The sequence below is a fragment of the Pseudorca crassidens genome, chromosome 1 (assembly GCF_039906515.1).
Source record: "Pseudorca crassidens isolate mPseCra1 chromosome 1, mPseCra1.hap1, whole genome shotgun sequence".
Classification (NCBI taxonomy): Eukaryota; Metazoa; Chordata; class Mammalia; order Artiodactyla; family Delphinidae; genus Pseudorca; species Pseudorca crassidens.
This window is the reverse complement of record NC_090296.1, coordinates 186610463-187654774: the sequence shown is the minus strand read 5'-3', so window position 1 is coordinate 187654774 and position 1044312 is coordinate 186610463. Positions and strand designations below refer to the sequence as shown.

At 41.8% G+C, this 1044312-nt stretch overlaps 2 protein-coding genes and 2 long non-coding RNA genes across 36 annotated transcripts; 2 read left to right on the top strand and 2 right to left on the bottom strand.

Moving 5' to 3' along the window:
- Positions 1–4032: 4032 nt before the first annotated feature.
- Positions 4033–172403, top strand: ARHGAP21 (Rho GTPase activating protein 21). Of its 10 annotated transcripts, none has more exons than XM_067703274.1 (26): positions 4033–4244; positions 46402–46810; positions 95787–95966; positions 98376–98400; positions 124668–124760; positions 126273–126351; positions 128883–128937; positions 135956–135985; positions 137307–139197; positions 144398–144556; positions 144701–144803; positions 146972–147008; positions 149324–149449; positions 154952–155236; positions 158236–158300; positions 158377–158516; positions 159427–159569; positions 160383–160538; positions 160635–160713; positions 161756–161829; positions 161907–161996; positions 163615–163740; positions 163937–163978; positions 164299–164404; positions 166318–166349; positions 169955–172403. In XM_067703274.1, exons 2-26 carry the CDS (start codon positions 46730–46732, stop codon positions 171614–171616), a joined length of 5859 nt encoding a protein of 1952 aa, XP_067559375.1. In that variant the 5' UTR covers positions 4033–4244; positions 46402–46729; the 3' UTR covers positions 171617–172403. The 10 variants fall into 10 exon arrangements, with proteins under 10 accessions (XP_067559375.1, XP_067559425.1, XP_067559364.1 ...); XM_067703263.1 differs by lacking the exon at positions 4033–4244 and adding an exon at positions 44836–45032; XM_067703299.1 differs by lacking the exon at positions 4033–4244 and adding an exon at positions 44867–45032 and having other exon boundaries at positions 158380–158516.
- On the bottom strand, positions 43491–44847 carry LOC137205315 (uncharacterized). The gene is made up of 2 exons (XR_010934093.1): positions 44242–44847; positions 43491–44067 (listed from the first exon to the last, which is right to left on the bottom strand). It is a non-coding gene; the product is annotated as an uncharacterized lncRNA (long non-coding RNA).
- Positions 172404–199464: 27061 nt separating the features above from the next.
- On the bottom strand, positions 199465–972167 carry KIAA1217 (KIAA1217 ortholog). 24 transcript variants are annotated; one of them, XM_067703131.1, is made up of 23 exons: positions 972056–972167; positions 696231–696385; positions 516533–516816; positions 369597–369795; positions 319106–319304; positions 315067–315160; positions 276147–276979; positions 251592–251696; positions 251062–251111; positions 244393–244559; positions 232306–232481; positions 228236–228366; positions 227598–227745; positions 224717–225146; positions 222174–222357; positions 220268–220431; positions 219320–219478; positions 208506–208625; positions 204382–204417; positions 204156–204233; positions 202448–204043; positions 201805–201927; positions 199465–201095 (listed from the first exon to the last, which is right to left on the bottom strand). In XM_067703131.1, exons 3-23 carry the CDS (start codon positions 516644–516646, stop codon positions 200601–200603), a joined length of 5601 nt encoding a protein of 1866 aa, XP_067559232.1. In that variant the 5' UTR covers positions 516647–516816; positions 696231–696385; positions 972056–972167; the 3' UTR covers positions 199465–200600. The 24 variants fall into 24 exon arrangements, with proteins under 24 accessions (XP_067559232.1, XP_067559223.1, XP_067559215.1 ...); XM_067703122.1 differs by having other exon boundaries at positions 971933–972132; XM_067703114.1 differs by lacking the exons at positions 696231–696385; positions 972056–972167 and adding an exon at positions 650949–651084 and having other exon boundaries at positions 199465–200786.
- On the top strand, positions 439847–442382 carry LOC137205277 (uncharacterized). The gene is made up of 2 exons (XR_010934080.1): positions 439847–440194; positions 442045–442382. It is a non-coding gene; the product is annotated as an uncharacterized lncRNA (long non-coding RNA).
- Positions 972168–1044312: the final 72145 nt, after the last annotated feature.

The following is a 1044312-nucleotide window of genomic DNA, read 5'->3' as shown; positions in this document are numbered from 1 at the left end:
AGTAATCTCACGACAATTATAAAGTCAGGTAACACAGGGAAGAGTTCCTGGCACACAGTAGACTCTTAGAAATAGCATTTTCTTCCTTAAGCCAACAGCACATTGACTGCAGAAAGGGAACTTCTGCCTCCAAGCAGGATGCCCTGGACCCCTGGGCAAGCTCCACTGACCCTGGCGGCCGACTGGCCTTGCCGGTTTTGCTCTATAGGCTGGACACCCATGGGCTCCCTACCTGCTCCAGCAGCAGGAGCCCTTCCAGAAGTTTCCCTCTCTCTCCTTCACTATACTTGCTGCCTCTCTCTTGGAAACTTGGGATGGGAGGAATTTTGGGAAGAGGTTAACCCAGTGTGACCCAGCGCCGCCTTACAGCATGCTCCTATTATCCTAGGCTGCAATTAATGTTTCAAAAGTAGAAAATCTCCAGGAAATTTGTCTTTCAAACATGCCTGCCTTACAAACGGAGAAGCAACAATGGCAGTGTTCAAGTTTTAAAAAATGCACATTGGTATAACCGGCATTTCCTCCAGGTTTGGTCTTTGAACTTGAAGACCCATTTAGCTTTTCCAAAACCTCAGTTGTAAAGTGAGGTGCTTGAATGAGAATATTTTCTTTTTATGTTCTCATTCTTTATGTAGCCTCCAGGTTTAATTACTGTAAACTTGGGAGAATAATACCTCACATGTAGGTTATTGTGGGGCTTAAATGAGAAAACACAAGTAGGAGGTGTAGATCTCAATCCACCAATTCTGATGTAAAAGAACCACATATACAACTTTCTAAAAATCACGTGCTCTCCGAGCCCTAGGCCTCTGGGTTACTAGAAATTTAACTTAAGATCTTCTTGGGTCTTTCTCCCCACATCCCCAGACAGAGCTCCAGGGCCTTACCCAGCACCAGGATATAGTTGTGGGTGAGGGATTCTAGTCTATCTTTGAGGTGTCTCTTGCCCTTGCCCACATGGGCCTTTCAGTCACTCTCCTGCCATGCTTCTATGGACTGAAAAAAAAAAATGCACAACTTAAGAGTTGAGAATTATGTTTTATTTGGCAGAATGACTAAGGACGAAAGCCCGGGAGACAGCCTCTCAGATCGCTCTGAGGGACTGTTCCAAAGAGAAAATGGAGAAGCCAGGAGATATAGGAGTTTTTGCAACAAAAACCAGTAGTGGAAACATCACAGGATTACTGTTAATTAAAGAAAACCCAGACATCTCAAGTTAATGAATTTCATGCTCTGGGAAGATGCAAGAATCTGGGCTCATTGAAATCATTCCTTTGATAGGCACCTTAGCTGTCTAGGGCCAGCCACCTATGTTTCTCCATCCTGAATCCCCTCAGGGTGCACAGCTGGAGAGGCTGCAGTGGGCTTTGTTTGCTGATATGGCAAGATGACATTCTTCGTCCACATTTGAGATAAGAGCATCTGTGAGTATGCAGCCGCACACCTCAGGTTGGGACTATTCTGAACCCATGGGCCTGGACTCGGACCCAGCCAAAACCCAGAATGGGACTTGAACCCACTGTCTTTTAATTGAAATCACACACCTGGTCTCAGGACTTAAATGAAGCTCAGGTTCTTTATGTCTCAGCGCAGAGAGAATTCAGTGAGAGACAAAGTGATAGGTAAGAAGTGGATTTATTTAGAGAGATACACGTCCATAGAGAGCACGAGGTTCCTCTCAAAAGGCAAGAACGGCCCTGGGAGAAGCACACTCCACAGAGTGTGGGCCATCTCAGAAGGCAAGAGGCCCTGAAATATGGAGTGGTTAGTTTTTACCGGCTGGGTAATTGCTCTTTTCTTTCTTTCTTTCTGTTTTATAAGTTTTATTTATTTTTGGCTGCATTGGGTCTTCGTTGCTGTGCACAGGCTTTCTCTAGTTGCAGTGAGCGGGGGCTACTCTTCGTTGCGGTGCATGGGCTCCTCACTGCAATGGCTTCTCTTGTTGCAGAGCGTGGGCTCTAGAGCACCGGCTCAGTAGTTGTGGCTCACGGGCCCAGTTGCTCCACAGCATGTGGGATCTTCCCGGACCAGGGCTCGAACCGTGTCCCCTGCGTTGGCAGGTGGATTCTTAACCACTGCGCCACCAGGGAAGTCCCTGGGTAATTTCACAGGCTCATGAATGGGAGGATTATCCCAGCTCTTTTGGAGAAGGGGTGGGGATTTCTAGGAATTGGGCCACAGCCCACTTTTTGGCCTTTTATGGTCGGGCTTGGAACTGTAGTGGCGCCTGTGGGTGTGTCATTTAGCATCTGCGAATGTATTACAGTGAGTGAATAATGAGGCTCCAGGTCCACTGGAAGTTGAATGTTCCGCCATCTTAGACCTCGTCAGTTCTAACCAGTTTTGTTTGTTTGTTTGCAGTACGCGGGCCTCTCACTGTTGTGGCCTCTCCCGTTGCGGAGCACAGGCTCCGGACGCGCAGGCTCAGCGGCCATGGCTCACGGGCCCAGCCGCTCCGCGGCATGTGGGATCTTCCCGGACCGGGGCACGAACCCGTGTCCCCTGCGTCGGCAGGCGGACTCTCAACCACTGCGCCACCAGGGAAGCCTCTACCCAGTTTTTGCTGCATCCTTAACGGCTTTGTCATTCTCTTAAAGGTTGTGCCCTGCCCCCTTCCCTCCTGTCTCCGGCTGCGAAGTCCAGTGCCTGTAGTCTCTTTCCCTGTCTGAAGTCTTGCCCACTTGCTCCCCAGGTCACTGCCAGGAAGCAATTCTTCTTCCCCGTGGATCTGGGACCCATATCTTCTCAACACTGACAGTGAGTTCCCCACTGCTACACAGAGCAAGAAAGAGCTTCACAGTCTGGTAGCCACCTATTTCCCAATACTGCTGCCGTCTTTTCACAGGTGTCCTCTACACCAACCATGCCAAGGAACCACCTGCAGCTCTTCACGCCTGCCACGTTCTCTCATGCTTCACTACTTTGCCTTTGCAATCCTTTCTATGTAGGCTATCTTCCCAAGCCCTCCTTCCAAGTTAAATCAGCTGTTTTTCATTCTTAAGCTTAAGCTCACTCGTCACCTCATTGAAGTCTTGTTTTATGCTGCCTGCAGACACTCTGTGCCACCTGCACGGCACAGAAGTACCGTGGCACCCATTCCATTGCGTCGGAGTGGCCTGGGTACAGGTCTCTGTTCACTCCTTGCCTCAAAGCAATGTGAATTTCATCTCTGTGTTGCGAGCTCCTGCGTGAAACATAGCGAGTGCCCAGTGTAGACTGAAGTCAGTTTTCTTCTTTGCTTCAGCCCTGTCTCTTAGCCCTCCTCTTCCCTCTGTTCTCTCCTAACCTCTCTTGCCCTCTGCACTTGAATCCTTGGCGGCACTCTCCACAGTTGAGCCATTTGGCTATTAATGTGACTACCGGGTGACCACAGGTTTGAATGAATTACAAGTTCCCTCTCCCAGCCTTCTAATTACAGAACCAGGAAGGGATCTCAGTGGTCAGTCAGTCCAACCTCCCATTTAGTGCAGGACCTGCTCTATGGATGGTCCCTCAGTCTTTGCTGAAATAACTGCTAAGTCTTTTTATAGTAAGTGAATATAATGGAAGCATCGTGGAAGATACCAGCATGTGCGGTAAACATTACCAAGAAGACATCCTGGCTTGTGGGAGCCAGTTCTCTTTGTTGTTGAGAACAGGGCAGTCCAGAACCGATAGAGGCAGAGAAAAAAAGGGACATTCTTTTTTTTTTCTGCAAAGCTTATTTTTCTTTCAGATTACAGTCCAGGTGAAAAGGATGCTTGACTACCTTAATCTTGTGGGCTGTGGCCCGTGGGCTCGTTTTGGCTGGGGCTCTACAGGTGAACTGACTACAGCCTTCTGCTCAGCCTGCGAGGAGCCTTTGTTATCTCCACAGCGAGTTTTGGACTCTTACAGTTTTCGAAGAAGAAAAAAAGAGGCAAGGACAGTGGCTCTTTGTGTCTCTCAAAGGCAGCACTGTTTCCTTGGGCTGGCACTGCCCACGGACAACGTGCTGCCCTTCATGCGAGATTGTTTTACTGCCCCGACGCATGGACTGCCTGGTGCCAGCCTTCACACGGGAGAGAAATGCTGGATGCCCCCTGCGACGCCAGCACAACTTACAAAGCAGCGAATGGATATCACCTTTTGATGATGACTGTCAATAATCCATCCTCATCCTCTCCCTGCGTCCCTGTGAAGCAAGTTTCGGGGAGTGCTTCCTGTTACCTGGCTGATTTAGGATGCCTGTTGCCTGGAAGTCAACGGTGGTCTTGACCTTAGAAGTGAGTTTCTGAAGATCTCTCTCACATTTCCTTTATTTAGATTCATTTTCAAAAGTTGAAAGTCAGTGAACAGCTCAGTCTTTGGGAATACTGATCTGTTTATTTTTAACTGAAGTATAGTTGATTTACAGTATTAGATTCAGGTGTACAACATAGTGATTCAATGTTTTTATAGATTATACTTCGTTGAAAGTTGTTACAGGGAATACTTACCTGTTGCCTCAGTCGGAACCCTTCATTCGTTGATACGTTTCACAGGCACTTCTGAGGACCAGCTCTGTGCCACCCACTGCAGCTGGTGCTGACGTACCAAGAGGAAACACTCCTGTCTTCAGGGAGTTTCTAGGTAACTGACAGTTCACTAGGATAAGTAACGAAGGGGCACTGTGTGCCACGGAGCCCGGAGGAAGGGTCATGGAACACCGCCAGTGGGAGTCATGGAGGCTTCCCGATGTAGGCAGTGACTGAGTTGTCATGTTGGAAAAACAGAAGTCAGCTGGGGGGCTGGCAATGAGGAAGGGCACACAGCGTTGTGAAGGCAGCGAGAAAGCACGGCACACTTAGGGAACTGAAATTAATTTAAAATAGCTGGAGGGCTTCCCTGGTGGCGCAGTGGCTGAGAGTCCATCTGCCGACGCAGGGGACACGGGTTCGTGCCCCGGTCCGGGAAGATCCCACATGCCGCGGAGCGGCTGGCCCGTGAGCCATGGCCGCTGAGCCTGCGCGTCCAGAGCCTGTGCTCCGCAACGGGAGAGGCCACAACAGTGAGAGGCCCGCGTACCGCAAAAAAAAAAAAAAAAAGTAAAATAGCTGGCGTTAGGGGTGGCAGGAGATATTGATGAAAACAGAGATTTTGAAAACAGCCTTGGGTGCCCTTGGGATTTTAGATTTTATTGTAAAGGTAACTGGGAGCTTTTGAAAGATTTTTGCTGGATGGTGACAGGGTCAGGTACACCATACAGACCATGAGTCTGAACAATAAACCAGTCCCACACAGAAGACAGCACATTGCCCGGGGGCTATGCCAGCCCAAGGAACAGTGCTGCCATGAGAGACATAAATGCAAGTTTCAGAAAGCTGGAACTTGTCCTTCGTCTGCATTAGACTGTATTTTTGGGGTTGCTTTTATTCCTGTACCTCTAAAATCTTGCTTAGTAAAAAGTAATAGGTGCTCAATACATGTTTGTTGAATGATGAATGAATGAATGAATGATTCTGCCCTCTGGGAGAAGAGGGAGCAAGTGTCATCTTTCTTTCATGGGATTTCATACCAGATTTTCTGATACTTGAAGACCACCTTTTCTTTAGTCTTATATTTTCAGGTTCCACACCCTTAGATCCTTCAACTATCCTTCATGTGATGTGATTCTTCCCCGCCATCCTGAGTGACCCTGTTCTCATTTGTCATTGTCCCCTGATTAAAATATGGTCCTGAGAAGTAAATGCAAATCCCCTGGTAAACTCTGGCCTCAAGAAAGACTTTCAGGGACTCTTCATGTGATTGCTTTTCAACTCAGTTTCACCTGGTTATTTTCACAATCACTTAACCCTGATGACTCAGATCGTGCTTATAGTAAATTGAAATCCTGAAATCTTTCCCGTACGTTCTCTTTCTAAACCATATCTCCTACGAGAAAAAAAAAATTTTTTTTAATATGTCCCCTCTTTGGGATATATGGTTTACATCGTTTAGACTCAAGTGTAGGGTTATACTTTTAACTCTTTGAAACCTCAACTTGTTTTCTTGGACCCATTGTTACAGCCTATTAAGGCCATATTAGCTACATCTTCCAGTCTGCCATCGTTTGTCTGCAAACATAATTGGAGTTCAGTCAGTGTCCTAAATCAGATCACCAGGAGAAATGTTTAACAGACTAGATCCCTGCGGCATACCAACTAGAAACTTCCCTCAAGTCAGTGTTTTTAAGGATGAGCAAACCCCCCCTTGCAAACCCATGCCAGACGTGGAGCAGAGTGAAAAATAAACCGTTATTGTCTTGAGCACCTGAGATTTTGGATTTATTTGTAACTAAAACAAAAATTAGCCCATTCTAATATGTGGTTTATCATACACTTATTTTCCTGTACTTTAAGCCGTGTCTATTTTTTGTTTTCATCTGTGTCTTCGTTTCTATAGTGATAAATCGGGATTATTCTTCTTACATCTCCTCACTGTTTATTGAACTGTAATAATCCACTCTTCTGATTTTCCAGTGTTTTTTTTTTTCCTGTGAAAGAGTCATATTGCAAGAATCTTTCTTGAATGAATATCAATAGTGGGCCAGTTGGAAGTCATACTTTTTTCATTATATTTGGCAAAGAAAAAGTATACTTCCTTTTAGAGGAGCTCCACCCTTCAGCTGCAACTCATTACTGTCTACCTAAATGCACTTAACTAGCCAGAAAGCAAATGTTTCCCATTACAAATGACATTTATCAGTTAGTCTCAGGAATAGGTTTCCTTCAGAATTGATCTAGTTTGGAAATAACAGTTATGACTCACTACTGGATCTCTCAGTGCTTTCAAAGTGAAGAAACTGCAATGGATGATATGATTAACATTGACCTATCGCATCTTTTGGATGTGTATATCAACCATAACATTTATTTTTCCAATAGGACATTTTTTTGGTTACCAGTGTTCAAATGCCTTCCTGAAGAGGCCTGGTAGCCTTTCGTGTGCATTAATGCTTTACATTTTAAAGTTTTTCATATAACCTTCATTATTATATTTTTAGAATTTGTTATTTTATTTTGTACTGTTGCTCATAAATTTAATTATATTGTTAAAAAATGTTTGAGCTAATATCATTCAGATTTTAAACCTGATTGAAATATAGCAAGTTCCCAGCTTCTCCAGTGGAGTTTGTTCTGAAAATTTGTAGTCTCCTTTTTGGAGCTTGGGTGATATTTCCTAGAAATAATTTTGAAATCCATGATTAGTTTCCACCCTAGCCACCCAAAGCCAATTTAAACCCTAAAGTAGTTGAAATATATATATATATATATATATATAGTCTTCTAAGATGATACACACAGACTATATATATATATAGTCTGTGTGTATCATCTTAGAAGACTATATATATATATATATATATATAGTCTGTGTGTATCATCTTAGAAGACTATATATATATATATATATATATAGTCTGTGTGTATCATCTTAGAAGACTATATATATATATATAGTCTGTGTGTATCATCTTAGAAGACTATATATATATATATAGTCTGTGTGTATCATCTTAGAAGACTATATATATATATATATAGTCTGTGTGTATCATCTTAGAAGACTATATATATATATATATATATATAGTCTGTGTGTGTCATCTTAGAAGACTAATATGTAACAATGTTTGGGAAAACCAATTCTTTGGCATCAAAAAAGGCACACATTTATTTGGAGAAAATGTTTGTTCCCCTAAACTTCCTTATGAGACAGGAAAAAGATGTAGCAGCCCTAGGAACACCTTTTTTCTCTTTCTTACAGCCATGGAAAGAACGGTCTACTGATATTATATATATATATGTGTGTATATATATATATATACATATATATATACATATAATTTTTTTTTTAAGAGTATGGAAGAATAGGACTCTTTCTCCCTTTTCAGGTAGTTGAGGTGATCCTCTTAGAACATCTGGTATGGCCTGAGATGGATGGCAAGACAAAAAAAGTCTCTGTAAATCAGATCTTTCCTTCAAAATACTTGTAGTTAATTTCATACAGTAGCTTAAAAGGTATAGATCCATGTAGAAGCAATGTAATGCAAAATTAACTCATATGGGGTCTCACCTCTTCATTCTGACTTTCTGCCGTAATGTGTTGATCACTAATAAGAATATCAATCTAATAATAACTTTTTTTTTTTTTTTTGCGGTACGCGGGCCTCTCACTGCTGTGGCCTCTCCCGTTGCGGAGCACAGGCTTCGGACGTGCAGGCTCAGCGGCCATGGCTCACGGGCCCAGCCGCTCCGCGGCACGTGGGATCCTCGCGGACCGGGGCACGAACCTGTGTCCCCTGCATCTGCAGGCAGACTCTCAACCACTGCGCCACCAGGGAAGCCCTAATAATAACTTTTTAATGAGGTAGTGCAGCTGCAAAATTCACACTCTAACCAGTTCATCCCTCTAGTGCCATGGGCAGAATTGAGATGACTTTGAAACTTCTGAACTTGGAGGTGCGGAACAAACCGTATCTGCTTATTTAGTGATAAATTGTTAGTGAGCTATGTCCTGTCACCTTGACCCATAGATGAACTAACTCAGTGTTGAATCAGCAGGGATTTTGTTTTTAAGCCTTGTTTGCTCCATTTTGAAAGCGACAAAATGGCAGCCCATGAACAAGAGAAGGAAGTAAAGAGGAAAATCTGTGATCCGGTAAGGAATTTATACCACGATTCCACCTTTGACCATAATAATACAATACTAGAAACTCAAGAAAAAGATTTTTGTCTCTGCTAAGAAAAAAAAAAAAAGGAAATAGAGAAAGAGATCCAAACAGTGTTGAATTTTTGAAATCTTTTAAACAGCTATGCTCCAGACATTGAATAACATTGACAACCAAAGCCTTCCCATCACTTCTTTTTTTTTTTTTTCTTTTGCGGTATGCAGGCCTCTCACTGTTGTGGCCTCTCCCGTTGTGGAGCACAGGCTCCGGACACGCAGGCTCAGCGGCCATGGCTCACGGGCCCAGCCTCTCCGCGGCATGTGGGATCTTCCCGCACTGGGGCATGAACCCGTGTCCCCTGCATCGGCAGGCGGACTCCCAACCACTGCGCCACCAGGGAAGCCCCCCCATCACTTCTTGAAGAGTGAAGGTAGAGTTAACCATGAGGTTAAGTGATCTGGAAAAGATTATCTTATTGTAAAACTGCCTAGAATGCAAATGGAGTTTTCTATAAGTCACCAGTATTAACTTGTTTGCTAAGTTGAATAGAAAATGCCAGGAAGTGTGAAAAATCTGGGGAAACGTGAAGCAAAATAAAGTACAGTAAAAGAAAATACCCAGGGCCCTGAATTTTGAACCAGGAGGTCTTGGTTTTAATTTCTCTCCTGTACTAACTTCCTGGTCACTTGGATGACTGAGACTTAGTTTAACCCTCTGCAACTATATCTCATTGGATTGCTTGCTCTCTAAGCCTTTTCCAACTTCAATATGTCAGTGATCTATCACTGGTCTACTCAGTCAGATAGAGGCGTTTCTAGATACTAAGGGGTGGTGACATTTGGTCATCAATGTCTGTCTTGAGTAACAGTAGTGGCAGCAGGCACAACTGCCATTCACTGAAGTTTATTCTGGGCAAGATTCTGTGCTGAATCCTTTACATGCATTATCTCAGTTAATCCTCAAAATATCATTAGAGATTTCATGTAGTTTGTCCAAGTCCTCCCAGCTATAAAATGCCTAATGTGGAAAGAAGTAGTGCATATTGATCTTTTTATCATCTGCTCATAAATTAGCTGCCATAGCAGCTTTAATTGAAAACATAAACCTCATGTCTCCCTTCTTACTGGAAATCAGATGTCTTGTGTGTGTTGGCAAAAGATTTTAGTTTCAGTCACATTTGGATCTATTCGTGGGTGTTACGGGCACTGAGTACACTCATAAAATCAAACAATGTTAGAACTATCAGAGATCTTAAAGTCTATCCAGTGATGTGCTGTCCAGAATAGTAGCCACTAGCTGTATGTGACTATTGAAATTTTAACTAATTCGATCAAAAACTGCTTTTCTCATTCACCAGCTACAACTCAACAGACACGTGTAGCTACCATGTTGGTCAGTGCCTTTACAGAATATTTTCACCATCACAGAAATTTCTATTGGCCAGTGTGGTTGTAGTGACTACATTCTAATTCAACCCCTTTGTAGCAATAAGGATGCTTTTGGTTGCAGGTAGAAGAAAACCTGGCCCCAAATGACTTAACCAAAGAATGGAAGAGTGGGGAATTTTTTGGTTCACATAGTTGGATAATCCAGGACTTACTCAGGGTTCTTAAAGCCATGTGGGTTCCTCCTCCTGTTTATCTCTCATGTCTACCCTCCCCTCACTTCCTCCCCTACCCCCAGTGCCTCAGCTTGTCTTAAGGTCAGATCCATTCATGGTGACAATAGCTAGTAGTTCCAGACCTTCCCATCAGAGGAAGAAGAACTTGGGTGGGTGGGGTGGGGGGAGTACTTAGAAGAGTGAGGGAAATAACTTCTCAGAAGTCTTACCCTCTGTATGGACATGTCTCACTGACCCAAATTTAATGATGTTTATCTCTCAGTAATCCTGTGGCGAGAGAGATAGAACGTTCTGGGTTTAAGCCAATCAGGCCCATGCCTGGGTCAATCCCACTGTAATTACTATAATTTCATGACTAATATACAATAGATTCATAAAGAGATCCCCCCCCCCCGCCCTGCAAAAAAATCCAAAAAAACCTCAGAGTACTTTAAGCAGAAGAAAAGAATAAATTTTGGTGAGTTACCTCCCAAATATCTACTATACCCTTTATTTTTACGGTTTCTCCAAAATGATGTCTAGGGTCCTGTGAAAATGCCATACTGGAGGCCGCAGAACTCAGGCAACGGTGTAGCTGGGATTAGGTTCTGTATTTCCAGGCAGCACACTTTCTACCATATTGTGAGGGTGCCCCATCATGATGTATATATAAAAGATATATATCTTTGGGTATCATAGAAGGTACAAAATTATTGGATGCACCATAGTAATGGGAATTCAATTTCAAGAGCTTTACCCAGACCTAAAGAGGGGACACTCAGTGAATGGGTAACCTCCAGGCATGCTGCTGTATAAACTTGGGTAATTCAGTTAACCTCTACTAATTAAGCTTCTGTATCACATTTCTCTTGCATTCCTTATAATGCAGGTCAGTACAGTTGAGGTCCCTGAGTCTAAATTAATGTTTTCTAAAGCTCTTTGACACTCTAGGCTAGAGAGTGTTACTTAGGGGGAGGATACTATTATCCAGTTTCCCTTAAAGTGGAAGGAAATGGTACCAGTAGTCATCAATTACATTTCTTTCAAGTCTTTTCTCTTAGTTTTCAAAAAATATGAAATCTGGGCCTTACGTTTTTAGATTTCTGAAGTTTATATAAATGTAGAAAAGAGGAATGCCCCCATCTGCTCCTTCCCCAAATATAAATATACAAAAGAAGAATCCACACAAGTCTGTTTACAATTTAGAACAACAGCAACAAAAAAGAAACCGTCGTGGTGATGAGTGCAGAAAGTCCAAGCCAGTTTTGAAGCAGCTGGCCTTTGAGTTGCTAAGTGTGTTTCTTTTTCCCACTCTCTCCTGAAGCCATAGTTGCTACAAACTCCCGGAAACAGGACTGCACTGATTCTACAGAACTGCTTTATTCCATCGCACCCCAGTCACCAAACTGCGGTTAAATGGGCGCGAAGAATAAAACAGCCCGAGATTCCTAAAATGCCACGTATTTGCAGTTTGACCAAAATGGAACCAAGCCTGTAGGCTTGTCTCGTTACTTTTTGGAAAAGGGGAAAGTGAATATCCATGGAGATGCTCTTAAAATTGTCCTCATTTTCTTCTGAAAAATCATACCAATTCATAAAGAAATTGTAGTCCTAGTCAAAGGGGTCAGCATACCCACCAAATGGAGACCCCCAAAGAAAGAACAAACTACCCAAAACTGCGGTGTGAGCTTTACGTTCTGAGGCACTAGTGAGACAGCTATGCATACCTTTCAGAGCATGCTCACACCTTTATTTGCTCATGATAAAGAGCTCTCTCTTGCTCAGAGGGGCTGCCCTCCTTCTGTGAGGCCTTGACATGAAGCCTTTCAGGACAGTAACTGCAACTCTTCTCTGAACTAAATGAACCAGCCTCTTCGGACTCATAGGAAGCATTTTAATGACCACTGATTGCTATGGGGTCAATTCTTCCTACATGTAAATGCCCATCACAGAAATCAGCAGCCCCAAGACTCTACTCACAGATTCTAACAACAGATTCTACAGGTAGAACAGTTATTTTCTTGTTTATTTGTTATAGAAGTTTTGGAAGATGACAACAGCACATATTGTTCATATTATCATCTCATATTAGCTTCTTATTTAAGACAGTGACCAAGCCTATCAGCTTAATTCTCTCCGATGTCTTTCTTCTTTCTTAAGATAAAAAAAAAAAGAAAAAAAAGAAAAAAAGTAGGGGACTTCCCTGGTGGTCCAGTGGTAAAGAATCCGCCTTCTAATGCAGGGGATGTGAGTTCGATCCCTAGTCAGGGAAGTAAGATCCCACATGCTGCGGGGCAACTAAGCCCGCGAGCCACAACTACTGAGCCCTTGCGCCTCAGCTAGAGAGACTGCGTGCCGCAAACTACAGAGCCCACGTGCCCTGGTGCCTGCGCGCCACAACTAGAGAGAGAAAACACACACACCACAACTAGAGAGAAGCCCGCGTACCACAATAAAGATCCCGCATGCCCCAACTAAGACCTGACTCAGCCAAATAACAATAATAATAAATAAATAACAAATCTGTATTTAAAAAAAATAGTAAATTAGTAAACCAGAATCCTCTGAGCCTTTTCTCCACCCCTCACCACACACCTGTGCCTTTCAGGATGAATATTTGATAACATTGGGACAACAAGCCTGTTGTTCTGGGCCTTATAGTACTATAATAAAGTGTTGCTGATATTTAAAATGCTACTGATGTTCTTATATGACTTTAGGATAATAACTGTAAGTCACTAATTAGATGAAGTAAGTGAATACCAGAGTCCTTAATCAAGTTTGAACCTAAGGGAACTTATAGAATTGATGAGGAAAACTTGACCTTCTCCTTAGTTGGTGTTCGCTGCTGTAACAGAAAAAGAAATCCCCTAATATTTATTTACCTGTGTTATTTCAAGAAACAACACCCTCTGATGGTAAACAAGGATTCTGAGCCTTTACTCCTTCTAAGTTATTGACAGTAGCTACTGATATCAATCTTTATATTAGCAGGATCCAAGTGCTTTTATAAGCTTCCTAGGGAAATAGACAATAATGAGGTGAATTAAAACAGAGTATAGATCTGAGAACAAACACATTTTTCTGAAGAATCTTAGAAAGAATCGGATGCAGTGTGGTATTAGAGGACGATATCAAGGATGGCACTGGGGTACAATCCAGCTCTGATGCTTCATGTCTGTGTGGCCTTGAGGAAGCCACTTGAACTCTCTGAGATTCTGCTGCTTCATCTACATAGTGGGGGTAATAATGCCCCCCGCCCTTTGCCTTAATGGATTATTTTAAGAGCCAAGTGATTCTTAGAATACATGTGTTATTATCTTGAAGTTTGTTCATAGTCTAATGATCAGAGCCAATGGCCCTTTCTGTCTTCGTGTTACTCAAGCTTTCTATATATTTAGCTAAGTAGCCTCAAACGCTCTCCTTTCACAATGTAACACTCTATGGGTTCTGTTCCCTACTTTAGAAAAGTTTCTTCATTCCTATCTTTTGTAGACTTTCTCCTGCCTCCTAAAGTTAATACCCCTGAAATTGTGTCTTTGGGTTTCTCCTTCTCCTTTCCCTCTCCCTCTCTCTCTGTCTCTCTCACCAATCTCACCTGGCTAAGTATCCCCTTTAGCTGGACGATTCTCATGTCTACGTTCCTAATCCACAGCTCTGTTTCGAGATCCACACTGTTTCCAGTTGCCACTTAGAAAGCCCGTAGGTGATTAACACTCAAGATTGACAGCTCCCTCCCCAAAACCAGCTCTTCCTAATAGACTGCTATTTCTATAAACGGCACCATTTTCCTCCTAATTCCCCACTCTCAAAATGTCAGGTATATGTGACTTCTCTGTTCCTTCTCCTCCACAATTTTCATATTTTGTGGGTTTGCCCTCCACAGAATCCTTTTTATCTGTTTCCTTCCAATTTCTATGACACCGCCATGGCTCAGGCTTACCTTGCCTCCTGTCGAAACTATTCCCGTAGCCTCTCTTCATCCTCGCTTCCCTCTAATTCATTCACTACATGCTGCCAGAAAAACCTTCCTAACACACAACTCTGAACAAATCATTCTCCTACAGCACATACGTTTAAAGACTCTGATTGCATATGAAATCAAATTCAGACTTCTTATCCTGGTTCCATTTATTCATTCCTTCGATGAATATTCATTGTTAAGTGCTGGAAATACAGTGATGAGAAAAACAGGCCTGATTCAGGCCCTCACTGAATTTTCAGTCTCGTATGGCAGACAAATATTGCATGAATGGGCAAACAAAAAGTTAATTCGAATTGTCAGCACTTTATGAATGAGAAGTTAAGGTTATTTCAAATAACGTCCCCTGATCTGGAGGCTCAGAGAAGGCTTTCCCACAGAAGTTTTATGTTTGTATATCATACATGTGGAGACTTCCCTTTTCTCAAATCCTCTACTCACAATCGATCTTTCATTCAAATGGAACAACTTGGAATCCTTGGTTATGCCTTCTTCTGTGCTTTGTTCATGCTGAAGCTTTTATCTATGCTATATTCTACATATCTTTCAAGTCCCACCTCCTCCATGTAGCCTTGTTAGTAATTTCTCCATTCAGCTGTGAGTTCTTCCTCCCTAATCCAGTGGTCCAGGGATCCAATGATCTTGTTAAAACCATACTTGTTTGGAGGTTAAGATGGAAAAAAAAATCAGTTGTATTTCTAAGTATTAGAAACAAGCAAATGGAAAAAGAATAGTTAACAGGGCTTCCCTGGTGGTGCAGTGGTTGAGAGTCCGCCTGCCGATGCAGGGGACGCAGGTTCGTGCCCCGGTCCGGGAAGATCCCACATGCCGCGGAGCGGCTGGGCCCATGAGCCATGGCTGCTGAACCTGTGCGTCTGGAGCCTGTGCTCTGCAATGGGAGAGGCCACAACAGTGAGAGGCCCGCATACCACAAAAAAAAAAAAAAAAAAGAAAGAAAAAAAGAAAATAACAATCCATTTGAAATAGCATCAAAAATTATGAAGGGCTTCCCCGGTGGTGCAGTGGTTGAGAATCCACCTGCCATTGCAGGGGAGACGGGTACGAGCCCTGGTCTGGGAAGATCCCACATGCCGCAGAGCAACTAAGCCCGTGCCCCACAACTACTGAGCCTGCACTGTAGAGCCTGTGAGCCACAACTACTGAGCCCCCGTGCCACAACTACTGAAGCCCATGCACCTAGAGCCCGTGCTCTGCAGCAAGAGAAGCCACCGCGATGAGAAGCCCGCACACCACAACAAAGAGTAGCCCCAGCTCGCTGCAACTAGAGAAAGCCCTCGCACAGCAACAAAGACCCAACACAGCCAAAAATAAATAAATAAATTTATAAAAAAATAAAATTATGAAATACGAACCTCTGCTTCCAGCTCAGTTTTACTCTCCCACCTGCAACAACCAAGCAACAACCAAAAATCGATAAATAAATCAGTAAATCAACCCACACAAAATATATGAAACAATGACTTTGAAGACACAGTATCAGGCAATGAAGGACAGTGATCCCTGAGAAACAGAAGGTAAGAAAGGGGAGCGCTATGATTGCCTAAGCTTATGAGCTTGAGAGAGTTTGGGAGCTTCTAGGTTTCAGCACAGAGAGAGAAAACCAGGCAAAACCCAGTGACTTCTTGAATTGAGGAGGTGGCACTCAGAGTCCAGAGAGACTGTGGGAGCTGGAGTATTCAGGACAGAGTAATAAGGAGGAGAGTTTTGCACAAAAAGAGAAAGGTCCGCCTCAGGTATGCTGCAGAGAATTGATCAGTGGATGTATGTGAGGAAACTACTTGAAAGTGGACTTGGGTTAGTTGTAAATGTTCATTAGTAATAGTCGAAAACTAGAACTAACCCAAATATCCATCCGCAGTTGAATGGACAGTTTGTGGTATATTCATATAGTGCAGTATATTCATACTCAACCATATTGACCAATCTCAAAAACAGAATGTGGAAAGAAGGCAGTCACAAAAGCGTAAAAACTGTCTCTCTCCATACAGGAAGTGAAAGAACAGGCAAAATGAATCCATGGTGATAGGATTCAGATCAGTGGTTGCCCCTGGGTGTTGAGGAGTAACTGGCAGAGACATGAGAGAACTTTCTGGAGTGATGGAAATGTTTGCTGTCTTGACTGGGGTGGTGGTCTCATGGGTTTATTATACGTTTATCAAACTTGCTCAAGATGTATGCTTTCGATTTCTGCATTTTATTCTTACATACGTGTTCTTTACAAATGAGACAAATACTAATCTTGTAACAGATGATGAGTGACAGTTTATAAAGCTTGTGTTTCTGAATATTTAATTTTTTAAGTAGGCTTTAAATTTCTACTTCGTTAAGACATTAAATATATGACATCTCTTCAGACTTAAAATGCATCTGTTTATAAGAATTGTATAAAAATTCTGAGCCTTTACTTCATCAAAGAGTTAAAAGTTTCAAGAAATAAAAAATTGCTGAACCAATTTTTGTTGTAAAACATGCTACTGAAATGGAGGTGAGATGGAAAGGGTTTCAAGGCTGAAATGAAACTCCACCATAACAAAGACAGAGAACTGTGAAGAAAGGGGAGAACAATTAAAAGTTACAAGAATAATTAAGCATCCTAGGACAAATGCAGTAGAAGTTGTGAGTGTGAATACCCAACAAGCCATGATCCACGCAGAGGGACCTAAGTCAGGAAATATGCGTTAGAACTGGGAGCCCTGCCGTGACCTTGGGTCCTGTTCTCATACCACACATACCTCTCATTCCACGGGACACAAATATGCCTTTCATATTAGAAAGAAGACTATTTCCTATATGCTCGGCCTTTCCAGTGGCCATCAACAAGCACAGGGACAGACATCTGGACAGAAGCTACTTAGGTTTTCTAAAACCTTTATTTCTTCCCAAACACATATCTTATTCTCTGAAAGTTTATTCAGTGGACTCATTAAGTGCTGTATTTGAGAACAAGGTTTTAACATGATTTTCAAGAAAATACATAATTTGAGAAATATGTTCATATAATTAATAAAGACCTACTAGAATGGGGGTGTCACGTTGGCGACAGCCACTTTCTCGTGGTTTGCTTTATATTAGAATCGTTTGCTCACTTCATTGTCTCTGTTCAGCTATAAACAACATGAGGGCAGGAACTGCATCTTACTTCCTTTATGTATCTCTGTCAGAGCCTTGAACATGACTGGTGATTAAGCATTACTTACTCAATTAAAATTAATCAAATTGGCTTTTACTTTTTCCTCTGCATTTCCAGGTGCTCAAGAGTCCCTCTGGAACAAGTTCTTCTCCTTTTTTTTTTTAATATCTTTATTGGAGTATAATTGCTTTACAATGTTGTGTTAGTTTCTGCTGTACAACAAAGTGAATCACCTATATGTATACGTACCCCCTCCCTCTTGCGTCTCCCTCCCACCCTCCCTATCCCACCCCTCTAGGTGGTCACAAAGCACTGAGCTGATCTCCCGATGCTCTGCGGCTGCTTCCCACTAGGCACAGGTTCTTCTAATCTGGATCCTTCATTGCTCTTTTAGTGTGTTTTGAAGGTGAATATTTTTTATTCATTCGTGCGTCTCTTACTGATTTCTTCCCTCTTTCCCGAGGAGTTCAGCAGCTAAATAGAGAAACTGTTTCCATCCGTGGGATGAGTCCTGTTTTCTCTATGATTTCCTCCAAAAGAAAGAGCAATAAATAAAGCAGGGCAAACATGAGCTGTGTCAACATAGCAAAACACCTGCAGGATAACAACTCAGAGCTGACAAAGACTTACGCAACTTTTTAATGGTTTGTCCTGGATCCAACAGGATATTCCTGACAGTAACTCTCTCCCTGCCAAAGGGATCATGACCCTTGAATCTGGTAGAGAAATTGAGTATAATACTGTACTGTTGCTTCTGGGAACGACAGGATAAAATATGTGGTTGGAATCTTGGTCACAGAAAGATGTTGTCCATAGATTAGCACACGAGACAGAAAATGATCATAGTGATAGCAGGCAAAACATCTAACATGTATATAGGATAGGCAGTTTGCAAAGCAGTTTTGTAGCCATGCAATAGACATATTGTAGCCCCTCTTCCCCCAACACACACACACACACACACACACACACACACACACACACACACACACACACACACACACACACACACACACCCAAGGGGGTGGCTGTAATTTTGTTCATTGCACAGATGAGAAATGGACTCTGACCAATGGAGGTATTTACTCAGTCACAAAACCACGTTCCTCCTTCATATTTCTTTTTCTTTTTTTAAAATTTATTTATTTTTGGCTGCATTGGGTCTTTGTTGCTGTGCGCGGGCTTTCTCTAGCTGCGGCCAGTGGGGGCTGCTCTTCATTACGGTGCGTGGGCTTCTCACTGCGGTGGCTTCTCTTGTTGCGGAGCACAGGCTCTAGGCGCACCAGCTTCAGTAGTTTTGGCACGCAGGCTCAGTAGTTGTGGCTTGTGGGCTCTAGAGCACAGGCTCAGTAGTTGTGGCGCACAGGCTTAGTTGCTCCGCAGCATGTGGGATCTTCCTGGACCAGGGCTCGAACCCATGTCCCCTGCATTGGCAGGTGGATTCTTAACCACTGCGCCACCAGGGGAGCCCCCCCACTTCATATTTCTGACTCGTATGCATTAACCAACTAATTCCATTTGTGACCTGTGTAGTCTTATTGATCTGTAGTAAAGCCATTCCTCAGCTTTGATACAATATCATTTAAAATTCATTAAGGTGACTTCTGGTTTAAAAAAATATAAAATTTCTCCCAACTGCCCATTAAAATAGCTAGGAAACTACAGAATAAAGAAGAAAAGTTATCCCAAGGAAAATTAAGACAGTTATACAACTTATTAGAATTTGGGGTGAATCTTGACCAATGGAAAAGTAGATTTGACAAACATTAATGGGAAATACTAAGCCCTTATCTGATGCCAGCCACAGTGCAAGGTACTGGGAATATATTGTCAATAAATACAATTGTAATCAGCCTCACAGAGTTCACCGTCTAGCTCAGCTTGCTATAATCTCCCAGACACTGCTTCACAGTTTACCTAAACCACCTGGAAGGAGGCAGGAGTATGACTTTTACCATTCCAGTGATTCTTGCGCTCAGAGGCCCTGTACGTGTACCAGCTGGAATATTGGGCAGGTGGTACTTAGTCTGTAGACCCTTATCTGGCAGCCAGAGCACTGATACTTTCTTCTTGCTCATCTCACTCTCCACTCCTCCTTGCCCCACATTTTGCTGTATTTTTGCATTAGCTGGAAAATAGGTATACAGTTCTTAGCATAGCCCTTGAGTCCTAGTAAGTTCCCATTAATGTTAGACATTTACATTATCATTTTTATTTTTCTAATTCAGAGGTGATTCTGATTCCAGAGAGTGATGGCACAGAAAGTAGGGCTCAGGAAAACTGGTGGCAGTATCAGTATATGGCCGGTGTAGACTCCACGTGTCATGCTCCAAAGGCAGAGAGGGCCAAGATCAGGGAATGCCGGTAGGAGTGCTATATTAGTCAGGGTTCTCCAGAGAAACAGAACCAATGGAATGTATATAGAAAGAGACTTTTTTTTATAAGGAGTTGACTCACCCAATGTTGAAGGCTGAGAAGTCCCAAGAGCTGCAGTTGGCAAGCTGAAGACTCAGGAGGACTGCTCATGTAGTTCAAGTCTAAAAGCTGGCAGGTGCCAAGAGCCAGTGTTTCAGATTCAGTTCAGAGGCACAGAAAACAAAAAACAAACAACAATGCCCCAGCTGGAAGGCAGTCAGGCAAAAGGAGTTCCTTCTCCCTCAGCCTTTTTCTTCTATTCAGGCCTTCAACTGATTGGATGAGGCCCACCCACACTGGGGCAGGTAATCTGCTTTACTCAGTCTACTCATTCGAATATTAATCTCATCCAGAAACACCCTCAAAGACACACCCAGAATAATGTTTGATCAAACATCTGGGCACCCCATGGCCCAGTCAAGTTGACACAAAAATTAACCATTACAGGTACCTAGTGAGGATATTAATTTTTCAACCATTCCATAGTTTCAAAGTGCAAGGGGTGAGATAAGATGTCATGAGGAGAATCACAACAATTAAAAATACCCTAGGGCTTCCCTGGTGGCGCAGTGGTTGAGAGTCCGCCTGCCGATGCAGGGGACATGGGTTCGTGCCCCGATCCGGGAAGATCCCACATGCCGCGGAGCAGCTGGGCCCGTGAGCCATGGCCGCTGAGCCTGCACGTCCGGAGCCTGTGCTCCGTAACAGGAGAGGCCACAACAGTGAGAGGCCCACGTACCACAAAAAAAAAAAAAAAAAAAAAAATTACCCTAAAAACCAGCAAGTGGCCAAGTAGCACTTTAACCTGCTCTCAAACAGTAGATTCAGGAAAGGACCTCCATCTTCCCACAAATCTGCAGAGTGGGGTCAGGACAGTCCACGCTTCTATCTGTTGATAAAAAAGTATGACCAGATCTCAACTGATTGAAGAATGAGAAACAGAAGAAAAGTAAGGGTCTATAAAATGTGGTATAAGGCTAGAGGAAAAGAATAATCTCCACAAAGTTTTGAAGAATTTCAGGAATCTCTTTGCCTTCCTCCACAAAGCGCAGGAAGATGCTGTCTCAATGAATTAAAGCAGAAAGACAAAGAAGGAAGAAAAAACCCAAAAAGATGACAGGATGGGATAAAAAGGCAAAGCAAGATTTAAAAAGCAAAATGAGAACTTTAAAAAGGAAAAACAAATAACACAGGTAAAATAAAGTCATTTTTTCATTTATGAAGAAGACATAGGGACTTTTCTGAATATGCAAGGACTAAGGAAATATCTAGAAGTTCTTCACTTAGTAATTGCTATTTTCCACAATTGCTCTGATTGTTCTAGTCACCAAGTATTGATAAAATAAGAAAAATAAATAGATACAAATGTCAGAAAGAAGAGGAAACAGAAGCTCTTAGAATTGAGGAGAGAGTTCAGTAAGTTGGTTGATTATAAAATAAATATGCAAAATCGATTATTTTTCTGTATGCCAGTAAATGGTTTGAAAATATATAATCACAAATCATTATAAAGTATAAAATACCTAAGAATAAGTGCAATAAGAAATAGGTAGAGGGACTTCCCTGGTGGCACAGTGGTTAAGAATCTGCCTGCCAAAGCTGGGGACACAGGTTTGAGCCCTGGTCCGGGAAGATCCCACATGCCACGGAGCAACTAAGCCCGTGAGCCACAACTACTGAGCCTGCGCTCTAGAGCCTGTGAGCCACAACTACTGAGCCTGTGTGCCACAACTACTGAAGCCTGTGCACCTAGAACCTGTGCTCCACAACAAGAGAAGCCACTGCAAAGAGAAGCCCACACACCGCAACTAGGAGTAGCCCCTGCTTGCTGCAACTAGAGAAAGTCCATGCGAAGCAATGAAGACCCAGTACAGCCAAAAATAAATAAATTTATTAAAAAAAGAAAAAAAGAAATAGGTGGGAATGACATTGTAAAAATTATAAAACTTCACCAAGGGTGATAAAAGAAGACAAATAACTGAAGAGAAAAATCTATGTTCATTAATAGGACAGCACAATATTCTATTCTCATATAATGAAAGTTAATTCTTTCCAAGTTAATTTATCCATTTAATACTATTTGAATAAAATCTTAATGAGACTTTTTGAGATGACTCATCGAACAAGAATAACCAAAGATCAAATTAGAAAAATGTTACTAAAGACGGAGGCTTGCTTTACTAGATTATCACTCATGACGGATACAAGGTAAAAAATGTATTTTCAGCTCTGATCTTGTTCTGACATCCAGACTCAGCTTTCCACCTGCTGGTGGACATGAAGTCCAGCCAGAACTTTGAAGTCAACACGCCCAAAGCTCCCCTTCCCAAAATAGCTCTCATAAAATCAATTAAATCACACGTCAGATGGATTCAAACTGCCCAATACTTTTATTTCCATTACAGCTCCCCTAATCAGGCTCTTACTTCCCTATCCCTAAGCTGTTGCCATGGTCCTTGCTCAGATTTCTGACTGTATTCTCTTCTCTATACGTGGGCTCCATCCAGCAGTCCCTCTGCCAACCATGCTACTACTTGACTAACCACCGTGAAGGGACCCTGGTCGTGTCAGTCACATGCCTCAAAACTTTTAGTGACCCCCCCCATTGTCTACTAAATAGACTCTAAGCTTGTTAGATTATATTGTTAAAAGGTCCTGCACTTTAAAAAAAATAAATTTATTTATTTACTTTATTTTTGGCTGCATTGGGTCTTTGTCGCTGCACGTGGGCTTTAGTTATGGTGAACAGGGGCTACTCTTCATTGCGGCGCGCAGGCTTCTCATTGTAGTGGCTTGTCTTGTTGAGGAGCACGGGCTCTAGGTGCGTGGGCTCCAGTAGTTGTGGCGTGCGGGCTCCATAGTTGTGGTGCATAGGCTCTAGAGCGCAGTGTCAGTAGTTGCGGTGCACAGACTCAGTTACTCTGCGGCATGTGGGACCTTCTCAGACCAGGGATCGAACCCGTGTCCCCTTCATTGGCAGGTGGATTCTTAACCACTGCACCACCAGGGAAGCCCAGGTCCTGCACTTTTTAGTCCCTACCTGTCTTCTCAGCTTTCTCTCTCATTAAACTCCTTTCTGCAAACTATGGTCCAGTCAACCTGAGCTGCTCACTGGGCCCTAGGGATGCATCCCACTTTGCTACTTACGTGATCTTACTTTACTAACTCTAGAATGCCCTTTCCTCCAATTCTGCATATCCCAAGTCTACCCCACCTTTTAACCTCATTTCACCTCTAACTGATGCCTATACCTAGAGGTTTTCCTCTGTGTGTCCTTTGGTACCTCATGTTCTACCTCAAAGCATGATCATTTCTAGACAAATTTTAGTCTCTTCTACCAGAATATAAATTCCCTGCGGGACTTTGCTTATTCACCTGTGGGTGTTCATAGCTTCCATCACGGTGCCCGACAAAGAGTAAATGATCATTTTATATGTTGAACTCATTAATTAATAGACATGCATACAATTGATCCAAATAACTGAAAGCTTAGCAAATATTTAGTTAGAGGACACTGACATATACTGAGCTATCCATTAAAAAAGACTAGAAATAGAACTTTAAACTACGAATAGAATTTGATTAGAGAACTTCGTTGTGTGGTTTTCCAGAAATGTTTTTATTATACAGTATCAGTCTTTATGTTTTCAACCTTAACTCTCTTATTTTTTCATTTCTTGACTTTTCAGAATGAACAGAAAGAAACCTCATTCAGCCATTTCATTCCATTAGTATAGATGAGGAGATAAATTAAACAGATATTTATGAAGGTGATTCAACAAAGATTTCACTATCCCTTGGTCTTCATGTCAGGCAGTCTTGACACACCCAGAAAAGGTCACTTAAAAAAGGAAAAGTAGGTTGGCATCAAAATAGTTTTCTGTAATATTAAAAACTAGATGAGTGTGAAGCAAATATTAAAATTTTGTCAAATCATATAATCAATTTTATACAAGGCATATGAATTCTATATAATAACTAGAAGTGATTGAACATATTACTTGAAGTGTTTTGCAGTAGTTCATTAAATCCTCAAAACAAGATAGGTGTTCTTCCAGTTTTGCAGAGTGGAAAACCGAGGAAAGAGTGGTTGACCAAGTTTGCAAAGCCAGGATTTGATTACGCTAAGATTTGGACCTTGGCCGTGTGAGAGCAGAACCTGCCCCCTTATAACTGCTGTTCTATTTTAACGCACCATAGAAGATAATGTGGTACTTCCCTTCTCGTTGCGGCTAAATGCAGCTGAAAACCTGGACAGTATATGTAAAACAAACGTAAGAAGAGTACATGAAAAGGTGTTCTATGTCAACAGCCATTAGGGAAATGTAAATTAAAACCACAATGAGCTATTACGACACACTTATCAGAATGGCTACAATAAAAAATAATAACACCAAATGCTGGCAAGGGTGTGGAGAAACTCGATCCCTCGCACATTGCTGGAGGGACTGTAAAGAGGTAGAGTCACCCTGGAAAACACTTCGGCAGTTTCTTAAAAAACCTGTAATTAGCATATGACCCAACAATTGCAGTCCTGGGTATTTATCCCAGAGAAATGAAAACTTATGTTCATGCAAAAACCTGTACACAAATATTTTTATTGCCACTTGATTCATAACAACCCCAAACTGGAAAGAACCCAGATGTCCTTCCTCGGGTGCATAGTAAAACAAACTGTGAGATGGCCACATTGTGGAGGACTACTTAGTCATCAAGAGGAACAAACTATCGATACACACGACAACCTGGATGAATCACCAGAGAATTACGTTGAGTGAAAAAAGGTGGTCCCGGTAGGTGGCAGACTGTATGATTCCATTTATACAACATTCTTGAAATGATAAAATTATAGAAATGGAGGACATTATAGTTGCCGAGAGTTAAGAAGGGGTGTGGAGTGGGAGAGACATGTGGGTCACAGAAAGGGACAACCTGAGGGATTCTTGGTTGCGTCCATGAAGTGTCCTTGATCTTGGCTGTACCAATGTCAATATCCAGGTTCTACTATAGTTTTTTGTTTGTTTGTTTTGTTGGGGTTTTTTTTGCGGTACGCGGGCCTCTCACCGTTGTGGCCTCTCCCGCTGCGGAGCACAGGCTCCGGACGCGCAGGCTCAGCAGCCATGGCTCACGGGCCCAGCCGCTCCGCGGCATGTGGCATCTTCCCAGACCGGGGCACGAACCCCTGTCCCCTGCATCGGCAGGCGGACTCTCAACCACTGTGCCACCAGGGAAGCCCTACTATAGTTTTTTTAAATTAATTTATTTTAATTGAAGTATAGTTGCTGTACAATATTATGTGTTACTGGTGTACAATATAGTGATTCACAATCTTTTTTCCTAAGTCATTTTAAAAAATGTTTTTATTTTATATTGGAGTATAGTTGATTTACAGTGTTGTTAGTTTCAGATGTACAGCAAAGTGATTTAGTTATACCTATACATGTATCTATTCTTTTTCAAATTCGTTTCCCATTTAGGTTATTAGAGAATATTGAGTAGAGTTCCCTGTGCTATACAGTAGGTCCTTGTTGATTATCTGCTTTCTATATAGTACTGTGTATATGTTAATCCCAAACTCCTAATTTATCCCTCCCCGCACCTTTCCTCTTTGGTAACCATAAGTTTGTTTTTGAAGTCTGTGAGTCTGTTTCTGTTTTGTAAATAAGTTCATTTATATCGTTTTTTTTAGATTCCACATACAAGTGATCTCATATGATATTTATCTTTCTCTGTGTGACTTACTTCATTTAGTATGATAATCTCTAGGTCCATCCATGTTGCTGCACATGGCATTATTTCACTCTTTTTTATGGCTGAGTAATATTCCATTGTATATATGTACCAAGTTCTACTATAGTTTTTTTTTGTTTGTTTTCTTAAATTTATTTATTTAATTTATTTATTTTTGACTGTGTTGGGTCTTTGTCGCTGCAGGCTTTCTCTAGTTGTGGTGAGCGGGGGCTACTCTTCGTTGCGGTGCCTGGTCTTCTCATTGCGGTGGCTTCTCTTGTTGCAGAGCATGGACTCTAGGCACATGGGCTCAGTAGTTGTGACTCACGGGCCCTAGAGTGCAGGCTCAGTAGTTGTGGTTCATGGGCTTAGTTGCTCTGCGGCATGTGGGATCTTCCCAGACCAGGGCTCGAACCCATGTTCCCTGAATTGGCAGGCAGATTCTTAACCACTGCGCCACCAGAGAAGTCCGTCTACTATAGTTCTGCAAGATGTTACCATGGGGAGAAACGAGGTAATGGGAACACAGTCTCTCTTTGCATCATTTCTCACAATGGCATGTGAAGCCACAATTTCCCCAAAATAAAATGTTTAATTAAGAAATGGATAATGTTCCTAAATCTGGAAAACCATATTTCTATGTTCAAAGGCAACAAAAAGGCACACTCAGACTTACCACTCTAACATCGTTTATGGCTGAGGGGGTGGCATGGGTAGGGCGGGGTAGGGTGATGGCAGGGCTTAGAGAAAGTCTTCAAATGGAGAGGTTAAGAAAATAGAACACATGAGAGCACATGAAAAGTCTATGAAAAGACACAGCGTGACCAATAAAATAAAACAGTGTCAAGACAGAACAGTTGATGTTATGGTGATTACCTCGAGATGCCTCACCCCCTAAGTGATGGTAAACGCATAATATAGAGACCGTTTTCCCCTCACCCCCCTGCCTACAATAATGCTTCCTGTTCCCAACTTGGCCCTGTACCTGTCAAGTCTTTCATACATTTTAAAGCTGTTTCAGTTTTAATGGGGCTCCAGTATTCACTTCAAATGCCCATTAATTGGATTTATACATTCTCCTCCATGAGACTAAGAAGTAGAGCTTTATGTTTTTATTAAAGCCTTTGAAGTATTAGGGTTTATTTTATTTCTTAAAATAATAGACCCAAATTAAATCTTAGCTTAAGAAATCTTTTCTATAGAAATAAGGAAGAAGGAAAAAAATCCCTTTGGAAAGGATGAATACTCTTCTCTACCACTCAGAAAATCAAAGCTATTTTGATAAGTTTGAATTGCTGCCTCACCCTACTTGTTTCACTTTATTCGCTACCAGAATAACTTCCTGTTGCATTGCCAGATGGTTAGAGTGATTTCATGGCAACATCGCCCACATGTGCTTTCATGAAGTCTAAATAGAACAGTTCACATTTCTGGGCTCAATCAGAACTCCTAAAACGCCTTCTGCTCTAGAATAAAAGAAAGCAGAGATGCAAAGCTTTACGCACTTCTTGAAGTGTCAGGCCTCTGCAGGCTTCTGTGATGTAACCATTCCCTTTTTCTCTACTTGCATTCAGAGCAATGTCCAGTCTTGAATGCAGGATGGGATCACCTGAGGAGTTTTCAAAAACACTGGTGCCCGGGCCCCACCCCCAGAGAGCTGAATTGATAGGTTTCCAGTGTGGCCTGAGTCTCAGGAGTTTTTAGAGCTCCCAGAAATTTCAAATATACAGCCCGGGTTGATCAAATCTTTATGTGTTTGATCAAATCCAGGTGCCATTTAATTTGCTGTTTTTATCAGCTCAATTCCTAGCCTGATGAAGCTGCATTTTTCAAAAATGTAACTGGAATTCTAAATCAGACTTTACATCAAGGATTTAAGTTCCCTCTTCAGTAATTAGCTCAATTTTATTTTATTTTATTTTTAAATTTTTTTTCCTTTTTTTAAATAAATTTATTCGTTTTATTTATTTATTTTTGGCTGCGTTGGGTCTTTGTTGCTGTGTGCGGGCTTTCTCTAGTTGTGGCGAGAGGGGGCTACTCTTCGTTGTGGTGCGCGGGCTTCTCATTGAGGTGACTTCTCTTTGTTGTGGAGCACGGGCTCTAGGCGCGCGGGCTCAGTAGTTGTGGTGCGCGGGCTCAGTAGTTGTGACTCACGGGCTCTAGAGCGCAGGCTCAGTAGTTGTGGCTTGTGGGCTCTAGAGTGCAGGCCCAGTAGTTGTGGCTCACGGGCTTAGTTGCTCCGTGGCATGTGGGATCTTCCTGGACCAGGGCTTGAACCCGTGTCCCCTGCATTGGCAGGCGGATTCTTAGCCACTGCACCACCAGGGAAGCCCGTTAGCTCAATTTTTAATTAGTAAATTAGTTATCTTGATCTTGGTAATCATTCCATGTCTATGTGTTTAAAATCATCACGTTGTACCCTTTAAATACATACAGCTCTATTTGTCAATTATTCCTCAATAAAATTTTTTTAAATGCTCCTAAATTTTACTAGTAAAAAAAACTAGTAAGTTAGATTTTGCAGTTTGGGTGTTCATGAACAAACTGGAGGTCTCTGACATGTAGCAGGTTGTAATTGGGCTGCAGCACAAATTTGAATGAGATGCGCTACAGGCTGGAGAGCAAGGGCAGGTACCTCTCAATTCAGTCTTGCAGTTTTCCCCTTGTCATGGCTGGGCTCACTGTATAACATCTTTATGTGAACCTTTAAAAATGGCCTATGGGTGAGAAGGAAGATGCTGGTGAAAGTGAAGAGAGCAGTTCACTTTTGGTGTGAAGATATCCATCAGAAACATTCCATTGTGAAACGTTCCCATGTTTCTGTAATTCATGTATTTACCTTCCTCTCCCCCTACCCCCAACCCCCCGACACACACAGTCATATTTTCCATCATTTTCAAGAGCCACTCATGTTTCGATAGTATATTTGCCGGGAAAGGAGGAGCACGTTTATCTCCTGTTTGTCCCGCAATCATGTAACCGTGTAGCTGCACCTCCGCTCCCCTCTGTTCCCTCCCAAGGCTTCCAGCTTTTGTGTTGAGCTTCTGTCCAATGTGGGGCTGGTTGCTGCCCCAAACCTTGGCACTCCCAGCCTTCCTTAATAAAACGCTGTCGTGCCATGCTAGGCGGAGGGGTGATGTGGGGAAGGGCAGATGCTGTCTTCCGCCCCATCCTTGGCTTCCCCCTAGTACCATGATACCATGACACTGAGTCCGTGAGAAGATTTACTGAAAGTTTGCAACTCACTGGAGAGATGACAATGTAGGCAAAGGAACTTTAAACAGGAGGCAAAATATAGCTGTTCTCAGTCTAAGACAAAAGGAAAAGAAACAACACTCCTTACAGGGCCCTGTCCTGGCACATTGCAGTGCTTAGCCAGTCTTCCCTGTTTCAAGATCTACTTTCCTCGCTGCCTCTGTCCCTCTCTCTCTCTGTAGAAAGGCCCTTCTCCAATTCTTTACAGTACTGGAAAAATCCTTCCCTCCCTCTGAAATGACGCCTCCGTAACCAGGGCAATCCGTAGCATCCACAACTCTCAGTCCATTTCCCAAAAGGGGGTTGCAGATGCGTCCACTCACTTAAAATCGACTCTACAATCCTCCTTAAAAACAGTGATCAGGCACTTCCCTGGTGGCGCAGTGGTTAAGAATCCGCCTGCCAACGCAGGGGACACGGGTTCGATCCCTGGTCCGGGAAGATCTCACATGCCGTGGAGCAACTAAGCCTGTGCACCACAGTTACTGAGCCTGTGCTCTAGAGCCTGTGAGCCACAACTACTGAAGCCCGTGAGCCACAACTACTGAAGCCCGCATGCCTAGAGCCCGTGCTCCGCAACAAGAGAAGCCACCTCAATGAGAAGCCCACACGCAGCAACAAAGACACTACACAGCCAACAATAAATAAATATGATAAATAAATTTATATATTAAAAAAAAGTGAGCAGTGACAATTTGTAGAGTGCAGATGACTCTGCCCACCTTCTTCTTAAAAAGCTTTTGGCCAAAAGCGAAAATGAGTTGGGAGCCATGAGTCTGCGTGCCCTCTGTTGGTAGCATTTCTCTGAGCTTCTCATTTTGCTGTGCTAAGTGAAATTCTGATATTAGGTACATGCATTTTTCACATAACACAGTCCCTAAACATATGCCAACCACTTAATTAGGCATCCAGTTGAAGCAACAATGACGTCCTCTGTTGCTGGAGGAAACACTGGTTGGGACTTACTGGGTGACAATGTGTCTGTCTTCACTTCCTAAAGGATTTTCAAGGATAATGTTTATATGGAATTTTCCCTTTGGAAGTGTTGACATTTGACCAGGGGTCAGCAAACTTTTTCTGCAAAAGTTTATGTAGTCAGTATGTTAGGCTTTGTGGGCTGTGTGGTCTCTGTCACTATTACTCAACCCTGCTGCTCCGTAGACAATATGTAGACAAATGGGCGGGGCTGTTCCAATAAAACTTTATTTACACAAACAGGCAGTGGGCCAGACCTGGCCCCTGGGGCCTAGCTTGCCAACCCCTGCTTTAGACAATCCCTCACATAAGAGGCTACTTGGAGGCCTCAGCAGAATCATCCAGGTGAGTTCTGACAGGTGAACTGTCCAAGGTTGGGGTTGTGGCAGTCCAGGGCTCCTGGTGTTTGAGATCTTTGCATCAGAATGAGATGAAAGTCCCCATTCCTTCTGAGGCTACCAGTCTTTGTGAGTAACTCTGAGGAAACAGACTCAAACACACTCCTACATAGGTACACCCACTTCCGCCCCCTCACACACATTCACACTTTCTTCTCCCGAGAACAAGCAATTCTCAGGGACAGACTTGTCTACGTCCACATTAAAGGAAAGAAAGAGTTTCCTAGAAGCAACAAAATCCGCACAGCTGCCCTGTTTACAGTAGAGAGCATATTCTACGTTATATCGCAGGGCAAGTTCAATACTCTTATTTTCTTTCTCTCCCTCCCAGCCATGCCAGTAGGAAATGAGGTCCCTCACGATGTCTTTCCAAACAATACAGTCCTCAACCCCATGGCTAAAAGGACAACTGCCTGGATTTTGAAATTACCGTTTTTTGTTTTCGTTTTTGTTTTAAACTACATACAAGCTCCCTCTAAGTGTCTCAGGAAAGAGGAGCTGTAGAAAAATGTATTCTCCTACCCTTATCTCCATCTGCGGTCAGTCCCTAGAGGTCAGAGCAGTATGTGCATGTGGTTCCTTGAGTTACTCCTGAGAATTTGGGGGTTGGCTAACCTATTAGTAGGTGTCTCTTGAAGATGCCAAGGGCTTGCTGCATTGATATCACATGGGAGTAGGGAGGATCCTTATCTCTGGGACAAGCACCTATAACTCTTTATAGAAGACTTTCTTCATGGGGACAGTATGGGGTCTTACCCAGAACACCACACAGAAGGAACACCACTGTCCTCTTTAGACAGTCCTCCTTCACTTTTACGGAAATATGCTAAAAGTATCTCTTCTTTCTCAGCCATACACATCCTCATCACCACTCTGTTTTTCCTATCACTTCACTCTCTTCCACTGCCCCATAGCATACATCCTCCAAACTGAAAATGGTCCACTGGGATTTTACTCTTGGCCGATGGCAGAACCAAGCCACTCTACGATGGCCAGAAGAACTGGCGGCTCTATGCCCACCACCCCGGCTCTTTTCGCTTTCTTCACATAGAGGAAAAGTCATAAAATCCCCTAGGAAATACCATTTTTCTGTCTCTGTGTTTTCAGTTCTGGTTAATAAAATTCTGCAGTGCATCACATATATGGTCATGCTCTGAAGTTGTTTGATGCATGGGTACTTTTTTTTCTGACTAGGCTTTGAATTTTCTTATAGCTTGATGCAGTATATACAGAACGTCTCACTCAATGGTGTGTTTGATTCAAGCAAGATTAGTTTTTAAAAACTATAAATTTATTTAGTAAATGTTTTCAAGCATTGTTACATGAATGATCACACATTATTTTCCATGTCCACTAGTGACTGGGGGGAAAAAGCATGTGTTTCAATTAAGGCAGAGAGATTGAAATCAGATTTTTTCACTTTTTAACTCAAATATTAGTTTAAAATTAATACATATTTGTTGCAAAATCCTGTAATGTTACAAAAATATGAAAAGCAGAAAATAGTAGCCATGTTGTCCTTTAATCCTACCCACACCACCAAAAGAAAATATATCAAAGTTTATAGTGAATATTCTTCCCAACACTCTGATTTATTTTGCTTTATCCTCTTCCGTGAGACCAGAAAATTTTAGGTAAAGGCTGTTCCATCAAACTGTGTTCTCGAGTTAAGAAGATGTAGAGAGGGCTTCCCTGGTGGCACAGTGGTTGGGAGTCCGCCTGCTGATGCAGGGGACACGGGTTCGCGCCCCGGTCCGGGAAGATCCCACATGCCGCGCAGTGGCTGGGCCCGTGAGCCATGGCCGCTGGGCCTGCGCGTCCGGAAACTGTGCTCCGCAACGGGAGAGGCCCCAACAGTGAGAGGCCCGCGTACCGCAAAAAAAAAAAAAAGATGTAGAGAAAATGATGTACAACTGATTCATAATGGATATGTGAAGTGAGCAAAGAAAAAAAAACCTTTGAGGTATAAGATGTCTAGGTTTTTAACTATTCTTAGTAAGAGGAATAGGGAAAAGTATGTCTACTCCATCTTCCTGGAAACTGAAGTCTAAGGAATTTTATCGAGTAAGTACGGAATGGTTCAACTGTAACTAACCTGATGTATTAAAATGGGGACGTGTCCTAATTATTATTATTATTTTTTGCTGTGCGCGGGCCTCTCACTGTTGCGGCCTCTCCCGTTGCGGAGCACAGGCTCCGGACGCGCAGGCTCAGCGGCCATGGCTCACGGGCCCAGCCGCTCCGCGGCATGTGGGATCTTCCTAGACCGGGGCACGAACCCGTGTTCCCTGCATCGGCAGGTGGACTCTCAACCACTGTGCCACCAGGGAAGCCCAGATGTCCTAATTTTTAACAATATTTCGATTTTTTCAATGAACCTCTCCCCCCTGCCTCCCATCATGGGATATTATTTAATATTTTGCTTAAAGTTAATACCAGTATTTTAAGAAAAATCTTAGAAATCACTATTCACATCTGAAATTGGCTCATGGCTTTCTTCTTCCGGCATATATTCATCATTCAGGCTTTAGAAAATTGTTTAAATTTTTTTGCTTCTTTATTTATGCCCTAGAGCCATTTAAATTGTATAGGAATTATCTGTTCCTTAAAGAGCTGTACAAGAAATTTCTGTATCCAGAAAGCATTTTATTTATGGCACTTTTTTGCTGTTTTGTTTTGTTTTGTTTTGTTTTGGCTGCGTTGGGTCTTTGTTGCTGCGCGCAGGCTTTCTCTAATTGTGGTGAGCGGGGGCTACTCTTCGTTGCGGTGCACGGCCTTCTCATTGTGTTAGCTTCTCTTGTTGCAGAGCATAGGCTCTAGGCACGCGGGCTTCAGTAGTTGTTGCATGCGGGCTCAGTAGTTGTGGCACAGGGGCTTACTTGCCTCGCGGCATGTGGGATCTTCTAGGACCAGTGCTCGAACCCGTGTCCCTTGCATTTGCAGGCGGATTCTTAACCACTGTGCCATGAGGGAAGTCCACGTAGGCTTTGTCTTCAGTCAACTTTTGGAATTTTATATTTTCCCTGTTTTCAGATATATTATCAAGCTCTTGCTTTTACTTCTCTTACATTTCCTCCATTTCTGTGGTTATTTTCTTATTCTTATTTCCAGGTATTCATGTTTTCTTCTCTTTTTTTCTTATTAAATAATCAAATGATTTATTTGTGTTGTTGCTTTTATTACAAGTTTTATTTGTAATTTGCACTGCTTTTTGCTTTTCAATTATTTGATGCAGTGTTTTACTTTTATTAATTCTCTCATTCTGCTTTCCTTAGGTTTAACTTTTCTTCTAATTTCTTGATTTCTAAAAATCATTTTCATTGTTTCTTTTTTGGTAGTGAAAATATATGAGGTTATGAATGTTCTTATAAGTACACCTTTGCTCACATTCCTCAGACTTTGACAACTACTGTTCTCATTTTCCTTCTTTTGTTGGTACTCTGACATTTGGATTTTGGTCACCTGTGTAATTAATAGAAGAGTTGTCTAGGGGAGCACATGAATAATTCCCAAGGGTTGAAGGCTTTGCCTCCACTTAAAAAAAACCCAATTTCGAGTTGTATGTGGTAAAACTATTTTATGCTATTTCTGCCTTGTAGAATGTACCAAAATCTTTTCTATGGCTTGACATATAGTCAATTCTTATCGTGGTTTCATGGGAGCCTTGAGAGAAGGTAGTCTTTTATTTTTAGAGAGAGAGTTTGATAGATACTTATAATTTCAAGCTTGTTAATTATGTTATTCAGGTCCTCAGTGTTTTTTATTTTCCTATCTGTTTGCCCCAACAAGGACTGAAGAAAGGCATTTTAAATTTGTCATTTAAAAAATGGAAGTAATGCTTTCTCATAAATAATTTTAGGAAAAAAACTCCAAATGGTGATCAAGGTGCTTTTTCCTCTCCTTCGCCATTCGCAGTTCCTCACCCCAAAGACAAATGCTGTTCAGATTTTCTGGTTTCAATATATGTTGTGGAAATAGATAGATTGTATTACATACTATATTATGTCTAAATATATATGTTATTTTTTTAACTTTATTTTTTTTATTGGAGTATAGTTGCTTTACAATATTGTGTTAGTTTGTGCTGTACAATGAAGTGAATCATCTATATGTATACATATATCCCCTCCCTCTTGGACCTCCCTCCCATCCCCCCATCCCCCCATCCCAACCATCTAGGTCATCACAGAGCACCAAGCTGAGCACCCCGTGCTATACAGCAGGTTCCCACTAGCTATCTGTTTTACACATGGTAGTGTATATTTGTCAATCCTAATCTCCCAGTTCATCCCGCCCTCCCCATCCCTCCCCGTATCCACATGTCTGTTCTCTATGTCTGTGTCTCTATTCCTGCCCTGCAAATAGGTTCATCTGTACCATTTTTCTAGATTCCACATATATGCATTAATATACAATATTTGTTTTTCTCTTTCTGACTTACATCACTCTGTATGACAGACTCCAGGTCCATCCACATCTCTACAAATGATCCAATTTCGTTCCTCTTTATGGCTGAGTTACATTCCATTGAATATATATGCCACATCTTCTTTATCCATTCATCTGTTGATGGACATTTAGGTTGTTTCCATGTCCTGGCTATTGTAAATAGTGCTGAAATAAACATTGGGGTGCATGTATCTTATTTCCTGTTCTTCTGAGGTTTACATTCTAATCTGGGAAGAGAGACAATAAATAACAATATTAAACACCAGGTGGCAATTAGGGTTAGGGTTAGTGCTTTGAAAAATTAAATAAAGTGTAAGCAGTGGGGAGAGAGCAGTTGGCTTTGGGTGGGGTGGGCAGATATGGTACCGTTTTAAGTCGGGCTGGGGACTCAGGGAAGACCTGTCTAGTAAAGTGATGTTTGAGCGAAAGACTGAATAAAATGAGGGAGAGGAACCCAAGTGGATATCTGGGGGAAAGTGTAGTCTAGGCTGGGGAAACAGCAGGTGCAAACAGAAGGTGAGCTGCAGGAGGTGAGTGTGTGTGTGTGTGTGTGTGTGTGTGTGTGTGTGTGTGTGTTTGAAGAACAGCAAGGGTATAGGTGTGGCTGCACTGGAACCAGTAGACAGGAGGTGGCTCAACATAGAACAAAGGGGAACTATTGTAAGAATTTGGGATTTTTATCTGAGGGAAATGGGAAGCCAGTAGAAGGTTCTAAGCAGAGAAGTGACCCGACCTGACTTAGATACTAAAATGGTGACACTGGGTCCAGTGTTGAGAGCAGGCACTAGCAAAGTTGTGGGCAGAAACTCCAAGATTGGTTAAAGACTGTCATCACCATCCAGGTGACAGATGACTTGGCTTAGACGTGAGTGATAGCTGTGGAGGTGATCAGATTCTGGATACGATTTAATATTAGAGCTAACAAAGCTTACTGGTGGTGAGATGGGGGATGTGAGAGAAAGCAAAGTCAAGGCTGCCTCAAAGTTTTTGGTCTGAAGCAACAGAATAAACAGCGTTGCCGGTTAATATGGGAAAAGCAGATTAAGGCATTTTACACTTGAGACCCCTTTTGAGTATCAAGGTGGAGGTAATAGTCATTACAACTTTTGCAGACAATCCAGGGGTTGGAGACTGAGCAAGTAGAGTTGCCATTTACTGGTTTGATGAATTTATATTTCCCACCTGCAGTGTGTAAGAGCTTCTGTTTTCATCAACACTTCAGCCCTTGATGTCATCAGACTTATTTTTTGCCAGGCTGATGGGTTTGAAATGGTCTCATTATCATTTTAATTTGCATTATGCTGATTCCATTGATATCAAGCATCTTTTATTATGGTCAGTGGCCACCTGTGTCTCCTCTTTTGTGAATTGCATATTTATCTTTTCTATTGTATTTATTGGTTTATAGGGACTCTTTATAAACTGTCGATATAAATCCTTGGTGGGTTATATCAGTGACATATATCTTCTGCTAGTCTGTGGCTTGTCTTTTCACATTATTTCTAATTATTTAGTCACTCAACATTTCTGCCTTAGATACCAGAAGAATACTATTAGGGAATACTAACTCCCTATAACCACTGAGGAAATTACTGCAATTAACACTTTTTCACCTTTCTTTGTCCTTCCACCTCTCAAGTTTTTGTACCCTCATTTTGATTCTCATATATTATACTGACAGCATTATTACTTTTCATTGTAGGACCTTTCTTTCAAGATGTATAATGTGTAGATTCTATATAATCAGTTGTTTCAGTCCTTTTATATTTACTCTGAACCCTGTTTTAGTGGATTATAGGGTCATATCATATAATTGTTTTGAGGAAAGGTGGTACATTTCCCAAATATCTACATAGTTGAGAGTGTCTTTCTGCGGCTTTTAAGTGTGGGTGTGTGTCATCTTTAAGGCACCTTTTTTTCTTCAAAACTCTTTTATATCAATTCATACTGAGAAGAGTTCTGCGGTTAATAATGTTTTTCCTTTGGGCCACAGGTCAGTACACTTTTACTGGAGAGAGCCAGATAGGAAATACTTTAGGCTTTGCAGGCAGTATGGTCTCTGTTGCAGTGTCCTGCCTCTGCTATTACAGTGCTGAAGCAGCCGTAGACAAGTAAACAGATAACCATGGTTGTATCCCCATAAAACTTAGTTTACAAAAACAGGCAGCAGACTGGATTTGGTCTGTGGGGCATAGTTTGTCATCCCCTGCTTTAAATGATTCACTTTGGTTTACTTTTAGGATTCCTTTTTTTTTTTGAATAATCAGAGTTTAACAACTTCCCCCAAGTAATTATTCTCTTTTAATAATTCCTGAAACATGGTAAGTCTTTTTAATCTTTGGCATTGCAAAATAGTGTTCACATATAGTTTAGACAAAAGCTAAACTCCTATACCAAAAAGATCTTAAAAATACAGTGGTTCTTATATATAGAAGTGGTTACATGGAAGGTTATGTCTGTTTCTGGTAACAAGCCAGAAGTAGGCAATTCAGGCCTGTGGCAATGTCTCTAGCATCTTCCACAGGTGACTTCCATCTCTGGATCAAAGGAGATGCTCCCATTCTCAGTATCTAAAGGAAGATTCCCAGATAAAATATAGGACACCCAGTTCAATTTGAATTGTAGATAAACAATGAATAATTTTTTAGGACAAGTATATCTCACACAATAATTGAGATATACTGAAAATGTGTTCTTCGTTTATCTGACATTCAAACTGAACGGGGCATTCTTTACTTTTATTTGCTAAATCTGGGAATCCTTTTTTCCAGCCATCATGAAGGGGGAAAAGGGTTAGGAAGGCACAGGTTCAGTCTTTTAAGGAAGGCCTCCAGCGTGGCAGACACCCATTCCTGCTCACATTTCATTGCCTAAAATTTAGTATTAGGGCCACACCTAGTTAGAAGAAAGGCTGTGAAATCAAGTCTAGCTTATTCACCACGTGGCCAGCTCAAACACTATTTTTATGGAAGGAGAGAACAGATATAGGAGGACATTTTACATCTTTTAATAATTTTTCTAGTTTCATTAGTTCTAAACTCTATGTCAGAGGCATCAATTTCTCTAAATTGGATTTTGGTTACTTGTCCTCCATATTTTTTATCTCCTGTCTAATCACTTTAACCTCTTTGTCCTTTTCCTTTGTATTTGAAATGCTTTTTAAAAGCCTGTAATCTACCCCACTATTTTCTGCCAGATGTTTCTTCTTATTCCTTATAATTCAGTTATTACTTCTGCAGTGGTATGATCTTTTTTTTCCCTCTCAGTATCTACCCTTAGCTCTTCCCGTCTCCTTTTAGATCTCATTCATTGTCATGTCATTTCACTTTTTTTTAATAAATGTATTTATTTATTTATTTTTGGCTGCATTGGGTCTTTGTTGCTGCACATGGCCTTTCTCTAGTTGTGGTGAGTGGGGGCTACTCTTTGTTGTGCTGCGCGGACTTCTCTTCACGGCGGCTTCTCTTGTTGTGGAGCACGGGCTCTAGGCACATGGGTTTCAGTAGCTGTGGCACGCAGGCTGAGTAGTTGTGGTGCATGGGCTTAGTTGCTCCGCAGCATGTGGGATCTTCCCGGACCAGGGATCGAACCTGTGTCTCCTGCATTGGCAGGCGGGTTCTTAATCACTGCGCCACCAGGGACGTCCCATCTTGTCATTTCACTTTTGACATATTTGATTTCCTTCAGGGTGGAAAACATTTGTCTCTATTTTTCTTGTTTACTGGGTGGAAAACATTTGTCTCTAGTTTTCTTCTGTTTACTGTGGTGAGTTGTCTTCTATAATACATCTTTTCTTTCACTTTAGAATAATATGCTTCTTTATTTCATCTTCCCCTTTTCCTCTCCAAATTAAAACGTTTACATCAATCCTTTTATTTTCTTTCCATCCATCTGTGATCAGATTTGCTATCTAGATTTTCTATGTATATAAAGACACAGCTAATGAATTATCTTTGAGTGGATCCAGCCAATGAAGAGCCACAGTAGGAGGCTGGAAGAGGGCGAGAGGGTGGGTTCATAGGATGTGACACAAGATTGGGCTCTCTCCTAGTTGCAATATCTACTTTTTTCTTTCTGTGTTGCAATTTTTAAAAGTTAAAACGTAATTGAAAAAATCTTTTGGGAGAAAAGTTATGCAAGCCTGCATCTATCCTACTGAAGCCCAGATGTGAACTGCCACATATTATCCTGCAAACCTTTCCTATCTGAAGGTAGAACCCTTGGTTAGTTGACTTTTGGATTAGAAGAGAATGCAGTCAGGATTTCCCTGGTGGTCCAGTGGTAAAGAATCCGCCTTCTAATGCAGGGGACGTGGGTTCGATCCCTGGTCGGGGAACTAAGATCCCGCATCCCACATGCCGCAGGGCAACTAAGCCTGTGCGCCTCAACGAGGGAGCCCACATGCCACAAACTACGTGCCACAACTAGAGAGAGAAAACCCTCAGGGCACAACTAGAGAGAAGCCCGCGCACTGCAATGAAAGATCCCGCATGCTGCAACTAAGACCTGACGCAGCCAAAAAAATAAAGAAAATAAATAAATAAAAAAAGAAGAGAATGCAGGCAATGAATCAAGGAGTGGAGGGGTCTTTTGATGTCTCTCCTACTTCTGCCTTGTAAAGGTGAAAGGGAAGGCTAAGATATTTTTTTCATTCTGATGAAAAAGATTTGGTTGCTCTGGCTTAGGCCTGTAATATCAAAATCAATTGCTAGCACAATTTCCTAGTTGGAATGGTTGGAATTTAGTGTTCTATTCCAAGATGATGAGGACATTTCAGTTCTCCAGTTTGAATCTGGGTTTCTACCCAGATTGCACAGTATTTTCACAGGATGTTCCAGCCCATATTTAGTTGGGTGGGTGGAAACCTTTAAAAAACTGGCCTCATATTTTTAAGGAAAATTGGAATGCTTATAAATGGAAGTCACGATTCTTAGGATAAAAGAAAACTGTGTACATTTTTATTCTTTCTTTTTCTCAAAATATATAAATAAACTCTTAATAATGCTGATGCATATGAACACCGAACCACTCAATTTTAATTATGGAGGTGCTGGTGCTGAAAAACAATTTGAACCCAGAAGAAAATGTTTGCTCCACAATTACGGTTAAACTATGGGCTTTGTAATTATTGCCAAAATGCAAGTGCTATGTTTTTGGCATGGTAGCGTGGCCAAAAAACAGCTCAGTCACCAGAGGTGGAGGTAGGTAAAGAGATAAAATGTGGCATTTCTGGAAATTGAGGCCCACATCAAGTGTCCTCTGTGTGGACACCTCTTGTAATTTACACCTTCCCTTTTAGGCATATGCACACAGACATATACATAGATCTTCCAGCAACCCAGAGAGCTGTCGGACAGCCAGGAATTTCTTGAGGTATAAATATTTATCAGTAATAGTGATGTAATCATCATTCTTTTCTTGAATAATTTTCCAGTGAAATGTGTAAAAGCTGTGGTAGGTATTATGGAGGTCTGAAAAAGAACTAAATGCCCTGGGAATCTGCCCTAGAGAAGTTTCTAATTTAGATAGAAAAGGAGATAATAATCAGGTAAATAATAATATAAAATTGTTTCTGATCAAGTAACCAATTAATAGCAACAAACAAACAAACTAAAAAGAAACAGTCAAGCAGAGTACTAGTCCAGAGAAAGGAAAGACCAGGTTAAGTGGAGGGCAGAGAAATTATTCAAGTGTATCTATTGTGTGTGGTGCTTGCTAGGCACTATAGACTTGGAATAAAACAGCATCAATACCCTGTAGATTAGAAATTAATAATCGAAGATAGTAATCATGTGGACAGAAATATTAAATCATATATTTGGCAGATGCAGAGAATTAGATTAGTAAATCGTTTACATTATTAATTAAAAAGAGGTGATGGGGCTTCCCTGGTGGCGCAGTGGTTGAGAGTCCGTCTGCCGATGCAGGGAACACGGGTTTGTGTCCCGGTCCGGGAAGATCCCACATGCCGCGGAGCGGCTGGGCCCGTGAGCCATGGCTGCTGAGCCTGCACGTCCGGAGCTGTGCTCCGCGACGGGAGAGGCCACAGCAGTGAGAGGCCCGCGTACCGCAAAAAAAAAAAAAGAGGTGATGAAGGAAGAAGAATCTTAGAAATTATTATTATTGGCCATGGCGCATCTTGCAGGATCTTAGTTCCTGGACCAGGGATTGAATCTGGGCCCCTGACAGTGAAAGCGCCAAATCCTAACCACTGGACCACCAGGGAATTCCGTAGAAATTATTTATTGTAGAAAATCACTCCCTTCCCTTGATTACAATAGTTTAATGCCTTGCCAGAGAGATGAGTTTTCTGTAGTTATTCAACAAGAAAGTCTTTTTCAAAGAAATATTAGTAGATAATGTGTCTTTTTACTATTGTATGAATAAGAAATGAAATCTACAGTATAGTCCTAAAACCAAGAAAAGCCTTACTCCTCTGAGGGCCATTGGTCTTAACTGCCTCAGACATATAGTTTGGCAAACGCTCCATCGCAAATTACACATTTCATCTGTGGAATTCGCTGGCAAACACTTGTGCCTCTTAGAATTGCCAACTTCTATATTGAGAGTAGAAATCATCCATAGATTATTACAGAATGACATTAGACCAGGGGCTAGGGCATTTCGGTTCTATTTCTGGCTTTGACATATTTCCTTGATGATGGTTCACCAAAACAATATTACTGTGTCATTAACAAAGTCAAAACTGAACATTTTAAGGTTATAGTTCCCACCTTTAAGAACGTCTTGCCTACATTGCAAGAATTATAGTGTGCAAGGTTGTCTTATAGTTGTTACTAATATAGCTGTAGTAATTTCTGAGACTGTTTCAAGGAAATCTCTCAGAAGTTAGATTCTAAGAAATCCATACATTTATTAGCTATGCTCAAAAGAGGAAAATATCAGCCTTTCAGAGTAAACAAAGCTAGAATTACTGTGAGCTCTTGCTTATCCACGATACTTGGGATAAAGAATACTACCAAGATATCAACTGCGAAACCCACGGTTAATTCCATATCTCTTCATTTACAATGATCCCCAAACCTACTGTTTCACCAGATCTCTCCCTGGAATGGTTAACAAGTAGCCACAGGAGTTAGGTTTGGCTGGTTTTCCTTTCTTCTGCCCTCCCTTTGGTGGAGGTGTTAATGAGTGAAACACCCAAGACGGGCAGCTGAAGACAACGCCAAGGCTTTGATTTGCATCCTCCACCAATTATACCGTCAGCCTTTGGAACGGAGAATGAGGAGGGATGGCTGCCACTTCCCAGATGCCTAGAGGGCATCCACTTGGGTCTACTCAGAATGCATCTAAATGAGAGCTCAAGCAGCTATTAAAGTATTGTTACTGCTCATGCCTTAGAAAGGAATAGACCTAATTTTTTACACTGGGTTAATACGTTCCTAATAAATACCAATGAAATGTTATAAAAGCATAGGGCTCCTGTTGGAAAAACAGGACAAACCCCTCCTTCATCATAATACTTTAATAGGAATAATATTTACATCTATTGTCTTATTTGATGCTCTCAACATCCCAGCAAGAGAGGGAAGGGTCTGTCATACTTGGAGGTCCCAGGAGAGTACTAGGGTTCAGGTTTCCCAAATCTCAGTTATGTGCTTTTGCTCTTCTGCATCCAGATAGCCTAATACACATAAGATACATATGGCAGCAAGTTATAATGGTTCTTAAAAACAATCCTAAGTTTTCGAACACCGTAATCTTACCGATCCCAGAGGTAGGATTAAATCATTTACCCACAAAGCACAATGATCAGTAGAGGAAAAGCTAAGTAAATGTTAGCTTCTGTTGTTGTTATTAAAAACTGTGTTAGAGGTAGGATAGTGGTGTGGAGAGAAGCATGGACTCTGGACCCTACCCCCTGGGCTTGAATCCTGGCTGTGCAGTGTACCTGTCTTATTAAATTGTGTGTAAAGCTCTGGAATACTCAGCAGGCAGGCAGTGCTATTATAGACTGTAGTCACTACTATTACTTGATAGCTCTAGTACTTATACACAGAAGTAAAAATTTACCCTAGGTCACCCGGTAAATGTTGAAGCTAGACTGTAATCCTGGTCCTTCTGCTTTTACCTCTTACAGAAATGTCTTTCTAGGTTACATTAGTTTCCCACAATTCCTAAAATGTGTTTTACCTCCTTTTCATATCTCCTTCCATGGCCAACATGTAGTCTCCTTTACCAAACTGAAAGCCTTTTTCAAAATCAACATTTATAAAAATTTCCATGACAAAAACCTTAACCCTAGACGTCCTCAGCTGTGAGGTACTCAGTTGATGCCATGCACGTGCATTTGCATTTGTAAGGAGCTGTTTTGTGCTTAAAATTGTTTTTCCTTTCTGGACATATTCTATAAGCCCACTAGAGGTACACTACTTGAACCCTGCATTTCTATTCACTTCTAGTTCATTTACCCTATCGCATCCAGAACTGGATAGCCCAGTGGGCTATTCAGTAAATTACCGACTGACTGGCAGGAATTCCTTCTGTTTTATTCTTTTTTTTTTTTTCCTTTGTTATTGGCTGACTAGTTTTGTCAGGGGCTGTCAAGAACATGCAAATTTCGTGGCCACATAAAAATGATCTAGTCAGAGTCGTTCCCCTAATCGAGGCGGAGGATTTAGTTGTATATTCTGATGTTCGGCACCTTCCACTCTTAGGCAGATCTAAAAACTACAGCACAGGTATTCAGGCCCCAGGGAGTGGTTTTTAGTTTTTTTTCTCACCAACAACCGAGAAACAGGACCCGAGGCAGCGGACGGAGAGCTGGGTGTGGAGGCCGGGGTGGGTGGAGCGGGGAGGTGTCTCTAAATCTTCTGGGGAGAGTGCGGTAAGAAAGGAAGGAAAAGGTACGCAGACCCCAAAGCTTCTCGGGTTTGTTCTTTTATTTTTCCCCTTAGGAGGGCGGTGGCAGCTGATCAGACACAATAGCTGGCAGTCCCCCGCCGGCACGAAGATAAAAATGACCCTCAACAGCACCAGCAGGAGGACTGGGAAAGGGAGGAGGGGTGTGTCTGGGAGGAGGCGAGGATGAGGGTGACTAGGTGACAAACCCCGCCACCGCGGCGGGGTCCTCCACTCCAGCCCGGCGAGGACAGGAGCTGTGAGACACCTCCCCGGAGGGGGGCGGGGTGGGAAGGGGAGCCCGAGGGGCGGTGGCTTTCCTACTGGGGGCGGGCAAAGGGTGGAGGGACGCCTGAGTCAGCTGCCCCTGATTGGCTGGAGTTCTCTCGTCGCGTCTTCCGATTGGGCCATTTGCAGCGGGAGATGTTGTGAGGCGCGGCGGGGCGGAGCGAGCCGCCGGGGGTCTGGGGCGAAGCCCCGGAATCGGGCGGGGAGGGGCCGCGGTTGGGCCCAGGACCCCGCGCTGCTGCGACCTGCTGTGTGGAGAAGCGCAGCCACCTTTCCTCAGTTCCGCTAGCTGCGCCGAATTGTTCAGCTGCCCTGAAGATGTAAAAAGGGCAAAGAATTGAATGAACAGCGCTTGGCTGCGACCTCTCCCCAACCCCCCCCCACCCCAAATGAGAAGCTGTCTTACTGTCGGGCGTGAGAGGACACTCCCTTACCTTGAAGTCCCACATCGCACCCCTCCCACTGCAAAAAGGGTCAAAAACTCACCCGGGCGTGTCCCCCGCAGTCTGGGACCCAATTCTGCGAGTCTAGCCGTATGATCGACCCCCTCCCCGGCCCTGACGCCAAGTACCTAGTCCCTTCCCCAGTGGAAGCCCGGGTTCCTGGCCGCTCCCGCTCTGCGCTCGGGAGACTGGAGAAGGCGGGGAGGATTTTGTGTGTCTGGTTTTTGGGGAGGTGTTCGGGGTGGTGGTGAGGGTTTGTAGGTCCCGACACACATTGGGGGGGTTGGCGAGCACCCCCCGTCCCCGCCCCCGCCCCAGGCTAATCCCCCTTCTCCAGCGTCGGTTCCCGCGACCATATTATTCAAGACAGAAAACATTCAACCCCAGAGCCTCCCCTGGGGAGGGGAGGGGAAGGAGGTGGAGTGGGAGGAGGTGGATCCAGGGAGGAAGAAGCGAGAAATCCGCCCCCGGGAAACAGCTCGGCGCGGCAGCGGAACCAGGCACTTCTGTCACTTGGCGGTCGCGGGCGCCCGAGCGCGGCCCCGGCCCGGCCCGGCGAGGCGAGGGGAGAGTCCGGCGGCCGCCGCCCCGCCCCACGCCCTCCCGCGGCGGCCGAGAGCCCGGGGCCGGCCGGGGCAGGTCGCGGCGGTGCCTGGGAGCGGCCGGCCGGGGGCGGCGGCGGCCTCGGAGCGCGGCGGCGGCCTCGGAGCGCGGCGGCGGCGGAGGACAGCGCTGGCTCGTCCTCCCGCTCGGTCCAGTGCGCGCCGGGCGTGAGGGGCGCGCCGTCCGGTGGCCGGCCGGCTCGGTGCGGATCTACTCGCCGCGCTTTCTCCGGTGCGTGTCTGCTTTATTTTCCGCCTCGGCCGACGGGGCGCAGGGCCGGCGGGCGGGTGGAGAGGGAGAGCCGGGCTCGCCGCTGGCTCCCTCCCTTCCCGCCACCCCGGGCCAGCCCGCCCCGGCGCTGGCGCGGGGCCGGAGGGAGCGGCGGCGGGCGCCCGGCGGGGGCGGAGGGGCCGCGCCCGCGTGTGCGGAGCGAGGGAAGGCCGGCGGGAGGAGGGAAGGGCACAAAGGCCGGCGGCGGGCGCCGGGGTCCCGCCGGCCGGCCGTGGAGGAGGGGCGGCTCCCGTCCGCTCATGAATATTAACCGAGCCTGCGGCCTAGCGCGTACCGGCTGGGCCCGGCGCCCGGCCCGCGTCCCCGCCGCCGCTCGCGCCGCGCCTCGGAAGCCGGGCCAGGCGGGGCGCGCAGGGTGAGCCCCCTCGCTTTGGGCCTTTCCCCCGGGTGTCCCCGTTCGTTTTGGAAAGTACATATTTGGGCCGCCCTTCCCGGGAGATCGAGATCCCCGACCCGCCTCTGGAAGGGGCGGAGGAAATAGTGGTCGGTGGGTGGTGGTTTTCTTTTTCCTATTTTTTTTTCTCCCTAGGTGGCCACGGGGAACGGGGAAGACCGTGTCGAGGCGTAGTTTGGGGCGCGGCAACTAAAAGTGGCCGGGGCTGCGGCTTCATTTCTGTAGCTCCGGAATAATGCCCCGGAGAGGGAGTCCCTCCTGCCGCCGCGCGCACCTCCCCACCCGGCCCCGCGCCGTCGCCGCCCAGCCCCGCCGCGGGCCAAGGAAAACAGCCGCCTCCTCGGAGACACCGGCGGGCCGGGGCGGAGGGCGGAGGGCGGGCGCCCCGGGTACCCCAGGCCGCCTGGAGACGCCGGCAGAGCCGCCGGTCGCGTCCGAGCAGGACTTTTTGTTTTTATTTTGGGGAGCTGGGGAGATGGCGGGGAGCAAGGAGGGCTTTTGAGAAAGGATTATCCCATTTTAGTCCCGCGGGGAGCAAACTTCCCTTAAGTCTGCTTATCCGGGTGATGCAGAAGAACATAGACTCCCTCTCGTCTGCCCAGAAAATACATGAATTAAAATGCACTTGAAAAGGGAACGGTTTTTCTTGACGGCTGCACAACGGCCGGGCATGTTTGAGGCAACCACCGTGCAGTTCTGATGTTTCGCTTTTTTCTCCCCCCCTGGTTTATAGGATTTTTTCCCCTTTTTCTATCTCTTTTTGTATGGGAAGGTTCTTTCATCTTTCATACTTCATCAGCATGGACCGAATTATCTTTCCATGTGTTGGAAAGGCGAGCTTGGGGTGGGCATGTGAGCAAGCCTAAGGTCAGTGTATGGAGAAAGTTCATGCCCTTTAACTTTTCCCTCTTCTAGGAAAGATCTCTTTGGGAGAGTCTTCACGACGCGCTCGCCTTGCTCTTGGACTTGGGAGGAGCGCTAGGAAGAAGGGGACCGCTTTCTAGCCGCCGAGGAGACCTCTCTTCTTTGTTTTTTATGTCTGGAGAAATGGACGAAGACGGTGAAGTCAGTTGAAGTCCGAAGAAATAATCATCAGGGCATTTCGAAGGCGCTTCATCAAAACCTTCATTCCCTGGCGCTCTAATTGTCTCACCGGCACTGCACCTTCTAGGAGCCTGGTGTGGCATTTCCCCCCCAATGTGGACTCCCATGGGTTGGTCCCTTCTTTGTAATTTGAAATGAAATGATGGCCACACGTCGGACTGGTCTGCCGGAGGGAGATGGTGACAACAAGCTCAAGACCTGCGGGTCCCCCGCCTGTGAGGTAAGCGGAGCGGCAGCATCGCGGTGTAGCCCGCAGTGGCCTGTGTCTGTGAGGTGTCCTGCATGTGGGCGGTCAGTTGCCACCGGGCCTAAGAAGAGGTTTTGGGGGCTTTGGACTGAATGGTGGGAGTGCCCCAGCTTGACCGGTAGGGAGATGAAGCCTTGGCCGTTTTTGTTTCGAGGAGCTTCCAGTGATTCTTCTGCAAGGACGTTTTCCTTACTTACTTTGAAATGTCCCCATCTTGGTCATCTCAGGGCACGGAATTCTCCCTTTTTAGGTGGCTGGGAATACTACAAGCTTCTGTTTTCCTACAGTTCCCATCCTCCAGTATTTTTGGAGCTGGGCTGGTTAGGGGGTGCTTTGTACCTGTCGAGTGTGTATCCAAGGTTTGCTCTGGAGGTGGAGAGAGGGCATCTGTCTGGAACGCTTGTTGCTCCTGGACCACCATCTCTCTCCGACACTGATGCTGTTGCTGTGGATATCTGCTTTGGGTAGAGAAACAAGTCTTTTCCCCATGGACAGTTTAGTTTAGGCACAGCCTTGGAAGACTGCTTAATGGAGCTGTAATTCCAACTCCCTTAAAAATGTCTTGCCTTTCCTGTTCTTTTATTTATTCCCTTCCTTTCACTGCTCAAAAGTCCTGTGAGTGTCAGCCTGAGCTGTCAGGTGGGTTGACTGCCTTCAGACCAACATCTTTGGGAGGGCTAAGAAGATTTTACACCAGGCTTTTGGAAATTTTTTGAGCAAAGCAGGAGAGAAATAGAAAATCCATTGATCTGTGGCACCCCTATGCCCTGTTGCCTCTATCTTTTTTCCTCCTTATGTTTGGAGTTTAATTCTATAATGGCTCCTTTGTGTTTACTTTGTTATTGATGGTTTCTGTAATTTGCTTTTGCTAAACATACTGAATACTGTTTTCCTTTAGATTTTGCTTTTGAGCTGCCTATATTTTTAAGGAAAGGTTGAAGATTACTTTAGATAACAGTAACATCCCCCAATGAGCCGTCACTCTCATTGTTTATTTTGTGCTTGTGTTACATTTTAACTTCATGGTCATTGAAATGGGGTCTAGTTCTCAGTGTGTGATTTTTGGCATCTTAATAAAAATGAGTCAGAAGTTAAGTTTTTGTTCATAAAGCAGGCAGAGGAACTTGCTTCACGCAGCTTACTTCATACTGCACTAGAAAGTTTATGCAGAAATCAGTGAGGTAGGTACAGTGTGCCGTTACCGTACAGTTTATTAAACTATAGGTTTACAGTTAGAAACAGTGTTTTACTTTTTGACACCTATAAACACCTGCTTGCAGGTAAAAACGTGATTAAGTATAACACCACAATTCTCTGATCATGGTGAACCATAATAACTCCTTTTGGAAGGCCTACCTACAGCTTAGTGATTGCTTAATGTGTATTGTAGTTCCATAATGATAGGTACTGTGGTGTTAAAGCCTTATTTGTCATTGACTTGTGAGTACCTTAATTAGCATGCTATTTGCATTGTATTTGCAAGAACTAGTGTTATTTGACTTTTTTTTTTTGGGTCATTTAAGGGATATCCCAGAAACCAAGAATTTATAATAGACACATCTTGTCCTTGGCTAGAAGGCAGTGTTTCCAGTTGCAAACTTGGCTTTTATTAACAATGACAATTATGTATTTTTTTTAAGGGCTGTGAAATTTGCTTTCATTTGGACCTTACTGCTGGCATAGCCGTAGTATTTCTAGTTTGGGATCCAAGAAAACACTGTATTGTCTGTATTTTGCTCATTTAGAGACTATATACAGTAGTTGGGTTCGGTAATAAACTGTGGTGTTGCTTGGCTTTTTAAAGAATAGACAGATAGTTTGCTTAGATTCTGTGTGGAAATAGAAATAAAGGCGCTGTATGCTGTCAGAAAACATTTAAAGTCTCAGGGTGAGGCGCGAGGGTAACTTGTATTTACTGGCTCTGTTTAGTTGTCTCTTGCTGATGCTTCTGAGGCACATTAAATCTTGGGAGTATTTATTAGTAATAAAAAGAGTTGCCACTGGAATACTTCGGGTATCAGTTTTGGGTTGACAGATATTTAAGTCTCTGAATACTGCACTTAATTTTTGTGCTTAATTTTATTAGAAGAATTACATTCTAGAGTAGCACTGACATTCTTTTCAAAATTTTAAAAACCAATAGCTAAAAAACTAACAAACAAAAAACCGATTGCTATGTTCCTAAATGGGTATTTGAATAATAAATTTGTGTGTGCTTTTCCTACCCAAGAAACGATGGTATATATCTTAATATTAATGGTATTAGCCGAAACTAACTTTGTAGCACAGAAGAAATCAATGTAGTGAATTAAAGGAGTCCCTGTTTTACGCCTTATCTAATTGGCTAATTCCACCTGCTGTGAATAAGGTCTATTGTTTTGATGAAAAACCATCAGGAATTTCTTGTTTATATTAACTGTTAGAATCTAATTGTGTTGCCATATGAGTAAGTGTAGGCACCACCTCCCAAGACTATATTGGAAGGGCCCAAAACAAACAAATAACAAACAGTCCTCTTCAAATAAAGAATTGTGACACTTCAGTAAAATATATTTTGACATTATACAGTAAGGATAGCATAGCTGTGTTCACACAAAATGATATCCCTTTCACATCTAAATATGTATTTTTGAAAATTGGTTTCACTCACTGAGCCAGGTAAGTGTTTTTTTTGTGTGTGTGTGTGTGTGTGTTGTGCACGCATGTGTACAGGCTGATCTATGACACCTAGCCTTGCATAACTTTGCTCACAAAATCACTTTTTATAGACTCTGAATCCTCTGTGGTATTTTCACCCCTTTTCACATCATATAGTGTTTCTTCTTTATGGTTCGACTTGCTCTCTCTCTCTCTCTCTTTTCAAAGCTTTGTAATCCACATTATTCTTCCCACTTCTAACATTTATTTCATTTTTAATCTCTAGTCCACAGGATTGTACACGTGTTTAGCACTTTCACTGTCTACTATTAGAACAAACCTATTTACTCATGCTAATTAACTTAGTTCATTTTGTGTTTTGCTTCTTCACCGAGGCTAAAATGATCCTGTGACTAAAACGTATTATAAGCTGATGAAAACTATTTGTTGATTTTGGAACAGTGTAAATAATAAAGGCATTTTCTGTGCGTGAATTCATTCACGTAAAAATTCATACTTTTGCTCTTCTTTCTGGAATACTGTACACTTTGCTTTTATCCCAGACTTCCTTGTTCCTTCTCAGGCGTTCTCTCCCTCCATCTGTCTCTCTTTCTCTCTCTCTCTTTAGGCTTCTTATTCCTCTGCTGCCTCTTTCTTGTTGGTTTTTACAGGAGCCAGGCCTTTCCATTCCTCTACTCTTTTCTCGCTCCCTAGGTTTCATTTTACATCCTCCCAGGGCTTTAATCTACATGCCCGTGATTCCTAATTTACAACTGTATCTCAGATTTTATGGCTGCTCTCTAGACCTAGATAGCCAATTGCCTATTTACCATACAGTTTTTTTGGATAGTCTACAGGCTCTTCAAACTCAACAGATTCTCTGCCCTGACCACCAACCTGCCCTCTCCCTGACTTCCTTCTTTTAGTGAGTAGCACTGCTAGGTACCTATCTGTCCAAGTTAAAAACCAGGCTACAGTCCTTGACCCCTCTCTCTCCTTCTTCCTCCTGTCAAAGTCCTACATTCTGAATCCCACTGCCACTCCCTGAGTTCAGATTAGCTGCATCTCAGCGATGAATCATGGACCAGGCTTCCTAACTCGCGTCCCAGGCTCCCAGCCTTGCCCCCTTCCAGCTCTCCGATCTGCCGTAACCAGAGCGCTCCTCCTGAAATAGAAAGCTGATCATTGCATTCCCTGGCCTAAAACAGTTTTCTGGCTTCCCATTGCCTTTGGAATAAGGCTCAAACTCCTGAGAGAAGTCTGAGAGGACTTCTGACCCACCCTTCTCCTATCGCATCTGTGACCTCTCTCTGTACTTCCTGTATTGTCAGTACCACCCCGCCCCCCTCCAAGGGCATCACAATGTCTCTCTCTTTACTTCAGGTCCTTATAAATCCTGTTTTCTCCCAGCCTTCCTTCCATTCTCCCCTCCTCCACTTCCACCCCTCCCTGGCTGATTTTTACTATCATTCTGGTCTTTTCTTCAACATCACTCAGGAAAGCTTTCCTTGACCTTCCAAGACTGGATTAATTGGCCCTGCTGCCTTCTCCTCAAACACCCTCCCTGTACTTTATCAGGAAGAGCACTTACTAGTTTATTTATCTGTATTCCCCTGGATTGCAAGTCCCATGAAAACAGGGACCATGTTTGTCTCTACAGTGAGTGGCGCATAGTAGGTGCTCAATAAATATATGCCAAAATAGCCAATAAACATAGCGGGAAAGGCTTTAGTTTTCTATTAACCGTTCATTTAGATCCCAGCACACTGTACCGTCTTGATGGTCCTCCTGCCTCACTGTCCCCTCCTTCTCAGCCTTGGAAGTTTCCTCAGCCTCTTGACCTACTAAGTCTTCCTATACCTCAGGGCTCTATTTGACCCTCTTTTCTCCTCTCCAGACTCAGTTTCATGGTTTTAAATATCAGGTGTAAACTGATCATTCACATATATGCATATGTACACATGTATTTGTGTGCGTGTGTGTCTCTCCACCCTGACCTCTCCCTTGAATTCAGATGCCCACATCTAGCTGACCTGCCCACTCAGAACCTCCACTCGCCTGTGGAGAAGCCACGTCCCGAACCAAATTCCTCCTTCTGTACAGCCCCTTCCCCCGCCCGCCCAGCTTCCCTGTTTGCTCCTTCCACAGTCTCCCTCCTCTTAAGCAAGAGCATTCCCACCCTCCCAGGTGGAGTCTTGGGAGTGACCTTTGATCCCTCTTTTTCTCTCTCGTGCATCACCTGCAAATCTGGCTACCGGCCTCTCAGCTCAGCCCTTGCCAGCCTGCAGTCTGTCCCCACAGTCATCCCGGTGGACCCTTTAGGAGTCAGGTCCTGGCACTGCTTTGCTTCGGCTCCTCTACTGGCTTCTCCTCTCCTTCAGGAGGAAAGGCTGAAGTTCTCGGAGTGCCCGCAGACCCCTGGACAGCCTCCCGTCTCCTCCCTGAGCTCACCTCCTGGGCGCTCCCCGCTTCTGCGGACACAAGAGCCCAGCATGCCCCAGAGCCTTCCCGCTGTGTTCCATCTCCTTGGGACACTGTCCCCCAGGTGTCTGCAGGGCCCGCTTCCTTGTCTCCTCCAGATTTGCTTAGAAGTCACCTTCTGGGAGGATCTTCCCTCCCCTGCTCCCCAGGACACACCCTGCCCTCCTTCCTCACTTCATTTTTTTCCCTGTCACTTACTCTCCATCTGACGCGCTCCTCCATTTGATTTTGCTTATTGATTTGGACAGATGATGTACGTAAGTGTTAAGAGTACAGTTTGTTTTGTTCACCTGGTATTTCTTGTGTCTGGAAGGGAGTCTAGCACGTGGTAGGCCCTCAGATATTTTTTTCGAATGAATGAATGAAGGAAGGAAGACCTAAGGAAAATTTCCATTCCAAAATGTTCTTGAGTTTGCATCTAGGTAGTTTAGATTATATAACGATGTGTAGTGTGAATTGTAGGTTCTTCTTTAGACCTCCATTTCCATTGGGATGGCTGTTCACAGTTTTCTTTGCATCTTTCTTACCTTTTGGGAAGCTGGTAACCAAGTAACAGTAACCAAGGCAGTGTGTAGTACAAATGTATGAAGTACTTTGTGCTAAGGTGAGATAATGGTAATGAACAGACTAAGGGAGGGGAATCAAACTGGTGGTGAAACTATGAAAAGGTAATAGGGTCATCCCTCAGGATCCACAGGGGATTGGTTCCAGGAACTCCCACCCAATGGATGCCAGAATCCTCAGATGCTCAAGTCCCTTATGTAAAATGGGGTGGTATTTGCATATACCCTTACACATCCTCCCTTATACTTTAAATCATCTCTTGATTACTTATAACACCTGATACAATGTAAGTGGTATGTAAATAGTTGCTAGTGTGCAGCAAATTCAAGTTTTGCTTTTTGGAACTTTCGGGAAAAATTTTTTCCAAATTTTTTGATCCTTCATTGGTTGAATGCACAGGTGCAGTACCTTTAGGTACAGTGGGCCAACTGTATGTCTGATGTTTTCTTTCTTAAAACAATTGGCCAGTATAGGAATCTTCCTTACGTTTTAAATTTTTTTAATGTCGTGAATATTTCACTGTAAGTTAAAAAATGATCACAACATTGACTATGGCAAAATGTTAACAGTTGTTAATTCTGGATGGGGAGAATACCAGAATTATATTATTTTTGTATTTTCTCTTTTTTTGTTTAATTCCAAAGTTACAATAAAAAGACAGCATTTACAGGTTTAAAAAATAGGTAATATGTTACCAGTCTTGTGAAAATCAGGTTTCTAGCAAACCTACCTACGCTGCTTAAAATAATACTTAGACGCTTTTTGAAAAGGATACGCGTTACTCAAAACAGTACTTAAACAGTTTTTAAAAAACATGTTTTCTTCAGTGGAGGATTCATTGCAGGCTAGCGATAGTACAGTATAACATAACACTGTTATTTAATTTGAAACGTGTGTTCCTTCATATACTTGAATCTAAATGGCAGAATACCATTGTATGTCAAAAGCTTTACCCTGCAAATTAGGGTTAAAAGTATAGCCTGTTGGAATGAAGAGCAGCGGCAGCAGAACTCTGGATTTGGAGGTATTGAGTGGAACCCATCTCAAGATAAGAGCCATCAACAAAATGAGTACCCAGGTCTAAGAAGAGTTCTCCACGCATTGTTAGTGTTTTGTAGCATTCATTTCTTCCAAATGAAACATTTTATGAAGTCCTTGTGCCTTGCTTACAGAATCTCTAATTCCTTCCTCATTTCTTTAGCTATTACCAGATCACATAATCAGGTACAAACGTGATACTCAGTTTCTTTTGTTCTTTGCTTTGTGAGGGGACCCGTCATCTTATTATATTTAACATGATGATTTAAGTATGGGCAGTGCTGGATGTAGATGCACAGATGCTGTTGTCGAATGCAGCTATTTTCTATTACAGAAAGACCATATGGTAGGCACTTGTTTTTCTTTCTGGTTGATGTGATTAGATTAGTAAAATGAAAGGTTATTGGACTTAGATTGTCCTAGTATTTATTTAATTTTAATTGACCATAAGGAATTAAGTATGTTAAAAATATTACGAGCCGTCGATATGTTCTGTTGGTTTGAAGTAGGAAGATGTCTTCACTCAAAAGCTCAGTTTTGGATTGCTTTTACCAAAATAGTTTTTTAGTTTAAGTTGTCGTATTTTTAAAAAAACGGAGTATTGTGCAGATAGCTTATTTCACAACAAAATCTGGAAGATGGCCTTTTGTGCCTCGAAGAGAATCTGAAGACAAATGGATATACTGTACTATAGGTTTAAGAAACTTAGTGTGATGGAAATTGTTTTTGATAAGTCCTCTACTTTCTAGTTATTTATTAATATGGAAAAAATTCCACCATGTAGATTTGTGAATAAGGGAATAGATTTAAAACCCAAATTTGATATTTCTGAAATATTCATTTATCTTAGGGAAATTTTTAGGCAGACCAGAAAAATTGTTATTATCAACAAATGGCGAGTTAAAGAATTTCTTTATTTTTCCTTAGACCAGCTCCTGTTGAACCTTCCTTCTGTTGGATACTGGGTGTGTTCTTGATTCAGACTTGGTTACTTATTGCCTTTTCCCCTTGTTGCTTATCTCTGTTCTGAATAGACACCGGGCATAGTTATGAGCAGTAGTCTGTTTATAATCCCACAAGTTCTTTTTCCTTCTTATAACCTAATGAAGACATAGCCTCTCGACTTGAACTGTGGTTCACTGCATTCATCTTTAATAGATCTTAACAAGACTTATTTTCTTGAGACCCTTTTGATTTTTCTCCCTCCTTAGAATGGAGAATATCCTTAAATATCAGAAGCTAGAAAGCTAGATTTATGATTACATTTCTTCTGGATATGTCTTAGCTACTGTGATCTTGGGGATTCACAGGCATCTTTTTTTTTTTTCTTAACCTTAAGATATCTAGATATCTTTAATACCCAGTATCTTCCTAATAAACACAGATTCTGCATTTAAGAGAATTTGTGTCAACTAGATCAGTGAGACCTACTTTCTCCTTTGGGTTTTACATATTGGCTTCTGGAAACATTACATACCTAGTGAATGTGAGGGGGAGGAAGTACTCTGGGCACCCAGTTTAAATCAGATCTTTATTATAATGCTTTTAGGAAACTAAAAACATTTCAGTTTACTTATTTTTCATTTAATACTATTTTATAGACACCATTCTCTGCTCATAAGGGAGATATATATATGTGTGTATATATACACACATATATATGTATATATATATACACACATACACACACATATATATGTCAATTTTATAAATGGAGGAAAAGAAACTCTTAAAAAGCATTATGCAAAGATATCTTCAGGGATTGTAATATGGAAGAGAGATTAGATTTATTTTGTGTGGCTGTAAAAGGCAGAACTAGGATCAGCAGATAGACAGATGGGCCAATTTCCAGAATTCAAGGAAAATTTTTTGTTAAATTAGAAGTTAATCGGAATAGAATGTGTTCTTTGCACAGGTGGGATGACCTTCAGTTAGGGGACTCCAGAGAGGATTCCTCCTTTGGTAGGAATTTATTATTTTATTTTATTTTTTAAATTAATTTATTTTTGGCTGTGTTGGGTCTTCGTTGCTGCACGCAGGCTTTCTCTAGTTGTGGCAAGCGGGGGCTACTCTTCGTTGTGGTGCGCGGGCTCCTCATTGCGGTGGCCTCTCTTGTTGCAGAGCACAGGCTCTAGGCGCGTGGGCTCAGTAGTTGTGGCTTGCGGGCTCTAGAGCGCAGGCTCAGTAGTTGTGGCACATGGGCTTAGTTGCTCTGCGGCATGTGGGATCTTCCTGGACCAGGGCTCAAAACCGAGTCCCCTGCATTGGCAGGTGGATTCCTTTTTTTTTTTTTTTTTTTTTTGGCAGGTGGATTCTTAATCATTGTGCGACCAGGGAAGCCCTGGTAGAAATTTAAACCAGGCAAATCTGGACGATCATTAAGAATCACTTGGACAGCCTTTCAAACCACAGATTTGTGTCCCCACCATTAAGTTAACCAATCAGAATCCTGGGGGATGAGACCCCAAAACCTTAGCTTTTAAAAAAGTCCCCTGGTGATCTTCTGAATTTGAGAACAGCAGAATAAAATGATATTCAAGGTCTAGGTTCTTATGGCAGCCTGGTTTTAGAATTATTCTGACCAAATTGAAATCAATGTAAAGAAAAAGCAAAAATATGGGGAAAAAATTTAAATGACTGTAAATCAGTGAAATTTTCAAGCTTAAAATTATAATTATTTTCTTCTAATTGTAATTAAATGTATTTCTTTTTTAAAAATTAATTAATTAATTAATTTTTGGCTGCATTGGGTCTTCTTTGCTGCCCTCGGGCTTTCTCTGTTGCGGCGAGCAGGGGCTACTCTTTGTTGTGGTGCGCGGGCTTCTCATTGCGGTGGCTTCTCTTGTCGTGGATCACAGGCTCGAGGTGTGTGGCTTCAGTAGTTGTGGCACGCGGGCTTAGTTGCTCCGTGGCGTATGGGATCTTCCCGGACTAGGGCTTGAACCCGTGTCCCCTGCATTGGCAGGCAGATTCTTAACCAGTGTGCCACCGGGGAAGTCCCTCTACATGTCATTAATATAACAAAATAATATTCTTTTCAAATAAAGTAAATGTTATGTTGAAAGAGCACTTTAAAATTCTACAGTAATAGGTGTTACACTTTTTTGTATGTATGTTATACTTTAATCAAAAGTTACATATTTTAAAGTGATAGAACTATGATCTTGGTTATATCAAAGCTATTGTTACTTTTTAGATTTATTATAAAAGTAATTTGTTTCATGTCATTTCTCGAAGGGCATATTTTCTTTAAGCAAATAGCTGTTAGGATGGTTTCTTTTGCATCTTGTAATCATTTGTTCATACCAACTCTTTTATCAAGAATAGGAAAAGTTACAGTGAAAGAAAAAGATATATTCTATCTTTACCTAAGTATACATTGTGAAGGGTTTCAAAAATCATTCTAACATAAATAATAATAAACTAATCATTAACAAAATAATTTCACTTTACACACCCTTCTTCATTTAACAGCAACAGCTACTCTATCTGTTCACTGAATCCATCTTATCTTTTAATCTCACTGATTGTGAGATGCATTGGATACTATGCTGCAAAGACAATGTAAACTAATTACAGTGTCCAACTGCCAATTCTGCAAAAGAAGCAGGGTTTCTTAAAGTGATGTTGCAGAAGGAGCAAAGTCACTGACAAAGAGCTGAGTGAGACCAGTGAACAGATGCAGAAAGCATCAAAGTTGACAGGTATCTCAAAAGGGAATGATTTGAATTCTAGGGATTAAGAGAAGCTTTTGAGAAAACTGATGTCCTTGAGGGCAATTGCAAGTATGGGGAAGTGACATTTTCTTCTAGGAAGTGATGTTTAGTTTGGACCCCATGCCTTAAGCTGTTTGCCAGGAGACCTTAAAAAGTGGGTGTAGATCTAGAAGGAATAGCAGCAGTGAACAGATTTCTCTTGTGTTTTCTTTTTCTTAGTAGAGACAGTGCAGCTGAGAGTGACTAGAAAATCCTAGCTTCTCTAATTGACTTAGAAATAAAGCTGTTAGAACAGAGGTCAAGGAGTAGTGTCTTGAAAGGCACTGCTGTTGTAATAGTTCTTAGATGCAAAGATACTTGAGAGTTTGAATATTTTAGATGCCTTCATTTCTTTTTTTCTTTTTTTAAAATTAATTAATTTTTGGCTGTGTTGGGTCTTCGTTGCTGTGCCAGGGCTTTCTCTAGTTGTGGTGAGCGGGGGCCACTCTTCATCGCGGCGTGTGGGCCTCTCACTGTCTCGGCCTCTTCCATTGCGGAGCACAGGCTCCAGACGCGCAGGCTTAGTAGTTGTGGCTCACGGGCTTAGTTGCTCCGTGGCATGTGGCATCTTCCCAGACCAGGGCACGAACCCATGTCCCCTGCATTGGCAGGCAGATGCTTAACCACTGCGCCACCAGGGAAGCCCCATTTCTTTTTTTAAAAAATTTCTATATTGAGGTACAATGGACATGTAAAAAGCTGTATATATTTAACATATACAACTCAGTGAATTTGTGGATAAGTATACACCCATGAAACTATCTTCACCATAAACAGGCCATAAACAGATTCATTACCTCCCCAAATTTCCTCCCACTCTCTTTATTGTTGTTGTTGTTGTTATTATTACTGTAACGTACATAAAACCTACTTAACCTGATCTGCCCCCTTAGCAGATTTTGTGTATACTACATAGTATTGTTAGCTACAGGCACTGTGCTGTAGTGTAAATTTCCAGAATTTATTTATCTTGCGTAACTGAAACTCTGTACCCTTTGACCATCACCTCTCCATTTCCCCCACTTCCCAACCCCTGGCAATGTACTCTCTGCTTCTATGAGTTTGACTATTTTAGATTCCACATATAAGTGAGATCATTCAGGATTTGTCTTTCTGTATCTGGCTTATTTCACTTAGCGTAATGCCCTCAAGATCCACCCATGTTGTTGCAAATGGTGGGATTTTCTTCTTTTTTTTTTTTAAGGCTGAATAATGTTCTCTTCAAGATCCTGATTTGAATTCCTTTGGATAAGCACCCAAAAGTGGGATAGCAGGATCGTATGATAGTTTTTGAGGAACCTCCATATAATGGCTGCACCAGTTTACATTCCCACCCACAGTGTGTACAGGGGGTTTCCTTTCTCCACACCCTCACTAACGCTTGTTATCTTTTGTATTAACAGTAGCCATTCTAAGACGGTGAGGCAATCTCTTTGTGGTTTTGGTTTGCATTTTTCTGTTGATTAGTGAGGTTGAGCGCCTTTTCATATACCTATTGACCATTCGTAAGTCTTTGTAGAAATGCCTGTTCCCGTCTTTTGCCCGTTTTTAAATTGGGTTATTTGTTTGTTTGTTTAGCTGTGTTGATTTCTGACTCTCACTAGCCTTTGCTACCTAAAAGCACGATGATGCCTTAGCAAAATGGGCAATTGATTAAAAATCATCTTAGTAGGAACAGTTACACTGTAGACTTAGTGGGAGAGACTAGGTACCGCTGACATCTTTCTTGGGGGTGTATGAGCCACACTACAATCCCTACCTTAGGATATCGACAGAGCTTCGTAGTTTATGGCTACTAGAAGTGCATCTGCTCTAGACCAAGGGCGAATGCAAATTCTCTTCAGTTTAGGAGAGGACCTTGGAAGAAGAATCATTTTTCCCTGTTTCATCCTTGGATACTGCTGCCATTCTTGGCTGTCCTTTTATTTGACCACCATAATCTTTTTATCTAACTCTCACTTTCAAATAAGTTACTGAAACATTGTTTTTGGATCAAGTGGGATCTCTAGGAAAAAGGCAGATATATAAAGCCTAAAATATACACATATTCAGGAAGCATAAGGATACCCCAAAACGCATGGCTTAGAAAGTGAATACTGCTTGATTTCTGCAAACTACGGTGAAGTGTTTAGCATATATTTGACAGGAAAAATGTATGTCTTTTCCAGTTGGCTTTGAATTGACAGCAGACAAGACAGGGATCTTTTGGTAGTCTATGAAAAGGATTTTGAACCTCAGAAATCAGTCTGTAGGATTAATGAAGAGGGAAGACATAAAATGCCCATATCAGGAGTAAAAGAGGGGGCACCATTCAGAGCCTACAGACGTTAACAAGATAAAAAGGGAATATCTGGGGCTTCCCTGGTGGCGCAGTGGTTGAGAGTCCGCCTGCCGATGCAGGGGACACGGGTTCGTGCCCCGGTCTGGGAGGATCCCACACGCCGCGGAGCGGCTGGGCACGTGAGCCATGGCCGCTGAGCCTGCGCGTCCGGAGCCTGTGCTCCGCGACAGGAGAGGCCACAACAGTGAGAGGCCCGCGTACCGCAAAAAAAAAAAAAAAAAAAAAGGGAATATCTGAATAACTATATGCCAGTAAATTTGACAACTTAGGCAAAATGGGCAAATTCTGCGTAAGGATTCTAGTACCAATTCAGAGTTGTGTGTGCATATGTTAGGTAGGGGCGGTGGTGGTGGGGTTTCCCTCACCAGGCAATTCTCCGATAGCAGCTGGGTGTCCTACAGTTCAACTTAATTCTGATGCTGTCTACCGGAATATAGAGTCAGATCCCACAGGTTAAGGGCTCAATCCCACAAGACTGCCCTCCCCCCCCCCCCCCCGCCCTCGCCCGCTACCACCCGCAACTTCAGCGTCCAGTTGCAAGTTTAGGTTGTCACGTGAGCTTCTAACCTACTGACTGTAGATTGGAGGTTCCAACGACCCCTTCCTTGGGTTCAACTAATTTGCTAGAGTGGTTCACAGAACTCAGAGAAACATTACTTAACTAGATCACGGGTTTTATAATAAAGAGTATAACACAGGAACAGCCAGATAGGAGGGATGCGTAGGGCGGGGTGTGGGGAAAAGGTGTGGAGCTTCCACAACCTCTCCAGGTGCTCCACTCTTCCCAAATCCCCATGTGTTCACCAACCTGGAAGCTTTTCGAACCTCATCCTTTTCAGTTTTTATGGAGGCTTCATTACATCAGCATGATTGATTAAATCATTGGCCATTGGAGGTGGAATCAACCTCCAGCCTCTCTCTCCTCCCCTGAGGTTGGGATGGGATTCAGTGTTCTGACCCTCTCATCACTTGGTTGGTTGGTTCTCCTGGCAATCAGCCCCTGTCCTCAGGTGTGTTCCTGATGTCACCTAATTATCATAACAAAAGACACCACTGGTTGCTCTCCTCACTTAGGAAATTCCAAGGGTTTTAGGGGCTCTGTGCCAGAAATGGGGATGAAGCCCAAATATGTATTTCTTATTATAAATCACACTATCACACCTTGAAAGATACAAATTACCAAAACTGCCACAAGGAGAGGTCTAAAAAAAAAATCTGGGGCTTCCCTGGTGGCGCAGTGGTTGAGAGTCTGCCTGCCGATGCAGGGGACGCGGGTTCGTGCCCAGGTCTGGGAAGATCCCACATGCCGCGGAGCGGCTGGGCCCGTGAGCCATGGCCGCTGAGCCTGCGCGTCTGGAGCCTGTGCTCCGAGCGCAACGGGAGAGGCCACAACAGTGAGAGGCCCACGTACTGCAAAACAAAAACAAAAAGCAAAAAAACCCTGCCATATGTGTTAAAGAAATTGAATTTAGAATTAAAAACCTCCCCACCAAGAAGACTTCAGATCCAGATGGCTGCATTGACATATTCTATCACATGCTTAAGGAAGAAATCATACCAGTTCTATACAGGCTCAGAAAATAGCGGTGGAGGGAACACTTCCCATCTTCTTTTTATGATGCCAGCATAAGCCTAGTAACAACCAGGCAAAACCAGTATAAGAACAGGAATTCAGACCAATAACCCTCATGGTTGTAGATGTAAAAATCCTTAACAGAACGTCAACAAATCAAATCTAGAAATATATGAAAAAGAGAATACATCATGATTAAGTTGGAGTTATCCCAGGAATGAAAGATTAGTTTATCATTTTAACATAACAACATATTAACCATTTAATATATTAATGGAATGAAGGAGAAAATTTGTATGATCATCTCAATAGATGCAGAAAAAGCATTTGATAAACTTTATAACGTTCATCATAAAGACTCTCAGAAAAGTGGGACTATAAGGAAACTTAACCCAGTTTGATCAAGGGGACCTACGAAAAAGCCTACAGCTCTCACGCTTGTTGAAACACTGAGCACTTCATACTAAGAGCAGGAACAGGGTAAGGGTGTCTGCTCTCACCACTATTCAGCCTCATAGTGGAGGCCCTAACAAGTGTGGGAAGTCAAGAAAAGAAATAAAAGGAGGAAGGAAGAAGAGAAGGAAGGGCTTCCCTGGTGGCGCAGTGGTTGAGAGTCTGCCTGCCAATGCAGGGTACACGGGTTCGAGCCCTGGTCCGGGAAGATCCCACATGCTGTGGAGCAGCTAAGCCCGTGCGCCACAACTACTGAGCCTGCGCTCTAGAGCCCGCGAGCCACAACTACTGAAGCCCGTGTGCCTAGAGCCCGTGCTCTGCAACAAGAGAAGCCACCGCAATGAGAAGCCCGTGCACCACAACGAAGAGTTGCCCCCGCCCGCCGCAACTAGAGAAAGCCCGCGCTCAGCAACAAAAACCCAGTGCAGCCAAAAATAAATAAATAAAATAAATTAATTTAAAAAAATAAAATAAAATTACCTAAAAAAAAAAAAAGAAAAAGAGAAGGAAGAAATAAAACTCTTTATTTGCAGACAACATGATTGTGCACACAGAAAATTGTAAGGAATCTACCAAGAAAACATCCTAGAACTAATAAGTAAATTTTGCAAGGTTGTGGGTTAGAAGACTACAGACGAGAATACAAGGTTAATATACAAAATCAGTGTATTTCTGTATACTAACAACAAAGTTGGGAAATGAAATAGAAAATAATAGCATTATGATTTTAATATTTTAAAGACAACCTGAATAAATTGAGAGATATGCTGTATTTATGGATTGGAAGACTCAATATTATTAAGATGGGGCTTCACTACAAATTGCTGTGTGAATCCAATTCGATCCCATTTAAAATTCTAGCAGTTAAAAATTTTTTTTTTGTTAGAAATAGACAAGCTGCTTCTAAAATTTATATGGAAATGCAAAAGACAAAGAGTAGCCAAAACAATAATGAAAAAGAACAAAGTTTGGAGGACTTACAGTACTAGTTTATAATACTGACTCAAATCAAGACAGAATAGAATGGTGTAATGACAGATATATAGAACAATGAAAGAATGGAGAGTTCGGAGACCCATATCTATATGATCATTTGAATTCAGTGGGGTGAGTTCAAGTGGTGCTGGAACAAAAATGAACCGCCATCTTTACATCACACAGAAAAGTTAACCCCAAATAGATCACTGATATAAATGTAAATGCTAAGACAATAAAACTTCTAGCCAAGAACAAAATATACATGGCTTTGAGGGGTAAACAAATATTTCTGAGACAGGACACAAAAATCACTAACCGGAGAAGGAAAAAGAATTATGTCGGACTTCATCCAAATTAAAAACTTCTGCTCTTTGTAAAATACCATTAAGAAAATGAAAAGTTAAACCACGGATGGTGAGAAAATATTTGCAAAATATGTATCTGATCAAGGACTTGCTTCCAGAATATATTATAAAGAAGTCTTCAAACTCAATAATAATAAGACAACCTAACTTTAAATATGGGCAGAAGTGAACTCCATAAAAGAAGATATATGAATTACATATAAGCACATGAAAAGATATTCACTAGTACTGTCATCAGGGAAAAAAATGCAAATTAAAACTATCAATACAATGAGCTACTGCTATGCTCCCATTGGAATGGCTAAAATTAAGAAGATAAAAAATACTAAGGGTTGTTGAATATGTGGCGCAAATGACCTCTTACTCACATTCTGCTGATAGGGACGTAAAATGACACAGCCACTTAAGAAAACATGTTGGCTGTTTCAGAAAGTTAAACATATGTTTATCGTGTGACCCACTCCTAGGTATTTACCCAAAGGACATGAAAACAGTGTCCACAAAAAGACTTGTATGTGAATGTTCATAACAGCTCTATTCATAATATCCCCAAATTTGCAACAGCCCAAATACCCATTAAGAGGTGAATGGAAAACAGATTATGGTATGTCCATGTAATGGAATACTACTCACATTTAAAAAGAATGAATTATTGATGTACTCAGCAACATGAATGAATCTCAGAACGTTGAGGAAAAGAATCCAGACTTGGCAGAGTACGTAATGTATGACTCTACTTTTTTAAAATTCCAGAACTGAGTAAACTAACCTATAGTGATAGAGAGCACATCAGCGGTTGCCTGGGCCTGGGCAGGGCTTTGATCGATCGCGAAGAAGCATCAAGGGGCTTGGGGTGATAGAAATGTTCTGTACCTTGATTGTGTGGTGGTGATTTTATGGATGTCTACACTGGTTAGAATTCATTGAACTGTTCATTCTGTTCTGTTTTGCTGCCTCATTTGCATCCATTCATTTATTCAATAAAAAGTTATTGAAGGTTTATGACTATGCCAGGAAGTTCCTAGGGGAACTTTTAATTTTTCTTTGGCCTTGCTGCGTGGCTTGTGGGATTTTAGTTCCCCGACCAGGAATCGAACCCAGGCCCTCCGCAGTGGAAGCGCGGAGTCCTAATCACTGGACCGCCAGGGAGTTCCCCCTAGGGGAACAGAGATAGAAAAAAACAGTAGCTTCTGCCCTTATGGAGCTCACTGTTAGGGGGGAAGAGACAGATTAGAAAGCTTCAGTTAAGGTATTGTGCGACAACTAAGGATACACGTGTGGCCATGTGAGCATGAGACAGGAGGGTCTAACAGCCTGGAAGAGGGGAGGGAAGATGGTGGCCCTTGAGTGGAGTCTTAAAGGACATGTAGAAATTTCTGAAGCAGGTGGTGGCAGAATGTTACAGGCAGAGAGAACAGTATGGCAAAGGCAAAGTGTGAGAGAATGATTAAGGAGGAAATCCACCAAAAAATTAAGGAAGAATAAGTCATATTAAAATAAACATTTGGTAGTCTGTACACCAATTTCCGTATAAGACTTTTCTCTGCCATTGCCTCTGAGTAAGGAGTATATATAGTATGAGTAAAACACACAGCTTGGAGTCCGGAACTTATTTTTGCTGCTTTTCTTTCTGGTTCAAACTGTTTTTGATAGATTAAAGTTCTACATGGGGTACCGCTAGTATATTTTGTGACAAGAATCTGATTTTTTATAAAAGCTAGATCTAGCTAGCTGTAAGCGAGTAATTTTTTACAAACGCAACCTGTATAATCTGTTAATTCTCACAGGCAGATTGGCCTGAGGACCCTGAGAAACAGTGATATTGGTGATAGTATTTTTTTTAAGCTTTCCCTTTTATTTTTTAAATTTAATTTTAAAATTTTATTATTTATTTTTGGCTGCATTAGGTCTTTGTTGTTGCGCACGGGCTTTCGCTAGTTGTGGCGAGCAGGGGCGACTCTTCATTGTGGTGTGCCGGTGTCTCATTGCGGTGGCTTCTCTTGTTGTGGAGCATGGGCTCTAGGCGCCCGGGCTTCAGTAGTTGTGGCACGTGGGCTCAGTAGTTGTGACTCGCGGGCTCTAGAGTGCAGGCTCAGTAGTTGTGGTGCACGGGCTTAGTTGCTCCACAGCATGTGGGATCTTCCCGGACCAGGGCTCGAACCCGTGTCCCCTGCATTGGCAGGTGGATTCTTAACCACTGCGCCACCAGGGAAGCCCAAGTTTTCCTTTTTAAAGAGTTAAATCAGATAGTTCTTCTCCTTTTTAAATATCTTAATGTATTCTGGTTTTGTAGCTTCCTTCATTTATTTAATCTTTGCTTCTGCTAATTTCCTTCCTCTACTATTTTATAATCTGTGAAACTTCTGGGGTCTTATGGTGTGGTTTTGCTTTTCATTTCTTTTTTTAAAATTTATTTATTTATTTATTTATGGCTGCATTGGGTCTTCGTTGTTGGGTCTTCGTTGCCGCGTGTGGGCTTTCTCTAGTTGCGGCGGGCTACTCTTTGTTGCAGTGCACATGCTTCAGTAGTTGTGGCTCATGGGCTGTAGAGCGCAGGCTCAATAGTTGTGACGCACGGGCTTAGTTACTCCTGTCATGTGGGATCTTCCCAGGGCTCGAACCTGTGTCCCCTGCACTGGCAGGCAGATTCTCAACCACTGCGCCACCAGGGAAGTCCGGTTTTGCTTTTCCATAGATATTCCGAACAGGCAAGGTCAGGAAAAGAGAATTTGTTTTTGTTAGATTAACTACATACATTTCAATTTGGCTGCCAGGATGGTCTCAGACTCCTCGTAGGGAAAGAGGCTAGTTAGGTATTTTTGGTCTTAGACTGAAAATACAGGCCATCAGAATAGATTCCCAATAGCTGGATATAAAAGAGTCATTAAGGCTTTGCAAAGGGTGATGAGGTTGTATAGTTTATACTTTATTTTGCCTAAGATATGTAAATTAGGATAAAAAGTTAGTAATCATTTGATTTCTGGCATACAATATGTATCTATTTGTCTTCAGTTTTGAGTGTCACACCCTTTTAATATTTTTTATTCCTGTTATAATTTATGTATTTATGCTCTTGACATTTACTAGCCTTAATATTTATTTAATCTTTTTTTTTAAAATTTATTTTTGGCTGCATTGGGTCATCTTTGCTGCACGCGGGCTTTCTCTAGTTGCGGTGAGCGGGGCCTACTCGTCGTTGTGGTGCGCGGGCTTCTCATTGCGGTGGCTTCTCTTGTTGCGGAGCACGGGCTCTAGGCGCACGGGCTTCGGTAGTTGTGGCACGTGGGCTCAGTAGTTGTGGCTCGCAGGCTTAGTTGCTCTGAGGCATGTGGGATCTTCTGGACTAGGGCTTGAACCCGTGTCCCCTGCATTGGCAGGCGGATTCTTAACCACTGCACCACCAGGAAAGTCCCTATTTAATCTTAATATACCGTTTGTAAGTGCTAGGCTGTAATATCTGTTTCCTGGAAACATACAGTGAAGCAAAGTAGACTTTAGATAATTTTTTAGGGTTTTCAGAGAGAACACTGAACCCTTACTAAGTACCATAACACTGATTATTTACCTTGTTTAATCCTCAAGACAACTCCATGAGGTGTGTACTATTATTATATTCATTTTAAAGATGTGGAAACTGAGGTACAGAGAGCTTAATTAACTTAACCAAGGTTACACAGCCAGAAGGGGAAGACGGAAATTTAATGGATAGAGTGTTAACATGACCATAGCAGCTTTAGTAGAAGGAAGAAAAAAATTTCAGGGAGAAAGTCTCTACTTTGATCCAGATTTACTGGTTTCACCTAGATGGAAATAGTTTGTGTTCATTTAGCTAAGTGGTAAACAGTTCAGTGGCAGATTGATAGACAGCTTGAAAATTTTGTCAACCCTCTTTTTTGTCTCTTGGCAACCAGGGAACTTGATGACTTGATATCTTTAAAGTGTCAACTATGGTACACAGATGACTGGCATCTTCTGTTGCTTCAGGGTTTAAATTACTGAGCTAAAGCCATGTGCCGAATTTATTGAGTCTCAGGGATGGTCTTTTAAGACTAAGGTTTAGAGGCAAATTTTCTAGAGGTGTCTTAAGTTTCTGCTTATCCTTTCTCTAGAGTGGTAAGTTGGTCATATATAAATATGTTTTTCTGAAGAGAGCCTGCAGTTCATTTAAAGTCGAGAGGCTGTAACAGGATTGAAGGTACAGGTGCTTCTCCACATGATGTCTTACTGTCCCACATGAAACATTGGTTCAGAGCAAATGGCAGGTCCATTGTCCCCTGAATGTACGTGAAGTCTGAAGTGTTCTCATGTTTGTTCATGTTCATTTTGCCTGAAGTGCTTTTCCCATGTCTTGTCATTTATGTAAATCCCAGACTTGCTTCAAAGCCTGGCTCCCATTTTACCTGCTTAGAAAGCTCCCTCTGACCGCAGTGATTGTGGGTGGAGAAGGTGTTCCCAGTCCTGGGGGAGATGGTTGCTCTCTGTAATCTTCTTCCCTTGTTGTCTGTTTCTTCTGGACTCCTGCTGTCCAGTTACCCTTATTTCCAGTGCTGTTTGTGCAGATAATCCACTATCCAAAATCCTTGGGTTTTTCAGAAATCAGAAGTTTTCAGGTTTTAGAAATGTAAGATGATGCAGATTGTGGGATAGCCCGCAACTATCAGAGTAGTAATTTCTGCTGTAAAATGTATGAATATTCATACTAACACATAAAGGCTTAGAAAGAACATTGTGTCAGGTCAGGGCAGGGCAGGTTTCGCTATTGATGAGTTACAAAAATGTTTTGACTTTCAGAGCTGTTTGAATTTCAGAAGTGTCAATATAAGATTATAGATATGTATTACCTAATTTTTTAGAAGTATAAACTATGTATTGGGAAAATATGATACTACGATTTTTTTTTCATTCTTTCTCTTTACTTATAGAAATGAATCAGTACCCTGATCAGCTTTCAAAGGTGACCTATGTGTGTACTATATGTGTACATATGTGTATGTATGTATGTGTCTATCTAGTATTAACTGGTAGACGTTTCATTTCTTATTGTAGCTCCAGTTCTCCCAGTTTTGAATAGTGGTAGCCTCTTCAAGCTTTCTCCTGGGTCCTTTACACATGAACCTAATTGTTTTTGGTAGCTTTCTTACTGTCCAGTGTGATTTTCCAGCATATCTTTTATGTGTATTTCCTGCTCAAGACCTGGAATCAGCCATTCCTCCAAAGAGCCCTGCTTTTCTTTAGTGGTAGATGATATCCAAGATCATGTCTGGAAGTTAGAGATGTTCATTGCTACTGGATTGCACTGTGCATGGTCCTTTTTGTACTAACATTTTATTTGGAAATAATGTTAGACCCACAGAAAAGTTGCAAAATAGTACAGAGAGTTCCTTTATATCCTTCATCCAGATTTCCCTACTGTAAACATCTTCAATAACCACAGTACAATAATCAAAATGGGGAAATTGGTACTGCTGCACCGTTATTATTAAATCACACACTGTGTTTAGGAATGATTTGTAAAAGCTTGATCGCAGCTGTGTGTTTCGTCTCCAAGTCCTTTTTGTGGGTCCAAACTTTTGTTTAGTGGTTCTTAACTATTAAGGTGTGTCAGAATCCCCTGAGAACTTCTGAAAATCAGGTGCCTGAAACCCCCTTTTCCCCATCTTTTAGAATTTTTCAGAATCTCAAGATGGGGATAGAATATACGGTGTCAGTGTAGGTATTTAGGGATTTTGCTAGAATCCCATCCGCTCCAAGAGCTTAGTGAGATCATTTGAGGAGAGATGCAATTTGTGTTTTGCCCTCAAGTGGTGTTAATGACCCCCCTAGACCCCAAGATAAAAATTATTCTATCTTAAAGTGATTCGAGTTTGCTGCTTCTAGCGCCAAAGATTCGCATTATACTTAGAACTGTCCTTCCATATTTATTAACTCATTCGACAAATATTAGTGAGCACCTTCTAAGTACCAGGCACTGGGGATACAGCAGTGAAAAAATTACAGATGCGATCTGGTCCCTGCATTCGTGGATGTACTTGGATGGTGGGAAGTGGGAACAGTTGAACCAAGCAATTATAATAGAGTGCAGTGAGTGGAGAAGAGCAGGGAGCTATGAATATACACAGCAGGCAGAGCTCCCCTAGTGTAGGGATCAGGGAAAATCTTCCTGGGGAGATTGTGTTTGCGCTAAGTCAGGTAGGAGTTAGCTACGCAGAAAGAAGAGAAGAATGTTCTGGGAACAGCCTTAGTTTCTGAATATGCCCCATGGCTCCAGCTAGGGAGAAGTTCTAACATCTCACTGGAGAGATGTGTAGAAGACCAAGGAAGAGAAAAATGTAGAAGTGAACACTACCCTTTACTGGGTCTTTTCAAAGCATTCAAGTTTTCATAGAAATAGCAGCTCTCATTTTTACTCATATTTTATCAGTTTCCATTTCATATAAGCTACATAATAGCAATACCAAAAGTAAAACTGACATAAAGAGATTTGTGCAGAAATAAACTGTGTTAAGCGTGAGTCTCATTTGGTGGGAGCAGCGAGTCTCACTTGGCGGGAACAATGAGTCTCACTTGGTGGGAGGAGAAATAAGTGGCTAGAGAAAATCTTCGCAAACATAAGAGGTGAGCTTGCCGTGGGACCAGCCAGCATTCGTTCATACGGCGGGACCTGAGAATCCTGGTTTGTCTGGCAGGTATGTTAGGCAGAGGTCAATTAAACCAACACCGACTATGCTTACAGTTTGGGGAATGAGATGAGCTCGTTGAGACGGATGAGGAGAGAGAAGAGGGCCGAGGGTAAGACATTAGGGACCACCACCAATTAAGGAGAGAGAGAGGCAGACAAACCAGCTAAAGGTTTTTAAGAAGATCTGGTTAAAAACAAGCTTTCCAGGAGGCTCGCTTTTTAGATTTTGAGGCCTTTGAACCTGACCTTTGTGCTTAGACTCCGAGCGGTCTTTTTGAACATCTTTTTGAACGCATTTGCCATCGCAGTGTTTCTCAAAGATCCTTTAGGTGGCCCTCTGTGGGCAAGGTCGCAGAAGCAGTGAGGCAGAATGTGTGGGAGACCAGCTAGAGTACAGGAGCAAGCTGATGGGGGTCTCCATATCAGCAGTGACAGTGGGAATGGCAAAGGGACAGATTTACCACAGATTTTAGTTGCAGTGCCAGGAGTTGGTAACCAGATGTGAGAGGTAAGGAAGAGGGAGTCTGGAGGGCTCTGGTTTCTGTTTGCCTGACCAAGGGGACGAACGGTGCTGCCATTATGCAAATGAGATGGTACAGAGCTGGGGCAGGTTGTGAAAGGGAAGACCCATTCCATTTTGGACATGTGGTCTAAGGTTTCTAGATGCATGTGCTTAGCGAGAATTCAGACATGCAGATTTGGAGCTTGGGGGAAAGGGTGGAGCTGAAGAGAGGTTTGGAAGTAATTCATAATTAAAATCATGGGACTGGAGGATGACATCATCTAGGGATAGTGTGAGACATGAGGTAGAATTCTAATTTAGACAGGAAGGAAGCCCCTCTTAAGAATAGTAATAATTATTTATTAGGTGTCTGTTAGATACTGTTTCAAGTACGTTACAGATGTTATTTTATTTCATACTAAAAACTCCATGAGAGCGGGTGTTAAAATTGTCTCCATTTTACAACTGAATGAGTCGAGGCTCAAAAGTTAAGCCATTGGCTCCTGGTCATACATTTGTAGGTGGCAGTTGAAATCTGCTTTCTTACAAGGAAGGAATGGTTAGAGAATAGGAAGAAAACCAAGAGTGGTAATACGGTACCCAGGATGAGAGCCATCCAAGGGGTTGTTACAGTGTAAGACGTCCTGAGAGATGAAGAGAGGACCAAGAGGTACCCTCTGGATTGAGCACGGCGTCAGGGTCACTGATGCTGCCTCAGCCTCGAGTCGTCGGGAGCTGGCTTGTGGGATGCGGTCGGCATGGTTGATTTATTATACCACCTCCCTAAGCTGTGATCTCATTGAATGTATAAAGGCTAGCCTGTGATACCCAGAAACAAGGAAAAAGCAATCATCTTTTTAAAAAGCAAATAATCATAAATATAGAATAAGACTTAGGAAAAGACTTTCCTTCACGATGTAACAGTGTGAACGTACCAGCGTTTAGAAAGATGATGTTGTTCTGCCAGTGAGCTATTGCTGCTTGGACAGGAAAAGGAGGGGAAGATCCTATTTGCCAATCACATCACTGCAGAGCTCCCGTAACAGCCCTCGGTGCTGACGAGGGCTGAGTCAGAGAAGATGCGCAGGCTGCGCTCTAGGCACTCATGGCCCAGTTCAGGATCTTAGACTGCATGATCAACCGCAATTGGAGTTTATTGTCCAACCTGTATTGTGCGTGGAGTGGTCAGGTTTGTTGGATAAATATATATATTTGCTTTTTAATTCAAAACTACTGTAATGTATAAAGCAAAAAAAAAAAAACATCGGTGAAAATGCTGGCTATGAAGTCACTGTCTTCCGATAACAGTGAAAAAGTAATCTTTAGACTGTGGCTGTTTATTGAAATACTTGTGTAGCATGGTGCATCTCAAGTCTCATCATCTGAATTCCTCTAAAAGACTTAACTCTGAAGTTGCCCACATGAGACTTTATTTGTAGAGCTTTAAGTGGTGGTGGGGGGGGAAGTTAGAACAAATCACTTAAAAAATAAAACTAGGAAAAATTAAAGCAATAAATTGAGACTCGGCAAATGTTATACATTTTTAGAGACATTTAACATTATATTTATAAGAAGGTAGGCAAGATTTGGAATGAGCTGCTTTTTAACTAGTTTTTCATTTTTAACGAAATATAGTTCTTGATTTCTTTCACTATGGTATTAAATGTAAGTTCTTGTTTAGAATCTGATATTCGACTACTAGACAGCCTTTTGAGAAAAATAGTTATTTTGCGATAGAGAAACTTTGCTGGGTATTTTTTTTTTTAATGACAGTTATTATATGCTTTTGAGTTTTCTCCCCTAAGAAGCAAAAACTCTTATTTCTCCCTTCAACCTTCAATCAGCATTGTTATTATCAAGTACAGTCTGCTTTTGTAATTCATAAATAATATTGTACATATTTAGCATAATAGCTTCTGTTAGAAAATAGAAAGAAACCTGATTGATATCTTTTGTTCCAGTTATCAGTGAATCTTATGAATTATTTACCTTGTAGGGTTATTAATCACTTTGTGGATTTCTGTCTTCATTATTTTAAAAAGTTCTTTAGTATTGTTTGAAATTTAGAAGAAAAACTAAATTTAAAATATTGAAAGCAGTGAATGATAAGTGAAATGTACCTCACCCAACGTACACACACACGCACACACACACACACACCCTGCTGTTTCTCGGTTCCCCCATAGCCATGGCATGAACAGAACGTTATGAGATATGAACTTAGTTCCAAGTGGGACTTTTGGGTCCATAATACCTTTCTTTATGCCATATTCTCTTTATTCTGGAATGGTGACAAGGTGTTTTCATAGTTTCTGTTGGGCACAATAGACTAATTTATCAGAGAAATTAGAGATGGAGAAGGTCATTTCATCTATATTTTTTCCAACAAGAGATTGATCCCTCAATGCACTTTCTAGTTCTTTCCCTAATGGATTTACATTACCATAAAAATATGGATTTCGAATGGCTACTTAGAGAATAAAAGAAGATAGATACTACAGTTATCTTAGCATGTAAAAAAAAATAGTGTTTAGTTTGACCCTATTACTAAACTTATTGATGTCATCAGAAAACTTTCTACTTTAAGATCCGGGACCTTGTCAAGACTTCTTCATTCTAGCTAATCCCAAAGGAATTTTGTGGTTGCAACAGAATCTGGGGATGAGTTGATCCAGTTAGCCAGCAATAGAAAGTGCTTTTGGACATGCCTTGGCCTGGGGTTTTGCAAGATTGCTGTTGCGACTTACCCTGTGGTTTAGATCTGACAGTAGGCCATTTAGTTGCTAGCATCTCTCAGAAGAAGAGTTTGCAGAACTTAGCATGAAGTAAAAATGGCAAGTGACCACATGTCCTGTGGCCTTTTTGTCACCACTTAAAGTATTTGGTGGAAGTCACCGACTCAATGCTTTTGGGACTAGGCAGGTCCCATAAAAGTGTAAAGGGAGCTGGGGAGAGTCAAGTGTAGGACAACAGGGGCTGGTGAAGACTGTGGCTAACTGGGGATTCAGCTTCAGGAGATGACTAATTCAAGTTTTTCAAAATACTGAGATCTAAGCAAAACACATCTGTGGCCAGATGTGGCTCTCGGCTTCCCGTGTGTAACTTCTGATTTATAGAAAGACTTAGGGCAGCAGCTGGATTTATTTGAGTTTTATTATTGAAGCTAAGCAGTGCCCAGGGCTGTTGCTGGGCACCTTTGGAAGGCTTATGGTATTGGTAGGGGAGCATGGGAAAGAAAGAAAAGGAGCAGATGAAAAGGCAGGATGAGGAAGGAGCTGGCTCTGTGACGACCCTAGCATTACTCACCTCTGCTTCCTCGCTTCTGACAGTACCTGCGTCCTGCAGTGTTGTGACGATTAAAAGAGACCAACTGGATACAGCGTTTCACACAGTGGCTGGCATGATACGTGCTTAGTACATGCTTGCTGTTATTTATGTATTAGGTTAATACAGTAGACCTAGAGGCGATGCTCTGTGACATTTATATTGGAAATAAAAAGATGGGAGTAAAGTGGTTCCATTAATTTAATTTCTAAAGTTGTAAAAAAAAAAAAAAAGAAAAAAACCCCTGTAAATAAAATGTATGGTCACGTGTAAAAATTGGAAAATATAAAGTTGATTTACCTAGTTCACTACAACTCCTGCTAATATTTTGATACGTATACTGCCAGGTTTCTTTTTCCTGTGCACAGTGTTTTTTCCCTCTGTGTGTGTGTGTGTGTGTGTGTGTGTGGTGGGAGGGAGAGTGTATTTTATGAGTTGTAATCGTATTATGCACATTTTGCCATGTTGTGACATCATTTTTAACGGCTGCATAATATTCTAGCTAGAGGATATACACATGCATATATAACATATTTAATATTTTATGTATATTATCAATATAATTAACTGTTGTTGAACATTTAAATTGCTTCTAGATTTTTGCTATTAGAAATAAAGTATGGTGAATATGTCTGTGATTAAAATTGTTTTCCTGTTTAGGATTATTTTCATTGGATACAATCTCAGAAGCGAAATTACTGGGTCAGTGATGCATAACTTTAACAAAATACATCTTATGTTAATTAAGACAATCTTTGAGAAGAGAGTATTCTTGGACTTTGTGAGAGATGAGTGAAGTTTTAAATTTTATAGATAGTAAGTAATATTGTTAATTCCCACAACAGCATTAGGAAGAGAAGAACCCTGTGTTTTCCATGTTTTCCCTGTTTTCCATGTTGGTATGTGAGAAATTTCAAATGTTCTAATCAACATTTAGAACTAGGGGCTGACTGTTTGCGGGCAGCAGAGTCAGATCCAAGGAGTTGGGCGTTAAAGCTTCATGTCGATGACAGAGCCCATCATCCAGTTCTTGGTTTTCCCACAAATCCAGTGCAACTGATACTGTACAACTCAGAAGGAAAGCTGAGAAGCACCAAGCAAGGGAGGTCCTGGCATTGTCATTCTTTCTTTGTGTTTGTATAGAGCCTACAGTCTGTTTTTAGCTCAGAAGCCAATCTGATCCTGATCAACGTCAGAACGTAGTTACTCTACTCAAAGCCCCCAAAGACTGCCCGGCTCACTCAGCATAAAAGCCCAAGGCCTTATGTGATTTGTCCCCCTCCCTTCATCATCACCATGACCTTGTTTCCACTTAGATCTTTCCCTGTTCACTCTTCTCTAACCACACTGGTTTCCTTGCTGTTCAACCCCAGGGCCTTTGCTCTTGCTGTCTGTTCCCTCTTCCTGAAGTGCTCTTCTCGCAGATCTCCGCATGGCTCACCGTGTCACTTTAGGTTCTTACTCACTCGTCCCCTTCCCAATGAAGTGTTCTATTCAAATTTGTTATAAAATGTTACGAAGGGAAAAATAATCATACCCTTAAAGAAGATCCATTTGTTTTCTCTGAAAGAAGATTATAAAAATGATTAGCAACTTTATTATTTCCCAGAAATAGTCATTCTGTATATAAGTCCATTTCAGGGAAGGAGAGCCAGAGAGGAATGCTGGATTGTTTCCTTGAATTGGAAACCAAGAGAGAGCCACACTGAGGACCCAGGCTTAAATTCTTCCTCTCTTCCACGGTGGAGAACTTTTTTTTTAAATTGCTTCCCCCTCCCCCTTGAAGCTCCTCTCCTTTATTAAGAAGCAGTTGGTAGCCTAGGGCTCACTCTGTTCCTTAGAGCTGTTAGGACAAGCCGTTGCTTCTCACACCAGTGGAAGGAGGCTTTCACTTGATAACCTAGGGAATTGGGAATAGGCCTTTTGACACTTAAGGTATCTTAAGTTCTCGCTACTCTGTGGTCCACAGACCAGTAGTGTCTGTGCTCCCAGCAAGTTTGTAAGAAATGCAGACTTTGCCCAGACTTAAGAATTAGCATTTTAACAAGATCCTCCGGTGATTCTTCTGCACTTTAAAGCTCCTGGAAAGAGTTAAAGCTGGTTTTTGTTTGCTTGTTTTTTTAAGAGATGCTTAATTGAACTGTTTTTCTTTGAATATTACTTCACATTGTATCTTCCTTTAAAAATTAAGGCAAAAAAAAAATTCTAAGGGGTTAAGTGCTTCTTTTTTAATCACTGGATAAGAGACCAGTTAATCCAGAATACCTGAACCTAAAGAACAAGAACTCAACTGTTCTTGTTTTATGCTTCATTATTGACATAGATGGGAAAAACTGGAACCACCTTTAACTTTTATTATTTTAATTCAGGGAGCCTGAAAAGGAGGACTTCAGGTTAAGGACCCTGAGGGTTTTGCCTTGCGAGGCAGAATAGTGTAAATGGCCTTTTCTCTTGGCTCGACTTCCCGTTCAACCATCTGTGTGGCCTGCGGTGTGCTGTTTCTGTCCTCTTCTCTCTCACTTATGTGCACTGGCCACTTCCACGTGCGTGGCCTGAGCCTGGAGATGTGTAGGTGATACCAGCCGGAAGAAGCTTGCTGCTGGGCGGGCTGAATATGGGATTAGCAGAAACACGCTTTCCGGGATACCACTGACATTGCCAAGACACACAGATGGCTAATTTTCCACAGGTAGAGCTTGCACGTGAAACCAGGGGGGCTGAGGATTCAAGGAGAGAGGCCTCTTAATCATTGTTAAGGAGAAATCCAAGCAGATAGATCATTTCTACATTTCACCAGTAGTATTTGAGAACCATTCACCTAAAATTGTAACTCTCAGAATTACTGGTCTAAGACAGGAGAGATAAAAACCATCCCCGTGCCCCTGTGACTAGCCTTATAATACCAAGGCTCTAAAATGCTGAAAAAATGTCACAAGGCGCTTTTAGTTCAATATTCTGTGAGAGGTAAAAATAGGTAACGTTTAGCGAGCACTTAGTATGTATGCCAGACACTTTACGTAGTTGACCTCCTTTAATTCTTATAACAACGCTACAGAGATGATATTATTTTCATATTCTCATTTTACAAGTGAGGAAACAGATGAAACAGGGCTTAAGTTACTTGCCCAGGGCCACACAGCCTAGAAGCTGCAGAGCAGGATGGGATGTAAACCTCGGGGCAGGGGGTGGGGGGTGGGGGGTGAGGGGTGGGGGGTGGGCGGGGTGGGGGTCAAGCTCTGGAGTCCCTGCCCTTACCTCTCACTCTGCACTGAAGGAGTTGATATACTGATAATAGCAACTCATCAGCTTTTTTAAAACTAGTAATTCTAAAGCTGTATTAAGAATGTAGTGGGCTGGGCTTCCCTGGTGACGCAGTGCTTGAGAGTCCACCTGCCGATGAAGGGGACGCAGGTTCGTGCCCCGGTCCAGGAGGATCCCATGTGCCGCGGAGCGGCTGGGCCCGTGAGCCGTGGCCGCTGGGCCTGCGCGTCCGGAGCCTGTGCTCTGCGACAGGAGAGGCCACAACAGTGAGAGGCCTGCGTACTGCAAAAAAAAAAAAAACAAAAAAAAAAGAATGTAGAGTAAATGATAAAGAATTTGTGTATGTATGTTGGAATATAAATATATATATATATATTTCCAACTGATGACCAATATAGGGCGCAATAGAGAAAAACAGTGAAAAAGGAGAAGGGAATCAGACCTTTGGCCACCCAGAAAAAAGGCTACTCGACCTCAAAAAAAAAAAAAAAGGGAAGGGGAAAAAGGGATAGGAATGTCTGGAATGATGGATACACAGGATTGAAGAAGAGATAAAAGGTTAAAAGAAAGATAAGGAAACAAAAAGGGAGAATTTGGTTTTGCCGAGGTTTAGGTGCCTTTTGTAATGATGGTTAGTTGATAAGTCACTTTCTTAGCCCTTCTGATACTGAAACTTTAGCATTATTAATACATATAAATATAAACATAAATACATTATGCGTTGGTAAATATAAGCAATTCATGATAAACACAGTCTATGTGAGCAGAGTTTAATGTTGAAATAAAGTTTTAAAAAGTAGTGTTGTTAATGTCCTTTAGCGATATTCATAATTGCTCTTGAGCTGTAAAGTGGTGAAGTTAGAATAGTGACCTATTAGTTTAAATATCTAGATTATATTGATGGTGAACGTCAAGCCGGCTGCCTCTGGATCTGTTACTTAGAGGGCCCAGAGGCTGACTCTGTCTTGGCCTAGGTATACTGCCTGGTAGCTTTTGATGGGGTGAAATCAGGTTTAAATGAACGAGAAAGACAAAATGGAAATTTCTGAAGGAAAAGGCAGATTCCAGAAGGACAGACCAAATGGTCTGTGGATGAATGGAATGGCAGATTCGTCTGTCTTGATGCTAGTTGGACTTGATCGCAAAGAGAAAAGCACTTACAGACATTAGCTTTTGATGTTCCCTCCTCCCCACCTTTGGGGAAAACTGCTTGGCAAGTCGGATGGTCTGGTGGAAAGAAAGAGCCTTGCACTATGAGTAGAGACTCCTGCATATTTGTCTGCTCTGCCACCTCTTGGTTGTGTGATTCTGAACAATTCTGTCAATTCTCTGGATTTTAGTGTTCTTATCTATAATCTGATTAGAGGATTTTCAGGGCTTCCTTCTTCCAGTCGTAACAAAAAGTTATTCTTACATCATAAGAAGCAAAGGAGGAGAGCCAGAGAGAGAGTGTGGGCAAGGCCGAGGTTGCAGTCTTTTGTAATCTGATCTTGGAGGTGACACCCATCACATTTGCCGAATTCCATTCATTAGAAGCAAATCATTGGGTCCAGCCCACACTCAAGGGGAGGGGACTGCACAGAGGCAGGAATGCTAGAAGGCAGGGGTCACTGTTCTCTTCTTTTTTTATTTTTTAGTTTATTTATTTTATTTTTGGCTGTATTGGGTCTTCGTTGCTGCACGTGGGCTTTCTCTAGTTGAGGCGAGTTGGGCTACTCTTGGTTGCAGTGCGTGGGCTTCTTATTGCGGTAGCTTCTCTTGTTGCAGAGCACAGGCTCTAGGCTTCAGTAGTTGCGGCATGTGGGCTCAGTAGTTGTGGCGCACGGGCTTAGTTGCTCTGTGGCATGTGAGATCTTCCTGCACCAGGGCTCGAACCTGTGTCCCCTGCATTGGCAGGCGGATTCTTAACCACTCTGCCACCAGGGAGGCCCCTCTTTGTTTTTCTACAGTTGTGACTGATCATCATCCGTTTCAGAACTGGGAGATGTGGGGTGGAATCCCCCAGATCACCTCCTGGTTCAGTGACTTACAGAATTCACGACACAGTGGTACTCAGAACTATGATTCATTACAGCAAAAGGATACGAAGCAGAACTAGCAAAATGAGATAAAGCTCAGAGAAAACCATGCACAAGCTTCCAGGGATCCTTTCCCAGTGGAGTCACACGAGATGCACTTAATTCCTTCAGCAGCAAACTGAGACAACACGTGTAAAATGTTGTCTATGAGGGATGCTCGTTCGAGACAAGGTTTTCATTGGGGGCTGGTCATGTGACTAGCATATGCCAAAATTCCAGACTCCCAGAAGGAAGGCAGGCGGTCAGCAGAAACCACATTGTTTGTACTAACAGTGGAGGCCCAGTGGGCCAGTCTTCTCTGTTAGAGAATGGGGGGAGCCCTCCTGAAGTCCAGATTCTAACCAAGGGCCAACCTCATAAGCAGGCCTTTCTGAGGATAGCAATCTCAGGCCTGCTGTGGTAACTCTTTTCTGCACGGGAGGGAACAGGTTAGGTTTACCATAAATAATGGCAATCAGTCAAAATATTCCGTTATGTTGATGATTCTGGACCTACGCTTGGTGGGGAGGGGGAAATGGTGCTTTTTAGGGCCTGGAGATTAAAGGAGTTTAACTCAGGCAGTAATCACAGTGTTTAGATCCTGACTGGGCTGTTACAATGCATATTTGTAGTGAGCTTAGAGAAAAATGAAGTTTCAGTGGTGCATTAATGTACTATATCTTTTGCTTCCAGACATGCTGATTCAGTGCGTATGGCTGCTCTGCTAGGCCTTGTCTGTAAGATGGTGACTGTTAACGGAGTGGGAGAGACAGATAGGAAACAAATGCACAGAAATAAATATGTAGTTACAAGTGCAAACTTTCCCTTACGGGAGAAGGTACTCAATTTCTATTCATTTGCTACAATATTTTATGCCCCTGCTTTGTGCTGCTATTCTGGTGTGAACAAAACACAGTCCCTGCTCTTATGGACCTTACATTTTAATGGGGGAGGGGAGGGGCACAGACAATCAATAATCAAATATACAATATTGTATATTTGTGACAAGATGGTGACAAGTGCTATGAGGAAAAATACGATGGAGCGATGGGGAGACTAGTTTAGATAAAGGTGGTCAGGAAAAGTCCCTCTGAGGTCACTTCTCTGAGTCGATGATGTGTCAGCAGAATCCTAAAGCCATGCAAGTATCAGCCCTCCAGGAGAGGGATTGCACAGGTAAGGTCCCCGAGATGGGAAGGAGCTTGGTGTGTTTGAGGCAACCGGGAGACTGGTGTGGCAGGAATCGTGAACGGAGGGAGAGGACTAAGGGAATCAGGCATATCCAGGACCAGGTCCTAGGAGGGTCTGTAAGAGGAGGGTTTTGGAGTGTCTTCCCAGGGTGATGGGAAGCCTGTTGTAGGGTGTTTATCATGACAGTGACAGCCGGATTCATGTTTAATTAGACATGAACACATTTTAACAAACATGTAAACTGTAACTAGAAATATAGCAATACCTAAAATATCTTTAAATCATAAATACATAGCTTGATGAATTTTACAAAGTGAATGCACCTGTGGAATCATTCCTCTGATAAAGCTACAGAGCATTAACAGCCCCTCAGCCTCTGTTATGCCCTTTGCAATATTCTCCCCTCCTGCAAAGATGATACCTATCTAGGCGTCCATCACTATGTATTGGTTTGCCTGTTTTAAATTTTATTATGGGGCTTCCCTGGTGGCGCAGTGGTTGAGAGTCCGCCTGCCGATGCAGGGGACGCGGGTTCGTGCCCCGGTCCGGGAAGATCCCACATGCCGCGGAGCGGCTGGGCCCGTGAGCCATGGCCGCTGAGGCTGCGCATCCGGAGCCTGTGCTCCGTAACGGGAGAGGCCACAACAGTGAGAGGCCCGCATACCGCAAAAAAAAAAAAAAAAATTTTATGAATATGATTGCACCGTAAGTACACTTTTATGTTTGACTTTTTTTCACTTAGGATTAGCTTTCAGATTCATCCATGTTGTTGCATTAGCTGTAAACTTAAAAAAATTTATTGATAACAGTTCACTATGTGCATATAACATAGTTTATCCATTCTACTTTTGATGGCATTTGTCTTTCCAATTTCGGCCACTGCACATAATGCTGCTATGGACATTTTTGCACATGGCTTTATATGTATGGATTTCTGCTGAGTGTTTAACTAGGAGTGGAGTTACTGGGACAAGGGATGTGTACGTTTTATGGCCCAACTTTGACAGATGCTACCAAGCAGCTTTTCAAAGTGGTTATACCAATTTATATTCTCATCAGCAGTATTTGAGAACTCTTGTTACTCTACATCCTTGCCAGTCATTGTTTGCCAGTTAAAAAATATTTCTTTTAGCCATTTTGGCGTATGTGTCGTAGTATCTTATTATGGTTTTGGTTTGCATTTGCCTCACGAGTAATGAGTTTGAGCATCTGTTCTTAAACTTATTGGCCACTTGGATTTCTTCTTTTGTAAAGTGTTCAGATCTTTTGCCCATCATCACTAGTTGTAAGAACTTGGATAAGTTACCTAATTTCTTTGGGTACAGTGTTAGCAATACATTAGAAGAGGAATAATGTCATCTAATTTTCAGTTTCTTTGAATCGTCTGAGTGACCAAAGCAAGTTAGTGTCCTTCATGCAACTTCATCTTCCACATGTCCTTAAGAACTACTTATTAAATACTTTCTGCAATGACAATATCTACTTGAATATAAAGATTTTTAAAGAAATGCCCCGTGGCATCCAACTCAACCATAAACTACTTGCACTGTAGCCAAAGCAAAAGAATGTAAAGGAGTGTAGAAAGCCCTTCTTTTAATATAGAATTCCCTTTGGGCTGTTCAGGCTGATCTGAATGATTAATGGTTCTTATTTCTGCCTTATAAACTTTTAGTAGAATTTACGGTATATTGGATTTGTATTTTTATGAGTGCTGCATGTACTTTATAATACTTTAAGCTCCTCCTTATATAATGTCCAGCTGGTATAATTATGCTTATTTAAAAATTGTGACAGTTTGCATTTGTAAATGATTTGAGAGGTTTCTAATTGTTATATCTTTGCTTTTCTGATGTATTGTTAAATCATTTCTGTGTTTTAGCCAATTAAAGCATTTTTTCTATGTAAAAGTATTATCTACTCAAGTGATTCATTTTATAATATAGTTTCCAGAAAAACGTTCCATTGAAAGGCAATTGTATTTATGGGACATAAATTACGGAGTGATTAAAACAATTTATTGCTTCCAATTTAAACACTTGCTTCCAATTTAAACAACTTAAAGCCTTCCAAAAGGCCTTATCCCAGCGTTCTTTTAAATAGTAAGCTCCACCAGTGCCTGTAAAATGTGTACAAGATACTTCTTGATATTTAATCATGACTTTTCATGAACAAATTATGAAACAAGTACCTCCTGCATTTGGAAATTTTTACTTAGCAGGGTTTTTGAAATAAAGAAGACACAATTGAGTTCGACCTAGAAACTGCGATGCACCTGAAAGGGCACAAGGCGGTACATTACCACATTAGAAGTTGGATGGCAGCCAAGTCGCTCCATTTCCAAGCCCAGTCTTCCCCCCAAGAACCGTGGATGCAGTTAGCTCACTTCATGTCATCTGCCTTGGCTGGACCTGGCAATTCAAAGTTGGACTTGCTCTGGTGCCTGGTGTCCTGCAGTTAGGGTGCATCTCAGTGCTCAGAATAATCTGAACATGAGCTGGTTTGACCCTCCTTCCTTGGGGAGCTTCTCTCCTCTCTGAGATCTGGCGTCTGCTTCCCTGGGTCATCACCCCTGGGTTCCTGTGTATTTTAAGCTCCGTTTCGAGTTCCCAGGGATTTTGCTTTGGTTTCTACTACTGTGTTTCAAGGCATTGCTGTCAACCCTCATTTTGTACGAGAACTGTGTTCTGAACTCCAGTGACATGTTCTTTTGTAATTCACTCTTCAGCTGGAGACTATCATTCTTAAGCTGGAGACTAAGCTGAATATCTGTATATTCTTTTCTATATTATTTATATTATAGGTCTTTAAGAATTGGATGTTACATGCAAAGATGTTTAGCTTCATTACTAATGAAAGAAACAAAAAAATAATAAGAACCATTTTCATCTTAGCATATTGGAAAAGATTAAAAAATAACTACCCAGTGTTGGCTAGAATATATATCCATAGTTAAGTAGTCTGCTGTGCTGTCCGTAGGTTTGTGACTTGGTTCCCCATTTTATTGATGGCCCTTTGACACTTTGTATATAAAACTATAAGACAAAGAAACAGAACGTGATGATTTGATCCAGCAACTCCATTCTTAGGAATTTATCCTAATGACCTATTCATGGTTTTTCATGGAGATTGGTCTACAGGTAGTTGTAGTAATAGTAGTAACAATAACAACAATAATAACAGTAGTAGTAGTAGTATAAAAAAATTTTAAACAACAGTGTGCATTCCTAAATGACACAGACAAAAATGAATAACTAAAATTTGATCTATTTGTATGGTGAAATACCATGCAGTCTTTAAAAATAACGTGTAGATATATGTTATATTAACATGGAAAGACATTCATAATGTATTAAATAAAAATAAATAGATTAGAAGAGCATTTTTCTAAAGTGTGTATTTGTATATATTCACATATGAAAAAGTCTGAAAAGATATATATACACCAAAATATTGGCATCACTTTTCTTTAGAGGGGTAAAGGTAGGTAAGTTAAATTACTATTGGTTTTTTTTGCTTAGCTTTATTTTCTAATTTGTCTTTAATGAAAATATGTATCTGATAAATATCAATTATAAAGGAAAAAACTAAGGGTGCATGACCCAGAAGCTATGATCCTCAAATTGCTGAAACAATCTGGTCGTGGTGTAGTATAGTGGGAAAGTTCCAGGATCAGGAGATTGGAAACTTAGGTTCTAGCCTAAGCTGTGTCACTAATTAGCTATGAGACCATCAGCGAGTCTCTCTGGACCTCCGTTTTTTGTATTGTTAAAGTGAGTTGGTTGAACTACATCTCTGATTTTTAAACTCCTTAACAGACTGTTAGGGCTTCTGGGAAACTAGCAAAATGGAGCAGGTTTCTGTACAAACTCTCCTGCCCCTCCCCAGACAGAGCAACTCTGTATATTTGATATTCTGTATATTGAGTTTCTGTTTTAAGCTATCTTTCAGCAAAAGGTAAGGAAAAGGTGGGGGGAGAATATCCTATTTCCGAGATGTAGTAATTCTAAGTACGGTCTATGTGACTCCCTTTTAGCTTCCCACCTTCTTCCTGTTCACTAGGGCAAGTTTCCAGTAGGACAGAGCTGGCCTTATGTACCAGGATGCCCTTGCTCTCCTGGAAATATCAGACTGTGATTCATTCACTCCCTAGCTCTCTACATTCATCGAGAGCTTGTGGGTAAATGAATAATTCATGTGGTATGGGGTGCCTTCACCCCAGCTGACATAGAGAGACCTATTTTTTACACATTTCAAAAACCATTTCAGCATCTTTTATGAATTATTTTCCCATTTGCTCCTGATCCATTGGAGTAGTACTCTCTGCCTGCTCTGTCCTTCAATTGGACCCTAATGAATAGTTTGGATTGCCAGTAACTTGTAACTTTTGGCAAGTTACTTAACCTCTTGGAGACTCAGTGTTCTATAAAATGGTGAATGATTAAGTTGCATTACATTATCTGCACGTTTCCATCTTAGCTATATAAAATTGTGTGAAATTTTCCCATAGTTCAGTCTAGTGAACTTGAGGCAACTATTAACATTGGTTGCCAGTGTAGTGTCTTTGATCATCTAAAATCAGCATAGATTCAGAAAACTTATTTGTATGTACATTTAGCAAGATGATACTCTAGGTCATTACAGTGCTTCAAACAAAATAGTGAAACCACGTGATACGGGTCTGACCTTCTGTACCCATATCTCCTCTAGCCTCCAGGCATGCTCAGTATCGCTGTGTCTGCTCAGAGGGGACTGCATTATTTCATTGGTAGCTAGGATGAACTGAAATTCAAGCTTGCCTCTTAATTTGGAGATTCCTGTCTGCTCAAAGGATAGGGAGGTGATTGTTTTTAACCTAAAAATACAATCTGTTCTCTGATTCAGAGTAAACAAAATTTTGTTCATATCAGAAAATAAGTAGCTTCTCAAAACAGCTCTATTATCTGGTCATAGAGCCTCTTTACAAGAAAATATGTGTAAAAATAGACATCTGTATTTGAGTTTATGTCTTTTAGACCTATATGTACTTACTGTCTCAAATGAGAAAAATGGGGAAGTAGGTAAACAGGAGTAATTCCCCAACAAAGTTTTAAAGTCATCGTTTTGTTTTCTGTTATCCTTGTTTTATGTAAACTTTACTTGTTTAATTCATTTAAATTTAATTTCTTTTTTGTGCCCTACTTTCTGTCAGGATTTGTGGTGGGCACTGAAATAAGCCATTATTCTCCTTTCTCCCCAGGAAGCTGCTCTAAGATTGAAAAGATAGATGTATAAACAAGTAATTGTAATGTGGTAGGGTACGCCCTACACGAAAGGTGCTCTGTGAGATGCAGGTCCTGGGAGACTGCCTCTGAGTACTGCAGTGCACTGGTTGGGGACTTCTGCCATAAGGCACTTTGGCACCAAGAAAGGAGTGGATTATTCCGTTAGCACAGATGAAGTTTTCAAAGCACAACTTGTCAGCAAGGGATGGGCTGCACAGCATTGCCGGCTGATGTGAAAAGTTAGCATCCATGCATGTTCCTTACAGAAAATCAATGACTTGTTTAGGGAAAAAAACCTGGCCTCTTATTCCAAACTCTGTGTGTGTGTGTGTGTGTGTGTGTGTGTGTGTGTGAGAGAGAGAGATTAAAACAACTTTAGTCATACTGAGATATTTTAATCTTATTTTTTCCCTCAATATTATATTTTGGGCATTTCCCCATGTCATTAAAATTTTTTCATATTTCAGCTGTATCATAATCTACTTAACTCTTCCTTTTTGTTGCTCTTGTTGGACTTTGATATAGTTTCCAAGTTGAGTTTATTATACCTTGGAATGAACATGTTGTAAAATGGATCTTCACCATGTCTCTTATTATTTCATTAGTTACTAGGTTAAAAGGTATAAAATTGATAAACTGATAAATGTTACCAAGAGCGTTTACAGAAAGATTGTACTCCCAGTAGAGGGTATGAGAATTCTCACGGGTTTTCCTGATTGATTTTGGAATAATATCTTTTCTTCAGTGTCCTTCTCTGCTAGTAGAGAATATTTGTTAATGAGAGACTTAACTAAACTTTAGGTTAGTAAAGTAATTTCTTCAGAAATCCTTTGCAGAAAAATATTTTGGAAATTTAATATCTTTATAACTTGAGAATCTTTGGCATGGAATGAGATTTTAGGAACTTTATATTTAAGAAGACTATTCTATCAGTATAGTATTAAGTTTTTAGAAGAAGTTTTGTTGTTGTTGCACTACATGGTCATTCTATCACTGCATTTTTGTGATTAGCAGATACTTTCTGGCTCGTTAGCAGCGAATGAGGAAAGTAACTAAGACTGTGTTCCCTGATTCTAGTAGACATGCTTAGAAATAGATTATAAATGCTCAGTATAGCTAGTTAGGCTTTGAGCATAGGGACAAGATGCTTGTGCTAGTATAAATCGTGTTAGGCTGCAAGTATCTATAGTGATGTAATGCTCAATTGTTGTTTTGGGTGTGTGCTGAATGGGGTTGGCCACCACTGTACTCTTAAATGTGTATTTAATAGCTTATTTCTTTCTTTCTATTATTTGGCTCTCTTCCTGCCTGTAGGAAGTTTCATATTTATTAAAATATAGGCAAGAAAAAAGCAATTAAGCAGAAATGTTAAAACTCATTAATATAGTGCTGCTACATGGTTTGTTGGGGAAGTACTTGAATGGCTAAAGTTACATTAAAAAAATTTTTTTTTTTCATTTTAGATGTGTATTTCATTTAGTCATTCTATTCTATGCTCCTTTACAAAAAAAAAAAAAAAAAAGGAAAAAAGGAAAGAAAAAAGGTAAATAAAAGTTTATGTAAAGCAGATTTAAATAGTTTTGGCCATCCAGATATCAGTCATTATTTGTTACAGACCCATCTCTAATATGCTCAGATGTTCAACAAACTGATAAACTTCTGGGAGTTTTGTTTTTTCATAGGAATTTAGTTTGGAATTGTTGTTTCTGCAAAATCTAAGTTATTTAAGACTTCATTTAAAAAAATGCTTGAGATATACAGCAGATCATTCTTCCGTACAGATTCTTCTGTGTGGAGTTAAGTCTGCCACATAATGTTAAGAGTACTTTATTGAAATAAATACTTGAGTAAGTTTCATGTGTACTTAGTTTTATTTGCTAATAATAAATGGACTGATGAACACTGTTTAAAAAACAAAATATTGTTTAGAAGTCATTAGTATTAAAAGGCTTAGAAAACATTCTTTTTCTGAAAAACATAGTCCCAGAAAAGTAAGTAAAAATTTCATTGGAATATCTAAGAATCAGACTGAGTTCTTGTACATTTTTGGGTAAAGAGCTGTTTTTTAGATAAAAGATCTCTAGAATTGGAGCTGTATGTTTGATGACTATGGGAAAGTCACTTCACTTTTTTGAGCCTCATTTAAAAAAAAATGTAAATAGATGCCTATCAGAGATGTCACAATAGTTCAATACGGCAATTCTGATGGAACACGTGGGTCATACTCAGTAGACGCTCGCTGGATGCTAGCTGCACTTTTATCCTCATATTTAATTATGGTTAATAATTAGAGAGGTTTTGGTATAGCGATGTATTTTGAAGTGGAAATATTCCCCTTACATAAAGTAGAATGTAGGCTCCCTCTCCTTTAGGAAACAACCCTGCAATGTATAAACCATTTAAAAAAAATGAAAGATTCTTTTTTGTTATCCCCAAGGATAGCACTAGGGGAGTACCTGTGAAACTTTGAGAGTGGGACATTGACAGTCTCTGCACGTGCGAAGGCGGGTGGTCTCCTAACCATGTGCCCCTTTTGATGGAGAAGGATGATGGGATAGATGATGTGTAGTGGCCGCTTGTGATGATGGTGCAGGTCAAGTTTCTGAATTAGACGTTTGACACTTAACTATGTTAAGCCACCGTCTGTTATTATACTATAAACATCTATCCTGTACCAGGTAAACACATTAAAGAAACCATCTAAATGATATGTAAACATATGTAAATACCATAAAGAAACCATGTGACTACTGTGTAAATACCTTAAGAAACTATGGTGTGAAGGATGTCTTTATAAACAGGAGATGCTCTTAGCAACTTTTTTTTTTTTTTCTGTAATAGCAGAATAACTGGGAAAAACCCTATTTCCTTTTAGAGGATCATGTAATAGATAAAATGTGGTATATTCACAATGAAATTTTATACACCAGTGAACATCAATGAACCACAGCAGAGATTGGCTAGCTGTTCATCAACCCTTTTCCTCCTCTTTCTGGTAAACAGCTAATCACATTCCCAGATTCCCTTACTTTAGTGATTTTTTTTTTTTTTTTTTTTTTTGCGGTACGCGGGCCTCTCACTGTTGTGGCCTCTCCCGTTGCGGAGCACAGGCTCCGGACACAGGCCCAGCAGCCATGGCTCACGGGCCCAGCCGCTCCGCAGCCTGTGGGATCTTCCCGGACGGGGGCACAAACCCGTGTCCCCTGCATCGGCAGGCGGACTCTCAACCACTGTGCCACCAGGGAAGCCCTGGTGAATATTTTTGATAACAGAATTAGGAAGTAATGTCAGAAGCTATTAAAGATGAAAGAATGAATGCAGACAATATGCCAGTGAGATTCAGTCATATTTACTTCTGGAATCAGTAATAAAGATGAATTCTTTCAAATTATATGGAAAGTTATAGAAATGACAAGTGAGGATTGTCATTAATGTGTCATCTTGAAAGTGATTTCTCTATTTTAGGAAACAAGCTCAGACTTTCCTCTAATATCATGAAGACATTTATTGTTAGTCACAGGAGGTCCAAGGGACAGAAGTAAGTATAATCTAATCCCATCATCACTACTAGTAAGACAACTGCAAGAATATGCCCAGAAAATGGGTCTGAATGGATAATTTATGAAGAGAAGTACGTTCTGATTTTTACCATTTTGTGAGACTGATAATATTGACAGATTATAGTCAGAAGAAAATTAGAGATAACTTTCCAAAGTCATAGTAGTAGTCAAAACTAAGCTATTTATAAAACATTTCTAGAAAGTTTACACCATTCTTTCCAATTTTTTTCATTTACTTCAGATTTTAAAATACCTATCTTCTATGAGAGTGAAGTTCTAAAATTGTGGAATTAAGACCTCATGTCTTTGACATGGTGGGATCTGAAAGTAAATCAGAGAGAGAGAGAGAAGAGAGAACAGTACTGTCTAGATAAAAATTCCATTAGAAACCAGAACCTTGAATAGGGAAGGAAATCACATAGGAAAATACCAGCTGTTTCAAAACAATCCATAAATGAAACCTACAGAGGTAACAGCAGCAGCAAGGACCCATATGACCAATCAACTTACATGAAAGATAGTATAAATGAATGTCTAAGGAAATAATACACTTAAAACTTAAGAGTTATATGTTTAAAAATTAAGCCCAAGCATTTAATTGAAATATTTTGGACCAACGTCATCTAGATCTTTTAACTTCAAGTCATGAAAGTGTTAGAATTTCTTTGGCCATCATCTTTCATCTCTTAAATATTAAAATATCTACTGAGAACTAGAATTAATTCTTAGAAAAGTACATCTAGACACATCTAGATATTCAACATCAAAGTAGTTTCAATTGTTATCAACCTGGATTGGCAAAAAAAAAAAAAAAAAATTTTTTTTTTTTTTTACTTTTTAAGAAAGAGACTCCCCGTCAACAGAAGCTCCAAGTCAAGAGTTGCCAGGTGTATGTAGCATATAAAGAGCTTTATTCAAGATTCTTTTAACTCAATTGGAATTCAACAAACAAGCTATTTAATTAAACACACAAGATCTCCTCATGCTGAAAATTTGTAGAGACTTTCTGTCTCATGACAGAAAGTCAGTATGTGAGGAATAATTTGCTGTGAGATTAACTCTCTGTGGTGTTAGGACTGTGGAGACAGAAGCTTAAAGATAGGCAGTGTCCAAATATGTAAACCACATGGTATTTCCTCTCCACTCATGGCATAGAATGGAAAGAGTAGGTTGGCTCTATCACTTACTAGCTGTTTTGACAAGTTACTCAACCACAGTGAACCCATATCTCCATCCGACTTCTTGTGGTACATAAAAATCTAGGAAGTTTTGTGGCTATTCAAGATTTTGTTTTCCCCTTCAGACAAAACTATGTTTTACACAGTATTCTCCTGAGTATGTGAAAAGTGTTACTGTGTAATACACTTTTGAGATAAGCCTTTATGTATTGGTGACCCCTGTGGTTTTAGAAAAACAGTTAAAAGAGTACTTGCTATGTGTGATGTACTGTTTTAAACACTTTACAAACTGTAACTCATTTAATCTTCATGAGAAGCTTATGAGGTAGGCACTATTATTACCACCCTCGTATGGAAGATGAATAACCGAGGTCCAAATGCCCAAGGCACACAGCTGGTGAGAAATCAAGGACCCAGGCCCAGGGACTCTGGCTCAGAGTCCATGCTCTTCCCCCCTGTGTGTGCCATCTCCCCATGTAATGAAAGAAAAAACATCAAGCCCAGATAACAGTCATAACTAGAAGAGTTCAGTAATTCAACTATAAAAAAGGAAAAGGACTCACATATTCAAATCATCACCGCGAGAAAGAATGGCCCTAAAATAAGGCAGAAAAATCTTACTTTAAGCAACTGGTACTACTAATATTATAAGTGGTAAGATTTTAAAAAAAATAGCAAAACATTTTCAAGTAACCCATAGGAGTAGGGCTTATAAACTTAGAAATATGATGGAGTCAATGTTAGGATCTTCTAGGATGAACATAATACTTTCTTATGCTTTATCGTGAATGATTCCTGGAATATACTAGGAAGCCATCCCATTCTACTTAAGGTACAAGTAATTACAAAAGATAGCTTAGGGGTTATATAGTTACTGTGTATACAGGGATTGTTTCTTAACTCTCTTGTGTTTGCTTTCATGACAGCCCTGCGTCTTTCACCTCTGGCAAACATTTAGACTTTGTACTTTTTACCTGCGCCACTTTTTTTTTTTTTAAAGCATTTTTGTTGAAGTGTAATTTACAAACCATAAAAGTCACCTGTTGTTAAGTGACATTTCAGTGGCTTGTAGTAAATTTATACAGTAGTGAAACTTTCATTACAATCCACTTTTAGAACATTTCCATTATCCCAAAGGGCTCTGTCGTGCCAGTGTGCATTCCCTTCTGTGAGGTTTTAATTACCTTTATTGTTATATGATTAGCATTTTCCCCTATACTTTTGTCCTCTTTGCTTTGCCTGGTTGTTATATCTAGTTTTTATCTTTATTTCGGTTTCTTTTAACCTTCAGTTATTATTCAAGCAGGTGACCTTGTTATGAAGTCTTTTCAGGGAATCAGATGTCAGTTCTTAGTGCACAGGAATGTGACTGCTATGGTTCCAGCCACTTCTTGGCTTCTTGCACGCTGAGGCTGTTGGTACATGAATTGGTGCTCATGGTGGGAAGGTGAGACACGTGTAGAGATAACGTTTTAAGGGTCTTCTCAAGTGGAGAAATCTGACTGCTGTGTCCTTCACTGTGTGCCTGCAGTTTGCCCTTGTTATAAAATCCAACAGATCAAAAGCCTCTGTGGGTAAGGAAGAGAAGGAGGGAGAAAGGCACATATGTGTATTTCTTTTCATCTTCTCTTTTTATGTAGAAAGAATTGTAACCCTTCTTTCCTGTAGGGAAAAGGTAAGGAAACTAAAGAGGATTCAATGTGATGTTCTTGGGAGGCTGAAATAATTGAGACAACGAAGCTTTGTTGCCTCAAGAAATCTTAGTTTGCAGGGAGCGAAAAAGAAATTGCTTACTCTTCATCCCATTTTCTCCATTTTTGTAAAGAACTCAGTAGAACAAGACAGAACAGGCTCAACACAGAAACTTGAAGCATGACACCGGGATCCAAGAGCCTTATCTATATGGTTCAAAGGAAAAGGAAAGAAAAGTTGAATATGTTTGGGAGCTGTGAGGCCAAGTCATAATAATACATTAGAAATAAATTTAATACATGTAAAGTGTTTGTAAAGTAAAATTAGAGTCCTGCAGAAAAATAAAATTTAAAAATAATAGATTAGATCAAAGACCTATTGGAGGGAAAAGTCTATGCAGACTGCACAGTAGAAGAGATGACGAAAAGTAATGTGACACAGGGGAAATATTCTAGCCTCAGATTCAGGAAACCATGATCTTAATTTAACCATGATTTTAATTCTTGCCCTGATACTAGCCAACAATAATCTTAGACAAATCACTTAAATAATCCAGGCCTCAGTTTCCTCATATGTAACAGGAAAAGGTTCACTTATATTGCTCATAGCTTAGATTCTTTTGTGCTTTAAAATTACACAAGGAGATGGCAACTGAGCACAGGAAAAGATGTTCATCATTGGCCAGTAGGGAAATGCAAATATTACCACAACAAGATATCACCACACATCTATCACAGTGGCTAAGAGAAAAAATGACAATACCAAATGCCCTCGAGGATGCAGAGAAACTTAGAGAGAGAGACACACACACACACACACACACACACACACACACATACACACACACACACACGGAGGGAATGAACTTGCGTGCATATACAAATAATTCTCTCATTTGGATCTCAAAAGGAGGATCCAGTCACTGCCTAAAGCTTAGGCTACACTACTTGGATAGTTAAGCCTAGAATAGCAACTTTCATGCTACAAATTCTACCTGAGTATGTGACTGCTTTTGCAGTTATTTGAGACTCGGCTTGAGTCCGCCATGTTGATGTTTGGTGTTACTCCCCCTCCCCCTTAAAATCTCCAAGTTTTAGAAGGGGGAATAAACTCAAATGCGTTTACGATAAATGAGCTTCAAATGTACAGCGTCTCCATCGGTGGCTCGGAGTCTTGATTACTGTAGCTTTATATGAAGTCTTGTAAGTCCTCCAATTTTATTCTGCTTTTTCAAAGTTGTTTTGGTTGTTTAGGTCCTTTTCATTTCAAAGTGAATTTTAGAAACAGCTTATCAACTCTACACAAAAATCTCCTGGGATTTTGACTGGGATTTCATTGAATCTATAGATCAGTTTGGGGAGGGTTGATATTGTAACAATACTGAGTCTTCTGAACCATGAACATGGTGTATCTCTCCATTTATTTAGATTTTCTTTAAATCTCTCCGCAGTGTTTTGGAGTTATAATGTACAGGTCTGGCAAATTTTTTGTCATATTTATACCTAAGTATTTCACATTTTATTTATTTATTTTTTTTAAAAAATATTATTTATTTATTTAATTTATTTTTGGCTGCATCGGGTCTTTAGTTGTAGCACGTGGGCTCTTTGTTGCGGTGCCCAGGTTTCTCTCTAGTTGTGGCATCTGGGTTTTCTCTCTCTAGTTGTGGCACGTGGGGTCCAGAGCACGTGGGCTCAGTAGTTGTGGCATGTGGGCTTAGTTGCCCTGCGGCATGTGGAATCTTAGTTCCCTGATCAGGGATCGAACCCGCGTCCCCTGCATTATAAGGCAGGTTCTTTACCACTGGACCACCAGGGAGGTCCTAGTTTTTCACATTTTAAATGGTATATTTTAAACATCTCAGTTTCCAAGTGCCTATTGTCAGTGTGTAGAAATACTGTTCATTTTTGTATATTTATAATACTTCCATTCTGTTGGATAGCACTTGATCACAGCCTCCCCTATTGCAGGTTTGGCTGGGAAATGTTACTATCTAGTGTCTTCCCAAATGGAAAAGAACATGAAATTGATAAAATAGCTAACTAGTAACAACCCAAATATTGACGAATGATGAAAATGTTCAGGATTTAGAAGTCTCTTGAAAAATTGCTTCCAGGAGCATTTTTAAGTTTAAATACCTTCATGTTAAGCAAATCATTGTGGAAGAATAGGTAAGATTCACTAGAGGAGCATAATAAAAAATGTAATGGAATCAAGCACATTCAAATATTTGTCGTTTGATAAAGGTGACATTTCAAAACTGCTGAGATGAACTTGGAATTGTAATTTCATAGAAAATCTTAGCAGCAAGGTAGACATGTTAAGTTTGAGATGCCTGTTAGATTGGGGAGATGTCTGGGCTAGAGATAAAAATTGGGGAAATCACCGAAAGCCAGAGCAGAGGTAGAAGGGTCCATGGCTGAGTCCTAGGTATTCCAAAATTCAGAAGTGGAGCAGTTGATGAGGTAGCGAAGAAGACTGAGCAGAATCCCGGCAGTTAGGAGGAGATTCGGTGTGGGAAGTCACGTGGGGAAGTTTTTCAGGCAGGAGTGGTCACAGAAGACGAGGGCTGAGAATTGATCATTCAATTCAGAGACGTAGAAGTTTTTGGGGACCTTGACAAGAGCAGTTTCTGGGAATTAGGGAGGCAACAGCCTGATTTAAGGGGATTTAAGAGACAAATGGGAGAAAAATAATTGGAGATATAGCAGAGTAGACAACTTTCAAGAGGTTTTCCTGTAAAGATAGGCAGAAAGACAAAGTGGAAGCTGGCGAGGGCTGTGGTCAAGAGAGGATTTGTGTTGTTGTTTTAAGATTAAAGAACTTAGAAAATGTACACATGCACCAATGGGAATGATGTCGTGAAGAGAAAACATGATGTAAAAGAGCAAGGGGAGAATCGCTGGGACCATGTCTTTGTCTAGGAAGAGAGAATAGGATCTAGTCCATAAGTGCTGGGGCCTTAGAACAATGGGCAGTGCAGCCGTTGTCACAGGAGGGAAACGGGAACGTGGCACAGTTGCAGGTAGGCGGGGAGATGTGGCCAGCGACTAAGCTCTCACTGTCTTGCTTGTGTGTTTTCGGTGTAATGAAAGCAAGGTCATCAGCCCCAAGTGAGGGCGGGGGAGAAGGGATGAAATGGTCGTCTTGGATGAATGGACTGGAGAGAAATGGACAGACAACACTGAAGGCTCGCTTGAGGTTAGCGGTTATGAACTTAGAGGGAAAGCTGTCGGCTTAATTTTCTGTTTTTCTCCACCCATGTTTGGCCACGTGCGTGCATGCAGGTCCAGAGTAGGTCATGTTGATTTATCCAGGGTGAGGTCTTCTCAGGTGACTTTGAGGAAGTGAGGGAAAGGCAAAGGAGTGAACTGAAGCTGGTTTAAGAGAGAGCTGAGGACGTGGGGCAGTGAGGGACGGGTGTAGGGTCAGCTTCAGATGGAAGAATCGTAAGGGTTGGCATGTGAGCGGGATGCAGGGTGGGCTCCTTGATCTGAGATTGCAGAGGGTTTTTACTCATGAGCAGATAAAAGCCAAGAGTTGGAGAGAGATAGCAGAGAACTGGAAAGCCAGGATATTGGAAGGATTATCTATGTGGGTACCGAATTTACGCTCAGAACCTGAAGCCTTAGCTCTTATTTTCTAATATCCTTTGCTGCCATTGGACTGATAACATGTTTAGTGTTCTTACTTGCAACAGTTTCATGTCTCTTCTTTCATAGTTTCTGTTTCTTAGTCCTTAGTGCTCTGTGAGATTTTGTGTTGTCTTTCATTCCATCTATTGCATTTAAAATTTTAGCCATTATATTTCTCATTTCCCAGAGTTCTTTCTTGCTTCTGATTAACTTTTCATAGCATCCCACTGGAGGAAAAAAATTGAGTTTTTGGTAATCCGCATGATTTGTTGTACCATGTATAGTTCATGCATCAGAATATGGTTCTTGTTCTCCAGTAAGTTCCTTTCTGCACTCAGGTATTACATTTTTACACATAAATTTTTCCCCAAATGATGAAGTATATTGTGTTACATAGTTAACTTTTAAACATCTTTCATTTCAGGTATCAAAAAGTAAAGATGGAAAAGAACAAAGTGAAACTGTATCACCATCCGAAGATGAAACATTCTCCTGGCCAGGTCCCAAAACAGTTATGTTGAAAAGAACATCCCAAGGCTTTGGTTTTACATTAAGGCATTTTATTGTTTATCCCCCAGAGTCTGCAATTCAATTTTCATATAAGGTAAGAGAAGTAATTAAAGTAGAACACAAGGCAAATCCTGTCTCCTTCTTGTCTTCCTCTCATCCTGCCTTCTTTCTATCTTAAAAGAATCGTGTCATATCTGCATTTTTATTATATTCTTTTCCATCTTTTAGATATTTTTTACCTTCTAGAACAAACACTTTAATCTCCTCTGAAAGGTCATACTGATTATGAACTCCAAATCTTTTTTACTAGAACTTCTAATTCTAAACTTCACTCTACTTTTTCTAATGTGTAGCTGTTTTTCTAATATCTAGAAAGGTGGTTGAGCTTTCTAGGCTGAGCATGCAGAGGAAATATTATAGTTCGTTAAAATATTTGGACAGTTATAAAAAATTATTAGAATTAGACTGATACTTAACTTTCAGATAGGTAATATGATGGCAAGTCAGAATTTAAAAACACAGCTTCTCACTAGAGTGCATTACACTAATATGCTTCAACATATAGGAACATGGTCTAATAAGCAGCGGATGGAATCATTATAATGGCAGCTGACATCCTGAGTACTTGTTCTGTATTCTTTATGAGCATTATATCAGTTTATTATTAACCTCATATAATAGATATGGAAACTGGTCTGAGTCATATAATGAGTAAGTGGGGGACCTAGGATTTGAACTTGGCCAACGTGAATGCCTGATGCTTAACTGTTGTTCAACAGTGTAATGCAAATAATGGCATTCAGAAGACTTCGAAGACTTTGGCCAAGCCACTTAACTTCTTTTGGCTTCTAGATTTCCATTCTAATTCGAGGGGATTGTACTAGAAGATTAGAAAATCCTTTCTAATTCTAAATATCTGTGAATCTTGGGCTGTCTTGTAAAACATAGTGTCAAATTGCTTCTGGAGGCCACACTTTTTTTATTATATCTTTCTTAAATATTTCTATCTAGGAAAATGTCTTATAAGATAAGCTTTTAAAAGTACTAAAGAGTTTTTAAGAATTGAATAATTTCTATCTTTAGAATTAAAATTGACCAGTTTGGTGTTCCTGAAATGTATAAAACAGTTGAACTGGATTCCCTAAGAATCTCCTTTATATTTAAATGTCTTAAATAGTAAAACTTAGGTGTTAGGTCACATGTGAGAGTAGTTGAAAATTTAAGTCCCTTGCGTTAATTACATATTAAGACTGAATTTTATTTTTTGTCTTTTGGTTTTGTTTTGAAGAAGAGCTTTGGATCATGATGATGTAGATAGTACAGTTTTTATAAGATGATTTTACTAAACACGGATTTCAAATGCATTATTATTATTGTTATAATCGGAAAATATTTCTAGAAATTTTAGAGGCACAGTGTAGCTGCTAACACAATCTTTGGAGTCAAAAGGGCCTGGGTTTGAGTCCCATCTCTGCCCTTGTTAGCTTTGTGACCTTGGGTTAGTCTCCTAATAGACAGTGACAGCACTTTTCTCACTGTGGCTGTGTTAAGTGATATAATACATATAAAACAGTTAGTACAGGAATTGGCAGACAATAATTGCTCATTAAACCTCAGCTATTAATGCTGTTATTTAACACAGATGTTCTTGCAAATAGGTCTGTCTTGTACCTTTTACATGGATAATATTTATTGAAATCTTTTCAGTTATAAAAATTTGATCATTCACTTCAAAGGAGTATATAAAAATTAATATTGTAGAGCTTTCAGAAAATGTGCAGTTAATACAACGTCTTTATTATGTATCTGGCAACCTTGGCAGTCTCAGAACAGAGCATATAACCAGGAAAAAACCATGTATTTGGGCAGCCAAAATAAAGGTCAAAAATTATATAACAAATTATCAGCCCTTCACTAAATCTCTGTTTTTCTTTCTGCAGTACATTGTAGTTTTTGTATGGTAGAGGCTCAACAAATATTTGAATAAACGTATTTTTATGCTAGTTTTTCAAAGTTGCTTTTCTAATTTCCCAGCTAGAGGTAGATAACATGGCAGCAAGACAGCCTGGTAGCAATGAAAGCAACCAAATAGATAAAGCTCAAGGTTTTAAATATATACCAATTTGGAGCCAATGTATCCAAAGACAGTTCTGGGTCCTGTAATAGCCTTTAAAGGCCCATTTTTCGATGTATGGTACATAAGTGATGACCAGCCTGGCCCTCTCTGTACAGCTGTTTACTTCTGACAGCTCTCCGCGGATGTCCGTTTTAGACATCTTACACTCAGTATGTCAGAAGCTTCTGTTGTCCTCATAAATTGGCTTTACCTACAGCCTTCGCATCTCTGTGTGTGACAGCTTCCTCCTTCTGGCAAGAGGCACTGTTTGTGAGACTGTAATTGGCACATTTTGGGGAGGGCAGTTTGACTTGAATTGAGCCTCACTGTGATTTTACCAGTTACAAACATTATTCATATATGAATATATATATTTTTATTTTGTAGGATGAAGAAAATGGCAACAGAGGAGGTATGTTATAAAAGGTTTAATTTTTCTCTGAATGTTTTTTTACCCATGCCCTTCCAGTCTTTAAGTAATATTCAATGAGATGATATAGTTTTTGGAGTCCAAATATATAACAACAGTCCTTAGATGTGAGAGTCATAGAAATTAAACGTTTTTACCGTAGACTTCAAAATTTTATGGATTCCATTGTGTCACCATAATTTGTGTGACGATTTTATTGTCATTTATATATTAGTGATTATGTGGGGGAACGTATCATGATTCTGAGGGAAGTAATTCTGAGATTTTTTTATTCAATTAGTAATCTTTTAAATTTAGTGATTCTTTTAGTGTGTGTTTTATCTGCTAGATTTATTGGTTCAAATATTGAGAAGTAGAGTATTTTGGTTCTTGTAGTTAGTCTTACTCTTGATTTAAACATATTTAATGAACTTAAAGGCTGGGGATGGGGTTATTTCTTAAAAACTGCCATTTATTTTTGTTTCAATCTTGTATGAACTTCAATGAATTAAAATTTATACACAATAAAAAGCACCCATCTAGAAAACATTTCTATATAATTTTAGATGTTTAAAAAGTTGTAAAAATAGTGAAAAGTTTCCATATATCTTTCATTCAACTTCCCCTAGTGTTAAAAACGTAACTATGGTACAGTTAACAAAATTAAGGCACTCCTATCTAAACTGCAGGATTTATTTGGATTTTTCCCCTTTTCTGTTCCCGGAGTTCACATTGCATTCATTTGTCACACCCCCTTGGTTCTTCTAGTCTGTGACAGTGCCTCAGTCTTTCCTTGTAATTCACGGGCTTGATAATTTTGAGTAGCACTGATCAGTTATTTTGAATGTCTTTCAGTTTGGTTTTGTCTTGATGTTTTCTTATTATTAGTTTGAAGTGATGCATTTTTAGCAAGAGTACCCATTTGCACGTAATTTAAGTGTACTGTTATACTTCAGGTTTTGTTGTGATAAATATGTAATGGGAAACCACCATTCCAATCAAGATGTGATATCAAAAAGAACCTTTGAGTCATTCCATAAAGTTCCCTTGTATGGCTTTGCTGTCAACACTCTGCTGGCCCTAGACAATCGCTGAGCTGCTTTCTGTCACTATAGATGAGTTTTGCCTCCTCTAGAATTGCTTATAAATGGAATAATACAATGTGTACTCTTTGTATCTTTCAAAGATACGTCTTCTCAGCCCGTCTTCTTTGGCGTAGTAGTTTTGAGATTCACCACTTTGTAAGTGTAGGTACTAATAGTACTACTTATTTTGCTGAGTGGTTTTTCCCTTGCTTGCATAGACCATAAATTGTTTATCCACTCACCTGTTGATGAACCTTTATGATACCCATCTCTGATTTGAGGTCTTGGAATGGTTATGTTAAGGGTTAAACTGAGAGGAAAATGGTTTCTTTCAGCACTATCAAAAGTAATGAGTGTGTAGGGTGAGGTAGGACCCTTCATAGTTGTCACCGTTGTGCAAGATGGGCCACTCCTTGCACAAGGTCACCATCTGTCGTGCACCAGGGCTCAGGATGGATTCCAAATGTTACTTGGCCTTAGTGGGGAAAGGGAAGACTGACAAAACCACGATAGGCAAGAGAAAAGAAGACGTGGGTCCTCTGTCTCCCCATCATCCTACAGAGTGATGTACTGATGCCTGGACTACCTACCAGACACACAGCGCCTAGAATTTCATGCCTGTCATGTTCTAGTTTCTACTGGGAGAGATATACTGCTCATAAATGTAGAGGGACTTAGTTATAAAACTTTATTCTGCAGATGATTATATTTCTGACATATCCATTCACTGAAGTGACATTTCATTATATGCTTTGACTGGAGATAATAGACTTAAACATTTGTAAGGGAAAACTTGGAAGATCTAGATCTAATAGAAGGAGATTTGGAGAGGCATGATAAAGTGAGACTAAAGGGTGTCATCTGCTGGGAAAAATTACAGTTTAAATACCATTTTATTTATTAATTTATACTTAATCTCATTCAAAAAAATGTTTGTGTACACATGCATGTATTATAGTAAGATAAAAATAAGATTAAAACGTTCATGGGGGAAAAATGAATTAAACTGACATTTGAGAGGTTTAGTCCACATAAATGCGTGCTGCAGATCCTACACTGTTATCAAAAATGGGCTATAAATTTGCTTCTGAGCTTTTCCAATGGCAAGAAAAAAAGAAAGAGAGAGAGAGCGAGAGAAAGAAAGAAGGAGAGAAGGAAGGAAGGGAGGGGGAGGGGAAGGGAGGAAGGGAGGGAAGGAGGAAGGAAGGATGGATTATTATTTAAGGATTAGCCAAGGATTCACATTATCCATAAGAAAACAACATCTGGTTTGCCCTGAGGTCTGAGACACATTTCTCCTATGGTTCCTCCTAATGGAAACAAAGAATAATATAGTAGGTAACATCCTCAGTACCATCCCTTTATATGACTATTTTTAAAGAGATTTCTCAATGTAAGCTGTTTCAAAACCCCACGGTCCAATTTAGTGTAAAGAACTTCTCAACTGGGGACAGATTTGCTCCCCAGGGAACACATGGCAGTGTTGGTTGTCGCAGTTAGGGTGGGGGGAGAGTGTGCTGCTGGCATCTAGCAGGGAGAGGCCAGAGATGCTGGTAAGAATCCTACAATGCACAGGACACCCCCCTTCCCACCCCCGCCACCCCAAAGAATTATCCGGCCCAAATGTTAATAGTGCCAGTGTTGAGAAACCTTGGGTTATAGTGATGGATACCAAAACAATGGCCCGACTGTACAGGTCCCCAAGAGTCTGGCTTGATCTGGTGACAATACTCGGACCATTTAGAAGAATGGATATTAAGGACTACATATCCAGTGATCTTTCATGATTATTATACCTCACAACTGAATTTTGATCTGAATTGAGTTACCGCTATAGTTTGAGGTTAAATTATCTGGCCATTCTACTGGCATTGCATGTTGTCAATGAAGGAGTAATCATGAGTAAGAAAAATGTTAGTTTAAGAAAATATAGAGTCAATCAGTATGTTAATAACTAGAAGATAAAATAGCTAAAAGAAAAAAAATCAAAGAATGTAAATAATTGAAATGTAATAATCTTATCATCAGGAATCCAACAGATTGAGGGAGAAAATAATTATAAGCTAGTTTAACAATTTAATTTAAAAGGCCAATAGAAGAATTAAAATAAACACAATGTAACTAAGGTTTTAAAATAAGAAAAATACAAATTCAAGCACCTTACCTCTTACGAAGCAGGTCCATCAAAGTAAGATTATTTATAAAGTTCAGAACATCTGTATGGTTTTCTTCCTAAGAAGAACACTATAAAAAGATATGAGAATACCTAAAGAAATAATTTTATGATATGTTTGTAATATACCTGAAAGGAGAACTACTTGATTTTTAATTTTTTTTTTTTTTTTTTTTTTTTTGCGGTACGCGGGCCTCTCACTGTTGTGGCCTCTCCCGTTGCGGAGCACAGGCTCCGGACGCGCAGGCTCAGCGGCCATGGCTCACGGGCCCAGCCGCTTGGCAGCACGTGTGATCTTCCCGGACCGGGGCACGAACCCGTGTCCCCTGCATCGGCAGGCGGACTCTCAACCACTGTGCCACCAGGGAAGCCCTGATTTTTAATTTTTTGAGGGTGGTAGAAATTAATATCTGATTGAGGACTTAATCTATAGTAGGAATCATAATATGTGTTATTATGCTGTTTAATCCTCACTGTAATGCTGTGAGGTGTGAGACAGTATTCCCATTTTGTAGACGAGGAAACTGAGGCTGAAAAAGACGTAAAGTAACTTGCCCAAGATCACACAGCTAAGTCACAGAGCTGGACTTCCAAATCAGGCATGTATAACTCTGAAGCCCATCTTCTTTAAACTGTGCGATTTTATATCTGTTGACTTAAAAAAATAGTTTGACTTACATAGGGTCAAGAATTAGTAGATAAATATAGGGTATATTTACTATGCTAGGAAATTAACTCTGTGAAATGTCTCCGCATTGAGAAAGTTAAAAACAAGGAAGCATGGGGGACTTCCCTAGCGGCCCAGTGGTTAGGACTCCCAATGCAGGGAGTGCAGGTTCGATCCCTGGTCGGGGAACTAAGATCCCACATGCTGCATGGCGCGGCCAAAAAGCGAAAAAAAAACACCAAAAAACAAGGAAGCCTATTCCATATTTGTGAACACTTAAAGACAAAGAATTCACAACAAAGTCAGGGAAACACCAAGTTCAGAGGCCCCAGACATCTTACAGGAGCACCCACCACTTGTTACTGGACTCTGAATAGCTGGCTGGCAGTGGACCTGGAAAGTTAAATGAGTTTAAAGAGTTCCTAGTTCTCTGTGTCCTTTTGCCTCCCTGGGCCAGGCTTGCTTTCGTCATCCCAGTTGGCAGTGGGAGTCACAGGCTGGTCTACAGAGGCCTACTTAGCTTACGTTTAGTACTCATAATACCATTTCAGATAAACTGATCAGATCATCCGTCAGAACATATTCTATGTGAAAAATGTGTTCTGACTGGTGAACAATTATTTATAGATCCGTTTAAAAAATACAACCTATTTAGAGACAGATGACACGTAATCTGTTATTTTGACTCACCCTGAATGTTTCGATATTTATTTTATAGTCTCATTTCCTTTTCAGACTTATTTTCAAGCGTACTGAGATTACGAGATCCTTTTATATGAATTTTGTTTAATGAAATAGAATCCCAACCTCCGGTATAATGATCCGAGTCAGAGCCTAGAATCACTGGAGAGAAAAGAATTCCCAGAATTTTATTCAAGCTCCTAAGAGATCCTGCTGTGTTGCCAGAATTCTGTGGAACGGTTGAAAGGTCTTGTTTGGTGTTCTTTCCTTTGGTACCTCAGTGGAGTCTCTTGCCAGTCACTTTTCCGATTATTCTCTTTACCCAGCTTTTCCATTCTGTTATATATTATTTCTCATATCTTGTATATATGTGTCCTCTCTTGTGTTTTAAAAGTTATTTTTCTTTCTTGTTGGTTAGTTTTCTGCGCTATAATGCAAATACTGTTTACAAGAGAAAGGCCATCAAGGTAGAAAAATACTTCTTGGTGATAATAATGCTGGCGGATAATTGCCATCTTGCTGACGTCCTGTTGTCCCTTAAATCATAAATTCATAAATAATCAAAATAAGAATAATAGAAGGTTTGTAATTACCATTATTTCTCCTTTACTTATTCTATGAGAAAAAGTCTACCTCAGCTTAGTTGTAGGGACACTTCCAGTATTCTAAAATGTGTATGTCATTTTGTTAGATGCTCAATAACTGGTGGATTTCTACTTTGGCATTAAACTTTATATTCAAGCATGTTAATAGTAGAAAAAAAAAGTATCTGGGAATTCTGTATACTTTCTCAGTAGTAAAAATTTGTATTTTGTGATTGCGGTCACTTCTGACAAACGGCTCTGTAGTCCGTGTTAGAGTTTTCTAATGAAGGATAGTTTAGTGGCAAGACATAGAACCCCCCGCCCCTGCCAGGCCACCTTAGGAAAGATGTGTTAATTCTAAGAAACAAATAAGACATCTCCAAATTCAAAGTCAAGTGCTGTAGGATACCCAGGGTGCCCCAGACACCAGAATTAGGACCTGGAAAGTAACTAAATGCAGAGTAACAACACAGACAACAGCAACAAAATCTTGGCATATGATCCTCCAAGGGCCTAAACTCTGCTACTTACAGGATGGTTTAAATGATGTTCACAGATAATTTTGATTATACATGATTGTCTCATATGCTGACCTCTGTAGAAGGAACAACCCTAACTGTATCTTCTTCCTTCCTTCCTCTCTCATCATAATAATTCCAAATTCCCTAAGAGAGAAATGTAATTGGCCTAGTTCATCGTTTAATGAACAGCACTCACTATGTTTAGAGATCAAATATTCTTCAGTTTAATGAAGATCTAAATTCTGTAGAGCTGAGAAAATTGAGTATATTTTATGCCATTGATTTCCATTAATAGATTGAAAACCTATTCCCTCAGGATAATATAACGCTAAATTATGGACCTGAAAATTGGTTGGAAGAAGAAATTCTTATTATGGGTAGGTCTGTGGTCTGTGGTGTGGTGGTAGGGTGTCAGAATTGTGTTCATGTTACTTTTGAAATGTAGCAATACTAACCGAGTGGGCTTCACAGATCTCATGATGTCTTTGGGAAGGCACATTAACTGAACCCCTTAGGATCCATTTTTAACTGTATTGACAGGTAAATTATTTGAGCTTTGAGTTTCTCTGGTAGTTAGGTAAATATACCAATTAGCTGCATATTTTTATTAACTTCTAGTGCTGTTCAGTTGAACAACCACAGGTGTCTTAAACTGTCTTGAAGATATTTTACAAAGTAGAAATGATGATGGTGGTGGTGATGATGATGATGATGATGATGAAGATGATGGTGGTGGTGGTGATGCTGGTGATGGGGAGATGATGATGAAGATGATGCTGGTGATGGTGGTGACGGGGTGATGGTGATGGGGTGATGATGATGGTGATGGGGTGATGATGGTGATGGTGATGATGGCTGTGATTGTGGTGATGAGGACGATGATGGTGGTGATGGTGATGATGGTGGTAGTGACCGGGTGGCGGAAGCAGCTAACTTACAATGTGCCAGGTGCTGTTCTAAGACTCTGCATGGATTAACTCATTTAATCATCACAACAACTTTCTGGGGTGGATATTATTATCATCTCCTTTTTTTTTTTTTTTTTTTTTGCGGTACGCGGGCCTCTCACTGTTGTGGCCTCTCTCGTTGCGGAGCACAGGCTCTGGACGCGCAGTCTCAGCGGCCATGGCTCACGGGCCCAGCCGCTCCGTGGCATGTGGGATCTTCCGGGACCCGGGCACGAACCCGTGTCCCCTGCATTGTCAGGCGGGCTCTCAACCACTGTGCCACCAGGGAAGCCCTCATCTCCACTTTTAAGATGAGGAAATTGAGGCACAAAGTGTCTAACTAGCAAGTGGTAGAGTTGGACAGTTTGATTCTAGAGTTTTCTCTCAATTCCCACCCCAGCTTCTCAGAAAGAACTTTACTCTCACATAATTCATTCTTGAAAATGTGAAAGAAAGAGGGTTCTGTTCCCTTGAAAGTCAAGCAGTATTAAAAAAATCACTGAGGGACTTCCCTGGTGGTGCAGTGCTTAAGAATCCGCTTGCCAATGCAGGGGACATGGATTCGAGCCCTGGTCCAGGAAGATCCCACATACCACAGAGCAACTAAGCCCGTGCGCCGCAACTACTGAGCCTGTGCTCTAGAGCCCGCGAGCCACAACTACTGAAGCCCGTGCACCTAGAGCCCGTGCTCCACAACAAGAGAAGCCACCGCAATGAGAAGCCTGTGCACCACAACGAAGAGTAGCCCCCTCTCGCTGCAACTAGAGAAAGCCCGTGCACAACAATGAAGACCCAATGCAGCCAAAAAAAAAAAAAAAAAAAAAAAAAAAAAAAAACAGAAAAGTAAAAAACTCACTGATTCAAAATTCAGGTATAATTTTGTTAACATAGAATTAGCATATCATACTTATTCTTTAGTTTTCTTCTTTATCTTCATAATTGAATATGTACTGTTGGCTTAAATCTGCTGGGCTTAAGGATAAAGCATCGTTGCTTTAATGTCTGCAGTTGGTTTTCATCTTTGATTCAGTTGTATTATGACTGACAACACTTTTTTTGTTTTTGTTTTGTTTTGGTTTTTTTTACTTATTTTTGTGAAATGATAAGAGCACTTATAGGTATTTACCCAAGATAAATGAAACATGCCTGCAAGAATATTTGTACAGAAATGTTCAAATTATTCATATTAAATAAGCACTGGATTGAGTCGACCTAAATATTAATCAACATATGAATTGATGACCAAATTGTGGTATATCCATATAATGGACTACACAGGGCATCTTGGATCAGTCTCAAAAGCATTTATTTTCTTGAGGTGGAATTCACCTAACATAAAATTCACCCTTTTTTTTTTTTTTTTTTTTTTTTTTTTTGCGGTACGCGGGCCTCTCACTGCTGTGGCCTCTCCCGTTGCGGAGCACTGGCTCTGGACGCGCAGGCTCAGCGGCCATGGCTCACGGGCCCAGCCGCTCCGCGGCATGTGGGATCTTCCCGGACCGGGGCACAAACACGTGTCCCCTGCATCGGCAGGCGGACTCTCAACCACTGTGCCACCAGGGAAGCCCCAAAATTCACCCTTTTAAAGTGACCAATTCAGTGACATTTAGTAGGGAATTAAAGAACATGTATGCAGTGTGCATCTGCCACCTCTATCTAGTTCCAAAACATCCCGTCACCCCAAAAGAAAACCCATGTCCAGTAAGCAGTCATTCACTGTTCTCCCCTCCCCCAGGTCCCTGGCAACCACCAATCTGTTTTCTGTCCCCATGGATTTAACCTATTCTAGATATTTCATATAAATGGAATCATACAATATGCAACCTTTTTCATATGGCTTCTTCCACTTAGTGTAATGTTTTTGAGGTTTGTCTGTGTGTCACATATATCAGTACTCCATTCCTCTTTATGGCTGAATAATATTACATTGTAGGTATATACCACAGTTTGTTTATCCATTCATCCACTGATGGGCATTTGGGCTGTTTCCACCTTTTGACCGTTGTGATTAGTGCTGCTATGAACATGCATGTGCAAGTGTTTGTTTGCATTCCTATTTTAAATTCTTTGTGGTATATATCTAGGAGTGGAATTGCTGGGTCATATGGTGATTCTATGTTTAACATTTTGGGGAACCGCTAAACGGTTTTCCGTAGTACCTGCACCATTTTTACATTCCCATCAGCAATATATGAGGACCCCAGTTCCTCTACATCCTCACCAACACGTGTTATTTTCCATTTTTGTTATTATAACCAACCTATCGAGTATGAAGTGGTGTTTCATTTTGGTTTGCTTTGCATTGCCTTAATAACTAATGATGTTGAGCATTTTCATGGGCTCGTTGGCCATTTTTATATCTTCTTTGGAGAGATGTCTGTTCAAATCTATTGCCCATTTTTTTAATTGGGCTGTTTGTCTTTTTGTTTTTGAGTTGGAAGTATTCTTTATATATTCTAGATACTAGGCCCTTATCAGATACATGATTTGCATAGATCTTCTCTCATTCTGTAGGTTGTCTTTTTATTTTCTTGATAATGTCCTTTGATGCACAAAATTTTAACTTTTGATGAAATCTAATTTATCTATGTTTATTGCTCACGCTTTTCCTGTCAAACTCATTTTGATTAGTGAAGAAGCCAAGTGCAAAAAGAGTACATACTGTCTGATTCCATTTATGTGAAACTCCAGGAAAGACAAATCTAAACAAATCTGTGGTTGCCTGAATTGACTAGGAAGAGGCACAAGGGAAGTTTTGGGCTTGATGGAAATCTTCTGTATCTTGATTGTGGTGGTGGTTGCATGGGTGTGTACATTTGTCCAAACTTAGGAACTGTGTACTTAAATGGGTACATTTTATCTTAGGTAAATTATAATAAAGTTGATTTAAAACAAAAAGAACATATGCAATTTATTCAGTCTACTGTTGATGGACATTTAGATTTTTTCCAGTGTTTACCTATTTCAAACAGTGCAACTGTGAGCCATCTTACTGCACGTACTTTGTACACAAATGTCCTCATTTCTGGTGGGTATATATATCTAGGGATGGCATTACTGACTCATAGGTATGCATACAATCACATTTAGTAGATACTGCTAAAAAGTTTTCCAAAGTGATTATACCGATTTACACAGCCACCAACAGGGTATGAGAATTCCACTTGCTCCATATCATCACTAACACTTGGCATTTGTCAGTCTTTTTTTTTTTTTTTTTTTGCGGTACGCGGGCCTCTCACTGTTGTGGCCTCTCCCGTTGCAGAGCACAGGCTCCTGACGCGCAGGCTCAGTGGCCATGGCTCATGGGCCCAGCCGCTCCACGGCATGTGGGATCTTCCCGGACCGGGGCACGAACCCGTGTCCCCTGCATCGGCAGGCGGACTCTCAACCACTGCGCCACCAGGGAAGCCCTGTCAGTCTTTTTAATTTTATCCGTTCTAGTGAGTGTGTAGTGGAGTGGGTTAATTTAAACTTTCTTGACACTGTTGAAGTCGATTACCTTTTGTTTGATTATTAGCTATCAGTGCTTTTTAAAATAATTCATATGTAGGAGTCTAAATATTTTCGATGAAGATTTTATTAGTTATATATTTAGCAGATATTCAGCTGTGACTTGCCTTTCAATTTCTTATTAGTAATTTTGATAAAGGGAAGTTCCTAATTTTAATGTAGTCCAAATTATCAGTCTTTTCTTTTATGGTTAAAACTTTTGAGTGCTATTGAAGAAATTTTTTTCTACTCCACGGTCACGAAGATATTCTCCTGTGTTATCTTTCGAGATGCTGTACTGTTTTGTCATTCACAATTAAATCTACAATTCACTTGTAATTGATTATTTTTATATGTGGTATGGGATCAAGGTTAATTTTTCCCCATACTGATATGCATTTGGCCTGGCACTATTTAGTGGAAAGTCTATTTTTTCTACTGCTCTGTAATACCACCTTGATCATACAGTGTTTATATATGTTTTGGTCTGTTTCTGGACCATATTCTATTCCAGGGGTCGGCATGTGGCTCATGTGGCTCATTTTTGTACAGCTTCCAAACTAAGAATAGTTCTATATTTTTAAAGGGTTGTTTAAAAAAAAAAGAATATGCGACAGAGACTGTATGAGTCCTGCAAAGGCTAAAATATTTACCATCTGGCCCTTTACAGAAAAGTTTGCTGAACTCCGTTCTATTCCATTGGTCACTTTCTTTGCTGCAAAACTGTGATCTTAATTACTGTAGTTATATAATGTGTTGCTATTAGGTAGAGTAAGTCTTCCAATTTTGTTTTCAAGATTGGATTGGCTTTTCTTGTCCATTTACAGTAACACACACACACACACACACAAACAAATTCTTCTGGAATTTTGATTGGTTTTATATTATTTACAGTGTTGAATATTTGAAAATATTTGAGGTATTGAATCTTTCAATCTGCGAATGTGGTGTATCTCTCCCATGAATGAGTTTTGAATTTTTCTGCATCTTTTGGAATAAACATTTGATTTTTTTCCCCTTTAGTCTCAATATAGTGAATTATATTGATTTATTTTTTAAATGTTAAACCAACTTTGCATTACAGAACTAAACCAAGATTGTTCCTAATGTATGTACTTTTTATATGTTACCAGTTTTGGCTTTCTGTTTTATTTAGAATTTTTGCATCTCTGTTCAAGGATTGCTTCACATAAAGGTGGACTTTGGTCCTTTTGATATTTGGAGTATCAGTTTGGGTTCCCTGAGAAGCAGACACAAAGACAGAAATGGTGGCAAGACAGGATTAGACATGGCAGAGATTTATTGGGGGAAATGCCTGCAGAAAGGAGCAGGAAAGGACGGGGAAGACTTAAGACTGTGATACGGGTCTGACGCCTGTGAAAGAAGAGAGGAAAAGAGGATTTGGTAGGAAGGCCCTGACTGCAGCACAGTTCTCAGAAGGTGCTGGGCCAGAGAGGAGTCCCCAAACCAACACTGCCCCTTAGAGGAGTCCTGCTTCGGAGGGCGGGGGAGTGGCAAGTGTGAACGTGATGGTGGGTCCAGGCTGGGGCTGGCAGTCATCTGTGTTCTCTTTGGCAGAACAGGGCTGGGCTTCTGCCTTTGCAGCCCTACTCACATGTTGTACTCCTTGGGAGGCCCAATTGAAAGCATATAGTGTTTTCCAGGGCCCTCTTCCTTGCTGGACCCCAACGTCCATGTTTGTGTCCCTGACCCTTGGAGACTGAGGGAGGCCGTGAACAGCTTCTCAGTCTCAGCCTTTACTTTGGAAGCAGAATTTGCCTCAAGGCGAAAAGCAGTGCAAAACATGGGGCTCCCTGGACTTCATTCTCCTATTTTGGTTTATTGATTTTTTGAACGCAAATTTTTTTTATATCTGCTTTCAAGATTTTCTCTATAGGGGCTTCACTGGTGGTCCAGTGGGTAAGAATCCACGCTCCCAATGCAGGGGGCCCAGGTTTAATCCCTGGTCGGGGAACTAAGTTCCCACATGCATGCCACAACTAAGAATCAGCATGCCACAACTAAAGATCCCGCATTGCCACAACTAAATATGCCACAACAAAGATCCCATGTGCCACAACCAAGACCCAGTGCAGCCTAAATAAATAAATAAATAAGATTTTTCTCTATATCTTTGATGTTTAGCCATTTTGTAATGATGAGTCTAGGTGAGGATATATTTTTATTTTTCTTGTTTGGGATTCATTGAGCTTCTTGTGTCTGTAGATGGATGTCTATCATCAGTCTAGGAAATTTTCAGCCAGCATCTCATCACATATTACCTGTGTCCTCCTGTAACCCAATGCTCTCTTCTTCTGGGGCTCCAATCAAACATATGTTAGATTTTCTTACTCTACCCCCCGTGGCTCCTGAATTTTCTGTTTCTTCTCTGTGTGTGTGCATGTGTGTGTCTGCATTCCAGGTAATTTCTCCCTATGTATATTCAATAATTTTCTTTTTAGCTGTTTGCATTTTACATTTTAATTATTAGAAGTTCTTTAGGGTAGTGCACCAAATATGCTTGATCACTTCCTATAGTTTCCTCTTTACCATTTTTAGGCTTATTTTAAAAACTTCTTCAGACATGATAAGCAAAGTTGTTTTGTAATCTCTGTCTGGTGATTCCATTATCAGAAGCCTTTGTGGATCTCTTTCTCTCTTTTTTTTCCTGGTGGTTCTAGCTCAGAGGGTGTTGTGTTTTTGGAGTTTTTTTGTTGTTGTTGTTGCTGTTATTATTATTATTTGTGGATGCTTGAGTATTTTGTGTTTTTTGTGGATGTTTGACTATTTTGTGTTTATTGACCTTCAAATATCATTACTGAAGATTTTTTGAGATCTAGGATAAAAGATTGTTGTTTGCTTTATCCAGATCCAGGCTATTACTTGATTTAGCCTATAAATCTATGTGAAGTTCGGCCTCTAGCTACTTCTTAGAGATCGGTTTCCCTTCCCTTACCCCCTGCTCTGCTTAGTTAAAACTGAGGTAGCCTCTGGGCTGGTGGGAACATTCTTTCCAGTTAACCCTTACTCTTCAGTGTGGGGAAAGTCTCCTGACAGATTCCTAACTGGACAAGACTTGGGCTTTTTCCTCTGCCTGCTGAGTGCAGAAGCCCTTAAGATGGAAGTTCTAACCTGGAAATATATTATCATATTAGTAGTAATTTTGGGAGGTAATTTTCTTTTTTTGTTCTTTGTTGTTTTTGGCCACACCGTGTGGCATGTGGGGTCTTAGTTCCCCTACCGGGGATTGAACCCGCACCCCCTGCAGTGGAAGCGCGGAGTCTTAACCACTGGACAGCCAGGGAGGTCCTGGGAGGTAGTTTTCTAGTAGCTGGACTTCGTATGCGTATACACTATGGCGCAAGTATAAGTGATGTATTCCCTGTACTCACTCACTTTGCTAATATATGGATACTTCAGTGAATGGTTTGCTGCCCATGTATTTGTCTTATTAAAATAACTTTATTCTATCAACATAGTTATAATAAAATTACCAAGTTATTTGTAGTCTGCTATTATGGGCAATGTTTCCTACTGTAAAAATATATACACACATGTATAAACTTGCATACACGTGTACACACACAAAGATAATAAGTGATTTTTATGTTATATGTTGCTAGCAACAGGTTAACTCAATATATTTATTTTGTTTCTCTTCATTTGACAGGTAGGAAACACGGGAAAGGAGGGCTTCAGGGTCTTCTGAGTAAATAGGACAAAGCAAAACACTGTGGAGTGCCAGATGTAAAGGACAGTGATGACAAGGACATATATAGATATAGATACAGATATATAGATATATATACACACGGGGGAGAAAGTGATAGCTTTCAGTATGTTCAGTAGTTTCCAAACGTTTGAAAGGATGTTTTGTACAAGATGGAGTAGAGTGCTGTTTCACAACTAGTGAAAGATGCAGGTAGGCCCTTTCCCTGATTTTCTCCTGGGAAATCCCTACTCATATTTTGGACACAGTTAATCTGAGTGATTGTAGTAAACAAGTGAAAACTTCCTACTTCCTAATATACCTGTTCCTGGGAGGTGATGATAGTAATACAGATCTGATAACAGAAAATAGAAAAATAAGAAGGGGGATTCTGTCTTTTATCAAGAGTTGGGCATTAGAATGTTCGAAGTAAAATTTTCCTACATACCCAAACTAGTCATTATGTTTATTAAAAAATGTTTTTATGTGTTACTTTAAGAACAAAGATCACTAAGGGTGGACACTGTCTTTCATTGTTGAATTTTCAGTGCCTGCTAAGTTCATGGTACATAGTAGGAGCACAAATGTTTGTTGAGTAAATGTATTGAGTAAAGGGGGGTACCGCCCTAGTACCACCTTCACTTGGTGCTATTCCCAAATGACTGTTCCCGAAGCTGCAAACGTCAGCATGTTAGTATCTGACCTCAGCTGTTGAGGAATTATTGTCTCTCTACTTCCTTCCTATTTTTCTTTCACCTTGCTCCCATCAGTCCCCCTTGAACACAAAGTCTCGGTGACACTTTTTAAATTTAGAAATCTTATTTCACACAGTTGCTAAGTGTGTAAGCTGGAACACTAATAACAAAAACACGGTAATCCTGGACCTTAGTAGGAATTTGTAAAATAAACTGGGACACTGGTAAAGTTAGATGAGAGGTTTAAAAAAAAAATCTAACTTCACTCTAAAGGTCCCAAGAAATCATACTTACAGAAATCTAAAATGAAGGGAATTTGATTGCATTAAAGTAGGTATTGTCAGAAATCCAATTTTTGGAGTAGATTTTCAGGCTTTGTGAGACATTGCATGAAGGTAGTTTGGCAGTCAAGAGGGTAAAGGCGATTAAAAAATCTCTTTAATGGTTCTAAAACCTTTAGGAAATAGGCGATCTAGGATTTTAGAGAACTAATTGGGATACTGAACAATAGGGCTATAAAGGTGAAAGTCCAGGAAAGTACCTGGTTGGAGTATTAATGTTCTAGACTGCCCTAGAAATCACTTCTCTATAGAAACTGTTGCTCCAGAGATGACCTGTAATTACGTGATTTTGAGCTGTCTTTTCTTAGCTGCTCCATAACTTAAGACCTTGATCACAGACACCACTTAGCTGAATAGGCTCATTTTCTTCCTGGTTGCTCTCCAGTTAGTCTATACTCAAAATACATGATTCATAGATCCAGTTAATAAAAAGTGAATTTAATTGTGATGGTCCCTGCTTTCAAAATTTAACAGATAATTTTTCATCTCTGGTGTAGAGCTGCAATAGAAGTATTTGCCTATGAATGCTAGATGCGTTAAGTCTAGAAATATATTTCCTGTTGTTTATTCATTCTCTTAGCAGACATTTGTTGAGTCACTTCCAAGAGTCAGTCACTAAACTAATTGTTGGGAAGGGAGCAATATAGCCTGTAATCTCATTTCCTTTAGATAGTGATTCAGATGTCACCTGCTAGAGAGGACTTCCCTGACCATTTCCTAAAAATAGTATCACATCCCTGCCTCTCCCTCTCCCTTCCCTTCGCACTCCGCTTATTATTGTCTGTCACACATTTCACCATCTCTCATGCTGCTTTTTTCTCATTGAACATTTTTCTGCCTCAGGTGGATTGTCGAGCAGGAACCTTATTTTTATTTTTTTGTACTTTTAAAAATGATTTGTATGTATATATTTATGGCCACGCGGCGTGCGGGATCTTAGTCCCCGATCAGGGATTGAACCCATGCCCCCTGCAGTGGGAGCGCGGAGCCCTAACCCCTGGACCACCAGGAAATTCCCAACTTTATTTTATTACTTTTTTTTCTTTAAACCCAGAACAATTCCTGGCCTATATGCATTTGATGAATCTTTATATAGGATGGTGGAAGATGAAGGTGTAAAATAATTACATAAGTGCAGAAACAGAGGTCTGCACAACTGTGGCAGGATCACAGCATGGCAAGTCATCTGACCACCAGGGAAGGGTTTCTCAGATGGGGTGTACTTTGTGCTGAATAGGATTTTATCAGGACAAAGGAAAAAACAGCCTTCGAGAACAGATTTCGGAGGTATTTAAGAAGTTGTTTTTTGCCCAGATTTGGTAGTAGGACGTGGGGTAGATTGCATGTCACCAGTTAAAGATGTCTTGTGGAGGATTATGCTTGGCTTTCCTGGCATGAATGAGTGGATGGATGGAAGTATCATTGACTGAGGGATACGGAAGTGAAACACACCCACCTCATTCCCCCGGGGAAATGATTTCAGTCTGGGATAAGTTATGTTTCTGATGCTGGTAGAATGTTCAGTACCTAGTTGAAAATTTGGGTATGGAGCTCATAGGGAGAGGTAGGGTTGAAAATAAACTTGGAAGTCATCATTATATATGCTATAACTAAGCCCTAGGCATCAATAAAATCATACACGGAGAGCATGAAGACACACAGCATAAAGATAGAACTCTAGGAAAGACAACATCTAAGAGCTGGTCAGAGAAAGGAGAATCAGAAAGGAAATCTGAAAATAAGTTTGGAAGGTATAAGGACAGCCAGGAGGAGTTGATGGCTTGCTAATTAAGAGGCGATCATTTTTAGGGGAGGGTGGATAACTTGCATTTGCCCTAGAGAATTCATTAGGGTAGAGACTAAAACGATACTGTTGGGGGAGATCCCTGGTGGTCCAGTGGTTAAGACCCTGTGCTCCCAATGCAGGGGTCCTGGATTCGATCCCTCCTCTGGGAACTAGATCCCGCATGCTACAACTAAGACCCGGCGCGGCCAAATAAATAAATATTGAAAAAAGAAAAAATAAGATACTGTTGGACCTGCCCTGACAAGTAGCAAATTGGTAAAGTTACCAAGAATAGTTTCAGTGTGGTGGGCAGAGTGGATCCGGTGCGTCAGTGGGCTGTGACATAAATTAGAACAGGGAACAGTGGGGAGGGGGGGATGCATGCTGTCCCCCAGAGGATACTTGTCAATGTCTGAGAAACCCTGAATTAGAAGTAAAGAAATGAGAGTAGGTGAGTATAGATTATTCTTCAAGAAGTATGAAAATGAAAGGATGGGGAATGAGAGGTGAAAGCTATGTGGCAGGGTAGGGAGAAGTTTTGTTGTTCTCTTGAGTTTGGGAAGCTTTTGTGTGTTGTGAGATCTGGAGAGAAGAAGAGAGATTGGTTTTACACTTGAGAAGAGACCATTTGGGGAACAAGGTCCTGAAGAAAGCTGGTAACTAAATCCTCAACTGAGAAAGAGCAAAGGAAAGTAAGGATAGACAAAGATTTAAAAAAGAAAAAGATGAGGATTCAGCAGTTGAAAGACAGTAAAGTAAGAAAGAAGGTTATCTAAATAGTGTGAACAAATCCAGATGGCAGAACAAGTCCAAGAAGGGTGTTAGAAGTTTGAAACTGCAGCCTTGAGGGAACAGAGATTAAAATACAAGCAACAGACTTTAGTGAGTAATGTCAAGCACTTAGCTGAACTTGGAAACTCTAAATCAGTGGGTCACGCAGTTTTACTCATTTGACATTGCAGGCCAAGAACAAGAGCGGAGGGAGGGTCTGGTTGGAATTGTCCATAGCTGGACATTGGCAAGTGGAATGCTTTGAAAGGTCAAGGGGGAAAGGAAGTGGAGGTTACTGGTGAATTTGGTTGTAATATTGATCTGTGGGTAAACTTATAAGAAAGTGTTTTCTGAGGGAGACTGATAGTCTTGGAGACCAGAGAGGACTAAAGGGTTTGGAGAAAGATGAGGGGCAGGTTTAATCAGTTATGGGGTCGGGCAGTGGTAAGGTCAGACATGGAAAGATAGTTGCCCGTGGTTAGCACACTGCAACACATTTTTCCGGCTTTGCAGAGAACTTAAAATCTAGAACAACTGGAATAACGGCTCTGAATCTACACGTGATACATACTTTGTGAAATTCCTGAAACTTTCAGAGAGAGAAAAAGACGATGCTGCATGAACTTCAGATACTCCAGAAGACAGATCCCAGGACTGTTTTGTTCGTTGTAGAGTGATAGGCTCCTGGCACGTTGTCCAAGCTCACTAAATATTTGTTGAATGAATAACATCCTCCAGAGTCTTTCTTGCCTAGGTGGTTCATAATGCCAGAAAATTTTGGTTCACGTCTGACACCTAGTGGTATTGTACTCAAATTACTATTAAGTGGCAGCATTTTCCTTCTATTTCAGGGAAATCCTATAGATCAGTTGCAGTACAATAATAGCTTTGTTCCTGAAACATGTCTCCAAGTTGGTTTTGGGCAGTCTTGCTGTTGGCATTTACTAGGACTTTAATTTGAATCAATCAGCAGTAATATTTCTAGAGCATCCACTATATGCCAGACACTGTTCTGTGTGCCAGAGATTTTCATGTAGCGATGTTCTCTTGCATAGGTGACCTCACTGAATTTGAATAGATAGGCAGAGCATTCCATTAGGAGTGGGAAGGTTGTTCCAGAACTTAATTTTAGGATTCTATTGTGGTTTTACACGTGAGACCTTTTCTAAATTTATTTCATAGCTTTTGGTGCTACCGTTCCTGTGTCATGCAATACTGCTTTTCATTAATGTTAAGTAGGCTTTTAGGAAGATAGAAGAAAGTAGAAGGAAGGCTTGGGTTTGTTGTCAGCTTATATGATCCAGATTGTGCAAAATACTGCATAATATGGAGAACTGTGAACAGATTTTGTTTTCTTTCCTTGAAGAAGAAGTAAAGTTCTGATTTGTTAGTGATGCACACTGAACTATTGGAAGTATTTGTAAATGAATTGACATGATACCTGGGATTTACACTAAAATAACTTTAGGGAAAAAATGTGAGTGTAAGTGAGACAAGATGAGAGATTTTTAATAATTACTTACATTATGTTCGGGGGGGGGTTATGCTACTTTTTCCTCTATTTTTGTATATGCCAGGCATTTACCACACTAAAAAGTAAACCAAAAACCTGAGACAGGTGTGGGCTGAAAGGAAGTTTGTCGTGATTAAGTTAGAACATGATCTGCTTTTTAATATTTAGCAGATTTTCTTAACTTCACTTTGTTCCATTTGATGTTACTTAAAGATGAGGTTGAGTAGTGAGTGTGTGTTTGCTTATAATGGATGAAATGTGATTGAGACCTGACAGGTGACATTCTGCTGACGTTGTCTAGAGACTATTGGAGTTTGGGGTTTGGAGCTCATAAGAATTGTTGGAGCTACAGATTGGAGGCTTGGGAGTATAGTTTCAAAGTACTAGCCATCACTCTGGAAATGAGAGCATCGTAAGTGGAAATTTGGGACCACCTAGGTTTAAAAAGCTGGAATGCATTTTTTTTTTTCCTTAGTGCTTCTGCCCTTACCGAAGGGGAAAGGGACCCAATAATCTGCCATGGCAGTCTTCTTAAATTGGATTGTACTTAATTTTCATATAGGATGTATCAGTATTTTTCATATAATACATACGGGTTTTTGATGTGAGACAATGCCTCTCTTAGGCTCTTAAGATAGTTTTGTATGCCGTTAGCAAACCAAACCCCTAAAATAAAAATTAGAAGCCTGTTTTCTTTTCTTTTCTTTCTTTTTTTAGAAGCCTGTTTTCAACAATGAAAAAAAAAACAGCTATGAAATATTTCAGGCAAACAGAAAATAAAGGGAAGAAATGTGACTTCCAAATGCTGGCCACCTGTCCTTGTCATCCTAGCATTTTAACACCCCCCTCCTCCATTTCTCTCTCACTAAGACATGAATGATTATAAATATGGTTAAGGCCCTTCCATACCACTCCTTTTCTATTCTCTTCCCCCAGAGGTAACTACTAGCCTGAATTTGCTATTTATCACTCCCTCTGTTTGTTTTTTGCCTTAATAGATCCATAATTCCTAACTTTTGCTCAATAAATGCTTCTCCATGCCCTGTTTTTTCTGTGTCAATCTGTGACCCAGCAAAGAGAAACAAAGATCATTTTTTATTATTCAGATTTAACTTTGATATCTGTCTGTCTCAATCTACATTGTGGTTTCAATTATTTTGGGTCTGAAAAATAGATATTAATTTCAATAAGCTATTTAATTGATTTTCTTTAAATAATGAATGCCTGGAGCTTTAATACTCCATTATGGGGCTTCCCTGGTGGCGCAGAGGTTGAGAGTCTGCCTGCCGATGCAGGGGACACGGGTTCGTGCCCCAGTCCGGGAAGATCCCACATGCCCAGGAGCGGCTAGGCCCATGAGCCATGGCCGCTGAGCCTGCGCGTCCGGAGCCTGTGCTCCGCAACAGGAGAGGCCACAACAGTGAGAGTCCCGCGTACTGCAAAAAAAAAAAAAAAAAAACTCCATTATGTGACCTCTATAGCTTTGCGCCTTTGTGGAGAGCACACGTCTTCCGAGGCTTATCTAACTTTAACTTTCATATGAAGCACAGTTTAATTTCAACAGCCTTTTCTAGTGTAGAGATAGGTAGAGGGTTTCTTTGTTTTTGTCTTCTTTCTTTTTTTTACAACAAAGAAATCAGTAAAAAGAATACTTAAAAAAACTGTCATTATAAAAACAGAGATTTGGTTCCATTAAAAAAGTTGTTCGGTAGCATCTATGAGAACTGTGAGAGAGAAGGAAAAATTTTTAAAAATCTCAATCTGAGTGATAGCCATTATTTTCTGCTGCTTTGCTTTTGGTGAAAACGTAAGATGGTATTTCTTTGTTTAAAGTATAATTTTTTTTTTAACTCTGATAAATACATTTCTCTTGTCCCTAGAACTAACTATAGGATTCCCTGATCTATACCTATTATTTCTCTGTGTATCTTCATTCTCTGTGTCTCGTTTCTAACTGGTATAGTTCTAAGAATATTACTTCTGAAAATAATCTATTTGCTTTAGGCTGCTTGCTTTGTATACTTCATATTTCAAATTTTGAAACAATTTAAATGTTGCAAGTGATTTGGATTTTAGCATTCTCCCAAGAAGAGGGTCATTAGAGCACTCTGGCTTTTAGACGCCAGTCTCTTTGAAGACAGATGAGTTGTTTGTGTCAGTTACTGGAAATTTGTTAGTATAGTCTCTTACTTCTTCCTTCTGTTCTTTGGTGTTCTTCGGTTTGTACTCTTCAACTCCCCCCAATATGCCAGTTGAGTCTGTATTGTTACTCTTTGGACCAGTATTTAATCAAGCACAAGCAGTGTGGCCTCATTCATCCCTGATCTCTATGTAAACTTTCTAAAGCTTTATCATCAGATTAGCATAGTAACAACATTGATTAAATACCTACTTGTATTAGGCATCATATAAGTATTTCAGTGGATTCTCTCTTCTAATCCTCACAATAGCCCTGCCAGGTAAAAATAAATTGTCATCATCCTCATTTTTCAGCTGAGTTAACTGGGGTACAAATAAATCATTTGTCTAACATCACTTGGGGGTAGGGTTGCCAGATAAACTACAGGGTGCCCAATTAAATTTGAATTTCTCATAGACAGTCATTTTTGCAAAATCCAGTAACCCTACTTGGAAAGTAAGTGGTAGAGCTGGGATTTTAAACCAGGTAATCTGGTCGTAGGGCTCAAGCTGTTAACCACTGCCTTATACTAGGAATGGAGAATAAAAAGCATATCCACCTGGATGTTCATCCAGTGTTTGGATGGCAGCTACTACCTATATATTATTATTTCTTTTAGTTGAGTTATTTTTCCTCAGCTGATTATGTTTACTATAATGTAAAAGTATGTACATTCTCTCTGATTTCAAAGTGTAACATTCAACTTCAGGCAAATTCATGTATGCTTTTTATAGCTTCTTATTTAAGTCTTTACTAATTGTATGCTAAATAGCATAAAGTGGGACCTTTTCAGTACCTGCTAATTTTAGCCATTCTCATTCATGTAAGGTCATTGTCTTCTTCCTTTTCTCAAATACAGAACGATTTAATTACATGTGTGTGCTAGAAAGACACATTTTCCTTTTCTTTTGATAAGGTCAAGGGAATAATACTTGAATAAGGTCTTTAGCAGTTCTTTGAAACACATCCTATGTGTTCTCAAAAAGTTGAGAAATTATAAAATACGCATGTAGAATTGAAAGAGGCTTTTTACTAAGAATTGCCAGGGAAGCCACCTGGCTCTGCCAAATGGTCCTACAGGGAAGCAGGGAATACTTGTTCCTGATTAATTACAATTCGGGATCGGACTCTTTGTTCTGCATATCTAGAAACCGACTGTAAAAAACTAAAGACGTAAGAGATTGAATAACACACACTTTAAATTTGATGCTTGTGATTTCCAGTTCCAGTGGAATTACAGAGAGCATATATTAAAGAGATGACACTCTTAAAATTACTGAACCACGTGTTTAACACAAGACTTAGAGTCAAGGAATATAGAAATTGAAGAGAGGGATATTTCTTAGTTAAACCTGCCTGTAATTAAAGGACGCCTATGGGATATTTTTCTGTTGTCCAGAAGGAATTGGTTAAAATCCACAGTAGTAATAGCAAGTCAGAATTTTGGAGACAGTCCAGAAAGGAAAGTGAACAAGAAGAATCAAAGTACAGCTCTCAGCAGATGTGGTAGTGCTTGCTGTAAGACTGGCCCTTCTTTTTAGTCTATTCCATCTTCATGTATTTTCAGGCACAGTGTATTGAAGGATTTGTCAATTTGTGGCAAAGTCTCTCTGATTTTATAATGGTAGTCATTGCAAAGTTAGTATTTCCTTTATAGAAATCGAAACCAAATTATTTTGGACTACAATTTATTCTGTGTGAGTGAAAGTGCCTATCAGAACTTTCAGAAGTCACTACGTTGCTACCCCGCCAGCTTTTTATTATTTTGTAGAATTCATTAATGCTCATTTACATTTTGTATTTTTAAATATAAGTACGGTATAATCACGTTTGGGACATAGTGGACTAGAAGACATTAATTAAAAAAAAAAAAAAAGCGTCCTCGGGGCTTCCCTGGTGGCGCAGTGGTTGAGAGTCCGCCTGCCGATGCAGGGCACGCGGGTTCGTGCCCCGGTCCGGGAAGATCCCACATGCCGCGGAGCAGCTGGGCTCGTGAGCCATGGCCGCTAAGCCTGCGCGTCCGGAGCCTGTGCTCCGCAATGGGAGAGGCCACAGCAGTGAGAGGCCCGCGTACCGAATTAAAAAAGAAAAATTCGTCCTCTCTTTAATTATATAAATCTTTCCATGAAAGCAGTGACTTGGCACAGCAAAACTTATTAAACCTTCAGATCTCTAGCCTAGAAAAAATAGATGGTTTTCCTTAAATACCAACTGTTGTAAATGTTGAGTTGGCTGCATAAGGACCTAGCCTGATTACCAGCTGGATTGGCATTAAGTATTTGCATTTTAAGTGACTTACATTGAAAGAAACCTTCTTTTCCCTTTCAAACTAGTTGTAAGTGGACTGTCTCCTTGTATTTGGTAAAGCTTGACAACTGAATAAGTAGTTGGGTTACATTTGAAGCAGGAGGGAACACACCATGTTTGGATTTGGATCTCGATTCAAATCCCTACTCTCCCTCTTCATAAGTTACTTAGTCTGTTTCCTCCTCAGTATAGTGACAGTCTTAAAATCATAATGACTTTCTTGACAGCTTGATGTAAGAATTAAATAATAAATGTGTTCATTTATTGCATAATGCTTTATCGAATGCCTGTTCTGTGCCACACATTGTTCTGGGTGCTGTGAGCATCCGTGAACGTGGCAAAAATCCCTGCTCTTCATTTTAGTGGAAGAGACAACCAACCAGCATGAAAGCAAATAAACATGTAACTTTAAGTAGCGGATGACAAGTTCTGCGAAGAAAAATAAAGCCTGGCACATACAGAAAGTTTTCCCAAATTTTGTATTATGATTTTCAAAGTACAGCAAATACCTTATCCATCTGGATTCAACAATTCACTTAATGTTGAGTATATATTTGCTTTATCTGTCCATCCATACATGTGTCTGGGTGTTTGGATATCTTGGCTTATTTTTTTCTCTGAAGCCATTTGAAAATTAAGTTGCAGATATCATTATCATAATACTGGAAATGTAATAATATAATAATAAAATATGATAATATAAGATTACAATCAGTCCCTAAGTATTTCGGCAAACATCTCTTAAGAATGAGGACATTCTTCCTTACAGTAGGGATTTAACTAGCATTAGTTCTCTGTTTCCTCCAAAACCTCATGGAGAAAGCAGTCAGGGCTGTCTGTCATAGCCAATCAGAAGTGACCAAAGGATTTATAATATTTTCACGTCTTCTGAACTTAGAGAGCTGTATAGAGTTTCCTTGGGAAGAGAGCTGATATATATTTTTGAAAATTGGATGATAGATACTTTGCAGGTATATTTTTACAAGCTTGCAAATTTTTCATGCTTGAAAACGTAAGAATATGAGACTAGTCTTCATCTAAGCACCATGGAGAGTGGAAATACACATCTACCAAGGAATTGCTCCAGTTACAAGCTATGCTGAGCGCTTTTGCATGTTATCTTATTGAGTCTTCATAGAAACCCTTCAAGAATGCAAAAACATGTCTCTGTACTGTAAAAGAACAAGCAATCATTTCTTTTAAGTAAAAACGTTTATTTACCTGCACCTGGCCTATCCAGTGGCACAGCAAGGATTTGGATCCCTGTCTCCTGGTGTCTAAAACATGAGCAGTTTTCCTCTGTGCCCTGTTGCATTTTAAGCAGAGTTAGCCATTCACTACTTTTAGAGGATGTCTTTCAGAGTAAACAGCTAAATATGTAAGGGGAGTTGCTGATAGACGTTCCTTTATTGGTTTCTACTTCTTTTGAGCCACCTTTGTGATATACCTGGTTAAAAATTTGGTTTTATATGACAATAATTATGGATTCTTTATATTTGACAGTCATATTCTGCCCAGCGCCACAGTCTAACAAGTATGATGAAAGAACTCCATACATATATACGCCTTATTTTCTCAGTTATATTCTTCTTTAAGGGTCAGGGCTGCGTCTTCTGGTTCATTGATTTTCCATCTTGAGTATGCATCACGGTCACATGAGGGTTTCTGATTCAGTAGATCTGGGGTGGGGGGTCCGTGAATTTGCATTTCCAGCACATTCCCTGGTTGTGTTAATGCTGCTGGTCTGGTGATCACACTCCGAGAACCACTTTCTACCTGTTTGTCCCCTCTCAGTACTTACCTTGGTGCTTGTCGCTTAGTTTAAATGTCCTCTCACCTGTGACTCTTCCTTTGACTTCTATGTATTGAAACTGTCAGTTGTTCTCCAATGTTAGTGTGTAGAAGGATCATCTGGGAAACTTCTTGACAAAGCAGATTTCTGATTGGACCCCGAAACACTGATTTTTTTCAAACCCCTGAGCTGTTAATGCAGATGATCCATGGATAGCAGTTTGTGAAGTGCTGGCTTTCAGATTTGATCACGAGCTCCTCATTGCCATGACTGTATGTTGTATCTGTCTCTGTTTTTTTTTTTTTTGCGGTACGCGGGCCTCTCACTGTTGTGGCCTCTCCCGCTGCGGAGCTCAGGCTCCGGAGGCGCAGGCTCAGCGGCCATGGCTCACGGGCCCAGCCGCTCCGCGGCATGTGGGATCTTCCCAGACCGGGGCACGAACCCGTGTCCCCTGCATCGGCAGGCGGACTCTCAACCACTGCGCCACCAGGGAAGCCCCTGTAGTACCATTCTTTGTTCATATGTCTTTCTCCCTCCAGAGTCCCTGAAGGGAAAGAACTGTCTTATTTAGGATTGTGACTTAGTGCTTAACACGATGCAGTGTTAAAAAGCAGTGGAGTTGAATACCGCCTGTGTAATCTAGCTGTGTGACCTTAAGAGAATTTACTTAGTCTCTCTGAGCCTCCGTGTCCTCTTTTATTCGATGGTGGTAGAAATACTTACTTGTTATGGAAATTAGCTCTCAGGTATGTGTAATATTTAGTGTGATAATTTACATACAGAATGCTCCCAGTAAATGGAAATCGTTGCTATTGTGGTGGTTGTGTTATGGAAGAAGAAAAATAAATGTTGGAGTTCTTGGAACCCTCTTAATGATGACTTTAGCATCCAGATTTAAGATACGTGTCTAACATTTCATTTAAAAAATCTTTGCTTCACTGTCTCAATTAAATATCATTTTTTATTTTGCTATTTTAAGAAAATATCGTGAGGTAAAATTATGCCTTGGCTCTTTTCTTCCGCACAGGAAAACAAAGAAACCGCTTGGAGCCCATGGATACCATCTTCGTCAAACAGGTTAAGGAGGGAGGACCTGCTTTTGAAGCTGGATTGTGCACAGGTGCTCGATAGTCTTACTTAAACCTACCTTTTCATTTCTTTTCTACTTCATTTTTACCACATTTCATTTTCCATGTTTTTCCTTCTGTCTCCTACTGTATGTTTCTTCCTTTTTCTTCCTATCAGTTATTACTGTTTTTGAGACCTAGTTAGTTATATGTTTTTTGATACCCAAATGGATGGGTGGGCAGAAATACCGTAATTGATATATTGTGGACACTTTTAGTTACCACTCAGATAATGGACCCTCAGAGGCCCTCTTAACCTGTTTTGTGTACATTTAATTTTGACAAAGGTTAATAAAATAGCAAATGAAGGAGATATTCATTGAAGTAAATGAAATCATCTTGGAGCTCCAAGTTCTGGAAGAGCCTGACCTGCTAGAGGTGAATGAATTCGTCCACCACAAAGAGTAGTTTAAGTCTCCAGTGCAATGCAAGCCCAGCTTCATCTGCAGCTGCCAGTGGATGTGGCCTGGTAGCTGTTCTGAAATATTTTGTGACTTTAATTAAAAAAACTAAGTAGGATTTAGTTTAGATTAATGCACACACTAAAACAGTTACCCTTTTCTCTTGTTTCTAAACATGAAATAATTTAAAAAGGGAATTAGTGAAAACCTATCTTTTACTGCCTTTTGAATAAAATGTTATCTTTGCAGCTACACATGTAAATAGTGGGTGTCGCTGGTAAGATTTATTAGAATGCATTGTTAACTTGTTAATTATCTTTTTTGTCATAGTTAAAGTAAGCCTAATTTCAATATCATTAGTATATATAAAATGTACATCAGTGAACACATAACATTCTATTAGCTAGAATGTATCATCTCTCATATTCTAAGCTTTCCAGGGTTGGGAAGATGAAGTTGAGGGACTGTGCAAAGCCCACAAAAAATACGTTTTTTCCTGTTTTCCTCTGTCCTTTCTCTCATTATTTTCCTTTCTGCTCTACTGATTTTTCTGAGTAACCAAACATCCTTTTCCCCATTAAAATGAAGAACAAGTTAATAGATATAAAGTCAAAACCATGTCCATAGCCATGTTTAAGTTCTGCAGTGTAGCACTAATCAATAAACTAAATAGACTGAGAGAATACAACAAAGAAAATCAGTTGGACTAAAATTAGAGACCACTGAGATAACAAAAATAATTGTCTAAGGCTGTTAAACAGTGTTTCTCTATTAGAAAGGACAGGGTAAATGGAGGAATAAATAGTAGTTTTACAACTCAGAAAACAAATGATAGGGGCATAAATAGTATAATTGTGGTCACTTGGTGATTATACTTCTTGAGGTTTCTAAATTCATCGATGGCTGGACTCTTATTTAAAATATAGTTATATTTCATAAGTAGCTAGATATATTAAAATTTAGGTTCATTTTTGTAAAAAGACACTTTAAAAAACGAGCAAGGATATATTAAAAATAAGTATATTACTCAAGAAGTTTTTCAAAAGTACTCACAAGTGACTTTTTAAAGGAATTCCTCATGTGTTATTTAATTTCTCTTTGAAGGTGATCGAATTATAAAAGTCAATGGAGAAAGTGTTATTGGAAAGACCTATTCCCAAGTAATCGCTTTAATCCAGAACAGGTAAGAGTCTTGAAATAGGATTAATTTTGGCCAAAGATGGGTTTTATAAATCACTGAAACTAGTAGGTTTAATGCAATATTGTATTCCTATAAGAAATTGATGTGCTGTGGAAATCTGAAACTTTCCCTTAAAGTGGAAAATGCATTTGAAAGTTGCCAAGAACAAACTATCTGAGGATGGCGTATTTGGTGGCTTTGTTTTGGCAAGTTTATCAGATTTGTAATTAAAATCCTTTAGAGCCTGAGAGGCATACGTTTTAGATTTACCATTAAGTTTCCTACTTTTATTTGAAGTGATAATCAAATTTCTAATCTGTTTATAATAAATATATATATAAATGCATATATAATTTATTTTAAAACCGCTAAGGATAACTTATCTTAAATACCTTTTACTGAATGATATTCTTGGCTCAGATTCATTTGTTTTAACAAAGACAGCAAGAAATCGTCCTTTAATCCGTTTGCCTACATTCTACAGAATAGGATTTTGAGTTCTAAAGGTAAATAAATATTTATAGAGCGACTGATTGCAAAAATAATTTAGTCCTACTCTTTCTCTCTATCACACACCTAGAATTTTTTTTTTTAATTACAAATAAGGAAATCGAAAGCCAAAGAGGTTGCTGTATTAAATTTCTGTCAAGCATAAGCCATGACTCTGGGATCTGATTTCCAGCTCATCACCACAAGGGGTTCTTCCCAGATTCAAATACAGTAACTTTTGGATGATCTGTTGCTTTATATTAGCCATACTCACCTGTCTGTAATTAAATTGAGGTTCATTATTTTCTGAAGAATTCTATCAAGCTCCTCTAACCACGTCTAAAGCTGTTCATGCTATAATCTAACTTATGTACACGCATGCCCTAATATGTTGTCACTTTTACAGTTAGTGATGTGATCATGATTTATTGATCTCAGAGTATTCTCCTTACTGTTGGATTCTAGGTGTTCCTGACAGTGAGCCCTATTTGATCTTAAATATTGAGGAGACCTGGGCACTGGTGAAGAATTGAAAGCCTCCCTGGAGGCAGTGGGGAGATCCACCCAAATTTTCTTTTACTGCAAATAATTTAGATCATGATAAATATACCAGTATGTTTTGTCAGCCTGTAATTTAAGGGTTTTTTTAGTGTATTTGTTAACATGTCTTCTTTAAAAGTACTATTTTTCCAAACAACCATAACTTAATCTTTGTTTTCCTCAAAATCCACATTAATTTTTTGTTTGTTTGTTTTTTTTGTTACTGGTGCAGTTCATCTTTCAGAATAATAATAACACTTTGGAATGACAGTCTTAATTTTTCAACCAATAAAGCAATTTGAAAAATAAATACTGTTTTTTCATGATCTTATTTTTCTTTTAAAAAATTGTGTTCCTTTTGTCTGCAGTTGGTAGCAAATGGATTAATGCAGCACAAAGCCATTGAGATTCTGCAGTGTATTAATGTAAAAATGTATCCTTGCAGAAGAATTTATCTAAGCATCAGTATGTATTTTCTACCAACTCTAAATGTTGAAATACAAGTACCTACATATTTTCTTCGTAGAATTTATTTGAACCTGTGGTTCTAATTGTTTTACTCTTCTCTCAGCATTTATGAACCTAAAAATAAGGGTTCGAATAGAGACACCAGTAAATGATTAGATTTGGGGTTTTTTGTTTTTGTTGTTGTTTGTTTCTTAATCTCTTGATTGTATTGGGGGAAAATCTATCTGATATTGTTAGGGTAGATACTGAAGCACTTGCTGGGGATAGCAGTGTTCTTGCCGTATCTAAGTGTTAATTCCAGATCACAGGACTTGGTATAATTTATCCCTTTGAACTGTTTTAAACCTAGAGAAACTTCTCTGTTATTTTTAACAGAACACTTACAGTACCAAAATAAAATGAGACTTTGAGCTATTCCTGTAAAGGCTCTAAAATTAAATCACGGAGAAGAAAGTAAATTGTTGAGATGCTATATGGTTTTTAAAAAATGAGTCATTTTGATGGTTGTGATGGTGAACTCTGATTTCCTTCCCATTTGAGGCCAAGAGGGAATATTTCAAAATTAGGATGTTTAATATTGCCTAAAATGTTAAATTTGAGGGTTCTCTGATTATTTTTATGTTAATGTATTTTTAACTTGATAAACAGAGAATTGGTGGTAAAAATTTGTAATTTGTTCTGTGACCTGAAAGAAAATAATACACAATTATATATTGATGAGTTTTGTTCCAGGAGTATTCAATATAAGTAATATACTTCATGTTTTTAAATTAGAAACATGTTATAAAGAACACATGACTGATTATGAATAGCTCAAACATACGGCAGGGTGCCCTCTTTTGTACATAATTAGCCTATATATATAAATGACTTCTTTTCATTTTAATGATTTGGATTTGAAATGTAAAGATTTTTAAAACCCCCATATTAAACTCATAAGCAATTTAAAAAATACTTGTGAGTTAACTCTTTTTCCTTTATGTCTTTCTTGTATACTTCTGCCTCCCCTAAAATAGTATGTGTCTATTCAATTTCAGTGATACCACATTGGAACTTAGTGTTATGCCAAAAGATGAAGACATTCTCCAAGTGGTGAGTTTTATTTATTCAAATATGTGGATTGTTTTATAGTCATGAATGTTAATAAAAATTCTTTAAAGATGGAGGTGGATTAAACATTTTTTAAAAGACTCTAGGGAAAAAAAACTCAAACGCTCTGTTTTTCTCTACATTTTACCAAAAAACCAAAACAAAGGGAGAGAGAGACTATTGTCCGTTTTTTACAATTAAGCAACATGAGAATATTTTATTGATTCCGCAGTAAACTCTTATTGTTGTCATTTGGAATGAGATTCCTAAAGAGTTTGTTTGCCCAAATGTTGCATTCTAGATACTCCTTCAACCAAAAGCCAAGCCTCAGGGTGCAAGTACATATCCCCAGGAATTAGATTTTTTTTTTTTTAAACTATGAGGTCAGAAATTTTATGAAAGCCATTTATTAATTTTCCAATAAGCGTTACTGTCTGTAAATTAACTTACCGAGCAGTTTTCTTAACAGTATCCATTCATTCCATTAGAAGTAATGTTCACAATGAATAGAGTCTGCACCTTAAGGGAAAAATAGGTTAGCATCTTAGAGAGGGAGTGAAACTATATAGTTGAAAATCTTTAGCATTTATCTTAAAACATCTTTCTCCTCTTGAGAAAGAAAACAAATTAACTGGAGTACTTAACTCCTTTATTAAGCTTAGATATTGCTGAGGGTAAAAAGATGATAAAATAAATTTCATTCAGGAAAATAATACTTTTCCTCAGTTGATTTTGTAGTTCAGCAGAATAAAACAGTTAGAGCTAGGAAATAGCAGTGGCTGCTGAAGATTGTTGTTGTTGTTGTTTTTTTAATTCCTTTTAGTGAATAGCTGTTGTTGCTGTTGTTTTATTACTCAGAACTGATGGAATCCTTGTGGTAGGAATGGAAATCGGAATGTTTTTCACTTGTAAGGCGTTCATTTGAACTTAGCTCAACAAAAGTCCTAAATAATCTTCTGTAACCATTTTTTTTTTACAGAAAAATCACTAAAGCCAATCCTAGTGATTCAGTTTATTCACTTACACATAAAATATAATTAACCAAAATCCATGGAGATCAGCCTTGTGTTTTCAAGGCATACTGATTTTATTTCAAAATGGCATGTTTACCGACAACAGGTTATTACCCTTCTTAAATGCACAGTTCTGTTGGGGTTGAGTGTCTCAACAAGGAAGTTGCAACCATCTGTGGTGGTTTTCTCAGTCAAGCAGCACTAGTTGTAGAGTCCTCCCCTGATCATTCAGCACAGTGAGAGAACAACAGACAACCATGGAAGGCAGTGAAGTCACTAGACTGAAAATAAATAGGGGGGTCCTCCTGTAGGGCTCCACTTATGCAAAGGACCAGGAGGTGATGCCCACACGGTAGGGCGAACTTTACCTTGAACCCTTGCATTCTCCTGACTCAGAGACAGAGGGCACTTCCAAAACAGAACTGACATCTCATCTTCAGTAGTCTCTTTGCTTGCCAAGGTGAAGGCACCGGTTGGACACTGTTGAGAACAGTGAAACGTTCTATAAACGCTGAGAACAGTGAAACGTTGTATAAATTCCCAGGAATGAGGCACAGAATTGCCATCCTAGCCTGCTGTGTGGGTGATGCAGGGGAGCAAGAGTGCAAGGAATCATGTTCTAAGGATGTGATCAATGGGAAATTAGGTTAATTAATTTCCTTGTGTTTTATTTAAGATAAAGGGAAAATACAAAGTGTTGCAACACAGGGAGAAGTTGGTTCACTGGGGTGACCTGAGCACACAGATCTTCAAGGTTCCTCAGGGTCCTGATATATTGTAACAGAAAATTCATCTTTAAAACTTGTTGAGTTATTTTAATCATAAGAAATTAAAAGCCCATATCCTTGATGATAAAAGAAAACCTCACTTTTAAACCCAGTCTTCATTCACATTTGCGTTAGGAAATTGAAGGAGTATATATAGTTAATGCAGACTCTCCGTTGTTCCCTGAAGGACACTGAAATGCAGTGACTTCTTTTCCACATCAATGCTTTTAGCTGGGATATCTACAAGTGGCATTTTAAAAATCTATTATAAAACCCAAAGAGAATCTGGGATTTAAAAAACCATATGTGGAAATACTTCTCTCTAACAGATTCTAGAATGAAAATGTTCTATAAGGGGCCTTCAGAAGTATTTATGTTGGTCTTAAATCTGTTACTTAAAATATATGCTTTTAAAGATGTATTTGTCCCTGTGAGGTTGAATATTCATTGTAAAGAAAACATAAACATGAACATTTTTACAGCTACTATAAACATCATTTACCCAAGAGAAAGCCTGTCTCAGTTTTTATATATTTGCCTGGGTCACGGCAGGATTGGGTGTCCATGAGCGTTTGCTCCTCAAGTGATGTATAGATCAAGTTGTTCTAGAGGTATTCAGCTCATCTTTGAGAGGTGGCATAGAAAATTTAATTTGGTTCAAAACTTACGTCATGTAAGGACAGGTATATAATAATAAATCTCATAATTCACAGAAGACAGTGACATGAGGTTGAAAAACATGAAGTAAAATTAAGAATTATTTATTATGTTATTAAACTAGTGCTGGTAATAGTACTCCTGTACTTGGCAACCTCATTTTTTAAACTAACATACATTTTCATACATTGTAAAATGTATGTGCAGTGACATACATTTTAAACTAACAATAGAATAGTATTGTATTCATTTGAGTCATTTGGTGGTCTTATATTTTAGACCATGATCATAGACTTAGACAAGTTCATATTTTTAAGGTGATACTACAAAATAAAAAGCACTTCCTGTTGCATTTGTAAAAAGACAAAACGATTTTGTTGCCCTCTCAGACACTGAGAGTGAATGAAATAGCCACCACCTGTCAAGTCACCTAAACAGTGACGCTGACTGAAAAAAATATGTCCTCAATGGACCCATGGTAGCTCTCAGCGCTAGAGCTGGGTGTTCTTTTCTGTGCAGACTTCAAGGTACTTCGTTAAGCCTTTAGATCCATGGACTCAAAATTCAGTTTTAAGTAGATCAGTTCTGATGGCTGTGGAGATCCTCGGGTGTGTCTGATGTTTGACGAGGGTATTTGGAGCCTTCTTTTTTTTTTTTGCGGTACGCAGGCCTCTCACTGTTGTGGCCTCTCCCATTGCGGAGCACAGGCTCCGGACGCGCAGGCTCAGCGGCCATGGCTCACGGGGCCCAGCCGCTCCGCGGCATGTGGGATCTTCCCGGACCGGGGCACGAACCCGTGTGCCCTGCATCGGCAGGTGGACTCTCAACCACTGCGCCACCAGGGAAGCCCCTACTTTGTGTTTTAACAGCCAGGTTAAACAGCTTTTCTCGTGTAACAGGGAAGAAAGTGATGGCACTAGGACTTGAACCCAGTTAGGCCTGAGACTGTATGTAGCCTGTACTTGAAACTAAACCACAGTCCCATACTGTCGTTGGGTCCAGATGAAGAGTGTCAGTGGCTGTTACTTTCACACTGCCGGTCAGGGTCAGAGCTGCTAGGCAAACTCATCTCTGAGATCTGTGTCCATTGCCCTAGTTACCACTCCATGAATGTGCGATATAAATTGAAAAATGTAATTTAACCCCAATTTTTCTTTAGATTTATTAGAATTACTTTCAAAATAATTATTTATTATGTTCCACAATCAGTATACTATTCTATTTAAAATTAGGTATCCATTTGTCATGTGTGGATCAAGGTAATCTTGCTTTAGAGTAGGGAAGCAAGAACAGGAATTCTGGAGGGTTCTTTCATATTTTGCAAGTTTGAAGCAGTTACTTCTATTTTTTAAAAAAGTATTTTAAATAATTATAAGAATAGTACTTGCTTGTTAGAAAAGTTTCAAATAATTTAGAAAGGTATAAAGTATCCACAACATCCGCTTCTCCCACGTCCCACTGTGGCATGTCTGACGTGTGTTTTAAAATTATCCAAACAGATATGTAGTTACTTTTGCTTTTATCATAAGTAATGGTATAAAATTAACAGGTCAGCCTGTGAACGCAAACTGGTAGGCAGGAATTTTAATCTTACTAGCTTATTTATTCTGCACTTTTTTGTTTGTTTTTCCTGTTTACTAGACAGTAATTATGGTACAGTAATAATAATACTATCGCAATAGTAATAGGTATGGTAATAGTGATTTTGATGCAAGTCTACTAAAACTGAACTGAAAGATTATTTTTGGACTATTTAGCTACTGTTAGGCACTAATACATATAGTCAAGATCCAGACTGTTAACATTACATTTTATTTAAATGCTCTTTACAATTCTAATTCCAAATGAAGACTTCCGTGAGGCGTCTTTCCTTACTCCCCTCTCCTCCCCCCCCCCCCCCCCCCGTTTAAAGAACATTTTGGATCTGTAGGCATGACGGGGCTGCTACTATTTCGTTTTCATTAGGTGTGGCTTGAATTTTAAAATATTAATTTTTAAACTACTAAGCTACTATAAGATATAAAACTTTAATACAGGGTAAAGGAAATTCAAGAAAAAATGTAGAGTGATATATAAAAGGCCTAATGAAAAAAAAAATTGGCTAAGGATTTTTTTGTCATATCCTATTGAATTCCCAAGTGCTAATCAGTCGGGAAAAATCTGAGTGTTGTCTAATTCCATCAAAACTTCCGGATATATATTGGGTTGGCTAAAAAGTTCGTTCAGTTTTAAGTAAAAATGACACATTTTTTCATTTTCACCAAGAACTTTATTCAACAGCGTATTCATTAACCAAATGAACTTTTCGGCCAACTCGATACTCTGAAGTATCCATTTGGACTTAAACGTAAAAATAAAAATTATTATGAGCCAAATATGCAATTCTTATGACATTGGTTTCAAATATTTCTGGGCCACGCCATTTCAGGCAAACTTATTGATACAGGATGATTTTGATGTCATTATAAAAGAATATAAATTGACATCATTATATAAAAATTACCTTAAGTGATATTTTGTATTGTTTAATTGGTGCCTATTGACAATTCAGAGATTCCCAGGGGGTAATTAAACCATTGAAATGTCTGACCATGGTGTCTCAGTGAAAGACTGAGTACTTTCTGACTCAAGAGAAAGCACGCCACAGTCACAGCTATGAACAACTTATGGAGTTTAAAATTCTGTTTTCAGAGTGTAAAACCTCATTAATGGGTTCCACGTTCTTCTCAAAGAGTTGAATATTGTAATCCACCCCAGTGTTTGCGCGAGCCCCGTCTAAGGCTTTCCTCTGTAGGCAGTTTGTTTTCTAGAGGAACACTTAAAGGCATCCTGGGAGAAGGGGACTCCTTAAAATTGTCATATCATCTATTCCTAATTTACATGCCTACGCTTATTCTGGAGATAATTTGTGTCTGCACCGCACCTCTCAGCATAGCCGTAGAAGTTTATTCCCATGACTTACCTGGAACACATACCAAGCGACAGTGGCCTTTGGAGCACTGCTGATTTCCCCATGGATGTTAATTGAATGGTATTGGTTCTCAAACTTTATGAGAATGAGAAACTTTTAAATAGATAGATAAACAAACAAGCTCTTTTAGTGTCCTTGAACTGAGAGGATATGTGAGGAAATTCAGTACTACTACTGAATGAATTCATACTTTATCTCAACCATATCTGCTTGCATTAGACAGTAGTACTGTATGTGTAAGGTATTCTGTTTAGTCCGTCCACTGTTAACGCGTGGTCCACGTGTGTATATTTAAGGACCCCTTTGCCATGATTTTACCCAGAAGTGGGGACCCATGAATATAGACTATTTAGGAATCTTAGCAATATCTAAAGTATGTCAAATACCTTTTCAAGTATTTAATAGCTCTGGTCATATACTTTTATTACTAAAAGATAATATTCCTCCCCAAATTTGAATAAAGGAGGTATCTTTAAATTATTAGTTCTAGAACAGCATTTCCCAGCAGAAGTTCTAATTGTGTTAAAACCCCGGGAAAAAAATGGGTTCCGTGGCCAAATAAGTTTGTAATTTCACGTCAAGTTTTACAGCGTACATTAACGTAGTAGAGGTCTTGAGAAGTCATGAAGCCCACCAGCCAAACTTCCCCTACATCATCAGGCATAAGGAATACACCACCCCTTTCAGGTGATGCTTAATAAAATTGCCCAAACACGCTCTAACAATACTGTACCAGCGAGTCCACTCATCCACACACAGGTTTCCTGTCACGGAACAGTGCTGGCACTACTACAATCAGCATTAAAAAGATAAGCTTGTTATGTCAGTGGCACATAGCCAAAATGTGTATTTTGACTGACTGTGTTCATACCTTAGAAATATTATGGCATGCATGTTTTTTTTAGCTACTGGGCTTTCATTTCTCACTGCATCCTGGTTTAGGTTCTATAATATTCTTTAGAAGTTAAAAAGAATTACTCTGGAAGTAATATTTTTTATGTCCATCCAGTAGCTATTTTCATAAGCTTAATAAAATAGGCCAAAAGGTACAGCATTGGAAGATCTTAATTTTTGAGGGAAACCCATTTGATAAAACAGCCATTCTTTCGTTCCAAATCCTAGTGTACAGGCAGCTGCAGTCAGCTGACAGCTTGTGGTTATGCTCTGATTTACAGGGGAAGGAGGAGGTTGTACTATTTTAAATGCATAATAGAGCATTCGTTTTGTCATCTGGAAGCAGAGATGGAAGAAACTCAGGGGAAATGAGAGGCATCAATGTTGCTGTTGTGGAAGGGAAGCTTTGTGGCACATTATCAGACAGCAGTGCATATTGAAGAAAATATCTGTTAGGAATGCATGTCACCAGATGTATTTTGTTTTCGAGAATGGTAGACAGATCAAATAAGAACCAGATAAAAGCGTGAGAAAAAGATGCTCAGAAGGATACTGAAGTTACTCTTTATGCCTCACTGCCCTTTACTTCTCTTGGTACCTTCCAGAGGAATCAGTATAGATGTATTTTTAGGTTGCTGTTCTCCAGCATCAATATGACAACATGATTCTGTCTTTATATCAGTAAGCAGCTTCTACTATGTTTTCCTATTTTCTGCTAGCTACAATTTACAAAGGATGTCACAGCTCTGGTAAGAACTGCACAGAAGCCATTTCCTTGCTTTATAAATCATGTTTTGTAGAGATTTGTAATAAGCCAATCTATTAAAACTGTAAGTTTGCTTAGAGGAATCTCTCCGTGGTGTTAATCTTACTAATCTGCAGAATGTGTTTGTGATATATTATTTTCTTTCTTTCTTTCTTTTTATGTTTGGTTTTCTTTCGTATCCTGTGCATAATTGGTGTTAAAACATAACATCTATCTGCATCTGTATTTTTTTAATTATCTCACACTCTCTCTTCTCCTAGTACTTTGCTGTTATGTTATGTTTGTGGCTGCACCTGAGCTTTGCAAGCTGTCTAATGCAAAGAGAGGATGTGATGATAGTCTTGAATTAAGCTTGTTTGGATTAGGGGAGGGTGTGTAACATGACACCACACCTAACTGTCTCAGCTGTTGGACATAGTCCTGAATTATATCGGTTAGCTCTGTTTTATAGAGTCTTGTTACTTAATTTGTTATTTTTAAGTTGTAAAAAACATTCCTAGATAATTTCGTGAATAATTGATAAAAAATAATTGGAGCTGCATGCCTGCCTGTTAGTAATAGAGAAATGTCTCCTTATAACAGGTAAAAGAGACCAAATAAATTTGTACGATACAATTTTGCATTACCGTAAAATAAAAAAATATAAATTATATACCAGGAAGATGAATTCCCTTTTTTCATATTTTACGCCTTTAATATGTACTTAATTTCTTAAGTGTGCATATTCTCTATTTCTCCTGGCTGTTGGAGGATTTAATTTATCAAAATGGATTATTTTTAGCGACTCAGTAATCATTAATTGGCAAGATAGTGTTCAATGTAATATTTATGATAGCAGCAGGGCCTAAAGTGAAGATGTATTTGGTGAAGATTTTAAATATTTTCACCTTCACCCTGGCAAAAGATCAGAGTCTTGTTTTGCTAAGATTTATTAGGCAGCTATTTAACCTGCCAACTGCTGGGGAAAAAAATCATAAAACTCGAAAGGGGAAATTTTTAGAAGCAAGACGTCCGTATCTAATTAATGGTGGCGAGGGCAGGGCAGAGTTTGCTGCGTTTCAGGTCTATTGAGAAAATAAGCAGTTGTAATTTATATTTTTTGCAAATTCTACAATTTATTTGATTTCTGAGAGACTAGCCCTTTTCTGAATTTGTGGAGTACCCTTACACTGTGTTTGCCTGCATGCTTTAGTGAATGCCACCCAAGAGCAGGGCACCGTAAAATAACATAGTGCATCGCAAGAATGGAAACAAGTGTTCCTTTGATGACTCTGAAGTGACCCCTTTCTCTCATCTTCATGTAGGCATATTCTCAAGATGCCTACCTGAAGGGCAACGAAGCCTACAGCGGCAATGCCCGCAACATACCTGAACCTCCACCAGTCTGCTACCCCTGGCTGCCACCCGCCCCTCCCGCCCCGGTGCCGCCCCCTGAAACAGCTCCTCCAGACTCCTCCACGAGCAAACCGCAGACCAGTCCCCCAGTATTGACGCAGCCCGGCAGGGCCTACAGGATGGAAATACAAGTGCCTCCGTCACCACCAGAGGTGGCCAAGTCAAACACGGCAGTGTGTGTCTGCAGTGAAAGCGTAAGGACCGTCATTGTACCTTCTGAGAAGGTTATAGATTTGTTACCTAGTAGAAGCAACCACACGGTTCCCTCCCACAGAACTGAGGAAGTGAGGTACGGCAGGAACGAGCAGACCTCTTTCAAAACAGCATCAAGAACCACATCGCCACCATCCTCGATTCCCACGTCCCATCTAATCCATCAGACCGGCTCCAGGTCGTTGGAACCTTCTGGCATTTTACTTAAATCAGGCCATTACAGTGGACACTCAGAAGGACTGGCAAGCAGCAGGTCTCCAGCTGTGGATTCTCCTCCCGTATCTGTCAATCACTATTCTCCAAACTCCCATCAGCACATAGACTGGAAAAACTATAAAACTTACAAAGAGTATATTGATAACCGGCGGTTGCACATGGGTTGTCGGACAATTCAAGAAAGGTTAGATAGTTTAAGAGCAGCCTCGCAGAGCACAACAGATTATAACCAGGTGGTACTGAACCGCGCTGCCTTGCAGATACGACGTCGGAGCACCTCTCAGGACCGAGTGCCCCAGTCCGTTCAGATCCGGCAACGCAGCGTGTCTCAGGAGAGGCTGGAGGACTCTGTGTTAATGAAGTACTGTCCAAGGAGTGCATCTCAAGGAGCGCTGACATCTCCTTCTATTAGTTTTAGTAACCATAGAACTCGCTCGTGGGATTTTATCCAGGGACAGGGTGAAACCTTAGAAAACGTCCATTCTGAATGCCCACCACCCGATGTAAAGGGAGAACGAAAGCAGACTTACAAGTGGAGTGGATTTACCGAGCAGGATGATCGGCGAGGTATTTATGAAAGGCATAGGCAGCAAGAAATTCACAAATCTTTCCGAGGTTCCAATTTTACAGTGGCTCCGAGTGTTGTGAATTCTGACAACAGGCGAGTGAGTGGCAGAGGGGTGGAATTGGTGTCTCAGTTTAAAAGAATTCCAGCAGATCTGAAACCACTGCAGCCAAACAGAAATTTTCAAACTACCTGCGGAATGTCCCAGCCTCGAGGTATTTCACAAGACAGGTCACCTCTTGTGAAAGTCCGAAATAATTCTCTGAAAGCACCTACGCACGTCACAAAACCACCCTCCAGCCAGAACTCGTTTGTTTCCATCAAAGACCAAAGACCAGTAAATCACTTGCATCAAAACAGTCTCTTGAATCAGCAGACATGGTTAAGGACTGAAAGTGCCCGCGATCACCAAGTGGACACTGGAAAGCCCCCCTCTCTATCCGGAGCTTCTGTTAAGCCCGCCCCTCCGATGAGTGAGAACGCTGGCACTCCAGATTTGGAATTATCCGTCACTCAAAGGAATCAAGATTTAAATTTACAAGAGGCTGAAATTCAGCAATCAAATGCTGTAGATAATAAAGAAACTGTCATCCTAAGAGAAAAACCTCCATGTGGTCGCCAAACGCCGCAGCCTTTAAGGCATCAGTCTTACATCTTGGCAGTGAATGACCAAGAGCCCGGTTCAGACACCACTTGCTGGCTACCTAATGATGCTCGCCGCGAGGTCCATATAAAAAGAATGGAGGAGAGGAAGGCCTCAAGTACCAGTCCACCCGGTGATTCCTTGGCTTCCATCCCATTTATAGGTGAGCTCACTTAATGGTCATTGGCTAGTACATCACATAATTAACACATCTTTTCAGCAAAGTATTTCTAGTTCAACAGGTACAGGAGTTTTACACTGTGATCTTAAAACACTTGTTCCACATTTTCTACACTCTTTTAAAACCAGAGCCATAAGCTTTTACTCTCAAAAATTATTTCTAGTATCCATTTTCCTGTTTTGTTTTTAAACTTTACATACTCAGTACTCATTTTTAATTTTTTTTTTTTTTGCGGTACGCGGGCCTCTCACTGTTGCGGCCTCCCCCGTTGCGGAGCACAGGCTCTGGACGCGCAGGCTCAGCGGCCATGGCTCACGGGCCCAGCCACTCCGTGGCACGAACCCGCGTCCCCTGCATCGGCAGGCGGACTCTCAACCACTGCGCCACCTGGGAAGCCCTTTCATTTTGATTTTAATGAGACAAATCCCCACCGTCTGGGGTGGGGTCAGGAGACCCATCAGCAAACCAGATTGTGCTTAGTTGTTGATTCAGCTGAAACAAAAGCCAAGTGGAACCGCTTTGACCGCTAGTAATCAACCTTTCATTTAAACAGTGCTTTTTACTTTCTAAAGCTTATTTCTTTGTAAATTTTAACTTGTGGGCCAACTGAAAAGACCTCTTTGTTGTCACATTACTTTGTCTTAGAATCAATCCTCGACTAGATGGGGGGAAATTACTTAAATTACAAGCATGTGCCCTGATCCAGAACACCTATCATGTTGACTGAGGCTTTAGTCTGCTCACATGCCCCAGGTATATTATCCACAAAGCAGCCAGTGTGTTTTTAAAAATATAAATAGGATCATTTCACTCCTGATCAGAACCCTTTTTTACTTCCCGTGTTACTCAGAATAGAACCCAGAACCCGACTGAGGTGGACAAGGCCCTCTGTGATCTGGGTCACAACCCTACTCCACCTCTCACCCCTACCTCCCGTCTTCCTGTGCACGCTGTCTTCACACACGCCAGCCTCCTAGCAGTCCTGAAACGCGCCAAGCACACCCTGCTTCAGCGCCCTGGCACCAGTTCCAAGCCTTGGAGTGCATTCCAGAGATATTCACAAGACTCGCGTGCTCTCAGTACATTTGGGCCTCTGCTCAGATACTACCTTATCAAAGCAGCCTTTCCAGACCAGCCTATCTAAAATACACACAGAACCTGACATTCTCTATCTCCTTAAGCTACTTTATTTATCTTTATACCACTTGTTTCCACTTGGCATTTGTATTTTTTGTTTATTACATGTTTCTCTGCAGAGCTAAAACATGAGCTACGTGAGAGCCAGGATTTTAGATCTTTTGTTCACTTCTGTGTCCTTCATGCCTGGCATAGAGAAGGCACTCAATATTTGTCGAAATAATAGGTGAATGATAATTTTGATTTGATGGTTAAATGTGTAGCAAAACAAAACAAATTTTCATCATGATTACTGTGCAGCTCTAAGATATCATATGCTAACAGGATCATCATATATGTCCTTCGTATTCTCTTCATTTAATAAATGAGAAATTTAAGCTATTGAGAGGTTAAATAACTTCCCCAAAGTCACACAGTCAGTATGCAATAGAGACTTCCCTGATTCAGCCTCATTGCAGAGCACAACTCCAGAGGGCACCATTTATACAGAATGCGTTGTGAACAGCGCCCTCTGGAGGTGTGTGATGCAAGGCTTGCTTTGAGGCCAAGGCCATACTCTCACTCAACCTGTTACCCCATAGGTTCAGGAAGAGTTTGCCATAATTTTGTAATATGTTGTATTCTCTGTCAGTACTGTTTCAGACTTTTTCTCTTCTAGAGAAACTTTTTAAAGCCATTGAGCTCTTGGACTGTCAGGTGACACTGTCAGAATCAGTTTTTTAAAACAGTCCCACATAACTTATATTTTATAAATGTGGCGTATTCAAGTTGTAAACATTGCAGGGACTCTCAACCTAAATTGTGCTCATATTTGTATCTGTACCCTTAAGGCCGGCCTCAAAGAGTAGTAGATTTCCATTGTAGATGGAAATGATAGATATTTTATAGAAATTATGATTTTATGATTTTTTTTTTAAACATACAAAGCCCTACAACCCATGGCTGTATTTCCCAGGCCTGTGAGATGTTACCAGAATAATGGCATTATACTTTCTTCCTACGTAGTAAGAATAATATAATGAAATTATATTGGAGTAATAATAAGTTCGCTAGTTATATCTGTTAATATTTCTAGGTACAGGAATAAATCAAAAGGTGAATTATGCTTTTAAAGAGAAGTTTGACTAAAATATAAAACAAAAATCTATTCTATATACATAAAGATTTAGAATAATTATTAAAATAGACCATTTTGTTTGTTTATTAAAAATAAAAATACTAATTTGTTCTGATCACATTCTACTTTAAGTACTTATTAGAGTCGCCTTAGTTCCTACTGGATGACATCTTCTGTTTTATGAATCATGACTTAAAAGTCCCCCAGCATAGAAGTGTCTTTATAATCCATTTATTTCCTGTATGCCTCCCAGGACTTTAATATATTGCATATGGTTACTCTGGTATGTCATTTGAACAGTACCAGCGGAATAGGGTAGAATACAGAATGGAGATATGAACACAGTATTGATTTTACTGTTCAGATGTAAATGCTATCTATGGATGTAAGTGTTCTTAAGTTCCAAAATTTAATATTGAAATCCTTTTATTATTGAGCTTCAGAGTTTTATCTGACCAATGGGTATTTGTCTTTCCAATCTAGCTTTTTTTTTTTGCGGTACGCGGGCCTCTCACTGTTACGGCCTCTCCCGTTGCGGAGCACAGGCTCAGCGGCCATGGCTCACGGGCCCAGCCACTCCGCAGCATGTGGGATCCTCCCGGACCGGGGCACGAACCCGTGTCCCCTGCATCGGCAGGCGGACTCTCAACCACTGCGCCACCAGGGAAGCCCCAATCTAGCTATTTTTAAAAATATGTGTTTTACTGGGATGACTTCAGCATTGAAATGGACTAAAAGAGACTATTTGCAATGTTTCTCAAAGTATTTTCTAGGAACACTAATTCCATTTGATAAAGGGGGAAAAACAAAGATCAGTGGTCAAATAAATTGAGAAATGCTGGGTTTTGAAAGTTAAACAAGTTTTGTCTGTCTTCACCATAGAACTCTCAGCATCATTAACATGCTCCTATATGTCGTGAATTTTCTAGACAGGATGTAGTACAATTTGTCTTAGAAGTATTTGACCATGAATCCTTTCTTTCATTTAGAGTATTTCAGTTTAGTATACCATAAAACACACTTTGGAGAATGTTGGTCTATACTCTATGCTATTTTATGGAACATTTAAATTAAAAGGAAGAAAAGCAAAGAATTAAGGCTTGCTGTTGTATCGTCACCCTACAGGGTCTTTAATAGTCTGTGAATTTAATAGTTATTTTTGTTACTTGAAAACATTATAACCAATGCAAAATAAATAAGTAAGTAAGTAAATAGGTGCCTTGGCCTTATTCCCAAAATATCACAGAATGGAGCCAATTTATTTACTTAGTTATCTGTGTAATACAGAGCTAACGAAACGTCTTGCAGAAGGAAAATTTTCCAACATTTCGTTACACATTTAATATCTAATATTCCTTTGGGGTCACAAAGACTTAGAAAAATGAAGAAAATAAACGACTTTTTTTTTAAATTAGGAATATCGGTCATTAGCAGTAATTTGTTTATGGCCACTCCCACACATACATGCTCTTGTAAAGCTTCATAGTAAGTCCTGAAAATAAATTTCAGCATCTTTCACAAGTAAACACAAAACGAGTAATGAGTTCCTAAGTAATTTGTTCTATAGTAGCAGGTATTAAGGTGTATTCTCCAATCCTGATTTTCTATCTTTCTTTTTACTACTCATAACTATTAATATAAAGAAACCAGCTGTATTACCCGCATCGAGTTCCTCTCAAATTCCTTCTCCCCTCTTTTTTGCCGTACTTTTACTACTTCTTGTTCTTCTCACCCTAAAGTTGGCCAGTATGTGTGTACTTAATTAGGATTAGCCTAACTAAAATTGAATTTGATTGGTGCAGCCATGCTGGCCCTGGCATTTTAAACCAATTTAGAAGTTTTGTAGGATATAGCTTGATTACAGTGTCTCTGTAGGTAAGTTTAGCTATCTGAAATTTACCCAAAAGGGCTGGGACTGGGTGATTGGGTGACTAAATAATAATTCTGCATTTAATATTCCCTCTTCTTAGCTCAGATTCCCCAAGTTTGAATTGGCATCTTCTTACTAGATAAATTTCTGTGTTCCAAGTTTAACGAAACTGCTCACCACAGAATAATTTTAGATGTTCATTTATCTTCCTTTTGGTAGTTGGCTTTTATCCCAAAATATTTCAAATTGATCTGTAGCACACCTTATAGAATACTATGCTTATTTCCTTAGGGAAATAAAAATTTTTTAAACTTCACACTTATAAAAATTATAGAATTGTATCCCTAAAGCAGACTTTCTGGATTTTCAGCTACTTCCTTTAGTGTTGAAAAGAGATCCAATAGTAACTACACTGTCAGCCAGATCTGTCAGTTTTTAAAATAAATGCAAACCTCAAAAGCCCCCTAAAAATTCCTTGGCTTATGAAAGCCCCAGAGTATTTCATATTCTTACATAAATTAAACAGATACTTTTATCCCTTTTGTGGATTTATTGTTGTAGTCCCCTTGAGCTAGAAGTGACCCTGATAATCCTAGTCCAATTTCTTTATAGGGAATGAATTTAATACCCTGAGGAATTAAGTGGCTTCCACGAAGTCCAGCAAGACAAGTCCTTTGCCCCCTCCCCTGCTCGGTCTTCCCATTCCTAACAGCTGGCTTATTCTGTGTGCTAAAATAAATCGTCCGAAGATGGATTTATGACATCGGTGCCTAATAGTTATTAATTTCTTCTAAGGTAAATGTTGGATTCCTTGAAATTAGTACTTCCAGCATTTGTCAGCTGGCAAGCTGGGTCATCTTTCATACACATGCGCCTCTCACATACACACAAAGCCATGAAATCTTGCAACCTCTGGTTAACTTGTCTGACCCATGAACCTGTAGACATGCAGCCAAGTAACTGTGACACATTCCCGGTGGTTCTTTCAATAATGAATACTGATCACTGCTGTATTATTTTATCATTACTGACGATACCTATTTCCTCTCACCTTACAGATGAGCCTACTAGCCCCAGCATCGATCACGATATCCCACACATCCCCGCCTCTGCGGTCATCTCTGCTTCCACCTCCCAGGTACCCTCCATAGCAGCGGCCCCTCCCAGCCTCACAACGTCAGCTCCTTTAATTCGACGTCAGCTCTCTCATGACCAGGGTACGTTTCAAGGAGCGGTTATGTGAACTGTCTTATGTTCTCAGTTTTCCATTTAAAATACTGTGACACCCCCTGATCTCCTCGCCATTTAAAAAGAATCTGGAAACCACGTGCACATGTGTAAATGTTGGGTTTTGATTGCAGAATCTGTTGGACCTCCCAGCCTGGATGCCCAGCCCAGCTCAAAGACAGAACGATCAAAATCATACGATGAGGGCCTGGATGATTACAGAGAAGATGCAAAACTGTAAGTCTCAAGCGTGTTATCTTAAATACTTGTTAGTGGCTGCTCAGTATGGCCTTGACATGTAAATACTGAATTTACTGATGTCTTTTATATTTTCTAACTTTATGACATTAGAAATGCAAATAAAAAATCAAAGTTGCGGGCTTTCCTGGTGGCGCAGTGGTTGAGAGTCCGCCTGCCGATGCAGGGGACACGGGTTCGTGCCCCGGTCTGGGAGGATCCCACATGCCGCGGAGCGGCTGGGCCCGTGAGCCATGGCCGCTGAGCCTGCGCGTCCGGAGCCTGTGCTCCGCAATGGGAGAGGCCACAACAGTGAGAGGCCTGCGTACCGCAAAAAAAAAAAATCAAAGTTGTGACATGATAATACATTCAATTGAATTTTTAAAAAAATTAATGTTTAAAAATCAGTAATACACAAACATAATACAAAAATACATATAAAAATATATATATTAAATAATTACTTCTGCTCTAGGCCTTCAGTCACCCAGTTCTACTCTCAGACATAACTGTGCCATCATTTTCTTTTATATAATTCCAGAGCTATTCTGTGCATAAAGTCATACACACATTTACGTACGCTTGTATACGTTTGTGTGCTAATTGTTTTTATAAACAAACGATAGGTGCTCTACACACTGATCTTGGAGAGCATTCAGTGCATGTATGCCTGGCTTATTCTTTTTCATGATTGTTTAATTTTCCACTGAGTAGTTATACCATAATATATTTAACTGGTGTTCTGTATTCTAACAGACGTTTAGGTTGATCAAATCTTATGCTACAACAAATAATCCTTCGGTGCCTATATTTGTACATAGTTCATTTAGCATATATGTGAGTACAGTTGGAAAAAGGATTGTTACATCAAAGGGTATGTGTATTTTTTACTTTAATATCTATTGTCAGTTGCTTTCCAATTTATTCCTCCTGAACCAGCTGCCTGAGGGGAGTCTGTGTGAGGTGTGGCCAAGGGCAGTGGCAGTGGCTAGCAGGGATTTTTCTAATGATGCAGAGTGGGATGTGTGAGCCGTTTTAGCCTTTACTCTCCCTCATTAAAAGGTATCAGTAAACAGCCACATTTCAGAGTCGCCTTCACCTTACCCCAGCTACACAGTGCTTCCTGCAAAGATGGCAGGACCGTGTGTTTCCTCCTTCATCCTCACCTCCCCTGATGCCCCATGGTGATCAGTGAGGCTCCTGTCACTGGTACCCCCTTTCCTGTTGTTCCAACAAGGAAAGCTTGGTTTTGATCTCTCAGAAAACAGTGCTCTGCAGTTTTGTTGGAGACGTGTAAGCACTGGCGCCCTCTCTCCCCGTATCCACTTTTTACTTCACTGCATTTAACCCCACTTCTTCATATGCTGTAGTTCAGATTACAGGCGTCTCCTGATGTTGTCGAAGATGAGTTTGCGTATCTATTTCTGGTTGCCTTTTTGGGGGGTGGGGGGCTCTGAGAGGAGAGGACAGCGCCATCTTCAATCACACCTTAAAATCCTAAGTTCCGTAATGAACTTTGAATTAAAACAACAAGAAAACAACTTTGTCCCATAAGGTTAAATTGTTTTTGAATAATTAATGTGGACCTGTCCTCTGAAGCCCTAAGCTTATTCAGTGTCAGCTGCTGTTCTCTGTACTGAAACATCCAGAATATGGTCAGAGGGAAGAGTGGCGGCCATGACCAGCCCTGACAATGCACTTGCTGCCGCCGTGTCCACAAGCTGGACAAGTGTGGAAGTGCCTGTCTCTATCTGACCGCTGATGGTGACCACTGACCAGTCATTATTGACAGTGTGGAAATCCTTAATAGAGCATCACACCTGTGGGTAAATAATAACATAACGGCCAGTGTTTAGTCTGAGTAGCTTTTTCCTTGATACAAAAAAAAAAAGGATAAGAAAATCTCACCTTTTATTCAGAGATGGTTTTAACTTACAGTTTAAGAAAACTTCTATCATGGAATAGAAAGTTTAAGTACTTATAAAGTTTAGGTACTTATAAAACTAGCTGTTTTTCCTCATTTGCATCAAACTCTGATCATTTAACATGGTAACGATGAAATGTCAGCTTATTAATGAAAGGGTAGTTGTAATAGTCAAACTACTTTTACATCTTTAAGGTATTTTTATGCATTTACTGCAAATATTGATAGACTTCTTTTCCAACAGGTCCTTTAAGCATGTATCTAGCCTGAAGGGAATCAAGGTAGGTATTCAGTATTTTTAAAATATCGGTAAATGATAAATGTTTCTATTTACCTGAATTTACTTTAGCTCTTCATAGAGAATTATTTCTTTTATCCATTAGGTATTTCATATTTAAATATCATAATCTCCTATTCTATAACTTTCAAGTGCATTTGGAAAATATCACTCTAAGTTGTGATTTCTAAACATATTCATCAAATATACAGCAGTTTACACACATTGTGCTGACTTTTCTTATTTTGTAAGTTTACGGACAAATATTTAACTGCCCAGCAGTATGTTTTTTTTTTCTATCCTCAACATTATTATTTCCTGCCTCCCCCCAATTCCCCCCAATACGATCCGCCCTGTCCTCTCTTGTCTATCCTTCCCTCAGTGAAACAATAAAAGCTGTTAGACAGGAATTTCCTTATTTTACCTTCTCCAAAAATACCAGGACCTTCATTTATACCCACACTTTCTGCCTTCCTTACTCTTATCTTAATAAGTATCTTTTTACGTGGCACATTATCCTATTAAGCACAAACACCCAGGTTTCTGCTTTGGATTCCATCACTTTTCACTTTCTCAAGACCCCTGTCTCTTCTGCATAATCACTCTTTCCATTGGCTCAGTCACCATCACATAGAAGCATGTTCTGTGATTTCCTGTATTTAAAAGAAAAACCTTCCTCGAATCCACATCCCCCTCTGTTTACTGCTCCGATTTACTCTTCCATTTTTCATAGCAAAATTCTTTGGGAAAAAAATTGTTGGTAGTTTCTACTTTCCCACATCACGTCTTTCTCACCCCACACGCATCAGAATGACACTGTTCAGGCCAAGGTTACCAGTGACACTCAGGTTCCAGAACAACTGGCTGCTTGGGTTTTTCACTTACTTGACCTTTCAGGAGTATCCAACGTAATTTCCCACTTACTTCCTGAAACACCTTCTTCTGCTGGTTTCCATTTCTGCCTCTGTGTAATATTTAAAATGTTGGAAAGTCTAGAGCTGGTTCTGACTCCCCTTTCCTCTCCACCTACCGTCATTTCCTTGGTGCTCCTACCCAGAGATCTCCCCGAGTGTATATTGCCAGCCTTGACCTCTTCCCCAAACTGAGGCTCATGTGGGCTCTTGCCCTGCACCATCACCATTTGGATGTTTAACAAGCAGTTCAAGGTTTCCATGACTAAGTAGACCTCAGGGACCGACCCCCCCAGACATGTGTATCCCTCCTTTTCCCTCATCTGTCTAAGTCCGTTTCAATTTACCCACTTGTTCAAGCACCAGGTCTAGGAATGAAGCTTGTTTTTTCTTTTCCCTTTCAAGTACCGTCCGCTCTACCTCCAGAACATACCCTGAACCTATACCTTCCTCTCTGTCTTCACTTTCGCTACTTTAGTCCCAGCTGCCACCGTCCCTCACCTGGACTCCCACAGTACCACCTCCTTTCATGGTTGTCCCTTTCAAATCCGTTCTCCAGGTAGCAAGCAGAGCAACCTTTGAGCTGTATGATCAGATGATGTTACTCCTCTGATTCATCACTTCATGGCCTCCCGCACACTCCTGCCACAGCCTGAAGTACCCTGAACAATCTATAACTAGCTGTTTCTCTTACTTCCGTGGAAAAGTGAACATTTAAAATGATAACAGTGAGGGAATGCCCTCAGGGCCCATTGGTTAGGACTCTGCGCTTCCATTGCAGGGGTCACGGGTTCAATCCCTGGTTGGGGAGCTAAGATCCCACATGCCTTGATGTGGCCAAAAAAAAAATGATAACAATGAATGTACATTCAGTAGCTATATATTCTCCCTGAATTTTTCTTTCCCCTGATCTTTCGTGGTTGCCTCTTTTTAAAATGTTTTCTCCAAATTTCATCTCACATGTTCTTTCTGCAGAGAGGTCTCACCTCAGCACCACCAGTTAATAGCTGCTGCTCTGTTGTTCCTTATTGCATCTCCCTGTTTCATTCTCCGAATGGCACTAATCACAATCTGATCATTTTCTTGTTTTATTTTTCTTTCTTCTTCGCCTTTTCCCACTAAATGTGAGCTCTTGAGAGTAGGTAAATTATACTATTTCTATTATTTTTTAGTGGTTAAAAAAATTCCTTCAGGGGACTTTAAAAATGATGGTGGTCAATACCCATTTTTTTAAAAAAGCAAAACCAGAAATTTTTCTAATGTAATTGATAAAGTTAGCGTTTTTCAAAAATAGCCTTTCATTTCGAAGATTTAGTAAAAGTCTTTTTCAGCAAAACAATTTCAACATGCAAATACTTATAAAGAAAAAAGCTGACATTTGCTATGTTTTCTTTGGCCTTTTCTATAGATCACAGACAGCCAAAAGTCATCAGAAGATTCTGGATCCCGGAAAGATTCTTCCTCAGAGGTTTTCAGCGATGCTGCCAAGGAAGGGTGGCTTCATTTCAGGCCACTTGTCACTGATAGGGGCAAGGTAGTGTGTTTTCTCAGCTACTGTGAGCGTGTGAAATGCAGGCCCTGAAAAGTAAAGCATTAAGTCTCTATACATAAAACGGTAAAATAGCCAGAATAAAGAGTGGAAAACGTTTATAAGCATCTTTCTCTACATAAAGGAAAAGTTATTTTTACAAATTCTAATCAGAGATTTAATTTTATACCTTTTTCATCCTTTATATCAATTACATATGGAATATGTTGTTTTGCGTCTTATCAGTGTAAAAGAGACGTGGGAGTATTTAAGAAGGAACTCTGATTTTCTTATTAAGTAGTTTATTACCCATGGATTATTACAGAGTAGTACTTTAGGGACCAGCAGTTCTCCATATTAATAATTTAAAAATTTTTATTCAGTATCTCCCAGTTTACTCAAGTTGCCTTTATTTATTTATTTTTTTTGAGTTTTTTTTTTTTAACATCTTTATTGGAGTATAATTCCTTTACAATGGTGTGTTAGTTTCTGCTGTATAACAAAGTAAATCAGTTATACATGTACATATATCCCCATATCTCCTCCCTCTTGCATCTCCCTCCCACGCTCCCTATCCCCCCCTCTAGGTGGTCACAAAGCACCGCGCTGATGTCCCTGTGCTATGCGGCTGCTTCCCACTAGCTATCTATTTTACATTTGGTAGTGTATCTATGTCCATTCCACTCTCGCACTTTGTCCCAGCTTACCCTTCCCCCTCCTCATGTCCTCAAGTCCATTCATCAGAACCACTTTTTTTTTTTTTTAAGATTCCAGATATATGTGTTAGCATACGGTATTTGTTTTTCTCTTCAAGACTTGCTTCACTCTGTATGACAGTCTCTAGGTACGTCCACCTCACTACAAATAACTCAGTTTCATTTCTTTTTATGGCTGAATAATATTCCACTGTATATATGTGCCACATCTTCTTCATCCATTCATCTGTCAGTGGACACTTAGGTTACTTCCATGTCCTGGCTATTGTAAATAGAGCTGCAGTGAACATTGTGGTACATGACTCTTTTTGAATTATGGTCTCCTCAGGGTATATGCCCAGTAGTGGGATTGCTGGGTCATATGGTAGTTCTATTTGTAGTTTTTTAAGGAACCTCCATACTGTTCTCCACAGTGGCTGTATCAATTTACATTCCCACCAACAGTGCAAGAGGGTTCCCTTTTCTCCACACCCTCTCCAGCATTTATTGTTTGTAGATTTTTTGATGACCATTCTGACTGGTGTGAGGTGAAACCTCATTGTAGTTTTGATTTGCATTTCTCTAATGATTAGTGATATTGAGCATCCTTTCATGTGTTTGTTGACAATCTGTATATCTTCTCTGGAGAAATGTCTAGTTAGGTCTTCTGCCCATTTTTGGACTGGGTTGTTTGTGTTTTTTGATATTGAGCTGCTTGTATATTTTGGAGTTGAATCTGTTGTCAGTGGCTTCGTTTGTAAATATTTTCTCCCATTCTGAGGATTCTCTTTTCATCTTGTTTATGGTTCCCTTTGCTGTGCAAAAGCGCTTAAGTTTCATTAGGTCCCATTTGTTTATTTTTGTTTTTATTTCCATTTCTCTAGGAGGTGGATCAAAAAGGATCTTGCTGTGATTTATGTCATGGAGTGTTCTGCCTATGTTTTCCTCTAAGAATTTTATAGTGTCTGGCCTTACATTTAGGTCTTTAATACATTTTGAGTTTATTTTTGTGTATGGTATTAGGGACTGTTTTAATTTCATTCTTTTCATGTAGCTGTCCAGTTTTCCCAGCACCACTTATTGAAGAGGCTGTCTTTTCCCCATTGTATATTCTTGCATCCTTTATCAAAGATAAGGTGACCATATGGGCGTGGGTTTATCTCTGGGCTTTCTATCCTGTTCCATTGATCTATATTTCTGTTTTTGTGCCAGTACCATACTGTCTTGATTACTGTAGCTTTGTAGTATAGTCTGAAGTCAGGGAGCCTGATTCCTCCAGCTCCGTTTTTCTTTCACAAAATTGCTTTGGCTATTCGGTGTCTTTCGTGTTTCCATACAAATTGCGAAATTTTTTGTTCTAGTTCTGGGGAAAATGCCATTGGTAGTTTGATAGGGATTGCATTGAATCTGTAGATTGCTTTGGGTACTGTAGTCATTTTCACAATGTTGATTCTTCCAATCCAAGAATATGGTATATCTCTCCATCTGTTTGTATCATCTTTAATTTCTTTCATCAGTGTCTTACAGTTTTCTACATACAGGTCTTTTGTCTCCTTAGGTAGGTTTATTCCTAGATATTTTATTATTTTTTTTTCAATGGTAAATGGGAGTGTTTCCTTGATATCTCTTTCAGATTTTTCATCATTGGTGTATAGGAATGCAAGAGACTTCTGTGCATTAATCTTGTATCCTGCAACTTTACCAAAATCATTGATTAGCTCTAGTAGTTTTCTGGTAGAGTCTTTAGGATTCTCTATGTATAGTATCATGTCATCTGCAAACAGTGACAGCTTTACTTCTTCTTTTCCGATTTGGATTCCTTTTATTTCTTTTTCTTCTCTTATTGCTGTGGCTAAAACTTCCAAAACTATGTTGAATAATAGTGGTGAGAGTGGGCAACCTTGTCTTGTTTCTGATCTTAGTGGAAATGGTTTCGGTGTTTCAACATCGAGAACGATGTTGGCTATGGGTTTGTCATATATGGCCTTTATTATGTTGAGGTAAGTTCCCTCTATGCCTGCTTTCTGGAGGGTTTTTTTAAATCATAAATGGATGTTGAATTTTGTCAGAAGTTCTTTCTGCATCTATTGAGATGATCATATGGTTTTTCTCCTTCAATCTGTTAATATTGTTTGTCACATTGATTTGCATATATTGAAGAATCCTTGCATCCCTGGGATAAACTCCGTTTGATCATGGTGTATGATCCTTTTAATGTGCTGTTGGATTCTGTTTGCTAGTATTTTGCTGAGGATTTTTGCATCTATGTTCATCGGTGATATTGGCCTGTAGTTTTCTTTTTTTGTGACATCTTTGGTTTTGGTATCAGGGTGATGGTGGCCTCGTAGAATGAGTTCGGCAGTGTTCCTCCTTCTGCTATATTTTGGAATAGTCTGAGAAGGATAGGTGTTAGCTCTTCTCTAAATCTTTGATAGAATTTGCCTGTGAAGCCATCTGGTCCTGGGCGTTTGTTTGTTGGAAGATTTTTAATCACAGTTCAATTTCAGTGCTTGTGATTCGTCTGTTCATATTTTCTACTTTTTCCTGGTTCAGTCTCGGATGGTTGTGCTTTTTTAAGAAGTTGTCCATTTCTTCCAGGTTGTCCATTTTATTGGCATATAGTTGTTTGTAGTAATCTCTCATGATCCTTTGTATTTCTGCAGTGTCAGTTGTTAATTCTGCTTTATCATTTCTAATTCTGTTGATTTGAGTCTTCTCCCTGTTTTTCTTGATGAGTCTGGCTAATGGTTTTTCAGTTTTGTTTATCTTCTCAAAGAACCAGCTTTTAGTTTTATTGATATTTGCTATCATTTCCTTCATTTCTTTTTCATTTATTTCTGATCTGATCTTTATGATTTCTTTTCTTCTGCTAACTATGCAGTTTTTTTGTTCTTCTTTCTCTCATTCCTTTAGGTGTAAGGTTAGGTTTTTTATTTGAGATGTTTCTTGTTTCTTGAGGTAAGATTGTATTGCTATAAACTTCACTCTTAGGACTGCTTTTGCTGCGTCCCATAGGTTTTGGGTCCTCGTGTTTTCATTTTCATTTGTTTTTAGGTATTTTTTGATTTCCTCTTTGATTTCTTCAGTGATCTCTTGGTTATATAGTGGTGTATTTTTTAGCCTCTGTGTGTTTGTATTTTTTACAGATTTTTTCCTGTAATTGATATCTAGTCTCATAGCGTTGTGTTTGGAACAGATTCTTGGTACGATTTCAATTTTCTTAAATTTACCAAGGCTTGATTTGTGACCCAAGAATGTTCCATGAGCACTGGAGAAAAAAGTATAATCTGCTGTTTTTGGATGGAATGTCCTGTAAATACCAATTAAGTCCATCTTGTTTAATGTATCATTTAAAGCTTTTGTTTCCTTAATTTTTTTCATTTTGAATGATCTGTCCATTGGTGAAAGTGGGGTGTTAAAGTCCCCTACTATGATTGTGTTACTGTCAATTTCCCCTTTTATGGCTGTTAGCATTTGCCTTACGTATATAGGTGCTCCTATGTTGCGTGCATAAATATTTATAATTGTTATATAGTATTCTTGGATAGATCCCCTGATCAGCATGTAGTATCCTTCTTTGTTTCTTGTAATACTCTTTATTTTAAAGTGTATTTTGTCTGATATGAGAGTTGCTACTCCAGCTTTCTTTTGATTTCTATTTGCATGGAATATCTTTTTCCACCCCCTCACTTTCAGTCTGTATGTGTACCTAGGTCTGAAGTGGGTCTCTTGTACACAACATATATATGGATATTGTTTTTGTATTCATTCAGCCAGTCTATGTCTTTTAGTTGGAGCATTTAATCCATTTACATTTAAGGTAGTTATTGATATGTATGTTCCTATTACCATTTTCTTAATTGTTTTGGGTTTGTTATTGTAAGTCTTTGCCTTCTCTTGTGTTTCCTGCCTAGAGAAATTCCTTTAGCATTTGTCGTAGAGATGGTTTGGTGGTGCCGAATTCTCTTAACTTCTGCTTGTCTGTAAAGGTTTTAATTTTTCCGTCAAATCTGAATGAGATCCTTGCTGAGTAGAGTAATCTTGGTTGTAGGTTTTTCCCTTTCATCACTTTAAACATGTCCTGCCACTTCCTTCTGGCTTGCAGAGTTTCAAGTTGCCTTTATAATAATTTTATTGTTTCCCCTTATTTTATAAATATAGAGGTATTTAAATGAATATCAATATCAATATATGCTTCATTAAGTAGATAACAATATAAGAAAAACTTCACCAGAAAATTTTGTACAATATTTGTGTAGCTTAATTTATAAGAAAACTTTAATACTGTCAAAAGAGTATCAAATTTTTTTTAGAAAACCCATCTTGCATGTTGTTGCTTGACCATATAAAGTTGATCAGTTTTGTTAACTAAATTCATTACGTCTGCATATCCTTTGGGGATTAGTTTTTTCAGTGTTTGTCATTTGCATGATCTAAGACTTGTCTTAAGCCTTGCTTTCACTCAGAGGATTTTTCTGACTGACCTTTTTCCTTATTTTCTATTCCCTTAGCATTTTTTATATATTTTGCTACACTCGCTTTATCCTAATTAACTTTATTCATTTTATTTTCTCAACCCAATTAAAGTTGAGATTTCATTGCCCTTGATTGTGATAGGAATACATTACCCAACTTGGTTTACGTTCCACACTTTTTGTCTTTCCTGCCCTAACAAATACCTATTGACGTAAAGCAGGCACCTGCCACATTGGGTATACATTTAAGCGTGTTAACAGTGTTGCTAGATGCATCTGTCCTGTCACTAAGATTTAGCCAAGTGTTGAGTATGCCTGATCTGTCTCATGTTCTCCAGCGAGTTGGTGGAAGTATTCGACCATGGAAGCAGATGTATGTTGTACTTCGGGGCCATTCGCTGTACCTGTACAAAGATAAACGAGAACAGACGACTCCGTCTGAAGAAGAGCAGCCCATCAGTGTTAACGCTTGCTTAATAGACATCTCTTACAGCGAGACCAAGAGGAAAAATGTCTTTCGACTCACCACGTCCGACTGCGAGTGCCTGTTTCAGGCTGAAGACAGGGACGACATGCTAGCCTGGATCAAGAGCATCCAGGAGAGCAGCAACTTAAATGAGGAGGTTAGTGTCCAAAACGACATTGATAAAACCGACGCTGTCGCAACATTTTCTTTTTAAAGGAGACTGAAAGAATCTGATACATCATTTAAAAAAAATCATAACATGCTATCTTCACTTAAAAATAGTTGATCAGGGCTTCCCTGGTGGCTCAGTGGTTAAGAATCCGCCTGCCAATGCAGGGGACACGGGTTCGAGCCCTGGTCCGGGAAGATCCCACATGCCGCGGAGCAACTCAGGCCCGTGCACCACAGCTACTGAGTCTGCGCTCTGGAGCCCGCGAGCCACAACTACTGAACCCGTGTGCCTAGAGCCTGTGCTCCACAGCAAGAGAAGCCACCGTAGCGAGAAGGTTCTGCACCACAAGGAAGAGTAGCCCACGTTCGCAGCAACTAGAGAAAGCCCGCACGCAGCAATGAAGACGCAACTCAGCCAAAAATAAATAAATGAAATAAATTAATTAAAGAAAAAAATAGTTGATCAGAAGGAAAATTCAGGGACTTCCCTGGCAGTTCAGTGGTTAGGACTCTGTGCTTCCACTGCCAAGGGCACAGGTTCGATCCCTGTTTGAGGAACTAAGATTCCACCATCCACACGGTGCTGCCAAAAAAAAAGGAAAACTCAAGTGTACCTATATTATATTATTTTCACTTATTGGGAAAATCACCATTACTGACCTAGAAAAGCAGATTATTCATACATTCTGCATACCTTCTCAGAAGCAGTGAAGCACTGAGCAGAGACCTAGGTTCCTAGTCCTGGTCATTACCTTTGTGACTGAATAATTCCAGATCTGTTTCTTTGTGTCAAAACCAGGGTTGTTGTGGGCTTAAGTTACAGCGAAAATGCATCTCCAAACAAATTGCTGTGTAAATGCAGAGACCCTGATAGCATGATTCTTGTTAATGAAATTATGCAGGCAAGAATATAATATAGCCTACTGTAATACAGTAATTGGTTTCTAAGAAAACTTGTAGTATCAGAAATCATGTTATAAGCCACTTTTTCTTTTTAATAAAGAGAGTTTCTGACTCACAACCATCAAGTTATTTTTTACAGCAGAACTTTCAGTAGTGAAGATTTTTTTTTTAAGTGAAGTTTTTTTTTTTTTTTTTTTTTTTTTGCGGTACACGGGCCTCTCACTGTCGTGGCCTCTCCCGTTGCAGAGCACAGGCTCCGGACGCGCAGGCTCAGCGGCCATGGCTCACGGGCCCAGCCGCTCCGCAGCATGTGGTATCTTCCCGGACCAGGGCATGAACCCGTGTCCCCAGCATCGGCAGGTGGACTCTCAACCACCACGCCACCAGGGAAGCCCAAGATTTTTTTTTTAAGTGTACATAACTGTAAACTTTACAGAGCAGATTCAGCAATGATTAAGTCTAGATTTTGCTCAAGGGTGCCTTTTTCACATCATCAGCAGTTTTTCTTAGACGTTATTCTCATTTGCGTGCCCGTTGTTTTGACAAAAAAAAAAAACCCACAAGGTTCTTTCCCCCTACTTTCCCATACAGTATGCAGGGACACCTACATTAACCATGAAGTTATGCAAATTATGTTCTCGAATTCTGTCATTTCCATTATATCCAATTCAAGTCATGAAAACTTAGAACATAGGAAAACGCCTGTACTTTTTCTCGTCTGACAGTTTACACTCTACCTTGTTTGTTGTGAACAACGAATACCAGATCCATATCAATACAGCCCTTTTTCTACAACCACCGCTATAAAGAGACATCAGACCTGAGTTTTGGCAAAGTAAACAGGGAGAATCACAACTTGGGTGTAGATTTCAGCTTTAAGTAGCAGTTCAAAGGAGTTCCTGTTTGATCAGCCCCTGCTCTATGCCAGGTGTCCTGCTGGGCAGTAGATGACTTCATCTTTGAGACATAGGGCTTTTTTAGAAATTGAATGAAGTGATGCTTATGAAGAACGCACCCCAGTGCCTGGTAGGTCATGAACATGTACTTCGTGTCAGCCATTATAGCATCATCACTACCATCTGATTCTGAGACACGGGTGTTTTCACCAAGTTTTAGAGCTAAGAAAGTAATAATTCACCGAGCATATACCATATGGCAGTCACTCTTTTAAGCATTTTATGTCAGTTAATTTCAGCAGCCATATGAATGTGTCTTCTTATTATCATCACCATGTTTCAAACAAGGGAACTTTGTGGCAAAGAGAAGTTAAGTAATTTCCCCAGGGTCACATAGCTCAGAATTGTCAAGCAGTCTTATTCTAGATCTTAACCATATCCTCTTTCAGTTGGTAAATGAGAAGAATCTATTTGAATTTGAGAATTTATAAAGTCTGTATTCTTTGTAAATTGTAACGTTCACTATGACCAAAACGAGACAAGTAAAAAAAATACTTGCGAACACATGTCAATTTATAATTGGAACCAATAGGGGAAAAAAAAAATCAACTCCTTGTGGTCAACTCTGAGTTTTCCATGTAGCATATTATTGAGGTTAACCTGTTGAGGTTAATAAAACCAGGTTTGAGCTTTTTTCTTCTGATAATATAACTGTCACTTCTGATACTAATTGACCCTCAGTCTCACTGTTCCTATCAATTAATCATTAACACATTTTGGCAGTATTCCATCTTTTATCCAACTGTATTATTTTGAAACGCTGATCATTCTTTCTGGTATTAGTGAGAGAAAAAACTGGCTCACTGCTTCCCAGTCATTTATTAAAAACGCCAGATCAGTTCAGTAAGTTTGAACACTGGCTACTTGCTGGTACTAGTCCAGGTGTTGCTGGGGTACAGAAAGTAAACAGAAAACTCTTGGCGGTGGCAGAGGCCCTTGAACGTTTGTCACTTAGTGAAGTTAGGTCATGATTTGAATAGAGCTTTTAAAACAACTCCATGGAGTCTGTATTGAATAAGCAAAGTAGTACAGTGTAGAGCTCCCCCCTGCCCCCCAGAAAGAGTAGGATCCTTATTTAGGGAGTTTAGAATTGACTTTCTAATTTTACCTTCTATTTATTCTGTAGGACACTGGAGTTACTAACAGGGATCTGATTAGTCGAAGAATAAAAGAATACAACAGTCTGATGAGGTGAGAATCCCACCATGCCTGCAGGTTAACTGGGACGTAAAATCCGTACTTGGTCAGAAACGTTCCTTTCTTTCAGCAGCAAAGCAGAGCAGTTGCCAAAGACCCCTCGCCAGAGTCTCAGCATCCGGCAGACCCTGCTTGGTGCTAAAGCAGAGCCTCGGACTCAGAGTCCACACTCCCCCAAGGAGGAGTCAGAAAGGAAGCTTCTCAGTAAAGGTACTGATATCCGCATTCCTAGATAAATTTAGGATTTAAAATTGGGTTTGTAGTAAATCAACTATACTTAAGTAAAAAAAAAAAAAAAATTTTTTTTTTTTTTTAAATAAAATTGAGATTTTAAAGGTGTTTTCATGTTTCTCTGTGCCTTTTCTGCGGACCTCAGCTCAGGGTGAGCTAACCCAGAGATCACTGGGGGCCTGGTCCAGGCTGGTGGGGCCTTTCCCTTAAGCTGGGGTCCAAGACACCAGTTCTTTTTTTTTTTTTTTGCGGTACGCGGACCTCTCACTGTTGCGGCCTCTCCAGTCGCGGAGCACAGGCTCCGGACGCGCAGGCTCAGCGGCCATGGCTCACGGGCCCAGCCGCTCCGCAGCATGTGGTATCTTCCCGGACCAGGGCACGAACCCGTGTCCCCTGCATCGGCAGGTGGACTCTCAACCACTGCGCCACCAGGGAAGCCCAACACACCAGTTCTTATAATAAAGATCAAGTGAAGGAAAATACAACACATACATCTATGTCAAAAAGTACCAATTTGATAAATGCAGAGGATCCAGATGCTTTCGTTTTGAAATAAAACCATTATGTTTCCTTTTGCTAAAATCTCACTGTAAAGATGTCACATTAATTCTATTGTCTTGACTGTTTTAAAGAAAATCATGGTACAGATTGTCAAAGGGTGAAGAAGCAGAATTGATTTGTACTAAATTATATGGAGGGTTGAAAGGAGTGCTATATCAGGAAGAGAATAGAATAGAATAGAATATGTTTGATACATAAAGGATATGTTATTTATAGTACAGGACTCTGATTTATATAAATATTGATAAAGGATCTTTAAAGTCATGATTTAAACACTCTTGTTTCTATTTTCTTTTCATGTCATTTTCTTTTGAATAACGATCAAAAGATGACACTAGTCCCCCAAAAGACAAAGGCACATGGAGAAAAGGCATTCCAAGTATTATGAGAAAGACATTTGAAAAAAAGCCTACTGCTACAGGAACGTTCGGGGTCAGACTGGATGACTGCCCACCAGCTCATACTAATCGGGTAAGACACCAGCCCGCCAGATTTCCTAAAGCCATTAATTCAGCCGTCGTCATAACAGGACCCGAGTACACAGCCGTGCAGGTCACAGGGGGTATCTGTCCATCTGTTGAGTATTTTCCTCTTCTTAACAGACCTTAGTTTCTCTAAGCATGTCTGACCTGTACGGGTGTATGGAGTAATTTTATCTATAATGCTTTTTTCTAATGTGTTGACTCTGAAATAGAATAATTATTCAACGGCTAAGAATGTATCTGAAACTATCGGTAAGAAGTCATTTTCAAGTCGTGTGTGTTTCTGTTTTCAGCATTTTAAAAGAAGGATGGGAACAAGAATCTGATTAAGAAAGTATGATAAATGTAAATGTGCGTGTGCGTGTGTGTGTGTGTGTGCGCGTGTGTGTGTGTGTGTGTGTGTGTGTTTACAATGCCCACGTTAGGATTCATATCATGAGTGGATGGATGTTATTCTTTCCCCCTCCTCTTCCCCGTCCCCCTTCTTTTATTCAACTGAACTGTTGCCACATTCTCCCTACTAGCTCTTGTTTCTTCTTTAGACTATTATCTCCCTGTGGGGCCTCCTCTTTCAGTCTTGACCTATTCATTCTCTTTCCACTGACTCAACTATCTCTTGCTGGTTTTGTCTCTTCCCAGTTCTCCAGTGTTTCTATTCTTTATTTTCTCTGTATCAAATAACAACAATTTATATACTGTTTCCTTTTGGATGAAAAGGGCCTTGTAGCTACGATATGTATCTACTAACTGAAGATAAACATTCATGCTGTGTTAAATAAAATGTTTATTTCTTGTTTTGCAGTATATTCCATTAATAGTTGACATATGTTGCAAATTAGTTGAAGAAAGAGGTCTTGAGTATACAGGTATTTATAGAGTTCCTGGAAACAATGCAGCCATCTCAAGTATGCAAGAGGAACTCAACAAGGGAATGGCTGATATTGATATACAAGACGATGTAAGTTTGTGTATTTCTATTTGAATAACTGGTCTGTGTTTTTTTCCTTTGTGGTATTGACTACAAAAATACGGTATTTTTATTTTGCATACCTAGAAATGGCGAGATTTGAATGTGATAAGCAGTTTACTAAAATCCTTCTTCAGAAAACTCCCTGAACCACTTTTCACAAATGGTGAGTTAACCCCACCAAAGACACTGATGCAACAGTTGAACATTACATTGTTGGGAAACCACAGCATATTAAGTGGAACCAGGGGAAAATATTTTTGTCAAAAGAAACAGGAGGTTTTGTTTAGTTCTTACTTGTATACAAAGCACAATCATGTCCTATTTTTTGTCATTTGGATTTTTTTTTCCTCCTGATACATTGCAGTGAAAAACAGTTTATAAAACGTTGTTAAAGTTCAGTAAAAATATATATTATCCTGTTCATTCATGTTTACAGCTGAGTTGAAAATATGTTATTATTGTTCTCAGTGAAAAGCCTTCAGGCATAATAAGGTACAATTAGTAGAAAAGCATTTTTTCAGCCAAGCCAACTATTTGACTTAGATAAGACCTTGTAGTAGATGTTGCAGTGCGGGGAGAGAAAGTGGACAGACTGTGTCAATACAGGCTGTACCCTCAGAGAACTCACATTTTAGGGAATTTCCTTTGTTTGATAAGGCCTCGAGGAATCATTAAAAACTATGGTAGTTTTATTTTATTTTATTTTTTATAAATTTATTTATGGCTGCGTTGGGTCTTCATTGCTGCGCAGGCTTTCTCTAGGTGCGGCGAGCGGGGGCTACTCTTTGTTGCGGTGCGCGGGCTTCTCATTGCGGTGGCTTCTCTTGTTGCAGAGCACGGGCTCTAGGCACGTGGGCTTCAGTAGTTGTGGCACACGGGCTTAGTAGTTGTGGCTCATGGGCTCTAGAGCGCAGGCTCAGTAGCTGTGGCCCGCGGGCTTGGTTGCTCCGTGGCCTGTGGGATCTTCCAGGATCAGGGCTCGAACCCGTGTCCCCTGCATTGGCAGGTGGATTCTTAACCACTGCGCCACCAGGGAAGCCCCTATAGTAGTTTTAGGACAACATTTCAAAGGCTATTTGGGGTCTTCCCTACTATTTTTTTCTTTTTAATTGTGGTTTGAAATTGAACCTTAAAGGGAAACTAGATTACAGCTCACCTAAACAATTTAAGATGAATTTGTTTTTTTTTGTTCTTACTGTTGTCAGATAAATATGCCGACTTTATTGAAGCCAATCGTAAGGAAGATCCTCTAGATCGTCTGAAAACATTAAAAAGACTAGTAGGTATTATTTTATATTTTTGGAGGTACAACAAAAGTTCAGCATTTAAATCCATCATGAAAATAATATGTTTCAGATTCATGATTTGCCCGAACATCATTATGAAACACTCAAGTTTCTTTCGGCTCATCTGAAGACAGTGGCAGAAAATTCAGAAAAAAATAAGGTGTGTAAACTGTTTGTTGAAGAGATGTACTTTCAGTGGCTTTAGTTGAAAAGATGTACTTCACTGCTTCATGCGAAATAGTCAAAAATAGGTTATAGTTAAACAGAAGCTCTAAAATACATCATACTGGTGATCACGTCCCGCTAAAGATCACTCTTAAAAGCAAAAGGTCCCCAAAATATGAATTGTTGTTTTTTCAAGACATTTTCTTTTATGTTTATCCAGCAAGAAAAATGAAAAAGTCAGAAATTTTACTTCTTTTATTTTTCAACTGTATATTAGTATTTTGAATGGGCAATATTTGCACAAACAACAGTAAAAATGTATCAAATGGTATACAGTGAAAAACAACAGACATTTTCCTTTTTTGTTTTGTTTCATTTAGATTTAGCAGATAAATTGTTTTGGTTTTGTTTTCATACCACCATATTACCTTTATCAAACACAACAAAATTTATTATTCCATCGTATTATCTAGTAGTCTGTTCACGTGTAGCTTTTCCTGATTGGTTTAAAGAAATATCTTTTGGATGAATATTGTATGATTTTACTCACATGGAGTAAAAAAAAAAACACACACACACAAAATAAATGAACAAACCAAACAAAAACAACACATAGATACAGAGAACAGAGTAGTGGTTACCAGAGGGGAAGGGGCAGGGGTGCAGGGGAGGGTGAAAGGGTAAGGGGGATCAACTGTCTGGTGATGGATGGAAACTAAATTTTTGGTGTGGATCCCAAGACCAGTTTGATTTTTTTTTTTTTTTTTTTTGAGTTCCACAATGGTTTTTTACCCTCTAGTATGTTTTTGGGATTGGTTATTTAATATTTTAATCAAATCCTAAGGTCAAAAAATTACACCAGATACTTATAAGATATAACAAAGAAAAACAAAAGGTTCGCACCTTTGACAATCAGGTACTTAAACAGGAGTACAAACTATCATGGAAGGAAACATAAAAACATATAGGCATGTAATACTGAGGTGTTCATTGGTACAAGGATAAGCAACAAGCTTTGGAAGTCTTGGTTGAAGTAAAATTTTTATCAAAAGAATATTTTCAGACATTAGTTTTTACATATTCATGATCTTAATGTACTACTCAGGCAAATTTGGAAATTTTTATGTATCTCTTTCCATTTGTTTAGTTTTTGAGGGGAGAGGTTTTCCCTATTCTTTTGCAAGTTTTATTCCCTTTGATTTTAATATTTTTGTCAGTTGATCCAGCTTTATTAATACTTATTTTTGGCTGAGGTGCACGGCTTGTGGGATCTTAGTTCCCTGACCAGGGATGGAACCTGTACCCCCTGCCGTGGAAGTGTGGAGCCCTAACCACTGGACTGCCAGGGAATTCCCGTAATACTAGTTTTGAACCAGATCAATTGTTTTCAATCAAAGACTTCCTGGAAAAAACAAATGCCAATTAAGTATTGTATGTTGTCATTAAAGCAAGAAAAAGCATTATTTTTTTTTACACACATCAGTCAACCATTCTTTGAATTATTTTTCATCAAAAGAGTCTTTCAGAAGTAAAATGCCAAACATGCAATGGGAATTTAAGCCTACTTTCTTAAGAAAAGTTGTGATATTTTCTAATATCATCCTCTGTTGCAGATGGAACCCAGAAACCTAGCCATAGTGTTTGGTCCAACTCTCGTGAGGACCTCTGAAGATAACATGACGCACATGGTCACTCACATGCCAGACCAGTACAAGATCGTAGAGACGCTTATCCAGCACGTAAGTCCAGGCTTCGGCTCATCGAGAACATTCTTTTTCATGAGCAGCTGATAGTTGGTAGGGCAGAATTTGGTTATACTTTTTTTTTTTTTTTTCTAAGAGAATTACCTTTTTTTCTGTGCTATCCTCCAAAATATAGATCTCTGTAGGGGGTTATTTAATTTCTCTTTTTCACCTTTTTTATTTTAAATTTTAGCATGACTGGTTTTTCACAGAAGAAGGTGCTGAAGAACCTCTTGTAAGTATTGTCCGTCAGCGTTTGTACTCTGTTCTTCTCATTTGGGACACAAAAGATCCTGATCCTACAACTGTGTCACCTTCCTGCTTTGTATGCTATTGTCTGCTTTGCACCCCGAAAGCAGGTCTATAGCGCCTCAGTTTCTGATCTAATGAAAATCCAAGTATGATACTTATTTGGTAATTAATTATATGCAAATAATGTAAAAAATTAAGCATATGTCCTCCACTCAGTAATGTGTCTTTTACTAAATGTTGTTTGAATTTTAAAGAAAGTATCTTTGAAGAGATGATGAAGAGATCTTTGTTTATTAACCATAGACAACAGTGCAGGAGGAAAACACAGTAGACTCCCAGCCAGTGCCAAACATAGATCATTTACTCACCAACATTGGAAGGACAGGCGTCTCCCCTGGAGATGTATCAGGTAACTCTTGCCTGGGCAGTATTGATCTCTAGGTTAAAAGCTAAATTCTTATAACATGAAAGAGCAAATCAATCATAAGTAACAATTCACTATGATTTTTTTTCCTTTTCCTCTTCTTTTTTTCCCTTTCCACTAATAAAAATAATGTAATCTTCCTCTTCTGATTGATCTGAATTATCTTCCAGTGACTGTAATGCCATTGGCAGTGCATGGAGTTGTAATGCTTGTCAGAAAGGAAATATGAGGGAAAATGAGCATGCAAACCACTGTTTTGTTCTTTTTTTTTTAATTCACAGTTTCCATGTAATAGTCATCACAAGGTAAAACAGATACACGCTACTGAGTATGTGGTTGCTGTGATGGCAGAAAGTATGGTCTAGACTGTATGAGTAGTTCTTACTCTTGAGCTGGACGTTCTGTTGAAAAGGCAGCCAATTAAATACGTAAAATGCTCGTGGGCACCATTCCCATAAATGCAGTATATTATCTTGTCACTACAGAGGTCACCGTAAAAGTCAATTTCTTTGACATTTTCTTCTGTCTTCTATTGCCACCCTCATGTTCGGTGAAGTATCAGTTCTAATAGGCTCTTTCGATGCAAATTTTCTCCTGCCAAACTGTTGCACTAACCTAGCATGTTTTACACCATGTTCTCCCTTTGTCTCTAGTTCTTGTTTTAGTCCTAAAGGGTTTTCTTTCCAGCACTTACTGACACAGGCAAATCTATACTGATGTTGCACAGGCGAGATGGGAGGAGTCTATCACACGGTCATGTCGCTAGTGGATTCTGTGGTGTCCCTGATGGACAGCTGGAACTGTAGGAAGAAGGAGGACTGCTGTCCACACTGTAGCTGCCTTGTCTGCAGAAACCCCCGATTCCTGTAAATGCAAACCGAGTTGATCTGTGGTGTACATTTTCGCTTACGATTATTGTAAACAGATCACTACTACTTTCTTAAAGGTTTTTCTGCTGTTTCTTGTTATTTCTGAAGCAGACCGTGAGGAGAAATAGCATGGTATGGTCTACCAGTTCTTAAAGTCATAAAGCATTGAGCCATGTGTTGAAAGGGGCGTGGCATGGGGCTCAGCTCATTAATTCTGAAAATCCATTTCCCTGAAGTTGAAAGAGAAAATTTCCAAATTGGTGTTGTCCTGAAGAGTGCTAGCCCCTTCCTACCCTCTTTATACTTGTATAATCTGAGTTTTTTGCCAGACAGTAAAATGATGCTCTCCATTTTTCCATTTCCATAATAGCATTTGTTAATAAATAATTGGAAAACTGGTAGCAATTTAACTAGTCTAAAGGATCCCTGACTGCACAGATGTGAAACCGGGGTCCAAAGCACAGAGATCAGCATGATTTAACGTAACGTCAAAGTGACCTAGAAGCAGGGTTATCCTAATGCATCCTTACGCACACAGTATATGCTTCTAAAGTTTAACATTGACAGTCTGACAAAAATCAACATAAATACACTGAGTCTGAGCATCTCAATTTGTAGCGAGGGCAACCAACAATCCTAAACGTTCTACATTGTGTATCAGTTTCAGATACAGGATGTGGTACATAGTGCAGTTCTTCCAAAGGTCTTCAAGCTGCTTTATTGCTAGACTGAACGCTTAGCACATTTAATAAACACTAGTGTTTCTGTTTCGTTTAGTACAGGGCTCCTTTGCCATCCCTATCATTGAGCTGATTCTGCCTACAATTCACAGCATCCTTTCATGGCGGTGGCTTTCTGTGGTGCAGCCTGCATCTTTGTGAGCTCTGACTATCCACTGTGTTCTCTTGTTTTTGAGTTTTGCTTTCACATTTTGTTCTGTGCCTGTCTTTTCCATAAGTTTTGCATTGTTTGTTGAAAGCAGTAAAGAATCTGACCAATACTGACCATGTTTTCTTTAACTTCTCACAGATTCAGCTACTAGTGACTCAACAAAATCTAAGGTAAATTGTTTTGTACAGTTTGGAATATTTCAGAGGGGAATTGCTTTGTGGCTTGGTATGCAGATGCACCCGTGTCTGTGTCTGATGACAGACCAGCAGAGTCTTATAAGGGGAAAAATGAATGCTTAAAATAGAATATGATAGAGGAATACTGGATGGTGAGGTGGGGTGTTGGATTTATCTCAGTGTAGTTTAGCATAATTCAAAGAAGTAGGCATTTACCCCCTCATTCTTAATGTGAAAATTTTCTAACATATGCAAAAGCAGAGAGAATAATATAATGAGCCCTTATTATCCACGCTCAACAATTAACACATGGCCAAGTTTGTCTCATCTGCGCCCGCCCACTTTCCTCCTCTTCGTGACTTTTGGTTTTCTTGGTCTTTTTTTTGGCCTCGCAGCAGGTGGGATCTTAGTTCCCCTACCAGGGATGGGACCCGTGTCCCCTACAGTAGAAGCTCAGAGTCTTAACTACTGGACCACCAGGGAAGTCCCTCGGGACTATTTGGAAGCAAATCCCAAACATTCTATTTCATTCTGTAAACATTTCAGTAGTAATATAGACTTTATTATTATTATACATTTTTTATGAAAATATATATTCTTGCCTTCTTTTCAACAAGATCACTCATTTTGTTTTTTTTTGTTTGTTTTGTTTTTAATAAATTTATTTATTTATTTATGGCTGCACTGGATCTTCGTTGCTGCTTGCGGGCTTTCTCTAGTTGCTGCGAGCGGGGGCTACTCTTCGTTGTGGTGCACGGGCTTCTCATTGTGGTGGCTTCTCATTGCAGAGCACGGCCTCTAGGCACACGGGCCTCAGTAGTTGTGGCTCGCGGGCTCTAGAGCGCAGGTTCAGCAGTTGTGGCGCATGGGCTTAGTTGCACTGCGGCATGTGGGATCTTCCTGGACCAGGGCTCGAACCCGTGTTCCCCTGCATTGGCAGGCGGATTCTTAACCACCGCACTACCGGGGAAGTCCCTGATTTTGTTTTTATAATCAATTTTTGTTTACATAATTTGTGTTCTGTTGACACCACCACCAGAGTACACTTTTTAGTAGTTTTTAAGACATTCAGTTCGAAAGTCCTTCATTAATTCAGTTTGTGCCAGCTTTGCTCCTCTGAGACTGTAGCAAGTAGAATTGTCAATAAATTTGTTCAGATGTTCTATTTGGAAATGAGACATACATATCATTACATATCATTTCTAAACATAATGGGATCACATATGACTAAATTAGAATTGAATTTCTTGCAGAAAATATCATAAAATATTGAATGATCTGTCATTTGCTATCACTTATATTGTGATTTTTACCATCTTTTTACCCCAACTTTTCATTTTGAAAAATTGTAAAATAGCACCCAAACCTTTTGCCCTAGATTTATCAGTTGGTAAATCTTGATATATATGTAATTTTTTTTTTCTGAGTCCTTTGAGAGTTAACTTATAGACATGGTAACACTTTGCCCCTAAATGCTTCAGTGTGCATCTCCGAAGAACGAGGGGATTCTTCTATGTAATGACAGCATAATTATTGTATTCTGGTAGTTCACATGAGTACAATGCATTATTATTTCTAATGTACAGTTTTTACACAAATTTCGCCAGTTGTCCCAATAATGTGTGTTGTTTTTTCTTTTCCTGTATATAGGATGCACTCAAGGATCGCCCCTTGCGTTATGTTGTCATGTCTCCTTAGACTTCTTTACTTTGGAACAGTTTCCCACCTCTTTTTGCCAGAATATAAGATTTTAGATTTAGATTTTTAGGTTTTAGATTTCATACCTGTTTGCAATTCCCTCCTTTCCTCTTACTAGATGCATATTTCTTAACCTGTGGTTATAGCAGTCTCTTCATCTTAAGTAAATTATGGTGGTGTTTGTATTACACCTATAATATAATGGATGTCCAAATGATATAATCCTTTGTAACAATTTTTTTCACTTGTAAAATAATATAGTCATTTGCTCCAACACATAGTGATCACAGAAACATCGAATTTTGAAGGGAACCATTGGGAATCTTAAAGATAGTATAATCTAATTTCTTCTCACTTAAATCAACAATGAAGTTGAGGTGTTTAAAAGTGAATCACTTGCTCAGTGTCATACACATCAAGCTAGGGAAGGAACACCAGGTCTTCTAATTCAGAGCTCAGTCACAGCCATCATCCCCTACGGTCTTCAACAGAATGTGTTAAATGTCAATAACCCTTAGAAAGGTCCTGTATAATTATAAAATCCTTTATAACTTATAAAAACAAAGTTCCATCAATCTGTGATTTCATTTTGGTGAATCCTTTTTAATACAAAAGCCTGAATTTTTACTGTAATTTTCAAGTCTTCAGTATAGTAGTTCTAGCTTGTCTAAGATTTTTATGACAACAGAGAAACTATCACTCAGTTTCTGTTACTCTGCATACTTCCTGCCTGCCTGCTTGACTTAAATGGTGTGTGTTACACCAGCTAGTGTTTATTGACACCGCGCCCTCCCCGGCCTGAATTTACTTAGCCTGTAGGTACATTATGAACACTTAAACAGTCATCATCAAGAACCTATTAGGCGTAGCTGACAAAGCCAATTGGCCGCACTGCCACTTTCTCAGTACAGGGCACTGCAGTGTTTCTATGGTAAGGATTTCAGATCTTTAATTGACCTTATGTTTTTTGAACTTCATGATTTGGTTGTTACTTGAGATCAGTGAAGACAGTGCCAACTTGATTTACCTAAGGCCAGTCTCTGCAGATCGAGCCTGCCTGAACTAATGAGAACCCAGGAGCTCCCTTATCTTAATCAGCTTATCTGATACAGTATCTGTATCATGTGATAGCTGTAATTGGAAGATTGAAGTTAGTCATAAAATTTTAACCAATGTCAGAATATTATATTCTACTCAGTCAGAATATTGACTCTTTATGAGACCCGTGTTCCAGAGGAAGGAACCTGAGGACCCTCTGAGGGTAGCAGAAGCAGGGACGGTCTGTAGATGGAGGGAAGTCAAGAAGAATAGGAGTGCGAGAGGGCCCCAAGCACAGAAGGTGTCCCTGAAAGACAGGTGTATGTCAGCTGTGACATGGCAGATAAATACCACCAGGCAAGAAATGGGACAGATTAAAAATAAGAAGTTGTCTTAGGTACAAGTTAAAAGGGGGTGTAAAAACTACACCCTGTTATTATTTAGCTTTAGTGGTTAAGAAATACTTGGGGGAGGGGGAGGGAAGGAGTGGGAGTTTGGGATGAGCGGATGCAAACGATTCAATGTTATATAGAGGATGGATAAACAACAAGGTCCTGCTGTACAGCACAGGGAACTATATTCAATCTCCTGTGCTAAGCCATCATGGAAAAGAATGTGAAAAAAAAGAATGTCTCTATGTGTATAACCGAGTCACTTTGCTGTACAGCACAGATGGGCACAACATTGTAAATCAACTATATTTCAGTTAAAAAATAAAATAAAAAATAATCACCAAAGCAATGGAAATCACACAAAAAAAGAAAAAAAGCAAAAGAAATATTGGTGCGGGGTGGGGGGGACCTTTTCAGAAAGTGAACTCAATAACGTTCTTATGTTCAAAGTCTCGTGTCTCTGCTCCCCAGGGTTCTTGGGGATCCGGAAAAGATCAGTATAGCAGGGACCTGCTTGTGTCGTCCATCTTCGCGGCCGCCAGTCGCAAGAGGAAGAAACCAAAAGAAAAAGCACAGCCCAGCAGCTCGGAAGACGAACTGGACAATGTGTTTTTTAAGAAAGAAAATGCAGAGCAGGGTCACAACGATATTAAAGAAGAGTCCAAAAAAGAGAGCGAGACACCGGGCAGGAAACAAAGGACTGTGGCTTGCAAAGAAAATCACGCGAAGAAGGACGGCAGCGCGACCAGAGCTGATCAGCGAGCCCTGCGGGGGGAGAGCGCAGAGCCCCCGGCCCCCCAGGGCGCCAAGCAGAGCAGGTCGCCCACCGCGAGCTGTCGCCTGGCCATCCTGAAAGAGGGCCCCAGAGCCCTCGCGGCCCAGAAGGCCTCCCACCCGGACGAGACGGGGCCCGATTCCGGCGCTCTGGCGAGATTTTCCACCAAGAAATCCACCAGCCCCGAACCCAGAGTCGGCGAGTTTCTGGTCAGTGTCGGCACCATCGCCGCCGACTGCTCGGCGACGTCGCCCGCCCCCTCCGTGACCGGCCTCGACTCCAGCCGGCTGAGCCCCGAAGTGCAGTCGGTGGCCGAGAGCAGGGGCGACGACGCCGACGACGAGAGAAGCGAGCTGGTCAGCGAGGGGCGGCCGGTGGAGACGGACAGCGAGAGCGACTTCCCCGTCTTCCCCGCCGCGCTGGCCTCCGAGAGGCTCCTCCGTGGAAAACTGCACGAGGCCACGAAGACGAGCCGGCGGGACTCCGAAGGCAGTGAAGTCAGCTGTACGGAGGGGAGTTTAACACCGAGTTTAGAGAGCCGGAGACAGCTCTTCAGTTCCCATAAGCTGATTGAGTGTGACACTCTGTCCAGGAAAAAATCCGCCAGATTCAAGTCAGACAGCGCGGCTCTAGGAGATGCCAAGAATGAGAAAGAAGCCCCTTCCATCACGAAAGTGTTCGAGGTGATGAAAAAAGGAAAATCAACGGGGAGTTTACTGACACCACCAGCCAGAAGCGAATCCGAGAAACAGGAGCCCACCTGGAAAACGAAAATAGCTGATCGGTTAAAACTGAGGCCCAAAGCACCGGCAGATGACATGTTTGGAGTAGGAAATCAAAAAACCAACGCCGATCCTGCCAAAAGGAAAAACATCAAACGCAGACACACGCTGGGAGGGCACAGGGATGCTACTGAAATCAGTGTTTTGAATTTCTGGAAAGCGCAGGAGCAGAGTGGGGACAGAGAATCCGAACTTTCAGCTGTGACACGGTTGAAGCCCAAATGCTCAGCCCAGGACCTGTCCATCTCAGACTGGCTGGCCAGGGAGCGGCTACGCACCAGTACGGCTGACCTGAGCAGAGGGGACGTGGGGGACCCCCAGCCCCAGAGCCTGAGCACATTAGAAATACCCACCACGGACCCAGCCCCGTCTTCTCAGTCCGATGCAGACAGTTCTCCCAGCACCCTGGCTTCAACTAACAGGCCCCCTCTTTCCACACCACCACAGCCACCTGACCAAATCAATGGAGAAAGCTTCCAGAACACGAGCCAAAACGCCAGTTCTGCAGCGACGGCCCAACCTCATCAACTGTCCGAAACCCCAGGCAACAAAGCACAGTTCCATCCCTGTCTTTAAACTGGGGGCACGTCCACTCCAGCGAATAAAAGCTACTGTTACACGTTCCATAACTCTGTAAATATTTTCTTGTACCAGAATTGTTATTATGCAGCCTTCATTTGGGCTGGTTTCATCACTTTGCACTGTGAAATAGCTTTACAGTGCATTACTACAGCCAGAAGAACATATATATATATTTAAAAATATATTGGATAGTTGTATACAAATGAGCAAGGTTATTTGTTGCGACTCACCCCATAGTGCATACACCCAACATTACTGAAGAAAATAGCTGGCATTAGTATGCAGCCAATGTGTTCTTTTGGTTTCATCACTAACAAAAGTGCCTCATCATAAAAATACATTTGGTTTTTAGGGTGCCATGTTGTTAAAATTAGATAACTTACACTGAGTAAACAAATGCGTTTTATTGGTAACAAATTTCATCACATTTACCAGTTTTAACACAGGTAGATACAGAACTTCCATTCTCTAGTCATTCCAGGTGGATCTCTGAGTTTTCTATTCAAACTTTTAATACAGTTTTTGAGTTTTGTGTGACTTGAATTTTTAATCTTTCTGTAAAATACGTAACTTAAATGAACATATTATATGTGTATCTTTTCTTCAGATACCAGATTTGATATAAATGTTGTAACATAGGTGTGTAGATAGTGACCTGGCTGGAACTGGCTTCTTTATGGAGGAGAATATAATTCTGCATGAGGACTTAATGGATCCAAACCTGTGTCATGCCTGTGTGCATACCCAATTAAACACTGGAAATAAAAATTGTTTTGGTGAACTTTGCATGGCTTGAAACTTATTCTAATATATATATTTAAATGCCATCCATTTATAACTGGCTTAATTGGTTCTGACATTTATTTATGTACTTATTTAATTTTTTGCTGCCGTGCGGCACGCAGGATCTTAGTTCCCTGACCAGGGATTGAACTTGTGCCCCCTGCGGTGGAAGCGCAGAGTCCTAATCACTGGACGGCCGGGGAAGTCCCTGGTTCTGACTTTTAAAAATTTACCTACTCTAGGGCTTCCCTGGTGGCGCAGTGGTTGAGAGTCCGCCTGCTGATAAAGGGGACACGGGTTCGCGCCCCGGTCGGGGAGGATCCCACATGCCGCGGAGCGGCTGGGCCCGTGAGCCATGGCCGCTGAGCCTGCGCGTCCGGAGCCTGTGCTCCGCAACGGGAGAGGCCACAACAGTGAGAGGCCCGCGTACCGCCAAAAATAAATTTACCTACTCTATACATTACCCCTCTCTTTTTGGCCGTGTCTGGCAGGGATCTCTTGTAAATGTTTCCATTGGCCTAACTTCACTCGTATACACAGATAATATTTAACTTTTCTAGCTGAAGTCATATATGCTGTTTACCTTTTTCTGGAGATTATGAGTGAAGGGAACATGCATTTGGAAGTCAAACCAACTCTATACTTCCTAGATACATAAACTTGGACAAATTATTTAACGTCTCTTAATTTATTCCCTTTGTATAAACGATGACGATAATAATATCTGCTATAAGGGTTATTAGATTTAAATGAGATACTCTTCCAAATATAGTGCCTGCCACACATTACTTGCAAAATGTATATCAAAGATACTCATAGAAATAATGGGTACTTAAAGATTGTTAAATTTAAAAAATCTGTCCAGTTTTAAATAAATTTCACATGTCTCATTTCTAAACGTTCTGTTTAGTTGTTTCAAAACAGCGTAGTCAATTTTGAGATCCCTTTTGTGTGCATCACATTTTAAGCTTTCTTTTATGTCTATAAAATATTAAACCCATTGATGTTAGCATGAATTCTAGAACCAGACTGCCTGAGTTCAAATCTAGGCTCTGCCGTTTACAAACCGGATGAGTTTGATAGCTACGTAACTTCTCTGTGCCTTTCCTCACGCGTGGAATGAAGACAAGGCACAGAGAAGTCTGATAGTTACTGTTATATGTGTTTGCTGTTATTGTTACATTTTAGATCTGATGCTTGCCATAGCTTCAGTTTTATCAGGTCTGTTTCTTTCATCTTTAACCTCTAATTCTTTAATCTGATATTTCTACTGACCCTTGCCTATGGTGATTCTGTTTTCTCATATATTTATAGTGTTGACTCATACAAGTCAGAATAAGAGATTTATAATTTTATCATTATCATCTTTGTGCTAAAAAAGTATACCTTGGTCGCAGTGTACATAGTTCAATGTACCCAAATGATCATTTTCCCTTTTTCTATTTTTGAGAATACTGGAAGGTTGCTTTTTGAAGAGAAAGTGAGAGGAAGAATCAAGCATCTTCATGCCACCTCCTCTGTGGCTTTGAAAGTCAACGTAAAATTCCTAGTAGCTCAAAGGGTCACACAAGAACCTCTGGAGAGTTTTCTTAGAGGAGCCCTTAAGATTCAGAGAATAATGTCTCTAGCTTCCTAATGAATCAAACACAAAAGCAGAAATATGACTTTGTTCTTTTTTAAGTGACCACTGTATTATATTTCTAGGATAGATACCATTTTAAAACTACAAAATGGCCACTTTATTCTATTTTGATTAATTTATTTATTATTTTTGGCTGCATTGGGTCTTCGTTGCTGTGCACAGGCTTTCTCTAGTTGTGGTGAGCGGGGGCTTCTCACTGCAGTGGCTTCTCTTGTGGAGCACGGGCTCTAGGGCGCGCGGGCTCAGTAGTTGTGGCTCACGGGCTCTAGAGCGCAGACTCAGTAGTTGTGGCTTAGTTGCTCCGTGGCATGTGGGATCTTCCCAGACCGGGGCTGGAATCCATGTCTCCTGCATTGGCAGGCGGATTCTTAACCACTGCGCCACCAGGGAAGCCCTGATACCATTTTAAACATTAGGAAACAGTAATCTTCCCGTTCCTCCAGCCCCTTGGAATAGACATCATGCAAACGAAGCTCTTAAATCATAAAATTATAGCTTAAGCATTCAAACTTCCTTCCTTGGGTTCCTCATCCTGCTAAGAAGGGGCCGCGGACTCAAGGACCTCGGGCCCACCTCCCCCCATGTCTCTCCACATGTGCTTTTCACAAGCGCGCCCTCCAGCTGTGGCTCCTGATCGCTTCGTCCAGCCTGCCCCTTACCTACTTATTTTCAACTCATGCGGTCTTAGTGGATGGATTGCTTGCCTGTGGCCATAATAAGAAAAGTGTTCACAGTGAACAAAAAGAGATGTCACGTAAGAATCCAGATTCTCTTAAAACTGGAAGATCCGGCAGCTCTGGTTCCTCTAGACCCACATTCCCACAGAAACTGGGTAGCTGCCACTCCTTACAGCTTTCTGGCTCCCCCAGGCCCCCCACCCCTGCCTCTACCAGCCTGGGGCCACTGCACAGAGCACTGCAGTCTCTGCTTTAAGCCCTAAATTACCACCCTGATGCCTAGAGTGGATAAGCCGTCCTTGATGAAAGAAAGTACAACTGTGGCCTCTCGCCAGCCCCAATCCCAGTGTCTAAAATCAGGAGTAAGAAAGAACAGAAAAGGACAGCCGAGAAGGGAATTCCTCGACAGGGATGTTTCCTCAGCATCTCCACCACTGCATGTGTGATGACAGCGGCTCACACGAGGTGCGGCGACTGCCAGGCACCAGTGTTCTAAGTGTTTTCTAGGCAACAACACTGACTGCACAGATGGACCGTGCAACAGATGTGGTGCAGAGTCCTGCTTCTTCACCAGTGTAAAGATCACACTTCTCAGCCTCTCTCCCAGCCAGGTGTGGCCATGTGCCCACCAGCTAAAAGGAGTGGTTTATGCAACTTCCAGCAAGTGTCCTTAAAGGGAGGGGCATGTGGTTCTCCCTGCTTTCCTCTTTTCACCAATGGATCCTGGAGCATCAGCAGCCCTTTTGAACCATGAGGTAACCGGGAACAGGAGAGAGCCTCGAGGGGGAGCCTACACATCTGACCCCATGGACTGCCTGCCACACCAGCTGTGGACCCCACCGCTAGGTGGCCTGGGCATGACAGAGGGATAGACTTCTCTCTGGTTTAGGCCATTATTATTTGGGGTTTTCTGTCATGCGTAGCTGAACCTAGCCCCAGATGTTCCAGAAGTATAATATCCTATGATATCCCTCTCTTCCAGATGAGGAAACAGAGGCAGAGTTTCAGCCACTGGACCAAGATTTTGCAGCTAAGAATGCCAAATGGTTTTCCACCCAGGTCAGGTGTACCACGTGTGGTCCCATACCTAGCAGTGGCATTAGGATTCATTAAATTGACTCCAGTGGTTCCAGTTTTTGTTTTAGTAAGGCAGGATTTTAGAACTTAGAGATTTCTCTCTCTTTATAATATGCTAAGAACACAAAAGTAAAAACATAGGGTTAGTATTATGTATCTGAATAAAACCTACTAGTCACTTGAGGATTTTAGACTGATCAGAGGTTTTTCTAAAATGAGAGAATTTACTTCGGGAGGTGTATCCGGAAGAAATAGAGGACATCAGAACACGACTTTCGATGGTTTAAGCACTTTTAATATCTCTTACATATATAACTTAAACTTGCTTTTAGTTACTAACTCTGGGCCATTTCTATAAGCAATCTCAGTTTCCCGTAGGAAAGCCAAGTTCTGAGAAACAAAACTCCCTCAAGAAAAAAGCTTTGATTTGTTTAAATATTTTTATTTTCTGGGAACAAAAATCATTTCTTAGATAAAATATATATTTTCAAATTTTCAAACCGAGCCATACCACCAACCTCAATTCCCATTTGAAATCCAAACAATAGCTTGGTACATGCAATTTCTTTTCTCAAAAACGAAACAGACAGAACATACCAGCTCTGTACGGCCTGGAACTGAGCCCTGGGCGTGCGTTCCGTCGCCACATTCTAGGGCAGCTCCTCTTATTTTCTCATGGACAGCAAACCCTCTGGCTCTGCAGACGTCACCTGCAATCTTCCCTGACTAACCTCTCTTGTCTCTTTGGTGCTTCTCAACTTTTGGAAGCTGCCTACTGACATCAGTGCCACTCTTCCTGACTTCAGAGACACAATCACCCCCATCACATCACCCCAGAGTGCCTGTCCCCTCAGTCACCTCCCTCCTCCCCCTTCCTTATCCCTGGAATAGGCCATCTACCCTCAGGTGCCATTTTCCAGCCCTGGTTCCCACTGGGAAAGATGTGAGGAAAGGTCTTGGGAGAGGTAAGCGGATGGGGTCACTTACTCAAAGCAACACCCTGTCTTTTCTCATTCCGAGGCAGGAAGACAGTGTGGCAGAAAGCCACTTCCATGCCCTGGTGCAGCGACTGGCGCCCTCGTGAGGGGAGGGCAGCCTGAGCTCCAGGGGGGCCTGGAGCTGACCTGTGTCGCCTGTGGGCCTGGCTGTCAGCCAGGCTGCAGGCCACACGGGTCTTCACTTGAAGGGACTGTGCTCTTCTTCCCAGAACTGGCAGCTTTCACACTGCAGGGGCAACCAGAAGTGGGTGGCGTCCTCTTTGGAAGCAGCTAGGGCAGGACAATTGTGCCCTGACCGAGAAGCGGGTGGTTAGAGCCCAGGGTGGTAGGTGGACTGTGTGGCTGCCCCCATCATACTGGTTCCTTGAAAAAGCTGGGGAAGTGTCACGATATTTGCCGGGAGGTCTGTCCTTCCTTAGGCTTTGGTGTGACTGAACCTGACACAGTAATTGAGCTAATTTTTCAAAACTTTGGTCTCCAGTTAAAAAAAAAAAGTCAGTTCTCAGTACCGCCATCTTCCCAGAAGCGTCTGGTATTGCTATGGCAACAGAATGCAGGCCGCGCGCGCTTGGCCGCATAAGCAATGGCTAATGTTGATGGACTTCAGATTTCCCTCTTGTGAATGTCCTCCGTGGGCGAGCAGTATGCTTTAGTTTTGCAGAAGGCAGAGGTGGATGGAAGGGGCAAGAGAAGTGAGGCTCTGGGCCGAGTGGAAACACACACACCCACGCCTCCAGTTAGGACAAGATGGAGTCGCATCTTCGTGATCTGCCCCCTTAGCTTCTGCGCGGGCACCACGCACGCTCACGGGCCCTTCCCACCTCTGAGCCTCTGCTTCCCTCTCGTCTCTCTCCACATCTCTTCCAAAATGCTCTTCCGGATGCAAATCGCGTCCCTTTTCTGCTTAAAATCCACTCATTCTTCCCTTTTGCCCACTAGGAAAAGCACTGCCTTTGTGGCTTTGCGTGCAAGGCCTTTCTGATTTTGGTTGCAACCTACATTTACTACATCGCCTCTGCTCCTTCCCTCAGGCACCAGGCCAGCCGAACAGCGGGTGTCCGGGCCCGGCTTCCCCGGGTGGGTCCTGCCTCTCCAGCTCCGTGGAGCTGCCCCCAGGTCCTCAGCCCTTTCCTCCTCGCTGAGCTTCCAGCTGATCCTCTTCTCCAGCAAATTCCCAGCCGCTGGGCTTTCCACGCCCCGCAGTTAACGGCTCAGCGCGCCCAGCTGCGCCCACTCGGGCTGGGCTGCGGAGAGCAGGCTCTGCAGCCTGGGACGCCCCCCGGCTCCTCCCTCCCACGCCCTACGTGTGACGCCGACGTAGCTTAAAACCAGCACGGAGGGGCCAAAGTTAGAAAAGGCTAAATGGTGGTGGCAAAGAAGAGGGAGCGGCGAGTGTGAAGGCCAGAGGAAGGAGGCCTGGTGCCTCGGGGAACCGGAGGCCCTCTTCCTTCTTCCCCAGTGGGGGCCACAATGGCACGGTCAGCTGCCCGTGAAGGGGCTGCCCCGAAAAGGAGTGGTTTGGGGCTGGAAAGTGGGATACAGCCCACTCCCTCCCTGGCATCTTCCGACAGCCGAGAACCGGATCCGTCCAAGCGAGACGCCATGCTCCCTGGGCCCTCCGCTGTGAAGAGACTGGAAGGCCATCCCAGGTGAGTGTTGACAAGCCTTGTCACTGTTGATTCTGGGGGCCTGTCCTGTGGGTTGTAGGGTGGTCGGCAGCACCCTGGTGCCCAGCCACTAGACGCCAGTGGCACCCCCCAAGACCCACAGTGGTGAGACCCCAAAATTGTCTCCAGACATTCCCAGCTGTCTCCTGGGGGCAAATCCCTCTAGTTGGGAACCCGGGAGACAGTTATTGGTCGCCGGGAGATGGGGGATCCTCTCTGCTGGCGGGGGTAGGGACTGGGGGAGGGGAGTCAACGGAGGGAGCGGGGACTCAGCGCATGCGCAGTGAGAACGCCTCCTCCCAGCCCCACCCCGACTCCGAGTGATGAGGCCTCCAGGTGCGCTGACACCCGAGAGCCTGGACGAGGGAGGTGCTGGCAGCGGCACTTCAAAAAGACGCCAGGGCAGAATTTCTCCTTTTTTGGTAGCACGTGGCCTTTTGTTGCAGATGAAAATTCCACACACCTCCCCCGCCATCCTGATAGGGCTCTGGGGCACAGTAAGGGTTTCCCACCAGCTAAGAGCTACTGAAAGACAGAGGTAATATCTTTGCATTCCTTGCATTCAAACACAAGCGTCTGCAGAGCAGGTTGGAGATGTTGGTAGGAGCTGCATAGCAGAGCCCCGTGGCCCCCGTAAAGGGTTTGTGTTTTATTTAATGCACCTGGAATGATCTGTTGACTGTAACAGGTGGAAATGCAACAGGGATACATGTAAATTCGTCCTTGAGTACAAAGTATCAATTGCACAATCTAGAACGGGGCTGCGTGGCTTGGCATTTGCACACGTTTGTCTTCTGCTGACACCCGAGAATGAACTGTGAGGTCCTGTTGCTCAGAATCTAATGCAGTCCTGGGGAGCTCGAATAGAAACCGGATCTTCAGGCTAAGAGCGGGAACCCTCTCACTAGGCTCTGCCTGGAGCCTTTTGTTCAGATTTCAATTAAAATACGCGTCACCTGCTCGCTGACTACCTTTTCTGGGTCGAACCGCTGTTCTGGTGAGCACACCTGAGTCGGGCCCTCGGTTTCCCCGGCTTCCTTCCTCACCCACGCGTCTCCAGCTTCTGGCTCCTTCATCCCTGCTGTGCGCAGCACAACTGCTTCCAGAAGTCCCACAACTAAAAATGAAAGGGCAGCAAGTTCATGGTGAGCAGAGGTGGGAGACAGGGCTGCCTTGCACAGATTCACAGCCCCGCTGGTGGGATTTGAGTTCCCAGGGGATTCCATACCTCGGCTCTTAGTTCTGGTAACCAACAAATGCTACAGACGGGGTGGCTTACACAGCAGACATTTATTTCCTCACAGTTCTAGAGGCTGGAAGTTGGAGATCAGGGCGGTTGGGTTCTGGTGAAGGCTCTCCTCCTGGCTTGCAGATGGCCATCTTCTCAGGTGTCTTTTTTTTTTTTTTGCGGTACGCGAGCCTCTCACTGCTGTGGTCTCTCCCGTTGCGGAGCACGGGCTCCGGACGCGCAGGCTCAGCGGCCATGGCTCACAGGCCTAACCGCCCCGCGGCATGTGGGATCCTCCCGGACCGGGGCACGAACCCGTGTCCCCTGCGTCGGCAGGCGGACTCTCAACCACTGCGCCACCAGGGAAGCCCAGCTGTCTTTTTTTTAATTGGGATATAGTTGTTTTAAAGTGTTGTGTTGGTTTCTACTGTACAGCGAAGTGAAGTAGATAGAGTTCCCTGTGCTATACAGCAGGTTCTCAGTTATCTATTTTATACATATTAGTGTATATATGTCAATCCCAATCTCCCCATTCATCCCACCCCACCCCCTTTTCCCTCTTGGTGTCCATACGTTTGTTCTCTACACTTGTGTCTCTATTTCTGCCTTGCAAACAGGTTCATCTGTACCACTTATCTAGATTCCACCTATATGCGTTAATATACGATATTTGTTTTTCTGTTTCTGACTTCACTCTCTATGACAGGCTCTAGGTCCATCCACGTCTCTACAAATGACCCAGTTTCATTGCTTTTTATGGCTGAGTAATATTCCATTGTATATATGTACCACATCTTCTTTATCCATTCGTCTGTTGATGGGCATTTAGGTTGCTTCCATGACCTGGCTATTGTAAATAGTACTGCAATGAACATTGGGGTGCATGTGTCTTACGGTTTTCTCAGGATATATGCCCAGTAGTGGGATTGCTGGGTCATATGGTAGTTCTATTTGTAGTTTTTTAAGGAACCTCCATACTGTTCTCCATAGTGGCTGTATCAATTTACATTCCCACCAACAGTGGAGGAGGGTTCCCTTTTCTCCACACCCTCTCCAGCATTTATTGTTTGTAGATTTTGTGATGCTGGCCATTCTGACTGGTGTGAGGTGATACCTCATTGTAATTTTGATTTGCATTTCTCTAATAATTAGTGACGTTGAGCATCTTTTCATGTGCCTCTTGGCCATCTGTATGTCTTCTTTGGAGAAATGTCTATTTAGGTCTTCCACCCATTTTTTGATTGGGTTGTTTTGTTTTTTTGATATTGAGCTGCATGAGCTGTTTGTATATTTTGGAGATTAATCCTTTGTCCGTTGATTTGTTTGCAAATATTTTCTCCCATTCTGAGGGTTGTCTTTTCATCTTGTTTATGGTTTCCTTTGCTGTGCAAAAGCTTTTAAGTGTCATTAGGTCCCATTTGTTTATTTTTATTACTCTAGAAGGTGGGTCAAAAAAGATCTTGGTGTGATTTATGTCAAAGAGTGTCCTCTAAGAGTTTTATAGTGTCCAGTCTTACATTTAGGTCTTTAATCCATTTTGAGTTTATTTTTGTGTATGGTGTTAGGGAGTATTCTAATTTCAATTCTTTTTTTTTTTTTTTTTGCGGTACGTGGGCCTCTCACTGCTGTGGCCTCTCCCGTTGTGGAGCACAGGCTCCGGACGCACAGGCTCAGTGGCCATGGCTCACGGGCCTAACTACTCCGCAGCATGTGGGATCTTCCCGGACCGGGGCACGAACCCGTGTCCCCTGCATCGGCAGGCGGACTCTCAACCACTGCGCCACCAGGGAAGCCCCTCTAATTTCAATTCTTTTACATGTAGCTGTCCAGTTTTCCCAGCACCACTTACTGAAGAGACTGTCTTTACTCCATTGTGTGTTCTTGCCTCCTTTATCATAGATGAGATGTCCATAGGTGTACGAGTTTATCTCTGGGCTTTCTATCTGATTCCATTGTTCTATATTTCTGTTTTTGTGCCAGTACCATACTGTCTTGATTACTGTAGCTTTATAGTATAGTCTGAGGTCAGGGAGCCTGATTCCTCCAGCTCCATTTTTTTCCTCTCACAATTGCTTTGGCTATTCAGGGTCTTTTGTATTTCCATAAAAATTGTGACTTTTTTTTCTAGTTCTGTGAAAAATGCCACTGGTAGTTTGATAGGGATTCCATTGAATCTGTAGATTGGCTTGGATAGTATAATCATTTTAAGAATATGGATTCTTCCAATCCAAGAACATGGTATATCTCTCCATCTGTTTCTGTCATCTTTGATTTCTTTCATCAGTGTCTTATAGTTTTCTGAGTACAGGTCTTTTACCTCCTTGGGTAGGTTTATTCCTAGGTATTTTATTCTTTTTGTTGCAGTGGTGAATGTGATTGTTTCCTTAATTTCTCTTTCTGATCTTTTGTTGTTAGTTTATAGGAATGCAAGAGATTTCTGTGTATTAATTTTGTATCCTGCAACTATACCAAATTCATTGATTAGCTCTAGTAGTTTTCTGGTGGCACCTTTAGGATTTTCTATGTACAGTATCATGTCATCTGCAAACAGTGACAGTTTTACTTCTTCTTTTCCAATTTGTATTCCTTTTATAAATCAGATTTCTTCTCTGATTACTGTGGCTAGGACTTCCAAAACTATGTTGAATAAGAGTGGCAAGAGTGGACATCCTTGTCTTGCTCCTGATATTAGAGGAAATGCTTTCAGTTTTTCACCATTGAGAATGATGTTTGCTGTGGGTTTGTCATATATGGCCTTTATTATGTTGAGGTAGGTTGCCTCTATGTCCACTTTCTGGAGAGTTTTTATCATAAATGGGTATTGAATTTTGTCAAAAGCTTTTTCTGAATCTATTGAGATTTGATTTGCGGATATGAAAAATTCTTGCATCCCTGAATTCCTCTGTCAAGTGGGACAAATTCCACTTGATCGTGGTGTATGATCCTTTTAATGCATTGTTGTATTTGGTTTGCTAGTATTCTGTTGAGGATTTTTGTGTCTATGTTCATCAGTGACATTGGTTTGTAATTTTCTTTTTTTGTGATATCTTTGTCTGGTTTTGGTGTCAGGGTGATTGTGGTCTCATAGAATGAGTTTGGGAGTGATCCTTCCTCTGCAATTTTTAAAAATTAATTAATTAATTTTTGGCTGCATTGGGTCTTCGTTGCTACACACAGACTTTTCTCTAGTTGTGGCAAGCGGGGGCTACTCTTCATTGCAGTGCACGGCTTCAGTAGTTGTGGCACGTGGGCTCAGTAGTTGTGGCGCACAGGCTTAGTTGCTCCGCGGTATGTGGTATCTTCCCAGACCAGGGTTCAAACCCATATCTCCTGCATTGGCAGGCGAATTCTCAACCACTGCACCACCAGGGAAGCCTCCTTCCTCTGCAATTTTTTGGAATAGTTTGAGAAGGATCGGTGTTAGCTCTTCTCTAAATGTTTGATAGAATTCACCTGTGAAGCCCTCTGGTCCTGGCCTTTTGTTTGTTGGAAGATTTTTAATCATGGTTTCAATTTCATTACTTGTGATTGGTCTGTTCATATTTTCTATTTCTTCCTGGTTCAGTCTTGGGAGATTGTACCTTTCTAAGAATTTGTCCATCTCTTCCAAGTTGTCCATTTTATTGGCATAGAGTTGCTTGTCTCTTATGATGCTTTGTATTTCTGCGGTGTCTGTTGTAACTTTTCCTTTTTCATTTCTAATTTTATTGATTTGAGTCCTCTCACTCTTGATGAGTCTGGCTAAAGGTTTATCAATTTTGTTTATCTTCTCAAAGAACCAGCTTTTAGTTTTATTGATATTTGCTATTGTTTTCTTCATTTCTATTTCATTTATTTCTGCTCTGATCTTTATGATTTCTTTCCTTCTACTAACTGGGTTTTTTTGTTTGTTATGCTTTCTCTAGTTCCTTTAGGTGTAAGGTTAGATAGTTTATTTGAGATTTTTCTTGTTTCTTGAGGTAGGATTGTATTGCTATAAACTTCCATGTTAGAACTGCTTTTGCTGCATCCCATAGGTTCTGGGTCGTGGTGTTTTTGTTGTCATTTGTCTGTAGGTATTTTTTGATTTCTTCAGTGATCTGTTGGTTATTTAGTAGCACACTGTTTAGCCTCCATTTGTTTGTGTTTTTTTACATTTTTTTCCTGTAATTGATTTCTAATCTCACAGTGTTGTGGTCAGAAAAGATGCTTGTTACGATTTCAGTTTTCTTAAATTTTCCAAGACTTGCTTTGTGACCCAAGGTGTGATCTATCCTGGAGAATGTTCCATGTGCACTTGAGAAGAAAGTGTATTCTGCTGTTTTCGGATGGAATGTTCTATAAATATCAATTAAATCTATCTGGTCTATTGTATCATTTAAATCTTGTTTTTCCTTATTAATTTTTTGTCTGGATGATCTGTCCATTGGTGTAGTGGGGTGTTAAAGTCCCCCAGTATTACTGTGTTACTGTCAATTTCCTCTTTTACAGTTGTTAGCATTTGCCTTATGTTTTGAGGTGCTCCTATGTTGGGTGCATATATATTTATAATTGTTATATCTTCTTGGATTGATCCATTGATCATTATGTGGTGTCCTTCTTTGTCTCTTATGATAGTCTTTGTTTTAAAGTCTATTTTGTCTGATATGAGTATTGCTACTCCAGCTTTCTTTTGATTTCCATTTGCATGGAATGTCTTTTTCCATCCCCTCACTTTCAGTCTGTATGTGTCCCTAGGTCTGAAGTGGGTCTCTTGTAGACAGTGTATATATGGGTCTTGTTTTTGTATACATTCAGCCAGTGTGTGTCTTTTGGTTGGAGCATTTAATCCATTCACATTTAGGGTAATTATGGATATGTGTGTTCCTATTACCATTTTCTTAATTGTTTTGGGTTTGTTTTTGTAGGTCTTCTTCTTCTTTTGTGTTTCCCACAAAAGAAGTTCCTTTAGTATTTGTCGTGGAGCTGGTTTGGTGGTATTGAATTCTCTTAGCTTTTGCTTGTCTGTAAAGCTTTTGATTTCTCTGTTGAATATGAATGAGATCCTTGCTGGGTAGAGTAATCTTGGTTGTAGGTTTTCCCCTTTCATCACTTTAAATATATCCTGCCATTCCCTTCTGGCCTGCAGAGTTTCTGCTGAAAAAATCAGCTGATAACATTATGGGGATTCCCTTGTATGTTATTTGTTGCTTTTCCCTTGCTGATTTTTAATAATTTTTCTTTGTATTTAATTTTTTAAAATAAATTTATTTATTTTTTGGCTATGTTGGGTCTTAGTTCCTGCATGCGGGCTTTCTCTAGTTGTGGTGAGTGGGCTCTACTCTTTGTTGCAGTGTGTGGGCTTCTCATTGTGGTGGCTTCTCTTTGTTGTGGAGCACAGGCTCTAGATGCGCAGCCTTCAGTAGTTGTGGCATGTGGGCTGCAGTAGTTGTGGCTCATGGGCTCTAGAGTGCGGGCTCAGTAGTTGTGGCGCATGGGCTTAGTTGCTCTGAGGCATGTGGGATCTTCCTGGACCAGGGCTTGAACCCGTGTCCCCTGCACTGGCAGGCGGATTCTTAACCACTGCGCCACCAGGGAAGTCCCTGTATTTAATTTTTGATAGTTTGATTAATATGTGTCTCAGCATGTTTTTCCTTGGGTTTATCCTGTGTGGGATTCTCTGTGCTTCCTGGACTTGATTGCCTATTTCCTTTCCCATGTTAGGGAAGTTTTCAACTATAATCTCTTCAAATATTTTCTCAGAGTCAGGTGTCTTTTCTTAGAAGGGCATTAATCCTAACAGGAGGGCCTCACCCTCATGACCTCATTTAACCTTCATTACCTTCCAAAGGCGCCCTCCTCCCACCGCATACCATCATGTTAGGCATTTGGGCTTCAACACGTGGACTTAGGAGGGACACCAGTATTCAGTCCATAACAGTTCTGGCCTCTGAAACTTGGAATTCCACCACTGGACGCTCGACCCTTTGATTAAACATTGCCGTCTTCCTATAGCTCTAAGGTGATAAGAGGGAAACATTAGTTTTCCAGTGCTTTAGTTTATTACTTTGCCCCAAATAGGAATGATGAGAGGTACTGAGTAGTTCTGAAAGGGAGGCCCTGAAATGAATACAAATGCCACCTGCCTCACACATTCATCCAAGGCCGTGGCTGCGTACCACTGGTGGGTTGTACGTCTGTACACCCGTGGCCAAAACTGAGAGGAAGTTGGATTTAGTGAGGAGCAGGGCTTGCAAGTCTCTTGGAGGAAGTTCCAGAAATGACCACCAGGTGGCAGCAACGCGGCTGAACTGGGAGGGAGTCTTTAAGCTCTGGATGGCATGGAGGGGGGAAACTATATGAGCCTCCCAGCCCCCTTCCACCAGGTTCCACAGAAGAGCATCGTCCTTCCTGGTTTTTAGCGGGTCCTGCTGATCTTGGGTGGCCTTGGCCTGCAGTGGTTTGAAGCAGGATTTTGGCTCCCGGCCAGAGACTGAGGTCAGGCCATAATGGTGAGAGCCATTCCTAGCCAATCCTAGCCACTAGACTAATGACCAGTGACAAGGCCCTGGCCCTTCAGCTTTGCAGAAATGAATTCCCACAAAGACAGAAAGTAGTGAAACAAGTAAATTGTTTATTAGGAGGATAGACACACGGGCGGACTCAGAGAGAGTCGTGTCCTCGTGGTCGTTCACATCACTTATATGGGGCATTTCTTCCAGGTTTCCTTGGCCAGTCATCTTGCTTTGCCTGGATCTGTACGTGGTATATCTCAGGACCCTCCCGTGTGTGCGTGCATTTCTTAGCCAAGATGGACTCCAGCAAAGAGGCCTATGGGTAGGTTGATATCACTCCCCTTTTGACCTCCGAGGAGCTTTTCTGTGCATGTATAGTCGGGAAGGTCTCCTTAACCTCAAGAATGAGAAATATGTGGTCTCTGTCTTTTATCTGTTTAGCTTGGGGCGCATCTATCTCCTGCCTCACTGCTCTGGGCCTCTCTGTGTGTATGGATGGACCTTAATCCCTGTACCTCTTAAATTTTTACTGACTACTTCATACCGCTTGGGGGATTGTCAGCTCTCCCAAGGATTATGCAGGAGAGGGTGCTCATAGCAGGGGTCCTGATCCAGGCTTCCTGGAGAGAATATTCCAGGCAGAGAGCGCAGCTCGTGGCTCAGGCTTGTCTGATGGACAGAACCTACGGCAGGGCAGCTGGAGCAGAGGGAGTGATGTGGCAGGTACTCTGAGCTGAGATGAAGGGCAGGTAACAGCCAGATCCCCTAGGGCAGGAATGTCCTGGGAGTGTCTCTTGAGGAATTTTGGACAGACGGGGCAGAAGGAGGGCATAGCCCCTTTCTCTGGGGTCACTCAATGAAAGGACATTCTTTCTCTGGGACCTGGAAGGCGTGTCAGACCTGGCCAGACCCCTTCTGCTGTGTGATTCTATTCATTTGCGGAAATGAAGACTGTCTGATTGCAAATACCATACGATGACCTATTTATTCCTGAAAGTCTCACCCCCTGACTCCATCTTCAGGGGGGTGAACTCTTCCTTGTGTGCAAAATATTTTCTCTTGGCTTGGTTTACCCGAGCTGGTGGCAGGGGTAAAAAAAAAAAAGCCCTTCTTGAGATACAGGAGGTGTTCAGGGCCCTCTGTTTCAGAAAGAGCAGGCCCATACGGCTCTTTTCTGGCTTGGAGGAGGCCAGGGGTGTGGAGGCGAGCGGCACCGAGGCCCCAGACACTGGCAGTGGTGTGTGTGGTCCAGTGATTGCAAAATCAGAAAGGGGGAAAGGGCTTCCCTGGTGGCGCAGTGGTTGAGAGTCCGCCTGCCAATGCAGGGGACGCGGGTTCGTGCCCCGGTCTGGGAAGATCCCACATGCCGCGGAGCGGCTGGGCCCGTGAGCCATGGCCGCTGATCCTGCGCGTCCGGAGCCTGTGCTCCGCAACGGCAGAGGCCACAGCAGTGAGAGGCCCGCGTACCGCAAGAAAAAAAAAAAAAAAGAAAGGGGGAAAGACACTCAAGCAAGGAGACTGAACAGCTCAAAGACAGACTTCATCTTCCTTACAGATCTAAGGAAGCTTAGCCCTCTAATCTGCGTATAATCTTAGATCTAATCTGCCTTAAGAGGCAGCACTGAACACCACTTTAAGAGCTGGCCCAAACAGAATATGATTAAGTAACTGCTATGGAGAAGCACTTAACTAATGCAGGACTGTGTTGGCCAACATTTTTTTTTTTAATTTGTATTTTATATTGGAGTGTCATTGATTTACAATGTTGTGTTAGTTTCAAGTGTACAGCAAAGTGATTCAGTTATACGTATACATATAGCCATTCTTTTTCAGATTCTTTCCCACAGGTTATTACAGAATATTGAGTACAGTTCCCTGTGCTAGACAGTAGGTCCTTGTTGACTATCTATTTTATATATAGTAGTAGTATGTATATGTTATACATAGTATATGTCATATATAGTATGTATGTGTTATATTGTATGTATGTGTATGTATATGTCATATATAGTAGTAGTGGGTATATGTTGATCCCAAACTCCTAATTTATCCCTCTCCCTCACCTTTCCCCTTTGGTAACCATAAGTTTGTTTTTGAAGTCTGTGAGTCCATTTCTGTTTTGTAAATAAGTTCATTTGCATCGTATTTTTAGATTCCACATACAAGTGGTATCATATGGTATTTGTCTTTCTCTGACTTAGTATGATAATCTCTAGGTCCATCCATGTTGCTGCAAATGGCATTATTTTTATTCTTTTTTATGGCTGAGTAGTATTCCATTGTATACATATATCCCACATCTTCTTTATCCATTCATCTATCAGTGGGCATTTAGGTTGTTTCCATGTCTTGGCTATTGTAAATAGTGCTGCAATGAACATTAGGGTGCATGTATCTTTTCAAATTATGGTTTCCTCCGGATATATGCCCAGGAGTGGGATTGCTGGATCATATGGTAGCTCTGTTTTTAGTCTGTGTTCCTACTGCCCTATATGGGTTGGTAAAGGTGCACATTGGTTCCTGCTGCCCTTCATCATAGAAAAGGGACTTCATCTCTTTGTTTAATATGGAGTATTAGTAGGTAAAACCTTTAAATAAAGCCACAAATGGGGACTGAAGGATGTGCACTGGGCGTGGCAATATGGAGGCTTGGGTACCACTGGAGGGATCCATTCCAGGGCGCAGTGTTGTGGGAGCGAGGGCAGGGGCCAGCTGGAAGAGCTAATCCTCTGAGGACTAAGGGGAGGATGAGGGGCTCTTGGAAGAGCCTCCATCCCACCCCCCCACCTTCTTACCCTGCAAGGGTGAGGTTGGAGAGAGGCTTTCTCCCGCCCAGTCTTCCTCTGCTTGCTGTGCACGTCTTTGTTTCTGAACTCCCCCGTCCTGTCCCCAGACTCCACGTCACCTGAATAGTTTTCATGTCCTCATGAGCCACTCTCCCACTGGCCCCCTCCCCAGGAGAAGCTCCCCACTTCTGCTTTTCGGCTTTCTACATTCATAATATGTCAAACAGAGACCCAGATGCAACAATTGAAATAATCACTAGAAAGATATCCACCATCAAGTGGGGCCTCTGTAACAAATGCACTTGAAATGTCCCATTTAACCAAACCCTGGGAACCATTTTGGGGACTTCCAGGATCTCCAGAAGCTAAGCGGGGGAGCTACATCTGGATTTTCTTGAAGTCGGATCCTTAAATGGCTCCAGCTCCAAAGGCACTTGAATACTGTACATGTCAGCTACCTGCGAACCAAACAAGCTGTAAGTTCAGCCAGTGTTGACAGACCCTGACTGCACTGGAAGCATCAAAACTTAAGAAAAACTATCTGCTGGAAGTGGGGGGAAGCCAATATCTGCTGGAAGTGGGGGGGAAAAAGTCTATAAATTCAAATTGTTATTGTTTTTTAAACAGTTGGAAAGCTTGAAAAAAATCATACTTTCCAGGGGTGAATCTGCTGTCATGTGGTAATAGTCACTTTTACACATTTTCTTTTTTGTGGTACGTGGGCCTCTCACTGTTGTGGCCTCTCCCGTTGCGGAGCACAGGCTCCGGACGCGCAGGCTCAGCGGCCATGGCTCACGGGCCCAGCCGCTCTGCGGCATGTGGGATCTTCCCGGACCGGGGCACGAACCCGTGTCCCCTGCATCGGCAGGCGGACTCTCAACCACTGCGCCACCAGGGAAGCCCAATAGTCACCTTTTATTTTTAAGAGACAGCATCTTCTCAGTACTCCTGGGGCCGCTTCTTTCCTAGTGTAAGACTGTGATTCTCAGCCCTGGCTTTCCCTTAGAATCACCTGGAAAGGTTTGACAATCCCCATGCACAGGCAACACCTCAGATCCCTGATTTAGAATCTTTGCAGGTAGGACCCAGGCCTCAGCATTTTTTAAAATAAATAAATAATTAATTTTTTGGCTGCGTTGGGTCTTTGTTGCTGTGCATGGGCTTTCTCTAGTTGAGGCGAGCAGGGGCTACTCTTTGCTGTGGTGTGTGGCCTTCTCATTGAGGTGGCTTCTCTTTGTTGCGCAGCATGGGCTCTAGGCACGTGGGCTCAGTAGTTGTGGCTCGTGGGCTCTAGAGCGCAGGCTCAGTAGTTGTGGCTCACAGGCTTAGTTGCTCTGCGGCGTGTGGGATCTTCCCGGACCAGGGGTTGAACCTGTGTCCCCCGCATTGGCAGGCGGACTCCTAACCACTGCGCCACCAGGGAAGTCCTGGCCTCGGTATTAAAGTCTTCCATGTGATCCCAGGTTGCAGCCATGTTTGAGAACCTGGAACATGAGTCAGAGTTATCCTAAATGCAAGACTGGGCTGCTGGGGTGTAGTCCACGGGCCACCACCTGGTTCCCCATCTTTTCACATTAAATCAGAGAGGAGATAGTATCTGTAGCAGGGTAGGGCCCTCATTCTAAATGACAGAGCCCATTGCGAAACCCAGAGGCTCAGCACTTAGAAAAGAAAAATCCGTTCCCACCCACCTTCCCGAGATTTCCTATCCCTCTCCTCCTTACGGTTGCTTTCAGGCTGGGTTTCTTTTTTTTTTTTTTTTTTGCCATAATCGGGCCTCTCACTGTTGTGGCCTCTCCCATTGCGGAACACAGGCTCCGGACGCGCAGGCTCGGCGGCCATGGCTCACGGGCCCAGCCGCTCCGCAGCATGTGGGATCTTCCCGGACCGAGCACGAACCCATGTCCCCTGCATCTGCAGGCGGACTCTCAACCACTGCGCCACCAGGGAAGCCCCAGGCTGGGTTTCTTTTGTTGTTAATCACTTGCTCTTCCAGGCATGAATGAAAGAGCATAAATGCTAATATGGGTAGAAGCATCATGGGAAAGGTCCAGAAAAGGCAGAAGGACATTCAAGTGGACCCGAGCTCTGCGCGTGGCCCCTAAATGCTGTTACTTTTTGGGGAGGTGTGTCGGGCTGGAGCCTCACTGCTGGATGCTTGTGCCTTTGGGGTTTGCCCTGCCTTTTTCAGTAGCGGAGTCTGTTCCTTATTCTGTGCCAGTGGTTCTCAGCCAAAGGAGCAGCGCCCTTTAGAGGAAATCTGGGGTATTTGTGAGAGGTTGTTTTTTTTTTTTTTTTTTTTCCCCACTTGTCACAGTGATGGAGGCAAAACCGGCATTTCATGGAGGCAGGCTAGGGATGCTTGATGTCCTACAGTGAGCTGCTGAGGAAGAACTGTCCCCTCCAGCAGGACCGTGTGATGTCCCACTGGACATTTATGTAGCAAAAAACCTGTTTATAATGATCTGAGTCTAGAGGTCAGTTCTGTTATACAAATAAGCAGCTTTTTTTTTTTTTGCATTCTTCAAATAGGCAGTAACATTTCCAGGAATGTGTAATATGAGGAAGAATCGTACTTTGCTTTCTTTGAAACTTTAAACAGAGTCGTTCACTATTTTGGAAAAGTCATATCAGCAAACACGGGGTTTGCCTCCAAATGCAGCAAAACATTTGTTGCTGAATTCTGCTTATCCGTGCGGGAGTGTGACGGCTTCCTTATATTACCGTTAGGGCATTATATTACGTTTTGCTTTGGACAGTAGGAGAGTAGGTAGGATATGCCATCAAGCATTTTATCTCGTGCAAAACATCTGTAATTTAAAAGCAAGCTTAGGATCTGATAGGATTGAGACCCTCGTCCTCGCATTTCAAAGACTCTCACTGAGGGACTGAACTGCCCACTCACATCTGTGCCTGGGAAGCCTCAGGAAACAAATCCCTGAGAAACGTCTTTTAGGGGCCACTTGGGAGCCTCTTACCCTCAGGGCTGGAGAAGGGGCAGTTCAACCAGGTACCAGGAGGATCGAGGGCCGCGGGAGAGGCGTGGCCTAGAGGGAGCAGCCGCAGGGGTTGGGCAGAGCGTGGGAAACAGGGGGCGTGGCCTGGTCGGGAAGGGCGGGGCCTTTCGTGTCAGGAGGCTGGATTTCTGCGCTTGCCCCTTGCCCTTCCTGGGGCTCAGGGAGAAAGGAGTCACCATCTGAGTTACCGACCCAGCTTCACCTGCCTCCAAGGATGCAGGATGGGACTATTAGTCCCCTGAGCCGGGCGCCTTCCTGCCTACCCCTTCTTTTGAAGGTGAGGCAGCCACAATTTGCCATCCAATAATCCCTAAACGGACGACTTTCTGAATGAAGCTCATTCGTTTGGTTCATTCCGTCCACTCTGAGCAAAATGGTCAAGCCTCATCCCAGACGGCCGTCCTGCACTTTACATCTTTTACCCAGCCCGTGTGTTCCGCAGCGCGATGGGGAGGATAACGGCGGGAACTTTCTCACAGGGCTTTCGTGAGGATTAAAAGGCAATATATGCAGAATACTTTAGCCCACAACGCGGCCCATGATGATAGGCGACAGATGGCCGTTATTGTTGATGTGTCCACCTACATGGCCATTAAACAAATAAAGCATTTTGTGTGAATCTAAGGTCTGCCCTGTAAGCTCCCCCGCCTTCTTGGTGGGGTGTGCGGAGTATAACTTGAACTTCCTGCCTCCAGGGTGAGCTTGGCTCTGGAGCTGGAGGGCCAGGAGCCCTGGGAGAGTCTGGGATTCTCTCCTCAGAAGCGCTCTTGTGATCACTTTCTTGCTTTTGGACAGCCTCCTGTCAGGAGCAGAGGTCAGAGTGCGTGGTTGCCTGTGGTCAGTGGTGTGTTTCCCTGGATGATGTCACCTGGTTACTTGTGCAAAATTAACTTTTGAATTTGGAGTTGAAGCCGTTTTGATTCCTTGACTCCCTCCCAAAAAGCTTCCTGGTTGCTCTCAAATGCGTTTGCATTTACAGAACCACGGAGAGGGAAGTTAGTTCTAATCACAAGGCGGCTGGTGGAGGTGGTCTGGGTTTGCCATGAATCTGGCTGGAGGAGGGGTATGGCCAGACCTGCTCTCGGTCCCCAGTGGATGTGTCCACTTGTTCTCATGGGACTTAGCTCAGGGATGGCCACCGGCACCTCTCACCACCCATGGCATCTGGGTGGGGGGATTTGAGGGCACCTTCTCCCATGCCTGAAAATGGAAGATAGATCTCACCAAAGGACCCCTTTTCTGTAAGCACAATTCCAGGGGCTTGGCTTGACTCCTAGTCTGTGTACATATTTGTTTACGTTGGAAAGAATTCAGTCCCAAGCAGCATTAAAATAAAAGCAGCCTCTTTAGTGCTGTGACACTATTAAAAGTTCTGTATTGTACCTGCGAGGGCCAAATGCCCTCACTGCCAATGACATGATCGCTCTCCTGGACTCCTCCGGCCACAGTTGGACTTGTCTTACTCCCTGGGTGTCCGTGTTTGTGCCACCCCCTCCTCCGGCAGACCAGAAGCCTTTTAAGGGCAGGGACAGTGTCCAGTCATAATTGCAGCAGTGACAGCAACCACCCTAACTAACCTTTATTGAGTATGCTAGGTGTCAGGTTCTGTCTTAAGAGTTTTCTGTACTACGTCACATTGAATCTTCTCAACAATCCTGTGAGGGAGGCTCCAATACTATTTTCTATTAATAGATGAGGAAACCAAGACAAGTCCAAGGTTGCACAGCCAGTAGGGGCACTGGTTGATGGATTGATTGGTGAATGAATCTGAGAAGCCCCATGGTTTATTTCTAAGAATCTTTTTTCAGGTGCAACCATCTGTTGGTTGAATGACGAGCTTAAAGTAATATGTAGCAAGAGTCCATTATGGTGGCTGAATAAAATCTGAAAATCCAGGAGCTCACCCGATCTAACATCACCCACTTTATTTTTTAAATGTTTATTGCAGTATAGTTGCTTTACAATGTTGTATTAGTTTCTACTGTACAGCAAAGTGAACCAGCTATACCTATACATATATCCCCTCGTGTTTGGATTTCCTTCCCGTTTAGGTCACCACAGAGCATTGAGTAGAGTTCCCTGTGCTATACAGTAGGTTCTCATTAGTTATCTATTTTATACATAGTATCAATAGTGTATATATATCAGTCCCCATCTCCCAGTTCATCCACCCCACCCTTCCCCCTTGGTAGCCATACGTTTGTTCTCTACATCTGTGTCTCTTTTTCTGCTTTGCAAATAAGATCATCTATACCATTTTTCTTAGATTCCACATATATGCATTAATATTTATTTTTCTCTTTCGGACTCACTTAACTCTGTATGAGTCTCTAGGTCCATCCACGTCTCTACAAATGACCCAATTTCGTTCCTTTTTATGGCCGAGTAATAGTCCATTGTATATATGTACCACATCTTCTTTATCCATTCCTCTGTTGATGGACATTTAGGTTACTTCCACGTCCTGACTATTGTAAATAGAGCTGCAATGAACATTGGGGTCTTTTTGAATTATGGTTTTCTCAGGGTATATGCCCAGTAGTGGGATTGCTGGGTCTCACGGTAGTTCTATTTTTAGTTTTTTAAGGAACCTCCATAGTGTTCTCCATAGTGACTATATCAATTTACATTCCCACCAACAGTGGAGGAGGGTTCCCTTTTCTCCACACCCTCTCCAGCATTTATCGTTTGTAGATTTTTTGGTGATGGCTACTCTGACTGGTGTGAGGTGACACCTCATTGTAGTTTTGATTTGCATTTCTCTAATGATTAGTGATGTTGAATATCCTTTCATGTGTTTGTTAGTCATCTGTATGTCTTCTTTGGAGAAATGTCTATGTAGGTCTTCCACCCATTTTTTGATTGGGTTGTTTTTTTGATATTGAGCTGCATGAGCTGTTTGTATATTTTGGAGATTAATCCTTTGTCAGTTGCTTCATTTGCAAATATTTTCTCCCATTCTGAGGGTTGTCTTTTTGTCTTGTTTATGGTTTCCCTTGCTGTGCAAAAGCTTTTAAGTTTCATTAGGTCTCATTTATTTATTTTTGTTTTTATTTTCATTACTCTAGGAGGTGGGTCAAAAAAAATCTTGCTGTGATTTATGTCATAGAGTGTTCTGCCTATGTTTTCCTCTAAGAGTTTTATAGCGTCCGGTCTTACATTTAGGTCTCTAATCCATTTGGAGTTTACTTTTGTGTATGGTGTTGGAGGCAGGCAGCGCTTGGCTGGGTCTTGGGCAAGGTAATGCTGGAGACATGCTGAGCTTTTCCTTACCTGGCGAACATGCTCCAGTCTTTATTACACTGGCTGAAACTGACCATCATCCTGGCCAGAGCTCTGGTAAGTCTGAAGGTCAACTGAAAACTTTGTATAGCTGCTCACAAAGGATTCTCAGCTTGTCCACACACAGGAGCAAATAAACTGATATGAACAGCTAGCTTGTGTATATATTTTAGCTATATTATATTTTATGTATACATTGTAATATATACATTATAATTTATATAATATAGTTGATATTATGGGACATGATTGAAATGTTGGTACCTTTTATACCTAGAAAGTATAAAATAATGGCTTCCTATTGCTTTAATTCTGTATCTATATGAGATGGTGGACTTTCACTAAACTGATTTTTTGAATTTTTAAAAAATTTTATTGAAGTATAGTTGATTTACAATGTTGTGTTAATTTCTTCTGTACAGCAAAGTGACTCAGTTATACATACATATATATATTCTTTTCCATTATGGTTTGTCATAGGATATTGAATATAGTTCCCTGTGCTATACAGTAGGACCTTGTTGTTTATCCATACTACATATAATAGTTGGCCTCTACTAATCCCAAACTCCCAATCCTGCCCTCCCCCTTGGCAACCACAAATCTGTTCTCTATGTCTGTGCGTCTGTTTTTGTTTCATAGATACGTTGGTTTGTGTCATATTTAGATGACACATATAAGTGATATCATAAGGTATTTGTCTTTCTCTTTCTGACTTACTTCACTTAGTATGATAATCTCTAGGCCTATCCATGTTGCTGCAAATGGCATCATTTCATCCTTTTCTGATGGCTGAGTAATACTCCATGGTATGTATGTACCACATTTTCTTTATCATTCATCTGTCGACGGACATTTAGGTTGTTTCGATGTCTTGACTATTGTAAATAGTGTTGCTATGAATGTAGGGGTGCACATATCTTTTCAGATTATAGTGTTGTCTGGATATATGCCCAGGAGTGGAACTGCTGGATCATATGGCAACTCTATTTTTAGTTTTTTGAGGAACCTCCATACTGTTTTCCATAGTGGCTCTACCAATTTACATTCCCAACAACAGTGTAAAAGAGTTCCCTTTTTTCCACACCCCCTCCAGCATTTGTTACTTGTAGACTTTTTCATGATGGCCATTCTGACTGGTGTGAGGTGGTACATCATTGTAGTTTTGATTTGCGTTTCTCTTTTAGTGATGTTGAGCATCTTTTCATGTGCCTATTGGCCATCTGTATGTCTTTTTTGGACACTAAACTTGTTGTTCTCATCATTTCATGATGTATGTAAGTCAGATCGTTACACTGTACACCTTGAACTTATACAGCACTATATGTCAATTATATCACAATAAAACTGGACAAAAAGGGGGGCAAAAAAGATAATGACTTTCCTGAGTGTGCCCTGAAATATGTGATTACAATTAATATAATGAGTAGAGACATACTAACATATTACTAGTGAAGGCATCCCAGCTCAGTAAACCTGAAGTTTGAGAACATTAACAATCAGGTGCTGGGCTTCCCTGGTGGCGCAGTGGTTAAGAATCCGCCTGCCAGTGCAGGGGACAAGGGTTCAAGCCCTGGTCCGGGAAGATCCCACATGCCATGGAGCAACTAAGCCCATGCACCACAACTACTGAGCCTGCGCTCTAAAGCCCATGTGCCACAACTACTGAGCCTGAGTGCCTAGAGCCCATGCTCTGAAACAAAGAGAAGCCACCGCAATGAAAAGTCCATGCACCGCAATGAAGAGTAGCCCCTGCTCGCCACAACTAGAGAAAGCCCACATTGCAGCAACAAAGACCCAATGCAGCCAAAAAATAAATTTAAAAAATCAGGTGCTAAAGTAATAGTAATATTTGTACTTTACATGAAGTCAAGTTAAATATTGGGAGGGGGCAAAAAATCATGATAAACAGGTTCCTGAGATTTCTTACAGTCAGTTCATAATCTTGATATTATTTTCACTAGCTTTTCTCCTGATTTTTAAAATGAATACATATGGTGTAATGTTAGCTAGCGTATTTCCCTCTAGACCAACAATATTTTTTAAACTTGAGAACTCAAAAAAACAAGAAAACCTAGTGATAAAGGCATTTTATTTCTACTTTACTAATACTGGAAATTTAAAAAAGAAAGTAATAAGAGCCTGTCTGGTAAATGAGGGTGGTGGAAACTGTATCTGGTTTGCTTGCTGTCAGCCATGGAGAAGAGGGTCAGCAGGTTACATGGGAAGGCACCATACTTGCAATGAATTTATCAGGAACTCACCAGGCATCATCCCAGAGCTTTCAGAAAAGCAGAGCTTAGGTTGCTTCCATGTCCTGGCAATTGTAAATAGAGCTGCAATGAACATTTTGGTACATGACTCTTTTTGAATTATGGTTTTCTCAGGGTATATGCCCAGTAGTGGGACTGCTGGGTCGTATGGCAGTTCTATATTTAGTTTTTTTTTTTTAATTAATTAATTTTTGGCTGTGTTGGGTCTTCGTTTCTGTGTAAGGGCTTTCTCTAGTTGCGGCAAGCGGGGGCCACTCTTAATCACGGTGCGCGGGCCTCTCGCTATCGCGCCCTCTCTTGTTGGGAGCACAGGCTCCAGACGCGCAGGCTCAGTAGTTGTGGCTCACGGGCCCAGTTGCTCCGCGGCACGTGGGATCTTCCCAGACCAGGGCTCGAACCCGTGTCCCCTGCATTGGTAGGCAGATTCTCAACCACTGCGCCACCAGGGAAGCCCCTGTATTTAGTTTTCTAAGGAACCTCCATACTATTCTCCACAGTGGCTGTATCAATTTACATTCCCACCAACAGTGCAAGAGGGTTCCCTTTTCTCCACACCCTCTCCAGCATTTATTGTTTGTAGATTTTTTGATGATGGCCATTCTGACCGGTGTGAGGTGATACCTCATTGTAGTTTTGATTTGCATTTCTCTAATGATTAATGATGTGAGCATTCTTTCATGTGTTCGTTGGCAATCTGTATATCTTCTTTGGAGAAATGTCTATTTAGGTTTTCTGCCCATTTTTGGATTGGGTTGTTTGTTTTATTGATATTGAGCTGCATGAGCTGCTTGTAAATTTTGGAGATTAATCCTTTGTCAGTTGCTTCGTTTGCAAATATTTTCTCCCATTCTGAGGGTTGTCTTTTTGTCTTGTTTATGGTTTCCTTTGCTGTTCAAAAGCTTTTAAGTTTCGTTAGGTCCCATATGTTTATTTTTATTTCCATTTCTCTAGGAGGTGGGTCATAAAGGATCTTGCTGTGATTTATGTCATAGAGTGTTCTGCCTATGTTTTCCTCTAAGAGTTTGATGGTATCTGGCCTAACATTTAGGTCTTTAATCCATTTTGAGTTTATTTTTGTGTATGGTGTTAGGGAGTGATCTAATCTCATTCTTTCACATGTAGCGGTCCAGTTTTCCCAGCACCACTTATTGAAGAGGCTGTCTTTTCTCCACTGTATATTCTGGCCTCCTTTATCAAAGATAAGGTGACCATATGTGCATGGTTTTCCATCAACAGATGAATGGATAAAGAAGATGTGGCACATATATACAATGGAATATTACTCAGCCATAAAAAGGAATGAAACTGAGTTATTGGTAGTGAGGTGGATGGACCTAGAAACTGTCATACAGAGTGAAGTAAGTCAGAAAGAGAAAAACAAATACCATATGCTAACACATATATATATATATATATAGAATCTAAAAAAGAAAAAATGGTCATGAAGAACCTAGGGGAAGGACAGGAATAAAGATGCAGACCTACTAGAGAATGGACTTGAGGATACGGGGAGGGGGAAGGGTAAGCTGGGACAAAGTGAGAGAGGCATGGACATATATACACTACCAAATGTAAGGTAGATAGCTAGTGGGAAGCAGCCGCATAGCACAGGGAGATCAGCTCGGTGCTTTGTGGCCACCTAGAGGGGTGGGATAGGGAGGGTGGGAGGGAGGGAGACGCAAGAGGGAAGAGATATGGGGACGTATGTATATGTATAACTGATTCACTTTGTTATAAAGCAGAAACTAACACACCACTGTAAAGCAATTATACTCCAACAGAGATGTTAAAAAGAAAAAAAGAAAAGCACAACTTTCAGAAAAGCAGTTTGCATCTGGTTATATGTTTACTTACCACGCCCTCAAAGCCAAAACCTTTTAACTTGGTAACGGTTGCGTTCTTTGACTAGGAAGTAGTTATAGGGACAAGGTACAAAAAATAATAAGCATGCAGCCCTTTATTTAGTTTTGCAAAGTCTCTGCTTATAGTTCTGTATATTACATAACTGTGTTATACAAATACATTTATTTACAAAAACACTCTAGCTGTGCAAACTTGTTGCTTTTTAAAAATGTCCAGGAAGTTCCATTTCTGCCCATCCCAAGATATATTTTTAAAGCATGCATAAAAATTAACTTTGGTGTGGGAAAACTACTCTATGTGCTGTCACATACAGTATTTTTGGTGTCTATTTATATATTTACAAAAATTGATCAGTTTACAGAACCGTACAGAAGTGTACATTCTAAAATCCACAGTGCAATAGTGTGGGTTACCAGGTCTCAGAAAACAAAGGAAGGATTAGATACTGCAAAGAAAACAACTAGCGAATCCCAATATGTTAGAAAAGAGAAAAAAGAAAGAAACAGAACAAAACTAGCTTGCTTGGGCCGGCAAATTATTATACATAATTTTCATGGCAGTGCAGTAGGGTTGATCATTGCCTTCCACATGTGCCTCTGTGTTGGCTTGTGCAGAAGTTCATTGGCTTATTGTCTAGCACGCTACTTTCAAATGTACAAGGCTACAGTATCAAAATGTTTTGGCAAAAAAGATCTCGAAAGGAACCATGAAGATCTGACAAAAATAGAAATCTGTAATAAAGCTAAATAACACTAAAATAAAAGGAAATATTATAGTATCTGTTTTACAATTTGTATAGTCACACCTGTGTATTTCTCTGTTCACGTCTAGTCTCCGTAATGAAAAATATTTTTATACAAAACATACTAAAATTCTGGAATCATACATGTTTTACATGCTTCATACATTTTTTTTCTTGTCTCACCACACCCTTCTCTCCTGCCATACTCTCTTTTGGTAACACATGCTTACTTCATTTAACAGGTATTGAATAGAGACAGTAAACACTATGTAATTAGAACAGCGACAAAGTAAAAAAACAAACAAGCTTTACTGAAATCTATTAATCCAGTATTTAGCACATACTTAGCAGTAAACCTCAAACAGTACAGCGATATGTTACATTCTCTTGTGAAAACACTTGTCGAAGACTGTTAAAAATTTTTTTTTTCTTAAATGCAACTCCGACTCGTGCCTAATAGGATTTGGCCTTTAAGAGGTTTCCTTTGCTGTGGACTGGGTGGCTTTGCTTGAACTTCCGCTCTGTGCCTTGTAGCTGGTGAGGCTAGGAGTATGGATGGTCCTGATGCTCTTGGCACCTTGATTCAGTGAAGCTGGGGAGGCAGGGGGGGGCAGGGAGGAGGAGAAGGAAGGAGGGGCTGCTCGGCCATTCTGAGTCTGCAGTGAGAATGAGAGATGGTGACCTTTACCTGTGTGAGCGGGGCTCTGAAACTTCAAGGAGCCATTAGAGACAGAGGGGATGAGGGAGGCAGAGGGAGCAGATCGTCCTGTTTGGGGGCTGAGAGGGTTAGAAGGAACCGATGGTTTAGTAGCAGGTGGATTAGGGAAGTTAGAGCTGTCACCACTAGAAGAAGGCAGAGAACTGCTTTTCCCAGAGCTGGGAGAAAGGGCTGGAATCTTAGAAGCAGGTAAGGAGGGGAAAGTAGGCTTACAGTCCCCACCAGCTTTCTTAGCACTTCCATTAGCCTGCAAATAAAGACGGCAGGAGACAGTTTGTCAGAAAGCTGGTAACACCATCAATCCACAGGGCCTGGCAACACAGCCCTTCTGAGAGTCATTAAATCAAAGACACCACACCAAACCAGTTCAAGGCCTGAGCTAAGTCTTGTCGTGCTGTACTGGACCTGGGAGAAACCCCCAAAGTGCAGAGCAGAGGGTGTACAGAACAGGGAAGAAGGAAGAAGAGTGTTTGTGAGAACAGGCACATCATTCTACTACCGTCTCCGGGTGCTGGGTGGAGACGTGAGGGTTGCGTGAGGGCTGTTACTGGGGCGGGGCTGAGGCATCGTGACGGAGTGTTAATGGGCCTCTAGTGCGATGCCGTCCACGTACACGTTAGTGCTGGAGACTTTCAGGGCGGCTTTGTCTGTCTCGGTTTCCCAAGGTGTTCTGATGAACCACTACACTCCCCCAAGGAAAGCCACCTGGCCCGCCACCTTGTGTTAACAGGTCAACTTTGGAGTCACAAAGTAAAAGCTGTTTTATTGCGAGCATGCAAAAGAGTGGTGAGAAATTCAACAGAGGCTTTGAGACTCTCTTCATGCCCCCAGATCCAGGACGTGTACGTAAACGGTATCTTACAAAGAAAAATGCAATATTTGGTATAAACTAAGTCAGTGACTTGCTTCTTAAGCGCAAGAGTGTCCATCCAATATTGGGTTTAAGGTAAAACTACCTGACGATATTGGCGGGGATCCTGCAGTTTGGACTGCTTGCCAGGTTTGTCCAGGCTTCCGGGTCTGTTCTTGGAACTCATGGGGATCGGCATCCTGCTCGTCTGAGGGGTTCCCGTGGAGCCCTGTGGGGAGAAGCAGCAAGTGGGGGAGAGAGAGGACGCGTGTGAGCGGCTTACCCCCGAGGCTGCCCCACTGTGCGCAGAGAAGCTCAACGTGAGAAGCCACAGCCCTACATGCAGGACAGATCTAGGAGACGGACATCAGGAGACACCACTGGGGTTAATTTGAAGAATCAAACAGAATAACACTGCTCCACTACTGATCAAACGGATTTTAATGTGAGTATCAGAGCAATCACTCCAACGGCAAATGGCTGACCCAGCATCCTTTGCGGTTTTCCCAACACCAGTCAGCAACAGAGGTAAAAACAGAATCGATTAGCTGTTAGACACCTAGTTGTTGTTGTTCTGAAGGCGAGGGAGAAAGTGTGAGAGAAAGGATCATTGCGAACAGACAACGAAACCAAACGAAACGAGCCACCTGAAAGGAAGCAAGTAAATCACAAGACACTTTCGCTAATGGTGATTATGACAGGTTTAAGAAAGCAGCTGGCTCTTTTCATTTTCCGTCAGACCAAGATACCTTACGTGAAGCCGAAGGTACAGACGAGGGGGGCTCTAGGGCAGTGGGAGCTTCATCCAGGACTAGCAAGGACTGGGGACAGGCCTCCTGGGCCACGTGGGATGAGCTTGCAACAGACTCTCTGTTGGAGGAACCCGAGGTCTCAACTAGGGCTTTGGGACTCATCTCACTGATCGTATTTTCCAGCTGTTTGATGGTCTGCTCCAGGCTGTCCAACGTTCTGTAGGTATTTTTTCTGATTTCATCAGTTCTCGAGATCGGAGCTGTGCTCTCCAGACTGGGCTGCTCTAGTCTCCTAAGCATACTTTTCGGAGTGTCTTCGGATCGAGACCCGCTGATCTCGAAGCGCTTGGCTTCTCTGTGCTGCTTCAAAGTGCCGTCCTCTTCCTCCTCTTCATAGACCACCACCTGCAACGTCTTCTTCCCCGTCTTGGTTCCCGTGCGAATGGCTTGCGTGAGAGCGGCGAGCTGCTTTTTTGGGAATTTGAATTTGAACTTTTTCTTGGGGCTTTCAAACTGGTCATCGGTCGTGTCGCCCTGGCTTTCTGAACTTGGAGAATCGGCTGGGTTGAACTTGCTCTGCTCGGTTTTAGTCACTTCCTGTCCTCCTGACATTCCGGTCTCCGCTGAAAGGAAGTGCGGCTGGAATTTACTCTCAGCCTCCCGCCCTGCTCCGAGGTTGCCCGAGGCCCCCTCCTTAGGAAACTTTTGGGAGGTGTTACTCTGGACCACAGTATCTCCATTCTCCTCCTCTTCCTCTATCTTCTCCTCTGTCATCATTCTCTCCAATTCCTCGTCGCATTCCTCAAATATGGTTGAAAGTCTCTTGTATGCGGACCGGATGTCCATGGGTTCATCAAAAATGATGATCACGGGTTTCTTGTCCAGGCACACGACCGGCTCTTCACTGTCAGTGCCTTCTTGCTGGGAAGTTGTCTCTTTTTTGGCGTCAATGTTGACCGTCTGTACATCTTGCCCCTGTTTGCTCACTATGTCGCGGACCTCCCCGCTGGAGAGAACTTGGACCGCGGTTTTGGTGATCATGAAGGCAATGCTGTCGGTGGTTGCACTCTCCTCGGTGGGAGAGCCTGCTGTGGACTCCCCATCCTCATCAGGCGTCAGGTTAGCAGGCCTGGCTCCCTTCGGTCTCAGGACAACTTGGCCAAACTCTGTCAAGGGAACCTCTTGGTCTTGAGTTTTGACATCACGAATAGTCGATTCGGTTGATCTAGTGGGAGAGGGAAGGTGACACTTATCTGTATTTTCTTGTCCTTGCTGGATCACCCCCTTTGTCTTCCCATAATTCATCTTCTGATTCTCAGTGTCACACACAGGGTACGGCTGCCCTGAGATTTTAGGTCCTTTGTTGATTTCATCTTCTAAGGAACTAACGCCAGAGAAACTAGAATTGACCCTGGACACATTTTTCTGGGAATAGTTTCTACCGTCTCTAAGTAAACTCTTAGTGGATATGGAACTTTCCTTCATTAAGATGTCAGTTTTGTATTCTGATGTTCTTGCTGCACCAGAAATACTATTCTCCATTCCTCTTTCCCACTTAGGATGGTCACTAGGTATGGAAGCCCCTGCGGTAACCTGGGAGGGAGAGTGGAGGAGGGAAACCACACACAGTGATCAGAAATGGATCTGCAAAGGAAGGGAATTAATCTGCATGGTATCAGTTGGAACACAGATCTGGTGGACTCACCTTCCAGGATTCCATTTGGGGGCCATTTTCATATTCAACATCACATTTCCGTACGTCTTCGTGGAAAAATTCCAAATTCTGGTAGAACAGTGTAGGACATGTTACTCCACAAAACCACACCCCCCCAAAGTGGGCTACAACTAGATTGTTTCTTTAATTACACTTCAAAACATGCGGGCCAAGCACATTCGTCACACACCAGTCCAAAGCCTACAGCTCTGTTTACCTTGGGTGGCTTGGTTCTCCAACTTCCAAAAATGCCCTGTGTTTGCACAAGATGAAAATCTCAATTAGCAAAATATTTCAAGGATTTCAAATTTTGGTGGGAGGAGCAGTTAAGAGAATAAAGGGACCAGTTCTGGACCAACACCTCCTCTTTTCAACATCTGACTGTGAGCTTAGCCAACTCTAAAACCAGAAGAGTGGCATGGCATCGTAGAAAGCACAATACACGAGCAGGCAGATTGTGACTCTCACCCAGATCTGCCACTTAACTGTTATTTTAGGCAAGTCATTTCACTTCCTTGGGCCTCAGTTTTCTTGCTTATAAACCAAGGAACTAGACCAGGAAAGTTTTCACGTCTCTGCCAACTAGTTATTTCATATTTCAGTCTCATCTCTGCTTCTTGTTTGGGGATTGTCCTATAACGACTCTGCATTGCTTGGGTATGGTACTTTGAGATGAAAAAAACCCAGTTTTCCCTGGTCAAATCACAGATTTGAAAACATACTTGCAGTTTGTACTTAAACTTGCCAAGTAAAGTGTCAAAATAACCTTCAAACTAATCGTAGCCAAGATGCTCAAATCCCAGTTCAGAGTGACAGTGCTGCCAAGATGTCATCTAAACATTTACAAAACAGATATTTGAGGCTCAAGTGGTGACCGTGACAACATGACTCAGCTTTTCCTTGAAGAGACAAGAATTTTTAATATAATACCCATTAACAAAGACTCCGGCTTTCATCCATGAAGATCTGGGTACTCTACAGTTTTTCTGCTTGGCCCTCTGGTGGTACAAACAAATCAAAACCCTTTAAAATGGTTTCTGTTTGACCTAGAAATTTCAATTCTCATTTCTGGGTATTTATACCAAATAGGTCATCAGGTACAATATTTTAACTACATGATTCAGCTTTGGTTCTCTGTGTGCTCTGATGCTGAGGAAAGCTGCACTTCTGAGGTTCTCGCCAAGAGATTCAGAAGGTAAGAGCCCAGCAGTGAGAACCGGGTATGGAGAATGCTCCACCAGGCACGGGTGTATCGGTAGCCTCGGGCCCTGCCGCCATGCTACCACTAGCCGTGCCTTGTCACTTCCAAGGCACTGCTGTCCTTTCTTCTGGCTGTAGAAGCCCAAGAGGAAGAGGTGATTAGAACAGGATGGGACACGATCCCAAGAAGCCTGTTGGGTTAAAGCAATGACAACATAACGAAGCGCAAGAACCCAGGCTCCCACCGATGACAGCCTAGAGCGATCCTGCTGCCTGGTTAAAACCAGAAAGAATGTCCGTACACATTCAAGCAATCACGCACAGAGACAACAAAGTCAGTATTAATCACATGGAAATACGGCACAGGATCCAAGGTGCACGAGCCACCAAACACCTCCTGTTCAACTTCCCTTCGGCCGCATCAGGCCCCAAACAAGAGCAACGAGATTCAGCTGCTACGGTGGAACAATATCATCTCTTTGGTGGGATTTTAAATTTAGAATCAACAACTAATGCATCAAGTAAACGTTGCAAGAAGAAAAACAAATGAGGTTTCAGCTCCAAACAGGGAGTCAGCGTATCATGCCAGGACCTGAGTGCGACTTTACCCTTGAGTCACAGGAGGAATTGGCATCTGCAGGGCTGCTGTTCTGCTGGCCTCATTGATTGGGGGGTTAGGGCTGGCATCTGTTCTGATTGGTCAGGGCCCGTGTCATACCCACTGTTAAATATTTCAAATGCCACCCGGCAATATACGTATTTTAAAACAGATCTACTAGCAGGAATCCTCCAATGGAAAGTCAGTAAGATAAAGATGTCAAGTGTAGGTTTCACATGACCCAGCAGTTTTGGAAGTGGGCTAGAAAAATGAAGGCCTGGATCAAAGGAAGTGCCTCAGCTTTGTCCAGGGTAACTTGTTCACGGTCGTCATGTAATCTCACAACGATATCTTAGGTAGTCTTAGATAGTCAGGACTCTGCAGGAAAGCTAGTTAAGCCTCATTAATATCTGTTTTGGGGCCCCGAGGTTTGGGTTGTTCAGACAACTGGTGAAGCAGGGACCATATGCATTTGGGCAAGAAACCAAAATTAGAAACATTAAGTTATAGAAAAATTGCATAAAAGTAAGTACTAGACTAGCACTTCATAATAAGAGGAAAAAAACTTTAAGAAACATTTGAGTTATAGAAGGGTAGACGAATAGCCCAGGAAGAGGTTAATAAGGACAATACTTTGGGGACAGGTCTGATAGTCACGGTTATTGTGAAGTACATCAGTCTACTGAGTATAATTATCCAGAAAAAGCATCTGTAATTAAACCTAGTGTTTAATGCCCTGGTGTTGGGCATTCAGTACAGACCTGCTTAGTATCTGATGGACCTTGATTGAGATCAGTGTGATCGATGGCATATGGATTTCTAATTGCAGGGCAAGAAACCCCATGCAGCTTTTTAGCAAATTAGCAAAATTCTACAATGAGATGATGATTGTCTCCAGAGGGATCTTCGAGAAGCTCCGGGTCAGTGTTTGAAAGAAACGGTCACACTGGCCCAAGTACAGCACATAACTCAGGACCCGCCAGGACCTTCTGTGAATTGGCTTTAATAAGGCCACAGAAGGAAAGTCCACAGACTGAAGCAGCAACGTATTTCCAGTGTGATAATTATGGGTTCAATTCCCATTAACAGGAGGTTTCCCTCACAAGAAGGATTTATCCAGATAGTCTCCTAATCTCCCCCGTGCCTAGAGAGCTCCCACCCCCATCGCCTGGTTAACAGCTCCACTTGCCAGATCCGTGGCTGGCGGAGTTTACACGAGGGCTCTGGGAAAGCTGGGAGCCGGGGGGGAGCAGGTCAGCCTCTGCGGGGGGCTGCACGGCTGAGAGCTGTGAGCCCCAGGACTGCATCTCTTGAAGGACTCTGCTAGAATAGCCCTCCGACTGTGTGATCCTGTATCTCTTTCACTGAGCTTACTTATTCCTGCACTGAGGCACCTATGCGGAGTGACTACTGGGCTATCTATTATGGCTGATTTGTTTGACTTTATTTAAAGGACGCTAGAACCTTTGAATTCTAAGATACAAGTTCCTGGCAAAAAATGTTAAGACTTGAGTTGGTCATGATAAGCTTTTTACCCTGAAGTTTAGACAGAGGCTTCATTTAAATAAGATGGCGCTATTTCCAAAAATCACAAAAGCTCTAGATTCAACTTACAAAGTTGAAGTTCAAATATGCAGGTTAATCTCCTCTCCTTAAAGTTCTATGTCATGATAGTGACCTCTGTTTCAGAGCCTGGATGTCTGTTTGGAAGCCATGAGAATGCCACAAAGTTTAGTAGCACTAAAACGATACTGAACTTACTACCTTGGCAGGTACACTTTGAGAATTTCTAAGAGTAACAAAAACTCTGCTTGGCATCCTCGAACATGTGTGCAAATACATGTGTGTATGTTTCCATGGATACGCCTGTGGATGGGGGATAGACAGCTCTGCTATGCATTCTCTTCCTGGAATCTAAAGCTTTCACCTACTTTTTTTTTTTTTTTTTGCGGTACGCAGGCCTCTCACTGTTGTGGCCTCTCCCGTTGCGGAGCACAGGCTCCGGACGCGCAGGCTCAGCGGCCATGGCTCACGGGCCCAGCCGCTCCTCGGCATGTGGGATCTTCCCGGACTGGGGCACGAACCCGCGTCCTCTGCATCGGCAGGCGGACTCTCAACCACTGCGCCACCAGAGAAGCCCCTAAAGCTTTCACCTACTTTTAACGTAGATGTCTTTGGTCCAGAAGACATGATACAAATTAGAAAAACTGCTACCTACTTGGTTGATGTTTCCATTTGTTCCACCAGCATTGTTCTGGAAAATCTTGGAAGGTGTATGTGTATCTTTGGTTTGGGAAGATAATGCCTGAATTCTGCATATACTGTTGTGTGCTGTGCACAGGAACACAGCGTCCGCTCAGGAAACCTGAGCCAGAGATCGCTGGTGAAACCCCAAGCTGTGTCTCCATTAGTTTAAAAAAAAAAAAAAAGAAGGGTGAGGAAAAAAGAGAAGGTACAGAAGCTCAAGCACAGAGCGGTATTAGTGTCAGAGCAAGGAAAGAAGGACGGCCCACCGGGTGGCCAACGTGTAATTGCCACGTTACCTTCTTCTCCTTGGGTAGGGCTGTGGCCCCCGGCCTAGTGTCTTTAACGTGACTGTCAGCCCGGGACTGCTCAGCGTGACTGTTTGAATTTACATCCATAAAGGAACACTTCTGGAATGCCTAAGGAATTAAAACACTGAGTTAATAGGGATCCGAGTGCAGCAAGGAGGTCAGAGGGAACAGGCAGGGAATCCAGAGGATCTCCCGGTCGAGACCCCGGCCGGGTCCTACATGCGGGTCATGCCAGGGCGTCAGCGCCCTGAAAACCGGCTCCCCATCTGACCTCAGGTCAGCAAAGCCCGGGCCAAAGTCTTCCTTATTTTCTGGTCCAGGCTAAGATTAAATGGATAGAGCCTTTGAAAAGAACGCCCCTTCTTCCTGTCTGGGTGAACCTGATTTGCATTTAGTAGGGCTTCTTTTAAAGGGCTTTGACCTTTAAAAAATGCTGAATATGTAAATGAATTAAGAAGCTATCTATCTTTTTTCCTCTTCATTATAAAAGGGCACAAGATATTGCAAACCATTAAACCTTAAAAGGAAAGTAATCCTTAACAATTCGTTGTCTGCAGTAGCAACATACTCCTGTGCCCTGGGTAGTTCTGACTCACGTAGAATAAAGCAATCCCTTTAGCACGCAAGTGATTCTGAGCGGCCTGGGAGCTGCCTGACCCCCAAAGACTTGTCTCTGAAAACTAATGATGGATCGTAGTTATAGGAGCCCAGGGCCACTCCTGTGAACACTGAGTGAGGGAGGTCGGTTCTCAGAGAGAAAGCATCTGCTGTGTCTATAGGGCAGAAAAGAAGTGACAATATATATGATCGCGAGAGCAGGAGAGACGGTAACCCAAGCAGCGAAATGTCCTGAAATCGGTGATTCTCAATCAGGCTACATGACACCCAGTTGAAAAAAAATACTGTTACCCAGGCCTCACCCAGAGCATAATTAAGTCAGACTCTCTGGGCTGTAGGATTTTTTTTTTTTAACTCAAATTATTCTAATGTGCAGGCAGGATTAAAGAGCAGTTGTTGAAGTGAATAATTTCAACTGATCGCCTCGTATTTCCTTAATGTCAAATAGTGTCATTTGGAAATAACTGCAGGCACAAAGAATACCTCACGCCTTCCCCAGGTGAACATTCCAGCACAGGTTTTAAAATACTAGCGGAGCGGATGCCCGGGACCTTCCCCGGCCTGCTCTTCCCTCGCTCCGCTGGCTCCCAGTTCCCTCCTTAGACACCCACCCGGTCCTCGCGGGCCCTGGAGGTGCCCGGGGCTCTGCCTGCTAAGGCCACTCGTCATTTCCGTTGGGCTGTTAGACCCTGAACTCGGGAGCTTGTGGTTTCTTCTGATGCCTGGTGACGCAGAGCAGGAAAGCTGTGCTACGATTACACTCGGGGTGGGGGGGGGCGGTGCTGCAGCTGCTCCTTCCTGCCTCAGAGGGGCTGGCGGGTAGGGTAGGCGTCTAACTCGAGAGCCTGCAAAGGCTCCAGCATGGCCGCTGGCCGACTCTTCGGTGCAGCAGGCTGGCTAATGAGGTTTGGTTGCCTTAGGGTCAGAGCACTTCACTCACCACTGTTACCTGACCACCAATAATATAACAAGAAGCCAGATACTCTGCCTTTGTAACGCTTTCAGTCAAAGGAAGCATCAAAGATATTTAGCTTTCAGTGGAGGGAAATATCCTCAAGTGATGGGCTCTAAGTGGCTAGAAGGAAAGTTACTTCTCTCGGGGGCTAGTGCAAGATTATTCACAAGCTTAAACGCCTCACTTCTTTGATCATTAGTGCTTGTTGCTCACCCTTCACAAATGAGAAGTTATCTAGTGCTTAGTCATCCATTTGAAACAAACCAGGTCATGATTTATTTATACCATGATTTATTAATTATTTATACCATACTTTAATATTGGAGTATAATTGATTTGCAATGTTGTGTTAGTTTCAGGTGTACCGCAAAGTGACTCAGTTACACGTATACCTATTTTTCAAATTCTTTTCCCCATTTAAGTTATTACAGAATATTGAGTAGAGTTCCCTATGCTATACAGTAGGTCCTTGTTGATTATTTTATATATAGTAGTGTGTATATGTTAATCCAAAACTCCTAATTAATCCCTCCCCTGCCGCCACCTTTTCCCTTTGGCAGCCGTAAATTTATTTTCTTAGTCTGTGAGTCTGTTGCTGTTTTGTAAGTAAGTTCATTTGTATCATTTATTTTTTTGATTCCACATATAAGTGGTATCATATGGTATTTGTCTTTGTCTGAGTTACTTCACTTAGTATGATAATCTCTAGGTCCATTCATGTTCTGCAAGTGGCATTATTTCATTCTTTTTTATGGCTGAGTAATATTCCATTGTATATAGGTACCACATCTTCTTTATCCATTCATATGTCCATGGACATTTAGGTTGCTTCCATGACTTGGCTATTGTAAATAGTGTTGCTATGAACATTGGGATGCATGTATCTTTTTGAATTATGGTTTTCTCCAGATATATGCCCAGTAGTGGGACTGCTGGGTAGTATGGTAGTTCTATTTTTACTTCTTTATGGACCTCCATACTGTTCTCCATAGTGGCTGTACTAATTTACATTCCCACCAACAGTGTAGGAGGGTTCCCTTTTCTCCACACCATCTCCAGCACTTATTGTTTTGTAGACTTTTTGATGATGGCCATTCTGACTGGTGTGAGGTGATACCTTATTGTAATTCTGATTTGCATTTCTCTAATAATTAGGAATGTTGAACATCTTTTCATGTGCTTTTGGCCATCTATATGTCTTCTTTGGAGAAATGTCTATTTAGATCTTCTGCCCATTGTTTTTTTTTTTTAAATGTAGAGTTTACAATAAATACTATTACGTGTTCATTAATCTTTATTAAGACATCACTAATAATTAATCAATTAAAGAAAATAACTACTTGTTGGAGAAAGAAAGCAACAGTAAATACCCTGGTGGGATTTTGGAATTTTGTGTGTGTGTGTGTGTGATATCAGGATATTAGTCTTTCTCTGTCTGATTTACTTCACTTAATATGATAATCTCTATGTCCATCCATGTTGCTGCAAAAGGCATTATTTCATTCTTTTTAATGTTTCTGCCCATTTTTTGATTGAGCTGGTTTTTTTTTTTTGATAGTGAGCTGCATGAGCTGTTTATATATTTTGGAGATTAATCCCTTGTTGGTTGCTTCGTTTGCAAATATTTTCTCTCATTCTGTAGGTTGTCTTTTCATTTTGTTTATGGTTTCCTTTGCTGTGCAAAAGCTTTTAAGTTTAATTAGGTCCCATTTGTTTATTCTTGTTTTTATTTTCATTACTCTAGGAGGTGAATCCAAAAAGATATTGCTACAATTTGTGTCAGAGTGTTCTGCCTATGTTCTCCTCTAAGGGTTTTATAGTATCCAGTGTTACATTTAGGTCTTTAGTCCATTTTAAATTTATTTTTGTGTGTGGTGTAAGAGAATGTTCTAATTTCATTTTCTTACATGTAGCTGTCTAGTTTTCCCAGCACCACTTATTGAAGAGGCTGTCTTTTTTCCATTGTATATTCTTGCCTCCTTGGTCGAAGATTAACTGACCATAGGTGCATGGGTTTATTTCTGGGCTTTCTATCCTGTTCCATTGATCTATTGAATATATTTCTCGTTTTGTGCCAGCACCATACTGTTTTGATTACTGTAGCTCTGTACTACTGTCTGAAGTCAGGGAGCCTGATGCCTCCAGCTCCATTTTTCTTTCTCAAGCTTGCACTGACTATTCAGGGTCTTTTGTGTTTCCATATAAATTAAAAATTTTTTTTTTGTTCTGTGAAAAATGCCATTGGTAGTTGGATAGGGATTGCATTGAATCTGGAGATTGGCTTGGGTAGTATAGTCATTTTGAGAATACTGATTCTTCCAATCCAAGAACATGGTATATCCTTCCATCTGTTTGCATCATCTTCGATTTCTTTCATCAGTGTCTTACAGTTTTCAGAGTACAGGTCTTTTGCCTCCTTGGGTAGGTTTATTTCTAGGTATTTAATTCTTTTTGATGTGATGGTAAATGGGATTGTTTCCTTCATTTCTTTTTCTGATCTTTCATTGTTAGTGTATAGGAATGCAACAGATTTCTGTGTATTAATTTTATGTCCTGCAACTTTACTGAATTCATCGATGAGCTCCGATAGTTTTCAGGCAGCATCTTTAGGATTTTCAGTGTATAGTGTCATGTCGTCTACAGACAGTGACAGTATTACTTCTTCTTTTCCAATTTGGATTCCTTTCATTTCTTTTTCTTCTCTGATTGCCATGGCTAGGACTTCTAAGACTACGTTGAATAAAAGTGGCGAGAGTGAACATCCATGTCTTGCTCCTGATCTTAGAGGAAATGCTTTCAGCTTTTCACTGTTGATGTTAGCTGTGGGTTTGTCATATATGGCCTTTATTATGCTGAGATGGGTTCCCTCTATGCCCACTTTCTGGAGAGTTTTTATCATAAATCGGTGTTGAATTTTGTTGAAAGCTTTTTCTGCATCTATTGAGATGATCACATGGTTTTTATTCTTCAATTTGTTAATGTGGTGTATCACACTGATTGATTTGCAGATATTGAAAAATTCTTGCATCCCTGGGATAAATCCCACTTGATCATGGTGTATGATCCTTTTAATGCATTGTCGTATTTGGTCTGCTAGTATTCTGTTGAGGATTTTTGCGTCTATGTTCATCAGTGATATTGGCCTGTAATTTTCTCTTTTTGTGATATCTTTGTCTGGTTTTGGTATCAGGGTGATAGTGGCCACAAAGAACGAGTTTGGGAGCATTCCTTCCTCTGCAATCTTTTGGAATAGTTTGAGAAGGACAGGTGTTAACTCTTCTCTAAATGTTTGATAGAATTTGCCTGTGAAGCCATCTGGTCCTGGATTTTTGTGTGTTGGGAGTTTTTAAATCACAGTTTCAATTTCAGTACTTGTGACTTGTCTGTTCATATTTTCTATTTCTTCCTGGTTCAGTCTTGGGAGATTGTACCTTTCTAAGAATTTGTTCATTTCTTCTAGGTTGTCCATTTTATTGGCATATAGTTGCTTGTAGTAATCTCTTATTATCCTTTGTATTTCTGTGGTTTCTGTTGTAACTTCTCCTTTTTCACTTCTAATTTTGTTGGTTTGAGCCCTCTCCCTTTTTTTCTTGATGAGTCTGGCTAAAGGTTTATCAATTTTGTTTATCTTTTCAGAGAACCAACTTTTAGTGTCATTGATCTTTTCTATTGCTTTCTTTGTCTCTATTTCATTTATTTCTGCTCTGATTTTTTATGATTTTTTTCCTTCTACTAACTTTGGGTTTTGTCTGTTCTTTCTCTAGTTGTTTTAGGTGTAAGATTATGTTGTCTGAGAGTTTTGTTTCCTGAGGTAAGATTATATTGCTATATACTTCCCCTTTGAACTGCTTTTGCTATGTCTCATAGGTTTTGCATTGTCCTGTTTTCATTTTCATGTCTCTAGGTATTTTTTTTAAAACATCTTTATTGGAGTGTAATTGCTTTACAATGGTGTGTTAGTTTCTGCTTTATAACAAAGTGAATCAGTTATACATATACATATATCCCCTTATCTCTTCCCTCTTGCATCTCCCTCCCTCCCACCCTCCCTATCCCACCCCTCGAGGTGGTCACAAAGCACCTAGCTGATCTCCCTGTGCTATGCGGCTGCTTCCCACTAGCTGTAGGTTTTACATTTGGTAGTGTATATATGTCCATGAAACTCACTTTGTCCCAGCTTACCCTTCCCCCTCCCCGTGTCCTCAAGTCCATTCTCTAGTAGGTCTGTGTCTTTATTCTCGTCCTACCCCTAGGTTCTTCATTCCTTTTTTTTTTTTAGATTCCATATGTATGTGTTAAAGATTTGTCTTTCTCTTTATGACTTACTACACTCTGTATGACAGACTCTAGGTCCACCAACCTCACTACAAATAACAATTTCGTTTCTTTTTATGACTAATATTCCATTGTATATATGTGCCACATCTTCTTTATCCATTCATCTGTCAATGGACACTTAGGTTGCTTCCATGTCCTGGCTACTGTAAATAGAGCTGCAATGAACATTGTGGTATGTGACTCTTTTTGAATTATGGTTTTCTCAGGGTGTATGCCCAGTAGTGGGATTGCTGGGTCATATGGTAGTTCTATTTTCAGCTTTTTAAGGAATCTCCATACTGTTCTCCATAGTGGTGGTATCAATTTACATTCCCACCAACAGTGCAAGAGGGTTCCCTTTTCTTCACACCCTCTCCAGCATTTACTGTTTCTAGATTTTTTGATGATGGCCATTCTGACTGGTGTGAGATGATATTTCATTGTAGTTTTGAATTTTTGTAGTTTTCATTTGTAGCATTTCTCTAATGATTAATGATGTTGAGCATTCTTTCATGTGTCTGTTGGCAGTCTGTATATCTTCTTCAGAGAAATGTCTGTTTAGGTCTTCTGCCCATTTTTGGATTGGGTTGTTTTTTCTAGGTATTTTTTGATTTCCTCTGATTTCTTCAGTGATCCATTGGTTGTTTAGTAGCATATTGTTTGGCCTCCGCATGTTTGTGGTTTTTTTTCTTTTCCTTGTAGTTGATTTCTAATCTCATAGCACTGTGGTCAGAAAAGATGCTTGATACAATTTCAATTTGCTTAAATTTACCGAGGCTCGCTTTGTGGTCCAGTGTGTGATCCTGGAAAATGTTCTGCATGCACTTGAAAAGAATGTGTATTCTGCTGCTTTTGAATGGAATGCTCTATAAATACCAATTAAGTCCATCTGCTCTAATGTGTCATTTAAGGCTTGTGTGTCCTTATTGATTTTCTGTCTGGATGATCTGTCCATTGCTGTAAGTAGGGTGTTAAAGTCCCCCACTATTATTGTGTTACTGCTGAATTCTCCTTTTATGGCTGTTAGCATTTGCCTTATCTATTGAGATGCTCCTATGTTGGGTGCATATATATTTACAATTGTTATATTTTCTTGGATTGATCCCTTGATCATTATGTAGTGTCCTTCTTTGTCTCTTATAACAGTCCTTTAAAGTCTATTTTGTCTGATATGAGAATTGCTACTCCAGCTTTCTTTTGATTTCCATTTCCATGGAATACCTTTTTCCATCCCCTCAGTCTCAGTCTGTATGTGTCCCTAGATCTGAAGTGGGTCTCTTGCAGACAACATATAGAAGGGTCTTGTTTTTGTATCCATTCAGCCAGTCTGTATCTTTTGTTTGGAGCATTTAATTTGTTTACATGTAAGGTCATTATAGATATGTATATTCTTACTGTCATTTTGTTAATTGTTTTGGATTTGTTTTTGTAGGTCTCTTTTCTTCCCTCCCTTTTGTTCTCTTGTGATTTGATGACTAACTTTAGTGTTGTGTTTAGATTCCTTTTTCTTTTTTGTGTGTATTGTAGATTTTCAGTTTGCGGTTACTATGAGGTTTTGATATAGCAGTCTGTATAATATATATGAGTGTTTTTAAGTTGTCTTTTAATTTCAAATGTATTTCTAGTATCCTGCACTTGTACTCTCCTCTTCTCACGACTGCTGGTTTTGATATCACATTTGTGTGTGAATGATTTTCTGCCTTTACTGGTGAGCTTTCCCATTTGTAATTTTCTTGTTTCTAGTTGTGGCCTTTTCTTTTTCACCTAGAGAAGTTCATTTAGCATTTGTTACAAAGCTGGTCTAGTGGTGCTGAATTCTCTTAGCTTTTGCTTGTCTGTAAAGTTTTGATTTCTCTGTCAGCCTTGCTGGGTAGAGTAATCTTGGTTGTAGGTTTTTCCCTTTCATCACTATTGATATATCATGCCACTTCTTTATAGCCTGCTGAGTTTCTGCTGAAAGATCAGTTTATGACCTTATGGGGATTCCATTGTATGTTACTTGTTGCTTTTAGTATTTTCTCTGTCTTTTTGTCAGTTTGATTAATATGTGTCTTGGTGTGCTCCTCCTTGGGTTTATCCTGCCTGGGACTCTGTGCTTCCTGGACTTGGGTGACTGTTTCCTTTCCCATGTTAGGGAGGTTTTTAGCTATTATCTCTTCAAATATTTTCTCGGGCCCTTTCTCTCTCTCCTCCTCCAGGGCCCCCTATAATGCAAATGTTGGTGCACCTAATGTTCCCAGAGGTCTCTGAAACTGTCTTCATTTCATTCCTTATTCTATTCTGCAGCACTGATTTCCACCATTCTGTCTTCCAGCTCACTTATCCATTCTTCTGTGTCATTTATTCTGTTATTGATTCTTTCTAGTGTATTTTTCATTTCAGTTATTGTATTGTTCATCTCTGTTTCTTCTTTGTATCTTCTAGCTCTTTGTTAAACATTTCTTGCATCTTCTCAGTCTGTACCTCCATTCTTTTTCCAAGATCTTGGATCATCTTTACTATCAATACTCCAAATTCTTTTTTGGGTAGATTGCCTATCTATCTCCCCCTCACTTAGTTGTTTTTCTGGGGTTTTATCTTGTTCCTTCGCCTGGAACATATTCCTCTGCTGTCTCATTTTGTCTAACTTTCTGTGATTGTGGTTTCTGTCCACAGGCTGCAGGGTTGTACTTCCCATTGCTTCTGGTCTCTGCCCCCTGGTGGATGAGGCCTCAGAGGCTTGTGCAGGCTTCCTGGTGGGAGGGGCTGCTTCCTGCCCACTGGTAGGTGGAGCTGCATCTTGTCTCTCTGGTGGGCAGGGCCGTGTCAAGGGGGTGTGTTTAGAGGTGGCTTTGGGCTAGGGCTGTGTTCCCACCCTGTTGGTTGTTTGGCGTGAGGTGTCCCAGCACTGGAGTCTACAGGCTGTCAGGTGGGGCAGGTAAAAATGGAAGCCTCCCAGGGAGCTCACACCAACGAGTCCTTCCCAGTATGCCCCCACCAGTGTCTTTGACCCCACAGTGAGCCACAGCCACCCCCCAACCTCTCCAGGAGACCCTCCAAGACTAGCAGGTAGGTCTGGCCCAGGCTCCTATGAAGTCACTGCTTTCTCCCTGGGTTCCAGAGGGCACAAGACCTTGTGTGCGCCCTCCAAGAATGAAGTTTCCATTTCCCCCAGTCCTGTGGAGTTCCTGCAACCAAGCCCCACTGGCCTTCAAAGCCAAACGCTCTGGGATCTCCTCCTCCCAATTCTAGACCCCCAGGCTGGGGAGCCTGATGTGGGACTCAGAACTCTCACTTTTGTGGGAGACCCTCTGCACTATAATTATTTTCCAGTTTGTGTGTCGCCCACTGAGTGGGTATGGGATTTGACTTTGTTGTGATTGTGCCCCTCCTACTGTCTCGTTGTGGCTTCTTCTTTATCTTTGGATGTAGTATATCATTTTTTGGTAGGTTCCACTCTTTTTTGTTGATGGTTGTTCACCAGTCAGTTGTGACTTTGTGAAGTGAGCTAACGTCCTTCTACTCCACTATCTTGTTCTTTCTCCCTCCATATTTGTTACTTATACCATAATTTGGGGGCAAATGCTACAATGAATGGCCCCAGCATCTGCCTACACATCTTAGGAGAAGCACCAATGCCCAGCAACATGTAGCCCTGACATACCAGTGTCTTAGTCAGAGGGCCCTCAGTGGATAACTGATGGAGGCCTCCATGCTCTCAACTGTTCCATGAGTCAGTAACTTTATAAATCTATGGTTCCTAAGAATGAAATTCTCTGACCAATCTAAAAACCTGTAAGCAAACTGTGTGATGGAGGGGATGTCTCAGGCCAGTCTGAGTTTTAATGGGGCTGGACAGGGCTCACGCATGTGACAAGTAAACCAGCAGCCCTGTTTTCCCTGGAAAACCCAAGGTGCTTAATGTTGGCAATTACTTCCATGGGAAGCAGAGCAGAAGAGTTGAGGTGGAAGTGACATGGTCAGAATGTTCTCCCTCCTCCAAATGAAGAAGGCAGATCCCTGGGCCTGCACAAAATCATCGGTACCTTAGACAAAATCATCGGTACCTTAGTGAACATGTGCTGGAGCCCGAAGGAGGTCGTGACCTGACCATCAAATTGGCAAAATATCCTACGTTAACTCATGGATCAAAATGAAATACTTTATGAACAGACTGTCGTCCAGGAATTGTGTTTTATGACTGATTAGACGAGTTCTTAGAATGTACACCGAGGGCAGATTCACACCATGATCTGAATGTGGGATGAGCTTTGGGTGTAGCCCTGTACCCCCTCCTTAGTCCTAGGAGTAGACTGTGGCAATTAGTTAACACATAAAAATCTAAAAGTAAAGTATCATTTCTCAAATAGAACAAAGAAGACGGGAAACAAAATTATTAAGCTTTTTGGAATCCCTGAAAAGATGACATTGACACTGACTGGAAACTTGGTATGGAGGACAGACGGGCCACGTGATTCCAGGCCTGTCATTCTAAGAATTAAAGCCAAAGAAGGGGACACCACTTGAAGGGGGCTTTACTCAGTCCTTGGGAAGACAGGACAATGGCTGGTATTTCTAATCCCCATCTTAAGTGCTTTTAAAATGAAGCAGGGACTATTTTCACACTGAAAGAAAGGAAAGGAAAGGCAATCCTAGCAGCCAGAGCTAGGAAAGCTTGGGATTGATTTTTTGGTATAAACTTTCTGAGTTGTTTTGTGCAATGGTCATTCCTTACACATGTCTTAAAGGTGCCTGAGAGCCTAGTTCAGTGCCACCTTGGAAAAGTGGAGGCCAAGGCCAGAGATGCAGCTTACATGGCCCAGGGGCATGGGGCTCTTTCCCAGCCCTCTCTAGCTAATGAACTGGTGTCAGACACAACCAGAATCCCAGATGGGAAGGGCAGGCGGCCACGTCAGTTACCGCATCCACATACCTGGAGTTCTGCCATGATTTTGTCTCCTTCTTCTTCCTCCTCATCCTTTAAGGAGGAAGTGACAGGTGGTGGTGACGGGGCCCAGGCTGAAGCAGGCTCCTCTGCTGGACACTTTGTGGCTCTAGCCTGCAGGCTTGGTCCAGCATCTTCACTGCTTGCCTGAGAAAGAGTCAAACCACAGATACTGGCTTAACACCCCCAGGTGCTGGCAAAAGAGGGACAGATCGCAAAAGAATACACGTTCTCTCACTGCCTGGTGCACTGGCTTCCTGGCTCTTCAAATCAAGCTGAAAGGCTGCTTTGTCTACTTGCATTTAGTTTGGGTTTTTCTTTGCCCAAGGTGTCATTTTGGCAAACGGATTGAAGAATTATAATAAGACTGTAACTTCAGTGCCTTTAAGAAAGGCCCTCCTTGGAAATTGTATTTTACATTGAACATACATGACACAACTTGCCAGGTTAAGTGGAAGTTAAAGCTCTCTGAACCTCTTTCTGAAGACTCCCACAGCTATGTTAGCTAATCTCAGTTACCTCTGTAAGATGACCTTCCTTTTGCTCGCCCCTCAGGCCCCCGTTTTCAATCTCAGTGTGCTTTGCTGGGGAAGTAGCTGGTGATTTGCATTTCACATACAGTTAAAAGTCAAGTAAGGATACAACTCCTGGTGCTCAGTCTAGTCCTAGAGCACTGGCTGACATTTTCCCATCTGTGCAATTTCGTGCAATGGTCATTCCTTACACATGTCTTAAAGGTGCCTGAGAGCCTAGTTCAGTGTCACCTTGGAACACAGTGCCGCCTAGTCCAACGGCACTTCCTTGGAGACCTAGTTTATTCTCTACTTCTCTTCTCTGCCTCCCTACTTTTTATGTTCTAAATGAGAGCAGAGAAGACTTTGTCTACGGGCAGCATCTGAACCCAGAGACAGTTTACCAGGGCTTCACTCATCAGACCTTTGTGGTGGCACTCTCCTTCCTGCTGGTGTAGACCACATCGCCGGACCTCGTGGTGGTGAGCCCCGATCCTGGCAGGTAGCTCCTCCGTGGAGGTGGGGGAGGACGAGGCGGGGACTTAGCCCCCAGCTTGTCCAAGTCCTGTTCTGAATCTGGAGGGTCTTCTGGAAAACAGTGTGTCATTGCAAAATCATCTTTCGAGATAACATCCAGAAAGTCCAATGTATTTCTAGAAACTTGATGCAATCTGACTGAAAAATTTCTCTATTCTCTTCATAGTGCAATAACTGAAAATACAGGCCCTGAAGCAGAAAGGCCCTGCACAAGTTAATTAACCTCTCTCTGCCTCAGTTTTCCCATCTGTTAAACGCGTATTCTAATAATACCATCTCCACCAGGGTGTTGTGAAGATCAAATGGGCTTGATATACATAAAGCATTTAGAAGAGTGCTTGGCTTATAGTAAATGCTATGCAAGTATTACCTATTATTATTAAACAAATCTCTTGTTACCCCAAAAAGTTGAGTGTTACTTGGAGAGATGAAGGGTCAGAGCTCCCTGCATGGCTTGCAGAGCCTTCATCCCTGAGTCTGGAAAGCAGTGTTGGCAGGAAGGATTCATGGAGAGGAGGTTAGAGTAGAACCTGGCCCAGGAAGAGCCAGAGGCAGAAGGTGTCAGTGGACAAGTCAGGGAGAAAGTGGATCGTTTTGGTCACGGTTATGTGGTTAGAAAAGGTTCTCTGCTAAGAAAAGGAGGCAGCAAATGCAGAAATGAGAGAATTACAAATCAGTATTGACACCAAAGGTTGGGAGATGAAGCTGTCTGCTGAGCTTTCCCCAGAAAAATGCCCCCCAAAAGGCATTTCTCTCTCAAAACGGAAAGAGCTTCACTCCTGCCCTTTACCAACATTCTTCACTTCAGCCTTTTACCAACACTCTAAGAGCTTACAAAAGTGGTAAAACAAGAAATTCGGGATCAGAGCTTCCAGCTGGCCTCTGTCCCAACTCTGGGGACACACAGGCCTGCCTGGCCTCCCAGGAGTGTGTGTGTCTTTTCTGAGCAACTGAAACAGAGTTGTTTAGAGGAGGTGCTTGAGGACTTCCTGCTGAAAGTTGTAATGAAGATTTGGCTAAGTCATCAGGGTGACAAGCCAGTGATTATCTGTAGTGGGCGGTCCCTGTCTTATGTAGAGGGTGCCAGGTCACAGGGCACCAGCACCACTGGGACGTGTCTTGTCCTAGGCCAGCAGCTTGGCCTCGGGATGGCTGCCTCTGGGGACGGGCACAGGCTGATGGGCTCTGGAGGTGGGCTCTGGTCTCCCTCTCATGTGTAATGACAAGGGCTCCCTCTTTGACCAACTTGAGATACACTGTCCGTAATTTTAAGATGAGAATAAGGCACACGGTTTGTAATTGGTTGAAGATTTAGCAGGTTAAGTTTTTTAACAGCTTTTTTGTATTATTATTGACACACTGATGCTTAATTTCCATAGTTTCGGTTGGTTAAATATACCATCTAATAATTTTGATTTAAAAAATGCGATTTCTCCTTGTGATCTAATATCCCTATAAAAGCCGACGTTTTCTAAGAAAACCTCTCAATTTAAACGCAGGTCTCATATTCTCCCAGCTGGTGCTGTGAAGGGTCATAAATTCGTAGGAAAGGCAGAAACTGGGGAGCTACATTCTTCCTTAGTGAGCATTGTTCTAGATCCCTAACGCAGAACACAGTTTCCCTATTATGTTTATAACTAAAAAGTAGTAGTCAATAAAACAACAAAAACTAGTAGGGAGGCTCTAGGGACACCTGGGGCTTGCTTCTCCAATTAATTTTCTTCTTTTAATTGATGAGGTTTTTAGGAAGTGAGAGACTGTGCCTATGTGGGCGGCACCTGGTAGCGCCTTACCTGAAGGTTCTAGCTTGTCCACTGGAGCATCGCCCTTTGGCTGTGGGCCCGAGGCTGGCGGCATCTCCAGGTTTGGAATTGACTTCATAATATTGGCCTGGGCTTCTTCTAGGAGCTTCTCAAACTCTTTTCCGTTATAGTGGTCCAGATTTTGCCTCTTCTCTTCCCATTTCCTTTCTGCTTTCTGAAGGACAACAGCAAGAAAAGAAAGTTTTGAGATTGCATGTCGGGGTGGGAGGAAGTATAACACAGTTGACGTGTTGGTAAAGTGATGCTCTGGTTTCTGTGTCCAGAGACACTTCTGCACATCAGACAAACCTGACCCTTGTGCTGTCTGCTACATGTTTTAAACGGGCTGCCACTGAAGCCCAAGTGGTATTCATTCACAGAGAGGCGCGCTCAGAAACCCAACCATTCATTCATTCACTTATTACTGAGCGCTTACTACATACTCGCCAGCACTCACGGCAGGGACACAGGGATATATGCATTCAAAGGCATGTATCCCATAACTAAGGTTTTGTTTTTCTACACTGAGTTTTCGTTGTAGAGGAGATGTTCAAAGAAACAGAAACAAACACCAAAACACTCACTAATCCTATGTCTTAGTTCCACTGCTGTCAAAGAATTGCTATATGATCTTCTGGGTCACATTCTCCTGTTTACAAAATGAGGGGCTATTGAGGTATCTCTAAGCTCCATCAGGTTCTACAGGAGGGAGAAATACATAAAATGCATTTTTAAATACCCGTACATTTTTTTAAAGAGCATTTTCCTGTGATTTTGAGATGCCACATTAATCATTCCAGGAGGACAGAGTGGAAATGAGCACCAGGATTAGTGGAACCCCATAATGTCAGGGTTGGAGAAGACCCAGGAGATCACGGAATCAATCTATTTTACACGCGAGAACACTGGGGCCCAGTGAGACGAAGGATCTGCCCGAGATTCACTCGCTATGAGTAACAGCCACCACTGTCACCATCCTTATCCTCCTCTAGTTTTCCTTCGTAGCACTTCTTATCACCAGAGCCTGGGCTTGGTCCCTTCTGTTCACTGCCAACCCCAGAGCCTATGAAGGCCTGGCACATACTAGGACTCAGTAACATCTTTGGAGTGGATGAAGCGCCGTAGCAGAGCTGTCAGGAAGACTCAGGCCTCCTTATCGTGGATCAGAGCATTTCAGAGATGACTTGTAAGTGTGCCATCAAAACTTACTTAAAATATACACGTAACAATGGTAACTATGCCTAGTGGGTTCTCAGTAGACATTTTTTCAATAAAAGAATCACCCTACTGACATCCTTTAAATGTAGAGATGTTTGAAGTGGTAAATCCACTAATTTTCAGGAGGAAATATGTTTTTGGTCCCCTCCCTGACTCTGATAGGCAGAATCATCATCAGCCAATCACACTCCACCCCATCTTATGCATTCTGTAAGCAGCTAACTTGGATTAGGGGGCACAGCCACTGACTGGAGCAGAGGGGAGCTACCTAGTATTCAGAGGCCCAGTGGCCATGACTGTGGCCTTAGTGGTTTTAAGAGGTCCATCTCCTCCTGAAACCAGAGTTATCTGCTGCTGACTTGCAAGAGAGGCAGGAATGCTTAGGACCAGGTGGCTAAGGACACAGTGATGAGTGGAGGAAACATTTTAGGGAAGAGGAAGGAGAGAGCCAGGGAAACGCAATGTGCTGCTTGAGCACCTATACCAGCTCTTGAAAAGAATATTTAAGAACACAGCAAGTTTTCTCTCTACATTATGTGACCTTGAGACCTTCTTTCTCCTTCCTTCTGAGACCCACTACCTTAATCTATTCTGCCTATTGTTTCCAGATTAATTTTCTGAAGATGCCATTTTTTTTTAATCACTGGTCCAAGCTACAGCATTTCTCTGATACCCATGAAATGAACCTTGGCCCCATGGGGATGGTGAGTCAGCTGCCCCAAACCAGCTTCCAGCCTGTTCTGCCAGCCTTGTCTCCTTCCTTGTTCCACTTAAACTGGTTTATCCAAGGTCCAGCCTTTGCCCCAGGATCCCGCTATCCTAGAATGTTCTTCCCACCCTCTGCTTACCCAGATTCTACTTCATCTTCAAGGTCACTGGCAAACCCTCCCCAGCTCACACTGGCTCGGGAGGGCTGAGTGTTACCCTTCTTCCCACCAGCATGGTCACCGATATCAGCAATGGTGGGAGTCTCTGCACCACAGAAACTGGCAGACACTACAAAGGAGGCTTCTCCCATCAGAATGCCGGCTGTGCAACACTTAGCCGCACACCACTGCCTCACCTTCCTACAGGTCGGGCGCCTAAGCCTTGTCTGAAATCTGATGGCCACTCTCTCAACCTGGCCATTGAAACCCATTTACAGTTTAAAAAAACCGATATGTATATAAAATAGAAAGATATATATTTTTGATAAAAATATATCTTTGATACACATATGCATTATCTCCACAACCAGACTGTACACACTCTTGGAAGGAAAGGACCACATCCTTTCCTCCTTTATGGAATTACGAAAAATCGAAATAGGACTCTACCTCGATAGACACTGCCCTGTTCTTGGCACTCACACTGTGGATTTCGTCCATGAACAGGTTCTGCACGGAGGAACCATTCCCGGGCATCTGCGGGGACTGCAGAGCTGAGGTCACCTCCTGTGTGACAGCGGGAGGGCTGGCCGGGTGAGGCCCGGGCCCCCCTGGCAAGTGCTGGGCAGGGTTCAGCAGCGCGGAGGAGAGCTGGGACGGCTGGATGACCACAGGAGAGCTCTGAGCGTGGTGAACCGTCAAGGGCACCACTTCCGACTTCACGTCGCCGGGGACGCCCGCACCGGGGAGGGGCTGGCCCGAGGCGCGGGGAGCCTCCTCCTGGGCCTTCAGGACTTCTGCGGCCGTGGCCTTTTCCATCACGACATACTGTGCGGCCTGGGCTGCATCTGTGCCTTTCAAGAGCCCATCAGTGACATGCCTGGGAGAAACCATGCACAGCAGCATGAACTGGTGAACTAGGTAATGTGCATTTTAGTTGTATGGTATGCTTGAGTGCTGTGTCATCCCAAAGCCAGGCACGACTGTGTTGCAAAATTAAGATTCTAAAACCCGGAGTAGCAGCTTAGAGTTGAGGGTTCCCATAGCAACCTAACTGCCTCCTCGTTATCTCCGGCTGCTGCTTGCCTACTTTTTCCCTCAGGACATGGTCTGTCTTCCCCTTTCCACGTGCACTGTCGTGTCCAGACTGGGGGGTGGTGACATCAAGTGGACACACGATTCTAACAGTAACTCCTGCACCCGATCCAGGCCTGGGCAGCTCTCCTAGATGCTCGGTTCTAACCCAAAGCTTCCTAAACCCTCCATTCTCTCCTCCTTTCACTGCTCCACGTCTTGGGAGGTGTTTTATATGCCAGTTCCCTTTGCGTTGCTCTTCCTACAGCTCAGCCTGGTGCCATCTGGCTGCCCCACCCGGACTTGGGCAGCCTTTCTGCAACATCACGAGTGACTTCGAATCTAACCGCCGGGTTAGTCCTCCTCTGCTTGGGGGGCGGGGTCATTGATTCTGTCTGTCCACCTCCACCCATGGTCCAGCGGCAAAGACATGACCTTCGGGGTCAGACAGGCTTGTGTTTGAGTATCGGTTCTGCCCTGTTCTAGCTCTGCAAGGCCGGGAACTTCACCTCTGTGAGCCTCAGATACTTTTCTGGAGATTATAATAGTGACGGTGACAGTGCTGTTCAATGTCTTCCTCGGGGCTCGGTGCTACGATCAATGTAGTTACATGTAAGACTCTGTCACACATGGCACTCGACCCATAATTTTTAATTAGTCCCTCATTCCCTTCTTAGCAAAATGCTTTTTTTTTTTTGATTGGAAAGAAGACATTGCTTTCTACGACTCTCCTCTTCTACTCACTTGTTTCTTTTGCTCTTTACCTACCCCGTCCCTTCAATCCCAAATCCCTAAGGGTCTCTTTCCTCCTTTCCTTCTCATTCTATCATAGGCATTGCTTCCATTTTCAGTAATCACCTTCATGAAGGCGACTTCCAACTCTAAACCTCTCCTCCCTCCGAGTTAGGCAGGGACTCCCTTAACTCTAAGTGCCTCATGGGCAGCTCTGTTTTGCTATCCTTCCAGCACCTCAAATTCAGCATGTACCAAATCCCTTCAGCATCTTCCCAAGCCGCTAAGTTGCTCTGAACTGTGACTGTCACCCGCTCTGTCTTCTCTATCAGGCACCAGGACATGTGCCTGTCCTTGGGGTCGTGCATATTCCTACCTTCCTTCTTGTGTCTTCCACAGTGCTGCGTACAGCATGTTATACCGGGAAGATACCAAGGAAAGATCAATAGTATAAAGGCCTGTGATGAGCAGCTAATATTTCTTCTATTTTTATTGTTAAAGTTACTTAACGGGCTTTATCTATCATTCCCACCACTGAGCATTTACGGGACACAAAGTCCTATAACATTCAAGACACACAATCCCATCTGTTTTTAGATGGAGATAAGACAAATACTGAGCTTCATCTGTGCTGGCTCTAAAATTTTTTAAAAATTGTTTTTCAGGGAAGAGAAGGGAGGGTGGGCAACGTTACCAGCCAGCCTGCTCCCTCTTTAAACACTTAATAAGGATGGTTTGCTTTAGGCTTTGTGGGTGGGTTACCACATTTAGGTAAGAGCTTAGTTAAGAATTCTTTGAACATATTTTTATCCTACGGGAAGGAAAAGTTCACTCTGGCAATTTTAAATGAGGGAACCTGTGAGAAAGTGCAATTCGGGTACAACTTCTTCCTGTGCCCAGGCAGACGAGGTCTCTGCAGGAAGAGGCCTCTTGTTGTTCTAATTCAGATTATTTTTGGCATCCTGGAACTTACACAGGTGATTATAGTGCGCTCTGTAGTCTTAGCATCTCAAGAGGTTCTTTTTGACGTCACTGTTACAAGAATATAGTTAATAATTCATCTAAAGTCAACTGCACATTTCACATATTTCTCCTACAAACCTGATCAAAAGATTATAGTGATTAAAGATTATTAGTGATTAAAATTCTCCCAAGAATTTATATTCTGCTTGCGACCTGCTCTCAAATCTGGTCCAAGATCTAAGGGGTAACATCTTTGTAATTTCCAAGTTCTACTTAAAAAAAAAAAAGGAAAATTCAGGACTGCCACTACTGGGAAGACTGGGAAGTGGTTCATGTGTGGTAGTCGTGTCTGTTTCCCACGTGGGAAAGGAAGTTTTATAAGGGCAGGGGTCCTGTTTATTATTATATTCTTGACACCTACCACCACCAGGGCTGGAGCAGACAATGTCCAAATACGGCTGACTGCCTGGCTGTGAGATCAGAACCAACAAGAAGTCTGGCGTCAAACTATCAGTTCTCACCCCAGCCCCGCCCCCCCACCAGCCCAGGAAGCCGCGGTCACCTGCGCAGCATGGTTAGGGCGTCGGTCATGCCTCGCACTCTCTGCAGGAGACTGTCCAGCCTGTGCGGCTCCTCCTTCAGAAACCGCACGGCCTCCACTTCTATGCGCAGGATGGCTCGCATCTTGTTTTGTAAGGTTGGAAATTCTCCTGCGGGCCAAGAGCAGCTGGTGAGCTGTATGAAAAAGCCAGAGCAGCAAGCCCCCTGTGCCGAGCCCCAACTCTGGACAGGGCTGAGAAGCGCGGGGTTCACCCACCACAGGGCAGCTCACGTGCCTTGAGGCCGAGCTGGGCCCAGTGTGACCTGGGCCAAGGCAGAGCCCCAGGCCTCATTTCCTGCCTGTATGTCTGGGATAAGCTCACGCGCCCCTTGGGTTGTGTTTAATGAATTTGGTACAGGTGCCTGGTGCACTGTACTTAAGAGTCCTTCAGTCCTAAATATTACAGCCACCACTAAAGTATCAGCTCCCAGAAGACAGACAGTGATGTATCCCAAGTGCCCAGAACAGTGCCTGGCACACGGAGGTGTTGGATGAGCACCTGCCCATGTGCATGAATGAATCCTTCACTGTCTGATGGATTTTCAAACACGCCAGGAAACAGGCTTCAGACTCCTCCCCCCCGCAAGGAGGACACTCACCTTTCAGGGAAGCTACTGCCTCTCCCACCTGGTGCAGGAGGAAAGCCCCGTCTTCCACGTCTTTTAGAGTAACCGCGCGGCTGGCCAAGGCAGAGTCCTTCTTTAAATCTTCAACGAAGTCTTCCAGGTCACTGGGGGGAGGGCAAACCACAGATGGAGTGAACGCTGGGGCCTTCAATAAGGACAGTGCAGGAGCAGAGGGACCCCTGAGCCTCACCGCCTGGCCTCCCCTCCTGCACCGCGTCCTGGCCGCTTCCTCCACGCCCACGGAGGCGACGGAAGCAGCTGGTACAGGAGTAGCTTGGTTTGGCTTAAGATATTCTGCTGTGGTATGAGGCAGGTGCGAGGCCGTTTTCCCGGGGCTGTCCACGGGGAGGCCCAGGTTGGCCGCCTGTCTGACCAAGGACCCCCTCTTCGTTTTCAGTGTTGCTGATGCCAACTAAGGGAGGGTGTGTGCACTCTGCGATGTGACAGAGGAGAAAGAGGGACGGAGGGGGCAGGAGGAGGAGCCCGGACGGCTTTAGGTCCGGCTTCTCAACCTTGGCACTTGGCCTTTGGGCTCAGGTAATTCTTTTCTGTGTGTGGGGCCTGTCCTGTGCACTGTAGGATGTTTAACAGCGCCCCTGGCCTCGACACACTAGATGCTGGGAGCAGCAACTGCATGCCGACAAACTGGACAACCTAGAAGAGGGACAAATTCTTACAAAGGTACAACCTTCCAAGACTGAACCAGGAAGAAACAGAAAATATGAACAGAACAATCACAAGCACTGAAATTGAATCTGTGATTAAAAATCTTCCAACAAACAAAAGTCCAGGACCAGATGGCTTCACAGGTGAATTCTATCAAACATTTAGAGAAGAGTTAACACCTGTCCTCCTGAAACTATTTCAAAAAATTGCAGAGGAAGGAACACTCCCAGACTCATTCTATGAGGCCACCATTACCCTGCTACCAAATCCAGGCAAAGATACCACAAAAAAGAGAACTACAGGCCAATATCACTGATGAACATAGACGCAAAAATCCTCAACAAAATACTAGCAAACCGAATCCAACAGCACATTACAAGGATCATACACCATGATCAAGTGGAATGTATCCCAGGGATGCAAGGAATGTATCCCAGGGATGCAAGGATTCTTCAGTATCCACACATCAATCAGTGTGATACACCACATGAACAAATTGAAGAATAAAAACATATGATCATCTCAATACATGCAGAAAAAGCTTTTGACAAAATTCAACACCCACTGATGACAGATGCCAGTAGCAACCTCCCCTACTTGTGACAAACAAGAATGTCGGCAGGCACTGTTAAATGTCCTTAGGGGAGGGGAACGAACTTGCCCCTGACCGAGAACCTCTGGTTTATATCAATTGTCCTGTCAATAAGGACTGAGTGTCCTCTCCAGGCTACAAAGAGAAGAAGTGATCACAGATCTGATTTCTGGGGTGTGTGTGCACACACTTACACACACCTCTTAGGGTACTGCCAGTTCCAATAGAACTAAATTAAGGTCTCCTACTTCAACAGAAAAACACACCAATAATAACATCCTGTCGCCTCGGCCCATTAATAACCCCACCCTAGATGGGGTGCATCCTTGCAGTTTGCCTGTAAGTCCAACAACAGAAAAACCCCTCTTAAAGAAACAGGAAAAGCGCTTTGATTTGAAGAACCACTAGGTGGCAGTAAGCGAACATCTAGTCCACTGCCAGAGCCTTGAGTGTGCTCGGGTAGGCAGCAGGTTGAGAAAAGTACAAACTTCCAGTTATAATATAAATAAGTACTCGGGGGTGTAATGTACAACACGATAAATATAATTAGCACTGCTGTAGGTTATATATGAAAGCTGTTAAGAGAGGAAATCCTGAGTTCTTATCAGAAGGAAAAAATGTTTTTTTCTATTTCTTTAATTTTGTATCTTTATGAGATGATGGATGTTCACTAAACTTACTGTGGCCATAGTTGCAAGATGTGTGTAAGTCAAATCATTACGCTGTACTTAAACTCTTACAGTGATGTATGACAATTACATCTCAATTAAGCTGGAAGGAAAAATAATTGGCAATTCTATAAAAATATTAAAAGGCTATGTTTTTTTAAAAGAACTTTTCAAGAAGAACCTTGAGATGTAGTTGTAGACAATCGGGCTGTCGCAGAAATGTTTCAGACAAATAATAGCCTTTTTACCTCATGGTGGGTGATTAACTGTCTGTCTATAAAGGCATGAACTAAATAAAAATTAAGAGGCTGCTCTTTTTTTTTGCGGTACGCGGGCCTCTCACTGTTGTGGCCTCTCCCGTTGCGGAGCACAGGTCCAGACGCGCAGGCCCAGCGGCCATGGCTCATGGGCCCAGCCACTCCGTGGCATGTGGGATCTTCCCAGACCGGGGCACGAACCCATGTCCCCTGCATCGGCAGGCAGACTCTCAACCACTGCACCACCAGGGAAGCCCCAGAGGCTACTCTTGAGATGATGCACGGTCGTCAAATTCTCTTCTTCAGGAAAATAATAACTCAAAGTGATTTCTTCCTCTAGACTGCTACTGAGAGGGGTATTCTAATTCTAATCAGGCACATTGGGTTGGCAAATAGGTGATAGAGCACAGCACTCTCCATCGTGTTGTAGGCTTCTGGTGATTCTGGTCATGAAAAGAATTTGGAAGCTGCTCCCCTACAGTCCCATTTTGGGAGGTTTAAGCTTTCCAGGAAACGAGAGAATTACCTATATACAATGGAATACTACTCAGCCATAAAAAAGAGTGAAAATTTTGCCATTTGCGGCAACATGGATGGACTTGGAGGGCATTATGCTAAGTGAAACAAGTCAGAGAAAGACAAGTACTGTATGATATCACTTATAGGTGGAATCTAAAAAATACAACTAACTAGTGGATATAACAGAAAAGAAACAGACTCACAGATACAGAGAACAAACTAGTGGTTACCAGTGAGGCGGGGAGGGGGGAACGTAAGGGTCGGGGAGTAAGAGGTACAAACTAGTGGGTGAAAGATAGGGTACAAGGATGTACTGCACAACATGGGGAATAAAGCCAATATTTTGTAATAACTATAAATGGAGTATAACCTTTAAAAACTGTATAAAACATTTAAAAAATAATTAAAAAAAAGCCTTTATGAAACTCAAAAAAAAAAATACCAACACTAGAAGAACCCACGCAAATGATTATTCATTATACTAAAAGGTGAAATTGTTCTATGATACATCTTCATCGCATAACAAAACATACATTAACATAAAAGATGGGCCTGCCCCAGTGACTGGGGCGTAATAAAACTCTGCTCATTTCAATAGTGGGACTTGATAGATGCTTTCAATAAGAACCTCACAGAAGATGGGTAACATTCAAGGAAGCATCTTTCATTCTGGATCAGACATACTTTACATTTAAATTCTTCTTTTGTGATTTTAACTACCGTCGAATAATAGGAGGAGAACTTTGGCGCTGTGTTATTTTGGCTATTAGTTTTAATTTATTGAGATTAAATGCAGACTTCCCATTTATCATTGGATTGTGCAACTGGCTCCTCTTAATTTTAGGCATTGCCACGCCCTATAGAACAGTGTGATGCTCCGGCTTCAAAGAGACTAGCTCAGTGGCGCAGTGGTTGAAAGTCTGCCTGCCGATGCAGGGGACGCGGGTTCGTGCCCCGGTCTGGGAGGATCCCACATGCCGCGGAGCGGCTGGGCCCGTGAGCCATGGCTGCTGAGCCTGCGCGTCCGGAGCCTGTGCTCCGCAACGGGAGAGGCCACAACAGTGAGAGGCCCGCATACTGCAAAAAATATATATAATTAAAAAGAAAAATAAAGAGACTAGCTCAGACTCCCAAGGATTGTTGAATTTCCTGGGCCTGGATGGAGGGGCACTAGCTAAGTGTCCATGGATACCCAGAACCAGCAGAACTCTAACTGTACACAGTAGGTGCTCAATAAAGAAAGAGGCTCAGAACACCGTCTAGGAAGGGCCTCCTCCTTGGCAAAGACAGGCTTGCCTTCCAGGTTGAGCAGCTAAGCACGCAACAAGGGACTGCACTCACCACAACTTCCGGACAACCTTTTCCTCCTCGTGCAGGTACTTCTGCCTCTCCTGTTCCACTAGGACCCGCTGTCGCTGCACAGGGTCCTCCAGTCTCTTCAACGTTTCAATCACTTTGCTGTTGATTTCCTGCTCAGCCTTCCTCATCATCGCCCTCAGCAGCTCCTGGTTCTGCAGCTGTTGGACAAAAGAAACCACCCTCCGTTGGCTCTGAGGGCTGCCACGGGGGTGCCGGGGGTGCCTGACACGCTCCAGGCGCGGGTTTGGATAAAGAGCCCCACAGCTGAATCTCTCTTTATTTCAGTGAGAGAGGGAAGGGAGCACAGACCGTATATAATCTTGCGGCTTCAGCCAACGTCCAAGTTTTAGCAGTCAACTGACAACCAGACTTCCACGTCCCTGTCTGCCAAAAAAAACAGGGTCCTTTCTGTACGCTGGTAGTGCATCCTGGTAATGGGTGTAAAGCCTCACTGACGTGTTTTCCTAGGGAGAGCCAAGAGTACCAGCTGTGGAGCCAAGCTGACTTTGGATCAAACCCTACACCCTCTCCCGGATGCACTGAGAGACTTTGGGCACATTCCTTATCTCTAAGGATGGGGATTCACTTCCTTTGCCAGGGCTATTCTGAAAATTAAATGAGATACTGTTTGGTACAGAAAAGTACTCAACGGAAGTTGATTAGAGTGTGGACTACTTCAGCGTATCAGTTAAAAGAGAATCTGTGTCCCTCTTGTTAATGGGTCCATGGACCAAATGCCCTGTAATCACAGACCATCAAAACACAATACTTGAGGATGTGGCCGAGGGAAGGACTGGGGGTTTGGGATTAGTAGATGTAAACTATTCAATATTATATAGAGGATGGATAAACAACAAGGTCCTACTGTATAGCACAGGGAACTATATTCAATATCCTGTGATAAATCATAATGGAAAAGAATATATTAAAAAAAGAATGTGTGTGTGTGTGTATAACTGAGTCGCTTTGCTGTACAGCAGAGATGGGCACAACACTTTAAATCAACTATACTTCAATAAAAAAATAAAATAAAAAACTCCCAAAACACAGAACTTGATGTTGACGGTGGCAATGATAATTTCCAGACGAGCCCAAGGCTCTTGGCAATTAACTAATTTCCCTGGATTATACGTAGCTTGCTTGCATACATAAGACCACAATTTCCATATAATTTTCCATGTAGTTTCCAGAGCACTCTTGTTTCTCACCCCAGACTATAGGATGTGTGAGTTTGAATCCACGCTTCACAACAATCTAGCCAAACACTTGAGTCCTGTTTCCAACAAGGCGTTAAGTGCTTTCCTGGGGCAGGATAATTTTCTGACAGCACATGCATCAAGTGAGTTCATTCAACCAGCCTCAAAACCAGTAATTATATTATACCTATTCTATTATCTAAAGTTCCCCTGAAATTTCAATTAGCTGTTACTGTTTTCTTCATTTTCTGGTTTCGTGCACTGTGTATCACCTCATAGGGATAATGATGCCTCTGTCAACTGTCCATCATCTGTGCAAACAGAGCGGAAATACCATCTGACCGTGTTACCTACTACCCACTTGAAACCTCATCACGGCTTCCATTTTCTCTGAATAAAATAAAACGTTTCAACACGAACCACTCAAGCGAAACCACCTCATGTTCGAACATCAACATGGCACCACGGTAAGTGGCCATCCAGAGAGGCTGCCTGGGTTCACTTCCGAGTTTTCCCACTTAGTGGGAAATTAGTGTGATTATGTTACAGTAAGTCCCCTACACACAAATCTTCAAGTTGTGAACTTTCAAAGATGCGGACGTGCCCCTGTATGCCAACTGTTGTACTGGACTACTGTACTTCTCAGGGTACTGTACTGTAAGATTAAAAATGTTTTCTTTGAAAAAAAAAAAAATGTTTTCTTTGGGCTGCCCTGGTGGAGCAGTGGTTGAGCGTCCACCTGCCGATGCAGGGGACACGGGTTCGTGCCCCTGTCCGGGAAGATCCCACATGCCGCGGAGCGGCTGGGCCCGTGAGCCATGGCCGCTGAGCCTGCGCGTCCGGAGCCTGTGCTCCGCAACGGGAGAGGCCACAGCAGTGAGAGGCCCACGTACCGCAAAAAAAAAAAAAAAAAAAAAGTAATTTTTTTGGTGTTTTTTATGTATTATTTGTGTGAAATGTATTATAAACCTATTATAGTACAGTATTATATAGCCGATTGTGTTAGTTGGGTACCTAGGCTAACTTTCTTGGACTTACAAACAAATTGGACTTATGAACGCACTCTTGGAACGAAACGCGTTCGTATGTATTAATCTCCCTGTGTCTCTCCAAAACAGAAAAAGGGATAGTAATAGTTCCTATCTCACAGACTGGTAATGGAGCTTCGAGAGGCAATAAAGTGCTTTCAGTCGTGCCCGGCACAAACCGAGCTCTCGGTGCAGATGACCTGTTGTTATCAGGGGGCATCACCCTGGGGGCGGGACCTGCTGGTCTGTCTGGGAGGGAAGCAAATAAAAATGTGCTGCCCTTGGGTTACCTCCTCTGTATGACTCATGATCGTGGTCTCACACTGTTCTTGCTAATAATATCTTTTTATTAAGGTCTTAAAAACAGTCAGTCTACCGCTGAAAGGCAACACGTTTGGAGACGATGCACAGACGGCGGCTTCCCCCCATGCTCTCTGCAGCTACAGCTCTGCCCACAAGGCGTCGGGCAGGCGGGCACTTTCCCGCGTCGCCAGCCTCCTTGCACTGTGTGCAGCCGGCACTTTCTCTGCTCTAGCCACAGGACCATCCTTTCAGTTCTTCTGATTGCCCAACCTCCTTTCTGCCACGGGGACTGTGCATGTGCTACTCCCTCTACCTGGTTAATTTCTGCTCTCCACGGAGTCTCCAGGACACACGTGCCTGGCACGTGGCCGGCATTCGATAAATATTTGTTGAACGCGTGAACTGAGTTAAGCAATAATGTTGGTAATAACAGACAATGGAGTATCCAAAGTTCCTTCCCGGATGGTAGAAACGTGGGGTGACCCATGGGCTCAGCTATGCCTCGAGCTCAGTGCGCGTGCCCTGGCTTGCTCTGACTGCAGTTGTTAAACACACACAGTAACATCAGCTGTTATCAAAATGGTACGCTCAAGTTCAATGCCATGTGTCAGGTCCCACAGACCTATTTCCTTTGGGGGTTGAGGGTGAATGGTAATGGATACGTAAGGCACAAAGAAGAAGACAATTAAATGTGTCCAAAAAGGACTGATGCCGAGGTCCATCCCCGAAAGATTCTAACTGGTCTGAGGTGCAGCCTTGGCACTGAGAATTTTTTAAAGCCCTTAGATGATTCTGATGTGCCACTAAGGGTGAGCACTGTGGTCTAAGAAAAGGGCTCAGGAATAGACAGATGATGTCACTGTGCCATGCGCTGTGTGGCACGGCCCTCTGCACCTAACCCTCCTGCCCAAGTCTCACAGACAAGCTCCAATGAAGTTATGGTCCAATCAGCAGTGGATATTGACAGTGGCTATGAAGCCAGAAATTATTGCTAGAATATTTCAAATTCTTAAAATTTGAAAGATGGGAGAAGTGAGGCCCTGAGAAGTTAGGATACTTGTTAAGAGTCACTCAGCAGTTGTAGGGGGGGCAGAATCAGCATGAGAACTGGGTCTTTCAAATTCAACCCAGTAATTTTCCAATCGCCATCTGCTAGACACAGTACGACATAGCAATGTCTGCTTTATTCCCAGCCACAAGCAGTTTCTGGCACACGGTAGGTACCCAACACATATCTGAGGTATGAATGACAATACAGTTGACCCTTGAACAACGCAGGCGTGGGGTGCCTACCCTCCACGCAATCAACAATCCGAGTGTAACTTTATAGCCCACCCTCCACAGTCACGCTTCTGCATCCACAGGTCCAATCAACTGCGGATCATAGGTATAACATTTCCGAGATGTCTACAGCCGTATCAGAAGAACACACCTGCATGTGATATTCAAATTATTCAACTGGTAACAGGGTCAGATCACACTCACATTATTCCACTCAAAGCGGAGGCAAGGAGAGGCCTGCCTCGAGTTCCAGGCTGTATGATTTTCCTTCCCAGAAAGAGGGGCTTCCTGGAGCCAGCTAGAGAGAGACTAAACAGGGAATTCCCATAGCACACTGGCTGGCACATGGGCAAAAATGAGTTAATCATGAAGGAATAAAGACATACACAGGTTCTCTTGCCACTGTCCCCTGGTCCCCTGCCCTCCCTGCCTGGAGTCCTTACCACTGTCTCTAGGACTTCCACCATGTGTAAAACGCAGTGCTGAAGTGTGCCAACATCTCTCACTAAATGCTTCGGATAAACTAGTCACCAGCACTTTAAAATATGACATTTAGGGCTTCCTTGGTGGCGCAGTGGTTGAGAGTCCGCCTGCCGATGCAGGGGACACGGGTTCGTGCCCCGGTCCGGGAAGATCCCACATGCCGCAGAGCGGCTGGGCCCGTGAGCCATGGCCGCTGAGCCTGCGCATCCGGAGCCTGTGCTCCGCAACAGGAGAGGCCGCAGCAGTGAGAGGCCCGTGTACCACAAATAAATAAATAAACAAACAAACAAACAAAAAACACATGACAATTAGTTTTGCTTAGCAGGGATTCTAAATTCCAGTTAATAAAACTCTATTTAAGGTATAGTTTACAAACTAGAAAATATACCCATTTTAAGTGCACAGGTCAATGAGTTTTGACAAATGTATACACTGATGGAAGCACCACTAAAAAGGGAGACAACATTTGTTCTCACCCTAGGAAATTCCTTCATGACACTCTGCACGCAATCTCCTAACCCCCAGCTCAAGGAAACCACCGATATGCGTTTTGTCCCTCTAGCTTAGTTTTTCCTGTTCTAGAATGTCATACAAATGGAATTGCACACTATGAAATGTTTTGTGTCTGGCTTCTTTCCCTCAGGATATTGTTCTTGAGATCCAGCCATGCTGTTGAGAGTTTTAGTAGTTCATTATTTTTCATGCTGAGTGGCATTCTATTGTATGCATTTAGTACGTTGCATGTAGTAACTTTTTCATGTTTTTACATATTACTTGATTCTGGTGATCTTGTTTATATTCACTTATTTCTGGAAGCATCTTTCTTTAAAATTTATTTTTGGCTGTGTTGGGTCTTCGTTGCTGCACGTGGGCTTTCTGTAGTTACGGCGAGCAGGGGCTACTCTTCATTGCTGTGCAGTGTGGGCTTCTCATTGTGGTGGCTTTTCTTGTTGTGGAGCACGGTCTCTAGGCGTGCAGGCTTCAGTAGTTGTGGCTCGCAGGCTCTAGAGCACAGGCTCAGTAATTGTGGCGCACGGGCTTGGTTGCTCTGCAGCATGTGGGATCTTCCCGGACCAGGGCTCGAACCCGTGTCCCCTGCATTGGCAGGCGGATTCTTAACCAGTGCGCCACCAGGGAAGGCCCTGGAAGGTTTTTTTTTTTGTTTTTTTTTTTTTGCAGTACGCAGGCCTCTCACTGCTGTGGCCTCTCCCGTTGCGGAGCACAGGCTCTGGACGCGCAGGCTCAGCGGCCATGGCTCACGGGCCTAGACGCTCCACGGCATGTGGGATCTTCCCGAACCGGGGCACGAACCCGCGTCTCCTGCATTGGCAGGTGGACTCTCAACCACTGCGCCAACAGGGAAGCCCTCTTTTTTGATTTGATATTACACAATCATGATTGTGATTTGCGAGTAATGCCAATTATAGTTTTAACTTTCCCATCCACGTGCCTATTTTTTCTTTTTCCAGCCCTACTGCACTTGCTAGGATATTCAGTACAGAGTTAAACAGAAGTGAGAGGAGGCTTCTTTGGCCTTGGTCCCGATTTTATGAAGAATGTGATAGTGTTTCACCACTAACTATAATGTTTTCTGTAGGATTTTCAGACATCCTTTATCAGGTTAAGAAAGTTTCCTTCTACCCCAAGAGCGCTGAGTGCTTTTATCATCGGTATTGAATTTTGTCACGTTTTTTCCTGCACTTACTGAAATGATATGATTGTCTTCTTTATTCTGCTAAAAAGGTCAAATACATTGACTCATTCTTTTCATATTAAAACAACCTTGGACTCCTGGGGTAAAATCCAGGATAATGTATTACCCTTTTTATATATTGCTGGATTCACTTGGTCCTACTTTGTTAAGGATCTGTTACATATATTTTCATGAGGCATATTGGTCTGTGGTTTTCTTTTCTTATAATATCTTTGACTGGTTTTGCTCTTAGTGTAATTCTGCCTTCGTAAAATGAGTTGGGAAGCGTCCTCTATTTTCTGAAGGAGTTTTTTACCTTCAGTACTTTCAGGATGTGATGCCATTGTTTTTTGACTTAACTTTTGTCTCTGAGAAGTCAGTTCTTATTTACCTTTCCCTGTATGTAATGTGTCCTCCACCTCCCCCGGCTGCTTTTAAGATTTCTCTCTTTATTCTTGGTTTTTAGCAATTGCTTTTGGTGTGGTTACATTTGTGCTTATCCTTTTAGGAGCTTATTAAGTTTTTTGGTCTATAGATTTACAGCTTTCATCAAATTTGGAAAAATTTCAGCCATTGTTTCTTCTAGTAATTTTCTCTTCCCCCTTGACCACTTAATATTGTCCCAAGAACCATTAAGTTTCAGTTCATTTTCTTCAGACTTTTTCTTCTCTATCCTTCAGTTTGGACATGTCCATTGCTATCTTTTCAAGCTGACTGATATTTCATTTCAGCAGTGACTAATCTTCTATTAAGTCTGTTGAGATATTGTGTTTTTAGCTCTTGAAAGTTTTACTTAGTTTTAAAATATCTTCCATTTTTTTTGGTCTCATTGTGTCCATGTTTTTCTTTGAATCCTTGAGAATGATTATCACAGCTGTTTTAAAGTCCTTGCTGATGACCTCGTTACCCCTGTCATTTCTGATTGGTTTCCACTGACTGATTTTTCTTAAGCTTACGGGTCACATTTCTCAGCATCATCACCTGTCTAGTAACTTTTGACTGAATGTTGGACATGGAGTTCTGGGTTTTGTTTTCCTTTACAGATGTTAGACTTCCTTTGGCAGAGAGTTTAGCTCCTTGTAGACCATTTTTGTTCTTTAGAAGCTTGTGTTTAAGCTTGTCAGGGTGAATCTAGGGCAGCCTTTACTCTAGGGCTAGTTTAGTCTTAAGACCGAAGCATGGCCTTTCTCTGATTGCTACTGAATGCCCCAGGTGATTAATAAAACCTCTTTGTGCCTGCTGGTTAAGACATAAACATCTCCCTGTGTGAGCTCTGGGAAATTTGTGGCGTACAGCCTCCCACTTTGTGTCTGGCTTAGTGGTCTTTCACAATACACATGCTTGGATTACTGGTAGACAACAGATCCACAGATTTACGTAATTCTTTCCCACAGACCTTCCTTTTATTTGGTACTTCGCTCCACAACTTCTAGCTGCTTCAGCTCTTTACCCTCAGCTCAGCTGGATGGTCAGTGCTCTGTCTGGGTTATCCCTCCCTGCGTCACAATCTAAAAAGTGTCCCCAGACAGAAAGCTGAGGAAGTTACAGGTTTCACCTCCTTTCCTTCCGTTCTCCTAAGGATCACACTCCTGTGTTGTCTGTTGTCCAATGTCTGAATAGAGTCGTTTCACACATCTACTTATTTTTCAGTGTTCTAGATGTCAACAGTAGGAAGGCAAGCACAGCTGTAGTTATCCCTTCATCTCTGGAAACTTCAGTTTATTCTGTGCCTTGACGTTTTTACAAAAATACTCAGACGGAAGTAACGCTCTTCGCTATTAAAAATTTAAGTGGACCAAACAAGTTATCCATATCAGCTTCACTGAGAAGCTAGGAAACTGCCTAAACCTAATTCCCCCCACCTCAAAATGGACACGTACCTCACATACTCATTTGATTTCTCAGGTAAAATTTAAGACCGTCGGTCTTGCCAACAGTGTCGTTTAATTGAACTGATTTTGCTGTCCAGCAGTGACAATAAACAGTGGCTGTACAACAGGTCAGGAAGTTTCCTAACAGCCAGACCCCAGAATGACTCCTGACCACCCAGCTTAGCTCCCCAGGCTGTAGGGAACCAGGTATCGGATGCCTTTTCACAAGCACGTGTTATCTGGGAGATGTTGCCCCGTCTTAGACAGCCTCTGTGTGCAGGTCTATCTAGGGCTTGATACATTGTATGGCAGCCTGATTGTCAACTCCTGTGCTAGTCCCATTGATTATTTCTGCCTGGTGGGGAGAAACAGGCCTGCTCAGCACGGGCCAACCTCTCGAGTGCTTTTCTCAGGGACACACATTCCCATGACCGTTATTTTCAATGTCAGAAGATAAATGAGACTCTGGCACATTTTTATGAGGCGCTATCTTATGAAAAGACACCTTAAGATAACTGCTGAATTATATCATTTCAAGTACAATGGCCCTGTGTCCTGCTATGTTTCTTTTTTATGTTGATGTCTTACCTCTTCCCTCTCTTGGGAACACACAGTAAATTCTCAGTAGTCTTAAAAATGGAACACCAAGTTCAGAATAATCTAATTTTCAGAAAAGAAAAAAATTGTGGGAATTGGAGACAAAGAAAAAAATTGTGGGAACTGGAGAAGGAGGCCAAGTCTCATCTGCACCCCCGAGGAACTTGAACCCGCTCTTCCAGAAATTTCTCTCTCCCCTCAAGCCCACAAAGGGGGGCAGAACTGCAGCCACTTCTGTGGATACTGGACGACCTTAGTAAAACCCAAGTATGGTGGCATTTTGGAAAAAAGATGCAGCTCATCACTTCTGTTTTCTTTCTACATCATACCAGCAAAGGTAATAGACAATCATCTTTTGAAGGGCACATTTATTAGGTGCCAGACCTTCCCCTGTCTCTTTTTCCGTTGTTGCCAGCTAACTGCAGGTGCAGCCCTTACCTGGGAGTGGGACCATCACAATGTAAAAGTTCCATATAGCTCTTATCGTTTATGACTGAGCAGAGAATACGTCTGATTAGCCACTGGGAATGAGGCGCATTGTTTAGAATCGGGGCTTTGAAGCCACTGGGTGTGTTTTTCATGCTTACAGGGTGTTTCTGTCTCACCCCTTGTGATAGCTGGCTGAGATCTCAATTTCCAAAAGGCATCTCAATGGACTGAGAGTTCATACTATCTGAGAGCAGTAGTTCTCACCCTGGGACGTTCTAGAACCACCAGTGCTTGGCCTTTGACCCATACCAATGAAGTCAGACTCTGGCAGGGGTGTTTGGGTATCAACATGTCTGTGAAAGGCCTCAGGTGATTCTAATGCATAGCCAGGATTAAGAACCGTTCTCTGAGACTGGTAACTCACGCGAGACTGGTGAGCAGGAAGACAGGAGCGAAGTTTTCACATTTTTTTGCATCATTTTCTCAGGCTCCTTCACCTCCCTCAACATTCTCTTTGCCCTATTTAAATCTATACGCCCCACAATGCCTGCATCAAATTTCTGCTTTGGAGAATAATCCATCAGTTCTGCAAATGAAATGCTCAAATAGACTATGCTTGACAGTCTAGGATTTCCCCATTGATTTAATTATCTAATTACTGGAGCCGGCTGCCAAGCACAAACAGATTTCATTCATTTTCACTATTTTATAACACAGTTCAAAGAACATTTGAATTTCTAATTCAATTTTTGTTCTTTTGAGACTGTTCTGGAGTTTCGGAGCTCTCTAATCATAGCTCCATTATTGGGCTTATAATCATTTTGGGGGGTTGCACTTTACTTTTGGTGTATAATACATGTGCTGAGGGGGGATTGGTGCTGAGATAGCTTAATTATTCTAAACTGGTTTTGTCTCAAATAGACTCCCCTTAAAGCTGATGGGGGCACGGAGGATGCCAAGACCGAGGTAGAAATAAGAGCATCCAGGTTAGGAAACAAAGTGCTTCTCTTCCCCCACGTGCCTGTGCTTTAGAACTGTACCAACGTCTCAGCTCAAGAGCACACCTGCTCGGTGTCCTTTACCCAGAAACCAGGAAAGCTGAGCAGCTCTGGGGCAATAAAGAAAACTGCGTGGTTAAGATAGTGTCCCGGACTTGACTAGAGAACCTCTTTGTTTGAGAAGCTGTGATTTTGCAACTGAGCCTCCCCAGTTCATGGGTTACAAGGAGCGGCAAGTGGGAGAGCCCTCCCTCCTGGCCAGAGGACCAAACACTGCCGGCCACCAGCAGGGTGATGCTGCAGCCTCACACATCACGGCCTAGGTATCAAATTCGCCACACCTCAGGGCAATTCCGCCTCTGCCCCAAACCAGCAGATGCTCACTTTTGAAAGCAGTAGGAACTACCATACACACGACACATTTAGGAATTTTTTTCTTGTGAAGGTCCAACCAGGAGTGCACAATTTCCCAATGACCAGCAGGTGGCACTAAAAGGCAGATGCAGCGCAAGATGGGGGCTTAACCTCCACAACCTCCAGGTAAGAACCTGGGAGCCCACAGACCCTCTCTGGCCTGCAGAGTACGAAATAACTGATTTTTAAATTACCTTCCAACATTTTTAGAATGAGTACAGGTATTTTATATAAAACCTCCAGATTCTCTTGAAATACTGAAACATCTAGAAACAATGGACTCTCATTCTACCAGGTCAAGAGCTGCCTGGAGCTGAGTGGCAACTGTCCTTTAGAGAGGCCAACTTGTCACTGTCCCTCGTCCACTCAAGTTAACGCCAGACACTGTGGGCACTGGATTTTGGCACCCTGCACACACCCTCAGCCCAACCTGAATACTTCATTTCACTGCAAAGTGTCTTTAAAATCACAAAGCAAGGAGAAGCGAATGTAAAGGATGGGGAACTTCCCCGGTGACACGATTCAGAAGAGGATTTAAGTGAATTTGCATGGGCTGTCCAGGAGTCTGGGACGTTGCCTGAGAGGCAGAGTAGCCTTTGGGGACCTAAGCATGAGCAGCCTGCTCGGTGATGGGACCTCAAGGCAGGCTCTCAAGCTACCTTCCCCTCCTGTTTGTTCTCCAGTAGGTAGAGGGCAAGGGGAAATCATCTTCTAAGCTTTCCTCAGGCCGTGGAAAATGCAGGACTCGTGCATCGGCGAGCTGAAGGGAGAGAGCAGCTGTGCTCTGAAGCCCTTTCCTTCCTGGACGCACCAGCACAGGAGCCTGCAACCCACTGAGGGCACCACAGCTGTGTGGCTGCTCCTGGCTACGTGTGCCTTGTACTAACGTTTGCACTGGGAGCTTCTCGAAGTCCAGGAGGATACCCGGGTATAGTCTAAGCCAGCACTACATGCACATTCATCAACCTGCCCCCAAGGGCAGAGAGACGGGAGACTCATCCGTGGAGCAGACAGATGATCTCACAAAGGTACACCCCCCTCCCAGGTCCTCACCGCCCTGCCTCGTCAGATTCATGGGATTTGTTCACCAAGACCCGTGACACGAAGGGTCATTTTCCCCTGCTCTTTGCTTCCTGTGTAGTGCATAGATTCCTAACAATGGGAGCGAGTCAGGAGAATATCGCGGTGCACAACAATGGGAACGAGTAAGGAGAATATCGCGGCGCACACACACACCCAAATAAAATGCAGATGTTCTTCTCAAGCCATCTACGATGGCTCCTCTTCCTTAGGAATTCACCCTCCGGTCTGAACTCCTATTTCTAAATACACCATAGCTCCTTGCAAAACACCTGAGCTGCCCGCAACACCTCTGCACATGCTCAGTGGGGAAGAGCGAAGAGCTAAACACTGTGAAGCAGGAAGTCGTAACTGGCTTTAGAACGCTCCACGGGCTCTTCTGCTTTCGGCTCTCCTCCAAAAAGCACAGGCTTAATGCTTTTCTCGTGTGTAGAAGCACACCCAGCTTAGAGAGGAGGCTACAGACCACCACTGCAGTGGAAGGCTCTAGACCAGGGTTATGTGCGTGCGAGAGGAGACCACTGCGGAACGGCGCCTGCACCCTGGTCCTCGGTTATCCCTAGAAAGGATGGTGGAAAGAATCCCGAGAAGGTGCCGTGGGGCCAGGGATGTGGAAGGAGGCCGATGGGAGGAGGAGGAAGCTGACTGTGGGCCATTAAGTCAGCGGACACCATCCACAGGGAACATGGTCTGTACCTGGAGCTGTCGCATCTGCTGCAGCTGGAGCCTGAGTTCGGCCACACTCCTCTTCATGTCGAGCAGGCTAATGTGGGCGGCGGAGGTGGCAGCAGGCGGGAGCTGGCTGGGTGGCCCCGAGGACTCCAGGGCGCCAAGAGGCTTCCCGCCGGAAACCTGGGGAGTTCCTAGGAGAAAAGAGCAGCAGAGTCCCTGAGAATGCCAGGCAGGAAAGTCTAAGCTTCAAGTCCCATCCCAACAGACTACTGGTAACTCTGAAAACGCCCATTTCCTTCACGATGAAAAGAATCGTAAAAAATGACACTGGTTCTCTAAAGGGCAAAAAGAGGGAATCGAATTTAAATAAATTAAGGAACGTGCATGCAATGTTATAGGGTGTAGTCTGTAGAAGTCATGTTCTAGAAGTTGGTGCTATAGGAAGGGAGATCACAGAGCGGTATGTCCAACATGATGCCATATTAAGGAACCTAGCTGTCTGTCTGTCTATCCATGTGTCTTCTTTAAACACACAGGTTTGCACAGAAAAAAGACAGATGTACATATAACAAAGTGTTAACAGTAACTTTAGCTGGTGGCATTCTGTGAGTTTGCTATTTTTGATATCACCACTTTTTGTATTTTAAAATTTGCATAGCGAGTATCTATAATTTTTTTGGCGGGGGGCTGCACCGCATGGCTTGTGGGATCTTACTTCCCAGACCAGGGATCAAATCCATGCCGCCTGCAATGGTAGCACGGAGTCTTAACCACTAGACCACCAGGGAATTCCCTATAATTTTATAATAGAAAAAATAACTTAAAACTCTGGGCCCTAACACAGGCTGCTTCCTGTGACTATTCCCTATAGGCAGATGTATCCCAAGAACACCCACTTAGTTCTGGGCAGAGATGTGGCCGATCACCAAGGGGAAACTAATAGGAACTGGGTGCTCCCTTCGGGTTTCCAGCCCCAAGGAAGCAGGACCTCTGCGTACACCTCCTTTAGTGAGAAAATCAGGCATGACGCGAATATTCTTGAGGAGAAGAATCAAAAAAAGAGGCAGCAGAGAGAAACTCTTCCTCAACAGTTTTGTTGCTGCCATAAACTTCTGCTCCCCGAGTGCAACTTAAATCATCCTCATGTAGTTCCTAAGTCCATCTGGGAAGGGCCTGATTTGACCAAGTCTGTTTTAAAAATGTCCCCCAAAGGATCCCAGGTAGCGCTCACAGGATCGGCGAGGTGTGGGAATCAAAAGGAGATGCTATTTCCTTTTTAGGACAATGCAATTCTGTGGAAGAGGCTTCAAGTAGAGAGAAGACAAGGAATCCACAACACACACACACACACACACACCTCACTCACACCTGAAGGGGCTGTTCAGCTCTCTTTCCTGTAAGGGACAAAGTGGAAGGTTTGCTTAGTTCAGGCCGGCCTTGCACGGCAGAACCTCTCGCTGCTCTGTGTACCTGGAGAGCTTAGAGCACAGCAGCCTCTCTTTCCATCTAGGCTCAACAGCCGTGGAAACCTGTCCTTCCCCAGGTTGCACAGCCCCGCAAGCTGCTGCCACGGCTACGGACGGTGTGCCAGTGAGCAAGGAAGTGCCTCGAAACCGTCCTCTGACTTGCGTGGCCTCAGCAGTGCCAACGGAGAGCTGACGGAGCACCAAATTCCTCACCCCTGGGCGCCCGTCCCAACAGAACTGGTCTCCCAGCTCTCGTGGCCCCCTTGGAGAGTCGGGGGAACACATGGGAAAGCATTTGAAGGATTTACAAAGGAGACCCAGCAGACCAGACGGTGAGCTTTTTGTTATCTTTATGAGCCCAACTGGCCACTTGCGTCATCACCAGTCATGACTCTGACCGACTTTTGACCATCCCCCAGATCAACGTCACCCTCGAAAGAGCAAGATTTGCCATCTCTGTAGTTATTCCAAAGAGGGTTCCCTAACTGTGAAGGTCCTCAGTGCAAGAACATCCAGTAACATTTCCAGTAACAGCAGCCTGTCCGAGTTAACACAGCACCTTCAAGAACAAGTATTCTGAGGGGATGACAATGAACTGGAAGTCTTCCTTTAAGACTCAGGTTACGTTATCATCACTCCACATTCTCAGGCACAGGTGCGTGTGTGCACGCACGCACGCGTGCACGCACACCCACCTACCCTCACCACACAACTTCATCTGTACAAACGATGACACCCTCAAGGTGTTTCTCCAACAAAAATGACACTGCGCTAGCCAGCTACTCCTGTTCGCGAATGAGAACCGTCCTGCTAATGCCTCAGTCAAATGAAGGCACATATTCCTTCAACAATCGTGCTTCTCCTCGTATATTCTGAGGTCACCGTTGCACCTTGCCGACATCCTCCGTGGAGGAGAGGCTCAAGTTTACGCGCCATCTGCGAGAATTGAGTACCGATAACGCGTTTAAAATATGTCTTTCAGAACCGAGTTTCTTTATGGAACCTATGCTCATGTATAAAATTTCCTCATCTATAACCTCTTAATCCACTGAGTCCGGTTTCCAACTCCATCATTCACTGCACTGGCCCTTTAGAAGGTGGCCAGTGGTCAGCTGTCAATCCAACAGACGCTGCGTTGCCATCATGGCACCCTGATGTGATGCTGGGCTTCGTCAGTCACTCCTTTCCTTCTCAGTAACTGAAACTTTCCTTTCCCTCGTCTTCTTCCCTCTCCACAGCCCATCTTGGCCAGCCTCTTTCCTAATTTCTTCCTCGGCCAACCTTCTGAATCCTGGCCTGCTTCTTCTCTCACTGGACGTGACTTCAAGGGAGGTCACTTCCACAACGCCACCCGCCAAGGTCCTCCACACCTTTGCCTCCAGCACACGATTCTCTTTACAGACCCGTCCCCATACCTTCATGCTGCTACAGGACTTTTCCACAAGCAGGTTGAATTTATTATTTCTACTTATTTCCCCCAAATCTCTTTTGAACTCATTTTAGCCAATGGCACTATTATTCACTCAAGTATTTAAACCAGAAACCTGGAAGTCATTCTCAGCATCCACTTCCTAGTTGTGTGACCTTGGGCAACTGACTTAACCTCTCTCTCTCTCCCTCAGTTTCCTCATCTGTAAAATGGTTGTAAGGGTGATTGTGCAGGATGATGGAATTAACACATAAACTGCTCCGCCTGGTGTCTGGCACAGAAGGACCCCACTGTGATTGGCTGTGATTATTTTTTTTTTTTACTTTTTAAAAAAATTTAGTTTATTTTTGGCTGTGTTGGGTCTTCGCTGCTGCACGTGGGCTTTCTCTAGTTGCGGTGAGTGGAGGCTACTCTTCGTTGTGGTGTGCGGGCTTCTCACTGCAGTGGCTTCTCTTGTTGCAGGGCATGGTCTCTAGGCACCTGGGCCTCAGTAGTTGTGGCACGCAGGCTCAGTAGTTGTGGCTCGCGGGCTCTAGGGCACAGGCTCAGTAGTTGTGGTGCACGGGCTTAGTTGCTCTGCGGCATGTGGGATCTTCCTGGACCAGGGCTCGAACCCGGGGTCCCCTGCACTGGCAGGCGGATTCTTAGCCACTGTGCCACCAGGGAAGCCCTGGCTGTGATTATTTCTCTAAGCAAAGTGAGGGGGAGGAGCCCCACCTGGAGCGGCAGCAGGTGGCAGTGGTGACAGGCTGAGAGCTATAGGCAGGTGCCCCAAAATCTATGGATGGAGCTGATCTGGCGGGTGCGGACCCCAAGTGGTAAATGAGTTCTGCTTCAGATTAGTCACGGGACCTGGGACCCACTCTCCGAACCCACATGTGGGGTGGTCACATTCTAGTCTAGGGAGCAGAGTCAGGCAGTTTATCCTCAGAACCTCCCTTCCCTGCACCTCACCCTCTCCAGGCAACAGCCTCTTCTTCCTCCTACCAAGTCCGCTCTTAGGTAACTTACTTCAGTCAGGTATATCTTAATATAAATCTTATTAAGTACACATTTGATGGGAATTTAATGGGTTTGGGGTTGGCCAGACTGGCTGCGAATCTTACTAGCTCCACAGCTAACATCTTCTTTACAGGGTTATGTGTTTAAGTGATATAATACACTATAAAACACAGGCTATGACTGTGAAATGGGAAGTTCCTTCTGTTCTCTTATACCCACGGTCAACCAAATATTCCTAAAGTAACAGCAAGTCTGGGTTTCCCTTTTTCATGTACCCTTGGCCAAATGAGCTTCCTTGACTTACTACCTAATTCCGTGTACTTGTCTACAGAACAGGGATAATACTCCTCGTCGCTAACTTCGTAGGATTCTGGAAGAACGTATTTTGCACGCCGTACAAGGCTGCTATGGCAACGAAAGCCCTGTGGACCACATGTAGCCCTGACAGATGAGAATGAGAAAGACCAACCTCAGCAGAGACGCAGGGGAGCAAACCCACGTGTGTGTTGCCAGTGGCACCGAAAATTGGCCCAGCCTTTCAGAAGAGAGAACTGGCATGTGTCACCAGTGCCACTGAGCTGTTTGTCCCTTTGGCTTTATTAACTCCACTCTGGGAAATGCATCCCAAAGAAATGACACCTGCTCCTTCCCCCATGCTTCAAAAAAGACATTTGCAAAACTTTCGAAACGAAGAAATGAAGCAACCTACATTTCTTTAAAGGGACTGGGGCACCTTAACACAAAAGGATGAGGTATCATGATGTCATGAGATATCTGTAAAGGGACTGGGGCACCTTAACACAAAAGGGTGAGGTATCGTGATGTCATGAGATAGCACGTCATGCTTGGTGGAGCACGCTGATGTGTGTCATGTGTGTACGGATGTGTGTTCAGTGTCGTCATCTGGAACATGGGAATCATGAGTGTACCTGTCCCACGAGGCTGCGTCAGGGGGTAACAAGTTCAGCTTAGAAAAGCACTTAGAACAGTGCCCGGTACATAGGAAACTTCACTAAATGCTTCCTATTATTACTATTAATTATTATTTTACCAAAAGGGAAAAGGAATAAAGAAGAATACAAACCAGTATGTACATATCGATTAGAACAATGGTATTGGATATGAATAATTTCTAGAATAGAATCCAGAGCAGTGAAATGTTTTAGTGTTTGGTAGCTTCCCCCTCCCAACCCCCCAACTTTACTGGTTATAATTGACATGTAACACTGTACAACTTTAAGGTGTACAATGTGTTGACTGGATACACTTACACATTGCCACATGATTATTATCTAACTCGCCCATCCTGTCACATAATTACCATGTCTTTCTTGGGGTGAGAACATTTAAGACCTATTCTCTTGGCAACTTTCAAGTATATAGTTCACTGTTATCTACAATCACCATGCTGTACCTTAGACCTTATTCATCTTCTAACTGGAAGTTGGTACTTTTTGACCAACATCTCCCATGTCCCCCACCCCTGGCAACCACCCTTCTGCTGTTTCTACGAGTTCAGAAAGTGCCTTTTTTTCTGTAGGTTCATAATAGATCAGAAAATAGATGAATAAATATCTCCAAAGCAACCTGGCAGTTGCTATGAAGACAAGCTCAGCAATTTCCATGAAACGACTCTCTGGCTGCCACCAAGGTCACTGACTGATTTCTAAGTAAACCAACCAATCCCATGAGGACTTAGAATGCTGGAAGAGCAGCCCTGCTGGCTTTACGGCTGAAGGGCCTGAACTTGGCTGGAGCGGAACCAGGACCAATAGACGTCTCAACTGAAGTCCCCAGTTCTGTCCATTCTACCGTGTGGCACTACACTCTGTGGGGCTTCCTCCAAATTAGGGGTTTCACCCAACTTGCCACATGCTTTCTGAGTAATTCAGTAGCCAAGCATGTCCCTGGTGACAATTTCTATTTCTAACCCAAGGGAAGGGAAGACTTCATATTCTTGAGAGAGGCCCACCTTGAGTCTGCAGGATAAGATGGACATCAAATATACCTGGATACTAGTAAAGGGCACAGGGGCTATAACTGGGGCCTCTTTGAGGGGATGCTGGCATTTGAAAGCAGGCCCTGGTCCAAGCACGCCTCTTTCTCCTGCCTTGACCCATGGGGACACCCTATCCTATCAGCTCGTGCCCTTTCTCATCCGGTCACATCCTGCAGCTGGGCTGAGGCCCTTCCCCGCTGTAGAACCTTCCACTGCCTTCCCTCTGCACTTAGAATAGTATCTAAATTCCTCACCACAACATCTGTACATGCTTTGCTCTCTACTTGAATGGCTCTTTCCTTCTGTCCTCATCCTTTCGGCCTCAGTTTGTTTTACTTCCTCAGGGAAATGGCCTTGGTTGAGGCCAGCTCTGTTGGGTAAGCATTCATCCTGCACTTTTTCTTAACACTCAGCACACATATAATGACCTGTCCCAGATCCACTTTCTGCATCGGATTAGGGAGCAGGGAGCCTTGTCCTAGTGATGTCCACTGCCCTGGTCCAGTATCAGGCATATAAGCATTTGTTGGATGTATGGCCTCATAAATGAATAAATGAATGAGGAAGTGAATAAATGAATGAAGACTGAAGGGAGAGGACTAAAGACCGCCCCCTGCAAATTAATGACTCATCTGGAATTTCAGCATTAAGCAGGGAAGGGGTGGTGCAGGGAGTTACCCCAGAGCCTCTGAAGTTGCATCAGATAGGTGACTTGGGGAGAGGTTAATACGTCTGGAAGCAAACCAGGCTCATCAAAGGCACCGTCCAGGCCTCCTGCAGGTCTGGAGGACACTCACCTGCACCATCTGTGTGGTTCTTACTGGCTGTGGTTTTCATCATTTTCTCGCTGAAGGAAAGAAAAAGAGAGTCAGCGATCCGGTTTCCCAAATGCGTTTGCCCCCCCTTCCATTCACTATTCTAAGCAATCAGCAGCAGCTAGTGAGGGTATTAAGCAATGAAGGTATTTCAGCGTCAGCACCACTACTGGCCGGGATGGAAAAGGCTTCCCACGTGTGCAGCTGAGGCACGCTCATGGCCCTCAGATGACGGAGGATGTGGATACATGTGGATGGTGGCGGCAGGCACTGCACAGTGGTCCATGAAGCCACATGCACTGGGAAGCCCATTTACCCTTCTTGGGCCAAAGAATTACCAGAAATAGACAAGCAAACAAACCATGATTCATAGAGATGCGGGTATTTTCAGCCTTGAAATGATTACAAGAAAACGATTGGAATGAATGAATGATCTTAATCATTAAAGAGAAACAGATTGAATTACTTTGAATTGGTTTGCTTTTTTTTTTTTTTTTTTTTTTTTTTTTTACCTAGATGCATCTTTGCTATTACTTGTAAGGGGCCCTTTAAAAAGCGCAGACTGAACAAGGCCAGTTAAACTGGCAATCTGTTTCTCCATGGCTTGCATCCTCTCTCTGTAAAACAAGAGAATTGTTTGTTAAAGCTTATGTTGACTTTCAGACTGGTTCGTCTAGGTGAATGATCATCTGAGGGTTATAAAAGTTCCACTTAGCAGGCCTCCAAAGTTCACCCCAACCTGGCTCGGGGAAGCTACCGAGCCTGCAAATTCCCACTGAGCTCAAGATTTGATGGACAGAGTTTAGTATTAACCCGATGGCCTTACTGAAAAGACACTGGACAGACCAGCAGAGGCCTCATGGAAAACGGAAAAGCTTGGAAATAATTCTCTTTGTGCATCTTTGTGTGTTTGAGCCTTTCTGCCCTTCTTTTACTATTTGACCTCTGCGCCAGGGGGACCCTAGGCCACTTCTGAGCTGTGTTCCTCCCCGCAGCTGGGAGGCTGCTGACTGACTTTGGTGTAAATGATGGAGATGTTCGTTGTGTGTCTGGAGTAAAACTTGTTGTAAAGCCCAAGAGCAACACAAAGCGAATGTCTCTTACGAACATGGAAAAGTGTGCTTGACATCAGTGTCTTCCTTGAGGGTAGAGGCTCCTCAACTCAATGTCACAGGAACCTGGGGGCTTTTACAGGATCAAGCAGGAAAACAAATACCCCTAGCAACCTGGTTATCTCAAGACCTAAATAAAAACTCTTCCCGATTTTGATATTATGCACAGACACTACACCTCTCTGTTCAGGGCTCTCCGGGGCTACGCACAATGCATGTAGCTTTTGAAACTGGCTCCCATTTCTGTACGTCAGACAATGGCAGTGCCAAGGAACTACTCCCAGTATTCCCAACACATTATCCAATCACCACCACAGAGTGACCTCTGCTAAGGACGGCCATCACACACGCACTGGCATGTGGATTCAGTTACACCTACTTGGTAGCTCAAGACAATAAAAGAGAGAAGGGAGAAGAGTGAGAACAGTGTGGACACCTGGACTGCCATCGTATGCCATCAGCAAGTGTCTAGTCCCAGCCTGAGACAGAAAAGGGACCCCATTCTTCACGGGGGGTCTCAGTCCCACAGGCCTCTTGTAGTTTGAGCAATGGTTGATGATTCCTGGGCTACAAACAGCACTTTCAGACACTGTGGCTTTTAAATACAAGCCCACTACTTTACCTGGTACCCAACAGAAAAAGTCATGGGGTCTGTTCTTTCACTAGAACAAAATAACTGATATGCTGGACTTCACGAGAGATGCTGTATCTGTATCCTGAACTTCATGGCAATCAAGAGGACTTTCAAGGGTAATTTTGTTCACACACAACTTTTTGGTCTTGCGTTTTGCCTTTGGAATATAACTCTTAGTGCCGTAAAAAAAAAACCCATTGAGAGTCATTTCACAATCGCAAGCTTCTGACTTCAGAATTCCATGCATTTTCTTTAGTTTAAAATGGACGGTTGTGTCACAATACTGGGTTTCTTGGATGTAAGTCGTGCAGTCTGGAGAGTTAATGGTTGTCAACCCACTGCGGGGAAAAATTAAGCATTAATAGTATGATCTCTTTGTTCTAATAGGGTGGAAAGAAGAAATCTCAAACAGTGAGAAGAGATACGCATCTACCCGGAATGACTTTCCAAGTGTTTTCAGGCATAGCTGTGAACGCTAAACCTCTGAGCTGCAGAGCGTTTTCAGTTATACGTGTATTCTTGGCGGCCTGTCTGCCATTAAGCAGTGCATTGCCAAAGAGGAAAATAAGTAAGAAATGCCACTCACGAAAGCAGGTTAGTAAATACCCATGGGAGATCCCAAGTTTATCAGACCCAAGTTGCATGGCAGCTCAGAAGCGATGGGGTGGTGGCTGGTCTCCATGTGTCGGAGGTACAGACTCACACAAATGAACTCTTGAGAAATGGACCACTTCTGGGAGGACCTGCTGAGTTCCAGGTAGAAGTTGTCCAGAACCCCCATTCTTCCCACAGTAATGCTGGAAGCCAAACTCAAGACCCTAAGAGTGGCGGAGAGCTACCCCGAGATGTACGAGTTTAACGCTCTTATTCAATCCTAGGCAAATGCAAAGGATTTCATTTCTTTTAAAATGGCAGGACATTCTTAGGGTCTAGACAGCTTTGGTTAGGAAGAGGCTTAACGTGTTCTGTGAAGCTGTAGTGCAGGATACGAAGGTGCGGAGACTGACTACACTCAAGAGACAATCACATTAAGAGATGTAAACAGTAGGTAAGTCCACAGATGCAGAGAATAAGCAAGAGTCTGGTGGGAGAGAAACGGCAGACGGATTCCAGTGCTGGCCTAGGCACGGTCCTGATTAGGGCTAAATCAGTGTACTCTCTGGTCCCTCTCTGGTCACCAGCTTTCATTAACTGGTCTAACAAAGGAGGGCAGCAGCATTAAAAACTGAAACAAAGCACTAGAATCATTCCAGATTCAAGACGTTGACCGTCAACAGATTCATCACCATGGTGAGAACTGCCGAGTGGTTCAGCACAGGTGGGTCCTCTCAGAGGGCTGTCCACAGGGCTTCGTACACGCCTTTGGCATCCGCCTTGGCTCAGCAGGTACTTGGCTTCTCACCCATCTTCCCCTAGACAACGGTTTTAGGATGCAGAGAAAGAAAACCCCCAAACGGCGCCCCAGTCTCCTGACTACCCAGGGATGACGTTGACATAGGATGAGGGTCTGGATGCTGCAGAGCAACAGCCCTGCGTTTAGTCCAGATATCCACACGCTTGTTCTCCTTTTTGTATCTGTGAGGACAGGACGGGATGCTCCTTGGGTGGCCTCCTCCAGGCTATGTCACCAGTGGGGTCACCAGGAAGGAGACATGATCTGTCAGAACCTTGAGAGTTCAGTACACTTGAGCTTGACGGTCAAGGGAGAGCGATTCTCTCCCCCTGCTCAGGAAACAGTGCATGCCCCAGGCGCTGTGCACACGGATTGCACATGCGTGTTCCACCGTCTTGGCCAAATCCACTTCACAGAAATACAATTCTTTTGACACATGGTAATGAGAAAACTTTCCCCCTTCTGTTTAATCATCAAAGTGTTTCTGGTTTCAGGATTCATTTGAGGGAGATTATCTGATTTATAAATTCATAAATAAGATTGTCTTTCCATTTCATGGTTGGTAATCTGGAAACAATTTTATGGTTTAACTAAATTTCAGCAACTGGAAACTTAGGCAGACTTCTCCCATGATGAAATGTTATGAAGTATGTTTTAATGGGAAAGGGGAAAAGAGAGAAATGCAGTGGAAGAAGAGAAATTAAAACAACCCTGTCATTTTATTGCAGTGGCAATTTTGTACGATAATCATCAGAAGACTAAAGATGCTTAAGTTAATTGTTGCCAGTATCGCTTGGTTTAAGGTATTCCAGGGCAGGTATAATTACTGTTGAAAAGATGGTTTAAAAGTGATTTCAGAAACCATTTTATATCATTCCATAAACCATATTTATGTGATTAGTACGTATGGTTAACTAGTCATTTAGTGTCATAAGTCGGGCTGGCTGAATGAATTTTCTCGGGGTCCAAGCATAATATTAATAAAAAATTCAAATCCAATCCAGAGAACGTGCTGATCCCGGTATTAAATTCCTGTTGCTACAACCAGCTTTCCTGCGAGCCCCATGTCTGCCTGTGAAGATGAAGCAAAACCCAGTCTGCTCGTGGTCTGCTCTCTGTCTGCAGAGTCCAGCGAAGGAAAAAAAAAAAAAAAATCTGCATTTGGGGAGATGTTTTTAGCCAGTTGAGTCCATTCATACGACTTTGATTTAAGTTTTCACTTTCAATGTTTTTTGACTGGGGACTTGTCTTTGGACTGACTGAGGCCTCCTTAAGCCTGAATTAAGTCTTTATCATTGTGTATCTAGGTAAATTAATGGCTATTAAAAAACAAGTAGTATGAGAATGCAATTCCCCTATAATAAACCCCTAAGGAAATGTTTTTAAATATCCCGAAGTGCGGGGAGCTGGCTGACACCAGCCAACCAAGCTGATGTGATAGGTCCCAAGTCCGCATTCACCTTTGTAACCAGTTACTAACTTTGGAACGCAGTGGTACAGGATAGTCAGCAACCACTATAGTAACCAGGGCTGGCTTTCTGAGAGTACTTGCCAGGTGGTCCATCATTCCCTTCTAGTTCTAATATTTTGTAATTATTTTTCTGGTTCCTGCTCATTCCCTGTCAACTCTCTCCCCTTCAGAAAGTGATAAATGGTCAATGAGTCATCAACAAACATTTCCGAGCACTTAATATGTGCTAGGTACCATGTGAGCTGCTGTGGACGTGGCAAGTATCATCATTCTTAAGCAATGCCTGCCTTTCACAAAGTCAATTTTTTTTTCTAGGAGCAATCTAAGTGACTTAAAACCCTTTCGTCTTGGCAGTGCCAAAGGCGTTTTTCCCAGAACTTGAATAGTGAACAGGTTGAAAGCTAGGCCATGCCCTTGTTTGTTCATGCCCCGATTCTCTGCTATGAGGGAAAAAAATCCAGAGTAATTGAAGACACTGTTTTTAGATGAATTCAACAGAGTACTGGAATTCAAATGATCTGAATTTGTGGTAAAGCTTTAAGGAGGACTCTGAGCCATGAGCTTTCTATTTCTGCCCAAAGGTGACCTATTGGTGAAAGAGCTGATAATTAAGGACATTCTTCTAAAAATGCCCAATAAATTTAACTTCTCATGGAAACACCTAGATTTATTGAAGAGATATTAACAGAGTTAGTGGTAATTGCAACGGGGCTACAATGACACGTACCTCTAAATATTTCATAGGCAACAGTACTGCCTGGGTACCACTGCATGCTCCCTGGGGATAACAACCACATCTCGCACCTTTTCTTGCATCCTCAGTCCTTAGAGGAGGACGGGGCACACAGAGGCTCATGAAGAAATATCATCTAAAACCCTGATCTTGAAGGCTGCTATCTCTCCCCTTGCCCTCTGCTCATGGAGAAAGGAGACCAGGGCTGTTCTATCTTCCCATTGCCACTTCAATCCGTCATCTGTCCAAACCCTCAACATCTCCCCTGTTTCTGGGTTCTGAATTACTCATCCTGAAGTTCCCTACCAGCATCCAGGAAATTCCCACACATCCCTGGATGACCTCAGCACAGGAAGTTGGCCTCCTGGCTGCCACACCCCAGGCCATGACCTTTGAGAGCTTCAACATTTGCACCAATAACCCTTTCAGAAATTTGGCACTAAGATCCCCAAGGTCTTCTTCAGACATTCTCTGACCTTAAATTCTTACTTGATACAGTTTTACGTTCTAGATCTGAAACTCCAAAATCCCCTTTAAGAACAGCAATCTTCAGTTGTCTTCTGTTCCCATTCACACAAACCAGCTCTTTGCCTGAAGGCTGGCCTTACCTCCTTCACTGCCAGCCATCAATACTGTGTGGGAATTCCCTTTAATTTTCCTGCTCCTTACCTGGGAGACCCCCTCACATACTCTCCACTGTCCTGACCTCTCTCTCAGCCTTGCTGTCCCTCTGCTGGTATGACTTTGCCCCTGAATGACTGAGGAGAAGAACAGATGAGAAGAAACTGACTGGCGTGGTGGCAGTGAGGTCGAGAGCAAGGGCTGGAGTCTGGGCATCTGGGATACAGCTCCGAGAGCATCCTCTGCTGTCCCATGTGGAATGTGAGAGACAGCATCAATAAGACACCAAGGCTTTTGGCCCCAGTAATGGATGAAAGAAGTAGTCATACCCGAGATGGGAAGAGAGGAGTTCGTTTTTGGACATGCTGAGTTGGCCAACAGACACTCAAGGGGAGATACAAATCAGTGCTCATAAATCACTCATGTCTCTGAGTCTCAGTTTCCTCAACCATCAAACTAGGAGAACAACTGCCTTAGCTGTGCCACAGGGCTGTCCTCCCACAGTGACATGGGGAAGGAGGGCAAAGAAGAAAATACATGCACAAGCACATTATAACAGGCAAAACCTGATGGATACGTAAGGCTTCCTTTTATCCCTTCAAGTTCATTCATTCAGCAACGATTTTTCTGGCATCAACTATGCCAGACACAGTTCTAACTGCTGGGGCATTAGTGGTGAATAAAACAAAGGGCTTGGTGGAGTCAAGGTGGTGGAGTGGGAGGACACGGAGTTCACGTCTCCCCACAACTAGGGCACCTGCCAGATGCTGGTGGGAGACCTCGACACTCAAGGAGACAGGAGGATCCCCCGAGCGACTGGGTAGGAGGAAAAGTGGAGGCCGGATGGGACCGGTGCCCCTGAGGGGTGGCTGGGAAAGGGGAGGGGTTCCCACACCTGGAGGGACCCTCGGGGGCTCGGAGGATCAGGGGAGAGTGCAGCTAGCATTTCCCCTGCCCAATCAGGCCCCGGGAGGCCTGCTGGGTCCCAGGCTGGGTTCTCTGCCTTCTGGGGCCCTCTCCAGCCATGCTGGTCCTAGGGGCGTAGGGAGGGGGAGAAGAGGAGGAGGGGCAGACAGGGAGGGGCCCTCCAGGATCGGAGGATCAGGGGAAATGCGGCTAGTTTCCCCCACCCACCTGGGCCCTGCTGGGCTTCCAGGCCTGGTCCCCTGCCTTTCAGGGCCCCCTCCAGCTGCACGGGTCATGGGGCGGGTGGGGCGGACAGTGAGAAGAGGAGAGACGAACAGGGAAGGAGCCTCCGGAATCAGAGGCTGGGGGGAATGCACCTAGTGTTTCCCCCGCCCACTCGGGCCCAGAAAGCCTGCTGGGGTCCTGGGCCTGCTCCTCTGGCCTTCGAGGCCAGAGGCGTTCCTGGGCCCCTCCAGCCGTGCTGACCCTAAGCCCCCCACCCCAGGGCCTTTCCCAATCATGCAGGTTCTAAACCTAGACCCCGCCCCAGCCTAAACCCCGCCCCCACCAAAGCCCCGCCTCCCACAGCCAAGGCCTTTTCCAGCTGTTTGTTTTTTGTGTGTATGCTACTGTGGTTCTGTTTTACCTTCTGGCTGTTGTTTCATCTATATTTTTATTTTTTCTAACATAGCTGTTAGTTTTCTCATCTTATTTTATTTTTTACTCTTTGTTATTGTTCTGCTCCTTTTTTTTTTTTTTTGCCACCCCATGCAGCTTGCACGATCTTGGTTCACAAGCCAGGGGTCGGGCCTGAGCTCCTGTGGTGGGAGCTCTGAGTCAGGACCACTGGACTAACAAAGAACCTCAGACCCCAGGGAATATTCATCAGAGTGAGATCTCCCATAGGTCCTCATCTCAGCACCAAGACCCGGCTCTACCCAACAGCCTACAAACTCCAGTGCGGGAAGCCTCAGGCCAAACAACCAGGAAGACAGAAACACAATCCCACCCATTAAAAAAAAAAAAAATTGAGATGACAAAAAAATATGTTACAAATGAAGGAGCAAGGTGAAAACCTACAAGACCAAATAAATGAAGAGGAAATAGGCAACCTACCTGAAAAAGAATTCAAAGTAATGATAGTAAAGATGATCCAGAATCTTGGAAAAAGATGGAGGCACGGATCGAGAAAATACAAGAAATGTTTGACAAAGATCTAGAAGAATTAAAGAACAAACAGAGATGAACAATACAATAACTGAACTAAAAAATACACTAGAAGGAATCAATAACAGAATAACTGGGGTAGACGAACGAATAATGAGCTGGAAGACAGTAAGGTGGAAATAACTGCCAAGGAGCAGAATAAAGAAAAAAGAATTGAGGACAGTCTCAGAGACCTCTAGGGCAACATTAAACGTACCAACATTTGAATTATAGGGGTCCCAGAAGAAGAAGAGAAAAAGAAAGGGTCTGAGAAAATATTTGAAGAGATTATAGTCAAAAACTTCCTTAAGTGGGAAAGGGAATACCCAACCAAGTCCAGGGAGCATAGAGAGTCCCATACAGGATAAAACCAAGGAGAAATACGCCAAGACACATGTTAATCAAACTAACAAAAGTTAAATTCAAAGAAAAAATATTAAAAGCAGTAAGGGAAAAGCAACAAATAACATACATGGGACTCCCCATAAGGTTATCAGCTGATTTTTCAGCAGAAACTCTGCAGGCCAGAAGGGAGTGGCAGGATATACTTAAAGTGATGAAAGAGAAAAACCTACAACCAAGATTACTCTACCTGGCAAGGATCTCATTCAGATGGAGAAATCAAAAGCTTTACATACAAGCAAAAGTTCAGCAAAAAGAATTCAGCACCACCAAACCAGCTTTACAACAAATGCTAAAGGAACTTCCCTAGGCAGGAACACAAGAGAAGAAAAGGACCCACAAAAACAAACCCAAAACAATTAAGAAAATGGTAATAGGAACATACGTATCGAAAACTACCTTGACTGTAAATGGATTAAATGCTCCAACCAAAAGACACAGACTGGCTGAATGGATATAAAAACAAGACCCATATGTATGCTGTCTACAAGAAGTCCACTTCAGACCTAGGGACACATACAGACTGAAAGTGAGGGGATGGAAAAAGATATTCCATGCAAATGGAAATCAAAAGAAAGCGGGAATAGCAATACTCGTATCAGATAAAACAGACTTTAAAATAAAGAATGTTAACAAGAGACAAGGAAGGACACTACATAATGATCAAGGGATCAATCCAAGAAGAAGCTATAACAATTATAAATATATATGCACCCAATATAGGAGCACCTCAATACATAAGGCAAATGCTAACAGCTATAAAAGGGGAAACTGACAGTAACACAATAATAGTGGGGGACTTTAACACCCCACTTACACCAATGGACAGATCATCCAGACAGAAAATTAATAAGGAAACACAAGATTTAAATGACACAATAGACCAGATACACTTAACTGATATTTATAGGACATTCCACCTGAAAGTGGCATAATACACTTTCCTCTCAAGTGCACACAGAACATTCTCCAGGATAGATCACATCTTGGGTCACAAAGCAAGCGTTGGAAAATTTAAGAAAACTGAAAACATATCAAGCATCTTTTCCAACCATAATGCTGTGAGATTAGAAATCAATTACAGGGAAAAAACTGTAAAAAACACGAATACATGGAGGCTAAACAGTGAACTACTAAATAACCAAGAGATCACTGAAGAAATCAAAGAGGAAATAAAAACATACATAGACACATATGACAATGAAAACACGATGACCCAAAACCTGTGGGATGCAAAAAAAACAGTTCTAAGAGGGAAGTTTATAGCAATTCAATCTCACCAAAGAAACAAGAAAAATCTCAAACAAACAATCTAACCTTACACCTAAAGCAACTATAGAAAAAAAGAACAAAGAAAACCCAAAGTCAGTAGAAGGAAAGAAATCATAAAGATCAGAGCAGAAATAAATGAAATAGAAATGAAGAAAACAATAGCAAAGATCAATGAAACTAAAAGCTGGTTCTTTGAGAAGAGAAACAAAATTGATTAACCTTTAGACAGACTCATCAAGAAAAAAAGGAAGAGGATGCAAATCAATAAAATTAGAAATGAAAATAGCAATCACAACTGACACTGCAGAAATACAAAGGATTATCAGAGACTACTACAAACAACTATATGTCAATAAAATGGACAACCTGGAAGAAATGGGAGAAATTCTTCGAAAGGTACAATTTTCCAAGACTGAACCAGGAAGAATTAGAAAATATAAACAGACCTATCACAAGTAATGAAATTGAAACTGAAATTAAAAATCTTTTTTAACAAACAAAAGTCTAGGACCAGATGGCTTCATAGGCAAATTCTAGCAAACATTTAGAGAAGAGCTAACACCTATCCTTCTCAAACACTTCCAAAAAATTGCAGAGGGAGGAACACTCCCAAATTTGTTCAACGAGGCCACCATCACCCTGATACCAAACTAGACATTATAAGACACCAAAAAATTACAGATCAATGTCACTGATGAACATAGATGCAAAAATCCTCAACAAAATACTAGCAAACAGAATCCAACAACACATTAAAAGGATCATACACCACGATCAAGTGGAATTTATCCCAGGAATGCAAGGATTCTTCAATATACGCAAATCAATCAATGTGATACACCATTAAGGAATAAAAACCATATGATCATCTCAACAGATGGAGAAAAAGCTTTTGACAAAATTCAACACCAATTTATGATAAAAACTCTCCAGAAAATGGGCATAGAGGAAACCTACCTCAACATAAAGGCCATATATGACAAACCCCCAGCAAACGTTATTCTCAATGGTGAAAAACTGAAAGCGTTTCCACTAAGATCAGGAACAAGACAAGGATGTCCCCTCTCGCCACTCTTATTCAACACAGTTTCAGAAGTCCTAACCATGACAATCAGAGAAGAAAAAGAAAAGGAATCCAAATTAGAAAAGAAGAAGCAAAACTGTCACTGTTCGCAGGTGACATGACACTATACATAGAAAATCCTAAAGATGCCACCAGAAAACTATTAGAGCTAATCAATGAATTTGGTAAGGTACAGGATACAAAATTAATGCACAGAAATCTCTGGCATTCCTATACACTAATGATGAAAAATCAGCAAGAGAAATTAAGGAAACAATCCCATTTACCACTGCAACAAAAAGAATAAAATACCAAGGAATAAACCTACCTAAGGAGGCAAAAGACCTGTACTCAGAAACTATAAAACACTGATGAAAGAAATCAAAGATGACACCAACAGAGGGAGAGATACACCATGTTCTTGGATTGGAAGAATCAATATTGTGAAAATGACTATACTACCCAAAGCAACCTACATGTTCAATGCAATCCCTATCAAATTACCAATAGCATTCTTCACATAATTAGAACAAAATATTTTACAATTTGTACGGAAACACAAAAGACCCTAAATAGACAAAACAATCTTAAGAAAAACAGAGCTGGGGGAATCAGGCTCCCCGACTTCAAACTATACTATAAAGCTACAGTAATCAAGACAATATGGTAATGGCACAAAAACAGAAATATAGAACAATGGAACAGGATAGAAAGCCCAGAGATAAACCCACGTACATATGGTCACTTAATTTATGACAAAGGAGCCAAGAACATACAATGGAGAAAAGACAGCCTCTTCAGTAAGTGGTGCTGGGAAAACTGGGCAGCTATATGTGAAAGAATGAAAATTAGAACACTCCCTAACACCATACGCAAAAATACACTTAAAATGGATTAAAGACCTAACTGTAAGACCGGACAGTGTAAAACTCTTAGAGGAAAACAGGAAAAACACTTTTTGACATAAACCACAGCAAGATCTTTTTGACCCACCTCCTAGAGTAATGAAAATAAAACAAAAATAAATAAATAGAACCTAATTAAACTTAAAACCTTCTGCACTGCAAAGGAAACCATAAACAAGACGAAAAGACAACCCTCAGAATGGGAGAAAATATTTGCAAACAAAGCAGCAAAGGATTAAACGCCAAAATATAAACAGCTCATGGAGCTCAATATCAAAAAAACAAACCACCCAATTAAAAAATGGGCAGAAAACCTAAATAGACGTTTCACCGAAGAAGACATACAGATGGCCAAGAGGAACATGAAAAGATGCTCAACATCACTAATTATTAGAGAAATGCAAATCAAAACTACAATGAGGTATCACCTCACACCGGTCAGAATGGCCATCATCAAAAAATTTACAAACAATAAATGCTGGAGAGGGTGTGGAGAAAAGGGAACACTCTTGCACTGCTGGTGGGAATGTAAAGTGATACAGCCACTACGGAGGACAATATGGGGGGTCCTTAAACTAAAAATTGAACTATCATACGACCCAGCAATCCCACTACTGAGCATATACCCTGAAAAAACCATAATTCAAAAGGACACATGCACCCCAGTGTTCATTGCAGCACTATTTACAGTAACCAGGTCATGGAAGCAACCTAAATGCTCACTGACAGACAAATGGATAAAGAAGATGTGGTACATATATACAATGGAATATTACTCAGCCATAAAAAGGAACAAAATTGGGTCATTTGTAGAGATGTGGATGGACCTGGAGCCTGTCATATTGAGTGAAGCCAGAAAAACAAATATTGTATATTAACGCATTTATGTGCAATTTAGAAAAATGGTACAGAGGAACCTATTTGCAGGGCAGATATAGAGACACAGGCATACAGAAGGGACATGTGGACCCACGGGGGGAAGGGGAGGGTGGGACGAATTGGGAGATTAGCATTGACATATATACACTACCATGTGTAAAACAGCTAGCAAGTGGGAACATGCTATAAAGCACAGGAAGCTCAGCTTGGTGCACTGTGATGACCTAGATGGGTGGGAGGTGGGGGAGGTGGGAAGGAGGGGATATATATATACATAGAGCTGATTCACTTCATTGTACAGCAGAAACTAACACAACACTGTAAAGCAATTATACTCCAATAAAATAAATAAATAAAAATAAATAAATAAAACAAAGGGCTTACCCTGGTGGAATTTACATTCTAGGGGTTGAAAGTAATGGTACAACATAGTTAAAAAATATCTATATAGATATAGATATAGATATATATCGCTGGCCAAAAAGTTCCTTCGGGTTTTTCCATACAATATCACAGAAAAACCTGAATGAACTTTTTAGCCAAGCCTATATATATATGTATGTACATATATATATATACAGATATTACTTGTTTATAATGTAATATATTATTTGTAATATCGACATACTAATCATACGGTTATGTGTATGTGCACTGGTACGTGTGTAGGTGTGCCTTGCTGAGCTCATGGCCTTCGGGTGAAGCCCTGACGTCAGGGAGGAGCCATCCAGGTAGATGAAGGTGGAAGGAAGCACAAGGCAAAGGAAGAGCAAATGCAAAATGCCAGAGGCAAGAAAAGTCCCAGGAAGTTCAAACACAGGAAGCCAGCGAACGAGGTCACGGCAGGAAACGTAAGCAGCTGAATGAACTTGGCACACAGAGGAAACACGGCCCGCCTTCCCCCAAGGGGCTCCCACCCCTTGTTAAATAGAGGCGCCCCTTCTCTTCACCCCCATAACCCAAGGAGAACCGCATCCTGCCAGATGCAGAATTCTAGACTCACACAATTGTCTAGTTAGAAGGAACTTATTTTAGACGCCCCTGGTTTTCTTTCCATTCTGGTCTGGTGATCTTGACTGAAGCAAAAAAAAAAAAAATGTGTGGCAGGCCCAGCAGGCTGGGCAAAACTCAGCCACGCCCGGGCCTGCGCTCCTGACAGGCACAATGGCTGACTTCCGTGAGGGGAGGCTTCTGCGCAGCATAGCAACTGCACCTGGAAAAACTCCAGGTCGCCTTTAATCTATTTCACAACCTACTGTCTGGGCGGGCTGTTCTGGCTGAGACCAGAATACGGACCTAAGCCAGCCTCTGGACACACAGTGCCTCAGACACACAGTCTCCAAACGGCCCGTGCGCTACTGCTCCTTTATGCAAAGGGGCTATGGCTTCACGGTGTATGTCATAAAGTCTCTTATTTATGGAGAACTTTCCAGTTCACAAAGCAATTTTACACCCGTTTTCATTTCAACAGAACCCGTAGGAGGTCCTAGTTGCCATCCCCTGGTCACAACAAGGACACCGAGGCTTACTGGCAAGGCAGGGTCTAAGGAAACACAGCTGGTCACGTGTACCCCCTCCCCCATCCAGGGCTCCCAGCAGGGCTCTGGGCCACCTCCTGTGACTCACCCACCATCTGGGGTGAGGCTCCACTTCCCAGTTGACGAGCGCCTTCGCTCCCCAGGGCAAGCCTACACCCTGCCTTATGATATCATGTGCTTTGCGTTTTCTTCCTCTTCCCTGAGGGCAATTTTTAATATTCCTGCTCTGGAAGTGACAGAGCAGTTTTTTTTTTTTTTGTACAGGTACAAACCAGTATGAGTAGCTGTTTGTTCACGTTCTGGCTACTTGAATACAGACCTGTATTTGACCTTCCAATGAGTGAAGGTATCAGAGGATACAGGGTTATGGTCTCTTGAGTGATCCTACGGGGGCTGCAGAAGGAAGCTCCCCACTCCCACCTGTTTTCTTTTTAATAATAAATTTATTTATTTATTTTTGGCTGCATTGGGTCTTCGTTGCTGCACACGGGCTTCCTCTAGTTGCGGCACGCAGGCTTCTCATTATGGTGGCTTCTCTTTGTTGCGGAGCACGGGCTCAAGGCGTGCGGGCTCAGTGGTTGTGGCTTGCGGGCTCTAGAGCACAGGCTCAGTAGTTGTGGCACATGGGCTCAGTAGTTGTGGCTCACAGGCTCTAGAGCACAGGCTCAGTAATTGTGGCACAAGGGCTTAGTTGCTCTGCAGCATGTGGGATCTTCCTGGACCAGGGCTCGAACTCATGTCCCCTGCATTGGCAGGCGGATTCTTAACCACTGTGCCACCAGGGAAGCCCTTCCCACCTGCTTTTGATCCACAGATTCTCAGGGTGGACTCCAAAGAGATAAGATAATGATTCCTAGGGAAAAGAAGGAAGGCATTTCCTATACTTGGTCTCTCTCATGAGTTTTTCTTTCTCTTTCTCTCTTTTTTTTTTTTGGTCTTCTTAGATCCCTGTGCTTGTTGCAGGAGTAGGGACACACTGCCTTTATTACAAAGACAAAAAAACCTGAGGCTGCATGACAGTGAAAACATCATTTGACCAGAGAAGCAGCAATCATTGGTCCTTTGGGAAGTGTCCTGTTTCTCCTTCTAAAAGTCTGCAATTAAGAGATCGAACCCCTTTATCCTACATTGTTGGTGGGAATGTAAATTGGTGCAGCCACTTTGAAAAACAGTTAAAAAACTAAAAATAGAGTTGCCATATGATCCAGCAATCCCACTCCTGGGCATATATCCAGAAAAGATGAAAAGTCTAATTCAAAAAGATACACCCCAATGTTCACAGCAGTACTAGTCACAATAGCCAAGACATGGAAGCAACCTAAACGTCCACTGACACATGAATGGATAAAGATGATGTGTTACATACAGACAATGGAATACTACTCAGCCACAAAAAAGAATGAAAAAATGCCATCTGCAGCAACATGGATGGACCTAGAGATTATCACACTAAGTGAAGTCAGACAAAGACAAATACCATATGATATCACTTACATATGGAATCTAAAATATGACACAAATGAATTTATCTATGAAACAGAAATAGACTCACGGAGAACAGACTTGTGGTTGCCAAGGGGAAAGGGGGTTGGGGGAAGGATGGATTGGGAGTTCGGGATTAGCAGAGGCAAACTATTATATATAGGATGGATAAACAACAAGGGAACTAACTATATTCGATATCCTGTGATTAAACCATAATGGAAAAGAATATGAATCACTTTGCTGTAGAGCAGAAATTAACACAACATTGTAAATAACTATACTTCAAGAAAATAAACTTAAAAAAAAGAGATTGCATCCCTTCAGCTCTGAAGATGGACAGGGAGAAAGAGTAGATATTACTGGCAATACATGTTGGCCCTGTAAGAGTCAATAAAGACTTTTTAAGACCCAAATTTTTGGAAATTCAAATTAATGCTTAGACCTGGCTATATTTTTGAATCACTTCATTCATGAAAAATCAAGTCCAAAACTCAAATAAGGACAAGTGTAATCTCTGTAAACTCCACCAGAGAGCAGGACAACTAATCACAAGAGGGGTTAAATGGCTGGGACATCATGGCAGCCCTGGATTATTCAGCTGCTGGGCCGTCAGGCTATTTTTAGATGAGCCCCATCTTCAGGTTGGGTCATAGTCACACCAATTCTGCAGTGAGTTGATCTTACCAGGCTGAACCTGTACCTAAACATTTATTCCTCTTCTCTTTGAAGAAAGACGTTTTAGTTGGCAAGGAAAGGGGCTTATCTGAATCTCACAGAATCTAGGTTGCTCTGACTTAGTTTCTGGTTTCAGACCTAAGGTGTCTGATGGACAGCACCTCCTGAATATTCAGAGGAGATACAGGGATGCATTTTAATGTCACCTAATTAGTGACAGAGGATGGCTTTCCCTTTTGAGAAACTGATTTGTTTAAAGTAACACAGAGCTTGTGGCAGTCATTCCACCGGTATTTTTGATAGAATACCCCTTGGATAAGAGTAGGGCTAGCTTCAGACATTTGTCAGTTGGTTGAATATCACGTTTGTCAGACAGCTCTTGAATGAACTCAGCAGCCTAAGGAATGTCTAGCAAATATGACTTAACCATAAAGTTATATTCCTGTGAATGAAATCATAATTCAATTTATCAGCACCTATGCGCTCTGAGACTGCCAAAACATCATATCTAGATGTCATTTTTATAGGAAGCATAATGGAAGAAATACAGCAAATTTTGAATAGAGATCAATCTGTCTTTCCAAATGGTATCTTTTCATTCCATTATGTAAATTCCTTAAATGCGAGTCCATCTTGGCATTCTCATGAAGGCTTCCAGCCCAGCCTAAGTTCAGGAAAATGCTCCCATTTCTGAACTCACAGCAATCACTCTCTGTATCACTTCTTTGGAATTAATTATGTACAAGCCGTCCCCAAATTATGGTAGGCTTGTAACTGCAAAGTTTTCGTCTACTTTCATTGTTTAGAACTTGGAATAAAATGGTGGTTGGATTTCCAGCTGGCCCATGGAAGCCTCTTTAACCTACAGTGTATTATTAGTCCTTTCATTGTTCCTCATTGTTTTCAAGGAAAACGTGTCCTGACTTTCCAGCTGAACTTGGGAGATGCTGGGAACAGATCTCCCCCTGCACCTCCAGCCTCAGGGAAAGACACCGTCCCCCTTAGTGACTTGTACAGCCTCCTCTCTTCTCTCCACTTCACCAGGAGACACTGCCGCTCTTAGGGTGACGAGATCATCCCTGGGCAACACCTACGAATGAAATCCTATTGTTGGGATTGTTCTTAAAAACCAGTTATTTAATAAGCATTCGTAGCTCAGAAGCTTCCTGCGCTTAACCGTGGCATAGCTTACACATTCGTATTATGCTTTTAATGTTTTATGACTGTCTTCCCCAGTTCGTATTCCTTGTAGGTGGGGACACATCTAAGTTTCTTTGTACCCTGCAAAGCAATCAGTCCCCAGCTAAGCACACAAAGAGCTCAATAACCATGTATTGATCCCTAATTAGAGCTACCCAGGAAAGCAATTCAGGCAATAACTGAATCAGTCAGGCACTGTTAGGCATCAAAACAGGCATCAGATAACCTAATAATTTCAGCGCTACCCGGTTTGGCATCCGTCATACAGCTCAGGTGCAATTTTAAGAAGATGCTGTAATCCTGGCTTGTCTCTTGGCACCTGGTCCCAAGACAACGTACGACCCCCACTATTCTCCTGATAGGGACTGAAAAGTGGCTTTGAGAGCCTACACATTCTCAACTGGATCTTTCATCCCACCTAATTCCATTCTCTGTGCGCACTTACTTTTCCTCTCTCCTGTATCCCCCGCCCACCTGCTTTATATTCTTCCTAGCATTATAGTTAACAATTTGTCTCCCTGCTTCCTCTGGCACAGTCCTTGTCCTACCATTTCTGTGTATTCACCTCTGGGCTTAGTAGCATTTAGTGGAGTGCTTTGTTCAAAGTAGGAACTCGGCACTTATGCTACGCCAGGCATGGCACAAGGCACTTAACTGTAATGAGTTGCTCCATCCTATGAGGTAGGTGCTATTATTATCTCTATTTTACAGATGAGCAAGCTGAGGCAGAGCAAGACTCAGTGATCTGTCAAAGTTTGCAACTGCTAACAAGTGTTAGCACAGGCACTTGAACCCAGGCTATCTGGCTTTGGAGACCATGTTCATAAACATGGCACGTGACTGCCTCTCAATGAATGACTGATCACAGGTTGGTTGAACCAAAGATAACAGCAAGTTCTAACAATAATGAAGCTGCTTTACCACGAGGGAAAGGGTAGAACTGAGCTAATCATCACCAAGATCCACGTTTTGGATTTGACAGCATTTCACAATGTCTGGAGACATACATCTTCGGTTGTTGCGACTGGGGCAGCATTTCATGGGAGTTTGCTACTGGCATCTAGTGGGATGCGGGGAGGCTGGAGATGCTGTTAAACATCGTATAATGCACAGGACAGGCCCCAAATACCAAGCGTGCAGAAGTTAAGAAACCTTGCTCTGGGAAGGTCCCAAGTCTAACCACTTACAAGACGTCTGATATAGCTCCCTTTTGACTATACAATCAGGAGAAACAAATTAACCATTCTTTTTCAGAATCACCTCTCTAGCAGGATATCTAACATAGTTTAGAAAATCTTCAAAGGTATGCCAGGCACTGTGAACATTTTAAATGACACAAATATGAATTCAGACTTTCAATTAACTGGTAAACCGAGGATGTATCCTATTCCTCAAAGCTACCAACACAATAATACTTCATGCTCATAAAATGAGAAAGTGATGTTAAATGATTCAGAACAGACCCAAGCTACCAGTTAGCATGCAGGCTTCCTCCTGTACATAGAAATTTTCCTTCCCTTTCATTCTAAGGCACGGGATTCTACTTCTCTAAATCTGCGATGCCTTAGAAATCACAGCAGCTGTCATGTGGCTTCTTTTCCTCCACATACAAGTGCCCAGACAGGCAAGAATCTGCTCCCAAGTGAATTCTTGACTAGTCTGTTGAATTTAGCTACTGTAGGTGCAGAACAGTGTAAAAAGTATGATCTCAGTTCAAGTTTACCATGTCTTGAAAAATACTTTATTAGGAGGAATCTGTTATACATTTGGAAGGAGAGCTATTAGTCACTTTGCAGTGAGCACCCTTGAATTTTGAGTGTTATTTCGATAGAGATATTTCACATTATATGAGCCGGGCTATAAATACAAAATAGCAAAACATAAACGTCCTAGCGTTTTACAGTTCTTAAGGGCTGTTTTATGTGCCATGGATAGGGATGATGATGCTGTTTAATGAAGTAATTTTATAACCTTGGCAAGACACAGCCTCACGCCCACAGTCACCTGTCACACACTGTCTCCCTTGCACAGGGGCTCTTAGTCACATGGACCCACTCTCTTCCTGGAGGCCTTGCTGAAAGGAAATCATCTGGGTAAAACCACCTCAGCACTCAAGGTCATTTTCCTTCTAGAAGCTCAGACTTGAGAATTACAGTCAGCCCTCCATATTCGCAGGCTTTGCGACCTCAGTTTCAACCAACCGCAGAAAGAATTTTGCAGATTGGTTGAATCCGTGGATGTGGAACCACGGATATGGAGGGCTGACTGAACTATGCCCTTTTAAATAAGGGACTTGAGCATCTGCGGATTTGGGTATCCACGGGCTCCCGGAACCAATCCCCATAGATACTGAGAGACAACCATACTATTCTGAAGGTCAAAGCAGTTGTAATCCGCTTTCCTACCCCAAAGTCCATGGCCGTCTTGGGAGGAAGATGCTACCATCATATATGTTCTACACTATTTTTTCCACATCTCCTATATATAATTTGTCACCGCTAGATGCTCTGTGGAAGCATCTTTATAAGAGATGCCAAATTCATTAAATCGAAGCACATGAGCTACGTACAAGGTCAAGGGGAAATTACTTTGTCTTTAACTCATTTTCAAGTCAATAGAGCTATTACAAAATTGCGTTCAAAAGAAAAAAAAAGCTACCGTTGGAAGTTTCCTGAGTACAGATGAGAAAGAAAATTTTTCTCTCTGATTTCAAACACTCTGCAGTTAATGGGCTATTTCACAGAAGTGCTCTTCTGAAGAGTATATGAATCCAGCAGTGCCCCAAGAAAGTATCTCTACAGATTCCTCAGTCTCCCTCCTGTGTTTTTGTAGCTTCACATCTTAGAAGTAAAATTTCACTTGAGAGTTTCATATAAAAAACACTCGGATTTGCTTTTTAATATTATGAAATTGCAACAGGAATTGGTTTGACACGTTACAGGACCCTGTGCTCACGAAGTTACTGTTAGGGGTTGGAGCTTCTTTACAAATATTTACTTGCACAGACTAAATACACCTAAAACAGCGCCACTGTATAGGTGTAACAATGGATTATAATTGTGCGCTTCAGTAATTGTTTCTGGTGTTCTTGTTTTTAAAATTTTCTTTGACATGGTACTCACATTCATTTTTTTCAAAATAAAATCTACCAAGAGTGTTCTCTTCTTTCTTCCCCTATCTCTGCATAATTCTGCTAATATACTAGCTGGGACAGTTATATTTTAAATGACATGTATATATTTAGCAGCATAATTATGCAAATTCTACCATGTTGATGATTGTAAATATCCTTTCAGAGCAGCTACTTAGCTTTTTTTTTTTTTTCTCGCGGTACGTGGGCCTCTCACTGCTGTGGCCTCTCCCGTTGCAGAGCACAGGCTTCGGACGCGCAGGCTCAGAGGCCACGGCTCACGGGCCCACCCGCTCCGCGGCATGTGGGATCCTCCCGGACCGGGGCACGAACCCGCATCCCCTGCATCGGCAGGCGGACTCTCAACCACTGCGCCACCAGGGAAGCCCAGCTACTTAGCATTTTGTCCTGGTTGAAATGCTTCGAATTCACTCCCAAATTCACTTCTCTGCTGGGTGAAGGTGGGGCTCACAGTTCTCACCCAGCAGGCAGAATACTGCACAGAGGTAAAAAGTATGGATTCCTTAATGTACCTGGACATTCTATGCCACTTACTGGCTTTGTGACCTTGGGCAAGTTACTTAACCTCTCTGAGCTCTGTTTCTGCATCTGTAAAATAGGGATGATGATAGTACATACCGCACTGGATCGTCATCCAGTGCGGTTACATCGGATGATGTATGGAAACTACTTAACATCACGCTTGGTCCATAAAAGACTCTCAATAAATGATAGCTATCGTCAGTGTTCTTATATTACCCAGCAGGACTACATTTCAGCCTAGACATCCAGCTTTCCAAGAGTTTACAATTGCAGCTGAAAAAGAGGAAGTATGGCGCATTCCGACCTGTCCAGGTAACAGTGGGGTGGTGGGTAGCAGTGTTAGCAGCACAATGTCCAGACTCAAGTGTTTACTCGAGAATCATTCTTTACATACTTTTGTCACGTGCCTGGGTTGAGTCAGTGGGAATGTTTAGGTGTTTCAGTAATACCAACTCTAAATGTAGACGGGGTGTGTGTGTGTGTGTGTGTGTGTGTGTGTGTGTGTGTGTGTGCGCGCGCGTGTGCACACGCGTGTGTAGGGCTACAGGAGAAGGGAATCTAGCCTGTGGTGAGAAATCACCTAGACAAGATGTGAGATAAAATTCCTCCTCTGCTATTCCACATTTACAGGAATGAATTCAAAAATGTGAAATCATATTCTGAATTACAACCATATGTCAGAATACGGCAGTGATCATGACAGTGTATTTTAGGTGAACATTAATCTTTAGTCAACTTTCCTAATCCTTGTTTTTCTAGAAATAAGAACTTAGATTTTCTAAAAGGAGTTGCTAACACATAAGACAGAAACCCATAGCGTTTTCTGAGCTTCCTTAAAAAACAGAAACCTGAGGAAGCAGAGGCCCTGAAAATATACCGATGCTACCGAAGGCTAAAATTCTTCAAGACTCTGATCAGGGAGCAGTACAGAGGCAACTCCACATAGCAGAGGGCCCTTCATTTTGGTCCCACCCATAACCCAATCCTGGGAACTGGGTTCAGTGATGTTCAGTTATATGCACGTGGTAACCACATGCGTGACGATGAACTAGGTGCTGAGCGAGAAGCCAGACGCCATCGTTGGCCAGAGCGTGCCTGGCGCTCAGCAGGGTGCATGTGGCTGGATGTGATAAACAGTGGAATCAAGCTCACGATCATCTCATTCCCACGAGGTGGGTCAGCAGGGTGGTGGGGGAGGACGGATTCTGGCCCTGGAGACGGACAGTTCTTATTATTTCCTGGACTAAATTCTTATGACTCCAAGTCCCTTCCTATCAGTGACACACATTTCCCAACCAGTGCCGCACAGCCCACCGGGGCAGATGTGTTACCCTTTGTTAGAAGCACAGGGCGCAAGCTCCCTACAGCCTTAAGGCACGTCTTGGTGGACTTCCCTCTGGTTGTGACACTGGTCTGTTCAAAGAGCCTCAGTATTTATCCCACACCCCTCAGCTTTCTATGGTCGTGGGAGGCATCCCTTTCTTTGCTTCTTAGAATTTAACTTCCTAAGGACTTGGGCAAGGAGAGAATAAATACCTTTTTCCGAGTCTTCATTTTCCTTAGTCCTGCATAATCAAGCCTGTCATCGTTTTTCTTGTTTCCCATGCAGATTTTTTAATAGGAACTATTCTTGGAGACAGTTTACATCAACTCTACCCACTTGCCATTGGCCAGAACCCACTCACATGGCCACACTTAACTGCAAGGGAGGCTCGGAGGTGCAGATAGTTTTGTGCCCCAGAGGAAAAGAAAATATGGTTTGGTAACCACATAGCCTTGTCTCTGCCATCATCTATTCTTCTATTCTTCTCTCAGCAAATACCTGTTTCATCCTTCTTTCCACACAAAGAATGTATACCCTCCCTCCACAAGGGAAACAATGCAAAGTCTCATTCTGTCATGGAATCCAGCGCCATGTACAGGATCTCTGGGAAACGTGCAATCTGCCCCATCGGTATCAGATGTGGCTCCTGCTGACCTTGCAAGCAGTTAACTAAAGAGCCAAGTTACCTGTAGCCCTTACAACCAGTACTACAGCAGCAGAGCAAAGACAATTTGTAACCTCTTGTTCCTTGAATATTTGGTAGCTCTTGTCTATAAACCACTTCACTCTAGTTCAAGCCAGTCACTGTTGCTGTTCTTTTGTTTGTTTCTTTGTTTTAACCGTACGCGGGCCTCTCACTGCTGTGGCTTCTCCTGTTGTGAAGCACAGGCTCCGGACGCACAGGCTCAGCGGCCATGGCTCACGGGCCCAGCCGCTCCGCGGCATGTGGGATCCTCCCGGACGGGGTCATGAACCCGTGTCCCCTGCATCGGCAGGCGGACTCTCAACCACTGCGCCACCAGGGAAGCCCACTGTTGCTGTGTTTTTTTTTTTTTAAACTGTGTAGAGAGGGTTAGAGCTTATTGGTACATTGATAATCCCCCAACTTCCACGTTTATTCTCTTTCCATTTTCCTGGAATCTTTCTTCTGGAACCAGATAAGAGATGGCCCTTTCATGATAAAATTCTGCCAGTGAGGACAGAGCGTTCCCATTTGTGTGATTAAGATAGTGATATACCATCACATTCCAGTCACAATTCTGGCCTTCTTTTTACAAGGTCATGTAGTAGAAAGTGACATGACCGGTTTTGGTAAGGAGGATGCAACAGTGGTTCCAGTGAGGTACTGAGTGGCTGAATATCTGAATTTTATTTCTCATGCCCCTTCTGAATTCCCATATGACAACAGGTCAAATGCTTAACCCTCCTTTGGACTCAGTTTCTTTGACCAGATTTTTATAATTATTATGTTGCCTTCTGTCAGCCAGTTCAGGGTAGAGAAATCCCCTCTATCAAGAGTAGCTTTTCTGGGGCTTCCCAGGTGGTGCAGTGGTTAAGAATCCACCTGCCAATGCAGGGGACATGGGTTCGATCCCTAGCCCGGGAAGATCCCACATGCCACGGAGCAACTAAGCCCGTGCGCCACAACTACTGAGCCTGCGCTCTAGAGCCCACTTGCTGCAACTACTGAGCCCACGTGCCTAGAGCCCGTGCTCCGCAACAAGAGAAGCCACCACAGTGAGAAGCCCGCGCACCACAACGGAGAAGCCCCCGCTCGCTGCAACTAGAGAAAGCCCGCGCAGCAACGAAGACCCAATGCGGCCAAAAATAAATTAAAAAAAAAAGATTAGCTTTTCTATTACTCTACAGACTTGAGGGTTTTCAAGATGTAGTATGAAGGTTCTGGGCTGGTAAATTATAAACACATGTAAACTTAAAAAGAAATTTAAATTCCTGGAGTGTCACATCCACTAGAAAAATTTTGCTGATCTCTGTACCACTCCTGAATGAGTATTACATCAACACCATCCTATTTTTATGCAAATTCATGTTTTTATCACCCTGGATGACACACCCTTCTCATTTCTCACAACCAGATGAGTAAACAAAATTGCATTTCACAAGGAAGAACAAAAACCGCCATTTCAAACAGTTAACACTCGAACCGCTCACTCACTTTCCGTGGGAGATCAGTTATGATCAGCTTTTGATGATTTGTCTGAATGGTTTCTGAAATCATAATTTTCTTCTCAAGTATTCAGACTTACATTAACGATGCTGCCGTTAGATCCACACTCGGGAGGCCCATTCTGACCTCTCTTGTTGGGGTGCCTGCCTGCCTTTAGCCTGGCTACTGCCCAGCCTCACTCGACCACCGGATTTAGAAACTCTCTGCTGACAACAGCCCTCTGGTCCTATTCTTCCTCCCCTACCCCGCAGCGGCCAGTACCCACAGGGCACAGTGCTCAAGGCCGGAGCTCAGCTGACCACTGTTCTCTTGGTTCGACTTCTGTAAAGCAGCCCTCAAAACCAGCACGTGGGCGTGGCCCACCCTTGGCCACCCTCACCGCCTTACCTGGTCTCTCTGTCTTTGGGTATCGTAGCCGTGCTATAAGCAAACACTTGCTTCTCAACTAGAGGAGGGCCGAGGTCCACAATTCCGGCTAATCCTGGAGTCGTCCGTGGCTTCTCAATGTACACCAAGGTGCCGGGCTCCTTTTTGAAGGCCTGGCGGCTGGGTGAGACCCGGTCTGACTGCATGGTGTGGGAGGGCCCGTGGGCGTTATGGAGACCGTGCATCTCCACCATCCTCAGGTCACTGACTCGGTGAGGAGAGGCCGGGGGCGTTTTGGAGCCCAGAGTAGGCAAGAGGCTCTCTGGATACTTCCTTGACTTCTGTCTGTACAGTGACTGCTCCATGTGCATTTCCGCTTGCAAAGAAGGGTTGCAGTAAGCACTGGCTGAACGAACTGCAGCACGGTGATACCCGATGATGTGATCGGGGAGATCCAGGGGGTGCCCGCCGTGCGAAGAGGCTATGCTCATCCTCCCCTCGTGATAAAGATAAGGATCGGCGTAGAAACCCTCGTTGCGGTACATCGCGAGGCTCTTGGAGCTCATGTCTTCATCTGGCTTCACGTCTCTTCTTTCCAAGATGGCACTGGGGCTGGGAGAGATGGATCTGGAGACCGGCAGGCTGGAGAGTCTGTCCCTGGGGATGGTGGCGTTACCAGGAACGACCATCGGCCGGGTGCCTCCGTAAGGGATTCTGGATGGAGAGGGAGGCATGGAATGTGGCACAGGAGTGGACGGTGGAGAATTTGGAATGGCGTGGGGTAGAAGAGCTGCGGGTCCAGGTCGAGAGGCACCAGGGCCATCTCCTCTTGCATAAACGATTTCTCTCTGCATCTGAAAAGAAAACAAGAAATTAGAAAATCGACTTTGATATTCATGTTTTTAGAGACATCTCAGTGTGGCTTCCCTGATGAAGCAGGCTGAAGAGTGGCCCCTGCAAGATGTCCACACCTCAATCCCTGGAACCTGTAACCATGTCCCCTTACAGGGCAAAAGGGCCTTTGTAGATACCCCCTGTTAAGGATGTTGAGTTGGGGAGATTATCCAGGCGGACCCAATGCAATCACAATCATGTGAAAGTAATGCAATGCATTCACTTATATGTGAAAGAGGCAGGAGGGTCAGCGTCATGGAAGGAGATGTGATGACAGAAGCGGAATCAGAGAGAGAGAATGGGAAGATGCTGTTACAGAGTCCAAGCTCGTACTGCTCGCCCCACAACAGGCCAATAAATCGAGACGTGAGGTGTTGGGGCACGAAGAGTGACTTTATTTGGAAAGCCAGCAGACCGAGAAGATGGTGGACCCATTCCCCAAAGAATCATCTTGCCTGAGTTAGAATTCAGGTTTCTTTTATACTAAAAGGGGAGGGAGTGAAGTCAAACATTTCCTGCTTCCGGTCAGCCACCAGAGGGAAGGTGTTAACTTCTTTCTCCCTGCAGAAAGGAATCACAGGTGGGCCCGGTCAGGATGTTTCCTGTGAGCTAAACAAAGGTATTTTAGCTTAATGCTCACTACCTGGGAGTCAGGGTTCCCAGAGATGGGCCATTATGTATATTTTAAGCTTATAGGCAATATCCCTTTAGTGACTAACTTGTAATAGAACACAAAAGGTTCTTCCCTATAATAATTCCCCATTGTCAATGTCCATTCCACAATCTTGTGGGAAAAGGGAGGAAGACCACTCTGGCTGGTTACTTCCTGTTGAACGGAGGTGACGAATATTCCTTAGAATCTTTTGTCAGCCTTTGTTTATCTACAACTATTTGAACCCGATGAAACCTATTAGCACTTTGTTGTCTAATTCATAATTGACTTGGGCTTTTGGTTCCAGTTCCTAATACATATAAATTCCTGTGCTATTTATTTGGACACAATTAAAGAAATTGGTTGCCCCTTCTCCAGCTGCAATGGAATTCCCATCTACTTCAGTTGGATGGGCAGACCTGTTGGAGTCAAACTCAGGAGCAGAGGTCAGTATAGAGCCCAAAGTTTTAATGTAATTGGCAACCGCTAGGTCTTTTAGCGTTTATAGATTCTCCTGCCTGGGCACACACCTGGAATGGAGTACCATACAATATTTTAAAGGTGTTTAATTTAAGCCTGCTTCTGGGAGCCACTGATCCACAGCATGGCAACTAGCAAGGTTATCCCAAGTTAAATGTCTCCTGATGTTTTAGCAACGCTCCTTTCTGATATATGATTCATTTTCTTGGTTTTTCCTGTTGATTGCCGTCTCTAGGATGAATGCAGTTTTAATGCCTTCATCCAAGTCAGGGGATAATTTCGCTAAGGAGGGCTTTAACCGCTTCAGAGAGTTTCTGTCCAGGTGGGATATGCTTCCACCGATCCTGAAAAGGTGTCCACACAAACACTAGCAGGTATCTGAGATTTCCTGAGGCTCAAGGCCTTTGAGTAAATATTTGTCAGTCCTCGGTGGGGCAGGTTCCTCTGTGTTGAGTCCCTACCTGGAGGTCTGACAGCAGTCTCTGGGTTATTTTTAAGACTCTGGGGGTAAGGGCTTGGTCTCCTTTTCTGGGATGTTCGTAAGTACCATCTGTTGGCTTAAAGCATGTTCTGGTGGGACTCAGATGTCACCCTATTGTGCTGAAAAACTTCAGGGTGAGGCCTGTCAGAAAGTCAATCAGGTCATCCCCCCACTGTCAATTTCACCCCTGGCTCCTGTGGGGAGTTGGGTACCTCAAGGCCAAGGGAGTCCCTGGGTCTCTTCATTCAGAGCATCCTCTCTACCATGAGAGGCTCTCATCTTCTACTGTTGTTTCAGCAGAGGGCAATCTGTTTTCCAGCGATGCTACTCCTCACAATAAGCGTATTGTTCCTTCCCCAGTCGTGGCCTACCTCTCCGGGTTACCTGCCTTCCAGGAAGCCAAGGCCACTGCCAAAAAAGTGGCATTTCGTTTTGTATCTTTCTTCTGTTGTTGTTCCCTCAACACTTTCAAAGCAACATCTACCAACTGAGATGGGTTCATTCCAAATGTACCATCTAATCTTTGCAGTGTTCTTCTGAAATCCGAGGCACTTTGCCCCAAAAGGTCAAATTTACCATTCTAATATGTGCAGGGGCCTCAGGATCTGCATTAGTATGATGTGTGTAGGCCTGATAAATCCCTTCCAAAAATTCAGAGAGGTCTTCATGTGTTTTGCTGAATTTCTTGAATTTCGTTCCAACCCTTTTGCCTTGGTTTCCCCTTTCAAGGCCCTGCTAAGATGCACTAACGAGCAGTGCTCTCCTAAGGGCCTTCTTCCCTCACCGGGGTCCCCATTTGGTTCAGCTGTGGGTGCTGGCAAGTGGGCTTCAGGTGTAGAGCATCCTCTCTACAAGGAGGGCTGCAATCTTTCCAACTAAACAAGTTTGAGAAACCCAGACGCTGGTTATTTCCATTTAGGCCCCCCATGAGATAATGGCGTAAGGAAAATACCCGTCCCAGAAGTGGCTCCAGGCCCAAATCCGGTGCCCCGTTGGGTCTTAGATGGCGATTCCAGACCAAGTCCCTGAGCCCCAGAAACTAGCACAGGATTCTTGTTTTGTTTTGTTCTCTTGGCCGCGCTGCACAGCTTGTGGGATCTTAGTTCCCCGACCAAGGATTGAACCCAGGCTACCGCAGTGAAAGTGCTGAGTCCTTAACCACTGGACCGCCAGGGAATTCCCAGCATTTTCTAATTGATCCTATAAGGAGGGAAGTCCTGGGCCTGGATAGGAATGGAAGGTGGTGTAAGGGTTGGATATACTGGCGTAACGGCCGGAGCGGCTGGAACAGCCAGCTCAGCCAGAGGAGTTAAGGTCTGAGGCAACATGTCCTCTCATTCCCTTCCTTATTTTCCCTGGGAATAGTACAAATGCTTGCACATAAAGGAGTTCATTATTCTGGCCTGTTTCTTCACAAAATAGCTGGAGTGTCATTCAAAAGCCACTGTAAAACTATAGATAGCAACGGATCACCTAGCCGTTAAAAGGATGCCTTTTTGCCTTGGCATCAGCCAGCTGGGATTACAGTGCAACTGAATAGAAAACTGACTACTGCTGTGGCTATGACAATACGGTAATTACTAAAGTTATGACTGATATCATTTACCAGGATGTGCCAGAATTTTAGGAGTTCCATATAATTTCTGGAATATATATGTTAATAACATTTACCCATACAGTACAACCTAAGAAGTTTTATCACCACCCATTTGACAATGCCTCCCACGCAATTCCTCACACCAAATAAGCCCAATTAGTTTAACATTCCTCTCTCTGAGATGGAGAGAAAACAAGTAATTTGAGGTGTTCCAGAGACTCTCCAGAAAACCCCAACGTTAGCCAGAGGTCAAATGAATCCCACTTAGAACTTGATCTTTGGGACATCTGTCAAAAATATCAAAAGTTTTAACCAGAGATAAAAGATCCCAATGGCAAATACAGGTCACTTAAACAAAAACTCATGATCTATTACCAACAGGAGTTCAATATTTTAAGAAAACTTTGTCCTCTTAGAGAACCAAATTCAGATTTTGTACCACTTTACCTTCAAGATTGATTTATTTATCTATCTATTTATTTATTTATTTATTTTGCGGTACGCTGGCCTCTCACTGTTGTGGCCTCTCCCGTTGCGGAGCACAGGCTCCGGACGCACAGGCTCAGCGGCCATGGCTCATGGGCCCAGCCGCTCCGCGGCATGTGGGATATTTCCGGACCGGGGCACGAACCCGCGTCCCCTGCATCGGGCAGGCAGACTCTCAACCACTGTGCCACCAGGGAAGCCCCAAGATTTATTTTCTTAATTAAGTTCAATCTTATCTTAGAACTAAGTTTAGTTTCAAGGTACGAAAATCTGGAGAGACTATTCCAGACAGACGTTTCCAGAACATTATTCCCATAGAGTTTAACCAAAACTCTTTACTTCATTTACCTTTATTTTATTTACTTAAAAGCTTTGTCACATTATTTTTCTTGCTGACAAACTTTTTAACAGGAATAATAAGGTCTTATTTGATTTCTAGTAAATCCAGGTACAATGAAAGTATTATACCTAATGTTGATGACTCTAATGACATACCTGTATCAAACCAACAAGCTTAAGCTAACTTTAACACCAGATATTAATTCAATACTGAATTTCCTAGATGACGAGAGCCTGAAACTCATTCTGGAGAGTTTCTTTTATATTTGAGTATTCACTTAAGCACTTAATTTCCTTTAAGCCAATTAAATAGAGCTCTTTTACAAATTTCTGGCGATGCCACACAACTATAACACACGTACAAACACACACAGGGATGTCGTAGTTCCCATTCCAAAATTTTAGCCATGAATCAAGTACAACAATGTAAAACGCATCAGTTACAAAAGATTGGATGCAGACGGGGTTTCTGGCAGATGGGGCAAATCAAGGTCACCTGTACAGATGGCTAAACCCTTTTTAGTAATATTTATGGAAAAGACTTATTTCTATTTGTAGCTTTTGGTGATTTTAAGGACCAAGTGGAAACGTTCTCTTCCTCGGAATGTCCCACTCTTGGACAAGAGCAGACAGGGTTTTTTTTCCCTGTTCCTTTTCTCCATCTGACATCAGTAAAAGTTTGAAGTATCACAAAACTGATTTGGCTGTAAACGGTACCAAACAAAATGAAACCCAAAACCCAGAGAACACACAGAAAATCCTAAATAAACCCTCAAGTTTGGTCTTGGGTTTTTACATATACCAACGACACAGGACACCATAAATGACATAATTAACACAGCAAGGGTACCAGTACATGGTGCACAGGGCCCCAAGATAACCCTGCCTAACCCCCCTGTAGAGATCCTAACAGGTACTGCGGCTACGCACTATTGTAACAAAGTATCATCGTCCTCTGACACATGGCTTCAGAGCTGTAATCAGATCCCTTACCCATAAATGCACCTTAGAGAACTTTCTTCAGGAATAGTTGAAACATTCCCCCTTTTTTCTTTTGCGCTACGCGGGCCTCCCACTGCTGTGGCCTCTCCCGTTGCGGAGCACAGGCTCCGGACGCGCAGGCTCAGCGGCCATGGCTCACGGGCCCAGCCGCTCCGCGGCACGCGGGATCCTCCCGGACCGGGGCACGAACCCGCGTCCCCTGCATCGGTGGGCGGACTCTCAACCACTGCGCCACCAGGGAAGCCTCCCATTTTTAAAGATAGAAATTCAAGACAAACAAAACACAAACGGCACCACACACATGCTAGCGTCCAAAGAAACAAACCAGTTGACACATAGGGTAGAAGCCCAACAACTCCTTCCTCTCTCCAACAGGGTATCCCACTCAAATACAGAACAAATTGGCTTATTCCGGAGAAAACGCCCCAAACGAAGAGAGGAAGCACAGTTCTCGGCTGTACACACCGGAGCGACTTACCCTACTGCAAGCAAACTGTCGGCTCCCAGATGTCCACTCCTTGCTCCAACTGCCAAGTGCTGGGGCAGCCGGTGCTGCTTCGAGGAACTCTGAAGGGAAGACCCTCAGGACAAGTGGGCCCGGCAGCTGCTAGGGCCTTACCGGAAAATTCCCCAACCGGGGCCGGCTGGCCAGGAGCAGCAAGGCTGCTGGATGGCTCCCCCAAATTTGTTACTGAATCCAAGCTCATACTGCTCGCCCCACGCCAGGCCAATTAATCAAGAGATGAGGTGTCGGGGCGAGGACTGGCGACTTTATTCGGAAAGCCAGCAGCCCGAGAAGACAACGTACCCACACCCACCAAACAGCCATCTTGCCTGAGTCAGAACTCAGGCTCCTTTTATACTAAAAGGGGAGGGCGTAAAGTCAAACACTTCCTGTTTCCGGTCAGCCTCCAGAGGGGAGGTGTTAATTTCTTTCTCCCTGCAGTCATTCACAGGTGGGTCTGGTCAAGACGTTTCTTGTGAGCTAAAAAAAAATTATTTTAACTTAATGCTTATTACCTGGGAGTCAGGGTTCCCAGAGATGGGCCATTATGTGTAATTTAAGCTTATAGGTAACATCCCTTTAGTGATTAGCTAGCTTGTAATAGAACACAAAAGGTTCTTCCCTATTACAAGGCTACACTGCTGACTCTGAAGATGGAGCAGAGCCATGAGCCAAGGAATGCAGCAGCCCCCAGCAGCTGGAAAAGGCAAAGAACGGGATTCTCCCATAGAGTCTTCGGAGGCAGTGTGGCACTGCCAACACCTTGGCATTGGCCGGTGAAACCATTCTGTATTTCTGATCTCCACAACTGGGAAATAACAAATTTGTGGTGTCTTAAGCTACTAAGTTTGTGGTAGTTTGTCAGAGCAATCACTGGAAATGAATATACCTGATGTAGAGCTCAACATTGTGGGGTCTGAGGGAAAAAACAGTGCAGTGGTTTAAATACTGAGGTCATAGCTTCTTAGAGACACTAAGAAACTATGTGGGTCTAATGTACCAAAAGGGCTAAACTGTCTCCTAAAGCTCATCTTGGGCACATTTTTCGAGTGGAGGCCCTGGAAAGTAGATAGTAAGCATCTTTCCCATCTTTTCAAGCTGATACAATATAGGGACATGGCCAGAGAGAGAAAGGAGATGCATGGGAAAAGTTTGGAGGGAAGTTTTACTCATTTGCTGATGCCTTACTATGAGAAAGGTCAGGAGGAAATAATGATTCAGGAGATGAGTGCAATTGGAGGCAAATGCATAGTAGGGATGGCAAGAGATAGAAGAGGGAAGGGAACCCCAGGCATGGCGGGGAGGAAGAATGCTAACAGTACCCGCTCTGGGGCTGCCACGTGACGATGGTGAGCATGCTGGGAGAGGTCGTCATAAGCCCCGCAGTACTTGCCCAGGCAGCAGTGATTTCTGGGCTGTTTCATTACCACCCAGTTCAGGAGAGTTAGGACTCTCCCACTAGCTCTCCTTTAGAAGAAACAATGACTAAAGAATCAATAACTCAAGAACCATAGATACAGAAAACAGATCGGTGGCTGCCAGACGCAGGAGGTGGGTGCCCGGGGGGCTGGGGGTATGTGTGTGAAATGGGTGAAGATGGTCAAAATATACAAACTTGCAGTTATAAAATACATTTAAGTCCTGCGGATGTACGGTCCAGCATGGTGACTATAGTTAATAATACTGTATTGTATTTGAAAGTGAAGAGAGTAGATTTTAAAAGTTCTCATCACAAGAAAACAATCGTTAACTGTGTGGTGATGGATGTCAACTAGACTTAGTGTGGTCATTTTTTCGCAATATATGCACCTATTGAACCATTATGTTGTACCTCTGAAACTAATATAATGTTATATGTCAATTAGATCTTAATTTTAAAAAAAGGAAGCAAGTTAATGGCAAAAGAGGAAACTAATTTGCAAGTGCACTATTTTATTTAGCAAGGGGCAGAATCAAAAATACAAATGAATTCAGGATGTGAATAGGTGGTACTTTTTGTTTTGATCAAAGCCCAGGAGGGTCATGCTCACTGAGATTCTCCAAACGGCTACAAGGGAGGGGACGGACAGCCAGTGGCACCTCCCAAGCTCTGTCTTCTAGTTTGATTTGTGCTATCACAGAAGCCACATTTCCATTTGGACTTCTCAGAGATGTGACAGACAAGGAGGGTATAAATGATTGGAGGGTGGGTGAGGTAGGGGCGTGAGGAGAGAGGAGATGGGCTCAAATGGACGAAAATCAAGATAAGCAGCTGAGAGACCCGTAGTGTGGGTGAGAGAAGACATAGAAGAGGCAACAAGAAGAAGGCTGAAAAGGAAACAGAGCCCAATGCCCTGAAGACATGTTGATTCCTTACCTTATAAATTCATTCACTTAGTAAACAATATTTACCAAGCACTTGCTAAGAACCAAGCATGATTCTAGGACACAGCTCTAAACAAGCCCGTAAGTTCCTGCCCTGGAGGGGAACGTCCTGCTCTTGAGAGGATACATTCTTACCTACACCTGGTCACGAGGATGCAGGGGATGAACTGGCTGGTCTCCCACAGGCTTCCTCATCTTGTCACTGGAAGGACCCAGCAATGCAGAGTCCCTGACCCGGGGAGTTTTACACATTATGGTGGATTTCATAATAGAAATGACTGACAAAAAAATGCAGGCAAAATGCAAGTATTAGCAACCAAAAGGAGCCCTTTGAGGGGTACATTATCCAAGCACTACTGAACTGGCTCCTGACCCCCTAGGGGATCCCAGAGTATGCAGGCTCCTCACTCGACGGTACAATTTTATCTCCACTACCCCTGCCTCCCCAACACACACACACACCACACAGACACACCATACACCACACGCACCACACACACGCACGCACACCACACGCATGCCACACGCACACACGCCACACGCACACACGCCACAGTAGACTAGTCTGTTCTCCCCCTCTAAACCGGACTTGGGATATCCTCAGGCTGTCCTCACCCCTGGGACCCTCACCCCAGTTCCTAGCCCCTGGGGAGTCACACCTAGGGTGAGGTCAAGGTCAGCCTCCAGTTGTGTCTGCTCCACCACATGGCCCAGTCCCGATGCTCCAGCCCACACACTCTCAAGGCTCAGGGGCTCACGGCCATAGACCAGGAGGGCATTCCCAAGGTCACTGTGCGGTAATATACCTGATTCCCATTCCAGAATGGCTGGAGCAACCATATAACCAAAGTTTTGTAGTAGATCAACACGGATCCTCTATAAATACCTCTCCCCCCCGTCTTCCTCAATGCAGGGCTCAATGAAAAGAAAGGTCAGGCTCAGTGGTAAGCATGGCAGGGCTTCACAGGTGATAAAATACAAGAGGGACTGGCTCAGCCGGCGGTGCATAGTTGGCCAAATTCCCCACCCAGTCAGACCACACAATGCAATAATCAACCCAAACACACGTAAAGATATATTCAGACATGCCACTGTGTGTAAAGCATCACATGGTGCTCAAGGTCAACCAGGTGCAACAAATAGTAGGTACTGTTGTCATTATCGTTATTCATCCCCATTCCCCCCAAAATAGGGTTTCAAATGTCTAGAACCCACTTAGGATGAACAATAATCCTAACGGGGTTAGTCACTACTCCCTGTTCTCTCTTTCCTCCTCATCCGGCTTCATCTGGATTTGGGGGATCCTGAACCAAATGAACACATAGAGAACCCCCCCTTTTCTGGTAAGAGAGCAAAATGAGACATCAACATTCCTAGGAGTACAGAACTGTCTAGAAGAATAAAGAGTATTAATGAAAGAAAAATGTAAAGTTAAGTTTAATTAATAAAAATTTGAGTAAATTTCTTTTAAAACAACAGAGATGCCTGCGTAGGTCTTTTAAAAACATGTTTGGTGATGTGAAAAGAAATGGCTAGGAGGCACATTATATAACTAAGTGAAATGAAGTTATGTAAAATTGAAAATAAAACACATGCAAAAAACTTATTAGAAAAATCTCATTAGACTTTCTGGACGCCTTGTGCAGATGAATTCAGAAAGAAATGTAACAATTAATTACCAATAATTCAGATACACTGTGCATTCATATGGGAAATGCAGGTGATAGTAAAAATATTTAACATCCAACAGCCTGTATCTCATGAGTACCAACCAGCCAGAATGGGACCTCAGCCAACGAGGCTGGATCGTAGCCATAAGCAATGAACACTACGTACCTGATGGTAATGCTGTATGTCAGCCCTGCCTTGTCCACTTCAAAATAATCCTGCCATTATCCAACAGGGTCACTGAATGAATTGCTGTCCACCTGAGTTATCCACAGTGGAGGGGAATACAAGCGTTCTGCTATGCCAAAACAGGTCATCTAAGGTTGAATGTCTCCATCAATAGGGGTGACCTAAAGGTTGGAAGCCTTTGGCAAAATTCTTCTCTTGGTTTGCCAACCCAGGACTGACTTTCCAAGACTGAGTTTTGAGAAGAACCTTGATAATTTCATCCTTGGCTCTACATGGAGCCCAAGTAGAGAATGACATCATCTTCCCATGATATAGTAGGGAAATGTTTTAAACCTACCGCTTGAATAAACCCTTAAAATTAGGTAACTTGGGTTCGTACACTAAAGGATACAGAGCAACCAAAGGGAAATCACTCTTAGGATGAGGCAGACGGTGATGAAGAAGTCTTCAGTGTGATCTCCCAGAGTCCACTTGCTATTCCAATAAGAAGTGGACTTTAGGGGCTTCCCTGGTGGTGCAGTGGTTGAGAGTCCGCCTGCCGATGCAGGGGACACAGGTTCGTGCCCCGGTCCGGGAAGATCCCACATGCCGCGGAGCGGCTGGGCCCGTGAGCCGTGGCCGCTGAGCCTGCGCGTCTGGAGCCTGTGCTCCGCAATGGGAGAGGCCACAACAGTGAGAGGCCCGCGTACCGCAAAAAAAAAAAAAAAAAAAAAAAGTGGACTTTATATATAGGAGATACCCATTGCCTGACTGACTGAACCAGGATGACAGTTAAGATTCTATAATTCATAGTTTAAAAATAATCCCAGCCCTTTGTATTAGTGTTCTTTCTATGGAGGTATCTTCCTAGAACCAGGCACTTGCATGGTCTTGTTTTGTTTTGTATTTTAACTGTGTTTTGGCTAACGAGTAAAGAAATGACCTTAAATACATGCTAGGTTTTTCCTATACTATTACTCAGTCAGACCTTTTAGGAGAAACTTATATTAAACTTTAAATGTAAAATAAATAAGCAAAACATACACACACATGCCCACAGTTGCTATTCACCTTAAAATACCTGAATCCTTTATTCTCCCACCAGTTCTTCTGATGGTCACTAATCTTCTGTATCATTTCATCGCTCTTAGAAAGTTGAAAATATCTGACATGTTATCTCACTGACACTTTTAGCCCAGAAAATTTCAACCCTAACGTCCTTATGTGAGCTTTAAAGCATTTAATTTTGCAGCAAGAAAGAGATGACCTAAACACAAAAGTAAAGATTCTTTTAACACCTCCCCAGGACACAACATGGATATTTATTTCCCTGCACCTTGGCCCAGACAAAGAAAAAAGTCATTTATTTGCGCTAGATAAATTGGCAACGCATGAATGAGGCTGTTCCTCATTGTTCGTCGGTTTGTTGGGCATTGTCTCCCTCCTTCCATTACTGCCCAAACTACGGCCAGCTCTTGGTTGAGTGAGTCCCTCCAATTCTTGTAAACAGCATAGTTTCTTCCAGAGCCTCTGCACCGTGGCCCCCAGCTGAGAGGCCGCTGCCCTGCTCATAGCACCCGGCTCAATACGCTGCTAGGCTCACCCTCCTCAAAGACCAGCATGAATCTGGGGCAGTTTCAAATTAATCACCTGAAGTCTGAGGTAGGAATCCTAACATACCTATATTTCGTTTCCCCCCAAACACCGTAAGTTAAATCCAATATTACTCATTTACAAGTTTCTTGAATATAAAAGAGGAGGAGAAAAAACTTACAATGGCTTCTGGGAAAAAAAAAATCCAGGATGAAAAATGTTTCTTTCAAATGATTTGGGAAACTGTCTCATTGTAATCATGTCTCTTTATGGAGCATTAAAAAAAAAAAAATATATATATATATATATATATATTCTTTGCGGAAGGGAGTATCATGTACAGTTTATTGTATTTCAAACCCCACCCTTCCAAGTCTAGGATTTGTAAACACACCACTCAATCAGACCATACAATGAAGTCACCAGACAAAACTGAAAATGGGTCTTAGGAGACTCTTTCATCCTCAAAGAATTAAAGCCACTTACTTTCTCTTAAGGAAATCACCTGTGCAGCTAACGCCGGGAGAAAGCACATTGGCTGAGCTCTCAATCACGCGATTCCTTTGTTTGCTGGCTTCATCTCAATCCTCGGTTCCACATGTGGACATTTTAGACAGCTTTCTTTTCAGAGAGGAAATCACACACACACAAACACAGATCCTAAAATGTTCCCTGGTGTTCACGACCAGGAAGGACCATTCTCTTTTACCCCGGTCTTCTGAGCGAAGCTGCTACAGGCATGGATAAAAAGACGTCCTCCCCATGATAAGCCAATTTCTCCTCCCCTTGGATATTAGTCACTGAATAACCTCAGCCCACATCCAACCACAGGCTACCGCACGGGTGACTCAGTCCTCTAACAACTGCTCACACGGAAAACACACACCAACAAATGAACTCAGAGAGGCCTAGGTAAATGGGGTAACAATGAAGGAAATATTACAAGACAGATCTTACTAAGGCGAAGAGGGTCACGAACACAAGCAAACGACCAGCCACCAACAAACAAAATCATCAGAAAACCCAACATGCTCATTTTCCCCAGGTCCACCTCTCAGTGTTCTGATGGAGACGGGGGGCTCCTGAGAAAACCCAGATGGGCCAGCACCCAATGCCCATTCTGCTGCCAGACTTCTGAAGTCCGTGGGCTGACAGCCGAAAGAAACGTGAGCCTTTCCCCCTGGTTTATAACGCCGGAGGGTAAACACGAGGGTGACAGAGGAGGCTGTCTATTAATTAACCAGGTTTTACCAAGCTGAACTTTGAGTAGCAGCCATGAATCAGACCTAGGCAGCACCAGGCAAGTGCAATCATTCTAGAAAACATACCTGAAAGGGGCGGGAAAGAGACAGAGGACCAGCCAAGGCTAAGCAAAGAGGGTGTTTGGGAAAGGGAGCCCGAGTCCTCCTGCCTTACCCTCGACAAGACAGAGGAGGGGAAGGCCGGGGCAGTCTCCGGAGACGCCCGTGGGCAATCACTGTCAACACAGCTCTTTTCTTCCAGGGGAACAGGCACTAGGAGGGCTGTGTTCCCAACAAGAAGTGGCTTGTGCAGCCCTCAGAAGAGACAGGTATTAGCATATTACCAACAAAAGGTGAGAGCGAGGAAGCATTTCCTTAGCTCCCAGGTAGGCTCTGTGTAATCACCATCGTGCTTTCTGAGCCCTCGGGGACTGAATGGGGCAGAAAGCCATTCCAGTGGGAACCCAGGGACAAACAGCTCCGAAGGCTGGGATGGAGGCCCTGCTGGCCTTATGCCACACCCCACGACCACGTGCATTTTTCAAACATTTAAGGCCTTTAGAGGTCGTTCTTGCTGACCAAAAGAATTCCATGATGTTTCTTAAATTCAAATCCAGTCAGTGTCGCAGGCTCTCTCTCTCTAAAAAAACTGTTTACTGCTATCAAAAAGCTCTGATTAAAGGAAGGAGAACACGGAGCCCATGACATTGCTTTCCTCCTAAGATGTCTCATTCGAAACAATATTTGGATGAAGTGGTTGTAACAGATGCCACCTGAGAGGTCGTAGAAGAGTAGACGGAACGTGAAAAGCCTTGTTTTGGTTTTTTATCTAATTGGCGAGAGTTTGTTATCTCTCACCAGAGTATGGGAAGCACACAGTCTTGGCCCCTGACACATCTGGTATCCATTTGGCAGGTCTTGGTCCCTTAGTCAAACGCGTGCTTTCCAGGAAGGGGGATGGAGGTGAAGCTGTGGGCCCACCCCGACTGCTTCTCCAAAGCCCCAGTTGTAGGGCATAAGATGTCCTAACCAGCAGCATTCTTGTACGAATGGACCTGGCTCTTCGTATGTGTAGGACCGTTAGGGAGGTGAACGAATGCGGGAGCGTCTGGGTTCTGCTGGCCCCGCCCCCCGGCCCAGAAGCACTGAGCTGTCACTGCTGTTGGCCACGTGAACCCCGCCAAGCTCAGCATGGGAGTCCACGTCCGCCGCCTTAGTGGCAGGTGGCTTCTGTGGGCCCTGCTACCTTGGGAGTCGGTGGGTGCACGGTGAGACATGGTCCTGGTCACCTCTCCCATCCCTTCCTTCCTGCCATGTTCAGGGAAATTTTCTTTTACACTCAAAATGCTTCAGGGCACCGTCTGGGCAGGAGAGGCATGGCTTGGTCAGGACTAGAGCAGTAATCCACCGTCAGAAGCGTGAGAGCTGGCCCAATCCCGTGGTGAATCGGGATGAGTTAAATGCTCTCTAATAAGGATTCAGCGCCCAGCTCACCCAAGAGAGAGGGGAGTTCAGTAACCCAGTGCCAGCTGGGGGATCAGGCAAGGTAATTTCCTAAGCAGGATTCTGCTGCCACAGAACTCAGCTTCACCTGGGTGGCCTATGCCCTCCAGAGAATGGCTCTTACAGGACAACCTACTGCAAAGTTTGGCTCATTCTGGGTGGACCCAATCACCAACATCCCCCGCTCTGGTTCTGTTACCTGGCCAAGTTCTCAGCTGCCTAGCTCGGATGCTACAGCCTCTGTGAACCTGCGCTTCCCAGCAGTGTGTTAAGTGTCCTGCTATTCATTCTCCCTGTTCCTTTCACTGACTGGCACTATAGGCAAAGTGGAAGCAATTTATTTCTAGTGAGTATTAAGAAAAGACATGCTAATAAATAGTCAGCATTACCTCAACAGGAAATACTTTTTATGCTCTGGTAAGGCTAACGGTCTTGTGAAATTTATTCCTATTTCCCCTTTCGCATTCGCTGCTTTATTGGCTTTTTAAAAAAGTACATATGCTAAAAGAAAATCTAAACCACTCTTATAAACACAAAGATGCTATTGTGAAGGGGAGTGATTTTGATGCTGGAAAATTTTCAAATTCATCTTTCTTACACTGTTAAAATTGGAAAGATGGTCATTTGGAAGGTCTATTAATGTTTCATTTGGTCATAAATGGAATGTTTCCCAGACACGAGACAGACAGACTGTTGCCAAAATTATTTAATTCTCAGGAAAGACACGGTGAGCTTCTGGCTATATTTAAGATGAGTGTTATTCCCACAAATATTTTGACACAGCCAACTCTGCTGAGCCCTCCTGCACCAGACCCGCTGGCTGACTTAATACTGTGCCCAGTGGTGAGTCAAGATCTCAGGATGGAAACGCATAACAAATAACATGAAATAAATCATGTAACTTCCAAGCCACAATCAGTAACTGTGCAGAGCTGCAGCACAGATAAAAGAACAATGTCCTCATACCGACACTCAATCTTCTGTTGGGACACTCAGGCAAGGACAACCTCCTTTTATATCTAAAATAGTTACAGTTTGTAAAACGATATTTTCTTGCTACCACTTGCAACGGATGGTACAAAGAACTCCTCATTATTTATCTCATCTCTCTCTGCACATCCACCCATTTCCTGCACAGACAATTACTTTTATACACAACCCCCTTTTGGTGCTCCGAGATAAGTCATCTCCGTCACCCAAATACAAACGTTCAGTGCCTTAGATTTTGTTTTTCTTTTCAGGACAAGTCTCTAAACTCCTTTTTCACTGGTCAACATAACATCCTACAATATATAATATACTGTTTTATTTATTTATAATGTTTTTTATTCTACGAAGGATTTTACTTCTTTTCCCCTTTTTTTGGCCACACCATGAGGCATGTGGGATCTTAGTTCCCCGACCAGGGATTGAACCCCTGCCCCCTGCAGTGGAAGCACGGAGTCCTAACTGCCAGGGAATTCCCCTCTCCTCCACTTCTCTTATCTTGGGATGACAGCCAAGAAAAATCTAGATAACTCCATGGGGTGAAGGTATGATGGAAGATGGCTACACACACACACACACCATCATCATCGTCATCATCCAGCAGTTTGCAGTTTAGACAGTGCTTTCAGTGGTGATTTTATTTCACGAGCCACAGAACGAAGTGAAATGCACGGGTCAGGAGGTCCGGTGTCACTCTCCACATGTGAATGGTGAGAAAATGGAAGTGTGAGGAGATGAGAACCTTGTCCAACTTCACACAGGACTAAGAAGCAAGGCAGCAAGAATCCCCATCTTCAGCCTCAACACTGTCACTACTTCCTTCTCTGTTTAAGGTCGCTGAGCAGCTCTGCGAGGACTCATGCTCCCAAGGTCTTCCCTACAGAATTACTGAGGGTTAATGCACTTGAGTTTTGACCATGAGTGGGCAGTCTGGTGAATTCCACTCGAGAAGTACCTCATTTGCTCGCCTTTCAGGTCCAGATTTTCAGGGCAAAGGAAAAGAGTAACAGGACATCTCAGTGGCTTTAGGATATAATGATACAGGTACTCTCTTGACTTCCTATTAATTTTTATCTTCCTGCCGCAAAATTAGTTATATAATTAATTATACATTGTACTTAACTAATATACATATTAGTATACATTATGCTTATATATACTTACATATCCTCATATATACCACTAGTTGATTATCACTATATGGGTATCATTACATTACCAGTTACATACGTGTAAATACGTGTATATACACAAATACGTATATGTATACACACATATATATGTCTTCATTAGTCACAGACACCAGATTGCTTATGGGATAAAATATCTGGGCCTCGTCTGATTAACATTCTTTACCATTACGACCCCGATTCCGCTACTGGGTGACATTCCTGGGACCACATCTCTCAGATGCGTTCCACCTCTGTCACTGTGCCCTACGTCCCACTTACCTTTCATTCAGGAAATGGATCTAGGTGATTATGTTGTAAGTGAAAGAAAGCTGACACAACGTTATATAGCTTTAGGATGCTCACAACAATGTAAGAATTTTTTTAAAAAGTTTAGTTTGATGATACAACGTATCCTCCCCGTATCCAAACCTAAACAGCAAACTGACAACGATCTACCTAGAATTTTACGCTCTACAGCTACAGATTAAAGGACAGATATTCTTCAGAGACCACTGGAGACAATGCTGGTAAACAAACTGATGAATGGATGATGCCAAGTTGGAAAACAAATGGTCTTTTATTCTCGGTCTGCCACTGCCCTCTCACAATGTAGTACTCAAATCGCCATCAGCCCCTTTCTCAGGGCTTCGAACAGCCTCGGCTTCTTAACACCAAGCGTTCCCTGGTAGATTTAACCCCTTCAGGCCTGCCTCCTGTCCCCCTGCCCCTCTCCCCCTTCTTTCCTCACAACTTTTCTGGAATCAACTCTGTGTACCTGGGTTATAACCGTGGCCCTTCTATTGGAATCATCCCGTTGCCTGCATTCTGCTCTGTTTTCATACTGATCGGGGTAGGATATGTGCTGGTTCTGTTAGCAAGTGATAGAACAAACAACACAATATAAGGTGAGCTATGTCAGCAGAGCCAATTTTAAAGGGAATTTTATGGATGGCTTCTGATGAAAGGTGTTTTAGTCGTGCCATTATTATTATTATTATTTTTGAGGTACGCGGGCCTCTCACTGTTGTGGCCTCTCCCGTTGCGGAGCACAGGCTCCGGACGTGCAGGCTCAGCGGCCATGGCTCACGGGCCCAGCCGCTCCGCGGCATGTGGGATCTTCCCGGACCGGGGCACGAACCCGTGTCCCCTACATCGGCAGGCGGACTCTCAACCACTGCGCCACCAGGGAAGCCCCGTGCCATTATTTTTGATCCTCGGCTGCACAATATTAGCCAGTGTCAAAAGAAGAAAGGGTTGTGTGAGCAAAGAGCCCCAGAGGATAACATTGAGGGACAATAATTCAACAAATCCACCAAGTTCAATTTTTCCCTCAAAATAAACATGAAAAAACAATGATGTGGATCCAGATCAAAACAGCCCTTGTGCGTATTTTTCCTGGGCTCAGAAGAGCCACTTTCTTTCTACTCTTAACAGCAACTCTTGAAACTAAAAGAAGTTCCATGGGTGTCCCAGGTATACTGAGTATGTGAACTGGCAACATTCTCTCACGTATGACTGGGAATAGATGCCATTTGTTATATAATTATATAGGCTTGTGAACTTTCCCAGTTCTCATTAGTTATGGAAGAACTGAAAAGGTTCCAGGTTTATAAATTACATGAATATACTTTTGAAAACCCATCTGTTTTCCTTGGGTTTAGCTGGAGTCTGTGGCAGCAAACCAAGGACATCTGCTAGTCTGGACCAGGCCAGTGGCCCCGCGTGTCCCAGTCAGGTGTCTCTCACCAGTCAATGCAGTACGTGGAGAAGGAAGAACACCAAACTGGGTATCATGGAACCTGACTTTTTTTTTGCAGTGTGCGGGCCTCTCACTGCTGTGGCCTCTCCCGTTGCGGAGCACAGGCTCCGGACGCGCAGGCTCAGCGGCCATGGCTCGCGGGCCCAGCCGCTCCGCGGCATGTGGGATCTTCCCGGACCGGGGCACGAACCCGTGTCCCCCGCATCGGCAGGCGGACTCCCAACCACTGCGCCACCAGGGAAGCCCCGGAACCTGACTTCTGATCCAGGTGTTAAGGTCCGGTTCTTTACCTGTAAGCGAGAAGTCTGATCTCTTGTTGTCTCTCAGGCCCATTCCAAAGGCGACATTTTGTGGGCCTGTGAAATATGTGAGTAGTCACTAGGTGGGCAAAGCTATGCAAAGCCCAAGGTTAAGGCTGAGGACGGCAAAAGAATCTCTACGCCAAGTTCCTTCCTTTTAAGAGTAGAGAAGATGAAGCATGGACATGAGTAATAAATATAAGACAAAAAGCAAGAATAACTGTGGCAAGTGTCAAATAGGTGCGACAGACAAACCCTCTGGAATCTCTAGAAGAATAAGATTTTTCTGGCTGGGATAGTTGAGGAACACTTCTCTGAAGAGGTGAGATTTAAGTGAGTCCACAAATTATGAGCAGAATTTCCGTAGGGAAGAAAGAGTTTCCTTTCTTAGGAATTCCAGGCAGGAAGAAAGGCATTGTCATAGACCAGAGGTGGGGAAGTGTCAAGAGTCCTGGGGAATGACTAGACCTCTGCTCCGACCAGCAAATTATTCTAGGGCAGTGGTTCTCCAAATTCAACGTAATTCAACAACATTAGAATCCCCCAGGGGCCTTGCTGAAACCCAGATTAACGCGTTCCACTTCCCATTTAACAGGACTCGGGTGGGGCCTGAGAATTTGCCTTTTTAACAAGTTCCCAGATGATGCTGACCTGCTGGTCCAGGGACCACTCTTTGACAAAAACTGCTCTAGGGAGTAAAGGGGAGAGGCAAGCTCCCAACCAAATCTCCATTCTATTGTGGGCTTGGTTAAATCCTAATTCAGAAAGCTGACCGTACTCAACTTTGGGTGACAATCATAATTACCTAGAGTTTCTCCATCTGTAAATATTGGCAATTAAATCTGCCAGGAGAAGATGGAGATAGGGAAGGGAAACTAATATTTTTGGAGACTTCTTACTTATCAAATGCATTTCCATTTAATTCCTAGCACACTCCCATCAGATAAACAATATAATCCCCATTTGACAGATGAAGGAACAAAGTCAAGTACCAGGACCAGAACAATCTCAAACTCTAGGGTTAAGAAATCGGTGTAGAGACCTGACTTTCTCTGAATGGTTCAAGGTTCAAAGGAGGGCAGTGGTTCAAGAATCGCTAAGGTCAGTATTATTCCCGTCGAAAATCAGGTCCAGAAATACCTGAACGAAGTCATCTGGATTGAATGTTGCAAGAGGCATGAGAGGAGAGTAACATAGATCAGACCATATTACTGTTATCTACAAACGTGGGTAGATAACTGCCTTCCAAACATTGACTCCAGGGCACCCAGGAGCCCCACGAGAATGCTCCATTTCAAAGGAATACCTTTGTGTTTTCAGTTCAAATATCAAGTCAGCCAACCAGCCAGCCAGTGCACAAGGCTTGGAATCTGAGATGGTCAGCAAAAGCACTGCCTCTCCTTATTTGGATAAATAACATGCTCAAAGACAACCAGTTTGGGAGTCGAGCACACCCTGAGGCTGGGCTTGGCGTGCCTCTCTGTCCATGCCCCGCCAGGCCTCACCCTGCACTGACAGTCCCTGCTCCCCGCCAGGTTCTGACCAGGCCAGGAGCTTCCCTGCCAGACACAAGATCTGCTTCCCTGCATCCAGGGACACACTGCTGAGCCTTTGAGCATTCCTACCCTCGAGTGCTGCCCTGCATCCCTGACTCGCAGTAACCACGAGGAACCAAATGGACAGCTACCGGCCCAGTATGTAAGGAAGCCGCGGGCCATGTGACAAAATGCCCACATCAGGCAAAAGGGCAGCCCCGATCCAGTTGTGCTCCCCCCACCTCCAAACACTGCCCCCTGAAAGGAAAGAATCCGATCACACAGGAGATGAGGCAGGTGACAAAAATGCGTTGCCACCTATGGGATGCCTTCCAAAGTTCATGATTATCAGGGAGAGCTTGCAACTCCCTTCAAAGGGAAACAGGCTCCAGGCTGACCCCAAAGCACCTCATCCTCCCCCACTGCCCAAGCCAACCTCCAGCTTTCTTTTTCTTCTTTGTATTATCCTTTCTCTCACTTTTCTTCCTTTCTCTGAAAAGCAACATTGGGGCAAAATTTCTCCAAAAGAGGACAGGAAGATATGGGTCGATAAACAGACAAAGGGAGTTTCTTAAAATCAGAAGACGTTGTCTGGATTCCAGAGACCCTCAACTCTCAACTTGTTCAATGTGCTGAAGCCCACAAAGTAGTTTCCAATGTTTTTTTTAAAAAAAAGATTTAATCATCTTCGCTCTTTGATCAGTACCCTTCTTCACCATGATACAGAAGGAGGACAGCAGGGTGTGGTGGAGAGAGTGCTGGATTATGAATGAAGAGACTTGGTTTCTGTTCCCGAAGATCTCCCTGGGCTGTGGTCTCACGGCGGTGACTGTGGTCCTGCCACTGGTTCTGCTGCTAAGTGAGTTGGGGAACACCCTCTGTACTCACCCTGCTGGTGCTGTGAACATCAAATGAGCCGAATTACCCTTATGTGACTTTGCATGCAGAAGAGCATGGTCCACACACAGTATGATGAACATTCACGGGCTCACCCCATGAACTGTGACAGCAACACGAATAGAATGGCTAATCCCCGCTTTAACACATGCACAGGAGGGTAAAGAGAATGATACACTCTCTTCTTGAGATACAAGAGCTCACGAAAGAAAGAAGATTCTGAAAGCAGCCGACACAAGAACACCAGGCTGTATTATATTCCAAAGATCTCATCCTTGAGGAAAAAAAGTCCATTCATATGCAATCAAATAACGTTTCAAGGAGGCGCTTTTCCTCATTCCCATTCCCACACGAATTGGTGATCCTGACCCCAGATCAGGAGACATAAGACTCTCCATCCACTTGATCCTGGTTCAACTAGCAGATTCAAGTATTAATTATTTATAAAAATTGTGAGATGGGTGATGACCCACATCTTTGTTTTGGATCCTTCTTCTTCCCTTCCTATCTTTTTTTTTTTTTTTTTTTTTTTTTGCGGTACGCGGGCCTCTCACTGCTGTGGCCTCTCCCATTGCGGAGCACAGGCTCCGGACGCGCAGGCTCAGCGGCCATGGCTCACGGGCCCAGCCGCTCCGCGGCACGTGGCATTCTCCCGGACCGGGGCACGAACCCGCGTTCCCTGCATCGGCAGGCGGACTCTCAACCACTGCGCCACCAGGGAAGCCCTTCCCTTCCTATCTTATCAGCCGGGAGAACCTCTCTTTGGGAATGAAAAGAGGATCTATGTCATCACTTGACTGTGGCTGGAATAAAAGTTTTGGTTGGTGAGGAGGAAGCTGGACCAAGTCGCTAAAGGCAAGCTTTCGGATGTGCTCAGAATTTCAACTACACAGTCCATTTTAGTCTGGTCCCACATTAAAAACAGGGACCCATGTGCTTTAGAATACTTCCTGATAGAAAAACATTTACCTTGTGGTATTGCTCAAAAAATGATTTTTGACCTTTCTTTTTCTTGGTATAGCAAAGTGTGGTGATTCAATGCAAACGTTGAAACTTTTGTTATTGGGCATATACGTGGAGACGGCCTTGCATGTATATGCACTGTCTCTACATTTAAAATATAAAAGTACATTTGGGTAGTTTTCATATTATTAAGATGCACTGTGTATATGAGTACATATCTGTAGATAAAAATTCTCTGCCCAAATTAAAAATATCCAAATACCACGTTTGACTCATTTTTATGCTCTAGTCACAAAGTGATACTGAATAGAAACTTATTAGCATTTCACCAAGTTTCTTCAGATCATCGTTACGAATAATAAAAAATACAGAAACATTTTAAAACAACGTATTTCAGTCTTAGAATGGTCAGATTAACATAATTATAGCCTTAAGTTGCCAACAGTGGCACATTTCTTATTTTCATGAGAATGTAGAGGTTCTAGTGGATCGCAAGCTAATAGGTTCCTTGGTCTAAATATATACAGTAAAATCTGCGGCAAATTTCTGAAGCATTAACATCTGAACCCTGGAGATATCTAGTGAGTAATTTGCGCTGCAGTAGAGCAGATTTTTTTTGTTTTGTTCTGCAGTTACACAGCTGCTAGGAAATATATTTTTAGATTTGCTTTTCAAGGCAAGCAAAAATGATACCCACTTTGCGGATATGTAACCAGAATGTTCCCTCAGTCCCTCTGGCAAGGGAGTAGGGACCCACCTACAGAATGTTCCATTCAGTTGCCGTCTTCTTGGAAGGGGATACAAGGAGCAGCCCTAGTCGCTCATCTGTATGAAGCCTTCAGACCCTGACAGTGACACCCAATGCTTTAGAGGCGTTTGCTTTGAAGTTTAAGTGCCTTGTAGAGCAGGTCCCCACTATGTCTGAACTACCTCATCATTGACATCATTACCATTTCTCGTTTCGGTTTTCCTCTGGCAGCTCTCGATACCATACCAAGGGCAAGCGAAAAGGAACAGGTTCAAAGAGTTCAATCAGAACTAGGGAAAAGCATGACCTTTGATTTCACGGGGAAAGAAAAAAATAAATAAAAAGAAAGAAATCAAGTACATGTGGCCATCAACCAACTGAGGGAAACAGTCTTCGTATTTCAGGAATATGGGGTGAGTTAGCGCAGCCTGAGCAAGGACCAGTGTCCCTCCAGCTGGAACGATGCACTCGGCGTTCACACCTTTTATCTGGACAGGTCTTAGATAAATAAATCTGCACAAAAGTGATGTACTGAACAGCTTTTCTTTTGGGCCAAGTAACAAGACACCCGAGGTCCTGAGGACGCTTAAACACGAATTAGATTTTATTCTGACATCAGAACGGTTCATGGCTGTCAACTGTATAATCTTTAATGACGTTTTGCTCTGGCCCCTCCGTAATTTGGGCTTTACCTTAAAGCCTTGGTTTCTACACTTTGCTCAGTTACAAGAGACTATCACCATTTCGCCCACATCCTCACACCAGCTGTATTATTTACTCTTTAACGCTTTTTTTTTTAAATTTTATTTTATTTTTTTGCGGTACGCGGGCCTCTCACTGTTGTGGCCTCTCCCGCTGCGGAGCACAGGCTCCGGACGCGCAGGTTCAGCGGCCATGGCTCACGGGCCCAGCCGCTCCACGGCATGTGGGATCTTCCCGGACCGGGGCACGAACCCGTGTCCCCTGCATCGGCAGGCGGACTCTCAGCCACTGCACCACCAGGGAAGCCCTTTAATGCTTTTCTTGATGTCAGTGTTAAATTGACCTTTTATTTCTTACCTAGTTGTGATGAACGATCATATTCATTAACTCTCAGGTTCTTTGTGCTACTTATCTTTCCAATACTCCATACAACAACATTATATAATCATTAAAATGTAGGAATCTGTTTTTCTATGTGCTGTCAAAAATCACTGGTTCCAAGTGAAGAACAACTTTCAAAGTACTCTGAGTAGGGATATGCGGGAGTTTCCAACAGGGTTATCATAGAAGCCATTGCTTCAGCAAAGAGGCTGACTTTTGCAAATAATGCTATAATACTTCCCAACTCTTTTAAGCCAAGATTGCTTCATTCAAAGCATCTCATAATTTGAAGCAGCTGCTGTTTTTTCAGTTGACTTGATGGCCTATTCTCTTTCAATAAAAATATTGGATAATCTAAATCTGGTTAGCTCAAAATCCGTTTAATTTTTGGGCCAGGCCCATGCATTTCCAATTAATGAGCTCTGGTCCCACTGCAGGGCTGGGCTGCTATCTGAACAGGAAGCGGGGACCTGGCTACACTTAACTGCAACACGGACGGCTCAGGGAAGTCAGACGTAGAGTCTTTTCCTAAATCAACCAAGAAAACACACCTTGGGGGACCCAGTGGGGTGAGAACTAAAGCAGGGGGGCACTAGAGATGGAGAAAGAGCTGGTCTGAGGTTTTTGTCACTTCCTAATTTTGTGATCTGGACCTAGTCACTCCATCCACGCCAGGCCTCCAGAGTCTCAACTGACAGGTGAAGGGTTATGAAAGATGATGTGTAAGACCTTATTTCTACCTCTGAAACTCTATGATTCCAAGTCAGCCAGGCCTGTTTCTTGAGGTAAGTTCAATGACACAGATCAGGTGTATTTCCTCAGCCACCAGTCTGGAGGAGCAGTTCAAGTGTCTCAGGAGCAGACATATCGCTCCTGCAAATTACATGCAGACCCCATGGGCAAAAAGCAGGACAGAAAGGAAATGGCTTAGCACTAGGTGATTTATAGCTTAAAAACTTTTTCTTCCCTCTTAAGAAAAATCAACATGTGCTTTTCCCCCTACAAATATATATATATACATATATAAAAGTAACACGATGTATATAAAAGCATTTATATAAAATGCTGAGAAATTTAAGAAAAAGTGTAAAGAAAAGAATGGCCCCCAGATACACACTACTATACATAAATTAGATAAGCAATAAGAATTTGCTGTATAGAACAGGGAACTATATTCAATACCTTATGATAACCTATAAGGGAAAAGAACCTGAAAAAAAAATATATGTAACTGAATCACTTTGCTGTACACCCAAAACTAACACAATATTGCAAATCAACTATACTTCAATTTAAAAAAAGAAATAAAAGAAGAATGGTCCCCTGGAAGCTCTCTACAAATTAGGATCTTGGACCAAGGGAACCTGTGCTGAGGGTGGCCGGATGCAGTCTCCTATAGTCTGGGCTTCCCTGATGGGGACCCACGGAGAAGACAGAAAAACAAAACCCCAGGAAGAAAGCAACACGTGGGTGCAAAGAATACAACCTGAAAATACCAGGACAATAAAACTCCCCGTCAGAGGCAATTTCTGCTAACATCTGTATTTACAAAAGCCAAGCCAGGAGATGTGGTTTGGATATCAAAGGGCAAAGGGGTGTGGCCTAAACCCCTCCGGATCTCCCCAGCAATGGCTAACAACCCAGCCCGCGGTGAAGGAAGAGCGAAGTCCTGTTCTGATCCAATTGGCTGGTTGTTGGCCAGCCCTGGATTTTATGCAGCCATGGAGCTGGAAGCAAGTTGCCTTGATCCTACAGCCCAAGTTCAGGGCTGTGATGAGCAGCTGCATCCCCGTTGATGCTGCTGGCAGTAATTACTTCTCATCGCAAAGCACCAGGATGTTTTTGCAGCCGAGTGGATGTCTCAATCTCTGGGCAGTGGGGGGGTAGGTGTGTTCAGGAGAGCAACAGTCCCTGCCTCTGGGGTGGCTTGGCTAGCTGCCCTGACTCCAGAGCCCTCCACCTCTGATGTTCTGTAACTTTCTTGCTGTCCTTCTCCTAACAGCTCTGCCAGAAGCCTGAAAGGGCAGTAGGCAGGCACATGCAGGCAAATCTCCATTCCAAGACACTTTCTCACTTCCAAATCAGGCTCATGAATCAGCTCGCTGCCCTATCCCGGGAAGACGGTTTTTATGAGTGACGCAGCACATGAAGCAAAGAAGGAAGCAGGAAGGAGGAGAGGGTAGTTCATCCACAGTGCTTTTTGCAATCCCCACGCGATCTGACTTTCACTGTGTTCTTCTTACTCCAAGTAAGTTGCAACCAAGTCCCCGGAGAAGCAACCAGTCTGATCCTAGGCTTTTGGATGCTACAGATTGAACCAAAAAGTCCCCAAACTGTACAAAATAATTTCTCTTGAAGCCGAATAAGCATTGCTCTTTGATAATTGTTATTTTCAAGATAAGTTATCTGAATCTGACGACAGACTGGGAGGTCTTAGCTACTGGTAAGGAAGGGTGTGCAGTGTGGGATTTAAAAACAGGGACTATAGACACAGTCAGCCTGGGGCTGAATCCCAGCTTTGCTCCTTACTAGTGTGTCATTTGTCACTTAATCTCTCTCAGCCTCAGTTTTCCAACCTTAAAATGGGTATAAAAGTACCTATGCCTTGGGGTTATAATGATGACTATATGAAATAATATATATTAATTGAGACCATATTGGTTAACAACTTCTCATCCATACTAACTCATCTATAAATTGAGATAAAGATAAACAGATCCATGCACACATGTACCTTTAAAAGGAAACAGACTGCCTTAAAAGGACATTGCTCTTATTAAATGTCTTTAAAAGAAATAAATACAAAACATTGTGACTGAACTATTACAAGAATAAGACAGAATAGTTATCTCAAGTCAATATAATTTCTGCCAAAGGTTTTTTTCCAGGTTTTTCCATTAAACCTGATAATAACAGGCTTATATCTGTTATATAAAAATTGCAGACATTTTTAATGTTATACATAAAGCTTAAATTGATATTTTTTAAAGAATTTTTTAAAACCCAGATAAAAAAGCACTTTATATTTTATTTTATTATTATTTTTTTTTGCGGTACGTGGGCCTCTCCCTGCTGTGGAGCACAGGGTCTGGACGCGCAGGCTCAGAGGCCATGGCTCACGGGCCCAGCCGCTCCGCGGCATGTGGGATCTTCCCGGACCGGGGCTCGAACCCGTGTCCCCTGCATCGGCAGGCGGACTCTCAACCACTGCGCCACCAGGGAAGCCCGCACTTTATATTTTAAAATGTAAAGTGATGTTCACAAGGAAAATACAACAAATAATGTTTTCCTTGAATGTTGAAAGAAGCACACTAATCCCCCTCTGCTCCCAATTTGTACCACGCCTTCAAATTTTCATTTGTCTCGGAAACCGAAGGCAAGTCAAATACCTTTGTGAAAACACTGAAAATTATCACAAAACACATACATCAATGAGATCTGTACTAGCAAACAAGGTTGACACTTGAAATCCTTTTCTAAATTATAAGGTTAAACAGAAACTAGATCATGAGATTATAGATTGGAGACAGCCAATGTAACTTAAGTGCATTTTCAAAAACAGACTAATGCCAATAACAAAGAAGTTTCCTTCTAAGCAGCGTGCAAGAAGTTAAAATAAAAACCTAGCATTTAAATTCCACATTGCATTGAACTTGACTACAGAAACGTTAACTCAAATTGAGGTAAGTGTGCTACAGCAGGACCAAAAAATTCTGAAAATCCTATTTTGTTATAAAGGCACAGTTCTTACCTTACATCTTCCACGAACCGTTCTCTTCTAGAAGAAACTTTCTAGACGTGCAGAGACCCTGAAACCACCCATCTCTCAAATGCTTCCAGCTCTGCCTGTCTTGATGGTTAACTAAATGCAAGGCTGGGGTTTTTTACCGAGGGAAGTTTTAGTCAAAATATGTGGTTTAAAGGAGCTGTATCCACCCTTGTTAAAACTATTTCACGGACATTCAGAGGTTTTGTTTCTCCTCTGTGAAAGTTAAATCTGAGTAGGAAGGCATTTTTCCCGTCCCGGAAATCAGCATAACTAAAAACCAATGCTGAGTTAACAAGAAATGTTTCTTCCATGTGTTCCGTCTGGCAGAAACGGCAAGCCGTATCAGGGGAACACGTGATGTTTATAACTACAATATGGCTCATGTTGTCATGACCTCTCAACGACCAAAAAAAAAAAGTGCAAGGAAAAGCAAGCAGCCACACAGCAGGGAAGATGAGATGTGTAACACTTGGAAGCTGCCTATCAGATATGCATATATTACTCTTTCTTGCGTCTTAAAAAATAAAGCTGGAAGCAGGGAGGAAGGAAGAAAATACCTTGCTCTGGATAGCCACTGTATTAAAATGTGTTTGCCCAGCTAATCATTTCAGTAAGAGTAATTCCTTACCAACTGCCACAGAAACATCTTTTCGCCTGTCAGAAAGACACGTCATAAAAGGGACACAACGAGGTGCATCCCTCGAATGCCAGTTCCATAGTGTTAACTCCAGCAAAGGCAAGATGGCACATAGCCTGTAACGGATGTGACAACTACAGATGTCTGTATCATTACTGATTATTGACTTTCTGATCTTCTACTAGATTGGAAGATCTGTGAGGGCAGTTACCATACTTGGTCACTGTTATATCTTCGGAACTTGTACAAGAGCCTGAACCACCAGAGGGACTCAATGCATAATGGTTGGGTGAGTGGATTAGCAAAACTTCACGATAACGGAAGTAGGTTAACTGTTCCAAAATCATCACCCCTACTTGATAAGTCTGGAGGTATTTGAAATACTGATTCCCATTCAGTCTAAAAGCAAGATCTGTCCTGCTGAGTTATAAATACAGTAAACCAAGATCTGTCTTATTTAATCGTTATCCAGAGATTTCCTTACTTTCTACCACAGGTGAATTTAACTCTTGAAGATAAAATGCAGGTATGTGTGCATTTCTGACAATCACTTAGTTTAATCTGACAAATCTGTTACTCTCATCTTAAATTATAGGGTAATTATCTGTGATAAAATTATATTTATAGGATGGGTAATTTTGTTAGAATAGACATTCTTAGTTCTCATTTTGGTCAGGAATTATTCCTGGGATAAACAAGGGGATGTGCTGTAAATCTCAAATGTTTACACGTGCAAATCACTGTACTGGTCTTAGCAGAGAAGGTATTAACTAAAAGTTTGCGATACAAAAAGTGCTGACATGAGCCCCTTTTCCAACCAGACGTTTAATGAGAATTTCCTCAAAGCAGGACATTTTCTCAGGGAAACAGAGAGTGTGAAGATGAATGGAATAGGGGCTTTGCCCCCTGAAGCCTGGAGTTTAGAACAGAACTTAAGAGTGCACATCAATAACTACAATGCAGACAGGAAAAGGTGAGGGTGATCAGAGGCGGGGGGGGACAGGTGAGGCTCTACGGAATCAGAGGAGGGACAGTAGCGAGTGAGGCCTGGAGACGAGAGGAGTAAGGAAAGGCTTGAAGAAGACAGTGGCTGTTGAGTTAGGTCTTCAGAAACGGGCAGCACATGACGTGGAGAAAAGGGAACCCTCGCACACTGCTGGTGGGATTGTAAATTAGTGCAGCCACTATGGAAGACAGTACACAGATTCCTCAAAAAAAATAAGAATAGAACTGCCATATGACCCAGCTAGTCTACTTACGGGTATTTATACAAAGAACACTAATTTGAAAAGATATCTGCACCCCCATGTTCACTGCAGCACTATTTACAATAGCCAAGATATGGAAACAACCTAAGTGTCCATCAGTGGATGAATGGATGAAGCTGTGAAATGTACACGTGCATATGTGAAATGTACACATGCATAAACATACACACATACATGCATACAATGGAATACTACTCAGCCATAAAAAAGAATGAAATCCTGCTGTTTGCAACAACATGAACGGACCAGGAGGGTATTACACTAAGTGAAATAAGCCAGACAGAGAAAGACCAATACCATATGATTTCACTCATATGTGGAATCTAAACAAAAACAAAAACACCAAAATCAGTGAACAAACAAGATAAAACAAAAACAAACTCACAGATACAGAGAACAGATTGGTGGTTATTAGGGGGAAAGGACGTTGGGGGAAGGGTGAAATGGGTGAAGAGGACCAACTGTACGATAATGGATGGAAACTAGATGTGCAGTGGTGATTGCTCCGGAGTCTATACAGATGCCGCCCACCTGAAACTTACATAATTAAAAAATGGGTGGCCCGTGGACATTGATGATGAAGACAGTAGCGTGGGGAATGACAGTAGTGACTGTAGTGGTAAGAAGGTCAGTTCTGGAGCTGGCCTGTCTGGCTCCGAATCTAGCTCTACCTCTGATGAGCTGTGTGGCTTTGAGCAAGTACCCTAACCTCTCTGATCCGCAGTTTCCACATCTGAAACAGGCGGTCATAAGAGTTCCTCTCACACTGGGTTGTTTTGAACAAATGAGAGTGATTATGAGCACAATACTCAGCACAGTACTTGGCACAGAGTGTTTCATGACTGTTAGTTATTAATATCACTGCCATTGTGTGAGTGAAGGGGACACCAGGGTGGCCGGGTCAAGGAGGACCTTGAGTGAATGAAAGAAAATTAGTTAGGAGTGGTTTCTGAAACTTCTGTTTCTAAGGGATTCTCCTGTCTTCCATTTCTGTAGGATTACTTTATCCTTCCCCAAATCCCAAACACTTCTCAACCAGAGCACTGCCCTGTAGAAAAGAGGGCTCTGAGCTCTGTGGAAGGGCCATTTCAGACACACATACTAAACGGTACATACTTCTTCTTTCTCTTTCTTCTATTCTTTCTCCGTTTTTTTGTTCTTGTTTTTGTTTTTGGTGGGATATCCTTTCAGCCCAGTCAGAATAGAATAGAATGAAGCATGTTCAATATAAAAAGATGCCAGGAAATAGACACATAATAGAATTAAGAAGTGAGACAAATATTTAAACAGGATACGTTACACGTTCTAAAATCTTGTTAAGAGCATCATTTCAAAACTTGCAAAACCTGAATGGAATATCAAGGAAGGGAGGCTGTGGGCTGAGTACAAAGAGTCAGAAAGAACTGGGTTCAAATCCCATGTCTGACATATACCAGCTATTCGGGCCTGGAAAAGACGTCACTGGCCTCAATTTTATCATCTGTAACAACTGAGTCAGTTTACATGCTTTGTAGAGTTGTTGACTAATTTAAATAACATGTGAAGTATTTAACACATTGCCTTCTATGTGGACACAAAAAGGTCTATTACCACATCTAGAAACACAATGGTATAGAATGAATACTACTCTTTAAAAGAAAATTAAATTAAATTAATTAATTTATTTTTGCCTGCACCGTGTGGCTTGCAGGATCTTAGTTCCCCAACCACGGATCGAACCCGCGCCCTCAGCAATGAAAGCGCCGAGTCCTAACCATTGGACCGCCAGGGAAGTCCCAACTGAATACTACTCGTAACCTGACTGATTCCACAAAGAAATTAATAGAGTTCACAGAAATCATTACAATTTTGCACCCCCCGAAAAAGTCAAATTGGAATGTATGACAGAAAGAAGACTAAAGTAGGAAAAATTAAAAATAGAGTCCAGGCACGAAGCCAGCACACCACCAACACTCACGCTGTAAATGCCTGTACGCTAGCTGTGGGTGAGCCATGAATTTAATTCTAAGCTTTAGAGTAGCAACACAAAGAGGGAAAATGATCACTTACAAGATTCAAAGTGTCCCTATGATAAAAATAAACCAGGAGGAGCACAACTATTTCTGGTGATGAGAACAGAGAGATATTTTTACAGTGGGTTCTCATTAATGACAGAAAATGAATAAAACACCAGTCGTAGCACCATGATTCTAGCGCTCAAAGCATCTGCTTAACAAGCATTTACACTCGCCACGGATGAGGCACCAGGACTGGCTTCCGGAAATGAACATGAGCTGGCGTGTGCCCTCGGAGAGCTTACAATCTTGTGCGATAAGATAAGCAGGCGCCTAAAGGATTAGAACACCAGGAGAATGTATGACATGCCTCCCCCAAAAGGAAAGATGAAATCTGACAGGGAAGGCTTCATAGAGTAGGCGGTCTTTTATTTGGCCTCTAAAAGCAAGTTTTTACTTTTTCGCATTTTATGATGGGCATTTCCACCATAAAATAAGTAGAGAAAATAATATAATGAACTCCCGTCATTCAGCTCTGACATTTTTCAACATTTTACCTATTTTGTTTCATCAAATGCCACTTCTTGGGCTTGTTGTGCCGGAGCCTTTTAGAGCAAACCCCAGCAGTCATGCCGTTTTAGCCTGTACATTCTTTAGTGTGTCTCATTTTTAAACACATAACCATCCAGCCATTATTCTACCCAACAGAATTACTGGTTATCCCTTAATATCATCTGATTCCTAACACATGTTCAGATTTCCCAAATGGCTTCAAAGATGTCTTTTACGGTTGGTTTGTTCCAATCAGGATCCAAACATGGTGCACACGTGGCCTTTGGCTGTCAGGGGATAGAAGAGACCTGAAAAATAGAACAGTGTCCCCTCCCACCCTTTTTTCACGCCAGCAGCTTGTCGGCATAATTGAGCAATTGTCTTGGAGTATGTCTGATGCATGGAATTCCGGAAGGTATAGACAGTAAGTCCCCTACATACGAACCTTCAAGTTGCAAACTCAAAGATACGAACGTGCGTTTGCATGTCCAATCACGTAAGTTAGTTCATGTGTCTGGCATACATTGTCAGGTGTGTGCATCCCCTACAAATGGCTGTGCTTTTGTGTACTTTACTGTGCACTACTGTATAGAGTACAGTAATCAGTATCTTTATTTCAAGCCCAGGATGTCCGGAAGCAAGCATAAGAGCAGTGGCGATGTAGCTGGTACAGTACTACACAGCTGATTGTGTTAGTTGGGTACTTAGGCTCACTCAGTTGGACTTAACGAACAAACTGCAATTAATGAACTCACTCTCAGAACGGAACTCATTTGTATATAGGGGATTCACTGTATGTGGGGAAGGACAGTGCACTTCAGAAACTCGTAGCAGGAACTGAGGGGGCTCAGGCTGGTTGTTGGGATGGAGATGATATCGACCATCAGCCTGTGCTATTCTTTGCACAATGGCAAGTTGCGCTCAGGGACCTGACTTGGCAAACAGCTGATTGACTGGAGTAAAAAGAGCTGGGGAGACCGGTTAGAGGCTGTTGCATAATCGACTGATAGAAAAATAAAGAATGACAGAACTACAGCATCAGAGCGGTGCTGCTAAGAGCCTGGGATCTGCAGCCAAGCTGCCTGGATTCAGATCTCAGCTCTGCACTCTCTTGCTGTGTGGCCTTGGGCAGGTGTCTTCAAAAGACCTAAGCAACTGTTTGCTGAGCTATAAATACGAGGGCTTGTACCAATACCTGCCTCAAAATGGCTCCTTAAGGATTTCCATGAAATTACCCGTCAACGTGCTTCATCAATGCACAAAAATGTTAGCTATCGTGAGAGTAATGGTGCAGGCCAGGGCGGCAGGAGGTGTGTAAGAGTCCTTGCAGAGTGAAATGGACGGGCTCTGGGGACTGGTGGGATGGGGTGAGAAACAGGAGTTAGGCCGTTGAAGACTCTCTGATAACTCGACTTCTTAAATCTCTTCTCTCTCACCCTTCAAAACACACAGGCACATGCACACACGTACACACCATGTGCAGTCATGCACTCATTCACAAAGACAGAAAAACAGGGAGGAAAAGGCTTGGGGCTAAAAAAAAAGATTAGGATTTTTTTTTTCTTCTACAGGATACACTGGAAACACTGGAAGCACTGGAAGAATATCCATGTGGAGACAACCACTTGAAAGTTGAACATTGGTCTTGAACTCTAGAGAAATGGCAGAGTTAGGGACAGTTTTAAGGGTCACCTACATTGACCTAATGGTTAAATCAGTAGTAAGACAAAAATGACAAATGAAAAGGTGCAGATGAAAGAAAAAAAGCAAATTAAAACACACACACACACACACACACACACACAGGTGAAGCCTGCCTGAAGGCACTGAAGACCAAGTAGAAGGAAAGAGGAAGAAGAAGAGTTAGTAAATGAAGGAGGCTGGGGTGTGTTTGCATGTAGGCAAGGGATTTAGAGATGACAGTGTAATGGGAACCAAGGTCTCTAAGGAGACCACCCGTCATAGTGAAATGCAGAGGTCAGATAGAAGAGGTCTGGGGGGCAGTGAGTTGGCCATTAGGAAGTAATTTAAGATGCAGGGCAATTCTGGGGAATGCATTCTCTATGCAAATGTGGAAGCTATCTTACATGCAAGTAAAAATTAAGACATACAGGAAGGAGAGAACTGACGGACTGGAGCAAAGAACCTTGGGAAGTAATCTCAAAGCACACAAGAAGGTGGAAAAGCCTGAAAACTGTGGAAAAGCCTGAAAACTGTGTAAGAGCCACTAGGTTTGGTGAACTGGAAGTCCCTGGTACCCTCTGAGAGCCACAGAATGGAATAGCTCATCTTCTGAGTTGTACATGTGTGAATTACAAACCCATGAGTACATATGTAATTTTGGCAAAAGGGCCCGTTCCATGTGGTGAGCTCAGCCCCTTGGGAACTTAATTATCAAAGCTACTATCTAATGTGATGAAACAAAAGCCAGGCGATTCATTGAGATCTGGGTGATTTGCACCCACATGTAAAGAGTGAGGGGATGCTCAGTCCCAGGAGAGAACCACAAGTCTCATTGGATAGACTAGCTTCAAAAATGCTCAGCTCAGGAAGGAACGAAAACGCTAAACTGAAAAGATACATGCACCCCATTGTTCACAGCAGCACTATTTACAATAGCCAAGACATTGAAACAACCCAAGTGCCCATTAACTGATGACTGGCTTAAGAAGATGAGGTGTGTGTGTGTATGTATGTGTGTATATACATACATACATATATATATATATATATATACACATACACACACAATGAAATATTACTCTTCCATAAAAAGAATGAAATATTGTCATTTGCACCAACATGAATTGACCTAGAGAATATTATACTTAGTGAAGTCAGACAGACAAATACTATATGATATCACTTATATGTGGAACCTAAAAATATTACAAATGAATCTATATACAAAACAGAAACAGACTCACAGACAAAGAAAACAAACACATGTTTACCGAACGGGAGAGGGAGGGAAGAAGGGAGGGACAAATTAGGAGTATGGGATTAATGGACACAAACTATTATACATAAGATAGATAAGCAATAAGGATTTACTGCATAGCACAGGGAACTATATTCAATATCTTATAATAGCCTAAAATAGAATATAATCTGAAAAAAATAACTGAATCCCTTTGCTGTACACCTGAAACTAACACAATATTGTATATCAACTATACTTCAATTAAAGAAATAAATCAATTTAAAAAATGCTCAGCTAGATGCTCAATGAAAAACTCGACACGTGTTTTCCCCGCCAAACATCTATTCCACGCACACCCTAAGGCCCCAAACCTCGGCGTTAATACTTTAGCTCTCCATGCTTCACGACTAACACCACTACCATCACTGCTCTGGATAACTGACCGTTTTGGATCCGGAGTCTCACATTTTCTCCTCTCTCACAGGCAAGATATTAAATTCATTGTCTAAGGAAAGTCCCCGAGGCCACCACAAAGTGCTGGCATTGCCGCTGTCGTACCTCGGCCTGGTCCCACCCATGTTTTCCGAGACACGCATGTGTATTGGTAACGAGTGGGCAGCTGGGAGGTCTGGCCCAGGCTGCCTCTGGAGGCTGGTGGATGAAGACCAGCGACATGAGGCGCAGGGCTGCACAACTGCTTCAGGTGAGCAGTTATCATCAAATTCCTTCCCGGCCACGTGAGCATTGCGAACACACGAGAAGACGGAGCTCTCCACCCACCATGCAGCTTGGTTTAGTCTATAGCAGTTGATCCTTGTTCTCTATTTCTGTTACCATGAGCAGCGGGCTTATGCAGCTGCGTTCCTGGCAGGACTCAACAAAGCTTCCTTTCCTTTAATAGCAAGGCAGCCACCTTCATCAAGAAGGAGACAGAATTCCAACCCCCAGAGCCAAAAGGTGAGGCAGAAGGAATTCCAGGTCTTTTAGCTTCTGGAATCCATCAATAGGGGCCAAGTTGCAAACTGCAGGCACGATCACACTGAGTTGGTTTTAAAACTGCGTTCTATTTCTCATTTCTAAGTCGTCTTCACTGAAACCTGAAAGTTTTTCTGTGGGTTGGATGGTGAACATTCGTTTCCCCTCCTCTAGGGCGAACAGTCTGACTTTCCTCCAGAGAACACTGCTGTCTAAAGCAGGCTGTGGGCCACTCGGAAAGTGACCCACAAGGGTCTCATTGAAAAGTAAAAACTGAACAACTCTACTGAAACCCAGAGCCAAAGTACTGAATCCTCATAGACTCTGTCCAGATGGTTAATACTTGATTTTCTCCGTGCTCACTGCTGCTCCTTACGGAGGTACCACATCTGCTCAAGAGTTAAAAACAGGTGTCCTCTCCAGCCATAAACAAGATTTTCAGAGGCGATTCTGAGGCCCCTGTGCGGACTGCATGTAGCAAAAACAGAACCCTGAAACTCATGAAACTTTGAAGGCTAGATGTCTCAAAAAGTAAGGATCTCCAAGGGAGCAAGGACTCTTAAGAATGTCACCGAGAAAGAGAAGAATGGGGTCATGAAAAGCAAAGTGTACCATAAAATCCGGCGCAGGCTTTGTGAATAGCGTGATTCCATCAGTCTTCACGTGGAGCTGGTTTATACTGAAAGTGTAATGCCTAAAAGCCAACTTCCAACTCCTAGCTTTCCTCAAGTAGCAGCACAGCCTCCACTTCAAATCACAGATTATTTCTGACATAAAAAAGCAGCCGTGGAGAATGTAAGAGGCCTCTTCCTCCAAAAGTGTGTAGGCTCTGATCCCACAATGTCATCACTCATCTTCCAGTCCAGAATGACATGGAAATTCTCCCAGCACTTTCTATCTTACCTCCTGGCCTCTTGGTCCTAAACTCACAGACCTAAACTCACAGACCCTGTGTGGTAGGCAGAACAACGATGTCTTCGTCCTAGTCCCCAGAACCTGTGACTACACGGAAAAGGGGATGAAGGTGGCCAATCAGCTGACCCTAATACAGGGAGATCATTCTGGAGTCTTGGGCCCAATGTTATGACAAGTGTCCTTAACAGAGGAAGAGGGAGGGCTGGAGGTGTGATGAGGGAAGCAGGGTCAGAAAGATGCTATTTGGCTGGGTTTAGAGATGGAGGAAAAGGGCTACAAGATGAAGAATGGGGGTGGCTTCTAGAAGCTGGAGAAAAAAAAGGAAACATATTGTCTCCAAGCTTCTGGAAAGGAATGCCAGTGACCTCTTGATTTGAGTCCACTGGAGTTATGTTGGACTTCTGACCTCTAGAACTGTAAGGTAGTAAATCTGTGTCATTGTAAGCCACTAAGTACATGATAATTTGTTACAGCAGCAGTACAAAAACTAATACCCACTGTCAGGAAGCACAGACCTTGAAGAACACTACTGCAACTCTAGGACAGACAGTGCCTGGGTTTCTTTGGCAATAGGACCTCCTCATTTACTTTTCTTCTAGTAAAACTCTTTTCAGCAACTAGTGCTAATCCTCAGAAAGGGGATGATATAAAATGGCGAGGCACCTTCTAAATTTGTGTGGGGCAGTGGGTTGGGGTAGGGGAAAGGTGCATCTGGAGAAGTTAATCTTTTTTTCTTCTCATTTTTACTGCAGAGGAATGTAGCGCTACTGTTAGAAACTCAATCCCTTTCTAATGGACTTGCATTAGTGTGATTTTACAATCTGTCTTTTCAGTTTCCCTGTTCTTTATTCTTCAAAATATCCCTGTGTGCTTTGAATGTCTGGATAATCTTCTACGATGATCTAAATCTAGAGAATTTTAGCCCACAAAGCATGAGGATTTTTGTACTTTGCCCTCAACACAATTCAGGTGACATTGGATAATATTTAACACTATTTGCTGTTATAACAGCAAACAGTCCTGAATTAGGAGGTGAGTAACTTAATTAGGCTGCTAGGACTTGGCATAGCAGATATAAGGATATTAATAGATTCTACATGCAGTTGTGCACGGGCTTTGTTGTTGTTGGTATGTTACCCTTGTTCTTAACTGGAGAAAAAACAGCAAGAGATCCTCTGAGTAAGTTAATATATTATAGACCAAGAACTCTTTCATGTACAGATTTTCAGGACCCCCCTGGAGTCAGGATATAACTAAACTCCATGCTTAGAGGTGAATTAGGATGTGTGAAGCCCTGTTTCAATCCCTTTACTCCAAATGATAAGGAAATCTGATTTCTCTACCAATGAACAAATAATGAGTTATCAGACAAGAAGAGCAGTAAGAACCCCCCAGATCTGGTGTTTGGGTGTGATTACACAGGGAACCAACACCAGAAGGAGGGATGGTTCAACCCACAGAATTCAAGTAAAAATAGAACAGGGACACTCACCCTCACGTCTCCGTTCACAGTTTTCGGCGTGTGGTTGAATGCGTGGGCAGGATCCTTGTTGTACACTTTGAGAAGGGATCTGTCCTGAATGTTCCTGGAATCGGAAACATCAATAACTATGGCAGATGAAAGGAGCCTTATTTTGGCCATTTCCTCCGTCTGCCCGTAAGCATCAGGTAAAAGACATCCACAGACAATCTAGCCGTTGTGTGCAATCAACCAGGCAAAACGTTCTTTTACCATAAAAATAGGCAAAAATAAATACGGCAAAGGAGAAAAATGACTTCAGCTTTTCTTTCCTTTCCTTTTTATTTTGGTTCCTCAGCAAAGTATTATTCTTTCCCCGCAGTTCTCCACCCGTAAACATCGGGTAGCATAAACCTTCTTTCAAGATTCTGGGTAATGAAAGTTAACACTTTAAGAAACAATAAAGCTCCCATATTTACAATACATTCAAAGGAATTTGGTTAATATTTAAATATTTAATTGTTTACTTTGCCCAGACACCTGGTTTTCTGCTTATCTCACGAATACATGCAAAGGAAAAATGCTTTTTTTCCCTTCAAACACCTTAAGCAAGGGAAAGAAAATGTATTTGCAGTCCAGAAAAAAAAAAGTACCACAAAGATCAAAACTAGTATCTTTACGATGCCTTTTTTTTCTTCCATAGTGGATTTTTTTTTTTGAAGGCATTTAAAAATTTTACTAGATTCTTCTCTCCATAGTGGATTTTTAAAAATACTGTTCTACATACAAGTTGAATTACAGGAAAAGCAGCGGATAAATTCTTCCACTGGTCTGTCTCTCCCTCTGAAAACACTTAGAACCCTGGAGTCACTCGTACTGCTGCAAAGGACAGAACCACAATTTGCTAAGAGCCTACCTCAAAATTATTTAAGAGCTTAGGAATGTCTACGAAGTCCTTCGCCCTCCACCTGCGGCTTTCATCAGCAGAAGGGACACCCCCAGGAACGTTTAGCCCCGTCTACACTGTGATTCCTGCCAGTGCCAGCGTGGTGAGCTCAGGGAACCCTGTGCAGGAAGACACGTTCCTTTCCTCCAGCTGCAGCCACATGTTCTGTGGGCCGATCGCAATCATTGGGATTATTGGGTTGTGCTTCTGTTTTCAACGAAGTGGCGCATCCTTGGACGAGGCTCGCTTCCCTCCAACAAATACCCATCAGTGGTTGCTTTAAAGCAGTGACTAGCCCCAGCTTGCACGGTTGCTCCAAATTTCAAGCAGCTCATTAGAAGTCTGCTTAAGGGGAGGCGTGCGGTCCTTGTTATTAGAAGGGACTAAGTTACTAGGAGGTAAAGAGGTTGCGGAAGAAAAGGATGTGGGGATTCACTGCAGGAACTCACCCTGTGGCTGGGAGGAGGAGGGGGCAAAGTCCCAAGGGACGATGTAAGGAAACTGAAAACCTTACTTGAGCCATGAAAAAAACTCAGTGTGGGTCTGAAGGTATTTAAAACACAGGAGGTTGATTTATTAATTTAGAAACATGTTCATCCAAGATGAACCAACAGTAAAGGCCCAGCTTGCGTTTACCATGGCGACATTTACAACACAGAATTTCAGCCTAAACTCTCTGTAGCATTTCCCTAAGGAAAAGGTGGAGAACCCAACACCATGATGAAAGAACCAAATGTTTAACAAATATACCGTCACTTCAAAAATATTGGATGTGAAATGAAATTTGTCTCTGGGTTTAGAAGACTAAAGCCAGTGTCTTCAGGTAAAATCTACACGCTACATTTTTTTTTCTTGCAAGGAGCGAGGTTCTATTTAATGCTGATGGTGAAATAAAATAAAATAAAATATACTTGGGGCATTTTATGCATAAAAGCAAAGAATAATAATTCTTTGGAAAGGACATACATGTGATCATCTCACATAAATATTATAATCATCACCACATAAACACATTTTATCCACTTAAATATTTTGAGATCTACTTTTTATATGTAAATCAAAACACTGAAAAGTAAAATTATAGACAAATTTATAAACCAAGGACTTTCCACTTAAACATTTTAAATGAGATTTTAAAAAAATCAGGCTATCAGTACCGCAGCCTAAGAATCAAGGAGACCATCACTTCCGCAAATAGAAACAAACTAACTGAAAATTATTATTGTTTAAAGTGATCACTTCTCTCAGGCTCTGCTTTCATTTATTGGGTTGGCCAAAAAGTTCATTCAGGTTTTCCATAACATCTTATGGAAAAACCAGAATGAACTTTTTGGCCAATCCAATATTTTATCAACTGAATTTGCATCAAGAAAGATCATCTCAGTTTGGAAGTTTTGGGTACCTTTTCCTCTTTGTCGTCCCTCCCATTTCTCCTTTTGTGACTACGTCACACATTCCCAAAGAATGTGTGCAGAAAGTCTTAGTAGTCATACTCTGAGGCTTGGGAAAGCCTCTAGAAAATCATGACTCATTGTAATACAAAAATTCTTGTACGAGCTGCAAGACAGTGGGGTCCAACTGCTTACAATAATCTCATCAGCCTTGAGCTCCACAATCAAAAGTGGCTTTGTGTAGTTTCATGTGTATTTATTATTACCATATCCCTCAAGTTCTCTAACTGCAAAACGCAGAAATTCAAGAAGATGGTTGTCCATGTTAAACCACTACATGGGATTATATTACTGTGAACATACTCTCTAAATATCACATGATTACTTCATGTTTAAGTTTATGCTTTGTAAATTCAGGATTTTTTTGGTGACAGCTGGATCAATAATTTATTTCAAAAAACAAATGTGAATTTTCTGAAACCCATGAATATTGAAACATGTTTTTAAAAAGCAGGAAGGTTGGGTAACAGATATAGCACCTATACCTGAGGGCATGTGTCAAACCTTGAAAGCTCTAAATTACTCATATGCCTTGGTACATGCCTAAATATGTCATTTCAGATCACTGTTAGATATTTATCAGTTTACATTTATTATGCACTAAAGGCATATTTTAAAAAAGTAGTTCCTATTAATTCCATGATGAAGAAACAGGAAAGTCTGCTATCCCCACAGGGAAGGAATCCACAAGTCCAAGTTGGGGCCCAGATGAGTTGAGGGGAGAACATTCTGAGGGAATAAAAAATTCTTGGCCCAGAATATGGACAGTCAGGTTTGGGTCTGGGTTTAGAAATTAATCGGCTACATGATCTTGAGTAAGTCTTAACATTTATGCATCTGAGGTTCTGGTCCCATCAAATGAAAGGGCTGGATGAGTCGCTCAATCATTTTTTTCCGCTCTAGAATGTTCAGCGGCTATACTAGCGACTGCTTACTTGCGTTGATTTAAGTCCTGTTTCTCAGGCTTGTTTGGCTGGAAGAGCTCAGATGGTCCCTTCTGTTCTATGCACAACACCCCTGCGGTTGATAAAGACGTTTCTCTTTCCATGCCACCTGCCACAGCATGACTCCATTTAGCCTTGTTTTAGAGTACATTTTACTAGAAGCCCAGGAGAAAGCTCACTGAGAAAGTGGGATCCTTTAGTAAAGGCCAACTATTTAAGAAACAAATGGAAAAGGAACGCTTCTTAGCCTCCTTTCTTGTGGACAATAGCATAGAGTCCACTGCTTTTATTCTAACTTGTTCGTATAAAGAATAGGCCAGTGAGATCATTACCTAAAATGTCTACAGGCTCTGTCTGTGATGACAAGAACCCTTGAGAAGGAGTTGGTTAAATTCCACCTGTAAGTATAACCTTCAACTCATATGATCTTTCTGGGCCTTAGTTCTCCTAACTCTTAGATGAACAGCAGACTGGCTCATTTCTTCCATTCCTTTCACAAGTAACATGCAAAGATCTGTGTGGGAGAAGTCTGTCCTCACCTTTGTAAACCAAACCTTGTCAATAAGTTCTAGAAAACCAGATAGTGGTTTCACACCTGGGTAAAATAAACCTGCCCACCAGGACAACAGGTGTGCTTTCTTCACTGGAACACAAAGAGATAAGGAGTCGGAACCAACCGTCAACGCAAGATGGTGGACACACGCACACGAACAAATGACGTAACTGCTTACCTGACATCATTTAACTCATAATAGACATTTCTGCTTTCATCTTTGATGTAAATGGCGACACTGGGCGACTCCAGCATTTTCATGGTGAGCTGCTGTGGAAAGGCACTTACGAAGAGAGCACGGATTGTGTCTGCACTTGTAATTTCATTCGGCATCCTGAGCTGCTTGGTTTCATCTCCATACTGGAGATAAAGAACCCCTGCGCACAAGATGGACACAGTTATCAGTCACAGACCAAGACTCAACGACACACAGCACAAGCTAAGCCACTTCTGCCCTACCACAGGCAGGAATGTTCCGGACACGCTTGCAAAGCACATCACCAGAGACATGTGTTTGGAATTTCCAAGAAATGCACTCTCTGGTTATGATGTAAATACCCACTTTTATTCTTTGGAGTCTGGGCAGGTGTTAAAGAGGCTCATTTTCAACTATTTTAAAACCAAAAGGACAAGAAGCTAACCTTTGGTAACCTAAGGCAAAAGACAACAATACTCAATTCCCTTGAAAGGTATATTTAGGAATTTGACCCCATAGGGTGAATTTTTTCCCACATCTTTCACTGACCAGGAACACAATCATTATAGCCATAGGTAAACGACATAGGTTATGTCTTTATGTCCATTCAGAAATGTTTTAGGTGGAAATGCATTTCTGTGGCTCTAATACATATTGAATGTTAATATCAAATGAAAATATCTGCAAGAGCCTGGTGCCCCAATGTATCAGAAAGAAAATGGAACAAATCAGTTACACAAAGAACAACACAAGCACAGGATCATAGCATTTTAAACTTCCAGGGGGCATGTGGTTCCCCATGAACCATGCCTCCCAGCCGTCACGGCCCTGTGGAGTGTCCCTTCCCACGTGGGGTCTGGGCTTGGCCACGTGACCTGCTTTGGCCAATGGGACACTAGCAAGTGTGACGCAAAACGGAAGCTCAATACGAGTTTGCACAAGAGAGCTTGCCTTCTTGGTGAGTGTGGTCTTGGACGCTCCCTCACGGAACCAAGCGTCCATGGAGCCCAACCGAGGCCACATGAAGAAGAACGGAAGCCCTGACTGACGGCCCCCGCTGAGCACCCATTCTCCAGCCAGGACCACTGGCCAGTCATGTGGGTGCACCATCTTGAGAGGGGAACCCTCAGTCCCAGGAGAGCTGTCCCAGCCGATGTCCCATGGAACAGAAATGAGATGCCCCCTCCACACACTGCCCAAATGGCAGAATCATGAGCAAATAAACAATTGTGGTTGCTTTAGGTCACTATGTTTAGAGTCACTTGTTGTTCAGAGATAGATAACTGCGTCGGGACGGAAGATCCTGACATTTCGTTTTGACTCCTACTTCTTGTGAGAATCTCCTGAGGCACTCTACCAGGACCAACAGAGTAATTGTTGGCAGGAGAGACTCGAAACAGAACAGAATGTGACTTGTGCTTAAATATGGCAGTTGATGTAACCAATTTATGTCCATCTCCTTCTGAAATTCCATTCAGATGACAATGAAGAATTAAAAAAGTGTACATCAAAGAATTAAGGGGAGGAGAGAGGAGACAACAGCAGACGAGAGAAAGCTGACACCTAGGTCTTCAAGCACAGAACTCTGCGTAACTGCAGGGCCAGGGAAGTTCAGGAAAAGAGGCACCAGATCCTTCTGAAGCTAAGAACGCAGAGTGAGTGGAACGCATGAGGGCTGGCTGAATCTTTGTAATGGTGCAACACGCTTCCTCCATCCCCCTGTCTACGCCATTCAGCCAGGCGATTCCCCAAAGCCACAGCAGAACCACTGAAGAGGTTGAACCCACGGACTGGATTCTGGGTCACAAAGCACAGGGGAAGGTGCATGAGGTGCCCTCTGACAAAATTCTGGCAAAGGGCTGACGTCTTGGTCAGGAAACTGGAGGAAAGCTGACTGTCCTCCAAGAACAGACCAACAGATTTTTGAGGGTAAGGTTTCGATTCTGTCCGGTCACTCCATCGTGAAGCACCCTGGGCCATATATAAAAGCTTCCAGTGAGTACAACCGTGCCTCGCTTATGCATGAACAGACTAGCAAGGGTTAACAGACATTTCATAAAGCCTCTTTCATGTGAGAAATAAACAGAAAACAGAAACTCAGAAGAGATGAGACAGTCCAAGAAAAGGGGAAATTTGGAGGGCAAGAGCGAGCTCTGGGGACCATGAGAACAGAAATGACAAATTCAGTGGAGAAGAAAAAGTTGACGAAATCTCAAAAAGGGCAGCAAAACGACTACGAGAGGGGAAAAGGTGAGAACCAGTAAGAACAATAGAGAATGACTTCAGAGCCTCTCAATTCCTAATAATGGGGATTTGGGTAAGGAGGTCAGGAAAAGCAGAGCAGTTTTCCAAAAGTATTATAAGATTTTTTTTTTTCTCCCCAAACTGAAGGACATGAGCTTGGAGACTGAAAGTGTTCATGAAATGCTCAACACACTCAGGCTTGTCCCTGAGACGTTCCAGATGGCAGGGGAAACACAGAGGTTCCTACAAGTTCCCAGCGGGTGTGGAGAAAAGTCACAGAGGAAGGAGAAGTCAGAAGGGCATTCGCTTTCTTAACAGCAGCCCAGAAACCAAAGACAATGGAGACACAGCCTCGAAAACCCGGGAGGAAATATTTTTGATCTAAGTCTATATTTATCCAAACCATTCATCAAGTCTTTCATTAAAGTCAGCTTCCCAGCGAGGCCTCCCCTCACCACCTTCTCCAAAATTTCAGCACCCACTCTGTCTCGTATTTCATACCCCAGCCCTGCTTCATTTTCTTCCTGAGTGTTTTTCACTAGACACTGTAACTCATATTTTCATTATTACTACTGTTTATTGTCAGTCTCTCCTGCCGAAATGGAAGCTTCATGAGGCCAGGGATTTTAAAAAATACATCCAAGTCCTCTTGTCTCCTTTTAATTTTTTATGATGTATGTATTTATTTATTGGCTGCACCTCACGGCTGGCGGAATCTTAGTTCCCCGCCAGGGACTGAATCCGCATCCTCGGCAGCGGAAGAGCAGAGTCCCAACCACTGGACCGCCAGGGAATTCGGCCAGGGATTTCTTTAAAAATGTTTCTTGTTGTTGATGTTCACCAGGGCAGCCTTAGTACCTGTGATACTACCAATGATATAGTAGGTTCTTAATAAATATTTGTTGAATGAATGAATGAATGAATGAATGATTTATTAGTCATCCAAAAGGAATGTTCATTTGGGGATCCATCTGAGCTGTAAGAGCTTTTGCTGCATGATGTGAACAGCCTAGGAATCTTGTTCCTGGTTTGGATACACATGAGAAGCACGTTCTGAAGTGGCCATTTCCTTGATTGGAGTAGACCTTCAGAGAGTTAGTTTTCTAGAATTTCCATGCTGTTACACGTTTTTCAGTGTACAGAAAAAGCCTTTCAAGCCTGTCTGATCATAGATTGTGCAACGTCTTTGCCCCGAACGCGAGATGTGGTGACTGTCCATGTGATTGCTAATGTCATATCCAAGGGCCAAAACCACTCTTGAGGTCTGAGCCCCAACTGTGCCTGGGTGGGGCCCCTGTACATGGGCCACTAGTGGCCTCACTACAGTCAAATATCACGGCCTCATTCCCCAAAAGGGCCTGGTTTTCATTCCCACATCTGCATTCTGTACGTGTGTGTGCTTGAAATAGAATTTGTAGGCTGCTCTGAGTGAAAAAAACAATTGGGGCTAAACTACAGTTACCTCGGGGTCTGGGTGGTGCAGCTGCCAGCTGGGTACACAAGTCCAGTTACAGATCGTGAAAATCCACAGAAGACGGAAAAGATGCCTTTACAAACAGAGGAGAAGAGTCTTTTTACACTTGGTTCGGTCTGCCTTCTCAGTTCAGGAAAGGTATTTAGAAATGCTTAAACTCAGAAGGAATTTTCTGAATCTACGATGGCGTGTTGTTGGCACGGCGATGAGATTCAGCATGCTCTGGCATTCTTCCCTCGCGCTGAGTTAGTGCTGGCTGTTCCAGATTCAGAGGAAGGCTGAAGGACGTTAGATGATAAACTCCCTTTTTGTGAAGAAGGGAAGAGGACATGCGAAATGCATTTATAGGATGTCTGCTGTGTGTCAGGAACGGTACGCGTGTAATTTCACTGAATCAGCACCTCTGATGAGGTCGGTGTTGTGGCCCCATTTCACAGATAGGGAGAAGGTAGCTCAGGAGGTCCAAGTAACTTGCCACAAGTTACAGGTGGTAAAATGGCTTAACTAACTTATATACCCCACTTTGTCAATCCGCAGAAGCCACAATCTCTCCCTGGAAGCACACAGCCTCTAAAATTTTGCATTCAGCCACATCCATTTCCTCTAGCTGGCCTCTCTGGACCATCTTAGCTGTCCTTACACTTTTAGCCTGACCATCTGCTTGAAGATGTGGAAGCATGATGGGGGCAGCTTGGAAAAAATATTCCTGTCTTGAAGTCAACTGAAGTAAATGATGACACGTGGTTAGAAATAATGCACGTGCTGGGGGAGTAGGGGAAGGCGCAGAGCCCTGAAAGCAAGAGTGTTGAAAGGAACCTCACAGCACTTGCAGACCTTCTGAGAAGCCTGAACACTTGGGTTCTTCCATCTCAATGGCTCTGCAAATGGAATGTGTGTTTGTCACCAAGAACTCTTGGTGACATTCTGCAAAAAATTAAGTGCACTTGGCAGGTCACATCGTGTTACACATCCTCATAATTTTCTGAATCTCAGAATCCATTCCAGAATGCGGGACATCTTCTAAAATGTTCTTTATCTTCATATGGCATGCAAGGATTTTCACTGTGTGACCTTGCTAAGAACTGAATATTCATGTTCCTCCAAAATTCATGTTAAACTCCTAATCCCCACTGTGATGGCATTTGGAGGTGGGGCCTCTGGGAGGTAATTAGGTCATGAGGGTGGAGCCCCTTCCCCAATGGGATTGGCACTCTCATAAGAACAGACATGGCAGAGTTTCTTTTCTATCTCTGCTCTCTGGCTTGTGGGGATACAATGAGATGATGGCTAACTGCAAACCAGGAAGTGGGTCCTACCCAGCCACTTTGACCTTGGACTTCCCAGCCTCTGCAACTGTGGGAAATACATTGTTGTCTAAGACACCCTGTCTTCAGTAATTTGTCACAGCCGCCCAAACCAACTAAAACAGACCTCAGCCTCCCGTCGCTGCCTTATTACCCCAAATCACGCCACATTCCTAGGACATCATAGTTGTACTGGACATTGTGCTGCTCTGTGACCTTATGAAGCACGCTCACTCTCCACGCTGTGCCACCCACTTGGGGGACTTTCCCACCACTTCTGCGTAGCACGTGCTCTATCTCTGAGCCATCTTCCGCCAACACTTTTCCATTAAGAATTGAGGAAATTTTCTCAAATATGTCTTATTGAAATTGCAAGCATGACTTTTGCATTTCTGCGAAATTCTGCATCCCAATTAGCTGTATTCATCAAAGGGTAATAGATAGTAAAGTGTTAGGCACATAATAGATGCTCAGATATCTTTTAGCTGAAATCAATTCTCCCGGTAACATGGCGACAACTTAATCAGACGTAGGCTTGCCTTCTGGAATGCCTTCTACAATTTCCCCTAAACGGCATTTTCTGCAGGCAGATGATGGTGACAATTCCAAATGACCCAAATGCCTCCGTTTCTCCAAATCCAGTTTAAGACTAGGCGAATCAATACACATTGTAACTGGCAAATGGCTAATGCCCTAAAAATACAAAGAGCTCTCAGAGTACTTTCTGATGGAAAACTGACAACTTTCACCTTAATAAGAAAAACATAAATATTAAAATAATAAGATAGCTTTTCATACCCATGAAATTAGCAAAAGCTTTTACAATAAAATAAACAGGGCTGACAGGAGCTGGGAAAATGAGTTCCCTCACAAACCACTGCTGGGAAAGAAAGTTGATCCCACTTCTCCAAAGAGCTACTTGGCAATATGCGTCAAAAGCCCCCAAAATACACATATGGTTTGAGCCAGTAATTCAACTTCTACACGTTTATGCACAAAGATATACTTACCAGGATGCTCAGTAAATCATCGTTTATAAGAATAAGCGGGTGTGGGGGGGGGGAAGAGTGGATTCCTCTCTAGAGGATTCATTTAATTAGAGGATTCATTTAATTAGAGGATTCATTTAATAAATCAATCAGTTCATATAATAAATCCATTCACTGGAACACTACACTGTTATTAAAAGGAATTCTAAAAGAAACTGGCAATGAGAAAAAAATTTGTCAAGTGGCAAAGTATGTTATAAAACAGAAAGGAATTAGACGTTAAAAAACCAATTAATCACCTTAATGGCAGTGATGGATCCAAGTTTTGTGGGTCCTGAAGCTTATTACAATTTTGAGGGACCTCCTTCAGAATAAGAATACCAAGTTAGAAACATAAAATTCATGATGAAAGTAAATCATTTATTTATAGGGGCCTGAACCTTGGTCTCATCAGGTTCATGGTTTAGTCTTCCTATTCGATGAATGTCCAGAGAGGTTGTCTCTGGGTGGGAAGTTCCTGGGCGATGCTCTTTTCTTCATGATTTTCTATATTTTTTATATTTTCTCAAATTAGCACGCTTTGATTCGATCATCTTAAAAGATGACCCTCACAGATCTAAAGAGACTGGCCAGTTAGGGTTTCTATTCAGTTAATTGGGTAATTTTTTAAGCCAGAAGTGATGGGCCAAGGGAGGGGAACAATTAAACTATGAGTGGAGCTGGCAGAATGTAAACTGGCATCTGAAATGGGGAAGACATTGGTATTTAATACAAGCGAAAGATTCTAGTATAGTTAATGTCGTGGTGTTATCCTTAAGAGACTGAATTTAAGAGTCTTATGATTTAAAAAAGAAGTGTAATGCACTGAAATGTACCTTGGACGGACTTGTAGAGATGGCTTTATTCATTCAAGAGACCAGCCTCTATACTGTGCCAGGAATGGGAGGTACAGCGGTAAACCAAGGGTCACACCCTGTGTTCTAACCTACACAGTGGTTCCATAAATGACACTGTTATGTAGAAGTTAACAATTCAGGTCCAACACCAGCTGACATTTTGTTTCAGACACAGCAGCAGTTTGAAGACCTGGCCACATGTGTTCCTTGAAAAGTGCTACCATGCCCTCTGATGTCGGAAATAGTTCACATTCCGGAGAGGACTCACGTTGCCACGCCCCTTCCTACGGAATAGCTTTTCAAGTAGGTGACAAAGCAAGATGTTGAGCGTTGCCTTGCACGGAAGAAAAAGATAATAGAAAATGTGTTCTCCACAGGAAGTCTGGATGCTCTTTTATTCTGGGGGGGGAGGGGTGGGGAATAACTTTACTCAGCTTTTAGTGTCTTTGATTTAGGTAAATACCAAATCTTTGCTGCAGTAACTGAAATGGATTATATCAATCAGATATTTTCTTATTTCTTTCAGACATGTGATATTTAAAGACAAGGCAAGACTTTGTTAAGTCTTTTAACTAATTTATCTTCTATGAGTTATAACTGGAGAACGATGAAGACCCTATGGAAAGTCTTCATGAGGGACTGAAAAATTGCAGCAGCAATTTTAAGCGAAATGCTAATTTAGAACGTGCTTTAAAGAGTCATGACTGTGGAGCAACACGTGTTAGAATCATGACAGGGTGTGTAAAAAATAAGTTTGTATAGAAGTTAAATATGATAGAGTCTTGCCCACCCAACAACCTGACTGACAGCAGTCAGTGGACAGAGATCCTTCTGGGAGGTACTCATTCTTGACATAGAGTCTTAGTAACGGCATCGGTAGTGCTTAATCACTTAACTTGGTTTTGTTCCAGACAAATTAGTACAGTTGGGACTCAAGTGAAATGATAATACTGTTGAAGTGAGCATCCCAAAGCATTTCTCTAAAAAACACTGATATCTGTTGATAACTTTTGGAATTCAGGCTGTGTTAAAGATGTGCATATCTAAGATGCTGATTTCTGGTGCCATGAGCCAGTCCTTCCCAGTGGGTCTTACTGCCCTCTTACATGGAGAGTTAGACACTTGACTATGAAGAGGTTACAGTGCAAAGTCACTCAGAGAAACAGCAGCCGGGTCAATAATTTAATCTTAAGGCTTACTCAACAATTAAGGCAAAACATATTATAAGGACTTCCCTGGTGGCGCAGTGGTTGAGAATCCACCTGCCAATGCAGGGGACACGGGTTCGAGCCCTGGTCCGGGAAGATCCCACATGCCGTGGAGCAACTAAGCCCATGTGCCACAACTACTGAGCCTACGCTCTAGAGCCCGCGAGCCACAACTACTGAAGCTCATGTGCCTAGAGCCTATGCTCTGCAACAAGAGAAGCCACTGCAATGACAAGCCCGTGCTCCGCAACAAGAGAAGAGCCCACTCGGCACAACTAGAAAAAGCCTGCATGCAGCAATGAAGACCCAATGCAGCCAAAAAAAATAATAAAGTTAGAAGAAAAAGAGCAACAGAAATTATAAAAAATATATATATTATAAGAAAATGCTGTGAGAAACATAACTGATTGTGCGTATACTACAACTGTAATTGGATTCTTTCTTACAGTTAGGGTGAACTGCTGGTTAAATTAAACATTGCCATATCAACTCATTTTATAAGGCTAGTATTCACCTGGATATTAGGAAAGTAATAAAAGGAAAGACTTCAAATTTAAATGCAATCCCCTAGATTAAATAACAGCAAAGCAACTCTAGCAATGTATGAAAAAAGTACATCATGACCAAGAAGAGTTTATCTCAGGAGTGTAAAGATGGTTTAACACTAGAAAATCTAGTACTAATATGTTCTGCAATAATAAATAAGTAAAGAGAAACTCTATAGTAATCTTGATAGTGTCAGAAAAATGTTAAGAAAAATCCAAAACACATCTATAATTTAAAAAAAAATACAATAACTTAAGAATTAAAGGGCTTCCCTGGTGGCGCAGTGGTTAAGAATCCACCTGCCAATGCAGGGGACAGGGCTTCGAGCCCTGGTCCGGGAAGATCCCACATGCTGCGGAACAACTAAGCCCATGTGCCACAACTAGTGAGCCTGTGCTCTAGAGCCCATGAGACACAACTACTGAGCCCGCGTGCCACAACTATTGAAGCCCGTGCACCTAGATAGAGCCCGTGCTCCACAACAAGAGAAGCCACTGCAATGAGGAGCCCTCGCACTGCAACGAAGAGTAACCCCAGCTCACTGCAGCTAGAGAAAGCCCACGTGCAGCAACAAAGACCCAACGCAGCCAAAAATAAATTAAAATAAATAAATTAAAAAATAATAAAATAAAAAAAAGAATGAAAGAGAACTTTCTTAATGTGGTGAAAGGCATCCACCAAAAACCTCCGACAAGCACAGCACTCTATGATGAAATCTTAGAGGCATTCTCTTCAAATTCAGAATTTTTGCTATCTTTGCAGCTAAAGTTCCAGTCAATACAAGAAAAAGAAATACAAGGCATATGGATTGGAAGGGATCACCAAAATTGTGATTATTCTTAGATGATATAACAGAGAATCCAAGGAAACCTGCAGACACAGTGTTAGAATATGACTGAATAATATAAGATCAATATAGAGACTCGAAAGCCACCCCAAATACTAGAAAAAAATCAGAGAATATAGTTTGATAAAAACATACCACTTATAACAATATGTCAATTTTGAGGAACAATAGTAAGAGGGAGTATTTTCCTACCAGATATCAACACTATTAGGACAGTGTGGTTTTGGCACAGGGATAGAACAAACAGGACTACGGAACAAAATAGATTGCCTAGAAGAAGACACAGGTTTTATGAAAGCTTGGTATGACTGAGGTTGTGGTACAAGTCCATGGAGAAACAACTATTCAATACACAGTGTCAGGAAAATTGGTGCACCATATGGAAAAAGTAAAAAATATATCCTTTCCTTACAGCGTAAGTAAAATAAATTCCTAATGGACTAAAGACCTATGTGTGAGAAGCTAAACTATGAAACAAAATGAAACATGGTGTTGTATCCTTGCATACTGGTAGAGGAAAAGACTTTTAAAAGAAATAAAAACTATAAACCACAGAGAAAAGTATTGCCTTTTTTTTTTTTTTTTTTCCGGTTGCACCACATGGCTTTCTGGGTCTTAGTTTCCCGACCAGGGACTGAACCTGGGCCTTCGGCAGTGAAAGTGCAGAGTCCTAACCACTGGACGGTCAGGTAACTCCCAGAAAGTATTGCTTAATTAAAATGAATATTCTGTACTACAAAAGACACTGAAAACAAAGTAAAGAAGACAAACCAGAGTCTGAAAGAAGATATTTATAACTCACATGCTCTACCAGGGATTAGTAGTCCGAATGATTAAAGAACCCTCATAAATCAATAAGAAAATAGAAAATGGGCAATAGTGGATATGCAAAAATGGATATAAATACGCAACGCATGGCAGAAGAAACCCCAGCAGCCAATAAATATAAAAATGCCCAATCTCACTAGTAATTATGGAAACAAAAATGGAAACAATGATGTACTATTTTATACCCACCAGATAGGCAAAAGTCAGTAAATCCAATAACCTCAATTACTGGCGAAGCCATGGGAAAATGGGGTCTGTTATTCACTGCCGGTGAAAGTGAAAACTTGCACAATCATTTTAGGACACCTGGTGAAATGTCAGATGTGCACACTGTAAGCTCGCTATTTCCTGTAAATTATCCATCACAGATAAAAATCTCATGTGTGGTCACCGGCCCCATGGTGCTCACTGTGGCACTATTTCTCATTGATTTGTTCTCAGTGGTTCATTCATATAATGGAATTGTCAACAACAGTTATAATGAATGAAGTAGAACCACATCTACCAACATGGATGAATCTCCAAAAGGTAAAGTTGAGTGAACACAGAAAGTTACAGAAGGATACACGCAGTGCGATCCCATGTATGTAAGGTTTTATAACACAAAATAGTAATATATATTGTTTATGCGTGTACCAAATACAGCACAAGCGCCAAAACTTGCATGGCAGTTATACTCTCCAACTGCAGGGGTCGGTTAGCCCTGGGAAAGAAGAAGGAGGGAGGAGAGAAGATGGGGCTTTACATTTTACTTCTTTAAAAACATATGAAGCCTGAAGCTATTATAGAAATATTACCTTTCTTTTTAAAATTTGAGGGCTACCAGAGGTCAGCCTGACTATATTTTGATAAGCTTTGCGAGGGGGAATAAAAAAAATAAAATTTGACAACTTACATAGCACTTGCTGTGTGCCAGGCACTGATCTAAACCTTCTCCAAACAGATTAACTCATTTAATCTTCTTTATGAGGTTGCTATTGTAATTATCCCCATTTTACAGATGAGGAACACTGAGGCAAAGAGAAGTAACCTGTATGACTCACCCAGCTAATGATCTTAACCACTGTGCCACTCTGCCTCTTAGGTGTTAAACGGATGCGAGTATCTGTTTAATTTCAGTAATGTCTACTATGTTATTATATTGTTAGGTTTTCTGTGCTTTTTCCTACCAAAAAAATTAAAAAATAAATCATTTTTTTTAAATGTTAAAATAATACTATCTAAATAGTGTTGCCTCCACAGAGCACCCAGATCTGACCCAGGAGCTTAAACCTGGATGTAGTTATGGAAATTGGCAAGTTTTCCTCGGCTTTTGATAAAAAAGTGGGTGTTGAAATTCTATAATACAGACCCAAAGAGTAAAGGCCACAAAAGGAAGCAGATTTCCTTGAAGAACACAAGTATAAAAGTACAATTATCATGGTCCCAGAAAAAAATTAATTGGCCTTTTATGGATATGAAAAGTACAACTTTTACAGAATTTCCAATGAATGTTTTCCAAGTATCAGAAAGACTTTGACTATAAATCAAAATGTATACATACCCATCCCACTAGGAGATTTATACATCGTGCATGGTCTTCAATCACACTGATTAGCAGATTTAAGCCCAGAGATTACGGACATTAGTGAGAAACCATCTGAGTTAATCGGAAATTTATTTTCTTCTATACTAAATTATTAGTGTCTTACATAATAATAACCAGTAATTATTATGGATGAATGAATATATCTTTAGAAAACTTTTCAGTATGAAATGCTGGTTTTTATATAAATTACATGTAGATTTAAAAATACCCACCCATATATAGTGTTATGAATTTTATTGTTCAGAATTTCTTTTATTTTCTATTATTATATGAAAATTATTCTACTTGAAAAGAGACAACCTGTCCGGTCCCTGAACTGGGGGAGAAAGACATTGGGAGGTGTTGATAGGACAAACTTCTTTTCTCCTCTGGTAAGCAAACCTCAGGATCGTCAACAACTTCCAGAGGAAACTTTCAGGGTAACTGGGAACCGTGCTGCTTCCTTATACTTTTACGCCCTAAGTCACGCAAATGACAAAAAATAAAAATTATCCTTTGATGACAAATGTTGTAAACAAATTCCAGTAGATCGATATCTGTGGATTCCATTTCATTAGACAGACTCCCCACTTTTTCAAATTCATGTTTTAAAAGCAGTAACTGTGGGATGCTTGGACCCCAAAGAGCCTTTAGTGCTACTTCTTCCTGCAACCTTCCCTTCCTCACATTCCTGGACTCCACATCCTGGTCTCCTCTGGAGGCCCAGCCTTCCGCCGGGGCTCTTGGCTCCAGTAATTCTACTCTCTGTCCATCTGTGACTCTCATGGGACTCATCCGTTCCCCAGCGCCTCAGTGAAATATTTGGGGGATAAAACCCATCTGTCTGCAAGCAGCTGGCCTTTGCCACCCTCAGGCCTGGGTGGGGGGCAGCACCCACGCAGGTAATGGAGCCGGAAAGCCGGGAGGGCCTTGGTCGAAGGGTGATACTCTGAGCATAGGTAGCCACTGACGAATATTCCAGAACACTCACATCTCACTCTTTGCTCTTCTGCTCCCAGGTCTGTGGAGGAGAGTGGTGAGAAAGAGGGCGTGGGCCATTAGGGGAATTCACATCTCACCCGCCTTCATTTCAAAGCTCTTAAACAAGAGACTTGCTCCGTCACATGAGAAACATAAAGGAACTAACCCATCCGGTGCCAGCTCTCATAGGAATGCTCAGCTTCCCTCAATGCTTGTGATCTGATTGCTTTTAGTTGAAGCATAGTTGATTTGCAGTGCTGCGTTAATTTCTGCTGTACAGCAAAGGGATTCAGTTACACACTTCTATATCTGATGGAAGGGCAGGGCTTATGTGTTTAAGTCCTGATGGAACGAGGATTGAATTCCGTGCTGGATGAGTAGGTGGCAGAGGGGCCCTGTCTCGGGGGCTACACTTTGGAGCACCCCCTCACCCCAACATCAGCATGTGCACCCCAAGTGCTGAGGGGGGGGAATCAAGGCTCGGGCACCTGCAGGGCGCGTTGAGGGAGCTTGTGTTTGCAGTCGGGCATCACTCACAAGTGAAATGAGAAAAGAGCCGGAGGGAGAGTCAGGAGGAAGGGGCACTGCTGTAGGTAGGGGGTGAGGGGGATCCCCCTTTGCTTCATGATCCAGTAGAGGACTCTGAGAATTTCAAAAATGCTAAAAGCAAAAGTGTCTTTCTACATTGTTACGAAGGTGTACTGGTCAAAGCACGAGAGGCTAGAACATATTCTATCTAATAGCTTGTCGGCTTGATCTACAGCTTTAAAGATATTCAGACACACAGTATGGGAGCCTCTGTGATCTTGCCCCGGGCAGGCTCTGTGACACAGAAGGATGAGGAAAGTTTCCTGAACATCAGCCTCAGCGCTAGGAATAGCATCTTCCAGCGACAGGTGATCTTACGTTTATGTTTTGAGCAGTCCTCGTGCACCCGGGTACTTGCATGTCCTCTACCTCTCCAGAGATTCGCTCACTTTATTTTTGGTTGGATGTTGGCAGCAAAGCCGAGTCACGCTGAGCTGCTTTTAGTGTCTCCACGGTGTTTACACGGATGAACTGCTTCGGTGACTATCTAAGCTTCACATTTCTACCATGATGATTATGTGCTAATTATTCTGTTGTTTGTTCACCACTGGGTTCTTCTGAGCCTTTCAATAGGCTTTCCCAGGCTGTAATACATGTTCCCCTCCGCCACAACGGGCCACAGCTGCCCTGTGGACCCTCCCAGACAAATCTAGCCGGACTCCAGCCTGGAGTGGGCAGTGATGGAGCGAGAGGTGGGTGAGGCCCTTCCAAGGCCTGTCCCTGGCCGCCTGCCTGCTCCCCTCTCCCTGTGTCTTTCGTGCCGCTCCTCCTGTGTCCTTGGGCCCAGGCCAGAGGGTGTGGCTCTTCTGGAAGCCTCTTCTGTGTCTCCTGTCTTCAGCCCTCTCCACACCCTGCCCCTCTGGGGAGATCTGGAATGTCCTTCTCTCAGCCCTGGCCAGAGGATTAAAGGGGGTCCCAAGAGACATGGCATTCTCTAAGGCCCGGATGGGCGCTCAGGATCACAGTCGTGTGTTCAAGGGTGTGAGCCACAGAGAAGAGAGAATGGGGTTGAGATGGACCTGCCGGTCAAGTGTGCCAACCTAGGTCACTTGGTGGCCCTTGTCCTGGTTGGAAGGGGGCTTTACAAAGCTTTTGTAAGGTTTATCTAATCTCTGACAGAGGTATCCTTGTATGCCTGTTCTTGCTTTATAAGCAAGTGGAAAGAGAGAGTTGCTGCCAGTGGAATTCTAGGTGCAAGAGGGTAACAAGATGAAGCCACAGTCCCTCCCCCCAAAGGCCCCACCTCCAGCCCGCAGTGGCTGGCTCTGGGCACTGGTTCCCGTGACATGAATTTCCAGGGCTGGGCTTGACAATCTGAGCTTTCCAGTCTGCCCTCACAAGACCCCAAGAGACTTTATCGTACCTTTACCTTCTGTTTCCTCTGGTACTTGCTGAAGAGGCATTTAAGAGACATGACACATGGCTGCTTCCTCTTCCTCCCCATTTCCCTTTGAAGTTTCAGTGCTGCCTTTTGAAAGTAGCTTCTGTTCTCCACCACACGATCACAATAAAGAACAGATGGCCTGAGGGTGGCAAAAGCAGCTCTGGGAGTGGTGGGCGGGAAGGGACCGTGATGACAAAGTGGTCCTGCCCAGATCCATGTCCCCAGGTCTTCCCATCACTGCCAGCAAAGTACAAGCCCTGCTTCCAGACTTACCATCAATAACCTTTCTCCCTGCTTTCAGAGGTGAGTCCCCCCCACCCCACCCCTAAATGCCTCAAGATCAAAATTGTTGGTATTCCTACTGAAAGCCCTGGGAAAGAAGTGATAAGCCCATAATATCTCTACTTGCTTTAAAGGCTAAAGAATTTATCAAGCAATCCTCTTGGGCTGCCCCATCACAACAGGCACTGGACAAGTAGAGTCCCTCCCCTAGGCTGGAAGTAACCTGGAGACACAAGACCCAACCCAAATTACTATCACATCCCGGCATCTATGCATTCTCCCGGCTTTATCTTCTATAATAGCAGTTCAACTGATACATAAACATTATGCTTTAAAACAAGCATAACAGAAGGCAGAATCATAGACTCTGTACCCTTTCCACGGGACAAGTACTTCAACCTACACAGTGTGTTTGTGCCATTTAAAACAACTGAGAGCAAAAGGAGACTGAATCGTTATTTTGATCCCACAATGAAAACTTTAGGAAGGGAGAAACGTTGGTGAAACTTGGGGCTGTTTCAGATTTAGAGCAGCGGCACTGCATTCACTTAAGCAGAATTAGCATGAAAGACAGATTTCGGTCCTTCTAGAAATACTTATTGAGTACCTGGGTGTAATACAGGTGAGCTGTAGAACGGTAAGCTCAGAGATCTGAGTTTCTACTGATGTACAAAAGTTTCCTAACAGTCTTTTTTTTGGCTGTGTTGGGTCTTCGTTGCTGCGCGCGGGCTTTCTCTACTTGCGGTGAGTGGGGGTTACTCTTCGTTGCGGTGCACCGGCTTTTCATTGTGGTGCTTCTCTTTGTTGCGGAACATGGGCTCTGGGTGTGCGGGCTTCAGTAGTTGTGGCACGTGGGCTCAGTAGTTGTGGCTCACAGGCTCTAGAGCGTAGGCTCAGTAGTTATGGCGCACGGGCTTAGTTGCTCTACGGCATGTGGGATCTTCCCGGACCAGGGCTTGAACCCAGGTCCCCTGTATTGGCAGGCAGATTTTTAAACACTGTGCCACTAGGGAAGCCCTGTACTGATGTACAGTAGACAATAAGCCCATCGATGAGACAGTGGAGAATGTGTCAAATAACAAGGAGTAAAATAAAACAGAGTGTGGGGGGCAGAGAGAAGTGGGGCGGGAGTGGGGCATTGCTATTTTATTCCCAGTAGTTGGATGTCCTGCTGATAAGATATTTGAAAGAAGGGTGGGAGCAAGGCTTGCAGATATCTGGGCGAAGAACAATCCACACAGAGAGAGGAGCAAGTTTTCTTAGGGCAGGAGTGTGCCTGGTGCGTCCCAGGAACAGTAAAGGACTAGTGTGTTTGGAGGACAGTGTGAGAGGTAGTGAATGGATGAGATGAGATTAGGAAGGAAGCAAGTGGTCAGATGGTGTAGACCCTTAACTCTCGATAAGCTAGGAAAACAACAGAGGGTTATGAGCGGAGGTGAGACAAGGTAAAGGTGTGATTTATTTACCAGGGCTGCTTTGTTAAGAACTGACTAAATAGGACAAGGGTTAACATCAGGAGACCACAGGAATTATGGTGGTTTGGACCTGGGCAGAGTATTAGAGGTGGTAAAAAGTGGTCAGATTTCTGGATATAGTACGAAAGGAGAGTGAACAGGATTTCCCGACAGATTGGATGTGAAATGAGATTAAAAAAAAAAAAAAGAGTCAAGGAAAATGACAGGGTTTTGGTGTGAGCAGCTGGCAGGGGAGGGCTGCAATGGACTGATGTTGGCGAAGTAGGTTTTGTTGGAGGAATTAGAAGTTCATTTTTAGACCTGTTAAGGGTGAGATGTCAAGCAGGTGATGTGAAATATGTATCTGGGGACTTCAGGGGAGAGGTCTGGGCCAGAGGGGTCATTATCATTGTTATGCACTGAATGTTTGTGTCCCCCCCCAAATTCATATGTTGAAGCCCCAAACCTTAATGTGACAGTTTTTGGAGGTGGGGCCTTTGGGAGGTGATTAGGTCTGGATAAGGGCATGAGGGTGGGGCTCTCATGAAGGGATTAGTGCCCTTATAAAATAATACACCAGAGAGCTTACCTTCTTTCTCTCTCCATGCATAGGCACCAAGGAAAGGCCATGGATGGGCACACTGAGAAGGTGGCCATCTGCAAGCCGGGAAGAGAGGCCTCACCAGAACCTGACCATGCTGGCCCCTGATCTTGGACTTCCAAGCCTCCAAACTGTGAGGAAATACATTTCCATTGTTTAAGCCACTAAGTTTATGGTATTTTGTCATGACAGCCTGAGCTGACCAAGACAATCATATAGGTGACATTTGGCAGCAGGAGGCTTGATCAGACCACTGAGGGCACTAGCATAGCTGAGAACAGAAGTGGTCTGGGGGCTGAGGCCAGTGTTTAAGGGTGAGAAATTGAAAAGGAGTCAACAAAGAAGATCTAAGAGGAGCGGGTGGTGAGGTCAGAAGATGGCTGAGAGTGAGAGGCGTCCAGGAAGCCAGGAGAAGTTCATGCCTTAAGGACAGGAAGTCCTAGCATGTCGAGTGCTCAGAAGTCAGATGAAAAGAGGGCTGATTTACATGGGGCGGTCACTGGTGACCTTGACTACAGCTGTTTGTATGGAGTGGTGGGACTAAAGTTCTGAATGGACGGGTTCAAGAGAAACCACAGGAGGGGAATTGGAGACAGTGCTTATAGAGAACTTTCTAGTCATTCTGTCACATAGCTGGAAGGGGATTTTGTAAAATATGGAGAACTTAAGCTAAAGCATTGGGTAATCCAGTCTCAAAATAGTCCCAAAGGATTGCAGACGACTGGCAAAGCAAGTCATATGAGACACTGCTCAAATGCCATCAGTAATACGAGAAATATTTTTAGAAGATTCGGATTTCTTTTTTTTTTTTTTTTGACCAAACATTTTTGTGGTATTGTTACAACCTTAATGGAAAATTATAACAAATGTAAAAAATTGCAAGGGAACTTTCTTTTAGAATTCTGCAGACACAAACAACTTTTAGTCACAGTGGTATCTGGCAATCCAGCTAGAGCTTGTTTCTACACAGATATACTAATCTATCCTGGGCGATGACTTCTCTTGTTTATAAGGCATGTTCTGTGCATGAGTTGGATGTTACCTCCATGATCTCTGTGGTATGCTTGGCCAGAAGCAAAAGCATCAATTTCCATTAGAAACTTCCTACTGGTATGTCTAGTCTCCAATTCTAAAGAGAAACTAAAAATATTCAATGTTCACAGCTAGACACACGGAAACATCCTAGTGTCTGTTTAGATGTGAGATGTGATGCAAATGGAAAAATAATCACATTGGAGTTTTAATTTTCCATTGTTTTCTTTCTCTCTGCCCAAATAGGGTTGCCTAAGATTACTGAGTGATGCTTGCAAATATAATGGAAAAGGTTGTCCCAATTTAAGAAAATCACATATGTGCATATGCACATATACATGCATACACACAATTTCTCATAATAAGTAATCAAGGAGTAATTATTAATATTATGAAAGAATTCACCAAGCATAACTTTTAAGTAGTTATTAGTACTCAAATGTGCTTAAAATCACAATTATAAATTATTTGACCAAGGGTCTTGGGAATGTTAGTGAAATAAAGGGGATAAACCAATCAATTTAAAGCTAAAAGGTAAAGATTCAGTAACAATTCAAAACAAAACAGAACAAAATGGTCTTAAGAATCTCAAAAACATATGCTCCTTGCATTCCAAAATACTTGTCATTTGTTCTATTCCATCTCCTTGAGAGTTAGGCTGACCTCTTTGTATCCCTCTGTATATTCCGCATTCAGTAAGTACTCAGTAGCATACAGCAGAAAATTTAAAAAATGGGTCCATTTAAATAGAAAAATATTGATCAATTTGAGAAGAGTTGCTTTCTCAGGAACAGATTTATTCATTAAAGGGTGGCTCTTTGACTACATTAGATGGGATTTCAGCCTTAACTTGACCTGACACATATATCTTGCTGATATCTTCACTGACCCCAGTTCTATTGGTATTTTTTTTTCAATAGAGGGTCCCTCTCTTAAATAGTAAATTAAAAAAAAAAAGAGCTTCGCAGTGAGTCTTGTACATGCCAGAAGGCATTTAGAACGCCTCATTCACAAAGAGGAAAAGAAAACACACTCAAAGGACTTTGAGAAACAGATATTTTCAGTACTTTGGGGGAAAAAAATTACAATTTGTCAATAGAGAATGGAAGGAAGAGAAATGTGGCTTTTATGCTGAGAAACAAAATTCGGGGTTATCCAGTTTCTAATTCCTGTGCCAAACCTGCTGTTCTAGGTGACCTCGGTCCAATCATTTAATTCTCTAACTTGCTCATCTGAAAATTCTATAAACTTGCAATTCTTCAAATACTATCCAATTACTTTTGGCTCTTTGATTTTCACTTAATTTAAGCGATGAAGCGTAAGTGATGGAGAACATCTCCAAACTTTAAAATCAAAGTCCCCTTTTCAACGTGGAGGAATATGTAAAGAAAATTGTAAACTGTTACTGTTAATAAAGACCCAAGGACACTGCCGACGTGGCTCCAAACTTTGCCATTAAAATGTTGCATGATCTTGAAAGTTATCTAATGTGTTTTTTTGCAAAACAGCTTTATTGAGGGAAAATAACATACAATAAATTGTACGTATTTAAGATGTACAAACTTGGAAAGTTCTGATATACGCATATACCAATGAAACTATCACCACAACGAGGATAATGAATACCTGATGGCTCCCAAATATTCCCTCGTCTCCTTTGTGATCCTCGTCATCCCCTGAGCAACCACTGATCTGCTTTCTGTCACTATGGAAATCATTCTGGGATCGGACCCACTGTATATAGGTGTAACGTGCAAGAAAAGAAATTTGCCCCCCTGTTGACTCCAACTTTGGGGAATCAAATAAAATAGTGTACGTAAAAGTGTTTTCAAATATAAACAACTACATTATCTACGCCAGTTCGTTAATTCATTCAACACGTACTTACTGAGCATCTAACTATACGTAGGCACCATATTAGGAGCTTGTAAAAGAGCAGCAAACGAAACAAGACATTTGCTCTCTTGGATCCTTTATGCGAGTTGGGGAGAGTCAGGGATGTGCTACTACACACACGAGCATATACCATGTCAGGCGGTAATTACAAACGGTCCCCAAATTAAAATGGTTTGACTTACGATGTTTTGACTTTATGGTGGTGTGAAAGTAATATGCATTCAGTAGAAACCATACGTCAGATTTTGAATTCTGACCTTTTCCTGGGCTACTGATATGCGGTAGATAGTCCCTCGTGATGCTGTACAGATGCAGAGCTGCAGCTGCCTGTCTGCCATGTGATCACCAGGGTGAACGACCAAGACACTAACAACCGTTCAGTACCAGACACCCATTCTGTTTTTCACTTTCAGTACAGTATCCAATAAATTACATGAGTTATTCAACACTGTATTATAAAACAGGCTTGGTGTTAGATGATTTTGCCCACCTGTAGGCTAATGTAAGTGTTTTGAGTACGTGTAACGTAAGCTAGGCTAAGCTACAGTGTTTGGTAGGCTAGGTGTATTAAACCCATTCTCAACTTATGGTATTCTGCAGTTATTATGGGTTTAACAGGACATAAGCCCATCATAAACCAGGGAAGATCTGTAGTTCACTAAAGGAAAATAAAGCAGGTAAGGGTAAACCTAAGAGCAAAGGAAATGGTATTTCAGAAACTGTGGCCAAGAACACACTTCAGATAGGATGACATGTAAATAAAGATTGAATGAAGAAGCCACCCTTGTCACAGATGTCTAGTCGAAGAACATTTCAGAAAATATAAAGCCTTGGGTAGCAATAAGCTAGGCTGTTAAAGGAACTACCAAAACCTTAGTCACTGGGGGCAGACACCAAAAACAACAGGAACTATGAACCTGCAGCCTGTGAAAAGGAGACCCCAAACAGAGTAAGTTAAGCAAAGTAAGACAGAGAAACACACAGTAGATGAAGGAGCAAGGTAAAAACCCACTGGACCAAACAAATGAAGAGGAAATAGGCAGTCTACCTGAAAAAGAATTCAGAGTAATGATAGTAAAGATGATCCAAAATCCTAGAAGTAGAAATGGAGAAAATATAAGAACCGTTCAACAAGGATGAAGAAAAACTAAAGAACAAACAAACAATGATGAACAACACAATAAATGAAAAGAAAAATTCTCTAGAAGTAATCAATAGCAGAATAACTGAGGCAGAAGAACGGAGAAGTGACCTGAAAGATAAAATAGTGGAAATAACCACTGCAGAACAGAATAAAGAAAAAAGAATGAAAAGAATTGAGCACAGTCTCAGAGACCTCTGGGACAACATTAAACTCACCAACATTCGATTTATATGGGTCCCAGAAGAAGAAGAGAAATAAAAAGGGACTGAGAAAATATTTGAAGAGATTATAGTTGAAAACTTCCCTAATATGGGAAAGGAAATACATAATCAAATCCAGGAAGCGCAGAGAGTCCCATACAGGATAAATCTAAGGAGAAACATACCAAGACACGTATTAATCAAACTATCAAAAATTAAACACAAAGAAAAAATATTAAAAGCAGCAAGGGAAAAACAATAAATAACATACAAGGGGATCCCCATAAGGTTAACAGCTGATCTTTCAGCAGAAACTCTGCAAGCCAGAAGGGAGTGGCATGACATATTTAAAGTGATGAAAGGGGAAAATCTACAACCAACGTTACTCTACCCAGCAAGGATCTCATTCAGATTCGACAGAGATATTAAAAAACTTACAGACAAGCAAAAGCTAAGAGAATTCAGCACCACAAAACCAGCTTTACAACAAACGCTACATGAAATTCTCTAGGCAGGAAACACAAGAGAGGGGAAAGATCTACAATAACAAACCCAAAACAATTAAGAAAATGGTAATAGGAACATACATCGATAATTACCTTAAATGTAAATGGATTAAATGCTCCCACCAAAAGACACAGACTGGCTGAATGGATACAAAAACAAGACCCGTATATATGCTGTCTACAAGAGACCCACTTCAGACCTAGGGACACATACAGACTGAAAGTGAGGAGATGGAAAAAGATATTCCATGCAAATGGAAATCAAAAGAAAGCTGGAGTAGCAATTCTCATATCAGACAAAATAGCCTTTAAAATAAAGAGCGTTACAAGAGACAAAGAAGGACACTACATAATGATCAAGGGATCAATCCAAGAAGAAGATATAACAACTGTAAATATTTATGGACCCAACATAGGAGCACCTCAATACATAAGGCAAATGCTAACAGCCATAAAAGGGGAAATCGACAGTAACACAATCATAGTAGGGGACTTTAACAACCCACTTTCACCAATGGACAGATCATCCAAAATGAAAATAAATAAGGAAACACAAGCTGTAAATGATACATTAAAAAAGATGGACTTCATTGATATTTATAGGACATTCCATCCAAAAACAACAGAATACACTTCCTTCTCAAGTGCTCATGGAACATTCTCCAGGATAGATCACATGTTGGGTCACAAATCAAGCCTTGGTAAATCTAAGAAAACTGAGATCATATCGAGTATCCTTTTTGACCACAACACTATGAGACTAGATATCAATTACAGGAAAAAATCTGTAAAAAATACAAACACATGGAAGCTAAACAATACACTGCTTAATAACCAAGAGATCACTGAAGAAATCAAAGAGGAAATAAAAAAACACCTAGAAAAAAATGACAATGAAAACATGATGACCCAAAAACCTATGGGATGCAGCAAAAGAAGTTTTAAGAGGGAAGATTATAGCAATACAATCCTACCTCAAGAAACAAGAAACATCTCAAATAAACAATGTAACCTTACACCTAAAGCAATTAGAGAAAGAAGAACCAAAAAACCCCCAAAGTTAGCAGAAGGAAAGAAATCATAAAGATCAGATCAGAAATAAATGAAAAAGAAATGAAGGAAACAATAACAAAGATTAATAAAAGCAAAAGCTGGTCCTTTGAGAAGATAAACAAAATTGATAAACCATTAGCCAGACTCACCAAGAAAAAAAGGGAGAAGACTCAAATCAATAGAATTAGAAATGAAAAAGGAGAAGTAACAACTGATACTGCAGAAATACAAAGGATCATGAGAGATTACTACAAGCAACTATGTGCCAATAAAATGGACAACCTGGAAGAAATGGACAAATTCACAGAAAAGCACAACCTTGTGAGACTGAACCAGGAAGAAATAGAAAATACAAACAGACAAATCACAAGCACTGAAATTGAGACTGTGATAAAAAATCTTCCAACAAACAAAAGCTTAGGACCAGATGGCTTTGCAGGCCAATTCTATCAAACATTTAGAGAAGAGCTAACACCTATCCTTCTCAAACTCTTCCAAGATATAGCAGAGGGAGGAACACTCTCAAACTAATTCTATGAGACCAGCATCACCCTGATACCAAAACCAGACAAAGATGTCACAAAGAAAGAAAACTACAGGCCAATATCACTGATGAACATAGATACAAAAATCCTCAACAAAATACTAGCAAACAGAATGCAACAGCACATTAAAAGGATCATACACCATGATCAAGTGGGGTTTATCCCAGGAATGCAAGGATTCTTCAATATACGCAAATCAATGAATGTGATACACCATATTAACAAATTGAAGGAGAAAAACCATATGATCAACTCAATAGATGCAGAAAAAGCTTTTGACAAAATTCAACACCGATTTATGATAAAAACCCTCCTGAAAGTAGGCATAGAGGGAACTTACCTCAACATAATAAAGGCCATATATGACAAACCCACAGCCAACATCGTTCTCAATGGTGAAAAACTGAAACCATTTCCACTAAGATCAGGAACAAGACAAGGTTGCCTACTCTCACCACTATTACTCACCATAGTTTTGGAAGTTGCAGCCACAGCAATCAGAGAAGAAAAAGAAATAAAAGGAATCCAAATTGGAAAAGAAGAAGTAAAGCTGTCACTGTTTGCAGATGACATGGTACTACACATAAAGAATCCTAAATACTCTACCAGAAAACTACTGGAGCTAATCAATGAATTTGGTAAAGTAGCAGCATACAAAATTAATGCACAGAAATCTCTTGCATTCCTATATACTAATGATGGAAAATCTGAAAGAGAAATTAAGGATACACTCCCATTTACCACTGCAACAAAAAGAAAAAGATATCTAGGAATAAACCTACCTAACGAGACAAAAGATGTGTAGGCGGAAAAGTATAAGACACTGATGAAAGAAATTAAAGATGATAGAAACAGATGGAGAGATATATCATGTTCTTGGATTGGAAGAATCAACATTGTGAAAATGACTATACTACCCAAAGCAATGTACAGATTCAACGCAATCCCTATCAAACTGCCAGTGGCATTTTTCACAGAATTAGAACAAAAAAATTCACAATTTGTATGGAAACACAAATGACTCCGAATAGCCAAAGCAATCTTGACAAAGAAAAAGAGAGCTGGAGGAATCAGACTCCCTGACTTCAGACTATACTACAAAGCTACAGTAATCAAGACAGTATGGTACTGGCACAAAAACAGAAATACAGATCACTGGAACAGGATAGAAAGCCCAGAGATAAGCCCACGCTCATATGGCCACCTTATTTTTGATAAAGGAGGCAAGAATATACAATGGAGAAAAGACAGCCTCTTCAATAAGTGGTGCTGGGAAAACTGGACAGCTACACGTAAAAGAATTAAATTAGAACACTCGCTAACACCATACACACAAATAAACTCAAAATGGATTAGAGACCTAAATGTAAGGCCAGACACTATCAAACTCTTAGAGGAAAACATAGGAAGAACACTCTTTGACATAAATCACAGAAAGATCTTTTTTGACCCACCTCCTAGAGAAATGGAAATAAAAACCAAAATAAACGAATGGGACTTAATGAAACTTAAAAGCTTTTGCACAGCAAAGGAGACCATAAACAAGATGAAAAGACAACCCTCAGAATGGGAGAAAATATTTGCAAATGAAGCAACTGACAAAGGAGTAATCTCCAAAATTTACAAGCAGCTCATGCAGCTCAATATCATAAAAACAAACAATCCAATCCAAAAATGGGCAGAAGACCTAAATCGACATTTCTCCGAAGAAGACATACAGATTGCCACAAACACACGAAAGGTTGCTCAACATCACTAGTCATTAGAGAAATGCAAATCAAAACTACAATGAGGTATCACCTCACACTGGTCAGTATGGCCATCATCAAAAAATCTACAAACAATAAATGCTGGAGAGGGTGTGGAGAAAAGGGAACCCTCCTGCACTGTTGGTGGGAATGTAAATTGATACAGCCACTATGGAGAACAGTAAGGAGGTTCCTTAAAAAACTAAAAATAGAACTACCACACGACCCAGCTATCCCACTACTGGGCATATACCCTGAGAAAACCATAATTCAAAAAGTCATGTACCACAATTTTCATTGCAGCTCTATTTACAATAGCCAGGACATGGAAGCAATTCAAGTGCCCATCGACAGACGAACGAATAAAGAAGATGTGGCACATATATACAATGGAATATTAGCCATAAAGAGAAACAAAACTGAGTTATTTGTAGTGAGGTGGATGGACCTAGAGTCTGTCAGACAGAGTGAAGTAAGTCAGAAAAAGAAAAACAAATACCATATGCTAACACATATATAAGGAATCTAAAAAAAAAAACAAAAAAAGGGGTTATGAAGAACCTAGGGGCAGGACAGGAATAAAGACACAGACGTAGAGACTGGACTTGAGGACATGGGGAGGGGGAAGGGTAAGCTGGGACGAAGTGAGAGAGTGGTATGGACTTATATATACTACGAAACATAAAATAGCTAGTTGGAAGCAGCCGCATAGCACAGCGAGATCCGCTTAGTGCTTTGTGACCACCTAGAGGGGTGGGATAGGGAGGGTGGGAGGCAGACGCAAGAGGGAGGAGATATGGGGATATATGTATACATAGAGCTGATTCACTTTGTTATGAAGCAGAAACTAACACACCATTGTAAAGCAATTATACTCCAATAAAGATGTTTAAAAAAAAAACAAAGAAAGGAACTACCAAGATGTCAGTAGTTGGAGCAGAGGGATGAGAACAGGGTAGCGTAAGATGATGCCAGATGGTGGAGAAACCTGAACTCATCCAGATGGTGGATGGCCGGTACTTTGAACAGATGATGGGTCATGAAGCACATGGAGCAGAGGAGTGATGTGATGTGACTCAGGGGTTGGGATGACTACTCAGGTTGCTCTATGGAGATTGTTGGTGGCAAGAATGAAAGCAGGAGAACCAGTTAGGAGGCTACTGCAACAGGCCCAGCAAGAAGTGGTGGTGGACTAGGGGCAGAGGGGGTACAAAGTGGTCAGGTTCCAGGTACATTTTGAAGGTGAGCTGATAGCTCACGATTTATCTGCCCACAGTGTTTTTTTTTTTTTTTTTTTTTTTGCGGTACACGGGCCTCTCACTGCTGTGGCCTCTCCCGCTGAGGAGCACAGGCTCTGGACACGCAGGCTCAGCGGCCATGGCTCACGGGCCCAGCCGCTCCGCGGCATGTGGGATCTTCCCGGACCGGGGCATGAACCCGCGTCCCCTGCATCGGCAGGCGGACTCTCAACCACTGCGCCACCAGGGAAGCCCTGCCCACAGTGGTTTTAAGAAATATTGATACTTAATAATGTTCCCAACTATGTAGTACTTACTATGGTTCAGGCATCACACTGAGCAATTGACATAAACTCATTTGCTCCTTACAGCAACACTGTGAAGTAGGTTTTACTTCTATTCCCATTTATAGATGAGGAAGTTGAGGCAAAGTGTAGTGATGTAATTTGACCAGCATCACATAGTGGTAGATGATGGAGCTGGGTTGTGAACCCGAGCAATCTGGCTTCAGAGTCTGTGCTTTTAGTATACGCTATCTGACTTCTCAAGGTTAATGTATAAGAGAATTAATAACTATGTTGACCAGGTGAACCTTACTGAATAAAAAAATTGAGAAAAAATATTTTAATGGCCAGTTATTAAAAAATTAAGAGTCTCAAACAAAAATTTCAGAAATATCTTTTTATCTTTTGTTAAGAAAAAGATAAACAGGGACTTCCCTGGTGGTGTAGTGGTTAAGAATCCACCTGCCAATGCAGGGGACACGGGTTCGAGCCCTGGTCCGGGAAGATCTCACATGCTGCCGAGCAACTAAGCCCGCATGACACAACTACTGAAGTCCTAGAGCCCGTGCTCCGCAACAAGAGAAGCCACCACAATGAGAAGCCCGTGCACCGCAATGAAGAGTAGGCCCTGCTCACGATGACTAGAGAAAGCCCGCACTCAGCAACAAAGACCCAACGCAGCCAAAAATAAATAATAAAGATCTAAAGAAAAACAATTAAAAGAAAAAAAAGATAAACCAATTGTCAGTGGAGCCACTTTTCATAGGTCCACTTGGGTAAGGCAGAGCTCCCTGGTCACTCTTCATGACCATGGCCATGTGAATGGTGAGTGCTGTTAAGACTGCACTGAAGGTGACCCTTTGGAAAAGCACTGACTCTAAAACGGGGCTGGACATGAAGAATCAGAGCACTAGGGCCATGGCTGCCTGTCTTTTGGGGAATTCTTTCTGGTACTTTCCTTTTGTTTTTGCCTTGTTGAAAGAGTGCCCTTTATCAAGGGCAGAACATAAACCAATGGTCCCTTTTTTAAATTATCAATAAGAATTTCTGGAAATTTTTATGCTTTTCATAACCATCTCTCTAGTGCCAATCTTTTTCTGAGATCTCCTGGGAAGTGGGTCAAGATTTTGCAGATGAGGAAATTGAAGCCTAACAAGGAGGCAAGATTTGGCCAAGGTCTCTGAGTTGTTCCATAACAGAGCCGGGATCAGAATGTTCCTGATGTTTTCATAGATGGCGGTGAGCTCAGCCCGTGACAGGTGTTTCTGTTATTTCATCAGATAAAACTGTTGTGGAAGAGCTGGGCACACACGTTCTGAAGTCTGTGCACAAAGATGTGGGTGATCACCATGTTTTCAGAGTCTAAGGCTACATTTTGCTTAATGTTCTCTTTGAGTTTAACTTCAAGACTTCCTGCCAGCGCAGAAAGCTGTACACATTAAGGAAAGCTGGATGGTTCAATAATACACCTGATTATAATTCTAACTTCAGGAAGCAACACATTTCAAATCTTCTCCCAGTACATTTGCTAGAGTCATCCGAAGTACGACGGATGAGGCATAAAACCTTTTATGAGCCAGTAAATAGAAGCTTCTGCTGAACAATGTTTCAAGTAAGATCAAAGTACTCCTTCTCTTCAGTCCTATAAAATGGAGAGCTTTATTTAGCCACTTACTCCAGACTAAAAGAAGGAGAAAAAGTTTGCCAGATCAAAGATGAATCTTCAGGTTTCTTTTATTCACACCTGTCAACAAACAGGAGAAACTAAGCCCTAACACCTCTTTCCTAAGGATCCATTATCAACCTGTGTGTGTGTCTGTATGCGTGCTCGTGCATGTGTGTGTGTTCTCACCACGTGCTCTGTGAATATGTGTGTGTGTGAAAATGTATCTTAGAATACTTGGGCTTCAAGATCATTTTAGCATCCGGAGAAACAGAAATAAGATTTACAAATGGGAAATTAACCAAGAGTTCGATAGACGTGTGGTTTTCTTTGATCTTCAAAATACCACCTCCTAGAAAAGGGAACACTCCTACACTGTTGGTAGGAATGTAAGTTAGTACAGCCACTATGGAAAACAGTATTGAGGTTCCTCAGGAAACTAAAATTAGAATTGCCATATGATCCAGCAATCCCACTCCTGGGCATATATCCAGACAAAGCTATAATTCAAAAAGATACATGCACCCCAGTGTTCATAGCGGCACTATTCACAATAACCAAGACATGGAAACAACCTAAATGCCCATCAACAGATGAATGGATAAAGAAGATATGGTACATATATACAATGGAATATTACTCAGCCATAAAAAAAGAATGAAATAATGCCATGTGCAGCAACATGGATGGACCTACAAACTATCATACTAAGTGAAGTTAAGTCAGAAAGAGAAAGACAAATACCATATGATATCACTTATGGAACCTAAAATATGACACAAATGAACCTACCTATGAAACAGAAACAGAATGGACATAGAGAAGAGACTGGTGCTTGTCAAGAGGGAGTCGGGAGGGAGAGGGATGGAGTGGGAGTTTGGGATTAACAGATGAAAATTGGTATATATAGAATGAATAAGCAGCAAGGTCCTACTGTACAGCACAGGGAACTAGATTCAATATCCTCTGATAAACCATAATGGAAAAGAATATGAAAAATAAGGTATATATATGTAGAACTGAGTCACTTTGCTGCACAACATTAACACAACATTGTAAATCAACTATATTTCAATTGAAATTAAATTAAAATTTAAAAATCACCTTTATCTCATCCACACAGGATGAGATTTAAAAATTATATTTCTATGCTCATAGCTTTACTGAGAAAACATCAAATTCGAATGTTAATTGATGCTCTTTATTCTTCCAGGTAACACAACTAGTTGAAGTATGGGCTCCTGAGATACCCAGCTTCACAAGGACTGTTTAGCACTGACAAAGGAGAAGGGAAGACATGAAAGTTTTCTATATTTTTTGGGGGGGGAGAAATATTTTTTTAATACATTTCTTTCTTTCCTTCCTTCCTTCCTTCCTTCCTTCCTTCCTTCCTTCCTTCCTTCCTTCCTTCCTTCCTCCCTCCCTCCCTCCCTCCCTCCCTCCCTCCCTCCCTTCCTTCCTTCCTTCCTCCTTCCCTCCCTCCCTCCCTTCCTTCTGGCTGTGTTGGGTCTTTGTTGCTGCACGCGGGCTTTCTCTAGTTGTGGCGAGCGGGGGCTACTCTTTGTTGCGGTGAGTGGACTTCCCATTGCGGTGGTTTCTCTTGTTGCGGAGCACGGGCTCTAGGCACACGGGCTTCAGTAGCTGTGGCACGTGGGCTCAGTAGTTGTGGTGCACAGGCTTAGTTGCTCCGTGGCATGTGGGATCTTCCCGGACCAGGGGTTGAACCCATGTCCCCTGCATTGGCAGGCAGATTCTTAACCACTGCGCCACCAGGGAAGTCCTGAAAGCTTTCTATTTTGCAGTAAGTTTTTGCCCATAGTTTGAAAGCTTTCTGTTTTTCCCATAATTTAGAGATGATTCATATTTCATTCCATAAGAAGTCAAAATATTTCACCTTCAAAACGCTGCAAGCATTCTCTTTAGAAAATTAACTTATTTCAATATTCATCATGCCCAGGAGGGCATAGTGGAGTTATAAGAACAAAGGCTTACGCATCAGAGAGCCCAGGGTTCAAATCCTGGCTTTGCCACTTCCTGCTATGACCTTCCGTATATGTCATTCAGCCCCATTTAGGCTCTGCTTCATCAATGAAAAGGGGATAAAACGACCTTCTTTCAAAATTATGATAAGAATTAGTGACGTTAGTAGGTTTCCAGACATACAGCAGATACTCAGTAAGTGATTTTAGTATGAATTAAAATAGCATTGTTGGTTTAGATGCTGTCCTACCTTTTCATCATAAAGACACTTCAAATATTTGGTTTTCTGTCCTCTTAGGTAATAAGAAGCTTTCAGAATGCGTTTACTCTGATCACGCTCTCTGGTCTGACCTTGTTTCTCTCTGGTATCTTTATTTTATTCTGCTTTTAACTCCCTTAAAGAATTCATTGGGATTGACACTTATTTACAGTTTTCTGGAAAACACGACTACCAATTTATTTTTCTCACCATCACTTCACATACTCTGCTTCTTCCTCCTAGGTTTATTACACTTCTTAGTAAATGTTTTTTCATTTTTTTATTTTGAAATAATTACAGATTCACAGAAAGTTGGAAAGAAATATACAGGGAGGTCCCACGCACCCTTGCCCTGCTTCCACCAATGATGACCTCTTGTATAATAACAAAACCAGGCCGTTGGCATTGGAACCACCCACAGAGCTTAGATTTACATGTGTGTGTAATTCTATGAAATTTAACTGTGTGACTACTACCCCAATCACAATACATAATTGTATCATCGTAACAAGTCCCCCTCATGCTACCCCCGTGTAGAAACCCCTTAACCCCTGGCAACTACTAATTTGTTCCCCATTTGTATAATTTTATTTAAATAGTGTTTTCAGTAAATGGAATAGTACCTTTAGAAATTGGTGCTTTCCCCCACCCCCCCACAGACACGGAATAATCCCCTTCAGGTACATCCAAGATGTTGCAAGAATCAACAGTTTGCCCCTTTTTATGGCAGCAGTATTCCAAGGTATGGAGGTACTGCATTTTACTTACTATTCGCCCACTGAAGGACATGTGCATAGTTTCCAGCTGTTGGTATTACAAACAAAGCTGCTGTTAACATCCATGTACGAGTTTCTTGGTGAATATAAGTGTTCATTTTCCTGAGATAAAAGCCAAATACTGTAAATGCTGAGTCCTACTATAAGCCATTTTTAGTTTTTTTGTTTTTTTTTTTTTTTGCGGTACGCGGGCCTCTCACTGTTGTGGCCTCTCCCGTTGCGGAGCACAGGCTCCAGACGCGCAGGCTCAGCGGCCATGGCTCACGGGCCCAGCCGCTCCGCGGCATGTGGGATCTTCCCAGACCGGGGCACGAACCCACGTCCCCTACATCGGCAGGCAGACTCTCAACCACTGCGCCACCAGGGAAGCCCCCATTTTTAGTTTTAAAAGAAACTGTAAAACTGTTTTCCAGAGTGACTGTACCATTTTACATTCCCACCAGCAGTGTATGAGTGACCCAGTTTATCTGCATCCTTGTTAACACTTGCTGTTATCATTATTTTAAATTTCAACCACTCTGACATATGTGTAGTGATGTCTCTGCACTATATTTAAATCTGCACCTCCCAAAAAGCTAATGATGAACATATTTCCATGTCCTTATTTACTATCCGTACATCCTTTCCAGTTGAAATGTCTCTTACCGTATTTTGTCCATTTTCTAATTGGATTGTTTGATTTTTTACTGTTGAGCTTGAGTTCTTTGTATATTTTAAATATTAGTCCTTTGTCAGTTACATGACTACAGATATTTTTCTCCCAGATTGTAGCTTATATTTTCATCTTAACAAGGTCCATGTTTTTGGACACTTCTTTGGAGAAGGTCTAGTTTTTCTTTTTATGGATTGTGCTTTCGGTGTCACGTCTAAGAACTCTTCACAAAGCTCCAAGTCCAGAATAACATCTCTTATCTTTTTCTAAAGGTTTTTATAGTTTTACATTTTACATTAAAGTCCATGATCTAGGGATTCCCTGGTGGCGCAGTGGTTGAGAGTCCGCCTGCAGGGGACATGGGTTCGTGCCCCGGTCTGGGAGGATCCCACATGCCGCGGAGCGGCTGGGCCCATGAGCCATGGCCGCTGAGCCTGCGCGTCTGGAGCCTGTGCTCCGCAACGGGAGAGGCCACAACAGTGAGAGGCCCGCGTAGCACAAAAATAAATAAATAAATAAAGTCCATGATCTATTTTGAGTTAATTTTTGTACTAGTGTGAGAATTAGGTTAAAGTTCTCTTTTCTGCCTGTGGATGTCCAATCGATCCAGTATGACTTGTTGAAAAAGCCGTCTTTCTTTCATTGAATTGCTTTTGCAATTTTGTCAAAAATCAGTTCAGCATCATTTTATGGGTGTATTTCTGGGTTCTCTATTCTGTTTCCTTGATCTATGTGTCTACCCCCCTGCTAATATGGTACAGTCTTGATTTCTATAGCTCTATGGTAAGGCTTGAAATCAGGTAGATTGAGTTCTCGCGTTCTATTCTTTTTCAAAATTGTCTTAGCTATTCTAAATATTCTATAAAAGGCTCCTTTGCCTTTTTATATAAATTTCAGAATAAGCTTGTGTATGTTTCAAAAAAAAATCTTGCTGTGATTTTAATAGGAATTGTTTTAATCCTATAGATCAATTTGGGGAAAACAGACATCTTTACTTTGCTGAGGCTTCCAACTGATGAAAACCGTGTTTCTTCACTTATTAGGTCTTTGATTACTTTCCTCAGCATATTGTAATTTTCAGCATACAGATCCTATCCATGTTTTGTTAGATTTATACTTAACATTTAATTTTCTTCAGAGCAACTGTGAATGCTATTATGCCTTTTGTTTTAGCTTCCAGGTGTTTGCTGTTAGCATACAGAAATGCAGTTGAGTTTGTATGTTAATCCTGGATCCTGTGACCTTGCTGAACTCACTTATTCTCCAGGAGGGTTGTTGTCATTGTTGTTGTTTTGGTACATTCTTTGGGATTTTCTATGTAGATGACATCACTTGGAAACAGAGAGTTTTATATTTTCTTTTCCAAATGGCATGCTTTTTATTCCTTTTTCTTGTCTGCTGAACTGGCTAGAACTTCCCGAATTATGTTGAATAAGAGTGGTGAGGTTGGACATTCCTGCCATGTTCCCAAACTTCGAGAGAAAGCTTTCAGTCTCTCGTTATTAAGTATGATGTTAGCAGTAGGGTTTTTTTTGTAGATGCTCTTTGTGATGTGAGAAAGTTCCCCTCCATTCCTAGTTTGCTAGGAGTTTTTTAAAAATCATGTATGGGTATTGGTTTCTTTCAAATGCTTTTTATGTGCCAATTGATATAATCATATCATTTTTTCTTCTTTAGCCTGTTGATATGGTAGATTACACTGATTGTATTTCAAACACTGAACCAGCCTTGCATACCTGGAATAAATCCCACTCAGTGGTGATGTATTTTTTTAATACATTTTTGGATCTGATTTGGTAATATTTTGTTGAGGGTTTTTGTGTGAAATACATATGCTACTAGTTCTTTCAGCCAGAGCCTGTGAATGCTAAATACTCTTAATCCATTTACCTGAAAATGTCTTCTTTTTGCCCTCACCCTTAAGTAATAATTTTGCCAGTTAAAGAAATATTCATTCAAAGTGATATTTTCCCCAGGCTTTTGAAGATATTATTCCACTGTTTTCTGCCTTCTTCTTGCTTTCTCTTTTCAGTATAGTGGTTTAGCATGTGGGCTCTGCAGACAGACTGCCAGGGTTCAGATCCTGGCTTTGCTGTACCGTGTGTTAGATTCACGTATCTGGCATAGAGTCAGCGCTCAGTAAGTATTAGCTGCTGTGGTGATTTCTTATATGTAAGCCTCCTTCATTAGACCCCCTGCATGGCAGGGATCCTTCTTACTCTAATTTCGAAACACCTACAGAATCCAAATTCTTCTCACCGCTTCCACTGCTAACCTTCTCATCTCCCCACATTATGCCAAGACTCCTAACTGGTCTTCGCAACATGTGCCCAGGCCCCCTTTAGTCTATTCCACACCCAGCAGCCACAATACAATCTTTAAAATGGGAGCGATGCCACTGCTCATAATTCTGCAACATAGCCATTCCCATCACGATGAGGACAGTGTAGCCCAAGCCTTTGCCGTTGTCAAAGCCCTATACTGTTCGGCTCCCGGGGCTTCTCCAACCTCATTCCCTACTCCTCTGTTACAGAGTGACTCCAATCACAGTGGTCTCCTTGCTGTTCCTTGAATGCTCTTGGTGTGCCCTTGCGCAAAGTCTTTGCACTGGCTGATCCCTCTGCCTGGAATTCTCCTCCCCCAGACATCTGTGCAGCTCACGTCTTCACGCGCTCTGGATCATGGCTCACGTACCACTTTCTCAGTGATGCTCTCCCTGTCCATCCTTTTCAGAATGACAACTCTAACACCTTCATCTCTTCAGCACTCCCTATACCCCTGCCCCTATTTTATTTTTCTCCTTAGTATCTATACCATCTATTCCCTATTTTATTTGTTTATCCTCCGCCTCTCCCAACAGAATAGAAGCTCTAGAGGGTTGTGACTCTTTTGTTGATTGTACCCAGGGCTGTCTTAGTAGGAACTCAGTCAGTGTTTGTCAAAAGAATGATTTCCTTTCTTCCTACCTAATACAGCACCATGTGTATTGCAGGTATTTAAAATGTACTCAATTAATATGTTAAATTGAACTCTTTTCCTCTTAAAAAGGTTCCTATATTACTTGACTCTTTTTATGAAGGCAAATGAAAGCATATGAAAGAACGCTACTCTAGAATCATGCAAATCCAAGGGAACTCTCTCCTCCAGGAAAGTCTTCAGCCCTGGCCTCGTCCATCTGCCTCTGCCTTGTCAGTACAACAAGCAGTACCAATACCTGGGTGTTAACTGACCATGACTGGGGCCAGGGTTCCCCTGGGGCAGACAAGGGCAGGACGCTGGTGGGGGGAACACCTGAATTGAGGAAACTGGGACATGGTAGAGAGAGGCATGAAGTCCTGTGAAGAGTCCAGCTACCTTTCCACTGTTGGCTCTACCGACATTTCCAAGTGTGTCAAGCTGGGTGATGAGGTGCAAGATAAAGGTAGTTCAGCGACCAAGTAGGGATCAGAAACAGGAACTGCACAGAGCAGAAGACAAGACAGTCCTAGCTTAGCAGGTTGGCTCCACGGCTTGCTGCAGGAGGCTGTGTACCCCCATACTTCTTGTGACGGTCCTGCCAGTCACGTGGGCTGGAATTAAATACTCTAGTTCAAGGACGTGGACCAGGCCAGACATTTAAGGCCTCCACGTTTTCCTGCCAAAGTAGGAGGACTACTTTCCATCCCCTACTGTGAACCGATGAAAGCGCCCTCATGTGGTGCTACATTGTAATGACACGTTAACATCTTTCCTAGGGCACAATATTACCCTGAATCAGCGATCCCCTGACCAGAAGCGCCAGCATCACCTAGGAACTAGCTAGAGCTGCAAATTCTTGGGTCTCACCCCAGGTCCACTGAACCATAAATGCGATAAGCAGAGCCAGACGTCTGTGTTTTAATAATATCTCGGCTAAAATTTGAGAACCACTGTCCCAAATGATGTGTCATGAGAAAGGATGCAAAAAGGATTGGCAGGGTGGGTCCCATCTTACTCAGGAGAGGGCTCTCTGATGAGGCCATTTGAGCTTAGCTCTGAATGAAGTGAGGAGGGGCCATGCAGACATGGGGGCCTGTGAATGGGGGCTGAATCCAGACAGAGAGAGCAGCACGGGTCTATTCCTGATGCGGCACAGCCAAGAGGCCAGTATGGCTGGGTGTACGCACAGCTTCATCTGTGTACTCTTTGATTTATGTACATTTTAAAGACCTTACATGGTTACCATGTGTCTTTAGTTTACTGAAAATTCCTTGAATACAAGAACCAGATTTCATATATTTTTTAAATAACTCACCATGACACCTTTAACAGTGCCAGGAACTGAACAGATTCTTAATAAATGCATAAATACATGAATGGAGAAAAAAAATTGAGAAATGGGCAAAACTTGCGGAGGAAAAAAAAAATGAAGGATTTAATTTTATCATGTTTAGTTTTAATATTACTGGGAGACATTTAGCCAGAGACGTCTGAAAGCCAATTAACACCCTAGAAAAATTCTGAAAGTGGGTGGAGTATCATTTTTAATGACATCACCAAACTCCTGAGACCTCAAACTCGGCATGATGACATTCGGAGCTTTTCTTGATGGAATCCGGTGAAGTCACTTAGATGTGAAGCCACTTTCATTTGCTAAATCTGAGGATGGGGCTGGGGAGACGTCAGACAGAAAAGCAGTCACGGAAGATGAATCTGTCCCAGGAGTTTAAGATTTTCCCTTGCAATGCGAAGAAACCAAGTTGATGCATGAGCAAAGGTGGAAGAGGATAGAATAAAACTCAACTTCAAATAAACAGAAACCTTGACGAATCTAATTTTACTGTCTTGAAGAAAGAAATACTTTAAGTTTGTGACAACTGCCATAAACCTGACTGTCCCCTCATATGACAAAGGAAGTAGGAGGAAAAGAGTGTCCTGAGTCCCTGTGTTAGTGTGCTGGGGCCGCCATAACAAAGCTCCGCAGACTGGGGGGCTTCACAACAGAAACCTATTCTCTCACTGTTCCGAAGGCTAGAAGTCTGAGACCAAGATGTCGGCCGGATTGGTTTCTTCGGAGGCTTCTCTCCTTGGTTCATAGATGGCAGTCTTCCTCCTGTGTCCTCACATGGCCTTCCCTCTGCACCTGCCTGTGTCCTAACCTTCTCTTCTTATAAGGACACCAGTCCTATCGGATGAGGGCCCACCCTTGTGACGTCATTCTAACTTAATTACCTTTTTAAAGGCCTTTCTCCTAAGACAGTCACATTCTGAGGTACTAGGGGTTAGGACTTCAACATACAAACTTGGAGGTGGGGGAACAGGGGAAGATACAGTTTGGCCAATAACGGCCCCTCAGAGAGCGGCTCAAACTGATAAGAAACTAAAGACCATTGTGGTGGCGCCTTGGCACTCACCTACTGTCATGCTCAAAAGCAGCTTCTGGAATGGAGACTGGACCTCATGCAGATAGGTGAGGTGGACAGGACCTCATCTCCAGACCCGAAGCCACTTAGCTGCAATCCCCTGTCACAGAGCTTACTTGAGAAATTCGATGGAAAATCACCAATTTCTTTGCCTAAGAAGCTATACATCTACCCTCTAACAACACAGATGTGAAGTTCCCTCTGTTCTTACACTCTGCCTGAAATAGAAGAAGCTGCCACAAATCTCAGTTTCCAGATGTCAGCAGGCAGCTCTCTGGAGGCCACGTTTAGCATGAGGGCACCATGGATGGAATTTTACTTGGGTATATGACACAAAGCTGGCTTGCATCTTAATATTATTTTTAGCAGTCCATAGAATCATCTTTAAAAAGCAGGTGCAAAAAATGTGTGCGAACTCTTATAGAATTAGATGCATGTAAAGGATTATGTTTTAAAGTCAGCTTTTAAAAAACAAACTAACTTGGCAAGAAACCCTTAAGGGTGCAATGAATTTTGCACTTACCAGAAAAAATAGCAAGGCACAGTCAACAGATTTTAGGTAGAGTTTTTGAGGCAAAGGAAAACAACAGCAACTGGTAAATGAAATTTTTTCCCCCAAAAGTAGTTCAATGTCTCATCTCTTGTTCCAACCAAACTGTAGTGGAGTATATCAGACTACATCATCTCAATCCAGATACTTTCAACCTCATCCCTGGAGAGAGTACAGAGTAACAGTTGGTATTATTAGGAATTTGGAATTCCGGGAGAGATTTCTTCTTCAACTCTCTTTTTCCTTTCAAGCCTTCAGCCATGACATGCTTCTCAAATATTCCTCTCTATCTGAAGTTACCCACCCTGATGAGATGATTAATTGCCAAGGGCCAACCACCTGGGGGCCAGGTGAATTATCAAGACGGTATGAACTCTTTCCATGTATCAGATTAGATCACTAGAAACCTACAGAGTCCAAAAGACATAACCTCTAAAAAGATGGTTTCATACTATGTCCTTGGATTTTGAAGTTTTAGACAAAGAAGCTTTCCATAAAACAACTGTTAAATATAACTGTCTATTACATAATATGATGTCAACAGCATTAAGATACAGGGGTTCTTGGACTATAATGTTCTAAATGGGCTGCTATAAACCTCTTCTTTTTCTTTTTTTTTTTTTTTGCGGTACGCGGGCCTCTCACTGTTGGGGCCTCTCCCGTTGCGGAGCACAGGCTCCGGACGCGCAGGCTCAGCGGCCAAGGCTCACGGGCCCAGCCGCCCTGTGGCACGTGGGATCCTCCCGGACCGGGGCACGAACCCGTGTCCCCTGCATTAAACCTCTTCTTAAATCATGAAATTCATGGAGCTCATTACACGTTAATCCTTTCATCTTCTTTTTTTGTCTCGGTTGCAATTACAGCAATTATTCTTATCCTAATTTTCCTGGCACACATATGATGCCCAACTGCTACTTGTATTAATTCTTGTTTTAATGGTTCTTATATACCATTACTGTTTTACGCCAAATCAAATCTATTTTGGATGTAGAGAAGTATATTTATACCTTACACAGATAAAACTTGCCTTGCTTTCTTCTGTTGTCTTATGAAACTCGATGAAGAGTTCTTTTTTGAATAAGGGTATTTTAACATCAGAAAAAAAAGCATAAACATTATCTAGGTCTCTGGGTTTGAATGGGGTTTCATGGCTGTGACAGAGAGAGAGAAATATTTCACACTGGCTTATAGGCAGACTGATTTTCTGCAATAGCTTAGGAAACCGAAGTCACCTTTCCAGCTATTTAGCCCTATAGCTCCACCTGCAGTTTAGACATGTTTGCTGTTAAGTTTACAAAAAGGTGACCTGTGGTCCAGGTTTAGCAACACCCCGGTTGTAAAGGAGGGAACAGACACAGTACACCCCAAGTCTTCTGCAAGTCTTTTCACTGGTACTCAGCCAACAGACGGCAGACCCTGTAAATTAATGGTGCCTTGGGGAGGGCTCCGACCCTTAGATTCCACCAAACCTTCTATTCACCTTCATTGATGCTTTCCCTACCTGCACCCTGCCTGCAAAGCAATCCTTGAGATGTCGGTAAAGGGCACGGAACTCTGTAGGTTCCGCATTAACTACATCATTTCCTCAAAGTCTGAGTAATCTGTTCTAAAGTTTCAACCCAGGAATGTTAATAGCAAGGGATTTCGAAAGACATCTGACTAACTTTATTTTTTAAAGTAAGTACAAACAAATCATGACTCTACACAATCTTTTGCAAGAACATTCTTTCATATGGGTGAATTTAAGAGCCAAGTGGGTAAACTTGGATGAGTTCTCCCTTCTTTCAGAAAACCTCATATATGAAAATCCAAGCTTGTAAAGGAAAATGGGGGGGTGATTACTTCTATCACAAAAACATGTTTTGCTATACCAGAGGAATTCTTGAAATATTCCTTTCAGTGGTTAATTCCCTGTCCCAAATCCATTTTTTCTCCCTTAGCTTAAAGATTGATTCACTTCTTTAAAAAATTACCTTTCAGCACATTCATGATATCAAGTGCAAAAAACCTAAGAGACAATCTTTTTGACTCACCCGATATAGCCAAATAGAAGTACTCGAGGACTCCTGTTATCGAAAGGAAATTTCTTCATAACTTCTCTCTTTCCTTATTCTCCAACGCCCCTTGGTCTACTTAATGTTTTTTACTGTGTGGGTGTTAGCAGTTCAGCATAGCTCATTTGCCAAATGAAATCTTTTATGAAAGTACAACATTTAGAGTAGAGAAAACTCCACAAAACTCCAGAGCTCTGAGGAACACAGTTGGGAAACCACACCTCCAGTCCATTCTCCAGTTCACTGCCAAGTCTCTGAAAGTCATCAGTCTGGATCTACCACTACTTGCCATATTTTCTAGAACGTGAAGAAGGGGCAGGCAATACAACTTCCACAAAAACAGCAAATCAGACCCCACGTATCTGTCAGAGTTCAGTTGCAGAGAACTGAACCAACTCCAGCTTTAAGCAAACAAACAAACAAACAAAAAAAACCCAGACAGATTTATTAAATGGCTTGTGGAATCACTGAGCTGAATGTTCACTGGAGAACTGGGACGTTGCAGAACCCGTTTGATGGGGAGGAAGCTTCCGGTCCACGGTCACAGCCCTGGACCACTGTGACTCCACTTTGGAAGTCAGGAAGCAGCTGGTCCTGCTGAAAACCAGACCACACCCGTGCCCTCAGAAGGAGAAAAATGGATGCCTGGTACCCTGACTTTCAACCCTATCCAGCGAGTGACTGCCTAGAGACCTCTCAGCAAACGATGCTAAAGAAAACCCAAAGCCTCCACAGATGCCTTGGTCCCTACTTCCAGAACCCAGCGCATCTTCTATTCCAGAATGGGTCTGCCTTCCAGGCTCCAAAGTAAAGGGAGGCACGCCAGAAGGAGACTGGAGTGGACCACGCCGGCCGGTCACCAAATCCTCCCACCCTGTCCACTGAGTTCCCAAGCTAGAGACGATCCTCTGACCTTTTCTTTGATTGCACTTTAAAAAGGTCAGGAATGTGCCCCAAAGCTACTGACCTGCAATCATACTCTCTTCTGTAAATTTTAGTTTTTATACTATTACATGTCAATCACTACCGGCACTTAGGAAAACAAATTCCAGAAGTGCTTCACTTACTCTATAGAGCAATACATATCTTTCCATTTGTCTGAAACTCATTTCTTTTTTAAACTATCCTACGGATACCTCTTCACTCTCAATCTAATACGAGGCTCACAGTCTTTGCCTATAAACCTTCTTGGTTTTCCGCTTTACAGACGGACGTTTCCTCCATCTTTTTCTCTAACCTCCTACCCACTCTTCTGCACAGGAGGGGCGATTGTGACAACAGAGAACCTTCTGTTCCTTAAATACCCCCACCAGCAAATGGTCACCATCACTGTAACCACCTTGAAATAAAAGAACAGCCACGGAGAAGGGACACACGTTGGGCAAGTTCTCCCTCAATTAGTCTAAAATCCTCCCGAGCCTTTTAAAATCATTCTTGCTTGTTGGGTCTGAGTGTTTAACAGGTAATTTGTTACAGAAATGGCAGCACCTCTGGCTGCTGGGCTGGTAAGGGAGGTGCCTTTTCCAAAGCTAACCATTCAGGATACGGTCAACCAAGGCATGTGGCTGCAGGGAGAAGGAAGTTGCTGTTCTTGTTTTCACATGAGTTTTATTTTCAAATTCCTGAGGGTACACAGAAGGGTGGGAACATCTTGTGGCTACCCTTTCCCCCGAGGCCGACCACAAAGAAGCCAGACAGCAGCCCCTGCCCGTGGTTGCATTCCAGACAGACATTTATAAGACAGCAATGATTAAAAGGAAACGACTCCATCATTAAGACCCAGACCTAATATCAGCGGGACAATTCTTCACGGAAATTATTTCTAAAACTCAAATCTACTGCAAAACTGATTTTACTTTCTTTTGTAGACTTCCTTTCTCCTAATGGTCTCTCTTTTCACTGAAGAGAGAGAGGTAAGCAGAAATGGCATAAATTCCACTGAGAAGAATTTCATTTGGTCTCTGGATGGGTGGAGGGCATGGGGACCCCACCACTCTGTACAAGTGAAGATTTAGAGGTGATAGGTTTTTGGAACCCGGTCACGTTATAAATCAGAGCTGCTGATCAAATTCTTTCTTTACCTTTCTGCTTTGTCAGTCTCCAAGAGTGACTAGTTGGTCCTCAGCATCAGAAAAGATTTCTGGGTTTTGCTGTCATTTGGTCCTGCCTGAAGTGCCAGAATGAGAAGCTCACATCTTGCATCCAGGACAGCAACGGAGAAAGAATATTGTATAGACACCAGCAATGTCTAACTTCTCTGTCCTAAACAGCAGCTTAGGGCTAAACCTTCTCTCTCTTGCATGGCTTCTAAAAGCCTCTGTGCAACGCACCAAGCCCAGCCTCCCCCGGCTCCTCGCTTTCTACTATGCCAAAGTAGTAGAAAGGAGGGATTATCCAAGTGGAAAAATGATTAAGCTGGCAGGTTTATCTCCAGGCACAGGCTGCCTAGAGTGAGAGCAAGGTTGCATCCCCTCCAGGGAGCAGGAGTGGTTGGAGGATTGGTCCAGACGTGACTCCCAGAGCTGGGGAACGGCTCCAGTGACACACTGCGTATGTGCAGAAGTGAAGCCTGGGAGCTGGGCTTTCCCAACTCTGCCTCTTCTGGGCTCTGTGGCTGGAGGTCACCCCATGAGATGTGAAGTCCCTGGGGTGACACACAGGCAGCTACTGGGGTGAGGAGAGTGAGGTACTCTCCTCGGGTGCAAAATTGAAGGCTCCTCCCCACCGAACTCAATAATCAAGATAAAATAATATTTTAATGAGACAATTTTAAAAATCAAAATTAATGCAATAACCCATGATGAACCAACTATGACCATTTTAACTAAACACAAGATCAACAGGACTTGGGAGGGAGATCCTAAAATTCTGTGGATTAAGACAAAAGAAAAGAGGGCAGACAGCAGAAGCAAGAAGAATTACAATTCTGCAGCCTATGGAATGAAAACCACATTCACAGAAAGATACACAAAATGAAAAGGCAGAGGACTAGGTACCAGATGTAGGAACAAGATAAAACCCCAGAAAAACAACTAAATGAAGTGGAGATAGGCAACCTTCCAGAAAAAGAATTCAGAATAATGATAGTGAACATGATCCAGGACCTTGGCAAAAGGATGGAGGCAAAGATCAAGAAGACACAAGAAATGTTTAACAAACACCTAGAAGAATTGAAGAACAAACAAACAGAGAAGAACAATACAATAACTGAAGGGAAGAATGCACTAGAAGGAATCAGTAGCAGAATAACTGAGGGAGAAGAATGGATAAGTGATCTGGAAGACAGAATGGTGGAATTCACTGCCGCAGAACAGAATAAAGAAAGAAGAGTGAAAAGAAATGAAGACAGCCTAGGAGACCCCTGGGACAACATTAAACACACCAAGATTTGCATTATAGGGGTCCCAGAAGGAGAAGAGGGCTAGAAGGGACCTGAGAAAATGTTTGAAGAGATTATAGTCGAAAACTTCCCTAACATGGGAAAGGAAATAGCCACCCAAGTCCAGGAAGCGCAGAGTCCCAGGCAGGATAAACCCAAGGAGAAACATGCTGAGACACATAGTAATCAAACTGACAAAAATTAAAGACAAAGAAAAATTATTAACAGCAACAAGGGAAAAATGACAAATCACATACAAGGGAACTCCCATACGGTTAACAGCTGATTTCTCAGCAGAAACTCTACAAGCCAGAAGGGAGTGGCATGATATATTTAAAGTGATGAAAGGGAAGAACCTACAACCAAGATTACTCTACCCGGCAAGGATCTCATTCAGATTCAATGGAGAAATCAAAAGCTTCACAGATGAGCAAAAGCTAAGAGAATTTAGCACCACCAAACCAGTTCTACAACAAATACTAAAGGAACTTTTCTATGCAGGAAACACAAGAGAAGCAAAGGACTTACAATAACAAACCCAAAACAATTAAGAAAATGGTAATAGAAATATACATATTGATAACTACCTTAAATGTAAATAGATTAAATGCTCCAACCAAAAGACACAGGCTCACTGAATGGATACAAAAATAAGACCCATATATATGCTGTCTACAAGAGACTCACTTCAGACCTAGGGACACATACAGACTGAAAGTGAGGGGATGGAAAAAGATATTCCATGCAAATGAAAATCAAAAGAAAGCTCGAGTAGCTATACTCATACCAGATAAAAAGACTTTAAAATAAAGAATGTTACAGGAGACAAGGAAGGACACTACATAATGATCAAGGGATCAATCCAAGAAGAAGATAAAACAATTATAAATATATATGCACCCAACATAGGAGCACCTCAATACATAAGACAAATGCTAACAGCTATAAAAGAGGAAATCGACAGTAACACAATAATAGTGGGGGACTTTATATCAGTACAATCGTACCTCAAGAAACAAGAAAAATCTCAAATAAACGATCTAAACTTACACCTAAAGGAACTAGAGAATGAATAACAAACAAACAAAAAACCCAGTTAGTAGAAGAAACGAAATCATAAAGATCAGAGCAGAAATAAGCAAAATAGAAACAAAGAAAATAATAGCAAAGATCAATAAAACTAAAAGCTGGTTCTTTGAGAAGATAAACAAAATTGATAAACCTTTAGCCAGACTCCTCAAGAAAAAGAGAGGACTCAAATCAGTAAAATTAGAAATGAAAAAGGAGAAGTTACAATGGACACTGCAGAAATACAAAGCATCATAAGAGACTACTACAATTAACTCTGTGCCAATAAAATGGACAACTTGGAAGAAATGGAAAAATTCTTAGAAAGGAATAACCTTCCAAGACTGAACCAGGAGGAATAGAAAATATGAACAGACCAGTCACAAATAATGAAATTGATACTGTGATTAAAAATCTTCCAACAAACAAAAGTCCAGGATCAGATGGCTTCACAGGTGAATTCTATCAAACATTTAGAGAAGAGCTAACACCCATCCTTCTCAAACTCTTCCAAAAAATTGCAAAGGAATGGGGCTTCTCTGGTGGCGCAGTGGTTGAGAGTCCGCCTGCTGATGCAGGGGACACGGGTTCGTGCCCCGGTCCGGGAAGATCCCACATGTCGTGGAGCGGCTGGGCCTGTGAGCCATAGACACTGAGCCTGCACGTCCGGAGCCTGTGCTCCGCAACGGGAGAGGCCACAACAGTGAGAGGCCCGCGTACCGCAAAAAAAAAAAAAAAAAAAAAAAAGGGAAAATATTGCAGAGGAATGAACACTCCCAAACTCATTCTACGAGGCCACCATCACCCTGATACCAAAACCAGGCGAAGCTACTACAAAAAGAGAAAATTCAATATCACCGATGAATATAGATGCAAAAATCCTCAAAAAATACTAGCAAACAGAATCCAACAACACATGAAAAGGATCATACACCATGATTAAGTGGGATTTATCCCAGGGATGCAAGGATTCTTCAATATACGCAAATCAATGAATGTGATACACCATACTAACAAACTGAAGAATAAAAACCATATGATCATCTCAATAGAAGCAGAAAAAGCTTCTGAATTTTGTCAAATTATGATAAAAACTCTTGATAACTCTTGATAAAAATTTTCCAGGAAGTGGGCATAGAGGGAACCTACCTCAATATAATAAAGGCCATATACGACAAACCCATAGCCAACATCATTCTCAATGGTTAAAAACCGAAAGCATTTCCTCTAAGATCATGAACAACACAAGGATGTCCACTCTCGCCACTATTATTAAACATAGTTTTGGAAGTCCTAGCCATGGCAATCAGAGAAGAAAGAGAAATAAAAGGAATCCAAATCGGAAAAGAAGAAGTAAAGCTGTCACTGTTTGCAGATGACATGATATTATATATAGAGAATCCTAAAGATGCCAGCAGAAAACTACTAGAGCTAATCAATGAATTTGGTAAAGTTGCAGGATACAAAATTAATGCACAGAAATCTCTTGCATTCCTATACACTAACAATGAAAGATCAGAAAGAGAAATTAAGGAACAATCCCATTCACCATTGAAACAAAAAGAATAAAATGCTTAGTAATAAACCTACCTAAGGAGGTAAAAGACCTGTACTCAGAAAATTATAAGACACTGAGGAAAGAAACCAAAGATGACACAAACAGATGGAGAGATATACCATGTTCTTGGATTGGAAGAATCAATATTATGAAAATGACTCTACTACCCAAAGCAATCTACAGATTCAGTGCAATCCCTATCAAATTACCAATGGCATTTTTTACAGAACTAGAGCAAAAAATCTTAAAATCTGTATGGAGACACAAAAGACCCTGAATAGCCAAAGCAATCTTGAGAGAAAAAAAGAGAGCTGGGGCTTCCCTGGTGGCGCAGTGGTTGGGAGTCCACCTGCCGATGCAGGGGACACGGGTTCGTGCCCCGGTCTGGGAAGATCCCACATGCCGCGGAGCAGCTGGGCTCATGAGCCATGGCCGCTGAGCCTGCACGTCCAGAGCCTGTGCTCCGCAACGGGAGAGGCCACAAGAGTGAGAGGCCCGCGTACCGCAAAAAAAAAAAAAAAAAAAAAACAACGGAGCTGGAGGAATCAGACTCCCCGACTTCAGACTATACTACAAAGCTACAGTAATCAAGACAGTATGGTACTGGCACAAAAACAGAAATACAGATCAATGGAACAGGACAGAAAGCCCAGATAAACCCATGCACCTATGGTCAACTAATCTGTGACAAAGGAGGCAAGGATATACAATGGAGAAAAGACAGTCTCTTCAATAAGTGGTTCTGGGAAAACTACACGGACAGCTACATGTAAAAGAATGAAATTAGAACACTCCCTAATACCATATACAAAAATAAACTCAAAATGGATTAAAGACCTAAATGTAAGACCAGACACTATAAAACTCTTAGAGGAAAACAGAGGAAGAACACTCTTTGACATATATCACAGCAAGATCTTTTTTGACCCACCTCCTAGAGTAATGAAAGTAAAAATAAACAAATGGGTCCTAATGAAACTTAAAAGCTTTTGCACAGCAAACAAACTATAAACAAGATGAAAAGACAACTCTCAGAATGGGAGAAAATATTTGCAAATGAATCAACAGACAAAGGATTAATCTCCAAAATATTTAAACAGCTCATGCAGCTCGATATTAAAAAAACAAACCCAGTCAAAAATTGGGCAGAAGACCTAAATAAACATTTCTCCAAAGAAGACATACAGATGGCCAAGAGGCACATGAAAAGCTGTTCAACATCACTAATCATTAGAGAAATGCAAATCAAAACTACAATGAGGTATCACCTCACACCAGTTAGAATGGGCATCATCAGAAATTCTACAAACAAATGCTGGAGAGGGTGTGGAGGAAAGGGAACCCTCTTGCACTGTTGGTGGGAATGTAAAGTGATATAGCCATTACGGAGAACAGTATGGAGGTCCCTTAAAAAACTAAAAAAAGAATTACCATGTGATCCAGCAATCCCACTACTGGGCATATACCCTGAGAAAACCATAATTCGAAAGGACACATGTACCCCAATGTTCACTGCAGCTCTATTTACAATAGCCAGGTCATGGAAGCAACCTAAATGCCCATTGATAGACGAATGGATAAAGAAGATGTGGTACATATATACAATGGAATATTACTCAGCCATAAAAAGGAACGAAATCGGGTCATTTGTAGAGACGTGGATGGACCTAGAGACTGTCATACAGAGTGAACTGAGTCAGAAATAGAAAAACAAATATCGTACATTAACGCATATATGTGGAATCTAGAAAAATGGTACAGATGAAATGGTTTTCAAGGCAGAAATAGAGACACAGATGTAGAGAACAAACATATGGACACTAAGGGGGGAAAGTGGTGGGGCGGGGGGGTGGGGAGTGATGGTGGTGGGATGAATTGGGAGATTGGGGTTGACATATATACACTAATATGTATAAAATAGATAACTAATAAGAAACAGCTGTATAAAAAAATTAAAATTTAAATAAAAGATAAAATGACATTGTACAGATCCCAAAGGAAACGCTGGCCTTCCAGGTGGCACGAAGAGTGGATCTGCAGGAGGTCCCAGCTCAGGCTCCATCTGCAGCCTCTGGGGCCTGGGGTCCTGGCTGCGCTTCGCCACCAAGATGCTGGGGGATCCCGCTGCTCCCGGTCCGGGGCTCTCTGGGGAGCCTGCTCTTTCCAGGAGCCCACGTCTGTGCATTAAATACAGCCAGGCACATGGGAATTTTCCCGAACACAAGGCTAGCAAGGCCCCTGGCAGGAGATTGTGTTTAGACTCCCCCTGACTCACACTTTCCTGTTTATTTCCCATCCCCGCTCAACTGAATTATGCTGTGAAAGCCAGGTGCGGCCGCAAGGACATTCGCAAATTGGCCACAGAGCGGCGGTGAAGGGCAGCACCAAGCCGCCGGCCCAGGGCCAGCCTCATTTTCTGACCCCAGGGCTCCCCTCGCTGGGGCAAACTTCTCATTCCTCTCCTCTCCCTGTGTTCCTTTGTTTCTATCCACAAGTTGTGGAAATCACTGGCCAAAAACATTCTCCTGGAGCTGGAAGAATAAGTACCTCCTGTGCGTTTTGAATCTGCTGTGACTCACCAGAACTTCACAGCAAGGCGTGCTCAGCGTAAAGCAGCGTTTCGCCAAAGTGCAGCCACCTCATGAGAAAACAGCAGCCACGCTCAGCAGCTCCTAGGGCAAGGCTGCCATCAGCTCCTGCAGCCCCTGCACCCAGAGACCTGCTTCCTGAAGGCAGCCGGTATCTACCTGCATTGCCAACTGCACTTGGCCGTGGGACAAATTCCTGCCTGCAAGACAGAGGGTCCATTATTCCACAGGCTCGCCGTTCCCCAGGTATGGGGAAGCGCACAGTCTACTTTGCAAAGCACAGGCTATCTTTACAGAGACCTGAACCTCATTCATTTCCTGCAAAGCACAGGGGAGAAATTCCACTCCTGGCAGGCTCCTGTGCCCCTGCCTCAAGCATGAGTGGGGTTAAGAGAACACTAAGCTCTGTAGTCCTGATGGAAAGCCCCAGCCTGTGTCATCTTGACACTGCTCCAGCCCTGTGTGCTCCCTGAGTGCACCACACCCCTGCAAGTCCCATGCCTTCACTGGTAAGTGGAGTTAATAGGAACTGCAGGGGCTTCCCACTTCTGCCATTTAATTAACTATGCAACCTCAAAGAACAAAAACCAGATTTTCTGGGCCTTTCATCTTTCATTTGTAAAATGACGACCCTGGATTATTAAACTAAGATGAAGTATACAAAGTCTAACGTTAAAAATTGATATGAGTAATACAAGTAAATAACAGGGCTTTTTGTTTGTTTGTTTTTGTTCAGAAGAGCTAGGACCATGTCTGAACCCAATCTGCTCTGGTTATCATCTGCAACGGAGGAAATAAAATCAGTATACCTCCCCACATCCCTCTCTTTTCTTCTTCAAGCAAGGCATCTGCTCAGTTATAGGAGGCAGAATTCAGCTGTCTTCTGCAGAGGCCAGACCCTGAAGCCTTCTGTGGGTTGACCCTGTTTCTGTCCCCTGTTTTTCCTGACCACAAACGTCTGAAAAACACAGGTACTGACTCAGAACCTTGAGATGGCAGGTTAAGCATATGAAACACCAGCACAATTTGCAAAAAGGTCTAAATCTTTATGGCCTGTACCTTTTGTTAAGGGGCTAGGAGGAAGAAAAAAGGCACAGCAAGATAGAAAGTGAATATCCAATATGAAACAGCGAATGATAAGTGAAGGCGGAAGGAGAGAATCCTGCTTTTCCTAAAAGCTTATTGAAAGACAAGGCTATGCCAAACTCTTGCCAAACCCCTCCACCCTTTCATGTGGTGGTAGAGGAAACAGCCCTGTGTTTCTGGCTTTCCTTACCAGTCACGGCGGTGTTGGCCACCTTGTACCTCTTCTTCCTGCAGTCATTCATATCCTCCCCTGGACTGCCAGACAGTGGAGTGGGGCTCACACCCCATCCGCCCACAATTCTGAAACCGTGGAGGAGGTTCCCTAAGAAACGAGGCTCATTCTGTAATCCGGCCCTTGCTATTCCTTATACCAGGAATACCCACAGGCACTGCTAGTCTTTGCTTGAGTGACTAACCCCAGCCCGTTCTGAATGTGCCCAGCCCCAAAGACCGGTTGGACTTGCTGCTTCTTCAGCAGGTAACTCCTCAAGGCTTGATGTTACATCAACAGAGTTTCTGAGTAGTTTGTGTGTTTACAAATCAAGATCAAATTAACATCCAGATGCAGGGGTATGTGTCCAGAAGTATAAACATACACACATGCAGTAATAAACATTAGAATCTGCCTTTCGAAGCTTACCCAGAGATCTTTCCTTCGTCTGGTTGGCCGACCTCACCACTGGAAGGCTCGCTCGAGTCCGGCTGCCTCTGGAGAAAGGACTTGGAGCTTCTCCCTCAGACATGGCTTCCAGAGACTCTCCAGACGCCTCTGATAAACGCTCTGCCGGGTCACCCACGTTGGGAGGCTGAGGACTGTGAGACAGTTTGGGGCTTCTTGTCTGCAAAAGGCATGTGAAAGAAAGTGGGAAATAGCCTATTATTAATTATGCTGAAAATATTTTTAATGCCATCAAGGTCTACTAATCTGGAAAAACAACATGGCAACGAGAAAAAGTCCATCGGAAGGACTAGATACAAAAATAAAGGCAGAGTGGTTCAAAGTATCAGTTGTGAACGTTAGTGAGAGAAAAGAGTCCCTGAGTATTCCATTAAGATTTTTATCACTGGACATCTACTGTGCATATGCCGTTTCAAGCAAGGCATTGAGGACAAGCCACATCACAGGAAAGAACGATGGCAAGTCAATTCCTTTGGCCAAATTCTAGTGGTTGTTACGATCACAGCAGAGGGGACTGTGCACGTTTTTATCACCTAACACGGATGACGCACCCGCACCAGAGTAAACTGAACACACCCAGTTCTTTAAACTCTTCTATTAAGACTGTTTCCAAAATCAGTAAAATATGATTGTGAGGGAGATATTTCTATCACAGTTGATTTTTTTCTTTTGAGGCAGAAATCCCATAATTTGGATTATGTCTAGTTTTGGTTATTACTTACCTCGCCAATCAACAGACGGTATCTATAATAACTTAAACACACATAATACAAAATTTAATTTCTCTCTTGGTTATCTATACTGTAATGGCAAGGGACTGAATGTGTAAAACACTCATAATCTATGTTGGTCAATAACATTCCTTGAACATATACTGAGCACTGTGGGCGATTCAGAGACAGACAGACGTCATGTTGCCTGATGTGAATGAGTTTCAAAACTAATTGGTGAAATGAATGAAGGACAACAAATAACACAAGATAATGTATAATTAAGTTTAAACCACGAACTGTGTGGTACGTCCATTCATCCTTTCAACAGACACCTGTTGAGTGCCTACTGTGTTCCAGGCACCTGCTAGGTACACGCTAGCACATGCTTGGTACTGGGAACAGAACGACAGACAAAAGAGACATGATCCTGCCCTCATGGTGCTTACAGTCGAGTCAGGGGACAGACACTGAAGACATTGACAGTGTGTAACCCAGGCTGGGGAGGGGGTGTATGTGGGTGGAAAGTTGGAAAAGCAAGTAAACTGTGACCCCAAGGACGTGCAAAGTTGGGAGGAGGGGGCAAGCCAGCGGGTGGGGTGAAAAGAAAAAGGCATTCCAGGTGGAAGGGACAGCATGTGCAAAGTCCCCGAGGCAGAAAGAAGTGGCAAGTACTGGAGACATGGTGGGACTGGAGACCAGAAGAGCCCAGATCTCACGGAGCCTTAGCGTCAAGGGGAGAATTTTCAATGTGACTCTAAGCTACCAGAATGCCACTGAGGTATTCGAGGCAGGGAGAAGGGGGAGGTGGCCAGGATCAGACACATTTTTCATAAGATCATTTGGGCTATTGTGTGGAGGCTGGAGATTATACGTGTAGAAGGTCAAAGAAAGGGAGTCAGTGAAACTGGGGGGCTTAGGATGAATGAATGCACGATCTCAGCTTTCCCCCTCCCAAAGCCTGCCCCTGCTTTCATTACAATTCCAGGCAAACTGATCTGAATTAATCAGCAGGTGAGTTTTCTCTTACTAAGATGCCGAAGGTGCTGACGGGCTGGTCGTGGGACACAGGCAGTCCCCAGGAGCCAGGTTTTTTTTTTGGGGGGCGTGGTTTGCATTCCTTAATGTCCTCTTAAGTCTTCCTAAGGATGCATTTTGAAGTTAAAAACACCAAAGCACTTAACTGTCAAGGTAGGACCAGCATTGTGGGTGTACAAGCGACCCAGCATTTAAAAGTGCTCTGGGCTTGGTTTCATGCTCTGCTGTGGCCATCTTGAAACCCTTAATAATTTTTTGGAACAAGATACACTAAGAATTATATACAGCCGGTCCTGCCTCAAGGCTTCAGCTGCAGAACTCTTTCAGGGATGCCCCAGGTGTGCCTGATGTTCTAGGGGAGCCCTTTGAGGATGCGATGGTCAGTTCCTTTCCCTTTTCTTGCTAAAAGTACCAGGAGACCCCTCTTGGCAGGCGCACTACTGTATTATCTAGACACCCACCCCTGCTACACCTCTTAGGACATTTCCACAGAAGAAAACAGGAGTAAGGTCAGAACATAGCCCGCTGTACCCCCTTCATCGAGGTGGCCAGCCTCGGTGTTCCACAGGAAACTCTCCGCTCAGATGACATGCCCACATCATGGCCAGAAAGGACACCCATGAACAGTTAACTTGTCTCTTTGCTTTGGGTTAATGTTTCCGTGCAAGGCCCCGAAGTGGTTTATTTTTCATAAAGTCTGCTTGTGTTACAAAGATTGGGATCTGGCTTTGGCACTCTTTAAGAGTATTGCTAGACTTAAAAAAAAAAAAACCCAACCCTAAATCACTGCCCAGCTCACCAAGAGTTATGTAAATTCATATGGTCTTCAGTGAGGTAGATAGCTGGTTACTATTCTCAGCAGAATATCAAACTCAAATGTCCTCATCCCTGACTTAAAAAAAAAAAGAAAGAAAATACATTCAGCTTAGCAAAGTAGCCAAGAAATAATATTACTTGAAGCAACATGGCTACAATGACAACCTCTGGTGTTTGGTCGTCTTTGCAGCCCATGGAAGACACAATGCATCTGATGAGTTGTCATTTTCCATTGCAAAAGGCAATAATCCTTGAAGAAAATCAAAATCAAATTTCTATTTCTTGTTCAGGGTCATCGTGGTTGGAGCATGTATAAAAATATAAGGGCTCAATCCTTTTTTATTTTTTTAAGCTTCCTAAACACAGCTATTCAGTTCCAAATATAAACGCCTGCTCTCGTTATTATGTCATTCACTTTCTCATTGCAAACTATCACTGCATATTAGCAATCTTCTCACACCGTGCTCTCCCCTCAGATGCCAGCTCGATGCTGAGACATCATTTAGGGAAGAGAAAAGACAATGAAAATTGCTGACACTGGTGTCAGATACCCTATGACTTGACATATTAAAAAAAAAAAAAAGTCAAAAAGCATTTGAAACAGGGACTTGGTACTCAGCCCGGTGCGAGTCTCCGGAGGTTAAAAGCGCTGTGTGTGGTTAAGCTCATAACGCATTTAAGGTATATTTTGGGGCCAAGGATAATATACGTGTAACAGTTGGACAAGAGGCACTAAGAGATGTGTCACTGTGACAGCACAGGGCAGAACGGGGTTTGGAGGATAAGTGCTGACATTAAAGGATGGGTTGGGAGAGGACGGAGAGCAGAAGTGAGAGGTGCTAGGGATGGTCTGAGCGAAGTCACCCACTGAGGTTCTCAGGTCTGTGTGCACTCGGGGGCACATGGGAGGAGGGAGTGGGACAGCTGGCGGCCTCTAAAGGAGTTGTCCCCCCTGTGCACACTCTGAGGTCCTTCTCTGCTCTCTCAAAGGAGCTAACACATGCACCGTCCAGAAGCAGCTGAGTACCAAGTCGTCTTTTCGTACAGGCAACCCCCTCTCCAGTAACAGTGAATACATGACAAAGTTCCCCTTTTGTTATTTGACTTGACACTTACTCATCTTCGAAAGGGTTCTGGCCCTCAAACAATGCCCCCCTCTCTGCGGAATTCCTCCCTGCCCATATGGATAAGTTCCTGATGTCCAATGTCCCACATCCAGGGTAAATACAGATTGTAGCATCCTTGGACCGTTCTGCTTTGCACCTGTTGTCCCAGTGTAAATATTAGTAGTAACTCCCTTCCACTCTCAAAGGTATCCTGGTTTGAGTGATGCAGTGTATGGTCACCCACTCCCAGCCCAGTCGCAGCTGACTGGACCAAGCAGTAGCCACCTGATCCTGGCTGGACCAATCACATGCTCTTCCTGGAAATGGAGCCCTGGGACAATGAAGCTCTTTAGTCTGTATCCACTGAGAACTTAAAATGTGAGGTCATTTGAAGCTGTGGCTGACACGCACAAGGGAACGTGAAACAGAGACAGAAGAGTACAGAGAAAGGATGAAGCAGATCTGTATAGAAAAAGGGAGACAAGAGACCCCCATGCCTCCAATGGGAGACCCTAAAAGACAGAACAGCTCTCTGGGCCCCTCGGCATGCCAGCTCCTGAGTCCAGTACACTGTGAGGTCTTTCCAAATTATTCCTTCCAACTAATTCCATTCTTATACTTAAACCAGTTTGAGGTGACTCTGTGTCTTCCAAGCAAACCATCACAGACAAAGACCAATTCTAACAGCTCCCCTGCCTGCGCAGCTATGAGGCTGACAGGTTTATAACATTGGTAATAACTGTGGAGAAAGTTAAACTCTCTGGAGCATTTGTTCTCATTTTGTATTTCACAAATTAAACATTCTTTTAAAAATTATGGGGGAGGGCACAACGCAGGGTTACTAGGATTTTATTTTGCAAAGTAAGGGGCATCCAAACATGCCCTCTCGCTTGAAATTTTCCCTCTGTACGGCACCATGTTGCCACGAGAAAGGAAAGATATTTTAATACCAAAAAAATGGGAGGCAGGATACTCACACAATTCAGATTTGGCTCAAGAAAAAAGTCTTTCTGTTGGGAGTTACTGTTCTCATTTTGACTCAGAAGAAGCCTTTTCTTGGTCATGCATCATCTCCAGCATGGTGTTTGGAGCCCCTGCCCCAAGCTTCTGGGAGGAGAGCTGCCCCTAACTGGGAAGATTCAGGAAGCAGAGAATGGTGGAAACGCTCCCTGAGCCACCTGGGCAGGACTCCAGGGCCTGGAAAGCTGGATTTCAGCGCTTCACGGACACCCATTACCACCTCCCTCTGTTTCCATCACAACCTTCTAGATGTTTCCCTAAATCATCAGGTGATCCCAAACCTACCACTCAAACAGGAAGTCCTCTGGGGTCATGCAGGAAGGGGCAGTCTGTGTAACCAGGCCACCTGAACCCCACTGATCCTTTCTTGTCTTTACTTCTTCAAAAAGGGCTTTCAATCACCAAGGGATGCTGGGGTAGGAGGCTTCAGGCAGATCCCTCCTCCGCATCATCCGTAACAAGTGCAGACCGGTTCTCTAGGAGGACTGTCTTCCTAGTGAGGGGGTGTGGGGAGAGAGAAAGGGACTCACAAATTCAGTGCCTGCTGCACTGTGATTGATTGTGTGGTCATCTTATTTAACCCTCACTGCCACTTCATAATACTGGCTTCACTGAGGAGACAAATCGTGGAAGCAACTTGCCCAAAAATTCTAGCTAGTGGAGGAACTGGGACCAAGTCTGCAGGATTCCAGAGCTGACAGGGGTAAAGTCATTTAACCAGGAGTCTGTCGGCCAGCTTGCACCAAAATTGGGCAACGTACAATCTCACTAAGTCATAGTTTCCTCTTCTGTAAGACCAGAGGTTGACTGGTTGGTAGCTAGTCCTTTCAGGACTAAAATTTCATCACTCTACGATACACACCACAAAGAAGAAGAAAAATCATGTCACCCAGAAAACTTCAGCTGACTGAGATGCCTTCAAATGGTTTTCCCCAAATGATTACCCCCATTGCATCTGCTCTACAGAAATATGTAGCTAGCTAGCACCAAGATCCAGGTTCCTGCATTTATGTCCTCAAGTGCACGCAACACAGTTGCAGAGCATTAATTTTTAAAAGGTTGCCATACATGCATTTTAAGGTCATGAACAAATATTGGCTGAAGTGTTCACTGTGAGGAGTATGCTCTGCTAGGAGATCAAATTGTTCTTATTATATGCAGTGTTGTATTTGGGGACTAAAAGCAAAGAGAAAAGAAAATTAGGGCTGGAGGCATTGATGATGTTTCGTCATTCCCATTTTTCAGACCCTGTAAACTCTAATTTGAAATGCCAAGGTCCAGAAAATAAAGCCTGCACATGTACCTTTAGGTAAGATGCTAACTGTTGGCAACAGTGGGGTGTCTGATTAGCCAGGGCGCACACTTCGCGTCAGATTATGTTCTATTTTAAAAAGAAAACCCAAAGTTGCCTTACTGGAATTTTACTCCATTTTAATGAATGCCCAATTTCCACAGAGAGTTCAGAAATAGAGTAAAGCTTCCCACATGCAAATGCAAATGTATTCAGAATGACTCATTACCCTAATACTCACTAATTGACATGGTTAATTTAATCATGACATTCAGACACTTTCACCCCATTTCTTGCGCTTAGGAAGCTTTCAACTCAAAATGCAGTCAAAATTGTGACGTCAACTGAAGAGATATTTCTAGATGTTATGTACTCTTATGAAAGATAAAAGGAGCAAAATATTTGAAGTTCACGAACACTGGAAGATCCCCAGACTTTAGTTTTCTTTACCATCCCTGCTTTGCGCTCCTCTAACCTCAGGAGAACGGACAAGTCGCCGCTATGGAAGGTTTAAGCTTTGAAATGTGCTCAGAGTCCTGTTTAGAACCACAACGCAGTGCTTCCGCTCCCTTCTCCAGCCCTCCTTGTTTCCAAAGTCTACGGCCTCTGCTGGGTTTGGGTCTGGGGATGTGAAGACCAAGAGCTCCCACAGGGGCTTCCCCTTACATAAACCCATCCAGGTGGCCGCAGCAGCTGAGGACCTGCCATTCTCAGGTGCATGCGGGGACCCACACCCTGGGGTGCTTCTAAAGCAGCGGGACCGGGTCTCCCCACAGCTCTTTGGCTACTTCTCACAACTTCCGTGGCCGATGGCCACAGTGATGAAACCTGAGCCAACATCTCCTCGGGGCCAGTCTTAGCCTGATGGCCGATCTGGGGAACAGACCGAGGACATCCCGGTTCTAGAGCATGACAGATCGATGTGAGAACTGGAACACAAGTGTAGGAGAGAACTGTACTTAGTTTTGTAACAAATGTGTAATTTGGGGGGGGGGGGGCCTGGTGCTAATGACTCAGAGGACAAGAAATCAGCTTTTGTTTTCAATAGAAAACTTGGGTGCAAGCACAAAAGGGTCCTGCTGGTAACGCGCGCGCACACACACACACACACACACACACACACACACGATACAGTGTTGAATGTGTACCTGGGTGCTTCTTGGGAGTAGTTTGTGGACACGTGCCAGGTTCACCGGTAACCTGGGTCTTAACACAAGAAGGACATACATGCACACACACCTCCCATTCTAATACCAACTTCCAACTGTGCATATCTGAGATTCTCATAAAGACGGACTTAGGTTTAGCCCTGCAAATCAGTATTTCCCTTCCCCAGCTTGGACAAAGGGGATACATTTTTCTCTAGGATTTATTTCGATGAATTATCCTTGATAAACTCAGTTTATACCCTGTTTCTTCAAGGGTAATATTTCAACCCCTTCCTCCCTCTTTCCCCCAAAAGGGTACCCAGACATTTTTCATGATTTTCACCTGTGAAAACAGAAAAGATGTTTGGTCTGGACTCAAATCCGACGATTCAGCAGTTGAGCAAAGTACAGCTGTGTCTTTTGCTTCCCCATTTTTCCTTCACTGTGCCTATTAGTTCATTAACAGATCAGAAAGATGAAAAGGCCGTGAGGCTGGGGAGTCAGCTCCCCTCGCCTCCCCGGCCAGAGCCGGCCACAGGCATCCCTGCGGCGAGGCAGGCGCTGCACAGAGCCGAGCGAGACGAGCAGGATCCCTCTGCCGACGCGCTCTCACCATGCGAAGCCCCCTCCCGCAGATGCCAAGAGACGCGTGACAAGGACACCTCTGTTCAGACAAGGATGCTTCCTCGTTATTTCAAGAAGCATCGCATGACACAGACACTCTCTCGAGGTATCTGTGCGTCAGATGACTCTTCTGAGGTATCATCAACTTATCTTGTCCTCACGGCTGTCAGCAACAAACGTGATGGGACATCTACCCCCATCCCCAAGTTCCTGGGGAAACGGCCAAGCCTCTGTGTTCCAAGGTCTTCCCGGGTGCAAGGGCTGTGATCAGTGTCTCAGTGCTACAGAGGTCACCCCAAAGACTCCCTCCCTAGATTGGGCTCAGGGGGTAAAGGCATTTGGAAGATGAGTCTGGGGTTGCCCACCCCCGACCCCCCCAGTGTGAGAGGAGAAAGGTTGCTAATTGGGCAGGAAGAGGGGGGCTGAGTGACTTTGCAGGGCCGGGAAGAGGTTGCTGGCTTTGTTGGTGGTGGTGGTGATGGTGAGGATGTTCTTCAAACTCTGGAGGCCTGGATTCCACTTACAAGGAGTGGCCCCGGGTGGAGGAGGTGTGTGTGGTGTGCTCAGAGCGGCTGAAGGGCTTAGCCTGGCAGACAGCCCCGTGAGCCCACCTGCAAACAGACCACTGGGAGGCCATCTGCTGAGTCCCAGGAGACCCAGGAACCTTACCCAGTTCTATCAGACTAGATGCCATCCCTAGGATTTCTTTATGACCCCGAGTGACGAGAATACATTTCTCAATAACTGCTGAAGCCAAGCCAGATTAATTTGATATACAAACATGGAGAAGAGTGTTACTTACTATAGTTGAGGGTCAGGGAACAAATCTGTACATGTTACATCTTTAATAGAATACATAAATCTAGAAACTTAGAAGGCTGGTTAACAGGTCGCAATGGAGCCACACTATGGAATACTATGCAGTCATGATCAAGGTGCTTTTAAGAACTTTTTTTTCATAATCTAAGAAATGGAAGGAATATACCCAAATACTAGCCTTGGTTTCTTTTACACAGTAGTATTATGAGTAATATACCTTCGTCTTTATTTCTCCAAAACGAGGATAATATTGCTTTTGCAAATCAGAGATTTACTGCGTAAGCATGATCTTTTTAAAGAGTGAATCAGGGGAAGGGAAGACCTTCTCGCAAAACATTTAGAATCCAGAAGGATTCTTGTCTATGGTGACCTGAAGATACCCATGCCCACCTGGGCCTCTCATGTGTTACTTCCCACAATTAGATTCCAGGTAGAAGGTTTGTCCTCACAGATGGCCCCTGAATTGAGGACACTAATTCATGGGGAAAACACGGGAACAAAGACACATTTCCATGTTCATGCCATGCAAAAATTTGCAGGAATCCGAAACTGCGTAGACTTCCACTTTCAAGAAAGAAATGATTAAGAAAGAAGAGCCCAAAGCCATCAATGCAATTTTTTGGACATGCAGATCACGCACTTCACCTTTTAAGGAGACAGACTCTCCCATCCAGAGCTCTCACACCCTGACAGTAACTGCATTTTAAGGCTTTTACAATTTGACTCCAGGTAAATTTGGAACTTCAGCGATTTTCTACCATCTCCTGGATATTTTCTACTTTTCAACCCCTTCATAATGTGTAGATGATGCGATTCTTCTTCTTTTTTCCTTTAAGAGGTTTAGCTGTGCCTGGAGAAGAGGCCAAAGTGGGTTGACCCACAGGTAAGGTGTGGCCTCTCCCACCTCCAGGATGTCTGGATGTCAACCTGCCACCCGCCTGCCTGGTGGTCTACCTGGGATGTGACACAGACTCGCTTCTGATATAACACCTTGAATCGGCTGCTCTCTGACTTCCCTTCAAAGACAGAAAGAGACAAATCCTATTTAAAGATGATGAGGTCCTGGCTCGCCATCATCTCTCTTCAGCATCCTTCCATCAAGTTAGAAACTTACACCATCAGCAAGTTCCAAAACTGGATCTCACTAACTCAGCCGCCCCACCCCCTTCAGACGCACGTTCCTACAATTATTATTTAGTGTTGTGCTTCATCTTGAAGGAGCTGATGTAAAATGAAAGGCCAGATGAAGAATACTGCTGTTTTCCTGTTGATCCTGTCTGTTACGTTGACGGATGTCCCTTTTCTGAAGGCATGAGCAAACAATGTTTCTTTTAGAATTTAAAACAAAGAAAATAATTCTGCCTTGTGAAGGAGTCATAAGTATTGCTTTGTCCTATAATGAGAAGTATATCAAATATATATAAAATACCGCATGTATCAGAAAAGTCGAAGCTAAATTTAATGTTCAAGCTAATCAGAGTTGGCCATATTCATAACTTGGTCTCCTCCTCTTATGCGGTTTTCCCTTTCGATTTTTAGTTTAGCCACCTGAAGGCAGATGTCTCTTTATTGTGAGCTGCCTTAAGTCAATCAACCCGTTTCTTTCTCTTTCCTTTTACTCGTGAACTACGACGGTGTGCATTATAAACAAACAAACAGTTTCCGAGGCTTTGGCTCCTACCGTCTGCATTGGGAGGGGCTTGAGCGAGGTAGCAGGTGCCTTTGCAACTCAGAGTGCCTGGAATGCACTTAAAAGGCTTCGGGATAATAGGTGTCCACGTGAGGACGTGTTATTACAGAGATGAAAGGAAAGGGGCCTGCTTGCAGGCTTTGAAATTTCAAGTGAAATACAACCAGCATCACACTTAGTGCTAAGTATGCCCCTTAGAAGGCCTCCTCAAAAGCCATCATTCAGCTCATCTCTGCAGCCCAGGCTTCAGTTTGGAGAGGATGGGAGACGCCAGGCCCAGGGGTGATGCCCCTAGAGCTTAACTACACTGTTGTGAAACCAGAGAGGTTTCCCCGATAGCAGAGGCCCCCCTTCCTCAGCCTGTCCTGGGAGATTTGAGGATGTGCATCCTCACAGTGAAGAAGGAGCTGGCCTTCAGTGTCAGCGGGGATACTGTGGTGCCCGAGGTCACCAAGCTTCAGTGCTTGAGGCCAGACCCTATCCGGACATCTTGGGAGTAGAAGCTGCTGCTGGTTTTCAAACTCTCGTTTCTAAACACACACAGCCCATTACCACCACCAACTGCCCTCCCAATTTCCCTGCATTGATTTTCAAATGAGAAAAACCTTGTGAAAATTCCGACGAGCTTTTCAGGTCAAAGGTTCTTTTTCCCTCTAGTTCTGCTATAAGAAAGAATACCAGAGTCTGGAGAGATGGAAAGAGAACAAGATTTAGAATGAGAGGACTTTAATCTTTTTATCACGCTGTTCTTGCAGAACACAGGCTCCAATCCTGCCATGCACTGGCAGTGCGACCCCATAGGGAAGCTCTTTGAACCTTAGTTCTCACTTTTATTAAAAAAAAGATCTGGGCTTCCCTGGTGGCGCAGTGGTTGAGAGTCCGCCTGCCGATGCAGGGGACACGGGTTCGTGCCCCGGTCTGGGAGGATCCCACATGCCGTGGAGCGGCTGGACCCATGGGCTGTGGCCGCTGAGCCTGCGCATCCGGAGCCTGTGCTCCGCAACGGGAGAGGCTGCAACAGTGAGAGGCCCGCGTACCGCAAAAAAAAAAAAAAAAAAAAAAAAAATCTGAGTATCTGCTTGATATGATTGTGGTGAGGAGTCACTAAGGAAAAAATGCACAGGAATTTGTCAACAATAAATGATGGGAAGCATTCAGCTGCTCTATGTAGTACATTCTCGTAGGGATGGTTCTACATGGCTTGGCTCCCTGCTGTGCTCGGAAGGTCCCATGGTTTGTGGGGTCCTGTGTGAGAGGAGAGGATACACCCAACCTCTTACTGCCACCACCTTGCCTGAAGTCGGTAAATGATTACTTCCAACTTCAAAATAGAGATTGTGACCTCCTTAGAGGCTCTGGGAGTCACTCTTTATCAAAGAGAAGAAAGAAAATCTTCAATTTCCCACCTTAACTTTCATCCCACTCCTTCTCCAAAAAACACCATTGTCACTGTAACTTGTGTTTAAAACCTTAAAAAAAAAAAGCTCTTGAAAAATTCTCACATATTCCATTATTTGCTGATATGTCAAAAAATAGAAGTTAGCAATGAGAATTTGTTTCAGGCTTTAAGAAAAAAAGAACAGTGAGAGGGACCCCAAATTCTGTAGAAAACCCTACAGCACAACGTCAAGTCTCTGTTCTGAAAGTAGAAAGGAGTAGCTAATGGCAGCACGTAAAGTTGTGGGGAAGAGCTCTCCATGCTTCCTTTTCTGCATTTCTATTTGGTGCACAATATGTGCGCAAGGAAATCATAAAGACAGCTCTATTTTGCATGAATTACAGAGTGTGAAAACAATGAAGAACTCGTGGAAAAAATGAACGGTAAACACCTCATCAGAACTGAGCTGGTGTAGAGTAGGACCATGGGTCTCTGTCGTATGTGTCCCCCAACTTTTCCTTCTATGTCTATTCGTTTGGGCAGGAACTTTCTAATTTGAGCTTGTGACTTTAGACAAGATCAAAGAGAATGATTATAAGAAAAGGAAGGTGAAGAGGTCATTGAAGACTGACCGAATGGCCAGGAAGTCACAGATGCACTAAAGCCAGACCGCCGGATGCTTCCTGAGCACAGTGTGTTTTGGGCCTCACAGTAAAGACCAAATGGTTCTCATCTGGGCAAGCTCCGGACACAATAAAGAAACAGGCCACGTCTGGGGGACAAAAAGGATATGGGTGGCCATGTGCCAATGGGTCAGTTGGTACACGTATCCAATGCCAAGCCAGGTGTCCAAGTACTGGACACTCTCCACCCCCTTCCAGGTGTAACATTCTAAACTGACCTATTATGAAATAGGGGACATTGAGGGTTATGGGGAAATAAATAATATATTGAAACTGACTCTGGGGCCTGACTGCCTGGAGTCCCAACTCTAACTTACCTGTTATGTGGCCCTGGGCAAGGTATTGAACTTCCCTGTGCCTCAGTTTCTTCATTTATAAAATGGGGACCATAGGATGCCTACCCCATGGGGCTGGCGTGAGAGGTTAACGCTTGTAAAGCACTTGGAACAGTGCTTGGTGCCTAGTAAACTTTATATAAATATGTCTGTTCCTATCATGTTTATTATTAAGATGTAGGCCAGTGAAATGGTCTGGACCCCATACTGGGTGTTTGGGAGCCAAGCGAAAGAAGAGTCCCAGAGCTCTGAGGCTGTTAGAAGGATAGGTTTCTGTTTCAGCTCCAGAAACTTTCTGCCTTGAGAAAGCTGCTGGGGCCAGAGCCCCACTTTTCAGAGGACTGTGCAGAGATCTCTGAATTGCCGTCGCGTTACTGCCGATCCCACAACTCCAACTGTGGAAAAGTTGATGACAGATTTCGAAGCAAGCATGCGATTAGTGTTCATTTTTAATATTCACTCTCAAGATTTTAAAAAAAATGCACAGGTTTGGGAATGCTGCAAGCATTTGGCTCTGAGAGGTTTAAACCCAGGCTCAGGGTAGACGGGGACAGGAACAGGCTGACACTGATTAGAATGCCACACGCAGCTGAGTGAAAAGGCATGCGGCGAGGTAAGACTCAATGCAGAGAAGAAAAGGTAAAGTACTAACTCGCTGAGATGATTCAATTTTCATCAAGTACCTTTGAATGTCAAGTTCTGCCTGAAGAGAGATCAGCATGTGCTGCAAAGCCTGTGTATCAGGAGAAAAAAAAAATAGAAAAGAAAAAGGGTGAAAACACGAACAGAAAAAGAACAGTTGACCCAAAGGAATCATCTATTTGTTCATGATGACAGTGCAGCACCGTGAAGCCCTCTCCCCTGACAAAGAAAGACAGAAAGGTGGTAGTCCCATCCTTAGGATTTAGAGAGATATGGTGAAAGCCAGCCCTGACCAGCAGTGAGTTTTCCCCGACATGTCTCACAGCGGGGCCCTTCTAAATTCACCTGGTCATTTGAGAATATGTCACACTGGCTTGTTGTCCTTGAGGGTGTCTCAAGGTTGCAGGCGGGTGACCAGAGCCAGAATGAAATACCTTCCTCAGTCAGAATGCAGTCTGGTGGTGAGCCCCAGCCTTCCATCTTGACTGGCACTGGCCACTGGGCCACTGGCCACTGGGCTGCTCTGTGAAGACAAGAGTGCAGGACTTTTTGTGCCTGGGCTGCGCCACACCAGATGACAAGACTTCTTCACGAGAAGATCCCAGGTGAATACTTACGGGAACAGCAGATCAGAATTATAGTTCAGGGAACAAATTCTGACATCTGAACCTGGCTGACCCTGGAGGATGTCTTCCACTTACTATGCTTACTGTACCAGTATTTAAACATTTCAATTCTTATTGATCCACTGACTTTCGGATAACTTAATTTTTAAAAAAAACCATGATGGAAAGATGGTTTTGTGTTTTAAAAAATGAAAACTTCATAATCCTCATGCAAGAAGAATGACTTACTCTTGCATCCAAAATCAGCCATGAGAAGGAAAGGCAGGGTCTCAAAGAGATATCTCTACCACCACGTTCATGGTGGCATTATTTACAATAGCCAAAAGGTGGAAGCGGCCCAAATGCCCATCAACAGATGAACGGATAAACAAAATGTGGTCTATACATACTGAAAGGCATTCAGCCTTAAAGAGGAATTCTGTTACATGCTACAACATTGATTAACCTTTAGAACATAATACAAAGTGGAAGAAGCCGGTCACAAAAAGACACATACTGCATGAGTTCACTTACGTGAGGTACGTACAGTAGTCAATTCGTAGAAATAGAAAGCAGGACGGTGGTCAGCAGGGGCTGGGGAAGGGGGATTGGGGAAGAGCTGTTCAATGCATGCAGAGTTTCAATTTAGCAAAACGAAAAGAGTTCTGGAGGTTGGCAGCACAACGACGTGAACGTACTTAACGCTACTGAACTGTACACTTAAAAATGGTTAAGGTGCTAAATTGTAAGTCATGTATACTTTTCCACAATTCAAAAGAAAAAGGTAAAAAAGAGAAAAAAATCAGCCAATGAGGTGTCACAGTTTGGCAGCTCACTTCATAAGTTACGGCGTGTGCATACAGATATATCCACATGGATAACCAGCACACACAGAGCCCCTAAATACCATCATAACTGGATTATACAATAGCCATGATTCATACACCATGACAGACTTAGATATAGATATGTACTATGCGTGTATTTCCTTTACTTCTGAATAATTCTGTATTATTTAGAACCTAGTCTCACACATATCAGACGCAAATCTCCACAAGAAAAAGCACACTTGAGTTCAGAGAGCGATCTCCAAAAGCCAAAAGCCAGGTCTCCAGACAAGAACAGTACTCAAATATTCTACCCAGAATGCACTCGGGGGTTAAAAAAAAAAAGGAAAAGAGACTTTTAAGAGGATAGGGGAGTGACACCATTAGAAGAACTATTAGCTAGACTGACCTCATAAAAGCTCTTTTCGAGGTGAATATATTCTCCTTTGAAAGGTGAGGGTTGCTGTAGGGCCTCTGATTCTCCTGCTCCCAAGTTTATAGGTTTCCTCAACTATGAAAGAAATACCCCAATGAAGACCACAAATAATAACACCCTGTAGGTACATGATAAATAAAAGTGCAAGATGCAAACAGGATGATAGATTTGAAGAGCTGTTGTGGACAGACGAGGGGGAAAGAGGTACAGAAAATCACAGTTTCCATCTCAAGGAGATGGGGAATAAAATGGGCTGAGGGCGGAGGACCTGGGGGGGACACAGCCCTGCACACAGGCGACAGAGAACGGAAGGGGCTGGAGGAGACCAGCGCCCCAACCGTGAGGCTGCCAGGAGGGGCGGAGACCCCCAACCTCTCTCTGCAAGGCGACTCTCAGCAGAGGAACCTGCACCAAGCTTAGAAAAGCTGGACACGAGGGGACAAAAAAAGTCACTACAGCAGCTGCCTTAGGTGAAGAGCACCTGAAATCCAAGGAAGAAAGGGCAAGAGAATCACATAAATGGTCAAACGCTCCACGCTTGGAGCAAACCCGACCGTGGCTGCATCTTTCTTGCCTTCGTTGACTAAGGTCGAGGAAATGCAGAAGCTGGAAGAGTGTCCCTGGGTCAGAGCAGGAAGGACCCAGGGGTGCTGGGGTGGGGGAGTCCATCTCAGAAGATGCAATGCCTCCTACAGAGAAAGGGACTTGAGGCCACAGGAACATTAATCTCTACACTGATAGAAATTTTCTCAGGATTACAAAATGAAACTCAAGGGAAACTTTCTCACTTCTTGCCAGGCTCCATCTGCGTGGAAAATATTTTGAGCCCTACAGGTTTTGAGCCCGACAGTAAGAAAGCAGAGAAAGAAAACTGGATTTTATTAGGCCACTCACATACCCCCATTAAATCAGGTGGGTAGAACTCAGAAGCCTGATTTATGGATTTGACTATAAACCAGAAAATGGTTCTTGAAGAAAAAAAAAAAGACTGGGTGGGAAAGGAGTTGAACGTCTGCAAGTCACTTCAGAGAATTACAATGATAATCAAGTACTTTATCAATATAGTGAGGTTGCATCAAGATTGAGGGAAATGTAACTGGAAGAAAACGACAGCTCGCCGCCACAAGGAAACAGCTGGAGCGGCAAAAATAATAACGCTGTAAAAATGGAACAGAAGGACACTTTAATTACCTCAAAGACTTCCAATAAATCCAATGGCTATCCGAAGAGGAAAATGGCAGAGAAACTACAGATGTTGCTCTTATACTGAATGGTACTTGGAATGTCTTTGAAAGGCTAAGTGTAGCTGGAAGGAAAACAGGTTCAACAGTTTTTTTTTTTTTTTCCTTAAGAATAAAAACAATGCTGATGAGCCCAAGAAGAGCTGATCAGGAAGAGCAAATATTGGGTAAATGCCTAATACCCAGATGTGGCAGAGAGAACCAAAGATGAACAATAAACACAGTATTTATAACACTGATGGGGGATATTTATTTTCTTTGTTTTGCTGTGCCTGAGTTTTCTATAATAAAGAGTTATATAATAATAGAAAAATCAAAGAGTACGGACAAAGGTGACAAAAGTGAAATGTAGGTCTCTAGCGAGCAACAATGAGAGAAAAACTGCAAAAAAGTTGGAGACTGCCAAATTCTTTGTACTCACAAAAAAGTTCCGGTTTTATTCAGAAATTGGAGATTTTTCTGATACCACTTTCCCTTTAGTCAACTTTTGACTACTTGGGAGTGGTTTAACCAGTCTGAAGATGAACTGTGGTTAAAGAAAATGCATTCAGGAACAAAATGAAAAGATCTAGTGAAAACATGTCTATATTAGGAGCTCCCTAGAGTTTGTAATTCCACGGTAATCACTGAGTTGTCCACCATATCTTCTAACATGAAGATCTAATTACCAGAGCATCAACTTAGATGCTTATTCATGTTTCTAAATTTATGGAAGCACATTTCCTCTTCCTCCTCTCTTACCGTCTTTATTTTACAAATAGAAAATTATCACTCTTAGTTTCCACTGAGTTCAATATTCGAGGGATGCAAAGTGCTATTTTTAATCACCTTTCTGAAAGCCTACTACTGTCTTCCTGCTTTTGAAGTCACGTGACAGCGATTTATTTTCCTTGAGCCTGACCTTCCTTATCTGTAAGTGGGGACATTAATAGTATTTAAGTCTCATGGTTGTTGTGAGGATCAACTGAGATTGAGGCATGTAAAACACAGTGCACAATTCTTGGCACAGACTAAGAAGGCAAATGCTAGGAATTTGAGACTTTAAAAAAAAATATTGCGTTGTCAAAAAGATGCCTTACTTAAACAAATAACCAGGCAATAAATGTCAAATGTCTTAAAATTTTGTACACCGTTTTGGTTCAGCCATTCCATTTCGAGCAATTAATCATAAGGAAATCTACAATAACCCACAAGAAAGCCCCACATGGTGTTGTGTTTGTGTATCGTAAGGTGTGCACACAATGGAACCGACCAAATCGAGCAACACTAAGAATGATGAAGTAGCCGACTCTAACAACACGGAATGAAGTCCACACATATAATCATGTTTGAAAAATGGCATGTTTGGTTTTCTTTTGAGTCTATATGCCTAAAAAAAAAAAAAAGATACATAACAAAATGTTAATCCACGTGGGTTGTGAGAGGGTAAATGATTCTTTTACTCTTTATCTGTTCTTTCTAACATTTCTAGGATTTACAAGTACTACTTTTGTAATAAAAAATACGAAATTATTTTTAAAAGTCACCTGGGATTTGGCATCAAATTATTTGCGCTTGCTTTTCTGATTCGCTTCTACCTCCAAAACACTTAGCATTGAATATGAGTTGAAGAGCTACAGATGAATTTAAAACAGAAGGAGAAAAAATATTTTATACCTTTGAGAGCCTTAAAAATGAGGAGAGCAATAAGATTATATCCAAAGGCATTGCCTCTATATCACTTGTAATCTCGCCATTTTGCTTTCTCATGTTGATTAGTATCAGTCTCACCACAAGGGGGCGCCTTGAACTTAGCAAGTACGATAATACAGTCGCCAGCATGATGGAAGGAAGCAGCTGACGTCCCAAGCTTAGGAGGAAACGAGACGCACTCCACACTGACTGCTTTTCGTCAGTCTTCACCCTCTTCAGTATACCTCACAGAGTTCCCTGTACAAACTCACTTTGGAGGTACGTAACCAATCTTTGAAAGAAACCACAGTGGGCTGACAGCTTGTGTCACTGCTACCAATGACAGAAGGGAAAGAGAGCTGATTTAACATTAGTAGCCACTGTGACACAAAACTAAAGAGCCCAACAAAAGCTAATGTTGGGGAAACAGTCTTAGAAATAATTCTATCCTAAAGACACAGAGTTCTATAAGTAACTTGGAGACCAAAGCAATTTCAGGTTATTTGGGGTAAAAAGAAAAAAGAAAGTTACTCAACTGAGAAACCCAAGTGTAATATAATTCTTCTTCTAAAAATGTTTAAAATATTAGAGATGGAATCAAATTAGGTGGACGTGGGAGGCTTTCTAAGTCATGCTAAGATTTATAATTGATATAAGAATGCAGTTGACCCTTGAACAACTTGGGGAGTTAGAGGCACTCCACCTCCCACCCCCTGCATAGTTGAAAATCCGTGTACAACTTTTGACTCCCCAGAACTTAACTACTAATAGCCTACTGTTGACAGGAAGCCTCACTGTTAACGTAAACAGTTGATTAACACATACTGTGTGTGTCTTATATATTATCTACATATATTTTATGCCTTCATGACATACCTCTTTCTTAATTTGGGGGGATATTGCTAGGCTATGCGGTTCATTTGCAAGTTTTTTTCAAACTGTTGCAAATCTCAAAAAATTTTTCCAATTTATTTATTGAAAAAAACCCATGTATAAGTGGACCCACGCAGTTCAAACCCATGCTGTACCTGGGTCAACCGTAAGCTTAAAATGTAGGATGAAGCCTGAGGATTCTGAAGGATAAACACACAAATAAAAAAGGCTGCAGCATGTCACAGAAAGAGTTCAGGGTAGAAATCTGAAGAATTTCTAATTAACTAAGAATCTTAAGAAATCTGAAGAATTTCTAATTAACTAAAAATCCTAAGTAATTCTGTAGTGAATTTTGGACAGTGATTGGGAATGCAACTTTTATTTTCTTTTGGAAAGAAAACTGGGCTGGAGCCTCTGTTTCGACACTTAATATCTGTGAGACTCTGGGCCATGTACCCTGGAAATGCTACCTTCCGCGGTCATGTGTAGCTTCCTCGTCCATGAGATAATAGAAATATTAATAATAAGACTTAAATTACAGTTTATTGTATGAAATAAGATAACTTATGAAAAATGCTAACCCCAGGGCCTAGCATACAATAAGGCAGCACCTGACTTAATAAGAGCCTGATAAATAATTGGATTGCCACGGCTCTTACCCAGTATGTGGCCCGGGGAGGTGTCTCAACCCCTCTGTGCGCGTGTTCTCATGAGTCAAATGGTGGGAAGGAGTCTGCTTTAAAGAAAAACAAAACCCCAATAAACTTAGTATTCTTATGCATACAATGGAGTCTTCAAAGTAGTGGGTTTGCAGGGTCGCACAATTTTTTCTATGACCTTGCCATTGTCTGCAGAAACAGACTGTGAAGGAAGCAAGCAAACCTGCCACCTGCAGGGCAGACATTCAGCCAGTTCTCCCTGGAGCTGCACCACCATGTTTTTGTTTTTTAACATCTTTATTGGAGTCTAATTGCTTTACAATGGTGTGTTAGTTTCTGCTGCATAACAAAGTGAATCAGCTACCACCGTGGTTTATGGTCACTTCTCCCATAGGACAGCCTGTGCCACAGCGACTCTCAGTCATCCTAAGACTAACCCTGGTCGTACATCTTCCGTTTGGTGACTCAATCTCCACCCTTCCCACCTCCTAGAGCAGGAGCCTTAAGTGACGCAATAGATCTATGAGGGATTTGAAAGAGTCGAGTCCCGTGGAAATGAAAGGTGTCCGTAGGATAACAAACGCTGCGGGGAGCTATTTATAAAGCTGACTGGTGTCTCGTGAACAGATCTCCGGGTCCCTTCCTGACCCTCCACGTTCCCACATGACAAACAGGCAAATGGAAGTCAGCTGACTTGGAAATATGCCTGCCAGGTGCAGAGCGTTTGGGAAGAGTTAACCCGGGTCACCTCCACAAGGGTGACAGGTGTCCCCCCACTGGGGGCAGCCTACGGCCACCAGGATGACCGGCTCCTCGAGAACCCTGCTGACTTTTCCTCCGCAGCATGAATGCCACCGGATACACGAGATATTTTACTTACTTGGTGGTTTCTTGTCTGTCTCCCCGGTGCCCCCCTGCCCCACACACGAGTGTAACCACCACGAAGGCAGGGTGTCTCCAGGGCTCAGACTTCCCTTCTATAATGAATGGATGGAAGGCTGGAGGAGAGGAGGCGGTGGCCTCTGGGAGCCTGGGCTTCCTGCAGCCTCCTGACTTGAGGGCTTCCCCCTGGACCCAATGACCTCGCTGGGTGTGAGTTCAGATACGTGCCCGAGGGGCCGTGCCTACAGCCGGCAGGTGGGCGAGCTCGGCCGTACTCACGCCAGCCTCTCCAGCCACCGCTGCTTCGTGCCCCACCAGAGCATTCGTGCCCCCCCAGAGCATTCCAGCCCGTCACCCCGACCGCCCCCCCCCCCCCCCGCCACCCCATGCTCTTGTGCTCCTCGGCCGCTCTCACAACCTTCTCGAACAGAGGAAAATCTCCATCTGATACGGAATTTCTGTTAGGCAGGGTTTCTCTTCCATTTTCACCAAAACCCTCTTCCCCTGGAACACGAAACTCAAGTTAATCAAAAAATACTCCAAACCCCTCAAGAAGAAAAAGGCCTTCCAAACCGGAAGTTTCCATTTCTCCCTCATTATACAAAGGCTTTGCAATCCATTCCACCCTTGCTTTAATGGGGGCCAGTCCGGGAAAGTGCTGCAGAAGTCACAGCTTTGTGCTTTGTGCCCGAATGGCAGGTGGCAGTTAACACTTGCCTCACTTGATCTGACTGGACCGTGCCTTGGGAGTAGCCTTCTCGGGCTCGAGACCTGACAGAAGGTAAGAACTTTCGGGGCTGGGGGGAGGGATAAATCAGAAGCTTGGGATGAACATACACACACTACTCTATTTGAGGTAGATAACCACCGAGGACCTGCCGTCTAGCACAGGGAACTCTACTCAATACTCTGTGATAACCTATATGAGAAAAGAATCTAAAAAAGAATGAATATATGTGTATGTATAACTGAATCACTTTGCTGTACACCTGAAACTGACACAACATTGTAAATCAACTATACTCCAAGACAAATTTAAAAATTAAAAAAAAATTTAAAACCTTATAGAAATTAAAAAAAAAAGAATTTTCACAGGGCGGAGAGGTAAGAGAATTTAATTTTAATAGGGAGGGGAGGTGGGGTAAGAAACGGGTCATTTACTGAGGCCAGATGAGAATGCAATTCTAATTCCACTTTTTCTCCCACAGAAAACAGACACAGAGTCTGGAATCTCTCAGATCCCCAAACCTGCGTCAGAAGTGTGCTGATTCACACCTCCCCAGGCGCTGGCATCCACACCGCCCTGAGACTCTTGTCTTCCTTGACCTGTAGCGAGCAGAGGCTGGCCTTTCCACACACATCTACTCTGGAAGACTCCTGGATGGCTGGCAGAACTACCCAGGGGGGTCCTGCACACTGTGTGAGGCGGGGGCATGACTCAGTGGTCCAGAAAGCACTGGGCAGAGGGTAGGAGACGCCCACGCAACGTAAGGTAGCATCCGCCTGGTCCTCGACGGCCTTACGTGTAAAGCACAGAGTCAACCTCTACGGCAGATCTTAGCTCTAGACGCAACTGCCCCGCAACACCCTTGTCACACCAGAGAGCCCCTCACAAGTCATTCCCAAGGAAGGCTTATTGGCAAGTTGGGCCAGAGCTGCAAGTGCTCAACTCCAAGGCTCCACATGCAGGTGGGAAGAACCTGGAGTCAGAAGGTCCTGGGTTCAAGACCAAGGTTCTGCCCTCATTAACTCTTTTACTTTGAAGGAGTGATTTAACCCGACGTTAGGTTTTGTATGGGGCCCATTAAACCAACCGAGTCTCCCTTTCCACATCTGCAAAACGGCAACAGCCATGCTGCAGACCTCACAAGGTCACCAAGAAGCACGAGTGAGGTAAAGCAGACAAAAGCACTGCGAACTGTAAAGCTCTAAAAGTAATAAAGTGGCGGTGTTACGGTTAAAGAGAAGGGGCTTGAGGCAGGCACACAGAAAAGAGCTGCTAAAATGTTTTGCTGCTCAAGCACGAGGTCGGCTATGCCTATGCCCATCCCAGCTGGCTCTGCAGCAGGGACACAAGACCTTCAACGCACAGCTTCAATTCACGAGCAGATGAAACTCAAGGCGGCGGATGTCAGCACTCCCATCCCCAGGTGGGGGCCTGGGCCGCGACGTGAGGCTTGCTGTCCTGAGGTCCCGAGACCCATCTTCCCGTGGAGCTGCAACCCTTCCTGACCCCAACCTAACTCCTGGCTGGATCTCCTGTTCTCTGCTGCCGCGGGTGTGTGGAGCCCTGTGGATGGGGCTCCTAACCCAGCCCACACTACTGGGAGCTCAGTGCTGGCCTCCGGCCTCATTTCCCAGCTTCTGGCCTATTATTCTCCAGAAACAGCCCCAATACATTTTAGGGGCTGAAAATTATTGTGAAAACAAATAAGCTTTACTGGGAGAAAAATCCCTTCTTCTACAAATACTCTTCTTGACAGTTCCATTTCACTGCTAAGAGCAAACGAATAAGAGAGTGATGCCGTTTCGTAAATTCAAAAGTGGATTACTGTTACTTAAATAGACAAGGAACACAGGCTATGATCAATAGCTGGTTTGTGTGATCAAACGTCTTCATTATAGTAAATACGACATGATCGAGGCCATAATTACAAATTAGTTTTTTTTTTTTTTTTTTTTTTTGCGGTACGCAGGCCTCTCACTGTTGTGGCCTCTCCCGTTGCGGAGCACAGGCTCCGGACGCGCAGGCTCAGCAGCCATGGCTCACGGGCCCAGCCGCTCCGTGGCATGCGGGATCTTCCCGGACCGGGGCACGAACCCACGTCCCCTGCATCAGCAGGCAGACTCTCAACCACTGCACCAGGGAAGCCCACAAATTAGTATTTTTAACATTGCAATTAAGGTAAATAACCCATGGAGAAACAAAAACACCACCACCATCACCACCAACAAAACCCCCAGCTGTAGCTCTCTAGTACGATTTTGAGGTTACAGGCGTAGAGTTCACACATTCTTCTAGGTGGGTGAATACTACTGGCTGTCATTTTAAATATCCAGTCAAATTTTTTCTCATAAAATAATCTTTTGAAACAGAAGGTTGGATCCTAGCAGTTCTTCTTGAGGAAGTTTAATACGCGCTCCTCTAATTACAATGAATTAAAATAGAATGTATGCACATAACAATTCAACTCTAAACAGGCTTTCCTAACTGCTTGGAAATAGCAGAAGTAAAAAGTTGAAAACAGGCTCTAAGTGCACAAACAGCCTGTAGCCTTACACTGAAAAACTGACAGACTTTCTTCAGAAGAGAGGACAGAGCCTGTCAGCAAAACTAAGAGTCGTAGAACTCCTATTTATCATTGTAAATATGGAATTTTATGAGCCACAGTTCACAGCAGGACACTGGGTAGTGCCATTAAAAAGCTTTCAAAAAACTCATTTAAGAAGATTACCAGCTACCCTTCTAGAACTAGGGCACAAAAACCTTAATGCAGAACTCCTCTGACCCTCCTCCCATCCAAACTTCACAGAAACACGTTGAAAATATATGTTGGAACAAACCCAATGAGGAATGTGTTCTAAGAGAAAGAAAAACAGAAATTGCGACTTACAAACAAACTACAGAGCTACTGTAAAGGTGGTTTTCACCATCAATAAGCTCCAAATGGGTCACAGGCCTTTCCATGCGGACCATCTGCTTGGGTTGCCCCGCCTCCTGTCCTTGAGAACACTGGGCAGGTGCAACGCTAGAATGTTAACACCACAGGGTGAAGTGGCCTTCTCTTCCCTCCTCTGAAGGAGGTCCGGTTTGGCAGCTCTGAGGTGCAGTAAAGGGGATAGGGGAACTGCGGTCGGGGAGCAAAGAGGAAACCCCATCACTGAGATGAGTACTCCTCACTGGTCTGAATACCTCCTGTGTGCAAATGTCTCTCCTCTTCTGCCAGGAAGACCCACGAGGCTGCCGTGGGTCTGAGGCTGCCGTGTAGGCACACACGGTCATTCTAGGGCTCACGGGGAGGCCGCAACATCATTTTCACCCTCCAGCACTCCCTGGAGAATCCCAAGAAATTGGCCAGCCACCATCCTCCCCTCCCCCAAGTCCCTGCCAAGTCACACTCCCTCCATGGGTTTGCACCCCCAGGCAGGATCCTGGCTTAGGATAAAGTTGAGAAGGTCACTCACAATTTTCAGACTATTTGCTCCATGGTATTTCAATTCTTAGCCCAAGATGTCTGGCATGGAATCCCCCTCTTTTTGACCCCCTGGCCTCTCTCATAATTTACCAAGTATCACGATGGCCTTCTACTTCCTTCACGAAGTTAATAAATCCCACTTGCATAGCATCAACTGAAGCACGGTAGCAGTTCCTTTGCCTCTGGGTACAGCTACTCACTCTTTGAAGGCAAGACTGCAGAGCAAGAATAACCTCGACTCTCCATTTACTTCGATTGACACTGACCTTCTCAACATAGAGCTGATTCTGAAATGCGACTGAAGAGCTTTAAACTCCAGAGCACAGGACAGAGTTTAAGCAGATAAAGCATTTGATTCGTTGGCAATTTAAAAAAAGAAGATTATATTTTTAAGGGAATGGTGGGGCTCTGGCCACCATAATCTACAAGAGGCAGATCAGTGTCCATTTATGAGAAGCGTAAAGCATAGTTTTTAAGTTTTACTTAAAATATACACCACACCTTGCAATTAATTGCATGTAGTGCAGAACTATTATGTGACCCATGATTGTTCCATGTGGAACACTGGAAAGAAGGGAGACTTTCTATGGACTCAATCACTCTTTAAAGATTATCTTGGGACTTCCCTGGTGGCGCAGTGGTTAAGAATCCGCCTGCCAACGCATGGGACACGGGTTTGAGCCCTGGTCGGGGAAGATCCCACGTGCCGCGGAGCAACTAAGCCCGTGAGCTACAACTACTGAGCCCGTGTGCCACAACTACTGAAGCCCAGGCTCCACAACAAGAGAAGCCACAGCAATGAGAAGCCTGTGCACCACAACGAAGAGTAGCCCCTGCTTGCCGCAACTGGAGAAAGCCCACGCGCGGCGACGAAGACCCAACGCAGCCAAAAATAAATAAATAAGTAAATTTATTTAAAAAAAAAGATTCTCTTGGTGAGCCACCCTCCTCCCCATTCATCATGCAGATCTTTGATCAGCCGAAAAGATTTATGATGAAGTGGAATCCGATGTTCAGCCCTGTTGCAGATTTGTCTGCTCACTTCTTCCCTACTCCAGCAGGCTCAGAGGGGGAAGGCAGGCTTCCATTGGGCATACAGAGCTGTCATGCTGATAGGCAGCCCTTGCCACCCAGGAACAAGGGAAAACAGCCCCGCTGGGCAAGTGAGCCATCCCAAGGGTGTCTGGAAGGGTCATTCCTGACACAGAGCTGCATTACACCCCCAGGCAGGAGAACACAGCTCTTCCCCGTTGTGCCACCATCCACCAGTGTATATGGACCCTTGTCCTGTCCATCAACCACAAGGGTAGGGTCTGCCCTACGAGCAGGCAGGATAGTAGCTTGCGGATGGGTTGCGAGAGGAGGAGGGTGATTTCGTGGGCACTAAGGAACCATCATGTTGTTCCAGGAATGCCCCACCAACCTGCCGGCAGAACCCTGCAGATCCCTAGCCCAGCTAAGCAGGGGCTTTGGACTCCATCACTAAAAGCACAAGATACTGCTGGGAGAGAAACGACAGCAGCCTCATCAGATAGTTAGAATTCGTATCAGTAATTCAGGAGAGCCTTTTTTGAGAGGAGATTTTGGTAAGGAGCAGGAAACGGGATCCAGAAATGAAATCACGTGTGCAAAGGCAACTATTCCTTTCTTGTTTGTTTGTCATGAGTTCACGAGCCTAGACCCAAGGTGGGAAAAAGTCCACTATTCTCACGGGCTCTCCATCTCCCCGTCTCCTACAGGATGACTCTCCCCATCTTATACTGGGCAACAGGGTCAGACGGTGGTTGAGACTGTTAGTATCCCTCTCCTGCCCGCAGTGGCAGAGCACAGCTTCAACCCCCCATATGGTGAATGACCAAACGAAGACATGAATGATGCTGACCTTGGACTGTGCTGTGAAGGGCAGAGTTACAGACACCGGCAGGAGCTCCAGAAAACAATGCAGCCCAGGGCAGGGAAGAAATGAGGACGCTTAGACGGGAAGGAAGGAAGCCAGCTAGAAATCTTCGAAGGGTTAGATTCCAAAAATCTATTTACAAACCACATATTCACTCTTCCAAAAAACAGCAGTTGAAATATATGGCCCATTAAGGCCTCATCAACCGTAAACATCACATATCTACTGATAGCTGGCTCCCATGAATGTAGGAGGGTGGGATTTGGAAACCAGCTGTTTTATGAAATTTCTTTCGGTTCTAACACTTAATTAACCTCAAGCTAACAAGGCTATAACCGAGGCTCACTAATGCACTACGGAGGAAATCCACATCCTGATTCAAGGTCAACTCTTAATGGGTTAAAAAGAAAATTTACTGTGTCCCTCCAGAGACGTCAAAAATTAAATAATGGAAACAGAGTTTCCTTGATTCTTCTCTGAAGGAGAGTTTTTCTTAATTACTGGTGTTTTATGGTCGTCTTGGGTAGTCTGAACGGATCGTGAAAACACATCGAAAGTATGTAGTCCATAAAAAGACTTTTTAAAAGTACAGGCAAGACAGGTTTATCAAATAACTGTCTCAGAACGAAGATGCAATAAAAAATTATCTTTGCATACAAGAGAAGTCACACTAACTTTGCTTCGGTTATTTCATGATCTAAATCAGACTGCCTCCCCTCCTTCTCATTTCATAAAGACTACCCCACAGCTGCTACTGGAGTTACACGATATGGAAGATTATTATCCTTCTGAGTTGATGTCATCATTGTTTAGAGGCCAGGTCATAGTTTTTAAAACCAGGAAGCATCTGCAGCATATAAAATTACTTTCAACTTCTGAAGCTTCTAGGCCTAAAGCCAAAAGGTAATGAGTTACCTCAAAAATATTTTCTTCTCTTTCTTTAACAACAACAACAAAAATATTTGGAGGATAGGGGGTGAGACAAAGCGATGTACACCACGTAACCCAGGGGTGATGAGTAACTACCTATCATGCCTGCTTTTAATCTTCTTATTTTGTGTTACTTGTCTTTTCCTCCAGGATCAGAATTCTTTTCAACGTCAGTCCCCCCAAAGGCCTGTTCTTTAGCGCTCTTTGGGGGGAGGGAGGAGGTAAAGGCGTCTGGGCCCACAAGCTTTTCATTACTGCTTAAAGTTCTTTTCTGCTGACCATGATTGCACATGGACTTGCCAACGATCTCTGTTCAGCAGAGAGATTCAATTCTTTTTAAGAAAAATCATTGGGTGCTTTCTTTCACCATGAAACTCTCATAATCGAAAGACGTTCAATGCATCCAGCAAGTGACTCATTTTCCCTTAATGGCTTTCAGATACTGGCATGCCCCTTCCAACGTTTACAATTCCATTACTCCAAGCAGAGGAGGTAACACAGCCTCAGGTTTTATGAGGAAGGTGCCTCGTCAGTGCGTCTGGTGGAACCAGCTGGCCAGGTGGCGCAGGAGGGTGTTTAAGAAAGGGCGCAGGCTTGGAATCAGACTGTCCGGGATATATACACTGCCTACCAAATAAGTTAGCTTGACTGAGCGTCAGTCTTCTTGTCTGCAAAATGGGAAACCACCACGTAGCTTATCCAGAGTTTCAGTGAGGAGTAAATGGAATCACTCCTGTGCCTGGCACATGCTCCACGTGCAACAAATACTTTTGCTTTGCTCATTCCAAACAAGCCTGCTAGAATACACACAGATCTTAGGGGATCCCCAGGCTGTGGGGGTGGTTTTCAATAGTACACATTGGCTGATTCTGGCGGTCATTTTTCCTTTCAAATGACCAAGGTTACGCGTTCTTCACAAAATCTCTAAGTGAATATGTATCTGTTGATAATCAGCGTAAACCTCCTATAGAAATACTGGAGCCCAGCTTCTTCTGCATGCTTGGGCCTATACCACGGGAGCTGGAACTTGCCCAGAGCACCATGTACCCTTGCTGGGGCCCCATGTTTCTCCCCAAAGTCATTGGTTTTCATCGAACCCACTGCCCAAGGAATGGGTATGAGACTTTGGTCTGCTTATTCTTGAGATCTACCCTTAACTTAGATCTTCTGGTTTCCTTATCTACAAGATCCTACAGAATGTGCAAGAGGTGGCTTTCCTGACCATATACGATATTTCTTTTTTCCCAAAGATCTAATTCTTAAGCTCTCACTAATTTTTAATTTTTTAAAAAATGTAATCACTTCCCTTTATCCTTAGGTAGTTTTTACCAAAAATAAATACAAAATAATTTTAAAAGGTCTCTTATGCCCTTATATAAATCATATATATGTGTGTGTATATATAGATAGATAGATAGATCTCATATAAATAAGATACACTTAGATAAGTAAATAGAAATACTTATATATTTACATATAATAAGATATATAAATAAATATATACTCATATAAATGAGTATTTATACTTTTATAAATAGAGTATAAAGCAAAGAGCTATCTGTTGTGAGCATATACTCAAGGTCAACATATATGCCCACTTGCTACACTATTCTAAAGCCACTGTATCCACGAGCAATAACAATGCACACGCACTTACACATTTCTAGCTACTTGTGTATATCAAGTTATAGAGCAGGAAGTTCCCCCAAAGTTGCATAAAAGTCAAACAAATATTAATGGAATTATAGTTTTCATTTCTTAACTAGTTAATTATTAGGACTATACCAATGCTTTTATTTTCATTTGTAATTTATCTATAGTTAAATTTTCACCATTTAGCATACGGCTGTAAAATAACTTGTGTCTAGTATGTCAATATTGAAATGAACTAGAGTAACTTCTCTTCTAGAAGTAACTTCATTGGTAATCCTTTCAGGATAAGAATAATCATACCCTAAGTTCACTGGGTGAGTAATTACCTCTTAGTTGTATAGCAGTGTTCCCCAGGTCAAGGAATGATCTGTGAACGGCATATACACAGGGATCCTATCCTGTTTATTCACCTCAAAACTCAGCATTCCTTCACAAAACCGACAAGGAAACTGAGTATCTTTTTGTGTATGTGCGTGCTTTGTACTTTGGGTTTTGTTTCTTTTTTTTAAAATTAGTACTCTCTCTTTTATCCTATTATATTTTTTTCATTCTCCCTCCCCCCATGCTAATAGAGGAATACCCAGCTATGAAAATAAAATGTCTTAAAAACAAAAATCGTGATGTAAAAGTTTATGGCTTTTTCCACGGCATAACCTGGATCATTGATCTCCCGCTCACCCAGTGCCAAGAGTGGTCAAAGCTGGCACGTATGTAAAAAATAAACGTACCAAGTTTCCAAGTCTTTCTTCCTCTGAGAAATGTAAGGAAAGAGTCGAGTGAGACAAGTACTCCAGGGCAGAGGATGTGAAATAATCTAAACGGCTCCCCTTCCTCCCATTTCCCAGACCTCTGAGTGTTTATCTGGTGGAGCCTTCAAGAGAGTCTGGTGAGAAAGACCACGTACCGTGTCTTTGAGGAAATAACTCCACATCTCAAGCTTCGAGGTCTGAAAATGTCCATGGAAAACACACCTTTCTGGATGCCAGGTAGAGGGAAATCAATTTAAGAAAGTAAACATCTCTCACCAAGTGGCTGCCACTTTTGTCCTTCGACTTCTCTTGTGGATCCCGCGGCTGCCTGAACTTGAAATGGGGGAGACTTGAAGTTTCGAGACCAGTGAGCGATTGCTGTAATTTATTTATTTATTTATTTTTTTGCGGTACGTGGGCCTCTCACTGCTGTGGCCTCTCCCGTTGCGGAGCACAGGCTCCGGACGCGCAGGCTCAGCGGCCATGGCTCACAAGCCCAGCTGCTCTGCGGCATGTGGGATCTTCCCGGACCGGGGCACGAACCCGTGTCCCCTGCATCGGCAGGCGGACTCTCAACCACTGCGCCACCAGGGAAGCCCTGCTGTAATTTATTTTTAAAGCAACCATCTGGACTCCTATTCTGTGCCTGAGCACTTACTAAGCCATCTCACACTTACTGGCAACAGTAAAAGTCTGACCGGGAAGTCCCTTCAGATTCTAAAACTTTTCAATTCAGACATATGCACATGGGTAATAGTAGTGTGGGTATATTTTACTAATTAAAAATGAAAAAAACCTGAATGCCCATTGACACATAAATGGACAAAATGTGGTCTATACATAGAATGGAATATTATTCGGCCTTAGAAAGAAGGAAATGCCGAAACTTGCTACAATATAGATGAACCTTGAGGACATTATGCTCAGTGAAATAAAAGCCAGTAAAAAAAGACAAACACTCTATGATTCCACTTATGTAAGGTACTTAGAGTAGTCAGTTCACAGAGACAGAAAGTAGAATGGATGGCCAAGAGGCACATGAAAAGATGCTCAACAACACTAATCATTAGAGAAATGCAAGTCAAAACTACAATGAGGTATCATCTCACCGGTCAGAATGGCCATCATCAAAAAATCTACAAGACAACAGAAACTAACACACCATTGAAAAGCAATTATACTCCAATAAAGATGTTAAAAAAAAATCTACAAATAATAAATGCTGGAGAGGGTGTGGAGAAAGGGAGCCCTCCTACACTGTCGGTGGGAATGTAAATTGGTACAACCATTACGGAGAACAGTATGGAGGTTCCTTAAAAAACTAAAAACAGAGCTACCTTATGATCCAGCAATCCCACTCCTGGGCATATATCTGGAGAAAAGCATAATTCGAAAAGACACATGCACTCACATGTTCACTGCAGCACTATTTACAATAGCCAGGACATGGAAGCAACCTAAGTATCCATCAACAGAGGAATGAATGGATAAAGAAGATGTGGTACATATATACAGTGGAGTATTACTCAGCCATAAAGAGGAATGAAATAATGCCATTTGCAGCAACATGGATGGACCTATAGACTGTCATACTGAGTGACGTAAGTCAGACAAAGACAAATATATGATATCACTTATATGTGGAATCAAAAAAAATGGTACAAATGAACTTATTTACAAAACAGAAATAGAGTCACAGATGTAAAAAACAAACTTATGGTTACTGGGGGGGAAAGAAGGGGGGGATAAATTGGGAGATTGGGATTGACATATACACACTACTATATATAAGGTAGATAACTAATAAGGACCTACTGTCTAGCACAGGGAACTCTACTCAATACTCTGTAATGGCCTATATGGGAAAAGAATCTAAAAAAGAGTAGATATATGTATATGTATAACTGATTCACTCTGCTGTACAGCAGAAACTAACACAACAGTGTAGATCAACTATACTGCAATAAAAAAAAAAAAGAAAGAAAGAAAGTAGAATGGTGGTTGCCAGGGGCTGGGGAAGGGGTCTGGGAAGCTGTTGTTTAAAAGGTATAGTGTTTCAGTTTTACAAGATGAAAAGGTTTCAGAGATTAGCTGTATAACACTGTAAATATACTTAACACTACTGAACTGTACACTTAAAAATGGTTAAGATGGTAAAAATTTTGCGTTATGTGTATTTTACCACAATTAAGTATTTAACAAATAATAAAATCCTGTCAACTGTCAAAACAAATAAAATGAGAGAGAGAAAAAAAGTGAACAAGGAAGAGTAACCTCTAGCCAGGGTTCTCTACAAAGTATCTAGATATATAAGGAGGGCTGAAATGGTAAATTATTCCTAGCACATCATTTGTGATGCGGGAGCAAGTCCTTGCCTGTGTATAGTGAAAGCTAAGTCTTACCTTAAGAGCTCGCTCCAGAGGGACATGGCTCTGGACCCGATCAAGTTCGAATGAAGATCTTGGCTACATTTCATTTGGCCTGATGGTCCCTTTGGTATTTCCCCAATCTTTTGATTCCTTGAGATATTTAAACATGCTCTTACCCCAAATGCTGGACTATGTACGGATGCCCTTTGGATAGGCTCGCTGAGGTAAGACCGTGCTCAGTCTATGCGGCCCTTCTTATTCAAGGTGAGTGTGATGTGCAGGCAAATACTGTCGTATTGGTACCAAGTGGGCAGTTCCATGCTGGGTTGAGGGGAACTCAAGCCAAGCGCTACAACGGTCTCTCAAGTACCATCTGCCATAGCTTTTCACTGACCCTTCTTATGTACCGAAGGAAGACACAGGTGTTCATTTTCAGTGCAAATTGTCGGTGAAGAAATCACTATGCTTGGTGTCTCGCCCACACTGCTTCTCTGACTGGGGTCTGGGGCTAATAAGGCCCCATGTTTGTTTAATCGAAAAGAAGCAATCAAACTGCCTGTTCAGATTAAGATGGATCTACCGCCTGGACAGTTGATATGGGATTCTCGGAGATCGTCTGCAGGGCTGATTCTGAGATAAGAACAGTTCTTTATTGTAGCAACTCTTTGAATCCACCGTCTGTTTTAACTCAAAGTAGGATCCAAGACACAAATCCTACCATTAAACATATGGAAGACAGATAGAAAGAAATCTCATTTATTTTCTCTCCACATAAATGGTAAGCTCTCTCCTTTGAACTGTAACATGTACAAATAAGGAGATTTTAAAGCAGGGACTGTTCTCTGACCACGTTTAAGCACAGATCTGTGTAAAATAAAAAGTGAAAAATTATATTCCTACTATTAAAAGTTCACCCTCTTTTAGAAAATACTTAATTAGCTCAGGGGGAAAAAGATCCTTCACTACTCACATTATTAAGTAAAGGAAAGCGTTAGGTTTCCACATTCCCCAACCATAAGATCAGAACTGACTCTTGGAATCTACCCCAAAACCTCAACTTCCTGCTCTGCAAGATTTACCTCGGAGAGTGAAGAGGTCCCAAACGTTGCCAAAAAAGACCTTTGAATGAAATCAATCAGATCAAGGAAACCCATAACTCTATTTGATATGCCACATACTAAAAGACATGGCACAGAAACACGAATACTTTCCTGGCTGATCTACAAATGTGCAAATAGATACAGTAATGTCTTATTTACGGAACATTGCCACAGAAGTGAGATTTCCAGATAAGATTCTTAAAATATCTTTTTAGATGCTATTTTTTTTTTAAAATCACCTTTTTTAATTTGGCATACACCCAATCTTTCTAAGCTTTGTATCATGGCAAAAGTTAATTCTTTTTTGAATGATACGACGTCGGCATGAACGTTAGTTCTGATGTTACTAGAGACAATTGAAAACAGAGGTCCCTTCATTAAGTAGCCTCAAAACGGGGTGCCTATGAGTGGAGCAGAACAGTGGCTAACCTTCCCCTTGCTTGACTCATATCTGAAACTACTGCAACTCAAACATACTGGCATTGGAGAAGGAAAAAAAAAAAGTAGTTCAATGGAACCAAACCGAGCTCAGGAACAGACTTAGAAACAAGCAGAATCTGGCTCTCACAAGGTGGTATTTCGAATCAGCGGGGAAAAGATTAATTATACAGCCAGTGGTAGTGGCGTCACTGATTAGCCACTTGGAAAAAGAAATTAGGCTGGATGCCCATCAAACTCCTGACCTCAAAAACAAACTTCAGAAGGGTCAAATATTACAACCTAGGAAAGTTAAACTCTAAAGAAGTACTAGAATAAAACACAAACAATTTTTAATATGTAATATTTCAACAGGGGTGCCCTTTCTAAAAACACAACTCTAAAGGCAGACGTATGAAGGAAAAGATCTCTAAATTTGATTACACGCAGTTTTTAAATTTCTAGGGAAAAAAATTTCCGCCAACAAAATCCAAAGACAGACTGGAAAACTATTTGCAACAAGTATGATAGAAAGTTAATTCCTTAGTTTATGACTCCGTCTTGCAAATCAATGTAGAGTCATCATCCAATTAAAAATGAGCAAAACCACAAACTGAAACCTTATACACACACACAAATCAACTAATTAATAGGAAAATCAACCATTTATTTTAAAAAGCTAAATCAAAACGAGTGTCTTTTTTTTTCCCTTATTAGATTTGAAGAATTTTAAAAAATTGGATACCCAGGATGGCAACAATAGGGAAAGCAGCACCCTTATATGTTGCAGGGATATTTAAGTTGGTTCAAACTTTCTGGTAAAATCTATACATGTTTTGATCAATTCCACTTTTAGAAATTTACCCTATAGAACAGCTGGGGGAAAAGACTTAGATACATGAACAGAATGAGAACAGTGACCAAAACGCAGGTGTTGCAGGTTGAGAGAGGTTGAAACAGAGAAATGATCATTGATTTAAAATTACGATACTCTATACAGGATACTGATTTAATATTATGAGAATCTATACAGTAGTAAACAATCTAGACATTAAAGAATAAGTTGATTCTGTATAACCTTATGTGGTCATACAGAAGATCGTCGTATGTGGTCGTATCTCGAAGATGCACCATTAAGAAGCAAAGTATAGAACAACTGTATATAATTTATATAAATGTAAAAAGAAGCTATGCATGTATCTACTGGGACATACATGTACCATCTTTAGAAAGGATCCAACAAGAAATTATTAACAATGGTTACTTTTGGATAGAGGGACTGAGAATTGAGGGTAGAAGCTTTTAATCTGTGGGTGTATGCATGGGCTTCAGGTATGATTTGAAGATTTTACCATGTACTTATGTTACATTTAATTTAAAAAATTAGCCTTCTTTCTGCTGTCATAGTCTTCTACGAAATTGGGCAAGTATATAAGGTAGGTGGCTGTCTCTCTAATTGAAATGTTTAGGTGTAGGGACAATCATTTTCTCCACATCTGAATTTATGGCTATATTCCAGATGTTTGTGGCTGCTGTTCTCTGCGCTGGTGACCCTGTACACATATGAACACAGAGCTCAGCGGCTACCCTCAGGTCTACAGCGGATGGTGTTTCTCAAAAACAAGCTGACTTCCTGCAAAGGCCACAGGGCTATGCCCTGAAGCGTAATTTCATGCTCGTAATAACAGTCTGGTAGACTTCCTTAAATTTTAATTATTTGTCCAAGATCTGTATATCGGCACTCCTTTCAAGCAACATTAATTATTATAAAGGGCAATCTTCTAGGAACAAAGAAGAATATTTTTACTCCATGCAACTATCTTTAGTTCAGAGTCCCAGAATGTTGACACTAAAAGGAATTTTCGAGGCCATCCAGTTCAACCCACACGTTGAAGAGACTGGAACCAAAGTTAAATGCCTCGTCTGAAGTCACCAGTTAGCAACTGGCAGAGCCAGTGGGAAATCCTTGATCTCCCGAATGCCAGTTTTGTGCTTTTTTGCTCTAAAAACCATATTGAGGAAATCTAAACTACAGCCTCAGTTCATAAAAATAAATATTAAAAGAGCCACAGGAGGGCTTCCCTCGTGGCGCAGTGGTTGGGAGTCCGCCTGCCGATGCAGGGGACACAGGTTCGTGCCCCAGTCCGGGAAGATCCCACATGCTGCGGAGTGGCTGGGCCCGTGAGCCATGGCCGCTGAGCCTGCGCTCCGCAACGGGAGAGGCCACAACAGTGAGAGGCCTGCACACGGTTAAAAAAAAAAAAAAAAGAGCCACAGGATATGACATAGAGCATGAAAGGAAATATACTTTGTTTTCCTGATTCAATTTCCTACAGTTTTCCCAGGAGTGTTGGGTTCAGATAAGGGAGAATCTATACTTATCTAGAAGTGGAAGTAATGAGATAAACATCAAGTCTCCACTGAAAAGGAAAGTAAAAGGAGAACTCAACTCCGCATAGTGACTTAAATACAATTTAAATAAAAACAACTTTGCGAAGTCTCCTTTTCAGGAAGAGAGGAGTAGGAATCACCTTGGCATGACAATCTTCCAAGTGACCTCCTGACCGTCACCTCAACAGGGGTTTAATAAAGATTTTGCCTATGTGCAGAAGACATGAAAAAGGGAATCCTATTACATACGATGACAGAATGCTTCTAGAAAGAAAGAATAAGTTCATTGGCAAGCTGGGACCCTGAGTCCCACGGTAGCCCAGGAAGAATGCATTTCTTGGTCTTCCTTTTGCACAATGATGGCTGCTTATTTTGACAGGAGTAGGAGACGATAACAAGCAGCTCTAATCCATATGGACGTGGCATCCTAGTGAACATAACACAATTATCTACAAGGAAAGAAAGAGCAAAGCAGTCAGAGAACAGGATGTGTATTTTGAGGATTATGTGACAGAGAACTATCTCCACATAACATGTGCCAGACACATTTTCACACACACACAGAGAATATTTCCACCATTAAAAAGCTGGATTGAATGCTGAGTTACTTCTGCTTACTTGAAAATAACTTGAAAATAATGTCCAAGCAAATCCTATGATTCCTTGTGAGGCGGCTATCACAGAAAAGAACATTCAACTAAATGTGAGATAGTCAACTCAGTGACAGAAGGAAGCCGTCTGGAGAGTTCTTTGGATGGCAGTTTAAGGCCAAAGAAGGCTCCCAGGAGTAGACTTCACCATGAATCAGTCTGTTTGGGTCGGGGAGCCTTGCCTGGCTTCGGCCCCATGATGGGCACCGTGGGGATGGGAGGGGAGAGATGCGAGTTGGGAGAGAATTAGCACAGCAATTGTGGTTGAATTCATGCTCCTCCGGGATAGTGAACAGACCAGGTAGTCCTCCTTCCTACCTGATCCCAAATGGCCTAGAGATCAAGTCCTGATTAGATTCTCCTTTCATTCTGTGTAGAACTGCACAGCCTGCAGTAGGACATCACGATACTATCAATCCTTGGAATTAGCGAGACTGATGAACACACTCTCAACCATGACCCTGTTATCCTGGCAAGCAAGGGACAGCAGAGAGAAGACGGCGTCAGAGGACAGGAAAGACTCTGTCCTGTGAGACAAACACTGGCTTTGATGGGACACTGCTGTTCTGCAAGCTAGGCTATGTCTCCCATAATTACACCCCCTAAATGTAATCAAATTGTGGAAAATACTAAAAGTCTCAGGCAGACCCGGTGCAGTCTTGGTCTAGAACTTTCTCACTGTGCCATCCCGAGGGAGTTGACCGACCTCTAAGGATCTTCCTTTCCTCTTCCATAAAATAGTGATAATAATACCCATTGGAGAGCTGGGGAGATTAGAATTGAAACACATATAACGCACGTGACCTAGTTCCTGGTGATTGGTACAAGTAGTGCCAAAATTCCTGATTATCCACTTACCTGTGAGTTTACTAGCTTCCGGACCTAGTAATTCAACGGGTCCATGGAAGGTTGAGGCCCAGCCCCAAACACACTTTGCTTTGACAGTGAGAAAGCAAATCCTTTACAAAGGATGGCACGGGATTTCTTTACACTTAGAAGACTGATTTTCTTTAAGTTGGAATTTTAGATTCAGGTAATAACTAATGAACTATATTTGAAGATTTTTTTGAGAGGCCAAAAATTGGGTGGCAATACCCAAAAGGGGAAGAATATATTCAATGACTGAATTGCAGTGTCACGACCCAGAAAAAAACATATTTTCTGTGCTAATAAAGAGATGTCTAAAAAGGGATAATATATGTAAGAAAAAGAAGTTAAGAAGAGATGGAGAAGGTATGGGAGGAGAAATGATTATTTGAGAAGCTACTCTGTGTACCTGATTCCTATCAGGGTCTTTCACATATAGTATTTTACTCAGTTCACGCAAACCTGAGAAAAACATGTTTCTTCAATTTATAGATAAGGAAACCAAGCTTGAAAACTTGCTTTAAAAAGCTGGTTCAGGCATAAACCTGGATCTAAATGTGTCACTTGGACTCAAAGTTTTCCTTCTCCATGAAAATAAAATGTATTCTAGAAACATTAGTTTACATTTTTCTAGATGTTGCTCTAAAAGAGTTTCCACATGATTCTGTTAAGATGAAATGACAATTCCTTAAGAGTCATTTGTATTGTAAGAATCAATTCTGTCTAAATTTCAAAGCCACAAGAAAAGAACCAAGGAAATAAAATGTCTTAAAAATGGACAATCGTTTAAAAGGAACATGTAAAATATATAATTTATATTATGTGAAAAGAAAAGCCATTTCAAACCAGTTTGAGGTTAGACTCAATATCTTGAGCAGCCAGGTCAAAATTATAAAATAAAGATGCTCGACATCTTAAAAACATGATAGCTGCCTGTCTCTGAAGGATTAAATTCAGCCGAGCTTGAAGGCAATAATTTCATGAGCTTGTTTCCAGAATGTGCACATCCTACAGGACTTGAAGAGTCTGTCTGTCCTCCAGAAGGAAGGGGCCATTCAAGTCATTTGTTTCAGTGCCACTTAGGTGAGACCCCCCCAGGACTGGGGGATGCGGGCTGAGAAGGTTGCTGAAGCCCCATAATGGGATGGTAAGTATTCTGAAGGGTACAGCCAAAGGCCTTGAACTTCAGATACCAGAATCACCTGGGAAGGTTCCTGAAGGAATCTTTGACAGAAGAACCTAGAAAATAACCCACAGTGGGACAGAGACTACTCCTCACTTCTGGTGACTCTTATGCCGGATTCAGCATTTCTTGGTTGCCTTCTAGACTTCAAACTCACTTAAGTTAAATTTAGAAAACACTTTGAGAGATTACAATGTCCAATTCATTGCTGAAACTTGGCAAAAAGTCTAGGAAAAAGGCAAACGCAAAAATGTTAAGTCTGCAGATTAACAAACTGCTATGCGTCCTGCTCCCACAAGGCGAGGTATGCATGAACAGCCCAGCCCAAGATGATAAGCCATAGGTCATGGAAGAAATAATGTGTGCACAGCATCCATTTTCCAGACCCCTTTCCAAGCATCAAAATTGCATTCCATCATTATCAGGAAGTCTTTGGTTTCTAGTAAGAAATAGCTTATGAGATGCAGTATATCTTTCAAAAATGCATTACTTATAAATATATTTTTAAATTACTGAATTGAATAAATTAGTATGAAAAATTATAACAAATACAAAACAACATTATGGAATCTCATAGAGTTTGCTCCAGGTGATGACTAACAAATCCCAGGGTTTACAATAGTCTCTGAAGCACTGTTGAAAATGTTGTCAATTACTGGTTGGTTCACTGAGTAATTTTGTTTTCTTTTTTTTTAAGATTTTTTTTTTTTTTGATGTGGATCATTTTTTTAAAAGTTTTTATTGAATTTGTTACAATATTGCTTCTCTTTTGTGTTTTGGCTTTTTGGCCATGAAGCATGTGGGATCTTAGCTCCCCGACCAGGGATCAAACCTGCACCCCTGTGTTGGAAGGTGAAGTCTTAAACACTGGACCACCAGGGAAGTCCCTAACTCAGTAATTTTGTAGTAAAAGCTGTGAAAGAATCTGGGTGAGGCGATGCTTACTGTGCTTGCTATGTTTTAGAAGAAGCAACTGAGGATACTTATGCTGGGACGGGTGACATGGGACTTTTTTTTTTTTTATTTGCGGTACGCGGGCCTCTCACTGTTGTGGCCTCTCCCGTTGCGGAGCACAGGCTCCAGACGCGCAGGCTCAGCGGCCATGGCTCACGGGCCCAGCCGCTCCGCGGCACGTGGGATCTTCCCGGACCGGGGCACAAACCCGTGTCCCCTGCATCGGCAGGTGGACTCTCAACCACTGCGCCACCAGGGAAGCCTGACATGGGACTTTTATGGTAGACTTCTGTCTGTATACGTAAAGGCCCTCATTTGAAAATAATATTTTTTATTGTGGTAAAATATATTACATAGAATTTACCAATTTAACCGTTTTGAAGGGTGCGGTTCTGGCATTAAGTACATACACATTGCTGTGCAAGCACCACCATCATCCTTTGCAGCCTTCCCAAATGAGACTCTGTACCCATTAATCAGTAACTCCCCCTAGTCCCCGGCATCTACCATGCTACTCTTGTCTCTATGAATCTGACCATTCTAGAAATCTCACATGAGTGGGATGATGCAATATTTGTCTTTTTGTGACTGGTTTATTTCACTTAGCATAATGTTTTCAAGGTTTTTCACATTGTAGCCTGTGTCAGAATTTTCCCTCCTTTTTAAGGCTGAATAATACTCCATTGTACGTATGTAGCACACTTAGTTTATCCATTCACCCAATGATGAACACTGGGTGGGTTGCTTCCACCTTTTAGCTCTTGGGAATAATGCTGCTATGAACATGGGTGCACAGATTTCTGTTTGAGTTCATGCTTTTACTTATTTTGGGTATACATACAGAAGTAGATTTGCTAGATCCGATCGTAATTGTATGTTTACTATTTTGAGGTACTGTCATCGTGTTTTCCACAGCAGCTGCAGCATTTCAGTCCATCAGCAATGCACAAGTGTTCCAACGTCTCCACATCTTCACCAACACTGTCTCTTTCTCTCTCTTTTCCTGTCTCTCCTCTCCTTCCTTCCTTCCTTCCTCCCTCCCTCCCTCCCTCCCTCTCCCTTCCTTCCTTCCAACAGCCATCCTAACAGTGTGAAGTATTATTTCATTGTGGTTTTGATTTGCATTTCTCTAATGACTAATGACGTTGACCATCTTTTCATGTACTTACTGGCCATTCACATATCTTCTTTGGAGAAATGTTTATTCAACTTCTAATAAGAAACATAAAGTGGTCCCTGCTCCCTGCTCCGGGCTAGAGCTCCTAAAACCCTTGTAATTTCCTAAGTGATATGAGCCATAGGAGCATCTTTTGTTATAATATTTGGGTTCTGTCCCCAGCTCCTGCAACAGCTCCAGAATGATAAAGGTGAAGGGAGCATCTTTTGTTATTAACAACAAGCCCCTTTCAAGCACGTTGGAGTTGTTAATGACGTGACTTCTGGAAAGCCCGTGGGATGAGGGTGCTGGTTGCCAGGGGCACTGACTCTGTAATTAGAAAGTTGGAACTTTTAGCCCCACCCCCCAACCTTCAGGGAAGGAAGACTGAATTTCTCGCCAGTGGCCAGTGAGTTAATCAATCACGACTACACAAAGAAGCCGCCATAAAGCTTCTGGGCCTGTGAACAAGAATGCATTCAAGTTCTGGAAGGGTGGCACACGCGAGACTTCACAGGGACAGAAGCTCCCGAGCCGAGGACCCTTCCAGACCTCACCCTACGCACCCCTTCTCCTGGCTGTCCATTTGTATCCTGTAATACATCCTTTGTAATAAATTGGTAACAGTAATTCAGCTGTTTCCTTCTATTCTGTGAGCCATTTTAGCAAATTATGAAACCCGAGGAGGGAGGAAGATGAACCTCCGACTGGTAGCCATGCCAGGCAGAAGTTGCGGGTCACCTGGAACCCACTACTTGTGACTGGAGTCTGAAGCAGGATGGGAGGCAGACTTGTGGAACTGAGCCCTTAAGCTGTGGGGTCTGTACTAACTCTGGGGAGTTAAATTGTAGGATAAGAAATTGGTGTCTGCTGAGAATTGGAGAATTGTTTGATGTGGAAAAACGCACATATCTAGTGTCGGAAGTGAAGTATTGAGAAGGAGGAGTTTTTCCTTTTACAAGTCTTTTGCCCATTTTCGAATTGGGTTTTAAAAAAATGCTGTTATTGTTTAGTTGTAGGAGTTCTTTATATAAACTGGAGAGCAATTCCTTCTGAGATAAATGATTTGCAAATATTTTCTCCCATTCCATGGCTTGCCTTTCACTCTACTGTTGCACAAATGTTTAAATTTTGAATCCAATTTAATCTATTTTTTCTTTTGTGGTCTGTGTTTTTGGTATCATATCCAAGAAATCACTGTCAAATTCAATGTCATTAAATTTTTCCCTTATGTTTTCTTCCAAGAGTTTTTATAGTTTTAGCTCTTTTTTTTTTTGCAGTAAGTGGGCCTCTCCCTGTTGTGGCCTCTCCCGTTGCGGAGCACAGGCTCCGGACGCGCAGGCTCAGTGGCCATGGCTCATGGGCCCAGCCGCTGCATGGCATGTGGGATCCTCCCAGACCAGGGCACGAATCCGCGTCCCCGCATCAGCAGGCGGACTCTGAACCACTGCACCACCAGAGAAGCCCTTTAGCTCTTATATTTAGGTCTTTGATCCACTTTGAGTAAATTTTTGTATATGGTGTGAGGTAAGGCTCCAAGTTTTGGATATTCAGTTTTCACAGCATCATCTGTTGAAAGACTGTCCTTTCCTCATTGGACAGTCTTGGTATGCTTATTGAAAATCATTTAAATAATTTTTTAAAAAGCATTTTCTAAGTAAGCAGCTCAAGCTCATAACAGAGTCTGTACCATATCTTAAGGCAAAATCTGCACAGGCCTTTATATTTAATATTTACCTATTAGTTATAGATAACGCAACAATGCGGTCCTCCTACCCTGAGCCAGGTCCTGGGTAAACCAACAAGGACAGAGTGCTGAACAGGATGGGATCACATACCCATGTCCATGTTGTGAAAGGTGAGACGGACACAGAAACCCACACTTTAGATCTTTTGTGCTAAGGGCAAGATTAGGAGGTCTGCACATATTCTAAGGGAAGACAGCAATGCTCTACGATGCTTGTTTTGTAGAAAAGGTGTTTGCCAAACATAATTCTTAAATACCCTTAGCCAAAGGCAAAACTGGACAGTAGAAAAAAATTGTGCTGTCTGAATATGTTCTTCATGCTCTTTTTCTTGCTAGAGGCCTATTACCAGGGTGCCTGGTGCCCCAGGAATGCACCCATTTAAAGGGTACAGTTTAGCACAGGGAATGTAGCCAATATTTTACAATAACTTTAAAAGGAGTATAATCTATAAAAATATTGAATTACTATCTTGTACACCTGAAACAAATATCATATTGTAAATCAACTATACTTCAAAATAGTTTTAAAAATTGCAAAAAAAAAAAAAGGTATACAATTGAATGGTTTTTAGTATATTCACAGGGTTGTACAACCACCATGGCAGTCAGTTTTAGAACATTTTTATCATCCTACGATAAACCCCACGCCCACTAGCAGTCGCTTCCCATCTCCCCCGAACTTCCTCAGCCCTAGGCAGCCACCAGTTTACTTTTTATCTCTGTGGATTTGCCTAGTTTGGACCTTTCACATAAATGGAATCATATAATAGGTGGTCCTCGGTGACCAGCACAATGTTTTTAAAATATATTCATGTTTGTTAACCATCCTTGTGACTCTTTTCAACGTCTTCAACCACTCCTTTTCTTGTAGAGCTAAGACTAGATCCTTGCTTACACAAGGCTAAGACCTGAACTTAGTAGAAGGTACTTTGTTACCTGACCGTGAAGGTTGGCCTACTGATTTTGAACTTTACACCCACAAGACCTTCTCTTGAACTATTCTTAGAGGGTAGTTGGCCCAGAAAAAAAACAACTTACAGGGCTCAGAAAGAAACCAACTCAACACTGCTTTGGGGAAAAAACAAACCATCAGATAAACTCAAAATGTATGTCTTCTGAGCGTGAATTCAAATCATGATCATCGGGCTTCCCTAGTGGCACAGTGGTTGAGAGTACACCTGCCGATGCAGGGGACACGAGTTCGTGCCCCTGTCTGGGAAGATCCCACACGCCGTGGAGCGGCTGGGCCCGTGAGCCATGGCCGCTGAGCCTGCACGTCCAGAGCCTGTGCTCCGCAACGGGAGAGGCCACAACAGTGAGAGGCCCGCGTACCGCAAAAGAAAAAAAAAAATCATGATCATCATGACCCTTACATATGAAAATGTAAGTATTACCCTTCTGCCCTCACATCACCCTCCACTACTTCATTTTCAACCATGCGTCCCAAATGGCCAAGACCATCCTGACCTAAATCCCTCCCACCTCCCATCCCCACCAACAGCCTGGTCATTTTCTGTGTTTCTTGCACATCCTACAGGTTGTAGAACATTTTGAATAAGCACTGGATCTGGTACTGATCACTTTAGAACATGTCTTGCTATGACCCTTTGACCTATTTCGCCATGAACATCAGTTCGTATTTAAACACACTTTCAGTATGCTCCAACGTGGTGGCCACTCAGCCCGAAAGTGATGTAGTGAAAAATATTCATTTCTTTGAGGTCCCGTGAAGTGTGACCAGTGGAGGGGCATCATCCGCTTTCCTAAAATCAGACTGGATCACTTCCACTCTCCCTCAAGCTACCGGGCTGCCACTGCGTCACAGAGAGAGACTGCGTTAGGCTGACAGAACTTGGTCTCTTTCAAATCACACTAGTACCCCTGCTACCTTTCAGTCTGCAGGGTGTTTCCAAATCAATGTTGTGATGACACCTGCTACGTCTCCGCCCCCCAACCCTGATCCCCTTTTCTTCCAAGTCATATAAGCTTCCGGCTTTGTTATTTCAAGGGCATTTTTTCTCCATATTCTCTCTACAACTGGTGTTCTCTGAGGCAATCATTCTAAACAATTATTCCAGTACCCATTGGTGCCTACAGATTTTAATATAAGCAGTCTGCTAAAACAGCCTTCCACCAGCTCTTCTAATAATGTTGCCCCCCCCACTCCCAGTCAATACTATCGGACTCTTTTAAAACAAAGAAGCTTTGGAGTATTTTTTGGGGGGAGGGGCGGGGCGGGAGGGAAGGTAGACAACTTGACCTATTGCTGTCATTTAAAATCAACTCCCTCCACCGAAGAGAGAAACGACATTTCCCTGTCTTGCTGCTTCCGATGTACTTAAAGAAGGCTTCCCTTGACGTGTTCTGAAAGTTGCTTCTCACTTCCTGCTAGAGTTTTGCCTGCTTCACTCTGCTGCTGTTTCTTTGTATTCCTTGGCCCTTTGCCAGCCAGCCCCCTGCTTTGTGGCAGCATTCCTGATCAAGTCTCAGCTATTCAAGCAGTTCTTTGTTCACTCTGTTGGGTTTCCTCCTACCTTCCCTACCTTCCTTAGTCTGGCCTCTCATTGTTTCCTGTAACCGAGTTTCATTAAAGCACCTTCAGGACCACTGGGATTCTCCTGTCGTTTTCTATTCAATCTCTGTAAGTGAGAGTTTCCTCGTAAATACCTGAAATCCTCTTTCACAAATTCAATTTTACTAATACTGCTGACATTTAGCCATTGAAGATCCTAAGAAATACTAACATCTTTCACAATTAGACGCTCACCTAATTCCTACGTTTGTAATAGTTAATTTCAAACAGGCCAGTCATCCTGTTTGATTTTTCTTCTTTCTTCTCCAGAATGACCACCCTGTTTCTCTAGGGGTTGATTTGGCTCTATAAGGCAGAAGAGGGCAAGGAGATCCCTGACACCGTCCAGATCTATGACTTGTTCAGAGGTTCAGAAAGCCTGTCCACCTCTTCTCCTAAATGAGAGATCGGCATCAAAATTCCTTGAAAGGGTTCCCTTTGCTTTTTCTAAAGTGTTTCTTTGGAAACTACAACCTTTCTGTCTGATGACCTCATTTTATGCCCTCTTAAGTCACCCAAAGAATTGTGCAAAGGGTAACACAGTCTTACTTTTCAAGTTCCCACCTATTCTTAAACAGTCCACACTTTGGAGTCTTACATAAATTACACATGAGACAAGTCAAACAAGGCCTTAAGTCAACAGGAGAGATTCCTTTATCCCTATTTTTCCTGATTTTTTATATTTCCTATGTTTTAGGCAAACCCATGAAACATTACTTACTGGCTTAGTGCATTTGCCTAAGTGCATTTCCATTATGATTTCTTTGCTAATGACTGATTCTCCAAACCTGCTCTAGTTCCTTTTGGTAGCCTACTAATAATCAATAATCAAGTAACGGGACTTCCCTGGTGGTCCAGTGGGTAGGACTCTGAGCTCCCAATGCAGGGAGCCTGGGTTCGATCCCTGGTCAGGGAACTAGATCCTGCACGCATGCTGCAACTAAGAGTCGGCATGCCGCAACTAAGATCCTTCGTGCCGCGACTAACACCCAGCGCAGCCACAAAATAAATAATAAATGAATAAATATTTTTTAAAAATCAAGTAACTACCCCTTACTAAATGCCTACATTAGGAGAGAGGCACAGTACTAAGCACATCATATGAAATACTTAAATGCCAATAAAGCCAGTAAGATAAGCATTCTTTTTTTTTTTCTTATTTGGCCGCGCCATGCAGCATGGATCTTAGTTCCCTGACCACGGGCCGAACCCATGTCCCTGCATCGGGAGCATGGAGTCTTAACCATTGGACAGCCAGGGAAGTCCCAAGATAAGTATTCTTGATCCTAGTTAACAGGTGAGAAGATGAAGCCTCAGAGGAGTTAAGTAACACCTGGTTTATTAAATACAGGAGGGTTCACACTCAACTTCTCACTGCTGTGTTCCATCAGAGGGGACATTGTATCGCTACCCCCTCAGGTCAGTAAAAGGACGAGAGATGTACTTACACCGTAAGACAATTTACCTTTCTCCTTTGGCTCTGGAGCAAGGGGAATACTCTATGGGGTCTTACCCACAGAAGAGATTTTTTTCATTACTTAAGTGTAAAAGAATTCTTATTTTCCTCTGAGTAACAGGCACAAAGGGATAGATCGTATAATACAGTATAAATGTAATATTGTATAAATCATAACAACGCTACTAGTGAACCCTATCAAAAAATGCCATTAGTTTTGAAACTTGGAAAGATACATACAGAAGGACAGTGATTTCATATCCCATGTTGCAAATTCAGTTAATAAAACTGGGATCGCAGCTCACACAGTGATATCTATGGTGACCAGTTCAGTGCATAGAATTGCACGGATCCTAAGACAAGCTATGAATAGGGATGTAAGTGTGGGTCTCAAAAATAAAGAGATAAAGCTATATATTATTTATGCTGTTCCTAGGACATTCTGTAGATATAAAGAAGAGAAGAGGGATACAGTCATGGAAATTTGAAAACAACATGTCAATTACTGATTTATTCCTAGTAAATAAAAAATAAGGACATTGACATCTCTGTTAATAGAGCTGTCTGACTGCTCAGTGGCCGAGTTTGGATCCCAATCAGAGTCACAAGGTCACCCGCAAAGATGACTAACATTCCAGAACAGAGTGCACCACGATAGCATGTAGTAGACAGAGCACATTAGGTCCCAGAATCCTGGAACTGAAAAATATACAATACATAGATTTAAGATTACACTCTCTACAACCAGAATTTCAATCCTGGCGCCGCCATTTGTTAGCTGTGATCCCAGACAAGTTACATATATCCTCTTTGCCTCTATTTCTTCATCAGTGAAATGGGAATAAAAACAAAGGGTGGGGCTTCCCTGGTGGTGCAGTGGTTGAGAGTCCGCCTGCCGATGCAGGGGACGCGGGTTCGTGTCCCGGTCCGGGAAGATCCCACATGCCGCGGAGCGGCTGGGCCCGTGAGCCATGGCCGCTGAGCCTGCGCGTCCGGAGCCTGTGCTCCGCAACGGGAGAGGCCACAACAGTGAGAGGCCCACGTACCGCAAAAAACAAAAAACAAAAAACAAAACAAAGGGTATTTGAGAGGTATTAATACATAATAATGTGGAAGTATGGAGGACTCAATGAGCAATTCCCTTAAATTTATACTGAAAGGGGATTTTATACCAGTTAAAAAAAGAGCAGAAATACACTAAAAATCACAGAGGTAGTCACATTTTGGGAAAGATTGTTGAACATCTCACTTTCTTGATACGTCAAAATTGGGTACCACAGTGATGCTAGCCTGTTGAACTAACATTTCTGAAACATCTGTTATCTGGCATCTTACTTTGCCTTGTGAAGGCAACACCCATGGAAAGGTTTTCTAAAACGCTGACAGTACTCAGTCTAGTTCTTACCAAAGGAGAAGCGAAACCAATTTAGAAGATTACTACTGGTTTGCGCCCTTTCTAATATAAATGCAATGACTTTGCACTTTTCATCTTCCAGAAAACAAAAACCAAACATTTATGCTCTCTTTTGAAAATGCCAAGAAACCAGTATAATCCAGTGAAAGGAAATCTAAGAGTGGTATATGCACAAAACATCTCCTATGTGGACAAGAATTTACCACCTTACTCTGCTTAAATTATTAGCATCATTGACAAACCATCAGCTGTTCCATCACACTCTCTTCCCTCGTTACCAACAAAACACCCTTCCACTTCAACTGTACCTTTCTTATATATAAGAATTTTGAGAACCAGTATTAATTCATATAATTGGGAAAGGAACCAAAGCAATTTATATTTTCATTCCTCATTGCAAAATAAGAACGCCACAAACCAGTTCGTGGATAGCCCAGCTGAGAAAGTGCAAAAGCGTGAGTAGGAAAATCCATTTTTGTTTGAGATAATACATGACCGACAAATCAAGAAGCGTGGCATTTAATAACACAGCACCGTTCACATCTATTTGTTTTTGGTAACCATGCCCTTCACACCTTTACATCTGAGAAATGTTAGAGCACGCTGGAAAAAATGAATTCGATAAGTACAATGCCTGTGTTATAAAGAGCTTTTATCTGTTTTTCTCAAACTAGGCTATCACAAATATTTGCATTGCATGAGCTAGACCAAAGTATTCTGCCATCAAAATTTTAAAAATAGCACTCTTTTTAATTCTGAGTGGGGGACGGGGTAGAGGAAACAAGTAGAATTTTTGTGATTTAAGGTTTTCTCCTATAAGATGTTAATTTCAAGATCCTGGAGATATGTAAGATGACAGCCTACAGGAAGGAAACTTTACAACTTATAACATCTAAAAGCATCAACCAACAGGTACTCTAGTGATGAAAGAGCTTGATGGAAAAGATAAAGAAGTAAAAACTGGGTATAAAGTGAGGTCCCTTTACTTTCACAGGTATCCAAAGTCTTCATAGTGGTACTTTCTTCCAGACAGTCCTAGAACTTGCTGAAACAGAAACACTGCTCCCAGCAAGGCCTTAGCAGGGAAGGTCGTAGACCCTTTAACTGGTATATTTACAACTTAAGATAGTCCCTTTCTGGGGCTCAATGATGAGTTATTCATCATATACATGTATGTGAAAAGATTTCAATGTCTAATAACAATAATAATTTCATATATTTTAAAAATTAACACAAATATCTTACAGCCATTAAAAATAAAATGACAAGACATTAGGTAATAATAACTTCTATTTTAAAAATATGCCCAAAAGATTGAAAGACATTTCTGTCTATCTGTAGGACAGGATTTTTTAAAATGCTTTTTGAACTTTTTGAATTTCCATAATGGATGTGATTTACTTAAAAAAAATTATTTCCAGAGGACTAAATATTAATTCTCACCTTTACTTGTGATTTACTCTTCAAATAAGTAAAAATGCAATTTTAAAAAGGGACAGGGGCTCCCCTGGTGGCGCAGTGGTTAACAATCTGCCTGCCAATGCAGGGAACGGGACACGGGTTCGAGCTCTGGTCCGGGAAGATCCCACATGCCGCGGAGCACCTAAGCCCATGCACCACAACTACTGAGCCTGCGCCCTAGAGCCCGCGAGCCACAACTACTGAGGCCCGTGCCCCTAGAGCCCGTGCTCCACAAGAGAAGACACTGCAATGAGAAGCCCGCGCACGGCAACGAAGAGTAACCCCCGCTCGCCGCAATTAGAGAAAGCCCGTGTGCAGAAACAGAGACCCAAAGCAGCTAAAAATAAATAAATAAATAAATTAATTAATTAAAATAAAAAGGGACAGCTATTTTTTAAAATCTATTAAAAAATAGCTGAGCTTTAAAAAAATTACTAACCTCAAACTGAATAAAGGCTGATAAACAAAAAAAAACCCACTTTTATCATTTCTCAAATTGCTAACATAGTCGTTTAAATAAAAACCATGCTCCCTAGTTTTCTCCTGATATGAGAGTTTGGCTATTGGACCTATGGACATCCATCCTCCCCACCAGCTACCCCAGCAAGCAACTTCAGGACAGCTGGCCACACAGGGCATAGTTTCAACAATGCACAGTCAGAACAAATTGAAGGCATAATGATTAAACCGGCGAAAACAGAACAAATTGAAGGCATAATGATTAAACCGGCGAAAACACTTTCCAACCATTCCTTGACCCACAGGGATCTTATCCTTCAATCCCAATCCACTGTCCACTTCACCACACCCAGTTTAGATTCTGTGGTCCAACTTTATGGTCAATTCCTTGCCAGTGATCTTCATCTGCCTTGACCCTCTCTTCTGCCACTGCACCAGCCCGGCAGTCAATACAGGTTCAACCTAACTATTTGCAATAGTTATATATATATATTTGATGAAGTGAAACCAAAACATTTTAGCTCTTACGAAGATGACCTGTCCTTTAGCCGAGTAGCTCTAAGTACATGAACACCTAGCAATTTTCTGGAAATTACTTAGCTGGAGAATATGCTATTTCATTGACAATGTAACACGTAAACGGAACAAGACTACGTACAGTATGAACAAAATTTAAAACAAAAATCTGAGTGTAATTCCTTGGCATTCCCAAAGGAGGTTTTTCCTTACAAATTCATCGGAGGGGTCATTCAGAGAGAGTGGCTTCTCTCTCAAATGCATGCATGCCATGGTGGGTAAAACCTCTGAGAAGAAGGCAGGATAAGTCCCTGAGGGGGCTGGGAATGGTACCCTCTGTTCATTCTGGGGTGATGGGTCTAGGAAAAAGCAACCATGTGGTGCTCTCTTAGAAACCTCCTGAGCAGGCCTGGGATCTGGACCTGCCTGCCCTCCGGGGGATGCCTGGTAGAGAGACAATCCTGAAAGATGCTGACATACATAGCGTGTATGAAAAGGAGACTAGAGGCTACAGCGCACAACTTACGATAGAAAGAGGCAGAAGACCGGTACAGTAGTCAAGGGGCAAGGGGGAGAAAGGCATATCCTAGAATCATCCTTACGCCATCTCCTCTGAATTCCAACGTAGGGAATAATGTTCAGGATAAACTCTTTTTGTTATCAAAAGGATGACAAGAATTTTGAGCCAATTTTTCAATAACATGCACATTTTGTCTAACAAGTTATGCAATGGACCCATGAGTAACCTAAAACAGTGTATCGAGGAGGGAGGTGGCAGTAACCCACCCTTGTCTCCGACAGGCCCACAACTGTAAACCGTCAATGCAACCGACTAGAGTGGACGAGTGACTTAACCAGTGCATACTTTCCCACCTGTAAGCTCAGATAATTCTAGAACCCTGGATTTGAAGAACAAGAACCCCAAATCCAGTCCCAGAAAACATGACTGAAAGAACACAAACCCATACGAGAAAACAGCACGGGATAGAAAGACTACAAAATACTGAAATCGAATTTAGGAGAGAAACTAGCAAATTAACAGATTTCTGCACTTTCTTCAACACCATGCCAAAGTGGACACACATGCCCATACGCGTCCACTCAGATCCACGTGCAGACCAAAACTTCTGCCCCATTACATCATTGTTTCCCTCACTCTGCGCGAAGAGCATCACGTTCTCTCATCTTAGAGCCAGACCAGACCAATCGCTACATTATAGGATCAACCGGCTGCTTGTAATTAGTCTTGTCTGAGAGGCGTAAGAGGGTCCGCCCACGCTGTGGTGTAAAATGTAGTCAGTAAGGGGCATGGCGGCTGAGTTGCCATTAACTACCTGGGAGCTTGGTCGCGGACCCTGTGTTCTCCCCGGGGTCTCATCTGTAAGTTGAAGGGCTGAGTCCAGGATGACCCTCCTGCTCTCATTCTTAGATGCTCACCCAGGGACCAAACACTCCTTTCTTTCTCATCTCATCTCACTTCCATATTCCCCCCCTAATAATTCCCAATTTATCCATAACTCCAGGAACTGATGCCAGTGGACAGAGCTGAACTGCCATAGCCTGTCCGAGTTTTCCTCCCTGAAATCAAAGAGCTAAGCTCCAAACCTGAAAAGGAAAAGAAAATCCCAAAGACAAGGTTCTACCTTCAGAGAACTTGCAAATCAGGCTCCCACACGTCTGTAATGAGGGAATGTTGAGAGCATGAAGACCAGTCAGAAAACTGAGCCTCAATTGACTGCTCATTTCCAGGTGACCTTGGCATTGTTCCTTGATAAACAGAAATGAGAATTTCTAGGATTATTTCAAGTTGAGATGGTGGTACCCAACCAGCACCTTGATGATCACCGGCTTATACCTTCCCCAACTCAAGTACCTGGGGCGGGGCGGGGAGGAGGGTCAAGCCATGATCAATCCAGGAAGGCAAGGCTCTTTCAAGCAGTCTCTGAATAAAAGCAGGTATAAGCATCATTATGAACACACATGATGATTTTAGGCTTCTATCCAAGCAATTAGCACAGCAGCAGTACAAGTTTGCAAGACTTGACAAGACCAGCATAGAAACAAGTATCAACATCACCTTTTAAAAATGTACGGTCTAAGACACGAAGAGTACCGAAGAAGCAGAACTACAAAATAAACAACTAACGAGCCACACCTTGGGACGAAAAATCCAAGAAGTCTTCATAATACTCCCACCCTGCGTTCAACCGTTCATCCGTATTTTCTTCTCCATGTTTACATCAGCTCCTCAGCCCAAGATCTAATACTTAACTTTGTAACATGGTATCATTTATAATAAAATTACTTACAACATTTCATTATTTAAATTATTATTCCTCCTTTGGTTTCTAGAAACATTTTTGTTCATAATTCTAACATTAACTAGGGCACATGAACTCTGGTCCTTTAAGAAGAAATATGACAAACACCTTAAGTCACACACACACACACACACACACACACACACACACACACACACACCCCAAAAGAAGACATTGCCATTTGGCAATCTTAATGTCACACGAATTTTTCTTCCAGAGAAAAAGATTCAGTGAATACTTTTTTTTTCCCTAGCACAGCTGGTTTTTAAATGGCATTATAAAGCAGATGGAATGCTAATAACCAAAAGCCAGAGGGCTGATTAGGCTGTTTGCAATCTGCACTTCACAAATAAAGAACTGCTCCAGAAAAGCAAAGGTCACTTAAAATGAATTGCATTCAATAAAGAGCTTCGGTAGGGACACCAGGGCTAGCCATTATTGATTGCCATAAAATTCTCTGGCCAAGGAGAAATGCAGCCTTGTCAGAGACTTCTCCTGGCGTGGAAGGACTGACTCAATTGAACTGTGGTTCGTCTTATTTGGTGAGCCACTGCAGCACGTGTGAAACTCCCTGTGCACATGTATTAATCGAATGGATGCACATGTCACTCCATTAATCAGATGCTCAGTAAAGTGCTTCTGCGCCAGGAGGAGGCCAGGCTCATGAGGAAACAAAGGTCTGAACCCAGGTTCATGTGCTCACAAATGAAAGAGGGAAGGATCACTTGTAAGGCACATCACCTCGTCTCTCTCTGAAGCATCTAAAAACGTCGTTTTATTCAGTCACGAATCGCTGGTCCGTAGCGTGGTCTGTTCATTCTGAGCCTCCCTTCTACCTCTGCTTCACTCTGAGCAGATGCGTGTACACTATGTTCCAGATTCTCACCTGAGCAGCCAGTGAGGCAAGACCCAGGGCGGAGCTGATGCTTCTTGGAGGCGTGACAGACATCCACGTGACAGACAGTAGCTCAGATGTGACTGAAAGACCCTTCTGGCTCACGTGCACAAATTATTCCAAAATGCCTGAAATTCTGCTCACTGGACTAACTCCTTGGCCAACGCAGGGTCTTCTTTGCAGGGGTCTCCCTGCCCTGTGCGCTGCCATTCACTCCTTCCAGTGCCTGGTGTCCCCTCCCATCATAGGGCAGCGTGGGCTTCCCACTGCTGGCTGTACCACTCAGGCCTCACCACTCCAGACACCATCAACGCCTTAGACCAGAATCACTGCACCTTGGCCCTTGCTGCAGACTAACCGAAACTGAGTTTCTGTGGTGGAGCCCACTCCTCTGTCGTTTTTGATTTTGGTTTTTCAATGATGGTAAGATAAACATAATATAAAATTACCGTCTTAACCATTTTTAAGTGTATGGTTCCGTGGCATTAAGTACATTCACGTTGCTGTGCAACTATCACCACCATCCATCTCCAGAGCTCTTTCCATGTTGCAAAACTGAAACTCTGTACCCATTTAATAATCACTCATCATTCTACTTTCTGCCTCTAAGCATTTCACTACTCTAGGTAGCTCATAAAAGTGGAATCTTATTTGTCCTTTCATGACTGAGTTAGTTCACTTAGCATAGTGTCCTGAAGGTTCATCCACGTTGAAGCATGTAACAGGATTTCCTTACTTTTTAAGGCTGAATAATATTCCATTGTATGTGCAGACCACCTTTTGTGTATCCATTCTTCCACTGGTAAACACCTGGGTTGCTTCTACCTCTTGGCTGTCATGAATAATCCTCCCACGAACACGGGCGTACAAAAATCTCTTTGCGTCCCAGCTTTCAGTTCTATTGAGTACACACCATGAAGCTGAATTGTTGGGTCATATGGTAATTCTGTTTGTAACTTTTTTTTTGAGGAACGACCACACTGTTTTCCTAGCAGCTGCATCATTTATTCTGTAGTTTTTAAGATGTTCCGGGATGTCTGTGATGAGAATGAGAACGTGGAAAACCAGTGCTGGGCCCGTTAGAACCATTTCCATTCTATTAACTCTGAAAACAGCCCAAGTTGGTACTTACAGATTAATACGGGCCCCCTGAAGATAATACTTCAACCAAAAAGGAATGAAAAGTGTAAACCAAAAAAAAAAAAAAAAGTGTAAACCAGGATTAAGAGAATTTAAAACGAACTTTTGCTTTTGAGTCACACTTCAAAAACAGCACAGCCGGCCTAAGATCTAAATCCTTTACTGTCCACAACAGACCGAGGAGAAAGTAATCAGCGCCAAGCATACAATTTATACAATTTATGTCTGTGATTAGCCATTCTATGTCTGATTTATGGATTTGGGGTAGATGGGTACCCATTTATTTTTCCTCTACAGAGCTCTATGCATGAAGTGTAATTCCAAATTTCTTTGCCTTTTCTGTGGTGTGTAATGAAAATCACAACCTTCTTGGAGACTTGGAACAGAATGCTTTCTTGTCCTTTATTCTTTCCTCAAAATAAAAATAGATACCAAAGAGAGTTTCATATTATATGCAAAATAAGCCCACTGGTTCCAGCCACATAACTCTTGGAATCACTACTTTTACCTGAGGAAACAACCAGTGTCAAGATGATAGTAATTCCAAAACAATCTGGAGTTTTATATGCTTAAATTATATCACCTTTCTGTTGTGTCACATCACATTATTATATCAGTAATATGCGCTTTAGCTAATGCAAAGAAACACTTCCCTGAATGTATACTTCACAAAGCTGGATATATGAATTTTCTTGCAGGTAAATTAATTTCAATAAATGCCAAGAAACTTAAAGTGCTTTGGCAAAGACTGACGGCTTTTATGCTGGCTTGGGAAAACGACGGCTCTGAATTAAAGCAGGGCCCCAGACCACCCGTTCAGGGGTCTTGCCCAAGCGCAGTGCTAAGGCTCACCCCGGGGGGTTCCTCCCAGCTCTACTCACCTGCACGATTCTCACGCCCTCCCCAGGGCCTGCTCCAGCCCTGCCCACCTTCCACCTCCTGCTCTAGTGCACGCGGCCTTGGCTTCTATCTGTGGCTTCCTTGTATGGACTTCTGTGAACCTGCTTCACATCTTACCTCCCCAACTCTACTGAATGTTTCACGAAGGAAAGCAAACCTCGAAGTTTTTTTCTGTTACATCCTTATTTTACTATCTCCTCATTCCTGCCCACCTCCTCACCCTGAACACAAACACACACACACACAAACACACACACACACACACACACACACACACATACACACACGCAGCTGAATGCTGGAACTGGACAGAAAAAAAGGAAAAAAGACTGGGTATGTTGAGTAATAGGAAAGCTAGAGAGCACTTTTTTTTTTTTATGGTTGTAAACATCTCTTTTTTCATTATACAATGAAGACACAGACGTGAAAAAATGTTGGAAAAGAGAGAGAAAGGTGAAAACACTACCACAGCCCCATCACCCTAACTCCCCAACCGTGTAAGAGTCAGAGAATATTTCCTCCTGCCTTCCGTCCTATGCCTGGATTCATTTCTTAGCTGGTATCATACTTCCCCTGCTCTGTTCAGAGAGCGTATGAAGTTTTTCTTGCGTCTCGAGTCTCTCTTTAGACTCTCCTCTCAAAAGCTCCTCTGCTACTGCCTCCTCCTTGCAGGTATTTTCTGGGGCTCATCTCTGCTCTCTGTGTGAGCTAATCTCATCCCTATGACTGCTGCCACACTGGTACCTGCAGTTCCCAAACCACGTGCGCAGCTGCCCTGACGTCACAGCCAGTGCACAGATGCGCTGTGGGATGCATTAAATTTCGGAGGGAAACACAGCCATATTCAACACTTGTTGAACACTGTGCAAAATACAAGCTTGAGGTAGCTCCCGGTTTCAACATGAGATCGCTCACATTCCCTTGGATGATGTCATCTTTGCAAAGTGGGCTCCTGAGAAGTAGTTGTGATAAAAAGCAAGATCTGTACAAAAATCAAGGTGGAACAAGAAATGGTGCCCCACCTGTGTCCAATGCTTGAGAAGCTGTGCAGTATCCAATGGTACACACATCCCATTGCTAAGTTTTCTCCGGAGAAACAGAAACAGTAGAGTGTGTGTGTGTGTGTGTGTGTGTGTGTGTGTGCGCGCGCGCGCGCGCATGTGTGTATGTATGTGTGTACAGAGAGAAAGAGATTGATTTTAGGAATTGGTTCATGCCATTGTAGGGGCAAGCAAGTCCCAAGTCTGCAAGGCAGGCCAGCAGGCTGGGACGTCGTGAAGAGCTGGTGATGCAGCTGAGTCTGAAGACAGTCTGGAGGCAGAATTCCCTCCTCCTCCAGAGAGCCTGGCTGTTCTCTTAAGGCCTCAGGAAGACTGGGTGAGGCCCACCCACATTATGAAGAGTAACCTGCTTTTCTGAAGGTCTACCGATTCAAACGTTCATCTCATATAAAAATTACCTTCGCAGCGGCATCCAGACTGGTGCTTGACCAAATGAATACATGGATACTAGGCCAAGCCAAGTTGGCACATGAAATTAACCATCACTTAAGAATGAAAAAGATATATGTACTTCCTTTCAGTGTGTACAATTATATTTTCAATTGGCCACTAAATTGTTAGGACATAAATTCTAATTAAGTTGTACGGACTCTACTGCCTAAACGAACAGAGCTCTCAGGTATTTCTTTTGGCCCAGGGGCACGGAGAATATCGCGACCAGAAAAAGCTTAAGAACGCGCCTATAGGCTTTGTGACCACCTAGAGGGGTGGGATAGGAAGGGTGGGAGGGAGATGCAAGAGGGAGGAGATATGGGGATATATGTATATGTATAGCTGATTCACTCTGTTATAAAGCAGAAACTAACACACCATTGTAAAGCAATTATACTTCAATAAAGATGTTTAAAAAAAAAACAACGCACCTATACATTGATGGCTGCAGTCCAGCCTGTATTCCCCAAATCCTGACATACATATTCTATGTTTGTGGATATACATGTGTCCTAAGTGCACTTCAATATACAGGTAGATTCTAGGGACTTCCCTGGTGGCACAGTGGTTAAGAATCTGCCTGCCAGCACAGGGAACATGGGTTCGAGCCCTGGTCCGGGAAGATCCCACATGCCGCGGAGCAACTATGCCCGTGCACCACAACTACTGAGCCTGTGCCCTAGAGCCTGCAAGCCACAACTACTGAGCCTGTGTGCCACAACTACTGAAACCCGCGCACCTAGAGCCCGTGCTCCGCTACGAGAAGCCACCGCAATGAGAAGCCCATGCACCTGAACGAAGAGTAGCCCCTGCTCGCCGCAACTAGTGAAAGCCCATGCACAGCAATGAAGACCCAACGCAGCCAAAAATAAAATAAATTTATTAATTAATTTAAAAAATATATATACATGTAGGTTCTAAATTCATGTCAATATACATGTACATTCCAAAGAGGAGAATTTCCACAGTTACCTCACCTCAAATGTTCCTAAACTCAATTTCTTATTTCCTCCACGAAATCTACTGTCAGTCTGACTCCCAACAAAGTATTTTTGTTTTTTTTTGCGGTACAGGGGCCTCTCACTGTTGCGGCCTCTCCCGTTGCGGAGCACAGGCTCCGGACGCGCAGGCTCAGCGGCCATGGCTCACGGGCCCAGCTGCTCCGCGGCATGTGGGATCTTCCCGGACTGGGGCACGAACCCGTGTCCCCTGCATCGGCAGGCGGACTCTCAACCACTGCGCCACCAGGGAAGCTCCCAACAAAGTATTTTTTAATCCTCACCACTCTTCCTCCCCATTAACTATCCAGTCCACCCCCATCATGGCACTCTCTTGAAGCAGTATAATACAATGATTTTTACCTATGTCACAAATTATGGGCTTATAATTTTTTAGTGGATAATGTTTATTTTTCACTTCTTCTCTGTCTTTGTATTTAGAAAAAGCAGTCAAGATAGCTTAGAGACAGTATCCGGCCTGGTGATAAATAAGGATTCTTTTTAAGGGAAATTCTCCTTGATTTAGAGAATAACAACACTCTAAAATATTGCCTCTAGTGAAACATTCTGAAGGCAGACATTTCATGAAAGCGAGTCTTGATGTGATGAGGCCATCCCACACTCATGAACTTGAGCCCTCCCCTACTGACCCCCGCCCTCGCCCTCCCTCTGTTCTAGTGATGAGCCCAGCCCCACCCAAAGAGCTGAGTCTGTGGGTGGCTTAAAAGACAAGTGTAACATTTGACCTTATAAAGCAAAAACCAAAGGCAGAAAATGCTGAAAAAAAGAAAAAAACCCAAAACATTCATTTTATCTGTTTTCCCCCGAGAGCATAAGTATCTTTGAGCGAAAGATAGTAAACTATCACTGTACGAAAAACTTTGATTGAAAACTCTCTTTTTCATTTATTTCTCATAATTAAAGCTGGAAACCACTAGAAGTTAGTTCCTCTATTATTTCATTTTTGTTGGCAATATCTGCTCTATTGAATAAAGATGTGTTCCATGAGGCATAATAATATTTATGGAGCTGCACTCCTGAGATACCAAGGCAATGTGATTTTTCCCTCTCAAGGAGGGGAACTTGTTATTCATTGAGGGCAGTAGGTTTGCCATTTAGAAGAAGCCAGCCCATACCATTTGCAGCAATATGGATGGACCTAGAGATTATCATCCTGAGTGAAGTTAAGTCAGACAGAGAAAGACGAGTATCATATGATAACCCTTATATGTGGAATCTAAAAGAAGGGTACAAATGGACTTATCTGTAAAACAGAAATAGAGTTACAGATGTAGAAAACAAACTTACGGTTACCAAGGGGTAAGGGGGCGGGGGGGAGGGATTAACCGGGAGATCGGGATTGACATATACACACTACTATATATAAAATAGGTAACTAATAAGGACCTACTGTGTAGCACAGTACTCTGTAATGACCTATATGGGAAAAGAGTCTAAAAAAGCGTGGATATATGTATATGTATAGCTGATTCATTTTGCTGTACACTTGAAACTAACACAACACTGTAAGTCAGCTATACTCCAATAAAAACTTTAAAAATAAATAAATAAACTAAAAGAAGCCAACCCATTCAAATGGAGCTTCTGGCCCCAGCTGAGTGAATGCTGCTATCACCAGCCCTCAAGATACCTCAAGAAGTAGGCAGCCCTGTAAAAAATTCAGTATTCTAGTGAAAACAAACACCAAAAGGCTAAAAATAAACGATAACTCAGAGACTAAGTCCATAAACTATTTGATTAATGCTAAAAACCAGGAAGTATTACAGTCTGAATGTATTTATCTAATAGAAAAACAAGTTTGCACTATGAGATTTACAATGAAGGCAGCAAGAAATAAATAAACTCAAAACTGGGGCTTTGGGGATGAGCAACAAATATGATGTAAAAACGCATCTGACAAAAGAACAGCACAGTAAACGTATTTATGTTTCTCTGTGAAAGTACTTTCTTGGTTTATCCTCCTTGGCCAATGTATACATTTTTGGACAATGAACTAGGGGAAAACCTATAGGCTGACTTGCATATTACAATATTTTTTCATATACGAATTTCTCCACTCAGTCAACATTTATAATAATTTATAATTCCAGCATTTTCTAGACTACACAATCTCACCAGCCCCCGAGACAGAGTAAACATAACCTGATTTTTCCAACACTATTGCTAAAAATAAAAGGACCACACAGTCAGTATCTCTCGCAGAAGAACCATTGGAACAGGCAGTTTTCTTTAAATTCATTTCATTCAAAGCCTTTGGAAAATTAGCAATTCTCCCTGTAAGACCACAAAATACTGGTGCGAGAAGGGATATATGCGGACCTCTAGTCACTGGCTTGGAAATATATTATTTTTAAAAAATTTACAATGTTGTGTTAGTTTCAGGTGTACAGCAAAGTGATTCAGTTATACATATGTATACATACATGTATATATATTTCAGATTCTTTTCCATTAGAGGTTATTACAAGATACTGAATATAGTTCCCTGTGCTATATAGTAGGTCCTTGTTGTTTATCTATTTTATATATAGTAGTGTGTCTATGTTAATCCCAAACTCCTAATTTATCACCCCCCTCCTTCCCTCTTTGGTAACTGTAAGTTTGTTTTCAACACCTATGAATCTTACAAAACAGAAACAGACTCACAGATCTATCATTGTACCATTTTTTTAGATTCCACATACAAGTGATATCATATGATATTTGCCTTTCTCTGATTTACTTCACTTAGTATGATAATCTCTAGGTCCATTCATGTTGCTGAAAATGTACTATTTTTTAAAAATCTGAGCTGGGAAGCTTTCCTCTTGGTAGGTAAAAGCGATGACATTTTGGTTGAAGAAGGGGGTGGGGTCAGGGGCTTCCCTGTCTTCTCAGGCTGCTCTCCGCCCCAGTCTGCAAGAACAAAGAGTCATTGAAGGGAAATGGGATGCATTCTGAAGCCATTTTGGTGGTCTTTTCTAGAAGGAGAGCGTCAAGAGTTGATGGGGTCAGCTAGGCATGGACACAGGGTATTTGGGGAGCAAGTCCACTCTGTACCGTAAAGTAAGTTCAAGAACACTCAGAATTCCATCCGCTTAGTATTTTGAAGTGTAATGTTGAAGTTTATGGTCAAATCCATTACCTCACACAGGGTGACAACTCATCCTGGTTTGCCCAGGACTTCCCCAGTATGAAAACTGGAAGTCCCATGTCCCGGGAACCCCCTCTCTGCTGGCAAAGGGGGACAGGGCAGTTAGATACTCTACCCTCCACATAATACTATAGAATCGCCCCTGCTGGCAGCTGACCTCACTTTGAAGCGTCTCCAACCACAGCCATCCAGCAACCGATGAAGAGCCCAGATTGAGGGCTACCTGTTGGAGTAGACGCATTACCCAGAGCACATGAAGGAAACCTGGAATTTCCTACATCATCAGGATGTGTACTGAACATATGAAAAGCACTGGCTGAAGATGTTCTAGACTGGACTCCACCTCATCTTTAGGTAGAAAGGGATACCCAAAGTGTTTAAAGAAAGCATTTTCAGTTTAGTAGATAACTGTCTTCTTTACTGTCCTCATTACATCAGATCTCTTTTAGATCAACTCCTTTTATCCACTATTAGATAATATCACGATAAACTTTGCAGTTACCGTTTAAATGATCAAAAGTCAAAATCATCGCAAATAACAAAATGTGTTTAGTATAATCTGATACTGTTTCACTGGTCATGTTTTTAAAATACTTAACTCCCATTCTGGCAACAGACAAAATGACAATTGTTTCCATCAGTGGATATCTCACTTGAAAACACACTAAGACTCAGAGCGCAGGGGCAGGAGATCCAGCTGATGTGCTGAGTCGAGGCAGGATGCGAATAAATCTGCCCCCTGTGAAAACAGAGAAGTGCTGTTTGCAGGATTCACCACAGATTCACCTCTTCCTTTCAAACAGTCTCCAACACCCAGGATCACTCTCTAGAAACGAGGTGGAAAAGCATGTAGTTTGCCCTGTGTTCTATCTCCTCTAACTACAGGATCTCCTCTTTTGAAGCAGAAGATCTGACAAAGACAGAGAAGAATTCCTGTTTGCCCTGGTAATCCTGTGAAACTCTTGGGCTCGTTTTCACCTTTGAAAAACACCCACTCTCTGCCTCAAATTTGATTCTCCCTTTCTTTAAGATAGCAGCACTGATTTTCTGCAGTTATCTTTTTTTTTTTTTTTTTTTTTTGCGGTACACGGGGCCTCTCACTGTTGCGGCCTCTCCCGTTGCGGAGCACAGGCTCCGGACGCGCAGGCTCAGCGGCCATGGCTCACGGGCCCAGCCACTCCACGGCATGTGGGATCTTCCCGGACCGGGGCACGAACCCGCGTCCCATGCGTTGGCAGACGGACTCTCAAGCACTGCGCCACCAGGGAAGCCCTGCAGTTATCTTTAACATCAGTAGCTAAGGCAACTGCTCCTGACTGCTTTGTACACCTTCTCCTCGTTGTAAGGTTCCTGTACATTGCATCCCTCCCTGCACCTTTAACCTTTTCCACACCCCTTCCTTTCTCTGCATTAGCCTTTCAGAGATGGTTCTGGGTATTGCTGGGTCCCACGGAAGACCCTCAGTGCTAGAGATGGTCAACATTAAGGCTAGATGAAGAGCCACCCAAGAGACCCACATGGGTTCCTGGGTAAACAATGGGCTTGTTTTGTAGATAGCAGACGTGATCAAATAACACATCTGAACCTCCATCAACAACCAAGGCAGCTAAGTGGAACTGCAGCAGGGCTCCTTCCACACACAAACTGTGCTTGCAGCACCTGTGAAAGTGCCTCTCTGGACAGATGGCACAACTTTGCCGAGCTAAGGGGTCATTCCTCTGTAAAATGGTCCTGAGCTGCTGCTTACCTGCCCCGCCCCAGGAGTCTTCACCCTGTTATCAAGATGCTTACATTTCAGGCAGAAATGTTGGCACAGATTAATGGGGCTAGTCCTCTGCAGAGCCATGCAGTGGGTTCCCTTCATTTTATAACATGTAAACAGAACTAGAGGAGGAGTTGCATAAGGCTGAACAAGGCAATAAGGATTTATTTTCTAAATGAAAGTATGGAATAATAGGTGTTGTTGAAGCTCCCTTGCTGAGGATTGTCTTTCAGATGCGAATAAGGTTGGTCCCATGGTTCCCAAGGACGCCCACCAAAACCATTACAGCAGTTCTGTAAACCAACACTCAGCTCCTATATCATGGCCTATAACCTTTAGCCTGATGGCAATTCCAAGCTGGGCGTTGTCAACTGATGAGAAAACCCCCATCCAAAGAATCCTCTCTCACAAGGCTGCTTCACTAGGTTTCCACAAAATAGTCAAAATGAACACATTTCTGCAGGTGGTACCCAAAGAAGCAAAACAATCATTCTCTAAAACTTACCCCCCTCTGTAGAAGGGCACCTGACATGAAAACACACCAGAGATTCGTATCGACTTCGTACTGGAAACTTCCATTTGGCTCTAAACCCAGGCAGCTTTAGCAACACAACCCACAGATATTTCCACTTCCTTTCCTCTTAATTGGACAGTTGATGAGCCTCACACTCAACATTCATGGGCTCTTCTGAACACAGTCACACCGCTCACTCTGTAATAAGAGCATTTAATCACTAGGCTACTTTTCCCACGTCTGCCAACGAGAGCACTCCATCCTGCGCTAATATCAGTGCTTGCCATCAGACGGAACGACAGCTTCACTCTCAGCTCTACTGACAACCAGGGCGCCTGGCACTGTCCTCAGAGAAACATGTATAAGTCTACCCTCCCAAGTTCCCTGCAAATTAACTGCAGGGCTTCCCTGGTGGCACAGTGGTTGAGAATCTGCCTGCCAATGCAGGGGACATGGGTTCGAGCCCTGGTCTGGGAAGATCCCACATGCCACGGAGCAACTAGGCCCGTGAGCCACAACTACTGAGCCTGCGCGTCTGGAGCCTGTGCTACGCAACAAGAGAGGCTGCGACAGTGAGAGGCATGCGTATTGCGATGAAGAGTGGCCCCCGCTTGCCGCAACTAGAGAAAGCCCTCGCACAGAAACGAAGACCCAACACAGCCAAAATTAAATAAATAAATTTATTAATTAAAAAAAAATTAACTGCAAAATATGTCCCAGTTTCCTGTTGATCTTCATCAAGAGGTTCATCGGAGGAGATGATGGAGGGAAGGAGAATACTGGTGGTGCTAAATTTCCCTTCACATGTTATTAAACCAAGTCTCTCCTACCAGTTTCCACACCTGGCATATTCTTAAATGCTGGTTTGCAGAAAATCTATGACTTAGAGTTCCACTTTAACCTTCCCACAGCAGAAAACATATTCAGCCTTCTAGGCGCTTCTATTTATATCCATTTTTCCTGAAATGACTTGTGGATTGGCCCCCATTAGCTGGAATCTTCTTCTTGCTTTCGTGCCCAAAGGCTCCGTGTGGGAGCAGACATCCTGGGCATAAGTCTCCCTCCTTTGGAGGAAAAGCTTTGGCCCTGAAGAGGAGGCCCAGGTTCCACAAATAAACTGTTGACATCATCTGCCCCTCCTTGTGTCACCTTAGGTATCCAGAGAATCCAACACCGGCCCAGGGAGGAACATAAAATTCCGCTGCAAGAAGAGTCCACTTTGCAGGGCACAGAGCTTCTTATCAGTGGGCCATAGGGTCAGTGAGTCTAAAAAAGCTGCTATGTTTCTGCCCTCTTCCCCCTGTCTCTGCTGCTGAACAAAGTTCAGGAGTCATCTGTCAAATCCGTCACTTTTCTTGTCTATAAAAAGCCCCTATCTGGGCTTCCCTGGTGGCGCAGTGGTTGAGAGTCCGCCTGCCGATGCAGGGGACACGGGTTCGTGCCCCGGTCCGGGAAGATCCCACATGCCGTGGAGTGGCTGGGCCCGTGAGCCATGGCCGCTGAGCCTGCGCGTCCGGAGCCTGTGCTCCGCAACGGGAGAGGCCACAACAGTGAGAGGCCCGCGTACCGCAAAAAAAAAAAAAAAAAAGCCCCTACCCATTCCAACTGCATTTCTTTTTCACCTTTAGGAAGTAAAAAAGGAGACATTTTTATTTTCTGGAAGAGCCTTGTTTTTCCCAGATGACAGAAAAGAGACAAATGATTTTTAACACCCTGACTCCAGAAGAATATGTGTCTCTTAGTGAGATATAAGGAACCCTAACTCAAACTGAGAGGCCACCGCTGCAGTACTGCCCTGCACGGAATCAGTTATCAGGGTTTGAAGGTGATTCTTTCAGGTAATCAGGTAGAAACAGTTACATACAGCTGCAACCATGGGCTAAGAAATGTAACATAATTGGCGTCACTGATTCACTCAGAAAACAGCTCCGTACTGGTCCCGTGGTCTTTTTTTCTCATCACCGTCTCCCAAGCAAATATCAAAGAAGATTACAGTGGATACCTACAACATTACTGATACCTTCAGCCAATATTTACTACTTGACTCCTGTGTACAAGGCCAGGTGTGAAGCTCAGACACGTGTCCAACTAAGGTCAGTTCACTGCCTTCAAGATGCGTAGACAACAGCAGAGCAGCTGGCGAAAGAAAGCTTCCTTCCCCACCTCTGCCAACATAAATCAGTCTCACTCATCCTCCCAATGGTCACGGGGCACAGGCTATGACCTAACGCATATCTGATCCTGGGGCTGCATTACACATGCAGAGCACAAAGCTCTGAATGTGGGGTCACTATGGATCCCCCCAGAGAGCCTGGGCTCCCCTATTATGATTGCTGGCATTATGGGAAACAGCAGCTTTTGACTTAAGGAGATCCCCTGCTCAAACTTCAAGTATTTAAATGACTAGTAATTGACATTTGAATATTTGACAATATTCAATTATGCATGTCTTACGAAAGTTTTGGAGGAACCTTTGGAATGAGGTCTCTGAACTCAGTAGAACCCCACTGGGTTCAACTGGTCTGCGTGAAAACAGAAACAAGAGAGGAGGATGTCTAATTTGTGATTTCAAACCATGGGATGTGTGACGGTTAATTTTATGTGTCAGTATGACTGGGCCACAAGGGGCCTGGATATTTGGTTAAATGTTATTCTGGGTGTGTCTGCGAGGGTGTTTTCTGGGTGAGATTAACATTTGAATGGGTAGACTGAGTAAAGCAGACTGTCCTCCCTAGTGTGGGTGGGCCTCAACCAATCAGCTGAAGACCTGAAGAGAACAAAAAGGTTGACCTCTCACTCACAAGAATAAGTGGGAACTCTTCCTACATTTCTGCCTAAGCTGGGACAGCAGTTTTTCCTGCCTGAGGACCTGAGCTGAAACATCAGCCCTTCCTGGGTCTTACACCTGCCCTTTTCAGACTGGAACTTCTCCCATTGTCACTCTTGGGTCTCCAGCTTACTAACTCTAGATCTTGGGAAATCTTAGCCTCTGTAACTGAGTGAGCCAATTCCTTATAATAAATTTCTTTATATATATATGTGTGTGTGTGTGTATGTATGTGTGTGTGTGTGTGTGTGTATATATATATATATATATATCTATCTCCTGTTGGTTCATTCCTCTAGAGAACCCTGACTAATATAGGATAGATAACTTTTATTTCCTAAAAAAAAGGAAAAGTTTTCACCTAGACTAGGCAAGAAAATAACAACCTCAAGGCTGACCACGAGTTGGCTTTCCAATCTTCAGCTTGTCCCTGTCTGTGCTAACCTGCACGACTAGAGTCACTCAGAGTCATCATCATCTTTTATTACCTGGTGGCCTTGGACATATTACTCTGAAAGCTTCAGTTTCCTCATCTGCAAAATGCAGATAACAGTGCATACTCACTGGGTTGCTGTAAGGATTAAATGAGATATACACATAAAGAGTTCTGAGCAGTGCCTGGTACACGGTAAAAGCGAAACAAATACTCATGGCTGGTATTCTTGTTACGTATAGTTTTTGAACAGCCATTTATTTGGTGGGTTAATAAGACATTTCCAGAAAGACTTTTCCTTTCTAATATCCAATTTAGAAGAAGCTGGAGATCCAAGAAAAAAAACTGGGCAATAATGATGCCAGAATTTGGGAGCCAACAGCACCAACAAATGTAAAAGTAACTATGTGCTCTCTGCCATAGTTTTCCTTTGGGAAAGCAGTTTCTTAAAAAAGACTAATTATTCACATTTTACAAGCGCAAACAACAATTTGTCTGCCACTGGTTGTAAGGACTGAGGAGAATAGGCTGCATCCTAAGAAGCCCCTGTATGTGGGTACCAGTGTGGTACAGAGAAATGCAGTGCATCAGTGTGGGAATAGGCAGCCACAAAGGAGTCAGCCTGTGCTAGGTGCCCAGAAGATGGTTTATCTCCATCACCTGCTTTAATTCTCTTATTTCAGGAAGTGGACATTATCCTGATCTTGTAGATGAGGAAACAGGAGACTAGAGCTTACTTAATTCGACTTAGGATCACACAGAAAATGGTAGCCATGATTCAAACCCAGGTCAGCTGGACTCAAGTCTATGACAATTTTGTATATTTCTACCAGTGTTGGCCAAAGCGTGTTCAGTGGGTCTGGATGTAAGGAGATGTAAGGCAGAGAATTCCACAGCCAAATATGTTGGGAGAAAGGCTGAGTTAAATAAAGGTTAATCAGGTTGTCTTCATTGCAGGTCTTTTCAGAGACTTCAGTATGCAAACCTATACTGTGGATTCCACAGTGTGATATAGTGTGCAATATTTGTCACATCATGGAAGCCCCTGTGCGTGTGCGTGTGAGATGCTCTACTGTTCCATGGAATAGAGTTTGGTAACCCCACGGTCATACCATCTTGCTTCCACCATGGCATCAAGGGCCAACTCTTTCTTCTTAACACCAGGATTTGTTTTCACTCTTTCTTCCACCCACTAACATTTTCCCTGTTTTTTCACACGATTGCTGTTCATTCATTTATAAAGTATGTTATGCTAGACATTATGCCTGGGACAAAGAAAATAAATGAGCCCTGGATATCAGCTAACATTTATCAGACACAACTAAGAACTTACTTTAGAATCCTGTTTCTGAGAGAGAAGGGCAGCGGGGATAAAAGAAGTAACTGGACGGATAAGCACAGGTTTTTCTGGCTGGATTCAACACCTTTGTCCCTTTCAAAAAACAACAGACAAAGCTCAGGGCCCAGGTTTGAATTAAACCATAAGAAGGTTGATGACTCGCCCTGTTCTCCATTCAGTAGACCTCACCTCATTCTCAGAGGGTAGGGGGAATTGCTTGTGATTTTGAACTTGGCCTGCGTCCAGTTGTCCAGACCACCCCGTCACTGCTTCACTGCAATCAATTATGCTAGGTCCACAATTCCTTTGATTCCCTTCCAACCCAAATTCATCCTTTCTGGGGTGACTCTCGACAGTCTAGCCAGTGTATTATCGATTGGCGTATGGAATCTGGAATGGCATTTCCATACGAGGCCCTATACATTCCTTTTCCAGGTTCCATTCTGAAACACATGTGCTATCAGTTAGCACGGGAGGCTGAGAAGGGACACGGCTGAGGAAAAGATGGGGAAGAAGAGCCAGGGGTTCACAAGGAAGGCTCCATACATCGCCTAGTGATAAAGGACACAGTCCCCAAACCACAGCTGTGACATGTCCTCACAGATAAGATAAATTGGTTTCTTGTACCCAATTATCTTGGGCTATAGTTTTCTTCTACAATTTTAAATGTCAACGGTCAGTTAAATATGGCTGCTGAAATCAAGAGGAATTTTCTAGGGCTCACGCCAGAGAAACCTATAGACTAGCAACCTAGGACTCAGGAGACTTAACCATCCTTTGTTTCCCGCAATAAAAAACCACTCAGCAGTTACTTTAGCAGGTCCATGGGAGGTTTTTCTCCACGGGGAGTGAGACAGCCTTCCTGCTCTGGCGTGCTGGGTGCAGACGGACACGATTCTATGTCAACGGGAAGGAAGGAGAGAGAGAGAGCATGGGGTCGGGCAGTGTCTACACGAAGGCGGCCCCCCAGAGCGTCAGCTCTCTTCCAAGTCTGACAGTGGGAAGCTTGACACAGAAATAACCCCACCAGCAGCCACATCTCTCAGGGATTAATCACACCCACCATCCACCCCTCCGAGCTCACAAAGGCTTTAGAACGTTAAGAACTCTCGAGAAGGAGTCTGACCTGGAGCTCGTGGAAAAGAAGAAATTAGACTCACAGGTCAACAACAGTTTCAAAAAGGAGACTTGTGAAGAACTTCAGAATCTAAAAGATGATCCGATATTGGGCAGGAAATACATCTATTATCAGAACAGAGGACCAGAAAGAAGCTTCTGTGACGGGGGAATAAGATAAAGTAAGACTTTTAAGAGAATCACGGACAGGAAAGTTGTTGCCCCATAATTATACAGCTTAGGCTTTAAAAAGTGGGGACATGACAGAAATCAAAGTATAAACATCTAGGTTATCGAGTGTCTGGCAGGGGGGAGCTGTCAATCTCCCCCTGCAGGAATGAGCAGTAGACACGAGGATGTAAAATGCAAAGGTTCAAGAGGAGAGGACCCCCAAAATACACAACAAGAGGAGACGAGACAGCTAGATATTAGACGGTTAAAGTGGCGAGACCAGAAATGTCACATTCCAAACTCTGGAAGACGAGATGTCCCTTTGCAGGACCCAACAGAGAACAGGAAGTGAAAGGGGACACCTGGCTCCAGGGCTACTGACCAAAGCAAAGTTATTTTTATCACTTGGAAGATGCTGCTGCTGAATGCAATGCTTCCCAGGCACGTATGTGATATGCGTCCAGCCTGCCCTGATGCACGCTACGGCTTCAGAGAATCGCTCCTGCTAAAGGCCGACTCTACCTGCAAGTCACTAAGACACGCCAGTGCCCAGAGAGGCAGCTTTAAATACCATGCCATGGAGTTTTGGAGAGAATTCACGTACATACGCACTTATTCTTCTTCCATCACATCTTTCGGGAATCTACACTGCTGTTAAGAGGAGGCTGTTTGGTTATCTATTGTGGCACTTAGGTTGGGAGCAGAATGATCCCCTACTTCAACTCCTTAAGATGCCAGAAGGCGCACGTACCACTGAGGGTTGTACAATATCAAAAATGGAACAGCCATGTCCAGAGTTGTAGCTTACCGGTGCTCTGGGGAAGCTGGATCGTGCATTGATCCTCTACGAAGACTGAACTTCCAGGTCAGTTGTGGTGGGTCTTCAGAGTAGAAAGGGCACATTATTAAGCTGCTGACAGTGACACCACCTAGTCCTGCCTGAAGGGTGATCAAATAAGTAGCTTCTATTCTTTTAAAAAAATAATAATAATAAGGTACTATTTTCCTGGAACAGGTACCAGTAGGTTAGCCAGAAGATCTTAATAAGAGGTTATATCAACCAGAATTTGGAGATAACTTTTTTTAACTTCATTGCTATGATAAGAGACTCTCCTTGCTTTATTTCCTTTTTTGGAGTGATCTCTTTCTTTCCTATCTAGATGTTGAAGACTTCTAAACATGCCCCAAACACGTCCGTCCAAGCCAAAGTCTCAGCTGAGTCCCAGAGCTATACTGCCAGCTGTCTAATGGATGCCCCATGGGCTCCACAAGGAGAACGCATGTCCAGGCAGAACTAGGGCATCTGGTCAACCTCCCCGTGACCCCACCTGCTCCTTGCCCTGGAATGATGTCACCACTCACCCAAGTAGATGCTGTAATCATCCTACCTGTAAGATGTCTCTCTAATGTGGTGTTCTCCCCATCACAAGCATTTCTACTTTCATTTGTTTAATTTTATTTTATAAAGACTGATATATTATTGAATGCGTGCCAGTCACTGGTCTATAAGAACTTTACAAGACCTTCACCATCTTTTGCCTTCATCACCAGAACCTCTTACCTGTCTCCCCCACCCGTCTGCTCTTCCTATGGCAGTCAAAGCAGCTTTGCCTACAATACAAATCTCATCACAGTACTTCCAGACTCTAAGTGTCTGAAGCTCCTCGTTTTCTATACTCCTTAGCATAGCCCATAATGACCTTTTTTAAAAAAAAAAAATGTATTTGTTTATTTATTTATTTTTGGCTACATTGGGTCTTCATTGCTGCACGCGGGCTTTCTCTAGTTGCGGCGAGCGGGGTCTACTCTTCGTTGCGGTACGCGGGTTTCTCATTGCGGTGGCTTCTCTTGTTGTGGAGCAAGGGCTCTAGGCGCGCGGGCTTCAGTAGTTGCAGCACGCAGGTTCAGTAGTTGTGGCTCGCGGGCTCTAGAGCGCAGGCTCAGTAGTTGTGGCGCACGGGCTTACATGCTCCGTGGCATGTGGGATCTTCCCGGACCAAGGATCGAACCTGTGTCCCCTGCGTTGGCAGGCGACTCTTAACCACTGCGTCACTAGGGAAGTCCCCGTAATGACCTTTATTACCTTCTCATCACGTGTTCTTCACTCTCTTCACACTCCCTATGAAGCTTATGTTGCAACCACAACAAACTAGGCACCTGCCCTCACCCTGCTTTTCCCTCTGACTGTGAGGGCTTTCTCTACCTGGAATCCCCACCGTCCTGCAAGTTTCAACCAGGGATCGGGAATTTTACTGAGAGAAGCATTTCCAAGCCTGGAGAACCCCAAGGGCAAATAATAAAACCCCAAGTGGACCCAAAACCAAACCCCAAGTGAAAACAAAACAGTTCAGAATGGATGACAGTTGCATGACTTTCTTAAGCACATGGTCAGGCCCAAAAAATAAAAAACGAGAACCTAATATAAAATTGCAAATGTTGAAGCAATGACAAACTGGAATACTTTTTCCATGCAAAAAGGAAATGTGGAGGAATTATACAGCTGTAGTCACAGAAGCAGCTGTTGAGTCAGCCAACTCGGAGAAGACAGGCATGGAAATCAGAGATTGATGATTTATGCTAATTTACTTATATTTGGTCTGAGTACTATCTATTTTGTACTTCTAAACCTCTTGTCAGCATCATTTCTGGTTCTACCCATTTCCAGCAAGTTTCATACAGCATTTTTTTCCAACTGTCTCTTCTCTGCTTTTACAGATTATGATGAAAAGGAATACGAAAATGCAAGTGAAACCACAGGCCACTTTCAGAAACTCCCACGTATGCGAATCTGAATTGCATGAACTCAAACGCAAGTGTTAGGGGTCCTGTGAGCGAGAACTTCTGCAAATTAACAGGAGAACACAAAGATGACCAAGACGTGACCTTGAATTCAAGGACTCACAGTTTTGGAAGAAAGACTCACAGCTAACAGGCTGGGATGTTCGACAATCCGTCTAACACCCAACTTGAGTGTGTCCTTCAAACTCAATCCTCCTCAGACCTGCCCCGCATCAGTCAATGAAAACATGAATCTTCCAGCTGCTAAAACCAAACCTTGTTTGTGATGACTCTTGACTTCCCTCTTCCTCTCATGGAAAGAAGGTCAACAGTCTGGCCAGCAGCAAATCCCGTTACCTCTAAGAACCAGGGTCTGATGGCTTCTTACCCCTCAAGTCACCACCCTAGTCATGGTCCCTGTTGTCTCCTATTCAGGAGGCTGTTGTGGGTCTTCCTGCTTCTACAGACTACTCTCCACAGCAGTATGTAGGTCCTCCAGACGTCCAATGACAGCCTCTCTTAACGAAAAACTCAAGTCTTTACCACAGCCCCTTAGCTCTACTGACCTTGCCCAGCTCTGTCTCAAGACCCACCCCACACCGGTCCCTCAGCCACATCAGCCACATGGCCTCCCTGCACCCTGTTCCCCAGACGCCCACTGCCCAGCCCCGGCCTTTGCTGTTTCCTCTGCAGCCTGGGCTCTTCCTCTGACGGATACCCACCTGGGGGCCTCCCACCCTCCGTCCTCCCTGGTCTCTGCTCAGACTATCCCTTCATTTGAAATTCCTCCTCTATAAAAAGCACCCCCTGCCTCTCCATTTCCCTTATCCCACCTCATTTTTCTACACAGCCTTTATACCACGTGGCATTTCTTAGATCTGTGTATTGCCTGCCCCTCTTCTCTGAGAAGTTAGTGCCGAGAGGGCGGGTCCTTTGTCCTGTTCACTACTGTGTTCCCACACCTGCACAGTGGTATGTGATATGCTTTTATTAAATACGTGCTGAATAAATTAAAGGGTATAAGAGAAGCAAGACGTATATAATAGTTGAAATGCCAGATCAAAGGTAGTTCATTTAGACAGGGACTCATTACGCTAAAAAAAAGAATCATCTGCCTTCTCTGAAAGTTTCTTTTTAACAACGAGCTTCTCTCTCTGAAGGATTCCGTTTAAAAAAGTCAATTCACATGCTACTCTATAGCTAGTGCAGAGGAGATGTCTATTTGACTCCTCATTCAAAACACACTGTAGTGACTGACAAGCTGAGTATTAGACACGGTAGAGTGAAACAGCAGCTGGTCATCGCCTGCCCTCATGGAGTCTCCACTGTATTATATTCAGGAAGATAGAGTGTGACTATAAAACAGTGAGTGTGGAAACTTTGTTGCCAGTTTTGCAAGCAAAAGACTCGTGGAATTCGGAAAAGGGCAAACCACTTTCCAGCTAGGGTGATCGTGGACCTGGCTGGGTTTTCAGCAGGTGGAGAGGTTGGGCTTTGGGGAGAGGTAGAGAGAAGACCTAGGACTATTTGGGATTCAAAGTGGAAGGTGCTTGGAGCACGGAGGCCGGAGCTGGGCATGAGACTGCAATGATCTGGGGCAGACTGCAATTAAACGTCACTTTTCCTGATACTGAATACCTTGGTGTAAAGTCACTTTCAATATGCTTTATGATCAATTTATATTAAAAGAGATGTAAAAAGTTAATAGCCTTAATATTAAATGCTTCAGGAGATGTTCTAGGCATCTTTAAGGCTTTTGCTGGGTGTTCTTAACACTTCATTATTTAGTGCATTATGAAAATGTCATTGTTACAAAAATAATGACCTGGGTCTAACTTTAACACACCAAGACCAAAGAGAATATCAGAGCAGAGGGCGTTATCTGCCCCAGATGCGCTGGATTTTACTGGCTGAGATGCCAAAGCCTTGAAGCAGCATTAAGAAGGTAGATGCCACCCAAAACGCAGATGAGAGTTGAAATACTAAGAGCAGCCTTGGTAATGGGACCGGAGAGGGATATATTTATACCACACTTAACCGAAGACAATCTTGCCAAAGACATGAACAGAAGGAACCTGTGAACACATTGTGACAAGTGAACAAAGAGGTGGAGAAGAAAAAAAAACATGGACAGAAAGGTCAGAATAGACTCAAGGGGCCATGGTGTCACGTCTAAGGATGAGCATTTAACTTTCAAAAGAAATCTGAAATAATTCTTCCAAAAGTGACCTAAGCAGTCATGTCTTTTCTCTACAAAGCAGGGGATTCATTTCGTTATTATCATTTAAAAGGAATTTTAATGCAAAATAGTAACTCACATTGTCTTAGAAACTCACATTTTCTCCAGTAATCCCCACCCCAACTCCAGACGTCCCCAGGAGGGAGGGGAAGAGGCAGCAAAGCATCACTATTGGCACAGCCTTAGCCTCCCCAAGGTAAAAGTGAAGCCACTCTTAAAAAGATCTGGAACACTTGGGAAGTCCACCCTTTTTATATCTGAAATTAAACCAATTAGGAAAAAATCTACAGGCAGAGTTGTTGCTGGATCCAAGCTTGCCTAGGTTCTGGAGGCTCAAAGAGAAGGAAACCAGGAATGGCTTGGCGGGGGAGGCAGGGAAGTTGGAGTGGGAGGGAGACTTAATTCTAGTTAAGTCTCCTAAGGAGGTGACAGGTGGAATCTAGAGAGAAAAGCCCTGTGGCTGCAGGATAGAACTCAGCACCAAGTGGGTTCTGGGATGATTGAGGAATACCTGGAGGAAAAGAGTGCCTGAGGAAATACCCTTTCTCATCTCCTCTTCCTTCATAAAATTGTAGTGACGCTCAAACACAACGGCAGCAACAACAGCTAACGTGTGTCAATGGCACTTAAGCTGCCACGGGAAAGTCACAAATTTGCTGGACTGGAAATCCTGAACTAGGATCCCACGTGCCACGTGGCACAGCCAAAAATAAGAAAGAAAGAAAGAAAAAATAGGAGGACGCTGGTACCTCTACGTGAGACCAGTATGAATTTAACAGCTACCCATGCAGACCGACAGGAGCCGCGACATGATCTTTCTGAAATAAACATATAGAAAAGTTCTAAATAAAACAAGAAATAATATCCTCTCAATTAATATGGTGGTCGCGTTCCTGGAAAATTCAGCATGTATTTAAAATGCTTTTTGTATACATACGTATACAAATATATAATATGTACATATATATATACAAATATATATATGTACATGTATATAAACATTTTACATCAAAACATTTATTTATATGAAATATAAGTAAATAAAAATACAAAAAATATACAAAATAGGTTTAGATTTTAGTGATATAAACACTTTTTCACACCCCCTCCCTGAAACATCTGGCCAGTGTGTTCTGAAGTCGTGGCCTCACAGGGGACCATTCTTCACAGCGTGAGACAACCCTATGCATTGCAGGGCATCTAGCATCCCTGGGTGGCGCCCATGCAAATGCTACCGCCCTAGCTGTTGAGATAAGCAGAGATGGCCTTGCAATGGGTGGTACTTTCCGCTGCTCTAAGCTGTAGCAATACTCCTCCTTACTGTACAAGTTTCTCTCAGTTCTCCTTTTATTCCCAGGCAGCAAAGGATACTTTAATATCAAATTCTTCAGCACTTTAAAAATCTCGGCATATCATATTGTCATTTATCTTCTTCCGTGGTTATTAGCAAACATGTGTGAAATGGATCACTCGGCCTTTGACACAGTGACAGAGAGCATTCCCTTAGCCTTTAGTTGTCCCTGACTAAAGAAACAGCTACCAAGATGACAACACGATACACGCCATATGAATGCTTATTTTCAGACGTTAGCTATTATTTTTTGCACATAATCTATATTTAGACCCAATTAGCAAGCTTTCTTTCTATACTCATTCACCTAAGGCCAATACAGTACTGCCCTGTGAGGGGATTTTTTTTTTTAATGAAAAACAACAAAAAAAAAACATAAAACAAAACCCAACCCGCCCCCCCCCAAAAAAAAACCCAAACAACGACTGAGGTGACCTGAAAGTAACAAATCAAAGATTTTAAAAGGAGAAAAGGGTCTCCATGATTTAAGACTAAAAGTGGTCACAGAAAAATGATGTATGCTGAGTTATATTTTCGACGTCTGATTATGAGATAATCTTCCCATAAGTCAATGAGAACAACGTCAGCTTTCAATGCCACCCAGTCATTAACAAGTATCCAGGGGGTACCTGCTTCACACCAGGGTCCGTGCAACGTAACAAAGCAGAGCTTCTTGAAATTTCATGTGTGTTCTAATCACCCAGGGGGTTTGCTAACACGTGGGTTCTGATTCGTCAGATTAGGGATGGGGACTAAGATTCTGGATTTCTAACAAGCTCCCAGGTAATGTTGACCCTGCTGGTCAGCAGACCATGTTTTGAGTAACAAGGAGCTTCAGGGAAGCAAATAAACAAACACAGACCCTGCCTTCTAAGAACTCATGGTTTAGGTCAGGAGATATATATATACCTTCCAAGTAAACAGAAGAGCTACCTGCTCTAAGAGCGACACAACACATAAGGCACTATTCAAGGTCAAAGAATGACTCCTGACTTGGGGATGGTTGGGTGTCTGGGGAGAGATGGTGAAGAAGGTGGGATTTAGGCTGGCCCCTTAGTGGATGTAGGCTTGGGCACGTGGCCACAGAGAGGCTAGGGCTGGCAGAGGGACCAAGGCCGACAAGGGACAGCATCAAAAAGTGTGGTGTACTCAGGTGAGGAAGGAGGGGTCTCTTCCCCATCGGGAGGTAATGACTACCAGAGGTGTGAATAAAATGGTGGAAGACGGCGTTGGAAAGTCAGGCTGAAAGAAGATTGAGAAGCACCCAGGACACCCAGTCAGGAAATCTAGATCCGAGCTCATGACAACTACCCACAGAGCAGCGGGAGAGACAGACAGAGGGATGAAGGATGAGAAACAGAGGCTCCAGACCAATGAAGAGGCTACTGAAATAGTCCAGAGAGTGCTAAGGAAGGTCTGAAATAGAGACGGTCATAAATCTTTGACAAGAAAAAAAATGCTGAACCATTTATATCTGAATTTCCTATATTGGGCTTTCCTTTGAATAATGATCTACCTTCTCCTGATTTGACAAGCAAAGCTATAAGCATTTCTTAAAAGGTCTGGGAAAAACAGATAAGTACATGAATTAAAAGTTATAGTGGTCATGGAGCACGCATTCCTGGGCTATATCAGAAATAACTAAGAAATGCTGTCATTTTGTTTTCTAGAGACTTAAAATTTAAGTTGGTTATTAATGAATCATGTCCCATCTAACACAAAATACTCCGTCATTTTTCATTCTCAGAAGAGTTGGTCTCAGTGTCATTAAGCACATTCTCCTTGACTCCCATGCCGGGCACTCTGTTAGTTTTAGGTCACCTTAGAAAGAGATGTATTTCCAGAGAAAAGGGTCTGGCTTTGAAAAAGAGTAAGAGGCTGCCTCCAAAACATTAGTTCACAGGGTGGGAGGATGCAAGGTGTTCCAAGGCAGAAATTATTATAACTTTAAATCCCCCAATTACCGCATTGTCAGGCTTGATATCTTGTGATTTGACACCACGGTAATGTGGACAATTTCCAAACTGTGTCTACCTTTTGGATCTTAAAGTTTCAGACCACTGACTCTTTTCCCCTCTCAGCAAGAGACAGCAGAAGCCCCTGAAATGTGCAGCGAAGCGAATGGAGATCGCAAAGTATCCATGTTCCTTTCCAAATCTCAATTAGGTGAAAATTCTTCTAAGGAATAATTTCGCCCTGAAGCAGTTTGTGGAATTGTACAGGGCAGCAGGACCACGTTCTAACATTAAGGAAACAGATACACCGACTGCATTTCTGTTTATGAAATACATATTCAGTAGTGTCTTTTCTCCTCGGTGTGAGCGTGTGTAGCAGCCATGAATTTGCCTAATGGAAGCAGCAAACGGCACGCCCCTCGAGGAACGGAAAATGTCTCATGTCAGTGTTCTGTCTCCACCTCATTGACATAAAAAAATTGGAGTCTTGCCAGGCCATGGAAGCAACCTAAATGCCCATCGACAGATGAATAGATAAAGGAGATGTGGTACATATATACAGTGCAATATTACTCAGCCATAAAAAGAAACGAAAGTGGGTCATTTGCAGAGACGTGGATGGACCTAGAGACTGTCATACAGAGTGAAGTGAGTCAGAAAGAGAAAAACAAATATCGTATATTAATGCATGTATATGGAATCTAGAAAAATGGTACAGATGAAGTGGTTTGCAGGGCAGAAATAGAGACACAGATGTAGAGAACAAACGTATGGACACCAAGGGGGAAAGGGGGTGGTGGGATGAACTGGGAGATTGGGGTTGACATATATACACTAATATGTATAAAATGGATTAATAAGAACCTGCTGTATAAAAAATAAATACATAAAATAAAATTCAAAAAGAAAAAATGGGAGTCTTTAACTGACTGACTCTTAAAAGAAATATTTATCTGAGTAGACAGTTGCATTAAGAACTTGAATGGATGCAAACTAGCAGAGGGAAAGAGTGAAAAGTACATGAAATAGGAGGAAACTGTCTGGACCAACCTGGCAGAGATGAAGCCCCAAGGTGGCCTGTTCCACCCACCTCCCCTTGGGGGAAGCAGACTATGACAAGGACTGCTGTGGGGACTCTCACGACAGGTGCTGCTAGCAATGCTCATAAAACAGACCCTGCATGGTTTTCTCTGTCCCACGTGTTAGCTTCATCCATGGGCACCAAGGTGACTGCTGGTAGAGAGAAGCCATTAATTGAAGACACTGTTGATGATGCAGTTGATGAAGAGCAGACAACAGGGGGCTTCAGAGGCTGAAGCCCCCACACAAGACATCCTGGACCTCTAAGCCCCACGCACATGCTGGGGGTGGAGATCCACATTGGAAGCTTTGAAGTTGAGTTCCTCTAATCCTGACGGCTGCCAAGCCCAACAAACACACCTGATGACAAGGCAGAAGAAAAGTCCCTGAGCATTTGTGTCATTTCCCGGGGGTACAATGAAAGATGCAAAATGCCAGGTGCTTTCCTCTGATTAGTGGGAGGGAAGAGAGGAGAAGGCAGGGAGCGGGGCGGTGAGTGCAGAGGCGGAAAGGGCAAGACAGAGTTCATTTAGTTGCTGCCGTTGAAGAAGACTTTCCGAGCTTACAGTTAGATGCATTTTGAGGTGCAACTTGCAGCGAGCAGGAGTCAGATTTCTGGTTCACAGGCTGCCGCAACTAAAGTCCTAGATGTCTGTATATTTCTAGAGATTACTTAAATAAGAATATTTTAAACCAGCTTTTTTGCTTGTTTGTTTGTTTCTTCTTAAACTCAAGGATGTGCTCTGAATCCCCTCCCCATCGCAATAGGCAGTGTCTGCCACTCGGGAGCTAACGTCCTGAATTTTAACTTGACTCAGGCTTTGATCTCTTCAGACGGTCCACCTCAACCACGACCTGGGAGTTTTTCCTTATCAGGGAGACAGAGCAGTGCAACGCTTTTCCCAATTTTTGGAGCCAGTACATTAACTACACATGTAATTCCGCTGCAGATAAGCAGCGCACCAGGGATAGTCTGGGGCAAGTCCTGCCAGGCTGTTAAGAAGTTAATGGCGTACGTTTAACTCCAGATGAACCGTCGGGACACACACAGCCTTCCCACCCTTCCCTCTAGCCTGGTCGCAGTTCATGGAACAAACCCTTTGCCTTCTGACCAGGGAGGCAAGCAGGCCCCCTCCAGCACCAGAACCACGAGGGGCTTGGGGAAAGTGTGCTGGCCCAGCCCAAGCTGCCAGGGCAGAGGAAGGCATACTTGGAGGGGCAGAGTCTGCGACTGAGCTCCTGGTTATTGGTCCACATGGGTCCAGTTCAGTGCCCCTTGGACCCATCTTCTGGAGTTTTCCATCAGTTAACCAATGCCCACAGCAAACTGTGGTGACAATTTAGTCCTCACTGCAAACTGCATCAACGTAATCCTTTGGGGTCCTTTTTTTTTTTAATACCATCATAATAATCCACTTCATACCCAGAATAATGCATTGTTTTGACTGTTTTATTTTCTCACGCATGCTCTCCTTAATTCTCCCGTGAGTCTTTCCTGATTAGACAAGAGCTGGAGGACTCATCAAAGCATCTCCGTTAGAGACCTGGACAAAGTGTTTCAAATATTATTGAATGTTTAAGCCACTAAATAAAAACCCTCTAATGTTGCCAGAGAAGTAGGGACACACATTAACTATGATTTACCTAAAGCCCTGTGTATATATACGGGAGAATTTCACATGTAGTAGATGAAACTAAAGCCTTCAGTCTTAGACTCTGGGGATCCCTTGCATTTTAACAGTAGCTCCTGATTTTAAAAATCTGCAAGGGATATATGATCCTTTGTAGGATTCTGTTCAAATGGGGGTAGTAAAGCAAGATGAAATGGGTTAATACTAACTCTGTGGTAGTACATAGAAATAAACATTGCAGTTTGACCAAAAACATACTTCTGAGAAAAGTTCATGAGTAGACAGGAACATAAATGCACTGTCCGCAAAGTCTGCCTTAGAAGTGTCCCCATGCAGGGACTTCCCTGGTGGTCCAGTGGCTAAGAATCCTCCTGCCAACGCAGGGGACACAGGTTCGATCCCTGGTCCAGGAAGATCCCACATGCTGAGGAGCAAGTAAGCCCGTGTGCCACAACTACTGAGCCCATGCGCCACAACTACTGAGCCCACGTGCTACAACTACTGAAGTCTGCGCGCCTAGAGCCCGTGCTCCGCAACAAGAGAAGCCACCGCAATGAGAAGCCCACGCACTGCAACGAAGAGTAGCCTCCGCTCGCCACAACCAGAGAAAACCCACATGCAGCAATGAAGACCCAACGCAGCCAAAAATAAAAAAAACTAAAAAAATAATAATAATAATATGTGTCCCCATGCGCCAAGGAGGAATGGGAGGAACAGAAGAAGTGGGATGGTTGGTCAAGGGTTTTTAAGATAAAAGCTGGTAGGAACTTCCCTCCCACTGGGGATCGGGCTCTGGGGCTGCCAGTGGGTATGTGGCAAGAAAAGGCAGCCTGGGTCCCCTTGTCCTTGACCATCTCAGGGGCTATACTTCCTATCCCAACACCAACTGCAGTCGAGGTGGAGGTGGTGGCACTGAACAACTTAATATAAAACAGAACAACCGATACAGGTGATGGATGGAAACCAAGCTTTGAAAAGAGAGGACAGTTGGCTATCCCTACTAGACAGATTTTAATCCTCTCAAAATAAAAGGTCTTAAGAGAAATGTCTGTTCATATCATGCTTTGAAAAGCCTTCTTCCTGTTGTATTATGCCAGTAAGATGAAACTCAGCAAAGGAGCGAGAACTACCCCTTCTCTCTCTCTTTTTCTGGAACCTATAAAACCTCACCTGAGAGATGAATGACAGGGGATGTTTACAGGCATGGTTTTCAGGATACTTTCAGAATTCCAATAGATGCTAACTTTGGGTCACGTTTCCATTGTGAGAAATTGTGATGAAAATCCGATTTTAAGAGTTATATTTAATTTTTTTGAATGCAAGGAAGAAGCCTTCTTCTACAGAGGAACACACCCCATGTTACATGAATCCTTACTCCCCCCTTCAGATAATGACTCCACTGCTCACCGATGCTTGGAACTCTCCTCCCCTCCCTGTCTTCACTCTAATTTCCGCCACCACCCTGGGTGCTCCAGTGCCCTGAGGACCAGCCTTGCACACCTTTGCCTCCAGGATCTTGGGTCTCTCTCTCTTTTTCTTTTGGCCGTGCAGCCCAGCTTGCGGGATCTTAGTTCCCTGGCCAGGGATCAAACCCGTGCCCGCTGTAGTGGAAGCACAGAGTCCTAACCAGTGGACAATCAGGGAAGTCCCTTGGGTCTCTACTTTAGAGGATCCTTGCCAGCTTTCCACCCACATTAACGGCCATCGCTTGGAGCTGAGCCCACAACTGCTACTCTGGGTCTGAAATGTTCAGCTTTCTTTTATCCTCACTTCTGATCACAACCTTTCAGTTCTCACAATTGCCTCCTCTGACTATGTCTTGTCTTCTTACAGTCTCCTCCCTGTTGAGCATCTCTTCCTAAATGGACTGGATGCTGTTATCTATCACGTCTCCACACTTTTCTCAAACCCTTCATCTCCTCTGACCCACACAACCAAACCTCACCCTCCACTCACACCTTCTCTGTTCCCACACCGGTCTGCTGATGAGGCTGAAGGAAGTTCCCCACAGCCTCGCTGTGTGGTGCCCCATCCTGCCTTTGGTCCCCAACCTCGCTGGGCTCCCACAGGGCACTGGTGATCGTCCTTCTCGACATGTCCCTCTCCTTCTCACACAAACATTCCCTCAAACCTTGCCCATTCCCTTCAGATTCTTTTCTCACCAGCCTCTTCTCCATTCTCAGCAGAAGATCTTCATCGGAAAACTCGAAGGCAGTTGGTAAGACTTCCCCAACTTCCAACACACCACAGACAATCTCCATTCAACCTCCAGTCATCTTCCACTGACAATGGAAAAGAACTTCCCATCCCTCCTCTGCCTCCTCTTTCCCCTCTTGAAACAAATCCACCCACCAACTTTCTCATGCCTTTGGGCTCTCCCCTTCCAGGCTCTGTTGGGTACCACACACTTCTTACAATCTTCTATGCTTAACTCCTTCCTTTCATGGTAAGTTTCCCAGAAAGAGCATCTCTATTCCCCACTTCACCTTCCTGACCTGCCAATCAATTCCTGACCCACTGCTCCTATCCCTCAACTGAAACGGCTCTTTCCAAGGTCGCCTGGCTTCACCGTGGCTGAATCCAACAGCGATGGCAATACCCTCACCGTAATGCCTTAGTACCATTATTTCATTTATAACATTGGACTTAGTCATGTTTATAAACTTGGAATGGGATGAGGCAGACAAAAGCCAGTAGAGAGAAAGGGATAAAGAGTATGGGGGGAAAAAAAAGATATTTGGGCATGCCTAGGCACACAGTAGGGGATTAATACATGGCAGCTATGTAAGTGTGAAGGGCATCTAGAAGCTGCTTTTTATAAGATGAAACTCAAACCCTTCTCATTGGACTTGCCTAAAATGCACATTGGATCACATCGCTTCCCTAAGGATGATCTTTCACTTGCTTCCCATTGTGCACAGGATGAAATCCAGACTTTTTGACCAAGTCCAAGCACTTCATGAATCCGGCCCCAGCTCCCTCACTTCCCAGGAGTCTCCACATACACGCTGAGTTGCAGGCTCATTAAACTACTTACAGCCCATTTCTTGGACACATTGTGACTCTTTGTTTCCCCTTGACTCTTTTGTGTCTGGCAAACTCTGACTCATTCTTTAAGAATCAGCTTCAGGGTCAGCGTCTCTGGGCAACCTTCCCTGGTCGCCTCTCATCTCCTTGGGAGGTGTCCCCCGCTCAGGTCCCACTGCATGCTCTGTCCCTCGAGTCAGCACCTACATCCTATAGAGCAACCCTGTGCCACCTCCACCAAGAGACTTGAGGGCAAGAGATGAGCACTGTCCACACGTGCAGCTCCACTGTCTGCCACGTGTTTGCTGTCCAATGCAGGCAGACCTTGTTTTATCGTGCTTCACCTTATTGCATTGTTTTTACAAATTGAAGGTTTGTGGCAACCCTGTGTCGAGCAAGTGCATCAGGGTCATTTTTCCAACAGCATTTGCTCCTTTCATGTCTCTGTATCACATTTTGGTAATCCTCACGATATCTCAAACTTTTTCATTATTATTATATGTGTCAGGGTGACCAGTGATCTGTGATGTGACTACCGCAAAAAGATTACAACTCGCTGGGGGCTCAGATGATGGTTAGCATTTTTAGCAACTAAGTATTTTTAAATTAAGGTATATACATTGTTTGTTTTAAGACATAATGCTATTGCACACTTAACAGAGTACAGTGTAGTGTAAATATAACTTTATACGCACTGGGAAACCAAAGAATCCGTGTGACTCACTGTACCGCGATGTTTGCTTTATTGCAGTGGTCTGGAACCAAACCCACATGGAGGACAGTACGCCTGTACATAAATGCAGTAGGAATGTAAACACAAGGAGGATGCAGGGAAAATGCTCACAGGGCGGCTGCCTTGTATGGATTGCAATGAATAATAGAAGAAAAAGCTAAAGGAAGATCTAGCCCTGGGAGCATAAGCCCGTCAAAATCTTAGTTTTACAAATCTGTGAAATAGGAAAATACTCTGTAATATACTTTAACATTTTCAAATTAAAATAATACACGGGAAGAAAAGTAATCCTAATATATTTTGTGCAACCTCCATCCCAATGTCTTTCAAATAAACAAGCTGGGTTGGCAACTGCGTAATTAGAGGAATATTAGGAAGTGGGCTTCTAAGCAGCATGTCTGCTGCATTATTTTGAAATCCTGTAGTACTTTTCAGATGAGAATAAATTTCAAAGGCTGGTTGAACTTCAGCTGGCAATATTATATTCTGCCAACTCAGTTCTTCTCCAGGCTTTTGAATTGACCTAAGATGCCCTTCTAAACCCATGTGTTTCTCTGGTAGCTACCAAATGCCAAAGTGACCATTTAAAAAGAAAACCAAGGGACTTCTCTGGTGGCCCAGTGGGTAAGACTCCAGGCTACCAATGCAGGGGGCCCAGGTTCGATCCCTGGCCCGGGAACTAGAACACACATGCATGCCACAACTAACAGTCTGCATGCCACAACTAAGAAGCCCATATGCCACAACGAAGATCCCCTGTGGCGCAACTAAGACCAGGCACAGCCAAAATAAATAATACATACATAAATAAATAAATATAAAATGTTGGGCTTCCCTGGGGGCGCAGTGGTTGAGAGTCCGCCTGCCGATGCAGGGGACACGGGTTCGTGCCCCGGTCCGCGAAGATTCCACACGCCACAGAGCGGCTAGGCCCATGAGCCATGGCCGCTGAGCCTGCGCGTCCGGAGCCTGTGCTCCGCAACGGGAGAGGCCACAACAGTGAGAGGCCCGTGTACCGCAAAATAAATAAATAAATAAAATAAAATGTTAAAAAAAACCCACAGCAAGTACACGGGAGGAAATTCACTTTTAAAAAAAGTTATAAAAAAAAAGAAAACCAAAAAAACTCTCATGTTATTAAGTGAGCTATACTTTATACATCTGAATTTTAACCAGTTTGGAGAATCAAATTATGGTTTTATTTAATCAATTCTCAACTCGTAAAATTTAAAGCAATTCATTGGTTACAGAAAGAGAGGTATGGGATTTGAGAGATTATCAGAGGTCAGATGTCTAGTTCAGTTTAATCATGAACAAAGCAAACATTTTCTTAAAAAATGTTAAACCACTTCTACTAACAGGCTTTAAAAACTCCTATTAACTAATTTCTTTGATTTTGACAAAATTCATTTCCATATTCACAGCAGGAAGTTATAGAGTTCAGGCTGTAAGCATGAAAGAGTATAGTATTTTTTATATTGAGATTAGGGGAAAAAAAAAAAAAGACAAACAAGCTTCCCCCAAAGAAAAAGGCCTTTAATTGCATCTACAGTAGTTTCTGATCATTTCCTGTAATTAAAAACTTGATTTGTCAGCCTAGGTCTTCTCAAATATCAATGTGGTCCTTTTTAACTCACCCAAGTTCTCACTGACCTAACATTCTAATTGAAGACAAGTTAGAAAAGCTTCTGAGAGGTAACGTACAGGATGCTATTAAAACCAAATTCACAGGCATGGACTGGGGAATTCTGGATTATTTGCTTGAATCAAACATAATTACACATCCCCCCCATTACGATTTAAAGCTGACCAGGGCGTTATTCCAATACTGCTGAGTAGAAGAATCAAGAGAGGGTGGATATTTTCTGTTCATCCATGCTTCCACTCCTGGAGGGGACAGAATGTTTTGCTTGAGAAACTAACCTTAGCACTCAGAGTCTGGAGTAAAACAAAGTTACCCAGAATTAGGATTTTTAACATTCCTTCAGAGAATACAGAACTGTCTGGGGAAGACTTCTGAAGTCTCTAAAGCCAGAATCAGACAAGGATAAGGAAGACTTAAGGGGCTAATTGTCCTTGAAACTTTCTGCCTCTTTTCCCATCAAATTAAATCTATAACAATACCTCCCTTTGATTCTCTCTTCCTGAATTGTAAACTTCTAAATGTAGGGTCCTTGCTTGGCTCATTTGATGCGTACAAATATGTATCTGTTGAAACTAAATAAATAAACCTTCTAACCTGTATTAATAGAGGAAGCGTAAACCTTATTCTAAATTAATAAGAAATCCTGTACAATTGAAAGTTGATGATAGCACTTAAGGTGCCTTAAAATACGCAGAGTATTTCGGTTGTGAAAAGTAAGTGAAATTATACAGAGAGCTCTCAAAACTCAACCATAAGAAAACAAACAACCCAACTAAAAAAAAAAGAGGTAGGGCTTCCCTGGTGGCGCAGTGGTTGAGAGTCTGCCTGCCGATGCAGGGGACACGGGTTCGTGCCCCGGTCCGGGAAGATCCCACATGCCGCAGAGCGGCTGGGCCCATGGGCCATGGCCGCTGAGCCTGCGCGTCCGGAGCCTGTGCTCCACAACGGGAGAGGCCACAACAGTGAGAGGCCCATGTACCACACACACACACACAAAACAAAAAAACAAACAAAAAGACTAAACCATAAGGTAAACTATGGACTTCAGGTGATTACGATGTGTCAGCATAGGTTCGTCAGTTGTAGCATATGTACCAGTCTGTTGCGGGGCGGGGGGTAGATAGGAAATCTCTGTACTTCCCCCTCATTTTGTCATGAACCTAAAACTGCTCTAAAAATATTGTCTTAATAAAAAACATATTTTAAAAATACATCAAACAAGGCTCATCTGAGGGGAAGTCCACAAAATATCTGACCAGTACTCCTCCAAATTGTCAAGGTCATTATAAACAAGGAAAATTTGAGGAACTGTTAGCCAAGAGAATCCTAAGAAGACACGACAATTCAATGTACTGTGGGATCCTGGAATAGAAATAGGACATTTGGTAAAAACTATGGAAAACTGAATAAACTATGGACTGCAGATAATAATAATATCTAGCAATACTGGTTCATGAATTGTGACAAATGTACCATTTAAGATGTTAATAATTGAAGAAACTGTGTGTGGGGTAAATGGGAACTTTTAAATGATCTTTATGATATTAAAATTGGTCGAAAATTAAAAAGTTTATTTTAAATATGTAAGTGAAGTTTTGAAAATCACATTATTTTCTGCCGAATAGTGCCTTGGCAGTCTAGGCTTTTTTTTTTTTTTTTTGCGCTTTCACTGCCAAGTCCTAACCACTGGACCTGCCAGGGAATTCCCAGAAGTCTAGTTTGAATAAATAAAAAATATTGATTTGAAATAAGCTATCAACACACCAATCTAAGGAACACTGACCTTCACATGTGTTGAGATCACACTATTTAAGAATAAACAAATTTTTCTCGTGTATCTCATATAACAAAAAAAACTAATGTTTTCTTAAATAGAAAATTATCGTGGGACTTCCCTGGCGGTCCAGTGGTTAAGACTTCAGCTTCCAATGCAGGGGGTGCGGGTTCGATCCCTGGTCGGGGAGCTAAGATCCCACATGCCTTGTGGCCAAAAAACCAAAACATAAAACAGAAGCGATATTGTAAGATATTCAATAAAGACTAAAAATGGTCCACATCAAAAATTTTAAAAAATCTTAAAAAAAAAAAGATCTCTCCTAAGTTGAAGAATTATAATTAAATTAGGGTTTTTTAATTGAAATAATTTGAAAAATTTTTTTTTAAATAAATAAATTTTTTAAAAATGGGAATAATTTATTTACAGATGGGGAAAGGTCATTTTCAATTTATAATCTAGGCAAATTTCAAATTAACGGTGAAGTTCAGCACCCTCCCATTTGACCTGACAGCAGGTTATCACTTTATAATACCCCACCAGAGTGGTAAGTTTGTGACAATTGATGAACATACACTGACACATGGTAATCACCTGAAGTCCACCATTAGTGCCCCAGATTATTCCAGAAATTCCAGCAAAGCAAAACTGTTTTACTTCTTTCAATTTTCTATTACATTTTTGCAAATGTTATTTTGTCCTTAAAACACGTACCTCCTTCCTTTTCAACTCAGTCAAGTCATGGTCTTAGTCCCATTTAGAATTTGTTAGCATGAACTACATGAAACTGCAGATATTCGCCTATTTTTGACATATCTAAGTGTCAGTTTCTTGTGGTTCCATGTGAAAGACTTCAACCTTCCTTTTCTAGAGAAGCGTCACCAATAATCTGAGCACAAAGGAAGAACATTGACCTCTTCAAACCTATGCTCCATGGCGTTAAAAATGGTCAAGGGCCCATACGTTCATTTATTTTAGTGAGTCATTTCTTCAACAAGAGGAGTTCCCTGAGCCCTGTACACAGTGAAATTTCAAATTAGTTTTCAAAAAGTCACACATTAAACCTGGAAAATCAAATGACCAAGACCTTCCTTAGAACATCAGAGCTGCAACCTTCAGATGAAATTGAGCCCTTTCACTACCTCTCACTTTCTTCTGTCCACTGGTAATATTATTTTCACTTTTTTCCCATAATAACATGTTTATCACATAATTCTTCCCCTCTGGTACTGCAAAAAGAAGAAGCAGGAAACTTTTTTAACTGGAGTCAGTTGGTGAAATTTTTTTCTGTTTTGGATTTATTACATTTAAGTTTTGTAAGTTTTCACATAAATTCCAAATTCTTCATGATAGGCTCTAATTTAATTACTCTTTTTAATTGTAATACAGTAAATATTTTAATAGCTATTTATATTTAATATGCAGAATTCATAAACCTTTGATTTATAATATCTTTCTCATACACTCTTTTGCAAACATCTGTCATTCCTTTTCACAAAGACTTCATTTTCTAGATAAATTTTCCATATAATCATTAATCAGTAGCATCTCCCAGTTAAACGGTAGCACCTCCCTTGTGTAATATGGTAGATTTTACAGTGATGTATTAAAGACAATTATGTCTGAGTCAAATGCCATTAATGCTAGAGGACTTTGAAATCAAGGATGCTACTGTGGTATATGATGGACCCTGGAAATCTTTTTCTTCTTTGGACACACCTACAAAACACAGATATAAAGGACCAGAAGAAGAAAAAGCATATGTCCCTACAGAGCAACCTGCTTAAATGGTACTAAGTTCAATTTTGTTGAGTTTCCACTTTGCATTTGCGCATCAAAATAAACCATACTTTGTTTTAAAGAAAAAAGAAAGAAAGCACATATCCTTATACCCACGCTGCCTTATCCCGAATCATGCCCATTAATTTGAGTTCAACCCCAGTAGACTCAACTGTCTCACCTCTTCTACTTCTACTTCAATCTCTTTTTTATTTGAAAACAAAGAGATGAGTGGCCACTTGATGGAGGCAAATTTCTATCTAGCATCATGTTGTAAAGCACGGGGGTGGTAACCCCCAATTCATTCTGCAAGGAGTATCAGGCTGTTGGAATTAGTGGACTCAAAAACCATTGTGCTTTGGTACAATTCTGATTTTCTGGAACATACCTTGTGCCTTGAGCTGGCATCGGTGATTTACAGTAGCCAACCTATGTGTGACGGAGCCAGGAGCAATAATGGCCCTTGTTATGCCAAAGCCATGTGTGAGGGAAGGAAACCGGGAGCTCATTTGCCTACAGTAGTAAGTCCTTAAAGGTTGCAGTGATGCAGTGTAGTTTTCCTACTGATCCTGGGATACTTTGTAAATTACGTGATCAATTAATGCTTTCTGATGGAGAGGGCAACAATTATGACATGCTACACATCCGGCTGGGATTTTCTACAATGGAATGCAATGATTTTCTACAACTGAATACAACTGAAGGGATTCTACTTGCCCTTCACATAGTTAACCTGACGTCTTGGTATAAGTAAGGTAGAAGAATTATAATTATTTCTAAGGGTGTTGCCACAGGTAATTTTACATTTACTGCTTAAAGACAGCCTCTAAGATGTGGTTTGCCGAACAGGGATTGGAGAGCTGAAATAGGATGAATTTTCAGTTTTAAGAGGATATGAGCGAAGCTATTTTATATCCTGTATTTTGACAACTTGAGAATATGCTCATGAAATGTTGACAAATTTAAAGGATTCGAGTGTACCAAAAGATGCTACTTTTGTCTAAAAATATCTTTGCATCAATAAAATACTGAAAATTATCAACAAAAATGTGAACAGGGATTACTTCTTGGGAGTAGGTTTACGAGGGAGTATTTTTCATATTTTTCCAACATTTTCACCCCGAATAAAATAAAAAATTTAACAAGCACTGATGTCACCCCCCCAAAAAAAACTTATGATGACTTTCCTAACAAAACTGAATCTGGGGTTTAGAATCATTCCCTCTGAAACGCATATTATATTGGGTGGGAGGAATGGGCCGGGACAGAAAGGATGTGTCATGAAAAGGTACAGAGAGTGTGGAGACGGTCGAAATGCAAAACTTGAGTTCACCTGACAGGCAGTTGCTGGGTAAGACTTTCAAGAAAAAAGCTTTCTGGAGAAGTTTTCAGCAACGTTCATAGTATTTCAATATTTTGCCCAGACAGACATAATTCGGGAACTGCTCCCACCTATAATTTCTTCAGAGATGACCAGGAAGCTGCCTGAAACAACTTAGGATCCCATGGCAGGGAACCTGAAGTTCCCCAAGGCTCAAGAAAGAATTTGCATGGCCTCTTCTTAGTCACCAGAACCTCACACATAAATGGGGTGTGTGACACCACCTCATCTCCAACCTGTTTATTAACCTCTAATTATAGAACCAACACACTCACTGTAAACCAGCTGAGAGGTTAAAGCCCTTGACGTTATGGTGCTGTTAACTTGTAACCTGAGGCACAGGAGGGGATTACCGGCGGCCCGTTGTAATCTGAGTTACCTTACTAAGAAATTAAATTGTGTGTTGGACATGTATTCATTCTGTAGTCTTACTTTCTGTAAGATCTAGATCATTAACTCTGTGCCCATTTCCTCTGCAGAAACTACTTTAAGTGCTTCAAACAGGAATGCAATTTAGAGATAATAAGATCAGAGTTAAGTTTTTCAAAGACATAACATCGTTTTTCCCAATATGCATTTTGGATGGTATTTGTAAAGCCTTTCCTGATCTGGACCACAGCACGGACTTTTAAGAATGTGAAGCTGGACACCAGTGAAGGCTAAGGAGTCCTCTTTCTTGGGCACACAGAGAACTTATCCTCACTACGAATTACACAGGAAATCTTCGCAAGACTGAAAGCAGAACATAAATGCCAAGCATCTGAAACATCCATTTTGATTGAGCACCCTTTCTGCAAACCTGGAGAACTTCGGGAATTTCAGTTGAAATATCCTCCGTGTTACTGAAGGGAACATAAACAACTGTATTTCCCTGCAGAATTGAACTCTTTTTGTTCTATTTTATTTGCAAAGTAAGAGGTGAAAGTGAGGCATGGCTAGGAGGGCTTGAATCCTACACCCTGAGGGAGAAAATTCATAATCCCCTAAAGAACAACATTTAAGGGCTTCCCTGGTGGCACAGTGGTTGAGAGTCCGCCTGCCGATGCGGGGGACATGGGTTCGTGCCCCGGTCCGCGAGGATCCCACATGCCGCGGAGCGGCTGGGCCCGTGAGCCATGGCCGCTGAGCCTGCGCGTCCGGAGCCTGTGCTCCGCAACGGGAGAGGCCACAGCAGTGAGAGGTCCGCGTACCGCAAAAAAAAAAAAAAAAAAAAACAAAGAACAACATTTAATTGCAAAGCCCTTCAGCATTTCAACATCAGTTTTGCTATTGCTGGGCCCTGATCTATGTAATAATTTCCCTTTCTTTCTTAGACTATTTTGTCTCTATTAAGTCCCCCTCACTACTTTCCTAAACTTCTCAAAATATGCTTTATTAAAATATAGTTTTGTTTTTGCTGTCATCGGCCAACAAAAGGTGTAGAACATTCCCTAAAACCTTTCTGTTCACCCTTATGAGATGATGGTTACAGCCAATCAAATTGGGCAGAATGCAAAGAAGTCTCTGGCAGAGCACGCAACTTTTCCGGTTGGGCACCACTGCATGCAGGGTGGTCCTCTGCCCGCATCTCTCTCTGCCCACCCCCCTTGGCCATCCCATCCACTCCCTTGGCTTCAAAGGACCTATGGATATGTGCCATACATACAGATATATGTCAATGCGCCACAAATCGGTCCCTCTAGCTCACACATCTCTCCTGGGCTTCCACCTGTGCTATTGAACTGCCTAATGGGTATCTCCCCTTGAATGTACTCTATAATCCCAAACACAGCACCCAGCACCGAAGTCCTCAAGCTCTCAGACTGCTCCCTCATCTTGAGAAACACACCATCATCCACCCTGATGTCCACACTAGAAACTGAAGAGTCGCCCTTCCCCCCTCTCGTTCCCCTGCCCTCTCCGCCATTCACCAAGTCCTGCTGACTGCAGCTCCCTCATACACCCTGAATCCATCCGTTTCTCTCCATCCTCCCTGCCACTCAGTCGACCCTGAATCAGGCGCTCTCCTCTCCCGTACGGCCTTCTACACCAGCCTGCTGTCTTCCAACAGCCCTGGACTGCCATCCCATCTCCACCCTGCAGTCAGTGGCCTTTCTGAAAGCAAATCTTCAATGGCTGTCTATTGCCTCAACATAAAATCTAGACACAGCCTCTTGGACACGGCCTCCTGGCTCTGTTCATTCTCTCTCTACCGTTTCCAACCCCCCCGTTATACCTGCGCTCATGTGCTTTGACCTTAATTCAGTTCCACTACAGACGGATGCTCTCTTTTCCCGCCAGGTCTCTGCAGATGCTGGTCTGCGGAAGCCCAGCCCTCTCTCTGCTTGGCCAGCTAACTCAACTTCTTTTTTGCAGCTCAGTGGAGACGCTTCATCCTCATGGAAAAGTTTCCTAGCCCCACAAGTATGGGGTTAGGAGCCCCTCCTCTGTGCTCTCATGTCACTAACTTCTGTTATCACAGCACTTCTCAGAGTCTATTTTAACCGCCTGTTTGTTGGCTGTCCCCGCTGGCCTGTGAACACCTGGTTCCCCTGCCTCTCTTACCCCTTTTGTCTCTCCAGTGCTGAAGAGAACACCCAGACCTGAGTCAGCACGCAAACACTGAGAGAATGAACAAATGAGACCCAGTACAAGGAGGCTGCCACTGACCAACGCCCACTACAGGCTGCAACCTGCCAGATGCTTGGACTCGATTATCTCTTATCCACACAACTCGGCAAGCTCTGTATTATTTTTGGACATTTTACAGATGAAGGTCAGTGGCATTAAACAGCTTTCTCTAGGTCACACAGCTCGCATGTGCACTGAAAACCAGGTCTGTATAGCTTCAAAACGTCCTCATCTCCTTGCAAACATTGCCTTTCCCGGTAGCCGGAGCACGATGATCAGAGGTCTAGGCATCGGCCTCTCAGGGTAACTCTAATCCATCTTCCACTGGACAGTCCTTCAAAGATGAAGACTTGCCAGAAGCTAGTGGCTGAGTTGACCCCTGGTACCCTCACTGTGGCTGGAGCGTGCTTCTCCACGGCACCTGTGGCCCTCTCCCAGGTGGCTCCTCAAGGCTTGCTTCTCCTCGCTGTTTTCACGCAGAGCCTAAGAGACGGCGTCACCACGCTTTAAAGCATCCCACCCATGACATCCCCCTCGAAGTGCCAAGACCAGGCCTCCGCAGGACAAAAGGCACAAATCATACAGCTGCCCTCCACAAGGATCACAGGCAAAGCCAGCACACACTGCTTTACCACGAGGGCCACTGGCCTCCAGGCCTGGCTGCTGGCTCTAGTCTAGTACAGCCTCCCGTCCTCTTCTTCAAAGGCCACCCAGGGCAGCATCTCCCCCATTTCACCTCCGAGGCTTCCCTCTAGAAGGACGACCTGCCACAGACCTTCCGGCACTGCTGCGTGTGAGAGCCCCTCCAGGGCCTGCCTCAGAAACATCTGAATTATTGGAAGGAAATTCAGCAATTCTGAAAAAGCCACGCTCTAGAAGTAATAAATCCAGGCTGAGTAACTGACACAGCCTGTATTTGAAAAGTTGCCACCTTTTAATCAGGTTAGAGTTAAGACTTGGTTTGAACAAAGTGAGAATCTCCAATCTACATAACTAGGGATGGGACTGTAGAGTCAAAACATTTGACTACAGATTGGAAAGTTTTTGAAAAACTCACACCCAGGTTTCCACAGGATTTAGTAGGTATCTCAGGAATAGGAAAGGAGGCTCTCAAGCTAGGCAGAACTAGATGGAATTGGACATTTCCGAAAAGATCTTCCTTATTCAAAGGACATCAAAGCTGAAATGCCCTTTGTGTTCCTGGGTTCTGCCTAATGACATCAAGAGGATGGAGGGGCTCCCCTGGTGGCACAGTGGTTGAGAATCTACCTGCTAATGCAGGGGACACGGGTTCGAGCCCTGGTCTGGGAGGATCCCACATGCCGCGGAGCAACTAGGCCCATGAGCCACAACTACTGAGCCTGCGCGGCTGGAGCCTGTGCTCCGCAACAAGAGAGGCTGCGATAGTGAGAGGCCCGCGTACCGCGATGAAGAGTGGCCCCCACTCGCCGCAACTAGAGAAAGCCCTCGCACAGAAACGAAGACCCAACACAGCAAAAATAAATTAATTAATTAATCAACTCCTATCCCCAACATCTTCTTTAAAAAAAGAAAAGATGGAGGATCAGCAAACGGCATTGAACGCCGTTTGCATTATTATTAGAATAATAACATGTAAAATGATCTGAAATGAAACAGCACTGATTCCAATGACCTTGCGGCCCAATTCACTGACAGTTTCACTACATAAGAGCAAAAGCAACAGTACTCAAGCTGTTGAATTTATGAATTAAATTCAACTTCTCTTCCACATTCTGAGCAGGTCTGGGCACGAAGAGAAACGGTCGGGACTGGGGCGGCAGGCTGCCTCTCCTGCATCGTTTAGGACAACACCGCCAAGTTCACTGGAGGGTGGAGTTGAAAAGGACAGGTTAGAAAAGAATATCTATCAAAGAAGCCAAGAAAGTAGAAGTGATGGCTGGGACTCCCGCTGCCATAATAGCGAGTAAACTCAACTTTGGAAAATTCTATCAGGAGCCAGTTACACTGGTGCTAAAGTTAACCAAGCCAGTAGCATCAATTTCACCTGCAGTGTTTTTTTCTGGTCAAAAAAATTTTTTTCACTGAGGTATAACGGACCAATAAAATTGTAAGATATTTAAAGTGTACTTCATTCACCTGCATCTCAAGCAGAAGCTTAATGGGAAAAAAAAGATACTAGAAACCACTGTATTATTATACAATCAATCCTCATTATTCTCAGATTCTATATTTACAAACTCACCTACCTGCTCAAATTTATTTGCAACCCCCAATAATACTCCCAGCACTTTTGCTGTCATTTGCCAACATTCACAGAGCAGGGAACAGTTTGAGTTGCAGGTAGAGCATGGTCCCAGCTGGAGGCTAACAAGGCTACACTCTGCTTTCTTGTTCCAGCTCATACTGTAAAAAAGTGTCCTTTTCTGCAGGCTATGTAGGGCCACAATTTCTGCTTTTTTTTTTTTTGCCTTTTTTTGGTGTGTGATTGCACTATTTAAAATGGCCCCCGAGGGAATTCCCTGGCGGTCCAGGGGTTGGGACTCGGCGCTTTCACTGCCAGGGCCCAGGTTCGATCCCTGGTCGGGGAACTAAGACCCACAAGCAGTGCGGCCAAAAAAAGAAAAGGCCCCCATGTCTGCTGAAGTGTCTGGCGTCCTGAGTGCAAGAAGGCTATGACATGCTTTATGGACAAAATGATGTGTCTTAGATAAGCTTCCTTCAGGCATGAACTATAGTGCCAGCGGCCATGGGTTCAATGTTAGTGAATCAACAATATATCCTACCTGAGGTGTTTTTAGACAGAAACACACACACAAGGCTTTGTGTCGACGAGTTGACAAAAAATGTTGAGGGCTTCCCTGGTGGTGCAGTGGTTGAGAGTCCGCCTGCCGATGCAGGGGACACGGGCTCATGCCCTGGTCTGGGAAGATCCCACATGCCGCAGAGCGGCTGGGCCCGTGAGCCATGGCCACTGAGCCTGCGCGTCCGGAGCCTGTGCTCCGCAACGGGAGAGGCCACGGCAGTGAGAGGCCCGCGTACCGCAAAAAAAAAATGTTGAGACCAGAGGCTCACAGGAACCTAACCTGAATTTCCCCTAGAAAATTCAATATTCATGAATTCAGTTTTTACTAATTCAGTGTCTGTAGCAACTTTATAGAACGTAACTACTGCGAATAACAAGAATCAACTGTGTTTTCAAATTACAGCAAAAATTCCATAAGTACATAAAACAGGACTTGGAGGAAAAAAGCAAAGGGTATTCATCTGTAGTAGGTCCTTTTTTACTTTTTGCAGGTTTAAGAATCTGCCAATTTCTGATCCCTGGCTTGCGTTGGGAGAACATAGCCAGCTACTACTTACGTAGTCCTCTATAAATTGTGAAGTTTTATTAGCAATTAATCATAATTATTATGATTAACTGCTCAACATAATGTATATTTTTCAGCTTAAAAAAGAGGAGGTTACACTTCTTAACCACCTGCAAAATGGGCTTCCTCGAAATGAGGATTTCACAGGTGTATGATTCATATTCATTGGAGAGTTAAGACTTCAGGACCTCAAGTCTAATCTTAACCTATTCTGCAAACTAAGACTAATATGTGCTCACTCTGCAAAGGTGATCTTTAACAAAAGCAATATGAAATGTTAGGCCACTGCTTCCACTCAGGAACGGAGGGCTTATGCAGCCTACATCACATCGCCACTGCTCTCCAAGACCTATTTTTTTATGGAAAGCTCAGCTTCAACAGCGTGATTCTTAGAATAAAAACAGACAAATCCTCTTAACAGAGACAAAGTAAAAGTTATTTACCTCAGTTTTAACTAACCACTGTCATCTGATTTGGGTATCACACTGTTAAATCTATGACCAAATTTTTTAAAGTAAGCAATAGTTGAATTTCCTTACCACCAAATCCTAGAACACATACGATATTCCCCCCAAGTTATCCACTACCATTGAACCAACCTGAAAATAAGTATCAGTCACCTCAGGTCTTCCCCTGACACAAATGTTTCTAGTAATTTGCATAAAATCAGTTCATATATATGTGTGCTGTTAGAGCGACTCTGGCAGGATGTGGAACGGAAACCATTGTCTTATTATTTATGAGATTTCAGTTGTTTTTTGTTTGCTTGTTTAACGTATGTAGTTCTAACTCATTGGTACTGTACTGGAAAATTTGCGGCACTAAACGTCTGCTCTAGTCAGGCTCCAGATCTTCAATGTTTAAGTTTGGGAGTACTATCCATGTTCTCAGATCGACATAGGGAAGGGACGCACCAGGACCCTCTCAAAGATAACCTGGGGTTCTAATTAAGCGTGTGGTGTGGGACAGTTGTACACAGAAGAAAGCAAAGGCCTTTCTGTGGGATCCTCACTGGGTTGGGATAGTGAGCTGGACGTGAGAGATTCTGCCAAAGGGGGAACTGGTAAAAAAAAAAAAAACATAACATGAAAGTAGCAAGGGTATATTTTGCTTCAAAGAAGACTGTTAATGCATAGCATGGACTCCCTAAGAATATCTCTAGAGAAAGGGGGACGAAGGAGAGAGTAATAACTTAATGTTTATTTTTCAAATGTTTTTCCCTGTTCCCATTCGGCAAAAGTTAATAAGACTCTGATCTCTTGATAGTAACCACGGGAAACTTTATCAGTCTCTAAACATAATTCTTACTCTCTCCCCTGAGCTGGGCAAAGAGGAGAGGCATCTCACATAGAAAATGCCAGTTTCTCTCTCTTATATATTTAGTGTGGCTAAAATAACTCATAGAAAATGAACGAATTTTTAATATTTTTTCTTCCCAAAGGCTGCTCTCCATAAGTAGTCAACAGGCCAGCTGTCTAAGGGGCAGAAGGGTGTGGACTTTTACGCAGTGGAAGTCCCCTGACATTCCTCCTGCAGTCAGAGACCTCATTCTCAGAGCCCAGAGTCCACAGAAAGAACTGGGGTGGAAGATATTCCCATGTTTGCTCTTTTCATTAAGACTTTTCAAAGGATACTTTATTCTAGCATGCATTTAGATGAAAAAGAAAGTTAAGAATTTTTCCTCCAGGCAAATAACTCATAAGGAGAAAAAAACCCTTCAATATGATTTATTTCACAGGGATCATTAAAGAGTATGTGAAAACAGATCTCTGCTAAAATTCCAGGATGGCTGTTAATGGTTACCTTGAAAGAAATAAGTGAGAAATTTCAAAGACAGTTATTAAATAAATCTGTTACTATTTTAACAGCTATCTCAATTTCACCAGAAGGTGGCTAAAATTTGTGTACGTACATTCAATTTGACTAGAATTTGACAGGCAACCTCCGCATTTTATTCTCAACAATGACAGAGTGGCTTGGTGAAGGTAGGGCTCCCGAGAGTGTGACATCAGGAATTTACACTCTTTTCAGTGGTCTCTCCCTGAAGACTTCTAGAGTTGAAAGAAGCCTCAGACATCATTTCATCACCTACGCAATTTGAACACTTTTTCCAATAGATGAGATTACCGAGGCCTAAGAAATTAAGTGACCGATGTCACACAGTGCGTTCGAAATAGGACAAGGCTGGATCGGAGCCCTCCTGGTTGCGGCTCCATCACTAACTGGGGTCTGTAGTGAGAGCATCACTGCCGTCCCTAAGTGAATAGTGATTCTCCTGATGGTTCCCTCTTATCTAATTTTACTGCCTAAACACATTGCCATCTGTTACAGGAATGGGACCCTGATGGTGTGGAGAGAAGGGAGAGAGAGGCCTGAGGGACCTTCTAATGCCATTGCTAGTAGACATACGACAGAGGGTAGGGCAATACCAGGTTGCCTCCCCAGCCCAGAGCTCCGGCCCCTATTTCTCAATCTTCTGAGCATCTCCACTGGTCTTGCTCCCTCTGTGCTTCTCGTGACCAGCCTAAAACAGAGGTGAGTTCTGCATGCACCTGACAATGAGTGCTACTTTATCTTGTATGGGGCCAGGTCATATTTTTGAATGAAACGATTTTCATGTGAAGAGGCGGGGAGGTGGGGCAAGAAATATATATATATTTAGAATGAGCTATGCACAAGGGAAAAGTTTGTTAAAAGGCCTGTGTGTGTACAATTTCATTATCCCTATTCTTTACTCTCTTAGTAAAAGGTCAGTGTTCACTAGTGAAATGGTTATTTTTAGAATGGAAATGAGCACTTATGGTCTGGAATCTCAACCAAGATTCCAACAGCTTGTTGGTTATATTGTGAGGTTTTTCCAATATCTATAACCACGAAACTGCATTCCTAGGAAAGTGATTACAAACCTCAATTTATCTGAGTTCCTTACCCCAAAATGTGTTAATATTTTTCCCTTCAGAATGATATATTTTATGTCAATCAAAATAGAAAATAATCCTGAAGTGAAATGGCGTTTTAAAAAATAATGTTGCTGCCAAATTGGAAAAGAAAGCTTCAAAAGTGCTTTGAAAGTGGAACCAAAGTACCAATTAAAAGAAAAATTACAGGCAAATTAAGAATATGCTTTTTCCATTGACACTGAACCTCAGTAATTTTCTTCACAATGATTTGAAAACCCTATAATTCTCAGAGAAATCTGGCAATCTCACCCATTTCCCTTCAGCAGAATAAATAGAGAACTATATGTTGTGGGTTTTAGTTCAAGGAAATATTACTCTACAATGCAAATGGGAAGGGGGGCACATGCCAGGATTACTCTTGTGTATCATCAAAAAGAAGAAACCTAAACTACACTTCTCCACCACGTAGTAGCTTAACCCATCACCTTTATTTTTCATGCTTGCTAATTGGCAAAAAGATGAAAAGAACAAAGATGTCACACTTCATGTAATTTAATGACAGTGTGCTGTATTTCATCGGAGTGTGTGCACATGAACTGCCTTTATAACGATGGAGGGATGGTTTGTAAGCATTTTATCGAACATCCTGCTTGTAACAAAAAAGTCATCAGAGCCTGATAAGGGGATGAGTGTGAGCCGCCCAGGACAGAATGCATGTGAGTGTCACAGAGCTGGAAGGGACAGTGCTCAGTGACCAAACTTACTCTTTTTTTTTTTTTTTTGCGGTATGCGGGCCTCTCACTGCTGCGGCCTCTCCCGTTGCGGAGCACAGGCTCCGGACATGCAGGCTCAGCGGCCATGGCTCACAGGCCCAGCCGCTCCGCGGCATGTGGGATCCTCCAGGACCGGGGCACGAACCCGTGTCCCCTGCATCGGCAGGCGGACTCTCAACCACTGCGCCACCAGGGAAGCCCCCAAACTTACTCTACATCAACAACAGTCTTGGGTATCAGTCCAGGATCATCGTAAACATGAAAGAGTTACTAAGAGAGATGATGAAAACTGATTGTTCTCTTTTGGAAATCAAAGAAAGTATTGAGCATTTTCCATTGCCAACACCTAGGCAAGTTAGGGAAACAGACCAGATCAGTGACTTGGGTTGACCCCAGAACTCAGCAATCTGACTTGGGTTCTGGTTCCATCACCCACTGCTCTCTCCCACGGTGGGGGAGACCCCTCCCTACCTGTGCTGATTTAGGCCTGAGCCTACGGCAGGTGGTGACATGTTGGAAAGAGATGAGGGGCCCTCTCCCGGTCTCTTACAACCACAGAATTGAGGTTTATTTCGGGTTTTATACAGCACGGGGCCCCAATCTTTAGCTGAGGGGGACCATTTGATACTCTGCTATTTTTGAAAGTGCCCCTTGATAATATCTGCATTGTTTGAACATATCACAGAACCAAACCTATTCTATGGTGGCGGACTGCACAGAACAAAGACCAACAACTCTCTGTCCCAAAGCAACATTCCTCCAAGAGAAAACCGACCCCACTCATTCTGCCTTCAGTGTTGTAAACCCTGAGTGAGTGGCTGGTCGGATGCAAATATTAGCCTTCGTGTTTCTGCCAGGGTATAATTTGCTCTACGCTTTTTCTGATGAATGTTTAAAGCTATGTTTAAAATGGACAAATCTTGGCAGGAGGTTAGCAAGTCAATTAATGGACAGGGAGAAAGTGTAGTGCAGTTTTACATCTCATTTTAAAGAGTAATTTCAAATATAACACGTTGTTGACATATTGGATATAGGGGACTGTTAGTTTGCTCAGTTTTATGAAAATCCAGTATAAGAAAACTGACCTTTCTACCCAAAAGAACTAGGGAGCAGATGATTTGCACCAGAATCACTGACAATTGTTTTTTTTTTTTTTTTTTTAACAGCATCACCCCTAGTAACTTGCTCTTAGTCTAAGGGCAGTAATGTTTAACTGCTGGCGAAGAGAGCTTTAGGGCAGGAAAATAGAGTTAAAGAGACAACTACCAGCCAATTACAGGGTAATCAGAAAGCACACCACCTCTTTAATTAAACGTAAGATAATGGGAAATGCGCTTTGATTTATGAAAGTTCAACCGACACCCAAATTTCAAGACTCCATTTATTGTGCAACGATAGGCAAACCCTGTAGCAGTGAGCAAAACATCAAGTTGTTTCTAGACCAACATATGCCAAGTGTGACACCTAGATGAAAAGAAAACAGATCTGCTTCAATTGGTGCTTTTTCTCCCTTTATAGCATTACTACTCGCATTATTACTCATATTAAGCCTTAACTACAAAAATAATTTGACTGTTTAAAAAAGCCTGGCTAGCTGTATTAGCAGGCTATCATTCTTTTAAGACCAATTCAAGTACCTCCTTCTCTCTGAAGTCCTTCCAGGTTCCCGTACTTGGGGAGAACTCTTTCCCCCTCTGGGTTCCTATAATGCCTTATTCATATTCCCTGCAGAAGATTTATTCTGTCAGTTCTATAGATATGAGTCTCTGCCACCAGACTGAAGGTCCTTGAGGACACAAATTATCTTTATTAATCTTTATGTTTCCACCAGCTACATGAATTCTTCGCTCTTGGTGGATGCTTGATGAAAATTTATTTTGTTATATTTATGGAGAAGAGGTAAAACAAAAAGTTATAAATAACTCAGTCTCGGGCTTCCCTGGTGGCACAGTGGTTAAGAATCTGCCTGCCAATGCAGGAGACACGGGTTCAAGCCTTGGTCCGGGAAGGTCCCACATGCCATGGAGCGATTAAGCCTGTGCACCATAACTACTGAGTCTGCGCTCTACAGCCCGCGAGCCACAACTACTGAGCCCGTGTGCCACAACTATTGAGTCCGTGTTCTGCAACAAAGAACAGCTTCCACTCGCTGCAACCAGAAGAAACACGTGCAGCAATGAAGACCCAATGCAGCCAAAAATAAAAACAAACAAAAATAATTTTTTAAAAAGTTATAAATAAATAAATAACTCAGTCTCACTGTAATCAAAGCTAACAAATTTCTACTCTAAACTTTTTACCTCCAATGACAGCTACTCACATGATCACAGTAGCACACTGGCAGATTTGGGGGGGGCGGGGGGATTCCTGTCATCTAGTCACAGAGGACACTGTTTGTTGAGTAGCATAATGGTCAAAAGTACTGTTAGCTGAGAAAGAGAAAAGATGAAGTATCTGGAAAACCAATAAAAAATGATCAGTCTTCACAGTTGCACAGACTTGGAATTGAATGTAATGTAGCCCCCAATGTTCTGTATAAAAAAAGCATCTTTTGGGAATTCCCTAGCGGTCCCATGGTTAGGACTCTGTGCTCCCACTGCCGAGGGCCAGGTTCGATCCCTGATGGGGGAACTAAAATCCCATGAGCTGTACGGCGAGGCCAAAAAAAAAAAAAAAGCATCTTTGGCCCTTTTCTTTTGGAATTCTATTGCTTTCTCCTTCCTCTCCTCGAAAGATAAATTTTAGAGGTCTTTGATTTCCTCTCTGGTTCTACCTATTCACACTTCCCTGACTCCTCAATCCTACCCACAGACTATGTCAGTCCCTCATTCGACATTTCTTATCTCTTATTTTTAAACACTCACCATCCTTGTAATTACTTAATACTTTAATCCCTGCTAAGAAGATGGAAATTTTGTCCATCTTGCTCGCTGAGTTATGACCACTGCCTAGCACCGTGCCCAGTACAAAACAGATACCCAATCTCTTTATTCAGTGAATGGAGGATAAAAGGGAGGAAAGGGAAAGGAGAACTTTCACAGGAAGACGGTTGCAAGACAATGACATTAAGACAGAGATGATGGGATGGCCAGTGTCTCTTCACCCTCTACTCTTCCCACTCTGAGCTGCTTCAGGAAAGAAGAGTCTTTGTTCAGACACTGTCTTGGGATGAAAATGAGCTTAGGAAAGAAAGCTAAGAGGAAGGCTGAATACAGGACGGTGCATGCTGTCGTGGGATTAAGGAGTGTGAACTAACATGAGGGCGAAAGTGTTGTCAGTTACAAAAGATGTTTTAATCTTTTCTTTTCTTTTCTTCTGGCCACACGGCACGGCATGCGGGATCTTAGTTCCCTGACCAGGGATGGACCCTGTGTTCCTTGCAGTGGAAGGGCGGAGTCCTAACCACTGGACCACCAGGGAATTCACGTTTTAATATTTTCTAAAGGACCACGTTCATCCACACTGGCATTACCAAGATGATTGTTATTTGACCTGAATGAAACGCTGGTGGGTCTGAGACCATGGATGGGGGCAATTTAAGCATTACTTGTGGTTGAAGACAGCAAGTCTTCAGGTCCAGAAAATTAGGAAGGCCATGGCCAATGTCTTTGAGATATCAAGACCAATGCTGTACGAAATTCAGATTAAATTTTTTAAAACTTTGCTGGTAATCAATGTCGTGTCAGACAGTTCCTTCCCCTGTTCTTTACAGATCCCCTGTGTTGTTTTTACAGTACTGGTCCTTACCCCAGCTAACCTCTGAAACAAGTCTTTGAAGGAAAAGAAAGAGGCATGTTATCACCCACAGTTCAGTGATTTCGTGGAATGTCCTGTCTGTGCTTTCCTTTTTCTTCTTCTTTTTTTAACTCTAAACCTGGTATAACTAGCTCAACACATTATCACAAACGTTATCTTCCATCTCCTTACATAACTGTGTCAACATGATAAAATCAGAACCTGTATGCTTTTGTTTCATTTTGCCCACCCCTTTCCCAAATTACCATTTGGTTATATGTTCACTAGCAGACCCTTTTATAAGGCATCTTTATCCTGTCCCTCTCTATGCCTGGAAAATATAACAAAAACAGGGAAAGACTGAATTTCGAGTAGCCTAACACAGCTCTGACCTTTATTATATATGTGTTACTCAGCCTGCTAGCCTCAGAGCAGAGAAAGAAAAATCACCCTGCACGTCTATGGATTTCAGGTGTATGTATGATGGACAGGGTATAGCTGCCACGAAATCTATGATTACCCTACACAACCTTAAATACTCCTCCCAAACCTACTCTTCAATGGATTAAAAAATTAGTTTTAAAATAAAAAATGTTAGAGGCTCTCCACAGAATTGTAAACATAACTCCACTCAATTGGGTACTAAGGCCAGCCAAGAACAATGCGTCCAAGAAAGAAACAGCTCCTCAAACCTAAAAAACTTACTGCTTAGTGGTCAGTCTTCCAGACGCACAGGGGAGACAGCTAACTCATCTCTGGCTGGAAAACAAGACATTCAGAGGTTCTGATGTCTTTTGAGAGTCAAGAGGAGTCAGTGGTGGCAGAAGCGGCGGAAGGGGAAGCCCGTTTTGGCCTTGAAGAGCCCAAGTCCCTTCCGTAAGACATTAAAGACACCGTTCACGTGGGCTGAAACCCAGGCGGGGACAACGCAGCAGCGTGGCAAGGCTTCCCCACAAAAGCTCAGCACAGCCGAAGGACCCAAGCCTTTCTTCTCAAGCCTTTTTTCCTTCCCCAAATTGGCCTAACATTTTGCACCTTTTCAGTTCGAAGCCACCTTCATGCAGACAGACACCTGCCTCCCAGCCACCACGAACAGGAGTAGCAGTGAATCTCTACAGTTGGAAAATGTATAAACAGATGCTAATCTTCTATGGACGTTTACACAGACAGAGAGAGAGGGGAGAAGAGGAAGGATGGAGTGGGAAAGAGGGAGAGGGCGAGAGCGAGTGAGCGTGCCAGGCTCTGGGTGAGGCCCCAGCACACACATGCGCACACTCACGTATCACGAGTGTCTGAGATGGAGAAGCAGGAAGACTGATGTGACTTCAGCTCAAGGAGGTGCTGAGGCACAGAGAGAGGAGCCTTCCTCCTGGGACCACTTCACAGGTGGACCTTGACCCCCCTCCATGATAAAGTTACGAGTGCTTCAGAAGGTACCCCAGGAAGAACTCCCGTTTTCCCTAGCCCCTTACATTGAGACTCCCATGAATATTTACTCTTTAAGACGGATCCGGAGAGAACCATAATTCAAAAAGACACAGGCACCCCTCTATTCATAGCAGCACTATTTACAATAGCCAGGTCATGGAAGCAACCTAAATGCCCGTTGACAGACGAATGCATAAAGAAGATGTGGCACATATACAGAATGGAATATTATTCAGCCATAAAAAAGAACGAGATTATGCCATTTGCAGCAACATGGATGGACCTAGAGATTGTCATCCTGAGTGAAGAAAGTCAGACAGAGAAAGACAAATATCATATGATACCACTCATATGTGGAATCTAATTTTAAAAAAATGATACAAATGAACGTATTTACAAAACAGAAACAGACACACAGATATCGAAAATAAACTTATGGTTACCAGTGGGGAAAGGTGAGGGCAGGGCGGGAAGGATAAATCAGGAGGTTGGGATGAACATACACACACTACTTACATAATAAGATAGATAACCAACAAGGACCTAGTGTAGAGCACAGGGAATTCTACTCAATACTCTGTAATAACTTCTATAGGAAAAAAATCTGAAAAAGAACGGATGTATGTATATGTGTCACTGAATCACTTTGCTGTACACCTGAAACTAACACAACATTGTAAACCAACTATACTCCAAGAAAATAAAAAAATAAAAAAAAAAAAGAGTCATCCAGCCTCTGAAACAGCAACAGCCCACCTACCTAATTGGTAACAGAGGCCAATGTTTTGTCACGGCAACTTGTCCAACTGGGTCAACGAACATTTTGCCTTAAAGTCTTTTCCTCCTTGTGTGGCACTCTCTGGACGTTTGAAATGATGACTGAATCCTCTCCAGAGCAGTCCCTCTGATACTCCGAGACAACAAACACATCACTGGCAGCCTTCTCTTCAAAAACAACCCCATCCCTTTGTCACCCTTCCCTCCCTGAATCCTCTGTGATAACTCAAATGGGCTGAACACTGTGATGTGGACCCCATACATTGCGATGATCTTTGCATGTCTGCTTTTTTCATATGCACACAGCATTGAGGAGCTTCACTCTCCTATGAAATTGGATCCTTGTAGGTCAAAAACTAGATTTTCAAAGGCCAAATCATTTCGTCTACTGTGTCTTGGCTCAGCTGCTGGAAAGAACTAAGGTCTCTAAATTTAGATCTTTCCCATGGCTTAGCTCAGACAAATGTCCTTTCCATGCACCATGAATGGCAGCAGGCCCTGTAACTCTCTCTGGCCGTCAGCTGGCCCCAGTCTCTCCTCAGGGCCCTGGCTCCAGGTAACCAAGCTTACACTGTGCCCCAACCTCCAGCAGCCCCACCCATCCCTCTTCACAGGTGGAGTCCGCTCCCCTCTCCCACATCCCTCCTGAGACAGAACCACTGCAGAAGCTTCGTCTTCCCAGCCTGGCATACAACCCAGGAAGGCCCTCACCAACAACACAGCCCCTCAGAATGGATAAAGAAGATGTGGTACATGTATACAATGGAATATTACTCAGCCATAAAAAGGAACGAAATTGGGTCATTCGTGGAGACATGGATGGACCCAGAGACTGTCACACAGAGTGAAGTAAGTCAGAAAGAGAAAAACAAATATCGTATATTAACGCACGTATGTGGAAACTGAAAAATTTCGTATAGATGATCTTATTTACAAAGCAGAAATAGAGACACAGACGTAGAGGACAAATGTATGGACACCAAGGGGGAGGGAGGGGGATAGAATGAATTGGGAGATTGGGACTGACATATATACACTATTGATACTATGTATAAAATAGATAACAAATGAGACCCTACTGTATAGCACAGGGACCTCTACTCAGTGCTCTGTGGTGACCTAAATGGGAAGGAAATCCAAAAAAGACGGGATATATGTATACGTATAGCTGATTCACTTTGCTGTACAGTATAAATTAACACAGTATCATAAAGCAACTATACTCCAATAAAAAAAAATCAGTCATAGAAAAAAAACAACCACCATAACACAGCCCCTCAACCCCCAGCACAGGGGAATGGCTCCCATCTCACGTACCCACCCCTCCATCGCCCACCCTTCACCTCCCAGCCAGGGAAAGAAGCACTTACTAGTCCCAGTACAGAATTAGAACTCAGGACCCACTTCCCACAGAAACAACAGAAAACCCAGAGCACTGGAGATCAGCTAACCTGTAGACTAAAAGCACTTCTATAGCACTATGTGAAAGGCGGGTACCGCACAACCAGCTCAGAAGATACACTCCTATAGCCATAAACAGTCCTATGGGGAATGACATACGTACAGTATAAGGGCAGAGAGGTCTTGGTACGTTGTTTCTGTGGCATCGAGAACCACTACCCATAACTGACACACGGAACGGTGACTTCGTCACATAGCTCGGTAACGAGGTCTCCTCTATGAAGAGGCATTTTGAGCCTCCACCTCCAATACTGTGAATCTATTGTTACTTCACTTTTCCTCACGGAAGTCCGGCAGACTAAGGTAACAAACAGACACCTCTGTTCACTGACAGAACAGGTGAGGCGAGATAGTGTCACATCCCAGTATTTAACAATTTCTATCAAGTCTAGAGAAGAGGGGGTAGTCTAAATAAAGCTGAGAGTGGACTGTTTTACATCTCAAAATTGTCTTTTTAAATATGCTTGTGTCTTTCGCAATTCAGATGTTGACTGTGGCAAACACTTTGTTCTGTTTTTCCTGGTATCTCCCTAGTCAGAGGTTCCCTATCCACCTGGAGAGAGCCCTTCTAAGGAATATGGGTGGAAACACGCTGCCTGAAGCGTAACTGCTCATTTGTTGCATCCCCTTTCTAATCCATCCAAGAGGTCCGACCCCTGTGTTCATTCCTCCGGCTAGCACCGCACACACACGAAATCCAGGTTTATGACTCTACAATGAGACTGCTTTGATTCAAACGATCTTTCCTTCCTACTTAGGCTCTTCCAACGAAGTCTAAAGCTTTCTGTTTTCTTTACAGGGTGAGAAAAACAAATCCAAGGAAGGCCCCTCGGTTTTCCGTGGTGGGGACAGATCTGCAGGACCAAATTTTAAAACCATGGGAAAATTCTGGATTCAGACACCTGAGCTCGTTTGAGCAACTGAGCCAAAACCCAGATGGAATAGTCTGGCCCTTCACAATCCAGTCACGCAGGAGAAAGAATCTCAACCCTGGGAGGGTGTGTGTGTGTGTGTGTGTGTGTGTGTGTGTGTGTGTGTGTGTGTGTGTGTGTGTGTGTGTGTGTGTGTGTGTGTGTGTGTGTGTGTGTGTGTGTGTGTGTGTGTGTGTGTGTGTGTGTGTGTGTGTGTGTGTGTGTGTGTTGGGGGTTGGGCCTGGGTGCAGGGAAGGAAACAGAAGTCTGTTGCGTTTCCTCTCACATCCCCCTTCCTCTATCTAGGGGAGAAAGAATGAGGCGGGTGGGAAGCACTGAGACAGGACATTTTCCATCACGCCTGGGAGTGACCCCTCTGCAGGGCAGGTGGAGGTGGGACCCGAGCAAGGGAGCCATCCCCAGGTTACCCTGTGAGCATGGCATCTTCAGGGGTGCTTGGACTCTTGGAAGGGGTGAGGAGGGGAAACACAGGGCTCACTTACAGATTTCAGGACTTGCCGGAAGGGACCCCCAAATAGGGCTCATTTTTAGCGCCAAGTATTTTGACAAAGTTCTTATTAGGGTAATTCCAAGTGATCTGGCAAGCATGCGTTTAGTTAGGAAAGACTATGAGAAATCTCCCAACTTAATTTGGGAAAAATCTGTGCTTGCATTTCCCTACTGAAAGAAACGCTGGGACTTCCCTGGCGGCCCCGTGGTTAGGACTCTGTGCTTCCACTGCAGGGGGCACAGGTTCGATGCCTGGTTGGGGAACTAAGATGCGGTGCGGTCAAAAACAAAAAAGAAAAGAAAAGAAACGCTCACAAACACAGACACACAGATAGATACCTCTATTTTTTTAAAAAGATAGCAGAGTCCTCTGCAAACACAATCCCCTGATGACTGACTTGAGCTGGAATCTCATCACAGTTGAACAGGGCAGAAGCAGCTTAACTTCTGCCCACATGCGTCTGTTAGAATCAGACAGGGCTTTATCTTTGAAGAGCTGCTCCTGAGCCCTGGGCTTTGAGGGAAAAATGGCTTGCTGGAAAAAGCTATCACCTTTGTGATGACACAATGCTGATAGGTATCTACAGGCTCATTAAACCGTAAGCCCCCGGATGACAGGAATTTTCTGAGCGCTGTTTGCACCTGGCTGGCTCTGGTTTTAGTCACCATAATGCTCATCTTCAATAACAAGACTGTAGGCCGAGTCACAGGTCCCCATTCTCAGCCTGGATCTTTCACAGATTTGCCCCTTGTTTGTTTAACATGGGTATACTATTTTTATTTTACTTACATTTAGATTTCACCAACACTGAACATAAGTGTATGCTGGCCCTACGTTCGGACTTCTGAAATAAAGATAAATGGGCAGACAGCTTTAATAAGGGTGTAATGTATTAAACACTGCACAATAGATGAAACAATTAGAGGAAATCGAGGGGCTGGTATAACTATGTACCTTTACACACTGAGTAGCACAAGTAGAGGGACAACTGGAGGAAAAACCTGTTTAGGACTAAACTGAGAGGTTCTTGCAAATCTGCCTTTTTACAGTCACCTTTCACTTACTACAACTGTTAGCCTCAGGCTTTCAAAGCCAGTCAGCATTTCAAACATCCCATCCCATTACGTGTGTGCGTGTGCACGTCTGCATCTGAGGTCTGGATAACACCATAAAAAAAGTAACTATGTGATAGTTTCCCCTTTTACCTACAATCACTTTCCTTTCCCCATCCAGAAACTGTGTGGCATATAACACATGTCACAGACAGTGCTCGTCACCAGAGTTTTTAACAGAGAGAGGCATGAGCCCAGGGAAAGTCGCTGCCTGGGCGGGACCAGCATTCAGCTTCTTGTGGTACCCTGTGTGGTCCACTGAAGGAAGAGCCAGAAGCAGAGTCAGGAGGCACGGCCTGAATCAGGCCAAGGAGCATCAGAAGGCAGGACGCTGGGGCACAGGGGAGCCAGCAGGGCGTGTGCCCAAGCCACCTGGGACTCCTAAGTTATCCTGCCTTCTCCATATCCGTCTGTCCTTCCTCAAGAAGGGTCATAAGCTGGGTAAAATTCTCGCAGGACTCTCAGGAAGGCTGAGCTGTTAGCCTGAACAAGTCACCTAAGCTTTCTGGCTCCTGTGACCTCATCTGTCACTTGGGGAATGGCTGGATACAACTTCCTGCTCCTGTGTTCTCTGATTCTCTGAGTTAGAGTTTGCTCTGAGTTAGGTTTTTTTTTTTTTTTCTTTGCGGTACGCGGGCCTCTCACTGTTGTGGCCTCTCCCGTTGCGGAGCACAGGCTCCGGACGCACAGGCTCAGCGGCCATGGCTCACGGGCCCAGCCGCTCCACGGCATGTGGGATCTTCCCGGACCGGGGCACGAACCCGTGTTCCCTGCATCGGCAGGTGGACTCTCAACCACTGCGCCACCAGGAAAGCCCTGCTCTGAGTTAGTTTTAGAAAAGAAAAGGGTCTTGGAGCTGTGTGAGGGAATCAGGGGTCCAGCTGGATCCAGGTTCTGATCGGTCTTGGGGAATTTGGAGTGTGGTTCCAAGCCCGTCCCCCGAAGGCCGCTCCATCCTCCCTCAATAATATGCTTGGCACTTCTGGCCAACCAATTCTAATGATAGCTTCCTCTGCATTTCCTCATAGACCCAAGTTTTAAAAGCCATTAGAAAACCGGGTAGGGGACTTCCCTGGCGGTCCAGTGGTTAGGACTCAGCGCTTTCACTGCCGAGAGCGCCGCTTCGATCCATGGTCGGGGAACCAAGATCCCACAAGCTGCGCGAGGTGCAGCCAAAAGAAAACCAGGTAGAAATAGAAGTGTCCTCTCTAGAACGGGATGCTCTGAATCCTCTGTTCTGGAAGAGGGCAGAACTCAAGTCATTACCTTTCCTTATCATTCCACCAATACATGACTGTGAATTCCCTGACCTCACTCCACTCGTACCCTCTTTGAAAAAAGATTTTTCTGACCATCTTGGTTAAATACATTTATATGTACTCAAACTCCTTTGCTCTGCCCGGTCCAAATTGTACGGTCCTTGGTCCCTGGGCCTTTCTTTCTTCTCCACATCAACGACTAGCATCTTCTTTCTCCTGCCCATGACCTTGTGCGTCTTATTCTGTAATTATTCCCCGCAGGCCCGACATCCCATACCTCGATCCCCAGCTCTTCTGCTGCCAGCAGCTCAAAACGTCTGAACAAGGCACACTGGGCCAGGGAACCAACCTCCAAGACTGAGAGGGCGACATGAGTCTGAACCGAAGTGTTCCCGTGCTCAAACACAAGGCAACACACACGCACGGCCCCCAAATCCTCATTCTGCCAAACGTTTCCAATAAAACTTAAAACTCGGGTTTCTGAGAGTACGGTTGGTTCAGTTCCTTCATGAAAAGTCAGTTTTTCCCTCCGTCAAACTTGGTAACCGTGACCCATTTCCTAAAGCTTCTTTTCAGAACACCTTGATTCTGGCAGTGGGAAGTCAGGCACGTGAAATGATAGAACTCATCCAATGAATTCCTGTTTTAGGGCTTTTCATTCTTGAAATTTTTCTTTTTCTTTTCTTTTCTTTTTTTTTTTTTTTTTTTGCGGTACGCGGGCCTCTCACTGCTGCGGCCTCTCCCGCTGCGGAGCACAGGCTCCGGACGCGCAGGCCCAGCAACCATGGCTCACGGGCCCAGCCGCTCCGCGGCATGTGGGATCCTCCCGGACCGGGTCACGAACCCGCGTCCCCTGCATCGGCAGGCGGACTCTCAACCACTGCGCCACCAGGGAAGCCCTTCTTTTCTTTTTTTAAATGTGGGCTTCAGCCAAAGTCTCTTTGCTGCCCCTGCGGCCTGAAAGCGTTTTCCTCATGGGAAGAGAGCTGGTCAACCTCTGGAGCAGTGGGAAGAGGTGAAGTTTCTACTGTCCACGCTCTGCAGGTTCCCACAGTAGCTCAGCACTGCCTGTGCGGAGGGGTTAAGTCAGGAGGGAACAAGATGACACACGCCAAAACTCCCCTGTGCTTCGAAAAGGTGATCCAGACCGGCTTAGAAGCAGCCGTGCATGTTTTGAGAGTCTCCTAACAACTCTGAACCAAAGGGGGAGGAGGAAGGAGGAAAAAGCAGCGTTTTTGGTTTCTGAGAAAATTCTTAACCGGAAGCACTCAGTGTTTTATTCTTTGTGGCATTTCCAAATCAGGATTCCACAGACTCAGTATTTTCAGAGTCCAGTGTGGTAAGATGGATTACACCTTACCTGGAGACGTTCTGTAATAATCAAAGAAAAACGCTTCCTGCCTTTGTACAGAAAATGAAGAGATTTTTCAGAGTAAAGAAAAGAAATTTAATTACCACTAAATAAGGTTTAACTGCTGTGGGCAATCATCCTCGGCACCGAAGCGTAATTTAACTTAAAAGAAACCACAGGGACCCATGACCCTCTCTGGCTCTCTCCCAGCACTAAGTGGCCAGGAAGAGCTCAGTCCCAGGTGAGATGCCCAGGTGGTCAGGAATGCATTACACAGCAGAGAAGAGACCCCAGGGAGGGGTGGCAACCCCCAGAATCAGGCCATTTCTGTACCTCGCTCTTGTCCACTGCACTGCAGGGCCCCTGGCAGCAGAAACTCAGGACGCCTCCTTCCTTGCTTGGCCTTTTTACAGGAGGGCACACGGACGGCTCCATGTCCAGATCCGAAAGCAGACATCAGCAGTTACCTGCCCGATCCCCGGGCAGCGGGACCTGCCCGCTCCACACTCCGCTCACCTTCGGCCGTGCCCCCCCTTCCCGGAAGCTGGGCTGCCGCACCTCTGTCAGACAGAGGCCTGACAGACAGAGGATTTGGAGTGTGATTCACGGATAGAAAATACCGGTTTTTCATAGCTACGCAAATGCAACCTGGGTGGGGTTTAGATAAATCTGGATGTGGATGCCAAAAAGCAAGGCAAGATGGGCCTCTTTTCCATAAATTTCACTTGGCCAAATGGGCTCGGCCTGCCCACCGCTCATTAAAAAAGATTCGAGTCGAACGGAGTGGGAAGGCAGCATCTCAAGTTCATCAGCACATGGGACTTCCCTGGTGGACCAGTGGTTAAGGCAGTGGACCGCCTTCCAATGCAGCAGGTGTGGGTTCGATCCCTGGTAGGGGAGCTAAGATCCCACATGCCTTGCAGTCAAAAAACCCAAACATAAAACAGAAGCAATACTGTAACAAATTCAATAAAGACTTAAAAAAAAAAAAAAAAAGATGATCCACTTCAAAATAAATCAAGTTCATGAGCACAATTGGGCAGTGCAAGTTCAGATGCAGTTGCAGATCTCAGTTCCCATGGAAACGTATTTATAGCTTCATGAGCCAGATCTCAAACTGCCAACTGCCTCCACATCAGCGTCTGATCAAATTGCTTCATCCTCAGAGGCAGTGCAGTCATGGTGAATATGCTTCATCTTTGGCCATATCTGCCTCAAACCCCACCAGGCTGGAACTTCCAGGACAGAACCAAGAGGTGGGGAGGCTATGATGCCCACGGGTTGAGAACCACCCAAAGGACACGCCCCCGATTTCCTGATGGCAGGACCTGTGCTAGGCCCTCCACCCCACCTGACCATTCTGAGAATGTGCTCTCCAAAGCGCATGAGCCGGTGTGCAGGGGTCACTCGGCATCAGAAGCCTGGATCCCACAAAGCATGAGGTTAACCCGATTCACATCACTTTTCTAAGTATTTCTTTACTTGTAAAATGAGGGCGTTGAATGCTATCTACTCACCTTTCCGGCATTTCCATAATTTTTACAAACAAAGTGAACAACGGCCAGTATTACAGGTGCCAGTGGGATTCGCTCTGTCTACACCGCACGGATCAGCCAGCCTTCCCTGGGCGCCGTCTGGTGGGCTCCGTGGGGAAGCTGGTGGCTTCTGCTGTTGATAATGTCTGTCTGACCTCACATCAACTATCACAAAACAAAAAAGCTGACTTGGACTGAAATACAAATTAATGATTTCTTTTTTGTAGTTGAAAGCAGATGAAAAGGCAAAAGTTTGATGTATCACAATGTCACTGGAAAAACCCAAACTCAGGGACGCGTGACTCACGTATCCTGTTTCAGGCAGTCCTTCATCAACTTAATGCCTTTTTTGTGGTCAAGGGGGAAACATTTTAGTGACCTAAGAGTGAGACTGACAGAAGTGCTGAGAATTACGAAAAATTCAAACAAGAAAAAGAACAGAAGCACCAGCCTTCGGCCTTTGGGTTAATGACAAGAACTGAACACTGAATCCTGTTTCTGGACACCAGGCGAGGGCTCCTGGGTGGGCAAGTCACAGACCCTCAGGATTCTGTAACCTGCCTGCACTGGGGACTCTACCATGTGTTGTGAGGGGATGAGGGGCTCTGGAGAGCCAAAAAGCCCATTTGGAGACAGTCCCAGAGACGGAGTGAGGGGAGACTGGCTTAGTTCAAAGTTCTGTCCCCCCAAAGGGACTTCTGCCTAAAACAGCATCTGAACAAAAGCTAAAATTATTCTGTACTCTTCTGATTACAACCCTTTGCACTGTAGTAAGAATAAAGCCCAAACTCCGAACTAGGACTCCAGCTGCCTCTCCCAGGTCACCTGGTTCTTCAGACACACAGGGCGCTTCCTGCCTTGGGGCCCCTGTGCTCAGGGCTCCTCCTTGGGGCCTTACCCCACTGTTTGCATGACGGGCTCCTGCTTACACAGTCCTCCTCGTTTCCTTCACATTTTTTCTCAATCTGAAATCATCCCTGTATCTGTTTTCTCCTCTGCCTCCCCCTCCCACCCGCTCTTTAGAGTCTAAGCGCTCTGAAGGCAATGGCCTTGTCAGGCTTGCTGTAATCAGAGCACCAGTCCAACCGAGAGACTCAATCCATGCTGATGAATGAATGAATGAATGAACGACAGGATGACAGTCCATTCTTCCTAAATCCGACACTCCTGAGTCACTGTGCATCGCCATGCTAATCAAAACTACCTTATTATTCTCACACTCAATAATTCAAGAAGCACGTTCACATTCCTAATCCTCAAAGCCACTCTCTAAGGCCTCTGTGTGGGTCAGTGGCAAGTCACTGGCTCTGGACCTGTTTGCCTTGAAGTAACAGAGTAATCTGGGACAAGTCCACTCCCAGCTTTGAGTCCTTCTCCATAAAGCCAGGATGTGTTGTGAGGCATCTCTGTGCTCCCTCCCACCTTGAACAACCTATGAGTATTTAAGACTTGGATGGGTAGACACTGATCCTCTCTTATAAAATGCTTTATGAGATGTTTCCATTATGTTGTTTCTGTGAATTGAGCATCTACTACATGCCAGGGACGGGGGTAAGTACTTCTCACACTGTCTCTGATCTGCAAACCACCTGGCTGGGTAGGAGGTCTTAGCCTTTTTTTTTTTGCAGATGCAGCAATGGAAGCTTCCTCAGATTAAGGGACTTGCCCAAGACCACACAAAGAATAACTGGCAGAACCAGTTCCCAAACCTAACTCTGTCCAACAACAAAGGCTAGATTCCTCCCACCAACAATGCCCCATGGAGCAAGCCTACATAGAACAAAAACAGTTCGATGTGAGTCAGGCAGGTAAGGGAGACAGGTGTGGGATGGAAAGTAGGGGGCTGCTGGGACTTCCCTGGTGGTCCAGTGGCTAAGACTCCACACTCCCAATGCAAGGGACCCGGGTTCGATCCCTGGTGAGGGAACCAGATCCCACATGCATGCTACAACTAAAGATCCTGCGTGCCGCAACTAAAGATAACGTGTGCTGCAACTAAGATCCAGTACAGCCAAATAAACAAATATTAAAAATAAAAATTAAAAAAAATAAATAGAAAGTACACGGCTGTGATGACCCCAAGGATCTGTTACCCTCCCCCCCCCCATCTTAACAGGACAGCTGCAACGTAGTTCTAGAAATTTTAACAAAGGAATTTGAGCCCAGTGTTTACTGATCGTCTGATTTCTTTTTCCCCTCCTAATGTAAGAAATTTGATTTGCATGTAAAAACTCCTGATTCTCGGGCTTCCCTGGTGGCGCAGTGGTTGAGAGTCCGCCTGCCGATGCAGGGGACACGGGTTCGTGCCCCGGTCTGGGAAGATCCCACATGCCGCGGAGCGGCTGGGCCCGTGAGCCATGGCCGCTGAGTCTGTGCATCCGGAGCCTGTGCTCCACAACGGGAGAGGCCACAACAGTGAGAGGCCCGCGTACCGCAAAAAAAAAAAAAAAAAATTTGTAGAAGCCCTTGCCCAGGCCTGTCTGGAGAACCTGGCCCCAGGCCTGGTGCCTGGGACCCATACTTATTCTGGCCTGCACCAGGAATTTACCTATGAAAGTTGCCCAGTTTGTCCCTTCAATTCCAGTAAGAACTTTTGCAATCTCTCGTAAAAATATTGGCAATGGGAGAGAGAGTGTTTGCAGGTTATTATGCAAAGGGTGTGAGCCACGCCATTTTGTAAATTTTCATTTTCTAAGAACCACCAGGTACTATTCTTCCTCTAGAGTGAATTCTAAAGGTCTGTACACAGAGTGCAGGTTTCTAAAGGAAGGGATTTGATGCATGCAGGAGGCCTTCTTCCTCTAACGCCAAGAGGAAGGTTGCTTCGTGAGTGCATTCCTGACGCGCCACCTCCAGGCTTGACTTCAGAAAACCTGCTAACAAGTAACAAAATGAACTGCTGTTCCAACCCCTCAGATTCTCCAAGACCACCCTTTGGAGTAATGTTGAAATGGCAAAAAAGGTAGGAGGTGCAGAGGAATGTGAGACTACAGAGGCAAGAAGTAAATCACCCCCTGCGTGATTATCGTTCCCTGTTTGGAAATCCACCCTCGTGAAAGCAACAATGCTTTTCGTAACGAACACCTCCAGGGTCCCAGGAAAATGCTGTAGGTTTGCAGCAGAACTGCTGGGTTCATATCCCAGCTCGGTCGCCTAAAGAATCAACTAGGAGTTTGGGACTGACATACACACACTACTGTATCTAAAACAGATAACCAGCAGGGACCTAGTGTCTAGCACAGGGAACTCTACTCAATATTCTGTAATAACCTACATGGGAAAAGAATCTGAAAAAGAATGGCTATACGTATATGTATAACTGAATCACTATGCTGTACACCTGAAACGAACACAACACTGTAAATCAACTATACTCCAATATAAAATTAAATTAAAAAAAAAGAATCAACTCTCTAGATTTTTCTAAGCCTTGGTTTCCTAATTTACATTTAGAGGCTTATGAGATAACTTGTGTGAAAGTCTTAGCATATAGTAATAATTATGGGCATTAGAATGTATTTATTTGCAGTGGTTTGAACACATACAGGGAAATTTTTTAATGTATTATCTTGGCATGCATAAAGGCATTTGAGATTTGGATGTATATGTCTTAAAAAGCCAGTGGTATCTAAAACCTGGAGGAAGAAAATATTGTATTTACCCCATGATACCAAAGTTTGGTCCATTTTTCTAATGATACAGAAAAAGTTCAGGTAGGCTTAAGAGTGACCTGCCACCACCCTGGGGCTACAGTAATTATATTCTCTTTAATGGAATTGCTTAAATTATAGCTCTCCTCGTTTTGCACATCACAGCCACGATCCTACCCTTTTCTCTCTAAGCATAGTTATTCCTCATTATTTCTTTGGTTAAACAACTAATGCCAGGCATACACTTATTCACAAACTACCACATTAAGAGGCATTTATTTTATATTGGTTCTCTTTTGCAAATATTTGCATTTAGCAGAAGAACTGTGATATTTCATGAAGCAAAAAAATAGATATCCGGGAAAGAATGCGAAGTTTCAGAAGTAGCTTTGGAGAAGGAGAAAGGAAGAAAAGTCTAATTACAGTGGAGATCTGTACTGATTTGTGTGAAGGGAACGTAGACATCACTTGCAGTTTTAATGAATTCCGGGCACCTGAATTAAAAAGGAGCTGGAGTTTAAAATAACGTCTAAAGCTTTCTTCACTGATTTGGGAGCATAAAAAAAATGTTTCTTTTCTTTTAAAAGGTAGCCTCTGACACGATGCTTTCTATTCTTGACTTGTAAAAGAAAAGTCTTTTCAAATCTAGATATTCTGTATGTTAAAACAGGGCTTTTTCTTTTTTCACCGAGGAAACCGAATCATAGTTATATAGTTACAGACTTAACATAAAAGCCTAAGTACCCTTTATCCCAAACGGATCCCCACTAACGGGCAAGGGGTGAAGTTTGGTTGTAAAGTATTTTCATGTGGACGTGAAGTGAATGTTTTATACCATTGGTCAGAGGATGACTTGACCAAGGGAAGGTGAAGTTAGTGCTTTTGTTGACAAGCTCAGGCAGCCTAAACATATTGAATCCACACACACCTAAGGCTCAGAACCCCAAAGAGCATTTATTTAGAAATAAATAAATAAATGGGGTCGTGACCGGAATAAAATGGTTTAGGGAAAATTCTGCTGGGAATAAGGTTACTAGTCCCATCAGAAGCAACTGCTCCCAAGAAGAAGGAAAAAAAGAGAATCACCTCCTTCTTCAAGGGACAACTACATCAAAGCACAAATCTGCTCATGGGCTGGTGCATGAGAAAGTCACTCTCTCAGTCCACCTGGAAACGGCCGGCCTCCAGGGAAGTATTATGCACGTGATAAAAATAGAAATAGTAGAGAAGTCTAGAAGTTAAAAAAAAGCTTCCGTCCTCACCAGCCCACTGGGCCCTCTTTCTGATTTACTAGGCGTCATTCTAGGAATGTTTAACGGAAAAATAAGTACCCAGAAAAGAGACATGCTTTTCCATACACACAGGACCCAGCCTTTTAAAAATAAATGGGATCCCACTACCTACATTGCTCCATGAATAATACTGCTTATTTAATATAGCTTGGTTACGTGTCCACACCTGCACATCCAGCCTACGCCATCTACTGTCATGACTGTATTATCAGAACTGTATTATCTGAACATACCATAACTGATTCTCAAGCACTCATACTGACAGAATAAACTGCTAAGTCTTTTTGAGAGAAAACTGGGCAGTACCTTTCAATGTGAGTAAGCCCTGTACATGAACAGTAAAAGCCTAGTAATCTGACGTCTAGGAACTTGTGCTTCGGATTTACTGACATGTGCACAGCCACACAGAAGGTCACCGCAGTGCTGTTCATAACAGGGGGAGAAAAAAGAAGCAATCGAAACAGCAATTACGAAGGGTCAAGTTAACAGATGATAGGGTACTACTTTCATTGCTCTGAAGACAGAAGAGCTCTAAATCAGTTCGGGCTCTTCTCACCATTGTAAACACACACAGATACACACAGAAGCACACGCACACACTCCCCAAAGAAGAGACTGAAAATGGTCCTTTATGAGTCAATGGGCTGGAGCTGCCCTCTTCTGCAGTCTTACAATTTACCCTGAAAAAGGATTCGAATAGAGGTAGAGTTGAAGTTGAAGGGGGCCCACGCAACCTTTCCTGGTGCAAGATGCAACAGGACGATTTTTAAAAATTGTCCCTCTGCACCAGGAGGCTGCGTGGCGGTGACACATGTACCCGACTAATGCCTATTGTGACTTGACATCCATGTGACATTCTCAGGGGTGTCTACAAACATTCTTAATGTCAAAGACTGAAAATGACCAAGGGTCCACCCGAATCTGTTTTGTCAGCTATTCCAAAAAGCGTGTGTGGCAGCAGACTGCTTTCCTTCTGAGTGGCAGGTCGTAAGGCCCACGAACGTCCCTTCCGAAAAGTTCACAGTGCGCACTAGGGATCAACCAAAAACACCCCCTGATGGGGTCTTTGCTTTCTGCCTTGTGCCACCCAAACAGCTTGGAGGACGGTGCCACCGTCGGGTTTACGGGGACTGACGTGACCACCTGCGTTGGTGAACCCTGGTGAAAATGCTGATGGGAAACCCACTATCACTTCTGTTGCTTAGTCTTGAGCAAACAGGCAGGGGTGGAAGTGAAGTGAACCATGTGTGAGGGGAGACCACCGGCTAGAATCCTAGGGCTGTAAGAGGCCTGCCTTTACCTTGGACTGACTGTCCTCAGGTCATCACATAAAATCAGTTGTACGCTCCTCTCTGGAAGATCTCTAGAGAAGGGATTTCTCCAAACGCGTAATACTTTACATTCACTCTTGCCATTCGTACAAAGGAGTAGTTCAAAATTCTTCCCGCTGCCTGTAAGTCTGGACACAAAAGCAGCTGAACTTCCTGTCATTGGTATAAAGCTCACCCCAGTCTCCAACCTTTGCCCCCCTCTGGTCCCTCCCTCCCTAAGGTTGCCCGGAATTCCATCCTTTCCACCACAACCCACGGGCCCCAAGACCTCCAGGTGCACAGATGTTACACAACCGTCTGCACAAGCCAAGGAGGACTTGTTTTGGTTGTACAGGAGAGAGATTTGGTAACCTCAGAACCCTGTCTACCTTGATAGTATGCTTCCAGAAAAAAAAAAAAAGGCTTCTCTCCCATATTTTCTCTCATCAGGTTACAAGTTAAATGCACAGGACAGGAAGTTTACAAGAAAGCAATCCATATCCGAATGATTTCTGAGGAAATTTCACCCTGAATGGGATAGGGAGGGTGGGAGGGAGGGAATCGCAAGAGGGAAGAGATATGGGAACATATGTATACGTATAACTGATTCACTTTGTTATAAAGCAGAAACTAACACACCATTGTAAAGCAATTATACTCCAATAAAGATGTAAAAAAAAAAAAAAGAAAATTTCACCCTGAAATACGCAGTGGCCAAAATTCATACTCAGAGCCCGGCCATGGTGTTTCACAATTCATCATAGAAACAAATCCCAAACTCAGGTCCCTGAGGAATTTTTGCTTCCAGTGAATTATGTTTCTCCTGCTTAAGAAAAAGTTAAGGAAAGAAAACCGAGAGGAGGAGGGAAGGCCCTTCTCAGTCCACCTGCTGGTCCCTTCAGGCCTTCACACTGAAGAGAAAAGCAACATCAACTGGGATGCCACCATTTTCCAGGATGACGTGTTTTTTTTTTAATAAATAGATTTTTGGAAACAACTCCCCATCAGCTTCTAAACAGGAGTGTTTCTGACAAAGTTAAATTGATGAATAGCAAGGACAAGGGCCTGAGCCTTAAGCAGCTTCTAGCTTCACCCCCACTCAGAAGAGCTTTACGCACACATCCTCCAGAGCAAGTCCTGGTTCCACTTCCTGTACTGTGAGATTTCAGTGCCTTTCTTTCTGAAGAAGATTTCAGTGCCTTTCTTCTGAAGAAGAAATCTCCAAAACGTTTTTAAAAGAGAAAAGTATAATACAGTTGACCTTTGAACAACATGGGTTTGAACTAGGTCAGTCCATTTTTTTCAATAAATACGTATGTATACTGTAAATGTATTTTCTCCTCCTTACGGTTTTTTAACTTCTGCTTTTCTCCAGTTTATTTTATTGTGAGAATACAGTATATTACACATATGACATACAAAATAGGTGTTAACCGGCTGTTTACGCTATCAGTACCGCTTCCGGTCAGCCGTAGGCTATTATCAGGGGTTAAATTTGGGGAGAGTCAAAAGTTATACGTGGATTTTATACCCGCATTGTTCAAGGGTCAACTGTATTTAAAGATCACTAATCCCTGTGCTAAGAGGCTTTTAAAATTCAGATGTTACATTTTATTGGTAGTATGAATAGACCTACATATGTTCTTCAACAGGAAACCTTGCTACTAGTGAGTAATGGAGACAAGATTCGAACCCAGGAAACCTGGCCCTTGAACCCTTGTGTGCACAGTCCCTGTGATTCAATAAATCTTTATTCAACCCCACTGGGTGCAAAACCTGCTTCTAGATGCAATCACTGCTTATGAGTCAGCAGATAATCTCTGAGCAATACAACAATTAAGTGTAATAAAAAGCTTAATGGACTTCTAAAACAGACTCTGTGGGGAAAAAGAATTATAAGAATATACATGAGTGACTCCGAACCAATGTGGAATTCAGCACCCTGTGGCTGTTTGATTTCATGACTGGTTTCTTGCAGCGTGGTGGTTCATATTTGGAACTGAAACTCTGAATGAAATCAACCTTTGCTTTCAGACTCAGAGATCTGCCCTTGAGATAATCAGAGCTTTTCCCAGGGTCCCCAAACAGCACTGGGTACCATACAGCCTGCTGCCGTTCAGATGACCACATTTAATGAATTACCTGGGACAGAATGAGTTCGCCCTCAGCAGCTCAGAGATCAGAACGCCTTCAGGATTCCACTCGATGAATCTACCCACCACTCCTGCTAAGAGCCTTCCTCTAGGAGTGGGGAACCCGAACAATTCTGAACAGTCTGATGTGGACAACTTGGTAACATCGGACAAGTCATTAGGAAAACCCTGGAACTAACAGAGTGTTTTCTCTGGCTGGAAACCCTGCTGTTAAAAATAACACAAAGAAAAACATATTTGTCTCTGACACACAATGGATGTAGAATACAATTATGGGCTGTTTTGGTCTGGGACGTAGACAAGGGAGGGAGTTGCCAAGGTCTAGAAGACAAAGGAGAAAAGACAGTGTGTCCGACCCCGAGCTCTCTGTGGCCATTCCCACGGCCTCCTGGTGACTTGGTTTCCTGCTCAGGTAACAGCAAAACCTGACTCTTCTTGCAGGGCCCAGAAAAATCGCAGGCAGGTAAGAGTTAACCACATAAGCCTCTGCAGTGATAAGCTCCTATCAGTAGGTGCCAGTAAAAAGTAAATTAATATCACTTCTCTGGCCCGTCAAGAAAAAAATGTCGCATATAATTAATGTAAAAACGTGAATACCCTAGCTCCTTTGACACACTTAGCATTTTGTATTTTAATTACTTTATAGAAATAATAGTTGCCACTGGGAGTTATTTCAGGAACACATTAATTTTTTTTAGAGACCCCTAAAAGGAGGAAAAATAGCAGGAAATGTAGAAGGATGGCTTATCGTGTTGTATATTTCAGTATCTCTCTGAACCAGGGTTTCTTGATCTGTAAAGTGGGAATGAAAAGATTCTGCTAATCCCACTGGGCTGTTACAATGATAAGATGAAGGAAAAGATGAAAACACTTTACAAACGGTCCAGGACCACAAAAGTAGTAAACAGAAACAATCGTCAACACGTGGAGCCTGTATTCTGAGAACTGTGCGATATATATTTTGTCATTTAATCCTCACCACGCCACAATTATCACTCCCATCCTACGGAGGAGAACACTGAGGCTTAAGGACGTGAATTTACTTTGCTAAGGTTGCACAGGTAGGAGGTGGATTCAACACCCAGGCATTCTGATGTTAGGGGCAGAATTCTCTGCCACTCGAATTTTCTGCAATAACTGTGGTAACCCAACCATTTAACATGAATATCAATGCAGATGCTAACCTACATTAGCTGATGGCCAAATTTCAGGAGGCTCTCATTCCCAGACATTAGTCAGTTTTTAAAATAATTTAAATCCTGTCCACGTGCTCCTAAATAGTTTTGCTTTCAAAAGCCCAAATTCCCATTGCACAGGTTATCTTTATTCTTAACTCTGTGCTTTCACCTTATGCAGTGTATGAAAGAGAAAAAAAAAAATGTGATTTTCATTGCCTTTTAAGCTTGGTGGACCTAACTACTCATATCGCACCCTGATGTCCCCAAACTAACCCCTTTAAGTCAACTTTGCAGACACACAGCTACCTTCCGCGATTGTTATCACATCCATATCGCCGGCAAGACTGTTTACGCAGTCTTGCTAGTAACTGATGCAAACAGAAAACCTCGTACCACCAAAGTAAGGTTTCCTTCTGAAAGCGCGCTTTAAAAACTACTTTTATCAAGCATTCCCCCACCCTAGAAGCCTTTATCTGTCTTAGGATTTACAATTCCTGCTTCCCTCAAGTCCAGAAACTCTGATATCTCAAACAGGATATTTTTCTAGTCTTATAAAATGCCTCTGTGAGAAAAAAATATACAGACACACTTAAAAAATAAGTGCAATGTTCATAAACCTGTTTCTGTAATATTCCACGGGTTGTAGTTTGCAACTTGAAAATACAGAAATACACATAGTCCCAATTTCAGTTCTGTTCGAAGAGTTTAAAGAAAAAAATTAAAAAGAGAGAAAGAAACCAACATCTGGGAATAATCCACAAACACATATAGTATCTCAATTCTCAGGTCATCCTTCTAATCCTTACCTACGCATTATTACAGCATTATTCACAGGGCAGAATCAGCAGAACGCATAATGCATCACTTGTTTTTCAACTCTATTCAAAAATCTCAGTTCATTCAATAAAAAAGCCCTGAAAAAACAGCCCTGAAGCGTGAGCGCTGGAATATTCAGTGTGGGAAAGCCATGCTTATTGATTCAATGCTTCCTGCCAAGAGAACAATGCAGAGAAAGAGACCTCAATGTTTCCAAATAATTTCTGGCAATAACTCAGAAGAAAAAAAAAAACCATATTTACCCATACCTGGAGCTCCACAGGTGAAGCGGCCGTTGAAGCAGAAAAATCTAATTCGGCTCCTGGAAGTTGTTGTCTCTAATGGACTCCAGGGTCATCCTTCCGAGCTGTCAGGTAAACCCCCCTCCATGTCTCTACTGTTTTCTTTTGCAGTTTTTCCCAGTGAAACTCTTTTGTCATTTGCATAAAAGCTACTTCCAGCCTATAGGACTTTTTGAGTAGCTACTTGTTAAATTGGCTGTCTTGACATGCTCTTTCAAGCATGACATCATCAATCTCCACGGAAACCCTAACCCCACCTGCTTACATGCCAACGTTACCTGTCGGGCGAAGACTTAAACAATCATCTGAAACTGTTCATTAATGAAACCTTTTTAGGGGCTTTGGATCTCTGTACAGTATAATTTGTGCTGTTGGCAGAAACTCTGCCAAGAACGATGGCTTCATTTTCAAAGCCTGAGCTGTTTTGCAGAAAACAATGATCAAAATTATAGGCATTCGTTAATCTGCCCCTCCCTGTCCAACAATGCGCTTAATCGGTTGAAGAAAAACCTACAGTGGGCCATGTGCCTCTCTCTGCAGGATAAAGTTACGTTGAAAACTTGGGTTTTGAAAAACCTTCTATGAATACTTCTAAGGCTTTTCTACTCCACTCTCCAGCAACCCCCTTCCTGCTTTTTACCAGCAAAACTTGCAAAACAGGTTCTTTGCTGGAATGTGTGAGAGAGAGAGAGAGAGAGAGAGAGAGAGAGAGAGAGAGAGAGAGAGGGAGTGTGTGTGTGTGTGTGTGTGTGTGTGTGTGTGTGTGTGTGGTGTGCATTTTCTCTTGGCCTCTGTGTTTGCAGAGGTGGTAGGAGAAGGTGCTGAGAATTTTTTTAACTCTTTCCTAACATACTCACATCTTTTGTACGTTTGTCCTAGTTTATATATGTTACCACAATAGCACTGAAATCCATGTTCTTGACTTTTCTTGGGAAGGGTCAATAGGCTGTAAGATATTCAATCCTTCTTTAATTCATTCACTTTTCACTATCCCAAATTTTATGGAGTCCCCAGATTTGTGCCCAATCCCTCTTGGTGACACTGGGCTCAGCACCTTTTCTTCTCACCTCTAAATTCACCCCAGACTCACCGCATACCCCCCAAGTCCAAGATCCATGATGTCGAGGTACCAGAAAGGTTTGAATGGGACTTCCTCCAAATCTGTGAGAATTTATAATAATATTGTCAAATGGTTGTCAAATGCCATCATGGAAAATTCTTCAGTGGGGCTGAGCAGGGAGCTGGGGAGCACCTGAAGGCAGCTTCCAGTAGCATCTACTCTAACATTGCAGGATTCTGGGAGCAGCAGGGGCTGAGGGTGCAGCCTGATCTCATTTGCCATAGCTCCTGCTGCAAACTGCGACAGGCTCAACAGCTCTGTCCTCAAAGGTCAGAGAGCAGATACTAACCCCCCCACTACCGGGCCCCGCGCTGAAGCTGCCTAGGTATTTGCAGAGAGGGTCATAGGTAAAAGCACCATGTTCACAAACTCAGGATGGCTCTTTGCATGGAAGCAACAGTAGATGCTTTGGATCCCCAACCTTGACGCTTCTGAGAGTTTTGCATCACCATCCTTCACAGTCCACAGATGGGACATTACCTTCTAAGGGAACCGAGAACTACACGGGTTTAAGATAGCAGCCTGAGTTGGAACACTCCTCGGAGGCAAGGCTATGTCAGAGATTCAATTACTGCTTCTGTGAGATGGAAACACATCCAGATGAAGGCCATGCTCGTGCTTTACCCAATGGGGCACAGACAGTGTGAAACAAACAAAAACAAGCAATAACCAGATCTAGGCTTTGTTAGGTGAAATTCAAAGGTGGAGTGGAGGGCTTCCCTGGTGGCGCAGTGGTTGAGAGTCCGCCTGCCGATGCAGGGGACACGGGTTCGTGCCCCGGTCTGGGAAGATCCCACATGCCGTGGAGCGGCTGGGCCCGTGAGCCATGGCCGCTGAGCCTGCGCGTCTGGAGCCTGTGCTCCGCAACGGAAGAGGCCACAACAGTAAGAGGCCCGCGTACCGCAAAAATAAATAAATAAATGAAAATAAAAGATGGAGTGGAGGCTCTATTCAATTTTAGGGTTATTCCTCAAAGTTCCATTAGGGAGAGGAGCGTGGGAGAGTTGATGCAACCATCAGAGTGCTTATAAATTATGCCAGATCTTCCCTTTGGGTTATTTAGGAAATGACAATATCTCAGCTTTTACTTGCTGAATTCAAGCTTGGAAAAGAGAGGGAGAAGAGTCAGAATCTGAGAGTCAGGCAAGTGGAGACAGTCCCACAAATAACTCAGATGTGAAAGCCACTTTAGATTAACCCATTCATGCATCACTGACCGAAGACTCTGTAACCAAAACAATGACATCATTATGATATGTGACAATCTTGAACTATTTAGAGTGGGGAAAGTTTTGAGCAGTAATCTCGGCAGTAAGGACAACACATGTGAGGGCTGTGCAGAAGGCCAAGATTTGCTGAAAGGTGACCAGTCCATTTCTGATTTTTCCTACCATCCCCCAAATGAGGAAACCATCCAGTAGGATGAAGCTTTAACAGCACTGCAGCATTGCGATTTGCCTAACAGCAACTTAGCACCACGGTAACCCAGTCAAAGCTCAATATATGCATACTCCTGGGCTGTTTTGTTTCTAAATTTAGCAACATTTTAGGTAGCCATGATGGACTTGGGTGGCATATACATTCTTTCTCTTGAATTTGTTTCATCAAACCTATTTTATAACAGACATAGAAAGCTGCTCACTGAAAAAGTCCATGGAAAGATAGGAACACAAATAACTGGGGAAAGACACTGGCTTTCACCACTGATGGCCTGAATTTTTGTTTCTTAAAAACATGAGTTAGAAGTGTCACGTAGAAAAGGAATACCACTTTGAGTAGAAAAAAAATAGTACTTTCATAATGAAAATAACCAATCTTTATGTCATTTAAGCCTCATAACAGTAGTATGATGCAAGAATGATGGATATCCCCATGTTGAGAAAGGGAAAGTGAGCCTAAGAGAGGTTAGGTAATTTGAGTGATGGCTACTAAGGGTTGGAATCTCGGTTTGAATCCAGGCAGATCCAAGATTTGAATCCAAAACTCATGTGCTTGGTAATGCCCTGGCGGTCCAGTGGTTACGAATCCACGCTTCCAAGGCAGGGGACACGGGCTTGATCCCTGGTTGGGGAACTAAGATCCCACAGGCTGTGTGGCACAGACAAAAAAATAAAATAAAATAAAATAAAAAAACCCCCACCAAAACGCATGTGCTTAACCACCAGGCACTGCTATCCCTAGTTTAATAAAATTCCTTGTAATTGACATGACATCATAAAACTTCTAGAAGAGAAGACAGGCAAAACATTCTGGCAAAAATTGTAGCAATATTTTCTCAGATCAGTCTCCCAAGGCAAAATAAGTAAAAGCAAAAATAAACAAATGGGATCCAGTCAAACTTATAAGCTTTTGCATAGCAAAGGAAACCATAAACAAAACAAAAAGACAACCTACAGATGTGGAGAAAATATTTGTAAATGATGTGACCATCAAGGGTTTAATTTCCAAAATATACAAACAGCTCATACAACTCAATGTCAAAAAACCCAAATAATCCAATCAAAAAATGGGCAGAAGACCAAAACAGACATTTCTCCAAAGAAGACATACGGATGGCCAACAGGCACATGAAAAGATGCTCAACATCGCTAATTATTCGAGAAATGCAAATCAAAACTACAATGAGACGTCACCTCACACTGGTCAGAATGGCCATCATTAAGAAGTCTATAAACAATAAATGCTGCAGAGGGTGTGGAGAAAAGGCAACCCTCCTACACTGTTGGTGGGAATGTAAATTGGTACAGTCACTGTGGAAAACAGTGGAGGTTCCTTAAAAAACTAAAAAGAGAGCTGCCTTATGATCCAGCAATCCCACTCCTGGGCATATATCTGGAAAATGTGAAAACTCTAATTTGAAAAGATCCATGCACCCCAGTGTTCATAAACAGCTCTATTTACAATAGTCAAAACATGGAAGCCACATAAATGTCCATCAAGAGATGAAGGATAAAGAAGATGTGGCACACACACACACAGACATACACACAATGGAATATTACTCAACTGTGAAAAAGAATGAAAATTTTGCCATTTGCAATAGCATGGATTGACCTTGAGATTATCATACTAAGTCAGTCAGACAGAGAAAGACAAATATATGATATCACTTAAATGTGGAATCTAAAAAGTAACACAAATGAACTTATTTACAAAACAGAAACAGACTCACAGACATAGAAAACAAACTTATGGTTCCCAAAGAGGAAGCGGAGAGGGATAAATTAGGAGTATGAGATTAACAGATACACTCTACTATATATAAAATAAACAACAAGGCCCTACTGTATAGCCCAGGGAACTATATTCATTATCTTATAATAACCTATAATGTAAGAGTCTGAAAAAAAAGAGTCTGAAAAATATATATACACATATTTATAACTGAATCCCTTTGCTGTACACCTGAAACTAACACAATATTGTAAATCAACTATGCTCCAATAAAATAATTTGCTTATAATTGGAGATACTAAATAGTAACTAAACTAAGCTATGCTGAAAAGATTTATTTAGCAGACTAATCTGAAAATATATACAGCCGTCCCTTGTTATCCACCAGTGACTGGTTCCAGGACCTCCGCAGGTACCAAAATCTGCAGATGCTCAAGTGCCTTATTCAAAGTGGTGCAGTACAGTCAGCCCTCCGTATCCATGGATGCAACACCCGCAGATAAGGAATGTTGACTATACTGGATTGTAAAGGGCAACACAGACTCTCATATATACCAAGTCAACAGCTGGTATGGGGGCTGGAACAGTCCAGACCGAGATGTTCCACCAGCATAGCAGCATCGGCGGAGCGGTGGCATTTGTTTAGCTTTGGGCTGTGTGGAGGCCTGCAAGGGCTTCATGGAACAGGATTAACATGTTACAGCTAATAACCCTGGGACAAACAGAACCACTACGAAACAGATAAGGTTAACAAAACAGCAGGCTCTCAAACAGCACCTTCAACCTGAAGTTCTGGTGTAAAGAAAAACTGACCAACATTCAAAAGAATAAAACAACGATACATTTTGTAAATCAAGAGCACACTACAGAGCATCACCAAAAGCATAAGAACACTTGGATTTTTTAATGAAACAATGGAAACCAACTGTGGTAATTCCCTAATGCTAAGTCCTTGATCTGTGGCTCTGTTTTTGTTTTTAGATGTCATTTGCTTTAGAAATTACCCATTCACATTTAGTCAGCTTTTTCTATGGTACTGAGGTGATGATTAATTTTATGTGCCAACTTGGCTAGACTATGGTGCTCAGTTGTTTGGTCACACAACTGTCTAGATGCTGCTGTGATGGTATTTCTAGATGTGATTAACATTTAAGTCAGCACACTTTTGAGTCAAGCAGATTGCCCTCCACAGTGTGGGCGGGCCTCATCCAATCAAAGCCTTTGCCTTAAGAGCAAAGACTTAGAGTTTCCAAAAAAGGAATTCTGCCTCAACACTGTAACACAGAAACCCTGCCTGAGTTTCCGGCCTGCCAATCTTGGACTCAAGGCAGCAACATCAACTCGTACCTGAATTTCCAACCTCCCAGCTTGCTCTACAGATTTCAAACTTATCACTCCCTACAACGGTGGCAGCCAAGCCTTTAAACTGAATCAGTCACTTTCTCTCATGCTCACTCTTGTTCTATCTCTAACCTATGGTTCTGTTTCTCTGGAGAACCGTAATAGAGCAGATACTGTCAATACGCTTCTGTCCAGTCTTGTTTCCTGGCTCAGGTCCTGGTCCTCTTCTATCTCCGACTGCGTAACAGTCATTTTCACTTGGAGCTCCTACCGTCATGTCAAGTGTGGTTTGTCGAGACTAAAACTTTTTTTTTTTAATTTATTTTTGGCTGCGTTGGGTCTTCAGTGCTGCATGCGGGCTTTCTCTAGTTGTGGTGAGCGGGAGTGACTCTTCATTGTGGTGCGTGGGCTTCTCATTGCGGTGGCTTCTCTTGTTGTGGAGCACAGGCTCTAGGCGCATGGGCTTCAGTAGTTGTGGCACGCAAGCCCAGTAGTTGTGGCTCGTGGGCTCTAGAGTGCAGGCTCAGTAGTTGTGGTGCATGGGCTTAGTTGCTCCGCGGCATGTGGGATCTTCCCGGGCCAGGGCTCGAACCCGTGTCCCCTGCATTGGTAGGTGGATTCTTAACCACTGCGCCACCAGAGAAGTCCCAAGACTAAAACTCGAGTAACTGTTTAGTATTAGCGAGAGTGAATGGTATTTAATAAAGAATAAACATATTTGCTATCAAATTAAGATGAAGGAATATAATCAAGTCCATTGGTTATTACACTAGATATCAAAGGACTGAATTTTCCTATTAAAGACAAAGACTGATACATTAGGCTAAAAAAGCAAGCCAAGTTATATGTCATTTCTAATACATACTCATTAATAAAATTTGAAAATAGATGGGTAAAACATACCAGGCAAATGCAAACAAGTTTAAAGCAAGAGTGACAATGTTAATATTAAGAAAAGTTAACCACACACTAAACAGAATGTAAAAAGACATAATTTAGGAAGAAGGACTAATCATCGCAAATTCGTTTACAACAAATAAAACAACTAAAAAATTATAAAGCAAAAATTCTTAAGAATGCAAAAACAGGATAAAAATACAAGTATAGTGAGTGGTTTTTATTATACTTTGTTTAAAACTGAATAGCAGTAGAATAACAAAATAAGGACTGAGAAGCAATGAGTGATAAAAACAACAAACCTAAAAAACAAACAAACAAAACAACAACAAGAAACCTGACATATATACGTGCATGCATGGGCATATATAAAAAACACAAAATAGGTAATTTTCCGTGAATATTTATGGCACACTTACATTGACTGCATATTTGACTTTTCAAAAAAATGGTTTTTAAACAAATCCTTAAACAAATTTAAAGGTAGGAACTTTACAGACTGCATTCTCTGATCACATCCAGTGAAATTATAAATAAATAATGATAACCTCAACTACTTGGAAATGAAATATTCCTGGGCAATCCTTAAATAAAAGAGAAAAATCAAAACTGTAATTTTCACCTTTCTTTAAACAATGAAACAGAAAATATTTCATATAAAATTGTGGGACAGGGAATTCCCTGGTGGTCCAGCGGGTAGGACTCCACACTCTGACTGCCAGGGCCGGGATTCAATTCCTGGTCAGAGAACTAAGATCCTGAAAGCTGCACGGCACAGCCAAAAACAAAAAGAAAAACAAAACCAAAAATACCCCCCTGCGGGACATGGCCCAAGCTGGCGTCAGGAAATATTTGCCCTTAAATGCCTTCATTATTAAATAAGGAATACTAAAAATAAGAACTCAATACACATTCTAAGACAGTATAAAAGACAATGATAACTTAAAAAACTAGGAAAAGGCGACTAAACTATAATAAAAGCTGAGAGTAACAAGATAGCAAACAATAATATGGAAAAGAAAAATAAATGCAAACTGATTCTTTTTTTTTTTTTTTCCTGGTATGTGGGCCTGTCACTGTTGTGGCCCAAACTGATTCTTTGAAATAACAAATAAAGCAGGTAAACCCAAGAGTACACAAATGACATTTGTTCTCTAGAAGCCTGTATGGGCACTAAGCTGCCTGGTACTTAACCAGAAGTAAAACAGATGTTGTACAGAGCAGCTGGAGAAAGAATCACAGAGATGGGACAAGTACACAGCTGACTTGGAAGAGCGACGGTTCTCACACTTTTAATATTCAGCACTCTTTCGTATATGAGAATGTTCCGGTCTAACTTAAATGTTTAAAAGCTAAAAGGAAAGAAAGAAGGAACAAAGGAATGGGAAAGGAGGGATAGAGGGAGGCAGAAGGACCCAAAAGATGGAATCCACCCGCAATAATTACAGTGCATACACCCGTTCCTTTCTCAGGTACATCGCTACCTAAAGTATTACACCAACCACCTGCTCTCCCCTCAGCATCTTGGTGCTGTCCGAGTAGAACTGTTGACTGGCCCAGTGGTGGTCTCAGTAAGTACTCATGAAACAAAGTCCTCACACATTCATTAACCCCTAAGTACCTCTTAGGTGCAAGCAGGAGATACAGCGAAGCCTCTTACTTAAGTGCAGTAAGTTGCACCTCCCTCCACACTCTGTCAAAATCAACACCTCGGTTCTAAGCTCCATCTGACAGCCCATAACATTAACTCACTCTTCACGATTCACCTTCACACCTGCGCAGGGTCTGAAAACCTCAGATTAGGGCAAGGGAAGGAGAAAGAAAAGGCCAGACACGACAAAGATGCCGGGATGGGAATGCAAAATGAGGCTGGCGCAAAGCAGGGCCCTGCAAGGGCAAATCTGAGAGCCTTTCAAAAGGAAGACACTATAGAATTGTGTCGAAAATTCCACTGAGCTTCAGACCAGATCTTCCCCCCCATATTCCACCTCCAACATCAGATCCCAAGTGTTAACACTGGTGTCCTTTTCTCCCCATTCCTCTTGTGATAGTGGCTGTAACCTTGAATGGTACTCCTCTAGATCTTCAGTGGATCACACAATATGGATGGATGCAGACAGCTTAGTGACTTGCACAAGGAGATGGCACAGGTGGGAGAAGAGTGGGAACAAGAAACCAGGTTTTGGGGGGCCTCCCTGGGTGTTCCTGCCTTTCTGCTACACCGCTGCAGCTCTTCGCACCTTCATCCTTCTCTAATGAGTCGCCAAGTCATTCTCATTTTTTCTTTTCTTTTTTTAAAAAATTTATTTATTTTTGGCTGCGTTGGGTCTTTGTTGCTGCACATGGGCTTTCTCTAGTTGTGGCGAGCGGGGGTTACACTTCGTTGTGGTCCATGGGCTTCTCATTGCAGTGGCTTCTCTCGTTGCAGAGCGTGGGCTCTAGGCACAAGGGCTTCAGTAACTGCAGCACACAGGCTCAGAAGTTGTGGCTCTAGAGTGCAGGCTCAGTAGTTGTGGTGCACAGGCTCAGTTGCTCCATCGCATGTGGGATCCTCCCAGACCAGGGCTCAAACCCATGTCCCTTGAACTGGCGGGCAGATTCTTAACCACCACGCCACCAGGGAAGTCCCCATTCTCATTTTTTCATTCAAATATCTGATGTGTCATCATCCTTCTATTCCGGCTGAGCACCATGCCTACTGCCACTACCTTGGACCTTATCACAGCCACCTGGACACTCCATCCGCTTCCAGCCAGCACCCAGGCTTTTCACATGGTCCCTCCTGCGTAGCACTGGAAAGCTAACCTTCAAACTTGGCTTTTATTCCAGTTCCGGGTTCAAGGCTATAGCGGTACCCTGTGTCTGCCATTCTGAGCTTTCTGCCGGACATTCAAGGTCCAGTACAATCTGACTTCCCTTTACTTAACTCCACTGACCTCCCCCGGCTTGTCCAAATGGCACTCCCACCTCACTCAGACTGGCCTACTCATTGACTCACCAGGGAGCCACCTCCATTCTTGTCACATCACTGCCTCTCCTGGCCACTCTCCTCCATCAGAATGTCTCCACACCTTCATCATATCATTCAGACCATAATCTGTCAATAACCTTGCCATAGATATTTGCTGAATACCTACTATATACTGGGCATTGAGGAAATAGATAATTAGGACAGTCTCCGGTCACCAAGACCCTCTATCATTCCATGAGACTCCATTCGACTTCTGATCTCCTGTATGAAATCTTCCCTCTCTGAAATCTCCCACCGCTCTGAATACAAGCTTTCTCATAACATTCCATCACTTTCTAACGTGTCCCATAAGACAAGAGTACCCAACAATAATTCTTCAGCAAATAGGTTTGGGAAACACTGCCTATTTCATTCCTCACCCACCTGCTCCCAAATCTCCCACCTGGGATTCACAATGCCTTCTGGCACATTAAAAGATCTGACCAGCCCTGCAATGTAGAAATTCATTTAACTTTGGTTAACCAAGAATGTCCCCAAATTAGAAACTTTCTCCCCATTCCCGAAACAGCTATTAACAGCCCAGGGATCTAGGATTCTGTAGAACATACTTTTACAAAATGCTGGTCTCGATCATTGCCATTGAGAACGTACACTGTTTCGTGCTGCCCTAATGGCACTGGCCTTGACTTCCCCAGGAGAATGCTCTCCTTGATGAGAAGAGTTTTGACATGCATTCAACACCTGTTACAGTAGAGATATATTATCTCATGTAATCAGCACCCCAACACTATTATCTCATTTCTATGGTTAAGAAAAAGCCTCAGGGAAATGGTCTGACTGGCCTGCAACCACACGGCTGAGTATCTTAGCATATATCAACTCACTCATATTGGATCCAAAAGTTGGTACTCTTTCCACTAAAGCGATGTACACTTGGCAGGGCAGGTATTGTGTTTTGTATTTTCTATATACTGCCCAATGCCAAGCTCATAGTGTAGGACCATGATAAGTAACCATTTGACTGAATTAATCCAAGAAAACACTGCAGGGGGAAGGATGAATAATGGCGAAGAAGTGAGCTTGATGAGTGAGGAGAGTTAGGACAATTCAGACGTTTGCAATATAACTTCTGCATCAATGTGTGGACTGCATCCCGCCGGTCTTTTCTGGATTCCTCAATACCAAAATTTCCATCTAATTCGGTGGCAATTTTCTCTAGGTTTTACTGATTATCACTTTCCAGGTGTCTCCTGCCACGGCACAGCTCTACTTGGGTTTTTGACTTCCCCCAACTTTCCCACCTACTCCCAGGCATCCTTCAGCAGATTTTCCAGTCGAATCTTATTTTGATTCTTTTTTTTTTTTTTTTGCAGAGCCCTTCTTAATATAAAAGCTAACGCGGGGGTTGGTGGTACCCAATTAAACATGGATCAAAAGCCATGCGCTATGAATGATCCCCATTCAGTATTCTTTCTCTCTTTTTCTGTATCCTGTATGAGTAATGTAAACTCGATGTCAAGTTTACAAGTAAAAACTACACCCCCTTGAATTTAGTCTTTTTTTTCTGAGTCCCCACCACACATCGTACTACGTAATATTCCAAATCTGCTGAAATACACCTCCCCCACCCTCTAAGCCACAGGGCAAACTATCAGTCTTCTGGGAAATATCTCCAGGGCAGCTCTTTCATCTGATTCCTTGAGTAACATCATCTGTTAAGTATCATAATGCTCCTTCTGATTGTTTTTTTACTGTTGTTTTCCATCACATCCAACTTTAGATGACTATTGTTTCCCTTTGACATATCTAATAGTATTTGAAATTTCTGAGAACAAGAGATTTTTTTATACTGATTCTTTCCTATCATATTCTTTATTCACAAGCCTGTGGTAGTTCATTAAATACATACTCACACATACACTAATATACATTCTCCAAATACACTGTGTCATCCCGTTATGACATGTGCTCCTTTCATCTGGAGGCACTGCTCTGGCAATAGAAACATCTTCTCAATTTTTACCTTTCTCAGATACACACCACGATTGATGCCATTGCTTCTCTTGTGCCAAATTCCTTTTCTTCCCCAAACTGATTAAAGGCTGAGCTAATCAGGAGGCTGGTACTTCAGCCATTCTGGGATCACCACTAAATTTCTTACATATTGATGCTGGGCAAACTGCTCTCCCATTCCAGTCCTTCCTTATTTCTTCAATGTTTTGGAGTATCTTTGGATTCTGTCACTGATCAGAAAGATGGGATAATCTGGAGGGTGAGAGCAGGGCTCCCAAACCCAGGTAATAAGACTAAGTCCTGGTGCTGCTACCTACCTGCTGTGTCACTTTGGGCAAGATCTAACTGCTCTGTGCCATTCTGTTAAGTAAAGTTCATAATAAATAGTGCCTACCCCACTGGGTTTGGGGGAGGATGGACTATACTTATATGTGTAAAGAGCAACAGTGTCACAGTTTTGGCGGCTGCCGATAATAGGTAGTCCTTGTAGGTCTTCTCCACTTTTCCACCACGATAAATAACAGCTGAGAAAACAGTGCTAAAGAAAACCTGAACGTTGAACTAAGATTCTCTGCGTGCACGGCAGTCTGTGTAAGGGTGCTTCTTCCCTCTTCCTGTTGTGACTTGGTATTATTATTTGCTCTGCATACACTGTATTAGATTTCTTAACTGCCAAGAAGCTGTTTCCTTTTCCCTTAAGATTTAGGCAAGAAATTGGTCTGTAAACCCCAATTCAGTCATTAGTTTAAACAGCTAAATATGTTTCTGATGCTAAACATGGCTATTCTACCGTCATCTTCCACTTTGGATTAGGATAAAGTAATAGCTGTAAAGAGGAAATTCTTAGCTGGGGGTCTATCTCCTTTACTATAACTTATAAGCTTTTCATTTGTTTATTTATTTATTTACAAAACATGCATAATTGTATAAAACCTATCCCTCTACAATGTTAGCCTTTTACCAGATCCCAAGCCCTCCACTACGTCTATGGTCTTAGTGTATCTTTAGTTCCCATTAGCCTTCCTTTCCAGGCTTTGCTGATACATTGATCCATGAATATCAGTGCATGTTTGTGAATTTTGAACACTTCACATATCTGGGTTGATCAGGGTTAAGACAAATGGGCTAGACAAAAATGTGATTAATTTGGAGCTTTTCATACATGACAGAGGGACTACATCTATCCCCAAGGTATAAACTGATAGTCTGAAATCCATGGCATGAGGCGTGATCCACTGTGATGGAAGTTCTGCTATGACACAATTAAATCCATCAAAAATAAGTCTAAAGATGTCATTACATGGGGATTAAGAGAGACAAACCATTATGGATAAAAAAAGCTACGAGGATATACTGTACAACACAGGGAATATAACCAATATTTTATAATAACTATAAACTTTAAAAATTGTGACTCACTACCTTGTACACCTGTAACATATAATACTGTACATCGGGACTTCCCTGGCAGTCCAGTGGTTAGGACTCCATGCTTCCACTGCAGGGGGCACAGGTTGGATCCCTGGGTCAGGGAACTAAGATTCCGAAAGCCATGCAGTGCGGCCAAAAATATATATATAGGGGACTTCCCCGGTGGCGCAGTGGTTAAGAATCCGCCTGCCAATGCAGGGGACACGGGTTCGAGCCCTGATCCTGGAAGATCCCACATGCCGCAGAGCAACTGGGCCCGTGCACCACAACTACTGAGCCTGCGCTCTAGAGCCCACGTGCCACAACTACTGAAGCCCACGCGCCTAGAGCCTGTGCTCCGCAACAAGAGAAGCCACCACAATGAGAAGCCCATGCACTGCAATGAAGAGTTAGCCCCCACTCGCTGCAACTAGAGAAAGCCCGTGTGCAGCAACGAAGACCCAATGCAGCCAAAAATAAATAAATAAAATAAATAACTGTATTAAAAAAACCCAAAAAACAAATATATATATATAGTACATCAACTATACTTGAATGAAAAAGGTGCCATTACATGCAGATGTAAATCTATGTTAATATATTTATATTACATATAAATGTGATTGATGCTAGCGTACAGATAGGCATCAAGTGTTATGTACAACAAAATAGATAAAACCATTCATTACATTTGGGAAAGCTAATACAAGGAAATGGGGGTGGGGGAGGATTTCTTTCTTAAACTAAACTCCACAGCCCAAATCTGCATAAAGCAAATATCCCTGTAGGTGTTAGAACCAAGATGCTGTGGTGAAGGGAAGTGACAGATGCCGCTTCTGGGCCAACATATTTAAGAGTCTGTGCGGAACCATTGGCTCTCTCTTTCCCTGTCACGGTGACTTGGAATCCATGTGTTAAGATGGCATCACCACACTATGGATATAGCCTGAATCACAAAGTCACTGCAAGGACAGCTTCTCTGAAGAGGTGTGCAAATAACTGACTTTGTGTGCATGAGAAATAAAACGGCCTTGTGTCATACCACAAAAAACCTACAGGGTTTACTTGTTATGCAGCATAATCAAGACCATCCTGATTAACACGTCAGTTGTAAGGTATACCTCTCCTCTTGGCTCCTTTCTCTTTATAACTCCCATTTGAATGGGGCCAGCCAGCTACTGAAAGCTAGCATGCAAGGGAGAGAAGTCAGCAGAGGTAACCTGCACCATCGTCTGTGATTTGTGACATCAAACGCCTTCCCCACAATAATATGTTACTTGCTTTGCCCTAAAATCGTGTTACCCTCATTCTTCATCTGGGAGGCACACAGCACAGCCCTTGAAATCACAGGCTCTCTGCGACTGGCAGTATTTTGATCTGGTAACACTGCCTCCTCTCATCTATGAACTTGGCTTTTCATCCAGAAAGCTTCCTCTACTGAAGGTAAGGTCAAGATCATATAAATTGTTGGTAGAACACTTTCCTTTTTAAAAACTATTTCACTTTCTACATTCTGTGGATACTTCACAGAAACATTCCATAGATCCTTATAATTTCCTTGTTTTTTGCAAGACGGAGGTTTTTTGGGGTTTTTTTTTTACCCCCTCTTTCTTTCCATTGTTGATACTCTTGATTGTTCTCAGTGAGTTACTAAGCAACAGGAGTAGGAATGCCTTCATTCTACCACCTGGAAATGGTGCTCACTTCTTTTTTTTTTTTTTCCTGCGGTACGCGGGCCTCTCACTGTTGTGGCCTCTCCCGTTGTGGAGCACAGGCTCTGGACGCGCAGGCTCAGCCGCCATGGCTCACGGGCCCAGACGCTCTGTGGCATGTGAGATCCTCCCGGACCGGGGCACGAACCCGTGTCCCCTGCATCGGCAGGCGGACTCTCAACCACTGCGCCACCAGGGAAGCCCCAACAGTGCTCATTTCTTAATACCTGCTCTTCTGATTCAAATGCAGTTAAGACTTCTCTTGTCTTCTGTCTTTAACTGTGTGATTTTCATGATTCTTGACAAAATCAGTTATATACCATCTGAAAAGGAGATGTCAGTCAAAGGAATGGATGTTTATTTTTTAACTGATGTAGAGTTGATTTACAATATTGTGTTAGTATCTGGTGTACAGCAAAGTGATTCAGTTATATATATATGTTTTTCAGATTATTTTCCATTATAGGTTATTACAAGATATTGAATATAGTTCCCTGTGCTATACAGTAAATCCTTGTTGCTTATCTATTTTACGTACAGTAGCTTGTATCTGTTAATCCCATACTCCTAACTTATCCCTCTTCTCCTCCCTTTCTCCTTTGGTAAACAAAAGTTTGTTTTCTATGTCTGTAAGTCTGTTTCTGTTTTGCAGATAGATTCATTTGTATTATTTTTTAGATTCCACATATAAGTGGTATCACATGATATTTGCCTTTCTCTCTCTGACTTACTTCACTTAGTATGATAATCTCTAGGTCCATCCATATTGCTGCAGATGGCATTATTTCATTCTTCTTTATGGCTGAGTAATATTCCATTGCATATATATACCACATCTTAAACCAACTGACTGTTGATGGCCACTCTGGTTGTTTCCATGCCTTAGCTATTGTAAATAGTGCTGCTATGAACATTGGGGTGCATTTATCTTTTCAAATTAGAGTTTTTGTCTGTTCCTATGTATGCCCAGGAGTGGGATTGCTAGATCATATGGTAGCTCTATTTTCAGTTTTTTAAGGAAACTCCATACTGTCTTCCATAGTGGAGGAAGGGATAATGTTGAGCTTGAACTTGAAACTCTAGTTCCAAGTTCCATAGTACAGCTCTTCACTAATGGATAAAGTTCTTCAGAGGCTGTTTAAAAGACTAGCATGAACTAGAACTTGAGATGGTTCTGACTAAACAGACTGATAGATATCTTCCTTCTCTTCACTTCCACAGTTGGCAGCATAATTACATGCAGGCTCCAGATATGCTGGACTACATACAGTAGACAGCGGAAGTGGTGCCCAACTCACCAGGCACTGAGAAAACAGCTCTAGTGTCATTTCCACATGGACACACAAGAGAGACACTAGGGAGACCTGAGGGGCACTCAGAGACAGCAACAGGTCGGACAAAATGCCTCCTGGACTTATGGACCCCATTTCAGATACTGTCATTGTTCATGTGCTTATCTCCTTATTTTAACCCTCCACAATGTTCACGTTAAAGGAAAATAACCTTTATAGTTCTCTCACTCTTTGTACTAAACGGAAGAACACATTAGACTTTTAAGTTAAAATGTACAGTGGTCCCTGGGAGCCATGGGGGATTGGATCCAGTACCCACTTCGGATAACAAAATCCAAAGATGCTCAAGTCCCTTTCACAAAATGGCATAGTGTTAGCATATAACCTATGTACATCCTCCCATATACTATGAATCATCTAGGTCACATAATACCTAATACAATAGAATGTTATATAAATAGTTCTAAGTATAATGCAAAGGCTATAGAAGTAGTTGCCAGAGCTCAGCAAATTCAAGTTTTGCTTTTTGGAACTTTCTGGAATTTTTCTTTCCCAATATTTTCTATCTGTGGTTGGTTGAATCCAAGGATGTGAAACCCGCAGATACGGAGGTCCGACTGTGTTCCTCTGTCCTCCAAAGATTTGACCACGTTAGATACAAGAACACACATAAACAATACTCTGTAGGATACTATATACCTAGTTAGTTAGATAGAAACTCTGTGTGTAACTAGGAATAAGGACTGAATAAGGACTGAAAAATTATTGAGACGAGGAGTGGACAGCTGGCTTCTGTAGGAGAGAGGCCAGTTGGACATCTGTTTCTTCACTAGAAAAGACATGAAAGAAGAGCACTTCCACACTGTAGAGTGACACAGTGACGATGACCGAGAGAGATGGCTGAACTACAGACCTTTCTGAACTCAGAGCTATTTCAAAAAAGTAACTTTCTGTCAAGGCAAAATATATACTGGAATCTATTTTCTATGTTTATCTCATATGCTCGGGAATTGAATAAGATTTCTCTTTTTAAAGAAATGGCAATGGAATGAATGTCTCTATTGCCTGACCCACTGTGAGCTACATAATTTGTTGTCAAAACTTTATAAAAATGAAAGGCAGAGGAAGCAAACACTAAGGTCAAAAACAAATGGAGAGACCACAGACTTGGGAAATTCAGACCCTGGCTGACCTGCTGGCTTCCTGACTTGAGGGAAATTGTTTAGCCTTCCTTAGCTTCTTAGCCTCAGTCCCTTCTGACTGACCAAACTGTCATCAATCTCTTTACCCCTGGATTCCCCACCGCTATCTGGACCAAACAAATGGTACCTGTCACATTCTAATTGTATTAGAAGTATTCACTCATTCATTTATTCATTCAACAAAAATTAATCACGCCTAATTTCGGTTGTGTGCTCCCATAAATGCTGACTTTACAAAGGTGATTCAGACAAAGTTCTTGCTCCAAAAGCATATTTTAGATGAGAGAAGAAACATAAGTAAAAGCACAATAAAGGCATGATTAGATGCCAAGATACAGGTACTGCAAGATGCTATGACCAGCTCAGCAGGTGTGACATTTAGGCTGGATCTGGAAAGATTAGTCTCTGCATGTGAATGCCTCATTTCTTTTACTGACTTAAAGGCAGGGGCCATGTCTCTTTGTCTGTATTTCTCACAATGCCTTTTCCATGGTAGGTGCCAAATAAATATATATGGGAAGAATAAGTGAAAGAAATCCAAACTGGAAGCTTTTAATGAAGGAAAAATACAAGCGAATTTCAGAACTATAACAAAATTGTGCTCTGACAATGGGAAAAATTAACTCCTTCAGGTACCCAAATATGTGTTGATAAAAAAGTGAAATGACTTTAAACACTAATTTGAAAATAAGAGCCTCCGAGGCTCTTCTTCTGGACATCACAAATCAGAATACTGTCATGCTAAGAGCTGCCACTGAAACAGGAAGAGAATCCATCATTTGCTTTCTCAATACTCTGTGATATAGGTATTATCTTCCCTTGACAAATGAGGTAACTGAAACAGAAAGATTAAGTCATTAGCTCCAAATCATGCAACGAGCATATGGTGGAGACTGGATTCCAACCCAGTCCTGCCTGACCCCAGAGCCAAGCCTTTTCGCTGCCAGATGATGCAGCTTCACAGCCTGCCTGCCTCACAGGAGTCTGCTGGGGAGTCAATAAAGATCCCGTCTACTATTATGCAGATAAGCCCTATTCCGCAATACTGTCACCTGCATTTTTTAAAGACAGTAGAAGAGAGTAAAGGAAACCTTTGTGCTTTTCAATAATTTAGACAGAAGGAAATTCTTGACTGACTTATTTTCAAAGTCTCCAGTATAAGTTTTCAACCAGGAATCTTCCAAGTGTTTGAATTCATATTTCAAAACATAAGGCGTGCTCTGATTCTCCAGATGTTTGATACCAAGGAATTAGAACCCGGATTCCCTCAGCACCAAGATATTTCATGTATAGTACTGGATACAGCATTTTCGTCACGTTATCCTTGACTTCTCTCACTGGCACTCTTCTCACTAAGGCCACTTTTCTGGGAAGCAACCAAGAAAACAGCCACCAGAAGAGTCTGTGGTGTTTAGAAACTCCCTATCTGGAAAGTGCATCAGACTTGTGATATGTGCATTCCTCCTTACGACCGGTCACGTGATCTTCCTGTAAAGGAAGCCTGGAGTCATCCATTGTCAGAAGGTCAGGGAGGAGCAAAGCGTGTTGCGGAGAAGAGGACAGGAAAGAGGAAATGGGCGGTAGGAGAAAAAGAATGAAAAAGACAGAAGGTGAAGTGCTGTCTATAGGAATTTCCTAAGTCGTCACCTAAGCTTATCTCTCATGTTTACAGTGCTGATTAAGGTTCCTTTGCAACACAGCAGCAGAAGGAACAACGTACACACAGATCCACGCATCACAACCTTTCCCCTTTTGGATAGTCAGCTTGGAATACGCAAGAATTCATCTCAAATTACCCAACGAAGGGGCAGCTGACCAGCCGTGGCCAGACTACATTATGGCGGAGATGCAAGTGACAGGAGATTGGAGCTTGAGGCCACTCAGCCACATTCATTACTCTCTGTCTTTTGACACCATCGCCCTTTACAACTTTCTGGTTATTTTTAGGCTCCCCATATAATAACTTTATCCAAAGCCATCATCATCGTGGTAGTAGCAACAATCATGACATCACAAATAATAACAGTTACAGCAATTGAAAAATTTTTTAAATGGAAAATTTACCATTTTTGACAGACTAATTTCTATATTTCTCTGCAAAATAATACATTTTAACTTCAAAAATATACATTTGCCTTCCTCACTCAACACAAATCAACTCTCTAGCCTCCTTCACCCAGATGGCTGTCCCTATAGCCTCTTTCTCTCTCTATCTTTGTCTCTTTGTCTGTCTCTCTCTCTCCCTCTCTCTCTCTCTCTCTCTCTCTCTCTCTCTCACACACACACACACACACACACACACACACACACACACACACACCATGTCCCTTATACCTCATACACAGACCATACTATCTACTCTATACGCAATGATTTTCAACTAATAGAACAGTGGAATAAACAAGGATTTAGACTTAACTGGATTCAAATTCCAACTTTTCTTTACCAAATTGTATAAGCGTAACTGTCCTGAGTTTCCTCGATCTGAAGAGCACTGGATAAAGTATGATGCCTCATATATTATGACACAGAGAGAGGCACAAACTCCATTAATTAAATGGACGGTGTCCAACTATCAATAGAAAATAGAGGTATTTTTGTTATATGTCAACTATATCTCAATAAAACTGGGATGGGGAGATAAATTTAAAAAATAAATAAATAGAAATAAAAGAAAATAGGGGTATTTTCTATACATGCTTGAAGTGAAGATGGCCATCCTTTTCTTATTTACTGAAGAATTAATCTGCTCATCTCTACTACATCAACCCGGATTCTTCTTTTGTTTCTCTTCTTCTGGGCCTACTGCCTCTTGGGAATGTGAACTTTTCAACATACAGTTCATGAGGCATATTTCACATTTTTAGGCACTCTGATGAAGATTTCATAGAAGAGAAGCTTCCATTTAAAGGGGCACAGGAGATTGAGGATAAAGTATAGATTTAAATTACTCAGGCTGGTGCCAATCTCCATTTCCACGGACGATCAAAAGCCGAGTTAGACATCGCTTTTGTAACTAACTGGCGAGAGAGCAGACTTAAAACACAGAGCTTGTCTCTCTACCTGTCCCTCTACTAATTTCGATTAGTGTCGAAATCAATAACAGCCTGCCCTTGTCCCGACCAGTCCTATGGCTAAGTGTGCTCTGCTTCCGTTACCATGGTCTCCATCCGCAGATGGAGACGCCTATCTGTGAGGGGTACAGAGGAGGGTGGCCCCCCCATCTCCTGTAACCCCAAACCCACGCTGTCTGCTAACAAGTAACTATACACACAGCCAAGAAACAAAAGCATCCCGAGCCACAGTCGGGTGGTATCTGTATGGTTGTCAAGATAACCTGAGAAAACAGGTAGCTGATGACAGCAGAAAGCCAAGCGCGCAAAAGGAAAACATCTCCGATTAGAAAAGAGAAAAGAGCAGAAAACAAAACCCTAATGTCAGCTTTTTAAGGAAAAGGGGTTCATCACAAGTCTACCCCTTGGCATGCTCTGTTTTAGCCTGAAAAATCTATGTACGTATGTATGCGTGTATTCATTCATTCACTGTGCCCAGCACTCAGTGCTATCGGGGTACACATTAGTTGGTCCCGTGCTTTACTCAGTCAAGTGATACCCGTGCGTTGCCTGCACTTTACATGTATTTGTGGTTGAAGGTGGGATGTTCTTTTAGGGGAACTGCATATCCTCCGGGTCTCTCTTCTCTCACCTCCGGTTCTCTGACTGTTGCTGATAAAAAGGGCTAAGCCGTCAGGTCAAACCAATCTGCCTCCTTCCCATAACCCCCCAAAGAGATCTGGGACAACGCAACAGTGGGCACAAGCACTCAACTATTTGTTTCCCCTTTAAACTGAAGGTCTTTACTTTCCCTCATGTTCATTAAAGAATGAGCTTTGCACGGGGAGGGGGAATCGGATGAAGGTGGTCAAGAGGTACACACTTCCAGTCATAAAATAAATAAGTACTCGGGATGTAAAGTAAACATGATAAATGTAATAATACTGTTGTAAGTTATATATGAAAGCTGCTTAGAGAGTAACCCTAAGAGTTCTCATCACAAGGAAAAAAATTGTTTTTCTATTTCTTTCATTTTGTAACTAAATGAGATGATAGATGTTCACTCAATTTTCTGTGATAATCATTTCGTGATGAATGTAAGTCATTATGCTATATACTTTAAATGTACAGTGCCACAGACCAATTATATCTCAATAAAAGTGGAAGAAGAAGAAGAAACAAAAAAAAAAGAATGAGCTCTGCAGAGTGAAACGGCAGCATATATCTGTACCTGGTCTCTCAGCCTCTCTTGGTGGCCCATGATGGCTGTGGCATGATGGGGGTATTTCTGCTTCAGATGTTCTAGGAAAGCTTCTCTCTTACGATCCATCTCTGATGTTTGCATTCCCAGTATTTCTTTGGAACTTCGAGGTCCACCTAGAGTGTGTCTCCTTGGGATGTTTCGGGAAGATTTGGAAGCTGAAACGCGACTGTTTCCATTAGAAAGGCGTTCCTTGGTTCTGCGACATTCTGCATCTTCTAAGGATGCTACCTGCAAATTGCTCTTTCCTTGCTCTGAAAAACAAAAAAGATACAGCTCACAATTAATGATTTCACACTAGAAATCTCATCTACAGAGCACCAAGAGCATTTGGAGCAGCTGTTAAAACATGAATGCAACTTAGCACATTTGTGCATGCGTGTGTGTGTGTGTGTGTGTGTGTGTGTGTGTGTGGCAAGAAGGGGAGCAAATCAACAATCGAAAGAAATATGCAAAACTGCACTTTAGAAATCAAGATGTTGCAGCAAAAACTCTACAATTTCTGACTCTTTCCCTGAGGTTATTCAAAACGAGAACCCCTGGTCGGACTAGTTTGCAGGCAATTTGGGTTACCCTTCACCTTCATCTGTAATTACAGAAAAGTTAACTTCCGTGATTCTGATTATTTCTTTATTTTTAAACACAGTTTCATCCTGGTAACAGGATTTTGTATATTTTTATAATCTGAAGGTGGTTTCTGAAACATCTGTTTTATCTCCAAGACCAAAAATAGCCGTTATAATCATGGACACGTGAACCACTTGAAAATTCAATTTCTCCCTGTTATCACAAACCAAGCAAGCCGAAGAATAATTATTACAGGTAATAATCGAGGGGATGTAAAGGCTTAGACACGTTTTACTTGAAACAGACTTTATCTGAAATACTCAATGAAAAGGGAAGAGAGATGGTGCATTTTGAAGGTCCTGACCTAGACACCTGGCCTCTGAGCTGGCCAGGTAGCAACAAGTGATTCCTACTTAGAACTGAGCAACTGAGGCTGGCAATGACCACGCATAGCGAATCTCCGCTCATTCTCAATGGATGGCAAATGGAGTGTCAGGTTTAACTATTCCAGTTAACTGAGAAAGAGGAGTTACTTCTTTTTTTTAATGATTTATTTATTTTTTATTTATTTATTTTTGGCTGTGTTGGGTCTTCGTTGCTGCGTGCGGGCTTTCTGTAGTTGCGGCGAGTGGGGGCTACTCTTCGTTGCAGTGCGCAGGCTTTTCATTGCGGTGGCTTCTCTTGTTGCAGAGCACAGGCTCTAGGCATGCGGGCTTCAGTAGTTGTGGCACACAGGCTCAGTAGCTGTGGCTCACAGGCTCTAGAGCACAGGCTCAGTAGTTGTGGCGCACAGGCCTAGTTGCTCCACGGCATGTGGGATCTTCCTGGACCAGGGCTCGAACCCATGTTCCCTACAATGGCAGGCGGATTCTTAACCACTGCGCCACCAGGGAAGTCCCAGGAGTTACTTCTTAAAAAAAAAACACCAAAACAAAACAGAACAAAAAACAGAATAGGAAGAGAAAGTAATAAGCATTCTGAAGTACTTGAGAAGCTTGCAAGTTCTCTTCATGGAGAGCAGCTCATATACAGTAACGCAGACTCAGGCAGAGTAAGGTATCCTCGTCCACTGCATTCCCTGGAAAAGCACAGGGCTGGGTCTCAGGAGTCCTGCCTTTAATCCTAGACTCAGGACAAACGATGGGACCTCTCTCAGCCTCACTGTCTTCATTAATAAAATAAGCATGGTTGAACTGCTATTAGATATGCAAATTTAAATCTTTTAAATTCTATTTGTTAATTTTTTCATTATTTTTTGGCTGTGCTGCGCCACGCAGCATGTGGGATCCCAGGTCCCCGACCAGGGACTGAACTCGCGCCCCCTGCCTTTGAAGCACGGGGTCTTAACCACTGGACTGCCAAGGAAGTCCCATTTTTTTAATTTTTAAAAATTTTTTATTATAAATATACTCTAAATTATTTTTAAAAAATAAGTTTCCAATTTAAGAGTGTATTTGCTAATTATCTTAAAAAATTAAGTACAGAAAATACACCCAATATTTAAGAGTTTTAGGATAGAGTCTCAGAGAACTAAATCTTGACACCAGTGATATAAACCAACACGTGTCCAGAGTTTACACGTAAACTAGCTCCTCCAGAGGCACTGACACCAATACAGTTTCCCTCTTCTTTACCTAGAAATGCTCGTGTCTAGAACTGTAGGTACAACAGCCTTGCTTAGGCACAGAAAATACTGTAATCTCTGGCTCTTTGTCCTGCTCCAGTTTTTCACCCCTAGATGTGTGTTCTGGGAATAATTCTTCTCGTTTACCCTTCACTTCTCATTACATGGCTAATTACAGCTTCTCCATCAGATACTGATGAGGAAAGGGAAGGAAAAAAAAAGAGCCCAATTAGTTCATTCTCCTTTTCATTAGTTTCAGCAGTACGTGTAGAAGGGGGAGAAGACAGAACTATTGGATTAAAAGACATTGAAAAAAACAAATAAATAAAAAGGCTCTGGGACTCAGTATGAAACCAGGGAGGCTCAAATCACTCCTGAAATAATGGAATTGAAATCTGGAAGAATGGGTGGAAATGGTTCCCTTTTTCTTCAAATGATGAGAAGAAGAGTCTTCCACTGAAAATCACCTTGAACATGGGAGCACCTCATGTTACGCAATTATTGAGTGAAGTATTTTTTCAACAGGGAAGGGGATGGCGGTAGGAATTACACAGAAGCCCTGAGTACTAGGCCCTGCTCCACTGCCAACTCTACATGTGGTTTTAGCCAAGCCGTCTGGTGTCTGTCTGTCTTGATTTCCTACTTACAAAATGGAGAGTGCGATAACATTACCTGTGCCATTGATACTGCAGGATCAATAAGAAAATTGTGAGAAGAGTACGCGACTGTTTATTGTGAGCTTTCATGCACGTGTTTCTTTGGAATTTCCCTTAGCACCCAGCCTGTGCTAATCATTAGTAAGCATCCAATAAAGACCTTTGGGTTGGAAAAAAAAAAAAGATATTGGGAGAGTAACTATAATTCCATTCACTTAGTTTACCTTCTCATTATATGGGCTCACGCGACGGCTACCTTATTTGTGGTTTCTTCTCTAAAGACACAGAGGTAATAGGATCTACGGGATAAAGCCAGGTGCAGAAAATGCCATATCTCAGGTTGGTAAATATGTGGGCAATCTGAAGAGGTTCAGCCTTATCTTTTTGAGTGAGTGTGTGCATGTGAGTTTTGTATTAGCCAAAATTGTTATATATGTGATATAACACAGCTGACTTCCAAATGGATTTTTACGATTACTTTTTTTTTCTTTTTTTTTGACCGTACTGCACGGCTTGTGGGATCTTAGTTCCCCAACCAGGGACTGAACCTGTGCCCCCTGCACTGGAAGCACGGAGTCCTAACCACTGGACCGCCAGGAAATGCCCTTGATTACTTTTGACATCATGAAAATAATATATTTGAAAAGTCATCCAGGACAGCTAGATTAATTAGCAGGATGGAATCGCTGGGAAGGTGATTTCTTCACCTGGACATAACGCAAGTATCCACATACACCCATAAGGACAAACACTCCTGTTCTTCAACTACCAACAAGGGCAGAAAGTTCCATCCGGCCTCGCTTTGCCACACAGACTCACAAGAACCATTCTGTTTCATCTCAGGATCCTCAGAAGGGGTCGAAACCGCCAGAACAGCAATCCCTTGGAGACTGAAAAGAGTTTTGCACGTTCTTTGAGATAAATTGGGAAAGGAGTGGGGAGGGGCAGAGCTGGAGTTCAGAGTCCATCTGTCAACATCCACTTTTGAGCAGCCCCCAGCTCTGCGACCCTCGGAGCCCCACCCTTCCTAACACTGCCCACTAAGAAGGTCACATCAATCTTAGGTTACTTCTCCATTTTTTCTGTTGTGTGGATTCTTCTAAAATGTCTCCAGGTGCTTACGGAGGTTTAAGGCGAGGTGGAGGGCAGCAGCGAACCGCACCAGTGCACTGCCCCTGGCAGACACCTAACTGCCCTGGGCGCCCACTCCCTCCCCGGCCTCACCTGCCTGCCCCTCACTCAGCTCTGGGCCCCATCTGCTCACGGGTCCCCACCAGGCCCCTGCTCCACTTCCACGGCACCCATAACAACCCAACGCTGTTCCCACACGAAGCCTCCCGGTCACTGGAGCCTCTCCCACCATGAGACTCAGTTCTTGGAAGCCACCGACTCCCATGCCCGAGGGAGAGGAGACTGCTCTCCCATTCCGGTCATCTGGGGAGAATGGGATCTTTCAGCCGAGGAGGAAACAAACAAAGGGGAGCAGCAGAGGACGCGTAGTCACAATTCCACAGCGCGGAGTCAGAGATCTCAAGTCCCACCAATTCCTCACCATCCACATGGACATGCTGTCCCCGGCGTGCAAACAGAAACACAGTGCTAACCCTTGCCTGGAGGGCACTTTGGTGCTAACATTTAAGTCTGGGTGTGTCGAGCTGTTTGCTATTCTGGGAATCGGGGTCAAACAAATAATGAAGCTAAAGCCTGGAGACAAGGCTTCCAGTTTTCCCTCCCTACCCCTCCCCAGCCCAGAGCCATCCCTCCGGCAGCTCGTTTCCAGCTGGGAGCTTCCAGGGGAGAATGGCCCCTCCAACCTTTCCCAAGCAGGAGTGGGTGGGGATCAAGAGAGCAGAAGTGCCAGGGAGAGACTCTTCTGAGTTTCAAAGGGCCTCCTGGCTGGGATGGAGGCTTCTGGAAAGGAAAAGTAGAAAGTGGGGACATGGGGAGGGGAAGGTATGTACCAGGTATGCCGGGGAGGCAGAGGATTATGGAAGATGGGTCATCCAAAGGTAGACACCCACACAGCAAATCATCCTGCAGGCGGGAGGCCGCGGGAGCTGCCGAGACTGGCTTCTTGGCCCCCTCTCGGGTTGCCTGGGCTGGGTCGGCTGACCTGCAGAACGGGATCCGGACCTGGCATCATTTAGGCATCCCACGCCTGCCTGCTACCCGAGAGCCAGGAACAGGGCTGATGGCTTTTCTGACATTGTATTCCTGGGTCAGATTAGGCAGGCCCTGGCCTCCTAGGGAAGGAGTCCCCCACTGCTTCCTAGTGGCTGCTGGTCAGCTGTCTCTAAGGTGTCGCTTTTTCAATTGTGCCGGGATGCTCTCTTGCATCGGAACATCGCGGGGAGTTGCAGCTTTGACTCGCTGTACAATCTACCTGGATCTACCATGGCAGCAGCCACATTTTGTCTGTCCATGTATTCAAACCATAACATCCTCCTGTGCACACAGAAGAAAAGTGTATTTTCCAGTCCCCTTCATCTAGCTGGGGTCTTGTTCTAATCCCGGGCAATGCCATGTGGGCAGAAGTGATGTGGGCCACCTGTAGTCCTGGCCCCTGACCTCCTGAATAATCTTCCGTGCCCTTTCTCTTTCCCCTTTGGCTGGTTAAATTCAAAATCTCCAGCAGAAGCTTCCCAGAGCCTGGGGAATGGCGTCATAACTAGACAGAAGGAACCTAGGCCCTGGGGTGGTCTGGAGGTAAACCACCCAGCAGTTCCACTCGGCCAAGAATGTCCACATTCCAATGCGTTCAAAAAAATGAACCTTGATTACGCTAAACCACAGACATTACGGCGATCAGGTTATCCGACTCCTGTGTATCTATCACACATTCTGTTGGGGGCCCACAGGGTCCCTCAGTTTGCCAGCTCTCTTGTTAATATCATAAAGATCACCACCAGAGACAAATGGGCACAGAAATTACAGCTGAAACCAGATCATTATGTACATTGCTCTAAAAACCTTACAAAATTTAAAAAAAGAGGTTTCTGGAAGAGATTTTAGACAAAATAGCAACAGCCCCTCCCCTGCCCAGGAGAGCATTCTTGTCTCAAAGGTTGGTTTGCTGATTAATTGATTGATTCATTTTTTTGCAAATATTTATTGAGTGACTGCTCCAAACACTGAAAGGAGTTAGGAAGTGTAGTGAAATGGCGATCTAGATAGACTTAATTCCCTTCCCTCAGAGGATCCACATTATAATTAGGGAGACAGACAACGAACAGATAATGTGCATATAAATGTCACATAGTGATAAGTGCTCTGAAGAGTAAAGCAGGATAAGAGACAGAAACCGATGGGGCAATTTTAGAGGAGACCGGAGCAGAGACCAAAATGTCTGGGACTCCCCGAGCTTGCATTCTGTGGGGCTGCCAATACTATTCTTTTTTCCAGCTTCATTGAGATATAATTGACATATAACCTTGTCTGAGTTTGAGGTGTACAATGTATTGAATTGATACACTTATATATTGTGAAATGATTACCACCACAGTAAATACTAGTATCTTAAGACACGGGAGAATCAGGGGTGGCAGAGGTAAGCAGGTGGCTGACTGCACTTCACTTGCACAGGGGTTTCAAGACCTTTGGGGCCAGAGCAAAAGCAGTCGCCTCAGGGCTGCTGTGGGTGGACAGGCATCCCCAGGAACCCCCAGGACTCCTCTGAGGAGTCCAGGGCCTTCAAAAGAAGCGTGATATGGTTAGATTCAAATTCAACCGCTAATTACTAAGCACCTCTGTGCACTTGCGAGTACCCTTTCACACTGTTATTACTCACTAGCTGACGATTTAGCCCTGGGAGCCTCATTTATAAGAGCTACTCTCGAGGTGACCATATGCGCCCAGTTTGCCAAACAGTTCTGGGTTACAACTGTCGTCCCAGCGAAATTATTTATAGCATTCCCCCCTTTCACTCTCAAAACTGTCTCGGTTTGAACAAGTTACATGATCACCCAAGGGATCCTTATCTATTGTAGATTGATAAACTCAAAGCCCTGGGGTGGTATAATTAGCCTTCTGTTCAGCGCGAATTTCTTGATCGCTGTCTCATGCCTGGTGCTCAGTTAGGTGCTGGGGATGTGAAGACAAAGAAGGTATGTTCTCTGCCCCCGAACACCACACTGCCACCGGCATTACAATGCCAAATGCGATCAAGTGTGCAAGGATAGGAGTGGGCGTGTGGCATCTCGGGTGATGCCGGTATCAGAGGCCTGGCCTCCCTGCGTGGGCCTCTCGCGCATCAAAGAACTGGAGAGGAGGCCACACTCCTTCACAGCACCATTTTCACCCAGGACTCAACCGGATCTTAGAAATCTAACTGGGATTCTTAGCTCCCTTTCACAGTCTCTCCAGCCACCCCTTCCAGCCTCCCTGACCTCTAAATGCTGGTGTGCCCTGGGGCGCATCTCTGGGACCTTTCCTTCTGCACATGGACCCAATCCTAGCCCATCTTTCACAATCCCCGGTCCCCTCTCCTCAATTCCAGCCATGAATATCCAAATCGCAATCAACATCATCTCCACTTGGACGCCTGATAAGCCTCTCGATCCCACCATATCCAAAAGATTTTCTGCTCTCCACCCACTTCCAAGCCATTAAACACCCTCTCAGCTACTCCTCTCAAACACTTTCCCATTCAGGTAAATGGCAACTCCCCAAAGGCGCAGACCAAAATTTTTGAACTCATCTCTGACTCCTCTGTCTCTCGTACACCCCCATATCCAATACCTTGGCAAATCTGGCTTCATCCTCAATACTCTACTACCCTACCCGCTGGCCCAAGCGAGGGCCTGGTTTACTGTGGAAGCCTCCCAACTGGGCTCCCTGCCCTCCCCCACTCCCACTGGGGTGATTCTCAGTACAGCACCCAGGATCTACCCTTTATGAGACCACTCAGACCTGCCAGCAGCTCCCACCTCCCTTGAAACAGATGCCCAAGTCCTTACTACACTCTCACAGGCCCTACCTGATATGGCCTAGAATTATCTCTTAACCTCTTTTCTTCCCGTCCTTTCCCCACTCTGTTCTTTGAAAATGCTCTTCCTTCTTTCGGATGTTTGTTCAAATATCACAGCAGTGACGTTCTCCCTAATGACCTTACTACGGGTTCACCCCCTGCTCCCTCCCCACACTCAATCCTCCCTTTCCCTGCCTTATTTTTCCCCACGGCCTTATTTCCACCTAACAGAGTCACTAGCTAAAATAAAAGATGCCCAGTTAAATTTGAATTTCAGATAAATAACGAATAATTTTTAGCATAAGTATGTCCTGAATATTGCATGGGATATACTTATACTAAAAAATTATTTGCCGTTTATCTGAAATTCAAATTTAACTAAGCATTCTGTATTTTTCTTTGCCAAATCTGGTAACCCTGCCACCTAATATGCCATCTCTTTTCCTTATTTGTTCATTGTCTAGCTCCACCACTCCCCTTCCCCCCAAACTTGGCCCTCAGAATAAAAATTTAATGAAGGCAAGTGTTTTTAGTCTATTTTGGTCATTGCTGGATCCCCAGCAGCTAAAACAGTAACTCCCAAGTAACAGATGCTCAATATTCGTTGAATGAATGAAGAAAGAAAGGGATCACACTCAGTCTGACGGTCTCCAGCCTGTGAAGTATCTTCGAATTGCTACGGTTTGAAAGTCGTTTCTTAAATCGGTCCCACTCTTGTTGCCCCTCTAGATTCTGAGTATTTTTATTTCAACAGAAGCCCAGAGGTTGAATTCCTGCTGTAGGATCCTGTCTATCAAAATGGGGAGAGAAAGGGAGGCGAGGGAGCCCCACTGAGGAGAGCGTGGTGCTTTGGAAGCACAAACACAGCCGGCCAGTTGACGGCTATGCGACTGGGATTCTCCAGGATTTACTGGTCTTAAGGTTTCCTGCATTTTACTGGTGGGTGGGTGGGAGTGTGTGTGCGTCTATCTCTTCTAATTGCATTTTCTTCTGTCTGGCTTAGTTTTGCATTTTCGGTGCGGATGAGTCATTCGTTACTTCCCTTTTGCCTTTTTTAAAAACACACACCTTTCCCCCTGTGCAGTTGCTTCTCCCACGCACATCACAGCAGCCCGGCAAACACCGTTACTAACTGGCCCCCGGATGAACCTAGGGTAGGCTGGGGGCTGGGGGCTTCTCAATTGTTTGGTGTCTGAACAGGCTGCCTGTATGATACTGCAGGGTAGGCTCTGGACTCACAGACGTCAGACACTGCACAGCAAAGGAGTCCTTTCTCCACTGCAACCCAACCCCACTGCAAAATTTCTTTGGAACAACATAGGCTTCTGGAAATTCCCTACGGAAAAGACAAGTCTATTATAAACACAAAGGGAAACTGCTCGGAGAAAATTATCTAACAGCTCCCAACTTTTGAATGAAAGCATACAGAAAATTCACCGAGTTTTCCATCTCTCCCCCACTTGGACAAGTGCTCCCCTGCTGTTCCGATCTGGAAAAGAAAACAGCCCAAACTCTGCGATTTAACTCTCAAATACGACAAAACTTGCATCCAACGTGCCTTTGCCTCATGGAATCCCCCAACCAATGAATGGAAGTGTTGCCGTCCCAGAGAGAGCTTTCCAGAAAGAGCTCCTCTCTCCCACGGCTGGAGCCGTGAGTATGAAAAGCTGCTTTTAGCGATATATTTGTCATTGCCTAGAGATCTAGCACGTACTGACGGCTTACGGGGCTACAAACGTGACATCACCCCGCCACTTCTTTTGCTGCTTAAGCAAATCCTTCCAGAGATAAAGTCCAGCTCACAGCTCTCCACTCAGTTTGGGAAACGCACCACCCCAAGAAATACGCCTTTTCTGTGCCAGGCGCCCGGTCTGCAGTTCTAAAAAGCAGCCTCCAGCGGCGAGGGACACGCGGAACCGTAACTCCATCTTTGAATGAGCCTGTTACTTACCCTGCATCTGTCTGCTGTCTGCTGAGAAAGGAAGGCACGGCTCACATTTCTGGCTTTCATTTTCTTCCATTGTCCCTGCCTACGGCCCAGGCCCTTCGCTGGTCTTTAAACTTCAGAGCGCAGTTCTGAAAAAGCTCCCAGAAAGCGCCTGGAAGGGGGCCCGGGGGTGGGGAGGAGGGAACGGTGCGAAACCCCACCCCAAACTACTCTCCACTCCGGTACAAAGTCTCTCTCGCCGGGGAAAACTGCATTCCAGCGCCGGGCCTCCCGCGTCCCCCCGCGCGCGCGTCCCCGCGTCCGTCCGTCTGTCCGCCCGCCCGCGGGCCGGGCCCCCGAGGAACGCGGGCTGTGCCCAGGCCAGCCCCGCGCCGCGCGCTCCCGTAGGCCCCAACAGGTGATGCGCTCTCCTGCCCGGGACCCGCACGGCCTGTGGCCCCTGCCACCAACTGCGGCGACTCCGCAGCCTAGGAAGGAAAACATTTCCCAGGATCGCCGGCAGGAGCCTTTGCTGGAAGCCGCTTCTCCCGTCTCTTTAATCTCAGACACAGAATCAGCCTTCCCAATAGGCTGATATCCAGAGAAATAAACAGCCGACTGCGGAACGTCCCAAATTTCAGTGAAATCCCATTTTAAAAGGACAGTGAGAAAGACAGGGTATATGCTGAAGGTTCTTGAGTAAACACTTCCCGGCACCAACTGTTTAGAACTTGATTAACAGACACAAAGAGGCAGCTGACTTTTCACGCAATCAACTTCAGTCTCTTCAGCTGGACTTAAAAAGTCTGTACTCCTTTCCCTACGCTTTCTCGACTCTTCTTCCTCTCCCCAACACACACACACACACACACACACACACACACACACACACACACACACACACACACACACACACACACACACACACACACACACACACACGTTGATCACAAATCTGAAAAGCAAACTAGTAAAATCAACCTTTTGAATCTCTCCAGTTAATGACTTTAAAATATTTGAATGGATTCAATGCTTTTCTTTGGAAGGGACAGGGTTACATCCAACTTACTCATTCTCCCTTTAAACTACCTACAAATATTTATTTTGTTCTTTACCCAGTCCTTGAAACACTGGCAAATTTCCCAGAAAGTGAAAAGAGGAGGCACAGTATCCACAAAAAAAAAACAACAACAACAAAACGGGAAACGAATCTGAGCAACGTGGGTGCTGCTGTTTCAGATACGGACAAGTAACACACTCGCTGGTAGGGAGAGCGTGATACTTTAATCTGTAGGAGCCCCATCATTTTGGGGGGTGGGGAACATAGAGGTTAGGCCGCTGCCCATAACTTGAGCCAGTTTACAGGTCATTCAGGCAAGGTTTTAGATTAATTTAGATGAAGAACGTGTGCAGAACAATGGCTGGCCTATGCTCCTGATTCTGACCTTGAGTCACCTGTGTGCTTTGGCAGCGTGGGGGACATATTTTGGCCACTTGGGAGAAGAAAGATTCGGAAGGCTGTAAAGGACAAAGAAAAGTCACCCTGCCAGGAGGTGAGCTCAACTCACATCAGGAAGGCAAGAAGAGACCCCTCAACTCCTAAAAGAATTTTTCTTGAAACCCAAGAAGTGGTAGATCATCTAGAAAGTTAAAGCCAAGCCTGGTAGCAGGAAGGCAGGCAGTTGGGTTTGAAGGCGCAGGTAACTCAAGGACTCCGTGACTTTGCAACAGAAGGACCTGGTAATCTTGCTTTAAGGAGGAGCTAATCTTACACAGTTTCTGTACTGGTAGCCTGAGGCAAAAGCCAGCCGAATCTCCTTTCAACCTGACTATTACCTTGGGTACAAAGTGCTTATGAAGGAGGGATCTGTGTTCAGGCCCCCAGGTCCAGATTATCCGGATCCTTGTATAGATGTTGTGTATTTGTCTTCAGATGATTCATGCCAGAAAGGATGGGGGCAGGGCAGACGGAGAGAGAGAGCAACCCTGCAGCACCAGGTCATCAGCCTAAACCAGATGTCCCTGGGCTTTGGGCTCTGACACCAACCTGACTCGATGTGGTGTGTGAAGAGCCTGCTTCTGGCAGTTTCCACCTGTCCCCTGACACAGTACAGAGGCACAGGAGAGTGCAGGGTCCCAGGATGAAGGAGGCAGCAAGGCACCTCCAAGGGCAGTCCTCAACAAGCAACAGCACCCCGCCCTACCTGGGCCCTTCCAAACTAGCTCAATCCAGGAAGAAAAGATCCATTTTGAGATGCAGATTTTGCCTGCCTGGGGCTGTTTGGAAAGTGTGAGAGCAAACGAGCTCCTCTTGATGACGCCCGGGTAAGCAAGATGGGGGCAGCTCTCCAAGCATCCTGAACTCTGCTTAGTTTCCTGGCAGCCCAAGGAACCCCCTTGGGGGACCACGTGTCTTAGCTGATCGAACCCTCCCCTCCCCCAAAGCAAAGCAGACTGCTGCCTCTGTAGACATTCCTCGAAGCAGAATTCTCTGGGGAATGCACAAAAGAAAAAGGCATTAGCAGTGAAGATCATTAACATAAATCGTTAAGGACCATGAAATTTAGACATATTTACAGTAAAACATGTTCTCCTGAAGTCAAACTTTCTGACCACAATATGGGGGAAAGCTTCTTCTCTACTCATTACTGGCCCTTTGTTCCTCCTCCTTGAGCACAGGAACTGGCAACACTTTGAGAGGCTCTGTGTTAATGCCATGGCACTATTCTATACATCGCTCCCCAAAACACACAGCCCTTTACTAAGAACTTTTCGCTGATTGTCAGTTTCTCTGAAAGGGGTCTCTGGAAAACAGTAACTGTATTCTACAATCTACATTAGCTTAGTAACTCATATCTTCATGAAACACACTATTATTGTCATTGCCGTTACTGTGGAGATGTTCCTTCTGGAAGAAACACTATTTGAACTGGATGTATACAAGGCTTTTCAGTTTAATTTAATTTCTGGATTAAAAACTTGCTAGGACAAACCAATCTGCCTACTGCCAGACTTTGAAATTTGCTGTGAAAGGCGTAAGGAAAGCGGGAAGAACTTGACATGCGATTTTCCCACAGTCACATAGAGAACTACAAGAGGTTACCAGCAGGCTACATTTTCAACTCCATTTCAGTTAACCGGCAAGGGTGCAAGACGATTTCTTGGTTAATGGCTCCATATGTTGGCAATTCGTGACTCAAAGTGAGCTAAGACACAGAGACGTGTCATTTAGAAGGAAAGATGGGACTTCCCTGGCAGTCTAGTGTTTAAGGCTCCACGCTTCCAACGCAGGGGATGTGGGTTCGATCCCTGGTTGGGGAAGTAAGATCCCACATACAGCGTGGTGTGGCCAAAAAAAAAAAATCATATCATCTGAATAAAGACAATGTAAAAATAAATAAAAGGAAAGACAACTGATGAGATAAAAGAGTGATGTAAGGGCAAATGGTGATTTTGCACTCAGAGCAAACCTATGACTGAACTGGGCCATTACTGGTTGTGATAATAAAACTTCAACAGGCATCGCCATGCTGGGCATTAATAACAAAAATCATAAACTGTTGTGTATGACTTCTCGGCAGGCCTATTTAATTACAGGGCTGAGGAAAGCACGTCAACTGCCTTTGTGTAAGTTTTTCAAGAGAGAAATCATGGCTAGAATCAAGCATCTGTGGAATTGTGCTGCTATGTTTCAATTTTTGTTTTCTTTTCTTTCCTTTTTTTTTAACTTTAAACCCTATTAAGAACACGAGAGCTTAAAATGATATGACATTGGGACACAAAAGAAATAATTATTGCTGGGCAAAGTCATAAAATATAATTTTCCAAGGCCTTGATAACTGTGAAAGTCAAACAAAACGAAGTGAAAAACGAGCAACAATGTTTCAGTCAGAGACCTCATGTCTGACGTGTCACCCACCTCCTTTTCTAAAGGACACACTGTTGTGTGTCGCTCTGTAAGTCAGAAATAAAGGACTTTTGACAACTGGGAAAACATTTGCTTAAATGGGTGATCTGGTGAATGAAATGCAGGATCTTCAATCCTACTGTTGCCAGCTGTGTGTCAGCTGGGTAGGGCGACTGTATACTTAAATATAAACCAGAGCACTTGTGATAGGGAAAGGGGACACCATTAATAATGACAACAGGACAAGATGCAGAAAGTATGACTGTCCCTGGCGAACGAGCACAGATGGTCACTTACGTGTAGTCCAAGATAAGCCCTACATACTCCTCTGGTCTCCAAATGCAAAATGAACATAATAATGCTGCTTGAGTTTCCCAACACAGACCTCAAAAGAGAAACTTAAGCATTAGTTAAAGGTGTGAGCCTCATCTCTGTATTACAAGCCCCACCAACAATTTCACATCAAGAAACACAAATTCTACAATATGATATTCTGTATGATTCATCCACCAAAACAGAATTTTCCTTTCTGTGTTTAGGGCAAAGATCTCACAGATGGGACCAGGTAAGCATTTATAGCTCCAGCATCTCTCCACAGAATAACCAATCTTCCTCACAGTTCTTAAAATCCCCATTGCTCCAAAGAGACCCTGCTGGCCAAGGAGAAGGGAGGTGGCCAAGAGCCCCCCGCTCCACTCAAGTCTCTCTATTCCGATGTCCTGGAACGTTCCTCCCCGACGTCATAACAAATTCCTCATGAGCCACACTTAGATCCAATGTGTTAATGCTTTAAGCAGATTTGCTTTCTTTTCAAAAGAATCCATTGATGTTAGTTTTTATTGGGGTTTCTTTTTATCTCTTTTAAGTTGCTAGATACAGGAGAGCACAGACCTCCTCTGCAAAACACTGCAGCTAAGCTGCCATGTGTGCAGTACGTCAGGGTGGAGCTCACGCGGGGTCACCGCAGACCCGGTCTGGATCCCAGGTGGCAGCTTTTAAGTGAAAACTGCAACTCGTATATGCTCATGCCTTTTCTCCCAGAGTGAACTAAGCCACGACATAGTCCACAGAATTCCTAAAGGCCCAGGATGGAATCCACGGGAACGTGAGAACTTCCACAGACGTTAGTGCCCTGCTGGCTTCCTCGCCTTTCCCAGTGATACCATTATGAACCCTTTCAGTATGGAGTATTTGGTGAGGCCTCACTGGAAAGGGACTTCGCTGGCCTATTTCTGCTTTGGGGCTTCTCCACATGGCCTCCCTCAAAAGCTGCGGTGAGCCATCGGGGGTCGTGGGGGAACAAGAACTAAGGGGAGCCAATCACAGAGCCAGAAGACTGGGATCCTGTGGTTCCCTTCTCCCCACTGGCCTCCCCCATTCTGCAGATGAGCAAACTGAGGCCCGGAGCGTTAATGCCAGTCAGGGTCCTGTCTCTCCTGTATCCTGGTCAGCCTTCACCCTGTTAAACTTGCTGAATACTTAGGAACTTTTTTTTGTTTGTTTTAATTTTTATTGGAGTATAGTTGATTTACATCGTTGTGTTAGTTTCAGGTGTACAGCGAAGTGAGTCAGTTATACATATATCCACTCTTTTTTAGATTCTTTTCCCACACAGGGCATTACAGAGTATTGAGTAGAGTTCCCTGTGCTAGACAGTAGGTCCTTATTAGTTATCTACTTTATACATAGTAGTGTGTACATGTCAATCCCAATCTCCCAATTAATCCCTCCCCCCTACTTAGGATCTTTTATCCTCTTTTCTCACGACCACCTTAGGGGGTCTCTCAATTATTCTAATTCCTTTTGCTCTACTGAAATGAAGAATCAAGTCAGGGTTGGTAAAGGGGGAGGTTATACCCAGCTTCTAAAATCCCTCTCCCCTCGACTATAGAATTGGGTCTGGTATTATTCGGGGAGCACTGCTGTACAAGCCACGCGGCACCAGGCGTAGCATCCTCTCTGCTCACTGAGACCTGGTGTGTGCTGTGTGTGCCAGCCGGTGTGCTGGTTCTGTACCGCCATGGACCATCCCAGGTGGGCAGGGCTTCCCTGAGGAGGTGAGGCTGGGACCAGCCATCAGAGATGCTGGAGAGGAGCCTGGGCATGGTCAGTAGGGGAAAGAGCCCGTGAGATGAGCTGGGGGAGGCGTGGCCGGGAAGGCACACCTGTACAGTACAGGGGTGGGGTGTGGGGCCCTGAGAGCCTGCCCTGGAGGTGACCTTGATTCAGCAGAAACCAGGTCTACAGATGTGCGTCTTGGGGCCCCAAGGGGAGGGGATGGTCCTTACTGCTCCCTCCCCTGAGCCTCTGCTCTCCTCCACCCCTACCTCTAGAACTCAGAGCTCCCCACCTTTCCTACCAGGGCAGGGGAACCCATTTCAAACTGGACTGACGGTCTCCCTATGCTTCATTGCCAAGTAAATGCTGAACTAGACTTCGTTTCAATAATGCATCTAGACTTGTTTTTTCAGTTTTCTCAGCAGTTCTTAGCCACAAACTTTATTTGTAAGAGGGCCACCGACAGCAGAGAATGGAAAGGTCAGTGCAAATACACAGCCCTTCGGTTCCCGCGAGGTGGGGGGAGAGGGGAGGGGTGGGGGAGGGGAGGGGGAGGGAGGGGAGGGGGTGGGGGGCAACAGGGGTACGCAGTGACACCGGGATGGCGCGGAGCTGGCCGAGTTCACCCCGCACGTGGAGTACGGCGCTGCCGATGCTCCTAGGACGCGGGGTGCCCCGGGAGTGCAATGGGGTACGGGATGCTGCAGCAGCCCCGCCCCGAGCCTCAGCCCTCCAGCTTCTTCACCCTCTAGTTTTACGGTCAATTCCTGAAAACCAATCATGTGCTTCAGAACTTAAGTATTTTTACAGCGATTTCATTTTTCTCTCCCCCAACCCGGCCCCTAGAATTTAAGAGGTGGGGAGAATTTCTGTTTCTTACAGATGGGAAAAACAGTTTTAATAATGAAGGACCTAATTTCTGGGGCCAAGTGGGTGGGTGGGGTGCTGAACTTGTGGAGGGAGATGAAGACCTCCGGCCTTTACCAACCACTCTGCAGCTCAGCTTCTCTGCCTTCCAGCCGGGGGGGGGGGGGGGGGGGGGGACGGGGGGGGGGACGGGGAATTTTGTGTTCATCCCCATGTGCGTAAAATTCGACGTTTCCCAGGTTATGCTGTTTTGCTATTGAAACATAGCTTTTTGCAAACTTTATGTTCTCTGGAGTGGACAAGGTTGGGATCATAATTAGAAGCTGGGCCAGGGTTTCCATAACACTATATTAGAAGTCTAATCTGTGTACCATGATTGATTTCATAAAAATGAAAGGAATGAAATGATAACAGGTAGTTTCTACCTGGTCCCTCACATATATACATCCGCCATTCAACACACCCACAGCCAATATGCATAAGAACCCCAGGACCCTGATAAATGACAAGCTGGTGTGTACAGTGAAAAGGGGACCAGCAAAGCAAATTCCAGGCTTGCCCAGCTCACAAGCACCTTCTGAGGAAGGCACTGGGGAAGCTTCTCTATGCCACCCCCAAGCCTGACCTTGGTCCAGCCACTAGGGATTAGCACCCTGATGGGAGAGCCTGGTGGGAGAGCTCTGATGCTCTGGGCTGGGAAGGGGTTAAGAGACCCAGTCAGGTCTTCCCTCTTCTTTCTTACAGAATTTGCATATGAGCCATATAGAAAAGAGATGGTTTGCCCAGGACTTTGGGTGTTCCCAAGATGTGGAAATTCTGGGCTTAAAACCTGGGAAGTCCCAGGGAACTTGGGTTGAGTTAGTCACCCCAGATGCAAGCATATGGTGGGGGAAAAGCTGAGACCCACAAACAGAGACGTTAGCAGGCAAAAGCCATGGACGAGAGAGAGAGAGAGAGAGAGAGAGAGAGAGAGAGAGAGAGAGAGAGAGAGAGAGAGAGGGAGGGAGGGGGAGGGAGGGAGGGGGGAGGGAGGGAGGGAGGGGGAGGGAGGGAGGGAGGGAGGGAGGGAGGGAGGGGGAGAGAGAGGAGAGAGAGAAGAGAGAAATAAAGAGTAAGCAGGGACTCCCCTGGTGGTCCAGTGGTTAAGACTCTGCGCTTCCAATGCAGGAGGCGCCGGTTTGATTCCTGGTCAGGGAACTAAGATCCCACATGCCACGCAGCCAAAAAAAAAAAAGAGTAAGCGGCAGCCACAGGAAAAAAAGACCAGGTAGGCTCGAAACGGCTGTACGAGGACAAGGACAGATCCCTGTTGGTTTCCCAGAGTTGCTGTCATCCTCGTCCTCATGTAGCTACTGCTGTACCTAATAAATGTCAAAGAACCATGTCCAACTGCTCAGGATGCCTGGCAAAGCCATTCCCTAATCTTCCTCCCTCCTCAACCCAGCCTATGTGCAGTTCTATCCCCTGTCATCTGAACAGGTCTCACCTGTGAAAATCAGGACATCCAAGTGAAGAGTTTACAGAATCACTTCTGAAATAAAATAATATAAATATGGTTTGGTACATCTTCAACACACACACTTTCTTTGTCCTATCTTTTTAAAGATTTAAATAGCCCTTGGCTGCAAGTTTTTACACTAAAAGATTTATTTCAAGAGGTTCCCCAAATTCTACAGGTAAATTTATATAGACTGGATTGAGGAAAAGAACAAAACCTACGAAAAGCAAACGGTGGGGACTTCCCTGATGGTGCAGTGGTTAAGAATCCGCCTGCCAATGCAGGGGACACGGGTTCAAGCTCTGGTCCAGGAAGATCCCACATGCTGCGGAGCAACTAAGCTCGTGTGCCACAACTACTGAAGCCCACGCACCTAGAGCCCACGAGCCACAACTCCTGAGCCCGCATGCTGCAACTACTGAGGCCCACGCACTTAGAGCCCATGCTCTGCAACAAGAGAAGCCACCGCAGTGAGAAGCCCACGCACTGCAACGAAGAGTAGCCCCCGCTCTCCACAACTAGAGAAAGCCCACACGCAGCAACAAAGACCCAACGCAGCCAGAGATAAATAAATTTATGAAAAAAAGAAAAAGGAAAGGAAACTGAAAGTTACCTTGTTTAAGGCAGTATTTCTAAAAGTTCAGCCATTTATATTCTGCAACCAAATTTTCACATTATATTAGTATGGACTTTATATTGACTCACTTAAAAAGATTAAGCTTTTTCTCATCTATAATATTGTTAAAAGTATGGGTTTGATAATTATATATTTTCTTACATATAGTAGAGTAGACACATAACTGGTTTTTAAAAGTAAAATGTTTTGTTTGTGTAACTCTTAAAAGTGCCTCATAAGACACTGCCGTGTGGAGTACTGGTTTAGGTTAAAGGTGACCACTCCATCCATGGCATCATTCATTCCTACCATCACTTGTTCAAGAAGTTATCGAGCACTCCTTTGCCATCGGTGGATGTTAAGGATGGAGGAAGTGATAAGACAAGCCATAGATTTGTGAATGTTTGTCACACTGCACAGTATTTATTTGCTCATATGTAAGCCTCTGTCATGAGATTGTAAGGTCTCAAAGGAGCGAGAATAGCTTTAGATCATTTTTGAATCCCCAGCTCGTACCACAGCCCTTGGCCCACTGAGACACTGAGAAAATGTTTTGCATGGTGGGATCAATGAAGGAATGATGGTACCACGTAGACTAAGAAGATAATATCTATGTTGACTTAATTAAAGAAAGATGAGAAGATTTCTAGTAAAGGTATAAACCAGGGGCATGGAAGGAGGAGCAACCATATTGATCAAGAACAGGAAAGACGGGAGCGAGGGTGCCATGTGGTCTCAAAGAATAAATAGAGTGTCACCAGGCGAATCTCTGGGGAACGAGCATTTCAACTCAGGGAACCCAAGTGCAATAGCCAATGCCTTGAGAGCATGAGTTGTGGGGTATGTGTTGGGGAGTGTGGGGAGTAGGGGATGGTGACAAATAATGGCCGAAAATGAAGACATTTTAAAAAATTAATGGTGGGCAGAAGACCCGAATAGACATTTTTTTCAAAGAAGATATAAAGATGGCCAACAGGTGCATGAAAAGACGCTCAGCATCACTAATCATCAGGGAAATGCAAACCAAAATCACAATGAGATCTCTCACACCTGTCAGAATGGCTATCATCAAAAAGACAACAAATAATAAACGTTGGTGAGGAGGGAACCCCCGTGCACTGTTGCTGGGAATATAAATTGGTGCAGCCACTGTGGAAAACAGCATGGCTGTTCCTCAAGAAACTAAATATAGAACCACCATATGATCCAGCGATTCCAGTCCTGGGTATATATCCGAAGAAGACGAAAACAGTAATTCGAAAAGATATATGCACCCCGATGTTCATAGCAGCATTATTTATAATAGCCAAGACATGGAAGCAACCAAAGTGTCCATCATTACATGCAGGGATAAAGAAGATGTGGTATATACACAATGGAATGTTACTCAGCTATAAAAAAGAATGAAATAATGCCATTTGCAGCAACACGGATGGACCTGGAGGGTATTACTCTTAGTCAAGTAAGTCAGACAGAGAAAGACAAATACTGTACATTTTCACTTATATGTGGAATCTAAAAAATAAAACAAACGAATGAATATAACAAAACAGAAGCAGATTCACAGATACAGAGAACAAACTAGTGGTTACCCACGGGGAGGAAGGGGGAGGGGCAAGGTAGCAGAAGGGGATTAAGGGGTACAAACTGCTAGGTATAAAATAAAAAGACACAGCACCGGATGTAATCTGCAGCACAGGGAATATAGTCAATATTTTATCATAATTTTAAATGGAGTATAATCTATAAAAATATCCAACCATTACGTTGTACACCTGAAACTAATATAACATTGTAAATCAACTCTAGTTCAATTCTTTTCTAATTTTTAAAAAATAAATAAAAAATTGATGATGGGGATGGGGATTGGCAGAAGATTGTTAAAACAAGTAAGGGCCATTTCGAGGGTTCTTGCATTTCAAAGGAGAAGTTTAACTTGTCATCTGTAGGCCATGAGGGGTGAATGGACCAAATCCGTGCTTTAGAAAGTGGTTCTGTTCGCACAGTGGGGGCTTTATTGCATGGAGTGGCGGGGAGGGGGCAGATGAGCAGCAGGGCAGTTAGTTTGGAGCTATAATAATCGAACCGTTTCACGGTGTGTCTGCTGGGGTCTTGGGCAATGTCTCTCTGTTACGCCTTCCCGCCTTCTCTGCGTATTTGTTCACAAGAGCACATGCTCTGCGATCTGCCCACTCTGGTTTAAATATTCTCCCAAGGAAAAGCTCATCGATTTCACACCAGTCTGAGTCACTATGACACAGAAGTTACGTAGACCAGCATCTATGTTTCTCCAATAAGAAAAAAAAAATCAACAACAATAAGTGTGGCCTGGTGAACAAAAAATCCAAAGATAACAAAACAGAGGCAGTAAACTAGTAATTAACAAAGTGCTGTTTTATTCAGGTTCTCAGTTTACACAGAAGCAAATTCCTGCTCACTCTTGAGCTGTGTGATCTTGGAGGAGTGGTTTTGTTTGTTTTTAATAAAGCTGATTTGCCTCTTTTAAATAATTGTTTTGCCTAAATTTATTTATTTGTTTTTGTTTTGCTTTGTTTTGGTTTTTGGCTGCATTGGGTCTTCGTTGCTGTGCATGGGCTTCCTCCAGTTGCGGCGAGTGGGGGCTGCTCTTCCTCGCGATGCGCTGGCTTCTCATTGTTTTGGCTTCTCTTGTTGTGGAGCAGAGGCTCAGCAGTTGTGGCACATGGGCCTAGTTGCTCCGCAGCATGTGGGATCTTCCTGGACCAGGGCTCAAACCCGTGTCCCCTGCATTGGCAGGTGGAATCTTAACCACTGAGCCACCAGGGAAACCTGGATCAGTGGTTATTTAACCTCTCTGGGTCCTGGGATTTCTCACCTGTAGAATGAAGGCTTTAGGCTGGATAAATTCTGAGACCCCTCGCCATGATAACCTAATATCTCAGTTCTTCTCCTACAGCTTTTGCAGACAACCCAGGCTCATGTCAGGAAGGAGGATAACAACTCAGGCTGGAGCGTCTTTGTTCTTAAGCAGCTCTTCCATCCGGGGGCCCCAGCTGTACTAACGGGAGGGAGCAGAGAGTTGCTTATGCTTTATTCCCAGCGTTCTACCTTGAGTACCAATGCTGTCTGCACATACAAGCTACAGCCTAGCTCTTGAGGCCTCGTCTTTACACAGAGGCTGAGCGGGGTACGCACTGAGCTCTAAGGTGAGGAGAAGCACGTGGCTTTAGTCACCTTGAGCTGCTCATGTTTCTCCAGGAGTGTCAGCATGGAGACAGCGCAGACTCTGAGTCCAAGCGTGAGTCTCTGCTCCATCCCTTACTTACTATGCCAACATGGGCAAGTGACTTCAGTTTTCCTACCAATAAGATGGACATAATAGTAGTACCTACCTCATAGGGTTGTTATAAGGATAAAAGAAGGACGGTGCCCGGCCCCTCATAAGTGCCATTTTAGTGTGGTCAATGAATAAATAGAACCTGATAGGCAGTGCTATCAATCTCAGTGATAACATGATAAGCCATCCTTTATCATCCCCATGTGGGTCATGATCCCTAAGAGAGCCAGACAGGTGACTAAGTCTGGTGGGTCAAAGTAGAAAGTGACATTGCTGGGCAGAACCCCGAGATCCGTTGGTATTCATCAGGTCATTCCCACACGGTGATACGCATAGCTATTCCCTCTCTACTAAATTCAGGGAATTTATTTTGGCATTTTTCTTCAAAGTCTGTAGAGCTCTCAACAAAAATAAAATGCAGTGACCTCAGTAATCTAAACATAATGGAAATATCAAGAATAGATTCGGATGAGGCACGCCCAGTGACATTACGTTTGCAAGACTGATTGGGAAAATTAGAACACGTTAAAATTTAGTGTAGGAAGCACCTGCCAGGAACAAACTTGTTCCCCAGTTAGAGAGACTGGGCGTCCCCACCCTTACCCCACCAGTAACCTTTCCAAAAAAAAGGTGGTAGGCCTTTATAACCAAAGCATTTTTACTCCATGTTGAGGTCAAAATCCATTTCACGCAACCCTGGGGACACAAAGAGAATTAGCCAGAGAATCCTACACAGCTGGGGGCGGGTGGCGGGGGAGGCAGGAAGCCTGGAATCTGATAAACACAGTACTCATGGATGACAGCACTCTGAAAACACAGTCAGGGCAGATTCATAGTATGGTTAGAATGGGATTTGGTCACCTCAGGGCTATCTGGTTATATAAGGGAGAAAACCCTTAAGCAATATAGCACAGAAGTAGTATCTATGTTTGGATATTCGTTTAACAGGTCCACAAACCAATTCAGAGCAGCTACAAGCAGGGACGTAATGGGAAGGACACGGGAGTGATGTTAGATGCGGCTGGACGGGTGGTGGTCCCATGTGTTCCATGCGCAAGGAGTCTGCTTTATCCTGTAAGTGCTGCAGAGACATGATCTGTGTTTTAGACAAATCTGTGTGGAGAATGTATTTCAGAGAAGCAGAAAAAGGGACTACACTAAACTGTCTGTTATAACAGTTCAGGGGAAAAGATGCAAGGATCTGACCTAAGGAGGAAGTAAGGATTAAAAGAGCAAGTAGATTTTTTTTTGATCATTTAAGAAAGTATTTATTGATTTGAAACCTGAGTGCTTTAAATTTCAAGGGAAAGCTGAAGGCAAATTTTCATTAAAAAAATTTTTTTTAGTTGAAGTATAGTTGATTTACAATGCTGTGTTAATTTCTGGCATAAAGCAAAGTGATTCAGATATATACACACACACGTGTATATACATTCTTTTTCATATTCTTTTCCATTATGGTTTATCACAAGATATTGAATATAGTTCCCCGTGCTAGACAGTAGGACCTTGTTGTTTATCCAGCCTCTATATACTAATCTGCATCAAGAGCAGGTAGGTTTGAGAACTACATAGGAAGTGAAATAGGCATGGTGTAAAGATGAACTGCATGTGGGGTGGCAGAAGTTGGGAAAGTGACCCTGTAGAGCTGAACAAACTCAGGTGACATAGCAACATCCCACCTAGGATTTTACACTGATATATTTGGGTCAGTACGACCACAAACAGACCCAACTCTTTCCAAAACAACTTCACCGTTCTAATAGCTTTCTGTTGGTACATTCTTTCACTGTCAGCAACTCAGCATCGCATGTTCTATGAAAGGAGGAAAAATCCAACATTCTGCCAAGACCCTCTTTTTTCATAAAGTTAGGAATAGCTCTAGGCACGTCACATGGCATTAATTTTGCATTATGTGCAATCTGATTGATTACTGTGTGCCAAATTATGAACGGTTACCAAGAAGTCTCAGGACCGTTTATCAAAAAGACGCTGTAGGTATGAGTTATAAAGGAAGGATGTGGCAGGAAAATTGGAGTCAACGAAAAATGTATTAGTCATGTAGGTGCTTTCACAATTTTAAAATTCCTGTGCCTAGTGATTTGTTCAATTTGCCTTGAGTGTGATTTCTAGAGCTGTGTGCCAACCCTCTGGTTTAACTCCACATCAAAATGAAATACGCCAGATGTTACGTCCAGCACCCAGCACAGTGCCTGGCTCATCACAGGGACTCTGGAAGTACCTGTCGGATGAATGAATGAAAGTAAAGGCAACGGTGGGCAGATTCAATCCCCAGGGCCTGAAACCTGGCCCAGGAGCTTCATGAAGTACAAAGAGGCTACAGAAGAGAAACACAGCCTTCTACGCCTCTTCCCTGGATCCAAGCACCTCTCGGGCTGGCTTTGGGGCTTAGGATCTGCCTGGACCTGCAGCTGTTTGCATCTTCCTTAATTATGTCACTTACTGCAGAGATAGAGCAGTTAGTCCAAGGGCACGAGAGGAGCAGGAACTCAAATTCCTGTGTAGATATTCGGCCACCAGAGGGCAAGAGAGTCAAAAGCCTGCATCTGGGTGTCAGCGTTGTTGCCCTTTGCAGAGTGGAAACGTCCATGCTTCCCATGCAGCATTTCTTTTCACTAATAGCCCCCAATACTTGGTACAGCAGGAACAGTCGTATGATTTCACCGCCGAGATATTTGAAATAGCCACCTTTGGCAATGCTTTCCTCTTGTGCTAATCATAATTTAAAGACGAAACCAGAACACAATCAGGAACATTTTCCACCGCTGACCAAGCAAGTCTCAGTAAGGCCACTGCTTTGAGCGGCTTCCCGTGCAAACTCCCGGAAGCCCCGGGGCCGGACATGCTCCTTAGACTGGCCAGGAGGTGTGCCCAGAGGCCCTATGGGTCAGGTAGGGGTGCCAACAGGTAAAATACAGGATGCCCAGTCAAACTGGAGTTTCAGATAAACAATGAATACTTTTAAAATATCAATCTGCCCTAATGGGGGGACAATCTGCCGTTTTTATTTACTGAATCCAGCAACCCTTCCTGCGTGGGGCGCAAGGATGCCTGCTCTTCCTGGACCTACTGGGTACTTCACTCTTCTGCCGCTGCTCACACCACCTCCCCCGTGTGGGATGCTCTGCTCGCTTCACCACCCGTATCACACTCCTTACTCAAGGGCCGGCTTGGATGTTACCTCTTGCTTCCTCTTCAGTGCTGTTAGGGTGACGCTTACCTACGCGGTGTAGCTTATCGCGCCTGCCTAGCATTTCAGATAGGTGTGTGTGTGCGCCAGGGCATCAGTGATTCTCAGTGGGGGCCAGAAGGGAGGGGATAAATGTATGGAAGTTCCTATATATGGAAGCAAAAGCAAGGTTGGAAACCACTGCACGGGCTTCCCAGCCCTCTGGGGGCGAGGCCTCTATCCTGTCCGAAGCTCATCTTTGTGTCCTCTGTGTCTAGCACAGAGACCAGCTCCTCGCAGAAACTCAACACAGTTACATATTCTTAAAATAATATAATAGCAAAGCCCTAGTTCTTTATATAGGTAGATAGGTAGGTAGATAGACATCTCCCACGGCTCCCTTTTGGGCCCATTTTATCTCTTAGCCGCCTCTCCTCCTCATTTGTTCTCCCCACTCTGCCACTTCCTCACCCACCTTGGAATCATCAGACTTCCCAACATCCCTACCCTCCCGGGAACACTTTCACACATCACCTTACTGGCTCTGCTGCCCCCTGATCCCTCCCTCCCCTCTGTTTTTACCCGCCTTTCTGTGGGTGGATACCCTGGAAAAGACCCTTTACCAACAACTGACACCCAGAGAGCCTTCAGGACGGGGCAGAGGCATACAGCCGCCTCCTGCCCGAGAGCCTGCTGCTCCTGGCGCCGTGTCCCCGGCAGCGGGCAGCGGGCAGGCTCAGAGCCACCATCCAAGGACGACTCGGGTTTCAGTTTAAACAAGGACACATGCTCCTGGGCCATCTGCCTAATGTCTTGTTCAGGCAGGGTCTGGAGTGAGAATAGATAGCACCCGGAACTGGTAACTGAGGAGAGCTTAGTAAAGGGACCTCAGTGTTTCCATAGGGGTGGGAAGGGTCCGACACATGCCCACAAGGGATGCTGCAGTCAGCACGGGGATGCTTACCTTCTCTAGGCCTGAAAAGGCAAGAGGAGGGAGCACGTCGTGCAGCCTGGAGAGAGAAAGCTCCACAGGGGCTGCTGGTTGAGTGTGGTCTCCCCAGAATGTGACCCTGAAGGGGGCGGGGGGGGAAGGGGAGGGCCCGTCTCATTCTCCTTGACCACCAGTTTTTATTAAGTGGTTGTTGAATTAAATTAAAGAGCAAATTCACCAATTTGGGGGTAGAAACAGTGTGAAGAGTAGAGACCCTGTGGTCCAGAAAGGTCCATGGATCAGCACTCGCTTCTGCTCTGGTCTCCTCTGATACATATCCAGGGTCTCCCTCTGGCCTCTGCGTGGAGCGGGAAATGTCATGAAATCTGGGGAAATGGTACAACACCCATAATGCCCAGGGCGCTGAGGAACATGGAGGGATGAGGTGGGTGGAGAGAGAGAACAGGTATATGAAATCGATGCAAATACAGCTCACCTGTGCTAAGGCCCAAGCCAGCTCTACAGACTCCTGGGTTGGAAATTGAGAAGAGGGTGAAAATAAAGGCCAGGATTGGTGGGGAAGGTGTCCTAGAAGGGGTGGCAAATTATTTATAGTCTCCTTGGAGATTTTTAATAAAAACAAACAGCAAAAGACACGACACAGCCATTATAACGGCTCACAATGGCCACGTTGGCGGGGAGGCACCTCTTCCACTCGCTGACTTTCCAGAAAGTGTGATTTTCCCCCAAACCCTCTCCCCGCTCCTCCCTCTCTCCCAAAAGCAATGGGGCTTCTCTAGTCTAACACTGTGTCTCCCAGTCTCTCTCTGGGCCCCCATGTGGGAAGGCTTGAGATGGTCCACATGTGTCTGGTGAGAATGGAACTGGTGAGGATGTTAGCCTCATTCTGGGGTACAGCCCACTGCTGCCCTAACCCTCAGCTATATTTCAGCATTGACTTTATCAAGGAACCAAGTTAATATTTTAGTCTCCTTTCTTTTTTTAATTTTTATTTATTTTTGGCTGCACTGGGTCTTTGTTGCTGCACGCGGGCTCTCTCTAGTTGCGGCGAGCCGGAGGCTACTCTTCGTTGCGGTGCGCGGGCTTCTCACTGCGGTGGCTTCTCTTGTTGCGGAGCACGGGCTCTAGGCACACGGGCTTCAGCAGTTGCAGAATGAGTGCTCAGTAGTTGTGGCGCATGGGCTTAGTTGCTCCGCAGCATGTGGGATCTTCCCAGACCAGAGATGGAACCATTGTCCCCTGTATTGGCAGGAGGATTCTTAACCACTGCACCACCGGGGAAGTCCCCAGTATTTTAGTCTCCTTTTGTCTTACGCTTAATTTGTTCAGAACTTGGGTAGGGAAAGTGGGGCCTTTTTAAAATCACAAACTATCCCTTAGCATGTGTTAGTCATTGTTCTAAACTCTTTAAATGTGCTTTCATATTTAATCCTCCCTACAGTCCTAGGAAGAAGGTATTACTATTATTCGTATTTTGCAAATGAGGAAACAAGATATTCATTAGCTTGACCAAGCTCCCATCCTTAAGAAGAGGAGGAGCTGGCGTTCAAGCTCACTTCCACCTGTAGAGCCCCAAAACTACTTCCAGGCGACGCTGCCTCTGCTCGAATTTCTTTTGTGGTATAAGCCTCTCATTTTTTTTCTAACCAAGTGTAAAAATTCTCTTTAAATCAACAAACCAAAGTGCACATATGTGACTATTCTTTTTGTGAAGAAAACACAGAAGAGGGAGAAACCACCGAGACAAAAGAAATGCCCTTTCTTGAGAGCTGAGATCTGCTCTCACCCTTCAAATGTTAAGGATAGAACATTTTTTCTCATCTACTGTCGACACAGACAGAGCTATTTGGATTAGGGCAGCTAGCAGCATACTTATTTCCTCAAGGAGAGACAACTTAAACCATCATTCTTGTTCGGGTTATATGGCAACGATTTAGAGAATTCTCCCCTGTAGCTAAAGGAGGACAAATATTCTGTGACCTGACGGTGGAGAAGATGAGGAAGGAGTTTCTCATGCTGTATTTATAACCCAGCAGGACAGAAGGCTATCCTTACGACAGCCCAGACCCTCCTGTCTACATAGGGCTCAGCATTTAGATCCTGGAGGGACACTGCCAAGGGGCTGTTTAAACTGGTCACTGGCACAAAATCTTGTAACAGACCTCTACTGCTTCATAGCCAATACTCTCTCCAGATGGAAAACAAGCAGGACCCCGCAGGGCCCTCCGGGTACAAAAGTCCATCCTTATCTTTTAGGGGGACCACTGACCAAAACTGCTGGCCCTGGCCAGGCCCGATAGTAGCCACCTGCATGAGTTATCTTACAACAGGAGGTCCTGGTAAGTAATGCGGAACTCACAAGCTACCACCCACCGGGAGAATTTGGGAAAGGTCAAAAGGAGAGAGAAGATGCCAGTCCATATGTCCAACCAACCTCCCAGAATCCTCGCTGGAATCCATCTTGGCTGAGCGACGCGCGTACCACCAGGAAGGACCCTGAGTCAGACTGTGTGCCAAGCAACATGACTGGCCAGAGACAACCCGGAAACTAACCCCATCACCATAAAACCCGAGACTGCGAGCCATGTGGCAGAGCAGTCCTCCTGGGTTCCCGCACCCTGCTGCTCTCCACTTGGGCGCCTCTTCCCAATAAAGTCTCTTGCTTGGCCAGCACGTGTGTCTCCTCTGACAATTCATTTCCGAGTATTAGACAAGAGCCCACTCTCAGGCCCTGGAAGGGGTCTACCTTCCTGCAATATATCCCCATTTCTTGTTTGTAGAAAAAGGCTTTAGTCTCCTAGGCCCTTCCTGAGTTCCAAAGAGCAGGCACAGTCAGTAACTAATCAGGGAAGTGAGGGAATGCAGAAACAAAGGAAAATCAGTTTAAACAAGAAAAGTAATAACAACACTTCAGCAATAAAAGAGAGTCCTAGGGCTTCCCTGGTGGTGCAGTGGTTGAGAGTCTGCCTGCCAATACAGGGGACGCGGGTTCGTGCTCCGGTCTGGGAGGATCCCACATGCCGCGGAGCGGCTGGGCCCGTGAGCCATGGCCGCTGAGCCTGCGCGTCCGGAGCCTGTGCTCCACAACGGGAGAGGCCACAACAGTGAGAGGCCCGCGTACCGCAAAAAAAAAAAAAAAAAAAAAAGAGAGTCCTAGTTCCTCCTCAAGGGATACACATAACAATCTGAAGGATATCTTTGAGTTGTTCTGTAGGAACCAAAGACACCTCCCTGCCCACTCCAGGTAGAGGATGCTGACTACAAGCTGAGCACAAGCACTTACACCCCAGACTGTTGACACCAAAAGGCTGATGATTAACATTCCTGAAACATCACCCTGTTACCTCACCACCAACCAATCAGAAGAAGGCACCCTGCAGCCCTCACCCCAAATATTGCCTTTAAAAATGCCTCCCTGAAAACCACTGGGGAGGTTAGGTCTTTCGAGCATGGCCTGCCCAGACCCCTTGCTGGCCCTGCAATAAATGCTGTACTTTCACCACAATCTGGCGTCAGTAAATTGGCTTTGCTGCATGGTGGATGAGCAGACCTAAGTCTGGTTTGGTAACAAGGTAAATCCACAGGATTTCAATAAAACCGGAGCTGTAAGGTTTGTTTGAGACTAGGGGAAAGTTACCTGAGGGATTTTTGCAGCTAGAGCTTTTTAGCCATTATCAGGGTAAGCTTCCCAAAGTCTTGAGGAAGGCACTACCCGAGCCATTGTTACATCACTTCTGGTCACAAACACAGAATGAATTCATTAGACCCTATGGTTTTCTCCAGGCCTTTAGAGATCTTGCTAATCCTCATCTGGGTGTGACCTTTAGCTCTGGTGGGAGGACCCTAGCATGGCCCCATGTCACCTGTCTCCAATATGCTTCTCTTAGAAGCCTGGGCCATGAACAGGGGAATGTGAAGCACTTAACCTTGTGGAGATGTCTTTGGAAAATGAGGTCACAATGACTATTTCACTGCTTTGGTCTTTGATCACCATCTGGATTTCTTTTGCAGGAATTTCAAAACCATAAATACCTCTCTTGAATGAAAAACTTTTCTATTCTGTGCATTATCTCTTTTCTTACTCCTGACCAAATCAATCAGGTAAAAATGCAGGTCTTTAAATCACATTCAACAGAATAAAACTGTGCTAGGAAAAAAATAGTGGTTCAAGGTTGCCTGATAACTTTTTAATAAGCCAGCAGGCCAAACCAATGTGCTTGTGATCCTTCCCTTACCATGAAATCACCTGTTCACCACAGCACTTAAATGATACAGATTATACAGTGTTTTCTTATAAAATTCTATCCATATGGTACCTAATCAGAGAGTTCTGGCTGGCGTTTCCTGGAGTAGATGCCAAAGGATGGGAAGATGTTAAAAAAAATAACTAGTCAGCAGCCTTCCTACCCTTAAATATGACACCTTCAGTAGCGCATTCTAATTCTGGAATTCCTTGATAGTGCTGGGCTTTCCCAGGACATATGGGGGAATGGGGAAATCTGTGGGTAGGAGAAACTTTGGGGCTCCTTATGTTTGTCAGCCAGGGCAATCCTGCCGCAGGAAAGCTCTAAAGCTAACTTCTCAAGCTAACTTCTAAAGCTCGGCGGGAGTCCAAGGCTCCTCACCACTCTACCATGAGCTAGGTGGTTCAGCATCCCATGCACACCAAGCTGTTCTGGGAAGTTCTGGCTTTAGAAGAAAAGGATGAAAAATGGCTGCAGCGTAAGACCTTTCTCTATTAGGCAAAACCTTCCCCTACTATTTTACTATTGCTGGTTAAGAGTGTATGTGCATGTGTGTATGGCAGACGGGTGGAGAGTGCCAAAATGCTTTAAATTATTATATTCATCGTGGGAATTTTGGAATTTTACACCAAGGCAATTAATTATTGTCCAGAGCTGCTTCCTCGTCTCTGGGTCACATTTTCAAAGTATTTTTAGATGAACTGTTTTGGGCTCATCCTGTGATTTCTCTACCCCTTCAGTCAACTAGTAGTAAGAACATCTGCCTTTTAATGAGTGCAGACTTTGTCTCAGGATTTATATTGAACGTTTTCATAGGTGGCATCATTTATCTCTTTCAACAACCTGATGAGGTAGGTCTCATTACCAGCCCGTACTACACATGAGGAAAATGAAGCCTTGACAGGTCAACTAGGAAACCCACAGATACCAGGGTAATGCCAGGGTTCGCAATCAGGCAGTTTGACTGCAGAGCCCAGGCTCCCAAACGGTCCACTGTACTCCTTCAAGTCCTCAAGACACTGTACTCAAGACAGTGTCTGGTCTCCTTGAGGCAGGAAGGAGCCACCAGAAAACACCTACTTCAATAGCTGACGCCTGATAATCAAAGTATAAACACATGTTACAATTGATTCTTTAAGGCCCCACCTCCATCTTTCCTTCAGGACAAAGGAGGATTGCATTTTAGTTAGAAAAGCACCAAGAACCAGCCAGAACAGGCAGCAGCTACCGAATGGACTGAAGAAATCTTGCAACTTCAATGCCAGTCAATTCCACAAACGATTACTGACTGCCAAATCTGCACCTGGTACTGTGCCAGAGGCCGGGGACTGAAAGATGCAAATGAGGGATCCTTTTAAACATGTTATTTATTCGTGGCTGTGATCCTCATACTCCTGGGGATCCCCCAGTGGCATCCTAGAAAGTTCTTGAAACCTCATTATTATTATTATGGCTTGTCTCTTTGAGGCTTCAATTTTACTCAAAGATTAGAGGTGGGGTAGGGGAATTAAGTAATTTAATAGCAAAGTAATTTACAACACTTCAAACAAACATTGAAAACAAACGCAGATATTATGGAGTTGAATAAAAATATTGCCTTATTTTTAAGATAAAACGCTGGACTTCAAAGAAACTGCATTCATGAGGTCACCTCCCTCAGGGTTACACCCTTGAGTTCCCAAGGGTGGTACTTCTCTTTTCTCTCTGATAGAGTTTCCTTCATAACTGGGTGGAAACAGTTAAAAAGTACAGAATGTATTAATTAGAGAAGGGACAGCTAAAAGGCAAAGAATGTATTAATTAGTGAAAGGAGACAGACACATAGAGACAGTGATATTTTCTAGAAGCTGGATCTTCCAGAATGAGAAAGGAAATAGATGACCTGGGAGGTGAGGTTTGGGGTGCGGGAAAAACTGTGAAGAGGTTAATTTTGACTAGCTCAGTCAGCTACAAAAGTTGTGTGAGCAAATATAAAAGAGAAAAGAATGAGAGAAAGAGGCTTAGTGAACACACAATGCTGTGACTAGGGAGGAAGCTCAGGTTAGGAAAAACTGAGTGAAAAATTGGATCCATAATCAAGTTTTCAGAAACTGTTTATGGGGACTTCCCTAGTGGCTCAGTGGATAGGACTCTGTGCTCCCAATGCAGGGGGCCTGGGTTCGATCCCTGGTCAGGGAACTAGATCCCACACCCATGCCACAACTAAAGAGCCCACGTGCTGCAACTAAGGAGCTGGCGAGCCACAACTAAGGAGCCTGCCTGCTGCAACTAAGACCTGGTGCAACCAAATAAATGAATAAATATTAAAAAAATAAAATCAAATCTACTTCTTATTCTTTAAAAAAGAAAACAGAAACTGTTTAGGAACAGATCCTAAAGACAGTGGGCAGAGGTCAGGGTTGTGAGGAAAGTTTCAAAGGCACATAAATAAAGCTATCCTAGAACTGAGACAACGCTGGAAGAAGAAAAGAGGAGGAGGTTATGATGCTGGAAACACAATCTGAGTCATATTGTAGAGTTGAGAAAACAGAGTAAAATGAACTGGGGAAAAAAGGGTAAAAGTGATTAGACAAAAAAATCGTAGCTGAGGAAAACCAAAGAGATCCAACTTGTAAATAATAGGTATCTCTGGAGAAGACCAAGGAAGGGAAAAAGGTATAATTCTATCCAGACATCATTCAAGAAGCTTTTCTGAAATAAGACTTGTATGTACAGATTGAAAGGTAGAGTAAGAAAAAAATGGACGCATATCAAATAAATCATGAGAGGAAGTCAACTCTGGAAGGCAGAGGATGATAGCACAAAGGATTCAGAAATGTCAAGTGTGACTCGAGAATTTTACACTCAGCACTGTCATTCAAGTAGAAAGGCAAAGGATTTTCAATTTCAAGAATTCAGGTAAATAACTTCTGTAAGCCCTTTTGCAGAAATATTGGAAGAGCAAACCCCAGTCATCTAAGAGAAGATTGAAAAAACTGGAGTCAAAGAGCTGCCTTGAGGACAGAATCCATCTGGTACTAAAAATTACAATTTCAGAACATAAATTTTATGAACAACAGCCACTGAATTTAACAATATTGCTAACATGTATTGGAAAGTGGAGGGGAGAGAGAATAGAAGTTAGAGAACATAGGTTGATTTCTTTGTTTTTCACATCGAGGGTCAAAAGGCATTCCTTAAAGCTAGTAAATCAGGTAACAGATGTACGGATTAGTACTCTGATTTTTTAAAATCATGTGTACAGGTTATGTTTTTTCTTTAATTTTTTAATTGAGATGTAATTGACATATAACATTGTGTAAGATGTAAGGTGTACACCATGCTGAGTTGATATATTTATATATTGCAATATGATTACCACCATTGCACTACCCTCACATAATTATCACTACTTTTTTTGTGGTGAGAACATTTAAGGATCTAGTCTCTCAGCAACTTGGCAGTTTACGATACTGTATTGTTGACTGTAATCGCTATGCTGTGCATTAGATCTCCAGGACTTATTCATCTTCTAGTTGTAAGTTTGTACCTTTAACAACACCTCCTCATTTCCCTCATCCCAGTGCCTGGTAACCACCATTCTACTCTCTGTTCCTTCGAGTGTGGCTTTCTTAGGTTCCACATATAAGTGAGATCATAGAGTATTTGCCTTTCTCTGTCTAGCTTATTCCACTTAGCATAAAGCCCTCAAGATCCATACATGTAGTTGCAAGAGGCAGGATTTCTTTCTTTATCATGGCTGAATAACATTACTACAGGTTCCTTCTTAAGATAAATAAAAAATAATAAAATAACAGTTACAAGGAAGAGCTTCAGGACTTCCAAGGAGAATGCTAAAGAGAGAATGTCCTGGAGGGGATTCTAACTAAAATTTTACCAACCAAAGAGCAGAACTGAGTAGTGTCCTGGCATATGCACTTGTAAGTTACTTCAACTGGAATTCCTTATACTGTAGGGTTAACACATGGCATATCTTCTGGGGGCATCGATATTACTCAAAATTGGGATCTCACCTGTGGTTTTATGGGCACACAGTGCAAGTGTGAAGACTTTCACGTTAGTGACAGTTGGGCAAATGGTGATCCCAGGAGTCTACTCTTGAGCCAAGAATGTCCCCTTTTAGCTCATAAATAAATGGAGACCAGAGGTTGGAAGGGAAACCTCTTCTTGAGGGTCTCCTGTTTCATTTTAGGTCAGTGATTTGAAAAATACTATACAGCACGTGTCTCTTTCTCTTTTTGCATATAGAAACGCCTGTTTTATAAATGGTACATGTATCTATATTATATACAGTAGGTAATGAGAGAAATACTTTTTTCTGTGAGGTAATATAGTTTTTGTCCCTCCACCAACCAAGAGAAGGCTGTACCAGCACATCTGTGATTTACTTCTTGTTTTAATGACTATCTGTGGGGCTAGGGCCCCAAATCTAAAAATGAGTCTAATTAGGAAAAAGAACAATGTTATGCCGCTCCTGGCTCTGAGCCTAATACTCCCAGCTATGGGACCAACTTTCCTGTTCCCATCAAATCTACTCTTTTGGCCAGTGACGTCCCCATTAGCTGGAAGCCTGTGCGGACAGCAGTCAGGACATTGCAAGTTTCCTGAAGCCAGGAAGAAGCGCTGGTTCCATGTGAGGCCTCCATGACTTGGAGTAGCAGACTGTGTCATTGGAAGGTTGGAGGGTGCTTAGTCAGTGTGGGTGACAGACTGAATATGCTATACAAATGGAAGCTTATTTGCATTAGAAAAAAGATCTGGGCTTTCAGAAACATCTCTTCATGAAAAGGATTTTGCTAGGTATACTAAGAAAAAAAAAAAGATAGCATCTAAAACGAACATCTGTCATAACAGCTGTGCCTAAAAGTAGATTAAGGTACAACTGCTACATAAAAAGTGAAAAAGGCAAATATCTTCCCATTTTACTCTGACAGAATTTAAAATCCCTCCCATTTATTACCGAGTCATTCCACTGGAATTCATCAGCACATTTCAAGTCCCACAAGTGAAAAACCACTCTGTTATAAACCAAACATAAATATTCCACCTACCTGTGGAATGCCTCAGAGTTCTAAAAACAACATGCATCCCACGCAGCCCTGGGTCTCTACTAATTGTCCTCTGTTTAAAACGGAAGTGTCTGTCATTGAACATAAGCACAGGAACAAGTAAGTGGCAGCCGTCCTGCCAGACATGTCCCTCCCTGGTCAGTGTGGCTCTCACTTAGAAGGGGGTGAATGCCCTTGGAGAGGGCCCAGAGGAGAGACATTGTTATAAAGAATGTGAATGATGTAGAAACTGAGCCTTGCAAGAAATGTATTTGAGAGAATTGGAGCTATTTTGTTTGCGGAAGAGAAGGCTTGTGGAGACACGGCAGTTGTGTTAATACGCTGAAAGGCTGTCACGCGAAACACAGAATAGATTTACTCTGTGTTGCTGTGGGGTGCAGAACCAGTGTCAGCAAGTGGGCTCATTTTGATTCATTCCAGGAAAGATCCTCTGTCTAACTGGATTTAGTAACAAAGTTTGTTGATTCCTAAAATAGAGGGGGAGCTCCCTGCCACTAAGAATAACCAAATAGAGGCCAGATGAGCATTGCTCAGGAACTGTGTGTAGAGATTTCTCATCCTGGAATGCAGGACCAACCAAATGACCTATTTTTACATGCATGCTTAGTTTAAAGCCTTTTGTGTAATTTTTGAAACTCAGAGAATAATGATTTGGGGGTTATTATTTTTAAGACAAAGAGAGTAATTTAGCCCCATTGCTTCTTTATTCCTTATCCTCTTTGTGAAGATAAATGAGAAGCCAATGATGAACAGAAAAAGGGGAGGAAGATTAGAGGGTAGAAGGAGAATCCACAGCCTTCCATTATCCTCTCTTTCTTGGAAATTAGGCTATATTTGAATAATCATATCAAATTTAAAGCATTGCACAACTGAAGTACATCAAAGACCAGCTCTCTCTTACAAACAGTCTCCTAAAATCTCTCACAGGACCTGAATTTTCACCAGCAGCACTACAAGGTTGGTACAAAACGATAGACCCCTTGTTTTCATTTGTTCTCTTCACGGAAGTTCTCTCAGATCTTCCAGTATATTTGAGCTCATCTGTAACTAGTTAATATGCTACCTTAAGGAAAATACAGGCTGTATTTACAGATTAACTTTAGAGAACATGCACATCTTTATTAAGCTTGTCCTCAACCAAAGGAACCAACAAATACATGCGAAGAGCCAAACCACTTCCTAAACAAAACAAAATTAAATAAACAAAGCCATCATAATCTCCTTGGAGAAATGAGTCACTTCTGAAGATGAACTGAAAAAATATAGAACTCAGCTCAATACCAAATACCAAGCAAGAAAAAAGACACAAAGAACACCCCCCCCCCTTTTTTTTTTTTTTGCGGTACACGGGCCTCTCACTGCTGTGGCCTCTCCCGTTGCGGAGCACAGGCTCCGGACGCGCAGGCTCAGCGGCCATGGCTCATGGGCCCAGCTGCCCCGCGGCATGTGGGATCTTCCCGGACCAGGGCACGAACCCGTGTCCCCTGCATCGGCAGGCGGACTCTCAACCACTGTGCCACCAGGGAAGCCCAAAGAAACCCCTTTGATGGAAAAACATATTTGTGGTCTTCTAACTGGATCCCCATTGGTACTAATTATTTCCACGATTCTCTCAAAGCCCACTTAAATTCCACCTCTTCCATGAGAAATATGAAAAAGTACATGACTGGGGCCACCTGAATATTTCACTAGTATTTCAAAATCTGTATACCTGGAATTGAACTTGTAATTTTATCCCATGCCCTGGTCCTCTCTAGTGATACAAGGCTTCGACAACTGTTACCAAAACAAAAATGAAGGACATCCCTTACATTTCCCTTTCTTTCACCCCAGTATACTATTAATAACTAAATTCTACTTTATCCATCTCCTAAGGACCATTTGAATCCACCCTACCGCTACCACCCTGGACAAACGCATCATCTTCTCTGTCTTAGACATTTGCAGAAGCTTCCCAATCAGCCTCTGCAGGTACACGCTTGCTCCATTCTAGAACCAAAACGATCTGAAAGACAAAACTTATCTCTGATGGCTTCCTTCTGCCCTTAGGATAAGTTCCAAACTCCTTAGCCTTAAGGTCCTGCATGATCTGGCCACTTGGTACCTCTCGGGCTGTCCCTCCTGTCACTCCCCCCTTGTGCTCGAGAACTCAAGTCATGACACTCCCCGTCCCTCCAAAGAGGAGGCCACACTCTTACGCATCTCAGAGCTTCATACGTGCTATTCCTTCTGCCTCTTCCTTTCTCCCTCTCTTTCTTCTTCTAGCCAGATCCTCCTCTTCCTTCAGATATCAACTCCACATCCTCAGGTAAGTAGTCCCTGACGCTTGCCCCTGCAAGTCCCCTCTTAGATAGTCTCACGGGTCTTTACAGCTCTCCTTTGTAACCCACATCATACTTTTATCTCCTTGTTCGTTGTCTGGTTCACAAACTAGGTTACAAATTTCAAGATAACAAAGACCCTGTCTGCCTCAACCACTGCTGCATCCCAGGTACCTAGCATCTACTTTGTGCTCAAATAGTTGTTGAATGAATGCATTAATGAATGATGTGCTCTCTAAATCAGTGATTCATAAACTTCACCGTGCAGAAGAATCACCTGGGAAGTGAACTGGCGGGTCCATGATCAGTCCCAGAATCTACCTTTCAACAAGAACTCCGGAGATTTTGATGTACACTGTTTCTGGCTCACACTTTGCAAAGCGATACTCCAGGATACAGAGAGCAAGGGGAGAGAACCAGAATTGAGGTTAAAGAGACAAAAGGGAGCAAAGTGTGAGAAGTTAAATAACAAGAGATGATTTATGTAACTGTTCAAACAACCACGGAAAATCTGAAGGACTAAATGACAGACTGTCAGATGTATTCCTCAGACAACGAGAGCCCAAAATGGTTCGAAGAGGCAGCTACCTGACGTGGCTGGAGGTCAGAGGAGGTATTAAAATAGGAAAATTACTTTGATCTTGTGCTGAAGGATGGGTAATGTTGGAAAGAAGGGGAGGAGGGAAAACGGCATTGTAGACAGATACACAAGGAGGAGCATGAGTTCAGAGGAAGGGAAGTCTAGGGCAAGAAGTGAAGCACTTTGCTGAAAAGAAGGTTCAGAAATTGAGTGGTTGGGGATATGACTGGAAATATAGGGAAGGGCCCAACTGTAGAGGTCCTTGAAGTTAATGAAGGGAGTCAGAACATGCCACCTCCAAATATGCCACTTTGGCATAAGGACTATTTTGAGTTGAAGGCAATTGAGAAATAGCTGCAGGAGGAACTCTCCACCCTCCCCCTTTCGACCTAAAAGCAGGGCATAAACTTCCCTTTGTGAAGGGGTCCCCCATTCCTGTACCAGGAAGAGGAGAGCAACTCTCATCACTGGAGACAGTCAGCACTGAGGTGAGTCTGCATAAACAAACCTTACTAAAATAACCCTTATCTTCCATTAGTTTCCCCCATGTATTTTCTAGTCACTTTCCCACAATTTATCAACCCTCGAAGCCCAAACAAAGGAAAGAGAGCGTTTGTTAAAATGGTATATGAGTCCCTGAGTCTCACCACTTCTTTGAATTTCACTTCTTTTCTGAGAAATCTCATGCATGTAAAATATTAATAAAATTTATATTCCTTTTTCCTCTTAATCTGTTTTTTTTCTGTCAATTAAATTTGCAGACCCCACACACTGAACCTAAGAGGGTAGAGGAAAAGTCTTTTTTTCCTCCTCAACAGAATCTACTTGCTAGAATTAGAATGGAACAATCTATTATATGGTGGCTGATTGAATCAAGGGGGGAGGGCGTGTAAAAAGGTGCAAAGGAAAACCCCAGAATTTCACCCTAACTAGATCCTGTTATTGTAACCACAACCTGCTCCTGAACTTCTACATATGGAATTTGCAGGTGGTGCAGAGGTGGAGCTCAAAAGACCAGGCTGCATGTCCTGGTTCTATCACTTCCAAGCCAGATGGATTGAGTTACCTCATTTCAACTGCAGATTCTTTATCTGTGAAATGCGGATACGATTAATTGTCATCCTTACAGGGTTGGGAGCAACCTTCCCGAAGCATTTGTAAACTGTAAGTTGCTTTGTAAATAGAAGGCATTATTAAATTCTATCAATACATAAAGCAATAAATAGTTCTAAAGGAGATGTGATCTTTATTTTTTCCTTAATTACTATGCAAGTGACACTCAAGGAAACATTAGTTGTAGGAGATGATGTGAGATAAAATGGTGAAACAATTATGAATGACTCATAATACTCTTAAGTGTACACTTTGTCTCACGGGCCTTACTCCATTTGCTTTCCTGAGAATAAATATCTTAAACCCCAGCAGTACATCAGTGTCACTCTCTGAAGGCTAAATGCTGCAAAAATTTATATCTGATATTTAGGAAAAGTGCCAAACCTGTACTTATCTGTACACATATTAGATAAAAGATTTAGCAAACAGATGCTCCTTCTTGCAATCAGACAAGAATTTCTAATATTCGACAACTTGTTAATCAGCCGACATATGCTATCACTTCAGTAAACACAACACTCAGATTTTGCTTTACAGGACATTTGCTGAGAGATAATGGTCCTGACTCATCAACACTATTCACTGGAAGTCAAGGGAAGCTAGCCTCTGCCACCACCTTAAATTTAATTACTTGGGGAAAAAATAAATATGGGCATTGATTTGGATTTTGTGCATTTTTTTTCTGAGTTGAGATTGCCTCTCACTGCTGTGGCCTCTCCCGTTGCGGAGCACAGGCTCCGGACGCGCAGGCTCAGCGGCCATGGCTCATGGGCCCAGCCGCTCCACGGCACGTGGGATCTTCCCGGACCGGGGCACGAACCCGTGTCCCCTGCATCGGCAGGCGGACTCTCAACCACTGCGCCACCAGGGAAGCCCTGAGTTGAGATTTTTTTAAATGCCATCCTTTGAGATATTTGTAAAAGTATTAGAATACCTTTATTACACAGATTTACACATATATGTGTAATATGTCAAAAATGTTTGTAGCTCCTGTATTAGTTTCCTAGGGCTGCTGTAACAAATTATAGTGAACTGGGTGGCTTAGAACAAGATAAATTTGTTTTTTCCCATTCTGGAGGCTAGAAGTCTGAAATCAAGCTGTCGGCAGGGCCGTGGTCCCTCCAAAGCTTCTAAGGAAGAATCTTTCCTAACCTCTTCCAGCTTCTGGTAGCCCCAAGCCCATCCTGGCTTGTGGCACCTAACTCACCTGCACGTGGACATCTTCCATAACAGTTCCAAACAGATCTGATCTTATGAGATGATCCTATAGGGCACGTGTGAGCCTTTTCTCCCAATACTGTGACTGTTGCCGAATTTCCTTCTTTTTTATAGCTGAATAATATTCCACAAAATCAAAATCACTTTTCACCTCCTAACATCCCATATCCAATTTACATAGTAACGTCTTTTAACATTATCTTGAAAATATATCCCAAATGTGACCCCTTCCCCCTCCTCCACTGCTCCCACCTTGTCAAAGTCACCATCTCCTCCCAAATAAACTGTTGGAAGAGCCCGCTAACCCATCGCCCTGTGAAGAAGTTTGTAGTGACTCCCTTTAAGGGACAGCACATCAAATCCTCAATATTCTCTCCCTGCTTTTAATTATTCTGCATGCGTATGTGCGTTTGTGGGTGGGTACGTACCTATTTGTCCCTTCTCAAGGGATTCCCTGAGATTGTACGCTAAGCTTTAAAATCAATTTGATCAATTCAAGTTATAAGCAGTTTATAGAGTCTTAGAGACTTGAATTTAACCTTGGGACAGACAATGGGCTTTTTAACCAATGAAATGTAAGCAAGGGAAAGACAGAAAAGTAGTGCTAAAGAAGTGCCCAAATGCAGATATTTCAGGGTGAATATTAAGGGGTCTGATTGCGCAACTTAAATATTTTAGCAGAGCTGTAACCCAAATGTACTAGTTTGAAACAGTATGTTCTGATGTAAATTATTTGCTTGGGGGAGGCAAGAACACCCTCTTCTTAGGAGGATGTGGTTTTACTAAGTAGGAAGTGGAAGCCTTGCTCTTCAATCTTCTGGAAGAATCATTTTCTGTGACAGGAAATTGGGTGTGTGGGCGTGCATGAGGCTGCAGGCGTGTGATGGAGGGGTGCTGGGGGGAATGGGGGTGTCCTCCTCTCTCCTAGGCTCTGGTGATGGTTTGGTGTGCACTCCGAGACATGGAGATGGCTGGCGTACACCCTGTGATGAGCGTAGATCTAGCCAGGTCACACGGCAGCAAACCTGGAGCTAGCAGACCTGGAAACGCGTGGGTCTGGGGACTTTTTTTTTTTTTTTTCGGTACACGGGCCTCTCACTGTTGCGGCCTCTCCCGCTGCGGAGCACAGGCTACGGACGCGCAGGCTCAGCGGCCATGGCTCACGGGCCCAGCCGCTCCGCGGCATGCGGGACCCTCCCGGACCTGGGCACGAACCCGTGTCCCCCGCATCGGCAGGCGGACTCCCAACCACTGAGCCACCAGGGAAGCCCTCTCCTTTATTTTTTAAAGACAATTTCTATAAAGTAAAATTTATACATGTTAGTGTGTTCATTAGTGACAGTTTGGATACATGTATACGGTTCAACACCAAAATCAATATACAAAACAGTCTCACCCACCCAAAATTGTCTCCTGCTTTCTTTGAGGTTAACCTCTTACAGAACATTTTAATGTGACAAAGTTGAACCATCCATTTAGATAGAGGATTGAACCAGATCAGTTTAGAAGGGGAATCCTCAGTCTCTGTAACTCCTATGATATCATCTAAGTAGTCTCGGTAACTTCTGAGTCTTATGCTTCTGTGAATGATCTTGTTAATTAACTTCATTGACACATTAATTTGGGGGCAGAACAAAGGAAAAGTCCATGTTCATTTAAGAATGAGCCAGGAAGGTGAAAGCAGGTCTGAAGCATCATGTCAAAGGGAGAAAATAGTAGCAAATAAATAGACCCTAAACACCTTGAAGAACAAGATGCACAGAGATTCTGAGTTTGAACTTGTGGACAGACAGGGAATCATGAACAGCACTGAAATCTTTGGTCAACTGTCGGGCCTTAAACAAGGGTTATTCCCGTGTAGGCACTAGTAATAGCCAACCTTTATTAAGTACTTACTATGTGCCTTGTATGCTCTAACCACTGGACAAATGTTGACTCATTAAATCCTCTCAAAAGCTCATTGAAATAGGTGCTGTTATTGTCTCAGTTCTACAGATGAGAAAATGGAGGCACAGAAAGACTGACTAACTTTCCAGAAGTCACACAGCCAGTACATATTGGGGCCAGAACCTGAACCCAGAGAGTTTGACTCCAGGGTTTGTGCTCTTCTAAGAACTACACAGACTTCTCAGAATCGTGACTGAGCTGTTGCCTTCCAGAATCCTGGAGCGGGCTATTTATCCCGTCTCTACGAATCTGGACATGAAAGAATACCTTCTTGGTATAGCAGTAGTAGGAAAACAGCTCCTCTAGGAAAGACAAATTATTGGACAGCTTTTCCTTTAAAACTTTTCTCCTTGTTCACCACTTCACGGCAAGTCACAACAAACCTTTATATCGCATTCAAATGGCTGCTCTCTCAATAAAAACCCAGAATGTCAAATTTATTCAATTCTTTTCTGTACCAGCCTGTGTGAATTACACACTCAGTACAGTAGCCAACACTTTTGGGTTTAAATTTTGATTCCATCACAAACCAACAATAGGACTTTTGTCAAGTCACTTGCCCTCTCTAAGCCTCAGTTTTCTCCTTGGTAAAATAGGGATAAAAATAGCACCAAACTCAGAGGATGTTGTGAAGATTAAATTAAAACAATGCACGTAAACTGCTCCCCACAGCTCCTGGTTGGTAGGAAGATTTCAATAACTCTTAGCTATTTGTTATGATTTGGACTATGATGTTGATCATCATTATTGAAGGGAAAACAGTATTTTATTTTAAATAGTTCAAATGCTTTTTATTAAAAATTTTAATAAGATTGTTTATTTAAAAAGAATTTCTGAGCTTTTTGTAAATACCTAGCCTAGCGAAGTCCCTTCCAGGCACACTATACCCCCTACTCATGAGACCTTTTCAACAAAAATGTGTCTTGGAACTTTTCTCGTCAGGGCGGTATATTTTGTTGTTACAAGTTCACTACAAAATGATGATGAAGGTGATGATGATAGTGATGACAATGACAGTAACAAGCCTTTTCTCTCTGAGTTCTCACACTGTAACGGTACCTAATTCAGCTGAGGATAATTCTGAAATTCCAGTGGTACGAAGAGAAGTCTCTGAGTGAATGAACTGCATTACGCCTTGTTTGGCAAATTGGTCCTGTCAATCTAAGCTTCTAGCTCTCCTAAATGGGCTGGTAAGGCTCCGTTTTGCTGATGCAGGTGAGAGAAAAGAGGATGTTCAGAAAAGAATGGAACTTCGCTTTTCCAAGGATATTACCCTGAAAAAAGCAGGTCCATCTGGGACCCCCCTTCAAGGCAGTTTTATAGTCAGAGCAACCAGAGGACATGAAACTATAAACCATACTATTTTAAAAATTTTTTCTAACTTTCAAACCTTGCAGACTTTTCTTCAAGTTTTTATGGTGCCTTTTAGATGAACACAACTTTAGTCAAGTCAGAATAGAAATGGATGGTGACAACTTCAACCTCTTGTTACCTATAGCAGTAGAGGTGGCAAGAATATGAACAAAAAGTCTGAAGTGGAGAGGGTCTTTTGACCGTTGTAACCATTCACCACTGCCTTTGTCCCCTCTCTGTCATGGAATTTGGGCTTATTTACTGAGCGCTCGTCCCCAGACTGTAGTATGAGGAAGGCTGCCAAAAAGAATCTCCCCTGGGAACGTCTCCAGACAGCACATTCCTGCAAATCCCAGGAACTCTCCATTTCACAGCCAGGAAAATAACGGAGTCCCCAAACGAGGCAAATTTCACACAATGGACTTGGGGACAGATGGGAGAGTGTCTCTGTTTCCTTTAAAAACCAAAGAACAGGGGCTTCCCTGGTGGCGCAGTGGTTGAGAGTCCACCTGCCGATGCGGGGGACACGGGTTCGTGCCCCGGTCCGGGAAGATTCCACATGCCGTGGAGCGGCTGGGCCCATGAGCCATGGCCGCTGAGCCTGCGTGTCTGGAGCCTGTGCTCCGCAACGGGAGAGGCCACAACGGTGAGAGGCCCGTGTACCGCAAAAAAAACAAAAAAACAAAAAAAACCCCAAAGAACAGAGATACCTGAAAAAGACTCACTCATCCAAACACAAAGGCCAGTTCCCTGTGGGACTCCCACCTTCCTCTCTGCTTTCGGAAGCAACTCCATTTCTCTGTTCTGAAGTCTCAACTTGCCGCCAGGCAAAGGGCAGCAAATGAAATAAAGTCTTTCCAACGCTGCTGTATTTAGGACAAAAACAAACTAGCACTGGAAAATGTTACTCTAAATTTAGTTTGGGATTTTGTATAATGCATGAACACGTGCAGATAACCAGACCCAATAGCCTCTATAGTAGGACAAAATCTGTACATTTTCCATGGTTAGCAGAGATGAACTGGCATAATATATTCAACTATTGCTGTTAAGTATAGCTTGTTTCTGGGGAATAAAATCCCTTAAAGCCTTTTGAATATTAGTAAATTACCTTGTAAAATAGTAATGCAGTGAGCTTGGATTTTTCCCTGTTTTACAAGCGTTGGGTGCTTTATTGCCTATAAATGGCTCAGCGTTAGAAGCGCCACGTACAGGCTGCCACGAAAATAAGATGGCGACCAAAATGAGAACAGAAACTTAATCCCATTTTTCTAAAAGAAGCACCCTCTCCCTTGGAAGAGTCCTGGCAATCTAGGATGCCTGACCCTGGCCCAGTGAACCCAGGATAGGTTAAGTCCTCAGGAAAATTTGACTGACTTGCTGACTGATTGTGTACCAACATATTTTCCAGATCAGTATTTCGTTCCTTCATGTACCATGATTTTTTTTTGAGGTACACGGGCCTCTCACTGTTGTGGCCTCTCCCGTTGAGGAGCACAGGCTCTGGACGCGCAGGCTCAGCGGCCGTGGCTCACGGGCCCAGCCGCTCCGCGGCACGTGGGATCTTCCCGGACCGGGGCACGAACCCGTGTCCCCTGCATCGGCAGGCGGACTCTCAACCACTGCGCCACCAGGGAAGCCCCCATTTACCGTGATTTTTTAAAAAAATTATTAAATAATGGCTAGGCTTTGGGACATAGTAGGGAACAAAATAAATTCCCTGTCCTCATGGAGTTAGCCTTCTGGTCACGCAGACAACAGTAAACAAGGACTGATAAATGCAGCAAAGCAAAACAAGGCAGGATAAAGGGTAGAGAGTGATGGCAGTGGGCCTTGGGGGGCAGGGGCTGGAGATTAGGGAAGATGTCTCTGATGAGGTAACACTGATGCTCTGGGGACCTAAATGAGGTGGCAGACGGAGCCACGCTGGCACCTAGAGGAGAAACGTTCCAGGTAGAAGGAACAGCAAACACACTCAAACGTCTGGAGGCAAAGCATATCTGATAAACACAGAGAGCACCATGGAACTCTCTAGGAGTGACCAGAAAAGACACACTAGAGAGGAGAGTGGTAGAACGCGGTCAGGAAGGTCCAGCCCCGCCCAAACCGGAAGGGTCTCGTTAATTTCGTGCCGAGCGCTGATGAGAAGTGGTAGTGTATTCATCAAGAGCCTTCTTGCCCCAAAGCTCTGAGTTTTAATGCCCTTGCTAATTTAAAGGTACCTAAAAATAAAAGCGGCCACAGCACAAAACTTCAATATGTGGAGGATCTTTGGAAGTGTTGCTGTACCTCAGGCTTCTGAAGAGTTAACTAAGCTCATTAGAGCGGCCAACCTTCCTGCCGGGTTCCAGGCCCTGCTGGCGGCCGGAATCCCATGAATTATGCCCCTTCAGCCCCTGGATCGCGAGCTTGGCAAGCACAGCCAAGAGAGGACTTATATATACCTTCAGAGCTGCTGTTTGATGGTCCAGATGAAAAACGGCCTCTTTAGACTGTGGGGTTTTTCTTTGCTTAAAAGAAGAATGATTTCTCCAGCAACTGAGAGGTGGGATGCTCTGGAATGCAGGGTGTCCTTGGATGCCAACACATGTGAACGCTGATAATGTCAGGCAGCGGCCAGGGAGAGCCCGAGACTGGCCTAGTGAACGGGCTGAATGGGGGCAGCCCCCTCTGCTTCTGCGGGGGAGTCAGGAAACCCTGATATATTGGGCTAGCCGGTTCCTTCTTCCCACCTCCCTTTATCATTCAGAAAGGAACCTCATTCTTTAGTAATCAGCTCTTCACTCTGCCATGTTTCTCTTAAAAAAGAAAATGCAGGGATCCCATAGAGGGAGAGACTTCTCGACATGTCCACCCCTCCACAAAAGGTCTCCACAGCCCAGATGAAACGGCCTGCAGTACTTCAGCTCCTGCTGAAAAGTTTTCTTTGGAAGGAGGCCGCGCTCTAGTCAGACAAACTCAGCACTGAATCCCTGCTTATCTACCTACTCGCGTGTGTCCTTGGGCAAATTACATACTTTCTGCAAGCCTCGGTCTCTTCATCTGTAAAAATAATAATTCCCTCCTTATATGTAGGCTTTAGGGACTGGAAGTTATATACCTGTAGCCTTACCTACATCCGTATCTACATATTACCTAGCGTCTAGTAGAAAATTAATTCTTGATGGGCATAATTTTTATTACTATTAATAAGAATTCATTTTATTACTATTATTAATAATAATCTAACATGTTTATTACTATTACTAATAACAGTTCAAATCTTATAATTTTGAGGTCCCTATGGTACATGTCCCTAGAGACTCCAAGGGTTCGATTTCAGCAGCAGTCTGAGAAAGAAAAGTCTTCCAGAATCAGGATCCTAATGGTCTCTCCATTAGCAAAGCCTGAGGTTTTAAGGGAAGACACAACGCCTAGATGAGGGAAGACAAATGTTTCATAAACCTGTTACCACCCTCTGCTCCAGGACTTCTTCCATCCATCACATTTTTCTTTACCACAGAGTCCTGTCCAGAATCTGCTCGGAATCCTTCTCAGCTCAGCACCCGCAGCATCCTCTAACGATAGATGGCAACCATCAAAGGAGATAAAACCTAATTCCTATCCTGGGTCTAAATGACGACTAGAAAATATTGGTTTTACTTCTGGGTATACATCTGGAGAAAAACATGGTTCAAAAGAATACATGCACCCCAATGTTCACTGCAGTGCTGTTTATAATAGCCAAGATATGGAAGCAACCTAAATGTCCATCAGCAGATGAACGAATAAAGAAGATGTGGTACATATATACAATGGAATATTACTCAGCCATGAAAAAGAATGAAATAATGCCATTTGCAGCAACGTGGATGGACCTGGAGGTTATCGTACTAAGTGAAGTATGTCACACAGAGAAAGACAAATATCTATGATGTCACTTACATGCAGAATCTAAAAAAAAAATGATACAAGTGAACTTATTTATAAAACAGAAACAGACTCAGAGACTTAGAGAACAAATTTATGGTCACCAGCGGGGAAGGGTTGGGGGGAAGGACAGTTAGGGAGTTTGGGATTGACATGTGCACACTACTATATTTAAAATAGATAACCAACAAGGACCTACTGTATAGCACAGGGAACACTGCTCAATATTCTGTAATGACCTAAATGGGAAAAGAATTTGAAAAAAGAATAGGTACATGTATATGTATAACTGAATCACTTTGCTGTACACCTGAAACTAACACAACATTCTTAGTCAACTATGCTTCAATATAAAATTAAAATAAAAAGAAGTAAAACACTTAAAGAAAATATTGGTTTTGTGTGAGGGAGGGGAGTAGGGTCAGTGAGGAAAGGGGTTTGTTGATGGATATAATCATATAATGGAAGGCCAATGAGTAGTTCACAGCTTTCAGCGTTGGGCAGAGTGGAAAGAGCTCCGGGCTCTCGGAGGCGGGAGGGCCAGGGTACCTGGCCCCTTACAAGATCACCATCCCATGCCCGGCAGAGAGGGACCTCTCCATTGCAAGCTGGGTTTTTCATGTATAAACTGCAGGAAAAATAAAGACACCTTGACTTTTGGCTGTTAACCAACGAACGACTGCACAAATACCATGACAAAGTTTTCGAATTCCACAAAATTCTGAAAAGGACACACACACGGCATTGCTTTGCTTTACATTTTTGTTACATCTAAAGACACACATACACCCCACTCGTACACACACACACACACACACACACACACACCCTTTCCAATGTCTCTCGTAGGTGTAGGTGTTACTCAGTGCTTTTTATCAGGAAGATGAAAGGGGTTCTTGGCAGCAGAGATTAGAGAGGTCCACGCAAGACAGTTTTACCAGTTTACTGTCATCAGATAAAAGTAAGTGTGTTTTCTGATTTTTTTTTTTTACCATTCAAGAAATGTATTTTCCTTTTGAAAACAGATTATGTAAAACCCAAAGCTATACAGTGAACTTTTAACTTCTTCAACTATCATTCCTTTCCAGAAAACTTTCTCTTTCAGCTAACAACCACCAAACTGCTGCCTCTGACCCAGGATGTTCCGAACGTGGATTTCAGTAGGTCCTCCCTTGAACTAGCTTTCACCAGCAACAGGAAATGCTTCCCAGGACATCCCCCCTTTTGGGAATAGTCTGATGGGTTTTCCTGGTGATTTATTTATCAAGCAAGGAGGGAACGAGGGAGGTGCTTTTCTCTCAGCCCAGCCACTCCATTTTAGTAAAAAGTATCTTTGAAATTTTAAAAATGATTTTCCCAAAGATCTAAAAAAAATCTTTTGAAGCTGTAGGAAAACGATTTTCACAAAATTAGCATTTAGTCTTCTGCTGGGGAGGGTGCGTGCAAGAAGGAAAGGTAACTGAATTTGCAGTACTAAAGGGTGTGTCTGGAATCATGGATTTTATAAACTGTCTTGTCACCTTAGCCTCTGACAAAAAGCAGCAATAGTTCAAAGAAAAAGCAAAGGCTTGAGAAACTCGCTTGATAAAGGTCCATTGAACTGCCTTTTCCTGCTATAACTAGGCGACTGGATAGTTTGAACTCAGTGTTGAAAATTTAATATTTAATTTAATATTCAATATTACTTTTTTTCTCTTCTCCTGCCTTCCACCATGCTCTGTCAGATACCTTTCGCCTGTCCCTTAATGACAACTCTGCTAGATGCTATAGACTGCTGGTCGCTTTCCCCTATTAAAAAATCCAGATTGGTTTAAAACGCCAATCTTGTATCCAATCAAAATCTCATGTCTTCTGTCCCCCAGCACAGGCTGGGCTGTGGCTCTAAGGACACCCCACGGGGACGGGACACGGTCTGCCTCTGGGCCCCTCTACCCCACCCTCTTCCAAAATCTGCCTCCTCAGTGGGTGCGGGGCAGTGAGAAGGGATCAGATGAAATCGCTCTGGGTAGCGTTCTTTGCTTCTTGGGCTCACACGGGCAAGCTCTTAGCATCTACTGTGTAAATGTGACTCTCGAACACCTGACTGAATCTTCTGGCTAACTTTGCAGGGTCTACACAGTTCCTGGAGATGGGAGAACAGGCCCTTGTTCAGCCTCTTCCACCCACCCACCCCCAGCTCCCACTACCAGCAGTGTTCCCCTGCCTCTGTCCCCGTCCCCACCCCCAGCCCCACACGTGCATCCTCTTAGAAACTTGGGAGCCTTGTCTGCTAGTGGAGAACTTTCAAGATGGCCCCAGCCTGCCCTCCCCCATGGTCCACGCAAGAAACTCACCCATCCTTGCCACCCACACACTGCAAGGACCACTGGCTTCATGGCCAGTTCTTTTCTCTGCTTTGCTCTGCCATCTTTCTCCTGTTCCCTCTCCCCGGGTCAACCAGACACAGAAGCTGATTGGCTGGCCCATCACCTAAGCAGAGGTGGCAAGCGAGAGGGGTGCCAGTCTTCCCCTCTTGCCAGTACCCTTCTCTTCAAAGTCAATCTTCCCTTGGCTTTTAAGAAGGGAAAAGCATCCCTCCTGTCTCCAGGGGAGAGGCTGCCCTGTCACAATGCATTCATGGCAAAGTCCCTGATACTACAGGAAACGCTTCTCTCCTCTTCTCCCCTTCCTGGAACACAGTTGTTGCTTCTAGTAGCTGGGCCTGTTCTTCCTGAAGCCTTGGGGAAGGTGTCTGCTTCCACTTGTTGGGGGTTATCTTTGGTGTGTGGGATGCTTGGAGCCTGTGTTCTCAGATTCAGTCCCTAGTTATGGATTCCAAGGGAAGAGGAAAAAGGCCCAGTTAATATTCTCTCATATCCCCATCCAGACATCTCCTGAAACTGACCTCCATCAAACCACAGTTCATTCACCCATTTAACAAATATCTCGAGTGCCTACCCTGCTCTGGGAACTGTTGAAAGCACCAGGGATACGGAAGCAGCGGGATGGATGGGTGACCTCTCTCAGCTTACAGTCTACTGGAGGTGAACACCTTAGACAGGTATGCCCGCGAGATGACTTCAGATAGCGCTAAGCACTCTGCGATAGTAAAATGCGGGTAGAATGGTTACCAGGAGAAGGGTGCCATTGAAGATTGGTGGCCGGAGAAGGCTCCTCTGAAGGGGAGATCACCGAACTGGACCTAAAGGATTCCAGAGCAGGGCAAACGCAAAGGCCCGGAAAGGAGAGTTTGTTTGGCACGTTGAAGGAATTTAAGATAAGCAAGTGGTGGTCTTCCCAGTCTCATCTTAGACTTACACATCCCAGGATCCTTCTCCCCACCCTCTGCTCACTCCAGGCTAGTACATGAGATAAAGAACTCCACTGTTCATCTCGTCTTAGTGCACCTGTACACATGAGGCTGTTAACAGCTGTCTCTTTAGACTTCGAAATTCTACTTTTCTTCATAAATGAGCATTCCATCCATTTATTTGGGTCACATGCCAGGAAGCATCCTTATCAGTAGTTCTGGGCAAACTGTCACCCATGTAGACATCAGCCACCAGGAACCGGAAAACCAGAGCTGTAAGACTTCCCATGCCTAATATCTTCCTAATGGGGCTTACAGATGAGTTTACTTGCACGTTAAAATGTGTACGTTACATCTTAAAGCATTATCAAATAAAAATATGCGATTGTGAGGCGTACTTACCAGAATAAAATATGGATCATGAATGAAAAAGAAATAAGGTCCAAGGAAGCTCTGAGGTGCCAATTCTCCAGTTGGTTTATTACTTTGAAGTAAGAGAACTCTCACTAGAATTGCCCATTTTGTTAAAATTGCCTTCATAACATTCATGCCCCAAATAGCCTATTTCTTAGCGGCATGGAATTTTGGAGCTGAAAGATATCTTTGACCTTATTAAGGAAAACCCTGAGATGTCGGATGAGATAACAGATATTCAGAAAGGTTAAGCAGCATTCCAAATTCACATAGCATTCATAATTGCCAGAGTTGGACTTGAATTCCAACTCCTCTACTCCAAGTCCACTAGTCTTGCCACTACACTGCAGGACCTCTAAGCTAAGACATGTTACGTGATATACATTATATCAAACACCAGGGCCAACTGTGTTCTCAGCACAGTTAGACTATGGTGGAGGCAGCCTTCAAGATGGCCCCCCAATGATTCCCACCTCCTAATATTCACACCCTTCTAGAATCCCCTCCTATATTATACCAAGGTTGGTCTAGATGACCAACAGAATATGGCAGAAGTGATGGTATGCCACTTTCAAGATTGGTTATAAAAGACTGTGGCTGCCATCTTGGTCTCTCTCTCGGTTCACTTACTCTGGGGAGTACCAGCTGCCATGGTGTGAGGATGCTGAGACAGCCTATGGAAAGACCCACATGGTGAGTAAGCGAGATGCTCAACCAATAGCCAGCAACGCATGAATGAGCTTGGAAGCACGTCCTCCAGCCTCATGTGACTACAGTCCCGGCCAACAGGTTGACTGCAACCTCATAGGAAACCCTGAGCCTGAACCACCCAGCTGAAGTGCTCCCAGATTCCTAACACAAAAAACACACAAAAACCTGTGAGATAATAAATATTTGCTCTTTAGGCTGACATCTTGAGGGGTCACTTTTTGTGCCACTAAAGGTAACAGATACAGGCAGAGTGCTTCAATTCTTCTAAATCCTCCTCAGTACCATGTGATGGGCTGTGTTACTCAGGGATAACTCCATCTTCTTGGCCCTTCTCACACAGGACAGAGACAGACACACTTGCTCTGTTCAAGGACCTGCCTCAGCTCAGTCTCTGCCAACTGGGATGTAGAGGGGAGAGTGGGGTCCTGCCGAACACCAACATCACCTCCTTAAGGACAACTCATGGCAGGTGGCAGCCTGTGTTCAACTTTCCTTGGAAAACCTGGAACAAAGGCCTGGCAGTAGTTTGATGTTCACAGAGAAGCGTGAATATAAAGCATGGCTTTAGGCAGACTTCCTTTAAACATGAACAGTCCTGCTGCTATTTTCACACTTTCAGAGAACTGCAAATTCCCAGAGGCTGCTCTTTCCCTGCCCTGGATTTGGTGGAAAAGATTTTTGAAGATGTCAATGAACTCAAATTTCATACCTTCTTAACCTGTTCCAGGTATGTGGATACTTTCTTAAAAATTGCAATTTAGGGCATGGAATATACTTATGCTGGTGTGCCTTGGGTCTTAAAGGCAGCACCTGGCACCTGAGTCGCCCTACCCTTGTTCCTCTGCTAGACTATGTCTCTTTCTTTCTTCAGATATCAGTTGGAGTGCACTAGATTCATAAAGTTTTTCTAAAGAGATGCTATCTAGTTAGTATCATTTCTTACCCTTCTCCTTCTTATCACTAGTCCTCACGCTTGAGTAGATCTGAGCTTGGTTCAACATCCTGTTTGTCTCTGGGGGTGTCTTTTCCAGCTCCCCACATTAATTCTCTGAATTGAAGGACATTCAAGACTTTGAACAGTGGGGGCTTAATAAATGTCACCAAATAGTGCCAGTGCCTGAGAGGCTGGCATGTAGGGAAGGAGTTGAATCATGGTAATCATGGCAATTCAACTTGGGTCTGAACTTTCTTTAGGGTGCCTTTGAATATCGTGTGCTACCTCTCAACTTTCCTGTGAGGGAAAGAGAGAGAGAGAGAGAAAAGGAAGGAGGGAAGGAAGGAAGAAAGGAAGGAAGAAAAGAAGGAAGGAAGGAAAGGAGGAAGAAAGGGAAAAGGAAAGAGGGAAGGAGGGAAGGAGGAAGGGAGGGAAGGAAGGAAGATCCATGATCTACTAGTTACATAGATGGGGACATAGGGACACAAAAGTCTTGTGTGCATCAGTAACGTCTTTCAAGAGTTAAAACCCAACCGTCACACAGTCAGAGGTGAAGGCTGGGTCAGAACTACACAAAGGTAGGACAACAGTGAGATATGAGGGAATCTTGGAAGCTTTCTTGCCCCTCTGTAGCCTTCCCTCCCACAATGCCTGAAATCCACGATTACAATACCTGTCTGCATTACAGTGATAGTCTTTTGAAATGCAGATACTCTTAGAAGTATTAACCAGCTCTCTGTTCTTAATATTTTATGCTGAACAGGTTTACTGAACAGTAAGACTTTTATGGAAAAGAAAGAGATAAGAGTCAGCCAAACTTTGACCAAGAGATAGCTTGTGAGGGCAACTGCTTTGCTGGGGAGACAGAATTGCTCACTCATTTCTTATAAAGACCTGATATCAGATGCGAGGTTGTTTACTTTTTGTAAAGTTTACAGGTAAGGAACTGAAAGTTAAGCACTCTTAGGAATTACAAATAGAAAAGTTGAATTTTAGAATAAGAATTTATAGACTTGCGGGGACTTGGGAATTAATGGTATTAAGTTCAAGCACTTTGGGTACTACCACGTTGGTATTTCAATTTTAACCATAGTAAAGCCAGGAAGTGCAAAAGTGGAAGTTCTCACGGCAAGAGTAATTTATCCCTATTACGCACTCTTCACAGAATTCTTACAAGCCCTAGAAATTTGTGTTTCTGATATACTCAGTTTGCTGAGCTCCTTTGGCAAAAGAGGACAGCACAGTTAGCTCCTTCTGGGCAACATGGCTACATTTTCAGCCTCACGATAGGACTCATGGCATTTAGTTTGAAAGGCAGAGAGGAAAATCCATTTGTAGAACTTCTTGAGAGACATAGGGGCCAAAATAGAACGAAGAGAGATAGGGGCCAAAATAGAACAGGGAAACCATTGTTTTACTTTTCTCTATGGAAAGAGAGCATTCAAGTTTGACATAAGTTTTTTTCTAATTGGAAGTTGAAATTAAGAATACCATTCACATAGCATCAAAAATGTGAAATACTTAAAGATAAATTTCACAAAAGATGTGCAATACATGTACACTGAAAACAACAAAATATTGCTCGAAAGGTTAAAAAGACCTACGTAAATGGAGAGACATATATTGTGTTCGTGGGTTGGAAGATTTAATATTGTTAAGATGTCAGTTTTCCCCAAACTGATGTATTCTGATTGACATCCCAGAAGGTTTTTGTGTAGAAATTGACAAAATGATTCTACGTGTATATCCAACGGAGAGGACCTAGAGTCACCAAAACAACTTTGAAAAAGAAGAACAAAGTTGGAGGACTAATACTATCTGATTTCATGACTTATTGTAAAATTATAGTAATCAAGACAGTGTGGAATTAGCAGAAAGACTGACAGATCTCAGAGTAGAGAATTGAGAAACAGACCTACATGTATATGCACAACCGATTTTTGAAAAAGATACAAAGGCAGGTCTATGGGAAAGAACAGTCTTTTCAACAAATGGTGCTGTAACAATTGGATATCTATATGCAAAAAAAGCAAACAAAAACTTCAATTGGTATCTTGCACCAGATAAAAAAGTAGTACTATGTAAATGATAGACCTAACTGTGAAACCTAAAACTATAAAACCTCTAAAAGAAAACAGAAGAGAAAAATCTTTGTGATCTTGGGTCAGGCAAAGATTCCTTAGATCTGACACCAAAACCAAAATCCATAAAAAAACAAATTGACAAAATGGACTCATCAAAATTGAAAACGTCTGCTCTTCAAAAGACACTGCTAATAGAACAAAAAGATAAGTCAGGGGCTGGGGGAAGATCTTTGCAAATCATGTATCTGACAAAGAATTTGTATCTAGAATATATAAAGAACTCTCAAAACTCAACCATAAAAAAAAAAAATAAAAAAGTGAACAAAGGATTTGAACAGATACATCTCCAAAGAAGATATAAGGATGGCAAATTAGCACACAAAAATATTCAACAGAATTATTCATTAAGGGTATACAGATTAAAACCACAATGAGATACACAGCTTTTAGAATGGTTAAAATTAAAAAGACTGATAATACCATGGGCTGGTGAGGAAATGGAGGTGCTAGAACTCTCCTACACTGCTGTTGAGAATGTAAAATGGTACAAGCAATGTGGAAAGCAGTTTGATAGTTTCTTAAAAACTTAAACATATACCTGCCATGTGATCCAGCCATTCCACTCCTAGGATTTACTCAAGAGCAATGAAAGTGTTTAAAAATGCAACTGGGATTTGTTTTAATCAGGTCTGGTAAGACATGCAGATGTAGAAATGACTGTCAGGAAGGAAGATGGTTTACTCACAGTTGCCTAGAAACTGGAGGCATGGCACACCATGCAGGGGTACCACACCAGGAAGCACTTGGCTCAATCAGGAGGCAAAAGGAGCGAGGCGAAGATAAAGGCAAGAGCTTTTACTGTGGTGTTTTCGAGAAGGAATGAGCAAGTCAGGGTAAGGCGGACTGGCTAGTATGAATGATTTCAACAGTCTCCAAAGTGTGGAGGTTGCTCCTAGCTGTTGTCTGATACCTGGCCTGGGGGTAGTTAGTGCAGGGGTATAGTGGCCCAGATTGTAAGAGCACCAAAAAAGAGGCACTGGGGAGTAAGTGCTCTGGATTGAATAGCTTGCACATGAAATGCACACTTGACTGGGGGGCAGCCTCTCCGAGATCACCAGATGTCGTCACATCAGAAACACATGGTTAATACAGAAATCAGACGTCCATGCAAAGACTGTACGTGAATGTCCATATCAGCTTTATATGTAATAGCCTCAAACTGAAAACAACCTAAATACGTGTTAACAGCTAGATGGATAAACAGATTGTGGTATATCCAAACAATGGACTACTACTCAGCAACAAAAGGAATAAACTATTGATAAATGCAACAGCATAGATGAATCTCAAAATAATTATGCTGGGTAAAAGACGGAGGAAAAACAGAGTATGTATGATTCCATTCATTCTAGAAAACGCCAACCAATTTATGGTGACAGAACACAGATCAGTGGTTGTCTGGTGACAAGGTAGGATAGGGAGCAACATTAAAAATGGGAATAAGAGGGGCTTCCCTGGTGGCGCGGTGGTTGAGAGTCCGCCTGCCGATGCAGGGGACACGGGTTCCTGCCCCGGTCCGGGAAGATCCCACATGCCGCGGAGCGGCTGGGCCCGTGAGCCATGGACGCTGAGCCTGCGCGTCCGGAGCCTGTGCTCCGCAACGGGAGAGGCCACAACAGTGAGAGGCCCGCATACCACAAAAAAAAAAAAAAAAAAAAAATGGGAACAAGAAAACTGTGGCGGCGATGGACATGCCATTATCTTGATGGTGGTGATGGCTTCACGGTATATACATACAACAAGTCTTATCAGATCATACAATTTAGTATTTTTTGAAGATGAAATGAATCTTTAATAAACTCCAGTAGACAAAGACTTTCTGAATTTCAAAGTGGGAGAACATATCACTAAGGAAAAGATAGATGGGTTTGACTTTATAAAGAGTTGAATATTCCATATGTCCTCAAATAGTGCAATTTAAATGTCTATAGTTCTGTAGCTCATTTATACCTCCATAAAGCTATTTAGAACAACTGCCTTTCAAGGTAATGTTTTACATCCTAGTCTCTGAGGTTATCTTATCAGAGTACAGAAAACCCTTACCCTGATTTGAGGTACCAGAGGGGCCCAAATGATGTCTAGATATGTCCACAGATCCATGATCTCTTGGGAAGCAGAGGATTCCCAAGACTGGACTAGGAATTTATACGCTTGGGTTTTAGATCCAGCTCCACCACTGATTTTCCATGTCATTTTAGGCAAAAAACTCCGTTTCTATGGACCTCAGTTTTCTTGTGTTTAACGTGGGACTTAGATATTCTCTGAGCTTGTCATCTCGGACAATCTGTGATTCTGAGCTTCTGAGCAGTGGACTCAGCATTGCGACTTAGGGTTACGTGGATCTGCCCAAGTTGCCCTGCTGAGAGAGTTCCAGATAACCCCTGATCAGATGTCCAGTGAGGTCAGCCATCCGCCAGGGGCAAAAAGGAAGACAAGGAAAGGGTGCAGGAGTGGCAGCTTAACAAAAGTGGCCTGGCAACGCACGGAGTATTATATGTGGAAAACACATTTCAAGTGAAATATACCACCTAAACCAATGTTAGGTGTGCAGATCAGTGGCATTACGTGCATTCACATTGTTAGGCAACCGTCACCACCATCCACTCCCAGAACTCCTTTCATCTTGCAAAACTTAAACTCTGAACCCGTTAAACAATAACTCCGAATTCTCCTCCCCCGAGTCTCCGGCAAACCACCATTCTACTTTCTGTCTCTATAAATCTGACTATCTTGGTGCCTCATATAAGTCGAATCATACAGTACCAAGTGCTCTTATATTATCTCCTTTAATCCTTCCAAAAAGTAGAAATTATCCTTTTTTTAAAAAATGGTGAACAAACTAAGACTTTGAGTGGGGAGCTCTATATCACACAACTACCACATCAGTGAGCCAGGATTGAAACATAGGTCAGCTAGTTCCAAAGTCCTAATCCTTCCAGTACTGTAATCAGATAATAACACAGTCAGTGAAAAGGCAGTGATCTAGCAAAGTGGGGACAGAAGACGGAAAACAGTATATAGGTCAGTGGAATTACTGCCAGTCCTGATTAGACTACAATAGGCCTCTAAGACCTTAGTGGCTCAGTCTCCGTATCTCTATAAATTATGTGTGTGTGTGTTTATTTATATTACTTAGGTTTATTCCTAAAACCAAGGTGAAACAAAAATGAGTTAGAGAAAATGTGTAAAGCTCCAAGCTCTTCCTGAAACAAGCATAATGTCGTGTAACCACTGTCTATGTTTTTATTACTTCCCATGTTTAGAGTGAAATGTCTCTAGAAAACACAGAATAAGATTCCAGACAGACATAACCACAAGTGGTGTCCTTACCCTCAAAAGTGTAAACGAACCCTTTCCCGGCTGCTGTTTCAGCTGTTGGTGGATCCTAGGGTGCAGGATTGCAATCCTTAATGTTACATGAAGGAACATTTGCTTCCAAGACCAGCTGTAGTCAATCAACCCCAGAGTGAACCAGACAGTCCCACAGCCAGACCTCATGGTGGAAAGGATAAAGGGCCTGCCTGTGATGGGCCTACTGACTTTGGGGTAACAGTTCATGAAGGTGACAATAGGCCCTAAGGCCCAAGAACACTGGATTTGCACCTAGCAGGCACCCTATTGAGTAAGTCAGCTTTGTTGACATTCAAGAATTTATTTTTTTTTCAAACAAAACTGTTCTTAGGTTTATTCTTAACTCCAGCATGCATGAATTTCTTTCCTTTTCTCTACGGGTCTTATGAAACTTATTTATTCATTAATAAAGAACCTTGAGAGCATGCCACAGTTTCTAGGAAGAGATTGTTTTTAATGAGAAAAAAAAAAAAATCCAAACTTGGAGTCTTCCCTTCTTGCTAAAACATTTGGCATTGCTTTTAAAATAAAGCAATACAATCTTTCTTGACAAAGAGAACTTGTACTTTTTAATAGGAAGTACAAGGTAAAGTTTGTTTGTTTGTTTTAAGTGTTAGACAATAAATGAAAAAGGCATAATATGTTCTGCCTTATTTAGTCCAAAAGGAGATTTACTGGATGTTGAGGGGGATTGTGAAGTCTCACAGAAGTAACATAATCTCCCCTTTGTAAAGACCATCATTACACTGAAAGCCACTGCCTATTTCTGTATCCTTCATGCTGAAAGAGCTAGAAAATGCTATTTCACAAAATAAGAATTTTGTTGTAATTCATTAACTTCCGGTTTTGACACATACAGCAAATATTTTACATACTTATTCACCAGGAAGGGTTTTGAAAAGGCTAAGTACTTATCCAGTAAATGAGAAGGAAAGGAAATGGGAACGGGTGCTCTGTCTCTAGCTGTGGATATCTACCAGAATAATAGCGTTTTGTTTTTACAGCGCCTCGCTACCATTTGCAATCTGGGCATTTACAGCAAAGGCACACTAGTCAAACCAGAGTTTAAAATACATAAAAGCACATCAGAAGAAAATCATACACTCATTGCATGATATATTCAGTGCTGAGAGAGGGAGAGACAGAGAGAGTTTATTATCCATAGCCAAGAACCAAAGCGTTCTTGCGACAGTGGAAGTTAAGAAGTAAGAGCGAGGAAAGAAGGAGGCAGAACAAGAGAGAAAGCCTGTTCTAACCTAAAATGTCAGGTCTGGCCTATGGTCACAAAACTTCACTACTTTGGTTAACAGCAAGGGACTTAACTTTTATCTGAAAACTTACATGATTGGGGTTAGTATGGAAAAAACACCAAATTTGGAATTGGATTCACGTCTTAGCACTGCCACTAACCCATTGTGTGACCTCAAGTGATCCACCCATCCCTTCTGGCCCTCAGTTCCTGAGCCTGTAAAATGAGGGGACTGGATTAAATCCTTCCCTTGGGTCTATATAGCATTATTTTTATTTATTTATTTTTTGGCCGCACTGTGCGGCATGTGGGATCTTAGTTCCCCAACCAGGGGTCGAACCCTCAACCCCTGCATTGGAAGCTTGGAGTCTTAACCACTGGACTGCCAGGGAAGTCCCATGGTTCTCTGGTAAAGCCACATAAAAAGCTAATAGTGCATCTAGCAAAGGACCCTCAACGGGACATTCAGCAAAATTTAGGGAGGAAATTAAGTAGAGAGGAAGACAGATGTATTCTTTCCTGGGATAAGACAGCGTTCTCTCTCCAGGGAGCTTTTACGTCCTCATGAAGCACTCACACCCAGATGACACCACTCCCTACAGCACTGGGTCCATCCCTCTCTTAAACATGTCACAGCATTGAATTGTTGGGACACCTCTCTTCCAGCTTGTAGCACGGAATCTCAAAGCATGCCTGGCACATGCTACATGCTCAATGAATGAACTCCAGGAAGATCCCTCCTCTGGCCAGATTCTAGCCCTGCCTGGGGAGAGTGACCTTGGGCAAGTCACTTTCTTAGTCTCTCAAAGCTTCCGTCTCCTGACTCTTAACATGAGGTTTTTATTCAACCAGGTAAAATAAGCCCAATGTGATCTGAGCAGCACAAACTACTGTGGAATTGCAAAGTATGTGATGTCTGTCTTTACAAAGCTCTCACAAATACAAGAACTGGGACATTTCTCTAGGACTTAGTTCTAGCAATTGCCTCAAGTGTGCCTCCCTCCTTCTGACTTATCACCTCTCTCTGTTCAGCTCCGGGCACAATGGGCTTCTGAATATCTGGCTTCATCTCCAGGATCTGGAGGTCTGATCTCAGCTTCTCCGGTCTTCCAAGCCTCATCCCCTGGCTCATCTTACTCCTGGCCCCTACGGATAACATGCTTGTCCATTTCAGGTGTGAGCTGGAATCCAGAATTCTCAAGGCTGCCGACCAGGCCAGTCTTGCCTCTGTGTCTCCCAGGAGGGATAACACTCTCCAGTTCCAACTACTGAAATCCTCATGGGAAAATGATGCCCTTTTTTAAGATGTCAGCTCTGTGAGATCATCCACTTATTGAGAATAAGTCACCGGGAAGACACGAAGAGCCTAGAGAAGGAGGGAGGGGAAGAGATTCCCCATGACAGTGACCTTGGAGGCAGACATGCGTGATGCTGATATATCCGCATCATTTTGTTGCGTAATCAATTGATTATTATCTTTACCTCATACCACCCCCAGGCCGATTTATGCTGCTTTCTGCTCATGGCAAGTGAAAGAGATCTGATAGCTGAACTCCACCCAGACTACTGAAAGAATGCATGAAAGAGTAGAAGGAGGGAGGGAAAGGTAGACCTGAAAATCAGTGGAACCTCCAGGATTGCTTCTAAACAAGCCCTTCCGTTCCCACAGATCTTCCCCAGTCGGGCCCACACTCTCCAGTGGACCCAGAATCAGACCAGTCCCTGAAGATATGGAAGCAAGACCTGCCCATCCTCTTAAACAAATTCTCAGTGTTGGCTCTCTTCTCCCAATTAGGGACACATTGGTGAACAAGGTCTTCCTGCCTTCTAAAAATATGCTTAAGAAAAATACAGAATTTCTTGCAGTCCTACTGAAAAAGAAAATCTGTCTTTATTTTTTTCTTCTTACCTCCAGACACTTCAAGCTCGCACATGAAATCCAGTACCCGTTTATAAACAAACCACCTCTATTTTCTTACATGAAAACACACACACACACACAACTATTCTTGAGGAGCAAATATTTGTTGCTGATATTATACCCTTTTATAAACGGTCAGTTCTATCAAATCATTCACATCGGGCATCTATAAAATCCAGGAGGCCTTAAGGACGATGTCATAGGGAAACCCAATGCCAGGCAGTAAGCAGGGGCTTTACAAAACCCAAAGGTTCTCACTTTAGGACAGAATGAGGTTATCTGTGTCAACAACAATAAGAACTCACAGCAGTTTTCATATTATTTTTTTGACACACAAAAGAGATTAAGGTCTGAGGGTCAGGAATAAACAGTTTATAGAAATGAAAATATATATTCAGATTTTAAAAGTATACATCTTTTCTTAGTACAATTAAATATCAGTAAGTAGGAAAAATACTTAGTTTAACTTTATTTTTAGCTTTAGAAACCGGTGTCTTTCTATTTAGATGTAAAAGATTAGCATCAGAAGTAGCAGTTCTTCCACATAACACTAGATAGTGTTCTAGAAAGCTCAGTTCAAATGTGTGCAAGAAAAAATTCAAATCTATTCATAGGAATGAATGCTGTAGTTAAGAATGCAAAATAGTTTTAGTCATTTAAAACAAAGAAAAAAAAATCTCCTTTAGGGATAAATATTCCATATATGGTTTTTATTCAAAGGCAACTTATTTTTAGGAAGCTGGAGAAAAAAAAACACAACTCCTTAGCTCTTTTGGACTTATATGCTCAAAAGTGACTATTTATATTTAAGACAATATTTTAACCTTATATTTTTATTATTTTATTTTATTTATTTATTTTTTGCTGTATGCGGGCCTCTCACTGCTGTGGCCTCTCCCGTTGCGGAGCACAGGCTCCGGACGCGCAGGCTCAGCGGCCATGGCTCACGGGCCCAGCCGCTCTGCGGCACGTGGGATCCTCGCCCCGTGTACCCTGCATCGGCAGGCGGACTCTCAACCACTGCACCACCAGGGAAGCCCCCTAACCTTATATTTTTAAAAACCAGTGTTTCAATAACACATACATTAAGTTTAATAGCTTTTATTTTGTATTTTCTAAAATACGTCATTGCAAAGTGAATCTAGTCACAGAGTAGAAAGTTCATTTTGCAGATGACTAAATGACTTTGTTCAATGTACATCTCTGACATTACGATGATTTTACCCCTGTTTAGACCCAGCACATCTGCTGGACAACTTACTCTCTAAAACTTTGATATTAACTGGACCCCTCCAAGAATTCCCAAAGTGGTGCTTTCAAGGTTTAGGGAGGCTCTCTAAGAACTGACGATATAGATCACTTTGAAACGTTTTTCTTTTCCTAGAAAACAAAATGTATTTAGAGAAATAAAGATTATCTTCTCTTCACTCTCACCCTAGCCTCACTGAATTACAAAAATAAAAAAACTAAGTTTGCAAACTTTCAAAAGGAAACAGGGTGCTTATTTGATCTCTGCAATGAAAACAGTGGCAGAACAGAACAAGATGTCCTACATTTGTCAACCAGCAGAAGCTATTACCCAGACTCTTCCAGAACCGCTGAGAAAGGCTAATTAAAACTGCAGATCCTGGGACCTCACCAAATCTTTTTGTATTGGAGTCAGAATCTCCACGAATTTTTTTTTTTTTAAACAAGATGCGTAAGTGATTCTTAGGTGCACTGAAGTTTGTAAGCCAAAGCATAGGATGTTGAAGACAGAGCAACCTCAGATCCCTAAAGAAGCACCTTTCTTCCTCCATATTTGGGAGGTAGAAAGGTGGGTCGTCCTGGCCTATCTTCTCCCATCAGGGCTCAGCAGGCAAAGGATGTATTCACCTTGTTTGATATTTCAATCAGGTAATAAATATATTCTTGATAGTGATCAGATTGTGTGAAATTAGTGACCCAGGTCCTCTATAGATCAAGTTGACAGTTCCTGCAACAGTGCCTAGATTCTCTTTGAGATAATTTCTAAAAAGAGAGTATTTCTCTATAAACCTTATACAACTTAGAAACTTAGTCTATAAATGATAACAGGCAACTTTGGAATTTTCTTCAAACGTCAAAGGGTATTCACACCAAATACTTTTAAAGATGTGCTGAAAAAACAGAAAAATGTGCAGGGGGAGCTCAATCATTGTATCTTTCCTGACCAAATGTTACAAATGCAAAACTTAGTGGTTGATTCTTATCACAGGTAGATGCTTGTCTCCTTTCAATTTCTTTCTTTTTTTTTTTGGCGAGCTGCTTGGAATGCGGAATCCTAGTTCCCCAACCAGCGATTGAACCCGCGCCCCACGCCCCCACAGTGGAGGCGCAGAGTCCCAACCACTGGACTGCCAGGGAAGTACCTTGAATTTCTTACAAAGGCAAAAAAAAAAAAAAAAAAAAAAGCATAAACATATGCTGGTTACTCAGTCAACGATTATTTTCTGGCTTTGCTTTTCTTTAAGTCTTGTTTATATGATTCTTTTATAAGAATTAATGGCCAGAATAGCTCTTATAAAAGAGCTACCTTTTACCTCTTATAAAAGAGCTACCTGTCCACCTGTATAGGTGTGTAAAATAATTATAATTTAAGTTCTTGAGTAATCTCAGATTATCAACACTGGATGTGTTTGTGGGCAAGGCCCGGAACTCCAGTGAAACAGACAAGGAAGAGTTAACCTTGACCCAATCGTTTAAGGTTGTTATCCCGATTTTCTAACAATTCAAGACCTGTTTATGTAGCTGCTGCTGATAGGGCAGAGATCAAATAAATAGGAACTGCAGAGGTAGGTTTTGTGAACACCAGACAGTTCACATGGAGGGAGACTTTTGCTTGTGTTCTCTCTGTGCAACTCCAAAAGAGACCCTCTACAATGTTCAATCTCATACTAAAGCAAGTTCCAAAGTGTTCTTTGACCTGCAGCGAAAACCCAAATAAGATGATAATCATTAACTCAAATGAGTTCCCTGTTTACAAAACCATTGTGCCCACTTGGCAGTTGTAAATAACTCTTTGTCCAGGATTGGAAAACTCACAGAGAAGCAGGATATATAAATTATAAAGGATGTGAGAGGTGGGGTTAAGAGGGAAAAGCAGATGCACGAGTAACTTGGAGGACACTAACTTGGAGACAGGCTACGGTAGGACCTAAGGAAGAAATAAGCACAAAACATCTAAATATAGCAGAACTGTAGGAAATCGTCCCAGGGGAATTCGATCTGCCATTGTACTCAAATCCTGCCATTTCAGTTTGGACCTATAAAAAGACGTCTTTTAAAAATACATCACCTCCATCCTATCTATTCAGTAAAGATACTGATTACGTATCCTGTTTTGTACTGGTGGCCCTTAACGCCCGGATTTCTGAATTTCTTACTTTAAAAAGTCCGTCTCATTTACATTGCTTTCTCTTTGTGAATTTACATGAATCACAAAACTGAGTCAATAACATTTTCCCCTCTCATCCTTGTAACCAACCTTGGAAGCAAGAGGGTAGAGCAGATGCGAGGCTTCCAAACACATTTTAAAATCTGCACCCCTTCTACCCTTACCAGGGCTCACTCTACATTTATTTTTGCTTCGTATCTTTCCTTTTATTTCCTTTTGCCTTTGCTTTACAAGAGAGGCTACATAAATATTCTTTTGTTCGGTTTTCCTAACATTAATCAATGAAAGGCTTCTGAATTACCAATATGTCATAGGTGACTGATAAAGTGAGATACATACTTTGAAAATGTAGTCCCTTACTGAAGACTGAAAAGTACCATACTTCAGAGTTTGAGTGTATGCATGAATAAAAATAAAATTCTTTATTTAATACAATTTTTCTGATCCTTTAAATTTTAGATTTTTAAAAAACAAGTAGAGCTGCTTTATAATTGTGTTAGTTTCAGGTGTACAGCAAAGTGATTCAGTTTTATATATACACACACACACACACACACACACACATATGTATCAGACTATTTCCACTATAGGTTATTACAAGATATTGAATATAGTTCCCTGTGCTATATAGTATATCCTTGTTGTTTATCTATTGAATATTTTATATGTCATAGTTTATATGTGTTAATCCCATATCCTAATTTATCTCTCCCCACCCTTCCCCTTTGGTATCCATAGGTTTGTTTTCTATGTCTGTGAGTCTGTTTCTGTTTTGTAAATAAGTTCATTTGTACTATTTCAGATTCCACATATAAGTGATATCATATAATATTTGTCTTTGTCTGACTTACTTCACTTAGCATGATAATTTCTAGGTCCAACTATGTTGCTACAAATGACATTATTTCATTGTTTTTGATGGCTGAGTAATATTCTATTATATATGTATACATATACATATATATACATATATATATATATGTCACATCTTCTTTGTCCATTCCTCTGTTGATGGACCCTTAGGTTGCTTCCATGTCCTGGCTATTGTAAACAGTGCTGCTATGAACATTGGGGTGCATGGATCTTTTCAAATTAGAGTTTTTGTCTTTTCCAGATATATGCCCAAGAGTGGGATTGCTGGATCATATGGTAACTCTATTTTTAGTTTTAAAAATTCTATTATAGTTTCCTATTTATTTCTGGATCCTTTGTTTTTTCACTTCTCTGTCTAGATTGTGTAGGTTCAAGTCTAATGATGCAGACAGCCAACATATGTATTACTTTTTACTCATCCTGCTCCCTGCTCACATAGGAGGCCAGGGTGTGAAGAAGGCCGCACATCTCAGTGCTGACTGGCTGAACCATTCAAACCCTGGTTCTTAGTGAGACTGAGTATGGGGCACAGAGGGAAGGTTCACTAGTAGGTTACAGCAGCAAAATAAGTAGAAGTAGAAACAGAAAGTAAGTGAGCCCCTAACACGGTGGGGCACAGGTTTACAAGCTGACAAGAGAACCGGGTCGTTACAGCTGCTGTGACAAGAGGGCAGCAAGACTCCAGCTGCATCCTGCACCGCTTTCCTGTTCCACCAGGTTTCCATGCAGCTATGGAGACACTTCCCTCCTTATTTCTTTATTTAACTTTAAATGTTCTTCAACTAAGGTAAAGTGCATATCACTGTGCCCTTTGCAACCCTAAAGAATCTACCTGAAACAACCAGAGAACTGCTCCTTACTATTTCTCCTCTGTGTCCCACTTCTTAACAGTGTAAGAAAACAGTTTCAGTATGGTGTAGATTCATGTCTTTCTCCTGCTGTGGAATTATGGTAGTTTTGGTCTTTGACGTTAGTAATAAATTCTTTTTCTCTTCCTGTATATATGCTGTTTTTTTAGTATTGAGAACAGTACTTTCAGAAGGGCACTAATCTCAATCATTAGGGCTCTGCCCTCATGACCTATGTACCTCCCAAAGGTCCCATCACCTTGGGGAATTAGGATTTCAACATGTGAATTTGGGGGGACACAGACATTCACCCCATAGCAAGGGGTTTAGTGTTTCTGCTTTGTTTCTACCCTAAGAAAATGTATAGTGTGCCCACCAGAGAATCCACTGAGGGTAAAGGGGTCCTTCTCTAGCTGCCTGGATGGAACAATGTGCACCGTCTATTTTGTGTCTCAAATTGGAATTCATTTTCCAAGAGAAGGAAGGTTGTGTGTGACAAGTTTCCATGGTCCATCTCTGTCATAGATTAAATAGATCCTCAAAGGATAGCCTAAGAATCGAATCATTATTTATATTAACATCATTGTTATGGGTTACTTCGTTCTAAGTTTTAATAAGTCAATTAAAATAACATTTAAAAAATAAATATAACAGCTCCGTAAGCTTGTACTATATGTGTATGTTGATCTTGGCTCATTCTGAATGATCAAAAGTAGAGATCAGATTCAATTTGCTTTTATCATCTATGTCTTTTTGGCATCAGAGGTTCGATGGGCCCCAGATATGTATTTGTTAGAGAACAGTGGCTGAATATCACTAGACCACAGCTGTTCAATCCAGTGACTGGACTCAGAATTCGGAGAAAATTCTCTGGAGTCATGATCTGACCCTCTCCAATGGAATCATCTGAGGGTTAAGAACAATGCTAATTTACAGTGCTAATAAGCATCTGAGGGTGAAGAATATTGCTCATAAATTCTTTACCCAACCAACCCAAATATTTAAATGCTGTTGCAAGATCAACACTAACTCTCCCCATTCTTTTTCCTCCACCCATTTGTTCTGGAAGGAAGAGTCCTTTTCATTCTTGTCCACAATACACCTAAAGTTTATTTCTCATGGAGATATTTGTTGTTTTAAAGTGTTGCCAAAATCGCATACCCAAAGGTTCAACATCCCCTTAAGGAAATCACCCAGTTCTTATTTCTCAGAGTGGCTGCCATGAAGTCACAAAACCCCCAGAGCCTCAACACAGATCACAGAGGTGTGAGCGTGGAGTCACCTGTGCCAGAGCCACGACTGAAAGGAGCCCAGATGCCTCCTCCAAGCAAGTCTTCCAGCTAGAACACACCGGCAGAGATTACAACACCTTCTCCCACTGAACACCTGGGGGCTTGAATCCACAGTCAGGGCAGGAAAACGATCTCATTTCAATTTAAGAATTCGCATTTCACTAAGTCCTGAGCTGGCAGTCCTCCCTGCCACCCCCCATCCCCCCACCAAAAACAACCCCACTTCCTTTTGTGCAATTTTGTACCAAGCAGGCAGGATTATTCTTCAATACGATGGAACTCTCTGGACCTTGAAGAGGCTATTCTTTGACCCAGAAATCATTCCTCCTGTTTCCAAGGGGCTGTCTTTTACTTCCTCCACACTCTCTCCTGCCCACTTACAGTCTGGGAAGGCAAGTATTCTACCTGTTTGTGCATTGGACCATTTTGTTCGCATCACTGAGTAAACCCTCAGGAGACCCTTGAAGAACGATTCAATTTCTTAATCAAGTAACTCTTTCCATTATCAAATTTAACACGCCAGCACTGCTCAGTGACTGCACGGAAAAGATTAGTCTGGATGGCTGGAAAAATTCTGTGATCTCCTGAACGTTACGGAATAAAGATTTCGAAGTTGGAAAAGCGGGGGAGGACAGTTTTTTCTGCAAAATTGTGGCTATTGCTCTCAAATATGCTGTAGCCTATAGTATGAAGAGAACTAAAATTCTGGAACTACTTTAAAATTATTTATGCTGTGATAATTTAATAGTAAAATTAATTTTTCTCATAGGAATCCTAGTACCTATGCCTACTCATGATACTATTTATTTTATTTTATTATTTATTTATTTTTTTTGCGGTACGCGGGCCTCTCACCGTTGTGGCCTCTCCTGTTGCGGAGCACAGCCTCCGGACGCGCAGGCTCAGCGGCCATGGCTCACAGTCCCAGCCGCTCCGCGGCATGTGGGATCTTCCCAGACCAGGGCACGAACCCGTGTCCCCTGCATTGGCAGGCGGACTCTCAACCCCTGCGCCAGCAGGGAAGCCCTATTTTATTTTATTTTTTTAATTGATATACAATAAAATTAACTTTTGTGCATGTGTGTTCTATGAATTTAACAGTTCTATGAATTTAAACACATATATTGTTTCATGTAACTGCTACCACCATCAGGATACCTAAAAGTTCTATCACCCATCAAAATTCCCTTTTATAATCCAGTTGCAGTCACAATCCCGTAATACCTAACCACTGATCTTCTGTTACTATACTTTCGGTTTTTGAGAATGTCATACAAATGGAATTATATATTAGGTAAACTTTTTTGTCTGGCTTCTTTCAATCAGCATAACTATTTTATGATTTATACAAGTTGTTTGATTTATACGTGTCAAAATTTCATTCCATGGGCTTCCCTGGTGGCGCAGTGGTTGAGAGTCCGCCTGCCGATGCAGGGCACGTGGGTTCATGCCCCGATCTGGGAGGATCCCACATGTCGCGGAGCGGCTGGGCCCGTGGGCCATGGCCGCTGAGCCTGCGCGTCTGGAGCGTGTGTTCCGCGGCGGGAGAGGCCACAACAGTGAGAGGCCCGCGTACCGCAAAAAAAAAAAAAAGAAATTTCATTCCATTTTATTGTCGAGGACTATTCCCCTATATGTATTGCAAAACAATTTATAAACAGAAACCTCAATTAAATAAATAGGGAGACCAGAAGGGGGAGCTCTCATACCCTGTGTCCATAGCCCAACAGGAAGAAGAAAGACCTGGCAAGGTTCAGCCAATGACAAGCCGTGGACTCTGTTTACTGCAGTCCTCCCGACTTCCTTTTCCCCTCTGTAAAAGCCTTGCCCTTCCAGGACTTGCACTTGCCTTGCCGACTCAGATTGCAGTTCTCTGCTGATCCCAAATAAACCCATCTTTGCTGGAGAAACACTTGGCAGTCTATTTGTTTCAGGTCAGCAGTATTTATCACAGTATGTTTAACCCACTCATCCTCTGAAGAAGATTTGGGTTGTTACCAGTTTTTGGAGATTATAAATAAAGCTTCTATAAATATTTGTGTAGTTTTTGTGTGAACACAAGTTTTCATTTCTCTAGGGGAAATACCTAGAAGTGGGATTGCTGGATCATATTGTAAGAGTGTGTTTCACCTTACAAGAAACCGCCGAGCTGTTTTTCAGCATTTTGCATTCCCACCAGCAGTATGTGAAAGTTCTCACCAACACGCGGCATTGTCAATCTTTTACATTTTATCTATTCTAATAGGTTAATAGTGGCATCTTATCATGGTTTAACTTGCCTTTTTCTAATGACTAATGAAGTTGAACACCTTTTCATGTGCTTATGTGCCAGCCATAAATGTTTCTTTATGGTTAAGTGTTCAAGTCATTTGCTGCTTTTTTTCTTTTAAACATCTTTAATGGAGTATAATTGTTTTACAATGGTGTGTTAGTTTCCGCTTTATAACAAAGTGAATCAGCTATACATATACATATATCCCTGTACCCCCTCCCTCTTGCATCTCCCTCCCACCCCTCTAGGTGGTCACAATACCCCTCTAGGTGGTCACAAGCTGCTTTTTAATTGGGTTGTTTTCTAACTGTTGAGTTTTAAGTGTTCATTATTCTTGTCTTCTGTTCATTATTCAAGTCTTCTGTCAACATCTGATTTTCAGATGTTTTCTCCCCGTCCATAGTTTGCCTTTTTATTCATTCAACAGTGTCTTTTGCAGAGTAAGTTTTAATTTTTGATCAAGTCCAATTTTTAATAGTCATTATCTACAGATTTTTTAAATTTCTATTTTTCAAATCTACGTTAAGAATATATTAGTTTTATATTTTAAGTTATGTTATTTAAAGCAAAACAAATGCCCTTTGCAATTAAAAAAAATCCCAACAGAATTCATTTGTGCTTTTGAAAGAATTGCCAAATATGAACTGACATGTCTACTTAAATCTGGTTTTTTAAGACCATGAGTAGAAAAGAAGTGTTTTTTTTTTTTAATTTTATTTTTATTTATTTATTTTTGGTTGCATTGGGTCTTCATTGCTGTGCGCAGGCTCTCTCTAGTTGTGGTGAGCAGGGGCTACTCTTCGTTGCAGTGCGCAGGCTTCTCATCGCGGTGGCTTCTCTTGTTGTGGGCTCTAGGCACGAGGGCTTCAGTAATTGTGGCTCGCAGGCTCTAGAGCGTGGCACGTGAGCTCAGTAGTTGTGGCACATGGGCTTAGTTGCTCCGCGGCATGTGGGATCTCCCTGGACCAGGGCTCAAACCCGTGTCCCCTGCATTGGCAGGTGGATTCTTAACCACTGCACCACCAGGGAAGTCCCAAGAAGTGTTTTTAATAAGATGTCATGACATCAGTTTAATCAGAGAATACATAGATAATTAAACCTTAATGCTTCCTAGTCATTAGGGTGAACAAGGTATTTTTTATGCTAAAACCTTCCAAATACAACATACCATCTTCACAGTTTTCAGGTTCAGGCTTGGCACATCCTGGTAGAGTTATAAATGGCTTACGATACTTTACGTAATAATATGATCTTACTCTATGTTTTAAAACTACATGCTTAAAAAATGAACTCAGTTCATAACAGTTTGAAAGAAAGTCTGGGCAAAAAGTGCTGGCTCTCGGCCCACCTTCATGGTGCTAGACATTTCAGGAAAAGCAGGTTCGTTCAAATGTGGTGTGGCCTTTCAAAGCAGGTGTGGGTGGAACATCAGGCTCTTTGCCAGGAGTCGGTCTCTGTTCTCAATCACCACTGGAAAAGCACTTTCCTGAGGGCCCACGGATGCTTTGCTACAAGCCCAGGCATCTGTAGCCATTGGGTCTTGGCAGGATTCAGTCATCAACCTGCCCAGCTGCCGGGGGCAGACAGAGAACTCTAATCCTGCCGGCAGCAGTGAGGGTGAACTTGAGCCTCTGCAGTCTGCAGGCTCCAAGGTAGCATCCACTATGACAACCATCTTTTTACTTTTGTAAAGGTACTAATAATGATCAATGCCTTCTCCAATGGGATTCCATGGGATGCATTTTTAAAACATATATGCCCGAACTTACACACTAAATGACCACTGTCCCCTTCAAAGGAGTCACCTTATTTTAATGATGCCACCATCATTCAAACCATCTTTGACACTCCACTTTGGATCCTGACACCAGGGTTTATGGTACCTTTAAACTAATCTTTTCAGTGGTGGCAGGGTTTTGACCTTTACGGTAGGCCTAATGTCTTGAATGTCATCAAAAAGTGAACAATACGAATAATTCAGCCTCACTCTGAGCTAATTTCAAGGGCCAGCCAGTGTGTCCTTATGGAATAAAGTGCTCAGCCAGTGTTTTCTAGAAGAACCAGGCTTAAAATATGTTGTCATTGGTGGTTTTCTTTGTAAATAATAACTTGAGATTCTAAAGTAAGGAAGCTGTTGCCTTATATTATTATAAACTTATTAAAAAGGCTATATATACTCAATAAATACAAATGACACACAAAAAATCCTACCTAATGGTAGGATTATCAATATAAGTTTCTAGCCTTCCGATATGACCATTCGTTTAACTATGTTCTGGTATACCTGTTTCCTCTTTTTTTTTTTTTTAAGCAGTCTGAACATCTTATAGTCACAGTGGGTCTGTATAAGAATACTGTGATCTATAAGAGACAAATATTGGATAAATGAATATATCCATATAATGAAGACTTGGGCCTTGGAAGGCCCACATTTTAAAAATTCTATAATTTTCAATAGTACTTTAAAAATACATTCTACTTCCCTGCTCTGTCTCTTCTATAATTTATCCATTTTTTGAGGACTCAATTATCAAACATAGACTAGTCATGTTTTTTGCAGATTCCAGAAACTAGAGCACAAATCTGCATAGTCCCCAGAGCCCATGGAGAGACACACGTTGTCTGTCCCTGTACTGAGTGGATCCACATTGCTATTTCTAAAATCATTCCTTTACTTCCTTTTATCTCCTGTTTGCAGTGGGCTCTCCGGCCCTGCTTGTTCCTCTGCTCGCCTCCTACTCTAACGCCCCCTCTCTGTTTGCATCTTCAGTTTCCTGGGAAGAGTAACTAGGATGTCAAGCATATTAAAATTGTGTCCAAATTAAGTACATAGTCCTTGATGAATAAACTGGAGAGGAGTACTGTCTCATGCTTTCAGCATGAAGGTTGTAATCACGCCTACACTGACTGCCCAAAGACCATCTTAATTTACTTTTCTGTTTTGGCTAAATTCTGCATAGATGAAGTTTCAGATCACAGCCTATGGGTAAGGAAAGTGTCACCGTAAGCGCATTTGATGGCTGGAGAAACCGAGGCTCAGAAAGCTTAGCGGCAGAACAATGACTAGAGCCCATCCCTGGACTCTTACTGTTCTTTCTGCCTCCAGGCCATGGTCCATGCTGTTTTCACTCTTGGGGCTGCCCCACCAGCTCACCCTGCCATCTCCCCGGCTGCATGGACACGTGAAGTCTCAGGTCTTTCCCCTCTTCCAGCTCTGCCCTCCTTGAAAGCCGGAGATTGCACTGGAATCATGTTCAAACTTCCTGGCCTGCACACCTGCTCTCCACTCTCCATTCTTCTCCTGCCTCCCAGACAGCCTTAAAACACTGAGAGCTTGAGACTTGCAAACTCAGCCCTACCCAGTCCCTCAGCCAATCCCAGGCAAGGCCAGCAGGCTGAGAACTGCCACAAGGTGGGTGCTCTTTGCTCTAACTTCAGTATGAAGGGCATCTAGAGACCCACTGTTCTCAAGCCCCCTCCCACCCCTACCCCCGCCCCCCACTGGCTTGGTCCATGAAACAGAGCATCTGCTGTGGCTTACAGAGTTTTTTCTCTAGTTCCCTCACCAAGACAGGGACCATAACCTGATTTGCAGTCTGCTTATTAGGAATCTCCAGCCTCCTCCTCTTGAAGGAGAGAGAAGAGGCTTTTCCTGGTCACCAAAAATGTGCCAGGCACCATGCTGGGTAATCTGTGTGTGGACTGAATTATCATATATTATTATTATTATTTATTATTATTTTTTTTGCGGTACGCGGGCCTCTCACTGTTGTGGCCTCTCCCATTGCGCAGCACAGGCTCCGGACGCGCAGGCTCAGCGGCCATGGCTCACGGGCCCAGCCGCTCCGCGGCATGTGGGATCTTCCTGGACCGGGGCACGAACCCGTGTCCCCTGCATCGGCAGGTGGACTCTCAACCACTGCGCCACCAGGGAAGCCCTGAATTATCATATATTATCATTATTACCACTTCATAGATGAGGAAACTGAGGCTTAGAGGAGTTAGATTACTGGTCAGAGGTCATAGGACTGGTGTGGTGGAGCTGCCTTTCTGAAAAGAAGCCTTTCCTATCTGTATAGATTTGACTCCCAAACCTAATCCAAGGTGAAATTCCTACCTTCAGGTACAACTTACTGAATTTATCATCTTCATTGCCTACAGGTTCTTGTTTTCACACCCTACTTACCACATTATCCCCCCTTGGACATCAACCTGGTCTATCTAGATAGAAACTAATGCCCTGTGCCTTGCTGGACACTGTGAGGTAGACGTCTGGCCGCCTACCATGAAGGTCAGCCCGACTACAAGGCTTCTCCTTTTGCCCTGGTAGCCTGCCTCGTCCTTGATTCCTTGCCTTTTCTGCAGACTCCTTGCTGAGGTTTCAAGCTTGCCTAATGCTTTTTACCTAAGCTGTAGGCCAACACTTTCCACCTTATTTTCCATTATTGCCCCATGCTTGGCTTCAGCCAGATGGAACTAATTGCTATTCTATAGGCATCTGTTATGTTTTTCTGTCTCCCTACCTGTTTTAAAAAAGACAATTTTAAAAGAGCATTTTAGGTTTACAATAAATTGAGGGACAGGTAAGGAGATTTCCCATCTACCTCTGTGCCACCCATGCATAGCCTTCTCTGTTACCAATATCCCTCATGAGAATGGCACTTTTCTGTTTTGTTTTGTTTTTTCCCCAAGGATGAATGTACACTGACACATCCTTTGCTTTTTCTATTGTTTGCTCTGCTAGAAATGCCTGTAACAAAGCTCCAACAGCCACCTACCCTCCCTAGCCCATCCCAAATCTCTGCACATTTAAATCTACCTTTCAGGTCTGCTGCATGTGCCTTCTTCTCCACACATTCCTACCTTAGGCACACTTCCACTCCAGCTGGAAGCAAGCACTGTTTATACGGCCTCCCAGAGCACTCTACTTGTACTTCTCCTAGGGCACTTCACCAGAATTCAAACATGAATGGCACAATGAACAAATCAGCTATGCCAGCTGTAGTCATAAAAGAGCACTGTTGGGCTTCCCTGGTGGCGCATTGGTTAAGAATCTGCCTGCCAATGCAGGGTACACGGGTTCGAGCCCTGGTCCGGGAAGATTCCACATGCAATGGAGCAACTAAGTCCGTGTGCCACAGCTACTGAGCCTGCGTTCTAGAGCCCTCGAGCCACAACAAGAGAAGCCACCATGATGAGAAGCCCACGCACCACAATGAAGAGTAGCCCCCGCTCGCCGCAACTGGAGAAAGCCTGTGCGCAGCAACAATGACCCAATGCAGCCAAAAATAAAATAAATAAATTTTTTTAAAAAGAGCATTGTTTTCGCCTGTCACTGTCCCTTTAAGCCTAATCAAAGAAGTTAGCTCTTCCACTGTCCCTGATGAAAATTCCTGCAGAGCTATGACTTTTCATCCCTAGTTAAGGAAAAGTTCTACGTTCTCTGCCGGTTACAAAACACAGTCTCAATTCAGAAATGAGAATGCCCAGCTCGGGATTCATCAGCCCTGAACCATCACTCAAAGCTGAACCATCATCATCTCCCATCCAAGGCTGCCTGCAGGCAAACTGGTGTCTTCAACATAAAGAGTGCGTTTGGTTTCCTCCATCTGTCTCATTTCCATCTTTCTTTCTTTTTTTTTTTTTAATTTTATTTATTTATTTATCTATTGGCTGCACTGGGTCTTCATTACCATGCACGGGCTTTCTCTCTAGTTGCGGTGAGCAGGGGCTACTCTTCGTTGTGGTGCGCGGGCTTCTCATTGCAGTGGCTTCTCTCATTGTGGAGCACGGGCTCTAGACGCTCAGGCTTCAGCAGCTGTGGCTCGCAGGCTCTAGAGTGCAGGCTCAGTAGTTGTGGCGCACGGGCTTAGTTGTTCTGCGGCATGTGGGATCTTCCCGGACCAGGGATCAACTCGTGTCCCTGCATTGGCAGGTGGATTCTTAACCACTGCACCACCAGGGAAGTCCCTCATTTCCATCTTTCTTCATCCGCTAATTGCTTTTTCTGACCAACCTCCATCCCCACAGTTGAAGTATGGAAGACAGATAAGAGGGACAGGAAAGATCTCTTTGACTGACAGGATCATAAGAGAGTGTGGCCAATATTGAAAGCTGACTTTTCTCTAAGATCACTTAGACTTTTCTCTAAGATCACTTTTGTGGGTTCTTCACTCTCCCACTCTAAGGTCTTCTCCTGACTTGCTGACTCAATCACTGCAGCTCTAGTCCAGCCTGCTGCTCCTTTCTTAGCCCCTGGGCATCTAGCGGTCCACCTCCAGCATTTCTCTATTGAGGTCTCATCACCCCTGGGCCGCCATATTGGACAGAATCTAAGATGCCACTATGCAGGTTGACTTCAACCCAGCAACAACTTCTCTTTGCTCCTGCCATCAGAACAGCTAACCAGTCATGGTGTATCCCCCTCCAGCTTTCTCAGAATTAAGGGAGACCTCAGTCTACTGTGTCCCCTCTCCCAACCTCAGGAGGTAGAGGTCAACTTCTCTAGATGGTTCTGTAGAAGTCAGTCTTACTAGAGTTGAGGTGGGGTGGCAGACAGCCCCCAGCCCTCATCCTCATGGATGTGGATGAAAACACAGCATGTTTAAAAATTTTTTTTTTAATTTATTTTTTAAGCAGAAATCCTCCTCAGGATATCCTGTCTCAACTTTCAGTCTCAGAGACCTTTTATATTTATATCCCCTTTGTAGCTAAGAAAATTTTAGGTTATGGAACACATTTTTGGTAGCCCTTTGAAAATCTGAACCTTGATCTGGTATTTAACTTTGGCATTTCCTGTCTATTAGATCTAGGAGTCTCAGTAAAAACTTCCAATTTAATAGCCTGTTATATGAGCTAGAACATAGCTAGTTATACAGAGAGCCTACTCCTTTAGGAGACTATGTACTGCCTGAGGGCAGAAACAATATCTGATTCATCTTATATTTCTCACATTAAAATTGAGCACCCTCCCCAGCAGGGAACATATAGTTACAGCTTCCTGGGATGGGCACCCTTGGTCCAATATTTTCTTATAGCTACTAGTGTTCAAGACCAACCATGGGGCTATCTTCACATACCCTGTTAATCAACCCCAACTCAAAACTACTGAAGATGTGACAGACATTGCTCAGGGTTCATCAGATCCTATTTTTTTTCCTCTTGGCACCCGTTTAGGCTTCATTTTTCAGTCTCCCTTGCAGTTAAATGGGGTTGTATGATTGAGTTCCAGTCAATGGGATGAGGACAGAAGGGCCATACACTACTTTCAGATCTGGCCCCAGGTAACCTCCCAGGAAGTCCTCTGTGATTGGCTCCCTCTGGTGGGCTGAACGCAGAGAAGGCAGGGGTCCTAGAAATAGCAAAGTCACACGTTGAAGGAGCTTGGGTCCCTGAGTGACTGCTTAGAGCAGAACCCTCACGCTTTGTTCATCCTCACACCAATGGACTATGTTGTGAGTAATAAACACACATTTTAGTGATGAGCCACTGAAATGTGGACATTGTTTATTATAGAACTATGCCCACTAACACAGACGATGCTAATAATATACTCATGAAAGTGACCCAGGGAAATTCTCCTAGGAAGAATTTTGTCAGCTGTCCTGAGAAGGTACCATCAGTGGTCCTTGGGTTCTGGGTAACACGATCTATTCCTTTCTGTGATAGTTCACATGCCCCCACCTGAGATACAAATTTCTAGGTTAAGTGACTTCATTTTTAGTTAAAAGAAATATAGAGCAATTCCATCCTCCTCCCATCATTTTCTCAGAAAGGATAAGCTTATAGGCTTAGAATTCATTTTTAATTAAAAAATTGTTACTGGGTTTGAAGTTGTGGAGTGGGCACGATCGTGGAATGCTAACCTAGGGACTTGACCTCTTTTCGAAAGGGCTGCAGTTCGGGACGTGGTAGGCTGTATTTCTGGAGTAGGAGAAAGACAAGTTCATTCAACCATGCAAATTAAATGACAAGACTTGGAATCATTATTTCTGTGAAAATGTGATCTCCATACTGTGTTAGTTCTGACATTCTTTTCAGATTTTCACCATAACAGTTCCATTTGGCCTTTAAATAACACAGGATCAGTGAAATGTCTCTGGCGAAAGAGATGATGTATTAAATTCCAAGGTTGAATCTGAATATCTTTGCTTCAGCGTTCTAAAGTTAAAAATACCTTGAAAGAAACACATGTAATCAAAGAACAGGGGAACCATTATTGATAAGTATAAAATCCAAGGTCTGCAGAGCTTAAATTAGTCTCCAAATCCACCTTGGATCTCAATGTGTTACCCTACTTTTAATAAAATATAAGAAAGGTGATCATATATCTTCTACTTCTGTTTCAATATTTAATAATACTGAACTGTGATAATTCTTTATGTGTGAATTAAATCATTCATGTAGTAATCTAAAGATGTATATTTTCATTCTTCCATGAGGAAGAACTGTTATCACTGTTTCATCAATCTTGAAAAATGTTAACTTTTTATCTTTTAGGCATATCAAGGGAAGATGGAAGCTTGTATCCTTAGGTTAAAGAACTTCAGTTTAAGGAGCTGTGACCACCAATTGCTGCACTGATTTCACAGTGGCTTTGGGATTCTTGACGTAACCATAAACTAGCTACAGATTTTATAGAAAAATTGCTGGAAGAGTTGATGATGGTGATCAATCATATGGTATTGGAAACATATTCCAATGATGATAGATTTAGTACTTATTGAGAACTTGTATATGTCAGTCGCTAGGTGCATGAAAAGGTAATTCCAATGGATACTGTTCTGATTTTTATAAGCATATGGATGACTTATCTGTTTGGGGTGGTTCCTGGATATTTTTTTTAGAATAATTTAAATAATGCTAGAACTCCACGGCACTCTGCCAACTCTATATATTTGCTAGAAGTTCATTTAGGGGGTTGGATACCACCACCATCAGCTTCTGTGATACTGATTCTGCAAATTAAGAGTTCACGGATTCACACGAGATGCTACAGAACATGAAACCTAGTAACTGCCTTACAATTGCCTATAATCTGGTATCCAGTCATATCCTGCCTTCCCAATACATGTCAATCACACATATTTTAACATAGGAAAGGAGTGTTGCTCAAGTTATACTTCAAATACCCAAGAGTCCCAAATCGAGTAAGTTTACATTGAAAGGTTGAGTTCTAATTTATATACTGAGGGCAGAGGGGATGTGCAAAGAAACATTTTGTGTGAGAGATGGCATGAGAGAATGATCAACAAGTTTCTCAACTAGTCTGTAGATGTTAAGGATGCAGGTCCTATTAGAAAGGAAGAAGGAGGCAAGGGGCATCAAAGGTAACGTGGAACAGTGTACATGGGCAGAGACCCATGAGACCTGTGACCGTGAATCAGACCTGATTAAGAGCAACGATGGAATGCCATGATAGAGGAAAGAAAGACGAGCTCAATGAAAAACTGGAACGAGATGGCCAATCTGGACAGGATGAAAGGAAGTTTAAGCCAGGTCTCCAGGGATTCTCAAACAGAATTGTGAAATAAATGAGACAGAGAAGTAGAAATGGTAGGATGCAAATATATAGGACAAAAAATAGTAGAGCCATATAGTACAGGGATGGCTGTGTAAAATCAAGATCACCAATGCAAGTGGGGAAGAATATAACAGCTTTAGAATTACAAATTAATGATTATGTACTTTAAAGACTTTTAAAATATTTTTACTGAGTAGGTCTCCATATTCACTTATGCCACTTATATGTATGAAGTCTACAATATACCAGTGGCCGAATAGGATCTTCAAGTGTCCTTTCAAACATCAATGCTAAGGTCTCAGGGAAGGGGTATGACTCCCCCTTCCCATCATCCCCATTTCCAGCAACTTACTGATTTTTAATGACCTTATATTTCTGACATCCTTGACAAAATAGAATAAATAGTATGTAACGACTATGAGTAGTTTTTCGCCCTGTTTTCCTCTAATCTATTTATTCCCCGATTACACTGCAGCAAGGCACATAATTGAAAGCTTAAATTAAAATGCAAAAATAACCGACATCCTAAGGCAGAATCAGCTGCACCAGGATTTTCTGTACATCTCCCACCAGGTCAGGATGGCCCACCTCTAGCACTTACTTCATCCCTTGTGACCCTAGCAGAATGAGGTCGCTTGTCTACACAAAGAGGGGGAAGATTACTTGGAGAAATGTCCTCAGACTAAACTTTATGTAAAGTAGGCTTAATTCAGATTCTCCTGAAAAGAGCTATGTTGCCTTTAATGGCCAGGGTCAGTGAGCACCTTGGCTATTAGGGCTTAGGTAATATCACTAAACATGCAGTATTTATTGTTAACGTGGAATTATTCACGCAGTTTATGAAACTATTAGTGACTGTTTTATCTTCAGCCTTTGGCCCTAGCTTCTCCTGGTTCAGGCTTGATAAGCTTGGGGCTTAGAGCTCGTCTTAATGGGTGACGGAAAACTGTGCTCCATTGCTCCTGGGACTGTATGCTCATTAGTCCCAGATGCCAGTTGAAAGCTTTGTTAGAGAACCAGAGGAATGCCACAGCCCAGGGAGCGGCCCGGAAGCCCCTTTCCCATCCAGCATGGGTGAATAAGCCTCTATGGCTTGCCAAGCCACACATCAGTAGGTCATGTGCATCAGCAAACAGGATCAACACAAGCGGCACAAAAATTCCAAGGTCAGCACTTTCTGGAGCCAGCCCTTTTCATTCCAACTGATAAGGATTTAAACATTTTCATTAGCCTTGCTGATCTAGTCCTTCTGAATGACAAACATACTATAATTATTTTTAAAGGCAAGTAACATAATTCAGGGTACAGTCCCTACTGATAGTTTTTCTAGAAGTTGTAATTATTGACCCTGTGACCATCAGGGGTCAAGTCAAGGTTAATGTTCTAGCAAACCACTTAGGATCTAGACGAACAACTGTTTTGGTAGGGATTACTGCCATGGTAAACCGCCAATGAGGGCTTGAAACGATAATTCATAATTAAGAAAATAAAAAGACTCAGTGCCTGTGCTCTGGTCATGCACCTAACAACTGACTCCACCCCAATCCAAACACAGAATGAAATCCAGCGAAGGGATGGGTTTATTTTTGTAATAATTTGTTTTAGATATTTAATCTAAAATAATATGGTGAGGCCTCAGAAATAACTTTGGGTATCGAGTGTTGAAAGAACATTTGATATTTTTTTAAAAGAATCCTTTGTTTTTATTTCAACTGTGTCTTATTATTAAGTTGTTGCTTCCAAAGAGAATTTTGGGGCAAAATATCTCAAAATTATAGCATGTTCAGCGGAAGTTTTGAAAACTTCCAACAGTGTATACTTTGAAATATGTCATGTTTAGATAGTATTCAATAAGTAACGTTCTCTTTAGTCAAATAATTGTTTTGTTTGGCAATGTATTCTTTGACATCCCGTGGAAAAATCAGATCAAAAAACATTAACAGCAAAAAAAGGTTGAATACAGTCCCTTTCATATCTATGGACTTGCTAAGACGCTAGGGTGAATGACAGAGAGAAAAGGAGAGCATCTTAGGAAGATTAAGGAACTTTGATTCCTAGGATTTGGTTACAAAGCTGCACACAGGCTATAAGATTTTTTGGGAAATTTTCTCAAGATAGTAAAAAAAATCACAGAATTATAGAGCCAGAAAGGGCTTTGGGGTTTCATTATAACCTTTAAAAATATATATCCTTCTGGTCTCTCACTAAGAAAAAGCAAATGATGCTTGCACTTTTTCAGAAAACAGTATTTGTTCCTCTACAGAACACTCCCTGAAAAATTTCTCAAAGTAGGATATAGCCCCTCCTCACCCCGTTATCCTCAACACACCAGGCTGTGGCTGAGTTTATCGTAGAAGTTCAAAGGAATGCAATTCCTCAGCAGTTACACAGCAAAACATTCAGAGTTACATTAATAATTTTCACGCTGATTTTTGGATAAACTACATTTCTACAGAAACTAGCAAGAAAAGTTTGCATGGAGAATATGATTTGTGAAATTCTTAGGCTTCTTTTTTAATGTCCAAAAGGCCAAACTAGGACTTCTTGTTCTGAATTTTTTTCTCAAGAAAATTTGAAAACTTTCCCACTTAGAAAAAACAGATAAAAACACACTTCTTTTTTTTTTTTGCGGTACGCGGGCCTCTCACTGTTGTGGCCTCTCCCGTTGCAGAGCACAGGCTCCGGACACGCAGCCTCAGCGGCCGTGGCTCACAAGCCCAGCTGCTCCGCGGCATGTGGGATCTTCCCGGACCGAGGCACGAACCCGTGTCCCCTGCATCGGCAGGCAGACTCTCAACCACTGCGCCACCTGGGAAGCCCAAGATGCTATTCTTTTAAATGCATTACTACGTTTGCAAAAAAAGAAAGCAAGAGTGAGAGAAAGAGCATGCAAGAGAGAAGGCCAGGGGTAAGATATGTGGATCTAAAAAGCAGTATGGTAAGGGCACAAACAGAGTGTGGTCTGCATCGGGGAAACTTACATGTCTCAGTAACCCAGAAGGTTGGGTTTAAATTCCAATGTAAGGGTACGGACAGGTGATAGAGTCCCAGCAAATGGACACGGTAAAGATGCCTGTCTGTCTCTATCTAGATACCAAGTGAAGGGAAAAGATAGTGCCAGAATTTATAATCAGGATTGTTTGTGTGGTCCAGGAATTTGTGAGTCAAGAAATTAGCCTAAGGATTCATCCTAGGACACAAAAAGCAAAAACAAATGCAAAATGTCTGAAGGGGACACTGGTTGCATGTTTTTATACAGTATTCCCTACTGAGGATGAGCCCATTGTCCTAAATTACTCATCACACGAAGAAACAATCCATCAGAAGAATCATACCACCAGACACAACAAATAGAAGACTCTGAACCCTAAGGACTTTGGATAAATGAACAAAATAAGAGATTATTTCACATAAATTTTAAATGACTAACACCAAAAGGAATACAAGCCATATGAAAAGAAAAACACGGTATTAAAGTAATGGTAGGTAGACTATCTAGAAATGAAAACTATAGCTATGGAATGAGAAATTCAATGGAGAGGTGAAACAGCTGAATAGACACAGCTGAAGACATAATCAGTGGTCTGAAAGACAGGTTTAAGGAAACAACTCAGAATGCAGCACAGTGAGATAAAGGGATGAATATAAAATTAAGAGACAGAGAGCATGAAATGAACAAAATATTCATGTCTAATATTAATTTCAGAGAGTGAACAGAATTATCAAAGCATCAATATTCAAAGATATAGGCCTGTATATGTCCCAGAATAGATTAAATATATGATTCCTATGAGTTAAGAAGTAATCAAGATAAATAAAGGACAAATCCACAATGAGATACATTGTAGTGAAACAGCAGAACTACAAAGAGATCTTAAAAGAGATTTTAAAAGTATCCAGAGAGAAAAGATAAGTTGCACCAAGGGATAACAATAGGCACAGTAGACTTCCAAAACCAAAGATAAGTAACAGAAATCAATAGAATATTTTATTGGGTTGGCCAAAAAGTTCATTTGAGTGCTTCTGTAAGTTGTTACGGAAAATCCCGAATGAACTTTTTGGCCAACCCAATAAAATGAATTAGAGAAAATACCTGCTGATCTAGAATAATATACCCAACTAAATTATGGTTTGACTGCCAAGGGTATTTGCCAATTAATGACAGAGATATCCTAGAAAAACAAAAATTGTTTATTAGTTGAAAAAAACTAATAAACTGATAACATTCTTGCAATACTGATTTAAAAAGAGAGAAAGGGACAACACAAATGACTATATTAGTATGAAAAAAAGGAACAACTACAGATAAGGTAGAAATTGTTAAAAAAGAGAATATCAGGAACAATTTTATGTCAATGCATTTGAAAATCTAGCCAATATGGTAAATTCACTATAAATGTAACTAACAATTACTCAGGAAGGAAGTGAAAACCTTAATTGACCAATATTAAGAGAAATGGAATCACTAAAGTCTGTATACACACACACACACACACACACACACACAGACCTAGGATTTTTTCAGATACGTTCTATCAAGTTTCAAATTAAAAGTAATCCTAATCTTATTTAAATGTTTCCATAGAATAGAATAAGCTGATAATCATTTTGTAACCCATAAGAAGATAAACTGATGTAAAATGAGTAAGAAAAATTACAGGCCAGTTTCATCTATAAATATAAAAATCCTAGGCAGAATATTAGCAAACCAAACTTAGAATGAATATTTTAAAAATTATGATCAAGGCGTTATCCCAGAATACAGGGATGGTTCAATTTTAGGAAACTTATTAATATAATTTACCAGTTAACATATTAAAAGGGGAACACCATAAATTCATCTCTACAGATGCAGAAAATATTTGAAACTCAAAATACTTTCCTAATAAAACATTTCAGCAAAGAAGAATTAGAAGGAAACTTTTTCTTAACCTGATAAAAAATATCCAGTAAAAACTCAAGAAAATATACTTAATGGTGAAAAAGTCAAAGGGATTTTATATAAAACTCAGGACAAGACAGGATGCTTGCTGTCAATGCTTCTATTTAACCTTGTGCAGGAGTGCCTAATCATGATAGCAAGTAGAAAAAAATATATAGAGAATATAAATTAATTAATCAATTAATTAAATCTTTATACTCAGTTAAATTAAAATAAAACGTATCAATGTTACAAGAATGAACAGGATTGTTATTATTTGTATATATGATTATTTAGAAAATCTAAGTAATTGATAAACTTTTAAAACAAATGAGTTCAACATGGTTGGAAACAAGAGTTAAACAAAAATCTAGTATGTTTCTATGAACCGTCAGCCAGTAGTTAGAACATTTCAGGAAAAAATAAAATTTACAATAAAAATAATTCACTTCAACAACAATCATGAATCTAACAAAAATCTGGAAAATATTTGTAGGGAAAATTATAAAATATATTGAAAGACATGAAAGTAAGCTTAAATAAATGGAGAGCTAAATTATGCCCTTGAATGGGGAGACTCGAATTTATATAGAAAAATCACCCCCCAATAATCTATAAATTCAAAGCAACTGTAAGCCAACTCGCAGCACTGTCTTTCATGTGACCTGAAACGGTGTTGCACATACATTCATATGGTATAGTAAATATTCAAGAATAGGCAATGCACATTTTTGGAAAAATAGTTTAAAATGGTTGATTTATTATAAGATTGTAATAATTAAAACATGGTATTGGTACAAGGATGGAATGGAAAAAAGACATATGAGGTCTCAATAGCACTAAATGTCACTGGGAAAAGATGGACTAGTTAGAAAACTGTACTAGAACCAAAAAAAAGAAGAAAAAAAAGCAAAGATAAAATTTGATCAATACATTACACCATACAGAAATATAAATTCTAGACAGATTAAAAACTTCATTGGGAAAAAGTATAACTGTAAAACTTTTTGAAGAAAAGACAGAAACATAGATTTACAAAATCATATAGAAAATATGTAAGATTTCTCATCATACAAAGCATAAAGGAAAATATTGACAGATTTAAGTATATTAAAAAATTTTTAAACTTCTATAGCACAAATTTTTAAACTTCTATAGCACAAATAAGTGAAAAGATAAGTTATTGACTAGGGTAGATATTTGGCAATTATATGCCCCCCTTTCACAATTACTGTCCAGAATGTAAAGAAAGTGCCTACAAATCAATAATAAAAGACAATTAAAGAGAAAAAAATGGGTGAAATATGCCACACATAATTCTCAATGGAAGTCATTGGAATGCTCAGTAACACTGTACAAATATACTCAGCTTCACCAGTAATTACAAAGTCCTTGCACCCAGAGATTAGCAGAACAGAATGTCTGATAATACCAAATGTTGGAAAACAAGTGGGGAAACAGAAAAATGCTAAATCAGTGGTTCTTAACCCTAGTTGTACATTAGAATCACCCAGGGAACTTGAAAACTGTCTTGGCTCCCATCCCCAGAGATTCTGGTTTAATTGGTCTGGGGTGGGACTTAGGCATTGGTCATTTTAAAGTGCTCCTTAGCTGATTCTTTCTGCAGGCAGAGTTTAGAACTACTGCTCAACATTGTTGGTGGTCAAATAAACCAGTAGAGTTTGCAGAAGAGCTTAACAATCTCTAGGGAAAATGTGTACCCTTATGACCTGACAGTTCAACTTCTAGGTTGAACTCTTCTTGAGAAATCCTAGCACAAGTGTAAGAAGATACATACAAAGACCATTGCTGTACTGTTCAGATAGCAAAACTGCAGAGACGATGCAAATTTCCCTCAGTAAGAAAATGGATAAATCAACCTTCGATGATTTATGCAATGTGATACTATCCCGCAGTTATAACAAAATCAACTAGATACCTATGTATCAACATGGATACATCTCCAAAACAACTTTGAATAAAAAAGTTAGAGAATATATAAATATATAAAGACAATGCTTTATATATCTTAAAATTTGAACACAAAGCAACAGTATAACCACAAATAGATGTTAGATATAACCTCACATAGATACATCCACGTCTGGACCTAAAAACCCACCACCCCCTCACACATATACAAACCCCCACACACAGTAAAAGTACTAAAGTATAGTACATAGGAATCATATATAGCAATTTAAGGATAACTATCTCTTGCGAGGGAAGAGGGGAGAAAGGTGGGGATAGTGCTTTGACTGTATTTGTAATGTGCTTCCTTTTATTTTACACATTATCTGAACTGAAGATAGCAAAATAACATAGTTAATCTTGGTGGTGTGTTTGCAGATAATCATGATACTATTTTTGTGTGTTTGAGACATTTTACATTAAGATATTTAAAAGGCGAAAGCAATGCAATTGGCATGATCATGGAGCACATCTTTATTTTTGAATGATTAAAAAAATAATATATTAAAAACATAGAACTGAAAAGTAAACAAAAAGCTATTGGATTTGCAGGCCAGAGACTAGAATTCTCATCCTAGTTCTGTAGCTAATTAGTGATGTGTAAATCAGTTTTTGACTTCGGTTTCCTCTTATATAATGTAAAGGAGTTGGCTAAGATGATCCAAAATCTATCCTAGTTTCAAATTTCTGTGAATCTGAAGTTGTGAGAGGTTAGTATTTCTGAATTCAATTGTTCTCTCTCCTCATCTAATATACTCACTCACCCTATAGCCCTACATTTGTTCCCAAATGTAATCATGGATTATTCCAGAGAGTGATGCCCGAAATGATACTCAATAAACAATCATTGAATCAAAGATATAATCAAGGCAGTAAATTATCTTAAAATGTTTCCATGACCCAGATTAGAAACAATATCAAAAAGCAAAAAAAGTGTTATTAAATCCCCAATGACTTCCATCTCCCAATTAATAAATGTATTATTTCTTTATTCATTTACTCATTGATTATTTCATATGTCATTTGTCCTGAATCATCATCTACAAACCAGCTTATCCCAATTTGTCATATGTTAATAAAATCTTTATAACAGTAGATAGTAATAGTAAACCTTACTTAAAATATACGTTTTATGATTGCAAAAAAAAATCTGAACCCTCTCCCTCCATATTACCCACCTTCTGGTAATTTGAAAGACTTTGTTCTGTCTTCTAAGTGTACTATTTGCTCCCAATGAGAACCTGGCCCAACATGAACAGTTAAAACACGTTTGCTCACGAATGTGCTGTTTTCTCCCCAGGATTTTGATGCTTTTAAGCCCACAAAGTTTAATTATCCCCATAACCCTGAAGAAAGTGAACCATAGAGAAGCATGATGTGGGTGAAGCCACACTCTACACAGAGTCTAATGCAGAGCAGAAAGAAATGAAATCCATTTCCAATACATGCCCTAAAGCTCACTGCTGAAGTTCCAATTTCACCTGCCACTCCACCCCAGCCCACTACCTAGGTTCCGCCAGGAATGTTATCCATGAATTAAAGTCATGCAGAAAGGAACCTGGACAATCCATAACCTTGGTCATTAGACAGTTGAATGAAAGATACAAAGACAACAAACAAAAAGAAGACAGGATGCCAGTTGATAGGAACGTTCTTATCTCTTTTGTTCCTCCTCCATTGAAATGTGTGAAGGAGGCTGTCTACATTATCTGCATTACAGGTAAGGCAGGGAAGATTTAATGTCATAAGTGTCATAGATATTTAGTATCACACCTGGCAAAAGATGGCAGTCAACACTCGTTACATGTCATTATCATCATCGTCATTGTCATCACCTGCTAGTACCACAGGACAGGGTACTTCAGGTTTGTCCAGGACATAAGTTTATAAAAGAGCTCCTCAAAGCAAAGGAAACATTCTCTTTACAAAAGGAAAGTTCTCCAAGGTTGCAGAGATGACCTGATGGCTTTTGAAATTCAGCAATGTAAGTTCCATTATTGAGGGCGAGAAGTTATAGAGGTCCACTCTCACTTAGCAGATAGAGCATAGACCGCTTAAAGAAGGCAATATCTTTTTCCTAACTAGTGAAGGAGGAGTGTGACAAGTAGGAAAGCTCACATTCTTCATGGGTCTCCTTTGTAAGGGTCAAGCCTCCAAACTGCCATCGCTGATGGGTAGCCAGCATCCGTAACAGGGGCTGTTAGGACAACACAATGCCCCATAACAGAAGCACAAGCCCTTAGGCACAACTAAATCAGGAAGCAAGTAATTCCTCTAAAAGCAACAACTGGGACTTCCCTGGTGGCGCAGTGATTAAGAATCCACCTGTCAATGCAGGGGACACGGGTTCAAGCCCTGGTCTGGGAAGATCCCACATGCCGCGGAGCAACTAGGCCCATGCGCCACAACTACTGAGCCTGTGCTCTAGAGTCCGTGAGCCACAACTGCTGAGCCCGTGTGCCACAACTACTGCAGCCCATGCACCTAGAGCCCACGCTCCGCAACAAGAGAAGCCACCACAATGAGAAGTCCATGCACCACAACAAAGAGTAGCCCCAGCTCACCACAACTAGAGAAAGTCCGCAGGCAGCAACGAAGGCCCAACGCAGCCATAAACAAACAAACAAACAAACAATTCTACCTATAGCTAATTTTCTAATAAATCAATAAATAAATAAAATGAAAGCAGCAACCTTCCAGGACGGCAAAGACCAGCCTCTCATCTGGCTGCATTTTTCACAGTCCCCAGCTCACCTCCCTCTTTTGGGCCATCCAAGATCACACCATTACCACTAACACTTTCAGGAGTGGGACACAGACTGCCATTGCTATCAACAGGACTTAGCCCTCAGGCTACATTTAGCTGCTACACAACATGTAGGGGACATTTAAAGGATACCTACAGAACTGAAATAACACCCTCTCCTAAGGGAGAGCAACAGATGGCTTGGCAGACAATGATCTTTAACTGACAGGCTGCACAGTCATGAGGCCAGTGCTGGGAGAATTTGGCTTTGCAACCAGTGATGAACAGGAATCATGTTTCTTAGAGGACAAGGCAGACAGTCTCTACAGACTAGGGGAAATTGGAGGGAGGAAGGAGTGCAACACGCTCCATTCATGGAAGGGACTCTCACCATTATCTTTCTTTGGAATACATCGTTTCAGACCAGCTGGTGTACGGAAAGCTGGGTCCCGGAGGATGGCTTTAGTGGTACAGTGGGGGAACTGGAGTGCAGAGAAAGCACAGATCATTCCTATGTTCATTCTTGTCCAAAGATCAATCAGACGTGGCTTGACTTTGAAAGCAGCCAGTTCTTTATTTACGATTGCCAGGGAGGGAGCAGGACGCCTCCTAACAAATTGATGCAGTTACCACATCAGGAAGGGAGGGCAGAGGGACGGGTGGTGGAAATTAGGAATCTGGAGGGAAACAAGACATCTTGGCCACTTCTAGTTTCCTCCCTGATGACTTGTGCACCGTCTACCACATCCTGCTAGATCAGCTTGACAGCTCTTGACTCCTGGAGTCCTGAGCAGGTAACAACGTATGCACAGCTGGAGCTCAGTTTAATAGTGTAATTAAGAAAAGGTAATAGCAGCTGAAATATTTTGATGTTTCAATGCCCTTTCGCCACTAAGATTTTTTTCACATTTGCTACATTGATTTCATCATATTTTCAAAAGGGGTTCACAAGAGTCAGAGTTGTAGCAAATTTTACTTTGTAGATTTACAGGTCCTTCAGCAAATCTCCCTTAATATTCCAGAGAAGTCAACAAAAGTTGATTGCTTGCTAGGGCAGCCATGCTCTTTTCAGAAGACATTTTTACTGGCTTATTTTCCAATCTAAAATAGAGTTTATATTACTGGAGGAAATGAGGCAAAAGATATTCACTTGAGACATTAATGAAATTAAGTGATTCTTGGCATGATAACATAAACATTTCTATAAATATTACCTGCTAAACTGTTAAGAGCAGAACACTTCATATCTCATCTTGCAATTAATTTACGAGCTAGCAAAATCATTTTACTTATATTTAGAATCCAACTGTTAACTTCACTGAGATTACAATAGGCCAAAAAGATGCTTATTAGGAGATTAAAAAGGAAGAAAGAAAACAATAAAGACAAAGTACTTACTTGCAGTGATATTTTTCAAGTAATCCTGAATTTAAATTTGGCTTTTTTGTTTAAGAGCAAAGGCTAATCTGAGCTATAATCCTTTGGTCCTCAGGGTATGAGCTCCATTCCTCCATAGGACAAATCTTTGAGAAATCTTCTTTTGATATTTATTTCTCCAAGTATCCAAGCTCTACTAGGAAGCAGTCAAAAACAAAAGACTGTCCTTAAAAAAAGAAAACCAAAATGAAAAAAGCCCACGAAGTCCAGAATGTAAGCAGCAAAGGAAAAATAAAACTTCTCCCAAACTAATATCTAATTCAGAAGAGTAACTGCTCCCCTATCTCCGTTTGTAGGCGTCCTCTCGTGTTCCTAGTGACATTTCTCATCATCCAGCCAGTGCCGTTTTACAGCAGTGAGAGGATGTTTGAAGAGAATGAACTCATTCTCTGAAGTTCCTTGTAGTAAAGGAAAACATATGGAGGATTTCCTGCTGAGGCTTCCCTACCGAGGCACAAATTTGAGGGGGTGTGGAATTTACTTGTTAAGGCTCTCCGTTTTCTAGACTCAGCAGTATCTGCTCAGCAATGAGCCCACATGGGCTGCTGCTGCTCTGCAGAGAACTCTCTTCTTCTGCAATAACCCCACCAGCCGAGAGGACTTGGAGGAAGAGGGTCAACAGAATGTTAGTGCCCTGTTCGTCATCGTCCCTGTTCCAATCACATCCAACCTCTGGGACAGGTAAATGCACATAAGCCCGTTCTGCTGAAATACAAGCTTCTTTCCCCCTTTTTTTTCTCCCTGTCTCTTCACATTCACCTCCTGACTTCTCACCTGAGATAAACAGTTTCCATGTACGTGCACAATCGATGGATCGTATTCTGAAAATTAATTTAAAATGTTACCAGTGTTTTCTTTCCCCTTCTACCCCTTCTCCGTTTGAAAGTATGCTTCTTATAGCACAGGGAACTATATTCAATATCTTGTGATAAACCATAATGGAAAAGAATATGAAAAAAATGTGTATATAGATATATGTATGTATAACTGAGTCACTTTGCTGTACAGCAGTAATTAACACAACATTGTAATTCAACTATACTTCAATTTTAAAAAGTATACTTTTTTTGTCATGCTTTTTCTGTTTTATTGGAGTATAGTTGCTTTACAATGTTGTGTTAGTTTCTGCTATACAACAAAGTGAATCAGCTATGTGTATACATATATCCCCTCCCTCTTGGACCTCCCTCCCACCCATCTGGGTCACCACAGAGCACCGAGCTGAGCTCCCTGTGCTATACAGCAGGTTCCTACTAGTTATCCACTTTACACACGGTAGTGTATATATATGTCAATCTTAACCTCCCAATTCGTCCCACCATCCCCTTCCTCCCTACCCCATCCACATGTCCGTTCTCTACGTCTGCGTCTCTATTCCTACCCTGCAAATAGGTTCATCTGTACCATTTTTCTAGATTCCACATATATGCGTTAATATATGATATTTGTTTTTCTCTTTCTGACTTATTTCACTCTGTATGACAGAATCTAGTTCCATCCACATCTCTACAAATGACCCAATTTCGTTCCTTTTTATGGCTGAGTAATATTCCGTTGTATACATGTACCGCATCTTCTTTATCCATTCCTCTGTCAATGGACATTTAGGTTGTTTCCATATACTGGCTATTGTAAATAGTGCTACAATGAACATTGGGGTACATGTGTCTTTTTGAATTATGGTTTTCTCAGGGTATATGCCCAGTAGTGGGCTTGCTGGGTCATGTGGTAGGTCTATTTTTAATGAATGTCCATACTGTTCTCCATAGTGGCTGTATCAGTTTACATTCCCACCAACAGTGCAGGAGGGTTCCCTTGTCTCCACACCCTCTCTAGCGTTTACTGTTTGTAGACTTTTTGATGATGGCCATTCTGACTGGTGTGAGGTGATACCTCATTGTGGTTTTGATTTGCGTTTCTCTAATAATTCGTGATGAAACAAGATGAAAAGACAACCCTCAGAATAGGAGAAAATATTTGCAAACGAAGCAACTGACAAAGGATTAATCTCCAAAATATACAAACAGCTCATGCAGCTCAATATCAAAGAAACAGACAACCCAATCAACAAATGGGTGGAAGACCTAAACAGACATTTCTCCAAAGAAGACATACAGATGGCCAAGGGGCACATGAAAACAAAGTATACTTCTAAGGACAGCACAACTCAAAATATGCTACGAAGATGCTGGTTGGCTCAGGAATATTAAATTGCACATAGGATGAAAGCAGCGCTCTAGTAAGCCACTCACTCCTACAGAGGCCTGCCCCCGATCCCACAGATTAATACTCTTTAGTTTGAAAAACAAAACCAGAAACAGCGAACATCTCAAAACCTCCCTTTAAAGCCACTATTTGGGGTGACGGTGATCCTCCTCATCAGAGGAGTTTTACCCTATTAACCTAGCAATCCCATTGACAAAGCATCAACTAGGTATTCATCTCAATTATCCTAGTTATTGGCTCAGACTCCATGTCCAGCTTTTATATTACAAACTGGCATTAAACATCCTCTAAAAGTAAGTTCCACATGATCTTTCTTTCCATATCAATGTCGTTGTGCAAGAATTCACTTTGTGGGGCAGATGTTTCCATAAGCCCAGTTGAGTGATGGCATGAATGATTAAAGGAGGGAAAGACAGGAATACAGAAGAAGGTGTGTAAGGTGTACGTGGAGCTATGGCCTATCTGTGTGGTGGGGACAAAGAAAGCTTCTGTGGACTTAAGAAAAGAAATGTTTTAATTATCTGGAAGCATGCTCTACATAAGAGATCCACAAACTATGGCCCAGGGGCTGAATCAGGCTCACTGCCAGTATTTGTAAATAAACTCTTATTGGAAGAGCCAGGCCCATTTGTTCACATACTGTTTTGGCTGCTTTCATGCTACAGTGGCAAAGCTCGGTAGTTATGAGAGACTGTATGGTCCACACAACCTAAAAGATTACCGTCTAGCCGAAAAGATTATTGCAAGCTTTAGAGAAAAAGCTTGCAGACCCATCTTCAATATGACAGAGGGTCACTACTATGAATAGTTAGGCATTATTTTCCCCTGAGTTGTATCGTCAGAGGTATCATTATAATTGTATTTAAGGAATGTCCCTAAACGTTCTCCTACTCCTCCCAGAGTAGACGAGGCAGGAGGGCTTCTTGGGGTTACAAGGAGGAGGTGAAACCCTGAGCTCCCGGGGTACAAAATGGATCAGACCATATAAGGGTGGTGTAGGATGACACACTTGGAGGCAGAATCCGGACACCATCAAGGACTAAGACCTTGAGGAAAAAAATAAGGATGCTGGACACCTTCCTTCGGTGGCCTGGTGGAAGGGTGACTCCGTTGTCCCAATCTGGACTTTCCTAGCTTTAAAATTGAAGGTCCTGCCATCCGGGGACCTCCTCAGCCCCAAGGAATCTGGACAGTTGTCTGCCTTAATCTGGGGCTGGGCAGAAAGCTGGGAAATCAACCTAAAAAGAAAACCCTCAAGCATGGTAGCTGGGCCTTTCCAGCACTTAGTCCCTCTGTCCTTAGGGGGCTGGTATAAGAAGCAGGGAGCCGCTCCAGTGCTACAGGGGCCACTGGAGCCCCCAGAGAAGAACAGGCCATCTGGTTCCAGCGATTTCACTGTGACAACGCGCACCACGTGAACAGGAAGAGAATAACCTCAGAACAACCCCTGAACAAGTGTGAGATCATCCGTCCTACTGGACAGTTGTTGGCCTGGCCTTTTCACCCCGAAGCCAGCCTGCATTTTTTCCAGAATAGCTGACTTGCATGATTTGATTACGGCCTGTCACTTTGAAATCTCTGCTTCAATTTTCCCAAACTCTCCAGCCACCCCAAATCTTGCTCAGGTTTTTAAGTTGAATTCCTTCTCCTTAAATAAGGAACGCTGATCCAACTTTCTAGGCCCCGTGAGCGTAGCTGTGTTTCCACTCATCCATCTGTCAGAAAGTCAGCCCATTAACAAATATTTCTAGAGCTGCTACTATGTGTCAGGCACTGTGCTGAGCTTGGGGTGAAGGATTGAATCACAAAGGTAGGGTCTCTGACCTCATGGAGAGGAAGGGGAAACCCAGAAACAGATAAACAGGATAATTTCAGACTATGCTTGGGGAGAAACACATGCTGTAGCGTAACTGTGGGGTGGTGTGAAGATTCTGCCCTAGGTAGGTGGCCAGAGATAACCTTTCTGAGAAGGTGACCCGTCAGCTGAATGCCGCAAGCTGAGAAGGACTGCCGTGTCCCGTGAACTATAAGATCTGTAAGTTCAAAGACAGAGGTCAGGAGGAACTTGGCGTGTCCCCAGAAGCAGAAAGGACACTGGTGCGGCATAGTGGGCAAGTGGGGGATGGTTAGAGACAGACAGGGACCAGCTGGCATGTGGTTTTGTAGGACTCATGAGGACGTATGGACTTTTTCCAAGGACAGGCCAAAACTAGGGGGAGGATTTAAGCAACGGAATGTCCATGATCTAATTTAGGTTTTCAAAAGGATTTGCCTAGCCGTGCCGTGGTGGATGGATTGGAGGGAGGTAAGAGTGAAAATGAGGAGATCAGCTAAGAGATGGTGTTGGCTGGGATAAAATGGTACCATTGATGCTCAAGGGGAGAGAATGGCTTTGAGATGTATTTTAGAATATAGCAACTCTGCCCCCCAGAAATGGTCACCTGACATCATCCCACTTGGTTGTTCAGGCGTTAATGTTTCATTTCCACCCACTTGAGGGAAACTCCAGTGAGCAGGGACCTCATCTTCTTTCATCACCATGGCATCTCCAGCACCCAACACATGCCTCCCACAGAGAAGGCACGCATGGCATTCGGTCCGCTGTGCGTCAGGTGTCGTGAGTGAAAAGCCACAACAGAGCAGGATGGGTCTCGAAACAACAGAGGGAGAAGACATCGCTCCGCAAAAGGCATCTTTGCTTCTGGCGTCTGTGCATTTGGGTAGATAAGCAGAGCAGCCCAGCGTCTTTCCCAGCTCCTCCTAGAGAGCTTCCATTGGGGAAGAGCCTGCACTGCCGGAAAGGATGTTTTTCTCAGATGCCCTTGCAGCCAGGGTTCTGCAGGCTTCTGCGCTCTCACAGACGTGGATTTGGTCCTGATGTAGGTGGGGAGGAGCAACGGTGCAGGAAGCATCTGTTTTGCAGGTGCGATTAGCAGGCCAATATGGCGAGAGCTGGGGCCAGCATCCTGGGCTGTGACCAGAGCAGTCACACAGGGCCCACGTCTAGAGGGACCCACACTTGGTTTAATGCTTTTTGTTGCTGTCTCGATTCTTTATTATTATTTTTTTTTTGCGGTCCGTGGGCCTCTCACTGTTGTGGCCTCTCCTGTTGCGGAGCACAGGCTCCGGACGTGCAGGCTCAGCGGCCACTGGCTCACGGGCCCAGCCGCTCCGCGGCATGTGGGATCTTCCCGGACCGGGGCACGAACCCATGTCCCCTGCATCGGCAGGCGGACTCTCAACCACTGTGCCACCAGGGAAGCCCTCCAACAATTTTTTGAGCAAAATTTCCTTTTTGTTTAAAATAGATTGGATTCCATTATCTTCAACCACACGAATCCCTCATTAAGGACACACCTGGAGGAAAAGCCTGGCTTCTGAAAGAGCTTTCTCAGTGTTTTATCATCAGACTTTGTACTGGAGAGATGTTAGAATTTAGCGGTCATACTGAGATTCCCTGTTCTGGACGTGGTGTTTCCGAGGCAGAGAACCTGAGCTGCTGTTTGGCAGGGATGGACGAGGGCACATTAGTTACACCCTTTCATTGTGAAGATGCATTCTTTTCCTGACTGGTAGACTGTTGACTCCCACTGGTGGACCTAGAAGTATACCTGTCTACAGTCTCACTGGGATGCCATTGTGACAGGTAGAATGTGAACAAGCTGTCCGTCCAGGTGTCTCGTGACCTGTGGCTGCCACAACAAGATAACACAAACCCGGTGCCTTAATACAAGAAGACTTTATTCTCTCACAGCTCTGGAGTCCACAAGTCCCAGATCCAGGTGAGGCTGAATCAGTTCCTTCCGGGGGCTCTGAGGGAGGATCTGTTCTATGCCTCGCTGCTAGCTTCTGGTGGTTGCTGGTAAGCCTTGGCATTCCTTGGCATTCTTTATTCTAACCTCTGCCTCCTGGGTCTGCACATGGCTTTCTCCTCTCTAATCTTTATGTTCTCATGTCTTCTTATAAGGATACTAGTCATTGGATTCAGGTCCAACCCTAATCCACTATGACCTCATTGTCACTTAATAACCTCGGCAAAGATCCTATTTCCAAGCAAGGTCACATTCTGAGGATCTGGGAGATGTATTTTGTGGGGACACTATTCAACCCACTCCACCAAGGTACAGATTGCAGCCTATGGAACAAAATAAGGCTATCTGGCCCACAGAGAAGTCAAATATCTTGGCCTCATGGCTATTGGTTCCCGGCCAGCTGAACCAAACAGCTACAGACACATGAGGTTAGAAGGACTTACAGGTAAGCATACTGGTGTGGAAGGAAGAGAAAGACACTGCCGTTTGTTTTACCTTCAGACACAACCTAACACTCATAGTATGCGTATAGGTACCTACCACTCTGTATACATAGTAATGCCTGGCTTTCTTCCAACGCATTTGTGGTCAGAAAATCTTCAAGTTACAGGGAAATGCCCATAATTGACCCCAAATAAACCCTCAAAACTACCAACCCCCTCATCTAAATTTTTTCTGCCGTGAATGCACCCCTCTGATTTTGTTCTGTCCAGGGGAAATTTCCACAGGACCATCAGCAAAGGACAAGTGTTTGTGCAGAGCACAAAAATGTCAGACACAGTCATTGAAACTAACACCACTTCACTCATGTACAGTGTGATGACTTTTTGCATTTCCAAAAAAAAAAAAACAATTTAAGCTATTTTAGATGCTTTTTTTTCTAGTTCAATGGGATCTAATTCTTTAAAGTTGAAGAAGCAACTATTTTCCCCCAAAATGAATACCTAAAATGACACTACAAAATATAGCCTTAGGATGGAGATTTTTTTTTTAATGGGCATAGAAGAGATGATTGCATTACTGAACTAGACAAAAAGCCATTCCATCAGCACTCCTTTATTGGTTTTCACTGTACAAATCTTTCCATGAGAGAATTACATTTATCAGGCAGCACTGAACCTATTCATTCCCTCCTATTCCACTAATTAAACTATAATACCATCACTTGGGTTACCCATAACCAACCTTTGGAAGATTAATATAGGATGTTATTCTTTTGCTCATATTCGGCCTCTGCATGGTAATGAGACAGCAATAAAGTTTATGCTCCCATAACACGTAAGAATTGTATTTTGCACCAAACAGCTAACATCAAAAATAACTACTGGTAAAACAAACCGCATAGCACAATCATTCTTGGCATACATTAATGTGTCACTAAAAATGTCAATACAATGCCCATCGTAGCTATTAAAAGTCTGAATAGTTAAGCTAATAGAATGCATAAAGAAAAAAGTATTAAAAGTATGTCACGTCTGAAAAACATAATTTGAAAATAGGTTTTGGTGAATGGCTGTCAAATTCCCTGACTTTTAATATGCACTTTGAGGAAACTAAAACCTGCATTGTTCTAACCTAACTATTTATCCCCTGACAATTTAAAATTCAAATTTACAATGCAGAGACATTACCGGCATAATAGGCACTTAAAACCTGTGCCATTTTGCCATTTGGGAACATTTAACATTTATTAATGAATTATTTTCCGTAACACTTTGCAACAAAGGTTTGTAATGTATTTGCTTCAGGTGGAGCCACAGGAAGACAGGAAAAAAGCTATTGGTCAGGACTTTGCATATATATGCCCCAATCTACATGTATTTCTCTTCTCCAGCCGCATAATTACATACTTTCATTTCACTGTTAAAGGGATGCCAACCGGAAATTTGTACGTTTTTATTGCCCAATCATGGCAATCACTAATAGTGAACACAAACTCTTTTGGAAAATGAATCTTCATGTTTTTACGCTTTTGTTTTCCTTTTGCTCCCTGAGGCCAATGAATAAAACCACAGATCATCCTACTTTACATACGGAGAAAGGAGAGCTCGGAACATCTGTGCTGATACTTCACTTTTTTACGATGGATACAAATATACAACTAGTCCATCCTCATATGAAGACAGAGATTAACTGATTTACCAATATTGAGAAGGAAAATTATGAACTACAATTCTCTTGTACAAACTCAAGTCTGTAAGACTGTCCCAAAGTCCGGTTTTCAACCACAGTTATACCAGAGCCATTATGCACTTGACGGGTATGTAAAAACATGATGAATGAAAAAAAAAAACATAGGAATTGTCAGCTGCAATCAAACTGAATTTTTTTTTCAATAACCCCCAATTCCAAACTGTTCTCAAACCAAATCCTCTATTGCTCTAAACCCTCTAGCATCGCTTCATCTTTCATCATTTTCTTTTTATTCTGTTTCTTTTTATATTTATTTCTGGATCCAGCATTCCATTCATCCTTTAACTGTTAAGCGTTCTTTCTCTCCTTTTCAACATTCTTCATTTCCCCCTGAATGTCCATCTGGATTTCTGTTCATTTCAGATCCCCTTTAGCTTACTTTCCACTCCATCACCCAATTTCCATCTAGTGTCCTTTTGGCTGGTTTTCTCGGGCACACAGAGAATTATCGACAGAAAGTGGGAAGCATCCAGAGACCATAAAGCTGTGGATCAATGTAAATACTGCCCAGTAATATACCAGTGAACTCTACAGTGTTACAAAAAAAAAAAAAAAAAAAACCACAATTCAACTGAAAAGTTAATGAACTCAACTAGCTACATAAAGCAAGGTAATTATCACAATGAAAAATTAAAAAGGCCACTGGGAAGGTAGACAAAAGAGTTACTATGTTTCTTTCCATTTGTGACATTAAATAAATTAAACATCCATGGTGGCATTTTTTTTTTTTAATTCATAGTGTTGATCCCATTTCTCTGATCTTTAAGGAAAAGAGTGATGAATAAAGTAAAATGCAAGCTACAGCCAGTTTGGGGAGCTCTTTGCTTTTTCAACCCCCCCCCCCGCCCCCCATCATCATTATTCGATGTTACCAAGATTTCTATCTACTTTTTAATCCAGGGGACATATTTAGATCTTGGCAAGTCTGAGTTGACTTATCCAGGAAAATTCAGTGACATGGCAATAACTGCTTTTTAAAAAATATTTATTTATTTATTTTATTTATTTACTTCTGGCTGTGTTGGGTCTTTGTTGCTGTGCATGGGCTTTCTCTAGTTGCGGCAAGCGGGGGCTACTCTCCGTTGTGTGCGCGGGCTTCTCACTGCGGTGGCTTCTCTTGTTGCAGAGCACGGGCTCTAGGCGCACAGGCTTCAGCAGTTGTGGCTCATGGGCTCAGTAGTTGTGACTCACGGGCTCTAGAGCTCAGGCTTCAGTAGTTGTGGCACGTGGGCTTCAGTAGTTGTGGCTCGCAGGCTCTAGAGCGCAGGCTCAGTAGTTGTGGCGCACACACTTAGTTGCTCCGCAGCATGTGGGATCTTCCTGGAACAGGGCTCGAACCCGTGTCCCCTGAATTGGCAGGCGAATTCTTAACCACTGCGCCACCAGGGAAGCCCACAATAACTGCTTTTTCGGAAGTTCAGGTATATTATGTCTATTGCATTCTCCTTATCCATTAATTTTATCATTCCATGAAAAAGCAATCGAGTGAGTAAAAAACATGATTTCTAACTCCAGGTTTTTCTAAACTTTAGTTGGCTTAAAGGTTTCTTTTCTCTTAATATTTGTTCAACTGTTTCACAACAGATTTAAGCTAGGCTTTCAGGGTAGTAAATTCTAAGATGTATTTTGCTAACATCTTTTAAAACTTAAAGTGCCACGTTTTTTCGACTCCCTCTAGCTCTTATTTACTATCCAGCCTACGATGTCTTTTTAAGCTCAAGAGCCCTTCAGTCATTGAATTCTAGTTAATAACATGATTATCAGGTGGCTTTATCTGATTTTTGCCACCTAAATAATTTTGGCTCTGAGGTAATCCTAGCATTTCTGTCCCTGCCTCAATCAAGGTTAGTATTTTTATGAAGATGTGTGGTTTCCTTCTGTTATAAACGATCCCTATGGTTACACAGTTGCTCACAACTAGTGGATAAAGTAAAATAGCCTGCCTTAGGGTAAGAGGTCAAATGTGACATCTGGAGGCTTCCAGAACCTTCCTGGCTGCTAATTCCCACAGCATCTTTCTCTACCCCCTCTTCCCTGCCTTGACACAGGATTCTTGCTGGGTGCTCTGAACCCTCTCCTAGGTTCACCCCCAGATCTGCTTTTGTGCGAGCAACTCCACTGAGTCACCAACCATGTCGTAGAGTAATGTGATCAAACCACGAATTTTTCATTTATTTTTTTCTCTTCCACTTTATCAGTTCCACAACTAACAGGAAGTAACTTATCAATGATATCACAGCCAGCACCTTGCCAGAACTATTCTGCCCCTTCGCAACACTAAGCAATATTCTTCATCCCTTCTGTGAGGGCAAGGGCCTTTTATCAGGAAAAAAATTCTGATCGCTAGGAGATTTGGTGTACCAAGACATTCCAAGATATACTATATATATTTATATGGGTTATGAAATAGCTGATGGGGACTTTGCAAGAGGATTTGGTTCTATCCTGTGCATTTAGGCAGAAAAATATGCGAACCGATCAGAGCAGATTGAGATGTATTCTGTTGTTCATCTGGCATAGACTCTTGATAACAGAAAGGCGAGACAAGCTGAGATATTCAATGAGAACCTTTTTCCTGGCTTATTATTCAGCTGAAGGTAAGTGAGTTTCCCCACCCCCATGACTGAAGCGTAAACACACAGGGGTTTTATTCTGTCATATAAAGAGCCACAACTGCTAAGTCCATGTGCCACGACTACTGAAGCCCACGTGTCTAGAGCCTGTGCTCGCAACAAGGGAAGCCACCGCAACAAGAAGCCCATGCACCGCAACGAAGAGTAGCCCCCGCTCGCCGCAACTAGAGAAAGCCTGTGCACAGCCACGAAAACCCAACACAGTCAAAAATAAATAAATAAATAAAATTTTTTAAAAAGAAAATGTATATGCATCCCTATGTTCATTGCATTATTCGCAATAACCAAAATATGGAAGCTCATTGATAGATGAATGGATAAAGATGTGATATATATATAATTATATGTATAAAATTATATATATATATAAATAAAATGGAACATTACTCAGCCATAAAAAGAATGAGCTCTTGCCTTACAGCAACATGGATGGACCTGGGAGGTATTATGCTAAGTGAAATAAGTCAGACAGAAAAAGACAAACATCATAAGATTTCACTTATATGTTGAATCTAAAAAACAAATGCACAAACAAAACTAAACAGAAACAGAATCGTAGATACAGAGAACAAACAGCTGGTTGCCAGAGGAGAGGGCTGGGGGGTGGTGAGTGAAATAGATGAGGGAAATTAAGAGGTACAACCTTCCAGTCACAAAATAAATGAGTCATGGCGATCAAATGCACAGCGCGGGGAATACAGCCAATAATATCTTTGTACGGCAACAGGTGGTAACTAGACTTATCATGGTGAACCTTTTGAAATGTATAGAAATATCGAGTCACTATGTTGTGCACCAGGAGCTAACATAATGTTGTAGGCCGATTACACTTCAGAAAACACACTCAGAAACAGAGATCAGATTCGTGGTTACCAGAGGCGGGGGAGGGGGAACTGGATGAAGGTGGTCAAAAGGTACCATCTTCCAGTTATAAGATAAACAAGTGTTAGGGCTGTAACGTATAATATGATTGATATAATGAACACCGCTGTGTGTGATAAATGAAAGTCGTCAAGAGAGGAAATCCTAAGAGTTCTCATCACAAGGGAAAAGTGGGTTTTCTTTTTCTTTTCTTTTGTATTTTGATGTGAGATGCTGGGTGCTCACTAAATGTACTGTGATCATCATCTCATGAGGTACGTAAATCAAATCCTTATGTTGTACGCCTTCAACTTACACAGTGCTGTATGTCAGTTATATCTCCAATAAAACTGGAAGGGAAAAAAGCACAATACGACTGATTTCCAAGTGAAAAATACGAGGCTAAACGCTATGCAACTGTCATTTTTATAGGCAAAATGACCTAACGGTGGCAATTTCATACGGCTCGATCTAATATTTACATCGGGATATCTGGAACACTGAATTGTTTCAGAAAATCTTAATGACTCTAGCCCTTCAATTTAACTGAAAATCGGCTCCCAGGCATAGGAATAATATTATGTAACCAAAACATGAATCCATGAAAACTCTGCAAACGTTTTCAAATCACATTCAAATCCTGGATTTAAGCATCCTCCAGTCTAGCCATCTCCATAAGAATGGATGCCCTGGGCGGTTGCCATTAACTATTACTTAAATACTTAAAACTAGTGTTAATGAAAAGAAATCTTTTTTTACAGCATTTAAACTTGTTAGGGGATTTCATGAATAATCTATAAACATATTACAAAGCTCCATTAACACCCATTTGAGAAAAAAACCATGGAACTCGTGCCAATCCCGTGTGCCCTCTGCTAGCATCTCCTCCTGAGATGTCCCATCAGCTGGGTTCTTGCTATTAACACAGGTTGCTGCTTTCTCCAAGCTGTGACTATATTTTGACCTTGACTGTTATTGTGATTTGAGTGAGCAAATTGCAGTTTGTTGTTTTAGTTCTTTTGGACAATAGTAACACGTGGAACATTTTTTTTTTTTTAAGAAAAAGAAAAAAATCATAAAACCTTAAAAATGCTTGTTAGCAGAGCTAAAATTCCCAGCAAAATGGCCAGGAAGTTCCTATTACTGAATACCCGCTCTAGGTCCCCTGGATATATTCTTTGCATGTGTTTTCTTAGAGCAGTTAATAACAGGCTTGCATAGCTAAGTTTTTTTTTTTCCTAGCCCATCTTACAAGAAACATGTCAACAAACAATTTCCCTAAAACTGATACTAAAAGGAAGAAAATGGAGAAGCAAACTATCTGGGATAATTTAGATTATTTATAATACAAATTGCACTCTACTAGAAATACATCCTCTAATGTAAAAACTGATATCCTTTTAGAATTGTTTGGAAAGAGAAGAGTTAATAATATTTCTTGCCTTTAAGGCAACTCTTTAAACTGGGCCAGGACACAAACTAAATGACAGTCTTGTTAAAAGCAATATTCACTTTATGTATTAAGTGCTAGCCTTATATAAGAGTGAAAATGCATCCTAGTTACGGAAAAAGCTGAGGATAGGTAGATAGACTTGAGAAAGTGTATTTTATAATCTGGCAACTTTTAGTTATGTTTATTTTGTTGTCATTCTTTTTTTGATAATTTTGGGGCCCAAAGTATGGAATATACAGTATTTGGGGGAGGATAAATCTCTCCAGATTACTACTGCTGCTCCCCTGACTCAGTACCAGGAGTTACAGAGAGTTCTCTCTGGGGACCTTTAGAACATACACCCACAAGGCTGCCATCTGCAGAGACACCTTTTATTCTCAGTCCCTGAAACAGACGTGCATCCTGGTGTCCTTAGAAGTTACTGGCCAAGTAGAGTAACAACCTGGGCTCATTACCAACATAACTCTCCTAACAGCAGTCTCATACCCTTGTTTCCTGGTGGAGTGATGAAAAAACCCTCAAAGATCTGAAGACCACTGCAATAAGACCCACAGATCTTGCAGGGTGATTGCTAGAGTGAGGACCAGAGAGAAAAGGAGGCCAAATAAAGAAATGGATTGTCCTAATGATGCATTAATAGCTACCATCACCCTTCTACCAGGTAGGATGTTACTGGCCACCAAACAAAACACAAGTAAATAAAATTAAGTCTTCCTTTTCAGGAAGGTGAAGCTTGGTTGTGTTGCAGGTGGGAATAATCTCCCCAGTGGCAGAACTAGGAAACTTGACCCCTGCAGTGGATAATATTTTTTTTTTTTTTTTTTTTTTTTTTTTGCGGTACGCGGGCCTCTCACTGCTGTGGCCTCTCCCATTGCGGAGCACAGGCTCCGGACGCGCAGGCTCAGCGGCCATGGCTCACGGGCCCAGCCGCTCCACGGCATGTGGGATCTTCCCGGAACGGGGCACGAACCCGTGTCCCCTGCATCGGCAGGCGGACTCTCAACCACTGCGCCACCAGGGAAGCCCTGCAGTGGATAATATTGATAAAAGGCTTCCTCCTATGAGCTGGGAAATGATTTGCCGACACAAGAGTAGGATTCGTGAGCGGGATCAGAGAGGGAGCCTTGAAGCTTTTCTTGCTGTTGTTTTTTCAGCCATGGGTGGACTCAAGTGGGTGTGGTCTGGTCTTGAATCCCGGCCAAGATGGACACTGGCACATTCAGACAGAAGTGTTTTCTCTCTATCTCACAGCCACACACACACACACATTCTCCCTCTCTCACTCAGACAGATGAGAACTACAAACTGCTCTCATCAGATAGTCAAATAGTCTGGAGTCTGAACAAAGAACGACACTATGGAGCCCAAGTGAAACCCACTTCCCATCTCCCCGCAGAGCTCAGAGAACTTCCCCTGGTTCCAGAGCTGCCGGAGAGTGACTGGCATGGATCTTGCTCCACTAGAGTGTCTGAGCCCTTAACCTGGGCCTCTGGTCTCTGAGGACATAGCTGGGCAAAACCCTCCCGGGCCAGAAGCCACCCCTGCAGAGCTCAGCTGAGCAGTCCTGGCTCCCTCCCTACTGGGTTTCTGCAAACCTCAGTTCCATATTCAGACATCTCCTTTCTCTAGGCCGTGTAGCCTAAAACCACTCTCTATCCTCTCCCCTCACTCTAAGTTAGGCAAAAGAGTTCCATCCCGTCCACACTTGGGTGAGTTCTCAGCCCCTACACTGAGTCAGGTCTCTGCAACCTCTCCTCCAGTCCCCCCTGCCCAGGGCCCCCTCAGCCTCGCTGTCTCCGTAGAACCCACGTGTCTTAGTGATGGCTACTCCTCTTCCTTTCTCTCAGAAAGCCAGAGTGCACCAGGTCCACAACCCACACACGCACAGGTCACTGCGTTATTGTCGAGCTCTGTGGCCTTTCCTCTGCGTCACCCTGTGCCAAAGGCCGCTGGCACCTTGTGGGAAGGCAAGAGGAAGGGAGGGTAGGACGCCCTGAACTATGGAGACTGCGGCTTCCAGTTCCAGGCAGCTTCCCTGGAAGAGAATGCAGGTACCTCCCACGCTGCTGTGGCCCGGGCCTCACACAACCCCTGCCCCCCAGGCCCAAGAGAAGGGGACCACTTGCGGAGAAAATGATCTGCATAAACAACAGTTTCACTCCAGCGTTCCCTGCAGATGGTCCTGATTTGGAGAAGGCATGCAGACAGTCTTTGGAATCTGACTTCTCTTTTTTAGGCCACTTGGAATTCTTCTCTGCAAGCCTCACCGTCCCCAGGACAGTTTACTAACCTGACATCATCAGCTTCCTCTGAAACCTACTTCTCTTTTCTTAATGTCTTACTATTTTTTAAAACTCTCCAGACCCTAATTTCTGATTCTCTGTTTTCCCTTCTCACTTCCAAATACAACGAGTCATCATATCCTATAATGTCTTTTTTCCTCTCCATTCGTACTGTCACCATTCTAACCCAGAATCTTACTACCCCATACTCTGCCTATCATATGGTCATCTCTGGGTTTTAGGTTTCCCCCGTCGCCCCTGCCCACGACTACCAAATTAACACCATTGGACACATTCTCCTCTTCTCTTCGCACGCACCGATGCATTCAGTGGCGCACCACTACCTGTATGCAATGCACTGTGCTGTGCACTACTAAACTCATTTATTTCCTTCCAACAGATATTTGTTCCATACCTGCGGAGTCTTCTACATCATCCTTAGCTCTAGGGAAATGAATAGGCAGACCCGTTTCTTTCTTGCCTTTTAGAGAAGGGGGTTGATATTTCAGATAACTTCTCAGAAAGAGGAACTGTGAAAGCACGTAACGAGGGAAGCAAAGCTGGTCTCTTGGGTCGTGGAAAGCCTCCCTAGAACAACATTTAAGCTGAAGCCTGAAGGAGGAATGATGATTAATTAGTGAGGTGCAGGGGAAGGGGACCGTGTACGCAAAGGGCCTGATGGGGTAAAGAGACTGATGCATCTGTGGGAAGAGGGAAGGGGGCAGAGAGATGGGGGAAGAAAGGCCAAAGGTCACCAGGGGGCAGACCACACAACTCCTGGGAGGATGCGTTGAGGAATTGGGGCTTTATTATAAAAGCAATGGGAAACCACAGACAGGTTTCAAGCAGAGAAATGTAACAATTTATTGTGTTTTAAAAAGATCACTCCAGCTACACAGTGGAGAAGGTTTGAAGAAGACGCTGCTGGGTGACCAAATGGGGGTGGGGGGTGGGACTGGAGGCAACAGATGGGGTGGGTTGGACCAGGGTGGTACCACGGTCGTCAGTGGAAACAGACAAAACATGTGGATTCAAGAGAGAACGAGATGCCGGGATCAGCAGTGAGGAGAAGGAAGAGATGGGGAGGGAAGTTAAGCAGGAAGTCCAAGTTCTTAGTCTTTAATGAGTTGGGGGCCCGGGAGAAGAAGCAGGTATGAGTGTGGGGGAGCCTTAGGTGCGAAGCTGAGCTTGGGACAGTTTAGTCCAAAGTGGATACTTCTAGCAGGCAGTAGCATACATCGGTCTGGAGCTCAGAAGAGAGGTCCCAGTGTGAGACAGAAATTGGAAATTCATGGGTGTATCTGGTGATTGAGACCATGGGGGTGGATGAAGTTGTTTAGGGAGACCTTGTACAGTGAGAAAAGAGTAGCCTAGGCCTGAGGCTCAAGAAACGGCCACATGGAAAGGCTGAGGAGAGAAGAAAGAGCTTGCAAAGGAGGTTCAGAAAGAGAAGCCGATTACGCAGCGGGAAAGTAAGAGGGCGCGATGCCAGAAAGCTAAGGGCAGAAAGTCTGTCAAGGTGCCGGATGCACCATGGGGCCACGGGGGTCCTTAGTGTTATTTTGTTTTTTCATTTGTTAGTTTGAATTCCATTTGGGTTGGTCCTCTATATCCTAGTTGATATTAAAAAAATTAATATACAGTAAAATTTACTGTGCTATAGAGTTCTCTGGGTTTTGACAAATGCAAAGAACCATGTATCCAGCACCACAGTCATGAGACAGAACAGTTCCCTCGCCCCCAGATTTCCTCACGCTATCCCTTTGTAGTTCAACCTTTCTTCCCGCTCCTGGCAACCACCGATTTATTTTCCACTCCTAGAGTTTTGTCTTTTCCAAAATGTCACATGGCATCATACATATGTAGCCTTTGGGACCTGGCCTCTTTCATGTAGCAACATATATTTAAGAATCATTCATGTTATTACATGAATCAGTAGCTCATTCCTTTTCATTGCTGAGTAGGGTTCCATCTTGCGATACACATACCACAAATTGTCCAGCCATTCATAGGTTGAAGGATACGCTGGCCATTTGCAGTTTTTGTTGATTACAAGTAGAGCTGTTGTAAACATTCGCATGCAGGTTTTGCCTGAACATAAGTTTTCATTTCTCTTGGGCGTGTGATTGCTGAGTTTTACGGTAAAGCCGCTATGTTTAACTTGATGATCATAAGTACTGTAAAGACTTTGCAGAGGTGGTAAGGTCACAACAGGATTGGAGAGGGTTAAGACGTAGAAGAGGAGAGAGGAGGGGGACACAGTAAGTGAAAGCAAGGCTCTGGAGAATTCTAACTGACACGGAGATGCTGAACAGGGCTGTGGTTGGAGGTTATGGGAGGGAGGGTTTGAAAGATAAAACCCAAAGATAAAAAAGACTTGCGTGTGTTTAATGATGGTGAGAAGGAAAAGCAGACAGGGAGAGCCTGAAGATGAGGGAAAGAGAAGAGCGTGGGGGAGAAGGGCAGAGTAAGATTGCTGAGAGGCTGGGAGGGACTGGGTTTTGATTTGAAGAAGGTACCCACTCCGTCTTACTGGGAGAGCAGGAAAGCCACAAGCCTTTCAAAGCCCTACTCTGACCTTAAAGTGACCTCACAGGGGACAGTAGAGGACAAGGTCAGACCTTTCAGATGACCCAACCACGTAAACCCTTGACCCCAACCGGACTGTCTCATGATTACATCATGCTCCCTCTCTTCTCTAAGAGCCAATCACCATCTCTGGAGGAGGACGTCTGTCACATTTGCTTGTCCAGCAGTGATGAAGCAGGTGCCAGGAAAAGAAGAAAAGCTACAGACTCATCCCCAGAGGTATGTTTTTGCCTCATTTTCTATAAAAATACTCTTCTGATATTCAAAATTTGATCTCAATGTCACAAATAACCACCAAGTCACCAAATAGTCCCCAGGTCACAGGACTTGGGTGTGTACAGGACTTGGGGGCAGGTGACATGATCATGGAAATTCCCCTAACCTTGTACAGTCTGGCATCTTAGCCAGGCTTCTTGATAAAATAAACATGTTTCCTTGTTACGGACCCTGACATTGACCCTTGATAATTCGAAGCGGTGGTGACTTTTCCTCTGACTCATTAATGAGTAAAGCAGGCTATATTTTTTCCTCATCTATTTCTACCCTTAAAAAGAAAATAGTGTAACAAGAATGACCCATTCAGAAAAAGAGCATTCTATCCCCCAGAACGATAATGATGCACGTTGTTGGGTAGATTGTGGATGAAGTGATGGATTTAAGACCTTCAGGGGATATTTGAATGACTCCAGCCAATCACTCAGATTCCATAAAGCCTCACTGTGATATGGTGCAGAGCAATTTGTAAGCCAGGACTGATAATAACACAGTTGCTGGATATCCGATTTAATGCCTTCAGAACTCATAGGGACCAATAAACGTTTTGTGGAATAGTTCTGTACAAAAGAACCTGCTGCAGTAATCTCATTTTAATGTACCTGAAAAAACGAGAGGTTTAACATCAGGAAACATAACCTCTTATTTTTGGAAAAGGCTTGAAGACAGTCATAAGTCTAATATAACCAGGGAAGAATTCTGCAGATGGCAACTTGGGCTGTGAATCCCAAAATAATCTACACAGGTGACTAGTGCTTTAATGACTTTTGGTTATTGTTTTGATTTTCTCAGCTACACTGTTATATACTGCAAGCCTGCCATACTATAAATACATTTGTGTATACCTTTGAGAAATTCCTTCCAAAATACTTAGCACCATTAAAGCAGGGCTGAGAATGTCAGGAAGTAGCTCTGTGATTAGGAAGTTGTCGCTTGATTTTGAATCACTCCAGAATCTCGAGAGCAGCCACTCTATGCTGGGGGCTGGGGATCTGGTGTGGGTTACAGAGAGAGACCCTCCCCTCAAAACGCTCACAGCCCCTCTTCCTACTTCTCCACCGCTCCCCCACCCCTGTCACAAATGCCCTTGGAAAGCAGAGACTAGAATCCAATGTGATTTGTGTCATTGTGGAGCACAGGAAAGGGAAGCTTAGCTCTGTTTGGAAAGTCTAGAGAAGACGTGTTTAAGAAAGTGTCTACAGTGACTGAATCTCAGTGAGTGGTCGAGGTGTCCCCAGCGGAGAAGGCAGAGAGCAAGGCAGAGTGGCCAAGAGGCGTTAGAGCACAGAGACTTTTCCACATGTGAGCGATATCGTATGGTATTTGTCTTTCTCTATTTGACTTCCTTCACTTAGTGTGATAACCTCTAGGTCCATCCATGTTGCTGCAAATGGCATTATTTCATTCTTTTTTATGGCTGAGTAATATTCCATTGTATATATGTACCACGTCTTCTTTATCCATTCATCTGTCGATGGACATTTAGGTTGTTTCCATGTCCTGGCTATTGTGCTTCTGCTATGTGCTGCTATGTTCATAATGCTGCTATGAACATAGGGGTGCATGTATCTTTTTGAATTATCTAAAATATGACACAAATGAACCTATGAAACAGAATCACGGACATAGAGAACAGACCAGTGGTTGCCAAGGGGGAGGGGTTTGGGGGAGGGGTGGAGTGGGAGGTTGGGGTGAGCAGATGTAAGCTATTATATACAGAATGGATAAACAACAAGGTCCTACTCTATAGCACAGAGAACTATATTCAATATCCTATGATAAACCATAATGGAAAGGAATATTAAAAAATGTATATATATATATATATGTATAAGTGAATCACTTTGCTGTACAGCAGTAATTAACACAACACTGTAAATCAACTACACTTCAATTTAAAAAAAAAAAAAAAGAATACAGAGACTTGGAGAATGTGAGTTTGGAAAGGACTCCTTGAGCCTGGCTGAAGCAAAGCCATGTGTCCCAAAGCCATAAACCTGTTCTCCAGGGAAAAGCCATTCTCATCCTAATCCTTGAAGTTTGTCCTATGCCAACACAGTTTTGGGGCCACTGGGAGATGTGGAATGGGAATGGACCAGGGAGTCCAGAGCAGGGACATTTGGGCTACCTCATCAATAGCGGACAGTCCACTCACATGGTTTGGGAAACCAGCAGATGCCCTGCTCCTTCACATCCCATCCGGGAAGCCCCGGGTAACCTGATGCAGCTTGGTCTGGTGTACAGAGGGAATGACTCACAATGTGCTCTTTCTAACTCCTGTGCATCCAGGAAGTGCATACCCCTATTAATCCCTCCTACTCTTAAATGTGTAAATGTGAAGCGTGCTGAGATCTGTCACCATGAGCGAGAAGACTCTGCTGTGATGGAACAAACCCCATGTCACACGGCTGTAATATGCTCCCCTTCGTGGCTGTTACAGACTGAACGTTCGGGTCACCCCCAAATTCATATGTTGAAACACTAATCCTGAATGTGATGACTGTAGGAGGTTGGGGCCTTTGAGAGGTTATTAGGTCATGAGGGTGGAGCCCCCATGAATGGGATTAGTGCCCTTATAAAAGGGACCCCAGAGAAGTCCCTTGACCCTTCTCCATGTGAGGACGGAGTGAGAAGATGGCCATCTGTGAACCAGAAAGCAGGCTCTCATGAGAACCTGACCATGCTGCACTCTGATCTTGAACTTCCACCCTTCACGGCTGTGATAAATAAATTTCTGTGTTTATAAGCCACCCAATATAGGGTACTTTCTTATAGCAGCCTGAACTAAGCCTAGATTGTACAAATGGACTTTGCAGATGGCACTAAATAGATGGTCAGAATTAGGATTCTGTCTCTGCAGAATGGAATAACGTGAAACCAACTAAGGGGTATAAGGGTTAAATCTATGGCCTTTTGCCATTCATTCATTTATTCACTAATTCATTTATTCAAACATTTATTATGTTTGCCAAGCACTGCACGAGCAGAGAAAATCTGGGCTAAAAGATAACTATCACAATAATAAAACTTCATATATTTGGACCCCTTTAGTTAACAATTTGAGACTCATTTGGAAAGTATGTAAAATTTAACACTGAAATAAATACTTACTAAGCCAAAGAGTAACATAAATATAGTCATAGAAGAATGCGCAAATTATGTAGGACCGTAATTTTCAAGGACCCCCACTTTAGAGGTGCCTTTAGAAGCACACAAAGAAAACACATTAAAAACAGACGACTCTTAAAAATTTGTCTCAGTGTTTGTTAAAGAATTGCCATTAGGCCAGATTTAACCTGATCCTAGTTACTATCAATCTGTCAGAGTAATAAAACTACATTTCTTAAAGCTTTTCTAGGATTCATACTTCCAAATAAATCAGACCGTTTTTTCTGCCGCCCTTAGTCATGGTTGGTATTAAACCTTTTCCTGCAGAGTGGCTTTCAGTTAAGGATTAATGGATTTGCTGAGCTTGGAGACCACAGATATCATGCGTGAATCTCCAGATTAGATGAGTGCCCCTATCCAGGGCCTTAGAGGACAGTGCGGTGACCTAGGTCCATGTCATGGAAGCACTATAACAACCCCCCTGCACCAGCTGGAAACCTCCATGTCTTTTAGGCAATTAGTCCTCGATGAACAGATGAAGGAAATACAGGCATGAGATAGTTGAACTGCTGGGTCAAGGTCACCCCACGAGGGACTCATGGGAAACTGGGAGCATGGACTGGGCTGTATCTGTTTCAATGTCTGTGACTGTTTTCCTCCCATTCCTGGTGATAAGAACCTTCTATTTTTATTGCTAATTTTGATGTTCTTGAGCTTGAGATGGCATTTCTCAGTCATTCCCTCTCTTCCGTCCATTAATGTTTGGTGCATATTATATAAAAAAACACATTCCCCATTAAACAGCAAAGTTACGACATTTATGGAACATTAGCCAGAAAATATGAAACTAAAGCTTTATTCCAAGTTCACTTAAACTGCATCCTTGATAAAATTCAGGATTCTTACAAGAACCAAAACAAAACAAAAAAAAATTAATCTGGACATACTCCTTATTTAAAATCTTGTACACATGGAAACTTCCAAAGGGGAAATAAGAAATAATTAGGGGAACAATCATTCACGTGTCTTTGTTGACATTACAATATTCTGGCTAATGTCAATCTGATAACGAAAGAGTATGTGTACTCTCCAGAAATGAGGGAGGCTATGCTGGTTTGAAATACTGTCAGAAGCAAAAGGAATGACTAATTTGCTCAACTGCCAAAAGCCTCCTCTGTCAAGGCTGTTTTTTGGAGTTACTTCCGCCCTGTTTTCAGTATTCTCCTCCTTTTAAAGCCTCATTCTATTAACAACCAGCACCAGACCACCACATCACATAGAATCTCACCTGCCCAGTGCTAGGGGTGTGTGTGTGTGTGCGTATATGCATGACAGAAAGAGAGAGAGAGACAGAGACAGAGACAGAGAGTGTGTGTGTAGGGGGACACTGAGGGCAGCCAGGGGGCTAGCCTTCAAGTGACATAACGAATACACTTAAAAACTGAGATTACATGGCTATGTATTTATTTGTGGGGTGGGGAGACTGATGGAGATTACTGGTCAAAGGTGCTAAAGACTTCGCAGGCTACTCCTTGGCACCTCTAGGAACCACTGTTTTCTCTGATTCAATCCAGAATTTCACACATGTGAGTTAAGGCAAAGGCAAAGGAAGCAGCAGAGCAAATGAGAGCGCCTGCAATAGGGTGAGTTGTTGGTGGCAAAGGACCGGAAGTCATACCCTTTTCCCAAAAGCATTTCTGACTTACACTGAGGACCAGAAGCCAAGCCGACAGAGATGATCTTGTTGTCTGGGTGTCATGTCTCCTAAATGATTCTGAATTTATTCCTTCCCTGTGGTCAGGCTGCCCGATATGCATTGAGCAGAATAACGAGATGATTGGCAAGGCAATCTCACATTTCAGTGACCCATTTTTTTTTTCTCAAATATTTGTAGCTCTTGATATTCCACAGTCTAGGAACCACTGAACTATATATCATTACCTACATTTTGCTTAAAAGTAAACTCTGCCATTTATATCCTTGCAGTATGCTTTGTCAGAGGAGATAGTAAAAACAACTCCGCCCATTTTGGTAAGAGGTTTGTCAGTAGGAATCTGAATCAGATGCAGCGGACAAGCTGGGGACGCTCTATAGGTTCACCTCTCTTAATCACTTCTTGTGCCTTATCTAAGCCGACCTCTCTGCAGCATCCAACACCTGCAGGTGCTTCCCCCCTCTTGAAATGGTCCCCCAGTTGGTCTGACAGCAAAACAGCGGCTTGGTTTGTCTCCTGCTCTCTGAGTGACTTTTCTTGGGTTCCTGTGTGTAGTCCACTTCCACATTTGCCTGTCTCTGAAAGGATGACGTTCTTTATTTTTCTGTTCCAGGTCCTCTTCTCTCTGCAGATCTCATTCATTTTCATGGCGCTCATGACTAACCCTAAGCTGTAGCTCCTAAACTTCTCTCCCCGAGACGGAGAGAGTACATACGAAGCATTTACTGGCAGGCACACAGGAAGGGCTCGTTCTCTTACTCAACTACCTATTGACGGCTTATATGTCCTAGGCCCCCTGCTAGCTGCTGCAGATACAGAAGTAAGCAAAGCAGACAAAAATCCCTGCCTGCATGGAGCTTACATTCTAATAAATAGAATATCGTAAGTGAGATAATTAAGTAAAAATAAGGAAAATGTATAGTAGTTTAGATAATGCTACATATTATGGGGGAAATATGATGCAGAGAAGGCGGACAGGGAGTGCTTGGGTGGAAAACACTTGCCCATTAAAACTGGGTGCCCGGAAGGGTCGGACTGCAAGGACGATGTGTTCAGCAAAGATCTGAAGGAGACAGAAAGCCAACTGTGGCGATTCCCCGAAGAGAGTGTTCCGGACAGGAAGAAGGCAGATGCAAAGACTAAACCATTAGTAACTATAAAGTGTTAGCTCTTAGGTTTCTCTCCCGAGGTCCAGCCTCTAACTGGACATCTCCCCTAGATGTTCCCGGGGCACCTGAAACCCAACAGGTCTTCAGATAGACTGATGATCAACAACCTGTTTGTGGCCCCACCCCCCACCCTGCGATCCCTGCCTCGGTGAACAGAGCTGTCATCACTCACCACTTGAGGCTGAAACCCAGGGCAGCCTCAGCTCCCTCCTCCCCCTTCCCCTCTATGGAACTAGTTGCAATTTCTTAATGACGTAATTTTAGATTTGCATTTGGCTTTAAATTTGCTTTATCACCTCACCAATTAAGCAAACATAATTTAATTAATAGTCGATGAACAAAATATTGAGATGTCTGTCCAAGTACTCGGAAACGTAAAGTGCTATTCCTCTACTGCGTCGAGGTGCTTGGGAAGATGTGGAGACCGATTCTCCCCCAGGATATATGAAGGCCCATCTATTACCCTAACTCTTACGTCATGAAGCTAACTAGCGATCATTGAGCACATCTTCTTATATCATTCAGTTGTATTTTTCATAAAACCAAGTCCTGGAGAGTCTAAGGAGTCTGCCAGAGGTTATGCAAATAGCAAATAGAAGGGTCTGGATTAGAGCCCAGCCAGGGTGATGCTCAGGTGCTCTGTACCAGCAACATCCTCTAGGCCAGGTGCCCGCTGTGATCAGGAAACCACGACTGGAGGAAAGCAGGGAGAGAGACCGCAGTATGGCCCTGGAAGGAAGGCTGTGCTCATGCCATAGGCCCTGCTTCCCTCCTGTCCCTCTTTAGGAAAATTCGATCATGGTATCTCACACATGCTTTATTTTTATAAAGTAAAAAGTTGTAAAAAGGAAGTAAAGGTGGCAAACAAATAACAGACATACTCAAAAATGTTGAAGCCCCCCAAAACTGGGATGGAAGCTGGCACCCTGGGCGAGCATAGTAAATTCCTTGGAGGATAAGTTATCCGCTCTCCTCAGTCATTCCTGTCCAGAGGCAAGTGGGGACAAAGCCTCATGGCTTTCAATGACAGAAAGCTTCTTTTCATCTTCCTGTACTAATTCTGGCAACGTTAATGCCGTGTTTAGCCCTGTCTTTACCTGCCTGGGACATCTGCCAAGGGGGTACACCTCTAGCAGACCGGACCCTGTGAAGTCGGAAGATGCTCTTCTTGGGCCCAACGGGGCTAGGCTGCAGCTTCTCGTCCTAGGGGAAGGAACGCCAGCATGTAGGCAGTTTCCAAGGAGTTCTAAAACCCTGCCTTAGTTTTCAAGCATGCATCAACCTACTAGACTGTGCAGATAATTGTATGGGCTCGGGTGAAAAGTGAGGCAGGAAGCTGACAGTGTCCAATGTAACAGGAAGGAAGAGGAGGGGGGGAGCGGGGGAGGGGGGAGCGGGGGAGGGGGGGCATCGGCAGGAGGCGAACAACCAGCACAAGTCAGGTCCTCTGGACTCCGCAGCAAATGTGGTCCCAGGGTCAATCCAAATGCTGTGTCCAGCTCCATCGTCCCAGCTTTTATCTGTTTCCCAAACAGAAAATAAAAACTCTGGGCCATGACAGCCCAATGCAGCACACATCAGGTGTCCTATAGAGACATTCCTGCATGCTTGAAATCAGCATAGCTTTTAAGATAGCTCTATTCACAGCATCAGTTTTGGCTTCCTAGCTCATTTTCTTTAGACTTCATAAAAGGAAATAAACAATCAGGGGAAATGACACGGGGCACCAAACATTCTGTCCCAGGCTTATTTGCATGTACCCTTGTCTCTCTGTAAATTGGAACCATAGTGTAAAGATCAAAGAGTTATCAAATGGGCAGGAGAAACAATTTTCAGCACATCCACAACACAATCATCCCACTAGACTTAAATAAATCAGCTTTATTTGTGACTGTGATGTAAACCCCGGTGAAAAATATAGAAAAGCTTTCAAACAGGCTTTCATGACACGAACTCAACCCATTTGTTACCCTAATCATTGTCATATTGATCCAAAAATAACAATAATCTCTACAGTTCAGGACCTACTTGTTTAAAAATAATTTTGACAGATTATTTTAAAAATAATCTGTCTCTCTCTCATCTGTCTCTCTGCATGTCGTGCTAAGATTAAGTTAGCCACTGTGCTCTCAATGGGAAAAAGCACTTGCTGAACTATTAATACTCTAAAAATGTAAGTAGAATATTTAAATTGCCTGGAAAAACAATCTGTTCCTTAAAGACCACTTACATACCAAAAATGCACATATAAAGTCGATGTGCTATCTAGAAATAATTTTTATTTATACGTTAAGTCAAATATGCTTGGTTAACCTAATTTAAATCACTATGTAAAGTTGGAAGAAATTAAAATGTTGTTTCTTTCAGAACCTTAAAATTGAGATGGGCTTTTCCTCCTAATTATGATTAATTAGTGAGGTTTTATTGTAACAATAAATCACAGGGAAGCTTCTAGTTTCATGGGTGGTTGATGCGATTCTAATCAGGATTGCTGACCTAATGCTTGAGGAAGGATTGGCTGCTTCCGGAAGGACCCATTAATGACTTAGGAAAACAGATGTGCCACTGAGCAATGCTAGTCATGCCAAGGACAGAGTATCCCTGCTTATTCCTCCATCCTTTTTAATAAAACCAAGGACAAACACTGACCCAGGAGCACTGGATAAACAACCAAACAGCTTAGACTATCGTCAGAGTTTGAAAAAGCCTGCACAGCCAACAGCCAATACCAGTACAATGAGCCTGTTTTCATCTCTCACCCTGCTAGCCAGAACTGACACACCTACAAGAAACCTTAAACAAAAATAAGAAAGGTAGAAAAGGCCTTGGAAATCCGGATACTTAATTAGGGATCCTTTGGTTGTACGCAACAGAAACCCACTGACGCTAGCTTAAGCGAAAAGATTTAAAGGATGCGGCAACATTTCATAGAAGACACAGAGATGCACAGAAGGACCTCAGGAGAGTCTGGACTCAGCAGTCTCATCTGTCTCTGCCTCTCTCATCTGTCTCTCTGCACGTCTCTTTATTTTTTTCTCCCTGTAAACCGTTTTTCTCTGATTCTCTATGCACTGGGCCAAACTTGGATGTGCCAGGGTATTTTGGTCTAAGTACCAACAGAAACTTCCTATCATCTCTCAGATCCAATTCTAAATTTTCAGAAGAGATTATCTGTTATATCAGTGTTTCATTTCAGTAGTGTCACCTATAGTCTGGCATTGGGGATGCGAATATTACTATAGACGTCGGGGCCACGTCTGTGGGTGCTAAGGATGTAGATGTGAGCTGTGCCACCGTCCCAGAAGTTATCTATGAACAGCGTCAGGAGCGGCACTCCCCTTTGCAAAAGATCAATCTGGGTGCAAGAAAATGTTCTATCAAGGAACGGGTCATCTCTTATCCAAGAGCAACCACAGATCTTTTACAGGAAGCCTGTTTCAGTATTTCAAAGGAACAGGAATAATCAGATACCTTATTTGTATTTCAATAGGCTTACCTTATTTCCTTTTAATGACAATATGATGCCACGAAGGGGAAAATGGTATTATGCCATTTATTTTCTATGGGAAAAGGAGAGGGTTACCCTCCTCATACAGAGAGAAAATGATAAGAGGTGGTCATTTGATAAACAGCGGATCAGGAGAGCTTAATGGTGTGGACAGGAAGTGCCCAAACCCAGCTCTGGTGCTCAGAGTTGCCTCATGGACCTACGATAAATTCATATGCCCTCCTTGGGGGTGTAAGTGACTGCTGCTCTCCCATTGCCCCTACACTCTGTCTCTATTCCAAACCTCACAGTTACACATCCCAGGACATCTCCTCTTCTCTGCCTTTCAGTATTTGTTTCCTTTACTCATGTCTCTTTCATAGGTGTCTTTTCCCACAATCCCTGCACATAATGGACACGACAAATCCTTTCCTGAATCAGTCCATCAAAGGAGGGATGAAGGGGGTTAACAAAGCCCTCCAGTGTGCTCCACAGGCAAGAGGACCCCAAGTGCCATGGCATTGACCACACTCTCATGGAATAAGAAAGCCATGGAAGGAAACTTAGAAACCAACGATCTACTGTGCCCTGCATCCCACTCGAGAAAACTGGGGTTCAGAGAGGGTCACTCAGCTAGTCGCAGGAAACACCAACGTTAGAGCTCAGGAACTTGCCCACACATTGGCATTGCTGGTGAATGTCCAATGTGAAGATTCTCACAGGAGAGAAAAGTAGTTCATTCAAAGTAAATAGATTTGGCTTTGCTGGGGAGAATCCTAGAAAGTTGCCAGTCTAATATGTTAAAGCTGCATAGGGAATTCCCTGGCGGTCTGGGTTCTATCCCTGGTTGGGGAACTAAAATCACACAAGCTGCACGGCACGGCCAAAAAAAAAAGAAAACGTCCCTTCTGCAGGTGGCATGACTTCTCAGGGTCCCCAGAGGACCACTCCATCTGGGCTTCCTCTCTGTAATAGTGGCCAGTCTCCAAACCCCAAGGCCCAGTTCCATTCCTTGGGCCAAATTCTTCCCTAAATAATGCTTCTTCCCTTGACCCTCCTTTACATCCGAAATAGTCCCTTACATCTGAATCTCCTTTAAATAGTAGTTTATATCTGAGAGTATAATAGCATCCTTTTAAAAATTTCTGAACTCACGAGATTTCAAGTCTCTCTACCTCTTTTCTAGTATTCTCTTAGCATAATAAGGAGAACAGGCTTTTATTGTATGTTATTGGTTAGGACAGGAGAGAGCAGGGGAGAGAGGACCCTGAGTTTGGGTTGCAACTCTCCAACTTTTGACACCTCTCAATAAGGCACTTAACTTTTCTAAGCTTCAGTTTCCTCATTGTAAAGGGGGACTGTTAGGGAGGTTGAAAGAGCTGCTCTGTACACTTGAAAGCGAATGTGATTCCTAGAGGCAGGAGAAGTTCCCCAAGAGAGTGAAAGAAAAGATTCACCTGCCCCGGATCCTGTCCCTCTCTGTTGGGTTTACTTACTCTCCGTCTGTGTTCTTTTTCTTTTTACATTCTTTTTTTTTTTAACATTCTTTTCCATTATGGTTTATCAGAGGATACTGAATACAATTCTCTGTTTTATACAGTAGGACCTTGTTGTTTATCCATTCTATATATATAAGTTTACATCTGCTAATCCCAACCTCCCACTCCATCCTTCCCGCAGACCCCTCCCCCTTGGCAACCACCAGTCTGTTCTCTATGTCGGTGAGTCTGTTTCCGTTTCACAGATAAGTTCATTTGTGTCATATTTTAGATTCAACATATAAGTGATATCATATGGTATTTGTCTTTCTCTTTCTGACTTACTTCTCTTAGTATGATAATCTCTAGTTGCATCCATGTTGCTGCAAATGGCATTATTTTGTTCTTTTTTATGGCTGAGTAGTATTCCATTGTATATATGTACCACATCTTCTTTACCCATTCATCTATTGATGGCCATTTAGGTTGTTTCCATTTCTTAGCTATTGTGAATAGTGCTGCTATGAACATAGAGGTGCATGTACCTTTCTGAATTATAGTTTTGTCTGGATATATGCCCAGGAGTGGGATTGCTGGATCATCTAGTAATTCTACTTTTAGTTCTGTCCATGTTCTTAATCTCCAACTCCCAATCCTCCAAACTGCTTCCAAAGTTACCTTGATATCATAAATTTGATGTCACTCACCCCCTTCTCACCAGTCTTCCAGGTCCTGCTGAATTATCAGTGTTTGAAGCACAGCTAAGGCTTCTGTGGTGGTGGCTACTTAATAATGACACTTGTCATTTGACCTTTGAATGACCTAATGATCCTTGAAGCTATTTGACCACATTTGTCAGGAAGCACACACTGCCCCTCAATGAATCTTACAAAGGTAACATGTTACTGAGAACCTCAGATTAAACATCTCAATAGCAGCACACAAATGATCGTGTTATCATGATTTATGTTTACCTTATACATTTAGGAAAGAACAATGTTTATTTCTTCTTTCCTGATGAATTGACCAATCTTCCACTTAGGATGTCTGTACTAAATTAGTGCTTCTAAGATATCTCTCCTCTGGAATTGGATTTTATTATTAAAACAGAGTAGACATTTTCCCTTTTTGCTTTTCAGTAACATTCGTAAAAAGTAATGCTGAAGGGGCTTCTGTGGTGGCACAGTGGTTGAGAGTCCGCCTGCCGATGCAGGGGACACGGGTTCGTGCCCCGGTCCGGGAAGATCCCACATGCCGCGGAGCGGCTGGGCCCGTGAGCCATGGCTGCTGAGCCTGCGCGTCTGGAGCCTGGGCTCCGCAACGGGAGAGGCCACGACAGTGAGAGGCCCGTGTGCCGCAAAAAAAAAAAAAAAAAAAAAGTAATGCTGAGGAAGTACTTCTGAATCAAGGATTCTGTCTGCTGAGTTAAAAGATGGTGAAATAATAAGCAAAATAATATTCTATTATTTTTGTCATTTTCCAAATATATTTTCCTTATCTCACTTCTCTCTCTCCTTCTGTGCCATACTCCCCCATTCCTTCCTCAATGCTCACCACATTTCCCCCCTACATTCTGACAATGATGGGGAATAATGCCTTTTCAGGGTCATTGCAGCAGTCATGGTTCACGTTTGGTCATCTGATAACTGAAGGCATTTAGTTAACCATTCAGCACGGTGTAGATATGCTCTTCATCTTGTGTAAATCCACACCAGGCTGTATGTATAATACTTGATCTTTTATTCACTTTTTGGCATTAGAAGATCAACAAAGCAGAAACGTGACTTCCCAAAACATGTGGTTCAAAATCAGAAATCATTAAGCAAGGTGTCTATTTAACAAAATATTAAGTTATAAAGAAAGATTTAAAAACACCCCCTCCTCTTCTCTATTTTTGCTGATTTCACTAAGCAATTAAGGGTCATATCTGGAGAAACACTGAGATTACCTGAGTACAAGTGGAAAGAGGAAAGTTAGCCTTAGGACGACCAATGTTTAGTGCATGAAGTTCAGCTGGGTAGAGTTTTTTTGTTTTTTTAAATAAATTTATTTATTTTACGCTGCATTGGGTCTTCATTGCTGCACGCGGGCTTTCTCCAGTTGTGGAGAGCAGGGGCCACACTTCGTTGCGCTGCGCGCGCTTCTCATTGTGGTAGCTTCTATTGGTGCGCGGGCTCTAGGCACGCAGGCTTCAGTAGCTGTGGCTCGAAGGCTCTAGAGCACAGGCTCAGTAGTTGTGGCACATGGGCTTAGCTGCTCCGTGGCATGTGGGATCTTCCCAGGCCACGGATTGAACCTGTGTCCCCTGCACTGGCAGGCGGATTCTTAACCACTGTGCCACCAGGGAAGTCCCTTGGTAGAGTTTTATATGTATAAATAAACCAGTGAGTATAAAAGCACTTATCAAACCACTTTTTTTTCCCCAATGAAGGTTTTACAAACAAAACTTGCAATATTTTGTGCACTCCTGATTCACAAATAGAGAAGAGGATTACATAATTATCTGCACAGTTTTTAGAATTTCTAGCTGTTTAGATGGATAACTGGAAAAGAAACAATATCTCAGTAACTGGGGATTATACATTAAGGGAAGTTCTAATTCCCTCAGTGACGGTACAGTGTTCCCTTTAATCGGTTTCAATAGGTATGCTAAAACATATAGTGATTTATTTAGTAGATATAGTATCTACTTTCTCGAATACTCAAGACATGATGATTATAGCAATATCCTTACAAATATTTACAAGACTACAATGTCATCCAAGGAACATGACTACTTGTTGAATTCCATAGAGACATGCTTTCAGTGACGCATATACATGCCCTGAGTATAAAACAATTTATATTCATTCTAGAATTCCAATTTCTAATGCCCATTTGCATAGTGTTGTCTATATAGTTTCCCCTTTTTACAACCTTTCTCTCATCTGATAGTATGCAAATGGAAATGAGTTGAAAACACTTTCAGCAAAACTTGAACAAATTAGCACTGATGTTCCTTCCCCTGCCCCCATGGGAAAACAGGTGGTAGCTCTTACACTTTACGTTGAGTTTTAACTATTGTGTTTCTGCTTGGGTCAAAAAGCAAGATGTGGCCGGAAAACACACACCTCTCAAATGTATTTGGCCCAATTATAACAAGAACTAGTAACCAGTAACTTACATGTTAATGTATTATCCATAGACATATCTACAGAGGACACATTTTATTAAAATTAAGGAACTGCTGTATACCGATCTATCAACTGCTGTTTGATCATAACCCTCCATAGATATAAAAATTAAATAATTATTTATCATAATTTTTCTGTCTAGGTGTGGTGGTGTTTTCTTCTTAACGCACCTTTCTTAAGAACTGTTGGGTTTCTTGACTTCAGATATTAATGTCTTTTGATCAGCTCTGGAATATTCTCAGCCATTATCTTTTCAAGTAATGCGTCTCTCTTAGTCTCCATATGGTCTTCTTCTGGACATCCAATTAGACTTACGTTGGACCTCCTCACTCTATTGTTTGTGTTTTTAACCCTTATTTCATATTTTCCATCATTTTGTCTCTCAGTGCTGTATTATTAGGAATTTTAAAAGTCTATCAAGCTAGTGAACCATTTAACAAGTCCACTGAGTTTTTTCTTTAGTTATTATATTTTTCATTCCTAGAAAATCTATTGTTCAAATGTTACAGGTCAATATTGTTAGAATCTATTCTTTCAATATATATAATACACTTACTTCATAGTCTATATCTGATAATTCTAATATTGGCAATTTATGTAGATTTTGAAATTCTGCAATTCTTTTCCCTTTCTGACTCTTATTTATGGTCACTTGTTCCTCTACATATTTTGTGAATTTTTATTGGGGGCTCATGTTTTTGGACTTTTACCTGTGGGAATTCTTAGATACCTGGATATAGAGCATCTTCTTTCCAAGACACCTTCTTCTCCATTGGAGGTGTCTATTAAAATCTCCTGGGCCACAAGGGATGGACAGACACCGTTACAGCAAATGATGGGTCTGGCTTTCAGTTACTCCTTTGCATTGAAGCTTTCTTGTTTTTTATTTTTTGGCCTCTGAGAAACTCATTTGTTTTCCTGTCAGATTAACCAGGCATTACAAAAGATATATATGGTATTTTTTAAAAATCCAGTGTTTTTAGCTTTGTTCTCCTGGGAGGGCATTCTCTGAACATCTGTTATGTACTATTTCCATTATTATTTTTTGTTGATTCTTCTAGTTACAGCTATTTAAAAATCTTTGTGAAATTAATAGATAGGGTGCAAATAGAACAGATTTGAAGTTTTCCTAGTGTATTATCTTTAAATATTCAAGATGCGTCTTCACAAATCTCGAAGAATGAAAATAGACGTTTCACCATAAAAAAATTCACATTATGCTGTGCTAGAAATTGAAGTAGCAAATGAACCCTCACCTTCTGAGAAAGAAGTTCATAATCAAAAAACAGAAAACACTACTCTCAGGGGTATGTGAAGAATAGCCAGCCAAATAGTAATAAGCCATATAAAATAATTCTGTGATATAAATATGAAATTGTAAATAAGAATGAAATGATGTTGAAAGTCTCTTAATGGCTCCCCATTGCTGAATCTTTCTTCTTAAAGTGTAACAGGGGTACCCCCATGATATGTAATAGGCTTTTGTGGATACCTAAAGCTATAAGTTAAACACAGTCGAAAACATTTTAATTCTGATGGTAATTCAGTTAAATGTGATGTTATATCAAATATAACATGGGGGAATTCCCTGGTGGTCCAGTTGTTATGACTTTGCCTTCCAATGCAGGGGTTGCAGGTTCGATCCCTGGTCGGGGAGCTAAAATCCCACATGCCTCGTGGCCAAAAAACCAAAACATAAAACAGAAGCAATACTGTAACAAATTCAATAAAGACTTTAAAAATGGTCCACATCAAAAAAAAAAATCTTCAAAAAAATATATCATGGTCTAGAGTTCAGGCTTGCATAATTTTAAATATAAAACATTTCAAAGAAAATTCTTACTTGGGGTATTTGTTTGTATCCACAGATGGGGGCATGAATGCATTTGTTTTGTTGAGAGAGATTGTTTAGAATACTCTGGCCTGGAGTTTTAAAAGAACGTTCTCAAGTTGGTGTACACAAGCCTTAAGATTTTGGTCCTACCCCTGTCCCTGTGTTGACCCTTGAATGTTGGGGTGCTCTGGAGTCCTGGGCCACCTTCTCTTCTCAGACATGGGCTACAGTCTCTTTTCTACATCCTCCATAGGTGATTTCATCCAGTCCCATGGCTTTAAATAATATTTATATATCGGTGATCCACTTTTCTGTATCAGCAGCCCCTGCCCTGTTTTGATCTCTAGATCCACGTTTCTAATTTCCTTTCTGGCATTGTCTCTTGAATACTGACTAGCCGGTCCACATTCATATCACAAACAGAACTTCTGACTTTCTCAGTTCCTTGCCTTGCTTCCCATTACTCTGTGACTTTGCCTTGTTTACTGTTTATCACAGAACCCACTTTATAAAGTAAGCCCTGTGGAACCACAGCCTTCATCTGTCATGGCCTTCGAGCTGGTTAGAGCGTAGAAGAACACCTGACAAATAGTAGGGGCCCAATAATTGTTTACTGAAGGAATGGAAATATGAACATCTTTTTCTCTTTTGAAATCATTCCAAATAGCCCTCTCCCTCCCTCCATCTCTTTTTCCCCCAGTTCTGTTTTACTCTGTCAACACTGGTCTACTTTGCCATTTTATAAATGCAATGTGGTCTTTTATAATCCTTTCTTCCCTACCTGGTATAAACTCCTATTACCTGAGGGAAGTAGCCTGCTCTGCTTTTTCCATGCACTCATTTCAATGTTGTATATAAACCTATTCAGAGAATTCTATTTAGATCAGATAACCTGGATATCTCAATATGATCTTCCTCAAAGTCAATAACCATGTTTTAGGTTTTGTTTTGTTTGTTTTTAAATTTTCTAGTATTTAGCACAATGTCGGACATACAGTAGATAGTCAGTGAGTTATTTTTTTAGGTGAGTAGGGGATTGTAGCAATTATATTATCAGAAAACAACCTAATTACCAAGATCAAGTATTAAAATACTGGCTCAAAAAAGTCTATCTATCTAACACATATTCAACTGGAACTTCCTAAGTTTATTAATTTCAAAGTAATGAATACATATAATATACCAGCATATTATACATATTCATAATGCATATGATAAGCATATGTAGATATAAGCATAATATGATAAGCATGTCAAATATAAGGATAATATTTCACGGTCTGAATAAATACTTATGTTTAAAAAATTAATTTCCTTTAAAGCCTAACTTGTGTATTTGTAAAGATGAACTATCAAGAAGTACAAAATATAACAAAAATTCTATTCTTGACAGATAACATTCAACTGAAATTTCTTCTATAAGAAAGGATTCTTTACTTGTTTGTGGTTTTCTCTAGTTTATTTTGGCAATGTAAATGTACACTTTGGAAACATGGAAAATAAAATGAACCTGAACCCACCTGAGATTTTTTTCCTGTTGCAAAAAGGCGGGAAAAAAACACAGAGGTAGAGTTTTTGACTTAATTTAAGACCCTAGAGATGATTAACTCAAGAAGCCATAATAGTTAACCAGGTATAGCAGCATCACCAAGAAGGCCTTTCTTCTGTGTAGGTTCTCAAATTCCCAGACAGTCATCCTACCCATATCTGGACATGAGCTAAGATGTTTGGTATTATGTGATTATAGAAGAGATAAGTGCCTTGTAGGCAGACAGACAAGTAGAGATTCATGGTAGTTTGCTCCTAAATGGCCACAATCAATGAAACTATTCTTAAGAACATATGTGGCATATAATGATACAAAGAGATGATTTATTAGCTTGGAAGAATTTTTATAACTATATCCCCAAATAGCAAGGTAACCACAAACTCTTTCATCTATATTAATTCTGATTTTTTTTTCAAATGGTCAAATTCTGATTGCTTAAATAAACCCAATGGAATAGAAGGATTTTGAAGAGAATCTGGCTCATTAGACCTGACAACTCAAAGTTAGAAGCAATATACACAACAAAGTAAAAAGCTGAGTATAGGGAATGAAAGTGAAAAAGTAGCCCAGGTAGTAAAATATTCTATTGAGGTTGGCAAATTTCTCATTTGTGATTGTATACAATCTCTTAAGCTTTTTATAGAAGGAAAACTTCACTGGGACACAGATCTAAATTTTGGAAGGTACTGAATAATACAGATTTTAGAAACAGATTTGTAAAAATAGTTTGTTACTTTAGGTTTCAACTCTAGCTAAAGGAGAGACAGAAAATCATTTGATGATTTTCTACCTTTATCAAGGTAAGGAATATATTTCTTTATCAGGTTCATTAGAGATAAGCAACCAAACATAAACATAATAAGAGATAGTGCTCACAACTTTTCAGTATTAAATGAGCTCTGATTATAATTTAATTACGTATATAATATCCAACAAAGAATTAGCACAACCATTGGCCATTCGTTGCCCAGTAATCTTAAACTTGGAAGAAGCAAGTAACAGAGAACTAGGAGTGTAGGTTGCATAGCACAAGAGATGTTACATATCAGAGGTCAAAAGGAGTCCATGTCAAGGAAGCAAACATTTGAAGGGAAGCTTCATGATGTTCTAGTAGTTTTTGCCTTTTCCGTGTAGGCTAAAGGAAAGGGAAAAAAGCACTGAGTTGGAAGACACTGGCTCAAAGAGTGCACCTTCAGTCTTGATCAAAAGAAGCAACTCTAGGCTTTTTCCATATGTACCAAAAGAGAGAGATAAATTAGATGATTTTAACGTTTTTATCCCACTCTAAAGTTCTGAGACTGTTAATTCTTTTTTTCCTCAGCAGCCTATGCTTCTTTGGTACGGGGGCATTTCATTTTTTTTTTGATGTTGGGGGTAGGAGTTTATTAATTAATTTATTTATTTTTGCTGTGTTGGGTCTTTGTTTCTGTGTGAGGGCTTTCTCTAGTTGTGGCAAGCAGGGGCCACTCTTCATCGTGGTGCACGGGCCTCTCACTATCGCGGCCTCTCTTGTTGCGGAGCACAGACTCCAGATGCGCAGGCTCAGCAGTTGTGGCTCACGGGCATAGTTGCTCCGCGGCATGTGGGATCTTCCCAGACCAGGGCTTGAACCCGTGTCCCCTGCATTAGCAGGCAGATTCTTAACCACTGAGCCACCAGGGAAGCTCGGCATTTCATTTTTGATCAGACTTGTGAGTTACTGACCCCTCTAGAATAAATTGACTATGTCAAAGTAACTAATAACACACAGATGTACTCAAAGAAAACCCCAGATTAATTTTAAGAGGTGGTCTCATACTCCTTCTCTGACATATTACATTTTAACAGCATCAAGTAAGCAAACGAAATATGGGAATACATGTTATATTTCTTCTCATCTTACTAGGTAGAAGAAGATAAATATAGATAAGATTAATCAAGGAAAGTAAGGCGAACTCGGGAAGAAACTGTTCATTTTCAATATTCACACAGTCATAGTGCACACTGCGTCTAGTTGAAGAAAAAAATGCCATTAAATACTGGTAAGCAGCATTAAGTATGTTTAGATTTTATTTGTAAAACAACTGTCCAAGGTAGGCCACGTGAGTTTCAATAATAACCTATTATTGAGCTATACAGATGTGTAAGAGCTATACAGATGTGTAATGCATGACTCTGGACTGAATGGTTATCAATAAAGAGCCAAAAGTATGATTTCCGTAACTGTGTGAGCATGTTACCACTGCCTTGTTGAAGAATTACTGTGTACTTGACCTCAGCTCTCCTCTAAAGTGAGAGGTGTTGGTCACAAAGGCAACCAGATAAAGGACATACACGATCAGTACAAAACCACTGCTGCTTTTGGAAAGTACTAGACAAAGTGCAGGCCCTACCACTGGTTGATGACTGTTCACTGGTATTAACAGCTTGTTACACGTAAAAGCAGTCCATTGAGGACAACTTTTAGCAACACTGCCTACCTATAGACATGATTACCTTCCACATTACTTCCCTGTGTGAAAGTCTAATGTACAAGGGCTTAATGTCACTGTAGTCATCAGCAGTATCGAGAATGAATTTGAAGCCTACTAGAGAGAAAACACACTTGTGCTCTGGTTATTAATCTTTTTGACTTACAGAGGTGGACAATACTGGACACCAGGTATCCAGAGACAGTCTCAGTCGATATGTGCTTTGGCAAATAAGATGCACGTGGGGTTACCCCATGTGCAAACAGAAGAGTGTAAGGCATGCAATCAGGGGTTGATCATGGAGATTTCCTGGTGGGAGTACATGTGTGATATCTGTGAAAAAATACAGTTCCACAGCAACTGAAGGTAAACAGAGACCCCACTGTGCTTGACTTAGAGTATTCACACAGCACATGTGCTCCTGAAAGCTCTGGACACACATTAACTAAGTCATTAATCCTCACCACGACTTCACCCCATAAACCACATATGATTATTCTTTAATGGTTGACGAAACTCAGTCAGGAGAGATAATTGACTTGCTCAAGGCCACATAGGTAGCCTGTGTTAGAAAAGAATTAGACTTGAGTGATTTGTGTCCTACAGGCTTGTACTTGGACCACCAGGTCACATGAGATGGAAGAGCCTTCCTAGAATTGTACGCAGAGTATTTGTGTTTCTGTGTGTGTGCGCGCGCACCCACACGTTCTCAAGTCTGTAGGCAAGAGTGTACATGTTGGGATTGCAAGGTCCTATATTCAATGCAACCTTTCATGCCTCAATATTCAAAAAACATTTACAGTATTGTAATATATTTATTAACTCTGAAATTTGTTCTCTTCCCTCTTCATTTCTTCGTTTTATCTGAGAAACAGCAACCCTGGGCAACAAATCAAAAGGCTGAAAACAGAAGAGCATATTCTGAACTACAAAGTGTCACCAGACAGTTATTTTCAGGGACCAGTCCATCCAATCTCAAGGTTTTGATTAATTTTTAATAACTTCTTTGATGAAAGAATTGTTTTTCTGTCTAAAAAGGTGCTTTAGCAGAGTGGCGAAGTGTGTAGGTGCATGAGTCAAAAGCGCGAGAAGCAGAATTCTGGTTCTACCTTTTTCTGTCTACCTTACGATCTTGGGAAAATAACTGAAACTCTTTGTCTCAGTTTTATCATCTACAGACTAGGGATGTCAGAGGATTGTTTTAAAGATTATCTGAGATAATATATTGATAATGTGCTTAGAACTGTGCTGGCCACATAGGATGACCTCAATAAAGGTTGAAGTCTATCATCATCATCATTACACATGTACAGGAGACAGAAGATATTTTTTCAAACCAAGATAGTGGTCAGCGCTCCTGCCACTTCTGAAAAAAATGCTTTCCTTTATTTAGAAGAGTTAAGAGGCTACATAAATGAATAAAATCAGGACAAGACAATTTGAGGGAATATACCTAAACAGAATTCAGGGGAGTACAGAAAACTTGGGAAGAAATGTCACATTCTCAGATGTTGACTCGTACCCTGATTCTGAATAAAATTGTTGGTACATCTCAATATACACTTCAACATTCATCTTCCATGTGGACAGTTTTCATCATGAAGAAAGTTCTTCATGGTGAAAATTAGATATTAATGCTGTTGTCCTAAAGTTTGTTGATTGCCAAGCTTTTCTGTTCTAGGGGCCAATATGGACTATTGGCTCAGAATGAAAAGCACACCAACATCACAGTGATGTGGTTACTCACATCATTAAACTTGGATGAACTGTACCTTCAAGCTGGAACAGACAAAGATAACTACATCAGGTAAATAAAGCACACAGATCTACTGCTTATATATAGAAAATAACCCCCATGTATTTAGGTCTCAAAATAATCGAAGAAAAGCTTCTTAGAAATTAAAAATATGATGATGATCAAAGTTAGAGGAGTTGAAAGGTAAGGTCGAAAACAATCTAGAAACATAAAAAGACAGAGATAAAAAATATAAGGGAAAGATAAGTATGAGAAAATTGATACAGTAGAGTTAACAGCGAACTCATAGGAGATCCATAAAGAGAAAATTAGAGCAAATACAGAGGAAGACATTATCAAAGTAATAATAAAAAAGAATTCCCAGAACTGAAGACTATTACTTTTTAAATTGAAAGGGCTCATCAAATATCCAGTAAAAGTGAACGGGAAGAACCCCACACTTTTAAATACTTCAGAGAAGTTTCAGAACATCAAGGATAAAGAGGATATCCTCAAAGCTTCAAGAGAGAGAGAAAAAAATCACCTACAAAGGAATGTGTGAACGACATGGGACTTCTCGTCAACACTTCTTGATCCTGAAAGGTTATGGAGAAAAGCCTTGAAGGACTGAGGGATACAGAGAGAAGTATCTGAAAATGAGTTTTTATAAACAGGATCAGAGCCATTTGTCCTTGGGAGAATTGGAAATGCTGAGGAGAGAAGAATAAAAAGAGTTTTAAGGCTGTAAGAGAAAATGATGACAGCACACTTTTTGGCTTAGCAATGAAAATATTTATGAACTCTTATTACTTATATACTTTATTGATTTTCAACTTTTAGAATTAGCCTATAGATAAACCATGAATTATGATAACGAAAAAATAACTGTTATCAACCTTTTTAATAAGAAAACAAAAGTACAGAAGATAAAATTTAAGAGGTAGAGAGGGGGGCATAGAAAAGAAGCAAAGGGAAAGCTCACTGCACTAATTTAAGGAATAAACTAAATGAGAGGCTAACTTTTTTTTTTAAGTTAAAAAGGTACCAGAATACACATACATTACCAAACAAATTACACAAGGGAAAAAAGGAAGTCGGGTCCACAAGAACTTACATAAAGAGACTAAACTAAACCTTGTGGATCACATGAAATAAACATTCTAAAGAGCGAACACTAAGATCCTATTGCCATGGGTAGGAACGCATATACCAACTCAACGCAATCTAAGATAGCATGACTATTATTTGGATTTCTTGATCTTATAATAACCACTTTAAGTAAAAGCCTAATACAACATGACTATCCTATAAAGAGAGCCTTAGCCCTGTTCTCCAGCAATTAAAGGTTCCTATTGGTTCTGTATGATATGATGTGTGGCCATGAAAAAAGGATTCTGATTAAAAAGAAAAACAAATATACATTCTGATGAGTATTGTCGTTCCAAGTAATCCAGTCCTGCTGCCAATTTCAAAATTCTTGAAGTTTTCCTTTTGGACAGCCTGGATCCTCCTCTCAGGGAGACGCAAAGGAAATACCACCATATTTTAATCTGCCCCCAGTTTATTTTTTACAAAAACGTGCATTATCTATAGGGACCTTGTACCTTGATAATCATTCTTGGTTTCAAATAACTTTTAACTAACCCCCAAACCAAATTTGTTATTAAAGAAAAACTATTTTCACACACTAAGTCCATTCAAACCCCATAGGTTGCTGAAAGAAGGTCAGTATTTTGAGTAATCTTCGGGATAAGCATTTAGCCTTAGATTGTTTGTTTAAAAACTCCCTCCCCAGTATACCCGACACAGACACAGATATATATATATATATATATATATATATATATATATATATATATATATATATATACCATATAAATGTTTGGACACTCTTCAGATTGAGGTGATTGACATTCCATTTTAGAAGAATTTTTTAGACTATTATAACATCAAAGAGAACTTTCCTTTTAGGCAGCTGAAACTCAGCCTATTAAGCATTTTAAAGTCCTTCAGTGCTCACTGTATGTGTCTTTTATAAAGCAGTTTGGTTAATGAAATAGTTTTTGTACAAACACTTCATTGATCACAGGGGATAAATCAATAATAAGCCACATTAAGGGAAAAATTTTAAATTTCCAGACAGAAATTTGCATCCTTAAAATAGCACCTGGCACAAAAAGGTATAACTGCATATTCATTGGTAACAGTTTTTAATAGAGAAGAGGGCAGGACTAAAATTATACAATGAACTTATTTTTTTCTACAAAATAAAAACTTCTATTTATAAGAATGAGTATATTAAAACAATTTTTTATTTTAGTACAAAATCACAGGGCTAAAAATATTACATTTTTGATAGAGAGTTCAAAATGTATTAAAATAACTATTATAAATGTTTAGTGATTGAATATGTGGGTCTTGGTATAATGAAGGAAATTATGATGATATTTTAAGCTATGATTTCATTGCCCTCTGTGATTATATACACAAAAACAATAGACGGCTTTATTTGGTTGTTCCATTTCTCAATTCCATGTCAAAAACTCAACAGTATTCTTGTTCAGTGAAACATTCTAATAATCACCTGAGAAGACTCATTTAAATGCTTCAGGTAACAACGTTAGCAGAGATTTTTGTCATGCTTGGCCAGGAACCATATCGTTAGATTATCATTTCAGACACAAATTCATTTTTCAAAGAGACTGCAAAAAACTAAGCATGCAAAAATTCTTTTGCTAGTTAATGATGTGTTTTTAGAACATATTATTTCTTTTTTTGTTTCTTTTCATATAGATAAGCAATAAAAAAAGAAACTTAGTATGTGTTATTAACTGGATTAATAACTTAATATGTGTATATAACTGGATTAAGAAAAGACTGTGAAACACAACCAAGAGTAACATCTCTCATTCTCGAAGAGAAGGGAAAGCAATCAGTTTTTCTTTCATCATTCCTTAATTCACGAAAGAAAGTTCTAATACCTCCATCTTCCTAATTATTGGTTATTTTAGCAAGGCACTCTAGGATTTTAGAAATGTCACGCTCACACGGATAAGTTTTTGAAACCATAAAGAGTCTTATTCAAGTTACGTGGCAGTATTATTAAGAGAGAAGTTTCTAAGCCTAAACTGACAAAAGCAGCTGATTTAAAACATTACCTTTGTGTGGCGAAGTCTTCCGCTGGGCAGGAGTGGCTGCCGTTTGCACCTGCTGCTGTTTGACCAAATTTCCTTCTCTTCCAGTTTTCAAAATCTTCTCCCCTAAGCTGTTTTTTTTCTGTTTGCTGTTTAAATCATCCCTTCTAGATGTTGGCAGCTTAGAAGCTGCATTAGCAAAGAAAGGTCTAGCCAAGCGAGAGGGTTTGGACATTTTAAACAGCAGAAGGAAAAAAAAAAACAAACAACAATAAAAAGAACCAACCCCAGAATGCTACCTGCTGGGGCAGCAGCTTCTAAAAAATCCTTTGAGCTTCACTTTTCAGCTGCCACAGTTAACAGTATAAAGTGCTGCTGGATAGAAAGTGCTGGGCTTGCCACTTGGATTTCTTTTAAACAAAAAGCCATCATGCAGTCACATAGCCCAGTTACTTGACCTGTGGAATGTACATGTGTGTTTCGAAGATGCCGGTGACAGTTTTGCAATGGTACATGCTCCAACTCAGAGTGAACGGCAGATGCTGGAAGAGGGAATGTAAAATAGACACACACACACACACACACACACACACACACACACACACACACACACACACACAACTTCCTAGAATGCACAGACTGGATGACACCAGACAGCTCAAAAGTGGAAAAAGAATGTAAATATCACCCCACCCACTCAGGTACAATATATGAAAATAAGCCAGATGTGCAGGGTTTTTTTCTTTTTTTTTTTAACATCTTTATTGGAGTATAATTGCTTTACAATGGTGTGTTAGTTTCTGCTTTATAACAAAGTGAATCAGCTATACGCATACGTATATCCCCATAGATATGCAGTTTATACTACGATGAAGTGCATACCACATTCAGTTTCCAGGCATTAGTTTAAGCAAATATTTCCTTACTTTAGCACATTTCTATATTATATTCCAAGGGCTGACCATATAATGAATGCCCACCTACAAATTACTTCTGCTGTTTACAGAACTCGTGTAGAACCGTGGAATAGAGAGAAAACAGAAGAATGTAATTTCCATACCTGTTTGGCTGCCATGGGATACCTACTAATTCATGATAAGGGGAGCTGTGTGTCAGTGAGATGTGGTGTGGTGTGCGTGTGTGTGCGCGTGTGTGTGTATGTGTGAGGTGGGGGGGCTATGATTTCACCTTTTAAAGAGTTTAGACTTCATTCTAATGAACAAATGAATACTTGTAATTACCATGTTTTCTGAAAGACCAATAGTAGTGATATAAAAACAAAGTGTGTTCAAGAGGTCATATTTTCTGAGGCTGAAAACATTCCTTCCACCAACTGAACACACAGCCTGTATCAGGGGCACACAACCCTTTCCCCACTAAGGGCAACCATTTTCCTCTTAGTTTCCCATGTCAGCGATTTTTATGACTGGGGTTAAGCTGTTTCCAAGCTCAATTATTCTGTTTTCCCTTAGGGAGAGTCTACACAAACTCTATGAACTATAAAAAGATTCTGGGAATATGTGATCACACTACTTCACTCCCTGTGTAAATACCGTGCTATTCCCCGTTTACAGTTGATTAATGCTCAGCTACTTAGCACTTTTCAGAGGCAGAATTATGAGCTGGAAAGAGTATAAATTTTGGAATCAATTGCACCTAAAGTTACCTCTAAATTCTAAATGTGGGCCTGGCCCTGGGCAAGTTTTTTTTTTTTCATCAATAAAATTGCGTGATAGTAATTTAACCAAAGTGACAAATCTGCACCTTGTCTGTCTGGCACATGATAGCACCCAATAAATGTGAATTTCCTTGTTGTGTCCTTCTAAAAGTTTACAGTTTTAATGATTCCCAACAGGTCTAGTACAGCCTTATAAAATGTGAGAGCTACAAAATCAAATCCTTGACCCAGACCAGAGAGACCACTGTAAGATTACATTCCTGATTTCCAACCCGTAGATCTGGGAGAAAGCAATGTGAGAGAAGACCCCTGATAACATGAGAAATGCGTCCTGCCAACAAAATGAACTACTCACTACATTTGCAAATACTGTGCTATCACAAAATCCATCTCTTTAAATACCAGAAAGTATAACTACAAACTTAAGTGACCCCTTTACTCTTTGTAATTCTGTCCAAATAGGATAGTTCCATGCTCTACTTTATCCACATTATTTTCTACTTCTGCCTGAGAACCACTGCTTTCTTAGGCCTCTGTGGGTTTCTTCATTTTCTTCATCAGCACTAGCAGTCAGCTTTTTTTTCAAGAACAGATTTCATAAAGAAACTGACTCTGACCACATCACAGACAGTCGAGCGGGGAACGTCGGAGTTGAGACGTAGCATCTGGCAGTCAGAAAAGTTCACTCACCAGCCAAGTGTCCGCTCTCAAGGCCAGGCTCACATTTTAAATCATGCCTCAGAACCATGACCAACAACGACATATCTTGTACCCAGAGGTGTGCAAAGCACATGGCTGCTGAAGACCTACGGCACATGGCAGTGACTGTAGCCTGGGCAGCCGGCTGGAAGGATAGGGATGAGGAAAGAAGCGTAATGTCATCCTAACGCCATTGGAAGCAGGTGGTTTACCTGTGTAACGGGGATACAAGCATTTCTGAGGAATGGAATTACGGCTCATTGCAGTGCACTTTCATTCTCTGGGAGAGCCCAGTATAATTAGACACATTTTATGAAGCAGAGGGAAAACACAAGGTCGACTACGGAGCAGGCTGCTTGTACAGGCGGGGACTGCATTAGTCATGTTCTCCTGAGAAACAGAACCAATAGGACCCATCTATCTATCTATCTATCTATCTATCCTTTAAACATATTACACATACACACAAACATACGTATATGCGTGTGTATATATATAAAAAATATACATCCTATTTATATATATATTTAGATCTATCCATCTGGTTAAACATATATGCACACACATATATATGTATGTATACCTGTATATACATAACATACATCCTATTTATATGTATATTTGTATCTAACTATCCTGTTAAACATATACACACACATATGTATGTATGTGTGTGTGTATATATATATATAAAACATACATCCTATTTATATATATATTTATATCTATCCTGTTAAATATACACACACATATATATGTATGTATATGTGTATATATATAACAAACATCTTATTTATGTATATATTTTTTATCTATCTTTTTCTATTGGTTCTGTTTCTCTGGAGACCCCTGAGAAAAAATATATATGTATGTGTGTGTGTATATATATATGTATATACACACACACACACACACACACACACACTCATACACACTCACACACACTCACACACACACACACACACACACACATATATATATATATATATATATATATATACAAGTACATCCCTGAGGCTCCCTCCATCTCAGGCCCAGTGGATTCAAACGGTGGAGAACACCCAGGAGGGGTTCCAAAAAATTTTAAAAAGTGATTCTCAAGTGACTCTGATGCTCCGCAGGCTTTGGAGCCGTGCCAGGGCATCTCCCTTCCCTGCGCCCACACCAGGCTTTTCTTGGCTGCCCTCCAGGTGCTGCTGCACCTAAGGGGGGAGGGCCACCTGCAGGGCTGTTTGCTCCTTCCAGTTTTAGAGACCACCTGTCATGAGCAGGTTACCTGTTGGGCCCCTTATGGGGGTTCCAGGGAAACTGTCTGAGAACACCAAACCTATTTCACTTGTCAAGTAATCAGAGTTTCAGTAAATATACTTGGTTTCAGCTGTAATACTTGTCTTACCTTGTCACTCAGACAATAGACTTCACAGGTCTGCAGGAAAAATGCATCCATTTAAATAGCATTAGGGGGCCTCCCTGGTGGCACAGTGGTTAAGAATCCACCTGCTAATGCTGGGGACACAGGTTCAAGCCCTGGTCTGTGAAGATCACACACGCTGCGGAGCAACTAAGCCCATGTGCCACAACTACTGAAGCCCACGTGCCTAGAGCCCGTGCTCTGCAACAAGAAAAGCCACTGCAATGAGAAGCCTGCGTACGGCAACAAAGAGTAGCCCCTGCTCACCGCAACTAGAGAAAGCTCGCACGCAGCAATGAAGACCCAACGCAGCCAAAAATAAATAAATTTATTTTAAAAAATCAACAACATTAGTTCATCCACAAGATCAATATTTTAAAGCACATTGAAGAATACCACATGGTTCAATATCTTTCCTCTCTACTCACTGGAAGTATCCTGAGATGCTTTGTCACTTCGTGTATATCAAACCCTCAGGCCATCATAAAGTCTAGTTAACAATGGTGGTATATGTTTACTTTAAACCAAGAAAATAAGTGAAAGCTGACAAGGAAGCGTTTGCTTGCCCATTGCAACCCCAAACCAGCCCAACAAAACCCTTACAGAAATGGAAGATGGAAATTAAGAGCAGAGGTTTTACGAATTTTTTTCTCTCTTTGCCTCATTTCAGAAAAGGATCTTAGTTGACTTACAAAATATACACTACTAGACGGAACTTAATGTGAAGTTAAAATAAGAAATAAATAATAATAGAGGCTGGAAGAAAAGTTAGAACATGGAAATATGTTTCCACACTTCAGTCAGATAGCAAATTTGGCTCCGAGATTCCCAGCACAAAAGGGAAAAGGGAAAGAGGAAAATTTGTGGTCTATGTTACTTTATCATCATTTGATTCCAAAGTTAGGAAGCTGCCATTGGATCACAAGGATTCTTGTTTGAATTGTGAGTGAGCTCAGGGTAGAGACCAGCCCATACAGAATAAACCCTCCCTTTCTCTGGGAAAGAGTACACATCTATCAGCTTGTTCCAAGAAAGCTCCTTTAATCTACAGTAGACAATTTCAGACAATACCTCTCCTGTGATCAACAGGCAACTTGTCCATCTACTCCAGATCCTAACAACACTTCCAGACTAAGATCATTCCCTAGCTGAGTTTTTGGACTCAGGCTTACTTTGAATTCTTGGGCTTTATTCCCACTTGTTTTCCACAATGACCTAATCACAGCATTGGTCAACACTCTGGACCTTGATGTTAGCTTTCTACTTAAGACTCTTTGTAACAAACTTCTTACATGTACTGATAATGACCTTGACCCCCCAGGCACTCTAGATTTTCTCCCTGAGTCTCACAATCTCACTGTCAGCACCTCTGGAATTGACTGATAATCCTCTTCAGAAAGACATTTTCTTCCTTCTCTAACATTCCCTATTTTAAACTAGCCACTCTTTCAGTATTAGAACATCTTACTGACCCATTTTTAGTATTATCACTAAAAGTTCCTCACTAGTGTTCATTGTACTTTTGCTCTTCCGAGACCCCCTCCCCACATATATCTTTATTTAGCTTCACATCTGGATGCCTCTAGCTCCACCCACTCCCCTAAAAATCCACATTCTGCTGACATAATTCCTCACGAAAGAGACAACATTATGATGTTTGGAGAACGGGGCTTGGGTAAACCGCCCAGCTCTTCCCAGGAACTGTCTTCCTCCTGGCTCTGACCCTGTGCTATAGCTCCTGAATTCTGATTTTGTAACCACCCAAATCCCTCCTATAGGTTTTGAACAAACTTCCTTTTGTTTTGACAGGGAAATTGAGATCATCCACAAGGGAATACGCTCCCTCATTGCTTCACGATCCGTAAGAGAAGTCTCGCGTGATGCGAGTTCTGTGTCCTGTCTAACTGGGGTTTTCCCCTTGATCTGGAGACTTGCATTGGCCCTGGCCACCTTCCCAGGCAGCCACACTGCCTCAGAAGTTGGAATGATCAGTGTCTTCCCAGTGCACCTTGGAGTTGTTGGAGTTGCAGACAGGGACTGAGTTATCCCAACCTGCAGGATGTCCCTTGGGCAGGTGAGAAATTGTAGATGACAAAGCATGTCCAGTTCAGAGGCTAACGGCAACAGGTCCCCCAAGACAACAGAGATGCCTCCCAAGAGGAAAACACGACAGGCTGCTACAGGACCCTGGCTCTCTTTGAGAGAGTAATGATCGTTAATAGTGATTGTTAATACTTACTGTGCACTGTTTATATACACAACACTGTTCTAAGTTATTTCTCCCTCACAGTCACCCTAAGAGGAAGAACATGAAGAAAACTGATGACAGATGTTAGGGTTTCCTGAACAACGCTTTCGTCGGACAAACATGAACATCCCTGGTCTCTGGACCACCGTGTTTATGGCCGATTTGGTGTGTGCTCTCATCCCCATTGTACAGATGAGTAAACTATGGCACTAAGAGTCCTAGAAACTCACCTCAAATCCCACAGAGTGAAGGTACCGAAGCTGAGATTTGAATGCAGTCTGGCCTGAGAGTCTGCCTTCAGCTCTAGACATCAAAAAAGTCTGACTGCAATTCACACTGCACAGTGAGTGTGAACATTCAGTGCTTGTTAGTCACAGTGGTGACCTGGGAAAAGTGCCTCTGTCCTCTTAGATGTCGTGCCAACCCCCTGAATGCACCGCAAGCCCGCAGCTGCAAGAGGTTCCTGCAGAGAATGTGCGCCCGAGTCTGGAATCGTGGGGGTCAAGCAGTTCCAGGCTGGAAGCACAGATCCTGCACTGGGGAGCAGGTGGGAGAGTGGCCGCCTGGAAGGTGTGAGTGAGGAGCTTCTGGGGTGGAGCCCACAAGCCCGTGGAGAAGGTTGGGGGAGAAGGAACTTGAGGGGGCGGCCGCGCTCTCCCAAGGAGAACAGGTGCTTGAGTACCAGCACCTCCCAGGCGTCTTGCCCTTTCCTGTCCCTGCCTCCTGCCCTTGTTCTCTGGCCACACGTCAAGCAAAACAACTTGGTAAGATGGGTCTGCCTTCGGAGCTCACCCTGCCTATAGAAGCACCCCCATCTGCTATGTCGCCACAGAGAAGTCACTTCCCCTCTCACAGCCAAATCACCTTGAAAAAGGTGTCCTAGTATCTGTTCTGTTTCTATCACAGGGTTGTTGCAACGATCAAGTAAGATAATGAATACGAAAGCACTCTGACAATTGTAAAATAACACATGAATTAAAGGTAATAATTTTTGTGGATGTAAATGACGAATTTTCCTATTTGTCCTTCCTGAAGACTAGTTAGGTATCCCAGCAGGGTCTTTTATATAGCAGCAGGTCAGCAAACTTTTTCTGTAAGGGGCCAGACGGTAAACATTTTCAGCTTTGAGAGCCATATGATCCTTGCTGGAACTATTCAACTTTGCTATCGGAGTGTGAAAGCAGTCACTGACCAAACATGAGTGATTGGGCAAGGCTGTGTTCCAATAAAACTTTATTTATAAAAACAGGTGTGACAGAGTTACCTGTTATTTGCTGATCTCTGTTCTATAGCCGCCAATTAACCGTCTGTGAATGACAATATCGTTCTGATTCCTATCTCCTTGACTAAAACCTGCTTTATGGATTCCTTGTCTCATTCTACGTCTGACTGAGCACACTGTGCTCTGGTTCCAAATCTAGATGTGAACAATTTCTCAGATTACCTCCCTCTAGTTAGACCTTACATCACATTCAGGGACTCAAGGTAAGTCTCATGATGATCTCCATGAACAGCCAATATTGATTCTAACAGTGACAAAACACAGCAGGACCAGGAGTAACACCCACCACTTTGGTCGGCTGGATTCTACCATGCTTTGCCATTTTGTACCTATAGTTAATTTATATAGGTTGCTAGATGTACAGAGGAATAGTTTGAATGCTTGAATAACTGAGTCTGTGGTCTGAACGTACCTTGTAAAATTTTTCATGCTTAAGATTCCAGAAAAAGGCTTGTATGTTCAGATTCTTCAATTTCCTAGTTAAACGTGACAGAGAGATTTCTTGATTTAACAACTCTAATTTCTAAGAATCCTTTAAAAAACAATTTTTTATGAGCTCAATAAAAGTTGCTTTACACCATGATGTCACCCATCTGCACTTCTATATTGTAAAAGAACCTTAAAGTTATTTAGGACATGCTTCGGTATGTTATAAAATTGTCAGTGCCAAGAAGAACTTTTTTGGTTTTTACTGCAAAACATTCCCATACAGAGGAGGCAGAACAACTTATCGGAACCAAGCGTAGATTTGGAAGCAGTCTGAAAAAGTTGTCCAAAAATGTGTTAGACGGCCAGGTTGTGATAGAGGCTGGAATTCAGTAGTTACAGACGGTTGGTTTCCCATGTGCCATTTTAAGAATCATATCTGCTCTAAGTGCAAGTTAAAATTTTATATTTAACAGTAGAATCCTAAAGTAAAGACAAGCTATTTCTTAATAGGCTGGATTTCAGTGATATTATTGAAAGTATAACTTAAAATATAACAGCTTGAAAACACTGAGTAACCTAAAAGTTATTCTTATGACTTACTGGTAATAATAGTGTATTCAGATTCATCTGTGAGGTTTTAAAATACTTGTAATTCAAAGAGGCAGTACCTTTTACTCTAAAATGCACATGAGGCAATGGTGATGAAGGACACCGCCCACCTTCCTTTTAAAGAATCCTAACTAGATCTATATAGTTCTGAGAAGCAAAAAAAAAAAAACCCAGATAAATCCAATGAAGACTTGAAGGAGGCAAGCAACACACAATGATTATTTGGCAAGCACATGAGCTTATTAATTCTTGCAGTAACTTAAAAAGGTGATGGGGCTCCATGTGTATAATTTCAAATTATCTTGCTCATGTTCTTAGTTATTATAAAACATCCAACATGTTGAATATTCCAGGTTAGTAAAAGCCAAATCTTAAAAAAGGAAAAAGTAAGAAGAGGTTATTTCAGAACTTCCAGGCACTTGGGGAAATATAGAATGACCTTTAGTTCAACAGATACCTGCTGCTTTTTCTGAAATACCAGAGAAATCCTTTCTGGTTTCCATAGGCTTTAAAATGCTCTGATTTAATGGTGGTAAGGGGTTCAAGAAATCATGATGTGAATAAGAAAACTGAATGAATTAACAATGTGCTATATATTCAATTAACTTTTGATGCAAGATGATGAGAAAGTGCATCCATTAAACATTAAACATTTTGAAATGTGCTCCAAAGACAACACAAATGTTGTTTTTAAATGTTTAACGATTACAATTCTCTTTTCTCTTTATTCAAACCACAGTAAATTTTACACAAAAGTAATAAAGAAACCAGCCACCAAGACACAGTGAAATTAAAAACCGGCTCTTTGAATATAAGATTGCACACCTTTAAAACTTATTCAAGGCCAGCAGGCACATGAAAAGATGCTCAACATCATTAATCATTTGGGAAACGCAAATCAAAACCACAATGAGGGGACTTCCCTTGGTGGCGCGGTGGTTAAGAATCTGTCTGCCAATGCAGGGGACACGGGTTCGAGCCCTAGTCCGGGAAGATCCCACATGCCGCAGAGCAACTAAGCCCGTGAGCCACAACTACTGAGCCCACGTGCCTAGAGCCGCAACAAGAGAAGCCACCGCAATGAGAAGCCCGCGCACCGCAGCTAGAGAAAGCTCACGTGCAGCAAGGAAGACCCAACACAGACAAAAAAACACACCACAGTGAGAAATCACCTCATGCCCATTCGGATGAATGTTACAAATAAACAAACAAAAATCCCCCCAAGTCAGAAAATAACAGGGACTGGGAAGGATGTGGAAAAATTGGAACCTTTGTGCACTTTTGGTGGGAATGTGAAATGATGCAGCCAACTGTGTAAAATGGTATTGGTGGTTCCTCAAAGAATTAAATGTAGAATTACCATATGCTCCAGTGATTTTCTTTCTGGATATATACCCAAAATAAATGACAGCAGGAACTTGAACAGATAATTGTCACCCATGTTCATAGCAGCATTATTCACAGTAGTCAAAAGATGGAAGTAACCTAATTGTCCATCGATAGATGAATAGGTGAACAAAATGTGGTGTATGCATACAATGGAGTATTAGCTTTAAAAAGGAAGGAAATTCTGACATATGCTGTAACATGAATGACCCTTGAAAACATTATGCTAAATGAAATAAGCCAGTCATAAAAGCACAAATATTGTATGATCCCACTTATAAGGCGCCTAGGGTGTCAAATACATCATAGGGAAAGAGAGTAGAACACTGGCTACCAGGGGCTGTAGAGGGGGTTGAATGGGGAATAGTGTTGAACGGGTAGAGTTTCAATTACGAAAGATAAAAAAGTTCTGGAGGTCGATGGTGGTGATAGCTGCACAGCAATGTGAATGCACTTACTACCACAGAACTGGACACTTAAAAATGGTCAAAGTGGTATATTTTATCACAATAAAAATTATTCATATTCAGATTTGTACACAGTTGGCACTGTAATTTCTCCTTGTGAAACTAGGGCTAGACAATGGTCCACCTTCTCCCTCTCTCCATTTTTCTGTAGCCTCTGGGCAACGCCTAGATGCAAATTCTGTTTTTGCAAGATGGATCTAAGGAGATGGCGCAGAGTCATTCTGCTACCAGAAAAGAGATGTGATTTTTTTCTGTTTGGCCAAACCATGGCTGCCAGCAGACCCAACAAGTCCCCTTGCACTGTCACACAGCCACACTGCAAACAGAGGATGCAAAGCCCTTGGAATTGGAATTTAATTCCCTTCTCTCTTCCTTACTTTAACAAAGACAAATGTAAATGACTGCTCTAACGGTAAAGAGCAAGTAGAGGTGGATCTGCCTCAGAAAGACTCTAAAACCACCCTTTCACAACTTGTCTCCTATCTCTGCTTCCCTGCCACTGTCCTTTCTTTTCCTTAGAGAGCATCTCTTTTTCTTGAAAGGAAGAGCACACCCTCCTCGAAGTGAGGGAGAGGTTCCCCTCATGGCTTTAGAATCCTTGCTAGCAAATGCTTTGGCCTCAACTTTCCAAAATTTGCCCTGAAATATATTATAGAAGCTCCTATACCAGAGTGTCCCACTTTTTTTCTGAGTGAATAAAGATCCACCGATCAGTCTGCATTTGCTTTATGAAGCAAAAGAAGCTCAGCCCAGTCCCTGAATACTCTTTAGAGTGGATGAAAGAAAGAATTTATGCCATGCTGTGCAAGAGCCCTCACATAACCCTCATATCTCTGCAGACCCGTGTTCACAAACAAGGCAATGTAGGTATTTATGCAGAGAAACAGAGCGGCATGTATCTTAAAGAGAGGTTTGGTGTTTCTCAGTTTTTAGACACTTCTAATTTCCAAAACCAGATGAGGCTCTAAAGGTCTCTTTTTGGATTGTTTTGCAACTCCAATCCAAGGTAGGATTATTCAGATAATTGTTTTCCTCCCTAAAAAAAAATATCATAGACGAAAAATGTACCCACTTATGGGCAGTTAAGAAAACTGTGAAATACAAGTTCATTTTCCATTAGATTTTAACGTCATTTCACAGCCCTTGGCTTCCTTCACTTCTGCTTCCTTGACGTCTTTGTTTATGTCCTCAGGAGACCCCTAATTCTAACCCCTGGAAAATCTGCTGTTTGGAAAAACTCTTCGTGGGATATTTACAACATAGAGGGTTTTTTTTTAGGTTATGACAAAGAGTTTATTACACAGTATTAAAATTTTAAAATACCAAATATAACACTTATTTATGGAAGTGGGAAACTACTGATATACCACATAAATGATATTTAGATTTTTAGATACTACTCAGATAATTTTTAAAAATTTTGAGATAGAGCAAATATAAAAAGGATCTATACTAAAATGTAAAGATAAAAAAAAATACAAGGACACCCACACACCTATTGCCAAGCTTTAGATATAAAATACTACCTTTGGAGAATGTGAAATCCTCTAAGTGCTTCCAATTGTCACATGCCCCTTGGACCCTGATGTGACAGCTTTGCTGGATTAAGTTTTAATGATTCTCTTGGTTTTTTTCATAGTTTTGCAAATGTGCATATATCTATAAACATTATATTGTTTGGCTTTGCTTTTTTTTTTTTTACTTTATATAAATGACCTCAAATAATATTTGTGCTTCTGTGATTTACTTTTAGCTCAGCACTATGTTTCTTGAGATTCCTATATGTATGTACATGACAAACTGTAATTCATCCATTTTCACTTTATATAGTGGCCCATGACTGGAGCATATTACATCCTGCCGTTGATGAACATTTGGTTTGTTTTTGTTTTTAGTGTGAGGAAAGGATCCGTTTTTATTTTTTTCCACGTAGATAATCAAGCAATCAATTACACCACACCACAATACATCCTTTCCCATGGATCTGCAATGTCAGCTCTGTCATTTATTCATTTCCATTTTTGTGTGAGTCTTTTCTGAATTCTTGAATATGTTTTGTTTATCTCTTTGTCTATCCCTTAATAGACAAATATCCTTTTGTCTTTGCTGTCTTAATGATTAGAACTAAATAATAATAAAATAGCTAATACATGTTGACATGTATGATATGTCAGATACTGTTCCAAGTACTTTTTACATGGTAACTTATTTATTCCTCATCATTACCCTGTGAAGTGGGCACTGTTGTTATATGGATGAGGAAACTGAGGCTCAGAGAAATAAATGGTATCTAGGCAGGATTAGAAACCCAATCTATCCAAACAGATTGTGCAAATCTGACTCATATAAATCATGATATCTGGTTGGGCAAGGGTTCTTCTTAAGGAGTGTCTTGGGTATTCCTAGTCTTTTGCTCTTTCATGCAATTTTATGAACATCTTGCTAAGTTCCACACAAAACAAAAGCTATCATATATTTCACTGGTTCTAACAAGGAAAGGTCCAGGACCAGATGGCTTCACTGGTAAGTTGTACCAAACACTTAAAGAAGAATTAATACCAACCCTTCTCAAACTCTTCCAAAAAAATATAAAAGGAGAGAACATTCCCAAACTCATCTTGCAAGGCCAAAATTATCCTGATACCAAAACCAGATGAGGGCACTACAAGAAGAGAAAATTACAGGCCAATATCCCTGATGAACACAGATGCAAAAATCCTGAACAAAGTATTAGCAAATTGAATTCAGCAGTACTTTAAGGAACACACATCATGACCAAGTGGGATTTATTCCAGAGATGTACGAATGATTCAACATCTACAAATCAATTATTGTGATACATCACTTTAACAAAATAAAGAATAAAAATCATATGATCATCTCAATAAATGCAGAAAAACCATCTGACAAAATTCAACATCCTTGCATGATAAAAATACTCAACAAACTGGATATAGGGAGAATATACCTCAATATAATAAAGGCCATATATGACAAGCCCACAACTATCATCATACTCAATGGTAAAAAGCTCAAAGCTTTTCCTCTGAAATCAAAAACAAGATAAGGATGCCCACTCTCCCCACTTTTATTCAACATAGTATTGGAAGTCCTAGTCAGAGTAATTACACAAGAAAAATAAAAGGCAGCCAAATTGGAAAGAAAGAAGTAAAACTACCTCTATTTTATATGATATGATGTTATATACAGAAAACTCTGAAGATTCCACCAAAAAATGGTTAGACAAATTTGAAAATTCAGTAAAGTTGCAGTATACAAAATCAATATATAAAAATCAGTTATATTTCTATACACTAACAACAAACTATCAGAAAGAAAAAATTGTAAGACATTGATAAAAGAAATTGAAGAAGACACAAATAAATGGAAAGATATTCTGTGCTCATGGATTGGAAGAATTAAAATTGCTAAGATGTCTATACTCCCCAAAGCCATCTACAGATCCAATGCAACCTCTATCAAAATTCCAATAGCATTTTTCACAGAAATAGAATCCTAAAGTTTGTATGGAACCACAAAAGACCCTGCACAGCAAAAGCAATCTTGAGAAAGAAGAACAAAGCTGAAGGCATCACACTTCTTGATTTCAAACTATATTACAAAGCTACAGTAATCAAAAGAGAATGGTATTGGCATTAAAACAGACACATAGATCAATTAAACAGAATAGAGAGCCCAGACATAAACCCATACATATATGTCAACTAATTCATGACAGAGGAGCCAAGAATATACAATGGGGAAAGGATAAACTCTTCAATAAATGGTGGTGGGAAAACTGGACAGCCACATGCAAAAGAACGAAACTGGACCCCTATCTTACACCATACACAGGGATCAAGTCAAATGCATTAAAGGCTTGAATGAAAAACCTACAACCATAAAACTCCTAGAAGAAAAGAGGGTAAGCTCCTTGACATGGGTCTTGGATTTGAAACCAAAAGCAAAGGCAACAAAAGCAAAAAAACAAGTGGGACTACACAGAACTAAAAAGCATCTGCACAGCAAAGGAAATGCTATCATGGTAATCATTTTTCAATATATCAAATGCACATATTATACACCTTAAATTTACACGTTATATGTCAATCATACCTCAATAAAGCTGAAAATTTTTTTCATTGGTATTACATTGATCTACAGATAAATTTATGTGATTGAGTCTTCCTATCCATTAACATTATATTTCCATCCATTTATTTAGGTATTAAATAATTTATTTTTAGCATAGTTAATAATATTCTACAAATTGCACATTTTTTGTTAAATATATTCTGGGTACCTTATCTCTGCTACTGAAAAAGGTATCATTTTAAAGTTACATTTTCTGTTTGTTGCTGTTTTGAGGAAACACAATTGACTTTAAACAGTTTATGGCTTGCTTCTGGTAATGATAGAATAAAAGAGACCAGATTTACCCTTCCTCTTAAAACAACTGGGAAAATAGACAAAATATATGAAACAATGGTTTTCAGACATTCTACAATGCACAACACAGGAAAGTGATTGCTGTGAGAGTAAAAACAAATGAGGTGTGCCCAACAAATGTCTGTGGTTACTGTCTGGGAGAGTTTCCAGACCACAGTGAAGGGAAGGGACACTCAAACTGAGGCCAGCTATCTCTCTGAGTTGAGGAGACAGAGTTCAAAGTTCAGGGAAGCAAAGGCACACTTTTTAGGGCAACATATCACAGGAGGGTGCTGCACAGAGATATGGAAATGCATGGAGTATTTTCTCTGATCATAACAGAATTAAATTAGAAATCAGTAGCAGAAAGCTATTTTAAAAATCTCCAAATATTAAACAATCCATGAGTTAAAGGAGAAATAGCAAGGAAAATTATACAATATTTTAAATTGAATGAAAATGAAAACATGACATAAAAAACTTGAATGATGTTGCTAAACATGCTTAAAAGGAAGGTTATGGCATTATATATAGCCTTATATTATGGGTATTTTTGCCAGAAAATAAGAAAGGTCTCAAACAATGATTTAAGCTTCAACCTTGAAAAAAATTAAATCTAAAGTAAGAATAAAAAGGAAAAAGCAATGAAGAACAAAAATCAATGAAAAAGATAACAGAAAAGTAACAGAGAAAAATCAATGCAACCAAATGGTAATTCTATGAGAAGATCAATAAAACTTATGAGACTCAAGACAGCCTAATTGAGAAAAAAGAATTACACAGATTATCAATATCAGGAATGGAGGCGAGGGCATCACTACAGAAATTGTTATGAGTAACTTTTTACCAATAAATTTAACAACCTAGACGAAATGTACAAATTGCTTTAAAGATATAAACTATCAGAACTCACTCAAGAAGATTTAGGTAATATTTCTATATCTATAAAGAAAATTGAACTGGTGATTAAAAACCTTTCCATGATGAAAACTCCAGACTGAGATGACTTCATCGTTTAATTCTAAAAAAAAATTTAAGGAAATACAGCACAAATTTTACCCACAATTTCCCAGAAAAATAGAAGCAAAGGGAATATTTTCTAACTCATTCTATCAGGCCAAGTTAACATGATACCAAAACTAGATGACATTATCAGAATAGATAGAACACTACTGACCAAAATTTATTATGAAAATATATGTAACAGTCTCTAAGAAAATTTTAGCAATTTGAATCTAGCACTATATAAAAAGGATAATATATTATGCTAAGAAAGATATAACCCAGAAATGCAAAGTTACTCTAGCTTTTGAAAATCAATGTAATTCACCATTTTAACAGATTAAAAAAAGAAAAAAAATATGATCATCTCAGTAGAACCAGAAAAAGCATTTGAACAAAGTCAACACTCATTCACAGTAAAAACTTTTAGCAAACTAAGAATAAAAGAGAACACCTTTAATCTGATAAAAGGCATTGATTAAAAACAAAAAAACCACACTAACAGCTAACATTTCAATGCTGAAAGAATGACTGCTTTCTCTCTGACTAGATGTTTGCTCTTATTTCTTTTCAGCAATTTACTGAGGTATTTTTGCCAGTACAGCAACACAAGAAAAAAAAAAAACATTCAGATTAGAAAGAAAAAAGTAACACTGTCTTTATAGATGACATGATTTCTATGTAGAAAATACAAAAGAAGCTACAATAAAGCTACTGGAACCAATAAGTTTAGCAAGGTCACAGGAGACAAGATCTATACATAAAATTAACTGAATGTTAGGACTTCCCTGGTGGTCCAGTGGTTAAGACTCTGTGCTTCCACTGCAGGGGGCGTGGGTTCAATTCCTGGTTGGAGAGTTAATCTGCATGCCATGAGGCATCAGCCAAAAAAAAAAAAAAAAATTTCTCAAACAAAAATGGAGGGAATTTGTTCCCTGTAGACCAGTCTTGTAAGAACTATTAAAGGAAGTTCTTTAGAGATAAGGAAAATAATACAGGTCAGAAACTCAAATCTTAATAAGGAAAGGAAGAATATCAAAGAAGGAATAAGGAGAAGAAAAGGGAAGATGGCGGAAGAGTAAGAGGCGGAGATCACCTTCCTCTCCACAGATACACCAGAAATACATCTACACGTGGAACAACTCCTACAGAACACCCACTGAACGCTGGCAAAACACGTCAGACCTCCCAAAAGGCAAGAAAGTCCCCACCTACCTGGGTAAGGCAAAATAAAAAGGAATAAACAGAGACAAAAGAATAGGGACGGGACCTGCACCAGTGGGAGGGAGCTGTGAAGGAGGAAAGGTTTCCACACACTAGGAAGCCCCTTCGCGGGCGGAGACTGTGGGTGGCAGAGGGGGGAAGCTTCGAAGCCGCGGAGGAGAGCGCAGCAACAGGGGTGTGGAGGGCAAAGCGGGGAGATTCCCGCACAGAGGATCAGGACCGACCGGCACTCACCAGCCCGAGAGGCTTGTCCGCTCACCCGCTGGGGCGGGCAGGGCTGGGAGCTGAGGCTCGGGCTTCCATCGGAGCGCAGGGAGAGGACTGGGGTTGGCGGCGTGAACACAGCCTGCAGGGGGTTAGTGCACCACGGCTAGCCGAAAGGGAGTCCAAGGAAAAGTCTGGACATGACGAAGAGGCAAGAGACTTTTTCTTCCCTCTTTGTTTCCTGGTGCGCGAGAAGAGGGGATTAAGAGTGCTGCTTAAAGGAGCTCCAGAGACGGGCGCGAGACGCAGCTAAAAGCACAGACCCCAGAGATGGTCAGGAGATGCTAAGGCTGCTGCTGCCGCCACCAAGAAGCCTGTGTGCGAGCACAGGTCACTATCCACACCCCACTTCCGGGGAGCCTGTGCAGCCCGCCACTGCCAGAGTCCCGGGATCCAGGGACAACTTCCCCGGGGAGAACGCATGGCGCGCCTCAGGCTGGTGCAACATCCCGCAGGCCTCTGCCACCGCAGGCTCGCCCTGCATCCATACCCCTCCCTCCCCACCGCCCCCCCCCCGCCTGAGTGAGCCGGAGTGCCCGAAGCAGCTGCTCCTTTAACCCCGTCCTGTCTGAGCGAAGAACAGACGCCCTCCGGCGACCTACACGCAGAGGCGGGGCCAAATACAAAGCTGAGACCCTGGGAGCTGTGAGAACAAAGAAGAGAAAGGGAAATCTCTCCCAGCAGCCTCAGAAGCAGTGGATTAAAGCTCCACAATCAACTTGATGTACCCTGCATCTGTGGAATAACTGACTAGACAACCAATCATCCCAAATTAAGGAGGTGGACTTTGAGAGCAAGATTTATTATTTTTTCCCCTTTTCCTCTTTTTGTGAGTGTGTATGTGTATGTTTCTGTGTGAGACTTTGTCTGTATAGCTTTGCTTCCACCATTTGTCATAGGGTCATATCCGTCCGTTTTTTTTGTTTTGTTTTGTATTTTTCACTTAAAAAGAAATTTTTTTCTTAATAATTATTTTTTATTTTAATAACTTTATTTTATCTTCTTTCTTTCCTTCCTTCCCTCCTTCCTCCCTGCCTCCCTCCTTTCTTTCTTCCTTTCTTCCTTCCTTCCTTCCTTCCTTCCTTCCTTTCTTTCTTTCTTTCCTCCTTTCTACTTTTTCTCCCTTTTATTCTGAGCCGTGTGGAGGAAAGGCTCTTGGTGCTCCAGCCAGGAGTCAGTGCTGTGCCTCTGAGGTGGGAGAGCCAACTTCAAGACACTGGTCCACAAGAGACCTCCCAGCTCCACGTAATATCAAACGGCGAAAATCTCCCAGAGATCTCCATCTCAACACCAGCACCCAGCTTCACTCAACAACCAGCAAGCTACAGTGCTGGATACCCTATGCCAAACAACTAGCAAGACGGGAACACAACCCCACCCATTAGTAGAGAGGCTGCCTAAAATCATAATAAGTCCACAGACACCCCAAAACACACCACCAGACGTGGACCTGCCAACAAGAAAGACAAGATCCAGTCTCATCCACCAGAACATAGGCACTGGTCACCTCCACCAGGAAGCCTACACAACCCACGGAACCAACATTAGCCACTGGGGGCGGACACGGAAAACAACAGGAACTACAAACCTGCAGCCTGCAAAAAGGAGATCCCAAACACAGTAAGATAAGCAAAATGAGACGACAGAAAAACACACAGTAGATGAAGGAGCAAGATAAAAACCCACCAGACCTAACAACTGAAAGGAAATAGGCAGTCTACCTGACAAAGAATTCAGAATTATGATAGTAAAGATGATCCAAAATCTTGGAAATAGAATAGACAAAATGCAAGAAACATTTAACAAGGACATAGAAGAACTAAACATGAAACAAGCAACAATGAACAACACAATAAATGAAATTAACGGTACTCTAGATGGGATCAATAGCAGAATAACTGAGGCAGAAGAACGGATAAGTGACCTGGAAGATAAAATAGTGGAAATAACTACTGCAGAGCAGAATAAAGAAAAAAGAATGAAAAGAACTGAGGACAGTCTCAGAGACCTCTTGGACAACATTAAATGCACCAACATTTGAATTATAGGGGCTCCAAAAGAAGAAGAGAAAAAGAAAGGGACTGAGAAAATATTTGAAGAGATTATAGTTGAAAACTTCCCTAATATGAGAAAGGAAATAGTTAATAAAGTCCAGGAAGCACAGAGAGTCCCATACAGGATAAATCCAAGGAGAAATACACCAAGACACATATTAATCAAACTGTCAAAAATTAAATACAAAGAAAACATATTAAAAGCAGCAAGGGAAAAACAACACATAACACACAAGGGAATCCCCATAAGGTTAACAGCTGATCTTTAAGCAGAAACTCTGCAAGCCAGAAGGGACTGGCAGGACATATTTAAAGTGATGAAGGAGAAAAACCTGCAACCAAGACTACTCTACCCAGCAAGGACCTCATTTAGATTTGATGGAGAAGTTAAAACCTTTACAGACAAGCAAAAGCTGAGAGAGTTCAGCACCACCAAACCAGCTTTACAACAACTGCTAAAGGAAATTCTCTAAGCAAGACACACAAGAGAAGGAAAAGACCTACAATAACGAACCCAAAACCATTAAGAAAATGGAAATAGGAACATACATATCGATAATTACCTTAAATGTAAATGGACTAAATGCTCCCACCAAAAGACACAGATTAGCTGAATGGATACAAAAGCAAGACCGATATATATGCTGTCGACAACAGACCATCTTCAGATCTAGAGACACATACAGACTGAAAGTAAGGGGATGCAAAAAGATATTCCATGCAAATGGAAACAAAAAGAAAGCTGGAGTAGCAATTCTCATATCAGACAAAATAGACTTTAAAATAAAGACTATTAGAACAGACAAAGAAGGACACTACATAATGATCAAGGGATCGATCCAAGAAGAAGATATAACAATTGTAAATATTTATGCACCCAACATAGGAGCACCTCAATACATAAGGCAAATACTAACAGCCATGAAAGGGGAAATCAACAGTAACACACTCATAGTAGGGGACTTTAACAGCCCACTTTCACCAATGGACAGATCATCCAAAATGAAAATAAATAAGGAAACACAAGCTTTAAATGATACATTAAAAAAGATGGACTTAATTGATATTTATAGGACATTCCATCCAAAAACAACAGAATACACATTTTTCTCAAGTGCTCATGGTACATTTTCCAGGATAGATCATATCTTGGGTCACAAATCAAGCCTTGGTAAATTTTAGAAAATTGAAATTGTATCAAGTATCTTTTCCAACCACAACGCTATGAGACTAGATATCAATTACAGGAAAAGATCTGTAAAAAATACAAACACATGGAGGCTAAACAATACACTACTTAATAACGAAGTGATCACTGAAAAAATCAAAGAGGAAATCAAAAAATACCTAGAAACAAATGACAATGGAGACACGATGACCCAAAACCTATGGGATACAACAAAAGCAGGTCTAAGAGGGAAGTTTATAGCAATACAATCCTACCTTAAGAAACAAGAAACATCTCGAATAAACAACCTAACGTTGCACCTAAAGAAATTACAGAAAGAAGAAAAAAAAACCCCAAAGATAGCAGAAAGAAAGAAATCATAAAACTCAGATCAGAAATAAATGAAAAAGAAATGAAGGAAACAATAGCAAAGATCAATAAAACTAAAAATTGGTTCTTTGTGAAGATAAACAAAATTAATAAACCATTAGCCAGACTCATCAAAAAAAAGGTGAGAAGACTCAAATCAATAGAATTAGAAATGAAAAAGGAGAAGTAACAACTGACACTGCAGAAATACAAAAGATCATGAGAGATTACTACAAGCAACTCTATGCTAATAAAATGGAAAACCTGGAAGAAATGGACAAATTCTTAGAAATGCACAACCAGCCAAGACTGAATCAGGAAGAAATAGAAAATATGAACAGACCAATCACAAGCACTGAAATTGAAACTGTGATTAAAAATCTTCCAACGAACAAAAGCCCAGGACCAGACTGTTTCACAGGTGTATTCTATCAAACATTTAGAGAAGAGCTAACACCTATGCTTCTCAAACTCTCCCAAAATATAGCAGAGGGAGGACACTCCCAAACTCATTCTACAAGGCCACCGTCACTCTGATACCAAAACCAGACAAGGATGTCAGAAAGAAAGAAAACTACAGGCCAATATCACTGAGGAACATAGATGGAAAAATCCTCAACAAAATACTAGCAAACAGAATCCAACAGCACATTACAAGGATCATACACCATGATCAACTGGGGTTTATTCCAGGAATGGAAGCGTTCTTCAATATACGCAAATCAATCAATGTGATACACCATATTAACAAATTGAAGAAGAAAAACCATATGATCATCTCAATAGATGCAGAGAAAGCTTTCAACAAAATTCAGCACCAATTTATGATAAAAATCCTGCAGAAAGTAGGCATAGAGGGAACTTTCCTCAACATAATAAAGGCCATACATGACAAACCCACAGCCAACACTGTCCTCAATGGTGAAAAGCAGAAAGCATTTCCACTAAGATCAGGAACAAGACAAGGTTGCCCACTCTCACCACTCTTATTCAACATAGTTTTGGAAGTTTTAGCCACAGCAATCAGAGAAGAAAAGGAAATAAAAGGAATCCAAATCGGAAAAGAAGAAGTAAAGCTGTCACTGTTTGCAGATGACTTGATACTATACATAGAGAACCCTAAAGATGCTACCAGAAAACTACTAGAACTAATCAATGAATTTGGTAAAGTAGCAGGATACAAAATTAATGCACAGAAATTTCTGGCATTCCTATACACTAATGATGAAAAATCTGAAAGCGAAATCAAGAAAACACTCCCATTTACCATTGTAACAAAAAGAATAAAATATCTAGGAATAAACCTACCTAAGGAGACAAAAGACCTGTATGCAGAAAATTATGACACTGATGAAAGAAACTAAAGATGATACAAACAGGTGGAGAGATATACCATGTTCTTGGATTGGAAGAATCAACATTGTGGAAATGACTCTACTACCCAAAGCAATCTACAGATTCAATGCAATTCCTATCAAACTACTACTGGCATTTCTCACAGAACTAGAACAAAAAAATTCACAATTTATACGGAAACACCAAAGACCCCAAATAGCCAAAGCAATCTTGAGAACGAAAAACAGAGCTGGAGGAATCAGGCTCCCTAACTTCAGACTATACTACAAAGCTACAGTAATCAAGACAGTATGGTACTGGCACAAAAACAGAAAGATAGATCAATGGAACAGGAGAGAAGGCCCAGAGAGAAACCCACGCACATATGGTCAAGTTATCTTTGATAAGGGAGGCAGGAATGTACAGTGGAGAAAGGACAGCCTCTTCAATAAGTGGTGCTGGGAAAACTGGACAGGTACATGTAAAAGTATGAGATTAGATCACTCCCTAACACCATATACAAAAATAAGCTCAAAATGGATTAAAGACCTATGTGTAAGGCCAGAAACTATCAAACTCTTAGAGGAGAACATAGGCAGAACCCTCTATGACATAAATCACAAGATCCTTTTTGACCCACCTCCTAGAGAAATGGAAATAAAAACAAAAATAAATAAACAGGACCAAATGAAACTTCAAAGCTTTTGCACAGCAAAGGAAACCATAAACAGGACCAAAAGAAAACCCTCAGAATGGGAGAAAATATTTGCAAATGAAGCAACTGACAAAGGACTAATCTATAAAATTTATAAGCAGCTCATGCAGCTCAATAACAAAAAAAACAAACAACCCAATCCAAAAATGTGCAGAAGACCTAAATAGACATTTCTCCAAGAAGATATACAGACTGCCAAGAAACATGTGAAAAAATGCTCAACATCATTAATCATTAGAGAAATGCAAATCAAAACTACAATGAGATATCATCTCACACCAGTCAGAATGGCCCTCATCAAAAAAATCTCGAAACAATAAATGCTGGAGAGGGTGTGGAGAAAAGGGAACACTCTTGCACTGCTGGTGGTAATGTGAATTGGTACAGCCACTATGGAGAAGAGTATGGAGGTTCCTTAAAAAACTACAAATAGAACTACCATATGACCGAGCAATCCCACTACTGGGCATATACCCTGAGAAAACCATAATTCAAAAAGAGTCATGTACCAAAATGTTCACTGCAGCTGTATTTACAATAGCCCGGAGATGGAAACAACCTAAGTGTCCATCATTGGATGAATGGATAAAGAAGATGTGGCACATATATACAATGGAATATTACTCAGCCATAAAAAGAAACGAAATTGAGCTATTTGTAATGAGGTTGATGGACCTAGAGTCTGTCATACAGAGTGAAGTAAGTCAGAAAGAGAAAAACAAATACCGTATGCTAACACATATATATGGAATTTAAGAAAAAAAATGTCATGAAGAACCTAGGTGTAAGACAGGAATAAAGACAGACCTACTAGAGAACGGACTTGAGGGTATGTGGAGGGGGAAGGGTAAGCTGTGACAAAGCGAGAGAGTGGCATGTACATATATACACTACCAAACGTAAAACAGATAGCTAAAGGGAAGCAGCCGCATAGCACAGGGATATCAACTCGGTGCTTTGTGACCACCTAGAGGGGTTGGATAGGGATGGTGGGAGGGAGGGAGACGCAAGGGGGAAGAGATATGGGAACATATGTATATGTATAACTGATTCACTTTGTTATAAAGCAGAAACTAACACACCATTTTAAAGCAATTATACTCCAATAAAGATGTAAAAAAAAAAAAAAAGGAATAAGTGAAGGTACATAAAAACAAGAAAATTAAAAATTTAAAATTAACTGAATGTCTGTATTTTAGCGAAAAAGTTATTGGAAATTAAAAAATTTAAGTACCATTTATAATAGCATCAAAAATGTGAAATACTTCAAGATAAATTTAACGAGATATGTGCAAGACTTGTATGCCAGAGACTACAAAATTTTGCTCAGAAAGATTAAGGAAGAGATAAATCAGTAGAGATGCATACCATATTCATGGATTAAAGGCTAGCTATTGCTCTGCTTTGAGTTATCTGTAGATTCATTGCAACCCCATTCAAAATCCTAGGCAGCTTTTTTGTAGAAATTGGAGAATGATTCTAAAATATATAGAAATGTAAAAAAAAAAAAAAAAAAAAGGGGGCTTCCCTGGTGGTGCAGTGGTTGAGAGTCCGCCTGCCGATGCAGGGGACGTGGGTTCGTGCCCTGGTCCTGGAAGATCCCACATGCCACGGAGCGGGTAAGTCCGTGAGCCATGGCCGCTGAGCCTGTGCGTCCAGAGCCTGTGCTCCGCGATGGGAGAGGCCACAACAGTAAGAAGCCCGCGTACCACACAAACAAACAAACAAACTAGGATAGCCAACACAATTTCAAAGAGGAAGAGCAAAGGAGGACCTATTTTCCATAGTGTCAGATTTTATTACACAGCTACATTTGTCAAGAATGTGTTTAGAATAAGAATAGACATACACATCGATGGAACACAATAGAAATTCCAGATATCGACCCATAAATGTCGGGTTAATTGATTTTTGGAAAAGGCATTGAGGCAATTTAATGGGGAAGATGATAGTCTTTTCAATAAGTCACACTAGAGTAGCTGGGTATCACAGGCAAAACACAAGACTCAAATCTCACACCAAACACAAATATCCACTCAAAATGCATCACAGATGTTAATGGAAAAGTTTAAAACCTCTAGGAGAAAACCTGACTTTATGTTAGACTAAGATTTCTTAGGTAAGATGCAAAAAGTATGAACCACAAAAGAGGGAATTGTTAAACTGCACTTTATCAAAATTTTTAAAAATTCCTCCTTAAAAGTGACACTTACATAGGTAATCCAAAGATTGAGAAATATTTTCAAAACACATATCTGATAATGGAACTTGCATCCACAATATATAAAGACCTCTTACAAATCAGTAATAAAAAGACAAATTCATTAGAAATGAGTAAAATATTTGAACACTTAATTCACCGGACAAGATTTATAAATTGCAAATAAGCACATGAAAAGTGAGTGTTCCTTCCTTTGAAATTTTTTGGAAGAGTTTGAGAAGGATGGGTGTTAGCTCTTCTCTAAATGTTTGATAGAATTCACCTGTGAAGCCGTCTGGTCCTGGACTTTTGTTTGTTGGAAGATTTTTAATCACAGTTTCAATTTCATTACTTGTGATTGGTCTCTTCATATTTTCTATTTCTTCCTGGTTCAGTCTTGGAAGGTTATACCTTTCTAAGAATTTATCCATTTCTTCCAGGTTGTCCATTTCGTTGGCATAGAGTTCCTTTTAGTAGTCTCTTAGGATGCTTTGTATTTCTGCGGTGTCTGTTTTATCTTCTCCTTTTTCATTTCTAAATTTATTGATTTGAGTCCTCTCCCTCTTTTTCTTGATGAGTCTGGCTAATGGTTTATCATTTTGTTTATATTCCCTAAGAATCAGCTATTAGTTTTATTGATATTTGCTATTGTTTTCCTTGTTTCTATTTCATTCATTTTTGCTCTGATCTTTATGATTTCCTTCCTTCTGCTAACTTTGGGTTTTGTTTGTTCTTCTTTCTCTAATTCCTTTAGGTGTAAGTTTAGATTGTTTATTTGAGATTTTTCTTGTTTCTTGAGGTAGGCTCGTATAGCTATAAACATCCCTCTTAGAACTGCTTTTGCTAAATCCCATAGGTTTTGGACCGTCATGTTTTCATTGTCATTTGTCTCTAGATATTTTTTGATTTCCTCTTTGATTTCTTCAGTGATCTCTTGGTTATTTAGTAACGTATTGTTTAGCCTCCATGTGTTTGTGTTTTGTTACGTTTTTTTCCCTGTAATTCATTTCTAATCTCATAGCGCTGTTGTCAGAAAAGATGCTTGATATGATTTCAATTTTCTTAAATTTACTGAGGCTTGATTTGTGACCCAAGATGTGATCTATCCTGGAGAATGTTCCATGCGCACTTGAGAAGAAAGTGTAATCTGCTGTTTTTGGATGGAATGTCCTATAAATATCAATTAAATCTATCTGGTGTACTGTGTCATTTAAAGCTTCTGTTTCCTTATTTATTTTCATTTTGGATGATCTGTCCATTGGTGTAAGTGAGGTGTTAACCTCCCGCACTACTATTGTGTTACTGTCCATTTTCTCTTTTATAGCTGTTAGCATTTGCCTTATGGATTGAGGTGCTCCTATGTTGGGTGCATATATACTTATAATTGTTATGTCTTCTACTTGGATTGATCCCTTGATCATTATGTAGTGTCCTTCCTTGTCTCTTGTAACATTCTTTATTTTAAAGTCTATTTTATCTGATATGAGTATTGCTACTCCAGCTTTCTTTTGATTTCCATTTGCATGGAATATCTTTTTCCATCCCCTCACATTCAGTCTGTATGTGTCCCTAGGTCTGAAGTGGGTCTTTTGTAGACAGCATGTATATGGGTCTTGTTTTTCTATCCATTCAGCAAGCCACTGTCTTTTGGTTGGAGCATTTAATCCATTCACGTTTAAAGTAGTTATTGATATGTATGTTCCTACGACCATTTTCTTAATTTTTTTTTTTTGTAGGTCCTTTTCTTCTCTTGTGTTTCCCATTTAGAGAAGTTCCTTTAGCACTTGTTGTAGAGCTGGTTTGGTGGTGCTGAATTCTCTTAGCTTTTGCTTGTCCGTAAAGCTTTTGATTTCTCCATCGAATCTGAATGAGATCCTTGCTGAGTAGAGTAATCTTTGTTGTAGGTTCTTCCTTTTCATCACTTTAAGTATATCATTCCACTCCCTTCTGGCTTGTAGAGTTTCTGCTGAGAAATCAGCTGTTAACCTTATGGGAGTTCCCTTTTATGTTATTTTTCGGTTTTCCCTTGCTGCTTTCGATAATTTTCCTTTGTCTTTAATTTTTGCCAATTTGATTACTATGGGTCTCGGTGTGTTTCTCCTTGGGTTTATCCTGTATGGGACTCGCTGCACTTCCTGGACTTGGGTGGCTATTTCCTTTCCCACGTTAGGGAAGTTTTTTTTTTTTTTGCAGTACACGGGCCTCTCACTGTTGTGGCCTCTCCCGTTGTGGAGTACAGGCTCCGGATGCGTAGGCTCAGCAACCATGGCTCATGGGCCCAGCTGCTCCGCGGCATGTGGGATCTTCCCAGACTGGGGCACGAACCTGTGTCTCCTGCATCGGCAGGTGGACTCTCAAGCACTGCGCCACCAGGGAAGCCCTATGGAAGTTTTTGACTGTAATCTCTTCAAATATTTTCTTGGGTCCTTTCTCTCTCTCTTCTCCTTCTGGGACCCCTATAATGCAAATGTTGTTGTGGTTAATGTTGTCCCAGAGGTCTCTTAGGCTGTCTTCATTTCTTTTCTTTCTTTTTTCTTTATTCTGTTCCACAGCAGTGAATTCCACCATTCTGTCTTCCCGGTGACTTATCCATTCTTCTGCCTCAGTTATTCTATTGATTCCTTCTAGTGTAGTTTCCATTTCAGTTACTGTATTGTTCATTTCTGTTTGTTTGTTCTTTAATTCTTCTAGGTCTTTGTTAAACATATCTTGCATCTTCTCAATCTTTACCTCCATTCTTTTTCTAAGGTCCTGGATCATCTTCACTATCATTATTTTGAATTCTTTTTCTGGAAGGTTGCCCATCTCCACTTCACTTAGTTGTTTTTCTGGGCTTTTATCTTGTTCCTTCATCTGGTACATAGCCCTCTGCCTTTTCATCTTTTCTATCTTTCTGTGAATGTGGTTTTTGTTCCACAGGCTGCAGGACTGTAGTTCTTGCTTCTGCTGTCTGCCCTCTGGTGGATGAGGCTACCTAAGAGACTTGTGTAAGTTTCCTGATGGGAGGGACTGGTGGTGGGTAGAGCTGACTGTTGCTCTGGTGGGCAGAGCTCAGTAAAACTTTAATCCTCTTGACTGTTGATGGGTGGGCCTGGGTTCCCTCCTTGTTGGTTGTTTGGCCTGAGGCAACGCAACCCTGGAACCTACCTGGCTCTTTGGTGGGGCTAATGACAGACTCTGGGAGGGCTCATGCCAAGGAGTACATCCCAGAACTTCTGCTGCCAGTGTCCTTGTCCTCACGGTGAGATACAGCCACCCCCTGCCTCCGCAGGCGACCCTCCAACACTAGCAGGTAGGTCTGTTTCAGTCTCCCCTGGGGTCATTGCTCCTTCCCCTGGGCCCCGATGCACACACTACTTTGTGTGTGCCCTCCAAGAGTGGAGTCTCTGTTTCCCCCAGTCCTGTCGAAGTCTTGCAATGAAATCCCACTAGGCTTCGAAGTCTGATTCTCTAGGAATTCCTCCACCCGTTTCTGTACCCCCAGGTTGGGAAGCCTGACACGGGGCTCAGAACCTTCACTCCAGTAGGTGGACTTCTGTGGTATAAGTGTTCTCCAGTCTGTGAGTCACCCACCCAGCAGTTATGGGATGTGATTTTACTGTGATTGCACCCCTCCTACTGCCTCATTGTGGCTTCTCCGTTGTCTTTGGATGTGGGGTATCTTTGGTGAGTTCCAGTGTCTTCCTGTCGATGACTGTCCAGCAGCTACTTGTGATTCTGGTGTTCTCACAAGAGGGAGTGAGAGCACATCCTTCTACTCCGCCATCTTGGTTCCTCTCTTTCAGTTTTTTATATTATGAATAAAGCAGCTAAAAACATTCTAGTATATCTTTTGAGGAACATAAGCACTTATTTCCCTTAATTATACCTTAATTATACCTGTATGTGTTGAAGGGAAACTTCTGGGTTACAGAGTTTATATGTATTTAGCTTGGTAGATGAAGAGAAATAGTTTGGCAGAATGGTTGTAAAATCTTACTCTTTACTCAGCAAAGAAGGAGAATCCCAGTTTCTTCATATGCTCAAGTACAAAGTTAACTTAGCTTGATCTTACATATAGCAATTTTACCAACTGCTTTATTAAGTTTAATAATATATGAATTCAGTTGGATTTTCTAGGTAGGTAATCAGCAAAAAACTACATTTTTGTTTCTTCATCTCTAATCCTTACACCTTTTTTTCCTTTTTCTATTCTTATTGTGATGGCTAAGATGACTAGTACAATTTTGAAATGAAATGGTCACAGTGAGCATTTGGGTCTTATTGTTGAATATAAAGATAATTATTTTAATACTTCAATATGGTCGGATTTGCTGTAGGATTTTTGTAGACCTTTTTTTTAGTTTAAATAATTTCCTTTAGTTTTTAGTTGCTATAAATTTTGACCATGAATGATTGCTGAATTTTATCATGCACTTTCATTTATTTTTCATTTTGAATCTTTTGGAATAATCATAGTTTTGCTCCTTTAAACTGTTAATGTAATGATTTACATTAATAGTTCATTTATATTGATTGTGATTTCTGATACATTTAGATTTATTTGTATTCTCATACTTTGCCCTTTTTATTTTGTTTGATTTTTCTTTGATCCTTTTTCTTTGTTTAGACTTTTTCTTCTTCTTTCTTGTAACCTTTTCTTCTATAAGTTTTGAAAGACACATGCTATTTTTAATGTTTACCTTATGTGTTTAAATATTTATCTTTAATAACTCTAAAAATAATGAATATTTTCCCTTCCCCATTCTTCAGAACAATCACAATGCCCCAGAAAATATTATTTCAATCATCCCCTCCTTATTTATATGCTAGTGGAGTCTTAGATTAATTGTCCCTTGATTTTTTTAAAGTATAAATTAAACATCATCATCAGTAAAATTGTCAGTTTTTTAACAGTTTTATAGTTGCTTGTTTAGATTTATTCCCATGTTTATTTAAGAGTTGAAGTCTTTTAATCATGTTTTATAATAGCCTATGAATTATGCACCTTTTGTTAGATGTATTCCTAGATAGCCTACATTGATTGCACTATTGAAAATGATATCATTTTCAAGTTTTATTTTTTATTTGTTCCTGTTATATGGAAACATAAATGACTTTTAAAATTACTGAAGTATGCTACACATACTAAAAGAGGCAAATCTTAATACTCGTATCTCAAATTATCATTCTGATGTGTACAGTACACCTCTTTTTTTCTTTTTTCTGTTTTCTTTTTTTTTTGCGGTACGTGGGCCTCTCACTGCTGTGGACTCTCCCGTTGTGGAGCACAGGCTCCAGACGTGCAGGTTCAGCGGCCATGGCCCACGGGCCCAGCCTCTCCGTGGCATGTGGGATCTTCCCGGACCGGGGCACAAACCCATGTCCCCTGCATCGGCAGACAGACTCTCAACCACTGCGCCACCAGGGAAGCCCCAGTACATCTCTTTAGTGAGGTCCTATTGGTAAAATATGCTCCAGTTTTTATTTATTATTTTGAAAAATATGTCTTCCTTTTATTCTCATCCTTGAAAGATAATTTGCTAGGTATAAAATTCTAGCATGACAGTTATTTTTCCTCATATCCTTATAGATACTTCTACTGTGTATGGCCCCCATTGTTATTGAGATATCAGATATAGTCAAATTGTTGTTCCTTTGGATGATTTATCTTTTCTCTGTGAAATCTGCCACTATATTTCTTTCTGAAATTTGTCATTATAATTGTTGAATTATCTATTTTTCCTATTAATCTTCCAATTTTTGCTTCATGTATTTTGGGGTTTTGGTGTTAGATGCCTATACATTATTTGTCATTATTTGTTTTCTAAATGTTTCATGTCTTTTTTCTTCCTATTTTCCTCCTTTATTGCCTTTTGTGTTTAAGAAATATTAGTGTACTACTATTAATTTCTTTATTTTTTTATTATTTAAACATTTTTTCTTAGTTTTTAGTTTTTTGGCCATGCCATGCAGCATGTGGGATATTAGTTCCCCAACCAGGGATCGAACCCACGTCACCAGCATTGGAAGCATGGATCCTTAACTGCTGGACCACCAGGGAAGCCCCCTTTATTATTTTTAGGCTTTATTTTTTAGCTTATTTTCTTAGGGGCTGCTCTAGGGATTCATACCAATTTATCATGATCTACTTCGAGTTAATACTGACTAAATTCTAGTAAAATACAGCAATTTTTCTCCAATATAGCTTTATCCCCCACCCTTGCGCTAATATTGTCATAAATATTGCATGTGTATCTGTTATAAGCCCAATAATACAGTGTTAATTTACGGCTTCATATAATTTTATGATTTTTACAAAAATTAACAGAAAAAAAATTTAGTTGTCTTTATATTTACCTACATGTTTACTGTGTTTAATCTCTTTATTTCTTCCTTTGAATTTAAATTACTGTCTGGTGTCATTTCTTTCATACTGACTTTTTTTTTTTTTTTAATGTTTTTTGTAAGGCAGATTTGTGAGTAATGACTCTTCTGTCTTTGATCATCTGGGAATGTCTTTATTTCCCCAAAGTTTTGAAGGACAGTTTTGTTGGATAGAGAATTCCTGGTTGAGAATTTTTTATTCCAGTACATTGAATGAATGTCATTCCACTACCTTCTGGTCTCAATTGTTTCTCATGAGATGTCATATATTAATTATTTTGTCATTCTCTGTGCATAATAAGTTAATTTTCTCTTGTTACTTTCAAGGTTTTCTCTTGATCTTTTGCTTTTTCAGCAGAGTAATAACTGTGATGTGTCTAGATTCTCTCTTTATCCTACTTGGGGTTCACTGAACTTCTTGGGTCTGTATATTAATAGTTTTCATCAAATTTGGAAAGTATTGGGCCATTAATTTTCTGCCTGTTTGACTCTCTCCTCTCTTCCTGGGACTTCTACTGTATGCATATTGGTATATTTGATGTTGTCCAACAGGTCTCTGAGCTTTTGTTCATTTTTCTAAAATATTTTTTCTCTATAATATTCATATTGGATAATTTCTATTGATCTGTTTTCAGGTTCACTGATTATTTTTTCTAGCATCTCAAACTGCTGTTGAAACCATCCAAAGTATTTTATATTTTGATTATTTTACTTTTCACATCTAGAATTTTCATTTGATTCCTTTAAAAACAATCTAAGAGACTTTCTTTTTTAAAATCAATTTTAGGTCTATAGAGAGAGTACATAGAAAGTACAGACACTTCTCATATACCCTCTATCCCCCTGCACAAAATTTTCTCTATTACTAACATCTTGCATTAATGTGGTACATTTAAAATTGATAAACCAATTCTGGTATAAAATGATTAAAGTCCATGGTTTAGATCATGGTTCACAATTTGTGTTATGCAATGCTATGGATTTTGCCAAAAGCATAACGTCATGTGTCCATTTTTAGAGTATCATACAGAATAATTTCCCAGCCTTAAAAATTTCCTAATGTTCCACCTATTCATCCCTATTCTCCTCCCTTTTCCTTCCCCTAACAGGCAACTACTGATTTTTTTAGTGTCTATAGTTTTGCATTGTACAGAATATTGTACAGCTGGAATCATACAGTATGTAGCCTTTACAAACTCTTAATTCATTTAGTAATATGCATTTGTGTCCTCCATGTCTTTCCATGGCTTGACAGCTGATTTCTTTTTATTGCCAAGTAATATTCTGTTGTATGGATGTACCACAATTTGTTGCTCCATTCACTTATTGAAGGACAACTTGGTTCCTTCCAGTTTTTGACAATTATGAAAACAGCTGCTATAAACATTCATGTGAAGGTTTTTGTGTAAACATAATTTTTTCTACTCATTAGGCAAATACCTAGGCATGCATTTGCTGATCTTATAGTAAGCCCATGCATAGCTTTGTAACGAATTGCCAATTATCTTGAAAAGTGAGTGTACCATTTTGTACTTCTTCTGGCAATGAATGAGAGTTCCTGTTGGTCCACATCCTTGTCAGCATTTGCTGTTGTCAGTGTTTTGGATTTTTGGATTTTAGCTATTCTAATAGGTGTTTAATAGTATCTTATTATTGCTCTCATTTGCAATTCTCTAGTGGCAAATAATGTTGAGAATCATTTCATATGCTTATCTGTCATCTGTGTATCATGTTTGGTGAGGTGTCTGTTCAGAGACTTCACTCATTTTAAAATCAGGTTGTTCATTCTCTCACTGTTGAGTTTCAGGAGTTCTTTGTATATTTTGGATGTAAATCTTCAGATCTATAGATCAGGTTAGGAAATTGAATCTTCCTACCCATTAAATATGAAATCTCTCTTCATTTATTTAGATATTTGACTTCTTCCATAAGAGTTTACAGTTTTTTCCTCATATAGATCCTGTACATAGTTTGTTAGATTTATACCTAAAGTATTTCACTTTTTTGGTGCTAATGTAACTGGTACTGTTTTCTTAATTACAAATTCCAATTGTTCATTGCTGGTATATAGGAAAGCAATTGACTTTTTAATATTAATTAATTTATAATAATACTAATTGATGTAACTAATGCATAACACATAACTAATTATCAAGATTAACATCAACTTAATTTAATATTATTAATAACACATCAATTAATATTTGTATATCATTATTATACAATATATTAATATATTAGTTTTTATATAATTATATTAATATGATTTAACATTTATATATTGCATCCTCCTACCTTGCTATAACTGCTTATTAGTTCCAAGAATTTTTTTGTCATTTCTTTGGGATTTTCTCACTTCTAAGATCTCATTATTAAATTTCTTGCTTGTCCATTGCTCACTCAAATGGGACCTCAAGTTTAAGGTGAAGAGCACCAGATTTTTCCAATTCATTTCCTATCAACTTTGCTACTTTTACTGACAAAACTCTTGAGTGTGGGTTTTCACCTTTCATTCCAAGTCATTCCTCTCTGACAGTTAAACTTCTGGTTTTCACATCCAACCCCACTCATGTGAAACTATAGATAGCATCAGCCAAGCTGCTGCTGGTAGTGGGGTGTCTGGACTAACTCCAGGTATGAAGATCACAGATTTCTACCAATCTCACTCAAAGTTCTAGCAGTTTTTCATGAATAAATGCTTCACAATTATTGTTTGTCTTAGGTCAATTTCCAGGGCCCTGATATATTTTTGAAAATTTTGTCCAGTTTCTACATCTTTTTAGGGGACTGAAGTTAATAATTTTTAAGGCAACTTTTAAAATCTTTCTCTGTCATTCTTGTCCTGCAGTTTCACAATAATTTATCTAGTTGTGAATTTATTTTTACTTTACCCTGCTTTGGAGTTTTTGGTCTTATGAATCTGAGAATTGTTCTGTTCTATTATTTCCGGAAAATTTCCAGCCATTATTGTACCTTTTCTTTTTTTTTCGAGATTTAATTGTTTTACTTTTGGTGGGAGGGCATCTTAATTGAGATGTAATCCACTATCTTCTCAAATTTTGTTCTGCCCTGATTTTCTATTATTTCTTAGGCTAGGAGTTGACAAACTATGATCCATGCACCAAATCAAGTATGTTGTCTTCTTGTAAGTAAACATCCAGGCGCATTTGTTTATGTTATTATCTATGGGTGCTGTGTACTACAATGACAGAGTTGAGTATTTCTCAGAATGTCATTTTGCACTACAATGGCAGGGTTGATAGAGCCCTTGTGGCCCACTGACCCTAAATTATTTACTCTCTGATCCTTTACAGGAACAATTTGCCCACTCCTGTACTATATCTCCAATTTGACATGTGTTCTACCTTTCCTTCTATATTTTCTTTACCTTTAAACTCCTCTTTCATGCTTACCTCCTCTTTGTCTACATGGCATTCTTAATTATTACTATTAATCTATCTTATAGTTTACACATTCTTTCTTCAATTAGTCTAACCTGATGTTTAAAGCAGTTTCTAATTTCAATTATTATATCTCTCATTTCCAGAAAGCTAATTTTTTCCAAATTCCACAGTTTAATGTCATGCAACTTTGACACTTGCTATATGCTTTTAGTTTCTTGAGAGTATTAAAGATATAAAACTTACATATTCCTGGTATAAAAACTCCAATTTTGAAATTCTTCCCTTTGCTGTTTCTCTTGGCTCTTGCTAATAGTGTTCTATTCCCTTGTGTTTGGTAATTTTTGTGTGTGTGAGTTCATGTTCCTTGGAAACTTTTTTCCTAAATGTGAGGTTTAGGTTTAAGATGCATTCTTTTAGAGAAGATTTGCATTTCTCCTGTCAAGTACCTGGGAGATTATCAACTTGATGCCACTTTGAACTCAAATTCTGCCCTTTTTTGGTGGCTACAATGGTTACCTGGTAGGATTGAGGTTAGGCATTTTGAAGATGGCTATTTTCTTTCTCCTGCTCCTCTCAGAGTGAATGAAGGCTGAGGCAAGCAATTATCTCTATTAATTCTCTATGAGATGTGGGATTTTTTAATACTAATCCCCCTTCTTGCTTTTTATCTATGTCTCTGATCTATCTTCTTATCTGCTCTTGTCCTAGGCTTTGTTTCTTATCTGCTGTGTGTAACCATTGGAACCCAGGTTCCAGGTCACAAGGAATAGGCAAACACCTCAGAATAAATTTCTGTACTTCTGTGGAATTGCACTTTCGTATAATCTGTGGCCTTTGCAGGTATTCCTTTATGTTTATGGTTAACAGCTCAGGTATACATGAAAATTAATTAGATGTTTTATTTGATCCCGAATTTTAGACATGCTATATCAGGAAGTGTTTCACTTAAAGTTTAGTGCGTTGGGCTTCCCTGGTGGCGCAGTGGTTGAGAGTCTGCCTTCCGATGCAGGGGACACGGGTTCGTGCCCCGATCCGGGAAGATCCCACATGCCACAGAGCAGCTGGGCCCGTGAGCCATGGCCGCTGAGCCTGCGCGTCCGGAGCCTGTGCTCCGCAACGGGAGAGGCCACAGCAGTGAGAGGCCCGCGTACCGCAAAAAAAAAAAAAAAAAAAAAAGTTTAGTGTGTTGCATTGTTTACATGAAAAAAAAGAGCCATTTTAAGGTTAATTCCTAATTATATATTCCTAATTATAAAGAAAAACCATTATACCTTAATGTTGGTATCTGTGTGGAACTGGAGGCAATATATTGAGGAAGGATTCTTATGCGGAAGTAGAAGACTCTCTACTTCATCAATCAAAAATCTTCATTGTTTCTCTTAGTAAACATTTCTTGTGACCTCCTGTGGGCAGGTGTATATGCTAGCTGCAGTAGAGGATTCAAGAATAAAAAGTGATAGCTCTGTATTGTGTAAGTAATTACATTTGACATTTCTCCAAGACTCACTAGGAGTTTTTTAAATGCTTACTATTCTCGGTGCTTTACATACTTTATCATGTGCAATTTCATAAAAAATATATGAGGTGTGCACTTTAGTGACTATGCTTATTTTTAAATGAGGAAACTAGGGTACAAAGAGGTTAGATAATTAGGTAAGGTAAATAGCTAGTAAGTAATGAAACCAGGATTCAAACCTTTGCAGTCTGACTGCAGAGACCATGTCATTAACTACCATACAATACTATATGATATGGTACTATATCATACTAGACTAGACTAGACTATGTAAGAAGCTTAGAGTCTATTAGGAAGATAATACGTATAATAAGTAGAAAGAATAAAGACTACGAAGATGATTTGCTAAACGTCACTATAACAGCATAGATCAGAGGATCACTATAGGGCATGGTGAGATGATCAGGGAAGCTTCAGGGAAGACCTGGACCAACATCAACTGTGCATGCTGAGACACAAAAATTATGGTGTCAGGCTTCCCTGGTGGCGCAGTGGTTGAGAGTCCGTCTGCCGATGCAGGGGACACGGGTTCGTGCCCCGGTCCAGGAAGATCCCACATGCCACGGGGCGGCTGGGCCCGTGAGCCATGGCCGCTGAGCCTGCGCGTCTGGAACCTGTGCTCCGCAACGGGAGAGGCCACAGCAGTGAGAGGCCCGCGTACCGCAAAAAAAAAAAAAAAAAAAAATTATGGTGTCAAATGGTGTCCTTATAATAAATTATTAACCCTATTTAATGGCGTGCTAAGAAATAGAGCACACTGGAAAGTTTAAACCTTTAGTATCTCTGAAGAATCAGTAAAGCATATCCTGTTTCTTTTCTCCATGCAAACAGGAAGACAGCACTTCCCAGAATAATCTGAAGTTATGTTGTGGTCTTAGGATGAGATTCTGGTCTAAAGAATGTGAGTGGAAAGTATGTTGTTATGTCCAGGCCTGGCCCTAAACTTCCCTAACCACAGTACAAACTCTTTCCCTTCCTCTGAGACTGGGGAAGCTATAAGGTGGAAGAAACCATTTAAAGGAGAACCCCCAGAGGAGTCACCGGAGTCTACATAACTGTGACGTTAGCAATAAATAAATCTTTAGTGTTTTAAGCTACTGAGATTTTGAAGTTGCTTGTTATAGCAGTGAGTTTTAATTACCCTAACAAAGCAGATATGAATGCAGACCAGCAAAATCAATGCATAGTCTTTTATAGGAAATGTCTTGGAGGATTCAGGGAAGTACTTAGTAGCCCTCAAAATTCGCTTTTGCTTCGTTATTTACTATCTTTTACTTCGTTGGTTCTAGGGGTTTTCAAGAATGACAAGGCCATTTGCATGATAATCAAAAGAGAATGATACTCGGTTTAGGACACTTGGATAATTACATACTATTGTAGGGTCAACATCCACTATAAAAACAATATTATTAGAATAGCTAATACTTACTGAAAAATTTGTATTAATTTTTGTCTCGTATATTTTGTACCTTATTTTGTTTAATTTTCAAAAAATATGAGTATGATATAACTCATTAGCAGCAGCTCAATGTGATTTTAACACTGCTTGAAAAAAATCTTAATGCTCAAAATGACTTTCAAACTCCTAGAAAAAAATAGTACCTTTTTCATATGTGAAGATATAATTTGGCCATATTTCGTCAGCACTGATTTTTCCTAAAGTTTTGAGAATCTTTCCTGAAATACAAAAAAATACTTTTCCATCAGACTTGAGATTTCTAACTGAAGCTCATGAGTTAGATGCTGTATTGATCTAATATACCAGTAAGTGGCCAAATGGTACAATTTATCATGTCCACATGGGATTATGGGAAATTCTCTCTCCTGCTCTGGGTCCCTGTATATACTTTCTCATTTCTCAAATAGCAGACTAATGATACAGGGGCTCTCATTTCAGTCTTTTGTTTCCAACAGGCAAATGCCTGTAAACAAGCAATAGTTTCTGAAGTAGTATGCTTTCTCCTACAATGTTTAAAGCAATGATTTATTTATTTCAAACTGTAAACTCTACTTTCTGCCTATAAAACAAATTACCTTTTGCATGAATATGAGAACACGTCGTTTCTCTAAGTTAGCTAGTAAAAATCTCTCTCTTGCCATCGCAAATTAAATAGGTTATAAAATTCCATTACCTTAAGTGCATCCAAGTGCCCCTGGCTTAAGAGAAACATTTCTACAGATGCTATTTATTCAAAATCAAAATTGTCTCTTCTGGGTAGCTGTGAAACAATGAGTCATGACCTTACACGAGGCAAAACCAAAACAAAACGAAACAAATAAACAAAGCTCAGTTTATGTAAAAATGTTGTCATTAAGCTCTGCTGAATGTCTCCGTATCTCACCTACTGCTTCTCAAGAAAATACAACAGATGACATCTTATGCATATTAATGTTCCTGCTCTATAATCCAGTGGGAGGAGTATGTTGAACACTTTCAATGACACATCCTATGGTTAATGGCATTATCTTGGGTACCGATTCTGAGTTTCACTATGAACACATGCATTTTTTTCCTCTACTTTCAGATTTCTCTCTTCAGTTTCTTCCTCCACCTCCACCTCCCTTCCTTTATGGCAATCCTGGCCATGACCTATGGCCACGTTTCTCTTCTCTCTCCACATTCCAGTACCAGCTTCCCTTTCTTTGCCTCATGTATAAAATTCACTGGATTCTCATCCAGTCTCCATAACCCCCGTCCCAAACACAGCAGGACATTTCTGAGTCCCGCCTGAGATGGTAAGTGAAGACTCTCTACACACCACAGAGCCACTCAAGTGAGCAGACAGTACAGAGCTTTCAGTCACATACGGCCAATTCTCATTATTTGCAGGACTCATGCTCTGTAGTATCCATGGAATACTGAGTTAGCAGGTACTAAACCACTGCTCCTAGGGGAGAATACAGGGTACGGTTCATGACAGTCTCTGGTCACAACTTTTTCATCAAACAATGAATCCATAACCTTGTTTTATGTGTTTCGGTCAAAGGACATCTTAGTTAACATATCTGGTTGACTCCTGAACATGGACTCACCACCAACAGCACTGTAACTCACACCTGAACGAAGCATATCGAACGCATGCTTTCTCTGTAAGGCACGTCACAGCCTTCCTGTACTCGGGGTCGCTAGGGAGAACGACTGCACTTCGCTTGGGGGCCATTTTAAATGGTGATGTCATCAACGCACAGCACAAAACTGTGAAAAATGTGACACTAAGGCCATGAAGAAGACACTTTCTTACAGTACGAGCCAAACAGGGAGGCAGAGGGTGCACCTCAGCTAGGAACGTGTGTGCGTTTTCGGCAACTTGTCCCTGAATGACTGTGAAAGCACCTAAGTATTGACTTAATATATTTTAGTGAGCAGGTGAATTTGCATATACAGACTCTGTGAATAATGAAGATTAACTGCATTTCAATCATAAAAAATGTTATGGGCTAAGATGCCATCAGTGACCAAAAAAAGTTCTAGTTTTAAAAGGTACATTTTTCTACTGACTGAGGCATGTGGAAATCAGTGTCGGCTTGATCTAGCCAAAGTTTAAATATTTTGGTTGACTGTATTTAAAAAGCCTTCAATTCTCTTGTATCTACTGGGTGCTCCTAAGTTACAGTTCATTATAATGGGTTATACATGCCTCTGAAAGCTCTGACTTAAAAAAAATAAATCCCAGGGCTGCAGAATTTCAGCAACTAAACACAGAGTTCAGTATTGTCTTTAGGGAAATCCCTCATTCAAAGGCACAAGGGAGAATTTTCCCCACTCATCTGAAAGACAGAGACTGCTGTCTTAACATCGAAACCCTCGGATTTCTGTGACTAAGGAATTTCTCCCTTGTTGTGCTAGTTCCTGCCTGATAGTTTTATGCAAAATGGCACTCTCTGAGCTTTTGCTTCTTGGCTAAGTTTTAGCGGGATCAAGGAAGCATCAGGGCTGGTGTCTGTGACAAGGATGGGCTTAGAGAAGGCTCCCTTGGAGGACTTCTGGAAGGCTGAGCTGGGGTTTCTACTATTTTGGGCCACAGCACATGGCATGTGGGATCAGGGATGGAACCTGAGCCCCCTGCATTTGAAGCGCAGAGTCTTAACCACTGGACCGCCAGGGAAGTCCCTGAGCTGGGGTTTCAAATGGTGAGGTTTGACAAGGAGCCAACATCCTGGGTTTACCTGGCTTGGTTTCCTCTTTAACATTTACACTGTGACCCGTTTCAATGGGAGTTTAACACCATGTTTCAAAGTCCTTTGTGATGGTGAATCCTGAAATATTCTCAGAAAGTCAACACAATCCTTTACCCAAGGACTCACAGCAGACCTGCAACTGTACCACCTGTCTGCAGAAACACCTGAGGTCTGCTTTAGATCACAAAATGGAAATAAATTTTCAGAGTGTTATCCAACTTGCCTTTAGGTTTTCTAGTTAAATGTAGAAATTTCTTCCTTTTTTTTCTTTACTTTTTTTTTTATTTGGTCGAAGAAAATGTCACTGTCGATTCTGTCTAAACATGCAATCATGCCATTGGATACTTGGGGAAAGAAAACCCACATGAAACATCTACCCAGATGTGATGGGAGAAATGCTGGTTTCGAAAAGCCTTTGTTCTGTGGCCGAGGCTGCCGTGGTTCTCCCATTGCATCGATTTTTACTCACACATTTTAATGAATAAAAACATGCTGACCGACAGTCCACGAGAACCACCAAGTACCAATTACCGAGGAACAGAACAGCTTCAGTGAGATGTGAAGAAGGGCAAAAAGCATCATAAAATGAGTTTAAAATTTCTTTTTTTTTTTTCTTTGCTGTACGCGGGCCTCTCACTGTTGTAACCACTGTGCCACCAGGGAAGCCCTAAAATGTCTTAAGTAGAGCACTGAGTTGAGAGTTTCATTTCCCCTACAATTGATTTCTTTTGCTTCAAAAGAAACCCACAACTTGTTGGCATCTGGTTTCTGCAATGTTAACATAGAGGCAATAGTACTGGCCAGCAGTCGGTTCCTTAGGATGTTAGGGGGTCGTGAGTATGCTTCCTTGAAGACAACTGCCCAGGAGAAAATAAGAAAATACCTCCCCCACGTCTGGAGGTCCCGTATGTAATGTTATACTGGGGGGAGTTATGATTCACCTCTGCCTGGCTCACTAGCTGTGTGACCTTGGCCAAGTACTTCGTCTGCTAAGGCCATGTTCCCTGAACTGCAGACTGCAGTTTATTACTAAAGGTTATTTTCACATTGAATTGTTACAAGATCTCAATAAGAAAATGGATTTACAGCCTTTGAGTGCCTCGCATTCAAGAAGTAGTCACTGTCGACTTATTATTTCTGCATCATCATTCCATCTTTCTGTCATTCTGCACTTCCTGTGCCTTCCCTCCACGGCCAACTGGAGCCCACGCCCCAGGGAGAGAGAGTTTGGGGTGACAGATGCCTCATGAGCAGGAGAAAGTGTCAGGGCCAGGAAAGCAGTCAGGCACCAGAGGGAAAAAGAAGCTAGCAAAATTTGAAGTGTCTGTATTACAACTCAACTGGTTTTAAAATTTCCATTTCTTTTCAGCAAATGTGTTTTCTTCCTCTCATGGAACTAAGAACATATGTGCTGCCTGGCAGATGATTTCTGCAACTCTTAAAGTCAGGATCGGAGAAGGCTGACTCACAATTTCTTACGCTGCACGTGTGAAATCTTTCAAGAAAACTTGGCGGGGGGAAGAGCCTCAGGATTTTGCGTGATGCGCTCAATTGCTTTTCAATTAAATTGGTAAAAAAAGAATCGATTGATTCTTTGCTTCTATTTCTGACCCTTTTAAACTATTTTTTAAAGCAGTATAAAGAGATGGGACGGACAAAAGGTAATAACACAGGAAAGGAACAGAAAGAAGGTAACATTTGTAGAGGGTTGTAGTTTTCCCATCATTTGAATTATTTGATCTTGTGGCATTCCTGTGATGCAGGTTTTACCTGTGACAAGGACAAAGGCTCCCAAAGATTCCATAGCCACTGAGACTTTGTATTGACTCTATTCATTGAGTTCTTTGCACTACACCACATACTTTTTTTTTTTTTTAGATTCACACAGTTCAGCTTCGATTAAGATTTAAGTAACAAAGTATAAGGAACTAGAACGTGATTCCTGTTAAAAGAATATGTTTGAAGAAATGTTCTTCGGCAATCACTGTAACTGATCAAGCATGTGATAGGAGTTATTTTACTAGATACGTAGTCCCTGATATTCACGCAAAAACACCAGGACCTTAGCTATGCAATATGCTGTACGAGGGGCAGGGATGAAGCCTGACCACCTGTGGACAAACACACAGACTCATTCACTATCTTGAGTTGCCTTTCAAAGAAAGTATTTGACATACTGTATACAAATTAAACAAGAAGTCCAATAAGGATCCTTTATTGCCCTTTTCAAGGGCAACAGACCTGACAAAGTATTTTCTTTAAGCACTTTCTTCATCATGCCTTCAAGGGATTGCTCCCTGCAGAAGGCCTGCGTGTGGTCGGTGGCAGTTCTAGAAGCCAGAGCGGGACCTGTGGGTGAGGGAATGGGGAAGGCAGGGAAGCAGGACTTGGAGATGATGGACCCTGGCTTGAATGGCTGCAAGCACAAGACTGCAAAGCCCCCCAACTCAGAAAGCAAAGGAGCTTCGACAACTCCTGCAACAGAGGCCAGAGGAGGAGTGAGGATTCAGAAACACTACCTACAGGCTAACTGGCCGCCACTTCTGATTCACTCCAGAGATTCTGGGCTCACCACTTAATGACCGAGTGACCTTGTGCAACGCACTTAAACTTTGTGGAGTTTCGTTTCCCTGTGTATAAGTGGGGAGAAGACACCTCCCTGTGTGTGGCTGGGAGGATTAAAAGATACCACGTATACCGCACAGCACAGGCACACAGTAGACATTGAACAAATAGTAGTTACTAGTTTGAATCACTGTGATTATCCACAATCCGGGGACTGTTAACATCACCAATGCTATACTTTGAAACATGTTTATTCTTTACATTCTAGCAAACTAGTTCAAAGTCTGTTTTTCAAATACATTATCTAGTTTGGACTTTAAAAAAACAAAACAAAAAAATCCCTGTATATGTTCTGCTCTGCTTATCAAAGGCTCTCAGTAATGTTGACTCAAGGGTAAGTCAATTACACAGGCTACTGTTCTGCCTTCTATTATTCTTTTTAAACCACATTCCATGTGGTAATGGGTCAATTTCTTTACTTCCTCTTCCCTCTTACCACATTCCACAGCCCAGAAAGTTGCCAGTTAAGTTTTAACCCTCCTTTGAAAGTGACTTTTCATCTCTACTCTTTTTTTAAAAAGTGACTTAAAGTAGTTGCAAGTTCTTTGAGTGCCCTCCAGACCCAATCCATGCAACAAAATAGTAACAGGAGAAAATTACGAGTGCTGGGGCCCAAGCCCCCCCGCTGAGCACGAACGGTATGATGACTTGGTGACGAACTACGCGTCCATAAACGGGGGACTCTTTGATCCTGGCTGCTTGTACAACTCTAAAGAGAAAGGCATTCTAGTCCAAACCACACAAAGAGAGAGGAACACAGGTTATTTATGGGAGCCCACTGACTCTAAGTTTAGCCTGGCTCTTTCAAGATTCAAATACACACATCATTTTGACTGCCAAATCGCCTCCCTCCCCTTATGATGTCTAATGGGGCTGTAGTGTAGGAATGTCTGATCTCTGGCTTCTCCCTGGGGTGAGAAAGGTAGCTGGTTTGGCAGAGAGACAGACACAACAGTATTTATAGAGACAGTAGAAAATTGACTCCATATGCCTACGAAGGGAAATCAGAGTAAATCTCCGGGAGCTAAGAGGACTCCTGAACTCCCTTTCTGAGGTTCAGCTTCTGGCTGAGAGTCACTAGGACCTACTAACCAGCTCTCTAGCTGTACACAGTCTGGCATCCACAGGTTCTCTCTTATTTGATGGTGTTCCACCAACACTGTCCCTTTACAGAAGGGGAGGAAACGCCCTCTTTGGTTCCCTGAATTCGGGAGCTGTTCTGTAAGTCTGACTCTTGTATTACTCGGTGAACTTCCTGCATCAGAGCTGGTACAAACATGGAAGCCATGAATTACCGATTCTGAGGTTGCTGAAACCAAGTTCAATGACTTCTTGCCAGTGACTCTCAAGTCATGATGTTCTTGGGTAACAAGCAGTGTGGCTGCGTGCTGATTCACACTGCTCACTAAAGCAGGTCCACGTTGCTAAGGACTGTACTGGGACAGTGTCTATCTAGTCTCTTTCCTAGCTTCCTCTGGATCGAATATCAAAATTTTACAACGTTGTGTTGCAATGGTAAGGGCTCTATGAGGACCTCTGCAATGGGAGAAAACTCAAAATGGAAATTGCTTTTATTAGTATAAATTATTGAACTGGTGGATTTATGATCAGAATTTGGGCCAAATGAGTACAGCTAAAGCTGGAGGTCAATCCGGTCATCCCAGCATTCCAGACACCCAAGTCCACCTCCATAGGCTGATCTGGGCAAAGTAAAAGGACCTCAATGAAACTGGCAAATTAATTTTGCTACTTTTGTGGGACCCTGAATTTGATCAAAATCATATCATGGGGTAGGACTAAAAGGGTTCTTATTTTTGATTCATTCTCTTCACTCCGTAGACACAAAGTCATCAGATACCTACAGAGGTTCACAAATTGTTTGCGAAAAGTTCATCATGTTTGAACATTCTCATATTCTTTAGTCATCATGATGGCTTCAAGCCAGAGTCTGAACACAAAGACAGGCATATAAGTGAACATAAAACATAGCCTGAAAAGCAATACCTATATCGACGGCACTGCCTGCAAGCTCAAAGAAAGAATGGATAAAAAAAAATAAAACAGCTGCATATCAGAATAAATACACATTGGAGGAAGAGTGAACGGTTCAACTCAGACATTTTGTTCCTCGGGGCTTAGGGAGGAATTAACAGAAGCCAAGATTCAGAGACAGGCCTTTAGCTCATAATTCGTTCACTGTCAAGATGATGAATGCTCGCTTTGTGATTTAATAAAAAGATAGACCTACCTAGAAAGAAAATGAGGAGGCGGCGTCCTCCACCGATAAGTAGCACAGTCTTTTGGGGCGACACCCAGGGGCTCTGGATTGGGACTCCAGCTCCGTCTTCTGGACACACAGCACACAGGACAACCAGTACAAATTCAGGACCTCAGTCTCTCCATCTGAAAAATACAAATAATAATGTCATGGTTCCACCCAGCAACTGCTAATTAGAGATTCACGCTGATTAAAAAAACACAGGAAGAACAAAGAATACAATGTATACATGTATGACGGGTAGCACAGAATGCCCCGTAATCCCACATACGCCTTTGTACAAGTTACCCAAAGTCAGAGGCTTTAACTTCCAGTTTTTCACAAAACCTAAGTTAGACACTACCAAAGAATGGAAACACATTAAACTAGATCAACCATGAAAATAAGGGCAGGCTTGTGTAGTTGGGGGGCGGAAGGAAATCAGGAAGGCCAATTGAGAATCAGAGAGACTGAATGAACGGCTGGGCCGCCTCTGATGGGCCTCTCTGCTCCCTTTGTTGGGAGTGATGGGCAGCTCTGATTGCTGCATTATTTCAAGAGCCTGCTGCACAGAGAGGCCTGGATTCCATCAGCTGTACCAAATGGGAAATAACCACGGGATCCAGGACCCGTAGCAGGAGGCTGGGCCACCGAAGAACATGAGTTGCCCAACATAAAGATACTGAAATTACGGATGAGATCAAGAGGCACCTCGTCTGCAGAGAAAGATTCCAGGATCACTGAGGAACCCTCTAAAATAGAACTTGACTTTGCCATCTTTCCCTATAGTCCGCAGATTTCTATGCTGCCAGAAGTTCTGGTAGTTTAGTTGATGTCAGTGAACTGAGTGCACACAGAATAGTACAACCCTCTAGGCCAATGTTTCCCCAAATGGAAATCTGTTTACATCGATCCTTCTTAATAACCAGAGAAACACACTGCTAAGTGGAAAGAAAATCATGAATGAAACTATGAAAAAATTCATTGAACACAATTAAAATGTGTCACAAACACATTTTTAATTGTTGACCCTAAAACAGCCATTTGCAATCATTTGGTTGTTAAAAAAATAAAAATGCTTGGTACTACCCAAAAATCTTTTCTTTGAATAAAATAAAGAGGCCCCTAGAATATTTTGAGTATTGCTACCCAGTTTGTAAGATTTTGGAAGAGAGAGTTTGCTTAGTAAATATTGACTTCAAACCAGCTGAATTCCAAATTATTTCAGAATTTAGAGACTTCGAGATAAGAGGAATATGAAACTACTGAGTCTGAATGAATGAAATGTTATTGTTTGATACTACAAATTACTATTAGTAGCAGAATTATGGAAAACAGTCTACGATTCAGAGTGACACTTTAATTATCAGAGGGTTATCCTGTACTAGCATAATCTTTGTGAGAAAAGCAATTGTGAAACTTGTCCTTCTTTGCAACTGAATTTCTCCCTCTGGTCCACTGGCTAACGATGAAATTTTCTCATTTGAGAAATCCAAACTGGTTGCACTAGATAGAATGTGAGAATGTAAGATGAAATTTCTCCTAAATGTGAAATGATGGTATTCAGAGTTAAAGAAAAATTATTTGAAGAGTATAAAGGTCAGAGGATCTTGTTAATTTAGTTCCTATTAAATAAAGCATTTAAACTCTTTGCTAGATACTGCTGGTTTAATGTGAAATAAGGGTGATATCTGAAGCTGAAGAAATGACGTCGCCCCCTAAAACACGCATGTTATATTCCTCAATGCCTGATTCTAATTGTGTAAAGGTATGTACTTTTAACTGAGTTGGATTACAAAAGTATACAGTGCTAGAAATTATTACAATATATTCAATATTAACCACGCTTAGAACAGTGTTATGAGTTCTATAGTAATTTAATAAATCAACAGAGGGCAGATGGAATTTTTATTAGCCAGAGTCTTCTAATACATTTTCTCTCTATAATGAGTACTGAGGGTGGGGGAGGGCAGCAGGCGGAGCTGTCCAAAATCCAAGGCCCCTTTCTTTTCTAGAGAAATTCTCTCCACTGTACAGACTTGTTGAGAGAACCTGTCTTCTCATCCTCCAGTCTAAGGAAGCTGGAAGAGTAATCTTTCTCAGATCTTTTCCTTCCCTTTCTCCTATCACTTTTTAGCAGCCAGGGCCCAGGCAGGAGACCTGAGCTCCTCTCTAAACCCCAAGGGAATGACTCAAAGACAATGGGATGGTTATACGTAGTGGTAGTGGCAAGGATGTCAGTGGCCTTGCCTTTGTCACATTGCTCCTGCTCTTTGATTGTCAGAGCCCAGCTGGCTCTGCCCAGGGTCCAAGATGGGCCTTAGCAGCTCAGAGTCTGCAAACCCTCAGTCTCCTAGGCCAGGTCAGCTTCCTGCAATTTCCTGTGATTAGGAACTCTCCCCAGAGCAAATACACAGCGTTCATCTTGTTCTTCTGAATTTTCCTGTTTGAATCACTCAAGAGACCAACCAAAACAAACACCACCAAATACACGTACAACAAGGCAATCTAACGTATATATATTTTCATTTTAAGATGCAACGCAGAGTTTTCTTACCAACTGTTTAATATTAGTGGCCAGAAGAAAAGTCAAAAAAAAAAAAAAGGAAAAAATTATATATGGCTATTTCAGTGATAGAACTGTTCTCGGAAAGGTGACTATAAAACTATCCCAGTGAAAGAGATTCAATTGTGCGTATTTGAATAATATCTAAACATACTGTCTTTTATACTGTAGCTTAGTCAGTGCCTCCTTTTTGTCTTGGAAATATTTCCAGAGTCTAAGTAAAGAACCCTAATTAAACAATGACTCAGCTCTGAATCGTTTTTAAGTCAGTAATCTTTCTCTTTTAGAATCATGCCGGTAGTTTTCCTCATAGAAGGCCCTCTGTTTATGGTAGTTCTTTACTGATCCACAGGATTATTGTGACTTTTTATAAGTGTCCAGGTCCTTAACCAATTCTCCCCTATTATTCAAAATTAAATTGAAAACACCATGTCCTGGAAACCCAACCAGCCTTTCAACTGTATCAAACATAGTTAAAAGATTGAAAAGCATGAGACACCACCTTAAGATTTATCCAAAGACACAGCCTCCCCTGGCTGTTGGTCCCAGTCCCTTATCTGAAACATGGGGAATCACTGCAGATACAGGCAGAGCATCGTTCTCCATCCATCTCCCATGTAGTGAAATCGACACCGGGAGGTAGAAGGACGTAGGAAAAAGAAATAAGGTCCTAGAGATAGGTTCTCTGGGGGAAAAATGCATGGCCACCGACGCCTGAAGTTATGGATTGAGATCAGATAGTCTCCTGGAGTTCTTTTCTGTACTGAGGTTTGATTTTATTAAGTTAACGTGTTAGAAATAAAGGTATTTCAGGATAGGGCCAAAACTGCCAAGTACATAAAAGTCAGGAAGTGAATCACAAAGAAGCGCGAGGGAAAGAACATTTGTTTGAAGACTGGTAAGATTAAGTCTTTTTTTTCTTTTTTCTTTTTAATACAAATGAACTTACTCGTGTTTGAAGGCAAAGGAGAAACAGCCAAGTGGAGGATAAAACAGAAAATAGTTGAGAGAAAGTTCCTGGGGGCTGGTATGGATAGGATCTGGGGCACTGGCAGAGAGATTGGTTTTAGAAAAGAAAATGAAAGCACCTCCCCTTTTCCTCTTGGCTTCAGGGTACCATGAACAAAAGTGGTCAATGTCTCCAAAGGGTAGTCACTCAGGTATGGGCATGGCTTTCCCCTCCCTCTATCCTCCATCAGTCCCTGTATATTCCATGCAATCAATTTGGCACCAGGAGGGAGAGGGAAGCTAGAAAGAGAAACAGGACCCCAGAAATAGGTACTCTGGAAGGAAATACATGGCCACTGATGCCTGAAGCCTTTAATTCCCTTCACAACTGGAATGCCACAGAAATGCTGTCAGACAGTCCAGGGCCTGAGCTTGTTGAGTCTGTTTATCTGAAATTAGATGTAAAGTAGATGTTTGACTTCCAGGGAATAAAATGAACTGTCATGGTAGAGAAGGTTTCATACAGGAAATATTATCCCGAAGCCCTCCAGCCTAAGCCCCCTCCCTTATAACTACCTACCGCAAATTATTTTCATAATAAAAATGAGCTCCCAGAACAAACTAATTACATGGGAGAGCAACTTACACTTTACTGCAGTCTTCACAATAAATTTTTGCATCAAATATGAGTTAGCCAAAGTAATTAGGAAAAATGATTAGCAAAGCTCTTTATTGAATATGGATCCAAGGCATTAAAAAAAAAATAAAGCATTTCTTTTGAAAATGGCTTTAAGCCTACATTTTCTCCCACGCGGTCATCTATTTTCCCTTCAACAATAGCTTTTTGGGGACATGCGGTAATCTGAGGGAATATAACTCCTCCCGAAATAATACCTAGTTCTCTTTTCCTTTCACGATAGAACTTTCCCTAAGTTGGTAGAAAGTCTTGAAATGTGGCTGCTTCTTTTCAAGAGAACACTGAAAGAACAAACTGCTGAAGTCCCAGTACAAATCATCTGTAGGTGAGACCTGGGAATTACGTCGACTTTTGAAAAAGATTAGACCACCAAGCTATGCTGCTTTTCAATTCTCAAGCAATGCTGGGCTTCTGAGAAATAACAGTGGTTTTGAAGGCATTTGCATCTCCTCTTTATACCTTTACTTTTAAAAATATTTTGGATACTTAGAAGTAAACAAGAATAAAATCCATCTGACTGAAATTACATTTTCCGACGTGAGTGACTTACGTTTAGTTGGAAATTCCACAATATAAGTTTAAACTAGCATCTCTCTTCATTTTTTTTTTTTTTCATTCTTGGCACTCAGGCTTGTAGAAAATTTTGACGGCTAAAAAAACCTCCAAAAAACCGACAAAGATGGAAGTTAAAATTCATTTATGAATGTATTAAATTTTTATTTTATGCACACATTGAGATAAAATTGAGTGGTATTACTTCCTGTTATTTCATGAAAATATCATTATTTAGATCTTCACGGAAAATGCAGCTTCTGAGCACTTCGGTGTGACTGTTAGCACTGCAGCTGAATGAGCTGATTTTTCCCCCATCTTTCCTCCAACAGACATTTATCATGTGGCTATTTTGTGTCAAGCACTGTACCTGCTGCTGGGTACACAATAAAAAGGAAAATCACCTGGTTCTAGTTTGTATGCTCACTGTCTAGTGAGGGCAAATCCACTGCAGGAGGTACTGGTCCAATGCTATACCCTGGTAGAGAAATTGTCTCCTTCCTACGTAATAAAGCCACTTTGCCCCTATCTTCCCCAAACCCCACCCCTTCCCCATCACTCTGAAGCAAGAAAGGGTACAAGCACAGCTACAGTAACTTGACTCTCACAGTCTTGCTTCCTGTAAAGATAAGATGCTTTCTAAATGTCTTCGAAATTATTGCATGTTTGCTTCACATAAAGGCGAGAAGGGCTGGGTAAGGTTCTGGGAGTGTCTGGACATAGAGGATAGAGGTGGGCAAAAGAAGGAGGAAAAGGGTCTCCTTGTCTATGAAACAGGACACATGCCCCTTTGCTAGGGGTTCACATCAGCAATGCAATATCAATTTGAATTTGCAAAGCATATTTCCATCATTTGTGACATTAATCACGGCCTCCCAGGCCCATTTTATTACTTCCATTTCACTACAGATAAATAAGAAACAAGAGGTTAAATGACTCTCCCGGAGTCAATAATAGACCTGGGACCAGGATTCAGAGTTTGTAAATTGCTATCCTGTGCCGAGCGCACTCAACCATATGCTTAACCTTGCCAAAAAATCAGGGCTCAGTTTTGCTGTTTAACTAATTAGAATTAAGACACATTAGGCAAGAAGGCAGCACCTGTTCATAATACAGTGACATTATTTCATTGCTGTTTCAATTGAAAAACTCAATGTTCTTCCAAACTTCTCAAAGCTTTAAGGAGACGGTCCTGGATCACCCCCTCAACCTGTGTCTATTCCCAAGTATCATATATTTGCAAAACTGCTCTAAGATAGTACTTAATACTAGTGAGGAAATGATGAAAACTTTAAGAAAAGGGGAAATGCTCTCTTAATAATGGGAAAGCTGTTTACCCTAATTTGGCTGGGATGGAATTGATAGAGTAGAAAATTCACTTGAGGAGTACTACCCCAAAATCTGAGATTATGAACATGTCAGGTTCCCTAAGCTGTGATGGTTCCAGAAATTATTCTATTGTTTCTTCTTTCATTTTCCAAATTGACCAGTTATTCCCTAAAAGCTAACAGAGTACCAGGGAACTGGCTCTTCTGTTATTTCGTCTGATGCCCTGGGAGGCCATAAGTTCTCCATGCCATTCCCAGGGCAATGCTTGACACATGGCAAGAGCTAAACAGAACATTAATCTGAGGGTGAATCCGTCTCTGGTATACTGTACTGACCTTGGAGACTTTTAAATTTTAATAACATGGACTGGAAGCAAAGCTTTACATAAGAAAGCAAATTTTCTTTTTGTTTTTTTGTTTTGTTTTTTGCGGTACACGGGCCTCTCACTGTTGTGGCCTCTCCCGTTGCGGAGCACAGGTTCCGGACGCGCAGGCTCAGCGGCCACGGCTCATGGGCCCAGCCGCCCCATGGCATGTGAGATCTTCCCGGACCGGGGCACGAACCCGTGTCCCCTGCATCGGCAGACGGACTCTCAACCACCGCGCCACCAGGGAAGCCCGCAAATTTTCTTTTTTACAACTTAGGGCAGGAGCATTCCATAATGCATTCTTATTTAAATTTGCATTCTTATTTGAGACAGTGAAACCAGCGAAAAATGGCCATTTTAGATGAGAAAATGAACGGCGACATACTCCCAGTAAAACTGAATTTGGTATTGGCTTTAAGGGGAAGATCCAGCATAATCTTAATGATGCTGTCAGATTTACTAATCATTGCCAAAGCTTTAAAGTTTAAATGCCACCTGAGGGCTTTCTCGAAGCTCCTGTACAGGGACAGAAAGGGTTGTGCGGTTTGGATTTGACTTTGGTCAAGACTGAAATGATGAGTAACGGACGCAGCTTCTTACTGCCCCCTGGTGGTGTCATGCTCAACGACGCTCAGAAACGTCCTCAAATTGGGGGTCAACCCCAGATAAGATCTTTGGCTTCCACAGCAACCCCTTCAAGAAAGCCTTCTGGGTTTAGACTTATAAACATTTAGTCTCAGGCCCCTCCTCAATTTTCATACATCTCTTCTGCTCCACTTATCCAAAGCCTGCCCTGTGCAGGAGATTCAGGATTTCAACGAACCCAGCAACACTGCCCACGTGTGAGATGGTGTTACACAGAGGGACTGTCCTAGGCCCTAAAATCAGCGCAAAGGAAGTTTCGCATTGTCGGCGTCCCTGACCCCCCCATTCCTCAAATGCCCACACCCTCACACTCCCAAGTCAGGTATAGGATATGGCAGCTAAAGGACCACTGAGGTCATGTTTGGCTTCAGCAGCATGAACTTGTGGTTTAGAAACCAAGGAAGGCTTTTCCACATGAGGCTTTCTCTAGGCTAGGCTGGGTTAGGAATACAACACAGTCATTACCAGGTTAGTTCAAAGAGAGCTGGCTCTGTCACTCACATCTCTCCCTTTTCCTCTAGGGATCCTCAAATCTACCATGAGCTGAAGCAGTCATTAAACTTGGAGTAGGACCCCATCCACCCAGGAGAAGCAGGAGGGCTTTTAACCTCTGGAATGTTTCTTTGTTCTCCTGAATGCCTAGGAGCCTGGGCTGAGCCCCAGGAAGACTCAGAAGACCTGCTTCCATCCAGCATGTCTTTAGCCAAGCTCCTGACTCTGAGACATCTGAGATGACTGGACAGTGACCTGGTCACCAGAGCTTCACAAGGAGGTCCTGAAGGTTCTGACTGCTTCCAGCTGGGATCAGGGGCTGAGCAAATAGCCCAGCACAAGAAAGGAGTGGCGACCATAGCAGGAGTCCCGAGGCTTGCTATTCAGTCAACGTATGCAGCTGGGGATGAAAATAAAGCTATCAGAGTCCATGGGAAGAAGTGACTGCAAGTGTCTTAAATTACATGTTTGTACAATGAAGGATGAAATGAAAGCTGGCTGTGACATCACTGATTCTGTTATCCTGAAGCGCTGACTCAGTTGATCTGGCTGGTTAAGTGGGTCTGCCCTCCCTTGCTCTACCCTATCTGCCATCCCCCTTCATATACGTCCCTTCTGGAGTTGCAAGCCCGGTGGAGTGGGACAAGCTGTGTGACCTAGCCACAACCCCCAAACTGGCTCTTCTGGCCCATTTGTAGGAACCAACAGGGACGCTGAGCTTCACAGTGACAGGGAACGATGGGGACCCCGTGACAGCTCATATCCTGACCTCAAAGGTTCCCTCCAGACCATTGGCTGAGACATCCCAGCATGAGGGAAGCCAAGAAAAAATGATGGAACTTGGTTCCCTTGACGTTTGTTATCTGCCAAATAAACATATCTTATGGGGACCATCCCTTATCCTGGTGGACCCTCACCCTCACATCATGCCAGGAGCACATCCAAGTGATTTCTTCTAGAGGCTCCCTCCATCTGCCCACCACTTTCCTGTTTCTCTCAGGTCTCATTTTCACATTTAAGAGGTCATTATGGGGTAAGCAGGGTGTTTCATCTCCTTTTGGTTCAGTCACACAAAATACTGATACATTTACCGGAACTTCAAGCCCCATCACTTCTATTTCTCTGTTGCTTTGTCAGATCCATTATATTTTTAGTCTCTCCACTTCGTAAGCTTTTGCTTTTTGAATGCACTTCTGAATTCATATTTGCCAAAACAATTTCCACAATGAAAAAGCAATAAAGACTTATAAATCCACCCGGGGAGCACAACCCAAAGCACTCCAGCTTGTTTCAATGTTGTGGTTTGGAGAGTATTCTTTTATATTGTTACAGTCAGAAAAGTAATTTTACCCGAGGAGTAGCTCATGAAATGATGGGTTTTTGGGAAATCATGCAACTTGGCTTCATGTCATTGTTTTAAAGGATCGCAAGGCAATTTATCTCTCCTACTTTCCACCATGAAGAGGTAGTAAGATTGTTGTATTTAACTAGATAAAGTATTTCAGCTTGGTATTCCAGTCCTTGTAAAATGTATCTGCCTAACTATTCCTCACTATGAAACCCTGATCCCCCTACAGATACTTTTCCTTTTGGATCCTGATATACATGGTGTTTATTACCAACGTAAAGTGTGTACACATGTTGTTCCTTCCCTCAAATGCAGTTCCCATCAACTTCATACATCTAGAACCTATCCACTTTTCCTGGTCCAGCTCAAATCCAGGGCAGTGTGCAGTAGTCACTCCCTTTGCTGAACTTCTCACACACACAAAGGCATGTGATCTGTCACTTCACTTCTGCACCCATCAATTTCTTCCCTAATTAGATTGCAAGCTCCTTGGACTTTTATATTCCCATTAAGCACTGAACCCAGGGCTGTGCCCATCTCGGGTGCTAAGATGATGGAGTACATGGAAAATAGCCGAGAAGCCAATGTAAACAGGATTGTGGGAAGGTCGTTTTTCAGCACAAAGCTGAGCTGTATGTGACGTTAAATGCTGTCCAGGTAGCCTCAGGGTCCCAGGATCCGACCTTTCCTTTCCTGTACAGACAGAGGCTGGGTTTGCAAAGCACAACTGTTAGTAGAAATCGGAGAAATACCCGAGTAGTTTGATGACCCAATCAACTTAGCACAACTTGATGATTCTGGTTCTAAATGTAATTTAAGCAGAGAGAAGCGTCTCCGTTTCTCACTTTGCTTTTCATGTACAGACGAAGTCAGATAACTCTTGATTCTCCAGGGGCAGGTTCTCTGTTTTACTGTCACTTTATCTCACTTGCCTGCAACTTCCTCATTTATAAAATGAGGGATTTGGAATATTAAATTGTTCTGCAAGGTTCTTTCTACCTCCAGCACCTACGCCCTTATAACCTACTTCTTTTCTCTTTAGCCCTTCTTCTCTCTCTGACTTTCACCTTATTCATCAATTTATTACCTGTAACACCCATTGCTACCAGGTTAAAAAATCATTTTGTCTGTTCATCAGGACCTCTTGTATAAATGATGTAGAGCAGCAATTTAAAAATAATTAAAACACAATTCCTCAGCTTTCATTTGATCATGGTTCTGTCATTCCTCCTGTAGTAATTTAGATTTTACAAAGCTAGTGGTACTTTAAACAGATATGCCTCCTTTGGGGGAAAAAACACAGAAAAAAAAATAAAGTGTGTGCTTTTCTTAAATATATTTTAGATAGCCTCCTTTCTTTTCAGCACCCACAGATATGACTCATCATTAGAAGAGAAAGGTACCTATAGAAACCAAATTAGGAAAAGAATGTGGATTCTTGCAATTAATTATAAACCAAAAAACCACCTCATTTTTCAAAGGATATTAACAATAGTGATGGAGTTATACTGATATTTACTGGAACGAGATAAAAATGATTTTTAAAGGCTTTAATGAAAAGAAGTAGAAAAGGGAAAGGTTTAAGGAGAATTCACAAATAAAACTATGAAAATCCAATCCCTTGACTCAGGTGGGACTTTTTATAGCACCTGCTTAGTTGGGAACAAAGTACCATGATTCACTTTTGAAGTTAGGAGACAATAATCTTAATCAAAGAGCCCTTCTCTTTGTATCGTTTATCATCAGTGAATTAATCCCAATAAATATATTTGCAATACACTCAGCTCCTTAATATCTCTAAACTTCATTATACATGACACAATGAGAAGGGTGACAGAGTTATTCAAAAGTATTTAAAATATTATAGTAAATTTTATATTCAGACAAAGGTTTAAAGGTCTGTTGTTTTCATAATACAAATTCCAGAAAGTTGGCTCTGAAAATTCTCAGTGGCTGGTGGATCTTGGGCTCCACTAACTGCTCTAGAATCGAGGCAGTGGCTGCATTCTGGGTGTCCCCTTGGAACAGTCACTAGCCCTGTTGGGTTTTGAAATCTGGAAAATGAACTGATTTGGTATTTGACTTCTAAGACTGTTTATAACGACAAACGTGTGTACCTCCATGCCACATTATTTTCTGTCTTATAGACCTAAGAAGACAGCTCTAAATTTCAGGGAAATCTAGTTCTACTACACACACACACACACACACACACACACACAAACACCCTGCATCCATTTTCTCTGATGAATATAATTGCAACATCTGTCTTCCTTCCAACTTTGGCAAAATATTTAAATTAAATAAATTACTGACGGTGAACATCACTTATTTCTGCAAAGCTGAGGTATGATATATTTCGTTGCTACAATCTAAGTTTTCTCTCCAGTTACTGGAAGTTATGTTTCACAGGACTTAGCTTGTGCTGATATTTCTAGAAGAGTTAATGAAGTAGAAATGTTCTCAGAAATGAAAATAAAATTAATGGAAATTTTGCTTTTCATTAATCACATCACCAAATCAATGTTTTATATCAAGCTATTCTGTAACAAGATTCTAAATTATGTTCCCAAGAATTTCTATGTAAAACATTTCCATATGGTAAGAGTCTGTAAAATTTTATAACACATTCACAAATCACTGTGACAAGGAACACTGGTAGTAATTTCTAAAAGTCAATGTCATTTTACTGATATAATTTTATGCTTTTATTTCCTCACGCTTTGAAACTTTAAAAAAAACAACTGAATGCCTTCTTAGGAAACAAAAAACAGATACAGAATCAGCACCATTGAACAGATTATACAGTTCTCATGTACACATTTTTTAACCTAAAGTGTCCATTCTTAGTCTATATTACAGCACTCGTTTTATTTCTCTTGTGGTACTTATAGTCTGCATCCATTTTGTAATTTATTTGTTCATTTGGTCTTTGACTCTCCAGCTATAAAGTAAGCTGGTTCAGGAAAAGAAAACTTCTCCAGGTAATGACAAGCAGAAAGAGAGAAAAATAAGGAAACTAGGGTTACAAAAATGTTGAAATGACGGGAGGAGGACAAGTAAAGTTTGCCACTAGCTTTAAGAGAGTCAGGAACTTTCTGGAAGTACAGGAAATGATTGGTGATAATCATAGCTGCCTGAATCACCAAAACCAGTAATTATAGCAATACCAAGAGCTGCTGAAAATCTCACATCTACTAGAGCCCAGACACCCGCCCATGGAGTAGTGCTGTGGCTTGGGTCTATTTTCCACATCTTGTGAGAATGTGTCTCATTGGCAGAATCTAATCTGAAGCCCTCCTGGCAAGGGATTCTGGGAAATGAGTTCTCAGGCTTCCAGCTCCCGTGATAGTGGGCGGTACATAGAAGGGAGTGTTTCCAGGCTGCCTACAGATAATTCCATACAAGCTCCAAACGGGAAGGATCCACCCTGCTTTCGTGTACTCTCTCTACTGAGAGAGTTCATAAACTTTTTGGTCGCAGGATCCTTTACATTGTTAAAACTTTCTGAGGATATCCATAAGAGCTTTTGTTTATATGGCTTATATCTACCAATATTTACCATAATGGAAAACTAAATTGCGTATATTTAACAGTGTTAATTTACCAATTCATTTAAAATAACAATAATGAAATCTTTACATAGTAACATACATATAATACTCCTTATGAAAAATGGCTATATTTTTCCCAAATAAAACAAAAAATAGTGAGAAGAGTGGCATTGTTTTATATTTCTGGAAACCTTTTAAGTATCTGGTATAATAAATGATAGTTTCTCTATCTTCTATTAAGATATTAAGAACAAGAGTGAAAATGCAAATAACTTTTTAGGATTGTTATAGAAATAGTTTGGCCTTTGAGGACCACCTGAAATTTCTCAGGGACACGCAGCATCCCTAGACCACTTTGTTAACCACCGCAAAATCACATCCTTAGCCACTAACATCATCATCCGACACATGACAGATGTGTAAAAGGTATTTGATGAATGAATTAATGAGTAAAAGGACATTGTATTCTTGCATTGCTCCTTTCGCAATGCTCACAGGCTGAACAATCTGTACGTGTTTTCAAAGGAAGACTTTCTCTCGCATTCATTCTCACTCCTCATAATTTTGTTGCTGGAAAAAAGGGAGCATGTGAGGCCAGATTTCAGAAGTGACATAATTTGATGCAAACCAGCCTAAGGCAAAATTGTGAACCAGATGAAGTGTTCAGTGTCTCCCTTATCCCTTGTCACAGAATCAGAATATACTTATCAGAAGGGACCTGAAAGATCATCGTCCATCCCAACGCTTGAGGCACAATTTTTTTGAAGCTCCGCCTTCTAAATTGGACGAAATGTACTGGGAGGTGGGGGTGTGGCATTCGGTAGAATGTCAGAAGTATTCAAAGCCATGGAATAATCCTGGAATATCACTTTTACTTAAAGTCTTCAGGGTAAATATTTAAGCAATTATATTAAAACAAAGGTACATTATGAAATATAAGATAAATTGATGGTTTGTCTCAACTCTTTTCCTCTTTTTGCCACATGACTTGCAGAGAAGTGAAGTAGGCATTGATTTGGGGCTTAGCCATGTGACATGCTTTGGACAACAGAGCTGGGGCAGAAGTGACAGTGACTTTCTTCTGACCTAAGACTCTACGAGGCATCATGCATCTCTGATCACCCCTCTTGTGATCCACCATGAGAACATGTTTCAGGTAGTCACTAGTCCAAAGGGAATGAGGAGACCTGGGGAGCCAACCTGAACCCAACCTAAAGCCTGGAGCCATGCAAAGCAAACCTGAAGAACCACGAGCGAGACAAATACTTACTTGCTGTTTTGCCCTTTAAGATTTTGATTTTGGTTGTTACATGGCAAATGCTGACTAACACAGAAATTGACACCTAGAAGTAGAGTGCTAGCAACAGAAATCACTGCAGCATTGGCTATGAGATCAGCTGACCAGGAAATAAGGAAATCATTATAGGAGAACTGAAAAATTGTGACCTATGTTATGGAATTGACAAACCAACTGATAAGACTGTCCTCTGTGATAATTCAGAGCACAGAAAATATTCATAATAATGTGTTGGGTGAGAAAGTTTTGAGGCAAAATGTTGACAGAATGAGTTGGTTCCTTTGGTAAAGTACTGTAAGAAAGAGATGAATTCAGAAAAGGCCAGTTTGCCAACAGAATAGAGAGCCCAGAAGTTTTGGGGACTTGTAGGGTTGGAAATGAAACTGTTTCTTATCAAATCAAAGATGAAGTTGGTAAGACACTGCCTCAGGAAAAGAATGGTGGGTGTGCCTTAAACACAAGGAATTGACCGGAATCAAATACATGGAAAACCTGCAGAGCTTTTGAGATAATTATATTGGCAGAATTACTGCCAGCTTTAGTTAAAAGAACCTATGACTGTTAGGCTGTAAAAAGACCTAAGGGCAGCCAACAATTAGGCAGGGATGTGGCAGAGAAAGCTGCTCAGCTACCAGGAAGGATATATTCAATACAACCTTCTTCAGATGCGGCCACGAAAGACGATCCAAAAGGAAGGACCTCCTGGCAGGTAGAGCCAAGAGCAACCGAGAACCACGTACTGGGGGCTGCTCCCGGGGGGGTACTGGGACCGATCAAGGAACGCTCTCTTGTTTATGACCTATAGCAACATTTTCACAGGGCGATTTCAGAATTACAGGTGTTTAGTGACTGCTATTTGCCTCCCATTCTTGATCTGTCAAATGTGTTTGGCATTAAACCTCTTCCTCTTGAACAAGGAGCGTGAGATAAAGTTTGGGCTGCCTAAATCTAGCGAACGCTTTCTAAAGAGGAAAGCTATGGTTATAATCTTAAGATGAAGTTGTTAAAATTTCAAAGAAATTATTTCAGGAAAATTTCTCTAAAATGAAGACTCAATCTAAAATGCTATAATTTGAAATGAATATCTGAATTAAACTAAATTTCCTTATAATTTCAAAAAGTACCCAAACAAATCTCATATAGACGCTACCGATAAATGTTTTCGCCAGTTTAAAATCACTGCCATGTGAGCAGGCGATAAATTTTCTGTTGTCTTAAAGGATCGCCTGGCACATAAATGACATTTTATACTTCGGTCTAATTTATTTAAAATTTTTAAGTAACCTTGAGCAATTGACCATATAACTGAAGTTCCTTTATGGAGATAATGGCTAATATTGAGAAGGCAAATGAAGCCTAGTGATATCAGATAGTCTATCTTATTTTATTTTATTTTTGGCCACACTATGTGGCATGCGGGATCTTAGTTCCCCAACTAGGGATCGAACCCGTGCCCCCTGCACTAGAAGCGCGGAGTCAACCGCTGGACTGCCAGGGAAGTCCCAATATCAGATTTTAAAATAACAAATTAACCACATCCATTTATCTCCTCTCTTTTGTAAAACCTAAAAAGGCATTAACCATATGGACATGAAAACATGGAGTAAACAGCAAAGATGAGAAGTTTTAACAAATATTAGGAAAGGAAAATGAAAGAGGAATGATAACAGATTGTGCAGAGCAGAATTATGGCCAATAAGTAGCCAGCTGATTCTCCCTCCAGAAGTGATGAAAGCAGAGCTCTTGGAGACACCAGGTACCAGGAAGCGGGGGGTTTAGAAGGGGAAGAAGGCCAAAGTAGGGGGATGGTTGAAAGAGTAGTGGGCTTCTCTAATGCCTTACAAGATGGCTGTCCCCTTCCTTCTCTACCCACCCAACACACTCTGCCCACAGGAAATCTGACGCACTCTTTCTGGATGAACCCAGGACTCAAAGCACCAGGTGGAGTGAAGACCGCCAGGGAGAGAAGCACTCAAAACAAGATGAGGTGAAACTCTACAGGTTGAATGGTGGGATCTTTGGACACTTTCCCTGGTCTTGCTTCCAGAATGCTGCCAGCCACTTAAATCAAATGATTCAGCTCTGCAGACACTTAAGACCTCAGAGAGGTAGTCTCCAGATAACACCATCTGTCATCTGTTTGCATGGTCCCCTGATCACCTGAGATGCTCACCTGTCAGCACAGCCAGCCCTCCCCACATGAACCCTCCATCTAGCTTTCAGACCCCCCACGCCTCAAACAGGACAGACGGCCGAGGTCATCAGACCCTGAACAAAGCCTCCTCCTGGAAGAGACAAAGACGAACGCCAGGAAGAAAAATCACGTCAGAAAATGAGAAACTGCAAAGAATAGAGGAAAACTTGAAATATGTTCAACCCTATCATCAGACAGAGAAAATATTGTCTCCATAAAATAAAGCCAGGAGGCCATAAAAGAGAAACAATCAGTGAATAAAAAAAGAATTCTTGGAAAATAAAATAGCCAACATTTTAAAAGGTTAATCATTAAAAACTTAAACATTGATAATCAAGCTGGAAGATAAAGTTAAATAAATCCCCCAGAAAGCAGGGCAAAGAGATGAAGACTAAGAAAGAAATAATTTATTTTTTTCTTTTTGGCCACACCACGTGGAACTTCCCCAACCAGGGATCGAACCCATGCCCCCTGCAGTGGACGAGCGGAGTCTTAACCGCTGGGCAGCCAGGGAAGTCCTATTTTAAAATAGAAAATCAGTTGATACCAGCAAAGGAACATCCCAGGTTGAGGGCTTTGCAGCAGCCCATCCAGAGACACTAGGATGGGCGGGCCCTGGAGGGAGCGGGGTTTACTGTGATGCTGTAAGTTGGCTTCCCCACTAGAGCACTGGATGGGAGAGGACAGCTGTGTGGGGAGAGGGGCACAGCTGGGAAAGGCAGCACAGCTAACCTGCTGAGGGTCAGGCAACTGTGCTCTCAAATCCTCCCAAGGAAAACAAACAAACAAAAAATATGGGTTTTGTGTGGTTTTCTGTATCTATGTTTTATTCTACAATAAAATGGAAAAAATTATCTTAAATCAGAAAAAAAAGAAGGGCACATAGGAGACTTTATTACAATATATTTTCCCTTAGGAAAGGCATGAAGAGAAAAAGGTTTTAAGGGAGCATAAAATGTGGGATTTTACATGCCCCGGGAATTAACACTCTTCCACCTTAAAATATGAATTCTACTAAAGTGAGAACGAGCAGAGACGGATTTGAGCATTAGACCTGCCACCCACTGGGACTGGCTACGTAAACCGGGGCACATCAGTCAACTTCTCTGGAACTCAGTGAGAACATCAAAATCACTTCTAAGATTCCACTGAAATCTCAAGTCCATATATCTAGTGAATGTTGGGAAGAGTAAGATTTTTTCTCTTCTATTTTCTGTGGTTCAAAGTGATTTTATATAAGAGCATTTAAATCAAGACATATGGGGAGGGCCTCAGCTGGTGGCGCAGCAGTTAAGAATCCTCCTGCCAATGCAGGGGACACGGGTTCGAGCCCTGGTCCGGGAAGATCCCACATGCTGTGGAGCAACTAAGCCTATGCGCCACAACTACTGAGCCTGCACTCTAGAGCCTGTGAGCCACAACTACTGAGCCCGCGTGCCACAACTACTAAAGCCCACATGCCTAGAGCCTGTGTTCTGCAGCGAGAGAAGCCACTGCAATGAGAAGCCTGCACACTGCAATGAAGAGTAGCCCCCGTTCACCACAACTAGAGAAAGCCCATGTACAAAAACAAAGAACCAATGCATCCAAAAATAAATTAAAAAAAAAAAAGACATATAGGGACTTCCCCAGTGGTCCAGTGGTTAAGACTACACCTTCCAATGCAGGGGGTGTGGGTTCGATCCCTGGTCGGGGAGCTAAGATTCCACATGCCTCAAGGCCAAAAAACCAAAATATAAAACAGAAGCAATATTGTAGCAAATTCGATAAAGACTTTAAAAAAGGATCCACCTAAAAAAAAATTGTTTTTTAAAAAAACCAGGAACTTCCTTGGTGGTGCAGTGGTTGAGAGTCCACCTGCCAATGCAGGGGATGCGGATTCAATCCCTGGTTTGGGAGGATTCCACATACCACGGAGCAACTAAGCCCATGTGCCACAACTACTGAGCCTGTGCTCTGGAGGCTGCAAGCCACAACCACTGAACCCGCGTGCCACAACTACTGAAGCCTGCATTCCTGGAGCCCGTGCTCCGCAGTAAGAGAGGCCACCGCAATGAAAAGCCCGCACGCCGCAATGAAGAGTAGCCCCTGCTCGCCGCAACTAGAGAAAGGCCACGTGCAGCAACAAAGACCCAACGCAGCCATAAATTAATTAATTAATTAAAAAAAAAAAGACATATAGTCATTCATTGGAGACATGACTTTGAGGGAAAGATGCAGCTGGGTCTCTGCCCCACTGTTCTTTGCCTAATGTTCCTGGTATTTGGGAACTCTGCCACCATCCATGTGCCGTGCTCATTTTGCTACCCAGGTAACAAGCAAGTAGAAATAAATCAAGTAAAGTACATGAAGATCGCTCTCCTTACCAAATCCTCACAGGATAATTGGAGAGCAAATGGCGGGTGGAACATGATGGTTAGTCCCGTGACCTCATAAGAGGATTTTAAAACTCTGGTTAAGGAAGAACTTAAGGTGATTCTTAAAAGTAAAGAAAAAAAATACAACTCCTATTTATAGTTATGCCATCTTTCAGCCTGCATTTTCTACGTGTGTGTTTAAAAGCATTTTGTGTATTAGTACATGCTTGTAGAGTAACATGTGCACATTCTACATAGATGGAGGTACATCTATTACTGGAAATATCTGGAGTCTGTTATTTCTACAGCTAGTCCCTTAATTCTCCACAGCATTGTGCTTCAAAGGCCAAAGGCATATACAAACCTCCAACATGAATTCAATGTGAACTATTCACCAGACTTGAGAAATTCTCCTCTAATTCAGGTTAATTTATCAGAGTAACTTCAAGCCAGTGTCAGAAAAGACATCCATACATTTCCTTTGTTTTCTGTGCAGAGAAATACGTTTCTGATCAGAAGAGGGGGAGCAAAGAACCTGGGAACATTCAGAAGTTTCTCTTTCCTTGAGGGAGGTCAGGCTGCAGGTTAAAGGAAGGTGCTGCAGCCTCAGCTCTTCCAGAATAAAGACACGGCTTAAGAGTTCGCAAAATCTTGAGGATGTCTCTGACTACTCAGCTTGGATCTCTGACTCAGGACGTTTCCATTCTTCATCTGAAATCACCATGATGATGATCATTGCCGTTTTATGAGCACAATGTGTCATCCTACTCCCTTATCTGTGCTGGGGTAAGCAGTCATGTTTAAGGAAAATGTTTGAGAAATGAGCAGTGGCAGAGAAACTCAGTGGGAGTATTGTGATAATGGAATTCTAGTCTACAATTACTAGGAGTCCACAAGTTTTTCCGAAGGATAAGAAATAGGGGATGTTATTCTTAAGGAGTAGCTTGTGTGCATCTAATGACCTCAGACGTGGTCCCAGTGGTAGTAACTGCTCCTGAAGCTCTCTTTTCAAATTAGAGGGCTGTGGAGTAAGCAATTTGAGCAGCTCCTTGGTCTATTTGGTCTCTTCCAAATTACCTGGCATCTGCATTAATGTAAAAGGAAACATCATTGGGAACAGCTATTAATATAGAAAATAACATTACCTTTAAATCATGGTCACAGGGAGCTGGGCAATGAAATCTTTTACAGGTGTTCATTAATTTTTCATTCTATATGACACTGGGGAGGGCTTTAAAACATATAAAAATGGAGAGGATTTTCATTTCCAACTGTTTTGCTTTTCAGGAAGCTGGATTACCTTAGTAGGTATCCACCAGTCCTAACGCTTGCCTTTCTTCAACTAACTAACTTCCTTCCTTCCTCCCTCCCTCCCTCCCTCCCTTCCTTCCTTCTACACTAAGCTACTGGAGTGTGACAGAAGGAACACTGGATGAAATCAGAAAAGACCTCTCTCCTCATCTAACTCTGACACTTACTAGCTGTATAACCTTGGGCAAGTGTCCTAACGTCTCTGAAGCTTAGTTTCTTCATCTGTAACATGAAGGTAATAATGCTTGCCCGGGATGGAAAAAGATAATCCATGCAAATGGAAATCAAAAGAAAGCTGGAGTAGCAATTCTCATATAAGACAAAATAGACTTTAAAATAAAGACTATTACAAGAGACAAAGAAGGACACTGTATAATGATGAAGGGATCAATCCAAGAGGAAGATATAACAATTGTAAATATTAATGCACCCAACATAGGAGCACCTCAATACATAAGGCAAATGCTAACAGCCATGAAAGGGGAAATCAACAGTAACACAATCATAGCAGGGGACTTTAACAGCTCACTTTCACCAATGGACAGATCATCCAAAATGAAAATAAATAAGGAAACACAAGCTTTAAATGATACATTAAACAAGATGGACTTAATTGATATTTATAGGACATTCCATCCAAAAACAACAGAATACACTTTCTTCTCAAGTGCTCATGGAACATTCTCCAGGATAGATCATATCATGGGTCACAAATCAAGCCTTAGTAAATTTAAGAAAATTGAAATTGTATCAAGTATCTTTTCCGACCACCACACTATGACACTAGATATCACTTACAGGAAAAAAAACTGTAAAAAATACAAACACATGGGGCTTCACTGGTGGTGCAGTGGTTAAGAATCCACCTGCCAATGCAGGGGACACAGGTTCGAGCCCTGGTCTGGGAAGAACCCACATGCCACGGAGCAGCTAAGCCCGTGCACCACAGCTACTGACCCTGCACTCTAGAGCCCACTAGCCATAACTACTGAGCCTGTGTGCCACAACTACTGAAGCCTGTGTGCCTAGAACCTGTGCTCTGTAACAAAAGAAGCCACCACAGTGAGAAGCCCGCACACCCCAACGAAGAGTAGCCTCCATTTGCTGCAACTAGAGAAAGCCCGCACACAGCAATGAAGACCCAATGCAGCCGAAGAAAGAAAGAAATTAAAAAAAAAATACAAACACATGGAGGCTAAACAACACACTACTAAATAACCAAGAGATCACTGAAGAAATGAAAACACACCTAGAAAAAAATGACAATGAAAGCACAATGACCCAAAAATTATGGGATGCAGCAAAAGCAGTTCTAAGAGGGAACTGCTTATAGCAATACAATCCTACCTCAAGAAACATGAAACATCTCAAATAAACAACCTAACCTTAAACCTAAAGCAATTAGAGAAAGAAGAACAACCCCCCCCCCAAAGTTAGCAGAAGGAAATAAATAATAAAAATCAGATCAAAAAGAAATGAAGGACACAATAGCAAAGATCAAGAAAACAAAAGCTTGTTCTTTGAGCAGATAAACAAAATTGATAAACCATTAGCCAGACTCATCAAGAAAAATTCGGAAAAGATTCAGATCAATAGAATTAGAAATGAAAAAGGAGAAGTAACAACTGACACTGCAGAAATACAAAGGATCATGAGAGATTACTACAAGCAACTCTATGCCAATAAAATGAACAACCTGGAAGAAATGGACAAATTCTTAGAAAAGCACAGCCTTCTGAGACTAAACCAGGAAGAAGCAGAATATATAAACAGACCCATCACAAGCATTGAAATTGAAACTGTGATTAAAAATCTTCCAACAAACAAAAAGCCCAGGACCAGATGGCTTCACAGGCAAGTTCTATCAAACATTCAGAGAAGAGTTAACACCTGTCCTTCTCAAACTATTCCAAAAGATTGCAGAGGGAGGAACACCCTCAAGCTCATTCTACGAGGCCACCATCATCCTGATATCAAAAAACAGACAAAGATGTCACAAAAAAAGAAAACTACAGGCCAGTAACACCGATGAACATAGATGGAAAAATCCTCAACAAAATACTAGCAAACAGAATCCAACAGCACATTAAGAGGATCATACACCGTGATCAAGTGGGGTTTATCTCAGAAATGGAAGGATTCTTCAATATATGCAAATCAATCAACGTGATACACCATATTAACTAATTGAAGAAAAAAACCATATGATCATCTCAACAGATGCAGAAAAAGCTTTCAACAAAATTCAACACTCACTTATGATAGAAACCCTCCAGAAAGCAGGCATAGAGGGAACTTACCTCAACTTAATAGAGGCCATATATGACAAACCCACAGCCAATATCATTCATGGTGAAAAACTGAAACCATTTCCTCTAAGATCAGGAACAAGACAAGGTTGCCCACTCTACCACTATTATTCAAAATAGTTTTGGAAGTTTTAGTTACATTAATCAGAGAAGAAAAGAAATAAAAGGAATGCAAATCAGAAAAGAAGAAGAAAAACTGTCACTGTTTGCAGATGACATGATACTATACATAGAGAATCCTAAAGATGCTACCAAAAATCTACTAGAGCTAATCAATGAATCTGGTAAAGTAGCAGGATACAACATTAATGCCCAGAAATCTCTTGCATTCCTATACACTATTGATGAAAATTTGAAAGAGGAAACTAAGAAAAAACTCCCATTTACCTTTGCAACAAAAAGAATAAAATACCTAGGAATAAACCTACCTAAGGAGACAAAAGACCTGTATGCAGAAAACTATAAGACACTGATGAAAGAAATTAAAGATGAAACAAACAGCTGGAGAGATATACCATGTTCTTGCATTGGAAGAATCAACATTGTGGAAATGACTTTACTACCCAAAGCAATCTACAGATTCAATGCAATCCCTATCAAACTACCACAGGCATTTTTCACAGAACTAGAACAAAAATTTCACAATTCGTATGGATACACAAAAGCCCCCGAATAGCCAAAGCAATCTTGAGAAAGAAAAACGGAGCTGGAGGAATCAGGCTCCCTGACTTCAGACTATACTACAAAGCTACAGTAAGCAGCACAGTATTGTACTGGCATAAAACCATTATGCCATGAAACCATTTCAAAACATGCTTTTCTTCTCACAACTAAATCAAAATTCTTTTCAAACCTTGGGTTGCAAATCATCCTTATGGAACCAAGAAGGACCTAATTCTAGAGGCAACATTTTTTCAAGGGTACCCCTCGTTCCGTATATAAGGAAAGAGACCTGTGTCAGCAGAAAGGCTTGAAGACTAAAAGTCACAATCATCTTTAACTTTTAGCTATTATTCTGCTGAGAAAGAGAGTGGTGTCTCAAGGGGTTTTATTAGCTCTCTGGCTGCAACTGACTTTGCTCTTATAGCCCTTTAGAACAAATTAAACCCACACACAGAGTCTTGATTTAAGCAAAGTAAAGTATATTTCATCTTGAAACATCAAGAGTTTTCCCTTGACCTGGTCAGTGCGATACAACACTGTCCTCAGTGGGACTTTATATAAAATCTCTGATCCCTACTTGCCCACGAGCAGCCACTGACATTTCCAGATGCAGCGTGTCTTTGGGAACCAAAGTCTTTGGACATTTTCCTTCTAACTTTCCTCCACAGTTAACTCCTTCTAAATCTGTATTGACAATTTTGTCTTTTCCTCTCATCTCTAGAGCACCTAGAAGAGTACTGAACCTCTTGGAGGTACTCATTAAATCTGTGCTGATGGAGTATTAAGGAATGATTTTCTCGTGTACAAAATATTATGTGAGCCTGAGTCAAGAGGGAGAGTTCTGGCAGAGATGTATGTGTCATCTGCCTAGAAATAGCAGTTGTGTCTTTGGGCACAAATTATCGTATTTTAATATTGCCTAAGTCGTTATCAACGATATAACAGTCGCAGTTCATTTGTGACTAGACCATTTCTAACCTTGTAGAGGAAGAATACATCCAGTTAAGCTGCTACTCAGTTACTCAGTGGGGTAACTCCTGTTACCCCACTGGTTGGTAACAGGAAAAGGGGCAGTCTGGAATGACGAAGAAAGATCTTGATTTCTAGTTCCAGTTTTGCCACAAACTGCTTGGGTGGTTGTAGATTAATTGCTTTATCTCCTTAAGACTCAATTCAATCCTTCAACTAAAAATAAGTGGATGTGATTGGTTGATCTGGTTAGTTCTGACACTGAACTGGGAGTCTCTGAGTTCATTCTGGACCTGTGGAGGATGAATCAAAAGAGAGGCACAGGGAGTTCCCTGGCGGTCCAGTGGGTAACACTTCACCTTCCAATGCACAGGGTGAGGGTTTGATCCCTGGTCGGGGAGTTAAGATCCCACCATGCCTCGTCACCAAAAAACCAAAACATAAAACAGAAGCAATATTGTAACAAATTCAATAAAGACTTAAAAAAATACATTAAGAGAGAGAGAGAGAGAGGCACAAACTGCTACTAGCAGCAGTCCCTACACAGACAGGTGAGTTCCTCATTATCTGCGTGGCTAGCCCAGATAAGGTGTCTGGAAAATAGGTGCAGTGGGTCAAAAAGGGAATTGGGCATGGGACGGTAACAGCCACGTGGAAACATCTCTATTTCCAGATGAACAGCCCCTATTACAAGGATCCACTGTGACATTTTCACAAGTGAAGGGAAGCAAGAGTAGCGGGAATCTCCAGGAACTCAATCCAATATGGAGGTGTGCTGTTTGGTGGCAGGGTGGGACCCTTGTACCTGTGAGGCTCTGAGCATAACCACTGGGGCCTCAAAGTCAGCTCGGAATAGTTGACCCTCACATTTCCTCCCACCAACAGCATCTTCCATGGGGAGTCGCTTCTACCCTGGTAAGTGATCTGAGTCCCTCTTTGTAAGTTCCTCGCGACGTGACTCATACAAGGAAGTTAGGGAAGCACCGGCCTGTGCATTTTCATCAGAACCAAGGAAGTGCTTCGTTTTTTACCTTTTATTTTCAAAGGAATTTTGGTATTTCTAATTTAGTTTCAGAGTAGAAACGAACAGCTGGAAGACGCTGCTGTGGGGACAGCAGGTTGAAATCTTCATTTCAGCTACTTGCTTTTTATAAAATGTGTCCTGCTTGCCTGCCAAGCATTTCCCTGAAACCCGATCTCACTTCCAGTCTAAAGGAATGCAGGGAGCCAGACAAGAGGAGTGAGGGTACCGTAACATCAGCTGGCAAAGAAAGTTTTAGGGACCAGCTTCTCCGGATAAAAATAGTCTCTGCGTCTGCAGCCAGTGGCTTCCGCAGAGATTCTTAATTGAAAATGGCTATTTTCCATGTAAGGAGAAAGGGCACTCGCAAGCCATCACCCCGGCTCCTCTACTTCTGTGTGTATCAGCTGTGTGCACCACTGACCCAGGAAAGCCATGCTTTCTGCAAGGCGCTTTGAGTAATTAAACGAAATCTCTCAAGTTAACTGCTAAGGAGAAAGAAAGAACACAGCTACACCCAGAACTCATGAAAAGGAGCCAGAAGTTTTCTGCGTTTACATGGTGGCCAAGGAGGAAATACCCATCCATAGGAGGGAAGGATAATCATTAAGCTTATGAAGATTCTTACAAATTATAATGTGGGGAGAGAGAAGTAATAGATACTGAGTTCCTCTTCACAGTAGGCGTTGTACTAGGTGTTTCACGTAGCACAAACAGTAGTAGTAGTGATGATAATAAACAACAGATAATAAACAGCAGATGGTACATGTATTTTTTAGCATGTAAGATGAGCCAAGTTCAATTTTATGTGCTTTATCCATGTTATCTTACTTAATCTCCACAAGCCCTCTGTATTAATAACACCATCTGTAGAAGCAAAAACGGAGGTTCAGAGAGGCTAGTTATTTACCCAACATCACACAGTTGATAAGAAGAGGAACTAGGATTTGGACCCTGGTGTAAATAAGTACAAAGCCCAGGTCCCTGATCTCTATATCAGACTACGTATTTAACAGTTCATAGCAGCCTCATTTTATGGACAAGGAAACCGTAATTTGAGGCTCTGTAATTTCTCCATGGTTAGCATCTTAGGAATTGTTGGACATAGACTTCAAGCCCAGTCCTTCACAGCACAGGCTTTTACTCCTCTGCCCAGTATAAAACTTTCATTATGCAGCTTATTAATAATGAGCCCCAGAAAGCTAGGGGCTAAGCCTTCTAAGCTGTGTTTTGCAATCTGGGGTATATACAGTCGATGTGAATGCTCCTTTCTTTCGGTCAGTGAATTAACCTCAGTTTCTTCCCTATCAGTCACATCCTTTTTCACTTCCAACTTTGGCAAACTTGGTTACATATTTGGAGGTTACTTTGTTAACATCTGATTCTAGGATTGTTCCAGAGTGTTGAACGTGCAAGCCCATTCTGAACGTGGTCGCATTTCCTTCCTGAGCTGAAATAAGAGTTGTTGTTGTTGTTTTCTAGTCATACTTTCTGTCTTGATCAGAAGTTGATCCCATGGGAAAAAAACCTGCTGATCAAGATTGGTGTGAAATCTAAGACTTGACAGAAGCAAACAGACCCACAACAAGAGCCAGTTTCTCAGCATTACCTCTGATTGCCTGTGATAAAGAAGAACTTTTGCAGGAGGGAGCAGTGTGCTTGTTTGAAGTATATTTAGCAGGTTATGAATTTGCTAACTGGTATTTCTCAATCTGCGCAAAATAACTGTCTCTTATCTGGACAAATACATGAATTTGTTGCCCTAATATAGGATGCCATTTTATGGGATTTCAGCATGAGCCTCCGTGAGGCTGAAAACCATTTCAGAAATGGGCAGTAAGCTGTCTTTGAACTTTAAATTCACTCAGACCTGGCTTTGAATCCCAGCTCTACCATTTATAAATAGCATGACTTTGGAGACATCACTTAATCTGCCTAGTCTTAGATCCTAATCTGTAAAATAGGCCGCTTCAAGGATTAAATCAGACAATATGCATAGTGCAGAGTAAGTGCTCAATAAATGGTAGCTATGATTATGACGATCAGGATATAACATTCTTTAGTAATTCCCTTTTCCTTCTCTAGAGCTGTTGTTTTCTCCTATACTTAATTCTCTTTGCACCTAAATAACAAGGATATAAAAAACTTTGAACTCATCAGCATCAGCTGACGAAGTGGTATCACAATTTTACAATGACAGAGAAAATTCAAAGACATATATAGAGCCTTTCAAACTTGAGGCTTTTCAATTCAAGCAGAATCTTAATACTGACAAATGTGTATGAAAACTGGAGTGCAACAAAAAACGTTATGTGGTAATTTTCCCATGAAGTGTAATGTAAATTCTATGTAAATTCTCTCACAAGAAAGGAAATTCTTGTTTAACAAAATAACCATAAAAATTCATCAACCATTGATCAACATTTGATTCTAGAATATTCAGAAGGTGATGCTGGCAAGACAATTCAATGAGGGAAAGAATAGTTTTTTCAACAAATGGTGTTGGATTAACTGGATATTCACATGCAAAAGAAGGAAGTTGGACCCCTTTCTTATACCGTAAGTAAAATTTAACTTAAAATGGATCATAGACCTAAATATAACAGCTAAAACTATAAAACTCTAAGAAGAAAACACAGCAGTAAATCTTTGTCACCATGGATAAAACCTTCTTTGATACAACACCAAAAGGAAAAATGACAAAAGAAAAAAAACAGATAATTTGGAGTTCAACAAAATTAAAGACTTTTGTGCTGCAAATGATTCCATTAAGGACGTGAAAAGACAACCCACAAAAATAGGAGTAAATATTTGAAAATCATATATTTGATAAGAGACTTGTATCCAGAAAAAAAAAGTATAATCCTTACAACTCAATAATAAAAAGATAAATAATCCAATTGAAAAATGGGCAAAGGTTCTCATGAGACACTGAGATCTCAAATTAGCCTATAAGCACATGAAAAGATGCTTCACCTGCAGTATGGAAATGTAAATCAAAATCACAATGAGGTATCACTTCACACACAGTAGGATGGCTATAATAAAGATTAGACATTAAGTGTTGGGAAGGATGTGAAGAAATTGGAACACTTGTGCATTGTGACGGGAATGTAAAACGGTGCCACTTTAGGATACAGTTTGGCAGTTCCTCAAAATGTTAAACGTAGTTTGTGACCCCCAAATTCCACTCTAAGATATGCACCCAAGAGAAATGAAAGGATATACCCACAGAAAAGCCTGTACACAGTTATTTGTAATGTCATTATTCATAACAACCAAAAAGTAGAAACAATCCAAATCTTCATCAACTGGTAAATAGATAAATAAAATGTGGTATATCCATGCAATGGAATACTATTTGGCAATCAAAAAAGAATGAAGTACTGACACATGCTACAAGATGGATGAATTTTGCAAACATTATACTAAGTGAAAGAAGTCAGTCATAAAAAACCACACACTGTATGATTCCATTTACATAAAATGCCCAGGATAGGTGAATCTATAGAATGGGAAGTAGATTAGTGGTATGTAGGACTAGGAAATTGGTTGGTAATGAGGATTAACTGTTAAGAGCTACAGAATTTCTTTTCAGGGGGCCAAAAATCAATTGTGATGATTGCACAATTCTGTGAATATACTTTTTAGTACGTTGTGCTGAGCTGTACACTTTAAATGAGTGAATTGTACGGTATGTGAATTATATCTCAATAAAACTATTAAAAACCACAACAAAAAAGGTCATGCTGGGTGCTTTCCAGAAGTGAAATTCCATAAAGCCAGACCTCATGAGTAAAGAAGTGAAAAGAAACAACACATACCTCTTGGAGAGCCTTCCCTGTTAAGCATATACCTATCAGCTTGGTTCCTTTCTCTGAGAATTCATCCATTCCATATGAAACTGCTACTTTTGTAGGTCAAAAAAGGTCAAATATTGTCCATTTCACTGTAGTTCAACCCAATACTTGAGTTAAGAAGATCATTACCTGGGGCTTCCCTGGTGGTGCAGTGGTTAAGAATCCGCCTGCCAATCAATCCCTGGTCTGGGAATATCCCACATGCTGCGGAGCAACTAAGCCTGTGAGCCACAACTACTGAGCCTGCACTCTAGAGCCCGCGAGCCACAACTACTGAAGCCCACATGCCACAACTACTGAAGCCCACGTGCCTAGAGCCCGTGCTCTGCAAGAAGAGAAGCCACCGCAATGAGAAGCCCACGCACTGCAATGAATAGTAGCCCCCACTCACCGCAACTAGAGAAAGCCCACACGCAGCAACGAAGACCCAATGCAGCCAAAAATAAATAAATAAAATAAAATAAAATAAAGAAGATCCTTACCTGGGACCTGAAAATCTTTTCCCTTTTTTTTTTCCTTTCTAGATTTTCAATTTTTTAATATTTTTTTTAAGATTTTGTCTGTAAAATACCCAACACAAATGAAGCAAGATCTGAGCCTGGGCACCCCCTCCTCATGTGCTCTGTCTGATGATAGGCAGCTAGTGGCTGTGTTTGAAGAGAAGCCCTTCCTGCTCAGGTTTGAATGACAAAAGCTTACCCTCAGGTCAGGGATCCTCTTTTGTACGGAAGAGGAAACAAATACAGAGAGACTGTAGCAGAATCTGGACTAGAAATTCTAGTCCAGTTAACTTCCACTCCAGTCCTATGTGTGCAAATAATTTTTGTAAGTCACAGATGGAATCAGAACTTTTATATGTACTCGCTGGAATGGAAGGAGGGGACCATTCAGTCTGCCACTAGTTTTCTAAATATAATCAGATTGCAGGCATGGTACATAGTAGCTTCATTCAAGTTCCTTGATGCACATCCAAACTACAAATAGACCAAGGGACCTCCTTTTTTTTTAAACATAATTATAAAAGGTGTTATTATTGAAACATTCCAATAACGGAGGGTAACCGTAACTTTAGACAGAAAATGTAATGATGATAAAAATAATAAGAGGAGGTACCATATTTGAGTTTATTCCAGTTACTAAGCACTTTTGTAGAATATGTCATTTAAGCCTCAGAACAACCAATGAGGCAGGTTCTTTTTTACCCCTATTTTACAGATGTGGAAACTGAGATCTTGAGAGGTTAAGTATTCGTCCCTAGTCAGACAGATAACAAGTGTCAGAAGTGATATTCTAATCCAGGTCCTCCAACTCCAGGACCTACTCTCTCAACCACTCTCCACAAGAATAACACCTAAGAAGTTCCTTGGCCAGTGCAGGCCAACGTGGTCGGACAGCCAGGCCAACCGACCTGTTACGAGTTAAACTGAGTGCCCCCCCAATTCATTTGTTTAAGTCCTAAAACTCCAGGATCTTAGAATATGATTGCCTTTGGAGAAAAGGTCTTTACAGGGGTAATCAAGTTAAAATGAAGCCATTAGGGTGGACCTTAATTCAATATGACTGACGTTATTACAAGAAGGGGAAATTTGGACACAGAGACAGATACTCATAGAGGAAATACAATGTCAGGAAATACAATGTCATAGAGGAAGGACAATGTGAAGAGACACAGGAAAAAAGCCATCTGCAAGCCAAGGAGAGAGGCCTGAAACAGATCCTTCAGTCACAGCCGTCAGAAAGATCCAACCCTGTCGACACCATAATTTTGCACTTCTGCCCCCAGAGCTGCGAGTCAATAGATTTCTGCTGTATAAGCTAGGAAGTCAGTGATGCTTTGTTATAGTAGCCTTAGCAAACTCATACACCATCTTTGCTCAGCTGCTTCTAAAAAGAATAATTTTTCTAGACTTCATTAGATCTGTTTCATTCAATTTGCCACATTAAAAAAAAAAAAAGCACAGGAATTATTTTTAAGATAGTTTCTAGGTGTGAGAACACATGAGAAAGTGCCCTTTTACCAGCCAACCCATGGTACACACAGAGAGAATAGGGAACAACTTTGAACGCAATGCTTGCTGAATTTTTTTTTTTAATTATAGAAACTGTCATGAAATTTATTGCTGTATAATATTCTTATTAGGAAATGTTTAAAAGTCTTCATTTCAACCTGCTCCCGACCCACAGCACTGCTGGCTGAGAGCTTCACAAAAATGTTTCTCAGTGCCATTTCAAATATTATCTTTGGATAACGTGGTCCGGAAAAGGCCACATGAAATATAATGAAAGTAGAGATTTATATCTGAATATAAGCATAAGGAAGTATAACATAAAAAGTAAAAGATAGGATGATTGTTAGGTTACTGCTGGAGGAAAGGCCCAAAGATAAATAAATTTAAATGTATTAATATGATATATTATGGAAACTGCACTTTTATGGGGCCCTACAGAAGCCCTTAGCGACCCATGAACACTCCTATCTTTAAAGTGTTTTATGAATTCCACAGAATGGCTTCCAATGCAAATTCTAAAATCCCCTGGAGGCTTTGTAAAAAAAATCTTGCAATTTATAATCCATAAAAATATAATTTGAACATTCTTAATGTATTGTAATTTCATATTTTAGTGGTTTGGGCTTCTTAGGAGTATCAAGGTATCTCTTTTAAGTATAACGTGCTTTAAATTATCTGCCCTCAGATGTAGTTATTCAAATCCACATCTGTCAAATCTTATTTTGCTATTATAAAATAAATAATGTAAGAGTGATTACATGAAATATAAGATGAGCTATTGAGCAATTAGCCCATATTCATCTGTTCTTTGTAAAATGAATTGTTTTGAACATAGATAGGGGAATAAAGCCTTAATGAACCCATTAGGATGGGTCAAACGGGCTTAGATTCCTGGAGCTTTCATGGGTATTTGTTTTGCTTTGTTTAAATTTCTTAAGTGAAATATTGGTTCCATTTATTTATTTCCCCTTGGCCCTCTAGCACATTATTCAACTATGAAACAAAGTAGAATCAGAAGCAGCAGAAATATTATGTTCAGTTATTTCCTTTTCTTCACAAATATTCTTTTATCTCTGGAATGAAAAGAGGGCTCTCCAACTTCATTAAAAGAAGAGCCTAATCTTTCAGTTAACCAAACCCAAGATCCGTAAGAGGGGAAAATTAAAAAAGCTTTTCTGTTTTCTTCAAATTGCAAGCAGGGCCCACTGGAGAAGGTATTTTGGATTATTATAAGACAAGTGAATGAATGCCAGGAAGAGACATGTGAATAGCTGTGCTCATTTCTGGCACCTTAATATGTGACAATATCCAGCACTTCAGATGCTGTATGCCACAGTGTATGTAGGAGACATGTACTGTTTTGTCTCACCAGACCTTTTTCTTCTTTCCTTAATGGAACTCCTCTTCGTTTAGAGATCCATTCCACCAGACAATGTCAAGCTTATGGTTCTAGAGAGGGGCTGTCATAGAACAGCTCTTCTAGGCCCCAGGAGTGCATGTACAGCTCCCAGCTAGGTCACTGAGAGCCCTTCTCTAGGAATTTTCGAATAACATCTAAAGAAAGTATGGTGGGGAATTCCCTGGTGGTCCAGTGGTTGGGACTCTGCGCTTTCACTGCCGAGGGCCCAGGTTCGATCCCTGGTCAGGGAACTATAAAATCCCACAAGCTGCACGGCCAAAACAAAAGAAAGAAAGAAAGAAAGAAAGAAAGAAAAAGAAAGCGTGGTAACGACTTTTGCATGAAAAAGCTCAGAAAGTAGCTGAGAGAGCAAAACTGATACCCAAAGTAAAACAAAGATGAAAAATGACAAGAAGTAAAGAGTGTCTCCAGCAGCAAGTTAGCCTTTCTACAGCACGACAGGCTGCCAATACATTCTCCATTTTGCCTGAACTAGTGAGGTTAAGTTCATCTCTCTTGCAACCGAAACAATCAACCAATCTTCTCCATCTCTTTCTTTCATTTCCCAGAAAAGTTAGAAAGAGTCGTTTCAAATGAATGAATTGTTCACTGGGGAAAAGTCACAGTTGTTCTCAAGAAATCCTTATGTGAAACTTGCATTTGATTTCAATGTGAAAAGAAATCTCAGTTTTTGCACTCTCTCTTGCATCTGTTCCCTGCTTTATTCTCACCGTTAGCCAAGTTCAGGCTTTCTTTTTTTTTTTTTTCACCTAGAAAGTGTTGCTAAAATCATCTGGGGTCATGCTGTTCTCCCTCACAAGGACAGTAAAGGCTGCCTTTTATTTATAGACTTGCCCCAACTTTCTGGTGTGGCATCCACCTCCCATGCCACCTTCCCTTCCAGCAACCTGCCACTATATAGCCCCTTACATCTGAGCTCTACTAGACTTGTCATTCCTCAAAGTACCATGTGCTTGCCTGCCTTTGGCCACGTGCTTTTCTCTGAATGGGAGGAACTTTCCCTCTATTTGGCATATCTGAATTCTGCTCATCCTTACAAGTCCCTGTTAATCTATGGAGAATTTCTCAGTCCCACCCCTGGGAATGAATGGCTGTCTTATCTGTACTCCACAAGGTGGCTTTCTTTCAGCTTTCTGTTAGGTTAGCTGCAAATATTCTTTTTCTCTCCAAGAATAGTAAGTTATTTCATTTATTCGTTCAACAAACATTTAGCATCTCTATGCGTGGGGAGGTGGGCTAGATGCTGCAGATACAGCAATCAATCACCTCCTCACAAAGGTCTGGGAGTTTTTTTTTGTGGGACTTGCAACTTAATCATACAATTAAGTATGCAAACAAACTGTGATGATGGCGACATCGTCACAGTACAGAGTACACAGAGAACAGTGCAGACTGCTTGAAAGGCGTATAGGAGCTAGCTAGGTGAAGTGAGGGTGAAAATCTGTGCAGGCAGAAGCAGTAGATGTAGCAGGAGAGGACAGGGCTCATTTGAGGAAATGAACAAGAGCAAGTGAGACTGGAGAACAGTGCAGCTGGACCGGGAACATGCGGATGCTGGCCAGGTATGTGAGGGCAGCACACACCAGATCCTGTAAGGTCAAGGTGAATAGGGTCGTGATGCTGAGGGCAGTTGGGTACCACCGTATAGTTCTCAGTGGGGGAGGGGCATGATGAGATTTACATTTTAAAGGACAGATGCCTGATCAAAGGAAGGGAAGAGGCATGGGGAGGTGGGTGGGAAGCAGGACCTGAGGGTAAAGGGAAGGCAGGGAGGAGGTGGGGTGGGGAAGGTCCTCCCAGTAGAGTCCACAGGATTTGGTAACCGATTAGAAGGTGCATAAACGTGACTGCTAAAGACACCTTATCTTAATGCAGTGAGGTAATTAGCCTACTGCCTTGAACATAATGTCTGCAATGATGTATATTGAACTACTGTAATGTTCCTCCTAAGTTACAGAGGACACACAGCCATTCATAGGATACACAATAATGCTAAGACTAATGTGTGTGTGTGTGTGTGTGTGTCTGTATATTTTTTAGGTCTTAAATGTGGGGTAAAAATGTCAAAAGATCTAGGAGCACAAAAGTACCACGAAAGGCCACACTCTCACTTAACCCCAACTTTTACTTTTTTTATTCAGTGTTAGAAAAGAAGATAAAATGGGGCCATTAGAGTTGTTCATAAGTTGTAGCTCGCTTATGGATTCACCTAACAGAACGACTCTGAGAGTTATTTGTCTTCACTGAGTTTGTGCTTTTGCCTGGAGGTTTGGAAACTATTTTCGTGGTAACTTACTGTGACTGATCTCCGCAGTCAATATAGCTTATTAGCTTTTTGTTCAGCTGGCAAGTAGTTCCCTCTTTCAGTGTTTCCTCCAAATTTATCAGATGCCATATCTAATCTAAAGATTTCAGGCCGTCCACATTTTCTCTTATTGTTCCTGTCCACTCAACTGCTCATCTGAAAACAGAATTTCTCTTCGTCTCGTAGATTTCTGTGATGAAATGGACTGAAAGGAAATGAGGAACCATTCTTACCAACCAGGCTAACAACACAAGTAATGGCGAATCAATTTAAGAGTATTATAGTTAAGGCTCTCCATTACCAAAAACCAAATACATGATAAAATCTCCAAGCAATTATACTCTCCAGCTAACTTGCCATTTGATGGATGGTCTCAAATGCCAAGATTTGCTTCCTTAATCTCCTTGCATTTCATCACCCACAGCCTTTCCATGGAGCAGACAACCTGCCCTATACGGACTAATGGAGGCTGGACAGTGACATCCCAAACATGATTTCCCTATGATGAGAGCGATGTAAATGTCTGGTCCATGGAGGACAGCATCCAAGACACTATAAAGGGCAGGAGAAGGGCCTTTGGATGGATAAAGGGAGTGAAGAGTCATTCATCATTGGGCCAGTGGTCAGTGGTCCCCAGACCACATCGCCCCTTTTCAGAGGAAATATCATCTGTTGGAAATATCATCTCAGAATTGTAGAGTGGAAAGGTGATGGTGATAATGATGTGCATTCGCTGAGGCCCTCCTGTGGGTGGGCACTGCACTTCATTTGTTCATTTATCATCTGCACTGCACAACTTTATTACCTTGAGTGGAGGACAGCTATAGGAGCTAAGAACCCACACTGAGGGGAGCCAGGATGCTTGGGTTTGAATTCACACTCTGCTAGTTACTAACCACGTGACCTTGGGCAAGTTGCTTAATCCTTGAATGTTTCAGTTTTGTCTTCTGTAAAATAGGGATAATGATGCTGCCCATCTCAGTGAGATAGTTGTGTAGACTAAGTGGGTTAATACACGTGAAGCACATTAAAAGGACTTGGAATAGTAAGCCCTATGTAAAAATCCTTGCCAAGAAGCCCTCTATGTGTTGGTTGTTACTCTTGGTAGTATTATTCTCTTCATTATATACAGATGGATAGACTTGATTAAGTAACTTAGTCTAGATACAGTGCTGGTAAATGCAAAGCCAGGGTTCAAACTCAGCTCTTCCTCACTGCAAAGTGTTCATTCTTTCTATTATTCTTCCCCTTCCCTCAAACCATGGCTCAAATCCAAGCCCCATTTACTAGCTTTGAGACCTTGAACCAGTGACTGGACCCTCTTGAGAACCAGTTTTCTGATCTGTAAACTGAAGGATGGTACCTACCTCACAAATGTGCTGTGATGATTAACTGAAATGACACTTCAAGTGCTCAGTGCAGAGCAGGTAATCAGTACATGTTCATTTTCCCTCCCTTTTCATTGAGGAGTGAACCAGTGGCCAGGATGCATGAGAATTTTCCTACCTGCTGATTATACCTGCTCTAATTTTTCTGGCACTTGACTTACTAGAGGAAGAAAGCTCCAGATGGTTTTAAATAAAAACAAAACAGCCACCGGAAAAAAACATCACACAACGGCCTTGTTCAATGGATGCAGAAAATGACAAACCCTTCAAAGAGCTGACATCTTATCACACAAATGCATTTTCATCAGGCCTTTGGATCAAACTGACCTAAATCAGGAAAATACTGGTTTCGTAGCAAGAGAAGAGTTTCATTTAGAAATCATGAAACTCATAATGTTTTAATCGTTGTTGGGAAAAAACTCAAAGCCTCCTGGAAATAAACTGACTCTTGTGCTGAAGGCTCTCCACCAAGTAATTCAGAAGTCAGCTCCTGATGCAATGAACTCTTAGGTCAATCAGTTCGTCCATAACGACAATAATAATACCTAACGTTTATTATGTACTTACTCTGTGCCAGGTACTATGCTAAGTGTTTTAGATTCATTATCTCATTTGATCTGTCAGTGCAATAGCCACATAAGGCAGAAACTATCATTATTTCCATTTTATACATAAGGAAACCTAACTTGCCAAAACTCACTTGGCTAAGAAGGGGATAAAGCTGGGTACAGTAGAGACCCCTAATGCTTCTCCATATTGGTTCTCCCTTACTTCTTGGCAACACTGGAGGACTATGCTACCCAGACTTCTGGTGGTCAGGCAAAACCATTAGACTTTTCTAGCCAATGAAACAGGGATGGAAGTGATGGGTGACACGTAGAGGCCAAGGCATTCAAGAGCTGGTGTGTCAATTTTATACCAGCTTTTTCCCTTTTCTTGGCAAATTTGGAAGCTGCATGTTGAGACTGCAATGCCTCAAGCTGGAAGGAGCCTGAATTCCTGAGCCACTGGAGATGGAAGGGAACCATTCTTGACCTGCATCAGAGTTTACATAAAAGATCAATACACTTACAGTATGTTACCCCATGGGTATTTCAAGATTAATTTGTCCCTGTAGCATAAGCAAGTACAAACCCAACTAAAACACTGTGTTAGAAGATCAGGCAGACATCAGAACCCATATTTTCGGCCACGATGTGATACCTTCTAGACCACGTACCTCACGTTTGCTAACAGCCCAGTCCTAAAATTAGTCTTTCAATAATATTTGATATCATCAAACAGAATTATAGAATTTCTCGACTGTCTTCTCCCAGAAAGTAGACAAGAAGTGACGTTAACAGGACCCCTTGTGTGAAATTCCTGAAATCTGTGTTGCTGCCTTTCCTCAGGTGAGCTCAGGTGGTCCAAGTGATTCGGAGGTGCCACCGACACTCAGCAATACGTTTCTATTGATACATCACTGAGCCAAGTCCTCTTGCTTGAAATGATGGATGGTCACAGTCAAAGAGCTGAATAAAAACACCCAATTGTATCTCAACCCATGGATAATAATAATAATGTTAATGGCTTGCATTTATGGAATGTTTTATGGTTTACAGGTTATGTTCACACACACTATCTCATTTGTTCCTTTTGACAACACTAGGAAGTAGGCAAGTCCAGTGTTACTGTCTCCATTTCATAGATTAGGAAACTGAGGCTCATGAAGACTATGGAATTCTAATCGGCAGAGCTAAAGCTGAGACTCAGATTTTCCAAATCCTAGTACCTTGTTCCTAGATGGAAGAAAATGGTCCAGAAGAGTATTGAAGAGTCTTGTTAACACTGCCATGAAAGAAGAACTCTTGAATCCCTAGCTGACTCCAAGTATTTAGAACTGCCCTGTTTGTAGCATTTGGTCGGGGGCAGTTTCTCTCAGCAGTGGACACTATTACAGCCCCCATGGTTTCAAGAACAGATCACAACAGGACTGCGTTTTACAGACTTGAATCTCACTACGTTCCTACCGTTGTACGATACCTGCTGAGTACACAGAAATGGCGGGGAGACAGAAAGGTCTAGAGTACATGGGTGGTGATGGTTAGAGCAGAAATGTAAAATAAGAGGACAGAAACATTTCCAACTCAGAAATGTGTGGTTCTGTGGGTAAGGACAAAGGAAGGTTTCAGAAGAAGGCAAAGCTGGCCAACAGGTGATGTGCAATGAGGCTGCGTGATGCACATGGTACTGGCTGGACACAAGCCAATCTTCCATCAATTCATCTCTGCTTATGACAGAATTTGGCCCAACAATTGTTGAGCAGTTACTCTCCTGGAACAAGGATGATACTCCCTGTGTGCAAGCTATTTCCCAGGAGAAAAATCAACCTTTTTGGATGGTGCATGAATTCTTCCAACCCTTTAAGCTACATTGATTAAATGTACATTTCAGTCCACAAAATGAATCTCTGGCGTCCTAAGTAAGTGAACACAACTCCCTGTATGTTTAGCTTGGTCCCAGTCTGCATCGCATGGGAAAAAACAGAAAAGTTAGCTTTGTGGTTCTCTAAGGAATATGTTAAATGGTCAGAAATGAGACTAATGTTTTCCATGTGGAAAGCTATAGCTACATGAATAGGAAGAGGGCGTTTGATACACCAAGAGATTCAGGTCTGTGAGGTCACATGGATACAGCAGACTGGAAAAGCTATGGCATTTGAATGTAGACAGAACTGAATTGGAATCTTGATTCACTGTGACCTAGGGCCAATTATTTTATTTTCTGACCTTCAGTCTTCTCAAAACTAAAACAAGGACATTAGGAGAATCTTAAGAGTTCCCTGAACCTGCCTTGCTGCTTCTTACTTGTCAACCTGTTTCTTATTGTTTCCTTTGACTGAAATATCTTTCCCTCTAGCTTTTCTGCTACTGCTATGTTGCCTTAGGTCTCAGCTTAGATGTTCTTGTCTCTTCTAGGAAGGCCATTCTACCTCCCTAGGGCTGGATTAGGTTCACGGGATCACAGAGGTGCCTCCTGAATTCCTCCTGTCACAGTAATACCTTTCACATCAATGGTAATATCCCGTTTATGTGTTCATCTCTCAACTGCAAGTTTATTAAGAGCCAAGGCAGTTTCTTTTATCATGGACACTCCAGTATTGGCACAGCAAGATGAATATTTATAAAATTGTTCATTCATTCATTCACTCACTCACTCACTCATTCATTCATTCATTCAGTATTTACGCCTACCATAGCTTAGGCCTTGTTTTAGACCACAGAAAGGCAACAGTAGAGAAAACACAAAAATAATCTGAGCCCTCATGGAGCTCATATTCTAGTAGGGGGAAAGAGACAATAAACAAATAAGTAATACATATAATATGCCGGATGGTGATATGCTGTCTCCAACCTCTTCCCATTCCCAACACAAAACCATCTCCATCCTATCCTTTTCTGTATTCTTGGACCCAACTGCAGCCCCATCCCAGTCTCTAACCCTACCCCACTTTCATCTGTACTTCTCCAAATTGAAATTCATCTCCATCACCATCCCCAGTGAATGAATTAGTGACTAAATGAGTAACAGAATTCTTTTGTGTTTTGTCTGAGATAATACCAGTAAAGGCCCTGGCACAAGCCTGGCGCCATTACATGCTCATTAAATGTTTCTTTCCCCCCATCCTCCTGTCTGCGATTGAGTCTTGTCATTTATGTCTTTAAAACTTCCGTGGATCAGAAATGATGAAATGTAAAGCTAACACTATGGAAACATACAAGAAATAATGTTGAAATACTCCACCATTCAGCGTTTCAACTTGATCTTAACTGCTGTCTTCTCATAAAGCAATCATAGAATTCTCACAACACTTCAGTGTAAAAATTACCCAAAAATCCTAATAACCTTATGGAGAAAAATGTCCTCAACTTTGTAGACAGAGCCTAGATAGTTGCCATAATTACAACTACTACACAACCGCTATTCGCCTGGTGGGTCAACACATTTGATACAGAGTCTTTAGGGATTAAAGAGTTAAAGGGAGTGCGATCTTGGTTTAAATTTCTGCTCTGCCACTTAGCGGCCCTGGAAGACTGCAGTTTCCTTAATGCCTGTCATTTGATTTATTAATCTATATGACTGAGATAATAAAATTATCAGCCTCCCATGGAATCCAATGAGTTTAACAATTTAAAGTCTTAGGTCTTCCCTGGTGGCAGTGGTTGGGAGTCCGCCTGCCGATGCGGGGGACACGGGTTCGTGCCCCGGTCCGGGAAGATCCCACATGCCGCGGAGCGGCTGGGCCCATGAGCCATGGCCGCTGAGCCTGCGCGTCCGGAGCCTGTGTGCTCCGCAACGGGAGAGACCACAACAGTGAGAGGCCCGCGTACTGCAAAAGAAAAAAAAAAATTTGAAGTCTCAAAAGAGTGTCTGACATATAAGAGGTGTTCAGTAAATGTTAGCTGTTGTTATTCTGATTCCAGATTGTCATGCTCTCCCACTGCATTCACTTCCTGTGCAACTGAAGATGGCTTAGCAAACAAACCAGAGAATTTTAATTATCAAGAAGTTACGGGACTTCCCTGGTGGTCCAGTGGTTGGGACTCCATGCTCCCAATGCGGGGGGCCCGGGTTTGATCCCTGGTTGGGGAACTAGATCCCGCATGCATGCTGCAACTGAGTTCTCATGCTGCAACTAAAGATTCCACATGCTGAGACTAAAGATTCTGCATACCGCAGCTAAAGGATCCCGCATACTGCAACTGAAGACCCCTCACGCCTCAATGAAGATCCCGCATGCAGCAACAAAGGTCCCACGTGCTGCAGCTGGGACCTGGCACAGCCCGATAGATAGACAGATAGGTACTTTTTTTAAAAAAAGAAGTTACAATTTTCTCATTTTGATATTTCTCAATTGCTTTATCTGCACAAAACAGAACACTTTTCAACTGGTTAAAATAAAAATTTCATTCACAGGACCTCTTCATTGTCAAGATCATAAATGACTTTCAACAGAGGGGCTTTTAAAAAAAAACTAGACAATCTTTTCTTCGATATTATAAAGATTAAATCTAAGAAAAGTAAAAAATAAAGGAAAGTTGATGTCTGCTTTTCTGTTAAGTGAAAATTATAGCTGCAGTTTCTTTGGGGGTATCTGGATTTAATGCATTTGTAATGTTATCCTGTACGATTATAAGTAATCATTGTCAGAGAAACACATTCTCACTCTGCATATGTCATACAATCTTGTGTATTTCTACAAATTAAATAACATAAATAACTCTGAGAACTAACGAAACAACTGGAGGTGTAAATATATATGAACCAACTGAAAAATAATCAGACTTACAAAATCTCAACAGAGTCCCTTAGAAAACAACTGTCCTCTCACCGCTTATTTGCTTTTGCACATGAGAGTATTTTGTTTTACTAGAACTCCCCATGTATTTTCTGTCAGGCTTTCACAGGGTTTGTGAACTTGACAAATATCTTAATTTTCAAAAGATTTATTTAAGAAGACTTCATGAGAAGATCACATAAATCAGCCCAACTATCCCTAAAAGATAAAAGACCAGTAAAGAATCTTCTCTGATCCCTCCACTTGTCTCTCCCACTGTATTACATTCACTTCTCTCTTTTTTTTTCTTTTAAGAATACCTAGTTCTTTCTACCTTGTGTTACTTATTTATGTCCCTTTCATACCTATGCTCCCAAATTATGAGCCTGTTGAGGGCTCACAGTCTAGCAGATTAACTTGTATAGACTGGCATTCAAAAAAGTTCTAAAAATAGGTAAATTTTACAGATAGATAAGTAATAAAGCCCTATCAGGATCAGTGACCAAACCAGAATTAAACCCAGCTCCTCAGACTTCTGTTTACATTGTACTTCATTCACTCATTCATTCATTCATCATTCGTTCATTCTTTTGTTCATATATTTATCTAATGTATTAAATGCCTCCAACATGCCAAACACTATTCTAGGCATTTGGGATACATCTATAAACAAAACAAGACAACAACAAAGCAAAAACAGAAACAGAACAAAAATAAAATCCTTGCCCTCATGGAGCTTACCTTTTAGTGGAAGGAAAATGACAGTAAAGAGTAAAGAACAAATAAAGCTTTTCTGATATACAGAGACTCAGCTTTCTTTTCAAAACCACAACATAACTAAGAGATACAGTATCTCTCACCTCTTTAAGTCTAGAAGAAAACTTCACTAAATCCAGTATCACTTCAAGGTATTAACAAAATAGCATTTGGTTGTGGTATTGAACTTAACGTTCAACCCAACCTAAATTTGAAACCCTGCTGAACAAATACCCCAAGTGGTCTACTCTGTGTTGTTTTATTTAATAAACAATGTGTCAGGCACTGTTCTAAGTGCTCTGTGTACACATTAGCACAATAATGCTATGAAGTATTATCATCCTCACTCTATAACTGAAGACACTGAAACACAGAGAAATTCAGTACCTTGCTGCGGTCACACAGCTGGTGAGAGATGGGATTTGAACCAAGGCAGTTTTCTCTAGAATCTGAGCCCTTATCTACTGACAGGCTAACTTCCCATGTTTCTACTGGGTTTCCATTGGTACCAGCAGCACACACTCATGAACTAACCTCATGAAGGCAAACAAATGGACAATGTGTAATATTTTTGTATATAAGAACTCGGAGAAGATTATCAGATTAGGTCACAGACATGTTGCAAAGCCTCTGTTCCATATGGCGGTGGGTGAAAGGTAACTGAGTAAATGACCAGTGTTGGAAGGATCCGAGTTGATGCTTTAAGGAAGAAGATGCTCTTCTCTGTTAGGGCTGGGAGTTGATGGGAATGCAGTAATTTCTCAATTATCCAAAATTGGATTAGGTACATTTCCCCTTATCTAGATGTTTCTTCGTAACTTTCCCCCTTATTAATCATCACCATCTATGATGTCACCTATGTACTTACCTTTGTTGGTATTACCATACTAGAGTTTAAACTATTTAGTTTCCTGTTTATCTCCTTGCCAAGAACAGTGCCAGCCACATGGTAAGGCACTCAATAAAACCTTATTGAATGAATGAAGGAATTTAATGGTAATTTTACAATTTTAACTCTACTGCAGTCACCACCTATTACTATCTCTTGCTGAAAAAAAGAGAGAAGGAGAGGAAAGATTATGAAATGCAAAAATGTTACTTTTACTGCTTTGAATAATTAGGTGAAAAGCTTTGTTATGGGATGAAATGTATAGGATTGGCCAGAAGAAAACCTTGGGATGTTTATCTACTGATTGCATATAATGTGATTACTCTAATTACAAGTCGTAGAAATGGAGAATTAGCTAATGAGATCAATATTCACCGCTTAAAAGTCATAATACAGATTTGGGGCAGCTAAAACAAAGGCTCCTTTGAAATATTTTTAACTACATTTTTTTTAAGTCACAAATGTTTCATTATACATGTATATACATCTGATCTTTACATTTTAATTCTACTAGGAATAAATAAAGTGGTCTTTTCAAACTCTCTCCTCCCCCTCCCCCATCCCTTCAAACCAGAATATTATACAAACCTTTCACCCCTTAGAAAGATGGGTTTTTACGGACTCTTGAAGAGTCTATATGTAGACTGTTATGTGATGATAAAGTCCTGCCAGGTTAAGTATTAGAATAATAAAAAAGGAAAAGAAAGATGAAAACAACACTTAGCAGTGATCATTTCTACACAGGGCTGTTCTATGTTACAGTTTTTTAATTTCTCTGGAAGGTGAAGATGTCAATTGCATTTGCCTGAAAATTTGTTGTTATGGGCAGGGTGAATTTAAACTCAACCATGGCTGTGTGTATGGGTAAAATTTCAATTTAAAATAAATACATACATAGTTAAAAAAACACACAATCTGAGACCTGAAATAAATCAGGAAGCCTTAATGGGATTTTAGTCAGGTTGCTTTTCTACATGATCTTTTCTTCTACCTGCCAAGTAGCTCCCTTACTTTTTTTTGTTTTTTTCTTTTTAATAGAACAGACATTGGAGGCACACAGCCTGTGTGCACTTCTTCAGGCAAAAACCTGTGGAGAAGGATGGGAAACTGCCCAGAAGAAGGGTTAGCCGTGTTTCATGAAGTGGGTATGGCCGGAAAGAATTCTGTGTGGCTTATAACTATTATCTATGTAGACCTTTACTAATCATGAGACTAAGTTCCACAGCCAAATATTCTCAGGGTGTACAAACCAGACTTTACAGTTACTCAAGAGCTGAAACAGGTACAGAGACTTGAAAAGCCCTCTGTAGCTGTGGGTAGCCTTTATACATCAGAACAGACCTTCTGCTTCTTTCTTGCTAATAGTCCTGTAATTTCATATGCGCAGAATCCTACAGAAATGGACCCTTAAACTAATAAGTATTACCACTATTAGAAACTAAATATACTGAAGAATCATTTACAAGTTCCAGCAAATGCACCACTTATTTTAAATGAAGAGATATTTGATTTTAAAAATCTCTCTGGTATAATAAAAGAATTTTGAAAGCCCCTTAGTCTTCTGAGATGAGGGGATTTTTTTGGTTGGTTTTTTTTTTTTGAGATAAAATTTACTTTGCACAGGTTTTCAATGTAATTTTTTGTGTTTTGATAAATGTGCAGTTGGCCCTCCCTATCAGGGGGTTCTGCATGCACAGATCCAACCAAGCAGGGATCAAAAGTATTCGAAGAGGGTGGAGAAGAGGGAACCCTCCTACACTGCTGGTGGGAATGTAAATTGGTACAGCTACTATGAAGAACAGTATGCAGGTTCCTTAAAAAATTAAAATTGAGCTAACACATGATCCAGCAATCCCACTTCTGGGCATATACCCAGAGAAAACTCTAACTTGAAAAGATATTTACATGCACCCCAATGTTCACAGCAGTACTATTCACAATAGCCAAGACATGGAAGCAACCTAAGTGTCCATTGACAGATGAATGGATAAAGAAGATGTGGTATATATAGACAATGAATACTCCTCAGCCATGAAAAAGAATGAAATAATGCCATTTGCAGCAACATGGATGGACCTAGAGATTATCATACTAAGTGAAATAAGTCAGACAGAAAAAAGGCAAATATCATAGAATATTATTTATATGTGGAATCTAAAAAAATGATACAAGTGAACTTCTTTTACAAAACAGAAACAGACACACAGATGTAGGAAACAAACTTATGGTTACCAAAGGCGACAGAAGGGGAGGGATAAATTTGGAATTAACAGATACAGACTACTATATATAAAACAGATAACCAACAAGGACCTACTGTATAGCACAGGGAACTATATTTGATATCTTGTAATAATCTATAATGGAAAAAAATCTTAAAAAGAATATATATATAGTGATTCAGTTTTTAATATATATACATATAAGAATATATAGTGATTCAGTTTTATATGTATATATATATATATAGATATAACTGAATCACTTTGCTGTACACCTGAAACACTGTAAATCAACTATACTTCAGTAAAAAATACAAACAAAATTTTGAAAAAAAATTGCAGAAATTTGCAAAAAACCAAACTTGAATTTGCAGCATGCTGGCAACTCTTTACAAAGCATTGACATTGTATTTACAATTGTTTACATGGCATTTACATTGTATTACATACTATAAGTAATTCAGAGGTGATTTAAAGTATACAGAAGGATATGGGTAGGTCAGATACAAATGCTCACCATTTTATATAAGGGAATTGAGCACCATAGATTTTGGTATCTTGGTTGGGCCCTGGAACCAATCCCCCAATGGATACCTAGGGAAGACCATATACATGTCTATAACCACCTTCTCAATTGAAATACAAAACATTTCCATCTCACCGCAGAAAGTTTCCTTATCTCCTTTAGCAATCGATCCCCACCTCTCTCCAAAAGCAGCCACTGTTCAAATTTCTACATCACAAATTAGTTCTGAGCTCCTTTTGAACCTCATATTAATGGATTAATATAGTATTCAGTCTTTTGTGTCCAGCTTTTTTTTTTTTTTTTTTTTGCGGTATGCGGGCCTCTCACTGTTGTGGCCTCTCCCGTCGCTGAGCACAGGCTCTGGACACGCAGCCTCAGTGGCCATGGCTCACGGGCCCAGCCGCTCCGCGGCACTTGGGATCCTCCAGGACTGGGGCACGAACCCGCATCCCCTGCATCGGCAGGTGGACTCTCAACCACTGCACCACCAGGGAAGCCCCAGCATCTTTCGTTAATGGTTTTGAAAATCATCCATGTGGTTGTAGGTATCAATATTTCATTCCTTTGTGTTGCTGAGTTGTGTTCTACTGTATGAACATATCACAATTTGTTTATCCATTCTCCTACTGATGCAAATTGCATTATTTGTGGATATAATGAAGCAAGCTTTCATGAACATTCTTGTAGAAGTGTTTTCTGTGGATGTATATTTTATTTTTCTTGTTTAATTACTTAGAACTGGACTGAATGGATCATAAAGGAGATGTATGTTTAACTTCATTAGGAACTGCCAAACTTTTCCAATGTGTATCTCTATCAGCAATACATGACTCTTCCACTTTCTCCATCTTCTCATCAACAGTTGGTGTCATCTATCTTTTTAGGTTCAGCCATTCTAGTTAGCGTGGAATGATATCTTATTGTGGAATTATTTAACATTTCCTTGATGACCAAGGCTGCTGACCACTTCTCTATGTGTTTATTTGTTATTTGTATACCTTTTTTTGATAAAGTATGTATTCAACTCATTTTCCAACTTTTTCACTGTCTTTCTGTCTTTTATTATTATTTTGTAGAGTTTATTATGTACAGAGAATATAGTTTTTCATTTCTAAATGCTTGTCATCTTTTGATGAGCAGAAGTGTTTCATTTTGATAAAGTATAATGTATCAATGTTTTCTTTTACATTTAGAGTTTTTAGTATCATTTCTGAAAAAAAATCTTTGCCAAACAAGGTAGTGAAGAGATTGACTTATGTTGGCTTCTAAGATGCTTTACAGTTTTAGCTTTTATTATTAGATCCATCTAATATTAATTTCTCTGTGCAGGATGAAGTAGATGCCAAAGTTCAGCTTTTCATTGTGTATCCAGTTTCCCTACATCATATGTGGATAAGATGGATAAGACTTTATCTAGTATAGATTTGAGAAGATGGCAGAAGAGTAAGACACAGAGATCACCTTCCTCCCCACAGATACACCAGAAATACATCTACACGTGGAACAACTCCTACAGAACACCCACTGAACGCTGGCAGAAGAACTCAGAACTCCCAAAAAGCAAGAAACTCCCCCACGTACCTGGGTAGGTCAAAAGAAAAAGAAAAAACAGAGACAAAAGAATAGGGACGGGACCTGCACCAGTGGGAGGGAGCTGTGAAGGAGGAAAGGTATCCACAGACTAGAAGCCCCTTCGCGGGCGGAGACTGCGGGTGGCGGAGGGGGGAAGGCTTCAGAGCCGCGGAGGAGAGCGCAGCAACAGGGGTGCAGAGGGCAAAGTGGAGCGATTCCCGCACAGGGGATCGGTGCCGACCGGCACTCACCAGCCCGAGAGGCTTGTCTGCTCACCCGCCGGGGCGGGCGGGGCTGGGAGCTGAGGCTTGGGCTTCAGTCGGAGCGCAGGGAGAGGACTGGGGTTGGCGGTGTGAACACAGCCTAAAGGGGGCTACTGCACCACAGCTAGCCGGGAGGGAGACCGGGAAAAAGTTGAGCTGCCTAAGAGGCAAGAGACCATTGTTTTGGGGTGCATGAGGAGAGGGGATTAAGAGTGCCGCTTAAAGGAGCTCCAGAGACGCGCTTGAGCCACGGCTACCAGTGCGAACCCCAGAAACGGGCATGAAACGCTAAGGCTGCTGCTGCCGCCACCAAGAAGCCTGTGTGCGAGCACAGTTCACTATCCACACCTCCCCTCCCGGAGCCTGTGCAGCCCGCCACTGCCAGGGTCCAGTGATCTACGGACAACTTCCCTGGGAGAACGCACGGCGCGCCTCAGGCTGGTGCAACGTCACGCTGGTCTCTGCCGCTGCAGGCTCGCCCCGCACTCCGTGCCCCTCCCTCCTCCCCCCTGCCCCCCCCCCCCACCCCGGCCTGAGTGAGCCAAAGTCCCCGAATCAGCTGCTCTTTTAACCCCGTCCTGTCTGAGCGAAGAAGAGATGCCCTCTGGCAACCTACACTCAGAGGCGGGGCCAAATCCAAAGCTGAGTCCTGGGAGCTGTGAGAACAAAGAAGAGAAAGGGAAATCTCTCCCAGCAGCCTCAGGAGCAGCGGATTAAAGCTCCACAATCAACTTGATGTACCTGCATGTGCAGAACACCTGAATAGACAACGAATCATCCCAAATTGAGGAGGTGGACTTTGGGAGCAACATATATTATTTTTTCCCCTTTTCCTCTTTTTGTGAGTGTGTATGTGTATGCTTCTGTGTGAGACTTTGTATAGCTTTGCTTTCACCATTTGTCCTAAGGTTCTGTCTCTCCATTTTTTTTTTCTTTTTAAATTCTTTTTCTTAATAATTATTATTTTTTATTTTAATAACTTTATTTTATTTTATCCTCTTTCTTTCTATTTTTTCTCCCTTTTATTCTGAGCCGTGTGGATGAAAGGCTCTTGGTGCTCCAGCCAGGAGTCAGTGCTGTGCCTCTGAGGTGGGAGAGCCAACTTCAAGACACTGGTCCACAAGAGACCTCCCAGCTCCACGTAATATCAAACGGCGAAAATCTCCCAGAGATCTCCATCTCAACACCAGCACCCAGCTTCACTCAACAACCAGCAAGCTACAGTGCTGGACACCCTATGCCAAACAACTAGCAAGGCAGGAACACAACACCACCCATTAGTATAGAGGCTGCCTAAAATCATAATAAGTCCACAGACACCCCAAAACACACCACCAGACGTGGACCTGCCCGCCAGAAAGACAAGATCCAGCCTCATCCACCAAAACACAGGCACTAGTCCCCTCCACGAGGAAGCCTACACAACCCACTGAACCAAACTTAGCCACTGGGGAGAGACACCAAAAACAACAGGAACTACAAACCTGCAGGCTGTGCAAAAACAGTAAGATAAGCAAAATGAGAAGACAGAAAACCACACAGCACATGAAGGAGCAAGGTAAAAACCCACGAGACCTAACAAATGAAGAGGAAATAGGCAGTCTACCTGAAAAAGAATTCAGAATTATGATAGTAAAGATGATCCAAAATCTTGGAAACAGAATACAGAAAATGCAAGAAACATTTAACAAGGACTAGAAGAACTAAAGAGGAAACAAGCAACGATGAACAACACAATAAATGAAATTTAAAATACTCTAGATGGGATCAATAGCAGAATAACTGAGGCAGAAGAACGGATAAGTGACCTGGAAGATAAAATAGTGGAAATAACTACTGCAGAGCAGAATAAAGAAAAAAGAATGAAAAGAACTGAGGACAGTCTCAGAGAACTCTGGGACAATATTAAACGCACCAACATTCGACCTATAGGGGTCCCAGAAGAAGAAGAGAAAAAGAAAGGGACTAAGAAAATATTTGAACAGATTATAGTTGAAAACTTACCTAATATGGGAAAGAAATAGTTAATAAGTCCAGGAAGCACAGAGAGTCCCATACAGGATAAATCCAAGGAGAAACACACCAAGACACTTATTAATCAAACTATCAAAAATTAAATACAAAGAAAACATGTTAAAAGCAGCAAGGGAAAAACAACAAATAAAACACAATGGAATCCCCATAAGGTTAAGAGCTGATCTTTCAGCAGAAACTCTGCAAGCCAGAGAGACTGCCAGGACATATTTAAAGTGATGAATCAGAAAAACCTACAACTAAGATTACTCTACCCAGCAAGGATCTCATTCAGATTTGATGGAGAAATTAAAACCTTTACAGACAAGCAAAAGCTGAGAGAGTTCAGCATTACCAAACCAGCTTTACAACAAATGCTAAAGGATCTTCTCTAGGCAAGAAACATAAGAAAAGGAAAAGACCTACAATACCAAATCCAAACAATAAGAAAATGGGAATAGGAACATACATATCGATAATTACCTTAAATGTGAATGGATTAAATGCTCCCACTAAAAGACACAGACTGGCTGAATGGATACAAAAACAAGACCCATATATATGCTGTCTACAAGAGACCCAGTTCAGACCTAGGGACACATACAGACTGAAAGTGAGGGGATGGAAAAAGTTGTTCCATGCAAATGGAAATCAAAAGAAAGCTGGAGTAGCAATTCTCATATAAGACAAAATAGACTTTAAAATAAAGACTATTACGAGAGAAAAAGAAGGACAATACATAATGATCAAGGGATCAATCCAAGAAGAAGATATAACAATTGTAAATATTTATGCACCCAACATAGGAGGACCTCAATACATAAAGCAAATACTAACAGCCATAAAAGGGGAAATTGACAGTAACGCAATCATAGTAGGGGACTTTAACAGCCCACTTTCACCAATGGACAGATCATCCAAAATGAAAACAAATAAGGAAACACAAGCTTTAAATGATACATTAAACAAGATGGACTTAATTGATATTTATACGACATTCCATCCCAAAACAACAGAGTACACATTTTTCTCAAGTGCTCATGGAACATTCTCCAGGATAGATCATATCGTGGGTCACAAATCAAGCCTTGGTAAATTTAAGAAAATTGAAATTGTATCAAGTATTATTTCCGACCACAACGCTATGAGACTAGATATCAATTACAGGAAAAGATCTGTAAAAAATACAAACACATGGAGGCTAAACAATACAGTACTTAATAACGAAGTGATCATTGGAGAAATCAAAGAGGAATTCAAAAAATACCTAGAAACAAATGACAATGGAGACACAATGACGCAAAACCTAGGGGATGCAGCAAAAGCAGTTCTAAGAGGGAAGTTTATAGCAATATAATCCTACCTTAAGAAACAAGAAACATCTCAAATAAACAACCTAACCTTGCACCTAAAGCAATTAGAGAAAGAAGAACAAAAAACCCCCAAAGTTAGCAGAAGGAAAGAAATCATAAAGATCGGATCAGAAATAAATGAAAAAAAATGAAGGAAACGATAGCAAAGATCAATAAAACTAAAAGCTGGTTCTATGAGAAGATAAACAAAATTGACAAACCATTAGCCAGACTCATCAAAAAAAAAAAAAGGGAGAGGACTCAAATCAATAGAACTAGAAACGAAAAAGGACAAGTAACTGACACTGCAGAAATACAAAGGATCATGAGAGATTACTACAAGCAACTCTATGCCAATAAAATGGACAACCTGGAAGAAATGGACAAATTCTTTGAAAAGCACAACCTTCCGAGACTGAACCAGGAAGAAATAGAAAATATGAACAGACAAATCACAAGCACTGAAATTGAAACTGTGATTAAAAATCTTCCAACAAACAAAAGCCCAGGACCAGATTGCTGCACAGGTGAATTCTATCAAACATTTAGAGAAGAGCTAACGCCCATCCTTCTCAAACTCTTCCAAAACATTGCAGAGGAATGAACACTCCGAAACTCATTCTACGAGGCCACCATCACCCTGATACTGAAACCAAACAAAGATGTCACAAAGAAAGAAAACTACAGGCCAATATCACTGATGAACATAGATGCAAAAAACCTCAACGAAATACTGGCAAACAGAATCCAACCGCACATAAAAAGGATCATACACAATGATCAAGTGGGGTTTATTCCAGGAATGCAAGGGTTCTTCAATATACGCAAATCAATCAATGTGATACACCATATTAACAAATTGAAGGAGAAAAACCATATGATCATCTCAATAGATGCATAGAAAACTTTCGACAAAATTCAACACTCATTTATGATAAAAACCCTGCAGAAAGTAGCACAGAGGGAACTTTCCTCAACTTAATAGAGGCCATATATGACAAACCCACAGCCAACATCATCCTCAATGGTGAAAAACTGAAACCATTTCCACTAAGATCAGGAACAAGACAAGGTTGCCCACTCTCACCACTATTATTCAACAGAGTTTTAGAAGTTTTAGCCACAGCAATCAGAGAAGAAAAAGAAATAAAAGGAATCCACATCAGAAAAGAAGAAGTAAAGCTGTCACTATTTGCAGATGACATGATACTGTACATAGCAAGTCCTAAAATTGCCACCAGAAAACTACTAGAGCTAATCAATGAATTTCGTAAAGTAGCAGGACACAAAATTAATGCACAGAAATCTCTGGCATTCGTATACACTAATGATGAAAAATCTGAAAGTGAAATTAAGAAAACACGACCATTTACCATTGCAACAAAAAGAATAAAATACCTAGGATTAAACCTACCTAGGGAGACAAAAGACCTGTATGCAGAAAACTATATAAGACACTGATGAAAGAAATTCAAGATGATACCAACAGATGGAGAGATATACCATATTCTTGCACTGGAAAAATCAATATTGTGAAAATGGCTATACTACCCAAAGCAATCTACAGATTCATTGCAATCCCTATCAAACGACCACTGGCATTTTTCACAGAACTAGAACAAAAAATTTCACAATTGGTATGGAAACACAAAAGACCCCGAACAGCCAAAGCAATCTTGAGAATGAAAAATGGACCTGGAGGAATCAGGCTCCCTGACTTCAGACTATAATACAAAGCTACAGTAATCAAGACAGTATGGTACTGGCACAAAAACAGAAAGATAGATCAATGGAACCGGACAGAAAGCCCAGAGATAAACCCACGCACATATGGTCACCTTATCTTTGATAAAGGAGGCAAGAATATACAGTGGAGAAAAGACAGCCTCTTCTATAACTGGTGCTGGGCAACCTGGACAGCTACATGTAAAAGTATGAAATTGGAACACTCCCTAACACCATACACAAAAATACCCTCAAAATGGATTAAAGACCTAAATGTAAGGCCAGACACTATTAAACTCTTAGAGGAAAACATAGACAGAACACTCTATGACATAAATCACAGCAAGATCCTTTTTGACCCACCTCCTAGAGAAATGGAAATAAAAACAAAAATAAACAAATGGAATTTAATGAAACTTAAAAGCTTTTGCACAGCAAAGGAAGCCATAAACAAGACCAAAAGACAACCCTCAGAATAGGAGAAAATATTTGCAAATGAAGCAATGGACAAAGGATTAATCTCCTAAATTTACAAGCAGCTCATACAGCTCAGTAACAAAAAAACAAAAAACCAATCCATAAATGGACAGAAGACCTAAATAGACATTTCTCCAAAGAAGATACACAGATTGCCAACAAACACATGAAAGAATGCTCAACATCATTAATCATTAGAGAAATGCAAATCAAAACTACAATGAGGGGCTTCCCTGGTGGCACAGTGGTTGAGAGTCCACCTGCCGATGCAGGGGACACGGGTTCGTGCCCCGGTCCGGGAAGATCCCACATGTCGCGGAGTGGCTGGGCCTGTGAGCCCTGGCTGCTGAGCCTGCGCGTCCGGAGCCTGTGCTCCGCAACGGCAGAGGCCACAACAGTGAGAGGCCCGCGTAGCGCACCAAAAAAAAAAAAAAAAAACTACAATGAGATATCATCTCACACCGGTCAGAATGGCCATCATCAAAAAATCTAGAAACAATAAATGCTGGAGAGGGTGTGGAGAAAAGGGAACACTCTTGCACTTTTGGTGGGAATGTAAATTGATACAGCCACTATGGAGAACGGTATGGAGGTTCCTTTAAAACTACAGTAGAACTACCATACGACCCAGGAATCTCACTACTGGGCATACACCCTGAGAAAACCATAATTCCAAAAGAGTCATGTACCGCAATGTTCACTGCTGCTCTATTTACAATAGCCAGGTCATGGAAGCAACCTAAATGTCCATCGACAGATGAATGGATAAAGAAGATGTGGCACATATATACAATGGAATATTACTCAGCCATAAAAAGAAACGAAATTGAGTTATTTGTAGTGAGGTGGATGGACCTAGAGTCTGTCATACAGAGTGAAGTAAGTCAGAAAGAGAAAAACATATACCGTATGCTAACACATATATATGGAATCTAAGAAAAACAAACAAACAAAAAGGTCATGAAGAACCTAGGGGTAAGACAGAAATAAAGACGCAGACCTACTAGAGAATGGACTTGAGGATATGCGGAAGGGGAAGGGTAAGCTGTGACAAAGTGAGAGAGTGGCATGGACATATATACACTACCAAATGTAAAACAGATAGCTAGTGGGAAGCAGCCACATAGCACAGGGAGATCAGCTCGGTGGTCTGTGACTACCTAGAGGCGTGGGATAGGGATGGTGGGAGGGAGGGAGACGCAAGGGGGAAGAGATATGGGAACATATGTATATGTATAACTGATTCACTTTGTTATAAAGCAGAAATTAACACACCATTGTAAAGCAATTATTCTCCAATAAAGATGTTTAAAAAAAAAGACTATCTATTGAACTACCTTGTTGCCTTGGTAAAAAAGAAAAAAATCGATCATATATATATATATATATATATATATATATATATATATATATATATGGGTCTATTTCTCGACTATTCTTTTCCATCTCTATTTGTCTATTCTTACCATACTACCATACTATGCTGATTATTTTGGCTTTATAGAAGTCTTGAAATCAGATAGTGTGTTTCTTCGACTTTCTCAACTATTTCTTTCTCGACTATTCTTTTCCGTCTCTATTTGTCTATTCTTACCATACTACCATACTATGCTGATTATTTTGGTTTTATAGAAGTCTTGAAATCAGATAGTGTGTTTCTTCCAACTTTGTTCTTCCAGATGTTTTAAACTAATTTAGGGCCTTCATTTTTCCATATAGATTTTAGAATCAACTTCTCAATTTCTACTCAGAAAAGGCCTGTGTGTGTGTATGTGTGTGTGTGTGTTTATAAATTTATTTATTTATTTTTGGCTGCGTTGGGTCTTCGTTGCTGCACACAGGCTTTCTCTAGTTGTGGCCAACGGGCCTTTCTCTTGTTACAGAGCACAGGCTCTAGGCACGTGGGCTTCAATAGTTATGGCATATGAGCTCAGCAGTTGTGGCACACAGGCTCTAGTGCACAGGCTCAGTAGTTGTGGTGCACGGGCTGAGGTGCTCTGCAGCATGTGGGATCTTCCCGGACCAGGGATGGAACCCGTGTCCCCTGCATTGACAGGTGGATTCTTAATCACTGCACCACCAGGGAAGTCCCCTGTTGTGGTTTTGATCAAAATTGCCCTGAACCTGTGGATGAGTTTTGGGAGAAACAACAACTTAACAATATTGACTTTTTAACCTATGAGCGTGGTATATCTCTCCATTTATTTATACCTTCTATAAATTATTTTGGCAATATTTATAGTTTTCAGTGTACAAGTATTACGCCACTTTTGTTTAATTTATTCCTAATTAGCTTATGTTTTTTGATTTAATAAATTTCACATTGCAATTGTGTGCTTCTACTAGATGGATACACAATTGATTTTGAATTCTTTGAATTCTCAAATCTTGGTAAATTTATTTGTCGTAGTAGTTAATTTGTAGATAGCTCAAGAATTTCTAAAAAAATCATGGCATCTGTAAATATAGACAGTTTTTACCTCTTATTTTTTCCTTATTTTCCTTATACTTCCATTTTGTGGAAGTGCCGTATGCCTTATACATACACACATACAGTGGACTCTTCAACAACACGGGTTTAAGCTGTACAGGTCCACTTACACACAGATTTTTTTCAATAAATATACAAAAACATACATGTAGAACATCTCTTGCAAGACTTGTACTTAAGTGGCTAGCCTATCATTACATAGGCATATGGTGAATGATATTTAATATAATATTAATAATGTGTTAGTTTTCTCACTGTTTTATAACTCTGCTTTCAAAGAATTACATTCCCATACAATATGCGTCTCTCATAATTGGAGAAGCTATTATTACAGGTAACTGGTTTTTAAAAATGTAACCATGTTTCCAATATTGCATTATGAATACATAATACTGTATGCCATAAAAATTTTATAATGATTCATTCATTAGTGTATAGGCTAGGCTACTGTGATTGTATCAATCACAGCAGGCGACCATAAAGCAATCATATTGCTGCTGCTTCATTTTCAATGAGTGAATTGTTACATCTGTAAGTAAATATGAATTATTTTCACATTATCTTTCATTTTTGATGTCTAGTGTTAGTAATACATATAACATCTACACTGTTTTTTTACCATATAAGACAATATTGACGTAGGTACTGACAGACAACTTATCTTATAAATGTAAACTTATGGTATCGATAAATATAGTACTACACTGTAAGTGTACTTTCTCCTCCTAATGGTTTTCTTAATAACATTTTCCCTTTCTCTAGCCTACTTTATTGTAGGAAAACAGTACATAATACATATAAAATAAAAAATATTTGTTTCCCAATTGTTTATGTTATCGGTGTATGTCATTAGTAGTTAAGTTTTGGGGGAGTCAAATTTTATACGTGGATTATCAACTGCACAGAGGACTGGCACCCTAACCTCCACATTACTCAAGGGTCAGTTGTGTATATATTTGTGTGTGTATACTTTTATATATATTTTTATTCTTGGCATGTTGCATTGGCCAAGGTCTCCAGTACAATGAATAGAAGTGGTGAAAGTAAGCATTCCTGTCTATACTTTTTCCCTGTTTATAATGTGTCATCTACCTTCAGTTGATTTCAGAATTTTATATTTGTTATTTAGCATTGTTACTATGATGCACTTAAGTGTGTGTATGTCTTGATTTATCAGAAATTCTTTTCTTGAGATATGTTGATCTGTAAATTCATATTATTTGTAAATTTAGGGATTTTTTGGGCCACTGTTTCTTTTTTTTTTTAATGCCTTGAAAACATAGCTTTATTTGTTTTAGAATCAATGCTGGGATTACAAAAGAAGGTCATATTTCATTAAATACTTTTTCTGCTCCATTGTTTCTCTCATTTAATTTTTGTTTGTTCTTTCCTCTCTCTTCTTTGTAATGTATAGTTTTCGTTGCTATGAAATCAAGTTAATATACCCTGTCTCCAATCTGCAGTTAAGCCTATCCAGTGATTTTTTTCATTTATGTTATTGTACTTTTCAGCTCTAGAATTTACATTTGATTCTTTTTTAAAGTCTCCATTTCTCTACAAAGCATCATAAGAGACTAATACAAGGATATCCATGCCAATAAAAGGGACAACCTGGAAGAAATGAGCAAATTATTAGAAAGGTATAACCTTCTAAGACTGAACCAGGAAGAAATAGAAAATATGAACAGATCAATCACAAGTAATGAAATTGATACTGTGATTAAAAATCTTCCAACAAACAAAAGTCCAGGACCAGATGGCTTCACAGGTGAATTCTACTAAACATTTAGAAAAGAGCTAACACCTATCCTTCTCAAACTCTTCCAAACACTTACAGAGGAAGCAACACCCCCAACCTTATTCTACACGGCCACCATCAATCTAATACCAAAACCAGACAAAGATACTACAAAAAAAAGAAAATTACAGATGAATATCACTGATGAATATAGATGCAAAAATCCTCAACAAAATACTAGCAAACAGAATCCAACAACACATTAAAAGGATCACACACCATGATCAAGTGGGCTTTATCCCAGGGGTGCAAGCGTTCTTCAATATATGCAAATCAATCAATGTGATACCCATATTAACAATTTGAAGAATAAAAACCATATGATCATCTCAATAGACGCAGAAAAAGCTTTTGACAAAATTCAACACCCATTTATGATAAAAACTCTCCAGAAAGTGGGCATAGAGGGAACCTACCTCAACATAATTAAGGCCATATATGACAAACCCACAGCAAACCTCAATCTCAATGGTGAAAAACTGAAAGCATTTCCTCTAAGATCAGGAACAAAACAAGGATGTCCATCCCGCCACTATCATTCAACACAGTTTTGGAAGTCCTAGCCAAGGCAATCAGAGAAGAAAAAGAAATAAAAGGAATCCAAATTGGAAAAGAAGAAGGAAAACTGTCACTGTTTGCAGATGACATGATACTATACACAGAGAATCCTAAGGATGCCACCAGAAACCACTACAGCAAATCAATGAATTTGGTAAAGTTTCAGGATACAAAATTACTGCACAGAAATCTCTTGTATTCCTATATACTAACAATGAAAGATCAGAAAGAGGAATTAAGGAGACAATCCCATTAGCATTGCAAAAAAGAATAAAATACTTCAGAATAAACCTACCTAAGGAGACAAAAGACCTGTATACAGAAAACTATAAGACACTGATGAAAGAAATTAAAGGTGATACAAACAGGTGGAGAGATATACCATGTTCTTGGATTGGAAGAATCAATATTGTGAAAATAACTATACTACTCAAAGCAATCTAAAGATTCAATCCAATCCCTATCAAATTACCAATGGCATTTTTTACAGAACTGCAACAAAAAATCTTAAAATTTGTATGGAGACACAAAAGACACTGATAGTCAAAGCAATCTTGAGGGAAAAAAACGGAGCTGGAGGAATCACATTCCCTGACTTCAGACTATACTACAAAGCTACAGTAATCAAGACAATATGGTACTGGCATAAAAACAGAACTATAGATCAATGCAAAAGGATAGAAAGCCCAGAAATAAACCCATGCACCTATGGTCAACTAATCTATGACAAAGGAGGCAAGGATATACAAGGAGAAGAGACAGTCTCTTCAATAAGTGGTGCTGGGAAAACTGGACAGCTACATGTAAAAGATTAAATTAGAATACTCCCTACCACCATACACAAAAATACCCTCAAAATGAATTAAAGACCTAAATGTAAGCCCAGACACTATTAAAATCTTAGAGGAAAACATAGGCAGAACACTCTATGACATAAATCAGAGCAAGATCCTTTTTGACCCACCTCCTAGAGTAATGGAAATAAAATCAAAACAAATGGGACCTAATGAAACCTGAAAGCTTTTGTACAGCAAAGGAAACTATAAACAAGATGAAAAGACAACCCTTAGAATGGGAGACAATACTTGCAAACGAATCAACAGACAAAGGATTAATCTCCAAAATATATAAACAGCTCATGCAGCTCAATATGAAAAAAATAAAAAAATAAAAAATGGGCGTAAGACCTAACTAGACATTTCTCCAAGAAGACATGAAGAGCTGCTCAACGTCACTAATGATTAGAGAAATGCAAATCAAAACTACAATGAGTACAACCTCACACAAGTTAGAATGGGCATCATCAGAAAATCTACAAACAACAAATGCTGGAGAGGGTGTGGAGAAAAGGGAACCCTCTTGCACTGTTGGTGGGAACGTAAATTGATACAGCCACTATGGAGAACACTATGGAGGTTCCTTAAAAAACTAAAAATAAAATTACCATATAACCCAGCAATCCCACTACTGGACATATACCCAGAGAAAACCATAATTCAAAAGACACTTGAGAGGGCAGACAGCAGAAACAAGAAGAACTACAATACTGCAGGCTGTGGAAAAAACACCACCTTCACAGAAATATAAACATGATGAAAAGGCAGAGGGCTATGTACCAGATGAAGGAACAAGATAAAACCCCAGAAAAACAACTAAATGAAACAGAGATAGGTAATCTTCCAGAAAGAGAATTCAGAATAATGATAGTGAAGATGATCCAGGATCTTGGAAAAAGAATGGAGGCAAAGATCAAGAAGATGCAAGAAATCTTTAAGAAAGATCTAGAAGAATTAAAGAACAAAAAAACTGAGATGAACGATACAATAACTGAAATGAAAAATACACTAGAAGGAATCAAGGGCAGATTAACTGAGGCAGAAGAACCAATAAGTGACCCGGAAGACAGAATGGTGGAATTCACTGCTGTGGAACAGAATAAAGAAAAAAGAATGAAAAGAAATGAAGACAGCCTAAGAGACCTCTGGGACAACATTAAACACAACAACATTGGCTTATAGGGGTCCCAGAAGGAGAAGTGAGACAGAAAGGACCCCAAAAAATATTTGAAGAGATTATAGTCGAAAACTTCCCTAACATGGGAAAGGAAATAGCCACCCAAGCCCAGGAGGCGCAGCAAGTCCCATACAGGATAAACCCAAGGAGAAACACACCGAGACACATAGTAATCAAATTGGCAAAAATTAAAGACAAAGAAAAATTAGTGAAAGCAGCAAGGGAAAACCGAAAAATAACATAAAAGTGAACTCCCATAAGGTTAACAGCTGATTTCTCAGCAGACACTCTACAAGCCAGAAGGGAGTGGCATGATATACTTAAAGGGTTGAAAGGGAAAAACCTACAACTAAGATTACTCTACCTGGCAAGGATCTCATTCAGATTTAATGGAGAAATCAAAAGCTTTACAGACAAGTAAAAGCTAAGAGAATTCAGCACCACCAAACCAGCTCTACAACAAATGATAAAGGAACTTCTCTAAATGGGAAATACAGGAGAAGAAAAGGACGTACAGAAACAAACCCAAAACAATTAAGGAAATGGTCATAGGCACATACATATCGATAACTACTTTAAACGTGAATGGATTAAATGCTCCAACAAAAGACAGAGGCTTGCTGAATGGATACAAAAACAAGACCCATATATATGCTGTCTACAAGAGACCCACTTCAGACCTAGGGACCCATACAGAATGAAAGAGAAGTGATGGAAAAAGATGTTCCATGCAAATGGAAATCAAAAGAAATCTGAAGTAGCAATACTCATATCAGATAAAATAGACTTTAAAATAAAGCAGGTCACAGGAGACAATGAAGGACACTACATAATGATAAAAGGATCAATCCAAAAAGAAGATGTAACAATTATAAATATATTTTACCCAACATAGGAGCACCTCAATACATAAGGCAACTGCCAACAGCTATAAAAGAGAAAATCGACAGTAACACAATAATAGTGGAGGAATTTAATACCTCACTTACACCAATGGACAGATCACCCAAAATGAAAATAAATAAGGAAACAGAAGCTTTAAAAGACACAATAGACCAGATAGATTTAATTGATATTTATAGGACATCCCATCCAAAAACAGCAGATTACACTTTCTTCTCAAGTGCGCATGGAACATTCTCCAGGATAGATCACATCTTGGGTCACAAATCAAGCCTCAGTAAATTTAAGAAAACTGAAATCATAACAAGCATCTTTTCTGACCACAACACTATAAGATTAGAAATGACTTTTGGGGAAAAAACGTAAAAAACACAAACACATGGAGGGTAAACAGTACGTTACTAAATAACCAAGAGATCCCTGAAAAGAGGAAACCAAAAAATACCTAAAGACAAATGACAATGAAAACACGACGATCCAAAACCTATGGGATGCTGCAAAAGCAGTTCTAAGAGGGAGGTTTATAGCTATACAAGCCTACCTCAAGAAACAAGAAAAATACTAGACAAACAATCTAGCCTTACACCTAAAGGAATTAGAGAAAGAAGAACAAACAAAACCCAAAGTTAGCAAAAGGAAAGAAATCATAAAGATCAGAGAAGAAATAAATGAAATAGAAACAAAGAAAACAACAGCAAAGATCAATAAAACTAAAAGCTGGTTCTTTGAGAAGATAAACAAAATTGATAAACCATTAGCCAGACTGATGAAGAAAAAGACGGAGAGGACTCAAATCAATAAAATTAGAAATAAAAAAGGAGAAGTTATAAAAGACACTGCAGAAATACAAAGCATCCTAAGAGACTACTACAAGCAACTCTATGCCAATAAAATGGACAACCTGGAAGTAATGGACAAATTCTTAGAAAGGTATAACCTTCCAAGACGGAACCAGGAAGAAACATAAAATACGAACAGACCAATCACAAGTGATGAAATTGAAACTGTGATTAAAAATCTTCCAACAAACAGAAGTCCAGGACCAGATGGCTTCACAGGTGAATTCTAACAAACATTTAGAGAAGAGCTAACACCCATCCTTTTCAAACTCTTCCAAAAAATTGCAGAGGGAGGAACACTCCCAAACACATTCTATGAGGCCACCATCACCCTGATAGCAAAACCAGACAAAGATACTACAAAAATGAAAATTACAGGCCAATATCAGTGATGAATACAGATGCAAAAATCCTCAACAAAATACTAGCAAACAGAATCTAACAACACATTAAAAGGATCATACACCATGATCAAGTGGGCTTTATCCCAGGGATGCAGGGATTTTTCAATATATGCAAATCAATCAATGTGATACACCATTATTAACAAGTTGAAGAATAAAAACCATATGATCATCTCAATAGATGCAGAAAAAGCTTTTGACAAAATTCAACACCCATTTATGATAAAAACTCTCCAGAAAGTGGGCATAGAGGGAACCTACCTCAACAAAATAAGGGCCATATATGACAAACCCACAGGAAACATCATTCTCAATGGTGAAAAACTGAAAAGCATTTCCTCTAAGATCAGGAACAAGACAAGGATGTCCACTCCCACCACTATTATTCAACATAGTTTTGGAAGTACTAGCCATGGCAATCAGAGACGCTAAAGAAATAAAAGGAATACAAATTGGAAAAGCAGAAGTAAAACTGTCACTGTTTCCAGATGACATGATACCATACATAGAGAATCCTAAAAATGCCACCAGAAAACTACTGGAGCTAATCAATGAATTTGGTAAAGTTACAGGGTACAAAATTAATGCACAGAAATCTCTGGCATTCCTATACACTACTGATGAAAAATCTGAAAGAGAAATTAAGGAAACACTCCCATTAACCACTACAACAAAAAGAATAAAATACCTAGGAATAAATCTACCTAAGCAGACAAAAGATCTGTATACAGAAAACTATAAGACACTGATGAAAGAAATTAAAGATGATACCAACAGATGGAGAGATATACCATATTCTTGGATTGGAAGAATCAATATTGTGAAAATGACTATACAACTCAAGGCAATCTACAGATTCAATGCAATCCCTATCAAATTACCAATGGCATTTTTTACGGAACTAGAACAAAAAAATTTTTAATTTGTATGGAGACACAAAAGATCCCGAATAGCCAATGTAGTCTTGAGGGAAAAAAACGGAGCTGGAGGAATCAGACTCCCTGACTTCAGACTATACTATAAAGCTACAGTAATCAAGACAAAATGGTACTGGCACAAAAACAGAAATATAGATCAGTGGAACAAGACAGAAAGCCCAGAGATAAACCCACACACCTATGGTCAACTAATATATGGCAAAGGAGACAAGGATATACAATGGAGAAAAGACAGTCTCTTCAATAAGTGATGCTGGGAAAACTGGACAGCTACATGTAAAAGAATGAAATTAGAACACTCCCTAACACCATACACAAAAATAAACTCAAAATGGATTAGAGACCTAAATTTAAGACCGGACTCTGTAAAACTCCTAGAGGAAGACGTAGGAAGAACACTCTTTGACATAAATCACAGCAAGATCTTTTTTGATTCACCTCCTAGCGTAATGGAAATAAAACCAAAAATAAACAAATGGCACCTAATGAAACTTAAAAGCTTTTGCACAGCAAATGAAACCGTAAACAAGATGAAAAGACAACCTTCAGAATGGGAGAAAATATTTGCAAACGAGTCAACGGACAAAGAATTAATCTCCAAGATATATAAACAGCTCATGCAGCTCAATATTAAAGAAACAAACAACCCAATCCAAAAATGGGCAGACGACCTAAACAGACATTTCCACAAAGAAGACATACAGAGGGCCAAGAAGCACATGAAAAGCTGCTCAACATCACTAATTATTAGAGAAATGCAAATCTGAAGTACAATGAGGTATCACCTCATACCAGTTAGAATGGGCGTCATCAGAAAATCTATAAACAACAAATGCTGGAGAGGATGTGGAGAAAATGGAACCCTCTTGCACTGTTGGTGGGAATGCAGATACAGCTACTATGGAGAACAGTATGGAGGTTCCTTAAAAAACTAAAAATAGAATTACCATATGATCCAGCAATCCCACTACTGGGCATATACCCCGAGAAAACCATAATTCAAAAAGACACATGCACCCCAATGTTCACTGTAGCACTATTTACAATAGCCAGGTCATGGAAGCAACCTAAATGCCCATCGACAGACGAATGGATTAAGAAGATGTGGTATACATATACAATGGAATATTACTCAGCCATAAAAAGGAATGAAATTGGGTCATTTCTAGAGACATGGATGGACCGAGAGACTGTCATACAAACTGAAGTCAGTCAGAAAGAGAAAAACAAATATCATATATTAATGCATATATGTGGAATCTAGAAAAATGGTACAGATGAACCAGTCTGCAAGGCAGAAATGGAGACAGAAATGTAGAGAACAAACATGTGGACACCAAGGTGGGAAACTGGGGAGGGGGGCGTGTGAATTGGGAGATTGGGATTGACATGTATACACTAATATGTATAAAATGGATAACTAATAAAAACCTGCTGTATAAAAAAAAAAAAGAATAAAGTTACTCTTCCTCATTCCTCCAATAAAGTTTCCATTTCTCACCTGATATTCTTCATTTGTCTACCTATCGTTATCATCTTTTTTTCTATGTTTTAAACATATTTATAAAAGCTGTTTAAACCACTTTTTGCTAATCCCCAAATCCTTGGTTTCTCAGTGACTGCTTCTATTTAGTACTACTTCTGTTTTTTCTGGTCACACTTTCTTTTTTCTTCACATATTTTGATTATATACTGAACATTGTCAATAACATATTATAGAGGCATCGAATTTTGTCTTCTTCCTCTGAAGAGTGTAGATCTTTGCTCTAGCAGGCAGTTAAATTACTGGTTGACTGTTCTGACATTGTGAAGCACTGCTTTTTCATTTTGTTAGGACAGGTCTATTTCACTTTTCACCTCTAATCTTAGGATGAATCCTTAGTCTTGGGATATAGACTGGACTCCTAAGGCTTGGCTCTTCTGAAGTTTCAATAGAAATTTATTTTTCATGTTTACCAAACCCTCTTACTCTGGCTGGTGGAAACACCAACTATTCCAAGCCTTAGGTGAGCTCGGAAGAAATTTTTGTTTGCTCTTTTTGAGTGGTTTTCTCTCCAGCCTTAGGAAGTTTCTTCACACACATGTGCTGAATATACTCAGCAAAAGACTTGAGAGGGACCTTCTCCAGATCTCCAGCGCTCTCCCTCTGAACAGCTCTCTTCTCTCCGATACCCTGCCCTGTGAACACTAGCCATCATGGCTGCCCTGAACTCCCAACTCCAGGATTTCTCTGGGCTTTGCCTGGGTTTCCTTTCACAGTACTGGAGTCTGGAAACTCACTCCAGGAAATAAACTGGGGCAATGATAAGGCTCATCTCATTTGTTTCCTCTCTCTCAGGAATCACTGTCCTACATTGCCTACAGCTAATGTCTGAAAACCACTGTTTCTTATATTTCCCCCAGTGTATTAATTGTTTAAGAAACAAGGAAGAGAAAGCCAGGGACCTGTTACTCCAATTTGGCCTGAAGCACAAGTTCCTACTTATTTATGATGATGCCAAATTAAGCAAGACGCTGTAGGGAAGCAAAGAAGGGATTAACTTTCTGGTCTGTGGATCTTCCTGTCAGCTATCTTTTGTAACCCAGCTTTTTTTTTTTTTTGAAAGCAGCATATGAAATCTTGGTTAGTGGGGCTGCGAGAAGCACAGATTCTGGTGAACAGAGTTAAGGCAGCACTGCCTGACATGTACAGTGAAGAGGGTGGAGTCTGGAAGGAGAACAAGTACCAGCAGGTCATCCTCAGGGAGCCGGGAGGCCAGGTTCTAGGAACGAGTCCCAGAGAAACCTAGGGAAGGCTGGTCAATGTGCCACAGAGTAGCCAGGTAGGAGAGCATTTGTTTGTGCGAGCATACGATTACCCAACCCAGGAGTCTAAGAACACCATTTTCTAGTCCTAGCAGGTACACCCCTCCCTCATCTCCAAATACTTCCATCCCTATGATTACATCATATGTTACCTAGCTTTGGGGCTGTGATCACTTGACTAAAAGAATCAGATGAAGGAGAACTTAGCTGTATTTGTATTGCACTGGTACTGCACAACACACTGCTTTATGTATGTTAGTTTCCTAGGGATGCCATAACCAATCACTATTAACTGGGTTTCTTAAAAAAAAACAGAAATTGATACTCTGGAGCGCAGAAGGCTGAAATGCAGGTGTCAGGAGGGCTGTGCTACTATTGAAGGCTCTAGGGACGATACTTTTTGCCTCTTCCTAGCTTCTGGGGGTTGCTGGCAATCCTTGTTGTTCCTTAGCTTGTAGCTGCATCACTCCCATCTCTGTCTCCATGGTTACACAGCCTGTGTATAGCCTCTGTATCTCTGTGTCCAAATATCCCTCTGCTTTGTCGAATAAAGATGCCAGTCATTGAAGTTAGGCCCACCCTGATCTCATATGACCTCATTCTAATCTGATTACACCTGCAAAGACCCTATTTCCAATTGAGGTCACATTCATAGGTGCCAGGTTTAGAACTTGAACATATCTTTTGAGGGACACAATTTAACCCACCATAAGTAGTGTGCCGGGTATCTTCCTCTGGCCCTCAACCTATACTCTATCATTCTCTACCATTCTCTCAGCCCCTGGAAGCTGACCTAAATGGGCTACATCAATGGACTCCCATGACCTCTGGCTTCCAGCTGGATTCAGCAGATGCGAAGTCCCAGGAGGAGACTGGAGGAACTGAGAAGGGTGGGGCCAGAGAACTTATTTACCTAGTTCATCTCTGTGAGGTGAGCCCAGCCTTGCTGTGTCCCTTGACAGAAGGTCACCAGGCCACCTGCTCTACTTGACTTTATCTCATTCCTGGTTCCAGTAAACTCTTCTTCTTGCTCTTTGAAACAAGGGGTGGGGATAGCTTGGCTTCTGTTAGCTCTTGCATATCTCTTACAGTCTCCTTTGTAATCAGTCCCTGTATTAACAAGCCATCTAGAATTACCCTAATTTGTGTGTGCCATCTGTTTCCCAGTGGGAGCCTGACATTTATCGACCATCAGCTGGGCTTCCGTTCTTCTAAATAAATTATATATATATATATATATATATATATATATATATATATATATATATATAGCTCACCTCTTTCAGCACCGAAACTTAAAAGAAAAAGTAACCATTTTGATGAAAATCTTTAGAGGTAAGGTTATACATTGTTTCTTAAATGAATGCTGGTGCAAATAACTCAATATATCATTAATAATACAATTACTTTATTATGAATATTAGTTATAGTTTCCATAATACAATTTTCTGCCTGTTTTTAAAATTTTATTTATTTATTTGGTTGTGCCAGGTCTTTGTTGTGGCAGGCGGGCTCTTTAGTTGCAGCTTGCGGGTGCCTTAGTTGCAGCACGTAGGCTCCTTTAGTTGCAGCAGGTGGGCTCCTTAGTTGTGGCATGTGAACTCTTAGTTGTGGCTTGCATGTGGGATCTAGTTCCCTGACCAGGGATCGAACCCAGGCCCCCTGCACTGGGAGCGCAGAGTCTTATCCACTGAACCACCAGGGAAGTCCTCTTCTGTCTACTTTTTATTTATTTTATCTATTCCTCAAATCTAGGCTCTGAAATTTCATTTCCCTTGCCTTTATTATGTGTATGTCTTTTAAATATTTTTTAATTTTTATTTTTAATATTTATTTATTTATTTAGCTGTGCTGGGTCTTAGTTGTGGCACGTGGGATCTTCACTGCCACGTGTGGGATCTCTGTTGTGGCATGCGGACTTCTTAGTTGCAGCATGCAGACTCTAAGTTGCGGCATGCATATGGGGTCTAGCTCTCTGACCAGGGATTGAACCCGGGCCCCCTGCATTGGGAGCGTGGAGTCTTATCCACTGGACCACCAGGGAAGTCCCTACTATGTGTATTTCTAAGCGTCTCCCTTTACCTAGCTCCTAGTTTATTTATACCTTAGTCTGAGAATCATATAAACTAGTCTGTAGGATTTCAGGTAAAACTACGTGTTAAATTGAGAATTCCAGGTTAAATTAGAGCCAATAACTGCTGAGTGAGGACAGACAAAAGTGCGTTGCTTTAATGCAGATATTTGCTGGCAACTACTGTGAATGTTCAGATGTTTTTTCCTCAGTGGTCTGGGGTTGACAGAAGTCTGATATTTGGATAATCATGTCCATTTATATTGACTTGAAGTCAGTTTAATAATTAACAATCAACCTACGGTCTTTAATCGCCTCCTATTCATTTTTTGGCTTCCGCAGCTTTGAAACAGGCCAAGAATTCAACACACAGGAGGTGCCATCACCTTCTCTGCACTGTCACTTGTTTCCCTATAGGACATAGACCTTACTTATCCCAACGAGAAAGGCCACCCATGTAGCAAAGGAAAATACAAATAGCCCGTGGAATTTTAGAGTCATCAATCCCATGCTCTGGTCAATATTCATGGTATTTATCTTTGGAGGCCAGAGAAATTAATGCATTTGTTCTGAATATGTTTTATTTAGAGAACTTAAAAAATATGCTCTAAGACCACTTTATATTTCTGGTTAGCAGAAAATTATGGAACTTCAAAGCTGGAGAGTGACTTGGTGACTGTTGAAAGTTAGCACAATGATTTCGCAACTAAATAGATGAAGGTTCAGAAAGGCAAGACCTTGCTCCAGGCGCAAGGGTTGGTAGCCTAGCAAAGAGCATGTCCTGGGTCCCCGGAGCCCTAGTCCAAAGCAGAACGTTCATCTCAGAAGCCAATTCAGCCTTCGGTGAAGAGTGTTGCCCTTTAAGGCTTTTCAAACAATAATCTTTAGTCTGAAGTTCTATCAACTTCTATCATCAGCCCTCCCTTCAGTGTCATTAAACAGCTTGTAGGGAAGATATAAACACGGAATACATGCTAACAGGCCCTAGCTCCACAATGTTCAGCAAAGAATATGCTGATTTTATTATACAGGAAGTAAAATGGGCAAAATAACAGCTATCATAAGCAGTGTTGAAAGGCTAATACAACGTCTCTACAGCACTTACATTATAAACTGCCTGTAGTTCTAGCTCATCAACGAACGAAGGGCATTGCTTATAAATGGCCCTAATTTTGCTTAATATTTGCTCATTTTTCCAGGCAAATGTATTCATTTATTTATTTTTGCTTCCTCATTATCGTAATTATGAAGTTTGGTGTGCAACCAGTTTTCCTGAATCTGAAAACCAGACAGTAATGGTTAATACCATCTCTTTGGCTACTTTGAAGAACGGTAACACCTAATGACTTCAGAACTCATACTTTTTAGTGTAAAAACAAATGTTATATCAACAGCGTGAAGTAAAAATGATGTTAAATATTACTATCTAAAAACCATAAAGAAAATTCTCCATGAGGGCAAGACTCAATAGTCTCTGAGGAAATTCTGTGTGTGAAAAATGTAGTTATTCCACACTCCCCATGTATAAATTTCTTCATAGTTGTGTATTAGTCTCCTGGAGTTGATGATCTATTATATTGCTCAAGCGTCTTTGAAGAGTTAACATTTTCTAGATTCTCTAAAGTTGCACTTTAAAGACCGGAAGAATCTGGCTTAATTTATCTACTTTGACTAGCATGTATGAGACCATCAACAACTAGTTGTTGAATGAATGAATACTGTATGGAACAAGTGAGAGCTAAACTAGGTCACCAATATACTTTTGAACTATACAGGCTACTGTTGGTACAAATAATCAATAAACAATTTATAATAGGCATAGAAAAGAATTTTACTCGATCCAAACTGAGGATGATAGCCTGGGAGACACAGATTCAAGAAGCACTTGAATTGTGTTCTGCTGGACTACAAAATGGGAAAGGCCTATAACGGTAAAACCCGCAAAATTACACAAGTTGTTTGTTGAGAATTAGGATTGCAGCTGCCAAGATAAAAGGGTGCTTATTAAGCAAGAACTGGTTGGGATCTGAAATGGTTGCATAGCTACAACGGGAGACCTTAAGACCATAAAATTGCAGCTGGCAACTGCTAGCAGACACTGTTTTGAGAATGACTGGTGGTGTCCTTGAGTTCGATACAGTTCGGAGAATTCAAGTTCTCTGTGATGCAGGAACTTGTCTGAAACCACGTCCACAATGGCCACTGGCTCGATCTGAATGCCTGAACTGCAGTTACTCCACTTTGATTTTCAAATGCATTCTTTTCATTAATGGTTAAAGCAGATGTACAAGGCACGTGTGAGAGGCCGTAAGACAGGCTGTTCTAGTTAGCACAAAGTTCAAGCCAAATCATGCGTAAGCCAGAATGACTTCCCCATACCTCAATATGTGAAAACTTTTTCCATCACTATGCTCTTGGTTTTTCTCACAAGTTGTGATGAATATCGTCTGCCTGCTCCACCAGTCACATTCTCAGCATTCTGCACTTTATCTGTGCCCAGGAGACTGACGTCAGGACTGCAGTTAGGGCTCCCTTGCACCTTGGCTTCCGGTTACCTTCAGCCAAGAGGGCGGCACGGGCAGGAGAGAGAGGTGGGAGAGTGGAAAAGCCGAGGTTTACTACTCTCTTGCTTCTTCCTGCTGGGCTGCTAGGGCAGCTTTAGTATGGTGCCCCAAGCCTTGCCTTTTCAAGTGGAGGGGTGACGACACCCCTGAAGCCACCAGCCTTGAATGACTGCACTGTCCTTTGCTGTGTTCCTTGAAACCCTGTCCACTGCTCTGCAAACAGCCTCTTTACCACACTTTTCAATTACTCTGCTTGAGTGAATCATCTGTTTCCTGCCAGGACTCTCATACATAAGAGTTCCAAGAAATTGCATATTTGCCATCTATTAAAACAAAATATTAGAAGGTAAATCTAATACCAAGAAAGAGAAAGGAAAAGGGCACTGATTTGTTGTTGGCGAGCTAATACCTTCAGGTCAGTCTGATGCAGTTTCCTACACTCGAACAGGGATAACCCATCCACCAATAATTATCATGCACAGATTCTGTGTCAGGTACTGGGCTGGGGACAGGAGAACTGAAAGACATAATTCGTGCCTCCAGGAGTTTATAGTCTAGTCTAGGTAAGTGTTGATGGAGTGACCCGGACACAGTGAATCTCCTTTCTCTTAGTATCTAGGTACAGGGGTAAAAGACAAGGGCATAGGCAAGTGAGTAGGATCGTTGACTCAAATCCTAGCTTTGCCATTTACTGGTTACATGACCGAGCACAAGTTACTCATTGTCTCTGAGACTCAGTTTGTTCATCTATAAACTGGAAAGGCTAACGTCAATACCTGCCATCCAGGGGTGTTATGGGAATTGTTCAAGGCATCCAGGTAAAGAAATTAACATGGTGTTTGACTCTTAGGAAGCGCTCAGCAAATGTTAGTGCTGCTGTAAGTGACACCTAATAGAGACAGACAGGCTGAGTTAGTTCACAGCCTAAAAATAGGGACTGCAGAAAACTACAGAAAAGCATTTAACATAATATTCTGTTGCTACATTCCATGTGATGATGATACTGCCGCCAGACTTATGACGTGTTATGTATCTTTCAATTTTGAAAAAGACAGTGAGGTAGTTGAACTGAAGTTCCATATAATTGACAGATCTTTCAGGAGACCAATGTGAGGGACACATCTGAGGAAAGGCAGGGCCAATACCGAGGGCCTGTCTATGGTTGTGAAACATACAAGGTCAAGTGACACTTGAAGGCATGGTATTGTAGGCCTTAACTTCAGGAACACCATCTTCACACTGAGTTAACTTCCATGAGTGAGAGGGAGCTAGAGCATCCTCAAATGTCTAACTTCTGCCCAAGGAGTCACAGACACACTGGAAAGCTCTATTTCACTGATTCTGGCTTCTGTTGAAATGGTAAATAGCTCAATTTCCAAAATGTCCTTTTCCAGCAAGATGCAGAAGTTGCAACTTCTGAAAGACCCTGCCAGTTATTTTGGTAGCATATACATGCACATTTTGATTGTAAGATGCAAACCAATTCTGAAAACATCCAGATGTGAGAAAATGTGTGCTGTAGAATTGAGAACAAAAAGTGGATGACGGGAAGCAGCCGCACAGCACAGGGAGATTAGCTCGGTGCTTTGCGACCACCTAGAGGGGTGGGATAAGGAGGGTGGGAGGGAGGGAGATGCAAGAGGGAAGAGATACGGGAACATATGTATATGTATAACTGATTCACTTTGTTATAAAGCAGAAACTAACACACCATTGTAAAGCAATTATACTCCAATAAAGATGTTAAAAAAAAAAAAGTGGATGATATAGAACAAATGTGGACATCGGTCTTGTTGAAGCCCTACTGCCATTCCCTGGGAATTCCAACCATTTTCTAGTTTGAATGTTTAGATAATAACTACGTAAGATGACACAGAAGCAGACATTACTGAAGCCTGACATTTTTCTGTATCGATCCAGGGGTTGATTTTAAAATCCCTTATTTTGGCGTGTCCATATTTCCTTTTCTTTCTAACTGGTGCTGACTTCATGGTCGTTAGCCAAGAAGAAAAACTGTATGAATAATCAACAGTAAATGAAAGGTTTTGTGTTGTAAATTTTATGTTTTTCGGCATTGCGATATTTTACAAAATCATCAATGTTCACACTCACTCCTTTTCTCGGCTGACAAAGCCCTACCTGGCTTCTGCATCACCACCTCATCGTGGACTTTCTTCCTCTGACTTGCCAGCCACACCGGTCTTTCTGTGGATGCTCTATAGTGCCGAACTTACTTGTGCCTTAGAGCCTTAGAACATGCTGTTCCTTGCTCCCATCTTTGCACAGCTGACTTTCTTCCTCTGACTTGCCAGCCACACCGGTCTTTCTGTGGATGTTCTATAGTGCCAAACTTATTTGTGCCTCAGAGCCTTAGAACATGCTGTTCCTTGCTCCCATCTTTGCACAGTTGACTTTTCCTTGTTATTCAGACTTCAGATGGAGAAGCCTGCTGATACCTCTCTATTGAAAGTAACCACTCCATGGCTTTGGCTTCACCATATTTTAATTTTCCACCTGGAGGTGAAGAAAATACACTCTGGAGCCATACCACCTGTGTTCAAGTTCCTTACGACCTCTGTGAACCCCTGAGCTGTAAGGACCTCAATTTCCTCATCTGTAAAATGCAGATGATCATAGTATCTACCTCATAGGATTGTTGGGAGCACGACACACAGCAAGCACTATGTAAGCACATGTGCATATAATTCCTGGTTCATTGACTCTTTTCCACATCCGAAGGCTCCAAGTTCTATGAGAAAAATGCCCTATTCAATCCTCTATCTCTGGGGCCCAGAATAACACCTGGCTCACAATAGGCACTCGATAACTACTTACTAAATAACGACACTTATATAAAAAAATGAACAAACCGACCATTAAATACATAATCATCAGCAAAGAGAAAGGTCTATTATGGTACTAAAAAAGAAAATGTTAACACTGCAATTTTTTTTTCATTTTTAGAGTATGTAATCCAGTGATTTTAATATATTCACAAAATTGTGCAAACATCACCACTATCTAATTCCAGAGCATTTTCATCACCCAAGAGGACACCCTTTAGCAGTCACTTCCCATCGCCTACCACCACTCTATCCCCCGGTAACCATACATTCCATCTGTGAATTTGCCTGTTCTGGACATTTCATATAAAATGAAATTATATGTGTGGCCTTTTGTGTCTGACTTCTTCCACTCAGCATAAGGTTTTTGAAGTTCATCCATGTTGTAGCACGTATCATTACTTCATTCCTTTTTATGGCCAAATGTTATTCCACTGTATGGATATACCACATTTTGTTTATCCATTCCTCAATTGATGGACATCTGGAATTTCTGGGAAGCTACTTTCTCGGGGAGCTGTTAAAGGCAACGTTTTCAACTAGAATGTGCTATCTGCTTCGAAAATGAAGAGGTAGAAACCATGTAGATCTAGATCACAGCCCTACCAAGTCGAACCTTCTCTCAAGGGACCTTGTGCTGCTCAGCAAGAGCTTCCAGGATGGGGCTTGCTTGTGAAATGTAAGAGCACAGTGTCTCAGGGAGGGACTGAATGGTTTGATGATTATGCAAAACCCAGCTAAGCTTACAGAGGTAGAGTGTCACTGGTTCTTCTTTGAAGTTACACATTTAAACAGCGAGCAAGCTATCATCTCAGGAACTCACGTTGGCTGGTTTCCTGGGCACTAGCTGCTGCATCTGACCTTAAATCTAGCAGCAGTAGTCCTCAGTGACTGGATGATGCAGGTTTCTGGTGAATTTATTAGTGATTACCGTGATACTTATTTTTATATGTGAGTTCCCTGCCTTGTGTTCAATGTGACGTTTGGTTTATCGCACAATAGTTTCACAACTAAGCCTGGAAAAGAAACTCACCGTCTCTGAAGGCCAGAACAGCATATCTGTTTATACCTGCACCTGTGCTACAGAACCCACGGCACCAAAAACAGGTGACATTCAGGGGACACAAAGCAAGAAAACATTCAGAAGCATTTATTCTGGGAAATGGCAGAGGGTTGATACATCCCATCTCCAAAATATATACCCAAAAGGGTGAATGCAAAACCATTTTATCTTCCTTAAGATTTTACTTTCATGAACACACATCCTCATGTGAATCATATATGAGCATCTCACTGTAGGACACCAGCCTTCTTGTATAGTAAAATAAAATACGATTTTGATGCCTCAATAATACACTATCTTAAATTTATTGGAAGTTTTATGTAGCCCTAATTTTCGTATCACTTCCATGTTACACTTTAAATAGAGTAATTATCAGTAGTATTGCAAGAGAACCTCAACTTACAGATAACATCTGGCTACACACATACACACACACACACACACACACACACACACACACACACACACACTCCTTTCTTGTTATTTGCTAGGGAAAGACAGGTGAGAGAAAATGGTACTGTTGCCAGAGCAGAAATCCACTTGTGGGAAACATTTTCAGGCAGTTAAAACAAATAGAGTAGATTTGTTTCTCAAATAACTTCCTCTAAACGGAGAGGGAGGGAGATAGGGATTGAAAGACGGCAAGAGGGAGGAAAAGGGGAGGGAGCGGGGGAGACAGGCAGGTCACAATTTTCCAGGCACTGGGATACAGGGTCTTCCCTATACACCTCATCATAGTCATCAGATTAACATGAAATGAGTATTAACCCCATTTTAAAGATGAGAAGCTCAAGTGTTTGACTTCTGATGCTTCCTTTTATGTGCAGGGAGCACCAATGGGTACGCTCCTGGTTTGTTAAGCCCCCTTATCCCACCTTCCCCTCAGGAGGGGAAGTGACTCAATCTAACTGAGGAGCAGGGAGGAGATACCAGGCCTGTCTAAATCAGCCCCTCTTCCTTCTCTTTTCTGAGGACCAATGTGCCCAAGCAGAGTTTTTATCCCGGTTCTCTAGGAACACTCTCTGTGGGAGGAGGTCTGCCTGGACCCAGCATCGCGGTGATGGAGGATGGGTAAGTATGCACATCCTGAGATTTAATGAGAGAAAGTCTACCGGCCCGCAGATATAAGCCAAATTCTCTGGCATCATCTCTGTCCAGAATGTAGGTGTCGTTTTGAAACCCATCTGCCTTACTACTTTGTTTCAATTCTCAACTGACCAAAATGCAGGCAGAAAAGAGAAGTGCTGTTTTTATTGGGGGCCTCCTTGAATCCCAGACCCCAAGTTTACTTGTTCAGTAACTTGTCACAGAGCGAGAAAGAGACAGGGATCGGAAATTAATCCAGCCTGTCCACACTCGCCCAGGGTTCCATCCACTTTTTTCACTCCAGGACGATGAACGGGCAGCATCTCAATCAGAGGTGGCAAATTCTGGAAGATCGTTAAGGATTCATGAGAAAATGATGCTTGTGCCAGTGAAACATGAAACAGCATCAAAGCTGACTGTGCAGCGACAATTCACTCAGGTCAAGAAATTCTTTCAAAAACTCAGGAAATTATTAAGCAAACCGGGAAAGGCCAGAGACAGTCAGAAGATGCTGACCCTGGCACAACGCAGCGTGGAGGTGGTTGGGAGAGGAGAGAGGTACTTAGCATGGTCCTTCTCTTAACAGGTCTCTAAGTTACTGTACGTATCCCCACTAGGGAGAAGCCCCAGCAGTTTCCTTCCTGGATGCCTCCCAGGGCCTGGCTCTGGCTTCATAACTCTTTGTTGAATGGCTGCAGGTCTAAGCGTGCTGGAGGAGAAGAAGGGAAGTGGGCAATCCACATCCTTCATAGATTCTTTCCTTCCCCTTCTTTTCCTTCCACTTCTGCTGCCACTGCTGCTGTTTCCCCTCTCCCTCCTCCTCTCTTTCCTCCTCTTCTTGGTCTGCCCCTCCCTCTCCCTCTCCTTCTCCTACATTTCTAGGCAATTTTAAGACTTTGGGGACCAAAAAAAAAAGAGGTATTTCACCTCAAAGACATTTTCAGGTCAGGAGAGTGGGAAAAACATGTCAGTTTCTGGGTCTCTCAGAAGAATGCGATTCTGCCTACCAGATTAACAAAAATGTTTTCTCTCAGTAAATCTATATTTTTCAAATGTCTACATTGAAATTCTTTGTTATCTCTTTTTCCCCCAGTAACAGTAAACGCCATACCCTGATTTACTAGCATTTGCAAACAGCAATAATGTTTTCCACTCCGTCTTTCAAACCCGATGATAAAGTCATAATGAAGAATGAGCTTAACACCTATTATTGAGGCCCTGTGCACTGGATTTTATCTACAGCATTTCACTTCTTTTTTGCATTACAGATTATTTGCAAACTTTTAAATATAATGGAGTGGGAGAAAAATCCCTGGAGGAATTTGGAATCAAGAGGCAAAGGGTATGGACCCAGCTCGCTGTGGCCCTGCTGTGTGACTTTGGACTACTACCCGAAGCTCTCCATGTCCAAATTCCTTCAGCTACAATACGGGAGGATGGATAACATGACCTTTAAGGTCACTTTCCTTCCAAAATACTCTGATCCTACTGCTGTCCTCTGTTCTCCTTTCGTCACAAAATTTGTATAACCTTTCCATCTTCCGCTGGTGATACACAGGTATTAAACAACCTTACATTTTCTTCTCATGCAGAAGTTTCCCAACTCACTTACGCACCTTACGTTCATGATTGGAACTCTCCACTTGTTCTTGGGGCATGCCAGTAATTATATTTTCCTTCCATCATCTCTGGGATTTTTGACTTCCCTCTAATCACTTCAGAAAGAACATACAGATAGGAGTACTGGTTTCCTGCTGCTGTTGTAACAAACTACCACAAGCTTTAGTGGCTTACAAAGACACAAGATTGTTCCCTTGCAGTTGGGGAGGTCAGAAGTCTGAGATCACTATCACTGGGCTTAAGTTGAGGTGTCAGCAGGCTTGGCTCTTCTGGGGAGGAGAAACTGTTTCTTGGCCTTTTCTTGCTTTTAGTGGTCACCTGTATTCTTCGGCTTCTAACCCCTTCGTCCAGCTTCAAAGCATATCACCCCATCTCTACCTCTATCATTACACCCATCTCCCTCTGCCTTCCACCTATAGGTCCCTTGAGGTTACACGTTGAGATAATCTCCCCATCTCAAATCCCTCACTTAAACACAGCTGCGAAGTCCCTTTTGCCATAAAAAGTAACACTCACAGCTTCCAGGATGAGGATGTAGACATCTTTAGGGGCCATCATTCAGCTTACTACAGTATGCTTTTCTTACCATTCTGAGCACAGAATTATTATTTTTAAAAGTCCTACTTGGTTTACCTTATAATCTGCATCAAAACTAAGTTTTTACTGTACTCTTTATAATGTTACCCCTTCTGCTATGGTCTAAATGTTTTTGTGTCCCCCTAAAATTCATATGTTGGAATCCTAACCCCCAAGGTGATGGTATTAGGTGGTGGAGCCTTTGTGACGAAGTCTTGAGGGCAGAGCCTTCATAAATAGGACTGGTGCCCTTACAGAAGAGGCCTGAGAAAGCTTCCCTGCCCCTTCCGCCACGTGAGGATACAACCAGAAGTCAGCAACCAGAAGAGGGGTCTCAGAACGCTGAGCAATAAATGCCTGCTCTTTATAAGACACCTAGTTTATGATATTTTTCTTATAGCAGCCCAGATGGACTAAGAAACCTTCTTTTTATTATTTTTTTATTTATTTATTTTTTTTTGCGGTACGCGGGCCTCTCACTGCCGTGGCCTCTCCCGTTGCAGAGCACAGGCTCCGGACACACAGGCTCAGCGGCCCTGGCTCACGGGCCCAGCCACTCCGCAGCATGTGGGATCTTCCCGGACCGGGGCACGAACCCATGTCCCCTGCATCAGCAGGCGGACTCCCAACCACTGCGCCACCAGGGAAGCCCAACACCTTCTTTTCAATGCCCTCAGTTCTGGCTAAGCTTTCCTTTACTTTGTCCCATGCTGATGTAATCCTCAGCAACATTTTCTGTCATTAAGATAACCCCCTCACAGCCTTTATTATCTGTTGAACTCTGATGCTCTCAGTCCTTGAGTCAAGGATACACATAGTCACAACCTGGCAAACAACAATGTTTTGCTAATAATGCTAGGAGCAGTGCTATGAACCAAATACATCCGCACCTGTTCTGCAAAGGAACAGACAATTATCTCCAACCAAACAGCCAACTGGGAGAATCTGCTCACCCTCAAGCACTCTCCCAGGAGAAAATCACCAGACTCTGCAAAGACCATGCTGATCATCTATCTCAAAACACCACACATTTTTAAATTAATTAATTAATTACTTAATTTTTGTCTGCATTGCGTCTTTTTTGCTGCATGTGGACTTTCTCTAGTTGTGGTGAGCGGGGGACTACTCTTTGTTGCGGTGCATGGGCTTCTCACTGCGGTGGCTTCTCTTGTTGCAGAGCACGGGCTCTAGGCGCGTGGGCTTCAGTAGTTATGGTGTTCGGGCTCAGTAGTTGTGGCACACGAGCTTAGTTGCTCCACGGCATGTGGGATCTTCCCGGACCAGGGCTCGAACCCGTGTCCCCAGCATTGGCAGGAGGATCCTTAACCACTGTGCCACCAGGGAAGTCACCTTGAGTAGGGGCTGTTGGAGCCTTCTGGTGACTGGGTTCTGATTTCCCTGAAAAGTTTAAGCAGAATCCTTGCACTGCACCTGAAATATCTGTGTAAGAGCAGATAGGCAATACTATATCTACCACTGTACGCAGTGCTTTGCAGGAAACCGCCCTGAGCAGGAAGCCTCCTTTCCTGTCGCTTTAGCAAAGCTATACTGTAACTAACTTTTAAACCAGGCACCCCCATGCTCTGCTCATCTCAGGCCCAAGCACACCTTTCAAATCTTTTCATCACACCATACCTTGTCTAACTTGTCGGTTCTATCCATAGATTGAAGAAGTAGAAATGAAGAATAAGTAATTAATAGATGACCAGATCTCTTCCCTCAAGTCCCCTTTAGTAATCTCGCAAACACATTGTGTAACCAAACTGGGTGAACAAGATAAAGTCTAGAGGAAGATCACAAAGAGTCGATGAGCCTGTACACAGCAGGGGACGGCAATGACTCTGTACCCCATCTCAGTGACTAACTGATACTACTTTGCTCCTTCCCTTTGAAAGTTTCACAGTTGAGCAGAATCTTCAAAGGTGGTTTCTGGGGAAGGTTGACTCCACCATCTCCCCAGACTGCCAGCATTCTGATTACAGGCGCCTTTCTTTTGCTACCAACATTTGCGAGTATTGATTTTTGTTAAGCGGCGAGCAGCGGGACCCCCGAATCAATAACACCGTAAGAGAAGGAAGTGACAACCATATGCTTGAATCTCAAACTAATCTTTCAATCATATGGAACCAGGAGAGCCCAAAGGGCTCTTTCTAATGGAACCTGTTTACTGGATCAGAAAACAGGGCTGCAAGGAGCCTGCAGTTGTCTGTTTTGGGCTCCAGCTGCAGGGAAGGGAAGTTCTGTCCCTCTGACCCAATCTCGTAGAGAAATCATTCATTCCCTGTTGGGTACAGGAATCCCAACATGTGCATTTCACCAGAAACCAATGTGTCAGTTGTTGAAATAGTCCCATATAAACATGAAAGTAACGCTTTGTCTTTAAAATGGAAACAAGTTTCATATAAACTGAAACTAGGTTCACATAGCAGGAGAACTTTCTGCCCATTAGAGCCACCAGTGGACTGGACTACTTTGAGGTAGAGAAGTTCTGACATTGGCTGTCTTAAAAAAGAAGCCAGAAAATTACCCGTCAGAATGTGGCAGACTGATTTGAGTGGCAAAAGGGGATACAGGAGGGGATTAGCCTTAATGTCCTCAAAGGTTCTTGCAAATGTGGTGTTTAATCATCCTGAAGCCAAGTCTCAAGTGTTCTGATGACTCATCTTAAGTATCAACCTGAAAGACCCCAGAGAGACCAAGGAAGTCTGTGGCCACCCGAAAAGCTCAAGGTGCGTTCAAAACAAAATTTTATCAGTCCAGAATCAAATACACTTTAATCAATACATCCAAAGACCTTCTCAAAGGAGAGGACAGGCCAGGATGGGATGATTAGGGACTAAAAAAGAAACTGTCCAACTGACACCTCTGAATCTGCATCCCCATGGCTGGCCCCAAACAGGATCCTGGAAAAGGACATCCAGGACCTCTCCCCTCCACCTGAGTCCTCCCGAGAGTGCTTCAGGGCAGAAAAAGGCTGAGAGTCACCCCTTTGGTGGCAGTCCTGCTGGGTGTGGACTGCAGGGTTAATGACCTTCCTGTTCATGGGGCAAGACCTCTTTAATGTCACCCTATCTGGAGTCTTCTCTTGGAGGACTGCCCCTTGGATTGGTCTTTCTTGGAAGCCCTTTCATTCTGGATGTATCTGTAAAACTCCTTAGTTCTAGAAGCCAGTAAACTCTAGACAGTGCTCTGCCCTGCAGAAGCCACATAAGAACTAGGTCGTGGAGGAGAAAGAAGGCCTGGGGAAGAATCTTGGGGTCTTCCAAGTCTTGTCACAGAGACCCCTCGAGATTCACGTCAGCTCTCCTTGGGTCAGCACCCGCCGAATGGGGTTTGAGAGCAAAGTCGTGGGTAATTAACATTGTCATTTGCTTCCAGAGCCTTAAACAGTGTCTGAGCACTTCATAAGTATGAATAAATATTTGTTGAATGAATGAATGAATCTGCATAGTCATAGCTTATTAGCAATTTATTGGGGGGGGTTGTAGCCAAGATAAGTGAATAAATTATTCAAAGACTGTGACTAGCTTCAAACATATAGAGCTAACATTTTGCATTTGACACCTTTCTGGTTAGGGACTCCCAGATGACTATTTCCATGCAATAAACCTTCATCCAGATGACCCCAAACCAAAGACAATAAACACTGAGTGATGGAGGGGCGTGTCATTTCTATTTCTCTCAACATCACAGACTGACAATGAGACCTTTGCCTCAGTTACTGATGCCGCATGCCCTGCCCCTTATTCCTCAGAAACCTGCTCTCAACCACCATGCGCTTCTTGAGGGCATGCATGCGTCAGGGACATCCAGCTCCCACTTGGTAGCAGCACCACTGGTGCAAAGACAAACATCCCAACATCTGCTCTCAGCAAGTTTGCTCTCTGGCGGCAGGTTTTTTTTTGCTGGTGTATTGACACTGACTATACATTCTTCTTTAAATTCTTAAAGATCACAAAACTACCACGATACATGGGATGTAAAATCATTCCTATCCCATCCAAGGCTGGGAACACTCTGGACTTGGCTGTTTTTGCCCTGAACAGGATTTGGTGGCAGCCTGCGGATGGCAGCAGCTCTGCCATGGCGCAAAGGCTCACAGATGCCTTCCCACTGAAGCATCTGTGGGAACGGTGACATTCCCAAGGGGTCTCAGCCGTGACCCTGCACTTGGAGCAGGCCTCATGCAAAGGTTATCCTGGCTAAAAACAGTGGCCCGAAAGGGCTGGCCAAGGGTCAGTTATGCTACATTATCATAACAAGAGCCATTTGTGACTGCTTGTTTTTCCACTTGCTTTTCACATGGTGGATGAGACAAGCCAATCTGTCCTTAGCCTCTTGGGTTTTTTTCCCCCTCTAAGAATAGTGGGATAAAAAAATGTGTTGATTCTCAATTGAAAAAATGAATCCTATTTAAAAACTTTTAAGCTAAAACCAGTCTAGCTCCTTATATACACACATACGTCTGTACAGATACACATAATATATAGCGTGAACCTCAAAACAGAGCTGGGTGATCAAATCTCACCAAGGCAACCTGGAGACACAGGCCACTCCCAGGTCCAGGTGACGGAATCACTCTCGCTATCCTCCCTTGATGATCATATTTAGAAAGAGCAGTGGGAACGGGAAGCAGATGTCATTTGTCAGCGACAGCTGTTTGGACAGCTGGGGAGAGTCCTGTGTCACCTCCTTGGAACCCCCCTGCTGGCACTTCTCACTGACCTTTCTTGCATATTGACTGTAACAGACAAGCTCTAGGAAATAGTATTTCCGAGCTCAAACGCCAGTCACTTTCCATTATCACAGCCAGAGTCCTGGACTCCAGATCTCCGATATGTTACTTAGTCCCACTGTCTCTCTGTCTCTGTCTCTGTCTCTGTCTCTCTCTCCTCACCCCCGCCCCCAAACACACCTGTTCCCTGCCGCCACCCATGGCACTCCAGAATCTCCCCCTCTTTCTTCCACTGACCTCTTTTGATCAGACTGCAGGCTTGCTGGTCAGGCACTCTGAGAATTTCATCCTAAGTAGCCCCATGTCCCCCTGTAGTAGGAAGCCCGACTGCCCTGGCAACTGAAATCAGAGAGGGGTTTTTTTTTTTTGGTGAATAAGAGTGGTTTTGGAAACTGAAATTCAGCAAGGCTTCCATTCTGCATAATGAATCAATTTAGCATCTCTGGGCAATGCTGTCCTTCTCTGAGTTTTCCTCCACTACTTCCTGTTTAATTTGGGCATAATAGCCACTAAGGTGTTGTCAACACACTAAAATGAACTATGAAGCATGGCCTAAAATGTTACAACATTAAAATGTGGGTCCCCCCTGGGGTACATATATTCTATTCTATAAGAAGGGAGAGAGAAAAAAGAAGCAATGAGCTGAAGTTTTCAATTCCAGTTTACCAGGGTGTCAGGATATGTTTCTAAGTTACATGGGTAAGAAACCCTCTGGTCACCACCTCTAATTCTCTAATTACCTTTACAAGGAAATGCTTTCATATTGCGCATTTGAAAGATACGACGTGCTTATTTTAATCTAGCTCCAGAGTATTAAAGGAACAAATAAATGATTGCAGTACAATGAGATAAGGCTACCTCCTGCTGAAGTATATACGAAGTGGTGTTGGCGCTCAGCAATAGGGATGTTAGAGAGTTTAGAGGAGGACTGTCGGACCGTGGTTGGGTTGGAACTGCTCAGGGCCAAGGAGGGAGGCCAAGGATGAAGAGGCATTAATTTACCGCCCTGCAGACCCACAGCTGATGAGAAGTTGAGTAGATGCATCCCGTGTCAGCCACCCTCACTGAACACTAAATTAGTCAATCTGTAAAGCTACCTTTAGATGAATGTTTTCCTTAGAATGGAGCAAGAAGTAACCTGGACTGTGGTATACGCAACCAGAGGCTGAGTATTATTAAATGACACAGTAGAACACTGAAAACCAGCATACAGTACTGTGCCTACAACACGCCCACAGAGCTTAGATATTCTACATTGCCCTCTGCGCTCTTCCTGCCCCATTTATACACTGTGGCTTTTTAAGAATCTCCATGCCCTTAATCTTCTATTTCTTCCCCCCCTCAAATTAGCCAATGATAGACCCTTCTCTCTGACATAGAAAACATATCCCCTCCAGGAGGCCTTGGACTTCCTACCATCACATCTACAAATGTACTTTTCTCTCTGCCCAAACCTCCCTCCTAGGTCTGGTCACTGGCCCTGTCTTCCTCCCAGACTTGCTCCTTTCTCTCTCCCTGGTCTCTCCTTAGAGGCATCTTCCCAATAGCTCATATTAAAGTAAACCCTTTGTTTTGAAATAGTTTTAGATTTCCAGAAAAGTTGTAAGACTAGTACAGCAAGTTCCCATCTACCCTGCATCCAGTTTTCCCTAATGTTAGCATCTCACATTAATTGCCATGGTACATGAGACAAAATTAAGGACCAGCATGGATGTATTTTCCCCTCACCTCCTTTTTTTCTGTTCCTAATAGCATTTTAACATACCCATGTCTGTACAATATTAAAACCAAACCAAAAAACATCTGTCACAAATCCACGACCTCCTACGGTTACCGCCCTCTCTCTCTCTTCTTCCTCACAAGTAAACTGTTTGCACCTCAATCCATTGTAATCACTACCAGTGTGTGCCCAGGTTGTTTATGACCCATCTGTTTCCAAGTCCACTTGTTTTTTCTTAGCTATATGACTTCTCTGCTGCATTGACCACTGCCCCTAGTTTCTGTGCAATTTCGCTTTCCTAATTTCCATCCTTCCTTCCAGCTATTTCTCATTCTTCCTCCCTCCTCTCCTCCCCTCCCCGTCCCTTCTCTTTTCTCTGCCCTCCCTCCAGTGTTGGTTATTTCAGGTCTGATCTATAATTTCTTTTCTTCTCACTCAAGGCATTCTCGCTGAGATATCTTGCTCAATTCTTCAATTAATAAATAGATCAAATGACTCACATTTACATCTACACTCCAAATCTCGCTTGAGCATGACAGGATCAGAACATAACTACGAATGCCCCCACCCCCTCAGCAAGCCAACTCCCCAGGCAGCTGGAGCCCAGCTCTGCTGTGTCACCTCCCTACTCCATTCCTGGGTCCAGGCCTCACTGCCCCAATCTTGAAGGCACTGGCCACACCCTTTCCGGGCACTGGGTTGGGAGCGTGGATTCAGTTGGGTTGGATACAGAGTGGTTGTCAAACATCACAAAACAGGAAGCTCGCCAATTATTTCCTCTCTTTTTGAATGGGTTTGAGTGCAAAGGAGAATCGTCCTGGACCTAGACACCGAGGGTTGACAGGCATTCATGCTGTCCCCAAGCTTGGGCTGGGGTGATGCAGGGTGAGGGAAGATGACTTGCTGTGGCCTCCAATTATGCCCATGGAACCGGGCCTGGGCATAATGGAGGAAAAAGATGGAAGTGTGTGCCCTCGTGACTGGCCTCAGATGTGTCCCCAACACATCTCAGGCAAGACCCTTTGTTAAGTTGCATTCTGCCACTAAGAAGAAGTTTTCTTCCATCTGGAAGGCTCTTCCTACCTGGAGCCTGGCCAAGGCCCACCCAACCTTCAAACTTTGGCCCCAGTGCCCCCTTCGTAGGGTTGTCTTACTAGAGCCCTCAGACTGGTCTGGGTCCCTCTTCTGACTTTGTGCCCCTGCTTTAGCATTGTGTCTAGCCCTCCACTTGTGCAGGAAATGTCGTCGGTGTTAACTGCTGCTTCTCCAGAATCTAGGAAGCGCCAGCTTCGAGGAGGCTGTGGTGAATGTGGGTTGGGTGAATGAAGGGTTGAAAGCGTGAGTACAGATCGGCCGCCTTGCCTCACACGCGTGAGGACCACAGATGGAACGAGCACAAGGCAGTTACTTCCACCCCCTCATCCTCCCGAAGATGCTTCTCCGTTTGACCATCCGCCTCTCCAGGGCATAAAGGCAGAATTAGAAAAGGAACAGAAGTAGTATTTTTATTAGTCTATTTAAAGAATCTGGCTGAATTTTCTTCTCTCTTGGAGTGTACACCAACTAAGAATGCCAACACTATTTTGAACGCAGGAATTTCCCTGGCAGCCTGCCTCACACTCCACCATCCCAGGACTTTGCAGTGGCCCCTGGGCACCCCCCCCCCCCCGCCTCACTTATCTCTCCAATCCAGCCCTTGATCCTCTAATTAAATCAGCTTCCCACCCTCCTCACCCCCCAGCTTCCATCCAAAAAGCACCTCCGGCCCCCCACGCACGTGTGTAAGGCATACTGTGGTGGCAAGGCTAATAAAGGAGCAACAAAAACCCTTTTTCTTTTTTTAGGAACAGAAAAGCACTGGGTAAAAAGCCAGTACGGCGGAGTTCGGCTAGTCTTCCTTGACAGTGTAAACTCATGCACTTGGGAGGATGTCTGTTCTCTGGGCGTGATTTGGTCTGACAGCTCCTTTATCTGCCCTGCAGTGAAGGAGGCGAATCCAGAGCCTACGGGGGAGTTCTTCCCAGTAAAAGGAAGTCTCCATTAAGACTCTGGCTGGCTGTCACAAATCATTGTGAACTCAAAGGCCATCTCAGGAAAGGACAGTTACCAAGCGTGACCTTTGCTCCTAAGGGTAAATGGGTGGCAATCACATTGCTTTGGTTTGCTCCATAGCTGGCCGTGCTATGTTGGGTGCTGTACAGACAACTCAGGAGACAGAATGACATTCTAAGGAAAACACCACTGACAGATTGGCCGAAGCAGCTGAGTCACTGCATTTATGGACAGTGAAGTGGCACTAAGACAAGTAGCAATCCACGCTTCCTCTTGCTACCTGAGCCTAAATGCCTGCTCTGTATTTCTGCTGCTCTGACCCTGCTTCTCAAATTCTTTCCAGGGGAACGTTTTATTACATTATTCCAATCACATGAAAAGGCAGGCAACTTCTTTATTTTATTACGTAATGTCTTCAATTTTACACGAGAGCTCAACAGGTCATCCTGGGGCTCCCAGACCTTCTCTACAAGACTATCTTAAATTTAAATCTGAGTGCAGACAGGTGGACAACAGCTGCCGAAGGCTCATAACGTAAGACCTGACCCACTGGGAACGAATACCTCCATGTCAATTTCAGTCAGTGCATTACCTCCCTCAAGGGAATTTGCACTTAAAGTTCCCCTTAAAACTGAGAAGTGAGGGGGCTTTATTCCTTGTTAATGGAATCACAGCATCAGTGAGCAGGTAAATGAGGGAGGAGGGAAGGGATGCCTGTCGAGGAACTACGCCCCCTAGTGACAAAGAAGTGGCAGAGGGGAGGGTGCTAGGAGTGTCCATCCTGCCTTTCGTTCATCATTACCTGAAGCACTCGATGGGGTCACAACTCAACTTAAAACCACAAAGAGCCAGGTAATGATTGACAAGGGAGTCTCATCCCAGCTTCTACCAACTACAAAGAGTGGCTCTACCTAGAAGTAAGAGCTGAAGGAACTGCATAGCCTCCACTGTCTTAACTGAATAACCATTAACTGGACAGTCACCCTCACCACGGAAGACAAAACCAGCTACATCAAATGCCTTACTGAAACAATGAGTCATGCTGGTCCATTTTGCCACAGCCATAATAAATACAATCTCCTTCTCAAACCTATTATTTATGTATTTTAACTTGGAATTTGGGTGGGGAAGAGAATGGTTAGTCAGAGAAACAGAACTCCTAAATCCACACACACACTAAACGCACACACACTCACACTCTCTCTCACACTCTCAAATACATTTTTTAAAAAAACTTTGCTTCTTATAGCAACCATTCTTATGTGTGATGGTAAAATGAAAAGGGTGAACTTCTTTGCATTTCTTTTTTTTTTAACATCTTTATTGGAGTATAATTGCTTTACAATGGTGTGTTAGTTTCTGCTTTATAACAAAGTGAATCAGATATACATATACATATATCCCCATATCTCCTCCCTCTTGAGCCTCCCTCCCACCCTCCCTATCCCACCGCTCTAGGTGGTCACAAAGCACCGAGCTGATCTCCCTGTGCTATGCAGCTGCTTCCCACTAGCTATTTATTTTACATGTGGTAGTGGATATATGTCCATGCCGCTCTCTCACTTCGTCCCAGCTTACCCTCCCCCCTCCCCATGTCCTCAACTCCATTCTCTATGTCTGCGTCTTTATTCCTGTCCTGCCCCTAGGTTCATCAGAACCTTTTTTTTTTTTAGATTCCATACATATGTGTTAGCATACGGTATTTATTTTCTCTTTCTGACTTACTTCACTCGGTATCACAGTCTCTAGGTCCATTCACCTCACTAGAAATAACTCAATTTCCTTTCTTTTTATGGCTGAGTAATATTCCATTGTATATATGTGCCACATCTTCTTTATCCATTCATCTGTCGATGGACACTCAGGTTGCTTCCATGTCCTGGCTATTGTAAACAGAGCTGCACTGAACATTGTGGTACATGACTCTATTTGAATTATGGTTTTCTCAGGGTATATGTCCAGTAGTGGGATTGCTGGGTCGTATGGTAGTTCTATTTTTAGTTTGTTAAGAACCTCCATACTGTTCTCCACAGGGGCTGTATCAGTTTACATTCCCACCAACAGTACAGGAGGGTTCCCTTTTCTCCAAACCCTCTCCAGCATTTATAGTTTGTAGATATTTTGATGATGGCCATTCTGACTGGTGTGACGTGGTACCTCATTGTAGTTTGGATTTGCATTTCCCTAATGATTAATGATGTTGAGCATCCTTTCATGTGTTTGTTGGCAATCTGTATATCTTCTTTGGAGAAATGTCTATTTAGGTTTTCTGCCCGTTTTTGGATTGGGTTGTTTGTTTTTTTGATATTGAGCTGCGTGAGCTGCTTGTAAATTTTGGAGATTAATCCTTTGTCAGTTGCTTCATTTGCAAATATTTTCTCCCATTCTGAGGGTTGTCTTTTCTTCTTGTTTATAGTTTCCCTTGCTGTGCAAAAGCTTTTAGGTTTCATTAGGTCCCATTTGTTTATTTTTATTTCCATTTCTCTAGGATGTGGGTCAAAAAGGACCTTGCTGTGATTTATGTCATAGAGTGTTCTGCCTATGTTTTCCTCTAAGAGTCTTACAGTGTCTGGCCTAACATTTAGGTCTTTAATCCATTTTGAGTTTATTTTTTTGTACGGTGTTAGGGAGTGTTCTAATTTCATTCTTTTACATGTAGCTGTCCAGTTTTGCCAGCACCACTTATTGAAGAGGCTGTCTTTTCTCCCTTGTATATTCTTGCCTCCTTTATCAAAGATACGATGGCCATATATGCATGGGTTTATCTCTGGGCTTTCTATCCTATTCCATTGATCTATATTTCTGTTTTTGTGCCAGTACCATACTGTCTTGATTACTGTAGCTTTGTAGTACAGTCTGAAATCAGGAAGCCTGATTCCTCCAGCTATGCTTTTCTTTCTCAAGATTGCTTTGGCTATTCGGGGTCGTTTGTGTTTCCATACAAATTGTGAAATTTTTTGTTCTAGTTCTGTGAAAAATGCCTGTGGTAGTTTAATAGGGATTCCAATGAATCTGTATATTCCTTTGGGTAGTATAGTCATTTCCACAATATTGATTATTCCAACCCAAGAACATGGTATATCTCTCCAGCTGTTTGTTCCATCTTTCATTTCTTTCATCAGTGTCTTATAGTTTTCTGCACACAGGTCTTTTGTCTCCTTAAGTAGGTTTAATCCTAGGTACTTTATTCTTTTTGTTGCAGTGGTAAATGGGAGTGTTTCCTTAATTTCTCTTTCAGATTTTTCAACATTAGTGTATAGGAATGCAAGAGATTTCTGTGCTTTCATTTTGTATCCTGCTACTTTACCAAATTCATTGATTAGCTCTAGTAGTTTTCTGGTAGCATCATTAGGATTCTCTATACATAGTATCATGTCATCTGCAACAAGGGACAGTTTACTTCTTCTTTTCAAATTTGGATTCCTTTAATTTCTTTTTCTTCTCTGATTGCTGTGGCTAAAACTTCCCAAACTATGCTGAATAATAATCCTGAGAGTGGGCAATCTTCTCTTGTTCCTGATCTTAAAGGAAATGGCTTCAGTTTTTCACAATTGGGAATGATGTTGGCTGTGAGTCTGTCATATATGGCCTTTATTATGTTGAGGCATATGTCTATGCCTAAATTCTGGAGGGTTTTTATCAGAAACGGGTGTCAAATTTGTCGAAAGCTTTTGCTGCATTTATTGAGATTATCATGTTTTTTTTCCTTCTATTTGTTAACATGGTTTAGCACATTGACTGATTTGCGTAAACTGAAGAATCCTTGCATTCCTGGGATAAATCCCACTTGATCATGGTGTATAATCCTTTTAATGTGCTGTTCGATTCTTTTTGCTGGTATTTTGTTCAGGAGTTTTGCATCTATGTTCAACAGTGATATTGGTCTGCAGTTTTCTCTCTTTGTGACATCTTTGTCTGGTTTTGGGATCAGGGTGATGGTGGCCCCGTAGAATGAGCTTGGGAGTGTTCCACCGTCTGCTATATTTTGGAAGAGCCTGAGAAGGAAAGGCATTAGCTCGTCTCTAAATGTTTGACAGCATTAGCCTGTGAAGCCATCTGGTCCTGGGTTTTTGTTTGTTGGAAGATTTTTAATCACAGTCTCAATTTCAGTGCTTGGGATTGGTCTGTTCATATTTTCTATTTCTTCCTGGTTCAGTCCTGGAAGGTTGTGCTTTTATAAGAATTTGTCCATTTCTTCCAGGTTGTCCATTTTACTGGCATAGAGTTGCTTGTAGTAATCTCTCATGATCCTTTGTATTTCTGCAGTGTCAGTTGTTACTTCTCCTTTTTCATTTCTAATTCTACTGATTTGAGTCATCTCCCTTTTTTTCTTGATGAGTCTGGCTAATGGTTTATCAATTTTGTTTATCTGCTCAAAGAACCAGCTTTTAGTTTTATTCATCTTTGCTATCATTTCCTTCATTTCTTTTTCATTTATTTCTATCTGAAATTTATGATTTCTTTCCTTCTGCTAACTTTGGGGTTTTTTTGTTCTTCTTTCTCTAATTGCTTTAGGTGTAAGGTTACGTTGTTTATTTGAGATGTTTCTTGTTTCTTGAGGTAGGATTGTAATGCTATAAACTTCTCTCTTAGAACTGCTTTTGCTGCATACCATCGGTTTTGGGTTGCCGTGTTTATATTGTCATTTGTTTCTAGGTATTTTTTAATTTCCTCTTTGATTTCTTCAGTGATCTCTTGGTTATTAAGCAGTGTATTGTTTAGCCTATGAGTTTGTATTTTTTACAGATTTTTCCCTGTAATTGATATCTAGTCTCATAGCATTGTGGTTGGAAAAGATACTTGATACAAGTTCAATTTTCTTAAATTTACCAAGGCTTGATCTGTGACCCAAGATATGATCTATCCTGGAGAATGTTCCATGAGAACTTGAGAAGAAAGTGTATTCTATTGTTTTTGGATGGAATGTCCTATAAATATCAATTAAGTCCATCTTGTTTAATGTGTCATTTAGAGCTAGTGCTTCCGTATTTATTTTCATTTTGGATGATTTGTCCATTGGTGAAAGTGCAGTGTTGAAGTCCCCTACTATTATTGTGTTACTGTTGACTTCCCCTTCTATGGCTGTTAGCATTTGCCATATGTATTGAGGTGCTCCTTTGTTGGGTGCATTAATATTTACAATTGTTATATCTTCTTCTTGGATTGATCCCTTGATCATTATGTAGTGTCCTTCCTTGTCTCCTATAACATTCTTTATTTTAAAGTGTATATTATCTGATATGACTATTGCTACTCCAGCTTTCTTTGGATTTCCATTTGCATGGAGTATCTTTTTCCATCCCCTCACTTTCAGTCTGTATGTGTCCCTAGGTCGGAAGTGGGTCTCTTGTAGACAGCATATATACGGATCTTGTTTTTGTATCCATTCAGCAAGCCTGTGTCTTTTGGTTAGAGCATTTAATCCATTCACGTTTAAGGTAATTATTGATATGTATGTTCCTACGACCATTTTCTTAATTGTTTGGGGTTTTTATTTTGTAGGTCCTTTTCTTCTCTTGTGTTTCCCACTTAGAGAAGCTCCTTTAGCATTTGTTGTAGAGCTGGTTTGGTGGTGCTGAATTCTCTTAGCTTTTGCCTGTCTGTAAAGCTTTTGATTTCTCCTTCAAGTCTTTATGAGATTCTTGCTGGGTAGAGTAATCTTGGTTGTAGGTTCTTCCCTTTCATCACTTTAAGTATATCATGCCACTCACTTCTGGCTTGTAGAGTTTCTGCTGAGAAATCAGCTGTTAACCTTATGGGAGTTCCCTTTTATGTTGTTTGTCGTTTTTCCCTTGCTGCTTTCAATAATTTTTCTTAGTCTTTAATTTTTGTCAATTTGATTACTATGTGTCTCAGCGTGTTTCTCCTTGGGTTTATCCTGTATGGGACTCTCTGTGCTTCCTGGACTTGCATGGCTATTTCCTTTCCCTGTTAGGGAAGTTTCTGACTGTAATCTATTCAAATATTTTCTCGGGTCCTTTCTCTCTCTCTTCTCCTTCTGGGACCCCTATAATGTGAATGTTGCTGTGTTTAATGTTATCCTAGAGGTCTCTTAGGCTGTCTTCATTTCTTTTCATTCTTTTTTCTTATTCTGTTCCACAGCAGTGAATTCCACCATTCTGTCTTCCAGGTCACTTATTGGTTCTTCTGCCTCAGTTAATCTGCCATTGATTCCTTCTAGTGTATTTTTCATTTCAGTTATTGTATCGTTCATCTCTGTTATTTGTTCTTTAAATTCTTCTAGGTCTTTGTTAAAGGTTTCTTGCATCTGCTCGATCTTTGCCTCCATTCTTTTTCCGAGGTCCTGGATCATCTTCACTATCATTATTCTGAATTGTCTTTCTGGAAGATTGCCTATCTCCGTTTCATTTAGTTGTTTTTCTGGGGTTTTATCTTGTTCCTTCATCTGGTACATAGCCCTCTGCCTTTTCATCTTGTCTATCTTTCTGTGAATGCGGTTTTGTTCCACAGGCTGAAGGATTGTAGTTCTTCTTGCTTCTGCTGTCTGCCCTCTGGTGGATGAGGCTATCTAAGAGGCTTGTGGAAGTTTCCTGATCCCCCTTGCTGCTTTTAATATTTTTTCTTTGTATTTAATTTTTGATAGTCTGATGAATATGTGTCTTGGCGTGTTTCTCCTTGGATTTATCCTGTATGGGACTCTCTTTGCATCCTGGAGTTGACTATTTTCTTTCCCATGTTAGGGAAGTTGTCAACTATAATCTCTTCAAATATTTTCTCAGTCCCTTTCTTTTTCTATTCTTTTCTGGGACCCCTATAATTCGAATGTTGGTGCATTTAATGTTGTCCCAGAGGTCTCTAATACTGTCCTCAATTCTTTCATTCTTTTTTCTTTATTCTGCTCTACTGTAGTGATTTCCACTATTTCATCTTCCACTTTACATCTTATCTGTTCTTTTGCCTCAGTTATTCTGCTACTGATTCTTCTAGAGAGTTTTTAATTTCATTTATTGTGTTGTTCGTCATTGGTTTTTTGCTCTTCAGTTCTTCCAGGTCCTTGTTAAACGTTTCTTGTATTTTCTCCATTCTATTTCCAAGATTTTGGATCATCTTTACTTTCATTACTCTGAATTCTTTTTCAGGTGGACTTCTTCGTTTGTTTTGTCTGGTGGGTTTTTACCTTGCTCCTTCGTCTGCTGTGCGTTTCTCTGTGTTTTCATTTTGCTTCATTTACTGTGTTTGGGGTCTCCTTTTCACAGGCTACAGGTTCGTAGTTTCCGTCGTTTTTAGTGTCCACCCCCAATGGCTAAGGTTGGTTCAGTGGGTTGTGTAGGCTTCCTGGTGGAGGGGACTAGTGCCTCTGTTCTGTTGGATGAAGCTGGATCTTGTCTTTCTGGTGGGCAGGACCAGGTCTGGTGGTGTGTTCTGGGGGTGTCTGTGACCTTAGTATAATTTTAGGTAGCCCCTCTGCTAATGGGTGGGGTTGTGTTCCTGTCTTGCTAGCTGCTTGGCATAGGGTGTCTAGCAGTGTAGCTTGCTGATGGTTGAGTGGAGCTGGGTCTTAGCATTGAGATCGAGATCTCTTGGAGAGCTTTCGCTGTTTGATATTATGTGGAGCTGGGAGGTCTCTGGTGGACCAATGTCCTAAACTCGGCTCTCCCACCTCAGAGGCACAGGCCTGACACCCGGCCAGAGCTCCAAGACCCTGTTTGCCACACGGCCAGGTACATGCGGAGTTTCTTGCCTTTTGGGAAGTCTGAGGTCTTCTGCCAGCGTTCAGTAGGTGTTCTGTAGGAGCTGTTCCAGATGTAGATGTATTTCTGATATATTTATGGGGAGGATGGTGATCTCCATGTCTTACTCCTCCGCCATCTTGAAGGTCTCCCCCATGTTTGCATTTCAATGGTAGAAGTTTTATAGCTGCCAATGATTAAAACCATTCTAACTGGAAATACACACAGGCCATGTGTGGAGAACTGAGATTGTTTGGGGTGACTTCTTGATTAAGTCAAATGATTAAGGGTCCACAGGCAGTCAGATAATAAGGTCAGTCTAGAACCTTGTAGACAGTTGTATAGCTATGGAAATACCTCTGACCTTGGGGCCAGATGACTTGAATCCTGGCTTTTCAATTATCAGAGATGTGACATTGGGTGGGTCAATTCCACTACTTTCAATATTCTCACCTTTAACATTGGGTTACTGATACCTACATCAAGGGATACTGGTATGGATGAAATGAATAATAAATGGATTGGAATCTGGGATTCCATCTCAGGCAGGGAAGCCTCCATCCCCAACGTCTCCTAACCAAGAAAGTAGACATGGGGAAAGGAAGTTGGAATGACTGTACGTGCTGTGGTTATCAAACCCTGATAAACCCTTGTGTAGGCATTTGTTGCCACCTTCTCCCTATCATGAGGGAAAAATCTTCTTTTACTTCAGTACTATTAAAAAAAAGAAAAAATATATATATATAAGCACTTGACAGCAACTTGTACATTGTAGATATTCTTTAAGTGCTGGTTGAATCTAAATTGTGCTGGGGACCAGGATTGGTCATCCATATCTCTGAAATTACAGGTCACCTATGACAAGTAATTTTCTATTCACCAACTCCTAACCCTGCTCCTAAACCTGCTCTACTTCTCCTTATTGTATTAGGAGTTGAGGCTGGTCTCTCCCCTACTGTAAAATCCCATTATAGTTGTCCCCCTTGAATAAAGTTTTCTTTACAATTTTTCACAAGTGTCACAAATAATGTTTTCTTTAGTGTGTACATTACTGACTCCAATCCTGACTAGTACAGACCAGTAGATCCTTGGAGGAGCCCTGACGTCCACCATCTGCAATTCCATGCTGCTGGACCCAACAGGTGTGAGCATCTTGCTGATAAGGCCTGGACCAGAGGTTTGATTTCTGTCTTGGCCAGCCCCCTTTATGCTGCTCAGAGCCAGACATCACCACCATGGACCAGCCCTCAGGCCTGTGGCTATTCATGGCAGTGGTGTGGACAGACCAGCTTACAGCTAATGTCCTACTGAATTGAACAGCTTCAGGTTGTCTTTATCTGCCTTGACATCTTTCACAGCTAAGGTTTCTTTACCCAGGATTTAATTTTCTTCTTCAGAGTATTTCATTTCCTTTTACTTAAACTAGAGCCTGGTTCTATAGGAGGTATCCCCTAGCTTAGGGAAGAGGAGGGTTGTAAAGGCTGCTTCAGCAGTCAGGGGTGCAGCTGGACCCACAGTCCACGATCTAATTGCGGAAGTGTGGAGATTTCCCTGGGAGTCTGTCTATTCTCTTCTTCCTATCTAGAAATCCCCACTCTTCCCTGTTTCTTCAGAAGGCATTTTCACCTAAGGTTCAGAAATAGCTTGTCCACTTTTTCCTCAGCTTTTCTTTCCTACATAACTTCCATTTTCTAACCATTTTTCTATCCCTTCTTCCTTTTCCCCAAACCATGCTTTGGCTCAATTTCCTTTTTAAAAATTGACAGGCTCTTTAAAAATTGTAAGCACATTCTTCGCTTTCAGTTACGTCCTCTGAGTCCTTATTGGTTGCCCTGAACTCCACCATCCTCATCTTTGACCTCCTGTCTCACCTATGAATCTAGGCAGTCCTGTTCATCTTTCTGTGCTGGGCCCCCAGGGTATAACTTGATAGCCATTCGGTGGCCAGAGGTACATGGAACAAGCTTTTCAGTGAAGTGCACTTGGGGAAAGAGTTGGGGGTGATGACAGTAACCTACAACCTCCCTACTGGTGTCTCACAGCCTTGGGAGGAAGATACCATTATAGGGTTGAAGATGGAGTAGGGGCAGAGCATAACGGTCACCCATCCTTCAGGGAAACGGAGACATTAGGAAGGTTGACACTGAAAAGACTGGACATCCCCCACTGGATATCCAGCTTGTCCATAAGTTCAGCTGAGAAGTCAGGGTCCGGTTGGAGAACTAGTCCTAACAGAAACTATGGCCCAAAAGAGGTCACTCAGAGAGGGTGTCTAGAGAAAGAAGACAGTCGAGGGTCACATCTGGACACAGCAACAGCTGAGGGGTTTACCAGGGAAGAGCTAGTGGAGGGGTAGAGACAGAGCAGTCAGAGAAGTGGGAAGAAAACGAGAAGAGAGCATTGTCACCACCATTGGGGCAGTAGGGGCACTGGTTCTGAAGGGGAAGGATTAGCCTTGGAATTGGAGGAAGTATAACTCAGAAGATGAAAGCCAAATTGCGAAAAAACTTTGAAACAAAGCAATACACCAGTAGCATCTTAAATCTGAATTCCTCAGCAGCAGAAAACCTGTACGCAGTCTGGGTCCTGCCCACGTTCTCATCCTGTGCGTGTCATCATCACCTGCTCCAGCCACACAGAAAAGCTCTCAGAACCAAACGTGCCCCCTGCCTTCTGCGTTTGCTTCAGCTCTTCCCTCCTCCTGGGATTCTCTCCCCACCGTCTTCCCAAATGTGTCATTTGCTGACATTTCAAATGCAAACTCCTTTCCTGATTACCCAATCCCGCATCAATGCCAAGTCCATCCCATTAACCCCACAGCACCCATCCCTCCCTGAAACGATCTTCCTCTATTTGCTGCCAGGTTTCCCCTTTACTCTCAAATGCCAACTCTGTGAGAAGAGAGTTATGCCATGTTCACGGCTGTTTCTCCAGAGCCTAGATAAGGGGCAGGCACATAGTTACCCCTCAATAATTATTAGTTGAAGAAAAGAAAAGAAGGAAGGAGGAAGGCAGTAGGGGAGAAGAAAAGAGGGAGAAAAGAAAATAGACACAGCCTACTTGCTGAATAACTCAAGCAACGCAGCAGCCCAATACTTGTCCTTCGGCCGTTTGCTTTAACATACATGGGAGAAGTGTTCAGTTTTCATGTCAATTATTTATGTACAGAAATTCATCAGGGCCTTTAAGCTGCCTCAGACCACTTCATATACCCGGGTGTTCTTAGTATCTCAGTGTATAAATATTTGAGTCATTGGGGAAGGCAGTTACTTTTCTCATAAACATTCTTCCTGTGATGGAATTCAGCCCATTAAATTACACACATTCTCAAAAAAGGCATTCATTAAATGTAAAGGAACTCAGTCATGGTGGGTGGCAGTGGTCTTGTCTGATCATTAATTACAAAGAAATTAAGCCAGGATGGCGGGGGGGTAGATTTTACATCAGGTCTACAGCGAGACTTCTCTGTTTTCTGATGTCCACACACCTGCTGGGCTCCAGGAACAAGAACCACAGCTTTGCTTGTCTTACCCTATGGACGGTTCTCATACGTTCCAGACGACCTCATAGCAATCATGAAACTATTGCATGCTGGGAACTTAGTCCTGGAGATGATCAGCTTTCTTCCTCTCTCCCTTCCTTCCTTTTTCTCTCTTTCTCTCTCTCTCTCCCCCCAGCCCTTTCTTTCTTTTTTTCTTGCCGCATCATGCAGCTTGTGGGACCTTAGTTCCCTGACCAGGGATTGAACCCAGGCCCCCGGCAATGAGAGCACAGTGTCCTAACCACCGGACCACCAGGGAATTCCCTGATCAACTTTCTTAAGCAGTCCACCCAGAACTATTTTCCCAGATACAATTCTACAAGAAATTGCAAATTGGGAGCTTGTGAAATATTTTCGGTACTAAGACTATTTTATATAAATCAAAATAAAAATTGACCCTAATTATAGCTTTACTCCAGAGTTTAAAAAAAAATAAAATCACTCATAACCCCAAACCCCTAACATCTACAGAAATAATTTCTTTTTCCACTTCTTATTTGTTGCTTAAATACTTTCCATTTTACATCTGGTTATTCTAAGAAAGTAGCGAGTAATGAAGAGATTAGGAACATAAGCTCATGAGAAAAGCCTTGGTTGTATGTTTGGGGTGTGTGTGCGAGTGTCTATTTATGTTCCCACTTCTCTGCCATGACAACCTTAATCTTGGATTTGGGAGGAATGGTTCACATTCATCGTTCAATATTTCCATTTTTTGGGGGGATGATAATGATACACTGTCTGATGAATGAGACAGTCATGAACTCTTTTCCCTTTTTATTAAAGAATGGGCTCTTGCCAGCTGATGGGTGCAAATGACACCCCCTCTCCCTCCTCGTATCTGCTCTCAGAAGTCCAGGCAAAGCATTTTGTGGGGCTACTTTAAGGCCATCTGGTATAATCAAAGGAGTCTCCCTGAGGATCATGGTGTCCAGGGCTTCCCCTCCCCTACCCCCTTGTCTCCATGACCTTGGGCAGGTGACTGAACCTTTCTGAGGGCCTGCTGTCCTCCTCTGTAAAGTAGAAACCACGCTTTAGGTGCCCGAAGGAAGGCCAGCTGATGGCTGAACTCCTTCGTCTCCAGGCTGGTGTCTGTGGGTAGGGCAGGTCATGGCACGGGACACACAGAAGGCCGGTCCCTAAGTGGAGAGGCCCGAAGAGATAAGCTCTGATTATTCACTCTGCTCAGACCCTCTGGGCTCGCTTGGCAGACAGCGCATGTGTTCCAGGGTCCTGGGCGGATTTCCCCCACCCACCTGGGAACTTTCCCGGCAGCAACGTAATAAGCAGCTCCTTCCCAACATCAGAGTCAGAGGTCAGGTCACATACTGGTACTTTAGGTCCATGCTTGGCAACAGAGTGACTTCTCTGCGAGATAAACCAAGTCGATGTGAAGTCTGTTCCTAAAAACACACTCTCAGCGATGGACTCATCCCAGTGATGGATGGAAGGAGTAAGACATTTGGAGTTCCAGGGCCAGGGTCAAAGCCTGGCCCATCTTGTACTAGCTGAGTGACTGGGGGCAAGTTTTTTAACCTTTCTGGTTCTTTTATCTTTCACATGCCAAACAAGAGTACTAGAACTTGGACCCTCAGCGAGCTCTTTGACAAACTCAATGATAAATAAGATAATGTAGGTATAGTGACTCTACTCTGCTCACCAATATTTCATTTTCTCATTTCCTTCTGGTCACAGTGAAACCGAGTCCCCCTAAAACCGAGTTCCTCTGCCGAGTTCACAATTAACCTCTCTATCCAAAACTTTATTCCCTTTCTTGTCCCGCACCTGTTCCCCTCAGGATTGAGAAGCATCAAAGAAAAGGGGGCCCTGAAACTGAGTAGGACTCTGCAGGGCCCTCCTGGTACAAGCCCCTCTGTGTCCCCCGCTTCTTGCCTGGCCTTCCCTGAGTTACAAAGAGCAGATTCAAACACTTAATGATTCGAGAAGTTCAGTAACAAAACAGAGTCAAAGGACTCCTCGTCCCTCCTCCAGGGATACACATAACAATCTGATGCCTATCTTTGAGTTGTTCTGCAGAAACTAAGACCCCCATGCAGGTGGAGGATGGCCACGACATGCTGACCACAAGCACGTAGACCCCAGATTGGCTGGAACCGGAAGGCTGATGTTTAAGATGCCTGAAACACTACCCTGTTACCTCACCACCAACCAGTCAGAAAAACGTCCATGGGCTGATCACACACCCTGCAGCCCTCACCCCTAACGTTGCCTTTAGAAACCCCTGCCTGAGAGCCACGGGGGAGTCTGGGTCTTTTGAGCACTAGCTGCCCGTTGAACATGGCCACGTGACTTGTTCAGACCAGTGAGATCTGAGCAGAAGGGACGTGTCACTTCCAGGTGGAGGCAGTCGAGAGGCGATACATCATTTTCCATGTGCTTCCTTTGCTTGCTGTGATGACTCTGGTAGTACAAGTGCCCCGAGCAAAAGCAGTCCTGACCCATAGTCTGGAGGGCCACTTCGCCCTGCAGCTGACTTGGAAAGAACGAGGCATGAACCTTTGGAGATTGTTGTAAGGATGGCAAAACTCAGCCTATCCTGACAAATACATACAAGAAAAGTTCTGCCAAACATAACAGGCTCTATAAATACTACTTATGGTTATTTCAGCTATCTATTCAGATCATGTGATTAATACCTAACATGGTAGCATTATAATATATCTACTGCTAAGGTAACCCATTCTTATCATTTCACTGCCGTCATCAAATGTCTAGAGAGAACCCACTGTGTTTCTGATATCATTCCAGGCAATCCACATGCAGTACTTTCTTTGTGATGTTAAAATCTTTTAAACACCACTTGCATTTACAGTTGGCATGCCCTTTGAAAACATAATGATGACTCATCATCAGACCAGAGACTCATACAAGTAAGTCTTCCACTTTGTAGAACTCTCTAGCTTACTGTTAGTCATGGGTAGAGAGGGGCTGAACAAAAATATTTTAGTATATACAGTGTCAGGGAGGAAGAAATTTTCTTCTACCCTTCTAAGTTCTTCTAACTGGTCTAAGAATTAAATTAACATGAGACAGGGTAGCAGCAGAAAATCAAACACAAGTTTAGTAACGTGGAGAGATGCAAAAGAACTGAACAACTCCCCCAAATGGCCAAAACCCTCACTTTAAACGCCATCTTTAGCTAAAGACAAAAGAGGATGTGGGGCAGAGCAGTTTGGGATGTTAAAGGGGAGGCGGGTAATGTGCACGGAGATGGAAAAGCAAACGTTTGGTAAACAAATGCTTGCTGGGCCTGCACAGATGACGGGACTCAGAGCGCACCCTGATCTCTAGGCCCCGGCAAGTTTCCCCCAGCACACTGAGCCCATGTTCTTTACAGATATCTCAGGTGAGAGCTCCATTCTGGGAACAGGCCCTTTATCTAAATTCTTTAGGCAGCTAACTGGGGGGAGGTGGGTAACAAGAAAGACTTCCTGAGTCTCCTGTTTCTTAAAAATAATCAACCTAAATTAATCATCATGCCAAAGAGACACATTTTAGGGTGGCAAACTTTGCTGCCCTACACAGAAACACTCTCCTCCAAAAGCTACACGGCAGGGCTTCCCTGGTGGCGCAGTGGTTAAGAATCTGCCTGCTAATGCAGGAGACACAGGTTTGAGCCCTGATACAGGAAGAACCCACATGCCGCGGGGCAACTAAGCCCGTGCGCCACAACTACTGAAGCCCGCGTTCCACAACTACTGAAGCCTGCACGCCTAGAGCCCACGCTCCACAACAAGAGAAGCCACCACAATGAGAAGCCCACGCACCACAACGAAGAGTAGCCCCCGCTCGCCACAACTAGAGAAAGCCCATGCACAACAACGAAGACTCAACGTAGCCAAAAATAAGTAAAAAAAAAAAAAAGGAACTACATGGCAATGAATTTGTATGTTCTAGCACAGGAACTCTAAACTGTAGTTGAGCAAATTAATCTGCCAACTCTTGATAATCTGAAGATACGTGGTTGAATGTATATGGGAATGACTTCTCCCTCATTTAATATAAAAGAAACCATAGGGCTTCCCTGGTGGCGCAGTGGTTGAGAATCTGCCTGTTAATGCAGGGAACACGGGTTCGAGCCCTGGTCTGGGAGGATCCCACATGCCGTGGAGCAACTAGGCCCGTGAGGCACAACTACTGAGCCTGCTCGTCTGGAGCCTGTGCTCCGCAACAAGAGAGGCCGCGACAGTGAGAGGCCTGCGCACCGCGATGAAGAGTGGCCCCCGCTTGCCACAACTAGAGAAAGCCCTCACAGAGAAACGAAGACCCAACACAGCAAAAGTAAATAAATTAATTAATAAACTCCTACCCCCAACATCTTAAAAAAAAAAAAAAGAAACCATATACCTGTCCCCAAACCCCAGGGCTAGAAAGACTTTTCAGATTTTTTTTTCTAATATCCATCAAAGACTCACCCATACCTGACAGAAACTAGTTAAGTTCACTGCGTGCAAGTTTTAAGGAAATACCAAAAATTTAATTCCCTCAATTTTATAAATTAACAACAATAACAAACTAATAGGATGAAAGAGCAACTTCTTTATCTTCATCCCCATTTCTGATATTTGTGTGGACTAGTAACAAAAATCACCTTACAGGAAGGAACTGGAAGGCTTCATTTTCCTATCCACAAATAGTATTCCTCCCTCATCTATGTTTTGCTTTCTGTGGTTTCAGTTACCCAGGTCAACCACAGTCCAAAAACATGAAATAAAAAGTTCCAGAAAGAAACAATTCATAAATTTTAAACCACACACTCTTCTGAATATGGTGATGAAATCTCACTCCATCCGGCTCCGTCCAGCCCAGGATGTAAATCATCCCTTTGTCCTGTATATCCTGCCCATTAGGCACTTAGTAGCCACTTCAGTTATCAGCCCCACTGTCACGGTACCACAGTTCTTATGTCTAAGTGACCCTCATTTCACTTAATAAAGGCCCCAAAGCACAAGAGCAGTGATGCTGGCAATTTGGATCGTGCCAAAGAGAAGCTGTAAAGTGCTTCCTTTAGGTGAGAAGGTGAAAGTTCTCCACTTAATAAGCAAAAGGAAAAAGATAGTATGCTGAGGCTGCTGAGATCTACGGTAAGAAGAAATCTTCTATTTGTGAAATTATGAACGAAAAAAAGAAATTTGTGCTAGTTTTGCTGTCACACCTCAAACTGCAAAAGTTACGGCCATGGTGCGTGGTAAGTGCTTAGTTAAGATGGAAAAGGCATTAAATCTATACAGTAAGATATTCTGAGAGAGAGACCACATTCACATAACTTTTATTACAGTACATGGTCATAACTGTACTATTTTATTATTAATTACTGTTGTTAATCTCTTACTGTGTCTAATTTATAAATTAAACTTTATCATAGGTATGTACGTGTAGGAAAAATCATAGTATATATAGGGTTCAGTGCTATCAGTGGTTTCATCCACTGGGGGTCTTGGGACATATTCCCTGTGGATAAAGGGGGACTACTGTATATTCTTTCAAAACAGTGCAAAGGAGCTGAAAAGCTTTCCTTGAAATTGGCACCATCTCAACTGTTCCACCTTCCTTTACCCTTCCTGTCATTAACATCTCCACCCCGCCCCCTCACCCCTCAAAGTTTTCTATTTCTTGCATCACTTCAGTCTTTCCCTTGGCCGTTCTGCTACTATTTTTCTTCCACAATATCCTCCAATCTATGGACCTCTTGAACCTTCTGATGAACTGAGCTCAAAGACCCTTTTGTCAAATCAATGCGGCAGTCAGGCGTCTATACCCGGACCTCAGCTCTGCTGAGGGTTTCTCTTGTCTTAACTTTACTGCACTTCATCAGCCCGTCATGTGTCATTCTCAACACAACTAAAGTGTCATGAGCACTTCTGTGAGATTGGTGGTCTGACTCATATGGGATCATGCCATGCACGGCCTTGCCTGCCGTCCGATGCTGCCTCTGAAGTACCGCTATGAACTGATTCAGCAGCTCAGCATGGCTCCTGTGCCCTCCTTCTCACACTCTTGCATGATTCATCATATATAAAGAGTATATGGTAGGGCTTCCCTGGTGGCGCAGTGGTTGAGAGTCCGCCTGCCGATGCAGGGGACGTGGGTTTGTGCCCCGGTCCAGGAGGATCCCACATGCCGCGGAGCGGCTGGGCCCGTGAGCCATGGCCGCTGAGCCTGCGCGTCCGGAGCCTGTGCTCCGCAACGGGAGAGGCCACGGCAGCGAGAGGCCCGCATACCGCAAAAAAAAAAAAAAAAAAAGAGTATATGGTAAACAAAACATTTCACCTGACCCCGCCTCAGGACGGCAAGGTACTTTGAGCTGTGTTTCCAGTAGTGCTGACATGTTCACGTCCATCCATCCAGACTTCTCACTCCATCTCCATGAGATTAGAGGGTTGCATTTGATACTTAGCTGTGGTTAAAAATACAGCTCCTTCACAGCCATGGGTCAGAGGGCTGTTGACCAGCACACAGAGAACTGAGACAAATGCTGGGTCGACCAGCACTGTACTTCACGTTGGACTCAATAGAGAAGTTCCATATATTTGCTGAAAGTTTACGTTCCTGGCTGAGTCTATCACATCATCTGGATTCACACTCAAGTAAGCTAGCTCTTTAATGTTTCAGTTCTTAGTTAAGTAATGAAAAGGCATGATTAGAGAAACAAGATTCCATAACACATTCAGTCCTAAGTCATAAATTAAATTGTGGAGCTAGATGTTTGATTTCCAACATAAGTTACTTTGCAACATTTTTACACACTTTCTCATGTTTGTATCCTTGGGCCCAGGCTTCACTTCCCGCTTTATATCAGTAAACTTTATTTTCTGAAGGATAGTATCAAAGAGTTGTCGAACTTGAAACCAGTTGAAATGGAAGACTGTATTTTGAATTTTTATTATTATTATTATTTTGCAGTACGCGGGCCTCTCACTGTTATGGCCTCTCCCATTGTGGAGCACAGGCTCCGGACGCGCAGGCTCAGTGGCCATGGCTCACGGGCCCAGCCGCTCCGCGGCATGTGGGATCTTCCCAGACCGGGGCACGAACCCGTGTCCCCTACATCGGCAGGCGGACTCTCAACCACTGCGCCACCAGGGAAGCCCCTGAAAAATTTTTTTTAAAGCTCTTTATATTAGCGAACAACAGAAAAATGGTTAAGACATAGATGATGACATGAGACTTCCTTGGTCAAACCCTGTCTTCCTTCCTTCCTACAGTGAGATCTTGGACAGGTTACCTAGCTTCTTTTTCTGTAAGTTTTACCTTACAGGAGGATTGTAGCAACTGTTAACCTAAGGAAAGCAGCCGTGTGAAGCTTTTATGTCTGACACAAAGCAAGCATTCAATAAATGTTAGTGCTTATTATTAAGGTTAAATAAACATACTCGAACAAGATGGGTCAGAGTCAATGGAACAAACATTTATTAAAGGAAAGTAACTGCTACCAGTCATAATAGTTATGATAGTTTGAGCAACTACTATATGCACTTTTACAAACATTATTTTATTTAACCTCCACAGAAACTTTATGATTTTTGTATTATTGATTCATTTTGCAGATGATTGATGGATGGTTAGAGGAGCTTCATAATTTACCCTTGTCCACAACAAATAGACAGAATATGGCTGGAATTTAAATCAAGTGTTTCCCTAACTAAAGCTTGTGCACTTACTCCTTTTCTATACTTCCTCCCAATCTCCTAGGCACAAGGCCCTTTGCCAAGCAGCTGTAGATGTTACCCTGATGAATGCTACACCACTTGGGCCTTCAAGGATCTTCCATTCCAGCAGGTGACAGACCACTATTTTATAGGACAGACTGACATTAGTCTTATAACAGAAGTGCATATTGTAGACTCAGCCTATGCAAAATGTACTTGGTGAAAGGAAGTTCTTTTTCAGGTTAATAATTTTTGTAAACCTACATGAATAGCCAACGATCACCTGTAGCAATATCTAAAGTTCTGAGATACAGGGAATAATGTTTCATTGTTGGGGACTAAGCCATACGTACATCTTTGGTTCCCAGCCAATAAATGCCATGAACTCCCTCACAAATATCCAAAATATTCCCTGGAAGCAATATTGTCCCCACTGAGAACCACCACAAATCTCACAATTTGTATATTGTGAAATCCATTTAGCTGGTGCCAATCAGGAAGGAGGGAGGGAACAAAGGAAGGAAGGAAGGAAAGAGAAGAGAAGAAAAAGAAAGAAAGAAAGAAAGAAAGAAAGAAAGAAAGAAAGAAAGAAAGAAAGAAAGAAAGAACGAAAGAAAGAAAGAAAGAAAGAAAGAAGAGAAAAGAAAAGAAAAAAGAAAGAAAGAAAGAAAGAAAGAAAGAAAGAGAAAGAAAAAAGAAAGAAAGAAAGAAAAAGAGAGAAAGAAAGAAGAAAGGAGACTAGAACAAATTGGAGTAAAAATATCAAACTATATCGTGTACCTAGTAAATTTAATTTTTGTTTTACTGCGGTATGTGGTATTTTTATGTGCAGGTGCATGTGTGTGTTTTACAGTAACTCCTGGTGGCAGAACGAACAAAACCAGAGTAATCTGGGGAAAGGTAACACGTGCTTATGGAAACAATGGCATGGTTTCTGCCAAAATTGTGAAGCAACCTTCCTGCTAAGGCCATTGGAAACAGAATCCGTGTGATGCTGAACCCCTTAAGGATTTAAACTTATTGAAAAGTAAGTAAATAAAAGTGTGGATTTGTTCTTTTGTAAAAAAGAATGTGCTTCACACACACACATGCACACACATAAATATTCACAGGCGTCTCTCTGTCAAAGAAGCTAGACTCTGGTCCTATGAGCTTTCTCATGGCCTGGCTAGTAGACTATGTGACCTCTTTCATTCAAATGTTATGAGCAGCATCAGAAGGACGGAAGTCATTCAATAGGGGATTTAAGGGCAGTGCTCGTTTTATATATTTAAATTGCTCCACCGGGGGAAATAGCTGCCAGAGTTATAGTCAATTACAGAGTTACAATTTAGATATAGAGCACTTACTCTCTTTCTCCCTAGACATATATTTCTTCTCTGTTAGTCCAAAAAGTAAAAATGCAAGTCATACATACAAAAAGATGCTCCAATTTCATTAGCAAATGCAAAATAAAACCACGACAAGATATCCCTTCACACTCACCAGATTGGTAGACATTAAAAATTCTGACCATATCAATCACTGGCAATGATATGAAAGCAACAAGAACTCTCATGCAAAAATGTAAATCATTATAAATATTTTAGGCATCAATTTGGCCTTATTGAGTAAAGTTAGCATGCGTATACTGTATCACTCAGCACTTCCCTAGGTTTATACGCTAAAAAAACGTTTGCACAGGTACATACAACATGAGTAAGATGCTGTGAGCAAGACTGCTCCAGAGAAATTGGTTGTAAAGTAAACAAACCAACCAACCAACCCTGGCAACAACCGGAAGTCCAGAAAAAAAAGAATGGGTAAATAAGTTATGGAATGGTTATATAATGGATTAATATATCACAGTAGAAATTAAACAAACAATAGCTATGTATATCAACATGGTTCAGCCCACAAGTTTAATGTTGAGTGGATGAAGAGAAAGTGGCATTAAGCCTTCAAAAGGAAGGAAATTCTAGGGCTTCCCTGATGGCGCAGTGGTTGAGAGTCCGCCTGCCGATGCAGGAGACACGGGTTCGTGCCCCGGTCTGAGAAGATCCTACATGCCACACAGCGGCTGGATCCGTGAGCCATGGCCCCTAAGCCTGTGCGTCCGGAGCCTGTGCTCCACAACGGGAGAGGCCACAACAGTGAGAGGCCCGCATACCGCAAAAAAAAAAAAAAAAAAAAAAAAAAAGGACGTTAATTCTAACACATGCTACAATATGGATGAACCCTGAGGATATTATGCTAAGTGAAACAAGCCAGTCCCAAAAAAGGCAAATAATGTTTGATTCCACTTACATGAGGTATCCAACATAGTCAAATTCATAGAGAAAGAAAGTAGAATGGTCATTGCTAGGAGCTGGGGGTAAGGAGAAGGGGAACTGTTGTTTAATGGGTATAGGGTTTCAGTTTTGCAACATAATGTTTTGGAGATTGGTTACTCAATAATATGAATATACTTATTAATACTCATCTGTACACTTGAGAGGATACTAAGTTTTAAGTGTATTTTACCACAATGAAAACTTTAAAAAAATTTTTAAAAGAAAGTTGCAGAAGAATACAGAGTATAATTCAACTTTTATAGATCTCAAACACCTGCAAACTTACCATATAATTCTTAGAGATACAAGCATTCATGGTAAAGCTATTACAGAGAGTAAGGTTATGCCATGAAATGGGAAAGAGCACGTAGGGGTTCTCAGTGATGCTAGTTGTGTTCTAACCCTTAAATTGGGCTTTGGATACAGTTTGATGGCTGTACATGTATAATGCATATGTCTTATAAATATATAAACTTCTTTTTTCCAAGCCAAAAGGTTGTGCTCTGAATGTCAGAATTGAGATCAGCATGATGGAGTATATATGAAACCAAGTTCCAGGTTAGAAAATAATTCTGCTGTAATAAAGCAACCGATCTGGTTAGAGTCAGAATTTAGGTGCAGCCTGTTCAATAAAATATGAGTAGTCATTGTTTTCTTATATCCCCTTAGCAACAGCTAAGCACTGGCATAGGAGAACACAGCCACATCACAGATGCTCTGGCAGTGTCTCTCTAAACTTCCACCATTAGCCTTACCCAAAATAGAATTCTACTTATAAAAGAAGGGATACTGAGGATACAGGAGAGAACTTAAAGCAATTTTAAAATCGTTTACCATTAAACAAAGTATCATGTCATGTCAGACCAAGATATTAAATTTGTATAATACACTGCAGAAATTTAAAGAGTTTTTTTGGATATTTAAGAAAAGAATGACCTTTTTAGTTCAACAAGGAACAGTGATTTGTCCTCATGTCAAATAAAACTAAAAATTGTTGTCCTATTATCATTCGGAGTTCAGCGAAGGTTGAAGATAATGGATGGGCTCCAAGCTGCCCGTTAGTGTTCCTTCCTCCCAGGAGCAAACTAGAAAAATCTTCAACATGGGAAGGACTGTGATACACCCCTACACCCTGGCTCCACAGCTGGTCAAGTCCATGGGTGTTTGCAGCTCCCATCCACAGCCCTGGCCACCATCAGAGAAATTCACCAGCTGAGGCCTTGAGTCCATTGTTCCTCTTAGGTCAATGAGCGCTACAAAGCATGGCGATGGTTCAGACTGAAGCCAAGAGCAGAATGACCGGCAGTGGATACACAAAGGGAAAATTCAAACCAAGAGGGTGCTGTTGAGACAATTTAATCATGTCAGACAACTTGGGCCACTGCTGCAGATGAAGGAGCAAGAAAAAAATTTTATTTTGATTTATAAATAAAATGAGAATAAGGACGTTGATGAGGACCCCCAGACCACACGCCTCATTTGGTAAGGTGAAAAGGTCATTCTCAATCTATGGTTATCTGTTTATACAGAGTAGCACTGCTTACATCAGAACTTTATTTCTACCAATGGAGGTGGTTAAAATAGATCCTGATGAACAAGTTTAACTACATGAACATCTAGGGAGGTTCACAGTCCTATCTTTCAAAAATTCTCCACTAATTTCCAAAAAAAATGTTATTAAGGAAATGTAGGAATGTCTCTTTATAGTATTAGACTGACCACAGTTGTTTCCATCAAAATGGAGACAGGCCAGCCAACAACTTAAAGCAGCAAAAGTCCTAAGTGTCCACTTAAGAGCTTCTAACCTTCAGAATGTATGAATCACCACCCACCTCAATCAACGCTTCAATGTACAAAATCTATTTTCACTTGATTCAATTTTGTCAAAATAAATGCATGTCTCATAAAACACCAAGAATTTAAAAATATATCTGATAATGGAAAACATCTCAAGTTTAAGGATGTTTTTGCAGAGAAAGCAAGTGTCATCCAGGTTGTGGTGCTCAAGACTTGCTTTAAGAGATAAACCCAATCTTTGGGATGCCACCTCCAAGATAACCTACTGAGACATGAGTTTTTTTAAAAAATTATTTTTCACAAGTCCTCATCATCACACATTACCCAACTGTATGAGAGGCCAGAGATTTCAAGAGGCCAAAATGAAATCAGACATGATTTACCTAAGTGTGAAATAGCTTTGTAGAGGTCACCAGCAGGATCTCTATCCACAGCCTGAATCAAAGACATTATAATCAGGTGATGACTTCCTTGGGGTGAGATTAGGGTGAGGGGAGGAAGAGGACAGAAATATACAGCAAGAACTCCTTGCAGTATGTGGAGTGAGTGTTAATAAAAGAGTGACAATTTCATTCAGAAGAATTTTTTTACTTGGCAAAATAAAATCTGAAGATGCATCTAATGTAAATTGGATGGCATGATAATGGTGACAGAATTAACAAAAACAAAGAAAAATAAATTGGAAAGTGGACAAAAATGATCCTGTAAATAGAGTAAGGAAATATGGAGCTATTTGCCTTTGGTCATTCTTCTACTTTCCAAAGAGACTTTAATGCCAAGTTGTGTTTTCTATACCATAAAGCAGCCAGGAGGAATTAGACACCTATTTCTTTTACCATCAAGTCATGGTTAGTTGATGATGGCATTACTTATTTTACATTGCGGGTTTATTTTCACCCCAGTTCTATCAAAATTCTATCAAAGTTGAAGGTGCTGAAACCTGAGTGGCTGGGTCCTAGAGCATAGACAGCTGCCAGGGTGTGGGAGAAACAGACTTGGAAGTCTCAGTGTGTGTTCCCCACAAGCCCTTTGCTAAGGGTTCGGCTGTGCATGCACAGAGCAATATGCAAGGCTTACCAGAGGGCTACTGCGACCAGGCTGAGAACCAGAGATATTGAGATCAAGCAGTGCTGGGTAATTTTTGAATTCTGGCTCAAACAGACGAGAGAGACCTTGGTAATATCCCAGCATCCAATATTGACACTGCTGAAACACCAGAAGGGCTGTGTCTTAGGAGAAAGGACCATAACTTAAAGTACGACTTCCACCATACCTGTCTTTACCAACTGTAAAACTACACCTCGTCAACATCCACAGGGGAGACAGAGTTTGAAGATTTGTCAATTTGAAGAGCTTAGGAAACACCTTGGGCTTTCCACAGATCCAATCTAACGAAGTATGGAAAAGCGTAATACAAATTTCATATGATCATTCAGAAACTGAACTTCATACAAGACCAGACATCCATACATTTTAGAGAAAGAAAACAGAATCCAGTTTCTACAGCATATCACCTACAATTTCCAGTATCAGTCAGACCTTACTGTACATGTGAAGAAACAGAAAAAAAAAAAAAAAAAAAAGTCTGTTATCAAGAGGAAAAATAGTCAATACAAATAGATCCTGGGGCCATCTATATGTTGGAATTAGCAGACAAAGCTGGGGATTTTTATTACTGCTCTATCAGTAAACAGATCAAGTAGGCAAAAAATCAGTAAGGATATAGAAGATCTGAAAGAAGACTACCCACCAACTTCACCTAACTGACAGCTACAGATCATTTTATTCAACTGTATTATACATATTTGTTTTGATAGCACATGAACAAAGAGATAAGACCATAATGCTTAACCATAAAATAAGTTCAATAAATTGCAAAAATTTGGAAACTGACAAAATGTGTGTTCCGATGATAAAAGAGTTGAATTAGAAATCAGCAACACTAAGATATTTAAAAATTCTCAAATGTTTGAAAATTAAACAAATATGCTTTTAAATAATCCACGGATTAAAGGAGTCAATATAAATCAGAAAACATTTCAAAATAAATGATAATGAAACAGAACACATCAGAATGTGCAAAAGATAAGTGTAATGCTTAGAGGAAAGTTTATAACTCTAAATGACTAAATTTTAAAAAGAGGAAGATTTAAAATCTGTTATCTAAGTGTCTACCTTAAGAATTGAGGAAAGGAGAATCAAATTAATCCCAAAGTGAATAGAAAGAAGGAAATAATAAGTATAAGAGCACAGATCAACACATAGAAAACAGAATATTAACATTTTTGTCTTTGAAAAGATTATTAAAAATGATAAACTCCTAGCGAGACTAATTAAGGAAAAATGAAAACATAAATTACTGATATCAGAATTACCAAAAAATTCCCTCAAGAGGAAACAGAAAATCTGAATGACTCTGCATCTATTAAAGAATTTGAATCTATAATCAAAAAGCTTTCCACAAAGAAAACTTTATGCCCAGATAATTCCCCTGGTGGATTCCATCAACCACTTAAGAAAAAAGCAGTATCAATCTGACACAAACACTTGAAGACAATCTAATAAATGGGTAGAAGATCAGAACAGACATTGCACAAAAGAAGGTATGTAAATGGATAACGACCCATGAAAGGTGCTTATCATCATTAGTCAATCAGGAAATGTGACGTAAAAACCGCGAGATACTAATACATACTCATTAGAATGTCCATAATCAAAAAACCCAACAATACCAAGTACTGACAAGAATGCAGAGCAACTGAACTCTCACACATTATAGGAGTATAAAATGGTACCATCACTTTAGAAACAATTCAGCAATTTTTTGTAAAGTTATATATGCACTTACTCTATGACCAAGAACATTCACCCAAAAGAAATGAAAACACATGTCAACACCATAGCCTCTGCTGAAAATTCAGAATAGCTTTAAGCATAATAGTTCCAAACTGTAAACCACTCAAATTTCCATAATTCAGACAGATGATTTCATATGCCTGATCACATATACAACTATCTATTCAACATCCCACTTATTTCCGCCTAGAAAGAGACATAGGGAGGGAGGGGCGGGGGGGGGGGGGAGAGAGAGAGAGAGAGAGAATAAGAGGGAAAAAAAGCAGTTCAGGCAAATGTCTATCCTAACTTCAGTCTTGGTATCCTTTTGATGGTTACTGAATGAGGTCAAATTAGTGTTAGTTCAAGTTCTTCAACTTGGTCCCAAGGTGTAACACCCAAAGGTGGTAGCCTGGTACAATGAATAACAGATAGTTTAGTAACCTGTTTCCCAAACGTGTCTTGAACATCCTATGTGAGAGGTGGAAATGTCTGGAAAGCTACACAAAACCAGCTTCAAACTTGATTGTATTCTGTTTTGAAGATGTAAAATTCTGCTAAAGATATTGCAAGTATTTCTCTATCTACAGAGAACAATCTTACCTATGAAGAAATCCTAAAAAATGTACCAAAAATTTACGAGAATTAATGTGACTTATACAACATTACACATCTCCCTACTTCGTAAGGGAGATATATAATAAATGTTCACTGGATACTATTTACTTCGTGTTTCTGCAAAGCCAAAGGAATCCGAGTCACTGGAAAATTTCTTAGTTGTTTTTATATTTCAGGTTCTTATAGGCCAGTCATATCTGGATCTTCATAGAAACCCAACAAGGCAGATTATTATTTAAAAGAAGCCAAGAAAATATGATATAAAAGAGATAACTAAAAATGAGTACTGTTATAGCCTGATTTCAGGGCTGGCTTGTATTCACAGATATAATTTTGTTTCTCTTGTGTGACCATAGATATTGACCCCTCAGGACAGAGATGTGAAAAGATTCACATTCTTTAGACACAGATTCTAGCTCATCCTAATGGTTGCCTATAGCTGTGTTTCTTTCTTTCTTTACTTTTCTTTTTTTTACAACTCTGTTATAAGATTTTTACATCACTAATGGAAAAATTTCAAAGGAATCTGATTTTGAGATTAAAAACAACCACCCCCCCCAGCAAATAAACAGTCCATTTTCTTTGCAACCGTATCTTGTCTAAACATAAACACTTACATAATACTTTACATTTTTTAGAAATACTCTGACATACTTTATTAGATATGACTATCAAATAATGGTGTAAGATATTATTATCCTTTTATTTTTTACAATTGGGGAAACTGAGGCTCCGAGGGTTTAAATGATATCCCCAGGGTAAGAAAGCCAGACAATGGCAATGCCAAGTCTAAACTCTAGGATTCCTGACTCAATCTGTTTCTCTATCAAATATAGCCCAACATATTTTAATGGTAAATATGAAATTAGGAAGGGCCTCAAATCCCTTACCTTGCTGGTACACTTACAAGATAAGACTGGGAGCATGTGTTCTCTACTGGTAGAGCAGTTGATGAATTTGAGCCCAAAATTCAAAATTTGTAACATGTTAGGTATTCCTTTAAAAAACTTTTTTTAAGTTAAAAGGTTTCCTAGCTCCTAGCACCTTAATAATTACTAATCTGTTATTAAATCACATTTTTAAGGAAAAGAAAAACATTTAAATTATAATAAAGATCCTAACCACCCACAGCCTCAAAGAGGCTACATTAGTAACAGAAGACCTGTCTTTTCAGATAATAAACACGTAAAAAGAACCTGAATCTGAACTTTGCGTCTCTCCTGTTGGTTCAGCTGTCCCCAGTGTAAGTCCACTGTTTGGTTTTCAAGTGGTTGATAGCTTCAACCTCAGAGAACACACACAACTTCTCACTACTGCCCTCTAGTGAACATGTTATAAATGAAACAAATGGATCAAAGCCCAGCAGATAACCTCCATCTGACCCTCTAGTCTGCAAGCACATGTTGGCCTCTGACTGATCTGGCTGCTTCCACAATCACTCTCCCCAGGCGTGCTGAACACAGAGCTGGTGTGTTTCAGAAAGGGCTTTGAGGAAAAAGCAACTGATTGGTAGGGTCAGGCAAACGTGTCCACTGGTGACAATCCTTTTGAATGAATGAATAAGACATCAGATTTTCAAAGAAGTGTGTTTTAGAAGATCTTGTTTTCTGATCCAAATATGAAGACACCCATGATGACACCCACGAAGTTAGCAATAAGAGTGACACTGGGTACTCAAGGCTGCTGGAAATCAGGGAAGCTTACTACTGTGTCACTGGAGTGTCAGATGTTTTTTTTTCTTTTTTTCACTCTTTGTAAAGACTAGGCAGGTGATAACAGGGGCCAACCTCAGGATAATGATTTATCTACTAACAGCTGTAGACTCTACAACTACCCTTGGCAGTAAAGGCATGACCGATGCTATCATATCCAGAATGGAATCAGAAATACAAGTCATTACATTTCAAATAACAGGCAACGCTTCACGTTTGTTGAAGTGATTATGGGAAATAACTATTTTGTCTGGGCACCCAAATTACACAAATAATCCACTACCCATGGGTATAAAAACTGCTAATATTTCAGCGATTTGAAAGGCAGCTCCATTTTGAGCTGATTGCACAAATGAGCTACATAAGCACACAGCTTCAAACAGGGATACAGTGGAGAGATATTCCGGGATAAAACCAGGGGTGAGAAGTTCATTTCCTTCCTTCTCTCATTGCTCCTTCATCAAACATAGTCAGTCACTAATTGACCACCATTCCTGGCTCAGCTGTGTGTCGGAGTTCCGTTCGGTGCATCAAATGTTCATCAAGTACCTCCTTGATGAGTGCCAAACACAGGACTACGTGCTGAAGATACAAAGATGAACAAGACGCTTTTCCTGAATGTATGGAGGTCAAGTCTATAAACGAGCTGAGGAGTCTGAGAGAAGCAGTTCTCATTCTACTTTGCCCCCTATATTGCTTCTGAGACTCCCCCTTGGTGAAGTCCCTCATCTTCAAATCTACTCTCCATCACTATCTTCATCTAACGATTTCAGTTTAGGGGCTTTATAACTGTGCAATGTGAAGTACAGAACTCAAAGAACACCCAGTTTCCTTGGTTGAAGGAAGTAGAAATGCTTCCTTCCAAAAACAGCAACTTAAGCAAATAGGAGATGATAGTGTGGGATGATAAGAGAGAGAGAAGAGAAGGAAGGGTGGCGCGGGTGAACCATCCCAAAGAGTTCTTTTTCCAGTTGAATTTCCAGGCAGTGAGTTAAGGACTAATGAGTTAATTAGTGACTGTGGCTCCCTACGAGCATTAGCATCCAGGGGAAACCAGCAGGTGCCAGACCCTCTGCTATTCCCAAGAACAGGATGCAGACATATGAGTTCCTTGGAACAAACCTGAAGCCTGCAGCAAAGGGCAAATCTGCTGGAATAATTCCTCTAATTCCACCACGTATTGGTGCCTGTGATAGGATAATTAGAGGCAACTGGAAAAGCAAGAGATTCTCTAATATAGTGGCTGAATTTTACTTTTCCCTGGATTACAGTCTGGCTACTGGTGAAAAAGAGGCCCTCTACCTTGAAAAATCAATTTGCTTCTGAGACTATTGAACTGACAGCATATTACCAGACTGAATTGGTGTAAAACGTGAAGATGACAAGAGTTCAGGCTATGGTTTGCCCACTTGCTGCTCCAAGAAGGGACAAGTAGTCAGTCACGAGACTGACAGCACATCTCCTTTTCCTGATGTTGGCATGTTTCCAGTGGTCAGACATCTCTGGGCATCCACAGAACACACTTTCAGGTTCAGAACACAGGCACACCTCAGAGATATTGCTGGTTCGGTTCCAGACCACGGCAATAAAGCAAATATCACAATAAAGCTGGTCACATGAATTTTTTGGTTTCCCAGTGCACATAAAAGCTATGTTTACACTATACTGTCTCTTAAGTATGTGACTGTATTATGTCTTTAAAAAAATCAATGTAGGGCTTCCCTGGTGGCGCAGTGGTTGAGAGTCCGCCTGCCGATGCAGGGAACACAGGTTCGTGCCCCAGTCCGGGAAGATCCCACATGCCGCGGAGTGGCTGGGCCCATGAGCCATGGCCGCTGAGCCCGCGCGTCTGGAGCCTGTGCTCCACAACGGGAGAGGCCACAATAGTGAGAGGCCCACGTACCGCAAAAAAAAAAAAAAAAAAAAAAAAAAAAAAAAGGTGGAAATAACTACCACAGAGCAGAATAAAGAAAAAAGAATGAAAAGAATGGAGGACAATCTCAGGGGCCTCTGGGACAACATTAAACACACCAACATTCCAATTCTAGGGGTCCCAGAAGAAGAAAAGAAAAAAAAGAGGGACCGAGAAAATATTTGAAGAGATTACAGTTGACAACTTCCCTAACATGGGTAAGGAAATAGTCAATGAAGTCCAGGAAGTATGGATAGTCCCATACAGGAAAAATCCAAGGGAAACGCGCCAAGACACATATTAATAAAACTATCAAAAATTAAGTACAAAGAAAAAATGTTGAAAGCAGCAAGGGAAAAACAACAAATAACATACAAGGGAATACCCATAAGGTTAACAGCTGATCTTTCAGCAGAAACTCTGCAAGCCAGAAGGGCATGGCATGATATATTTAAAGTGATGAAAGGGAAAAACCTACAACCAAGATGACTCTACCCAGGAAGGATCTCATTCAGATTCGACAGAGAAATTAAAAGCTTTACAGCTAAGAGAATTCAGCACCACCAAACCAGCTCTACAACAAATGCTAAAGGAACTTCTCTAGGCAGGAAACACAAGAGAAGGAAAAGACTTACAATAACAAACCCAAAACAATTAAGAAAATGGTAATAGGAACATACATATCGATAACTACCTTAAATGTAAATGGATTAAATGCCCCAACCAAAGGCATAGACTGGTTGAAGGGATGCAAAAACAAGACCCGCACATACACTGTCTACAAGAGACCCACTTCAGACCTAGGGACAAATACAGACTGAAAGTGAGGAGATGGAAAAAGATATTCCATGCAAATGGAAATCATAAGAAAGCTGGAGTAGCAATTCTCATAACCGACAAAACAGACTTTGAAATAAAGACTATTACAAGAGACAAACAAGGACACTACATAACGGTCAAAGGACGAATCCAAGAAGGAGATATAACAATTGTAAATATTTACGCACCCAATATAGGAGCACCTCAATACATAAGGCAAATGCTAACAGCCATAAAAGGAGAAATCGACAGTAACACAATCATAGTAGGGGACTTTAACACTCCATTTTCACCAATGGACAGATCATCCAAAATGAAAATACATAAGGAAACACAAGCTTTAAATGATACATTAAACAAGATGGACTTAATTGATATTTATAGGACATTCCATCCAAAAACAACAGAATACACTTTCTTCTCAAGTGCTCATGGAACATTCTCCAGGATAGATCATATCTTGGGTCACAACTAAAGCCTTGGTAAATTTAAGAAAATTGAAATCGTATCAAGTATCTTTTCCGACCACAACGCTTGGAGACTAGATATCAATTACACGAAAAAATCTGTAAAAAAATACAAACACATGGAGCTAAACAGTACACTACTTAATAACCAAGAGATCACTGAAGAAATCAAAGAGGAAATCAAAAAATACATAGAAACAAATGACAATGAAAACACAACAACCCAAAACCTATGGGATGCAGCAAAAGCAGTTTTAAGAGGGAAGTTTATAGCAACACAATCCTACCTCAAGAAACAAGAAACATTTCAAACAACCTAACCTTACATCTCAAGCAAAGAGAGAAAGAAGAACAAAAAAACCCCAAAGTTAGCAGAAGGAAAGAAATCATAAAGATCAGATCAGAAAGACTGGCTCCAGATGGTGGAATAGAAGATAGTGCTCTCACTCCCTCTTGCGAGAACACAGGAATCACAAGCAACTGCTGAACAGTCATTGACAGGAAGACACTGGAACTCACCAAAAAAGATACCCCACAACCAAAGACAAAGGAGAAGTCACAATGAGATGGTAGGAGGGGCGCAATCAAAGTAAAATCAAATCCCACAACTGCTGGGTGGGTGACTCACAAACTGGACAACACTTATACGACAGAAGTCCACCCACTGGAGTGAAGGTTCTGAGCCCCACGTCAGGCATCTGAGCCTAGGGGTCTGGCAACGGGACGAGGAATCCCTAGAGAATCAGACTTCAAGGGCAGGTGGGATTTGATTGCAGGGCTTTGACAGGACTGGGGCAAACACAGACTCCACTCTTGGAGGGCACACAGAAAATGGTGTGCACCTTGGGACCCAGGCGAAGGAGCAGTGACCCAATAGAGACAAAACCAGACCTATCTGCTATTTTTGGAGGGTATCCTGCAGAGTTGGCGGGTGGCTCTCTATCACCGTGAGGACAAGGACACTGGCAGAAGAAGTTCTGGGTAGTACTCCTTGGCATGAACCCTCCCACAGTCCGCCACTAGCCCCATCAAAGAGCCCGGGTAGGCTCCAGTGTTGGGTCGCCTCTGGCCAAACAACCAACAGGGAGGGGACCCAGCCCTACCAATCAGCAGAAATGCGGATTTAAGTTTCACTGAACTCTGCCCACCAGAGCAACAGCCAGCTTTACCCACCACCAGTCCCTCCCACCAGGAAACTTGCACAAGCCTCTTAGATAGCCTCATCCACCAGAGGGCAGACAGCAAAAGCCAGAACTACAATGCTGCAGCCAGTGGAACAAAAACCACATTCACAGAAAGATAGACAAGATGAAAAGGCAGAGGGCTATGTACCAGATAAAGGAACAAGATAAAACCCCAGAAAAACAACTAAATTAAGTGGAGATAGGAAACTTTCCAGAAAAAGAATTCAGAATAATGAGAGCGAAGATGATCCAAGACCTCGGAAAAAGAATGGGGGCAAAGATTGAGAAGATGGAAGAAATGTTTACCAAAGATATAGAAGAATTAAAGAACAAACAGAGATGAACAATACAATAACTGAAATTAAAAACACACTAGAAGGAATCCTAGCAGAATAACTGAGGCAGAAGAACGAATAAGTAACCTGGAAGACAGAATGGTGGAATTCACTGCTGCAGAACAGAATAAAGAAAAAAGAATGAAAAGAAATGAAGACAGCCCAAGAGACCTATGGGACAACATTAAACACAACAACATTTGCATTGTAGGGTTCCCAGAAGGAGAAGAGAGAAAGAAAAGACCCAAAAAAATATTTGAAGAAATTATAGTCAAAAACTTCCCTAACATGGGAAAGGAAATAGCCACCCACGCCCAGGAAGCACAGAGAGTCCCATACATGACAAACCCAAGGAGAAACACGCCGAGACACATAGTAATCAAATTGGCAAAAATTAAAGAAAAAGTATTCAAAGCAGCAAGGGAAAAACGACAAACAACATAAAAGGGAATTCCCAGGAGGTTAACAGCTAATTTCTCAGCAGCAACTCTACAAGCCAGAAGGGAGTGGCATGATATACTTAAAGTGATGAAAGGGAAGAACCTACAACCAACATTACTCTACCCAGCAAGGATCTCATTCAGATTTGATGGAGAAATCAAAACCTTTACAGACAAGCAAAAGCTAAGAGAATACAGCACCACCAAACTAGCTCCAAAACAAATTCTAAAGGAACTTCTCTAAGTGGGAAACACAAGAGAAGAAAAGGACCTACAAAAACAAACCCCCCAAAATTAAGAAAATGGTAATAGGAACATACATACAGATAATTACCTTAAATGTAAATGGATTAAATGCTCCCACCGAAAGACACAGACTGGCTGAATGGATACAAAAATAAGACTCGCATATATGCTATCTACAAGAGACGCATTTCAGACCTAGGGACACATACAGACTGAAACTAAGGGGATGGAAAAAGATATTCCATGCAAAACGAAATCAAAAGAAAGCTGGAGTAGCAATACTCATATCAGATAAAATAGACTTCAAAATAAAGAACATTACAAGAGACAAGGAAGTACACTATAATGATCAAGGGATCAAACCAAGAAGAAGATATAACAATAATAAATATATATGCACCAAACATAAGAGCACCGCAATACATAAGGCAACTAACAGCTATAAAAGAGGAAATCAACAGTAACACAATAATACTGGGGGACTTTAACACCTCACTTACACCAATGGACAGATCACCCAAACAGAAAATTAACAAGGAAACACAGCTTTAAATGACACAATAGACCAGATAGATTTAATTGATATTTATAGGACATTCCATCCAAAGACAGCATATTATACTTTTTTCTCAAGTGCGCAAGAAGCAATCTCCAGGATAGATCACAACTTGGGTCACAAATCAAGCCTCAGTAAATTTAAGAAAATTGAAATCATACCAAGGATCTTTTCGGGCCACAACGCTATGAGATAAGAAATCAAGTACAGGGAAAAAAAGTAAAAAACACAAACACATGGAGGTTAAACAGTACATTACTAAATAACCAAGAGATCGCTGAAGAAATCAAAGAGGAAATCAAAAAATACCTAGAGACAAATGACAATGAAAACACAACAATCTAAAACCTATGGGATGCGGCAAAACCAGTTCTAAGAGGAAGTTTATAGCAATACGATCCTACCTCAAGATACAAAAAAAATCTCAAATAAACAATCTAACTTTACACCTAAAGGAACTAGAGAAAGAAGAACAAACAAAAGCCAAAGTTAGCAGAAGGAAAGAAATCATCAAGATCAGAGCAGAAATAAATGAAATAGAAACAAAGAAAATAGCAAGAATCAATAAAACTAAAATCTGGTTCTTTGAGAAGATAAACAATATTGATAAACCATTATCCAGACTCATCAAGAAAAACAGGGAGAGGACTAAAATCAATATAATTGGAAATAAAAAAAGAGAAGTTACAACAGACACCACAGAAATACAAAACATCCTAGGAGACTACTACAAGCAACTCTATGCCAATAAAATGGACAACCTGGAAGAAATGGGAGAAATTCTTAGAAAGGTATAATCTTCCAAGTCTGAACCAGAAAGAAATAGAAAATATGAAGAGACCAATCACAAGTAATGAAATTGAAACTGTGATTAAAAATCTTCCAGCAAACAGAAGTCCAGAACCAGATGGCTTCACAGGTGAATTCTGTCAAACATTTAGAGAAGAGCTAAAACACATCCTTCTCAAACTCTTCCAAAAATTGCAGAGGAAGGAACACTCCCAAATTCATTCTACGAGGCCACAAACACCCTGATACCAAAATCAGACAAAGATACTACAAAAAAAAGAAAACTATAGACCAATATCACTGATGAATATAGATGCAAAGATCCTCAACAAAATACTAGCAAACAGAATCCAACAGCACATTAAAAGGATCATACACCATGATCAAGTGGGGTTTATCCCAGCAATGCAAGGATTCTTCAATATACGCAAATTAATCAATGTGATACACCATATTAACAAATTGAAGAATAAACACCATATGATCATCTCAAAAGATGCAGGGAAAGCTTTTGACAAAATTCAGTGCCATTTATGATAAAAACTCTCCGAAAACTGGGCATAGAGGGAAACTGCCTCAACATAATACAGGCCATATACAACAAACCCACAGCAAACATCATTCTCAATGGTGAAAAACGGAAAGCATTTCCTCCAAGATCAGGAAAAAGACAAGAATGTCGACTCACATCACTATTATTCAACATAGTTTTGCAAGGCCTAGCCATGACAATCAGAGAAGAAAAAAAAAAAAAAAAAAAAAGGAATACAAATTAGAAAAGAAGAAGTAAAACTGTCACTGTTTGCAGAAAACATGATACTACACACAGAGAATCCTAAAGATGCCACCAGAAAACTACTAGAGCTAATCAATGAATCTGGTAAAGTGACAGGATAAAAAATTAATGCACAGAAATCTCTTGCATTCGTATACAGTTATGATGAAAAATCTGAATGAGAAATTAAGGAAACACTCCCATTTACTACTGCAACAAAAAGAATAAAATACCTAGGAATAAACCTACCTAGGGAGACAAAAGACTTGTATGCAGAAAACTATAAGACACTGATGAAAGAAATTAAAGATGATACCAACAGATGGAGAGATATACCATGTTCCTGGATTGGAAGAATCAATATTGTGAAAATGACTATCCTACCCAAAGCAATCTACAGATTCAATGCAATCCCTATCAAATTACCAATGGCATATTTTATGGAACTGGACCAAAAAATCTTCTGTAGGGACACACCAAAGACCTCGAATAGCCAAAACAGTCTTGAGGGAACAACATGGAGATGGGAGAATCAGACTCCCTGACTTCAGACTATACTACAAAGCTACAGTAAGCAATACAGTATGGTACTGGCACAAAAACTGAAATATACATCAATGGAACAGGATAGAAAGCCCAGAGATAAACCCACGCACCTGTAGTCAACTAATCCATGACAAAGGAGGCAAGGACATACAATGGAGAAAAGACAGTCTCTTCAGTAAGCGATGCTGGGAAAACTGTACAGCTACATGTAAAAGAAGGAAATTAGAACACTCCCTAACACCATATGCAAAAATAAACTCAAAATGGATTAGAGACCTAAACGTAAGACCAGACACTATAAAACTCTTAGAGGAAAACATAGGAAGAACACTCTTTGACATAAATCAGAGCAAGATCTTTTTGATCCACTTGCTAAACTAATGGAAATAAAAACAAAAATAAACAAATGGGACCTAATGAAACTTAAAAGTTTTCGTACAGCAAAGGAAACCATAAACAAGACGAAAAGACAACACTCAGAATGGGAGAAAATATTTGCAAAGGAAGCAACTGACAAAGGAGTAATCTCACAAATATATAAACAGCTCATGCAGCTCAATATTAAAAAAACAAACACCCCAATCCAAAAATGGGCAGAAAACCTAAATAGACATTTCTCCAAAGAGGACATACCAATGGCCAACAGGCACATGAAAAGCTGCTCAACATCACTAATTATTAGAGAAATGCAAATCAAAATTACAATGAGGTATCACCTCATAACAGTTAGAATGGGCATCCGCAGAAAATCTACAAACAACAAATGCTGGAGAGGGTGTTGAGAAAAGGGAACCCTCTTGCACTGTTGATGGGAATGTAAATCGATACAGCCACTATGGAGAACAATGTGGAGGCTCCTTAAAAACCTAAAAATAGAATTACCATATGACCCAGCAATCCCACTACTGGGCATATACCCAGAGAAAACCATAATTCAAAAAGACACATGCACCCCAATATTCACTGCAGCACTAGTTACAATGGCCAGGTCATGGAAGCAACCTAAATGCCCATCAACAGATGAATGGATAAAGAAGATGTGGTACATATATACAATGGAATATTACTCAGCCATAAAAAGGAACAAAATTGGGCCATTTGTAGAGACATGGATGGATCTAGAGATGGTCATACAGAGTGAAATAAGTCAGAAAGAGAAAAACAAATATTGTATATTAACACATATATGTGGAATCTAGAAAAACGGTACAGATGAACCACTTTGCAGGGTACAAACTGAGACACAGATGTGGAGAACAAATGTATGGACACCAAGGAGGGGAAGCGGTGAGGGGTGGTGGTGGTTGTGTGATGAATTTGGAGATTTGGATTGATATGTATACACTGATGTGTATAAAATGGATGACTAATAAGAACCTGCTGTATAAAAAAATAAATTAAATAAAATTTAAAAAAAAAAAGGGGCCCCAGTGTAGCACCCAATTCATTGACAAAAAAGTTGTAGAGACAGTAAATCCTTAGTGTTCTGTAAAGAGAGAGATTATTCAAGCTAGAGGTGCCAAGGAAAATGGCACTGGTGGGACTTGAAAAACTTCTTAAAGGATAATCAGAAGCTTAAAAATATAATTCGGATCAATTTTACTTTAGTCATTGTAGCATCTTCATTAACTAACTGAATAGCTATAAGCCAAAATGAACTTAAACATTAATCATACCGATTAGTAATATATAAATATGGATTTTACTACATAAATCTTTTTTTTTTTTTTTTTTTTGTGGTATGCAGGCCTCTCACTGTTGTGGTCTCTCCCGTTGCGGAGCACAGGCTCCAGATGCGCAGGCTCAGCGGCCATGGCTCATGGGTCTAGCCGCTCCGCGGCATGTGGGATCTTCCCGGACTGGGGTACGAACCGGTGCCCCCTGCATTGGCAGGCAGACTCTCAACCACTGCGCCACTAGGGAAGCCCTTACTACATAAATCTTAATGTCAACCTTTGAATGCAAAGGAAACTTCCTTGCTGGTGCTCTTTCTGAAAGAGAAATAAATTAAAAGTCATGTTCTTTTGAATCATTAAAAAAAAAAGATCAGATCAAAATTAAAAGAAAAAAAATGAAGGAAATGATAGCAAAGATGAATAAAACTAAAAGCTGGTTCTTTGAGAAGATAAACAAAATTGATAAACCATAAGCCAGACTCATCAAGAAAAAAAGGGAGAAGACTCAAATCAACAGAATTAGAAATAAAAAAGGAGAAGTAACAACTGACACTGCAGAAATACAAAGGATCATGAGAGATTACTACAAGCAACTATATGCCAATAAAATGGAAAATTTCTTAGAAAAGTACAACCTTCCAAGCCTGAACCAGGAAGAAATAGAAAATATAAACAGACCAATCACAAGCACTGAAATTGAGACTGTGATGAAAAATCTTCCAACAAACAATGGCGCAGGACCAGATGGCTTCACAGGCAAATGCTATCAAACAATTAGAGAAGAGCTAACACCTATCCTTCTCAAACTCTTCCAAAATATAGCAGAGGGAGGACACTCCCCAACTCATTCTACGAGGCCACCAACACCCTGATACCAAAACCAGACAAAGTTGCCACGAAAAAAGAAAACTACAGGCCAATATCACTGATGAACATAGATGCAAAAATCCTCAACAAAATACTAACAAACAGAATCCAACAGCACATTAAAAGGATCATACACCATGATCAAGTGGGGTTTATCCCAGGAATGCAAGGATTCTTCAATATACACAAATCAACCAATGTGATACACCATATTAACAAACTGAATGAGAAAAACCATATGATCATCTCAGTAGATGCAGAAAAAGCTTTCGACAAAATTCAGCACCCATTTATGATAAAAACCCTCCAGAAAGTAGGCATAGAGGGATCTGACCTCAACATAATTAAGGCCATATACAACAAACCCACAGCCAACATCGTTCTCAACAGTGAAATATTGAAACCATTTCCACTAACATCAGGAACAAGACAAGGTTGCCCACTCTCACCACTGTTATTCAACATAGTTTTGGAAGTTTTGGCCACAACAATCAGAGAAGAAAAAGAAATAAAAGGAATCCAAATAGAAAAAGAAGAAGTAAAACTGTCACTCTTTGCAGAAAACATGATACTATACATAGAGAAAACTAAAGATGCTACCATAAAACTATTAGAGGTAGGGCTTCCCTGGTGGCGCAGTGGTTGGGAGCCCGCCTGCCGATGCAGGGGACGCGGGTTCGTGCCCCGGTCCGGGAGGATCCCACATGCCGCGGAGCGGCTGGGCCCGTGAGCCATGGCCGCTGGGCCTGCGCGTCCGGAGCCTGTGCTCCACGGCGGGAGAGGCCACAGCAGTGAGAGGCCCGCATACCACACACACACACACACACACACACACAAACAACAACAACAACAACAAAAAACAAACTATTAGAGGTAATGAATTTGGTAGAGTATCAGGATACAAAATTAATGCACAGAAACCTCTTGCATTCCTATACACTAATGATGAAACAGAAATTAAGGAAACACTCCCATTTACCACTACAACAAAATGAATAAAATACGTAGGAATAAACCTACCTAAGGAGACAAAAGACCTGTATGCAGAAAACTATAAGACAGTGATGAAAGATGATACAAACAGGTGGAGAGATACACCATATTCTTGGATTGGAAGAATCAACATTGTGAAAATGACTATACTACCCAAAGCAATCTACAGATTCAATGCAATTCCTATCAAACTATCACTGGCATTTTTCACAGAACTAGAACAAAAAATTTCACAATTTGTATGGAAACACAAAAGATCCCGAATAGCCAAAGCAATCTTGAAAAAGAAAAACGGAGCTGGAGGAATCAGGCTCCCTGACTTCACACTATACTACAAAGCTACAGTAAGCAACACAGTATGGTATTGGCACAAAAACTGAAATATAGATCAATGGAACAGGATAGAAAGCCCAGAGATAAAGCAATGCATATACGGTCACCTTTTCTTTGATAAAGGAGGCAAGAATATGCAATAGAGAAGAGACAGCTTAGCTTCTTCAATAAGTGGTACTGGGAAAACTGGACAGCTACATGTAAAAGAATGAAATTAGAACACTTCCTAATGCCATACACAAAAATAAACTCAAAATTGATTAAAGACCTAATTGTAAGGCCAGACACTATAAAACATTTAGAGGAAAACATCGGAGAACACTCTATGACATAAATCACAGCAAGATCTTTTTTGACCCACCTCCTAGAGAAATGGAAATAAAAACAAAAAAAAACAAATGGCACCTAACAAAACTTAAAAGCTTTTGCACAGCAAAGGGAACCATAAACAAGATGAAATGACAACCCGCAGAGTGGAGAAAATATTTGCAAATGAAGCAACTGACAAAGGATTAATCTCCAAAATTTACAAGCAGCTCATGCAGCTCAATATCAAAAACACAAACAACCCAATCCAAAAACGGGCAGAAAACCTAAATAGACACTTCTCCAAAGAAGATATACAGATTGCCAACAAACACATGAAAGAATGCTCAACATCACCAATTAGAGAAATGCAAATCAAAACTACAATCAGGTATCACTTCACACCGGTCAGAATGGCCATCATCAAAAAGTCTACAAACAATAAATGCTGGAGAGGGTGTGGAGGAACGGGAACCCTCTTGCACTGTTGGTGGGAATGTAAGTTGATACAGCCAGTATGGAGGTTCCTCAAAAAACTAAAAGTAGCACTACTATACGACCAAGCAATCCCACTACTGGGCATATACCGTGAGAAAACTATAATTCAAAAAGAGTCATGGGGCTTCCCTGGTGGCGCAGTGGCTGAGGGTCCGCCTGCCGATTCAGGGGACACAGGTTCGTGCCCCGGTCCGGGAAGATCCCACATGCCACAAAGTGGCTGCGCCCGTGAGCCATGGCCGCTGAGCCTGTGCATCCGGAGCCTGTGCTCCACAACGGGAGAGGCCACACAGTGAGAGGCCTACGTACCACAAAAAAAAAAAAAAAAAAAAGTCATGTACCCCAATGTTCACTGCAGCTCTATTTACAATAGCCAAGACATGGAAGCAACCTAAGTGTCCATTGACAGATGAATGGATAAAAAAGATGTGGCACATATATACAACAGAATAGTACTCAGCCATAAAAACAAACAATATTGAGTTATTTGTAGCAAGGTGGAGGGACCTAGAGACTGTGATACAGAGTGAAGTAAGTCAGAAAGAGAAAAACAATACTGTATGCTAACACATATATATGGAATCTAAAAAAAAAATGGTTCTGATTTACCTAGGGGCAGGACAGGAATAAAGACGCAGACTAGAGAATGGACTTGGCAGGGGGAAGGGGAAGCTGGGACGAAGTGAGAGAGTAGCATTGATATATATACACTACCAAATGTAAAATAGATAGCTAGTGGGAAGCAGCCGCATAGCACAGGGAGATCAGCTCGGTGCTTTGTGTCTACCTATAGGGGTGGGATAGAGAGGGTGGGAGGGAGACCCAAGAGGGAGGAGATATCAGGATATATGTAAATGCATAACTGATTCACTTTGTTATACAGCAGAAATTAACACACCATTGTAAAGCAATTATACTGCAATAAAGATGTTAAAAAAAGAAAAATTATTGCCAGATGCTATTCCACACAAAATAAAACATACTTTAAATGTGAGGGAGTGTTGAATCATGTTTCCCAACCATCATCAATGGACAGGTAAGGCAAATTTGGGGCACCTTGCACCCTCTTCCACCATCCCCCATTAGCCACTCTGTCCTAGTTCCCCTTCAACACTTTTCTCTCCCTCATTCATGGCATCTGCTTTGGAAAACAGTAAGCAGGCCTTCCTTGGCAGTGATAGTCTGGTTTTCATGAAACCGTTGATTATGTATCATTGGTCCTCTAAACAGCCATTCTTTGATATAATGGTGGATAAGCCTCCCAAGTCATTGCATGATGGCAATGTCTGATATACAATGGCTCAGGTTTGGGATATTGCTATCTTCATCTGTTCAGTGAAGTTTATTTGAGAATGTGAATACGATATTGCATTTTATCATGATTATCTTACAGGAATGAAGAGAAGACACAATGAAAGCTCTGATACTACTGATAAGGAACACAGATTGTTAAACAAAATAGCATATCTCTAGCCTCAGCTGAACGCTTATTAGAATTAAGAAGATGTCTGTTTAATTGTGAAGAAAGAACAAAATTTAAGAATATATCCCAAATATTAAAACCATATCATTTAAGATTATAGGTAAAATGTAATTAGGGACTTAATTTTTTTTAATCTCTATATAAATAGAAATCCCTTGAAACATATAAGTCTATTTTTCAATTTTCCCACATTTGACACCTTCAGAAACACATTATATGTGCAAATAGAGGACCTGCTGTAGTTTTCTTCTGTCATGATTCAAATAGAAAAGCTTTAGACATCCAGCCCATATAGCATGATATGCTGTATGCAGACCATAATACTACTTTTGTCAAAGACCTGTATCTAAGCATAGCAGTTCAAGGTAGAAGTTCAAGTAGAGTCAGTTGAGGACTGGATATATAGGTGAACCCAGAGCCACCTTAGTAGGTTCACTCAGCCTCCAGACAGATCTCATACGAAGGCAAGACAATGGCTAGTGGATCTAGGCTTGAGAATCTTGAGAACAACAGTGAACACTTTGAACTTGGCCTCGAACATTTGTCACTGGTATGGACCAAGAGACTGAGTGCGAAAAAACACCTGAGACCACAAGCTTCCCGAATTGAGAAACAGAAGCAAACATCGAGTCATCTCACCCTAACCAGGAATTCGGTAACCTCAAAACTGTGGGATTTTAGATACGTGTTTTGGTTGTTTTTAAATGTATTCGAAATTTTAGTCTAACTTTTATGCTGATGAATGTTATAACACTTTCGAGACCAGAAAGAGGCAACTTCATTTACCGGAATTGGAGTCTGTATTTTATCCCAGATAAAGGGATAAAAAAATACAGGTTTATACTGTCCCTCACACCTGTGTTGTGATTAAATCTTAGTAAGTGGGTGAGCAGGCTCCAGCATCAGACATCAGAACATTAGCCATGACCAGTCAAAACAGAATCAGTGGAAAGTGACCTGGCTACAAGGCTGTGTGAGAGGAAACAGCTGCACCTGGGCCCACCAGGCCGGGTCCTCATGTTAGAGGAAAATGGTACTTCTCATCCAATCAGGGAAGTGGGCATGGAGCAAGGTATCCAAGATGGCCCCTTGGGTCAGTGGAGGGAAAGGTCATTGGGTTAGACTGTAGCGTGGCTAAACCCCCATTCACATATAGAAATTCTGAAGTGTAATGGACAAAATCATATCAAGGTCAAGCATTTTATAGCTCTGGCATCTGTCTTATAGAACACAATTTTATCAATTAAATTTTTGAAAAGTGTTCCTTAACCACAGTAAATCCCTCTTCAGCAATTTAGGAAAATTAAAGTGATTTACAAAATAGGAGGAGAGGTAGATTATGTCGTTTGTCATCATTTCCCCAAACCACTGGGGTTCCAAAGAAGCACACGTATTTCTAAAGTTCTCAGGATAGTTAAATTCTGTCTTTGGCAATTTATTACTTCACAAGAGACAGATTACTGAAATGTATTCTAGCAATCACTAATTGTTTTTAGATTATACACTAATATATTCATTTCATAATTGTAAGTAAAAGAATGCATACTAATGTTCAAAGCCATAGTCCGCTTTGCATAAATTTAATTTTAATGGCTGAAAACTTAATTAAGTAGATTCAAAGTAAAATCAGCTTCAGTGATGAATGTGCTTACCTTTCATCAAAATAGACAATAGTTTCATGCCATAATGAACTACTAGAACCATGTCTTCAGTAATTACTGACGGCCTTATATAGCTCGTCAATCCATTAACCCTACCACCTTTTCACATACTTCACCCCCCCAGCCGGTGTTCTCACTTCACCCCAAGCATGCTTTGTAGGGTTCATCATTATCATCACACCACTGCATACAGCTTCAACTCTGTGGACCCCTCTTCCTCCACCTTGTTCACCTGGCAAACTCCACCCTGGATGAATCCAGCACTCTAAGTCCTCTGTACCAGGCAAGCAGCTGAATGTGGCTGGAAAACACATACATCACCATGTTGCTGGTCTCACCCCAAACCTGTAATCCTTCAACTGCCCATCAATTCTATATGTCCCTTGTCCACTGACTTACTCGTTTTCCTTATGTGTATTTCATACTTTGCTCTCTCCTCATGTCTCTAACCCCTCACGCCTATCACTCTTCCCCAGACAGGCACATGGCTTACGCTCTACTTCCTTCCACTTCACTGCCCAAATATCATCTACTCAGGGAGGCCTTCCCCGATCACACTGTTTAAAACAGCACCCTCTCCTCACCCTGCACGCCCTGTCTGAACTCGCTGCTTTATTTTACTCCATTGCACCTATCACAATCTGGCACACCACATCGTTTACCTATTTGTTAATTCTGTCTCTCCCTTGGCATACAGGCTGAAGAGAGCCCAGTATCTGAAACGGAGCCTCAAACACGAATGTAAATATTTGTTGAATCAATGACTGAATCTTTTTTTTTTTTTTTGCGGTATGCGGGCCTCTCACTGTTGTGGCCTCTCCCGTTACAGAGCACAGGCTCCGGACGCGCAGGCTCAGCCGCCATGATTCACGGGCCCAGCCGCTCCAGGGCATGTGGGATCTTCGCGGACCGGGGCATGAACCCGTGTCCCCTGCATCGGCAGGCGGACGCTCAACCACTGCGCCACCAGGGAAGCCCTGAATCTTTTATATCGTAGCAAACAAACTCCTCTGGGAAAAAAAAAAAAGTATACAACCAAATCAAGAGAAAAATAGTGCGATCCTTTTAAGCAAGAAGGAAGAGCTGACCCAAACAGCAGTTGGAACACCAGCTTTGGACACTATCCACTGGTTTGGTGATACAGGCAAAACATTCTGGCATGTGAGTATGCCTCCTCCTCAAAGAGCTGAATGTGAAGCGTATCTTATTTCAATATAAATCACGACGCGATTTTTCTTGCTGTGATCTGACTCAGTGTCTCGCGCTGCTTGGAGCCAAGCTGTCTCCTTAGTCGGTCTTGTTCTGAAGCTTTCCTGCCAGGAAAAGAGCAGAGGGCACTTGCGTCTCCTTGCTGAGACAGTCCGCATCTGTGTTACTGGTAACTTTTCTGCCCCCGACCCCCCGCAATCTGGCTCCCACGGTGTCTCTGCAGGAGCTTGACAAGAAAAGAGTGGAAACCCAATGCCTTTATGTCACTGCAAATCAAGATTTCGCTGTGTCCATGAACCTCTCTATCAGGAACATTGCATCACAATATGAATCTTTTATACACCTGTGTTTATCTGGCATATGACAAAATGGATGCTAGCACAGCAAGAGAGATTTTTTAAAGCCTATTTGATATTCAAGTGTCAATTTATATCTATTGTTAAAGCCTTTGATAGTGAACATTTATTCAGAAGCTATCAAAGAGAATTAGCTTCCTAATTTTTAAAGACCACTGTGCATATCTAACAGGGCAAAAGATCTATGGCTCACTGAAAACTATCTGTATACTCCTAGAAAAACTGTAATTACTTTAGGCAAAAATATATTAACTTCTCAAGATACCAAAGCATACACACTGTTAATACAAACATGTCAAATATGGAGTTGTCTCACTTTTCCAGTATTCATTATTTCTAGCTATAGAAAGAGTTTTGCTCACGGATGGAAAACATTAGACTGAGGGTGCAAGGGAACTGTCCTAGAAATGTTAAAAATAATAAATATCATTTCACACATCAGGACATATTAAAAAAAATCTTTCTCCCGCAGATATAAAAGTAAAGTGAAGAATCAAACAGCTCATAGTGATATGGCTGACACTTATCCCCTCCTTTGGTCTAATGCCTCCTATGGAGGAGATGGCCCCTGGGCTCTCTGCCTTACATGTGACCACATCTTATAAAAGTCTTAGAAACTTCAGTATCACTTAAAGAGGAAAATTAGACAAGACGATCTATTCGTCAGCCAAAGAAAGTACACCTAGTGACACATAAGCTTAAAACTATGGGACCTGGGTTGTTTCCATCTCCGGGCTATTGTAAATAGAGCTGCAGTGAACATTTTGGTACATAACTCTTTTTGAATTATGGTTTTCTCAGGGTATATGCCCAGTAGTGGGATTGCTGGGTCATATGGTAGTTCTATTTGTAGTTTTTTAAGGAACCTCCATACTGTTCTCCATAGTGGCTGTACCAATTCACATTCCCACCAGCAGTGCAAGAGGGTTCCCTTCTCTCCACACCCTCTCCAGCATTTATTGCTTGTAGACTTTTTGATGATGGCCATTCTGACTGGTGTGAGATGATATCTCATTGTAGTTTTGATTTGCATTTCTCTAATGATTAGGGAGGGAGGGAGACGCAAGAGGGAAGAGATATGGGAACATATGCATATGTATAATTGATTCACTTTGTTATAAAGCAGAAACTAACACACCATTGTAAAGCAGTTATACTCCAATAAAGATGTAAAAATAAATAAATAAGTAAATAAACAAACTATGGCACCTGTATGCTGAAAGGAACCGTAGATTTGATCTTGTCACACACCTTCATTCTACCGGTTTGGAAATGGAGAGCTTTGAAAGCTAAAAAGAAGTTGGCAGGATCAAATCACTTAGAGGCAGAGTTAGTATAATTTCTATGCTGAAGCACACATAAACCAATGTCTGTACTGCACTGCTCTGCCTCTCACCCCAAATCTAACCCTTCCTAACTCACCCCTGTTGTTGTCCTCAAATATAGTTGTAGAATTTCATGGTGGTCTCCGCCATAAGCACATACTGCTTTTTTTTTTTAACATCTTTATTGGAGTATAATTGCTTTACAATGGTGTGTTAGTTTCTGCTGTATAACAAAGTGAATCAGCTATGCATATACATATATCCTGATATCTCCTCCCTCTTGCGTCTCCCTCCCACCCTCTCTATCCCACCCCTGTAGGTGGACACAAAGCACCGAGCTGATCTCCCTGTGCTATGCAGCTGCTTCCCACTAGCTCTCTATTTTACATTTGGTAGTGTATATATGTCCATGCCACTCTCTCACTTTGTCCCAGCTTCCCCTTCCCCCTCCCCATGTCCTCAAGTCCATTCTCTACATCTGTGTCTTTATTCCTGTCCTGCCCCTAGGTTAATCAGAACCATTTTTTTTAGATTCCATATATATGTTTGAGTATACAGCATTTGTTTTTCTCTTTCTGACTTACTTCACTCTGTATGACAGACTCTAGGTCCATCCACCTCACTACAATAACTCAATTTCGTTTCTTTTTATGGCTGAGTAATATTCCATTGTATATATGTGCCACATCTTCTTTATCCGTTCATCTGTTGATGGACACTTAGGTTGCTTCCATGTCCTGGCTATTGTAAATAGTGCTCCAATGAACATTGTGGTACATGACTCTTTTTGAATTATGGTTTTCTCAGGGTATATGCCCAGTAGTGGGATTGCTGGGTCATATGGTAGTTCTATTTGTAGTTTTTTAAGGAATCTCCCTATTGTTCTCCATAGTGGCTGTATCAATTTACATCCCCACCAACAGTGCAAGAGGGTTCCCTTTTCTCCAGCATTCATCTCCTCACATTCTGACCGGTGTGAGGTGACATCTCACTGTAGTTTTGATTTGCATTTCTCTAATGATTAGTGATGTTGAGCATCCTTTCATGGGTTTGTTGGCAATCTGTATATCTTCTTTGGAGAAATGTCTGTTTAGGTCTTCTGCCCATTTTTGGATTGGGTTGTTTGTGTTTTTGATATTGAGCTGCATGAGCTGCTTGTAAATTTTGGAGATTAATCCTTTGTCAGTTGCTTCATTTGCAAATATTTTCTCCAACTCTGAGGGTTGTCTTCTCATCTTGTTTATGGTTTCCTTTGCTGTGCAAAAGCTTTTAAGTTTCATTAGGTGCCATTTGTTTATTTTTGTTTTTATTTCCATTTCTCTAGGAGGTGGGTCAAAAAGGATCTTGCTGGGATTTACGTCATAGAGTGTTCTCCCTATGTTTTCCTCTAAGAGTTTTATAGTGTCTGGCCTTACGTTTAGGTCTTTAATCCATTTTGAGTTTATTTTTGTGTATGGCGTTAGGAAGTGTTCTAATTTCATTCTTTTACATGTAGCTGTCCAGTTTTCCCAGCACCACTTATTGAAGAGGCTGTCTTTTCTGCATTGTATACTCTTGCCTACTTTATCAGAGACAAGGTGACCCAACCTGGAGGAAATGGACAAGTTCTTAGAGAAGTACAACCTTCTGAGACTGAACCAGGAAAAATAGAAAATATAAACAGACCAATCACAAGCACTGAAATTGAAACTGTGATTAATAATTTTCCCACAAACAATAGCCCAGGACCAGGTGGCTTCACAGGTGAATTCTATCAAACATTTAGAGAAGAGCTAACACCTATCTTTCTCAAACTCTTCCAAAATATAGCAGAGGGAGGAACACTCCCAAACTCATTCTACAAGGCCACCATCACCCTGATGCCAAAACCAGACAAAGATGTCTCAAAAAAAAGAAAACTACAGGCCAATATCACTGATGAATATAGATGTAAGAATCCTCAACAAAATACTAGCAAACAGAATCCAACAGCACATTAAAAGGATCATACACCATGATCAAGTGGGGTTTAACCCAGGAATGCAAGGATTCTTTAGTATACGCAAATCAATCAATGTGATACACCATATTAACAAATTGAAGAAGAAAAACCATATGATCATCTCAATAGATGCAGAAAAACTTTTGACAAAATTTATCACCCATTTATGATAAAAACTCTCCAGAAAGTGGACATAGAGGGAACCTACCTCAACACAATAAAGGCCATATATGACAAACCCACAGCCAACATCGTCCTCAATGGTGAAAAACTGAAACTATTTCCTCTAAGATCAGGAACAAGACAAGGTTGTCCACTCTCACCACTATTATTCAACATAATTTTGGAAGTTTTAGCCACAGCAATCAGAGAAGAAAAAGAAATAAAAGGAATCCAGATCAGAAAAGAAGAAGTAAAACTGTCACTGTTTGCAGATGACATGATACTATACATAGAGAATCCTAAAGATGCTACCAGAACACTACTAGAGCTAATCAATGAATTTGGTAGAGCAGCAGGATACAAAATTAGTGTACAGAAATCTCTTGCATTCCTGTACACTAAGGATGAAAAATCTGAAAGTGAAATCAAGAAAACACTCCCATTTACCATTGCAACAAAAAGAATAAAATACCTAGGAATAAACCTACCTAAGGAGACAAAAAACCTGTATGCAGAAAACTATAAGACTGATGAAAGAAATTAAAGATGATACCAACAGATGGAGAGATATACCATGTTCTTGGATTGGAAGAATCAACATTTTGAAAATGACTAAACTACCCAAAGCAATCTACAGATTCATTGCAATCCCTATCAAACTACCACTGGCATTTTTCACAGAACTAGAACAAAAAAATTCACAATTTATATGGAAACACAAAAGACCCCGAATAGCCAAAGCAATCTTGAGAATGAAAAACAGAGCTGGAGGAATCAGGCTCCCTGACTTCAGACTATACTACAAAGCTACTGTAATCAAGACAGTATGGTACTGGCACAAAAACAGAAATATAGATCAATGGAACAGGATAGAAAGCCCAGAGATAAACCCATGCGCACATATTGCTTTGAGTCTATTTCTTTTCCACTGGAAGAGAAGTAAATGTTTCAAAGCCAAGAAAAAAAGCACTGAATGACACATTCCAATTCAACTGCAACACTTGTTGCAAGATGGCTTTCCAAGGAAGTGAAATTTATGAAAGGGGAGGCCATGAGAGATGGAACACAGGCCAGAACTATAACAGATGCATGATTCCCCTTGTTTGTGGAAGAGCTCCATTCCAACATTCATCCAAAGCATATTCGTAGAACATACTCTATACCCACCACTGTGCCTTATAAAACTGGAGATGTGTTTCCATGGGGGAAACTTTTTAAGACAAGTCAAAATGGAGACCAATCCCTCTTTTTCTTGGTTATCCTGGAACTTCACCAGCCAATCCTTTGAAGGATTACATTTTGCACCTAGAAAATAATGGTTCCTTGATAATATCTTCCAAAATCATTGATATCTCTTTTGCTATTGGCTACTTTCCTCCTATCAGATGCCTGGCCCCTTGCTTCTATAAAGAGGGATCTGAGAACATTTTTCCCTTTTCTTTCTATCTGATTATTTGTAGTACTGACCAATGGAGAAACCACAAATAAAACCAGGATGCTTTAGTGAAAACTAGGAATTCTTGATTCTGGCTGCAGATCTGAATGAACTGGAAACATAATTGAAAATATATTGTTGGACTCCACCCCCAGTTTTAACTGGTCTGGAGTGGGGACCTGGCATCAAATATTTTTAAAAAGATCTCCAAATGATGGTATATATTGCTACAGTACTGTTCCAGATAAAGGAATGTGAGCAAAGGTTATGAAATCACAAAGGGTATTAATTGGATCATAAAATAACAGAATTTGAGAGGTGTAGCGATAGTAGAAACTTAAGGACCACACTTTGTCATAGTGGTGAGGAATCTGAAGTCAAGGGATGCTCAGTGAATAAATCAGGATCTCAAAACTAACTAGTGGTAGAGCCAGAACTCTGGCCACGTGACTCATGAGCTGACTAAACAATGAAGGAACATCTCCTGACATCTGAAAGAGAGAATTTAGAATATAAATAAAAAGAAGTGACAGCTTTACTCAGAAAATACAAAATGTATGGTGATCAAGAGGTAAATTCTACGACTTCCCTGGTGGCTCAGTGGATAAGAATCTGCCTACGAATGCAGGGGACATGGGTTCTATCCCTGGTCCAGGAAGATCCCACATGCCGCGGAGCAGCTAAGCCCGTGTGCCACAACTACTGAGCCTGCAGGCCTAGAGTCCGTGCTCCACAACAAGAGAAGCCACCGCAATGAGAAGCCCACACACCGCGACAAAGAGTAGCCCCCAATCGCCACAACTAGAGAAAGCCTGTGCGCAGCAACGAAGACCCAACACAGCCAAACATAAAATAAAATTTAAAAGTTAAAAAAAAAAAAAAAAGAGGTAAATGTCATAACACCATCAAGGAGGGATTATTAGATAAATTCACGTTGGCTCACAGCCGACTTCTAGGAGAAGCTGGGAGCTCAAGCTATGATAACTAACCATGAAGGGTGAAAATCAGGGTAAAAACCAAATGGGACTTGGTTAATATCAAACAGAAAACAGGTTTGGGTGAATTACAGAAATGATTCCATAAATAGTGCATATTTTCTTACCATGTAAGTAAAGCACGTATTACATATGTTCTTATATAAAGTGCAGTGCTCGGCATACAGTAGGTGCTCACTTAATGACTGGTGGTGTTTCCGTTCACTGCTACCGCTACGCAAAGTCCAAATGAACTGGACTGTGCTAGTTCATATAACTGGAATGTTCGACTAGTGTATTGCATGTGTACTCAAGTTTTCTTGCCTTACAATGGTGTAAGATTGGCATTTTGTAATCTGCATTTACCTAAGGCAAAGAATATTTTAACTTTCAATTCAATTCTGAGCAATGAGAAAGAAGGAGAGAGTGAGAGATTAGTTGGAGGATGGAAAGAGAACAGCAATGGGGCTCTGCTTGTTTTCCCTCCAACCTTCCAGTCCAAACCTGCATAGGATGAAGTCAGTAACTAGAGAAGAAGTGATGGTGTCTTGGATCACACCTGGAATATGCAAATATTGCTTAATTCCCTTCACCTTACTATGACTCTTCAAGTTGGGAGTAATAATACCTAACTTACAAGTAAGAGAGGATGCCACATGATCAATGATATAACCTAATCCATCATCTAGCATCTTCACGAAGAGGTATTCCACATAAATTCATTTTTTAGATAAATTACATTCCTTTTAGAGGCATCTTTCAGAAAAATGTTCTTACTTTTATTGAATTATTTATAAAGAACATTAACCATGATGCTGTTTTTTCTTTTCAGTGTATACTAAACATAATCTGATTTTATTCTCGTGGCGAGTATGAATCACAAGAGCTGTGGTGCTCTGAAAAGATTCTATGAAGTGGCAGGTTACTTCTCCCTACATTTAATGGCCCCAGATTATTGTCCTTATACTGTTTTGTTCTGACCCCGATTTCCCCTATTAGAATATCCTGCTTCTCATTTGGTTCTTTATTTTTTACATCATTTTTAGCCAGTGAGATCCTCTGCATTTCTACTTGAGTAAGATACATGGGCTTTGGAACAGCCTTTTTTTCACTTCCTGCTACTTCACTTACCAGTAAGTGAAGGCTCTTTGGTTGCTTATTCTGGGTTTGTTTCATTAAGAAAATTCTGGAAATCTGACCTCAAAATACTAAAAGTCAAAGATAAACTCTGGGAAAACAACTGGAAATCTATCTCCATATCTATTTCTATTCTAAAATTAATTGTATATAAACATATAAAGAGCTTCCGCTGAGTACAGTCAGAAATTAAACTCTCACTTTAGTTGGCTGGCTTTTCTGAAACGCTCTATTTTTGCAAACTTGCCTTGAGAACCATGGAAGCAAGCTCGGTGAGCATGTAAAAGTGTTTAGGCTACTGATCAAGGCAAAGCAGCTTTGAAAATAGAAAAGCGAGGGGAAAAAAATCCAAATAATTAACTTGCTAATTGTTTCCCTAGCTGTGAACGCTAGCTGGTGGAGATATTTCACTGGTGGTACATGAAGCTCTTTGCAATCTTGGCAAGGCTGGTGCAAGGTGGTCTTTGGGGGAACGGGCCCCGCAGACAGCACAGTCAGCCTTGCAACTTCTGCTCTCAAGAAACTGACAGCAAACATTTTCTCCTCCAATTTGAGAAGGAGGCTCCGCAGGTAAAGTTTCAACTTCTTTCACTTTCTATCTATTTCTCCTCAGTGTTTGAAAATCCATTTATCCTTTCCAGGTTCATTCTGGGAGTGCCCTCCTCCTTTACTGGCGTTGTGAAGCCTTGACCTTTTGGAAGGCACCGTTGATCACTTTCCCATGCTCCTCTTGCGTTTCGCAGACCACGTGGCCTCACACTGGGGCTCCTACAATTTCTGACCACAAATACTTGCAGTATCTCTTCTGAATTAAATTTTGGGAGCTGTTTTTTAAAAATTTTCCCCCAAAATAGGCAAATGCAATCAAATAAAGATCTTGAAAAAAACAGGTCATTTGACCTTCTCAGAAAAGTAGAATAAAGTTGGAGTGGAAGGCAGCTCTGCTGGCACAAATGAGTCTGCAAGAGCTTGTGGACATGATCCAGACTCACTGCCACTGATCCCTGGGGCCTAGCGCAGTGCCTGCCGTGGGAACACGTTATGCATATTATTTCGAACGGAAAATTGAAAATGACATATTGGAGCTGCTGCTTACTATCACTCTTGCTGCTATTAGCAAATGGTGATTGACTGCTCCTGAGTTTTCATGGCAGTTATTGGATCCTCCCAACAACCCAAGGTTAGGGTGGAGGCTTGAAAAGACCTTGCCACTAAAGGAGCGGTAACTGACACGTAATTCAAATGCTTAGAAAGGCTTAGAAAACTTGTAATTGATCAATTGGGGGGGATGGGGATGGAAGGGGGAGATACTTGGGTTAATCCTAGCCAATGATTGAGGATAAGTGACAGTCTACTTTCAAAGCAGGGGAGCTGAACTGTGCTGATGGCTTTTCAGTGGTCAAAGTTCCCATCAAAGAACTTGACTGAAAAGTCAAGAATGAGGACACGGCATCCATCTTTTGGTGGGTCACCTGAGACATTTAACAAGGAAGCAGCAGCTCACAGAGCTGCCTTAGGTAAACAAAACCAACTCTAGATCCTAACAGCGCTGGTGAGGTGGAACATCTGGTACATTGTCAGGCTTGGTTCTGATTGGCTGTGAAGCTGACAGCTTACTAGCTCTTCTTGCCCACCAGAGGGTGGGATTTAGGGATTAACCCCGTTCTGATTGGCTCAGGACTGAAGGAGCTGAGTCTGAAAATGTTATCAGCACCTGAGTGTGTCTTTGGAAGGTAGAGATCGATAGGCAGTCCCATGTATTTGGAATGTATGTCCCAAGCAGTAGTGAAAGTGACTCTTCCACAGATCTTCAAAACCTGGTGCTTGGCAAAATAATAATAATAATAATCAGTGACTAGAAAAAGATGCTATACTACAGATGAAAACTCCAAACTGTTAGGACAAATAATGTCTTCAGAAAAAATTCTGGGGGTATTTCATGTTCATTTCCATGAGATGACTTTATTATTCAGAAAACAATGTGAAATACAGTCAAAGCTGTGGCTTTATAGACAAAGAGACCTACGTTCAAATCCCAACTCCTTGGTTTCTCAAAAACTAAAAATAGAACTACCATATAACTCAGCAATTCCACTCCTGAGTATCTGTCTGAAAAAAATGAAAACACTAAGTTGAAAAGATGCATGCACCTCAATGTTCACAGCAGCATTATTTACAATTGCCAAGATATAGAAGCAACCTAAGTGTCCATCAACAGATGAATGCATAAAGATGTGGTTTATATATACAATGGAATATTAGCCATAAAAAAGAATGAAATTTTGCCAGTTGCAGCAATATGGATGGACTTAGACGGTATTATGCTAAGTGCAATAAGTCAGAGAAAGACAAGTACTGTATGATATCACTTATATGTGGAATCTAAAAAATATAACAAACTTGTGAATATAACAAAAAAAGAAACATACGGATATAGAGCACAAACTAGTGGTTACGAGTGGGGAGAGGGAGGAAGGAGAGGCAAGATGGGATAGGGGATTAAGAAGTACAAACACTATGTATAAAATAAATAAGCTACAAGGATATTGTACAACACAGGAAATATAGCCAATATTTTATAATAACTATAAATGGAATATAACCTTTACAAACTGTGAATCACTATACTGTACACCTGTAACTTGTGTAATATTGCACATCAACCATACCTCAATTTAAAAAAATCCCATTTCCTTCACTGCCTATTGATATTTCCAGCCATGGGAACTTAGTCACTTTATTTCAATTCACTTATCCTTGGCGTCTTCAAATTTAACACTGGGATAAGAAGAGCTACTTCAGAGGAGAGTTATGTGAGAGTAGCTAATAGAAGCTCAGTCAGCCTAGAGCACTGATGACAGGGCATGGAAGGGGGTCAAGAGACTTGACTTTGGAGCCAAACTGCCTGAGTGTGAATCTCAGCCAACTGCTACCTGTTGGGTGAGTTACTTAATCTCTCTGTGCCTCAGCATTTGTACCTATAAAATGCAGATATTAATATTACCTACCTCATGGAGTTATGAGAATTAATGTATGTAAAACTTGGCCCCTGCCTACTACAGGGTAAGCAATAAAAAAGCCCTGGCAGAGTTGGGTTGCATTCTCACTACCCTGGCTGTTATCACCACTCCTTGGTGTGACGTTATCCATTTACTGGTGTTTCTTTAAGTGTCTGTGTTTGGTGGGAGTAGCGGGGGGGGGGGGGGAGGGGAATGGGAGGAAGAGAGAGCTATTCATTATAGTTGGACTCACAGCATATACTTTTGTTAACATGCCTTGGGGCAAAGAAAATTCCAGAATATGAAAATATGGAATTTGACACTCAAAGTACTGAAACCCCAGGAAATCACCCTCCACGAGCCAGCAGCAAAAATCGGAATCAAAGAACAGCGGAGACATTCCAGAGACACTTCTGCCTCCAGAATCACTCCCAGGTGTCAAAAGCATCACCATCAGTTCCCTCAGCCACCCCACTCCGCATGTGTCCTCACCTGTAACTACATGTGCAAAGAGGGTAGTTAGCCAGAAGGAATGCTAGGGGAAATCCAGCCAGCAGTTCACACTGGGTGGGCCATATTTAAGAGATACTGTCTTCTCCAGGCTGTGCCCAGAAGACAGTATCTTGACTGACAATATTTTACCCCGGTGACAAAATATTGACAGAATGTTGGCGAAATGTTGACAAAAAATATTTTTATGAAAGGCAGATATCCAGAAACTCTGGGGGAGCGGTACCCATGAAAACGTTTTATAGGCACGTCAATAATGAAACTGGTCATTTGAAAGGTTCTTGGTGGCAGTGGCACTGGTCTTACCAGTATGGCGGCCACAACTCACACTCTTCAGAAACCCCTTCAGAAGGTGAGTTGGAGAGAATGACATCACAGGGCTAAACTTATCTGCACTCCAACTATAAACTGTTTGCAAACGTCAGGACTTTATTCCTAGCAGCAATAAGTTACTTACCTCAGAATGGATTGAGACACAGCAGTGTGTAAAATAACACGGCTTAGAACTCCCACCTAGGCTGATACTTCCCTTTCGGAGTTGATAAAAGCGATGCTCAGAAAGCATAAATAAATTGCTTGAGGTCACACAGTCATCAAGTAGCAAAGCTGCCACCCACTGGAAACCAAGTCTGCTGATTTGAGGCCAATGTTCTTTTTACACAACACATCACATTTCATTCACATCACATTTCCTTCAGCTGAGGCCCAATGTGTAATTCAAGTGCACATCAATTCCATAGTGCTGGATGTGACTCACTTTCCCTCCAAGATATACACTATTGTCTCACTAGGAAAATCATCTATTCCCCATTTAGCCACTGGACCACCTCTTACCAGGTGGGTGACTATACCGCTCTTTCAAAATATATGCTACTTATTCTAAAAACTGACATTTCATGGTCACACATTAAGGTGCAAATAGACGTACCCTGGACTGAAAATGCATTTACAAAAACTGCGCTGAGCACTGTTTAGACAAAACTTTGTGTCTTTACAGAATTATTTATTGCAGCACAGAATCTTGAACTCCAATGACAAGGCAGCCTGCAGCAATGTTTAATATTACTTCGCTTTTATTCAGGTGGAAAACTGACATTAGGACAGGTCTATTTTTATAAAAGACATTCTAGTTTTTCCAAAGGGAAGACACTTTTTCAAATATTATTCAAAAATAGGCATGGAAGTGTATCTCCAACTTGTGATATCAAGCAGTAACTTTGTATTAGCAGCTACAGCCAATGAAGTGTTTTTTTTTTTGTTTTGTTTTGTTTTGTTTTTTGTTTTTTTGTGGTACGCGGGCCTCTCACTGTTGTGGCCTCTCCCGTTGCGGAGCACAGGCTCCGGACACGCAGGCTCAGCGGCCATGGCTCACGGGCCCAGCCACTCCGCAGCATGTGGGATCTTCCCGGACCGGGGCACGAACCCGTGTCCCCTGCATCGGCAGGCGGACTCTCAACCACTGCGCCACCAGGGAAGCCCCAATGAAGTGTTTTTGCAAACATCTTAAGCATGCAGCAGGCCTGAGAAATGGGACTTTGCTAATAAAGAGGACAGACAGCTCAGGCCCTGCCATGTGTCCTAGGCGTAGGTCACAAGAGAAATGAAGGATCCTCCCCACCTGAGAGAGTTGACGGCCACTTATTTGTTCAATATCTAGGCTGCAGATGTTGGAAAATGTCAACCATCAGAAGGAACAATGAAGCAACCGCTGCATCTTGACCGAAGCAGACTGCTAAGAGAGTCACGGCTTGGTGACAGATGGATGAATTTTTTTTTTTTTTATATCATACAAAGAGATATACAGACAAGCACAGAGATGTAGGCAAATACACTTGCCCGTTCTTCCTAGAGCCCCAGGCACACCTTGAGCAGTGCATTGAGTGTCCCTGTGCCCTGATGTCAGGGCAGTTTCCACCCAGGCTTTCCTCAGCCTGTCTGCTGGTCTTTCTTTGAATCCTTTATGCCAAGACTGGATTAACTGAGCAGCTGGCCACCTGGACTGCTTTCCCAACGGCAAAGAAAGCCAAGTGGTCCAGACGCATTTGGGGGGTTGAGAAAGGGTAAAAAGCAACAGAAAAACAAACAGCCTGAACCAGAGGGGCACGAGGAAACACGGGGAAGGGCGTACCATGACTGCAGGACAAGGGTTCCATCCTGCCAGGCTTGCCCGTGCTGCCTCTGCACTGTGGCCTGAGGGCTCACGGCCTACAGAGCACAAAGGTCTGGAAACAGAGTGGCCAGGCCAGGAGGCTCAGGTGAACTGGGAGAGAAGCAGCAGGGAAGCTCTCATGGTCCCCTCCCTCCTAAGCCTGGGGAGTGGGTCCCTCCCACTAGAGGAACACATGCCTAGGGCTAAGAGGGCAGCAGCCACTAGGAAATCAGCAAGATGAAACCAACCCCCTTGACCACCAGGGCTCCCATTAGGAAGGGGATTTCTTGCTCTTTGGAATAATAAAGAGTGGGTAAACCGACAGGAAATATTAGGTCCTTATCTAGCAAAGATAGAAACTTGCTAAAACATAAAATTTATTTTACTAAATTTTACCTACTTCAATTTTAGTGCTTTTTAATCAATAAAATAGAACCATCCAGGCCCAATGGGGAAGTTTTCCCAGAGACTTGATCAACGTGAAGCAACCACTATGATATCAGTTCAGCAAATAAGCAACTTTCATTGAGACGGGAAGACTGAATATCATAAAGACAGCAATGCTTCTCCCTGAAATAACGTATAATGTAATGAAGGTGTAAGTAGAATCCTAGAGGGTTGTGTGGTTGGTTTGGTACGGTAGGGGTTATTTTTATGTATTTTATTTTTGGAACTAGATGAAGTAATTTGATGTTCACATGAAAGAATTAGTCTCCAAGAACATTTTGAATTATGAGAAAGACGAGTAGAACATGTTGTGTTTGAGGCTGAGAAGGTCGTTGATTTGCCTTACCAGCTATAAAACTTATTTTAAAGTTTCTTTAATCAAACCAACAGGAGCAGACAGACAGATCAATACAGAATCCAGTAAAAGATCCTAGGATCCATGGGAAACTGACATGTGAAAAAATGGTATTTAATTTAGAAGAGAAAGGATGGCTTATTTAGTCCTTTCTCCACTAAATTAAAATGTAATAAGGTTTGGTAGATTTTGCAGGCATTGTTCACTAACCATTTTGAGGAAGCAGTTTTGGACCTCATCCCACGCCAAGTACAAAAATAAATCCTAGATGAATTAAAGGTTTAGATGTTTAAAAATTTAATAACAAAATGAAATTTAGAGATCTTAAGCAACAGAGGAATCTCCAAAACTATAAATAAAAAGCCAGTTTTGATTAGAAAAAGAAATTCCAGAAAAACATTTGAAATAATAAGTGATACCACAATGTCAAAAGATAAGTAACAGACTAAAAAATATTTGCAATCACATGAGAGAATGAGAGTGAAATTTCATAATACATAAATTGATAAGGAAAAGGCATAGAAATCAGTACAAAAATGAACAAGAAATCTGATTCAAACCTCAAAATACAATCCACAGAAGAAAGTCCAAATGGTTAGTAAGTAAATAAATGAAAAGATGCTCAACTTCACCAATAGTCTGGAAGACGCAAATTAAATGTACCATGAGGCGTCATATTTCATCCATCACACTGCCATTAACTACAAAGAACACTAATCCCCAGTGCTGGTTAGGACAAAGGAAAAATGCCTCTCACGTGCTGCTGGTGGAAACATGAGTACTAAGTTTAAGGAAGTAATCCGTAACACCTAGTAAAATAATTGTAATGTAGCATTATTTGTAGTGACCTTTCCCCACAAAGAAATCTCTGAAAATAACCTGAATATCTATCAATTGCCAATGGCTAAACAAATTATGGAACATCATATTGCTAAAAATATATAAAATATGAAGTGTTACATACTTATTAAGAAAAATGAGTTAGATCTACAGCCATTGACATGGGAGGATATCAATGGTATTTTGTTTGTGAGAAAAAGCCAGTTATAAAGAAATGTATTGTGATGGAATATGCTGTCTGCTGGCCCAGAGTAAAGAGTAGCATTTATTCCCACTGTTGTTTTTGTTCTTACTATTAGAGATAGAGGCAGAGAGCTAAGTAGGAGACCATTGAAAGAGTCCAAGGAAAATGTGCAAAGAGTAGTTCAACGGTTGGTAGTTCAATAGAGCCAGAGTACATAAAGAAAGGGGTGTGTGTGTGTGTACTTGTGCATGACACCCTTACAGGGAAGAGGTGGTGGCAGTAGGAATGAGAGGAGGGGGGGTCTTGGAGGTAAAACCTGCAAGCTTATTAGTATTAATAATTAATAATATTATTGATATCAAGGATGACTAAAGTTTCTGGATTAAATAGCGATGCTGCTAACAGGAGGAGTTGGCTTGGGAGAAGGGTGTAAGATAAGGAGTTTGGTTGGGGACATAACAGTAGCTAACATTTAGTGAGTACTTATCTCTTATGACCCTCACAACACCCTATGCAGTTGTTACAATTACTTTTCCCATTTCACAGATTAGGAAACTGAAGAACAGAGATATTTATCAACTTGCTCCAGATTACAGAACTAACCATTGCTGGAACTGGGTTACAAATCCATGAAGAGCATTTCAAAATGGAGGCCATGGTCAAAGGCATTAAGGGTTGCCAAGAGTCTGGAAAGACAAATACTGAAAAAAGACACTGGATTTGGCAATTGACAGGCAACCTTATCCTTGACAGGGTCTGAGCTCAACAGCTTTAAGTGAAGAGCATACCAAAGAGAAAATGGTAAACACTGACTATATTTTCAAGAAATGCAACAGCCAATAGCAGGGGTCAGGAAGGTGGTTAGAATGACTTATCTCTGCTTGAAACCCTCCAAAGGCTCCTTCACTTTCTCAGAATAAAATAAAATCCTTATGTTTGCCTTCAAGGTCCTATCCGATCTGGCCTCCACCTACCATTGTGGTTGTACCACCTGCCAATCTCCCCCTGACCTACCTACTGTGCTCTAGCCTCACCTGCCTGCTTCCTATTCTCAGCACAGACACTCTCCTGCCTGTGGGCGTCACACTTCACTGTGCCCTCAGCCTGGACCACTACTCCTGCTGTGTGTGCATCTCTTTGTTTAGGTTTCCATCATGTCTTCTGGTCAGAGGCCTTCCCTGATCAACTTACCCTAAACAGCATTCCTTCCACCCCTGTCACTTGCAGCCACTCTTCTTTCTTTAGTTTTCTTCATAACCCTCATCACCATCACCATATATTTACTTGTTTAGTGTTTGCCTTCTAACAACAAAATGAGCTCCATGAGAAGAGGGACTTGGTTTTTGTTCCTTAGAATACCTCCAGCAACTAGAACAGTTGTTGATACATGATAGGAGCTCAATAAAGCTTTGTTAAAGGAATTAAGTAATAAAGTTGGAAGGAAGTGTACTTCTTCCTACAAAGCCCATAATTTAATTGTGTGTGTATAATGTTCACGCACACACACAGTATTCAATTGAGCACAAGTTAATGTAGGGCAAAAACAGCACGCAAGCCTCATAGCATAGACAGTGGGTTGAGGTCAACCAGAAAACAGTTTGTACATGTGAAGAGGTTCAACTGAGATTCTGAGAAGAGGAAAGGAGCTTAGATTCATAAGAAGGGAAGTAAAAGTGAGGAATGAGTAATGTTTTATCTGAAGACAGGGGGTGAGGAAAGAACGAAAGAGAAAGTCATGTGGAGATAATCAGTTCTCTGGAGGGCTCAAAATGACAACTTTTTTTGACATTGATAAAATCCATAGATTTTACTCAGACTTGCACACTTTTACTTGTACTCATTTGTGGGTGTATTAAGTTCTATACGATTTTATCACACACGTATCCACCACCACGTTCAAGATACTGAGCGGCTCCATTACCACCAGACTCCTCATACTGCCTTTTATTAACAGAAGCCTCCCCCCACCCCCGCCATCCTCCTCTACCACATTCTGCTGTTTTTGGAAGGACAAATCAGATATTTTTCAGAGTTAGCTTTCCTAGAGGAAAGAAAAAGAGCTTACTATGTAAGCATCAATAAAGGTGTTGATAATAGATTTGTTTCTTGAAACGCTCATGGTTATCTGGGGACATGTCTATAACATGTAGCAATTTGAGGGACTGTCTATAGCAACAGTAGGGTATTGGAAAGAACATTGGGCTTGGAGTCCAAAGACCCTGGTCCTATCACTTATTAGCTGTGTGGCTTTTGGCAATTCCCTTACGCTCTCAGAACCCTCTCAGTTTCTTGCCATAAAATGGGATAAATACACATTATGTTGTTACAAAAATTCTTTCCCTATGGATATGGAAATGTTTGGTAAATTGTTCTAGAAATACAGACTGCCCATTTCTTTTGTGCCGGAGTAATTATGTGACTCTGAGGTCAGTAGGCACTAATGTTCTTTCTGCTCTACACTGTTTTTTTCTCTCTTCAGTACATTACTGGTCTTCACTAAAGCATCTTGATTTTATCTTTGGTGTCTCCACTGGCCACTATTACAAATAATCAGATAGAAGAAAACGGGAGAGATGTTCTAAGATCCGTCGTTAATAGAAGCAAGGGGCCAGGCATCTGATAGGAGGAAAGCAGCCAACAGCAAAGGAGTTACCATGGCTTTGGAAAATATTATCAAGGAACCATCACTTTCTAGGTGCAGAATATAATCCTTCAAAGGCTTGGCTGGTGGCATTCCAGGATAACCAAGAAAAAGAGTGGTTGGTCTCCACTTTAACCAGTGTTTCAACTTGTTCTAGTAGGTTTTCCCCATGGAAACACACCTCCAGCTTTATAAGGCACAGTGGTGGGTATAGCGTATGCTTTATGAATGTGCTTTGGGGTCAACATTGCTGGAATGGAGCTCTTCCACAAACAAGGGGCAATCACACATGGGTTACAATTCTAGCCTGTGTCCCATCTCTCATGGCCTCCCCTTTCATAAATTCCACTTCCTTAGAAAGCCAGTAGAGGCAGGTGAAGTCCTCTCAAACTTTGAACCGCTCCAACTTCCCCTTCTGCCACATCTCTCTGACTCCAGCTGGAGAAAGTTCTCTGCTCTTAAAGCTTCATGAAATTTGACTGGGCCCACCCAGATAATCCAGGATAATATCCCTATTTTAAGGTCTGTAACCTTAATTTTATCTGCAAAATCCACTTTGCCATGTAATGTGACAAATTCAGTTTCTAGGGATTAGAGCATGGAGATCTTTGGGGTCCATTCTGCCTTCCTCACTGCTTACAGCTCATAAAATGACTACCATAACCCCCCTGTATCTGTGTATTTCATCACTCAATCCACGTTAACATGAAATTTCACAAAGTCTATCTTTCTTCATGCAGCTTTCATGCCTGTTATTAGACCAGAGGCATTCCACTGTCAGTCTGCTGGGGCTGCTATAAGCAAACGTAATACCGACTGGGTGGATAAACAACAAATGTTTATTTCTCATGTTCCTGGAGGCTGGGAAATCCAAGATCAAGGTGCCAGCACACTTAGTGTCTAGTAAGAGCTCGTCTCCTGGTTCATAGATGACCATCTGCTTCCTGTGTCCTTACATGGTCAAAAGGACAAGGAAGTCCTCTGGAGTCTCTGCTACAAGAGCACTAATCCCATTCATGAGGGCTCCACCCTCATGACATAATCACCTCCCAATCCCCCACTTCCTAATACCATCACAGTGGGGATTAGGTTTCAACATATGAATTTTAGGGGAACACAAGCTTTCAGTCTATAGCCTCTAACAAAATCTATGAAGAGTCAGGTTCCTTGTATAACAGAGAATAATGAGCCCTTCCCCCTCCCCCCCAAAATGATACAAAAGAACATTTTTTAAAATGTAATGTTTCTTGACCTCTGTTTTGCCCATAGCAAGTTAAAAGCAAACCATAAATATAGTTACGATCTGCACGGTTAGCACTTTAAAAATTCCTTTCTTTATTATTACTATAGCAGTAATGTATTTGAACAGTTTTTTAAAAATGGTATGCTTAAATTGCTTATAAATAAAGGAACAAAGGAAGTACTTAAAATAACAATTCTTAACTCCAAAACTCTTTGTTTAATCTATCTATTTTTAAACATGGCTGGTCCTGTATATAGATATTCCATTACTATGTGTAATATTAACATCATTAAATGATATACTTTTTACAGGTGGCAAGGGAATCCTGTCAGCTTTGATGTGGGTTATATAGTGCAAATCACACGAAAAAGAATATGGAAAAGTGAAATGGAGTAGTTTCCAAGTAGGTTGGAAGCAAAGAAAGAATGATATTAAATTATCACCTAGGAAACCAGAGGTATAAATTTTTAAAGATCTCACCATTAAGGTCAGTTAGAGTTTAGTGTCAAGGTAAAAAATATATACCTGTGCATTTACCTCAGCTATGGGAAGGAAGAGAAAGTCAGAAAAAAACAGAGCAAGAAGCAAGAAGGGCCCTGCCCTGGGCTATGAAGTCCGGCCTGTAGCTGCTCCCCAGACAGAAGAGGAGGCTTAGGAGGTCAGTGATGGAAGAGGTAGAGCTGCCCATCCTCACCCCTCTTATACTTAGACAAGTGACATTCAGCACCACGGCTGCAAATGCCATTAGGCAAATGGAAGTGAGCACGTATGCCTTTGGAAGTCTACACGATATTCTAATTCAGAAGCGAAAGTCTTATACGTCTGTGACCCTGAGTAATTGTTTTTGTACTGTCTGCCAAAAAAAAAATCACAGTAAAGTCATTTTAGACAATTCAGTCTAAACTCAGAAATGCTTTTATGAGGCTAATAAACCCATCTCTACAATGCTGTAAATTTGTATATTTAGAAGTACTTCTGAAAGCACATAACCTTTTCGGAAGTACACGCTGTACTTGTTTTTTGGAATGAAAGCTCTGCAACATGCCATGGCCAAAAGTAATAAAGTTGAGATTTTAATGTGAAATACTGAAAAACAGCTGCTTCTGTGTGGAAGAACCCCACATATCACTACAGCTACAGTCTGACTGTTGCAGGCAGTGGTCTTCCCTTGGGCAACCAGGGAAGGAAGGGCTCAAGTGGAAGGTTGTGGCATTAATTTTCCAAATATGACTCTGAATATATTCTTACTTCACCTCAGGTTAGAAAACCAATCAACCAACCAAAAATGACAATTCCATCCAAAGTTACTCATGTCATGACACATAAGAGAGTTTAGTGCCTATTGTTGGAAGCTGTAGGTTACAGCCCCTATCAGTCAAGGTCAATACCAAAGGGCAAAGAGATCCAGGAAGCACTAAATAGAGCTGGAAAGAATTTTAGAGATCCTCTAATCCAGAGGTCCCCAATTCCTGGGCTTCGGGCTGCTATCATAACAAAGGAACTATGAATCTATAAATGCCACCAGCCTCACATGTAGCGCGCACACATACACCCACACACATACACACAAACACATCCGCACACAGTTGTTACATTTTAAACTATACTGAAATCAGTTATGTTCCCTTCTCCTTTCCAGGATAGTAGTCAAGTTCTTTGTGCAACACTGGCTCACAAGTTTGCATTTCTTCCTGGATTTTATTTTCTGAAACCCTAAGCTCCTTGGATGAATTAAGAGCAGGGAAGACAGATGGAAGCTTTAAGTCAAAGGAAGGAAGGTTTTCCATACTGAAAAAGATATGAAAGTCTTTTGAGATTGTACAGGAGACTGGAGGGAGCAATAGAATCAACGAGGTAGGGACTTTCCTAGGCTTCTAGCATGTCTGGGAAGATATACAATCGGACAACTAGGACTTTTAGACGTGGCAAAGGTGTCTGAGCTGTCACAGAACCCAGCTGGTCCACTGTATCACAGGAGGAGCCCAGGGATCAGGGGATCTGGACTGGTTGCCCCTCCTTGAGTGGGCAGGGCAATCCTTCTCTGACGGTTTCTTCCTGCTGCATCCGAGAGAACATTACCAAGCAGCACACGCTTGTTTGTCCTGGTTCTCTGGGTCTGCCTTCTCTCTGCTGTCTCCTGCTTGAGGTCTCTTCATCTACACCCTTCTTTGAACCAGACTGAAATGCTTAAAATTTTTTTTCCTATATACTTAATGAAATTGATTTTCCCTGTCCTTAACTTTTACATCAGAAGGCTTTTTACCATATCTATGACTTTCCCTGTACATCAATCAATTGCTTTTGTCTTCCAATGTATTACAACTGATTCTTTGTAAATTTCTTCTTTTTATCCTATTCAGATATAATTGACATTATATTAGTTTCAGGTGTATGACATAATGATTCTGTATCATTTCAAAATGATCCCAATAAGTCAACATTCATCACCTCAAACATTTACACATTTTTTTTCTTGTGATATGAGCTTTTAAGATCTACTCTCTTAGCAATTTTGAAATACACAGTACATTATTATTAACTATAGTCACCATGTTGTACATTACATTGCCAGGACTTTTTATTTTTAAAGATTCCATCTACAAGTGAGATCATGTGCAATATTTGTCTTTGTCTATCTTATTTCACTTAGCATAATGCTGTCAAGATCCATCCATGTTGTCAAAAATGACAAGATTTCCTTCTTTTTTTCTAAATTAATTAATTAATTTTTGGCTGCATTGGGTCTTCGTTGCTGTGCACAGGCTTTTCTGTAGTTGCGGCGAGCAGGGGCTACTCTTCATTGCGGTGCGCAGGCTTCTCATTGTGGTGGCTTCTCTTTGTTGTGGAGCACAGGCTCTAGGCATGCGGGCTTCAGTAGTTGTGGCTCGTGGGCTCTAGAGCGCAGGCTCAGTAGTTGTGGTGCACGGGCTTAGCTGCTCCACAGCATGTGGGATCTTCCCAGACCAGGGCTCGAAGCCGTGTCCCCTGCATTGGCAGGCAGATTCTTATCCACTGCACCACTAGGGAAGTCCTTCCTTCTTTTTATGGCTGAATAATATTCCATTGTGTTTGTAACATTTTCTTCATCCATTTATCCATCAATGTGAAGTTCCTGAGAAAACGCTCCCCACTTCTTCCCTAAAGGGGAAGGCATGGCACTCCACTCATACTGGATATTCCTAGAGGTAGTGTGGTTTCCTAACTAGCTGTGCATCAGAAACACATGAACCACTTATGAAATGCAGATTCCTGGGTCCCAGCCATAGCTCTTGATTCAACCCCTTTTACCTGCACCCAGCACTCTCCAGGTGATTCTGATGCAGACACAGGCTTAGGGACCTCTATCTACTCTAAGACACAGGCATGAACAAATCTACAAAGTAGTTTTAATTACAGCTAAAGATCATCATTATGAATGACAGAGCTTTGCTTCCAGCAAATTCTTTCTTTAACTGACCCTTTGATTCTCACTCCTTTCTATCTCTGGCCTCCTATTCAGTCCTGTCCTTTTTGCTCTAATAAATAACTGATCAACTCTATTGGACAATATATGTTCACTAGAGGCAACAGAGGAAACTCTTGTAGTCTGAGGAATAGAATCTACTGACCTCTGAAGTCCATCACAAATTAACAAAGTGTTGGGACTTTTTTCTTCTGAGATCACAATTTATTAATTGAAAGCACTGCAAAATCTTTATGTGAATTTCTTTCAAAAACATTCATTGAAAGGCTACTACACTTGAGGTGCTCTATCAGGAACGAGGCCTATGAAGGTGTGCTACTCTTTGTAACGTCCTTCATGAAGACCACAGCTTAGTAGTGAAGAGGAAAATGACCCTATCCCTATTTACACTTCTGCATCTGGCTTCTCCCCTACTGTGGTATTGTCAGCTGGCATTCTTTGAAATTCATATGAAAATGGTGTTGGGAGGAAATAAAAGAATTGAGCACATGATTACTCTTTTCTTTGGTATTTTTGGAGACTAAAAGAAATGAAAGTAAGGAGCTGGTAGCACTTCAGACAAAATTACCTTAGCCTCTAATAGGCAGCCCAGCTCTTTGCTAGGGTTAATTTTGTCTAGAGGACATTAACCAGGGAGTAAACTCTTCTGTTTCTTCTAAATGCTGCTGAATGATCCAGTAAGCTAGAACAATGAGGCACCTGTGGGTTGTTCTTTTTCATTAAAAACTCTTTAATGGGATGGACTTTCAGGGATTTACTTGTGGTAAATGCTAGAATTTGGTCCACCTCATTCTGCAAAGTTCAATTTGTAAACTGTGCTTAAAAATAGGCTCCCGGTTTGAGCACACAATAAAAACTTCACAGCAGACTCTGAAGGATGGATTTATAGGCTATTCAGATTAGAAAGCAGGTAAGATTGTGATGTGTTTGCTGTATGGATGAATGTTCATAAGTGCCTGGAAGTTGGCAGAGGACTCCTGAGAGAACAGAGAAGGTCAACCAAGAGACTGTCACATTGGAAGGCCTTAGGCCATTACAGCTGAGAACGGGTTTGGACAAAACGTCTTCTGACCAATCTAGGGAATAAGAGCTGAGTTAGCCAGAGAGCTGGAAGGATAAAAAATATCGAGTGAGAGCAACTGTCAAGCAGTTAGCGAGGTGTGAAGCTCAACTGTATTGAGGAGAACGCTATCCTGATAGGAACTTTCAGAACGTTCCTAAGGAAGGATGAGTGGAGTAATTATTATTAATCACTCTATTAACCAAGTGCTACTCTAGGTCTTTTTAGAGCAACTGCCTCACTTCCCCTTATTTCAACACAGATCCAGGATCCTTGCCCTGAGGAGAAGGTAAGCAAAGAACTTTGCACAGGAACTAACTTCTATTGAAGCTCCCTATACATCAGAATTTAGATGGATGGTGACTGCCTGTGTGAATGATAACTGGTTCCCAGAACAGACAACTCAATGCCAGCTTCTAGCTTACTTCCAGCATTAGTTTCTATTTCTCAGCTGAAGATTTATATATTTCAAGGCTTCCATTGGTAAAATGCCATAAATTATAGCCAAAACTCAACTCCTTTATTTGTTCATTCTAACAACACTTACAGCAAGCTATTTGAGGAACTGTATCAACAATAATATGAAGCTTTCTACTGTCATTTTATTTATTCATTTGTCCCACACATGCTTGCTGTTAAGTACCTTCTATGTGCTGGAACTGTACCAGGTTCTGAGGATACAGAAAAGAGACACAATTTCTCCACTCCTCAATCTAACAATTTAAAGGATGACATTACACAAATAACTAAAAGGAATGCATAACTACACGCTGACATATATTGTATTAGTCAGGATGAGCTAAATTATGAGGTGACCACAAACAACGTCAGCATCTCAAAGCTTGCAACAACAAAGGTGTATTTCTTGTTCACAAAAAGTCTATACTATGGAACCATGCAATTCTCCAAGGCGGACAACAACTGTCCTCCAGGTGGGAACTCAATATATATATAGGAGGTAAAGGCAAGAGAAAATTGAGATGCATCAGACATGTAGAGTGAGCAGCACAGTCATACTGTACGTAAATAACCACCAGGCTCAGGAGATTAGAAAAGGCTCTGTATAAAATAGTCCAGGCTATCATTATGTGCGAGAGAAATTCTAATTGCAACTACGTGAACAGTGAGGGACACCAAAGAGAATTCACTCATCCTATACCTTGAAAAAATCAGACTCAAAGAGTGACCTTCTCATTAAAGATAGGCAAAGAGGAAAAAGATAAAATGGAAAAAATTCTGCAACCAAAAAGAAGGGAAGTGTCATATTTAAAATGAAGAGGAACTTCCTGCTTAAGAAAAGGTCTACTACAAGAGTCACAAAACTGTCAGCAATATAGCTTTGTGTTTCCAAAATGTAAGCAGGCTCTGAAACAAGAAAAGAAAGTAGTAGGACAGCAAGAAATTAACAAGAAGGTTCTTAAGACAGAGGAAGAGAAGAAAAGGGAACTAGATAAAATAAGAAGATACTATAAGAAAACTACAAATGTACTGGCAGAATTAAAAATCTGCCTGCAAAATTATTTTAAAACTTAAACAAAAATACAGAAAAATCAAAGAAATATGAAAATAACTGAGATGATCTTCCAGAATACAGAGGAAAAGGATAGAGATGAACATAATGATAAAGAGCATGACAAATTTTAAATGGAAAAAATCCCTTGTGTATGTATAACTGGTTGTCCCTGAGACACAATAACAGCAAGTAATAGATTATTAAAACAATAATCAAACTCATAATAGAGTAGAACATTTATGAGTTTAAGAAAGTTCTGAGTCAACAATATATCAAATAATTAATGAGAAAAAGAGATCTCTTACAAAATCAATTAAAAAGAAACAAAACAAACAGCTGAAATAGAATGAAACAAAAAACAAGAAAACAAATTGTCAATAAACATATAAATCTATTATCTTCCTAGCAATGAAAGAAAATAATATCTTAAAGGACATTTTTCATTTGTTTAGTTGATTTAAACATTTTGAACTCATTTTTCCCAACTCTAGGAAATTTGTAGTGTAATATGTATTCTCGTACATCAATGATGAAAAATCATTACAGGTTTACTGAAATTCAGGCAACCTGATGTTGTATTTTGAAAGTCTTAAACCTTTGGGTCCTGTAACTACACTGCTAGGGATTTAGCTTAAGTAACCCACAGAGAAACAAAGAGGTATGTACAATGAATGAGATTCACCACAGTCTTATTTAATAGTAAAAAAGGAAACAACCTCCGTATGTCCAGCCATCATTAAACAAATTATAATGTGTCCCAGTTGCAGACATGGAGAAGACAGGCATTCAGATCCATGCCAGTTTGGGGTTTGCCAAGCAGATGTAACAAGAAGGCAATACAACAAGACGGCTTGGGCTGCTGGTAGCGTTTGGTTGAAGGAAGGGGTCTAAGCTGGGTGAGGGAAGAGGAAGCCAGGAAGACTTGCCTGCTAGTCAGGGAGAAATCTAGAAGATAACATCCTATGTGACAAAGTAGCCAAAGAACCAGTATATTAAAAAATAATTGAATGAGATTGCTGGAAAGGGGGACGTGTCATTTCAAAGGTGAAACTGTTCTGAGTGAAAACCAGAGAATGAACGGCCCTGGGAGTGCTTGGCTTGAGCAGAGTAAAAGAGGATCTCGGAGATGAAAGGACCATTTCTACTGACATTGAAGTTGGTGGGGAGGAGGGCAGGGCAGTGGGTGGAACGAAGGTCTGTGAACTAAGTGCCAGAATCTTCTGTGAGTGAGGGGGTATCTCTTCGTTTGCTAGGGGTGCCATAATGAAGGACCATATGCTGGGTGGCTTAAAAAAGAGAAATTTATTTCCTCACAATTCTGGAGCCTAGAAGTTTAAGATCAAGGTGTTGGCAGGGCAGGTGGCTGTTTTCTCCCTATGCCTTCACACGATCTTCCCTCTGTACGTCTGTGTCCTCATTTCCTTTTCTTATAGGGACACCAATCATACTGGATCAAGGCCCATCTGAATGACTTTATTTAACCTTAGTCACCTCTTTAAAGAACTTATCTCCAAAGGGAACCCTCCTACACTGTTGGTGGGAATGTAAATTGGTACAACCACTATGGAGAACAGTATGGAGTTTCCTTAAAAAACAGAACTACTATATGTTCCAACAATCCCACTCCTGGGCATATACCCAAAGAAAACCATAATTCGAAAGAACACATGCATCCCAATGCTCAATGCAGCACTGTTTACAACAGCCAAGACATGGAAGCAACCTAAACGTCCATTGACAGATGAATGGCTAAAGAAGATGTGGTACATATGTACAATGGAATATTACTCAGCCATAAAGGAGAATGAAATAATGACATCTGCAGCAACATGGATGGACCTAGAGATTATCATACTAAGTAAAGTAAGTCAGACAGAGGAAGACAAATATCATGATATCGCTTATATTGTGGAATCTAAAAAATGGTACAAATGAACTTATTTACAAAACAGAAATAGGGTCACAGATGTAGAAAACAAACTTATGGTTACCAGAGGGAAAAGGGAGGGAGGGATAAACTGGAAGATTGGGATTGACATATACACACTACTATATATAAAACAGATAACTAATAAGGACCTACTGTATAGCACAGGGAAGTCTACTCAATACACTGTAATGAACTATATGGGAAAAGAATCTAAAAGAGAGTAGATATATGTATAACTGATTCACTCTGCTGTATAGCGGAAACTAACACAACATTGTAAATCAAATATACTCCAATAAAAATTTTTAAAAAGTAAAGACCTTATCTTCAAATACAGTTGCATTCTAAGGTACTGGGGGCTTAAGGTTTTGGTACGAATTTGGAGAGGGAGACACAATTCAGCCCATGACAGGAAGTGGCCAGGAGGTCGATAAGTAACAAAAACTAGAAGAAACAGAGGGGGATATGTCAAATGAGATGAGCATAAATGAGGGAGAAATGACTTTTAGTGGCAGTGTAATGTAGTTAAGACACCAACTTTACCAACCCAATTCTATATGGAGTGGGAAAAAAAAGGCTCTCCGTTTGAGAAAGTGACCACAAAAATTACATCCTTAATGGTGAGGCAGGTGAGGCTGGAAGATAAAAGGAACATTTAGTAAAGAAGGTAAAAATTTAGCAGAAAAAAATTTCAGTCAAAATGGTATAACAGATTCACACTTTATCACACTCCCACGTCTCTAAACACGTGTCAGTGAGACCAAATAGAAAAAGAGAAACAAAAATAACATAGCCAGGCTTTTCAAGAAGTAAATATCACCCTGGACCAGAGCAGAGCGGAAACATTCATGGCTAAAGCACAGTCCTGCTGAGCGCTAATGCAGATGCTAGCAGGCAGTAGACTGTTCACCATCTCTGGGGATAAAAATGCCCCAAGGACTGGGGATGGCCCCTCTTCTCTCCTTAGAGAAGCTAAAATAAAATCACTTCGCTTTTATGAAGTTTACCGATGAGCTGCACTTTACTAAACCCAGACGTCAGCTCTCAACCCTCATATTCTTTTTCCTACTGTTAACATTCTGTCTTTTATCACTCTCTTCTACTTTTTCCTTAAACCTCTTTGCAATTCTTTTACTCTTTCGTCTTGAAACGCTTTCTTCACCTGGCTTCATGTACTCCGTCCTTCTTCTCATATTTCAATGGTCTCTTTCTCATCTTCTTTATTGGCTCTTCTTCATCTCCCCCCCACCCCCACCCAAACGTGGGCATAACCAAGAATGTGACCCTTGGCCCTATTTATTCTCTTCTCTGCTCACACCCTCTCCCTCCATTACTTCACTCATCTTATGGCCTAATGACCACATATTCAACTCCCAGATTAGATGTCTGCCCCAAACCCCAGAGCATATTCCCAACTTCCCACTTCACATCCCCACTTGGATATCTTGTAGGCATTCTAAATAAACACTTGCCAAACTGAACGCTTGCTCTATGCCGCTTCCTGTCACCCCACCCCAACCCCATATGGCCCAAAGCTGCTCTTCCCGAATTCTTCGCCATCTTAGTGAAGAGCAACCCAATCATCCCAACTGATTAGAACACAATTATTGGAGCAGTTCTTAATTCCTCTCTACCATATTCCACATCTAATCCATTTAGTTGAATCTTCAAAATACTTATAACCTCCATCACTTCCACCCAGATTGTTCGCTCCACTCACTCAAGCCATGCTGGCCCCCTTGCTGTGCCCCAAGTAGGCAAAGGTCCTTCTGCCTCAAGGCCTTTGCACTTGTTTCCTCTGCTGAGAATTCTCCTCTCCCTAGTTCAGGTCTTTGCTTGAGTATCGCTTGTCCAGCAAGTACCTCCCTGATCATTTTATATAACATAACCAGGAGGACTATGCCACAGTCCAGAAAGTAATCGGTCCAAACTGGAAGAGAAAAGCAAATGGCCCCAAGAGAATGTCTTCAAGTGTAACAAACTGGGCTATGAAAGAGCTGATGACCCCAGTCATCAGATGAAGACAAGCAATTGCTTTTATGTCAATGCTGAAAGCTGCAGCTGAGAATGTACGGAAATACTGATAATGTACAAGTCATACTCCAGCTGGCTGAGGTGGATGTTTAGTGAGAGCAGTGAGGACCTGCAGGTTGGGGACTGCCCACATGGAATACTGAGAGTTCGCTAAGTGCCAGACCCTTGCTAAACACTTTAAAAGGATTCTTTCATTTAATTCTTATAACCTTATAAAGTGGGTATTATGGTTATCTCCATTTTACAGATATATTGAGGAGTCTAGGTACAGTGCCTAAAGTTGATGTATTAAGAAAAAATTTACGTAGAGAAATGCAGATCAAAACTAAATGAGGTATCACCTCACACCGGTCAGAATGGCCATCATTAAAAAGTCTACAACTAACCAATGCTGGAGAGGGTGTGGAGAAAAGGGAACCCTCCTACACTGTTGGTGGGAATGTAAACTGGTGCAGCCACTATGGAAAACAGTACGTAGGTTCCTCAGAGAAACTAAAAACAGAATTACCATATGATCCAGCAATCCCACTCCTGGAAATACACCCAGACAAAACTATAAAAGATACATGCATCCCTATGTTCACAGCAGCACTGTTCACAATAGCCAAGACATGGAAGCAACCTAAATGTCCACTGACAGATGAATGGATAAAGAAGATGTGGTACATATGTACAATGGAATACTACTCAGCCATTAAAAAGAATGAAATAATGCCATTTGCAGCAACATGGTTGCAACTAGAGATTATTATACTAAGTGAAGTAAGCCAGAAAGACAAATACCATATGATATCACTTATATGTGGAATCTAAAATATGGCACAAATGAACCTATCTACAAAACTGAAACAGACTCATAGACATAGAGAACAGACTTGTGGTTGCCAAGGAGGAGGTGGGGGAGGGAGAGGGATGGACTGGGAGTTTGGGGTTGCTAGATGCAAACTATTACCTTTAAAATGGATAAACAACAAGTGCAGGGAACTATACTCAATATCCTGTGATAAACCGTAATGGAAAAGAATATTTTAAAAAATGTATAGAAAAAAGAAAAAGATTTACGTATATTACTTAGAGTTATAAAAGCAATTAATAAATGGATCATTAATAAGAGTAAAACCTTTTAAGAAATAGCACAAGCGGGCTTCCCTGGTGGCGCAGTGGTTGAGAGTCTGCCTGCCGATGCAGGGGACACAGGTTCGTGCCCCGGCCCGGGAAGATCCCATGTGCCGCAGAGCGGCTGGGCCCGTGAGCCATGGCCGCTGAGCCTGCGCGTCTGGAGCCTGTGCTCCGCAACGGGAGAGGCTGCAACAGTGAGAGGCCCGCGTACCGCAAAAAAAAAAAAAAAAAAAAAAGAAATAGCACAAGCATAAGCATACTAAATTTCTCATATTTCATGGCGGGGAATCAATATACATTGTTTAAAGTTAAATAGTATAGTACCTAATGATAAATCAAGAGATGGAAGCATCAGCACACCATCTGGGATGATTATGGAGGTAACCACAAGAACCGAAAAGGAAAATTGGAGACTGAGGATCTGGTTAGGGAAGGAGATATTTATTTTCTATATGATCATCTCTGTACTATTCAAATTTTATTATCAATACACACATTGCATTTATAATAAAAATTCCTTAGGTATACAAGTGAGGATTTGGAAAAGCAGCTGTGCAGAGAGTTGGGCAACAGTGGTGGCATGCAGAAATCGAGAGGGTCCCCAGCTGTTTGGAGGGAAGTAGCCAATTATCCAAGAATCAGCAGAGAAGACAAGTTCTAGAAGTAGGGGATCAACTCGGTTCAGGGATCTACAGAGTGGTGTCTCCTGCCCACCCCCTCCCACCCCCTCAACCACAAGCCCTGTGCCATACTCAGTACCTCTGAGCATTGGAGGAGCTGTCCAGCCTTGACGTGAAATCCGCAGTTTTCATGTGTGGTTAGTACTTCCTCTGGTCATTAAGCATATATACATATATATGTGATTACACACATATACTTAATGGATATTACACATGCCTGTAAGGGCAAATCTGCATGTTGCCCATCAGAAGACTGGGATCTAGGTGAGTAGGTGAGGCAGAGCGAAGGTTCCAGAAAGCAAAACCCTGGACCCTTTATCACAGCAACAGGCAAGCACACAACTTCTACAACTGAATTCTTCTCAGTCAGTCCTGGACAAGGCCATCTTCTATCAAGACTGCATTATTTTGATCACATGCAATTTTAAACAAAGCCATGTAATTATCATGCTGGACTACCATCTTAGAGCTGGTTGTCAAAGAAGTATTAGTAATATCCCAGCACAGGGCTCCGCAGGTGGAACATCTTACCTCAAAACAAATTTGAGTGCAGAGAACTCTCCTTTTTAAGGGAGCAAAGAGAAATAAATGCTTTCTGCAAAGACCCATAAATTGATAATTTACCTTAAGAATGAAGAATAAGGGAGATCTTACGGAAGATTGAAACTATTGAATCATTCTGTCGTTAAATGAATTACTGCACCTGATTAGTTTTCCAGTAACACTTGAAATAGAGAAAACGTTGTTGGCAAAATAGTAAAAGTCTGGCAGCTCAGAAATTTAAACATAGGCAGACATTCAGAAACAAACAGAGGCAACTTAGCACAATACAGAAGAATCCTTTGATCTAATTACTTCCGCTAGTAAACCCTACCATTTTTCTTCCCACTGATTTATTTAGTTTCACAGCATGAGCTCAATTAATTTCTTTTTACTGAGATGTCATGTAAATTCATATCTTCACTATAAATATTTTGAAATGTCTAACAACTGTGCAATACTTTTTATTAACCCTTTGGTACCTGAAATTACCACATGGACGAGAACATTTCAAATACTTGGTACATAGAAGGCACTCAGGAGAGTGTTATTTCAGCAATATGATACAACTAAATCATATCAAATGACTCACTTTAGAAAGTGAGACCATGTTTACACTATGCAATGAATATAAAACAGTTGGATTAAATGTCCAGCCAAGCAGAAAATTGTAAATGTGCATATAATTAAACTTTTGAGTAAAAAAGAGCAAATATTTAATAACTGAATATTACTGAAACGCCAGATCACTGTGAAGGAATTTTGTTTCTGCAGTTTTCCCCTTTTGTATATTTCAGCTGCAAGTTCTCACCTAAGCAGCCTCTATGTTTCACCTATGGAGATGATACCTACAAATAGAATTGACAAAACTGACAGTTTACCTCTCCCTTCAGGTATTGCAAACAATCAGATGGCCAAGCGTAAACCATGATTCAAGCCCCAGGCAATTATCTAAGTATCAGGGGGAAAAAAAAAAAAACAGATGATCAAGGTCTTAGACTCAGCAAATCACAGCACTTGTTTTCACAACTCAGTTGAATTCATCCTAACCTTATAAATTTTGTTTTACAGAATCAGAATCATCTTATAGCCACTGTATCTGAAAACACTCCTTGGAACAGAGGGATCTGATATTCCACTTTAGCTGCAATTCCTGCCAAATTGAACAATGTTACATTTTCTTACCCCTTTATCTGGCATTCCTAAGCGAAAGTACTTGGGAAGAAGGACTTTGTGTACAAATGTGAGTAATGTAGAAGGATAAAAGACAGAAAGCAGTATTTTTCTTCCAACTTATTCTGGGGCATTTTATATATTTTCAATCTGTTTTATGGTTAACTACTCACCAAGACCTCCACAGACACTGTGGGATGTGTATGTGAAATAAGAAGGCAAAAGAAATCACCAATTTAGTAAAAATCCACATTCCAGAAGCAGCCTGGCACGGTTGTTACACACTCAGTTTCTAATAGCTACATGTACCTGGATTCAAATCCCAGCTCTGTCACTCACAAGCCCGACCATCTGTAAAGCAGACGGAACAATACCACATCTCTCAGAGGGCTGGGGAGAGACGTCGACGAGTGGTAATAAAATGAAAATGTAAAGCTCAGAGCATTGGAGGCCTGGTGCCGCCTAAGTAATCAATAAATAGCTATCGGGCTTCCCTGGTGGCGCAGTGGCTGGGAGTCCACCTGCCGACGCAGGGGACACGGGTTCGTGCCCCGGTCCGGGAAGATCCCACACGCCGCGGAGCGGCTGGGCCCGTGAGCCATGGCCGCTGAGCCTGCGCGTCCGGAGCCTGTGCTCCGCAACGAGAGCGGCCACAACAGTGGGAGGCGCGCGTAACGCAATAAATAGCTATCGTTCCTCAAAAACAATTTAGTTTTTGGACCATGGTTTACTCTTTCCCGAGACAAAAAGTTATAAACAGTGGTTAGAATTCCAGGTTAGGCTTCCAAAGTCTACTCAGAAAGTTTATAGCCCAGCATTCATAGTGCTATAAAGCAAGCCACCAATTTCATCGGATCACCAGCAGCCAACCTCCATGCCTACCCTCCCAGACCAGACTCTTCCTCCTTCAGAGCCTTCAGAGGTTTGGAGATACATCAGGAAGAGGTGATCCTGGTGACACAAGCTAGAGCCCTGTGCCTTTCCCACAGAGACACTGCCACCCCCAGCTGTGGCTTTACAACCCCACGAACCTGGCTTCTTGGCAGACTTCCAGAGCTTGGCAGTGACAGGGCATCGTTCTGCTGGACCAAACAAAAGCTCAGAGCCAGATCCAGTAACACCCTTTTCCTTGAGCAGCTTTACGCTCCTTGTACACAGCGCTCAGAACGTTGCAAGAAATCAATAAAGGTTAATTAACTTAAAATTACAAATGGTCCCTCACGGCTGGCCTCCAGTCTCCTCAACGTGCTGGGTTCATTCTCGTCTCTGCGACTCGACCAGGAGTTTTCCTTTTGCCTGAAATGCTCTCTCTCCCATTTCCTCCAAGTGAGTCAATAATCATCCTTGAAGACCCAGCTCAGAGGCCACCACCCCCTTCCCAGCACCCTTTCCTGGCTGCCCTGAAAGGCAGTCTCTCTGCAGGGGGCACCACAAGGCTCCTCACCCTGCTCTGTCCCGCACTGAGTCCTTGTTAGGGCTTTCAGGCTCTCGTGTGCACAAAATCATCTGGACAGCTTGTGAACAAAGAAGATCCCTGGACTTCATGCCCAGAGACTCCATAATAGGCTGGGGAAGCATCGAAGAGGCTGCTCTGTTACAAGCTCCCCAGATGGATCTGATGGAGGAGAAGAACACAGAGCATCCAGGCAGAGACATGGTTGCACCTACTGCTCTATCCCCAAATATAGTAGATGCTCAGTAAATGTTGTTAAAGGGGCGGGGGCATTAAGACAAGTGGGTATTCATCTATCAACAAACAAGCGTTTACTGAGTGTATACTAATTATACAAGTTTCTACCAACACTAAAGTGGGTAGTCGTCTAAATCCAATATAGAGCATGAGGTACATGAAATCAAACAGAAATAAAGGTATCCAAGATTTTGCTATTACCCTGCCACAGAGCCAGCTAGAACTGGAATTTGTCAGGCTTGTCTTTAGGCCAGTGGTTCTCAACTGTATCTGCACACTGGAATCACCTGGGGATTTCAAAATACGGATACCTTGACCTCCGTCCCCAGAGCTTCTGAATGTATCTGGGGTTGATCATGTGCACCAGGATGTTTAAAAGCCTCACAGGGGATTCTTCTTTGTGGCCAGGCTTGAGTCACTGCTGTGGGCTCACACAGCACACCACTCGCACCTCTCCTACGATACTTACTTTATACCTGCCTCGATTTCCCGAATCTGTTTACTGATCTCCCCCCTCACCTCTCACCAGATTCTAAGCTTCTTGAAGTCAGGTAGCAAGTCACATTCCCCTTTTATTTCCCTGTAGTGCTCATGACAGGAGTCTACACTTAGGAGGAGTAGTGTTGTGATTTATAATAAAAAATATATATATTTGGTCTTCATCTCTGTTCCTTGTATGGAACATGCCTTGTTTCTAGTACAGACTCCTGAAACCCTTGGAATTTCCTAAGTGAGGAGAGTGATAAAGGTGTCTTTTGTTATGTTCATGTGGTGACTTTTGGAAAGCCTCTAGGTCACCTAAGGTTGGGGACTGATTGCCAGGGGGCCCTACCACTGGCCCTACCACTTGGAGTCCCAACTCCCCAACCTCTGGGGAGGGGAGAGAGGCTGGAGGTTGAATCAATCACCAATGGCCAGTGATTCAATTAATCATGACTATGTAAGGAAGCCTGGATAAAACCCCCAAAGGACAAGATTAGGAGAGCTTCTGGATTGGTGAAAACATGGAGGTGCTGGGAGAATGCGTGGAAGCTTCATGCCCTTTCCCCATACCTTTCTCTATTACAACTCCTCCATCTGGCTGTTCCTGAGTTATACCCTTTTCTTAGAAACCAGTAATCTCATAAGTACACTGTTTCTCTGAGCTCTGTGAGTTGCTCTAGAAAATTAATGGAATCCATGGAGGGAGATTGTTGGAACCCAGGATCTACAGCCCATTGGTCAGAAGCACAGGTGACAACCTGGACCTGTGGTTGATCCCTGAATTGTTGTGAGTGTGGCTGCAGTGTGAGAGTATAGGAGAAACACAGGAGGAAGACTGAGATTTTTCTAAAAAGGAGGGGAGCAGTAAAAAGTTTGTGGAATGAGGGAATGAGGATACCACTGGAGTGGACTTAAATCTCAGCAACCACGAGTGAGTTGAGCCAGGAAACATTTCAAAAAACTCTGAACCGCAGCATGAAACAAGACACAGGATAAGAGCATTTAAAAAATAGTAACCAGGAACAAGGTGGCCCTTTAAGCACTGGGGAAGTTTAAGAAGAGCTTAAAATGACACAGACTCAACAGAGAAGAACAGCAGCTACAAACCAAAGGGAGCTCTTTAGGTACCTGGCATGGAAGAAACCCTGAACCATCAAATACAATAACTTAAACTGGAGCACGGCCTGTCTGGCGGTCAGCACCACGGACAGCGGCATCTGGAAGGCGCTATAAAGGAGACGCCAAAGAAACCACAGCGGGACTGTGACCCTGCATCCAAATCACCAATCAAAGCTACTTTCTTTTATTCCAAAAAACATGCAACACAAAGGAGATTTTAGCTGCTCTTGAGAAGAATGACTAACTTTAAGCTCTTATGGTAAGACCTTTCAACTAGGAGCATGTGCTACTGAAATGACAAATCTGATGTCTAATAAATAATAAAATTCTATAGTTTCTGGCCCTGTTATGAAACTTCAAATTTATAATCCTTTTTAGAAAGCCTTTTTTATTATTGCTTTAGAAAATGATCATAAAATACTTATTTTAGTAGACCCTAAGGATGTAACTGAAAATTTTTTTCAAATATAATAAGAAATATAAAAGAATATTAAATCTAAATGGATCAACTCTTCCATCACAAAGTTAGGGTTCAGATTCAGGTTGGCTATTGAGGATGAGGTTCACATATTAGCATACTAGAGACCCCGAGAGGCAAGGCAATGGTAAATCGTAATTTTTGAACTCTGCCTGCGTACCAGAAGCTGCTAGGGATTTCCCATTAATCTCATTTAATCCTCATCAACACCCCCCTCCCACAGGTTGATATTGATATCCCCATTTTGCACATGCAGATACTGAGTATCAGAGAGGATGAGCAACTTGCCTGGGGTCACACAGCTGCTAAGCAACGAAGCCAGCATTTGGTCTGTCTGCCTGACTCTGAAGTTTGCTTTTCTTTTTTTTTTTAAACCACTCAGTCATGTTACCAGATCTGAGCAATGCACACCATTTTAATCTATGGCAAACTGGATATTTTCTTTACCCACTACTTCCTAAAGGCATTACAATCCAGAATAATACATAGATATTCAGAACTAAACTGTAGTCCATGAAAATCAATTTTATTTAAACCAATATTGATACTATCTCATAATCAAATAACCAGTCCTGCTGAGTGTAATAACTAAGGCAATAGTTTTATATGTGGTTAAATAACCAAAAGCAGCTTGAAATACAGCCTCATTAAAGCCAGAGTTAGTTTTCCTATCAGTCACTTGCTCTTTTATTATACATGTTATTTACACGTGTTCTCACCAATACAGATTAATTAACATGCAAACATGAATACGACTTCTAAGAACTTAAAACTAAAGGGGACCCAAAGGATAAGGAAAAGCTGAGATTTTAATGTGGAAAAACTAGAATACTAGAAAGCATATTATGATTTAATATCTAAAATATAATGAGTTTTCATTTTCCTCTTTCCAAAAAGCGTAAGATTACATCTTAAACTATGTGTTATAAGAAAAACTATGTGGATTACCTGGGTAGGTCCAATTCACTTACATGAGCCCTTAAAAGTGAAGAACTTTCTCCAGCTAGAGACAAGAGACTCAGCAAAAGAGCAAGTCAAAGCGATTCTAAGTGTGAGAAGAGGTCAAAGCTTTTACTGTCTCTGGGATGGAGAGGGTCACGTGATGGAAGGGGCCTTGTGCCAGGACCAGAAAGAGCCTCTAGAAGCTAAGGATGGCCCCCAGCTGACAGCCATCAAGGAAGCACAGTCCTACAACCACAAGGAAGTGGATTTGATCAACAACAGAACGTGCTTGAAAGCAGAAATGAAGACCCGATGCAGCCTAAATAAATAAACAAACAAACAAATAAATAAAATATTTTAGAAAGGAACACAGCCCTGCCAACACCCTGATTTTGTCTCGTGAGACTTTAAGTGGAGGACCCAGTTGAGGCACGCTGCACCAGGATTCCTGATCTACAGAACTGCAAGATAACAAATGAGTGTTTCAAGCCACTAAATTTGCAGCAGTTTGTTACAGCAGCAAGAGAAAATGAATACAGCATAAATATATTATAGTTTACCCTGCTTAATTTGGGAAGGAGCGGTTCATGGGTTGGAGGCTTCTAATAAATTTAAAAATCACCTCCCTCGTCTTTATTTTAGGCTGTCTGGACATATGGTGTACGTGCTAATTGATTTTTCAATCACTGTCATGTCTTCAGATGAAAGGATAAACTTAGTAATCTAGAGGGACTCATTCGCAAAGCACACATCATTACTATCAACACTTAGCTCATTCACATTCTCACAAACCTCTCTGGGAAAAACTTCCTCATTTGGCTTTTTGTAAATACCTCTCCATCCTTGTAAGAGGCTTAAGCAAAACATTTTGCTTCTTGAAGCGTTCAAGGGACATACGATCCTGCACTACACCACCGGAATGGAAGAATAATTAACCTGGATTCATAAATGGAACAAGTTTGTAGGTCTTTGATGCATAAATAGGCAGTGAATTCTGGTTAGTGACTCAATTTATCAGTCACATTGACCTTTAGAAAACTCTTGCATTTTATAACACGAAACAACACCAATAATAAAAACGAAGAAAAATTTTGCCAATTTTCCACTGATCAAAAAATCCTGTTTTTCTTCCCACCTGCCACAAATTCCTGTAATAAGTATGTGGAAAGATAATCTATTAAGATATGAATTTATATTCTTGTTCCTGACCCTGCAATAGGATCCAGGAAAAGTAAGGCAAATTTTGCCCCCTTTCTTCTAGATAAGACAAAGTCTTGAGTCCCGATTTCAGGGCTCCCAGAAATAGTACGTTTAGGAGTTGAAAACAGAAATTTCCAGAAACTTAAAAAATAACCCTACCCAGGCTTTGGAGTCTGTTACTAGACAAAGAGATGGATGTGGCTTTGAGCTTAGATGGTTAAAATGACCTGGAAGAGCTTCCCTGGTGGCGCAGTGGTTAAGAATCCGCCTGCCAGTGCAGGGGACACGGGTTCGAGTCCTGGTCCGGGAAGATCGCACATGCTGCAGAGCAACAAAGCCCATGCGCCACAAGTACTGAACCTGTGCTCTAGAGCCTGCGAGCCACAACTACTAAGCCCACGTGCCACAACTACTGAAGCCCGTGCACCTAGAGCCTGTGCTCTGCAACAAGAGAAACCACCACAATGAGAAACCCGCGCACCACAAGGAAGAGTAGCCCCCACTCGCCGCAACTAGAGAAAACCCGCGCACAGAAACGAACACCCAACACAGCCAAAAATAAATAAATAAAATAAATTTATTTTTTAAAAAGACCTGAAAATTAAAAGAGATTGGAGTGGAAATTAAAAGGGACTGGAGAGATGCTGCAGAGCCTGCCCCCCACCCCGTTCTACTGACTGTCCAGGATGTCTGATGGGATGGTCTGGGATGCTGGAGCCCGAACACAAGGAGCCTTGATTGACGTGAAGAGTGATGCCCACACCCACATCCGGCAGAGCGGGAAATGAGCCTCCTGCCTTGCAAAAGACCACAATACATATTTCAGCAGTGACCACAAAGGCCTACAGAGTTGGAGGTCCTTCCCCAATTCCTCTAAGCCACAGAATACCACGATCAGGGACAGAAGCCTCCAGTAATGAGTGATATTAGGTAGCAGGCGACACTAGTCAACAGAGGCTAAAACAGAGATTTAGTCTGATATAGAAACATACAGCAATGTGGTGTTTTTGTACACAATTGTTGTGGAGCAAATTCATGCAGCTATATGTGTATGTGTGGATGGGTACATGGAGAAAGTAGGTGAAAGGAATCCAAGAAATTAGCTATAAAAAGGAAGGAAAGTGAAAAGGGCCCTGCTCCCTTCTTCTCAAGGTTTTTTTGGTCATTGGTGTTTGTTGATGTGCACAAGTGTTTACCAGGCACAAGCAAGATGGCAGAGAAGCTTGGAAGAGGACCCAGGAGGGAGAACTGCTTCCACGCCTCTGACTGAAAACACAAACCAGTATCCCATTGGTCTGTAATGTGCATGCATTCCTTTTGGGTTGGCCAATCCAGTTTGCTGCAGACAGCTGTTCAGTGTGTTATCTGAACATGTGGCTTTGTGCTTTATTCCTGTGACAAAGTCCAAATCAGTGCTTAGGAACTATCATGACTCTGTCGGGCAGATTTGTGCTGCAAAAGGAAGAGACAGGAGCCAACACTAAACACCAGGACATTTTTCCACTTCTAATATCTATGATAATTTCAGTGATGATACACTGTGGTAAATATACTGCTTGCAATAAATCAGCTACCTACTAATTCCCTTTGCATTAAATCTCTCTCTCTCTCTCTCTCACACACACACACACACACACAGCTGCCAGAAAATTAAGCCCATGAAGATACCTTATTACTGGAAAGTCACAGCTGACTTAACTTTCAAAAGTCAGGCAATTCGAAGTTCCTTCTGCAACTTTATCTCATCACCACCACATAAGCACACAGTGAAGCATTAAACCTAAATATGCAAATGGAATATCTTTGCACAAAGGGACACATTCTTGCAGTGATGATTTTGCCGTTCCTTGCTCTGTATCTTTAAAACGACTTCCACCAGAGTCGGCTTCTCACCCATCTCTCTTCTCCATGAGCTCCTTCCATACTCAAAACAAACACTGGGCTTGAAAGGTGTATTTCATGCTAGTAAGAGAGTCAGAGCCCAAAGAGAATGAAAGAAAAGGTCTCAGGTCCCACTCCCCACAGCCAGCCTGGCTGCCATCTGTCACATGCCCTTGATCATTCCCAACTCAGCCCCTTTGCAAACACCACTCACTAACCCCCCGCCCCATCAACACGACTTCCCAACTTCTCTGACCACCCCCTTTGTCACCTCCCTAGAACTCCGGATGAAAGTTCACCTCCTCCAGAAAGTCTTTTCTTTTTTCTTTTAAATTAGAGTATAGTTGCTTATTAATGTTGTGTTACTTTCTACTGTACAGCAAAGTGAATCAGCTGTACATATACATATATCCCCTTTTTATGGATTTCCTTCCCATTGAGGTCACCACAGAGCATTGAGTAGAGTTCCCTGTGCTATACAGTAGGTTCTCATTAGTTATCTATTTTATACATAGCAGTGTATATATGTCAATCCCAATCTCCAAACTCATCCCATCTCCCCCCTTTCCCCCTTGGTATCCATACATTTGTTCCCTACGTCTGTGTCTCTATCAGAAAGTCCTTTCTGATTTAATTGTTCCATCAACTCTTTCGACACGTGATCATTCAAGTTACTAACAGGCTATTTTGCCCTCGTTGACATGTAGCTTTATAAGTGAGATAAAGCAGAGCTAATGTTAATTGGAAGTCGAATGACTGTTATCATAGCAAGCAGATTAGCCTTAGATGAGTCATAATAGAGTAGAATTTTAGTTTGTGGTATTAAATGAAATTTTTGGAATTTAATAAGAGCTCTATAGACCACATAGCCAGGAGACCTCTGTCAATTTAATATGTGGAGCTCTGTAAGAGAAGGAACATGGGATAGAAGAGATAGCATTCAACTAGGAGTCAGGAGACATGGGTCATTCAAAATCTTATGACTTGCTGTGTCCTCTTCTCCCCAACACACAGGTTTCCCCTATAATGCAAAATTGGGTGACATCTACATACACAAGTCACTCCATAAGTATTTTTGTTAACCTGTATTTACTAGGGCCAGAAACAGTTCTAGTGGTTTTAAAAGGATACAGGCAATTTTATAAATTTATAGCCCACAGAGCTTAGAAGAATCATGGAGACAACTTAGTCCAAAACCTGTAATTTTTTTTTTTTTTTGCGGTACGTGGGCCTCTCACTGCTGTGGCCTCTCCCGTTGCGGAGCACAGGCTCCGGACGCGCAGGCTCAGCGGCCATGGCTCACGGGCCCAGCTGCTCCGCGGCATGTGGGATCTTCCCGGACCGGGGCACGAACCTGCGTCCCCTGCATCGGCAGGCGGACTCTCAACCACTGCGCCACCAGGGAAGCCCCAGAATCTGTATTTTACTGAGAGGCAAACCAAGGTCATGATGGCTTATTCAAGAGCACAGCACCAGTAAGTGACTCAGGGGGTACAGAACTGAGTGTTCTGAGCTATTGGTCCAGCATTCCTCTCTCAAGATCCCCCCTTTAAAGCATTTAAGGGGAAATCTGGTTCAAAAACGAAACATTATGACGTGAAAAGTTTCCAACTACTACGACAAACTACCATTTGCAACGACATCATATTTTTGTGTGTCTACTGGCAAACTTTTTGCCTGTCGATTTTTCTATATGGGCTAAACATTTTTCATAATATTTTAAGACTTGTATTGTTTAGGATTATATGTGGCTGAATATATCCAGAGATCCCCAGATAGTAGTGCCTTAAATGAGAATGACATTAATTTTTTGGTCACCTAAAGTAGTCTAGCAGCAGGGGATTCAAGGCAGATATGAGCCCATATCTCTGCTGTTCCTTATCTTTCCCATATTACTTTTAGGTTCAACGTCCTCCTAGAGCTCCATCCATCTCCTCTAAATTCAGCCAACAAGAAGGAGAAGGGGCAGAGAAAGGGCACACCCCTCTCTTTTAGAAGACCTCTTGAAAGGTCCCAAACAATAATTCTGTTTACATCATCTTAAATAGAACCTAGTCATGTGACCCTACCTGGCTGCAAGGGACCTGGACCATGTAAGTCTTTTATCATGGTAGCATGTGCTGCACTAATATTAGGGTTCTGCTACCAGGCAAGAAGAAGGGAAAAATATGAGGGGCTACTGGCATCCTTTTCCATAGAATTTCTGCTCAACAATCTCTTTCTTAATAAATTCAAATAATACTTTAATATTATGCAAATAATATTAAAATGGAGGTATTAAATGGAATGCTATGATTTATATGGGTAAAGTAATATGAATAATGACAATCATTTCAAACCCATTTGGTATCTAAGGAATATTTTATTAGAATGCAATTATTATAAGCTTACATCTTTGCCTTATTGATACTAAGAGTAATGAAATAATCCTAGGGCTATCAGATAATCCCTCATAGGGCAAGACATTAGTCACCAGGTCATGACATTTGTCAAGAGAGCTCACAAGAGTGGGTGATTTCTTCAAGAGTCTGGCCAGCCCCTTCCACCCACCTCACCTGCCTCTTTCCTACTTTCTTAGACCCTGCCAAAGGCCAAATCATCATCAAGGTAACCAAGGCTATTCACTCTCTCCAACTGATTCTGGTCATCTGTATCATGATCAGACAAGCACTAAAAAGCAAGAGATGCTCTAGAGCAGACAGAGGTTCGGTTTTTGCCTCTGTCACAGAATGCCCTGTGTCGTGGTCTCTGGACTCAAGTACAGAGATTAAGATTGCTGATTCTTGGGCTTCCCTGGTGGCGCAGTGGTTGAGAGTCCGCCTGCCGATGCAGGGGACGTGGGTTCGTGCCCTGGTCCAGGAAGATCCCACGTGCCGCGGAGCGGCTGGGCCCATGAGCCATGGCCGCTGAGCCTGCGCGTCCGGAGCCTGTGCTCCGCAACGGGAGAGGCCACAACACTGAGACCACCCGTGTATCGCAAAAAAAAAAAAAAGATTGCTGATTCTTCCTTCTTATTCCTCATGTGGGAGAGACTACCATGAGGCGGTCTGGAAAATATGAGTGACTCAAAATTGAGGTTTTGAATAAATGCACAAGAGTTTCACTTTGGATTTCTCCAGTCCCTTTAAGCCCTTCCCAGAAAGCTGTTCAGAATGAGCGCCTGGCCCCTATATTTCACATAGAAAACCTACATGGCTATCAGCCAAAAGCTCTTCTGAAATGTCAGTACTATCTCAAAATGAGACTGGTCCTATGCCAACATGTAGCCAAAGTTAATGAAGTACTCCTCCTAACAGCCTGTTCCCTGCTCTTCTTTGCTCCATCTCCAATGTCCTATTGTCAATATTGAAGAAATTTTGGACATCTTCAGCCTCCTCCTCAAGTAATTATATGAGGGACTGTGAGCTTTTGGATTGCCGAAGGCTCCGTTTACCCTCAAATTTACTTTATAGCCTTCAAGCTAACTAACCTCTCTGGATCTCTGTTATCTCATTAGAAAAAGGAGCACTTTTGAAAAGACAGTCCCTAAAGCCTGACGCAGCTCAGATACATCCCACGATTCTATGATAGAACTACCGAAGAGCAAGGCCATCTCATGCAAGTGAAGCTTTAAACTTCTCCTGCAATGTTTCATTAAGAACTACAGCCATTTAAAAATAATTTGACAATTCTTCTGGATGAATTCTTCTGAAGAATAAATCGTTTGTATACATCATCCCGTCTTATCATACTTTCACAGCTGCCGATGAGTGGTAATACACTGTGGCTTTTTGAGAGAGTTGGCGAAATGAAAAGTGATATAGCTTCCCAGGTAAGTACCAATTAAAATGATTTCAAATCATTAAAAATGAGTGTTATGTAATAGTCACTGCTCTTGGAAGAACTAGGACTTTGTCTTTTTGCAAGGGGAAAGGATCATCTTGCTTCCCAGCTCTGCAGGATTATCCGAGGTCAAGTACTTCTGCAACACATATTCTGCAGTGCTCATTGCAATTTCAAGTTCAAAGCAGCAGGGACAGCAGTATATGCTGTAGCCTGAGAAGAGCAGAGTCACCTTCTTATCCATTTCCCTCTCCCTGTCTTTGCTTGCTTTCCAGAATTTCCGTGTGTCCTACTCTATTGCATAAAGAATAGTGACAATTTCTGATGCTCACCTCCTGACTAGGTCTCTCTAGTTAGTGATAAACGATACAACAGCTTTACTCTCCAACCACTCATCCATTTGCCCTTCAAGTTGTAATGTAAAATTTAGTATTTTCTCTCTAAAGTGGTTTAGGTTTCTCACTCCTCCACTCTTCAGCCTTTCCAGATAGGGTTGGATAAAGGAGAATTGTACTTTAAATACAGTATCATCCAAATGTGGGTGTGGGAAAGTACACCTCCCAAAGTAATATTTGCAAAAAAAAAATTGCAACCTAGTGTTTGTTTTGTGTATTCAAAAATGTCACTCACTATCTTGCATGCAGAACTTTTGTAGCTCCAAGTAAAATGAATGCTGGCTACCACGAAACAACTTTCTTAAGGTTTTGCTTAAGGGAAGGGCTTAACTGTAAGTATGGGGCCCCACAGGAAAAAAAGGACGTTCCTAAAAGACTTCATTAACCTTTATTAATTTCAACATAAATTAACCTCCAGAGAAGATCACACCCTGCTTGCGATCTTCAAAGCAGTTTTCCAAAGGACAAGGCTGTTTGGCTAACTTACAGTAAGTGTGGAGACTGGGAATTTAAACTTTGCACTGCTTATGCAGCAAAAACATTTTCAAGACACTAAACTGATCAATTCCAATGAAGCCTCCATAATTGGAATTTCTCATTTCAGATTTTTTAATTCACCTTAGGACAATGACATTTAAAATGCATTCAAACTCATTAGAAATGAACTATATAAGTTTATATTTTCTTGCATTGTGAAGATAAAGAATACAGTCTTTTATGAACACTTTAAATTTTAATTTTTACTATCCATTATTTTTATCGAGAGCAAAAGAACTTTGGTTTTAAACAATGTGATCTTGATAAAGTCACTTGACTCTTCTTTCATATATAAAAGTGAGATATTTAGACCGTAAAACCTCTAACAATCCCTCTGGCTGTTAAGACCTTATGAAATGACAAAAAAAGAAACCAGCTCAATTTTAACTTTCTCATATTTTTGCTGCGCTTATATCCCCTACATTATAATAATAATGCTTTAGATTTATAAAATTTAACTTTTCTCGAGGCACTTTTCAATCCATTACCTCATCTACTCAATGGAAAAATGCAGTTGGGGAGAAAGGATCCTCAGATTCTCACTCACATGTTTTTCTCTGACCACCGCTTAGCCTGGGAAATTTATCAGAGCCATAAAATCTGATGAAAGGTAAGGAAAGGTCTTACCTGAAAGGAAAGGTCTCTTAATTTATACCTTTTGGCAGCCTTCAATAAAGCCAAGGAGCAGAACAACACTGGATTTTTCACCCTTCATCCTGTGCCTCTTGATTAAATCAGACTCTAAGAGATTTTTTTTCCTGTTTTTTTTTATCTGCTAAATGATTTAAAATAGCAAAACTAAAACACAATGTATATCCCTGAAAGAAAAGGTATAAACATGACAGGCAACAAATAATGGTTTATTTCAGAGTAAAATCTCACCAAGGAAGCATAGTTTCAAATGTGAGATGGAGGGTTATGAGAGGCTGATAATAGGAAAAACGGGGAGATTCCTTCCATATACATCCCTTTTAGTTTTTCCATAATTCATTTATATACTCACTTAATAATTGTACTGAGTACTTGTTATCAGCTCTCCCCAGTGCCTCCTGCCCTTTGGGGGATATAAAGATGAATAATAATGGAAAATAGCTAACATTTATTGAGTACCTAGTATGTGCTTAGCTATGCTAAATGCTTCATGTGCAGTTAAAGCCAACCTAAGGCTACACTGCCAGAAAGTGGTAGCACCTGGGTTCTAACACTGATCTGCCTGCCTGGACGCTATGATGTTAAGTGCCTCTCAGTTTAAGTGTAAGCCGGAGTCCTGGAAATCTAGTGAGCAAGATGATTTGCTAATTCTTCCCATAAATCGATGCTTGCCTCTAAATTGTTCATTTGTGTCAATAATTCCTATCCCACTCCCTCCCCCCAAAATAAGACAACATAGCTCAGAAATTATCTCTATGAGAGAGTTTTCTCCAGCTCCTTAAAAAACTGCTTGCTAATGACCTAGTAAATGTTCTGTGCATTTTTTTTTTCTTTTTCTTTTTTTTTTTTGCGGTTCGCGTGCCTCTCACTGTTGTGGCCTCTCCCGTTGCGGAGCACAGGCTCCAGACGCGCAGGCTCAGCGGCCATGGCTCACGGGCCCAGCCGCTCCGCGGCATGTGGGATCTTCCCAGACCGGGGCACGAACCCGTGTCCCCTGCATCGGCAGGCGGACTCTCAACCACTGCGCCACCAGGGAAGCCCTGTTCTGTGCATTTTTTAAATGAAGTGTGAAGTCACTGAAAAGTCACAGTATTTACTGTGAAAGGTTTGGTAGAATTTCTGGCTTCCTTCCATTATTCCATCATAATGGAATTGGCAGCTACATTCTCAAGCTCTAAGTAAATGAGTGGATTAGGGCATCGAAGAGAAGGGTCCTACAGTTGCTACCTGACTTTTTAAAATAATATCCACACTGATAAGGATACAATGAAACAGGCACTAACTAGGAGAGCGTGAATTGGCACATCTTTCTGAAAAGCAAGTTGCATTAGTCTAGAAAGATGTTCATGCCCTTTGATCCAGTAACTCCACCTGTTAACTAGAATCTATCCTAGGTAGGAACTAGGCGGTTGGACCATGGTATATTTATATTCACTAGCCTTTAACAGTAACACCACAATATTGAAAGCAAGTTATAAATGTGCAAGAGCATGGAAATGACTAAATACATTATGGTACATAAACTACACAGTGGGATTTACTGCCATTTTATGTGATCTTTTCCAAACATTTTGAATGATACTGGAAAATATCACTACAAAATGTTAAGTGAGAAAAACAGGATCAAACCATTATATAATGAGGATCTTTTTCAAAGATAGATAATTACGGAGAGAAAGAGAAGCAAAGACTGTACAAGGTATATATACATTAAAAAAGGGCTGTCATGAAACAAAACAAAGTTTCTCAAGGTAACCAAACAGTAATAGAAGTTATTTTTTAAAAACCAAGGGAGAGTGACCTTGGATTAGGCAATGGTTTCTTAGATATGACATCAAATCACACCAGTAACAAACAAACAAAAAAATAAATAAGCTGAACATCATCAAAATTTTGTGCTTCAAGGGTTACCATCAAGAAAGTGAAAAGACAACTCACAGATTAGGAAGAAATTTTTGCAAACCATGTCTTCTAAGGGAATTGCATCTAGGATATATAAAGAGCTACTACAACGCATTAATAAAAAGACAACCCATTTTGAAAAGTGGTCAAAGGAACTGATACAGTTGTCCAGAGAAGACATACAGATGCCCAACAGACACAGGAAAAGATGCTCACATGATTAGCCACCAAGGAAATGCAAACCCAAACCACAGTGAAATACCACTTCACACCCGCTAGGATGGCTATAGTCAAAACATCAAATAATAGTAAGTACTGGAGAGTATGTAGAGAACTTGGAACCCTCATACACTGCTGGTGGTGCAGCTACTTTGGAAATAATCTAGTGGTTCCTCAAATGGTTAAGCAGTAAGTTACCATATGGCCCAGCTATTCCACTCCTAGGTACATACCCAAGAGAAATGAAAACACATGTCCACACAAAAATTTGTACATGAATGTTCATAACCGTATTATTCATAATAGCCAAAGTGAAAACAACCCAATTATCCATCAACCAATAAATGGATAAATAAAATGTGATATACCCATATAATGGACTACTATTCAGCAATAAAAAGAAATAAAGTACTGATCTGTGTTGCAACATGGATGAATCTTGAAAGGGAAAGCAGTCAGTCATAAAGAACTACATATTGCATGATTCCAGTTATATGAAATATGCAGAATAGGCGAATCTAGAGAGAGAGACAGGAAATAGATTGGTAGTTAAGTAAGGCTAGGGTGGGAAGTGGATTGGGGGAGGGGTGTTAAAGGGGGTGACAGCTACTAGGCATGGGGCTTCTTTCTGGGATAAGGATAAAGTTCTAAGACTGTGGTGATGGTTGCACAATTCCGTGAATATACTAAAAGCCACTGAATTGTGCACTGTGAGTGAATTGTATGATATGTGAACTATATCCCAATGAAGCTGATTTTAAAAAACCAAAGGAGCAAGATTAATTATTCTCATTATTTCATCCATCAACCTTATACTAAGCTCCTACTACCGCTTGTGTTAAGCACAATGGAAGACACAAATAAAGGGAACCCCTTGTTTCCAAGTTCACATGAACTGACACTAATATATGCTATTAGTAATAGTTACCGTGTATATACACCTAATTATCTAAATTATAAATATATTCTCTCACAACATTACGAAGAACAAGAAATAGGGATTGACATTTCTCCATTGCCTTTCTCGAAGTAGTCATATATAACTTCATTATTTATATATTATATATATAATATTATATATATTATGTATATATTATATATATATATTTATCTACCAAATCAGATCTATATTTCCAATCGCCTTATGTAAATATCCACTTGGGTGTCCAGTTAGCATCTCAAACTTAAGTTTCAAACAGTATTTTAATCCTCCACTCCTATTTTAATCTACCACTCCCCCTGTAGCTATACCAAATGCACACTCTTCCTGTTACCACCTCTCAGATAGTACATGCACGGCATACTCTCAGAAAGCAGGTTAGAAACCTCAGAATTTCCTGTGGTCTGCTCGCTGCCTTGTCTCCCAACTCAGGCCACTGCAAAGGTCTTATAATCCAACCTCTTAATTATCTCTGGGATTGGGACTTCCCTGGTGGTCCAGGGGTTAAGACTCTGCACTTCCACCGCATGGGGCACGGGTCTGATCCCTGGTTGGGGAACTAAGATCCTGCATGCCACGTGACTCAGCCAAAAAAAAAACCAAAAAGCCTCTGGGATTAATGTTCTACTCTCTCCCCTCTACTATCGCCCTTGTTCATGCCTTCACCATCTTTCATGTACAATAGTACAACCATTTCCTAAATCACGCCTCTAATTCCAGTCTTCGCCCTCCAATTCTCATCTCCATGTCACAGTAAGGATGAACTCTCCTCTCATTTTAACTGTGTGTTTTAAAAAGTTTAAAACACTCACACAGAAAATCATGTAAGAAAAAAACAAAGAATTAACACAATGCAGCTTTTGCTGTAAATATAATTTTCTTCTAAGAAGAAATGAAGCATTTCAGACAAAACTGAATTCACCTTTGTTCCCTTTCCAGCCCTACTCCTTTCCCTCCTGTCCCAAAGACAATTTTACGAATTTGGGTGTATAATTCCAGTATCTATACTTTTAAGACACACCTACACGCATATGTCAATACACACACACACACGATTACAGATATATGTATATATACTATGTATCCATAAACAATATATAGTATTGCTTTGTGTTTTATATTTATTTGTTTGCTTGCTAACTTTATCACTGAGGTATAAGATAAATACAATAAATGGCACTTATCTTAAAGGTATGTCTTGATGAAATACTTACAAACTGAACACATTTGTGTCACTACCCCTTAGATCAAGATATAGGCATTGTCAGGGCTTCCCTGGTGGCGCAGTGATTTAGAGTCTGCCTGCCGATGCAGGGGACACGGGTTCGTGCCCCGGTGTGGGAAGATCCCACATGCTGCGGAGCGGCTGGGCCGGTGAGCCATGGCCTCTGAGCCTGCAAGTCCGGAGCCTGTGCTCCATAACAGGAGAGGCCACAACAGTGAGAGGCCCACGTACCACAAAAAAAAAAAAAAAAAAGATATAGGCATTGTCAGAACCTCCTTTGCACCTGCCCTCTCCTAGTCATTGCCCTCCATCACCACTATTTTGACCTCTATCACCATAGATTAATTTTGCCTACGTTTGAATGCTAGCTGAAGGAAGGAAGGAAGGAAGGAAGGAGGGAAGGAAGGAAGGAAGGAAGGAAGGAAGGAAGGAAGGAAGGAAGGAAGGAAGGAAGGAAGGAAGGAAGGAAGGAAGGAAGGGAGGGAGGAAGGAGGGAAGATCTCTTTCGTATCTGACTTCTTGCACTCAGCATTATATCTATGGGGTTCATCCATGTTGTTGCATTTAGTAGTTGGTAATTTTTCATTGCTGTATAGTACTCCATTGTATGTATACACTACATAATGGACATTTGGGTTGTCCCCAGTTGGAACTATGATGAATAATCCTACCATAAATATTCTTACACATGCCTTGTGATACTCTCTTTGTCTTTCTCTCTTTGTCTCTGGCTTTTGAGAGTTTGATAGAACCTAACTTCACTTACATATTTTCCATCTCTACCTTTCTGCACTAAATTCTCCATTATTTCCTCAATTAATATTCCAATTCATTTGTATCTGTTTGGTCTATTATTCCACCAATTACCTTTTTTATTTAAATGACTACAGTTCTAATTTTAGAAAGTCTGTTGGTTATTTTCAAATACACCTACTTCTATACAGGTCTGTACTTGCCCTGTGGTGTTTCTTATTTTCTTTAGTTCTTTGAACATTCTAAATATACATATGTTGATGTTTCTGGTTATTCTATCATTTCTAGTTCTTGGAACCTACATTCTACCATTTGTTGGCTCTTCTAATTCTCTCAATGGTACTTCATTATCCTTATGGTTTATACTTTTTGAGGGTGACCTCATTTTCAGTGGGGTTGTTTTCCATTAGAGTTCTATTGGGATGAGTATCAATGTGATGGCTGTAGATGCTTCTGCTAGAGGTTTACTACTTCCTTCTCTTCCAGAACCATTTTTCATGTTAATCTCTCAATACTGAGTTCCCTGTCAGCTAGATAGTATAACTCTGCAGTGACAATAGCCTGGAGTTCTCATTTCTCTTCGGTGATTTTCCCCTATTGCCCTAGAGCTTTGTCACCAAGTCTCTGAGCCAGTGCACAGTTTTCTTGTCCTGTTTTTAATGAGCTAGGCATCTAGGCAGCCCACTGTGACTCCTGGTTTGGCACATGTAGCTCAGATCTGAGATTGTGGCTTAAACTCCCTCTCCAGCAGGACTTAAAACTTCAGTTGCAGCAGTTAAGGCCTGCATCCTTCTTGCTTTCTCTCATGGTCCATTTAAGCTTCAGTTCCTGCTCACTGATCTGACTTTGAGTTCTTCTTTATTCTTGACAGCTGAAGAGTCCCATTTCCTGATTTTGAACTTGGCCCAGATATTACATTTTCATAATTTTCTGACATTCCTGTGTGTTGAAGTGAAAGGCAATGAAGCTCTTTCACATCAACTCAGACATATTCATCCGATACTTCCAAACACAAATATGATCACATCGCCTTTGATGGGCACGTATCTTCTTGAAGGATCATGTCTATCTCCTTATCTGGCTATTTTTAAAACGCCCCATCCAGGTGGGATTCTGGCTCCCAGACTTCACCTGCAATATATCCCTAATCCATTCCCCTCCCCCATGCTCTGGCAATAACAGCCCGGGCTTCGTCCCCCAACATTCCATGTAACAGCACATCATTATTTTAAGAAACTTCACTTGGATGTGGCTTCTACATCCAATTTCTATTTCTTTTTTTTTTAACTTTTTATTTTATATTGGACTACAGTTGATTAACAATGTTATGTTAGTTTCAGGTGTACAACAAAGTGATTCAGTTATACATATATATCTATTCTTTTTCAAATTCTTTTCCCAGTTAGGTTGTTACATAATACTGAGCAGAGCTCCCTGTGCTATACAGTAGGTCCTTGTTGGTTATCCATTTTATTTTTTTAAGACACCTTTTTAAAAATTTTTTACTCATTTATTTATTTTTGGCTGCGTTGGGTCTTCATTGCTGTGCACGGGTTTTCTCTAGTTGTGGCAAGCAGAGGCTACTCTTCATTGCAGTGCGTGGGCTTCTCATTATGGTGGCTTCTCTGGTTGCGGAGCAGGGGCTCTAGGCGCACGGGCTTCAGTAGCTGTGGTGTCCGGGCTCAGTAGCTGTGGTGCATGAGCTTAGTCGCTTCACGGCATGTGGGATCTTCCTGGACCAGGGCTCGAACCCGTGTCCCCTGCATTGGCAGGCGGATTCTTAACTACTGTGCCACCAGGGAAGTCCTGGTTATCCATTTTAAACACAGTAGTGTGTACATGTCAATCCCAAACTCCCTAACTATCCCTCTCCCCAACCCTTCCCCGATGGTAACCATAAGTTTGCTCTCTGTGAATCTGTTGCTGTTTTGTAAATAAGTTTATTTGTACCATTTCTTTTTAGCTTCTGCATATAAGCTATATCATATTTCTCTTTCTCTGTCTGACTTACTTCACTCAGTATGACAATCTCTAGGTCCATCCATGTTGCTGCAAATGGCATTATTTCACTCTTTTTAATGGCTGAATAATATTCCATTGTATATATCGAATCACGATATTTTGTGACCTTCATTCAGGCTGTGAACTCTTCAAAATCTCTGAATCTTCCATTTCAGAAAATGGGGTTTGAAACCATAGCTGACTGTGTTATCCAGGTCACCAATGCACAAAACTAACCAAAACTCAAAGAAGAAAGTGAATGTGTCCATTCAAAAGGCCGGTAGGGCTCTGTGAAGACAGGAGCAGCTGACCCAGTGAACATGAACTGTTGAGTTTCATACCCTTTGAGTTCATTAAGAGCATTCTCTGCTCTCAGAGCACATTTGCTCTGCCCTCTTTAGAAAGGGTAGCCTGCTGTGGAGATAGCAGTTATATTTTGTGTGCTTCATTAGAGCAAGGAAATATAGTTCACTGTGCTCAAACAAATCCTAGCTGCTAATGGGCCGAGATATTGTGAATGTAGAGTTAGAACTGCTGGGACATCAGAGAGCTGAAGGGAAAAAAAAAAACCCAAAGAACCAAAGAAACTGCATTTGTAAGCTTCATTTATATACCACATAGCAAGTGAATCAATAACTTGAAAATGTACAGTGAAGGCCAAAAAGGAGTTGATTGCAATCTTCGAAGAGTCGGCAAAAAGAAAAAGTTGCAGTGCAAATTAAACTCATTCAAAAGAGTAAAGGCAGTTGGTTCAAACCTAAGAAGATTCAACTAGGTTAGCAAAAAATCATTATTCCTAGAAGAGATGACAGAGGCAAGTAATAGAATATGAAATGTGAATACCCAAAAAAAACCCCACCCAGATGTTTGTTTTGAGAATTTTTTTCTCACAGCATAATTCATGAGAATGTAAAATGGTATCCTTAGGAAGGCTGATGAATATAAAATTAGAAGGTCATCACCAAGGTAAATAGAGTTTTAGTAATCAGGGTAGGATCTGAAGAAATGGAAAATTACCATCTGAGCCTCCAGTTTATGCTAGTATCCAAAAGTACAGCCAGTTTAATGTAAAAAAAAATTATTCACAATTTATCATTCATTTCTTGTTTATTTTTCAATTTGGGCTTTTTTATCCGTCACTTTTCATTTGCACATAGATATGCATCCTTTTTACCTGTGGGGATATTGTCACATGACTCATCAATGACAACATTCTTTTCAACACCCCTTTCCCATTCTACGCCTTCTCACTCTTCTCTCATAGACACACACACACACACACACACACACTCACACACCCCTCAATTAGCTGTCAAGCATCTCTAGGTTGAATGTCATGGGAATTCCCAAGATGAAAATTCCATCTGATCAGATGATCAGAGACCTTAACTAAAAGAATTTACCTTTCACTGTCCTCTTCCAGGGTCCTGGTCTTGAGTTCAAATTAGGTTTCATTCAACACATGAGACTGGCTTAGTTGACTACAGGACTAACAGGAATGATGCTGTCTCAGACTACACACTTTCATTCCGCCAGCTCTCTCATCAGTACACACCACTGGTGTAAGAGCCACTGGCAAGGGAGTGCGGATCTCTCTAATGCTGCACTGAAAAAGCAACTCAGGGCAAGATACAGACTGATAGGAGTACCAAGGACAAGACTCATGTTCATATTGCCCACACATATAGTCTCTTTTTAAAAAATGGGAAAAAAAAGTTTGCCCAAGGAAGAGACCAACATTTATTCATATGTTTCAAAAAATCTGGTTGTGTATCATGTTAGATACAAAGCATCTGAGTGAGTGGCTCTTCTGGCCCACACTCAGACGAAGAGAAGAAATTCAGAACGTTCAAAGGGGCCTCTCACCCAACTCTGTAGCATGCTCGCCTCTACAGAAAGCAAGCCCTTGACAAAAGACTCAGAAAGAAAGATGTACTCACCGCCCTGCAATATTCTGCAGCATATCTGCAGCACATAGTTATAACCTTCCCTGAACTACCCCAGCAGCTGATTTCAGCCGTAAGTAAACAGCTTCACTTCACCTATCCTCCTGAAAAAGGAGAAGTGCCCGCAGTGCAGAAAAAAGAAGTGTTATTCTGAAAACACGATCCAACAGCGAAAATGCATATCTATGCCCACGGCTGTGTTCTTGTCTGTGTGTCTATAGTTTGTTTATATTTAGTCTATATGTCTACAGAGTTCCACATAATGATTTTATGTATGCAAAACATTTTTACCTTTATGTCTATATTTTTGTTCAAATTTATATCAATATTTTAAGAAGTTATATATGATTTTAATTTTGTATAAATGCACATATATTAATTTCTTGGTCAGTGTGTGTGTGTGTGTGTGTGTGTGTGTGTGTGTGTGTGTGTGTGTGATGTTGTGTGCATACAAAGCCACAAAGTAAAATCATGGCATTCTCATAGTAGTTTTGTCAAGATGCAATTACAGATGTATTTCTTCCATAAAGCAGTGGAATATAAGAAGAATAGATCTATTCATAAAAAACTAATTTAATAGATATCTTGTGTGAAATGAGAAAGCAATCTTTCATTGATTTAAAATTGAAGAAAGGTGGACAGCCACATGTAAATCAATGAAGTTAGAACACACACTCTCACCATGCACAAAAATGAACTCAAAATGGCTTAAAGACTTAAACCTAAGACATGACACCATAAAACTCCTAGAAGAGATCATAGGCAAAACATTCTCTGACACAAATCGAACCAATTTTCTTAGGTCAGTCTCCCAAGGTAATAAAAATAAAAACAAAAATAAACAAATGGGACCTAATCAAACTTACAAGCTTTTGCACAGCAAATGAAACCATAAACAAAACAAAAAGACAACTTACAGAATGGGAGAAAATATTTGCAAACGATGTGACCAACAAAGGATTAATTTCCAAAATATACCAACAGCTCATACAACTCAACAACAAAAAAATAAACAACCCAATTGAAAAATGGGCAGAAGACCTAGACATTTCTCCAAAGAAGACATACAGATGGCCGATAGGCACATGAAAAGATGCTCAACATCGCCAATTATTAGAGAAATGCAAATCAAAACTACAAAGAGGTAACACCTCACACCGGTCAGAATGGCCATCATTAAAAAGTTTACAATAACAAATGCTGGAGAGGGTGGGGAGAAAAGGGAACCCTCTTACACTGTTGGTGGGAATGTAAGCTGATGCAGCCATGGTGGAAAACAGTATGGAGATTCCTCAGAAAACTAAAAATAGAGTTGCTGTATGATCCAGCAATCCCATTCCTGGGCATACATCCAGACAAAACTATAATTCAAAAAGATACATGCACCCCTATGTTCACAGCAGCACTATTCACAATAGGCAAGACATGGAAACACCCTAAATGTCTATCAACAGATGAATGGATAAAGAAGATGTGGTACATATATATAGTGGAATACTACTCAGCCATAAAAAGAACAAAATCATGCCATTTGCAGCAACATGGATGGATCTAGACATTGTCATACTAAGTGAAGTAAGTCAAAAACAGAAAGACAAAAACCATATGATATCACTTATATGTGGAATCTAAAATATGACACAAATAAACCTACCCATGAAACAGAAACAGAATCATGGACACAGAGAACAGACTGGTGGCTGAGAAGGGGGAGGGGGTTGGGGGAGGGATGGAGTGAGAGGTTGGGGTCAGCAGATGTAAACTTTTATGTATAGAACGGATAAACAAAAAGGTCCTACTGTATAGCACAGAGAACTATATTAAATATCTTATGATAAATCATAATGGAAAAGAATAGTAAAAAAGAATGTGTATCTATATGTATAACTGAATCACTTTGCTGTACAGCAGAAATTGACACATTGTAAATCAACTATACTTCAATAAAATTTAAAAATTAAAAAATAAAATAAAATTGAAGAAAGGAAAATCGTAAACGAAGATAGAAATCATAGGTCAGGTTCCCCAAGAAACAGATTCTGAGATCAAAATGTGTTTGCACGATGTTTATTAAAGTGTGCCCTTAGGAGGAGTGCTGTTCTAGGTGCGAGGACAGAGGAGAGGCAGGAGCTGAACTGCTCCTTAGGAACCAAAGAAGCCTCAGTTGATCCCGGAGGAAGCTCTGGAGCTGGGGTGGCCTTTCAGAGACATCCAAGGGTGAGGCAGGGGGCTGGGTCTTTACACCTCAGACCTGACCAGCCATAGGATGTTGGCTGCCCCCGGTGTAAGAGGGGCTCAGCTGCGAGCCGTCAGCAGTGACACACCCAGCAGCTGGGGAAACGCAGCCTTTGGCCTGCAGCCGGGCCTGGGTGGTGCACCTCAGCATCACCGCAAGGCATTTGTGAGTCCATGACCTTTTTTGTGTGTGTGGCTGTGCTGCGCAGCTTGTGAGATCTTAGTTCCCCAAACAGGGCCTGAACCCAGGTTACTGCAGTGAAAGCACCGAGTTCTAACCACTGGACTACCAGGGAATTCCCAGTCCATAGCATTTTTTTTAATGACGGCTATTACTTGTTACTCCAAATTATAAGTCCACTGTTCTATCAGAGATCCCTTCTAAACTTTATAATTTTAAAATAGTCTGATATTCTGTCTTTTTAGGTCTTTGAGTCAGCTGTAGTCCAGATTTTCCAACTGGAAAAGTACCTTCGATCACCTTGTAGAGAAATCTGACTGGCATAAAATGCTTGCGCACTTTGTGGAAAGGGCTTCAGTTCCTTTACCTGTACAATAAGGATGGTAATAATAGTAATAAACTCATGGGGTGTGGAGAATAAATTAAATTACCCATGCAAAGGTCTTAGAAGAGTACTGTCACACCATCAGCTATAACGAGCATTATTATTTTTTGGAAAGCTCTATGAACTCAATATCACTCCATGGTTACTAAGGCTTACTCAGAACTGCTTCGTAAACCACTTCAAGGGTCAATGTCAGGACCCTCTTTTCAGGTGGTAGACCAATGACTTCACCCTCTGGTTGACTTCCATGTGATTGATAAGAAAAAAGGCAAGTTTCTCTTCTGTTCTTGGTTTTATTGTCAGGAGATATTGCTTCAATAGACACTTGAGAAGAGCAGAAAGAATAGTGTTAGGTCAACTCTTCTAAAATCAAAATCCCATCATCAATCTCAGAGATCCTCCAACCTTTAGTTGCTCGGATGCACCAATCCTATGCAACGGGTCAAGTCAATCAGATATCTGGGGGCACATTTTGCAGAGTTCATCTAGGGAGGTTGTCAGGAAACCACACCATTTAAAAGGAAGATACAGTGTACACTGCAGCTGCTTTACTGAAATTTTCGTGTGGCCAACGTGGTGTTACTGGAACAATTACGTCCTGGCTAAAATGGTTATTGTAGGCAAAACCACTGGAGCCTCAATCACTCATTCATCCATGTGTTGGGACATCCCTGAGCAGTTTTCTGCAGGGATTCCCTGGCCAACTTCTCTGCTTGTGCAGGGAGGGAGCCACCCACTCAGTGACCGTCTTCTAGACTTTATGAGAAGGACAGCTTTCATGAGAGGACTCTCACCTTACCCTCATCTTACCTGACTGTGAAAGCTCATGGACCTGTGTCCTTCACCTGCAACCTAGCCCGTCTATACCCCGGGTGCTGCCATCGACTGGGGCCCTCGGCTCTCTGCTCTCCAGTCTCACAAAGTCCTGATGAGAGAAATATTTCCAAGAATGTCCTGAATGATATTCCATCATTCAGTCTTCAGAAACAGGGGCTCTTAATCTATTTGGAAGAAACTCAGAAACTCTCAGAACACTGTGAAGATGATATGCTGATTTTTGTGTGTATGCCCATGTGAATATTTTTCTGGAGAGACAGCTTAATGACTTTAATCAGGTTATCAAAGGGCTGCCCTGGGCAGTTCTGAATGGTGTTTAAGGGCAGGCTGGACTCAGACTGCCTGAATCATACCTACTTCCATAAGTGTATGACCTCAGGTGAGTTGCTTATCTTTGGGGGCCTCAAGTTCCTTATCTGTAACAGGGGGATAATAACAGTACCTACGCCAGGTGTTGCCGTGCAGAGTAAACCAGAGCATCTCAGGTGTCTGGGAAACGCACTTTGAACAATGCATGTCCACAGCAGCTGCTCAGTTTATATCTTCCAGTATTCTTCTTACTAAAAGAGCCCATAACCCCCAAAAGATTTAGAAATGCTGCTCTGGTAATTCTCAGTTAAACCCTTAGATGGAGTCAGACCATCAGAAAGTTTGACTTGAACCATGTTTCTTGGACTTGGCTTTTTAAAAATTAGTTCTTAGTGTTATACCACTGGCCTCACTGAGGGATGACACAAGAAGCCCAGCACATCGGTACCCACTACCCATCTACTAGCCCTGTCCGTCATCCCAGTATCATCTTTATGAGGCTCCAAGGAGTAAATCTCCCTGCAGACAAAGACTCGGGGAAGCTGCTCAGGTGAGGAGGTCATTAGCTGTATAATCTTAGGGAGCCCAGACACCTGTGATGAGTGCCTTGGCCACGGAGGAGATGGGTACCATCCATCTGAAGTCCACCTCCGACAAGGACACGGGACCAGGTGATATGCGTTTCACTGTATTAAACCTACCCCTAGTTCTAGTTTTCTAATTTTACCACTCATGTTCTCTCCTGGACCCCCATTCCCTCTATTGTTACTTAATCCTATTGTAATTTATGTGGTTTTATGAACCACAGCAAATCCATTGAGGAATAAAGTCATTCTATACCTAGGCAGAGCAACAAATCCATTCAGAATGGATGAGTGGCTTGTTTCCTATAACGTTATTTGCTCTGTTTTATGGGTGTTTTCCATCCTGTTTAAATGAATTTTGATCTTCTATTGTTGTGAAAATATAAGAGGCTGGGGATGGAAGGGGGATGGGTGGGTTGTAACCAGATGAAAAAGCAACCAAGGGATTTCTTAGACACCCAGTGGTGACAGTTTTCAAAGCAAACAAAATTGCTCCCCGAAAAATATCATACAGGCAAAGAAAAAAGAAATCACTTGAAAATTAATCTTGTTTACATCTTAGAAAGGCATTTCTTTCTTTTTTTTTTTTTTTTTTGCGGTACGCGGGCCTCTCACTGTTGTGGCCTCTCCCGTTGCAGAGCGCAGGCTCCGGACGCGCAGGCTCAACGGCCATGGCTCACGGGCCCAGCCGCTCCGCGGCATGTGAGATCTTCCCGGACCGGGGCACGAACCTGCGTCCCCTGCATCGGCAGGCGGACTCTCAACCACTGCGCCAACAGGGAAGCCCGAAAGGCATTTCTTATAGGGCTAATCTTAATTCTTAGTCTAATAGAACTCTACCCTGTTTTCTGCCTCTCTGAATATAAACCTTTTTTATATTTTAAAGGTGACATTCCAAAGAGAGTGGTCCTCAGGCTTTTTCATTCAAGTGTGGAATGGAAGCTGCTAGGTTTCCTGTAACAGAACATTTCAATTTCATACATAATAAGCCCAGTGGCCTTGAGTACAATAGTCTTGATAAGTCCAACAAATATTCTGGAGGAAGCTTCTTGGCTTCCCTCAGAAAACCAGAAATTAATTAGTAGATGATTTAGAAGAATTTAATTAGTAGATGATTTAGAAGAATTATTCTCTCTCGTTTCATAATCCTGTGGTAGCAGAAACATTTTGCCTTCTTCATACTTTCTACACAGCCTACTCTGCAATGTCCAAACATCAGAGGAAAATGGGAAGAAATAGGCTGAAAAACTGTAAAATACATAGCAATTAAAACGGCAATAGCTCACATCTGTGTTGTACTTCACAGTTTGTGAAGTGCTTTCATAAACATATCTTACATGATCTTAATAAAAACTCTGACAAAGTCTCAACTTTCCTTTGCTGCTTTACAAGGCTGTTAGAAGTTGAACTGTTTCCCGCAAAATTCATATGCTGAAGTCCTAACCCCCAGTACCTCACAATGTGACCTTATTTGGACGTAGGGTCTTTACAGAGGGAATCCAGTTAAAATGAGGTCATCAGGGTGGGCTCTAATCCAGTATGACTGGTGACCTGACAAAAAGAAGAAATCTGGACACAGACATGTACACAGGAGAATGCTGAGATGAGGATGAGAGCAGAGGTCAGGGAACACCAAAGACTGCCAGCAGACCCCCAGCAGCTAGGGGAGAGGCAGGGGACAGGCTGACCTCAGAGTCCTTGGAAGGAACCAACCCTGCCGACACCTTGATCTTGGACTTCTAGCCTCCAGAACTGTGAGACAATAGATTTCTGTTGTTTAAGCTGCTCCACTGTGGTACTTTGTTAGGGCAGCCCGAACAAACAATACATAGGTTCTTCATGATCTGCCCTCTTTTCTCTCCGGCATCACCTCCCATCCCTCCTTCCCACAGACTCTACACTTCAGCTAAACTGAGCATCCTAGTCAGGACCCTGTGTGCAGAGAAGCTGCCAGCTATTGTTATGTTAACTGACAGAAGTAGAACACCTTGCCCGGCGGGGCTCACCTACACATTTCAGAATATGTGGGGATATAATAATCTACCTTTCTCTCTAGTTTCATGAGATAGACAACAAACTCTAGGGAGCCTACATTCACTCCACCATTAAGTTTTCAGCTTGGTTCGTAGCAGAAGAAAAATGCTAAATTCAAGTGATTGCCTATGTCTTTAGCGCTAACGATTTAGGATTTTTTTTAAACACCCTGGAGCGTATGCAGTATTCAGAGGGTCAGTCCCTCCAGCTCATGGATGGAGGTGGTGGCGAAAGGAACTCAGCAAGTAGCTCCTATAAATGTCCTCTTCCAGACATTCTGTGGCGCTGCTTCCATTAGAGGCGGGGTCTCTGTCCTCCTCTTGAGTCTGGATGGACGCTGTGACCACCCGACCTACAGAATCCAGAATGCTGGCTTCCAGGCCAGGCCTTAAGACACTGGCAACGTCATCTTCCTGTCTAGTATTTTATCCTCACACCTGATGGAGTGTGATCATGGACGTCACACTCCAGAGACTGCTGTTCTAAATAAAGGAAGAAGCAATGCGAGGAACAAAGGAATTCCTTTCGTGAGCGCTCAGTTTAACTTGTGGCTGAAGAACTGGATTCATAACCTCTCAAAATGCTGGCAGTCACCCTAAAGGTCTTCTAATACATCACTCCTCCAAGTTTACACCTCCTGCTGTGGTTCAAGAGAACAGGTGGGAGCAAGAAAGCATAGATGCTGCTCGTCTGCTAAGATGAACAACCACCTCTACCCTCGCTTGTAATAATATAATAATGAGTTTTGGAGTCAGGCATTCATAAGTTTGGAATCAGACGCACTTACTAACAGGGGCCTCGAGCAAGTTGCTTGATCTCTCAGAAATTCAGTTTCCTTCTTTCTGAACTAGAGATAAAAATATCTTATCTTCACGGTGGTTGTAGGCAGAAAGGGGATAATGAGTTTATATAACGGGCCGGTGGCACCAGGTATGAGAATGTTCAATGAAGACACCCCACCAGCATCCAGGGGGCCAGGGTTCCCCCCTCGCAAGCCTTCAGGCCTGAGAATACCCTTATGTCTACTCAGGCCCCCCATGCGGAAGGGTGACGTGGCTGGCATATTCCAGACATACATGACAGCATGGCCAATATTTGCATCAAAATATGCATTTGACAAAGTGCTTAAGTCATTGCACGCAAAGTGCTCTGCTCCTCCGAAGGTCTCTTGTGTGAGGCCCTTGTGGGTGCGTAACACCCGATTTGTAATCTCGTGGGCGTTTTGCTGAAGGCAGGGACTCTGGAGCCACTGAGCCCTCCAGGATGTCAGGGGGACGTGGGAGACAAACGTGGCAGCCTCTGAGGAAGGGGACACGGTTGTTGTCTCTATTGTACAAATGGGGAAACTGAGGATCAGAGAGGCCACGTGATTTAGACCAGGTCACACAGAGAGTAAGAGGCAGGCCTAGCGGAACGCAGGTGTCCCGGCCTTCCCGGCGGGAGCTCTTCCCTAACACACGTGGTGCCTCTTGGGAACCAAAGCTAAAATCTTTGCACAGCATGTAACAAGATGGAGGTCGTTTTATATGCCAGATTTCCTTTGGGAAATATCTAGTGAAGCACCAGGGGTAGAAGGTGAGACCTCCAACAGGACTAGTGAGGGGAAGAGGGGTAAAGAGTTGTGGGAGGGGTCAGGAGAGAGTGAGCCACAGCCAGGGAGATATCAGAGGAGGGCCACTTCCTGAGTGAGCCCTCCCCAACTGCCCCAGGATTGTCAACAAAGGCTGCCCAAATCAGGAAGTGTTACCAGTGGGGCTTGTGAAAACCGACTACAGAATAGGCTGTGTTTGACTGCCAGGTTGGGGTGTAGCAGAAGACCTGCACAGACCTGAAAGCACCAAGGCTGAGGGTCCCCTGAGGAAGGAAGGCCCAGAGCTTCCCAGCCCCTCCCACAGAGGACTCTACTGAGGTGTCGTGAGCTGGGAGACTGGTCAGGCCAAGGGTAAGCAGCTCTTCAAAGAGGAGGAAACCCTCCTGACATTTGTGTTACAAGTGGTAAAACCACTTGATTGACAAGTGATCTCTGACAATCAGGTAAAAGAGTATATCTTTATATTTTTCTTCTCAAAAGAGACTTGTGGGACTTCCCTGGTGGTCCACTGGTTAAGACTCCACGCTTCCAATGCAGGAGGTGCGGGTCCAATCCCTGGTCAGGGAACTAAGATCCCACATGCCACGCATCACGGCCAAATAAAAAGAGGGGATATGTGTACATGTATAACAGATTCACTTTGCTGTACAGCAGAGAGTAACACAACATTGTAAATCAACTATACTCCAGTAAAAAAAATTTTTTAAAAAGAGAAACTTGCACATATACATTAAAATCAGCCACAGTGGCACATATATACAATGGAATATTACTCAGCCATAAAAAGGAACAAAACTGAATTATTTGTAGTGAGGTAGATGGACCCAGAGACTGGCTTACAGAGTGAAGCAAGTCAGAAAGAGAAACACAAATACCGTATGCTAACACATATATATGGAATCCAAAAAAAAGAAAAAAAAACTGGTCAGAAGAACCTAGGGGCAAGACGGGAATAAAGACGCAGACCTACTAGAGAATGGACTTGAGGATACGGGGAGGGGGAAGGATAAGCTGGGACAAAGTGAGAGAGTGGCATGGACATATATACGCTACCAAACGTAAAATAGATAGCTAGTGGGAAGCAGCCGCATAGCACAGGGAGATCAGCTCGGTGCTTTGTGACCACCTAGAGGGGTGGGATAGGGAGGGTGGGAGGGAGGGAGATGCAAGAGGGAAGAGATATGGGGACATATGTATACGTATAACTGATTCACTTTGCTATAAAGCAGAAAGTAACACACCACTGTAAAGCATTTATACTCTAATAAAGATGTTAAAAAAAAATCAGCCACATTTTTCAGGGTATTTTCAGATCTTCTAGGGATCCCAGGTTCCCAGGTTAAGGTTATTAATTATGCATTTGTTTATGTTGTGTAAATTAATTTATGGGTCAGGTTTATTCTACATTGGGTAAAGCATATATCCCATGTTTATTTCAAGAAATCCAAAATTTTGTTCTGAAATTTGCCAGAATACAACCCAAAGCATGTATTATATATGAAATGACTCACAGTTGTTAACAAAAATCAAATACTCCCTTAAAACAGATAGCTGCGGGCTTCCCTGGTGGCGCAGTGGTTGAGAGTCCGTCTGCCGATGCAGGGGACACGGGTTCGTGCCCCGGTCCGGGAAGATCCCACATGCCGCGGAGCGGCTGGGCCCATGAGCCATGGCCGCTGAGCCTGTGCGTCCGGAGCCTGTGCTCCGCAACGGGAAAAACAGCTGCAATTTCATCAGCTAAATGAAAACAGGAACAACAGCTTTTACTGCTCTTGTAAGCAAAAGCATGGTGAAAAAAATGTGTTCTTTTTTAGCAAAAAGTTGAGCTCTGCTTGGTCCCTTACAATCAGAAGGAAGTACAAAGCAGAACCAGCTGGGGTGGCTTCTTTACTACTCAACTTAACCCCAAGTCAACTTATTGTATGAAAACTTTTATTCCCCCAAACATTTATTTAATACGTGTTAGAATATTCCCAAAAATATTTAAGTACTTTCTGATCAGCGATAGTGGACATCAGTGAGAAACGACCATCTCAGCAGGACTGGACATTGAACAAGCATCCACTTAAAAAACCAACTTCCCAAACAGGTGGGAAGGAATGATGTATTTCTCTGTGCAGTTTGGTCTATAAATAAATGACTTAAAAGCAACTTGGAAAGCAAAGTTTAAGAAGCTCTAGACGTATAGCTGATTCACTTTGTTACACAGCAAAACTAACACAACATTGTAAAGCAATTATACTCCAATAAAGATGTTAAAAAAAAAAGCTCTAGAAAGTCTATGATTGTTTAAGGATGTTTTTTACATTGAAGACTATCTGAAAGCCCATAATTTCCTCTTAATAAGCATTTGCTTACTTTTAAAAGCGATGCTTTTATAATAATAGCCAAAATGCCTTTGATGAGTGACTGTTAAGTTCACCTTTTGAAACATGGGGAGAAAAGGTCAAAATGAAATCATCTCCTTTTCGTTTTAAGTGCTTTTACTGTTAGAAGCCTAAATGACCTCCGTGGGCTTGGAGCTCACAGCTCAAATGGACTTGCCCGCGGCCAGCCTGTGCCCTAGGGCAGAGGGAGGCGGCGTAGCTCCAGCACCACGGACAGCAAAGAGCCCAGGCCCAAACAGCAGATGCTTCCACACTACACACTTTATGTGCAAAAGTGTGTATGGTTAGTGACTATCAGCGTGTTTTAGGCAACGGATTACTGGCCAAGGCATTTTGTTCCCTTTCCAAGAATGTGCTCAGTAGAAGTATATGTAATAATGCTAAATATTCACTGAATGATGGAATACTCTCCTGGATGCAGTGCAAACTGTCCAGGAGAAAACAGTACTACAGCAGGAAGAAGAGGGGAGAAAGATGAAGGAAGGCATGAACGAGAATGTGGTTTCCTCACACAGACATCTAATCCTTAGCCAGAGAGTCAGTACCATAAGTTAACCAAGTGAACAAGGCACCAAGCAGATATTGGACACATGCTCTCTGGAGTGGCGTAGGAAGGGGTTCTAGGCGATGCCAATGCCTGATTAGGACACCCTGTGAGCTGTTTTTCCATGAGTGGAAGTGGGTTCTCTGGGTCACCATGCTTGTGACCACAGTGGGACAACTGAAGAGGTTGGGGTCTCATCCTGATGGTATAAAATGCAGAGTAATGAGAATAAAATGCCCACAATGATTAATCAATAGAAGAGAACTATGCACAAAACTTCACTCATTTCTTCCATGACCCGGAGCTTCAGTGACCTTGCAGACTTAGTGCCATCCCTTCTCCCACATGGGAGGTGGTAGTTTCTGGATAATCACTCAACCCACTGGTCTGGTCTAACACTCTCTAAGGGACAATGAAACAAGGATAAAGAATATCATTGGCTCCATTTCAACCTAACACTGGCTCAGAGAAGGAAAGTAAGTGGGTCTCAGGGAAATGTAATTCTGTAAAACAGAGCAGTTGTAAGGCCAGAGAAGCTTAGAATTTTTACCCACATCCATTCTCACTTTAAGAAAAAAAGAGTAAGAATAGGATAATATTTTAATAGTAGTGACATTCAAACATGATCCATTTGAAAAAGGCTAATATATGAAAGCTTATGATAAGAGAACTAAATTGATACTATTTGTTCAAGGTTCAGAATAATGCATTCCTCACCTTGCAAAAGGATTCTCTGTAATTCTCCTTAAATAGCCCAGCTTCTATAGGCATCAACAACATTGCTGGGTTCTGAAAGCATTCAATATGATTTACCAGCAACCATTTTAGAATAGCTAGAAGTGAAAAGGCTTGTCCTTTTGCTAACCCTACTGGACAGACTAAATGTTTCCTTTGCCCTCTAGTGTCCTAGTTTACAAAGATAAAATGTATCATAAAACGATCACCCAAAAGAGAGAGTTTCTATTTAACTCATTTCTAGGGTACTCATCGCTTTTAAGGATGAAGGTCATGAAACCTTCCATAGACACCAATATTTTTCCAGATAGAATGTGGTACAGAAGGAGCTCAAATTGCAAAACAAAGGAAAAGTTTACAATAGGCTTCCAGAACATACAACTGGAAATTTTGCACCAAATGGACCTAACAGACATTTATAGAACATTCCATCCAACAGCAGCAGAATACACATTCTTCTCAAACACACAAGGAACTTCTTCAGGATAGATAATACATTAGGTCACAAAACAAGTCTTAGAGAATTTAAAAAGATAAAAAATCATACCAAGTATATTTTCCAAGAATAAAACTAGAAATCGATAACAGTAGGAAAACTGGAAATTTCACAAATATGTGGAAATTGAACAACACAGTCATGAATAATCAATAGGTCAAAGAAGAAATCAAAAGGGAAATCAAAAAATATCTTGAAACAAACGAAAATGAAAACATCACACCAAAACTTAACAGGATGCAGCAAAAGTAGTTCTAAAAGGAAAGTTTATAGTTATGAATGCCTACATCAGAAAAACAGAAAGATCTCAAATAAACGGTCTAACTTTACACCCTAAGGACCTAGAAAAAAATAAAAGAATTAAAGACCAGAAAAACAATCAAAAAAACCAATGAACCTAAAAGCTCTTCTTTTTAAAATTGACAAACCTTTAGTTAGAATAAGAAAAAAGACAAGACTCAAATAAATAAAATTGGAATGAAAGAAGAGACATTGCAACTGATACCACAGAAATACAAAGGATCATGAGTGCACCATGCACTGGGACTTCCCTGGTGGCACAGTGGTTAAGAATCCGCCTGCCAACGCAGGACACACGGGTTTGAGCCCTGGTCCGGGAAGATCCCACATGCTGCAGAGCAACTAAGCCCGTGTGCCACAACTACTGAGCCTGCACTCTAGAGCCCATGACCACAACTACTGAGCCTGTGTGCCACAACTACTGAAGCCCACGTGCCTAGAGCCCACGCTCCACAACAAGAGAAGCCACTGCAATGAGAAGCCTGCGCACCGCCATGAGGAGTAGCCCCCGCTCATCACAACTAGAGAAAGCCCGTGCGCAGCAATGAAGACCCAATGCAGCCAAAAATAAATATAAATAAATTTATATTAAAAAAAAAGAGGGACTACTATGAACAGATGCCAACAAATTGGATGACCTAGGAAAAATGGATAAATTCCTAAAAACATACAACCTGCAAATATTGAATCATGAAGAAATAAAAAATCTGAACAGAACAATAATGAGTAAGGAGACTGAATCAGTAATCAAAAACCTCTCAACAAAGATAACCTCAGGACCAGTTGGCTTCATGGGTGAATCCTATCAAACATTTTAAGAATTAACACCAATTCTTCTCCAACTCTTCCAAAAAAATGGAAAAGAGGGAACACTCCCAAACTCATTTTACAGCCAGCAATACTCCAATACCAGAGCCAGATAAGGACACTACAAGAAAGAAAACATATCCCTGATGAATAGAGACGCAAACTAAAATATTAGCAAACCAAATTCAGTAGCAAATTTTAAAGATTATTCACCATGATCAAGCGGGACTTATCTCTGGGATGCAAGGATGATTCAACATGTGCAAATCAATAAATGCAACACATCACATTAACAGAAGGACAGAAGAAATCATCTGATCGTATCAATAGAAACAGAAAAGCATTTGACAAAATTCAACATCTGTTCATGATAAAAACTCTTAACAAATTAGGTATAGAAGGAACAAACCTCAACATAATAAAAGCCATATATTACAAGCCCCTAGCTAACATCATACCTAGCAGTGAAAAGGTTTTCCTCTAAGATCAGGAAGAAGACAAGAATGCTCACTCTTGCCTCTTTTATTCAACACAGTACTGGAAGTCCTAGACAGAGCACTTAGGCAAGAAAAAGAAATAAAGGGCAACCAGATTAGAAAGGAATAACTAAACTTATTCTGGTAATCACTCACAATATATACATGTATCAAATCATGCCATTGTTCACCTTAAACTTACAATGTTGTATGTTAACTATATCTCAATAAATCTGGGAAAGGAAGAATAAAACATTAAAAAGGACTGGCTATGTATTGTTAATTGTTGAAGTTAGGTGATATGCACATTGGAGGCTTATTATACTATTCTATTTTAGTACATGTTTGAAATTTTTCATGATGCAAAGTTCTTAAAAACAGCATTCAAATATTCAACTATTATTATTGCCAGAAGTCATATTACTATTAGCTTAAGAATATCTACATCAATACACTAAATTAAAGGACCTTTGAAAGAAAGCTACCCATCTAGAGATTTGAGATCTCACAAATAGTCCTTTCTCCCTCATTTTACTTGATAGTACAATGAGGAGACATCAATTATTCTTTTAAAATGAGCTGTTTTCACCAAAGAAAATTTCTGCGTGGCATTTACTACAAATATCACCAGTATGATCACTCATCGACAACTTAGTAAGTGTTAAAGAAACACATGCTTCAGTAACTGAAGTTGGCCACTTCTCAGTAATGGAACTCAAAGCACAGGGACAAAAGTTTAAAATGGCAAATGCAATCCAGAAAATCTAAAAAATTTTACATAACCAGTCACATTATATTTTGATAGTATTTACTGAACTCTTATGATAGGCTTGGTACCTTGCTAAGAGCTTTATCCTTTTTATCCCATTGAATCCTCACCAAAACCCTGTGATGTGGACATGTTTTTTATCCGAAGAAGAAAACAAAGTTCTATTTTATTTCTTTGACAGTTAATTAAAAAGCAAACTCTAATTCTGTCATCAATATTATGCTGCAGTGATTTAAATAGTAATTAAGCACAACATAGTTCTCTCAAATTAAAAAAGAAAAGTCCAACATTTAAAAAAATATATACATTCTTCATGAAGAAAGGTACTAAGATTCATTTAAAATACGTGTATCTATATAACAACATGCAAGTGTTCATATGACAGCTTGGCATAGATGCTAGGGAATCTTTCTTATGTTTTGATGTGGACATTACTGTCGTCCAATTGTATAGGTGAGAAAACTAAGTCTTAGAAGGTTTATGTAAACTTACCCAGTGTCTTTCAGATGCTAAGAGGCTAAGCTGGGATAAGAACCCAAAAATGTCTGATTCCAGAACCTGCATCAAAGGAGATTCTGAACTACAGAAAAAGGAGAACGTAGAAATGGCTGTTTTGGGTTACAGGTGACTAGTGAACTTGTGTAATCCCAGATTACTCACACAGTGGTCTGTTTCAGAAATCAAGACACAAAAGTTGAATCACCAAGATTAAAAACAAAGATCACCAACACTGAGAAGAATCACAAGCTTCTAATACTGATGACTTAACAAGGTCCAGTGTAATAAAAATACAAAAAAAATCAATAAAATAGAAGTTATTCCTCTTTTCTCTTATACACTTATTTGGCAATCAAAGGAAGGGAAACAGAAAAGTTTTCTCCTTTGGTCTCAGTAACAGCCTCATTAAGAATTAGATGAAAAAAGAGCTTTGCATTTTATTCGTAATTGAGCGTTCATTTACTTCCTCACACTGTAAAGAAATTTATCAAAAATCGTCCCCTGTGACCCGCAGCTCATCTCTTTAATGTCACTGAGTTCTCTGGCCATCGGAAGCTTCAAGCAAAAGGACCTTGAGAATTGTAATAACAAGTCACTTGGCTTTATCTAAAATTAGCCTCTAATTGTTTAGTCATAAAAGAGCCTAATTTGGGTGTTTTGTGTTATGTCCTTGGTGGCATCTCCCTGTCCCTGTCCTGCCCCTACCCGACAGAGCTGCCTCACAAGTGCCACACGCAGTAATTAGCCATGGAAATGAGCACTGTAAGGAAACTGCTGCCCCCAAAATGTGCACACATAATCACGCTCAACGACTCACAGCACAATCGCATCAGAAGGCGAATCATTTGTCACCTGACCTTTCATTAATTAATTGAAAGCTCCACACGGGAAGGAGGGAGGGCAAAGCAAAGGATAATGTCACAGTGGACACTTTACAAAAGAACTAGCAAATCCCTACAAAGGCTTTGCTGGAAAATGTAGGACGAAACTTCAGGTGTTTAGGGGAGCTGCACAGGATGGAGATTTAGAAACCTGAACGGTAGACAGAATTCACTCTTGCCCTGGAGGCTGAGTGACCCTGGGCAAGGTGGCTTCCTCCATCATGAACCAGGTGGCCTCCTTGGTGGACCGAGGCTTTTGAATTCCCTGAGGAATTCCAGCACAGACATTCCACGCTTCTCCCAACAGGCTACCTACAAATGGCATGGAAAGGGATCTTAACTCTGCAATAACCAATTACATTTTTAAAAAAGATTTGCCAGTGACAAAACCACAAACATGAGATAACAGACTTCTCACAAATTTCTGACCAAGGGACTTCCCTGGGGGTCCAGTGGTAAAGAATCCACCTTGCAATGCAGGGGACACGGGTTCGATCCCTGGTGGGGGAACTAAGATCCCACATGCTGTGGGGCAACTAAGCCTGCGCGCCACAACTACTGAGCTCACACGCCTCAACTAGAGAGCCCGTGTGCCGCAAACTACAGAGCCCACACGCCCTGGAGCCTGCGCGCCACAACTAGAGAAGAGAAAACCCACACGCCACAACTAGAGAGAAGCCGCAACGATGAGCCCTCGCCCCGCAACTAAGACCCAACGCAGCCAAAAATAAATAAAATAATAAAATATTTTTTTAAACTATTAAAAAAATTTGTCCTAAAGAATATACTCCAAAAGGAATTCCAGTGGGTTAACATTTTTAAAAGTATGTGTTTGAGTAAGCAGACAGAGCTGCAGTAAACACCTGAGAATCAAATCCAGATAAAGGCCCACTCTGCCATATTAGCAGGAGTATAAATAAAACTGTGCGGCAAAATTCGTCAAAAGTCTTATGACGTGCTTGCGTTTCACCTGGTAATTCTGCTTCTAAGAACTTACTGTGAAGAAATGATGGGACAGAGGTACTGAGATATATATACAGGGCTGCTCATCATAACACTGTTCACGATTGTAAAAAATGAAAACAAAAAAATAAAATTATTTGTTTCACCAATGGGTTTAGAAAAGAAATATCAGTCAAGGAAGACTATTTCTGTTTCAGAAATTCCATATGTGTTTGGCACATTGAATATGGAAGTGGGGTGCATGATGGACTTTGGTTTGGTTTGCTTTCGTTTTCTCACAGCTCCTGGCCATCTCCCTTGCAATATTGTTTTCTCTCACCTCTGACCCTCCACATATGCTGTTTCTTCTGTCCCAGAACATGACCTCCAGCCCTTCCCTTTGATTTACTCTAACTCAATGGCCTTCTAGGGTCCTTCCTTGACCCTGAAGACTGGGTTAAGTGCACTCCTGCAAGATCCTGAAGACACAGGTGTTTACCACTCTCTTTACCTACATGGCCCAGAACTGTGAGACCCTGCTTGCTTCTCCTGACCCTCCAATGACACTGTCAGGGAAGTTTATGCACTATTTTATCTCCATTACACAGCCTCATTCCGGATGTAGCAGCAGGTAACCAGTAGTTACTGAAAGCTGACAACATAAATCTCTTAGAATCTCATAGATTCTCATTCTATTGTCTAACAAGAGTATTTTCCATTTATCAAACTCTATATTTAAATTACCCCAGAGAATCCACGTGAATGGTGAACATTTGGAAATAGGAGATAATTCATAAAGATCAGGAAATTGTTTTTTTCATACTATTTAAAAAATATATTGAACTTCCCCTTTTACTATCTTTTATATGATTGCTTATAATACACACAAAAAAATGATTCACAGATCTACTTTAAATTTTAAAATGTTACTAGAAAGAAAAAGATGCTATTACACTTTAACATTTTTGAAATGTCTATAAAACAGAAAACATTTTTTCCCTTTCTCACTGCCATACTCTATCTCCTCTGTCGAGGACCTGTGAGCAGCACACAAAGATAGCTGTCGTGACCATTAAACATTAGGGTTTGAGGACTGCAAAATGTTCCTTCTCCACAGGAATTTAGACTTCTAAGCAGCACAAGCAGAAGGTGCAGTTCCACACAGGGCCAGGCACAGTCACGTTTCAGGGTTCGCTGTGCCTGCTGATCTCAGCACCTCCTTTAGCCTTTGGTTTATTTTGGTCGAGGAACTTGCACTCCTAATTAGGGAACGAGGCTATGACAACTCTGCCACCACCACACTAGGGAGCTCTCCTCCTACCCCCAACATTGCATGTAGCAAGACTGGAGTTATAATACTTATCTGTCACTAATGTTCTTTTGGCTACCTCTGAATATATTTTTAAGCTTTTAGAGAGGTAGCAATAGTATTCGATGGCTACCATTAACAGTAGAAAAGCCAAGATGAGTAAATAATGTGTACCTAAATTTGTTAAAATTTGGAACGATAGAGGCATAGCCATCCTCACTGTGAGTCATCAAAACTGAATTGTTTGGCCAAACTGGATTAATCTCAGCTTCCGTGCATTCCTCTTCACTCGTCACTCTACCTAGAATGTTCCTCTCCCCATCCTCCCTAAGAACTTTATCCATACACCTATTTGTTCATTTATGTGTTCACTCAGTGGACTTTTACCGAAGGCCCACTGCCCCAGACAATGCTCACCCCTTGCTCTGTGATTTTGTGTAGACACATGTTTTAATTTCCCTTACTAGAGAGAAAGCTCCTTGGAGGCAGGTTGCACATCGGATTCATTTGTATCCCACAAGACATTTTTGGTGTGGATACTATTAGTTGCTTGCCCAGTATGAGTTTCCTCCTTTTCCCTCTTTTCCAATAGAACTCCGTATTGTTTAGGTAACCCCTCGCCCATGCAGATCTCAAGAAACATCTCACATCATCACATGCTGCCTCCCTTCACCCTTTTTCCTTCCTTCCTCCCTCCCTGCCCACTGTTCTTCCTCTTTCACTCCTTTCTTCCCTCCAGTTACTCAACTGTTACCAAGTTAGGTATTTTGGGTGTGCTAATGATAGAAAAGGGAGTTAAGAGAAATAGTCTTTTCTTGGTGAATCTTTGGTTGAGATTTCTAATGACTCTTCCAAAATCCCCACACCTAACTAAGCTCAACTTCCTCATGAGGAACCTGAAGGCTTGAGGTTCAGTCACATGTCCAAGTTCAGAAAGCAAGTGGCAGAGAGGAGTCAGGTATATGTCTGCATATATATGTGTGTACGCACGTATATATGTGTACACATTTTTTAATTTTAATTCACAACTGAAAAAGTGAAAGAGATTAGCATTGCAAGACAGTACCTGCCCTCAAAGAGCACACAGTCTAATGGGAGAGGCAAACATGTTCTTAATTACAAAAGAGAGGGGAGGGGACCTGATTCTGTGGGCAAGGGAGCAGCTTCATAGAGCAAGGCACTCTGAGTCCTAAAGGGTGAGTTAGTCAGATAAATAGGGGAAGGAGGGCTATTCCTGGCAAAGGGTCTAGGACCCTGCAGCAACTCTGGGAACCCCAGGGTGTAGGTGAAGAATAGGGCTGCCTGGTGTGTAGCTGTGCTGCAAAGTGCCAGTGTGGGGCTTAGAGAGGATGCATTCAGTGCCTTTCATATCAGACTAAGCAGGTGTTACTTTATCCTACAGATGATAAGAAGCCTTAATGGATTTTACACAGGGGGTAATTAAATTTTCATTTTAGAAAGATCACTCTGATCACAGTTGGAAAAATAAACTGAAGGGGGTAAGCCCAGAGACAGCAAGACTTGTTAGAAAGTGTCTTTTTGTTTTTAAATCCAGGCAAAAAATAAGGGAGGCAGTGGGATATACCAAAGGGAACAGGCTTGTGAATGAAGAGATTGGCTTTTTAAAACTTGATCACAAAAGGAAGGATCAAACGTCATATTTTTTCTATCAGGTATGTTTAAAAAATTTTTTTTACAATTTCTTAAAATAAATACTATTCACATGAGTGCCCACTAAGTGATCACCTGGAGTGAATAGAAAAGCTATAAAAATCCTACAAAACATATACATGTAAAAGGTCCTATTAATATTCAATACACAGTAGAGCTTTTAAAGGAGAAGGTAAACACAAAATAACAACGCTGACAAGTACTCAACAGCAGGGGCTCATCTTAGAACTTGGGGTTAATTTCACTTCTAGTTAAGTATCTATTAGTCACCTGGCCTTGACCGTAAACATTCCCAGTGAGTGAGCTTTATGTGATATAATGTCCCGAATACGCAACACTGGAGGCTATTTATAATGGCTAGCTTCAAGAGGTTCCCATCCTGGTGAAGAGGTGAAGTTGCCACTGACTAATTCCAGATGAAGAGGAGAGAGAGACAGGAAGAAGAGGAGCAAAAGTGATTTTTTTTTTCAATCATAAACATTTAAACACCAGGCAAATGTGATTTGCTGGCCTACCTCTGTACGCCCTGGAAGTCATGGACAAAGTTTACTAATTCTAGCAATCCTTGATTCAGCTCTTAAAGTATACAGCACATTAGATTTGACCAAAGGGAAAGACACGAGTTATAAAACATCATTTCTTTCTGGCCCCCAAACAGAAAGCAGATAAATACCAGGAGAGTCATGGTATGAAGCACTGAATAAAAGTATTTCTTCTACAAGCAGACATGAATATTAATTGCAGCACAGTTCGTAATGTTGTAAAAAGCTGGGTCCAAGTCTATCAGCCAAAGAATGGATAAGTAAATTGTTGCATAGTTATACAATGAAATACCATTCACTGGGTAAACATGAATAAATTTGAGGTTCGAGTATCATGAAAGACTGAATATACAAACAGACAATGGCCAGCCCTTATGTAAAAACAGAACTCTTACCCACAACCTACAGCCACCTGCCCAGGAAACTAACCCCTTCTCTCCAATAAACAGCCCAGGAAGCCAGCCTGCTTTAAGTCAGATTTGCAGGAAGCCGGACAGCTTTCTTTAGTGACAATCCAGGAGGCCACACAACAACTTCTGTAACAATCAGCCCTAAATGGCCAGGACTTGATTAATAATTGACAGTTTCCCTAATTTTTGTCCCGTTTTCAACTTAGGATCAATCAAAGAAAGCCGAATATGCACTCCTAACCAATCAGAGGAGGCCCTACTTCCGGTTAGCCTGCCCACAATGTCCCCATGCCAACAGCCTCCAATCAGGGCACACCTGAAGTCGTCCCTCGTTTCCCACAATAAAGAGGTAAATATTCTACTTGACAAGACCAACGCAATATCTGAAGCGATCGAGCAAAATGCCAGGTTTTGACAAAGCTGGACTGTAGGCTCATGGCCATTTCATTTTTCTCTATGCTTAAATCGTTAATGATACTAAAAAGAAGTGGTAATGGTAACTCTTCCAGTTATAAAGAAAAGATGTATCTTATGCAGCAATGGATGCCTCTACCTGCCACAAATACATCCTTAGTTAAGACTGCTAGACAGTGACATTTTAAAGAGAGACAGAAAGCAAGTATTTTCTGTAGTCCAACTTCCTTTCCATTTCAGAGGGATGGCAAGATATTGACAGCTGCTCTCTTTTTTTCCTTTTTCTTGGCTTTATTATTTCCTTTTACTGAATGTATGAGTGTGCACACACGTGAGCCTTCATATGACCTCTTATGACCTCATCACTCTGTTCCTCAGCCATATATGACCCTCATGCATCTTTTTCCTTAAAAAAAACAAGACATATTTCCTTGTTCCAAATATAAGAATTATGTGTTCATTGAAGAAATTTTGGAAAATACAGGCTATGTGTAAAGAAAGAAAAAGTATCCATATTCACACCATTCAGTACACATACTAGTAATTCCAATGTATTTTTTCCAGTAATTTTGTCTATATGTCTTAAAATAATGTCTTTAGATTTTTAATTAGTATTAATAAATATTTCATTGAGATACTAACCTCAGGTAATAATACCTATAGCAAAAAATGCCCCTTATGGTGTAAACAACTGTAACCTGGGAGAAGAGGTTTACATAGAAGAATACTATGAATAAATGTATGAAATAAATGTGTGAATAAAGCAATAATAAGTTAGGCACAAGAGCATCATCATCTATATTTTTCTAGATGAAAAAATTTAAATATATATATATATATATATTTCCCAATAGTTCCCCAAGGTTCACATAGTTAACACTGACTAAATTCCCTAAAGAATAAGTTATAAACTACAGTGTTGCCAATGTCCTTTAGGGAGGCGTCTGAAGAACTAAGCTTACTGTGAGGGATGCTATATTAAGCAGACACGATGTTTATTCAAGCTCAGGGGAAACCAGGTTACCAGCTTCAATGGTCTCTCAAGAATCTGGGCACTGATCCAATGTCATTCCTCTGCTTAATATATGATTCTTTCCTGAACATGACCTGCCCTATAATTTTAAAAGAAATCATTAGAGTTCTTTACCTGACTCAGTGAAAGTCATTTTGATTCAATGTTACTTTCATAACATTATCTGTTATGTCTGAGGGACAATTACGGTTTATAGTTATAGAAGTTCACAGGGTTACAACACAAAATGGTTTAAATTAAGAATAAATAAAATGCAGAGAGAAGTCACTGACCACTGGGGAAAAGTCTGTGATGAAAAGGTCTTGCTCTACAAATCAGTCATATCAAAGGAAGAAAATGCAGATTTATCCCATTTTAATGCAACATGTCTAGACAGGTAATTTAATCACCCTGAAGTTCCATGTGATATGAAGTACTAGAATGACCTAAAATGTTGAGTCTATCATAAACTAAGTTTAAATTCTTAAGTCGAACATTTAGTCTGTTTCGTTTAAGGGAGAATTAATGTTGGTCTTTTTTTTTTAATATCTTTATTGGAGTATAATTGCTTTGCAATGGTGTGTTAGCTTCTGCGTATAACAAAGTGAATCAGTCATACATATACATACATCCCCATATCTCCTCCCACTTGCGTCTCCCTCCCACCCTCCCTATCCCACCCCTCTAGGTCGTCACAATGGTCATTCGTTTTGTATGACGTGTTGATCAACTCTCACGCTATAACACATGTCTGGCTTGGAGGGTGAAGGACAAAGGTCTAGGTGCAGCTCTGGCCTCTCTGCCCAGTGTGGCTCCACTGCCTGCTGCACACCCACCACTGCAACGTACGGTACCTGAACCTGAACTTGACTCTCCCCCAAAACGCTCTCTGCCTTCCAATCTCCATCAATGGCATCACCATCCTTACAGTTTCCCAGACAGCAGAGTTACGTCTCTCTCAGTTCCTCCTCTGAGTTTTTCTAACTCTCCATCTCCCGTTCTGCCATTCTACCCATTAGCCTATTAATCAGCAAAGCTCCCTGATTCCACCTCATAAAAATCCAGATTCTCCTCATCATTCCACCTGTGCGTTCACTGCCTTGTTCTGTGACCTAATTGTCTGCAACAGTCCTTAACCCTAACCCTGAAGGCTGGCGCAGCTCATGCCTCACCTTGCCCTCCGCGTTGTCTTTTATAAAAACTCATCTCGTCGTGTGCCTCTTGAAAATGTCTGTTAGCTCCCTGTTGCTACTTGGCATGACGTGTCAAGATCTTCATCATTTGACTGTGACCTATCTCATCAGCTCCATGTTCTGCATGACGTCGACCCTTCACACCTATGGGGCCCAGACGTGAATAGAAATGGAGGCCCATATGCATGAAGACAAAAACTTATAAATAAATCAAGCTCATAAACTGTTAAATATGCTCCAGCTTCCTATCTTAACAAACATAACCGCGTAACAGACTTGGAGGCTTGGGGTGAATTTAAAATTCTTGGGCTACTCAGAGTCTCACATGGGAAACAGCAGCATAGGAAGACTCCGGGCCCCCAGCCTGCACCCCCACTCCCCTTTTCTTCTATTCCTGAGTTCCGGCCATGAACAGTATGGTGGGCAGGCTGTGGACAGCCCTGGCTGATGTCAGAGCTCAACCACACTCCTCTGCAAACAGCCACCCCTTGGGCCAACCTCAGGTTTAGGGATGCCTACATCCACCATGCTTCCCAACCCTCAAGGGAACTGCCAGTGCAGGTGTGCACAGACCTTGGAAGTGAACTTGGGGGTCATCTGAGCAGGCATGCCAAGGTTCCCAGGACCTGGAGCACAGGGGGCATGGGCTCCAGATTGGCAGGTACCCTGGGCCCTAAGGACCTCTTGCCAGAGTGACACTCCCCAAGGTGCAGGAGCCAGAACAAGGAGCCTATAACCCAAGTTTAAGGCCAGCACATCAGTCATTAAAACCATCATCAGAGATTCTAACGCACAGAAGGAATTTTATGATTCACGTTATACCTACTAGGGATGGTGGGTATTTCTGGTATCAGGTAAGGTGGAACCTCCAACTGTCAAGGGCATAAATACTTTATAATTTGCTTGGCCAGCCAGCTTTGAAATTACATAATTCAGATGATTTTAAAATTTGGTATATTTTCTTTTTTCAAATTTTACACATTAAATGAGATTCTGCTAATATTTACTAAGTCACACTTTAAAAATTCACATAGTTTAAAATTCATAAAATTTGACAGGGTTGTGTATTTTTAGATGCTTTCATAAATTTCCAACACGTGGGCTATACCGCAAAATTTCACATTGCAGAAGTGAAAAAGGCAAATTGCAAAGGAATGGAAAGGCTGTAAAGGAGAAGAGGAAACAATTGTGACAGAAATGAGCTAGCCATGGACCACAGCTGTGTCCTCTTTCATCTGGGCACACAGCTGGACCCCAGTCTCAGTTTTCTCACATGTGACTGAATTCTGCCCAAGGAAATGTGAGTCAGTGATGTGTGCCATGGTCCTTAAACATCATCAATCCTTCATGCCCCTTCTCCATTCGTGGTAACTTGGAAGCCTTGTATCAGAAATGGCAAAGCCACAAGATGAAAGAAAGCTGAGTTTCCAAATCATTGCCTGGAGGGGTACCACCCACTAATCAGAAACACACATTATATGACCAAGAAATAAACTTCTGTTGTGTTCAGCCCTTGAGATTTTCAACTTCATCTGTTGTACAGTGGCCAGGGTTACCATATACAATATAAATGCCGTAAAATATCATCAAGAAGCACCAGTACCTTGATTCACAAGCTTGGATCGGAGTAATATGTTTTGGAGGATTTGGTAGCAAAAACATACACTTTTTCATTTCTATCTTACTTGTGCTAGTATTAAAATTTTGCCTGCATTTTCTAAATCAAAACCTATGGTACAAGAAAGTGGTTCAAAAGCATACTGTATGAGAAGGAAAAAACTAGGTTCTAATATTCACTGCAGAAACTCTACAAATTGGGAAATTTATATTAGGGGAGAGCTTTACTCAACCTGAACCACATAAGAAACCATACCTGCAGTGGCTCTAACAATGGCATAAGAAATATCATAAAAAGAATGAAATTTTGCAGTAACATGGATGGACTTGGAGGGTATTACACTTACTGAAATAAGTCAGACAGAGAAAGGCAAATACTGTATGTTATCACTCACATGTTGAATCTGAAAAAACAAAACAGGGCTTCCCTGGTGGCGCAGTGGTTGAGAGTCCGCCTGCTGATGCAGGGGACATGGGTTCGTGCCCCGGTCTGGGAAGATCCCACATGCCACGGAGCAGCTGGGCCCGTGAGCCACGGCCACTGAGCCTGCACGTCCGGAGCCTGTGCTCTGCAACGGGAGAGGCCACAACAGTGAGAGGCCCGCGTACCACAAAAAAAAAAAAAAAAAAACAAACTAGTGAAAATAGCAATAAAGAAACAGAGTCACACATATAGAGAACAAACTAGTGGTTACCAGTGAGGAGAGAGAAGGGGGAAGGGGCAGGATAGGAGTAGAGGACTAAGAGGTACAAATTTACTGTGTATAAAATAACAAGCTACAAGGATATATTGTACAGCACAGGGAACATAGCCAATATTTCATAATAACTATAAATGGAGTATATTCCAGTTATAAAAGTCTTGAATCACTATGTTGTACACCTGTAATTAATATATTATAAACCAACTATACCTCAATAATTAATTAATTTTTTTAAAAAAGGAAATATCATAACCAAACCTGGTGGCATCATTTCAGTGATAGCTCTGCTCTTACAAAGGACACTTCTTTAGGGCTTCCCTGGTGGCGCAGTGGTTAAGAATCCGCCTGCCAATGCAGGGGACATTGGTTCAAGCCCTGGTCCCGGAAGATCCCACATGCCGCGGAGCAACTAAGCCCGTGCGCCACAACTACTGAGCATGCACTCTAGAGCCCACGAGCCACAACTACCGAGCCCACGTGCCACAACTACTGAAGCCCATGCGCCTAGAGCCCGTGCTCTGCAACAAGAAGCCACCGCAATGAGAAGCCCACGCAACGAAGAGTAGGCCCCGCTCGCCGCAACTAGAGAAAGCCCACGTGCAGCAATGAAGATCCAATGCAGCCAAAAATAAATAAATAAAAAATAAATAAGTTATAAAAAAAAAAAAGGACACTTCTTTAGAACTTCCGAGCACTTGAAGACTTCTATCAAGGTGATGAAAGAAGGGACAGGATGATCACAGAAAGAGTGCCAGGTTAAAAATATGCTACATTATGTTGTCACATTGAGGAGTGGCTCAAACTTGACCAGAAGTACCTTGAACGTGCAGCACTACTATTACCAGTCATAAAAAGGTGACCTGTTTTCTGTAACCAATATATTCCTTAACCCCATCAGGTTTCCTACTCCATGGAGTTCCATGATATTGCGAAAAAAGATGGGCTCTTGGGAGCAACTGGAGATACAGAGTGGTCTATCTGTGCACAGACGCTACTCCTATGTCCTGTTTATTTTGGGGACATTGGGAAGACCTGGTACAGCATGAAGACGCTAGAGGACCCAGATTGACTCAGGGGTGGATAAGAGGAAAACTAATATCACTCCTCATAAAGAAAACTGTAACTAACGTTTTAGATGGCAGCTACAATATAATAACTTTCTTCACAGGATCATCTCCATCCCTGGGGGCCAATGTAGCAACATTTTGATATTGCTTTTGAGGTGGTATGGCATAAGCTCCTGTTTTTCCCCTTCTATCACCACAACTGAACAAACTAAACTTTACCTACCAGCGAGTAGTGGTGAAAATTCAGCTTAGATGGAAAGGATCTTTTAACCAATCATAGACAATGTGTAAACTAAACTAAATGCAACTCAACTGAAGCCTAAACAAGGCAGACAGCAAGAATCAAGACTCATCCAGTGCGTAACCACTTGAGAAAAAGGATTTGCATGTTTTAGTACAGCCTCTGGCATATTTTAGTAGAGCCTCTGGCATAGAATACATGAAAACCACCAAGCCAGGCGGGAATGTGTTTGGAGCACAGTGAGAGAGATGGGTACATATCCACCATGCATCATTACCAGAAGTAGAAACCACAGATCAAATCCCCAGGCATGATGTCAGAATGGTTCTCACCAGACTCCCAAGGGTTTCTAATCTTCTCAGATTCAAAATTATCTTCACTTACTTACCACTGTACATAGGGAAGGAAGAGCGGAAAAAAAGAAGCATTGATTAAATACCAGTTAATCAGGTCTGATTACCCATTTTGGTTATTGGAAATAGAAATGCCTATAATTAATTTTGAGTTTAAAGGGAGCCAGTTCCCATGGCAGGCACTGATTGCATATGTTGAAGTCAAATGTGCTCCAGAGTTTTGAATAGAGCTCAGAATGACTCTAAGGTCATTATAGCAAAGCCAATGACAGTTGGTATGAAAGAATGATGTAGTAGCAATCAATGCTCTCCCACCTCTTTCTCCATTACACTAAGTTCTCACTAGACTTGAAATTCTGTGGGAATGAGGGTTGTGCATCATCTAGTTGAGGACCCCCCAGGCCTCCAGGAGCGTGAATAGCACAGCACAGGCATCAATGCTCACGTATCTGCCATGGTTCTGGAAGGTTTGCTGGAGATCTTGTGGCTCCAGAAGATCCAGGCAAACCTGAACCATCCTTAGCTCCAAGCACCTCGGGAAGTTCAGCCCGGGATCCTTGAATGAAGCCAGCCCTGGGCTGCACTACGTGGTAAAGAGCCACGTCCAGGTATTTTCCCAGCTCCTCATCTCTTGGGACACAGATCACAGTGCAGCTCGATTGCTGCATTCAAAAATCCAGACTACTTCCCCTGCAGTGAACACTGTGGTACATGTCTCTTTCTGAATTATGGTTTTCTCAGGCTATACGGTAGAAAACCATAACTCAAAAAGAGTCATGTACCACAATGTTCACTGCAGCACTATTTACAATAGCCAGGACATGGAAGCAACCTAAGTGTCCATAGACAGATGAATGGATAAAGAAGATGTGGCACATATATACAATGGAATATTACTCAGCCACAAAAAGAAATGAAATTGAGTTATTTGTAGTGAGGTGGATGGACCTAGAGTCTGTCATACGGAGTGAAGTAAGTCAGAAAGAGAAAAACAAATACCGTATGTTAACACATATATACGGAATCTAAAAAAAAAAAAAGGTCATGAAGAACCTACGGGCAGGACAGGAATAAAGATGCAGACGTAGGGAATGGACTTGAAGACATGGGGAGGAGGAAGCATAAGCTGGGACGAAGTGAGAGAGTAGCGCTGACATATACACACTATCAAATGTAAAATAGCTAGTGGGAAGCAGCCACATAGCACAGGGAGATCAGTTCAGTGCTTTGTGACCACCTAGAGGGGTGGGATAGGGAGGGTGGGAGGGAGACGCATGAGGGAGGGGATATGGGGATATACGCATACATATAGCTGATTCACCTTGTTATACAGCAGAAACTAACACAACATTGTAAAGCAATTATACTCCCAATAAAGATGTTTTAAAAAAAAATTTTTTTAAAGGAGTACTTCCCCTACATCCTAAAACTGGTGGCTTCGGACTTCCCTGGTGGCGCAGTGGTTGGGAGTCCGCCTGCCCATGCAGGGGACACGGGATCGTGCCCCGGTCCGGGAAGATCCCACATGCCGCGGAGCGGCTGGGCCCGTGAGCTATGGCCGCTGAGCCTGCACGTCCGGAGCCTGTGCTCCGCAACGGGAGAGGCCGCAGTGGTGAGAGGCCCACGTACCGAAAAATAAAAAATAAATAAATAAAAATGGTAGCTTATACTATCCTCATAAAGAGTTCACAAATATACCTTTGTTCCTCAACCACAAAATGAAAGGTTAAGTATCTTTCAGTAGACAGGAATAGTCCAAGAAACTTCACCAACAGATTTGACAAATATTATTTACTGAACGTTTACTATGTGCATGACAGACACCAGGTTAAGTGCTAAAAACACAATTATGAGGAAAACCAGACAGGATCCCTGCCCTCATGCGGCTTTCAGTCTAAGAGGAGAGACAAGCATTAAACAAATAAACATGAAGAAAAACATGTAGTTGCCAATGGTGACAAGTGCTCTGAAATTCAAGAATAGATTTAGGAAGTGATGAAACAATAAAATAGATGCACTTAATTGAGATTGAGGCTTCTGGGGAATGTTATTTGAGAAAGAGACACATAAGATGAGCAGGAGTTGGCCGGTAAAGAGTTGGAAGTACGGAGAAGCACAGATGTCAGGTGGGAAAGGGGCTGCTCACCTGAGGCTCCAGCTCACCTGGAGCTCTGGCTCCCTCCCACCTTTGCCAGCATCTCCAAACTTTCCTCCTTTTATCCCCACTGAGCCCTGCATTTTCAGCCTTTTCCTCTCTCCTTTCCTTTTGTGTGCATAGAACTGTCTTCTTCCCCCAACTATCCATGGACACTGCCAGCTATCTGTGGCCCCAACTTGAAAACTTCAGTGAGCACTTTTTTTTTCTTTTTTTTTTTTGCAGTATGCGGGCCTATCACTGTTGTGGCCTCTCCCATTGCGGAGCACAGGCTCCGGACACGCAGGCTCAGTGGCTATGGCTCACGGGCCCAGCCGCTCCGCGGCATGTGGGATCTTCCCGGACCGGGGCATGAACCCGCGTCCCCTGCATCGGCAGGCGGACTCTCAACCACTGCACCACCAGGGAAGCCCGAAAACTTCAGTGGGCACTTTTGAAACCTATGTGACCTGATGTCTGCAGCTCTTGAGCCTATCCATGGTCCCCTGCTTTTTAGCACCTACTCCTTTCATGGGTTCAATGACAATGCTTTTTCCTGTTTTACTTACCTCTCTAGATACCACTTCTTTGGTCTGTCACTTAACTATCGGTGAGACCCCATATTCCATCCTCCATATGCTTCCCTTCCCATCATGAAACATTCTTCCCAGAAGATTTCCCCCACTCCGACACGTCTAACTACAACCAACATTCTCAGGATTCCCAGTCTGCAATTTCTCTCCAGAGCAAGAATCCTTGCCATGCTTCCTCTTGGTTGTTTCAAAGCCTCCAGAGTCACTGTGTCCAGTGTTGGAGATGGCTGTGTGAAAGGAACATGCTCTGTCACTGTCCCCATGCTTCTACCTCTGACCATGGAAGAGACAATGAGCCTGCCCCACTGTTCCACCCCCTCACTGTTTCTTCCCCAAAGGAAAAGCTACAAACTTTATTGCTCAGCTCTTGAAACATTCATTGGGCCCCATTTTAAGAATGGATGAGGTGACCGTTCTTTGGAGACAGAATGGGGCTTCACCCACTCAGTTGCCATTTTCTGATTCAGAGATAAGTTTTCTCCCAAGTCTTGCTTTTTCAGGGAAAGTACTTCTGGGCAGGACCTGGCCCTGCGGGGCAACCAGCCAGCCCCCTCCTTCTGGTCTCCTGAGTTAGAGAACCCAGCATCTGCTTCCCCGCTTGGATTCCCAGATTTAAGCCTCATCTCTGGGCTTGCTCTGGGGTGCAGGATGCTTACCTCATCACTACTAAAGCAGTGCTTTTTGTCTTGTTAGAGTTTGAATGGCACCTCCCCAACTCCATAGTAACTGCCTAACTTGAGTGGTCCTAGCGTCTTCCTACTCCAAGGTCAGTTACCTTGACCTTCCAATTCTTTTTTTTTTTTTTTTGCATTTTTTTTGTTTATTTCCCTCCCATTAGAATCTTTGTCTGCATGAGATCAGACATTCATCATGGGCTTGTTCAGACCAATCTAGGATCTCCAGGTTCAGATTATTGCTCATCATTCCTGGCTCTTCTGAACTCTAAAAAAAGATTCAAGGAGTAAAACTGTCCTTCTTCTCATCTCTGTTTCCTCAGCTGGGGCTCCAGCACCTCACACCTGGAATATTGCAAGGCTCAGCCTCAGCCTTCCCTCCAGACCAGCCCACCTCCAATCCTTTGTCCCAACTGATCTCTACATGAAAACTCGATCATATTACTCTCCTGCTTGAAATCCTGTCTCCCCAAAGTTTCGAGGGCAAAGGCCAGCTCTTCCATGACACAGACCTCTGCATCCTCACCTCCTCCCACCCTCAGGTGTAATTTTCAGGGTAGACTACACACATGTTCATCTCTCTCCACCATCACACTCATTGCCTTTTTTGTCCATCTTTTTTGGAAACCATTTCTGACCACCCTCTCCCACCACTTACCTAATTATTCACTCACTGCTTCCCTGTGTTTCCATAGCACCCTGAATGCTCCTGTGTCTCCCAGCTAATCCATGAGGCCCACAGGAGATAGGACTCTGTACTCCTATCTCTGCTTCTCTTGGGCTTAGCACAAGAGATGAATATTTGCTGAATGAATAACTGAACAGAGGCCAGAGTAAGAATGACATGTTCCCGAAGAGGCAACTTAAGCACATAGTGATAACCACGGCTCTGGAGACAAATGGCTTCTGTGAGCCTAAATGTTGGTTGAATGAACTTACAGTCAACATTGGGGTTGAAAAATAAATGACTGTTCTTTGCTGTTAAGCGGTGCCTAGAGGAAACTACATGGTGATAAACTTGATCAAACTATTACCTGTTTACTTACACGTCAAGATCATTCCCATGAATAAAAGCTACCATTTAAATATCACAAAAGCAAAAATCAATATTTGCTACATTCACTCTACCACCCCCCTACTGACAACTGACAACTTGGGCCCTTTTTTTTTTTTTTTTGGCTGCGTTGGGTCTTTGTTGCTGCGCACGGGCTTTCTCTAGTTGCGGCGAGTGGGGTCTACTCTTCGTTATGGTGCACAGGGTTCTCATTGTGGTGGCTTCTCTTGTTGCAGAGCACGGGCTCTAGGTGTGCGGGCTTCAGTAGTTGAGGCACACGGGCTCAGTAGTTGTGGCTCGCGGGCTCTAGAGCGCAGGCTCAATAGTTGTGGTGCACGGGCTTAGTTGCTCCACTTCATGTGGGATCTTCCCGGACCGGGGATCGAACCCATGTCCCCTGCCCTGACAGGTGAATTTTTAACCACTGCACCACCAGGGAAATCCCAAGGCATGAAACCACACTTGATTTAGAAGATAGAAAAATCTCTTAAGGAAGGACCCAATTTTCTTTTAGAATACGTGATTTTCAACTTATCATCTGACTCAAATCTCCTACAGAGTAGAAGATTACTGAAATCATTGCTAATTATAGAAATCTAACTACTGTCTACCTTCTCATTAGCCACATTTTCCTCTGCAAGTCACCTTCAAATTACTCCTTACTGCGATAATTCAAAAATATTAAAATTACTGAGTAACCCTGATAAGAGTTGGAAATTTGAAAGTAGCAAGTATTAGGTAGGATAGCAAATGAATGCTTTTTTTCTGAAGTTTAATACACGTTGCTTGGGTAGGAAAAGGGTGACAGAGAAGGAGAAGGGAAAACATGGGAAAGAGTTGTCTGTCCAACTGTCCTACAGTGTTTATCAAAACTAACATTGCAATTAACAAGAAAGTTCAACCTAAATGCCCAATTATATTTTTTAAATCAATATTTAAGATTGAGTGACTGAAATGTGGGACTAGATCAGCCTTGAAGTGGATACTTGTTCAACTCTCTGAACTTTTCTTTCTTTACCAGCTGGTAAACTATCTCAACATAAGTATTTGTAGAGCCTTGGTCTTAGTAAACTTTTGACTTTTTTTTCATCCTCTCATGTTGCTACCTCTTTTTGCCTTTACTGTTATTCTTCTTCTTGTTATTAGGAAAAGATTAAAAAAAAAGTTTAGGATGCTCATAGAGACGCCCTACTCTGACTCCTAGAATTCAACTACTGTCTCACTGTCCATTCCAGACCCCTGTGCTTTGCTCATTCCTAAATGTTTCCATCTCACTGCATACTGATGCAACCTTATAATGCAAATTCTTTACTAACTTCACTTTCAGTCCTATTCAGCTGAAGTGGGAACATCAGAGACTAGCCAATCAGCAGGGTGGTGAAAAGAGTTACTTTCATCTGCCCTGGCCGTGCACTGTAGCATGTACATCATCACGGCCACTGCTCTTGTTCTCACAGCCTTCATGCTGGTGTGAAAGGGAGCTTGACCCACGGAGGAACAGGCAGCGCTACGTGGCAGGATGCACCTTCAGCTCCTCACTGCTTGATTATTCTATGCATGCCCACCAACCTGTCCGTGCCAACTCCTGCAAACCTATGTGAGGGCCTCAGCAGAGAGTTAAAACTTCCCTAAACCTAAGGAGAAAGAAAAGTCTCAGAATAAAATAAAACTGGCTAGTTGCCTACATGTATGTACAGTATGAAGCAAATGGAGTGAGCTAAATGGGGATACAGTATCAAGGAAATCATCTCTCCCTCCTTCTACTGCAAGGAACACAGAAAAGTTGTATACTCTTCATACACAAAATGCAGGTGTGGATATAGAAGCACCTGAAGCTTTTATAGCATGCATACAACTTTTTGAGGGCAATTCCACAGACAGGGAACTGGAGGCTCATAGAAGTGAAGCACCTTGTTCAAATCCAATAACCATAAAACTGAAGAGTTTTGAATCAGCCTAAGGTCTGTCAGACATAATTATCTTCTCTCTACACCATCACCTAATCATTACGAGAGCTGCTGTTGTTCCTGTTATTGTCTTTTATACAATAAAACTATCTATCCTGAAACCAGGCCTTCAGAGAAACTGTAACATTCAAAGTTAAACACTGATATATCTCAACAAAATAAAAGCCATATATGAAAAACCCACAGCATGCATCAAACTAATGGCGACAGACAGGAAGCTCTTCTGTAAGATCAAGAACAAGGCAAGGGTGCCCACTGTTGCCACTTATATTCAGCACAGTACTGAGGTTTTTGTTATTGAATTGTATGAGTTCTTTATCTTGCATATTAATGCCTTATCAGGTATATGGTTTGCCAATATTTTTCCCATTCCATAGGTTGTCTTTTCACTCTGCTGATGGTTTCTTTTGCTGTGCAGAGCTTTTTTTGTTTGCTGTAGTCCCACTTGCTTATTTTTGACTTTGTTGCTTGTGCTTTAGGTGTCAGTTCCAAAAAATCATTGCCAAGACCCACGTCAAGGAGCTTCTTTCCTAATATTCTTCTAGGAGTTTCCTAGTTTCAGGTCTTAAATTTAACTCTTTAATTCTTTTTGGGTTAATTTATGTGAGTAGAAAAGGTAAAAAACTCCAGTTATAAATAACTACAAGGGATGTAATGTATAATATGATGACTATAGTTAACACAGCTGTATGATATATGGTAAACTTGTTAAGAGAAGAAAGCCTAAGAATTCTCATCACAGGGAGAATTTTTTTCTTTTCCTTTTATTGTATCTGTATGAGATGATGGATGTTAACTAAACCTACTGCGGTCATCATTTCAAAATGTATGTAAATCAAACCATCATGCGTTACACCTTAAACATACAGTGGCATATGTCAATTATTTCTCAGCAAAACTGGGAGGAAAAGGAATTAAAAAATAGTACTGGAAGTCCTAGCCAGACAAATTAGGCAAGAAAAAGAAATAAAAGGCATCCAAATTAGAAAGGAAGAAGTAAAAATACCTCTGTTCACAGGTAATATGATTTTCTATGTAGAAAACTCTAAGATTCCACACAAAAATCTGTTAGAACTTATAAACAAATTCAGCAGAGTAGCAGGATACGAAGTCAACACAAAAAAATCAACTGAATTTCTATTTACTATGAACTACCCAAAAGGAAAATTAAGAAAACAATTTCCATTTACAATAGCATCAAAAAGAATAAAATACTTAGCAATTAACTTAGCAAAGGAGGTGAAAGACTTGTTCAATGAAAACTACAAAACATTTTTTAAAGAAAGTAATGAAAACATAAATAAATGGAAAAACATCCCATGATCATGGATTGGAAGACTTAATACTGTTAAGATGTTGATACTACCCAAAGCAATCTACACATTCAGCTTAATCCTTATCAAAATCTCAATGACATTTTTTACTGAAATGGGAGACCCCATTCTAAACATTATATGGAATCTTGAGGGACCTTGAAAAGTCAAAACAATTCTGAAAGAAGAACAAAACCAGAGTTCAAACATTTCCTGATTTTAAAATTTACTACAAACCTACAGTAATCAAAACAGTGTGGTATTGGTATAAAGACAGCCATATACACCAACAGAATAGATTAGAGAGCCCAGAAATAAACCCTCACATATACAGTCAAATGACTTTTGACAAAGGTGCCAAGACTATTCAATAGGGAAAGAACAGTCTTTCCAAAAATGGTGCTGGGAAAACTGGATATCCACAGGCAAAATAATGAAGTTGGATCCTTATGTAACACCATATACAAAACTCAACTTTAAATGGATCCATTACCTAAATGTAAGACACAAAACTGTTTTTAAAAACTCTTAGAAAAAACATAGGGCAAAACCTTTACAACACTGGATTTTTTAAAAATATAATACCAAAGGCACAGGCAACAGAAGGAAAAAATAAACAAATTGAACTTCATGAAAACTGAAAAATTTTGTGCACCAAAAGACACTATCAACAGAGTAAAAAGGCAACCCACATAATTTGACAAAGTATTTTCAAATCATATATCTAATAAGAAATTAATATCCAGAATATATAGAGAACTCCTAAAATTCAACAACAAAAAACAAACTAATTCAAAAATGGCTACAGAATTTGAAAAGATATTTCTCCAAAGAAAATATACAAGTAGGAAAGAAACACATAAAAAGATGCTCAACATTACTAATCACTAGGGAAATGCAAATTAAAACCACCTCACACCCATTAGGATGGCTACTACAAACAAAAACCCCATAAAACAGAAAACAAGTTTTGGCAAGGATGTGGAGAAATTGGAATCCTTGTGCATTATTAAATAATTCTATTTAAAATTGAATTATCATGTGATCCAGCAATTCCACTTCTGGATATATACCAAAGAATTGAAAGCAGGGTCTTGAAGAGATATTTGTACACCCATGTTCATAGCTGCATTCTTCAAAATAGCTAAAATGTGAAATCAACTCAAGTGTCCACTGATGGATGAATGGTTAAACAAAATGTGTACATACATGCAAAGAAATTCTACTCAGCCTTAAAAAAGAAGGAAATCCTGCTAAATGATACAACATGGATGAAGCTTTAGGAAATTATGCTTAGTGAAATAAGCAGGGTTTTTTAAAAAAAAAGAGACAAGCACTGTATATGATTCCACTTATATGAGGTGCTTGGAGCAGTCAAAATGACAGAGACAGGAAGTAGAAAGGTGGTTGCTAGGCAATAGGGGGAGAAGGTCATGGGGAGTTACTGTTTAATGGGTACAGAGTTTCAGTTTCACAAGATGAAAAGTGTTCTGGAGATGGATGGTGGTGATGATTGCACAACAATATAAATGTGCTTAATGCCACTGAACTGTACATTTAAAAATGGTGAAGATACTAAATTTTATGTTACGTGTATTTTACCACAATAAAAAATGAATTAGAAAAACACGTCCAAAAAAAAATGAAATACTGATACTCCAAAAATTGATACCAGTCCTTTCAAAAAGAACCACTAAAAGAACCGTATAGTTAACCATCAAACTCATCTTTAGCATTCCCAATATTATTCTTCAAAATATTAACCCACATCAATTCCTCTTTATCTATAGGTTTCTATTTTTTTTAACCTTATACTTTAAGGCAGGCCTGAGAATCACATAATAGACAAAAGGAATATAAATATGTGTGAATGATTAGAAAGTAAAATGAAATATCAGTACAATCATGTACTGGTTCATAACTGTGACCGACATGAAGCACAGACCGTTACTGGCTGCGAACTGGAGTCATTCTTGTAATCATTAGCTCGCAATCAGCCCATTAGGCTCTCGGCGATACACAGCATGGCCAAGCATCTTGTTTTGACTATTGACTTTTCTATTTTCTCCTGCTGGTATTGCTATTCCCACCATAACCTATTAAATCTTCTCCCTCTAGGCTTATTATTTTCTGTTTCTCCTCTCTTTTCATTCCTCATTTGTTGTTGCTTTGCATTCATGTAGTTACAAGTATTTCACTCCTCACTCGAGGCCGCTTGGGAGAAAAGACGATCTACATTCATCTCTACATTGCACATTCTGTACACTCTTACCAATAGGATCATAATATACTGAATTTTAGCGCTGTTAGGGACTTTTATGATTGCTGAAGGTGGTAGAGATTAAGAGACTTGGCCAAGATGATATAAACAGTTGGAAACTGAATTGGGACTTAACCAGGAGTCTTAATTCCCTGGATCATGGCAAAAGGTCCGTGGTTAGGAACAGCCATATATACTTCAATTTTTTTTTCCTTTGGGTTCCTAGGATTTCGTCAAGATTTTAACTTCTCCTAGTAAGCTCCAAAGGTCTAAGCTATCTTCTCTTCCAAACGTTTTCCTCCATTTGCTCTACGGCTCAGGAAAGGATCTGGGCCACATCCGGAGGCAGCTACGCCTAGAAGAATCTGCATGGGGGTGGTATAGCTGCAGACCTCTGGATCAGGAGTGCCAGCCCTGATGGCTACACAGTCTGTGATTTGCCTGCATATTTGTATAATGAGGATGAAATTCAGTTTGTATTTAATTATTGTTTTCATAATCTGGTGGTTTTAAATCATTTGCCAATGGTATTTTAAAATTCCTTTTCCTTTGATTTTATCTTTCCTCTTAATGTGGCTATTAAATACCACTGATTAAGGCTCACAAATGGAAAAAATTAGCAATGCTCATAAAAAAAAAATTGTAGGAAATGGTACAATGGACATAACAGCTCCTTCTCTCGGAAGATGCCCAGAGATGAAGGAAACTTGAGAAAGCAAAAAAAAGAGGAGCATTTAGGAATTTCACAAGCTGAACGTCAGGATGCAAGGGCCCCAAAGAGAAGCTGGAGGGTAGAACCAGAAGGGGAGGGACGCTTTATGCTTGAGACCCGGGGACATTAAGGATGAAGCGGGTAGAGAGCAGTGGGGGATGATATGGAGGCAGCAGTCTTGACAGCTGCCCCCCCGGGCCTCCATCATGCTCCAGTAAACGCTGTCAGGATCACAGGATCCAACAAGAACCATCAAAGTTCATAACAAAAATGGAAGGAGAGTCTGGCCATTAGACTAGCTGGGAAAATGTTGGGAAGGTTCCTTCCGGAACAGGTGAAACTGAGTTCTAGTAGATTTTCAGTCTAAAGAGACTCCTTACGCAGGTCATGCAGGGCCAGGAAGGCTGCTGTGAACGGTCATCATGTTTCCTTGCAGAACAGAGAAGATTAGTCAAGGATGGGATCCTTCTTTCTTTGGAGTTCTTCTGGGCAACTTCCTCTTCCATTTCTGCTTCTTTTTGACAGGACTGTCCACAGTACACACATTTTGCCTACCCTGTGTTATTCATTCATTTTTTTTTTTAGTAAACACTGAGTGCCTCATATGTACCAGGCACTGTACCATCCCCTGTGGAGTGAAGATGAATGATCCGTCCACTCCTCCCTAGGCCCTCACAGCTCAGCAGAGAGGACAGCCAGTAAGGCCAGGCATTAAATGATGTACAGGAGACACAGGGGAGGGTTTAACTCTGAATGCGGCAGGGAAGAAGGAACAGTGAGCAATGGACATAATTAATTGAGAATTTATAGTAGAGAATTTATAGATGAGGGCATTTTGAGCTGGGTCTTGCAGGTAAAAAAGAGTTTCTCAGGGAGACAAGGAGGGGTTAGATTAATTAAGCAGCAAAGGCGGAGTTGAAAGGGAAAGTCTGAAAGTTTTAAGATCTATGATTTCCCTCCTGTTCTAAAAAATAGATGTTTTAAAACTCAGATGGGGGCTTCCCTGGTGGCGTAGAGGTTAAGAACCTGCCTGCCAATACAGGTACACGGTTTCGAGCCCTGGTCCGGGAAGATCCCACATGCCACGGAGCAACTAAGCCTGTGCACCACAACTACTGAGCCTGCACTCTAGAGCCCGCGAGCCACAACTACTGAGCCCGTGTGCCACAACTACTGAAGCCCGTGCACCTAGAACCCATGCTCCACAACAAGAGAGGCCACTGCAATGAGAAGCCCACGCACCACAACAAACAGTATCCCCCGCTCGCCACAACTAGAGAAAGCCCGTGCACAGCAACAAAGACCCAATGCAATCAAAAATAATAAATAAACTTAAAAAGTAAAAAAAACTCAGATGGGTTGGAACATCAAAAGCTCCTAATGATTTTTCATTGATTAACTGTTGAGATTAGTGTGGATTTGCGACGAATAGTATTTTCAATCATTAAAAAAGATTAATTGGCTTATTATGGAATAGACTCCCATTCTGTTCTGTTCTCCAACATTCTTCCAGAAACTGGAAGTCTAGATAATGCTTGCTTCAATCAGAAGATTCCTGTTTCCAAATGTTTTCAGAATACATTACAGAGAGCTGGGTCAACTGAGCCACATGCAAGCTGTCAAGCTCCGAGTCCAATTCCTAGCTTGCATCCTAAATTTTTAAAATTATCATGGTTACTTCAATCAAGAAGTGGGTGGCTATTTGACCTTTGATTATATTCACAAGCAAAATGTACAGATGAAGCAGGCATAACAGAAACAGCATCTTACAGTACAGAGCTCTCAAATTATTTCTATTAACAATTGTGAGCTTAGTGGTCATGCTTCTTGGGGTACAAATGGTCTCCTAACTGGTATTGAGGATGCTATCTTTCCATTCTATAAGGCTTCCAGGGTGTCCTCATGGAAATTCCAACTCTAACCAGAGCCACTGGTGTTAGCCAGTTTCTCCTCTATTATTGTTTGACATCTACTTCACTGGCTCCACTGTCTATCAAATCTAGAATCTTTTTCAACTAAGCACAAAATACTTTCTATGTAAAGACTGAAACTCATAAAAAAAAACAAGAGGCATTAGATTGGACAATCGACGTACAGAGCATCTATCTAATTTCAAAGATCTACAATCCCAAATCCACCAATTACTATTTATGAGGACCAGGGTTAGGTACTTAACTTTGTGCCTCAGCTTCCTTCTATGTGAAACTGTAAATACTAATACTTTGCAGGGCTCTTGTATAGTTTAATTCAATAACACATAGCTTAGTGCAGACCTGACCCAGAGAAGGCACTCAGTAAATGCCTATTTACTTTGGCTCATGATAGAAATTTTTTAAGCCAACAATCTAAAGACATGGAATAAAATCTAATGGTAGGAGTTAATAAAAATATCTTTCCTTTATGCTTACATTCATTACTGACAAGTCATAACTAATGCTTTTGATACAAGAGAAAAAACATTTCAAAATAAACGTAATCAAACATAAAATACCTATGGGAAATAGAGAAAGTGCAAGATTGCATGAATAGTGGAAAATTATATTTATAACATACTTCTTAATTCTGAGTTAATGAAAATAAAAGTGAATGTCACATGTGGTTATTTTAATGGGCGCCTACATCAAAGTGGATAAAAATAGTCAAATTTTCAGAAACACTTCTTCTGCATTCAATTAACATTTGCATCAAAGTACAATTTTTTCCCATGCAATTCAAAGCAATAAAATCAACCTATCTTTGGAGCAAACAAATATTTTGTTCACTGACTTCCACTCTATAAAAGGCTTGCTTAAGCCCACAGCTAAAGAGTAAATAAAATGTGAAGGTCTTAGGAACCCAAAGAAGGGGAGACAAAGTTAATACTATTTCAATTCATTAAATCACTCCTGACACATAACAATTCCAACTGCTAATGAACGACATTCTGAGATTCTAGGAATTGATGAAAATGTTCCCAGTGCAATTCAATCTGTTTCTTTATGAAAACTATTTTGGGCTTCACATGCACCACAGGATAATTGAACAAGTATAGAAACTGGCGTCCAAGTGGTTCTACCATGGACTCACAAACACCCACAAACTGCCTCTAGTCTTTCCTCTAACCTGGGGGTGGGTTTCGAGAAATGTGAGATACGGAATCCGCTGTCAGGAGCGAAACAAATAATAACACACCAGACCACTCTGCGCCTCTACAAACAATTTTTCCAGAAAATTTATTTTAAAAGTAGACATCATGAAAGATGTTGGCTGATATGCCCTCACCCCAACATTTTTCAAATCCTGTACCTGAACTGTCTCTCTTCCAGGTTCAATTGCCCATAATTAGTCACAAATATTTTCAAGACACACAATCTAACAAGGAGCCCCTGGAGATGTCTCAGAATATAGAAAAGGAAGCCAGGAGGTTAAAACTTTCTCTTCACACTTTTCTTCCATCAGGTCGGCTATGAACCAAGGGAACTATTTTCATTTGCGAGACCATTAGCCACACAAACAAAATGATTTCATCCATCATGGTAAAATGGGGTGAAATTGAATATTTTTTCATACTGAAAGTAAATTCCAGGTCACCAGGGAAGAGATGGAGAAATGAGATCCTAACATCCAAAGGACATCTTAGCTCCTCTAAGGACATCGTGGCTCATAATGCGGGGAAGTGAAAAGTAGGAGACCCATGTTCAGCATATATCTCAAAATGCTTCAGCACACGTAACTCTCATTGGTTTCGATTATTAAAATCGGCGAATGAATAAGCCTCCCAAACGCATCCATTCCTGTGCACAGGATGCCTCACACATTACTGGAGAGAGAGTTCAGCCTATTATGAGTAGGAATGACAAGATGCATACTTGCTGATGGACTATGAAACTTCACCTCTTTCTAAGTTAAGAAAAGACTTGGGGCTTCCCTGGTGGTCCAGTGGTTAAGACTCCATGCTTCCACTGCAGGGGGCGCAGGTTCAATCCCTGATCAGGGAGGTTCCGCGTGCCACGTGGTGTGGCCAAAAAAAAAGAAAAAAGAAAGAAAGGACTTGAATACATTAATGATACCATAAGACACGACCAACAACTTCATTCAGCCAAGATGCTGATACTGGAAGTCTCCTGCATTTATGCCAGCCTTAGTAACAGTCTCTCATTCAAGCTCTTAAATTATTCATTTATTAACTCAGCAAGTATACTGTGAGACCAGCACTGTCCTGGGCTGTGGGGAAGTGAACCGTAAACATGATTTGAGTGCCTGCAGTCAAGGAGCGTTCTGTCTAGTGACAGAAACAAAAGAAGTAAACAGGCAAATACGACACGCAGGCGCAATGCAGTGAAAGCAGAAGCAGCACCAGGGCCACCAAGAGGGGGAGAGCGTGTAAGCAGAACCAAGAAGAGGTGGTTGGAAGAGCGGCAAAAGGAAGGCAGCTTTCAGGCAACTGAAACAGAGGGGAATGAAAGAACGGCCCATGCTCACATCCTCAGGGCTGCTAACCGTTCAGCAGGGCTGTAAGTTAGGGCTGAGTTGAGAGAGGAATGGCAAGAACCAAAGCAGAAGAGGTCAGCGTGGCTTAGGCTTCTGAAGGGTTGCATATGCCATGCCAAAAAGTTTAGACTTTTCTTAAGGGCAATGCAGAGAGATTGAAGGGTTTTAAGCAGGAGAATGACGTGAGCAGATTTTTATTTTAGAAAGATGACAGTTCGGATCTGAAATTGGATGGAGTTCAGAGTGGATAGCTGGAAAGCTGTGTAAAGGAACGACTGCAATAACCCAGGCAATCAATGACAATGGCCAGAAGAAAGCTGTGGCAGTGGAGGTGGGGAGAATGAAACAGAGTCAAGATACATGAGGAAGGGTACAAAACAAAATAAAAGAAATACAGGGGACAAAGCAAATTTGGAGAGATGGTTAGGATACCACATGTTCCATTCATAACAGGCTGGATTTGAGGTCCATATTAATCCCTCATGTACAATTAATCAGTGCACAGCAGTAAGGTACCTACCTGAACCCCAAAGCTGGTTTGAGGTGGGTCTAAAGTTGGAAGAATCTCTAAGGCAAATGATTATTCAAGGGGTGGCAGAGACAGCACTGGTAGAAAGCACAGAGTTAAGAGAAAAAGAGCAGAAGAAAAAAGACTAAGGAACAACAACAATTTAGAAATGGGCGTCAATGGAGGAGCATAAAGAGGGATGGCTAAGAAGAGACAGGAAGAACCTAAGAGAGGATGAGGAAGCCAAGGACAAACATTTCAAGAAGGCAGGCTTCCCTGGTGGCACAGTGGTTGAGAGTCCGCCTGCCGATGCAGGGGACGCGGGTTTGTGCCCCGTTCCGGGAAGATCCCACATGCCGCCGAGCGGCTGGGCCCGTGAGCCATGGCCGCTGAGCCTGCGCGTCCGGAGCCTGTGCTCCGCAACAGGAGAGGCCACAGCAGTGAGAGGCCCGCGTACCGCAAAAAAAAAAAAAGAAGGCAGTCATCGTCACAATCAGCAAATGCTGCCAAGCTATTAACTGAAATTAAGACGGGGAAATGCAGTGGGTTTAATAAAAAAGAGGTGGATGACAGACAAACGGGGCCCTGGTTGTACAAATGTGTGGTTGGACTCAGTCAGGATGCATATCTAGGAAGTGAAGAATTGGAGATGAGACTGTAAAGACCATTTTCATGAACTCTGAAGGTCCGCTTCTGGAAACTGAGGCCCATGGAAATAAAAATGTCAGACATGGCATCACTCCAAGTGGCGACGAGCTCCAGGATGAAGTCAGGAGGTTGGACGGTTGCAGAGAAGTGAAGGTGAGGGTCACTGGTATTGACAAGGTCAAGGAACCAAAAAGCTAGAATGCTGAGTGCATCATCTTAGCTGCCACTTAAGTTACTCCAGATTCAGTGTAGCAGAGAGGATGGAGCCAGAGAGCAAAGCCGTTATGAAGAGGGGGATAGAAGTGAGGACAGCTGCTGAGGATGTTTCTTCCAATAATGCTAATGTTTAAATGGCTGGGCTGAGAGGGGACCTTCAAGATGGGGGAGGAGTAAGACGTGGAGATCACCTTCCTCCCCACAAATACATCAGAAATACACCTACACGTGGAACAACTCCTACAGAACACCTCCTGAACGCTGGCAGAAGACCTCAGACTTCCCAAAAGGCAAGAAACTCCCCACGTACCTGGAGAGGGCAAAAGAAAAAAGAATAAACACAGACAAAAGGATAGGGACGGTACCTGCACATCGGGGAGGGAGATGTGAAGGAGGAAAAGTTTCCACACACTAGGAAGCCCCTTCACGGGCGGAGACTGTGGGTGGCGGAGGGGGGAAGCTTCGGAGCCACAGAGGAGAGCACAGCAACAGGGGTGCAGAGGGCAAAGCAGAGAGATTCCTGCACAGAGGATCGGTGCCGACCGGCACTCACCAGCCCGAGAGGCTTGTCTGCTCACCCGCCGGGGCGGGCGGGGCTGGGAGCTGAGGCTTGGGCTTCGGTCGGAGCGCCGGGAGAGGACTGGGGTTGGCGGCATGAACACAGCCTGAAGGGGGCTAGTGCACCACAGCTAGCTGGGAGGGAGTCTGGGAAAAAGTATGGAGCTGCCGAAGAGGCAAGAGACCATTGTTTCAGGGTGCACGAGGAGACAGGTTTCCTTCCCCGTCTGCCCACACAAGGCAGAGCACCACCTAAGGGAGCTCCAGAGATGGGCATGAGACGCTAAGCCTGCTGCTGCTGCCACAAAGAATCCTGTGTGCAAGCACAGGTTACGACCCACAGCCTGCAGCCCGCTACTGCCAGGGTCCCGAGATGTGGGCACAACATCCCTAGGAGAACACACAGCGCACCTCAGGCTGATGCTGGCCTCTGCCGCTGCAGGCTCGCCCCGCATTCCAATTATGACTACTGTACCCCTCCCTCTCCCCAGCCTGAGAAAGCAAGAGAGCCCTAATCAGTCACTACTTTAACCCCATCCTCTCTGGGTGGGGAACAGATGCCTGAGGGTGACCTACACGCAGAGGCGGGTCCAAATCCAAAGCTGAACCCCAGGAGCTGTGCAAACAAGGAAGAGAAAGGGAAATCTCTCCCAGCAGCCTCAGGAGCAGCGGATTAAATCCCAACAGCCAACTTGATGAACCCTACATCTGTGGAATACCTGAATAGACAATGAATGTTTGCAAAATTGAGGCACTGTGTAAAGCAATTATACTCCAATAAAGATGTAAAAAAAAAACAATGAGGCAGTGGACTTTGGGAGCAACTGTAGACTTGTGGTTTGCTGTCTGTAACTGATTTGTTTCTGACTTTTATGTTTATCTTAGTATAGTTTTTAGCACTTGTTATCATTGGTGGATTGTTTAATGGTTTGGTTGTTCTCTTTTTAAAATTTTTATTATTTTTTTATTTTATTATTATATTTCTTATTTTATTTTACTCTTCTTTTTTTTTCTTCCTTTTTTTCTGAGCTGTGTGGCTTGACAGTGTCTTGGTGCTCTGGCCAAGTGTCAGGCCTGAACCTCCGAGGTGGGAGAGCCGAGTCCAGGACATTGGATGACCAGAGACCTCCTGGCCACATGTAATATCAATCGGCGAGAGCTCTCCCAGAGATCTCCGTCTGAACACTAAGATGCAGCTCCACCCAACAGCCAGCAAGCTCCCATGCTGAATGCCCCAGGCCAAACAACTAGCAAGACAGGAACACAACCCCACCTATTAGCAGACAGTCTCCCTAAAATCATACTAAGTTTGCAGACACCCCAAACACACCACTGAACATGGTCCTCCCCAGCAGAAAGACAAGATCCCACACAGCAGAAACAGGCACCAGGCCCCTGCACCAGGAAGGCTACATAAGCCACTGAACCAACCTAATCCACTGGGGGCAGACACGAAAAACAATGGGAACTATGAACCTGCAGCCTACGAAAAGGAGACCCCAAACACTAAGTTAAACAAAATGAGAAGACAGAGAAATACGCAGCAGTTGAAGGAGCAAGGTAAAAACCCACCAGACCAAACAAATGAAAAGGAAATAGGCAGTCTACCTGAAAAAGAATTCAGAGTAACAATAGTAAAGATGATCCAAAATCTTGGAAATAGAATGGAGAAAATACAAGAAACGTTTAACAAGGACTTAGAAGAACTAAAGAGCAAACAATGATGATCAACACAATAAATGAAATTAAAAATTCTCTAGAAGGAATCAATAGCAGAATAACTGAGGCAGAAGAACAGACAAGTCACCTGGAAGATAAAATAATGGAAACAACTGCCTAAGAGTAGAATGAAGAAAAAAAAGAATGAAAAGAATTGAGGACAGTGTCAGAGACCTCTGGGACAACATTGAATGCACCAACATTCAAATTACAGGGGTTTCAGAAGAAGAAGAGTGAAAGAAAGGGTCTGAAAAATATTTGAAGGGATTATAGTTGAAAACTTCCCTAACATGGGAAAGGAAATAGTCAATCAAGTCAAGGAAGTGCAGAGAATCCCATACAGGATAAATCCAAGGAGAAACACACCAAGACACATATTAATCAAACTATCAAAATTTAAATACAATCAAAAAATATTAAAAGCAGCAATGGAAAAGCAGCAAATAACATACCGATAAGATTAACAGCTAATCTTTCAGCAGAAACTCTGCAAGCCAGAAGACAGTGGCAGGACAAATTTAAAAAGATGAAAGGGAAAAACCTACAACCAAGATTACTCTACCCAGCAAGGATCTCATTCAGATTTGACGGAGAAATTAAAACCATTACAGACAAGCAAAAGTTAAGAGAATCTAGCACCATCAAACCAGCTTTACAACAAATGTTAAAGGAACTTCTCTAAACAGGAAAAACAACAGAAGGAAAAGACGTACAAAAACAAACCTAAATCAATTAAGAAAATAGTAATAGGAACATACATATCGATAACTACCTTAAATGTAAAAGGGTTAAATGCTCCACCCAAAAGACACAGGCTTGCTGAATGGATACAAAAACAAGACCCATATATATGCTGTCTACAAGCAATTCACTTCAGACCTAGGGACACATACAGACTGAAAGGGAGGGGATGGAAAAAGATATTCCATGCAAATGGAAATCAAAAGAAAGCTGGAGTACAATTCTCATATAAGACAAAATAGACTTTAAAATAAAGACTATTACAAGAGACAAAGAAGGACACTACATAATGATCAAGATCAATCCAAGTAGAAGATATAACAAATGTAAATATTTATGCACCTAACATAGGAGCACCTCAATACATAAGGCAAATACAGCCATAAAAGGGGAAATCGACAGTAACACAATCATGGTAGTGGACTTTAACACCCCACTTTCACCAATGGACAGATCATCCAAAATGACAATAAATAAGGAAACACAAGCTTTAAAGGACACATCAGACCAGAAGGAATTAATTGATATTTATAGTACATTCCATCCAAAAACAACACAATACACTTTCTTCTCAAGTACTCATGGAACATTCTCCAGGATAGATCATATCTTGGGTCACATATCAATCCTTGGTAAATTTAAGAAAATTAAAATTGTATCAAGTATCTTTTCCGACCACAATGCTATGAGACTAGATATCCATTACAGGAAAAAATCTGTAAAAAATACAAATACATGGAGGCTAAACAATACACTACTAAATAAGCAAGAGATCACTGAAGAAATCAAAGAGGAAATAAAAGAATACCTAGAAACAAATCACAATGAAAATACGATGACCCAAAACCTATGGGATGCAGCAAAAGCAGTGCTAAGAGGGAAGTTTATAGCAATACAATCCTACCTCAAGAAACAAGAAACATCTCAAATAAACAACCTAACTCTACACCTAAAGCAATTAGAGAAAGAAGAACAAAAAATCCCTAAAGTTAACAGAAGGAAAGAAATCACAAAGATCAGATCAGAAATAAATGAAAAAGAAATGAAGAAAACAAGAGTAAAGATCAATAAAACTTAAATCTGGTTCTTTGAGAAGATAAACAAAATTGATAAACCATTAGCAACTCATCAAGAAAAAAAGGGAGAGGACTCAAATCAACAGAATTAGAAATGAAAAAGGAGAAGTAACAACTGACACTGCAGAAATACAAAGGATCATGAGAGATTACTACAAGCAACTATATGCCAATAAAATGGACAACCTAGAAGAAATGAACAAATTCTTATAACAGCACAACCTTCTGAGACTGAACCAGGAAGAAGCAGAAAATATGAACAGACCAAACACAAGCACTGAAATTGAAACTGTGATTAAAAATCTTCCAACAAACAAAAGCCCAGGACCAGATGGCTTCACAGACAAATTCTATCAAACATTTACAGAAGAGTTAACACCTATCCTCAAGCTCGTTCAAAATATAGCAGAGGGAGGAACACTACCAAACTCATTCTACAAGGCCACCATCACCCTGATACCAAAACCAGACAAAGATGTCACAAAGAAAGAAAACTACAGGCCAATATCACTGATGAACATGGATGCAAAAATCATCATCAAAATACTAGCAAACAGCATCCAACATCACATTACAAGGATCATACAGAGGAGGAGCTTCAAGATGGCAGAAGAGTAAGATGTGGAGATCACCTTCCTCCCCACAAACAGATCAGAAATTCATCTACATGTGCACCTACTGAACGTTGGCAGAAGATCTCAGAACTCCCAAAGGGCAAGAAACTCCCCACATACCTGGGTAGGGCAAAAGAAAAAACAGAGACAAAAGAATACGGACAGGACTTGCACCAGCGGGAGGGAGCCGTGGAGGAGAAAAGGTTTTCACACACTAGGAGCCCTTTCGTGGGCAGAGACTGCGGGTGGCAGAGGAGGGAAGCTTCGGAGCCAGAGAGGAGAGCGCAGCAAGAGGGGTGCAGAGGGCAAAGCGGAGAGATTCCCGCACAGAGGATCGGTGCCGACCAGCACTCACCAGACCGCCAGGCTTGTCTGCTCCCCCGCCAGGGCGAGCAGGGGCTGGGAGCTGAGCTCGGGCTTCAGAGGTCAGATCCCAGGGAGAGGACCCTGGTTGGTTGCATGAACACAGCCTGAAGGGGGCTAGTGCACCACAGCTAGCCAGGGGGGAGTCCGGGAAAAAGTCTGGAGCTACCAAAGCGGCAAGAGACTTTTCTTGCCTCTTTGTTCCCTGGCGCGCAAGAATAAGGGATTAAGAGCGCCGCTTAAAGGAGCTCCAGAGATGGGCGCAAGCCACGGCTATCAGAGCTGACCCCAGAGATGGGCATGAGACACTAAGGCTGCTGCTGCAGCCACCAAGAAAACTGTGTGCAAGCACACGTCACTATCCACACACCCCCAACTGGGAGCCTGTGCAGCCCGCCACTGCCAGGGTCCCGTGATCCAGGGACAACTTCCCCGGGAGAACGCATGGTGCGCCTCAGACTGGTGCAACATCACGCCAGCCTCTGCCGCCGCAGGCTCGCCCTGAACCCCGTACCCCTCCCTTCCCCCGGCCTGAGTGAGCCAGAGCCCCCGAATCAGCTGCTCCTTTAATCCAGTCCTATCTGAGCAAAGAACAGATGCCCTCAGGTGACCTACATGCAGAGGCGGGGCCAAATCCAAAACTGAACCCCAGGCTGTGCGAACAAAGAATAGAAAGGGAAATATCTCCCAGAAGCCTCAGAAGCAGCGGATTAAATCTCCACAATCAACTTGATGTACCTGCATCTGTGGAATACCTGAATAGACAACGAATCATCCCAAATTGAGGAGGTGGACTTTGAGAGCAATGATATAAATATTTTTGTCCCTTTTTCTTTCTTTGTGAGTGTGTATGTGTATGCTTCTGTGTGTGATTTTGTCTGTATAGCTTTGCTTTTACCATTTGTCCTAGGGCTCTGTCTGTCCCGTTTTTTGGGGGGGAGTTTTTTGTTGCTTTTTTTTTAGTATAGTTTTTAGTGCTTGTTATCATTGATGGATTTGGTTTTTGGTTTGCTTGCTCTCTTCTTTTTTTTTATTACTTTATAAATTTTTCTTTTTAATAATTAATTTTTATTTTTTATTTTAATAACTTTATTTTATCTTCTTTCTTTCCTTTTTTTTTTCCTTTTATTCTGAGCCATGAGGATGACAGGCTCTTGGTACTCCATCCAGGTGTCAGGGCTGTGCCGCTGAGGTGGGAGAGCCACCTTCAGGACACTGGTCCACAAGAGACTTCCCAGCTCCACGTACTATCAAATGGTGAAAATCTCCCAGAGATCTCCATCTCAACGCCAAGACCAAGCTCCACTCAACGACCAACAAGCTCCACTGCTGGACACCCTGTCTCAAACAACTAGCAAGACAGGAACACAACCCCACCCATTAGCAGAGAGGCTGCCTGAAATCATAATAAGGCCACAGACACCCAAAAACACACCACCAGACATGGAAATGCCCACCAGAAAGACAAGATCCAGCCTCATCCACCAGAACACAGGCACTAGTCCCCTCCACCAGGAAGCCTACACAACCCACTAAACCAACCTTAGCCACTGGGGGCAGACACTAAAAAAAACAGGAATTATGAAACTGCAGCCTGCAAAAAGGAAACCCCAAACACAGTAAGTTAAGCAAAATGAGAAGACAGAGAAACACACAGCAGATAAAGGAGCAAGGTAAAAACACACCACACCTAACAAATGAAGAGGAAGTAGGCAGTCTACCTAAAAAAGAATTCAGAATAATGATAATAAAGATGATCCAAAATCTTGGAAACAGAATGGAGAAAATACAAGAAACGTTTAACAAGGACGTAGAAGAACTAAAGAGCAAACAAACAGTGATGAACAACTCAATAAAATGAAATTTAAAATTCTCTATATGGGATCAATAGCAGAATAACTGAGGCAGAAGAACAGATAAGTGACCTGGAAGATAATCTAGTGGAAATAGCTACTGCAGAGCAGAATAAAGGAAAAAAATGAAATGAATTGAGGACAGAGACCTCTGGGACAACATTAAACACACCAATATTCGAATTACAGGGGTTCCAGAAGAAGAAGAGAAAAAGAAATGGACAGAGAAAATATCTGAAGAGATTATAATTGAAAACGTCCCTAATATGAGAAAGGAAATAGTTAAGCAAGTCCAGGAAGCACAGAGAGTCCCATACAGGATAAATCCAAGGAGAAACATGCCAAAACACATATTAATCAAACTATCAAAAATTAAGTATAAACAAATAATATTAAAAGCAGTAAGGGAAAAACAACAAATAACATACAAGGGAAACCCCATAAGGTTAACAGCTGATCTTTCAGCAGAAACTCTGCAAGCCAGAAGGGACTGCAGGACATATTTAAAGTGATGGAGGAGAAAAACCTGCAACCAAGATTACTCTACCCAGCAAGGATCTCATTCAGATTTGATGGAGAAATTAAAACCTTTACAGACAAGCAAAAGCTAAGAAAATTCAGCACCACCAAACCAGCTTTACAACAAATGCTAAAGGAACTTCTCTAGGCAAGAAACACAAGAAAAGGAAAAGACCTATAATAACAAACCCAAAATAATTAAGAAAATGGTAATAAGGACATACATATCGATAATTACCTTAAATCTAAACAGACTAAATGCTCCAACCAAAAGACATAGACTGGCTGAATGGATACAAAAACAAGACCCATATATATGCTGTCTACAAGAGACCCATTTCAGACCTAGGGACACATACAGACTGAAAGGGAGGGGATGGAAAAAGATATTCCATGCAAATGGAAATCAAAAGAAAGCTGGAGTATCAATTCTCGTATCAGACAAAATAGACTTTAAAACAAAGACTATTACAAGAGACAAAGAAGGACACTACATAATGATCAAGGGATCAATCCAAGTAGAAGATATAACAATTGTAAATATTTATGCACCCAACACAGGAGCACCTCAATACATAAGGCAAATGCTAACAGCCATAAAAGGGAAATTGACAGTAACACAATCATAGTAGGGGACTTTAACACCCCACTTTCACCAATGGACAGAGTATCCAAAATGAAAATAAATAAGGAAACATAAGTTTTAAATGATACATTAAACAAGATGGACTTAATTGATATTTATAGGACATTCCATCCAAAAACAACACAATACACTTTCTTCTGAAGTGCTCATGGAACATTCTCCAGGACAGATCATATCTTGGGTCACAAATCAACCCTTGGTAAATTTAAGAAAATTGAAATCGTATCAAGTATCTTCTCCGACCACAATCCCGTAATTGATTTCCTAGATATCAATTACAGGAAAAATGTATAAAAAATACAAACACATGTAGGCTAAAAAATACACTACTTAATAACCAAGAGATCACTGAAGAAATCAAAGAGGAAATCAAAAAATACCTAGAAAAAAATCACAATGAAAACATGACGACCCAAAATGTATGGGATGCAGCAAAAGCAGTGCTAAGAGGGAAGTTTATAGCAATACAATCCTACCTCAAGAAACAAGAAACATCTCAAATAAACTACCTAACCTTACACCTAAAGCAATTAGAGAAAAAAGAACAAAAAACCCCAAAGTTAGCAGAAGGAAAGAAATCGTAAAAATCAGATCAGAAATAAATGAAAAAGAAATGAAGGAAACTACAGCAAAGATCAATAATACTAAAAGCTGGTTCTTAGAGAAGATAAACTAAATTGATAAACCATTAGCCAGACTCATCAAGAAAAAAAGGGAGAGGACTCAAATCAATAGAATTAGAAATGAAAAAGGAGAAGTAACAACTGACACTGCAGAAATACAAAGGATCATGAGAGATTACTACAAGCAACTATGTGCCAATAAAATGGACAACCTGGAAGAAATGGACAAATTCTTAGAAATGCACAACCCTCTGAGACTGAACCAGGAAGAAATAGAAAATATGAACAGACCAATCACAAGCACTGAAATTGAAACTGTGATTAAAAATCTTCCAACAAACAAAAGCCCAGGGCCAGATGGCTTCACAGGCGAATTCTATCAAATATTTAGAGAAGAGCTAACCCCTATCCTTCTCAAACTCTTCCTAAATATAGCAGAGGGAGGAACACTCCTGAACTCATTCTACGAGCCCACCATCACCCTGATACCAAAACCAGACAAAGATGTCACAAAGAAAGAAAACTACAGGCCAATATCACTGATGAACATAGATGCAAAAATCCTCAATAAAATACTGGCAAACAGAAGCCAACAGCACATTAAAAGCATCGTACCATGATCAAGTGGAGTTTATCCCAGGAATGCAAGGATTCTTCAATATACGCAAATCAATCAACGTGATACACCACATTAACAAATTGAAGAAGAAAAACCATATGATCATCTCAATAGATGCAAAGAAAGCTTTTGACAAAATTCATTACCCATTTATGATAAAAACTCTCCAGAAAGTGGGCATAGAGGGAACCTACCTCAACATAATAAAGGCCATATATGAAAAACCCACAGCCAACATCGTCCTCAATGGTGAAAAACTGAAACCATTTCCATAAGATCAGGAACAAGACAAGGTTGCCCACTCTCACCACTATTATTCAACAGAGTTTTGGAAGTTTTAGTCACAGCAGTCAGAGAAGAAAAAGAAATAAAAGGAATCCAAATCAGAAAAGAAGAAGTAAAGCTGTCACTGTTTGCAGATGACATGACACTATACATAGAGAATCCTAAAGATGCTACCACAAAACTACTAGAGCTAATCAATGAATTTGGTGAAGTAGCAGGATACAAAATTAATGCACAGAAATCTCTTGCATTCCTATACACCAATGATGAAAAATCTGAAAGTGAAATTAAGAAAACACTCCCATTTACCACTGCAACAGAAAGAATAAAATATCTAGGAATAAACCTACCTAAGGAGACAAAAGACCTGTATGAGGAAAATTATAAGACACTGATGAAAAACATTAGAGATGATACAAATAGATGAAGAGATATACCATGTTCTTGGATTGGAAGAATCAACACTGTGAAAATGGCTCTACTACCCAAAGCAATCTACAGTTTCAGTGCAATCCCTATCAAACTACCACTGGCATTTTTCACAGAACTAGAACAAAATATCTCACAATTTGTATGCAAACACAAAAGACCCCAAATAGCCAAAGCAATCTTGAGAAGGAAAAACGGAGCTGGAGGAATCAGGCTCCCTGACTTCAGACTATACTTCAGACTATACTTCAGACTATACTTCAGACTTCAGACTGTAGTATAGAATATACTACAGTATATTACTATACTGTAATCAGCATAGTATGGTACTGTCACAAAAACAGAAATATAGATCAATGGAACAGGATAGAAAGACCAGAGATAAACCTACGAACATATGTTCACCTTATCTTTGATAAAGGAGGCAAGAATATACAGTGGAGAAAAGACAGCCTCTTCAATAAGTGGTGCTGGGAAAACTGTACAGCTACATGTAAAAGAATGAAATTAGAACACTCCCTGACACCATACACAAAAATAAACTCAAAATGGATTAAAGACCTAAATGTAAGGCCAGACACTATCAAACTTGAGAGGGAAACATAGGCAGAACACTCTATGACATAAATCCCAGCAAGATCCTTTTTGACACACCTCCTAAAGAAATGGAAATAAAAATAAACAAATGGGACCTAATGAAACTTAAAAGCTTTTGCACAGCAAAGGAAACCATAAACAAGATGAAAAGAAAACCCTCAGAATGGAAGAAAATATTTGCAAATGGAGCAACTGACAAAGGATTAATCTCCAAAATTTACAAGTAGCTCATGCAGCTCAATATCAAAAAAACAAACAACCCAATCCAAAAATGGGCAGAAGACCTAAAAGGACATATCTCCAAAGAAGATATACAGATTGCCAACAAATACATGAAAAGATGCTGAACATCGCTAATCATTGGAGAACTGCAAATCAAAACCACAATGAGGTATCGCCTCATATCTGTCAGAATGGCCATCATCAAAAAATCTACAAACAATAAATGCTGGAGAGGGTGTGGAGAAAAGGGAACCCTGTTGCACTGTTGGTGGGAATGTAAATTAATAAAGCCACTATGGAGAACAGTATGGAAGTTCCTTATAAAACTAAAAATAGAACTACCACATGACCCGGAAATACTACTACTGGGCATATATCCTGAGAAAACCATAATTCAAAAAGAGACAGGCCCCACAATATTCATTGCAGCACTATTTACAATAGCCAGGACATGGAAGCAACCTAAGTGTCCATCGACAGATGAATGGATAAAGAAGATGTGGCACATATATACAATGGAATATTACTCATCCATGAAAAGAAACTAAATTGAGTTATCTGTAGTGAGGTGGATATACCTACAGTCAGTCATACAGAGTGAAGTAAGTCAGAAAGAGAAAAACACATCCTGTATGCTAACACATATATATGGAACCTAAAAAAAAAAATGGTTCTCATGAACCTAGGGGCAGGACAGGAATAAAGACGCAGACGTAAAGAATGGAATTGAGGACATGGGGAGGGGGAAGGGTAAGCTGGGACGAAGTGAGAGAGCATTGACATATATACACTACCAACTGTAAAATATGTAGCTAGTGGGAAGCAGCTGCATAGGACAGAGCGATCTGCTCAGTGCTTTGTGACCACCTAGAGGGGTGGGATAGGGAGGCGCAAGAGGGAGGGCATATATGTATACATATAACTGATTCACTTTGTTATACAGCAGAAACTAACACAACACTGTAAAGCAATTTTACTCCAATAAAAATATTTTTTTTAAAAAAAGCAAAAAAAAAATTGCTTGGCTTTGAGGAAAGCAGATTACCCTCCATAATATGGGTGGGCCTTACCCAATCAACTGAAGTTCTTAATAGAACAATGCCCCACCTCCCCTGGGCAAGAAGAAATTCTGCCTGTAGACAGCCTTTAGACTTGAACTGCACTATGGCTCTTCCCTAGGTCTCCAGCCTGATATCCCTCCTTGTATGTATGTACTATATATATGAATATATGTATATATATACACACACACACACACATAGAGAGAGAGTGAGAGAGTATCACATGATGGACTCACGGTGTGGCCCCATCTGTGTTAACAGTATCAAGGAAAGCCTACTCTTTTGAAGTCCCACGTTTGGCACCTTCCCCTGGCATCCCCTCAACGTCACTCGTTCTGGTTTGTTCTCTGAGAAATCACCCAGTTCAGCTGGCTTTAGAGGTCACCTGTGAACCTCCCCAAGATCAAAAGTCAATCTTCAGATTGGAGCAACACCAGTTCGGATGGGGTCATGCTCATGTCAAAAGCAGCAAGGAAGTGCCACCGTAAGAAATGGCAGCCAACTGGTGGCAATGTAAACAGGTGCAGCCACTATGTAAAACATCATGGTGACTCCTCAAAAAACTAAAAACAGAAGTACCATATGGTCCAGGAATCCCACTCCTGGGCATATATCTGGACAAAACTTTAGTTTAAAAAGAGTCATGCACCCCTGTGTTCATAGCAGCACTATTCACAGTAGCCAAGACATGGAAACAACCTAAATGTCCATCAACAAATGAATGGATAAAGAAAATGTGGTTTACATATACAATGGAATACTACTCAGCCATAAAAAGAATGAAATAATGCCATTTGCAGCAACATGGATGGACCTAGAGATTATCATATTGGTACTAAGTGAAGTAAGTCAGTAAGAGAAAGACAATTACCATATGATATCACTTATATGCGGAATCTAAAATATGACACAAATGAACTTACCTATGAAACAGAAACAGACTCACAGACATAGAGAAAAGTCTTGTGGTTGCCAAGGGGGGAAGGGGTTGGGAGAGGGATAGACTGGGAGTTTGGGATTAGTAGATGAAAACTATAATAGGCTGGATAAACAATAAGGTCCTACTGTATAGAACAGGGAACTATATTCAATATCCTGTGATAAACCATAATGGAAAAGAATATGAAAAAGAATGTGTGTGTGTGTATATATATTTAACTAAATCACTTTGCTGTATAGCAGAAATTAACACAACACTGTAAATCAAGTATACTTCAATAAAATAAATTTTTTAAAAAAGAAAGAAATGGAAGTCACACCGCCTCAGGGACAGCAGGCCACCTAGTTGCTCATGCACTTGCTAACTGGAAACTTCCGACACCAAAAAGTCCTGCTCCTGTTTTTAAAGTCCTGCTCCTTAATTCCAAGGCCATCCTCTTCCCATTGGACTCAGCCTGGACCCAAGCATGTCAGGCAATTCCGCCTGGTCTTGCCTTTGCTCATGCTTTCCCTCTACATGGAATGCTTTCTTCCCTTCTTCTACCAGAAAACTATTCATCCTTCCAACCTTGCCTCAAATGTTACATTTTTGTCCAGTCTTTCCTGACCCCAGCCAGAAAGAAATTAATTACTCCTTTAACTGTGTTCCCAGAGGCATCTGTATTTCTTCTGAAGATTAAAAAGGACACAAAAAACATGGTCATATTGGCCAAACATTCAAACGCCAGCCCAATGAAAGTTGTTCTAGAAAACTAGTATAAATATGAGAAGGTGCAAGTTTTACTGGTTCTGTTCTATTCTGCTTTCAGTTCCAGTCTTTATACATGCAATTTGTAAACAGAGGTTCCCAGCACTGAATAACTCCAAATGATACGATGCTTTTTAGAGATTAGTTAGCTCCTAAATCAGACATAACCCTTAAATACAAGAAATCCCAGTTAGAAAAACTTACGGTGCAGTGTTGGTGTGGTGGGTACTGGTCATTTTTCTCAAGACAGCAGGGTGTGAACTCCATGATTATAATAGTTTATATTATAACCAACTTAATTACCTCTATGCTTTAGAGCCTTCATCCACGAAAGTGAGTGGAATTGTACTGTCTTGAAAATAGTTCAAGCAACTATCAATTTATTCCAGTGGAATGTCTGAATAAAATGTCCCCTCTTGCTGGGAATTTTCAAAACTAACACAGGTCAGATCCATTTAAATGGCAGAGAAGTTGTTCTCCCTCAGGCTGATTTTAGCACATATCATGTGCTCAACTTAAGAGGTGATCTGCACACGAAATCATAAAACTGAGCTCCTCATGGAAAGAGATGTCCGATGGGATTAACAACGGACTGTGGTAAGAACTACCATAAACACTGATTTTTGCAAAGTTCATCTCTCTCCTGGAGCCCCCAGGGGACAGTAATAACAATAACACAGATAACATCTGTGCAATAACACAGATGATTCATAGAAATATCACATTGCAGAAGTAGCAAGTTATGTAGAGTAGGAAACAATTTTTTAAAGTTATTTTAAAAAGCAAAATTGATCAAAATATTGCTCAGGAATACAAACATGAAAGCTTTTAAAATAACTTCAAAGAGAATGATAAATCCCAAAGTAAGACTAGTGCTTACCAAAGAAGGAAGGGCTAGGAATTGCACACAAGTGGAGGGATTGTTTGGGGTTAGATTCTATTAGGTTTAGGTGCACATATTCTGGTTAAGCTGGGTTCCAGTTAAGTTGCCTGGTTCCAGTTAAGGAGGTAATATAAGAATATAGGGCTTCCCTGGTGGCGCAGTGGTTGAGAGTCTGCCTGCCGATGCAGGGGACACGGGTTCGTGCCCCGGTCTGGGAAGATCCCTGGTGGCGCAGTGGTTGAGAGTCTGCCTGCCGATGCAGGGGACACGGGTTCGTGCCCCGGTCTGGGAAGATCCCACATGCCGCGGAGCGGCTGGGCCCGTGAGCCATGGCCGCTGAGCCTGCGCGTCCAGAGCCTGTGCTCCGCAACGCGAGAGGCCACAACAGTGAGACGCCCGCGTACCTCAAAAGAAAAAAGAATATGCATTTATTTTCATAACTTACACGTCTGCTTCCATATTCTGTATGTATCAAATGCTACAAGATAAAAACATTTAAAAGAAAAATGTTATACTTCTTAGCATGATAAGGAGCAGTCCGTTATATACAAATATACAAGGAAAATATTAGAAATGCAGCAGATAAATTGTCAGGTAACAAAGAACAATTTACAAAAGACAAAATGCAACTGGAAAATAAACATGGAAAAAGATTTGATCTTAACTAACAACCAAATAATTGCCAATTAAAGCCAATTAACACCTTTAAAAACATTATCAGCTATTGTATAGTTTAATTTGTATCACTTAAAATCCTGGAAGTACCTCATGCTGGGATACTTTTGAAAAGTGAATTATCAAAACATTTTAGCAGTCTAAAAACACACGGTTGAGTTTTGAATAATGCAGAGGTTAGGGGACCAACCATCCAGGCAGCTGAAAATCAGCATATAACCTATGGTCCTCCATATCCATGGTTCCTCCATATCTGGGGTTCCAGATCCACAGATTCAACCAACCTTGGATTGTGTAGCACTGTAGTATTTAACACTGAAAAAAAAAATCCACATATAAGTGGACCCATGCAGCACAAACCCATGTTGTTCAAGGGTCAACTGTATTTAATCTCAATATCCTACCCTGAATAATCCTTACTTTTGTAGTTTATTTACAATAGTGAAAAGTAATGTTCAATGATGTAAAAATATTGTAAATCATCATATGTCTCCTCAAAGGAATGTTTACAGGCATTAAAGCTGATAGTTTTGAAGATTATATAACAACAAAAACACAATGTTAATAAACATTAGGTGAAAAAGAATACTAAGATGTGTGTATATCATGATGACAGCTATATTTTTAAAAAAAAAAACAAGCCGGGGCTTCCCTGCTGGCGCAGTGGTTGAGAGTCCGCCTGCCGATGCAGGGGACACGGGTTCGTGCCCCGGTCCGGGAAGATCCCACATGCCGCGGAGCAGCTGGGCCTGTGAGCCATGGCCACTGAGCCTGCGCGTCCGGAGCCTGTGCTCCGCAACCGGGGAGGCCACAACAGTGAGAGGCCCGCGTACCGCAAAAAAAAAAAAAAAAAAAAAAAAGAAAAAAAAAACAAGCCTATAAAAAGGAATGGAATTAAATACAGCGGCCCTCCATAACCAACAACTGAATTTTACTGATCTAGTTGGTTGAATCCATGGAAGTGAAACCAAGGATACAGAGGACCAATGGTACCATGCACTTTAGGGATCAGAGCATCTGCAGAGTTTCATATGAGCATAGGAGAGCTGGGGCAGGGTGGGGTGGGGGTCCTGGAACTAATCCCACAGGGATACCGAGGGACAACTGTACTTCAAAATTATAATAGTAGATTTGTTGTGTTGATAAGACTACAAGTAACTCTTTACTTTTCTCTATATGCCAACATTATCACATGTGAATTATATTTCTTTTATAACTTAAGGAAGTCAACAGGAAAATGAAAAACTAATGCTCAAATATTAAGCTTACCTTTTCCAAACAAATTAGTTTTCCCTTCCCCCCAAAGTCCTAGGAACATTACCCAGGTTAGTACTAAAGAAAAGCAAGCATCATGAAAAAATAAAGTGAATTTAAAACCCCATAAGAACTTAAAAAGAGAGAAAGCTAAATTTAGCTGAAACTGTGGATAAAATTTCTAGAGAAATATTTCCCTGAATTCAAATAAAAGGACAATATGAAGAAAAAAATTGCAAAACATTTTCTCCCCACACAGATTGGTTCATTTTTTTTTTTTTTTTTGGAGAAAAGAACACCAAATCCTAAGGCACATTTTCCAAATGAGAAATTACATCAATTTGAACTTGACTTTTGAGGTACAGACATTTTAAAACAACAGGACACAAAGGTAGGGAGTTGGTGTGCTTATCTATTAGCAGACAGCTGCTTATAATTTTGGTTTAGAGCTGGAACACTATTCTTGGAAAAACCAATTGCATTCAATTTATAACAGATGTAACCAAGTGTTTATTACAGTAAAATGCTAGTTTCCATAAGTCAAAAGTTCAATGAATAAACAAGCCCTGTATGTAAGCAGAATGACATTTATTGTTCCGAACCAAAGAATTCACTCTAATCAGTGGTGGATGTTAATTATTCCATTGACTACAGTGTTCTGCTTTTACTCTACTTGGAAGAAACTGGTGGTGGGGACAACTAGCTCCTTTGCTATGTTATATTTAATTATGTCTTATTCACATAGATCCCAAACATGATTGCAATCAAAAAGTTAAACGTGAGAAAATACGTAAACATGTCACTTCAATCAACATTTCACCCACGTAACAGTCTTTAAAGAGGCAAAAAGGTAGAATTCAAGACCTAGTTCATGGTTTCTGTAGTCTTTACCTTGAACATCAAATCGTGCCAGCCTTCCTGCCAAAATGGCTTTCTATGTGCCTTTAATGGATGTCCCTAGCTCTGCGGTTCTCCACTTAAACCCTTTTCACAGACTACTCTCAGAGCAAGTTTCCACAAAGACTAGACTATCAGTCACACTGGAGGCTCCTCAGAAAACTAAAAACAGAGTTGCCATATGATCCAGCAATCCCACTCCTGGGCATATACCCAGACAAAACCATAATTTGAAAAGATACATGCACCCCTGTGTTCATAACAGCACTATTTACAATAGCCAAGACATGGAAATAACCTAAATGTCCATCGACAGATGAATGGATAAGGAAAATGTCGTTTATATATACAATGGAATACTACTCAACCGTAAAAAAGAATGAAATAATGTCATTTGCAGCAACATGGATGGACCTAGAGATTATCATTTTGGTGCTAAGTGAAGTAAGTCAGAAAGGGAAAGACAGATACCATATGATATCACTTATATGTGGAATCTAAAATGGACACAAATGAACTTATCTATGAAACAGACTCATAGACATAGAGAACAGACTTGTGGTTGCCAAGAGGGAGGGGTCTGGGGGAGGGATGGAGTGGGAGTTTGGGATAAGCAGATACAAACTATTATATATATGTATAACTGGATCACTTTGCTGTACACCAGAAACTAACACAACATTGTAAATCAACAGTGCTTCAATAAAATAAATTTTAAAACACATCTTCAGTTTTCAGTCTCACTCCATGGAATAGGATGAACCAGGGTGCTGATGGCAGGATAGCAAGAGTCCAAATTCAGTTTTGAAAGGAAGAAAAATGCCAGAAACATAGAAGCAGTATAGTTGAAGCCATAAGAGTGAAGAAAACCTGTGAGGTCAGGAGCACTGTGGAAGAAACACTTTTGTAAAATACTGGGTGTATGGAGGCTCCCATGGTATAGAACTGAGGCAGACCCAATGGCTTCAAGTGCTGGAAGAATGAACTTGGAGAGCTTCACTTGCACAAGGTTATGGTCAGATATGCAAGTCCTGGGTGTGGAACAGACTGAAGGCAAAAGTCATCAGATAAACATGGCATATCTTCCTGGTGCATCAATTAACTCCATGACAAGCAATCAAAGCATAACTCATATTACAAATAATTACACACATTATGGTGGGGAATACAAAATTTACATAAAGTTTTAAATCGCAACACAAAAGCTTTGATGGGCTTTTTGGAACCATTTAGGGCTAATAACCACACAAGTTATGGCATTATGCCTTCATTCTCTTCAACCTTTAGGGATACTTAGGGATAAAATTTGAGACAATCTGCTAGGTTATCCAGTCTGGCAACAGAGATCTTCCACAATCAGCTCCTTGTTCACCTTCTGACCTCATCTTCCACTACTGATAAATCAAGTATCACCGTGAAAAACAGCTTGGATAGCATCTTAAGAACGCTAAAAATTCTAATTCTACTAATTTCATAATAGTTTTGAAAAACATAGAAGTATGATATAGTCTTCTGTATAACTTCAAATATTCACAACTAGAAGCCAGTCTCAACAACTGAGAAACCTGAGAAGGAGTAAATGTGCAAAAACAAATCTCAACAACAAAAAGTGATGATACAAGTTGCATGCATTAAAGCTCGTGCATTTTTTTTCCCTTGGTGGACAGACCACCATGCCATTACTATTAGTCTCTCTTTAAATTTTTATAGAAAAGCCTAATAAAGTAATATTGTTTCATTTCCCCAGGTCACAGCAGCTAGGAAGCAGATAATCAAATAATCCGAGGAGGAATGGGCATACTGCTGGGAGGAAACACACTAACAGAAACTGGAAGTAGCAGTTTACGGGGTCAGCTAGGGTTAGAAACTGTAATAGGCCAGATACAATCATGCAGGAAGCACAGAAGCACAGGGCCGTTCAGTGCAGAAGCAGATGGAAAACATTAAAAGCCCTAAGGAAGTGGCATGGGACATGAGAATCAGACAGGCTAAAACAGCCACTTGACCCCACATTATAATTTAAATTCATCATTTTCTGCTGGCGAGTCTAAGAATGGACATGTGAACCAATCCAGGCCAACGAGGTGTGCGCTGAAGTCTACTGAAGGGCTGTCTGGTGACATTCAAGAGTTCCTTTCACCACTTGCCACCAGTCTGAGAATGGGGCCAACACACTGTACAGGGCAGAATTAAGGGAGGAACACAGGAACAGCTAGATCCAAGATTCAAGACCCAAAACCTGCCCATTAGGAACTGGAATATATGAATTATATTATGGAAGCCAATTTCCATTGGGATTTCTGTTACATGCAGTCAGTCCAAAGCTTCTTATTACACAGACTAAGCTCAATTCCCAGCTTTGGCATGGGGTGATCTGGAGTAAGGCACTTAATTTCTTTGAGCCTCGGTTTCCTCATTAATAATTGTGAGGATTTAACGAGAAAACAGAGCTAAAGCATACTGCATCACTTGTGGTCTGTTACTCCAAACGATGGCTCACCATGAAAACCAAGACTATAAATAGATGATATTTAAGAACCTAGATACATCTGGAAAATATTTTTATCCAGAATTATTTGAGTTTTAAAATAATTAAAAAATACTGGCAAAATGTTTTTCTTTAGCATGACAATGAGCATTTATTCTAATCCAAGAGCTAATGATTGGCTTCATGGAAAAGTGCTAACACCATTTACATATGCATATATATATATATACACACACACACACACACACACGTATATATAATTTTAATTGTAAAATACATATAAAATTTCCGATTTTAACCATTTTTAAGTGTACAGTTCCGTGGCATTAAGTACATTCACATTGTTATGCAACCACTACCAACAACCATCTCCAGAACTTTTCAACTTTCCCATCTGAAATTCTGTGCCCATTGAACACTAACTCCCCACTCCCCCTGCCCCCCAGCCCATGGCATCCACCATTCTACTTCTGTCCGTTGAATTTGACTACTTTAAGTACATCACATAAGTGGAATCACACAGTATTTGCTTTTTTGTAACTGGCATCTTTCACCTTAGCACAGTGTCCTCAAGGTTCATGCATGTTGTAGTACGTATCAGAATTTCCTTCTTTTTAAACACTGAGTAATATTCCATTGCATATATATATGTATAGATGTGTGTGTGTGTACACACACACACACACCACATTTTATTTATCTATTCCTCTGTTCACTGGAATTTGGGTTGCAACAGCAAAATATTTTTAAGGCATAAAAGGTAAATCTGAATAGAAACAAGAATAATAAAAGAAGACAAAATATAGGAAACCTTCTGTGCCTGATTTCATGGAAAAGCAAAATTTCAAAATTTTATTAGAAGCACCCACTACATGTGCTAGGGTTGATTTCTTTTAAACTCCAACAGGTGGGTTTATGCTAATTTACTGTATTGTCTCAGAAGGCAGGTAGTCTAATTTCTAAATGAGGGAAATTTTTCTGGAAAATTTGAACAACTTATTTATACTGAAGGTAAACATACTCAGAGAACATTTTTAATTACCTCCGTTAGTTCAAACTGGTTTAGGTAACCAAGAACATGGATTATTTATTTACTTATACTTTTATACACATTGAAAAGGAATAGCTTACACCAGCAGTGAAAGCAATAGCAGTAGTTCATCACATGTTTTTTTAAAAAGGAATAAAAGATGTTATTTATAACAGTAACCCTAACTCCTACAGATGATAACGCTTTACCTATTATTTTACCCACATGCTGTGCAATGCATGGGGTTTGTCACAGCCAGTCGGGTGAAAGGTGACAGCTCTAAGATATTAAATTAAAATAATCCTGGGGACAGGAAGCTCTAACCCACTTTCCAACTTGCCCAGTGCTTGCACTTTTGGGGCAGAGTGGTCAGAATGGGATGATGGCAATTTGGAATTCCCAGAGTCACTTTGGAAATTCCACCTGACTTTTCAAGGGTACTCTCTCAGGGAAACTAGCTAATTTCCCAGGTGTTTTACAAAGTTCTCACATATTTCATTCTAAAAATGATTTTTTAGTGGGCCTAGAAAAACAGTACTTAAAGATGACAAAAGCCTATACAAAATTGGGTGCACAGACGCTATTAATGCCCTGAATCCAAAAATATTCTTAGGTTCTTCGATACATTAAAAAGGTGTCAGTAGGATTCATACCTTTCATTTTAATTTTCTAAGCAAAACCTAGACTCACAGATTTTTTTATCCCTTAGAGAACATGAGCCATTTCTTTTTTTTTTTTTTTTTTTTTTTTTGCGGTACGCGGGCCTCTCACCGCTGTGGCCTCTCCCGTTGCGGAGCACAGGCTCCGGACGCGCAGGCTCAGCGGCCATGGCTCACGGGCCCAGCCGCTCTGCGGCATGTGGGATCTTCCTGGACCGGGGCACAAACCCGCGTCCCCTGCATCTGCAGGCGGACTCTCAACCACTGCGCCACCAGGGAAGCCCTTGAGCCATTTCTATATGAATGTCCTATGCATGTTCGTGGAATAATTCTAGGCTTAAAGTAGTTAATATACTTACATTGAATTTTTATCTATGAAATTTAGGAGGGATTTTCCTACCCCAGAACAGAATATTCTTACAGTAATTCCAAGATGTAGCTGTGAGATTCCAATATCCTTTTTTTTATTTAACCAAGCAGAAAACTGAAAGCAAAGGAAGTGTTTAGAGCAAGTGAAAAACAAAATAGAGAGGAAGTAACCAACTTTTGAATTCCTGGTACCTCCACATCCACCTCTGGGTTAAGTTCTTTCTACGATGCTCCAGTACTTCAGCTCAGTCCCTCTGCATGTCTCACCTCGTTGTCCCCCGCCCACCCCCGCCAATTCAATTTCATTAATCTAGTCACCTCAGCCTCGAAGTCCAGCTCAAAACTCATTTCCACAGAGATTTCTTTAAATAACCTTCAATATTCTAAAGGGGTTTTACTCAATATTTCTCCAGGATTTAAACTAACACAACACTGTAAATCAACTATATTTCAAAAAAATTTTTTTAACTTCTCCAGGATTTAGATATTTCATTATTATTTACTGTATATTATTATAAAATCTTGGTAAGCAAACACTTTTTAAAATTTTAAAATTAATTTCATCAAGTGACACACATAGTTTAGCAAGTTAAATGCTATTGCAAAGTTTAAAACAAAAATACTATGACACTGTCCAACCTCTCCACAAACCCCCATTCCTCTGTCCTGGAGGCAAACACTTCTGAATTTTTTGACTGTTTAATCTGGCATGTATGTATTTCTTTATTCCCACATAATATGTAAATATGGCTATTTCCTAATCTATTGAGGTGAAATTCACATAGCATTAAGTTAACCATTTTAAAGTGAATAATTTATTGGCATTCAGTACATTTACAATGGTGTGCAACCATCACCTCTAGTTGCAAAACATTTCCATCATCCCATCACGCCTACCCATTACACAGTTGCTCCCCCTTCATCCTTCCCCCTGGTCCCTAGCAAACACCAACCTGAATTTGGTCGCTATGGACTTACCTATTCTGAATATTTCACTGAAACGGAAACACATAATATGTAACCTTTGGGGTCTGACTTGTTTCACACACCATAATGTGCTCTGGAGGTTCATCCGTGTTGTAGCATGCATCACTACCGCACTCCTAATTATGGCTGAATAACATTCTATGGTATATATATACCACGATTGTGTAACCATGCATCCACTGATGGACATTTGGGTTGTTTCCACCTTTTGCCTATTGTAAATAATACTGCTGTGAATGTGTGTACATATATTTGTTTGAACCCCTGTTTTCAGTTCTTTTGGGTATATACCTAGGAGTGGAACTACAGGGTCATATGGTAATTCTATGTTCAATTTTTTGAGGAGCCATCAAACACAAACAACTATTTTGCATGCACATTCTAACTAAATAAGTTTCTTGAAGGGGAGGAAATCCTTGTCTTTAATTATGTTTGTATTTTGCTTTCTTTCTTTCCATCCTTCCCTCTCTCTCTTTCTGTATCTCTCTCTCCAAGTTATATGGCTCCTGGTTTTTTTTTTTAAAAAAAAAAGGTATAGATAGGAACTTTCCATCTCTGTAAATTTATTTCAAATCAGACCAGTCTTGATGTTTCTCCATCCACATACTCTTCTCCCCAGATAAAGGACTTATCAGTAAGTAAAAAATAATGCAATTTAAAAACTATTTTAAGCTTGTGATGAATAACAAAGCAAACAAAAAATTATTTAAACATGGAAAAAAACTTGGGACAAATCCTGAATCACAGAACATTTCCCTGTGACACAAAACTTGCTTATAAACAAGTGACCCCTCAGAATATTTCTGCTATCCTGTAAACCACGTTTAAATAGTTTGAAAAAGAAAAATGAGAAATGAAACTATTCTTATAAGGACTAAGATATTTAATACATGAAAGGCCATGTCAAAGGCAGTCACTGATTTTAACTACTGGCACCACAATTTGTAGTGAGTATATAATAAGGTGGGGAGGAAGTGAAAACTCACATTTATTCTGCCCCTACTGAATCATTCACTAGTAGGCTAAAACGGAAAGAAAGAGGATTTAGGATAACCAGTAGGGAAGCCCCATCATAATGGCTTTGGACACTAAAACACAGCTCCAGAAAGCCAGAAAACCCATATGAAAAACTTTTTGAAAAGATACACATATTTTAAGGGGATTTATATGTAATTCTCTGTGATCATTGCTATGAGGGTCTGGGTCTCATTATCAGGATAACTGCACTTTTCCTGTTTTCAGATTGTAGACGCAGTGAATGACATCACTGATGACATGTTTACCTTTGCATTGGCTGCACGTGAGTCCAGGGCCCGATTTTCTGATCCACATCTCCAAGGGTAGAGGATTTCATAGCATACATTTTGTATACTGATCTCATCATAAGTTCATTTTTTTTCTTATCCCTATTTCTACTCTCATTGTATGTATCTTCTTTGCTCTGACTTAGAATCTATTAGGAACAATGTAACAATAAAGAAATCAGCCTCTCTAGCCATTCCACTCCCAAGTGGACTTTGATTCTAGGACTCTAACCTTAATTGGCACATTTCCAGCAATCTGTAATTATTCAATAGGTTCGGGTGATCTTAGGGTAACCTGTATTATCATGCTTGAGAGCATGGGCACAACTTACTGTGCCTCATTTCGCTTAGTTATCAGTGGACAAAATTCTTACCTCCTCATGTGGTTGTGGAGCATAACTTACCATAATTCATGTGAAGAGCTTAGCACATGGCCTGGATGATAGTAAGTGCTCAATAAAAATCAGCTCTTATTGGCTATTGTGTCCTCCTGTGAGCTTAATTTAGAACAAACATTTGTATATACATAATTCAAACTACTTCATTTTAAAATGCACTAGCACAGGGGTAACCAAGTATTTCTTAATACCAAGAAGCATTTTAAGTTCACCAACCTAGAGGTAAAAATAAGGTGAAGAAGTAAAGATAATGAGTGCAGAGAACTCTTCCAAAAAGTCAGGTTGTGAAGAGAAGGGGCAAACTAGGTGGGAGGTTTTAGTATTGAAGGAGAATTTAACTGTATATATTGAATTAATTTATAATTTATAATCCAAAATTTTTACATATTGCATAGATTTAGCACAAGGGATGCTTATCACAAAAGGATGATGAGTTTACCTATTTAGAACTACTACAAAATGTGTGCATAAGAATCCAATACCAAAGGGATTCAATGATCCAAAACTAAGCCTTATATTGTAAATCAGAGTTTTGTTTCAGATGGATTTAAAGAAAGGTATTGCTCATTTATTTCATAAGGAGAAGGTTTCCAAATGCCCTGAGCAAATTTTGTTTCATTTTGTGTGCACAGAGTCTATATTTCCTATATTTTAATGACATATCCTCATCTAATGGAAATGTGAGCGTAAGTTTCCTATATACAGCATTAGTCAGAATGCTTCCATAAAAGCTATTTAAGGCATAAAAAGAACAATAATGTCTTTCAAAATTGAAACATACATTTATATCATTTGTGTCACAGTTTCTGCTTTCTCATCACTTGCAAATTGGGGCAAAGTGTTCCCCTTTAAAACAAAACCCTTTCTTTTTTAAAGATCATGAATTTCAGAGGTCATTTTGGCAGACTGAGTAATGACATTTATCTTTTAAATGAAGTGTAAAAGTTAAAGCTTTGCCTTTTTCTTTCACAGGAAGGTTTAATTGTTAAAATTTGGGTAATGTGACTACTTCCTTTAGAATCAGTTCTACCTTATTTTTAAGAAGATAATATTTATAGATGAGACAAAGTAAATATATATGTTTTGACACTGAAATTCCCAAAGTTACATGTTAGCCCTATGCTTAATGCTCATTTTAAATCTCTCTGGTATATATTTGAAACTTCACATTGTGAGCCACAAAATACTAAAGGTAAACTCTTAGAAGCTACACTGAAGAGACTCTAAAATTGATACAACTTTTACCATTCTGTCACATAATACTCAATAGTAAAGAGGAAGTAAGATAAAAAAGGAATCTCCTTGTTAAGAAATCATCAACGTTTTTTAAAAAATAAAATTTTAAAAGCTTCTGAGCCACAGAATTTAAAAAATGAACAAAATTAGAATCTAAGGCTTATATTTTTCAAATGAACATTTGGAAACAGTGGTTAATTATTCTGGAAATAGAGTCAATTTTAAAAAACAGATCCTTTAATAGTAATTATATCAAGAAATTTGGGGACCTATAGGAGGGGGATCAAGATAGCAGAGTAAGGGCTGCCCTGGTGGCGTAGTGGTTGAGAGTCCGCCTGCCGATGCACGGGAGACGGGTTCGTGCCCCGGTCCGGGAAGATCCCACATGCCACAGAGCGGCTGGGCCCGTGAGCCATGGCCACTGAGCCTGCGCGTCCGGAGCCTGTGCTCCGCAACGGGAGAGGCCACAACTGTGAGAGGTCCGCGTACCACAAAAAAAAAAAATGATAGCAGAGTAAGACGACATGGAGCTCACCTCCCCGGACCAAAAAAAAGAGAAAATAAGAATAGCAGGCTTGGGCTTCCCTGGTGGCGCAGTGGTTGGGAGTCCGCCTGCCGATGCAGGGGACACGGGTTCGTGCCCCGGTCCGGGAAGATCCCACATGCCGCGGAGCAGCTGGGCCCGTGAGCCATGGCCGCTGAGCCTGCGCGTCCGGAGCCTGTGCTCCGCAACGGGAGAGGCCACAACAGTGACAGGCTCGCGTACCGCAAAAAAAAAAAAAAAAAAAGAATAGCTGGCTCAATAACATAAATTATTTAGGACATAATATGGACAAAATCTGGTCACAGTACTTTCATCCAATTTAGTTACTCTTTCACTCACTTCACTGACTTAACAAATTTAGGGCTAGCCACCAAAGGGATAAAATGAAGTCTCTCTCCTCTACCATCAAAAGGGAGAGACAGTCATGCAAATAGCAGCTGTAATACAATAAAATAACTGTTATAATCGAAGTGGGAACCTAGTGCTAGGGGAGCATAGGGAAAAAAAGGTAGCTTGGGGTAAGAGGAACCACCCAAGCCTGAACTGACAGGTCTTTGCAACTAATTGCATATGGAGGTGAAGTTAAAGAAGAAATCGAAGAAAAGTTTAGGTAGCTGACTGGGACAATCTCTTAAGTAAGGATATATAGAAAGGGGAGCAGATCTGGAAGAGTGCAGATCTGGAGGGATGATGATTTCAGATTGGTACGGATTAAGCGTGAGGTGCCTATGAAACAGCTGGGTGGGGTACCTAACAATCAGCATAGATACAAGTCTGCATTTAGAAGGAAGTTCTGAGCTGAACAGATTTGAGAGTAGGTTTGAAGTCAAGGATATAAATAAAATTGCCTAGAGGTACCAAAAAATAGGAGATCATGAGGCATTAATTTTGCTGGGGAATAGAGTAAACTAAATGGACTAATTTTTAGAATGCCTTCAAGTTCAGAATCACATCACATATTCCAGTGCGAATTAAAGCTAAACTTTATTAGAGATACTAAAGAGTTTTAGTGGGTGTCTTGTTAAAGAATAACTACTACTGATAACAAGAATAATGATAATAACATCAGCATGCAAATCAACACAGGTTCCTAGACAGAGAAATTAGGCAGAACCTTAAAAATGGAATTACATAGGGAATTCCCTGGCACTCCAGAGGTTAAGACTCAGCGCTTTCACTGCAATCCCTGGTCGGGGAACTAAGGTCCCAGCAAGCTGTGCCGTGCAGCCAAAAAAAAGAAAAAAAAGGGACTACATTAGAGCAAAACTTCCATATTAACTGAAAACATGATTTGCACAATGGTTACTACTATTGACACCGTCATTCCTATGAGGCTGGTAAACACGCAAAGGACTTTTAAAATGTTTGCTGACTGATGCATGTTTAGAGAAGAACAGTCCTTAGACCTACGTCTGTTCAATGATAGTCTGCCTGAGTAGGCGTCAGACTAATCTGTTGCAAGTACAAAAACAAAATCTCAAATGATAAAATAACACTGAAACCATCAGTGACTGTAAACGGAAACTAATAGCTCTTGATATGGGCCTTGAGGTCTTAGAAATGGAGAAATAATGCAAAGAGCCAAATGAACACAGGTTTACAGACCAGAACATGTGCTAGATGGGCTTGCAAGAGCCACCTGGGTACCTGAGCAGGTAAACGCAACCCAAAGTATGATAGCTTCAAACTGTTCAAACATTCAGTGATGCTCTAGCAACTTGCTCCCTGCCCTAACTCCTGCTACCTCAGTTAATCCATGACACATCCCTCCCTTGCTATTTTCCAAACACTTAGTTCATGGTTAGAAACCTCTCCACTCAATTTACAGACATTCCTACTGACCCCCTGGTGTTAACTTCGGCTGTCCCCGACCTTCATCCTCTGAGAGCACATACAGAACCAAATATTCCGGCTACTACACTCCACCCTAACCACTGCATCCTCTTTGCTGCTTCTGGCAGAACATAAGCAATTCTATACTCTTAAGAGGCAATTAAAGATTGAACTAATAGGTGACATGCAAATCGTCTAAAAACACCTGACTGAGAGCAAAAGAAATAAGGCATGCTGGCTGAGTTGATTCCTGCATTATTTAGTTAAATGGTATTTACAACTATTAATAATTAGATAACAGTTACCTGCGCAACTTCATCAAATTTTAAAAAGTAGAAATCATGGCATGATAACATTTTATCTCTCCCAGTAAACACAGAAGTTCAAAGGCCCTATGAAAATAAAATTCAACTGCTTCTGACATTTGCAATGAATATTAATTTCGCTTAAATTATTTGTTAAAAGCTTCAAAGACAAATGTCCTTGAAATAATGTAGGTTCAAAATAGATACCTGGTAAATTGTAGTTAAGTAGTAACACAATCATTTTAAATTTATCCATTAATATTCAATTCCACATCCATCTCCAATCTCTTGGGTACCAAGTTCACTGAACAACTGTGCAGTGACTTAAAGAGTTTGCCAGTATGTCCACTGACTGGGCCCATAATGGTGGCTACAGCCCCAAGGTCAAGAGAACAAAGGGACTGGGGCTTGTAGGGAGGAATGTTTACGTTCCTCTCCCCGCGTTCCTCCCTCAAACTAGAGAGAAGCAAACTTCTGTCATCGTTTCCTCTTCACCCTCTGTGCCAGATACTGTTGGTACTCTGTATACTTCAGCCTGGAGCTTCGGAGGAGTCTAGAAACTACCTTTCTCCCTTGCCTGCAGGGTCCCTCTGAGAGTCTATCACTGAGAGGGCCTCCAATGAGATTTGGAAGGTGAAAGTTTTTGGGTTTGTTTTTGCCTTTTTTTTGGAGCAGAGGAAAGTTTATTGCAGGGCCATGCAAGGAGACGCGGTGGTTCATGCTCTAATAAAACCCCCGAGCTCCCCGAACTGTTTCCACAAAGCATTTTTAAAAGCCAGGTGAGGGAGGGGGGTCGCAAGGTATGTGATCGGCTCGCGCACAGTTCTCTGATTGGCTGATGGTGAGGAACAGGGCATTGTCACAGGAGCTAACGTTATCAGTCCTTCGGCTCCAGGAGCCCTGGGGGGCTGGGTGCTCATGGCCATCAAGTACTTAACATCTGCCATTTGGCAGGGACAGGTTTCACATCTGTTAAACAACTCAGGAAATGGGCAGAAAGTTATTTTTTGTGTTGGCGGCTGCAGGCAGACAGCAGAAGGGAGGAATGCCCTATAGAACGGCACCCTTCTGAGAGTTCTGCTTCCAGATTTCCTAAGAGTGGTCACCGTGTGCTTGGCTCTCCCATCTTGCCATGGCTGTGTAAGTCTCAAATTCTCGGAGTTAAACTTATTCCCACTGAAACACTTTAATTAGTTTCTGTTTTCCCTCACTCACTCTTTCCCAAAAGAGGGGAGTAGTTGGTTTGATCTGCTGAAGTTTGCCATTAACTGGACAATAGCTTACTAGCGGGCAGGGTTACTTCATCTTTCACTTTCTGGGATGGGACCCAGAGGGCTGTGCTTTGTTTCTTGTTCCCTTCTGGTAAACACATCTGAGCAGGTCCCCAAACCTTCTGTATTCGTTTCTTAGGGCTGCTGTAAAAAAATCACAGACGGAGTGGCTTAAAGCACCGCAACTTTATTAAGAGTTCTGTTGGTCAGAAGTCTCACTGGGTCAAAATCAAACTGTCAGCAGGGCTGCAATCCTTCTGGAGGCTCTAGGGGAAAATCAATTTCCTTGCCTTTTCCAACTTCTGTAGACTGTCCACATTCCTTGGTGCGTGGCCCTACATCACTTCCACCTCTGCTTCTGTCATCACATCTCCTTCTGTGACCCTCCTGCCTCACTCATATGAAGACCATCATGATAATATTGTGTCCACCCGGAGAATAATACCCAAAATAATAATAAAACCCAAGATAATCTCCCCATCTCAAGATCCTTAACACAATCGAAGCCACAAAGTCCCTTTTACCTTGTAAGTTAAAATATTCCCAGTTTGGGGGAATTAGGATGTAGACAGTTTCGGGGGTGAGGTGGCCATTATTCCACTTATGACACTTTCTTTCTGGAAGCAGCCTGCCAGCCTCATCCATATTCAAGCAAGTGGTCTTGGAGTCTGTCTGAAGAGCTGGTCCCTCTCTCCCTCTGCAAGCACACCTGAGCTTGTGGGGTCCAATTCTAAATAACAAGTAGAAGTAAAAAGTCCCACTTTGGATGAGCCTAAAGCATATATTCTAATACAGATTTCACAAACCTCTGCACTGAGGATTCTACAGACAAGCAAAATCACTGTTTATATTTTCCATCAGGCTCGCACTCTTGCTTGGCTGGTTTGCTTTATCGATCAGAACCTTTGAGAATGAAAAGGGTAGATGGTGACCCGGTCCCCTAGACTCATTATACCCACTCCGTAGACATTTGATGAACTACCTGACGGTTTTTTTTTTTTTTTTTTTTTTTTTTTGCAGTACACGGGCCTCTCACTGTTGTGGCCTCTCCCGTTGCGGAGCACAGGCTCCGGACGCGCAGGCTCAGCGGCCATGGCTCACGGGCCCAGCCGCTCCGCGGCATGTGGGATCTTCCCGGACCGGGGCACGAACCCACGTCCCCTACATCGGCAGGCAGACTCTCAACCACTGCGCCACCAGGGAAGCCCCTGACGGTTCTTTTGTAACAGACTTTGCACTGTATATATTCCGCAATTCGAATTTTATACAACAAATTTTTCAAAACCAAGGCACACCTGCGTAAATCTACATTTGAGTAAAAGTTCAATGTAACTTGAATCATCTGCAAAATATAAAGAATTTTTCAGAAATACCCTCACCAACTGAGTTATTTGTAGTGGGGTGGACGGACCTAGAGACTGTCATGCAAAGTGAAGTAAGTCAGAAAGAGAAAAACAAATACCGTATACTAACACATATATATGGAATCTAAAAAAAAAAAAAAAAAAGTTGTTGTGAAGAACCTAAGGGCAGGACAGGAATAAAGACGCAGACATAGAGAATGGACTTGAGGACACAGGGAGGGGGAAGGGTAAGCTGGGACGAAGTGAGAGAGTGGCATGGAGATATACACACTACCAAATGTAAAACAGATAGCTAATGGGAAGCAGCCACATAGCACAGGGAGATCAGCTCAGTGCTTTGTGTCCACCTAGAGGGGTGGGATAGGGAGGGTGCGAGGGAGGGAGACGCAAGAGGGAGGAGATATGGGGATATATGTATATGTATAGCTGATTCACTTTGTTATAAAAGCAGAAACTAACACACCACTGTAAAGCAATTATACAATAAAGATGTTAAAAAAAAATACCCTCACCACTGGACACTAAAATACCGTAAAATCATAGCACCCAGTAAGTTTCAACTTCATATCAGCACAGAATGAAAAGCCTGTGAAGGCTCATCAAGGAGGCTACTCCACTCTTTCACATTGGATTAACCAGCATACACCGTACTGTTCACACCGCTGATTTCCTCAGCCAATACAATCTTCCTTAGCTTTAAATAAAGCCGTCTCCATCACATTCATAATTGAATATTTAAATCAATATCAGATGCAGAAATGTCCTTGGTGACAGCAGAGCAACTGTGTTTAAAGAGCATAATACCTGCCAGCGCAGGAGCTTCATCATCTTTTTAACTGAGAATAGCATTATTTGATTAGAACACATCGAAGGATTAATGGAAATTTTACAATCGTACGATGGCAAAGCTAGAAATTACACTGGCCTGAATTATAATGCAGCTCAGGGAGTCTCTGGCCTAGAAAAATGCTGCCTGCATAAGGTGACAGAAAGCCTACCCCACTCCTGCCACTGCATTTTCTTAGTCCTTCAGCCATCCATTCGTTCACTCACGTTCATTCATACCTTCATTCACTCATTCTGCATCTATCACGTACCCAACACTGGGGATATGAAAATAAACAACACACAGACCCTGCCTTCAATTTGCTCACTCTCTACCAGAGGAGAAAAACATTCAATTCACTCTCTGCACAATATAAAAAGAGCTATAACAGAGGTCACGAGAAGCAAGAGGAGGGGTCAGGAATTCTGCCCAGAGAGTTCCCAGCAAGAGGCAGCACAGCCTCATATCGCCATGTGCCAAACAGAGATACGACAGCACTTGAGGCAGAATAAGGGCTATCTAGTAATAAGGGCTAGAGAGACATAATAAGTTTCACGGAAGAGGTAATATTTGACACCTGCTTTGAAGAATAGGTAAGCACATGTCCATCAGGAAAGAAGAAAGCGCATTTCAGGTGGAAGGAAGTTTCTTTTTCTCCATGAATTTTCACCCACTACTGGTGGGTGAGGCAGCATCTGGTCAAAACACCTGGAGAACAAGTCATGAACACCTTAACCTAAACCTTTGCACTTCTCAGTACATCTGTTTCCAGAATAACCCATCTCCCTTGGAGGGGATCCACATGACCCTCCTTCTCTAGTCTAAACACACCCAACTTCCTCTTGGAATTCCCACCAATGCCTTAAAGGTCACATCTGCAAGTCCTGTCGATTCTAACTCCAAACCAAATCTCTAGTCTGTCCGCCTCTCCTCACCCATCTCACCTCTGCAGAGTCACACCTGGATGCTCCACCTCGACCCCACTTAATCTCTCCAAAAGTAGCACGTCATCTTCGTAACACACAAATCTTTTTGAGTTGCTCCCCTCCTGAAAACTGTTCACACTGCACTTGGAATAAATCCACACTCCTTGCCAGCCCCCAGGACTCTGTGATGAAGCCCCACCCAACTCTTCCACCTCGGTTCTCACTGTCTTCTCACTCATTGCTCCAACCAGAGCTGCCATTTTTGAAGCCTCCAAACAAGCTCTCTCCTACCCCAAGGTCTCTGTATATCAGGCGTCCTCTACCTGAAACCTCCTTCCCCTCATTCTTTACTTGACCAGAAACTCCTTATCCTTTAGAGCTCAGCTTGAGGGATAGTGCTGACCAGTGGAAAGGGCACCCAAAAGGGAGGTGGGCAGGTCTGCCTTGTGTACTGGCCCTGACGTCTCAGGCTACGTGAGAAGGAAGTCGTCCCGTGTTTCTGGGCCTGTGTGTCCACTAGAAAATTAGGGGATGGGACCAAATGTGTGCTCATGTTTCTCCCATCCCCATCCTTCTTTTTCTACTGTTCAACTTAATCTTGTTGCCCTCTTACTCCCTTCTCCCCATCATCAGCCTAAAACCATTTTTCCTTCCCTCACTCTACTCCATTTCCCTCTCATCTCCACTTTGAGTTTCATAAAATGAAAGAGCTAAAATGGAAAGAGCAGAAATAATGAGTGATAGCACAACAGACATGGAAAAAGTGCTTCACAAAATCCAATACCATTTTATGATACAAACACTCAACAACCAGGAAGGGAAACGGAACTTCCTCAACCTGATCAAAGGTACCTTCAAAAAACTCACAGTTAACATTATACTTGATGGTGAAAGACTGAATACCTTCCCCCTAAGATCAAGGACAAGACAGGGATGCCTATTCTCATCCCTTCAATTTAACCTTGAACTACAGGTTCTAGACAGAGCAAATAGGAAGGAAGCAAGCAAGCATCCAGATTGAAAAGGAAGAAATACTAAAGAATAATTTTTTAAAATATGTGCAACACTTATACCCTTAAAATTACAAAACATTGTTCAAAATATTAAGGAAGACCTCAATAAAAGACAGCCATGTCATGTTCATGTATCAGAAGAATTAATATTGTTAAGATGGCATTACTCTCTAAATTGATCGACAGATTTAACACAATTCCTACCAAAATCCCAGCTGGATTTTTTTAGCAGAATTTGACAAACAAATCCTAAAATTAATATGGAAATTTAAGGGAGCCAGATAGCCAAAACAATCTCAAAAAATAAGAACCAAACTGGAGGACTCACACTTTCCAATTTAAAAACTTACTACAAAGCCACAGCAGTCAAGGCAATGCATAAGAACAGACACTTAGATAGATCAATGTAATAAAATTGAGAGTCAAGAAATAAATCCCACATTATAGTCAATTAATTTCAGCAAGGGTGCCAAGATAACTCAACCCTTTTCAACAAATGATGCTGGAACAATTGAATATCCACATACAAAAGAATAAAATTGGACACCTTCCTCACACTATGCACAAAAATTAACTCAAAATGGATTAGACCTAAATTAAGCAAGAGCTAAAATTACAAAACACTTAGAAGAAAACGTAAGAATAAATCTTAATGAATTTGAATTTGTTGCACAAGTGATGAAAGAAAAAACAGATAAATTATACCTCCTCAAAATGTCAAAACTTGTCCTGCAAACTAAACCATCAGAAAAGTGAAAAGACAACCCACGTAAAGGGAGAAAATATTTGCAAATCATTTATCTGACAAGGGATTTGTATTTAGACAATTTACAAACCAATAATAAAACAACAAATGACTTTAAAAATCGACAGTGTATTTGCATAGACATTTACTTCTCCAAAGAATATATACAAATGCTCAATAAGCATATGAAAAGATGCTCAGCGTCATTAGTCAATAAGGAAATGTAAAATCAAAACCATGTTGAGATACCACTTCACATCATTAGGATGACTATAATCAAAAAAAAGACAAGTGTTGGTGAGGATGTGGAGAAAATAGAACCCTCATATACTGCTAGTGGGAATGTAAAATGATGCAGGCCCTCTGAAAACCAGTTTGGCAGTTCTGCAAAATGCTAAACGTAAGAGTTATCATATCACACAATAACTCCACTCCTAGATATTTACCCAAGTGAAATTAAAACATATATACATATAAAGACTTGTGTGTGACTTTTCATAACAGTATTACTCATGTTAGCCAAAAACGGGAAACAACCCAGATATCCATCAACTGATGGATGGACAAATAAAATGTGGTATATCTGTACAATGCACCAGGAGATGAAGTACTGATACGTGCTACAACATGGATGAGCCCTGAAAACAGTATGCTAAATGAAAGCAGCCATTCACAAAGGCTGTACATTATACGACTCCATTTATATGAAATGTCCAGAATAGGTAAATCCATAGAGACAGAAAGTAGGTTAGTGGTTTCCAGGGGCTGGAAGGTAGAGGGGGAATGGTAATTGTCTGGTAAAGGTACGGGAATTTCTTTTAGGGGAGATGGAAATGTTCTAAAATTTGAATGTAACGACTGTTGCACAATCCTATGAATACACTAAAAAAAACTGAACTGTATACTTTAAATGGATGTATTTTAAAATACATTAAATTATATATCAATAAAACTGTTTTCTAAAAAAGGAAGGAAGAAAAAAGATGCCCTGAGACCACGCTTCTCCTTAGTCATCACTGAGATCACCATTCGCGGTGTCCTCACCTCCTCCCACCCCAACCCCCAAAGCCCTCATTCTTCCAACAGAGACCCAAGCTTGGCTCCTATGCTGAAATGCTCAGGATAACCTCACTCAGTCTGGGCTTTTCCTTTGAAATGTATGTATATATATATACATACATATATGTATGTGTGTATCACACGATTTATGTTATATACAGAAATTCTAAATTATAAATTTATAAATTTCAAATTTCTAAAGTTCATATTTCCAAAGGCATACCCTGATCATCTATTCCAGGGGTCAGCAGACCCAGAGGCACAATCTAACCCTCAGCTTGTGTTTTGTTTTTTGTACTGCCCTTTAGTTAAGGATAGTTTTTACATTTTCAAATGGTTGTTTAAGAAAAAAAAAAGAATACGTGACAAAAACCAAGCATGGATTGCAAAGTCTGAAGTATTTATTTACTATCTGGGCCTCTGTAGAACAGATTTGCTGACTCCAGAATGTATACATTTTTTTTCTACTATTCACAGAGTTAAAAAGAAGAGGGATGTTTATGGTTTCCTTTGCTGTGCAAAAAGCTTTTAAGTTTAATTAGGTCCCATTCACTTATTTTTGTTTTTATTGTAATTACTCTAGGAGGTGGGTCATAAAAGATCTTGCTGTGATTTATGTCAAAGAGTGTTTTGCCTATGTTTTCCTCTAAGAGTTTATAGTGTCTGGTGTTACATTTAAGTCTTTAATCCATTTTGAGTTTATTTTTGTGTATGGTGTTAGGGAGTGTTCTAATTTCATTCTTTTACATGTAGTTGTCCAGTTTTCCCAGCACCATTTATTGAAGAGGATGTCTTATCTCCATTGTATACTCTTGCCTCTTTTGTCATAGATTAGGTGACCATAGGTGCATGGGTTTATCTCTGGGCTTTCTATCCTGTACCATTGATCTATATTTCTGGTTTTGTACCAGTACCATACTGTCTTGATTACTGTAGCTTTGTAGTATAGTCTGAAGTCAGAGCGCCTCATTCCTCCAGCTCCATTTTAATGAAATATTACTCAGCCACAAAAAGAAATGAAATTGTGTCATTTGTAGAGATGTGGATGGAACTAGAGTCTATCATATAGAGTGAAGTAAGTCAGAAAGAGAAAAACAAATATTGTATATTAATGCATATATGTGGAATCCAGAAAATTGGTACAGATGAACCTATTTGCAGGGCAGGAATAGAAATGCAGATGTAGAGAATGGATGTGTGGACATGGGGGGGAAGGGGAGGGTGGGATGAACTGGGAGATTAGATTTGACATAAATACTCTACCATGTGTAAAACAGATAGCTAGTGGGAACCTTCTGTATAGCACAGGGAGCTCAGCTCGGTGCTCTGTGAAGACCTAGATGGGTGGGATGGAGGGGGAGGGAGGTCCAAGAGGGAGGGGATATACGTATACATATAGCTGATTCACTTCACTGTACAGCAGAAACTAACACAACATTGTACAGCAATTATACTTCAATAAAAAATAAATAATTAAATAAAATTTAAAATTTTTAAAAAGGAGAGAGATGGGGGTGTGTAAGACAAAGGACAAGAGGAAAACTTGTATCTTTTCTTTTACATCATTGTTTGCAATAAGAAGAGTAGAATACAGATGACAGCTTGTACAGACTTCATTAGAGTCAATTGTTAAATTTTGAAGGGTTCTGAGAGCCAGTTGACGTCATGCTGAAATAAGCTATGGCAGAAATATTTACAACACAGGAGTCAACAAGTGCAACAACTCAGAGCTTTTTGCTTCTCCAGGAAGCCAGCACACCTCTAAATGAAAACCTTCTGTAAATGTTCTCACCTCTCTTCTTTTCAGAAATCAAAGGGTAGGGAAGAAGCTTTGAATCTGCTTTTGGGTCTACAGGGAATGCGTTCATGCAACACCATGGAACAAAGCTAGAAACGGGTAGGGAAGTACTCAGGGCAAGGTACGAGGTCCTCCAAAGAAAAGAAACCTCAGAATCTCACAGTGACTGTCTCTCATCCCCCTTCTCCCTGTCCCTACTGTGCTGCGACCCCCATTCTCTGCAATGAGTGACCAGGACAGTCTCCACTCCCAGGTCTCTGCAGACTGTTGTGAGGGGAAGGGCCAGCTTACTGCCCGGACTGTAGGTAAAACCAGCTCCTGGCATTAACCAAGGCAATGGGTTGCCAAGAGAGTAGAGCTTAAATGTTCTCACCACAGAAAAGAAATGGCAAATATGTGACACGATGGAGGCATTAGCTAATCCTATGGTGATAATCATTTTTCAATATATGTATATCAATGGACTGTCAATAGAGTAGAGCTTAAATGTTCTCACCACCAAAAAAAAAAAAGAAAGAAAAGAAAGAAAAAGGCAATTATGTGATGTGATGGAGGTGTTAACTAATGCTATGGTGGTAATCATTTGTCAATATATAAGTGTATCAAATCAACACACTGTATACCTTAAATGTACACAATGTTATATGTCAATTATCTCAATAAAGCTGGGGAAAAAGGCAACAGAGAAGATTTCCTGATCACCACTAGAGGCAGCACGGGTCACACTCTGTGTAAAGGCGTTTGAGAGACCTGAATGCTGGGGTTTAACCATAGAATGAGGCCAAAAGGAAGGAGAGGCGATGAAGACTATAGGAAGGAGAGAAGGAGGACGAAGTAGGAAGGAAAGGATCATTGTTTTGTTACTTCTACAAAGGGGGTGCCAGATGCCAGCATCCAATATTAGATATCTGGTGAGCAAAGGACACAGGTGTGTTTGAGAAAGGTGGGATCAGGACTCTCAGCAAGTTTCCAGCAAGCTAAGTACCCTTCTCCTCTGCAGAATAGGGCCACAGCAGAGGCCTCAGGGTGGGAGACTAGGAGAGCACCTTATTCCTTCCAAAACCATGAGTGCCACTGATGGGTGGATATAGCAACACTGAGATTTGCCTTGTGTGCGTCTTAATTCTCAAGGATGTCTACATACTTAATGTTGATTATATACTTTTATTTACGCTTTATTAATTTAACATGAGTTTATAAATTGATTTTTAAAAGTTGCTAAATACAGGTGATCCAACATTACCTATTTAATAGAATAACTATATATATTTATTATATGTATATATAATATACAGTATGTATAATTTTAATATATAGTATAATTATATACTATAATACATATATTATAGCATATGTATTACATTATACTATGTATTTTACATATAATATATATACTACATATTATATGTATAATTAATATATATAATCGCTTGGTCTGTTGACTATACCAATGAAGAGTCAAGGAAGAGATTACTTACAAATTGCCCGCCTAGATCTTTTGGCTGTAACACGATGGAAATTAGAATTTTATTAACTAGAAATTAATACTCATTTTCTCATATGAAGAAACAAACTATAGTATCATTTTTTAATGCTCAGCAATGAATTAAATAGGCTTTTCCCAAGGCAGCTGGGAACCTAAATTCTACATGTAACATTGTCTCTAGGAGAAAAAAAATTTCCAAACAACCTACTTATTAAAAACATTTAGAACAAAGCGTGTTTGTAAAACAGGCACAAAAAAATTGTGTACACAGTTGTTTGGAAAGCTAAAAGTCACCCCCCTCTTTCCTTTCAGTGTTATGATAGTTTGGGTTTCTATCCTAGAGTCCCCAACACACACTCACAGTCTCTTGAAAAGTTGCTCTGGCTGCATGTCTCACAGTTGTAAGAAAATGGATTTCTCACGGCTCTACTTCAAGGTTCTTGGCCCCATTTTTGCTGCTTTGGTAACTTTTCCTGGCTCCAGAAAAGCTACTCTAAAGTAATGCAAATTGGACAAGGTCACAGAGCATGCTAAGAACAGATCTGGTAACCTGCAAGTACTAAACCCAAGGCACTCCTTCTATTTCTAGAGCAAAACATGGGCACAACATAACATTTTTCTGTTAAGGCAAAACCATTATGAACACTCAGGATTGCAAATACTATCTGTTGAGTAAATTTGTAAAGTGTGACTGCTCTGAGCTAGTAGGAATTATGAGCTATAGGGTTTAGTATGGTAATTTTATAGAAATATAATAGTGTACCCAACTTTAACACACAGGCACAATATCTGCTCACAATGTCCTGGTAGAACCGTAAAAAACATCCTATCAGCTCAGCCAACAGTGCATTTAAACAGGCACAGCCTATTCTTAAGCTGTGTTTTTATAATTGAGGAGTGGTATTTAGCACACAGGCAATTCTAAGCCCTGGGGATAGCTTTACTGGGGTCCATTTTAATTAATTATTATTTTTTCATGTAGTACCTCATTGGTTAATTGATATGGCCTCATAACTTGTCCTCAGCTAAAATTCGTTGGGCCAGGAGGCAACCAATGAGAACAGTCGTGTTAAGACAAGCAAGAAGCAAACCCAGCATTAAGAGACAAGAAAAGTAGTTAAAACTCAACCTCGGTGGCCAACTAGTGACCTACACAGTCTCTCTCTGTCCCTTCTCATGTTTCTGCTCTCGGTCCTGACTTCATCAGATGACTCCATTAAGAAAGAATGTTCCAGAAACAGCTGTGTTGTCCAGTTTGGCCCTGATCTCCACTTTTGGCCCCCAGAATACTACTCTTCCTATCCTCCCACTGCCACTGCCATTTAAGAACTACAATGTCGTCCCTTAGGGGAAGAAGATCCCCGCCCCACTCCAGAAGGGACCGCATGGAGTTCAGGATAGACTGTGATGCTCTCACCCTGAAGATGGAGCTTACAGCAGCCGCCTTCCAGAAGCCCCAGGACAGAGGGTATGTCACGGAAAGAATTATGCCATATCTTAGAGAGTTAACAGCATTTATTTCCTAATTATTTCCAGCAGCACATATAAACAACCCCTGGGGCTCCGTCAAGGTCATTTCTAAAAATAACAGCTAAAGATCCTGGGAGAGCAGGGCTTCTGACCACAGTCTGGGTTAAAGGAGGGACAAAAAGTCCAGGAGACCAGAAATGACAACATAACAATCACCTCTGATACTAATTAAGCATGTACCACGTGCCAGGCGCTGTGATTAGAACTCAACATGCATTTTTATTTAATCTTAACAAGACCCTACGCTACAGGAGCTATTTTCTCCTCAATTTATTTACTTGACAAACATTTACTGAACACCTACTATGTGCCACACATTGTTCTAGGCACTAGGAATACAGAACTGAACAAAGCAGACAAAATCTTTACCTTCATGGAGCTTGCCTTCTAGCGGGAGAAACACAAGACAGAAGAAGGTAGAATTTATGGTCATAATAGTCACAAGAGCTAAAAGGAAATTAGTGTAGAAAAGGGGGATAAAACCTTATAGGGGTGTCATCTCAAATACGGTAGCCAGGAGAGGCCTCAGTGAGAAGGGGAATTTGAGAAAAGAGGGAGGGAAGGAGTGAGTCAAGCAGGTGACTGGGAAAGAACATTCCAGAAAAAGGGTACAGCAAGTTCAAAGTTGCTTAGAAGAGAGCATATGTGGTGCGTTGTAGGAACAGGAAGGTGGTCAGTGTGATGAAAGTACAGTTATGGGGGGGCGGGGAGTACAAGAAGCCAGAGAGTTAGAAGGGGCCAGACAGTGTAGAGCCTTACTCATTTAATGTACTGGAAGGACTTTTTCTTTTCCTCAGAGAAGAGATGGGAAGACATGGGAAAAGATAAGCAGAGGAGTAGTATGACGTGACTCATGTGCTCACAGTACAGCTCTGGCTGTGTGTGGAACCTAGACTTTGAGGCGGGGCCAAGATGGAAGCCAAGAGAGAAGCTAGGAGACCACCGCAGTAACCCAGCTGGGAAATGGTGGAGGCCCAATCCAGGCTGGTGGCAAGGGAGACAGTAAGAACTGGTCAGATTTGGAATGTATCATGAAGGCACAGCTACAGGATTTGTAAATGAATTCGATGCTGACTGTGAAGAAGAGGCGTGAAGGACGACTCCAAGGCTTTTGGCCCAAGCAACCAGAAAAATGGAGCTGCCCCTTGCGGAAAGGAGTAAATGCGAGAAGCAGGTCTGGGGAAGGGGCACACCAGGGGCTCATCCATCCAGAAAGGGACACTGGCAAAGGGAGCAGTATTTTAGGTTTAGAATCTCTAAAAGGATACGGCTCTCATATTAAGAATTCCAATTCTACCTAAGTGACGCCTCCTTCACTCAATCATTATTATACTCACTTGCTCATTCATTCATTCCTTTATTCAACAAATGTTTATTGAGTGTCCACTCTGTGCCCAACAGTGTGCTAAGTCTCAGACATGCAGTCAGCAAGAAATATTCCACTCTTTTTCTTACAAAACTTATAGTCTAAAGGGGAAACAATAAACAAATAATTATGCAAATACATCTATACCCATATGTAGGTAATTACCTATAAACAAAAGTCTAATAATAAATAAAAAGTAACTTGCCCAGGGGCTTCCCTGGTGGCGCAGTGGTTAAGAATCTGCCTGCCAGTGCAGGGGACACGGGTTCGAATCCTGGTTGAGGAAGACCCCACATGCCGCAGAGCAACTAAGCCCATGAGCCACAAGTACTGAGCCTGCGCTCTAGAGCCCGTGAGCCACAACTGCTGAGCCCGCATGCTGCAACTACTGAAGCCTGCGCGCCTAGAGCCAGTGCTCCACAAGAGAAGCCACCGCAATGAGAAGCCTGCCCACCGCAACAAAGAGTAGCCCCCGCTCGCCGCAACTAGAGAAAGCCTGTGCACAGCAATGAAGACCCAGTGCAGCCAAAAATAAACAATTAATTAATTTTAAAAAAAAAGAAAGTAACTTGCCCATGTAGCTGGGGAGAGACAGGGTTGGAATATAAGCACAAGTTGTCTTCCGCCAGAGCCCACACGCAATAATCCAGCTGGGAAATAATGGAAGTTCAGTCCAGGCTGGTGGCAAGGGATCGACCTCCAGCCAGAGGCGCTCAGTGGAGACAGAACACAAGCAGCCAAGGAGAATCAAACTCAATTCCTGAAGTCCTTACCCTACAGTATCACTGTCACAGAGCCCTTTCTGGAGTGGAGTTCCCTCCTCTTTAAAATGATCTATACAGAGACCAGAAGATCTCTAAAGCCCCTTCCAGCTCCAAACTATGATTCTGGGACACGCATTTGTGTCAAAATGTAGGAAACGAGATATGGCGAGCACCCAATGGAAACTTATTTCACAATTCTGCCGAGGCACAGACCCGTGTGTGGGGCTGGGAGGCACGGAACCCTGAGCAATTCCTTTGCTGCTCTGTCCTGTGAAAGACCTGGAAAGGCAGCAGGAACAGTGAGAGTTGGGGGCTGGCAGGTCGGATTCCTCTCAGAGATGGAGCCAGGAGGAGAGTGTGACCTGGAGAGAATAAGAGGAAAGAGGAAATCCAAGGATAGCAGCAGATCTATTAATTTGCCCCTGTGTTTAAGTGCCTTGAGGGCGTGCTTTCCTTTCAAGCCTGGAAGGGACGATATGTGGGACTCTTGTGCATCTGAATGGGATCCTGGGAAATTCAGAACCTTAACCGTTTTAGCTCCTCATTTTCTCATCTGCAGAAATGGGGCTAGATAATTTCCAAGCTCAGTAATCTATGACCCCACACTCCTAACTCTCAGCATTTCTGTACCCTGACTACATTTCTAAAATAAAGGTTCTGCCCTCTAGAATGTACTCCTTGTTCACCTGTAAGATTCCTTCAGTCATTCAAGCTAACAGTATGATTATGGTAATAATCCAAATTAAACAAGCACAACAGAAGAAACTGCAGTGTTCGGTTAAAGAATCCCAAACTTTAGCTACTTTTTTAGTATTTACTTACATTTACTTCTAAACATAATTTTAATCACCATGCATTGTCCACGATCACAATACTCTTTCTAGCACTCTGACAATGTCCTAAAACATCTACAAAATACCTAATAATGGAAAATACGGATTTTTTTCTATTCGTTAACTACAAATTGCTCGTTGGTGCACTAAATTAATGACATCAACTACAGAATACAATGCCCAAAATAAAATAGAACTCTACATTGACATATTCTGATTTTAAATGCCTAATTAAATCATTCAAGTAAAATAATCTTATTTTGTAAGTAGAAAAAGTGAGGTTTACAAAAATTTTAGAGTGGCTCCAAATCACATTTCACTGAGAAGGTTCTAAATCCGGGATTACTGCCTGTAAACTCATGACTCAAATCACTGAATTGTTATTACCATTAATAAATACTGATTTTTAAAAAGTAAGTAGTAGTTCTGTTGTACATGTAAAAGAATATATGACGCTGGTAAATATAATAAAATTAAATTAATGGGAAAAAAGTCTTTATCACTCATCTTGGAATCTGAGTGCACCATGAGTTACTTTACAGTCTGTTACCACCTTCTACCTGAGTGCAATGGTAACCTCCGTTCATATAATTAAACCAAGGACAGTCTTGCATATATATGCTTAATCTTCATTGGTAAAATCTATGTATAAATATTTTAATCAAGTTTAAATTAAATATGGTTAAAGCACAGGGGTAGAAATGTGCACATGAAGCAGCAAAATATTATGAGATGTTTGAAGGAATGATCTGGGTAATTCTGAAGTATTTTTTCACCAACCTGTCCCACTATCCTAGACACATCCAAATCACCATATTATCAACATATTCACATGAGCATGGCATTATGACCTCCATGGTAAATTAACAGAGACCCTGCTATAAAAAAGTTATAATCTAAATAAATATCCAAAGAGATGTGTGTATTTCATAGAAAGAGAAACTGAGTTGGGTGATGCTAATTTCCATTGTGTGAAAATGGGAAACAAAACCTGTTTGTTAAAGAATGTATACTTTCAAATGTTTATGAACCCTAGCTTCTTTTCTTTCTTGCCCTCTCCAGCTCTATTTCTCCTCCTTCCAAGTCATTCTTTTTCTTCTTTACATGTTCCCCCAATTCTTTTTCCTCTTTACATGTTCCCCCAATAATACTTTTCACTATTTATAATTCATCCATTCATCCATCCATTTAATGGATCTTATTGATGACCTACTATGTGCCTGGCAAAGGGTTGTCCTCTGGCCATCAAAGATGAATAACAACGGCCCTGACTTCAGGGAAGTCGAAATCTAGCAGATGTTGGACCCCATGGTTAAGGAGCTGGAAGTGAGTCATTATGAAAATCAGATATCACCTGCCCTTACCTGTAGAACTTGTATTTTTTCCATCTTCTTTCGAGACCACATCTCTTACAGACTGTAAGCTCCCTGAGTACTGGGACCATACATCAATCACTTCTATTACCCCAGCATCTAACACAATGCCTGGCACATAGTGGGTCTCATAAATTATTTTGCATTATTAAACGAAAGAATCTGAGTAAATGAAAATGGGTAAACACTATGAATGACCTCAAAACACTGGAATTTAATTAACTACCTCCCTCTCCCCACAAAGTGCATCCTTGGTACCAGAAGCTGAGTGGGATTCTGGTTTCTTAAGCACAGACGGTCCTAGTCTGGAAAATGATGCCTTCGTTGCCTTCCCAGAATAATCGCATGCCATTAAATATAAAATTCCCTGAGAACCTTCCCCAGTTGAGAAGAGGGTGGGCAATGTGCCCGCACCGCCCTCCTCTGCCCTCCTCAGGGCTCTGCTCCAGGGAGGAGCGCAGCTTCCACGAACTTTTCTCCCCGTTCGAAGTTTAGTCAGTTAAAGAATAAAAGCTCCTTCAGGAGGCCGGTTAGCGAAGACAAGAGCTGAACGTACACCGAAAACAAGTGAACAGAACGCCGAGGGTGTCTTTTGAGTACACCAGGTCTCCCCGGCCCTCGCGGCTGCTGGGAACAGCCAGACGACTGCGGGGACGCGCGGCAGCGCGGGGAGGGCGGGCGGGGGGCGCAGCTGGGAGGTCCGAGCGCTCTCGCCCTCGGAGAAGCCGCCTAATTACGATTAGCCACCGAGACTCCAAAAGCACCCAACAGCTGCTGTAGGGGCCCGGAGCGTCACACCCGCCTTCTCCCTGGACCGCTGTCTCCCCCGTCGAGGCTGGGGCATCTCAGAAGACCCCAACTTCCCACTCCGAGCCCCTGGATCCGGACTCCCTGGCGCCCCGGCGTCCCGACCCTTCAGCGTCGCTGCCTGGGGCCGGGTTCTGCCTCCTCCTGCCCTCGTCTTCCAGCATCCGGCAGCGATGCTCCTCGCGCAGCCCCGAGCGAGAAGCCACGCCATCTCCTAGGCGCACCGTTTCCAACCTCTGAGAAGCCCCTGGCTCGCCACTCCAGGGGGGAACGCCACTCCAGGGGGGCACGCCAAGGTCACCAGCGTAGGTGTGACAACCAACCTCCACCTTCACTCTCTCCAAATCCCTCCCTTTCCGAGATCTCCAGGGCCAGGTTCCTTTCGCGTCCCTCTCCGCAGCTGGGGGTCTCCTCCTCTGACACCCCCTCGCCCCACAGGGATCCCACCCTGCCTTGGCCCTCCGGGTCCTCGCCCGTCCGGTGACGCTCACCTTCTCTCCCGGGCGAGGCTCCCCTGTAAGTCCGCTATCCTCAGCGAGCTAGGGTAGGAGATAAACCTCCCACTCGCTCCAGGGAGCGGCGGGGAAACCGACGCAAACTTCTGCTGCACTTACTTCGGGCCGAGGCTGCCGCCCCCTCGCCTCTCCTCGCTCTCCCACAGGCAGCTGCTCCACGGCGGTGACCTGGAGCTGACGCGCTCGCATTCCCCGTACCAGCGCCGCCGCGAAATGCTCAGGGCTGGGGTGGGGGGGGGTCTCTCCCGGGCGAGCGCGCCCGGAGCCGGAGTCCTGGGGCCGAGGTCCGGCCGCCGCGCCGGGCGGCGAGCTGAGCGGCTGCCGCCCCCAGCCGCTCGGGGAGGCTGCGCACGGCGCCGCGCGCACGACTCCTCGGCTGGGTCGTTTCTGTCCGAGTTGCAGTTTCAGTGCCTGCCAGGACTGCAGCACCCTCTCCGTCCTCCCCCGGAAACGACTTTCAATTCACCTGGCGGTTCGCGAGGCTCCCCCGCGAGCTAGCAGCGCGACAGCGGGTGCAGAGGAGAGGGAGGTGCGCAGCTGTGGCGGCCGCCCCAGTGCGCCTCCAGCCTCCAGGGCGAGGAGCGCGCGGCCCTCTTCAGCCGCTCTCCTTGGGACTGCAGTCCTGACGTCACCCCACCCCCACCCCCCGCCCGGCGGAGGAGCGGCGCAGAGGGTGGGGTGCGCTGAGCGAGGACGCGGGAGTGTGAGTGCGTGTGTGCGCCCGCGCACGTGTGCCTCGCTAGCCCGGGGCCGGTTGGAACCGCAGCTGGATCCTGTAACGAGCCAGAAACCGAGCTCCCTGCAAACAGGAGCCGAAGGGCGGCCGTGAGCAGCCGGGGGCGCTCGCTTCCAGGTTGGGGCGGGGATACTACGGACGCCGAGTTTGGATGCGACCGAAGGAACTGGATTAACGCGAAAGGGGCGTCGGGAGAGCGGGAGTTGGGCACTGTCTTTCCCCAAAGTTGGAGGATGCACGAGACGCATTTAAAAAGCTGCGCTAGAGGTTTGGGAGGAGGGGAGTAGACCGGGAGGGAGAGTTGATTTTCACGCTCCAGTAGGAAGGAGGTGGGATGGGGAGCTCTCAGAGTACTCCTGGCCCCCACTGCCGCCGCAGGGCCCTAGAAGGGAGCCCGCTTTGGTGCGCTCTCCTCTTCGGAGCACTCCTCCAGCCCGCTGCCGCTGTGCACTGAGAAGTTGCTGCCCAGGGATCAAAGGGGCCGGGCCTTCACTTAATTCCCCGCCCCGCGTGACCCTGGGGGAGTTTCCGCCAGAAGCTGGGCCAAAGCACCCGGAACCAGAGAAAGGGGTCAGGCCAAGGCCGGGCTCCGGATGCCCCACACCCTGCCCTTGGGTGTTGGGTCTGAAGCCACGGTGGCTAGAACACCGAGCCGAGTTCCTCGAGATCATCAGGGTGAGTCTTTGCCACCCTCCAGGAACTTACTCACGAAGGGGGCCTGAGTAGCCACCTAACTTCGCTCGTTCTCTCACGGTATCCTGGGCCCAAAATGGAAGAGACTTTCTGCGGAGGCGCCAAATGAAGGGTCTTTAAGAGGTTCTAGGATAGCTAAAGATTGTCCCTGGAGAGTTTGTCCTCAGCAGCGACCCAGCCGTCTCATGGAGCAGAGTGCGCGGCTCCGTGCGCCCACGGCACTGTGTACTCTACGGCGGTGCCCAGCCTGGGGCCGCCTGTAGCCTCGGGGCGGGAGGAAAATGTGCAGGAGCTCCTGCCCGGGCCGGATCCGCTATCAGCAGCGAGGCGTCAGACACGCATTGCAGTGACCAAGAGAGCAGCCAGCAATTTTGCTCCGGTCTAGTGGCAGTGGTTTTTAACAGCAAGCGTCTTCCTTCCTGAATCCAGAACACTGATCGCCGAGATGCCTCGTTCATGAAAATACTTGTTTAAAATGGAAAAGGTGAGGGTAGGAAGCGGGAAGTAAACAGAATGGGTGAAAAAGATCCCCGGTCCACAAACACACTTTTAACTTCAACTTCTCAAAGTTACTAAAAGTAATATAAGACCTGGTTGAAGCAGCTGAAAGTTTCATTGCAATCTTGAATCTCAAAGGAAGTTGAACAAAATAGACGGAAGTGTGGAATCTTGGTCTACTGCCTTACGTTTAATAATCTTAGGAATTCCCACATTTGAAAACTAGAATTCTAGCTAATTAGGCAATGTTATGGATACCCTTAACTACAGGTTGGAGTCAACAAAGACACAGCATTGTTCCTAATTAGAACACAGAACAAGGGAATTTCAGAGAAGGACGTCGGGTACCAAGTCCTCTTGCAACCGACCTATTTTTTAATATATAAATTTAAAAACACCCTGTCATCATGAAGGAATTACATAACCAAGTCCTAGTGATGCATGTTTCAGAAACAGCAATTCCTCAGTGGGAATCACTGTTCCTGAAAATGTTAATTCAGATTAATAGTGTGGGAATAAGCAAGTCATTGGCCAAAAAAAAAAAAAAAAAAAAGGTTTGAAAACAAGATGGTGAACTGGCAGCTATGCTGGTACATATGAACCTTCTAAGTTGGGCCGCAAGTTTGTTTCTAAGTGTTCAATGTCAACAGCTAATTAGTGATGCTGTATTAGCAGTTCCAACAACCTGGCAGACATAGCCACAGTAAGTAATGGCTATTTGATGTGGCAGGCCTAAGTACTCCTTCCTCTGCAGGGTTAACTTTTTTCACATTCTAATGTGACTGGTTGTTTGCATATCTGTCTTGCTTCTAAATTTATAGTCTTCAGGGCAGTAATTTTGTCTTCCTTTCCATGGGACCCAGTGCAGTGCCTGGTAAATGACAGGCACTTAATAAATGCATGTTGATTTAATTAATTGTTTTTTAAAGAGTATAAAATAACTACATTTAAAAAACGTTTAAACTGACTCATATATATAATATACATATTTATATATGAAATAGAAAGGAGAGGAGCAAGAAGGGGAGGGGAGAAGAGGAAAAATAACTCTCAAAAGAATAACTGTCATAGCTGAGTGGGCGTTTAAATTATCCATAGAAATATCACCTGCTGCTCTTATTCTATGAGAATTCTTTCATGTTTGTCTATTGACATGTACATTTAAAAGTTTTGTGTTTGGAGAGTGAAATAAGTCAGAAAGAGAAAGACAAATACCGTATGCTAACACATATATATGGAATTTAAGGAAAAAAATGTCATGAAGAACCTAGGGGTAAGACGGGAATAAAGACACAGACCTACTAGAGAATGGACTTGAGGATACGGGGAGGGGGAAGGGTGAGCTGTGACAAAGCGAGAGAGAGGCATGGACATATATACACTACCAAACATGAGGTGGATAGCTAGTGGGAAGCAGCCGCATAGCACAGGGAGATCAGCTCGGTGCTTTGTGACTGCCTGGAGGGGTGGGATAGGGAGGGTGGGTGGGAGGGAGATGCAAGAGGGAAGAGATATGGGAACATATGTATATGTATAACTGATTCACTTTGTTATAAAGCAGAAACTAACACACCATTGTAAAGCAATTATACCCCAATAAAGATGTTAAAAAAATAAAAAATAAATTAAAAAAAGGAAGTTTTGTGTTTGGAACTCAGAAGTGCTGTCCAAAGTGCATTACAAATATTATCCTATTGTTCAGAATGCAGCATATCATTTAAGTTGGGTGTATGCATTTCTGATAAGGTAAGAAACATTGTTAGCTCAACTCACCCTGGACTTTGCCTTAATCAATGTGGTAGTTCACAAAAGTTCATGCACTGCCAATATGGCCCAGTAGGCTGCAGACCAAAGTTTGTATGACGTGCCCCCAAATAGAGGCACTATAGTTGACAAGGCAATTCAACTATCAGGCACATTTCAGAGACCAGGTGGAAAATTAGCTACACACACACACACACACGCACGCACGCACCCACACACACCAATCCATAGCTACCATAGAGCCAGAACATCAAGTTTACAAAGAAGGAATAGCTCTATTGGGAGTAGGGGTGGTGGTGTTCCAGGGGAGGGACACTATTTTAATATAACAGTGGCTTTTCATAACATACTCTGTAACCATTAATGTCTCTAAATCAAACCCTCTAGCAAATACATGTTGGCAAAGCTATGGAGACCCATGATTCTGTCCTTCCAGAAGCTATCTCCTGAGCAAAACAAGCTCAATACACCTTCTCACTTTCTGCCCCCCACAAAAAGAAATGGCAAGAATAAGGATAAAAATTATTTCACATAAGACTTACCTAAAAACCAGTTAACACATATATCTTAAATATACTGTTATCTATATATCTCAGTTATAGATTATGGTCAAAATGATTTTAATAAATCTGTTCAATTATGTAATACATTTTCTAAAGAAACATTTAAAAAGAGCCTAAATAGCTCATGATAAAGAGAACATTATCAAAAATTTTAAACACTGTCTTTAGAACATAGCAAATTTGGTATTAAACACTGGAATTTTCCCACAACTTCTCTCAAGACTTGGATTTGCTCTCAATATTTCATGCTTCATGATATATTAATAGCTTTGTATTTGAACTTCTTGTGTAGTGCCCTCTAATCTTAATAGAGTTAACCCCAAAGACAAAATCTAAGTGGCTGATTTCTTTTAAGAAGTTGAAGTCCTAAACTGATAACTTCAAATTTCAAAACTGTCACAACCAAGACAGGTAGTTGTCATGTAATTACATTAATTTATAGCAAATACTCCTAAAGTACTATTACAGATTAGCAATGTTTGTGATGAAAGTTGGATTTTGGGCTGGTATTATTATATTAAAAAATAATGACATTTTCCTTATACATGTGTTCATATAGTGTAATTATACTTCACCATAGATTTCTAAATAGCACATAGAGCATTCCCTAGGGATGTTTTTTCATGAATTATGGAGTACTCATCCTAAATGGGCTGTATTGGCACCAAAGAACACTTTGGTCACATTATAAAGCCTAAAGAGCAATAGTAAAGAGACAATTTGTTGTTGTTTTCAGTTCACATTTGAAGGAGGGCTTCCACAGGGGTAGGTTTCTTATAGCGTAGATTTTTATAAGGGGCACTCCTGTATGTGGATTTGCTTATATGTGAAAACAGTGCTGCTAGTTACAAAGGCTTCATTTTTCCCATCACAGGTATCAAGGCAAGAAAAATCCTAGCCAAGAGAATGGATGTAGAAGGTCAAGTGCCTATTAGACTTCATTCCTGCCTTCAAACAGCCTGCAATCTGTTACCTTTCTATTTTTCTGCTTTCTTTGTGGAGCCCCTAGGAGCGGTGCTTTGGGATCTAGGAATCCAGACGGCTAGACCTGGGCCAGTCGGGTACAGCTGAATTTACAGAAACCAATTGAAATTTATTAACAGGTTTCAGGAAGTATCTCTAAATGGATTTAGTTACAGTATTTGATTCTCCCTGAACTGTTAAGAGCAATTTCAGCCTAAGTCTAGAAGGACACGCACTTTTTATCCTTTGGTCCTTCAAGAACACTTATTTCGTTAACCCCATTTTCTGCCTGGCCCCCTTCCACTTTTGCACAGAGTAGCTTTTTTTCATTTACATTGTCTAAGTCAGGCAGTTAGAACTGAGGCACCTCTGGGCCGAGCCCTTGTCTGCCTACATGTTTATCAAGCATTATATACACTTACTGCACTCTATAAATAATAATAACAGTAATCACCTTCTCTGCAAAATTAGAATGTGAGCATATTCATCCAGTCTAGTATGCTGATTTGCTTTAGTGCATCATAATTACCTCATGAAACCAATGGTATAATGGGCACTACATTACACAACCTTCCAAAAATATGTTACTATATATTCTGGCAGGGAGATGCACCTGCGGGTTTTTCTCCACCCACCTCTAAGATACAGAAAAGACAGGGTGATACTTAAGTTGTATTCATGTTGCAAAGTATTCAAAGTAATCTCCTTTTCAGCCTTTTCCATCCAAAGAGCCAGCGAGTACTAAGTATGGTTAAGATGTATTTGTCCAGGAGGAGTAAGTTGAACAGGAAGATGGGAATGTATAATTTGTCCCACATAAAGGACATGAGAATTATAGATTGCCACGCACTTATTGCAGGAAACGTAGGGCCTGGGGGCATTTATATAATTGTTAACCATTGATAACTGCCAACGGCCACCATTGTAAGCTGGTTGAACTTTCATTGTTCGATTAAACAGCAATCAGAAAATTAGCCTTGACTTCACTGTAAAAACAGGGAACTTCCTCCCATTTTCAAACTCAGAGGAAAGAGCAAAGAAATTGCTGGAAACATTGTCAAAAATACTTCCTGGTTTGTAATATGCAGAGCTGCCATCTCTTCCTGCAACAAACTTACCAGGTTGAGGCAATTAAGCTGGAACTGCAGCTTAAATCATTAAGCAGACAGGTCATATGCCCAAAATACCTGTGACATTTGAAAATATATAGTGTTGAAAGAGCTGTACTACATAAAATTGAAAAACGCACACGATTTTACTACCTAAGAAGAGGAAGCTCCCTTGCTTTTTGCCCAGAGGTTTTCTTCTGATGCAATAATGTTATTTTAATGTGTCAGGATGGAAACCTTGGTCAGAGACTTCTGCAGTCACAGATTCCAGTGTCTCTGGCTGTATTTTTAGTCTTCTGAATTAATTGGATATAGCACCATATAGTAAGAAATCCCTTTGACACTGCTGCAGAAATATACATAAGGCGTAGTTCCCAGAAAGAGCCGCTGGCTGGCCATGGAGCAGAGAGACGGGCAAAGGCACCAAATCTGCACAAACCCGGCTCTTTCTCTCCAGCAGAGCAAAACCCATTGATTTTTACAGTACATGGAGCTGACTTGGGAGGATGTTATCATTTGAAACATTATCTAGTCCACCATAGTAATCATTAGGTTTGTATGTCTTCACTCAAAACTGCTTAAAAAAAAAAAAAAAAGATGCTTGACCTAGTCTTCAGATTTGTGTGTAAAAGACCATGGCAAATGAGAAATGCAAGTCAAACTGTCTCCGGGACATTCCCATTATTTACAATAGCCCGGAGATGGAGGCAACCTAAGTGTCCATCATCGGATGAGTGGATAAAGAAGATGTGGCACATATATGCAATGGAATATTAGCCATAAAAAGAAACGGGGTTGAGCTGTTTGCAATGAAGTGGATAGACCTAGAGTCTGTCATACAGAGTGAAGTAAGTCGGAAAGAGAGGGACAGATACCGTATGCTATCACATATATATGGAATTTAAGAAAAAAAATATGTCACGAAGAACCTAGGGGTAAGACGGGAATAAAGACACAGACCTCCTAGAGAATGGACTTGAGGATATGGGGAGGGGGAAGGGTGAGCTGTGACAGAGCGAGAGAGAGGCATGGACATATGTACACTGCCAAGCGTGAGGTAGATAGCTAGTGGGAAGCAGCCGCATAGCACAGGGAGATCAGCTTGGTGCTTTGTGACCGCCTGGAGGGGTGGGATAGGGAGGGTGGGAGGGAGGGAGATGTAAGAGGGAGGAGATATGGGAACATATGTATATGTATGACTGATTCACTTTGTTGTAAAGCAGAAGCTAACACACCATTGTAAAGCAATGATATAAGGAGAAATGTATAGTACCCGTTCTCTAGCAACTACTTATGAAGTTCGAAATTAGACATCTTAGTTAAGACACCATCAGAAGATATGTCCTTCTCAATGCTCCGCATCAAGGGGGAAATATTTATAGCCGGGGGGATGGGTGAGGTTAAGGTGAGAGAGGACATTTCGGGCTTGTGTGTAAGCTTATATCCCAGAGGTCTATTGGCAAGAGGGGTGTATCAGTCAAGGTTCAGGATAGGAAACAGAAATTACTCTGGGTATTTTAAGGAAGCCATGATTCAATGTCTAGAATTTGGTACCCAAAAAATCATTGGAAGATCCATTGGAAAAAGTTCTGATGGGAGGCTTGAGACTCCAGAAATGACATGCAAAAAAATACAAACTGAATTCCCAAGCCAGCCGTGATCTCTGAGACTGCCACTGGAGCTATGAGTTCAAAAATAAGTACTTCTGGGCTTCCCTGGTGGCGCAGTGGTTGACAGTCCCCCTGCCGATGCAGGGGACACGGGTTCGTGCCCCGGTCTGGGAGGATCCCGCGTGCCGCAGAGCGGCTGGGCCCGTGAGCTATGGCCGCTGGGCCTGCGCGTCCGGAGCCTGTGCTCCGCAACGGGAGAGGCCACAACAGTGGGAGGCCCGCGTACCACAAATAAATAAATAAATAAAAATAAGTACTTCTGGGACTTCCCTGGTGGCGCAGTGGTTAAGAATCTGCCTGCCAATGCAGGGCACATGGGTTCGAGCCCTGGTCTGGGAAGATCCCACATGCTGCGGAGCAACTAAGCCCGTGCACCACAACTACCGAGCCTGCGCTCTAGATCCCAGAGCCACAACTACTGAAGCCCACCCGCCTAGAGCCGGTGCTTTACAACAAAGAGAAGCCACAGCAATGAGAAGCATGCGCACCGCAAGGAAGAGTAGCCCCCGCTCGCCACAGCTAGAGAAAGCCTGCGCGCAGTAACGAAGACCCAGTGCAGCCAAAAATAAATAAATAAATTTATTTAAAAAACAAAAAGTACTTCTGCTGCGCTGCTGTGCAGCTGTTTCTGGACATTTGGAAAGAGGCCTCTGAATAGAGGTGCCTGGGCTATTGGAATGCAGATATGTGGGTGAGGGTGGCTGGCCTTGGGGGCCCTGAGTCCTTGACTGCAACTCCCTCTAGAAAACTGCAATGACGTGGTTGTGCACCAAGGCTGGTGTGATGAGGACAGATTGCCCCATGGGGCCGACCAGGCAAAGCCTTTGTAATTAGCTGGCCCTGAACAATCCCATGTAGGGTTTTGGTCTGGAGCTAGACTCCTCAGGGGCATGTAAAGAATGCTCTGTAGGTGGAGGATTAAAGCCCTATAACAGAGTTTGGGTCGGAGTGCAGGGGCGGGGGGGTTATATAAATACTACAGGTATATGTATGTGTTCCTTTGTTTGTGTGTGCACTTGTGTGTGTGTATATGTCATTAACTCCCTGCTCTTGTGGTGGCCTGGAGAAACAGATTAAGTATTTTTAGACTACATCCACATAAAGCTATAGAAAAAGGTATTTAAAAAAAAAAAACTCCAAGATACCCACGAAGAAAGGGTATTCTTTCAAAGTTTACTTGCTGATTTGTTCTCCAAGACTCCAGGAATGCCTTAAAGCAGCAGTCCCCAACCTTTTTGGCACCAGGGACCAGTTTCGAGGAAGACAGTTTTTCCACGGACCGGGGCAGAGGGGTATGGTTTCCAGATGATTCAAGCGCGTTACATTTATTGTGCACTTTATTTCTATTATTATTACATTGTACTGTATAATGAAATAATTATACAAGTCACCATAATGCAGACAGGAGGCGGAGCTCAGGCAGTAATGTGAGCAATGCAGAGTGACTGTAAATACAGGTGAAGCTTCGCTAGTCCGCCGCTCACCTCCTGCTGTGCGGCCCGGTTCCTAACAGGCCACAGACCGGTACCAGTCCATGGCCCGGGGGTTGGGGACCCCCGCCTTAATGTATAACAGCAATGTTAACAATGACCCTGGTGTATGGATTTTTTTCTGGAACTTCTGAATCTTTTGAAAACAGCAAAAGGAAACCAGGTGAGGGAAAAGCCCCAAGACCCAAGCACTAACTCTTCTTGAAACACTTCAGAGGTGGTCCATGTCTGCTCATGTACTAATCACATTTGGCCCCCTTTCTCCATTTTCTCTATGACTCTCTGGAAAAAGATGCAGTTTGGACAAAGGGAAATAGGTCATTCCTTCTCAAACTTTTGATGGAGACTTTCTGCATCCCTTAAGCTATTTTTTGTTTTTGTATCTTGTCTTCCTGAATGCCACCTACGTACACATTTTTGAAACTAAAGTGAATCAGAGGGACATGGAGATGGATGTATATCCTAGATTAAAACACAGGCCTTTCTTGTCTTGAGGACTAACAAAAGGATTCTTATACATCTAATTTAGGGAGTTTCTTTTAAAATATAGCTGAAGCCCAATTATTTTATGTTGAATATTTTTAGTATTTGGCCTATATATGGGACATGTTTCTGGCTGCCTAACACTTTTGAAAACCCTTCTAATTTTGGGAAATGTTCCATTTTGTAAGTTCCACCTTTTCAGGATTAAAAAAGTGGATGTCTCACTGCCTCAACCTCCTTTGCAGCTAGAACACAGGCAGTTAACTTGGCACCAGTAGTCCTTTACACCCACAGGAGACTTCAGTTCAGAAGTGAGCTGTGTGAGAAATAACCTCTGGCTGAAGTGTCCATATTACTGGAGAGAGTGATGGAGAAGACTTTCAGCTTTTAGCAGAAGCTGTGATTGCAAGGCAAAGTATAAGAGGAATCCCTTTTGGCAGCAGGAGCAGTTGAAGCCAAGAGGAGTTGCTGGCAGCCTTGCAAAGCCCAGTATACCTAATGCAGTGGCAACTGTGGCCATAATTTCTCCTAAAACCAATTCTATGGCGTGGTTTAGAAGTTTTAGTAGAACGTTAGCCCTGGGCTTACTTTTCTATATTAGAATTATGTTGAATCTGTTTGATCAATTTGGAAAGAATTGCTATTTTAACAATTTTAAGTCTTCCACCCCATGAACACAATCTCAGCACGGATTGTAGTTTTCAGTGTGTAGTTTTGCACGTTGTTTGTCAGATTTATCCCAATATTTTATTATTTTGGTGCTACTGTAAATGATACTGTTTTTCAATTTCAGTTTCTGATAGCTCACTGCTAATATATAGAAACACACTGACTTTTGTATGTTGATGTTGTATCCAGTAACTTCTCTAAATTCAGCTTTTAATTCTAGCAACTTTTTTTGTCCCTTTCCATCAGATTTCTCCCATAGGTAATCATGTGAATAAAACTGGTTTTACTTCTTCCTTTCTGATCTTGATGCCTTTCATTTCTTTTCCCTGCCTGGCTGCAATGGCTAAAAAGTCCATATGATGATGAATAGAAGTGGTGACAGTGGACATCCTTGCCTTGTTTCTTATCTTAGGAGGAAAGTACTCAGTCTTTTACCATCTGTGTGATGTCAACCAAAGATATTTTTATATACTCCCTTTATCAAGTTGAGAAAAAAAATTTTTAATCAGGAATGGAATTTTGTCAAATACTTTTTCTGTGTACGTTGAGATATTCAGATGGTGTTTCTTTTTCACTTGTTTATATGATGAATTATTTTCATATATTTTCAGATGTTAAACCAATTCTGCATTCCTGGGATAAGCCTCACTTGGTCATAATATATTATCTTTTCTTCATATACGCTGTTAGATTTGATTTCTAGTTTGGTTAAGAATTTTACATCTATGTCTACCAGGGGTATTGCTCTGTAGTTTTCTTTTCTGTGATGTATTTGTCTGGTTTTGGTATACACGTAATGTTATTCACATAGAATGGTCTGGGAACTATGCCCTATGCTTCAGTATTCTGGAAGAATTCATATAGAATTAGTACTACTTACCCCTTAAGTATTTAGTAAAATTTACCAATGAAAATGGAATTTTCTTTTTAGGGAGAATTTTAACTATACATGCAATTACTTTGATACATATAGGGCTATTCAAGTTATCTACTTCTTCTTGGGTAAGCTTTAATAGTTCATGTCTTCCAAGAGATTTGTTCATTTCCTCAAAATTGTCAAATTTACTGGCATAAAGTTGTTCATAATATTTCCTTATTATCCACTTATTATCTGTAAAATCTGTAGTTATGTAACCTCTTGTATTCCTGATATTGGTCATTTGTGTCTCCTCTTTTTTGTTTCTGATAAATATGGCTTGGAGTTCAATTTATCTGTCTTTTCAAAGAACCAGCTTTTGGTTTCACTGATTTCTTTCTATTATTTTTCTGTCTTCCACTCTAATCTTCAATTATGTCCAATCTCCTGTTTACTTTGGGTTTAATTTGCTCTTCTTTTTCTGGTTTCTTAAGGTGGAAACTGAGGTCAATGATTTGAGACCTTTTTTATTATCTAATAATATTGACATTTAGTGCTATAAATCTCCCTCTAATTACTACTTTAATGGCATCCCACATATTTTGATACTTTCTGTTTGTACTCACATCCAGTATAAAATACTTTGTAATCTCTTTTTGATCTCTTGACTGACTCATGGATTATTTAGAAATGTGTTATTTCATTTCTAAATATTCAGATATTTTCCAGAGATCTTTCAGTTATACATTTCTAATTTAATTCCATTGTGATCAGAGAACTTGAGACTTTTTTATGACCCAAAACACAATCTATCTTAGCAAATACGTGCCTTTGAAAGGAATGTGTATTCTGTTGCTGTTGAATCAAGTGTTTTATAAATATAAATTAGGTCAAATTGATTTATAGTGTTATTCAAATCATCTACATCCTTACTGATATTCTATTTGTTCTATCAATTAGATTTAATTCTCTGATTATATTTGTGGATTTGTCTATTTCTCTGTGCAGTTCTATCAGTTTTTGCCTCGTGTATTTTGAAGTTCTTTTATTAGATATATAAACATTTAGGACTGTTACCTAGTCTTGATGAATTGAAGTCTCTATCATTATGAAATAATCCCATTTATCCAACATAGTATTCTTTGTCCCGAAGTCTGCTTTGATATTAATATAACCACTCAAGCATTCCTTAGATTAGTATTAGCATGGTATATTCTTTTCCATTCTTTTACTTTTAACCTGTTTGTGTTGGTTTCTTGTAGACAGCCAATAGTTGAGTCCCACTTTTTTAGCCAATCTGAAAGTTTCTGCCTTTTAATTACGGTATTTAAACCCTTTAGTTTTATGTGATTAATTATATGCTTAGACTTAAATTTACCATCTTGCTATTTGTCTCATCTGTTTATGTGCCTTTTCTTCATTTCCTGCATTCTTTTGAATTAATGAAAAATTGTAATAGTTCCATTTTATCTCCTTTGTTGGCTTATTAGACATAACTGTTTTGTTATTTAGCAGTTTTTTAGGGGCTTTACTATCATCTAAATATCTTTATCTTTAACTTCAAGTGATGTTATACCATGTCACATATGGTGAAAGAACCTTACAACTTCCATTTCTCCACCCTGTCTTTTGTGCTATTGTTGTCATTCATTTTATTTCTACATGTTTTAAATATATGTAAACATAATTGTTTTAACAATTCATTGTTACTGTTTTTGCTTTACATAGTCAATTTTCCTGTACAAGATTTAAGTAAACAGGAAAAAGGCCTTTTATTTTTAAGCACACAGTTACTATTTCCAGTGCTCTTCATTCCTTTGTATACATCCATATTTCCATCTGATATTTTCATTCTGTTTGAAGGACTTCCTTGAACATTTCTTGTAGTGTATCTCTGTTGGTAATGAATTCTTTCAGCATTTTTATGTCTGAAAAAGTCCTTATTTTATGTTTGTATTTAAAAGTTATCTTCACTGAGTATAGAATTCTCATTGATAATTTTTCTTCCACTACTTTTGAGATATTGCTCCACTGCCATCTCACTTGTACTGCTTCTATTGAAAAATCTGCTGTAATTCTTATCATCATTCCCTTCTACTTAATATCTTTTTTTCTCTGGCTCCTTTTGAGATTTTCTCCTGATTGTAGATCGTAGTTTGGAGAGTTTGATTGTGATGTGCTTTGGTGTAGTTTTCTTCATAGATTTTTTGTTTTGGCTTGGTTTGCTTTGGTTTTTTGTTTTGCTTGCTTAGTTGATCATCTTGGATATATAGATTTCTAGATTTGAAAAAATTTCAATCATTATTTCTTTAAATATTTTTATCTCAACCTCTGTGTGCTTTCTTCTGTAGACTTCAAGTTCACACATGATAGGCCATTGCAGTGGTACTACATCCCAATAATTCTCCTGGTCTTCTTATTTGTTGTTGTTATTGTTTTCTCTTTTTTGTCTGTTTTTCATTTTGCATAGTTTCTTTTGGTATGCCACCAAGTTTCATAATCATTTCTTCTGCAATGTTTAATCTGCCAATAATCCTTTCAGTGAATTTTTTCCTCTCTGAGATTTTAGTTATCATCCTGAGAAATATGATTTGAGCTTTTTTATTTATAGCATATCTCTACTTGTTCAGTCTTTCCTCCAGCTTTTTGAACATCTGGAATACAGTTATAACTATCTTAATGTCCTTGTCTGCTAATTCTAGCATCTATTTCAATTCTGGGTCCACTTCGATTGATTTAAGTTTTATCCTCATTACGGATCATATTTTCTTGCCTCTTTGCATGCCTGGTAATTTTTGATTGAGTAGCGGGCATTAAGAATTTTACCTTGTTGTGTGCTGTTTTGTATTCCTATAAATCTACTTAAGCTTTGTACTTGGATACAGTTAAATTATTGTAAAACTGTTTGGTTTGTTTGGATCTGGCTTTTCTGACTTGTTAAGCAGAGTACTGTCTAGTCTAAGGCTAATTATTCCCCATTTCTTAGGCAGGATCTTCCTGAGCGTTCTACCCAGTGACCCCAGAATTATGAGTCTTTTCATTTTGGCTGATGGCAACAGGCCCCATATAAACACCAAGTATGTTCACTCCAATCTTTTTAAGTGTTCTTTCCCCTGCTTTGGGGAGTTTTCTCATATGCATGTGTTTATCAGTGTCCTGCAGAATATTTAAAAGGTACCATTTGGCGATCTCTGGAGTTCCCTCTCTGCACAGCCTTCTCCTCTCTGGTATTCTGTTCTGCAAACTTTAGCAGACATAACATCTCCAGATTCCCAACACCATCATGCATAATACTCACCTCATTTGTTTCCCATTTCTCAGGGAAAACGGTTCTTCATTAACTTTTGTTCAATCTCTTGAAAACCATTGTTTAATACATCATTTTTAGGGTTTTTGGGTTTTTTTTTTTAGTTGTTTCTTCCAGGAAACAATGCCTGTTACTCCATCTTGACCAGGAGCAGAAGTTGAGGTCTGCTGGATAATGCATGCTGACTTAGAACACCTTTGCAAAGTTCTCTTGACTGTTTCTAGGAGGCTTCAAAAGGTGTCTTGTATGTGTCCTCCACAATTATCTGGGATGTTCCACCAGGGATCCAGTCTCATGTGTAACAATCCCAATCAAAATCCCAGAGGAATTTTTACAGATGTCAACAAGCTGACATAAAATGTATATGGAAAGGCAAAAGAAGTAGAAGAACCAAAACACTTTTGAAAAATAAAAACAAATTTGGAGGCCACATATTACCTGATTTGAAGGTTCACTCTAAAACTACAATAAGGCTGTGACATATTGGTGAAAGGATGGATGAATGGAATAGGATATAAAGTACAGAAATAGACTCACACAAATACGGACAATTTATTTCTGATAAAGGTGCAAGGAAATCCAACAGTGAGAGAATCATCTTTTCAACAAATGTTGCTGGGAAAATCAGACATACATACATGAAAAGAAATAAACCTTGACCTATACCTAACATCTTTACAAAAATTAATTCAAAATGGATTATAGATCTAAATGTAAGATGTAAATCTATAGAACTTTTATAAAAAAACATAGGAAATCTTTATGACCTTGATTAGGCAAAGGATTCTTAGATATGACACTGAAAGTACAATCTGTACAAGAATGAATTGATAAATTGTATCTCCTTAAAACTAAGAACTTCTGCTCTGTAAAAGCCAGTATTAAAGAAATGAAAAACCAAGCCACAGACTAGGAGAAAATATTTGCAAATCAGACATCTATAAATGCACTGATATGTCCAGAATAAATAAAGAAATCTTGAAATTCAACAATAAGAAAATAAACAGCCCTATAAAAATGCACAAAATATTTCAAAAGATACTCCACCAAATAAGATATATAGATGGCAAATAAGTGTGTGAAAAGATATTTAGCATTATTAGTCATTAGGAAAATGCAAACTGAAATCACCATGTGATACCACTATTCACCTAGTAGAATGACTTCAGAAACAAACAAACAGGGACTTCACTGGTGGCACAGTGGTTAAGAATCCACCTGCCAATGCAGGGGACACAGGTTCAAGCCCTGGTCCAGGAAGATCCCACATGCCGCAGAGCAACTAAGCCTGTGCACCACAACTACTAAGCCTGCGCTCTACAGCCCGTGAGCCACAACTACTGAGCCTACATGCCGCAACTACTGAAGCCCACGCACCTAGAGCTTGTGCTCTGCAACAAGAGAAGCCACCGCAATGAGAAGCCCACGCACCGCAATGAAGAGTAGCCCCCACTCGTCGCAACTAGAGAAAGCCCACGCACAGCAACAAAGACCCAACGCAGCCAATAAATAAATTAATTAAATCTATTTTTTTAAAAAAAGAAACAAACAAATCCTAATAATATCCTGGTGAGGTTGTAAAGCAACTGGAGCTCTCACACATTGCTGATGAAAATGCAAAATGGTACAGCCACTTTGAAAGCAGTTTGTCAGTTTATTACAAAGTTAAATATACATTTACCATATGACCTAGCCATCTCACTCCTAGGGGGTAGGATTGAAATGAAAACCTATTTTCATAAAAAGGCCCATATGAAAATGTTTGTAGCAGCTTTATTCATAATCACCAAAAACTGGAAACAATCAAGATGTCCTTCAACAGAGGAATAGATGAACAATCTGTGGTACATCCATATAGTGGAATGTTAATCAGCAAACAAAGGAATGAACTGTTTGTTGATGTATGTAACAGGATGGATGATTCTCAAATGCATTATGCCAAATGAAAGTAACTGGACGTGAAAAAGTAAAGAAGAATGATTCCATTTATATGATATTCTAGAAAAGTAAAACCTTAGGAATGGTAAAGATATCAGTGGTTGCTAGTGGTTAGGGCTTGCAGGAGAGATTGACTACAAAGGACAAGCAGGAAGCTATTTTGGAGGATGAGGGAGCTGTTTTATTTCTCAATTGCAGTGGTGGTTTGAAACTCTTTGCATTCATCAAAACTCATAGAATAAAACCCGAAAAGAGTGAATACTACCTTATGTAAATTAAAAAATAAAATTTAAAAGACTATATACTGAATATCGAGACACCCACCACTTTTCCATGACTCAACTCCAAGAATGCAGGCAACTAGGCATATTCCCCAAGGCTGGAGACTAGAGAATTCTTTTCTCTTGAGATATAAAAAGACTGAGTGGAGGATGAACGGAATATTTGTATATACTGACATTTGATAATACACACTGAAACAGCTGGGCCTCTGCTAGGAAACTCACATGGAGCCCTAGTCAATATGGCCTGCCTTTACACACACATATTCCAAACAGCTTCTTAATATAAAGAAGCCATGGGCAATCAAGGGAAATAACACAATCCGGAAAGTTGAAAAAAATTTTAAAACATGCATTTATTTAATCTCCTCAAAGAGCTAAGAGAAAATACTGACTCCATAAAAAATAATAAAAGACACAGATAACAATAAAGAATTCACGGAAATTAAAAACAGGATAGACAAAAAATAAATTAATAAAATAACAGAAGGGCTGGAAGATAAATTGAGGAATACCTCCCAGAAAGTAGAATTTAGGATAAAGAGACACAAAACAGGAAAGAAAAATTCTGGAAAGTTGTGTGATTAATTCAAGCTTCCACATCCAAATAATCGCTAATACAGAAAAGGAAAACAAAGAAAACACAGGTGAGGAGATTTGGGTAATAACAAATACAAAATAATTTCCTGGGATTGAAATAATGAACCAAGCAAAATAAACAAGAAAGGACCCAAGCAAAACTTGTCATAATTTTTAAAACTCCAGAGATTTTTTTTTTTAATCCAGAAAGCTTCCAGGGAAAAAAAACTTGTTAATTCAAAGGATAAAGAATTAGAATAACATTAGACTTTGTATCAGAGACATTGGAAACTAGAAGACAATGGAGCAATACCTTCAGAATTGTGAAAAAAAAAAATTAGGATCCATACCCAGGCAATCTACCAGAAGTACAAAGGTGATATAAACACATTTGCAGACATTCAAGGTCTCAGAAATGTTACTTGCCAATTCCCATGCACTCTTTCTCAGGAAGCTACTGGATGATACTGTGCAGCAAAATAAGCGAGTAAACAAGGAAACTAGAGAGCAAATGTAAGGAACAGGGGATCTAAGACAGTAGTGAGGCACAGGGGAGTCCCAGGATGCCATGTCTGCAATAAGCCAGATCATATCATCCAGAATAGGAGAGAGGGCTAGATGCATTGAAAAACTATGCCTCCAGGGGGAAACACACTAGAATTGGTAGGTTACCTGCTATGTTTCCCCTTGTAGAAAAGTAATTAAAATAGTATCATGGGTTTTATAGTTCTTGTGAAGAGTTTCAGAAAAATTTGTGATGGGAACATGAAAAAAAATTAAAAAGCAAGTAATAATGAATCAAATGTCAATTCCAAGGAACATAGAAAGTTTCATTAAAAAGAAAATACAGTCTTGGAACAAGATTTTCCTCAGGTGTGAATGATACTTTCATAGCCATGAAAATGTAACATTGGTTATTGATCTTATTGAAAAGTTACATAAATATATTGGGAAGGTGGAGGAAGTTGAGGGTTCGGGTGGTCTTATCAGAGTTTCAAATGCTCATCTTTCATACCAAGAAGTCAGCAATCAGTGCCTAAAACTGAAAAATCGAACTGAGAGTAGCATTTTAAATTATATAGGCAGTTATCAGAAGAAATAGCTAAAAGAAATAAAGAGCGTGCTTCTGAGAAACCCAACTCAGATATTAGAGCAAGGGAGTACAGTTTTTTATTAGATGTGTTAATTTCTTTAAACTTCATGTGTGTTTTACTTTGCTGAAAATAGAATTTAAACATTTTTAACAGAAATTGCCTGTTGTGAGAATGTCAGAGTGGAAGTCTGCAAGTTAATATTTTTGGAGAAAAGAGAAAGCTGTTTTCTGTTTTGAAAATCTGCCTGGGCATAGAACTCTCTTAGTTATTCTAGAAAGACAGAAGCTCAGCATGAATCTTAACTTTCACACCTTCTTCTTATAGCATTGTTTTTTTCAAGGGTGCAAACTTTATATTTTAAACTTTGCTTTTTAACTATTTTCTTTTTTGTAATATTTTATTTTTTTAAACATCTTTATTGGAGTACAATTACTTTACAATGGTATGTTTCTGCTTTATAACAAAGTCAATCAGCTATACATATACATATATCCCCATATCTCCTCCCTCTTGTGTCTCCATCCCTCCCACCCTCCTTATCCCACCCCTCTAGGTAGTCACAAAGCACCAAGCTGATCTCCCTAAGCTATGTGGCTGCTTCCCACTAAATATTTATTTTACATTTGGTAGTATATATAAGTCCATGCCACTCTCTCACTTTGTCCCAGCTTACCCTTCCCCCTCACCATGTCCTCAAGTCCATTCTCTAAGTCTGCATCTTTATTCCTGCCCTGCCCGTAGGTTCTTCAGAACCTTTTTTTTTTTTTTTTTTGGATTCCATATATAAGTGTTAGCATACGGTATTTTTCTCTTTCTGACTTACTTCACTCTGTATCACAGACTCTAGGTCCATCCATCTCACTACAAATAACTTGATTTCATTTCATTTTATGGCTGAGTAATATTCCATTGTATATATGTGCCAAATCTTCTTTATCCATTCATCCGATGACGGACACTTAGGTTGCTTCCATGTTCCAGTTATTGTAAATAGAGCTGCAATGAACATTGTGGTACATGACTCTCTTTTTTTTTTGCAGTACGCGGGGATCTCACTGTTGTGGCCTCTCCCGTTGCAGAGCACAGGCTCCGGACACGCAGGCTCAGTGGCCACGGCTCACGGGCTCAGCCACTCCGTGGCATGTGGGATCTTCCCGGACCGGGGCACGAACCCGTGTCCCCTGCATCGGCAGGCAGACTCTCAACCACTGCACTACTAGGGAAGCCCCATGACTCTTTTTGAATTATGGTTTTCCCAGGGTATATGCCCAGTAGTGGGATTACTGGGTCGTATGGTAGTTCTATTTTTAGTTTTTTAAGGAATTTCCATATTGTTCTCCATAGTGGCTGTATCAATTTACATTCGCACCAGCAGTGCAAGAGGGTTCCCTTTTCTCCACACCCTCTCCAGCATTTATTCTTTGTAGATTTTTTGATGATGGCCACTCTGACCTCTGTGAAGTGATACCTCATTGTAGTTTGGATTTGCATTTCTTTAATGATTAGTGATGTTGAGCAATCTTTCATGTGTTCGTTGGCAATCTGTATATCTTCTTTGGAGAAATGTCCTTTTAGGTCTTCTGCCCATTTTTGGATTGGGTTGTTTTTTTGGTACTGAGCTGCATGAGCTGCTTGTAAATTTTGGAGATTAATCCTTTGTCAGTTGCATCATTTGCAAATATCTTCTCCCATTCTTAGGGCTGTCTTTTCGTCTTGTTTATGGTTTCCTTTGCTGTGCGAGAGCTTTTAAGTTTCATTAGGTCCCATTTGTTTATTTTTGTTTTTATTTCCATTTCTCTAGGTGGTGGGTCAAAAAGGATCTTGCTGTGATTTATGTCATAGAGTGTTCTGCCTGTGTTTTCCTCTAAAAGTTTTATACTATCTGGCCTTATTAGGTCGTTAATCCATTTTGAGTTTATTTTTGTGTATGGTGTTAGGGAGTGTTCTAATTTCATTTTTTACATGTAGCTGTCCAGTTTTCCCAGCACCACTTATTGAAGAGGCTGTCTTTTCTCCATTGTATATTCTCACCTCCTTTATCAAAAATAAGGTGACCATATGTGCGTGGGTTTATCTCTGGGCTTCCTATCCTTTGCATTGATCGATATTTCTGTTTTTGTGCCAGTACCATACTATCTTGATTACTGTAGCTTTGTAGTATAGTCTGAAGTCAGGGAGCCTGATTCCTCCAGCTCCATTTTTCTTTCTCAGTATTGCTTTGGCTATTTGGGGTGTTTTGTGTTTCCATACAAATGGTGAAATTTTTTGTTCTAGTTCTGTGAAAAATGCCAGTGGTAGTTTGACAGGGATTGCACTGAATCTGTAGACTGCTTTGGGTAGTAGAGTCATTTTCACAATGTTGATTCTTCCAATTCAAAAACATGGTATACCTCTCCATCTGTTCGCATCATCTTTAATTTCTTTCCTCAGTATCTTATAGTTTTCTGCATACAGGTCTTTTGTCTCCTTAAGTAGGCTAATTCCTAGGTATTTTATTCTTTTGGTTGCAATGGTAAATGGGAGTGTTTCCTTAATTTCTCTTTCAGATTTTTCATCATTAGTGTATAAGAATGCAAGAGACTTCTGTGCATTAATTTTGTATCCTGCTACTTTACCAAATTCATTTATTAGCTCTAGTAGTCTCCTGGTAGCATCTTTAGGATTCTCTTCATCTGCAAACAGTGACAGCTTTACTTCTTCTTTTCTGATTTGGATTCCTTTTATTTCTTTTTCTTCTCTGATTGCTGTGGCTAAAACTTCCAAAACTATGTTGAATAATACTGGTGAGAGCGGGCAACCCTATCTTTTTCCTGATCTTAGTGGAAATGGTTTCAGTTTTTCACCATTGAGAACGATGTTGGCTGTGGATTTGTCATATATGGCCTTTATTATGTTGAGGCAAGTTCCCTCTATGCCTACTCTCTGGGGAGTTTTTATTATAAGTGGGTGTTAAATTTTGTCAAAAGCTTTTTCTGCATCTATTGAGATGATCATATGGTTTTTCTCCTTCAATTTGTTAATACTGTGTATCACGTTGATTGATTTGCGTATATTGAAGAATCCTTGCATTCCTGGGATAAACCCCACTTGATCATGGTGTATGATCCTTTTAATGTGCTGTTGGATTCTGTTTGCTAGTATTTTGTTGAGGATTTTTGTATCTATGTTCATCAGTGATATTGGCCTGTAGTTTTCTTTCTTTGTGACATCTGTGTCTGGTTTTGGTATCAGGGTGATGGTGGCGTTGTAGAATGAGTTTGGGAGTGCTCCTCCCTCTGCTATATTTTGGAAGAGTTTGAGAAGGACAGGTGTTAGCTCTTCTCTAAATGTTTGATAGAATTTGCCTGTGAAGCCATCTGGTCCTGGGCTTTTGTTTGTTGGAAGATTTTTAATCACAGTCTCAATTTCAGTGCTTGTTATTGGTCTGTTTATATTTTCTGTTTCTTCCTGGTTCAGTCTTGGAAGGTTATGCTTTTCTAAGAATTTGTCCATTTTTTCCAGGTTGTCCATTTTATTGGCATATAGTTGCCTGTAGTAATCTCTCATTATCATTTGTATTTCTGCAGTGTCAGTTGTCACTTCTCCTTTTTCATTTCTAATTCTACTGATTTGAGTCTTCTCCCTGTTTTCTTGATGAGTCTGGCTAATGGTTTATCAATTTTGTTTACCTTCTCAAAGAATCAGCTTTTAGTTTTATTGATCTTTGCTATTGTTTCCTTCACTTCTTTGTCATTTATTTCTGATCTGATCTGTGTGATTTCTTTCCTTCTGCTAACTTTGTGTTTTGTTCTTCTTTCTCTAATTGCTTTATGTTTAAGGTTAGATTGTTTATTTGAGATGTTTCTTGTTTCTTGAGGTAGGATTGTATTGCTATAAACTTCCCTCTTAGAACTTCTTTTGCTGCATCCCGTAGGTTTTGGGTCATCGTATTTTCATTGTGATTTGTTCCTAGGTATTTTTTTTGTTTCCTCTTTGATTTCTTCAGTGATCTCTTGCTTATTTAGTAATGTATTGTTTAGCCTCCATGTATATGTACTTTTTACATATTTTTCCTGTAATTGATATCCAGTCTCATAGCGTTGTGATACTTGATACAATACTTGTGATACCTGATATAATTTCAATTTTCTTAAATTTACTGACGCTTCATTTGTGACCCATGATATGATCTATCCTGGAGAATGTTCCATGAGCACTTGAGAAGAAAGTGTATTCTGTTGTTTTTGGATGGAATGTCCTATAAATGTCAATTAAGTCCATCTGGTCTAATGTGTCCTTTAAAGCTTGTGTTTCCTTATTTATTTTCATTTTGGATGATCTGTCCATTGGTGAAAGTAGGATGTTAAAGTCCCCTAATATGATTGTTTTACTGTCGATTTCCCCTTTTCTGACTGTTAGCATTTGCCTTATGTATTGAGGTGCTCCTATGTTGGGTGCATAAATGTTTACAATTATTATATCTTCTTCTTGGATTGATCCCTTGATCATTATGTAGTGTCCTTCTTTGTCTCCTGTAATAGTCTGTTTTAAAGTCTATTTTGTCTGATATGAGAATTGCTACTGCAGCTTCCTTTGATTTCCATTTGCATGGAATATCTTTTTCCATCCCCTCACTTTCAGTCTGTATCTGTCCCTAGGTCTGAAGTGGGTCTCTTGTAGACAACATATATATGGGTCTTGTTTTTGTATCCATTCAGCCAGTCTATGTCTTTTGGTTGGAGCACTTAATCCTTTTACATTTAAGGTAATTATCAATATGTATGTTCCTATTACCATTTTCTTAATTGTTTTGGGTTTGTTACTGTAGGTCTTTACCTTCTCTTGTGTTTCTTGCCTAGAGAAGTTCCTTTACCATTTGTTGTGACGCTCATTTGGTTGTGCTGAATTCTCTTAGCTTTTGCTTGTCTGTAAAGGTTTTAATTTCTCTGTCGAACCTGAATGAGATCCTTGCTGGGTAGAGTAATCTTGATTGTAGATTTTTCCCTTTCATCACTTTATATATGTCCTGCCACTCCCTTCTGGCTTGCAGAGTATCTGCTGAAAGATGAGCTGTTAACCTTATGGGGATTCCCTGGTATGTTATTTGTTGTTTTTCCCTTGCTGCTTTTAATATTTTTTCTTTGTATTTAATTTTTGATAGTTTGATTAATATGTGTCTTTGCGTGTTTCTCCTTGGAGTTATCCTGTATGGGACTCTCTGTGCTTCTTGGACTTGATTAACTATTTCCTTTCCCATATTAGGGAAGTTTTCAACTATAATCTCTTCAAATATTTTCTCAGTCCCTTTTTTTCTCTCTTCTTCTTCTTGGACCCCTATAATTTGAATGTTGGTGCATTTGTTATCCTAGAGGTCTCTGAGACTGTCCTCAGTTCTTTTCATTCTTTTTTCTTTATTCTGCTCTGCAGCAGTTATTTCCACTATTTTATCTTCCAGGTCACTTATCCGTTCTTCTGCCTCAGTTATTCTGCGATTAATTCCTTCTAGAGAATTTTTAATTTCACTTATTCTGTTGTTCATCGTTTTTTTGCTCTTTAGTTCTTTTAGGTCCTTGTTAAACGTTTCTTTTATTTTCTCCATTCTATTTCCAAGATTTTGGATCATCTTTCCTGTCGTTACTCTGAATTCTTTTTCAGGTAGACTGCCTATTTCCTCTTCAAATTTTTGGTCTGGTGGGTTTTTACCTTGCTCCTTCATCTGCTCTGTTTCTCTGTCTTCTCATTTTGCTTATCTTACTGTGTTTGGGGTCTCCTTTTCGCAGGCTGCAGGTTCCTAGTTCCTGTTGTTTTTGGTGTCTGCCCCCAGTGGCTAAGGTTGGTTCAGTGGGTTGTGTAGGCTTCCTGGTGGAGGGGACTAGTGGCTCTGTTCTGGTGGATGAGGCTGGATCTTGTCTTTCTGGGAGGCAGGTCTGCGTACGGTGGTGTGTTTTGAGGTGTTTGTGACCTTACTATGATTTTAGGCAGCCTCTCTGCTAATGGGTGGGGTTGTGTTCCTTTCTTGCTAGTTGTTTGGCTTGGCGTGTCCAGCACTGTAGGTTGCTCGTCATTGAGTGGATTTGGGTCTTAGTGTTGAGATGGAGATCTCTGGGATAGCTTTCACTGTTTGATATTACGTGGAGCTGGGAGGTCTCTGATGGACCAATGTCCTAAACTCGGCTCTCCCACCTCAGAGGCACATGCCTGACACCCTGCCGCAGCACCAAGACCCTCTCAGCCACACGGCTCAGAAGAAAAGGGAGAAAAAAAGAAAGAAAGAAAAAAAGAAAATAAAGTCATTAAAATAAAAAATAATCATTAAAAATAAAGAAAAATTTAAAAGTAATTTAAAAAGGAAAGGAAGAAAAAAGAGAGCCACCAAACCAAAAAACAAATCCACCAATGATAACAAGCACTAAAAAGTATACTAAAAAAAAGGACAGACAGAACCCTAGGACAAATGGTAAAAGCAAAGCTATACAGCCAAAATCACACAAAGAAGCATACACATACACACTCACAAAACGCGAAAAAGGAAAATATATATATATGTAAAAGAAAAGAGAGCAACCAAACCAATAAACAAATCTACCAATGATAATAAACTCTTAAATACTAAACTAAGATAAACATATAACCAAAAACAAATTAGATGCAGAAAGAAAACCCCAAGTCTACAATTGCTACCAAAGTCCACCGCCTCAATTTTGGGATGATTTGTTGTCTATTTAGGTATTCCACAGATGCAGAGAACATCAAGTTGATTGTGGAGATTTAATCTGCTGCTCCTAAGGCTGCTGGGAGAAATTTCCCTCTCTCTTCTGTGTTCGCAGAACTCCTGGGGTTCAGCTTTGTATCTGGCCACGCCTCTCCGTGTAGGTCGCCTGAGGGCGTCTGTTCCCCACCAAGACAGGATGGGCTTACAGTAGCAGCTGATTAGGGGGCTCTGGCTCACTCAGGCCGGAGAGAGGGAGGGGTACGGAATGTGGGGCAAGCCTACGGTGGCAGAGGCTGGCATGACATTGTAACAGCCTGAGGCGTGCCGTGTGTTCTCCCAGGGAAGTTGTCCCTGGATCATGGGACCCTAGCAGTGGCAGGCTGCACAGGCTCCCAGGAGGGGAGGTGTGGATAGTGACCTGTGCTTGTACACAGGCTTCTTGGTGGCTGCAGTAGCAGCCGTAGCGTCTCATACCCATCTCTGGTGTCTTCGCTGGTAGCCACAGCTTGCGCCCATCTCTGGAGCTCGTTTAGGCGGTGCTCTGACTCCCCTCTCCTCACGCACCCCAAAACAATGGTCTCTTGCCTCTTAGGCAGTTCCAGACTTTTTCTCAGACTCCCCCCCACCCTGGCTAGCTGTGGCGCGCTAGCCCCCTTAAGGCTGTGTTCACACAGCCAACCCCAGTCCTCTCCCTGGCGTCTGACCTCCGAAGCCCAAGCCTCAGCTCCCAGCCCCCACCCGCCCTGGCGGGTGAGCAGACAAGCCTCTTGGGCTGGTGAGTGCTGGTCGGCACTGATCCTCTGTGCGGTAATCTCTCCACTTTGCCCTCCGCACCCCTGTTGCTGCGCTCTCCTCCCTGGCTCCCAAGCTTCCCCACCACCACCCACCGTCTCCGCCAGTGAAGGGGCTTCCTAGTGTGTGGAAACCTTTCCTCCTTCACAGCTCCCTCCCACTGGTGCAGGTCTCGTCCGTATTCTTTTGTCTCTGTTTTTTTCTTTTTTGTTTTGCCCTACCCAGGTACGTGGGGAGTTTCTTGCCTTTTGGGAGGTCTGAGGTCTTCTGCCAGCATTCAGGAGGTATTCTGTAGGAGCTGTTCCACATGTAGATGTATTTCTGATGTATCTATGGAGAGGAAGGTGATCTCCACATTTTACTCTTCTGCCATCTTGAAGGTCTCCTCTGTAGTCTTTCAAAATATAATTATTTTCTACCAATATAGTCACCAACTCTTTAATGCCAATATTTTGCTGCCCTAGACAGCTGACTACCAGCCTATATAATAAGATTGGACGGGACGCTATGAAATTAGCATAACTGAATGTCACAACAGGTAGGAAAATGTGGAATCAGATTTTAGTAAAGTCAGCCCTTAGGCTCTCCAAGAAAGAACTCAGCCCTCAGAAAAGGTCCCAGATTGACATCTCAAGGTTGAAGTCCTATGCCAAGGTCCATGATGCTCTAGTAGTGAAGAGCTTTGTACAAGCGTTTGTTTTAGTGGTCAATTTTATGGAAACCAGAGATACTGCTCAAGGAACTGCAGGGCTGTCCTAAAATACCTCACACCCTCAGGAAAGTGACTGATGAAATAAAGACGTGCCTGTGCACATCTCCAAGAATCTTAGAGGCAAAGTAAATTTGACTTGTGTGACATTTGTTGGCTCAGACGTCTGTGAATTTCTACTGTATTAGGTACCTTACTACCCAGAGACAATGGACATAATTTGGTTAGTTTAGGACAGGTAAGCCAGGTGAAAATTTCCATCAACTTTTACTTGTAAACAATATAAAAGTGGATTTTTTTAAACACCAGACTATCAGTCTGTGCATTTAACATTCATTGTTTCTTCCAGATTGTCAAAATGTACTGAAACATGTTATTGATAGTATTCTCTCATGTTCTCTATCTTTGATGCACCTCTAGTTGTGTTCTTTTTTCATTCATGGTATTATTCATTTGTATCTTCTCTATTTTTCTTTAACACTCTTACAGAGATTTATCTATTTTTAATTTTCAAGCAACCAACATTTGGCTTTTTTATGCTCTCTACTGTGTCTTTCCTTTTATTTTTGTTGATTCCTGCTCTTATCTTTACTATTGTCATATGCTACTGAATTTTCTAACTTTCAAAACTGGCAGTTGCATTAGTTTTCAACCTTCTCCTTTCCTAATACACATTTTAGGCTAAAAATTGCCCTTGAAGCATCTCTTGGGTTACATTCTCCAAGTTTCAATATATGATGTTTTTCCTGTCATTTAGTTTTTGTATTTTTTTAATTTCCACTTTGATTCATCTTTAATCCATGAGTTATTTAGTTATTTTAAATTTCCAAATACATGGAGATTTTTAAACTCATGGCTTTATTTTTAACTTCTCATTTAATCAGGTATGGTTAAAGAATGTGATCTATATGATAACCATTTATTGAAATTTTTTGAGACTTTTTGTGTACCCTAATATGTGATCGATCAGTAAATGTCCATATTGTTGGAGAATATTCATATTCTCTAAGTGAATTTCCTGTTGTCCGTTGAATCAAGCTTGCTAATTACATTGCTCAAGTTTTCTATATTTCTGATATTATTCTTGATCTATAAATAATGAGAGGTAGGTTGAAAATTTTCACTCTGTGGTTAGTATACATCAATTTATTCTTGTAATTCTATTAATTTTTCCTTCATGTATTATTAGTCTATCATATTACATATTTAGAACTGTTGTGACTTTCTAATGGATATATTTTCCCACTCTCTAAATCATACGCAGAAGTCTACTGTTTTATTTTCAATCACTGCCAACCCATTCCCCAGCTTACATTCAATGTTTGTCCAGTCTTTTAGCTCCATATTATTTATTGTGACACCCCACAATTTAGACATTATTGTTTTATACTCTCAATAGTGAGCAGATTTAGTGATATATTTATGATTTTATTTATATGCCATTTTATTCCCCATAGCTCAGATCTTTTTTGCAGATTTCTTCCTTCCACTTGAAAAACACCCTTTGGAAATTCCGTAAGTGAAAATTTGTTGCTGGTAAATTCTTTCAGTTTTATTATACAGAAAATATTTTCCTCTTGCTTGTGAAAGATAATTTTGCAAGAACACAATTCTTGTTTTACAGTTGTTTTCTGTCGGTACTTTGAATATTTTAATATTCTACTTTCTTCAGTCTTCATTGTTGTCGATGACTCAGCATTCAATCTAATCATTATTCCTTCTTGGGTAAATTGCCTTTTTTTCCTCTGGCTGCCCTTAATGATTTCTCTTTATTTTTTGTGTTCTGTAGTTCCACTGGATGAGTCTAGGTGTAGATTTCTTTTTATTTATCTAGATAAAGATGTGTTGGTCTTCTGGATTGGAGGTGTGCATTTCAACAATCCTGCAAAATTCTCAGGCATTTGACTTTCCTTTTCTGTTTTCGTCTTTTTCTCTAATCAGCATTCCTCATAATTCTCTCTTCAGCTATGTCTATATGGCTCTTTAGCCATCCCATTAAGTTCTTTTTCTAAATCATACTTTTTTTCATTTCTAGAATTGCAGTTTGTTTCTTTTTCAGATCTGTCTGGTCACTGCATAGCCTCTCTTTCCTTACTCTTTTAAAGCATTCTCTTTCTTTAAACATATTAAACCTCATTGTTTTACTGCCTCTGATAATTCTTTGTGGATCCAGCTTTGTGTTTGCTATTTCTGCTAAATTTCATTCATATTGGCATCTGTCTGTCTGTGTGTGTGTGTGTGTGTGTGTGTGTGTTTAACTAAGGGTTTTACAGTTGTGGGCACTGTCTTTTGTGGGAGGCCTAAGTAGAGGGTACACTACTCCAGGAAGAAGTTGACTCTCCTTCTGAGGTCAATAAGTAATGTTTAACCAGAGTCCCCTTTATGTTAGAATTTTACACATCACACAAATAGTGCACATTCAGGGCTGAAACTTCACCCCTTGTCATGGCTGGTGACCTTGAAATCTTCAGAGAAGATTCTTTGTCACTCCCACTCAAAATTGAGACTGGTGGAAATTCCCTGGCAGTCCAGTGGTTGGGACTCTGTGCTTCCACTGCCGGGGGCCCAGGTTCAATCCCTGGTCAGAGAACTAAGATCCTGCAAGCCGTGCAGTGTGGCCAAAAAAGAAAAAACAATCGAGACTGAGACAGTTTTCCTTGCTGCCTGAGTGTTCTGGGCTTTTCTTCTTGATCACCATTTTTCTTTTATATTAACACTTCCTAAAACCCTTTCTGGGAAAGCTCTAAGTGTGAGGCTCTCTAGATGTCCTCAGAGATGACAGCAGTTTCAGTAATTCCTTCCCACCTTGGACTGACTTTCTCACTTTGTCTGACCTCAGTGATTTTCTTGACTTTCCATGGATATGACTTTTTAAGTATATTTCTCCCATGCCTAGAATTCTTTCTCATTTGCAGAAGGAATTTTCCTTGAATTACAGCACTGCATCCATTTTATCCAGAAGCCTTTGGTGCTTGCGTCACATGGTGATTTTTTACCCTTGGGGTGGATGTAGAGCACAAGGAGACCAGAAGGAAGGGTGTACTAAGTCCATTTTAAGCAAGTAGCAGCTGCTTCAGTATCCTCTGTATGTACCTCATCAGATCCTTTTCCTCTAGAGCCAAACCCTCCAGGATTAGATCAAAGCTGCGTCTGATTCAGCATTTGACAGGTGGTCATTGCCAACATATAAGCCTCAGATGGAGATTCAATGGAGAATGTCACAAGCATCACATTGTTGTGTGTTGCAAGGATGGAAGATGATTCTAATTCATTCACTCGGTAAATATTTATTGAGTCCTGGGCACCATGCTAAATTCTGGAACTGCAAATTGAAATAAAATTCAATCCCTGCCTTCATAGAGTTCACTAATAGGGAGAAGCAATGGCCAGTAAATAATCAAAAGTAATGCAACTAAGCTATGCTACAAGGATTTACTAGGATTTTTGGAAGACTGGAGAACAGAGATGTCACTGTGGCAGCCCAAAGGGAAGGGATGTGTTTTCTAGTCAAAGGATAGAAAGCAAAAGGGATGGAAGAAAATCATGATGACAACCGGCGGTAGAAGGAGTTAACGAACTTTCTCCCACGCTGTTCTACATCCCTCTCGCTCCCCCCACCCCCATACAAACACAGAACATTAGAAAATTTGCCTAGTGACTTTATTGGAAATGGAAAGAGTAAGTTAGATAGGCAACAGGAACTAAACTTGGTGACTTTCTGTAAAACAAGAAGAACTATCAGGGCCCAACTGACCCAGGGAAACAGCACCATGAAGGGGAAAACCATCCAGGCGAGGCAGAACTAAAATGGAATTCCTGGCTGCTGTGATATTCAGAGCAGGAAGCAGAATTCCAAATTGCAGTTGGCAAAACTTGGCTATGAACTGTCAAAGAATTTGGACCAAACTTGGTAACAGAGACCCACTAGGAGGGGTAATTGATTTCAAATGTTATCAAGACAGGAGCATAGAGGACAAATTTGAGGTGAAGGATAAGAGAGATGAAGACTAAACATCCACTTCCCATAAGCTCTTCAAACCCAGAGCAGCTGATTCTGGTTCCAGTTCTTCAGCAACAGAAAGATCCCCATGATCCAGTGAGCCTTCCTGACACCCCCTGGTAAAGATGGCAGCCTCAAACTCCTGAGGGAGTTCTTGGCTGGCTAACCTGAAAACCCTGCTTTCCATTCTTCCTTAAAGCTGCCTGCCCTACTCTATAGTCTGTGTTCCATCATCCTCCAAATCTGATGACAGAAGAGGCTGTTTCCCAAGCTTGAATGGACCGTTCACTCTTAGAGGGCTTACCAGTGTCTCTGTGGGGAAAAGGAGATTTTTTAAAAGACTATAACTTGGGGCAATTATATGAGTTCAGGGAATCTTACAGTGTCTTCATGGCCAGGATCTCTGGGCTATCTCCTAATTCCCATTCTTAATGTCTGGGAACTTCAGAAAACTCCCAAGATTCCAAGAATAAGTATTTCAAGCATCCCTCTTCCTCAGATTCTGAACGTAATGGGAAGTCACTTTCTTCCCACAGCCCTACTCTCAGAAATCCCTAGTCTAGCTCTGGTCTTGCCTTCCTTTGCCCACTTTTTGCTCTAAAGGGGTTTCTCTCCTCTCATTCCCCTCTCACTCCTTTACTTTTCCTCTCCTCCAGTTCCATAACCCCAACTAAAGTTCTTTTCTCCAAAAGTGGTTTCTGTGGCATGGGCAGGTCCCAGCCATAGGTTGTAGGTGACTCCAGGTATGCCCCACCCACCCCTGGTAAGAAGAGGCTGGACTTGATCTCTTGACCAGAAGTCTTCACCTCATGAAATTTCAAACAAATACGGAGATTTTCTTGTTTGTTCTGTTTTGCTCTGTTTTAAGATTGTAGAACAAAGGAAATTCTAAGACTATTCTCTTACAAAATCAAACTGTCACAGAGGGGGCAAGAGACCTTGAGAAGCCTCCAGGGGTCTTTAGAAAGAATGAATGGGGAAGTAGCAACTTGAAATGATATTATTTCTGCTTTGAGTCAGCATACTACCAATAAGCCCTTAAAAGCATGTTTATTGCCTAGCTAGGTAACGCTCTTAAAATGTTCCAAAGTACAGGACCACATTGCAGCCAAAGGAATAGGATTAGCTGTGGCTAAATATGCTGAGAATTCTTTATCATTTACAGAAGAAGGAATTTTCCTTGCATTACAGCACTGAAAACAGAGCTAACTTGTTCTCATTGGCTTCCTCATTATTTCTTTTTCTTTCTTTCTTTCTTTCTTTCTTTATTTATTTATTTATTTAGGGCTGCATTGGGTCTTCGTTGCTGCACTTGGGCTTTCTCTAGTTGCGGCGAGCAGGGGCTACTGTTCGTTGTGGTGCATAGGCTTCTCATTCCAGTGGCTTCTCTTGCTGCGAAGCACAGACTCTAGGCATGTGAGCTTCAGTAGTTGTGGCCTGCAGGCTCTAGAGCACACGCTCAGTAGTTGTGGTGCAGGGGCTTAGTTGCCCTGCAGCATGTGGGATCTTCCCTGACCAGGGATCAAACCTGTGTCCCCTGCATTGGCAGGCGGATTCTTAACCACTGTACCACCAGGGAAGTCTGGCTTCCTCATTTTAAGTGAGATAATGTGTTTCTGAGCAGTTGAGTAAAACAAGGAACCCGTATGAGGCATGCATACTTAGAAAAATGGGAGAAAAGCAAGACCAGAGTGCCTTAAAGTAGAGAAGAAGAGTCTAAATTACTCAATAAGAATTATGTCTCTCATTTCTCGGGTTTGGACTTCACTGGAAATTCACTGAGACATTCCGTGCCCTAGATCAGAATTTGTTAAACTATATCCAAAAAGGCATAGTTACTGAAATACCCACCTGATAAATTATTCTTACTTATAAGTATAGCAGTCATATATCTTAGACTTTTCTGGGACAATTCCAGTATAAATTTATTTTATTCTTTTCTATAAAGGCAGTGCCTTCAGTGTCTAACCAAGTGTAGTTTCCTATTATTCAGTTTAGAGATTAGAAAACATCTATTGCTGGACCACATGTTCTGATTTTAAGTTTAGAAAATTAGGTTACCATGAACCCTCAAAAAATGTTGAAGTGATATTCCACTATATTTATAATACTCAGAAATCAGAGCTAATTTAGCTTAGATTCACAAAACCATTGGAATGTAAAAGCACTGGTAAGGTAGCATAACTTATCCTTCTCTTTCAGATAGTCAGTCACACCTGAATCATCCCAGACTAATGAGAATTCATCCTGTCTCTAAAGACAGTCAGAAAAGCAGATCAACAAATCTCTTCCATTACACTCTTCCTCTGAATGCATAGCCGTGAACTGAATGAGAGAAAATGTAAAGTTCTAGACCTAATCTTCCCCCACCTGTGGTGAGGGCTGTTTGCCCCACATCTAACTGGTGATAGGGTCCAAATTCTGTTTTTTCCCTAAACCATTTCCAAAGTCAGCAAAAATTACTATATATTGTACTAGCAAATTTGTTACAATATAAAAGACCCTGCTTGTGTCCCTGTGCTATACTTTCTCTCACCTCTCACTGGTACCCTCAACTGCTCTGTAACCCATGGACCCTCTTGAACTCTCCATACCCAGTAAATAAGCTCCCCAATATCATTAACTTGGTCACTGAACACTTATTCCATGCCCTTCCTTAACTAAAATCTGTCTCTACTCTGGAGGACACTGCATTCCCACCAGCCACTGGAGATGCTCATCTCCCATCAGTGTTTTTCTAGGATCAGGGGTTAGAGTTGTCATTTTTCATCTACCTTCCTGTAAAAATACCTTCCTTTTAATGCTCATGCCACCTTACTCTACCACCTTCTTCTCCCTCCTCTGTAGGTTTATTGCTGAGGTCATGATAACTTCTGTCACTCATTAAAGACATCTGGTTCACATACTCACTTTCTAACCCAAGTCTTGCCATATTGTTCATTCTTAATGTGGATGACCCTCAACACCTCAACTCCAGTGGCTTTCACCTCTAAACCTTTCAGCCTACATTACCATCACCACAACACAGATCTTGTGGTCATCGATAAACATGCCTCTGAAGTCTCCAACTCCAATTTTCTACACATGACCTAACTTTTTCTTCTAGGTCTTTCATGACCTCAAGTTATTGATTACCTGAAGGACTCCCTCACCAGCTTATTCAGTTTCCTTGCATCCCAGGCCTTTTGCAGCAGCTGCTTGGGGCTACGACCCTGGATTTCTGCTGCAATACACCTTCTCCAATTCCATACCCAGATAAATAAACCTTCTGGAATGGCAGCTTGAAGCCATTTCAAAGCCACGGTTTCCAACCTCAGCTCTGCCCCCAGTCTCACCATCTGGAAATCCTTTAGCTATCATTGGTCAGTCCCCAAACGATCATTTCAGACCAACCCTACTCTCCTCTTCACATCTTCCAAGCACTACTCTTCATCTTTCATTCCCTCAATTTCAGTAGACAAACTGGTCTCTTGCTACTTGGAAAAGAAATGAACTACCTGATATGACTTTCCTTAAATTTTGCTTCCCTTCTCCATGCCTTTATAAATCCTAGCTTCTCTCACACCTGACCTTGCCTCATTTCCTCTGGTCCCAGGCAATGAGCTACAGTCCATGGCCAGTCTCTCTACCTGTGCCGTTGAGCTCACGCTTTTATGCCAACTTCAGGACCTTTACCATCAGCCATCTTCAGTTTCTCTTTGTTACCTTCAGGACAGCAAAGTCCATACTTCCTATCATGTCTCTTACAATCTCATCTCTTTTCACTCTCATCTACTCTTCTGTGTTCTAGAACTGCATTGACCAACATGGTATCCACTAGCCACATGTGGCTATTTAAATTTCAATTAATTAAAATGAAATAAAATTAAAATTCAGTCACTCAGTTACACTAGCCATTTTTCAAGTGACCAATACCCACATATGGCAAGTGGCTACTGTATTGGACAGCACAGACATAAAACCTTTCCATCTTAAAGAAAGTTCTCTTGGATGGCACTGCTCGCCTTTACTGAAAATCTTGCATATGCCTGAAAGAACCAAGGTTTTTCATGTCTCTGAACCTTTGCACAGAGAGATGCAAGAACTATTTCTATGTCACACCATTCACTCTGGCATCCTACACGTATTATGATGTGGATATCCACTTCCGGAAGCAACTTCTGGTGTTGCAAAGAAGCACTGAAGTTCTTAACACCAGTCTTTATGTGGTAATTAGTGTACCTTTAAGGCACCCCGTGCCCTTAAGGCACTTTTACCCATCTCTCTGGGTAAAAGTAAAGACTAGGAACATGTACTAATGGAGAGATGGAACATTAATACTGCAAGGAGGGTTTTTAGATTCCATTGTGCCATTCTTTCCCAATTTCCATATAATCAAAATTTGAACTGTCATTGTCAATAGAGCAGCCATCTTACCTTCCAGCTTATTACAGCCTTCACCTGAAAAAACCTTTTTCAATTTTTTGAAGACAGAAGCTACAATAAACTACCTAATTACTTTTGTTGAAACTTTGTTTTTAGTGCATCCAAATTCTCATGCAGCAGAAAGAATATTTGGACATACAACCACAACACTATTTTAGAGAAGTTGCAATGAGAAAGAGTAGAAAAGTGAATTTTTTCAACTCTACATATTTCCCTAAATTAAGTCTTTGCTGTATGACTTGATTATTTCATTTAAAATGAATTCCTAAATTCACTAATAAGACCAGGAATTGCAACATTTCAATATAAATATAAAACAAAGTCAAAAACCAAATATCAAGCTTGTGATAATTACTTAACATTTTGAGTATGCTTCCCAGATATCAGGACTGGGTAAGAGACAGGAGACTGGGTCTGCCATCAGCTGGGCAGTTAGCTTCAGCTCGTGGGCCTCAGTCTCATGAATTAAAGTAACAGAATCAGTGTAGATTGGAAGTTCCCTTTCCACTTGAAAAGCAATGGTATTGCTGGGTTGTGGGGAGGAAGGACATTCTTTAAAAGAATCAATGTGTTCTCAATTTTATGTAAAGAGCAATGTAAACCCACCTTCAAGCCGCTCTCCCTACGAGATTGGCACCACTTAGTTCTTTTGCATAGACATTCTGGAGTCTCCATCACCTAAAATGAGAGAAATAAATATGAGTGCAGTGCATCTGCAAGAGCAATTTATGGAGACAGGAAGTGGAGGGGTATAGGAGGAGATTGTAAGACACGACAATTCACAGGCTGGTGTGGCCTCATTAAGACCAGTGGGCATGGGGAATTCCCTGGCGGTCCAGTGGTTAGAACTCCGCGCTTCCACCGCGGGGGCGCCTGGATTCCATCCCTGGTCGGAGAACTAAGATACCGCAAGCTGAGTGGTGTGGCAAAAAAAAAAAACCAGTGGGCAACGCCTTCTGTCTTCAATTAAGATGCATTTGCCTTGGCAGTACCTAGCACTTGACTTTATTCACCTTGGTTTTTCATTTGTATAGAGGCACATTTCTAGCATGAAATACTCTTTTAAAAGTATTGCAAATACACAAACATTATTTGTAAATGTCATTTCAAAAACATTTAGTTGTTTCAACATCTTAGAGTTTGTATATACTAATAAGTTTCATCTTAAATATTTCAGGCAAGAAGGTTAGACATGAAATGCTGCTCTGGTTTACTGTTTTTCAGTATTATGGTGATACATGAGTCGAGAAAAGGACACACACCAAGGTGGAGGAAAGAGTATATTTTTCTTCTGCAATGTGAAACTTTTAATTATTTTAAATGTGTGACTTAGTCAACTTGGAACCAGTCCACTTCACAGTAAAATAAAAAGAAATGAAAATTGATGATACAATGGTTCAGTGACTAAAAAATGTAAAGTTATTATAAATGGAGTATAAACACCTGTCTAATCTAAGCAGTTGCTGCTTCTGGGGTGTGTGTGTGTGGTGTGTGTGTGTGTGTGTATTCAGTTAAAATACCATTATACAGATTATTTTTATTTTCTTTGAAGACAAAAATAAAAGTTATTTTTAATGTACCTTATAGATACATATATTCTTTAGAAAGCATCTTATGCCACACAATTATTTAAGGAACAATTATATACAAACGGCACTTAGCAGTACCACACGCTCCAATGCCCTCCTCTCCAAACAAAAATAAAGAGGCTTGTTTTGCTTTGAAATGATTCTGAATTAACACCCAAAGCAAGTCTAACTTTCCAAATTAATTGGTGAAACCATAAGGTTAGGTGGCCTCTATATTTTGCTAGCTTTAGTGAAGATCTAAGGAGGAAAGGTGAAATTTCTACTTTTTAAAATTATCCACCATATGTGCATAGATATTATAAAAGCAAAACTTATAAACCACTAAATGTCTATTCATACTGCATTGACTAAATAAACTACCATGTAACCAGCCATGGAATATTACACCACTGTTCAAAGGAATAAGATGATCTGTCAATGATAAATGAATAAATATATTTTAAAATGTTTTAAGTGCATAAGTGTATACTCACATTCCCTGAGTAAAAATACTAATTTAGTCATAAATTATAGTATAGCACATGTATATTTGTGTGTGTGTGTGTGTGTCTATAATACAAATGATGCCAATGGTTACCACTGGAAGACAGGAAAGAGAATAAAGGAGAGTCTCACTTTCTATATAGTTTTGAATGATATCATTTTTTAATGATCGAAAATTACTTTTATAATCAGAATAAATATTAAATGTCCTATAATATGGTGCTGATTCTCCTGCCAATAAAATAAGAGGGTCTGGGAGTTGAGTGGGTAAAATGCGAGTGGTTCCTTTCACTATGACACCTAATTACTCACTTGTAATATTTTTGCTTCTCATGACCATGATTTTGGAATCTTTTTTTTGGGTCATGTGGCACGTGGGATTTTAGTTCCCCTACCAGGGATTGAACCCATGGCCCCTGCATTGGCAGCACGGAATCTTAGCCACTGGACCACCAGGGAATTCTCATTACCATGATTTTGAATTCTTCTGGCTTACATGTCTTATTTCCCAAAGAAGGGCTCCTTCCAAGCTCCTTCCTCCTATGACTCAATGATTTCACTGAACTTTGGGGTTCTCTTGCTGCTGAACTAATAGACAAAGAAGAGATTCACTGCTCTAATCTGAGTGATTGACCTTGATTACCAAACAGAAATAGAGTTACTGACACATACCAAGGCATGAAGGAGTATTTATAACCCAGAGAATCCCCTAGGGTGTCTCCTAGTATTTTTATATCCAATACTAAAGATTATGGAAGACCACAGCAACCCAACAGAGGTAAAGCCAGGAAGAGCTCAGGCACTTAGGGATGGAAGGCTTGGGTCACCCCACCAGATATAGAACTCTGACCATGGAATTGCTGGCTGGGGGCAAATAGATACAGAAAATTGGTAGTGGGCAAAGGAAGGTATAAATACCAACTATATTCTTCTGACTTACTGCAGGACTGAGGAATATAATAGCCCTACATACTCTTCTTCCTTGCTTTGTTATGTATATATTTGTATGTAATTGACCAATTTTCTATTTCTTTCCTCTTCTTCACTTCTGTTTCTATGCGGTGATGGTTAACTGTAATTTGATTATGAGGTTATTGGATACAAAAATAGGTTTGTGGCTGAACTAGAAAAGGAATGAACATCTTCAGGGATGGATACAGCGTTTAATGGGGTTTGGGCCTTTTCTTTGTGAAGAGGGTGTGTTTTATTTGCATGGGGGATGGTTGCATAATGCGAGTACTTGCTGCTGTTAGGAAGACTCCATTGCATAAAAATTTGCTTATGGATATCGAGCAGGCAAAGGTTAAGCTGTGATAGAGTGGTTTGACTCTCAACTTTGACTTCGTACATTTTTTTCTATTTGGAGATACTAGAAAGCTAAAAACTACAATCCTCAGACTCTTCTTGCTGCTTAGGATTCTGGATGTAAATTTGGTTCTGCCAATTAAACACATTCGTCAGAGCTTTTTTTGAACACAGAAGAAAGATATACCATCTTTCTGCAACATTGTGGACAGACAAGCAAGCTCTAAAGGGTGGGGGATTTGCAGTGGCCATGTGTCATAACCCCACTGTCTAATCACCAGCTCCATGGGTGGCAGTGGAGGTGATGGCAGCAGCTCTTGGAAAAGTGGCTGCAGCAATCACCAAATCCTGGGATCACACTAAGAGTGGTTGACATTGAAGTCAAAGTTTCAGTGAAATACCTTGACTTCCACACCTCCATCACTTACAGTTATTTAATCGACAACTTATTTCTATGTTAAATCCTTTTATGTGTGGAAAACCTAGAGTATCTTTCCTGAATTAAAGCCCAATTGATATAAAACCCTAGAGTTACACTTGTTTGTGCTCAAAAAGAGGCACGTAAAGAATGCTCACTTCAACACTGCAACAGCTCTAACACCATGACCTACATGTCTAATCACAGGAGAATGGGTGAATAAATTAGGGCACATATCTACTGTGGGATGCAACAGTTTAAAATAATGAAGTGAGGGCTTCCCTGGTGGCGCAGTGGGTGAGAGTCCGCCTGCCAATGCAGGGGACACAGGTTCGTGCCCCGGTCCGGGAAGATCCCACATGCCGTGGAGAGGCTGGGCCCGTAAGCCATGGCCGCTGAGCCTGCGCGTCCGGAGCCTGTGCTCCGCAACGGGAGAAGCCACAACAGTGAGAGGCCCGTGTACCGCAAAAAAAAAAAAAAAAAAAAAAAAAAAAAAGAATGAAGTGAATCTGTACATACTGACATGAAAAACGTTCTAAGACATACTGGCCAGCTAAGGAAAAAGGGAGTTACATAATAATTGTGCCATATTAAACATATTAAATGTACATATTATAAATATTGCACGTATAGCACATGGTTTGGTATATATGCCATGCATCACCATATACTTGAAAGAATATATACCAAATTCATAATAGCAATAACTTCTTTGGAAGGTATTGGCATTGACAGTGGTGATAAAGGAAGACTTTAATTTTATGTAGAATGATTGAATTTTTAGAATTAGAATATATCCCTGTATTACTTGATGATTAAAAAGAAATTTTAAAAAATAAGAACAATTAATTACACCTGTGAAGAGTAAAGCAATTATAAACATTTTTAATATAAAAATGTGTAACATTTTAAAATTACCTGGAGCTACTTGAACAACATCTAGGAGAGGACTGGAGAGAGAGGGATGTAAAACAAGCTAACTTTTGTCTTCTTTGGGAAGGAGAGGGCAACAGAGTGGGTGAGAATGCATAGATATTACTTTGTTCTTGAGAATGACAGGGAAATTTAAGTTCAAATATATATATATATATATATATATATATATATATTTTTTTTTTTTTTTTTTTTTTTTTTTTTTGCGTTACGCGGGCCCCTCACTGCTGTGGCCTCTCCCGTTGCGGAGCAACAGGCTCCGGATGCGCAGGCCCAGCGGCCATGGCCCACGGGCACAGCCGCTCCGCGGCACGTGGGATCCTCCCGGACCGGGGCACGAACCCGTGTCCCCTGCATCGGCAGGCAGACTCTCAACCACTGCGCCACCAGGGAAGCCCCAAATATATTTTTAATGTAAGGGTAGTAACAGAATAAAAATTGGACATCTAACTTTTAAACACTTGAGAAAGAGATCAAAGGAAACTTGATCAATACAACAAAAGACAGCAAGGGAACAAAAGAAGCTAGAACACATAGTAAAGAGATGATTTTATGCGAAAATGTAGAGCATCAAAATTGACTCAAGAGCATATCAAATTCGCATAGTGTACTAACTATGCAAACCAGGAAAGAAACTGAAAAGCTTAAAAATAATAATACTGTAATGAAGAAAAGAAAAGGCAATAGACCCATATGGTTTATGGACAATTCTCTCCATTCACTGAAGGTTTGATTAAGTCCCTATGTTATTTGAGCAATTACAGAAGATAGAAAAATCAGACTATTTCCCAGTCAATTTTATGAGGTTTACATTGCTTTAAAGTTAAAAATGAACAAGAATAGCATAATAGAAGTGAACAATAAAAGACCAATATCAGTTATAAATACAGTTGTAAAAATCCCATATGGAACATTATAACATTAAATTGAATTATAATAATTCCAAACTTGAATTATTTCTAAGAATTTAGGAATGGGTCAACTTTAGGAAATCTGTTTGTATAATTCATTACTGAAATGAGTTAACTGAGAAAAATATGAATATCTTCATAATTGCCACAAAGGTACTTGATAAAATTCAATATCCAATCCTTAGGGGAAAAAATTCTTTGCAAGCTAAGGAATAAAAATATATTCTCTTGCTGTGACAAAGAGTATCTATTAAAAACAATAGTAAATATCATAGCTAACATAAAACATTAGTGGCACTCCCAATGAAATTAGGATTAAAACAAGGATATAAGTTTTGGGGTTTTTTTTAACATCTTTATTGGAGTAAAATTGCTTTACAATGGTGTGTTAGTTTCTGCTTTATAACAAAGTGCATCAATTATACGTATACATATATCCCCATATCTCTTCCCTCTTGCATCTCCCTCCCTCCCACCCTCCCTATCCCACCCTCCCTATCCCACCCCTCTAGGTGGTCCCAAAGCACTGGGCTGATCTCCCTGTGCTATGTGACTGTTCCCCACTAGCTATCTATTTTACATTTGGTAGTGTATATATGTCTATGCCACTCTCTCACTTTGTCCCAGCTTACCCTTCCCCCTCCCCATATCCTCAAGTCCATTCTCTAGTAGGTCTGCGTCTTTATTCCCGTCTTGCCCCTAGATTCTTCATGACCAGTTTTTTTTTTCTTAGATTCCATATATATGTGTTAACATACGGTATTTGTTTTTCTCTTTCTGACTTACTTCACTCTGTATGACAGACTCTAGGTCCATCCACCTCACTACAAATAACTCAATTTCGTTTCTTTTTATGGCTGAGTAATATTCCATTGTATATATGTGCCACATCTTCTTTATCCATTCATCTGTCGATGGACACTTAGGTTGCTTCCATGTCCTGGCTATTGTAAATAGTGCTCCAATGAATATTGTGGTACATGACTCTTTTTGAATTATGGTTTTCTCAGGGTATATGCCCAGGAGTGGGAATGCTGGGTCATATGATAGTTCTATTTGTAATTTTTTAAGGAACCTCCATATTGTTCTCCATAGTGGCTGTATCAATTTACATTCCCACCAACAGTGCAAGAGGGTTCCCTTTTCTCCACACCCTCTCCAGCATTTATTGTTGGTAGACTTTTTGATGATGGCCATTCTGACTGGTGTGAGATGATATCTCATTGTAGTTTTGATTTGCATTTCTCTAATGATTAATGATGTTGAGCATTCTTTCATGTGTTTGTTGGCAGTCTGTATATCTTCTTTGGAGAAATGTCTGTTTCAGTCTTCTGCCCATTTTTGGATTGGGTTGTTTGTTTTTTTGATATTGAGCTGCATGAGCTGCTTGTAAATTTTGGAGATTAATCCTTTGTCAGTTGCTTCATTTGCAAATATTTTCTCCCATTCTGAGGGTTGTCTTCTCATCTTGTTTATGGTTTCCTTTGCTGTGCAAAAGCTTTTAAGTTTCATTAGGTCCCCTTTGTTTATCTTTGTTTTTATTTCCATTTCTCTAGGTGGTGGGTCAAAAAGGATCTTGCTGTGATTTATGTCCTAGAGTGTTCTGCCTATGTTTTCCTCTAAGAGTTTAATAGTGTCTGGCCTTACATTTAGGTCTTTAATCCATTTTGAGTTTATTTCTGTGTATGGTGTTAGGGAGTGTTCTAATTTCATTCTTTCACATGTAGCTGTCCAGTTTTCCCAGCACCACTTATTGAAGAGGTTGTCTTTTCTCCACTGCATATTCTTGCTTCCTTTATCAAATATAAGGTGACCATATGTGCATGGGTTTATCTCTGGACTTTCTATCCTGTTTCATTGATCTTAAAACAAGGATATAAGTTTTTAAGACTTTTTGCTACATCATTGTGGAATTATTAGCAAAAAGATCAGAAAAGAAATAAGGTACAGAGTCATAAGTTGAAGGGATAAAACTGAAATTATTTGCAGATATATGATTTAGTTCTAAGAAAATTAAGGGAAACAACTAAAAATACAATAAAACTAATAAAAGGTCAGAATGTCTGCTGAGTGCTTAAGATGCAAATGAAACACATAAATCTCAATAGAATCAGAAAAGAAGAAGGAGGAGAAGAGGAAGAAGAAGAACTGAAATGGAAAAAAAATTCCATTCACAATAGTAAAAAAATTACAAAATGCTTAAGAATGAAATATTCAAGATACAGAGAAGAAACAACACTTTCCTGGAGAGTATTTAAAAAAAAAAAAAAAAAAAAAAAACGGGCTTCCCTGGTGGCGCAGTGGTTAAGAGTCCGCCTGCCTATGCTGGGGACACGGGTTCGTGCCCCGGTCCGGGAGGATCCCACATGCCGCGGAGTGGCTAGGCCCGTGAGCCATGGCCGCTGAGCCTGTGCGTCCGGAGCCTGTGCTCCACAACGGGAGAGGCCACAGCGGTGAGAGGCCCGCATACCACAAAAACAACAACAACAACAACTTTGAGTTAATGGAGCTACATTAGATGTTCCTGAATGGAAAGATTCAATCCTGAAATCATTCAATTCTCTCTCAATTTGGTCTATACATTTATTTTCAGCACAAATTGCTTCCTGTTAAAAAAAATTACTTTTGAAGCCATCACATAGCTACAGAAAAGGTGAAATACAATAGAAGACCTGCTTTTTTCTGAAATATTTGAGAGTAAATTACTTTACCATTTTCCTATCATCTAAAAACTTTAGTGGGTTTTTCCTACAAACAACGATGTTCTACATAATGTCAATATAGCCATTAAAATCAGAAAATTATTATTGTTGTATTACTGTCTTCTAATCATTAAACTCCATAATCGTTTCAACAATTATCTCAATAATCTTTCACAGCAAAAATGCCCATTTCAGAATCATGCATGGCATTTAGTTATGCCTCCTTAGTCTCCTTCAATCTTTAATAGTTCATCCCTTGACTTTCATGACCTTGATACTTTAGACAACTGTAGGCCAGTTGTTTTGTAGAATGTCCTTCAATTTGGGCTTGTTTCATGTTTCCTCAAAATTGAGTTCAACTTATGCTCCTTTTCAGGGATACCATAGACATTGAACCATGTTCTGCCGATCCCCCAGCTAGGCTGTCCTCGCTTTATGGATGCCCTCCAGGTCCTACTCAGGCTTTGACACACAATACCAAGCAACAGCTCTGCATGTTTCCTTCTTCACTCTACCTGGGCTCTAACATCCCACTCCAGACTTTCTATATGAGCATCCTTCTTACCCTCCTCTGACTCTGACACCCCATGGCAGGACTGTATAAATTTAGTGCAATGCCAACCATAATTCCAAACAAAATCTGTTTAGAACTTTAAAAAATGATGCTAAAATTTTACTTGAAGAACAACTTGAGATGAGTCAAGATATATTTGAAAAAGAAGATTGAAAAGACTTACTTTACCATATGTTGTAACGTAAAACCACAAAAATTGAAATAGATTCTGAATCAGGGACATATTCATGAAAAAAATAGAGATTAGAGAAAACAGATTGAAGAATATTGTGGTATTTATAGTCAGAGTAGAAATAACAAGTTTCTTGAACAATGTTATTTAGAGAAGAGCATTAATTAGCATTCTGTATAAGGATTTACACAAAAGTTTAAGTGTAAAAAACTAAAATCATAAAGCAATGTTGAGTCATAATATTATATTTCTGGGCTAGGAAATACCTTGCTGGACATAGCAAAGGAGAAAGGAAAAGATTGAAAACTTAGACTATTTACAAATTAAAACATCCTATATAGTAACAAAACAATGGTGGCTCCATTTGTCTCCTGCAGTTGCCTTCATATGGAAAATGAGGGCTTTGGATAGATGATTCTGAATATCTCTTCAAGCTCTGAAATGATAATTCTCAATATTTTATGCATATGATTGTACTTCCATTGTGTTCATGTCTGCCTTGCATCTGTCACATAATGTAACCTCCTTGAATCATATTTTTTAAATCCATTCTTCCAATCTCTGCCTTTTGATTAGAATGTGTTATTTACATTCATTGTAATTATTGATAAAGTACGATTTATGTCTGTCATTTTACTTTTTTATCTTGTCTCTTGTCTTTTTTCTTCTTTTGTACTTGCAACAAAGAATACGGGCTTTGGGGCTTCCCTAGTGGCGCAGTGGTTGAGGGTCCGCCTGCCGATGCATGGGACGTGGGTTCGTGCCCCGGTCCGGGAGGATCCCACATGCCGCGGAACAGCTGGGCCCGTGAGCCATGGCCACTGAGCCTGCACGTCCGGAGCCTGTGCTCCACAACGGGAGAGGCCACAGCAGTGAGTGGCCTCAAAAAGAATACAAGCTTTATAGAATTAGTCCAGGAAAGTTGATAAGCAAATAAAACACAAGGGCAGCAACTACAACCTACAGCAAGAATGACAATCCGCTGGCGGTAACGTGTGATCTGATTTGCCGAACTGCCACTGAAGTCTCTGCTGAGCTTGCTAATGATTGGACAGAGATTTTCTTAAATACCAGTAAGTCTCTCAACCTTTGCCAAAGGGTCCAGGTACATTACAGCATATCTTCAATGCTCCAGCAGTTTATAACTCTGCTTTAATCATCACTTCCTACTTGCACAGTCTCAAAGTAAGGTGGAGATGAGAGATTAGGGTCTTCTCAGGTGTTTCCTGAACGTGAGCACAGCCCTGCATGTGTGTGGCCTTCCAGATTGTCAGAAATAAGTTTTTCCTAGTGCTCTGTGCATATCTCTTTCCCATGCTTTTTCTTTTGAGTCTTTTGGTCAGCCTCTTGCGTATCCCAACTTGTAACCCCATCTCAGGCAGTCGTGATGTTAAATGATTTCCACTGATCATTTTCAACAAATACCCTGACAATAGGCTCTCCACATAGAGCAATTTCTGAGTCCAGTCAAATACAGACAAACCTTGAGAATGGGGCTAGAGCAGCCAGACAGATCAAATAGAAACAATTCTCTGGGGAGAGAGCTTTTGCGGCAGCTCCAAACTTGTCTGCTGCCTGCAGTGGCTGCTAGGATGCTGGCTTTCACAGTTACCATGGTTACAAGGCCATTAGTTTTCAAGGCTACTGTGGAGCTGGGGAGAAGGGGAGAGAGCAAGTTACAATGCCACCAAACTCGCTGAGTTTCCAAGATGCAGCGTTTTTTCTCGCATTGAGGTTCCTTGGATTGCTGTAAACTTTTGGTTACTTTCCAGAGTTCTGAAAAAGTTTATTTTTGACAATTTTTGTGAGTATTCTGACTGCTTTTATGGAGGAGTCGTCTTCTGAGATCCTTACTCCTATCATTTCTTGAGAAGCCAATGTGCTTTTGCCATTTTTGGGTTTTTTTCCAGATTCTTTTCTGTTATAGTTTATTACAAGATATTGAATATAGTTCCAAAGTCTTCTCTTTTAAAACTACTCTCCTCCATAGAATCACAGATTTTTATGTCTTAGAAGGAAACTCCTAGAGTCCAGTTTTTTCAAAACTTCTAGAGTAACAGAACCCTTTCTCTGAATGATACCTAGAAGCCCCCAAATTACTACTATTACTACTACTACTGTTACTGCTGCTGCTGCTGCAGCTGAGTCTGATTTGGTTGAAGCGAGGGTAGACAGGAGGGTCACAGACTTCTATCTGTTTGGTCCATTTTTGTTGGCTTGTTGTCACCTTCAAAGATACTTTATTTAATCCCAAGGGATCCTGGGAGTGGAGGAAACCAAGGTCCAGAGATAACTGTCTTGTCCAAGATCATTAAGCCAGTTAGTGCAGAGCTTTTAACTAGAAGTTAAAAGTTTGGTGCCCTTCAGGTCCATCACCTGTACCATCGTTATCACCACCTGAGACCTGGCTTATTGCAATACATTCTTAGCTGTCTCTGATCTCCCCTCTCCTACGTCCTCATTTACAAAACATATGGTATTTTGTGTCTCTCCTCTGCACAACAGGCTTCTATGGCTCTCCATTTCCTATGAAATCAAGCCCCAGTCTTTACGGGTTCATTTCAGGTTCTTCATAATCCAAACTTTTTCTTACATTGTTCCCCAATCCAAAGCCACTGTGCCAGCCTGTCTGCTTTTTTCACTGATCCTTGAATCACCCCCAAGTCTTTCCTTATATTTTTCCCTCTACCTGGAATGCTGACTTTCCATTGAACCTGTCCTTCAAGACTCAGATCAAGATCCTTGAAGCCTATTCTAACTATGCAGGTTCACAGTAACCCCTTTTGTCTTTTTGAGGACCATATGCATTCTGTACCATTTTTTGGCTTTTAAATTTCACATGGGTAAGAATATGCATTGTCTCATCAGTAAAAACATAAGTTCTGCTAGGACATGGACCATGGCTTATTTTGTATGCAATACTGACGTGGTGCTGTGTGAAAACCAACTGTGTTTTGTGAGTGAATTAAGCATAGTCAAAGACCTTTAGTTCCTCTTCAAGGGCTATAGATAACATTCTGAGCCATATCCTTTGAGCTATCTTATAGATACTTAAACCCCTTCCACCAGGTGGAAGAAGTTAACTACATGATGACCAGACTATAACCATGACATAAGCTGCCACAGTTCTGAGCGATGGCCTCAAAGAAATGGGAACAAACTGACCCTGGAACTGAAGATTAACTGTACTTAAAACAATCAAGAGGATGCTGATGAGACCATTGCATGACCAATTTCAAGATGACTGTCAGAGCTGACTGTGTTGTTTCTGCACATAGCCCCCTCCCTTCACCTAAAATAAGCTCTTGCCCACTCATTGTCAGTGGGGAGAAGTCAGGCTTTGAACAGGAGTCCACCTTCCCCCTTAGGTTGCTGGCCTCTGGAATAAAGGACACGGGTTCAAGCTCTGGTCCGGGAAGATCCCACATGCCGCGATGCAACTAAGCCTGTGCGCCACAACTACTGAGCCTGCGCTCTAGAGCCCGCGAGCCACAACTACTGACCCTGTGCGCCTAGAGCCCGTGCTCCGCAACAAGAGAAGCCACGCAATGAGAAGCCCGCACACCACAATGAAGAGTAGCCCCCGCTCGCAGCAACTAGAGAGAAGCCCACGTGCAGCAACAAGGACCACCGCAGCCAAAATAAAAAAAAAAAAATTTTAAAGAGAATACTGTTGTCATATATTGTTTAAAAAAACATTTTTCTTTAGTCATAATCTCATGGCTAAAATATTTCTAATGAATTGAACCTGAACTTCCCATTTTACAAAAGACAACAAAGATACCAATCATACAAATGGAATATACATTCACACACCATTAGACAGAACTGTCACAATCCTCCAAGACAATGACTGATAACAGAGTCCCAGACAAACACTTCCCCAACACAAATGGTCCTCGACATCAGAACCAACTGGCAAAATGCCCAAATGACACTCAGTGCTCACAAACGGTCCTCAGTGTCAGATGCACGTCAGAATCAATTGGCAAAAATGCCCAAATAGCACTTCGTGCTCAAAAGAGAAGTTTGCCCAGCTGCACACCCGTGGACTTACTTGGTCACGGAGCTCGTCAGTTTGTCCAGCATGTTTCCGTTCCACCAAGGAAAAGCGTACGTTGACAGCCAGTGCCGAGCAGGGGAGAAACAGGAAGGATCCCCCAAACACACGGTTTCGGCAGCTGCTAGGAGCGTCCCCCCAAACCCCCTTCCCGGGGCCAGCGAGCCTCGAGCGGCGGCTCCTCACAGCCATCCCGGCGCGTCATCATGGCGGCTCAGCTCGGCAAAACCCCGGGAGCAGATATCGCGAGAGTCCAGCAGCCCCAGGTTGGGAGCCAGAAACTGTAACCGAAAATGGGGTCGGGCTGCTCGCCGCTCTAAAGCCAATAAAGAGGCCAGGTTGGTGGGAAGGAAAGTTTGCTTTATTTCAGAGGCCAGCAGCCTGGCAGGGGAGGGGGCAGAGGCCTGTCCAAAGGCCGACTCCCCCCACTGACAATCAGTGGGCAAGAGCTTTTCTAGATGCGCGGAGGGGGCTACACGCAGAAACAGCACAGTCAGCTCTGACAGTCATCTTGACGTTGGCCATCGGTGGTCTGATCAGCGTCATCTTGATTGTTTTAAGTGCAGTTAATGTTCAGTTCCAGGGTCAATTTGTTCCATTTCTTTAAGGCCAGCTCTCAGAATTATGGCAGCTTATGTCATAAGACATAGACCAGGCAGCTACAGTCTGGTCATCATGTAGTTAACTTCTTCCACCTGGTGGAAGGGGTTTAAGTATCTGTAAGACAGCTCAAAGGATATGGCTCAGAATGTTATCTATAGCCCTTGAGGAGGAACTAAAGGTCCTTGACTATACTTAATGACAAAAGTATTATTACTTAGTCTGGACTGTTTTCCTTTGTTTCTGCATTTCCTCACTTCTCTGATTAAACTTATCCTTTGGCTAAAGTTTTTCCACAGACAGAAGGCAGGCTGAGGACATAGGGGGCAAGCACCATAGGGTCCTGCTCTGTTTCACTATGCCTGTTCAATTTTTACATCAGGGTTATGCTAGCTATATAGAGTAAATAAGAGAGCTTCTCTTTTTCTTTCTTAATACTCTTCAACAGTTTAAAATAGTAATTATCTGTTACTTGAAGGTTTTGCAGAACTCATTCATAAATGGCCTATTGCCTTTTGGGAGGTGTTGATATTTATCTACTTTTCACTATCTACTATAGTTAATGATCTAAACAAATTTTCTCTTTTAGAGCCAATATTTTTTTTTTAGATTATCATTTATCTCACCTGGATTCTCTAAGTTTGAATGCTGCCAAGTAGAAAGTTAGACTAAAAAAACCACCATAACAAAACAAAATGTTTCAAATAAATGGACTAATGAACATTTCCTTGTTTGGATTAAAGATTACATTGCTTCTTTCTACTTGACAATGGAAAATAAATCCCAATTTAGATAATACTTGGAGGAACTACGATTCAAACCAAATTTCTGTATTAAGCAATTTATAAAACAAAACAATCCGGTTTCAAGTGTGTCTTGCTCAATACTAAATTGTGTTCTAATTGTCATAAGACAAACCTACATATGCAGATTATGTAGTTTCTTACATTTTAGATGAAAAATTAAACCCTTCAATAATGAGAAACAATGAAAAGGTGCTTGAAAATAGGTGGAGACATTGAGATTCCTGACAAATGGTGAACACTGCTTTAGAGATGTGGACATCGCAGTGGGGTCACGAGCTCCAGGAGCACATGGTGGGTGATTCTGCAGTTGACATGGCACGCCCGAGACTGCCACAGAACAACCAGAGAGAGTGGGTGTTCATGTCATGGTTGTTTGCATAGTGGCCTCTATAGTGTCCATCCACCCTTTCCCAGCTGCGGGGCTGTCCATCCACTCCCTCCCAGCTGCAGGGGTGAGGCCCAACTAAACCACTCAGGCTAATCCCATCTCTGCTGTTAAGACTGGTTCTGGGGCTTCCCTGGTGGCGCAGTGGTTGAGAGTCCGCCTGCCAATGCAGGGGACACGGGTTTGTGCCCTGGTTCGGGAAGATCCCACATGCCGCGGAGCGGCTGGGCCCGTGAGCCATGGCTGCTGAGCCTGCGCGTCCGGAGCCTGTGCTCCGCAACGGGAGAGGCCACAACAGTGAGAGGCCCACGTACCGCAAAAAAAAAAAAAAAAAAGATTGGTTCTGGTAACCAGACTGAAGCAAATCATCCCAGGACATTTGGACATAACATTTATGGGGTTGCATTGTTGGACCTCTGCTCTGGTTTTGAATTATATTCTTACATCTGTACCTCTAGGGTTCTAAATAATTTTTGAACAGCTACACCAGCAGAGTTCAGCACCTGGCTTTACTAGTGGTATCTCCTGCTTCTTTGGGAGAGGACATGACAGTTTCCTAGTCCCCCTGGGCTCAGGCACAGGCTTCAGAGGTAACAACTCCAGATAAGAATAGGCACATCTGGTTTCAGGCATGATCTAGGTGAGATAGGGACTTTAATCAGGGTTTTTAGAGTTGGGATTCTGGGGTTCTAAAACAGGCTTAAATTGCTTCCAAGATAAAGTGTGTTTTCTTGGGAGAAGGTTTATTGTTTTTATTGGATTCTCCAAGGAGTCAATGAATTGAAAAGTGTTAGTGTATTAGTGAGGGTTTTCCAGAGATACAGAACCAATAGGACATCTGAGAGGAGGGGGGGAGGGAGATAAAAATGAGAACTTGGCTTATGCAATTATTAAGATTACTAAGTCCCACAAATCTGATGTCTGCAAGCTGGAGACCCAGGAAAGCCAGTGATGTGATTCACTCCAAGTTCAAAGGTCTGAGAATCAGGGGAGCCAGTGATATAAATCCTAGTCCAAGGGCAGGAGAAGATGAAATGTGATGTCCCAGCTCAATCAGTAAGGCGGGGGGGGAAAAAAAGGGGACAAATTCCTCATTCCTCTGCCTTTTGTTCTGTTCAGTTCCTCAACAGATTGGATGATCCCCAACCACTTGGGGAGGGCAATCCACTGATTCAAATGCTAATCTAATCCAGAAACACCCTCACAGACACATCCGGAAACAATGTCCAATCTGGGCACCCACGGTCCCATCAAGTCGACAGATAAGATTAACCATCACAGTTAAGAGCCTTGGTAGAGGTATCGTAGACCATTTTCCTTGAGTTCAGGCAAAAGTGCAGAAGCAGTAATCCAAGGCTTGTGAGAATCAGCAGAGTAGAGTCAGGTTTGCACCACAGGTAAGAGACAGGATGTAACTCAGCCGTTCTGGCAGTGGTTCTCAATCTTGGCTGCAAGTCAGGACCGCTGGGGAACCTAGAGGAATTCCTGACGTCCAGAGAAATGCCCCACGAGTTGAATAAGACTGCATTGTATCGGGGTTGGAGGTGTTTGTGTTTCTGTGACTTAAATATTCTCATCAAGGGAACCTTGAGCAGATTCACCCAGAGAGGTCAAGGTCCTGCCTTCAGCTCTGCAGCCCCTCAACAGATCAGATCATAGTTCTTCAAGAAAAAAGTCCCCTTCCCTCCAAGCAGGTGGAGTCAGACAATTTATACTTCTAAAGAAAATTACTTGGGAGAATAATTACTTGTGATGGAATTAAAATTCAGTGTTTATGCACAGATACCAAAGTCTTACCTGCTCAGGATCTAAGGGATAACATTAGAAGTGTGCTTCATACTACTCTTGAATGGCATCTAGAAAGCACTGGAATGTATCCTACTGAATAAATAGCCTCATGTTTGTGCTGAGGCTTAACTGATATAAATACTCAGGACTTGTACCTGTTCCCCCACGAAGACTTCCACAGAGTCTAAAAGTTTAAAACCTTGTATTTTCTTGATATTCATCACAAATTTTCCAGTTTCTGGTCATCCCATTACTTCCAGTGGCAACCTCTTATATCACATTATCTCAACAAATCAGAGTGATTATTTCAGAGAGAATTCTTTCTGAGCAAAAGCATTTATTTCTAAGATTTCCATTCTCTTTGCAGCCTATGAAGACTGATCATTGTAATTAGGCATAGTCACTATTGAATTTTGATTAGTGATCTACAAAGTAAACTGCAGAAACATGAAATATCCAAATCAGGACACAGTCTGAATATAAGGCATGTTAGCAATATACTTTGGTAAAATATTTAAAAGGGGTTTATTGCTTAGCTGTTTTTAGCATTTATCTTAATTATTTAAAACCCTATTTTTTAAGCATTTAAATAATGCTTCTGGCAAACCCCCCTTTGGTTTGAAGGTAAGTAGGCATTAACTCTTTTTGCAGATGCTAACAAAAGCTTGAAATTAACTGCCCCATTCCACACTCATTGCGGTTTTCCCCCGTCTCCCCAATATATTATATATCTTTGAGTTTCTGATCTTTCTGATGTAATGCATCAACTAAATTCTGCATTTTTAAAAAATAAGAAATATCAAACCAGACAAGCCTATGGTGAAAAGTTCATCAAGCACTTGAATTCAGTGTAGCAATTTGTCTGCCTCTGAATTCTAATTGGATAAACACCAGTTTTTGATGACCAGTTTAGGAACTGAATGATGGTGGGGGGTTTAAGTGACACATCTAGGGAGCATGAGGACCCTACATCCCAGAGTGACTGACTTCACTCTCAAAGTTCTGGATGCTTGAGGCACTAGACAGGCAGCTCTTCCTCTGAGCTGTCCTCACCGCTGGGAAATAAATCAACAGAAAAGGCTCAGACTTCAGAGCCATCCATGTAGCCCGGGTACACATCCCCTTTCGGTCACCCAATGCCCTGTGACCCCTGTGAAGGTCACAAACTGTGAAGCTCAGTTTCCCATTGGCAAAATGTGATTACTAATACCTACCTCAGAGGATTTTATGGGGATTACATAAGATATCTGGCCGGGGGAGGGGGAGACAGGCAATAAACAGAAATGATCCTTATTGCATATTCCCAGAGTCTACTGGCATCACTGCATTTTCTTTCAGCAAAGAAAAACTTATTAAAATCCATTTAAGAATACTCACTTGTAGGGCTTCCCTGGTGGCACAGTGGTTGAGAGTCCGCCTGCCCATGCAGGGGACACAGGTTCATGCCCCGGATTCCACATGCCGCGGAGCGGCTGGGCCCATGAGCCACGGCTGGTGAGCCTGTGCGTCCGGAGCCTGTGCTCCGCAACGGGAGAGGCCACAACAGTGAGAGGCCCGCGTACCTAAAAAAAAAAAGAATACTCACTTTTATATAACTGTATCTCCTAACATTTTCTAGACCAATAACTAATATTTATTGAATGTCTGCATTGTACAAGGGATGGGGCTTGGTACTAAGGGTAGAGAAGTGAACAGGACAGACCCCAGCTTGCTGCTCCTGCACTTCACAGATAACAAAACCCATCCATTTACTTTGTTCTTCTTCGGTGGTTTCAGCAAGGAGTCTAATAAGCCCTCCTAGTTTGAAAAAAAAAACAAAAACACACAGAAAGTATATTATTCCTTTTAGGAATTTACTGAATGATCACTGTAATAAGCATTTGTATCTTAATTCAGCTAATCCTCAAAATAATCCTATGAGGCAGGTTCTATTATTATTGCCATTTCACAGAGGAGAAAACCAAGGCACAAAGAGATAAGTGATGTGTTCACATCATAGCACAAATACATGGCTGACCTTGGACTGTGGACCCCGGCAGCCAGGCTGCAGACCCTGGCACTTAGCCCCTGCCTCCCCTGAGTCACACAGGTGGAGCCAGGCCCGGAAGCAGCCTCGTCTTCTCGGCCTTCAGGACACAGGGCACATGTAGGCATGTTGTGCCATGTGCCATGGATGCAGTTTGGACAAATGTCCATAGGCTCTGGGAAGAAAGAGGACCCGAACAAATTCTTGCTATCAGGTGGTTCTAGCTCTAAAATTCTCAACCAGGAGGGGAAGGTGGGCAAAGGCTCACCCTTAAAACTTCTGGGAAGGGTTCAATGTGCAAAGAGAACTCACCCTGAGATGTGCTGGATTGTCCCGAAAACTCGTGTTTCCTTCCGGGAGAGAGGGACTTTTATTAACAAAAAGTGGATTAAATGAGTGTTTCTTTACTGGGGACATCAGGAGACAGAAATAGTGGGGCCTTCCCATAAATTGTGGCTCTGCAGTTGATGCTTTGGGGGTTGTTTGAAGTGGAGGGCCATACACGAAAGGAAGAGTTACATCAGGATCTGTAGCCAAGAACTCTAACACTGACCCAAGAAGAATGGCTACGAGAAGAGCACCCCTGCCAAGTTCGGAGCCGTGCATGGTCCCTACAAGTGACTGGCTCACCCATGGCCCCCGTCACACCGAATGCGTGCGTTCTAAGAGGCAGCAGCGCTTGCCGGGGCTGTAGATGGCTACACCAAGGCCAAACTCCCAGCTCCACAAAGCTGTCTAAGCTGGTCAGCAGTCCTCCTGGGGCCTGGCGAGAAAGCTCTGCCCAGAAGAGGGCTCCACACAGAGCAGTGACTGATGGGCCTCACTGGATCCATTTCTTACAGAGTTTGTATGTGACTCATCCAGAGGGAATCAGCACTATAGGAGGCAAAGCACAAGTGGAGAGACACACAGACACATTAAGAAGAACCATAACATGGAGAGACGTTAGCTATTAGCTCAGGAGCGGCAAAAGAGACGGATAGTGGCTGAGACACCCTTCGCCGTGGAGCAGTGGACCCACGCAGTGATGCCCAAGGTGAGGTTTGCAAGATGATCCTCTGTGACATTAGAAGAAAATATTAGAGCACCTATTTACATTTCTTTATCTCATTGCTTCTTCATTTTTATTCTTTGCATACATTAAAAATACATATATTGGGGGGGAATCATCCTCAAATTTTTTCACTTTTGAAGGATCAAAAATGTTTGGAAGCCACTGCAAAAATGTATACAAAGCAGTAGATGCCCTCATCTGCAGGGACAGCCACCAGAGTGATGTTACATCCAGAAAATGTTCCCATTTGCCATAAGACCCAGACCTAGGGCTGCTGTCTGCACCTATGTCTCTCCCTGCACTTCTGTACATTAAAGACCCACTAATGAGGTACTGCAAGTGGATCTCTGGAAATAGTCCGACCAACAGACAGTGGCCAATTTTGGTCTATGGTTTCATGAGGGCAACAGCCATATAAGAAGCTGAGGAGGGCTTCCCTGGTGGCTCAGTGGTTGGGAGTCCACCTGCCAATGCAGGGGACATGAGTTCCAGCCCTGGTCCAGGAGGATCCCACATGCCACGGAGCAGCTAGGCCCGGGCACCACAACAACTAAGCCTGCGCTCTAGAGCCCACAAGCCACAACTACTGAGGCCCACGGGCCTAGAGCCCGCGCTCTGCAGCAGGAGAAGCCACCACAGTGAGAAGCCCATGCACCACAACAAAGAGTAGTCCCCGCTCGCTGCAACTAGAGAAAGCCTGTGTGCAGCAATGAGGACCCAACACAGCCGAAAATAAGTAAATTAAATAAATAAATTTTTTTAAAAAAGCCTAAGATAGGGGAGATCAGAGCTACAACCTCAAAAGGAGACTCAAATGGTCACAGGGAGAAGATGCCAGCTGTCCATGGATACCATCAGGGAAAGGAGGAATTTGGAATTGAGGCTAGCATCCTGTTGACCTGCATTAAAAATTTCATCTTTTCTATCGTTCACCCCCTTTTGGATGTACACCTCTGAGGTGGTTAACTTGAATGTGTTACATTGAACTTCCAGGTAGCTACACAGTAGAGCTCGCTAGGGATCATTTAACATTAAATATTTAAAAAACAAAAAGAAATTTCAAGGCAAGGTCTCTAAAAGTCATCAAACTTTCATAGATTTTCATCAAATTTTCTACCTACTCTGTAGGTCTGGTAGCTGGAAAAGTTTTTCCCACAGAGAAAAACAAAGAAAAAGTTGTAATAAAGAAATGATGAGAAATCCACTGAAGAAACAAAAATAGAAGCAATTTCCAAACCAGAATTGAAAGGATTTTAGTGATCTTATTTCATATCCTTAAGCAAAAATGAAATAATTGCAAATATAATGTAACATGGTATTTTACGCATATTGTGTTCTAAATTCTGTAATTATTGCTGCTGATGGTTGAATTCATGAGCATGGTAACATAGATCAATGGTGATTAGCCATCCTTTCCATGTTCTATACATGTGAAAACTTGGCTGTTTCTTCATAAATGACCTTTCTTGCAAAAGGAGAAAATATTTTCATAAATAATTTCAATAACCTTTCATCTGTGGATATTCTCCCTCTTTGTCGATTCCATTTGTCCCAAGTAAAAATATCTTAAGATGTTAACATACTGTAAGTTGTTATTACAGTATTCATGATACCTCTGAAGACCCAACCAACCACCAAAAGTTCAGTCAGGTTGCTGCCAAAACACCTCTCAGCTCTATTTATGTGTCCATGTCTATCCAGCAAGGCTGACAGACACAAAGAGAAATTAATCATGGTCTCTGGGCTAAAGGAGCTTGCACTCTAGCAGGGAAGATAAGACATGCACATAAATAATTATATTACAAGATCAAATACGCTGTAGACTGTACAAATGGCAAACATAAAATGTGGAACGATGTCAGGAAGGGAGCATTCACTTCCAGGGGAGGGGGAGGGGTGTCATAAGATTTACAGAGAAAGGTGCATTTGATTCAGGCATTAAAGGACAAGTAGGACTTAAGAAGCCAGAAGAGGAGGAGAAGGCAGAGGAGAGGGAGAAGGAGGGGAGGAGAGGTGGGGGGAGCTGGGGTGGGGGGCAGGAGGGTAGGGAGAAGGGGAACCCGAAAATCGCAACTTCTAAGACAAAGAATGGAAAAACTTGGAGTCTGGTTTAAAAGAAAAGAAAGAAAAAACAACTTATGGGATAGAGTTAGCTCCAAAGTAATTAGAGACAAGTACAGGAGTAGGTAATAAAGAAGGATAAATTAGTTGGTTGGTTGGTTGGTTGGTTGGTTAAAAGGCTATGGTTAAAGCATCTTCTCTTACCTTTATCTCTTTCCTTCTTCCAGCCTTGTTTGTCCTCATTCCACTTTAGAAACCCATAAACTACTGGTTTTGTTTATTTGTTTACTTACCAGACTCTCTTCGTGGACCAGGAGCTCCCTGAGGGCAGGGCTGGTGTCATTTCCCTCTTTGTAGCCACAAAGTCCAACATGGAACTTGGCACGCACCTGTCTGTGGGAAGAATGAATGCCATGCTGTAGGAACCATCTCTGTATAGTAGTCATCTGGTTAGGTTCAAGATTTTGTTATGAGTGACCAAGTCTAAATGTTAACAGAGGAGGAAAACAGGACAGCAGCTCAGCAAGGCACCTGGAAAGTCAAACCAACCTGGGTTGGAGTCCATCTCTGCCACTTACTCAATCTGAGCGAGACTTTACACAGACACTTCCCTGACAAACATACATTACCCTCATTTGTAAAATTTTCATAATAACACTTACCTCCTAGGGCTATTGTAAGGATTCAATAAGCTAATGTGTGCTAGACCTTTAGCACATTGCCTGGGACATAGTAAGCCCTTCATTAATATGTTATCTTATTATTTAACATTAAATACAGCTTGTCAGTGACGCTTGGAAGGCTGCTCAAGATAGCAGCGTGACATTGGTTTTATGTTCAAAGCACAGAGGCTGGATAATAACTGTGCTTTTTTTGGAATCTAAAATAGTACCGACATGATTCTTTATCTGGTGGGTATATTTCTAAAATATTGTATTTATTTTTACGTATGACACACACACACAGAATTCAAAAACACACAAATATACAGTGTAATGTATAATTATGTAGTAGATATGCTTGTAACCAATGTCCAAGATATAAAATCGAATACTGGTCGCTCCTCTGAAGCCCCCCCCCCCCATAACACTTCCTATTCAAAATCCTCTTTCTCTCTCTGGAGGTGACCACTGCCCTGATTCTTATGGTGGGAGGTCTTGTCCTAGCTCTCCTAGTGTTTCTTTATAGTTTTATTCCCTACAAAGTGTGATTTCTCTTATTTTTCAATTTTATGTCAATTAGAAATATACTGTATGCATTCTTATGTGCCTTGCTTCTTTTGATCAATATTGTGTTTGTAAGATTCTTTTTAAAGAAGCTGTATTTTTTCATTTTACATTGTTATAGAATTGCAATGTGCTAATGGATGTACCACGATTTATTCATCCATTTAATGTTTATGGCCATTATACCGCTAATGGACATTTGGTTCATTTACAGTTGAAGACTATTATCAAAATTCTGCTTAGAACACTCTTATACATCTCCTGAGACACCGTTGTGTGCATTTTTCTAGATATATACCCAGGAGTGGGATTGCTATGTTGTGAGGTATGTGTAGCTCCAATTTTGTTGGAAAATGCAAACTGTTTTCCAAAGTAATTGTAGTCATTTCTCCTCCTACCAACACTGTATGAGAGTTCTGTAGTCCACATCCCAGCCAACACTTGTTATTATCAGATTTTTAATTTTGCCACTCTGGTGTGTGCACTGGGATCTCAGCTTGTACTTTCTGATAATTAATGAACTTGAGCTTCTTGGCATCTTCTTATTAGTTGTTTGGATTTCCTTTTTTGTGAAGTGCTTATTCAAGTCTTTTGCTCATTTTTTTCTTTGGGTTGTCTGTCTTTTTATAACTGATTTTTGGATACAAGTTCTTTGTCGATTATGTGTTGCAAATATCATCTCCTTCTGTGGCTTGTATTTTCACATTCTTTGTGGTGCCTTTTCATGAATTTGATTACTCAAGTTTAATGTCATTACAATCTTTTCTTTTTCTATCATATTTTAAAACCTTGTCCAATGGTACGAAGATATGTATAATCATATAAACACTTTTAAATGTTTCTTTTCACACTTAAGTTTATAACCCACATGAAGTTGATTTTTGTGTGTGGTGTTAGGAAGGGGTCCGGTTTCATTCTTTTCTCCTTTAGATACTTAGCTAACCCATCATCATTTAACAAGAACACCGTCATTTCCCCAACTGTTCTGGACTACCTCCTTTATCATAAGTCATATCAGTCTATGCGTGAGTCTGTTTTGGCTATCCTTATTCTTTTTCAGGAGTCTGTTTATCTGCGACAGATCCACAGTCATGACTGATATCGCTTCACAAATCCTGATATTTGGCAGAACAAATCCTCTCTCCTCGTCACTCTTCTTCAAGAGTGGCATGAATATTCTTGGGATTTTTTTATTTCTTTGTAAAATTTAATATCAGCTGGCCGATATGAAAATCAGTCTCTGGGGATTTTTATTGGAATTCCATTGAATATGGAGATTGAGTGGGGAAAAATTTAAATCTTTAATATATCGACTCTTTCAATCCATGTACATGACAATATCACTCCATCTATTTAGATCTTACTTAATTTCTCCCAATAATGTTTTGTAATTTTTCTTATAGAGTGCTTGTACATTTTTTGCTAGATCTTTCACTAATGTAAATGTCTGGGCTCTTTTTACTGTATATCAAATCATTTATAATATCTTGCATTTACTGGACCCCTTCTGTTTTTCAGATATTACACCAGACACTTCAAATATACTATGTGTTATAATCCTCACAGCAACTTTATTATCTACTCCTACTATTATGCCCATTTTACTCATGAACATACTGATGCTCAAAAGGGTTAAATACATCGCTCAAGGTCTCACAGTTAATAAGTAGCCAAGCCAGAATTTGGAGCCAGGCTTATCTGATTCCCAAATCATTCTATGCTACTATCTCAGAGGGAGACGTGCCCTGAGGGAGTTGAATGCATTTCAGGTAGCTTTGATGGGTAGGAAAGACCGAGGACCTGGGGCACTGACCAGGGAGGATGGAAGGAGGGGAGGGATCCCAAGCACTCAGAAAACTGAATTAAGGTGTTGAGATGAGCAATGATGGGGGATCACATAAAGTAGGGAGGTGCTGAAGACAAACATTGCTCAAGCCGCCATATTTCTTAAGGCAAAGAGAAGTCAACCAATTAGCCTGGGTGGAGCTAATTGGCCTGGAGCTCCCGGGTGTCAGGTTTGCTTCAGTGGCATCACTTCTGGACACACAGAGGTCACATCAGCAGTCTATGTTATCCACTTGCTATTTTTAAAGTGAATTTTATTACCCAATTTTCCAGTCTCTTTCAACTGGTACCTTTCATTTGGATTTTCATCTTGGCATATGCATTTCCCCTAATGCTTACAGCTGTTTGCTCAAGCCAATTTTGAGACTAATTTTGGGAGAACTCATCTATACTGAATAGATAGGACATATGAGAACATGCCTCTCATATAGAAGATTTTTATGGACAAAAATTCTTTGATATAGTTCCTAACCATCAATCTGCATTTTTAAAATGTAGTTAAGAGTGCAACTGGCCAGGAACTCTAAGAAGCAGGATGACAGGACAGATGGTCCGAGATTCTCAATGTCTGATGCTAGACTTGAAAATGCTGCTGTTCCACAGTGTTGATCTGCCTGCCTCTTGAATTCCTCAGAAAATGCATGTTGCCTTGTAGTTGATTTTGAAGAGAAATAGCTGTGTAAGGTGAGCAGCCGTTAAATGCAGCTTTGGAATAACTGGCCTTCCTCCGTTGTTCAATTCGTAATAGCTGCAGTAGCTCAGACTGCTAAAATAGATCCAATTATGTAGAAAAATATTAAAGGAACAGCAAGTATTTCCTCAGCTATCATACCTTGCCTAGAAAGTAAGCAAGGATTTTTTTTTCTTAGTTTATGACTCTACAGAAATGTAAGGTCCAATAAAATACAGAAACCCAGAAATAAAAATATAGAAGAAAACTCCCACTTAGCATAGGTTCAGACAATACTGAAAACTACAAAAGTAAAAGTACGATGGGGATGTGGCAAGATTATAAAAAGTAAGAGGCATGATTGGTTTAAGAACTTTGATCCATATTTAATACAGTATAAGTTTTTGTCAGGAAAAGAACTGTAGTACACATTTGCACATATATCTAATATAAATACATAAAATTTTAAAATAAAAATAAATTAGTAAATGAATAAAGAGATTCATATATTTGATGTGTATTTCATCTCATGGTAGATGTACGTTATCTGAGATAAATGCTAATAGACAATGTCAGAAATTTGAGCATTAGTGTATTCAGTAAATTACTTAATCATTTCAAAGTATGTTCAGCTTCTTTCCCCATTTTGCCCTAATTTTAGCACCTCATTTTGTGAGCCATTTCTAATTTCACTTGTCAATTGTTGCATTCCTATTTCCCCTATTTGGGGAGATTTCTTAGATTCTTTTGATTGTCCTTTCCATAGCTCTTCAACTTTAAGCTAGCCCCACCTTATGATATTTTTTTAAATACTTTTTAAAATGTTAGAAAATTGGGAAGACACTTTCAAAAAAAATTATGTTGTTCGTGGTTGTTAGGTTCTCAGGCCAGTTCATCTAAACAAAACAACACAAAACCATTTCTTGCAAATTGTTTCTGGAGTTTAACTCCAATAATACTTCAGAGTCTATATACCACTTCTTACAATTATATCGTGGGAAATAAATTCCTTTTCAAGCTGAGATGTCAGAGATGCATTTTAGGGACTTCCCTGGCAGTCCAGTGGTTAAGATTCCGCGCTTCCACTGCAAGGGGCACAGATTTGATCCCTGGTGAGGGAACTAAAGATCCCACATGCCACGTGGCGCAGCCAAAAGAAGAAAAAAGAAATGCATTTGATTCCCTTACTGCAGTGGGACTTGGACCTCCCCTTCATCTGTCCCTTCTACCTTCTGAGGTCTGACAATGGTGAGACCTTGTCCAACCCAGGACACTTAGGGGGTCTTCTATAGGCTAGAGTAGGGGCTCCAGCCAGCAGGACCAGTGGTGGGCTGGAAATGTGGAAAATGAGGCAGTGCCTTGGGTGGAAGTTTAGGGAAGAGGTACAGGTTCAAGGTCAAGTTTCTGGGTCAAGGCTTTCTTTTGATATTCTGATTTAGCCTAGGTTCTGCCTCCTCTGTCAATGTTCTGTTCCTGATACTGTTCACAAGTAGTGGTGCCGCAGACTCTCTTTTCCTTTCCACTACCTGTTGCCTCTACCCAAGACGGCATTCCTCCCTGACCAAACATGAAAAAGATCAATCTGCCTGCTTCTCCCCTGTAGCCTTCGTGCAAGGACATGAGCCCCTTGAGAAGTTCTTAAGGGTTTTGACCACTGAAGGTGATTGGGAAATGCATGGGTGATAAGGTGATTCCTTCTTTCTGTCTGTCTTCTCTTTCCCCCCAAAACATGGAAAGGAATATCAGGTCTGCACATACATGTTAATAATGAGTCTTCCACATAAAGGCTCAAGTCAGAGTTCTCCCATCTCACAGTGTCTGAAACAAAAGGCTTCTGGGATCTTCTTTCACTGAAGAAGCTACTAACTGCCCCCCTTACAGAAATGTGTGGAGGATGAATTAGGGTAACGTGGGTCAAAGTACTCAGCACAGTGCTTAGCACACAGAGAACGTCTTAAATAAATGATCACTTCTTTTCCATTATGGGCCTTTCAAAGTTTGGTCAAATGAGGGAAGCAGGGCTTCCCTGGTGGCGCAGTGGTTGAGAATCTGCCTGCTAATGCAGGGGACACGGGTTAGAGCCCTGGTCTGGGAGGATCCCACATGCCGCTGGGCAACTAGGCCAGTGAGGCACGACTACTGAGCCTGCGTGTCTGGAGCCTGTGCTCCGCAACAAGAGAGGCCGCGACAGTGAGAGGCCCGCGTACCGCGATGAAGAGTGGCCCCCACTCGCCGCAACTAGAGAAAACCCTCGCACAGAAACGAAGACCCAACACAGCAAAAATAACTTAATAAATTCCTACCCCCAACATCTTCTTAAAAAAAAAAAAATGAGGGAAGCAGCTATTTTTACAAAGCCAACAACCACTTGGCAGGTTTAATTTGAAAATTAACACAGCAGTATGTATTCTGCAAATCCCGTTAACAGAGGTTGTCAAATAGCGGGTCCACTGAACTCATTACACTTGACATTTTTAACAAGTAAGCAGAGATGGCAATTTCTAGTCAACGGTAATCTCAGATCAAATTTTTTAGCATCAAAATTTGACTTATTATGAATTAATCTTCTCAGTTTGGGGTAGAAATATTTCTTTTGTGTTAGAAATATTTGCTCATGAGTTCTCTGAATACAAAGAAACCCGAAAAACTAAAATGTAATTTTTGCAGTTAACAATAGAACACAAGTAAGCTAAATTCTGCCATAAAGGGTATTGTTTTCGGGATGAAGTTCATAATATGGGAAAAATTACAATATAAATGATGTTGTCAAGTTATATTTTTTCATGCCATTACTCTTTGATGTTGTAGCAGGAAAAAAAATGAAACTAATAGTTTCAGAGGGACTTCTTATGGGAGGTAGGAATTCGGGTTTGGAGGCCTCTGAGCACATCAGGTTTTCTTCACTGGAGAATGGAAAACCATTTCAAGGAGGTAACATAAAAAAAGGACTGGGGATGAGGCAAAAGGGAATAAAAATGGGACAAAGGCGTTAATGGCAGGTCGTCTTTGTTTGAATTCCAGTTCACCACTCAGTAACTCCATAATGGGGAGCAATTTAAACTCTGTGGATCTTAATTTCTTCATCCATAAAGGGGGAGTAATATCTGAACTGTAGGCTATCATGAGGATTAAGTAAAGCAATCTATGTGCCTTTTGCTCAGTTTCTGACACACAGTAGGTGCTTAACAATGTTAATTGCAAATCCCCTCCCTTTCCAGACAAGGAAGTATAGAAAGCATGCCCAGAGTATTTTAATTTACTTTTTAATAAGAAAATATTTATGTAATGTTTACTGTGTGCCAGGGTCTGTCCTAAACACTTTAAAAATATTAACTCATGGGCTTCCCTGGTGGCGCAGTGGTTGAGAGTCCGCCTGCCGATGCAGGGGACACAGGTTCATGCCCCGGTCTGGGAAGATCCCACATGCCGCGGAGCGGCTGGGCCCGTGAGCCATGGCCGCTGAGCCTGCGCGTCCGGAGCCTGTGCTCCGCAACGGGAGAGGCCACAACAGTGAGAGGCCCGCGTACAGCAAAAAAAAAAAAAAAAAATTAACTCATTTAATTCTCATCACAACCTGTGAAAAGTGCTATTATTCTCTCTCTTCTACAGATGAAGAAACTGAGGCACAGAGAATTAACAACTTGCCCAATGGACACAGCAGGTAAGCGGTGGGGTCACCTTCAAACCTTGGCCATCTGGTTTGCACTTAAATCCTACACATGCTATCTCTCATAGAAATGAAAGAAAACGTTCAATAGCATTCTTTGTTGTCAGAATTTCATTGTCAAGGGTGAAATATGATATAGAAGATGTCAAAGAGATGGCCATAAAAAAACATTATTGAAAATAAAATAATACTAAATATGCCCCCAAATATTGTACCTTAAGGACCCACCAGGCAAAGGAAGAAAGCGCAGTATGGGGATGAGAAGAGAGAGCATCATGGTGACAGAGGCAAGGGGTGGCAGGACAGTAGAGAAAGAATGTTAAGGCCAAGACTGGGACACCAAAGTCATCACAACTAACATGGTGCTTTCCCACTACCCAGGCGAGTGGAAATCATGGTTATGACAGAGCTTGTCCCCAACTTGTAGAAAACAGCACCACTGACACTGGGTGCCAGCCATCACTGCTTTCCTTGAGGCACAAAGATTTCTTTAAAATAAACATCTGTCCTAATAGAACGCTGTTTCTCTAGGTCCATGGGATGAGTTTCCTCTGGGTTAGAAAAGAAAACGGAAGAGTTTTATAATGAATGCTCCACTGCATGTCTCGCTGTCCCTCCAGGACGAAGAATTCCCCAGCTGCTGAACGTTCCGCTGGCGGAAAACCCTCACCTGCCAGGCCCCTTCAGGAACTGTCTCAGCCTAAGAGCCACTTCACCCAAGGCCACACCTCCTCAGGGCAGACCAATCCAAATCAACACAGAGGTATAAGGGGACAACACTGGGTCCAACTGGGACAACATTGAAGGACCATCCCCGCATCGGCGCGTCCCGGGGGTTGGCTAAGGCCTTCGTTGAGATTTCATCCCAGCCTGGCTTCTCCATCTGCCTAATCCTGCTGCTGTTCTTTCCTTCCCTCCCACAGGTGTGGATCCCACGGGCACCAGTAAGCATCCTACAAACTACTGTCCATCCAGAGTCTGTTCCCCAGGAAGCCCAACTTGCAACAATTTTTTTTCATGTACTATCGTATATGTATGTATGTATCTCTCTATCTATCAATCTATCTATACTAGTGTGGTAATCCCAAGTTCCGATAATCTTAACTTTAGCAGATTTCTAGTCTCTCCCTTCTGCACAGGCTGGATGCCCTTGAGGTGGGTGATTAATATGGCATAGAGAAACGACATCAGAAGCATCTCAAACTTGGGTCACACTTGGCAATCCTCACTGATAGAGGTATTTAACGGGTATCTCAGAAGACTGTTCACTTGAGGACACAGATGTGATACCACAGTCCTGGTCTGGAGATTTGCCTGAATGCTAAAAAATTCTTAGTAAAATGTTTTCACTGGAAAGAAAGCTAGTATCATTCCTGAACAATACTAGGAATTGTAGGAATGGGCTTATGAGGAAACACATTTTTTTTCTAGTTAATTGGTTTGTGTGTATGTGTGTTTGATTTGTTTTGTTTTAGGTGGTGAGGGGCTGCACAGACTTTATAAGCATATCTTTGAAACAAGGCTGACCAAATTTCAGGCCTGCACATTTTTGTGGGCTCAGTGATGAAACAGTGCTGCTATTTTAAGAAGTGATTAAGAGCAGCTTTTTTTAGACCAAAAATTTAATCGAGATTTTTCTTTCTTTGTCAATTGTTCTCTGACAAGTGAATTCATTTCCAAGTACGTTAGGCAGAATGAGATTCCAAGAGGCCCAGGAGTATCCTTCCAGACTCCCTCTCAACAAGGGAGACAGTGTCCTCTTCCAGATTAAAAAGCCCTCTTCAGAGGGAGCGCATAACAAGCCTGCTGGTAAGACCAAAAGCTGAGCAGGATCCTGGGGGGGAGCTGGCAAGGGGCCATGGACCAAGAATTCAAGTTTATGAAATCCTGATCCATTTCGCTCCTCTAAAGACAGCTGAAAGACATGCAGCTTCTTTTAAAACTCAAGATGTTGATCTACTGACATACAGTAGAGCTTTCCTCAACTCTGCTCTGTCACCTTTTCCATTTGGAATCTTGTTATCTAAGCAAAAGTGCTAATAAAAATTGACACCAGCACATTTTTTTGGAGCTTGGCTTGGCCAGCGTTCAAGAGCCATGATCTAATTGGAATAGTTCCTACGAGTGATATAACCACAGGGTGTGGGAAAGCATAGGACATGAAATGCAATATTCACATTCAAAACAAATACAGTGCAATAGGTTGTGACATATATAAATTCCTCTCTTATTCAATAGGTCTAAAGAAATCGACACATAGAAACTGACCTTAAGACTGATTATAGGATACTCAAGAGTAGTATTTTCCCATTAACGAAAAAAAAGTATTAATATATATGTGATTTACTTTGGAAAATACTCTGATGTACCAAAATGCTTATAAATATAAATAAAAGGGTAGGTATCCAGTTTTCACAAGTCTCTTCCCCTCTTTTGCATTTGGTTAAGGAAGGGGAGTGAACGCAAGATCTTCTATCTGATTACAGAGAGTACCAGCAAGGGGGAGCTGGTCCAAATTACACGCCATGCTGTTGGATGGGTGCGTATAGTACAGACTTTCCCCTGCTGCTCTTTCACAATGCCCCCAACGTTTCTCTCATAGGCTTGAACCTGCACTAATCCTGACGGCAGGGATTGTCATTCTCAGAATCTCTCTGGTAGAAGAATCCACATCTGAAAAGCTTAAGCTTGTCTCTTTCTTTCCATTTTCACCGTCCAGCATTTCCCAAAAGGTGGTCTGTGGGATGTTAAATGCATTACCCAATAAAATCTTCCATGGTCAAGTACATTTGAGAAAGAATGGGCTTAAATAAAATCCAGATTTCCTACTGCAGAGTGTTGCAGATTCTCCTACATGCTAATGTGCATTGCATCTCTCCAAGTAAGAAACAAAGTATGCACTGTCTCCCAAATTTACTGGACCATTTAACTTCTTTTTTTTTTTTTTCAGGGAACCACTTGTGGGGTTAGTGTCCCAAGGAATCTATTTTGGGAAATTTTATAATCATTTGGGGAAAATAAAAAAATCTGACAGTTGTTTCCTAAATTGCTCATTTTGTATCCATATTTAAAATATTTGGTTCCTGCATGTCATACATGTATTTATTGGACGGCATGTTGGTAGATATTAAAGAAATCAAATTAACATACTGTGCATTCTGAGTCAACTCACCCAGCATTGAGAAAAAGTCTAATTTTGTGTGCTCAGCCCTTTTAGAGGTTCAGGAAATTTCAATACAAGATTTCAAATAGATAAAAGGCAGTATTAGCATAGATTCTTAAGGCCTTGAATCAAAGACATCCATTCAGACAGCAAATTAGTTAATTCTTACTACCGTTCCATCACTATGATGGAAGGAAATACCCATGTGCTCGCCCTTTCCGAGCCACAGAGCCCTCAAGTTGATGAAGCATTATCTGATCTGCAGCCTCTGATAATACCTATCAGCCACCAGCAGCCAACTGTGATACACCGCTGAGGAGTGAGTTAAGCAACTCTCACTTGAAAAGGATCAGAAACAATCACAAAATCTAATGAGGTGCTCCTGACATGGCAGGAAGAGGGCGTAAAGAAGTGAAATATCAGGATGTGCTTTCATCAACCTACAAAGCCAGCAAGACTCTCCCTGAACACATGCAAGAAAACCCAGAAACATAATAGCAAACAAGAAAACAGCTAGTGTGCAGAAATCACTTAGATAATCCCTGTGTTATAGCTGTGTAATACTTAAAACGAGCTATAGCACCAACATTAAGTAGACTTGTTATAAAAATTACATAGTGCTTAACACATATGCAGGAGGCACTCAATAAATATTATTATTATTATTAGAACAAAAGGTGAGCGACAGAAATGCTGTCAAAATTCTAGTAATTTGCTAAAAGTGTCAACAATCTCAAGACTCCCTCAGGATGTTATTAAAAAGCCAACAGTAGGAACTAGTCAATGGAAACACAGATATCAAAGTAGAGGAACAGAGGAGGTAAATTACAGATGGAATTTTAATCCAAGAATCACTGAGATTATTTTTTTTCCCAGGGGGACTCGAAGTTTTGGCCGTCACTTGCAGTGTCCTCATGAGGGCTGCCAGTTGTTAAGTTTCCCAAGAGACTGATGATATGGCTTAAAGACATCCACCAAATAGTAGAACAAAGCAAATTGGTGGATTTTCATCCCTGAATTGCCAATTTTTCTAATGCAAATTGCCTATGAAGGAATCAGCATGAAAATCTCAGCCCGGAGCAACAGGTAAGGAATCTTGGTTTCAGACACCCCAAGAGTGATGACATAGAAATACATTCAGAGGAGCTCTTCCTAGTTACCTTGTCTTCTATATTCTCTATACCCCTGCCCTTACTTGACCATCCTCACAAATAAGCCATTAGACTCTGCCCCCACGTGGAGCACGTTCAGCTACTATAGAGAAAACCCTGCTTAGTTTCCACTGCCACAGAGCTTCTTGTGCATCCTTCACCCTTAAGGCAGATGGAATACTGAGTTGGGGAAAAAAAAAAGATTATTTGCTGCACACTAAATTCCCATTTTTATCCCCAGGGTTTCTCTTTCTATACAAAAGCACAAGCTTTTGCTAGAATCGGGGGGAGGATCCTTTTCCTCCAGTGAAACATTTATACCAATCCTTGGCCATTCATGTATTTCAGGATCTATTTGCTGCACAGCACATTCCTCTGACTGTAAAATATTCTGTCCCCTTGGGACACCAGTTGTCTCCAAACCGGAAGACCTGACCTTCATTTCAGCAGAGACCGGAAAGGAATGTCATTTCCTTGTGGTCTGTTAAACAATGTGACCTCTTGTTCTGCGTTGGCCTCTGGCTCCAGCCCACACCGCTTCCCTCAAAATCACTCACTCTTGAAGATCTCGCCTTAGACCTTTTTCCTTTGCTTGCTAAAAACCAGCGGTGGATTATGATGCTGGAATGTGGTCAAATTCCTTATGAAAAGAATAGATTGATTTTTGACAATGGAAGGGGGCTCAGTCCTAAGCCAAAGGTCCCCGATGATGAAGAACATCCCTCTGCAAACTTAGCGCATCCCTGCAGGAAGACCATGCCTCTCTGGAGAGCAGGCACTCTGCTTTACTCAGGAAGGAGCCTGATAATAGAAGGATCTAACTGAACTTGACGCATTCTCATTAGAGCGGCTGAAACAAAAGCACATATGGATCTTTCTGAATCATTGAACACACACTGCTTGATAAATTATATTCACATTTTCAGAGGCTCCATCTCAGAACGTCTCAGCAGGTAAGAGCCAGCCTTCGCTCTGCATTGCTACTTTTCGCCACCCTGAAATGGATTCAGTGGATGGGTGGGAAGGAAACAGGAAAAGGTGACTGTCAGCTGCTGGCAGGTTTGTCTTCAACAAGGCTTGCTAAGTGAACCCCAACATTGAACCTCAAGACACCAGTGCCTTTTCCAGAACTGCTGCTCTCCATAAAAGAATAGGAATTCAACTAATGTTGAAAGGGCTGGAAAGGGTGACATCAATCTTTTTCTTGAAACTATGCTTCTTTGACTCTGTTCTCTGAACACTTGGTGATTACATCATTCTCCTTTGGGCTTTGATTTGGGCAAGAAAAGTGTCCTGAGTGAAATCAGGTAAAAAGGAACAGGTCAGACTTGAGCAAGGCCACCCGCACAGGTGACTGCTTCTGTGCCGTGTGACAGGAGCTCAGGGCCAAATCTCAGAAAGAGCCTGTGTCCATGAAGATTTTATGGCTAGCAACGGAAACCCACTCCAAATAACGCAGCAGAAAAAGAACGTGCTGGAAGCACACTGAGTAGCTCCCAATATTGGCCAGCAAGACCGGGGAACGAGGACCAGAAATGTACACGTGTTCCTTTGCTGCTGCCGCTCCCCCTCCCCCAGCTCTGGACACTGAGCTCGGCCACTGGCCTTGGGAACTGGAGCGGTCCTGCTTCTGTGTCACTCGCTCCTCATTCAAAGTTCCAGTGAGAGCATGTGATTGGTCAAGCTGAAGCATGTTCTCTCACTTCGCTGGTGAGAGCGAGGTGGGGACAAATACCTGGGCTTTTGCAACTTCTTTGGTGGGAAGCAAGTGAGTTCGGATGTTCAACAGAATCTCCCCCCCCACCCCCCCAAAGAAGGAAAGGAGGAAGGGAGGGAGGAACCTGGACAAATGTTCATTCATTTGAGAACCCCTCAACAATTCTGACAAAATGTAGCATTAACCAGCTTCCACAGGAAAGGCCACTGCCCTCTCTGTATCATCTTCAATCCCTTCAAATTCTGTCTTGCCCTTACTAAGCAAACACAATTTGAAAAAAGCCATTGGCAATTCTGATATAAAATCTAACCCTAGTCCTCCAAATCCCCTGGGAATAACTGCCCTAAAACATTATTCAGATTCCTCTGCCTTACTGAAGTTTTACATTGCCTTTCTTCTAAACTGAAGGTTATTTTAAAAGGAAAATGTCTGAACTGTTTAAAAAGAAGAAAGAGAAAAAGGTAAAAGCAATTTGTTATTTTGAAGATAATGAAAGCAATCTCAAATCCCCAATTTTTCTTCCACCTGAAAAAAAATTCCTAAGAAAAAAGATTCTTAATTTCTCAGAATAGCTTTTAATTTTGTTTTTCTTCTCATTGGCATACTTTAATGACAGCCCTACAGGAAAAGATAACAGAGCTAAAAAAAGTGTTTCAGAATCATGACACAGAAAATTTTACTGTTTTTTAAATAGTAGAATGAATACTATTCTGGTTATAGAATCTGCAGAAGGAGAAATAATCTTAGAGGGAACAAAAACACAGAAAATATCTCTTTGGTCTTTTTTAAAAATATATGCCGTTGCCAAATTCCCCTGAGAAATGGATTCCCTGCTGGTTTTGCTTCCAGACAGGCAATAAATTACATAACCCCTGAAATTCCTTTTAGTGAGTTTTAGACACAAGTTGTTAACTAACCCAGCACATGGCCAGGCTCCCCCACCGAAGCAAACCGAAAACTTAGGCAAATTCCAGGGGATTCTTCCTCAACACTTCCCCTTCAATGGCTGCAAAAATAAAGCTCCTGATAGATAGCCTCATCCACCAGAGGGCAGAGAGCAGAAGCAAGAAGAACTACATCCTGCAGCCTGTGGAACAAAAACCATATTCACAGAAAGATAGACAAGATGAAAAGGCAGAGGGCTATATGCCAGATAAAGGAACAAGATAAAACCCCAGAAAAACAGCTAAATGAATTGGAGATAGGCAACCTTCCAGAAAAAGAATTCAGAATAATGATGGTAAAGATGATCCAGGACCTTGGAAAAACAATGGAGGCAAAGATCAAGAAGATGCAAGAAATGTTTAACAAAGACCTAGAAGAATTAAAGAAAAAATACAGATGAACAATACAATAACTGAAATGAAAACTACACTAGAAGGAATCAATAGCAGAATAACTGAGGCAGAAGAACGGATAAGTGACCTGAAAGACAGAATGGTGAATTCACTGCTGTGAAACAGAATAAAGAAAAGAGAATGAAAAGAAATGAAGACCGCCTAAGAGACTTCTGGGACATTAAATGCAACAACATTCACATTAGAGGGGTCCCAGAAGGAGAAGAGAGAGAGAAAGGACCAGAGAAAATATTTGAAGAGGTTATAGTCGAAATAAATGCAACAACATTCACATTATAGGGGTCCCAGAAGGAGAAGAGAGAGAGAAAGGACCAGAGAAAATATTTGAAGAGGTTATAGTCGAAAACTTCCCTAACATGGGAAAGGAAATAGCCACCCAAGT

Bases quoted from the DNA above. Each gene is read 5' to 3' on its own strand.
- ARHGAP21 (XM_067703274.1), top strand. From the start codon at position 46,730: ATGATGGCCACACGTCGGACTGGTCTGCCGGAGGGAGATGGTGACAAC. The intron at 155,237-158,235 runs GTTAGTGTCCAA...TTTATTCTGTAG, and splicing joins GCAGCAACTTAAATGAGGAG to GACACTGGAGTTACTAACAG. The intron at 160,714-161,755 runs GTGAGTTAACCC...TACTGTTGTCAG, and splicing joins TGAACCACTTTTCACAAATG to ATAAATATGCCGACTTTATT.
- KIAA1217 (XM_067703080.1), bottom strand. From the start codon at position 526,396: ATGGAAGAAAATGAAAGCCAGAAATGTGAGCCGTGCCTTCCTTTCTCA. The intron at 276,980-315,066 runs GTGAGTGTCCCT...TTTTCTTTTCAG, and splicing joins CTGTGAACGGAGACGTGAGG to ATGCAGAGAGAAATCGTTTA. The intron at 232,482-244,392 runs GTACAGACCATG...TTTGTCCAACAG, and splicing joins AGCAGATGCGACAGCTCCAG to CTGCAGAACCAGGAGCTGCT.